The sequence below is a fragment of the Pongo pygmaeus genome, chromosome 3 (genome assembly GCF_028885625.2).
Source record: "Pongo pygmaeus isolate AG05252 chromosome 3, NHGRI_mPonPyg2-v2.0_pri, whole genome shotgun sequence".
Taxonomy (NCBI): Eukaryota; Metazoa; Chordata; class Mammalia; order Primates; family Hominidae; genus Pongo; species Pongo pygmaeus.
Genome location: NC_072376.2, coordinates 92,413,178 through 93,566,610, shown reverse-complemented (window position 1 = coordinate 93,566,610; position 1,153,433 = coordinate 92,413,178). Strand labels below are relative to the sequence as shown.

At 36.9% G+C, this 1,153,433-nt stretch overlaps 5 protein-coding genes, 2 long non-coding RNA genes and 2 pseudogenes across 18 annotated transcripts; 4 read left to right on the top strand and 5 right to left on the bottom strand.

The window, feature by feature from the left end:
- Positions 1–79,899: 79,899 nt before the first annotated feature.
- PRKG2 (protein kinase cGMP-dependent 2) lies at positions 79,900–200,775 on the top strand. Of its 5 annotated transcripts, none has more exons than XM_063663796.1 (19): positions 79,900–80,009; positions 90,630–91,103; positions 119,558–119,724; positions 122,662–122,775; positions 124,706–124,811; positions 127,252–127,315; positions 134,342–134,419; positions 136,009–136,103; positions 139,118–139,186; positions 143,734–143,832; positions 145,124–145,277; positions 147,452–147,588; positions 150,651–150,740; positions 152,832–152,973; positions 177,432–177,595; positions 182,134–182,256; positions 183,650–183,712; positions 195,607–195,673; positions 198,241–200,775. In XM_063663796.1, the coding sequence occupies exons 2-19, from the start codon at positions 90,643–90,645 to the stop codon at positions 198,334–198,336; spliced, it is 2,289 nt and encodes a 762-aa protein (XP_063519866.1). In that variant the 5' UTR covers positions 79,900–80,009; positions 90,630–90,642; the 3' UTR covers positions 198,337–200,775. The 5 variants fall into 5 exon arrangements, with proteins under 5 accessions (XP_063519866.1, XP_054342336.1, XP_054342335.1 ...); XM_054486361.2 differs by having other exon boundaries at positions 79,914–80,611; XM_054486360.2 differs by having other exon boundaries at positions 79,958–80,606.
- Positions 200,776–230,842: 30,067 nt separating this feature from the next.
- Positions 230,843–257,097, bottom strand: BMP3 (bone morphogenetic protein 3). The gene is made up of 3 exons (XM_054485225.2): positions 256,131–257,097; positions 241,087–241,997; positions 230,843–234,385 (listed from the first exon to the last, which is right to left on the bottom strand). The coding sequence occupies exons 1-3, from the start codon at positions 256,444–256,446 to the stop codon at positions 234,194–234,196; spliced, it is 1,419 nt and encodes a 472-aa protein (XP_054341200.1). The 5' UTR covers positions 256,447–257,097; the 3' UTR covers positions 230,843–234,193.
- Positions 257,098–327,602: 70,505 nt separating this feature from the next.
- On the bottom strand, positions 327,603–1,030,222 carry CFAP299 (cilia and flagella associated protein 299). Of its 2 annotated transcripts, XM_054486128.2 has the most exons (11): positions 1,030,156–1,030,222; positions 1,021,992–1,022,060; positions 1,016,359–1,016,405; positions 1,013,480–1,013,643; positions 1,011,575–1,011,682; positions 981,837–981,972; positions 955,177–955,307; positions 720,978–721,068; positions 418,574–418,716; positions 346,259–346,388; positions 327,603–327,828 (listed from the first exon to the last, which is right to left on the bottom strand). In XM_054486128.2, the coding sequence occupies exons 6-11, from the start codon at positions 981,945–981,947 to the stop codon at positions 327,733–327,735; spliced, it is 702 nt and encodes a 233-aa protein (XP_054342103.1). In that variant the 5' UTR covers positions 981,948–981,972; positions 1,011,575–1,011,682; positions 1,013,480–1,013,643; positions 1,016,359–1,016,405; positions 1,021,992–1,022,060; positions 1,030,156–1,030,222; the 3' UTR covers positions 327,603–327,732. The 2 variants fall into 2 exon arrangements, with proteins under 2 accessions (XP_054342103.1, XP_063519865.1); XM_063663795.1 differs by lacking the exons at positions 1,011,575–1,011,682; positions 1,013,480–1,013,643; positions 1,016,359–1,016,405; positions 1,021,992–1,022,060; positions 1,030,156–1,030,222 and adding an exon at positions 982,140–982,153.
- LOC129035590 (zinc finger protein 341-like) lies at positions 929,711–932,243 on the top strand (annotated as a pseudogene).
- Positions 982,029–986,861, top strand: LOC129035592 (uncharacterized). The gene is made up of 3 exons (XR_008502238.2): positions 982,029–982,231; positions 983,770–983,833; positions 984,519–986,861. It is a non-coding gene; the product is annotated as an uncharacterized LOC129035592 (long non-coding RNA).
- On the bottom strand, positions 992,336–1,014,576 carry LOC129034561 (small ribosomal subunit protein mS25-like; annotated as a pseudogene).
- Positions 1,030,223–1,030,298: 76 nt separating the features above from the next.
- On the bottom strand, positions 1,030,299–1,051,538 carry FGF5 (fibroblast growth factor 5). Of its 2 annotated transcripts, XM_054485280.2 has the most exons (3): positions 1,050,407–1,051,538; positions 1,042,623–1,042,726; positions 1,030,299–1,031,310 (listed from the first exon to the last, which is right to left on the bottom strand). In XM_054485280.2, exons 1-3 carry the CDS (start codon positions 1,050,759–1,050,761, stop codon positions 1,030,963–1,030,965), a joined length of 807 nt encoding a protein of 268 aa, XP_054341255.1. In that variant the 5' UTR covers positions 1,050,762–1,051,538; the 3' UTR covers positions 1,030,299–1,030,962. The 2 variants fall into 2 exon arrangements, with proteins under 2 accessions (XP_054341255.1, XP_054341256.1); XM_054485281.2 differs by lacking the exon at positions 1,042,623–1,042,726 and having other exon boundaries at positions 1,050,407–1,051,036.
- A 61,847-nt stretch (positions 1,051,539–1,113,385) lies between these two features.
- On the bottom strand, positions 1,113,386–1,134,273 carry PRDM8 (PR/SET domain 8). Of its 6 annotated transcripts, XM_063663794.1 has the most exons (7): positions 1,132,208–1,132,377; positions 1,126,096–1,126,193; positions 1,121,065–1,121,314; positions 1,119,897–1,120,035; positions 1,117,392–1,117,612; positions 1,116,169–1,116,400; positions 1,113,386–1,115,789 (listed from the first exon to the last, which is right to left on the bottom strand). In XM_063663794.1, the coding sequence occupies exons 5-7, from the start codon at positions 1,117,608–1,117,610 to the stop codon at positions 1,114,171–1,114,173; spliced, it is 2,070 nt and encodes a 689-aa protein (XP_063519864.1). In that variant the 5' UTR covers positions 1,117,611–1,117,612; positions 1,119,897–1,120,035; positions 1,121,065–1,121,314; positions 1,126,096–1,126,193; positions 1,132,208–1,132,377; the 3' UTR covers positions 1,113,386–1,114,170. The 6 variants fall into 6 exon arrangements, with proteins under 6 accessions (XP_063519864.1, XP_063519862.1, XP_054342055.1 ...); XM_063663792.1 differs by lacking the exons at positions 1,121,065–1,121,314; positions 1,126,096–1,126,193; positions 1,132,208–1,132,377 and adding an exon at positions 1,134,216–1,134,273; XM_054486080.2 differs by lacking the exons at positions 1,121,065–1,121,314; positions 1,126,096–1,126,193; positions 1,132,208–1,132,377 and adding an exon at positions 1,133,650–1,134,134.
- Positions 1,119,550–1,136,405, top strand: LOC129035567 (uncharacterized). The gene is made up of 3 exons (XR_008502231.2): positions 1,119,550–1,120,535; positions 1,120,675–1,120,836; positions 1,134,280–1,136,405. It is a non-coding gene; the product is annotated as an uncharacterized LOC129035567 (long non-coding RNA).
- The last annotated feature ends 17,028 nt before the right edge of the window (positions 1,136,406–1,153,433 follow it).

Genomic DNA, 1,153,433 nt, shown 5'->3' with positions numbered 1-1,153,433 from the left:
GTAAGCACTTCTTTAGTTATATTTGTTTGAAAGGAGATGCTATTCTCACTTGCCACTGTACTGTTATTTTTCTCTGGGAATATTTCTCCAATTTATAATAGATGTCAGTGGGGGAAAATAGTATTTCCTTCATAGAAATTTATTTTATGATCAAAATCAATAGAGCCCATCTGTTCAATAAAAACAAGTTGCCTACAAAAAGACAATAACAAAAATATCTATTACACAATTTTCATTCTTCTTATTACATTTCTTTTAAACAAGAGATGGTTAAATAACACAGCTTAATTTAGTCCTATTTTGCTTTTTTTTTTTCAGGCTCCCTTTAATTAGCCTGATGAAGTGAGTTTGAGATCATAAGTCTCATAGGAGTCTGAGCCAAGTTCCCAGCTCATCAATGTCTCAGTCTTTCCAAATTTCTCATAATGTTCTTTAAATATAATACAGGTCTGTATGTCAAGCTTTTTAAAAAGAAGAGATCTAAGACAGTTCAGGTTTAGAATTTAGTGGCTCCAAAATAATGTGCTATGTAGAGTTTATTAAGGCTTTTTATGTGAAAGTGATTAGCACTTGTAACTAGGCAGATACTTGGCAAAGTTCTACACAATTATCTCCAGGATTGATCTAGAGAATTATTTCACTTGTCTATCTCTTATTTTCTTCTTTCACATCTCCTTCCTTCATGTTTAAATGAGAAGTGACAAATTAACCCCTAACTCAGTCGTTGACAAAGTTTCCATCACTTTTCCTGGTTTTCCTGAGACTGGGTGTAGTTTGACTGAATAATATGGCAAGATAGGGAAGTTGGAAAGGAGGTTAGAATAAGGTGAATGGGTTGTATGTATGCTGGTCCTCAGAAGAATCATCGATAGCCTGTGCCACGCCTGGCCTACTGTTTATTATGGATTTAAATGGACATTATCGTCTTGGGATTGCCATCTGGTTCTAATACTAGACTATAAGGGCTTTGAGAAGATCACATTGCCAATCACCCTGTCTGCTTTCCTTTCTTCCCTGCAAACATCACTGTGTACCAGACACCATTCTCGTGAACAAAACAGATAGGAGGATACTGACAGAGACAACATACACATTAGATAATTTATATGTCTAATATCTTAGAAAGTAATAGGTACTGTGAAGGAAAGTAAAGCTGAGAAGGGCATAGAGAATCCTGGAAACAGGGAGTGAGACCACAGGTTTTATCCAAACCTACTGAATCGGAACATCCAAGGATGTGAGGAGCGGGTATCTAAATTACAAACGAGCTCCCCAAGGGATTATGATACCTTCCAAATTTGAGAATTACTGATCTAAATAAAATTCCTTGTGCTACACTGCATCTCAGAAGTAAGAGCATCCTTCTCCAAAAGTTTCATACTTTTTTTTTTTGTTCACTGAGGCTGTTTTTTTCTATCTGAGTTTCCTTTGAAAATATATTGAAGGCTTCTCAGAATCCACATGCTCATTTCCATGGCTCCCATGCTGATAGCTAAAGGGTGCTTTTCAGAGGAGATGGAGAAGTCAAGAATACCAGAAATCTCAGTCTGTAGGAAAGACACACTGGTTGGTTTCAGTAAAATAAATCATAGAAGATACTTAAACAATGAGTTATAACAAAATAATTAACTGTCATATTACTTTGTTGAATTACACAGGAGTGCTTTCATTTGACATGAGGATGCAACTCAATTTCCTTTTGCTAAAAGACATACAGAGTTATAAATTTTTATTATCTTTATCTGTGGAAACAGACTACTCTGCATGGCTCTAACATCATACAACCAGTTGACTAAACTTTTGGACATGGCAATAAATCTTGATGAACTTTGTCCAGTGGTCTTACTAGTGAAAGATTAAAAACTAACATACAAAGCAAATGACTTAATAAGTAACCCCTGCTCTTCAGAGGCAGAATGACTGGGGCTTTAGGAAATAGCAATGGAAGCACAAATTTTTCCTTTTAGCTTCTCTTAGCAACCTTGGGTTTCTGTCTTAGTGGATTCTGTAGTCCTCCTACGAGCTAGATGTTTGTGTGGGGACATAAGAAAATGCTTTTTCTGCTGACCTCTATGTGAGCCATGGGAAACAGGATTGAAATGAAGGCAGGAAATAAATAAGACATTTACCTTTAGTTTTTATATAAGAGTAGGTTATTAATTTACCCTTTTAAAAAATTACTATAGTCCAACACTGTTTTTATATTTTAAGCATATGAGTTGAACACACTCCAATTTAACTTTGGCTCCAAGCAAAAGGGCATCCTGGGTTTTAAACTGATGAAGCAAATACATTCTCTTTTTGCTCTAGAGAGCCTGGTCCTTTTTGAATGATCTCTTAACTTTGAAATTGCTGGTATTTTGTTATAGATGTTGAGGAGCTAAATAAATAAGTGAGAAACATCTTGACATTACGAAAAAAAGTTCTTAAGTTGGGTTCCTGAGTTTGAATTATTAATTACTTGTATAGTCTTTTGGGATCTCCATTTTTCATCAGCAAAAACTGGAGTAATACATAAGTCCAAGGACTGTTGGAAGAGTGAAATAAAACAACATGCAAAATCCTCTGGCACAGTATCTAGCACATATAGCATACTCAAGGGATGCTAGTTCATATAATATGGCATGACATGGTGTTATGCTTCATCCAAGGATCAGTGTACATTATTCCAGTTGGTGAAGAGTTCTACGCCTGTAGCAGGAGTTTCATATGAGAGAATTTATTATCAATGATTTTGGTAGAAATTTTACACTTACTGGGAACTTTGGATACTCTACTTGCTGCATATAATTATACCAACAAAATCCCAAGACCCCTGGAGCAATATACCTCAAGAGAGTATCAACACATTTTAATAATTTTCTTCAGAAAGTGAAGATCTGCTTCAAAAGATTACATCAAGACTGTATTTTTCATTCTGTTAGTTCCTAAGATAAAAGAAAATACTGATCAGTGTGTATGGGTAGGTAGCAGAAGAGGCTGATGTGTGTGTGTGGGAAGGGACGGAACATTTCTCAGGATTCTAGTTTTAAAGGTTTATTGACGATATGAAGAACCAAAGTATAACAAATTTATACTTTGTAAGTGTAAACTTACAAAGATCACAAGGCTGACTGTGAGAATACAATTGTTCTATTTGAACTTACTTTTTTAAGCCTGAGAGGCTGTTAGCAACTTGGGATCTGTCCTGGACAGCAGCAGGTTTACTGTTATGAGATCCTGTTGGTCTCTGGCTGCCAGAGTCTGTGTGATAGCAGACTGAAATTGATCTCCATCCTTGCAGACAAATAAGAGCCTTATTGGCTGGAGCCAGGACCTCTCAAGAACATGGGACGGGCCAGGCAAGGTGGCTCATGCCTGTAATCCTAGCACTTTGGGAGGCCAAGGCGGGCAGATTGCCTGAGCTCAGGAGTTTGAGACCAGCCTGGGCAACAACAGTGAAACCCTGTCTCTACTAAAATACAAAAAATTAGCCAGGCATGGTGGCGTGCGCCTGTAGTCCCAGCTACTCAGGAGGCTGAGGCAGGAGAATCACTTGAACCCAGGAGGCAGAGGTTGCAGTGTGCCGAGATCATGCCACTGCACTCCAGCCTGGACAACAGAGTGAGACTCGGAATCACTTGAACCCAGGAGGCAGAGGTTGCAGTGAGCCGAGATCATGCCACTGCACTCCAGCCTGGACAACAGAGTGAGACTCCGTCTCAAAAAAAAAAAAAAAAAAAAAAAAAAAAAGAACATGGGATGGGACGGACATACTCTCTTGCTCCTTCTCATAATTGAGGAAATATACTTGTCCCTGGGGCAGAACATTGGCTTAATTGTGGGACAAGAATATGAAACATTCGCCTTCCAAACCAGCAGAACCTTCATGTGATTGTGACTATCCAGCTACAACACTTGCCTTTCCATGCTACAAATCACTAAGCTTGGCACCCACATGTCAGACTAAGAAGACAAAGAGTTTATAATGTGAGGATAATTTACAAATTGTACCTTTGACAAAAAGGTCTCAGAGGGTATTTCATAAAATATTGTATTATTCCCTTTTCTTACATGCTCTTTTTATATAGAATTCAGCCAGCAAAGCTCTTTTAAAATTAATCTTTATTTATTAAACATTTCATTAACCCTTTTTCACACTAAATGATTAGAAGTGGGAAATGAATTAGCACAATTCTAAAACAATACATTATTCCTGAATCTGCTAATTTCACAAGTGTCACTACTGTACTTACCACAGTCCATTAATAAGACAGTATTGTCCATTCAGATTTGGTTTTTAATCACTCCTTAGGAGAAATGTTTATTACTACAGTTGGGATCTTTGTTTTGAAAAACTTGCCTGTGGGGCTAAAATATAAACTTACAAAGAGTCACAGAACCAATTTGTCTTAAGGCATTTTTTTTCCTATAAAGGATGATAGTCCTATTCAGTAAAGCAATTTACTCAAAATGTATACAAGGTAGAGCACTGTGGGAGGGGTGAAGGGAAGGAGAAGGAAAACCAGCAACATAAGCTGAGGTCTGACTTCACACTTAACAGGTCCTCAGACTCCCTGAGGAGGGTCACGCATGAATAGAACATAATTACATGATAAAGCAAGGCAGCGTTAGAGGATTTCCTTCCAGACAAATCGTGGAGGCAGAAAGAGTTCTAGGAATGGATGCCAGCCAGCTAGATCAGTCTCTTGGTGTTAGTGGGGTTAAAAATACCTCTTCTTGAGGCCTTTGGGCATGGCTGAAAACTAAAGGTGAATGGACTCAAACAGGTAGAAAATGATGTGAGTTTTACGGACTTGAACACGGCATAGCAACACTTCTAAGGACTTGTAGATCCTAAGTGCCACAGTAGAGGTTTTCCTCAAGCTGTGCTTAACAATGTTGAGTCTCTTAGGAGACTGACACAGTCCCTTCATATACCTAAGTGGGAATCTATTTCTCTGTAACTAAAGCCAAGTTTGTATCAATGATGAACTGAATAGTACAGTGACTTTGTTTCTCTGCTGTATACTACTAATAGGGTACAGTGAATAACTCTGAGTCTAACTCATGAAAGCAAGCATTCTGGGAGATACCAGAGTGAGATAACAGGACTGATTCTCATTTTCTTTCATCCTATGCCTAATGGCAAATGTGCAAATCCCTACATGGCAATAAAATGTGTGCTCTTTAAAAATAACCTGAATTACTCTGAAAGTCAAATTGAAACCTCACTGACTTCACCTCTTATTAAAAGAAGTTCCTAGACCAAATCTGGAAGAAATGCTTCATCTTCCTTGACTCTGGAGTCAGTAAAAGGAGACCTTTTCAGAGATTGTTAGAAGTTAAAAAAATCTATAGAGCACAATAATATCTCAATAAATTCAAGATTTGGTGGTTCTAACACCTGTGGGTCTTAGAAGATTGCTACTGAGCATACCCTTTAACAAGGCAAGACACAAAAACTTATTTTTTAAGTTATGGAAAGTTCATTCCTCTTGGCATGCCTGTCTATATCTCAGAGCTCAGTGATAAAAACCAATGAACAAAAACATATTTTCAGCTGGAGTCATATGTAGGGCTCCCTGACACCATGTGAGGCTATGTGTCTATTTATAACTAAAACTATGTGTCCTTCTTGTGTGACTTAGCAATGTCATGTAGAGGTTGATGTCATTTCAAGACACTATGGAAGCATGTCACACAGCCCAGCCTGAATGATGTAGAGAGGTACCATCAATGCCTTCTTGGCTCTTCCTTGTCACTAGCTCTCCGTGCAGAGCCTGGTGTTCCATTAGAGAGCTAGGCCACCTTGCCTGATGTTTTTGATTACAGTGTTTATTTATTATTTATATCCCATCACTTGAAAAAATTTTGAGATGGTTTTGAGACTCTTTAGGTCCTTATAAAGATGGTTTTTGCTTAAAGGAGGAGGCGGTAACCCTTTTCCTTTCAAACTTTGACACTGACTCTGAAAAAAGGCCAGAGATTTTTGTTAATATAAGGGAACATGCAGCAACATCATTCTGAAATAACAAAATAAGGTGATAATGCTCATAGTCATTAGCAACTAAAACTAACAGAGAATCCTTTCAGTAAGGTACCCCTTACATTAACATAAAACTTTTAACAGAGAATTTATTAATATACGCTTTGTTATTGTTTGGAATTTGGAAGTTTCTTTTAAGCTTTTTTTCTTAGACATGATTTCTACTATTAAGAAAATAGCCCTCTCCAATTTGCATTCATGTAGTACTTTCTACAGCATATAGTAAAAAATGTAGAACTTACCTGTATTTAAATAAAAATTTCTTCATTTCTCTAAATGAAGAAAACTAAAGGGAATTCACTGTTTTCTTATTGAAATGAAAATATATATTGAAGTTTAGAAAAAGTTTATCCTCAAGTAAATTTCATTGCAAAGTTCTAGACATTTTATTTTGCTCACAAAATTTTGTGTCACCATAAGAGGTTTAAAAAACATAAAAGCAAAGTAAAGAGGAGAGAGAGAAAATATATGCCAGTAAATTACTGAAGGAAAAATCCACATTTCACATCTGGTTATGTGAAGAAACACCTATTCTCCCCTGTGGACCATTGAAACAAATTGTTGAGAACAGAACCTTGTCTTGGTAAGACGAAAATATATATTCTACACTTTAGGTACAAGTTGAAAGTGTAAAACAATGTAACTGGGGAAGAAGTGGGAGAAATTGTGTTGCTTCCATATGAAGGAACTGCACGTCCATGCCATACAGATTGGGGGGCCTTGGGGGAGGCACAGAAGGAAAGAAATTCATCTAGTGTCAGAGGCATGACAGCACCCAGGGTCAGAGCCAAGGTCTTCCTCTAAAGACACACATGATGATAAATATGTTGACTTTATCAACTCTGCTTTTTGGGGAGCATGACAAATGTATTCAACCCTCAGTTTCTGGAAATTTTACTTCCAGAGATTAATGATCCATCACATAATTTATCAGGCCAATGGATTTATTTTTGAAAGACTTGCTAGATGATCCTGCTTTAAGTCATCCACTTAAAAGTCCAATTCACAGCCTCAGTTTGATCATTAAGCTATAACCACTGCATCCCCAAATGGGTTTGCTGGTCATCTCCATATTGAAGGCCAGTGAGATTCTTTCCCTTTTATTGCTTTCATGTCTAGCAATACCTATCCCTGTCCCAACCACGCCTACAAGAAGCCTACCTCTGGCAGTGATGCTCAGTCAACAAACTCAAAGGGATGTGTGTCTTCCATGGAACTCTGTGACACTTCAAATGCTTACCTGTCTATATTAGATTAGTACTATATTAGAAGATTAGATTTATAAGTAATTTTTAGTATATTAGGATTATTAGTAGTATATTAATTATTTTCATAGTATATTAGATTATTAATTCAGCAATATTTGAATACTTACTATTTGCCAGACATTCTTTTATCCTATGAACAATACCATTAACAAAACAGACACAAATCTTTGTGATTGTAGAAGGTTATATTCTACTGGGGGAAAACAAAATAAACCATAACCATAATAAATAAGTAAGTTAACTAGGTGCTAAGTGCTATGAGCAGAAAAAGGAGAACGGGACAAGTAAATCAGTAGTGTTGGAGAGGGTGGTGATAGGAGGTAGGTGACAGTTTAAAATAAGATAATTGACCAGGTGTGGTGGCTCATGCCTGTAATCCTAGCACTTTTGGGAGGCTGAGGCGGGTGGATCACGAAGTCAGGAGACCGAGACCATCCTGGCTAACATGGTGAAACCCCGTTTCTACTAAAAATACAAAAAAATGAGCCAGGTGTGGTGGCACGCACCTGTAGTCCCAGCTACTTGGGAGGCCTAGGCAGGAGAATCACTTGAACCCAGGAGGCTGAGGTTGCAGTTAGCCAAGATCACGCCACTGCACTCCAGCCTGAGTGACACAGCGAGACTCCATTTCAAAATAAATAAATAATATAAGGTAATCATCATTGAGAAGTTGAGTTTTGAGCAAAAGCTTGAAGAAGATAAGGGAGTCACCTGGGGGATGAAAGATCCAAGCAGAGGGAACAACCCGTACAAGGATATTAAGGCAAAGAGCTATTTGGCACGTTCAACAAACAGCCAGGATGCTCTGCGGCTGGAGCAGAGGGAGCTGGGGGAGACTGATGAAAGATAAGGTCAGCAACTAGAAGAGGCGCAAGATGCAGGGAGCTGATCATGAGTGCCTGGTAGGACATAGTAAGGATAGGGGCTCTTACTGTAAGTGAAATTGGGAGCTATGGTCAGGTTTTAATCAGGAGAATGACATGATTTGTGTTGTCATCTAAATGTGTGCCTCCAAAATTCATGTTGTAATTGAATCCCTATTTTGGTGGTATTAAGATGTGGAGTCTTTTAAGACGGGCTCCAGCCTTATGAGTAGAATTAGTATCCTTATAAAAGAAATTGAAGGGGGCTGCCTTCTCCTTCTGCCGTGTGAGGACACAGAGAAGGTGCCATTGGTGAGGAATAAGCCCTCACCAGACACCCAATCTGTTGGATCCTTAATCTTAGACTTCTCAGGCTTCAAAATTTCTATTGTTTTGATTATTTATAAATGCACCTAGTTTAAGATTTTTTTTTTAATAGCAGCCTGAACAGACTGAGGCAATCTCACAGTTTAAAAGAATCACTCTACCTATGTAAGAATAGAGCACAAAGTGGGAAGGGGAGAGGCTGAAAATAGTCAAGAGATGACTTCAGTAACCCAGCTACCAGATGATGTACCCTGGACCTGGCAGTAACAGTGGTGGTAGCAAGAGCTAGTCTAAAGTTTCTGCCCAAAGGATTTCCTAATGGATTTGATTACATAGACACTGCAGGGCTCCAAGCCACACCCTTTGGGCAGTAATGCTCTAATACTTTTTGCCTTTGGTTATGTCTGTTTGTAGTTCAGATTATATAAGCCTACAGTCCCATTCCTTCACTTTTTTTGTTCATTTATTTCTAATTATGTATTTGTTGTACATTTTATTTCTTGTTAATGATCTTCTTATTTTGACACTTAGAGAAAAAAGAATGAAAAATACTATTTGTTACAATTATACAAACCAGTTCCTGTGCTGGGTATTTAAATGCATATAATGGATTAACTAATATTTATTAAATACTTACTACATGTCAGGTTCTGTGTTAAATACTTTTATACAAATCATCTTCTTTAATCTTCTCAACAATCATGTGAAGCTACTATTACCTCTTCTTACAGATGAAGATACTGAGGCTTAATAAAAGGTAAATCAGCTGCCTAAGATGATCTCATCAGCAGAAAAGCAGGGAATCAAACTCAAGTTTATCTGGAGCCCTTAAGTATTTTGCTTTTCATTTAATCTTCATTCCTGATGACCCAAAATGCTGTGAGGTTAAGAATTATTGTCTTCATGTAAGTTAAACAACTTTCTAGTAAATTATTGTTATTTTCTCTTGCAAATCATCTACTTATATGTGTGTGCAGACTCTCTCCAATTGGATTATTGTCTCCTGAATCTAGAAAAATTGAATATACACCATAGCACCAAGTATGATGCTTTGAGCATAGTTAGGGTTGAGTAAATATGAGTTGATTGATTTTGTGCTGCGTTTTTTCATGGGATCACCTTACACCATATGCAGGGGTCAGATTCTACTTCTTTGAGTTCCCCAGAGTACACATTGCATAGTTTGTGTTCCAGAAATGTTATTCACAGCATACGTTTGTTACTTAATCTATCTCTGTTATTCTACAATGACTCTTTCAGCTCTCACCCAGCTGTTTTGTCTGCTATGTCTCTTATGAAAAGAAACAAACACTATTTTTTAATAGAACATTTTTATTGTACTCCCACTTGGGAAGATAAAAATGAATCTGACATCAGACCTCAAACAACAGCAGTGTTCACATGGACTTACTTTTGCTATCTTTGCCAATCTCATGAGATTTGTAAATTTATAGTATTCTTAACCCCTTCAACAGGTTCCTTCAGGGGAGTCAGTGAGAACTAGATAGTAATTCTAGCCAGGTCAAGAAAACATGGACAGGTGTCATGGCTGATAGAAGAGGCATAAGCCTATCTGCTAAATCGGCAGTTGGAGGCTCAGGTTTGGTTCCTGAAGAGCATAGAAAGAACTTGTAAAGAATTATATGGCATTTACACACTAGCTTCTTGCCGTTTTTTTTTGAATATTTTCTTTATTCATGGACGATAGTGGAAATCTCCACTTCTGCAAAACAAAGAAACAAGCAAATAATAACTGCAAGAAGACACTAAAAGGTACACTCATCTTTTACTTAATGGATTATTCTTCTTCCCTTTTCCTATCTTAATATTGATTTCCTTTGTATTGATTTCCATTTGTATTAGCCCACATGGCTGCCAAAACAAAATACCACAGGCTGTATGCTTTAAAGAACAAAATGTATTTCTTACAGTTCCAGAGGCTGAAGTCCAAGATCAAGGGGCCGGCCAATTCAGTTGCAGGTGAGGGCTCTCTTCCTGGCTTGCAGATAGCTGTCTTCTCGCTGTGTTCTCATGTGGTCATTCCTTGTTCTGTTGGAGTGGAGAGAGAAGGAGAAAGCTCTGGTCTCACTTTCTCTTCTTACAAGGACACAAAGCCTGTCTGATCAGGGCTTCACCCTATGACCTCATTTACCTCTAATTACTTCAGTAATTGTCCTCGGTCCAAATGAAGTCACACTGGAAGTCAGGGCTTCAATCTATGAATTTTGTGGTGGTGAGGGGTTAGGGAGAACAGGCAGAATTTAGTCTATGGCAGGGTCTATTTTTGTGGTTTATCTTGAAACTGGGATATGTCTATTTATTGAATTATTGAATATAAATTTTCTTTATCTGTAATATAATGCTCTGACTAGTAATTATTTAAGAGTGATAGATCTGTTTCTGGAAGAGCTGAGTGCTGTATTACTCCCATTTTAAGATGAAATAAACAATAACTTTAATGATGAAAGCAGATGTTTAAAATTAGCCTTGGGGGACTGACTGCTTCTGTTCAGGGTGTCATCAGCAAATCTTATTAACAGTTTAGGAGGTGCTTAAAATAATAAGTTAAATCTGTTCTATTATTAGCTCTAGAATAGAGACAATTGTTTTCAAGTATACTAATTTCCTTTATTGAACACATATTATATAATACTAATATTCCAAACTAGCTTATAATAACAATTTAATCAAATTGTCATATTCCTTGCTTTATAATGTAGTCAAAATAAAGTCATGTTACTAAGCCAGCAATGTTAGGAGGAAAAAGAGTATTGTTGATCCCTATTTAGACATTAACTTACTAAAACCATCTTCACCTCATCTAATCTATGTCTATATGACTTTCTAAACAACAGATTGGTTTTAGTCAATTTAAGGAAGTAGCTGGCTAGTACAATAAGAGGGAAAATAAGAGTAAATAGTTTTTTGACTAAATACATGTGGTAATGACTGTACAATTTGTTATTCTACTTGAGTCAGACACATAAATTATAATTTTCAAGGCACATTTGGAATTTGAGCTGCCAAAATCAGAGGCTTTTGATAGAATCCTGGAAAAGGAAGGAACTATAGAATCTTCAGGCTCAACCCTTTCTTGGTGATTATGGCCATTACTCCAGAGGGACAGTAGGAATGTAGGAGCTCATGCCTGGCAGAATCTGGACTAGAATCTGAGTCTAGGTCTTTTCAAGTTATATCAAGCTTCTCACCTATATCACCACACTGTAGATTTGGATTATATCCAAAATATACTGCAATGTTCTCTACCTAATGAAACATTGCTAAACAAGGGTTACCTGAGATATTTCTTGACTAAAAGCGTCTAAATATGCATGGAAATATTCTTCAAAGAATGTGAGAACTAGCCGTCCTTTGTTGTCCTGAGAATTGTGTAGGCGCAATGCCTAAAAATTGCTATATTAATTTTTTTAGAAAATTATAATTACAAAAAGTTATAATTTTTAAGTGTAAAGAATTTTCTGGAAAGAGTATCTTATGTTTTATTTACTAGGTCAATTCCTACATCTTAACTATTTTGCTTTACATTTCCTTCTTGAATTTGTGAAATTTCCCTTCCTTCTCTCACTAGCCATAAAGTGTTTACTCTTGCTAACCAGGTACCATGATTACTGCAGGTAAGAAAGCCATGTGTGCCTTTGCACATGTCTTCAACAAGGAATTGGTGAATTGCCACCATTTTCTTTTGAAGTCTATGGAAATACTACAAGAATATACCTGCGTATTATATTTTTAAAATCATACTGCGACCATTTTCTACTTGTATGTAGCACGTGACGTGAAACAGCTGAAGTGTTTCAAAAATGGGTCAGATATATTAGAAAACACATGCACGTGAAATGCTTAAATTTTGTATTGAGTTTGATAAATAGCATGAGACCTTGGGAAAGTCAGAATGTTTCCTAACCTGTGGTACGTCAAGAGTGCTGTCGTATTTATGTGGTTGCACTGTCAAATTTGAGCAGGAGAAATGGCTTGGTTTTCTCATACAGAGTGGTAGAGTCAAAACATTGTGTTATTGAAGAATTAGAATTAAGACATGGTATATACTAAGTGTATGTGTATATACTAAATGTATGTTTATATACACACATATACATATATACATGCACACAACTGTACATATACATATAAACACATCCACATACGCATATAAATATATATAACCTATTATGCGTAAACAAGAATACTAAATTCTGTGAGAGCTACAAAAAAGAATAAGGCTGTCCTGGGGAACGTAGGATGTAAATATTTAAATAACATTGGTTAGAAAATATTCAGGTCTTGGTCAAGTTTGTCGAAGATCAGATGGATGTAGATGTGTGGTGTTATTTCTAAGGCCAAAACAAGCAATGGGGAAAGGATTCCCTATTTAATAAATGGTGTTGGGAAAACTGGTTAGGCATATGCAGAAAACTGAAACTGAATCCCTTCCTTACACTTCCTACAAAAATTAACTCAAGATGGATTAAAGACTTAAATGTAAAAAGTAAAATCATAAAAATCCTAGAAGAAAACCTAGCCAATAACATTCAGGACATAGGCGTGGGCAAAGACTTCGTGACTAAAACACCAAAAGCAATTGCAACAAAAGCCAAAACTGACAAATGGAATCTAATTAAACCAAAGAGCTTCTGCACAGCAAAAGAAACTATCATCAGAGTGAACTGGCAACCTACAGAATGGAAGAAAATTTTTGCAATCTATCCATCTGACAAAGATTTAATATCCAGAATCTACAAGGAGCTTAAACAAATTTACAAGAAAAAAAAACCATCAAAAACTGGGCAAAGGATATGAATAGATACTTCTCAAAAGAAGACATTTACATGGCCAAACAAACATTTGAAAAAAAGCTCATCATCACTGGTCATTATAGAAATGCAAATCAAAACCACAATGAAATACCATCTCACACCAGTTAGAATGGTGATCGTTAAACAGTCAGGAAACAACAGATGCTGGAAAGGATGTGGAAAAATAGGAATGCTTTTACACTCTTGGTGGGAGTGTAAATTAATTCAACTATTATGGAAGACAGTGTGGCGGTTCCTCAAGGATTTACAACCAGAAATACCATTTGACCCAGCAATCTCGTTACTGGGTATATACCCAAAGGATTGTAAATCATTCTACTATAAAGACACGTGCACATGTATGTTTATTGCAGCACTATTCACAATAGCAAAGACTTGGAACCAACCCAAATGCCCATCAATGATAGACTGGAAAAAGAAAATGTGGCACATATACACCATGGAATACTATGCAGCCATAGAAAAGAATGAGTTCATGTCCTTTGCAGGGACATGGATGAAGATGGAAACCATCATTCTCGACAAACTAACAAGGGAACAGAAAACCAAACACCGCATGTTCTCACTCATATGTGGGAGGTGAACAATGAGAACACATGGACACAGGGAGGGGAATATCACACACCGGGGCCTGTCAGGGGGTGGGGGGCAAAGGGTGGGAGAGCATTAGGACAAATATCTAATGCATGTGGGGCTTAAAACCTAGATGTTGAGTGGGTGGGTGCAGCAGACCACCATGACACATGTATACCTATGTAATAAACCTACATGTTCTGCACATGTATCCCAGAACTTTAAGTAAAATTAAAAAAAAAAAAAAAAAAAGAAAATGTTCAGGCCTGTGATAAGAGGCCAGGAGACTTTAGATGATGGTAAGGAAGTTCTGGAAAGGGTAAGGAGACATAAAGATCAATGTTGTCAAACAACAAACAAATCCTTCAAACAAAACAAAGCAAACCCAAATCCACTGCGCCTCCTGGACAATTCCTAGGCGTCCTGATCACAAACTATAGAACAGGGCTGCCTGAAATCAAATTCCTGCTCTACTCTTACTACCTATGAGACCAGAAAAAAGTCCTTCACTTCACTTTGCTGGTTTCTTTATTTATACAATGAAGTTGATGGCAGTGCATACTTAACAGGATTGTCATGTGGACTAAGTGGATAAATATACGTAAAATACTCCAAAGCATGTAAGTGACACAACTCAGAAGTTCAGCCTAGACCTTAATACAGGGAAGGGGATAATTTGGTGTAAGCAGAGGGAAAGGAAGTGCTTTCTCTTGCTATCCCTAAGGACAGTATATTTTTCAGCTTTAAAGTTTGTAAAAAATAAAGTGAGAAATACTAAATTGGTTAAACATCAAGCTTGCAACTTCAAAATTTGAAAGTCCTAGGAAATTTGAGCTCAATGAATCTCGCAATAGTTGTTTCACAGAGGGTCCCTGTGTGCTTTATTGGAGTTAATAATAACAATTTAATCATTTTTCAAAATCAAATTATGAGGAACGGATGAGTTAACATTGTTTTGTGGACTTTTTCACTTCCCGATATTTGGGTCAGAAAAAAGAAAACACCCTGCCTTTATGTTGTGTTACTCGCCCCCCAATTGATCCCAGCCCCTGTCTGAGGACAGCAATGTTCCTTCTTAAGTTACTTGCAATCTCTGAGTGTACAAACTGTTTCCTGGGCTGCTGGGTACTTTCAGAAGCAGCATTTAGGTTATTATAGCAAAACACAATGAATTTTTTTTTTTTAACTGATGTACTTTGTAAGTAACTGTCATAAGAATTATATAAAAATTATATTCTTTTAAGTTGTAAATTAGACATCTGAGAGTGCTTTCCTTTCAAGATTTATCTACAGAGTGCTTTGAAAAAATTTAACAAAAACAACAACAAAATCCTTTCAATGATTTCCAGATAAATACTACCAGTAATGTTTGTGTTTAGGTCTTTGAGGCTGCGTCACTAAACTGGAAATTCTTTTCTCCTTCAAAGATGCTAGAGTTGTTTGTTGTTCGTTCGTGTTTTTTGTTTTTAATCCCTCTCTCTCCTTAACTTGTCAGACTGAAACAATAGATAGTTATGCCTTTATGATATTAAAAAAGACGTAAATCATTTCTTTCCCCGGTGGACATATCTTGTTTTCATTGGTTGATATTTCCCTGGGAAGTCCAATGGGAGTAGGAAAGGACTGTAGAGGGACTGGCCAGGCCTAAGGAATAGTGCAGGTAAGTTTACCTGAAAGATCCAGTTGACTAATGAGCCTCACATAGGAATTAGGAGATGGGCCTTTGCATTTTTGAAAGAGTGAGTCACCTGAAAAGACAGAAATCAACTTTTGTAGTAAAGAAGTTACTCTCTTTCTTTTCTTTCTTCTTTTGAAACGGAGTCTCACTTTGTTGCCCAGGCTGGAATGCAATAGTGTGATCTCGGCTCACTGCAACCTCTGCCTCCCGGGTTCAAGCAATTCTCCCGCCTCAGCCTGCAGAGTAGCTGGGATTACAGGTGCCCAACACCATTCCTGGTTAATTTTTGTATTTTTAGTAGAGACAGGGTTTCACCATGCTGGCCAGGCTGGTCTTGAACTCCTGACCTCAGGTGATCCACACACCTCAGACTCCCAAAGTGCTGGGATTACAGGCGTGAGCCACTGAGCCCAGCCAACAAGTTACCGTTTCTATGCACCTAGGTCGACTGCAAACTTTTAGCACCTTTTTTTTTTTTTTTTTTTTTTTTGTCTGAAGTATTTTTGACTGCTAGGGAAGCTGGAAGTAAAGGGAAATTACTACTCTCCAGAAAAGGAAAATTATTTTCCTCAAACAGTCACTGATGTGGATTGGTGAAAACATGCCCACCTAACTCAACTCTTGAGTAGTAACTCTGAGGTGAGTGGTCTACACCAATTCCTGGAGCTCCAATTGCCTATGGTGGAAACTGGCATGATCATGCCCTCTTAATTGGCTTCCTTCTCTTCCTTGCCTCTCTTCTCTACACCCCTACCAGGGTTTTCCTGTATCACCTCCCAAGTAAACTATTTGCACATGAATCTTGTCTCAGGGCTGGTTTCTGGAGGAACCCAGGTGAAGGCAGCTCGATCCACCAACATAGTTGGAGAGAAAGAAAGCATTTTATGTCAGAAGATAGAAAATGACAATGTTCCCAGGCTTCCTTCTTTCTCTCCAAAAAGACCACCAATGGGTACGGATGGAAGAAAATTGATAGCATAAAATTCTTCTATTTCTTTCCAGTGTTATTGAAGAATAATTGAAAAATTAAAATTGTATACATTTATGGTATACAATGTGATAATTTAATATACATGTGCATTGTGAAATCATCATCACAAGCTAATTCACATATCCATTAACTCATACAGTTGCCCCCCTTTTCGTGTTGATAACACTTAAGATCTACTTTCTTAGCAAATTTCAATTATACATTACTATTGACTATAGTCACCATGCTGTACATTAGATCTCTAGAACTTATTCATCTTATAACTAAAAGTTTGTACCCTTAGACCAACATCTCTCCATTTCCCACACTCCTAGTTTCTGATAACCATCATTCTAACCAGATGTAAGTGAGATCATGAAGTATATGTCTTTCTGCATCTGGCTGTTTCACTTAGCATAATGCCCTTCAGATTCATCCATGTTGTCTCAGCTGGCAAGATCTCCTTCTTTTTAAGGTGGAATAATATTCCATTTTATATATGTATATTTATATGTGTCTATATATGTGTATATATATGTGTGTGTGTGTATATATATATATATATGTATATATACACCACCCATTCATCTGTCAACAGACACTTAGGTTGATTCCATATCTTGATTATTGTGTATAATGCTGCAATGAACATGGGAGTACAGACATTTCTTCAACACACTGATTTCACTTCCTTTGGGCGTATACCCAATAGTGGAATGGCTGGATCCTATGATATTTCTATTTTTAGTTTTCTGAGAAACCTCCATACTGTTTTCTGCAATGGCTACACCAATTTACATTGCCACCGACAGTGTGGAAGTTTCCTTTTTCTCCATATCCTTCCCAACACTTGTCTTTTGACTTTTTGATAATAGCCAACTTAAAAGGTGTGAGGTAATATCTCATTGTGGTTTTGACTTGCATTTCTCTGATGATTAGTGATGTTAATCATTGTTTCATACGCCTTTTTGCCATTAGTATGTCTTCTTTGGGAATATGTCTATTCAGGTCCTTTGCCCACTTTTGAACTGGGTTGTTTTATTGGTATAGAGTTGCATGAATTCCTAATATATTTTGGATGTTAATTACTTATCAGATATATGATGTGCAAATATTTCTCTCATTCCATATGTCTTTTCATTTTGTTGGTTGTTTTCTTTGCTGTGCAGAAACTTTTTGGTTGGATACAGTCCCACTTATTTTTGCTTTTGTTGCCTGTGATTTTGGTGTCATATCCAAAAAAGTCATTGCTGAGACAAATGTCAAGAGTTTTTCTCATGTTTTCTTCAAGGAGTTTTATGGTTTCAGGTCTTACACTTTTCTTTAATCCATTTTGAATTGGTTTTTATGTATGGTGTAGCATAAAGATCTAATTTCATTTATTTGCATATGGATATCCAGTTGTCCCACCATTTATTGAAAAGACTATCCTTGCCCTATTGGATATTCTTGGTACCTTTGTCAAAAATTTGCTACTATAGGTGGGATTATTTCTGGGCTGTCTGTTTTGTTGTATTGGTCTATGTTTATGCTACTGCCACACTGTTTTGATTACTATAGCTTTGTAATATAATTTGAAATCAGGAAGTGTGATGCCTCCAGTTTTGTTCTTGATTTTCAATATTGTTTTAGCTATACAGGGTCTTTTGTGGTTTCATATGAATTTTAGAAATTTAAAAAAAATTTCAGTGAAAAATGCAATTAGAACTCTGATAGGGATTACATTGACTCTGTAGATCACTTTGGGTAGTAGGAACATTTTAATAATATTAATTCTTCCAGTCCATGAACAGAGTATATCTTTCTTTTTTTTGTATCTCAGAATTTTTTTTACTGTTTAAAGCAAACCATTTATTGTTTTTGTTTTTGTTTGCTTGCTTATATTCAGGGCATACAGGTGCAGGTTTGTTACATAAATATATTGCATAATGTTGAGGTTTGGGCTTAGTATCCTGTCACACAAATAGTGAATATAGTACCCAATAGGTAGTTTTTCAACCCTTGATCCCCCGCCCTTAACCTTTTTGGAGTCCCAATTGTCTATTGTTTTCATGTTTAACTCCCATTTATAAGCGAGAACATGTGGTATTTGGTTTTCTGTTTCTGCATTAATTCACATAGGATAATGCCCTCCAACTTCACCCACATTGCTGTAAAGGTCATGATTTTGTCATGAACACAGTATATCTTTCCACTTGTCTTCTTCAATTTTTAAAAATTAATATTTTATAGTTTTCAGTGTACAGTCCTTTTAGTTACTTGGTTAAATATATTCACAATTGTAAATGGGATTTATTTTGAGCCGTAACCCTTCTAATTTTCTCCCTTTGGAAGAAAAGGCCTGATAGAGTCATTCAACTTTTTCCTCCTGTGTCTAGTTGGTTGAGGTATGCTTCAGGCTGCCTGCCCTGCCATCATCTAGGAAACTCATTTTGTGGTCTCTGTCTGTCCCTGCTACTGTGTCTATTGCCTTGAATGACAGCTCGGCATTAGCATACCCTCAAGTGTTTGTGTGGCCAGGAGAACAGGTTGCTGCGTTCGTCCACTTTAGGCAGATTATTGTGTGCTGTCACATGTGCATGAGGTTAAGTGGCTCCCATTCTCTGTAGCCAGGCTCACCACTGCTCAGGAAATTGTTGCCGATGCTGTGGAAACTAGAGATGTCTTCCTCTGCTCCCAAGTCAAATAGTCAAGGGTCTCACAGTCCTCTCCTTCTCTCACAAATCTGAGAAACCTGGTATATGTCAGGCAGAGTATCACCTGGGTGTTTTTAGGTTGAGGTTGGCTGTAGTATCATCACAGGCCTGTATAAATTTCACTCATTCTCTCTCTCCCTGAGGTTCCTGCTCTTTGGCCTTAAGCATAGCATAAAAACATTGTTTGAAAGGCACTGATGGCTTCATGTGATGGTGGTTGGTCATATGGCTTCACTAGTTATTGATACTGTTACAGCACAGAAAGAATTGTGACATTTCACTGTTACATACTTGATGTCATTTACTCTGACAATTTTGTCTTCTTTCAAGTAGATAGAGAAAAAAATATATCTTTCCTTTGGAACTATGGGTGGGTGGGAATCAGGAGGTGTATGCTCTTCTCTCCCCATTATAGTTAAGTTACAGCCACTCCTTGTTGTACTCTTTTACCTCACATCCCCCGGGAAACTTTATAGACTGCTCCACATCCATACAGACTTCCCCTTTTGGAGTTCTAGGCAAGGAAGCAATCTCCTAGCCCTGCCTAATATTCAGGATTTTGAGTGTTAGCAGGAGATGAGCAGATAGCCAAGGGCATGACGAAGCCACAGGGTTGCTTTAGGGTCCTATAGGGGATTGGAGGGTGGAGTAAAGTAGGCAGACCGAGCCCCTGCAGGGGCTGGGGAGATAAGGATATGGGTGCAGTAGGGCACCAAGTAAGGCAGGGCCCCAAGCTGGAAGACTCTTCAGGAATGAAAGGAAAGTTATTTTGAAGTGTTGAGACTACAAGTCACCCTAGCCAATAGCAGCTCTATTTCCTGTCCGGGTCCTAAACAAGTTGAAAAATAGAACAAAGGAGAAAGGCCAACAATATCACTTTTGTTTCTGATAGAATTAGATGGCCACCTCCCCTGCCATATTAGAAGTCTGGCTACTCTGAAGACTCCATGCTGGAAAGCCCATATAGAGAGACCACACACGGATAGAGAGAGAGGCTGCAGGTGCCCCATTCAGACATGTGAGTGAGTGAGACTGCAGATGATTTCAGTCCTGGACACTATTTGACTGCATCCAGAACCACCTAGCCAAACTGTTTTCATAATTTTAACCTGCAGAGATTATATCATGTTAAATAATTGTTTTAAGCTATTGAATTTTGTTACACAGAAATGGGTAACTGAAATCCTATTTTCTCATTTTGAAAAAAATTGGTTATCACTTGTTGGACAAAACCTTATGCAATTACCATTAGGAAGCTCTATTTTTGTGTGTGTGTGCCTGTGTGTAGGCGTGTCTTTAAATATTTTTCAGTTTAATGCATCTGTATGAATTATTATTATTATATGTTTTATAGGCCAGCTAATAAATAACATTTACAAAAGGCTTGAAATCCTGCATTTCTAACAAGCTGCCAGGAGATGCTGATGCTGCCAGACCAGGGACGACACTTTGAGCAGTAGGACACTAAACTGTATTGTTTTGAATACCAGCTGGTAGGCTGGATGTCTCCTAGTAGATTGTAGGTTGTGGTACTTTGGGATAATGAACTCTTGCTGCCTCACTATAATGCATCACAAGATTTAAAATTGGATCAGAACTTGCTGTAACAAAATGCCAGCCCAAATGCACTAGTTGGCTTTTCAGGCCCTTCTTCCTCCAGGTGTATCTGTTTTATTGTTGTCAACCCTTGTGCAAGGCCTTATTATAAAGAATGTCTTTCCAATGTAACATGACTTTGCATTGTGACCAATATGCTCTCCTGTTCTTGTAGGTGGGATAGATTTAAAATAAGTAGAAGGGTTCATGTTTATTGGAGTTTATTTTAAGGCCTTGTAGTAATTAATAGAAATTTCCACAGGATAAAAGATTTTAAGAAACTATAATTAAGTTTTCCATAATGCTTATTACTTGGGGAAGCAGTATGTTACCAATATTCAAGTAGTTAATAAGCACAATGTTAGGTTTACGTCCATTTTATTCCTGTTTTGATTTTTATTCCTGTTTGGATTTTGATTTTTTCTTTTTTTGAGATGGAATCTCACTGTATTGCCCAGGCTGGAGTGCCGTGGCTTGATCTCAGCCCACTGTAGCCTCCATCTCCTGAGTTCAAGCAATTCTCATGCCTCAGCCCCTCAACTAGCTGGGATTACAGGTGTGTGCCACCATGCCTGGCTAATTTTTGTATTTTTAGTAGAGATGAGGTTTCACCATGTTGCCTAGGCTGGTCTTGAGCTCCGGACCTCAGGTGATCCACCCACCTTGGCCTGTAAAAGTGCTGGGATTACAGGCGTGAGCTACCTTGCCCGGCCTTTTTGTTTGTTTTCTTAAAGCTAACATCTAAATAGTCATGCATCCTGGATTTAGGTGTCAGCTGGATGGTAGAGAGAAGCTAGGCAAGGGTTAAAAAATATGGTAGCGTGGCAGACCAGGTCTCACTAATGCAGGCCTCCGTAACAACTGTTTCAGTACTGACTGAATTGTTAAGCTAAATATTAAAAGCTGAAAGAGCCAGGGTCCTTATACAAAGTCTGGAATGTTAACAAAAGCGCACCAAGAGTTTTGCCCAAGCATGAAAATATAACAAAGGAATTCTTAGCAGGGCCCATTTAGGATTAAACAAGTTTTACTGGGGGTCTGAAGAAACTCCCCAGGCCCCCACAGACAAGTTTACTGGGGGTCTGAAGGAACTCCCTAAACCTCCATGATTTAGCAGCAGACAAAATAAGGGTAATCACCCCAGCACCTGGACCCATTTAGATTAAGTAAATTTACTGAGGCTCCAGAGGAAGCTCTTCAAGACTCAGACCTTAGTTATAGATTAAAATAAGTTAATCACTTATGTCTTTAGATGAATGCACCGTTACACATAAACATATAGTGTAGAAGGTATATAAGCTCTGGAAAACTTTGTAAATTTGAGTTAGTCTGGTGATAATTTCCAGGCCTTCTCCCTGTAACTGGTTATAAAAATAAAAACTCTCTTCCTCCCCAGTTCATCTGCATCTTGTTATTGGGCCATGAGAAATAGCAGCCCGACCCTCAGTTTGGTCTGGGAAAAGTAGCAATTTAATGCTTGAAAAATGACTCTCCTATACACCCATGTTTGGAAATGGATTATAATAAGAAAGCAGGCAGGGCAAACTTCTAAGACCCTAGGCTAGGCAGGGCTGTAGCTAATAACTTAAATTTACGAAAGAACCAATACTCTGTTAGTCCAACACAGATGATGTTGCAAACCTCACAATTTTAGCAGCTTTATTAATTGAAATTCTTGAAATTTCCCATACTATGAGAATAGTTATTATTCAATAATGAATAAAAATTAAAAAGGAAATAAAAGGTAATTGACTAGGCCACTGAAGTGCACGCAGTTATTACTGATGCTGAATGCAGCTAAAGAAGTCTGGAAACAGAGTCACCAATCAGCACACTAAAATCCAAATGTAGGTGAAAGTCATTCTCTATGAAAGCCACTTTAGAAAGTTTGGAAGAGGTGATTGTCTCACCAGATGCATAGACATCAATGCAGGGATACAAGAAATATGAAAAAGCAAGGGAATATGATGCCACCAAAGGAACATAATAACTCTTTAGTAACAGATCCCAAATGAAAAGAAAATCAATGCATTTCCAGAAAAGAAAAGCAAAATAATGATCTTAAGGAAACTCAATGAAATGGAAGAAAATATTGACAATTCAACAAAATCAGGGAAACAAGTTATGAGCAAGAAATTTAACAAAGAGATAGAAATCAAAAGAAAGGAATCAAAAGGAAATCCTGCAGCTGAATAATTCAATGAATGAAATAAAAAATACAATGGAGAGCTTCAGTAGCAGCCTTGATTAAGCGGATGAAATGATCTTTGAACTTGAAGATAGGTCATTTGAAATTACCCAATAAGAGAAAAAAAAAAAAGAAATAAGAATGAAAAAGAGTAAAGAAATCCTGTAAAACTTATGGGACACAATTAAGCAAATAAATATTTGGGTATGGGAATTCCAGAAGAAGAAGAGAAGGGGAAAAGCATGGAAAAACCTATTACAAGAAATAATAACTGAAAACTTTCCAAGTCTGGAGAGAGATATGGACATCAAGATTCACAGAGCTCAAAGATTTCCAAATAGTTTCAACCCAAAATGTCCTTCATAAGGCACATTATAGTCAAATTGCCAAAAATAAAAGACAAAAAGAATTTTTAAAACAGCAGGGAAAAAGTGTCAAGTTACATATAAGGGAATTCTCATCAAATTAATAGCAGATTTCTCCACAGAAATCTTACAGGCCAGGAGAGAATGGGATGACATATTCAAAGTGCTGAAAGAAATTAATATGCAGCCAAGAATACAATACCCAGCAAAGCTATCCTCCACAAATGAGGGAGAAATAATTTTTTTTTCCAGATAAACAAAAACTGAGGGAATTTATCACCACTTAGACTGGCCTTACAAGACATGTTCAAGTAAGTCCTACATCTGGAAGTGAAAAGACAGAAATCACTATCATGGAAACATGCCAAAATATGAAACTCAGTGGTAGAGAAGACACACAAAGGAGAAAGAGAAAATATCAAGCCTTATTACTACAGAAAACCACCAAGTCTCAATGATAAACAGTAATAGAGGAAGAAAAGAACAAAGTATACACAAAAACTTAGAAAACAATTAACAAAATGGCAGAAGTCCTCACCTTTCAATAATAACCTTGAACGTGAACAGATTAAATTACTGACTTAAAAGATAAAGACTGACTGAATGGATTAAAAAAATGACATATCTTGCCTACAAAAACTCACTTTATCTGTACAGACACATATAGACTGAAAGTGAAGGTATGGAAAAAGATATTCCATGCAAATGACTATCAAAAGTATGCAGGAGTAGCTAGACTTATATCAGATAAAATTGACTTTAAGTTGAAAATTTTAAAAAAAGAAGAAAAAGAAGGTCATTGTATAATGAAAAAGGGATCAATTCAGAAAGCAGAAAAATAATTGTAAATATATATCCACTCAATACCAGAACACTCAGATCAACAAAGCAAATATTTTTAGATCTGAAAGGAGAGGTGGATCCAATACAATAATAGTTCAGCACCCCACACTCAACATTGAATAGCTCATCTGGGCAGAAAATCAACAAATAAACATAGGACTTAAACTGTACTTCAGATAAAATAAACCTAACAAATGTTTAGAGAACATTTTATACAATGCCTTCAGAAAACATTCTTTTCATCAGCTCATTGAAAATTCTCTAAGGTAGATCACATACTAGACCACAAAACAAGTCTTAACAAATTTAAAAGAATTGAAATCAAATGAACTATCTTATAGGATCACAATAAAATAAAACTAGAAGGCAGTAACAAGAAGAATTTTTGAAACTGTGTAAATACATAGAAATTTAAAAACATGCTCCTGAATGACTGCATCAGTGAAGAAATTGAGAAGAAAAAAATATAAAATTTCTTAAATTAAAATAGAACCACAACATAACAAAATCTATGAGATACAGCAAGAGCAGTACTAAAATGGACGATTATAGCAATAAACACCTATATCAAAAAAAGTAGAAAGATTTCAGATAAAAAACCTTATGATGCATCTCAAGGAACTATCAATGCAGGAACAAACCAAATGCAAAATTAGTAGAATAAAAGAAATAATAGTTTACCTATGTAACTACCTGCACATCCTGCACATATATCCCAGAACTTAAATTAATTTTTAAAAAAAGATCAAAGCAGAAGTAAATGACATTGAGATTAAAAAAAGAGGGAAGATCAACAAACAAGTTGGATTTTTGAAAACATAAAAGATTGACAAACTTTTAAGTAGGCTGAGAAGAAAACAGAGAAAACCCAAATAAGTAAAATCAGAAATGAAAAAAGAGTCCTAACAATTGAGACAACAGAAATAGAATCATTAGAGACTATTATGAAAAGCTATATACCAAGAAATTAGAAAACCTAGAAGAAATGAATAAATTCCTGGACACATAAAACCTACTAAAATGGAACCATGAAGAAACAGAAAATCTCAACAAACCAATAATGAGAAATGAGATCAACACCACAGTAAAAAATATCCCATCATAGAAAGGTCCAGGACCTGATGGCTTCAATGCTGAATTCTACCAAATATTTAAAGAAAGAACTAATACTAATTCTGCTCAAACTCTTATAAAAAATTGAAGAAAAGGAAATTCTTCCAAACAGATTCTATGAGGCCAGCATTAGCCTGATGCCAAAACCAGATAAGGACACAACAACAACAATAAAACTATAGACCAGTATCCCTGATGAACATAAAATGCAGAAATCCTCAACAAAATACTAGCCAACTGATTCTAGCAGCATATTAAAAGGTCATTTACCATAAACAAGTTGGGTTTATCCCAGGAATACAAGGATGTTTCCACATATGAAAACCAATAAACATTATGTATCACATCAGCAGAATGAAGGATTAAAAACATATTATCACCTTAATACACACATGTAAAAAATTGATATTTTAAACAATTCTTCATGAGAAAAACTCTCAACAAGTTAGGTGTAGAAGGAACGTACCTCAACATGATAAAGACTATATATGACGAACTCAAAATCAACATCATACTAAACAGGGAAAAGTTGAAAGCTTTTCTTCTAAGATCTTGAACAAGACAAAATGTCTACTTTCACCACTTTTATTTTACATAGTACTGAAAGTCCTAGCTAGAGCAATTGGCAAGAGAAAGAAGTAAAGAGCATCCAATCCAAATTAGAAAGAAGGAAGTCAAATCGGCTCTGCTTGCACACAACATAATCTTATTTATAGAAAACCCTAAAAGCCCTGCCAAAACTTCTTAGAACTGACAAACAAATTCAGTAAAGTTTCATGATACAAAATTAGCATACAAAAGAGTAATCAAGAAAGCAGTTTCATCTACAATATCTATTAAAAAAAACCTAGGAATAAATTTAACAAAGGAGGTGAAAGGTTTTTCAAGGACAACTTTAAAACATTAATAAAAAAAATTGAAGAGGGCACACAAAAAATGAAAAGACATCCCATGTCCATGGATTGGAAGAAGTAACATTGTGAAAATAACCACACTATCAGAAGTGATCTACAGATTCAATACAATTCTTATCAAAATACCAAGGACATTCTTCATAGAAATAGAAAGAAAATCCTAAAATTTGTGTGGAACCACAAATGACCCAGAATAGTTAAAGAAATTCTCAGCAAAAAGAATAAAGCTGAAGGCATCAAACTACCTTACCTCAAAATATATTACAAAGTGATATTAACCAAAGCAGCATGGCACTAGGATAAGAAGAGACACATATGACCAATGGAACAGAATAGAGAATCTATAAATAAATCCATGAATTTACAGTCCACTGATTTTCAGCAAAGATTCCAAGAACACTAATTGGGGAAGGGACAGTCTCTTTAATAAATAGTATTGGGAAAATTGAATATTCATACACAGAAAAATGAAACTAGATCTCTATCTCTCACCATACAAAAGCCAACTCAAAGTGGATTAAAGACTTAAGTGTAAGACCTGAAACTATGAAACTGCTAGAAGAAAACATATGAGAAACCCTTACGGACATTGGTCTGGGCAAAGATTTTATGAAGAAAATCTGAAAAGTGTAGGCAAAATATAGAGTGCAATTAACATCTTCACAATGTAAAAATAGACAAGTAGGATTATACCAAACTAAAAAGCTTCTGCACAGCAGGAGAAATAATCAACAGAATAAAGAGACAACCTGAAGAATGGGGGAAAATCTTTGCAAACTGCTCATTTGACAAGGGATTAATGTCCAGAATATACAAAGTACTCAAACAAGTCAACAACAAAGAAACAAGTAATGGGATCAAAAGACGGGCCAATGAGCTAAATAGACATTTCTAAAATAAGACATAAAAATGGCCAGCTGGTATAAAAAAAATTCTCAACATCACTAATCATCAGGGAAAAGCAAAGTAAAACTACAGAGATATAATCTCATGCCATTTAAAATGGCTGTTATCAAGAAGACAAAAAAGAAATGCTGGTGAGGATGTGGAAAAAAAGGAAAATTTACATGCTGTTTGTGGGACTGTAAATTAGTACAACTGTTATGGAAAACAATATGAAGTTTCCTCAAAAAACTAAAAATACAACTACCATATGATCCAGCAATCCCACTACTGGGTATACAGTCAAAGGAAAGGAAATCAGTGTATCAAAGAGATACCCGCATTCTCATGTTTAATGCAGCACTATTCATAATGGCCCAGACGTGGTATCAACCTAAGTGTACATCAACAGATGAATGGATAAAGAAAATGTGGTATACATACACAATAGAATACTATTTAGCCATAAAAGAACTAAATTCTGTCATTTGCAGCAACATGGATAATCTTGAAGAACATTGTGAAATAAGTCAAGCACAGAAAGATAAATACTGCAAGTTCCTACTTATATGTAGAAGCTAAACAATTTATTCATAGAAGTAGAGAGTAGAATAATGGTACTAGAGGCAAGAAAAGGTAGGGGGAGGGGGACTAGCCAAAGGCTAGTTAACACCTAGAAAAGTAGAGTTAGATAGGAGGGGGAAGTTCTAGTGTTTTACAGCACTATAGGGTGAATATAATTAACAATAAATTTTCTGTGTATTTTCAAAAGCTAGAAGAATGAGTTTCGAATGTTCTCAACACAAAGAAATGATACATGTTTGAGCTGATTTGATCATTACACATATATACATTTATCAGAATTTCACACTGTACCCCATAAATATATATAGTTATTATGTGTCAACTAAAAATAAAAATAAAGAGTGCAATTAGGCCGGGCGCGGTGGCTGACACCTGTAATCCCAGCACTTTTGCAAGCCGAGGTGGGAGGATCACGAGGTCAGGAGATCAAGACCATCCTCGCTAACACAGTGAAACCCCGTCTCTACTAAAAATACAAAACAATTAGCCGGGAGTGGTGGCTGGAGCCTCTAGTCCCAGCTACTCGGGAGGCTGAGGCAGGAGAATGGCGTGAACCTGGGAGGCGGAGCTTGCAATGAGCCGAGATCGCGCCACTGCACTCCAGCCTGAGCGACTGAGCGGGAAAAAAAAAAAAAAAAAAAAAAAAAAAAAAGAGTGCAATTAAAGATCTTCCAAATGCAATAGTTTTAGACATATTATTTCCTTAACACATGTTTCTAGAGGTGAAATTGCTTTACACTGCCATCATGAATGAAATGCTATCTCCTCTGAAAGGCCTTCCCTAACATGTCCAAAATAGACTCCTCTTCTGTCACTGTTTATCCAATTACCTTATTTTACTTTTTGTAGGATTATCACTGTCTGAACTTAGTTTAATAATTTATTTATAACTATAGAATGTAAGGTCCACGAAGACAAAGATTTTGCTTGATTTGATCTTTACTATATTTCTAGCATCTGGAATAGTGCCTGGCATATGGTATATGCTCAATAAATATTAAATAAATAAATGTATATGAATCTCTGTTTTCCTACCATCTCCCTAGCACTGGCTATTATCATTTAAAAAGTCTTCAAATAGGTAAAAATTGATATCTTGTTAATGGTGTAATTTTATGTCTGTTCAATATTTAGATTGAACTTCCTTTTCATATATTTACTGACTACTGTAGATTTACTTTAAGAAAGCTATAACAGTTCTTTATATATTGACTCATTGCCTGCTATGTATATTACTGACAAATTATTCCAAATGAATTTCTCTATCTAGACCACATCACTTGCATGTAGACTTTTCAATCCCAAGAAGACAGTGACAGAAACGGATAGTTTGAATAAGCATGGCAGAAAGACTTCATTCTGTTCTTGGAAGTGTGGTTGCAGCTGCTATTTGCAGAATTGGAGCCTTTTGCTTGCTCTGAGTTTCCTGAGTCAGCCTAAGGTCTTTAAAAGCATAGCCTCATCATGCCAATGTGACAAAGCTGGGCCTCATCATTTGAAGTTGTGCTTCAGGGAATCCTTAAAATAGTCCTTCTGTCCCATCCTGCTTGTGGCTGCCCTACTTAGCTCACAATTATGAAAGTTCCTTGAGTGTTTGGTGGTCAACTGTTTTCCAAATGCGGCCACTTCTTTAAAGCCGTGCTAAGATGAATGTCACTTTACTGCTGGAGTCCCTGGCTGGCCATTTCCTGTTCAATAGGTTCATTGAGAATGCTGTTGGAAATGCTCAAGCAAGAAGTGACTTCTGAGGTAGGTATCACTCTCACCATGTTCAGATGGGCTTTAAGCTCTGAAATCACATTCTGCCTGCTGTCATCTCAAAGATGTTAGCCTTCTTGGTTAGGTGTTCTTCTTTGTCCATCTGTGCAATATTGGTTTGACAATTTTCTGACACATTGCAGGGATTGCTTCTCCCTCTGCATGACTGAAGAAACTCTTTACATATGGGAAGATTCCCCTGAAGCAGTATAGCACACTTTCATCTCTTTCTCTCTTTCTCTCTCTCTCTTTCTTTATTCTCTCTCTCTTTCTGTCATGAGAAAAAAGAGAATGAATTATGACAAGTGAAAAATATGAGTACATATGGTACTGTAACTTTGGCCTATCCATTTGGTGATGAGGATCTATATTACATATACCTAGAATTGGTTTGAAATAAAACCATTATACCAACCTCCTCCTCTATTTAATATATTAGAGAAATAGAAAGACCTCTAAATTTCAGCTTTATATTAAGATTTTAGTTATTATAAAATTAGATGATTGGAGCTGGACAGGAATGGACCTGGGAGTGAAAGGTCTTCCTGCTGCCATTTAATTGGGTTGATTTCATGCTGCTCACCGAGCTTTATAAAGGCATAATTGGAGTGTGTAAATGTGGCACATCAAAATCAAAGTGAACCTTCTGTAATAGTTCTGTGTGATAATTCAGAAACTCTTTGCTATGCTTTTTTTTTTTTTTTATGAACCTGGCCTTAGTTCAACATGTAATTGAATTGGGCCAGTGATAGAATCTTCTACTCACAGATGATTGCAAAATTGCTCTTCTTGAATTGTTAACGTGGATGTGAAATTGAGGCCATGCTGTTAAGTATTTTTTGTTTTTGTTTGAAAACAGTATAACTTTTTGGTGTTTTCCTCTAAGAAAGGGCAGTGCTAGTAGTCATAATCTTTTTATTTCATTTTCTGAGGGTGCACCTTAATGATCATTTTTATCTCCACTTGGCTACAGCTGAGGATCTGAATGTATGCAGAATAACTTCAGATGCCTGGGTGGAAGCCTTATTTCAGCAACTACCAGCTGTAAACAATCTCTAGGCTTCTTTGGCATGCCACTGGTATACCCTTTCATCGGGTTAGGACACCTTCTTCTTTAGAAAAAAAACCTCTACCAACTTTTTTACTCTGGTCTTCTCTCCTTTGCAGAGGTGTAAAGAATTGTGCTTCCTTGTGTGGCTGATAAGCTTACTTCCCATACAAAGGAAGAGCAAGTTCCATGAATACCCCATACTCTCTAGGTACTTTATAAGCCACAGTCAGCAAACCCACTCAAAAGCCCTATGCTTTAAGATATGCTACAGTAGGGGTCAATATGGCATGAATCTAAAACTGGGGGACTATTGTTTTGTCTTATTAAAAACATGATTTTTATCTACCAGGTTGTGAACAATTAGCTACTTCATCTATCAAGACCTCTCTGAAAAATGACATTTTTCATTTTATCTATTTTCTTTTCCTTCTTCTTGTTTATATTTGGTTTCCATATTTGTTCTTTCAGTGCCATTTGGAATTGTTTGAGGAAGGGCATATAGCACAAAATAAACAGTAATAGTTCAACAATGGTTTTACGTGAAGTGATGGTGAAGATGGAGTGGATCTTACGATTACACTTCAGGTCACTGGTGTGCTAGAGACGGTTTGCCCTGACTCTTGAGAGCGGATGTGCTCACCTCTTCCTAACTTCACATTTAGTGGGGTTACAGTGGTAGCTTGAAGTTAGCTGTGGTGGGAGTAATTTTACCACAGAAACTGGCAATTTTTACACATCTGGTGTGTTTTTTCTCCCAAAAGACCCCGTTATTAAACGTTTCTCAACGTGTCACTGCCTGCGGTCAATGAACGGAGAGTAGGAGGGCAAAAGTTAATCAAGAGAATTCACCTTTAGAAGCATTCCTGGTTGGCGAGAATGGCAGAGCTACTTCAGTTGTGTAACAATACATGTCAACTGAGACTATAAAGCACGGAGAGAAATTATTTTTAACAAATGCAAGAAAATAGGTACATCTAAATGGATTTTCTTTCAAAATTACCACAATGAAAAATGATGCACCCATTCCACTTAGTTGTCTTTACTCAAATCCATTTTGAAGACTCTTCTTGAAAATAGTTTCAGAGAAATATTCATGAAGCACATACATGTTTTACGACTTCAGTCTGATATGTAGTGATACATAAAAGCTAAAATATCTTCATTCTTACCACATTCTAATATGTAGCTGATGGCATTACCTAGTATTTCTCTAAGAAGTTATCTTTGCCGCCATGTTGCTGTGGTTCCCGGCAAGACTGCTTACCCTGTGCACCCTCTGCAGCTCCCACCTCTGGGATCTATCCCCTATGACATCTCAGGGGCAAGGCTCTGGTGGATGAGGACAGATACTAGGACTGGCTCCCTCCATTAGGCCTCCCCACCACACCACCTTCCCCAGTGTCTCATGTCTGGATTTGAGTAGCGTTGGGCAGACAAATTAGCCCAGGTCCTCCGCAGAACTGTAACCAGGGAATGAAACATCAGTCTCCACTTCCTGCCGTCACCCTAAATCCTACCAGAAATCTTGTGGGGCTACCCACAAGATTGAGGGAGGAAAAAATCCCCTTTTTCCAGTAGGGGGAGCTGCAGGGAGGAAATAGTTTCTTTTTATTAAAAAACCCACTGTACTCTCCTAAAAGCGAACTCTATCTGGCTCCCATTTCTCCTCTCATAGTGTTGCCGGATGGGAGGAGAGAAGTAGAAATGCCTTCTACTAACACCACAAGCCCTGGAAAGGTGTCTGGACTCCACTTCTCACGGTTCTTTCAGGAACTTAGCACTCTTTTCCCCCTTGGCTATCGCCATAGTTGTTTTACAAGACAGAGCCTGATCCGGCACCTAATATCAGAAATTCTATTGCAAAAATAGATTTTTTTAAAAAGCTTTTATGCTTAGGAATTCAGTGTGTGAAAAATGGAGGCAATGCAACACATGAGACTTTTAAATGCTGTGTGAGAAGAGTAAATGGTAAATTTGTGGGTGGGTTTGTGCGTGAGGAAGCTTGTACATAGGTAAATCACGACTCTTCTCTTTTTTCAGCAGCGCACAGAGGTCTCTTCAGCGCTGCTTCATCACTATTCATTTTTATCTTTACTCCCGAATCTTTTGAGGAATACTCTATCATATTTTGAAACCTTATCTTTTAGTACTCCTCTTGCTACTTGGAAAGAAAATGTAGAAGGTCAGGAAGAGAAGAAAAGCTTTGAAAAATTGTGTGATAGGTAACATCTACTCATTTTTATCCTGTTGGAAAAGGAATCACATTCACTTAATACATGACACTGATTCAAAACAGGTGGACATAGTTTCAGAAAAGTGGTAGGAGTGTTTGAAATTTGATTCCTATCGTAATTTCTTCCTCTCTGTGAGGTCAGTACTGGTATCTGAGGGGACAGATGCATTTTACTTAGAGCTGGCTTAACACTGGGGCTGGGGTTCAAGCTTTACTGTAGAAAGATCGGAAAGAAAAGAATAGGAAAGCAGGGAGGTAGGACTGAAGTGTTTCTGAGGATGGCTGTGGTAAAAGGAAGGGCAGAGGAGATGGCATTTGAGAGTCACCTGGATTAAAAGGCAGGTTGAGTGGGAGAGAGGACATTGCTGAAAGGAAGGTACTGAATTAAGCTGAATTCTGCTGTAGCAAGTCCCTGAGAAGTGCTGACATAGACTGAAGGATGATTGGCTCTGGGACACAAACCACTGTATAAATTATATGAAATGAATAACACATGGGAAAGGTCTTAGACACATATGTAACATATAATGGAAATTCAATCAGTGTTGGTTTTCCTTCCCTTCCTGCTCTTGATGGTGCTACCAGGTGGCACATAAAAACAGATTGTGTGAGTTTGGGTCAAAGTGTCACTGTAACAATATTGTCTCAGTAGCACTTTCAATGCAGGTAAAAGTTCAATTCAATGTGTGAAATGGCTGAGTGAGAAAAATAGCAAAGTCACAGATCAGGATAGAAATAAAGCTATACCCTTACCTGGCATTGAGAATGAAATAATAGGGGTCTAGCTTCTCTTGGGAAAGTAGGAGTAAATGGAAGCCCAAACCTAGCATCTCCAGCGGCTAATCCCTGAGCTAGTGACCATGACTATGAGAGGAAAACTAAGCCCAGGGAAGTATGTTGGGAAGTCATAAAAAAAAGTCATATGATGTGGAAGTCCATGGATAATGAACCTTGACATTTGGAACACGTTCAGGTGTTAAATCCAATTTCTATCCAAGGAGGTCAGAATGCATAGGGCAATTAAAAGTGTAGCGATAGGCAGCTGCCTGCTTCTGTGTGTCCTCTGGGTATGGGCTCTCGGAATCTCTGGCTAGCTAACCTGAATCTACAGTGTCTTGACTGTTTACAATGCCTTTTTATGGTTCCTTCCTACTACGAAATGTACAACTACTACTGAGAGAAATGCTCAAAATGAAACTTTCCTCTTTACTAATTAATCCACTCTTCAATCTTTATTTAGATACTCAACACACATGTGCGTGAGCATGTGTGCACACACACATACAGACACAGAGTGCCAATTAAGACATTAATTTTCCACTACCTAGAAAGACCTTCATATTTCTTTGATCCTTAAGACTGAGATCAGATGTCTCTTTCTGAAGCATTCCCCGACTCCTTCCCTTAGGGTAGTTAAGCTTTCATAATGTATTGTAATATTTCAGGACTTCAGAAAACTTTGCTTTGTGTAATGGGCCTACAAGACACCCTGAAAATGATGTTGATTAATTATCTTTGTATTTATTTACAGGATGGTTGGTTGTTATTTTCTGCCACTCACAATCAATTTTCCCTTTTTTTTTTGATAAGAGCATCTTATTTTCTTCTGGGAAATTATCCCTCTTCTATTGTGTGTACTTGGTGGGGTTGCCAATCTTGGTGGGGCTGCCAATCAGCCCCACCAAGGGGTAGGCATATGAGCCATGATGGCCAATTGGACTAAAATGGAACTATTTACCTGCTTAAGCAGAAGGGGATTTATTATGGAGAATGGAGTATCCAGTAATTATTTGCAGAAAAAAATAATTGTTATATAACAAGTAACAGTCTGCAAAGAGAACTGTTAACATCAGGAAGCCAAGGAAGTGGGAACCACGAAGTCAGCTTCTGATTGTCGTTGTAATCATTGGTACCAGAAATATGCACGTTAGCTGTGACTGATAGATAAGAAACCATGGCCACAATTGTTGGCACCAGAGCCATGATATGCCTCCTGGGACTGCACCAACAAAATGGATGACCCACGCCATCCTCTCAATATCTAATAAATGGCTAGCTACTGGGATTTCAGCTAAAGCTGTTGCAGAAAAATCAACCACCTTGCCATCTATGTTCTGCACCAGAAATTGCAGAAGCAGCACAAATGCGGCCTCCACCTCACTTCTGCCTTTCTGATCTCACATGAACACATGTGACTAGATGAATATTATTTAGTACCTTCTGGAACACTGTCTGCAAACTAGACTATGGAATATAGTGTTTAGCTTTCTGGCCTTAACAATGACTGAAGGGACTCTAGATGAGGGCAGAATGGATATTGAATATCAATCCACCATATAAACAATGGACTTTCCCCCCAGGCTCTTGAGCCCAGTGGTTAAAGAGCAGAAGAAAAATGGTTGGAGCCAGTGGATCCTCTTGCAATATCCTGAAGACTAGCTACCTAGATCCTCCAAATGCCCTGATTCCTGTCCTTTTAGGTTTCTGCTTTTGTAGATTTCCCTTTGGGTCTGGGAACCCCCACCAGGACCTTATAATTATTTCCCTTTTACCTGTAGTTAGTCAGATTTGAGTTTTGACATTTGTAATCAAACCACCTCAATGGATACATTTAGGGACTTAATTGTCAGTGTTGGCATCCTCAATTCTTGCAGAATGAATTTGGTTGGCCTTAACTCTGCATCTAGAGAGCTGGCTGCTACTGATGTGAATAGCACCCTTGGAATTCTAGTTTCTAGAATCAAAAGTCAAAGAAGTCCTTGGATGTCATCCAATCCAAACTCTACTTTTTTTTTTTTTTTTTTGGTTATCAGACACATTCCTTTATTATTAACATAGAAATTCTTAAGATAGTTCATGTAGATAAAAAGTACAATTATTTTAACAGCATAGAAATACCTTTAAAAGAAGAAAAGGTATATAAACAACTCTTGAAAAGAAATGGTAAAATAACATAGGTTTTAAATCGTTGCCGTTATTACCTAAGAGTTTTATTGTAGAATTCATAGCCAGACTTGTCAAAATATGTAAATATCTTATAGAAAGTTCTGTGACAAGGAAATTCATACTCAGTGGAAATGCTTTGGGGATTTTTAATGCAGTGATTGATCTCTTCTTAATTTTTCAAATTACAACAGGCTTATCTATCAAAGCTTAATGAAATACAAACTTTGCCAATGATCCAGCCACAATCTTACATGCTATGCAGATTTCCAAGTGCATTCCATGTCCCTCCACAAAAACACTTCCTGATGAATAATGTTTAACTTGGTCTTTTATAGTAGTGGTCCGAAGACTTTGAAAAACATTCTTAAGAAGCTACCAAAGGAACTTCCAATTTAATGAATTTTAACAGCTGTTTCTGCCACTAGGCCTATAAGTGGAACTTGATTTCCCTTGAGTGAATTCCATTAATTTGTTTTTATTATTTTAGGATAGTGAATATGCTTCAGCTGGCTGCGTTCAGAAACTAGAATTGGTGGCACAGCAACTCTGGTTTCAATCAGTCTTCCTCTGTGGGCTTCCCCTGAAGACCACCCAGATGGATGGATGGTGCAAGAGCAAGCAGGGCCGCAGTTTGAGTCGGGGGCACATGGCTCCATTCTGCACTCAGGGGTGGGGCATTTCTGCTAAACACTTGGGAGAATTTCTCAGGAGATCAGGGCACTCAGCAGTTTTCCTAAGTGGTAGAGCAATATTATTTCCTCTCAGCTTGCAAAGTGCACAGACCATCCCTCGGGTGTTTAAGCCCACACCTGCTGGAATGCACTTGGAATACAAGGTCAAAAGGACAGTGCTCAAAATGCAGCTAGGCTTCAAGGGGATGGAACGTGGCTTCAGATTCTATCTTAGTAAATTAGGGATAATAATATCTGCCTTACCAATTTCTCAGGGCTATTATATGTATAATATATGGATATAAAGACAAATATATTTTAAAAATAAATATTGCTAAGCATTTCAAATAATTTTAGACAGAGGCTAATATTAAGCTTACCTAAAAATGTTGTGCCTTATAGACCATCCCTCTCTCCCTATGGTGAGGTTGAGGTGAGGTTTATTTTTTCTAATTATTTTATTGCCAAAGGTGAATTTCTAAAGGAGAAAAGTTAGGATATTTCCTTGAGAAATCTGAGCAATTGAGTCAGCACAGATTCTCCGAATTATTTATTTCTGATCATCAGTGCCTTTTGTCATCAGGTCATGGGCTTTATGAGAGTGCTAAGGAAAGAATCAAGTTGTACAATCATCTTGGCTCCACATGGTTTGTATTTGGTTACATCTTTATCATAACAGCTTAGTGCTTGGGTTTGCCTGACTCATAAGCTCAAGCTTTCAGAAGCTGATTACTCTGTAATGGATTGAATTGTAAATGGCATCTCAATGAGTAAAATAACTGTTATTTTCATTTTTATTTCCCCATATCCAAACCTAATTTTTTTGTTTGATTACTGTTGCTGATTTTTGGTGTAGGCAGAGCTGGAAGATGTGGATGTGGCTAGAGGATTAAAAATATTGTTTTTTCGTGGTTTCAAATATTGTATATATTTACTGTGGAAAACATGGAAAAAGCTAACAAATTATGATGAAGTTAATAGAAACATCCAAAAATCTCACCACTCAGTCATTCATTTGTAAGATTCTTGTTTAATTTTTTTCTTTTATTTACTATATAACTATATACTTCTTTTTTATTTAAAAAAAGTACTATTCTGTGACCTGTTTTATTGCTTGTCTTTAAGCATATTTGTTCATCTGATAAGTATTTATTGAGTTCTTTCAACTATACATTTCTAAGTCACTACAAGATATTCAACATGGTCCATGTTTTACTAACTTGTGATCAACAAAGGATGGGAGGGATATAGGTTTTTTGTTTCTTTTGTATGTGTGTCACTGATTCAGCTCAATAATACATCTGAGTTATCCCTAATTGGGTTTCTAAAGACTCTTAAATTTGAAGAACTCATAAAAATCAGCAGGTATGATCATTGTTTTTGTCAGTGAGTATGTGAGTCACTTTTATATTATTTTTTTTCAACTTAAAGAATGGCTAGCCATCACTACTGAGTATGTAAAGAATCTGTAGTATAATAGATAAATACCTCATAGCAACAAACTCTCTTTTCTACAACTTTAATACTTTTAAATCATACAATATTTTTATAAAAAATTATCAGAAAAACCATTATGTCCACTTTTTCCTTTATAGTCAATACATTCAACAAATATTTTAAAGAACCTTTAACATACAAGACACTGAGCAGGAGAATACATGATACTTAATCACTGAGAGTTTACATTCTAGTTGGGGACTGCATTAGTCTGCCCAGGCTGCCATAACAGAACACCACAGACTGAGAGGCTTAAAGAACAGAACTTCATTTCTCACAATTCTAGAGGCTAGAAGTCCCAGATCAAGGTGTTGGCGGATTCAGTTTCTGGTGAGGCCTCTCTTTCTGGCTTGTAGATGGCCTCCTTCTTGCTGTGTCCTTATATGACCTTTTCTCTGGGTACACAGGGACAGGAAGGGAGAGGGAGGTGGGAGAGAGAGAGAGAGAGAGAGATCTCTGGTGTCTCTTCTTCTTTTAAGAACACTAGTCATATCAGATTAAGGCCCCATGCTTATGACCTCATTTAATCTTAAGTACTTCCCTAAAAGTCTTATATCCAAATACAATCATTGGGGGTTAGGACAACATATGAATTTTAGGGGGACACAGTTCACAGGGAACCAGTCATGAATGTAATTATCTAACTTTTAAATGGTGCCATATGAAGATATAAATGAAGTGCTATATTTAATTTTGACTGGGGACTGAGGTTCCCAATCAAAGCTTCACAGATGAATTAGCATTTTAGTTTGTCTTAGACACAGACCCTGATATGAAGATTCATGTGCAAGCAAAGAACTGCTCCCAGAAGAAACTAGTAAGGAAAAGGGTGAAGCAGAACAGGGGATGGAAAGAAGCCAAGCATAAGGGTGAGATTTCAGGCAAAGTCCTGGAGAGGCAGTTTTAGCCTGGTATTGCAGGAGGACCCTAGAGTTTGAGTTTTAACTTAGGGTTGGCCTGAGTCAAAGGGAAATGAGCTTGATTTTCATACTCCTGTACCAGTCAGTCAGGGGCTAAGGGCTGCCCTGGGTGAGGTTGGGGAGAGGGGGCAGGACATAAACTCCCAAGCCCTCTGAGCTCTGCTTCTATGAGCACAATGACTCCAGCAGTTTCAGGACAGTCCTGTGAAGTGAGTTATAGGTACAAGCTATTAGAAGCACAAGCTGAGAGGCCAGGAGAAACACAAACAGCAGTGGTAAAAGAGATCTGAGAGGCTATGGATGAAACATTGACTGCGTTCTCTACAGTGATGGGCATTGAAAGGAAAGAGTAGAATTTCAACAGATTTGAAAATAGGAAAGAAGATTCTAGACCTGTGCTGTCCAATATATTAGTCTCTAGTCATATATGACTAGTGGCTTCTGTACTGGACCATGTAGATATAGAACATGTCCATCAACAGAAAATGTTCTATTAGACAACACTCTATCTAGACTAAGGATAGTATGAATAAAATTACAGAAAGGTGAAAGAGAAAGTAGTTTACTAGGAATATATGACCAAGATAGGTGACCAAAATATATACTGTGATCAAATTACAAAAAGCTTTAGAAGCATTGATCCATTAATTGTAGCATTTAAAAAATAGACATTGTTCAGTGGGAACTTACTATTCTAAGGACTCACCCTAAAAGTATATGTAAAAGTTGGAGTACCTTGTTTGCAATCCTGTATGGCCTCCATACCTGACCTTATACTAGGTTTCTTTGTACCTTTAGTTGAAGACATTGTCTCTTATTTGGTCTTCTGACCACTCTTTTCCTTTACCTGGCCTCTTCTTCAGCCATTACTCCATCACTCGTTCCATTGCCTCCTCTCTTAGATCTAGGCTTGAATCCTTAATCCTGATTCCACAGAGTTTAGATTTCCTACCTAGCGTTTTGAATTTCCTACTCTTTCTTATCAACTTTCTCCCACTTAGTCCCAATTGCATATAAATCCCCAGTTGTATGTATAAAGGACTAGAAAATGTTAGGAAGTAGAATGAGGCAAAATCAGGTTAATGGATTCTGGAGTCCTAAGCATGTAGATAGACCAAGGGCAAACAGTCAGAGGAGATAGAGAAATGAATGAAACAAAATAGAGGGGAGATAATAAATGAAATAAGAAAATGTTAGAGAACAAGCTTTTCTGTATTCTTGAAAATAATCTCTGCCTTGATTTCTAGGGGAAATATTGTATTCCCCGTCTACACTGTCTGCATTAAAAGGGAAACCAAGGCTACTGGATTATTACATCCTTGTTCCCATGCTTCTTGTAGAGCAAAATCTCAATAAACTTCATCCCTTTATCAATCTACATTTTTTTCTGTACAGAAATTTATGAGAAGGAAGTGACAGACTTGCAAGCTTAAATCATGGGCTTTTTAAATTAAAAAATAATATTACTTGAACAATCCTAAAATTTATATGGAACCAAAAATGAACCCAAGTAGCCAAAGCAATCCTAAGAAAAAGAACAAAGCTGGAGGCATCACATTACCTGACTTCAAATTATACTACAAGGCTATGGTAACAAAAACAGCATGGTATAAAAATACACACATAGTTCAATGGAAGAGAATAGAGAACTGAGAAATAAAGCCACATATCTATAGCCAATTGATAAAGCCACATATCTATAGCCAATTGATCTTTGATAAAGTCAACAAGAGTATACACTGGAGAAAGGACACACTTTTCAATAAATGGTGCTGGGAAAAGTGGGTTGCTATATGCAGCAGGATGAAACATGACCCGTATCTCTCACTATATATAAAAATCAAGGAGCTCAAACAACTAAATTGGAAAAAAATCTGATATTCCAATTTAAAAATGGGCAAAAGACTTGAATAGATATTTCTAAAAAGAAGATATACAAATGGCAAACAGAGTTATGTGAAAAGATGTTCAATATCATTGATCACCAAAGACATGCAAATCAAAACTATAATGAGATATCATCTCATCCCAGTTTAAATCACTTTCATTCAAAAGACAGGCAATAATGAATGCTGGTGAGGATGTGGAAAAAAGGGAAAGCTTGTACACTGTTTGTGGGAGTGTAAATTAGTACAATCATTATGGAGAACATATGGAGGTTCCTCCCAAACTAAAAATAAAACTACCATATGATCCAGCAATTCCACAGCTAGGTATGTATCCAAAAGAAATGAAATCAGTATATCAAAGAGATATCCACACTCCAATATATATGGCAGCACTATTCCCAACAGCCAAGATTTGGAAGTGACTTTAGTGTCCATCGACAGCCAAATGGATAAAGAAGATGTGGCACATATACACAATGTAGTACTATTCAGTCTTAAAAAACAATGAGATCCTGTCATTTGCAACAATGTGGGTGGAACTGAAGGACATTATGTTAAGTGAAATAAGCCAGGCCCAGAAACACAAACTTTGCATGTTTTAACTCATTTGTGGGAGCTAAAAATGAAAAAAAAAAAATTGAACTATTGGAGATAGAGAGTAGAATGGTTGTCACCAGAGGCTGGAAAGGATAGGGGGTTTGGGGGGAGAAGTGGTTAATAACTATAAAAAATAGTTAGAAATAATAAATAAAATAATAAAATCTAGTGATAGCACAAGGTGACTACAGTCAACAATAATTTATTGTACATTTAAAAATAACTAAAAGAATATAATTGGAATGTTTGTAACACAAAGAAATAATAAATGCTTGAGGTGATGGATACCCCATTTACCCTAATGGGATTATTACACATTGTATGCCTATATCAAAATATCTCAGCTATCCCATAAATATATACACCCATGTATCCATAAAAGTAAAAACATCTTTAAAAATCAACTCAAGATGAATTAAAGCCTTACAATTAAGAGTTGAAACTATAAAAATACTAGAAGAAAACCTAGAGAAAACTCTTATAGACATCGGTGTAGGCAATGAATTCATGACTAAGAACTCAAAAGCACAAGCAATAAAAATGAAAATAGACAAATGGGACTTAATTAAACTAAAAATCTTCAGCACAGTCAAAGAAATAATCAGCAGACTGAACAGACCACCTGCAGAATGGGAGAAACTGTTTACAAACTATGCAAGAACTAATATCCAGAACATACAAGGAACTCAGCCCAACTACAACAATGACAAAAACATAAATAACCCCATTAAAAAGTGGGCAGGGTACATGATAGATATTTTTGAAAAGAAGACATACAAATGGCCATTTAGTACATGCAAAAATGTTCAACCTCACTAATCATCAGGTAAATGCAAATTAAACCACAATGAGATATCATCTTACACCAATCAGAATGGCTATTATAAAAAAGATAAAAAATAATAGATGTTGGCAAGGATGTGGAGAAAAGGGAACTCTTATACACTGTTAGTGGGAATGTAAATTAGTACAGACTCTATGGAAAACAGTATAGAGAGTTTTGAAGAACTAAAAATAGATCTACCATTTGATCCAGCAATCCTACTACTGTATATCTATGCAAAGGAAAAGAGATTATCATATTTAAAAGATACCTGCACTTGCATGTTTATCGCAGCGCTGTTCACAATTGCAAAGATATGGAATCAATCTAAGTGTCTATCAACAGATGATTGGATAAAGAAAATGTAGCATATATACATAATGGAATACTATTCAGCCATTAAAAGAAAGAAATCATGTCTTTTGCAGCAAGATGGATGGAAATGGAAGCCATCATTGTAAGTGAAACAACTCAGAAACAGAAAGTCAAATAACGCATGTTTTACCATAAGTGAGAGCGAAATTTTGTATACACATGGACATAGAGTATGGAATAATACGCATTGAAGACTTGGGAAAGTGGAGGGGTGGTGAAACGGAGAGATAATGAGAAATTTCTTAATGGGTATAATATAAATTATTCAGCTGATGAATATACTAAAAGCCCAGACTTTGCCACTGCTCAATATATCCATGTAACAAAATTACACTTGTACTCTTTAAATTTACACAAATTAAAAAAATTAATCATGGTAAAATATATATAACATCAAAACATCATGACCATTTTTAGGTGTACATAAACTTTAGTGTTAAGAATGTTTACACTGTTGCACAACCAATCTCTGGAACCTTTTCATCTTGAAAAACTGAAACTCTATACCCATTAAACAATTTCGTATGCCCCCCAGCCCCTGGCAACCATTGGTCTATTTTCTCTTTCTATGAATTCAATTACTCTAAGTACCTCATATTTAGAATCATACAGTATTTCTTTTTTTGTGACTGGCTTATTTCACTTAACATAATCTCCTCATGATTCATCCATGTTGTAGTATAGGTCATAATTTCCTTCATTTTAAAGGCTGAATAATATTTCCTCATGTATATATACACATTTTGCTTATCCATTCGTTAATCAATGGACACCTGGGTTGGTTCCATCTTTTAGCTATTGTGAATAATGCTGCTATGAATACAAATCATGTAATTTTTACAGATAATCTTTGAGAATAGATCTTTAGTTGGTAAATTAACATGTTTTTTAACATCACTTAGGTTTAATAATCATAATGGCAACCTGAAAGCACACCAAGATATTTTAAGCCATTGAAAATATTTGTTTGAAGGCAGAATTTCTTGTTAAGATATTTCATTATTTGTGTTCTTTGTCCTGGGCCATAGAGTCATAGTGATCACAGTTCTGAAGACTATTTTTTTTAATGTCACAAACCTGCACATTGTGCACATGTACCCTAGAACTTAAAGTATAATAATAAAAAAAACCAGAAGACTATTTTAAAGATATTTATTATCTTTCTGTGCTGTCAGGTTACCATTATTTAAGAAGTATTAAATTACATTCTGTGTACTATACTTTCTAAAGCAGAAAACTAGTCTAACACATAATAGCATGACTTTCAATAAACATTGAAAGAAAAATTGATTATGAATAACATTGAATCTAGCCAGAAAATTCTCTTCATCAGAACATAATAAGCCTTCCAATGCTTATTGACCATATTAAAACTATAAAGTATTGTGCTTCAAAGGATGCAAACCCTTGATTTAATCACATGTTGAAAGGCTAAAAATGGCATTTGCGTGTAGTTAATTTGGGGTAGTTTGTCCTCAACCAGATGCAAGAACAACATGATTTCAAATACGTCCTTTCAGAGCTGAACTTAACCCCAATACATGAAGCAAATCTTTTTAGAAAGATGATTTTCTCAGCCAATTCAGCCAACTTTCACCAACCATAATTTTTACTGTCATGAATGCCTTCTCTTAAGATTTTTGTTCCTTTTTTTGGAATCTGCTAAATTGCATGGTGAGGTCTTTTTTCACCACATACTCACTTGTGGTCCCAAGCCCACTGAAGACCTTGCAGCGTGTCTGTGCAGCTGATAAACAAGCTCACAACACAGTTGCAGTGAACAACAAAAATCCCTGATTTTCTAAGTTCAGTGGTCTCTTCAGTGTGGGAGAAGGAATGTGTGATACTGGGCGAAATAGCAAATATTCAGGCTTTTAAATGCATCATTCTGGGAAAAAATGTTTAAAAAAAATACAGTCAAACCTGTTCGTTTTATTAACTCAAAGTGGATCTCAGTATAGCTTGATTCACAACTTTATTTCTTCAGTCCTTTTAGCCTTGTCAAGGTATTTATATTTGACCTGTAACTACTCCCCTTCAAGGAGTGGTTATTAGAATATCCTGACCTTCTGCTTGTTTAAACTTCTCAATGTGAAAATCAGCAGGGCTAGCTTCCTGGATAAAAGTCCTCGCTTTTATATTTTCTATATCTCAGCAGCCTTGAAAAGGGACTGTGACAGATACAAGAGACTAAGATGCAAATATCTGAGCCTGCAGGCAGAGCTTGTGTCATGGCCATGGTTTCCTACAGTAAATCCCATCCATGAGTGGGTAATATCTGTTCTCTCTCATTCCAGTTCCTTTCAGAGGGATATAATTTTGTCACATGGGCACTGTCCACTAAACCAGCCAGAACAGACAGTGAGTTGTATGATTGTGTACATGGGCAAGGGACTTGGGAGGAATTTGAGGCTGTGGTACACGGTGACCCCAAATGGGGAGAGATTTCCTGGAAACTGAACTTCAGCTGAAACCCAGAAGTTTAAAAAAGGTAAGAAAGTAAATGTCAGTTTATACCACTGGAATAAGTTATTGACAGTGGATTAGGGCAAAAAAAATTATAGTAATTATCTCCATATCCCTATCAACTATGTTTTTTTAATAACTTAATAATATCACTATTAGGTTTTAGAATGGTTTATCAATGTTTATATTTGAGAGTGCATGGAAATAGAGTATTTTAAAAAGTGAAAACATAAAATATAAACCATTTGGTTGTCTGCCTAGTTAGTTTATTGTCCTGCCTACCTTTTTTGGGTTCACTAATGTCAGTGGGAACTCTGTAAACTTGTCACATGACTTGAGAACTGCAAATGAAAAATATTTGCAGAAGATGAGGCTTATCATCTTGTTTCTTTTCTCTTTTTATCTACTTTAAAACTGGGTACTTGCTTTTTTTTTTGCTTCACCTTGGCCACTGTAACATATGATAGGTGCATGTATGATTCCTTTCCTACATATCCTCAAGTATTTCTTTCTCCTGAGAACATTCAGAAGGTAGGAAAACATGAAAAACGATTATAGAAGTCTTAATTCAGAAGATCTGGATTAAGTTCTAACTCTATTACTTATCAACTTTGTGATTTTTGATAAATTTCTCCACCTTTCTCTGCAACCTAAGAGTAATGATACCTGTCTCAAAAATTATTTTATGGATTAAATGATATGATGGATGTGAAACACTGGGGAAGTTGTAACAAACCACACAAGTCTAAGACATTATCAAGGTTGGGCGTGGTGGCTCACATCTACAATCCCAGCACTTTGGGAGGCTGAAGCTAGAAGATGGCTTGAAGTCAGGAGTTCAAAACCAGCCTGGGTGACAAAGTGAGACCCCATGTCAAAAAAATAAATAAATAAAGTTGATACTATCAATATAAGATTTAGGGTTGGTAAACTCAAAAGACACTAAACAAATAATTTCCTATTCTGGGATTAAAATAATTAAAATTAAATAATTAATTTCCTATTCTGGGATTAAAATAATATGATAGGATTAAAATAATAATGATATGATGAATATATTAATAAATAATTGATCAAGAGTCTCTAGATACTCTTCAAGGCATCATTTTATTAATCTTAACTATAATTCTGTGAGTTAGTTACTATTCTTCTATTTTACAGATATGGAAAACACTAAGCAGGGCAACCCTGTTTATATTTCTAGTAGGAACAAATGGCTTGATGGTCTGCAGTTTTAACCACTATTCTATACTGGTTCTCTGCTACTAACAGATTATTATATATATAATACAGATTATGCGCCCAAGAACTCTGTGATATATCTTTGGAACTTCAAAGACAATATAATGATACTACCATTGGTTCTGATGGCTAATGTTTGTGACAGAGATTTATAATATTTTTGATATTTAGCACATAAGATAATGAGAGGAAGCATGTTTTAAGTGCTTACTGTAAGCCAGACAGACACTACTCTAAATAACATTTACATATTGCACATTGATTCCTTTTAGACCAGCAAGGTAAGCTATTCTTTAAAACCACACTCATTCTACAGATGAGGAAACTATTGCACAAAGAGGCTAAGTAACTTGCTCAGAGTTATGCAGTCGATAAGAGGAAGAACAGGGACTTGACATGTCCAGCCTGGCTCTAGAGGCCCATGTTCTTTTTGTTACCTTTTATTTTTACTTGTCACATAATAATTGTACATATTTATGAGAGACAGAGTAATATTTCAATACATGTATACAATGTGTGATGATCAAATCAGGGTAATCAGTGTACCTGTTATCTCAAACATTAATCCTTCTTTGTGTTGGGAACATTCAAAATCCTCTCTTCTAGCTTTTTGAAAATATACAAGAAATTGTTGTTGTCTGTATTCCCTGAACAGTGGTACAGAACTCTAGAATTTATTGCTGCTCTCTAGTTGTAATTTTGTATCCATTAATCAAGCTCTCCCTATCCTGCCCTCCTCCTCTCCACCTCCAAAAGCCCATGTTTTAAACCATTACACTAAATCCCTGATCATCTGTGAATATGAAGACATATATCCATAGAGTACCTGATTCATTTTATTTGATCCTAAATAACAGACTTCAATGTTGATGTCAGTCTTTTCAGTCATCAGTTACATATGCAGAAAACATACATATTCATTATCTCCACATTCATGAGATGCTGTCTCACACAACATTTACATTATTTCCCTAAGCTTCTTGTATATGGGGAACATAAATCATTTAGAAAATGTGACTAAGATGAATAAATCCTATCACCTTGCCTTTTCTTTTTAATTCTACTTCTTAGGAAGCCATATGATTAGAGGGCAATAAGCTTAGTCTTTATAATCCTGGCTCTAGCCTACTAGCCAGAGAGGAGTGTGACCTCACACAGGATACTTAATATCTCCAAGTCTTAGTATCTTTTGTTCATAAAATAGAGATACAGTACTTAAAAGACTCTTGTGAAGAATATAGAGACCATTATGTCAAGTGTCTCCTTACAGTATAAACCTAATAAATATTGATTCCTACCTTTTTTTTGCTTCTACCGAAATTCACTTGTTGTCTAAGCACTTTAACATTCTGCTTTTAAGACTCCTAAAACCACCAATTCATCTGAATTTCTCAGAATATCTGATATCTAGAAAAGTTTTTAAGGACATTCAAAACATTAGTGATTTTCACATATCTAGCAATACAGAGTCGCAGGGGGTATCTGATGCCCTAAAGGGTGTCCTCATGATAAAATCTATCTGCAGAATATTCTAGCCATCTCAATGGCTGATTACTTTAGCTGATACGAATTACATTTATCATGAAAACCATCAAAATAATTTGTTTGGAATAATGTTATATGTCTTGGCCCTTACAGTCATGGTGATCACAAGTTCAGAGGCTATTTTTCAAATAGAGAAGCAGGGAATGTTAAGGAAAAATTCTGGCTGCTGTAACTGGCTGTATATTTAATTTGGTTTTGTTTGTTAGGAACTGATATTCCTGAACAGAGAAAGATTATCAAAAATTTGTTGAATAAGGAAGAGTACTTCCCAAACAGGAGAGGCTCCTGGAAACCTGAAGAAAGGGGATTCTAACGGTTATTTTCACAATAATATAGACATCAATGTGTCTTCAATTTTAAAAGGTTTTTGGGGAAAATTTTCTAATATGGTCTGACACACAGACTTTCTGCTCAAGAGAGACTATAACAAAAAGTACTTCCTTGTTGGATCTGGCAAAATCAGAGAAATTAGATTATGGAAGGGACCCCTGAGGGAGCTAGAGCATCTCCAGAGAGAAGAGAAAAACAAAGAAAAATTGGAGAATGCTTTTCGACATTCAAAGATTAAAAAACAATTTAAAAAGAAAGAAAACTACAGCGATCTTATTGCATTACCAGAGAGGAAAGAAAGAAAAAGACCCCCAGCTAAAGAAGTGATGATTATATGCCAAACCAAATTTGTCCAGCTACAGACTACTAAAATAAAAGGTCAAAGCACAAAAGGCTTTCTGGACAACCTCATATGGAGGTTAAGGCTGTTATCTGAAAGGGACAATTTGCAAACATAGAAGAAGTTATCTACGAATCAATCTATTTCTATAAACAAGATAAACTTTACATATTAACAAACTGACTTAGAGCCAAGCCAAACCATCAGGCTTCCTGAAAGCATAGGAAATGGCAGAAACCCAGTTAAAGCCAATGCACAAAGGAAAGCAGTGTGAAAATCAAGCAGTGGAAAGCCCTGTCCAATCTCCAGACAACCACAAGGGAAAAATGTTGACACTTGGAAGCAAGACAGTAATAGGCCCTTAGTACAGTGAGAAACTGTGGTGGTGGTGGTGGTAGTGGATGGTATGGGTACAGTAACATTTTTGAGAGTAGAATTGTCCATGATTTTTGGTCGATTATTCCCAATAAACTAAATTTTTACAAAAATGTCTTTAAAAGAAAAATATAACTACATAAACCATTGACTTAACGTCTAAATATTGCTCTAAGGTATGAGTAGTCATCCTTTAAAAGCAAAAAATGTCTTAATTCACAGCATTTTAAATAGTTACTAAATTATTGATGAAGTTGGGTAATGCCATAGTTTGAAAATTTGTCCCCTCCAGATATCATGTTACAATGTGGTCCCCAGTGTTGAAGGTGGGCCTAGTGAGAGGTGTTTGGGTCATAGGGGATGGATCCCTCGTAAATGGGTTGGTGCTATCCTTGTGGTTATGAGTTCTTGCTCTATTAGTTTACACAATAGCTGGCTGTTTGAAAGAGTGTTACGCTTCCTCCCCTCTCTCTTGCTCCCTCTCTTGCCATGTGACATGCCTGCTCCCTCTTTGCCTTCCATCATGATTGAAAGCTTCCTGAGGTCTCACCAGAAGCAAATGCTGGTGCCATGCTTTCTGTATTATCTGAAGAACAATGAGCCAAATACACCTCTTTTCATTACAAATTACCCAATCTCAGGTTTTCCTTTAGAGCAATACATAATGGACTAACATAGGTAATAAGATGTGTAATATGCAGGATAGGATTTTGAATGAGACTAATCCATTGTGAATGGATTGTGAATTATCAGTTTCCCAATAAGGGAACCATAAGTCCACTTAACCAGGTAGGACTTTGCAATGCATCTGTTGGTCGCAAGCCTAACTGTGTTTAAGTATATAGGAAAAATTGAAAAGGGAAAATATAGGAATTGAAGTAAAGGTGAATTAACTAGAAAAACTTCCTGCCAGGTGAAGAAATTGCCCATCAAAGCAATGGTTGGCTGGGAGATTCATGAGAGCTTTGAGATTGCCAAAAATATTTGGATACTCTTTGGAATACTAAGTTAAATTTGATGACCAAACACATTGAACACTTTCTGTCAAAAAGTAGAACTGCTCCTCTCAATATTTACTCAGTTGAAATACTTCTGACATGCATGAAATTTAACTTCACAAGACTAAGTTTATTTTGGTGAAAATATTGGTATTTAGAGATGCAGCATTATACATAAAAATAAATAAACCGTGGTTTCTATCTGAGTGAGGGTGCTGTGAGGTGCACTTGATTTGATTTTTTTTAGAAAATAGGTCATGTTAAACTTGGACAAGAACACACTTTGACGAACATATTTTTGGCAGAGGTATTGAGTGAAATATATTAACTTTAAGTTTAAGGTGATAGTGTGATCAGTGCTATTGAACTTCCCAAGGGACAACCTGAAAGAAAAAATGAAATATTTATGTGAAATTATAGCTGGCTCATCCTTGGAGTGCTGGAGAGACTATACTGTCAGGGAATGTTGAGCTCAGCATTTCCCATGTAACCAGCACAGCTCTGGCAACTCATTTAGTAATATCCAGAAAGTCTTACAGTTTTAAAACCAAATAATAAATATACCAAAATTCAATAAATATGGCTGTAATCAGTTAACCTTTGCTGTGTAACAAACTACCTTAAAACTTAGCAACTTAAAATAACAGTCATTTACCGGGCTTTCTTCATGGGCGGCTATTTTGGGCTAGGCTCAGCTGGGCAGTTCTTGTCTTGCTGGTCTTTGCTAGTGTTATGGGCTGAATTACATCTCTTCCTTTTCAAAAATATATATATGCTGGAGTCCTAATCCCCAGTACCTCAGATTGATACAGTATTTGAGATAGGATCTCTACAGAAGAAATTAAGTGAAAATAAAGTCATTAGGGTGAACACTAATCCAATATGACTGATGTTCTAAAAAGAGGAAATTAGAGCACAGACTTGTACAGAGGAAGATAATATGAACAAATTGGGAAAATGCCATTTGAACCTGAAGACAGGTGTCTACGAGCCCAGGAGAGAGAACTGGAACAGATTCTTCTTTCATAGCCCTCAAAAAACAAACAAAAAAACCCCAAAAAGACACACAAAACACAATACTGCCTAATCTTGATTTCAGACTTCTAACTTCCAGAACTGTGAGAAAGTAAGTTTACGTTGGTTGAGCTCCCCTGTGTGTGGTGTTACAGGCTTCGTTACAGCAGCCCTCTCAAACAAATACAGTGGGACTCTCTCATGCATCTGCAGGCGCGGGTGGGTTGGTCAGCCTGGCTGATTGTGATGGCATCAGCTGGGATATCTGAAAGAATTGGGGCCTCTCTCCATGTGGTCTCTAATCCTTCAGCAGGCTAGCCAAGCTCATTCATATAGCATTTTCAAATTTCTTTTTTTTTTATTTTATTATACTTTAAGTTCTGGGTTACATGTGGAGAACGTGCAGGTTTGTTACATAGGTATATATGTGCCATGGTGGTTTGCTGCACCCATCAACCCATCACCTACATTAGGTGTTTCTCCTAATGTTAGCCCTTCCCTAGCCCCCCATCCCCCATAGGCCCCAGTGTATGATGTTCCCCTCCCTGTGTCCATGCATTCTCGTTGTTCAGCTCCCACTTATGAGTGAGAACATGTGGTGTTTGGTTTTCTGTTCTTGTGATAGTTTGCTGAGAATGATGGTTTCCAGCTTCATCCATGTCCCAGCAAAGGAGATGAATTCATCCTTTTTTATGTCCATGGTGTATATGTGCTACATTTTCTTAATCCAGTATATCATTGATGGACATTTGTGTTGGTTCCAAGTTTTTGCTATTGCGAATAGTGCTGCAATAAACATACGTGTGCATGTGTCTTTATAGTAGAATGATTTATAATCCTTTGGGTATAGGCCCAGGAATGGGATTGCTGGGTCAAATGGTATTTCTGATTCCAGATCCTTGAGGAATTGCCATACTGTCTTCCACAATGGTTGATCCAATTTACACTCCCACCAACAGTGTAAAAGCGTTCATATTTTTCCACAACCTCCCCAGCATCTGTTGTTTCCTGACTTTTTAATGATCGCCATTCTAACTGGCATGAGATGGTATCTCATTGTGGTTTTGATTTGCATTTCTGTAATGTCCAGTGATGATGAGCATTTTTTCATATGTCTGTTGGGTGTGTAAATGTCTTCTTTTGAGAAGTGTCTTTTCATATTCTTTGCCCACTTTTTGATGGGGTTGTTTGCTTTTTTCTTGTAAATTTGTTTAAGTTCTTTGTAGATTCTGGATATTAGCCCTTTGTCAGATGGATGGATTGCAAAAATTTTCTCCCATTCTGTAGGTTGCCTGTTCACTCTGATGATAGTTTCTTTTGCTGTGAAGAAGCTCTTTAGTTTAATTAGATCACATTTGTCAATTTTGGCTTTTGTTGCCATTGATTTTGGTGTTTTAGACATGAAGTCTTTGCCCATGCCTATGTCCTGAATGGTATTGCCTAGGTTTTCCTCTAGGATTTTTATGGTCCTAGGTCTTATATTTAAGTCTTTGATCCATCTTGAGTTGATTTTTGTATAAGGTGTATGGAAGGGGTCCAGTTTCAGTTTTCTGCATATGGCTAGCCTGTTTTCCCAACACCATTTATTAAATAGGGAATCTTTTCCCCATTGTGTGTGTCAAGTTTGTCAAAGATCAGATGGTGGTAGATGTGTGGTGTTATTTCTGAGGGCTCTGTTCTGTTCCATTGGTCTATATATCTGTTTGGTACCAGTACCATGCTGTTTTGGTTACTGTAGCCTTGTAGTAAAGTTTGAAGTCAGCTAGCGTGATGCCTCCAGCTTTGTTCTTCTTGTCCAGGATTGTGTTGGCTATGCGGGCTCTTTTTTGGTTCCACATGAAGTTTAAAGCACTTTTTTCCAATTCTGTAAAGAAAGTCAGTGGTAGCTTGATGGGGATAGCATTGAATCTATAAATTACTTTGGGCAGTAAGGCCATTTTCATGATATTGATCCTTCCTATCCATGAGCGTGGAACATTTTTCCATTTGTTTGTGTCCTCTCTTATTTCCTTGAACAGTAGTTTGTAGTTCTCCTTGAAGAGATCCTTCACATCCCTTGTAAGTTGTATTCCTAGGTATTTTATTCTTTTAGTAGCAATTGTGAATGGGCATTCACTCATGATTTGGCTCTCTGTTTGTCTGTTATTCGTGTATAGGAATGCTTGTGATTTTTGCACATTGATTTTGTATCCTGAGACTTTGCTGAAGTTGCTTATCAGCTTAAGGAGATTTTGGACTGAGATGATGGGGTTTTCTAAATATACAATCATGTCATCTGCAAACAGAGAATTTGACTTCCTCTCTTCCCATTTGAATACCCTTTATTGCTTTCTCCTGCCTGATTGCCCTGGCCAGAACTTCCAGTGCTATGTTGAATAGGAGTGGTGAGAGAGGGCATCCTTGTCTTGTGCCTGTTTTCAAAGGGAATGCTTTCAGATTTTGCCCCTTCGGTATGATATTCACTGTGGGTTTGTCATAAATAACTCTTATTTTGAGATACGCTCCATGGATACCTAGTTTATTGAGAGTTTTTAGCATGAAATGCTGTTGAATTTTGTCGAAGGCCTTTTCTGCATCTATTGAGATAATCATGCATTTTTTGTCGTTGGTTCTGTTTATGTGATGGATTATGTTTATTGATTTGCATATGTTGAACCAGCCTTGCATCCCAGGGATGAAGCCGACTTGATTGTGGTGGATAAGCTTTTTTATGTGCTGCTGGATTTGGTATGGCATTTCCAAGTATCTGAGAAAGCAAGAGCAAAAGGTGTAGGGCCTCTTAAGTCTTACAACTGGCACAATGTCACTCTTACCATAATTCATTGATCAAAGCAAGTCCCAGGGCACGTACAGCAATGGCTGGGAAAATAGACTCCACCTCTTGTTGGAAGACACAAGGTGTTGTGGAGATTTTTGCCAGTTACCATAATGCCCATTTAACATTATAGCACTGAACCTTTTCCAGAGATCAGAAATATGGGACTACATTATGCTCCAATATCAATTCTGGAAATCTCTTAAAGGGAACTTTCTGTCAAAATTATACTGAGGCTAAGCTGGGCATGGGGATGCATTCCTGTAGTTCCAGCTGTTCTGGAGGCTGAGGAGGGAGGAGGATCCCTCAAGCCCAAGAGTTCCAGGCCAGCTCAGACCACATAGTGAGACACCCCTTCTATAAAAAAAAAAAAAAAATTATACTGAAGCCAATATCTAAGTAACACAGACTAGGTTGTGGAACATCATAGGTGATTTTAAGTGTATTCCATTACCATAAACAACTAGTATTTCAAGCATATACTAACATAAAAGGACTGAATCACTGTATTAAGAAAAGGCAAAATCTCTACTTGACAGGCTTATTAGATACAAGTTTTAAGGACAGAATTAAGGGCATAGTAAATTATAATAATTATTTACTTAGTGGTAAGTAATTATTTACTATAATTATTATTATAATTTACTATGCCTTTAATTGTTTAATTCTGTCCATAAATTATTTATATTATTTATTCTGTCCATTAATTTATTTATAAATTAAACAAAGGCATAGTAAATTTATTATTATAAAAATAGTAAATTATTACTTGTTGAAACTGCCTTTCCCAAGTTCAGATCATTAAAAGTAGAGTTCAGCTACTTTGCTTGAACACAAAAGACTGTCTAGAATCACCAATATTACCTTTTAAAGTGTCTCCCTTTGATTGATAATTATTTAATTCACTTATTGAATAAATATTATGGTGAGGGACTTATTACTTGCAAGGTCCTAGTAACATGGTGAATAAAATGGACCTGATCCCTACTCTCATAGAACTTTAGCAAAGAAAATATTAAGTCAGTAAGAGCACACATAAAAATATAATTAAAATTGTAAAAAGTTGTGACTGTTACATAAAGTATGCAATGAAATCTCATTCATTCAATAAGCATATATTGAAGAGCTTATTATGAGGTAGTTAATGTGCTAGGCACTGGGAATGCCGAGGTGAATGAGTCAGACCCATCCCTTTATTTTAGAATGAGAGACAGATGAAAAACCAATTAGTTAACTAATTAAAAATAAACAAACACTTATCATTGTTATAACTTGTGGTAAGTGCTATGAGAAAACAAACAAGAAAAGGAAAAGTGGGGCTGTCTTTAGAGGCTGTGATCTGATGAGAATTGGCAGAGAAGGTGATATCTAAGCTGAAATCTACAGATGAAGAGTAGGCAATTCTTTCCTACAGGCAGAAGAAACAGGAAATGCAAAGCCCAGAGAGGTGAATGATTTTGATATGATGCAGCAGGAATCTTAACTGAAGACCAGTGATCACCACGGTTGGAGGGTAGTGAGCGAGGTGGGGCAGGAGCCAGATCACGTTTGGATTTTATTCAAACGAAGTGAGAAGGAACTGAAGGAATTTTGTTTTGTTTTGTTTTTGTGACGGAGTCTTTCTCTGTCACTAGGCTGGAGTACAGTGGCAATCTCGGCTCACTGCAACCTCCGCCTCCCGGGTTCAAGTGATTCTCCTGCCTCAGACTCCCAAGTAGCTGGGACTACAGGCACGTGCCACCACGCCCAGCTAATTTTTGTATTTTTAGTAGAGACGGGCTTTCACCACGTTGGCCAGGATGGTCTCGATCTCCTGACCTCGTGATCTGTCCGCCTCGGCCTCTCAAAGTGCTGAGATTACAGGCGTGAGCCACTGCGCAAGGCCAACTGAAGGATTTTAAGCAGAAAGTGACATGACCCATTGTAAGAACAATCTGCTGCTGTGTGGTTACTAGATTGAGAAAATTAGGAATAGCAGTAGTGAGACCACTTTTAAAGTTGCTGCAGTAGTTGAAGTGAAGAAGGACGGTGGCCTAGCCTAGGGCCATGGGATGGAGGAATAGACAGACAAGTGCGGGCTTATAATGAGAAGGCATGATGTGGAGTAGAAAGGTAAGGGAAGGCCTCTCTAAATACATTTTATTTAAGGAGAGAACCGTCAGTGGAGGGATAAGAGAGAAGCCTTCATTCACATTGTAACAGCAGGACTGAATTAAGACAGAAAGAAGCCTTAAGTTCTGAAAAGATATTGCTCTTCCTTTTCCCCAGAAACATACACATTCTTAGGTAATTCAAAATTAAAACTGTGCTAAACCACAAAGTAGGTGTAAGCAGGTTCCACAAGATTCAGATTTTTCCCACCACAACCATGTTCATGCTTTCACTTTTAAAATGTCACATATCAAATTATCTCAAGATAGTGTTGTTATGAAATCCTCAGCATCTGCTGAGTCTGTTTGTTTAAATGTGGCGTTTTACAAAGTCCCTGAAAAGGGAAAGTGTTTGAAGTGTTTGAAGCTGAAAGCAATATAGGAGTGCTGGGAAGGGAAGAGTGTGGTCCCTTTATTATTATTATTTTTTTCTTTTTATTATTATTATTATTATACTTTAGGCTCTATGGTACATGTGCGCAACGTGCAGGTAAGTTACATATGTATACATGTGCCATGCTGGTGCGCTGCACCCACCAACTCGTCATCTAGCATTAGGTATATCTCCCAATGCTATCCGTCCCCCCTCCCCCCACCCCACAACAGTCCCCAAAGTGTGATGTTCCCCTTCCTGTGTCCATGTGTTCTCATTGTTCAGTTCCCACCTATGAGTGAGAATATGCGGTGTTTGGTTTTTTGTCCTTGCGATAGTTTACTGAGAATGATGATTTCCAATTTCATCCATGTCCCTACAAAGGACGTGAACTCATCATTTTTTATGGCTGCATAGTATTCCATGGTGTATATGTGCCACATTTTCTTAATCCAGTCTATCATTGTTGGACATTTGGGTTGGTTCCAAGTCTTTGCTATTGTGAATAATGCCGCAATAAACATACGTGTGCATGTGTCTTTATAGCAGCATGATTTATAGTCCTTTGGGTACATACCCAGTAATGGGATGGCTGGGTCAAATGGAATTTCTAGTTCTAGATCCCTGAGGAATCGCCACACTGACTTCCACAAGGGTTGAACTAGTTTACAGTCCCACCAACAGTGTAAAAGTGTTCCTATTTCTCCACATCCTCTCCAGCACCTGTTGTTTCCTGACTTTTTAATGATTGCCATTCTAACTGGTGTGAGATGGTATCTCATTGTGGTTTTGATTTGCATTTCTCTGATGGCCAGTGATGGTGAGCATTTTTTCATGTGTTTTTTGGCTGCATAAATGTCTTCTTTTGAGAAGTGTCTGTTCATGTCCTTCGCCCACTTTTTGATGGGGTTGTTTGTTTTTTTCTTGTAAATTTGTTGGAGTTCATTGTAGATTCTGGATATTAGCCCTTTATCAGATGAGTAGGTTGTGAAAATTTTCTCCCATTTTGTAGGTTGCCTGTTCACTCTGATGGTAGCCCTTCATGCTAAAAACTCTCAATAAATTAGGTATTGATGGGTCGTATCTCAAAATAATAAGAGCTATTTATGACAAACCCACAGCCAATATCATACTGAATGGGCAAAAACTGGAAGCATTCCCTTTGAAAACTGGCACAAGACAGGGATGCCCTCTCTCACCACTTCTATTCAACATAGTGTTGGAAGTTCTGGCCAGGGCAATTAGGCAAGAGAAGGAAATCAAGGGTATTCAATTAGGAAAAGAGGAAGTCAAATTGTCCCTGTTTGCAGATGACATGATAGTATATGTAGAAAACCCCATTGTCTCAGCCCAAAATCTCCTTAAGCTGATAAGCAACTTCAGCAAAGTCTCGGGATACAAAATCAATGTACAAAAATCACAAGCATTCTTATACATCAATAACAGACAAACAGAGAGCCAAATCATGAGTGAACTCCCATTCACAATTGCTTCAAAGAGAATAAAATACCTAGGAATCCAACTTACAAGGGATGTGAAGAACCTCTTCAAGGAGAACTACAAACCACTGCTCAAGGAAATAAAAGAGGATACAAACAAATGGAAGAACATTCCATGCTCATGGGTAGGAAGAATCAATATCATGAAAATGGCCATCCTTCCCAAGGTAATTTACAGATTCAATGCCATCCCCATCAAGTTACCAATGACTTTCTTCACAGAATTGGAAAAAACTACTTTAAAGTTCATATGGAACCAAAAAAGAGCCTGCATCGCCAAGTCAATCCTAAGCCAAAAGAACAAAGCTGGAGGCATCATGCTACCTGACTTCAAACTATCCTACAAGGCTACAGTAACCAAAACAGCATGGTACTGGTACCAAAACAGAGATATAGATCAATGGAACAGAACAGAGCTGTCAGAAATAATGCCACATATCTACAACTATCTGATCTTTGACGAACCTGACAAAAACAAGAAATGGGGAAAGGATTCCCTATTTAATAAATGGTGCTGGGAAAACTGGCTAGCCGTATGTAGAAAGCTGAAACTGGATCCCTTCCTTACACCTTATACAAAAATCAATTCAAGATGGATTAAAGACTTAAATGTTAGACCTAAAACCATAAAAACCCTAGAAGAAAACCTAGGCAATACCATTCAGGACATAGGCATGGGCAAGGACTTCATGTCTAAAACACCAAAAGCAATGGCAACAAAAGCCAAAATTGACAAATGGGATCTAATTAAACTAAAGAGCTTCTGCACAGCAAAGGAAACTACCATCAGAGTGTGGTCTCTTTAAATGATATGGGAGTGTGGACGGGGAAGTGCTGGCTAGAGAAAGGCGCGTGGTCCCAGGCTAGGGCTCTACCCACACAGACCTAGGTGAGGACAGGCACTTCTGCCTTCGCTCACAAATGTTGCATTTTCCAAGACCACCCTGGCCCACCACGCCCCCAGTTCTGGGCCTATAAAAACCCGAGACCCTAGCAAGGCAGAGACAGAAGCTGCTGGACAGGGAGAGGAATACATCCGTGGAAGAAGACAAGCGGCTGGACATCTAGCAGGTGTGGAGGGGAGCTCGTCGGCGAAACAGGAGCACACCAACAGATGCCAGCATGCTGGTAGGCCATTGACCCGCAGAACAAGGCGGAGTTTGGCCAGGGCAGTCTGAGGAGAGCCGGGCCATTGAGCCGTCTGACTCCAGGGGAAAGCCATCTCCCTTCTGGCTCCCCCATCTGCTGAGAGCTACTTCTACTCAATAAAACCTAGCACACGATCTCCATGCCCATGTGTGATCCAGTTCTTCTGGTACACTAAGGCAAGAAAGCCTGGGATACAGAAAGCCCTCTGTCCTTGTGATAAGGAAGGCGATCTAATTGAGCGAACACAAGCCTCCCACAGACGGCTAAACCAAAAGATTACACTGTAATACATGCCCATGGGTTCTTCAGGAGCTGTAAAGATTCACCCCTAGACACTGCCGTGGGGCCCGAGCCCCACAGCCTGCCCGTCTGTGTGCTCCCCTAGACGTTTGAGCAGCGGGGAACTGAAGGAGCAAGACACACCCCCCATCACACGCCCTGTGAGGGGGCAAGGGAACTTTTTCCATTTCAAAAGTAGGCTGCATCCCATACACAGGCATGGGCAGAATATGCAGGGATCTGCAAATTAAATAGGGGACTGGACCTTTAGAACAAAGAAGGAGATATGATAGGATGTTCAAAAGCAAGAGAGATTAGGGAGGTTCAGGGAGGACATAACTGCAGTAACTCAGGTGGGAAAATGGTGTGGTTTCTAACACAGGTGTTGGTGGCCGTGGAGGAAAGTTTCCCTCAGAAGCCAGGTCAGATGTTTCTGGAGGTCAGTTCTCAGCAGAAAATGAAGAGCTTACCTACTCTGGTTTTTAGAAAATATATTTATTTTTATACCATGTCTACATTTTGAATGGAGAAAAGCAGAGTCGAGAGTTACTTCAATTGGTACAAAGAAAACGTCAAAGGCAATGTATTGGTCTACTGATTTCTTCCTTGAAAAAACTAAAAAACGTCATTTTATATTTGGAAATGAACTCTCACTTTGTTCTGTTTTGCTCGTATGGTTTGCTTTAAAGAATATACTGTAGCTACTCTGGTTTGTATGTCTTACAGTGGCTTTTAATATTCTGACCTTACCTATTATTCAGTTTTGACTGTACCAATGTATTTTTTTCTTTTAATGTTTTCATTTTCCTTGACTTTCCTATTAGGCTAAATTCATTTCTGATATTTGAATTATCTAATTTTTTAGTCAACAGGTTATATAAACTTGAGACAAGTAACACATTCATCTTCATATCTTGAGCAAAAACATAGTGCATGAAACAAAATAGCTGCTCAGTTTGCTGCAGAATGGAATTTAGACAATCCCTGCCCTCAAGGAGCTTGCAGATGACTTAGGGAGTCAGCTGTATTAAAAATGACACACAGTGTTATAAGTGTAACAGGGGAAGTATGTCAATACAGAATTAAAAGAGAAAATTAGAGGGTTAATTGTGCACAGCAGCATCAGGGAGAGCATTAAAGCAGAGGTCATTCCAGTGGAGCAGGTACGAAAGGACAACTCAGGTGGAGGAAACACCATGCAAAGAAGAAGCAAGGACCACAATCCTTAAATATGCTGGAGTGTACTGGGAAAGTAGTACTATAGAAGCAGACTAAGCTTAGAAACAAGCAGATGCAAAAACATATAGGGTTTGCAGGCCAGGTTATGCAGTTTGAACTTTTTTTGACAGGCAGCCAGGCAGGGGACAGTGAAAGGTTTTGGCGTGGAAGCAATATGATTAGACTTGCCTTCTGCAAAGAGCACTTTGGCTGCAATGTTGAAATGAGGGCAAGTGCAGTGGCAGATTGACTTGTTAAGGTGCTATGGCAATAGAGCAGGGAAGAGAAGACTATGACCTTAAATAAAGCAGGGGCAATGGAAACAGAGAGATAGGGTAGATTTAAGAGATTCATAAGATGAAATGGACAAGACTTAATGACTAGATATGAGGGTTTAATAATAGGGAAGCACTGAAGAAGTTTCCAGTTTTATAGCTTTAGAGATAAGTAAATGGTGGTGCTACCCACCAGGGTAGAAAATACAGGACTGGTTGTAGGGGAGTGGAGAAAGTTGACAGCAAAAAGGGAAAAGGAGCCCTTCGGAACATTTTGAGTATGGAGTGACTGCAGGCCTTTTTATTAGAGAACACTGCAGTGCAGTGTCCTTGTATGACTTCCCCAGGCAAAGGTAGTTTTTCATAAAACTCATGCCTTTGTGATCCCTGTTTAACATCTTGTGTATTATTATTCTCTCTATCCCATAGAAAATCTGCATTTTCTCCTGTGCTTTCTGTCCCAGTTAATGGTGACACGTCCCTTCCATTTACCCAAGCCCATCAATTCAGAGTCAATATCAATTCCTCTGCCTTTTTTAAAAGTCACATCTGATAGGTCACTCAGAATGTTCTCTAACCTTTCCCCTCCCCTTCTCTTTATGGTCACCGTTTGAACCAACATACCTGCCCACTGCTATATACACACATATCTCAGCCCTCCCCCACTAATTTATCTCTCCAAGACCTTGTAGAGGTTTCCTAATTGCTATTTCTGCCTCTACTCTTTTCCCTGAACTATGTGTTATTCACACTATTGCTGGAATAATTTTTCTATAACATGCTTGATCACATCGTTTTGGTACTTAGAAACATCAATAGCTCCTCAATGCCTAAATGATCATGAACTAAAACCTTGGTTTTTCGTCATGTGTACAAAACCTATTTTTTTGACACAGCAAATTACTCCTCACTTCATTAATGATAACTCAATTGACTTTAAATATTCAAAGGCACTCTGATAGGTTAGTTTTGTGACTCTCTATCATTTCAGGTAGGTTTTGGACAGGTGAAAAGAGCCATCTGTCTCACTCCCACCACCACCACCACCACCACCACCACCACCACATACTGTTAGATTCAGTTCCACAATTAATTAAGGATTGCTAAGGATTGATTTGTTTTCCCCTAAAAGGTGTGTTGGAGTCCTGATTGTCAGTGCTTGTGAATGTGACCTTATTTGGAAATGGATCTTTGCAGATGTAATCAAGGTGAGTCCATTAGGGTGGGCCCTAATCTAACATGGTTGGTGACCTTATGAAAAGCAGAAATTTGGACATTGTCACATATAGAATGCCATGTAATGACAATGGCAGAGATTGAGGTGCTATAGCTACAAGCAAAGGAATGCCAAGGATTGACAGCCACCACCAGAAGCTAGGAATAGGCAAAAGGATTCTTCCCTACAGGTTTTACAGGGAGCAGGGGACTGCTGACATCTTGATTTCAGACTTCTAGCTTCCAGAACTGTGAGACAGTATATTTCTGTTTTTTAAAGCAAAAGTACTGTGTTATAGCAGCCCTAGGAAACTAATACAGATACCATATTCCATGGGATGCAAAATAACCACATAGCCTATCTTCTCTCAGCCTCCAACCTTTCTAGCGGGGGGCAGCTGCTTGCAGCACTGTCACTACCTGGCAATGATGCTTCAAATTTAGAAAAAGTGCCATCATTGTACTTCTATGTGGAGCTTACATCACCATTCCCGAAGAATGTATAATCTGTGGGATTCTGTTCAACAGAATGTATACAAATGCGCTTTTCTGATTCTTGATTCAAATTCAATGTTGGCAAAACCAAGCATGGAGAGAAACTACAGTGAGTGCTCAGGTGTCTCCAAATCATATCTGTCCCTCTAGCTCACTGGAAAGCCCATTTCCATGCAGATTCACTTTTGGATAAAAGCAGTACAGTGTTACCTAGAGTAATAGTCCATATTCACAATGCTATAATGATACTACCTGAGACTGGGTAATTTATAAAGGAAAGAGGTTTAATTGACTCACAGTTCACATGGCTGGGGGTACGGGGCACTCAGGAACTTACAATCATGGAGGAAGATGAAGAAGCCAGCACCTTCTTTACAAGGCGGCAGGAGAGAGAACGAACACAGGGGAAACTGCCACTTTTAAAAACATCAGATCTCATGAGAATACCCTCACTATCAGGAGAACACCCCCATGATCCAGTCACTTCCCACCAGGTCCCTCCCTCAACATTTGGGGATTACAATTCCAGATGAGATTTGGATGGGTACACAGAGCCAAACCATATCATTCTGCCCCAGGCTCCTCCTAAATCTCATGTCCTTTATACATATCAAAACCAATCACGCCTTCCCAACCATCCCCCAAAGTCTTAACTCATTTCAGCATTAACCCATGAGTCCAAGTCCAAAGTCTCATCTGAAGCAAGTAAGTCCCTTCCACCTATGAGCCTGTTAAATCAAAAGCAACTTACTTACTTCCACGATACAATGGGGTACAGGCATTGGGTAAATGTTCCTGTTCCAAATGGGAGAAATTGGCAAAAACAAAGTGGCCCTATCCAAGTCTTAAACCCAACTGGGCAGTCATTAAACCTTAATGCTCCAAAATCTCCTTTGACTCCATTTCTCACATCTAGGGTATGCTGATGCAAGGGGTGGGCTCCGATGACCTTAGGCAGCTCCACCCTTGTGGGTCTGTGGGGTACAGCTCCTGTGACTGCTTTTACAAGCTGGCATTGGGTGCCTGCGGCTTCTTCAGGTGCATGGCACAAGCTGTCAGTGGATCTACCTTTCTGAGGCCTGGAGGATGGTGGCCCTCTTCTTACAGCTCCACTAGGCAGTGCCCCAATGGGGACTTTGTGTGGGGTTCCAACCCCACATTTCCCTTCCACACCACCCTAGCAGAGGTTCTCTATGAGGGCTCTGCCCCTGAAGCAGACTTCTGCCTGGACATCCAGGCATTTCCATATGTGCTCTGAAATCTAGGTGGAGGTTCCTAAATCTCACGTCTTCTCTTCTGTGCACCCTTAGGGCTAACATCACGTGGATGCTGCCAAGGCTTGGGGCTTGCATTCTCCGAAGCAATGGCCCAACCTGTACCTCAGCCCCTTTTAGCCATTGCTGGAGCTTGCATGGGGGGGACACAAAGCACCAAGTCCTGAAGCTGCACAGAGCAGTGCAGCCCTGGGCCCAGCTCAAGAAGCCATTTTTCTCTCCTAGGCCTCTGGGCCTGTGATGGGAGGGGCTACCGTGAAGGTCTCTGACATGCACTGGAGACATTTTCCCAATTGTCTTGGCTATTAACATTCAGCTCCTTATTACTTATGCAAATTTCTGCAGCCAGCTTGAATTCCTCCTCAGAAAATGGGTTTTTCTTTTCTACCATATGGTCAGGCTGCAAAATTTCCAAACCTTCATGCTCTGCTTCCCTTTTAAACATAGCTTCCAATTTCAAACCATCTCTTTGTGAACGCATATAACTGAACACTTTCAGAATAAGCCACGTCACATCTTGAATGCTTTACTGCTTAGAAATTTCTTCTACCCAATACCCTAAATCATCTCTCTCAAGTTCAAAGTTCCACAGATCTCTAGGGCAGGGACAAAATGCCACTAGTCTCTTTGCTAAAGCATAGCATGAGTGACCTTTACTCTAGTTCCCAATAAGTTCCTCATCTCCATCTGAGACCACCTCAGCCTGGACTTCATTGTCCATATCACTGTCAGAATTTTGGTTAAAATGATTCAACAAGTCTCTAGGAGGTTCCAAACTTTCCCACATCTTCCTTTCTTCTTCTGAGCTCTCCAAACTGTTCCAACCTCTGCCGGTTACCCAGTTCTAAAGTCATATGCACATTTTCAGGTTATCATTACAGCAGTGCCCCACCCCCAGTACAAATTATCTTTATTAGTCCATTTTCACACTGCTACAAAGATACTACCTGAGACTGGGTAATTTATAAAGGAAAGAGGTTTAATTGATTCACAGTCCCTCATGGCTGGGTAGGCCCCAGGAGACTTACAATCATGGCCAGAGGTGAAGGAGAAGCCAGCACCTTCTCCACAAGGCAGCAGGAGAGAGAGTACAGGGGAAACTGCCACTTTTAAAACCATCAGATCTCATGAGAACTCCCTCATTATCAGGAGAACAGCATGGGGGAATGGCCCCCACGATCCAGTCACCTCCTACCAGGTCCCTCCCTCAACTCACGGGGATTACAATTCGAGATGAGATGTGGGTGGGGACACAGAGCCAAACCATATCACCTAGTTTTAAATGCAGAAACTCAGTCCTCTTTGTCTTTTTCCCCCAGCATTGTGATACACCCTATTAAAGGCTTTCTATCTTGGTTACTTTTTTCTCTGTAGGTGTTTCAGAGTGTGACATTTAAACAAAAGAAATGAAATTCTGATTTTACCTCAATAAGGATTTTGTGGTATTTTACTGTATATACTTTATCAAGTTTACTTTATTTCATTTGTTTCCTGGATATGCTATGCTCTTTCAAGTCTCTACTAGGTTAAGTTACACATGAAATGTTTCTTTTTTTGCATTTGCTTTAGTAACGGCACATAGTAGGTGCCTAATAAATATGTGTTGAAAGGATTAGTGTATGCTGAATAAATGCATGCATGGATTATAGAATGAAAACAGCATTTTATATTACATTGTGAACTTTTGGGAGACCTTGCCTTTTTCAATTTCTACTCCACAGTGTTGAATAAAAGTCTGCTGGTTGAATGAATAATTTGGTTAGTGAATGAATACTTAAATGAAGGATTACAGCAGACTAGAAGCCCTGCATGTGGCAGTTTTCCTTTTGTCTTTTACAAGGGTTGGGAGCAAGTGATAAAAACTCATACAAGGGCCCAAAAGTTTGTCTCATCTCTGTTAACTGAAGATTGAATGGAGCTAATCTAATTATAAGATCAAGGACACAATGAGATACCATCTCACACCAGTTAGAATGGCAATCATTAAAAAGTCAGGAAACAACAGGTGCTGGAGAGGATGTGGAGAAATAGGAACACTTTTACACTGTTGGTGGGACTGTAAACTAGTTCAACCCTTGTGGAAGTCAGTGTGGCGATTCCTCAGGGATCTAGAACTAGAAATTCCATTCGACCCAGCCATCCCATTACTGGGTATATACCCAAAGGACTATAAATCATGCTGCTATAAAGACACATGCACACGTATGTTTATTGCGGCATTATTCACAATAGCAAAGACTTGGAACCAACCCAAATGTCCAACAATGATAGACTGGATTAAGAAAATGTGGCACATATACACCATGGAATACTATGCAGCCATAAAAAATGATGAGTTCACGTCCTTTGTAGGGACATGGATGAAATTGGAAATCATCATTCTCAGTAAACTATCACAAGAACAAAAAACCAAACACCGCATATTCTCACTCATAGGTGGGAATTGAACAATGAGAACACATGGACACAGGAAGGGGAACATCACACTTCGGGGACTGTTGTGGGGTGGGGGGAGGGGGGAGGGATAGCATTGGGAGATATACCTAATGCTAGATGACGAGTTGGTGGGTGCAGCGCACCAGCATGGCACATGTATACATATGTAACTTACCTGCACATTGCGCACATGTGCCATAAAACCTAAAGTATAATAATAATAATAATAAAAAAAAAAAAAAGATCAAGGAAATGAAAATATTAAAATCTAGGAACAATTTTATTGTATCATTTATTTATTCATTCATTCACTTGCTCACTTACACTTATGAATTGAGAAAGCATCTGACAGCTGAGTAATGACTCCACTTTTTTTATTTTTTTAATTATTGGAGTCTGAAGTCTGATCTCGGGGAAGCTAATTGGGCCATTGGCTGAATCTCAGAGACAGCCAGCATAGTAATTGCCTTTGGGACCATCCATGACATAGGAAGTACTATGTGACTCATAAATTAGAGACGTGGTTCACAAAATGTGGTCCAGGGACACATAGAAGTCCCCAAAACCTTTTCAGAGAGTCTCAGTTCAGAATAATTATGATGACAGTTCCAAGACCTCATTCGCCTTTTTGGGTTTCATTAAGTAGAGTTTCCCAGACACTATGGATGTAACAACAGATTGAAAGCAGACATCAGTATGCAAATCCAGCTATCGTCTATTAATCCAAATATTAAAGAAATTTGGAAAAAATATAAAACAATGCTTCTCTTCACTATTTTTTTTGGGAAACAGTTATTTTTATAAAATGATGTCATTTGTGCTAATATGTAATGGTTTTATAATAGCTATTTTAGAATGAATAAATGTTTATAAAAATTTCTCAGTTTTAATTTAGAAAATGATAAATATTGATAGATATAACCCACATAAACAAAAGTATGTTTAGGTCCTCAATAATTTTATGACTATAAAACTCTTCTGAGACCAAAAATGTGAGAACCACTAAATTAGATAAATATGGACTCATGAGAAGTTTCAAAACACACTGTCCTTTCAGAAAGTATCGCCTAGAGAATGTTTCGTTCTTGCTGGTGTGTAGGTTGGGCATAAAGGGAGAAGATGAATCATTTACATAGTTTAGGATGTCCACCTTTTTCTCTGCTTTATTGCTCTTAACCTACTCCCTGTATAAGAGTAACTGTAGTGTTTTCCCAGGAATCTGCAACTAGAATTGAATGTATACTTACTTATTTATTTTCGAGACAAGGGAGACCTGTCATTCTGTCACCCCGGCTGGAGTGCAGTGGCATGATCACGGCTCACTGCAGTCTCGACCTTCTGGGCTCAAGTGATCCTCCCACCTCAGCCTCCTGAGTAGCCAGGACTACAGGTGTGTGCCACCATGCCTGGCTAATTTTAAATTTTTTTGTAGGGACAGGTTCTTGCTATGTTGCTTAGGCTGGCCTCAAACTCCCGGGCTCAAGCAATCCTCCCATCTAAGCTTCCCAAAGTGCTGGGATTATAGGTGTGAGCCACTACGCCCAGCCTAGAATTGAATATTTAATCTATGGCCTGAGGCCAAACTCTAGGGTCCATTCTTCCTAATGCAAATCCCTCAAAGTGTTTTTCTCCCAGCACCATGAGGCCTCAGCTCCTTCACAAAATCGTTCAAGGGCAAGTCATTATAATCAGCTATTGGAAGGTGTGCTAATTATGTAGTTTCTGAAATGTTCTCTCAATAAAGTAGCCATTCAGTAATGGGGAAAAATAAAATAACTCAATCACAGCAACAGAGTTTTTAATAAGAATCCGTAATTTAAAAAATTGATCTACAAACATTTTCACTTTTATTAAATTGCCAAAAAAATTAAGATGTTTACCTCTGGTCTTATAGCTAAGTAGACTAGCACATGCCTACCTCCATTTAAGAAATGTTTATTGACCACCCACGATGTGTTAGGTACACTGAGAATACACGTAAATACCCAGCCTAGGAGCTGGTGTGTAGCCTGTGACTGGCCTCTGATAAATAGTCATTGAACCTTGCCTTTCATAAAATGAAATAATTAAAGACCCGGACAAACTATGCATACAATTTTTATTATACTTGATTAACACGGGAGCCTGTTTTAAATAACCACACTGGACAACTAAATTGGTAGTTTATCCCCATTTAGGGCCTCTTAAAGGAAGTGAGATGTGTAAATTGAGAAGTCAGTAACAAATAAAATAGAGGAGAGCCTCATGTAGCTCAGGCTAATCTGTAGTTATTCCCATTGGCAAGATCATAAAATGGAAATAAATAGTGGCATGTGACAATGTGCTAAGGTAGAAGACTGTGTAGTTGTGTCAGAGGCCTCCTCATGCAACATGCTGGCTAAATACAGGTCCAGAGATGATTTATTATTTTCTGTCTTTGAGCAGTTGGTTCTGCTTGGTGTTATGGTATCAAATGATCTCACTTAGTGGTACACTGTTTATGCAAACCAAACAAAATCCGAAAAACAATTTGACCCAATGAAGAACTGAAACGAAACAGTATTCTCAATTACCTTTATTTCAGGGAAATATTATTGCTAACTGATTAAATGAAACCTTTGGTGTCTGGAGGACTTTCTGTGAGAAAGGATCAGCTATAGACAATCTGGGTTTGGGAAATTCGACTGTATCTCCAGTGAGGTCCTAATAGATTTAGCTCCTCTTGAGTGGTTATGTGAAAAGATAAATATAACATAGTTCAAGCCAGGTTTCTGCTATTTAAATGCCATGATGGGCAGATAATAGCCCATATCTTCATGGTATAATACTTGAATCTAAAAAAAGCCTAGTGAAAAAAGTAACACCTAAGTTATTTTCATTTATCTTCCATTACTTTGAAGGTAAAGGTGTCACTGTTGCTAATATAAACTGATATATAATAACAATGTGAACAACAAATAACACAAACCAAGGAGCGAAAATTAGCCACTAGTAAAGAAGCAGTTTATGCTACCCTAGTTGTTGCTAGCTAGGCATGGGTTTTTTAAAAAAGGGCTGCCATTTATAGACCTCTTGCTATGTGCTATTTCTATTTGTTGGGACACATGGCATCTGCATGCCAAAATGGCTAAACCATCTCTGGTTACTCGATGTGAGGTGGTGCTGTCAGATGGAATTATTTCCCAGCATTCCAGAGCTATATTGCATTCTGTCTGGAAGTTATACTTGAGTAGGCTTTTAACATCATTCTTTTACTCATTGATCTTCACTAAGTGATTACCATGAAGAAGACATTGTCTTGGCTGCACTGGAGATTACAGTTTAATTCTAAAATGGCACATGAACAAATAATTATAAAACTGCTTGATAAAAATGGTGATACCACCAAAGTCACCACCAGGTTCTGGCATTGGAGAAATAGTGTGTACACACACACACACACACACACACACACACATATAATCACACACACAGCGGAATTGCTAGTTGGCATAATACTGTTCTGTAGATAATTAAACATTTTATAATTTCAATTTTGTAATGTTCTTTTTTGTAGCATGGAAGCCCCATGCAATCCTACAGGTTCTCAATAACCTATTGCCCTAAGCACTGTGGCTATGTCTGCTAGATTAAGAGACTTGCAGCGGGAGAGTAACAAAGGCAGCTTTCAGTTCTAAAAAGATCACTTTGACAGCAGTGTTGGAGTGGGCATAGGAGTGGCTACAGGAAGATGGTGAAGAGACTTCTTCGGCATCCCAGCAAGAAATGCTGCTGATGTTGATATTGAAGAGATACCTAGAAATATTACAGATATATTTGGGGCAGAATTGCCCGGACTTTGTGATGGATTCTTTATGGAGGGTGAGGAAGAGAAGGAGACAAAGATAACTTTTCTAAATTTAAAAATAAAAAATCTAATTGGAGGATGGCTTATTTGTATAAGACACCAAAGGAAGAACTAGTTCTTAGGGAAAAGATGTTCCTTTACTTTTGGACTTGTTGATATGTTGAGGAGGTAAGCATTTTACTTCTAGAGTGGAAATATTGAAAAGGCAGCCAAATAATCTGTTCTTGATCACAGAAGTCAGAAATGGAAATACAGATTTGGGAATCATGAATATATAGATGATAATTAAAACAAGGATGTTTCTAGGCTTCTCTTTCTTTACAGCAACTGAAAAAGGGTACTACTTTGAAAAGGATGGCCACCCACAGAGAGGAAAGACAACCTTGCTCAACACTGCACGGATTTTTAATGTTTATGGCTCGAGGCAAAGTCATTTGCAAGGGAGCCCGAGAAGGAGCAGCCAGTGAAGAAAGAGAAAGTGGAGATTATGCAGTCACTGCAACTACTCCTATGAGAAGAAGTGAGGTAACTGCACTCAATGCTGCTGAGTGGCCAAGTAAGACAGCTATTTCTCATGAAACTAGAAAGATGGAGGACATTAGTCACCTTAGGAAAAGTGTTTTTGGTAGGATGGTGGGAAGCCAAATCATTGAGTCTAGTAGACAAAATAATAGCTCCCCTAAGATGCCCAGGTCCTAATCCTCAGAACCTATGAAGATATGACCTTACATGGCAGAGAACTCTGCAAATGTGATTAAGGATCTTGAAATGGGGAGATCATACTGGATTATCTGGGTGTGTCAAATGTAATCACACATACTGGATTATCTGGGTGTGTCAAGTGTAATCGCAGCAGTCCTTAGGTGTGAAAGAGGGAGGCAAGAGAGACAGAGTCAAAGAGCTTCCAAGATGCTAAGCTGTTGGCTTTGAAGATGGAGGAAGGGGAGGGGCCACAACCTAAGGAATGTGGATGGCATCTAGAAGTTGGAAAAAGCAAGGCAATGGATTCTTCTCTAGAGTCCCCAGAAGGAAAGCAGCCCTGACACAATTTTTTTTTTTTTTTTTTGAGATAGTCTCACTCTGTCACCTAGGCTGGAGTGCAGTGGTGCGATTTGGGCTCACTGTAACCTCCGCCTCCTGGGTTCAAGCGATTCTCTCATCTCAGCCTCTGAATAGCTGGGATTACAGGTGCGCACCACCATGCCTGGCTCAGTTTTGTATTTTTAGTAGAGACGGGGTTTTAACATGTTGACCGGGCTGGTCTCAAACTCCTGACCTCAAGTGATCCACCCACCTCAGCGACCCAAAGTGCTGGGATTACAGGTGTGAGCCACCATGCCTGGTCTGTAATACCATGTTGATTTTAGCTCAGTGAGACCCATTTCAGAGTTCTGACTTTATGAACTGTAAGAAAATAAATTTGTGTTGCTTTAAGATACCAGATTTGTGATAATTTGTTATAGCAGCATTAGGAAACTGATATACCATAGGTCAAAGGAATGACAGAGGAAATGAAGACAGTGAGTGTGGATGTTGGGAAATTTGCAAAGGAGCAGTTATTACAAGATATAATGGAAGAAGCTCCTGCTTAATGTGGGAGAAACTTAAGGAACCAAAGTTCTTTAAGGACAGGCAGGTAATCAAGAGCACAGGTAGAAGGACTGAAGTTAGAAAGAATAATGGACGCATCATCCTAAGGGGAAATGAGGGAGAAAAGGGTATATCTTGTGCAGACAGGCTTCTAGATTTTATGTAGGGACACTGAGGTAGTTATTATTGATGAGTTGTACTTAATCTCCCTGTGCCTCAGTTTCCTTATTTAATAAATGGCTATAATAATAGTATCTCATAGGGTCTTCCTGAGGATTAACTGCATTAATGCATGTCAAGTGCAGTGCTCATATGCATTGTAAGGGCTCAGCACAAATTATTGTTATTGTATGAGTTTGCTAGGGCTGCTGTAACAAAGTTTCATAGACCAAGTGTTTTAATGACAAATTTTATTGTCTCACAGTTCTAGAGGCTAGATGTCCACAATCAAAGTGTTGACAGCATTGGTTCCTTCTAAGGACTGTGAGGAAAGAATTTGTTCCAAACCTTTCTCCTCAACTTGTAAGTGGTTGTCTTGACATTATCCTTCCCATATGACTGTCTGTCTCTGTGTCCAAATTTCTCCTTTTTAATAAAAACACCAATCATATCAGATTAATGTCCTCCCTAATGTCCTCACCTTAATTAATTAAATCTGTAATAATCCTATATCCAAATAAGATCACATTCTGAGGTTCAGGGAGTTGTGATTTTGACATATGAATTTTAGGAGGGACACAATTCAATCCATAACAATTATTTGCTGTGAAGAGTCAGTGAGACCAATGACCATGAGTAAGAATGGTTAGATGAAGGTTTGAAGAAAGAGGAAAAGGTTTACCACATTTATTGTGGTAGAGAGAAATATAGCTGACCAGGTAAATTCAGCAAGATTACCAGGGAGCATTCAGTGCCCAGAGGAGATTGATATCAAGAATTAAGAGTGGTGTAAAACCCAAACTCCTTACCATTGCCTACAGGGCCCTATGTAATCTGGCCTCACTGTACCCTCTCTGAACTACATGGTATCACATTCCTCCATGTTCTTATGTTCCAGCCCTGAAACTCACCAAGTTCTTTTGGCCTTGATATAGTTTGGCTGTGTCCCCACCCAAATCTCATCGTGAATTATAATCCCGGTAATCCCCACATGTCTAGGGAGAGACCTGGTTGGAGGTGATTGGATCATGAGGGCGTTTCCTCCATTCTATTCTCATGACAGTGAGTGAGTTCTCACGAGATCTGATGATTTTATGAGGGGCTCTTCCCACTTTGCTCCTCCCAATCTGTCTCCTGCCACCATGTGAAAATGTCCAAGTTTGCTTCCCCTTCACCTTCTGAAATGATTATAAGTTTCCTGAGGCCTCCCTAGCCATATGGAACTGTGAGTCAATTAAAACTCTTATTTATAAATTACCCAGTCTCAAGGAAGTTCCTTATAGCAGTGTGAGAACCAACTAATATAGGCCTGTTGGCCATTGCACATGCTTTTCCTTCTGCCTGGCATGTTCCTTCCTAGATCATCTTGTGGTAGGCTTTGTTTCATCATTTGGGCTTCACTCAAATGCTCCCTCTTAAGAGAGGTCTTCTGAAGACCACTTCTCGGAAGTAGCTCTCCATTTCCTTTTCTAGTTTTTCCTTTTCTCTTCTGTTATTTCTTTTATTAAAATACTCTACTCCCTAACATTCTAATGTTTTTTTGTATCTTTTTATTTTCTGTGTTTATGCAAAATGAATAATGTATTTTGTGCATATTATCTTTAATTTATGCAAAGAATATTGTGTTTTATATCTATATATATCTCATTGTACTTCTATTTTCTACTAGATACTCTTATTTTTAAGGTATATCATTTTGCTTTGTGAACATCTAACTTGTTCTAACTTGTTTCTAAGTATTGTTTAATATTCTATGGCATATAGCCATAGGAACTTACCTATTTACCCTCCCAGAGATGCATACCCAGGTGCCCTCTAGCCTCTAATCATAACAATAAAAAGGAAGTTGCAATAAACATCCTAGTACATGTTCCCTTATGGACTCATATGGGAATTCCTCTAGGATATATGATATACTCAGAAGTGGAATTGCCAATGGGCTGTATGTATTCTTAATTTGAGTAAATCATGCCAGATGGTTCTCTAAAATGGCTTTACCGGTCGAATCTCCTACTATTGACCCAGAATTTAAGTTTATAAGAACAGGACCTATATCTACCTCGTTTCACTAGTTTTTATTGTTTAAGTACAAGAAGAAGAAGTGGAATTCCTTCCTAATGGGGGCTTCTCCTGGCTATTGTAAGACATAAGACTGGGGCAAGGTACCAGTAGCATGAGATAATGCATTCCATACCCAACTGTGTAAGGAGCATAGTAAAGACAGTGAGGAAGTAAATAGAGGATCAAGGAACCAGAGGTCACTATAGGGCCAGAAACACATGAAGAGAATGTAATTGAGCAATTAAGCTTGAAGGATGGAAAGTTGTTGTCATAGCGTATAATGTCTTATTTTAGTTTGGTTTCTCTAGAAAATAGAACCTAAGGTAAAGCTCACATGTGATACTCTATTTAGAATATTATCCTAGGGAAGCAAGAATGAGCAGAAAAACAGAAATGAAACAGAGAAGGAGAAAGAGCAGATTCAAAGTTGTGCATTACCGATTTGTCTACAGCTTCTCTAGAAAACAAAGCTGGTTGCTGAGTCATGCCAGAGTAGCCAGAAATACAGAACCATTGCATCTTTGAACAGCTCCTGGGTGGGCAGGAATGGTGAACAATTTATTTGTTGTCTGCATCCTGGCTCCTGTCTCTCAGTGGTCAAAGTCGGCTCCACAGGGCATTAATTCCACTATATTTCTGGGTTGTGTTTTGGGCCCCTCCAGGCAGCAGTGAGGGAAGCCAGAGCTTTTGTGGGTTCAGTCATGTCAGCCCAGGGGCCTGGAGCTGCTGATGCTCCCTCTACAGTGGGTGTTATGAAGGTCATGCTGGTCTGGCCCTGGATCCAAGGGAGGCCGAGGTCAGTGACAGCATTAGCCTGGGCTTTACAACCATGGGGACAACACCAGCCATTGCTTGGGCCATTCTGGCTGAGAAGCAAGGCAAAGGGCTGAAGCCCTGGAGGCAGGCAGGACTGTGCAGATCTGGGGTGCATATGCACTCACAGAATTGGTGATTTTAGAGGGATTTCCATGTGTGACTATGGGAGTGATGGCTGAAGCTGAGATGGAGCTATTAGATATGGGAAGACTAAGGAGTTGAGAGAGGTTAAGTGTTGGATGGGCAGTCCAGGTTGACTCTGAAATAGCACAGGATGGTGGGATGCTAAATACTGTGAACCTAGTGCATAGTTAGTGTACACTGGCTATATTATTTGATGACTACATATACCTAGAAAAAAAAAATCACTATTTAGGAAAGTCAGTGTACCCTGGGCTGAAACTTATTATGTATAGATAAAACCAGAAAACCAAATTTATTTATATTTTGTACTTTTAAAGTAAAATTTACTATTACCTGATTGTCAATTGGACAGACTATTAATTTCTAATTCATATCATTATTCTAAACAATTGTCTATTCCAGAAGGAAAATCAAGAACATTTTCCAAGTTCTTTCTACAGAACTTCAGAAACATAAGCAAAATTCTTCTGGATAACAAATCATGGCTTTCTATCAACTCCAGGATTAGACCTGCTGTGTGTGGTACTGGGAGAGATACAGCAAAGATAATCAAATGTGAACCATGCCCTCCAAGTGTTTACAGTTCTGTAGGAGAGATAAATGTAGTTAGGCACCAATAATACAAAGTAGAAAGTGATAAATACCACAAGAAGGGCTGAGACAAAGTACAGTGCTGGCAAGTTCTGGAAAAGGGGTGGGCACCTAGAAATAATCAGTGAAGTTATGAGATGAGAGAGAGAGAGAGAGAGAAAGAGAGAGAAAAGAAAGGGCTAAAGCCAGAATCCTGGGAAAATTTGGACTGGGTGAGAGTGGGAACAGATGAGGGGGGACATTCAGAGAGAGCATGGGCAAGAGACTGTTCAATTCTAGACTGGGATCACATGAAGGCTTGGCTGCTGCTTGGAGGAGCTTGGAAATAGCCCAGATGTACCAGGAGTTAATGCCCATAACACTCTCATCCCCAACCGGGATCACTGGGAAGGCATTGGTAAATGACAGGCTAATGTCCCTTTGGAAAGAGGAGTAGAAAGAAGACTGATGCTTCCAATGCTAGGCCTGGAAGATTGTATGACATTATTGATGAGCTTCCACAGAGGAAGTAGAGGCACCACATATGGGGTTCACTTTCAAGTCTCTAGTATCTTAATAGACAGTTTTTTTTTAAAGAAGACAGTAGATTAAAGAGTGAAATTTTTAAATTATTTTTTAAATAATGAAGAGACTTGAGCTGAGTATGTTCTGGAGATATAAGCATTGATACAACAAAGTCCCTGCTCTGAAGTCTAATAAGGGAGACTGGCAAGTTAACAAGGATTTGTAACTTGGAGCACCTTGTTGCTGTGGGGTCATGGGAGAGAAGCACTATCCTTCATGGTCAGCAAGACTTCATGGAAGAGATAAATGGTATTGAGGTAAATAAAGGGATTGTGGGCTGCACGGAGCTTAGATAACATGAAAATTTGGGTGGATCCAATTGGCCCAGTTTTATAACCATATTGAGTGATGCTGGAACCTGGACAGCAAAAGCATCAAAGGCAAATGGGATTTTCTCTTGGTTAGGGTTTGGCAAAACCAATCAGAAAGAAGGGCACTATGACTTGAGGTTCTAGCCTTAGCAACTGAAATGGCTGCTCATGGAGTTAGTGTGGTAGGATAAGGAAGCCTGAAGATAAATGAAAGAATAAAAGAGGGAAGGAAACAAAACCAAAGACATGGTGAGAAAATGGAGTGTGAATCACCAGCATATGTCCCCAGGAGATTTTCTGCTGATACATAGAAGGGACCTCAGTTGGGCCTTGGAGGGCTCCAAGCTGGAATTAAAGATTATGAGCACAAGGCTGATCTGATGGGGTGCCCTGACAGGAGTCTGTGTGCAAAGGTAACTATAGAGCCTCCTGTGTGGAAATTTATCCCAAGAAAATAAGATTGGCATGGGATGATCCTGAACTCAAATTGAGTCATCCAGGGGCTTGGGAGTCTGAATTAAGTATGGAAACATTACTGGATCTCTTCCTAGCTCAGCCTCTTGGATGCAGGTCCCTGCAAGAAACAGAAAGTGGGCAAAACTGGGAGGTTTCTGTGAAACACTTGGGCTGCTTGGGGACTTTTCTGTGTATAAAACAAGGGAAGACAGGCCTTTTATCATCCCCGTCTCCATAGGCTACCTCTGAACTTTGACAGTGTGAGAACTCTAGTGCTCTGGTGACAGTGCTTAGCAGAGACCAGGAGACCTAGTGGAGCAGAGGCTTACCTCGTGGGAGGAGGATTAGTCATGAGCATGTCCCACATTGCCCATGTGCTTAGATTAACATTGCAGACGGGCCTCTGAAGGGGCTGTGTTCCTCAGTCAATGGCAGAGAAAGGCCAGTGGATTTTGATTTCTCGTTGTCTTTGTAGAGGTAGAAGAAGTCAAGATTTTAGGGTCTGGAATTATATAGATTGGCTCTGCAACTTATTAGCCCTGTGAATTTGATCAAAGTTACTTAACTCTCTGAGTTTCCTTCTGCAGGTGTGCTTACCTCCTCAGGTCAAAGGAGTAAATGAGAAATTACATGGAAGCCTTTAACTCATGACACAAAGTCCAACATCACAGGCCAGATTCCTTCAGCCTGAAGGTGCTTCCTCCTCACTCCCTGTCTCACTCTTACTCACCTTAAGTTTAAATGCCCTCCACTTTTTTTTTTTTTTTTTTTTCCGAGAGACATTATTCCTAAGCCCCTGTAGCAGACTCTAGATTGCCTACCCAGCATCCACTGCCATCCTCTCCTTTTTATTCCGGTATGCGCTTCTCAAAGAATGCAATCGGGAAGAGTTAGGAACCAGTCCTGCAGAGCCTAAGAGCCTGGGAATGGTGATTCCCCCCTCCACCTCCAGCATTTAGGTGTGAGCACATGCTCAGTTTGGATTAATGGCAGGTGAGAAGTCTCCTGGAAGCTTCCAAGAACGATTTCCCGACTCTGGAAAAGAGACTCTCTGCGACCTTTGGGCACTGTTGGGACTGCCCATAATAAACGGAGTTGTTCCAGTCATCCTGGGGCCATGGGTGGAGCAGCCCCAGGGACGAAGCTGCCGTACTGGGAATGGCAGGGGGAATAACGGGAACAGGTCAGGGCCTTCCCAGACACAACTGTGTTCCTGAATTCACCAAATAGAGCCTCCTGACCTTGGAACTTCTTGACTTGTGAAACAGTAAGTTTCCTTATAATTTAAGCCATTCTAAATTGGGTTAATTATTAATTGCAGCCTCCCACATCTAAATTATAACCCCACATTTTTTTCTTTCATTTTCCTTCACAGTATTTCTCCCATATATGCTTACTTTTGTGTTTACTTATTTAATGTCTGTTTCTCTCACTGGATTGTACACTCTAAGTTGGCAGAGATCACAAGTTAATTTTGTTCACCATTGAATTCTAAGTGTTTAGCACTGGGCCTGAGACGCAGGAGCTGCTGAAAGCACATTTGTTGAAAGACTAAATAAAAAGCTCAAAAAATGGTCACTTTCCTTCTCTTCCTCCGCTTCCTTGTTCAGCATGGTAGAGTTGTAGATTTGACAGAGCACAGGATTGCTGGGAGGGAACTTAGGTTCCCCCTCAAACTCTTCCTAGCTGGGTGACCCTGGGCAACAGCCTGCACTGCATCCACAGCTTTCAAGCTTTTACTTCAATGAACGGTAAGAAAGTACATACGACCCAGTTGACCCAGTGTGCGTGCATACTCTGCTATTTTTTATTCCATTTGGTATCATTTTAGAAATGCTGGCTTTGACCCAATACATCAATTTTATAATCCATTAATTAGCAACTCATTGTTTAAAAAAGCCCAGGACTCAATGAAATGTAAGGACTTTGCAGCACTATTCACAATAGCAAAGTCATGGAGTCAACCTACGTGTCCATTAAGGGGTGATTGGATTTACAAATGTGGTTTTATATTATATATATATACATATATATAAAATATATACACACACTATGGTGGTATACACATACACACATTGTGTACCTATCACCTGAAAAATTGGGAAAAATTTTTTTGATTCAAGGGTACTACACACACACACACACACACACACACACACACACACACAATGGAATACTACCCAGCCACAAAAACAATGAAATCATATCTTTTGCAGCAACATGGATGGAACTAGAGGCCATTATCCTAAGTGAAATGACTCAGAAACAAAGTCAAAAACTGCATAATCTCTTATAAGTGGGAGCTAAACAATGGGCAGGCATGAACATCCAGAATGGAATAACAGACACTGGGGACTCCAATAGGTGGGAGGGTGGGAGGTGGGTGAGGTAGGAAATACAACTTATTGGGTACAGTGCACATTATTAGGGTAATAGGTGCGCTAAAAGCCCAGACCTCACCACTATGTGTTATGTCCGTGTAACGCGACTGCACTTGTACCCCTGAATCTAAAATTTTTTTTTAAAGTGAAGACTTTGAAAATCTGTTTTTCTCCTTTTTGTCATTAAATCGCTTATAAAAATTCAGCCCATCAACTTAAAAGTCCATTATTACAGTGACATACAATTACTTATTTTCTCTTTTCCTGTGGAATTCTTCCTCACTCCTTTCTCCTCTAATTTTTTTTGAGGTCTTTATAAAATGTACAGACTCTGGGATAGCTTCATGAAAAAGCACTTTGTGTACTTTCGCGATTTTCCTCCAGTTAGCACAAAAACAAACAGGACTATGTTCCTCCTCCTCTGAAACTTAATGGTCTCATTCAACATATTTTATATGGGCCTCATTTTTTATATAAGTTTATGTATGTAACAGTGTATACAAATGTTACATGAGCCCCACTGCCACCATGTGGTTTAAAAACCCAAGAGAGTTGGTTGTAACATTCTCTAGATGCACAGTGAGGAATAGACCCTCACTATGCTTTCCATCTCTCAACACAGAAACTGCCCTTGTACTCCGTGAATTTGCTGGTGAAATTCCTCTGGGGGCAGAAGGAAAGGGAAAAAGCCACATGGAGATCTCACAACTCCAGAGCACAGCAAATAATGCGGTGGGGTGTACATATATATTTAGAAAACCATATTGCACCCTTCAGGAAAAAAAAATGTACTCAAAAGGCGATGAGAGACCATTATCTGCTTGGGTGATCAAGAAAGCTCCCTGCCCAAAGACCTGCAGATTCGGAAGGTATAATCTCTGTCCCTCGAAACTGGATTCAACCCCTGCCCCCAGCATCACGTGAACTGGCAAACTAGATGTAAGTTTTGGCCCCAGCGTCCGGGAGGGGCGCGTCGACAAGCTGCTTCGGGGTCACATGTCTTCGTAGAAAGGCATTGGTGTGACAGAGGAGGGCATGTCCAGGGTACGTGCGCCTGTTTGAGCTCTGGGAGGGAAGGCGAAGTGGAGAGAGCCTGCAGTGAAAACAGACTGGAAGGATGGAGGAAAGGGAGGGGAAGGTAAAAATGAACACCTCCCTGAACTTTCCACTCCCCTCGTCCCACACACTTGAAATAGAAATAATAACATGAACAAAAATGCTTACAACCACGATGTTATCGCCCTACTTAAGTTGCCTCACTCTGGAGGGTATGGGGTATAAAGTGCAGACTGCGGCTGTGTCGGGAGTAAAGGTTCGGGCTAGTGTGGGTGCGGGCGCGGGTGACCCCACCTTTAGGGAAGCCGGCGCCCTACTCTCCAGGCAGTAGCCCCGGCTGACCCCCTCCCTCCTTCCCTCCTCTCTTCCCTCCCTCCCTGCGTGTCTCCTCTGCACCGGCCCCCGCCGCGGAGCCAGGCGGCAGCACCGACGCCGCCGCAGCTCCTGCCCGCATCGCGCTAACCCGCGCCCCCGGCTCACACGTAGCCGGAGCGACTGAGCCGGCAGCCCCGGGCCCACGTTGCGCACCGTGTGCACGGCGGGGCTGGCTGAGCTGACCTGCGCTGAGCTCCGGCGCCGCAGGCGGCTGGGGAGGGCGGCGTGGGAGAGGACGCTGAGACGCAGGGGCGGCCGCGCCGAGGTGACAAGCTGCGCACCTGGAAAGTTACCCGGCTGTCTGGTGAGGTTCGTGGGCCGGGGGTCTTGGGCGCCGGGGTGTGAGGGCGCGAGGGGAGGGACGGGGTCGGGGTGCGCGCGTGTGCATGCTGTGAATGCGTTGCGCGATGTGCGCATCTATTCCACACCCAGCCGGTCTCTTGCTTGTGCTGTTCGAGTGTGGACGTGTGCACGCGTTGCATTCGCTCGGTGTGGCAGCGTTTCGTGAGCTCCTGGAGGCAGGGAAAGGCTACTTGTGTTTAGAGGTTCTGTTGAGGGCGGGAGGGGCTCAGCCCCAGTGGGGAGTCCTCAGGGTTCTCTAGGTTTAGCGAGGAGCAGCGGTGGAGGCTGTTGCTCCGAGCTAGGGGCTTGGCGGTGCTGTCAGGGCTTGCGCTCCCGGCTTTGCTTCGTCGAGCTCTGGGTAGTTGCTAGGGGACAGTCCTCAGGCGAGGACTTTCAGGAGTCCTGGTAAACTTGTGTGGGTGTCCTTTTGTCACTCTCGGCACCGTGAGGCGCTTTCATATTTCTGTATTTCTCGGTGATGAAGAAACAAGAGCAAACAAAGCCCAGAAACCAGCCACTTTGGGGATGAGAGAAGAAATAGGTTCAGTTTTGAGAAGAACTACGGTGCAACTACAAAGCAGCTGAGGCCAGAGCTGACAATAAAAACGATGCATGCAAAATTAGTAGGTAGGAAGGGTGACGCTGGGACAAATGCCTTGATTTCCTTATCTTCATCTTGTTCCCCAAGTTCCCAGGGGCTTTTTCTTTCTTCTTCTTCTTTTTTTTTTTAAGGAAGAGAGCGACATACACCTACCCCCCACCCCACCACACCCCCATACTTAGAGTTTCTTAGAAATTGTCTCTTTTCTTTGCAAGTTTCTATTTAACTCATGAAGAAGGCGATCATCCCACATAACATACACTAGCTGTTTTCAGTACTCCTGTTTAGTTTTGCACAGGAGGGTATGAGCTAATATGGTAGAGAATTCTCTATGGAGAATTAGAGCGCATCCTCTCCATTGGAACGCTGTGTGACTAAGAATAAACGACCTGAAAAGATGATGCCCAGCGATCTTTCTCTTTTACATGAAATCCTTAACTCCAGTTCTATGAAGTCATTACAAGTGAGGCTAATGAGAATTCACCTCACAGTGAAGGCATATGTTGCCTGGCTGTTGCCCAAGTCCTGTGATCCCTTATTGTCTTGCTTCTTCCAGGCTATTTTGCCTATGAATTATCTCTTCTTCTCCCACGTTTTCGTTTTTCCTATCTCCTGTGCTTCATTATCCTGGAGCTACAGACATTTTCAAGTTTTCATTATTTTAAAAATCCCTCACAGGAACCGTGATATTGTCTTGCAGGCTCTACTCTTAGTGTCAGCTCTTTCCACGGTCCTTTGTAGTTGAGTGTCTATCCCCACTCTTCTTTGACAAATCAGATTCAGCACTTTTCTCTCTGATCTCATTTGCTGTGACAGGCCTGTGGGATGTGAGGTACAGCCTGCTCACCTCTTAAGGATCTTATCTGCATGGCCTTTCTGATGCTTCTCCTAAATCTCTTATTGGTACACGTGTTCCTTCTCCTTTGTGGTTTGCTTCTCCTCCTCTTCTCCCACAAATAATATCCACAGATATTACCTATATGTTCATAGGTAACAATAGAGACATTCCTTTCTTACCTCCGTTAGTGATCTCATCTACAAATGATACTTCAAGTCTTCTATGGAGCAATCTCTTCCCTTGACTTTTCTTTTTTGCTTCTACCTGCTAGACATTTGCATCATGATGACCCACAAGCATTTCAAACTCAATATATGTAAATCCAGACTCATTACTGTCTTTTCAAAGCATGCTCATTCTCCTGACTTCTGTCAGTGCTACAGTGTCTAGCCCATACACGGTGCCCTATGTGTTCTTTTTGAATGACTGAATGAATGAAGAGTAGATAGTACTACTTTCCTTCAAGCCTCCTAAGATCAAAACATTGAAATCATTTTGATTGCCCTCCCATGCACATCCATTTAATTACTACATTAGAGATGCTATCCTGCAGTGTTCCTCCTACTCATCCTCTTCTTTTAATATTAATCTCTTCACATCCTCTCTCACTTAAACCAAAGCAGTACCTTCTTACCATATCTTAAACAGTTTTCTTTCCAACCTCATATAGACCTAGACACTCTTCCTCTCCTCATCGCTAATATCCTGGGCACTTGCATCCAATTCATCAACTTCAGCCTCTATTTATGTATCAATAACTGCTTAATATTTTCAGCTTTCCTCTTTCTTTAGCTTTTCTTGTCCCTCATTTCTTACTGCTCACTAAACTTCTTTACCTTAAAGTTTCCACTGATGCTTCAAACTGAGTATATCCAAAATTAAATTCACTGTCCTATCCCTCAAATCTGCTCCTCATTTTGGTCAATGACATTACCTTTTACCCAGTTGCCACAATATAAACTTTCAAATCCTCATCGTCTTTCTTCTTGCCACCACTCAAAAATTCTGTCAGCTATGATCTTGTGACCTAGACTTACAGACCTACATTTCTGTGTGTTTGCTTGTTTATCTGTTAATGTAGCCCCCAAAATAGCTGAATTTGGCAGTCAAATATAGGATATGTGGCATTCATAAAATTCACCGCGAACATTCTGCTGGGGGGGTGGGAGGGAGGCACTTTAAAGAGATAAGTAACCTCCAGAGTAGCTGCAACTTTGGTACAATAAGGTCATATGATTTCCTGAAAAGAGAAAGTTTTTCTCCAGCCAGGATGCCGTGGACAGAGAAAACAAGCAGTAGATTCCAAACTGAGCCCCGGGTCAACAGTCACAAAGTCGGATGGACAGATACTTTTAATTGTGGCATTGATGTGAAAGTGAGCTGTTTCTCACAAGAACAACTCTGTGTGGTTTGCTTCAGGGAGAAGAATCAGGGATTTATATATTCAATTATTTTCTAAAGGAACTTTAGAGAGACAAGCTAATGGTAACACAAATGTATCGGTTTCCTATCCACCTAGAATATTATCTGTAGAAGACTGTATAATTCACTCTTCTGATTTCCAGCTCAACTGCCCATTATCATTAAAAAATCAATTCTGGTTTCCATGATTTATTGAAGGGAAGGACATTGCAGTATTACATATAGCTGTAACTTTTATTGAATCTCATATGGCAATGTTTTTCTCTCTGGCTACCACGGAGATGGTCAGTTTTTTTCTTGAGTTCAAGAAGTTCAAGTCATTAAATAGTGTTGGGACTCTGAGCTTTAATCCTGAAACTATCACCTCCTATTTGGATTGGTGCAATAGTGTCTTCCCTTGTCTTACTTCCTCTAAGCTCTTTTTACCCCATTCCTTATTTATGAGAATATTATTTTCCTAAAGGACAAATCTGACCACATAACTAGAAAATTTAGTGTATCTTAAGATTCAGATACCATAATGTGGCATAGGAAATTTTTCAGTATCTTACTTTTTCAGTTTCATTATTCATTACTCTCCTTCCATCCATCACACATTTCAGCCTGTCCCTTGGCTGTGCTATCAGCTTTCTTGCATTCATTTCTTAATACATAATTCTTTTCTTAAACTAATAGACTTTCTATTTTATAGAAATTGTACATTTATAGAAAAATTGAGTAAAAAGCACAGAGTTCCTATATACCCACCTCTCAGCACTTTCCCCTGCTCTTAACATCTTTCATCAGTATGGTACATGTGTTACAAGTGATGGAACAAATATTGATGCATTATTATTAAAGTCCATAGTTTACATTGGGGTTCATTCCTTTTGTATATTCCACGGGTTTTGACAAATATATAATGAAATGTGTATATCATTACAGTATCATATTGAATAGTTTTACTGCCCTATAAATGTTCTTTCCCACGTATTCCTTTCTGTCTTTCCCCAAGCTCCTGGCAACCACTGATCTTTTTATGGTCTCCAAGTTTTGTCATTTCCAGAATGCTATACAGTTGAAATCATACAATGTATAGGCTTTTCAGATTGGCTTCTTTCACCCAGCAATATGCATTTAAAGTTCCTTCATGTCTTCTCATTGGCTGATATTGCTTTTATTATTGAATAATATTCTATTATATGGATATGCCACAGTTTGTTTATCCGTCTACCTACTGAAGGACTTCTTGGTTGCTTCCAGGTTTTGGGAATTATAAACAAAGCTGCCATAAACATTCATGTGCAGGTTTTAGTGAAAACATATGTTTCGTATCAGTTGGGTAGATACCAAGGAGCATGATTACTGGCTTGTAGAGTAAGAGTATATTTAGCTTTGTCAGAAGCTGCCAAATTGTCCCCTAATGTAACTATATCATTTTGTATTCCCACTAGCAATGAATGAGCATTCCCGTTGCTCCATATTCACACCAGCATTTGGTGTTGTCAGTGTCTTGGATTGTAGTCATTCTAATAGGTGTGTAGTGGTATCTCATTATTGTTTAAATTTGAGATTCCCTAATGACCTGTGATGTTGAGTATCTTTTTATATGCTTATTTACCAACTGTGTGCCTTGTTTGGTGAGGTGTCTGCTCAGATCTTTTGCCCATTTTTCAGTTGGGTTGTTTGTTTTCCTATTATTGAGTGTTCAGAATTAGACATATGTTTTAGAAGTACGTTCTCTCAGTCTATGGCTTGTTTTTTCATTCTCTTCTCTTTTTTTTCAGAGCAGAAGTTTTAAATTTTAGTCAAGTCAAAATTATCATTTTTTTTCTGTCTATGAATCAGGGTTTTTGGTCTTTTATCTAAAAAGTCATCACAAAACCCAAGGTCACCTAGAATTTCTCCTATGTTGTCTTTTGGGGGTTTTGTAATTTTGTTTCTTACATCTAGGTCTGTGATCCATTTTAAGCTAATTTTTGTGAAAGTTATAAGATCGGTATCTAGATTCTATTTTTTAAAAAATTAATGCCTAGTTGTTCCAGTACAATTTGTTAAAAAGACTATCCTTTCTCCATTGATTTGTCTTTGCTCTCTTTTGTATTCTATGATCTTTGGATCAGTTGACTGTACTGTTTAGGTCTACCTCTGGGATCTCTGTTCTGTTCCATTGATCTACTTGTCTATTTTTTCACCAATACAACACTATATTGATTACCATTACTTTATTAGTAAGCCTTAAAGTTGGATAGTATCAGTTCTCCTTCAATATTGTGTTGGTTTAGTACATGTTTTCTGTTCAATAAATTTTTCTTCTAAGATAAGTTGTCTTGTTGGGTAAATAATGTTAACTGTAATAATAATAGTAATATTTAATATTTCTTAAACAAATATGATATGCTAATACCTGTGCTAAATTTTCATCATGATTTATCTCATTTAATCCTCTAAAAGCTGTAAATGACAGGCAGCATTATTTTGTCTATCTCTCTATATTTCTATCTTTTTCTTCCATTATTGACACTCAAGTATCTTGCCTGAGGGCATATAGACCACTAAATGAAAGTGCTTCCACTGGGACTCTGGATCCATGACCTTAGCCAGCACCATACCATCTCCCATATTGACAGATATACATGTAGCTATACACACACATCTATATATGTGTGTGTGTGTTTGTCTGTGTATATTTATAACAGACTCCAGATGGGTAGAGAGAGAAATAGATATTATCTAGACCAGAGCCAAGATTCTGGTTTCAAACTGCTATAGGACTGGAGGAAAAACAGAAAACAAAGCTTAATTCCTCCCACATTGACTGCCAGGTGTTAATCCGCCTGCAAGCGCCTTCACAGTCACTTTTTCTTTTCTTTTCTTTTTTTTTTTTTAATTGAAAACTAGTTTATTGAACTCTTATTATGTGCCTGACACTGTTTTAAGTTCTTTGTGTACATCATCACCTTTGCTTTTCTTATGTCTCTTCTAATTACCTCTTGGTGGGCAGCAATTTCTAAATGGCGATTACATTAATATAATAATTTGTAGTCTTGTATAGTTTCCTCTCTTCTAGTGAAATGCCACTACTCATTCAATTGCTGTCTCCTATACCTAACTGCAGAAGAGTATTGCCTCCAGAGTGAACTACGGTTTTTGGTTGCCTTCAAACATAATTAGGTGGGCCTCTGTGTTTTAAGCATTTCATTGCAATGTGTGAAAATAAATAGGGGCTACATGAGGGAATTACAGAGCTTCAATTATTGAGTCCTTGTAGTTATGAACTGGCTCTGTGTCATTCGTAATTCTTTTTTTGTCTCCATCTTTTGGTGGGGAACTTGTTTTCCAGGCTGTTTGTTTCCAAATGACTTCTTTTCTCAATGGAAGATAGAATCCAGGCAAAGTAAGAGTCCGTTACTCCCGGCCACCCCCTCCCAAAGCAATAATGTGCATCTTTAAAGAGTTTTGTCATTTGAGAGGCTGAGGCAGAAGGATGGTTTGAGCCCAGGATTTCGAGACCAGTTTGAGCAACATAGTGCGAGACCCCAACTCAACAAGAAAATAAAATCAGTCAAGCATGGTGGTGTGCCTCTGTAGTCCTAGCTACTCTGAAGGCTGAGGCAAGAGGGTCACTTGAGCCCAGGAGTTTCAGGTTATAGTGACTGCACCACTGGCCACTGCATCTCATGGCTGCAGAATGAGACCCTGTCACAAACAAACAAACAAAAACCCACAAAAGACTCTTGTTGGAAGACATTCAGTTTACTAGACTTCTGTCCTACCCAGAAATGATCCCCTCTGGGTTTTCTTCACACCAAGATATTAATTGCCTATTTGTAGTTACATACTATAATAAGAGCTGCTTACCTACTTCATGTCTGATACCTGCCAGGCATTGTATGGAGTACTTTACAAACGTAATAATCATAGTAACCCTATGAGATGGATATAAATATATTCCCTTTTGTAGATGAGAAAGTAAGACTCAAAGATTTTTAGGAATATATAGAAGATTGAGAAAGAGCAGATTGTTTTATAACCCTAATTGGCCTGACTCTATTGCTCATGTTAAATTCTGATCTTTATCTCCAGACTCATTTCTTATTGCATCATGTGCTGCCCTCTGACTGTAAGAATGATTTTAATAACCTGCATTGCCAGACTGATGGAGCAACATCCTATGGCTCATTTCTCCTTGTGGCTAGCAATACATATTTGAGAAATAGCTTATCTTAGTGACTGATACAGGAAACAGAGTGAATCTAATTAGCTTTTATGAAGCCAGAGACTTGAAACCTTGGCTTCAGGGACAGCAATATTTAAATGGATGAACTAAGTAAGAAATCAGACTAGTATTGAGCCATTTAGTAACTTACTTATGTATCTTTTTTTTTATGTTTCTTTTTTTTCTTTTATTATTATTATTATTATTATTATTATTATATTAGTGACTTGAAAGATGAGTTAGTTACTCTCATTTTACCCCTCTTTGAAATTCTAAATAGCTTGAAAGATTTACACAGCTTCCAACTAAACCAGAGGATAATTGGTGTTTTGGGAGAATTTAACATCCTCTACCTAACTGTGCTTCAAGTTTGTAAAATTTTTGGATTGGAACAGAATTTTTTGAATACCATCCATAGAGCAAAAATGATTCTAAGCCTTTTCATATTTGTAATGCTAAAACTGTTTTCTGTGTCAAATTTGACTGCAAATCCATGATGGGATATGCCCCTAATATGGTATATGATACTTTGGTCTTAGTAACAATTTTTCCATGAACAAAAATGAGTTAGTTGTTAGTTTAATATTAGATTGGAAAGTGTTTGTGCATGCTCTTTTATTTATAAGGCAAATCCTTTTCCTCCTACCATCACATCTCCCTTCTTTCTCTACTGACCTAAGAATACTTCTCCATGAACCAAGAAGGCTGTCTAGAAAATGGCTCACTGATGCATGTTAAAAACGTGTGTACACGTTAATTTCAGATTTTTTGGAGCACCTTTCTTATGCTTGTAATTCATAATCTCATTCAGGTTCATTCTCAGATTTCAATATAACATATTCTGAATTGCTTATTCAGGATACAAGTATGTCCAGGGCTACTTCTTTGAATTCTAGTCTCTTCATCCTTCTTATACGTTCATAATACATAAGATCAGTAAATGCTGCCAAGTCAACAGAAACTTAAAGGTTGAACCTGCCACATCTCTGCAACATATTAAGGCAATTCTCCAAAAGCTAATGTTTATTAATGACCACTTTGAACCTGAATTCTATGAGAAATATCTAGGTGTTTCAAGATTGCTTTTATAAATGCATTTGTTTTTTGCACCATCCGTTGTAGGCAGTCTGCATTGACTGTTTGGTCACATCTGTTTGAAATCTAGATGCTGTGTTACATCTTTGCATCTGTGCCTTTGCTGTTGTAGAGGTCACAATTATTCTGGTAGAACTAGTGAAAAAACTCTAAGTATTTCACTTCTATTTAAGTTTGAAGTTTGGAGGGAGAGAGGGGCAGATGTGTGGGTTATAAAACTGTGAAGTTTCATTTCTTCTGATTTGAGATAATCAGAAGTAATTCAAGCTTAGTTTACAAGTGTTATAATGCTTTTTGGGTTATGGCTGTTGTATTAGTCTGTTCTCATGTTGCTATTATAATAAAGACATACCCGAGACTGGGTAATTTATAAAGGAAAGAAGTTTAATGGACTCACAGTTCCACATGGCTGGGGAAGCTTCATAATCATGGCGGAAGGCGAAGGAAGAGCAAAGGCAAACTCCCCTTTATAAAACCATCAGATCACATGAGACCTATTCACTATCACGAGAACAGCATGGGAAAGACCCGCCCCCATGATTCAATTAGCTCGCATTGGGTCCCTCCCACGACATGGGGATTTATGGGAGCTACAATTCAAGATGAGATTTGGGTGGGGACACGGCCAAACGATATCAGCTGTCAAAAACTGTATGTGCAAAAATATGAAGTTTAAATAGTTAGTCTAAAAAGCCTTTAAACATTATAATAATTAATCAGAGCAGTATTTCCCAAAGTTCACATATTCAAGTCTACTTTTGTGATTCTGCCCATATGTGCTTATTATCTGCAGATGATTTGTTTTTATTTTCATTGAATTGACTCAGTAAACCTAAATACCTAGTTTAGTCTTCACTGAAGCAATAATAACAATGAGATCACAACTTTGTGGTGATAGTTATTTCTATTTCAAATACATATTGAAATAAATACATAGCTATTAGACTAAAACAAGTTCTGAATAAACTAAATCATCCCTCATAACCCCTGATCTGCATACCACATCTGGAGACTCACTAGATTCATGATTACTTTGGGGCCTGAACCGAAGATATTCATTTTTTTAATTTTTGAAATTTTCATAACTTCCCACACTACACCAGCGTAGGAGGACATTCTTAATAGGAAAAGAACAGAGCCTTGCAGCATGGGTCATGCATTTTGGAGATCCTCCACTTTGGACATAAAGTAGAGGATGCAGAACAATTTTAAAACTCTTCTTCTTGTTGGTGACCACAATTCAGAAGTGTTTTAGCAGTGAGTGTTATCAGAAATGCAAAACTTAATAGATACATACAGCAGGAGGAAAGTGCTAATCAACCATCACCAACTCTGCTTCCGTCTTCCGAGAAATGCAGATGTGTAATTTTCTAAATCTGGGGAAGGTTTCTTACTGTTGCCGCATGGGGAGCTGTGAAAGTTGTGACATTTCGATGCCTCTGTTGTTGTAGCTGCTCATTTGCATTTTATCTTTGCCATGCTGACATCCAAATCACAGTTTTGTTGTGATGCTTTTGGCAGCTGTTCAGAGAGACTGTCCAGAGAAAACAGCAGGTAACTCAGACCATTTGTGCAAAATGTTAGGTGTGATACTTATGCGTTCAAAGGGACAGGTAAGAATGAACCCAAATGCCAACTCCTCTTCATGGAGGGAAAAAAGAAATCAATAGATAGCTTTTTTTTTTCTGGAAACATGGGGAAATTTATTGCTTTTCAAACAATGATGATTGCTGTGTTCCTATTTATGAAACAAGATAGGAATGAGAGGAATGGTGGGAACTGTTGGGAAGTGAAACTCCACTTGATACTTCCCAATTCTGTGCCCTCTCAGGTCCCTGAGCAAAATGGGAAATGGTTCAGTGAAACCTAAACATTCCAAGCACCCAGATGGACACTCTGGGAACCTCACCACTGATGCTCTGCGGAACAAGGTGACAGAGCTGGAGAGAGAGTTGAGGAGGAAGGATGCTGAGATCCAGGAACGGGAGTACCATTTGAAGGAGCTGCGGGAGCAGCTGTCGAAGCAGACTGTGGCCATTGCTGAACTCACAGAGGAGCTCCAGAACAAGTGCATCCAGCTGAACAAGCTGCAGGATGTGGTGCATATGCAGGGAGGAAGCCCGCTTCAGGCTTCTCCAGATAAAGTGCCTCTTGAGGTCCACCGGAAGACCTCTGGATTGGTCTCTCTCCATAGCAGGAGGGGAGCAAAGGCTGGTGTGTCTGCTGAGCCAACAACCCGGACCTATGACCTGAACAAACCCCCTGAATTTTCCTTTGAGAAAGCAAGAGTCAGAAAAGACTCCAGGTAAGAAATTTCCGCACCCTTTAAACTCAGATGGCCTTAGTATTGTGAAATATGAGAGTGATATTTATAAGCCTCCTTAATGATAAAGAACATATTAACCCTTTCAGATTTTGGGGTAGAGGGGTTTTTGAAATGATTTTGTTTTGCAAAAAAATCTCCCATTGGGCAGAAGTTTAAAGCAGAAATTGTACTATATATATCTCTCTGTGAGGAGCTCAGTTTACTGACAGTTATTTCTATTATCTTGAAAACCCTAGGGGTGTGAAATAGTATTAGAAAGTGTACACTTCTCTTTCCAGAGGAGTGAACTTAAAAATGTACACACATCACAGTGAATTGTGACTGTTAGCCAAAAAAAAAAAAAAAAAAAGAAAGTCACATTTTAGTAGTCTTCAAGTGTCATGAAACAGGAACATGCTGGAGCCTCAAAGAAAGATGAATTCATTCATTCATTCCAGTTTATGTTGGTCTCTACTCTCTGCCAGCCACTGTGTTAGATGCTAGGTATGCCTCAGTGAATAGAAACAGAGCCTTTCTAGCAGGGGCGGTAAACAGTATACACAGAAACAAGTCAGCGATGTGTAATTATTAATTGGAATCAATAATATGATAAAAGCCAATACTATAGCAGGTGGTATCTGGAATGAAGGGAAAGGAGGTCAGGGAGACAACAGGAGCAGGCTTGTCATGAAGGCCTGGCTGAGGAAGTGACCTTTAACAGACTTCAAGGAGCATGAACCAGGCAGGAAGAGGATTTCAGGCAGAGGCAACAATTAAAAGCTAGAATTACTTTTAAAAATTTAAGTTTTTAAAAGAGCATATAAATATTTGCCACTGCATTCATGTATAGGGATGTGTGTGTGTGTGTGTGTGTGCACGCACATGTGTGTGTATACATTTCTTTATGGGCAAAAGTTTGATTTTCTGGGTCAGGAAAGACTCATTAGAAACATCAAGAGTTAGGGTTCCCTTCCTTTACTATTTTTAACTGAGTATTTATTAATTGAAATTAAATCTTTTGCCTTGATAATGCTTTGGTCGAGCCTGAATCTCTATTGCAAAATGCAAGATTTGTGAAATTAAAACAAATTTTAACTTATTCACGAATGTAAGTATTATAAATTAAGATACAACATCTGACCCAGACAAACAAATGATCAATTTTAACAACAGAATTATAAAGGGAGGTTTAATTAATCAGTTTGTTGACAGTACTGGAAGCACAGTGAATGATCAATAAATATTTGTGAAGGAAGTTAGTGATGCCAGATTATTAATTATAATATCCTGTGACTGAAAGAAATTTGATTAATATTGGATTTCAGCAGTTTTATTAAGTCAAAATTTTTATTAGTCTAAAAATTTCTCATCTATTTCCTTTCAAAAGTAATAATTATTTTTAATGGTATGAATTCTGAAATTATAGATGGCACAAACTTATATTTGTTTTAAAAAACTGAACATCATCCAGTGTTCTCTTCTGTTATATCAGAGATATATGAACTCTACATAGTATATGTATATATATACATATATAATAATATTACAGAATGTGCATTACATTACTATATATGTACACGTAAGTATAATCTATTATTTACTCACAAAAATGTTACAAATAGCAATGTACTTTTTTATGCAGAATGACATGTAAGAAAATTTAGTAGCAATTCATCTTCTTTGAACTTCTTCCTATATATGATACCAGATGTATTCTCTTGAACCAAGATTATGTTCAATTACTTTGTTCAAAGACTTATGCTCATCTTGAGGCAAAACACCACTCTCCTGGTGCTGAAAAATCTGAGATAAGCATATTTCCTTGCTTTTATTTAAGGATAAATTATTAGCTCTGCTATAACCAGGCAAAAAAAAATCAGTAGTTATATACAATTTCTGTGCCAAACCAGACTTCTTTCTGTCTGTCTATAGTGAATGGGATGCAGGAAGGATATTGTTTCTCCTGAATAAGGATTATTGATTATTCTCCTCACCATAAAGGCAAGCCAAGTGGATACAAGTCTGTGTTGTGGTCAGGATAAAGAAATGGGCTAATTGATTTCTTAATGATTAAGTCCTAAAGAGACAAAAACTGTATCATTCATGCCCTAACAATCCTCATCTGCTTTCACAGAGACTTGTGGTTCTAAATTGAATAAATAAAAAATGGAAACATTCTTTTTTAGTTGACTGGTTTGTACCTCAGTTTCCCTTGCAAAAAGTACAGATGCCTCCTTAAGTCTGAAATAGCTAGCTAAACACCAATAGTTAACTTTATCAATTCAGAAATTTAAAATTTTTCAATTTTTCAAAAATGCTCAATATTAAAATTCATTTTCCATTTCCAAATCGTTTCAGTATTGGCTAAAAGCCAAAAGTAAACTTTGAATATTTTTATATCCGTTTTATATTATACAGCCTATCAAAAATTTGTAAGAAACAATTTTCCAGAAGTTAGAGCATTAAAAGGATAGACGTGTCCCTCACTGATGAAAGGATGATGTACAGTATACATTAATTTGTCTACTTTTCTAAGCAGTTCCTGCTAGATATCAGAGATTTTAAGATCATCAGTCATAATGGCTCCTCTGTTTATTTTTTGGTTCTCCTAATTTATCTGTTGGACTTTTATAAAGTATCCTGCCTGAATTTATGGCTAAATCTGTTTCTATTAATATACATGTCAACTACATTTTGGATGAAGTTCACCCTTCCATACTGGATCAGAAAGCCACTGAATGGCTTTTCAGTTTTTTTGTCTAAGAGAGTATCTCTGATGAACACTTAACAGTGAGCAGGAAACTGAGGGGAGAGTCCTAGCTCTCCTTCAATCAACAATATTAGGGAGATATGAAGCACCCATAGAATCCAGAGAATAAAATTTGATGGAATGATAGATTCTGAATTTGTATATTCAGTTTCTATAATTCATGACACAGTATTCTATGATTTTGCTAAGGTACCTATGCTTAGTAATATCATAAGTGGTGAGTGAGCCTCTTCAATTGCTAGGCAGCTCCAGCTCATGCCAGCTTTATTGTCCTGTTTCCATCAAATATACTTTTATGGTCTGAAGGTGTAACTTAAATTGTCTAATTGTACCTCCCTACTTTATATGGAGGAACTCATAATGACACTCTACTGACAATAGGAAATTCTGGAAATTTGTTTCTTTCTAATTTCAAGGATCTGCATTTTAATATGAGGTTCTAGATTAAGTGCTGTCCAGCAGAACTTTCTTCAGTGATGGAAATATTCTATAATCCATGCTTTACGATATGGTAGCCAATAGCCAAATATGGCTATTGAGCACTTGAAATGCAGCTAGTGCCACTAAGAAACTGGATTTTTAATTTATTTTCTTACAAAGAAGCTTGAATCTGATGGATTTTTAATTTTAATTAATTTAAAAATTGAGTAGGCACATGTCTATTGCCTACTCTACTGAATACTGCAGTTCTAATGGTTTTGACTGTAACTGCTATTGCCTAAGATGGGAATTATGACTTAGTTTCGGAACCCTTTATAGACAAAGTGGGACCTATGTTCAGTTTTAGGACAATGCCACAGAAAATGAGTCTATGCCTGTGAGATTGAGGTGGGCACAATGTGGAATCACTGGTCAGCTGCACCCAACCTGCAGTATATCATAGCTCTTTGTAGGGACCTGGCTTTGTGCCTACTGACCATTTTAGATCCTCAAAAGCATGCAGCATGCAGTGGGCATGTATCCTGTTTCTATAACAGGCACTCAGCTTCATTGAAGTAGTATAAATTTCATGATGAATCAGGGTACTACAGTGTGTCAGATACTCTGATCTCTGATTTAAATTTAATATGTTGAACATCAGAAGACCTTAGAGCCATAGGAAGCATACAGATTGTTTGATGCTACCCCCCTTGCTAGAGAAGTAAGGACACAGGTACTGGGGAGTTACGGAATATACCATGGTTGGTGGCAGAGCTAAGATTAGAATCCAAGACTCTTGAAATCAGGATCAGTTCTTTTCCTCTTCAGTCCTACTCTAGTGTTCTAAGAACTACCCACATATGTGAAAGGCCTTGATTAGACCAGCCTGGGCACCAGTCTGCCTTATTATAATATGCCCCATTGATTGATATTAAGAGTGGTGGTGCTTCCGGGAGCTGTCTAGCTTCATCCATGTGGAGTTGAGCAGAGGTGGCCCATTGCATCGATGCCTACTAAGTTCTGGATCCTTAGAGCTGAGGTCTGTGAGAAAAGGACATTGAGAATGGGTTTGATCCACCTGATGGCAGCAACTGTGGCATATATGGAGGGTCACATATGGGTTCCTGAATAAGTACAGTGCTTCTCAAGGCTGAGAACTGAATATCGCCGGCAGAGAGGGCAGAGAAGAGCTCACATAGCGTTTCTGCCCGTGTCTGGTCTGCCTTGAGCACCAAGACAACCATGAATTCAGATGTCAGACCTTTTACTGAGATTAAGTTTTTCTTTTCTGTTTATGTAGATATTGTTTAGAAAACTTCATCAGAGCAAAATTAGGAGCTCATGCTGAATGTCTGGTGGAACACAGGCAAATTAATCAGAGACATCTGGCAAGTTGCTGGTATGACTGCATTTTGCTAGGGATGCTTAAACTATCATTTGAAACTATTCTTTCATGAAAAGGAAAGATAAAACAAAGACTTGCCATCTGACTTCAGATTTGACTCCAGTTTTAGGAAGGACAATTCGTTTTATCTGTCACTCCCACCGCAGGAGCAGAATAGGTAAAAGAAGAAAATGCTAGTGAGTCATACGTTTAAATAAGATGTGGAAAAGGACTGTGGAAGAATATGTTTGTTTTTATTTGCTTCCTTTCCAAAGCAGTACTGAGCATTTGAGGATGTGCACTACAGAACATGTTTTCTTTATTGAAGAGGAATGTTTCCATGGGAAAAAATATTTATATACCACTAATTATGTGCCAGTCACCACTCTGAATGCCTCGCAAATACTGAATCATTTAATCCTCACAATAAACCTATAAGATAGATATTATTCATCACTCCCATTTTATATATGAGAAAACTGAGGCATATAGAATTATATAACCTGCCAAAGGTTACGTAGAGTTTAATACAGGAAACAGAATTCAAAATCAGAAAACCCGCTGTCCAGATTCTGCTCTAATCATTCCTATAGATGATTTTTTCAAGATAACAATCAGAGGTGGACTCTTGACCTTTTTATTGGAAAGCCTTATTTAAAAATTAAATATATAATCAGAAATAATTTTTTTTTAAATGCAATGATTAGAAAAATCTCCCTGCTATTGTTATTTTTCCGTGAAAATGATTCTTCCAGAAAGTGCTACTCTATTAGCAGTTTGCAGGAGTGGGAACTTTTGCTGGGGAGGAAACACCCCTTTTTTCCCTTCCATGAAATAGTGATTCACATGTTGCCATATGAGAGGCTCTATATCTAGATTTTACATAGATAATTAAAGATTTTTAAGAGTGTATATACAGGCTTTTACCAGTTGGGCAGTTACAAAATTGGTATATATTCTCATAAATACTATTGTCTTAACCCGGGTCTTCAGAAAAGCAAAAATTGAAGCTGTCTGTATAGGATAAGGCATGGAAGAAGAAAAATAATCCAGTTTTGTGGTGATCTGATACCAAGAATCTATGGTGAAGGTAACTGGGTGATGTATCTGGTGAAAGTTGTCAGTATGCTTGAAAACAAAAGGTTATATTTCATAGTGATAGACAATGTGCATGTAGACACTCAGATCAAAACTAGCTACTCAGCGATGGGATGAAAAAACTAAGTTATTGGTTGGCTATTACATATCTGTCATTCTCCGTAATTAACTCGTGGAGACCTTAGACTTGCCTAATGAGGCATCAGTTTTTTGTTTTACTGAAGGTGAAATTAAAGCTCGGGGTCATTCGACTTGCTCCCGGTTGTAATGTTTGTATATTTTTGGAAACAGCTTTCCGATTGAGTCTGCCTGATGTCAGATGTGTATTCTCTACCGCAATGTGCACAACATTTATAGCCTGTGCAGCCTACAGTGTGAGTGGCTCCCCTTGGGGTTTTATAACCAGGCTGGGGGCTTTTTTGTGGGGGTGAGGTAGGGTGGGTGGTACCGTTAAGCTCCAAAAAAAGGAAGAGGTAAAAAAGCATGGAGGAATTTAGGAGCCTGACTGGAATTAAGTGGCAGCTGCCTTGACATCTAGATGAAGTTAAATAAGCTTTGGCAGCCGGTTTGAGTCCTGGCACCCAGCCAGTCTCCCTTTGTGCCTCTGTCTTTTCTTTTCTCTAGGAGCCAATGAGCTTTGGGCTCCGCTCACTCTGCTTCCCCACCTCAGCCCTCTCAGCCTCTCAAATGGTCTTCTGCTTAGTTGATATCTGCCCTTTAGTCCTTCTCACTTTATCCTTAAAACTTCTAGTCTTAGTTGCTAGGCATTAGGAAAAATATTTAATGAAGCCTTGGAAAACACTGAGGATTTGAAGGCTAATTGTTTTGAGTAGTCAAAGGTCTAAGAGCTCACTATTAGCACTGTGCTGATTCTGAGGAGCCTACCCGCGCCTTGTGGGCTACATTCCTAAGGGGATGCGCAATGCTATTTTTACACTACACAAAAACCATGGCACTTTTGGACCCAGTACCTAGCCTTGGCTTAGCAGCTTTAATGTCCAAGGTTCCCTTTACTCCTTCAGATTAATACATCCAATGCAACAAATATTTATTGAATACTGAATCAACGAATCCAATTCTTTAATATCTTCTTCTACATTTGCTTCCCTTTTCCTTATTTCTTCTTGTCTTCCCTCCTTCATTTTTTTTTCGCTAATTCTTTAATTTGGTTTCTTCCTAATCTTCTCTCATTCTCAATATCTGACTAGTCAATGGCCAATACTACCAATTTTGAGTATCTATTATTTGGTACACTCTGCTATGACCTATCTATAGTTATCTCACTTATTTTCACAGTTAACCTATCGGTAAGTATTATTATATGAGGCTTATTAAGAGTAAGTAACTAGCCCATGGTTATCACTAGTGGTGGCTAAGGCTTCTATAAACTCACCTAGATGTTAAAACATCTGCCTCTTAATCACAACAACTCTGAAATCTATTCTCATTTTATTTCGCTTGCTATCGTTTTAATTTATGTAGGATATTTATAGCAGTTTCTGGATCTTCTTGGTTCCAAATAGGTTATTCCAGGTGTTTGAGCAGTGCTGGCTTTTAACAAGGGCCCTGGCTGCCTGGGCAGGAGCCTCCACCTCTTCTTTCTTACATTTTCTAAATATCCTCTGAAATGGATGGCTCTTTTTGACCCTTTTTTTTTTTTCCTTTCCTCAAAAACATTGTGGACACTGCCCATTCCTTGCTAGATACCTAGGAAGGAATGTAGTAGAAATAGCATCATTGAGAAGACAGTGGTCTTTCTTTTCCTTGCTTGCTGGAAAAGAGAGAAACATCACCACTGGCCTTTGCCTCCTAATGAGCAGCATTCAGTTTCCACAGAACCTCCCTTTTCTTTCCATAAGCCTGAGCAGCTCAGCTCCTGTTGCCTCTTTCTAGAGTTTAAATTGCAATACAATTCTCAAAAAGGGGAACAGATCTGAAGACAAGGATGAAACATTTCGATTTTCAGACTCTTTGGAAGTCCCTTCTTTGTGAAAGATACATTTCTTATATCTATCCTTTAACTAAACTGTTTATTTTCATTAAATTCTCACTTTAAAATGATTTGTCTTCTCTTTCTGCTGACTCTCCTTAGAGGTATTTGTTAGTTGTAGATTTTTCAGTGCAGTTATGTGTGACAGGTTTCTTTCTTTCTTTTTTTTTTTTTTTTTTTTTGGAGATCTATAGCCAGGAGCGGCCAGAGAATATTTTATATTTTATATATATTTTATAATAAGGTGTGAGTCATCAGGGTCCCCCAACATCTGTTTAATCCTTCTTGGGTTATTTGTGATGCCAAATCAATTTTATTTGGTAAATTTCAAGCAGGTGTTTAAATGGTCTTTTTGGGGCTTACATATGAAGCTCTGGGAAATGTGAGAGAAAGAAAGACCTAGAGCTTCCAGTTCCCTCTTTCCAGGTGAGATGAGGAAAGAGGAAGTACAAGTGAGAAGAACAAGATGCAACTTGAAATTTCTTGGCGACAGAAACTCAGGAAATGCAAGCATATTGATTTTCTATTGCTGTGTAATAAATTACCACAAACTTAGTAGCTTAAACAACACATGTTTGCTATCTCAGTTTGCAGTGGGCCAGGAGTCCAGGCGTGACTTATTTAAGTCATCTTCTCTGACGTCAGCCACAAGGCTGCAGTCAAAGGGTTAACTGGCCGTGTTCATTTCTAGAGCTTTCTACAGGAAGAGGTCCTCTTCCAAGCTTACGTGATTGTTGGCCAAATTCAATTCGTTGTGGTTGTAGGGCTGAGGTCCCCATTTTCTTGCTGGCTGTCAGCTGGGGCTGCTCTCAGCTCCTAGAGGCTGCCTAGAGTTCCTGCCTTGCGTCCCTCTCACAGCATGGCAGCTTACTTCTTCAGACTCAGCTGGATAAGCCCTTTACAGTTGACTAAGATGAAGTCTTATATAACCTACCCAGGAATGGCCTTCCGTCATCATTCCTGTATTTTGTTGATGAGGAGCAAGTTACAGGTCCTCCCTCCTCACTCACCAAGCCCTTTTGCTTCTCTGGTGTGAGATTCCTGTTTAGGAATATTGGCTGTGCCGGGTAGGTAAAGCCATGCGTAAAAAATCTTGTACAGCCATGCTTATAGCAGTGTTATTCATAGTAGCCAAAAAGTAGAAACAACCCCGTGTCCGTCAACAGATGAATGGAGAAACAAAATGTAGTATATACATGCAATGGGATATTATTCAGCCTTACAGAGTATGGAAGAGGACACATACTACAGCAGGAATGAAGCTTTCAGACATTAGCCAGACTTAAAAAGACAAATGCTGCAGGATTCCATTTATACGAGGTACCTCGAATCGTCAAATTCATCGAGACAGAAAGTAGAATGGAGACTGCCAGGAGCAGGAGGGGTGAGGAGACCCAGGGAATATATAATAGGTACAGAGTTCCAGTTTGGGAAGATTCTGGAAATAGATGGTGGTGATGGTTGTAAAACAATGGGAATGTACTTATTGTTACTAAACTGTACACTTATAAATGGTTAAAATGATACATTTTGTTATGTATATTTTACTAAAATTAAAAAAAGAGTTCACACACTGAGGCTAACTTGGCAGTATGTTTCTAGGTGCCAGGCCACGTTTCAGGTTCCAGACAGAATGCTGGGAGGAGGGAGAGGAGAGTAGGGATTTTCTCACTTGTGTATTATATTGCAGAAAAAGAACAAGCTGTGTCAAAGTCTTGTAACAAACACTAATTGATCATCGTTAATCAATACTTGTTAATTACCTAATTGATTGATTACTTGATGAGCCTTCAGTAGAGCATGTTCCCAGTGCTGTGGAAATACAGAGGGAAGGGACAACTTCAACTCCCTTCCATGTTCTTGTTTACAGCTGTAATCCTTAATCTTAAGTTTACATTGTAATCACCTGTAATAGGAAGTACTGATGCCTGGGTCTAACGCCCAGCTATTCTAACTAAATTGATTTGAGGCAAGAGCCCTGGGCATATGGATTATATATATATATATATATATCTCCCCTGCTGATTCTCATATGAAGCCAGCATTGAGAAGCATTGTGTTATAGGAGCAGGTTTCCCTGCCGCTGACTCCTCAAATACTTGGTTTGAAGATTTAAGAGCAGTACTAATTAGAGACATTTAAAGGAACTGTTTGCCTTTTATACCTAATTACCATGCAACACAATGATGATTATGCCCGTCATTAAGTGTGTCAGATAAACTTCTTTGTAAGTTTTGATTGTTTTCAACATTTCATTGTTAAACCCTGTTCTTTGACGCTCATGGGAATAGAATCATCTACACAAACTTAAGGAAGAGAGAGAGAGAAATGTTTTGTTGTGAGCATGAAATAACAGCAAACAGAATTAAATTACAACTGTATTTAATTATATGGGCAATAAGTAAAAGAATTGAGAGAAGAAAGTCATGCTTATTTTATGACATCCGTGGGATGACCTCATTTTTGTCACGCTAGTTTCTCAAATTATAAACTTGTGCAATTGTCAGGTTTTTTTTAATTTTTTTGGTTCATCACTCAAAAACAATTATCTGGGGATGGGGAAGAAAATAGAGATGCATATCCTGTTTATTAAATGTGCCTTGTTTATTAGGGTGACTGACGTTTTCCAATTCTGCTCTTGTCCCTGTACCCATAATTTTTAAATTGGGAGAAAGAATTTTAATGTCTTTTGGGTTTCTTAATTTTGTCAAGTTTCTAATATGTGCAAAATACAGTTCTAGGTATTAAGTAATAAGAAAAGCATAGTCATACCCTTGAAGATCAGTGTCTGTTTGGGGAAATTATAATTTATGGGATTAATATTCTAAGAGATAGGCATGCAAAGGAAGGCGGGCACATTCTTTACTTGGTAGGGTAGAAGAGAAAATCTCTAGCTGGGTTTTTAAGGAGGAATAGATTATAGGAGACAAAGAGGCCTGGCACTGTGTGGTTTGGTGGGTCTGGGGTACCCTAAGTATGGGGAACCTAGACAGGAGCATTACCATTTTGAAGTGGCCTCCTTCAATAAGTAAAGATAGGTCTTAAATATAGAGTTTTTGTTTGTTTGTTAATTTATTTTTGAGATGGAGTTTTGCTCTGTCTGTTGCCCAGGCTGGAGTGCAGTAGCGTGATCTCAGCTCACTGCAACCTCTGCCTTCTGGGCTCAAGCGATTCTCCCGCCTCTGCCTCCTGAGTAACTGGGATTACGGGTGCCCACCGCCACACCCTGCTAATTTTTCTATTTTTAGTAGAGACGGGTTTCACCATGTTGGCCAGGCTGGTCTAGAACTCCTGACCTCAGGTGATCTGCCCACCTTGGCCTCCCAAAGTGCTGGGATTACAGGCGTGAGCCACCGCACCCGGCCAGCATAGAGTTTTTAGATCTGTTCTAACTCAGCGTTTAAGGTGTTGGTAACTTGCCTACTTATTGTGGTGATAGCTAACCCTTATGCAGTATATTTTATGTACGAGGCACAGTTCTTAGTGCTTTATTTTGTTAACTAATTTAATTCTCATAGAAATCCTGTGACCTGTAGACTGTGTTTATTATTGTTTTACAGCTGAGGAAACTTAGAGGTTCAGTGACTTGCCTAAGGTTCCGCAGTTAGTAAGTGGCAGAAGTTGGAATCAAATCCTGGCATTCCAGCTCTACTAGATTTTGTGACCTTCACAAATATGCCTTACCATATGTTTTCTAATTGCATGTAGATATGATTAAGCTATGAAATGAAATACAAGTAAAGTTGCTGCCTCTTATGCTCACAAAAAATCCTTGATAGATAAGGATGAAGGAAGGTGAAGGCCACTGGCCCCAGCTTTGCACTGAGCCTTATTCAAAGAAGGTTGCAAGATACATGCTTTGACCTGGAAAAAAAAAAAAAAAAAAAAAAAAAACAGTGAGAACACAGACCTCTAATATATGAGCCCAGAGAAGAAAGATCGAGAGCCTAATACAACTGTAGGTGAACGTTGCCAAGTTAAACTTCCTGAAGCAACTTAAAGGATGAAAATTTATTGCTTCAAGAAATGTTGACTGTGTAAGTTGGGGGTATAAAATGATTACAAAAGGATTGCTGCTGCCACCTCAAATGGGCATGAATTCAGCATCCGTCCCTATTGGAGGAACTTTGAAGTGAGCAGAGGGTCTTATCAGTGCCTCCTTGTTCTATGGTTTTCATAACTTTTCTCATTCCACTCTTTCCCCCAGAAAGACTTCTACCATTTTCAGCTACTACGACTACCATTTATTAAGTTACTGGCACGTTATTTAAGTTAATGTGCATAATATTCCTATGAAGTAGGCATAATTACTATGCCTATTCATAGATGAGAGATCTGAGATTCAGAAAGGCTAAGTTACTTGTCCAAGATAAGGAAGCGAGGAAGGTGCTAGCAGCACGTATGCTAAAATTGAAGCTAGGAAGTGCCAGAACTGATATTTCAACCTAAGATTTTCTGATTCCAAAGTCATACACATTTTTAAAAATGAATTTTTAATTGAAGTACACAAAAAGTAAAGTGAACATACCCACGTGACCACCAAAATGATCAGAAAATAAACATTACTAGTACCTTGGAAGCCCCTCATGCCCTCTTTCAATTTCTACCCATTATCTTCCCTTTTAAAGGGAGCTACTGTTTGCACTACTTTTATCAGAGATAATACTTTTTACCTGTTGTTGAAATTTATTTAAAGGAAGTATGGAGTGTGTACTCTAAAGACTCTGGCTTCTTTTGTTCCTACAGTGAGATTCATTTATGTTATTCTATGTAACAGAGGTTCACTAATTGTCATTGCTATATAGTATTTACTGTATGACTATATACAATTTAATCATCCTATGATTTATAGGCATTTGGTTAATTCTGGTATTTAGCAGTTATGAATAATGCTGCCATGAACATTTTTGTACATGTCTTGTAATGTATATGAATTATGATGGGTATAAATCTAGGAGTGAAGTTACTGGGTAATACATTATATCCAAGTTTAATATAGATGGCCAAATAATTTTCCAAAGTGATTAAACAAATATATACTCCCACCAACACATATATGTATTAAATGACTTCATATGTTCAACAGCATTCAGTCAGTCTTTTTCATTTTGGCCATTCTACTGGATATTTTCTGGTATCTCAGTGTCCTTTCGGTTTTCTTTTCCTTGATAATTAACAGTGGAGAGCACTTTTCGATGTGTATATTTTCTGTTGAGGTCTGTTTATCTCCCATAGCTCTGTAGTACAACTGTGGTCATAAATCAGGAATCTATGAATATGTAGGTCAATTTTTGAATTTTCTTTTCTGTCCTAGAAGTCTTTTTTTATTTTTATTATTAATATTATCCTTTAAGTTCTGGGATACACGTGCAGAAGGTGCAGGTTTGTTACATAAGTATACACGTGCCATACTGGTTTTGCTGCACCCATCAACCCATCATCTACATTAGGTATTTCTCCTAATGCTATCCCTTCCCCAGCCCCCGACCCCCTGACAGGCCCCAGTGTATGATGTTCCCCCTGCCGTGTCCATGTGTTCTCATTGTTCATCTCCCACTTATGAATGAGAACATGTGGTGTTTTGTTTTCTGTTCCTGTGTTAGTTTGCTGAGACTGATGGTTTCCAGCTTCATCCATGTCCCTCCAAGGGACATGAACTCATCCTTTTTTATGGCTGCATAGTATTCCATGGTATATATGTGCCATATTTTCTTTATCCAATTTATCACAGATGGGCATTTGGATTGGTTCCAAGTCTTTGCTATTGCTAACAGTGCTGCAATAAACATACGTGTGCATGTGTCTTTATAGTAGAACGATTTATAATCCTTTGGGTATATACCAAGTAATGGGATGGCAGGGTCAAATGGTATTTCTGGTTCTAGATCCTTGAGGAATTGCCACACTGTCTTCCACAATGGTTGAATTAATTCACACTCCCACCAACAGTGTAAAAGTTTTCCTATTTCTCCACATCCTCTCCAGCATCTGTTGTTTCCTGACTTTTTAATGATCGCCATTCTACCTGGCATGAGATGGCATCTCATTGTGGTTTTGATTTGCATTTTTCTAATGACCAGTGATAATGAGCTTTTTTTCATGTCTGTTGGCTGCATAAATGTCTTCTTTTGAGAAGTGTCTATTCATATCCTTCACCCACTTTTTGATGGAGTAATTTTTTTTCTTGTAGATTTGTTTCAGTTATTTGGGGATTCTGGATATTAGCCCTTTGTCAAATAGAAAGATTGCAAACTTTTTCTCCCATTCTGTAGGTTGCCTGTTCATTCTGATGATATTTTCTTTTGCTGTGCAGAAGTTGTTTAGTTTAATTAGATCCCATTTGTCAATTTTGGCTTTTGTTACCATTGCTTTTGGCATTTTAGTCATGAAGTCTTTGCCCATGCCTATGTCCTGAATGGGGTATTGCCTAGGTTTTCTTCTAGGGTTTTTATGGTTTTAGGTCTTACATGTAAGTCTTTAATCCATCTTGAGTTAATTTTTGTATAAGTTGTAAGGAAGGGGTCCAGTTTTAGTTTTCTGCATATGGCTAGCCAGTTTTCCCAACACCATTTATTAAATAGGGAATCCTTTCTTGATTGCTTGTTTGTGTCAGGTTTGTCAAAAATCAGATGGTTGTAGATGTGTGGCATTATTTCTGAGGCCTCTGTTCTGTTCCATTGGTCTACGTATCTGTTTTGGTACCAGTACCATGCTGTTTTGGTTACTATAGCCGTGTAGAATAGTTTGAAGTCAGGTAGCATGAGGCCTCCAGTTTTGTTCTTTTTGCTTAGGATTGTCTTGCCTATACTGGCTCTTTTTTGGTTTCATATGAAATTTAAAGTAGGTTTTTCTAATTCTGTGATGGAAGTCAATGGTAGCTTGATGGGGATAGCATTGAATCTATAAATTACTTTGGGCAGTATGGCCATTTTCACAATACTGATTCTTCCTATCCATAAGCATGGAATGTTTTTCCATTTGTTTGTGTTCTCTCTTATTTCTTTGCAGAGTGGTTTGTAGTTCTCCATGAAGAGGTCCTTCACATCCCTTGTAAGCTGTATTCCTTGGCATTTTATTCTCTTTGTAGCAATTGTGAATGGGAGTTCACTCATGATTTGGCTCTCTGTTTGTCTGTTATTGGTGTATAGGAATGTTTGTGATTTTTGAACATTGATTTTGTATCCTGAGATTTGATGAAGTTGCTTTCAGCTTAAGGTGATTTTGGGCCGAGACAATAGGGTTTGCCAAATATACAATCATGTCATCTGCAAAGAGAGACAATTTGCCTTCCTCTTTTCCTATTTGAATACCCTTTATTTTTTTTCTCTTGCCTGATCGCCCTGGCCAGAACTTCCAATACTATGTTGAATAGGAGTGATGAGAGGACAGCCTTGACTTGTGCCAGAGTTTAAAGGGAATGCTTCCAGATTTTGCCCATTCAGTATGATATAGGCTGTGGGTTTGTCATAAATAGCTCTTATTATTTTGAGATACGTTCATAGTTTATTGAGAGTTTTTAGCACGTAGGGGTGTTGAATTTTGTTGAAGTCCTTTTCTGCATCTATTGAGATAATCATGTGGTTTTTGCCATTGGTTCTGTTTATGTGTTGGATTACGTTTTTTGATTTGCATATGTTGAACCAGCCTTGCATCCCAGGGATGAAGCCGACTTGATCCTAGTGGATAAGCTTCTTGATGTGCTGCTGGATTTGGTTTCCCAGTATTTTATTGAGGATTTTTGCATCGATGTTCATTAGGGATATTGGCCTGAAATTTTCTTTTTTGGTTGTGTCTCTGCCAGGTTTTGGTATCAGGATGATGCTGGCCTCATAAAATGAGTTAGGGAGGAGTCCCTCTTTTTCTATTGTTTGGAGTAGTTTCGGAAGGAATGGTATCAGCTCCTCTTTGTATATCTGGTAGAATTTGGCTGTGAATCTGTCTGGTTTTGGGCTTCTTTTGGTTGGTAGGCTATTAATTACTGCCTCAATTTCTGAACTTGTTATTGGTCTGTTCAGGCATTTGACTTGTTCCTGGTCTAATCTTGGGAGGGTTTATGTGTCCAGGTATTTATCCATTTCTTCTAGATTTTCTAGTTTATTTGAGTAGAGGTGTTTATAGTATTCTCTGATGGTAGTTTGTATTTATGTGGCATCAGTGGTGATATCCCCTTTTTCATTTTTTATTGTGTCTATTGGATTCTTCTCTCCTTTCTTCTTTATTAGTCTAGCTAGGGGTCTATTTTGTTAATCTTTTCCAAAAACCAGCTTCTGGATTCATTGATTTTTTTGAAGGGGTTTTCATGTCTCTATCTCCTTCAGTTCTGTTCTGATCTTAGTTATTTCTTGTCTTCTGCTAGCTTTTGAGTTTATTTGCTCTTGCTTCTCTTGATCTTTCAATTGTGATGTTAGGGTGTCAATTTTAGATCTTTCCCACTTTCTCCTGTGGGCATTTAGTGCTATAAATTTCCCTCTAAACACTGCTTTAGCTGTGTCCCAGAAATTCTGGTTGTGTCTTTGTTCTCATTGGTTTCAAAGAACTTATTTATTACTGCCTTAATTTCATTATTTACCCAGTAGTCATTCAGGAGCAGGTTGTTCAGTTTCCATATAGTCGTGCAGTTTTGAGTGAGTTTCTTAATCCTGAGTTCTGATTTTATTGCACTGTGGTCTGAGAGTTTGTTTTTTATGATTTCTGTTCTTTTGCATTTGCTGAGGAGTGTTTTATTTCCAATTATGTGGTCGATTTTAGAATAAGTGTGATGTGGTGCTGTTGATTTGGGGTGGAGAGTTCTGTAGAGGTCTATTAGGACTGCTTGGTCCAGAGCTGAATCAAGTCCTGAATATCCTTGTTATTTTTCTGTCTCGTTGATCTGTCTAATATTGACAGTGGGGTGTTGAAGTCTCCCACTATTATTGTGTGGGAGGCTAAGTCTCTTTGTAGGTCTCTAATAACTTGCCTTATGGATCTGCGTGCTCCTGTATTGGGTGCATATGTATTTAGGATAATTAGCTCTTCTTGTTGGATTGATCCCTCTACCATTATGTAATGCCCTTCTTTGTCTTTTTTGATCTTTGTAGGTTTAAAGTCTGTTTTATCAGAGACTATGATTACAACTTTTGCTTTTTGTTGCTTTCCATTTGCTTGGTAAATATTCCACCATCCCTTTTTTTGAGCCTGTGTTTGTGTTTGCATGTGAGACGGGTCTCCTGAACACAGCACCCGGATGGGTCTTGACTCTTTATCCAGTTCGCCAGTGTGTGTCTTTTAAGTGGGGCATTTAGCCCATTTACATTTAAGGTTAATATTATTATGTATAAATTTGATCCTGTCATGATGCTAGCTGGTTATTTTGCCCATTAGTTGATGTGGTTTCTTCATAGTGTTGATGGTCTTTACAATTTGGTATGTTTTGGCAGTGGCTGGTACTGGTTCCTCCTTTCCATTTTTAGTGCTTCCTTCAGGAGCTCTCGTAGGGCAGGCCTGATGGTGACAAAATCTCTCGGCATTTGCTCGTTTGTAAAGGATTTTATTTCTCCTTTGCTTATAAAGCTTACTTTGGCTGGATATGAAAGTCTGGGTTGAAAATTCTTTTCTTTAAGAATGTTGAATATTAGCCCCCACTCTCTTCTGGCTTGTACGGTTTCTACACGGAGATGCACTGTTAGTCTGATGGGCTTCTCTTTGTGGGTAACCCGACTTTTATCTCTGGCTGCCCTTAACATTTTTTCTTCATTTCAACCTTGGTGAATCTGAAGATTATGCTTCTTGGGGTTGCTCTTCTTGAGGATTATCTTTGTGGTATTCTCTGTATTTCCTGAATTTGATTGTTGCCCTGTCTTGCTAGGTTGGGGAAGTTCTCCTGGATAATATCCGGGAGAGTGTTTTCCAACTTGGTTCCATTCTGCCCATCACTTTCAGGTATACTGCTCAAACGTAGGTTTGGTCTTTTCACATATTAGGCTGTGTTTGTTCCTTTTCATTCCTTTTTCTCTTATCTTGTCTTCACTCTTTATTTCATTAAGTTGATCTTCAATCTCTGATATCCTTTCTTCCGCTTGATTGATTCGACTATCGATACTTGTGTATGCTTCTCGAAGTTCTATTGCTGTGTTTTTAAGCTCCATCAGGTCATTTATGTTCTTCTCTAAACTGGTTATTCTAGTTAGCAGTTCCTCTAACCTTTTTTCAACATTCCTAGTTTCCTTGCATTGGGTTAGAACATGCTCCTTTATCTCAGAGGATTTTGTTATTACTCTCCTTCTGAAGCCTACTTCGGTCAATTCATCAAACTCATTCTCTGTCAAGTTTTGTTCCCTTGCTGGCAAGGAGTTGTGATCCTTTGGAGAGGAGGCATTCTGGTTTTTGGAATTTTCAGCCTTTTTGTACTGGTTTTTCCTCATCTTCATGGATTTATCTGCTTTGGTCTTTGATGTTGGTGACCTTCAGATGGGGTTTCTGTGTGGACATCCTTTTTGTTGATGTTGATGCTATTTTCCTTTCTGTTTGTTAGTTTTCCTTCTAATAGTCAGGCCCCTCTGCTGCAGGTCTGCTAGAGTTTGCTGGAGGTCCACTCCAGACCCTGTTTGCATGGGTATCACCAGCAGAGGCTACAGAACAGCAAAGATTGCTGCCTGTTCTTCTTCTGGAAGCTTCATCCCAGAGGGGTACCTGCCAGATGCTAGCTGGAGCTCTCCTGTATGAGATGTCTGTCAACCCCTGCTGGGAGGTATCTCCCAGTCAGTACACATGGGAGTTCAGGGACCCACTTGAGGAGGCAGTCTATCCCTTAGCAGAGCTCGAGCTCTGTGCTGGGAGATATGCTGCTCTCTTCAGAGCCAGCAGGCAGGTCATTTAAGTCTGTTGAAGCTGCACTTACTGCTGCCCTTTCCCCCAGGTGCTCTGTTCCAGGGAGATGGGAGTTTTATCTATTAACCCCTTCCTGGGGCTGCTGCCTTTCTCTCAGAGATGCCCTACTCAGAGAGGGGGAATCTAGAGAGGCAGTCGGGCCACAGCAACTTTGCAGAGCTATTGTGGGCTCCACCCAGTTTGAACTTCCCTGCCGCTTTTTTTTCCACTATGCGGGGTAAACCGCCTACTGAAGCCTCAATAATGGCAGACACTCCTTCTCCCACTAAGCTCGAGTGTTCCAGGTTGACTTCAGACTGCTGTGCTGGCAGTGAGAATTTCAAGCTAGTGGATCTTAGCTTGCTGGGCTCCATGGGGATGGGATCCGCTGAGCTAGACTGCTTGGCTCCCTGGCTTCAGCCCCCTTTTCAGGGGAGTGAACAATTCTGTCTCTCTGGCATTCCAGGCACCATGGGGGTATGAAAAAAAAAAAAAAACTCCTGCAGCTAGCTCAGTGTCTGTCCAAATGGCCACCCAGTTTTGTGCTTGAAACCCAGGGTCCTGGTGTCATAGGCACACAAGGGAATCTCCTGGTCTGCAGGTTGTGAAGACCGTGGGAAAAGCGTAGTATCTGGGCCTGAGTGCACCATTCCTCATGGTGCAGTCCCTCCTGGCTTCCCTTGGCTAGGGGAGGGAGTTCCTCGACCCCTTGTCCTTCCTGGGTGAGGCAAAGCCTCACCCTGCTCAGCTTGCCCTCCATGGGCTGTACCCACTCTCTAACCAGTCCCAGTGAGATGAGCTGGGTACCTCAGTTGGAAATGCAGAAATCATTCACCTTCCGCATTGATCTCACTGGAAACTGCAGATTGGAGCTGTTCCTATTTGGCCATCTTGCCAGCCACTCCCCAAAAGTCTTTTTATCCATTGTTGTGGCAGTAGTATATATTCTCTTAATTATTTTCATTCATAATAATTTTTGATATCCATTACTTTAAGTGTTGTAATTTTGTTATTCTTCAATGTTGTGAAGCTAGTCTTGGACCTTTTTATGACTATAAGAATTTTAGTATCAGCTTCTCAATTTTCATAAATTTTTAAATTTAGAGCATTGATTGGGATTTCATTGAACCTGATCAACCTGAATATAATTAACATAATTAAAAATATAGTCTTCTAATCTACAACCAGGTATATTCCTCCATTTAGTTAGATTTTCTCTCACTCTTCTAATAATATTTTGTATTCTTCTGTGTAGACATCTTACTTATCTTTGTTAGATATAATCTTTCATAGTAGGTACTATTTTAAATTATTTAAAATTTTTAATGTTAATTGTTTAATACTGGAATATAGAAATACAATTAAATTTGTATATTGACTTTGTATCAAGTGAGATTGTTGAAATCACCTATTGATGTTGGTGGTTTACCTGTACTTTCTTTTTGAATTTTTCACATACACAATCATATCTTTTGGAAAGAATACAGTTTAATTTTTTCTTTTCCTATGTTTACATATTTTATTTTCTTATTTTATTTTTCTTCTTTTTGTTTCTTTTCTTTCTCCCTTTATTAAATTTGCTCAGACTTCTGATTCAGGATTGAAGTGTCCCATTTCTGTTGTCTGTAGGAAAGCTTTCAATGTTTCATGACATAATATGATGTGTTTTTGTTTTTGTTTGTTTTATAGATGTATTTTATCAGGTTAAGGAGATTTTCCTCTATACTTAATTTGCCAAAAGTATTTCTTAATTCAAAAATTATTGCAGGTGTTTAATTTTACCAAATACTCTTTCTGCATCCCATTATATTTGCTACATTTTTCTCCCTTATTCTTTTCATGTTGATAATTATGTTAATTAATGTTCAATCTAATCTAGAATATTTATTTTTTATACTTTGCTTGTTTGTTTTGTTTTTTACTTTTGTCCCTCTATCCATTAGGCATATTAGACTTTATTTTTCTTTTTTGTAGTATAACTCCTTATCAGACTATTCTGGCACTATAAAATGAATTGGGAAAAATTCATCTTTCCTGTTTTCTGGAAAATATTATATAAATTTCATATTATTTTTCTTTAAATATCGATAAGGCTTAATAATAAGGTCATCTGGGTTTAGACTTTTTTGGGTGGGATAGTTTTTATATTTGATTTAGTTTCTTTATTGCTAATCAGATTTTCTATTTCTTCTTGTCTCAGGTTTGGTAGTTTATTTTTCTAGAATTTTTTTTCGTTTCATCACAATTTTCCATACTTGATGTTTTTGAAACTATTTTAAATGATGTCATTTAAAAAATTTTATTTTTAATTGTTTGATGCTGGACTACATAGTATGAACAACTATTTTGGCAAGAATGCAGTTTAGTTTTTAACTATAAAGTTGTTCATACTACTCATTTCTTTTTTTATATCTGTAACATCCATAGTGATGTCTTCTTCTTATTTCTAGTAATAGTAATTATACCTCCTCCCTCTCTTACTCCCCAAGTCCTGTCTTGTTGTGAATTATCATTTTATTATTTTTTTCAAAGAAATTATTTTGGGCTGTGTTGATTCTCTTCATTATACTTCTTTTTTCCTGTTTTATTATTTTCTGCTGTCATTGTGTTATTTTCTTCCTTCCTTTTTTGAGTTCAACTTACTTTTCTTTTTCTAGTCTTTTGAGATGGATGCTTAGGACGCTCATTTATAATATTTATTCTATTATATAATTTGACGTCATAAATTTTCTATGCGTCATTTTAACTGCATCTTACAAGTTTTATGTCATATTTTATTATTTATTTCAAAATATGATTTGGCTTTTCTTATAACTTAATTTTTGACCAATGGATTGTTTAGAAATGTATTACTCAATTCTCAAACATTTGAGGATTTTATGATTTTTATGTTATTAATTTCTAGCTTTATTCTATTAATACTATATTTAAATAATATACTATGTATTACTTCAGTCTTATGAAATGTGTTGAAATGATTTGTGGTTTGCCATGTGGTCAGTTTTTATGATTGTTTAATGTGCACTAGAAATGAATGTGTATTCTGAATTTATTGAATAGAGACATTTAAAATATCAGTGAGGTCAAGAGATGAAATAAAGTTCAAAATCAAATATTCAGATCTATTTACTAACTAATTTTTGTTGGCTTATTCTATTAATTAGAGAGATGTGTTAAAATCTCCCAGAATCAATGTGGGACACTTGTCTATTTTTTCTTTTAATTTTGCCAATTTTGCTCCATATATTTTGATACTATCATATTAAGTAGATACATATTTAGAATATTTAGATATTCTTGATGATATAAATATGAAATATTCCTCTGTATTTCTAGAAATATGTTTTTTATTAAGGTCTACTTTCCTGTATCAGAGAAAAATTTATTTTTAATTGATGTTTACATAGTATATCTTTTTTCACTTTTTTATTTTCAGCCTTTCCATACATTATCTTTAAGGCATGTATCTTATTAGCAATATACACTTGGTATTTCCTTTTAAATTTTATTTTATTTGTCTGACAAGCTTGTCTTTTAATTGGGGTATTTGGTATATTTACCTCCAATGTAAATAAAAAATATTTGGGTTTAAATCTAATATCTAATATTATTCAATTTCTCTTTTTGTTTGCCATGTTTTGAGGATTAGTTAAGTATATATTTTAATTCTATTTTATCCTTGTTAGCTTTCATTTATTTATTTATTTGTTTATTTAATTTTATTTTTTTGAGACGGAGTTTCACTCTTGTTGCCCAGGCTGGAGTGCAATGGCGCGATCTCAGCTCACTGCAACCTCCGACTCCCGGGTTCAAGCAATTCTCCTGCCTCAGCCTCCCGAGTAGCTGTGATTACAGGTGGCTGCTACCATGCCTGGCTAATTTTTGTGTTTTTAGTAGAGACGGGGTTGGCCAAGCTGGTCTCAAACTCCTGACTTCAGGTGATCCATCTGCCTTCGGCCTCCTAAAGTGCTGGGATTACAAGCATGAGGCACTGCGCCCGGCCTATCCTTGCTAGCTTTCTAGTTAAACATTCTTTGACTAATCTTGTAGGCCTCACTATAAATTATGGCATGCATCCTTAACTTACTAAACTTTTAACATAGATTAGTGCTTTTATCAATTGCTGGACCTTAAATTGTGTTAACTCCATTTATTGTTCCCTCCCCTGCAGTTTTGGCTGTTTTCGACATTTATTTATTATATATTTTACACTGCACATGGTATTAGTATTGCTGTTTAATAAATACAAGCTTTCTTTAATCACCCATAGATTTATATTTTCCATTGCTCTTTCTTCCTTCTAACATCTGCCAGTTTCCATCTGAGATCATATTTCTTCTGTCTGGAGCTCTTCACTCTTGCAAGTCTGTTGCCAATAGAAAAACATTTTGAAAATATCTTCTTTTTGCCTTCATTTTTGAAGGTGATTTTCACTTCATTTTGAAAGTGATTTCAAGATATTGAAATAGGGTCTTTGAAGCGCTTTTAAGATATGCTACTGTGTTCTGGCTTCTGTTATTTCTGTTGAAGAGTAAGTTAGTCATTTGAAAGTAATGCCTTTTTTTTCTAGCTGCTTTTTAGAGTTTTCTCATTGTATTTGGTTTTTCAGCAATTTGACTATGGTAGGCCTAGATATGGTTTTCTTTGTATTTATTTTATGCAGAGTTTATAATGCGTCTTGTCTGTGCTTGACATCTTTTAATTGTTTTAAGCTAACTCTTTTTTTTTTTCTTTCTTTTTTGAGACAGAGTCTCACTCTGTTGCCAGGCTGGAGTGCAAGTGGCACAATCTCGGCTCACTGCAACCTCTGCCTCCCGGGTTCAAGCAATTCTCCTGCCTCAGCCTCCAGAGTAGCTGGGACTACAGGCGCCCGCCACCACGCCCAGCTAATTTTTGTATTTTTAGTAGAGACAGGGTTTCACCATATTGGCCAGGATGGTCTCGATCTCTTGACCTCGTAATCTGCCCACCTCAGCCTCCCAGAGTACTGAGATTACAGGCGTGAGCCACTGCATCCTGCCTGATTTAAGCTAACTCTTAAATATGATTCCTTCATATATTGTTTCAGCTCAATTATTTCTCTTTCTTCAGGGTCCCAGATTATACATATGTTCAACTTCTCTATTATGTCTCATATATCTCTTATGTTTTGATTTTTAGTTGTTTGTTTTGCATCCTAGATTCTCTCCAATCTTCTATAAATATATTCTAGCTGCCTATAATTAGTTTCTGATTATTTTCAGCTGCATTTTATCAGAATTGCAAACTGATCTTTTGAGTGTCAAGCTTCAGATATTGTGTTTTTCAGTTTTAGGATTTCCATTTGATTTCTTTAAGTATTCACGTTTTCTACTGACATCTCCATTTGTCCTGAAAGCATATTGCTTATAGTTAAAGTTGCACCTGATAGCTGCAATATATTGATCTACTATGGTTCTGTTTCTATTGTCTTTTTTTCTCTCTGTCCTTAGTCATCTGGGCTTTTCTCTTAGTATGCCTGGTAACTTCTGATGTCATGACAAATATTTCCTATTTAAAAAACTGTGGAGAAAATTTGAGTGTCTAGATTTTATGAACTGCCTATGGTGAATATTTACTTTTACTTCTGGCAGGCAGTTAAGCTAGTGGCTGATAGTTGTAACCAAAGTAGGGTTTTGTTTGTTTGGTAGCTGGTTTTCAGTGTTTTTGAGAGCTAGCCTATTTTGCTTTGTTCTTACTCCTAGGCTGCAGCCCTTCAGATGTCCCATCTGAAATCCTGGGTGTTTACCAGAACCCCAGGTAGACACCCAGGATTTCAGATGGGACATCTGAAGGGCTGCAGCCTAGGAGTAAGAACTAAGCATCCTATCATCCCACTTCATGGTGTGCTTTAAACACGAACTTTTGTCTTTGAGATAGCCAAGACTGTGTTCAGTAGCTGCCTGAAAAGCAGCAAATGCCTTGTAGGAAATGCAGAGGAGACTGTCAGCCTCATGTTCTCTTGCAGATCATGACTCTAAGTTGTTGCTATGTTGATAGATCTTCAATAGTTCCAATAGATTATCTATCTATCTAATCAGCTTTTATAGTTGTTTTGTGGGAGCAGGAAGAGTTATGCTGATAATAGCTGGTCTGTCATAGTTGTAGAAGGAGTTGCAAAGTTTATATTCTTTTTTTTTTTTTTTTGAGATGGAGTCTTGCTCTGTCACTCAGGCTGGAGTGCAGTGGCGCGAGCTCGGCTCACTACAACCTCCACCTCCTGGGTTCACGTCATTCTCCTGCCTCAGCCTCCACAGCTGGGACTACAGGCGCCCACCACCATGCCCGGCTAATTTTTTTGTATTTTTAGTAGAGACGGGGTTTCACTGTGTTAGCCAGGATGGTCTCGATCTCCTGACCTCGTGATCCGCCCGCCTCGGCCTCCCAAAGTGCTGGGATTACAGGCGTGAGCCACCGTGCCCGGCCAAAACTTACCAGATTTTTAAAATAAGTTGTTTTAAATTTATAATCTACTTTTGAGAAAAATTCATAGAGATAATTTTACTAATTAGAGACTATTACAATATGTTTATACAATATGTTTATACACTAAGTTATAAAAGTTTGGAAACTTTTTGAGGCCATGGGTCATGTTTAATTAATTTTTATGTCCTAAGTAAGTGCTTAATGACATTTTAAAAGCAGAATAGATATGAATATAAGTACTCTAGGAATTCACAGGAGAAAGAAAGGATAGTGTAAACTACAGCATCCATTTAAAATCATCCAACTTAAAATCATGAGGGGTTTCTTGGTGGATGTATAAGGTTTGGAAAGGTTGAGGGGTAAAAAGTAAGTTAAGTCACACAAGAAAACATGTTCCATCTCTTAAGGCAAAGATATAGGGGATGATAAGGATACCAGCTTATCTATGATAAAACATTTGATTTAGGGAGTAAGTACTAGATGGATAGATTGGAGCCATGTTGTAGAAAATGGTAAATACTGGGTTGTAGGATATTGATTTTTTTTTTATGGGCAAAAGAGTCTTTTTGAGTACTTCCATGGAATGTTGGATGTTGAATGAATGAAGTTAAACCAAAAAAGAAAGAAATAAAGAGGACATTGACGCTCCAGAAATACTGGTTTAAAGAGATTTGTTTACAGCAAGACTTCTTTGAATCTTTAAAGTGTGCATTGTAAATTTCCAAAGTTGCTTAAACTTAGCACACTTTTGCTTATAAATAAACAGTGTTCTTGGAACATACTTTGGAAAATTGGTATATGTGGGCATTGAGGAAACACTGACTGGAATATTATACTAACATATAAAGTCTGTGAAAGCTGGAGCTTCTTGATATTGTTCACAGTTCTACCAGTTGTACTAAGAGAATTACCTAGCAAAGATATGTTCTCAATATATATTAAGTGAGTTGGCTTTAGTGGATAAAAATGAATTGGATGAGCATGAAATCCATTTTTAAATTTTTTTTTTAGCAAGAATAATCTGATGATATAATACAGATGAATTTTAGGGAAAATCGGCTAGAAGCTTAAGTCCAAGAAAATAAACTTTTAAAGTTGTCCAGACCTAAGATTTGTTCTTGGACTGTGGTGCCATCCTTGAAAATGGGAAATAAAATGGATAACAGTGATACTTTTTAAAACAAATTGATAAGATTTGGTAATAGATTAGATGGAACTTCTCAAGGCACTCAAAGAATTTGAATAGCTTTGAGTCACTGTAGGGAAGAAGAAATTTCTTTGTACAAGACTTCATTCTGTTTTCTTCATGTAGCCTAAAGATCTGATGGATAGAGTCATGAAAGAATTATTTAATTTCATGAAGTCTTACCTTTTGTTTGAAAACTTTTTGTGTAGAAAAAGATCACCAGTTTCCAAGCAGTAATTGGGAGAGAGTTTGAATGAAAGATAGAGGAAAAAGTATTTAAAAAATCATGCTGAGTTTTATGATTGAGAGTAAATATATTGTGCAGACCTGACTTAGCCCATAGAGCATCTTTTCCTTCAGCACAATAATTTTATGATATCTACATATGAATAATTTTCATTAAAACATTTTAAATTTATATTAATGAAGATTGGGTAACTATCTTGAGCTACATCTTTTCCAAAATAAAGGAGAGCATTATAGGATTATCAGCAAGTAGAACTTGGATTTGAGGAATGAATGGACTGTGAGACTGGAAATGTCAGTTCTGTCTAGTCCACACATATCTATAGTAAAACCTAGTCAAACCTAGGCTATCACTGTCACCACCTATGTCTGATCAAACTTACCAAGCCCCAAGGGCTTTCTCCCTTAGAAGCTTTCTCCCTCAGAAGAGACAATGGGATGGAATGGAAGCAGCCCAGACTTCAGATTCACCTATTTAGTTTTAAATCCCATGAAAAATTAGTTGCTTCTTACCTCTTAGTCTACTTCTTCCTAAAATAGTAATAGTAATTATCTCATAATATGATAATGAGGATTAAATAAAATATAAAATAACTACAACTGTAGGCACTATGCATACATGAATACATCAATGAGTGAAGACTGTATTGTAATCCCTTAAATACAACTCCTTTATAGCCATGAGATTTGCTTTCCATCTAAAAAATCATGTGTCCATTAGTAGTGCATCTATGGATCTTGAGAAATGCTACATTTGTGGTGATGGCAATTAGGAACGATAGTATTGGTGTCATGATGACTATCAGAATAATATTCAAAAATACTTTCTTTTTTTATTTTATTATTATTATACTTTAAGTTTTAGGGTACATGTGCACACTGTGCAGGTTAGTTACATATGTATACATGTGCCATGCTGGTGTGCTGCACCCATTAACTTGTCGTTTAGCATTAGGTATATCTCCTAAAGCTATCCCTCCCCCCTCCCCCCACCCCACAGCAGGCCCCAGAGTGTGATGTTCCCCTTCCTGTGTCCATGTGTTCTCATTGTTCAGTTCCCACCTATGAGTGAGAATATGCAGTGTTTGGTTTTTTGTCCTTGCGATAGTTTACTGAGAATGATGATTTCCAATTTCATCCATGTCCCTACAGAAGACATGAACTCATCCTTTTTTATGGCTGCATAGTATTCCATGGTGTATATGTGCCACATTTTCTTAATCCAGTCTATCATTGTGGGACATTTGGGTTGGTTACAAGTCTTTGCTATTGTGCATAGTGCCACAATAAACATACGTGTGCATGTGTCTTTATAGCAGCATGATTTATAGTCCTTTGGGTATATACCCAGTAATGGGATGGCTGGGTCAAATGATATTTCTAGTTCTAGATCCCTGAGGAATCGCCACACTGACTTCCACAATGGTTGAACTAGTTTACAGTCCCACCAACAGTGTAAAAGTGTTCCTATTTCTCCACATCCTCTCCAGCACCTGTTGTTTCCTGACTTTTTAATGATTGCCATTCTAACTGGTGTGAGATGGTATCTCATTGTGGTTTTGATTTGCATTTCTCTGATAGCCAGTGATGGTGAGCATTTTTTCATGTGTTTTTTGGCTGCATAAATGTCTTCTTTTGAGAAGCGTCTGTTCATGTCCTTCGCCCACTTTTTGATGGGGTTGTTTGTTTTTTTCTTGTAAATTTGTTTGAGTTCATTATAGATTCTGGATATTAGCCCTTTGTCAGATGAGTAGGTTGCGAAAATTTTCTCCCATTTTGTAGGTTGCCTGTTCACTCTGATGGTAGTTTCTTTTGCTGTGCAGAAGCTCTTGAGTTTAATTAGATCCCATTTAATTGAATGGGATCTAATCAAAAATATTTTCTTAGGTTTTTCATGTAAGCTATGGTAGTTATAAGGGTGAAATGTTTGGTGGGGTTAAAAAAAGATTGTTCTTGTTAGAAAGTTATAAGTTTGTAGGTAATATTAATTGAGAATCAGAATAAAGTGAATCTAAATAGTAAAACATGATTTTCATTAATTGTAACTAACATCTCTTTTCCATTATACCAGTGAGAAGAAGCTCATTACAGATGCCCTTAATAAAAATCAGTTTCTGAAAAGACTGGATCCTCAGCAGATCAAAGACATGGTGGAATGCATGTATGGGAGAAACTATCAGCAAGGGAGTTACATTATTAAGCAAGGAGAACCAGGAAACCATATCTTTGTGCTGGCAGGTGGGTTTCACAGATTTTTCCAGTTATTATATAATAAATATTTTACCTATTATGATTTTCTGCAAACATTTGTAAAAACATAAAACTGGTTGCTCTATTTGTAGAAAACATAACATATTGAATCATGAAATAGCAAAGTTGTTGATCTAATCATGATGATGGTAATGTTTAATTGATGGTAATACTTAATATGTGCTGAATGATTTCTATATATCAGGCATCCTATTGAGCAGTTGATAGATCACATTTTATCTTCTCACCAACCCTGTAAGGCAAGTTCTATTTTCTCCATGTTACTAACATGGACTATGTCTCAGAGAGGGTAACGCCACACAGATCATAAGCGGTGGAGGTAAAATGCACACTTAGGCAATTTGACTTAAGAATCTGCACTTCTAATCACAATACCACGCGCTCAAAAAGTGTTTTTATTCAAATACTGCTGCTGAAGTTAACATTTTAAGAAATACACCAGGAAAAAAGAAAACAATTATTATTGTGGTTCTGGAAAATGTTTTGGTTTTATACCAATGATTTAAAAAGATAATTTAGGTACTTTCGACCAACACACAAATCAAATGACATGTCTTACAATTAAAACTGGTGTTTTTAGAATTATTTAATGGTTTCCTTCATCTGTGGTAATTTGAACATGCTTACAATTTGGGAAGATTATAATGGTTAGATAGGCAAATGATTTATTTTTGTAAGGTATGGATCTTATAATGACTATGACTCAATTTCTTTTTTGTATATAGAAGCAAAAAATTATCTAAACAGGGATTAAAGTTATAGAACATTTTATCACATTCTGGCACAACTTTTTGAGTTTTAGGGAAAAAAGTTAAAACTGGCTTACCCAGAAGGAGTGATGAATGGAGGAATGCTTTCTATTTGGCATTGTAGTTCCTGATAATCTAAGTAATGCTTTTATTCTTGTTCCTTTGGGGCCTTAAGTGTGATGCAGAAGTTGTCTATCTAAACAAATTAATAAACATGTATTATTCTATTTATAGTATATAAAAGATTGTTTTATATACTTTGATTATTTGAACATGCCAATTTTATGATTATTATTTGCCGTATATATCTTTGTAGGCACCTTTAAAATTATACAGTCATTCCCAAGGAATCATTCTACTTAATTAATGAGTTATAGTCTTAATTTAGCCAGCCTTCAATTTTTTAGGGACAACTTTTCCCTCTTGCAACTGTTCTCTTAGCCATTTTAACTTCTGCTTTAGCAACACTAGAGTATTGCAGCAAGAGAAGATAGGTCATTAAGTCAACAAATATTTATGAAACCTCCTAGGAGAGGATGAGAAACTGATGTAAGCCTATCTCGTTCCTTCCCAAGTAGTTCTGATGAAAGGCTCAGGGAGAGAAGAGGTTGAACAGAAGTCAGTATCAAAACAGCTATTGAGATCAGAGTTATGGCACACATGGAAATGAAAATTGAATGGTTTCTTATTTGAATTAATTTCAGTGTCACCCAAGGACTGAATTGCCTGGTTTAATTATCTGGTTGAGCAAATTAATTTGATAATTAAAAATATTCCCTTTATGAAACATAGCATGAATAGCAAATAGTAAAAGCATATTTAGCTTTAACTTTTGATATTCCATATAATTCTTCAGCATTGCTCAGGTACAATGAGACATAAGCAATTTCAAGATAAAAACTTGAAATGCATTAAGATTCATGATATCAACTGGACACTACCACTAAGTGGCTTTGATAGAATAGAATTTAGCTAATGAGAAATTTTAAATTGCATGTCTAACCTGTAGGATTTGGAGCCAAAACTGAGTGTTTTTTTTCTTGCTAATATAAATTCTATCAGACTAAGTATATTTTCTCTTTTGTTCCCTCTATGACTCTGGCACTTGGAACAGTTCCCAGCACAACATAGGTACTCAGATCAGTTTTGCTGAATGAAGGGGTGGACAGAGATGATACAGAGCTACTTAGCAGTGAATTAGGAAAAGGAAAGACTAATTCTTTAAGGAAAGGAGACATTGCCCCATCATTTTCTTTTCCTCTAAGAACTTAGATCTTTTTTGCTTATGCTTTTAGTTGGTTAAGGTTTTGTTTGTATTTGTTCAAAGCAAAAGAAGAGTAAAGCTGCTAAGGCAAAAAAAAAAAAAAAAAAATAGTGAAGGGGATGCAAAGTTCTGCCTCTCCCTTCCTCCAGTCTTTGCCCAGGTAATAAGTGCCAAACACTCTTCTTAGTGATTTTCACTTGTAACTAATATGTATTACATTTAAATAAATTAGAGGTTAGATAACAATTGAGGCACCATGAAGTAACTTGCCCAAGGTCACATAGGCAAAAATGAGTTGAATCAGGACATGGCCAGGCAGTCTGATTCCAGGGCTGATCTACTTACTGGTTATGACGGGTTGTCATTCCATCATTGTGAACAATTTCTCTGTGTTTGTAAGACATACAGTGATTGTTGAGCTCCTCATAAAAGAGAAATAGTTTCATGTATTACATTTCTCATAGGTTATAATGAATTTTAAACAAAACACTTGCCATCCACTGCTTCAGGAAAATAACATTGTAACAATAATAATATTAATAATAGCGAACACACAGCATTTACTATGCACTGGCCGTTGTTCTAAATTCCTTACCTAGATTAACTTATTTCATTCTCGCCACTGTAAAATAATAGTAATAATTATGATTATCGTCATTGTTGATGAGGAACTTCAGACAGATAGAGTAAGTTTCTCAAGGCAACCCAGTTAATAGTAAGTGGCAGAGGTGATTTCAGTCTGCACTTTTAACCGGTATATTATAATGAGAATCATAAAATATCTTACCTGTATACTTTGTGTGCTTTATGATTGTTTTATTTTTCTAATTTATGTTATCTACACGGATTTTGATTATTTGTGTGTGTGTTTTTTAAAATTCTACTTGATAGAGGGTCGACTAGAGGTGTTCCAAGGGGAGAAATTGCTGTCCTCCATCCCTATGTGGACCACATTTGGGGAGCTTGCCATTTTATACAACTGTACAAGGACTGCCTCTGTGAAAGGTAATAAAAGAGGAAATGCTCCATCTTTGAATTGTTGTGGCATGTTAGAGATAATCTAGTCCAGTCACATTTGCACCCTGATCCAAAGTCTTTTGTTTCCCATTTTACCTTATATGTTTTTATAATAGAAATGCTATGCCTATTAAGGGATTTATACTGAAGCACTTACCTATATAATTTAAGCTAAAAAGAACTTTTCTGGATACAAGTGTATAAAATGTAAAATGGCTTTTAACTATTCACAATGGTAAAGACATGGAATCAATCCAAATGACCATCAGTGATACACTGGGTAAAGAAAATGTGGTATGTATACATTATGGGATGCTACACAGCCATAAAAAGGAACAAGATTATGTCCTTTGCAGGGACATAGATGGAGCTGGAAGCCATTATCCTCAGCAAACTAACACAGGAACAGAAAACCAAACACTGCATGTTCTCACTTATAAGTGGGTGTTGGAGAATGAGAACACATGGACACAGGGAGGGGAACAACACACACTGGAGCCCGATGGGGAGAGTTTGGGGAGGGAGAGCATCAGGATAAATACCTAATGTATGCGGGGCTAAATACCTAGGTGTTAGGGTGACAGTTGCAGCAAAGCACCACGGTGCACGTTTATCTATGAAACAAACCTGCATGTCCTGCACATGTATCCTGGAAATTAAAATTAAATTAAATTAAAAATAAAAATAAAAATAAAAATAAAAAGGTTTGTTCTGCCAAAAACAATGGCTTTAAGCTGACTGATTCCAATATTTGCTTTAATTGCCACTTTACTTTTTACTACATAGACACATGCCTTTGGCTCATCCAGAATGTTTGCTTTCTAGCTAGTCTCAACGAGATTCTGACCATATTATAAGCCAGAGAAATTAATTAAACCAACGAAAATGTATCCATATCAAAAGGAATATGAATTAGAGTAATTAGAGTTTTCATGAATAACTCTTGGGATTACTTTATTTGCTTTTCTTTAGATTTATGTTTTATTGACTTTATGGCAATCTTGGGTTTCCTTCTGAATTACATAGATATGATGTTTTTCCGTGTTTGGGACTGGGTTATATGTGTTAGCCTTGCTGAGGTATTTGATTAAAATGCAGATTCTGGGTCTCTACTCCCAACCTGAATCAGAGTCTCTGGCAATGGAGCCCAGGGATCTTGTATTTCTAACGAGAATATGAAGATGATTCCAATGTAAAGTTTGGTAATCCAGAGCTTTGGGTTTTGATCAATTTTAGAGGCTTTGTTACTCTTTTTAAAAAAATTGTACAAGCACAATTCCATCTAGATTTTTTAGAGCCACCACTTCTGGCCCACTTTCTTTTTAAATTTTATACTTGCCCTTAAGTCTTTACTGTAAAAAATTATCTCAAAAACTTTCTTTCATAGTCTCTTTCAAATAATTTGTAGGCATTTTACACAAAAGTAACTGTAGAGATTCTTAAATAATATGTAGCTTCTTTAGCAACAGTGTCAGAACAACATAAAAAGACACAAAAAAAACACACATACACACAGATATCTCTAACTTTCAATTATCTGTTTGTGACTTCACTCTCCAGATTAGCTACAAATTGACTGCCTTTCTCTTGTATCACAGCAGAAATCTAGAGCACATCCTGATGACCTAGTGCATAATTGGGAATTGCAAACTAATTTGAATATCATCCTAACTATAACCTAATTAGAAAGGAAATTTTTTGCTAGTCATTTCCAAATAATAGTGTGTTTCAAAGCCAAAATGATTTATAAAATTGCTCACTATTTATTTTGCTGTCTCCTTCATTTGTATGTTTAAATAATGCATTTTCCAAGAAGTGCCATTTCATAAGAACATATAACAAATCCATCGATTTATATTTTGGAATGTTTTCACAATGTTGTACTAAATGTTTTATTGTTTTCTTGATTTTTCTAAAGCTATTACCAATGTTAAAACGTGGGCACTAGATCGAGAGGTATTCCAGAATATAATGAGGAGAACAGCCCAAGCTAGAGATGAACAATACAGAAACTTCCTCAGAAGGTAAGAATAATACATTGGGAGACAGTGAAGACAGTGGAGTCGCCATATTGTGAATATATTGGTTTTATCAGAATAATTATTCAACTATAGCTACTCCCATTTAAGCATTTTCCATGTGACTAAACCAAAGGAACATAGCTTGCAGTAAATGCCAGTGCATACCAAAAACTATGTTTAATTTCTATTATCCCTGTATGCTCATTTACTTCTCCTACTAGTTTTTGCCCTTGTATTGATGGAGTGATAGTGTACAGCATAGAAAAATGTGCAAAAAACCTAAACTATTAATTGGGTTGCTCAGTTGGCTTTGAAAGGCATTTGAAATTTGAAAGTGGTTAGCCAAAAGACAAGCTTTCTAAAAGTACTTAGCTTAGAATGGTATTAAAATTAATTAAATTTACTATGCTTATTTGCTTTACCTGAGACTTTCTTATTTGCATAGTCACAGCATCTTCCAAATTACTATTATTTGTAGCAAACTGACTTGCTAAAAATGTTACTATACTTGTCATGATGACAGGGACTTGGAACACACTCATTTTGTGAACTATTCTGTACCTCAACACCTGGGGTGAATCAATTTATAAGGAAATAAATGTCTGTGTAAGTGAAAAAAAACTAGTCCCACATTAAAACTTTATTTGGAAGTATAAGTTATTTATTTAAACAATTTCTGTATCTTTAGTGGGAGTTTTGCAAGTTTCTGAAGCTGCAATACATTCTATAATGAAATGTTTTCTATGATATGTAATAATAATAATAATAATAATGTATCACATTATTTCCAAAAATAAATTATACATTCTTATGGTAATTTTTTCTAGCATGAGAATCCTTCAAAGCTAATGATTTTAGGGCCATATAGTGCTTAGCTTATAGTGTAGGCTCAGTAAACATTGAATAAGATTTATCATCTAGAATCTTACTGATTTGTCCTCCCAGAGACAATCATGTCTCCTGGCAGAGAGCTGCAATAATGACAAGCAGGTTCTCTACCTATTTGCCAGCCAATGCATTAGCTATCATATTCTGGGGCCCACTTGAATCTAGGTGATCTCAATATCCACCAACTGAGCAACACAGGTTAGCATTTAAAGCTGATAAGCCACACTTAACGTAAGGGCCAAAAAGAGGTACCTAAAGAAACCATTGTGCCTGGGTTGTGTTTGAATGTCTGAGATAAAACGTGAACTAGGCATAGCAGTTAATTACCTTGGAGTCTAGTATGTTCTTAGTGGAAAAAGCTCAGATAATCTACTAGTGAATATTCATTCTTTCCTTCCCTCCTTTTGTTATTTCCTTCATTCAACTAATACTTATTAGCAGGCACTAAATATTGTTGATTTAGTGGTTAACAAGATAAACCTGATTCTTGCCTTCATAGCGGGGAGACAGAGAAAATATTTTTTCTCGTGTCTCTTTTGCCACCAACCTCCAAAGGTGCTAGGTTTATAACAGTTAATTTTCACTAATGTTATAGGTCCCTGTTTGGACCAGAAGTAAAACTTTCATGATAACCTATGTTAATAACAAGTTCTGATGACTCTTTTACCATTTCATCTATAGTGAGATATATTAGGGGAATACATTTCTCTTTGTTTCATAATATACAGTATGTTTTTTATTTACATTTTTTATTATAAAGTATGTGATATTCTATGTGATATATAGTACATATGTAAGTTATAAGACATCATAACAAAATGAACACCCGTGAAGCTACTGCCCAACCTAAGGAAGAGAAAGCAGTTGTTGAAGTTCTTATGTACTTCCCCATGTTATTTCCAGCCTCTTCCTCCTCTTCTCCATGAGGGTATCTGCGTTCTGAAGTTTAGAGATCATTCCCTTGGTGTTGTTTATAATTTTGCCTGTAGCTTGATTTAGTTATTTTTGAAGTTCATCCGTGCCTCTGGCTATCATTAATTTTAAAAGACAGTACAGTATGACTAATAATCAGAGATCATTTCAATGTCAATTCCCATGTTCCCTCCCAACCCCGGATTCAGTCCTTACTTAATTATAAGGATTTAGACAAAAATCTGATTCTCCACTGGAAGCAGAGCTCCTTGCACAAACTAATAAAACAGATATTGAGAAGTGGAGAGGAACAAACTTCCAAATGCGATTCACTGTGAAAACCAAGAACAAATGTAAATTTATTTTTACCAAATAGACAAAATGTGATTTTTTTCCCGCTGTCTGGTATCTTACTATTTTCATTTATTTGCCTGTGGCACATGTCTGTGATTATATATCTATAATTTCCAGTGTATATGAAATTCAGTTATTGATGTGTTTTCAGTTATTTGGACATTTACTTTGGAAGAATCAAAGTGCATTATATTTTTTAAAATGTATGTAAAGATTTTAGAATCTGCATATGTGTATATTTATAGTCTAATTCAGGAAGGTAATTAAAGGTTTCTTTTTAATTTTGAAGTGTATCCTTGCTGAAGAATTTACCTGAAGATAAATTAACCAAGATCATTGACTGCTTGGAAGTGGTAAGATATTTTGAAGTAAAAAATAAATTTCATTAGAAGATATTAGAATGTACTTATATTATTAACACCATAAATAAATAAGAAAAAGATGTCAGAGCACCAGTCTACAGAGACCAAGAGCCTTTTTCTATGGTGAAAAATCTTAAGCCAACTCATGCTGCGTTAAGGGGTGGAGAAAGGTTTAAAGTCTTTAGATGTATAAAAGGAAATTGAATTTGCATGTGTAAAGGGAAATTTGATTTACATATTTTAATCTTTTTAGTATATCTTATAAAATAAACCTGCCTTACTCAAGAAGCATTTGATTTTCTACAATTAACATGACAATCCCTTACAGAGTTTTCATAGTATAAAGGAGTCACTGATGCATAATTAAGAAATGGAGCAGAGAAAGGGTATGTTGGTCCTTTTGGTGGCAAGCCTCTGAGTCAGGCTGTGAAACACTTTCTACTTGAACACTCTAGGCCACAAAAACACATTTTAAAAACTGTACTTAAGAAGCACTTTATCTATTTTAACATCTAGGGGGAAACGGCATATTGGAATGTGTTCAAAAACTCATTTTAGGCATCACCCAGATGGTTGGTTCTAGTCCAAGACGAGTCAAGTCTTTTCATGAATAATGCTTTTACGACATGTACCTTGGATTCTAACGATATTCATTTTGTGAAAACGTCTTCAGATTTCAGAGATTAAAATTCAAAGCAAATACGTTCTTTAACTTTTTGGGGGGTCAATTTCATTGAAACCCAGATGGCTTTTATGGAATTTAAAGGAGGTAAGGAATAGTAAAGGAGTCACATATAGAATTTAAGCTTTTATAAAGCTGTTCTCAGTGGGAGGAAAAAAACCCCCAAAAACCCTGCAAGGCTGATTGTTGACAGATTCATGCCTCTGTCAATCACAATATACAATGTAACTAATATCTGTCAAGCAGGGAGTAGGGACCATTTTATCCTTAAGTGTAAGTGACACCAGCAGTGTTTCCATTTACAATTTGTGGAACCCATCCAGCAGTTTATCAAGGACAGACCATGATGACACAGTGCCTGGCCTTGTGGCCCCAGGGGGTTCAGATATGAAGTCATTTTCAAGAAGATTGCTTAGCCTGCATCTCTGGAGAGTCTCCCATTGTAACATAACCCAGTCACAGATGTTACAAATTAATAATTCATCCTAATTTCTAAGGGTGTTTTTTTTTTTTTATTTAAAGCTGGAGAGGCCCTAGTTTTTTTTGTTAACCAAGGAAATCTGTTTTTAATATAATACTAATAGAGTAGATTCACCAGAGGGGATTTCTATGTTGACAGCAAATATGAAAATTTAGTATCATTAAAAATAAATGGTAAATTAGACATGTTTATAGCAGCCACAGGCAATTGCTACAGAATATTTAGATGGGGGCTCAAATCCAGTAATAATTAACACACAATTCAAATTTGAAAAACTCATCTTTTCAAACACCCTGGAAAGGATTTGCTGTATCTCAGCATTTGCAGACAGCAGCACAGTTTATAAAGGCCTCTTTATTCATACCTGGCAAACAAATGTGTCTCTGTGATGTGTGAAAATTCTCAAACGTGACAGTGATTAACAAGGGAGTAATGGGATCTATTTAGCGCTAAGAAATGCATGTGATTTACCAGCGTAGCTTGGACTAATGACCCATCAACTTGGTCCTGAGAACAGCCAATCACTACTGCATCAGTTTCGACAGTGTCCAGAGTTCTAGGACCAGTTGTCCCACAAACTGTCCCCATAATCTTTGAAAAAAACAAGCTAAATCTGTCATGCAGTTTAGGAGTTGATTTGGAAGTTTTGCATGTAGCAGGGGGTAGGGAAGGGAGAATCAGAATTTCCCATAACCAAGTAGTTGATCTGATGTATTTGTTGAAACTTAGACGGTTGAACTCCTAGAACAAATGGCCCTGATTGTGCAATGTTCCAGTGGCATTTCTTGCTTTAGCTTAAATCAGTCAGAACATTTATAGAGGCAGCCAATGCCTTTAAGCCTCTTCTTGTGTTCTGATAAGAAAACGAGGGTGGGAATAACACCAACATACTAGAGTTCGTTAAGAGTTAACTAATGAGAACTGTAAAGCATGATATAGATTCAGAACGGAGTGTACAGATTAACGACAATGAAAATAATAATGTGACTTATGCACCTGGCAATTATGCAGTATGGAAGATAAGAGTGGAAGTAGTTTCTGCCCCCACACATGGTGATGAATCCACTAAGCATGAGATTTGACTGTGACATCCTCCTGAACTACAAACATTGTGATTCATCATAAAGTCACCTGTTAGTCACAGTGCTTTGGTATTTGATCCAGTGGCCTTTTGCACTGTGACTCTAACCTGCCATCTTTCACAAAGCTGAGGTGTATGAGGCTGGGATGAGGGTGTAGCGTGGAGCACCTTTGCCCTTAGTCAGATTGCCTGTCGTGCCGACGAGAAGGCATATTCCCAGGCACCACCCCACACTTACTGAAACAGAAACTCAAGTTGAGGCCCCCAAATCCACACCTAACACTCTAATGGTGGGATTTTTGTGCTTATTAATGTCTAAGAGGCACTGGTTTAATTATGAATGTTTAGAGTTTGCAACCGTCTGCCTCTATCTTTGGGAATTTTCCATTTTAATCACTTTTTTAAAGTCTAGTCTTTCTTGTAGTCCTTACCAACACTTACATAAACCAGGATTTTTTTTTCCTGTCATCTTAATGGTTAAATCCAGAGCCATAAGAAAGTTGAAATAATTGTAGATTTTGCTACAGTTTATGAACCATTGAGCTAAAGGTGGGGCAGCCAGGTGTTGTAGAAAGTTCACTAGTCCAAAGTCTGGAGATTAGGGCTTGTGGTTCTTCCTCTGTCACTCTACCAGCTGTCAATGAATTGTGGTAGGCTTTAGCATATCAGCTCTTCATCTACAAAATAATGGAGTGGTGGGCCATATCTCTATGAGCTCTTTCAACATTTAAGTCATAGAATTCTATATGATTGGCTCACCCAAGTAGGAATAACTTCTGTTGTTTTTCATTTTGCAGTATCTGGTTCTTTGAAAATAACCAATCAGGTGCTACATGCCCGAATGGCTGACTGGGCCCACCTGATCCAGGTGTGCTTGCCTTAAAATTTCTGAGGTGTTCTAAACTCTTGTACTTGGAAAACAAAGATTAACTAGTAACAACATAAATAACTAACTGTAAACAATTTTTTAACCAACACACTTGAGTACATAGTCACATAATGCACAGAGGTGTGTGTATGTGTGTGTGTACTATACATCTGGTTGTATATCATCAGTACTTCCAATACTTTTTTTTAATGAAGATTTCATTTGCTTTTTGCAAGATACTTGTAAATAAGATTTCTAGCTGCAAATTAAAGGCTCTAAGGAAGTCATTGCCTTCCTTCTTTGTCTTTGTCCTCTGTCACTTTGGAATTTCCTTCTGGTTTTATATATTGTATTTCAGGTACTCAGGCTCTAGCATTTTGCTAGATTATCACAGAATGAACATTTTGTTTACAGTAAAAATGGGTTACAACTCATTACCAGGTTATGAAACCAATTTAGAGGAACATTTAAAAAATCAGAATAGTAAGTATAAGTATTATTTTGAAAAATGTTTCAATTTTGTATAAATATGTGTACCTGTTCTTGTGTGTGTATTGGGAGTACATGCAGAATGTATTTCTTACTGTTGGTCAGAGTTAAAACATGCTTGAAAACCATTGCTCTGCAGGATAGGGTCTATGGCTTCTTGGTCCTCTAAGGGACACCTTTGCAATGTAACCACAAGGACAATAACCACACTATTTGCATTTCTCTTTTTGGTCTCAGTGACCACCCTGGCTTGACTGGTTGCACTCCCCAGTTGACAAACACTGGGCAGTCTAGCATCACAGTCAGTACTTACCACTATATATTTTTGGTCTGACCTATTTCCACAGCCTTTTCTGATCTATGAAGTTACTGTCAACACACTGGGAGGTATTATTTATCTTCCTCCCATGGTTTTGGGTGACAAAGAATCATCCGTGGAGAAAAATACCACTAGGAAGGTTGTCCCTTAAAAAATGACAAAGGTCTTCCTCAGTGTCCCCTTTCAAGCTTTTCCCCCTTTGAAGTTATTCGGTTGTCAGGAATTAAAGCCACACCTCTGCACACATCAAAGGCTTTATAATAACTGAAGAATAGCCTAACAGCACTTCAGAAATTCTCCGTGTTTCTTCTGCTCCATGTGGGTAATGAGGACTAAAATTGTGATGGGAACAGGAGAGCTTGAAGAGCAGACTGTCTGAAATAGGAACTTCGAACACAATCCCAGCAGCTATAGCAAAGAACATTGAATGTTAGCTACATGGTGAAGACAGCTGGACTGTGTGGGGGATCAGGATCATCCTATAAGGGTCATAGTCATCTCCAGTGCAAAATCACACTGCATATAGTCAAGGTTTGTGATAAAGCTAAAATTGGGAAGGGATGAAGGCTTTGAGTAAGCAAACTTTGAGGCAAAGAAACGCCAAATATCATTGCTTAAATAAAACAGAAGTTTGTCACTCATTAACGTAACTGTCTAGGGAAGATAGTCCCAATTGGCTCCACACAGTCATTCGGGAATCCAAGCTGATGTCTACTCTGCCATTTTCAACATGTGGTTTTCCAGATTTGTGTGGGCCATGCCATTATAATTGGGGAAAAAGTATAAAGACACATGCATGAAAGCATGAATGGGCTTGGTGTGGAATTGTCACAGATCACTTCCACTCAGATTCTTTTAGATAAAAGTTCATCACATGGCCATAGCTAACAGCAGGAAGGCTGGCAAGTGTAACTTACCTGGACAGTTGTATATTCCTCTGGAAGACTTTCGTGACCAGCTCACAGCCTCTTTCACAAGATTAACAGTCACCAGGTACCTGGTGTGCACTAAACATTCCATCAGGTACTTTAGATACACTGTCTTAATTAGTCCTCAAACAACATTAGGTGTAGTAGTAAATATAATCTTAATTTTACAGAAAAGGAAACAGAGGTCCAGAAGATGTAGGAAACAGCTGAGCAAGTCATTATCATCCTCCTTCTTAGCATGGCAACAATTAATTGTGCATTTACTATATTTTAGATGCTCCTACTATTTCAGGCAACATTGCCTTTCATTGGCTTATTGTGGTAGGCAGAATGGTCCCCTGCCCCACCCCCCTTCCAGATATCCAGATTCTAATCCCTGGAATGCATGAATATGTTATATTACATGGAAAAAGGGACTTTAGTGGTATGCTTAAAGTTTGGGACTTTAAAATAGATTATCATGAATTGGCTAGGTGAATGAACTATTGAATATAGTTGCATGAGCATAGAATTATTTCTGGTTGGGGTCAGAGAGATGCAGCAGAAGTGGAATCCAGAGAGACTCTGAGGGTAAGAAATGAACATGCCATCACTGGTTCTGAGATGGAGGGGGCTCTCTGCAGGGATGGGAGAGACCTTATGGGCGGTTCTAACTGTCAGTCAGTAAGGAAATAGGATCTTATCCTGCAGATGAATCCTTCCAGAAACCTGAATGACCTTGAAAATGAATTTTCCCCTGAGCTTTCAGAATGACGTAAGCCCTATTGATAACCTTGAGCTCCGTCCTGAGAGACCCTAACTGAGAAACCTAATTGAGCAACACTGTGCCTAGGCTTTATGACTCACAGAAACTGTAAATAATAAAAGGATGTGGCTCTAAGCCACCAAGTTTGTGGTTGTTACAGCAGCAATAGAAAACTAATGTGCTTTCCTAAATCTTTGAAGATAAGGGTTGTTACTTTAATTTTATGGGTTGAGGAAAGTAAATTTATTGTAAACTGGGATTTGAATATAGACCTGTTTGGCTTCAAAGTACTTTTTAACTCCATAAATATTATACTTCCTTCCATGAGATATTGACATATCTTATAAAATGTATATAGTGTTACGAAAATAAAAGGCATGTTTATTAGTATTAGGAGTAACATTTATTCCAGGAATGTTAAATAGGTTTTAAGAATAAATGATCAAGAAAGTATTGAAAAACAACAGATACAAAAGTAGTTTAGTTTGGAATTTATTTTCAAGTCTAAAAGAAAAACAAGAGAGAGCAATTATGTGGTTAGTTATGCCTTTTTAAAAATTAAAGAAGCCACTTTTGTTTGTATAAATAATTAAGAAATCCATCTTAGTTCTGTGACTTTAAGACAAGATCAAATTAAAGCAAAGTAGAGGTGGACAGTTTAATCTATCCTTTGTTTTCTGAGATATTTAGTCGCTCTTTTGGTCTGACAGATGGATAGATTACTTTTCCCTCCTCAAGAATTTTCTAATCACATAAACATTTACAAGAGAAACAGATGTTAATAAATAAAAAGAAATATGCAATAATTTGAGATTTCATGAGGATAAATCTAAATTAAATAATAGAATTTACACGTGAAAATTTCCGATGTCAATGTTTTATGATGACAAATCTTTGGATATAGCATTATGACAGCACTACCTACTGTGAATGTAGAACCTTCCAAGAGGTTGCTTTTCAAGAAATTAGAAATTAAGGGTAATTTTCCTAGTATCTATTGGGGATATTATATAATCACTTGTTCTTTTTCTAGAGCCCAGACTCAATTTTTAGAATGTTGCTGATCACCAAACAGTTTATATTTAGATTATGCAGGTGAAAGCTGGTGATTGTTGCCTGGCTCTCATTTTTCTTTATATCTTTGGACCCTAGGCCTGAAATTCAGTATTCCAGGTGAATTTACTCTGTGAAAGAAGAAAAGATAAGTGCAGATAATAAAGCAAACGTCTCCTTACTTTTCTACAGTTTATGACTGCAATGTAAGAAAAGCTTACAGTTTCAATAGGCAAAAACAACAACCAAACAAACCCTAAAACAGGTGTGGAATACCCATTTCAAAGAAAAAAGGAGTTCTGCTTCCTTTATGTCTTCAATTATGAATCTCCACTTGATCTTACATTTTCTTTCTCTCTCATCCCAACAGGAATACTATGACAAAGGAGATTACATCATTAGAGAGGGCGAGGAAGGAAGTACCTTTTTCATTTTGGCAAAAGGAAAGGTAACTACTAATTAAAGCTTTCTAAATAAAAAAGATTATTTTAAATCAGTTTGCCATAAACTCAACTATGCTTTGCATTGCAACATAGGTCCTCCACTTTGGACAGATAAAGGAGCTTCTGCCAGTAAAGTCCCATGCAATTCTGTTTCAACACTGGGTTTGGAGTGGAGGCCACAGGACCCCCTAAGAAATAATAACTTCTTAGTGATGTTACGTAGGTCACTTGATTTTTTGCGGGGAGACCTAGCTTGATTGTATATGAGATGGCTGGATTATTTATAAGGTCCCTTCTGGCTATGAATATGTGATTCTCAATAATCCCCAGATTCCCAGATCAGTGCTAGAATATTTTCTCATCCAACAGATATGACAAGTAGCAGGTAGAGAATGAATTCAGCAATTGAAGACAGTGATGATTAGGTATCAAGCTTAGAGAACCAATATGGCACAGAATTACAATTGAGACAAAACAGCTCAAGTGAATTTAGATGCTGATGCAAAATTTACACTAACATGTACAATAAGTCTTTTTCTTTACCTAGATATTGAATGGATAACATGTTGCCAGTTGTTCCAATGTTGACTCAACAGTATTACTCAGAGATGAAAAGCATTTGTGAGATATTGAAGGGAAGGGTCAATTCTTGAGCACCTATGTGTGTAAACTGTCAGATTTTTACATATGTTGTATGGAAGAGTTTACCATCAGGGAGTCAGGCACTGCCGTTTGTAAACTGGATTGTGGTTGAACTTTGAATTTGGCCCCAAGTGAAGGAAAAACATGAACAAAATAGTTTCAAACCTCTGAAACTCTTCAATACTCAGAACTGCTTCTTGTCATTTTTTCCCAACCTAGACCCCATACTTTGAAGTAATTCTTGCTGATAAAAAATTGCATTTTTTATTTGTAAAATTTTAATTCATCGTGACATACATAAATGCCAAACAGAATTTCTATTCAGCCTGAAGCAGCACTTGTCACCATGTTGAATTGGAATAACTCTAGCCCCAAACAGGGCTTTTGCTGTTTGGCCCTGCTGGGTGGGGAGTTCTTAAGCCTTTCTGGGCAACAGATTGCTTTGAGATGCCCATGAAAGTTGTAGACCCTTCTTCAATCAACATTTTGCATTCAGTTTTAGGAGGTGCACAGGATTTGGCCAGTCAATCTATTGATACCAGACTCAGAACTACTGATACTCAACCTTATTTTTGATTAATTTGTCAACTCTATTAGGCTTTTTAAAATAGAAAAAGTTCCCACAAGACTATTATTATTTGCTTTGTGGATCTCTCAGAAGAAATCACTGGATTCACATTTGAAATTTAACTTTAGGAGGTGGAGTTTAGATGGTGAATTTTCCTCTTACAGTGGGTAGTTATTTGGTAATATTAGACCATAGGATTTCCCACATCCATCAAAATGGGCTGAATGTAGGTAATTGTCCTAATTACTGTAAAATTAAAACAAAGTATTGTCTTTTTCCTTGTCCAAGTTTATATAGGTCTGGAGGGTTCGGTTGAATGAATGTGTGTTCAGATTCTCCTTTTTCTTCAGTCTCTTTCTCTTTGTATTGTTTAACATTGTTTAGGTAAAAGTAACACAGAGCACAGAAGGCCATGATCAACCACAGCTGATAAAAACACTGCAGAAAGGAGAATACTTTGGAGAAAAAGCTCTTATCAGGTGAATTCATGAATTATATGCCATACTTTGGATAAATGCTTCGACTATTTTTTATATAAAATCATTTAGAGTTGTTAAATTGAGCTACCAAGTTAATGGCAACAAATATCCTAATATTAAATATTTTGAAGTGATTTCTTAAAAAATTTTTATGCGAGAAATGAGTATGCTAATTTGCAGAGGAAATAATTGGAAAATCTTAAGTTTGCTAGTGAAAATGAAATTGATGTTCTATTAAACTTTTTAGTTTCAAAAAAGGGTCTGAGAAAAGATTAAAAATGGAAAAATTACCTTTGTATACAGATTTTTATATTTCCAAGATTTGAAATATTGCCTACTTTAGAGTTTTCACCTTTTTAAAAATTACGAAATAATTTTATATATTTTGTGTGCTTTTAAATCATCAGGTCAAAAGTAGTATTTTTCTTAAGAATTTTTATCAGCTCGTTTTGCAAGTTTTAAAAACAACTCAAAATAGTATATTTGCAATTTTTACCACAACCTTCAGTCTTGAGGTATGAGTTTATTTATTGTTGATCTAATTTATGGAAGAAATATTTTTAAAAGTTAATTAAATGGCTCGAGGGACACTTTGCATTTCCTGGAACTCATAAAACCTCAAGTCTGATCAAATGCATTTTCCTAAATATAAATAACGTTATAAAATATTAAGTTAAAGTTAGAGCAACACACTTTATTGGAATTATCTATGTTTTCAAATTAATACTTGGAATTACTTAAGAAATCAGTTAAAATTTACATATGACTAAATGCATTTGTTTCAACTGTATGCTTTTGGAAAAGGAATAGTATTCCTGTTCATTTATCTTCTTAACCTTTGCCTCCGAAACCCCAATTCTGCTGATTTGTAGATCAGGTTTACATAAGTACAAAGCAAAGAAAAACTGTTCAGATATTATCTGAAGACAAATTTGAGTCTTTAAAAATCACAAATCTCTTAGTTTTTAAAGAAAACCAAGTACTAAAAATAAAGTTTTAGCTATTATGTAAGCAATTTAAAAGTGGGATTTAAAGATAAGCTGAATTCTTCTTTATCACTTTGTAGCTGGTAATGAACTTCTTTCAATATTAGGAAAATTATTCTTCTTTTTGTTTATTTGTAACAGAATATAAATACATTCATGCAATATAATAATGTAATATCATTATCCAGGGCTTCAGTGTCTTTGTTCTTAACACTTACAGGTTTTCTCATACTTTCAAATAAAACAACTGAAGCTTGAAATTGCACAGAACTTTATAAATGCAGTATAGAGTCAAAATAGCTCTTGAAAGAAAATATGTTATTCAGTTTTGCTGGGCCTGAAATAATTTATGCTATATGTTGTGGCTAGCCAATTATAATGTTTTCCCATAAAAAAAGCATGGGAATTTATGTTTAAGATAGACACTCAACTCCTAAAGGTGTTTGAAAGCATTAAGCTAAAATCAGTGAGAAGGAAAGTTGGAGACAAATATTTTTATATTTTTGTGCCTTTTAATGCTATCACATTTTAGGGCCACTGACCGTGATTCAGTAATCCTTATATTCTGTATATTTCCATGACTTGACATTAAATAGTCCCTGGAGTTCTTTCAGAATTTTATGTGCAAAAATAAATCTATGGCACTTACACAGTTACTATGAAAGAAACATAAGTGTATTTACATACATCTAATACTTGTAAAATGTTTGCAGAGAATATTCTCAGTCAGAATCATGATACTGACATGCAAAAGGAATACCATATGCCTTTCCTTTCTCTAAGCTCACAGATCAAATGGTTGGCCCATAGTCAAGATCATGTCTGTGTCTATGTCTATGTCTATGTTTATGTCTATTTCTAGATCTGTCTGGCTCTACATCCACCATCTCTATCTCTATCTCTACCTTTACATATACAAGTACAAATTTTCCTGCTGCTGTCTCAAAGGTCCATGAAACTGAAGTGTTTTCACTGATATCTTCTAACAAGGACCCTGTAAATGTGGGAGGGATAGTGAGTTATGTCAGAAGGTCTCAGAATGTGAGCTAGGTAGATAGGGGTCTTTGAAATAGTAGAGATGGGCTGCCAGTGTTTTTCCTGTCCCATTAGTAAGAGAAGGCAAAGGAAATACACTTTGTGTGATAACATTTTTGATGAAGTTACCTAGAAGAGTCCCAAAGCGTACTCCAGGGTATGCTTGGTACTCCCAAGTCACCTTAAATGAATCTCAGAGCACTGGGTGCCTTGTGGATGTACCTTTTTTGTGTGTGTCTTTTAGTTTATAATAGAGAGAGGAAGCTAATATAAGTAAAGGTCTCTAAAGAAGTGCTTTACCTGATACCCACTGGCATTCATTAGGTAATTAAATTTGCTACCATTAGATTATATACAATTGCAAGATGTCAATTATAAGATGCACTGCTATATTATATACACCTAAAAAAAAGAAAATGCTGCAATTACACTACAATTTATCAATTGTAAGACATGCTCTAATTTCAGAGATTTTAATGGAAAAATATATACTTACACTTTGAAATGGAAGTATTTTAGTATTTAATTAATTGGGTGATATGGCAATGAAACTATTTTAATTTTATTAATGATTGATTTAACTTATGCTAATTACTTGACTGTTTTTCCAGTACATTTCTCTGATAAGTTAATTTCAGTTTTGCCTTCTTGTTAGTGAATAGTTTTCCTTTGATCAGAGGAGAGCTATTTTATTTTGACTTTCACAAAGCTCAGAATGAGATTTCATAAACATTTGTAGTCACTTATTCTTCTCTGTTCCCAGTGCAATTATCTTCTTCTCCTCTGAATTCCTTGTGTACATAACTTCTACTGGGGCACGTTTCAAATCTTTTTTTGGGGGGATATAAATTATGATGTTTATTTAAAAGAAGCAGTTTGTGGGAGGTTTAAGTGATGGTTGTGTTTTCATATAAAGTTAGTACATTCCCTAATAAAAGTGGATGTTTAATTTCTAATTATAGTGAAAATTGACTTTCCTATTTTTGTTTGCAGTGATGATGTGAGGTCAGCTAACATTATTGCTGAAGAAAATGATGTTGCATGCCTGGTTATAGATCGAGAGTGAGTATACTGATGTTGGAGGAGGCAGGCCACTGCCACCTTTGAAGACTTGGCCTTCTGTTACTTCAAGGCCGATCTGTTTTCTCATTCATCACCAGTTGGAAATACTGGCCGATCTCAGCTGCAAGTACATTCTATTAAAATTCATGGGAAGGAACAGGGCCTTCTGATCTGAATCGGTCTGTGGCAGGGGCAGATGCTGGAAGGCTAAATATTTTGTGTGCAGAGTTTGTATATAAATATCAGCAATAGACTGATTTAAATTCTGCATCTTCTAGGGAAGTAAGTTGATTAGTTCATTTACGGATTTCTTCCATGTAATATAGTGAACAATTACATAATTTATTTCTAAAATGCCTTTAGTAGTGAAAAAATTTTTGAACAAAACCTCCCTCAAAGCATAAAATATATATTAGCTACATATTTTTCCAGAGTGGATTTAATTGAACATTTGTTGTAATTTATAAGTGATGTGTGTCAATATTAATCTCTAAATGTCTTAGGTTATTCTTCAAAATAAGTCGCATTTTATATCCATCACTCATTTTAAATCATGTTTGAATCTGCCCCCCTGGGTTTCTCATTAATCAATTCAATATTTTTGGTTATCTACTTGACAAAATGAAGGAAATTCAGTGATACCGAAGGCAGGCCATTGTCAGAAAAGTCATAGTGTAGTCAAAGAAATAGAGCATACGCATATGAAATATTAACAAAAATTATAAAATGACAACAGATATCACAAGGTAGTATATAGTTGACTGTTAAATACAACATTAATTGAAAATAGAGTCTAGAGATATAGAGCTGAAAAAAAACTTTAGAGCATTTAAAAATATATTTTTATTATGGAAAATTTTAAACATATCAAAAAATAGAATGGTATCATGAACCCATAATGCAAGTTAAACAATGATCAATTTATGCCTTATTTATACCCTTTTACCACTTCCTGCTATCTCCACACTATTTTTAAGCAAATTCCCAACATAAAATTATTTTATCTATACATTTTAGTTGCATTTCTAAAAGCTAAGTATTACATGTAATGCATGACCACAATAAGGCTAACATGCCTGAAATGTTAACAATAATTCTTAATATCACTTAGAGTTATTTTAATTCTCTCCTCTACAGATACAAAATGAGTCCCAGGTAGGTTACATAATTTTCCCAGCAGTGCTCCCTGTGTTGGAGCTGTCCCTGTCCAGGCTTTCTAACTCCTTTCCCCATGCTTCCCACCATGCCAGTTGGTTCCCAAGCATATGTTCAAAAAGAGGAGCAATCACTATGCAGTAAAGTAGTCAAGGTTTTATTTTAATTTTTAGGTGTGGAAAAGGGATTTAAAGTATTAACAGGACTTTTCTAGGCAAAGAGGAAATGTCGAAGTCACCCTAGGTAAAATAAAACCCTCAAGCAAAAGCATAGGACTAGAAAAGTGTGAAGTGTGTTCAGATAAAGGTACTCTTTGGATGCCAACTCTCAAATGGAAAATATATTGGTACAGTATTGTATCAATAATGCATTGTTTTGTATATATGTTCCTTAAAATATGTGCAAGCACTGAGTGGCATTAGCTGTGTGGTAAAATATTATAAATGGATGCAAAATGCTAGGACTAAAAATAGGATAGAAAGGAGGAACTCATTTCCTTTTTCTTCACTGTAATCACATACACCACATATTTATACAATATCTCATGTATTCATAATCCATAAAGAGGATGCAATAATTTTGTATGGCTTACAAGTTACTTGCCAGTTTATAATTTTAAAATGTTTAGTTCACATGTGTATAATTTAGAGTCTGCAATATACAAAGTATTGCATTAGACACAATGAGACATAAAAATTACGTGAATATTTTCTGTGGATAAGACAAACTGATTATCAGACATACCTAGGTTTACTTACATCTTGAATTTACTGAGACAGTTCAGATTACACCAGCATATTTAATATTGACACATCATTTCACTCAGAAATATATTCCAGCTTGGATGATAAATTATATGATCATCCTAGCTATGACTTATAGACTAGAATAAGATCCCACAATAATGCTCTCATAGCAGCCTTTATACCCTTGTCATATTATTATAACACCTTGATTGCTTTATTTAACATCTGTCTCTCCATGCTTCTGTAAGCTTCATAAATACAGAAACATGTAACTTGTTCACTGCGGTTGCAGTGCCAGCCTTTGACATAGTCCTTGGCATATGGGAAGTGCTCTCCAGATGGTGGCTGAATACAGGGCACCATCCTTGCAATGAAATATAGTGACTGAAAGCCAATGACTTTTTATTTCTTCTTTCTTAATTCATGATTTTAACAAAGGCTTAGATTGCTTACAGTGCAAGAAGGAGAGTTTGAGTTATATTTCCTATTTTTAAATGTGATAAAATATGAAATAACCCTTTTGTATGGTGAGAGCTCCAAACAAATGGGAAATGCTATTTGTCACATCTCTATCATTGACTGTTGGGACAAATTTCAAAAAAAAAGTTCATTAGTTGTTGCTAAGGCTATATAGCATCTGAATTAATGTAGGCTATTTGAATATCACAGCAACAATTTTGTAGCTGTTTAAACTTGACTTTAGGATTAGTTAGTGGAGAACTTCTAGAGACCTATAGCACCCGTCTCACCTCTATTTAGAAAATAAGATTTGTTTACAGTAATACTGCAGTTAGTTTAATAGCCAGCAAAATAACGGTGAAGTATAGAATAAATAAAAGTAAAACAAAGTAAGAGTGTTTCCTTTTTAACAGAAAATTTCAACTATTGGAGATTAGAAAATTCATAGCCATCCTGTTTTATGTCCCAGTACTCTTCAGTCGACAAAGGTCAGTCCATAGAACAGGCTAGAAAAGAGTAGAGAATAGATCTGGAGGGGAAAGGAAAAATACCCTGCACAGTACGTAATATGTGCTTAATAAAGTAAATATAGATTGGTTGTCAAGTAAATGGGTAGAGGCAGTAAGTTGAGACAGCACAATATTGAGGTGGCCCTGGCTTATTAATTTTAGGTATTTTGAGGTAAACTCACTCTTTTCATTCTACTATGTACTAGGTACTTAAAATGTTACAAAGATGATTAAAGCATGGTCTTTACTTTTAAGAAGGATACTATTTTGTAGTAGGGAAAAGAAGTACCCTAATAATTACAAGTCAAGATAGATTGTTGGAGTTAGAAGCAGGGAAGCATTGGAAGTAATCAAGAAAGTTGGCCTTTCACTGGTGAAGAAAAGGATTATTTTTTCTCAAGGGCATAGGATTATGTTAGAATTCCCAATGATCATGAACAGGAGACAGAGTGATTAGATCAGGCCTATGAGAAACCTGTGATCCAGGAAGGGTGAGAAAGGTAATGAGATGTTGGCTGATCCTCAGAGAACTACTAAAGTAAGGTAAAATGTTTTGGATTTAATTATGAAGGAATGTGAAACAGAGAGAGTTATCTTGAGACAAGAGATAAATTTTATTCTTGATTTAAAATATATATAGCTTAACTTAATTAAGCAAAGTTAAAAGAATCTGTAACCCCTGTAACCTGTTGATTCAGCAAACACATCATGTAAGGCTGTTCCCTTCCCACTATCTTCTTAAAAAAATTGTTGTTAGACCTTGTGGAGAAATAGGAACACTTCTACACTGTTGGTGGGACTGTAAACTAGTTCAGCCATTGTGGAAGACAGTGTGGCGATTCCTCAGGGATCTAGAACTAGAAATGCCATTTGACCCAGCCATCCCATTACTGGGTATATACCCAAAGGAATATAAATCATGCTGCTATAAAGACACATTCACATGTATGTTTATTGCGGCACTACTCACAATAGCAAAGACTTGGAACCAACCCAGATGTCCAACAATGATAGACTGGATTAAGAAAATGTGGCACATATACACCATGGAATACTATGCAGCCATAAAAAATGATGAGTTCATGTCCTTTGTAGGGACATGGATGAAGCTAGAAACCATCATTCTCAGCAAACTATCACAAGGACAAAAAACCAAACACCGCATGTTCTCACTCATAGGTGGGAATTGAACAATGAGAACACTTGGACACAGGAAGGGGAACGTCACACACCAGGGCCTGTCATGGAGTGAGGGGAGTGGGGAGGGATAGCATTAGGAGATATACTTAATGTAAATGACAAGTTAATGGGTGCAGCACACCAACATGCACATGTATACATATGTAACAAACCTGCACGTTGTGCACATGTACCCTAGAACTTAAAGTACAATAAAAAATATATATATATAAAAAACCTTAAATACAAGGCAGAAAACTATAAAAAATTTTCTGTTCTCCTTAATAGCCCCTTTGCTTTTATAAACCCAAAGGATCAATTATATATAGCTTTTAATAACCATTGTACATATTACATCAACTTCAATATTTCATAAATTATTTAAAAAATGATTTATAAAGTCATGAATAACCAGCTAGTGTTTTATGAACTTAAAAGAATGTCAAGTTGCCTTGGTAACTATCAGCACGGAGCATTTTATTTTATTCTATCTATTTAGAACATTCAACCAAACTGTTGGTACATTTGAAGAGCTGCAAAAATACCTTGAAGGATATGTGGCAAACCTGAACCGTGATGATGAAAAAAGACATGCAAAGTAAGTGGAGGAATGTTTTCCTGAGCTGGAGCTGACTTCTGGCAGCCAATAAATAAAGAAGGGGACAGAGGGTGTGACTTGCTGTGTGGTAACTTTTAATGTGCCTTCACTAGAAAATTCTGAAGAGTTCTTTTGAATTGTTCTTCCACAAAGACAACACCACTTCCACTAGAATGGATATTATCTAAGTCTATTATAAATAGTCTGCTCCTTTGTTTTGGGTGATGAGTAGGAATGTTAGGGAGAAATGTTCTAATCCAGGGCCTTACAAAAGGGATATTTTATGTTGCCTGGTGACTTAGCTCAAAAAGACATTAATATTTGATTAGAGGTAAAGAGCAGGGTTATAGTTAGAATTTTTTCAAAATGTAAGGAATCTATTGCCCAGGGGTATGTGGAGGAGGGGTTTGAGTAGGTCTCTAAATGTAGCAATAGTGATTAATTTCTTCTGTGTACTAGAAAACTCTACTTTTGTTAAATGAAAATTATTTGAAAATTGTTTGCTGAAACATTTTTTTAGAGTGAATGCTTAAGCATATGTTCACTAAATAGTGCTATCAAAGCCATATAGTCAAAATTCTTAGAAAACTTAAATTTGAATTAAATTAGAATATTCCATCAGTACTTCGTATGTTTTTGCAATTTTTACGCTGAAGGCCTTTTGTGGTAATAATTTATGAATATGTAACCCAGAGCAGTAAACCTTAATTAAAAGAGAAAAAAAATGGGTATTACTTAGACATAAAGTAAGAAATGTACTTTTCATATTTCACAAAGCAGTTATTTTGGTTCAGCCATGCAAAGCTTCAAGATCTGATAAAACTAGCAAAACGTGGGAAAGATTGTAAGTGTGGCATTCTCCTGTACATGCAGCAAAGGAAGTGGCTCCCTTGTTTCATTCCCATTCATTGACTGCTTTTCATGGTTGTTTTTTAACAGCTTTTTTGAGGTATATATATTTTTAGTTAAAAAAAATTTCCACACTGAGAAGAAACCTAAGAGGTACATTTTAAATACCACAAACTATACCCATTTTACCTCTCATTGATTCAATTTGGCATTCGTCTGTTTCCTGGTATATGCATATGTGTGAGTTTTATGTTTGTATATTCTATTGTTTTCTCGCTGCGTGGGACTGAATCTGATCCATAAAAGTTGAGATAGCTTTTGTGGCAAGTATAAATCATTGTTACAGCAGAAATTAGACTGTCGTAGGAGTGAAATTTATGTATGGCATGACACCTTCTTGATTATGGGTGTGTGTGTGTAAAGTTTCACTTCTCTTGTACAGGCGATCCATGTCTAACTGGAAGCTGTCCAAAGCACTCTCTCTGGAAATGATTCAGCTGAAGGAGAAGGTGGCCAGATTTTCCTCATCATCCCCATTCCAGAACCTTGAGATTATTGCAACACTGGGCGTTGGTGGGTTCGGAAGAGTTGAGCTTGTAAGGGGTTTACGTTTCAAGCATCTGAGAGAAGCCTTTTGACTTTTTTTTGTTTTATATTCCAGCATATCTTGGAGGAATATATGAATTGTTACTGCTATCTTAAATGTTGCTTTGAACTGAAATTGAGGAAGTAAACTTTTCACTCTGTATGTTGTATAGTAGCAGGTCTGTGCTAGTAAGTAACTTGTAATAATCAACTGCTAGTTCAAGCTTACATCACGTCTTTTGTGAATTTTCTTCTCGATAATTATCAATATACCAAGTAAGCACTTCCAAAAGGAAACATAAAATAATGTATTTTCTAACAGCAAATGTGTGTCTGTATACATTCATGACACATTTAGTCTCTATACACTAAAGAAAAGAAGAATGTGTCAAGTGAAAATGCCATAGAGATGAAATATTGAATGTTATAGTTGTGTTCTTTAAACAAGTGCAGTACCGTGTCTGTATTTCACCTTCATTATTTTATTTTTGGGTTGCTCAAAATTTCATATTGTGAGAAAAGAAAAGAAGATGAAAGGGAATATTTCATATTGTGAGAAAAGAAAAGAAGATGAGTGAAAGAGAAGCCTTCTGTAGTGTTGATCAGGATATCTGGGAACTTACAGCCTGATTTCAGTTGTGCTTTCCACATCACCCTCTCTCTGAGCTATCAGCTTCCAAGGAGTAGCAAAAGTGGTACTGTCAGAACAAGTTTTCTAAGGAAAATGTGGAATAGAGATCTGTGACCTTACTGGGTACAGATGGCTCTGAGGCCTTGGCAATTACCAAGTCCTTCTTAGCCCATCAGATTTTTAAGGATTCACCATACCTTATCTTCTGGGAACTCTGCTGACCTGTTGGTCTGCTGGCTGGCTTTGGGCATGAGCAGATTTGAAATGCTGTCAGGAGAGTCTGGACAGTACACTTCAGACCCAGTCCTTACTTCATCTCTGATGGGGGCAGGGACAAATGGTTCCTTAGGATAAATAATGTGTGTAATGTCTCTTATACCTTATGGAGAGATAAAGATAATATCCGTCTGCAGTGGTATTTTTCGTCAAAGTTTGTGGCAAAAGGATTCAATTAACAAAGCTGAGATCTGTTTTCCAATAATAATTGAAGCAGTAAATCCACCATTGATTTAAAAGTCATGGGCAGCACTAATAGCAAACATGAGCAAAATACGGAGTGCAGCCATTTCTGCACAATGTAGTTACTTATCTAGCATAGTCTGCTTACGGAGTTTTAAATCTATCAAAAAATTATTTTAAAATGTTTATTTCCTTTTAAGGAAATTACTTGATCGTACATCTAGAGTAGTACTGTTTAATAGAACTGTGCTGAGGGAAATGTCCTATATCTGTGCTATTCAATAGGGTAGCCACTAACTAGATGTGACTGTTGAGCTTTTGAAATGTGGCTAGTATAACTCAGGAACTGAATTTTTAACTTTATTTAATTTAAATTTACATAACCTCATGTGATTTGCAGTCATCATATTGGATGGTACAGATATAGAGCTTGATTTCATATATGTTGCTTTAGGCTGGGCGCAGTGGCTCATGCTTATAATCCCAGCACTTTGGGAAGCCAAGGTGGGAGGATTGCTTGGGCTCAGGAGTTTGAGATTAGCCTGAGCAACATAGTGAGGCCCCACCTTTATAAAAAATACAAAAATTAGCTGGGTGTGGTGGTTTACACCTGTAGTCCCAGCTACTCAGGAGGCTGAGATGGGAGGATAGCTTGAGCCCAGGAGGTCAAGGCTGCAATGAGCCCTGATTGCACCACTGCATTCTGGGCGACAGAGTGAGACCCTGTCTTAAAATGATAATAATAATAATATATCTTGCTTTGAAAGCAAAGTGAATAATAAGAAAAAAATGGCAATTCTAGTCAAAGTTTTTTATGTCACCCAATTAAAAACAGAATAGCTATCTAAATATTAAGTCTAACAGAATTTTATTTTGCTTTAATACAAAAATTTTAGAGCCACATCCCAGATAGATGAACTATTCTAGAAATAGTGATGAAAGGGAAGTGTGTACACTTGAATGAAAGTTCTCAAAGGGATAAGTGGCTAAGGGCTTTCATACTAATTAAACATGAAATTGTTTTAACTCTCATCGATTAGCATGTTTTATATAGATATAAGTTAATTTTGAGGTATCTTTCCATTTCTTACATAGGTTAAAGTAAAAAATGAGAATGTCGCTTTTGCTATGAAGTGCATAAGGAAGAAGCACATAGTTGACACCAAGCAGCAGGAGCATGTCTACTCAGAGAAGAGGATCCTAGAGGAGCTGTGCTCTCCATTCATTGTGAAGTAAGTGAGCACTTGGCTTCCAAGGACTTAGGATTTTCAGTCTCTTTATTTATGTATTTACTTAAATTATTTTTATTTTTATTTTTAATTTTTGTGGGTACATAGTAGGCATATGTATTTATGGGGTACATGAAATGTTTTGATACAGGCATGCAATGCATAATTACAGCATGGAAAATGGGGTCTCCATCTCCTTGAGCATTTATCCTTTGTGTTACAAACAATCCACTTATACTATTTTAGTTATTTTACAATGTCCAATTAAATTGTTACTATGATCCCCCTGTTGTGCTATCAATTGCTAGATCTTATTCTTTCTTTCTATTTTATTTTGTACCCATTAACCATCTCCCCTTCCTGCATGTCTCCCCACTACCTTTCCCAGGCTCTGGTAGACACTCCTCTATTCTCTATCTCCATGAATTCAATTGCTTTGATTTCTACAAAATCACTTATTTGTGATCCCACAAATAAGTGAGAACATGTGATGTTTGTCTTTCTATGTCTGGCTTATTTCACTTAACATAATGACCTCCAGTTCCATCCATGTTGTTACAAATGACAGAATCTCATTTTTTTTGTATGGTTGAGTAGTACTCGGCTCTTGTTTTAAACTTTCCATGCAAGAGGACAGAAAGAAGAGGTGGAGGAAGCCCCACTCTGGATTCTCCAACCCAGTCACAGCAACAGTACTAAAAATGTTAGAAGTTTGAGATCTGGGGTCAGATGTTTTCCAGTTGTTTTGATTCTTTTTTTTTTTTTTCTTTTGAGACGGAATCTAGCTGTGTCGCCCAGGCTTCAGTGCAGTGGCGCGATCTTGGCTCACTGCAAGCTCTGCCTCCAGGGTTCATGCCATTCTCCTGCCTCAGCCTCCAGAGTAGCTGGGATTACAGGCACCCACCACCATGCCTGGCTAATTTTTTTTTTTTTTTTGTATTTTTAGTAGAAACGGGCTTTCACCGTGTTAGCCAGGACGGTCTCAATCTCCTGACCTCGTGATCTGCCCACCTTGGCCTCCCAAAGTGCTGGGATTACAGGCGTGAGCCACTGTGCCCCAGCCTGTTTTTATTCTTGAGTAAACATCACAAAAATGTGTGTGTGTATATATATGTGTTTGAGTATGTGTATATATATATATATATATGACTATAAAGTTATTGAGAAACAGTTTGAACTAGTTATTTTATTCAGACTTAATGCAGAATTGGGGACTAGGGAAGCAAGGATTTGTGTGAAACTCCTCAGAGAGCATCCTGATCTTGAATTTCTGCAGAAGGCAGCGTTTGGGCCCATGTGGGAAGCCAAGGGGGAATGTACCCTGGTTCTAGTAGTAGCTGGGTACCAAAACATCCATCTTCAAAACATCCATTCTTTCTGTAGCTGTCACAAGAGTTTGCAGAAGAAATATTAATTATTATAGACCACAGCTCTCTATCCTTGTGAATTCATGGGTAGTGGTGTAAACCAGTTTATGCTTTCATATATGTCGTAATGCCCCAGAGTGTAGTTTTAGTGATTTCTGGGTAATGTAAAGTGTCCCTGCAATGACTAGAATTTATGCTTTTTGATCAAATGCTTTAAAAGACTCTTTCTCCCTATCCGTCTTTCCAGACCCACTTTTTTCCCCAAGATCAACAAAGAAGTTTGAACCCAGGCAGTGCTGGCAATAGAGAGTCATCCAATTATCTTTATTTTATTTTCCTAGAATGGATGCCCTTTTAAAATTAATATTTTATTAACAAGCTATGATGAGCAGCTTCAGGGCATGGATTAGATTGCATTCATTGTCTTATTTTCAACTCTTTCCAAGGTGCCTGGCATGTAGTCAGGCAATAATATGAAGAATAAATATTAATGACAACATTTATTGAGAAATTAACATACACCAGGTGCTGTTCTAAGCTATATCTATATGTATAGATAATCAACACATTTATCTCACTGGTCAATTAGAATAAAATGGATATATATATTTTTCAATGAATATATATCAATAATATACATAATAATATGTAATCCGTATAGAGTAAAATGAATATATATGTTCGTTGGGAAACAATGAGAAAACAGAGGTTGCATAGCTAATAAATGTCTGATCTGGATTCAAGTCTTGGCAGCTTGATTCAGAGCCCACCCTTTGAACCACTTTACCTGATTGCTTCTTCTATCTGCATATGATATGGCTGTTCTACTGTCTGCTTTGGTCTGGGTGTGGTGCTAGGGAGAAAAGGGGGTCTCTTGATTAAGGCCCCAAAACTGCTTTTACACAAGGTTGAAATATGATGCCCTGCCTAGGTCCCACTTCGGAACTGAGGCCCCCATTCCCCCAGCTTCAAGGAGTGTGTTTGTCAGCTGAGGACTCTATCTCAGTTCCTCTCTGGGCATTGGTTTTTGTTTTTATTTGGTGAAGAGAACCACCTTGCTCAAGATCATACTCTCTCTTCGGGGACATGCATCCAACAACTGCAGAGCCTCTTGAAGCTGAGGCTTTTGTCGAAACTAAAACATAGCCCAATTCTACTTCCTCCCTCCCCCACAGGTGTTGTTTCCAATTGCACTCCCTACTAATCTGACTGCTTGCAAATCTCAGTCTCAGAGTCTATTTCCAGGGGATCCAACATCAATTAACCAACTAGGGGATATAAGACATTGACATGAATAACTACTATGCAAGGCAAATCTTAAAGGTGACATATTCAGAGGTCTCTGAGGTTTTGGAAAAAGGAGAGGACATATTTGGTAGGTGGGATAATGAGATGTTTTGTTAAAAAGATGGCCTTGGAGGTTGGCCCTGAAGAATGGGTAACATTTACGGTAAAACTGAGATTAAGAAGTTCAGTCTGTGGTTAGAGAAAGGCCAATCTAAGTGAGATCCACAGGAGCAGAAGCAAGGCAGTAGGGACATCAAAGAGGATTTGGCGAGAAGCCCAGTGTAGTTGTGGGGTATTTATATGGAGATGAGGATCATTGTTCATAATGTTATGATGATAGTTCTAAGCAACTTTAAAAAGGTTTTTAAACTAGATTTCTAATAATAACCATGTTTTTATCTGTCTTCACAGATTATATCGTACTTTCAAGGACAATAAGTATGTATACATGCTTCTGGAAGCCTGCTTAGGTGGGGAGCTATGGAGTATATTAAGGGACAGGTAATGAAAAAGTTTATGTACTCACATCTGGTTTAAGGGATGCTATATTTATAATCATTAAAAGGCATAGAGGAAATCATTAGGAAATTATTATAACAAAATATCCCTTGATAAAATAAAGTAGTAATCGTGATATTTTCTTAGCTAACGCTACAATAGTGCCGTAACACCACACAAGGTAGTTGTTGTCATCTCTGTTTTAGGAAGTAAAGAATCCCAGACTAGAGAGGAGGTGAACTATCCCAGGTTACATGACTAGTATAAAGCAGAGTCAGGGTAAAAGTCCAGATGTTTCTGATTCCAAATCTCCTAGCAAAAGCAGTGTGATAAACAAAGGTGGGGGTGGGGAGTGGGTAAGCCCTCACTGAAAAGCAGAGCAAGATGCCTGCAAAGATTCAGTTTTACACAAGGGGGTAATTTTCACACAATTAAAATCATAGATATATACTAAGCACCACCTATGTAAAAGGCTTCATAGTGCACAGTGGGGGTCAGGAGGAGACGCTCTAGACAGTGTGGACTTTTCTAATCAAAAGAGTAAAAAGTAGAAACTTTACCTCTAACGAGTTTAGAGTTTCCTTGGGAGATTACCTATACAGTTTTAAAACATTTCATTGTTTAGTGAGAAAACTAAGTGATGACAAAGAAGTTGGAAATTTGTAGTTAAATGCCAAATAGTGTTGTAGATGGTGAGCTCCGAGGAGGGGAGAGAGAATATGATGATAGAGGAAGGATTCAAATTAAACTCTAAACATGACCCAAATTTGGAAAGGCAGAGAGGCAGGGAAACTGCTTTAAGACAAAGCAGGGAAGTTGAGGTAGTATCATGTCTCTTTGTGGATGGTGAACAGAAGAATTTGGGTAGAAGTTAAGGGCAACAGAAGACATGAGAACGTAGGTTGGCATTAGATTGTGGGGGTTGATGCAAGGCCACATATTTACAGTCAGACCTGTGCCAGTGTTTTTCAAAGTTGGCCACACATTGCATTCATGTGGAAAGCTTTTACAAAGTAAAAATGCTGGGGCTCTAATGCCAGAGGTTATGATTCATTTAATCTGGGATGGGGTCCAGTAAATGATTTTTTAAATGCTTCTCAGGCAATTTTAATGTGCATTTATGATTGAGAATCACTGACTTAGGCAAGGAAAGAACATTGAGCATCTGAGTAGAAGATGAATGTGTTGTATCAGGAACATTCCATTGGACAGATTTGAATGGGGAGAACCTGGAATGGTGAGGAGACTTTCATGATACCAGCAAATGCATTAGCCTCTTCTATCTTTGCTTCAATAGGCAAATTTGTTGAGAAAATCTAAATCATTTTAGAAAAGGGAGTTACTGCTACCTGTTAGGCGCTGTGCTTAATCCTGAAAATGTTTTTAAGTAAGTATCAAACCTTTTTTACTGATATGGATTCTGAGCCTCAGAACAGTTAAATAACTTTCTCAAAGATATAGTGAGTGAAAAAAACGGAAGTCAAACCCAGTTTCTGTCACTCCAAAGCCATGTTCCTCTGTGAGATCGTGTGGCAAATCACCACTGCATTAAAAAAAAATTCAGTCTGTAAAACTACACACAATGCTGACAGAGGGGACTCTAATAAAAGATCAAGGGGCCCCAAACAGAAAAGACTTATGATTCCATTTCTACCGGGGTTACTCTGATGTGCTATGCAAACAGGAAATGAAAATAATCACTTGAGTCATTTTTAAGTCAAGCAATAAATTGCAAAAGTCTGGTTCAAGCTCTCCACTATAGTTGCATTTTCTCCAGAGTTTGTGATGGGTGGCTGAAGAAAGTCTTTGTTTTTGGATTTTTCTCTTTTACATGTTCATGTGTGATTACCAACAACAGTTGTTGATATTTTAATTTTAGTGAAATAGTTCTTGTTTGTATCACATATCTCCCTGAATTGCCTTATGATCTGCAAACAGCTTAATTCATGAGTAGTATAAAATACATTTTATTGTTGATACCCTGCAAAATATTTATATTGCATAAACTTACCAATCCAATAATTGATTTGACACCTAGAACAGCACCAAAGACGTGTATCCAGAGTATTAAGAGGGAAAATGATTTCGTTGCAGAGGCAGCTTTGATGAACCCACCTCCAAATTCTGCGTTGCTTGTGTGACAGAAGCATTTGATTACCTGCATCGACTAGGTATTATCTACAGAGACTTGAAACCAGAAAACTTAATTCTAGATGCTGAGGGTTACCTTAAATTGGTAAGACAAGTTTACTCACTTACAGTCTCATATGAGATATTTCCCCTGGCAAAAGTCGTGTTATAGTTGCAATTTTCTTTTTAATTTTGGTGCAGCTGTTATTCTCTCTTTGGGGGTATGGCCTTTGACATTTCCAGACAATACAGGGAGCAATGTTATGAGTACATTATTTTTGACCTAAGGATTTAATGTTTAACCATATTTGTGACTCCTACTGAAGGGTCACATAATAGAATGCCTTTAAAATTGGATTTTATCAGTATTTTTGTTTAATTTTTAATAATTTTAACTATTTTTAAATTGGTTCTTGCTATACATAGGGAGTGGCTATAAGGAATAATAAAAGAAGATAATATGATTTCTACCCCAAGATATCCACTGTGTACATATAAAGAGAAGATAAACATAGAGATGTTAGTAGTTTTCTTGAAATCTTTTGAGGTGATTTTAATGGGGCCCCAGGGTTTAACATCACAACCCTGGAGTACAGGCTTCTTGAGGACACAGACTTTCCTAGCTGTCCATCTTTGTAATCTGCTGGTCCCTAATATGAACTCCTTTGCATGTTACACTAAGGAAAAAATTACTACTAGTCACATAAACTGCTTTCAGTGAGAAGCTATAATAGACTGGACAGTCATAACTGAGGAGAAAGCAAGGCACTTTGGACCTCGGGAAGGAACCCCATTAGAATGGGGAACCCAAGCTTTTACCTGAGTCCATTTTTACTTCAAGGACGTTAAACCATTTCTGAACAAAGATATTAAAAGTTTCTCACTTCAGAACTTTTATAAAAGGAAATAAAAATAGCTCGCATTTAATGGGCAGTTACTATTTTTAAAGCTACTATGCTAAATCTTTTACAATTAACCTATTTAACAATCTATAAGATAGGTTAGATATGTTTCATCACCCGCATGTTATAGTTGTACAATTCAGCCACATGAATTAAATTTATTATGTGTAAATGCTAAGATATTTTTCTCCGTGGTAAAAGAGTAAAATAAAAGCCCTTTCATGTGAAATCTGGCTAACTTCCAAGAAACGCTTTTAATCATTCAAGCTTTATTTTATCCATGAAAGATAGCTTTGAGAACTGGTGAGGTACTAACACAAGACCCCAATCGCTTCTGTTCTTCACAATTCCTTCATTGGTTATGCCTCCTACATCTCTTTACAGAAACTCCAGTTTGGAGTATTGTGAAAGTAAAACCAACGTGAGGGATGCAGACAATTCAGTAGCTCCATCTCTTTTTTCTCATAACTGATTTTTCTTAAAAAGCTGTTTTTTTTAAAAAAACATATTTCACATGTATAGGCATAGAGGTCAATAAATAACTGCTGTTATCCATTCTGCTAATTCATTTACCAATCAGCTAAACAAGAAGTAAGAACTATAACCTTCAGTGATTAAAAAGTGAATATTAAATATTTCAATTTGTAGCTATGAATTAAACTATATACCTTGAAATCCTCTTACTACAAAATGTCTACTGGATGAAACATGAAAAGCAGTATTAGATATATGGCTGAGTTTATAAGACAACATGAGAATTCCTCTGGGGTTTGAAATCAAACTTGAGCAGCAGTATCTGGTGGAAATCACACATCGAAGCTGCCATCTTACGTGCACATAGCAATCCTAGGTGGTCTAGAGGTTTGATTTTAGTAGCTGTGCCTTCTGGGAACAGGAGACCAAGCGTTGGACCTGTGTAGTGTGGGTAGGTGAATCAGAGAACATTGCATGAAACCAGGAATCACATAGATTAAACTCTCGGGGAAATAGGAAACAAGAAAAAAATATCAAATTTGTAATGACAGATTATATGCAAAGAAACATGCTTTTCTCATTATTGGCTCTTGGTAGAGGAATAGAAACCTATCCCTAAGAATTCTTGGCTATAGGTTGATCTTAGTGGAGGTTGGGTGCCCAGTCTTCAAGGATGGAAAAATCTAAGCAAGAATTTAAATGAAATGAGTCTATGTTGGTGGCATGCCCAAGTTCCCAAGAATCAATGTGTATTCTTTCTGGAAGAATATACTCTCAACTCAGGACACAAAGAACTACTGGATCTAAAGTTCTAGGGAACATAAGCCAACATTAAAAAACATAAATGTATGAGGAAAAAAGCTACTATAGGCATTCATTTCCAGAAACAAAAAGAGCAGAAGCAGACACATAAGTGCCTCATTTATTGGAGTAATCAGATATAGACTATAAAATAAATATATCTAATATGTTTTAAAACTAAGAGAGGGATAAAAAATGAGCAAGGATCAGAAACTCAAAAAAGATCTAAAAGATATGGAAGGAAACTAACAAAGCATCTAATAAGAAATTAAGAGTATAATGATTGAAATTATATATGCAATGAAAGCTTTCATTAATGGTGGAGTAGCTTGCATTGGACTACCCTTTTGATAAGATTAATCATAATTGAAGGCATTGAAAAGAAATAAAGAGTAGATATTCAAGCTTTGTAAAAAGGAAATAATGCTGGGTGAGATCCACATTAAAACAGCTGTTATACAGCTGTTCACTTCAGGACAATCTTCAGTGTATAAGGAAAGGGGAATAAACCTCTAGTTAAAATTGTACCTCATAGTAAGGTAGTGAGCATTTTTTATCAGGTTGTGAACAGGATAAAAATATCTCTTCTTATCACTTGTATTTAACATTGTAATAGAGGTCTTAGCAAATTAAACTAAGAAAGATAAATGAAACCCCCAAAGATTATAAAGGAAGAAGTTACCTATTTTTATTTGTAATGTGAATTTTTATTTAGAAAAGTCTGAAGACTCTACCAAAGAGGTACTTGAAACAAGAGGTAAGTTAAGTATGATTACGGGTACAAAGTAATATACAAATATAAATTCTGCATTTACTTACTAGCAATAAAAATTTGTAAGTGAAATAAAATAACCTTCATAACACTAAAAATTATAAAATAATTTTCAGTAAATTTAATATGTAAAAAGTATGAGACTTCTACATTAAAACCCACAAAATATCACTGAAAAGAAACCTAAATGGCAAGATATACTATATTCATGGATTAGATAATTCAATATTTGATAAGCTATTCTCCTCAAATTGATCTAAGATTCAATATTACTGCATTAAAAATTTGAGCAGCCATTTTTTTTAGAAATGGAGATGTTTATTCTAAAATTTACCTAGAGATGCAAAATGATTAGAAGGGTCAATAAACACTTTGAAAAAGAACAAAATTGAAGAATATATACTATTAATATCAAGACTATAAAGCTACAGTAATCAAGGCAGTATGATATGGGTATAGGAAAAGACAAATAACTCAGTCTAATAGAATAAAGTCCAGAAATAAACACGCACAGTCAGCAAAAGAATCTTTTCAAAAAACATTGCTGAAACAACTGGATATCCATATGTGGAAAAAAATTAACCTAAAGCCCACCACAAACCATATACAAAAATTAATTCTAGATGAATCCTAGACCTGTAAATCACCTAGACATAAACATAAGGTAATATTTTCACAATTTGAGGTAGGCCAATATTTCTTAGAATACAAATATTTGCAATATATATTTACATTACAAAAGGCTTGTATCTAGAATATATTTAAAAACTCCTACAAATCACTAATAAAAAGACAAATCAATTTTTTAAAATGGTCAGCATCTTAAAAAACCACTTCATGGTGGCTGGCAAGATGGCCGAATAGGAACAGCTCTGGTCTGCAGCTCACAGAGAGATCAATGCAGAAGGCAGGTGATTTCTGCATTTCTAACTGAGATACCCGGCTCCTCTCATTAGGACTGGTTAGACAGTGGGTGAGCTGAAGCAGGGTGGAACGTCACCTCACCTGGGAACCACAAGGGGTTGGGGAACTCCCTCACCTAGCCACGGGAATCCATGAGGGACTGTGCTGTGAGGAATGGTAAATTCCAGCCCCAGATACTAAGCTTTTCCCATGGTCTTTGCAACCCGCAGACCAGGAGATTCCCTCGGGTGCCTACATCATCAGGGCCCTGGGTTTCAAGCACAAAACTGGGTGGCCGTTTGGGCAGACACTGAGCTAGCTGCAGGAGTTTTATTCTCATACCCCAGTGGCACTTGGAATGCAAGTGAGACAGAACCATTCATTCCCCTGGAAAGGGGGCTGAAGCCAGGGAGCCAAGTGGTCTAGCTCAGCAGATCCCACCCCCATGGGGACAAGCAAGCTAAGATTCACTGGTTTGAAATTCTCCCTGCCAGCACAGCAGTCTGAAGTCGACCTGGGATGCTCGAGCTTGGTGGAGGGAGGGGCATCCACCATTACTGAGGCTTGAGTAGGCAGTCTTACCCTTACAGTGTAAACAAAGCCACCGGGAAGTTGGTGGAGCCCGCTGCAGCTCAGCAAAACCACTGTAGCCAGACTGCCTCTCTAGATTCCTCCATTTTGGGCAGGACATCTGTGAAAGAAAGGCAGCAGTCCCAGTCAGGGGCTCATAGATAAAACTACTCTGTCCCTGGGACAGAGCACCTGGGGGAAGGCGTGGCTGTGGGTGCAGCTTCAGCAGACTTAAACATTCCTGCCTGCTGGCTCTGAAGAGAGGAGGGGATCTCCCAGAACAGAGCTCGAGCTCTGCTAAGGGACAGACTGCCTCCTCAAGTGGGTCCCTGACCCTTGTTCCTCCTGACGGGGAGACACCTCCCAGCAGGTGTCAACAGATACCTCATACAGGAGAGCTCCAGCTGGCATCTGGCAGGTGCTCCTCTGGGATGAAGCTTCCAGAGGAAGGAAAAGGCAGCAATCTTTGCTGTTCTGCAGCCTCACCTGGTAATACAAAGGCAAACAGGGTCTGGAGTGAACCTCCAGCAGACCTGCAACAGAGGGGCCTGACTGTTAGAAGGAAAACTAACAAACAGAAAGGAATAGTGTCAACATCAACAAAAAGGACTTCCACCCAAAAACCCCATCTGAAGGTCACCAACATCTAATACCAAAGGTAGATAAATCCATGTAAGTGAGGAAAAAACAGCACAAAAAGGCTGAAAATTCCAAAAACCAGGAAAAATAAAATCCTTTACAGAGAAGCAAATGCTGAAAGGTTTTGTCACTACGAGGCCTGCCTTACAAGAGCTTCTGAAGGAAGCACTAAATATGGGAAGGAAAAACTGGTACCAGCCACTGCAAAAACATTCCAAATTGTAAAGAACATCGACACTATGAAGAAATGGCATCAACTAATGGGAAAAATAAGCAGCTATCATCATAATGACAGGATCAAATTCACACATAACTATATTAACCTTAAATGTAAACAGGCTAAATGCCCCAATTAAAAGACACAGACTGGCAAATTGGATAGAGTCAAGATGCATCAGTGTGCTGTTTTCAGGAGAACCATCTCACATGCAAAGACACACATAGGCTCAAAATACAGGGATGGAGGAATGTTTACCAAGAAAATGGAAAACAAAAGAATGCAGGGGTTGCAATCCTAGTCTCTGATAAAACAGACTTTAAATCAACAAAGATTAAAAAAGACAAAGAAGGGCATTACATAGTGGTAAAGGGATCAATGCAACCAGAAGAGCTAACTATCCTAAATATATATGCACCCAATACAGGAGAACCCAGATTCATAAAGCAAGTTCTTACAGACCTACAAAAAGACTTAGATAATAATAGTGGGAGACTTTAACACTCCACTGTCAACATTAGACAGATCAATGAGACAGAAAATTAACAGGAATTTTAAATATTCCTGGAATATTTAATATTCAGGAATTGATGTCAGCTCTGGACCAAGCAGACCTAGTAGATGTCTACAGAACTCTCCACTGCAAATCAACAGAATATATATTCTTCTCAGCACCACATCACACTTATTCTAAAATTGACCACATAATTGGAAATAAAACACTCCTCAGCAAATGCAAAAGAATGGAAATCCTAAGTCTCTCAGACAACAGTGCAATCAAATTAGAACTCAGGATTAAGAAACTCACTCAAAACTGCACATACATGGAAACTGAACAACCTGCTCCTGAATGACTACTGGGTAAATAACAAAATTAAGGCAGAAATAAATAAGCTATTTGAAACCAATGAGAACAAATACACAACATACCAGAATTTCTGGGACACAGCTAAAGCAGTGTTTAGAGGGAAATTTATAGCACTAAATGCCCACAGGAGAAAGTGGGAAAGATCTAAAATCAACACCCTAACATCACAATTAAAAGAACTTGAGAAGCAAGAGCAAACAAATTCAAAAGCTAGCAGAAAACAAGAAATAACTAAGATCAGAGCAGAACTGAAGAAGATAGAGACATGAAAAACCCTTCAAAAAATCAATGAATCTAGGAGCTGGTTTCTTGAAAAGATTTACAAAATAGACCACTAGTCAGACTAATAAAGAAGAAAAGAGAGAAGAATCCAATAGACACAATAAAAAATGATAAAGGGGATATCACCACTGATCCCACAGAAATACAAACTACCATCAGAGAATAGTATAAATACTTCTATGCAAATAAACTAGAAAATCTAGCAGTGGATAAATTCTTGGACACATACACCCTCCCAAGGCTAAACCGGGAAGAAGTCGAATCCCTGAATAGACGAATAACAAGTTCTGAAATTGAGGCAGTAATTAATAGCCTACCAACAAAAAAAAAGCCCAAGACCAGATGGATTCACAGCCGAATTCTAACAGAGGTACAAAGAGGGGCTGGTACCACTCCTGAAACTATTCCAAACAATAGAAAAAGAGGAACTCCTCCCTAACTCATTTTATGAGGCCTGCATCATCCTGATACCAAAATCTGGCAGAAACACAACAAAAAAAGAAAATTTCAGGCTAATATCCCTGATGAACATCAATGTGAAAATCTTCAATAAGGTACTGGCAAACCGAATCCAGCAGCACATAAAAAACTTTGTCCACCACAATCAAGTCAGCTTCATCCCTGGGTGGGTTGCAAGGCTGGCTCAACATATGCAAATAAATAAATGTAATTCATTAGATAAAGAGGATGAATGACAAAAACCACATGATTATCTCAATAGATGCAGAAAAGGCTTTCGATAAAATTCAACACCACTTTATGCTAAAAACTCTCAATAAACTAGGCATTGATGGAACGTATCTCAAAATAATAACAGCTATTTATGACAAACCCACAGCCTATATCATACTGAATGGACAAAAGCTGGAAGCATTCCCTTTGAAAATCAGCAGAAGACAAGGATACCCTCTCTCACCACTCCTATTCAACATAGTATTGGAAGTTCTGGCCAGGGCAATCAGGCAAGAGAAAGAAATAAAGCATATTCAAATAGGAAGAGAGGAAGTCAAATTGTCTCTGTATGCAGATGACATGATTGTATATTTAGAAAACCCCATCATCTCAGCCCAAAATCTCCTAAAGCTGATAAGCAACTTCAGCAAAGTCTCAGGATACAAAATCTATGTGTCAAAATTAGAAGCATTCTTATACACCAATAATACACAGAGAGCCAAATCATGAGTGAACTCCTTTTCACAATTGCTGCAAAGAGAATAAAATACCTAGGAATACAACTTACAAGGGATGTGAAGGACCTCTTCAAGGAGAACTACAAACCACTGCTCAAGGAAATAAGAGAGGACACAAACGAATAGAAAAATATTCCATGCTCATGGATAGGAAGAATCATTTATAGATTCAATGCTATCCCCATCAAGCTACCACTGACTTTCTTCACAGAATTGGAAAAAACTACTTTAAATTTCATATGCAACCAAAAAAGACCTGTATAGCCAAGACAATTCTAATCAAAAAGAACAAAGCTGGAGGCATCATGCTGCCTGACTTCAAACTATGCTACAAGATTACAGTAACCAAAACAGCATGGTACTAGTCCCAAAACAGATATGTAGACCAATGGAACAGAACAGAGGCCTCAGAAATAATACCACACGTCTACAACCATCTGATCTTTGACAAACCTGACAAAAACAAGCAATGGGGAAAGGATTCCCTAATCAATAAATGGTGTCGGGAAAAACTGGCTAGTCATATGCAGAAAACTGAAACTGGACCCCTTCCTTACACCTTATACAAAAATTAACTGAAGATAGATTAAAGACTTAAATGTAAGGCCTAAAACCATAAAAACCCTAGAAGGAAACCTAGGCAGTACCATTCAGGGCATAGGCATGGGCAAAGACTTTATGACTAAAACACCAAAAGCAATGGCAACCGAGCCAAAATTGACAAATGGGATGTAATTTAACTAAGGAGCTTCTGCACAGAAAAACAAACTGTCATCAGAGTGAACAGGCAACCTACAGAATGGGAGAAAATTTTTGCAATCTACCCATCTGACAAACGGCTAATATCCAGAATCTACAAGAAACTTAAAAAAATTTACAAGAAAAAAAAAAAACATCAAAAAGTGGGCAAAAGAGACAAACAGATACTTCTCAAAAGAAGACATTTATGCGTCCAAAAAACATATGAAAGAAAGCTCATCATCACTGGTCATTAGAGAAATGCAAATCAAAACCACAATGAGATACCAGCTCACGCCAGTTAGAAGGGCAATCATTAAGAAGTCTGGAAATAACAGATGATGGAGAGAATGTGGAGAAACAGGGATGCTTTTACACTATTGATGGGAGTGTAAATTAGTTCAACCATTGTGGAAGACAGTATGGCGATTCCTCAAGGATCTAGAACCAGAAATACTATTTGACCCAGCAATCCCATTACTGGGTATGTACCCAAAGGATTATAAATCGTTCTACTATAAAGACACATGCACATGTATGTTTATTGCAGCACTACTCACAATAGCAAGTGTTGGAACCAATTCAAATGCCCATCAATGATAGACTAGATAAAGAAAATGTGGCATATATACACCATGGAATACTATGCAGCCATAAAAATGGATGAGTTCATGTCTTTTGCAGGGTCATGGATGAAGCTGGAAACCATCATTCTCAGCAAATTAACACAGGAACAGAAAACCAAACATTGCATGTTCTCCCTCTAAGTGGGAGTAGAACGATGAGAACACATGGACCCAGGGAGGGGAACATCACACACCAGGGCCTGTCGGGGGCTGGGGTGTCTAGGGGAGGGATAGCATTAGGAGAAATACCTAATGTAGATGACGGGTTGATGGGTGCAGCAAACTACCATGGCATATGTATACCTATGTAACAAACTTGCACGTTCTGCACATGTATCCCAGAACTTAAAGTATATCTATTAAAAAAAACACTTCACAAAAGAAAATATAGAAATGGTCAGTAAGTCATGTCAGTAGTCATCAAGGAAATGCAAATTAAAACCACAGATTTGCCATTTCATACATACTTAAAAAGGTTTATAATACCAAGTGTTGGTGAGGCTGTTCCCTTACATTTCTCGTAGGAAAAGAAAATTGTAAACCATTCAAAGAATAGCTAGTCAGTTTTTCACAGAGTCAAACATAACTATTCCGTGACAAGAAATTCCAGTTTTTTGGTATTTATCCAGGTAAACTGAAATCATGTCTTCAAATATCTTGGCCTCAAATTTTATAACAACTTTATTCCTAATATCCCCCAAATTGGAAACAGCCAAAATACCCATCATCAACTGAATGTATAAACATATAGTAGTGTACTCAGCAGTGGAATGCTGCTCACCAATAAAAAGGAACAACATGAATGCATTTTTTAAACTGATGACCAAAGGAAGCCACACACAGAAGAGTACCTTCTGCATGATTCCATGTATCAAAGTTCTAGAACAAAAAAAAGTTCTAGAACAGGTGTCAGACATAAATACAATGGTTGTCTCTGGGAAAAACATTTGACTGGAAAGGAGCTTGAGGGAATTTTTTTAAATAACAGGAATGCCTATATCTTGACAGTATGGTGGTTGCAGCTACATCAGTATAATATGCATTAAAATTCAATGAACTGTACACTAAAAATCTATGGATTTTATTGCTTATAAATCAATTTAAAAAACTGTAACATAAAGGTTAAATAGCAGATGATTGACCCAACAAAGAAAAAAATCTGAACTGAAAGATAAATTTAAGTAATTTACATAGAATAGAGACATAAAAACATGGAACATAGGAAAGAGAAATGAAAAGAGTTGGAGAATAGAGTGGAGTCCTAGACAAAAATCATATAGAGTGAGGCAAAAGCAATATTTAAGAAATCGAAACTAAAAAATTTCCAGAAATTAAAAATGACACCAATCATCAAATAAAGAGACTCCAACAATTCTAAACTGGGATAAACAAGTTCCTATTTTACGTAACAAACCATTCCAAAATATAATGGCTTAAAACAACAATAATCATTTATGATCTCAGGTTTCTGTGGGTCAGGAATTTGGAAGTGATTTTGCTTGAGTTCTCTGAGGAAGTTACAGTCAGATGGGGGGCTGCAGTCACCTGGAGGCTCAGAGACCCATTAGAATAGAGGAACCGAATCCAAGGTGACTTCCTCATGTGCTGCAAGCTGATGCTGGCTGTTAGTTGGGTGCCTGAATTCTTCTCCAGGTGGGTCTCTTGCTGGGACCAATTGAATAACTCATGGCAGCTGGCTTCCCTCAGGGTGAATTATCCAAGAGACAATGAAAAAGCTACAAAGCTTTTGGAAGACCTGCTCTTGAAAGTCACACACTAGCACTTCCAGTGTATTCTGTTGGCTACACAGGGCCTGCTCTTGTTCATTGTGGGATGAGACGCTTCAGAATAGCAAAAGGATATCACAGATATTTGCTATTGTAGTAGTGAAAGTACAAAACAAAAACAAACATAAAGTCTTAAGAGTTATCCCATGGAGAAAAGATAGCTTATATATAAAGGAATAAAAATTAAGCTTTCAGTTGACATCTCAACAGCAACAATAGAAGCTAGAATGCAGTAGAATTTAAAGTTCTGAAAAAAAGTAAGTGAAAAACTCCATGTCCAGGGAAACTGTCTTTCAGAAAGGGTGAAAGACATTTTCAGACAAAGATAAAGGGTGTTTACTTCTACATACAAAGGATATGCTTAAGAGAGAAGAAAAATGATCCCTGATGAAGGATCTGATATGCCACAAGGAGTGGTGACCATAAAGAAATGGTAAACATGTTACCTTGTTAAAAAATTATGGCATAAAGTAATAATTATTCCAATAGATAGTATTAAAATTTTAAAAATGTGAAATAACTGAACAACAGTAGCATGCAAACTGAGAGTGGGTATAATGGGAATTAAAATAGAAGGATCAAATTCTTTTTTTGAGAAAATGTTATTTTAAAAGAAGGCTGCAAAAAGGAAACAGAAAATCCAAAAATAATCAAAGAGAAAGCATAAATTAAGGAAATAGAAAAGAGATCCAGTATATGTAAATGGACTCAACTCTCCAGGCAAAAAACTATTGTCAAATACATTTAAAAAATAAAAATTAGCCAGGTGCGATGGCTCAAGCCTGTAATCCCAGCACTTCGGGAGGCCAAGGCGGGTGGATCACGAGGTCAGGAGATCAAGACCATCCTGTCTAACATGGTGAAACCCCGTCTTTACTAAAAATACAAAAAATTAGCCAGGCATGGTGGCAGGCGCCTGTAGTCCCAGCTCCTTGGGAGGGTGAGGCAGGAGAATGGCGTGAACCTGGAAGGCAGAGCTCACAATGAGCCGAGATCATGCCACTGCACTCCAGCCTGGGCGACAAAGCAAGACTCTGTCTCAAAAAAAAAAAAAAAAAAAAAATCACCTATGTGATGTTTACGAGAGAGATGCTTAAAATACGAGGATACACAAAAGTTGGAATTAAAAGGGTGGAATTCCTAGAGATAAATGGGGTTACCACATGATCATGAAAGGCCAATTTCACCAAAGTGATATAAAAATCCTAATATTCTATTTACCTAATAAAATCCTTCAAAAATAAAAATAAAAGGAATTTGGCAGATAAGGATATATGAGCAATTGCAGAAATTTTAATATATATTCCTCAGAAATTGGTAGAACATTTAGATCCAAAATCACTAAAGCTTTAGAAGATGTACAAAACACAAATAATACACTTCATCTAATGGGCTTGTAGAATATTGTTCCCGATAGGTGGAGAATACACATTAACAAAATTTGATCATATACTGGGACATTAAGCAAGTTTCATCAAGTAGCAAAAATGGGAATTGACTGGGCTGGCAGCCCAGCCAGAGCTGTTTTAGCTGAGGCTCCTGAGCAGACTGCAGTGGGATAGAGTCTGGAAAGGGTGGCCAAGGGTGAGGTGTGCCCTGTGGCAGTACAACAGGACTTCCATCTGGGTGATGGACACTGTGGGCAGTCCAGTTTTGGATACAATGTCTTAGTGACTTTGGTCTCATTCTGCAAATTCCGATAAGTGGCATTTTCATCCTCCTTCATCAATTCTTGGCAATATCTATGAGGGGTCAGATACCTAAGGGAGGCAAGTAAGGGAAAGTTTGCTTGTCTGTTTGTTTTTTCAGCAGAGGAAAACCAGGGAAAGCCCAGAAAAAAAGGCCTAAATAAGAGGAGAAAAGTCTGGGTTTGGAAGTGTGTCTTTGGAGTCTGTAGTGGTGTGTCCTTTCTTAATAATTATAGATGATGAGTTTGTGGTGAGGGGTTAAGACCTCGTTCTACTCTTATTTCTTAGTCATGATTGAGATTTTCAGTCTGATTTTTTTCCGAAATGAATCTCACCTGGGTTCAAGGTGTTTTTCTCAGAAATCACACTGAGAGGAGATTAAAGAACTAAAGGATCATGAAAACTCTCACATCATTATATCTTACCTGCCCATCCCAGAGTTTCCTATATCTTACTCCACTTTTCAGGCCAAGAAGAGCTGATGAAGGTTAAGAACCTTTCTTCTGGTTGTAGTGAATGAATCGATAACAATATTAAGATTAGGACAATACTTAAAGAATTTAAAAGAAAGCCCACTTTGTTCTCAACCTATGCAGCAGCATTTATATAATAGCTAGCCTTTTTTTGCGATTCTTCAGGAGAAAACTTGGTTTTACTCTAACAAATAATAATCCAATAAATCTCAGCTGCTGCTCATCAATAAATGTCCTATATGAATGTATTGTTAACTCATGTGAGTAATGCACCTCAGCTAAAATTCAGAGCCTGCCCACATGCTTTTGCACAGGATGTGTTAACAGAGCAACTTAATCTTACTTATATTGAGTATAAGAAAATATAGTACAAGACATATTAAATGTTGATATTATTGCCTGATTATCATCTGTCTGCCTGTCTATACTGATAGCCCTATAATGGCAAACTATGCTAGGGTGTTTACTGCTGAAATTAGCATGTTGCTTAGCATATAAGAATGAATGAAACCAAAAGTTATTTGAAAAGATCAATGAAATCAATAAGTCTCTATCCAGATTAACTAAGAAAAAAAGAGTGAAAGAGTAAAGATATAAATTACTAATATCAGAAATTAAAAAGGGCACATGAATTCCATATATTTCATGGATATGGATTCTACATATTCCATGGATATTAAATTGATAATAAAAGAATACTGTAAAGAGCTCTGTGTCTACAAATTTGATAACCTAGATGAAATGGACTAATTCCTTGAAAGACACAGTCTGTCAAAAGTCACACAAGAGGAACAGGGAATCTGAATAGGCCTATATCTATTAAAGAAGTTGAATCAATAATTAATAACCTTCTAGAGCACAAAGAACCAGGCTTAGATGGGTTTACTGTTGAATTCCAGACAACATTTACATAAGAAATTATACTGATTCTCTACCATGTCTTTTAGAAGATGAAGCAGAAGGAATACTCCATAACTGATTTTATGAGGTCATTATTACTCTAATACCAAAAGCAGACGTAGACATTCCAGGAAAAAAAAACTACAGACCAATATCTCCCATGAATATAGATGCAGAAGCTCCCAGCAAAATATTGGCAAATAGAATCCAACAATGTATACAAAGGATTATATACCACAGCCAAGTAAAATTTATTCCAGGTATTCAAGACTGGTTCAATATTTGAAAATCAATGAATACAATCCATTACACCAGCAGGCTGAAAAAAAAGCATTATATTATCATATCAATAAATGCTGAAAAGCCATTTGACAAAGTCAAATACTCATCCATGATAAAAACTCTCAGTAAACTAGGAACAGAGGAGAACTTTCTCAACATGATAAAGAATATCTGCAAAAAGCCTACAGCTCACATCATACTTAATGGAGAGAAACCAGAAACTTTTCCACTAAGATCAGGAATAAGGCACTTACTCTCTTACCACTCCTTTTCAATATCACACTGGAAGTCCTAGTTAATGCAGCAAGACAAGGAAATACAGGGTATATGGATTTGGAAGAAAGAAATAAAAGTCTTTGCTCACAGATGATATGATTATCTATGTAGAAAATCTTAAAGAATCAACAACAACAACAAATCTCATGGAATTAAAAAGCACTTACAGCAAGGTTGCAGGATACAAGGCTAACATGCAAAAATCAATCACTTTCCTGTACACTAGCAATGAACAAGTAGAATTTGAAGTTAAAAACACTATACCATTTACATTAGTACTCACAAAAATGAAATTGGTTTAAATATAACAAAATATATGTAAGATCTATGAGGAAAACTATAAAATTTTGATGAAAGAAATAAAAAAAAACTAAAATAAATGGAGAGTATTATACATGTTCATGGATTGAAAGACTCAGTATTGTTAAAAGAAAAACTTCAGCCGAATTAAATGTAAAGGAATTTAATTGATCAATGAGTGATTCATGAATTGGGCAGCCCCAGAATCACAGCAGATTCAGGGAGACTCCAGGGGTGCCTCATGGTCAGAACAAATGTACAGACAAAAAAAGGGAAGTGACATACAGAAATCGGAAGATACAGAAACAGCTAGATTAGTTACATGTTGGTGTTTTCCTTATTTGAACACGGTTCAAACATTCAGCAGTGTATGAGTAGTTGAAGTATGGCTTCTGGGATTGGCTAAGACTCAGCTATTGTTACAGGTGCATACTCCTAAGTTAGGTTTTCAATCTCGTCTACCTACTAGGTTAGGTTGCAGTTAGTCCACAAGGACTCAAATATAGAAATATGGAGTCCTTCTCAGGCCATATTTAGTTTTCCTTGACAGTATCCTTAAGATGTCAGTTCTTCCCAACTTGATCTATAAATTCAATTCAATTTCTTTGGGAGGTCACGAGGTCAGGAGATTGAGTCCATCCTGACTAACACGGTGAAACCTCGTCTCTCCTAAAAATACAAAAAATTAGCCGGGCATGGCAGCAGGCACCTGTAGTCCCAGCTACTCGGGAGGCTGAGGCAGGAGAATGGCATGAACCCGGGAGGTGAAGCTTGCAGCAAGCCGAGATCTCGCCACTGCACTCCAGCCTGGGCGACAGAGCGAGACTCTGTCAAAAAAAAAAAAAAAAAAAAAAAAAAAAATTCAATTCAATTTCAATCAAAATCTCAGCAGGTTATTTTGTGTACAGAGAGAAACTCATTCTAAAGTTTATATGTGGAGGCAAGAGTTCCAGAATAGCCAATGTAACATTGAAGGAAAACAAAGTTGGAGGACTGACACTTCCCAATGTTAAGACATACTATAAAGCTACCATACTGAAGACAGTGTGGAATTGACAAAAGGAAAGACAAATAGATCAGTGGAACAAAATATAGAGCCCAGAAATAGATCCATGTAAACATAGTCGATTGATGTTTGACAAATAAGCAAAGCAATGCATGGAGCAAAGATAGTCTTTTCAACAAATACTGCTGGAACAATGAGACATCCAGATGCTAAAAAGTAAATCTAGATACAGGCCATGTACCCTTCATGAAAATTAACTCAAAATGGATCAAAGACTAAAATGTATAATGCAAAACAATAAAACTCCTAGAAGATAACAGAGGAGGAAATCTAGAGGACTTTGAATATGGCAATGACTTTTTAGATACAACACCAAAGGCATGATCCATGAGAGAAATAATTGATAAACTGGACTTCATTAAAATTAAAAGCTTCATGGCTGGGCCCAGTGGCACATACGTGTAATCCTAGCACTTTGAGAAGCCTAGGTGAGTGGATCACTTGAGCTCAGGAGTTCGAGAGCAGCCTGAGCAACATGGTGAAAACCCCATCTCTACGAAAAACACAAAAAATTAGCTGGGCATGGTGGCTCACACCTGTAGCCCCAGCTACTTGGGAGGCTGAGGTAGGAGGATTGCCTGAGACCAGGAGGTTGCGGCTGAGTCGAGCAGAGATCATGCCACTGCACTCCAGCCTGGGTGACAGAGTGAGACCCTGTCTCAAAACAAACAAACAAACAAAACAAACAAACAAAAACTTCTGCTATGTGAAAGGCTGTCAAGAGAATTAGAAGACAAGCCACTGATGGGGAGAAAATATTTGTAAAAAACATACTTCGTTAAAGGATTGTTATAAAAATATATAAAGTGCTTTAAACCATAAGAGAACAAACAACTTGATTAAATAATGGGCAAAAGACCTGAAGACACCTCACCACAGAAGATATATAGATCTCAAATAAGCATATGAAAGATGTTCAAAATAATAAGTCTTTAGGGGATTGCAAATTAAAGCAATGAGATATCACTACACACCTATTAGAGTGGCACCTATTAAATTCTAGAACACTGGCAACACCAAACGCTGATGGGAATGCAAATGGTACAGCCACTTTGATAGGCAGTTTGGAGGTTTCTTGCATAACTACTCATACCTTTACCATATGATCCAAAAATCACGTTTCTTGATATTCATGGAAAGCAGTTGAAAACTTCTGTTTACACAAAAAACTATACAGAGAAGTTTATAGCAGCTTTAATCATAACTGCCAAAACTTGGAAGCAGCCACAGTATCCTTCAGTAGGTGAATGGGTAAACAGTGCTAAATACAGACAATGGAGTATTTTTCAGTGCTAAAAACAAATGAGTTATCAAGCCATGAAAAGACATGAAAAAACAAAATGCATATCATTAAGTGAAAGAAGCCAATCCACAAAGGTTACATACTTCATTATTCAAACTAAACGACATTTTGTAAAAGGCAAAACTATTGGAGACAGCAAAAAGATTAGTGGTTGGTGGGGTTTGGGGCAGGGGAGAAGAAATGAATAGGCAGGACACAGGATTTTTAGGGCAGTGAAAATACTCTGTGTGATACTGTAACGGTGGATACCTGTCATTATACATGTGTCCAAATCCATAAAATATGCAACACCAAGAGTGAATCTTTATGTAACAGGTGGACTTTGGGTGTTCATGATGTATCAATATAGGTTCATCAGTTGTAACAAGTGTTTCACTCTGGTGAGGGATGTTGATAATGGGGAAAGCTATTTATATATGGGAGCAGGAATTATGCAGGAAATCTCTGTGTCATTCCTTCCAGATTCACTGATTGCTCTAAAAAAGTGAAGTCTTAAAAATTTTACTATATCACCACTTTACCAGATTAAATGAGAAAAACATTATATAACTACCTTAATAGATGCTGAGAAAATTTTAACATATTATTACATTCAGTTATGCTAAAATATCTTAGCAAACTAAGATATTTTATCTTAGGTTATTAATAAGAATAATAATTTTATTAACCTAATGAATGATACCTTACAAAATTTAGGGCAAACACTGTACATAATTATGAAACATTAGAAGTATACCACTGACTCTCAAAAGTCAGTGGTATAAGCACTTCTTCTATTTGGTATTTTACAGGAGGTCCCAATGCAGCAAACTATGAATAAAATTAAAAGATGGATTGAAAAGTAAATGATAAAACTTTCCAGGTGATATGATTAAATCTATGGAAATCCAAAATGTAACAAGAGGCCAGGCACAGTGCCTGTAATCCCAGTACTTTGGGACACCTGAGGAGAGAGGATTGCTTGAGTTCAGGAGTTTGAGACCAGCCTGGGCAACATGGTGAAACCTCATCTGTACAAAAAATATGAAAATTAGCTGGATGTAGTTGTGCACGCCTGTAGTTTTGCTTACTTGGGAGGCTGAGATGGGAGGATTGCTTGAGCCCAGGAGGTTGAGGCTGCAGTGAGCCAAGATCATGCCACTGCACTCCAGCCTGGGTGACTGAGTGAGACCCTGTCTCAAAAAAAAAAAAAAAAAAAGTAACAACAGGGTAAATAGATATGGGAGAAAATTTTTGCAAACTAAGCATCTGACACAAGTCTAACATCCAGGATCTATAAGAAACTTAAACAAATTAACAAGAAAAAAACCCAAACAATCCCATTTAAAAATTGGTAAGGGACATGAACAGAAACATCTCAAAAGAAGACATACATGTGGCAAACAAGCATATGAAAAAAATATTCAACATCACTAATCATGGGAGAAGTGCAAGTAAAAACCACAGTGAGATACTATCTCACACAAGTCAAAATGGCTAACATTACAAAATCAAAAAATAACGGATACTGGCAAGGTTGCAGAGAAAAGAGAACACTTATACCGCTGAGGGGATTGTAAATTAGTTCAGCTATTGTCGAAAGAAGGGTGGCAATTTCTCAAAGAACTTAAAATTACCATGCAACCCAACAGTCTCATTATTGGATATATACCCAAAGGTATATAAATCATTCTACCATAAAGACACATGCACACATATGTTCATTACAGCACTATTCACCATAGCAAAAACATGGAATCAACCTAAATCCCCATCAACAGTAAAGAAAATGTTGCACATATATAACATGGAATACTACACAGCCATAAAAAATAATGAAATCATGTGCTTTGCAGCAACATGGTTGGAGCTGGAGTCCATTATTCTAAAAGAACTAACACAGGAACAGAAAACCAAATACTGCATGTTCTCACTTATAAGTGGGAGCTAAACATTGAGTACATATGGACACAAAGAAGGGAATAATAGACACCAGGACCTACTTGAGGGTGGAGGATAACAGGAGGGAGAAGATCAAAAAACTACCTATCAGGTACTATGCTTATTACCTGGATGATGAGATAATCTGTACACCAAACCCCCGTGACACAAAATTTACTTATATAACAAACCCATGGACCTTTTTTTTACTTTTAATAAAAGTTAAAAAAAAAGAATCAACTAGAGAGTTTAGTATAGTTGTGGGTGTAAAATTAATAACACAATAACTTAGTGTATTTTTAAATACCAGAAACATAGTTGATACATAGGCATAAAAATATCATTTACAAAAAGCATGGAAATATGTATCTAGAGCTAATTGTAACAAAAGTGTATAAGAGCTTTATTGAGAAACAAAAATTTATGGAAAGATGTTTAAAAGACCTAAATTAATAGGTAGTATGGCTTTTTCTCTCTTCTGGGTACAGAGCTAGACAGTATATCTCAGACTTCTTTCTGATTAATTGTGACCTTGTGGCATAGTTCTAGATAGTGAAATGTGAGCAAAAGTGACGTTTACCACTATCAGACCTGAACTGTAAAAATTGTTTGCAGCTGATCTTTATGCACTCTTTCTGGCTTGTTAATGAACATAGCCAATTGGAAGTTGACAGAACCCTAAAATGGAAGAAACCTGCATTTCTGAATCACTCCTCAGCTATAGATTAAATACACTTCCAATGGAAATTCCAGAAGAACTTTTTGTGAAGCTTGGCAAACTGATTCTAAAACTTACGTAGAGTAACCAAGGGCCAAAAATAGCCAAGACATTTCTGAAGATAAACGAGGAGAATAGTGTGGAAATAAATTGCTCCCTCAGATATGAGAACTAATTATAATGCTATAGCTCAAACTAATTATTAGCGGAGGAAAGGCAAGTTAAGACCACAGTGATTTTATACTCACAGGTGGCAAAAAATAAAAAGTTTATATTACTAAATGATGGTGAAGATGTAGAGCAGTCAGAACTCTTATACAAAGGGGTGGCAATATCATACAATCCCTTTGGAAAATAATTTGAAAATATCTAGTAAAGTTGAAGAAACCATGTCTTTGACCCAGCATTTTTACTCTTGTATACATTTCTACTGCGTAACCTAGAAAATGATGTTAATAGAAGCATTTTTGCAATAATACACGATTGGAAATAACACATATGTCCGTCAACAGCAAAATGGACAAAAAATCGTGCTATGTTAATCCAATGGTGTTATAATACAGCAGTGAAAATAATGGACTATATAGGGTATAGATTAAATTGACAAATATAATTTTTCAGTAAAAAAGACCATTTGCCCAAGATCAAATATAAGATTTATCTAAAATAAAAAAAACTATAAAGTATTTAAGGATATTAGATATGTGGATAAATTAGAAATCAATGCAAGCAAATGATGAACACAAAAGTCAGGGTAGTGGGACTTTTGGGCAATGAGCAAGAGGCCACTGGGAGGAAGACAGAAGGCTTCTGTGTTGGTTCTGTTTAGTTACTAAACTTGGTAGGTGCAGGGGTGTTTTTATTCTCATGCTTTATAGCTTGTTTATATGTCACATTATTTTATATGTATCAATTATTTTTTAAATTGAAAATTAAAAATAATCACCAACTCGAACCATATTTTTATTGCCAGACCATTATTAGCCAGACCATTATTAGCTGTACTTGACAGTTAAGTTTCTCTCACCAATGTACTTAACACATGCTGTTGCTTCTCACTTAAACACCTTTCACTTCCTCATCAATTTATATAAGAAGAAGGTTCCCTGTGAACCTGGTTCAAATTTTACTATAGACAAGTATCCATGACCTTCCTAAACCTCATTATATCTTACTAAAACTGACATTAATGATTATCTCTTCATTCAGTTCTTTTTTTTTTCACCAAACACAGGTTGAACATCCGTGTTGCAAATGCTATAGGGGTACAAAATGTATAGGATACATTGCCTTTTCAAAGGAGCTAGATTTATTCACAACAAGACACCACTGGCACCAGGGATGTAATTCTGGAATATAAAAAGTGTTACAGAACCTCATAGGAGAAAGGAATTGGTTCTGTAAATTCAAGTAAGACTTCAAATAAGTGGTGGCATATGAGATGAGCCTCAAAAAGTATTTCCTGTTTGTCCTGGGGTATGCAAGTCTTCCCTTCATCTCGTCCACCTTCTACTAAATACTCTTAGGTATTTCAGCTGAATCTGTACATCAAACATAGAGTGGGTCATTACTTGGAAAGACTCATTCATCTCGTATCTTTGCCTCTTTCACTTTCACTTCCACTCAATCGAAACCATCCATTGTTGCCTCTTTTAGTGGATGGACGTTAGTAGCAGAAAGACATTAAATCAACTTTGGTTGTTGGTGGACAGGATAAACAGATTCCATTTTACCCTTGTCTAGACTTGGGTAAAGGAAGTACACTAAAAATGCCACATAAATTTTTTTTGGAATGGCATGTCACCATGAATCATCTGGTTTAATTAGACTGGTCATTTTATGTCCATTTATATGTGACCAAGAGAACCAATATCTGACAAATTTACTGACCCAGAGAGAAACTTCTGGGAAAGAGTTCATACTTACTGGATACCAGCTCCAGCAAGCCACAATGCAAATTTTTCTATTTCTGAATGATGCAATCATCAGTGCAGATTTAGAATCATTTTAAAACCTTCTAGTTTATTAAAATCTTTGGAGATGATGTTTTCAGCATGATGTACGCAATCGTTAATAATGAGAATTTAATAGAGACAAGGGCAAACCTGTGTACAACTTCCTCAGGTACCCATCTTGAAACCTCAGTTTTGCTAGTAGAATGTGAAAAAAAAAAGGGGGGGGGTGCTCTTCTTGAAACCTGAGTTTTGTTAGTAGAATTTGAAAAAAAAAGGGGGGGTGTCTATTTTCTTGTCTCCTAGATTGATCCCTTTAAAACATGTCAGGCCATTCCGTACCCCTTCTGTTAATCTTACTGTGATTTCTTAGAAAAGAAAAAAATCTGAAGTTATTTCTGTGGTTTACAAACCCACAATGCTCTCACTTCCTGCCTCTCTTCCCCTCATCCATTTTTGCCCAGCCACGCTGGCCTTCTTGCCAGTTCTTGATCCTGCCATGCACAATTCCATCTCAGGCCTTTTCACTGGCTCTTCCTTTTGGCGGCATGACTGCTGCTCGGTTACTTACAGAGCTCTCTTACTTATCCCACTGAGATTTCTACTCAAATCTGCTCAGATGCTACCTCCTCAGTGAGTCTTTTTGGTTTATAGTGGTACTCAATAAATATTCATTGAGTTATTTATTAACTTTCTGTTGTCTAGAAGAGCTGGGGTAAAAAAAGACTGAGACTTTCTGGTAGTATCCATGGTGGTACAAGACAGACATAGCATGATTATTATAGAAAATATACAAAACTTGATGTAGAAGATTTGGGGCCTTCTATATTAGGCACTTGCTTTAAATAGGTCTGAGTGTCCAGTTTCCGCTGACAAAATGGATTAGACCAAAGTTGATATGATCAAAGGAGATAAAGAAAGTGATACATTTATATCAATCTTGAAATTTTAATATAAGTATTGCCATCTCTTTAGGCCAATATGCAAATATTACAAAAGCTAAACCAGCAATTCAAATGGAAATATCCCACTTTCAGAGCTAGAGAAATTCTCCTAAGTAGCTAGTAAGCTTCCAGTGATCCTTATGAGGAAAACTTAAATGCAGTTAAAAAAGAAATGAGTCAAAAGTCTGTTATAAACCAACAAAACAGAATATTTTCATATATGTGTGCATACAAATGCAGTTATAAACATTACTTTCTTGCCTTTTAAATTTCGGTCTTTATAAAATTAGCTACGATTTTCATATTGGTTCTTTCTCTGAGGAATACGTTGATGTGCTAGTCTCAGCTGGTTACAAATTTTAATTTTGTAATATTCCCAACCACACAATAGGTATAATCACTGTGAGTCATTCTGTGTGGACGAAAAAAATCAGCAAAGCCCACTTCAAATTAGATTGTTTAAATTCCTTTTTTCCAATAGGAAAATCCTTGCTGTTGTGTGATAAATACTAAAAGCAATCAGTAAAATGGTAAATTTCTAAGGAGTTTATTTAAGGTAAATTAAGATTTTAAATACCAATATTTGAATAAAAAAATAGGGGCTGGATTTTACAGTTCAATGACATACTTTTTTTAGATGAGGGCTTATTTTGATATGTGAACCTTGTTTATTTATTTTTTTAGCCAAGATTGTTGCTGTATTATTGAGAAGGGCTATGTGAAATGTGAAATGCTGAAGCCCAGAAACAATTTGTGACTGTTTGTTTGAGGAAGGTGGAGGATAGTTTTATTAGAATAATATCTGTATATATTGGAGATGAAAAGTATTTGCTAAATACCCCTGTGAAAGAAAACCAACTGTGTGTTTTGCAGGGAAGGATTTCAATCATATACACTGCTTCTATTCAATGAGGCGCCCTTCTGTAGCTCCAGCTTTTTTTCTGTCTATTCTGTGCACGGAGTTCTTTGAATAGGGCCTCAGAGAAGAGGAAAGGTCTATTTTGTGAAAACAGAGGATGGTAGCACTGATTCATTACCCTGGGAGAGTTCCTAATCCTCAGTCAGGGCCAAGCTCAGATGTCACTTGCTAATAACATCTTCCCCAACCATCATCTCCCTAATATTCTCGACATATATGATTTTTGCCCTATGAGTTTATACTTTGTTCAATTATATCATGTATAACATGATACAATATTAATCATGTATGTGTACATTTTGCTAATGCACTGAACGTCTCAGAGTTAACTCTGTATCTATAGGCCTAGCACACAGCCTGACCTTGACTGGGTGCTGAATGTATGTTTTCCGAATAAATAAGTTAATGTAGATGCTACCCACCACTTGCCTTCCTGAGAGAGACAAAAAGCGTATAGAGCCCAGAAAGTTGGCATGATATTACCCTGACTTTGCTTTTGACTGCCAAAATGTGTACGGTGCAGACATTGTGTATAATGGTTTTCAAAGACTGTCCAGAGTTTTAAGCCCCCCTTCTCGGCATTAGTCCATTTCCCAAACTCTCAATTTTGTTATTATTTTTACATTCATGATGGAGCTTTACTTGCACAGGTGTCCATCATTTCTTCCTTGTCTCTTCTTCCCAAATAATACCACTTTTGAATTAAACATGTGTTTAGTCCTGCTTGCCCTGAGCTTCAAAGTTGTTGTTGTGGCTCCCCTTTGCTAAGCCATTCCTCCATATCCTCTAGGGTCGTGGGCAGAGAGGTATGTGCATGGAACTTTCCGTAGTGCAACTAGATACACACCTGACCCTGCAAAGGAATACACGAGGTGGTCTCTTTGTCTCTCTCTCTGTGTGTGTGTGTGTGTGTGTGTGTGTGTGTATGTGTGTGTGTGCATGGTATAAAAAGAAGGGTGGGGTGTAGAAAGCAGATTTCAGAGGTAAGAGGGAGGCTTAAAGAGGAGCATGAGTTTTATGGTTTCTGCACAATTTATTTGCTGTTCTTTACCAGGTTGACTTTGGATTTGCGAAGAAAATAGGGTCTGGACAGAAAACATGGACATTCTGTGGGACTCCAGAATATGTAGCTCCTGAAGTCATTCTCAACAAGGGACATGACTTCAGTGTGGATTTCTGGTCACTGGGAATTCTAGTGTATGAGCTCCTAACGGGCAAGTATGTACCTTCAAGTTTTATGCAGCCACCTCTTCAGAGAAATGCAAAAATAACCTAACTACTGATAAAGTGTATATACTTTAAGAGTGTAACATTTTGAAAATGTTTTCGATTAAGTATGATACCTTTTTCTCATGACATTGTTTCACATACAATGAACTTGCTGGTTTATAACATAAATAAAAGATTCAGGAAGGCAAAGGAAAGAAATATAGAATTGCTGTGGTTTACCTAATGTGGCAAGACCTATTACTGTAGACAACAAATTAAGTATGAAGGCTTTAATAATTCAGCATAATAATAAGAGAAGGAATGAAAGTTGTGGGCTGTGTTATTATTTCCTCTTTTTTGTGTAATGGAGAAAACAGCAATCTGAGTTCAGTTAAATCCATTGATCAATTAAACTGAAATTATCCATCTTCCCAACATATCATTAACCAGAAATGCTAGAACAAAGCCCCATTTCTGGATTTAAATTTTAATCCTCTTGTCAGCTGCTTTCTAGAGGTACTAATGAACAGAGACAAGACACTGCAGGGGTTTTAGCAGTGAAAATTGAATTGTCATTCCCAAAGAGATCAAAGGACTGTATTAATGAATCTAGGATCTCAAATATTTAAATTCACATACACACATTACACACCTATGCAAACACACATACACAGGCTATATGTGATATTACCTCACATTTGTAAAGTACTTTACATTTTACAAAGCACTTACATGTGTATTATATAGTTTAGTTTTCACAAACTTGTGTGGAAGATAAGTCAGGAATTTTTATTATGATTATTTTATGATTGACATTTTCATTATGATTATTTTATGATTTACATTTTATAGATTAGAAAACCAGGTGAGAGAGCTACCTGTCCAAGATCAGTAACATAATACTAGATCTTCTGACTAAATGTGATGCACCTTCCTTCTATATGTGTTTATGATACAATGCATGGGCATACACACACAGAATTCAAATCAATTTTCTTTCTGGTTTTCTAGCTCCATTTCTGGTTAACTGATTTGATCATCCCTATAACCCTTTATAACCAAATATTCTCTGTCTTAATTTCAGAGAGGATTTGCATCTGGAATGATTTAAGAAATACTAGAACGAGTCTATTGGTGAAGATACAAGTCTTAACACATACTTTACGAAAAGAGTTTCATAGAATCTTCTTGAACTTTTTACACTACAAATTTCAGTGTTAGACTGTCTGTGGCTACATTTTACACCTTTGTCCGCATGCATTGAGAAAACAAATATGAAAGACCATTTTATATTGTCTGTAATTATTTTCAAATATTCATTGCTTAAGATTCTGAAGGAAGGAAAAGAAAATATTCAGTCATTCAGAGAAAAGTTGTTTAAGGGCTTGGGCACAACGAATTCTGTTTCAAAAATTTGTTTCTCTGAGAAATTTGTCAGCTGCATTTGTAAGAGATACATGCTGGCTTCTGTAGGTAATCAGATAGGTATCTCAGTTTTCACCAGCTGGAATAACATATTAGAAGGAGTAGGTCATAAAGAAGTTGAGAAATTGTTTTGTTTTGTTTGTTGAGACACGGTGTCACTCTATCACCCAGGTTGCAATGAAGTGGTGTGATCACTGGTCACTGCAGCCTCCACCTTCTGGGCTCAAGCAATCCTCTTACTTCAGCCTCCAGAGTAGATGGGACTACAGGCACATGCCACCATGCCCAGCTAATTTTTAAAATTTTTTTGCAGAAATGGAATCTTACTGTGTTACCAAGGCTGGGCTCAAGCTCCTGGGATCAAGCAGTGCATTCATCTCAGCTTCCAAAAGTGCTGAGATTACAAGTGTGAGCCATCACACTAGGCCAAGAAATTGTTTTTGTAACAATTGTTTTGTTTGACCTGTAAATGATTTTCTGGGTAGGGCATGAGAAAGGTTAACTTTAAATGCCCTGAACTCCAGAGCATAGGAGGGAAATGAAAATTAAACAAAACAAAACAAAACAAAAAAACAAAACCAATAGTGTAAATATATAAATAAGTTGAATATATCATAACAATGTTTTTGGTTTCCTGCCTCATTTTCTTTACAAGTGAAATATAGTTTAGTAAAAAGTTGGTACACTGACTGTCTCACTTATTACCTAGAGAGGGAAAGCTCAGTAACACAAGGTCTCCAGTATGACTAATATATAGCAAAGTAGTTCATGAAAGTCATCTTTAATTTTCAAAAATTAAATGGCATAATAGAATAAATATGAAAGTGTTTTTATTATTTATTTATTTTTGAGATGGGGTCTTGCTCTGTTGCCCAGGCTGGACTGCAGTGAGGCAATCTCAGCTCACTGCAACCTCTGCCTCCCGAGTTCAAGCGATTCTCCTGCCTCAGCTTCCTAAGTAGCTGGGATTATAGGTGCCTGCCACTATGCCCAGCTAATTTTTGTATTTTTAGTAGAGATAGGGTTTTGTCATGTTGGCCAGGCTGGTCTTGAACTTCTAACCTCAGGTAATCTTCCTGCCTCGTCCTCTCAAAGTGCTAGGATTACAGGCATGAGCCACCATGCCCGGCCTCGAAAGTGTTTTTGAAAGCAAAGTATATGAGTTAAAATGTTATCCAAATTCAGTGGCCAATTCTCAGTCTTTGTTTACCGATCTTAGCAGTACTTTTTAAAAAATACTCTCGGGTGGGTGTTGTGACTCGTGCCTGTAATCCCAGCACTTTGGGAGGCTGAGGCGGGCGGATCATGAGGTCAAGAAATTGAGGCCATCCTGGCCAACATGGTGAAACTCCGTCTCCACTAAAAATACAAAAATTAGCTGGGCATAGTGGTGTGCACTTGTAGTCCCAGCTACTTGGGAGGCTGAGGCAGGAGAATCGCTTGAACCCGGGAGGTGGAGGTTGCAGTGAGCCAAGATTGCACCACTGTACTCCAGCCTGATGACAGAGTGAGACTCCCTCTAAAATAAATAAATAAATAAATAATAAAAAAATACTCTCTTCACTTGGCTTCTAGAATTTTCTTCTCTATTCTTTTCCCACATTGGTGGCTCCTTCTCAGTCTCCATTGCTAGATTCTTTTCCTCTTCCTACCTCTCAACATTGGACCGATTCAGTTCTTGACCTCTATTCTCTCTTTTCTACCCACTCACTCTCTTGATGATACCATCAATTCTCATGGCCATCAATACTGTCTGATCAATCCCCAAGTCACACTTTCAGCCTTAACCCCTTTCCTAAATGCCTATGTCATAAATCCACCTTCCTGCTTAGCATTTCCATTTGGATGTTTAAAACGTAACTCTTGATTCCCTTCCCCATAACCTGCTCTGCACACCACCCCAACTCCGTCTTTCTCCTCTTAGGAAATAACTGCAACAAGGCCAAAACACTTTAGCATAATTCTTGAATTCTTTGTTTCTCCCACATGCCTTATTCACCCCATTAGCAAACCTTGTTGGCTTTACTATGTGTCTTAGTCAGCTTGGGCTGCTATAGCAAAATACTATAAACTGGGTGGCTTAAGCAGCAAACATTTATTTTTCACAGCTGCAGGTTGGAAGTCCCAGATCAGGTTACCAGGATGGTTGGGTTATGGTGAGCATCCTAATCTGAGTTACTGCTGACTTCTCCTTGTATCCTCACATGGCCGAAAGCCAGGCAACTAGCTCCCTAGCTTTTCCTTAGAGTGGCACCAGTCCCATTCATGAGGGCTTCACCCTTCTGATTTAATTACCTCCCACAGGCCTCACCTCCAAATACTATCACATTGGGATTAGGGTTTCAACAAATGAATTTGGAGGAACACAGACATTCAGCCTATTGCACAGTCTAAGTAGATCTATAATCCAGCCATATCTCACTACTTTCAGCATTACTATCCTAGGCAAGGTTACTGGGGCTCCTTGCCCCTGACTTTCTCACTATCACCATCATAGTTTATCTCCACACATTTGGAAAACCTTACTCTGGCTGCTGTAATTTAGATCATCCTGCTCAGAATGTATCCCCAGGTCCTTCCGATAGCCCACTTCATCTATGCGATGTTGTCCTCATCTATGTACTCCCCTCTTGCTTCCTCACTCCACACTGCCCACTTCACTATGCAAGACCACCCAGGCCCACTCCTGACTCATGGCCTTTGTGCTTCCTGTCTTAGAACCGTCTGCCACAGGTAGTGGTGCGGTGCATTCACTTCCTTCCCTCGCTTTATTCATACGTCTGCTCAACTGTCAGCTTATGAGAGGCTTTTCTTATTTACTCTATCTCAAAAAATCACACCTTCTGTGTCCCTTTCTTTGTTATTTTCAGTGACTATCGACACATGACCAATTACCTGTGTGTGTGTGTGTGTGTGTGTGTGTGTGTGTGTATTGTGTGCTAAGCAATATTAAATTGGTGAGATGATTTTCTAGGATATATCTAAATTTGTTGTAAAACAACCGAGACAGAGAGAGGAAGAAATGAAAGAAGGGAGGGAAGGAAAGAAGGAAGAAAGAAAATTCATTCCAAATGTGATCTCAGACCCTGTTATTAATGTGTCCTGTCCTGGATTTTCTCTAGCCCACCCTTTTCTGGGGTTGACCAAATGATGACCTACAATTTGATTCTCAAAGGAATTGAAAAAATGGATTTTCCCAGGAAGATAACACGACGACCTGAGGATTTGATTCGGAGGCTTTGCAGGTGAGAATGACAGTCAGTAACCCCTTGTCTTGAAGAAAGTCTAAAGGCTTCAGTTTCTGTTTCTACACATTTTAAAATTAGGTGCATATTTACCTTTTGTGCTGTTTTTATATAGGCAAATTATATTTAAAGAAAGTCATTTTCTGTTTTGCAGTGTAGGGAGTTTTAGTTGACCTCACATTACAGAATCACAGTACCTACTTATAAAGTAGTTTAAAAAAAGATCTAAATTTTTCAGACAACCTTTGGGTATCATCTTTATCTGTTATAGAGCAAAATAAACCACAAACCTTAGGCTAAAAAAGGAGTAATTTACTATTTCAGCAATTAAAAAGAATGAAGTCATATCATTTTCAGCAACATGGAAGGAACTGAAGGTCATTATCTTAAGTGAAATAAGCCAGACACAAAAAGACAAATATTCAATGTTCTTGTTTCTATGTAAAAGCTAAAAAATTTGAACACATGGAGATAGAAAACGGAAATGTAGATATCAGGGACTCGGAAGGGAGAGGGGAGGCTGAAGGGAAGTGGGTTAAATATGTAATTATACAGTAAGATAAAAGGAATAAATTCAATGTTCAAAGAGGACAATCGAATACTTAACAAAAATGTATTGTACTCAGGCAACGGGCATCCTTAATACCCTGAGTTGATCACTAGGCTCTATGTATGCATTACGAATTTTCTCATGTGCCACATAAATTTTCACAAAATTAAAAAGGAGTAATTTATTTATAATAATCTTGTTATTTTGAAAGAAAATTAGTCGTTATAATGAAGTGTTATTATATGACCTTTTACCATTTTCATTTTTTAAAAAGTGCTCCTCTGTTCTTATTTTAAATTACCCCAATTTCTACTTACCATTAAAAATAATTTATCAGAGAATAGGAGACTTCTGGATTTTTTTTTGTTCAAAATTCATTTTGCTGTTTTTTTCCTATTTGAACTTTTTAAAAAGCATTAAAATTTAGTAAATTTAGAACTAAAAACCTAGCTATGGGTTGCTAGTATGAATTCCTGCATGCTTCTAAGATTTCAGCTTAGATGTAAATGATTCTCTAAAGCTTGCCCTGCTTTTCTCAGCACAGTTGGCAAGATAGTGCCTGCTTGTTCGTTAAAGTATTTATTCATACCTTATACACACACATACATATATATACACTCCAAAGTCTAATTTAACTGTGGCTCCTCCAGGGAGGAGGTCATGTCTTTTCACCTCCCTAAACTCAGATGTCTGGTCTACAGTAGCAACTTCATGCATGTTTTTAATGAATTAATTAATTAATTAATTAACAAATAGATGTTAAGTTTTAATTTAAAATTTTCTGAATTATAATTATTATAAATATAATTATTATAAATTGCCTTTTACAAATTATTATTTTAGGCAAAATCCAACAGAAAGGCTGGGAAATCTGAAGAATGGAATAAATGACATTAAGAAACACAGGTACATAATTATTTCTTTGCCCCGAAAAATATAGAAATTTAGAGAACAATGTGGTACTTGCAAAAGCTTCTCTCAGGAGGCCACAAAGGTCCCTTTCCAGACTTTCAATTTTTTCTTTATGGTGCTTTGCTTTTTATCTGTGTTTTAGTAGATGTAGTTATAATAATCAATCTCAAAGTGATTTGTCTCATGCTGGAAATTCATATCAAGAATGACCGAAGTTACAAAAGAAGTTACAAAATCACGTCTTCAAGTCATAGCAAATTAACTTTTTATCCACTTCTGTCTTTATTATTCTTTTTATTATTATTATTATTATTTTTGACAGAGTCTCACCCTGTTGCCCAGGCTGGAGTGCAATGCCACGATCTTGGCTCATTGCAACCTCCACCTCCTGGGTTCAAATGACTCTCCTGCCCCAGCCTCCCGAGGAGCTGGGATTACAGGCGCCTGCCACCACACCCAGCTGATTTTTGTATTTTTAGTAGAGACAGGGTTTCACCATGTTGGCCAGGCTGGTCTCAAACTCCTGACCTCGTGATCCACCTGCCTCAGCCTCCCAAAGTGCTGGGATTATAGGCATGAGCCACCATGCCTGATCCTAGTATATATTTTTATTGATCTATACTAGCTGTACATATTTATTATACTTTGAAATATCAACTTGGAATCTGTGAAGGAATTACATTCTAATTTGGGCATTTAACTTGTAAGTAAAAGAAGATACCATTGTTGTTGCCAGTATTCAAGAGGATGGGTCACCTAAATCAACTGTGAAAAAGTATTCTATTTCAGGTTTAATTAATAATATATATTTATTTTAAATATAATTTTCCTTTGAATATCCTCAAATTCTGAACCCTCATGTTGTATTTTACTTTTTGGGTAATGGACATTGATTTCACTGGTTTCCACAGAACCTCAAACCATGCTTTATCCTTTTGCAGTAATCTGACATATACTTTTTCAGTTCTGTGAATTTTTAAAGCTGGCCTTCAGAACCGTTGATAACCTTCATAAGACGGCCTGTTGTGGGGTGGGGGGAGCGGGGAGGCATAGCATTAGGAGATATACCTAATGTAAACAATGAGTTAATGGGTGCAGCACACCAACGTGGCACATGTATACATATGTAACAAACCTGCACGTTGTGCACATGTACCCTAGAACTTAAAGTATAATAAAAAAAAAAAGACATCCTCTCTGATGTATTAAATATTCAAATGTGGCAGTTCAAACCTTCAGGTTTTGGCTTGTTAAATCAGTGCTTGGATAACTGCTGCCATCTTTAAGATGTTTTCATTTTGCTCATGATTCACAGATATAAAAAATTACCTTTAAGAATATGTAGATAGTGCAAAATACATTTGAGGCTTTTATTATTGAAATCCTTTGACTACACTGATATGTTCACTTTTAGAAATGAAAACACCGCATTCCTTTATAGATCTTTTCACTGAAGAATTAGGGGCACATCAACATGGTATGAAAATAAAGGGAGAAGGGCTATTGCTGAATAGAAATGCTATTCATGTTTCTTAACAGTAGCAGTACAGCTTCAAAACAAAAACAAAAAATCAACCTGCCAATTCTACTGTATGTGTTAATGAACTTACTTGAAATAAAGCCATGTATTCAATACTGTAAATTCATATTGAGCTCTGCCTTAAGGATATTTTTAGGAAGAAAGGGAGGGAGGAAACATAGGAAGGAAAGAAAGATAAAGACACGTGTAGATTTTATAGAATCAAAATGCTTGTAGTATTCTAATATTCTGTGCTACCCTTTGGATTGCCTTCAGCTGTAAAGCTCATTATTTGTCTTAGATTCTAATTTATTTTCTTCCAGCACTCCATGCTGTTATCACAATTTCTCTTCTCATCATAAAATGACACAGAAACACACTATTCATATTGAGGAAACAAGTGCTCTGTCAATTAAAGCCATTCTTCCAATATACATTCTTCCTTTCTCTCATTATAGAAGGGTCTTCATGTTTTGCTTTGGCATAGCTGGGAAATAGAAGTGGTATATCTGTTAACAGGCTCCAGCTTAGCTTTTACTTCTTCTTTATCTGAGGCTCATTTAAACGTAGCTGTCAAATTGTCATTAGATGCACATGCAAATTGCTGCTAAAGGATTTTCTCACCTTACCATAGTAATAAAGAATTTTGAATTTCCTTCCCTGTAGGGACTAATTTGTCTATTCCTTCTTAATAGGCAACATTGTCTTTGCTATATGTAATACAGACTCTGAGTGCAGAGTATAGAGTTGATTAATAAGATATACCAAATTTACAGTGTCTTCGGTTGTGTAAATGCTCAGAAGCATTTTTTCATCTATTTTCATAGTGCTTTTTAAGCTATAAAGCTGAAGGTGGGGAACATCAGAAAACTTGATCTTTCTCTCCAAATGGGAGTGTTTAAAAACCTTCCACAAGTCTTTAAGCTGCGTAGCTTCTCTACTCAGTATATTCTTAGAATTAAAAACAAACAAACAAACGAAAAAGCTTCTTTCTAAAGTTTGGCATCAGATTTTTCTCAGTCTCTTCTAAAGTAAAACTTTTTTTTCTTAGAGAACCAGTCACTTTAATTTTGTATTTTTTTCTTTTTTCTATTTGTCTCTCTTTTTTTTTTTATTATATTTTAAGTTTTAGGGTACATGTGCACAATGTGCAGGTTAGTTACATATGTATACCTGTGCCATGTTGGTGTGCTGCACCCAGTAACTCGTCATTTAACATTAGGTATATCTCCAAATGCCATACCTCCCCCCTCCCCCCACCCCACAACAGGCCCCAGTGTGTGATGTTCCCATTCCTGTGTCCATATGTTCTCATTGTTCAGTTCCCACCTATGAGTGAGAACATGTGGTATTTGGTTTTTTGTCCTTGCAATAGTTTGCTGAGAATGATGGTTTCCAGGTTCATCCATGTCCCTACAAAGGACTTCAACTCATTATTTTTTAGGGCTGCATAGTATTCCATGGTGTATAAGTGCCACATTTTCTTAATCCAGTCTATCATTGTTGGAAATTTGGGTTGGTTTCAAGTCTTTGCTATTGTGAATAGTGCCGCAATAAACATACGTGTGCATGTGTTTTTATAGCAGTATGATTTATAATCCTTTGGGTATATACCCAGTAATGGGATGGCTGGGTCAAATGGTATTTCTAGTTCTAGATCCCTGAGGAATCGCCACACTGACTTCCACAATGGTTGAACTAATTTACAGTCCCACCAACAGTGTAAAAGTGTTCCTATTTCTCCACATCCTTTCCAGCACCTGTTGTTTCCTGACTTTTTAATAATCGCCATTCTAACTGGGTGAAATGGTATCTCATTGTGGTTTTGATTTGCATTTCTCTGATGACCAGTGATGATGAGCATTTTTTCATGTGTCTTTATGTGTCTTTTGGCTGCATGAATGTCCTCTTTTGAGAAGTGTCTGTTCATATCCTTTGCCCACTTTTTGATGGGGTTGTTTGTTTTTTTCTTGTAAATTTGTTTGAGTTCATTGTAGATTCTGGATATTAGCCCTTTGTCAGATGGGTAGATTGCAGAAATTTTCTCCCATTCTGTAGGTTGCCTGTTCACTCTGATGGTAGTTTCTTTTGCTGTGCAGAAGCTCTTGAGTTTAATTAGATCCCATTTGTCAATTTTGGCTTTTGTTGCCATTGCTTGTGGTGTTTTAGACATTAAGTCCTTGCCCATGCCTATGTCCTGAATGGTAATGCCTAGGTTTTCTTCTAGGGTTTTTATGGTTTTAGGTCTAATGTGTAAGTCTTTAATCCATCTTGAATTAATTTTTGTATAAGGTGTAAGGAAGGGATCCAGTTACAGCTTTCTACATATAGCTAGCCAGTTTTCCCAGCACCATTTATTAAATAGGGAATCCTTTCCCCATTTCTTGTTTTTGTCAAGTTTGTCAAAGATCAGATGGTTGTAGATGTGCAGCATTATTTCTGACGGCTCTGTTCTGTTCCATTGATCTATATCTCTGTTTTGGTACCAGTACCATGCTGTTTTGGTTACTCTAGGCTTGTAGTATAGTTTGAAGTCAGGTAGCATGATGCCTCCAGCTTCATTCTTTTGGCTTAGGATTGACTTGGCAATGCGGGCTCTTTTTTGGTTCCATATGAACTTTAAAGTAGTTTTTTCCAATTCTGTGAAGAAAGTCATTGGTAGCTTGATGGGGATGGCATTGAATCTATAAATTACCTTGGGCAGTATGGCCATTTTCAAGATATTGATTCTTCCTACCCATGAGCATGTAATGTTCTTCCATTTGTTTGTATCTTCTTTTATTTCATTGAGCAGTAGTTTGTAGTTCTCCTTGAAGAGGTCCTTCAAATCCCTTGTAAGTTGGATTCCTAGGTATTTTATTCTCTTTGAAGCAACTGTGAATGGGAGTTCACTCATGATTTGACTCTCTGTTTGTCTGTTATTGGTGTATAAGAATACTTGTGATTTTTGCACATTGATTTTGTATCCTGAGGCTTTGCTGAAGTTGCCTATCAGCTTAAGGAGATTTTGGGCTGAGACGATGGGGTTTTCTAGATATACAGTCATGTCATCTGCAAATAGGGACAATTTGACTTCCTCTTTTCCTAATTGAATACCCTTTATTTCCTTCTCCTGCCTGATTGCCCTGGCCAGAACTTCCAACACTATGTTGAATAGGAGTGGTGAGAGAGGGCATCCCTGTCTTGTGCCCATTTTCAAAGGGAGTGCTTCCAGTTTTTGCCCATTCAGTATGATATTGGCTATGGGTTTGTCATAGATAGCTCTTATTATTTTGAGATACGTCCCATCAATACCTAATTTATTAAGAGTTTTTAGCATGAAGCATTGAATTTTGTCAAAGATCTTTTCTGCATCTATTGAGATAATCATATGGTTTTTGTCTTTGGTTCTGTTTATATGCTGGATTATGTTTATTGATTTGCATACGTTGAACCAGCCTTGCATCCCAGGGATGAAGCCCACTTGATCATGGTGGATAAGTTTTTTGATGTGCTGCTGGATTCGGTTTGCCAGTATTTTATTAAGGATTTTTGCATCTATGTTCATCAAGGATATTGGTCTAAAATTCTCTTTTTTTTTGTTGTGTCTCTGCCAGGCTTTGGTATTTTAAAACCATACAGTTGTATGTATCTGTCCATTCTATATTAAATAATCTTTCCCAGAAATAGCTACAGAGCTCTGCTATCTTGTGTCTAAGAGCTAATTTAAAACTAGGCACCAGTCATGTCTCCCAACACCTATCTTAAAAGAAGGCTGATATACTTGTAAGGTACAACTAAATCTTTCCTGACAGGAAGAGGAAACATTTGTTTCAGGTTCAGGCATACCTTGTTTTATCACACTTTGCTTTACTTACTCCACCTTGCAGATAGTTTATTTTTTACAAATTGAAGGTTTGTGATAACCCTGCATCAAGCAAGTCTATCAGGGCCATTTTTCCAACAACGTTTGCTCACTTTGTGTGTCTGTGTTACATTTTGGTAATTCTTACAATATTTTACACTTTTCATTATTTTTATATCTATTATAGTGATCTGTGATCAGTGATCTTTGATGTTAGTATTGTAATTTTGAGGGCATCACAAACTGCAGCCCTATAAGATGCCAAACTTCATCGATATATGTTGTGTGTTCTGATGACTTTATCGATGGCCCATTTTCCCATCTCTCCCTCTACTCAGACCTCCTTATTTCCTGAGACACAACAGTATTGAAATCAGGCCAATTAATAACCCTACAGTGGCCTCTAAGTATTCAAGTAAAAGAAACAGTCTCATGTCTCTCACTTTAAATAAAAAGCTGGAAATTATTAAGCTTAGTGAAGAAGGCATATCAAAAGCTGGGATAGACTGAAAGCTAGGCCTCCTGTGCCAATTAGTCAAGTTTTGAATCCAAAGGAAAATTTCTTGAAGGAAATTAAAGGTGTTACTCCAGTGAACACACATGTATTAGTCAGGGTTCTATAGAGGTATAGAACTAACGGAATAGATATATAAAAGGGAGTTTATTAAGTATTAACTCACGCAATCACAAGGTCCCACAAGAGGCTGTCTGCAGGCTGAGTAGCAAGGAGAGCCGTCTGAGTTCCAAAACTGAAGAACTTGGAGTCCGATATTCGAGGGCAAGAAGCATCCAGTAGAGGAGAAAGATGTAGACTGGGAGGCTAGGCCAGTCTCTCTTTCCACATTTTTCTGCCTGCTTATATTCTAGCCACACTGTCAGCTAATTAGATTGTGCCCACTGAGATTACGGGTGGGTCTGCCTTTCCCAGCCCACTAACACAAATGTTAATCTCTTTTGGCAACACCTTCACAAACACACCCAGGATCAATACTTCAATCCAATCAACTTGCCACTCATTATTAACCATCACAATGCACATGGTAAGAAAGCAAAACTGGCTTATTGCTGATATGGAACAAATTTTAGTAGTCTTTATAGAGATCAAACCAGACACAACATTTCTTTAACCCAAAGTCTAATCCAGAGCAAAATTCTAACCCTAGTCAACTCTATGAAGGCTGAGAGAGGTGAGGTAGCTGAAGAAGAAAAGTCAGAAGCTGTCAGAAATTGGTTCATGAAGTTTAAGAAAAAAAGCCATCTCCATAACTTAAAAGGGTAGGGTGAAGCAGCAAGTGCTGCTATAGAAGCTGCAGCAAGTTATCCAGAAGATTCAGCTAAGATCATTGATGAAACTGTCTACATAAACAACAGATTTTAAATGAAGAATAAATTGCCTTACATTGAAAGAAGATACTGTCTAGGATTTTCCTAGCTAGAGAGGAGAAGCTAATATCTAGCTTCAAATCTTCAAAGAACCGATTAACTCTCTTATTAGGAATGCAGCTGGTGACTTGAAGTCAGTGCTCATTTGCCATTCTAAAAATCCTAAGGCCCTTAAGAATGATGCTAAATCTACTCTGCCTGTGCTTCATAAATTGAACAAAGCCTGAATGACACCATATCTGTTTACAGAATGATTTACTGAATATTTTAAGCCTACTCTTGAGACCTACTGCTCAGAATAAAATGTTTCTTTCAAATATTACTGTTCATTGACAATGCACCTAGTCACCAAAGAGCTCTGATGGAAATGTACAAGGAGATTAATATATTTTCATGGCTGTTAACATCCATTCTGCAGCCCATGAACCAAGGAGTATTTATTTTTAATTTTAATGTTTTTGAGGGTCTCATTCTGTTACCCAGGCTGGAGTGCAGTGGCACAAACATGGCTCACTGCAGCCTAAACCTCAAGGAATAATTCTGACGAATTTAAAGTCTTGTTATTGAGAAATACATTTTGTAAGGCTATAGCTGCCATAGTGATTCCTTTGATGGCTCTGGGCAAAGTGAGTTGAAAACCTTCTGTAAAGAATTCACCATTCTAAATGCCATTATAAACATTTGTGATTTATCAGAGGAGGCTAAAATAGCAACATCAATAGGAGTCTGGAAAAAGTTGATCCTAACCCTCATAAATGGCTTTGAGAAGTTGAAGACTTAATTGGAGAAAGTAAATGCAGATGTGCTAGAAATAGCAATAGAACTCGAAATTTGAATTGAAGCCTGAACATACAACTGAATGTTGCAATCTAATGATGAAACTTGAACAGATGAGGAGTTGCTTCTTATGGATGAGCAAAGAAAGTGGTTTCTTGAAATCCAATCTACTTCTGGCAAAAATGCTGTGAACATTGTTGAAATGACAACAAATGATTTAAATATTACGTAAACTTACTTAGTTGATAATGTAGTAGCAGGGTTGGAAACAATTGACCTCAATTTATTTATTTATTTGATTATTTATTTATTTTAGAATCTCACTGTCACCCAGGCTGGAGTGCAGTGGTGTGATCAGGGCTTACTGCAGCCTTGAATTCCTGGGCTCAAGTGATCTTCCTGCCTTAGCCTCCTGAGTAGCTGGAACTGTGGGTGCATGCCACCATGTCTGGATAATTTTTTAACAATTTTTTTGTAGAGATGGGTGTCTTGCCATGTTACCCAAACTCCTGGCCTCAAGAGGTCCTCCCACATTAGCCTCCCAAAGTACTAGGATTGTAGGCATGAGCCACTATGCCCAGCCTAACCTCAGTTTTAAAAGAAGTTCTACTCTGCATAAAATGCTATCAAACAGTATCACATATTGTAGAGAAAATTTATGAAATGAAAAGTTAATCAATGCAGCAAACTTTATCATTGTCTTATTTTAATAAATTACCACAGCCACTCCAACCTTCAGCGACCCCTACCCTTGTCAGTCAGCAGCCATCAACACCAAGGCATGACCTTCCACCTTTTTGACCATAGCAAAAAGAATATGATTCATTGAAGGCTCAGATGATTGTTAGCATTTTTAGCAATAAAGTATTTTAAAATTACGTACATTTTTAGACATAATGCTGTTGTACACTTAATACACTGCAGTTTAGTTTAAACATAACTTTTATATGCACTGGGAACTCCAAAATTTGTGTGACTTGCCTTATTACAGTGGTTTGGATCTGAACCTTCAATATCTCCAAGGTATGCCTGTATTTTAACATTGTTTTTGATATTTCTAGTCTTTGAAATTACTTTCAAGAATAGGCTCTATGAGTCTTCTGAAATGAAGAAGCAGTTTATATGCGGTTGCTGCTAATATTTCTCTGGTGAATATTTTTTACACACCAGTGCATGCTGGCACTTGCATTACTTAAAATGTGGTTAGTGTCAAAAGGCCATGTGTTAAGTGAATAGCCATGCATGTTAAGTAAATACTGTGATAAGTCAGATTGTAACAAGTACTCTGTAAGCAACACATGGGCTGTTTGATTCAGTAGAGTGATGGTAATGATTTTTATTAATATTTATGAAGCACCTCGGGGTAGAGAGCATTGTAAAATATGTTAAAAGGAATTGTTGCCATATTTGGTGACAAAAGAAAAGAATCCATAGAACTGTGTACCTAGAAATCCCTAAAAGTGGAGGCTCAGTCTATGCAAAAAAGCAATGGGTAGAACAAAGAGAGGACTTCTGTGGTTTTACAGCAAGGGCAGAGGAGGGATATAAAACAGCTGGGTTGCTGTCTGACTCTCACTTTTTGACTGGAGTTTCAGCAGCTTATGGCAAAATGATATTTTGGTTTAGAATAGCATCTGAAATGGAATGCACTAGAGTCTGCTCTCTCTGTTTTTCGTTCCTTTTCTATTGCTAAGCTTAGACTTGTAATAGGAAATCCAGTCAAGCACTAAACCAAACCCAAGTCTGGGGATGAGAAGAGAGTGAGAAAGGTGGAAGAGCCTAACTTCTGGTACGGCCAACAGACAGAGCAATGTGACAGCCTCCTGAAAGTCTCCCTGCCTTTAATCACAGGGACGCATCACCATTCCATTCTGGTCCCTGTGGTCTTTATCTCTAAAGCAGCCAGAAGTATCTTTTGAGAAGTAGCTTGTGTCATTTACTTAGAGCTTTCTGATTCTTTCACTACATGTAGAAATCTTGATTCCTTACTGTGCCTGCAAAGCTGTACGTGATCTAGCCTCTGGCTCTCTCTCAGACATCATTTTTTTTTTTTCTAGTTTCCTCTGCATTCACTATACTTCAGCTCATTCCTTCCATCTGGAAGGGCTTTGCCACAGATCTTCCCATGGTTCCCCCTTCTCTTCATTCTGGCTCTTTCAAATATCACTTTTTCAAATACTTCCCTAGCTATAAGCAGCCCCTCCCAACCTGTTCCTATTCCCATCATCACCTACCACTTTATTCTCTTTTATCTTCCTTGTACTTACTACTATCTGAAATTAATTTAATAATTTATATTGTTTACTTGACTTCTTTCTATCACCTCCCAGCAAAATAAAAGCATCTTAAAACCTTCCACAAGTCTTTAAGGGGTGTAGCTTCTCTACTCAGTATATTCTTAGAATTAAAAAACAAACAAACAAACAAATTTCTTTCTAAAGTTTGGCATCAGATTTTCTCAGTCCCTTCTAAAGTAAAACTTTTTTTTTCTTAGAGAGCTAGTCACTTTAATTTTGTATTTAAAAACAATACAGTTGTATGTATCTGTCCATTCTATATTAAATAATCTTTCCCAAAAATAGCTACAGAGCTCTGCTATCTTGTATCTAAGAGCTAATTTAAAACTAGGCACCAGTCATGTCTCCCAACACCTACCTTAAAAGAAGGCTGATATACTTGTAGGGTACAACTAAATCTTTCCTGACAGGAAGAGGAAACATTTGTTTCAGTTACAGGCATACTTTATTTGATCGCACTTTGCTTTACTTACTGCACCTTGCAGATATTTTATCTTTTACAAATTGAAGGTTTGTGATAACCCTGCATCAAGCAAGTCTATCAGGGCCATTTTTTGTTGCCTGAGACCAAGTTGACTTTCCATAAATATTGGTTGGCTGGCTGAGCTGACCTCAGTGTGCCAGTAGAAAAGATCAGTGGCTATAGAACAGCATGATTTCATGTTCTTGTTATAAGATCCTGAGAAACAGAGTAGATTGTTTCTATTCAAGAGAAATGAGGCCTCCTGACTCCTGGTGTTATATTTCTAGACCATCAAGCTTGAAATATATGCTTGAAATATACGAAGATCAGATCAGCCCTTTTAGATTAACGATGTGTAAGCAATGATGAAAGAACTTCTGCTTAATCCCATATTTTCACAGATTACTGTAAAATACTTTTTCTGCTTAAGTGTGTTCCTTTGCAGAGTCATTCAATCACTCAACAAAAATTTATTGAGCCCCTGTCCCATATCAAGCACTACTTCAAGTGTTGGGGCACAGAGAAAAGGAAATAGATAAAAATCTCTGCCCTCATGGAGCTTGCTTTCTAGTGGGGAGATAGAAAGTAAACAGGATAACTAAGTCAAGTAGTATATTAGATAGCTATAGATGCTAAGGGGGTAAAATAAAGTAGGGAAGGAGGATAAGAAGCTTGTGTGTGTGTGTGTGTGTGTGTGTGTTTGTGTGTGTTGGTGGGGGAGAGTTTCAATTTTAGATTGGATGGCCAAAGAAGATCTCACTGAGATGAACGTTGAGAAGGGACATGAAGGTGTTGAGAGAATAAGACATGGAAATCTAGAGAAAGAACAATCCAGCCTTGAGTACAAAGGCCTTAAAGTGGAAACAACCCTAGTTGGTTAGGAGAATAGTGAGAAGATAAATGAGTTAAGGGAGAAAGAAAGAGAAAAGTAAAACAGTGGTAAGGTAATGGAAGGATGGTGGTAGAAACAATGATTTTATAAAGCCTTGTCGGTTACAGCAAAGACATGGAACAGACTTTGCCTTTTACACTGAGTAAGATGGAAAAGGTGGGGAAGTATTGAACCGAGGCATGTTGTGACCTGACTTATGCTATAAACGACCAATCTTGCTGCTAAGTTATCTCCAGCACAAAAGTAGGGCTGGTTCCTTGCTAGTAGAGTGAAGGTATTGAAGACTGGCCAGATACTGAATATAGATAGAATGTGAAGCTAGCACTGACAGGATTTGCTCATGGACTCAGGTAGGATATAAGACAAAGAACAACTACAAGAGCTTTGGTTTGAGCAACTGGAAGAATTGAGATGAGGTTGGTGGAGAAAATTTTAAGCTTCTGTTTGGATGTGATACATGCCAGATGCCTATTAGACATCTAATTGTGAGAAGATGAATAAGAATTGTAGACCTTAGACCCTGATGGAGGGGTCTTGGTTGGAAATAGAAATTTCGGAATAATTAGTGTATAAGTGCTATTTAAAGCCATGGCAGATAACTTGACATGCTAATAGTTTATCATCCAAGTAATATTCCTTTTTGTCCTCTCTTTCTCTCTTTCTCCGTTCCTTCCTTCCTTCTTTCCTTCCTTCCTTTCTTTCTCATTTCTCAGGTGGTTAAATGGTTTTAATTGGGAGGGACTGAAAGCACGGAGCCTTCCATCACCTTTGCAAAGAGAGGTATTGTATTTATTGTATTAATTTTTTATTTTTTTCCCAGGGATTTGTTTTTGTACACAGATTTTAGATGTATGTGTATGTATATGCCCATAACAGATTTTGGGTGTTTTTTTAAAAGCAGTTTTTATTTTAAATTAAGTGAATTTGTCTTAGTAATTGTGATTATAGAGACTAAATAGTACTGCCTAGTTGACGGACATTAACTTACCTATCAAGAACCAAATACACGTCAGTGCCACTTAAGTCCCAAAGTAGTCAGTGTTGTTCAGGCTGACAAGTGACTGTAGAAATTTGACGTGAACAATGTATGAAACTTAAAATTTTCTAATAGCCATTTTGAAAAGGTGAAAATAATTTTAATTATCATACCTCCAAAATGTTATTTCAATATGTAATCAATATAAAATATTAGTGAGATAGGTTATGTTTATTTTTCCATACTAAATTTTCTAAATCCCAAGTGAATTTTACTGTTACAGCACATCTCAGTTCAGATGAGCGACATTTCAAGTGCTCAGTCACTTCGTGTTACTAACGGTTTTGTTATTGGATAGCGCAGCTCTAGAGGCAGCAGAACTTCAGCTAACATGGGAGGAAGAATGACTCAGGAATGATCTAGGTCAACATACTACTAAGTTTATGTTAGTGTTTTTTCCAAAAGATTGCGAAGATCTATATTTCCTCTTATACATTGGTAGATTGCTATCTGACTTTTTTTCATCAAAGTGTAGTTGTGGAGAATATGATTTCCAGTATGTTGTAAATGTTGATATTTTAAAATAAAACACTAGGCCAGGCATGGTGGCTCACGCCTGTAATCCTAGCACTTTGGGAGGCTGAGGCAGGCGGATCATGGGGTCAGGAGATCGAGACCATCTTGGCTAACATGGTGAAACCCTGTCTCTACTAAAAATACAAAAAAATTAGCCGGGCGTGGTGACGGGCGCCTGTAGTCCCAGCTACTCGGGAGGCTGAGGCAGGAGAATGATGTGAACTCAGGAGGTGGAGCTTGCAGTGAGCCAAGATCACACCACTGCACTCCAGCCTGGACGACAGAGCGAGACTCCGTCTCAAAAAAAATAATAATAAAAATAAAATAAAACACTACCGTTACTTCATTCCTTTAAATATATTTACTATAATCTAAATACATTGAGATTTAATACCTATCTGCCACTTATAAAGTTTGGGCAGAAATATTGTATCACTCCTTTTCATCGTATCATCATATTTTCATTCTATGTTCCCTATAAGATTTCATCCTAACGTAAAATGCTTCTATGCTTGACAATCTTTCTTGATCATTCTTTAAATGCCTTTAAATTTTAGATTTAAAATTTGTGATAACACCAATATTCTGAATTCTATTGTAATTACATTTTTATGGCATGCAGTGTCAAATGGCATAAATATATTATGAATATCTAAAGGTAATTATTAAATAAACATTTTTTGAGAAGAAATTATTTCATGTACCTATGGATAGATATTATTTATTAGAAGAATGGGATCAGATTCAGCATCAATTCTATTCCTTTTTAAAATTATTGTTATGCAGATACAAGTTCTAAGAGTTGTGTTCTCACATATATAAGTGGGAATGGAGGGTTTTATTACAGCGATGTCACTTTGAGCTCCTTCTGAACGATCTCTAGCTCTGTTCCTCCACCACATTATGATCTATCATAAATAATATTTTTAATGATTTTTCAGCTGATTATTCAATTAGGCATTACTTACATTTGTTTGAAAGCAGAGTTAGAAATCATTTTATTTGTGAAATAATTTAATACCAGCATAATTTCACTCTCTCAACAGGGTCATTAATATTTTGAATTGTTCCTTTTTTGGCATTCTGAATACTTTATATGGATCAATTAACCATAAAAAATTTCAGGATTGGTGAGAAACTTATACAATGGAAGAAGAATGCTAGCAGATTTCGATTTTAAAAGAGTTTTCAATTAAAAAAATAAATAGACATTATTTCTGTCACTTTTTTTTTTTTTTTCTGAGACAAAGTCTCACTGTGTTACCCAGGCTGGAGTGCAGTGGTGTGATCTCAGCTCACTGCAACCTTCACCTCTCAGGTTCAAGTGATTCTCCTGCCTCAGCCTCCAAAGTAGATGGGATCACAGGTGTGTGCCACCATGCCAAACTGATTTTTGTATTTCTAGTAGAGATGGAGTTTCACCACATTGTCCAGGCTGGTCTCGAACTCCTGACTTCAGGTGATCTGCCTGTCTCGGCCTCCTAAAGTGCTGGGATTGCAGGCGTGAGCCACAGCGCCTGGCCTATTTCTGAACTTTTTCTTTAGGAAAACTCCTCATGCCAGGTAGTTACTATTGAATGTTATCTGATGACCAAATCTATTTGGTTGTAAAGAGAAGATCTCATGAGGCTGAGACTAGGACTCAAGAATGATAATTGGTCATTTTTTTCTTGTATGTAACTTCCAAGTGGTTGCTGTATGAAATCAGTGTTCTGAAATAAAAAACATTACCCATATGTGATAGCATGCTTGGTCAACATTATTCTTCCTTTTGTTTTAATTATTTCTATATTAGCTCAATGGACCCATAGATCACAGCTACTTTGACAAATATCCTCCTGAAAAGGGAATGCCTCCAGACGAGCTATCAGGCTGGGATAAAGACTTCTGACAGAAGAAAAGTTGATTACTGCCTGTACACTACAGAAGAGGACCTCAAGGATCAATAATCCAACACATTATTTTCTTTTCAGAGTATTATAATATCTTTGGAAGACCATTAGGGAAAAGAAATTCCTGCACAAGGGGAAGAGGAGAATGGTATGGATGTGGTTCTGAGTTATAGTGTCTCATTTAGATGCTGTGAATTATTGATGTATTACATTATTTGCTTTTCTCAACTGCTAGAGGCTATCCCATTTTCTTTTCCACAATCAGAGCCATTTTTGTTAAAGTGGCAGTTTTTTCTGCAATCTATTGTTCCATTCCAATCATATCCTTCTCGTTTGAGTACTACTAACGTTTAAAAAGGGTCTTGCCCTTGAATAACTAAGTCATACAAATAGAAGGAAAAACAATGGTGAATTTTGGAGAGCTCCCCAGCTCTCAGCAACTTCATATAAGCATGATGGTATCTTAAAATGGTGGTTTGCAGAAAGCATGGTAGCCAACAGAACCTCCTGACTTTCACCTGCTTTTAACCTGAAAATATATTAATATGCCTCTGACATGAGTCCAGGGAGAGGCAAGATTGAGCAATAGTCAGTGGCACCTTTTCCTAAAGTAACTGAATCAATCAATCCAATCAGGTAATTATTTTCTATTGGGGAACTTAGAAAAAAAAGTAAAGCAAGAAATATTTTCTCTCCTTTATGATCAGTGATACCTTAGAGACTTTTCAAAAGTCCTTGTTAAAGATAGTCACAATGTGTGGTTAAATGATGCTAAAATATTTTCACAACCAGAGTAGAAAATGTCCTGGAACAAAATTGTGAAGGCTTTTCCCTCCCAGTAAATAGAAAGGAAGATATATTCTAATAGGTAAGACTGCTAACTCTTTGAAAATCTGAGGTATTTTGAAAAATTCTGTGATTGTTGCTATTAATAAACCAAAATTGTATAGAATCATCGTTACTTTTTAATATAAATCCCATTGACAAATGTTGATGCACTGTAATCACTGCTGAGTTAATAGCTCTTTTTAAAGACATCTGAGTCATGGATGTGTTTATAAATTTAGATTGTTAAGACAGGCAAGCCACCGGAAAAGTGATAGGATTTCAGAAGTAAAAGGGACAACAGCATTCCTCCTATCCCTTCCTTGCAATCTCCCAAATAATAAATAGGATAGTTTCAATAGCATGGGACCTAGTACCTAAGAAGTTTGCTGATGAATGGTTGTATGTATTGACCACGAGCATTCCCTTACCCTCCTTCCAAAATGAATAAGAAGCAGAGACTTTTCTGTATTTTTTAAATCTAGCAGAGTAAAAATACTGTATAAGTTCTGGGATTATTCAAGCTTCTGGTTATATTTTCATATGATAATGTTCTATGTCAAGAGGAACCTTTACCCAGTCCCCACTCATAATTTCCTCATCCAGAAAAAAGCCAGCTATATGCTTCCTTAATGAGTTAAGCTAGACAAGTGAAGCCCAATCCAGAAAGGTGCATCCTTAACAAATTAGATTTCCACATTTATAATCCTTTTGCTGAACCAAAGAGTTTTTGTTTCCTGGAGCTGTATTTTTAAAGATTATGTATTGTACATAGAATAATCATTTTTAATAGGATTGACATAACCTGCTTAAAGAATTTCTAAGAGTTTTTAAAGATTTTTATTTGAATTTGGTTTGTTTGTACTGTATGTTTTTCCATGTATATATTTTTAAATTACCAACCTATAAAGATAGAAAATTTATGTATTGGGTGGATATTAGAACTGTACAGTTATAATAGGAATGATATTCTCAAAGCAGATTAATAGTTGTAATTTTTAAAACCCTACATATATAGAAATAACCAAGTTAGAGTACTACAGGTTTATTTTTCCTGTGATTGACCATGTCAATGTGTTATCCTCCCACGTGATTTTTTATTGTTTCCTTAGAGTACTTTAAAAGATGAAGAAATGAGAGACTGAACCATTGAATAATCCCAACTCCGCTATTTCCTGACTGAGTGACTTTGGGAAAGTGATTTAGCTTTTTTGAGTACTAGCTTTCTCATTCATAGAAAAAGGCAGAGTAAAGTAATATTTACTTTAGAGGCTTGTTTCAGGGATTAAGTTATGTAGAGAGTCTTTTGCCCGGTGTCTCTGAGATAACCATTGCTGCATAGACGGGAGCTACTGTTACTGTCTCTATTAAAATTAAAGGGGCCTTAATAACCATTTAGTCCATCTTATGTATCATTGGTATCTGTATGCAGAATTGTACTTATCAAATCCAGTATCTGTCATTTTTTTTTCTTTTAAATCATGAAGTAAAAATGATTGATCAAAAACTTCGGTGTATGAGATGAAGGGTTAACCCTCACTAAAGTGAAGTGCTTCATTAAGTTAACCTAAATTTTAATTTTTATGAATTAAAGATACACACATACAGGGAAATATGGAAAATTACCCTCATATATGCATACCCATCATTTTCCTAATCATTAAATCATTCCCAATCTCTCTTGTTAGGATGTAAACTTAATTTTTCATCCTTGAGCTTCTTCCAAGTGTGACCAACTTTTCATAATTATAAGTCCTTAATGCTTTCTTTAAATATAAACACATCTGAAGAAAAGACAGTGTAGTAGTGAAAAGTAAGAGATTTAGAGAAGAAGAAAAAAAAAAAAAAAACCTGGGCTTGAATTCCAGCTCTGCCCAGATTTGTGTAACCTTGAACATTAAACCTCAGCTTTACTCTTCTGGAACTTGGAGATATACATTTAAAGCTTTGAAATCTTGTGCCAGAATATTATTACTAGTAAGTCATTTGTAATAAACATTTGAAAATAAGTATATATGTATATTTCTTTGGGCACAATGACAAATCCTTGTTCTTTATTGCTAGGCATTGTACTAGGAGTATTTATATCTATTAAGTCATTCACACAAGATACTAAAATAATTATAAACACACAGATAGTTGACTTTATTCAAAAATTTTTTATTTATTGGCCTTAAATATGCATTTTTTTTACAAAGAGATGCTCATTTTATTTTATTTTTAAATTACCTGAGGGATCCAGTATGATGATGATGATAATGATGATGGTGATGATGATGATGATTTTATATCTTTCTCTTGTTTAAAAATTCTACATTCAGGGCGCACATGCATGTTTGTTACTTGGGTATATTGCATAATGGTGGTGATTTGGTTTTCAGTGTACCCATCACCCAAATTTAAATACACATTTTATTCACAATTTAGCTCTGATGGTTTTGCATGGCTTAGTCCCAGTTGTTATAACTGTGTAACAAATTACCCCAAAACTTAGTTGCTTAGAACAACCATTTTGTTACTCTCCTAGATTTCGTGGGTCAGGAATTCAGACAACACATGACAAGGATGGCTTGTCTCTGCACCACAATATCTGGGGAACCAGGTGGAAAGACTCAAAGACTAACGGTGACTCAGTGGCTAGGAGCTAGAATTACCTGAAGCCTTGTTCACTCACATATCTGCTACCTGGCTGGGACTTCTCAAAGACAGGACTTAGGACCAGGTTGCCTACACATACCTTTTCCATAGCTTGGATTCCTCACATAATGGCATCCTTAAACTAGTCAAACTTCTCTTGTGGCTCCTACAGTGATTATTCTAGCTAACAAAGCAGAAGCTATACTATCCTTTATGAATTAGCTTTGAAAGTCAAATAACATCACTTCTCCCACACTCTGCTGGTGGAAACAAAAACCCACCCAGATTTGAGGGGAGAGAACATAGACTTAACTTCCTAATGAAGAGAATTTTAAAGAATTTGTGAACAAATTTTAAAACTGCCGCAATTCACTTTCTGGCCACACATTACTTATATTACTCCCATATGAAAAACAAATTTATTCCCTCCCAAGAGCCTCCCTAAAGATATTATCAGGCTCTGGCTCATGGTCCTGGGTCATGTCGTCTAAATCCAATTTAAGTGTAGATGACACTCTTCAGGTGTAATTCCTTCCATACATTATTTTAAGTCTAAAATCCTGTGAAATAAGTAAATAAGTAATCTGCCTGGACAGTCACACATTGAGCGGTAAAAAGCAAAGGCCGACCACACCAGATACTTGGATTAGGAGGAGAGAATGAAAGGCACAAAGCAATAACTAGTCTATGGTAATCCTGAAATTTGGCCAGAAACATGTGAGCTTTTCTTGGCTTAGGACTCACTCCTACTCCCTGTGAGTCATTCTTTATAGCTCATGGCGCCACCATTTAGAATCTTGGTTCTGCCTTCTGAGCCATCCTTCCTCTTCCATAAGATATAGCTGATTTTTCAACTGAGTAGACATCTTAGCCCCTTTGATGCCTGTGAAAATTTGATGGTAGAAATGCCTCTTTTCAGCTTGTTTCTGCCTCTTTATTTCAAGCTGATATATTTCTTTTAAAAACTTCATGACTTTTTCATATACGAATTCATAATCCAGTCCACTAGACAATAGCCAATCACAAATCTTTCCTCTAAAGATGCTCTGAGAAAATGCACTTAAGATTCTTAGAAGTTTTACTTTTTATGAGAGGAGTTCTGTACAGCACATGCAAGATGCCTCAAAGGATTGTTTGAAGGGATTTGGTGGGCACCTTCAAAGATAGCCTCCAGCAATCCCTGCTTATGGTAATCATGGCCTTTTATAATCCCCTCCTTTCCAGTACTGGCTGAACCTAGTGACTTCCTTCTAACAAACAGGATATAAACAAAGTGAAGGGATGTCACTTCTGAGATTGGGTTACAAGGGGACTCCACGTATATTCTCCTGAGCCTCTCTCCCTCTCATTTGCTTGCTCTGATGGAAGCCAGCTGCTGCAATTTGAGTAAACGTGGCAAATAACTGAGGGAGGCTCTGGCTAACAGTCAGTGAGAAAATGAGGCCCTCAGTCCAGCAACCTATGATGAGCCAACTCCTGTCAACAATCACATGCCTGAACTTAGAGCAGATCCTCCACTGAGTTGAGCCTTTAGATGGAACTGCTGCCCCAGCCAATACTTTGCAGCCTAGTGACAGCCCATGCACCAGAGGACTCAGACAAATGATTCTGGAGTTCCTGGTCCACAGAATGTGTGAGATAATAATTGTTCATTGTTTTAAACTACTAATTTGGGAAGGGAAGATTGACATAAAATGGAGGAAGAAGGATAAAATGGACAGAAGAGAAATAAGTTGAATCCTTGAGGAAAAAACAAATTTGTAGTGACAAACTGGAACACATGAGGACAAACTGGAACTTGCATCTGTCTTTCCTGGTTGCCAGCCTTGGTCATTTAGGTGACCTACAGGATAAGCTGGCATCTTTAAAATATTCCTGCTTTAGGATTTGAAGATGCTGAAGGAACAATCTAGCTGGAGCTGGAAAGACCATAAGCCTGGCTGTGCTCTATACCAACAAGGTGAGTCAACAGATGAGACAATGTGTATGAGCTGCAGCAGTACTTGGACTTATACTGTCCCCTGGAGTGCAAATATAGCTGCTTCTCATGTCTGCCTTTCAGATCTTATGTAAATTTCTCTTGTGAAAAGGCCTAACTCAGAACCATACTGAAAAGGGAATTCTGGGAAACATATTTCTGGCTTAGCTAAATTGACACAGTACAAAGTCACTCAGTTTTAAAACTAGTAAAACATATTATATATTATTATTATGTAATTTATTCAGTTTGATTTAGTAATGAGATTTGCTTTACCTCTTTCTACCCAATAATCTTTGAAATATATTTAGGGCATGGGACACATGACTCAATCAAAATCAGTGATAACAATTTGTCTCAAGTGATTTACAAGCAAGCTATAAACTGAATTAGAGCTGGAGCATTTTCAATTCTGAAAGACATAAAACCAGGATATTTTTGTTTATTTAATTGTTGGTTGCTAAATTAAAAGTGGTACAATGAAAAGTAACATGAAATTTGTTTTGATAAGTATAAACTTCCTCAGTAAGGGAAACACAAATAGACATGCATTTTGGGGGAAGAAGCAGAAGATGATGTGATAATAGAACAAATGGGGCTTACTCTTCAGGCAGATGAAAGCAAGCTAGGAGTCACACTGGAACACAAGCTGATATGAGCCAACCACCCAATCCTGCTGCTTAAAATTCAGGAGGATCCTCAGATTGCTAAGTGGATCATAACATGCAAAAGCTCTATGCGCTTCTGAATTCTGTTTGTTCAGCCTCTTTTCCTTTGATACAGGGTCTTGCTCTGTGTTCCAGGCTGGAGTGCAGTGGCACAATCACAGCTCACTGCAGCCTTGACCTCCCTGGCTCAAGCAATCCTCCCACCTCAGCCTCCCAATAGCTGGGACTACAAGTGCGCACCACAACCAAAAAAAAAAAAAAAAAAAAACCAAACCAAAACAACAACAACAACAACAACAAAAACCCAAAACACAATTTTATTTTGTATTTTTTGTAGAGATTGAGTTTCACCATGTTGTTCAGGCTGGTCTTGAACTCCTAGGCTCAAGCAACGCACCCACCTTGGCCTCCCAAAGTGTTGGGCCTACAGGCGTGAGCCACTGCACCTGGCCTTAGTCAGCCTCTCTTAAGGTCTTGTGCTCGGTTTTGCTTTTGGGAAAGATAGTCAAAATATTAAAGTGTGCCTTTTCTCTTTGAGGGCTCATAAGGATTAATGAGAGTAAGGGAGACCTCTTATTCAAATGGGTGGTGAATGCAAAGAAAATTATTACATACATGTCTTAACTGATTCACTCAACAATTATGAATTTGAGCACTTATGTTCCAGGCATTGTTCTAGGTGTTGAGGACACAGCAGGATAAAATTATAGTTCTAATAAATGCTTATATTTATTATATAACTATGTTAACAGTAATGATCTCCAGGTGGTATAATCATGTATACTTTTATCTATATTTTCTTTGTTCTATACATTGAAATTATATTTTATAATAAGAAAAAACTTCTTTAGAAAAAGAAATTTGAATCAGAAATGTAGGCTAGATATCAGAAAGATTATTTTTAAAAAAGGGGGGACTGTTGAACATTTATAAATTTTACTACATCACATCAGTTTTATTGGCAGCAGACTGGCATAGCCTTTCTCAGGCCTCAACAGTATTCAGCACCTTTATTCACTTGAATCTTTGAGTTAAACTTTTACAGACTTCCTGGTGATGCTCTGTATTAGCCCGTTTTCATGCTGCTGACAAAGACATACCCAAGACTGGGTAATTTATACAGGAAAAAGCATTTAATGGACCTATAGTTCCATGTGGCTGGGGAGGCCTCACAATCATGGCAGAAGGCAAGGAGGAGTAAGTCATGTCTTATACGGATGGCAGCAGGCAAAGAGAGAGCTTGTGCGGGGGAACTCCACCTTATAAAGCCATGAGATCTCATGAGACTTATTCACTATCATGAGAACATCACGGAAAAGGACCTGCCCCCATGATTCAACTGCCTCCCACCAGGACCTTACCACATGTGGGAGTCAAGATGAGATTTGGGTGGAGACAGAGCCAAACCATATGATTCCACCCCGGCCCCTCCCAAGTCTCATGTCCTCACATTTCAAAACCAATCATGCCTTCCCAACAGTCCCCCAAAATCTTAACTCATTTCAGCATTAACTCAATAATCCACACTCCAATGTCTTATCTGGGACAAGGCAAGTCCCTTCTGCCTGTGAGCTTGTAAAATTAAAAGCAAATTAGTTACTTTCCAGATACAATGGGAGTACAAGCATTGGGTAAATACAGCCATTTCAAATGGGAAAATTAACCAAAACAAAGGGGCTATAGGCCCCACGCAAGTCTGAAATCCAGCAGGGCAGTCAAATATTAAAGCTCCAAAATGATCTCCTTTGATTCCATGTTTCACATCCAAGTCACGCCAACGCAAGAAGTGGGTTCCCATGATCTTCAGTAGCTCTACCCCTGTGGCTTTGCAGGGTACAGCCTCCCTCCCAGCTGTCTTCATGGGCTGGTGTTGAGTGTCTGCAGCTTTTCCAGGCACATAGTGCAAGCTCTCAGTGGATCTACCATTCTGGGGTCTGGAGGATGGTGGCCCTCTTCTCATAGCTCCACTAGGTGGTGCCCCAGTAGGGACCCTGTGTGGAGGCTCCAACCCCACGTTTCCCTTCTGCACTGCCGTAGCAGAGGTTCTCCATGAGAGTCCCACCCCTGCAGCAAACTTCTACCTGGACACCCAGGTGTTCCTATATATCCTCAGAAATCTAGGTGGAGGTTCCCAAACCTCAATTCTTGACTTCTGTGCACTTGCAGGCTCAACACCATGTGGAAGCTGCCAAGGCTTGAGTCTTGCACCCTCTTAAGCCATGGCCTGAGCTGTACCTTGGCCCCTATTAGTCACTGCTGGAGTGGCTGGGATGCAAGGCATCAAGTCCCTAGACTGCACACAGGATGGGAACCCGGCACCAAGCCCATGAAACCATCTTTTCTTCCTAGGCCTCCAGGCCTGTGATGGGAGGGCCTGCCGTGAAGACCTCTGACATGCCCTGGAGACATTTTCCCCATTGTCTTGGGGATTAACATTCAGTTCCTCGTTACTTATGTAAATTTCTACAGCCACTTGGATTTTTTCTCAGAAAATAGAATTTTCTTTTCTATCACTTTGTCAGGCTGCAAATTTTCCAAACTTTTATGCTCTGTTTCCCTTTTAAAACTGAATGCCTTTAACAGCACCCACATCTCCTCTTGAATTCTTTGCTGCTTTGAAATTTTTTTTCACAAGATACCCTAAATTATCTCTCTATAGTTCAAATTTCCACAAATCTCTAGAGCAGGGTCAAAATGCTGCCAGTCTCTTTGCTAAAACATAACAAGAGTCACCTTTGCTCCAGTTCCCAACAAGTTCCTTATGTCCATCTGAAACCACCTCAGCCAGGACTTTATTGTCCATATTGCTATTAGCATTTTGGGCAAAGCCATTCAACATGTCTCTAGGAAGTTCCATACTTTCCCACATTTTCCTGTCTTCTTCTGAGCCCTCCAAACTGTTCCAACCTCTGCCTGTTACCCAGTTCCAAAGTCACTTTTGGGTATTTTTCAGCAGTGCCACACTCTACTGTTACTGTTATCAATTTAATGTATTTAGTCTGTTTTCATGCTGCTGATAAAGACATACCCAAGACTGGGTAAGGTATACAGGAAAAAGCATTTAATGGACTTACAGTTCCATGTGGCTGGGGAGGTCTCACAATCATGGCAGAAGACAAGGAGGGGCAAGTCACATCTTATACGGATGGCAGCAAGAAAAGAGAAAGCTTGTGCAGGGAAACTCTGCCTTATAAAGACATCAGATCTGCTGAGCCTTATTCACTATCATGAGAACAGCATAGGAAAGACCTGCCCCCATGATTCAATTGCCTCCCACCAAGTCCCTCCGACAATGTGGGAATTCTCCAGTATTTGTTTTTCTGTTTCCACCTTAATTTACTCAGGATAATGGCCTCTGTTTCCATCCATGTTACTGCAAACACGAATGGACATGATCCCACTCTTTCTTATGGCTACATAGTATTCCATTATGTATAGGTACCACATTTCCTTTATCCAGTCCACCATTGCTGGGAATTTAGGGTGATTCCATGTTTTTGCTGTTGTAAATAATGCAGTGATTAACATACGCCTGCATGTGTCTTTATGGTAGAATGATCTGTATTCCTTTGGGTATATACCACATAATGAGACCGCTGGATCAAATAGTAACTCTGTTTTAAGTTCTTTGAGAAATCTCTAAACTGCTTTCCATAGTGGCTGAACTAATTTATGTTCCCACCAACAGTGTATAAGTGTTCCCTTTTCTCCTCAACCTCACCTGTATGTTATTTTTTTGCCTTTTTAATAATAGCTATTCTGGCTGGCGTGAGATGGTATCACACTGTGGTTTTGATTTGTAGTTCTCTAATGATTAGTGAAGTTGAACATTTTTTCATATGCTTTTTGGCTGTTTGTATGTCTTCTTTTGAGAAGTGTGTGTTCACGTTCTTTGCCCATTAAAAAAAAATCTTTTTTCTTCTGGACATAAGGTCTCACTCTGTCACCCAGGCTGGAGGGCAGTGATGCAATCTCAGCTCACTGCAACTTCGGCCTGCCAGGCTCAAATGATTCTCCTACCTTAGCCTCCTGAACATTTTTTTTGAAACAGCCAAAAATTTAACTAAAGAGCTTCTGCACAGCAAAATAAACTATCAAAAAAGTAAACAGCCTACACAATAGGAGAAGACATCTGGAAACTGACAAAGGTCTATATATCCAGAATCTATAAGGAACTTAAAACAGGGGACTACAGGCGTATGCCACCACGCCCGGCTTATATTTGTATTTTGTATTTTGTATTTTCAGTAGAGATGGGGGTTTCACCATGTTGGCCAGGCTGGTCTTGAACTCCTGACCTCAAGTGATCCACCCTTCTTGGCCTCCCAAAGTGTTGGGCTTACAGGTGTGAACCACCGTGCCCAGCCTACCCATTTTTTAATGGGTTTGTTTGTTTTTCACTTCTTAATTTGTTTAAGTTCCTTATAGAGTCTGGATATTTGTAGACCTTTGTCAGTTGCATAGTTTCCAGATGTCTTCTCCTATTGTGTAGGCTGTTTACTTTTTTGATAGTTTATTTTGCTATGCAGAAGCTCTTTAGTTAAATTTTTGGCTGTTTCAGAAAAATGTTTAGTTCTACTTCTACCAGACTTCCTATGCCTTGTTCCCTCACCTTTTCCCTCACCACCAGGCAGAGTATCTCCTGACAATAAATTATCTGTGCCAAATGGACACATATTAATTAATTAATTACTTGACTGATAGATTCCCTCAACTAACATTAGTGCGACTACTCTGTGCCAGGCACAATTCCAGCACTGGTGTTCAGCAATAAACAATATACACTTTCATCATAAAACACATATTCTAATTGCATGACAATGACAGTAAATAATTAAAAACAGAAGGTATTACAAAATTTAACTCAACATACAACTTGTGCATAAAAAATTTAAAAGTAGTGCCTGTAGCTTATCTCATCTCTTTTGAGCTTTCACCTACTAGTTAGCGGGTAGGGAAAGTCTCATTTGGTTTAAAGTTGATCTAATCAAATACTTTTAGCAGTCCCTCTAGGGCAGTGGTTCTCAGATTTTGGTGTGGAAGTTGATACATGCATTAAGACTCAGGCCACACCCTTTAAGGAGCCTGGTTCTCTCTGAGCTTTCTTAACAACCCAGGTGGATCTGACAAACGGCAAAGTATCAGAATCTTTGCTTTATGAAAATTTCAGTCCCTCTTAAACAAAAATGCTCAGATTGTCATTTAGCATCTGTTCTAAATATGTTCCTTACCAAGATGGGGCCAATGTCAGTGCTCTAAGGCAGGATATCTACTTGGTTGCTGTTTGGCTGATACTCATGGTCAAAGTCTATGGCTAGGGAAGCCCATCATTTGTCTCTCTGGACTGGGACAGGGCCCAAAGCCCCTTCATTGACTCAGATTCTGATTGGTTATGCTAGCACTAGAGACCTTCAGGGTTTGACTATGGTCTCTTGCAATTCTAGGCAAGATTTGCTCTGGAGAATTCACTACAAACCTACCTGCTCACTACTAAGGGAATCCCCTCTGATCAGCTCTTAGCTGGACATTCAGGGTAATAGATTCTGTTTTCACAATGTAGAAGCCAAAAGGATTCACGATAATTATAGCTCAGGGCCTCCTGCTGCCCAGCTGTGCTGCACCCTCAATATTACTGTGCTACAGTCCGCCCCAGGGAAGCCTGTGAGGAGCCACAAACACAGGAAAGGGGGGATTTTTTTTCCTTTCTCTTTCCATAGATTCCCGAGGGTAGAAAAATGCAGGCTTTCTCCTCTTTCTGCTATGTCTGGACTTCCCTTACATACATAAAACTCTTGTCTCTTCCACAAAGCCTGATCCTATATAAGCTGAAGGAGGAGATACAGGAATTTAGATAATCCTTTCTGAGGGCCAAAGCTTGTCCTTTGAATTTTAAAAGCTAAATGTTTCCTAGGACTTTCTCAGTGCAATCCTACTGGAAGTAATCCTGTCGGCAGGTGGATGATTCCAGAAAATAGCCAAGATTTATTTTTGGTAAGCAAAGGCAAGATCACATTCATAATTTAAAAAGAGAATTATTTCCCCTTTGCAAAAATAAATAAAGCAGAAACTTTCATCACTGTGATAAATGCTATTAATACAATTAAACAGGATGGTGGGATAGAATGCTGCTGAGAAGAGGTGAGAACGGCTTTGAATAAGTGGTAAGGAAATGCCTTCCTGAGTCGGTGACATTTGAGCTGAAACCTGAATGATGAAAAAGAAACAGGCTTGAGACAGTCTAGGATAAAGTGTTCCAGGCGGAGAAATCAAATGCAAAAGCTGTGGGGTATTAATGAATTTGGCATGTTTCAGAAACAGAAAGCAGTCCTGTAAGTTTCCAGAATTGTGAGAGCTCAGAGAGGTAGACGGGCCCAGACTGTGAGTCTCATAGGCCACAGTAAAGAGTTTGGTTTTATCCCAAATGAAATATGAAGCCATTTGATCTTTTTTTTTTCTTTTGGAGCAGAGGAGGGATCTGATTTATGGTCTTGAATGATCACTCTGGTGGCTATGCTGGGATGAAACATAGATTGAAGAATAAAGGAAGCAGGCAGTTGAATTACTTAATTCAGGGGAAAACTGATAGGGGCTGGCTCAGACTAGAGTGTCAAGTGGGTCATGGACAAAGAATACTGGGTAGACTGGAATTGTGTTTCGAGAGAGAGGTGATGAGATTGGATGTGAGAGTGAGGAAGAGAGAGGAAATAAGCAAAGATGATCCTTGGGGTTTTCAAAGTTCTAATTTGGTAATCGAATGTACACAAGTATGTCTGCATGTATATATGTATGTGTGTGTGTGTCTGTGTATGTGTGTGTAAAATATCCTTTCTTCTAGTAATGTTTGCAGACTGTGGTCTCAGTTATTTTTCAAGTAAAGTTGCAGATATTGGTAATTACAACTGTATGAGGTAAAATGAAAGGAGAATCACATTTTAAGTACTTCTGTGACAGCAGTGTGCTAAGTACTTTATATATGTTATCTCACTTGAAATTTTTGCCTCCATTTTATGTAGTTATTATTATTACCATATATTAGGTTGGTGCAAAACTAATTGCGGTTTTTTGCCATTACTTTCAATGGCAAAAACTTAATGATATATGTGGAAGCTTGACCCAGGTTGGAAAATAAATTAGCACACTTCAAAGACTTATTCGACTAACATTTTTTAAGGACCTACTGTGTGCATTATATTTATTGTTGTTACTCAGAATGAGTAACATCATTTCCATCACTTTGACCATTTATGGGGAATAAAAGAGTTAAATTCTTATTTTTGTGTGGTATATTTTCGGAGTCAAAACTGCTTAAAACAAAAGACCTTGCATTTCATGCACTAACTATAATATGTAATAGCTATGGTCAAAAATATTCTCAAGTATGCACCATACTGGGGTGTCAGTCAAAATATCTATATTATGTACAAACAGTGCTGTTAAGGTTTTAGATGATGGAATGTGATCAGAGTGGGAGAGTTTTGAACTTAGCTTTTTATCTCTCTTCATTCGAAGTTCAACTTCTGCTGCCTTTCAAGTTTAACAGAGTTGGGAATACTAGCTCTTTCTTTTTGTCCTTTAGCCTGTTCTTATTTAATTTTTTCTTACATTGAAATTCAACATTCACTCAATAAACATGTTTGAGCACCTAACATACAATAATCCATAGAGCAACTGAAATCAAATACCACAAAGAATTTCTTGGTTATGGTTGTGATTTCATATTACATATTAATGACTTGGCCTTGGTTCAGTACTCTTTTTATATTATAAGGGAATATTGGATATCATATAAAAAGAATCATTGTTTAATATTAAGGGGAATATAATAAAATTTAAACTTTATGGTTGCTACAAATGTTAAATATATTTGCATACAAAAAGAGAGAAAAGACCAAAAGAAAATAACAAAAGAAAAATGTTGACCTCTGAGTTGCAGAATAATAGATTATTTTCCATGCTTCCTACCTTCTCAATATTCCTCTAAATTATTGAAAACATATGCAATAAAAATTTTGGTTATGAACAAGATTTCTTTTTTTTGTGTGTGTGTGGTAAGAACACAACCTGAGTTCTACCCTCTCAAGTTGTTAAGTGCATAATACAGAAATGTTAACTATAGGCACCTTGTTGTACAGCAGATCTCCAGAAGGTATTCATCTTGCAAAACTGAGACTTTATATTTGTTGAATAGCAACTACTCATTTCCCCCTTGCCCCAGCCCATGTAACCACCATTCTACTGTTTCTTTGAGTTCAACTATTTTAGATACCTCCTATGAGTGGAACCATGCAGTTTTTGTCCATCTGTGACTGCCTTATTTAACTTACCATAGTGTTTTCCAGATTCATCAGTGTTGTCACATGTAGCAAACTTTTCTTGTTTTATAAGGCTGAATGATTTTCCGTTATATGTACATACCACATTTTCTTTATCCATCCATTCCTCATTGGAAATTTAGGTTGTTTCCCTATCTTGGCTATTGTGAATAATGCTGCAAGGAACATGGAAATGGAGATATCTCTTTCAGATCCTGATTTTAATTCTTTTGGATACATATCTGGAAGAGGGATTGCTGGATCATATAGTAGTTATATTTTTTTTTGAGAAATCTCTATACTGTTTTTCATAGCAACGGCACCATTTTACATTCCCAACAATGGTATACAAAGGTTCAAATTTCTCCACATCCTCACCAACAATGGTTATTATTATTTTTTGATAATAGCCATCCTAACAGGTATGAGGTGATTTCTCATTGTGGTTTTGACTTGCATTTCTCTGATGATTAGTGATGCTGAGCATCTTTTCATATACCTGTTAGTCATTTGTACATCTTCCTTAGAAAAATATCTATTCCAGTCTTGCCCACTTTTCATTGGTTTATTTGTTTTTTTTTTCCTATTGAGTTGTAGGATTCAAATAAATAAAATCAGAAATAAAAAAGTGCACATTACAATTCGTGACACAGAAATAAAAAGGACCACAAAAACTACTATAAACAATTATGCACCAAAAAACTGGTAATCTAGAAGAAACAGATAAATTCCTAGACTCATACAGCTTACTGGGACTGAACCATGAAGAAACAGAAAATATGAACAGACTAATAAGCAAGGAGATTGAATCAGCAATCAAAACTTCCAAGCAAAGAAAAACACGGAACCACATGTCTTTGCTGGTGATTCTACCACACATTTAAAGAAGAGCAAACACCAGTCTTTTCCAACTACTCCAAAATGATTGAAGAAAAGTGAACATTTACAAACGTATTTTGAGTCCATCATTACTCTGATACAAAAGCCACACAAAAATCTCACAAGAAAAGATAATTACAGGCACAAATGTCCTTGATTAACAAAAATCCTCAACAGACTACTAGCAAATCAAATTCGACAGTCCTTTAAAAGGACCATACAGCATGATGAGGACCATACATCATGTACCACACATCATGGGATTCATCTTTGGGGTGCAAGGATTGTATGACATGCAAATCAATTAATGTGAAACACTATATTAACAGAATGAAGAATAAAAATCACATGATCATTTTAATGATGCAGAAAAAGCATTTGACAAAACATAATAGTCTTTCACTATAAAAACTCAAAAAACTAGATGTAAAAGGAATTTACCTCTACATAATAAAGGTCACATATGATAAACTCACAGCTCACATTATAGCAGATGATAAAAAAACTGAAAGTTTTCCTCTAAGATGACGAAAAAGATGAAGATTCTCACCCTCACCACTTCTATTCAATATAGTATTGGAAGTACTAGCCAGATCATTTAGGTAAGAAAAATAAATGAAAGCCACCTAAATTGAAATGGAATAAGTAAAATTGTCTCCGTACATGACTTGATCTCATATAGAATAGCTTAAAGACTCTACAAAACAAAACAAAAAATCAAAAAACCTGTTAGAAGTAATTTAAAAAGTAAGTATAATTGTAATATACAAAATCAAGATATAAAAATCAGTTATGTGTTTATACACTAATAAACTCTCTGAAAAGGCAATTAAGAAAACAATCTTACTTACAAAAGCATCGAAAAGATAAAAATATTTAGGAATACATTTCACCAATGAGATAAAAGATTTGTACACTGAAAAAATATAAAACATTGATGAAAGAAATGGAAGAAGCTATAAATAAATAGAAAGGCATTCGACATAAATGGATTAGAAGATTTAATAGTGTTAAAATGTCCATACTAGCCAAAACAATCTACAGATTTGATGTAGTCCCTATCAAAATCCAATGGCATTATTTGCAGAAATAGAAAAAAACAATTCTAAAATTTATATGGAACTACAAAAGATCTTGAATAGCCAAAGTAATCTTGAGAAAGAAAAACAAACCTAGAGGCATCACACTTCCTGATTTCAAGATCTATTACAATGTTACAATGATTAAAACAGTACAATATTAACATAAAACAGACATATTGACCAATGGAACAGAACAAAGAGCCCACAAATAAAACCATACTTAAAAGATTAACTGATTTCTGACGTGCTGGACAAGGGTACCAAGCATGAACAATGGGGAAGAATAGTCTCAACAAATGATGTTGAGAAAACTGGATATCCACATTGAAAAGAATAAAACCGGATATATGGAAACAAATTAGATATCCATATAAGCCATTCTGAGAAATCAGACTACTAGGAAAATCCTATTAAATATAAGCCAGACAATCATATCCCTTCTCTCTACAAAATCCTGTGATGACTTCCCATCTCACTCAAGAGGAAAAGCCAAAATAATTAATAACCAATAGCCTAACCCATTCCATTTCCATCTCTGTTACCTGTCTGACTTGATGTCCTACTTTTCTCTCTCACTCACTCCATTCCAATCACATTGGCCCCCTTGCTCTTCCTCAAACATGGCAGTTATACTCTCAACTCAGGGTCTTTGCAAGCACTTCTTTCTCTTCCAGGAATTTAAGTATTTACCTGCATGTATTTACCTCTCTTTATGTTTTGACTCAAATCTAACCGTCTTAGTGTGTTTTTTCTTGATGACCTATTTAAAATTGCATCCCCTCTAGTACTCTTTATCCTTCTTCTCCTTGTTACTTTTTTGATAGCATGTTTGAATCTCTAATATAATATAATATACATTTTATATATTTATCTACACATTTTTCTTATTTTCTGTCTCCCTCCAGTAGAGTATAGCTTTGATAAGGACAGGGTGCTGTCTCCCTGGTATGTAGAAAAATGCTTCACGTATCATGGGCAATTAACAAATATTCTTGGATGAATGAATGAACTTTAGGTGAGGTAACTGAACCTAGAAGAGTTAAACAACTTCACCCAGTGTTAGCAAACTTCATCATAGCCTCCATCTTCTGATTCTATTGTCCAGTATATCTTTTCAGCATACTGCTTTACTCTTATAATATCTACATACTAAATTAAATTTGAAATTTTTTTGGTTGTCTGCTACTTATAAATGCTTATAAATGAATAGATTTGTTTTCTTATACAAAGACCACAGAATTCAGAGTATGGCTTTGACTTGTTGATTTCTCGAATAATCCCTTTGTAGGATTTGACTGTTTTCTTTTTTAAAATAAATCAATGCTAGAACCTAACATAGGCCCTAAAATTTTCAAATTAGCATGTTAAGCAGAAGAGCACATTAGACCAAGTTGTGCACAGATATACAAAACTTCACTTTCATGTTTTTAATGTAAATGTCCAATTTACAGCAAATTTAGGGCACGTTTGATAAAATTTTTCAATGAGACCATTAACATTATCTAACATTCTGACTTTCACTTCAAGCTGCAAGGTCCAACCTGTCCTTATACAATTTTGCCTGAGAATTTTAGTGTTGATCAGGGAATTAGAGAGAGAGAAAATACAGTATGAGACTATTTTCCTACCTGAACTGTGTATGTCAAGATGAAACCTCTAGGGGTAGGCAACGTTATATAATTTTACAAGTATCAAAAATATACAAGGTGATTTAACCTGCGAGCTTACTGTTTTGTAGGTCACACTTATGGGACCCTACTACTAATTGGTTAAGTGATGGGTTATTTCCCCAAACCTGTGTTTTAAATAACTCAATCATTCTCAAGTGAACTGATGAACCAATGTGAATATTGATTCAGGGGAGTCCTGTAACATTTGTTACAAACTTGAGCTGTTTAAAGGAGACAATATTTAGACATATTAGTATATATCTATGAGATATTTTCTCTGTTTCTAAATGAGAATTAGGGTTACTTGACTGACAGTGAGCATCCCGGTGAAGAGGTACTTAGGGTTACTTGACTGACAGTGACAGTGAGCATCCCGGCAATTCATTTTTTTGTGCAAGTAGTAAGGAATGAATTTAATTTGAAAAAGTGAGTGCTCAGCAATTTTAAAATTATAAAATGCTATTCCTTGTTCTTTCTTACTTTCAGCCACTTCTCACTCACGTTTATACTTGATGAATTTGCATGGGTTTGTCTTTCTCTTTGCTGTGAATGAATTATCTGTTTGTGAGGCTCTTCAGTGGAATTTTGAAGCTGCACTTAGATATTGATGGAATCTCTCTCTCTCTGTCTCTTTCTCCTTTATCTGTATTGCTTTTAAACAGAAAGAGTGTTCTAAACATTCCTGTCCTCAGTCAAATATTTCTGGATTCAAAGAGTTTGATGGGTTTGTTACAAGCTGTGTAAATTCAATAAGTATTCAAAGCGTAGAAAAAGATGACAAATGCTAAATTTCCTATGTCCTCTGTGACTGAACAACAAATAATGTGACAAAAGGTACCCCTGAATCTATTTCCTGAAAAAGTTTTAATCGAACATAAGATCAAAAGAAACTCCATTCTAGAACCATTTGGCATTTAGTACTTGATTAGATTAAAAAGTAAAGCTATTTCTTGATGTTTCCTATTTCAGTGTAGCAACAGCCGTCACCAGACAAATGCAATCGTTCAGAATTCTTTTTGGGCAGGAATAAATGACGCTGAGAACAGGGATGTGCAGATTATTTTCTCTTAGAAAACAATAAAGAAGCAGGGGAGAGAGAAAGAGAGAGAGAGAGAGATTATATGAACATCTAAATGTAACTTCAAAATTCCACTGAAGAGCCTCATTAATGGATAATTAGTTCACAGTAAAGAGAAAGGCAAAACTCTATGATCTTCAACCTTGTCTGGAATCACTGGAAGAGAGGGCTGCCTAAAAACTATTTCTGCACAGTAGCAAGGTCACATTCTGGTTAACCTGGGAGGGGTCACTGGGTCCACGCAGAAGCTAGGATGCAATAAGCAAGCAGTCTTGCCTCTTCAGGCTAATAGCTGCGCTCCCTCTAGTGGTCACAATAATGAACTGAGATCTAGCGTCTTGAAGACTTTAAACCAAAGTAAATAGACTGACACTGTTCTCTGGATGTGGCTGCTGCTTCAGGCAGAGCATCTGGGAGTGGCTAAACTCCATGATATAGAGTGGAGTTTATATCAGATCTCTATATCAGATGCTTTGATACCTCCCGTTTTGCCAAGCAGGAGTCTGTTGTGGCTGAGGCCTTTGTAGGCCAGGAGTGCTGTGGCTCATTTTAAGCCAGCCTCACATTGATGTCTGCTGTATGGTGCATTTTATTATTAATATTATTTGAAACAAGAGAAGATAGTGGAAAGTGTACTGAGTGGAGTGTCAGGAAAATTGCCTCTGCTCTGTGAGATCGGGCAGGTCCATGAGACTCAACCTCTATGTGACAGTTTTCTTCATGTCTAAGACCCCAGGGTGAAATGCAAAACTTTTCTCCATTCGTTTATTTAATACTAACCAGGTGCTAGGCTGGGCGCTTTGTGGGGCTCAAAGGGTGTCAAGCTCAAGAGAAAAGATAAAATTTTAATGTAAATATCTAAAATACATCATAGGAAGTACTAAATTTCACCAGAAGGCCACAAGAGAGTTACATATAGAATACTGAGGGTTAGATAAGTACCTAGAGGTGGTAGGCCTGAGGAGGTGTCATGAATATTGATCTGTATCAATGTGAGTATTGTCTCTCTGTCTATTCTCTGTTTGTGTATACATGTTTAAACACAATATATAAATATATTAATGTATGCATATATAATATACTCATGTATAGTCAATAAAATGAAACCCATAATCGATAAAAAGATAGATGACCACTTGGGGGAAGAGGTTTGCAACATGAACAGCACATAAAGCTTCTATATTGTGGGAGGCGGAGCTTGCAGTGAGCCGAGATTGCACCACTCCACTCCAGCCTGGGCAACAGAGCCAGACTCCATCTCAAAAAAAAAAAAAAAAAAAAAAATTCTACATTGTTAATGTATAAGGAACTCTTACAAATGAATAAAAAAATTCAAATGGTTTAGTGACAAAATGGGAAACAGATATAAAAATGCCCTTCTCAAAAAAAGAACATACAGATTTCCAAAAATATGTGACAAATACATCTAAGCATACTAGCAAATAGACAATTTAAATTAAATTTTCATTAGTTAAATTATTTTTAAATATTATTTATTATTCAATTGAATAAATTTAATTGTAACTAACAATACAATTAAAAATTCTGATTAAAGCAGTCATATTTGAAAAGTTTGAGGATCACTAGTATTGGCGAGGCCATGGAGTAAACAGGTTTTTAGACACTGATGAAGGGAGTATATATTACTACTCCATCTGGAGAAAAGGCTGGTGATGAGTCAAAATGTAAAAGATTTGATTTTTAGGGGTATATCTTAAAAAAAAACCTGAATGAAAAACTACACAGAACTGTCTGTGTAATAATGTTCATTTTAGCATTTTGTGTAGTAGCAACAGAAACAAAAAACAACCAACCAACCAACCCTAAATAACTTGCTCTTTGGGAGTGGTTAAATAATTGGGGAAGAGCCACATGATAGAGCATTTCACCATAAAGAAAATTTCTTAGATCTACATTTATAACATAAAAATACTTATGTTATGGAGAAAATAGCTTATAAAAGATTATGTATAATATGCCACAATTTTATTACAATAGTAAACTGAGTGTACATGTGAATTAGCATGGAAAAACATCCAGAAAAATATAAATTAAAACATTATTATGGTGATCACTCAGTGCTGAGATTACAGGCAATTTTTATTTTCTTTTTACACCTTTCTCTCTTGTCTATATTATCTACAATTATAAAAAATTACTTTTATTACTAGGCAAACCAATTAAGCAAGTTTTACTGAGGATGAGAAAGCCTGAGCAACTGGGGCAAATTTCCATGAAAATCCCTAACTACATCTTCCACAGTATTTCCTAATCTGAAAGTACAATTTCCTGCTTCAGTTTATAGTACTGCAGAGGTAAATAAAGGGACTAACAAAAGAGATGCATCTTTTCACAGACCATAGAAGTTCCATTTCACTGGTGAAAAATTCTCTTTTCATGTCCCTTAGGCACTATATTAAGCTTCCATATGGATGAAGGTAAAAAGGACACTTGCAAAGACATAAAGACCCTCTCCGAAGGAAGTATAATGACAGAGAGCTTATGTGGTCAGGACACATTGCCCTCTGCAAATAGTCAGCCCCCTATGAGCCTGGTGTGTCTGTTGTCATCAGCATCAGGTGTGAGAGCTGAAGAAATGGCCGTGAGAGTTAAGCCTAGGGGAAGTGGGTGTGACTGATGACTGTGCAGGCCTTTCATGAGCTCAATGACGGTCATGACCGCTTATCTTAGAGCTCATGTCCTGATGTCTCCCCACTGGGCAGGTAGCACATTATCCACGGCCCCTTTAAGGATGCCCTTCTCTACTCTTGAATGTTGTTGTCAAACTTACTCTATATGCTGCCACAGTGGAGGAGCCAGATAGCCTTGTGCTTGAATCCTCGCATTACCATTCAGTGTTTATGTGATCCTTGGGCAAGAAACTGAACTGTCTAAAACCTCAGTTTCCTCATCTATAGAGCAGAGATAATCCCATTGCATTTACTTCTTGTGAAGATGAGGGGACACAAGTATAGTGCCTAGCACACAGTGTTCCAGAAATGAAAATTAAGCCATTTCCTGTATATTAAAGCAAAGTGGTTATTAACTTCCATTAGTCATAAGTTGGGTGAACAAATAATTTATTAAACAAATGAGATCACTTGTGACAGTGAAAAGGCGTGCTTTGGTTATGCCGAGGCAAAGTGTGTAATCTGAAGCTGGCGTGGGCAACCTGAGATGGATGGTCATTCTAGTTATAAGGTTCTTCATTTGATTTTCTGAAATTGTACAATGTTTACAGCAGTTGGTGCTTTATTATCAGCACTGAATCTATGTGACTTCTCTAGGGGACATAGGTTGTGAGAACGTGAGAATTCCCTGAGCACATATCCACAGTGTATTTTGTTGCTTTACTATTATTTGCAAGCACAGCAGTGTTTTCTTGGTATGTTATTTGACTTTATGTCTCTGGTGCCTAGCATACTGTACACACTAAATAAATGTTTGGTGAATTCATGACCAGATACCATGGAAATATTAGGCTCAGATGCCAGGAAATGGCCCCAGCACTTTCCGGGTGGTTCGTAGCAGTGAGCCCAGCTTTCTGGCGGCTGGATGATTGTACTCTTATGATCAGCCTGAGGCAACAGCAACCACCGCTGCTGTCTCTTGCGTGAAGAATAGTGGTTGCTAATTGCTGCTCTTCATAAGATGTTCTGGGGATTTCTGAAGGGACTGGGACACCACCTGGCTTCCTTGACATCCTATGGTGTCACTCCACTTTGCTTGTTGAATCACGCTGTGTGTACTGGGCTGTCAGTTCTTTGAGAGCTAGCACCAAAATTGTTTTGTTTACGCTTGTGTTCACAGCCCAGATAGCATACCGAACACAGCGCTTAATAAATGTTTGTGGAAAAAAATAAATAAAAATGGTAATAATGAAATAATTATGAAATAAGAAATCAAAAAATAAATGGGAAGAGCATTGTAATTTTTCCTATGAATTCACTTATCTTTAGGCCTCATTTTCTTATCTATAAAATGGGAATAATAAGCTCACAGAATAACATAATGCATGCCCATCATCATGAGTCGTTAGCACTATTAATAGTGGCTATGCTATTAGCTTTGGATTCAGAAGATTGGAGTTTGAATATAACTTTTATTAACTGCTAGATCTTGAAAGTTACTTAGCTTTTCTAAGTCTCAGTTTCTGCTGCTGTAAATATTAAACTAGATGTTGTGAAAAAATTAGTATTATCTATTGCTCAATAAGTGGAAGATATCAATATTGTTATTCGTGTCTAAAGTTGTTTTAAGGTCTCATAATTTCATATTTTTGTTTCTATTATTTACATAACACCTGTAAAATAAAAGAGTATCATTAACATTCTTATTCACAATTAGAAAGCCAGGAAGATTTATTAAGTTTGGATCATTGGGAATTTAGAGTGAATTGATAGATATGATGTGTAGAAACGAACAGTAACTAAAAGTTGTATGGTATTTTATGGTGCACAAAATATTTTCACAACCACAAGATTCACAACACAGGAATAAACTATGCGGTGTTGGTATGTTTGTATGCATGACCGTGTATTGCATTTGTTCCGCATCACGTTGTTAGGGAGCGCCCATGAACACTAAAAGCCATGTGTAACTCATTTACCTGGCTGACTTAAGAGGAATTTGATAGCTTCCAAAAGTTTCCACTCTCTTCCCTAGCCACGAAATCAGAATGCAGGTGCATCAGAGAGACTGAAGAAAGTTTAATGTAGATTTGTCAGGTGTAGGGGGGAATATTTGGAGAGAAAATTTCTGTGTGTGTGTGTGTGTGTGTGTGTGTGCATGCATACACACAGGCATGTCTGTCTACACAACACACATGAGGAAGAGGTAATAGAATGAGAAATGCTCTTTCTGCATTCAATGAGAGAGAGAGTGGAGAAAAAAAATTGTAATGACTCATTCTGAGCCATGGAAGAATTTCAAAGCAAGTGCTAGAACTCTTTACTCTCCCGTCTTTAGAAGTCTCTCATTTACTTATTTACTGGTTTCTCAAATAGAATTTCTGAACACTTGTCAACTCTAACACTTTGTGTATCATCTTCTTGATTACTTATTGCTCACAGTTTCCATTTCAAACATCTTATTTCAGTTATTAAGTTTCTACTTAAAACTAGGTTGGAAGCAAGAATGAATAATTCAGTACTCATTTTCTTTATCCATTTCTTTCTGTAGATAAGATATTGAGAAGAAAATTCTAAAGCATCCTACACATTTTGAAAAACATAACTAAGATATATTTCATGCATATGATCTGTGAGTTCCATTCTAAGTGCCAGAGACATTAACACTTCTGGTCAGTTGGCAGAAACTTCTGTACCTTGAAAAGCTAAAAAAAATTTTTTTTAAATGTTTTAGAGGAACACAAGTTCTTCAGAATACAGAAAGCAAGTATATTCTGTGAGCTATAGAGACTAAATATTTCCCCTTTAAAACTGAAGCTTTTCCAGACAAACATTCATCAAACAGAGAAGTAGCTGGAGAGGCTAAAACTGACTGTTTTTGTCCAGTTTATACCCACAACTTCCTATGTTAGCCTTGAAAATGGTGACTTTTCTGACATAATCATCTTTAAATGTTTATTACTTATTTTAATAACAATCTACTTATCTCAGAGAATGTTTACTTTGTGCTATGAACATTTATTATCTCAAAGGAAGGTAGACTGATAAGAAATTTGGGGGAAATTTTTACATTTTAGAATATATAAATATATGATACAATTTAAATCAAACCTCTATAAAGTAATTGTGATGTTTCTCTACAACATTGTACATGGCTGTAAATGATTTTGATTTGTGAAGTGATTTGCCTGTATAGAAGAATTATTAAACTGAGTTATTGTCAAACAGAAATTGTAATAGTTGATGAAAAGTTTAAAATAGTTTAATACTGTTTGACTTTATCTATCCATCCATCTATCAATCATCTGTCTGTCTATCTATCTATCTATCTATCTATCTATCTATCTATCTATCATCTACCTACCTACCTACCTATCTACCTAGATTCTAAATGTTCAGAAAGAGCAAAAGATCAGTTTCTTGCAAAAGTGGACCTGAATGACTGAATTAGAAATAACTGTGGGCAGATTTAATGCCATCAAAATAAGTTGTTTAGAATGAAAGGAAAGATGTGTTAGGAAAGCTTTCTTCAAAGTGTAATGCTGGCATAAGTAGCACAGCTGTGTTTGAATGGTAATTAACATCTGTAATGTAAATCTCAGTTGAGTAAATACTGGACCCAATACCAGAAGAAATGACCTGAGGGAACTTATATGTCAGGGAGTGATTAGTATATAATCTCAAAGAAATACGTGTTATAAATTTGTAATTATTTTTCAATTTTTAGTCAGTCATGAGGACACTGAGTCCTTTACTGCTTTTCTGACCAAGTATCTCCCTATTTGACAGTGTCTCTTATTCAGTTGAGGGAAACACAACAGGCAACATTTTTTTCTGAAAGGTCAAAATCTGTTTCCTATTTATCCCTTAGATCCACGCCATCCAAGAGAATTGTCTGTGGTAATGGAAATGTTTGACATCTAGCTGATCCAATAAAGATATCCAATAAAGGTAACCATTAGTCACACGTGGCTATTGAGCACTTAAAATGTGACTAGTTGGAGTGAGAAACTGAATTTTAAAATTTTATTCAGTTTTAATTAATTTAAAGTTAAATAGCCACCTATGGCTAATAGCTGTGGTTTAGCACAGCCTCAGATTCATGCTCTTCCAACTCTTTCGTCTACTAAGGGAATTTTTCTGAGTGGTTTAACATTATTTTTGCTAGACCTTTAAACCTTAGGCCAAAATGAAATTCCAGTCTGCCTATCATTCAAACTACTGAACAATTGCTTTTATTTAGAGTCTTTCCACTGTCAACCACTGCTACTTATGTCAATTAATAGATGAATTACTATTCAGGACCTCTTGTCTCTGATGATGGTTGTAGTAACACTCTTCAAATTCCCAGTGGTTCAAAACAAACATTATTTTTTGAGTAAGAGGTTTTGTAGTCCAAATAATTACTTTTCATCAATTATGAAAGTCTAGGATTTGGCTTTGTCATTTTTCCATAAATTCAGTAAACAAAAAAATTCAAAAAATACTTGATCAATAAGTAGCTTTAATCATTCCATTTTTAAACTTACTTTCGTTTTACTTTGCCAATTCAGATTTGTAGGCCATCATCTATACATGCCTGACAACCATTCTAGAGGCTACTGAGACTTTCTCAAATTCGAATTTTATTCCAGAAAGCTGCAAAAGAAATAATACTAACAAAGTCCAAGATTCTTTAAGATTTTTTATGTAAGTAAAGTATGATATTTTAATCTAAATCAATATACTCATGTTTAGATGATTTCTTCCTTGTTCTCAAAGCTTGAGGTTATTTTCTCATAGGCAGTCCAAAAAAATGTAGAGGAGTCTGCTTGCTACAAGACAGAAATCTCATTCATCTAATGTTAAATTATAGATCTCAGTTCTGTAACTAGTTAGAGTGGGATAGAATTTAAAGTCAACCCCATTACACTGTAAAAGAAGAAATGGGAACTGCTGATGACATTAGAAGCAAAGGAACTTTGAAATGCTCTCAGCCTATCCTATCACACCTGAAGCCTCTCTTTATAATATGCTGCTATTCCTTGGATGTGTTAGAAGGTGGCTGTCAAATCAAATGAAGCAGAAAGCAGAGCTCCAAGGGACCGGTTTTGATACACACATTCCCTAGCTATGCTTGTCATCTACCTCTGCATTACAAAATCATCTGAAGATTACTAACAGTTCCAAGCTTCCATGTATTATCACCAGCCTATGGGCGCTGGCTTCCATTCAGTATTTGCCTATGTGACTGTTTCAGCTGCCAAATTTTTGATATTGTACCATTAATTTTTTTCATTTCTAATAAATGAGATAATTTAGTGAAATCATATATGCTAGGCCCATTTTTAAAAACCCACTTATGTTCATGTGTGTATATGTCAGTGTTTATAGTGATGGAAAATCTCCAGAAAACAGGGCTGAAGTCCTGTAAACACCAAATGTTTTCCTTAAGTGAGTTCATTTTGGGGAATGCTCTTTCACATGATTCTTGCACATAATTGCCTCACCTCTGGACTGCTGCATTCACATCTGGCCTGAGCCCCCATGAAGTGGGGGTTGGTTTTCATTGCAACTTGATGGTAGTTTGCCTATGTGCTGAATCTGAAAAGGTAGTTGACTAATATTTTGAGCAAAGGGTTGGATCATGACCATATTTCTCTCCCTGCTTCTGTGATGTTCTAGTAGAGCTAGGCATTTCTCTCTCTGTTTCTTTCCCTTTCTTCCTCCCTCCTTCCCCCATCCCCAGTTCCCAGTTGTGAACAAGTTGGAATGAAGGGAATATGAGGAAGAAACACCTGCTACCCGCTGATTTAACTTTTTCTAGGACATGTGTGTGTATGTGTGTGTGTGCGGTGTGTGTGTCTGAGTATAGGGCTGGGATCAAGGGAATAAGGGGAAGAAAACACCTGCTACTCTCTGATTTAACATTTTCTGGGATTGGATTTTTTATTGCCCTCAAGGCAGTATTTTGATGAAACAAAAAGAAATGAGGAATAAACTGAAATCAAGTTGTCACCAACTAAAATTGACAACACTGAGCAGGGAGGGTAAAAATAATGCTTCTCAGGTTTTCTGACCTTGTTAATTATCAACAGAGTAGCCTCCAACTGTCTTGCAAAATAGAGTTCTCTTTTTCTATGGGAGGTATCTCAAATACTCAGACAACTATGGCCTTGGACTTGAAGCAAACCAAAGATGGATTTTCTTTCCACATCCTCTGATGGACCTAGAGAAAGTAGGCATAGTACACAAGGCAGGGAAATTCATACCAAAAAAATGAAAATAAAATAAATCCCAACTACCTAAAATGATTAGTGTATATAGTGTTTGCTTAAATTTCATAATTTATGTTTATTTTAATTTAAAAAAGATAGAGACAGTTCATATCACAAGATATGTTAGGCAAGTCACTTTTACCCCATTTCTCATTTTCCTCTAAAGGGCGCTCAACTTCCACCACACTGGCTAAGAGAAAACAGTGCTGGGAGATACTTCTTGTTTTTTTCTTCCTCCTTTCATAGCTCTTCCCCACGGGAGAAGGAGCAATGATCCTACCGATGACAGGGTAAAAGCTGGTGATTTGACCATTGGTTCATATTTTTAGTGGGGCCATGTTAAGATTTCAAATTTCAGTCACCTGTGCTGTTGTTCTTTTGGGATGTAGGGGAGGCCACAATTTCCTATTTAGTGGCATTGTGGAGATGAAGGGGAGGCTCTTACTAATATACTACCTCTATTCTCCTTAGACAAGAACAGGAATTCCTTTGTACTCTCTGAGTGGAAACGGTGTTGAAGTAATATTTTCTGCTCTTGTCCCTATCCTTTCTCTTTAAGGGGAGAAACATATCTGATTGATGATGATAAGAAATGGGAACTGAGAGTACACAGTTCAGCCCCACTTTGACTTTCCCTTTTGCAGAATTATTTTACTCAAAATGCACATTTTTCCATTTTCCAAAAATTTAGCTCACTGAGACCGTCTCTGTACCACCCGGGTTGACCTGAAATTGGGCGGGGAAGTTCAACTCAGGGGAAAGTTCTCAGATCCCAACACTAATCAAACATTACCATTATTAAAACTTTTTCTTGCTTTCTTTATGATGTGATAGTCTATTTTCCTCAAATTTCTCAGGACTCCAAGGAAAGATGGGTGAAATTACTCTGGCAGCTTTCTTTAAGTAGAGGCAACTGAGGTGAAGCGCAAAAGAATAGGACAATTGGGATGAGATTATCACTGCTGGAATCCCAGCCCTGATGCTACCAGCATGGTTCTGACCTAAGGTGTGTCAGTTATTCTCCTGGGTCAGTAAGATGAGGACAATACGCACCACTGCTTCTCAGGGTCAAATGAGGACTCATTCATGGAAGTGTATAAAATGCATTTAAAAAAATCAAAAAGCGAATTTTGAAGAATATTTACTTTGTGCTATGAACATTTATAACTGTTTCATGTATAAGGGCTCAAGTAATTTTCACAGCCCTGTAAGGCAGGCTCTGTGTTTTGTTCTCATTTTACACATGAGGACATGGAAACAGAAAGAGGATTAATAACTTGTCTAAGGTTCCACAGTAAGTGACAGAGTTGAGATTCTAACGTAAATTGTTTGACTGTAAGCCTGTATCTATAAAATTCAATATGCATAAAAATAAACTTTCATATTCCAGAAATAAACATATATAATATTTTAGTCTTTTTTCTACAATTCCTTTGGCTTTGTTTTTTGTTAAGGTATTAGATGCCTTAGTTATTTGTTAAAATATAGTAAGATAAATAATATCACCTACTTTTTATTATTAAAGTAAGAGGAAGAATGCTGTAAATAAAATGTAGGTATGAATAGTAGAAGAGTCTCACAAACCCCATCACATGATAGAAGTGAGATACAATCAACAATCTCCTAAGTTGAGGGACAGATGATCTATTCCCCTGGTCCTTTCTTGTGTTCTCTCTTTCCCTTCCATCATGACTTTTGTTGTTGCTTTTTTTCCAAGACATGATCAGGAGAAAAATGTTTATAAGTTGTGATTTAATATGGATATTTGACTCATGGATTCTGGTATACTAGAGCAAAAAGGAATTTTAACCACCACCTGGAGAAAATTAGGACGTCTAAGAGGTGAAGGAACTTAGGAAAGTGCTCAAGCCCAGAGCTTAGCATTGCCATAGATTCTGATGTTGCTTCAAATGCAATTGAAAAAAACGAATATAACCCAAATTAAAATTTAAATATCATATTGTGAGAACATCCACTTTTTGTGAACAAAAGAGTATGAAGGGAAGGCTCACAGGTTCTCACATTTTGTGTGTTGTGGATATAAATACATACCTCTGTAACACTGTGCTTTTCCTATGTGAATATATTTTCATTTTACTGGTTGATATTCACTTGTTAATAGTTACATATAGCTAACTTCCAGTTCTGAGACTGCAGACAATGTAGGCATTAATGCTTTATATCATCAAGCACATCTCTACCCATTAAAATAGAGTTTTGTACGATGTGAACAATCCTTGGTAATACTAAGTGGTTGTGTGCTCAACGTTCTTATTCTTAACCTTAACCCCCACCATACCTTCTAATAGCTACAAAGATCAATTCTAAGTGGTATTTCAAGACAATCCTCTGGCATGAGAACTAAGGCAACTCTTTTGGAAGTATTCATTAGTCACAAAACTGGCTACCCTGAAAGTATGATGAGTCCATCAATATTCCTCAAAGGCATACATCACTGCTAGTAACTGATAGAACCAGAATTCAAACTCAAGGTGGTATTATCTCAAGGAAGATGCTCTCTCCATAATGTTACAAAGGATTCTAATACCAGTTTTTCCAGTAGCTAGTCTTATGCAATTGGGCATACTTAATTCAGTATATCATAGTCAATACTGTTTGGTTGCAAGTTACAGATATTGGCTTAAACCAGCATAAGTACAAGTGGGTAATTTGTTGAGTTATCAGGGATAGCCTATGCAATCCAAGGACAGAAAGTTCAATTTATGAGAAAAAGGTACAGGAACTAAAATATCATCAGGAAACAGAGCAGCCACTCTTTTTACTATGCAAGGCCCAATGCTCTCTCCATCCCTGGCCAATTCATTCTTCTCTCTCCACAACTAGCTTTTACAACGTTTCCACATGCCTGCTAAAAATCAGTGGCAGCCTCCATTGCCAGCCATGCTGCTAACTAACCTTTCAGCTTTACCAGCACTGGTCCAATTTTGTCATGTGTCAAGGAACCCATTCCTGTTGGTGGGGGCCAGCTCCAAAGGGAGGCACGATGGGTAGACATCCAAACTTACAGTATAGCATGTCTACATTTCCTCACTGGAAAATGGGAAGGCTAGATTAGATAATAGTAAAAATAATAACAATTGATATGTACTAAGTCTTTATTCTGTTTTAGACACTTGGCTAAGTCATTTACATATATTATCTCATTAAACCTTGTAACAACCCTATGAAGCAGAAAGTTTATTGTTCCATTTTATAAGTGAGATAAATGAGGCACCGAGAAGTTAAGGAACTTGTTCAAGATGATCTTTAAAATTTCCTTGTAGTTCCAAAATGCAAACATCACACACAGTGTTACAAAGATGGATTAAAATAATAACAATAATATAAAAACATATTTTATTTCTTAATTTCAGGTCTTTTTTTTTCCTTAAAGAAAAAACTATGGCCTAAACAAAAAATGGCTAGAATATATCTCAATGATAAGATTAATTAAATTTAGATAGTTATCATTCTAAAAGAACAGGACATGGTAAGAATGACAGATGAAATAAAGTTGTCAAAATAGTGAGTCAGACATCCAGAAAGAAAAAAAAATCTCCAACTATAAAATGTGGAGTTTGGTTAAAAAAAGAAAAGAAAATATGAAACAATTTAAGTTGAGTTTCTCAAGCTTGAAAGATATATTTTTCCTGGTGGGTATATTTCAATATTGTTTTACAATGATAATCATGTTATGTTAAGAGTAAGTAACGATGCTCCATTTAGAATACCATTTGAAAATGTTCAACTCTATGCTTAAGCTTTATTACCTCTTTTCAAATGCAGTACACTTGAAAATGTCTGGAAATATAGTCTTTCCCAATAAGTAAAAATGAATAGTCAATGAAGCAATTTTTATTTCCATACTGTATAATGAATAGCTTTTCATTACTGAAAGAAAATGATACAAATTCAATAAAGCTTATACATTGGTAGTGAAGTATCCTTCACAGTTTCACTGCAGTATACCCTCTAAGTGGATTTGACTAAAGAACCAAACTGCATTTTGCATCTAAAAACTGTAGTAAAAAGGAATTTTTCTTGCTAAAATTATTATCATAATTAAGGATGAAAATTATTATTATAGGAAGGCAATAGTCATTAAATAAATTAAAAGCATCTTTGAACTTTTTCCATATACATATATAATATATATATATATTTAAAATTGCCATTGACTGTACAAGTATTAAACATTTACAGAAACTGTGGAAAGCTGAAGGGAAGGACTGGTTTTTAGAAAACAAGGAACATTTTATCACTTATAAACTACATTAAAATACAACTCAGGGGAAAAAAGAGCTATACAGAAAAGTCCAACTTACCCAAGATTTCTTATTTAATCTCTTCTTTAATCTTACACTTCAGGTGTGCATAGCTATTCCTCACCCAACTTTGATTCAATAAGAAGTCAATGCCTAGACATTAGTTACTTGTTAGCACAGGGAAAAGTGAAAGCAGAAAGACTAAACTGAAAGACTAAACTGAATGAATTATACAAACATTTTTAATAAATCAGACTCAGCAGTATTACTCACATTTGATTGCCTATGGAAATATTAAATGGGCAATAAGAGTTTTATTCAGAAATATTAAGGTAAAAAATCTTAACATAAATGATTATCACTTAACATACAGCAAAGGGAATGTAAAAATTTATCTGGAATGTTGTAGTCCTGAGATCTGAGGAACCCAGTCTTCCAGTTTAAGTTCTACAATCCCAAATCCTGTAAATTGTATTTTATTTACACACGTTACAACAAAGTATTTTTGAAATATTCTATTGACATTGGCAGTCCCTTAATTTGAATTCAAGAGAGCAGTTATTGAGAAAAAGAATTATTTTTATCAAATAAAAAAATTAGCTGGGTGTGGTGGCGGGCACCTGTAATCCCAGCTACTCGGGAGGCTGAGGCAGGAGAACTGCTTGAACCCGGAAGGCGGAGGTTGCAGTGGGCCGAGATCGCGCCACTGCACTCCAGCCTGGGCAACAAGAGCGAAACTCCATTTAAAAAAAAAAAAAGAAAGAGAATTATTTTTTTCAGTAACTGACTATGTGTTGGTGTGTGTGTGTGTGTGTGGTGTGCACGCTGCATGGGGTAGAGAGATTACTTGTGGGGGGAGAGAGAGAGAGTATTATGCATGATTTAGCAAAAGGAGTTTATAATTGTAGCTTCTCTTCTCATGGATGCCAATTTAATAATTTAATATCAGAAGATTTCTAAAACTTCTATGTAGGAATTATACAGAAACTAGTACCTAACAATTTGTAAAACAGGCACTTACTCAATTTTCTAACTACTCTTAGTAAATCTGTATTAATTAAAATACTAATACATTTACTTCAATCTCTACTACTGAAAGATAATCTTGCTTTATTCTTTGGGAATAAAACTCTTCCAATTTATACCATAATACATCCTCAATTCAGTAGTAAAATGATAGTTACAAAACACCCAGAAAAACTGCTGGTTAAAACCTATTTCCATTGCTAAGAGATTACCCAAGTTCTTTCATTGTGTTGTAATTTTATATCAATTGCTACTTAAAATATAATCTTAACTAGTTGGTACCTGTAAATTTTATTATGTAGTGGGTTTTTGGCCATTGTGGGGTGCAATCTGTAATAAGTAGGCATTGATTCAAATTAAGAAAGGTAACAAACAGGCATTTGGATATAAGAAGGCTAAGAAGTGATACTGGGAATTGCCAGAAGTTTTGGTTGATACATCTCTAGAAAAAAAACCTAAACTTAGAATTTCACCAAATCTACCAATGAAAAAGTTTTCTTTATTGAAAAACAGTATGATCAGGATGGTGGCCACACTCTGGCCCCCTTCTATCATATACTTTTATTTTCAAATGTTTGAGAACATGTATTAAAAAGTAATTTTATCCTCCATCTCACTTTGAATCTTTAATTTTATGCTACTGTAAGAACTAGAAGAAAGCATGGTAACTCAGGCACGAGAACTTCACTCATTTTTTTTTTAGAACTGGTGTGTCTCACTCACATAATTAACGCACACCCACACCAACATTTGTGTAGCCCAAGGTGTCAAAGAGCTTCTTTTCATGGGTTCTTCTTTTAGTAGGTTTTCAATAAAATACCACTTAAACCAAAGTGAATGCCATACTAATTTACAAACAGTGAAGTACAGGATGTTCTTGCATTTAGTTTATTAAAAGAGGGACTTACAGTGTTTTTATATCTATCACTGTCATTCCTTCAAGGAAGATGGGTATGAAATAGCTGGAATTATAAACTTAACCCTTCCAGCTCATGGCCAGCCTCTTCACTTTACCAGTGAGGACACTAAAGACACACAGGTAACACAGTGCCTTTCACGAAATAGATGCTCAAAACATATTTATTAAATGACTGAACCACCATAATTAGCTACAGGCAGAGACAGAACAAACTCCATGTCTTCTGATACTGCACAGCCTCCAAAATGGCTGAGATATTTCTAAGTATCAGATAAGACTGAACTAAAATGAGGATTAACCACAGATTAACACCAACAATGATCTACAGCCTGAAAGCATTTCCATCACACAAATAAATATAGTGAGAAGAAGGATTTCAAAATAATTTTGAAGAGTAAAGTTATAAGAGGACACATATATGTATGTGACACATAGAAATGGAAAACAAAAACAAACAAGTGTCTATATTTGATTCCCATACCTGGTGAATAATGTTTTGTAAGCTTTGCTAACTTGTAGATTTTATGACTCAGACAAAAGCCCTGATCGATGTGAAAAAGTGCCTGACTTAGATGTGACTGAAGAATGATATTCAATATTTGGTTATGGTTAAATTGGTCATTTAAGAAGATCTTCAATATTCTATCAGTTTTTGGGCCTCAACATCTACCAATAACTTCATAGGAAGTAAAGGTATATCAGGAGAATTAAAGAGTTAATGGCTTTAGGAAGGATTTTTAAATTCAATTTAGAATAAATAAAAGCATTTGTGAAAAAGAAGTACAAAAGAGGAATTATACTTGTGTTTTCAAAAACTAGGTTGCTGATTCCTTTTTCTGGTAGGAAATGAAATGAAAACAACTGTATTTGCAATTAAATAGCTGGGTCAAGTAGTAACTCTCTGTATATGCTCTTGAATTATTCTATCATATTTGGCAAAGTTCTTATAACTGAACGGTGTTTGCCAAAATATAAAATTAAAAAAATAAAGAATCCTGTGTAAACTGAATTATAAAACCATATTAAGCAAACCATCCTACAGAGGGCACAGGCACCTGGCGCATGTGCACACATACATACACACTAATGCTCAGCAGAAACTTTCCATTACACTTACACAATGACTTGTGGAGGAAAAACAAGGGTAAACAAGAGTCTCAAGAACTTAAGAAAAACATCAGAGTTGATTATTTAGCACTTTCTCAGGAATCTAAGGCAATAAGCCTAATTCAAAATGTGAAATTGTTCTCTATTTCCCATTAGTCATTAAATGAGAAAAATGACAAGCTATTGCTGCTTCTCCATTCTGTTTTCAAAGAACATTACAAAAATAAACCAGTTTGTTCTCTAACAGTTCTAAAAACAGTTTGATAAGTTGTTGTGTTTGATTACAAAAAGAGAAATAGATGTCCATATTTACTAAAAATCTCACTTTAAGTTACATTCAGAAACAAATACAGTCCTTTTCCTTGGTGGCAATCTTCAGTCTATTTGCTCATTCCCCTCTGACTATAGAAATAATCTTTTGAAACAAAATGCATTGGCAGTGCAAAAAAAAAAAAAAACAGGAAGAAGTCCATAAAAATAAACTAATGATTGAATTAAGCATTCAAATGTATTCTTTGCCAGGTTATCTGCAAGCGCAAGACTCTACTGTCATGTTAGGATATACTTTAAGCACTACATTCTTATTTTCATCAAAGAATAAAATACTGAGCGAGGACATCTTTTCTGGTACACAGCAAGGCTCAGGAATCCCGGGAACGACCCCCACAGCTCTCACTATACTCTGGATGGTAGCATGATTTGATGGCTTCAAAGACTAGAAAAAGAAATGAAAGAAGAACACATATGTTAGGTGGAACTGCGTTTCCACTCCTCAGTCCTCATTACACAAAATGCTTATCTAATGAATTTGTTTCAACAATTTAATAAAACCTCTGGCATCATTATACACTAAGCCCAATCTCCTATCCCACCACTACCAAAATGGTTATTATTTATTAAGTGCCTGCTGCATTCCAGGCATGTTATATGTAGTGTCTCTAATTCTTACAACAAAGCTAACATTTCTTACATTTTACAAAGGCTCAAAAAGCTTAAACGACATATCTAAGGTCAAATAGCTTGTAAATGGTAGAGGATTTAAACCCAGTTATCTCAGCAAGAATCATTTAATTACAAACAACTTAGCCCCCAAACATGGAGTTAATATATTCCACGGTGTTTTCAATAACAGGATTGCAACAAAAAATGATTTGTTATTGACCCTACATTAATCAAAACCCTAACAAGCACTCTATTTAACAGAGACACATTATTGCCACTGCTATAGTGATATTTAGGCATTGTTGTTAAAATAAAACCAAGCAGGTCAGAGGGGTATTGATTTATTTAATTTAATAGTTGCCAAGATGGATTGGATAGTTACTATTCCACTATGTAATTATTCAACTCTCCTTAGAAGTACAAACTGGGGGGTAAGAAGACCACACCATTGGCCACTGGGGGTCACTGTTGCTCCACTGGTTTAGAATTAAGCATGGTGGCGTTGTGTCTAAGAGTGGGCCATGTCCTCTGGGAATTCCCTCTGGGAATTATGAGGGCCTGAAGTTATCCTATGGATACCAGAACTTTCATCAAAGAAGCCTGAGTAAGAATCTTTTCCCTGAGAAAATGCCAGATGGGACCACTAGCATCCATGTGAAGCATGTGGTTTTATTTAGAGAACCCCATACAGCTCTGCTCTAGCTAAAAGTACTAAAGGAACAATCATTTTTGCAAGTCCAGAATGTTCGGTATTGCCAGAGTGGTAAGAACTTCCTAAGAGATGCCCCACTGTGCAACACCTGTTTTTCTCGATGCCTCTTTTAGGCAGGTGAAAGTAGTTTTGTTTTAAACACATTGAGAAACAGAAGTTTGGTAACTTGCCAGAGACGAATTCAGGAGTAGGACTTTGACCAAAACTTTCGCTTTTTAATTTCAGGACTTTGAGCCATGTTTCTCATGGCTCAGAGGAACCCCACCCCAGTGAATTGGTATTTTAATTTCAAACTCCTAAAACTTCCAGCATGGGAAACTGGAACAAGTTAAAACTTTAAGGGTATATACAAACCAAGGGAGAAGCAAATAATATAGAAAGCAGGCATAATCTTAAAAAAAAAAAAAAAGAAAAGAAAAAAAGGATTATTTTTGGCAGAGAAAGGTTAAATCTCATCCCATCTTTTAATATCAATGAAATAAAATCCATACGTCAGACTTCAATTTTATTGTGATTAGGCATAAGTAACTAAATAATTAGACTTAATGATGGGCAACTGTTCTTACTTTTTTTTCCTAGCGATTTTCAGTATATGTTAAAAAGACTGGTTAACTTTGAATTAATTAGCTTTAATTCATTACAAAGCAAGTTATTCCTCCCTTGAGGAAAGGAAGTCCATGCTGTTTTATTTTGCACATTGTATGCCCTGCATCACCAATAACATCTGTGTAACTTACACAAACTACAATCAATATTGTACAACAAATGTCAGTAGCCATTGCTTGTTATTGCTATTGGTAATTTCTAAAGAAAGCTTTTGCAGCCATCCACTTTTCTCTACTGATTTAAAGTTATTTTCATGACTCAATCATCTAAACAGCTTGTCATAAAGCAAAAACAATTTTTAAACCAGATTTTCCAAAATTATTCTGTTATTTTAATGTTTAATGACTCCTATAATATTTGAATTTCATACAAAGTGGATCAACTTAATTAGATGAGACCTTGGGTGCTAAATTCTGCTGTGCATTGCTGTTCCTGAGCACCTAGTATAATCTAGGCATGGAATAAATGCTTGTTAAATGGATGAAATACTTTAAAGAAACAGCATACCCTCCATTTTATCCATTTCTGTGGAAATAATTCCTATCAACAAAAATACAAGTTTCTGTGCAAATGACCTGGTGTAGATATGGAAAATATTCATGGGTGTTTCCTAGGAAAATTCCTGTCCTTTTTTTTTAAAGCTTCAACTAACAAATGATAGATTCAGAAATGACGAGTATATGAGTAGTCTCTAGTGGGCTCTCTGGAATTCGGACAGAAGCCCCTGATTCTGCATTGGTGTATCTTATCAGGAACCTCTCAGATTACTAGGGAGTTTCCTCTGCTTTTTTTTCTCACTATGAAATTCTCTGATCAACCTGCCATTACCAGAAATAATTATGTCGTGCACAAAAGATCCATGTGGTAATTTGCTGGTGTAAAGCATATTGCCAGTCCAGAATTTCTGTTTGTTTCTGAGTTCAGGTCATGTTTCTCATGACTCTTTATTAAACAAGTTAAAAAATTAAGAAATATATCAATTACTAATGCATATCTGTGGTATTTGCCTTACCAGCTCTTTCTAATGAGGGTGAAGCACGACTTCAATAGTAGTTAGGTAATTTTTTGCTTAAGTAACTCAGCACATCAAGGTTTAATGTTTTTGGGGTTCATTTTTATGACCAGAGATTAAAATTGGAAGATTCAGGAAATTAATTGAGGGTGTATCATTTTGAACTCATTAAATGTGAATTTCTTCTTTGTATAGAATACTTGGTTCAAAGTGTTTAGATTCTTTGCTGCCTAATTCTATGTGTTTGCTATTTCTAGCTTTTGCAAAATTCCTTGAAAAAAAAAAAGCAAAACTAACTTCTCTTGGATCTTTGTCAGTGACAACAGCTCAATCACTTTCATTTGAAATTTCTGTTTTCCATCTCTTCTAAGGTGATGAGGAGAGGCAAAGGTATAGAACTTGGCATTAACTGTATGGGTATTTTTCATCTCATGGCAGAATTCCAAGAATCTCTCTCTGGGAGAACAGATTGGCTGTAAGGGCTAGAAATCAGAAAAATCCCAACTGCCGTGTCTGTGAATGAAATCTACAATGGTCAGGCCTGCACCTGCCAAGCTGTGTATGATGTCCTCGAGTTGAATTTGATTACAAATGCATTAGCAGGGGAGAGCATGTCATCAGCTAAGGGCCTTCATTCCTGACCTGGGCCATGGAGTTTTACTCCACAATTCTTCCAGTCCAGCCCACATGGGTGTGATAGCCCAGAAACTATCTAATTGGAATCAGTGAAAGGGCAAAGCCTGGAATTTGGGAAAGGCAGAAAGAACACAGCTGTTCTGAATTAGAGAACAGGTTGTCAACTTTTGCAGACAAAAAGCCCTGCCATATAGAACAGTCTTTGGCTCAGGAGGCCAAAAGAAAGGAGGGCCAACAAAGCAGTCTAGCCTGGGGGAACTTTCTCTGGGGCAAAAACTATATCTAAAGTCTGAAAGGTCTTTGGCACCTCAGTTATTCCACATGTTTTGTACTGATCTGACCAGCGGCCTTGATTCTCCTCTGTTGCTTAGACTATATTTTTATTTACAAAGTTCACTCTGGTTGCAGTACTGGACACTGTGCAGATAACAGGGATGTTTATTAATTACCCCTAATGTAGCAGCCTCATTTGGCTGCATGTTTCCCATCTTTTTGGTCACTGTACCACTTGAAAGACACAGGCCTGGAAGGCTTGAAGGGAACCACTAGAAAGCTTTAAAAGTTAAACAGATCCACACAAGGTGATGAGAGATTGAGAACTCTATGTAACAGCCAAACTTCCACTCTCAACTTGGCAAAAGGAAATCTGAAGCTCAGAGAGAAAGCTCCACACTTATCCCTGTTATGTCTCCCTGGAGTTCTGATGCCATTCCAAGTTTTGACAAATATTATGATGAGTTCAGTTGCTGCAACTGATGCTCTCCTGATTCTTTTACTCTCCAAATAAACCTCCCTGGAAGAGCTCACGGGTGGTTGAACCCAAAGGGAGAAACCTATTTTCAGCTTTGTGATGTTTGAAAAGGGAAGAGAAACATTTAGAAAACATTTTCCTGCCTTACAACTTTTATTTGCTTGATCTCGTTTCCTGTGTAGTCTTTCTTCAGAGTCCTACGTTTGCTTTTCTTTCTCCTCAGTCTCAGAAAGGGCGGTGAATAATAATGTCAATAACAGGTATTTACTGATAACCTACTATGTGTAAGGTGCTCTACTGTCTCATTTTTCCACTGTTTTTGTTATATAGAACCTATTATTTTTACTATTTACTATTTGACCCATTTCAGACTGTAAAAATAACTTGTAGAGAGTCTGAATAACTTCTCCAAAGAGTCATAGCAGGTAAGTGGCAGAATCAAGATTCAAGTTAAAAGGATTTGACTCTCATGTTTGCTACTCAAAGTGCAATTTGTGGATCAGCAGCATCTGCATCACCTAGGAACTTGTTAGATATGCAGAATCTTAGGCTCTACTCCTATATCCACTGGATCAGAACCTACATATTAACTAAATCCAGGGCAATTTGCCAGGACATTAAGGTTTAAGACGCCCTGCTATGACCAAGCATGTACATTTAATTATTCTCCTGCACTAACATACTTCTTTCCTTAAATTTATTTCTGCTATTTTTACCTTATTCCTCGTCAGTTCTTAAATTATTATTCTTTAGATCACTGAGAAACATGATGGAGCTCTTCTGAAGTAACAGCAGGTTTCGGAACAGTAAAAGCAGGTAGAACCAATAAATGAGAGGGACAAATTGGAAGTAATTGTGGTGGGGTGGATACCGAATCAATTCTCTAGAGTTAGAGGTTCAAAAGAAAACTAACAGTATCTCTGCATTATCAATGGCTTCCTGAGTCCTGAAGATTGTAGTCAGGAGAAAAGGGAAAAACGACTTCCCCAGGCTACCCAGAATATATTACCCTTTATAAGTGAGAGGGATTATTTGGAAAACTTCGAGACCCAACTAAAGTCAGTCATCCTGGGTTTAAAGACAGATTTGGAAACCATTCTTGCCTCTCAATGCCAGAAGGCAAGCTACACTGTAAAATAAAGACTCATCACTGCTTGTTACATTTGTCATCTTTGTTGTGTGTGTGTGTTTTAATGTTATCTCAGTTGAACAATTTTGTTTGATCAGTAAAATATCCTTTATGAATATTTAGACAAGATAAGGCTCTTTATATAATTGCAAGTGTATAGAATTTGTACTTTGTGTTTGGGTTTATGAAACATAAAATGATCAAAAATCCTTGGGAAAGAAGGGGTCTTAGAGAAGTATTATAACAAGAAAATAAAATTTCAATCAAGTTTGTGGCCCTGAAAAGGCTAAACCAGCCTGTGCCGTCAGCCCTTTGCTTTTTTTTTTTTTTCTCTTCAGAGTCAGAGTCTCGCTGTCTCACTCTGTCACCCATGCTGGAGTGCAGTAGTGCAATCAGAGCTTACTCCAACTCTTGGACTCAAGTGATCCTCCTGCCTCAACCTCCAGAGTAGCTGGAACTACAGGGGCATGCCACTGTGCCAGACTAAAGCCCTTTGCATTTATGTTTGTTATGCTTGTCATCCCAATGATTATAGCTAAGTGTTACACTTGGCTAGAACATGAAAATGCTATTTTAGAGATGCATAAGCAGAAGTTGGTCATTTGTTGAGACAAAGGATTTTTTCTTCATTATCATACAATAGCAAAAATGGACTCATTTCAAATTTTGAAAAAAAAACTGTATTCTTCCTCTGAATTCTGTTCCTTCAGCGACTTATTTTTTTGGTATAACAGAGATATAAACTGCTACAAGCTGAGAATGGAAGTGTACCAATAAGCTTAACTGAAGGCTGAAGAGTGCCACTATATTTTACTATAGAGGGTACTACTTAAACTTTAAATTCAAAGAGAACAGTCACTTGAACTTGCCATGCAAGTTGGAGGTGGGGGTTGGAGAGACTTCTGCAAATATATTTGTCAGGAGACTGAGAACTGATATGATAAAGTTCAGACCTTATGGATTTTCGAAGAGATACAGGTAAGCTCTGAAAGGTTGAAATTAGTTTTGGCAAAAGTTTACAGAGTCATCATATTCTATTTAGCTTTCCTTTTCTGATGTTTAGCAGTGAAGCAAATGAAATAAGCATGTAGTGGATTTCATGAGGCCAGTTTACCTGAGTCAATCCTGATCCTGACCTCTGTGGGGACAACTTAGCTCACAAGAGGGTATTTATTAAAACATGTTCTGCATTAGGGCATCAATCCCATCAGCTCTTCTCTGTGCTCCCATGACATTCACTTATTCCTTGAATACTCTTCCAAGATCAGCCTTCTACCATTTGGGGCTTGCTTACATGGACAGGTGCAGGTTCACACATAACCATGTGGCTGAATATGCACCATGTTGAGAAGCAACACAACAAGTATGTTTCACACATATGTTTCTTCCTCATATCCTTCTTTATACCAATATTGACTTCATATTACTTTAACAACCATTAAAGAAAAACCAAGAATAACCATATTACCTATTATGGTTTAGAATGTAGTAAATAAGGGTCCCAATGGATTTTGCAAATGGAAACACAAACACTTACACAAACCCCCCTATATGCACACTAACTTAGTCAATGTGTCTTTCTACCAATGGAAATAGGAAGTAAGTACAGGACAGAGAACAATGGCTACCTTTGGCATGGGGAACTGGCACGCTCCAGAGCAATAATAGGCATCAAAGGACTTGGGAGAGATAATCCATTCACTCCAGCCAATATCTGCAAAGTCTACTTTGAGGTATCTCCTGGCACAATTCCGAGGTTCAATCCATTGCTTTCTCCTTGCCTTTTTCAGGGTCTGCTCATCAAATTGGAGTGTCTGGCTCTTCTGATGAGGTCCCTTTCTCTGTTTCTTTTTATTCTTACTCTTTTCAGGGGGCTGAGTCTGAAGGGTCTTGTAAGGCTTTCTCTCCTCCCACACTTCATCCTTTTTATACTGGTATTCTGCCCCAGGAAGCTCGTTGTTCTGTAGAGGCAGCAAGACCCCAGTAGAGCGCTTCTTCCTCCGTTCAATGGAGAGGGCAGCTCTGATGTGGCTATCCCATTTGGGAACAGTTCCAGTGGGAAAATTTTGGTGTCCCTGTAAGCTTGATACCACACTTTCTGGCTCAGAAATGGCAGCATCATTGGCATATACCAAGATATAAGGCTCTGGAAAAGGTAACCTCCTCTTTGGCAGCTGGTGTCCCTTGGAGGTAACGTTAAATCCTATGAGGAACGCTTCATTTCCTTTGGCCTTCCTCAAGAATTGAGTGATGTCTTTAGACAGCCAGGACATAATATCTCGATGAGATTTGGCCATATCCACTGACAGATGGCCAAGGAGTTGACTTGGGTTTCTGCTGAATTTGAGGGTCCATGCAGAAAGATCAATCTGAATGTGTTTCCTCTGAGCATGATGGGAGCATCCTCCAGACACTGGACAACTCAGGCTGATGTTTCCTAGCTCTCCAATATAGAAATATAGTGTGGCAGACAAAATGTTTTCAGACTTGGTTAGCGATGTCAGATTGAAGATATACAGTCCTTTTCTTTCAAGAGTTTCTAGGAAGGAAAAAGAAAGAGAGTAAATAGGAGTAAACAAGACCGTTACTTCACTATATGACAATTAACTCAAAATGAATCAGAAACCTAAATATAAGAACAAAATCCATGAAATTTTTGGAAAGAAATCTAGGGGTAAATCTTCATGACTTTGAATTTGGCAATGGCTTCTTAGATATGACACCAAAAGTGTAAGCAATCAAAGAAAAAGTAGATACATCACTAAAATTGGTAAATTTATAAAATAAACTGGACTTCATTAAAATTAAAAACTTTTGTGTATCAAAAGACATTATCAAGAAAGTGAAAAGACAACCTCCATAATAAGATAAAATAATTGCAAATCATACATTTGATAAATCTAGTATCCAGAACATATAAATAACAGTTACAACTCAGCAAAAAACAGGCCAAGAAACCAAATAAAAATGGGAAAATGCCTTGAATAGACATTTCTTCAAAGAAGATATACAAATAGCCAAGAAGCACATGAAAAGATGCTCAACATCATTAGTCATCAGGGAAACACAATCAAAATCACAGTGAAGTACTACTTGATACACACTAGGATGACTATAACAAATAAACAAAAAAACCCAGAAGGTTACTGAGAAGGTGGAGAAATTGGAACACTCTCAAATTGCTGGTGGGAATACAAAATGGTTCACCTGCTGTGGAATACTCTTTGGCAGTTCCTCAAAAAGTTAAACATAGAATTATTATGATTCTGCAATTGCTTTCCTATGTATACACCCCAAAGAATCAAAACAGGCACTCAAATAATTACATGGTTATAGCAGCACTAGTCACAATAGCCAAAAGTTAGAACAGCTCAAATAACTACTAGTGGATGAATGGATAAAGAAATTGTGGTATATCCATACAATCAAATATTATTCTGCCATGAAAAAGAATGAAGTACTGACACATGCTACAATGTGGATGAACCATGAAAAAATTATGCTAAATGAAAGCAAGACATGGAAGATCACATATTGTTTGATTCCATTTATATGGAATATCCAGAATGGTAAAATCCATAGAGACAGAATCAGATTGGTGTTTGCCAGAAGCTAAAGGGAGGGGCTAATGAAAAGAAACTCCTTAATGGTTACAGGGTTTTACTTTAAAATTGTGGAAATATTTTGGAACTATATAGACTTGGTGATAGCACAACATTGTGAGGGTATTAACTGTCATTATATTGTTTACTTAAAATTAGTTAAATTTATACTATGTGAATTTCACCTCAATTAAAACAAAGCAAAACAATTATGCAGTCTCTTGTTTTGGAGGGTTCCTGGAATAATTTTAAATAAACAGGAATAATTTTAAAAGACAGAAAAAGGTTAGCAAGAATCAGCCATTTTAATTAATTTGCTCTTTCCTTTACTGAAGCACCATAAATGTGTGAAAATTTTAACACAGAAATAAACTTAAAGGGGTGAAAGCTCAGAGTTATGGAAGACTGCCAAGACTTATTCGTACAAATTTGACAACGTATTGTAATAGCTTTTTATCTGAGGCACGTATAGCCTATGGGCTACAAACACAGGGTTTGGAATTACACTCACCTTGATTCGAGTACTCGCTCAGCCACTTGTCAACTTCACAACACTACACAAGCTAATATTCTCATTCACAAAATGAGACAATATCTACCTCCCATGTCATCAGAATTAAATGAGACATGTATAAAGCAGTCCATAAAGTGTCTGTGAAGTATTTCTTAAATATCAATTATTATTGTTATTAGTTCTGGTATTAACAGTCTTACAGGGATTACATCTTCTTCTACCTACTTCAAAAAATGTAGGATGAGGCCAGGTGCAGTGGCTCATGACTGTTATGCCAGCACTTTGGGAGGCCAAGGCAGGTGGATCATTTGAGGTCAGGAGTTCAAGACCAGCCTGGCCAACATGGTGAAACCCTGTCTCTACTAAAAATACAAAAATTAGCAAGGCGGTAGTGGCACACACCTGTAATCCCAGTTACTTGGGAGGCTGAGGCAGGAGAATCGCTTGAGTCTGGGAGGTGGAGGTTGCAGTGAGCCGAGATCGCACCACTGCACACCAGCCTGGGCAACAGAGTGAGGCGCTGTCTCAAAAAAAAAAAAAAATTGTAGTATGCTTGATAAGCATTGGGTAAGCAGGATCCAATGCATCTCAATATTCAAATAATACATCTGAAAAAAATAAGGCATACTGCAAAAATATCAAAAAAAGAAAAAAAAAGAATGCTGTTGTGGAGCTTGTTTGAAGTTTATGACATTCCATAAATTTCAGAGTTAACTTTCTGTATAGTGCAACAAAAATGATTAAAATTGTTCACCAATACTTCCAATTCTTCAAATCCAGAAATGAGAGAGAAGAAGAGAAGGAGAGATTTATTAATAAGGGCAGAATTTGATTCCTCCCCTTTAGCTCATAAAAAGAGATCCACAAGACTGAGGTTAGAATTCTGGAATCTCCCATCCTGGGATCAGTCACCAGAGCCTAAGCCCTTCTCCATGCACTTGTTCCATATACATATTTGTTTCAGAAACACACACGCAATCGTGAAATTATGTTCTTGATCAAAAACATGTTTCAGTAAAAACAAAACATTTTTATAAAGATGTGGAAACTTAAAATGAGTTCATTGAGTCCCCAAGCACAAGGGAAGTGCAATGGGAAACATATTCTATTCATTTTTAACACTGTGTGAAGGAAAAGGAGGAAACTGCCATTGGTGCACATTTGTATAATCCATGACACCAGGATAATATTTTACAGACCTTTATAACAAAGCCATGGCATCAGGACTGTTAAGAGACTTGAGCCTTAATTCATACCAGTCACCGGAGCATATACTTTTACCCAAATTTCGTGTAGCAGATAGAAGTTTAAAGTGGAAGGAAGAGAAGCCACTCTGTTCTAGGTATGTGGCAATCCAATGGTTGCCAAACAAACATGCTGGTAGGGAATAAATGATTTCCGAGGGATATCGGTGGCAGTACCTTAATGGGTAAACCAATCCTGCCCTTTACCCCACATTTTGCTTCAAAATATTTTCTTCTTTCAAACATGTTTCCTTCTAGTCACCTTGTGACCTGCTGTTAATTAGCCTCTACCTCTGTGTCTAATCTACAACATCATCTTGTAAAAGTCTCAGAATCTGTCATACTGCCTCTTCCAATGGCTCTCATTTTAAACCAGTGCTTTATTATGAAGTCAGAGCCATTGGCCCAGTTGCAATTTCACTACAACCAATAGCAGCCCTCAGACAAATAACCTAAGCTCTTTAAGTTTTGGTGTGCTCATCTATAAAGTGGGTCTAGTAGTAGCAACTATAGAGTTGTTGAGAGGATTAATTGACAGAAGGCACATAAAACACATAGAAAATATTCAATAAATGTTAGCTAACTAGAACTGTGGTTTCCAGTATGATAGTATGTAGCCACTTACGTTCAAATTGAGATGTGCTGTAAGTGTAAAATACACACTGAATTTTGAAGACTTGGTAAGAAAATGAATATAAGATATAGCAATACATTTTATATTAAGCCAGCATGTGTTAAAGTGACTTTATTTAACTATATTGCATTAAATATATTATTAAAATTAATCTCACTTGTTGCTTTTCACACTTAGAAATGTGGCTACTAAAATTTTTAAATTATATATGTGACTAACAGTTGTGGCTCCCATTAAATCTCTATTGGATGGTCGTGGTCTAGAATAATCACTAGTTTTGTAGTCAAAATGGAAAGGAGAAAAAAAAAAAAGACTATGCCATGATGATAATACAAGTAGCTACGCCATGATGATAATACAAGCTGCCGAAGGTGTTAGCTATGCTTGGAGCAGAATTGGGAGCCATTAACTTTACCCAGGTAGAGGCAAAGAAACACACAGGTAGGAAGTAATCTTTGGACCAGACTTTTAAAGATGAAGGAAGAGGGAAATCTTGGCAAGGGGATGGAAGGAACACATTCTAGCAGTATGCAGTGCTGTATATCTGGAAGCTTTTGCAAAAGAAATGTTGCCAATGTTTTAAATAGAAAATATAAAAATACTTACAATTAATCTAGTTGTTGAAGTTCTAGTAGTTCTATAGAATTGAAGTTCTAGTGAATGTCTAAGCCATCCAAGTTGAGCAAGGAATGGCCAATTTGAAGCCTAACCAAAGGTATTATGTTACGCCCAACACTTGATGTGTTTGCTCTTGTTATTTCCACCTAGGCTAGGGATCTCTGCCTATTCTAGATCCTCTCCCTCCTGGGTTTAAAAAAAAACCAAGAAGCAAAACAATAAGCTAGAATTATCAGCCATTTCACAAAGCCTTCATTGACTTTGACTTTTCTAACCCATACTTTATTTTTGCCTTCTCTGATTCTAAAACATTTTATTTTTGTGAAAGTTAATGATCTTCTCTCCAAAGCAACTTAACAAATAGTTACTGAGCATTTACAATGGACGAAAAAAATAGTAATAAGCGAGCAGCATGGAGTCAAGTGAATGTATATAGAGAAGTAAATAAGAATGAGGTAAATGCCTTCCTGCAAATAGCAGTGCATGATAATATCTACTCAATTACTTTCATGCTCTTTTACTTTTTAGATTTTATATTAACTTGTAAGGTGAGTAACTTTCCATACTTATGAACAGAAGATTTGCATTGTCTCTCTCTTCCCCATGAGTTGTAGCACAGCTTTATCTATGCACACAAATATCTAAGTTTGAATATCAGTAAATAAAAAATACCTTAATATTCACCTTTTCTATTCTTCTGAAATATTCAGATGCTTATCTATTGGGAATCATTGAATCAAAAACCTGAAGTGTACTTCCTGATTAATAAGAGCAAACTGATATAATAATAATTAAAAAATAAGGGTGGATTTTTTCAGGTTACAAAAAATACACGTTTTAAGGCTGTGGGTAGTATTCGGTACTAGAAAATATTAATTGTATGCTACACTGATCATCTAAATATATCTGGAATTGCATGCCTAATTTTGGGTGCTCTCATTCTAACCGGTTTATTAATACAGAAGAGAGCAACTTGGAAAGCAACCCAGATGTTGAGGGGTCTGGAAACTATCTCATAGATTTGAGTTGAATAAATAAGAAAACACTGCCTGGAGGGAGAAAAAAAGTTTAGCAATGACATGAGAATTATTTTCCAATATTTAAGGGACTGTGGAGAGATCAGGGTTTTTCTTTCCAGTGTCAAAGATGAGAATGCAGTCTAACGGTGATAGTTAAATGGAGGCCAAATCCAAGCCAATATAAGTCATGACTTTCAAACTGTTTTACTTAGTGAGTCCCTGGAAATAAGTGAAGACTATTACAGGAGGATGTTTTTATGATAGAGTAGAGTGTGAAAGGTGAACGAGAGAACCTCTCATCCCTTGCAAGTAACTACAACCGGCTTTGTTTTCTAGCTTTCCCCAAAGTAATATTTTGATGCCAAAATGTGACTACCAATAGGTGGTGCTATTTTCTTACTGTTTGCTGGCACTGGCACATGGGAATATATTTACTGCAGTCTAGTTAGGGTTTACCATTGGCATTATAATCTTATATTTTGAATTTTCTAGAGTTTTAACACCTGAGAATTGAAAAGGAGGTTGGAAGTCAGGTGAGTTTCTGAACAAGCCATACTCTCTTTTACACACTTGTTGGGACTTTGCACCTGTTGCTGCTTCTCTCTGCAATGTATCTACCCACCCTTTTTCTCCTTGATAATCCAGATTTGTTTTTTAAGGCAAGGCAGAGATACCATTCCTGGATGCAAGCTTGTCATGACAACTCATTTCCTTGGCTAGGATCCTGCCTCTATTACCATTTTCATTACACCTTTGCTCCTTCTTAAGGCCATAAGTTCCTTAAAGACAAGGCTCTAAATTATATCAGACTCTTCAGCCTCCAACACAGGGCTTGACCCTAAAGCTTTTTTTTATATGAATGAGCAAATTTAGTTCAACCTACTCATTAGAGAAATGCAAACATGAAGGACCCTAGGAGTTAGCAAACTAGTTAGCAATTGACTTTGGAGAGAAAGTCAGATAGGCGTTTTAAAAGGAGTTTGATTATTAAATAAAGGTAGAAGATTTATTTCTGTTTTTATCTAAAAACAAAGCACTTGCACCTGATGAAACCAAGGACTCATTTCAGGAAGTCAGGTTCTGACTTCGGGACTTAAGGCCAGCCATGCTATTGCAACACTTCAGTACCTCTCCAGGAGTAGCTGAGGCTGTGTCCAGGGAGTGGTAAGGGGAAGTTCACCTTTGCGCTGGCCCACACAGAACGTTTGCAAAGGGAATTAGAACATACAATGGAAAGCTTTCTATGTAAAGTCTGATTTTAAAACAAATAGACTAAATGAAATCTTGATGATTAGCTAAATCCCCAGGAAGCAGGGAAAACATTTTAGTCGCACAGAAAGTATGTAACTAAGAACAACCACATCCCCAACCTCCCCCTGCCCCAACTTCTTTCTTCAAACAAAGTACAGCTGCTAGAAATGCCAGGGGTGCCTAGGACAGGGGCACATCAACCCTCAGTCGCTGGCTGAATATTTGCTGCGGATTACTTAGTCAAGATTGCAGCATCCCTCTGCTGCCTTTAACTTTCAGGCACAGGCAAAAGGAAGACTTTCTATGGAGAACACAAAGTCATAGAATTGTGTTTCTTCTGCACAGTCCCAGTCAAATGACTGTGCTTTATAGGATCTCAAAACAACCATTCTCTATGTCCAAAGTAAAAACAGCCAAAGATGATATGATATATGCTTTTCTAGAATAGTAAAATGTTCATTAATCAGTTTATCTACTCTTAGCCTCTGCCCAAAGGCATTCCTAGACTGTGAGCGCTCAGAGGGCAGACCTATGTTCTATAGATCTTTGAATTCCTAGTACTTCACACAGCCTGGAGCACTTAAGTCCCAAAAGGTATTTGTTAGGTGTGTTGAATGAACAACTCTGTAAACTTAACAGATTTAAAAGTGTTTCCTACTTAACACCAAAGCAAAAAAGCTTTCAAGTAATTTCAAGTTCCCAAAGTCAGCAAGAGCCCTTCTTGGGTATAAATACCTATGATGTTTCCTTTCAGTTCATTAGAAAAGAAGAATTATTATAATCATTGCGTATGAAGTAGAATAGTATTGCCATTTGATATATAAATGGTAAAATGCCCCATAAGAAATTCCTTCAAGGCAAGTTTATTTTTAAAGGATATTTGCCTGGCTGATAGCTTTTGAACTATCTCATCTTTTCTCCTGAATATGTAACTCAACTCATCTGAAGTATTTAGTGAGTGTCAACTACACGGCAAACTGTGCTAGGTCCTCAGAACACACAGATGAATTGAGATAGACTCCATGTCCTCCAGGGACTTGCTTTGTAGGCCCCTGCTCATACCATATTTTTCCTCTAGCAAATTTATTATATCATAAAGTCTCTGCAGCTATGAGTGAAGGCTAAGCAGTCTTGATTAACTTATTTCGAAGACTTCTTTATGGCAAAACCATCATAAAGGCAGTAATATACCTTCTAAGGTATATATTTTAAAAAGCTTACCATTATATAAGTCAATAAACCATTTGTCTATGGATAGGCCCACTAAAAGGGCCAGATGAGATCAGGAATAACATGATAATCAATTCTAGATTTTAAGAGGCTGGTTTTGATATAAAATACTCAAAACTCTAGGGACAGAAGCTTAGAGCAGTGTTTCTCAAATATGGATCAGAATCTTGTGGATGGCTTTTTAAAACACATATTTCTGAGCTCCATCACCAGAGTTTGATTCGGTGGGTCTAGCATGGGCTGGAGAATTTCTAACAAGGTTCTAAGTAATACTGATGCAGCTAGTCCACGAACTATACTTTGAGAATAATTAACTTCAAGAAATCTCTCTAAAAAAGCATAACCCTACACCCCTCAGCCACCACGTGGGGTCAGGACAGAAAATAGTACGTTTGTTGAATATAGGTTTGGGATATCATAGATTGCACAGATGATTACCAACTATTTTTACATCATCATCTGTGCTACAGACAAGTACATATTATCAACATTTGAGATATGTTTAATGCTTTGTGGAAAGCCAGAGGGAAATAATCTCAAAATATTAAGAATATTAAAATACCGAATTTATATAGGACTTCTAAATTTTTAAAGCATCTTTGCATTCAATTTGTCAATTGAGTTTCACCATCTTTCTGTGAGACAGGCACAGGAGGTATAATTTAACCCATTTGATAGATGAAGAAACTGAGAATAGCAATATTAGATGACTTTACTTATTAGCAGTTCAGCCAACAATGGAAGTTAGATCTCCTAACTCTTAGCTTTAGGTAATAGAAAAAACAAAACACTAATAATCTTTTCTCTACTTGAAAACCATTTCACTTAACACTAAGTACAGCAATTACCCTTAATTCAGTCTTTAGATTAATTTCATGCAATTGAAGAGAAAAGTTTTTGAAGGAAAAGCAAATAATAGTATGTTGGACAGTTGGTTTAATTATAAAATGGGTGGGCTGAACAAAGAACCTTATATTTTTAAATTTATTGAATGTAATTATTTTATAAAAGAGATATTTAACAGTACCTTAGTAAAGTAAAAAGAACTAACTGAAGCTAGTAATAAAGTGAGATCATTTTGCACACACACATATTCATAGTATGCCCAAATACAGTCAAGGTACTGCATTTACCATGGTTCTATTGCCACGAAAAGATGGCTTTTAAAGAAATATAGATCATTGAAAAAGTCAATAAAACCACCATGGTCATTTGATTCTATGATCTACATGCTGATGTTTTAGATAAACAAAGAGAAATTCATGCCTTTAAAGTATTATCCCTTAAAATGTGTGTTATCCAGGAGCACTGCTGTATATGCCATTAAACTAAGACACAACCACCGCTAACGTGTAGACAGACTAGTAATTTTATTGGCTGTTACATATATTCCATATATGAAAGCTTTTTGGGTTATATTTCATCTTTTACTACTGTCAAAAGTAGATATGATCCAGGTATAATTGTATTACTTGATTAATACAAAGTCAATATTTCTATTACAAATTCTATTTTCATGGATTCATAACATAATCATAAAAATTTACTCAACTGAAACATGGCATAGAAAAGTCCAACTTAAGATGATTTGTGATGCCAAATGTCTTTCCACTACTACCCCCAAAATAAAGACATTAAGACACTAACTGATTATTAGTATATACAAATTTAGCATGTGGGAGAATCATCAAATTTGGGGAGAGGTGTTCTGTTATTGAAGCACAAAATCCTGACTAGCCAAAAGAAAATATATAACAAGTTGCTCAAGCATTTTCATTAGGTTTTTTGATAGGTGCGATATTTTTATTATGCCTATTAAATATAACAAACACTGGGGATTTATAATATAAGGAATTTGATTGACATCTTAAGTAAATGTGTCTTTCATCAAGGTAGTAATGGTGATAAAACATTAATAAAGTGATATATATGATCATTAGTGAATTTTTCCACAAATAAACTAGCTTTTCTTTTTAAAGCATAATACCTGTGTGAAACAATGAATATTAATCTTATAGATGAAAATAATGAAGGAGAACTCATAAAGATATAGGAAAAAATAAAATTTAATGACAGAAGATATCTAAAATTACATTCAGAGACGTTTATGACATAAAAGCAGGAAGATGGGACAATGCCAATTGAACCCAAGTCCAAAAAGTGATAATATAAGTAAATATACTGAGATAGGTACTGCATGGGAGATGAAAAATGAGACAGTGTTCAGTTGAACCACTGTTTTCCCAACTAGACATCTTAGAAGGACATTTCTGTAAAATGCTTTCTCCAGGAGAAAGTATTCCCCTTTTATGGGGACTCATTAGCATTTAAAGGTCTTGAAAGGTCCCACAGCAGAGAAAATTGATCACATTTTCCAAGTTTGACCATGGGGCCCAATTTTATATAATACCTGTTAACATCTTGCAAAGACCTGTTTTTGTGACATTTTCTCCTAGAAAATTAGATTTGGCTATTAAAAATAATAGGTTTTGAGATGAGCTCAGTATGTTTGAAAAATTATCTGGCAAATACATCATAGCACTTGTTTCTGCTTCCATTAAAGGAAGGACTTGTTTTCTTGAATGCTTCTTCCAAATATAAAATTATATGATGCAAAAATGCTTAAAAGCAGATTTGATATTCATGTCCCTATTTAATTTTTAGAAAAATCTGAACTCATTCAATCAAATGTTTACGAGCTTCCACTACTTAGGTAAAATATATGTAACCTTCTAATTCATTCTGAATTATGTATCTATTTCTAGTGTACAAATATTCCTTGAGTGAATTATTTGCTTAGGAGATTTCTTTTCATTGACCCCCATGGTCTCTTGGTCTCTTCAAGTGTTTCTAGCTGAACAACAAAGTTAAACTTAAATTTTTTATATGTAATTCATTCCCTTTCTCCTTTCCGTTAGCATGAATAATGAAGAATTCATGGCATTATGATTTTTTAAATGTCAGAGATTATAAAGCTGTCTTGCTTGTTACAGTAAAAACTTCATTAAAGGCTATCATGTATTCAGAGTAGTGTGTAATTCAAAGCAGCTGCACTCCCATCTCCTCTTCCCCAGATGTACTATTGTCCTTTAAATGAAAACATCAGATTATCCAAGTACTTTTAAATTTTGAGCCTAGTTTCTAGGTGCCAGGCACTTCAAGGTAACTATGTTTTAATAGTTTTTATAGTCCCTTAGCATCAAACCTATCAAAAATGATGTTTTCCCACTGGTTCCATATATTTTGAAGGAATGGCTCCTATTGGAATGATCATTCAACACTTAGTTATATACTATCTTTGCCGAAGCCTTATATTTTAGCCTTATACTTCAGGAACATTTCAATATTATAATTACTTATCTTAAAAGGACTTTGGTCATAGGAGGAAAGAATCTCCTCTTCCTCATTGCAGGAAAATATTCACTTGTGAGGCTGGATTGCCTCAGTTATTTTTTTAAATCTATGAAGTATGTGAGATTTTTTTAAAGGTGACAAGTACTCACTAAAATGTGCTATTTTTGTAGGTGCATGTCATGAATAGTGATAGTTTCCTAATAACATGTGTGCTTTAATTGTTTTTCCTAAAGAGATTACATTTGTCATTAAGAAAAGGAAGATTAAGTGACTATGGGAGTCATAAGAAAGTGATGATCCTAAAGTATCTTAAAAGATCAAGACAGAAGAAAACTTCATGTAAAATATTCTTCTTTATCATGTAGTAGCCAGAGACAACTTAAACCGAAATCAAAATAAATGCTAATTTCATATCCTTCTGTCTTCCTTCACATGGTGTGTTTTTATGAAACTGACCTTCTCTGTCACTAATAGATTTTGTAAATTACCTTTTGCAAGGGGAAAGATAAAACCTATCTTTATGTAAACCCTTCCACATCACAAAAAACTTACAAGCACTCCAAACTTACGGTTTTGGCACACCAACTACATAGCATTCAGGGAGGAGAAAAGGGGTTAGCAGAAAGTGTATTTAGGATGAATGCCACCCACCATCAAGTAATGGTTTAAGTAGAAAGTAATCAGAGGGAGACCACAGCAGCTAAATTTCAACCAAAGATATTCTAGGTTTAGAACAATAAATAATTTTAATCAGGTATGTTCCAAGGAACAAATAGGACTCTAAAGCTATAACTCAGCCTGAATAAGCACTCAGAGGCTGCCGGATCAGCAGCTGCCCCATACACAGCACACCACCTGATCTTCCATTAAAATTTCTAACGTCTTCAGTACAGAGAAACCCATATGTTCTAAAACTTAAAAACTCTGGACTGGAAAACATATCTACTATATTAATTTAGACAGCATCTTTCACCTACAAGGGAACACACGTCACAAGGTGAAAGGGTGTTATGGAAATGCTGATATGGATGAAGAGAGAGGGACACACATGAAAACCTTAGCACCTTCCTGGAGTCCTGCCTTATTAGAGCCAGAACTGCCTTATAATAGTCTTTTTAGTGTGTTAGTAACTAAACACTCTTGGAAGGGGCCCAACACGAACCACCTCACCAGGAGTCTCAATGAGGTAACATGACACTTAAGCTTCCACAAAAACCAGAGTCTACATTTGATGAATAAGTCATTAAGACAGTCTCTAGGATGCTAAAGGGATTAGTTTTCTTATCAGGGCACACAGCCTTGTATATATGCATCAAGCTGCAACTCATCATTTCAAGGGAATGTCTGGCCTCCATATCAGAGTTTATTATTTGATGCTATGAGACTACAGTAAGGCTGATAAGGCACACTCTGGAATTATATTGCAAGGAATGAGTTGATGCCAAAAAGAATATGGTGCCTGAGTTATTAAAATCTTTATCCATGGTTAACTTAGCCTAAAACAAATAAAAGCTGTACAATGCGTGAATGAAACAAATTCAAATTCTACCTCCAAACTATGTGGTTCATTCTATAAATGCAACTTGTTAATCCAAAAAATATTGTTGTTTATCTTAGGGGCCTCAGCTACTCCCCAGCAATATAACCAAGAAAACAAACATCAAGATAAGAGTGATTTGAGTACCTTCATTTTTGCCACCTGCCTAGCTCACCCAACTTCCTTTCAATCCTTGCAACTCCCACATGAGTTCTTCACTGAGTTATGCCCCTAGAGTTGCACTAAAGTAAACAGAGTATTCACTGGTGTAGTCAGCTGTCAGGACAGCCTCCTCCAATGGCTAGGATGCTGTGGATAACACAGAGCAGGTTTCTTTTTCCTTACTGGTGGCGCTCTCCTCACAGATCATGCTCATGGTTTTAAGAAGAAAGTAAAATCTGGTTCAGTTCAGTCTCTAGCTAAAGACTTCTGCATTAGGAAGCATAATTCACATCTATTGTAAATGTCATCATGCCTATAAGCTCTAGAATATATTTACACAGACAATGCACGGCTTTCCTTGATGAATGCCTTAGTTTTCCCTTTTTCCGGGAGTCTTGCATATCAAAACTTTGGGAGATTTCTTTCTAGTGATTCTGACAGTATTGATTGAGGCATGGCCTCATTTTCTTGAAAATTCTTGGCTATTGTTCAACTGTTCACTGAAGATAGGCTTTGCAGTTACATTTCCCCTTATCATGAATGTAGTGAACAAAAAAGCCTGGTGAATCCTCAAGCATAAAAACAGAGTTAGTGTCCAGGAAGCTTTCCCTCAAGCTGTTAACACAAGGGAGGGAGGCTGTTAGCATAAGTTATTCCCTTCACCACAGGGGCTAGGAGAAACCTTGTTAAGCCATGAATTTCAGTCCGAAGTGATCTGTGCTGAAAAATGGGATGAGCAGATTTTCTTGGGCAGATTCCAAGAGGTGTTTACATCCAGGGTTGCTCCCTCCCCTTGTCTCACAGCTCCTCCCAGGATGGATGGTACAACCCCTATTTACCCAGATGCGTTTTAAATAATCGAAACACCCAAGCACCTGTTTTTTTTGTTTTGTTTTGTTTTGTTTTGTTTTTGCCACTAAGGAACTATCAAGTAAAGTGTCAAATACAGTACAGTAACACAAAGGGCGCGAATTAGGAGCGGGTGCAATATCTGGAGAAGAGACTGGGGAAGGAGAAAAGGAGAGGGGAAGGCGACTTATTCAAGTATGATTTCTCTCGGGCCCGGGCATTGGCATAAAATGGCATCTGCCTCTTAGTAAACATGGCTAAAGCCCAGTCCAAAGGAATTTCCGCTGGCCGATTTAGGAATCAACAGAATAAGGTACCCTAGAGGTGCTCCAGTCACTCAGGGCAGGAGGCCTCACAGGCATGGGGTGTCGCCCCTTCCCTTTTTCCACGAAGTTCCTCCAGCCTACCCCTCCACTGCTCCGCGCCCTTCATTCTATTTCCCCCTCTCACTTTGGATTTGAAAACTGGGCTTACAGGAGATGCAGCTGGCGACACGCGGGGTGTGACTGGACGGAGGAATCCAGAGGGCAGCTGAGGAGGGCAGAGAAAGGTCCCTAGGCAGCGCCACCAAGCAAGGGGCAGACAAGGAAGGTGTGGGGGGTCCTGGGAGAAAGCTGGGGCGGGACCACGGGAAGGGAGTCTCACCTCGCGCACTCACCTGCTGCTGCCGCCCGAAAGCTGCGAACCGTGTTGCCTTCGCGCAGGGGCTGAGGGCGCCAGGGCTGCAAGCCTCCCTCCGGGGAGCCCGGTGTCCGCGCCGCCTGGACTGTGCTGTACCTGTCATAGAGCCGCAGCATGTGCTCAGAGACCTTGTCTTGCGGCTGCAGCTCGGTGTCCGGGCCACCACCTGCCGTGCGGTCACCTGGCACAGCTTTGCGGAGCTCCGAGAAAGGTGGCTTCGGTCTCTCTCCCTGCGCCAGGCTCACGCAGAAGCAGCCCAGCCACAGAAAGAGCAGCCTGCTCGCCCCAGCCATGGCTAGGTACCCGCGCGGCGCGTCGGCTCCCGGCGTCGCTGCGGGACACTCCGAAGGCGCAAGGAGCCGGCGGCGGAGCCGAGGGTTGAACTCCAAACCAAGTGGGGCGAGGGCGCACGGAGCCCGGGACACGGCCGGGTGCAGCGAGATAGCGGCCAGCGCAGCGTGACAGGTGGGTTCTTCCCCAGCAACTGCGCGGACCTCACCCGCGCAGGGCGCTGCGGTCGCCGTCTCCACTCCAACGCTGAGAAAGAGCTGTAGGTCGAGGCGTGTGTGGCCCGGGTGTTTTCAAGATCTGTCTGTACCTTCCCTCCTCGCTTTATTTTTGGGAACACCCGGCCAAACTGGCCGCGCGAGGGACTAGGACTAGCTCTGTTTGGGGCGCCAGGTCGGAGCCGGGGCTGTGCGCAGCGGTCCGGAGAGCGCTCGATTGCCTTTTCCAGGGATTGGAGCAGCTGCGGCGCGGCTGGTCCGAGTTTTTAGTGTACGTGTGTGTGTGTGTGTGTGTGTGTGTGTGCGCGCGCGCGCGCGCGTGTGTGTGTGTATGAGAGAGAGAGAGAGAAAGAGAGAGAGAGAGACTTAGTTCTTTCGCTCTCTAGCTGATCTGTAGAGTCCTCAGCCAATCTCTCCCACTCCCTTGTCCTCGCCCTCTTAGCTTGCACCAGGCTGGGATAGAAGCAAAGCGCGGGGCGGGGGGGAGTAACCAGAGAACTGGCAGCGGGAGGGAGAGAAGAGGAAGTAGGGGTGGGGATGGCTGGGGAGAGGAAGGGAAAAGGAGATTTAGGACTAAAGAAATGGTAGGAGGGACGATTTTTTGTTTGTTTGTTTGTTTGTTTTAATTCTCCAAGAACAGTGGCTGTGTGGTGGCTAGCAAGAGGGCAGAGGAAAACAGAACTTCTTCCTGGCTTTTCGCTCTTCTGATTCCAAACAAAGTCACAACGTGAACACCATTCTCGCTTACTTTCCTGAGCCTCTTCTGACGGACACTGCGGGCCCCTGCACCTGTAGCCCGTCATCATAGCTTCCTGTCTGAGAGCATACCCATCATAACGCCCTTCTCTCCCGCATCATCTTCTCTCGAGGTGAGAAATATGTGCGAGTCAATATCATGTTAAAAACAAAGAAGAAAACAAGCAAACACACCACAACCCAACCTACAGCTTCCCCCAAAGGTTTCCTTCCTACAGGTCCCCAAAATGTTTCCCAGCAGGATGGGGCAGTGGTGGCTAAAAACAAGGGTGTGTGGAAGATCCCGGAGTCCCGAACAGAATATAAGAGTTGCTAGCTTTGTCTTCCTAATTCTCTCTTGTCATGGCTGTACAATGGAGATTAAACTATGAGCAGCCTGGAGCAGTGGCTCAGGCCTGTAATCCCAGCACTTTGGAAGGCCGAGGCGGGTGCATCACAAAGTCAGGAGTTCGAGACCAGCCTGGCCAACATGGTGAAACCTCATCTCTACTAAAAATACAAAAATTAGCTGGGCGTGGTGGTGCGCACATGTAATCCCAGCTACTGGGGAGGCTGTGGCAAGAGAATGGCTTAAATCCAGGACATGAAGGTTGCAGTGAGCCGAGATTGTGCCACTGCACTCCAGACTGGGTGACAGAGCAAACTCTGTCTCAAAACAACAAACAAACAAAAAAACAAACAAAAAACAACTGTGAGCTAACATTTTTCTCTGCACTTATGCTCTAGACATGCCTTGTTATTTATATTTCAAGTATATTACCAAATAATTTTCACAACAAAGCCCATTTTACGGATGAGGAAACTGAGGCAAAAGGATACATAGTAAGTGACAGAATTGAGATCCAAATTCAGGGAGTCTGATCTCTGGCCTCAGGCCAGATCACCACCCTATTAATAGTGAAATTAGCATTTAAACTGAAGTTTCAGTGTGCAATCCATGTAAATGTTCTTAGTGCAGTTCTTGACCAGATGCAGTAAAATCCTCAGTCAATGTCTATTGCATTTATCCCTCTTCCCCTCTGTGGGGCAATGGAGTTGATTGAAAAGAAGATAGGCTCCTGGAGTCACACCATGTCTCCAAATCTGAGTTTCTTCTTTGATGGTGAATAACAACACATTCCTTTTAGAGTTTTGTTTGGATGACATTAGAAAGCAGTGCTAAAGTGACTGGCGCACTCACTAGCCTTTAATAGGGGCTCAATCCCTTTCTATCCTAAATTTATCCCAAATCCAGACTACATTCTCCCCACTCAGTCACTTCTTAACCCACTGCGGTTTGGATTTTGCCCTTAGCCACCCCGGGAACTGTTCTGCAGATAATAACACATACTGCAGGAGTAGTTGTGAGGATTAAATGAGATCATGTGTTTGATCTTTGCTTGGCATAAAGAACATAATAGCTTTTGTGATTAATAATGAAGATCTAATTGCAAAATTCAATAGGCCCTGGAAACTCTCTCTTTGATTTTTCCCTGTGAACGATTGGTTGTTTTTCCATTCCTTTCTGCTCTTTCTCAGTTCTGCGAGCTGCCTCCTTTTTCTAGGCCTGCCTCAAGCGTTCCTGAGTCTTTACTCTGCCCTGGGAAAATGCCAAATCCAGAAGAAAATTCTTTTTCAGTTCTTCTGCTTTGGTGGTCACCTCTGGCCTTTAAATATATAGTTCTGGGTCCCCCTCAGCTCCAGTCCTCATTGCCAAAAGTTCATCCTCTTCCCCTTTGAAACCATCTTTGAGACTTCCCTCCCTTTAGCTACAGTGCATATTTCTGTCACAACATTTGCCACTCTGTACTCCACATGATTCTTCATTCATAGATACTGAAGACTGACAGCATGTCTACAATGGCTACCTTCACTTTGCTGTACCTCCAATCTGTTATTCAAGCCATAAGCATAAAATAATAGTGCCATCTCACAGGGTTGTAGTAAAGAATAATTGGATAGTCCATTTCAAGAGATTAGCATAGTGCCTAGCACATAGCAAATGCTTAAAAAGAGTCGGCTGAGACCTAAGAGAATTGCTTGTCTGTTTTTGTCTAAGGCAGAGATCAAGGCATACCCATCTTTATATTTTAATGACCAGCCATTTCATTCAGAATAATCAAAGTAACAGGGGATGATGAGCAAGTAGAATAATCCCTAACAGAGATTTCCAGCTGTAAATCCAGACTAGAACAGAATATGGATATGGGAGCCAGCAAACCAGAGAACACTAGTAGCAACCAAATTTTGGACTTATAATAACTCATTTGCAACTAACATACATCCAGGAAGAGGGAGCAATGGATGAAATGGATGAAGCCAGCAGCAGCATGTCCAGCAATGACAAATAAATGGCACCCCTGCCAGACTCTTTGAATGACTTCTTGGGAAATTGAATTGAAAGCAAATTAAATGGGAAAGAAACAATTCCCTCATCAGCACACCTGGAGATGCCATCTTGTGATATTCAAGATAGTAGCACAGTGTTTCTTTTATCAAAGGCTACAAAATCCCAGCTCTGGATGGATTAAATTGTTTCAGAATGCTGGCACCTTGAGATGCCTCCACTCAAATGGTTTAAATCATAGGATTCATATTTCTGGCTGAGCATCTGGTTTCCTTGATGTATGGAGGGTTTGCAGCTTTTCAGGAGGAACTGAGTTGAACATATTGGTAGTATACGTGCCTTGTATTTGATTTCTCTGTTGTGTTGCATTAATTAAGAGTTGTTTTAATTTTTAAATAATAGATCTTTCCTGTTTTATGTTAGAGGTTGTGACTGTTATAGCCAACTACTGAATCAGAGGATACTTACCAATCTTTTTTCCTAAACATAAGGAGAGTTAAAAGAAGGCACTTCTAAAACAGAAAACAACAGCAGATTAGTGGATTAGTGGATTCTGTTCCATTAAACTCTACTTTTGACTATAAAAACCCTATGTGTGTATGTATGAATGCATGTGTATTATGCTTGTCTTTATTGATATTCTTTAGTAATATACATTTATTTTCTAAAAACTTCCCATCAACCATTATCTTTGAATACTTATGTAAGACTATGTTAGCAGTTGTGAAGTTTTGGTTCCTTCCTCTTTTTTATTACTCCCATCCTTGATTCATTCACTTAATACATATTTAGTATCTATTGTGTTCTTGACAATTTCGTGTTGAGAATACAAAGATAAAATGAAATGCTTCCTGTCCCCTGAAAACTTAGTCTACTTGGAAGATAGGAATAACCACTTGAAAAACCTGAAGGTATTTTTTTTTTCCTGGCTGAGTAAGGCAGAGAGTGCTGCATGGAAGAGATGGTAGTTGAACTGAGATTTAAAAGCAAAGTAGGTGGTTTTCCAGGGGTATTTTAGATAGGCTATTTCAGACAGAGGAAGAATATCATCTACACTTAGGTGGGAGAAGTCTTTTTCTTCTGGGGTCCTCTTCCAAATTCATACCAATCTTTCTCTCCATTATTTCTTTAGTTAACTCACTTGAGTTATATGCTTGTATTTAGTTACCAATAACTCCACAAGTATTTCTAACCTTAAGTCTCTACAGTATTTCAGCTTCCCCCGCCCCAGTTTTTATAAACTGTGTTTATCCTGTTGATATCATAAATTCGGTGCATCTAAAATGAAATTGGTCATCCATCTTAATTATATTCTTGGTTTCCAAACCTTTATGTTGGCACTCTTATCCTTTTAGCCATCCACGTTCCAAGTCTTAGACTTCTAGTCACCTTCTCCTTCTCTCTGAGCATCATAAATTAATTGCTAAATCACATAGAGGCTATCTCTGTTATTTCTTTCATTTATTCTCTTTATTTCTATTGCAACCCCTTTCATTTAGTTATTAATTTATTTTAATCTAGGCTATGTTTTTAGTCTCCTAAATAGCTTCCAGTTCTTCCCCACTCCAGATGAATCTCATTTCTATTGCTGCGTAATAAATTACTACAAACTTAGAGGCTTAAAACAACACCCAATTATTATCTCACCATTCTGTAGGTTAGAAGTTCAGTGGGGCTCAGCCACATTCTCTGCTCAGGATGTCACATTCCATGTGTTGGCCAGGTGGTATTCTTATCGGAAGGCTCTGGGTAGAAATCCTCCACCAAGCTCATGCAGGTTTTTGGAGAATCAAATTCCTTATATGTAATTGTAGGACTGTGCTTCCATATTCTTACTGGCTTTTAGCCAGGGCTTGTTATCAGCTACTAGAAGCCACTTGCCATTTTTTCTGTGTGTTTCCCCTCCATATTAAAAGCAGTAACAAATAATTTTTTGCATGTTGAATACAGTACTTCTAATTTCTTTCTCCAGAAAGAAACCCCATCTTTGTAAAGAGCATGTCTGAAGTGAGGTCTGCCAAGGATAACATCCCATTCTTAAAGCCAACTTTGCCATTCAACATAAGTGAATCATATAATATGCCATCATATTCATAGTTTCCTCCAACATTCAAAATGGAGGGGATCATACAAGATCATGGGTCACTGGGAGTCATTTTAGAATCCTGCCAACCATAGTAACCATGTAAATACTGCCACTAGATTTATGTTCCTAAAACTTAGTCCACGAATGTTATAAACTTTCTCAAAAAACAATAAGTAACTGCTCATTACCAACTAAATTAAAAAAAAGAAAAACCACCAAACACCTCAGTTTGGTACTTGTAGCCTTGCCCAACTTGTCCTCAACCTAGTTTTCTGTATCTCTCTCCTTTCTCATGTATCTTCTATGCACCAACCATACTATGTGCTGCTTCTCCACTTTCCTTCACTTGGCATATTCCATTGCCTGGTTTGTCCTCATTAAGACGCATCTGAAAATGCTACCTTTCTCATGATGTGATTCCTAATTAGTCTGATGTGTTGTGAGCTCTTAATCCTTTATATTTTCATAGCATTTAGTACTTATAGCATTAAGAGATTCTGTGATATGCTTCTTTTGTTTACTTTTATAAAGAAATGACTGTTTCTCTAATAAAATAAAACCCAGCTCCTCCAGGCTTGGCAGTACTGGGAGACCATCCACCTGGAGAGGGAGTGGCTAGACCTCTTGTCTGACTCCTTCTCCAGAAATTTTCCATCAACCGATCCTTCTCTGGCTGATTCCTATTTCTACTGTACTGCACTGTGGGATTCTGCTACTCTCTTCTCACTTATTCTGCCCTAAGCTTGAATACACAGATCATCCTTAATTTTTGTCTCAGATTTGAGACAAGCCTGGAACTTGCTGACAATAATTGACTACAGGCTCATGGGAATAAACACACAGAGGTCAATGCACACCACCATATTAGGTTGGTGCAAAAGCAATTGCAGTTTTTGCCATAGCTTTTAATGCCAAAAACCGTAATTACTTTTGCACCAAACTAATATATCTGGCAAAAATTTTTGCTGTTGATTTTCTGCTATTTGGATCTTTTTCTTCCTGGCTCCTGTCCTACTATCCTTTTTGCTAACAATTTTTTACTGAATATCCACTATGAACCAGACGTTCTTCTAGGCGCTGGAGATGCAATTGAGAACGAAGTGAAAGTTTGTCTCTTTTTTTAAAGTCTAGAGTCAAGACAGTACAATCAAGAAAGGCAGAAACAGATGTTCCCCCTCTCATTTGTTCATACATATTCATCAAATGTACGTTATGAACCACACACTATTCTAGAAGCTGAGGATATAGCCATACAAAAGACTTGTGAAATCGCTACCCTCATGGGGTTTATATTCCAAAAGAAATAGACAATAATCTCAAACCAAAAAAAAAAAAGTATTTTCTAGAATACCATGAAAACAGTAAAACTAAGTAGTAGATCAAGAATGGTGTGTATGTGGGTGTGGTAAGTGGGTTGATTCTCTGGCTGAGAATGGGCGGAGTGGCGGTATTCTAGGGTGGTGAGGTGGTCAGGAAGGGCTTCTCTGAGGACATGGCATTTGAACTGAGACCTATATGATATGAAAAACAACCATAATAAAGTCTGGAGGAAACATGTCACAGACAACAGGAATAGCACTTGGAAAGGAGGGCTGCCTGCTGGGGACTGTCCAGTGACTAACGATCTCCCATTTTCTTAATGATTTACATTGAGAATAATCAGTCATTCAGGGGGCTTTACGCAAAGGTTTGGTCCTGTTCTCTGTCCTAAATAGGAACATCAGACAAGAATCCAAGGGATACAACTGGGGTTGGGAGGAAGTGGAAGTAGAATTACATTACTTTACTTCTTTTTAGATGCAGGGACCTCAAAGGTAGGATTGTTATTAAACTTTTACTCCTCCTGCTTTCCCCTGATTTCCTTATATACCATTACCTGCTTAGTAGATATTTGCTGAGCTGAATCAAATTGAATAATGACAAGCTAAAGAGATGTCACATCAAATATCTCCTGCCAAACACATTTGTTTTCCTATATAATACACAGAATAAAAAATATGTAATCATATTCCTAAAGCCCAAAATAATTTGATTTTAGCCTTTACTTATTTCCTCCTTTTTGAACTTCATTTCAACTGCCCTAAACTAAGACATTCCTTAAAATTTTAATGATATGAAAAGTAAAGATGACTAAACAAATATAATAAAGAATAAGAATTAGTCAGCTCCTTAAGGGCAGAAACTGTGTTTTATGTATTTTTGCATCACCCATAGTCACAGGACCCAAACAAAGCCAAAATTAGCATTTTGAGATATATCTTCCCAGTGGCCTGTTTTCTATGCCAAGAGCATAGAATATTTCTGTGTGATTGTATCTTTATAATCATATAAAGCATTTTGATTTTTTCTATTTAATTAAAAATAAGGAAATTGTATTATGAGAGCAGAAATCCCTTTTTATGCCGCTTTATATCCTCGTTCATATTAATATATCAGAACAACAGGCACACTAAGTTTTTTTATTTTTTTATTTTTTTTGAGATAGAGTTTTCCTCTTGTTGCCCAGGCAGGAGTGCAGTGTCATGATCTCAGCTCACTGCAACCTCTGCCTCCTGGGTTCAAGCAATTCTCCTGCCTCAGCCTCCCGAGTAGCTGGAATTAAAGGCATGCACCACCACACCCAGCTAATATTTTTGTATTTTTAGTAGAGACAGCATTTCACCACATTGGTCAGGCTGGTCTCAAACTCCTGACCTCATGTGATCCACCCGTCTCGGCCTCCCAAAGTGCTGGGATTACAGGCATGAGCCACCATGTCCGGCCCACACTACGGTTTTATAAGTAATTAACATAGTCATATTTTCCTTTGTATTATTCAATTCCACTTTTACTCAAAATTTCTACTGATAATGATGCTATGAGAATTTATCACTATGCCTCCCCACACCAAAAAAAAAAAAAAAAGAGGTAGACTATTTTGAGTCACAGCATGACAAATTTTGCAAGCCAACCTTGAAGGTTTTCCTTGCTCAGGCTCTTGATTTATTTCTTGTGATTTGATATTTGGGGAGTCTGCTCAGGTGCCCTTTGTACTGTTTCCCACGTGCAGCCTATAGGCTCTGCTCTATGGAACGCTACCCACTGTCCTAATCTATTTCTTTCTGCAGGCAGTTCAGCTGGCATCCCTCCTCTGTAATTTGTGTTTAAATTCTTATGGCTTCAGAAAGGCCTTCTTTTTACCAGCAGTTTTCTTTCTCTTGGTCTTATCAGCCATTTCTGTATACAGTGCTTTACCAGTCTGATTTTTGTCTTTTGGGAAAAGTTGTTACTTTAAAAATTGTTTTCTTCTTAAAACTTATCTCGCTTTTTTCACTTAATTCCTTTGGTGATTGTTTTGTGAATTGAGTTTCTAAGAATGTAACAAATTTATTGCTTGCCCTGGCACTTGTGCCCTTCACAATGCATTGAATATTTCTGTTCATTTTTCTATAATCATTTTCTCCCAGGTGGTCATGTCTCCAAGCCCCCATAGGTAAGGATTAGCTGCCAATGCTGAAATACATGCAGCAACCTCTTTCCTTCTCCCCTGTCTGGCTCTAGGGTTCACTCTCCTCTCTTTATCGTCTTGTACTTTGTTAATTCTTTCTCCTCTCATCCCTCTTCTTTCCCACCAATCTTACCCTTAAATGCAGTCCAGGAGGTCTTGGCAATGGGACTGTGGATTGAAGAGGTTACTGACCCTCCAGTATCTGGAGCTGAAAGGCACTTAAAAGAGGTGATCTCATTTGTCACCTCAGCAACTCAGAGATTCATTCATTAGCATGGTTGCTGGCATCTGCCTTTTCACCCTACAAATTTCCAGGTGTAGCTGCTCAGATGACCCATGTAAAACCTTAACAGGATCAATTAAAGTTGCTTAGGTATGGTGATGAATGCTTTAAAAATGTGGACAGATGGGGGCGTAGAAATGATAAATATCACCACTGGGGACTAATTTTACTCTTTACACGTGCTTCGGGGTTTCCAGGTGTTTTTCTGGCGTTTCTTCCTTGAAGGAAGTAGTTTAAAACTGCCCCTGGATATCTGCCCACAAAAAAGCAAACAGCTTTCTTTGACCACAAATGATCACCTACCAACAACTCCTCCACCCTGTTTTTCAATTTTTGAACTCTGGAGTAAATTCTTGCCTTATAAAATTAAGATCGAGATGACTCTGGCTATGAGCCAAGCTCTGCAAACCAGTTCTTTTACTGGGCAATGAAAAGTGATTGCATAAATGCTATATAAATATTTCAAGTATCTATGTTGTCAATCCTGGTAACTATTGCTGAGCTGTAAACAGAGCAGGAGTGTCTGGGTAGTGCTGGGTGAACTGAGAAGGATTTGACTGGACAGGAATGAAAATAGAATGGAAACTGACAGATCCTAAGCAAGACCAAGGGCTGCTGCTTTTCTATTTTTGTAATACCACATCTATACTAAGTATGCAATACATTTTATTGAATTACATATTTTCAAGGAAATGCAAATAATCAAATAGAGATTTGTGATTATCTTTGTAGCTAGTTCATGATGTATTTTTGGGTTCCTAGGCACTGACAAGGAATACCCCCAAGGAATCTCTTGCTGTCTTGTGACAGTTGTTCTTGCTTTAAAACATTCTAGAGCACATTTCCTGGTAATATGACACACAACCAAAACCAAAATGTTAATCCTCTCCAGATCAGTGACTTTCAGATTTCATTCCTTATTATGATTTGATACATAAACATATGAGAAGTTAAATAACAATATTAAATGGGCATTTGAGTACGTTTGTATCTCTATTTAGAATGTAGCTTTTTAAAATTTTTATTTTTAGAGATGGGCTGTCTGTCACCCAGGCTGGAGTGCCGTCGCTCCATCATAGCCTCCTGTTGCCTCTAACTCCTGGGGTTCCTCCCACTTCAGCCTCCCAAGTAGCTGAGACTACCAGTGCTCACCACCATACCCAGCTAGAATGCAGTGTTCTAAGGACAAGAATCATGCATAGCACTTGGAGAGCTTTTTGCCTACACTAGGTATTCAGTAAATACCCTTGAGGAAAGTAGTTGAAAGAAGAATATTGAAGAACAATTAGTGATATCCTAATTCTGTCATCTAAGATGGCAGAAAAATGAAAAGAAAAGAGGCTTCCTTTTTTTTTTTTTAATTTTTAAGGTGGCCATACTCTAGACCTCAATAGCCTCAATAGGAGCTATACAGAGGAACTACGTGTTGATAGCAGAAATTTGCTTTCTTTTTAGAAGAAAGGCAGCACTATTTTTCTTTCAGTGATGATTGGTTAAAAAAGAAAAAAGAACAACATGTACAATTTTTTTCTCTCTACATTCAGCACTTGCTCATAATGTGTGACCACTTTCTCCAAATCATTTAAGTGATGGATGCCATAATAGATATGCAGGTAATCCTACAGCAAACCTCCGTCCCTGAGTTCCTAGTTCCCACTTTTCTCTTGAATAATAAGTAGTAGATTAGCTACTTAAAATTAATTCAGGAAGTCAGATACAAGTCCCAAGAAAGGGCAGTGGGCAACCAGGCCTTTTCCAGGTGGTTTCAGATTGTTCCATTTCCCTCCAACCCTCAGGTAGGAAGAGATTTCCAATGTTGATCTCCTTGGAAATGCCATGGTAAATGTCTCTCCTGTTAGGTGAAAGAAATCCCACCTGGTGGCAGTGTTTGTAGTCCCAGGAAATGCCAGGAAACAATTCACTGACTAACAATATTTAGGCACAAAGAATGGAACTACAAAATGTTTTCAGGGATCCTGCCCCCTCCTAATATAGAGATGGTTCGGACAGAACCAGACCCATCTTGATGTCAGGTAGTTCTGGGCATAAAGGTAATTCCTTTTGTTTCCACTTTAGCCCTTGAAACAAAGCAAAACCTCAGGGTACTGACTGATGTAGTAGGAGAGGAAGTTTCTTTCTGGGGATGGTGTCTATGGTGGCAGGGTACAGGAATTAATGGCCCCCAGGGCAGGACCCTTTGTGAGTTATGAGAAGGGAGCAGTCTTTCCATCAGCAATTCAACAGGTCCTTTCTTTGGTTCTTGACATTCAGCCAGACTTCAAGAGTCCCCTAATAAAATGTAGATATCCCTGGGAAGGCTAACACCTTGAGCATTATCAACTGGTATCAGTTAACACCTTAAGAGAAACTTAGGACAACTGCCAAAATTTGGTAGAGAACAAAAAAAGGGAAGCAGAAACAGCATGCAATGTAAAGTATTGCCTTCCTCACCACTTTGCTGAGGAGCAGCCCTGCTAGAGCCTCCAGAACAAGTGGACTCTGTCTCATCTCAGTGGCCTTGGGCAAGTTCTTCCTCTATGCTAGTTTCTAGTTTACCTGTTAATTGGAGAGAGTAATTCTTTTTCTCATGAAGGGTGTTGGGAGAATTTATGGTCTATAAAACATTTGAGATTTTCAGTGTGAGGCAGTTCATAAGTACAAAGTGTTATTATTGGTTTTATTGCAGGATTGTAAATGGAATCTAAGTAGCATCATACTGGCGTTATTTTGTGGAAGTAGTTATCTCCAGTTGTGCAGAGAGGTGGACCTATCTGTATCTACTTACCTGGCCGTGATAGAAGTCCTGTAAGATATTGATAAATATAGATTAAGTCTTGATACAAAGGAAATGTTGTTGCCTTTTATTACCTAACACAGGTGTTTTATAGTATGTTTTATCTGAGAGTAATATCCGAATGAATAGCTAAGCCTGGCTCAAAGTCAGTCTGGGTAGGGATTTTTTAAAAATCCTGTGAAAAGGTGGGAAGGCCTTCTTTTCCACTTCCACAGATATCACTGTTATCCTACTCTTCATTGGCAGGACATACTCATATTCATTCTGGTTAAGGGATGGTACTTGTTTGTATCCCTTGTCTCTTTCCACATATAGAGATAGGACTAGAAGAGCCAAGGATGGCCTTTCACTTCATACTTTTTCAGGAATCTATGTTGACTCTCCAGGGCCTAATGCATTTAACATTTGAACTTCCCAGTCCAGAATTCAAGGGTTTCTGTGAATCCCCTCCATCAAATTTACTTCCATTTTCATTTTTTTCCCATAAATTCAATACATCTATTTTATTTGCTGCTAGTAACCTACCTACTCTGTAGGGTAAAGTCCATGACTCTGAGGACAGTTTTTGCCTCAGTACTATGAAAAGCATCTGGTACATGGTAGCTGTTCAAGAAATAGTTGTTGAATGCATGAATAAATTATTTAAACTCTGAAACCCTTTCCCTCATTCTCTCTCCTAATGTGTTCCTTGATTCTATAAAGTTTTGCCCAAACTCAATTCCTTCAGGCAAGCTTTTAATTCAATGTGCCACATCACTGGAAATACACTACATGCTTGACATGACATTATGATCTCCTTGACTGAGCCCACTTGATTGTACTCATCCTTCTATTAGACTTCATACTTAAATTTGAATTTCACTCCTCTGATTTGCTGCTTAATAAAATGAGTGTTAATGGTTTTGTACATGTCATACACATTACAGAATGGGCTTAGGTGTCAGATCAGAGCCCTAGCTTTGCCCGTAACTAAATTATGATTTTGGGTAATTTACCGATTTTCCCTAAGTTTCTCTATGTATCTCTCTCTCTCTCTCTCTCTCTCTCTTTCTCCTTCTCTGCCACCCCCCACACCCCCAAACACACACCACAAGTGTTGTAGGTGATCAGAGACTATATGGGCCACTGTCACGGGTGGTAATGTGGTTTGGCTGTGTCCCCACCCAAATTTCATCAAGAACGGTAACTCCCACAGTTCCTACGTGTTGTGGGAGGGACCCAGTGAGGGGTATTTGAATCATGGGGGCGGGCCTTTTGCGTGCTGTTTTCACAATAGTGAATAAGTCTCATGAGATCTGATGATCTGAAAAAGAAGAGTTCCCCTGCAAAAACTCTCTCTCTCTGCCTGCTGTCATCCATGTAAGACATGACTTTCTCCTCTTTGCCCTCTGCCATGACTGTGAGGCCTCCCCAGCCATGTGGAACTGTAAGTCCATTAAACATCTTTTTCTTCCCAATCTCAGGTGTGTCTTTATTAGCAGCATGAAAACAGACTAATACAGTAAATTGGTACCAGTAGAGTGGGGTGCTGCTGAAAAGATACCCAAAAATGTGGAAGCGACTTTGGAACTGGGTAACAGGAAGAGGTTGAGACGGTTTGGAGGGCTCAGAAGAATACAGGAAAATGTGGGAAAGTTTGGAATTTCCTAGAGACTTGTTGAATGGCTTTGACCAAAATGCTGAAAGCGATATGGACAACAAAGTCCAGGCTGAGGTGGTCTCAGATAGAGATGAAGAACTTGTTGGGAACTGGAGTAGAGGTAACTCTTGTTATGTTTTAGCAAAGAGAGTGGTGGCATTTTGCCCCTGTCCTAGAGATTTGTGAAACTTTGAACTTGAGAGAGATGATTTAGGGTATCTGGTGGAAACATTCTAAGCAGCAAAGAATTCAAGAGGTGACTTGGGTGCTATTAAAGGCATTCAGTTTTATAAGGGAAGCAGAGCATAAAAGTTTGAAAAATTTGCAGCCTGACAATGTGATAGAAAATAAAATTCCATTTTCTAAGGAGAAATTCAAGCTGGCTGCAGAAATTTGCATACGTAACAAGGAGCTGAAAGTTAATCCCCAAGACAGTGGGGAAAATGTCTCCAGGACATGTCAAAGGTCTTCCTGGTAGCTCCTCCAATTACGGGCTGAGAGGTCAAGAAGAAAAAAAGTGGTTTTGTGGGCCGGGCCCAGGGCCCCTGTGCAGTCTAGGGACTTGGTGGTCTGTGTCTCAGCTGCTCCCCTTGTGACTAAAATGGGCCAAGATACAGCTCAGGCTGTGGCTTCAGAGGGTGCAAGCCCCGCACCTTGGCAATTTCCATGTGATGTTGAGCCTGTGGCGGCACAGAAGTCAAGAATTGAGGTTTGGGACCCTCTGCCTAGATTTCAGAAGATGTATGGAAATGCTTGGATGTCCAGGCAGAAGTTTTCTGCAGGGGCAGGGCTTTCATGAAGAACCTATGCTAGGGCATTGCAGAAGAGAAATGTGGGGTCAGAGGCCCCACACAAAGTTCCTACTGGGCACTGCCTAGTGGAGCTGTGAGAAGAGGGCCACCATCGTCTAGATCCAGAATGGTAGATCTACAGCTTGCACCATGCACCTGGAACAGCCACAGACAATGCCAGACTGTGAAAGCAGCCAGGAGGGAGGCTGTACCCTGCAAAGCCACAGGGGCAGAGCTGCCCAAGACCATGGGAACCTACCTCTTGCATCAGCATGAACTGGATATGAGACATGGAATAAAAGGAGATCATTTTGGAGCTTTAAGATTTGACTGCTTCACTGGATTTTGAACTAGAGTGGGGCTTGTAGCCCCTTTGTTTTGGCCAATTTCTCCCATTTGGAATGGGTGTATTTACCCAGTGCCTGTACCACCATTGTATCTAGGAAGTAACTAACTTACTTTTGATTTTACAGGCTCATAGGCAAAAGAGACACCTTGTCTCAGATGAGACGTTGGACTTGGACTTTTGAGTTAATGCTGAAATAAGTTAAGACTTTGGGAGACTGTTGGGAAAACATGCTTGGGTTTGAAATGTGAGTATGTGAGACTTGGGAGAGGCCAGGGGTGGAATGATATGGTTTGGCTGTGTCCCCACCCAAATCTCATCTTGAATTCCCATGTGTTGTGAGATGGACCTGGTGGGAGTTAATTGAATTATGGTGGCAGGTCTTTCCGCTGCTGTTCTCATGATAGTGAATAAGTCTCACAAGATCTGATGGTTTCATATGAGGGAGTTTTCCTGCAGAAGCTCTCTCTTTGCCTGCTTCCATCTATGTAAGATGTGACTTACTACTCCTTGCCTTCCACCTTAATTGTGAGGCCTCACCAGCCACATGGAACTGTGTCCATTAAATCTCTCTTTCTTTTGCAAATTGCCGAGACTCAGTTGTAGGTAAAGACAGGCAGATTTATTAGAGAAGGTGTGAAAATATGTTGCAAGGGTGCAATGGGCACATCAGCAAGAAAGGAGCTGACTGCCAGGAAACAAAGCCTTTCTGGGGATTTTATAGAATGGTGCTTGTGCTGTGTGCTGAAGAGGGTTTTGTGCAGCACTAATAATGCCAAGGTTGCAGTGAGCTAACTTGCATTTTTCTGTCAGCCTGGGGTCTGTCAATATCTGGGTGCAGGAAGATTGTGAATTATTTGCACAGCTGGGCTATTTGTCCTGAACCATAAAGGAAGGCAGAATTATAGCTTATCTGCTTTCTCTTTTGCTTTGCCTTGGTCCCGCCAACCTAACTTCTTTGTCCTAATTAAGACTCCACAACAAGTGTGCACACTTGTATATAATATTATTTGGATATTTGGAAGATAAAATTAATAAAGCCATTCTCCTAAATTTCTAAGCTTCCTTTGGAAGTGAAATAGGGTTCTTAAGTGGTTTCTAAAAAGATTAGTACATGGAGAGTAATGTTAATATAGGGAAACTTCATAGTTAGGAAAGAACTTAGGCAAAATTTACCATGTGGTCCAGAAGGAACTTTTTTTTAAAGTTTTTAAAAAAATTTTTTTTCTGTGTACTCCTTTGTAAAACCTTGTACATTTATTATGATGTTTTCAAGGTTCATTCATGTTGTAGCATGTATCAGCACTTATTCCTTTCATTGTCAAATATGATTCCTTGTATGGATATACCACGTTTTGTTTATCTCTTCATCAATACTCAAATGTTGATGGACATTTGGCATGTTTCCATGTTTTGGCTATTACAAATAAAGCTGCTATGAACATTTGTGTTTAGTTTTTCCTTGATCACAAAGGCCACATTTTAAAAAATTTAACTTATATGAAATAGTCAGAATAGGCAAATCCTGGAGTTGGAGAGAGTAATTATTTAATAGGGACAGTTTTTCCATTTTGCGGTGTTGTGAAGTTTCTGGAACTACCTTGCTTTCACATCTTTGGTACATATACACACACAAAACCTAGTGTGGTGCTAAGTTAATATCATTTGACTTGTGATTGGTTGGATCACTTGTTCCAGAAATAATTGGAATGATCCTGAAAACCTATGTACATAATGTTCCTTTACACCAGGCAGTTTGCTGCAGAAAATAACCACTTTAGTGTGAGCAACTTGTCCTGGTTTGATCATGACTATCCTGGTCTTATCACTGAAATGTTCCTGTCCCACACAACCCCTCCTTCCTGGGCAAACCAGGATGGTTGGTCACTGTATTTGTCAAGGTTTTCCAGAGAAACAGAACCAATAGGCCACATACACAAACACACAGATAGAGATATCTATTTCTCTTTAGATTGATCTATCTCTCTATCTATCTAACTATCTACCTATCTATCATCTATCAGTCATCTATCTAATCTACCTTCCTATCTAAAGAGATTTATTTTAATAATGTGGCTCATGCGGCTATGGGAACTAGCACATCTGAGATCTGTAGGGCAGGTTTGCAGGATGGAAACAGTAAACATTTATATGTTGCAGTCTTCAGACAGAATTTCTTCTTCCTCAGGAAGCCTCAGTCTTTGCTTTTAAGACCTTTAGCTGATTAGACAATGTCTATTCACATTATAGAGGATTCCTGGTGGAGTACAATTTTGTTGTGTATATACACTACATTTTCTTTATCCATTAGTTCATTGATGAACATTTAGGTAGATTCCATATTTTAGCTATTATGTGTGAATAGTGCTGATATAAATGTGGGAGTATAAGTGTCTCTTCAACATACTGACTTTTTTTCCCTTTGGATAAGCATCCAGGAGTAGGATTGCTGGATTGTATGGTAATTCTACTTTTTAGATTTTTGAGAATACTCCATGCTTTTCCATGTTTATACTAATTAATTTAAATTCTCACCAACAATGTATAAGAGTTCTCTTTTCTCTGTGTCCTCACCTGAATTTATTTTTTGTCTTTCTGATAGCAGCCTGTATTAGTTAATTTTCATGCTGCTGATAAAGAGATACTCAGGATTGGGCAATTTACAAAAGAAAGAGGTTTAATTGGACTTACAGTTCCACATGGCTGAGGAAGCCACACAATCATGGCAGAAGGCAAGGAGGAGCAAGTCTCATTTTACATGGATGGCAGTGGGCAAAGAGAGAATGAGGAAGACGCAAAGCAGAAACCCCTGATAAAATCATCAGGTATCATTAGACTTGTTCACTACCACAAACACAGTTTGGGGAAACTGCCCCCATGATTCAATTATTTCCCACCAGATCCCTCTCACAAACTTGGTAATTACGAGAGTATAATTCAAGATAAAATTTGGGTGGGGACACATGGCCAAACCATATTATTCAGCCCTTGGCCCCTGCCAAATCTCATGTCCTCATATTTCAAAACTAACCATGTCTTCCCAACGGTCACCTAAAGTCTTAGCTCATTTCAGCATTAACTCAAAAGTCCACAGTCCAAAGTCTCATCTGAGACAAGGCAAGTCCCTTCTGCCTATGAGCCTGTAAAATCAAAAGCAAGCTAGTTATGTCCTAGATACAATGGGGTACAGGCATTGGGTAAATACAACCATTCCAAATGGGAGAAATTGGCCAAAACAAAGGGGCTACAGGGGCCATGCAAGTCTGAAATCCAGCTCGGCAGTCAAATATTAAAGCTCCAAAATGATCTCCTTTTATTCCATGTCTCACATCCAGTTCATGCTGATGCAAGAGGTAGGTTCCCATGGTCTTGGGCAGCTCTGCCTCTGTGGCTTTACAGGGTACAGCCTCCTTCCTGGCTGCTTTCACAGTCTGGCATTGAGTGTCTGTGGCTGTTCCAGGTGCACGGTGCAATCTGTAGGTGGATCTATCATTCTGGGGTCTGGAGGATGGTGGCCCTCTTCTCACAGCTCCACTAGGCAGTGCTCCAGCAGGGACTCTGTGTGGAACTCCAACCCCATATTTCCCTTTTGCCTTGCCCTAGCAGAGGTTCACCATGAGAGTCCTGCCCTTGCAGCAAACTTCTGCCTGGACATCCAAGCATTTCCATACATCTTCTGAAATCTAGGCAGAGGGTCCCAAACCTCAATTCTTGACTTCTGTGCCCCCACAGGCTCAACACCACATGGAAGCTGCCAAGGCACGTGGCTTGCACCCTCTGAAGCCATGGCCTGATGTCTATGTTGGCCCCTTTCAGCCACAGCTGGAGCGGCTAGGATGCAGGGCACCAAGTCCTTAGGTTGCACATAGCTTGGGTCCCTGGGCCCAGTCCACAAAACCACTTTTTTCTCCTCGGTCTCCAGACCTGTGATGGGAGGGGCTGCCACGAAGACCTCTGACATCCACTGGAGACACTTTCCCCATTGTCTTAGGGATTAACATTTGGCTCCTGGTTACTTTTGCAAATTTCTACAGCCAGCTTGAATTTCTCCTTAGAAAATGAGATTTTATTTTCTATCACATCATCAGGCTGCAAATTTTTCAAGCTTTTATGCTCAGTTTCCCTTATAAAGCTGAGTGCTTTTAACAGCCTCCAAGTCACCTTTTGAATGCTTTGCTGCTTAGGAATTTCTTCCACCAGATACCCTAAATCATCTCTCTCAAGTTCAAAGTTCCACAAATCTCTAGGGTAGGGCATAATGCTGCCAGTCTCTTTGCTAAAACATAACAAGAGTCATCTTTGTTCCAGGTCCTAACAAGTTCCTCATGTCCATCTGCGAACACCTCAACCTGGGCCTTACTGTTCATATCACTAACAATACTTTGGGCAAAGCCGTTCAACAAGTCTCTAGGAAGTTCCAAACTTTCCCATATTTTCCTGTCTTCTACTGAGCCTTCCAAACTGTTTTAACCTCTGCCTGTTACTGAGTTCCAAAGTCACTTCCACATTTTTGGGTGTCTCTTCAGCAACGCTCCACTCTACTGGTACCAATTTACTGTATTATTCTGTTTTCATGCTGCTGATAAAGACATACCCAAGACTGGGCAATTTATAAAAGAAAGAAGTTTCACTGGACTTACAGTTCCACATGGCTGGGGAGGCTTCATAATCATGGTGGAAGGCAAGGAGGAACAAGTCATGTCTTACATGGATGGCATCAGGCAAGGAGAGAATGAGGAAGATGCAAAAGCAGAAACCCCTGATAAAACCATCACATCTTGTGAGACTTACTCACTATCATAAGAACAATATGGGGGAAACCACCCCCAGGATTGAATTATCTCCCACCAGGTCCCTCTCATAACATGTGGGAATTATGGGAGTACAATTCAAGATGAGATTTGAGTGGGGAAACATAGCCAAACCATATCACAGTCATTCTAACTGGAATGGGATTATCTCTTGTTGTGGTTTTGATTTATATTACCCTGATGATTAGCGATGTTGGGCTTTTTTTCATATACTTCCTGGCCATTTATATGTCTTCTTTAGATAAATATCTATTCAGAGTCTTGGCCCACTTTTTAATCTGACTTTTTTTTTCTTTTTTTTTTTTTGCTGTTAAGTTCCTTGTTTATTTTGGACATAAATCCCTGGTTGGATGAATAGTTTGCAAACATTTCCTCCCATTCTACAGATTGTCTCTTTACTCTGTGGATTGCTTCTTTTGCTGTGCAGATGCTTGTAAGTTTAGTATAGTTCAATTTGTCTATTTTTGTTTTGGTTGCCTGCAGTTTTGAAGTCTTAGACATAAAATCTTTGCTTAGACCAATGTCCTAAAGCCTTCTTAACAATATTTAAGTAAACAATACCATATTGTTAATTGTATGCACTGTGCTATACAGTACATTGCTTGGATTTTTTCATCTTGCATAAGTGAAACTATGTAATCTTTGATTAACAACTCCCTGATTCCCCTTCTTCTCTATAAAATGTTTTTACCCTGGTCATAGGTTGTTGGGAAAGAGTATGTAAAATATCACTTTCCTGGTTCAGTGTGTGATTCAGTTGGTATTCAACATATAGTGGCTACAGACAGAATAATAGACAGTTTAGGTAGTTAACGTCCACTGGGCACTTTTGTATGCTAAGCCCTGTGCTAGTCACTTTACAGGCATCATTTATTTAATCCTCATAATCTTCCAATTATGTAGTGATTGTTACTGTCTCCATTTAACCTGTGAACATAAATAGGCTTGGAGGATATATTAGTTCATTCTCACACTGCTAAAAAGGACTGCCTGAGACTGGGTAATTTAAAAAGGAAATAGGTTTAATTGACTCACAGTTCCACAGGGCTGGGGAGGCCTCAGGAAACTTACAATCATGGCAGAAAAGGAAGCAAACATGTTCTTTTTCACATGGCAGCAGAAGAGAGAAATGAGTGCCCGGTGAAGAGGGAAACCCCTTATAAAACCATCAGATGTTGTGAGAACTAACTCACTATCATGAGAACAGGACAAGGGAAATTGCCTCATGATTGAGTTATCTCCATTTAGTCCCTCCCCTAACACATGGGGATTATGGGAATTACAATTTAAGATGAGATTTTGGGGGGGAAACAGTCAAATCATATCATTCCACCCATGAACCCTCCCTAAATCTCATGTCCTCAGAATTCAAAACACAATCATGCTCTTCCAACAGTTCCCCAAAGTCTGAACTCATTCCAGCATTAACCCAAAAGTCCAAGTCCAAAGTCTCATGTGAGACAAGGCAAGTTTCTTCTGCCTATTAGCCTGTAAAATCAAAAGCAAGTTAGTTACTTCCTAGATACAATGGAGGTACAGGTGTTAGGTAAATACACCCATTCCAAATGGGAGAAATTGGCCAAATCAAAGGGGCTACAGGCCCCATGCAAGGCTGAAATCCAAAAGCACAGTCATTAACCCATAAAGTTCCCAAATTATCTCTTTTGACTCCATGTCTCACATCCAGGTCACACTGATACAAGAGGTGGGATCCCATGACCTTTGGCAGTTCCGCCCTGTAGCTTTGCAGGGTACAGCCCCACTCCTGGCTGCTTTCATGGCTGGCATTAAGTGTCTGTGGCTTTTCCAGATACACAGTGCAAGTTGTAGGTGTATCTACCATTCTGGTGTCTGGAGGATGGTGGTCCTCATCTCACAGCTACACTTGGCAGTGCCCCAGTGGGAACTCTGTGTGGGGGCTCTCTCCCCATATTTCCCTCTGCACTGCCCTAGCAGAGGTTCTCCTTGAGCGCTCTGCCCCTGCAGCAGAATTCTGCCTGGACATCCAGGCATTTCCATACATCCTCTGAAACCTAAGCAGAAATTCCCAAAACTCAATTCTTGCCTTCTGTACACCTGCTGATTCAACACCATGTGGAAGCTGCCAAGGCTTGGGGCTTGCACTCTCTGAAACAACAACCTGAGCTGTACCTTGGCCACTTTTAGCCATGGATGGAGCAGCTGGGATGCAGGGTACCAAGTCCTCAAGGTCCACACGGCAGGGGGGCTTGAGAGGGGCTGCCGTCAAGGTCTCGGACATGCCCTGGAGACATTTTCCCATTGTCTTGCCTTTGTTACTTATGCAAATTTCTGCAGGGGGCTTGAATTTCTCCCCAGAAAAATGGTTGTTTTTTTCTGTCACATTGCCAAGCTGCAAATTTTCCAAACATTTTTGCTCTGCTTCCTTTTGAACACTTTGCTGCTTAGAAATTTCTTCCACCAGATACTCTAAATTATCTCTCTGAAGTTCAAAGTTCCACAGATCTCCAAAGCAAGGGCAAAATGCCACCAGTCTCTTTGCATAGCAAGAATGACCTTCACTCCAGTTCCCAATAAGTTTCTCATCTCCATCTGAGATCACCTCAACCCAGACTTTATTGTTCATATCAGTATTAGCAATTTGGTCAAAGCCTTTCAACAGGTTTCTAGGAAGTTCCAAACTTTTCCATATCTTCCTGTCTTCTGAGCCCTCCAAGTCGAGGAAGTTTCAACTTTCCCACATTTTCCTGTCTTCGTCTGAGCCCTCCAAACGATTCCAATCTCTTCCTGTTACCCAGTTCCAAAGTCACGTCCACATTTTTGTGTATCTTTACAGCAGTGCCCCAATACCTGGTACCAATTTACTTTATTAGTCTGGTCTCACTCTACTATAAAGAACTCTTGAGACTGGATAATTTATAAAGAAAAGAAGTTTAATTGACTCACAGTTCCACATGGCTGGGGAGGCCTCAGGAAACTTACAATCATGGAAGAAAGGGAAGCAAACACGTCCTTCTTCACATGGTAGCAGGAGAGAGAAATGAGTGCCCAGCTATGGGAGAAGTCCTTTACAAAACCATCAGATCTCATGAAAACTAACTCACTATCAGGAGAACAAGATGGGGGAAACCACCCCTGTGATTCAATTATCTCCATCTGGTCCTTCCCATGACATGTGGGGATTATGGGAACTAAATTCAAGATGAAATCTGGGTGGGGACACAGTCAAATCATATCAGAGGAGTTAACTTACATTTCAAGGTCAAACAGCTAATAAATGGTACCCTTAACACTGGAACCCAGACACTCAGGTTCCAGAACCTGTGTTCCTAATCCTTCTATCACACTATTTGGAAAAATGAGTTAAGGCTAATGTCCTTACATGAGGCTAGGTTCGAATAATTATTCAACTAGTCATTTCTTAGCTGGATATCTTTGTGTGAATTATGTATGCTTTCTGAGTCTCTGTTTCCTTACTAAATATTAGTAATAATAACTGTAGTCAAAATTTCCATTCTTTGAAGACTTCATGTTTGCAAATTCAACCTACTTGCTAAAATTTATTTGTATCCTCCAAATCAATACTGGGGCACTTTTGCAGTCATTCTTGAACATGCATGGAGTGAAAAAATGTGAGTCACCTAATCTGCGCATTCCCAGCTGAGGATAAACAAGGCAACACTGCCTTCTTATTTCAGCTCTCATACTAAAAAGAACTGTCCTTTCCACAGTCTACTGAGTGACATGTTTTTCACATTTTGTGTACTTTTGTTGGTAATTTCACTGTTTACTATGGTCCCCAGGCATGGTGCTGAAGTACTGTCTAGTGTTCTTAAGCACAAGAAGGCTGTGATGTGCCATATGGAGAAAGTAAATATGTCTTATAAGCTTCATTCAGCCATTACAGTAATGTGGGCCATTAGTTCAATGTAAATGAATCAACAATATAGATTAGGTAAGGTGTCTTTAAACAAAAACACACATAAAGCAAGGTTTTACATTGATTGGTTGATAAAATATTGTGGCCAGAGGCTCCCAGGAACTTATTCCTATTTTTCCCTCAGGAGCAATGATTTAGTATTTGTTAATTCAGTGTTCATGGTGACTTTATAGATGTAACTATTTTGAATAATAAGAATTGCCTCTATTTCATAAGAGCATTAAATGGATTAAAGAAGATCAGAAAATTGCAGTTTGATTGTTTTTTCTCTTTCAAGACTGTTGTATCATTCTAATTTAGAGATCATTTAGTGCAAATCTAACTATGTTGTTTCAATACATAATTTCTAAAAGATATCCTTAAAAATACATGGTATAACCTACATCTCAAAGAAATTATAGTATTTTAAGAATTTTACAGTTGAAGGACATGTAATAAAAACTATTTCTTAATACATTTACTGTGAATTATGGTATAGAATCAAGTAATTACCGTTTCAAAAGACAAACTCTTACTGCTCCACTTCTAATAATTGATTGAAACAATGATAGATCAGTAAGCTTTTAAATATCCATACAATTGAACAGAATTCTTGAATTGTGCACTTAAAAAACTTAAGATTATTAAGGGCTTTTCAGTAAAACAAACAAGAATTAAACATTGAAGAAACCTGTAAAAACTCATGTACACTGTAAAAATATTGAATTTATAGGCCGCTATCTAAACACGTCCTTTATTTGTCCACATTACTCAGATATCAATGTGGAAAATTTGATTCTTGCTCAACTCTTTTATGCTTTCATAAAATGTCTTATTAATTTATCCCAAAGACAGTAATTTCTACCATCCTCAACTCTCTTAATCTCTTCTTAAAATGTATATTTTATTCTTTGGAAAGAAGTACTTTTGCATTTAAGATTTACAAGATTGGTTTTAAAAGACAACATTTAAATGCCAACCCAATGGTATTTAGTGAGCTGATGGCGGCTCAGTTCTTTCTACTGGGAAAGTCATCCTTGGTGGATACATATGGCAAACTCCTGCTCAACCCTTGAGAAGGGGTTCAGATTTTACTCACTTCATGAAATTTCCATAGCCAAGAGTAGCTTTCCTGTGTTCCCCAGTAGCACTCTTAATATACTGTGTTGTCTCATTTTTCACTATTATCACCTGATGTTATTTTCTCTGTCTTCCCTACAGGATCATGAATGGTTCCTAGCATGAAGAGGATGTTCAAGGAAGGCTTGTTGAATGAATGAATGAATGAATGTTACCTGAGTTCTCAGTTTTAGTGTGTGTTTAACCATAGCGTGTTGCCTTTCTTATCCAAGCCACATAACTAGTGTGTGGCATGTTGGCATTAGAGGAAAAAAAATGAAGATTTTCTCTTCTGTGAAAGGAGGTGAGTTCATGTCCTTATTGATTAAAAAAGAGGTCATTCTTAAATGTGTTTTTTTCCTCCAACACTTACCTTTTTTTAGGAGTGATGAAGGGTATCTCCATCAATTGTAAAACAAACTGTTAGCTCTAATGCAGTGTGTGTTAACATTATGGATCTTACTGATGAATTTAAGATAAGTAACATTGAAGTCTAAGCCCCACTCTTGACCCCAGTGCCTGGAGAGCTGTGAGCATTCTGACATGTCTTATCAGTTACCACCAATTTAAGGAAAACTTAATGAACTTACTGATTTCTTTGTGTTATGTGATTCTTAGAATAATTTAGGTCACTTTTATTAGGAATTACACCTCTATCTATCATGTGGCCTTTCTTAACTAAATTTTTTGTGCTCGCTTCTTCCTCTTATTCTCTGCAATTGTTCCCAACTTTTGCCAGTTCTGACAAAGATCTGATCGCTTGTTTTATACTCTCATTGACACCACTCTAATTCATTTTTCTTTGTCCTCATAACTATGTTAATGCAGCAACCTCAAGAAATAGGTTTCCAACCTTTCAAATTCTCGATTCTTCCTCCCATCTATTTTGCACATAGCTAATGTTATTCGTCTTTCTGCAGTATAAATTGCTTCTGCCTTTCCTCTGAGAAAAACACGTTTAATGACTCCTCATTGTCCATCTCATTAAGAATAAAAGGCTTGGGCAACTCAGGGAATGATCTTCCAGGGAGACTCCCAAATACTCTTGCATTTCTATGATCTGGCCAAAAAGTTTATGCTCTCTGTCCATTTTTGCTCACTGCTTTATCCCCAGGACCCAAAATTGCATGTGGCACATTAGTAAGCACTTACACATAAGTTTTGGTTGAACAAATCAATTAAGAAAACTGATTTTAAATTCCCTTTGACTTGGATTTTATCTCTAAATGAAATACATAGTTCGATGATACTTCATACAAACATACATGTAGTCACATACAAAGGCACTATGTATCTGTGGGAGACACGAAGTTATTAATTTAGTTCTAGCTCTGTTTTCCATCCAATCTATACATATTTAACTTTCCTTAACACTTTGCCTTTATACATTAAGCTGCCCAGAAATAGCAATGGTTTGTTGATGACTGATTTTGTCTTAGTCTATAAGCATATCTAGATGTTGTTTTTATTCATATTTCAAGATGTCTTAAAGTGGGGAAGTGATGAAACAATGGGACATGTGATTATTTGGCTCTTCCTCATTTCCTCCAGGCCCATTGCTAGCAAATCTTCAGTTTTCTTCTCTACCATTATTCAGTGAGTAGGAAAGGTTAATGGGAAATCTCTTCAGTAAATATTACCTCAATTCAGTGATTTCTCTTTTCTATTGCATTTCTAGTGATACCACTTTTCTGCTCCATACTTGAGTTTTCTAAGCCTGCTTTATTTCTAACCCAACTTTTCACTACAAGGAGAGGGAATATCTGGTTCTTATCTCACCAGGTGCAGTGTTATTTTATATTGCTAAAGCAGCATAAACCAATTTTTATTATTTTTGCTTCTCTTGAGAAAACTTAAGGAAGCATAGATCAATTATTACCGTTTGCTGCCATTTACCATTATGCTGCCAATTGTTAAGGAGGCGTAGATCAATTTTTACCATTTTTACTTCAGTTGAGAAGAGTCTTTCAATTCTCACTAGTTGACCACTCTACCCATTAAATCCTGAGAATTCTTTCTTAGTTTGTGACAAAGGCTTGGCTCAGCTGTGACTTTTTAATCAACTCTCCCGGGATGTCCATGGTGGCCTTTTCTACTTCTTTCTGGTCCTTTTTTTTTTTCCTTGTTCCTACTCCCTTCTTCCTGTCCTCCCTGCATGTTTGTGTTCTTACCCAACATCTGCCCTTGGCCCAGGGGGCAATTTCCAGCTCTGGGTATTGTCTATTTTTTTTTTTTCCTTTTACAACAACTCCCTCATGGCAATAAACACACATTTGCATTTCAATAGCAACTCCTGGGTATGTTTAAAAAAATACCACCCACATATAATTAATATTTAACATAGGAAATTCTGGTTCCCATTTCTGTTCTCTCTCCTCCCTCTCTCCTCCATCACCCATTGCTTTCAGAAGGGGGCTGTATTTCTCACACATTGCCAGCTGTGAGTGCAAGTGAAGCTTAAAATAGCCAGGCTTGACCGCTTGTGCTTTTCACACTTTGAACCTGTGATGACTGTTGTTCAACTTATGATTGTGGCTGCTATCTCTCGCCTTTTCCCTCAGAGACTCACCACACCTTGTTTCTTATAAACTATCCAGTACTTGACTTACAGAAAGAAATAATGATGACTCCTTTCTCTCACTTCACACCTCCAGGCAATCCCTCTGAACCATCACAGAAAAAGATGAAGACTGTAATTTGTCTACCAATGCTCATGTTTCTCTTTTCCACTCTGTCCTCAACCTCATCCCCACACCTCTAGGTTTGTACAAGTAGATTGAGAGTAAGAAAATCAGTGAAGACATACCAAAGATTTTTCACTTTTTTAAGGAAGTAAAATAAAAACAATTTAATTTTGTATATCATTTGTAAATTTCAGAGTATTCCAATTTGCAAGCCACAATAATACTTTGGAAGTAGAAAGGACTATTATATTACAATATTATTAATCCAATTTCTTAAGGAAGAAATCAAGGTTCAAGGAGGTTAACTGATTGTTTTTCCACCAACAAACTGAAAAACACACACCACACATCATAAATTATTTTGCATTTTCTATTCTCTTGTAGTCCAGGATTAAGCTCATTCATTTATTCATTCATCCTCTAATATTTCTTGAACTCCTACCATGAGTGAGGCTTAGTGTTAACTGCATGTCTGGGTTGTACTTATGTTAGAGGTATGGTTTAAAGTCATTCTACAGATGTCTTAACTAACCTTTCTTTTCCCAACCCCCTTAATGCATTGACTCTACTTTAGCACTGCATAGCTGATTCTCACATGTGATCTCATCTATCCTTCCTATAGTGGACCCATGAGAACAGATTTTCTGCAAGAATCAGCCAGGGACTTCATAACTACTTATAGTGACATTTACTTTTTCAAGAATTAATGGATTCTTATTTATTGGTCTCATATTTTCCTGCTTGTATACTCTTTCATGTTATTTTTTCTATTTAGGTTGTACAATGATGAAAAAATAAGTCATATATAAGTATTTTCCATCTCAAGTTGAGAAAAACCACATAAATATTCATTCTTCAACCTTTTATTAGACATCAACAATAACATATCTTATTTTTGATATAATGTATCAATGTTTAATAATAGACAAATCAGAAAAGAGCACAGCAACAAATATGTCTTTGATGTGATATCTGAAATAATTTGGTCCTGGTGTAATGGGCAGTTCCACTCATTTGAATATGCATGAGACAGATAACAAGGAAGGTATGATGTTGCCATCCTCAAGGTTTTTCTTGAGTGAATTATTAAGGCAATAAAATATAGCCTAACTAAGACACAGACAAAAATATTTTCTCACATTGTAAAGGTACTTATTATACAAAACAATAGTTGCATCATAAATTAAAAGGAAGGTAAAAAGGAAAACATTTTCCCACGAATGGTTTAAATTATATCAACAAGTCCATAATTTTGGTAAAAAGTAAATATTCTTTTTATTGTACAGAGCCATTTTTTGTGGTAAAGTGGCAATATCTCTGTATAGGCCTCATCTAGTCATTGGTTAAATTGATTAATAGTTTAGATAAAATAATGAGCTAACTTTTATTGAAAACTTAGTATGTGTTAAGGACTATTCCAAGAACTTTAAATTTATTATCATATTAATTTATCTTTACAACCCAGTGTAGTAGGCACTATTATTATTCATTTTGCAGATGGGGAAACTAAGGCTCAGTGGGGTTAAATAGTATTTCCTAGATCACACAGCTAATAAAATTGAAACAACCTGGTTTCAGAAACATGAACTCTTGAAATTAACTCCTTCAAGCCCATGTTCTATCAGATACATTTTGAAAGGCCATTCTCAGAAAGTTCATTGGTAGTGGAAGAATTAAAAGTCTATTCTGACCATATTTTTTAAAGGAAAACTTAGGACACATAGTTTGACCAACAGCAACGTGCTGTGTATGGCATATAGCAGTCACTGAATAATTTCACTGGGTCATCAGGGAAGGATGTTTGAAATCGGAGTTTTCCTCGAAAATCTTGGAAGGTCTGGTATTGTATACATGCCCTTCAAGGTGATAACCACAGAACTTATGCATAAGATGCATATTTGATAATCCTGCTTGCTATGGCCTGAGTGTTTGTGGCCCTCCAAAATTCATATGTTGAAACTTAATCCTCAAGGTGATAGTATTAAGAGGTGAGGCTTTTTGGGAAGGGACTAAGTCATACGACCTCCACCCTCATAAGTGGGATTAGTATTGTTATGAAAGAGGTTAAAGGGAGCTCCTTGGCCTCTTCTGCCGTGTAAGGACATGGCAATAGGGCATCATCTGTGGAGCAGAGAGAGAGAGAGTCTTCACCAGATGCAAAATCTACTGGTGCATTGATCTTGGACTTCCCAGCCTCCAGAGCCATGAGAAATAAATTTGTATTATTTATAAATTACCCAATATAAAATATTTTGCTATAGTGACCTGAACAAACTAAGACACTTCTCTAGAATGAAAGAAGTTTTTATATTCTTTTTCAAAGGGTATTGGCATTTAGCTAGTCATTCGTCTACAACTTAATGATTTAATCTTTTTTAGACTTGGTTGTAATATTTGATCTTCTGGTAATTCATGAACTGATTGAATGCTTAACTTTGTGGTAGAGGAGGAAGCATAAAATAGTCTTTGTATTATTTATAATTATCTTTAATCTAGGCTTGATGGAACAGTGTGGTATATTTTGACTGCTCAGTTGGGATAAGTTGCTGGAGTTTTTCTTTAAGTGAAATACTGTAGACTGGGTTGCTACTTAGCAACCAAACATATAATCAAAGCAATGGGAAGGTTGGGGGTAGAGAAATTCTTGCACTTTTAATTTGTTTATAAAAATAAGGCAAACATTTCAAGAAGAAACATTGTCCAGTTCTAAACTCCAACAGAGGTTACATCTTCCTAAATCACTTCTTTGGAAAATTCAAATAGTCCTGTCTCTATTTGAGAGAGGCCCAGCATCAATACTGGTGAGTTTGCGTGTGGAAATTTTAGGCTTTTGTAGAAGTCAGGGCTTCACACAAAAGAGGAGAAAAACAGTGGAAACAAAACTTGTGTCTGGCCTGTTATTCCTGCAGACCCTCACCTCCTGATGTCATGAATCTTGAGTGAGTATTTTAAAAACAAATTATAAAGTATAAATTAGCTTAGCATCATGTTGTACACCATAAATATATAAAGTTTTTATTTGTCAATTTCAAAATGAATAAAGACAGTGAAACAATACAAAATGTATAACATAGTTTAACTTACTTGGAAGTTATCTTCAGCAACAGCAGGAATACAGTAAGAGTAGTATTGTAAAATAGGAAGTCTCAAATAATTTATGTTGTGGTGTCTGAAATAATTTATGAGTAAAAATATCCATACAAACATTAGGATGGGTGAGGTAACCCAGAGGTGAGGAGTGATATATGTATATCCCACTGTTTTACCCAGTTGATTCAATATTCCCAGTGACATTTATGTTTAGAATTTGCATTATGTAATTTTAAAATAAATTCTGAATGAAGGTGAGTACTAGGATTATGGAGACATGACAAACGGGTAATGTAAAGATAATTTACTTTTTTCAGGTCACTCTCCTATGTGTGTGACAAATGTAATGCCAAGTCAGTTGTATATTTAATTGTTAGATTTACAATCTTTCTTTAAAATGCCACCTGAATGTGGAGATAAGTTTGTCACCATCAAAGACTAAAACTAGCAAAAACAAGCATATAAGATATTCTTAGAAGCAAAGTAGCCAGGGAGATAAGAGCATGGACTGGGTTCCGCTGCATATGTTCAGATTCAGGCTCTGCTGCTTACAGCTGTTTGGACCTCAGAAATGTACTTAACCGTTTTGTGCCTCAGTTTCTGTTTGTAAAATGAAGACAATGTACAGTATTTTCTTCATAGTCTGTGGTGAAGATTAATTAAGATAACACAAGTCAAGTTCTTAGAACACTATCTAGAACATGGTATATGTAAGTGCCAGCTATTTATATTTTCTACAAAACTGTTCCCTGTTGAGCAAATAGTTTGCAGGTATGCAATTAATGGAGGCAATCAGGAAAGGGTCCCACTCTAATTGAGGTATCTAAGCTGCTTCTTCAGAAGCTGAAAAAAGAACCATAATCTAGTTGATGTTATTGGACCCTGACTGATTACAAATGTGTCAATGCGAGACTGAGGTAGGCCAGGGGAGACAAAGAGTGAGACTTTATCAGGGCTGACTTAGAGGTGGCCTACATTGAGGGTGCTGGGCAAACTGGTTCCCTTGTCAGATTCAAGCCCATTGTGGAGTGGAGACAAACAGGATGACATGACTCTTGAACTAGTCCAAACCTTTTTGCACCTCCTCCACACTTGTTCTCCAGGCCTTATTCTGAGGGGAGTTTAGTTTCTCATGTGCTAGGGAGAGAACAGACTGGCCATCCAACCTGAGTATTACAATGTTCTTGGTCTCTATATTTCTTGTTGTAATTCTTTCCATCTGCATTTTGGGTTTATATCAGGTTCTTAAAGGTTTTATTTAGAAAGGCAATATAATAAATTGTGCAGAAGTTCTCAAATTTGAATTTGTAAAACAATTATGTGAGAAATTTTTTTTTTTTTTTTTTTTGAGTTGGAGTCTTGCTCTGTCACCCAAGCTGGAGTGCAGTGGTGTGATCTCGGCTCACTGCAACCTCGGCCTCCCAGGTTCAAGCAATTCTTCTGCCTCAGACTCCCGAGTAGCTGGGACTACAGGTATGCATCACCACATCCGGCTAAGTTTTGTATTTCTGGTAGAGATGGGGTTTCACCATATTGACCAGGCTGGTCTCGAACTCCTGACCTTGTGATCCACCTGCCTTGGCCTCCCAAAGTGCCGGGAATACAGGCTTGAGCTACTGCGCCTGGTAGAATTTTTTTTTTTTAATCTAAATTCCTACTCCCAGTTCTCCCTACCACACATGCACACACAGGTGCTGATTTAGAAGGTCTGACCTAGGGTCCAGAAGCCAACATTATCCATAGGCACCTTAAGTGAGTCTGATGTAGATAGTATTCGGATCACACTTTGCACTGAGATATTGAGGACAATTGGCTTTATAATTAGAGAGAACAGGATTTGAAACAGGTTTGGATCATAATCTTGGTAGACAATCCTGGGCTCCATAACACCGAATGTTGAAATCCCAAAATATCAAAATTCCTAAAGTCTAAGTCTTTAAAATATAAAATCTCTAACATCTAAAATCCTGAACATCACAATCACAGAATAGTTACATCATGTTAGGCAGAACAATTATTTCCTTATTGTCTTCATCTGAAAATTAAGTACGATTTAAGGAGATACGTATGGGTGCAAACTTAAAAAGGGGTGGAGTGTGAACTTAATTGTAGGTGTGAACTTGACTGGATAAAGGAGTAACTAGCGACCCAATAAAGCATTATTTTAGACGTGTCTGTGAGGATGTGTGTATTAGTCTGTTCTCATGCTTCTAATAAAGACATACTCAGGACTGGGTAATTTATTAAAAAAAAAAGGTTTAATTGACTCACAGTTTTGCATGGCTGGGGAGGCCTCAGGAAACTTACAATCATGGCAGAAGGTGAAGGGGAAGCAAACTTGGAATCTATCACATGGTGGCAGGAGAGAGAGTGTGAGGAGCAAATGGGGAAGAGCCCCTTATCAAACCATTGGATCTTAGGAGAACTCACTATCACGAGAACAGCATGGGGGAAACTGCCCCCATGCGTCAATCACCTCCAACCATTTCTCTCCCTAGACATGTGGAGAATATGGGGATTAAAATTCAAGATGAGGTTTGGGTAGGGACACAGAGCCAGATTATATCAATGTGTCCAGAAGAGGTTAGTACATAAGTCTGAGTGGACTGGGTGGGAAAGATCTGCCCTCAATATTGGCACCATCCAATCAGTCAGGGGCCCAGAGAGAATGAATACAGAAGGGAAATTTGTCTTTCTCTGAGAGCTGGACCATATTTTCTTCTGCTGTCTTGAACACCAGAACGCCAGGCTCACTGGCCTTTGGACTTCATGACCCCCCCAACCCTGGGGGATCTTCGGACTTTCAGCTTTGGACTAAGTTAAACCATTAGCTTCTCTGGTTCTCAGCGTTAAAAATGTTGCTACTTTCTCAATAAATGAAGAAATGTCCTTTTTGTACATCTGCATTTATGAAAGATAAAATTTATTGAGCTCTCAGCTCTTTGGGGAACTGCATATGCAGTGGTGATCCATTGTAGTTTTTGACCAATCTTGTCAAAAGACAAGTTGTCCATGGAGGTATTTCGGGTGACTGCAGTTATGAAGCTGGGGTCACACGATTATCAACCATAGTGGTATGCGTTTATATATTTAGCTTTGTGACTCATTATTTCATTATGAGTATGGCTCATCTGCTCATCATTGTTCTGCCCATGTGAGTGTCGTTAGTGTACTTGAGTGTTTATGCTTGCAAAATATGTATTGCATATTTTATTGTGTAAATTGGCCTATGAAATGTCCTGTTGTGTTTTTACATGTTTCTCAAATATATCCTCATTAAAAATGTAAATAATGTCTTTAAAATAATTTTTAAATTATTTTTTCTAGAGTTATATTTTCAGGATTTTAGACTTTAGACCAAAATTTTCATATTTGGGATTTCAGCATTCAGGTTTATAGCATTTGGGATTGTATATTTTGGGATTATAATCAGTTACCTTTGAAACTAAACTCTGCCTCTTTCTAAAGTCTGGATGATTTTGGGTGAATGACTCAACGTTTCTGAACTTCACTTTTCTCACCTTTTAAGATGGGAATATGATGCTCTGGTGAGTATCAAAAAAACATATTGTAAGAAAAGTGCTGAACACAGTTTTTGTGTGGCAGTTATTGTTATTATTTAATCAAAGTGTGGTAGGCTCTCTGAGCCTATTCATTTAAAAGAGAAATGAAACACTTACTAAAATGCTCACAACTATGAATACTCAGGACTGGACCATAGAAGATAATGACTCCTCCAGGAGACTGCAGGCTTCAGAAGCTTTTCTGGGAATTTCTTCAAAGCATTTAACCCACAGTGGGTGCTAAATAGACAGTAAGTCCCTTTTCTGCCGCATAAACTGGTAGCATTTTTTTTTGAGATCTTTTTCATATATTATTTGTTTCAGAAAATTTCTAAGGTGCCCAAGCAAAGTTCCAAAGCACATACTGGTACATCACACTTCTTTTCTGGCTGGGGTGAATTACCAAAAAGTTAAAATACTTCTCCTTATTGAATCCCTGAATCTTACGCAGCTTTTAAAAATGAAAACCACAGCCTTGTGATGCTTATTTATGTTACAGAGGTTTTGAGCTGAAAATGATCCTAAAAATCATCTGAACCAGATCTTGTCGAATGTAATGATGAAGAAACTGAGTCCTGGAGGTGCTCATGAAGTGGTCTCCATTTCTGTTTCTTCTCTCTTCTGTTACTCCTTTTATGCATTTTTGACATGGTGCTCTAGATAGAGGGGTCACAGCTGCTCAGAGTGCTCTATTGTAAGCATGGTTCAGGAGTGGCAGGTTTCATGTAAGTTGGATTCTGTTCATTGGTAGGAGATCAATGTGTGAGTGACTTCAGACAGCTTTGCTTTGCTTTCCAGATGAAAACCTGACAGAGTCCAGGCACCTTGGATACCGCTGTGTACTGACAAATGACTTGAAAAATGGGGGATGAGAGAGGGTGCTGGTGGGTGGGAGAAGGGCCAATCTGCTCTTGGGAATACTTTAGACAAAAAAACTAAGGGCTACAAAGTGACTCTTGAGTATGTGACTTTTTAAAACCCTCATTTATTTTAACTGGAGCAGCTCTTTTGTCATGAGTTGTTTTATGTTTTATTTGATATGCAGTGTCAACTACCATAGAATTGGTCTTGATCCTTCTTATTATAAAGGCTAAGTTAGAAATTAATTTCATTTTTAACAATGTATTGGGAAAGCTTATTATGGGAATAAGAGGAAGTGTACTTTGTCCACTCTTTATAGTACTTATTCTTCTTCCTCTGTATGATACTGGAATCTGAGTTATGTGCAGAAACATTTACACTTTAACCTTGGTTTGTACACACTGAGAAAACCAAAATTCAGCTTTTTATCCCAGAAGTTAATTTTGCATTCCAAATTTTTAATAGAAGTGTTTTATATTCCTCTGGGCAAATCTATTTGACCCTAACAATACATATTTATGTACTTAATTAATAGACCCTGATTCTGTGATCACTTTTTTTTTTTTTTTGTCAAGACAATGTCTTGTTACATTGCCCAGGCTGGTCTCAAACTCTCGGCCTCAAGCAATCTTCCTGTGTTGGTGTTGGGCTCCTAAAACACTGGGATTACAGGCATGAGCCACCATGCCTGACCTGTGACCACTTTTTAATATTCTATTGGAGCTAACTACCTTCCTGACAATTCCGGATGAGTTATGTTGGGTGTGTAACATTGGGAAATAGTATATGTATTTCTGACCCTTGATAATTAAAGAACAACAATAAAATGGTATCAGCAGAAAGAAACAAGAAAAAAGGAAAGGGAAGAAGGAAAAACCAATGTAGAAAAAAGGAAGGAAAGGAAATAGGGAGAGAGGGAGGAAAAATACTGACTATAAGGAGAAATTCATTGTGTGGCTACGTTAAGAGCCAACAGAAAGTAATGGGTTTCTATAAAAGTAAAAGGCTTAGGTAAATAGAGGAAGCTCATGAGAAAAGGCAAAAGCTCAATTTATGCTGATCTTTTGTTTTATGTTCCTGAGAATCAACACTCTGTGCTACTGGAGACTTCCTCCCCGTTGAAGTCTTTTATTGAGGCCCTGTCCACTATGTGATCATTCCTTGTTGTTCTGTTTCTCTACTCCTGGTAGAAGCAAGAGGGTATTGAGGGATGTCTACGTTCAATTTGCTTAATTCAGTAACTTGCTGATAGAGATCAGGCGTGTGCTCTAGCCAAAAAGAGTGGAATTTGTAATCTTACATAGCAGACTAAAATCACCTCTTTTCTGTATATCGACTGTGTGATCTTGTGCAAGTTATAAAATGTCTCTGTTTCTCACTTCCTTAATCTGCTTAATAGGGAAAATAATTGGTTTTTATAGAAGTGTGCTTGAGGGACGTTGTACCAGAGTGTGAGAGGCAGGTGTGAACATCTCTTCTAACTCCATGATCAGAGATGCCACATTCGTAGCTTTAAATAGAAATAGTAGTGAAAATATTTATACTACAGAAATTGGCAAAGACTTCAAATCAGGGTTTTTTTCTTTTCAGAGATTGTTATTAAACATTTATTATTACCACTTTGCTTATGTATGAAATGAGATAAGTAGGATTTTGCCAATTGTAGGGATGCAATATATATTTTCCTTACTTCAGCCATCCCTATAGAATATTTGCATCTGAAAACCTTTGATTTTTACGCTTTTAAATAAAACAAATGACAATAAAATTTTACTTAGAAACTCAATTTCATATTACAATCTCTGTACTTTATGATATTTTATCTGGCTCAGTTCTTTTTTTCTCTCTATCTTTTGACACTACTCTGAAGAAATCAGAAGTTCTGTCACTTTTCTTGAATTTTTCTTACATGATGTCTAGTACAGTGTCCCATGAAGATAATTATTATATTGCATTTTGATGATGATTTTCAATGTGAGCCTAGATTGTTCAATATTATCTTTAATGAACAGTTTTAAGAGTTAAAAGTTTAATGCAAAAATTATAATAGTTTTCACACATATTAAAGGTGGAAGAAAGGTTTCGTGAGGAAGATGATCTATGTGCTGATCTGCGGAATATGCTAAGATATCCCTGTGAGAAGGGCAAGACTAAAGGGTAAGACAGATGGGTCAGAGAGGACCAAATTGCTAGAGAAAGGGCAGAAACCTGGGATATAGCTGAAAAGCTTTGTGTCAGTGAGAAGTTTGAGGCACAGTTGGAAGATCAGACAAAGACTACACCTTAAAAGGCCAACAGAGGAGTTTGTGCTTCCTTTACCAGACAAGAAAAGGATGCTAGAGTATGAAATAATCAGAGATACATTTTAGGAAGAATAATTAGGCAGTGTAAACTACGAATTGGGAGAGGAAGGATTGGAGAGTCCTATATAAAGAGAATCAGCCTCCCTTAGCCTCAGTTTCCATACCTGACAACTGTGAATAATAATGTTTTCTTCTAGGTTTATGATGATAATTAGATGAAGCCATATCTATGGATGGACATGCCTCTGGCATAGAGTAGATATCAAGAGGGCTTTTCTCTCTTTCCAAATCGCTCTTATATGGAGGGATTTTTAATTGAAGATTGCCTTGCCTAAAGAAAGGGAAATTTTAAATGATGTGACAAAAAATAAAGTATACAAGATCCTTTTATAAAATATAAAATATGGGAGCTGAGAACATATAACTGGATAGAAAAGATGCCAACAATCTATAGAGAAATTGATGTAAGCTGTTGTATATTTAAAAGATTTAAGAACAAGAGGAGAAAGATGTATAGGAGGTGGACAATCTATAGAAATACCATTGTAGGATGTAGGCTCTGATTCTCAGCATTCCAGTAATTAGCACATCTTGACAGGGTGAAAGCGGCCACCCAGTCTCTCTCTTTGAAGGGGCAGAGGTCATTGACAGCTGGTGCTTGGGCCTTTGGGGGAATATTCTGCTTGAGGCCAGCTGGGAGAAATGGATCCCCAGGAAGAGTGGTCACTCAATGATGAGAGCTCTGTTCCTCTTTCTTGTAAACAGTGAACACCCTTGAAGACCCATCTGCACTGTTGCAATACATTCTGCACCTGGGTTTTTGTTTTCTTTGCTGAAGAACAGTCGCCTGGTATGCATCAGGAGTTCCCCATCTGTCTCACAGATAGTCATGGAGTTCTTGACTGCATGCATTTTGTCTGAGAATAAGTGGTTCAGTTCATTCCTACTCTAAAACAAAATCTCACCCTGGTCCCAAATTTCAATATTATAAATATTTCAGTGGCAGAATTTGGTTGTAGCAGAAAATGAAAAAATCATATACCTACACAAGACTTAGACATGGTATCCTTCTTGCTTCATCATTTAATTAGAGTCTCCTACTCCTTCAGACTTCAGTTTCAGAATTTTTTGTAAACTGTAGTCAGTGTCTAGGAAAACAATATTCCTCTGAAAATTCTAAAACACTTTACATTTGTCACTTGGTGAGAAATGCTGAAATTTGCATTTTAAAATAAAAAAATAGAGTGCCAAGAAGTAAAATATTTTCCAATATCCCTTTTAAAAGCCAGAGAAACAAAAGGCAGAGAATTCATGACTCCACAAGCTTTCAAATTCTAATTCTGTCTACTTCTATTTACATTGTCTCTCTGAAGTTTGTACCTGCATGGTTTTGTTGCATACAGAGCATTATACCTTGCCCCAAAGGCAGCAACATTTGATTGAGACATGCACTTTTGCCCTTTCCTCAAGAGACAGCCAAAGACGTTTCTTGCCATCCCTAGAAACTCTGTCTAGTAAATTCTCATGAAAATCTGCCCTAATCATTAGAAGTAGCTGAGCAAAGCTGGGTCCCCTGTTTAGAGCTAAGAAAAATACAATCTAAGGAGAATTAAGTTGTCTTAACAAACAATAGACTCCAGAAAGTTTTGCTAAACTTGACCACTAGGTGGCAAACTGTCTGGACATAAAAAAGCTGATTACAGTTCTTTCTTCCTGGTTCTAACAGCATTGGCAGTCGTACAATGTAGAAATCTGATTGAGCATCCTCAGCTGTAACACAGTGACTCAAAGTACCTATCCACAGTGAAGGGGGTGACATTGAAACATTGTTCTAATCAGGTTTGATATATATTGCCCAGTGTGCTTAGATGAACAAAGTAATTCCGCGAAGACATAAATGATAGACCCATATATGCTTTACATAGGATTTTACTTAGTTTGCCTTCTCTCCAAGTATTTTTACTCTAAAAATGGGGAATAATATGCACTTCACAGTATTGCCATGAGGGTAAAATAAAATAACCCTTGAAGGGTTACCTGGTACATATCAGTTCCTCAATAAATATTTGTTAAATATTTGTTCAAAGCATGACTGGATCAGTCAATAAACAAAATAGAAGCAGATATAGGCTTCCCTAAAATGCCTTTACTTGAAGATTACCTTGCCTAAAGTAAGGGAAATTTTAAATGTGCTGACCAGAAAATAAAGTATACAAGATCCTTTTATAAAATACAAAAATATTTATAGTTTAAAATACACTCTTAAAAAGTTTCTGCTAAAAGGCGACTCACTGTCTGGAAATACTACTAGAAAAGGGTAGGTTATCCCTCCAGGTCTTGGACAAAGGACTATTGTAAATGTAAGGGGCTGTGGTAATTTGCTCTTACATTTTTTTTTTTTTTTTTTGTCTTTGAGCTATTAGGTTTTTTTTTTTTTCCAGAACACTGTGGTTGCAGATTGTGAAAAATGAAGTGTAGAATGCTCAGTAGTGTTTAGCTGTTACATAAAAATAAAACTATGGATAATTGGAAGTAGTGTAAATCCATGTCTGAGTATTTTGAACTATTAAATAAGTATTTTCCATGCTTAAGATAGCTTCCCCAGGCCACATGTAAATGCCAGCCAACCAGCTTCCAGCATTCACATGGGAAGAGGCTTTCATTCTATCATAAGAAAAGCTATATAAATGGAAACAGTAGGACACATGCTGAACATACATTCTTTAAAAACACATTTTCCCAACTCAGTCATGTTCACATACTTATATTTCACTAAGAAAAGTCATTAAAAACAAAACAAACTTCTGCACAACATTGCCCCATATATCTTCACTGTGCAATTTCATTACGGAGATGGTGCCATTGCAGTATCACTTTTCATGTATTTCAAAGCAATCTCTTAAAATACCTCTCAAGTGAGTCCAAGTAGACATATTTTGATTTGTTTCTTTAATGACATTTTCCTTTGTTTACCTAACTGCATTTATATACCACCTTATCTACATTTCTCTATGCACCATCCTTGTAAAGTTGGTTCGTCATGAAGATGAAGATGTTGAGACTCTGAGAGGCCATTTTGTCTTCAGCCACGTAGCTATTTTTACTCAGCAATATCAGGATTTTGATATAAGTCTGCTGATGACAAGTTTAGCACTCACGCCACAAGATCTGTGTGGGTCTAGGAAACTGAATAGGGATATGAATTAGATGAGTTTTAGCTATAAAGAGAACTGTTGCTCAAGTCCTATACTGAATCTAACTGCAGATAATAAGAAAACAAAACAAACAAACCAAAAAAAAAAAAACAACAACAGATACTAGGCAGGTTGGGACAAGAAAAAAAAAAGATAGATATTTGGAATCAGATACAAAACAGGGAAAATAGAAGAAAAAATGGAAGGATGTAGGGAGAAGAAAGAGCCACATACGGATTTTCAGATCACTACTCTGGTATCCACCTCGCCCTCTTTCACATCCATAGATCGCATAATACATTTGTTGTTTCTGCCCTGCGTTTCCAGAGAATATTGTATCTCTCCAATTACTACACTTACCATGTTTTAATTACTATTTAGTCATTTTCCCTGTTATTTAGTAAGCCTCATGGAGGTTGTGTTATCTTTTCATACATTTGAGCCTGTTACATAATATGTGCTCACTAGATATGTTTTGAACACATTAATTAATAAATAGGGAACAGTACGATACCTCAGACTGCTTGGTTACTACTAAGTTTTGCCCACACCTATTTTATGAGCAAGAAATCTTGAAGCTGGACAATTCACAACTGCAGAGACATGGACTCAATCTAAGTGCCTCTCAATCAATGAGTGGATAAAGAAAATGTGATATAAGTATACCATGGAGTACTACTCGACCATGAACAAGAATGAAATAATGTCTTTTGCAGCAACTTGGATGTAACTGGAAGCCATTATTCCTGAAGTAACTCAGGAATGGAAAACCAAATACTTCATGTTCTCACTTATAAGTGGGAGCTAAGTTATGAGGAAGCAGAGTGGTAAGACATTGGAGACTTAGAGACAAGAGAGTGGAAGAGGGGTAGGGGATGAAATATACTATCTACTGGGTACAATATACACTATTTGGGTGACAGGTACACTAAAACCTTGGACTTCACCACTATGCAATTCATCTATGTCACCAAAAGCCACTTGTATTGCTAAAGCTAGTGGAATAAAAATAAATAAGTGATATGGACAACACAACAAAAATGAAATCTTGAAGCTGGAAGGATGACTTGAAAGTGAATTTAAAATGTTTGGATCCTTAAAGAGCTGCTATTGGGACTGATTAAATATTTGCATCATTAAAATGTGATGTATATTAAACTCCTTTAATGAACAAACAGGATAAGTTCCTCATTATTGAATTTTTGAATTTTCTGAATAATCACTGATTGTACTCTGTTTCTTTATGGTAGAGTTTTAATTTTACATAATTGAACATGTCTCATGATGTACTCATATTAGAAAGTGAGTCTATTTCATAATACTGAATCTGTTTGGCAGCGGAAAGCTTATTTCTTCTTTATTAATTTGATTAGGAAGCCCCGACTATTCTCCTATAATAATAATGGCTCTAATGTTTTTGATCTGTGTCTGAGGTCATTTATACTGCTTTTATGCATATTTTCTAATTTTTCACTTCCTGAGTTTTAGGACCATATCTATTAAAATATTATGTAATTAAATAAAAAAAGGGAAGGAAAAAAGTGTCTCCCTGGGGAGAAAAATAATTTCCTTAATTGAGTTTTTAAAAATAAGTACTTGAACTTTATAGAACCCTAGAACAATTCTTTAAGGGCTTCTTCCTCTTCCTACTAGTTAAATCTTACTTAAGCTGGAAAACAGGTGCGTGTTTTTAGACCAAAGAAAAATCATAAAATGCAACTATTCAACTAATTCTATGTGCTAATATTTTTGACTAAACATATAATATGGATAATGTTATGAACATCAAACTCAAACATGTAGCTGTTTTGTTTTTCTAAAGCTTAGGCCATCTTTAACATTCCTGAGTTTCTGAGACACTAATCATATTTATCTGCTGAATAGTCCCGAAGTGTTTCTAGCTAATGAATAAGTTTTTAAATTAGAAGAAGTTTGAATTGATAAAAGCTGGATGTATTTGTCCATGTGTGTTTATGTGTCTTACTGTTTGACAATACATTTTGAATGACAGAATGCTCTTCAATGGTCATTTTCTGATTGCGTATATTAACATGGCTCTCTCTACATGGAGGCAGGGTGATTGCTAGGCTAGGATAGAGTCTGGGACTTCTAAAGAGAAAGCAGCATTTTATAAATAAGATTATTTGGTTTAGTGTATTTTCTTTTATATGACGTATCAAATTTGGTCTTGTGTTATTTCTTTTCTTTTCTCTTCTCCTCCTCCACTTCCCACCCTTCTTTCTTCTTTTTGCTATCTCCAAGAATTTATTAAAGTATTTTAATACTGCAATTTTACTGCTGTCTACATGTATTTAGTCAAGTCTGTTTAATGAGTTGGCTTATTCCCAACCAGGCTAAGAGCAACCAAGGGAAGTCATGAATGCACACTGAGTTGACATGGATAAGGAGAGAGCAGTATCCCTTGAGGCTGCTGAACTCAAGCAGCCATAATTGACAACCATTTTCCCATATGAAGGGTTAATCTCAGGAGAATAAAAATCAAGGCTACAATTCCTAGTCACTGCTTTCCCTGGGATGAGTCTTTTTGTATCTTCAGCCTTGAAAATTTTAGCTTATATTTAGGAAATAGAGACAGTAGTCCCACAGCTGGGTACTGAGCTAACAGTTGGAGCATATATAAAGAAGAACAAAGTATGGTACCCAAATTTAAGGAATTTGAAATAAGAAAAAATATGAATATTTGTATTATGTTATAATTTACAGGCACTTTACCACATAATTTTGTATGGATTACATGATTACTATCTGAATTTTACAAATGAAGATATCTTTTGTCCTGGTAACAGCCTGGGTGATAGAGGTAGAAGAAATTTGTTGTTTCGTTCTGACTTCACAGAAAATGTTCTTTAAACTATTGTATCATGTAGTGTTTTATTTTTGTCTTTTCCTTAAAATTTCCAATTTATAAAATATTTAAATAGACACAAAGTTCAGAAAACTTTATATATACATATACATATATATATGCTACTACAAAGAAAAAGAAAATGTTAATTTTTCCCCTATATTTGTTTCAGCCTTTTTTTTTCAAAAACCCTTGTTTTTGAAAAAATACATTTACATTGTTCAAAAACCTAAATAATATAAACAAATATACACTCAAAAGCGTTGTTCTAACTTCCATCTACATCATACTCACACGCTATAGGTAAGCACTTCTATTGGCTCCTGTTTTCTTGGTTTCTTGTTCCAGCAAAGAACATCTACTAACATCTTAATGGCAGGGCTACACTGATTACAAATACAAACAGATCTTGGACATTACAGTGTGAGACAGATAATAAAGAGACATACAAATAATGAAATTATTACAAATTGCAATAACTTCCTTGAACAGAATAATGGATTCTGAGAGGTCAGTAGCTCCCAAATCTGAATCAGCACCAGCGCCATCACTTAAAAAAAAATATGATCATACACTCACACTACAATTATAAACTACATACTATGGAAAATTGTGAAGTACAAAGAACATATATCCCCCAAATGCTTTTCTCCTGAGGTTGCATGAATATGTATTGCTCGAGATATTGTATAAATAAATACAAATATATATATATATATATATAAATGTTAAATATGACTTTTTCTTGTTAGCTGAGAATTTCTGCCAAGGTACCAAAAACCTAGAACAATACAATAGGTGCAAACTATGCCCCACATCATAAAGCAAGGTATTCGATTTTCTATCCAGTGTGTACAAAAGCCATAAAGCTTTTTTGGCTCCATTGGCCCTTTACCCATCATGGGCTACAAAAAAGAAATTTAGGGAGAATAACATTTTTAGAGGGGTGTTTTTCTGCTTTATGGATTTCTTTCCCCATTGAGGGGAACTTGGGGGATTGTTCTTCTTCGTATTAGCCCAAGTGCGAAAGGATGTTTCAAGAGAATTGCTTTTCAAGAGAATTACAATTATATTGTCTGGAGTTTGGAAGACACAAGGATCAGTAGCTGACTCCTGTCTGCAAAATCAAGGGCAAGAGAATCTGGAGGGACAGAGCACGTAGAGGGCTGCAAGTGCCTATTTTCTGAGAACAAAGACTGCAGGGCGAGGGTGGCAAATGTGGGTGAGAGAGGAGGCAGCCTATCAGGGATCATTTTAAAAGGAATCTCACCTAAGAGGCAGTCAGGAGGTGCTTATAACCCCAACTGAAGCTTGGACCCTCTGAGTCCCATGACTGGAGGAATGACCTAAGCAGTCAGCCAGAGGAGTAGGAGAAAGAGCACAGCAAGGGTACATCCATCACAGTTGGGGAACCAACGCTAGGTTACAACTTCATCGGCCACCTGAGGCTATGTTCTTTCTCCCTAATCTCCTCTCCTTGTAGCCAAACCCTAGAAAGATAAGAAACAGCAACTATCAAGCATGAGAGGAGTACTATAAGAGCAAGAAGGAATATACAAGAAACTATATTCTCCCTTATTCTAGGCTTCCAAGCTTGAAGCTAGCCATGGTCTTGGGGCTAGGGGAAGTGGGAGTTATTAAAAGTTTTTCACCAACATCTTATTTATGTTATAGTCATACTTATAGTATGGTGTACAAATATTAGGGATCGGTAGTTTTAAATTAAATTTTTTTATTATTACCCTTGACTAGTGTTGATAAACTGAATCTTTCCCTCCAAACTCAGATTTTTAGTGTTTGCCAATTTTCATGGTGTAAATACCCCCACCATAGTCCATATCAAGCTACCAAAGTTTTAACAACTACCTTGAGGAATCCCTGAATAGTAAACGAGTTTAAAATTTAATTGAGATGGTGTAAGCTAATTGAGTTTGTTTCTAACTAAGCAAAGAACAGAAAAGCTATGGGATGATTTTCTCCTCCTGAAGTCTTAGGTGGGAGTTGGTGCTGGGGAGAGAACACGCCCACTGCATCAGTTTAGCAGTGAGTGGTAAGAAAGGTTTACGTATTTGTATTATTGCACTCAGCTCACTGAGTTCGAATATTTATGGAACATGATGTTAAAAGGGACTTTTTCCCTAAATGTTGGTGAAAGCTGAAAGCTAAAAACAATAAGAGATAAGTATTACTGTGTTTTAAAGAGAATTACCCAATTTATCTCCTCATTCTACATGCGTGACCAAACTTGGTCAACCATGTGGTAACAGAAATGCGGTAATGAAAATCAGTGATTTCTTCCCACCTGGAAAATTCCGCAAAAGGGAAGTTAGCAGATTTAAGAAAGAAGGTTGCAGTTGGGTAAAGTGTCCTTCTCTTCATTGGCAGGAAAATAAAATATGTCATTTCCTGAAGGGTAAATGGTATTTAGAACAGGATGTTTGCCTGAGACATCTTGAAAGGAACCCACCACAGGGGGCTGCCTGCCAGGCTATGACACCTCAAATGGAAAGGGCTATCTCATTATTTCTTTTCTTTTTTTCTGGTTTGGTACTGTATTTATTTTATTTCAATAGGTTTTTGGGGAACAGGTGGTGTTTTGTTACATGTATAAGTTCTTTAGTGGTGATTTCTGAGATTTTGGTACATCCATCGCTCGAGCGGTGTACACTGTACCCAAAGTGTGGTCTTTTATCCCTCACCCCACTCCCACCCTTTCCTGAGCCCCAAAGTGCATTGTATCTTTCTTATGCCTTTGCATCCTCATAGCTTAATTCCCACTTATGAGTGAGAACATGCAATGTTCAGTTTTCCATTCCTGTGTTACTTCACTTAGAAGAATCGTCTCCAATTCCATCCAGGTTGCTATGACTGCCATTATTTCATTCTTTTTTATGGATGAGTAGTATTCCATGGTATATATATAGCACAATTTCTTTATCCACTTGTTCATTGATGGACATTTGGGCTGGTTCCATACTTTTGCCATTGCAAATTGTGAAATTGTGCCGCTATAAACATGGGTGTGCAAATATCTTTTCCATATATTACTTCTTTTCCTCTGGGCAGCTACTCAGTAGTGGGATTGTTGGATCAAATGATAGTTCTACTTTTAGTTCTTTAAGGAATCTCCACATTGTTTTCCAGAGTGGTTGTACTAGTTTACATTTCCACCAGCAGTGTAGAAGTGTTCCCTTTTCACTGTAACCATGCTAACATGTATTATTTTTTGATTTTTTGATTATGGCCATTCTTGCAGGAGTAAGGTGGTATTGCATTGTGGTTTTTATTTGGATTTCCCTGATCTTAGTGATGTTGAGCATTTGTTTTTTCATGTTTCTTGGCCATTTGCATATCTTCCTTTGAGAATTGTCTATTCACATCCTTAGCCCACTTTTTGATGGGATTGTTTGTTTGTTTTTTTCTTGCTGATTTGTTTGAGTTTCTTGTAGACTCTGGATATTAGTCCTTTGTTGGCTATCTCATCATTTCTCACAGAAATGTATGAATGTGCCACTGTCTAGAGATTCTCATTACAGCTAGGTGAAGTTGAGTATGTGTATTTTTAAATGAATTTCCCAATTATGTGTAATATTACACCAAAAGTTTAGGATGCACTTGAATCTCAGATGACAATCTAAACATTTTTCCTCAATCACCTACCTGAGTATTCCCATTGCTGCCTCTCTACAAATATAACAAACAATTTGGAAATAGTAAACTATATACGCTTTCTGGAAACTGAATATAGAAAATGCAAATAGGAATATACTTGCAATTGTAGAAAAGATTTATTTCCCTTGCTGCTCAAAATGTGCATATTTTATTTCTTCCTTATTTCCACACATCATCTTCCCTTTCTGTCTTAATACCAAATTCTAGCCAGCTGACTCTGTTAAGCTCATCTATTTCCTCTCAAATGCTTAACCTGGTGTTAGGTTACCCCAAACAGATCTCTGCAATAAAGATTCCACAAATTTCCCAATCTGGGGGACAGTAAAACATATTCACACCCAGACCAAATTCAGTTCAGAATATGTTAATCAGATATAGCTGTTGCAGAAGTATTGCTATTCACACTTTCTAATGGAACAGAAATGATTTGAACGTGTTCAGATTTCAATTTCACCATAAGAAAACTTAACTTAGCCCTTGATCTTCTGAAGTTAATTTACTACGTGTATTGTCTCTATCATTAAAGATAATATGATTGACCTGTTGCAAGTGTTTGGCTAGGTTGACTGGCAGGTTCAGCCAAGTTGCCTTTTCTATTTTCTATTGGCACAAACACCAAAAAGGCTTAGAAAGCCAGATACCAAATGGAATTTCAGAAATGAAGTTTTGTTTTGCAAACCCTATGTAAGAATCCCCCCTGACATAGGGAAGTAGACAATAGCCCATTTAGAATATTGCCATCAAGTGCCCAAATGATATATTTCAGGTCCACCTATCACACACCAAAAGACCAAATGGATTACCAGTTTACCAAAGATGTACAAATCTGAGTGCCCTCAAAACACAAAGTATTATTCTGTATTTGGTCTACCTTTGTGCTGAAAAACAAAGAACATTTGCTAGTCTGTGGCCTTGACCACTCAGAAGCAGTAATTTACAAAATTAAGATTTAGGTTATGGATGTAGTCAGAATTGACTCAACTTCTAAGTTATTTGAACTTTCCCAGGCATCATTTTTTTTTCTAATTTTATGAGTATTAGAGGATGGAATATGCAAACATACTCAAAAGAGTACCTTAATATAGTAGGTATTTAGCAAATATTACTGTCTTTTCCTTTTGTTCACTAAAAATATATAGAAGCTACTCCCAAAGGGGATACAAAAGCCGCTTTCATGAACCTTGTTGTGTATTAATTCCATGTTTGGACAAACGGAGAAAACATTTTTAGTGCAAAATCAAACTAAGTTATAAGTTTTTAGCTCTTGGATAAATTCAATGGATTCCATGAAGCTGCTAGATGCTGGGCTAATAGGTACAAGTCAACATAATAAAAACCAAGCTTTCCCCCTACTTTTTCCACAATTAACTGTTCTTCCACTGTTAATAGGTTCAATATTGTTTAATGCCATTATCACTTTCCTAGTTTCCCAGGCTAAAGATCACTAGGTCATTTGCTATTTCTTCTTTCCCCATAACAAATAGGTCTCTAAATCACATTAATTGTACTTCCAAGATATTCCTCACATTTGTTTCCTTCTTTTAGACCTCTGTCACTGCTTTGCAATTTTTTGCATGAATTATTGCATTGCCTCCTAAGTGACCCTCCCAGCCTCTCATCTCTTCAGTCCAATTTATCCATTACACTGAGCAATCTAATCATATCACTGAGCTGCTCAAAAACTCACCAAGCCTCTCTTGTTCTCTATGCCCTCATTTAATCTAATCTAAAACTAAAATCTAAAACTAAAAACTCTTTCTTCCATTTTGTCTGATCTAAATCCTATTGATACTTCAACAATTTTTGTTTTTCTAGGTTTGTCAAAACAAAATACAAATGCATGCGGAGAGTGCACAAGGCCTTTCATGATCTAGTCTTTGTGCACCTCTCCTTCTTGATGTCTCACCATTCACATCCTGCCAAAGACATCTTGCTCCAGCAGGTCTAATCTACTTAGAGTTCCTTAGCCATGTCCTGTTCTGTCCATGATTCTTCTTTTATTATACCTGTCCCATCTTTGCCTAGCTATTTCATTTTCCTTCTTCAGGACCCACCTCAGGGATTATCACCCAAAAAGCTTTCTGAATGCTTCTTCTTTAGGTTATCAAATAATCTTGTGAAAACTCTGTCTTATTATTTTCCCTACTTAATTAAAATAACAATTATCTATTCCTACCACCATATTCTCACTTCTCAGAAATTCATAGATGTTCTCAGAGACAGTTGAATTTACCAAAATTTAAATAACTGAAAACGAATCATTGAAATTTAGTTAAACCCTTTGTGAATTAACCAACTATGAACTGTCTTAGTGCTTAAGTTTCTTATTTTATTTTGACATCCCCAATTTTTAGTCTAGTGCCCAACCGAGTAGACATTCAATAAATAATCTCCTAAATAAAACTTAATTACTGCTCCTTTTTTGTCCTCAGATTTTGTTAGTCCTAGAAATAGTGATTTTCTTTTTCAAAAAAGTGCTATTTTTCAACAGTGCCATTTTAGAAGTGGTGTCAGTATTCTGTAGGAATAATGAAGATATTTTGCAAGTCATGAAGGAGATTCTCTTTTCTAAAAATATTGAGCCAGTTTCCTTATCTCTTTTCTTTGTAAATGACTCCCACTTTAGCCCATTTAGTTCACATTTTATTGGCTAAAATGTTCCCAAACCCAAGAGGACATTCTGAGAACTTTCATGTGGTTATCATTTCTGGAAAAATCATTCTCTTGTCATCCATATGTTTGACACATTTGTTTCACTCTGTCCTCTGCCTAGAGCTCTGAGATGACATTGTTGAGAGAAAACAGAATTGTCACTTTCAAAATATGAAAAAATAACCAAATCAGAGAATAAAGAAAGAAACAGTGGCATACCATTAAATCACCATATCAACATAGGGAAATGTTCAGACTACAAGAATGTTCATGGTCTAATTGACTACCTATAGTGTTTATTGCATTGTATGCTATAGAGTGACCCAGATGATATTGTTGTATCAGATGAGTTTATTATGACTACCTTCTAAGACCATAATATAATATTCAGTACCATTAAGGTAATTCAATAAAACTAATAACTAATAATCAAAAGTGTTTTATTTAAACCAGATCAGAGATACCAGGTCTTCTTTAAACTGGTCAACAGGAAATATCATAAATAAAATTTAAAAATTTCTTGAGTATTTACTCAGTGCCATGTCCTGAAGTCAGTGCTTTAGGAATTCAAAGATGAAAGTCAAGATTCTTGTTCTTGTAAAACTTTTGAATTTAATAAAGATAAAGCAATATTTCTGCAAAGAAGGTAGAAGGACATAAAACCAAATTAAGAGATATATACAATGGCCAAGAAAGCACCTAAGAGAAAAGTGACTGATATCCAGCTACAGAAATTAGAGAGGACCATGTGGAGGAGGTGATAATGAATTTTGAACTTGAAGGACAACTAGAATTCCAGCAAATGAAAATGAAGAGAAGCACATTTCAGACAAAAGGCATGAAAAGACACAGTGGTGAAAAAGTTAAGGACCAGTTTGGGGAATGACTTATAGATATTTCTTAGGTGTGTAGTGGTGAAGGAAAATAGTGGAAGATGTCTGCAGTAAAATTATAAAATCTTTTATATGTAAACTTGAGTCATTTGAACTATATTTGGTAGGCAAAGCATTGCTGTGAAGAATTTTGAGTTGGAGTAGGGTTGATCAGATATGTTCTTTAATTAATTAACCTAGCAGCACATGAGGGTTAATTTTCTATTGTTACTGTAACAAATTACCACAAACTTAAAACAACACAAGTTAATTAGCTTATAGTTCTGTAGGTCAGAAGTCTGATGCAGGTCTCATTGGACTAAAATCAAGGTGTCAGCCGGGCTGTATTCCTTTCTGCAGGCTGTAGAAGAAAATCTGTTTTTTTTGTCTTTTCCTTGCCAGAGTTGAGAGGCTGCCTCTATTCCTAATATTGATCTCTTTTTGGTTATGAGCCATTTTAAATTAAACAAAATTTTCTTCCTTAAAAATGGACTCTTGTGTTCTTTAAAAACAAATACTATTAAAATAAGAATCAACAGTAATAAAAACTGGGAGAGCCAAAGAAAAATGTAAAAGCTGGTAGTATGCATTGATCTATTTTCCATAGTGTAAGAATAGAGCAGGCTGGGGGTGGTGGCTCACGCCTGTAACCCCAGCGCTTTGGGAGGCCGAGGTGGATGGATCACGAGGTCAGGATTTCGAGACCAGCCTGGCCAATATGGTGGAACCCTGTCTCAACTAAAAATACAAAAATTAGCTGGGCGTAGTGGTGTGCGCCAGTAGTCCCAGCTACTTGGGAGGCTGAGGCAGAGGAATCGCTTAAACTGGGGAGGCGGAGGTTGCAGTGAGCCGAGATTGTGCCACTGCACTCCAGCCTGGGTGACACTCAAAAAAAAAAAAAAAAAAAAAAGGGAATAGAGCAAATGAAATGATAGAGAAATCACCTTCTCAGCTAAATATATTCCTAGGTATTTTTCTCTGGCAGCTATTGCAAATGGGATTGTGATTGCCTTCTTGATTTGCTTCCCCACTTGATCACTATTGGTGCATAGAAATGCTACTGATTTTTGTATATTGATTTTATATCCTGAAACTTCACTATCAAATTTAAGAGGTTTTTGAAGGAATCTTGAGAGTTTTGTAAGTAGAAGATCATATTGTCAGTGAACAGAAGTTTGACCATGTAGGAATAAGTGAAAGTAAAGCATAGGCTAATTCAAGAGTAACATCAGTTACCAGGTGTCTATTTATGCAAGTTTTGATAGGCTGCTGGAGGCTGAAATCCACCAATGAGAAATTGCTCAATAATTTTATGTTCATTTCAATGAGAACACTTGGACACAGGAAGGGGAACATCACACACCCAGGCCTGTTGTGGGGTAGGGGGAGAGGGGAGGGATAGCATTAGGAGATATACCTAATGTAAATGATGACTTAATGGGTGCAGCACACCAACAGGGCACATGTATACATATGTAACAAACCTGCACGTTGTGCACATGTACCCTAGAAGTTAAGTATAATAAAAAAAGAAAAAATAATTTTATGTTCATTTGCTGGTTATCATTAATTAATAACTAAATCCCTTATTACTATTTATGTAACTTATAACTTAAAATCTTTAAGGAGGCTGTTAATAAATGCTATCACACTAGGGTGCCTTGATACAGCTTTTCTTAACCCTACAAGCACTAAAGAACTAGATCAAACTTGGGAGGAAACCTCTACTAACTAAGGACCAATTAAGTGGATTGAGAATCGTAATTTGTTTTGTTATCAAGAGCAAGCTTGCCAAACTGAAGAAAGAAATGAGGTGCTTCATGCATCCACTAAGATATCCTTTTGGCAATGGGTATAATAGTGGATACCCCAAAATAGTTTGCAGACATTTTTGGCTGTCACACTGTCACAGTTGTGATGTGGTTGCTACTAGCTAGAGGCTAGAGATGTTGCTGAACATCCTGCAATGTACAAGACATCCTCCCTCCCCCAGCTTACAACAAAGAATTACCAGCCCAAAATGTCAATAGTGCTCATTTGGGAAATGCTGATTTATACTAACAAGAGAGCTGAACAGGAATTTCTCTACTTCCTTGTCCTCTCTTCCCCTCACTTTTATTTTTAGAATAATGTTATCATTTGTCCAAATGAAGCATTTCTTGAAACATAAAGGAGAGCTGTTCCGGCTGAAATTGCTCAGGAGTCTTGAAGCTCATAGCTCTGCATCCCATCACCCTTTGAGAAGGCCCCTAAGGCTCTTAAACATGACCTCAGAGCTCTGAGGAATATAATTTAAAATGTACTGCTCTCTAACATGGGTACCGCTATTCTACCATTCCTCTTAAATTAACTGGACAGGAAGAGGAAGGGGTCCTTGAAGTGCTATGCACGTTCTGGGGGGTCCTAAACCCTTGGTCAGAGTGATCTTGATAAAGTGCATGGTAGAAATAAAAGTTTTCATCATATCCATTGGCATTTGGTATGACGAGCATAGAAGAGAGTTCCTACCTCAGCCCAAGAGAGCTGCACTATATAAATGATTTCTAAGGACAGTTGCATGCATTTTGCTGTAGTTGTGAAATAGATATGAGTAGAGAATTTAAGCAGCATCTGAGAGCAGATGAGTTGGGACAATAGAAATTTCACCATCTTCTCTGGTAGCGGGTGCAATACATGATGTCTAGATACATTTTACTTCATTTGGAAGCTGCTTTATTTCAAAAGCTAAAATTCATTGAATATTTACTATGTGGAAGGTGTTATTCTAAATGCTTACCTTGGTTGTCTATTTTATCCTTATATACTCTTTTGAAATTTAAAAAATAATATTAAAGATAATACAAAAATTATTGTGTGAACTATGAAAAAATTAATAAACATGAACTTGCTCTAAAAGATATTAAAATCTATTGAAAGAAAGAAGAAATTAAAACATTTGGTGATGACCCAGCAAGACACAATCTAGGGACACTAGAAATAAACTGAAAAAAAGAGGGAGAGGATTTACTAAGACAAATACGGGATTTTGAATAATGGAGTAAAAATGGATTCTTTTGAAAAATTATATTGGAATGAATTAATAGTTATTTGAGAAAAAATATTAAATTTTTGCATCTTTCCTTTCATCAAAAATAAATCACAAGTGAACAAAAATGTACATCTAAATATGACAAGAAAATTATTAGAAAACAATTTTAAAAGTTGAGTGGGGAAGTCTTTCTGCCATGAAATACAAAAGCTATAAATAAAACTATAATTGAACTTAACTACTTATAAATAAATTCTTTTGCACAATAGAAGTTACCATAGAACATTAAAAACCACTAAATCAACCAAGAAAAATATTTGGATTTTATGTTTCAGAAAAAAATATTTTCATGTGTCTCAAACTTTTACAAATCAATTAAAAAATGTCTAGAACACAAAATAAGAAATAGATAAAAATGCAAAAAAGTATAAAGACGTTCAATACACGTGAAAATATGCTCAAACTCACTTATAATTTAAGAAATACAACCGAAAACTACAATGGAATACAAATACTTATCTACTAGAGAAGCAAACAATGAAAAGATCACGGGGACCCATTATAATGAGGGGAAAGATACATTTAAATGTACTGTCTGTACTAAAATACAAAAATTAGCCAGGCATAGTGGCAGGTGCCTGTAATCCCAGCTACTAGGGAGGCTGAGGCAGAATTACTTGAACCCAGGAGGTGGAGGTTGCAGGGAGCCGAGATCGCACCACTGCACTCCAGCCTGGGTGACAGAGCAAGACTCCCTGGAAAAAATAAAATAAAATAAAATATGTGTGTGTGTATATATATATACACACACTGTAGAATTATGAATTGATGAAACTTTCGGGATGGCAATTTGATATTTGTCAACATTTAAACACACTTGCCTTTTGACCCAGTAATTTCCTCTTTACTAATTTCTCTCACACATATACTCAGTTCATTGCAGAAAACTACTTGAAAAAAGAATGTTAACAAAAGTATAGCTTTTAACAACAAATGCTTAAACATCATCAATACCCGACTGCTTAAAAACGTTATGGTAGTTTCTGGCCCGGTGCGGTGGCTCACGCCTGTAATCCCAGCACTTTGGGAGGCCGAGACGGCGAATCACGAGGTCAGGAAATGGCGACCATCCTGGCTAACATGGTGAAACCCCGTCTTTACTAAAAATACAAAAAAATTAGCCGGGCGTGGTGACGGGCGCCTGTAGTCCCAGCTACTCAGGAGGCTGAGGCAGGAGAATGGCGTGCACCTGGGTGGCGGAGATTGCAGTGAGCCGAGATCGTGCCACTGCTCTCCAGCCTGGGTGACAGAGCGAGACTCCGTCTCAAAAAAACAAAACAAAATAAAACAAAACAAAAAAACGTTATGGTAGTTTCATACATTGAAATGGAATGCAGTTCTTAGGAAGAGTGAAATATGTTCATGTTCACTGAGTCAAGACTCAATAAATATTTGCTAAGGTGAGCGCATCATCCTCATTCTAAGTGTGCAGCAATGAGAAACGGCAGTTAGCAATGATCTCAGGTATTTAAAACAGGAACATAAAATTACTACTCACACACATACACGTGCACTCACAGTTTTTTGGAAAGAGAGACAAGAAACTGTTAGGAGTGGTGTCTTACCTGGAGTGGAACGTGCATGAGGAATCAGGGCCAGATGTAGGGCTAGGTGAACAGGGCACCAAGGTACAAATTTGAGGAAGCGCTCTGAGATTGTCTCCTTAAATTTTGTGCCCTAAGCACCTCAGGTGCCTCACTCTACTCCCGGACTGTGAGGGAGAAGGCTTTACTTTCATTTTTATATTTTGCAATTCTATTTGAATTATTTGCCAAGAAAATGTGAAGGTTATTTTGGAATTATAAACAGAAGAAATTACTTCATAAAATTAGAATTTAAGAATAGGGAATCAAGCAAAACTACCATAAATATCACTACAAAACTGATTTTAAATTCAATAAGTATTATTGAAAGAAGAAATGTATTAAAAATAAAAACAACCCCTCCAGATTATACGAATAAGATGGGCCTCATTTATCAGATGAATAAACACAGAAATAAAGCAGTTGTGGTATTTAAAGGTTCAGAAAAAACAGGATTCAAGTGAAAAACGGAAAATTTAAGGTTTTTTTAAAAAAGTAATGGTACAACTCATGCTGACAATGCCCATGAGGAATAGCAAAAGAAAGGGCTTCAAAATCAATTAAGCAAAGATTGTTGGATTTGAAAAGAGTAATAAATACTTTTTTCGATAGAAAACTTGGCCATGTCTCTAGTAAATTTTGATGAGCCAAAATAAATACATACATACATATGTACATATATACACATATATACATAAGAGACATAGTTATTTAGATGATATGTTAATGAAGTTTAGGTACATAATAAACCAGAAAATATGCACATTTTTTCAACCATCTGTGGAAGATTAATTTGAAAACCAAAACTAATCTTAAATTAAGGTACAAAGTAAATATCAATAAAATCATAAAAGTACAAAGTGTAAAGGCTAGATTCTTTCACCACAATACAATAAAACTAGAAATCATGTTCACAAGCTTAGATAAAAGCAATGGGAATTACTTTGAAATTAAAAGAAATCCAACAAAAATCTTGGATAAAAATCTGCAGGTATGGAGTATTTATAAAATGAGAAAAATGAGAACATTAATTATCAAAATTTGTGGATTTTGGCCAAAGCTGTACTCAGAAAGAAATATTTTGTGTTAAATGGTCTTATTATTTTTCAAAAGAGAGATAAAAATAAATCACTAATAACCACTTAAGAAGTTGGGACAAACAACAAAAATATATCTAAAAAAAGGCATAAAGGAAGTAATGAAAAGACTAGATAAACAGAATCAGAATCAATTAAAATAAAGTGGTAAGTTCTTTAAAATCAAATCTTATATAAACAAATTATAACAAAGGATACAATACAAGTCTTATTTTATTTATTTATTAAGATTTTATTTCAGATTCGGGGTATATGTGCAGGTTTGTTATATGGTAAATTGAGTGTCACAGGAGTTTGGTGTACAGATTATTTCGTCACTTAGGTTATAAGCAGAGTACTCAATAAGTAGTTTTTTTATTCTCTCCCTCTTTCTACCTTCTATCCTCAAGTACACATGCGTCCATGTGTACTCAATGTTTAGCTCCTACTTATAAGTGAGAACATAAAGTATTTGGTTTTCTGTTCCTGCATTAATTTGCTCAGAGTAATGGCCTCCAGTTCCATCCATGTTCCTGCAAGGGACATGGTCTCATTTTTTTAATGGCTGCATGGTATTCCATGGTGTATATATACCACATTTTCTTTATCTTATCTATGGTTGAAGGGGAATTAAGGTTGATTCCACGTCTTTGCTATTGTGAATAGTGCTGAAATAAACATACATATGCATGTGTCTTTAAAGTAGAAAGACAGGTATATACCCAATAATGAGATTGCTTGGTTGAATGGTACTTCTATTTTAAGTTCTTTGAGAAATTACTTTTTGACAATGGCTGAACTAATTCACATTCCCACCAGCAGTGTGTAAGTGTCCTCTTTTCTCTGCAACCTCACCAGCATCTGTTATTTTTTGACTTTGTAGTAATAGCCATTCTGACTGGTGTGAGATGGTATCTCATTATGGTTTTGATTTGCATTTCTCTAATGGTTAGGGATGTTGAGCATTTTTTTTCATATGATTATTGGCTGCATGTATGTTTTCTTTTTAAAAGTTTCTGTTCATGTTCTTTGCCTACTTTTTAATGGGGTTGTTTTTTACTTATTAATTTAAATTCATTATAGAGTCTGGATATTAGACCTTTGTTGGATGCACAGGTTGCAAATATTTTCTTCCATTCTGTAGGTTATCTGTTTACTCTGTTAATAATCTTATTTGCAATTTTTGTTTTTATTACAATGGCTTTTGGCGCCTTCATCATGAAATCTTTCCCAAGGCCTATGTCCAGAATGGTATTTCTTAGAGATAAAATACATATTTTTAAAATAGGGATTAGAAATTTGATACCACAAAAAGTACAGAGGGAATATATTATAAAATATATTTTATACAATTCTATAAAAATACATTAGAAAATTTCAAATAAGTAGGTTATTTTTGAGAAAAATTAATATTCAAAATTGGCTCAAGAAATAGAAAATATAAATTTCTATCAAATAAAATTTTTTTTTTCTGAAAAGCTTTGAATCCATATGGCTTTACTTTTGAAGGTTATGTCAAACTTAAAACAGATAATGCAAATTCTGCATCAATACTTTTCTATAATATGGAAAAAGCCAATTTAATATTAATCTTTAAATAAATCCATTAACTATAGCATTAAAAAACTATATATGAAGAGACAAGCTACAGACTGGAAAAAACATTTGTAAAACACATTTGATGAAGGACTCATATCCAAAACGTGCAAAGAAACTCTTAAAATTTAACAATAACAAACAACCCAATTAAGAAGTGGGCAAAGACATGAAGAGATACCTCACCAAGGAAGACACAGAGATGGCAAATAAGTATATGAAAACATGCTCAACACCATATGTCTTCAGGAAATTGCAAATTAAAACAACAATAAGATGCTACTACACAACTATGAGAATGGCTAAAATTCAAAAACACTGACAACACTAGGTGCTGATCAGAATGTGGGGCAACAGGAACTCTCAATCATTAATGGTGGGAGTGCAAAACAGTATAGTTACTTTGTAAGACAATTTGTCAGCTTCTTACAAAGCTAACTCATATGATCCAGCAATCATGCTCCTAGATATTTACTTAAATGAATTGAAAACTTATGTCCATAAAAACTCTGGACACAAATATTTATAGCAGTTTTACTGATAATTGTCAAAACCTGGGAAGAACCAAGTTTTCCTTCCACTGGTGAATGAATAAACAGACTGTCATACATCCATACAAGGGAATATGATTCAGTGATTAAAAAAAGAAATGAGCTATCAAGCCATGAAAAGTTACAGAGGAAACTTAAATGCATATTCCTAAGTGAAAGATGCTATATACAATTCCATCTGTATGACATTCTAGAAAAGGCAAAACTAAAAAGGCAGTAAAAACATTAGAGGTTCCTAGAGGTTTAAGAGGGTAAGGAGGGAAGAATGAGTAGGTGGAGCAAAAGTGATTTTTAAGGCAGTGAAACTGTTTTGTATGATACTGTAATGGTGGATACAAAACAGCATGTATTTGTTAAAATCAACAGAACTGGGCCAGGTGTGCTGGCACATGCCTGTAGTCCTAGCTACTTGGGAGAATAAGGCAAGAGGATCACTTGAGCCCAAGAGTTCAAGGTTACAGTGAGCTATGATTGTGCCACTGCACTCCAGCCTGGGCAACAGAGTAAACCCTGTCTCGAAAAAAAGATAAAAAAGAAAAAAACGATAAAACCTATAGAACTGAACAACCCAAAGAGTGATCCCTAATGTAAATTATGGACTTTAGTTAACATTTTTCAATACTGGTTCATCAGTTATAACAAATATACCACACTCGTGCAAGTTGTTAACACTAGAGGAATCTGTGTGAATATGTAATGGAGAAAAGGCATATAGAAACTATCTGTACTTTGTGCTCAATTATTTTGTAAACCTAAAACTGATATAAAAAATAAAGTCTGTAGATTTTAAAAATTACATGAAATTCAATATTCAGTGTCCATAAATCAAGTGTTACTGGCCAGGAGGGAAAGAAAAATCTATACACATAGAAAGTGTTCCCATAAGTAGAGTTGCAAAACTTCCAAATAATATACAAGTACACCAATTTGAGAAATGTATTGAATAAATCATTCAAGATGCATTTTAACTGAAATACATGTTAAAATTTATATATGAAGCATATCACACAACTTAATTTTATTTATAAAAATAGTTTTAATTGATTAACAAAACTGCATTTGGAAGAAAACATTGACACTCCTTCCTGGTGAAATATCTAAAATAACTCAAAATAACTTAGGGAAGAAGTATCCTTCCCAGTAAAAATTTTAACATTAAATTGAGTCAACATCACACTTACTGAATTTTAGCAAAGTTTGTTTCAAAGTACAAGTTTCAAGCAATTTTACAGTAGATATTTCTCGCTATGTCTTTTCAACTCATGAAAATTTCCCTCTCTCTGGAAACAGCCGTTGACACACAGGGATGAACCTCTAGTTATTATGTTTAACCATCTAACCCTGACCATTGCTGATTTATCCAAGAAGGAAAACCAGATACTAGTGTGACCAATCAGGTTTCCTCTCCTGGAAATTCGAAATGTGGGATTTGCATACATGGACTGGGGAGTAGTTGGAGCTCAGCTTTCTAACTGGCAGTGCTTGACAGAGAGGCTTCCTCAATTCCTCTGTATTCTTTCTTTCTCAAGTCTCAGTTTTCAATTCTGGATTCCTGTACCTTCTCTCTGTTTCAATGTGTGAGATTTGTTTTTGTTTTTGTTTTTTTTTTTGTGGCTTGCAAGCAAACAAACAAAATCTCAAATAATGCAAAGCTGAGTCGAATTTTCCTTCTATGGGATTCTGGACTTGGGAAAAAGTGGTTGGGGTGGGGGGAAGGAGAGAAGAGGGAGGGATAGTGGCAGGGAGATAGGGAGAGGGAGAGGAAAAGAATATGAGACTCTAGAATTGTTCAGAACATATTTTCCATGACAACAGAGGTCGAGAGAAACACGAGGCTGTTTTCCAGAAAGAGTAAATTACGCATAGAGAAGAACTCAGGACTAATGATATAGACAAGGAGTTCTGAGTATTCAAGTCTTTGATTGTGATTATTCCTGAAATACAAACGTATTCTTTTCACACCTAACTTACTAGGCTAGTCTCTTCAGCTGGAGGAATCTATAGATATATTAAAGAAAAACAGCAATGAGGAATCAGAGATGTTTTGAATATGAAGTGACCTTTAGGAGCCAAAGTATGGAGAGATAAGGTAATGTGGCCAATTACCAACTCAGCTTAACAAATAGTCTGGTTCTTAATGTGCTTTATTCTTTATTGCATTGTTCCGTTCTGTTGGCTAGCTCATTCTTAGGTCCTGTCTCTTTGGCCCACTGTTCTTTTTGCAGATTATCACGTACATTTCACGTGTCCCCTTTCCTGGGTTCTGCATTCAACCATTAGCTTCAGGTTAAAATTACTTTCTTAGTGTACCTGAACTCATTCATAACGGTTCCCTAATTGCTCTCTCTTCTTTATTGGGTGGAAATCTCCTCAATAAGTTTCCACAAAAGGACTTTCCAAGTTCCAATAGTTGCATTAATGTGACATTAGAACTGTGACAACAGGACAAGGTAAGACTTGAGAGATATGCTCCATACAATCAGATGCCATTGAAGACTTTTATAGGAGTGTTGGCCTGGCCAATAGAAAGAATATGAAAACAATTTCGAAATGGAATGACACCATGCATAGACTCACTGACTATCAGTTAACCTCAGTGGGTGACAAAAACTCAAATCAGACAAGAGTATTAGATAATAAGAAATTTGAATCCAGGGCACTTAGAAAACAAGACAACCTTAATTTGAAAGGCATGATGTTGGAATCCTCAGAGGTTTAGACTTGGCTTAGCATCAGCCATGAAAGTCTAATCACGGGGAAGTGTCCTGGGTGTTTGTAGTCCACATGCCATGCTATGGTCTGAATTGTCTGTCCAAAGTTCATATGTTGAAATATGTTCATCTGTTGGAGATACGGCTTCTAAAGAGGTAATTAAGTTAACATGAAGCTATCATGGTGGACCCTAATCCAATCTGGCTGGTGTCCTTATAAGAAGAGGAAATTTGGGTACACAGAAAGATACTGGGGATGTGCTCAGAGAGGAAAGAGCATGTGAGGACATCCGGATGTTACGTTCCCCTGTTGCATCAGCCAGAGAAGGCTGCCATCAGTGAGCCAAGAAGACAGGCTTTAGAAGAAACCAGGGGGGGAGGAGACAAGATGGCCGAATAGGAACAGCTCCGGTCTACAGCTCCCAGCACGAGCGACGCAGAAGACGGGTGATTTCTACATTTCCATCTGAGGTACCGTGTTCATCTCACTAGGGAGTGCCAGACAGTGGGCGCAGGTCAGTGGGTGAGTGCACCATGCGCCAGCCGAAGCAGGGGCGAGGCATTGCCTCACTCGGGAAGTGCAAGGGGTCAGGGAGTTCCCTTTCCAGGGGTGCCACTCTCACCCGAATACTGTGCTTTTCCGACGGGCTTAGGAAACGGTGCCCCAGGAGATTATAGCCCGCACCTGGCTCAGAGGGTCCTACGCCCACGGAGTCTCGCTGATTGCTAGCACAGCAGTCTGAGATCAAACAGCAAGTCGGCAGCGAGGCTGGGGGAGGGGCGCCCGCCATTGCCCAGGCTCGCTTAGGTAAACAAAGCAGCCTGGAAGCTTGAACTGGGTGGAGCCCACCACAGCTCAAGGAGGCCTGCCTGCCTCTGTAGGCTCCACCTCTGGGGGGCAGGGCACAGACAAACAAAAAGACAGCAGTAACCTCTGCAGACTTAAATGTCCCTGTCTGACAGCTTTGAGGAGAGCAGTGGTTCTCCCAGCACACAGCTGGAGATCTGAGAACGGGCTGACTGCCTCCTCAAGTGGGTCCCTGACCCCTGACCCCCGAGCAGCCTAACTGGGAGGCACCCCCCAGCAGGGGCAGACTGACACCTCACACGGCCGGCCAGGTACTCCAACAGACCTGCAGCTGAGGGTCCTGTCTGTTAGAAGGAAAACTAACAGAAAGGACATCCACACCAAAAACCCATCTGTACATCACTATCATCAAAGACCAAAAGTAGATAAAACCACAAAGATGGGGAAAAAACAGAGCAGAAAAACTGGAAACTCTAAAAAGCAGAGTGCCTCTCCTCCTCCAAAGGAATGCAGTTCCTCACCAGCAACGGAACAAAGCTGGACGGAGAATGACTTTGACGAGCTGAGAGAAGAAGGCTTCAGACGATCAAATTACTCCGAGCTACGGGAGGATATTCAAACCAAAGGCAAAGAAGTTGAAAACTTTGAAAAAAATTTAGAAGAATGTATAACTAGAATAACCAATACAGAGAAGTGCTTAAAGGAGCTGATGGAGCTGAAAACCAAGGCTCGAGAACTACGTGAAGAATGCAGAAGCCTCAGGAGCCGATGCGATCAAATGGAAGAAAGGGTATCAGCCCTGGAAGATGAAATGAATGAAATGAAGCGAGAAGGGAAGTTTAGAGAAAAAAGAATAAAAAGAAACGAGCAAAGCCTCCAAGAAATGTGGGACTACGTGAAAAGACCAAATCTACGTCTGATTGGTGTACCTGAAAGTGACGGGGAGAATGGAACCAAGTTGGAAAACACTCTGCAGGATATTATCCAGGAGAACTTCCCCAATCTAGCAAGGCAGGCCAACATTCAAATTCAGGAAATACAGAGAACGCCACAAAGATACTCCTCGAGAAGAGCAACTCCAAGACACATAATTGTCAGATTCACCAAAGTTGAAATGAAGGAAAAAATGTTAAGGGCAGCCAGAGAGAAAGGTCGGGTTACCATCAAAGGGAAGCCCATCAGACTAACAGTGGATCTCTCGGCAGAAACCCTACAAGCCAGAAGAGAGTGGGGGCCAATATTCAACATTCTTAAAGAAAAGAATTTTCAACCCAGAATTTCATATCCTGCCAAACTAAGCTTCATAAGTGAAGGAGAAATAAAATACTTTACAGACAAGCAAATGCTGAGAGATTTTGTCACCACCAGACCTGCCCTAAAAGAGCTCCTGAAGGAAGCGCTAAACATGGAAAGGCAGAACCGGTACCAGCCACTGCAAAATCATACCGAAATGTAAAGACCATCGAGACTAGGAAGAGACTGCATCAACTAACGAGCAAAATAACCAGCTAACATCATAATGACAGGCTCAAATTCACACATAACAATATTAACTTTAAATGTAAATGGACTAAATGCTCCAATTAAAAGACACAGACTGGCAAATTGGATAAAGACTCAAGACCCATCAGTGTGCTGTATTCAGGAAACCCATCTCACATGCAAAGACACACATAGGCTCAAAATAAAAGGATGGAGGAATATCTACCAAGCAAATGGAAAACAAAAAAAGGCAGGGGTTGCAATCCTAGTCTCTGATAAAACAGACTTTAAACCAACAAAGATCAAAAGAGACAAAGAAGGCCATTACATAATGCTAAAGGGATTAATTCAACAAGAAGAGCTAACTATCCTAAATATATATGCACCCAAAACAGGAGCACCCAGATTCATAAAGCAAGTCCTGAGTGACCTACAAAGAGACTTAGACTCCCACACATTAATAATGGGAGACTTTAACACCCCACTGTCAACATTAGACAGATCAACGAGACAGAAAGTCAACAAGGATATCCAGGAATTGAACTCAGCTCTGCACCAAGCGGACCTAATAGACATCTACAGAACTCTCCACCCCAAATCAACAGAATATACATTTTTTTCAGCACCACACTACACCTATTCCAAAATTGACCATATACTTGGAAGTAAAGCTCTCCTCAATAAATGTAAAAGAACAGAAATTATAACAAACTATCTCTCAGATCACAGTGCAATCAAGCTAGAACTCAGGATTAAGAATCTCACTCAAAACCGCTCAACTACGTGGAAACTGAACAACCTGCTCCTGAATGACTACTGGGTACATAACGAAATGAAGGCAGAAATAAAGATGTTCTTTGAAACCAACGAGAACCAAGACACAACATACCAGAATCTCTGGGATGCATTCAAAGCAGTGTGTAGAGGGAAATTTATAGCACTAAATGCCCACAAGAGAAAGCAGGAAAGATCCAAAATTGACACCCTAACATCACAATTAAAAGAACTAGAAAAGCAAGAGCAAACACATTCAAAAGCTAGCAGAAGGCAAGAAATAACTAAAATCAGAGCAGAACTGAAGGAAATAGAGACACAAAAAACCCTTCAAAAAATAAATGAATCCAGGAGCTGGTTTTTTGAAAGGATCAACAAAATTGATAGACCGCTAGCAAGATTAATAAAGAAAAAAAGAGAGAAGAATCCAATAGATGCAATAAAAAATGATAAAGGGGATATCACCACCGATCCCACAGAAATACAAACTACCATCAGAGAATATTACAAACACCTCTACACAAATAAACTAGAAAATCTAGAAGAAATGGATAAATTCCTCAACACATACACCCTCCCAAGACTAAACCAGGAAGAAGTTGAATCTCTGAATAGACCAATAACAGGAGCTGAAATTGTGGCAATAATCAATAGCTTACCAACCAAAAAAAGTCCAGGACCAGATGGGTTCACAGCCAAATTCTACCAGAGGTACAAGTAGGAGCTGGTACCATTCCTTCTGAAACTACTCCAATCAATAGAAAAAGAGGGAATCCTCTCTAACTCATTTTATGAGGCCAGCATCATCCTGATACCAAAGCCTGGCAGAGACACAACAAAAAAAGAGAATTTTAGACCAATATCCTTGATGAACATTGATGCAAAAATCCTCAATAAAATACTGGCAAACAGAATCCAGCAGCACATCAAAAAGCTTATCCACCATGATCAAGTGGGCTTCATCCCTGGGATGCAAGGCTGGTTCAATATACACAAATCAATAAATGTAATCCAGCATATAAATACAGAACCAAAGACAAAAACCACATGATTATCTCAATAGATGCAGAAAAGGCCTTTGACAAAATTCAACAACCCTTCATGCTAAAAACTCTCAATAAATTAGGTATTGATGGGACGTATCTCAAAATAATAAGAGCTATTTATGACAAACCCACAGCCAATATCATACTGAATGGGCAAAAACTGGAAGCATTCCCTTTGAAAACTGGCACAAGACAGGGATGCCCTCTCTCACCACTTCTATTCAACATAGTGTTGGAAGTTCTGGCCAGGGCAATTAGGCAAGAGAGGGAAATCAAGGGTATTCAATTAGGAAAAGAGGAAGTCAAATTGTCCCTGTTTGCAGATGACATGATAGTATATGTAGAAAACCCCATTGTCTCAGCCCAAAATCTCCTTAAGCTGATAAGCAACTTCAGCAAAGTCTCAGGATACAAAATCAATGTACAAAAATCACAAGCATTCTTATACATCAATAACAGACAAACAGAGAGCCAAATCATGAGTGAACTCCCATTCACAATTGCTTCAAAGAGAATAAAATACCTAGGAATCCAACTTACAAGGGATGTGAAGGACCTCTTCAAGGAGAACTACAAACCACTGCTCAAGGAAATAAAAGAGGATACAAACAAATGGAAGAACATTCCATGCTCATGGGTAGGAAGAATCAATATCATGAAAATGGCCATCCTTCCCAAGGTAATTTACAGATTCAATGCCATCCCCATCAAGTTACCAATGACTTTCTTCACAGAATTGGAAAAAACTACTTTAAAGTTCATATGGAACCAAAAAAGAGCCCGCATCGCCAAGTCAATCCTAAGCCAAAAGAACAAAGCTGGAGGCATCACACTACCTGACTTCAAACTATACTACAAGGCTACAGTAACCAAAACAGCATGGTACTGGTACCAAAACAGAGATATAGATCAATGGAACAGAACAGAGCCGTCAGAAATAATGCCACATATCTACAACTATCTGATCTTTGACAAACCTGACAAAAACAAGAAATGGGGAAAGGATTCCCTATTTAATAAATGGTGCTGGGAAAACTGGCTAGCCATATGCAGAAAGCTGAAACTGGATCCCTTCCTTACACCTTATACAAAAATCAATTCAAGATGGATTAAAGACTTAAATGTTAGACCTAAAACCATAAAAACCCTAGAAGAAAACCTAGGCATTACCATTCAGGACATAGGCATGGGCAAGGACTTCATGTCTAAAACACCAAAAGCAATGGCAACAAAAGCCAAAATTGAGAAATGGGATCTAATTAAACTAAAGAGCTTCTGCACAGCAAAGGAAACTACCATCAGAGTGAACAGGCAACCTACAAAATGGGAGAAAATTTTCGCAACCTACTCATCTGACAAAGGGCTAATATCCAGAATCTACAATGAACTCAAACAAATTTACAAGAAAAAAACAACCCCATGAAAAAGTGGGCGAAGGACATGAAGAGACACTTCTCAAAAGAAGACATTTATGCAGCCAAAAAACACATGAAAAAATGCTTACCATCACCGGCCATCAGAGAAATGCAAATCAAAACCACAGTGAGATACCATCTCACACCAGTTAGAATGGCAATCATTAAAAAGTCAGGAAACAACAGGTGCTGGAGAGGATGTGGAGAAATAGGAACACTTTTACACTGTTGGTGGGACTGTAAACTAGTTCAACCCTTGTGGAAGTCAGTGTGGCGATTCCTCAGGGATCTAGAACTAGAAATTCCATTTGACCCAGCCATCCCATTACTGGGTATATACCCAAAGGACTATAAATCATGCTGCTATAAAGACACATGCACACGTATGTTTATTGCCGCATTATTCACAATAGCAAAGACTTGGAACCAACCCAAATGTCCAACAATGATAGACTGGATTAAGAAAATGTGGCACATATACACCATGGAATACTATGCAGCCATAAAAAATGATGAGTTCATGTCCTTTGTAGGGACATGGATGAAATTGGAAATCATCATTCTCAGTAAACTATCGCAAGAACAAAAAACCAAACACCGCATATTCTCACTCATAGGTGGGAATTGAACAATGAGAACACATGGACACAGGAAGGGGAACATCACACTTCGGGGACTGTTGCGGGGTGGGTGGAGTGGGGAGGGATAGCATTGGGAGATATACCTAATGCTAGATGACGAGTTGGTGGGTGCAGCACACCAGCATGGCACATGTATACATATGTAACTTACCTGCACGTTGCGCACATGTACCATAGAGCCTAAAGTATAATAATAAGAATAATAATAATAAAAAGAAAAAAAAAAAAAAAAGAAGAAACCAGACCTACTGACAGTTGATTTGAGACTTCCAAACTCCAGAACTGTGAGAAAAGACATTTCTGTGTTTAAGTCACCCAGGCTGTGGGAGTTTGTTAGAGCAGAACTTGCAAACTAATACATCTCATAATCCAACTTAAATCTCCAGTTAGTATTTACTATCAGTAAATTCAATTCAGAGGCTAATATAAAATTTACTTGTGATAATATAATTGACTTTTTAGTGCTTTAAAACTTAGCATTAAATATAGGAATAAATTGTAAATATGTTTGATGTTTGAAAAATTTTAAATATCTCTATTTAAAAATAAGTAGTTACATTTTAGAGAAGCTGGCATATTAGAATGTAGAATATCTAACAGATAAGCCTTGCTATTCCCATTTAAAGTGTGATAACTGAATAATTTTTTAAGATATAATTTTAAGGTTAAATTTTATGCATTTATAAGCCATACTGGAATATTTTAGGCAAACATAAGGGTCATTATATTTATTTTATTAGATTTACAATAGTCATTTAAATGCATGGGAGGGCTTATTTTTAGGTAAAACTTTAAAATTCTTAGAAAATTAAATACAATAAAGTTTATAATTAAAATTTAAAATGTTCAAAGGAATTTAGTTAAACTATAGAAGGACCCCTAGAAGTGATTGTTAAAATTTGGTCAAATCTATTGATAGAATAATAAAATTTATACATTATAAAGTGTATGAAACTAGGGTTTTTAATTTATAAATTTAATAGGTCAAACATTTATTTGATCACAAAACATCTCGGACTAACAGAAAAGTTGTAAGCATATCACCAAGACCTTTTCCCATGAATTATTTATAAATAACCTACTGACATGATCCCCTTTGGACTCTCAAATGCTTCAGTGTAATTTCCTATATTTAAGAACATTCTGCTACATAACCACAATATAATAATCGAAATCAGGAAATAAATCTAACCACAATACAATCATCCAAATTGAGAAATAAATATTCTTATATTACTACCATTTAATCTTCAGAACCTTAAATTTTCACCAATTGGAAAAATTAAATTTTCACCAGTTGCCCCCAAATTCCCATTATAGAATAAGGATCTACTTCAGAATCATGTGTTGTATTTGGTTGTCATGTCTTCCTCTCTATCCTTCTTCAGACTGGGACAGTTCTTTCTTTTTACCTTCACTGTCACTTTTAAAGATTACAGGCCAGTTATTTTTAATAACATCTCTGGATTTGGGTTTGTCTGAGTTTTCTTTTGATTAGATTCAGGTTATGCAACTTTGGAAGTACTATTACAAAGGGGATGCTACGTTCCCCTGTTGCATCAGATGAGTCTTGCTCTTCCAATTTAAAATGTCTATTTGACAAATTGATTCAGAGATGAATCTTATTTGCTAGGGCACATATTCATTTTGCTTCATTACTGATGATATTTTCTTTGATCATTTGCTGAGAGTGGTGTCTGCCAGCTATCTCTACTGTTTTCTCTGTAATTAATAAATATTTTGTGGATACTATGTAAATATCCTCTTTCTTATCTAACATCCAATTTATTCATGTCTGTAGATCACTATGGACTCAGTGTTTCCTATTTTATCTCTGTAATTATCATCATTTTGATGCCCTAATGGTCCCATATTTGGCCAGTGGGTACCCTTCACACAGTTCTGTGATCCTTTTGATAAATCCCATTTGTTTTTTGAGAACTTTTTTACTTTCTGGCACAACAAGGTACTCCAGACTCTTGTATTTTCCCTGCTTCAGCCCCCAAATTAGTTGTTTTCTCAAGGATCCCCATCCCTGCTTTTTTCTGGTGGAAAATGGTGTTAGGAATATGAGATCTGGGCATTAGGTATGCTCACTGATATTGGTGGGTGGCTGCTCCTGGGCTCTTTCAGTGAACAGAGTGAGGGACTATACATGCACAGATATATATTCCATATCTGTTCTATACATTGTATATACTGAAAATTATGAGATCACCCTGATATACCCAATTCCAATGTAATATCGCTCCACTCAACCTGCTTGGAATCTGGCATATCGTGCCAAGTCATCATCTTCCCCATGAATACCCCCTTGCATTTGAACTGCAACTTCCTGCTTTGGGCTCTACCAACCCCACACCTGAGCAGATTTCCACCGGGTTGTCCCCACCTAATTGCCTCAGTACAAGGTTGTTTAAACGTATCTCAAAATAATAAGAGCTATTCGTGACAAACCCACTGCCAATATCATACTGAATGGGCAAAAACTGGAAGCATTCCCTTTGAAAACCAGCACAAGACAAGGATGCCCTCTCTCACCACTCCTATTCAACATAGTATTGGAAGTTCTGGCCAGGGCAATCAGGCAAGAGAAAGAAATAAAGGGTATTCAAACAGAAAGAGAGGAAGTTAAATTGTTTCTGTTTGCAGATGACATGATTGTATATTTATAAAATCCCATTGTCTCAGCCCAAAATCTCCTTAAGCTGATAAACAACTTCAGCAAAGTCTCAGCATACAAAATCAATGTGCAAAAATCACAAGCATTGCTATACACCAATAACAGACAAACAGAGAGCCAAATCATGAGTGAACTCCCATTCACAATTGCTACAAAGAGAATAAAATACCTAGGAATCCAACTTACAAGGGATGTGAAGGACCTCTTCAAAGACAACTACAAACCACTGCTCAAGAAAATAAGAGAGGACACAAATAAATGGAAAAACATTCCATGTTCATGGATAGGAAGAATCAATATCATGAAAATGGCCATACTGACTAAAGCAATTTATACATTCAATGCTATCCCCATCAAGCTCCTATTGACTTTCTTCACAGAATTGGAAAAAACTACTTTAAATTTCATATGGAACCAAAAAAGAGTACACATAGCCAAGACAATCCTAAGCAAAAAGAACAAAGCTGGAGGCATCACGATACCTGACTTCAAACTATACCTCATGTTCTCACTCATTAAGTGGGAGTTGAACAATGAGAACACATGGACACAGGGAGGGGAACATCACACACCAGGGCCTGTTGGGAGGTGGGGGGCTAGGGGAGGGATAGCATTAGGAGAAATACCTAATATAGATGATGGGTTGATGGGTGCAGCAAACTACCATGGCCCCTATACCTATGAAACAAAACTGCACGTTTTGCACATGTACCTTAGAACTTAAAGTATAATAATAATTTTTTAAAAATACATTAAAAATAATTAAAATATGAAATAAAAAATAAAAAATATTTTGAAACACTAAAAATAAAGGAATTAAATTGAATGAGAAAAAGAAGAGGAAGAACCAAATATTAATTTTTAATAAAAAGTGGCCTTCAAATAATATCTTTTCTGCACAAAAGCCACCTGCACGGCACATCAGGAAAAAGTGCTTATTTCTATCATCAAGTCTTGATTTTTCTAATATCTTCTAGTTTCCTTTAGATTTCATTTCCTCAGCTTCGCTGTTATAGGATTCATGTTATCCAAGCATATATGCATATTAAACACTTTCGTTCATTTTATACATCATTTCATGGGATAGTGCAGATTTTACTTACTTGTTTAGTACTATTGAAAACCTTGTATGCCAATTTGGGACCCCTTAACAGTCAATATTCAATGATTTTAGCAGCCAGCACTGCCATAAGGCAAAAGCTTGGTCCATTCGATTTAGCAATAGTGGGACCTGGAACTGTTTTTTTTTGTTTTTTTTTTTTAATTCTGAGCTACATAATAGTCACCAATTCCTGTTACCTTTGAAGTAGTACCAAAATTCTCTCCCATGAAATGTTGCAATCAGCTTAGAGGCTATCTGTATAATAAAAAGACAGTCAATATTACAGTTTTCTTTCTAACTTCTTTATTAACTTTATTGTTCTAATTTGCCTTCCAGCTGCAGGGCTCATTTATTATTCTAATTTGCTCTGTCTACGGAATTTATTTACATTTAGCAAATTATTAGGAAATTAACATGTTGGTACTTAAGTCTTCCTTCTGGAAATGTGGTCAAAAATGACAGCTTGTATGTAGAGTTCTGTCGGGATAGGGATTCTAGTAGAGTTGTCACCTGGCTGCGCCTAAAATACATAAATTATATTGTTAGTCAAGTCTATACAAATACTTGGCCTTATTTTTTTTATTTTTTATTTTTTGCTTTATATTGTAGAAAACAAAACTAGCAAGTTTGTTTCCATGGAGATATATACATGTTTTCCCCCAGTCTTTTTCTCAGGAGTGATCATTATTCCAATTAGGAGCTTTGAGGCCCTGGGTTGTGATATTGAAAATGCCCAGGGTCAAAGCAGTGTCACAGGCTCATGCTTGTCTAGACTCTACTGAACCCCATGAGTCACTAACTTCAGAATTCCTAGCGAAGGGCTTTACAAAGACGTGTGACTTCAGGGTAATAATTCAAAAAGAATCCTATCTTGATTTCAAGTTTGTCAAATAAAATGTCTCAAGTTTGGGATTGGTTTAGACCAGTGGAAGTGCCTGTCTATGGTGGGTTTTACATAAAGCATCTTTCTTATCACTTTACAAACTATTTGATCTGCTTTTTTTTTCTTCCTTCAAATTATAACCTTTTAAAAGGATTTCATCTTTTTTAAAAAAAATTAGAATAGTTTATCATACTGATAGGCTTCTAGAAAGCCTCTATGGAAATAAATATTTGCTAATGTGGTATTGATAAGGGAGAAGAAAGAAGTTTGTGTAAAGCTGATGCTCAGAGAAGAAAAAAATGATTCTAAAAGAGTTGCACAGTATGTACAATTAGAAAATTTTAGTTACTAGGCCTTTTGTATATTTGATGTAGAAAAGAATGATATTATTTGATCTCTCCTAAGAAGAGATAATTAGAAATTTAGAATTAAGGATAAAGAGAAGTTTGGTATTGCCTTTTCCATATGGTACTTAATTTCTTGTGCTAAACAAAAAAGTGGGTGTCCTGACTGTGCCCCCATCTAAGTTAGTTTTGCTTTTTATTGTTTTTGTGCTATTTTACAACTCTTTAAGTTGTATAAAATTGATAATAATGGAAAATATCTTGCCCACAAATATGCAAAATAATTGTGCCCAGTGGAATTCAATTAATCATTGCCCTGTATAGAGACCTATTTTGCAGCTATTTTTATTTCAATTTTCCTTATTCCCTATACAGATATGTTCTGCTCTTTGAATTCTCCTTTGAACTGGTTATAATATCTTACTGGTTCCTTCTACAATTAATGAATTAAATGAAATATTTTGAACATTTATGTTATAGCTGCATGAGAGTTATTTACACCCCTTTAAAAATTATCTTGTAAATATTTTGGAGGTTCTTCTGCCAATAGTCAGTGGATTCCTCTGATAGATGAATAAGCTACATGCTGGAGGAGGTTGTACCCCTGGGGGCTTAAACCCAGACTCCCAAAGGTAAATACCCAGTAACAATAGAAATTTAACTTTGCAGATCTTCTGTTTCTTTCTATATTTTCCTTTTTGGCCATTTTTGTGTTTTGTTTTTGTCTTTGGAGCTCTTACAATTGATATATTATTTCCTATTGGTGACAGCAGTGATTCAGAACATTGTGGGCTAGCCATTGTTATTTTTGTAAATGGATTAATGGATTAGAGAGATTTATTCCCCTTGTGTGACAGACAATAATCTTTTTTAAAGTATTTTATTTTTATTGGTTGTTATTTGTCTATTTTGAGCTCAAATTAAGACTCTTGTGCCCATCAGGAAAGAGTACAATGCTTTGATATATGAACTGGTGATTTTTCTGTGTTTACTTTTGATATGTGGCTAATACTTAGATCTGAAGTTATAAGCAATCTTGTGTCTGTGTGTCTAGATGCTGATAATTTAGAAAGACCTTTATCTCTTTTTGGATGAGTGCGTAATATTTTCCTCTCTCTGGAGGGTAATGAATTAGGTTAAAATGTCTCCTAAATTAAAGAATCTCTGTTCTGATTGGCCTATAGGGTTCTTATATAAATACATTCTTATATAAATCAAATATTCATAAAATTCCAAAACTTAGGAAATTTAAAGTTATAGTATTTTAAATTGTGCTATACTTAATAACTTATTTTTACGGAAACTCAGAAATGTTTTTAAAATTTAAGTTTACATAATTACAGTAAATCTTTGGTAAACAAGACTAGTGTAATAATTTTGGTTCAAAATAAGCAGCTATGGTCTATGATTTATCAGTGTTGGGTTTAATATAAATAACATTTTATTCTACTTGGGTTTGTTTTTCTTAAACTTACTTAGGTCTACTAACTAACAACATGCCTACACAATATTTTAGATAATGAAAAGTATAAATTTATATTCAACTAAATTGAATCATTATTGAGACAACTTTATTTCAACAGTAATCGTGGGGTTTTTTTTGTTTTTTTTTTTTAAGTCAGCTTGAATATAGGTCCCAAGATCCTTAGGCAACACATAACCTTAGACTGATATTAAGTTGAATTATACAATGAATACTCGCTTGATATATAGATGATTTCTAACTGAGATAGGAGACTGTAAATTTGATGCTTAATTATTAGGCATAATTTTAAGTTTTTACACTTTTGCTTATATCCTATAGAATGTGTTTGTTTTGGGTCCTGTTAATGAATGTATTCATTTTGTCTCTTTAAAAAGGTATGTATGTGGCTATTGAAAGTTGCAATATAAACTTTGCTCATCTTTTAAAATGCTTGTGGAAGATACACAATTCTTAATTATCAGCCTCTAGTTTTCTTCTTGAAATAGAAGTTACTTTGGTAAAAGTCCTTTTAATATGAATAGTTAAGACTACACTGTGAGAATAGGGACAGACTGACACCACTGTCTATGTCCTTTCGTGTTTCAAAGAGAAAATAGTTTTGTCCTATTGTAGTGGTTTTGTAGTAGTATATAATAGTGGGGATATACAGAGTAGTGGTTTTCAGGCTTCCCTCCCATGATTTTCCCCATCTCAGGACCTCTGTACAATCTTGGGACTTACTAAGGACCCTAAAATCTTTCACTTATGTAGTTGATAACTGTTAATATTTTCCATATTGAAAGTTGAAATTGAGAACTTTAAAAATAGTTACTGCTTCATTTGATCACAACAATGACAAACATATTGAAGTTTTAACAGAAATAACATTTGAGGATTAATATAAAAGTGGTTTTGTGCTCATGGATCCCCTGAAAATTGCAGTGATATGAAAAAGCAAAATGAAGAGCAAATTTTGGAAATATATTTTACTTGCCTTAATTCATAATACCTGAGTCTGAACAAAAGCTATGAGATGTGCTACAATTTTAGTAAAATTTGCCCAATCTTGATGGGCTTGTTTTCTTAGCTTACTATTTGCCTGCTAGATGAAAGCCTTTTTTTTTTTAACTTTCTATGTAATCTGCCTAGATAGATAGCAAAAATCATGTCTTATAAAAATAATTTTCTGTGCTTTATATTGAATTTGTTACATCCCTGATTAATTTAATAAAAAGAATGCAAAGAACAATTTCCTCACATATAAAGAGCTAAGGTTCTTTACAACCAAGTTAATGTATATATATTTTTTAATATTTTATTGTTTTAAGTATGTACTTAAACTGTTAACTCATTATTATTTCTCTGGTACCCTGATCTTATTTTAATCAAATGTCCAAATGTCCTCTATTATTTTTTCTGATTTTTGCCATTCATAATCGGATCTTAAGTATAGAAAAAATTAATAAAACAGTCAGGATATCTTTTACACTTAAAACTATCTTTGAGATTTCCCAGATGGCCCTTCAAAAATATCACAAAGAGTTATTCCTTCACCTTTGCAAAGAGGTGCTAAAAATAATTAGTTTTGTTTGTGGAATTCCTTGGGAAGAATTTTCAAATCAGAAGAGATGCTCAGCCTTACTTATGTAAATTGAATAGGTATAATGTTATTAACAAAAATATTTCAGAAATTTTATATGCTTTATGGGAAGTTCCTGAATTTTTTTTCATTGCCCTTTCTGCTTTACTTGTTTTTAACCTAAGGGAAATAATGATTGTAACTCTTGGAAATATTTCCATCAGGTTTTTCCATATTTATCAGAGTTGTAGCAGTGTTTTGCCTAATGACATTAGACAACAATAGCATAATGTTTTCAGTCATAATTTCAGCTACTGTTTAAAAAATACAGATGTTTAGGCCTTATGTACACTTACTAAATTTCTTTACTTGGTTTCTTGTATTAGCAATTATGTTTTAGTATTATCTATGTGTTGTCTCTATCTCAAGACTTCTTCCTCTGTAAAATTATTTTCATCCATTTTTTGAATCAGACATATCATTCACAGACTTCTTTGAAAATAGATTTAATCACTATCCTTAGAGATGTTTGTCTAATTGTCTTTTGTAGTGGATTTATTATCATTGTTTTGCATACCACAGAAAGAACTAAATTTCCTTGTCTGTTGCATTATTCTTACTATAAACTCTCACCAGACTGCTCACATTTGAAAATTATTAGTAATAAGTCCACGACAGTCATTTTAGGTCCCTGTAGTTTATTGATAGTACTGTTTTACTCTGCTGCTTCCCTGAAGTCTCTCTTCCAGGTTATAATCCAGAATTTATGTCTTCAACAAAGAACAGTCTTAGAACCTCATGGAAGATAACTACCAGGTACTTTATTGACACTTCAAAGCTGAGCTGACATTGGTTAGACAGCTTTCAGACTACACCATGAGTGGACTGAGTCAGGATTTCCAGGACCCATTTTAGGCCAAAGCAGAGGGTGCATATGATGCACAAGATTCAGTGGCGTAGGAATTAAAATTGTAATAAGACTGAATGCAGTAATGAGAGAATTTTCTTATGGTTATTCATTTGGGATATTGTTGATGTTGTCTTAATGTTTCATTTTTCAGAAAAATAAGAACACCCTTTCTCCTTCTTCTTAAGGAATCTGTAACCCATAGAAATTTAGTAGAATCTACTTTATAAAATGAAATGAAACATTTGAAAATGACATGTGATTTTCATGTATTCCTCTAGGACTCAGAAATTCTTATTGAGTCTTTTTACTTTCCGTGGCCATTTAGTAATCTGCATCAGTTCAGTAAGAAGTTGTCATCCTTTTTACCAGGATGTAATTGTACAAATTATAAAACCAAAGCCTTCCCTGTAATGTCATGTTTGAAAACAATGTTCATTGAATCACACAGAAACAGCTATTTTTAAGGAATTAAGTTCGACTTGACTTATGGAGGTAGTATTTACAAAGACCTTCTGGACAAACTGGTCTACTCCTTGGCTTTAATGGTCAAGAATATTGTATACTACGTGTAAGTTATCTTAAGATATTTTGGGACTTTTAGAAGGGAATAATTTACCCAAAGTTATAGGTTTTATAGGTGAAATCTTGTGGACAGAGTTTCTTGGATTTAGTTTTCTAGCAGCAGGATGACAAATAATAGAGGGCCTTAAAAGTCCAATTTGAGATTCCTTATGAATACTTACAGACAGAATTTAATTTAGTATTTGTTCAAAATTGTATAGCCTTAGAATTTACAATGGAAACTTAAGGTGACCTATATGGTAAAATAACACTTTTGCGACACCTATATAAATAGTAAGGTAAACCTAATAAGACTAGCTGCATTTTATGATAAAGAATAATCTTTCTGAAATTATTATGATAAAAAGAGGAAAGGAGACAGACTGCCAGGGAAACTTGTGAGAAACTTTGAAATGGGCAAAAAATCAAACAGTGGGTATCTTGATTACTCACTCATTTAGGTTTTCTCATTTATGATCTGTATTACAATTTCGTAAATTTTAGAAATCGATAATAATTCAAACAATTCTTGTCTGTAGTAATGCAAAGTAGTTGTGTTCAGTAGAATACAATGGATTTTTGCATTGACGCTTTTTATTTATTTGCAAATTTATTTTAAAATCTGTTTATTCCCTTTTTATGTCTCTGCTCTTTGAATTCTCTGGAATCAGTTGTAATACCTTACTGGTCCCTCATTAATTAATGAGTTAAAAATCTTTGCCACATATTCACTCTATATCTGTATGATAATGATGATTTATCTTCTTTTAAAAATTGTTTCTTAATAATGTATAAAAAGAGTGCTAAAAACAGTCACACATACACAACAGCAACAGCAAACGATGTAACTGGCTGAGAAAATTCAGCACTTAGAAAGCTCTTCCTTCAAATTCATGGCACTGTAAGGAGCTGTGAAAAGATTACTGCCTGAAACCACTACTGGGTCCCAGGAGAGATGGGACTCCAAGCCAAGTATAAAATATGGGTAAAACAAGATATTGGAATAAGTCCTACAGTAAAAAGTTACTGAAAAATAATAATTGATGAAACAAGAAGATTCTAACCTTACTCTACAAAATCCCAGAAGAATTACAGATTTAAATGTATCAAAAGAACCATAAACAAATTTAGAAGAAAATATATGTAACTATTTTCCTGATTCTAGTATAGGGATCTTTTTAAATATAGAAGCAATGAAAGCTATTAGAAAGAGAAATCAGTAGTTAGGATCATAGAAAAATTTAAAAATTTTGCATGACAAAACAATTTTGGTTTGTCACTAAAAATATGATAGCCAAAAGTTTTCTACCCTCTACACATAGAATACTTTAAAAATTTATTTTAAAATTCCCAGTAAAACCCTAAAGGAAAGTACGTAGACGGAAATAACAATTGCAGAAAAAAGGAGATTGGGCATGGTGGCTCAAGCCTGTAATCCCATTAATTTGGGTGGCCAAGGCAGGAGGATTGCTTGAGGCCAGGAGTTGGAGACCAGCCCGGGCAACATACTGTCGCTATAAAAAAAAAACAAACCTTAGGCATGGTGATTAGTGCTTGTGGTCCCAGCTATGCCAGAGGCTAGGGAGGGGGAATGTGCCGGGGTTGAAGTGGGATCATGTGAGCCCAGGACTTCTAGGCTACAGTGAGTTATGATTGTGCCACTGGGCGCCAGACAGAGCAAGACACTGTCTCTAAAATAAATATATAAATAAGAATATTATATACTAGCATGCATATAAAAGAAATGTTCATTTCCAATAGTAATAAAAAATGCAAATCAAAATGACTACAAACAAATCTGGACTGTGAAATTAACAAAGTTAAAAAAGTATGCAAAATAAATAGGGCATGGGAAATGGGAAATTTTAAACAGCTCAGATATAATTGTAAATTGACATGGTCTAACTGCAAACCAATTTGACAATATCTATCTAAAGTTTTATAAAATACATATATTTTGACTAAGCAGTTTCCATTTTAGATATCTGTCCTAAGTCGGGGTAAAATCAGAAGCTTGGTTGTAGAGTTGTTAATTAAACTGGAGGGAAAGCAGAAACCAAACCAAATTTCCACAAGTGGGAAATTCTTATGCCAATTATGAGTAATTCAAAGGATAGAATATTATCTACATTCTTTTTTTGAGATGAAGTCTCATTCTTTCCCCCAGGCTGGAGTGTAGTGGCACGATCTATCTCAGCTCACTGCAATCTCTGCCTCCCAGGTTCAAGTGATTTTTCTGCCTCAGCCTCCCAAGTATCTGGGATTACAGGTGCATGCCACCATGCCCAGCTAATTTTTGTATTTTTTTTTAGTAGAGATGGGGTTTCATCATGTTGGCCAGGCTGGTCTCTAACTCTTGACATCAGGTGATCTGCCTGCCTCAGCCTCCCAAAGTGCTGAGATTACAGGCATGAGCTACCGTGCCTGGCCTATCTACATTATTTTCAATTTGCTTTTTTACTTAATAGTGTATCTTGAACATCTGCACTAATCCATCAACATCAGTAAATACGGCTTTAACTTTTTAAACTGTACATACTATTTATTTGTATGCATGTATCATAATTTATTTAACCATTGCCTGGTCATGAACATGCAGATTATTTCCAGTTTTTAACTCTTGCAATGCAAAATGATTATTCTTTTAGAGTTTTCATGGTTTCTAAGGTAATACACTACTAGGAAGAAATTTTCATTCATTGAGCACCTACTCTGTGGCAGGCATTTTAAGCATATTCTCTCATTTCATCTTCACAACAACTCTTTGTAAAAGGCTATAAATTTTTAGATTTTTACAGATGAGAAGACAGAGGTGAAGTGCTCAAAGGGGTGAAGTAATTTTCCCTAATCACAAAGCTGATAAGATCTCTGTACCTTCAACTCATTCTAAGTATTGCTCCTCTTAAGAGCTTTGCCCTGCCTAAGCCCTGATGGCCATTTCTCATTCCCTTCCAACTTGTTCTGCAGTTCTAGCTGCTTTCAACTGCTCCAAAGTATTTTAGAGAATCCTCAGGTCTGGGAGAATTCTCAAGTGGGATTTATTAAGGTACTCAAGCAGGTCTTTGAATAACCTAAAATACGATTATACTACTCTGTATATGGCCATGTGTGCTTTTTTTTTTTTTTTTTTTGATGGAGTCTTGCTCTGTCACCCAGGCTGGAGTGCAGCGGCGCAATCTTGGCTCACTGCAAGCTCTGCCTCCCGGGTTCACGCCATTCTCCTGCCTCAGCCTCCCAAGTAGCTGGGACTGCAGGTGCCTGCCACCACGCCTGGCTAATTTTTTGTATTTTTTAGTAGAGACAGGGTTCCCCCGTGTTAGCCAGGATGGTCTCGATCACCTGACCTCGTGGTCCGCCCACCTCGGCCTCCTAAACTGCTGGGATTACAGGCATGAGCCACTGTGCCCAGCCAAAAATTAACAGATTTTTAAAATAAGTTGTTCCCCCCCTCAAATTAAGAACTTATCCCCTTGGAGCAACCTCATATACTTATGAGGTAGTTTTCTGACCTGCCAAGTTGGGGCTGACATTTTTGTTCATTTAACTGTTTTTCTTTTTCACTCTTGCTTCAGCTATCTGAGAAAACGTATATATGTTCAGGGCCACCAATGTACATGCCAAAGATATCTCAGCCAGCAATAGCCACTTATAAGTTATCAACATGAGATTTTTCTTTCTTACTAACGGTCTTGGTCACTATTCATGCTATTGTATTCCATATTCTAATAAAATTCAACTCTCACTCTGCTTTGGGATTTCAATTTTTGAGAAATTATGAGTATTTGCTGGGAGTCATGAACGGCTGAGAAAGAGTCATGGGAGTTAACTACTTGTTCAACTGTTGAGACCCAGGAAAAAAACATGCTCTTTCTTTGAACTAGAAATAATCCCTCAACTGTGGTCTTGCACCTGCAATGACACCATGCCTGACTCATGTGTTTTCTGATGCCTGCTTCTGTGTTATTAGTTATCAGGTTTTTAAGATCATAGAGGAAACAATTATTTTGTTCTTATTCAATCATTTCATCTTGCCAGGAAATTAACTTCTACTGTCTTCCATACTTCTTGATTTGAGGTAATACATTTTGTGAGAAAGTGAGTGTGAACTGTGTCTAAAGCTCTCTTCCTCAAATCTCTCCATCCTTATATCCCTAGGCCATATGGGTCCCTTTTACTTTTGGCATCATGTTTGATTAGGTTGCTCTTGGAATTAAAAGCTTAAAACAATAATTTTTCTTTGTCATGTATGCCTTATTGGGATATGTACCTTTCTTTTCATTGCATATATTCAGCTCAGATGATGGAGGCTTATCATTTATACTCTCTTATTACTAAACATTGACATACATATATTTATGTATATACATAATTCAAAATTCAAATAATATATATGTATTTTTTTCTTTCATGTAGCTTACATTTCTTGTGTTACAGTTCATATATGAGTTCATGCACTGGACACTTATGAACAATGTGCTTATCTCTGGGGGTTGTTCCTTAAATACTGCATATAAAATTAAAATCAGTTTTTCAGGTCAAGTGGAGGACATGACATTTAAGTTTTAGGAGTTTTAATTCATAAAAGCCAAGCTCTGTTATATAATTTTAATGTATTCCTCAAGGCCATTGATTTTAGCAGTAGTTAGTTGAGTAAATACTTATTTTATATGTGGTGGGCTTTCAGTTCAGATATACCAGGTGATTACCCAGAGGAGAAAATGTTTAAAAGCTACTTAGTATGTGGGTGTTTTAGGGCTATAATCAACCAAACATTCAGTAATTTGGGTAGCAAAACCAGAAAGTTGGCAAGGCCTCAGCTTTACTTAATAACTGTGACTGTGCCACAGTTAAAAAGCAACATTTATAAGAGGCCTCCAAGGAAAATACAGGGGCCAAAAAAGTGGTGTTGGTGATTCAGTAGATATCCCCTGCCCCACTGGCCCAATATTAATTTAGTCTTGTAGTGCAGTTTGCAGAAACATTTCTGAGACGTTGAAACTTGTTTAAACTTTCAACGTTTAAAGCTTATTCTATTCAGCTTTTTGTTTGTTTGTTTTTCAAAAGGGATTATATATAGCTCTTCCTGTTAAAAGGCAGATTTTAAAACTGAGGACCTTCACTGAAGGGCGAGGTTCCAAGAGATTAAATTGGAACCATCTGCAGATAGGACATAGAAATGTTACGGGCCTCTGTTTTCAGAAGATCAATTTCAAGGCTATGACAGGTTAGGATTTTAGGATCTGGGAGGCAAGGGAAATGAAGAGCAGCCAACGACCTCAGAAGCAGAAGTGGCATTAAGCAGGTAATGAACACCTTTCCTACTAATAGTAGCAAGTGCTTGGGTGGGGGTTGCCTGAGAGGGCAGAACAGAGGAGAGAGGAGCTCTGAGAAGATGTTGCTGGAATCTTCCTCTAAATTTAAAAAAAAAAATGCAAAAACAAAAACGGGTGATTTTATTAGTCAAATTTATTTTTAATTTTAAACCTTATGTGTCTAGTCTTTTGCTCAGAGAAAAAGAAAGAATTTGACATATTTGTTTTTAGCACCTGTACAATAATAGACAACAGTGACTACACATTTATTTTTAAAAATAATAAAGTAATTGCTACTCTCATTTACCCATGCACCTAACACATTGCTATTACCCTGGACAAAGTACCCTTTACCCTCTAAATTTCCTCAAAGAACCCTGAGTGATAATTCATTTATCCACCTACCTAGGCAGAAAAGCACCAGAGGCAATTACTCTGGTAGTTTTTAGCTAAAAATAGCTTTAGCTCTACATATGTCTTCAGTGCCTAAGACCCTAAAATATTTTAAGTTAACCTCAATTTTTTTTAAGAATTATTTTTGGCCCTACCATTCATTTCTTTAGCAAATATTTAATATTTCAATTTATTCATCCTACAGATGTTTACTGAACACCTACCATGTGCAGGCATGGTGCTAGCCCTGGTAATACAATGGCAAAATGTCCAGAAAGGGTTCCTGCCCTACATTTAACGTTTATGCTTTACAAGTTTCTGTCACGTGTGTTGTTTCATTTGAGCCTCTAGGCAAACTCACTTTACAAAACGAAGTTCCATGAGGCAGTAATAGCAGAGAATGTGTAAAACCTCCCAACCCCTCGCCCACTCTCTGGCCCCCATAATGATCCAAATAAGAAGAAAAAATAGCAGTGATGGTGATTTATTAGCAGAAACATTTAGTGCAGTTGTGTCTCATTACACAGCACTCTTTGGTATATGGTCTGTGCTTTCTAGTCTGTGCAGTCCTGGGAATGTGTAATTTCAATGACTTAAAGTTAACACTGTTGCATTACAACATATTTTAAATGAATGAAGTTTGATTGCTTTATGCACATACATTAAGGTGAAGCAACAGCTAAGACAATAGTACTGTGTAAAGCAGTGGATATAAAATCCAGCTAATCTTTAGGGTTACCTGAAGAGGCTTTAAAAATAGAATTTGCTGGGCCTCACCATAGATGGATTCAGTCTGATATCTAAGGGAAGAGCCTGGAGTTCTCTGACTGGTGAATTTGAGAAAGAGAGAGCAAGAGGAAATGCTTTCCTGAATTAATAGGAATTGCTCCTAATCCATTCAAGGCAGGGCAGGCTAGGTACTGATAAAGAACTCTTGTGATAATAGACTACATGCCAAAGTAGCTCATTGTTATGTTTGAACAATTGTGAACAATTTTCAAATAGAGGAGTCTAGGCTTAATAGTCAGGAGTATTGATACAAAAAGAACAAAGAAATAAATCCTGCTAAGTCCATGCACAGTCTACATTGCACATGCCTTCCAAACCTTGTGACACTCAGCATGGATCCAGAAAGTTTTATTCTATAATACTGTTTTTTGTTTCACTAATGTCCTACATCCAATAGAAACTATGGGTTTCTGAGATCTTTTCACATGTCTTTTAGTTTGCTTGTTATCAGTGATTTACCAAGCAACTATATTCAAGATGTACTCTACTAGACAGTAAATAAGATAACAAAAAAAGATCTTGCCCTATAAGTTTTCATATTTTTAATATAATTGATTTTCTTTTGAATTCTAAAAGCACAACAATGAAGTTTAGCCAACAGAGAAGTCACATCACCTCCTTTCAAAATGGATTATGCATTTTCATACTTAGAAATTTTGATTCTAAGTCTTTGTGACACAAATAGTACTGAATCTCCTTGAGGTCTATAGAATGGCAAAAGCTAATTAGATTTGGCTTCCACTTGTGATGTTTAGTTATTCTCTCAAGACTTTTCTGCCATGACTCTCCTTCCTAAACCTTTGTCTCAATGCTTGTGAACCACTAGAATCACCCAGGGTATTTTTGAAAAGTACTAATGCCTAAGCCTTCCACTCAGATCAGTTATCCAGCCTTCTTGGGATGAGGCCAGGCATCATATATTCTAAAGCTTCCTGGGTGATTCTGATATCTGATCTGTGCTGACAGCCTCTCGGTAGCCACAAGGAGGTCCTCTGCCTTCCTTCACAGCCTCATGTTTTGTGCTCCCATGCCTTTGTGCTCCCATGCCTTTGTGCATGATTTTCCTTCCTATCAGAACACCCTTCCTCTCCAGTCCTCATGTCCTCACCATACCCACCCTTCCAGACCCAGTTCAAATGCTATCTCTTTCATTAACTTGTTTTTGAACATCCTTGGTCCAAAGTACATTCTGCCTCCCCTGAATTCTTACAGAACTTTTTCTGTCCTCTCAGGTTACTGTCTAGCTTGCCATTTCTATGTGTATATTTTCCCACCCACTCACCAGTTAACCTGTAAGCTTTTTAGGACAAGAAATCTACCTTCCAGATTCACCTTTATACTTCATAGTTCTCAACAGTTGCCAAGGAAACATCAAATGAGGAAGAGGGGGATGGAGGGAAGAACAAAGAGGGGCAGACATCCATCCAGCTCACTTGTGTGCCCTATACTCATCCAGCAATATTGTCTTTCTCCTCTCTCACACACACATGTTCTTTCTCCCTCTCTTTCTTTTCTGAGTACTGGGGGAAAGTGAGGTCTCTCAAAAACTTTTCTAGATAGATATACATAATCTAAGTTCTATCTGTACCTGAATGATCTGGTAGTTGCAATATTGAAAGCATCAACTCAAAATTTGCCAACTACAGCAGGACCTCTACTTCCAGTCCTTTTTACTTTTCACCTGGGTTACTGTTATTCTGCTTGTCTTCTCCAGTTTTTCCTCCCTCGTCTGTACTGCTCTACACCTTCTAACATTAAAGCCTAACTTTCATTCTGTTATTTCTCTGCACAAGATGCTTGGCATATTTCCCCATTTCATATTGAGTCCAGTCCAAGATCTGCCTCAGTCCTGCAGTCAAAGCTTCTGATGACCTCTCCAGGCTTAATTCCCAATTCACTCCTTCAAGCCAATGCAGAAGCCAAGTTGAACTATTTGGGTTTTCCCTTGTCTGTTTTATACTTGTGAATCTTATCTTGTTCTTGGGTAATAGGTTTAATTCCTGATATTGACTGCCTTTCCCTCCTTATGTGTTCAATTCTCCCCCTCTCTAGTTCAATTTCTGTTTTTTTTTTTTTTTTTTAATGATCCTGCTTTTTTGTTGTTGTTGTTGTTGTTGTTGGTTTTTAAAAATTTTATTATACTTTAAGTTTTAGGGAACATCTAGTTCAATTTCTAATCATCCTTTAAGTGCCCACTAAAAGTTTACTTCCTCCATTATCACTTAACATTATCTCCAATGCTCTCCCTTCACCATTCCTTTCCACTAGCTCCTGTCCCCAGATCAAAAATCATCTCTTCTTTCACTGAATTCCAAAAGTATTTCTTTCCTGTGCAATGTACCATTTTCTGCCTTATACTGCAGTTATGTTTTGACTTATTTCCCTAAAAACACTAAGAGCACTTAAAGGGCAAAGATTGAAGTCTTGCTCATCTTCACCTCCCCATGTGTCTCATAATATTTAAGCTTCATTGATGGTTTCTACTAATAATTAACTGTTGACTGTCAGTGAGTCATTTAATCTGTTGAAATCTGTTCATAAATCAAAATCATGTTCTAATTCAATAATCTTAATTTGAGATAGTTTAAATTATATATTTCTGGGACTGCGCAAGAAGGTATGAAAGCATAGACCGAAATAAAGATTTCTGTATAGTTCCTGCAAAATCTGATTTCAGCGATAAATTCTTGCATTTTTTGTGACTTATTTGGGTTAATATAGAGGAAAATGATTATACCCATTTCCGCTATCACTGCTATATCAAATGACTAACATAATTTACTCATTAACTTTTAACTAGTGTAGCACTGTTACTATTATTATTATTGTTATTATTGCTTTTGGAGGGAATGATGCATTCAATCATCAATTTAATGAACATTTATCAAATATTCATTAGCAAGGCATTTTTCAAGGTGATGGCCTCTCAGAAATGGGAAGTGAGAAAAGCTGGTGTAACTAAGAAATATATATATATTTTTTGTTGTAACTATTGTATACAATCTCTCTCTCTCTCTTTCTTGCCTTATTAGTGGTTCATGCCAGTTTTAGACCACTTATGCTATGGTAAGATTCAAAGCAAACTATCCCATGGTTAGTGTTTTTTAAAAGCAAAAAAAAGTGTATTTAAAAAATTTGTCCGGATAATATATTGGACAGAGTGCAAAGTGCTTCCATTTAATTCTTCTAAAGATAATACACTGGAAACATTTTGGTGGGTGTGAATCACTCAAACAAGCATTCTTCACTCAAAAATAGAAACTTGGCTTATTTGTTCCAGATGTTATACAGCTGCAGGGAAGTTAAAGCCAGTGGTCCTGTTTTCAATGCAACCAAACTCTTATTGCATTTGGAATTTCTTAACCAATGAACTCATATTACTTGTTGTAAGACCTGCACAAGTTTCTTTTTCCACTGTTACCATTCCCAAACAACTGCCTTTCGTGGGAAACATACTTCAGAATTAATGAGTCCACATCTGTGTTGGACAAAGTAAACACATCCTGTTTATCACTGTTTCCACCTTTCATTTATCTTGACCTCTTTAATTTTAAGAATAAAGTATTTCAAAGAGGGTACATGAAGGAGAAGAAAAGGAGAGCTGAGTTGCTCTTACAGTATTTTACAGCTCTTTAACTACTGGAGTTATGAGATATTCACCTTAGGAAAGATTTCAATAAAAATTGCTAAGAAAAATATTGACTATAAAAATGTAATTTCTATCAATATGTATTAGTAGTTATTAAAGTAACTGCAGATATTTATTTTGCTTATTTATTGGTTCTTCCTTAGGTCTATAAGAAATTTTATGTTGGATGCATGAAATACAAAAGATCTTGCATCTTTGAAGAAAGAATAAGTTAAGAAATTTTGTAGCAATGTACAATACATCTTGTCCACAATAATTAAAATATATAAGTGTCTTTCTACTTATTTTTTGAGAACAGAATGTCAGATGTTTTTAGACTATTGACTTTTTATGGAGATTTTTTCTCAAATTGCAGTTCATGAACAACCTGTAGCAGAATCACACTGGCTGCTTATTAAAATACGTACTTCTGGTCCCAGTTGAGGCAGAATCTCTAAAAACTGGGCCAGGTATTTTAAAGGAACTCTAGAGATCAGAAAGAAACAAAACAAACAACAACAACAGCAACTACAACAACCCTCTGTCTTCTAGTTGTGACCACTAAAACCCAGGGAAGTTGAGTGAATTTATCAAGGTCATGCAGCCAATTAATAGTAAAGCCTAGGACTCTGTTTACTAATGCTGAGACCAACATTTCTTTTCATAAGTCTACTATTAATTTTTACTTTCCACAAGATAAAATGAAAATTTAAAGAAATATATGTATCCAAATGTTGTATGTCTCACCTAATAATTCTTACTCTTACCACTCATTCACCAAATGTTTGCTCTTTATTCGAGTTTGAAAAAAATTTCTTCAAATTTATCATAAAATCTAATCAAAATCTTTCAGAAAAAAGGAGACAAATGTTATATGTCATATTGAAATCTCATGGTTGACTATTTTGGAAGTTTGAGTTTGAGTTAAAATTATTTGAAGCATGTTTAAGCAACAGTTCGCATTCAATAATGATTCCCCAAAGACTGTAAAAACTACAATTCATGACATGCATTCTTGAAATATGCCATTAGTTAAAATACAGCCCTAAAATAGTTTAAATATGATGTCATTCAAAATTGATTCAAATATTTGTTTCACACATCTTAACAAGAGTGTTCATAATTTAAAATCTTTTCTTATTTATATAGTTTAGACTTCTAAGGAAATGACTCTGGAAATGTTATTTATTAAGTTTTCTGTACTTTGTCCTAACTGATCTCATTTTGACACCCGTAAGTAAAGAAAAACCACTAGAGAGAAGGTATGTTGATAAACTACTCTGGTATTCATAGATTCATAATAAATACAGCCCTAAAAACTCTCTGATCCAGTACTTCATTTCACTAATGAGAAACGTGAGACCAAAAAAGAGTACTGTTATTTTGAAGGAGATAGCATTGTGTTAGAACCTGACAGTTGCCTACTTAAACCTCTCTTCTCTCTGTCTCAGAATACCTGTTTTTAGCTGGGTGCATGCTCATTTGAATTAAGATTATATTTCCCAGCTTTGCATGTAGCTAATCATCTCCGTAAGACTAACTTCTTACAATGGAACATAAGTGATGGTTTGTGCAGTAGCTTTTTGGAAACTCCCTTTAAAGGCATCAGGGGAATGTTCTTTGTACCCTCTCAACCCCATCCAGGCATTATGTTTTGAATGTGGTTGTTTTGGCTGGAGACCTATTTTGGCCCAAGAAAATGAGGATCACCCTGGCCCAGATGACTGTGGAGCTGTCATTTAAACCTTGGACTGTCATTATCTACACTTACATGTGGAAGAGAAAGCAGCTTCTATCCTGTTTAAATTACTATGTTGGCATTTTTGATATTTGTAGCTGAATCTCATTTCAGGTAATCATCTATTTCTTGTTACAGAATTTTGGTCATTAATTCTTTAAACACATGGTTATTTAGCATTTTTTTTTTTTTTTTGAGATGGAGTTCTGCCTCCCAGGTTCAAGCCATTCTCCTGCCTCAGCCTCCTGAATAGCTGGGATTACAGACATGTGCCACCACGCCTGGATAATTTTGTATTTTTAGTACAGATGGGGTTTCTCCATGTTTGCCAGGCTGGTCTCCAACTCCCGACCTCAGGTGATCTGCCCGCCTCTGCCTCCCAAAGTGCTGGGATTACAGGTGTGAGCCACTGTGCCTAGCCTATTTAGCATTTTTTATGTGCAAGGAACTGTACTAAGTGGATATGAAATACAGATTGGATTTTTGACTTTGGTTTTCTAAAAACTTTTGGAAAAGTTTTTATAACCTGATCCCCCTTTCCTTTGGCCCATCCTTGTCCATATTCCATGTGTATTACACAATTTTTATTTATTTTACTATAAAATAATCTTTTTCTTGCTTTTGGATTTTAGACTGATGCTTTCATGTGAATAATAGTTTTCAAAATTTAAAAACAACAACAAAATGAAACCCACCGATACAAGTCAAACACATAATGACTTCAAGCAAAGTTTCAACTTTCATCCCTAGACATACGACAAATCATAATAAAAAGTCATGATTCAAATGCGGTCTTTGAAAATATGCAAGATGTAAATATTTATCTTTGAACAAATTCAAAATATCACGAGACATGTCTTTAAAATACTTAAATAAAAGTGTTTTCCAAATTAACACTTAGAAATACGTTAAGAACCAGACCATTTTTAGTGTTAGTCACACACACAGAGGGGTATTAGAATTCTAGGTACTAATGTAAGGTGAGAGTTTCCCTTCTCTAAATGACCCTCCTCCCCACTAACAGCAACAAGTGCTGGACATCTCTGGGATCGGGGGAAGCATATGCGTGGCCTACTGGCTCCCTGGTGCAATTCTGTGCTAGGCATGAAGAAGAGTTTCCACTTGTGAGTTCTATTTAACTTCCCCCTAAACTCTTTCTTATTAATTTCTAATAATTTATGAAGCTATGGAGTGTTTTTAAAAAGGTAGTACATGCTCTAAGTTTCAAAATGTTATTTCCTTTCTAAATTTAACAACTTAAGAGTGTCGAATACTTAACAGATTTTTTGAATAGTGGCAGAAATACAATAACATGTGAAGAGATAACTAAGTGTAAAAGAAGAATTACCTTTGGGTCCACATTAAGAATTTTTCTGTCTCTTTTGTATCTGAAAAGTAAGCCTTCTGGATTATCGGCAATCACTTGATAGTTGGGACTTGAATTACAAACAGCAATATCAGCGTCCCAGTTGTAAAAGCTATAAAAATAAACATTTATTAGGAATTAAGATGTATAATGCATTAAATTGACAAATATAGTTTAAGAACTGTTTGGGGAAGTTCAGTCATAAGATAAGTGGATACAAACATGCCACACAACCATGTAGAACACATTTGAGATTAAAATTCTTGCACAAGAGATTAGATTGGGTTATTCTCAAATCATTTAGACACATATTTATGATGCTTTTGCATGATTTTCTGGACACTTCTAAGACCTAGGGCCTATTACAGTACTATTACATTCCCAGGAAGTCAAGATGAAAATTGATGCAATTTAAGGCTATTTGTTCTAGTTCAGTTTCTACAGGGTATTAACAGACTGTTTACAGGAAGGGAGGGCTCACTAAATCACCTCTTTTCATTCAAAACAATTCCAAATAAATTCACTTCTTTCAGGCTCCGCTTTTTTTCCTCAATAATGTTTCTCAGGGAGTGAGGAAACTATTTATGTTTGAGTGGTTACCGTAAGCCTAACATGATGTGATCTATGCTATCACAACCCCCATATGAAGTTGCTCTCATTTTATGGACGAAGCAAAATGACTCGGGGAGGTCAACTAGCATCATTAAAGTCTTGAAACTAATATGCCACATGGCTAATATTTCAACCAAAATTTGTATATTTCAAAGCACACATATGCACTTTCTATTTTTCAATATTGCCTTCAAGTATTATTTATTTATTTATTTATTGAGATGGAGTCTTGCTCTGTCTCCAGGCTGGAGTGCAGTGGCGTGATCTCAGTTCACTGCAACCTCTGCCTCCCGGGTTCAAGTGATTCTCCTGCCTCAGCCTCCCAAGTAGCTGGGACTACAGGTGTGCACCACCACGTTCAGCTAATATTTGTATTTTTAGTAGAGATGTGTTTCACCATGTTGGCCAGGATGGTCTCGATCTTTTGACCTCGTGATCTGCCCACCTTGGCCTTCCAAAGTTTTGGGATTACAGGCGTGAGCCACCATGCCCAGCCCATTTTATTTTTATATTTTGTATGGAAACTTCCTATTTTTTCTACATTCTGTTTTGTACTTACTTGTCAGAAATGAATGTAATACTGTCATATGAATTGAAAGAATCCTCAATATATTTATACTTATTTTTATATATCTTATAAAATATAAAATAAAAATCTACTTATTTTTATGTATCTTATTCCTACTAATGCATTTCTAATACTATATTTGCTTTTAAAATGATGGTCACAGAAATAACATAAACCAGGGTGCCTCTCAAATGTTTGTAATATTTATTTTTAATGATATTCTTCTGATCCCGTTTCTAGGTTGTTTTGCCCTCTATTACTCCTTTTCTTTCTTGAAAAGAGAAAATTTCATTGTTTAAACTCACTGAATTATATTGTTTTCTGAGGCATCATTATTACCACTTTCATATTATTACCTAAAAGGGCAATGTTTACTCTCAAATTTTTCAATATTTAGAAACGATTGATTGTATAGATCATATATTTATGTCACTGGGAGGGGGGACTTATCAGTGAGAACAATTTTCTTTCCCTACTACCTTTCCTATGGCCAGGACATAGAATGTCTGCCCTAATGAGGCACAGAGTAAGAAAAAGTAATTTTCTAAACATCTTTGTCTGTTTAGTCAATTCTCCCTAAGAAAACAGGAATGACTATGTGATTAGTGAATTGAGAATTGTGCATTCACGGCCTTTTAGGCCCTCAACTTAATAAGCCTTCACAAGTGAAGTTTAAGATGGCAGGCTCAGCCCCCCAGTGGAGTGATGGCAGCAGATGATTCTGTAGCATTGGCAGTCAATTCAATGGTGAAGGCATTAGAAGCCAATTTGACTATCCATGCAAGCTGGATTTTCCAATTCAGTTTAATTCATAATAAAAAATATACTTTGATATCCATACTACTTACTATTCAGTTAGGATATTGCCAAATTGGAGTGGAGAACATAGGTGTGATTTTCAACTTTACATATATTTCTCCCTCAATAATTATTTATTAAATATATAGATATAGATAATTCTACCAAAATACTTGTCAGAGATGTGCTTAGAGTGACATGGTTTATATTACACATTCCTACTTTGTTGTTTAGACCCCAAATTAAAAGTCTTATTGAAGTCCAGGAAGATTTTATATAAATGTTTTCTACATAAAAAAAAGTACATTTGTATAGCACATGATTCTTTTGATGAAGACATTTTGGTTGTTTCATCAATACTTTTGTTCTCCTAAGCAGAGATGGAAAATAGGCTTTATTTCACATGCCAATTATAGTAGTTGATAATTATTAGTATTTAATAAAAATAAATCATAATTATCTAATAATGGTCATGTGCTAGGTACTGTTATAAGTCTAATGAATCTATTATCTCATTTAATCTTATCACCAAATCCATGGAGTAGGTATAAAATATCCATTGTATTCATGTAGAACTGACAGGAAAATTACCACTTGGATTCCAACATTAAAGACTGACTCTGGAGCCTGCACTGACTAATACATGTACTCTTTGTCCCACACACTACTGGTTGTGACTACACTACTTGAAGCTCTGTAGCATATATGACTGCTGATCAAAATACAAATTTTCAAATTTTTCTTGGTAGACCTCCAGACTACAACCATGGTCTGTTTTGCAGTGTAGCCATGTAATAGCAATTTAGTCAATGGAAAAAGGGCAAAAGTCCTATTTTCCACTACTAGCATGGGCCCATCAAAAACCTTCCATGTTCTTTTTCCCATCCAGCTAGCTGGAATGAAGATGATAAATTTGGAAAGCCATTGATATGGTTTGGATCTGTGTCCCTCCCCAAATTTCATGTTGAATTGTAATCCCCAGTGTTGGAGGTGGGGCCTGGCAGGAGATGATTAGATCATGGAGGCACATTTCCTTCTTGGTACTGTCCTCACGATAGTGACTGAATTCTTGTGAGATCTGGTTGTTTAAAAGTGTGTACACCTCCCTTGTCTCTTTCTTCTTCCTGCTCCAGCCGTGTAAAGTGCCTGTTCCCACTTTGCCTTCCACCATGATTGAAAGCTCCCTGAGACCTCCCCAAAAGCATGTGCTGCCATGCTTCCTGTACAGTTTGCAGAACCATGAGCCAATTAAACCTGTTTTTTTTTTTTTTTTTTTTAATAAACGACCCAGTCTCAGATGCTTCTTTATAGCAGTGCGAGAACAGACAAATACAGCTGTATGTGAAAGATATTTGGACTTTGGAGAAACGTAAGGACAAATAGTTGAGCTAGTTGAGAAAAATCTCTATTTAATGGTTTCCTATGACATCTATGTTGCTTTAAATCCATGAAATTTTCAATTAAACAAGCATTTAACTAGTACCCAGTATATTCCAGTTAGGTCCTGTAATTACGGTTTCTACAAAATAAAACATGTTCTTGGGAAACAGTGGTCTGGCACAATGTTTCTTAAACTGAGATCCATGGCAAATTTCTGGCAGTGTGAATTATCTCTGAGCAGTTTAATATATGTAAACTATAAATATAGTCAGCTCTTTGTATTCCACAGCTATGAAATAAAAACCCTGGATTAAAAATATTTGGGAAAAAATGTGTCTTTATTGAACATGTACAGACTTTTTTTGTCATTATTTCCTAAACAATACAGTATAACAACTATTTATATAACATTTACATTGTATTAGGGTTATAAGCGATCCAGAGATGACTAAAAATATAGAGGAGGATGTTCATAGGTTATATGTAAATATTACACAATTTTATATCAGGGACTTGGGTATTCATGGATTTTGCTACCTATGGGAGGCCCTGGAACGAATCCCCCACAGAAACAAAGGGAAAACTGTATATTCTGAATTATCTAGATGATCATTTTATTACTCATTACAGAACAATATCATCTCAATACCTATCTGTGTGCTTATATTTACCAGTGTCTTCATGTCAAATTAAAATAATTGAATTAGGCCTTCAACTGATTAGGGCACAGTAGTATGTGGCTGAGTAATTTGTATATATATTTACAGGGTATAATTTTTTAGGTCAGAGAGATATAAGTACTTAAAGGGAATTTGTACAAACGAAAATAAACTAAAAAAACTCACGAAGGTAACTTTTTGTGAAATGAAAATATTTTATTGAAAAGTAAAAAGGCCAGAGGGACATCAGCAAGATAATGGAATAAGAGACTCCAGCCCTCACACCCCCACAGCAACAGCAATTTTAACAATGATCTCGGAATTGTATGCATCTGTGGGAAACTGGAAGTCCAGTGGAGAGATTCTGGAACCCTGTTCATGGAAAAAAATTTTGAGGATAAACACATTGAAGTGGGTAAGAACAGTTACACTTTACCCACATCACTCTGTTCTAAGGCAGCATAGCCTAGGGCCAAAGGAGATCCCTCAGGCCCATGATTTCTCCAATAGGGGAAAGTGATAGCTGAGTGAGGGCCTAGCTTCCCCAGTCTTATGGAATGGTACCCAAGAGGCTTACACTGGTCTTCCCACTCCCAGATTACTGAGGTGACTGGCATGACTAAATAGTCTTGGGGGGAACTAGGAGCAGGTAAGAAGGGATGAGGCTTCAAAGCAACCACTGTGAAGATCTCAAAATATGGCCATATATCCTACTAAGTGGCTTATGGACTCCACCAAGAGGCCCACCTGTGAGCTCTATGGAAAACCTCATCTGCAGTGTCCCCTACTGGCTAATATGCACCCTCTTCATTCTATGTGCACTGCTGAGATGGTGCAAGCAAATACTCACAGAGAGTGCATGTAAATCAGCAGCCAGCTCAACTCTGTAGGACTGGGAAAAGGTATACAAGATTAAATACTTCAGGGCATTGCCATGTGAAAAATAAAGAGGAGGCTCTCAACACCTGGCCTGACTTAACAGGATCAAGAGAAGACACACAATCCCAGGACTTCCTCATAGGAGGAAAAAAGAGCAGTGGGGTGGGCAAACCCATAAAAAAGGCCTGAGAGACCCTCAAAATCTCTAGTTAAGCTGACTTGTGAAGGTCTTCTTTGAAGACAGATAGTAAAGACTTGAAAATGTGACTGCTTCTTTCAAAACAAAACTTTAAAAATATGAAGAATCAAGGAAACATGAGACCACCAAAGAAACAAAATAAAGTTCATGTGGCTGACCTAAAAGAAATGAAGATTTATAAGTTGTGTGACAAATTATTTAAAATAGTCATAAGAGCTCAATGAGCTACAAAAGAACACAGATGTACAACTAAATTAAATCAGAAAAGCAGTACATAAACAAAATGAGAAATTCAACAAAGAACTAGAAATCATAAAGATGAAGACCACAATGATTGAAAAAAAAATCAACAGAGAGCTCACTTGATCAAACAGAAGAAAGAATCAGCAAACTCAAAGACAGATCATTTGAAATTATCCAGTCAGAGGACTAAAAAGACAAAGAATGAAAAAGAGTGAAGAAAGCCTGCATTGCTTATAGGATGCCATCAAATGAGACAGTATATGTAGTATAAGAGCTCCAGAAGGAACAGAAAAAGAAAAGAAAATAGTTTACTTAAAGGAATAATGAGACAAAACTTTGTAAATCTTGGGAACAAATGAACATCCAAATCCATGATGCACAAAGATTCCCAAATAGGCTAAACATCAATTAATCTTCACTGAGACACATTCTAATCAAATTGCCAAAAGTCAAGGACAGAGGGAATTTTGTAAGCAGCAAGAGAAATGACTCATCATCTACAAAGGGAACATTCCCCTCTCCCCAAATAATAAAACCATTAGCAGAAATCTGAGTAAAATGTTTATGGGCCAGGAGAGAGTAAAACAATATATTTAAAGTGCTGAAAGAAAAAACAATAACAACAAAAACCTGACAACAAAGAATAATTTACTTGGCAAAGCTATCCATAAAAAATGTAGGGGAGATAAAGACTTTCTCTGATGAACAAAAATCAAGCAAGTTTATTACCACTATACCTGCCTTACAAGAAATGCTACAGGATGTTCTTCAAGATAAAACAAAAGGACACTCAGTAAAAGCATGAAAACATGAAAGTATAAAACTTACTGGTAAAGATAAGTACATACTCTAATTCAGATTTGCTAAGACCAGCTCAGTCGGGGAGACCCTAACCCAGCAGCGCTAGAGGAATTAAAGACACACACACAGAAATATAAGGTGTGGAGTGGGAAAACAGGGGTCTCACAGCCTCCAGAGCTGAGAGTCTCTAACAAAATTACCCATGTATTTATTGACAGCAAGCCAGTGATAAGCATTGTTTCCATAGGTTATAGATTAACTAAAAGTATTCCTAATGGGAAAGGAAGGGATGGCCAAAATAAAGGGATGGGTTTGGCTAGTTATCTGCAGCAGGATCATGTCCTTAAGGCACAGATGGCTCATGCTATTGTTTGTGGTTTAAGAACGCCTTTAAGCGGTTTTCCGCCCTGGGTTGGCCAGGTGTTCCTTGCCCTCATTCTGATAAACCCACAACCTTCCAGTGTGGGTGTCATGGCCATCACAAACATGTTAACAGTGCTGCCCAGATTTTGTTTATGGCCAGTTTTGGGGCCAGTATATGGCCAGATTTTGGGGGGCCTGTTCCCAACACAGAATCCCCTAATACTATAATGATTATGTAAGGGTCGTTTTTAGTGCTAATGTATAATCTAAAGAAAAAAAGTATTAAAAATAACTATAGCTAGAATAACTTGTTAATGGGTATATATTATAAACAAGTGTAAATAGGGACATGATATCAATTACATAAAATGGAGGGAGAAGTAAAAGTGTAGAATTTGTTCGTGATCAAAGTTAAGTTTTTATAAGTTTAAAATAGCCTGTCATAACTATAAGATGTTCTTTGTAAGCCTCATTGTAGTCATACAAAAAACAAAACACCAGTAGCAGATTAAACAAAGATTAAAAAATGCACAATCAAAATATAACACCACAAAAAATTAACAAATCTCAAAGGAAAATAGCAAAAGATAACAAAGAGAACAAGAACTACAAAATATTTTGAAAACAATGAAATGGCAATAAAAAGTCCTCACCTATCAATAAATACTGCAAATTTAAATGAATTAAATTTTCCAGTCAAAATAGAGAGTGACTAAATCAATTTTTTAATAAAAAAGATCCAACTATATGCTGCCTGCAAGAGATTCACTTTAGGTTTGAGGACACATATAAGACAAAATTAAGGAATAGAAAATATTCCTGAGGCCAAGGTGGGCAGATCATTTGAGCCTAGGTATTTGAGACACCACCCTGGGCAACATGGTAAAACCATGCCTCTACCAAAAATACAAAAACGTTAGCCAGGCATGGTGGTGTACAACTGTAGCCCCAGAAAGTCAGGAGATTAAGGTGGGAGGATCGATTGAGCCTGGGATATTGATGCTAGAGTGAGCTGTGATCACACAACTGCACTCCAGCTTGGGAAACAGAGTGAGACCCTGTCTCAAAAAAAAAAAAAAAAAAAGAAAGAAAGAAGAAAAAAGAAAAATGATATTCTATGCAATGATAACCAAAAAAAAAATAAAGAAAGAAGAAAAAAGAAAAATGATATTCTATGCAATGATAACCAAAAAAAAAATAGTTATTCTTAGACAAAATAGACTTTAAACAACTGTCAAATGAAATAGAAGGTCATTGTATAATGATAACAAGATTAATTCATCAAGATGAATTAACAAAGATGTATCACTCAATTCTGGAGCACCTAAATGTATAAAGCAAATATTAATAGAACTGAAGGAAGAAACAGACGGCAATATAATAACAGTAGAAAACATCTACACCCCACTTATAGCATTGGATAGATCACCCAGACAGAAAATCAATAAAATACAGAGGATTTGAAGAACACTATAGTACAAAGGGACCTAACAGATAAAGGACATTATAGATGTAGAACATTTCATCCAACAGCAGCAGAATATACATTCATCTCAAGGACACATAGAACATTCCCCAGAATAGAGCATATCTTAGGTCATATAACAAGTTTTATTTTTTTCATCTTATCATGTTTTATTTTTTATTTTTTATTTTTATTTTTATTTTAAGTACAGGAGTACATGTGCAGATTTGTTATATAGGTAAACTCACGTTATGGGTGTTTGTTGTATAAATGATTTAGTCAGGCATGTACTAAGCCCAGCACCCAATAGTTATTTTTTCTGATCTTCTCCCTCTTCCCACCCTCCACCCTCAGGTCCGTTGTTCCCCTCTTTTTGTCCATGAGTTCTCATCACTTGGCTCCAAATTATAAGTGAAAACATATGTTACTTGGTTTTCTGTTCCTGCATTAGTGTGCTAGAGTAATGGCCTCCAGCTCTATATGTTCCCACAAAAGACATAATCTTGTTCTCTTTTATGGCTGCATAGTGTTCCATGGTGTGTTGTATATATACTACGTTTTCTTTATCTTGTTTACCATTGATGGGCATTTAGGTAATTGCATGTCTTTGCTATTGTGAATAATGCTGCAATGAACATACACATGCATTTATATCATAAAATGATTTGTATTCCTTTAGGTATATACCCAGTCATGTGATTCCTGGGTCAAATGGCATTTCTGTTTTTAGGTCATTGAGGAATCACCACACTGTTTTCCACAATGGCTGAACTAATTTACACTCCCACCAACAGTGTTTATGCATTCCCATTTCTCCACAAGCTCATCATCATCTTTTATAGGTTGGTGCAAAAGTAATTACATTTTTGCCATTAAAAGTAATGGTAAAAGCTACAATTTTGCACCAACATAATTTTGTTTTGATTTTTTTAATAATAGACATTCTGACTGGTTTGAGATGGCATCTCATTGTGGTTTTGATTTGCATTTCTCTAATGATCAGGGATGTTGAGTTTTTCTTCATATGCTTGTTGGCTGCATGTATGTCTACTTTTGTAAAGTGTCTCTGTTCATGTACTTTACCCACTTTTTAAGGGGGTTGCTTGTTTTTCTCTTGTAAATTTAAGTTCCTTTTAGATAATGGATAGACTCTTTGTCAGATGCATACTTTGCAAATATTTTCTGTCATTCTGTAGGTTGTCTGTTTACTCTGTTGATAGTTTATTATGCCATGCAGAAGTTCTTAAGTTTAATTAGATCCCGTTTGTCAATTTTTTCTTTTGTTACAATTGCTTTCGGCATCTTTGTCATGAAATCTGTGCCTGTTTCTATATCCAGAAGGGTATTGCCTAGCTTGTCTTCCAGGATTTTTAAAAGTTTTAAGCATTACATTTTAGTTGTTAATCAATTAGAGTTGATTTTAGTATATAAGGAAGGGGTTCAATTTCAACCTTCTGCTTATCGCTAACCAGTTATCCCAGCACCATTTATTGAATAGGGAATACTTTCCCCATTGCTTGCTTTTTTTTAAAAAAAAATTGTATTTGTCAAAGATAAGATAGTCATAGTGTGTGGCCCTTCTTCTGAGCTCTCTATTCTGTTCCATTGGTCTATGTGTCTGTTTTTGTACCAGTAGCATGTAGTTTTGGTTACTGTAGCCTTGTAGTGTAGTTTGAAGTTAGGTAATGTGATACCTCCAGCTTTGTTCTTTTTGCTTAGGAATTTAAGCAGATGCAATTATACCGAGTAGAGTTTCTGACACAATGATATAAGACTAGAAATAAATAATGTGAGGAAAGTTGGAAAATTCAAAACTTTGTGGAAATCAAACACCACATTCCTAACCAACCAACAGGTCAAGGAAGAAACCAAAAGCTAAATAAAAAAATACATTGAGATACATTAAAATGGAAACATGATATACCAAAACTGATGAGATTCAGAAAAAGCACTTTTAAGAAGGGACTTCATAGTGATAAACACCTATATTCAGAAAAAAATCTCAAATAAATAATCTAAATTTATATTCAAGGAGCTATAAAAACAAAAAGCTAAGCTCAGAGTTAGCAGAAGGAAGGAAACACTAATGATCAAAGAAGAAATAAACGAAATAGATACTAGACAAGCATTAGAAAAGATAGATGAAACTAAAAGCTGGCTGTTAGAAAAGATAAAGTTTACATACCTTAAGTAGACTAATTTAAAAAAGAGAGAATGCCCAAATAAAGTTAGAAATGAAAGAGAAGACATTTTGTTTGATACCACAGAAATACAAAGGATCTTAAAAGACTATTGTGAACACTTACCAACAAATTGGATAACCCAGAAGAAATGGATACATTCCTGGAACCATCCAACCTAACAAAACTGAATCTTGAAAAAAGAGAAAATCTAAACAGACAGATAATGAGTAACAAAGCTGACTCAGCAATGAAAAAAAAAAAAAAGCTTAGAAAAAGATATCCTCACTTGTGAATGATTCCAAACATTTAAAGAAAAATTAACTACAAGGCTACAGTAACCAAAACAGCATGGTACTGGTACCAAAACAGAGATATAGATCAATGAAACAGAACAGAGCCCTCAGAAATAATGCCGCATATCTACAACTATCTGATCTTTGACAAACCTGAGAAAAACAAGCAATGGGGAAAGGATTCCCTATTTAATAAATGGTGCTGGGAAAACTGGCTAGCCATATGGAGAAAGCTGAAACTGGATCCCTTCCTTACACCTTATACAAAAATTAATTCAAGATGGATTAAAGACTTAAACGTTAGACCTAAAACCATAAAAACCCTAGAAGAAAATCTAGGCATTACCATTCAGGACATAGGCATGGGCAAGGACTTCATGTCTAAAACACCAAAAGCAATGGCAACAAAAGCCAAAATTGACAAATGGGATCTAATTCAACTAAAGAGCTTCTGCACAGCAAAAGCAACTACCATCAGAGTGAACAGGCAACCTACAAAATGGGAGAAAATTTTCGCAACCTACACATCTGACAAAGGGCTAATATCCAGAATCTACAATGAACTCCAACAAATTTACAAGAAAGCAACAAACAACCCCATCAAAGAGTGGGCGAAGGATATGAACAGACACTTCTCAAAAGACGACATTTATGCAGCCAAAAGACACATGAAAAAATGCTCATCATCACTGGCCATCAGAGAAATGCAAATTAAAACCACAATGAGATACCATCTCACACCAGTTAGAATGGTGATCATTAAAAAGTCAGGAAACAACAGGTGCTGGAGAGGATGTGGAGAAATAGGAACACTTTTACACTGTTGGTGGGACTGTAAACTAGTTCAACCCTTGTGGAAGTCAGTGTGGCGATTCCTCAGGGATCTAGAACTAGAAATACCATTTGACCCAGCCATCCCATTACTGGGTATATACCCAAAGGATTATAAATCATGGTGCTATAAAGACACATGCATATGTGTGTTTATTGCGGCACTATTCACAATAGCAAAGACTTGGAACTAACCCAAATGTCCAACAACGATAGACTGGATTAAGAAAATGTGGCACATATACACCACGGAATACTATGCAGCCATAAAAAATGATGAGTTCATATCCTTTGTAGGGATATGGATGAAACTGGAAATCATCATTCTCAGTAAACTATCACAAGGACAAAAAACCAAACACCGCATGTTCTCACCGAGAACACATGGACACAGGAAGGGGAACATCACACTCTGGGGACTGTTGTGGGGTGGGGGGAGGGGGGAGGGATAGCATTAGGAGATATACCTAATGCTAAATGGCAAGTTAATGGGCGCAGCACACCAGCATGGCACATGTATACATATGTAACTAACCTGCACATTGTGCACATGTACCCTAAAACTTAAAGTATAATAATCATAAAAAATAAATAAAAAATTAAATGTGAAAAAAAAGAAAAATTAATACCAATCCTCTTAAACTCTTAGGAAAGATTGAATAGGAGGGAATATTTCAAAATTCATCTTATGGGGCCTAGTTTATCCTGATACAAAAGCCAAAGAATCCACCTGCAGACAATTATAGACCAATAACCCTGATAAACATAGATAAAAATTCTTCAACAAAATAATAGCAAACTAAATTGAATGGTATATCTAAAGATTATACACTATTTGCAAGTAGGATTTATCCCTTGGATACAAGGATGGCTCAACATATGCAAATAAATAAATTTGATAGATCACCATATGATGAAAATCACATAATCTCCATAGATGAAAAAAAAGCATTTGACAAAAGTTGACAGCCTTTCATGGTAAAAACTCTCAATAAATTAATACAGAAGGAATGCACTTCAACACAATAAAGGCCATACATAGCAAATCTACAGCTAGCATCATATTAAATGGTGAAAAGCTGAAAGCTTTTTCTCCAAGATTAGGAACAAGACAAGGATGCCTGCTCTCACCATTTATATTCAATATATTGCTGTAAGACCTAGCCAGAGCAAATAAGAAACAAAAAGAAATAGAAGACCTTCAAATTTGAAAGAAAAAAGTAAAATTGCCTCTGTTTGCAAATGATATGATCTTATATACAGAAACCCTTACTGACTTGACCAAAATATTGTTATAATTGATAAAGGAATTCAGTAAGGTTACAGGATAAAATCAATAATAAAAGTTCAGTTGTATTTATATACATTAACAATAAACTCTCTAAAAATGAAATTAAGAAAATAGTAACATTTATAGTAGCCTCAAAAACAAACTTAAAATTAACCAAGGAGGTGAAAGATATATACACTAAAAACTAGAAAACAATGATGAAATAAATTGATGTCATAAAAAATAGAAATATATCTTATGTTTATGTATTTGAATAATTAATATTTAAAAATGTCTATGTTACATCAAGCCATCTACAGATTCAATGCAAATATAATTTTGCCTTAAAAGAGAAGGAAATCCTGCCATTTGTGTCATCATGCACAGACCTGTTGGGCACTATGCTAAGTGAAAAAAGCCAGACAGAAAGGCAAATACTGTTTGATCTCACTTATATGTAGAACCTAAAATAGCCAAACTCATAGATGCAGAGAGTAGATTGATGGTTGCTAGGGGGTGCCAGGAGGGTGAAATGAGGAGATGTTGGTCAAAGGGATGAATACATGATTGGTGATCTAATGTGTAATATGATGGCTTATGATTAATATTATAGTACCGTAGGTCCTAAGTTTTCTCAAAAGAAAAGAAAGAGAAAGAAAAGAAAGAAAGAAAGGAAAGGAAAGAAAGAAAAGGAAAGAAAGAAAGAAAAGGAAAGAAGGAAGGAAAGAAAATGGTAACAGTGTGAGGTGATGGATATGTTAGCTAGCTTGATTGTGGTGATTATTCACAATGTATACATATATTTCACAGTTGTATACCTTAAATATATGTAATTTTTTAATAAAATGGAATATAGAAGATTTTATATTAATCATGGTGACATTTAAGTATTAAACACTATTGTCTTTTTTTAAAAAATCTTTGTGTAGCCAGCCTGTAAAAAAGATGACTCTATAATTTTATTTTCCAAACTAGGATGCTATTGTGAAAGACAGGGCCTGTTACTAATAATTGTGCCAAGACAAGAGTAAGCTTGGACTATCCTGGGCAATCAGATGTGTGGTCTCCACACCTACAAATCATTTAAACACTGCTGAATTAGAGTTGATATATTCAAGGTTTCTGTAAAATGCTTCCAAAGTTTTGCCATAGATTTGCCAAAAATATGATAGAGATGTTTAAACAATGCTAAAATGTGTTTTTTTTACGGTTGATCCTTTTTATTTTATTTTATTGCTGTGGAAAAATTATATTACATGGAATTGCATTTATGGTACAGAGACATGAAATTTAATCTAGAATAATAAATATTCGTGTTCTTTTTTCTATTTTCAAATAATATCAAGTAATAATACATTCTGTAATAGACTAATTTTTTGAAATGTTATATTCCATGTAAAAATATATGTTTGATCAGTTATTTGGGTTGATAGGAATATGAAATCTAAAGTTCAGTGTTGTTATAAGTCAGTTAACTTGGCTCCTATTTATGACTATATATTGTATCTCTAATTTCAATCTGAAATTTAATATATGGATATGCCATTTAGGAAAATACAGATAATGGTTGAAAAACCTACTATAATCTTTATAAAAATAATTAAGAAAATTAAGAATTATGGCAACAGACAGTCAGAAGGTTCATTTAGTTCATTAGGTCATTTAGTTATGTATTATTATTATTATTTTACAGGAGAGAAAATTGAAGCTACAGAATGTTCTAGGTATTATATAGCAGAATGGGCATTCAGTCTATATTTTAAGATGATTTTTCTCATGGCTGGACTTTGCTAATTACTACCATATGTCAGACTTCTCAGGCTAGGCCAAAAGTCCTGCTAGCCTATGGAATCAGTAAAGATTCCCCGCTAAGAGCAAACCACAGGGAGAGGGAAGGCAAGGAATAAACCCCCAAGTGGGACTTTTGAAGCCAATTGTCTCCTTACAGTTGAAAAAGCAGCCACAAAGAAACAGTTGTTTCCTCTCAGGGAAGGTACAGGGTGACTCCTGTTGAAAACCTGGCTTATTTCACTATGTGTGTTAGAGTAGGATTGAAAACCTTTGAGCTTGGCTTGGGTTCACTAGGTCAGGTGTGTGTGTATGTGTGTGTGTGTGTGCATGTTAAAATTAGCTAAACCAGCTAGCTAAACCAGGATGGTGATTGAAATAAAGCCTCCCTGTGCAGTCTTTTTGGGTTCCTGAGCCCCCTCTTGCCTTGCACTGAGCATTGGCATGCTATGGCTATGGAATGAGTAGATTCTTGTAGGAGTAATTGCTTGTGCAAGTACCAGGGTTAACACCTGAGTGAGACATGGACTGCTTCAAGTTTGACAGAACTGGTGATCTGGTCCAGAACATCTCTAAATACTTGACATTGTTCATGTCAATTTTGCCAATTGTCTTGTTTGAATGGGGTGCTCCCCGTCTCAGAAACCATCATCCATTACGCCTCCCACTCAACTGGTCCGTCTTAGAAATTCTAAGGGGAACATTTAGGTAAATAAGGATCTTTGGAGGTTTTCTGGCTTCAAAGTAGTTCTGTTCAATTTTTCCTGCAGGCCTACAGGAAAATTGTTGCTTAGAGGTCACACAGCGTAGGGTGAGGCAAGGAGCCAAGCAAAGTGCCCATGAAGCCACGCTAATTCACTCACTCACTCACTCATTATTATGTCTTTTCTCATTTAAAATCAATGGAGAGGATATTCTATGGGATGGGCACACTTTTAGGTATTTGGGACAGAATGAGAAAAAAGATACAGTCCCTGCCTTATGATTCCACTGCTTAATAGGGAAAACCTAGATAATTCTAACAATACAAGTGTACCTGGAATGCTATGAAAAGACAGAGGAGAGAAACCTTGTCCAGACTGAGGGAAAAAAAAGGACAGAATAATAGCTTTCTGGAGGGAGTAATGCTGCAGTTGAACCCTAAATTAGCAACAGGACTTAGTCCAGGAAAAGGGGTGGGATTTGGGATGGAAAAATGGCCTTCCAACTAAGAAAGAGGGCATGGGGAATGCCTGCTGTTGAAAAACTGAATGAAGAATCCTAGAAAAGGAGTGGCCAGCAAGTCAATATCAGTGGAACAGAAAGTGTAAGCAGGTGTGTCTGAGTGAGAAAACACAATTTTTTTTCCCTCCACTCTCACCCACAACAATCAACATAGAAGATTTCTGTGACCAAATGTGCACGAGGTTTTCCCCAAACACCAGCAAGCAAGCAATTTTGCAGCTGGGTGTCTTATTTCAGTTTAATTCTGACACTATCTACCTGGAGATAGTGTGAGATCCCACAGGTTGAAGGTTCAGTCCTCAAGATTGCTCCGCCCACAACATCCACTTCAGATGTCAATCACAAGATTTAAGTGGCTTTATCTGTGCTTCCAACTGATTAGCTATTAATTAGAAATCCCATGACTCCCTCCTTGGCTTCTACTAACTTGCTACGGCAGCTCACAGAACTCAGAGAAATACTTACATTCACTGGTTTATTATAAGGATATTACAAAGGATACAGATGAAGAGATGCATAGGGAGAGGTATGGGAAGGGCTTCCAAGCCCTTACTGGGGACTTCTACATGTTCAGCTATCCAGAAGCCCTTTGAACCCTGTCCCTTTGGGTTTTTATAGAGGCCTAATTAAATTTGCATAATTTATAAAGCCAATGGCCATTGGTGATGAACTTAACCTTCAGCCCCTCTCCCTTTTCTAGAGGTTGTTGTAAGGGGCGGGGATGGGACTGAAAATCCCAACAAATCAAGCTTTGTTCTTTCTGGTGATGCACCCGTCCTGCAGTTACCTAGGGCACCCAAACACCAGTCATCTCATTAGCATACAGAAAGACATCACTTTGAAGAGTCCAAGAATTTTAGGAGTTATATGCCAGGAGATGGGAAAGAAGACCAAATATGTATTTCATAATAATACAGTGTATAAGAAATGAGACTGGAGACATACCCACAGAACAGATCTCAGAAGGCCTTGTTTACCACATCAAACAATATGAACTTTATTCTGCAGGTAATAAGGGCATCTGAGAGTATAAGCAGAAAAGAGATATGCCCAGATATGCAGTTCCTGGTCCATCCTGGCAATGGGTGATGAATTGATTGAAGGGGCGGGAGGCAGAGAGAGTTGGAAGTCAGGGGACCAGTTTAGAATCAGTCTCATTAACCCAGGCTAGAATGGAAAAATGATTGTACAATATGGAGTTGGAGAAAATGAGATAATTTTAGGAAATATATAGAAGACAGCAATTATAGAAGTCATTATTGAGCAGTGTTACAGATGACCCTTAGGTTCCTAGCTTCAGAGACTGGATGGGTAGTGGTACCATAGAGACTGGATAGATAGTGATGCCGTAGAGACTGGATGGATAGTGGTGCCACAGAGACTGGATGGATAGTGGTGCCACAGAGACTGGAGGGATAGTGGTGCCACAGAGACTGGAGGGATAGTGGTGCCACAGAGACTGGAGGGATAGTGGTGCCACAGAGACTGGAGGGATAGTGGTGCTACAGAGACTGGAGGGATAGTGGTGTCATAGAGACTGGATCGGTAGTAGAGACCAGAGGGATAATGGTGCCATAGAGACTGGATGGGTAGTGGTGCCATAGAGACTGGATGGATAGTGCTGCTATAGAGACTGGATGGGAACTGATACTACCACTTAGGAATGTTAGAAAGAAACACCTTGTCAATGCCTGCAGTTTCTATGAACGGAAATTTTTCTCAAGCATGTCTGACCTTTTGCTCTACTGATTTGATGGGAATTAGAAAAATAGTGCACCGTGAAGAGACTTTATGGAACATCAACATTTAAGAAATGTGTAAGGTCCTGAGAAGAAGACAGAGATTTGCACACAAACATACAAGGAGAGTTATGATAGAATAATACTATGAGAACAGAACAGAATATGAGGTATGAAAAAATAATGGGAAGATACCCATTGTCAAATGCAGGAAAGGAATGGTAAAATGAACACCAAAATTTGGTAGCTGTTATTGGTAACTGTCCTTTTAGGGACTAGTGTATCTTTATCTTAGACTAAAGAGATTTTATGAATAAGTAATCTTTGCTGTTAATACTGGAATTATAAGATTAAAATTCAGTTCTTAAAAAAAACAAACATTATTTGGCTTAATATATTCTCTCCTTCCTGCAAGGTCTTGGCAACTCAAATTTTATGACTATGAAAATATTTTGAGCCATTGCAACCTCATCCCTCACTTTTACATTATGAATATTGAGATGCTCTTTAGCTTTACTGATTTTTCTGTGAGTAGTCAGAAATTCTGCGTTATAATCACCATACTTTTCCTTCATATCTGTGGATAAATTTCTAGGCTCTGCTAGAATAGTAATTTTCCAGTCATGACTGGACATGACAAAATAAGAATTTTCATTAAAAGAAATCAATATAATGGGAGAGAAAACCATAGTTGGGCTTGGGTTCTAGGTATCAGCTAGAAAATTCAGGAGTATAGGTTTGTTGTGAGAGATACTGGCCACTCGTTCAGGCTCAGACACTATGGCTGTGCCTGTGGTGAAATGGCTCTGAATGTGTGAAAACTAAAAAGAGATGTGCAGTTAAATAGCATAATATTATAAATGAGTACTGTGAACCTAGGTTTAAGCAGCTTGGAACTATGATGAAGAAACAGAACAGAACGCTGGGGGAGAGAAACTTCCTTCTCTGTTGCTGTATCTGGAGAGATATCATCAAGTCAGCAGTGGAGCAACAGGTCATTAAAGTAACTTTCTTAAGTGGACAGGAATTTACTTTGGTGGATACATTATCAAGTTTAAGTGGTAGTGCTGATAGATGTGGTAGGTAGAATTGAAAATATCACCTGTGATCTATCCCTTCTGTCATTGCATTCACAAGTATGTTATGTGCTTTGGTAAAAAGGACTTTGCCAACTTTGTCAATTTACTAGTGATTTGACCTTAAAATGGGAAGATTATTCTGGATTATTCAGGTGGGCACAATGTAATGACTTGAACTCTTAAAAGCCACAGAGGAAGGCAGAAGTAGGAGAAATTCAAAGCATGAGAAGGATTTAGCACACTGTTGCTGGCTTTCAGATACAGAGGCCATGGGACTCAGTCCAGTAGCCAGGAGGAACTAGATTTTGCCAAGAATCTAAATGAATTTAGGAGCAGATTCCTCCCCAGAGCATCCGGAAAGAAATGCAGCTCTGCCAACACCTTGATTTCAGCCTTGTGAGACCCTGAACTGAGAATCCAGCCGCATTGTTCTGGACTTCTGACACACAGAACTGTGACGTGATAAATGGGTGTCATTTTAAGCCACTAAATTTGTGGTAATTTGTGACTTAGCAGTAGAAAACCAATATATTAGACCTTGGAGGGGTCTTGGTGTTACCTTAAGGGAGCATGTTGAAGAGGAAATAAACATTTTAGGATACTTGGGATGTTGGGATGGACCAGAGGCTCAGAATTTATTTTGAATATTGAAAGGAATTTGACCTCATTTTGTACTTAAGGTTGGGGAATCAGGAATATAAGTTATAATTATAATGTAATCAGGGAGAAATAACAAAAATAACACTGAAACAACACAAACTAAATTAGTGTTGAATCCACATAGAAAATCAGCCTTAGGCAAAAAGAGAAACTAAAAGCTTCATAGCCTTTGACTTTTCACTAAGCAATTTTGTATTTCTGTACATGATATGGAAAATATGTATGTCTATCTGAACTGTAAAGAGCTAAACCAAGGAAATATGTGCTGGTTTATCCTGGGCCAGAACTGAAATGAGAGCAGTTATTTGTTGCAGCCCATTATGGTAATGGTAGTAAGAATCAAGAAGAGGAAACATTCAGGTGAAATAATTACAGCTGTTCGACCAGCTAGTCTTTGCCATCTGACATATCTCCTTTTGAAGGTCTTCTTAATTCAAATAATAAAATGTTCAACGTTTTATATTTGCAAGTGAGACCATTGCTTTATCAGAACTCTTTCCATTGTACTCTCAAACTTTTCTTTTGCAACTGATTATTTTCCTCCCTCTATTGACATTTTTTATAGTGAAACAGAAAGAAGCAATGTCTTATTATGTTTGTGAGTCATAATTTGATGAATATGAGTCATCAGTAAGTAACACTGCCATCTGCCCCAGGCACCCAAGCTAGAAATGTGGATTATCCTAGGTTGTTCCCTCTCCTTCACCATGCATCTTGTCTTTCATCAAGTCTTACAGATTCTATCTCTTTAATCTCTCTCATGTCTATCTACTTCTCCCCAAATATTTCATTGTACATCAATTCTTGCCTGAATTAATACAATAGCTTCACAATCAGTCTCTCCCACCCCTGTCACCTTTGGTCTGCATCCCTTCTCATCCATCATCCCCTTGCAATCACAATTATCTCAAAACATATCACATAAGATATTATATCCCTGCTTACAATACTTTCCTAACATCGATGGCTTTCCTGACACACTCTGTAGCTTAGCACACAAACTCCTCCAAACCTGGAAGCCATCTCTCTAGTCACATCATGCACTCCAAACTTCATATTTTTCTTGAGCTTTTTCTACTATGTGCATTTCTCTAAACATGCCATTTCAAGCTCTGCTAGTGCCTCCTACCTGGGAGCATACTGTTTTCTTGCCTGGACTACTATCTCCACATTGCATTGTTTTTCATCTAGCTAAGTTCTGCACATCCTTCAAATATCATGTCATGCAATACTTCCCATGGAAACCTACAACCAGGCTAATTTATATTCCAAGTTCTGGAACAAATGGATAATCTACTGCAGAAACTAAAGTTCTGTTCTGTAATAACTGATTAACATTCTGTCATTTCAACTAGGCTGTGAGCCCCATAAGAGTAGGAACAACACCTTATTAGACTATTTCTAGAACTTACTGCAGCACCTTGGCACTTGGCAAGTTCCAATAAATGTTCACCACAATTATTCTAATTATAATAAACTATTCCTTCACTACCATGAGACTGGCATGAGTCTTGTGACTTGACATTCATCTTCAGCATCAGCTTCTCTTTTGCTCTTTTGTCTACTTTACCTTCTTTCATCTTTAGTCTTTTTTTTCACTAAGAGATTGAGGTCAGGACATTTTTAGACACTTATACACTTGTACCAAATAATCCATCTCCTCTTTCATTTGTCAGTATCATATATCTCTATAATTGCAGGTGTATGGGTTGTCACTTTTAAGAGGAAATATTAATATTTTGAGTGGGAAGTGAAAAAGTTTCCTGGCAGTCTTTCAACCACATCATGTACTCAGCAATCTTTTTTTGCTCCTACAAAGCATAACTCTCTTGGTCAGTGTGACAGAAGCATCAGACACCCCACTGGAGATTGAATAGCAGAGAACATTGTAGTAGGGTAAATCGTGTCGCATTTAAGAATCGATTGTTTCACTCTTAAGAAGCAGGTAAGATATGGTTTTGACACACATTGGAAATTAATAATGATGATCAACCCTAGAAAGATACAGCAAGAATATCTTGTTCAGGAAAGACAAAAGAAGAAGATTAAGAGTGAAAGCATTATGAAAATTAGAAAGCCTCAACAAGCAATGAAAGGGAGAATAGGTAGGTTACTGGCATATATTGAGGGACATAGTAAGCTTAAGAGCAATGGGAGAAACCCTAAAGGAAACAAGATCAGTTTACCTTCATAACAATTAAAAAATAAAACTTTATGTCAAGAGAAGTCATAAATAAAAATAAAGTCAAACAACAAATAGGGAAAATGTGTGCCATAAATGTCCTTGAAATATAAAGCTCTTCTATAAAGTAATTTAAAACATTTCAATGACCCCAACTTGAAACACTGGGGGAAGACAAGATTAGATAGATCACAGAAAACAAAATAATAGCCAAAAAAGAATTGTAATAAGCATAAGCATTGCTAATAATAAAAGAAATGTGAGTAAAATAAAATGATTTTTTCTTTTAAAATTGATAATAATAATAATAAAATTGATAATAATAAGCTGATAGAGCTAGAGTGCAGTGAGATAAGCATTCTCATCTATAGCTTGTGAAAATACTAGTTATACACGTTGGAAAGCAATTTGGCAATGTGCATAACAAGCTTTATAAGTACTCATAAATATTATACATTATTATAATTCTAACTCATAAATGATTGAGCAATTCCACTTCTAGAAATTACAGACACAGATATATATCTATACATATATAGATATAGATATAGATATATATACACACACACACACACACACAATGAATTGTCACACGATTATGTATTATAGCAATGGTTTGGAATTAGCCTAAAGTGGTCCAAATTCCCATTGTAAATAATCAGGAGGCCAAATTCTGACTTCAACTTGGTCTGCCACAAGTAACAGCAATGAAGGTGAACAAGAGGTAGAACCTGGAGAGAACAGTAATTTTAAAAAAGCAGATACTGTGGTCTTTTTTTGAACTGTAAGATCAATTTAGTGGGCCATAGCCAAAAGTAAAATATGAAATAGAAAAGAATAGCAAACAGTAAAGGGGACTTCTCTGGATAAATGTGAACAAAAGTTTCACAAAATGTTTACCTAGTGTATTTATTTAGAGATTCAGGTCACCCACCCTTTCTTCTCCTTTAAAAAATGTTTCATGGAACATTTCAAACATTCAAAAGTAGAGAGCAAAATGATACCCCATGTCACCATCTTCCAGAATCAACTGTTATTCACAAATGCCCATCAGTTTCATCTCTCCCTTCCTGCAAACTCACTCTCATCAATGAGATCATTTCAAAGCTTACAAATCTCAGATATCAAATCATTTCATCTGAAAAGGCTTCATAATGGATCTCTAAATGATGGCTCTTTAAAAAATGTATAACTATAGTTTTAATATAATACCTTAAAATTACAATAATTCCTCAGTAGCCTCAAATACCCAGTTAGTGTTCAGATTTCCCCAATTGTCTCATGATTTTTAAAATGGATGCTTTTCACAACTCAGAATTCAAATGAGGTCCATGATTTCTAGGAGTCCTGACACTTCAACCAAGGAAAGACAAAGAGCCCTAGAGGGCAACAAAATGATTTTGAAATGATGTTCAATTAATGAAAATTTGTTCATTAAATACTAGCACTATAGTGGCAGCTATTGTAACTGAAATTCATGAAGATTTTTAAGAGAGAAGATAATGTGCTCATAATATAATAGGATGTAGAGTTATGGATATACAGTAGGACAGCAAATAAACATATTCATGCACACACACATACAGTTGGCTACTAGTCACTTTCATGTTTGAGAATACTTTTCCTTGTAGTAACATCACAGTGAAAATGGACAAATAAGTTCTTCATCTTGGCCTACTGGCATATATGTGCTCAAAATGCCTTTTTATATATACACTGAGAGATGACAATGAAAGGCAAAGGTGAAAGGATGCAGTGGAAGGAATAATGGAAAGTGTAGTGAGAGGTTCACAGGGTGTTTATGTGAATTGTACAAAATTTTTGGAACTCAGATGGATTCAACTCTAACTCCACAAACTGGAGTGAGGTCTCAGAGTATTAGTAACCTCCTCCTCTTCCTGGCTGTGGGTGAACTATTGTGTTAGCAGAAGCCCTTTGAAGGCAAAGCCCATAACAACCATGAAGGAATCCCTCCTTGAGCTAGCAAATGTTCCCCCTTGGAGCAGATTATCTAAATGTAAACATTTTGCAGTTCTTGCCTTTGTTTAGCAAATAGCCAGCATGTAGAGATGATTACATAGCACATATTGACCTACAGTGAACACAATTTTGCCCAATAGCTGATCGCTTACCATTCTCTCCTTCAAATATATGTAAAATGTATATATTATAGGTACAGTATTAGTAGATACTATATATGTATGCATAGATTATATTTATAATATTTTAAAATATTTATACTAATATTTTATACGTATATTTTATATTTATAACATTTTAACATTTATATCACTTTAAGATTTTTAGTTGGGAGCATTCAAAGTGATTTCAGTTTTCTCGTTTATACCTTATATTCTTCATAGTCAACATATTTTCCACAATGTGTATGCATTACTTTTAAATCCAAAAAGAGAAAGAGTGCTTCTTTTTAATTAGGGGAAATAGAAAACCCTTTATCGTAACATGTATATCATGTAGATAAAATAAATATTTAGTTTTATTTTGGGTCTAAGTATCTGTCTGAACATGATATGCTTTGTAAGGTTACATGAAAATGTTGGAGTATAAACTAGAAATTATTTTGAAAAACAGACTGTCCTTGAGGTTTTTATCTGGGACAGCAAGAATTGACATAGAATGAGTCTGCAAACTGTAAGCTATTGTTTTACTTTGAAGAAAAATATTTAAAATTATCCTTCAAGTTTTTAGTCATAAAACCATGAAAAGATTTTACCTGTTTTCTTACCTTTGAATGTTTTGGTTTGCAAGTAAAAGCTTATCTCCCAACCATATATCTAAACAAGTGTGCAATCCACATACATACAAAATAATAATATTAATAGCAATTTCTCAAAAACAGTGAACAGAGTCACCACTCCTATAAAAAGAACAATATATTAGGGCTAATGGTAGAAAGAACAACCTCCTCGGATAACTTCAACTTCTGTCATTGTTTTAGTTATTATTTATATTCAAATAATTTCCATGTCCTTTTTCCCTGTCCAGACATCTCATAGATTCAGACGTATACATCTATCTACTGTAGCCTAGATGTTCCACAGGCACTTTAAACTCAATATATACAGAACTGAGTCCTTGATCTTCCCCCTGAACCCTGAATTTTATATCTTACATTTTTTGGTACTTCTGTTTTTTGAGACATCCATGTTTTAGACTCAGAATTGTGCTTGACTCTTTCTTCTCATCATATCCCATTTCCATTCATTCACCACCAGATTCCCTCCATAAATATTTCTCATATATTGGCCCCTTATCGTCTTGCTTCCACCACTGCTCTAGTTCAGGCCCTCAGCAGCAGCTTGTTTGTCTCCTTGTCTCCATCTCGTATCTACTCAATCTGACTTCTGCACAGCCTCCAGGGGTGTTTTGCACACACAGATTTAACCATGTTATCTCCCGGAGCAAATTTCTTTGAATGAGTCACAATCACCTATAGCATAAAAAAATTCTAAACTTCTTGTCTTATTGCTTTTACATGGCCTTTCATGTCTTACTACTCCTACTCAGATCTATGCTAAAGCAACCCGGAACTACTGATAGTTTCCCTTTCATATACCTGCTGTTTTTCAGTTTTATGCTCTTGTTCATGCTCTCCTCTCTGCCTAAATGCCATTCCCCTGTCTTTCAAGGCTGGAAATGTCTATACATTCTTTAAAAATTAGCTCTCTCAGCACTTCCTCTAGGAACTCTTGCCTCTCTCCCCACACTAATTCCTTCTATGTTCTCCTCTGTACTTGAAAAACACACTGAACATATCTATCTCATTGCATTTCCAAATCATTTTATAATTGTCTAAGTCTGGCTTTCTCCAAAACAATGAGTTCCTTGGGGGAAGGAATTGTGTCTTATTTATCTTTATCAAATCACTTAATACTATGCCCAAGACACAGTAGGATCATGATATCAATTTTGAAAATAAAGCAATAAATGATGTGTCAGAGAGTACACTGAACTGTTTTCCCCAAGCCTACTGGGGATTAAGAATATGAGAATTGGGCTTGGTGCTTGGCTTTGGCAATGAATGGGTGGGTAACGCTACAAAAACTTAGACTAGAAAGCAGCAAACATGCATTTAGCAAATAAGAAAATGATTCTTCGTTTACAAAGACTAGAATAAAAGGCAGGTTAAAAGAAGGAATGTGTGCTTTTCACAAGTACTGTGTTGAGTAACCCTGAATAAGAGAATAATATTTTTAGTGGCAAATTTGGCTTAATTTTTGTTGCTTTTAGAAAATAAGACATAGTCCAGAATAAAAATCCTCACCCTTACTTTATCCACATCTGAACTCTCCCTTTCTAAATACTCCATATGCACCCCAGAAGGTAGAAATAGAGACCAGAGCTTACCCCTTCCAGTTGCAGGAAGTAGTCACTGAGATTCAGAGAAATTCTGGACATTACATGTAAGCAACTAAAATAAACTGGAGGTTGAGACATTAATATAGTAAAAGGCAGCATGTCTTACAATAGGCTGGCTCAGGGATAGCACATGTAAAAGAGCTAAAAGCAATATACATGAAGAGAAGGAAAGTAGGAGAAGGAGCTAGAATTAGAAGACGAAAGAGCATCCATGTGCCTTATCCTCTGAAGACCTAAGGAGAATCAGAGGTGGACATCTTATAAAGACTTCAGTCATGAGCTTCTGCCCCTTGTACAGTGAAATATAATGAAGCAGGTCAAGTATGCTGACACTACAATCTAGCCCTACCTGACCCCATCCCCATTGCTTTGCTTAACTTTGGTTCAATGTTCCATTTGGTTCAGTGAGGAAATGTTTCTATCTTGAATAGGATATAGCATGTATTCAATGAAGGGGAGATAGGTGAGTCACATTCAAAGTGAGGAGCTGGTGGTCTAGTTCCATATTAGTCTAACGGATATTGACTAATCCTCAATATGACTGTCAGGAAAGTGTTCTCATCAGGATTATTTGTCTTTCCCTGTACCTTTGAAAAGGGGCATACAAGGGTAGACAAAACTTCAATGGGAGATCCTTTATTGGAGGTGGGAGGAATGTACCATACAGGAGTAGTACTTTGCATAGAGGAGGTTGCAACTCTAGATTTTCACTAAGAATTTTTAAAACAGGTCAGATAGTTCTTAGAGAATTATAAGAACTAATGTTTGTAGTCTACATTATGGAGCTGGGTAGGGTATCCAAGCAAACCCATATATACTGGGGGCAAAGCCTTGCTTCTGCAAATGATGTGAGGTATGTATCTGACTTTTGACACATGAGGGACTTGGATCTATGTAAAAAAAATTAGTGCTCTCTTTGATTCTATCTGGATGGTGATCTATACACAGTAGTATCAAACATGGCCTGTAATAATTTACACTTAATGTATTTCATTTTAATAAATTTGATATCCTGATTCTATGTGTACCAGATAAATCTGAATTAAAATGATAGAAAATAGTGTTCACTTCATAATAAAATGATCCAAACATATTGAATTTGTGAGTCATGGACTCAAAAGAAAAACAGTTGCTTATGCAGTTTGGAAAATAAAATAACTGTATAAGTAATGGATAATTCAACTTTACCTGAGGATCTCATACTAAGAGTTCCAAATGAAAAACATTGCAATAGCCTGAAACTATAATAGAAAATTCTATACACTTGAATTATAATGTGCAGATGACTGCATTTCTGCCTTAGACATGATTATGACCAGAGGCTAAATCCTTGAACTTCTTGTACCACATTTGGTCAATGAGTTGAATTAGAGGGCTGTGTGGTAATTCAAGGTGCTTCTCAAAGCATATGGAGGCTGAAATACTGATACAATACATTGTATTATAACCTGAATTGTGGGATCTGGAAATCTTTCTAATTAGGAATATTCTGTTTGGTAATTTGCTCAACTTGCAGCATGCTTTAGAACTAATATTTAGAACTAAATGGGCGTTTATTAAAATAGTAAGAAGAAAAGAAATTCAGGTCCATAGGGTTGTGGGTTCAGTGCCAAATTGTGGAAACTACAGACACTTCCTGGATTTTGTCCATATAACTTACAAACCCAGCAAGTTATACTTGCTGTTCTGGGGGGCTTTCCTTTCACCCTTCTCATTGACAAAGGGGCTCTTGCTTCTGCTGCACATCTCAGCCACCATCACAGTCTACAGATCTTTCAATGCCACTTAACATCCTCAGAGATGAACCTTATAAATAGAACCTATGCCCTCAACACCCACTTCCTTGAACCCAGAACTTCTGATGCAGCAGCTGCCATTGAAGCAGCCCAAACACTGCTGTCACATTTCATCAGCCTCTCTTCCCTCCCTCCCATGCCTTCCCCTATTGGAGCCACTACTGTGCAACCTGTGCCTGGACAGGGGCAGCAAAGTCTCCCTCTCACCATTAGAGTTGGGGAAGAGATATGATCGGCAACAAATATTAGAATTTATAAATTTTTTTTTACATAAAACCAGTACTATAAATATATTTTAGTTATCAGTTTGCCCTTAAAATTAACACACACATACACAAACATGTGTATGTTCTCTCCTCTCTCCTTTCTCTTTCTCTCTCCGTAGAAATAATAGTATTATAAAATCTACCTAACTGCCACATGAACATTGTTGTGAAAACACAATAAACATTTCTGTAGCCAGCTTGCAAAATTTTGGAATAAATGTCATTTGTAGGTTGGGATCAACAAGGATAAGCTAAATATGATTAGTCACAAATCAGATTGTTAACTTTTCCCACAAATTTACAGTGGAGGAAAATTCACTTTGTTATTATTCATAGCCATGTGAACTAGAAGTTTATCTCATAATCAGATTCAAGGCATGTAGTAACAAAGAGATATAGGCAAAATGCTTATTTCAGATGTGTTGTGAAATCCACTGAATCATTGTAGGCTGGCTGGAGATGAGTGTAATAGGAAACCAGGACAACATAAGATACTGACATTTAAGGTGAATAAATCAAAGAAATCATGCTTGATTGGCATCTTCCTATCTTAAAAGGATTTTAGAAATGTTTTCAAAAGAGCAGAGCTAATGGTACAGCAAGTAGCACTGAGTTGAACAAGAAATTTAATTTTTGTTCTAAATATGCCACTAATCTGGACAGGTAACTATATCATTTCATACAAATGATTTCTATATCTACATATAAAGCATTTGGAGTAGGGGATTTCTAACATCCCCTAGAATACTATAATTTATGTCTTCGCTTAATAATTAGAGTAGCAACATTGAATTGTTTGCTACCCTAGGAAATTGTTTATGGAGAATAGACAGTTGTGAGATGTATCCTGATAATTGTCTTTTTCATGAAATGAACAAAAAAATAATTTGTTGTGTTTTTAGAGCCTATTTCTGCTGCATGAAATCTTTCCTCAAAACACAAAAGGCTCATATTCTTTGGGAAATGTGCCATGGAAAGCAAATGAATGCATTAACCTGGCAACTGCTGGTGGTGACTATTGAACTATTTGGAGGCTTGTTTATCTAAAGGTTAGCCAAAATTCTGGTAAAGAATATGGCCTGGAGTTCCCTCAAACACAACATTTTATGTGAGGCTTCCAATACTTGTGTAAGTAATTATGCAGAAGACCAGCTTCCTGTGCCATTGTTACAATATTAGTAATTCCTTTTCAAATCTAGAAACCAAAAGGCATTCAAAATCTAAAATAAGTGTAATTATTAGTTTTCCTTTTAGTAATGTAAGAGTGACATGATAATAGAATTTTGAACAGTAATACATTTGTAAAACAGCTGAACTCATCCATATTGACAGTATCTTTTCTTTCAGACTTATGTTCCTTGCCCAGATTGGTTATCTGTGAAATAGTATATTATATCTCAATGGCCTCCAAGATATTGTTGTTTGGATGTGCTGCCTTCATCATAAAAAAAAAAGTCCCAAACTTACTCATCTCTCCCATTTGAAGCTGTTTTTCTTTGCTCCTTGCTTTTAGTATCACCCTGTTAGAAATTTTGGAGCAATCTCTGACTCCTACCTTCCTTTTCCTAACATCATTCTATCCAGCTTGCCACCACACTTTTTCTTCCAAATAATTTCTTCCTTCCAAATGTTGCTGACATTGACCCTTTTTTGCTCTTCCTACTGCTCTGTGCTTACCCTCTATTGAGCAACTCCTAGATTACTTAATCAAATACCTTGTTGAACTCCCTATTTCTTGATTTTCTTTTTTTGAAGACATGGAACATATTACTTCACCTGAAAATTTATTCCCTGTATATATCACCATTTCAAAATGAATAATTCTATTTTTACTCTTAAATCAAATTGTAATTGGCAGTTTGGCTTGACTTTCAATGTCTTTTATAATTCATGTTCTCTTACTTACATAATCCCTGCAATAATTGTTCTCTTTTCATTTACAATGTTATGGAACCTGCTGTGGCTAAGTGGGAGAAATAGGAGATTTATTTGAAGCACCAAAGGAAGAATTACCAGAACTCACACAAGATTGGAAATAGTTCAAGTTTCCTATCAGCCAGAGTACAGAAACCTTATAATATACAGGTTATTGGGCAAAGTTGTAGGGGCAACTTAGACCTATGCTTGAGGCTGCTCTAGACATCCCCAAACATAGCTTTAAAACAAGCGTCAGAAATTTATAACTGATTCCCAATAACTTGTGTATATTTCAAGACAAAGGGCCCAATTCTTCAAAGGAATACAGAAGTACCTAGCACCAAATAATGTAAAATCCACAATGCCCAGCATGCAGTTAATATACTGTACATACAAAGATGGAGGACAGATGATCTGTAAGTGAAATATATATATATATTTCACTCTAGTTGCCCAGGCCAGAGTGCCATGGTACAATCTCGGCTCACTGCAACCTCTGCCTCCTGGGTTTCAGTGATTCTCCTGCTTCAGCCTCTTGAGTAGCTGGGATTACAGGCGCCCACCAACACGCCCAGCTAATTTTTGTATTTTTATTAGAGATGGGATTTCACCACGTTGGCCAGGCTGGTCTTGAACTCCTGACCTCATGTGATCCACCTGCCTTAGCCTCCCAAAGTGCTGGGATTACAGGTGTGAGCCACCGCACCCAGCCCTGAAATAAAATATTAATTAATGGAAATATACTCACAAATGACAAAGTAGAAATGACTGGTCGCCAAATGTAAAACACCTAATATATATTTGATAAATATGCTAAAAAATTATATGGTAAGAAGAGAATATGGAAGACATGAAAATAACCCAAATTAAGTTTTAGAGAGAAAATATATAATACCTGAAATAAATAATACATTTGATGGAATTAACAGCAGATTAGAGACACTGCTGAAGGAAAAAAAATCAGTGAACTCTCAAAGCTGTAATGATAGAAACAATAAAAAATCAGTGGCTCAGTAGGATAACATGTGTAATTGGAGTTCTAGAAGGAGAGGAGATGGATAACAGGAGGATCTGGGAGAGTGGTAGAGAGGGAGCTTAGAAAAAAAATGCTTGAAGAAATAAAGTCTTAAAAGTTTTCAAATTTAATAAAAACTATAAACTCACAGCTGTTAGAAGCTCAATAAAAACCAAGCAGAACAAACGTTTAAAAAATAAAATTACACCAAGGAACCAGTACATCAAAAATGGTGAAAAATACATGAAAGTATGAAAAATCCATGACAAAAAGAAAAATCTTAAAAAACAAAGAAAAAGACATTCACATGCAGAGAAAAAAGGGTAAGAATTACAAAAGGTATCCATCAGAAACTATGTAAGCTAGAGAAAATTCAGTGACATCTTTAAAATGCTTTAAAAAAAAACCCTGTCAAACTGGAATTTTATACCCACTGAAAGTATCTTTCAAAACCAAACTGAAATAAAAATTTTACAAATAAAAATAATTTGAGAAAAAAATATAAAAACTTTTATATAACCCATGGGTCAAAGCAAAAATCATGAGCATTTAGAAAATATTTGAAATAAATTCGAATAAAAACAAATATATAATAAATTTTAGAATGAACCAAAGCAGTGCTTAGGGGAAAACTGTAGCAAAAATATGCTCATATTAGAAAAAATGGCCACAATTCAATAATCTGAGATAAGAAAAAAAGAAAATAATAAACATAAAAGAAGAAATAAAATTAAGCACAGAAAAACAATGAACATCTGCGAAACAAAAAGCTTGTTCTTTGAACACATCAATTAAACTGATAAACCTCCAGCTAGGTTGATCAAGGAAAAGAAAGAAATAAATTATTCATATCAGGCATCAAAAGGGGACACATCGCTACATAGCCTACAGATAGTAAAGGCATAATAAGGGAATATTATGAACAACTTTATGTTAATAAATTTGACAGCTCAGATAAAAAGGATGATTTTCTTGAAAGATACAAACTGTCAAAGCTCCACTGAGGAAATAAATAACCTGCAGGGTCCTATATATAAGCTCATGCAAAGATGTTCACTCTCATTCATCATTAGAGAAATGTAAATTAAATCCATAGTGATGTAGCACTACATTAGTGGTTCTCAATATGGGGAGGCGTTTTCCTCCAGGAGCCTTTTTTCAATGTCTGAATACAGTTTGGGTTGTTATAACTGGAGGGATGCTAACTGACATCTAGAGGGTGGAGGATAGGGATATTGCTAAATATCCTACAATGCACAGGCCAAAAATTATCTGGCCCCAAATGTCTATAGTGCTGAGGTTAAGAAATCTGATACTACATACACACCAGAATAGCTAAAATTAAAGCAACCTATAATACCAACGTTGACTAGGATGTGGAATAAAACGAACTCATATATTACTAGTAAGAATGAAAAGTGTTAACAAAATCTTTGGCAGTTTCTAATAACATTAAACATGTGCTTATCATATCCAATAATCCTACTAATAGATATTTAACCAAGAAAAATAAAAACCTTTGTCTACACAGACTTGTGTGTTCATACCCACTTTATTAATATTAGACACAGACTATGAAGAATTCAAATGTCCATAAACTGGTGAATGAATGAACAAATTGTGGCATATCTTTATAGTGGAATAGTACTCAGCAAGCAAAAGGAATAAACTACTGATAAATAGAACTGCATGGATGACTCTCAAAAGCATTAGTCTATGGGAAAGAAGCCATAGCCAAAAGACTGTACAGGCTGTTCAGTTCCAGTTAAGTGAAATTCAAGAAAAAGTCACTCTATAGTACTAAAAAAGTAGATCAATGGGGCCAGTGTGGGGGTTGAGGATCAAATACAAAGGGCCAAAAGGCATACTTTAGGGGGTGATGAGAACATTCTATATCTTAATTGTGGCGGTACGTAGATTACTGTACACATTTGCCAAAGCTCATGAATTGTACACTTTAAAATATAGAAATTTCATTGTATGTAGATTATACTTCAAAATATACTGACTAAAGAAAAAAGAAGCTGCATGCCAAATTAGGGAAATCCCTTCTGTAACTGTAGTTTGAAAACCACTCAGTCTCTGTCAAAATCGGGAAGCCTCTTGCCTAACTAGGAAGCTGCCTCTACAATGCCATAGTTCACACCACCAAACTGGATGCTTAGCACCTGCCTCTCTCTCCTTAAACACTCTTCCAGACTAAAGCAGGGAAACCCATGTCTCAGCCAGAATCCTAGCTGCAATGAAGTGTGAGCAATGTGTTCCTTAGCTATTCAGGTTTCATAGTATTGTATGTTAAGGTATGTTAAACAGAAGTTGGAACCAAAAATGCATAAGCCATTCCAGAATATTCACAATTCCTCAGCCCACCTTCATGTAGTGACTTGAAGTGCTAGTATTTTTCCTCCTTCTCCCATATAATATATTTATTTTCTTCTTTGTCAGTTGGGATAGCTCCCTTGCTGCCTCCTAACTTTTCTCTCTCACTCACTGTCAAATAATATTTTCTTTTTATCTGGAACCTTACTATCTTTTAAATTATTGCTCCAGTTTCTTCCTTCTGACAGTAATGTCCTTAGATCCAGGGAGGAAAAATTTATATTTCAGGGGCCCCATGTTTTGGAGGTGACTTTATAAAAAATTTCTCATTATTCTTACAGTGGTATATAGTGGTGGAGGGGACTAGGGTAGGCAGTGCTGTTTGGGTGGGGAATCAGAGTGGACCAAGACCTCTGTTATGGCTGGTCCCTCTTTCTTCTGTTTAGAGTGTTGGCTTCCCATCTATTCCACACTCCTGTTTGTGGGGTCCACAACAAGACTCTAGGAACTCCAGACTCAGGCCTTCAGGTTCTTCCTGGTCCTTGGGAGTGTGCCCACATTTCAGGAGGGTAGCCTGGCCAGTGGATCACTCCTATTGACTAGTACAGTATGTCTTTTATGGGATCATGTGAGTGAGTGCTGCCAGAATGGGGCTGAAAGTTGATTTGGGGTGATTCTGACATATCAGACACAGAACTCTGGGTTCAGGGCTCTGGGTTAACCACTGACCCTTGGGCTTGGGCCATACGTGTGAGCCAGTGTGTCACCTCTCCCTTGTCTGTGGTCCGACTGCAGCTCTGCTCTGTCTGTTAACACCCTACCCCTTTTGCAGTCCTCACACAATGAGGGAGACAGTAGCCCAGAGGTGGCCAAGCCTATGTCCTCCAAGGGCACTGTTGCCCAGCTGCACCAAGTGGCTCTTTCAACGGATGACTCATTGATATGGTAAGGTGTTCTCCAAGGTCTCTCTTAGGCCATGCAGAATAGGGACGAACCTTTCTCGCTCATTCTACCCCTGGACTCCTTGTCTATTCTCCTGCTGTAATGTGTGGAAGGCAGGGGTGTAATAATAAGTTGATGGCTAGCTATTCGGTAACTGCAGCCGAAATGTTAATTTTCCCAGTGGAGGTAATTTAAGATCTTGAAGAGGCACTATATCTTACATTTCTTTTTCATTTTTAATTGCACCTAACTTTCTATTAGGCACTAGCATGTGATTATCATTTTGTTCATTTTCCTCTGATAGGTTGCCTGAAAGGCCCACAAAACAGTCAACTTTCTCAATAAGTAGAACGTTTTATTTAGAGGATCAAATGCTTAATATTTTGTCTCTAAAAGAAAGAAGGTATTAAATAATAGTGGTTTAGTGCCCAGAGGTCAGCTTTCCTCAAATAAAGAAAAGTAGAATACAGTACATATATTTGTTTTTATTTTGAGGCAATTTCAGACAAATTTTGCTTTTGAAACTCCGTTCTAAGTCTGTTACAGTGTCAAAGACTAAATCATTTTTTGCATGGTATGAAAAAATATTAAGTAAATGAACACAGATTTCTTGAATGTAAAACAAGTGCCTTTTCCTTTTTTTATAAATTATTTTCCCTTCAAGAAGTGCTTTTTATGGCATTGTGCTGATCCTGACAGAAGTGATTCTGATTTCCTTTCTCTGATGTGTGGTATGGCTTTTGAGGTCGATGTGATGTACTTTAGTGTGACATGAAAGTCATAATGAGATTTATGGAATTGACTAGAATCTTATTCCAGCCAGATTTTTTCTTAACGCTCTAAGCCTGACATCAATTTGAATGATGAATGCACTCAGTTTGAATTTTCTTTTGGCATACAGACAAATAATGGCATAAAAATATCTCATTTGGAGTGGATACCTGGTTCCAAGTCTATCAAAATTCTATGTTAATAATAAAGTTGAAGCAGAAAAGATTTTGATGCTTGTTCTTTTTAAAATAAACACATTTACTTGTATATTTGATGTGAAAATTCTTGTAAGCTGATTTATATTTATGTCAGAATAACATCTTCAAATGTGAGTTTGGTTGAATAGAATGGGAGGAAGGCATGAGTGAAAAAAGGTAAAAATGGGTAGAAAAAATAATGATTACAACATAGAAAAGAAGATAAAATGGTTCAAGAAAAAAAAAAAAACTAAGCAAAAAAAAGTAAAACTTTGAAACAAAGGAACAGCCCAGGGACATAGGAACATAGAAAGGAAAAAACAACTTATGTTTTATTTTATTTAAATACTTTGAAGTGCACAATTGCAAAGGCTCTGCATACATTAAAATATAAGTACTTATTTTAAGAATAAAATGGTAAGTTTGCGATGAGTTGAGAGACTGAGAGCCAAAGATTAGAAAAAAATTAGTAAGATAACATGTTATTGAATGTTTATTAAATTATCCAAGTTGCTGTTTTTATTTGGAAGCATTTCCAATAGTGTATACGGAGAACTGGAGAGGAAAGCAAAAATCTTGTAGAGAACCCTGAGTTCATACCTCCAGGACTATTCTGTTTTTAGAGTAGTCAATGATGACAATAACTTTTTTTTTTTAACTTTTATTTTAAGTTCAGGGTACATGTGCAGGTTTGGTATATAGGTAAATGTCATGGGAGTTTGTTGTACAGATTGTCACTCAGGTACAAAGCTTAGTACTAAATAGTCATTTTTTCTGCTCCCACCCTCTACCCTCAGGTAGCCCCTAGTGCCTATTGTTGTCCTCTTTGTGTCCATGTGTTCTCATCATTTAGCTCCCATTTATAAGTTAGAACAAACAGTATTTGCTTTTCTGTTCCTGCATTAGTTTGCTAGGAATGACGGTTTCCAGCTCTATCCATGTTCCTGCAAAGGACAAGATCTTTTTCTTTTTTATGGCTACATAGTATTCCATGGTATATATGTACCACAATTTCTTTATTCAGTCTGTGGTTGATAGGCATTTAGGTCAATTCCATGTCTTTGCTATTGTGAACAATGAACACATGCATGCATGTGTCTTTATGACAGAACGATTTATATTCCTTTACATATATACCCAGTAATGAGGCTGCTGGGTCAAATGGTAGTTCTGTTTTGAGCATTTTGAGGGATCACCACACTCCTTTCCACAATGGTTGAACTAATTTAAACTCCCGCCAACAGTGTATAAATATTCCCTTTTCTCTGCAACCTCACCAGCTCTGTTGACAATAACTAGTTTTCATAAAGTTAATCATTTATATCAAATAAACTGTCAATTCTGGGGTAAAGTTTAGATGTGAACTTTGGTGAGATAACTTGCTAGGCTAAGAGGACTTTTTGGAATCAGACATATATTCAGCTGTTCTAAACCTTTTCCTTGCATATTGAATTTAGATATAAATTTCAGTGTGTGGATTTTTAAAGCATGAGTTAATTCAAGCAATAGTTATTAAAAACACCATCAGTTAATTATAAGTTGTTTGAATTCCATTTGTAGTTTTCAAAAAAGTTAGTTATTTGGCTAAATTTAACCATTAAAAATGTTTTTGTTGCAAGCTTGTTTCAGAAAAATACTGAAATTTGATAGTCTAAAGCATGCTGCTTTCTGTATTTTACATTAACTATTTGTTCTTTTTAAAATCACATATTTTATTTATAATTTTGAAATATTAAAATACCTCCGTTTGTAAAGGAGAAGAGTTTAAACATTTCCATAAATTCTCATCCCATTTAAAGTTTATAAAAGGAAGTCATTATGAAGAAAACTTCCTTGGAATGAAAAAATGTAGAAGAAAACTTTCTTAGAGAAAAGTTTAGAAAATATTAGAAAGATTCACAGTAAAAACAATGTCAGGAAATTTCTTTTGATCACTTAACTATAAGGCATTCATTGCATATCATATTTATAGTTTAAAAATTGTTGGGACTCAAATTATATGTTATTTATATGTATTTTTATAATCATAAGCTAATAGATTTATTTCTCATATCTGCTTAGAATAATTATGAGTTTATTATTTACATTGTCATTATAATTAAATTACAAATTTTAATTTAGGGCCAAAGCCAGAAACTAAGTCTTGTAAAAGATCTCTGAATAAACTCTTCTGGAAAACACTAAACTCCCTTTTACTACAATAATGCACCACCCCAGACAGTCATTGAAGTTCGGCGACCATTGAACCAAATTTAGTTAATTGTTAGTAGTTAAGTAATAGAAAAAAAAAAGGCAATTGGTAACACAGATCTGAATTCAAATTCACAACCACAACTATAGATGGTTAAGTAAGTGATTACAGGTTTTGCTTTTATAAACTTGGGGAGAATTGTAAGAATTTACAAAACTGTGTATGTATAGCATGAAGCTCTACCTATGCTAGAGACTTTCCAGAGGTTTGGAGGCAGAATCTTAGCATTTAAAGTAAACACGTGTCTCTCATTATCTGAGAGTTCAAAACAGGTAGAACTAAGGCAGAATGTGTGTGTGTGTGTGTGTGTGCTTGCGTGTATGTGTGTGTGTTTAACATGTATTTTCAAACATTTGGATTAAATCCAGAGTTGTGTTTTAGGTATAGATCAAGCACAACAGTAAGGTGGTGATGAGAGAAATGAGCATTTGCACTCACTTTAACATTAACAATCTTGTAATCTGCTTTAGCAAATATTTATATCTATTAACAATTGAATGAACTTAGCAGTATTACCTGAGGTGTGGTTCACCAATACCAATAAGGCAATTTGGTTTGCACACTTATGTCTAAAGAACATTTTGATCTGGAGATATAATGAGAAACAGAGTGAAGGAAATGTTTTCTGGTGACACTAATGTGTACGGGCAGGTACATCACCAAATCAGAGTATGTAAGAGTAAAATTCTGGCATGTGAGCAACTCTATTTTGGAACACTTCTCCACTAATTTTTTCCAAACTTTGTTACTTAAGGAGGTAGGAATGTCATGCTAAATCAATATTCTCAAACTGTTAAACAAAGAATGGGGGAGAACAAAACAAAGTAAGAAAAAAATATGTTTAAAGTTTAAACTCTATGGGACATCCAATCAGCAAAATAAATTAAGTGTTACAGACTTTGTATTCTGTGGCTATTTTTACAGCTCTGATAAATGTAACCCACAGGATTTATGCACTACCTGAAGTCAAGTTGTTATCGTATACAGATGCAGTGTCAACTCCAACACCACAGTGCATTACATATGCTCTAACTTACTAAATGTCTTGGACCATTGGGATATCAGTAGAAGAATTTATGAGAGTTGAAAAATTCAGACGCCTATGAACAAGACACTTTAGGTTCCCTGAGCAAAGTCTGAAATCACTTTGCACTTGCTTGTTAATCTCAGGTTGAAAAGAATGATGAAAAATGTTATGGATGAGCCCTTTGCCACAGTAAAACTCTGCATGCAAAGCCAATGTGAAACTAACAGAACTGTTCTTCCATCCAAAGAAGGGAATGTGATGGAGGCCCTTAAGCTTTCTGGCAGGTTGCTCTTGGTGAACTCAATGTTTTTTTCCATACCATTCTGGGTAAGGGAGATTCATAATAAAAACACTGTCAGGAAATTTCTTTAGAGAACTGATACAGTTTGGCTGTATCCCAACCCAAATCTCACCTTGAATTGTAGTTCCCATAATCCCCACGTGTTGTGAGAGGGACCCGATGGGAGGTAATTGCATCATGGGGCAGTTACCTCCATGCTGTTCTTGTGATAGTAAGTGAGATCTCACAAGACTTAATGGTTTTATAAAGGGCTTTTCCGCCTTCACTCTGCAATTCTCCTTCCTGCTGCCATGTGAAGAAGGATGTGCGTGCTTCCCCTTCTGCCATGACTGTAAGTTTCCTGAGGCCTCCTCAGCTCTGCAGAACTGTCAATCAACTAAACCCTTATCCTTTATAAATCACCCAGTCTCAGGAAGTTCTTTATAGCAGTGTGAGAATGGACTAATACAGTAAATTGGTATGGGGAGTGGGGTGCTGCTATAAAGATATCCAAAAATGTGGAAGTGACTTTGGAACTATGTGACATGCAGAGGTTGGAACAGTTTGGAGGGCTCAGAAGAAGACAGGAAAATGTGGAAAGTTTGGAACTTCCTAGAGACTTGTTGAATGGTTTTGACCAAAATGCTGATAGTGATATGGACAATGAAGTCTAGGCTGAGTTGGTCTCAGATGCAGATGAAGATGAGAAACTTGTTGGGAACTGAAGCAAAGGTGACTCTTATTATGCTTTAGCAAAGAGACTGGTGGCATTTTGATCCTGCCCTAGAGGTCTGTGGGACTTTGAACTTGAGAGAAATGATTTAGGGTATCTGGCAGAAGAAATTTCTAAGTGGCAAAGTGTTCAAGAGGAAGCAGAGCATGACAGTTTGAAAAATTTGTAGCCTGACAATGTGATAGTAAAGAAAAACCCATTTTTTGGAGAGAAATTCAAGCCAGCTGCAGAAATTTGCATAAGTAATGAAGAACCAAATGTTAATTACCAAGACAATGGGGAAAATGTCTCCAGGGCATGTCAGAGACCTTCACTGCAGCCCCTCCTATCACACTTCTGGAGGACTAGGAGGGAAAAATGATTTTGTGGATAAGGTCCAAGGTCCCCTGCTCTATGGAACCTTGAGACATGGTGCTCTGTGTCCCAGCTGATTCAGTTCCAGCCATGGCTAAAAGGGGTCAAGGTACAGCCTGGGCCATTGCCGCAGAAGGTGCAAGCCCCAACCCTTGGTGGCTTCCACATGGTGATGGTCCTGCAGATGTACAAAAGACAAGAATTGAGGTTTGGGAATGTCCACCCAGATTTTAGAGGACATATTGAAATACCTGGATGTCCAGGCAGAAGACTGCTGCAGGGCACAGCCCTCAAGGGGAACAACTGCTAGGACAATGTGGAAGACACATGTGGAGTTGGAGTTCTAACACATAGGGGCACTGCCTAGTGGAGCTGTGAGAAGAGGGCCACCATCCTCCAGGCCCCAGAATGGTAGATTCACTGGCAGCTTGCACCATGCACCTGGAAAAACTGCAGACACTCAATGCTAACCCATGAAAGCAGCCAGGAACAGGGCTGTACCCTGCAAAGCCACAGGGGTGGATCTGCCTAAGGCTGTGGGAGCCTACCTCTTTCATCAGCATGACATGGGTGTGAGACATGGAGTTAAAGGAGATCATTTTGGAACTTTAAGTTTTAATGACTGCCCTGTTGGATTTTGGGCTTGCATGGGGCCTATAGCCCCTTCATTTTGGCTAATTTCTTCCATATGGAACAGGTATATTTAACCAATGCCTGTATCCCTATTGTATCTAGGAAGTAACTAACTTGCTTTTGATTTTACAAGCTCATAGGTGGAAGGGCCTTGCCTTATCTCAGATGAGACTTTGGACTTGGACATTTGGTTTAATGCTAGAATGTGCTAAGACTTTCAGGGACTATTGGAAAGGCATGATTGTGTTTTGAAATGTGAGGACATGAGATTTGGAAGGGGCCAAGGGTGGAATGATGTGATTTGGCTGTGCCCCCACCCAAATATCATCTTGAATTGTACTTCCCATAATCCCCACATGTCATGGGAGGAGCCCAGTGGGAGGTAATTAAATCATGGGGGCAGTTATCCCCATGCTGTTCTTGTGATAATGAGTTCTCAGGAGATCTGATGATTTTATAAGTGGCTTTTTCCCCTTTGCCCTGCACTTCTTCTTACTGCTGCCATGTGAAGAGGGACATGTTTGCTTCCCCTTCCACCAAGTTTGTAAGTTTCCTGAGGCCTCCCCAACCCTGTGGAACTGTGAGTCAATTAAACATCCTTCCTTTATAAATTACCCTGTCTTGGGCAGTTCTTTATATCAGTGTGAAAACTGACTAATACAAGCACTAAGAATATTACCGCTGTGCATATGCAAGTCTTGAGAATTCTAGTCTTTTTTAAAAAAAAATCTATTTCCTGATTACAATATATTTTAATGATTAGATGGCACAGTGGAAATCAGCCCTGTAGTCTCAGTTGAGGAAAAAGAATTAGAAGACAGTCCATGTTTATGGTCAAACTCACTAGTAAGTAGAGTCTAACAGCTGGATGTGTTTCTGGTCTTCTATCACTGAGTGGACCAGATTCAAACATACTGACCATTAACTTGATGGACTGGAGTGGCCAAATGGTTGAAATGATAATATTTGACTGTAAAGTAAAGCATAGATTTTTAATTGCAACAGAAGATATTCATTTTATTAATTTAACTAAGCTTTTCCAGTTTTTTCCAAATTCAATAAATGAGACCCTTCAACCTAAAAAGGATAGGGAGTAGAAGTGTTACATCTTAAAAGTTGTTCTATTTTAACTTAAAAGAATTTGAATAATGTTTTTATTACAAAATTTTCTCACACAAAATTTCATGTGGTTAGCAAACCAACTATCCCTTCTTTACCAAAGATTGATGATATACTACAGCCCCAACTAGGGAGTCACCAAAGTGTGTGTGTATATATATAACATGTATATGGATAAAATAATAATCCAGGTACATATGGATAAAATATATATTTGTATCCATACATATGGATATATATCCATATATATACTTACATATTATATATTTTATATATTTATATAAAATATATTTCATATATTTATAAAATATATAATATATACTTTTATCCACATATATCCATATATATGGATATATGTGGATAAAATAATTATCCATATATATGGATAAAATAATGATATAAAGAAACAGGAGCCATTCTTTGCCACAAATTTGCTGTTAACATATAGATGTTCAGGATAGACCTTATTTTCATCCTGGACCCAGAGAAGGAAAGGGCTCTTAATTATACATTCTGCCACTTCTACTTTAGGAAAAATGTTCAGATTTTTCTCACAGAAGAAATGTAACTTCAGAACATCCTTCAGTGAGAAAGAGGAAGGCACCTGACCCAGCTGGAAAATATCACAGTTTTGTTATTTGAAAGTGCCAGTCTTGAAGGCTGAACTGTTTTTCACAATCCCATATAAATATATACATACAAAAGTATATAATTTTAGAAATGGCAAGATCAGAGCACAGAGAGAGAAACAAACTTTAGCCTAAGTCAAGAGTTAGTTGGCTGAGTTAGGAGGACGGGGAAAAACTCAGCTGGTAATCCTTGAGAAGGAAAAATGAAAACTATTCTAAAACTTTAAGAGATTTAATTTAGAGTTCTGTTTGGAAATTTTAGGCTTAATAAGTCTCTAGTCATATTCAAAACTAAAGTAGGTATCCATATATGAAAGAAATGAAGGGATTGAATCAATTGCTGGCAGTGATTGGGGCCAAAGGATAAAGCATCAATAATGATTAAATATGTAGTCTGGAAATCTGTTATTCTAGACAGTGGAAGAAGAAACATTGGCATGGAGACCCAATTGTGGCTAGTTTTAAAATTACAAGTAAATAAAACAGGCTCTTATATACCTGTGGCAATTCCTAAGGGTCACGAAGCATCTTGAAAGTGGCAAAGTAACAGCAAATATATTTTTAAAATAATGTTTGTTACTTTGGATGACATGAGAGAAAATAACTTATGCTCAGTTTTACCCACAGAAGGAGCCAGAATGTTTCAAAAGACACCCATTGCATAACTACACTGCTTCTTGGATGATCTGCCCAAAGAAGATGTTTCTAGCAGATCCTGGGAGCTGCTAGAAAAACAAACCTGTTGATACAGTAATGGATTTTGAAAATTAAAATAGCTTAATATGTAATAAGTGTATGTGCACATGCATGTTCTAGTCATATGCTACAGGAATAGATCCTGCAACTAAAATTATGTTTTAGATTGTGATGAGTATATATTTTTTGCCCTCCATAACCCCTGTGCACCTTGCTTCATGCACTTAGGGAGAGTCCAGCCTCAACAGGCAACATTGCTCTCATTGCTCTCTGTATACCATTGTTTACTATGGTGATGAGTTAGGCTGTAAAATTTCCTTTTTTACTTATCTTCCTAGTTTTTTTATTGCACACCCTTTTTAATTGACTTCATGACTAAATGATAGTCACTTAGTAAAATGATTAGCAGTGCTTTAAAATACTAAGCATCTACTGTGGGTTGGTTTTTATGCAATACAATATTGATCCTCACAATAACAAACTAAGGTATATATTATTACTTATTTTTATAAAATGCAGAAACAAAAGGACATAGAGGTCAACAAACTTGTCTAATTAGAAAAAAATTTTGATTGATGTCAAATCCCAGCCTTGTTTATTATTACTATATTTGAAAGAACTATTTATTGAATCCTACTAAATTGTATTTTCTTCCAGAGAATACTGCCGTATAAATTTGAATTATCAAACTTTGCTTCTTATTACTTTTAGCCTTTTCTTCTAGGGCTTTTCCACTCTTTTATTTGAAAGAAGCAACCCCTTCTTAATTTTCTTATTGAACATATTTTACCTACAACAGATTAAAATATAGTCATCCTAGCAACAGATTTATTTAGATGATGTGTATTAATCCAGTTACTGAGAAACTAAACTGATAAACTAGATCTTAGTCTTGACAAATTATTTGCTTTAACACATGCTGGCATGTCTGATATTTTCCCCAGGTTCTTTAAACATGAGATATACAATCAGACAAGAATATTGCTATGTTAATATTATTTCTGTTATATTCTTTGTATAATTACAAAACATATAAAATAATAAGAGAGAAACATAGAAGAGTTGATTTAGAATGCTATTGGATACAATTATGTAAATGCCTTTCACTTTCCTTGTGCTCCTATACATCCTATCCTATAAACCTCTTTCTTAGTTCTCATATCACACTTCCGTTATAGACTACTGTTCCCTTCCACTCTCTCAGACACACACACACACACACACACACTTTCTTCCACTTTTATGTCATTTATTTTCTTGTCAAACTTTTAGTTATCTACTCATGCTATTTTTCTTCCACCTCCAAGTCACCTTTCAACCCACTACAATAGGGTTTTTCTCTGACCTGTTACCACCACCACTTGACTGAAACTGTTCTTATAAAATCACCAATGTTTTACCTATTTCCAGACACAATGGGCATTTCTTAATGTTCGTCTCTTCTCAAACATTTCCAATGAATTTGCATTTATGAGCTCATTCTGTTCTCACAACAACCCTTTGAGGCAGGTATTATTAACTCCATTTTACTGGTGGGACAAATGAGGCAGAGAGAGTAAGCCAGATAACTTGCCCAATGTAGCTGAAGCAGAGCCAGGATTTGAACCCAGGCTGACAGATGCCAGAGTTTGCATTTTTTACCACCATGTGTTTCTGTACAATCTGTGGCTGCTCTTGTCAAACTTCTACATTCTCTTTTATTCCCTAGCAGGACTGAAATCTCTGACATGCCTAGTTTAAAAGCACCTCTCTCAAGTTCACTTGGCCTGTCCTTGCCTTTCATGCTCATTTTAGTCAACAGGTGGCCACTTCTTTGTTATTGAAAGACTTTTCTCTCTCGAGTCCCATGATATGATCGTGCTCTGCGTTTCCTTTTATGCTGCTGTACCTTCCTTCTCAGATTAGTTTTCTGGGTTCTTTTCCTCCTCCCAACACATGAAATCGGCTGTTTCCACATTACATCTCATCTCTTCTCTACTCTAGTTGGTTGCATTCTTTCCCAGGGATGTAAGCCTAACTTTATGTTGAATACTTTCAGGTTTGTATCTACAGACCTCTCATATCTAGCTATATCTCATAGATAACTCAAATTTAAGAGTCGGAAATGTTCATGATAATAGAAGAATTTTTAATTGCATATGCTATGTGCCAGTGACTGTTATAAGTGTTCTACATATATTATCTCATAAAATCTTCACAGTAGCCTTCCATATAGGTGTTATTATAAAGCTCATGTTATACACAAGTGTGAGAGAGTTTGAGTAACTTGCCCAAGATCATCAAGCAAGGGGCAGAGACTGTTAAATCCAGTTTGGCTCCAGATATCTTGCTGTTTAGCTGTATGATAGAGATCTTTACCTAAAATTATCTTTTCCTTATTCTTTGCATTGGAAGTTAGCAAGCCCTTATATTTTGGGAATCAGCCTAAATTTTACCTCTTTAGAGAAGCTGTTCTTGATTATCTTGTCTAAAGTAGCTCCTGCCTGCTTACTCTCAGTATTGGCTTCCTTTTATTTCCTGGAAATTACCTAAAAAATTGTTTAAGTCATTTAATTTACTCATCAGTATTGTCATAGTCCATGGATTGTTTTGCTCCATACCCACTCAAATTCCTTTATGGTATGCCTTCCCGGATTACAGAGGTAGAAGGTTAAAATCTAATTTTCTCAGATTATCTTACAGCTGGGTTTTCCCATGTAATTTTGATAGCAACAGGAGACAGGAAAATTCTGGGAAGAAGAGGGTGGGTCCCCAGCTAGGGCCCCATCCTCAAGCTGAAAAGCCTGATATCATGGCCCAAAATGAGAACTTGCATCCCTGTTTTCCTACTCAAATGTTGCCTTTTCCAAAACCACCCATAGCCCATCCCACCCCCCACATCCTGTGCCCATAAAAACCCCAGGTTCAGCTGGCAGAGGAAGGAGAAGCAGCTGGATATTAGAGACTAAGTTTGGATGTTAGAGCGAAGCAGCTTGAGTTCAGAGAAACAGCTTAAAGGTGTAGCTTTGGAGAGGAGTCTGGCTGAGGATAGCCAGACTTTGGGGGAAGGTTGCCATCCTGCCCCATCCCCTTTTCAACTCCCCATCTTGCTGGACCAACTTTCATTGGTAATAAAATCCCCCACATTTACCACCTTTAATTTGTTCATGTGACCTCATTTTCCTTGGTCACTGGTCAAGAGCTCAAGCAGTGAATATGAATATAAGAGGCCCCACTGAGCTGTTAACACTTAAATCATACACAGACGGCAGAGCTAAAAAAGCCCTTACTGTAACACTCCCTCTGGGGCTTCAGGGGTTCTGGGCACCCCACTAGATACTGTCATGGGGCCCCACATGGAGTTTGCTCCTGCCGGTGCCCAAAAGCACTTGCCCTGGCTTCTGCACCGACTCACCTGCATGCTCCTTCCTGCAAGGGGTTGAGTGCTGCAGGCTGAGTAACTGAGGCACCCCTGTTGTGAGGCCCATGAAGAGGTCAGGGAAATACCCTGTTTCAATTTAGCTTTCTCTAATCAGAAGCTCTCACAGGGGAAATCAATGTGAAACTAAGTTATGTGGGGAAAGACACAGGACATAAGGAAACAACTGTGCTCAAATAGATTATGGTAGAAAAGGCATAGCTCTAGAGATGTCAGGTGCGGCAGAAGATTCTTGATATTGTGGTTCCTGACTTGCAGAAACATGATTCTAGAGATGTCAGGTGTGGCAGAAGATTCTTGATATTGTGGTTCCTGACTTGCAGAAACATGATTCTGGAGCTGTCCACAGTGGTAGGAGCTTCCTGATTATGCAGTTTTCTGATTGTGGTAGAGGCTGCAGCTTTTTTGCCACCTCAGTTCTTCAGCATGGCTTTAAGAGTTATTATGAAAGCTAAACCTAGAGTCTGTTTCTTCGGTCCTCCCAGTGATATTGTGAGCTACTTATATGCTTATTAAATTCCTCCATGCTTAAACCAGCTTCAATAGACTCTGTTGTCTGCAATTAAAGGATCCAGACCAGTACATCTAATAATTTGTGTGTTTATTTTATCTATCAGAATATAAGCATTCCAAGAGAAGCTAACCATTCCTGTCAATTGCTGAATTCCCAATGCCAGGCACAGCTTAGCTCATAGTAGATGCCTAATATATAATTCCTGAATTTCATAACATAAAGTTTTAGAAATGTTTAACCTCTTGTACAATGATGAAAACTGCTCTGGAATACCCTATAAAGAACTTCCAGTAGTACACCTTCCTGTTTTTCTATGTGTCTTATATTCCATTTCAGCCTGGTTCTAGAATGCTTCCAGAAGGTTAGGATTACTGAATAGGTACCAGCTTCTCACTGTTCCTAAAATTTGCCATGCCTTTTTCATTTTTCTGCTGATATTTGTAATGCCGTGCCCTTCACTTTTCTCTTGGGTGAATTCCTACTCATTTTTCAAAGATAAGCTGAATTATTTTCTTACAGCAGTCTTTCCTGTACTTCCCTCAAATGATTGATTAATCACACCTTAACCAGATACATTAATATAGCACTTATAATACATTATTATAGCAGCAAGGTATGATTGATTAATCACACCTTAATGCAGATACATTATTATAGCACTTCCAGAATAACAGATAATATTTTGAGTCATTGTGTTATAATCACTAGGTGAAATCTGTCAGTGAAGGAATATATTAAATTGACATAATTCTTGCTTGTGTAAATGTGTTGTAAACCACAAAATGTAAGTTATTACCTTTATTATTACATATGGAAGCAGAGAAAAATTATCACTCAATTTCACCTATTTCTCCTTACAGGTAATTAGATTTCCAATTTACTCCATTTATCTTCTTTTTGTGGATTTACTTGTGTTACATATGATTTGACTTTTTCAAGCCTTGAAAAGAAGGGCCAGTAAGCCCACAGAAGCCACATGTTAATTTGTGTGTCTGCAGGAAGGGGAACATCATACTTTGGGGACTGTTGTGGGGTGGGGGGAGGGGGGAGGGATAGCACTGGGAGATATACCTAATGCTAGATGACGAGTTAGTGGGTGCAGCGCACCAGCATGGCACACGTATACATATGTAACTAACCTGCACATTGCGCACATGTACCATAAAACCTAAAGTATAATAATAATAAATAAATAAATAAATTAATTAATTAATTTTAAAAAATTTGTGTGTCTGATCTGAAGAGTAGAAAGCTCTTTCAGAGTAGTTCCTCAGAAAATAGAGGAGTAATTCACTTTGAAACTAGTTCATTCCTGCCTATAAAACATTACAATACTGCCCTCAAACAAATGTAAACAAATTCATTTACTCATTTTTTTCCTTTTACTTTCCTTTTTAATAAATCATATCCACTTTGAAAATTATGTGTATTACATGTGTATTACAAAATAACCATTCTGGTTACTTTGGGATTTTTAAAATATTATTTCATATATTAGGTGATTCAAATTCAAACAGTATAAATATCTAATATTTCTAATGTTTTCAGTTTTCATTAGAGACTGTGGTAAGCACATGTAAGAGAGCATGTACTATTTGGAATTCTGAATATTTTATTTGAAATATTTAATATTTGTAACATTAAATACAATGTCTCTCCTCTGTTTTTTATTTTACTTTTGTTCATAAACTAAAATTCACATCAAAAGTAAAATCAAAAATGAAAGAAGTTATATTTATAATATTAAACATAAGCCAGATGTGGAAGCATGCTTTTCCAGATTAAACATTCACTGAGTTGGCGGGAAAAAACCTTCTTCCTCATTCATCCGTGTGAGTTTTGTTTGAATGAATTCTAATTTCTTATTCCTTTACACTTTTCACCATCTTTCTGTTGCTTTGTTTACCTAATAGTGGTTTTTCCTTACCACTGCCTTCCACAGTTCTGCACAGCTGCTTCCCAGATGAGCTAAATAGCTCATTTTAATCTTTAGATGAATGGGCTGATCCTATATAGCTTTGACAGAAGGAGGGATTGAAATCTCTTTGGGACAGTTATCATTGGTACACATTTTTATTGAGGGAGTAGTCAAGGGAATTTGAATATAGAAAAACATCAAACATTATCTAGCTCTGCATCCTTCAAATTACATATATATTTTTGCAAACTAATGAAGACAAAACATATATTTGTGAAAAAACGTAAAGGCATATATTCAGAAAACAAATAACCTGACTTTTCAAGCCTATTGACAACATTTCTAATCTTGTGCTTATTTACTAAAGCTTGATGAACCAAATTCTAGAGTATTTCACCCAAACGCCTTTAAAGTGATTCAAATTAATATGAGTTGAAGAAACAAAGCAATAACTCATTTTAGTTTTTGAGGCATAAATGACAAATAAAAATTGCATATATTTAAGATTTACAGAGTGATGTTTTGATATATGTATACACGTGAAATGATTGCCACAATCAGGCTAATTAACATAGCCATCATTTCACATAGTTACTAGTGTGTGTGTGTGTGTGTGTGTGTGTGTGTGTGGTGAGAACATTTAAGGGCTATTGTCTTAGCAAATTTCAAGTATATAATAGGGTATTGTTAACTATTCACTTTGCTGTTCATTTAATCTCCAGAATTTATTCAGCCTACGTAACTGAAACTTCATACAATTTGACCAGTATTTCCCCATTTCCATTGCCCCTGAACTCCCTGAATGTCAACCACTCTTCTACTTTCTGGTTCTGTGAGTGAGATTTTTTTAGATTCCACATATGAAGTGGGACCATACAGTATTTTTCTTCCTGTGTCTAGCTTATTTCACTTAGCATTATGTCCTCCACGTCATCCACAAAAATAATAGTATTTTCTTCTTTTTCAAGGCTGAATAATATTCCATTATATATCTCTCTCTCACACACACACACACACATATCTGTACCTTGGAAACTGTGAATAATTCTGCAATGAACATAGAAGTTCAAATATTTGAGATAGTGGTTACATTTTTTTAAATATATACCCAGAAGTCGAATTGTTGGATCACATAGTAGTTAGATTTTTTAAATTTTTTAAGGAATCTCCACAATATTTTTCATAATGGCTGTACCAATTCACATTCCCACCAATATTGCACAAAAGAGTAAACCTGTTTAAAACTTTATGTTATGATATTCAATAACTGTATATTAGCATCTACCTACTCTGGGCTAAGCTGTGCCTCACACTGGGTCTTCAACAATTGACAGTAATGGTTAACTTCTCTTGGAAAGCTTATATTCTGGTACATAAAATAAACACAAATTCTTAGATGTACTGGTTAGGATCCTTAATTGCAGACAACTTGGACTACCGAAGTTGGTTTAAGCACAGAGGTATTTAATAAGCATATAAATAGTTCACAACATCTCTGGGAGGAACAAAGAAACTGACTCTAGGTTTAGCCTTCATAATGTACAAAGATTCTCCTTTTTTTTTACATCGCTGTAAAGAAAAATCTTTCGTCTTTTTAATAATAGCCATTCTAACAAGGGTGAGGTGATATTTTATTGTGATTTTGATTTGCATATTTTTGATGATTAGTGAGATTGGGCACCTTTTCATATATCTGTAGGCCATATGTATGTCTTCTTTTGAGAAATGTTTAGTTAGGTCTTTCAACCATTTTTTAATTGGGTTATTTGTTTTCTTACTGCTGAGTTGCTTGTGTTTCTTATATATTTTGGATATTAATCCCTTATCAGATGTGTGGTTTGCAAATATTTTCTCCCATTTCATAGATTGTGTCTTTATTCTGTTGTTTCCTTTGCTATGCAGAAGCTTTTGTTAGATGCAATTCCATTTGTCGTTTTTGCTTTTGTTGCCTGTGCCTGTTGGTTCATATCTAAAAAATCATTGCTCAGACCGATGTACAGAAGCTTTTTCCCTATGTCATCTCCTAGTGGTTCTACATTTTCAGGTTTTATGTCTACATCTTTAATCTATTTTATTTTAATATACATTGCAAGATAAAGATCCAATTTCTTTTTTTTTTTGCATGTATTCTTTTAGTTTTTCTAGTATCATTTATTGAAGCGACCATCATTTCCACATTGTGTTCTTGATACATTTGTTGAAGATCAATTGATCAAAAATATGTATATATTTCTGTGTTCTCTATTCGGTTCCATTGGTCTATATGTCTGTTTTTATGCCAACATCATACTGTTCTGATTACTACAGCTTTATATTTTGAAATCATTCAGTGTAATGCCTACAATTTTGCTCCTCTTGCTCAAGGTTGCTTTGGGTATTTGAGGTTTTTCATAGTTCTGTATGAATTGTAGGATTTTGTTTACAAAATATTATTGGAATTAGGATATTGCAACGATTCTGTAGATTATTTAGGAAGTATAAACATTTTAATAATACTATCTTTTTCAATCCATAAACATGGGATGCCTTCATCTGCTTGTGACTTCAATTTCTTTCATCAATGTTTCATAATTTTCAGTATACACATTTTTCACATCTTTGGTTAAATTTATTCCTAAGCATTTTATTTTACTTTTGATGCTACTATAAATAGAACTTTTTCTTGAATTTCTTCTTTAGATAGTTTGTTGTTAGTGGATATAATGCATCTGTTTTTTATATGTTGATTTTTGATCCTACAATTTTACTGAATTGATTTCATTTATTTGCTCTAACATTAATTTTCTCGATGGAATCTTTAGAATTTTCTACATATAAGATTATGTCATCTGCAAATAGAGATAGTCATACTTCTTCCTTTCTGACTTGGAAGCCTTTAATTTCTTCATCTTGTCCAAAAGCCCTGGCATGGATTTTCAGTACTATATTGAATAGAAGCGGTGTGAGTGAGCATCCTTGTCTTAATACTTATCTTGGAGGAAAAACTTTCGGTTTTTCACCATTGAATATATTAGCTATGGGCTTGTCATATCATGCCTTTATTATGTTGAGATATATTCCTCCTATACTTAATCTGTTCAGAGTTTTTATATCATTGAAATATATTGATTTTTATTAAATGCCTTTTTTATTCACTGAGACAATCATACAATTTTTATTCTTCATTGTATGAAAATGGTGCATCACATTTACTAATTTGCATATGTTGACTCATACTTCACTTTGTTGATTGTTTACTTTGTTGTGCAGAAACTTTATAACTTAATGTGATCCCACTTGTCCATTTTTGTTTTGGTTGCCTGTACTTGTGGGGTATTATTCAAGAAATTTTTGCCCAGACCAATGTCCTGGAGAGATTCCCCAGTGTTTTCTCATAGTAGTTTCATAGTTTGAGGTCTTAGATTTAAGTTTTTAATCAATTTTGATTTGGTTTTTGTATATGGTGAGAGACAAGAATCTAGTCTCTTTTTTGGATATGGATATCTACTTTTCCCAGCACCATTTATTGAACAGACTGCCTTTTCCCTGGTGTAGGTTTTTGGCACCACAGTGGAAAATGAATTCCCTGTAGGTGTGGGGATTTGTTTCCGGGTTCTCTATTCTGTCTCATTGGTCTGTATGTTTGTTTTTATGCCAGTACCATGTTCTTTCAGTTATTACAGCTCTGTGGCATAATTTGAAGTCAGGTAATGTGATTTCTTTAGTTTAGTTCTTTTGACTCAGGATAGCTTTGGCTTTTCTGGGTCTTTTGTCATTCCATATAAACTTTAGGATTATTTTTCTATTCCTGTGAAGAATGGCATTGGTATTTTGAAAAGGATTGCATTGATTCTGTAGATTGCTGTGGGTAGTATGGATATTTTAATAATATTGATCTTCCAATCATGAACATAAAATATTTTTCCATTTTTTTGTGATCTCTTCAATTTCTTTCATCAGTCTTTTATAGGTTTTCATTGTATAGATGTTTCATTGATTTGGTTAAATTAATTCCTAGGTATTTACTTTTATTTGTGGCTATTGTAAATGGGATTACTTTTTTATTTCTTTTTTCAATTGTTCACTGTTGGTATATAAAAATGCTCCTAATTTTTATATGTTGATTTTGTATCATGCAACTTTATTGAATTTGTTTATTGGTTCTAATAGCTTTTTGTGGAGTCATTAGGTTTTTCCAAGTATGAGATCATATCAACTACCAACAAAGATAATTTGACTTCTTCCATTCCAATTTGGATGCCCTTTCTTTCTTCGTCCTGTCTAATTATTATGGCTAGGACTTCCAGTACTATTTTGAATAGCAGTGGGGAAAATAACATCATTATCATGTTCCTGATATAAGAGGGAAGGGAAGGATTTCAGTTTTACCCCATTCAGTATGATATTAGCTGTGGATCTGCCATATATGGTTTTTATTACGTTGAGGTATGTTCATTCTATTCCTAGTTCTTTGAGGGTTCTCATCATTAAGAGGTGTTGACGTTTATCAAATGCTTTCTCATCATCAATTGAAATGATTATATGTTTTTTGTCCTTCATTCTGTTGATATGAGGTATTACATTGACTGATTTGCATATGTTGAACCATCCTTGCATTCCTGGGATGAGTCCTACTTGGTCATGGTGAATGATCCTTTTAATGTATTTTTGAATTTGGTTTGCGAGTATTTTGTTGACAATTTTTGCATTTATATTCATCAGAGACATTGGCCTGCAGTTTTCCATTTTAGATATGTTTTTGTCTGGTTTTGGTATCAGGGTAATACTGGCTTTGCAGAATAAGTTTGGAAGTATTCTCTCTTCCTCTATTTTTCACAATAGTTTGAACAGGATTGGTAGTAGTTCTCTATTAAATTTCTGGTAAAATTAATCAGTAAAGCCATTGGGTCCCAGGCGTTTCTTTGGGAAATTTTTATTTCACCTTCAATCTTGTTACTTATTATTGGTCTATTGAGGTTTTGGATTTCTTCCTGATTCAATCTTGGTAGGTCATATATGTCTAGAAATGTATTCATTTCTTGTAGGTTTTTCAATGTATTGGCATATATTTGCTCATAGTAGCCACTAATGTTCCTTTGAATTTCTGCAGTATCAGTTGAAATGTCTTCTTTTTCATCTACGATTTTATTTGTTTGAGTCTTCTCTCTTTTTTTCTTAGTCTGGCTAAAGGTTTGTCAATTTTGTTAATCCTTAAAAAAACAACTTTTATTTTGTTGATCTCTTGTATTGTTTTGTTCATTTGAAATTCATTTATTCTTGCTTTGATGTTTGTTATTTCTTCCCCTACTAATTTATGGTTTTGTTTGCTCTTGATTTTCTTATTCTTTAAGATGCATTGTTAGGTTGTTTATTTGAAGTTTTCCCTCTTTTTTTTTTTTTTGCTTAGGCACTTATAGGTATAAACTTCCCTCTGAATACTGCTTTTGCTGTATCCCACAGGTTTTGGCATGTCATGTTTCCATTATTATTTGTTTCAAGAAAATTTTCAACTTCCTTCTTAATTTTTTCACTGATCCATTGGTCATTCAGAAACATATTGTTAATGTTCAATGTGTTCATACAATTTCCAAAAATTCTTCTTGTTATTGATTTCTAGTTTTCCATTGTGGTTTGAAAACATGCTTGATATTGTTTCAATTTTTTTGAAAATTTAAATACTTGTATTGTGACCTAACATATGGTCTATTGTTGAGAATGATCCATGAGAGGAGGAGAAGAATGTGTATTCTGCAGCCATTGAATGAAATATTTTGTAAATATCCATTAGGCACATTTGTTTAACAGTAGAGGTTAAGTCCAATGTTTCCTTGTTGATTTTCTGTCTGGGAGATCTGTCCAATGCTGAAAGTGGGATGTTGAAGTCTCCAGCTATTATTGTATTGGGATCTATCTCATTGCCTCTAATAATATTTGCTTTATATATCTGGTGATGGGTGCACATATATTTCCAATCATTAAATTATCTTGCTGAATTGATCCCTTTATCATTAAATAATGATCTTCTTTGTCTCACAGTTTTTTCTTGAAATCTATTTTGTTCAACTTAAGTATAACTATTCCTGATCATTTTTTGGTTTCCATTAGCATGGAATCTCTTTTTTCATCCCTTTATTTTCAGTCTATCTGTATCTTTGTATGTGAAGTGTGTTTCTTGTAGGCAGCGGATCATTGACCCTTGTTTTTTCACCCATGCAGCCACTCTATGCCTTTTGATGGCAGAATTTAGTCCATTTATATTCAATGATATTATTGATACATAAGGACTTACTCTTGTCATTTTGTTATTTGTTTTCTGGTTGCTTTATGGTCTTCTCTTTCTTCTTTCCTTGCTTCCTTCTTGTCTACCTTTTGGTGAAGGTGATTTTTCTTTGGTGATATGCTTTACTTTCCTATTTTTTTATTTTTTATATGCCCATTGTGTGATTTTTGGTTGTGGTTACCATGAGGCTAGCATATACTGTCTCATAACCCATTATTTTAAGCTGATTACAACTTAATACTGATTACATACAGAAACAAACAGGCAAAAAGAAAACTAATGAGAACTCTACACCTTAACTTCATCCTCCCACTTTTTAACTTTTTCTATTTCTCTTTATGTCTTATTGTACTATGTCTTGAAAAGTTGTTGTAGTTTTTATGGTTAATTAGTTCATAATTTAGTTTTTCTACTTATGAGTAATTTATACCACAATTACAGTGTTACACTATTCTGTATTTTTCTATGTGCTCACTATTATCAGTGAGTTATTAACCTTCAGGTGATTTCTTCTTGTTCATTCACATCCTTTTCTTTCAGATTGAAGAACTCCCTTTAGCACTTCTTCTAGGACAGGTCTTGTGTTGATGTAATCCCTCAGCTTTTGTTTTTTCTGGGAAGGTATTTATTTCTCCTTCATGCTTAAAGGATATTTTCACCAGGTATACTATTCAAGGGTATTTTTTTTTTCTTTCAGCACTTTAAATATGTCATACCACTCTATCCTGGCCCCTAACGTTTCCACTGAGAAGTCTGCCTCCAGAGGTATTACAGATCCATTGTATGTTGTTTGTTTCTTTTCTCTTGCTGCTTTTAGGATTCTTTCTTCATCCTTGACCTTTGGGAGTTTGATTATTAAATGTCTTTAGGTAGTCTTCTTTGGGTTAAATCTGCATAATGTTCTATAACCTGCTTGTACTTGAATGTTGATACTTCTCTAGGTTTGGGATGTTCTCTGATATTATCCATTTGAATAAATTTTCTACTCCTATCTCTTTGTCTACCTCCTCTTTAAGGCCAATAATTCTTAGATTTACCCTTTTGGGGCTATTTTCTAGATTCCATGGGTATGCTTCATTGTTTTTTTTTTTTTTCTTTTCTTTTGTCTCCTCTGACTGTGTATTTTCAAATTGGCTATTTTCAAGCTCACTAATACTTTCTTCTGCTTGATCAATTCTGGTATTAACAGACTGATGCATTTTTCACTATGTCAGTTCCATTTTTAAACTCTAGAATTTCTGCTTGATTCTTTGCAATTATTTCAATCTCCTTGTTAAATTTATCTGATATGATTCTAAACTTCTCTGGGTTATCTTGAATTTCTTCGAGTTTTCTCCAAACAGCCATTTTGAACTGTCTGTCTGAAAGGTCATATATCTCTGTTTCTCCAGGATTGGTCCCTGATGCCTTATTTATACTGGTGAAGTTATGTGTTCCTGGATGGTTTGATGCTTGTAGATGCTCATCAGTGCCTGGGCATTGATGAGTTAATTATTTATCGTTGTCTTCATAGTCTGGGCTTGTTTGTGCTTGTCCTCTTTGGGAAGGCTTTCCAGATATTTAAAGGGACTTGGGCCCCAAGCCCAATCGTGCTGTGAGTTTTACAGGCTCATCCAGGTACTGTGTTGGTGGTCTTGGATAAAATCTGGAAACATTCTCTGGATTACCAGGCAGAGACTCTTGTGTTTTTCCGTAACTTTCTTTCAAACAAACGAAGTCTCTCTCTGTGTTGCACTATGTGGAACTGTGGGTGTGGTGATGCAAGCACCTCTGTGGCCACAATCATTGGAACTGTGCTGGTTTAGATCTGAAGCAAGAACAGCACTGGGCTTTGCCCGAAGCCCTTCACTTGAAAGTAAAGAGTTCCCCCAGGCCCTGGGCACATTCAGAGATGCTGTCTGAGAGCCAGGAATTGGAGTCAAAACCCTTAGCAATTTACCCGATATTCTATTCTACTGTGGCTAAGCTAGCACTCAAACCACAATAAAAAGTGCTTCCTGCTCTTCCTTCCCATTTCCACAGGCAGAGGAGCCACTCCCTGTGCCCATTACCACCACTAGTCCTTGGGGTGTTCTGCCAGGCCACCACTGATGTTCACTTAAAATCCAAGGGCTCTTTTATCAGCTTGTGGTGAATGTTACCAGGCCTGGGACTCACCCTTCAAGGCAGTGGGCTCCCCTCTGGTCCAGAGCAGGTCCAGAAATGCTGTCCAAGAGGCTAGGCCTGGACTTAGGGAGACCAAGGGCCTGCTTGTTGCTCTACCTCACTGTGGCTGAGCTGGTGCCTAAAGTGCATGGCAAAACCCTTTACTTTTCCCTCTGAAGGAGTCTTTCACAGTAGCCACCACAGCTGGGAATGTGTTGGGTCACCCCTGAAGTCAGAACTTCTCAGCACGCAAGCCCCATAGCATACTCCCTGAGTATCACTTTTGGTTATTCCCAGCCCAAGTCAGCAGGTGATGAATCCTTCAAGGACCGGGTCCTTCTCTTCAAGGTACTCAGTTCCCTTTTGGCCCAGGGTGTGTCTTGAAATGTTATCTAGGAGGTAGAACCTGGAATGGAGGCCTCGGGACTCTGCCTGTTTCCCTATCTCACTGTGACTGAGCTGGTATCCAAGTTGCAAAACAAAGTCCTCTTTTCTCTCTGCTGTCCTTGGGCAGGAGGAAGGAGTCACTTTTGTTGCTGTGAGCTGCACTGCCTAGGATTAGGATAGGGATGGTGCAAGCACTCCCATAGCTGCACCATCTTGCGTCTCCCTAGGCCACATTCCACCCAAGTTCACTGGCTCTAAGCCTAATCTAGCACTAGGAATTGCCTAGGAATTGCAGTCCTTGTGTCCTAGACTGCCTTTCAAGTTTATCTAAAATCCCAGAGCACTTCAGCTTGTAGTAGTGGAGCCTGATGAGAAAGTCAGGTTCCAATTGCTGGGATGGGCAATTGCCATCTGGCTAGGACTGGTCCAAATACTACCTCCACGTGTGGGCACTGGCTGAGCCCAGCAAGTCCTTATTATCTGCTGTGTGTGATAGGGCAGCACTGAGTTCAATGTAAAGTCACCCAGTTACTAAACTCTCCCTCTCCAAAACTCACAGATTCTCTGAGTGGTATTACTGTTGCTGGGGTATGGGGGAGGGATGCTGGTGGCGATTAAGACTGTCTCTCTGAGCCTCTTCCATGCTTCTTTTAGTGATAAGAAGTTAAAACCACATACTGCAATTGCTTAGCGGAGTTTTGGTTGTTGTGACAATTGTTAACACTTGTGATTGTGCTTTTATGTGTGAAGATACTTGTTAAAATTTGGTGTTCCAGTGAATGGGGGTGATGAATGATGCAGGGTTCTATTCTGCCATCTTGCTCCACCCTCTCTCCTTTTTTTCTTAGTCTAGCTAAAGGAATGTCAGTTTGGTTTATTTTTTATTTTTATTTTTTATAAAAAATTAGCTCTTAGTTTCATTGCTCTTTTCTATTTTTTTGGTATTCACTATATAATTTATTATTTTTATTATTTTGTAATTTTCTTTATTATTTTCTTCCTCTGCTAGGTGTAAAGTTAGGTTGTTTATTTGAAATATTTTCTTTTTTCTGAATGTAGGTGTTTATTGCTACACACTTCTCTCAGAACTGCTTTTGCTGCATCCCATAAATTTGGGTATGGTGTATTACCATTTAAATGTGTCTAAAGACATTTTTAAATTTCCCTTTTGGTTTATTCTTTCACCTGTTGGTTTTCAGGAGTGTGTTGTTAATATTCCACATATTTGTGGGTTTTCCAGAGTTCTTCCTATTTATATCTAGTTTCATAATATTGTGCATGAAAAAGAAACTTGATCCAATTTTTAAAAATTTATTGGACACTTCTGTGGCCTGACATGATCTATCCTGAAGAATATTTCTTGTGCATTTGAGAAGAATGTGTATTCTGCTGCTCTTGGAAAGTTGACCTACAGTGTTGTTCAAGTCTGCTGTTTTCTTACTGACTTTTTGTTTTATCTATACATTGTTGAAAGTGGAGAATTGCCTCATGTTCTTACTTATATGTGGGAGCTAAATGATGAGATCACATGGACACATAGAAGGGAACACCACACACCAGTGCATACCGAGGGTGAAGGGTGGGAAAAGGGAGAGGATCAGAAAAAATAACTATTGAGTACCAGGCCTAATACCTGCGTGATGAAATAATTGGTACAACAAACCTCCATGACGCATGTAACAACCCTGCACATCTTGCACATGTACCCCTGAACTTAAAATAAAAGTAAAAACAAACAAACAAAAAAGTGGACTATTGAAGTTCTCTATTATTATTGTATTGCTATCTCTCCCTTCAAATCTGTTGATATTTGGTTCATACATTTAAAAGCTCTGAGTGCATATTTTAAAAAATTATATCCTCTTAATTGGCTTCTGCATCATTCTATTATGAACTTCTTTATCCCTTGTGAAAATTTTCTATATAAAGTCCATTTTGTCTAATATAAGATTAGGCACTCCTGCTATCTTTTAATTATTATTTTATGTAACTTTTTTTCATGAAAATGTATTCATTTTCAGCCTGTTTGTGTCCTTAAAGGTAAACTGAGTCTTTGGTAGGCAGCACATGGTTGGATAATGTTTTCTTATCCTTTCATCCACTTTTTTGATTGGGAAATTTAACTATTTACATATATAGTAATTATTGATAGGGAGGACTTTTAATTGTCATTTTGTTGTTTTCTGAACATTTTGTAGTTTCTTTGTTCCTTCTTCTCTTGCTGTTTTTCTTTATGATTTCATGATTTTTATAGTGGTATGCTTTGATTCATTCTCTTTATATTTTATGTATCTTGCACAGGTTTTAATCTGTGTTTACCGTGAGGCTAATATACACCATCTTTAGTTATAACAGTCCATTTTCACATGATAAGAATTTAAGTTCAATCACATACAAAAACTCTCAACTTTTCTTCTTCATTCCTCTCATATACTTAATGTTATTAGAGTCAAAATGTATAACTTTTAATATTGTATATTTATTAGCAAATTATTGTAGTTATAGATATGGTTATGCATTTATCTTTTAACTTTTATATGAATTGAACGTGATTTATGCATCACCATTATTATATTTTATCTATCTCCTTATTTTAAGCAATGAGATTTATAATTTTATGTATTTTCAGGCTTCTAATTAGCATCTATTTGTGTCCTCTTCATCTTGAAGAATTCCCTTTAGCATTTCTAATAAGGCAGGTCTTGTAATGAGCTCTCTCAATTTTTGTTTTAGAGTTTTTCTCTCTCCTTCATTTCTGAAGGATAGCTTTGCTGGTATATTATTTTTGGTTGGCAGTTTTTTCTCTTTTAATATTTGAATGTATTATCTCATTTTCTTCTGTGAAACAAAGTTTCTGCTGAGAGGTATACTTATAGTCTTATGGTGATTATCTTGTATGTAATGAGACACTTTTTACTGACCACTTTTTTTTATTTTATTTTATTTTTTGAGACGGAGTCTGGCTCTTTTGCCCAGGCCTGAGTGCAGCGGCGCTATCTCGGCTCACTGCAAGCTCCGCCTCCCGGGTTCACGCCATTCTCCTGCCTCAGCCTCCGGAGTAGCTGGGACTACAGGCGCCTGCCACCGTGCCCGGCTATTTTTTCGTATTTTTAGTAGAGACGGGGTTTCACCGTGTTAGCCAGGATGGTCTCGATCTCATGACCTCGTAATCCGCCCGCCTCGGCCTCCCAAAGTGCTGGGATTACAGGCCTGAGCCACTGCGCCCGGCCTTACTTACCACTTTGAACTTTCCTTTTCCTTTGACTTTTATAATTTGATTACAATGTATCTTCATGCAGACTTCTTTAAATTCAACCTGTTTGGGTTCCTTTGGGCTTCATGAATCTAGCTTTCCATTTCCTTTTTGAGACTGAGGATGTTTTCCATCATTACTGCTTTAAATCACTTTCTACCAATTTTTATCTCTATGATCCTTCTATAACTTCCGTAACACCTATATTGATTCTCTTGGCAGAGCTGCATAAATTTATTAGGCTTTCTTCGTCTTTTTCATTCTTTTTTCTTGCTCCTCTGATGGAACAATTTAAAATAACCTGTCTTTAAACCTACTGATTTTTTATTCTGCCTGATAAAATCTGCTGTTGAGGCCTCTAGTAAATTTTTCATTTTGGTTATGGTGTTCCTCTGCCTCAAAATTTCTGTTTAATTCTTTTTCATCATTTCTATCTCCTTATTGAATTTCTCATACATTTCATCTATTGTTTTCCAGATTATGTTCAGCTGTCTATCCACGTTCTCTTGTAACTCACTGAGCACCTTTAAGATGATTATTTTGAATTCTTTTGCAATTCACAGATCTCCATTTATTTTGGGTTAGTTACTAAAATTGTTTTCTTACTTAAATTTTGTTATGTTTTCTTAATTCTTCATATTCCTTGTAGGTTTACTTTGTTGTCTGTACATTTAAAGAAGCAGATACCTCTTCCAAACTTTATGTACTAGTCCAGACTCAGAGAGGCATACACTGATCAATAGTTCTTAATATGAGGCAAGATAGAAGCCAACTCAACAAGGAGCACACTGTAAGGCTGGAAACTTACTGGAAACTTTCCACCCCCTAAAGGAAAAGCCTCAGTTCTGTGCTTTTTCCAATTTTATACAGCAGTGCCAGCTATAAGACGATGTTTGTCTCCTTTCTTTGTTGCGTACCTTTCCAGGAGATTGAGCTCTGCTGGTTATTCAGTGCTTGTTATGATGTGAGATAGAAACTGGCTCCATGGAAGGCACTCTGAGTTGCAGGAGATAAGGCCCCTTCACTTCCTTCTGTCTTTTCTGGAGGAAGAACCTCTGTTATGCACCTTATTTCCAATCTCACAGAGCTGTTAGGGGCTGCCCTCCCCTTTACTTGGAACTGGGCTCTGCCAGTCCTTCAGCACTCAGTATGAGATGAGAAAGAACCTCACTCCATAGAGGGTTCTGAAATGCCTGCAATAGAATTCCCTTCGCTTTCTTCCTTTCCTCCTAGAGATACAACCTCAGTTCTGTGCCTTTTCCTTATCTTGAATAGCAGTGCTGGCTGTGAGGGAATTCTATTCTCTTTTCTTTATTTCTAGTTGTTTAGAGGACTGAGATCTACAGGTTGTTCAGTGCTCAGTATGAGGCCAAAAAGAATCCAGCTCCAAGAAGGGCACCCTGCCAAGGCAGGAGGCTAGGTGGCCAGGCACACACTGCAATCTCACTTTCCCCACTAAAGAAGAAATCATGTACTAAGGCAAGCTTCTCAGTGCTAAACTAAGGTTGTTTTGGGGAAGAACCCACATAGATAAAGTAAAATTTCATCTTTTAAAAATTTTAATTTAATTTAATTTAATTTTTTTTTTTTTTGAGACAGAGTCTCACTCTGTCACCCAGCGTGGAGTGCAGTGGTGCAATCTTGGCCCACTGCAACCTCCGCCTCCTGGGTTCAAGTGATTCTCCTGCCTCAGCCTCCCAAGTAGCTGGGACTACAGGCACCCCCCACCACATCCGGCTAATTTTTTATTTTTAGTAGAGACGGAATTTTACCATATTGGCCAGGCTGGTCTCAAATTCTTGACCTTGTGATCTGCTCACCTCGGCCTCCCAAAGTGCTGGGATTACAGGCGTGAGCCACTACACTCAGACGATTCTATTTCTTAACTGCATTCTGAATTTCTCCTCAAAATATTTTGGTACTAATACTGTTGTTATATTGAGTTTTTTTTTTTTCTGGAAAAATAAGAGCTATGGCTTTCTACTTTCCCATCTTGCTGACATTCCCCCACCTTCTCCCAAAGCAATAATTCTTATTTAAATGAACTCATTTCATGTATTTATACAAAAGGCATTCAAGAAGACGTCCTAATTTGGAGGTGTTTTCATGAACTTCAAGCCATTTCCATCCTCTCTTCCCTCCTTCCTTTCTTGTTTGAATAGATTCTCTCCCCGCTTTCACTCCACTTCCCTCCTTCTGTTTCTCCTTTCTTTCCTCATTTCTTTTTCCCATTCTTCATTTTTTTATGTTCATTTTCTGAACTTTCTTGACAGTGCATCACAGTCAAAGGGCTTTGGTACTCAGTTTATCCTGGAATTTAAATAGAATCCCAAAGGTCTGACTTTGTAGATTTCCAAATGCATGAATGATAGTAAAGAGAGATTATAGGAACTAATAAGAAGGTATGTAGGCATTCTGAATGACTTGACTTTTCATGCTTGGACTCATTTATCACTTTATTTATTTGAATATAAGAAATGGAGGAAAAGGTTGAATTCTGTGTTATGACTAGAGAAGCTGAACAACTTTAATAAGTGCCATTAACCCAATTCATTAAATTTTGGCACAGTGGTGCATACACATGTTACCAGATTGTAAAGTATGTTCATTAATTAAAATTACACATCTTGAGGGCTTATCTGCTTCACTCACACTCTTTAAAAATAATATGTAAAAAATAAATAAAAATTAAACATAAATTTTGATTGAAAGTAAAAATGCTGTGTTAAAAACAAATGAAAATACTGAGATGAGATTTTTAGATCCAAGTAACCAACAAGTTAACATTATACTGCCACTTCTACAGCTAAATTCACATGTAATTCTTCTAATGTGTAATGGTCAGGCAATCAAAGAATAGATAAATATACAGCATGCTGGAATGTTAAAAAAAAATTGGACTAGGGATTAGGAGACCTAAGATCTAGTCCCATTTTTGTTACATCTACCCTTTTGTCCATAAGCAAGCTAATTATTTCTCTCTTCATTTGTGGGGTTTATACTTAAGCATCTCTAGATTTTAGATTTCCAATTATCACTAGACTTCTAGGGCTACCGAAGTTGCTAATGTTGGACCACTGCACAAATTCTTCCTGAAATATACTGATTTACACGTACTCCAAGAATAGGAACTGATATTTCCTGATACCCCAGAGAGCAAAATGTGTCCCCTGAAGCATCATTTACCTTAGTGATTTTATTGTGTGGTGCCCATGGAAATGTTATCTAAAGAATAATGATCATGGTGCATCCTTATTTCTTTTATTAACCCAAATGATACAGTCATCATAAGAGCTGAGACATGGAAGCTATAGGACAGTAGAGATATTTATTTAATGTCCTCAAGTTTCTTTTTGCCACATAAAATAAAATTAAGTTTTCTATGGAAAAATGGGTTTGAAAATTTGTGACATGACCTGACAAACTATCTCTGATAAGACAATATCTCAAGGAAAATGATTCTGAGTTCTAAACAATAAACCATTTAAGTTTGGTGCATAGCTTATTTCTACATTGAAAGTTGTGTACAATTCCTGCAAGCTCCACTTACAGCTTTAACTCTACTTAAATTCTGTTTTCACAAGTATTATCCTGTCTTCTAATTTAGAAAATTAAATGAAAATAACTCTGGAAAGCAAGGTTAATTTGCTACTAATACACTTTCTTGTAAAATGTAAATTTTAAAGAAAAAAATAGAAAAACAAGTAGGCTTATATACACAAAAGTTAGTTCATACTAGTTTAGGTACCATACAATTTTGTTAAAAAAGGAAAATATATATTTTTAGAGGAATGATATAGCAAGTCTTCTTTAACCAACAGGTCAAACTGAGCATCACTGATAATGGGACAACTTGACATTAGGTGCTTCCTGATATGATGCAATATGTAATGGAGAAGTTCTGGTCTAAAAGAAATATTTATACTGAACAAAATGAAGCCTTTAGAGTTATCTCCCAGTATAAAGAAAATACAGAGATAAGAGAAATGAGTCAGATATTACCACAAGGAAACAATCAGACAAGTTCAGAATGTGGAACGATCTAAAAGACAAGGGTCCTGTGTTTTTAAAAAGTCAATGTCATCACAAAGAAGAGAATATTTGGCTGGGAAGTATGGAGAGAGGTGCTCTTTTAAAGAAAAGGACAGTAAAGAGACACAAGCAATGTAATTTTTATACAGTGAAGGACGATTCACACAAGTAGCTATAATACATTTTGGACATACTTAAGAAAATTAAATATGAGCTAAACATTAGATGACAGTAGAAAATAATTATGAATTTTTTTATCTAGAATAATGGTGATGTTATGTAGGAGGATGTCCTTATACTCAGGAGACGCAAGATGAAATATTTTAAGGTGAAATCTGTAAGCTACTTTCAAATAGTACAAACATAGACACAAATAAACACACACCAAAATACCAAAAGAGAATTGAAGCAAGTTTGGAAAAATGTTAACAGTTGTTTTGTCTAGGTTGTGAGTATATTAGCCTTCATTGTACTATTCTTTGAACTTTTCCAAAACTTAAAAAAATTAATAATACAAAGTTGGAAAAGTTGCACAAAAATTTGAATGTATTTAATGTCACTGAACTGTACACTTAAAATGGTTAAACTGTGAAATTTTATGTTATGTATTTTTGACCAAAAATTTTAAAAAGTTGGAAAATATCTTATGTAAAGAATAATCCTGTCTTAACCACAGTCAGTGTCAATAAACTAGAGGTTTTGTGAGATCTCTAATTATTCACTTAAGTTTTATCCAGAGACACAATCTTCAAGGAAACACATTCTAGACAACTAAAGAAACTACCAAGTGATTGCTCTGGGATTCTGACTTTTTCTTTTAAAGCAATGGACCAAACTGCGCATGAATAATTTCTATCATTAGATGACACAGACAGATACTTTAGTAAGGATTCAGCAGGAACTGTTAGTCCTAGTTTATGGGTAATATGCACAGTATATGGCTTTTGGGATCTCTGCTCCATTTCTGAATTTTCCATGAGAGAGAGTACTTAATATTTAGCTTGGAATAAAGAGAAGCTAAAATGAGTTAAGCATTGGAAAATTAAATTTATCTGTAAAAGAATTCCAAGTAGATATTACAAAAAATTTTTGAACCACAGTTCAGAGGATATGAATAGATTCTAAAAGTATCCTGGGACATAACTGAGGTTCAACAAGTCAGGGCCAATGTTTCCCTAAAGACTTTTAGGCTGAAACCACAATTACAGGTCACTTTTAATTCTGTTCAGAGCTCTTCCACACACAAAGCTGTGGGGACACTATAATTCTTACTCACAGTGACTGAAAATGAAAGCCTGGTTAAGTACAAAGAGGTGTTTTCTGCCAAGCTCAATGAAAGAAGGAAGTGGCAAGGGTGGGTACAGGATGGCCAAAATTTCCTAGTCTTAACTGTGGACAGCAGGATTGCTTAAAGTTCTGAAAAACATTCCTAAATTAGGTCTTGTCACATGAGACACACTTCTGCCAAAAAAATATATGACCTCGGAAGGATTGGGATATGGATATGAGGTCAAAAGTGACATCTTTACATGTCAAGGTCTTAAGTGGAATAATGTACTGAATAAAAAAAATAATGGCAGTGATTTCTGTTTGGTCCTGGATTTCTGGTTGGACATATGTATGTATCTGTATATAACTTTGGTTAAGCCAGCTAACAATTTTATGATACAGGTTTTTTAAGTGTTAAAATGTGAAAAAGGTCTTGTATTAGTCCATTATTATATATTGCTATAAGGAAACACCCAAGACTGGGAAGTTTATAAAGAAAAGAGGTTTAATTGACTTACGGTTCCACATGGCTGGGGAGGCCTCAGGAAACTTACAATCATGGCAAAAGGCACCTCTTCCCAGGAAAGCAGGAGAGAGAATGAGTGCCAGCAGGGGAAATGCCAGATGCTTATAAAACCATCAGATCTTGTGAGAACTCACTCACTATCCTGAGAACAGTATGGAGAAAACTGTCCCCATGGTTCAATTACCTTCCATTGGTCCCTCCCATGACATGTGGGGATTATATGGATTACTATTCAAGATGAGATTTGGGTGGGTGACACAGCCAAACTATATCAGGTCCCTAACCTATAAGGTTGTTGTAAAGAGAAAATGAAATATTATATATAATATAATATTTGTAAATGTAATATATGTTTATATATAATATGTAATATATAAATTATTTAGTACAGTGCTTTAGTTATTAATTAGGACTATGCACAGTAAGTGCTCAGTTAACATCATCATTGTTTTTAAATCATCATCGTAATCATCTCAGACTCTGACGCAGTTCAACCTTGTAACCACAGTGGTATGGAAAAACCTGAAGGAGACCAAGGGCTGAAATTAACTCACTCATGGTGGATGAGCAAAGAATATCATGACTAGGCTAACAGAAAATATGACCTCTAGAATCTAAGATAGCAGTTTAAACCAGAAGTCACAAACTCAAATGCCTAAAAGAAGCTAGCAGGTACTATGCATGTGTAACTCAAGGGTGATGGTGATACCAATATATGTGATTAGTGAAGTCTGTGTTAATCTAGGAAAAATATGCCCCATCTGAGGAAGCAGCTGCAGTTTAATTCTAGATGATGGCTGAGATGAGAGATCTTACAAGTTTAAAGAAAATTTCAAGTCCAAGATATTTTGTGGGAAATTTTTTGTTTCTGAAACATTGACACAATTTTATATACAATTGTGCAGGCCAAATAAAAAATTCTGCAGGCAGATCTGGTCCAATGACTAATTGGTGATCTCTGGTTTCTGGCTTTTTACATCATACCTATCTAAGATTAGTACTGGTTCTAAAGACTGGGGTGAGATTGAGCCTCTGGGTTGGGGACAAGCAGACCAGAATAGTGTTGCTTAATGGAGATATGATATGATATGAGCCAGCAATGTGAACCACAGATGTATTTTTGAATTTTCTAGTAGTCACATTAAAAACAAATAGAAATAGGTAAAATTATTTTAATAATGTATTTTATTTAACTCAACATATCTATCACATTATTATTTTAACATTAAATAATAATTACTAATAAGACATTTTGTATTTTTATGAGAAGTCTTCAGAATCAAGTGTGCATTTTACACTCACAGTACATCTTAATTCAAGGTTAACCATATATCAAGTACTCGGTGGCCATATGCGGGTAGTAGCTACCCTCCTAGAGAGCACCAGTCTAGGGCATACTTCTCGAAATTTAATATTGCTATGGTTTGAATGTGTTGCCTCCAAAATTTATGTTAAAACTGGTGTATTAAGTGGTAGGGCTTTTGGAAAGTGATTAAGTCATGATAGTTCTGCCTCAGAAATGGATTAGTGCCTTATAAAGAAACTGGAGGGAACTAGTTTAAGTCCTTTTCTGGCACCATCTTGGAAGCAGAAAGGAGGCCTCACCAAATGGCAGTTCTGCCAGCACTTTGGTCTTGGACTTTCCAGCCTCCAAAACCATGAAAAATAAATTCCTATTGTTTATAAATCACACAGTCTGTGGTATTTTGTTATAGCAGCACAAACTAAGACAAATAAGCATGTGGAACTATTGAGGATCATGTTAATATACTGATTCTAACTCAGTGGTTGGAAGAGAGCCTGAGATGCTTCACTAAGGGTTCATGGACTATACTTTGCCTATCAAGGAGCTAGGTAGTTGCGGCAAGTCTCCTTTAGTTAGTAGGTTTTCGCTCAAAGTATTTCCTCCTCTTTCAAATTCAGCAAATATCTGCTGAAAAGATTAAACTAATATTCTAATGAACAATCACCATATTTGAACTTGGAAAAGCATTAATAACTTTAAAAATAGGCAATATTTTAACACTATTTGTAGAAACCCTGGGTTCATTTACTGCTTTATTTTTTCCTTTTAAAATTGAGAATCAGCCAATATGTTACCGGAATGCTTTCATAGGAACGCACTTAAGCACAGGATAAGTGCATATAATTCTAACTTCAGGGGCTTGGAACGTTAAACATTTTAATAAAACAGACAACGGGACTTCAAGGGAAATTTGACAATAATACCTTTCAAAGCTTTAGTATTTAAGGTCATTTTCTGGTCAAGGGTATGAATATTTCATGGAAGCTCTAAAAAGAAACACAAAGAAAAATTTTTCATTTCCTCTTGATTATCCTATCTGAGGGATGGGTAGAGCTCTATAGGCAAGCCTTAGATCTTTGTTCAACAAATGCATAAACATGGAAATGTATGCAACTATATGTGGAGCTGAATATAAGTGATTCTACATGGTACAGTTGTCCTTGGGATATAAAAGCTTAAACCAGGAATAGTGTTCTAGAGGTGAACAGTGAATTAGAATGCTGAAGAACTTGTCCTCTCTCATCACTGTTTCACTTATGAACTTTAGTAAGTGGTTTACTCTTTATCTTATCCTCTCTCTGATGGTAAGAATAATGCTTGTCATGCCCATATCAATAGGGAAGTGTGAAGGAACTTGAAACTGTAACCTGCTATCCACTTATAATTACTCGCAAGTGTGTCAAAAAGAAAGTACTGAATCTTAAAGACATAGTTAAGATGGAAGCTGAATTGAAAAGATTGCCAGTTGGTCAGGGCCCTTTCTACTGCTGCATTTCATAATAGTAGCAGCTGTCTATTGACATTTATATTTTCCACAGTAAAAATGCAAGACTAGATTCTAATCATAGACACAAAATGTTTGTCTCTGCATAGAATAAAAGGTAAGGATCCATGCCAAAAGGTAAGGATATAGAGACTTTATGAAATATTTAATTTTAAATTTTGGCTTTAGTTCTGAATCAAACTAAGTATGGAACTTCATATACCAAAGGGACTTTTTCCCCTAATAACAACTGCCTAACTACCGTATTCTATATTAATACTGGGTAGTTAAAGATATAAAATCAAAAGCAAAACTATAATATTCTATTAGACAGTATATTTATGACTTCCAAAAAGGATGGGGTTTATTAAACAAAATACGAAAGCGCAAACTGCAGAGGTAAAGTTTAAAATGCATTAAGTTGACTATCAGAACTTCTGATTCTGACCATCAAAATCAATGAAAAAAAAAAAGAAGAACTACACACAGAGAGATGATATTTTGAAATACACATAAGAGGCAAAGGATTCATCAATATCCAAAAATAAATAAAACGAATCTTATAATTTGCAAGAAAAAGAATAGCTCACTTGAAATAACAGGGAAAAATCTTAATAGGTACTTCAGAGAAAGAAAATCTGAACAGCCATTAAAAGATGCCTAATCTAATAAATAATCAAGTAAATAAAAATTAAAACCACATTGAGAGATCATTTATAACTCACTACAGTGGGAAAGAACAGTTTGTTAATATCTTGTGTTGGTGAGGACGAGATCACTTATACAGTATTTCTCATGGATACAAAATGATACAACTACTCTGAAAAATAATTTGGCATAATCTCTACACTCTTTTGTGTTTCGGGCTTCAAATTTTCTATCAATTAAAAAAAATATTTATTTTGTATTTCTGCATGAATTTCTTTCAAGGTAACTAAATAAGTGATAAGGAAAAGTTTTTCTCTATAGAAGAATTCAACCTAAAAAATTCAGGATAAATAATAGGATTATAGATTCACCATTATTCAACCCTTAGTAAAAATATTTAGGTAGCTTTCAATAATAGATGCTAACATCATTGGGTGAAAGTTTATGGAAAATCTTGTAATGAAGTAATTAGACTGACACCACCTGAACCTACTGATCGAGCTCAGATCTAAAATTGGGGCAACAGTCAGTATAGAGCATCACATATTAAAATTTCTTAGTTAGAAAAAAATTATACTGCATTTAATCAAATCAGTTTATAGGGAATAGAGGAATATAGATAGTAGAATAAACAGCACGATTTTACTGGATCAGCAAAATCCAGAATGTAAGACATTTGAGGACAATGTTTTTCAGGACCTGGTTTCTCCAACAAATCAATAGCATAGAAGATAAAAAGAATGAGGGGGACCATTGTAAAAAAAAAAAAAAAGGATGCAAGAGGTCAAGATATAGTAAGACAAAACACAATATCACTTGAATTTTGATTGGTCAAACAAACTATAAAAAATAAATTAGACAGTCAATTAAATGTTATTAAGGGTGAAAATGAAATGTGAACTAGGTATTAGATGGCATTAAGGAAAGTATTTTGTTAGGTATGATAATGCCAAGATGTTTTCCTTAAAAATGTTATCAGATAAAGATCCATGCTGAAGTGTTTGCAGGTGAAATGAGATATCTTACATTTGCTTTAACAAAACAAAGCTGCTAAGATAATACAATTCAGTGTTTTAAATAAATTATTAGTTATAAAGGTGGTGATGAAAAACAAGAGGTCTAGGATAACATCTGGATTTTGCCTTTGGTTTCAAGGGTGGTGCCATTTGCCAAGACAGGTGATATGGAAGCAACAGCAGGCTTCAGAAATTAAAATGACTTTAATTTTGAACATAAGTTTTAAGAGTCATAAAGGACTCCATTGAGTTTGGAAACCATAAGTTATTAGTAGCAGAAATCCACAGTTTTGTGAAATTTCCTAAAATTTCCTTCAGCAGTACCCAGGTGGGTAGCTACAAGTGCAGTGAAAAAAATGTCTAGATCGATCGACTTTGGAATGTTAGTAGGTCAGATACAACCAAAAATCAAAAAGACATGGGCATTGGGCATTACTGCAAGAGGGAAGTTAAATGAAAGGTTATCCTAGGTAGGATAGGAAACAGCTAAGTCCATTACAGTGGTGATGGGAGTCAGGCTCAGTGGCTGACGCCTGTAATCCCAGCACTTTGGAAGGCTGAGGCTGGTGGATCACCTGAGGTCAGGAGTTTGAGACCAGCATGACCAATATGGTGGAACCCTGTCTCTACTAAAAATACAAAAAGTATCCAGACATGGTGGTGTGTGCCTGTAGTCCCAGCTACATGGAAGGCTGAGACAAGAGAATTGCTTGAACCCGGGAGGTGGAAGTTGCAGTGATCCAAGATTGCACCATTGCACTCCAGCCTGGGTGACAGAGCGAGACTCCATCTCAAAAACAAACAAACCAAAAAAAGGTGATGGATAAGGAAGTCTTCAGATAATATCAATAAGCGTGGATAGAGGATAACAGGCATCTCAGAGGAGGTAGGTATTATTATAATCATCAAATAATGATCTGAATACAGCAGTGGAGAGTTAAAGCATAATGCTGCTATTTAATTTTGGGGTTCTATAGTTAAGTAAGAGGGAATAAAAAGTTTTAGCTTGCATGCTATTTAGAAGGGAGTAGAAGAACCCATCTGTGAATAGATTGGCAGTGTAGAGTAGATGCTAGGTGATAGATAAGGGTTCTAGAATAAAAGGCAAGGGTTGGTAGTAAAAAGAATGAGGGGTGTGAAGGAATGGGTGTCCCAGAATAGGAGAGAGATGAGAGAAATGAGGGTGAGCTGATCAGGGGCCAGCACTTTGGCTGGTGACCAAAGAAAAGTGGAGGAAAACATGTTAGATGAGCAGCCCTTGAGGCTTCTGGACAGCCCAAGTCCCAAGTGCTGCAAAAGCCTCATGAGGTTAACAAATTTTAGGCGCTACTTATCATTGAAAAGGAATGTCACTGGGAATTTACTTATCTTGTGTCTGAAGAATCCTTTTTCTCAGGCTGTTAAAGGAAAAACAATGCATCTATGCTTATTCCTTATTTTAAGATTTAGTTATTTTCATAGTAATAATCAGTTGTATCACATTCCTGTTATATATACATTAGCATTTTAGGCACAATGTAGACCATAAAATAAAAACTCTTTGTCCCTGCCTCTAAGGGTGAAAGAATTGTATATAATTTACCTTATATCTGTAGGCCTTGGAAGAAGTCTTTTTTTTCCGGTAAAGTAGACTTCAAAATCTTCCGTCTTTAGCCTGTGGGCATAGTCGATGTATCCTGATATCTCTTGCCCATGAGAATTTCTGTCACGAATAAAGATCACGGACTGGTGGCACAGAATAGAGAATAAGACAAAAATATGAAAGAGCTGATTTATTGTGGAATGCCATAGGATAGAATGATGTAAAACACTAATATGAGTGACCATAGGAAGCAGGGCTTCTGAAAGAGTGGTTATAACATTGAACAGATTCTTTTTCCCCACTGCACCTAAAAACACACGTTACTCGCCCAGCACGGTGGCTCACGCCTATAATCCCAGCACTTTGGGAGGCGGAGGCGGGCAGATCACGAGGTGAGGAGATCGAGACCATCCTGGCCAACATGGTGAAACCCCATCTCTACTAAAATACAAAAAATTAGCCGGGCGTGGTGGCGGGCGCCTATAATCCCAGCTACTTGGGAGGCTGAGGCAGGGGAATCGCTTGAACCCAGGAGGCGGAGGTTGCAGCGAGCCAAGAACGCACCACTGCACTCCAGCCTGGGTGACAGAGCAAGACTCCGTCTCAAAAGAAAAAAAAAGTACTAACAATATTACAATATTCCAGTTGAAAAATGAAAAGAACAACAGAGATACAATTAACAATTAGTTGTTATTATGCTGATAGCTTTATCTTGATTGCCTTCTCTGATTGTTTAACATTGAATGCTGAGAATACTGTGCTGAAAAGGATTCTCAAGCACGTTCTTGGTTAAGGGGAGAAAGTATTGTAATGGATTAGTTATATATCCTACAGATATGGCAGGAGGAACTAGCATTCTTTGTTATTCCTGGGTGCATTCTTATACAGACTTCAATCCTTAGCCCTTTTCATTTTGCCCACATAACTCCATGTAAATTAGTATCAATTTCTCCATGCTTTTAAGCCACTTATTTCTTAATTTATGCAGCACAAATTATAAACAAACAGTAACTCAGAGACTTCTTCAGACTCGCACTACAGACCAGTGTCTAGCAAGGCTGCACCTCCTTAAACAAGGACATGAGCTATAATTCTCAATATTTCATAATTTCATATTCATTCCTAAAGGTGCTGGACATCTTTTCACCATCAAGATTGCTCCCAATGTCAGTTATGTCATATTGGGACACACACACACGCACACACACACACATGCACACACAGAGAAGCCCCCACCCATGGAATTATATTAACAGAAAAAGAAAAATATCCCAAATATCCTCCCCACTGTCTTTAAACGAGAGATGAACCAAACTTATTTCTCCAGCAGAATGACAGACTAGATATTGTGACTGACCTTCCTACTAAAAACAAATAAAAATTCTGAATAAAATCTAAAACAATAACTTGTAAAATGCATTGATGCCCTGGCAAGGAAAAGAAATATTCTGAGTCCAAAAACTAAGTGAAAGCAGGAACCCAGAGAGGAGAGCAGGGCCTTAAAATAATCTTTGTTCTGAAAGCATTTGCCCAACCTCAGGGACTTCGAGCAAGGTTTCCATGACCTTGTGGGGTGAGGATGCAGGAAACAAATTCTACCCGTTCAGAGACAGAGGCTCATAGAACTTATTGCCTCAACAGAAAGCTGAGAAATCAAAAATGCATGAAGTACGACTATCTTCAGTGAATCCAGAAAATATAAGAATTATCCAAGAACAGTACGCCAGGGAAAATTATTTCCAGTGAGCAAAATATAAACATCTTCAGACCAAAACAATAATAAGGGATTTGACTAACATCAGATCATTGCTCGAAGAAATTCTGCAGGATATATTTCAGGCAAAAGGAAGTGATTCTAGCTGTCAAGTCAAAGATAAAGAAAAAATAATAATCAAAGAAAGTTGCAAATATAGAAGTACATAGAAACAAATATTGACTGTATAAAACAACAATAATCACTTCTTAAATAAAAAGAATGATATGTTTAAAATGTTTGAAATAAACTTGTATATTTGGAGGGAGTGATTAAAGTGTTGTGATGTTCTGGAATTTTCCAGAATGAGGGCAGATGTATTGATCAATTTTAGAATTTGATAAATATGTGTGTATAAATCTAGGATGATTATTAAGAAATAAGAAATAGTATATATGACCTTTAAATTATAGTGGGATATATAAAGTTAATCAACCAATTAAATAGAAGGCAATAATGAAAAGGAAAATTATAGAAGAGTCAGGAAAAATAAAATACACAAAATGTAAAGATAGTGCCATGGGTTCAGTTGTGTCCTCCCCAAATTCATATGTTGACACCCTGAACTCCAGTACCACAGAGGTGACTGTATTTGAAGACAGAGCCTTTTGAAATGTGAATACATTACAATGAGCTTTTTAGGGTGGGCTCTAAACCAAGCTGATTGTGTAAATGTGGACACACAGAGAGATGCCAGAGTGCATGTGCACAGAGTCAAGACTATGTGAGGACACGGCAAGAAGATGGCCATCTGCAAGGAAAGGGAAAAGAGCCCTCCTAAGAAACCAAATCTGCCAACCCCTTCAATTATCTTGGACTTCCAACTTCCAGAACTGTGAGAAAATAAAATTGTGTTGCTTAAGGCATTGTCTGGGGTATTTTGTAGTGGCAGCCTTAGCAAACTCACACAGATTATAAGAAGTTAAAATAATTAAGTATTTGTAATAAGTATAAATGACTAAATGTTTAAGTTAAAAACAAGCTTATTAGAATATATATATATATATGTATCATATATCATGAAACATAATAACACTTAAAGGTTGAAAGTTAGGTGATCAAAAAACATACATATGGGAGAGTTTTCATCCAAAAAGAGCAGTTATCAGTATACTAATATTAGACAAAATGGATTTTCACATAAAAACCATTACTAGGGATGGAGCTTCACTACATAATGATACAAGGTTAATGTCATAGAAAAATATACAATTCAAAACTTGAGTGAACCTTTAAAAACAGTTTCAAGATATTTAAAGCACAAATTGATAGAACTAGAAGAACATATAGACAATTCATGATCACTTTGATGAATTCACTGCCATTATTTCTAGATTAAGCAGAAAATGAATACATAAAAATTATAAAATTGATGTCGATTTAAAGAACTCGAAAACAACATGAAGTCTTGGTGTTTATCATAAGCTAATACCAAAATTTCTTTATGCTTCATTGTTCTTGTAAGTAAAATGACTGATAATCTAAAATTATATACATTTGGCCATAATTTCACTATTTTATGTTACTATATATAGCCTTCTTGGGTCAGTTAAATCCCCTTTTCCCTGAAACCTGATTAAATTTATTTCAAATCTCACTTCTCCAGCTCTGTGAGAGTTAAATGTCTGCTCTGTGATTTTTGTTCTGCTCTGTGATTTTTGTGAATTCTTGGTTTTCTGATGATGGAGGACTTTAAGTGAGGTCAAACGGAGTATAAGTGCGGGTCCCTCTAGAATCATCGTATATAGCCCTGGGCAAGTCACTCAAACTACTCTCAATGTCTCACTTAGATTCATTAGTTCTGTGCTCTTAAGCACCTTCCTGAAAAATCCAGCAAGTTTCTACCAAAAACAAAACAAAACAAAACAAAAAACAAAACAACAGAATCCTGCTTAGACCTGAGCATTTAGCTAGTTTGGCCATTAAGCAGCCTCTTTCTTCATGATTTTCCTTTAAGTCTGTAGAGCAACAGAGACTCCCTGCCTGCCTGGAACTGCTCAGCTTACGTTCATGTGCTGTTGGGGTCATCTGCCCTGAGCCCCCAATTCGTAAACATCATGCAAACACTGTTGTTTATTTTCTCAATTAGAATTCTGGTTATTAATCATTGTATCTATGATTTTTTAAAATTTTCAACCAAAAAATGCCCAATTAAATTTTTTAAACCTAAACTTCTAAACGCAAAAACGATAATCACCTGTGGCTGTTCTCACACAAACCTGCATAGAACAAATGTAAATTCCCTCATTGTGTCTTTCCAAGCATGGTTACATATGTGTAAAAGTATAAGAAGACTTGGGAAGATTTATATATACTTTAAGTTCTAGGGTGCACAATGTGCAGGTTTGTTACATATGTATACATGTACCATATTGGTGTGCTGCACCCATTAACTGGTCATTTATATTAGGTATATCTCCTAATGCTATCCCTCCCCCCTGCCCCCACCCCACAACAGGCCCCAGTGTATGATGTTCCCCACCCTGTGTCCAAGTATTCTCATTGTTCAATTCCCACCTGTGAGTGAGAACATGGGGTGTTTGGTTTTTTGTCCTTGCGATAGTTTGCTGAGAATGATGGTTTCCAACTTCATCCATGTCCCTACAAAGGACATGAACTCATCATTTTTTATGGCTGCATAGTATTCCATGGTGTATATGTGCCACAGAATCTACAAAGACTTGGGAAGATTTTTAAGAAGACTTTTTTGTGAAATTTTTAAAAAGTTTGCTAAAATAAAATATTTTTCTAATGAACACAATGCTTTATTAAATTATTTTTAAAATCTGACTGGAACTATTAGTATGTAGTAATTGCTGACAAATTGTCAGGAAATTACAACTAAACATTTAATTTTAGAAATACATCTTTTAAATGGCACGGTTGAGGGTTATAGAGGCAGAAGAGGTGATAACACTGATAATCAGACAGATGTGGTGGCAGATACTAATAGCTGTCAAGAACTTGAGGGTTGGTTGAAATTTCACTGCCTTATTTATATTTTGTGGATTGCCTAAGAATTTTTAATTGTGTATTCATTTCAAAATGTATATTTTTCTCCAGTTAATAGTAATTATTTCTTCTATGAATATTTGTTATCATTTATTAAGAAGCCACTATATTCTCAGCGAAGTTTTAAAAGCTTCACATTCATTATCTCATTTAATTGTTTCAAACATTTTATAATGGCTAGATAGCATTATTACCCTCATTTTATAAATGTGGGAGATGAAAGCATTGAGAGTTTTGGTAACTCCCAAGGATATGTAGCTAGAGAGGGGAGCACCCAAACTCACACCCAGCTTGGCTTCCCATGATACTCAGGTTCTTATCTACTGCATGATGGATAGACTTGGATTCAAATGCTGGCTCTGTCACCTACTTACTGTGTGACACGGTAAGTTAGTAATACGTTTTAAGATTTAGTTTCCTCTCTAATAAAATGGGCATAATAATACCTAAATTGGTGTGTGAATTAAATAACACTATTTTGCTAAGCCCTTGGTAATGCCTGATACATGCTAAGCACTCAATAAATAATACCTATTGCTCTTGAAAACTTTTGTCATTAATGTTGCTATTGTATTTGTAGCATGTTAAGAGTTTTATAAATTCCTTAGGGGATATGGAAATGGAATAATCATATCAGAATTCCATTGCCTGGTGTATATAGTTATGTTAGGGTTGCCGTACATGGTTCAGTTTCTTTCTTAAGTTTAGTTATTCACAGTTAAAACTTTTTATATAATTTGAAGCTAAAATTGAAACAAACTTTTTAGTTATTATATATATATACGTGTATATATATAGTGTATATATATACACTATATATATATACATACACATACATACACATATATACAAGACACACCCAATTGACAATAAAACCACTATTCTGGCATCCAGAGTGGGACAAATAGGTCAAAAGAGCCCCTTGAAGAATTAGGTTTATTTCAGCCTGAGTGTGATGTATTTCAGTAACTGAAAACTTTGTTATTCAGAGCCCTATAGACTTAAGAATAATTTTAAAATGTTATAAATAATTGCTTAGGTTTAACTAATAACATTTTAAAATAATAGCTTTATTTAAGTATAGTTTACTTAACATAAAAATTCACCCTGAAGTTTAAGTGATTTCAACGATTTTTGGTAAATTTATGGAGTTGCACAACACAACTCAAATTTAGAATATTCTCATCACTCCCAAGAGATCCCTTATGACATTTGTAGCCATCCCTATCTCCACCCCCAGCCCCAGGCAATCACTAATCTACTTTCTATCTCTATAGAGTCTCTTTTTTGGATTTTTCATAAAAGTGGAATCATACAATATATGATCTTTTTAATTCTAATAACATTTTTAATCACAGTTAATTTCCCAAAAGACACATGAAAATGATACTTTATATATTAAAAGGCTTTTAAAAATGATGATGCTATGCTTATAAAGGAAAAACTTCCAAAATTCATATTTTCCTTAGATAAAACCCTTTAATCCTATCTAGAACAAGTCAAGGTACAACCAACAAAAGCATTAAAAAACTCACATGCTATTCATTTGAAGCCATGAATACTGATCTATTTATTAGCAACCTAAGCAGAAAATACTAGTTTTTGGTTAACCATGTAAAAATTCCCCACAAGAACAAGCAATAAAGAAATATCAAGACACATTGCTTCTGATATTGAAGTGGGGAATAAGATACCAAGGGGCATGTAGAATCTGAGATTTTACTGAGGGGGCCTGTGACCTCAAAAGTGAACCAATGTTAGTTGAAAAGACTAATGCAATACTTAGTTAGGTCCTCATTACCTCTCATATATTGGAAAAAGATGAATTAGAGTAAAATTTGGACCATTAATATGTCATTTGGATCTTTGGCTGCTTGTCTTTTCCCAGAAGTGGATTAAAATACAAATTCATAAACTTTTTATAAGCTGACTACATGTGTTGCCTGATTTTTCTTGCCAAATACTGAGGGGACATAAACCTGATATATCAAAATGGGACTTCATTGACAGTGAGGCCAAAGTCACCTAAAAAAAAAAAAGCATGCTAAGCAGTATGTTGCTGTACTAAAACTGAAACATCCTTTTCCAGGGAATGAGAGCTGTCAAACAAAGCTAAGTTCTTGTGTTACCCAGAGAGCAGACTGTCAGTGTGCTCTCTGATAGAGACAAATGAAGGAATCGTTATGTGCTAGAATTTTAAATCTCTGGAATGTGCTAATGAATCATTAGTTTTAGGGACCCTTCTTTTTGTTTCAGAACGTAAGTGATTTTGCAAACGTAGCCTAAGTTCTCTAGGAATCAACTATCGTTTTCTAATATTTAGAAATGCCCATCATTATAAATGTCTCTGCAACAAGTTATTTTCTGAATGTTTTGTGCTATTTTTAAATTCTATATTATCTCAGTCAATCGCAGTTTTACATATATATAAAAAATATGTAATTTTCACTATTCATACAATTCACAGGGTTATGTTTAGCACAGTTCTTTGTCTTTCCTGTTGGAGGCTTGGGCTCAGAACAAGCACACTTTTATTTTCCACATCCTGTTGGCCAAAGCAGGTTGCAGGCCAGTCCAGATTCAAGAGGCAGGGCAGAGTGACTTCTTCTCTTGATGAGAGGAGCTACCAAGTTCATTGCAAAAGGTCATGAATAAAGGACAAAGTGGATAATTGCAGCCACTTTGCAATCTGTAGTTATTTAACATAAGAAACTAAGAATTTTGCATATAGCTGGCTTGTTCATTTTGCAATGGTTGGGGATTGATTTCTCAGGGGGAATCATTGTTTTTTTCTCTCCTAGTTTATAAGACATATCTATATTTTAAATGGCTTTAATTAATTAATTAATTAATTAATTATTGTATTTTTCGAGATGGAGTCTGGCTCTGCTGCCCAGACTGGAGTGCAGTGGCACGATTTTGGCTCACTGCAACCTCTGCTTCCCAGTTTCAAGTGATTCTCCTGCCTCGGCCTACCGAATAGCTGGGATCACAGGCACACGCCACCGCTCCAAGCTAATTTTTGTATTTTTAGTAGAGATGGGGTTTCACCATGTTGACTAGGCTGGTCTCGAACTCCTGACCTCAAATGATCCACCCACCGTGGCCTTCCAAAGTGCAGGGATTACAGGCATGAACCACTGCGCCTGACTAAATGGCTTTATTTTGAATTACCAGTGAAATTAGGAATAATTTAAGAATATCTTTTCTCAACATTAGTATCCAAAATGTTCTAGAATGTCCAGGGATTGAAAATTTTTAAAAATTGAGCTTTAAGTACTTGGAAGAAGAAAATAAAATTATTATATTTATATATGAACTGGTAATTTACTTAGAAAATCCAGAAGAGTGAATTAAAAAACTTCTAAGACAGTTCAATAAGTTGATCCAATACAAAATATTTATAAAAAACGATGGGTTTTATGCTAGTAATAACCCATTAGTTACTGTGCAGGCAATCTTTACTTGCATTATTTTTTATTAGCATTATAACATTTTGCAAAACATTTTTTGTAAAACGAAATGAAAAGACTCCATTGTTGAGCAAAAGTTATGAAATAACTGTGCTGAAATTCTAAGCAAAACACAAGTGGGTATCTTTCATTGCTTAAAATTTTAGCTTGAAGAACAAATGGTTAAGAATAAGATGATTTATAAAGGAGAAATAAACAGTAGAACTTGCACTATTAGACAAAATAGCTACAATAATTACATCATATATCATTGGTACAGTGATGAATATAGATCAATGAAAAATATTAACTTCAGAAACACACCCATGTACACAAATGTGTATGCATATAATATATATGCTTTCCATAAGTTGATTTTGTTTATATTTTCTAAATTTCTAAAACAAATATCTACTCTTTCTTTGACTGCACAATTCCAAAATCTTGTCTTTATCCACTGTTTTCTGACCTCCGTCACTTGTCTTTCTAGCTAACATATTCAATCCAATAATCCTTTCCACTCTTCGGAGCCACTAATCCATTAAACCATCACATATTAGTATGCTTAGTATGCTTGTCTTCTTTATTTGCTCATTTTTTCTCTTTATTAAATTTAGATTCCACAATGCAGCATCAGAATTGTTCAGTTGTGTAGCACTTCAGATTTCTTGCACACATCCTTCTATCTAGTTTAGAAAATTCTGATACCGTTTCAACCCAATGTTCCTTTTCTGGTTTTTTTTTTTTTTTTTTTTAAGCAACAGCTGAGTTTGGCTAGAAAAAGAAACTATGATGACTGGTCTCAGTAAAAATTAATGACCATAAACTCCCACGCTCCCAATTTTTTTACATATCTTCTCTCTCATCAAACTTTCACAAACACCCTTTCTCACATTCAATTATTTTCTCTCTGGAAATACAAACAATCAGAACAGAGCCACTGTGTCTTCTGCCCATCAGATGTGCAGATCCATCTGCACCTAGATCTGTGTGCTTCCTTTCATCCTGTTATAAGGGCTTGGATATCCATTCTTCTATCCGAGGCCAGTCTCTCTTTCTGTGCATTTGACCTCATTTCATCTCATGTTACTTTCAAATAATTGATTTATTTACTTTGTGTAAGTTCATTAGTATTAACATTTAAACATTCTGTACTATCTACTATTTGAAAAAGAAAGAGGCTAATTACAGTCCCGCATGTCTGCTTCTCCTTATAGCAGAATCCTCAATATTCCTTTAGCTATTACAGTCACTTTCCTGCAGCACTCTGCTGAAATAGCTTTGTTTCTCACACCAACTATTTTATCTTTCCAAATCCAAAGGTCAATTTGATTTTTAAAAAATTTTACTTGAACTCCAAGTGGCATTTGACATAATTGTTCACCACCTTTTTTTGTGAAATGTTTTCTTCATCTGCATCAGTGACACTGTGTATTCTCAAGATTTTATTCTGCTTCATCAATCTCTTCTTAATTGGCTCCTTCTCTTCTTCCTGACCTCTAAATTTTGGAGTTCTCCCAGGCTTAGTCCTCATCTTTTCTCTGTCTGCATTCACACACCAGTTGATCTTATCCAGTTCCATGAATTTATTTAATTATCACTTTTTACTCTTTCATGAATTTCAGACTAGTGTATATATTCTTTTCTCTCTTCTCTAAGGTCTCATAGACAACTGAAACTGAACATGTCTATCACACAACTTCTTTTAATATCCTGTCTCACCACCTCAACCAAATCTTCTTTCCATGTAATATGCAACATTATTTACCTAATTGCTCAGGCCAAAAACCTCAGGGTTCTTCTTGATGCCTACTTTTCATGACACTTCACATTCATTTCAATCCATTCACAAGTCTTGTTGCCTCTACCTTCAACATATATAGTATGTTTCTTGCATATTTTTCCAATCTAATTCCCACTATTTTCCCTATAACTTATTCTACTCCAGCCATATGGGTCTTCCGATAAAAATGTTTCTGCCTAGGGCCCTTTTGTATGATATGTTTTCTGCCAAAAATAGCCTTTCCTCAGCTATCTAAAAATCTTGGTCTCTCACTTCATATAGATTTCTGCTAAAATTTCACCCCTCTGGAAATCTTCCTTGGTCTCTGTAACAAAAGTAGCATATACATTCCAGGTGCTATGGCTTTGCCTTGTTTTATTTTTGTTCATAGCAGCTACATCTATCTTGGTACTTATTTCTTTATGTTTTACTTCATTTTAAAATTGCCTTTTGGCTGGGCATTGTGGCTCATGCCTGTAATCCCAGCACTTTGGGAGGTCGAGGCTGGTGAATCACCTGAGGTCAGGAGTTCGAGACCAGCCTGACCAATATGGGAAAACCCCGTCTCTACTAAAAATACAAAAATTAGCTGGGTGTGGTGGCAGGTACCTGTAATCCCAGCTACCTGGGAGGCTGAGACAGGAGAATTAATTGAATCCGGGAGGCGGAGGTTGCAGTGAGCCAAGATAATGCTACTGCACTCCAGCCTGGGCAATAGAATGAGACTCCGTCTCAAAAATAAATAAATAAATAAAAAGAAAATAAACTGCCTTTCTTTCTTCTTAGTTTGCAGGGGCCATAAAGGTAGAGACTTCATTTTGTTCTACATGCTATCAACAATGTCCTGCACAGTGCCTGATACATACTGGCCGCTCAATAACTATTTGCTGAGTGAATGAATTGATGATATTCCTAATGTGCATCTATCAAAAGGAATAGAATAGAATAACTAGTTGGGTTTCATGTTGCTGAATATTAGAAAGAGAACTTTACACTGGTGATGTCATCAAGAGCATTTTCAATAGATGATGAGGCCAACTATGATGAATTAAAGAGTGAATAGAGAAATAAGAAATAAACATATCTTACTTAGATAACCCTTCAGAAATCTTTCTGCTATGAGCAACAGAGAAAGGAAGTTGGTTCTTTCTTGAATAGAATGCAGTGTCAAAGGAATCACATAAATTAATAATGCTTCCTTCTTTGCTTTTATCTGTTTGGAAAGCATAGAATCAAACTTTTTGTTTGCCATAAAAACAATTCTATGTTCAAACTTCTCTTTTTGATTTATCTTATTATTTTATTATTCTCTCCCTCTGTCTCTCTCTTTCTGTGTGTGTGTGTGTGTGTGTGTCCAATTTCTTCATTTTATTGGGTGTTTCTCTAAGTTTATCACACATAAGAATCACCTGAAAGGCTTGCAAAGCACAGATTGCTGAGTCCCATCCCCAGAGTTTCAGATTCAGTAGGTCTGGGATGATGTCCAAGAATTTGCATTTTTAACAAGCTCTCAGATGATGTTGATTCTGCTGATCAAGGGAATTACACTTTGAGAACTGCGGTTTTATTTTAATGTGTTTGTGCTTTAGTGCTGACTTGGAACAGGGCAAGAAAGAATAAAGCGAAGAAACAGAAAAGAGAAGAGAAGGCGGGAAGGAAGTATAAAGGTACAATACAAAAATGTTTAGTAATTAAATATTCAGTTATATAGGTAGGTCTGAATATAAAAATATCCAGCTCCCTTCTTATATTCTCCTCTTATATTCCTTTAATTGCCAAAAGAAGCCCAGATCTGTCCTTGTAGAAGCTGACATACATTTAGTAGTACAATTGCAGGTCTATAATAAACACTAGCTGAACCTTCCTGACAAATCATATCGCCGGGGTTTTAATGATAGAAATTCAACTGTAGTTCCACACTGAGGCTACTGTAACCAACATAATAATGTGCCAGAGAGCCAAGATCCATGATGTCATTCCAATACCAAATAATAGATCAGCTTAATAGAAGATGAAGGCTGAATTGAATATCCCTGAAAATGGTCCCATCCCATCCCATATTTTCATACTCAAATTACTATTTCTACATGACCCTATAGCTTACTTGATTTTTCCAATTGTTTTGATGCTTTGATTGGGTCTTTCTCAAGTCATTTTTCTTCTACTTTATGGATCAGTTCATGGGTCAGGGTTGCCCAAATACCCAGACCTTCTTCTATACCTTTCAGTTCCTACATAGGCAATCATTCCTTCTTTTTCTTCTCCTTTCATTCCAACTATGTATTTTCCCTACATTTTTATAAGTATAAAATGACACAATTGTGAAATAATGAAATGCATAGTGTCTTTCTTATTTTCATCTATTTTCACAAAATGTTAAGAGGTTTAAAAGAAAGAATTTACTTAGAACTACAGGAAAACATTGATGGAGGTTTTACGAAGAACTGGTCAGTGCCTAGCTCATAGTAGATGCTTAAAAATATTTGTTGAAAGAATGATTAAATTAATAAGGAATTAATACATTTCTTAGGCTTCACTACTGGATCCTCTTTAAATATAGATGCTCCTTAGCTTGACCAGACATTATTTTCTTGGACAGTGACTTCAACTACCACTTACACACCAGAAGCTTTTAAATCGTTATCTCCAGTTTTGAGGTTTTTCCTTAATTTTTAAAATTGTGTGTGTTACTGTCTACTACATCATTCTAACTGGATATAATCCAGGCATCTAGATTTTTAGAAACATGTCATTCCATACATTTGCTTTTATGTTTGTTGTAAGAACAAATATCTACACCATCAACCAAAAAGTAGAAATTAACTTTGATTTCTTTTACTTCCCACATCTAATTAATCACCAAATTCTGCTGATTTTAGCTTCAAGAAATATCTCAAACAATGTCTTTGCTTTGTGTGATGATTGCCAATATCTTATTTCAAACCTCATTGTTTCCCTGTTGAACTATCATAACTACTTTCCTGGATACCGTTCATTCCTCACTCTATCCATTTTCAAAATTAGCTAAGAAATTCTTCTCTAAAATGGAAATCTGCATATGATTCTCCTGTTTTTATTAGCTACTTGGAGTTCTAAAGTGTAACCTTTTTACTATTGCAAATTGCTCATAATGTCCTACCAAACTATTATTCTAGGACCACTCTCACCTCTCCCTTACATATAATTCCTTTTGTGTAAGGTATTTAATTTCATATTTATATTTATTTTATTCAGTAATGCATTCATATGCTTTCTAAAACTCAAGTTTTAGAAATGCATTCATATACTTTCTAAAACTAACCTCAAAGTTTTCCAAGAAATATAGTATTACCCTTTTCTTCCCTCTCATCTTCATATCTGTTCCTCAAATGAACCTTCTTTAACTCTTAGTTGTTTCTAAATAACATATTAATACGGATATTTCTTAATGTTTTTCTTTTTGTTTCTACTTGTAATTATATGGAAGATGATGATTTCTAATATGTATCTTTTCCACTCAAACCATTCCTAAACTTTTTCTCCTTTTATCCTCCCCCCGCCCATAAAGCTATGCTATAATTTTAGGTTAAAAAATTAGTCAGTGTTTTCAATTTTTGTACCTTATAAACATTAGCCAGAGCTGAGCTATAGAATCAGAAAGTTGAAATATCTATTCCCTAGCTATGATTAAATTTTCTTTCTTCAGACTTTTTATTTTCTATTGGGTTGTTTTGACTTTTTTACCTCCTCAGTTTATTTAAGCTTTAAAATGTTTAATTGACACATAATAATTATACATATTTATGGTGTACAGTGTGATATTTCAATATATGTACACATTGTGTAATGATCAAATCAGGGTAATTAGCATATCCATCACCTCAAACATTTCTCATTTCTTTGTGGTGAGATTATTCAGAATCTTCTAGCTATTTTTAAATATACAATACATTGTTTTAACAATAGTCCCCCTACTGTGCAATAGAACTTCAGAATTCATTCCACCCATCTAATTGCAACTTTATATCTACTGACCAACCTCTCACCATTTCTCCCTCCCTCTACCTTCCCTAGCCTCTGGTGACCACAATTCTCCTCTCTACTTTTATGAGATCAACTTTTTAGATTCCACATATAGGTGAGATCATGCTTACTGTCTTGATTTTCTATGTACCTATCACTAATCCCCTCAAAATTTTCAGCAAAACTATAACTATCTTCTCAATGCATTCATAGTCTGTCTGTTTTTATTTTCCTGGGAATGTGCCCTCAGAAACTCACTGCTTTCTTTTACCTGTACTTGATTTTTTCCTAGGTTTCAAACAGAATTAACCATCATTTCGGGGAATTCTTTTTACCATCGTCTTGGGAATTTCCTCTGCTTCCCATCTGAGCTCTCATAACAGTTTTAAAAATACATCCATGTACCCCATAACAACATTTTGGTTAACAACAAACCTCATGCACCATGGGGGTCCCATACTACTATAATGGAGCTGAAAATTTCATATCGCCTAGTGACATCTTGATGATCCTGACCCAGTGTAGGCTAGTTTTGTGTTAGTTTTTAACAACAAAGTTTAAAAAGTAAAGAAAAAAAAATTAAAAATTTTAAAATAGAAAATTTTGTAGAATGATATAAAGACAAATATTTTATGTAGCTGTACAATGTGTTTGTGTTTTATATTGTGTTATTAAAAGAGAGTCAAAAAATTTTAAAAATTTGAAATTTGATAAAGTGAAAATGTTATAGTAAGTTAAGGTGAATTTATTATAGAAGAAAGAAAAATGTTGTTTTATAAATTTAGTGTCACTTAAGTGTACAGTGTTTATAAATTCTACCATAGTGTACAGTAATGTCCTAGGCCTTCACATTCACTCACTACTCACTGACTTACCCAGAACAACTTCCAGTGGTACAAGCTCCATTCATGGTAAGTGCCTTATACAGGGGTAACATTTTTTATCTTTTATACTGTTTTTGTTTTGTTTTTGTTTTTTTGAGACAGGGTATTGCTCTGTCACCTAGGCTGGAGTGAATTAGTGTGATCATGGCTCACAGCAGCCTTGACCTCCTGGGCTCAAGTGATCCTCCGTCTCAGCCTCTCATGTAGCTAGGATTATAGACAAGTGCCACCACACTCAGCTAATTTATTTTTAGGTTTAGTGTTTGGAGAGTGAGGGTCTCACTATACTGCCCAAGCTAGTATCAAACTCCTGGGCTCAAGCAATCCCTCCCACCACAGTTGCCCAATATACTATATTTTTATTGTGTCTTTTCTATGTTTAGATACACAAATACTTACCACTGTGTTAAATTGCCTACAATATTCAGGCAGTAACATTGCACAAGTTTGTAGCCTAGAAGCAATAGGCATCTAGGTTTGTGTGAGTAAACTCTATGTTTACAAAAAGATGAAATTGCCTAACATCACATTTCTCAGAACATATCCCTGAGGCATAACTATGTTTCTATTTTAGTATTCATCACTTTATATTGTGTTTTTTGAGGTCCTTGTAGTCTGGAGAGTATATGTTTATCAAACTTTGTATCACATTTTTTTTTTTTTGAGACAGGGTCTCACTCTATTGCCCAGACTGGAGTGCAGTGGCAAGATCTCGGTTCACTGCAGCCTTGACCTCCCAGGTGCAAGCCATCCTTCTACCTCAGCCTCCCAAGTAGCTGGCACTATAGGCACACACCACCACACCCAGCTAATTTTTGTATTTTTTGTAGAGACAGGGTTCTGCCATGTTGCCCAGCCTGGTCTTGAACTCCTGAATTCAAGTGATCCACTCGCCTCAGCCTCCCAAAGTGCTGGGATTGCAGGCATGGGCCACCACGCTCAGTCTTAACTTTGTATCCTTAATATGTTTCCTGTCCTGATTCACGGTAGGTGTGTAACTGGCAGGGATTTGGGATTGAGATAATTAAGCAAAGGCCAACAAAATAATCTTCAGGGAACTATTTATCTAATTATGCTTCACAGAATGTGTCACCATGCAACAAATAGTAGCCCTAAAAGCTATTGTTTATTGAGTGTTTACTATATGCCAGATATTTTCTCATTTAATCTTAACCCAAGCCCCATAATGTAGGTACCATTGTTAATTCTGTTTCACAGATGAGAAAACTGAAGCACGAGAAGGTTAAGTACCTGGCCTAGGGTCACGTAGTTAGTGCATCAGTCAGATCTCTAACAGGAAACAATGGCAACATTTGTTTGTTTACACAGGGACCAATGGATGGCATGTAGGATCACCACAAGGGATATTGCATGAAACTGGAGCTTTTAGTAATAAAACTGACACCATCTCTGCCACTAGACTTCCCCCAACACTACTCCCAAGAGGGATAGTTTATCAGAACCCAATAAGGAGACGGAGGAAGAGTTGTATGTGAGTATCCTACAGAATTGCAGAGAGATTGTGTCAAGGAACATAGACAGCTGTATGTCTATGAAGGGTCAAGGGAATAAGTACCTTCATGCTAGAGTTTCATACTGGCCATATCTCACTGGGGCCAGAGCCTGATATCATGCATGTACTTTAATGGAAGCAACCTTCCTGGGTAGAGTAGGGTGGAGAAGGAAGAAATGAATCTAAAGTAGCTGGATTTGTCAGTCATGATGCTGGAATCTGTACCCAAGCATCTGGACATGAAGACTATGATCTTACTACTATACTATGCTTGTGGGGTGGCAGGCAGGAAACTAGGTTCTGTTTTCAGTTCAGACTCCAAGAACAAAATGACTCTTCTGACCAAAGGGATTTTTGTTACCTCTTCACTATCATCACTAAAGGGCATTGTTCTTGCAGAAGAATGCAGTTGCTAAGGAGGATAGGGGACAATCTTGGAACCTTACAGAAAATGACAGCAACATTACAGAGGCATTCTCAGTAGCAGGCACATAGGCACTCAGCACTTTGCAGTGTGCTGGTTGGTATTAAAGGACTTCAGGAGAAAGCAAAGACTAAAAAATCAGAGATAAAGGAGTGGAAAAGAATGTGGTCATACCAATGGGATAAGAGCACCCTGGGACAAACAACAGAAGACTTGAACAAGCCTGAGCAGAATCTCATGAATTAACAATACTAATTATGGGTTAAAACCACTTCCTCAGTAAGGAGAAACTATAAATCAATATCTGAAACCACTAGATAGGCTTTATAATTCACTGAATATGAATGTGCAATAAATTATTTATAGTTCTCATTATAATTGTCAACCTCAAAAATGTCATTTTCTCTGTCAAATTCTGAGTTTAAAAACCCATCTGTATCTTGTATAGGCACCAGAGTAAATCATACTATGCCTTAGAGGGACTCATTCAAGGATACCTAATGAGAGACTGCTGTGTACCAAGTGCTGTCCTAGGTGCTGGAGATACAATATTGAACAAAGTAAGACCCTGACCTCATGGAGTTCACAGTCTAGCGAAAAACACAAAGAATTTATCACCTGAAAATATGGAATGAGCTTTCTCTCCTTTACCATCTGACCATCTTCTCTTATCCCTTTGAAACTCATCTCATTGGAGGATTTTGTGGACCAATTCCTCCATCCCTATGCAGTGTCCCCACAGAACTCATTTCTTACCTCATTCCTATCACACTGCCTCAGGAGATGAATGAGATGCAGTGTGCCTCTAATAAAGTCTCCCTATTAGAGCTCGAGCTGCTTGTGATTAGGGATGCTATCATTTATCTTGGTATCTCCACAATCAAGCATCACACCCAGCATAGAGAAAACATGCAATAACGTTTACTGACAAAATGCATAAGTGAACAATAGAAAAGAGAAGATAAAAATATATTTCTTCTACCACTTTTCATATTTAACCTCAAAATGAGCATGAGTCATTTGCATGCTTGATGGAAAGAAAAAATAATTTCTCAATAATAAATAAGTCACAATTTATTAGTAATCCTTTATTTGATAGGAACTTTATTTGCATTTCTGATGTATTAGATATTTCTATTTCTATTTTATAATCACATAAAAATTAAATATTTTGCCCAAAACCAACATTACAGGCAGAGATATTGTGCTGTGAAAACAATAAAGTTGAGATTAATTGGAAGAAATCTAGCAGATAGGGTAGCTGAATAGGGTCTTCCTGAGAAGAAATTGTTTTACTTGAAACTTGAATAATAAAAAAATCCAGGGGAAGATGTGAGTGAAGAACATTCCAGACAAACGGAATAGCAAGTACTCTGGCCCCAAGGCAGGAAATAGTCTTGCCTTTTCAAGAAATAGAAAGTCAATGTGGCTGAGCAGTAGTGAGAGCAGAGAAGAGGGTGGAGAAGGCATGATGTGAAATAAAATTTGAGATTAGGCAGGAATCAATTTCTGTAGGCCATGTGGGTTCTAATAATGGCTTTCAATTTAACTTAAATGCAATAAAAGTCATTGAACAATTTTATGCAACAGAATGTAAATGATCAGATTTTTAAAAACATCACTGAAAAAATTGAAAGGTCTTTTGAAAAAAAAAAAAAGGAAAATCAGTGTGGGACTTGAGCAGATGGTGCTATGAATAAGGATGGATGATAAAACAGAAGAGATTGTTGAGACATAGCAAATAGTGAAAAGATGTTGCCCCAATCCTTCATGATTAGAATTGTTGCAACCAAAATGAGCAAGATAAACATAAATTCTATTTGTTCTTGTTTCAGGCAGTACATTGGCATTTAACCTATTTTATGGTTAAAGGGATGGTAGTAAGATTGGAGTTAGCAAGAATACCCCTTCAAACTTTATCCACTGCCATCCACTATGCACTCTTGCAAAGAGTCTGAAGGAAATGAACATTTCAGGCTAGTAAATATTCCTTACTCTGATGCTTTGTTGGCAATATCTGGTGTCATAGCCTAACCACATGAAGGGGCAGCTGTTACTTAGGTGCCAAAGGTAATCCTGAGTCTAAGATTTCAGCTGGCTGAAAAGTGTCTTTCCATATCCCACTTTAGCTCACAAGCCTCGGCTATTGTTATTGGAATATAATATTTACTAGTGATCAAACTGGGTCATGCACTGTGCTAAACACTTTCTGTGCATTATTACACTTAACATTCACAATAAAACTTAGTAAGAAAGCACACTTATCCCTGTTTTATTGATCACAGAAAACTGTGATTTAAGAGGCATTAAGTAATTTTCTCAAGTTATAGATGACAGAGCTGGAATTAGAAGCCAACTGTGCCGAATTCCTAAGTCTGTTTTCTTCACTATTGTTCTCTAGTGCCATTCTCCTGCTCTGATAATAAGAAAAAACTGGAGGGATCAGCTACGGACACGAAGAAAGAAAGAGGTATCAACCATGACCCAATGTCTGTGCTAAAACTATTAGATGACATGGCTGAGTTCACCTGTGTAGAAGATGGTAAAAAGTCAGGGTTAGAACTCGGGAACCCATGAATATTGCTCAACAACATACAGTAGACTCTTCTCATCTGCATGTAATTTGCTTTTTATATCTAAGGGAAGACCCAGCCAAAGTCCCCCATCTCTCCCATCCTCACCAGCCACCCCATTCATTCTACACTCAAGGAAGAGAAGCAGTGAGTAAGGTTTCACAATATGTACTGAGCAGACATGCAAGGGACATTCAGTCTCTTTTCCTTGCTCACACACTGAGAAATACTGGGGTGAGTGGATTAGGTTGTTTCCTCTTGGTCTTACAAAGACATCCTGGGTTGTTTTCTTGCCAAGACCTTTTTGTTAGACTAGTAAACAAAAATTTAGAAAAGGGCTTGGGTTAAAAAGAGGTAAGAAGGCCTCTCAATCTACTTTGAGTGTCTTTGGTCACATAAGACAATATTTAACACAGGCAAAATCTTTCATGTGGTTTAGCTTAGCTCTGCCATGGGCCTACTTGCGTTTTAGGACAAAAGCTTCATTTGAAAAGAGAGTACCCACTTGCCTGGCTTACTGTCTTAGGAACCTGTTGGGGAAGGTTGTTATCACACAGGTTTTAGTTATCTGGGGATCCTAGTTTGGGATCGTATATAATCTTAATACCACCTTTTTATACAACTCACATTATTAATAGTAATTTTGTAATTTTTAACTTATTTATTTGGTTTCTAAAAATATTATTACAAGATCTCATTGTGATAGAAATTGCTTAACCTGTGTAGACTTAACTGCTCATCTGGGCAGTATAACAATACAGTCAGGGATTATGTTGGAACATGACAGTGAAGAGTTATAGAATGGTATTTGTACAGGAACTTTTGTATGGTCATTTTGAAATTAGGATTTTCAAGACTGGTGCTCTACAGGTTGTTATTCTCTCCTAGATAGGTGGAGTTTAGTGGCCTTATTACCAGTGAGACCATAGAGTCAAGGCTAAATGAATAGCTAGGTCTTCAATTAAGATGCTTACCTCAGTGAAAGATGATGCACTGATTCCTTATGCCATGTGATATAGTGAAATGAGCGCTGGTTAACATTTCAGTTATTCAACACATATTTATAAAGTGCTTATTGTTACTGTGTGTTGGGCACATGGATGAATAAGATTATTTCTACCTTTAATGTTCCTACATTCTAGTATGTAATTATACATCTTTCTTTATTGGAAATATTTAGTTGTCCTGAGTGGCAGTTTGGTATAGTGGAGGGACTCTCAACTGGATGAGAGTGAAAACATCTACTTCCAGTTTTGTCATGAGCCGACTCTCTGATTTGAGATAACTAACTTAAGCTCTTTGTGACTAAATTTCCTCATACGTAAAAGAAAGGAGGTGGGACCAAAGAGACATTTGAATGGTTCTTCTAAAAATCTAAGAGGCAAACCAATTATTTGGGGGCTATTTTAGTTTGGCATTTTCTAAAAATCCTGGAATAACTTATGTGCTTAATAAATATGAAACAAAAATAAGATCATCTTAATCCTCTCCTTCCTTTGCTCATAAATCCAGAAGGACCTTTAAACAATTTAAAACTCTTATGTATCATGCTAGGGAAAAAAAAATCAAAACAAACCATGAGAATAAGCAGATAAAAGAACTGCCCTTAAGCTTAAAGTCTCTGAAATCCAAAACATGCAGGATGTGGTTTAAGGGCAATGTGCACATACAAAATTGTGATCTGAAGATAAAAAAATAATAAATGTGTGTTTATCTTTATTATCTGCCCATGTAAAATAATTTTGTTCTTAACCATGATAACTAAGCCAAAATAACCTGGTAACATTTACCTTTAAGACAAAACTCCAACTTGTCTACTTTCATTGATGTCAGTTTAAATGTCATGTCATCTAAGTTCTTTCTGCCTTTTGTTTACCATTTGAGTCACACCTATCATTATGGTAAACACTTTTGATAGATGTACCCTTAGAAGTAGCTGATGCTGTACTTAATTATTGAAGATTAGAACACAACAAATATCATCTAGTTCAAGTTACATATTCCGAATATGGGTAACTTAATTTGAATGTGGATCACTCAAATCTAAAGTGTAAAATTCATACATTTTTCATAAAAAATTACTTCTTATTAACAACAACAAAGCAAATTTCTGACATGAACTGTTTCAGATTTTTCTGCGTTAAGCTGCTAAACACAATGTCTTTGCATATGGGTTTTCACAAGAATTATCTCATTTGCAACTCACAACAAAATCCTGTAAAGCAGTTTCATTATCTGTAGAGTGGAGACAAAAATAAATTAAGACATATTAGGCTTCAGAATGGGCCTCTTTTTCCTTGCTAGAATCCTGGTCATTTCTTGGATGTTTCCTAAGGACTTCAAGGTCTCAGACACAAGAAAGGCATATAGGCTATGTAAAGCCAATCAGCGGCTTTTATTACCATAAAAGACATTTAGGGGGATTTTTAAAATAGGAATTCCACAAAGAGTATCTTTTTTTTTTTTTTTTTCAAAGAAGTTTGTCCCCTGGCAAATTCTCATCAGTGAATGTGGCTTTGAGATAACCATGAATAATAATTTGATTTTTATGAGGAATTTACCTTTTTAAAGTGAATTATCTTCTATCTGCTTATTCTAGCAATAGGGTATGCAGGAAAGAAATTGCTGTAGTGGTCGTTTTACAGATGAGAAAACAGTTATGGCCAGAGATGACATGGCCTGCCTCGAGTTAGGCTGCCAGTAAAGTCTTGAGGGAGAGGGAAGCAAACTTGCCAAATCTTTCAGTCTCTTGAAATTTCCATTTGTTCACACAGCCTTTTTGTTCTTCAAATTGGTCCGTGAATTCACCAGAACAAGAGACAGTATTTCCTTCGCCATGCAGGAGAGGAGAATAATATATAGTAAGCATTTTTAAGGACATTCTAGACAATGTTCTAGACAACTTGTCATTTTCTCAGGACATGCTTTGCAATGATGCTGAAAATAATGATGAGGATGTGATACTGCTCATCAGTTAACAAATACACCATAAATACCTACAATGGGAAGAACAGTATAATAAGTAAGAAAGGAATATGAAAAAGCATAATGTATATCATTTGCCACCAAGCAGTTCACAATTCTTTTGGAAGGAAATCTTTGATTCACATAAAAGGCAATAAACAATTCAAGGCAGCTGAGGAACAGTAGTGCAGCTGGTATGCACTAAAAGAACGATAAACTAAATAAGCAGTGTGTCTTTGGGAGAAGAAATGTGTCACTGTTGTCTAGGACGATCAGTCCAGGCTCATTGTAAAAGTATAATGTAAATGGATTTTGATGAATTCAAGGGTTTGAAACAGACAGAAGTATCCACATATCAACAAAATCAGCAGATAAGAGTTCCTGCTTTTTTCTAAAGTTTAGGCAACATATCCACTCAATAGGTTAAAAAATACATTGACTTTCTTCACATAATTAGAAAAAACTACTTAAAATTTCATATGGAGCCAAAAAGGGCCCATATAGCCAAAACAATCCTAAGCAAAAAGAACAAGGCTGGAGGCATCACACTACCTGACTTCAAACTATACTATAAGGCTACATTAACCAAAACAGCATGGTACTGGTACCAAAACAGATATATAGACCAAAGGAACAGAACAGAGGCCTCTGAAATAAGACCACAAATCTACAACCATCTAATCTTTGACAAACCGGACAAAAAGCAAGCAATGGGGGAAAGGAGTCCCTATTTCATAAATGGTGTTGGAAAATGGGCAAGCCATATGCAGAAAACTTAAAGTGGACCCCTATCTTATACATTATAGAAAAATTAACTCAAGATGGATTAAAGACTTAAACATAATACCTAAAACCATAAAACCCTAGAAGAAAACCTAGGCAATACCATTAAGGACATAGGCATGAGCAAAGACTACATGACTAAAACACCAAAAGCAATGGCAATGAAAGCCAAAATTGACAAATGGGATCTAATTAAACTAAAGAGCTTCTGCACAGCAAAAGAAACTATCATCAGAGTGAACAGGCAACCTATAGAATGGGAGAAAAATTTTGCAATCTATCCATCTGACAAAGGGTTAATATCCAGAATCTACAAGGAACTTAAATTTACAAGAAAAAACAAACAACCCCATCAAAAAGTGGTGGAAGGACACTTCTCAAGAGAAGACATTTATGCAGCCAGCAAACATGAAAAAAAAAGCTCATCATCACTGGCCATTAGATAAATGAAAATTAAAACCACAATGAGATACCATTTCATGCCAGTTAGAATGGCGATCATTAAAAAGTCAGGAAACAACAGGTGCTGGAGAGGATGTGGAGAAATAGGAAAGCTTTTACACTGTTGGTGGGAGTGTAAATTAGTGTAACCATTGTGGAAGACAGGATGGTGATTCCTCAAGGTTTTAGAACCAGAAATACCATTTGACCCAGCAATCCCATTACTGGGTATTTACCCATTCTACTATAAAGATGCATGCACACGTATGCTTATTGCAGCACTATTCACAATAGCAAAGACTTGGAACCAACCCAAATGTGCATCAACGATAGACTGGATAAAGAAAATGTGGCACATATACACCATGGAACACTATGCAGCCATAAAAAAGAATGAGTTCATGTCCTTTGCAGGGACATAGATGAAGCTGGAAAACATTATTCTCAGCAAACTAACAAAGGAACAGAAAACCAAACACCGCATGTTCTCACCGGTAAGTGGGAGTTGAACAATGGGAACACATGGACACAGGGAGGAGAACATCATACATTAGGGCCTGTCGGGGGTTGGGGGGCTAGGGGAAGGATAGCATTAGGAGAAATAACTAATGTAGATGACAGGCTGATGGGTGCAGCAAACCACCATGGCACATGTATACCTATGTAACAAACCTGCATGTTCTGTACATGTATCCCAGAACTTAAAGTATAATTTAAAAAGAGAGACATTAAAAACAGATACAATGAATCAATAACTTGGTGACAGTGGAATTTAATGAACTACAAGAAGAATTATACGTACAATATCTGTGACCTCTAATTTTGGCTTTTCTTTTCTCTTAATATGCACTGATAAAAACCAATCTTTTCATCTCAGTTTTCTAATTTATAAAAATAAGGGCAATTTTATCATTTGCTTCAAAAGACATCATCTCAGAAGCTACTAAGCAATATATTTGTTAATAATATTATTAAAAATTTTTATGTATCCCTAGTTTAGGGAAAACAACAATTTCATTATGAAAACTACTAGTCAAAAGCCTAGAATTATATTTAGTAGCATTTCAGAAAAATAAAATGCTTGGAGGAGTAATGCTTTCAGTGAAAACTGTTTTTAATTGAGTGACTACAAAATAAAGGTAGTTAATATAAAAATAATCAAAAAGTCTTTGTTTTCTAAGAATAATATGAAACCTTAAAACTTCCTAGATCATCAAAATTAGGTGATATAACTAGAAACTATGTAGCAGGCAGAATCATGCCCCCTCAAAGATGTGTGCATCCTAATCTCCAGAACCTCTAAATATGTCACTTTCCTTGACATAAGGAATTTTGAAAATGTGCTTAAAGTTAAGGATCTTGAGATGGAGAGATTATACTGAATTATCCGGGTCAGCCCAATATAATCACAAGGGTCCTTATAAGAGGAACAACCTTTCCCAGTTGTGATTAGAGAGGGCAATGTGATTACCGAAGAAGGTCACGTAAAATTCAACATGTTGGCTTTGAATGTAGAGGAAAGGGGCCATGAACCAAGGAATGTGGGCAACCTCTAGAAGCTAGATAAGGCAAAAAAATGATTCCTTCCAGAAGCCTGTAGAAAGGAACTCAGCTATGCTGACAGTTTGGTTTTAGCTTGCCAAGACCCATGCCAGATATCTGACCTACAAAACTGTAAGATAATAAATGGTGTTTTTTTAAGCTGCTAACTTTGTGGTAATTTTTTATAAGCAGCATAGAAAGCAATACAGCATGAAATTTCAATAACTTACTTTACATGTGTATTAGAAAGTGTTATTCAAATATTAGTTACGGCCAGGGATTATTTAGAAGAATCAAATCCTATAATTAATGATACATAGGCTTAGTGCAAAAGTGCTGAACCAATTTAATAATTGCAATAGTTAATGAATTAAGCAAGTAGACCCAGTAACTGAGATACAGAAATAGAGAAATTTCTCAATGCTCAATATGTAAGGGTATCTTCAACGGAAAAGTAAGAGGAGAAAACGAGCAAGAGAGATCATGTAGTAATATAAAGGTATCATAGAAAGGACTTTGCACTCATCTCTTTCAGACTTCCTAAAAAGTTTTATCAGAAAAGAATGTAAGTCTTAATCACATGAAAGGATGAGAGGTAGTTTATTTTGAAAGGAATTAAGGCTAGTGCACTTGTTCCCTAATGCTGTTATAAAAATTTGCCAGACTTGGTGACTTAAAGCAGTCCTTCTCTCACAGTTCTGGAGGATGGAAGTCCACTATGAAGGTGTTGGCAGGTCCACACGTGTTTAATTTCCCTCTGCTGCTCTTATAAGGACACTTGTGATGGTATTTGGGGCCCACCTGGATAATCCAGGACAATTTCTTCATTTCCAGATTCTTTGTATAATTATACATACAAAAACTTTACAATATAAGAGGACACTCATAGGTTTCCAGGAATTAGAACCTGATATCGTTGGGAACCACCATTCAGCCAATTACAGCTGACTTCTGGAGTGCTCATAATAATCTTATTTTTTTTTTTAATGTGGGTGCTATACTCAATTGTGTTTACTTTACAAAATGTGTCTGACTCCAGATCCACTGAACCAAAATCTGCATTTTAACAAGATCCCCAGGTGATGTACGTGCAGATTAAAATTCAAGAAGCAGGCCGAGGCGGGCGGATCACGAGGTCAGGAGATTGAGACCATCCTGGCTAACATGGTGAAACCCCATCTCTACTAAAATACAAAAAATTAGCCAGGAGTGGTGGCAGGCGCCTGTAGTCCCAGCTACTTGGGAGGCTGAGGCAGGAGAATGGCGTGAACCTGGGAGCTGAGATCGAGCCACTGCACTCCAGCCTGGGCGACAGAGCGAGACTCTGTCTCAAAAAACAAAACAAAACAAACAAAAAAAATTCAAGAAGCACGATTCAAGAAATATTTGAAAGTGACATTCTCAGAACTTGGTGAGTGACTGGATGGGGTGACTGGTAGTGAAGGAAAGTAAAGAGTAAGTGGGAAGGCAGAATATTAGACTTTAATACAACTTTCTACTTTAAGGAATAAAGATTTTAAGTGAAAGGAACAAATACTTTCAGTTCTAATTTAAAAAACATGCAGAACAAGAGAACAACAGAGATATTTGGAGTTAGTATGCTGTTGATTTTCTATAGGTGGCCGGCCATTGTCCAGCAGTGCAAGTCTCTCCCTCATCCAAGTACCGATGACAAGCACCCAGCTCAACCAAAGTGTCCATGAGGTTTGGATCCTGCTATATGTGAAATGTGGTAAGAACTGCCCCGTCTGCCGACTACCAGGATTAGTGATAATTTATTAGTCCAATATGATGGGCATGAAATTACACTTACATTTTAAATCTGTGTACCCTTTTTCCATCATAGCAGTTCTAAGTAGAAACTAATCTCAGGGAGCCACTGAATTGGTTGGTGGGAAAGTGTCAGAAACAGACTGGACATTTTCAGTGAAAATTCCTTTAGTCACAAAATTGAGGGCTTTTAGACCTAAAATTCAGAGCTTTCATAACACTATGACCACACATTAAGTAATAGATGTTGTAACGTTGATAGTAGCCTAATTATACCAGGAATTATCAAGAGTTTATTATGTTCCAGCCACTTTCTCAAGAGCTTTATGGATTCAAGCTATCCTCACAAGGACCCAAGAAGTAGCGAGCCACTTAGCAGATGAGGAGACTACTGCCTTGGGGACCATGTCACTGCTTCCTAAAGACTCCTCTGTCTCACTTGGAATCTTTCAGACAGTCCCTTTAATCACAAGTGAGTCTTAGAAATACTGACCGGTTCATCTACTCAGTACGTATTTATTGAGTATTACCCAATGTGAGTGAACTGGGAATACGCATCCACTTTGAAAAAAAGCAAACACAAAACAAAAACACATCCCCTCCTCCACTGAACACTCTGCTTCTTCATATGTGCATACAATTAGCAAACTGCAAGTATTTTCCGTCTGAAATGATTTAAGGAACTTCACCTTTTTACTCCTCTCTCCTTGTAAACCTCACCAGTGAACGCTTCCATCTACTGTAATATGCCAGTGATTTGGAATGGTCTCTTTAGCTTACATTTCTTAGTTTACTCTGGGCCAAAAATTCCCTCCTGGATTTAACTGAGAAGGTTGAGATGAAGTTGTCTTGTGTATCACAGTAGGAGTAATGTCAGGGCTAAAGAGATCCACCACTATTTCACATCTACAGAGGAAGCTTTTTCTTTTGATAGAATAGGCATACTTTGGTAGACAGCTTTCTGTGCAGAGGTAGATTCCACTGTTTACTTGCAGTTGAAATTCTGTTTTATTTAAAATATGTCCAATAATCAAGCATACCTATTGTGGGTAGAATCACAATGAATGCATGAAATGGAGAGAAAATCCCCAGTTATAATTTTAATCAGTAATGTCATGTATTTCCTTATTAAGCTTTTTAGAGCTACTAAGCAGTAGAAAATTTTCTCATTTATGCTTTGCCTCCTCTTCTTCCCTCCTCATTTCCTTTAAAAGTACTTGTCTCACCTATTGTGTGCACATAGTGGGCCCAGTACATGTTATTTTTCCCCACCCCTCATAGAATTATTGATAGCTCTATAAAGTATCAATGAGACAGGGAAATGGAAAGGAAAAGATGAATGTGAGTGGGCCTCACGAGCTCTCGGTTCCCAAATAAACAACTGTTCATTTGAACTATCAGTATTTAATATATTCCTGGGCTCAGAAACATTAATATAATTGTCTTCATTCTGAAATTAAAATTATAGTATTACATAAAACAAGTTTATGGGTTTGTAAATTGTGTCTTTAAGTATTTGCAATATTTGATCCACTTTTAGTTACTATGTTCAGCAAATACTGCAAAATCTTTTATATAATCACGTGCTGAGTAATATAAAATATTGTTAAAATATATATTTAAGAAAATGTAATTACTATAAAATCATAAAATGTAATACTTTCAGTTATTAATATTTCACATTTAGACTCTTTAGACTCTTTTTTAAGTATGTGGACTTAGAAAAGCAAAACAAGTCAAAAATGAAATAGAAGCAGGTGACTTAAAAAATAACTAGGAATTTTAAAATTTGGATATCTTTGGTAAGAATTATTGCAAATTTCTTGAAACATTTTAGAAACACTACCTTCTTGCTTCCAGTGTAAATGTAAAGTGGCAATTTATACTGAAATTCTATTTGATAAAAACTTGTACTTAACCAATGATTCCATGATGACAACTTATATGTATGTAATAGAAAACCCATTTCCTAAGTGGGACCTCAGCTTTTGTGATAATAAACTCTATAACTCTGAAAATGAAATAAAAATCATCTACTTAACATCCACTTAAACAGTCAAAACTAAAATAACCAACCTTAAATATTTACATTTTAAATTAAAGCCAAGTTAAGGAAAAACCAGAACTTCTATGTTTATATGAAAATTTAATATTTAAAAAATTATATAAGCTTTTTTTGAAACCAGCTGCTCCAGTCTTTATCACATTTTTCGTGAACTAAATTAATGGTATTATCTATGGCTAATACATGTCTTGCTTTTCTTTTATTTACTAATATACTTTTAGGTCATTTTAGTCAACAAATTTACATGTAGCATTTCAAGTAGTAGACATATTTTCCAATTTGATGAGAAAGAAATAGTTAAAGACAAGCTTAATTTAGAGTTTAAAAACTCCCTTGGGTTATAATTAATACCTCTGATCAATGGCACCGTGATGCACATCGCAGGCTACAGTATGGATGTTACCCCCTGGAGTTACGTAGTGCATATCCTGTATTGCTGAAAATAACAGACAGACCTAACCAATAGACACTTGAGAGGTTAGCCCCAGGGGAGACAAAGTTCCTGAGCATTACACAAGAAATAGTTTGGAGCATCAAAGGAGTAAAAATCTATTCATATTGTGCTCGTTGTTCTGACACAGGAAAACAAATCTGACACGTATTTTCTATGGAAGCCTTATTTGGAAAGAACTCCTGTAAACACGCTATGGCCTAGATTTATTATGAATGGCATAGTATAGTTCTGACATGCAAAATTGTTTGGAACATCATTAACAAGTACTAGTTTCTGATGATTCAAGGATTCATGTTCTCTCTGTCCCACAATAGTGACTAACTCAGGAATGATGAGCAATGAAGTATTACATTTTTAAACATTTAACAAGAAGAAACAGGAAATTATTAGATGCTAAAATGGTATGTCCCCAATGGGTAGTGTCAGTTGTATACATTTGGAATACTAATGGCATAGATTTCACTAAAATATCCTTTAATATGAATGCAGATAAATACCATATACTAATAGTTGTCAAAATTCATTGTATGTAACTCACTTGAGAGTTAAAATGCAGTTTCTGGACATCACTCCTAGAGATTCTGATTTAGAAGAATGGGAATAGGTCTGGAAGATGTATTTTAATAAGCCCTCCCACATTCCTCATACCAGCAGTTAGTTCTACCCTCCCATTGTGAGAAACACTGCCATAAACTGAATATAATGGTTGCTCATAGGATTGGCCCTGTTGGGAAGTTTAAGAAAAATATAGATACTTCTCCTCATATCCACTACATGGGGGTGAAGTATGGACATGCACAGGTTTTAAAAATGCTACAGGTGATTCTGATTTGCAGCTAGGCTGAGAAACACTGATAATAGAATTAACTTCCTTTTGCTGCATATTATTACATGCTTTAATTCACTGATCTATTTAACTTGAGAGACAGTAAAATTTTTAATATTTAGGTCTTAAAACTGATAACTTATATATAATATCCATTTCCAGTAAAATGTTTGAAAACTATTTTAATTACAGTCAGCTTGTTTCCCAACACATCCTCTCCTATTTTCTTCAGTCAGTGGTGTTACCATCCACCCAATTTGAGAAGAGACTGTCTAGGTAGTATAACCACTGAGTATGGGCTTGGGAGTGAACAGTCTTTTATTGCCTTACTTCTGCCATTTTTCGTTTGTGCAACACTGAACATGTTAGCCAACATTTCTAAAATAGTAAATATCTTGTTGAGTATTGGGAAAATTAAATGAGATGATGTATGTAAAATGCTTAATGAAACCTCTGGACCTTGATCAGCCTTTTTACAAGTCAGCTATTATTATCATTCTTAATTCCTTGCTCTTCTCACAGATAGTCATCATTTTTTGACCCTGCCACTTGTTAATTATCTCGAGTTTTGTCCATTTGTATCCATTCTTGTGGCCACTGACCTAGCCAATATCAACTCTTGCCTATCTGGATTAACACAATTAGTCAAGTTACTCATTTGCTGGCTCACTTGTTCTACCTGCTGCCAGAGTGATCTAACATTCCAAGTTGAGTCCTGCTCAACTTCTTTAATGTCCAACTCCTGCCGTTGAGATAGTTTGACCTTCCTAACATGGCTTACAAGATCATCCTCATTTTGGTCCCTTCCGAATCTTTTCTCTTTCTACACTTCTGTTCATACTTTAAGCTCCAGCCATTCATTTAGAATGTGCCAGACTCTATCTTGGACCAGGTTTATGTATATGATTTCCTTCTGCCTAAACCTACCTCTCCTCAGAGAGTATAACTAAAATATACTCATTCTGTACTTCCTCTGGAAGATTATTCTTCCCCTTGAATAGCCTTAAATATTTTTCTGTGGACTTATAAAGGGACCTGTTCCCTATCATAATACATATATTTTATTGTAATTTAATTATTTATCCATTTTAGTGCATTTCATGCTGGGGTATGGGGATCTGGATGATTTTCACACTCATTATTTGACAACTGGGCATTCTATAACATTTTTTAGTTTTGTGACAATCTATGAAAAGAAAAACATACTCTGGAATAGCTAGATGACTTTGCATTTTAGTGCCTGCATTTTGTTTTCACTGTAAAATACACGTAACCTAAAATTTACCATCTTAACCATTTTTAAGTGCACGGGTATTGGACACATTCATGTTGTACAATCATTACCACCATCTATCTCTACAGTTATTTTCATCTTACAAAACTGCAATTCTATACCCTTTAAGCAATAAGCTCCCATTCCCTGCCTTCCCCTAGCCTCTGGTAGCCACCACTCTACTTTCTGTCTGAGTTTTACTACTCAAGCTACCTCATATAAGTGGAATCATACAGTATATTTGTCTTTTTGTCACTAGCTTATTTCACTTAGCATAATGTCCATAAAGATCATCTATGTTGTAGCATTTGTCAGGATTTGCTTATTGTTAATGCTAAATAATATTCCGTTGTATGTATATACCGTATTTTGTTTATCCATTTATTTGCCAATGAATGAACACTTGGATTGTTTTCATGTTTTAGCTATTATGATTAATGCTGCTATGAACATGGGCATATAATATCCCTTCAATATGTTGACTTCAATTATATTACTTACATACTTAGAAATCAAATTGCTGGATCATATAGTAATTCTATTTTCAATATTTTTGAGGAAATGCCATACTGGTTTCCACAACCTCTATACTAGTTTACATTTGCACTAACAATGCACAAGAGTTCCGATTTCTCCACATCCTCACCAATATTTATTTTCTGTTTTGCTTGATGGTATCCATCCTAATGGGTGAAAATTATTATCTCATTTTGGTTTTTATTTGCATTTCTCTAATGATTAGTGATATTGAGAGTCTTTTCATGTGTTCATTATCCATTCCTGTATCTTCTTTGGAGAAATTTCTAATCAAGTCCTTTTATACTTTTGAATTGGGTTATTTTTGTTTTTTTGTTGTTGAGTTTTAGAAATTCACTATATATTCTGGATATTAATTCCTTATCAGATATACGATTTGCAATTATTTTCTCCTATTCTGTAGGTTGCCTCTTTACTCTTGATAGTGTCCTTTAATGTACACAAGTTTTTAATGTTCATGGCCCAATTTGTCAATTTTTTCCTTTTTTTACCTGTGCCTCTGGTGTCATATTTTCTCCATTGCAAATTCAATGTTATGAAGATTTGGCCCCATGTTTTCTTCCAGGAATTTTATAATTTTAGCTCTTACATTTAGGTCTTTGATCAATTTTGTTAATTTTTTTATGTGATGTTAGTTAAGAGTCCAACTTCATTTTTTTGCATGCTGATACTGAGTTTTCCCAACACCATTCACTAAAAACATTGTTTATTCCCCATTGAATGGTTGTGTTAGATCATTCTTGCAGTGCTATAAAGAAATATCTGAGACTGGGTAATTTATAAAGAAAAGATGTTTAATTGGCTCATGGTTTTTCAGGTTTTGGAGGAACTTGCTGCCATCTGCTCAATTTCTAGGGAGGCCTCAGGAAGCTTACAATCATGGTTGAAGCTGAAGGGGGAGCAGGCAGGAGCAAATGAGAGAGAATCAGGGTAGGGGGAGGGGCTACACACTTTTAAATGACCGGATGTCATGAGAACTCACTATCATGAAGACAGCAATAAGCCATGAGGGAACCAGTTTCATGATCCAAACACCTCCTACCAAGCCCTGTCTCCAGCATTGGGGATTACAATTCAATGTAAGATTTAGGTGGGGATGAATATCCAAACTATATCTATGGTTTTGGTATTCTTGTGAAAAAACATTTGACCGCCAGGCGAAGGTTTATTTTTCGACTTTTCTATTCCATTGATCTATATGTATGCTTCTGTGCCAGTATCACACTGTTTTGATTTCCATAGCTTTTTAGTAAGTTTTGAAATCACAAAGTCCTCTAAATTTGTTCTTATTTTTTCAAAATTATTTTGGCTCTTCTAGGTCCTGAGATTCCATATGAATTTCAGAAAGGACTCTTCTATTTTTGCAAAAAAAAAGTCATTGTTATTATGATAAGGATTGCATTGAATCTGTACATTGTCTTACATAATATGAACATTTTATCAATATTGTCTTTTGCTCCATGAACGCGGGATACCTTCTTATTTGTTTATATATTCTTTAATTTCTTTCAGAAATGCTTTGTAGTTTTCACTGTATAGGTTGTTAACCGCTGTGGTTAATTCCTAAGTATTTTATTCTATTTCATATTATTATAAACAAAACTATTGTCTTAATTTCCTTTGCAGATTGCTCAGTGTTCATGTACAGAAATGCAATGGATATTTGTCTGTTGACTTTGTATCTTGCTACTTTGCTGAGTTTATTTATTAGTTTTAAGACATATTAGTGGAACCTGTAGGGTTTTCTACATATAACATCACATCACCTATAAGCAGAGATAATTTTACTTCCTCCTTTCCAAGTTGGATGCTTTTTATTTATTTGTTTTGTTTAATTGCTTTGACCAGGACTTCTAGTAGTATGTTAAATAGAAGTGGTGAATGTTGGCATCTATAATTTATTCCTGATCTTAGAGAAAAAACTTTCAGTCTTTCATGATATTTGCTGTGGGTTTTTATATATGGTTTTTAGTTGTTGGTGGTTTACTTTTATTCCTAGTTTGCTGAGTATTTTTATTATGAAAGAGAGTCAAGTTTTGTTCAATGCTTTTTCTTCATCAATTGAGATGGCCATATGATTTTTTTTCTTCATTCTGTTAATGTGATATATTACACTGATCAATTTTTGTGTTGATCATGCTTAAGCCATCCTTTTATTCAAAGAATAAATCCCACTTGGTCATGATGTATAATCATTGTAATGTGCTGTTAAAATCAGTTTGCTAGCATTTTGTTAAGGATATTTGTATCAATGTTTATAAGAGAAAGTGGTCTACAGTTTTCTTGCAGTGTCTTTGACTTTGGTACCAGATTAATAATAGACTCCTAAAATGAGGGCATTTAAAGAAGTTCCTTCCTATTAAATATATATTTTTAAGTTTCAGATAGATTTATATGAACTCTTCTTTAGTTTGTTTTCTTTTTCTAATTCAGCAACTTATAATGTTGGGTTGTTAATTTGAGATCTTTGTTTTAATGTAAGCATTTGTCACTGTATCACATAAATTTTGGTATGCTGTTTTCATTTTCATTTGTCTCCAGGTATTTTCTGATTTCCCTTGTTATTTGTTTTTTGATCCATTGGTGGTTTAAGAATGTGTTGTTTCATTTCCACAGATTTGCAGGATATTTTCCAGTCTTCCTTCAATTATTCATGTCTAACTTCATCCAACGATTGTTGGAGAAAATATTTTGTATGATATCTATCTTTTAAAATCTATTGAGATTTAATTTGTGGCCTAATATATAAACTATCATGGACAATGTCCCACATGCACTTAGGAAAATTGTGTATTATGTTGGTAGTGGCTATAATGTTCTTGCACATGTCTATTAGATTTAGCTATTTTATTGTGTCAAGTGCTCTATTATCTTACTTATCTTCTTTCTGGATGTCCTATTCATTACTGAGTGTGGGGCATTGAACTATTACTGTGGAACTGTCTATATCTGCCTTCAATCCTGTCAATTTTTGCTTCATACATTTTTGATGTTCTATTATTAGGTATGTAAATATTTATAACTATTATATATTCTTGCTATATTAAATCTTTTATTAATAAATAATGTTCTTCCTGTTCCTCATAACCTTTTTTTGATTGTTTTAATCTCTTTTTTCATTGTTTTAATTTCTTGATTGGAATGTTTAGTCTATTTACATTTAAAATAATTACTGATAAGAAGAAACTTCTGTCCTTTTGATAATTGTTGCCTATAAGCCTTTTAAGATTTTTTGTCCCTCATTTTGTGCATTACTGTCTTCTTTTCTGTTTTCTTTTTTGTAGTGAAATATTTTAACTATCATTTCATGTTCTCTTGTGTATATTCCATAACTACTTGGTTTGTGCTTATGATGGGGATTGATTACATTTGATATATTAAAGTTTTTATGCTCTAATTTGAATTTATATCAGCTGAACTTCAATGACATGCAAAAACTCTGCTTTTATAGAGTTTCATCCTCACTCCTTTCATCATCGATATCACAACATTACACCTTTATACATCTGCTCAAAAACATAAACTAATAATTGTTTTCGTATAATGCATTTTTCTCTTAAATTAAGTAGAAAACAAAATGTAAAATTACAACCAAAGTTACAATAATACTAGTTTTTGGACTAATAATTATTTTTAAAACAATTTATTAGTGTCTTTAATGTAGACAAAAAGTGGAGCTACAAACCATTTTTATAACAATACTAGCCTTTATAAATGTTCATATGTTTACCTGTCCTGAGATATTTATTTCTTCATATGGCTTCAAGTTACTATCTATTGTCCTTTCATTTTACTCTCCAGGACTCCCTTAATAATTTCTTGCACAACAGGTCTAGTAGTAATAAGCTTCCTCTGCTTTTGCTTATCTGGGAATGTCCTAATTTCTTCCGTACTTTTGAAGACTATTTTGCTGGATATAGGATTCTTGGTTGACTTTTTTTTTTAATTTGAGCACCTTTAAAATTAGTTCACTGCCTTCTGACCTCAAAAGTTTCTGATGAAAAATATGTTGATACTTTTGCTGAAAATCTCTTGTTTGTGAATTGTTGCTTCTCTCTTGTTGTTTTAAGAATTTTATAATTGTCTTTGGCTGGCAACAGTTTGATTACAATGTGTCTCAGGAAGAGTCTATATATTTCCTAAGTTACTCATATGTTTATATGCATGTCTTTTATCAAACTTGAGACGCTTTTGGCTATTGTTTTTTCAAATAATCTGTTTCTCTTCCTAGTGTCCTTCTCATCCTTTCATAACGCATTTGTTGGTTTGCTTGAAGATATCCCACCAGTCTCTTAGGTGCTGTTTACTTTTTTCCAATCATTTTTTTTCTTTTCCTCAGACGTAATAATTTCCAGTGTCTTATCTTCAAGTTCAGTGATTCACTCTTCTGCTTGTTGAAATTTGCCTTTTAGGCTCTCTAGTAAATTTTTTATTTCAGTTATTGTATTTTTTAGCTGCAGAACATCTTGTTGGTTTCTTTTTAGGTTTATATCTCTTTGTTGATATATACATTTTATATACATTCTTTTCTTGACATTATCCATGTCTTTATTTAGTTCTTTGAGTATCTTTAAGAGAGCAAAGACTTTTAGGAAAGTCTTTGTCTAGTAGGTCTGACATCTGGTCATTCTTTCTGGAGAATTTTTTGTTCCTTTGAATGGGCTATACTTTGTTTCTTTGTATGCCCTGTGAATCTTTTGTTAAAAACTGGATATTTGAAACTAATGATGTGTTAAAACTAGAGATAAAACTTTCTCTCTTTCCCAGGGGTTTTGTTTTTGTTTGTTTTTTGTCTTTATTATGTTTCATTTTTTATTGGCTTCAACAGGTCTTCATCTTCATGTCATGCCTGACATGAAAACTTAAGGTCCTCTCACATCTTTTCTGATTCTACACATTTCCCTGACCATGTGCAGTGACTTTCTAATTTCCCTCATACATCTCCAGGATATCATAAATATCCTGGTCTCCAATGTCTGGCTCTAAAAAGGGGAAAAATAAAAATGAAGGGAGAGTACAAGGCACTGGCCGTTTAGATCCCTTAGTTATTTTAGTCAGAGGGGGAGGAGCTTACAATCATGCAGAAGGAGTGTGTGTGCAACAATAGCTGCCTACCTATGTGTCTGTACTTCTGTGATCAGAGCACAAATTCCCAATACCTGAAGAACAAGGTTCTTTTTGCCCACTCTAGCTCCTGAAATGGTGTATAAACTGCTCCATAAACATGCACAGCTACCTGCAATTTGGTTGGAGGTAGAGGATGGGTAGCCACTGCTGAACTAAAAACTAAAATTTACTAAAATTAACTGCAATTTATTGGCAAGACACCTCCTGAAAGCTTAAAGCCTTCAATAGACTTAAAAGTTCCAAAGTATTCATACAAAACCAATCTGCCAATGTGATTGTGGTCTAGGTGGGAAGACAGATTCCTGGTGCTTCCTACCCCATCAACCTATTAGAATCTTCTTAGTACCTATATTTTGCATTGATGTTTATAATGTCATTCCAAATAAATATCAAATGAGGCACAACACATTGTATCAATAAAAGTTTTATGGGAATGAAAATAAAAGTGGTTTGCCTTCTGACATTTTATTATAAAAATTTATACATTTGAAACATTAAAAAAATTATAGCAAACCCTTACACAGCAGGTTCATAGAATCTATCATTAACGTTTTTACAAAAGGCTCTACTCAAATACTAATTCTATAAATTAGTGCTAGGTAAACTTGTGCTAGTAACTTAACCTCCCTGAACCTTAGTACCCTTATCTAGAAAAGGGGGATAAGGATAGTACTTACTTCATGCATTGCTATAACAGTTACATGATATCTATGCAGAGTACTTAACCTAGTACCAGGCATAAGGTAGATATTCAGTCAGCATAAGCTATAGTAATTAGCATTTGTTGAATTAATGTATGAAAACGTAATGAGGTTCCTGAAGATGCTCCTTAAAGAATTTTAATAACTTTAATATCATTTCAGCTACTGGATGAAAGACAGTAGCGTCTTTATTTAAGGGCAAGTATAAAGATGAATATGAAAATGAAAATTTTTCCTTAATTAGCTGAGCCAATGTATCTACATAAGAATTGCAGCCCAGTTATTTACTGTCCTGTTTACATGCAATAAAACAAGGTCTCTGGGTCTCCTTGGATTTTTTAATAAAAACAATTTAAAAAATGGGGGAAATGCTCTACTTTCTGATTTATCAATATATAGTGTAATTACTGGCCCTGAGTTTTAGTTGTCTGTTGGAGCAAAGAGGGAGGCAGGTGAAGGCCTAAACTAGGGTGAGACAGGAAATAGAAAAGCCCTGGAACAATCTTGCCAACACAAACCGAGTCCTAAGCTTCTTTCTCTCCCCAGGTTCCATTCCTGTCCCTGAGGAGAGCAAGGGCATGTGTTTAGGTTAGGGCAAGATAGGAGGTGCTAAGTAGGTCCAGGTGGAATTCTTTAAGACAAACTGGCTTTTTTCCAGCTTCAGGTCATGCTCACATACTTTACACAGCTGCATTGCTGCTTAAACTGCAGCTGGTGTGTTCTCCCTTGTCCAAGAATGGTTTGGACTATTCCTAAAACTTTATGTAAGTGGTTTTAAAAACCATCAGAAAGGTGCACTTTGGTAACAAGAAAAAAAAAGAGACAAAACCAAAATATTTCAATATACTAGAATCACTCAACCATAATTTTAGAGATAGTGTGCAGTGTGGGCCAATTCCTCATTTTTCTTACAGAAAATTACTGCATCATTGATAAATCAGGCTACACAATTTCCTAGAATGAGCACATTGTATTAGAATATTGGAATCCAGTTTTTATGGTAACTCTGTTCCTCTTATGGGGTCCTTGGTTACATCATGTTACAACTTTGGGTTCAATAATTTTTCTGTGCTTATGCTGTCATAGATCTTATCCAGTTCAAAAATATTATGATAAGTGAACTGAATCTTAGGTCTTTGAAGCTGCACAGTTATAAAATCAGCTTTTCTTTATTTCTCCTATGATGAATAAACATTAGTGAAAAACACTGAATGTACTGAATATTTTAAATACTGAGCAGGCTCCTTAAAGATGTTAATTATTATATTTAAATAGATTTGAAACAAACTACTCATCATATGGTGAATGTTATTGTATATGTTCCCCTTGATCTATCACTAACTTAAATCATATTTTCTGAATTATTTATAAAAATATTTCAAATGTGAATTCATGGAATTTAAAAAAAGGCTTTTCTTGTCAATTCCAAGAAATCCAGTTCTGAAAAGTTTTCAAATGTTAGTGAAGGCTTTTCAGGCTACTTGAATGCACCTGCTTGATCAGACCTTCAACAAAGTATTTTCATTGGCAGATATGTAATTTATGAATAAATAAGAAGTTGGATCCCGAGAAACTGGAATAATAAGCTCAGTGCATTAAAGTCTTTGTGCAAAGGCTTGCATGAAGTTTCTACCAAACTTCTGAAAAATTAATTTCACCAAGTCCAAGTGCTTGGGATACAAGGGGATGACTACCTACAGAAGCCTTTTCACACATTGCTACCATCGTCAGCAGTTCTTTTTTATTAGCTCTCTTGGCAGCTCAGCAGGCCCTCAGGAGAGTCCATGGTAGACTTCTTTCAGGCATGTGTGTGAGTGTGTGTTTGTGTGTGTGTTGTGTACTAAGCCAGGGGATGGCTATGCATCCACCCCCACCATCAAAATGTTTCCCCTTGGATGAACAATCCTGCACTGTGAGTACTCTGCAGGTGTCTCTGGGTGTCAGCTGGCCTCTGTTTATTATTCATGTGCTGTGTACAGGGAGGCCCAGCCGGCCATCAGTAACAAGTCTCTGCAAATGGGTCAAGGAAATGAAAATAAAGCCTGTACAGCAGGAACTTTTAGGGTCTAGAGTTTTGCTGGCAAATCCTGCCCAAGTGCCTCTTTAGGTGCTACTTTAAAATTGCTACTTGTTTGACTTGGACAAGACTTCACATGGAGAGGCCGTGTGAGATTTGCAAAGGGGGGCCCAGCTGGAAGCAGGTGTGCCGCTTTTCATTTTCTCTTTTTACCAGGAGAACACATCTTCTGCTCAGTTCTGAAGCATTTCTTTTCTTTAGAAGCTTGTTTGTATAATTTGTTTTCCAAAAATGAGGGAGGTGGGGGTTACTATTAAAGGAGTTAAAAATCCTTGTTTTTCAAACCTATAGTTGAATAAGAAGAAATAAACACCTTTTAAAATTTAAAACCTTTTTCTCTTCAACTTTTTCAGTGACCCAAGAACAAGAATGAAGCTTTCTTATCAAGAGTGTTCTGTGATGAATTTCTAAATTATAATGCACGGGAAAGATGGTGGTTTATTTAGTAGGATTACTCATGGTAAAGTGTGTATCAAGTTTAATATCTTAATTACAGTAGTCAAGAACAATTTCTACTGAAGGGATCACTACTTTATTCAAGTCACTTAGTGCAATTGTTTTATGATCAATCAGGTCTGTGATCATCTTTGACACTTTTCCTGATAACTACTCTAATAATATTCTGGGCCCAGTTCACTACACTTAAAAGGATCTGGTAAAGTTAACAGTGGTTCAGGATTATTAGTCTGGGAATCCTTTAACTGGTGCTCAGTACTTACACAATTTCTCAATAATGATCTGTGTTATCCAAAATCACAGCTTATATTATTTAAGAAGTTTCTATGTATTATATTCTTAAAGCTTATCATCAGCCATATAACATTCATTCATTTATTCACTCACTCAATGAGCATTAATTGCAACACTAATGTGTGCTGGGCAATATGGCAGGCAAAGAAATGCGGACACAAAGAGAATGATTCTGTCCTTTTAGCCCCTGTCTGCCCACCCACCACACTGACCCACAGCAACCATAGGGATCCTTTTAAAACACAAGTCAGACCACATGGCTCTTCTGCTTAAAACTACTACAATCCCCTCTGAGGCCTTAATGACCCATCTGGCTCCTCCGTCCCTCCCCACCCTTGGGTCCTACCCCTCCCCTGCCCCACTATGCTCCAGCAACACCGGCCTTCTTGCTGTTCCTTAAACACACTGAGCATTCTCCCCACTCGCCAGCTCTACAAATTGTAGCTGCATATTTCTCTATTACATCCATCTCTCCTTTACTCCTGATCTGATTCTGTTTTTAGTAACCTCTAGCTTTTGTCTCATCTCTTAAATTTCCTAAGGAAAGAGTTTTTGTTATTTCATTTTCTCTCTTGTATCCTTGTGCCTGGAACAGGCTTCATATAGTAGAAATTCAATAAATATTTATTAAATGAATGAATGAATGCACAAAGACCTGGCCTTTGATCTAATTAGGAGATATGTGACTAATCATAACATCATCATGAAAAATTATAGTGTTATAGGATGTTGAAATACTTATATACCTGTCTATATTTCTTAAATGTATATCAATATACAAATCTCATGGTATTAAAGGTGTGTTCAGAAGTGAAGGAAAGCAATATTTGTTTCAAGCTTTCTTACTATTTATTTTGGCTGCTGTGATATAATTCTCTTATCACTTTTCAGACTCTCTGGAGATTAAAAACAAAAACAACAACAACAACATAAGAAGGGGAAACAGGTCTTAGTTTTCCAAGGATATGTAGCTGGTTCTCAAGAACTTTGGTTGGGCATTTAGAATTAATCTTATGAAAATTGCTCCTGAGGCTTTGACTAGTTGCAAGAGGAGCCCTTTGTAGAGTCTAAACTTAATATAAGGCTCTAAGCTTAATATAAGACTGTTTTTTCAGTCTTATATTAAGGATCTCATAGTACTTACTGAAGCAAAAAGCTTTTATGGATTTTATGAATTGGGCTGTTCCCCCATTGATCTTTTCAGTTTAGGAAACTAGAAAAAAATTATTAAAATCAGTTTACATAGAGATCATTATTTTAGCCTAAGTGAATAAATCTGTTGCTTCCCTACTTACTCTTTTCATGAGTTATGCAATTTATTCCTCCACATCAGTTAGCATTTCCCCTCTTTTTACTTGTCTAGAAATCAAGTTAATTTTGACCACTTACCTGGCTTATTTGACTTGAAAACTTACTTATGTCTTGTGGATATGGCTAGCTCATTAGTATCACTTTTATCTGATTCCATTCTCTCAACAGTTTCCAAAACCTACCAGTTGATATAATTCCTCTTTCAGTCAACATTCTTAAGACTCTTAACCAGAAGCCCTAGGTCATCTGCATTCACCAAACTAGGCTTGGCCTTTAGTTCCAAATACTTTTTTACAAATGTTCTAAAACTCTCCGGTCACTCTCTTGAAGCCCCCAGATACCACTCTTTTTACTCTCCAAATTTGTTGTTGCTCTGACAGAGTATATTGTCTCTGCTTGAAGCTTTCATAAATCCTACATAGCTTCTTCTGAGGATTCGTCACTTAAATGTTATCACTTCCAGTGTTCTCTTGTTTCACATTAAATCTATTTCATATACAATGACTTCCTAATTTACTTAAATCAAAGAAAATCACATCTCTCCAGTTCTCGTTACATTGCATGTGTCCATCAATCCTTTTAAGTGATCATCTGTCTCATTCTGAGTTACATGCACACACTATTCAAACCCTGCTTATAACACTGAGAAGTTATTTTCTTTTCCAAGATACTCTCAGCTTATCTCCCTTCAATGTGCTTCAGTAAATTAGGTGTTTCTGATTCTATTCATGCTTAAGTACTCTGTTTAGAAGACTCTAAAATTATTTTGAGATAAATAGTACATTTGCATGGCCCTAGATGACATTTTCATGTGACAACTCACTATTTTTAGTGTCTTATGCAAACTGTTATAAATTCCAAATCTGTTTTGGTAGCTCTCTTTGATCTACTTTTTTTCAATTTCAGAAAATTATTATACATTCAAATTTCTTTTGGTTAGAGAGGTGAAGGGGGTTTGATGACTTTTTGTATGTCCTTGAAAGAATGTAATACTATCTAATGATGCATTAAAAAAGAAGAATGAATCAGTGGCTAATATAAAGAAGACTGTAAAACTTCAATAACTTCACTATTCAAGTAATAGCAAAGGCATTGTCAGATAGAGCAGCAGAGCCAAATACAATATAAGAGACCCAAGTACATATAAAATAATTTAGTATACAAAGAAGTAGTATTTCAAAGAAAGGGTGAAAAGACAGTTTATTTAGTGAAAGCTCTTGGAAAAAAAGATGGCAAACTATTTGGGACCAAGCAAAACAAAATTTAAACAAAATAATTACTTTGTAAATTGAAATAAAGATGGCTAAAATATGAATCAACCTAAACGTCTATCAGCTATAGACTGGATAAAAACCTGTGGAATCTATACACCACGGAATACTATGCAGTCATAAAATAGAATGAGATCATGTCCTTTGCAGGGACATGGATGGAGTTGGAAGCCCTTATCCTCTGCAAACTAAGGCAGGAACAGAAAACCAAATACTACATGGTCTCACTTATAAGTGGGAGCTGAATGATAAGAACACATGGACACATGGGGAGGAACGACCACACTCACACTGGGGCTTGTCGGAGGCAGGGGGTTGGGGAAGAGAGAGCAGCAGGAAAAATAGCTAATGGATACTGGGCTTAATACCTAGGCATTGGGATGATCTGTGCAGCAAACCACCATGGCACACGTTTACCTATGTAACAAACTAGTACATCCTGCACATGTACCTCTGAACTTAAAATAAAAGTTGAAGAAAAAAAAAGAAAACTATAAGAGCATTAGAAGAAGATAATGCCACAAGAAGAAAGTTAAAAAGAAACATAGATACAATTAAGAGGTAAAGAGAAATTTGGAAAAAAAAAGTTGTTTGTACTTACATACAAAAATGCTTTTGAACAGGAAATAATTCTAATTGCATGCTATGTGCCAAATTTGTCCTAAATGTGAATCGTTGATGATGGTGCCTACTCTCATGAAGCTTCCAGTCTAATGGAATTAAACAAATTTTTATTAAATATTTTATTTAATATGTTATGTATCCACATAAGTGAATATCTAGTTAGCATCTGTGAAGAAAGACTGCATGATGACATAAAGGACCAAGGGAATCTAATGTGTATTTTGGGGTCTAGAAGACCACATTAGGGTACTTACATTTGTAATGTAACTTTAATGTATTCATATTGATCTTGTAAAATCTATTAATTTTAATTTATTCATATGTCAATATTAATAAAACATAAAATACAAACTTTTAATAGCAAATCTAGTATTATTTATTTATCGGTTTTCATATTAATAATATACTATGTAATATATTCTTAATATATAGAGGCAGAGGGAGAAGTTGATCTATAATGAAGTTGCAATAAATGACTCAACTAAACCTCTAGGGGCCTGTGGAGTTGGGATGGCCTTCAGAGATGTCCTAATTGAGGCAAAGGGGATAGGCCTTTTAAATGCTTTCTCCCAACCTCACCATCACTGCATATAGGTTACCTCCAGGGACAGTGCCTAACCTGGGACAAAGCAGCTTATTGTGGCAGAAAGTAATTCTTGGAAGGTATTCAACTTCCTGTAGCAGAGAGTGGCTCTGAGCTAAAGGGCAATCTTGGGAACTACAATAGCATGCACTATACCAAGCTTGTCAACCTGTGGCCCATGGGCTGCATGTGGCTCCCGACAGCTTTGAATGCAGCCCAACACAAATTCATAAACTTTCTTGAAACCTCATAAGGTTTTTTTGCATTTTTTTTAAAGCTCATCTGTTATCGTTCGTGGTAGCGTATTTTATGTGTGGCCCAAGACAATTCTTCTTCCAGTGTGGCCCAGGGAAGCCAAAAGATTGGACACCCCTGCACTATACTGACGGTTTCCAGTTGAGAACTACATGCTTTATGTGAATGGGTCATCAAGGGTCCAGAGTCTGAATCTCTTCTTGAATTTATCAATTTTTCCCTTAATGCTGAGAAAATGGGATGCACTCACAATAACACAATTTATAAAATAGTGATATGCGAACCAAACTCCAATATATTTATTTTCACTGAGAAATATAGCTGGTATAAGGACTAAAATGTGTTTTCACTGACCACTACATTCTCTGCTAAATTGGAATCAAAATTGACGTCCAGAAGGTTTCTTGGTTTGTTTGACATCAGGAGAAAAGTCATTTTCAAATTGAGGGAGTACCACTATATCATTTTCTATATTAAAGGGATTTATTTTCCTTTACTGCTGAAGAAATATTAATAAATCCTTTTTTCTCAAAGTTTTCCAGACTTAATATAGATTTTACATTTTATTTTATCTTTGCTACAGTTCACATATTGGTTCTAGATTTGGAAAAATCTCATCCATAACCATTTACAAATTATCTGCCAGAGTAAGTTGCTTTTGTGAAATATTTGCACATATTTTACATGAATTTTTATTCCAAAGAGTGTATCTGTTTTTTAAATCTTATCCTCATATTTTGATGTACTCTATGAATTTATTGACTTTTCAAGTTTCTTTGTAGAAATCGTTTCTCAAATAGTAGTTTTATGGAATACATATATAATAGTTTTCTTTTTCTAGGTTCAAAATATTTTTATCAATGGAATCATAAATCTTTGGAAAGTAGCAAAACCTGTCTTGTTTTTAATATTACAAGTATTGTAAAAATATTTTATTTCAAAAAATTATTTTACAGTTTTCTATACCAACCCTAGTTCAATTCCTATCCTAGAGAGAAACATCATTAAAAATGTGGGGTATACATTTCTAGCCCTTTACTTACACATTCAATTTTATACATATGTACATATACATATCATTTAAACGTAATTGTGATCATAATTTATATATCATTCTGCTGCTTGCCTTAATTCGTTTTTATGTTTGATTTGGAGATTATTTCAGGGCTCCACAATATGCTTATAACAAATTGATGAATACAGTACGTATTTTACAGATACATTTAATTAATTCATATTTTTTGTGATTGGTAATACGTTTACTACCTTATATTTCCTGTCATTTTATTAACTTTTAAACTAATACCTCATTATTCTGTGCCGCTTTATTATAAGCACAAGTACTTCCTATTTTCAACACTGTTTACTGTGTTCAATGTCATATTCTGTCTTAAATTTATTTCCTATTGATGGTATACAATTTTTTATTTTAGTAAATGTAAGTAATTATAATAGAAAGGGACTTAGTAACTTTCTGAGACTTTACTCTGAAAATTGTCTCTTTTGTTTCACACTTCATTGCACACACACACACACACGCATATACAAGCTGAATATATATATATATATCTCAGCTTTTAATTTGGAAATTTATTTTCTTCTTTTTTTTTTGCTTATTTCTTTCACTGAATTTTTCTCAGTCCTGTCATCTAGAACTCCTATTGGACAAACAGTAGTACTTGTAAATTCATCTTTTATATTCTGGCTTTTCTTTCATATTTTCCATCTCCATGTCTTTTTTGTGCTACATTTTAGGGATTAGTTTGTTCTTCCAGCTCTGTTTGTTGAGTTTGGGACTTTTCTTTGGCTATCACTTTTCACCAAGTGTTTGACAGGTTTGGTTTATTTGTTCTTATTTGTACTTGATAAATGCCTTTGGTGAATGTAGGAGCTGACTGCATTGGTCAATTTCTTGTGATGGCTGTGTGTGTATGTGTTTTGGGGTTTATATCCCTTTAGGCACTTCCCTAATATCTGGGTCAGAATTTTCAATGCAGACTTCACCTGGGGAGCAAATTTTGTTTCTTAATTCTTTTTTTCCCTTGTTTGTCCTTACGGAGATAAGAGGTTACCTCAGGCTTTACTGTGCTTTTTTTTTTCTAGTGCCAATATTCACTCGTGAGTTTTTCTCAGCCAAACTTGTTTTTTTAAGACATAAAGATTTTTATACCTTTATTTTAAATTAATAGCTGAAAGCAAGTAAAAATAACTAATTTTGCTAAATACTCCAATGAAGTATTTTGAATCACATACTCAGAGTACAAATTAGTCAGAGACATTAAAATTATTCCCAAATTATGGAGTCTTAGAAAAAAAGAATCATACGAACACAAAACCCACTAGGGAGTTGTTTTCTTGCATATTTTTCTATGGAATGTGTGCTCTGGCTCAAGTATCCTCCTTTCACTGAAACTATCTAATGGCCTTCAAAACCCACTATAAACATGGAAAAATGCCTTTAAATGGCTTTCCTAATGACATTATGATACTCATGTCCATCTGTGTTTGATACCAAATGCCAGCATCAAGTACATTTTCAGAGCATGAAAACAGGCACGTGCTTTTAACAAGTTCGTGGGGTTGCTGAGTAACATGTGTGAACGTCTCAATAAACATTTTGAAGGAAAGAACATAATTAGCTCATTTGTTTTAGGGAAGTGATGAAGTGTAATAGAGTTCAACCTGTTCAAACACACTTGCCAAAATTTTAAGAAGTAGTCTTCTACTTAGAGCTTTGGGAAAGAGCAATGATGGAGGACATAAGAAGAAAAATTATTGCACTAAATAAAACTTTCCAGTACTTTTGAGAATTAGCTAACATATAAGCAATCATAGCAGGTTGGAAGATGTAGAATAATATACATTAACCTTTTAAACCATAATTTATTAGCTAGAAAAGAAAAAACTCAGATGTTCTTTATTTACCAATAATAATAAATACAGAAAATTGATGAAACAAATTTCACAATAATATAAGGACTTTTCAAGTATTCATTCAAAATACTGTCTTTTTTTTTCCTTTTCTGGATAATAAATTATATCAAAGTTTTTACTGCATCAGGATTTGCCCTTAAATCTATACTTATACATTTGGCAATGATTTGATGGTGTTATTTTTGTTTGTTTTATAATTCTTGTTACAGCTAGTCACATATATAATTTCCTCACCCAAAATTTATGTTTAAATGAACTTTGGTTTCTTAAACTTCTGAATTCTGTGTGAATTGAATCAGTCTTCACGTTCTGTCTCATTTGGTACAAATATAGTCAAGGAGCCATTGTTTTTATTCACAAGCCCTCTTCAGGGCTTACTATTTGGACAAGATACCTGCTTTCAATAATGATATCAGGATCAACAGAAAAGGATGTCCTTTCTGTAAATACATATGAAGAATTACTTTGCCCCATAGTTTAATATACAACTTCCTGATTTTTACAAAAAATATTTGAACAATCTAATATAGTTTTAAGAATTCACTTCTAAACTCCAGAAAAATTCCTTTTTTCTTTGTTTGTGAAAATTTTCCTTTCAAAAATGTAGTTGTTGAGTGCTAGAATATTGCTTCTAAATTTACTGTGCCAAAGGCTCGAGATAATTTTTCTTATACATTTAATGACATTCTAAACTTTGATAATATAAACTATTTTCTCTGTGCAAATATGTGTATTTTCATTAAGTATATAGATGTTTACGTGCCTATCAACATTTGTGCATATAGGCAGAAAAAGCATTTTATATGTCTACTGGACATTATATCTTAATATGTGAAAATAGTTTCAAATTGTTCTATTACAAAGTGTTCAGCTAAAATATTTTCAAGTTTTAAAGCAATGCGCTTTTTCTCTTCTGACTTAACATTTTTTTGAAAGTTGATTAATAGAATGCTGTAATGAAAAAATAACACTTCATGTGAAATTTCAATAATCTCTTACAGAAATGTCCATAGATGTCAATGAATGTGCCTATAAATCCTATTAGTGATGTCATTAGATCCAAATGTAAAATATAACATGCCTTGTAGTAAGTAATATAGAAATCTCAATCATATTTTAGCCAAGCTTTGAGATAAAGTAATATGAAAACTATTTACATAAATCGATCAACTAAAGTATTTCCTCTGTAGACTTTCCATTTTTAATATGAATGCTCTGTGTTTCCTAAGTGACAGTTTTTATCAGTTTGAAACCAATGTAACTCTATTGATGCTAATTTGACCACCTTGGTTGTCTGCACTAGACTGCAAGTTCTACATTAGTTCATAAAGCTTAAAAGGTTTTCAAGCCATATGTAGTACCTTGGAAATAGTAAGTGGTTCAATTATTACTTAGTAAGTAAATAAATGAAATAAATGAAAGCAGCTTTTCATAACACAGTTTAGTACTTCTAGCACTTTTTAGAGCCTCCTTCTTAATCTTAAGTGTCATCTCATTTGATAAATTTTCTTTATTCAATCCTAGGATAAGGGAGGGGACTCTCTTATGTGTAATGTTAGCCCTTGGCATACAAACCTCTATCAAAACACTTGCCACCCTGTAGTTTCACAGTGTCAGTGTGTGCACCCACACCTGTAGTCTCATGGGAGGCAGGGACTGTGTCTGCCAGAGAAGCTATGGCACATAAGAGTTGATCAAAATTCAAGAAGATTGGGAGGCAGTTAATTCTAGCTGTGATTCATTGGTCAATCTATCCTCCTGGGTATAGATCACAGACACATACTATTCACCATTTTTATAAACTTACTTTTTGGAATTTTAGAATATATGAATACATCACTGTTTGTATTCATATATTCTAAAATGTACTTCATTTCCCACTGTTGAAGCTACGTGTCCGCTATTGTAGTCCTGTTTCACGTGACCATTTTGGCTTTTAGCTTCTTTTTCTTTAAAATCTTTCCTCAAGCTTATATCTCTTTATATATTGCATTTTATGTATTTATTACTTCTCATATTCTTGTTTTATTCCAGACTTGTTTAGTTCCTTGTCTCTCTAAATATTTCCCTCTGTGTGTTTCATTGTGCTTTTCTATCTTTTCTCTTTTTTGTCCAGTTATGTCTCTGGGCCTTCAGTTTTACACCAAGATTAACCTCCTCACGTCTCAAGTGTCAGATGCCTTATCTTCAATCTTTGAAGTCCTTTACAACTGACTCTCCAGCAATGCAGCTTCTCAACTCACTGCCCTTTGAACACAAAGCAGACACAACTGACCAGGTAGTGGTAGGATACTTCCCTGAGTGGCCACAAATTTGTGAGTCAGCCAGCTGTGGTAAAAGGGACAGTCTGTAGCTGAAAAACAGAGAGAAACTAACCAGGCCATAAAGGAGATCAAACCCTTGGCCTTGGCCATGGTTGTTAAAGCACTAATTATTAACAGCTCAATGAGACAGTCACCAATATGCCCATCATATTAACTAGATGGCAAATTCAGGATACATTTTTTAGTTATATAAACACTTTCATCTAATGAATTAATGTGAGAAGCAAATTATTACCATAGCTAATCACAATTTATAGAACTAAACCATGTTTAAATGAATACCTACACTATGATGACCACAGAGTAAATAGATCAGGTATATTTCTTTTAGAAATATATTTTTGCAATGAATATTGGGTACATATGCTTCTTGGTATCAATGTTACATATCACTGAAAAGTTGTTATTATTTTAAATATACAAATTGAATATTAGACATATCTTGGTAAAAGGTTGTTGCGATTTAAATTAATTATTCATAATGTTTAAGGGTGGTTTGGATAAACCAATTGGCATTTATAATAACCTACATTACTGAAGTTACTGTAAAGGGTATAAACTGTGTAGGATCAAGTCTTCATTCTCACAAAGTTTATATTCTTGCTGTGGAGACAGACATATGCAGGTACAAAGACAATAAGACAAGAAGGTAAGAACCACATGAGTGGGGCAGCTGGCATGTTTTGCTGAAGGTTCAGAACAGGGGATGTTGTATCAGGCTGGAGTGATTTAATCAGTGAAGTTTTCACCATATATGTTGGATCTGAACTGAGTTTAAATAAGATGCATGGGATGATGCTCACATATTCGTTTCCTGAGGCTGCTATAACAAATTACCACAAACTGTGTGGTTTAGAACAACAGAAATTTATCATCTCACAGTTCCTGAGGCCAGTAGTCTGAAAAAATATGTGGGCATGATTGGTTCCTTCTGGAGGATCTAAGTGAAAAACTGTTCCCTGCTTTTATCCTAGCTTGCTTGCTGGCAATCCTTGGTGTTCCTTGGTTTATAGATGCATCCCTCCAGTCTCTGCCTTCATCTTCACGTTGCCTTCTTCTCTGTGTCTCTCTGCATCTTCTCCTCTTCTTAGAAGTGAATTGATGTAGGGCTACTGTAAATCCAGGATAATTTCATCTCAAGATTCTTAACTAATTATATATGCAAAGACCCTATTTTCAAATAAGGTCACATTCTGAGGTTCAGCATAGACATAAGGGGGGTGTGTGTGTGTGTGTGTGTGTCAGGGGTTGGGGGGCACATTATTCAACCCATTGCAGATAGGTATGTTAATGCACACCTAAGCAGAGAATCTGATTAAGTTCCTTCAAGGGCTGGGTAGGGAATGTTAACAAATATGAATAGCATGTTGTTAGCAAGGTCATTCTAAAAAATACAGAAATTCAAAAAATAATTAAAACATAGCTTGTCAGACAATACACTTTTGTAAGAAAAACTCATCTGGAAGATTCTCAGTGTATTTCTTCCAATAAACAACAAGAACACTAAAAATAGCTATTCAATTTTTAGTGTTTACTCATGTTCCAGGCACTGTTATAAGTGTTTTACATATATTATTAATATGTTAAAATTTCACCGAAACCCAAAAACGAGGACATTATCACATTCACTTTATGGGTAAAGATATTGAGCCTCAGAGTTGTGAAACCACTTATTTCCACTGATGTATCTGGTGAGTGATGTGGCTGGACTTCAAACCCCAAAAAATTGTTTTGAGGAGGTCACGGGCGATTTCAAACCATATTGATGTCACACTTTTAGGAAGGGATACAGCTAGAAGAGAAAGTGTGGAAACCCTTGGAGGTTTGGGACAGCCAGGTAAGGAAACCTGGTCTCTGTCCTGTAAGAGATGGGAGTCACTGAAGTTTTTGGAGAAGATGTGTAACATCGTGAAAACAGAGAATTTGTAAAATTGCACCAATAACTAGTGTTCAGAATATATTGAAGAATGTGGATTTGAGGCTTCTGCAGTAAAAAGCCTTTGCAACAAATAGTCAAGGGGTGATAAGGGCCTGCACTAGGATGGTGGCAATTATGACTCATTTTCAACATGTGCTGGAGGGATTAATCCTGGCTATGTAGACACCTTTCTCTCCCTCTCTCTGCCTTTCATAGAATGCAAAGGGTCTCTTTAAGCAGTTAAGAAAAAGTATAAAACATCATCACCAAACACTTACATGGTTTATTCTGTGGAAAATTTTACTTCCTTAAAAGTTTCACCTTTTGTCCCCTAGATTGAAACAATGCAATTCTCCTGTTCCCACCCAAAGGATTTAGCTATAATACGCTATCAACAAAATCATGAGTGATCCCTTCCCATATAATTACAGGGTGTGCCATAGTGCAGATGTCTCCATGTAAAGTAGGAGTAGCCTGCAATTAGCCAGAAGAATTCTGCAGCAAATGTGGTTAGAGGCAAAAGGTTTACTCTTTTGACAGCCCCAGCTATAAATAGTTTGTTGGCTTTTTTATTTTTTGCCTTTATCAAGGACATCTTTGCTTCATCTGAGCACTTTCTGCAAAATAACCTTGCAGCTATGGATGCCATATGCAAAAGCTGTTTTTGCTTTGGATTGGTTTCTCTCTACTTAAGATGGTCTGAATAATCCATTACGAAAATCTCTCTGCATTTTCTCTGCATCTGGAAGATATGCATATAAATTTATAATGCTTATGTGAGGCATAAGTCAGTGGTTAATCCATCTGATCGTAAATCATGGGACTATGTACCATGACCACATTAAAACTGAACCACAAATAAAAAGGGAGAATGGGCTCTAACCTAAAATTGTGGCTCTCAGAATCGAGACCCTCAAAAGAATGCAGCCCTGAATGTGTCACATGTAAGAGATGCTTGAAAAATCATATTAGTTAATGCCTAACATGTGCAGCACATGGAATAGCAGGTTAGTAGTTTTTGAAATGCTTATTTTATGAAAAGATAAAAAAGATTACTATATACTCAGTACAAAGGCACTATGACTCACCATGTAACATATACTGAAATCAAAGACCTCCACTTCACAAAATTCAATAAATTCCCCTTAGGTCAGAATTAAGAATGTATTTTAGGGCATTTTGGAAGCTATATTTGAATTAAAATTAAGTTGAACATTTCTTTGTGAAATTATGGTGCTAATTGGTAGAGAAATAATATACAGATCAACATCACAGTGCTATGTTTAGTATTTCATGCTAAACTAATATTTTTACCATTTTGCATGTAAATCTCAAAAAGTTTGTGTAGGGTAGCAGCATGTTATGAAGGCACATTCTTTCTTCAAATGGAATTCTGATTAGTAACCAAAATAACTCTGAATAAACATGGTTTTGTCAAAATGGTCAACACATTCATTTTAGAAATTAGCAGTCAAATTAACTGGTTTAACTTGATATTTCACTATTTCAGTATCAAAATGAAAAATTGAAATGTAACTATATGAACTTTTGAATATTTACAAATACAATTTTTAACTATGTTTAACTTTTTAAGGTTCTGTATCATAAAATAAAATGCTTAATTTCCCCTTTTTTTTTTTTTTAACTCTTCACTAATAGTGTTTAAATTGCTCACATGATAAGGATAGTTTATTTTCTTGGCTTTCTCTGTTTGTAGCAACTGCATGTAGAATTACTTTAAGAATTTTAGAAATAAAACAGTGCAACCAATGATGTCCCCTTACCTCCTCCCTGCCCTTTAATTATGACACACCTTGAAATGGGTTATGTTGTTTTTACTTTACATCACACATTATTAATAAACAGAAATACTTTAGCATGTAAATTTTGAAATGTCTGAAAAATGCCATCAGTTGGAGGAATATAGTAAACCACTACCAGATTTTTTATATAAATGCATTTTATTATATTTATTCAATGTGAAAGCACTTTTGAAACCAGTTAGAGCAAAACAGCATCTTTTCAGGATAGTGTGCCATGACCTAGGGTTGAAAGGTACCAGAGACCTTTTTAAGAATATATTTTTCTACCTGAATATATTTATTAAAAGTTGATACATTTTACATACTTGCATTTGAGTCCTTGAGTTTTCTAAAGCATCAAAAAAATGTCTCTGAATAGTTTCTGACCTTTCTCTGGTACTTCTTTTTGATAATCTAAAATGTGTTTGGTATGGCGTAGTGAAATATCTGTTAATTCCTTCACTGCTGGCAGTGGAGTAGATTAATTTTTATCACAATGTATTCTGACATTGTGATTCATGAAATGGTTGTACATTTACAACATATATCATATGTTTCATTTTAAAAATATTTTTATTTAAAATGTTTGGCTTTATCTGTAGGCAAAATTATGTGCCAAAGTGTACTGTATTTATCACCCTTATTATACATTTCCTAAATAAGTTTTTATATTTGAACTTCTTTCCTTAATAAGTTTATATATCAAAGAAAAAAATCATTTCTTTAACCTGCAGATTTCTGTTGATTCAGGTAGATAATTTGATTTCAAGAAAAGCAGTGCTTAGTGCAACTTTATATCTGTAAACCACCATGCTTCAGCTGACATTCTTGACACTTCATGAATAAGTCCAAAGGTAATTCTTTCTCATTTTCAAAGCATACTTAATATAATCAGGTCTATACTTTTTCAATTATTAACAGAAAAACTAACATCTTTAAATGGTTAAAAATTAGCAAGATACATACTAGAGATGTCCTGGGATTTTCTAATACCTAACAGGATTTAGATTTTCTTAATTTATTGCCATCTAAGAAAAAAGGGGTGTTGTGAGTAAACAGATACTGTGGCACCTCCATCTACTTCAACGCCTTTAAGAAGGCTGCCACTTTCACCAGTAATGCCTAGCACCTCTTTGCTGACCCAGCAAATTCCAGTTCATTTTTCAAGTCCCACCCTAATTGTTCCACTTTCTGTTGTTTGTGTTGACATTTTGCAATAACAGGAACGAATTGTCTTTTCATTGAAATTGCAATGACACTGCAAATTGAATTCGATAGGGCAGGGATGTTTGCTGGTTTGTTTGTAATGTACCTCTAGTGATTTATCTCTAGAACAATAACTGGCTCATGGTAGAAGGCCAATAAATATTTGCTGAATGAATCTCTCATTACAGATTTCTTAATTATAGAGTGTTTCACATTATATTTTGGTTCTGTATTTGACTGTCAAGCTCTCCAAGTACACCTTCACAACTCCAGATCCTAGCTCAGAGCCTGTCACACAGCAGGTTTTCATTAATTATCTAATGGCTCGATGTTTGGTAACAAATTTAAAAAGCAAGCAAAGTATCTTTGTCTGAAATTGTAAACAGAGGTAAAATATGGAGAATTATGGATTAATCCCTTTAATAGGACTTCATGTCAAATGATAACATAGGCTGCTCATCCATAAGTAGCACATAATTCTCCATTTTCAATCATGAAATTAATTGGCATGAATATTTATTTACCTTATTTTTAAGAATACATAAAAAGAAGTGAGTTCACAATCTCTCTTAGTTGCTATTGAGTACATTATTGTTCCATCATTTAAGATATCTTTCTTATAGCTAAGTCATTATTATTTTACATATTATTAATTACTATAATCCTGCCATAGTATATTATGAAATCCTTGAGTGCAGAGATATTCTTTCTTCATTGTTTTAAGACAGCGTCTTTTTTATTTTAATTTTTAAACTACTTTTTTGAGACAAGGTCTCTCACTCTCTCAGCCAGGCTGGAGTGCAGTGGCACGATGTTGGCTCACTGCAGCCTCAACTTCCCAGGCTCAAACGAGCCTCCTGCCTCATCCTCCTGAGCTGCTGGAGCTACAGGTATGTACCACCAAGCCCAGTTATTTATTTTTATTATTTTATTTTATTTTTTACTTTTTGTAGAGATGAGGGTCTCCCTATGTTGCCCACGCTAGTCTTGAACTCCTGGGCTCAAGCGATCCTCCTGCCTTGGCTTCCCAAAGTACTGGGATTACAAGCATGAGCCACTGCACCCAGCCCAAGATTATTATATTTATTTGTACTCCAAGAGTTTTAGTGTACTACTATGTTCTGAGTAGGTGCTCAAATTAATTGCTACTTCATTTGTTAAATGTATTGGCTTCAATTTAAAATTATTTATTTTATGAATGAAAGTGATATAGTTCCTGCTTTGATAAAGCATTTAATTCAGTGGAAAAAATACCTATTTATTTCACTTTTCTCTGAAGTTTTGTGGTTCCTTTCTTTTAAAATATGTGTGATGACAAAAATTTTACTCTGATAAGAGAGTTACAAAGAATATAGTGAAAATTTGTAGAAGTGACTTTTATCTCTCTCAATATTATTTATAATAGATTTCATTCTCAAATTTTCTTTTAAATATAAAACCTAAATATTTCTTCCTGATTTATGCTTGTGTTCTCAAAATAAAAATTTCAATAAAGATAATGAACAGTGTAGCTTCTTTTGCAGCAATTTTATATTTATAAAATGGAAATGATAATAATGCATTTAATGCCCATGATAACCACAAAGAAAATAGCTATAGAATGTACACAAAAGGAAATCCCAAAGGAAATTAAATGATTCACTCCAAAAAATCAACTACACAAAAAAGACAGTAATGCAAAAAATGAGGAACATAAAAGCTATAAGGCATACAAAACACATAACAAAATGACACCAGTCTCTCCTTATCAGTAATTACTTTAAATGTAAATTGATTAAACTCTCCAGTCAAAAAGACAGAAATTAGCTGAACAGATAAAAACTCATGATGTAATTAATCCTAACTGTAAAACTCATTTTAGATCCAAAGACACAAATAGATTAAAAGCGACAAGATGGAAAGAGACATTTAATTCAAATTATAACCAAAAGAGAGGAGGGTAGCTATACAAATATCACACAAAACAGATTTTAAATAAAAAAGTTTATAAGAGATAAAGTTATTACATATCGAAAACAGGATCTCAAAGAAATATTTGTATACCCATATTTATAGCAGCATTATTCACAATAGATACAATGTAGAAGAAACTCAAGTGTCCATTGAAGGATGGATGGATAAGCAAAATGTGGTATAAACATGCAATGGAATATTATTCAACCTTAAAAAGAAAGGAAATTCTGAGACATGTTACAACATTAATGCACCTTGAGGATATCACACTACGTGAAACAAGCCAGTCACAAAATGACAAATATATCAGATGATTCCACTTATATAAGGTACTTAGAATAGTGAAATAATAGAGACAGAAAGTAGAATGGTGGTTTCCAGGGGATAAGGGGAATGGGGAAATATTGTTTAATGGGTATAAAATTTCAATTTTACAAAATTAAATGAGTTATGAAGATGGATGGTGATGGTTGTACAACATTATGGCTATATTTAATACCACTTGCTATGTTCCGAATGTGTCCCCCAAAATTCACCTTGAAACAATCTCTAATGCAATAGTATTAAGAGACAGAGCCTTGAGGAGGTGCTTAGGTCATGACAGCGCCTCCACCTCCTTCTTGAATGGGATTACAACTTTTATAAAAGAGGCTTTACACAAAGTCAGCCCTTTTGCTCTTCTTTCTTCCACCATGTGAGGACACAAGAAGATCCTCACCAGACACTGAGTGATCTTGGATGTCCCCCAGAACCTTAAGGTATAAATTTCTGTTCTTTATAAATTACTAGTCTTGGTATTTTGTTATAACAGCACAAACAGACTAAGACACCACTGAACTATACTCTGAAAAATAATTAAGACGGCAAATTGTATGTTATGTGTACCTTACCACAATAAAAAAATTGCAGAAAATATAATATTTTATAGCTATTTAGTTAAATAAAATATATGTTATACATTATATTAAAATATAATGTAGTATATTCTGTATATTAAATAATAAAATTAATTTTACTAGCTTTTAGTCTTCTTTTTTAATATGGTTACTAGAAAGTTTAACATTGCATAGGTAACTGGTGTCATGTTTCTATTGGAGGAAGCTGGTCTATAAGATAAATGTAAACTTCCCTTGCTCTAACTTTCACTTTCCTCTTCAACCTGTTAGCTGGGCTATAGATGTGCCTTTGATCTAGCTTATGATCCAGTTTGGTATACACCCTATGATCCAGGCTGTGAAGCTTTTGTACACAGATTTTGAAATACCTTAATAAATATTTTGATAATAATTCTTTCAATTATTAATTTCCTCAACAAAATCCTAATAATGTTTCAAAATACGTTTCAATAGTTTCTTTGTGAGATCTTCTCTGATTTATCCAGGCAGCATCAGCCACTTTCTTGATGATGTTTCCGTATCTGTATGTATGTTAATAATTACCCTTATTGCACTGTATTGTAATTATTGGTACACATCTAATTCCTAAAAGAGGCTTTGGATTCTCCCACAAGCCTAGATCCACTTAAATATTTGTGGAATAAGAAAAAACATAAATGGAATTTGGAATCAAACAAATTTGGTTTGAATTATCTTCCCATCACTGAGACACGTGAATTGGAAAAATTTATTTAAACTCTAATATACAGTTGATGAAAAAGGTTGAGCTGAATCCCTATTTATTCTATTGCATGATGTTTAACCCTACTTTTGAAAGTACATCATTTATATCAGCTTCCTTGACTTTTAACTTTTTGTCAATAAAGTGCAGCTGTTTCCAGGTTCTAATTTAATGTTAATGACAGATTTCACTATAAAGGAGTTACTAAAATTTATACGAGTTAGTAATGCAAGTGTCACAATATGGAATGCAATTTCTTACATATTGTATTATTGATGGTGCAATTTTTAAAATGTATGAAATTTACCAAAATTAAATGGGCACTACTTGTTTATTAAAAATCAAGAGAAACACAAATACTCTTTTTCAAATTATACTTAGTAAAGGAGATAGAAAGCAATGAAAAAGAGGCATGATGAGACCTATTTCAAATATTGATAAGTTTTCCAGAATTTCTTCTATATACTGTAGGTTTCAAATATCAAAGACTTTTTGATGGCAGAAAGAATGGAGTGTATTTGGGAGCTTCTAAGTTGGTGGAGGGAATGTCTGAAGTGCTCGTAGATGACAACTTATGAACTGACATCATAGCAGCTAATAATGAAAGCATGTTAAAGGCATGTACTAGAGAACCCATAATTCTATGGTTCTTTTAACATGAAATGTGATAGAATGAGAATATGAAGTGAAAAGCAATAAGATAAATACCACAACTCAAAGCACCCACACACTGCTAAAACAATGTATTTTGAGTAAAGCCAGGCCTCAAAATGGGTAAGACTTAAGTATTCTAAAACCTCTGTCCCATTGCATTCAAAATATATTTTAAAATGGTTGTTTACTCTCTCTATCCATCCTTGCAATCCCTGCAAATAGTCTTTCCTTTGTAAAATACACCAGGTGTTTGAGATAAGAACGTTTTCAAATGTTTTAATTAAAATGATAGGCAAAACAATCATATTTAGACAATTTTAAACTAATTCATTTTGAAGGTTTAAATCATGTTTTGAAAAGTAGAGTGTTTTGTTCTTTATGCCAATTAGTGACTTCCTGCTTCAACAGAAAATGGCTTTTTAGAGACAAAACAACATGTTTCTCTGACATCAAAAAGTGCTTGCAAAACACTGTTGTGCTGAATTAGTTGAAAATAAATAAAAAACATAAGGATTGCATTTCTACTGAACTTTACAGGAGCTTGAATGTGAGAAAGCAGAGTGCGTTGGGCAAAATGGGTTTTAAATTTTACTTAATCCTTCCTTGTGAAAGCTAAAGGTGCCTCTTTTTGCATAGAGATTTGCCTTTTTCAAAGTGATCAACAGCTTATTTTGTTTTTCTTTATCTTTCTTCCCAATTGATGCCCTTAACTGTACAGAATTTGAGGAGAATCTGCAAACACCGTACATAATAAGTGGAATATGATTGACTCACCTGTCATGATTTCTTCTACTAACCAACAGTCAGAAGCAGCAGAATATTCTGATTTAAGAATTCATAAAACTGATTTGATCAAATACTTTAAGATGCAGCCTTTATTCTCTCTTATATATGTGAATTTAAGAAATAGCTTATCAACAATCAACAATTTTCCTAGTAATGATTGGCAATGCATTTTTCCCTTTATTTGAAGTTGTTCCTCCTAGGGTATTTCACTAAAATTTTTAGAGTAAGATGATAGCAAATGATACCCATTTTATTGATAAAAATTAATACATTATTATATTTGTGTCACTCATAAATTCCATTCCATAATGCTTTCTTGGGATGTGGATAACCCCTTGCAGGTAGAAAGTTATCAAAACCATGAATATTTGAGAAACTGTGTGTTCTTAAATTGTTAAATATAAAAATCTATATGTTCAAAAGGTAAAAAACAAACAAACAAAAAACCATAGTGTGATGGTTAGTACTGAGTGTCAACTTGATTTGACTGAAGGATGCAAAGTATTGATTATGGGTGTGTCTGTGAGAGTGTTGCCAAAGGAGATTAACATTTGAGTCAGTGGGCTGGGAAAGGCAGACTCACCCTTAATCTGGGTGGGCACCATCTAATCAGCTGTCAGGGCAGCCAGTATATAAAGCAGGCAGAAAAACATGAAAAGGCTAGACTGACCTACATCTTTCTCCCGTGACAGATGCTTCCTGCCCTCGAACATCAGACTCCAAGTTCTTCAGTTTTGGGACTCAGACTGGTTCTCCTTGCTCCTCAGCTCTCAGCTTGCTGATGGCCTACTGTGGGACCTTGTGATCATGTGAGTTAATACTTACTACACTCATATATATATACACACACACTCATTATATATATATACACATATATATATACACACACTATATATAATACACATATGGACTCATATACATAAAAACTCATATATAAAAATATTATATAAATATTATATTTAATATATTATATAATATAATATATAAATATTATATATAATACATTTATATAATAATATAATATATAAATATTATATATAATACATTTATATAATAATATAATATATAAATATTATATACAATATATAAATATTATATATAATATATAAATATTATATATAATATAAATTATATATAAATATTTACATATATAAATATATTTATATAAATATATATAAACTCACACACACTATTAGTTCTGTTCCTTTACAGAACCCTGACTAATACAGATTTTGGTACCAGGAGTGGTTCTAGAGAAACAGAATATTAAGGATGAATTCTTTTATTGTTTTGGGGGTTCCTGGAATTGGCTGCTTAATATGATTAGACCCAAAAATGCTAAGAACTCTACTTCCAATAGTATGGAGAACACTGATAATCCTTGCTGTTAACGGTTTAGAGAGTTATTCAAAATAAATGCATTTGACATTTCTGATTCACTGCTTGTAGAGGCAAGTAGTTTAGTGACTCTATACATAAAACCTCTGATTATGTGTTAAGAATCAAGGAACACAATAAAGCTGATTGGTTGCTCCTAAGTTCAGTGGACAAAGTGATGAAAGAAAATGATGAACTCAGGGATTCTAACTCCTGGCTTTAGAAGCAGATACTGAGCCTCAAATCTGCTAAGATTGTCCTGAGTGAGAATCTTATCTCCTGTAGAGAAAGAGCTGAAATTGTGGAAAAAAAGACACAAGCTCTAATCATGCAAGTGGCTGACCTGCAATGAAAGGTGCATGCACAGCTTCACCAGGTGTCTACTGTTAAAGTGAGGGCATTGATTGGAAAAGAATGATCCTGCAACATGGAATGGGGATGTGTGGGAGGACACTGATGAATCTGGGGGCACTGAGTTTGTAAACTCTGGTGAACTTTTTTTGCCAGAAGAAACAGCTTCCCTATCCCTAGTAGTGGCAACATCCGCTTCCTGACTCATGCTGCCATCAGCCTTTCCATTTTTGTCTGAGGAGATAAACCCTGTGCTACCTGAGGCCAAAACAGTGATGGCCTCCCCTGAGGCAGTTGCCAGGCAAGTTAATGTTGATTCTCATCAGGAGCCAACCCCAACACCCCTGTTTGCTTCTAGACCTATAACTAGACTAAAGTCTAGGTGGGCCCCAGAGGCCCCATGAGGAGGTGTGCTACATTTGATAAGAACTGCTTGAGTTTTCTAATTTATATAAGCAGAAATCGGGAGAACAGGCATGGGAATGGATATTAAGGGTGTGGGATAATGGTGGAAGGAATGTAGAGTTGAATCAGGCTGAATTTACTGATTTGGGCCCACTAAGTAGGGACTCTGCATTTAATGTTGCAGCTCAAGCAGTTAAAAAAGGTTCTAATAGTTTACTTGCTTGGTTAGCTGAAATATGGATTAAAAGATTGCCCCCACTGTGAGCGAGCTAGAAATGCCTGATCTCCCTTGGCTTAATTTAGAGGAAAGGATCCAGAGGCTTGGGGAGATTGGAATGGTGGAGTGGATTAGTCACTTTAGACCTGCTCATCCCAGCTGGGAGGGTCCAGAAGATACACCCTTGACCAATGCCTTCTGAAATAGATTTGTGAGGGCAGAACCTGCATCTTTGAAGAGCCCTGTAATTGCTCTTCTCTGTATGTCAGACCTAACAATGGGAACCACAGTCACTCAACTACAAAATTTAAATACAATGGGAATAATTGGATCTCAAGGTGGCAAGGCCAAGTGGTGGCACTCAACCATCAAAGGCAAGGTGAGCATAGCTACTGTAATGGACAGCAGAGGTAAAGCAGCAATCAGAATAGTCTGACTTGTGTAGAGCTCTGGCATTGGCTAATTGATCACAGTATTCCTAGAAGTGAAATTGATAGGAAGCCTATTCCATTTCTATTTAATTTGTATAGGCAGAAAACTTCTAGGTCAAATGAACAAAAGACTAATTTGAATTATAAAAACAGAATCATGGCCCCTCAGTCAATTTCCAGACTTAAGCCAGTTTACAGACCCAGAACCCCTTGAATGAAGCGGAAGCCGGGTCCCCTTGAGGAAGGACCAAACTACACTAGCAACAACTTATGCTGTTAATCTTTCTCCCATCCTTCCCCAAGGGGACCTTCAGACTTTTGCCAGGGTAACTGTGCATTGGTGAAAGGGAAATGATCAGACATTTTGAGGACTACTGGACACTGACTCTGAGCTGACATTGATCCCAGGGGACCCAAAATGTCATTGTGGTTCTCTAGTTAAAATAGGGGCTTAGGGAGGTCAGGTAATTAATGGAGTTTTAGCTCAGGTCCAACTTACAGTGGGTCCAGTGGGTCCCTGGACTCATCCTGTGGTCATTTCCCCAGTGCCAGAATGCATAATTGGCATAGACATACTTAGCAGATGACAGAATGCCCACATTGGTTCCCTAACTGGTAGGGTGAGAGCTATTGTGGTGGGAAAGGGCAAATGGAAGTGATTAGAGTTAACTTTACCTAGAAAAATAGTAAATCAAAAACAATATCACATCCCTGGAGGGATTACAGAGATTGGTGCCACCATCAAGGACTTGAAAGATGCAGGGGTGTTGATTCCCACCACATCCCCATTCACTTTCCCATTTGGCCTGTACAGAAGACAGATGGATCTTGGAGAGTGACAGTGGATTATCATAAGCTTAACCAAGTGGTGACTCCAATTGCAGCTGCTGGACCAATTATGGTTTCATTGCCTTTTCTCCATTCCTGTCCATAAGGCCCACCAGAAGCAATTCGCCTTTAGTTGGGCAAGGCCAGCAATATACATTTTCCGTCCTACCTCAGTGGTATATCAACGTTCCAGCTTCCTGTCATAATCTTATTCAGAGACAGCTTGATCACTTTTCACTTCCGCAAGATATCACACTGGTCCATTACATTGATGAAATTATGCTGATTGGATCCAGTGAGCAAGAAGTAGCAAACACATTTGACTTATTGGTGAGACGTTTGCATGCCAGAGGATGGGAAATAAATCCAACTAAACTTCAGAGATCTCTACCTCAGTAAAATTTCTAGGAGTCCAGTGGTGTGGGGCCTGTTGAGATATTCCTTCTAAGGTGAAGAATAAATTGCTGCATTTGGCCCTTCCTACAAGCAAGAAAGAAGCACGATGCTTAGTGGACCTATTTGGATTTTGGAGGCAACACATTCCTCATTTGGGTGTGTTACTCTGGCTCATTTATCAAGTGACCTGAAAGGCTGCCAGTTTTGAGTCCAGAACAGGAGAAGGCTCTGCAATAGGTCCAGGCTACTGTGCAAGCTGCTCTCTCACTTTGTCTATATGACCCAGCAAATCCAATGGTGCTTGAGGTGTCAGTGGCAGATAGGAATGCTATTTGGAGCCACTGGCAGGTCCCCATACATGAATCACAGGAGAAGCCTCTAGAATTTTGGAGCAAGGCCCTGCTATCTTCTGCAGATAACTACTCTTATTTGAGTGACAGATCTTGGTCTGTTACTGGGCTTTGGTGGAAACTGAACGTTTGACTATGGGTCGTCAAGTCACCGTGCGACCCGAACTGTCTATCATGAACTAGGTGCTTTCTGACTCAACTAGCCATAAAGTGGGTCATGCACAGCAGCATTCCATCGTCAAATAGAAGTGGTATATATGTGATCGGGCTCGAGCAGGTCCTAAAGGCACAGGTAACTTACACGAGTAAGTGGCTCAAATGCCCATGGTCTCCACTCCTTCCACTCTGCCTTCTCTCCCCCAGCCTGCACCAGTGGCCTCATGGGGCGTTCCCTATGACCAGTTGACAGAGGAAGAGAAGACTAGGGCCTGGTTCACAGATGGTTCTGCACGATATGCAGGAACCACCTGAAAGTGGACAGCTGCAGCACTATAGCCCCTTTCTAGGACATTCCTGAAGGACAGCAGTGAAAGGAAATATTCCCAGTGGGCAGAACTTCAAGCCAGCGCACCTGGTTGTGCACTTTGCATGAAAGGAGAAATGGCCAATTGTGCAATTATATACTGATTCATGGGCTGTGGTCAATGGCTTGGCTGGATGGTCAGGGACTTGGAAGAAGCATGATTGGAAAATTGATGACAAAGAAATTTGGGGAATAGGTATGTGGATGGAGTTCTCTGAGTGGTCACCAACAGGTCACCCATGTGAGTGCTCACCAACAGGTGACCTCAGCAGAGGAGGATTTTAATAATCAAGTGAATAGCATGCCCCGTTCTGTGGACACCACTCAGCTTCTTTCCCCAGCCATCCCTGTCATCTCCCAATGGGCCCATGAACAAAGCGGCCATAGTGGCAGGGATGGATGTTATGTATGGCTTAGCAACATGGGCTTCCACTCACCAAGGCTGACCTGGCTATGGCCACTGTTGTGTGCCCCATTTGCCAGCAGCAGATACCAACACTGAGCCCTTAATATGGCACCATTCCTTGGGGTGATCAGCCAACTACCTGGTGGCAGGTTGATTATACTGGACCTCTTCCATTATGGAAAAGGTATTGTCCTCACTGGAATATACACTTACTTTAGATATAGGTTTGCCTAACTTGCACAGAATGCTTCTGCCAAGACTACCATACGTGGACTTATGAAATGCCTTATCCACCATCATGGTATTTCACACAGCATTGCCTCTGACCAAAGCACTCACTTTACAGCTAAAGAAGTGTGGCAGTGGGCTCATGCTTATGGAATTCACTGGTCTTACTATGTTCCCCATCATCCTGAAGCAGCTGGATTGATAGAACAGTAGAATGGTCTTTTGAAGTCACAATTACAATGCCAACTAGGTGACAGTGCTTTGCAGGGCTGGGGTAAAGTTCTCCAGAAAACCCGTGAATCAGAGTCCAATATATGATACTGTTCCTCCCATAGCCAGGATTCACAGGTCCAGGAATCAAGGGGTGGAAGTGGAAGTGGCAACACTTGCTATCACCCCTAATGATCCACTGGCAAAATTTTTGCTTCCTTTTCCCACAACATTACATTCAGCTGGCCTAGAGGTCTTAGTTCCAGAAGGAGGCATGCTGCCACCAGGAGACACAACAATGATTCCAGTAAACTGGGACTTAAGATTGCCATCTGGACATTTTGGGCTCCTCCTACCTTTAAGTCAACAGGCTAAGAAGCAAGTTACAGTTTGGCTGGGGTGATTGACCCAGACTATCAAGATGAAATCAGTATACTTCTCCAGAATGGAGGTAAGGAAGAGTATGCATGGATCCATTAGGGCATCTCTTAGTAATACTATGCCCTATGATTAATGTCAATGGGAAACTACAACAGCCCAATCCAGACAAGACTACAAATGGCCCAGAACCTTCAGGAATGAAGGTTTGGGTCATTCCACCAGGAAAAATAACACAACTTTCTGAGGTGCTTGCTGAGGGCAAAGGGAATACAGAATGGGTAGTAGATGAGGTAGTCATTAATACCAGCTACAACCACGTGACCAGTTGCAGAAATGAGTCATGAGTATTTCCTCTATCTTTTGTTAAAAACATGTTTGTGCATGTATACACTTGTACTAAGAAAATATCTTCATTTTATTTCCCTTTTCCCTTATCCTGTGACATAAGATTTATTGACTTCATATCAGCATTTAAGTGATGTTAACTTTATGTAATAGCATTTGGATTGGGAATTGGTGTGTTTCTGGTTGTATGAAGGATAGTTGTACTATGTTAGATGAAATTATGACCTTATTATTGTCTTTATTTGAAGATTATGTATGATCTCAGGCAATGTGTATGGGGCAAATTGACAAGGGGTGGACTTGTGATGGTTAATACTGAGTGTCAACTTGATTGGATTGAAGGATACAAATTATTGATCCTGGGTGTGTCTGTGAGAGTGTTGCCAAAGGAGATTAACATTTTAATCAGTGGGCTGGGAAAGGCAGATACACCCTTAATCTGGGTGGGCACCATCTAATCAGCTGCCAGCAAAGCCAGGATATAAAGCAGGCAGAAAAATGTGAAAAGGCTAGACTGGCCTAGCCTCCCAGCCTACATCTTTGTCTCATTCTGGATGCTTCCTGCCCTTGAACATCAGACTCCAAGTTCTTCAATTTTGGAACTCAGACTGGCTCTCCTTGCTCCTCAGCTTGCAGACAGCCTATTGTGGGACCTTGTGATCAAGTGAGTTAATACTTAATAAACTACCGTATATACACACACACACACATAACTAATAGGATATAAATATCCTATTAGTTCTGTCCACTAGGAACCCTAACACATGTACTTTAAAATTTCATTTATTTAGCATATGAAAATGGGTTTTTGAAGCTCAAAATTCATTGTTTCTATTGTTGCACAAGAAATAGATGTCCCTCAATTACATAGTCAGAATATAAACAAACTGGATATTATTAGATTTCTACATTTACATAAACATTACGGAAAGACCAAGCTAAAAGTCTTCCTTTGTCCTACAGCTAAAAATATACACAAAACTTTAGATAACCAAGTTTTTATTTAGATTTAAGAGCTTTATGCGAATATGTGTTGATTCTGCAAAATTTAAATTTGCCTACACAAACTGGGCTGTGAAAGGGATAAATGCAGAAAACCTATCTGAACAAATATTTCTCAGCACAGACTTTGTTGTTGCAAGAATATAAAGAAAATAAATTCCAGGTATGATTTACTTAACAACTTTGACTATTTGCCTTATTAATACAATCTCAAACCCACAACCACTATAAAAAATAACATCTAAATCTAAATGAAGCAAGCTTAAAATATACAATTACTGTAATGACAGCTTCAAATATCAACACTATGATTTCATTCAGTGTTTTGAGTTCTAATGTATTTCTTCCTTCTCTAAAGGTTAATTTAATGTTTTTCACTATCTCTGGGAGGGATGTTTTTGTACTCATTTGTCTAGTCTATTACTTAGAGTTTAGGAGTTTAATCCAAAAGTATAATAAATCCTAATGCAACTCAGAAAGTTCAAAATACTTACGAGACCAAATCAACCCAGACATAATTTACTTCAAAAGTCTGCCTGACCCCTGCAAATACTTCACTAGCCAATAATGTGAAGTAGAGATTATTGTCTTTATCAAAGGTTATTAAAGGCACACCTCAGTGCTACCAAGGAGCTAAATTTTTAATTAAATTTTATTTTAGTTAAATTTTTATTTTAATATTTACACACAGTGGCTATTATGTATAGAAATTTATCTGACAATTTCAAGCTACAGACACAAAGTCATATATAGGGTGTGATAACATTATATAAATGTTCAGATAATTTTATTATAACATTGAATTATTCATTTCAGTTATATTTTATTTAGTAGCCATTTGCTGAAGTTGTTTATATTTTTGATAACCCTGCTCCCTGCTCCTCAGTGTCATTCTCCATGCTTCTGAGAACACATGTGAATAGCTAAGATTTTATTCATTTCAAACATACATACATACATATATATATATATATGTCAATATGTCATTCTGTGAGGGAATATGGTCTCAACTTCCCTTTTCAATGAGATTCTACATTATATATTGATCATTTCTTCAGGTAAAAATACAGGTTAACTCTCTGAAATCTTCACTCATTGGTCTTTGTTCCTAGACCTGTGTTCTTTTCTAACTCAGCTTGCACATATTTAGGGGTTTGCAAAGGCATGTTAAAGCAGTATGAATTTTACTCCCTCTGCATCAATGAGATGCTCATTCTCAGATTTCAGTGTTAAGTCTTCAATACGCATGGAAAGTTTATTTCTATCTTATTGAAATAATTAATTTCTTGAAATGTGCTATATCTCAACAATTGCTATAATTGCTAATATATCTTATTAAGGGCCTCCTATGTATAAGAATGGTATTAAATATGTTATACATATTATCTCATTTAATCTTCACTACAACTCTTAAGAATAGGCACCATTATCTCCAATGATACCTCTTGATTGAGAGTCAAGGAGGTTAAATATTTGCCCAAGTTTACCCAGCTAAGAAATAAAAGAGCTAGAATTCGTATCCACTCTATATGACTTTAAAGACCACAGATTTATATATTTTTCCTGAACTTCCTATCCATAATAGGGATTTTTTTTTTATTTTCATGGAACAAAAGGAGACTTGTTAAGTAAGATTTTATTTCTCTAGAATAATAATAAAATCTGCAATCCGAGCATTCACCCTAATACTGTGTTCATGTTTCTTTGAAGATGGTTAAGAGCTAGTCATTGAAAACTTATAAGGTTATTTTGCTTTGTTTTGTTTTTGGTGGGGATGTTAGGGGAAGAAAATATATGATTGGCATTATATAATTGGAAATTTTCAAAGCCTCAGTTATGTAGTCTAGAGTTTAACATATATTCAAAAATAAATTGATAAATGTCCCCATTAGAATTCTAATATGGTAATCATTTTTGCTATTTAGGATTTGGGGTAAAATATTGTATTCTAATTATTAAATGAATGTTCTTTGTTCACATGTAACAGTCATGGTAAATTTAGCAAATAATTCTCCCCAGTACCTTCTGAATATCCTGCTGATTGTGGTTTGTATTAGTTTGGGCTGCTGTAACAGAGCACTATAGATTGGATGGGTTATAAACAACACATTTATTTTTTGTGTTCTAGGGGCTGGAATTCCAAGATCAGGACGCCAGCAGAGTAGGAACCCGGTGATGGCCCTTTTCTGGGTTACAAACTGCAGACTTACTGTATCCTTACCTGATGAAAAGAGAGAGAGAGTAAGCTAGCTCTCTGGGCTCTTCTTATAAAGGCACTAATCTCATTCATGGGGGTTCCACCGACATGATGTAATTGCCCTTCAAAGGCTCTCACCTCCTAATACTATCACTTAGGGAGTGAAGATTTCATCGTATGAATTCAGGTGGGGAGGTCACAGACTTGCAGTCCATAGCATGATTCAAGATGGGTTCCAGTATCTGTTAAAAAGAAAATTGCTCTGACCACTAAGACAGGGACTTTCAGACCTTTGAGGGTTTGTGAAATTTGTGTGTGTTATCTTTTGACTATGAAACTTCAAAGTGCTGCTGTGAGCTAGGATACATGGAGAAACTGCACATAATTTTGCCACAGGTCAATCCATATTTCAAAGAAATTATGCATTTAAAGTAGACCTGGTGGTTTTCAAACCCTTAAATAGCAAATTTTGGGGATGCTTCAATAATGATAATAGTGCTAAATCTTAGTTTACACACAAAAGAACTGTAAGAGAAATTATCATGGAAAGGCAAAAATTGTTTTGATTTTGGGGGTGAAAGTATGGTGAAATAAACTCTGACTTATTTGTTAGATATTCTTGAGCAAGTCCCCTACTGATTCCTATTAAGGTAAGAAAATACTAGTAGATATATTAACACTTATATTTGTCTGCCTACCAGTGGTTGAATATAAAGACATATTTCATTTATTTAAGGTGAGTGGTCTATGACAGCAAAATAATTAGACTGCTAACCTAAGGAAAGAGCACAGCTTTAAAATACCTGAGCAGATTAATACATTTTTATGCTTGATGAGAAGGCGTTAAATGTTGTCAATACTGGAATTGCGTTCAAGGGTTGGTCCTCAAAACAGTTTCCTAAGACTTATTTTCTGGGCAAATCTGTTATTCTGTACTTCTGTTTGCTCATCTCTAAAGTAGTAATAAAAATAAGCCATGTGAAGAATAAATATGTGTCAAAATACTTAAACATAGTCCATGCTAATAAAGTTTGCTTATTCACTCATAGATGTCAAAGTAATTGAACACTTATCTATATAAATCTTTAGAACAGAATAATTTATCAACATATTAACAAAATCATTCAGTAATTTGATATCAGGTAACTTTGTATCAGTATTAACTTTTGCCCAAATTCATTAGGCTATCTAATGTAGGTAGAATGGGTTCTAATTGAAATTAACAGTCCTTTCTAAATTTCATGCTGCTCTCTTCCTAAACCTTGACCCAAATATACTAATAAGTCAGTTTCTTCTTGGTGCTTAAGTCACTACAACATAAGAGTAAGTTGTTTACAAAGGCATGCCCAGTTTTCAGGACTGCAGTGGTTAGAATAGCTTCAACAACATCTTACACACCAGGCAGGCTGAAGCAACACTGGTCAGAACAGAGCTGCTTGGATATTTTTATAGAGATAACAGCTATTCACCTCTATTTCCTAGAATTGAAGACTTTTCATAACCAAAACCTCTTAGTATTTTAGTTTGCACATATGTATAATCTGTGTATGGAAAAATAACTTCAGCCTTTTATGTTAACATTATTCAAGAACTGTATTTCAGCAACCCTCAAGTGACTTGGCAATGTGCCAAAGAGAGCAGATACGAGAGATGAAGAAAGTATTAGATGTTTATGTTAAGTCAACCACACTTCATTTAAAGGCTTACTCATTCCAATGACAACCAAAGCTTTGAAAACCCAAGAACATATTGTCTAACCCTAAACCACTTTTAATAAACAAGGACTTTCTAGTTACCACAGAAAATTATGTTTCAGAGGCTGATTATGTGTCCTCTTGCCCTTTATGGATAATGGCTTTTCTCTTCCTCTCACTTCCCTTCCCCTCACCCCCAGAGAAGCTGGCCAGTATAAACTGTGCACCTAGAATGGTTAGCAAACAGAAGAAAAGATCTTTTCAAACAAATTTATTCATAGCTCTAGTAAGATACCATTTACAAAATACTTAGGATGTTCTAGCTAATGAGCTTATCACTATGCACACACATCCCATAGAGAGGATTATCACACACACACATACTGTATGTGTATATATATATATATATATACACACATACATATATACATATATGTCTATACACATATATACATATATATGTCAATATATTTAATTAAATCTCAAAATAACAAGATGTGATGGGTACACTACATTTTAATCCTCAAATGAACATGACAAAACTGAAAGCATGACAGGTAAAATTAGTTACCCAAGTTATCCAACAGTTAGTTCAGTTAGATATCGGTAAAATAACGCTATAGGTCTACTTCTGCTTAACTCCCAAGCTTATGAACTTTTATTTTTCAGCATTGATGGCTTACTCAGAGTCAGACACTGTGCTCAGGGACTAAAAGTACAAATAAAGACAGGTAAGACCAGTGTCTTTGCCTTCAGTGAGTTCACATTTGAGTTGGGGAAAGTCTATATAGTCCTACTTTCTACATTTAATTAAAATGTAATAAAAATGATTCTCAAAGTGTAATCCCCAGATTAGCAGCACTGACATCCCCTAGGGACTTGCTAGAAATGCAAAATCTCAAGTCCCATTGTAGACCTACTGAATCAGAAACCCAGAGAGTGAGTCGCAGGAATCTGTATTTTAGTAATTTTGGTGCACACTGAAGTTTGAGAACCGGTAGCTTAGAAAGACATGGATTAGACGGGAACACACAACTTATCTCACAGATATGAAAGAGGGATTTCTGGAGAAACTGACACTTCAGCTGTGTCAGGGAGGATTTATAATTTTTTTTTTTCAGGCAGAATGGATAGCATGACCAAAAATAGATAGGGAAAAACTCCATATGTTTGATATTCCTAGAAAGTGAAAGTCATGGAGTGGCAATAGATAAACTAGAATTAGGTGGGCTGTAGTCTACCCGTATGCCTTAAATATTTTAGGCCTTCTTTCATGTAGTGCTGGCATAGGGGCTCTAGTAACTGAAAGGACCTACTATGAAAAGGGCTTAGAATTGATGTTTCTGCAAAACTTGGGTTTCCTGTTGGTCACATAACTGTTACTAACCGTGGTTACCTTGAGCTTCCTCAGGATGCTCTTACGTAGTGTGAGGAAGATACTTTGCTGTCCAAGAAGGAAGTACTACAAGGAAATCAAGAAGGAATTGACTCAGTTGCTTCTTAGAAACTCTGAAGCTTTCTGGGCTGTGACACATTTAAAGAAAGGTGACTGAATTAGAGTGAAAAGAGGGAAGAAAAGGGGTAGAAGGACAGGAAAGGGTGATTTTTACTAAGATTCAGATTAACTTAATTCTAAGTAAAACATACACAACATTAACAACAAGGACAACAAAAGGGAAACTGAGATTAACCACAGGGATATATGTGGATATTGCATATTTACTATATATATATCTCTATATATAGAGAGAGATATATATATATATCTCTATATATATAGAGAGAGATATATATATATCTCTATATATAGAGAGATATATATATATATATATTCCATGCACAGTCCAGGAGATAAGACATTATCACATTATCTAAGCTACTTTTGAGAGTACCAAGGTCAAGGATCAGCACTGCACACTTTCATTTATTCCCTCCCGTATCTTGAGAGCATTCTGTTGTTAACAAGTTTGTTGAGAGCATTATTTTCTAATCATTCAACCCATTTTATTGGGACAAATCTCTGAATATCATCTTTCTCTATCTTATTGATCAAGTGTATTAGAAGGATATATTTGTTTGCACAAATGGTATATGTATTTTGAACAGGGAATGATTACATTTAAAGTAATTATTTTGCATTAATTACTGGAGAATCTGAGTTACATAAATTGTCACCCAGATTTAAGCATTGGTAGCAATATAGCAACCCTTCAAGCATTGGTAGGTAGCACTGTAACAACCAAGAGACACTTTCCAACTCTGAGGCCTCCAGTGGCTGAAGCAGTTACAAATTTAGCATTCTCTCATTTTAAGCATTCCAAAATATTTAGTGATTGTCTTGATAGGATTCCAGTAAAAAACAGCTGTCAAAATGTATCATATATTTGCAAATCTGCTACACAGCACAGTTACTATAATTGGTTGAGGTTTGTTTTGTTTTCATTTGACTTTAAAAAGGTTATGGAAAGCATAATTTAGGTTTGGCCAAACTTTTATTAATGTTCACAGAAAGACTATAGTCCATAATTAGACTTCAGTTTTTAAAGTATTTCATATTTGAAAAGTGGAGAAGCACGTAGGTAGCAATTTATCTTTACAGCTTCATTAATCTGAATGTCAAACCCTCTTGGACTGTAAAGTGTATAGTGTTGTAAATCATCACTTTTTAATTTGTTGTCTGCTACATCAAATAGCCAGAGTAATTTGGTCAGCTGTGTTTTCATTGGTTTTAATGTCTCCCTTCTACCTCCTCTCCACCCCAAACTATGACTTAATTACACTAAGGTTATCTTCTTAAACCAAGGCAAGAAAATACCCTGGAATACTAGTTCTTTCTGCAAAAACTATAGCCCTCAAAACAGAGGGTATACTTCACAAGCCACATGTCTATCACAAGTATCTTAGAATTCAGGGTAACTAGTTTACTGGTTAAATCAGAGCCAAAGATAATAGCAATTTCAAATTGCAAGATTTCTAGAAAATATGTGGAGGTCCTTTTGAACACTAAAAGAAAAATAATCTTACAAGGATTTTTTAAAATTATTCTGTTCTGCTTTGCCCTGAACATTAAATTTTATTACTAGATTTAAGAAGTGTATCTCAAAAAATATTAATTATTTTACTGCACTGAGTTACATTAACTGTGTTTTAAGCAAGGCACTTTCCTAAATTGATGAAACCACTTATAGACTCTTTCAATTAAAAATGTCACATTCTGTTGAAAATATTAAGCTCAGTAACCATTGGGAAAAAAATATTCATTCAGATGGCTTCAATAAACAGCTTTATAATTATGTCTCATAGATGAGAACATCTATACTAACCTCTTGCTCTCCATGTAGCCTAATGATTTTTACTAACTAAAACACATTGCAACTTCATTGTTGAACCTGATCTTAGCCAAAAGGCCAAGAAGTGATTATTTAATTGTTAACAAAAATTGTCTATGCAAGATCCCATAATTCCAAATTTTCACAATTTCTACTAAATAAATCTTTGCGGCATTTAATGCAAGCATCCAGCAGAAAATTGCCAAAGGTTATTAGAGTGTCTATTGAAATTCTGGCAATGAAAATAGAAAGGAAATGGTAAACCCTACAGATAGTCTGGAAGAAGAATTATAGACTTGATGGTTAAGAGAACATTTTAGCTCAAGGACAGTGGTGAATGAAATACCATTGGTAAGGGCGGGAAAATAGGATACCACATATAGTTATCCATGAAAGTATAATCATAGTCTCTTCAATATATGATGCTGAGAAAACTGGATTTCCACATGCAAAATAATGAAATTGAACTGTCTTATACCATATACAAAAATAAACTCAGATGGATAAAATGCCTAAATGTAAAACCTAAAACCATACAACTCCTAAAAAAAAAAAAAATAGAGGAAGAGCTCCTTGACATTGACCTTGGCAATGATTTTTTTGAATATCACACAATAAAAGCTCAGGTTATAAAAGAAAACAAAAATAAATGAGACTACATTCTGCACAGCAAAGAAAACAATCAACAAAATGAAAAGGCAACCTATGGACTGGGAAAAATATTTGCAAACCATATGTCTGATAATGGATTAATATCCAAAATTTGTAAAGAAACCATACAACTCATTAGGAAAAAAACAAATAACCTGATTAAGTAATGGGCAATGGACATGAGTAGATGTTTCTCTAAATAAGAAATAAAAATGGCCAACAAGACCAGGAGTGGTGGCTCATGCCTGCAATCCCAGCACTTTGGGAGGCTGAGGTGCACGGATCACCTGAGGTTGGGAGTTGGAGACCAGACTGACCAACATGGAGAAACCCCGTCTCTGCTAGAAATACAAAATTAGCTGGGCGTGGTGGCACATGCCTGTAATCCCAGCTACTCAGGAGGCTGAGGCAGCAGAATCACTTGATCCTGGGAGGCCAAGGTTGCGGTGAGCCGAGATGGCACCATTGCACTCCAGTCTGGGCAACAAGAGCGAAACTCCATCTCAAAAAAGAAAGAAAGAAATTAAAAGGCCAACAAGTACATGAAAAGGCATTCATATCATTAGTCATCTGGGAAATGCAAATTAAAACCACTATGAGATATCACCTCACATGTGTTAGGATGGGCATCCTCAAAAGACAGATCACAAGTCTTGGCGAGGATGTGAAGAAAAAGGAACCTTCATACACTGTTAGTAGGAATGTAGATTGAGTTCTAAGGAAATTAAAAATGGAACTACTGTATGACCCAGCAATCCTTCCTCTGGGTATATATACAAAGGACTACATTTTTACACTAAAGGAGTGTATCTACACCACTTTGTAAGAATACTTGCATTTCCATGTTCATTGCAGCAGTATTCACAACAATGAAGATACAGAAACAACTATATATAATACACACAAATGGAATATTATTTAGCCTCTAAAAAAGAGATCCTGCCATTTGCCCCAACATGGACGAACCTGAAGGACTTTATGCAAAGTGAAATAAGCCAGACACAGACAAAAATATTGCTTTATCTCATTTATATGTAGAATCATAAAAAAGTTGAATATACAGAGATAGAGAGTAAAACAGTTGTTACCAGGGGTGGGGGTGGAGAGGAGAAGAAAGTTTATGAACTGAGTTAAGACTTCTAACTATACTGTTCATCAAAATAAATTAATATGAAAGGATTAAAATGGAGACTTAAAGCAAAATGTAAGAAGGAGCAACATTGCAATATTACAATTTAGGATATTTTGTTGAACTAAAACAAATTTTGAAAGATTCCTAAAAACAAAAAATGGGTTCTATTTTAGAACCCAGTGATGTTGTTCAAAATGCCATAATATATGTATAAGCACTTTGAAAAAGTCTTTTGCAATGATATATTGCTTTTTGCCTAATTAATATTTGTTATAGTTTTAAAACAAAGACCTATTTCAGAATTCAAGTGATAGAAACATTAAAGAAGTTTTACATTCTATAATTTTACATCCATTTATGAAGGAAAATGAGTTGCTGAATACATTATAATTATGTAATAATGGCACCACTTAATAGCTATGCTACCTTGGATGAATTGCTGAAATATTCTAAGCCTTAATTTTCTCACCTATAAAATGGAGGTACCTCGTATGGTAGCCAGCCTCCAAAATGGCCTCCAATGGTCCCTGCCTGCTAGTATTCAGGTTGTGATCTAGTTCCCTCCTACACTGAATAGACTGACTTGAGTAACCAACAGAATATTGTGTAAGTGACATAGTGTTTCTGAGCATAAAAGAGATTGAAGCTTCTGTCTTACTTTATTTTTCAACCACTTTTTCATCTTAGAAGTGGACACTAGAGTCTCAGTCAAGCCTTCAGAGATTTGCTGCCTTAAATAACATTTTGGCTGAAATGAAGCATGAGAGATCATGAGCCAGAATTACTCAAATAAGCTGCTTACCCGAATTTCTCACTCACAGAATTATGAAATAATAAATACAAGTTTTGGTGTAATTTTTTATGCAGCAATAGATAACTAATATACTCTGCCTGATAAGGTCATAAGAATTACATGCTTGTCTAAAGCCATTTGAAAAGTATCTAGAATGTAATGAATACATACGAAGTGTTCATTATATTCCTGAGCACCAGTAGATTTTAGGAACTGGGATATGGATACATTGATATATGCAGATCTCTACATGGAATATATATGTAATTACACACTCATGTGCACCCACACATATAACATGTATGTATATTATAAATATATTATATATTCATATATGTATATTATATAATATGTTATATATTAATATATATTGTGTATATATACATGTAATTTAAAGCCCATATAGTCAGCACTCTATTTCAGGTGTCAGAAGACCCAACTCAAGCTGTCTTAAGCTGAAGAAAAAGAAAAATTTGTTGTTTAAAAATAACTAAAAGTATGATAGGGCTTGTTTCACAAACTGCTAAATTCAGGAGCTAAAACAATATCCTATCTCTTTCTATCCATGGGCTTTGCTCTCCTCCATTTTTGTTCTCATATTGTTTCCAGCAAGAGGGATGTGGAAGCTTCACTGCTACATCTTTTAGGTTCCAATCTGGTGGAAAAGAAGATGTCTCACTTTTGCATTGACTGAAGAATGTCAATGTCCCTGAACCAATCACACAGCCAAAAAAAATGAAATTCCATAATTGTCCAGATAAAATCACATACTTCTTATGAACACATAGGCTAAAAGGGAAAGCAGGGATGCCTATAATAGGCTGAATGATTCTGGGCAAAAATAGTAGATGTCTCATAACAATTATATGAAGTAGACATATTATTATCACATTTCACAAAGGACAATAAAGCACAAGGCTTGAGTAGTGTGCCTGGAATTGCACAGCTGTAAGTAGAAGAGCCAGTCAGATTCCACAGCCCATGTGCTGGACCACATTATTATATTTCCTCTCTAAGGGACCTTTTTTTTTTTATTCTATTGTGGCTTAGCAATTTGAGTTATTCAGATGCTACATTTGTTCCACTTCCTTTATCCTAAATTATACCCCTGTCCTATGTAATCTGGTCATTTTCTCCAATTATCCAATCTACTTAAACTAGGAAACTTACTAAACCTTGAGTCATATCAAATACCTCAAGTAGGCCTGACCATAGAAAATCAGTGCACAACCTTGTTAGTGAAACCTTCCCTTATATTTATTGCATGAACAATGACATTTAATCATTTACCACCCAGCCTTTCCAAATAGTCTTGGTCTAATTCCTAGACTAGAAAAAGGCTGTGACAGGCAAGTTTTGTTGGCTATCCCTTCTGCTTTTTATGAAATCCATTCCTTTAAGATAAAGTCACAAAAATAATTTACTCTTCTAGAATATTATACAAAATATAGGTGTTTACCTATCATCCTCATCTAATATATCAATATCACATACACCTCTCTTATTTGAAATCCACTCTTACCTCAGGCTTTTTTGAAGTGTCCCTTTAAAATTGTGACTGATTATTATAACTACACCTTTAACTATACCTTTAAGGTCTTAAAGATCAACAATATTAATAAAACACTTCTGATAATAAAGACAAAATTTTCCACGAAGTTACTTTTTCTGAAGAAAAATGGTGTGAATTTGTACCTCAAAACAGGATTTTAAAAATTATTCATCAACAATAGAAGATATTTGAATAGAAGGCAACTGAATTTTTCTTTCTTTACCTAATATACTAGGGTCTCTTGACCCTGATTACATATAAAAAATGAGGTGTAATAATGTTATCTAAATATGGAAAGCATATAATTGTGTATATAATAATTATGTAATACACATTTTCCTATAGATTTCTTATGGAAGAAGGTTGTCACAAAGGATCAGCATAAGCATAAACATTCATGAGTTTTGGGTCTAATTTATAGGCATAAAATACTTAGAAAAAATCAACTTATCCATCCGTCTATGGATTTTTGTTTACCACCTATTCTAGTTCTACTATAAATATAGACTCTGTCTACCCAGTCAATATATAGTGTCTCACAGGATTACATATCTTGTATATATTTTTTCCAAATTTAGTTGTGTATATATATATATACACACATATATATATAGGCTCATCTAGTTAATTTCTATTTGCATGTCATTAGCAATAGTCCTATGTATATAGTCAAAGGCAAAATTTTTTATTAACTAAAGTTCTCATTTAAAGCAGTAGATATAAATAGGTTTATTGATGCTAAAAGAACTATGAGACTGATAAGAATAATTTGCTTTCTTCTAAGGCAACCCAAAAGTTGTTCTTCTTAAATACTGAGGACATCACATAATTTCTATACCTTATTCTGTGATGTTGTACATATTTTAGTAATTCATTCAGCAAAACATCTGGGTAGACTTTAATATGCTGTGCTAACTGCTATGGGAATACAAAGAAGTACCTTGCCTAAGATTTCTTAGTGGTGAAGATGGGACTCTGAGAAAGTGGCAATGCCTTTCAAAAGCTTACAATGGCACAGAGAGAACATCAGCAGCAATAAATTCCAATAAAGTAACATACCATTATTAAATCCCAAATAAGTGGTGAGGCAATAGCAGCTAAAGACATGCTGGTGAGGAGAATAAGGGGTGTTGATGGAGTGAAGAATGGAGGCAGTTTCTTAGAAAACCTCGTAGAGTTTGTTTAAAGAAGAAGTAGGATTTGCAGATGTGGAGACAGGGAAGGAGACCATTCCAGACAAGGAATAAAAGTATGAATCAAAGCACAAAATGAACAATTGTGGCAATAAGAGTAGGAATATGAAAAAAAGATGACAGAGTCTAAAGCAGTAGAACAAGCTGTAGAAAATCATGCTGGAAAAGTACGGTAAATACAAGCAGAGGTGTTTCCAAGCTCTGCTCCACAGTATGGAGGCTTTGAGTCAATGAGATTCCGGAGAACATATATTTTTTCCAGTCTCTCTTACATACTGAATTTTGCCTATGTTTTTTTCAAAGAAAGGTTCTATCATTTTATGTACAAATAAGTGAGTAAAGAAATAAAGGTACATAGTCAAAGATTGAGAAGACACTACAGTGCCAATTAGGGGGGTGGTAAAGTGCAGATTTAGGAAATAGTATGCCAGTGCATGAGGAGAATGCCTGCCAATGGGGACTGACAGTGGAGACAGGGTTGGAAGAGGCTGAAGGAAGGTTAAGAAGACCACAGCCTGTTGCAGTATATATATGAACAGTGTCTAATGTCTGAATTTAATATCTAGTAGGAGTTCAGGCATATGGTGACATGGGCAGAACCTACCTGTGGTGAAATGAAGAAAAAATAATAGATGCAAGGGGAAAAGAAGACAAATAACTCATTATCTCTAGCACTGTGCTAGACAGGTGACTTGCCTGGTCGCATTTAATTTTCATGCCACAGTTGCAAAGTAGGATACGTTGCTAGGTAGGGGCTGGACAGGTTATGACCTGAACTCAGAGACAGCAAAAAATAGCTTTTCTGTGGTAGAATTAGATAATATACTGAGTAGAGGTGTTGACTCAAAAAATGCTCACTTAGTGCCCATTTTGAAGACATGGAAGAGCTGAAAACGAACTTATTTGTCAGAGAATGCAGCGTAGAGATTAAGAGCACAGACACTGGATCAGACTGCTTAATGCAGGCTTTAGCTTTGCCCATAGTTTGCTACGTGATACAGGGGTGAGCTACTTAACTCTGTACATCAGGTATTTTTATCTATAAAATGGAGATAATGGTGTCTGCCTTCTAAGCTTGTTCTGAGTGTTGAGTTAGGTAATATATATGAAATGCTTAGAAAACTGTTGGGTATATAATAAATAGTAAATACATGTTAGCTATTATTTTACAGTAGTTTAAGACACAGTATCTACAACATCATACAGATGAAAATTTGTGGGTTAATTTACATGTGATAAAATTGCATAGAACTAAATACACATACACAAATGAGTACAAGTAAAACTGGGGCAATCTCAGTAAGATTGGTGGATTGTGTCAATGACAATATACTGCTTGTAATATCGTGCTATCGTTTTGTAAGATGTTGGCATTGGGAAAAACTGTGTAAGTGAAATTATTTCAAAATAAAAAGTTTAGTTTTTAAAAGATGTAGATTGTTCTCTATCCCTTTATAAATCTGTGGAAGGAATGGCTATGTTGCAGGGCATTGGTTTACGTGAAGAGGAAGACTGCATGTGATATGGATAGAAGAGTCATCTAGTAAGAGCTTAAAAGTAATTTGTACCAGCAGTATCTGTGTAGAAGGAGGGGGTAGTAAACCAGTAATTTTCTACAAAACAAAACAAAACAAAACCAACTCAGTTTAACTGCCAGTAGAATTTGGAAAATAAAGGAAAGATTCTACAATTCCAAGGCTATCACAAAAACCTAATTTGTTCACTGCACAATAACATCTAGTTGAGGGATCAACAAAGGGTGCAGCCTAAACAAATTGCCTCCATCAGAGGCAGGACCACTTTTTTCCAATTTGTACAAGGGGGCTCTAAGGGTTGATACAGGTATAAAATAAGAATTGCTCTTCTCCAAGTTGGTATAACAAGCATATTCTGCATAGGCAGTATCTAAATATCTGTTGTACTTCAGCTAGAAAGTCTTGAACCAGTCTATAGCACAAATTGAAAGAAAGAAGATACTTTTAAAAAAATCCTGAGACCCAATAAGGAAATTGAAACTTTAGAAGCTGGAATTGTTTTTCTGACTTTTCATGTCTCTGAGGAAATACCAGGGATTTAGGAATAATAAAGTAATTCTGGTGACTTTTTTTTATTGAAGTGTAAGCTAATTTTGTTCAACTCAAAGAGCTAAAAGTAAATTTCTTCTCTTTTTAAAAATTGGGCTTTTCTATCGTAGAAATGTCTTAAAATACAAATGTGGATAAAATAGTAAATGAATTTCCTGTACCTATTGACCAGCTTCAAAACGTATCAACATGGTAAATCTTGTCTCATCTATTCATGTAGCCATAGTTCCACTGAATTATATTAAAGGAAATCATAAATGTTGTATTATCATTTGCATGTAGTTTAGTATACATCTCTAAGAGTTAAGGGTCCTTTAAAAATATCCAAAGTAGGATTGTCACACCTAAAATTTCCCAATTGTTTTATAAATGTCTTCTTTGAATTAGTTTATTGAAATCAGGACACAAGCAAGGTTGCAAAATTGCATTTGATTAATGCACATTTCAGGATAATTCCTCCTCCTTCTTTAAGATCTTGACTAAACTGTCCAAGAGCATAGAAGAAGTGATAGAACTAAGATTTGAACATCAGTGTTTTACATCCATATGACTTATATTTCTCTGTATGCCAGGCTGAGAAATTTGGAAGAGTTAGTAATATCAGCACTGAAGTAATTAAACAGGGAACCTAGCCTAGCCTGAATGAAAAGTCAAAAGCAAGCATAGGACTACTTCAACAGAGGGTGAGTGTCAAACAATCCAATGTCTCAGCCATAGAAATGAGTAGATTCAGGAGGTGTGGGATGCAGGGGTAGGAATGGGGGATGCAAAATTTTAGTATACTTTATGGAATGTAGCAAATATTGTATTTGAACACATGCAAAAATCATTTGACTTTCAAAGAGGATAAACATTTGTTATGGCTCCCTCCAAAACACAAATGCTTCTCTATAAGAGTAATGTGCAGAATGGGGGAAATTTACTCCTTTTTGGTGTGCATGGTTTAGATCACACCTGAAAACTGCAATGTGGGGAGCCATCCTTCAGGAAGCAATAATCAAATTTGAGTGTGTATAAAAAGAGTAGACATGATAGTAGAGCAACCAGTCATCAAAAAAGGAAACAATTAAGAAAATGGGGGTGTTTAGAGTGGAAGAGATTTCAAGAGTATATAACCTATTTTATTTATAGGGTTATAATCAGGTTGAATAATAAGACTGTGTTGTCCCAGAGGGTTTTTTTTTTTTTTGGATAGAGAGGTAGAAATTGTTATTGTAATAACATTTTATCTGATTATTCAATTATTTGAGCTGTTTGAAAATGTAATTGGCTATCTCTGTAATGATTCTTTTTTGTTTTATTTATTTTTTATTTTACTTTAAGTTCTGGGATACATGTGCAGAACATGCAGGTTTGTTACATAGGTATACATGTACCATGGTGGTTTGCTGCCCCTATCAACCAGTCATCTAGGTTTTAAGCCCTGTATGTATTAGGTATTTGTCCAATGCTCTTCCTCCCCTTGTCCTCATCCCCCGACAGGCCCCGGTGTGTGATGTTCCCCTCCCTGTGTCCACGTGTTCACATTGTTCAACTCCCACTTATGAGTGAGAACATCGTAATTCTTTTGAAGTCACAGACACTTCTGAGAATCTGATTAAGACATGGACCGTAATCTTCATATAAATATATTTGCACATAGTTTCACAGTGTTAATTCCTGACATGCCTTTATGTACTACTATGGAGTTCGTGACCACAAGTTAAGAACCACCACGAGTCTGAAAGTTCTCTCGTGCTAGAAACGCCCAAGAAGTGGAGCAACCACTATGGCCTGACACTGTAGTGAAATGGGAGTGCAGGTTGATGAGCTTCTGGCAAAGTTCTAAAATAATTGTGAAAATTGCCAAATTAGCATGATATACTTGTATGTTCCTGCTCTTAATCACCTGTACAAGCATTTCCTTGTGTCCTAAACAGTTTTGAAAGCCTCTATTACCTTGCAGCATTTCATTAATTCCACCTTTTAATTATTGCCATGGTGTTAGAGTTGGCAAGAGTGATTTGAACCTAACAGCAACAATCTACATCCAGGGCGAGAAAAAGAAGAAAAAGAGATGCAACCTGAGCCAGAACCATCATCTGCTCTACAAGACAATTTCTTTTATAAAATGCCAATATCCTCAAATGGCATCAAATTGTCATATTTATTTTGTTGATTCAGTTGGTTCCTAAATTGCAATTCAAATCACTTACTGGAATATTTCAATATGTTAAAAATAATATCAAAGAAAACAAAGACTCATGTCTTTCTCACTTCTTACAACCATTTTGTTTATGAATTTGCATCCCAGACAAACATGTTTTATTTGGATGGTCAGTTTTTCAAAAATATTCTCCAAAATTCTCACAAGTCCAAGATTTTAAGCCTTTTTACAAACATATTTGGGCTGATTTTTTTTTTTTTCGTACTTTTAGTGTTCTGGTGCTTTTTTTAGTAAACTTTCAAATTATTTCTTATTTTGCAGTGTAGTCTAGTGCAAAGACTACTTTGTTGAAACCTGAGGAGTGTGTTCTCATTTTACTCCCCAAACTGATTAACTATATAATTTAAAAATACATCAACCAAACAGCAAGAAAATAAATATGGTGCATTACAGATAAAAGAGACCTAGTCATAAATTAGTAATGCAATGTATAAATAAATAAATTAGATATCCATTATGTGAAAGTAATTCATGCTCACTGAAGAGGAGATATATCTCTTAGAGATAAGAGAAGCATAAGAAAAAATAATATTTGCCAGTAATTCCACCATGCTGAGATATTGCAATTATGTTATAATACTTTCTTGTCTTCTTTTATACATTACAAATACATCCCTATGTTAGACATTTAATTAGAAGCATATTTATTTAGGTTTATATATGGGTTACCTATATAGAGATTGACATATAGGTTTATGTCTTACTTTTGCAATAAGCATATCCCTACGCCATTACTCTTTGAAAATAGTTTTTAATAGCAATATTCACCAAATGTAAGCACTATTTTTTAATGAGTACTTTCTTTGACATTGAATTCATCCTAATTTTTTTTTATTTATTTTTTTTTTCTTTTATTATTATTATTATTATTATTATTATACTTTAGGCTCTATGGTACATGTGTGCAACGTGCAGGTAAGTTACAAATGTATACATGTGCCATGCTGGTGTGCTGCACCCACCAACTCGTCATCTAGCATTAGGTATATCTCCCAATGCTATCCCTCCCCCCTCCCCCCACCCCACAACAGTCCCCGAAGTGTGATGTTCCCCTTCCTGTGTCCATGTGTTCTCATTGTTCAATTCCCACCTATGAGTGAGAATATGCAGTGTTTGGTTTTTTGTTTTTGTGATAGTTTACTGAGAATGATGATTTCCAATTTCATCCATGTCCCTACAAAGGACGTGAACTCATCATTTTTTATGGCTGCATAGTATTCCATGGTGTATATGTGCCACATTTTCTTAATCCAGTCTATCATTGTTGGACATTTGGGTTGGTTCCAAGTCTTTGCTATTGTGAATAATGCCACAATAAACATACGTGTGCATGTGTCTTTATAGCAGCATGATTTATATTCCTTGGGTATATACCCAGTAATGGGATGGCTGGGTCAAATGGAATTTCTAGTTCTAGATCCCTGAGGAATTGCCACACTGACTTCCACAAGGGTTGAACTAGTTTACAGTCCCACCAACAGTGTAAAAGTGTTCCTATTTCTCCACATCCTCTCCAGCACCTGTTGTTTCCTGACTTTTTAATGATTGCCATTCTAACTGGTGTGAGATGGTATCTCATTGTGGTTTTGATTTGCATTTCTCTGATGGCCAGTGATGGTGAGCATTTTTTCATGTGTTTTTTGGCTGCATAAATGTCTTCTTTCGAGAAGTGTCTGTTCATGTCCTTTGCCCACTTTTTGATGGGGTTGTTTGTTTTTTTCTTGTAAATTTGTTGGAGTTCATTGTAGATTCTGGATATTACCCTTTGTCAGATGAGTAGGTTGCAAAAATTTTCTCCCATTTTGTAGGTTGCCTGTTCACTCTGATGGTAGTTTCCTTTGCTGTGCAGAAGCTCTTGAGTTTAATTAGATCCCATTTGTCAATTTTGGCTTTTGTTGCCATGGCTTTTGGTGTTTTAGACATGAAGTCCTTGCCCATGCCTATGTCCTGAATGGTATTGCCTAGGTTTTCTTCTAGGGTTTTTATGGTTTTAGGTCTAACATTTAAGTCTTTAATCCATCTTGAATTGATTTTTGTATAAGGTGTAAGGAAGGGATCCAGTTTCAGCTTTCTACATATGGTTAGCCAGTTTTCCCAGCACCATTTATTAAATAGGGAATCCTTTCCCCATTTCTTGTTTTTGTCAGGTTTGTCAAAGATCAGATAGTTGTAGATATGCGGCATTATTTCTGACGGCTCTGTTCTGTTCCATTGATCTATATCTCTGTTTTGGTACCAGTACCATGCTGTTTTGGTTACTGTAGCCTTGTAGTATAGTTTGAAGTCAGGTAGCGTGATGCCTCCAGCTTTGTTCTTTTGGCTTAGGATTGACTTGGCGATGCGGGCTCTTTTTTGGTTCCATATGAACTTTAAAGTAGTTTTTTCCAATTCTGTGAAGAAAGTCATTGGTAACTTGATGGGGATGGCATTGAATCTGTAAATTACCTTGGGAAGGATGGCCATTTTCATGATATTGATTCTTCCTACCCATGAGCATGGAATGTTCTTCCATTTGTTTGTATCCTCTTTTATTTCCTTGAGCAGTGGTTTGTAGTTCTCCTTGAAGAGGTCCTTCACATCCCTTGTAAGTTGGATTCCTAGGTATTTTATTCTCTTTGAAGCAATTGTGAATGGGAGTTCACTCATGATTTGGCTCTCTGTTTGTCTGTTATTGATATATAAGAATGCTTGTGATTTTTGTACATTGATTTTGTATCCTGAGACTTTGCTGAAGTTGCTTATCAGCTTAAGGAGATTTTGGGCTGAGACAATGGGGTTTTCTACATATACAATCATGTCATCTGCAAACAGGGAAAATTTGACTTCCTCTTTTCCTAATTGAATACCCTTGATTTCCTTCTCTTGCCTAATTGCCCTGGCCAGAACTTCCAACACTATGTTGAATAGAAGTGGTGAGAGAGGGCATCCCTGTCTTGTGCCAGTTTTCAAAGGGAATGCTTCCAGTTTTTGCCCATTCAGTATGATATTGGCTGTGGGTTTGTCATAAATAGCTCTTATTATTTTGAGATACGACCCATCAATACCTAATTTATTGAGAGTTTTTAGCATGAAGGGTTGTTGAATTTTGTCAAAGGCCTTTTCTGCATCTATTGAGATAATCGTGTGGTTTTTGACTTTGGTTCTGTTTATATGCTGGATTACATTTATTGATTTGCATATATTGAACCAGCCTTGCATCCCAGGGATGAAGCCCACTTGATCATGGTGGATAAATTTTTTTGATGTGCTGCTGGACTCTGTTTGCCAGTATTTTATTGAGGATTTTTGCATCAATGTTCATCAAGGATATTGGTCTAAAATTCTCTTTTTTTGTTGTGTCTCTGCCAGGCTTTGGTATCAGGATGATGCTGACCTCATAAAATGAGTTAGGGAGGATTCCCTCTTTTTCTATTGATTGGAATAGTTTCAGAAGGAATGGTACCAGCTCCTCCTTGTACCTCTGGTAGAATTCGGCTGTGAACCCATCTGGTCCTGGACTCTTTTTGGTTGGTAAGCTATTGATTATTGCCACAATTTCAGCTCCTGTTATTGGTCTATTCAGAGATTCAACTTCTTCCTGGTTTAGTCTTGGGAGGGTGTATGTGTTGAGGAATTTATCCATTTCTTCTAGATTTTCTAGTTTATTTGCGTAGAGGTGTTTGTAATATTCTCTGATGGTAGTTTGTATTTCTGTGGGATCGGTGGTGATATCCCCTTTATCATTTTTTATTGCATCTATTTGATTCTTCTCTCTTTTTTTCTTTATTAATCTTGCTAGCGGTCTATCAATTTTGTTGATCCTTTCAAAAAACCAGCTCCTGGATTCATTGATTTTTTGAAGGATTTTTTGTGTCTCTATTTCCTTCAGTTCTGCTCTGATTTTAGTTATTTCTTGCCTTCTGCTAGCTTTTGAATATGTTTGCTCTTGCTTTTCTAGTTCTTTTAATTGTGATGTTAGGGTGTCAATTTTGGATCTTTCCTGCTTTCTCTTGTGGGCATTTAGTGCTATAAATTTCCCTCTACACACTGCTTTGAATGCATCCCAGAGATTCTGGTATGTTGTGTCATGGTTCTCGTTGGTTTCAAAGAACATCTTTATTTCTGCCTTCATTTCGTTATGTACCCAGTAGTCATTCAGGAGCAGGTTGTTCAGTTTCCACGTAGTTGAGCGGTTTTGAGTGAGATTCTTAATCCTGAGTTCTAGCTTGATTGCACTGTGATCTGAGAGATAGTTTGTTATAATTTCTGTTCTTTTACATTTATTAAGGAGAGCTTTACTTCCAAGTATATGGTCAATTTTGGAATAGGTGTGGTGTGGTGCTGAAAAAAATGTATATTCTGTTGATTTGGGGTGGAGAGTTCTGTAGATGTCTATTAGGTCTGCTTGGTGCAGAGCTGAGTTCAATTCCTGGGTATCCTTGTTGATTTTCTGTTTCGTTGATCTGTCTAATGTTGACAATGGGGTGTTAAAGTCTCCCATTATTAATGTGTGGGAGTCTAAGTCTCTTTGTAGGTCACTCAGGACTTGCTTTATGAATCTGGGTGCTCCTGTATTGGGTGCATATATATTTAGGATAGTTAGCTCTTCTTGTTGAATTAATCCCTTTACCATTATGTAATGGCCTTCTTTGTCTCTTTTGATCTTTGTTGGTTTAAAGTCTGTTTTATCAGAGACTCGGATTGCAACCCCTGCCTTTTTTTGTTTTCCATTTGCTTGGTAGATCTTCCTCCATCCTTTTATTTTGAGCCTATGTGTGTCTCTGCACGTGAGGTGGGTTTCCTGAATACAGCACACTGATGGGTCTTGAGTCTTTATCCAATTTGCCAGTCTGTGTCTTTTAATTGGACCATTTAGTCCATTTACATTTAAAGTTAATATTGTTATGTGTGAATTTGATCCTGTCATTATGATGTTAGCTGGTTATTTTGCTCGTTAGTTGATGCAGTCTCTTCCTAGTCTCGATGGTCTTTACATTTCGGTATGATTTTGCCGTGGCTGGTACCAGTTGTGCCTTTCCATGTTTAGCGCTTCCTTCAGGAGCTCTTTTAGGGCAGGCCTGGTGGTGACAAAATCTCTCAGCATTTGCTTGTCTGTAAAGGATTTTATTTCTCCTTCACTTATGAAGCTTAGTTTGGCAGGATATGAAATTCTGGGTTGAAAATTCTTTTCTTTAAGAATGTTGAATATTGGCCCCCACTCTCTTCTGGCTTGTAGGGTTTCTGCCGAGAGATCCGCTGTTAGTCTGATGGGCTTCCCTTTGATGGTAACCCGTCCTTTCTCTCTGGCTGCCCTTAACATTTTTTCCCTCATTTCAACTTTGGTGAATCTGACAATTATGTGTCTTGGAGTTGCTCTTCTCCAGGAGTATCTTTGTGGCGTTCTCTGTATTTCCTGAATCTGAATGTTGGCCTGCCTTGCTAGATTGGGGACGTTCTCCTGGATAATATCCTGCAGAGTGTTTTCCAACTTGTTTCCATTCTCCCCGTCACTTTCAGGTACACCAATCAGATGTAGATTTGGTCTTTTCACATAGTCCCACATTTCTTGGAGGCTTTGCTCGTTTCTTTTTATTCTTTTTTCTCTAAACTTCCCTTCTTGCTTCATTTCATTCATTTCATCTTCCACGGCTGATACCCTTTCTTCCATTTGATCGCATCGGCTCCTGAGGCTTCTGCATTCTTCACGTAGTTCTCGAGCCTTGGTTTTCAGCTCCATCAGCTCCTTTAAGCACTTCTGTGTATTGGTTATTCTAGTTATACATTCTTCTAAATTTTTTTCAAAGTTTTCAACTTCTTTGCCTTTGGTTTGAATATCCTCCCGTAGCTCGGAGTAATTTGATCGTCTGAAGCCTTCTTCTCTCAGCTCATCAAAGTCATTCTCCGTCCAGCTTTGTTCCGTTGCTGGTGAGGAACTGCGTTCCTTTGGAGGAGGAGAGGTACTCTGCTTTTTAGAGTTTCCAGTTTTTCTGCTCTGTTTTTTCCCCATCTTTGTGGTTTTATCTACTTTTGGTCTTTGATGATGGTGATGTACAGATGGGTTTTTGGTGTGGATGTCCTTTCTGTTAGTTTTCCTTCTAACAGACAGGACCCTCAGCTGCAGGTCTGTTGGAGTACCTGGCCGGCAGGCCGTGTGAGGTGTCAGTCTGCCCCTGCTGGGGGGTGCCTCCCAGTTAGGCTGCTCGGGGGTCAGGGGTCAGGGACCCACTTGAGGAGGCAGTCAGCCAGTTCTCAGATCTCCAGTTGCGTGCTGGGAGAACCACTGCTCTCCTCAAAGCTGTCAGACAGGGACATTTAAGTCTGCAGAGGTTACTGCTGTCTTTTTGTTTGTCTGTGCCCTGCCCCCAGAGGTGGAGCCTACAGAGGCAGGCAGGCCTCCTTGAGCTGTGGTGGGCTCCACCCAGTTCAAGCTTCCAGGCTCCTTTGTTTACCTAAGCGAGCTTGGGCAATGGCGGGCGCCCCTCCCCCAGCCTCGCTGCCGACTTGCTGTTTGATCTCAGACTGCTGTGCTAGCAATCAGCGAGACTCCGTGGGCATAGGACCCTCTGAGACAGGTGCGGGCTATAATCTCCTGGGGCACCGTTTCGTAAGCCCGTCGGAAAAGCACAGTATTCAGGTGGGAGTGGCACCCCTGGAAAGGGAACTCCCTGACCCCTTGCGCTTCCCGAGTGAGGCAATGCCTCGCCCCTGCTTCGGCTGGCGCACGGTGCACTTACCCACTGACCTGCGCCCACTGTCTGGCACTCTCTAGTGAGATGAACACGGTACCTCAGATGGAAATGCAGAAATCACCCGTCTTCTGCGTCGCTCGCGCTGGGAGCCGTAGACTGGAGCTGTTCCTATTCGGCCATCTTGGCTCCTCCCTCCTCATCCTAATTTTTTAATTTCATAAGTGTGACTGTGATGAATATCTGTGCCCATATATATTTAGAAGCAGAATAACTAGATCAAAGATCGTGGATATTATGAGCTATTAAAGACATATTGCCAAACTATCTGCATGATAGTTTTCTGCAATGGCATCATCCATGTAGGTGAATGCTGATTTCACATTACTAATTTTGCCAACAGTGTATACTAAATGATTGCCAAATCGACATATGAAAATTATGTAGTTATCACAATATATATTTATATTATTTTGTGGTTATCTCAATGTACATATTAATTAAAGGTGAATTTGAGCATTTTTACATATTTATTGACCACTTCTAATTCTTCTGTGAATTGTTTAAGGTCTTTGTCCAAAGAAATGTGGTTTAAAGGAAAAGAGAAAATAAATTTTAACTATAGATACATAAATATGCATTTTTTATATTAACAGAAAAAAATATAAATTGATACACACCACTGGAAGAGGGAGTTTGAAAGTGCAGATTATTTAGTTTTTATATGTGACTTTGTTTTAAGTTAATATTATTAGTATTTGTTAAAATAAAGTATCAGCATGTTTCCCTTAAAAAGTGTTTGTTTATGCAAAGTTTTGGTGACTTCAGGGTAACTTATGTGCCTGGAAAAAATTACTTATAGCTATTTGAAGTCTTCAAATTAATACTGATTTAACAACTTCACAAATTCACAGGCCTATTTCGCTTAAGGTTTTAAGTTCAAATTTTAAGTTATCTGACATTTTCTTCATTATTTCTTTTCATACATTGGGAAAATCTTAAAAATCTCTCACAAGGAAGCTTTTGATTAATATGTGATCAGCTGAACATAAACTAAAATTTTGTAACAAGTCCTACCATTTTAAACTTAATTAAATTATTTCAAACATTTTCAACTACATCTGATGTATAAACCCAGTAACTTTATTCTGAAGTATTTCAATTACTCCAGTTAGCAATTTGCTAGAGTACTTAAGTAACTTTAGTAACTCTAATATTAAACTCCAAAATATAATGCAACTTAAGACTCTTTAATATTATTAAAAAATTTATAACTTTTGACCTAAGAAATTACAATTTCTAAAAGATTACTCAAATGTACATTTAATTGCAATCAAGCACTACCTGGCCAAATACTCTAAAACCAAACATCAAGTGAAATGGATTGACCAAATTATTACAAAAAAATTTTCGTTTCTAGATTTAACAAAAACATAATAAGGCTCTGATAATATATGATACTCTATCACTTATATTTAACATTCTAATACTGCCAGGACTTAAAGGAAAATTACCCACTATGGAAAAAAGAAAAGTGGGGTTATCATCTCTGCAGAATTAATAATTAAAAATGGACTGCAGACATCAGATGGGTTTTTCCCTTGTCACTAAGTAAAAAAAGCTGGTCCACTTGTTTTAGTTACTATGTCAACCGTGTATTCAAATCCATACCCTCCAAATAGGATAGGCTAATAGGACTAGTCTGCTCAGGAAACTTTAGTAGAGATCATTTTTTGGCATTTTCAGTCAATAGCCTCACACCCTATATACTTTACCACCTACTAGGACTCAACTAATCTAGTCCCTGTTTTATACTATTCTGAATTGTTTCATATTCTTACAGTGTGATCAGTCCACTATTCTTATGGATATTTAAATGATATCTGATTACATTCCTTATATCTCCCAGAATTTTACCAATTCTGTGGTTACATCATTAAAGTCATACTAATAACATCAATAGATAAAATAGCACCTATTTCTGTTCCTGTGTTAGTTTGCTGAGAATGATGGCTTCCAGATTTATCCATGTCCCTGCAAAGGACATGATCTCATTCTTTCTTATGGCTGCATAGTATTCCTTGGTGTTTATGTATCACATTTTCTTTATCCAGTTTATCTTTGATGGGAACTTGGGTTGGTTCCATGTCTTTGCTATTGTAAATAGTGCTACAATAAACATATGTGTGCATGTGTCTTTATAGCAGAATGATTTATAATCCTTTGGGTATATACCCAATAATGGGGTTGCTTGGTCAAATGGTATTCTTGGTTCCCAAACACTGCATGTTCTCACTCATAAGTGAGAGTTGCACAATGAGAACACATGGACACAGGCAGGGGAATAACACACTCCGGGGCCTTTCGGGAGGTGGGGGGCAAGAGGAGGGAGAGCATTAAGACAAATACCTAATGCATGTGGGGCTTAAGACCTAGATGACGGGTTGATAGGTGCAGCAAACCACCATGGCACATGTTTACCTATGTAACAAATCTGCACATGATGCACATGTACCCCAGAACTTAAAGTAAAATAAAAAAAATAGTGCCTATTGGGAAAGTATGCTTTCTCAAGTGATTATAGATATATAATCTAATTACATATGAGATTCCATTCAACTTAGCAGATTAGAGTGAGTTCCCGGAAATGAAACTACCACCTGAATCAGACCTAAATGAAATTAATACTACTCAGTACCCATGCAGTTATGTTCCTGTGTCCTCTATGGTCAGTCACATCTCCTTTCCTTCGCAGCCCATAAAGTGGTAAGAGACCTGCACCACACTTTTGTCTGGCAACTCTTGACATATTTTTGTCAATTTTCTCCAGGCTACATTGATGTTTATCACGTTTTGTAAAGCAAAGGATATTCACTAATCTCTTATTGACCAGTAATCTTTACCATCTGTTTACTTGGCTGATACCTTAAAGGTATTTTCCTGCCACAAGCCAATAACAATTTAGATTTTTGAATCCTGTATTATTATTCCCCTGCCTCTACTCAGCCAGAAATAACAGGTCAGAGCTGTTCATAATAACCTGAAGTACTCGCCAACAAAGCTTGGGACTGCAATTAGAAAACACGTGGCAGTCATGGCTAGTGGTCCTTTGATGTCCATTTTTCCTTTTCTCTATAACAATAAAAATTCTAAGCTGGGTCTGTCATCGTTCAGCAAAGAATAACATTCACAGACTGCTTTGCAGCTAGGAATAGACATTTGACCAGGCTCTATAAAAATGGGATGTAAGAGGAAATCAATGCTTGCAACTTCTAGTCATTCATCTTAATTTAAATGACCATGCCTTCTCTGTCCTTCCACTTGTCCATATTACCTGGAATTATGAAGGGGGCTGGAGGGGCCACCTTAAAGCACATGATGGAAGACACGTATTTAAGATGCCTGAGCAATAACATAGAAGGAGCATGGGTCCCCACTACCTAGGGGCCATCATATCAGCCCTAGATGCTTATAGTCAGCCTGTTACTTAAAAGGGACAGAAAAGCCTATCTTCTTTAAACCAGTGGAACTTTACCGTTTATTAAGAGTTGAATAGACCTCCAAATAACAATAAATCTGAGAAGATACTCAGTAATATGCATAACTAGTTTTCATTATTTGAGAACATGTTATGATTTTATTCAACAGACTTGATTATGAGAAAAAATTTAGCTACATTAACTTTACCATCGAGCATTGTAATTAATATCTATATATGTAAATTTGCCTGTACCAAATATCTATATTTCTGAGCAAATATGGATTTATCTCTGCACTGGTGGGAGGTAAATAAATTTGGTCTGTGCCTGACATTTTGAAAAAGCATAAACATCTATGCTGGTTTTAGAATATTAAATTAAGAAATATGCTTCTCAATAACCCTAGGAAGTGGGGTATAGAGTAATATTAGTGGAAGAGGCTTTGGAGTAAAGGAGATCTGGATTGGATTGTGGCTGTGCTACTGTGGCAGGCAGAATTCTCAAACGGCCTGCATGACTCCCACTCCCTGCTATGCATGCCTAGGATAACCCTCCCCTTGAGTGTGGACAGATCCTGAGAATACAATGGGATATGATTCCCATAATTGGTTATTAATCAGTTAACTTTGAGTTCAGTAAGAAAAAGAAAATATCTAGGTGGGCCTGACCTAATTAGCTGAACCCTTAAGAAATCATGGGAATGCTTGCAGTCAGAAAGATTGAAAATGCTGGAGAATCTATGGAGGGAGCCATCTGGCAAGGACTTGAAAGCAGCCCCCCGAAGCTGAGAGTTGCCCCATCTGACAAATAACAAGACAACGGGAACTTACTCCCAAAACCAAAAGAACTGAGTTGGGCAAACTACCTGAGGGAGGCTGGGAACAAATATTTCCTTAGTTATGATTCCAAATGAGGAGGCAGCTGGCTGACACCTTGATTTCAAAGAAACAGGTTTTTAAAGGAAAGACAAAGTAAAATTGAAATATGTATAAATTTTTTATAAATTTATATTTTTTATAATTTTTTAATAAATTTATATTAGCAGATTTTAAAAACTGTGAAAGGACACACATCTCTGGAGGGGATGTTTGGAAGAGCAGAAATATTAGTTGGCTTTTAATATGTACCTTGTTTGTACTTAAAAATAGGAAGGATGACCTCTGTTATGTAATGGCAGAATGCTTCGCAAAATTGTTTCCTGCAGTTATGTAGAAAACACAGCTTTCAATCCATAAACTTGTATATATAGTTGAGGAGATTGTCAAGCAAAGTGCTAAAGGTGCCAGCAGCCTATAGTAAACTGCCAGAGTATTTAGGCTATTTCAAGAGATTGGGAGTTACTCCGTATATCCTCTCATTCAAGCCAGAGGGCCTCTAGGAAGAGGAACAAAAAATAAAGAAGAGGTTATGATAAAAAGATTTATGGATATGACTTTTGTCTAATTGAGCAAAAATCTATAGATGGAAATCTATACATAAGGCCCACAAAGTCCTTGAGAACATTATATTAGCTGAAATGCTGCACGCTTGACTTGAAAGGGACCAAGAAAGTACAAAGAAAGAAGTTTGTTGGACCCCCAAAATTCTTCTGACAGGAAACAAGTTAATAAACTACTCAGCTCTGACAGTTTGCTACTTTTCCTAAAAAGAAAGGATGACTCAGAGGGTGGAACTAAGAAACTAGAAGGTAGAACAGAGAGCCACAGAGATTAATTCCCAGGCCTAACAAACTAATCAATAACTGATAATGAGCAAGAAGACAGGGGCCTTAGTGATAGCTACAAGAAAATGAATTATGCCAATAGTAAATAAGCTTGAAAGAGGACCCCAATCCTCAGATAAGAATCGCAGTCTTGGTCAACACCTTGATTTCGGCTTGTTGAGGCCCCTGAGGAGGGGACTGAGCTAGCCCATTCATCGACTTCTGACATATAGAACTGTGAGATAATACATGGGAATTGACTGGACATGGTGGCTCATGCCTATAATCCCAGCACTTTGGCAGGCCAAGATGGGAGGACTGCTTGTGTGCAGAGGTTCCATACCAGCTAGACAACATAGTGAGACCTCATTTCTAGAAAAAATTTAAAAATTAGCTGCACATGGTCGCTTATGCCTTGTAGTCCCAGCTACTCAGGAGGCTGAGGTAGGAGGATCACCTGAGCCAGGAGGTGGAGGCTGCAGTGAGTCGAGATCACACCACCACACTCTAGCCTGGGAAATAGAGTGAGACCCTGTTTCAAAAAATAAATAAATAGGAAATATATAAGCCATTAAGTTTATAGTATTTTATTGTATAGTAACATGAAATGAATATACCCAATGAGCCATGTCACCTTTAGTAAAAGTTTTATAATAGACTTGCTAAGCCTCAACTTCTGCATCAGTAAAATAGGGTAATACTCATGTCATACCATAGTGTATTGAATTAAATAATTCTTACTAGGCTCAAAGCAAAATGTCAGGCACCTACTAAGCACTAAACGAAATGTATTTATCATTATTTCCAAGAAAATTATAAAGCCCCTTTTTTTTCTTTCAAATGACAGTATTGGCATCTCTCAAATATTTAACCTAAGTACATTTAACCTAAAGTAATCTAATCTGCTCTGCTCCCCTGATTTGTCTCCACTTTTGGAAAGCACTGCTGCACATCACATGGTTTCTTTTTACATAAAGCTTTACTTGAATCATCTCAGACAGCATCAGTCAGTCCATCCTCTGAGCTATCATAGCATATGCTATTAATTATCGTTAAGGTACACTTCATTCTACCTCGTATCTGGTTGCTTGTATGTGTATATTGTCTTGAAATTGAACACTGTCTTAACTCAGTTGTACTCATTTTTGTATCTATGCCTTGGACTCTCGACACTCAAATTTGCCAATTGCCTATTACAGAGTAGAAACTTAACCAATATATATTGAATTGAAATAGATCATCAAAAGGGAATTCTATATAATGTATTCAGTTCATGCAACACTTTCAATTTTCCATGGCAAGAAAATAATTTTCTGTATTTTTGAGATGGTTATATACTAGACCTTCTTCGGCAAATCAACGAGAATAGGCATGGTTAGTAATACATTTATTTTCATGCTTTAAATATGAATCTGTTTTTAACATTGCTGCCAATTTGACTCTACTGTGTATAAACTTAACAGTAGGGAGCAACCAGTTAGTTTATAAAGTTTAGTTAAAAATAAAATGTTTTGTAAAGTGTCTAAAAATATGTTATGTGTTTGATGGATTAGATTTTCCATATTCCCACTGATTTTTTTTCCTGGTGTTGTGGAACAATCTATCTCTCTTTGACTTTAGGGTAACCAATTTAAACTCAAATTAACAAACAGATACATTCTACTATTAGTTGTCACCATCCTAATTCTGAGGTGTAACATGCGACTTCTTGGGAACACCTGTGAAATCCTATGTGCTTTGCAAAAGCTGTTTTTAGAATCTTAGGTGTTATTACTGATGTTTGGTTACTGATGATTCATCCTCCCTGAAGGGAAGCAAATGGATGCCAATAATGTTGACGGTACTCTGGACTGCACTTGTTAAAATGTTCTCACTTGCAAAATTGAAGCACAAATATATTTTTATATCCAAGGCAAACAAATTGTGTACAACCAGGCATATTGTGTTTTACTAGGAATTCCAGCTTTGGTTTTTAAAATATCAACACTAATATTAATTTTCTTAAAAAAGATGTATATTGGGCAACTAAAAGGATATAACTAGTGAAACAAAAAATAGAGAGTCTATTTTGATAAAGGACAGTTGTGTTTGATAAATAAGTGAACAAGTCAACCTAAATTACTCAAAAGAATGAAAGTCATCCAATAATAGATAAATAAGTAAGGTGATGAAGGTTAGAAGAAAGGTAGAGTTGAATACTGAAAACACTGCTAAATCAGCCACAATAGTCTCCCACTATCTGTGATTTCCTTTCAGCAATTTCTGTTACCCATGGTCAACTGAGGTCTGAAAATCGGTGAGTATAGTACAAGGTTTTTTTTTTTTTTTTTTTTTTTTTTTGAGACAGTCTCGCTCTGTTGCCCAGGCTGGAGTGTAGTGGCACGATCTCAGCTCACTGCAAGCTCCGCCTCCTGGGTTCACGCCATTCTCCTGCCTCAGCCTCCTCAGTAGCTGGGAATACAGGCGTCCACCACCACGCCCGGCTAATTTTTTGTATTTTTAGTAGAGACGCAGTTTCACCATGTTAGCCAGGATGGTCTTGATCTCCTGACCTCGTGATCTGCCTGCCTCGGCCTCCCAAAGTGCTGGGATTACAGGTGTGAGCCACTGCACCCTGCCCTAGTACAAGGTATTTTGAGAAGAAAGAGAGATCGTATTCATATAACTTTTAATACAGCATATTGTTATACTTGTTCTATTTATTAATAGTCACCATTATCAACCTCTTTGTCTAATTTATAAATTAAACTTTATTATATATATAGGAATACACATGTGTATATTGTATATTGTACACAGAGGAAAATACATACAATGTATGTATTTTGTATGTATTTATATATGTACGTATAGGAAAAACATAGTACATATAGGGTTCAGTACTATTCTCTGCTTCAGGCACTCACCGAGGGTCTTGGAATATATCCTTCAGACAAGGGGGGACTGCTGCCTTGACCTTATTATATTACCGTGGGCTTACAGAAATGAAATATAATTCATATCTCCTTAGAACTGAAATTTACTCTTTCGATACATACACATACACATAAACACACAACTATTTTAACAAATTGACTGTCCATACTTAAGATTCTTAAATCTAGGAGTTAAATAAGAATGAGACAATGGCTTCATTAGCAATTTGCAAGGCCAAATTTGATGAGATCCGGCAAAATTTTAGTCAAATAGTGTTTTCTGGCACTCACAAAATCCTAACATTCATGCTAATTTGTTTTGTTTTGTTTATTTGTTTTGGTTGGTTGGTTATTTTGAACTAGTATGGTATAGTAAAGGGAACAAAGGAAGTGGAGTCAAAAGGCCTGAAGAAGAGCCATAAAGTTTTTCAGAACCTCAATGTCATTCTCTGTAAAAGAGGAATAATATTCCTCTCCAGTCTGTGTGTCTGTATGTGTGTCTGAACGCTATATAAAAATGTTGTTAAAGTGTTGTATTATTTGCGGTTATCTCATAAATGAAACAAAACTAGTCTTTGGCCATCGTCAATGATTTCTTATTGTATCTGTGTAAAGGAGATAAAATTTAATTATCTTAAACACAAGATAATTGTTTAAAAACAGCAAATTATTTTCATCTGTATACGTACAATCTTAGCCCTGAACAACAGTTTAGCTTACTCCAGTATTCTATTGTAAAATGTATTGTCTGTATGAAATTTAGAGCCATTTTCTCACAGTATTTGATCTCTATTGTTTACATTTTATACTGCTGCAGACATTTTAACTTTATAGGTGATTGGAGTTTTTTCCTCCAGTTGTTTTAAAGATTTTCTTTTTGTCTTTGGTGTTATACATTTCCACTAAGATGTGTCTAGGTGACGGCTTATTTTCATTTATCCTGCAGTTAACTTATTGTGCTTCTCAAGTCTTAAGATTCATGAGTTTCATCTATTCAGAAACTGTTTAGCTATCATTTTTTTCAAGTATTGACTCACTGCCATTCTCTATCTGCTATTCTTCTGTGAAATTATAGTAGATGCGTGTTGTAATTTTGGTTTTATTGTCTGTATGTCAAAACCTCTTTCCTGATTTACAAGTTTTATCTGTGTATTGCATTCTAGGTAATTTATTGAATTCTATGGTCTCAATTCGTAATTTATCTTTTTAGTTTGTTTAATGTTATTTACTTTGTGCACTGAGATAGGATAAATAACATAAATAATATTAAATCCTCTTTAATTATTACACAATATTTTAATTTCATTTTAGAAATTCATTTAGTTTTTGTCTAAATTTATTTTTATATTGGTGTGCTAACAAACCTGCATGTTGTGCACATGTACCCTAAAACTTAAAGTATAATAAAAAATTAAAAAAAAATTATTTTTATAGCATCCTATTATTTCTAAGGGTCCAATTCTTTTTATTTTTACACCTATTCATTTAAAAATACCCAGCCATCCCATTACTGGGTATATGCCCAAAGGACTATAAATCATGCTGCTATAAAGACACATGCACACGTATGTTTATTGCGGCATTATTCACAATAGCAAAGACTTGGAACCAACCCAAATGTCCAACAATGATAGACTGGATTAAGAAAATGTGGCACATATACACCATGGAATACTATGCAGCCATAAAAAATGATGAGTTCATGTCCTTTGTAGGGACATGGATGAAATTGGAAATCATCATTCTCAGTAAACCATCGCAAGAACAAAAAACCAAACACCGCATATTCTCACTCATAGGTGGGAATTGAACAATGGGAACACATGGACACAGGAAGGGGAACATCACACTTCGGGGACTGTTGTGGGGTAGGGGGAGTGGGGAGGGATAGCATTGGGAGATATACCTAATGCTAGATGACGAGTTAGTGGGTGCAGTGCACCAGCATGGCACATGTATTCATATGTAACTTACCTGCACATTGTGCACATGTACCATAAAACCTAAAGTATAATAATAATAATAATAATAATAAAATAAATAAATAAATAAATAAAAATATTATTTTTAGATTCTCAATCAAATTTTGTTAAATTTTTGAAACTATGATACTTTAGTATTTCTTGGTGTGTTTTGTAAATTTTTATTGTGAGGTCATCCTTAGTAGCATTGTTTCTGTTTTTTTCTATGGGAATCACATTCAGCCTGGATGTGGAATTACTTTTTGAAAGAGGCTTAGTATAACTTTTATGCCAGCAAAGTCGGATATCATCTCTGAATAAAGACCAACTTCATGAGAATGTTTCAGCATGAGGCTTCCTGGACCACATGACTACAGTACGTTTTAGATCCCAACATGGGCAAGGCCCATGCCCAGAGTTTTGATTTTTCAGATAGTCTTTTTATTTTCCCTCATATGCAGGACCTTGGAAAAGACAGATGACCAGTTTTTCTTAATTTGATCCTGTGCCATGAGGCAGAAGATTTCTTTTCTTTACTATTATTATTATTATTATATTATACTTTAAGTTCTGGGATACGTGTGCAGAATGTGCACATTTGTTACCATAGTGGTTTGCTGTACCCATCAACCCGTCATCTAGGTTTTAAGCCCCAAATGCATTAGGTATTTGTCCTTATGCTATCCCTCCCTTTGCCCCCCACCCCTCCACAGGCCCTAGTGTGTGTTGTTCCCCTTCCTGTGTCCATGTGTTCTCATTGTTCAACTCCCACTTATGAGTGTAACATGCAGTGTTTGGTTTTCTGTTCCTATGTTACTTTGCCGAGAATGATGATTTCCAGCTTGATCCATGTCCCTGCAAAGGACATGAACTCATCCTTTTTTATGGCTGCATAGTATTCCATGGTGTATATGTGCCACATTTTCTTTATCCAGTCTATCATTGATGGACATTTGGGTTGGTTCTAAGTCTTTGCTATTGTGAACAGTGCTGCAATAAACATACATGTGCATGTGTCTTTATAGTAGCATGATTTATAATATTCTGGGTATATACCCAGTAATGAGATCGCTGGGTCAAATAGTATTTCTGGTTCTAGATCCTTGAGGAATCACCATACTGTCTTCCACAATGGTTAAACTAATTTACACTCCCACCAACTGTGTAAAAGCATTCCTATTTCTCTGCATCCTCGCCAGCTTCTGTTGTTTCCAGACTTTTTAATGATCGCCATTCTAACTGGTGTGAGATGGTATCTCGTTGTGGTTTTGATTTGCATTTCTCTAATGACCAGTGATGATGAGCTTTTTTCATGTTTGTTGGCCACATAAATGTCTTCTTTTGAGAAGTGTCTGTTCATATCCTTTGCCCACTTTTTGATGGAGTTGTTTTTTTCTTGTAAATTTGTTTAAGTTCCTTGTAGACTCTGGATATTAGCCCTTTGTCAGATGGATAGATTATAAAATTTTTCTCCCATTCTGCAGGTTGCCTGTTCACTCTGATGATAGTTTCTTTTTCTGTGTAGAAGCTCTTTACTTTAATTAGATCCAATTTGTCAATTTTGCTTTGTTGCAACTACTTTTGGTGTTTTAGTCATGAAGTCTTTATCCATGCCTATGTCCTGAATGGCATTGCCTAGGTTTTCTTCTAGGGTTTTTATGGTTTTAGGTATTACATTTAAGTCTTTAATCCATCTTGACTTAATTTTTGTATAAGGTGTAAGGAAGAGGTCCAGTTTCAGTTTTCTGCATATGACTAGCTAGTTTTCCCAGCACCATTTACTAAATAGGGAATCCTTTCCCCATTGCTTGTTTTTGTCAGGTTTGTTGAAGATTTGATGGTTGCAGATGTGTGTTGTTATTTCTGAGGCCTCTGTTCTGTTTCATTGGTCTATGTATCTGTTTTGGTACCAGTACCATGCTGTTTTGGTTACTACAGCCTTATAGTATAGTTTGAAGTCAGGTAGTGTGATGCCTCCAGATTTGTTCTTTTTGCTTAGGATTGTCTTGACTATATGAGCTCTTTTTTGGTTCCATATGAAATTTAAAGTTGTTTTTTCTAGTTCTGTGAAGAAAGTCAATGGTATTCTTGATGGGAATAGCATTGAATCTATAAATTACTTTGAGTAGTATGATCATTTTCACCATATTGATTCTTCCTATACATGAGTATGGAATGTTTTTCCATTTGTTTATATCCTCTCTTATTTCCTTGGGCAGTGGTTTGTAGTTGTCCTTGAAGAGGTCCTTCACGTCCCTTTTAAGTTGTGTTTCTAGGTATTTTATTCTCTTTGTAGCTATTGTGAATGGGAGTTCACTCAAGATTTGGCTGTCTGATTGTCTATTATTGGTGTATAGGAATGCTTGTGATTTTTGAACATTAATTTTGTATCCTTAGACTTTGCTGAAGTTGCTTATCAGCTTAAGGAGATTTTGGGCTGAGACAATCAGGTTTTCTAAATATACAATCATGTCATCTGCAAACAGAGACAATTTGACTTTCTCTCTTCCTATTTGAATACACTTTACTTCTTTCTCTTGCCTGATTGCTAGAGGCAGATTATTTCTAGCTCACTCTTTTACAGAGGGTACATATCATAGACTGAGTTTGCTGGAAAACAGATAGAGAAAAAGCTTAGTGTTCAAGCCATTTGTTAGGGAATATTCTTGGGATTAACACCTGCGGAAGGAAAAGAAAGAAAATAAGATTTGAAAGAGAAAGAAGTTGAGCTGTGATCCAGTTATATCAGCTGCCTCAGCTGACCCTAAGTAGAGCTTTGGAGTTGGTATGGGATCTATAGCTGTTTCCCATTGTGGAAAAGTCAGGACTTTTTTACCCCTGTGTCAGTCCATCATTGGATGCTGGCTGCCCTGGGAAAATAGCGTGGCTTTGGTAACACAACACTCCTTGGCTGAGACAGTTCCCACAGGGAGCTGACAGCAAAAGATTGTTCACCAGTCATATCCCCAATAACTGAAGTGAGTCTTTTATTCCTGGAAGGGGATATAGCAGTATATCAATCCTACAGAATGGACCCAGTACAAGGATCTCAATTCCTCTGCTTAGATTGGCTCTAGAACTCATCTGTTCCCAGATGAGAATTAAAGTTATGTTCTAATTTACTGAAATTAAAATTACTAACTTTATTTCCATCACACTTCACCCCCTATACCAGGACCAGGTGCATTGATAGTTCATGGGCTTCTAGTTCCACTTTACAATTATTGGAATCATCCAAACCAAGATGTTTTTGGAAGTATGACACTCAGACAACAGGACTGTCTGAGGCAAAATGTGAAATATACTATTTATTTCTGGTATCTTTCTTTCTTGCAATTTTATCCACAAGGTCAAATTTTTGGTTGTTATATTTCCTCCTGTCAGAATTTCTATGGAAATATGAAAGTTTTTCATGTTATTTTAGTCCATCAACGTGCAGAAAAGGAAAGGTATGTTTTCAGTTTTTTAAACATAACCTGAGGTTATCAGTATTGTATAAAATGTAATATATATATATGCATTTCTCATTTATTTTATACCAAAATAAAATTTAGCACCATGAGTAAATACTTCACCAATAAAAGAATCCGTTACCTGTTGATTTAAAGTTATGCTTTTATTATATTTGAATCCCAAACACATATTAAACATGTACACAAATACTTAAACGCTTAAATCTGTTTTTGTATTTTTTATCCTTCTCCATTAACTGCTTGTCTATTTCTGTACTAAAATTATATTGATTTGGTGTTTGTAGATTCAGAATTTATTTTACTATAAAAGGTGCTTATATGCTCTCCTAGTATTTTCTTAGGATAACAAGTTATTACTTAAAACAAATATTAAAATCCCATTTTAATTGTACAAAGCTCCCATGAGAAATTTCATTGGAGTTTATTACATTATTTAAAGCCTGCATATTCTTGTTGACTTTGTCTGGTTATTATTCACTTGTCTAATTATTTATTCTTATTAATGCAATAATAAAAGTTTTTTAACAAAGTTAATTATAGTTGTAGATGAAAGCTTTTGCTTTTTTCCTATGTATATTTTGCAGCCATATACTTTATTGAATATACATTCTAGTTTTTATAGCTTGTGTATTTTAATCTAAAGTGAAGTATTTCCTCCTTCCATACAAATATATTAATATTTTAGCTTCAAAAATACAGTATATCATTGTAGCTAAAGATCAACCATGCTATTAATAACTATAGGAAGTAATGCATAATTGTGGTTTCTTTGGCATTGTAATTTGAAGCAAAATTCCATTGTCTCTTAGTTTATAAGTGAGTCTTCCTATATTTCTCTTTGCATGAAAACAAATACCATAATGGTGACCACCCAGAAGTAAAGAACTTGTTACTAGGAGGAAAGAAAGTTTTGGTAAACACATGTTCTTGTTTATGTTATACTTCTAGACAAATTTACAATAAAATGAAGTTTTCATCAGATTTAATTATTTCTAAAACATCTGTTTTGAGGCAATAATACCAATTAAAGCACACTTTAGGGTCAGGGAAATTTTAAAATGGCATGCCTTTTTGAATGACTGAATTGCTATTAAAATGAGTATTGGAGCAGGAAAAATTTAAATACATTTACAGCCCAATTTACAAAATAAAGAGTAATTTGTTCATCAATGATTATCTATTACTCCTGGGACTCGGCATTCCAGGTACACTGAAACTTTTCACTTGTCCCAACACATGCTGTCTCTCACTCTGTGCCATTTCACATGTGACTCCTTCCCTGGTTTCCCTCCCCATTCGTCACCTGCACCCATCCATCAGGTATCAGTTTAAGTGTCCCATTGCTCAGGAAGACTTCCCTAGTGACTCTATTGCAAAGGCTTCGTCTACTCTCTTAATTTTACCTTTAATTCTCTGTGAATTTTACTTTACGTGTTTCTTATATTTGTGTTCTTGAAAAAATTTGAACTTTGAGGAAAAGAGACGGTCTTGTTTAGAATTATTTCTTCAACAACTAGCAAAGAGCTTGCAAGTAGTAACTTCTTCTTTAATAATTGCAGGATAAATGAATCAATATACATATGATCTTTAAAAATAGCAGTGTGGTAGTTCTGTACTATGTCATCTTAGCCAAGCTGAAACTATGTTTCTCAGGATCTCATTCCCTGTATAGCTCTTGGTTAAAGTTAGGTGTGAGAAAAATTTGCACAAGCCCATTACACTTTCAACGTCATTGTGGTTACATATGGTGGGAAAGATGCAGAGGTGGTGGCAGCTCCAGTTTGTCTTTATTCTCTCTTGCTCTGTGCCCAGCTCTTCTTCCTTCCAGGCACCAATACCTCAGCTTCTTCTACAGTTACGTCTAATTCCTATAATGAATCCATTATTCCATTATTTTCATAGTAGTTCTGCTTTTCTGATCAAATCCTGTCTGACACAAATAATCACTAATGTATTTCTTTCTCTTTCATATTATTTCATACATTAATTTTTAAATGAAGTTAAAAATGCAAATATATCAAAATTAAGGTTAGTGATTTCCTATTTGATTTTACTGCAGGAAAAAATTGAATGAATGCAGCAATTTAAAAAGATAGATAAAGAGTTAATGAGAAGCATAAAATTGACTAAATCAAAGTAAGCTAAATAAAATTTTTTCTCTGGTCCTGGATACATTTCCAAGGCCAGAGAAAAAAGACTTGCAAAGAGGCTGCCTGCAGCTGTGGACAAACATCTGTATAACACAATCCCAAATACAAAATTGCTATGAAAAGATCCACAGGTTTACAAAAAAACATGCTTAAGGAGACATAGGTTATTATTAGGTGAATAAAGTTAAGGAAAATTTGTCTTGGAATTAATTAGATTATTAAATAAATTCAGTGTAAAAGTTACATAAAGTCATAATTATTTCTATTTTTATTAAGTCTCTGTAAAACTGGCATCAAGTAATTCCAGTTTGCTCTGTTTACTAGAAAGCCTGGTCTATACTCTAACAACAACAAAATAATTTTATAAAGAAATAAAATAATGGTGGTGTCAAACTTGCCATGGATATACAATAGTCAATATTACTAATTTGATCTTTTCCCCATTTCTTAACATAGGTGAGAATGGTAATTAGAAGGAGAAAAATACAACAATAAAACAAAACAAATAAAAACTTGCTCACATTTTTCTTTCATAGTTTTTAAACACAACCATGATGACAGTTGCCCGCCACTCAAAAGTTTGTAATGAGTAGAGAATGAAGTTCAAACTACAACCAGGGCATTTAAGGCTTTCCCTTTAATCAGACCTTAAACTACCACTTTCAGTCTTCTTTCCTATAACCTTACCTAATATACATTTTGCCATGTAGTTATTGTACACATTCTGTACCCCCTGGTGTACCATGATTGCCTTGAAGACCAGGTCTGTATATTGGTCAGCTTTGTATCCTCTTCAGAGCCTATACACAGTGTCAGTACATAAGAGATATTTATCATATAAATAAATAAATAATAGATGTGAAATAAGTGATTTGAACCATGCTGGAAAAAAATAGGAAGTTTTAGGCATGAGTATTACACAAATCAAGTTTTATGTCTTTTTGTGGCCATCACTTATTTTTTAAATGCATATGTTTTAATGTTTTAAATATGTGTATATTTTTTGAAATAATTTGAACGTCACTATTTCTTTTCCAAGATTAATCTTAAGAATAAGCATCTATGATAGTATAAAAACATCAATAATATTTTTGTGCCATTTTAATATTTAGAGGATTTATTTTGACCAATAGAATTTGTCCTGATTTTACCCATATTTAAGAAAGTTTACCTCTGCTTTATGGTTATCTTTGATATATAATATTCTGTTTGGCTAGCCTTAGAAAACATACCTTTACATGACAGATGTGCATTTTTTGCCATCAAATGAACAAACATTTTAGGAAGGGAAATGCTGATATATCTGTATTAGTATCATTTAAGACCAAAATGCTGTCATTTAGACATTCCTTATTATCCTCTGTGGTTCTTATTATAAATATGTTATGGAACATAGATCTATGAGGAAGTGATACAAACAGGAGGCAGAGAAATTCTGGGCAGAAGAGAGTGGGTCCCTGGCGAGAGCCCACTCTCAAGCTTGGAACCATGGCCCAAAGTGACAACGTACATCCCTGTTTTCCCACTCAAACATTGCCTTTTCCAAAACTACCTATGGCCCTCCCTTCCCCTCATCCTATGCCCATAAAAACCCAGACTCGGCTGGCAGAGAGAGGAGAAGCAGCTGTATGTCAGAGCCTGTGGCTGGTCATTGGAGAGAAGCAGCTTGACTTGAGAGAGACAGCTTGAAGGCATAGCTTTGGAGAGGCGTCTGGCCTGGGACAGCCAGACTCCAGGAGAAGATTACCTTCCCTCTCTGTCTCCTTTTCAGCTCCCCTGCCCACTGAAAGCCACTTTCATCGGTAATAAAATTCCCCACATTTACCATCTTCGATTCATTCGTAGACCTCATTCCTCCTGGATGCTGGACAAGAACTCAGGTCCAGGTGCAAAAGGCTGTCACACTGACACTCCACTGAGCTGTTAACACTTAAGCCATCCATAGACGGCAATGGTAAAGGGGCACTGAACATTCCTTCTGGGGCTTCAGGGGTCACGGGCATGCCTGCCCCAGTCGCTGCCACAGGGCCTGCACGAAGTTACGCTCCTACCAGGTTCCATAGGTGCTTGCTCCAGCTCCTTCACCTGCTCACCCGTGCTCTCCCGCCGCGAGGGGTAGAACACAGCGGGTTCCAGTGAGTGGAGTTTTTCCCTACTGGCTCCGAGGCACCCGGCTAGGTCCAGAGTCCATGCATTCAGTTCCCACCCACAAAGGGGTCAGGGAAATATCCTGCTTCAGAAGTACCCATTTAGTTCAAATAAGACTGCTTAAATGAAAAAAACCAAACCAAACAAGCAAACAAACAAAAAAACAAAACAAAAAACCTGACTTTGTGAAAAAGAGTAATGTTTCACAATGAAATAATGTCAACATTAACTTGCTGATATCTAATACCACCAGATTAACTGACCGAATAACGGAATCATAGCTCTGGTAAGAAACTATAGAAGGCTTCAGGATAGAAAGATTGTCTTGACATTAGTAAGACTATAAAAGAATATAAGTTTGGTATAAACATGTTAGCTATCAGAAAATGTTTTGGATAAATAAATATAAGTAAAAATAATAGAAATTCCCTACTATAACCTCTTTGAAACATTTGTCCTCTAATTTCTTATAAATTTAATTGCTCATAATCATGAGAAAAACAATTTTAAAATTACTTTTTATAGAACTTTGAATATTAAACAATCTTTTGGTTAGTAAGACATTTTAAACAATTGAACTTTCAGTAGTTATCAAATATCTTACATTTTATTTCCAATTACAATTTTGTTTTTTTAAAAAAAGAAATCTAATTTCTCTTATGTGAATTAATGAAGAGAGCCTAAAAGCTGACTTACCGGAACGAGAGAAAAATCAAACTTTGATAGGTTGTGATTATATAAAAATAGTATTAACTAATGTGAAGCTTGAGTGAACTTATTTATTATTCTAAACATTTATTTATTTATTGTTCTAAAACTTTTCTTCACATGAAATTGTTAAAACCCAAACCATGGTGTTCACATTCTTGGGGAGGTATCAATGTTAGCTTAATGTAATCATGAATGTCAAATAAATTATTTTGTAAATATCCAATATATTTTAGGAGGCCATTAATTCTATGACAATGATTACAACATTTACCTCTTTGCATCATGTATTCTTTAGTACAATATTTTATCTTTAAAATATTTCTAATCTTCATCTAGCTAGATACTTTATATATGACAGAGGTCAGCACATTTTTTTCTGTAAATGGATAGATAATAAATATTTCAGGCTTTGTGGGCCATATAGCTCTGTGGCAACCAACTACTCAACTCAGTCATTATAGCATGAAAGCATCCATAAATAACTCATAAACAAATGAGTGTGTGGCTTTGTTCTACTTTATGTATGGACATTGAAATTTAAATGTCATTTTGTATGTGTCATAAAATATTATTATTCTTTTGTTTTTGTTTTTTTTTTAAACTAAAAAATGTAAGAAACATTGTTAGCTTGTAGTCTATACAAAAACCTAATAATGTAAACAACATTCTTAGCTTGCAGACTGCATTTGGCTTGTGGGCCATAGTTTGCCAACCCCTGATGTGGGGTATTGAAGCGTCTGTCAACTGATTTCATTTGTTGAATGACAGCTTCAAGTTCATTGATGGTGGCTAGTCATAGAAAAATAATTTGCCTAAATATATTTTCATGCTTAGGGAAAGAAAAACCACAATAAGTTTTTATAAAGATAAATTAATCCAATGACACCATGCAAAGGTAACCAGTCAAACATCTAAACCATACATCCTTCGCAAAAACTAACAATTGAAAAGACTTAGGGTGCAGAAAATTAAAAATAAAATCAGCAAAAAAGAGAGTAAAGTATTATACTAATTAGTTTTTCTGATGGAGAATTGTGTGACTCAAGATGGGCACCACTATTTTCCATATTAAAACTACCTAAAAGGTAAAGCAAAGGAATATTGATGGACATTGAAAAGATTACATTTTGATGGAAAATGAGGGCTTCAACAGGGTATATACACTATTCCCTTCATGTCCAAAGAACTGGGTAACTGATGTTTTCTTGACTGTGGAAAAAGCAGAGTCCACGTATTATAGCTCTCAAATATTTCTTATGATCAAAACTCAGGGCAGGATAGTAGGATGGCGCTAACTGAGACCAGCATTTTGTTCCCAAAAGCACCATAGGAAAGGAACAGTGCTGTTTATGCCAGAATCACTTTTATTTATTCATGAGAAGTGTAAAAATACTTGCTAGTAAAATGAATTAGGTGGACGTTTCTGCTGGCCACAGAACCCTAATGAAACTGCACTGCTCCTTGCACAGGAAATACAACTTAGAAAAGGGAACATTTGAGTTTCTTAAGCAGTGATGAAGATTTATCTAGGATTTACCATTAATTGGATTATGTTGAATTTCTACTCCCTCTCAAGTTCAATGGCCACTTTTATTATCCACTTATTACCCCGAAGGGTAAGGGGTGAATTTAATAGTCAAATGGCAGAATCCTCTAAGAAGTCTTCCATGCATTTGTTCTACATGACTTATGGTTCTCTAATTTCATTCCCAAATTACTTGGTCATAATTTATAATTGAAAGCACATTAAGAAGAGTTCCCAAGTCAATCAAATAAAATGAGAGGAAGTACTAAATTTTAATATCTTACAAAGAGCTTAACATTTCTCACTCATAATTTTTTATTTGTCTTTATTTTGTTGCTGTTGTTAGAACTGACTCTATAGGAGCCAATTTTACATGCAGCCTAATGTGTCTTGGCTCTACTCATGTCTCTAAAGCAGCAGGCCAAATACTGTTCCTTTCAGATTATTTCTATTACATAATCAGACAAAAATAATAGGGAAATAACACCATTGCCTTATATCCACCACTTCCCTCTTTGTAGTATTATAGATTTTATCTCATTTGATTAATATTCACCTAGAAAAACCTCAGACTGAACTTTTATTAAACTACAGATCTCTGAGACAAGATCTCTTGTTGTGTCTTGATGATTAATGACTTAAAAATTAATATCTATTCTCACATAGGAAGTAGGAAAGAACATTGTTTCCTCCCTTACAACAACAAAACCTTGAATATGCAAACACAACACTTTCCCTGAACTCACTGGAGAGTTAAAATCACAAACCAAGTAACTAACATGAAATCTTTTTTTAAATTTAATTTAATTTTATTATTATTATACTTTAAGTTTTAGGGTACATGTGCACAATGTGCAGGTTTGTTACATATGTATACATGTGCCATGCTGGTGCGCTGCACCCATTAACTCGTCATTTAGCATTAGGTGTATCTCCTAATGCTATCCCTCCCCCCTCCCCCCACCCCACAACAGTCCCCGGAGTGTGATGTTCCCCTTCCTGTGTCCACGGGTTCTCACTGTTCAATTCCCACCTATGAGTGAAAACATGTGGTGTTTGGTTTTTTGTCCTTGTGATAGTTTGCTGAGAATGATGGTTTCCAGTTTCATCCATGTCCCTACAAAGCACATGAGCTCTTCATTTTTTACGGCTGCATAGTATTCCATGGTGTGTATGTGCCACATTTTCTTAATCCTGTCTATTGTTGTTGGACATTTGGGTTGGTTCCAACTCTTTGCTATTGTGAATAGTGCCACTATAAACATACGTGTGCATGTGTCTTTATAGCACCATGATTTATAATCCTTTGGGTATATACCCAGTAATGGGATGGCTGGGTCAAATGGAATTTCTAGTTCTAGATCCCTGAGGAATCGCCACACTGTCTTCCACAATGGTTGAACTAGTTTACAGTCCCACCAACAGTGTAAAAGTGTTCCTATTTCTCCACATCCTCTCCAGCACCTGTTGTTTCCTGACTTTTTAATGATCGCCATTCTAACTGGTGTGAGATGGTACCTCATTGTGGTTTTGATTTGCATTTCTCTGATGGCCAGGGATGATGAGCATTTTTTCATGTGTTTTTTGGCTGCATAAATGTCTTCTTTTGAGAAGCGTCTGTTTATATCTTTCGCCCACTTTTTGACGGGGTTGTTTTTCTCTTGTAAATTTGTTTGAGTTCATTGTAGATTCTGGATATTAGCCCTTTGTCAGAAGAGTAGGTTGGGAAAATTTTCTCCCATTTTGTAGATTGCCTGTTCACTCTGATGGTAGTTTCTTTTGCTGTGCAGAAGCTCTTTAGTTGAATTAGATCCCATTTGTCAATTTTGGCTTTTGTTGCCATTGCTTTTGGTGTTTTAGACATGAAGTCCTTGCCCATGCCTATGTCCTGAATGGTATTGCCTAGGTTTTCTTCTAGGGTTTTTATGGTTTTAGGTCTAACATTAAGTCTTTAATCCCTCTCGAATTAATTTTTATGTAAGGTGTAAGGAAAGGATCCAGTTTCAGCTTTCTACATATCGCTAGCCAGTTTTCCCAGCACCATTTATTAAATAGTGAATCATTTCCCCATTTCTTGTTTTTGTCAGGTTTGTCAAAGATCAGATGGTTGTACATATGCGGCATTATTTCTGAGGACTCTGTTCTGTTCCATTGATCTATATCTCTGTTTTGGTACCAGTACCATGCTGTTTTGGTTACTGTAGCCTTGTAGTATAGTTTGAAGTCAGGTAGTGTGATGCCTCTGGCTTTGTTCTTTTGGCTTAGGATTGACTTGGCGATGCGGGCTCTTTTTTGGTTCCATATGAACTTTAAAGTAGCTTTTTCCAATTCTGTGAAGAAAGTCATTGGTAGCTTGATGGGGATGGCATTGAATCTATAAATTACCTTGGGCAGTATGGGCATTTTCACGATATTGATTCTTCCCACCCATGAGCATGGAATGTTCTTCCATTTGTTTGTATCCTCTTTTATTTCCTTGAGCAGTGGTTTGTAGTTCTCCTTGAAGAGGTCCTTCACATCCCTTGTAAGTTGGATTCCTAGGTATTTTATTCTCTTTGAAGCAATTGTGAATGGGAGTTCACTCATGATTTGGGTCTCTGTCTGTTATTGGTGTATAAGAATGCTTGTGATTTTTGTACATTGATTTTGTATCCTGAGATTTTGCTGAAATTGCTTATCAGCTTAAGGAGATTTTGGGCTGAGACAATGGGGTTTTCTAGATATACAATCATGTCATCTGCAAACAAGGACAATTTGACTTCCTCTTTTCCTAATTGAATACCTTTGATTTCCTTCTCCTGCCTAATTGCCCTGGCCAGAACTTCCAACACTATGTTGAATAGGAGTGGTGAGAGAGGGCATCCCTGTCTTGTGCCAGTTTTCAAAGGGAATGCTTCCAGTTTTTGCCCATTCAGTATGATATTGGCTGTGGGTTTGTCATAGATAGCTCTTATTATTTTGAGATACGTCCCATCAATACCTAATTTATTGAGAGTTTTTAGCATGAAGGGTTGTTGAATTTTGTCAAAGGCCTTTTCTGCATCTATTGAGATAATCATGTGGTTTTTGGCTTTGGTTCTGTTTATATGCTGGATTACATTTATTGATTTGCGTATGTTGATCCAGCCTTGCATCCCAGGGATGAAGCCCACTTGATCATGGTGGATAAGCTTTTTGATGTGTTGCTGGATTTGGTTTGCCAGTATTTTATGGAGGATTTTTGCATCAATGTTCATCAAGGATATTGGTCTAAAATTCTCTTTTTTGTTTGTGTTCTGCCAGGCTTTGGTATCAGGATGATGCTGGCCTCATAAAATGAGTTAGGGAGGATTCCCTCTTTTTCTATTGATTGGAATAGTTTCAGAAGGAATGGTTCCAGCTCCTCCTTGTACCTCTGGTAGAATTCGGCTGTGAATCCATCTGGTCCTGGACTCTTTTTGGTTGGTAAGCTATTGATTATTGCCACAATTTCAGCTCTTGTTATTGGTCTATTCAGAGATTCAACTTCTTCCTGGTTTAGTCTTGGGAGGGTGTATGTGTGGAGGAATTTATCCATTTCTTCTAGATTTTCTAGTTTATTTGCATAGAGGTGTTTGTAGTATTCTCTGATGGTAGTTTGTCTTTCTGTGGGATTGGTGGTGATATCATCTTTATCATTTTTATTGCGTCTATTTGATTCTTCTCCCTTTTCTTCTTTATTAGTCTTGCCAGTGGTCTATCGATTTTGTTGATCTTTTCAAAAAACCAGCTCCTGGATTCATTAATTTTTTGAAGGGTTTTTTGTGTCTCTATTTCCTTCAGTTCTGCTCTGATTTTAGCTATTTCTTGCCTTCTGCTAGCTTTTGAATGTGTTTACTCTTGCTTTTCTAGTTCTTTTAATTGTGATGTTAGGGTTTCAATTTTGGAGGTTTCCTGCTTTCTCTTGTGGGCATTTAGTGCTATAAATTTTCCTTGACACACTGCTTTGAATGTGTCCCAGAGATTCTGGTATGTTGTGTCTTTGTTCTCGTTGGTTTCAAAGAACATCTTTATTTACTGATATCTAAGAGAAGAGAGGCATCTCTAAAGACAGAGTGCAAGTGCTTGCATACCTGGAGCAGATACCAATGAACCCTTGGAAGAAGAGCATTTTTGTCAAATTGCTGAAGACCAGGTGTGAGATAGCAAGAGAATGTAGAACACTTGGAAACCACAGACACAAGAAAAAAATCATAATTTATACTCATTCTCAAGCTCTTCTTGCAAAAAAGCCCAATGAGAGTCATGAGAAAGCCTCTAAAAATGTGCAGACCTATTGGAGTTTAAGAGCAACCACTGTAAAAAAGGCACAAAACTCTGTGCAGATCCATCCTCTCATTTTCCCCTTGAAAACCTACTACAATGGGAAGACCAGAAGTACAAATCACTGAGATGGCTCTTCTTCAATACTCGTTGACAAAATGCTGCCTAAGACCAAGGATTAATCAGTACAATCAAGAATGCTTCTATCTCCTACCCACAGCAAGATAGCAAGCATTAAGGAACAGTAGTCTTACTCTCGGTAGAGGAACAAGAGCTTGTTGGAAAACACTCTAAGACATAGTACAAAGGAAAGACCTAAATGTGAGGGTGGAGCAGATATTTAAACAAACCTTTTAGGAAATGAGCTCCTACCCTAAATACAAGGTAATACTACAAAAATTTGAAGCCCATGGTGCACTAATAATAACTCTTCACACTAATGGGCTAGCAGAAGGAAAGGCATGCCCATTTCTAGGCATAAAATCTATTTACTCTTGTCTCTATCGTCCCACACAGTATGTTCAGTTCTCAACAACAAAAACCACAAGATTGCAAGGCATACAAAAAACCAAGGAAAAAAACTCATGGACTGGAGACAAAGCAATCAACAGAAACAGACTCAGATATAACAGTATTGTTTGAACTGTCTAACAGTGGATTTAAAATTTCTATGATTAATGTGTTAAAGATTCTAGTGGAAAAGGTAGAGAGCATGAAGATTTAGGGGGGTAATTTTAGCAGGAAGAAGGAAACCATAAGAAATATTCAAATGGAAATGCTAAAACTAAAATGAACAAACAAATACACATGGAAAAGGAGATGAGAAGTGCCTTCAAATGGTTCCTTGTTAGACTTGACATAGCAGAAAAAAGAATCAGTGAACTTGAAGAAAATTCAATTGAAATGTCCCAAACTGAAGAGCAAAGAGGAGGGAAAAAATAAACAACAAAACATAGCATCCAAAACATGCAAGTCATTATCAAAGAGTCCAACATATGTGTAACAGGAATTGCAAAAGGAGAAGAGAAAGAAAACAAATCAGTAGAAATATTTGAAGAAATAAATGGCTGAAAATTTTCCAAAATTAATGTCAGATACTAAATCACAAAGAAACTCAGAGCACACCAATCATGACAGATTAAAACAAAACAAACAAAATACCAATATCATATACAAACTACTAAAGCCAAAGACAGAGACAGTCTTGATGACAACCAGAGAAAAAAGGCACATTACATACAGAGGAACATAAATAATAATTACAGAAGAATTATATAAGACAAATTATATAAACCATAAGATGATGAAGTAATATCACTAAAATGCTCATAGAAAAAAAATTCTGTCAATCTAGAATTATAAAATCACTGAAAATATTTATAAAAATTAAGGAGAAATAAATACTTTTGTAGACAAAAATAAACAGAGACATTTCATTGCCAGCAGACTTTTACTAAACAAAATGTTTTTAAAAGTTCTTAAAGCATAAAGAATATTTTTCAAGACAAAAACTTAGACCTACACAAATTAACAAAGAAAACAGAAAATGGAATAAGGGAAGGCATTTATAAAATTAATGGGTTTTTTTTAATATTTGCATTTGCTTTACAATACAAATGTGCTAAAGGAGAGTATCAGTGTATTATGTGTTATTGCATATGTAAAATCAAAATGTATGACAATAATAGCACAAGGATGAGGATGAATTTGAAATAATCTGTTGTAAGGTTTTACACTATAGACAAAGCGGCATATTATTTAAAAATAGGCATTAACTTAATGATATATATTATATTTTAAAACCTAGTGTAATCAATAGAATAGATTTAAAGGGGCCATATAAATAAAAAGCCAATAGTGGAGATAAAATAAAATTATAAAAAATACTTAATTCATACAAAAGGAGGCAGAGAAGAGGTACAAAGAAACAACAAAAAGCAATTAGTAAGGTCACAGATTTTGCCACATTTAAATGAGTAATAATATTAGCGTAAGTTATACAATCCCACTATAAGATTGAGATTTTCAAACAGATAAAAAAAGCAAAACCCAACTATATGCCATCTACAAAAAAGCACACCTTAAGTATAAAGACATGAATATATTAAAAGGAAAAGGAAGAAAAAATATATATCATGAAAACTTAATGAAATATATATATTGTATTTTATATATATAGTATATTATATATATGTATATTTTACATATATATATATATATATAATACAATGAAACACAATAAAAGAAAACTGGGAGGATGCACGACGGCTGATTAGAAGCAACTGTGCTCCGTGGCACTCAGGAAGAGGAATGAAAAGGGGCAAGTGAATTCAGCACCTTCAACTGAAATACCTAGATTCTCACATTGGGACTGATTAGCCAAACAACTCGACCCATGGAGAAGGAAGAAAAGTGAGGGGGGTGGAGGAGATGGCCTACCAGGGAGTGGCACAGAGCCAAAGTAGCCCCACCCCGAAAGCCAAGGGAAGCAGTGAGTGATTGAAACCACGCTTCTCTTAAAGATTTTTACAACCTGTAGATCAGGAGATCCCCTTGTGGGCCCATGCCACCAGGGCCTTGGGTCTGATACACAGAGCTGTGTGGAGTCTCGCCAGGGCAGCAGTTCAGGCACCCACGGAAACTGAGGAGTTTTACATACTCTGGCCCCAGGATCCCTGGCAAGGCAGGAAATACATCCATCCATATCCCTAGGAAAGGGGTTGAATCCAGAGAGCCAAGCAGCATCATTCTGTGGGCCCCGCTTCTAATGCACCTCACCAGTTAAAAACCACTGGCTCAGAATTCCAGCCAGACAATGGCAACAGGCTGGAATCTGCCTGAGGCAGGGTTCAAGTTCCAGGGGCTGTGGGTGGGGGAGGGGGCCACAGTCTCTGCAGTTCAGTAGACTCAATTATTCCAGCCTGCTGGCTTTGGCAAATACAAATAGTCCTAATGAGAAAGAGTCCCCCACAACAGCACAGCTGCCTTGCTGGATTTCTTTAAGTGGGATCTGATCCATTCCTCCTCACTGAGTGGGACCTTGATATAGGGGCTTCAGCCACTCCAGCTATGGTTCTATGGCTAGGGCTCTAAGATTAGAGCCCTGGCCTGGGATGGAACTCCCAGGGGGAGGGGCAGCTGCCACCTCTGCAGTTGGGTTGACTCAGCCATTCCAGCCTGCCAGCTTTGGAGAATACAAAAGATCTGCATGAGGAAAGGTCCCTCCCAACATAGCACACCCGCTCTACCAAAATCAGCCAGACTGCTTCTTTAAGCAGGTCTCTGATCCCATTCCTCCTGACTGAGACCTCCCAATAAGGGTCCCCAGCCACCTCCTACAGGTGTGTTCAGGCTGGCAACAGGTCAGTAGACCCTGGGAGAGAGGCTCCAGAAGAAGGAGCTGTCTGTTATCTTTGCTGTTTCACAGCCTTCACTGGTGATACCTCCAGGTACAGGAAAAAAAACAAGACAATTGGGTCTGGAGTAAACTCCCAGCGGCAGCCCTGTGGTAGGGTGGCCTGACTGTTAAAAGGAAAGCAAACAAACAGAAAACAAGAACAATAACAACAACAAAAAAGGCCTCCAGAAAACCTCATTCTCAAAGGTCAGCAACCTCAAAGATCAAAGCTAGATAAGCCCACAAAGATAAGAATCAATGCAAAAATGCTGGAAACTTGAAAAGTCAGAGTGTGTTTCCTCCAGATGACCACAACACCTCTTCAACAAGGGCACAGAACTAGGCTGAGGCTGAGATGGCTGAATTGACAGAAGTAGGTTTCAGAAGGTGGGTAATAACGAAATTCACTGAGCTAAAGGAGCATGTTATAACCCAATACCAAGAAGCTAAGAATCATGATAAAATGATACAGAAGCTGATGGACAAAAAAGCCAGTTTAGGGAGAAACATAACTTGATGGAACTAAAATACATAACACAAGAACTCTACAATGCAATCATAAGTATCAATAGCAGAATAGATGAAGAGGAGGAAAGAATCTCAGAGCTTGAAAACTGACTTTCTGAAATAAGACAGCCAGACAAGAATAGAGAAAAAAGAATAAAAAGAAATGGACAAACTTCTGAGAAACATGGGATTGTGTAGAGACCAAACCTATGACTAGTTGGGGTACCTCAAAGACATGGAGAGAACGGAACCAAGTTGGAAAACATGCTTTAGGATATCATCCAGGAGAACATCCCCAATCTAGCAAGACAGGCCAACATTCAAATTCAGGACATGCAGAAAACCCCAGTAAGACACTCCATGAGAAAATCCACCCCAAGATATATAATCACCAGATTTTCCAAGGTCAAAATAAAAATAAAAATGTTAAGGGCAGTCGGAGAGAAAGGCCAGGTCACCTACAAGGGGAAACTCATTGGACTAACAGCAGACCCCTCAGTGGAAATCCAGAAGAGATTGGGGGCCAATATTCAACATTCTTAAAAGAATTTCCAACCCAGAATTTTATATCTGGCTAAACCAAGCTTCATAAGCAAAGGAGAAATAAGATCATTTTCAGATAAGCAAATATTTAGGGAATTCATCACCACCAGGCCCACCTTGCAAGAGCTCTTGAAGGGAGCACTAAATAGGGAAAGGAAAAATTATTACCAGCCACTACAAAAACACCTTGAAGTACAGAGACCAGTGACACTATGAATCAACCACATAAACAAGTCTGCAAAATGACCAGCTAGCATCATGATGACAGGATCAAATTCACACATAACATACTAGCCTTAAATATAATGGGCTAAATGCCCCAATTAAAAGATACAGAATGGCAAGCTGGATAAAGAGCCAAGACTCGTCGGTATACTCTCTTCAAGTGACTCATCTCATGTGCAAAGACACACATAGGCTCAAAATAAAGGGATGGAAGAAAATTTACCAAGCAAATGGAAAACAGAAAAAAGCAGGGGTTGCAATCCTAGTTTCTGACAAAACAGATTTTAAACCAACAAAAATCAAAAAAGACAAAGAAGGGCATTACATAATAGTAAAGGGTTGAATTCAACAAGAAGACTTAACTATCCTAACTATATATTCACCCAATACAGTAGCAAATGTTTCATCAAGCAAGTTCTGAGAGACCTACGAAGAGACTTAGACTCTTCTCTCACAATAATAGTGGGAGAATTTAACACCCCACTGACAATATTAGACAGATCGTCAAGACAGAAAATTAGCAAAGATATTCAGGACCTGAACTCAGCTCTGGCTGAAGTAGACCTAATAGATATCTAGATATCTCTTTACCCCCAAACGATAGAATACACATTCTTCTTGCCACCACATGGCACTTGCTCTAAAATTGATCACATAATTGGAAGTAAATCACTCCTTAGCAAATTCAAAAGAACTGAAATCATGAGAAATAGTCTCTCAAACCACAGCACAATCAAATTAGAACTCAAGATTAAGAAATTCACTCAAAACCACACAACTGAAAATTGAACAACCTTCTCCTGAAATGACTCATGGGTAAAAAATTAAATTAAGACAGAAATCAAGAAGTTCTTTGAAACTAATGAGAACAAGGAGAAAACATACCATAATCTCTCAGATGCAGCTAAAGCACTGTTAAGAGGGAAATTCATAGAACTAAATGCTCACATCAAAAAGCTAGAAAGAGCTCAAATTAACAAACTAATATCTCAACTAGAAGAACTATACAACCAAGAGCAAACAAACCCCAAAGCTAGCAGAAAACAAGAAATAAGATTGGAGCTGAACTGGAGATACAGACATGAAAACCCTTCAAAAAATCGACAAATCCAGGAGCTGGTTTTTTGAAAACATTAATGAAATAGATAGACTGTTAGCTAGACTAATAAAGAAGAAAAGAGGGAAAATCAAACACAATCAAAAGTGATGGGGGAATAGCACCACTGACCCCACAGAAATACAAACAACCATCAGAGAACACTACAAACACCTTCATGAACATAAACTAGAAAATCTATAAGAAATGGATAAATTTCTGGACATATACACTACCCCAAGACTGAACCAGGATGAAATTGAATCCCTGAGCAGAAAAATAACAAGTTCTGAAACTGAAGAAATAATAAATAGCCTACCAACCAAAAAAGAAAGCCCAGGACCATACGAAATCACAGCTGAATTCTACCAGAGATACAAAGAAGACCTGGTACCATTTCTACTAAAACTATTACAAAAAGTTGAAAAGGAGAGACTCCTCCCTAACTAATTTTATGAGGCCAGCATCATCCTGACATCAAAACCTGGGAGAGAGACAACAAAAAAGAAAACTTCAGGCCAATATCCTTCATGAACATCAATGCAAAAATCCTTAATAAAATACTGGTAAACTGAATCCAGTAGCACATCAAAAGGCTTAACTGCCACAATCAAGTTTGTTTCATCCCCAGGATGCAAGGTTGGTTAAACATATGCAAATCAATAAATATGATTAATCACATAAACAGAACTAAAGACAGAAGCCACATGATCATCTCAATAGATGAAGAAAAGGCCTTTGATAAAATTCAACATTGCTTCATGTTAAAAACTCTCAATAAACTAGGTATTCATGGAACATGTCTCAAAATAATAAGAGGTATTTATGACAAATCCAAAGCCAATATCATATTAAATGGGCAAAAGCCAGAAGCATTCCCTTTGGAAACAGGCACATGACAAGGATGCCCTCTCTCACTGCTCCTATTCAATATAGTATTGGAAGTTCTGGCCAGGGCAATCAGGAAAGAGAAAGAAATAAAGTGTATTTAAACAGGAAGAGAACAAGTCAAATTGTCTCTGTTTGTAGATGACATGATTTTATATTTAGAAAAACCCCATCATCTCAGCCCAAAAACTCCTTGAACTGATAATCAACTTCAGCAAAGTCTCAGGATACAAAATGAATGTGCGAAAATCACAAGCATTCATATACACCAACAATAAGAAAGCAGAAAGCCAAATCATGAATGAACTCCCATTCACAATTGCTACAAAGAGAATAAAAGAATACAGCTAACAAGGAATATGGAGGACCTCTTCAAGGAGAACTACAAACCACTGCTCAAGGAAATCAGAGAGGACACAAACAAATGAAAAAACATTTCATGCTCATGGATAGGAAGAATCAATATCATGAAAATGGCCATACTACCCAAAGTAATTTATAGATTCAATGCTATTTCCATCAAACAACCATTGACACTTTTCACAGAAGTAGAAAAAAACTACTTTAAATTTCATATGGAATCAAAGACAACCCCGTATAGCCAAGATAATCCTAAGCATAAAGAACAAAGCTGGAGGCAACATGCTATCTGACTTGAAACTGTACTACAAAGCTACAGTAACCAAAACAGCATGATCCTGGCACCAAAACAGACATGTAGACCAATGGAGCAGAAGAGAGACCTCAGAAATAACACCACACATCTACAACCATCTGATTTTGACAAACCTGACAAAAACAAACAATGGGGAAAGGATCTCCTACTCAGTAAATGGTGCTGGGAAACTGGCTAGTCATATGCGGAAAACTGAAACTGGACCCGTCTTACACCTTCTACAAAAATTAACTCAGGATGAATTAAAGACTTAAATGTAAAACCCCAAACTATAAAACCCTAAAGAAAACCTAGGCAATACCATTCAGGACATAGGCATGGGGCAAACACTTCATGACAAAAATGCCAAAGCAATTGAAACAAAAGCCAAAATTGACAAATGGGATCTAATTAAACTAAAGAGCTCTGTTTTAAACAAAGATTAAAAAAATTACCAGCTACATATTTACCCATCATAAAAGCTATAGCATAGTCAAAGTCATCCATGGATTATCTATTTTATAATCTGTATTACAACAGACATAATATTTCAAATTATATATATATATAAAATCTTTAAATTATATATATAAATCTTCAAATTATATAATCTTCAAATTACATACATGCAAATATATATTTTGAAATCTTATGTCTGTTGTAATACAGATTATATAAATATATTCATTCTAAAATGATTTATAATCATCTATTAGATGACCTAGTAGTTGGATCATACTTCAATCATAAGTAATTCTTTAAATCAAAATAATAAGCTTGATGTATATATAAACTGTGTGAGATAAAAGACCAATTTTAGTTAATGGTGTGATTCACACATACACCTTGTTAGCCTTCCATTTTGTCTAAAATTAACATTAGTATCACTCTTAGAAATTTCTTCTTCATATGTCAATTTCAATTGGGCTATGAATTCTTATTGTGGAGTGTAACAGAAGTAAGAGAGAGAGAGAACACATTTGAAGGTAAAAGAAAATACGAAGTTTTGAGAGCCAGGTACTAGAGATAACTAAGTTTTTACGAATTCTTAGAGCTGCCTAGTTCCTCTGGACCAGAATGGATAAAGAGGCACTAAAGACAATTTTCAACTACTTGTTTTGACTAATGAAATTAACAACTTTTTTATTATTATTATCATTCTTATCCCAATCTTGAACTTTGTCATTATCAATATAAACCAATAAATTCATCATATCTTTAATGAAATGCTCTATATGAAATTTCAGTCTTGTGTTATTTTAAAAGCACATTAGATTTTATCTCTCAATATTTTTTCAATTTATAATGTTTGAAATGGCATTTATTCCCTCCTGGTTACAAATTTATTTTTTGAAATTGTTCTTGTTATCCAACTTTACATGTTAAAATAATATGCAGAAAATTGAAACAGTTTGGATATGTGTCCCCATCCAAATCTCATGTTGAATTAAAATCCCCAAGGTTGGAGGTGGGGCTGGGTAGGAGGTGATTGGCCCATGAGGGCAAATTTCACACAAATGCTTTAGTACCATGCCCTTGGTGCTGTCTTCGCGATAGTGAGTGACTTCTCAGGAGATCTGGTCATTTTAAAGTGTCTAGCACCTCCCTCTCCCTCTGTCTTCCTCCTGCTTTCACCATGTGATGTGCCTGCTTCCCCTTCCCCTTCCCCTTCTGCCATGATTATAAGTTTCCTGAGGCCTCCCCAGAAGCAGATACCACTATGTTTCCTGTACCACCTGGAAAACCATGAGCCAATTAGACCTCTTTCTTAATAAATTACCCAGTCTCAAGTATTTCTTTATAGCAATGCAAGAATTGATTGATACAGAAAATTGGTAACAGGACTGGGGTATTGCTATAAAGATACCTGGAAATATAGAAGCAGCTTTGGAATTGAGTAACAGGCACAGACTGGAAGAGTGTAGTGGGCTCAGAAGACAGGAAGATAAGGGAAAGTTTCGAACTTCTCAGAAACTGGTTAAATGATTATGACCAAAATGCTGATAGTGACATACAGTGAAATCTAGGCTGACAAGGTTTCAGATGGCAATCAAGAACTTACTGGTAACTGGAAAAAAAGTCACATACGTTATGCCTTATCAAAAAACTTGGCTGGATTGTGTCCCTGTCCTAGGAATATGTGAAAGTTTGAGATTGAGAGTGATGGTTTAGGGTATCTGGTGGAAGAAATTTCTAAGCAGCAAAGTGTTCGAGTTTTGGCATGGCTGCTTCTAACAACCTATGCTCAGATGCAGGAGCTAAGAAATAAGTTGGATCTTATATTTAAAAGGGAAGCAGACTGTAAAAATTTGAAAAATGTACAGCCTAGCCATGTGACAAAAAAGAAAGACTATTTTTGGGAAAGGAATTATAGCAGGGTGTGGAGATACCACTTATTGGAGAGATATTTGCATAACAAAGCAGCAGCCAAGAGCTGATAGGCCAGACAATGGGAAAAAAGCTTGAAGGTATTTCAGAGATCTAAGAGGCAGCTCCTGCCATTGCAGGCTCAGAGGCCTAGAAGGACAGAATGACTTCTTGGACCATGCTCAGGGCCCTGCTGCCCTGTGCAGTCGTGGGACACTGTTTCCTGTATCCCAGCTACTCTAGCCATGGCTCAAAGGGGCCCCCCAGGTATAGATCCTGGGGTGCAAGCTATAAGTCTTGGTGGCTTCCACAAGGTGTTAAGCCTGTGGGTGCACAGAATGCAAGAGTTGAGGCTTCAGAGCCTCTGCCTATATTTCAGAGGACATATGAAAAAGCCTGGATGTCCAGGCAGAAAGAAGCAAGCTGCAGGGAGAACCTCTACTAGGGCAGTACAGAGGGAAAATGCGTAGCCCCCACACAGAGTCCCCACTGGGGCGCTGCCTACTGGAGCTGTGAGAAAGGAGCCATCATCCTCTAGACATCAGAATGGTAGATCCACCAACAGTTTGTATGCTGCATCTGGAAAAGCCACAGGCACTCAATGCCAGCCTATGAGAGCAGATATCGAGGCTGAAAACTTCAAAGCCACAGGGGCAGAGTTGCCCACCATCTTGGGAGCCCACCATCTTGGGAGCCCACCTCTTGCACCATACTACCCTGGATGTGGGACATGGAGTCAAAGGAGATTATTTTGGAGTTTTAAGATTTAATGACTGCTCTTCTGGGTTTCATATATGCATGGAGCCTTTAGCCCCTTGTTCTTTTGGCTGATTTCCCTCTTTTGAAATGAGAATGTTTACCAAATTCCTATGACCCCATTGTATCTTGGAAGTAACTAACTTGTTTTATTTATTTTACAGGCTCACAGGTGGCAGAAACTTGCCTTGTCTTAGATGAGGCTTTGGACTTTAAACTTTTGAGTAAATGCTGGAATGAGTTAAGACTTTGGGGGTACTATTGGGAAGGGATGATTATATTTTGAAATGTGAGGATGTAAGATTTGGGAGGGGCTGGGGCAAAATGATATAGTTTGGATATGTGTCCCTGCCCAAATTTCATGTTGAACTGTAATCCCCAAGTTTGAAGGTGGGGCCTGGTAGGGGGTGATTGAATCATGAGGGCAGATTTCTCATGAATGGCTTAGTACCATCCACTTGGTGCTGTCCTTGCAATAGTGAGTGCCTTCTTATGAGATCTGGTTGTTAAAAAGTGTGTAACACCTCCCTGCCCTCTGTCTTTCTCCTGCTTTCATCATGTGACATGTCTGCTTCCCCTTCTCTTTTCACCATGATTGTAAGCTTCCTAAGGCCTCCCCAGAAGCAAATGTCACTATGTTTTCTGTACAGCCCACAGAACCTTGAGCCAATTAAACCTCTTTCTTTATAAATTACCCAGTCTCAAGTATTTCTTTATAGCAATGTAAGGACAGAGTAATGCAAAAATATAACAGTAATTATATTGCAAATAAAATGCTTTATTTGCCCATAAAGAAATAGTTGCAGGCAATGGAAATGTAGGCTGAACTTAAACCTGTGTGATTATACTTTATAAGAATATAACAGCATTCTCTTATTAAAAAAAAATTTTAATAGTTAACAAAAATGAGAAAATTTAAATCAGAATACCTGCATATCTTTATACTTTTTCATGTCCCAGTTTGTAATTTAATTTTTAAAACTGAATACAATAAAATATTAGTTTTGTTTTAAATTAAACCTATATAATTCTTTTGTATTTCAAGTTCTTATTCCAGAATGATAACAAATAAGTAAAACCACAGGAAAATATATTAGGGCACATACATTTGGAAACAATCTTATGAAACAGCTTATATATATATGCTTATAAGTAAAACAATCTTTAATATAAAATATTTTTAATTGAATGTCAATGCAGAGAGCTTGGCATGTTTTAATGTTACTCCTACATAAATAGCGGCTAAGACATTATACTTAGCTTACTTCCTGAAAAGTTAATTCTACTCATACTTATAATCAGTAATTTAAATTGTCCAGAGCCCTAAAATGCAGCCTATCATCATGTGATAACACAATAAACTTAAGAGTATATACTCCCCCTACCATGAATCTCTCTCAAATTTCTCTGGCTGGAATCCACTCTTTTTGTATTCTGATTTGCTCAAATTTCTACCAGTGTACATGTATGTGCTGAATTGTGTCCTCACCACTCAAATTCTTACGCTGAAGTCCTAACTCTCACAACGACATAATGTAACAGTATATGGAGATGAGGCCTTTAAAGAGGTAATAAAGAGCAGAATATAACACAAACTTGCACAGAGGAAAGATGTGAAGATGCCAGAGGAAGACAGTCATATACAAGATACAGAGAGAGGCCTTAGAAGAAACAAATGCTGCTGATGTCTTAATCTCAGATTGTAACCTCCAGAATTGTGAGAAAATAAATTTCTGTGTTTAAAGCCACACAGTCTGTGATACTTTGTTATAGCAGACTTTGTAAACTAACAGTACATAGCATACTGTCTTGAGCTAGACATAGTTGGACTTGAGAATATTATGGATATTGGAGGTACTGGAGGGCAGAGGTCACTTCTTCCTCTTGTTCTACCTCTTCCTCTTTCTTTTTGTTTAGCCCATCCTCCTCTTCCTCTTCTTCTTGGTATTTCATAGTTCCTCTTTCACACTCAGTAAAGTTTAATAAACAAAAATAATAGTGAATAAAAATATTTAAATGAGAAGTCTGATATTTAAAGAAAGCAGGATGGAAGAATAATGGACATACTTTGGCCGGGCGCGGTGGCTCACGCCTGTAATCCCAACACTTTGGGAGGCCGAGGCGGGTGGATCACGAGGTCAGGAGATCGAGACCACGATGAAATCCCGTCTCTACTAAAAATACGATGGCGGGCACCTGTAGTCCCAGCTGATCAGGAGGCGGAGGCAGGAGAGTGGTGTGAACCCGGGAGGCGGAGTTTGCAGTGAGCCGAGATCGCGCCACTGCACTCCACCCTGGGCAACAGAGCGAGACTCTGTCTCAAAAAAAAAATAAAATAAAATAATAATAATAATAATAATGGACATACTTTAAGAAAAGCGAAAGTAAAAGTTCAGTGAAAGCTGATTTTTTTAAGGAATAAATTTTAAAAGAGAAAATTGGAATGACATTTCCCTCTATTTTGAACAAAGTCCCTCACTTCAAAAGGAATAAATTTTAAAAGAGAAAATTGGAATGACATTTCTGTTTTGAAAAAGTCCCTCACTTCAACTTTTAAAACTGAAGCATGCTTCTTAACAGACTGCATGTTTGAAAATATATCATATTGCCTAGAAATCCTCATGTTCCTTTTCCTCTCTCATTTCTCAGGTCTCTGTTACAAGTTGACAAAAAATTCACAACTCCTGAAACTCTAAACATGATATTAACTTGCAACATGCTTTATGATTTTGTCTTTCTTGAAGAATAATTTAAGTAAAGTCTCACAAGATCCAAAGCTGATTTCTTTTTATCTGATATCTTCACCACATGATCAAACTAGGATATTAACAGGATAGTTCAAACCTGGGCTGCAGCATTCAACATGATTTAAATCAAACCCAAAGCCTGTCCTGTAAATAAAATGATTGGTTTCAAGCCAAGTTGATAATGAAAGACATTATATAATTAACGACCACTATGTTTTCTTAACTGATAGACAGGTGCACTTTTAATGGTGTTGAAACTTTATGGCTAGATTCCAAGACTGTAAAGCCACAGGTGGATTCCTATTATATAAGATTCTTGTTCATATATTTCAGTGTTACCATGCATGTCATGAGCTCAATAATGGCATTATTTCATCTGTAAACCCAGTAATTATATATAATAAGATATATCAGAATGTTACAAGGTCTAACAATGACACAAATATTAAAAGTAGAAGTTTCTTATTTAAGTATAGAAAGCACTTAGCAATTTATAATCTAGATATATCAAATTAGTTAAAATTTTCTTAAATGCTTTTTTTATTTTTTCACATTTTTTCAAAGATAATTCTACAGGTGTGGTCTTTTCATTATAATATCATTTTATAAAGTTTGAATGATTTATCATACATTTGTATAAACTATACTACATTAAAAATCATACATTAAGAAAAATAAATTATTGGCCTGTGTCATAGTTTGGAATATATTTAAAATAGAAGTAATAATTTCAAATGAAAGATTTATTTTCCCAAGCTTTACTTTAATAATTGCTAAGATTTATAATTCACTTACCAAGTATCAGATACTATGATAAATACTGTTATGGTTAATATTGTCAACTTAACTGGACTGAAGGATGCAAAATATTGTTCTTGGGTGTGTCTGTGAGGGTGTTGCCAAAGGAGATTAACATTTGAGTCAGTGGACTGGGAGAGGCAGACTCACTCTCAATCTGCGTAGGCACCACCTAATCAGCTGCCAGTGTGGCTAGAATAAAGCAGGCAGAAGAAGATGGAGAGAGTAGACTCACTGAGGCTTCCAGTCTTCATCTTTCTCCCATGCTGGATGCTTCCTGCCCTCAAACATCAGACTCTAAGTTCTTCGGCTTTTGGACTCTTGGACTTACATTAGTGGTTTGCCAGTGGCTCTTGGCACTTTGGCCACAGACTGAAGGCTGCACTGTCAGCTTCCTTAGTTTTGAGGTTTTGGGACTTGGATTGATCCACTACTGGCTTCCTTGCTCCTCAACTTGCAGACGGCCTATTGTGGGACTTCACCTTGTGATATGTAAGTCAATTCTCCTTAATAAACTTCCTTTCATATGTACATATATTCTGTGAGTTCTGTCCCTCTAGAGAACCCAGACTAATAGAAGTATTTTCTTTTTTAATCCTCATAACAGTCCTATAAGATGAATTTTTGTAATTCTTATGTTATACACAGGAAACCAAGACAAAAATAAGTCAAGGAGCTGAAACAGCTATTAGGTGGTATAATGAAGATTCAAATCCAGGCTGTCGATTTCAAAGCTTTATGCCTAATACTCAGTACTGCCTCCCAGATGTTAAACAACATGCAGCATTACTATTCATGATTCTCAAACTCTTCAATAAAAGTTTAAAAATATATAGGTGAATATTCTCTTTCTCTTTAACGATGCATACAGTAGATCTCAGGATATGCTGATATACTAGAAATGCTGCCTATATAATAGTGAAGGTGAAATAGGTAAAGAGAAAAAACCTATCACACTGTACAGAGAAAAAATGATGTTCAGAGAGTAAATAGAGAGCACTATGGTATTCATAATGTTGTCTTATGTGTGGGCAGATGATTACTTTTAATATTGAACTCCAAACTTTTTGCCAAGAAAATATAAACCCTGTCAATTGTCACAGTGTGGCAAATAATACACAGGCTGAACACGTGGGCAAATGATCAGAACAAATAATCTTTATGTCAGGGCAAAGCCAGTCCTAGACCTATAAGCAAATAGTGGCAGAATTTTAGAGATAATATTGATGAGGAGAAATCTCCTTAGAGAAACAATAAATAAAGACTGGACTTTATGAATGTGAGTGAGTTCCTAAACAATAGAGGAGATATTCATCTAACTAAAAAGGTGATATTCCAGTGTAAATGGAGAAGTGAAAAAGAATACCATGATACATTATATCAATTCAATAAAATGTTTGAACCAGTATTATGTGTCAAAAACATAAAAATAGCATGTTCTCATGATGTTTGCAATCTAGTAGGGAACATAGATGTTTATCTAGAAAAGTGATGAGAATTAAGCTAGAGAAAACTGCAAGGACTAAGTAATGTTTGATTATTTAAGCCACTTTAAGAGATTATGAATTTTTTATTACCCTAAAGACATGAGAAATTAATTCAGGGTTTAAGCAAGGGAATGATAAGTTAATATTTCCATTCTCAATAGATAACACTTAAATGTGAATTAAAGCTGAAGAATAAAAGTAAGAGGACTAATTAAAGGGCTATTTATGCTATCTGTTGATAACTTAGAGTCTTGAACAAGACAAATATAGTCATGTGTTACTTAATGACAGGGATAAATTCTGAGAAATTCGAAAATAAATAAGGGATACTAAAGAAAAGGTGGGAATAAAGGATGATTACCTCTAACTCAAACTAGAAGCTATATGGTGGTGTGATTTACCTGGCTAGAGAACATTGGAGAGTTGTTCATGAGTTCATTTTTGGACATGTTTGATTTCAGGTACCTGTACGACATCTAAATAGAGATATTACTTAGCCAATTGGGTTTGTAAATCAGGAATTCAGAAAGACGTTTGATCGGAAAGTACAAACAGTAAACCAGTAATTCAGAAAGATGTTTGATCTGAAAGTACAAATAGGTAAGTCATCAGCACATAAATGACAGGTAAAGCCATGAATATTGATAAGAACACCTGAGCGGAAGTAACAGTGAGAAAAGAAAGTCTAGGGGAGGCAGCTCTATAAAATTTGCCATTTCAAGTCAGATATCACAGCATTTGGCAAAAGTGCCTGAGAAATATCAAGAAAATCAGGTAAATAGTAGCTATGTCAGGGAAGACCAGGGCAATACTAATGAACTACTATGTAGTCAAGTGTGTGGAGTACTACCAAGACATTACGGAGAATCACAATGTAAACAATGCAAATAATAATAATAAGGAAACCAGGACCTTTATTCTCATCAATGTCTGTTGCTGACCACAAGGTCTTCAGGGAAGGGAAAGTCAAAATTGTTTTCAGAATCCTACTATATAACTCTCTTATACATTCATGCACCACATAACAATATTTCAATCAATGTTGCACTGCATACACAATGTTGGTCTTGCAAGATTATAATGAAGCTGAAATACTCCTATTTAGTGATAGCGTGTCCATAATAGTGCACTGTATTGCTCACATGTTTGTGGTGATACTGGTGTAAACAAACCTACTGTGCTGCCAGTCATATAAAAGTATAGTACATACAATTATGTACAGTACATAATACTTCATAATGATAATAAAGTACTATGCCACTGGTTTATGTATTCATTATACCACCATGTGTCACATAATGACATTTTAGTCAACAACAGACCACATACACAATAAATTTTAAAATGTCTCATAAATGGAGACTTCTTACAAAACCAAATTAAATAGAAAGCAGAAGGGAGAACAGAGAACACTGCATTTCCTTTAGGCTCCTTGCCTAATTCTTCTTGGGTTCAGAGCCCAATTTCCATTGAACCTATTCTGGTTACTTTAAGTTATGGATACAAAGGCCAATCCTTAGTATCATGATTGCCCAATCTTATCTAGCTTGTCATATTCTGAAGACCATTTTCTAGTTTCTAGTTAGTTACTCTAATGGACAAGTCTGTGCACACAAGCTTTGAATGAGCTTGACTAGGTTGCTCTTCATAAATTAACTGAAAAACACATTATAAATAAGATTATATAATATCTTTTACTATTTTCACTATCCTTTTAAATAGAAATACATGGAAACAGCTGTCTGCTCCAGTATGAGAGTATTTTCACTACAGAATTAACTATTGATTGACTGTGAATGCCATTTTTATCATAAGTTGCTCAAGGGTGCAACTAGGACACTAAGGAGCACACCCATCTCTACTCTTGAAAAAAGTTATGTCAACCTGATTGATACCAACCTTTAAATCTGATGAACAAACTAGGAGAGACTGCTCTAAAAACAGAATAGATTGTTTACTCAGAGAAAGGGCCATAATGTCATTCTAGTGAAACCATATGCAAAATGTTACTTCCCTTAGGATAATACATACGCCAAAATTAAATATTCCACAACCTAAGTAGGCTTACTTCTCAAATCACTGTTTTTTAAAAATAGATTTTTATTAAGGTCTACTTTGTGCCCAATTCTTTATATATAGTATCTAATAATAGTTTTAAGAAGCTACTACTTATTAATAGCTTACTATGTCAAGGAAAGGTATCAGGAACATACCATGTTCCATTTCTTTAAATCCTTTCAACACCCTCTAAAGCAGAAGGTGGCCCTTGGCTTATGAGTAAACTGGGTCTAGGTGGTTAATTTATTTGCCCATGTCCAAAAATTTAATAAGTGGTTGAAACAAGACTCAAATATAGGTCTCTTTTGCCTCTCATGATATTCCCAATTCTCTATCTACAGAAAAGCCCTAGGTCCTAAATTGTTTGTACCTTGGAGACTTTACACCCGATCACCTGAACCCAGAAGGGATTGATAGCCAGAAGACCACAGGAAACAAATGAATTAGAAATTGAATTTCTTGGAATTTCTTATCTCAAGAAACACGTCAGACAAATGAAAACATCAAATCCCAACTAGGTGATGTTCTGACCAGCTTTCCTCACTAGCACCCCTTAAAACTGTCTAAGTTTTCAAAAGCAAGGAAAGTCTGAGAAACTATGATAGCCAAGAGGAGTGTCTAAGGCAACATGATGACTAAATTTAATGATGTATCCTGGATGGGATCCGGGAAGAGAAAAACAGCCTTAGGTAAAAATTTCAGAACTCTAAATAAAGTATGTACTTTAGTTAATGAGTCCATATTGGTTCAATTATTCTGAAAAATGTATCATACTAAGATATTAATAATAATATAAACTGAATTTGTGGTATATGGAAACTGTACTATCTTCACACATTTTCTGCAAATCTATACCTTTTCTAAAATAAAAAGTTTATTTAAATATAAAAAAATACTACTCTGAAATTTGTTTTTACTAAGACCTTTAAACATAATTATCAAACTAAATACAATATTTTTGGTGAAGACTTAGCTGAAATACATGCAATTTTATTTGGAGCATCATATCCATGTGCAATATTCCAAGCTGCAACTTCAATTAATTAAGTTTGGTTCATATGCCATTTGGTCTGCTGGTCATTTTAGTAACATTATTTTTATACAGTCTAAGGCATTAGTTTCATACTTTCATCAAGACATAGCTTTTCACAAGTTCCCTAACTAGTTTCAGTTGGTTTCCTCATGTGTAAAGTGGAGACAACAATATGTAACTCACAAGACTGAGATTAGGATGAAATGAGATAATGATATTAAGCCTAATGAAGAAAGATCTTCACATATGCAAGCTCTCATAATATGTTGCTTTCTCGTTCAAACATCATCATTTTTTGCGTGTGAAACATCAATTTTCTTTTCTTTACTCTGTGTGTAACAAATCTGAAGGCTTTCAGAGGGTGTACAGAGTAGATTAGAAATTTTTTTTTGGAGATTTCACTGCAACATGGGCTAAGGCACATAGTATCTGGATGGATCACAGAACATGAGTATGGACCTTGTACAACAAAGTGATGTGCGGCCACCATGTGTGAAGATTTGCTGTCATATATACAAGGTGGCCAACTCTCCCTCTTCACCCAGTTAAATATCATTTTGCATAACATTTTAAAAATAAAGTGAAGTACATCTAGGTAATTTGGGTTCTTTTAAGTCATAGAACTCTTTTTCTCAAGCTGAGGAAAAATTGAGGCTTGACATTATTATAATAGGTGGTCAAATTCTTAACAAACCAATGTACTTCCTATCAACTGCTTAAATGATTCCTAAATAATAATTTGTACACTGGGTAGAGCTTGTGTATTAGTAGGGATTAACATGGTGATCAACCTTTAAAAAAACAAAGATGAAAATCATAAAAGGTAAGGAAGAGGAGGTGTTCACCTGCAGAGAATAAGTCACCCCTTCACATGCAAATTTTGGGGCTGACCCACATTAATAAAAAATGTACATGAATTTTTCAAAAGTGAAGATGAGTGTCTATCCATTTGTTTTCCATAATTCCCCTCCTCCCACCCCCAGGTCTTTTTATGAGTCATAAAAACACTTCTGGGCTGGCAGATCAGGTTTGGAGGAGAGCTGCAAATGAAGGTATAGAGCACAGCAGGTCTCTTGATCAGGATTTGAGATGAAGGCACACTGTCCTTGGAGTCTTTCTAAGACATCCAGGAAATGGAAAGGCAGTGGCAGCACATCTGTTAAGTTCATTATATTGCTTTCTTGAAAATGAGACAAGTTTCTATTATGAAGAACTGCCATAGCATTTTCCTACCCTTTTCTCTTTTATCTTTTTAAAAATAGAAAATCATGAACATTCAATCCATTGAACATGAATTACATAAGTAATGTTATATACTTTTAAAAGATAAATGAGATAATCTAATCTATAGTTTACAGCAAAGTACACAGATATTATCTTTGTGGAAAACTCACATCTGTAAAAAGTTGCAAACACATTAAAGTAAATCTCTCAAGGAACAGCCTGGGTCCATATTTAAAATCTGGCAACAATCATATTTACTATAAATGATGAAAAAGATCACTTTATATGTGTAGGCAGAAAAGACCTTTAGATGCATTTTCTTTCTTTTTTTAAATTTTACTTTAAGTACAGGATACATGTGCAGAATGTGCAGGTTTGTTACATAGGTATACATGTGCCATGGTGGTTTACTGCACCTATCAACCCGTCATCTAGGTTTTAAGCCCCACATGCATTAGGTATTTGTCCTAATAAACGCATTTTCTTTTATGGCTTCTGACATGTGGCAAATGAAGTCATATTTTATGGATTTCAATTCTACTCATTCTCAAATACCACTGAACAGCTGAATGGTAGTCTCTTTTCAAGAGCCCTACTGAGAAAGCAAGAAACTAGTGTGTGAAAACCAAGTCATTCTATATTGTGCATTTAAGATTCAATGCCATATTTTTATATTTATAGTAATTTGTCCACATATATTAATCACCACCATCAAATATATTTCCTATTTTATCAGATGTCAAAAGCTAACCACAAATCATATGACCTGTTTGATGTACGTATGTATGTATATATATGTATCTACGGAAAATAATATATACAAATGTAAATTTATCTAGTATGATGCTTAAAATTTTTCTTCCTCCTACATTTTTGTTATTGTCTAGCAATAACAAATACTTTTTTTTTTTTTTTTTTGTATTTTTAGTAGAGACGGGGTTTCACCATGTTGGCCAGGCTGGTCACAAACTCCTGACCTCAGGTGGTCCACCCGCCTTGGCCTCCCAAAGTGCTGAGATTACAGGCATGAGCCACTGAGCCCGGTCTACTTGTACAACTTTTGAACAATTAGCTGCACAATCAGGTTAACTACAAAAGCAGTTAGGGCAACCAAGTTAACGGATACAATACTTTCTAGGAGAAATTTTTTTACATACACAGTCCTGTCCACATATATATCTGAATCACCTTTTCTCAACATGAAGTATCGAGACAAATGGATTGCTGAAGTGAGTTGCATTTACTGTAAGATCTAACATTGTCTCTACTTCTGAGATAAATTTGTGTTTTTTTGAGCTTTCAAAAATAGGACACTGGGGGTGTCTACATGTCAATTGAATTACGATCAACTTTCCACTTTTGAGCTTTTCTGGCTTTCCTGGACATCCAAAGCTGATCTTTTACATCTCACTCTCATCTAAAATATCTTTAAAATTATCTCATTTTTATTTTAAAAATGTCAGCTTTTGATTATCATCATTCTCATAAAGAGTTCTCCACTTACAACCTAGCAAAATAGCCCATCCATTATCTGACCCCTCAGCTTTCTTCATAGCACTTATTAAAGGTTATCATTATTCTGTCTCTCTGTCTTGCTATCATCAATCTCTCCAACCCTTAAATCAATCTGTGACAGATTTTTATGGCTTATTTTCACTACTGGAATATAACCTCTGAGGGCAAGGAATTTATTTTATATTCTGCTATAGCTAATACTAGCATGGTACCTGGCACTTACTAGAAACTAAAAAATTATTTGTGCAATAAATAAGCAAATCAATAAATAAATGTAAAGCCTTTTATTAGGTAATGTCTTGTTTTTTCTATAAGAATGTTATTTAGTAAGGGGTGGGAGACAGGGGCATAAACCAAATGGTAGAATAGAAGGCTATACTGTTTATATTCCCTGCTGGAATATCAAATTTTAACAAGTATCTGCACACAGAAAAGCACCATCACTAGAATACAAAATCACATGAGCAATAACAGTACCTGATTTTAACTGCATATCACTGAAAGAGTCATTGAGGAGGGCAGGAGAGAGAGTCTTGAATCCTTGAAGTGACCCTTCCCCCATCTCTCCCACAGCAGTCATGCAGGGCAGAGAGATAATCAGTGTACTTTTGGGATGGAGAGCACAGCAAATGGGGGTCTTTACACTGAACTCAGTGCTGCCCTATCATACTAGAGAATAAAGCTGTTCTGGGCTCAGGCAGTGCCCGTACAAGGAGGGAGCATTTGGATCAGCCCTAGCCAGACAGGAATCATCCATCCCAGTGGTTGGAACTTGAGTTTCCAGCAAGCCTCACTGCCACAGGCTGAATTGCTCTGGTCTCTTAGGTAAACTTGAAAGGCAGTCAAGGACACAAGGACTACAATTTCTAGGCAATTCCTTGTGCTACACTGGCTTAGAACAAGTGGACTAGGGTAGCACGTGACCCAGGGAGACACTAGCTGACATGGCTAAGGGAATACTTGCACCATCCCTCCCCCCAATCCCAGGCAGTGTATCTCACGCAATTAAAGTGACTCCTTCCTTCTGATTAGGAAGAGGAGAGCAAAGAATAAAGAGGACTTTGTCTTGCATCTTGGAAACCAGTTCAGCCACAGTAGGATACAGCACCAGGCAGAGTCATGAGGCCCCCATTCCAGGCCTTAGCTCCTAGACAGCATTTGAAGACACACTGTGGGCCAAACGAGAACCCACTACCTTAGAGGGAGGGACTCAGTCCTTGCAGGATTCATCACCCGCTTACTAAAGAACCCTTGTCTGCGAGGCTGAGGCGGTAGAATCGCTTGAACCCAGGAGGTGGAGGTTGCAGTGAGCTGAGATCATGCCACTGCACTCCAGCCTGGGCGACAGAGCAAGACTCCATCTCAAAAACAAAACAAAACAAAACAAAAAACAAAACCCTTGTCCCTGAATAACCAACAGTGATGCCCAGGGAGTATGCTGTGGACCATAGGCCCTGAGACATGCTCTGTTCAGGAGTGAAACAGCACATTCAAAACCGTGGTGGCTGCAGTGAGAGACTCCTTCTGTTTGAAAAAAGCAGAGGGAAAAGTAAAGGGGATTTTGTCTTGCACCTTGGAAATCACCCAGGCCATAGTCAGGTAGAGCAACAAGCAAGCTCTTGGGGTCACCAAATCCAGGTCTAGGCTCTTGGAGAGCATTTTTGGACCTGTACTAGGCTAGAGGGGACCTGACAGCCCTGAAGGGTGGGTCCCAGGCCTGGCAGCATTCACCACAAGCTGATGGAAGAGCTCTTGGCTTTAAGTAAACATCGGTGGTGGCCTGGTGGGACCCTCCATGGACTGGTGGTGGTAATGGCCACCAGGAGAGGCTTATACCAGGAAAGGCCACCCTTTGGAAAGGGGAGGGAAGAGCAGGAAAGACTTTGCACTGTCGTTTGTATGCCAGCCTAGCCACAACAGAATAGAACAACAGGTAAGTGACTAAGATTTTTAACTCCAATTCCTGGCTCCTAAAGAGCATCTCTGGACATGTCCAGGGCCTGTGGGAACTCACTACCCTGAAGTGCAGGGTCTTGGCAAGGCCCAGTACTCATCTGACTTCATGTCTGACCCAGTGCAGTCCCAGCGGTGATGGCCACAGGGTACTTGCATCATCACATGCCCAGTTCCAGGTGAATCAGCACACACAGAGAGATTATGTTCCTTTGGGAGAAAGTAAGGGAAAAGAACCAGAGTCTCTGCCTGGTAATACAGAGAATTCTTCCAGATCTTATCCAAGACCACCAAAGCAGTATCGCTGCGAGTCGGCAAAACTCATAGTGTTATTGGGTTTGGAGCCCAAGTAGCTTCAAATACCTGGAAAGCCTGCCTAAGAAGCACAGAAACAAACAAGCTCAGACAGTAAAGACTAAAACAAATACCTAACTTTTCAATTTCCAGACACCAACAAACATTTACAAGTGTCAACACCATACAGAAAAACATGGCCTCACCAAATGAACTAAATAAGCTATCAGAGAACAATCTTGGAGAAATGGAGTTATATGACCTTTCAGACAGAAAATTCAAAATAGCTGTCTTGAGGAAGCTTAAAGAAATTCAAGATAACACAGAGAAGGAATTCAGAATGCTATTAGATAAATTTAACAAAGAAATTAAATAAACAGAATAAAGCAGAAATGTTAGAGTTTAAAAATGCAATTGACATGATGAAGAATGCATCAGTATTTTAATAGCAGAATCGAATAAGCAGAAGAGAGAAATAGCTTGAATAAAGGATATTTTAAAATACACAGTCAGAGGAGACAAAAGAAAAAAGAATAAAAACAATGAAGCACACCTACAAGATCTAAAGGTACAAATCTAAGAGTTCTTGGCCTTAATGAGGAGAGAAAGAGATAGGGGTAGAAAGTTTTTTTTTAAAGGATAACAGAGAACTTCTCTAACCTAGAGAAATATATCAACATTTAAGGACAAGAAGATTATAGAAACACCACACAGATTTAACCCAAAGAAGACCACGTCAGGGAACTTAATCAAACTTCAAAGATCTAGGATGAATAAAGGATCCTAAAATTAGCAAGAGAAAAGAAACAAATAATATATAATGGAACTTTAATATGTCTGGCAGGACACTTTTCAGTGGAAACCTTACAGGCCAAGAGACAGTGGCATGACATATTTAAAATGCTGAACAAAACAAACAAACAAACAGAAACAAAAAAAAATAAAAACCACTTTTACCCTGGAATAGTATATCCAGTGAAAATATCCATCAAACATCAACAAATAATCCAAGATAAACAACAGCTGAGGGATTTCATCAATACCAGACCTGATGTGCAAGAAAGGCTAAAGAGAGTTCATAAATCATAAAGAAAATAACGCTAATGAGCGAGAATTAATTATCTAAAGATTCAAAATGCACTGGTAATAGTAAGCACATAGGAAAACACAGAATAGTATAACACTGTAATTGTGGTGTGTAAACTACTCTTGACTTAAGTAAAAATATTAAAGGATACACCAATGAAAACCAATTAACTAAAACAACTTTTCAAGACATGGACAGTACAATAATACATAAAGAGAAAGAACAACAAGTTAAAAAGCAGGGGGATGAAACTAAAGTATAGAGTTTTATCAGCTTTCTTTTTGAATGTTTGTTTGTTTGTTTATGCAATTTGTGTTAAGTTGCCATCAGTTCAAAATAATGGGTTATAAGATAGTACCTGCAAGCCTCATGGTAACCTCAAACCAAAAATATACACACAAAAAAATTAAAAAACTAAGAAATTAAAGTATAACACCCGGGAAAATTACCTTCACTAAAAGGAATACCAGGAAGAGAGGAAAGAAGGAAGAGAAGACTCCAAAACAACCAGAGAACAGATAACAAAATGGCAAGAATAAGTTCCTACTTATTAAAAATAACATTGAATTTACGTAAATGTACTAAACTCTCCCAGCAAAGACACAGAGTGGTTCAAAAAAAAGACCCAATGATTTGCTGCCTACAAGAAACATAATTCACCTATAAAGGTTCACAGAATGAAAACAAGGGATCTAAAAAAATATTCCATGTCAGAGGAAACCAGAAAAGAGCAGGAGCAGCTATCCTTATACCAGACAAAACAGATTTCAAGAAAAAAACTGTAAGAGGAGACAAAGAAGGTCATTATAGAATGTTAAAGGGTTCAGTTCATCCAGAGGATATAGTGATCCTAAATTCATAAACACCCAACACTGGTCCAAGCCGATATATAAAGGAAACATTGTTAGAGCTAAAGAGAGAGACAGACCCAAATAAATAGTATCTGAAGACTTCAACACCCCACTTTCAGCATTGGACAGATCTCCTAGACAGAAAATCAACAAAGAAACATTGGACATTACTATCTTTATTATAGAACAAATGTACCTATTAGATATTTACAGAACATTTCAGCCAATGGCTGCAGAATACACATTATTCTTCTCCTTAGCACATGGCGTATTCTCATGGATACTCCATATGTTAGGTCATAAAATAAGTCTTAAAACATTCAAAAAATTGAAATAATAGCAACCATCCTCTCTAACCACAATGGAATAAAACTAGAAATGAATAACAAGTGGAATTTTGAAAACTATACAAACACATCAGAATTAAACAATATGCTCCTGAATGACTAAAGAGTCAATAAAGAAATTAAAATGGACATCAACAAATTTTTGGAAACAAGTGATAATTAAAACTCCACATACCAAAATCTATGGGATACAGTGAAAGCAGTACTAAGAGGATCATTTATAGCTATAAGTGTCTACTTTTAAAAAGAAGAAACCTTCAACAACCTGAAGTTATTGACCTCTGAAGTAAAAAACCGGGTTTTAAAATGTATTTTTATTTTTTTCTCCTTTTTAATTTTTTCTTTTTTTGTTTGTTTAAAAAGTGGTTTTCTGAAAAGATAAATAAGGTTGATAAACCTTCATCCAGACTAAGAAAAAAAGACAGAGGATACTAATAAGATTAGAAATGAAAAAGGAGACATTACAACTGATATCACAGAAATTCAAATTATCATTAATGGCTATGAGCAACTAAATGCCAATAAATTGGAAAATCTAGAAGAAATGTATAAATTCCTAGACAAATAAACCTACAAAGAATGAACCATGAAGAAAGCTAAAACCTGAACTGACCAACAACAAAACCATAATAAAATGTCTCCCAGGAAAGAAAAGCCTGAGACCTGATGGATTCACTGCTGAATTCTACCATACATTTAAAGAAGAAATAATACCATTCTTACTCAAACTTCTGAAAAATACAGAAGGGAATACTCCCAAGGTAATTCTGAGAGGCCAGTATTACCCTGATACCAAAAAAAGAAAAAGACACATCAAAAAAAGAAAACCAGAGACCATTATCTCTGATGGACATTCATGTAAAAAACCTCAACAAAATACTAGCAAACTGCATTCAATAATACATTAAAAAGATTATTCATTATGACCAAGTGAGATTTATCCCAGGAATGCAACAATACTTCAACATATGCAAATCAATCAATGTGATATATCTTATCAACAGAATGAAGGACAAAAACCATATGATCATTTCAATTGGTGCTGAAAAAGCATTTGATAAAGTTCAACATCCCTTCATGAAAGAAACCTTTAAAAAACTGGATATAAAAGGAACATATTATAATATAATAAAAGCCACATATGATAGACCCACAGCTAGTATCTTATTGAATAGACAAAAATTAAGAGCTTTTCCTTTTATATCTGGAACAACATAAGGATGCTCACTTTCACCACTGTTATTCAACATAGTACTGGAAGTTCTAGCTAGAGCAATCAGATGAAAGACAGGAATAAAGAGCATCCAAGTTGGAAAAGAAGAAGTCAAATTATCCTTGTTTACTCATGATATGATCTCATATTTGGAAAATCCTAAAGACTCCACCAAAAAAAACTATTAGAACTAATAAACTCAGTAATGTTGCAGTATACAAATTCAACAGAAAAATTCAGTAGCATTTCTATATGCTGACAGTGAACAATCTGAAAAAGAAATAAAGTGATCTCATTTACGATAGCCACAAATAAAATTAAATACTTAGGAATTAACCAAATAAGTTAAGCATCTATACAATGAAAATTATAAAACACTGGTGAAAGAAATTGAAGAAGACACACAAAAAAGGAAAGATATTCCAGTTCATGGATTAGAAGGATGAATATTGTTAAAATGTTCATACTACCTAAAGCAATCTACAGATTCAATGCAATTTGTATCAAAATACCAATGACATTTTTCACAGAAATAGAAAAAGCAATCATAAACTTTCTATGGAATCACAAACAACCCAGAATAGCCAAAGCTATCCTGAGCATAAAGAACAAAGTCACATTATCTGGCTTAAAATTATACTACAGTGCTACAGTAACAAAAGCAGCATGGTACTGGCACACAGACACATAGACCAATGGACAGAATAGAGAACCCAGAAAGGAATCCACACACTACAGTGAATTCCTTTTCACCAATAGTGACAAAAACATACAATGGGGGAACGACAGTCTCTTCAAAGAACAGTGCTGGGAAAATTGGATATCCATATGCAGAATAATAAAACTTGACCCCTACCTATTGTCATATACAAAAATCAAATCAACATTGATTAAAGACTTAAATCTAAGACCTCAAACTATGAAACTACTACATAAAACACTGAGGAAACTCTCCAGGACATTAGTCTGGGCAAAAATTTCTTGAATAATATTCCACAAGCACAGGCAACCAAAGCAAAAATGGGCAAATGGGACCACATCAAGTTAAAAAGCTTCTGCATAGCAAAGGAAATAATCAACAAAGTGAAGAGACAACCCACAGAATGAGAGAACCCATTTGCAAAATACCCATCTGACAAGTGATTAATAACAGAAGATAGAAGGAGCTCAAACAACTCTATAGGAAAAAATCTAATAATATAATTAAGAAATGAGCAAAAAATTTGAATAGACATTTCTCAAAAGAAGTCATACAAATGGCAAGCAGGCATATGAAAAGGTGTTCAACATCACTGATCATCAGAGAAATGCAAATCAAAACTACAGTGAGATATTATCTTAGCCCAGTTAAAATGATTTTATCCAAAAGTCAGGCAATAGCAAATGCTGGTGAGGATGTGGAGAAAAGGAAACCCTCATCCACTGTTGGTGGGAATATAAATTAGTACAACCACTATGGAGAACAGTATGGAGGTTCCTTAAAAAACTAAAAATAGAGCTATCGCACAATCTACCAATCCCACTGTTTGGTATATATCCAAAAGAAAGGACATTGGTACTTCAAAGAGATATCTGTACTGCCATGTTTGTTACAGCACTATTCACAATAGCTAAGATTTGGAAGCAAACTAAGTGTCCATCAACAGATGAACGGATAAGGAAAATGTAGTACTTATACACAATGAAGTACTATTCAGTCATAAAAAACAGTAAGAGTCTATCATTTGCAACAACATAAATGGAACTGGAGGTCATTATATTAAGTAAAATAAGCAAGCCACGGAAAGGCAAACATCACTCAATGTCACATATTCGTGGGATCCAAAAATCAAAAGAATTGAAGTCCTGGAGATTGAGATTAGAGGAATGGTTACAGAGGCTGGAAGAGTAGTGGGAGGCAGGGAATGGGGTACATTAGGGAAGCTTAATGGATACAAAAAAAGTTAGAAATAATGAATAAGACCTAGTATTTGACAGCACAAGAGGTGACTATAGTCAATAATAATTTAATTGCACATTTTAAAACTAAAAGAGTGGAATTGGATTGTTTGTAAGACAAATGATAAATGCTTGAGGGGATGGGTATCCAATTTTCCATGATGTGATTATTACGCATTGCATACCTGTACCAAAATATCTCATATACCCCATAAATATATACACCAAATATTAATGCATGAAAATTAAAAATTGCAAAGAATGCTACTTAGATACCTCTTACTTTATTCCCTGTTTAATGTCCTGCGTTAAGCTGAGACAATATTAGGTTTTCATTAAAATTGGCATACATTAAAAGAGTAACTTAGTAGTTCATTAAAAGTTTATTTGCATGCTTTTACCAGTTTTAAGCCACACCCAATATCCATTCATAGGCTTTCAGTTTTAGTTCAAGCTGGTAGATATATGTAGACCTCAAAATTATTATCAGTAAAATTTATTATATTATTATCTCAAAATTATAGCCACATACAGATGATAAGCAACAGTAGTTACAATATCAGTGTGAGCACAATTTATACTGATTTAGTAATAACACATGTATATTACTGATAGTTGTGATGATAATCTATGCCAAGCACATTAATAAGGCTTATATCATCAAGAGTTAGAAAACACTGCTAAATTTATTTTCACTACTCTCAGCAGATAATGAAAATGTATATTGAAGTTCTTCCTTTTTGCTTCCTTTCCTAAATGACATCATTGAGGATCTATTATATAAGAGAATCTTTTCTAGTAGGAGGAACATATAGGGGAATGAGCCCAACATTTAGAGAAATACAGAAAAGAATGTAGAAAATAACAATGCCATGTGACAAATACTTAGTGTGGAGGACGCAGGAAAGAGTGTCAAGCAAGACTTTCCTGGAAGAAATAACTGATCTTGAAGAGAGAAGAGTTTGTGAGGGAAAGAAGAGAAAGATAAGGACCATTAGAGACAATTGCTTTTCAGCTTCTAAAAGCCAAATTGGGAAAAATTAGAATTAAAGAATATACTATTCAAAAGAATTTCTCTCCAGTTGCTGCTTTTTTCTAAGTAGATGGAAACTCAGATACATTTTCTACCTAACCCTTGTATGTGACAGCACTATCTTTTGTGTTTGCAGTCAAAAATTAATTTCTTAATTATTAAAAATGAAAGAAATCAAGGTTAATGTGTAATGGAAGAATAGTCATGCTATGCATCTGGAAAAAGTAAGCAGAAACTCATAGTTTAAGGTGTGTGATTCTTAAAACAAACTTCCAGAGTATCTATGGTTTTTCTCCAAATAAACAGCAAGATTTATGAGGGAAAACCATGAAACTGAATCATTTCCTTCAAATACTCTATGATTTCTGGAACATTTCCAATCAGATTGGTCTTTTTTCCTGCTTAGATTGTCTACACTCAAAACACACAACACTGTGTGTGTGTGTGTGTGTCTGTGTGTGTGTCTGTGTGTCTGTGTATGAATGCAGGGAAATCTTTGCATTGCACTTCTAAGGAGAAATAGTCTACAATAAGGACAAAATTCTATGGATGCTTTTAGTAACAAGGCAATTAAGGGTTGTATCTTATAACAAAAACATGACAAACTGATAAACTTAAAATTATGGATTATAAAAACAAATCAGGAAAGGGCCATGTTGAAGGTTGGTGAGATTTTTTTAAATCACGGATTTTCTAGAATTCTGTACCTAGAAAATGAACAGGTAATAATCATAACATTATGAGAAAAACCATGAATAGCTGATAAAAATCAACTCAGCCAAAGATTTCCATAGTTTTAGGCCAATGAACTTAAAAATGTAAGGTCACATACTATTTGATTGTGGTGAAATCCAGGAAATTTTTTTCTTGCCATTGGCAAATTGAGCTTGTCGTGGCATGCTGAATGAGAGAGAGAAGAGGGGAAGAGGTGAGCAGATGGAGCTGCACTGGTAACAGCCAGTGATAAGGGGATTAAGTGAAAACAAAAACATGTTAAGAAACAACTGCACCTGCACCCATTAAAGCTTGAAATGGCCAGTGGGCCCATGGAAACCAGAATGCTTGACTCCTTCTAATTTGAAAGTTATTTTACAAGCCATTATTGGGCATTTCCGCATGCATGCCTCCGTTTTTATTGTCAGTGGAGGTTTCAAGGAAAAATTGCCAAGGGGCATTTTTTAAATGCAGAAGATTTGGTGATTTTACTGTTCCTGTTTTTGTTTACTCACATATTCTAAGTTAACATTTATTTTAGCAACATGGGACCCCCTCGTACCAGCTTCAGTATGTGAGTTGATACAGCATTTTAAAATTTTCATCAGAAGTTAAAATAAAATAAAATAAATAAAATAGGCACCCACTGCTCTCAAAAGATTTTTCTTTATATTTTCCGAAACAGAAAGTAGGTTTCATCTTTAAAAATATACTCAGGGAAAACAGGCACATAGAATTAGATATCATGTTTGTGAGTCAGTGTGTCTCTCAAATAACATGTATAATAATAGGATATTGCAAAAATAGTAGATAGTACATTAACACTGAGGAGCTGCTAGTTGCCACCTCAGGAAGTCTTCTCAGAGGACGGACTAAATAGGAAGAAGAAAGGCATGTGCAAAGGCAGGATAAAATGAAATAACGGTGTCTGTGGGAATTTCCAAATAGTTCAATATTTTAGCAGTATAATTAAGCTAATGGCAGCCAATGCATTGCAAAGAGGCACAGTGGTTGTGAAGAACAACATATTAGTTAATTATTGCCCCAAATTACCTCAAAATTTAGCAGTTTAAAAGAGCAAACATCTATTATCTGACAGTTTCTGTGAGTCAAGACTCTGGACCCTACTTAGGTTACCTTTGTCTCAAGGTCTCCAATGAGATTGTAGTCAAGCCATTGGCCAAGGCATCAGGCATCTTAAGGCTTGACTGGGAGTGAAGAATCCACTTCACAGCTCACTGAAGTGGGACTTTGTTTTGAATGAAACTTTTTTTTTTTTTTAAATCAACTTAGCTGGTAGCCACTGTGCCCAGCAGCCACCAGAGGCCCTAACCAAAGAGCTCCAGCAAGGGATTCACCTGCATAGGTCTCTCTGGGGGAGCCTTGCCTTCATGGGTAGGGTTTCAGGCATGGCCTCAATGACACAACCACAATGTGGAAGTGTAAGCGTGTTCTGTGCTTATAGACCCTGGGGGATACACTGCCTGCCCAGAGGTCAGGGTCAGGTCATACACACACACACACACACACACACACACACACACACAAACACACACAGAGAGAGAGAGAGACAGAGAGAGAGAGAGAGAGAGACCTTCAGAGTACACAGGCAGGGAAAAAAAGAGAAGGAAGCTGTGGAGCAATGCCTCCATTGGGTCCAGGGCATTATGGGTTTAAAGCAAGCAGGCACTCATTCCAGGAGGTCATGATGTGACTGACAGTTGGTCCATGTAAGTTCTCAGGCAAATGTCTGAATGGTCTATTTGAAAGAAGCAGCAAAAAAGCAGAGAGCCCAGCCTGCTTAGAGAGACACCTCTAAGTTTTTATCTCTGGCCACCAGCTGGAGACATCCAGGTGGGGTATAGTTTTGGAAACTGTGTCAAGGTAAACTTAAATTTAAAAATAGATGCTAGGCAGGGTGCTGTGGCTCATGCCTGTAATCCCAGCACTTTGGGAGGCCAAGGCGGGCAGATCACGAGGTCAGGAGATCGAAACCATCCTGGCTAACATGGTGAAATGCCGTCTCTACTAAAAAATACAAAAAAAACTAGCCAGGCGTGGTGACAGGCACCTGTAGTCCCAGCTACTCGGGAGGCTGAGGCAGGAGAATGGCATGAACCCGGGAGGCAGAGCTTGTAGTGAGCCAGGATCGTGCCACTGCACTCCAGCCTGAGCGACAGAGACTCCGTCTCAAAAAAAAACCAAAAAAAAAAAAAAGATGCTGAAGCATCATAAAATTATAAGCACTCACCACAACCTGTTCCAAACGCTGCTTATAACATGGCAGCATACTTCCCTCAGGGTGAGTGACCTAAGAGTGCCCAAGAAGGAAGCCACGGTCTTTTTATAATACAATCTCAAGAGTGACATAACATTATTTCTCCCATAATCTATACGTTAGAAGTGAATCACAAAGTCCGGCCTGCTCAAGGGAACAGGATGACCTAAGTGCATGAATAGTAGGAGGTGTGGATCATTGAGAGCAATCTTAGAGGCTGCCTATCACAAACACCTGTGAATTTATTTTCGGGCATGGGTTAAGGTAGCACTGTTGAGGTTGTGGAATTAGCAACCAAAAGAGTGTGGAGCTGGCAATTGTGTAAGTCAAAGCTTGCACACAGAACCTTAACTATTGCTCTGCCTAAGAGAGCAAACTGGTGGCCTCAATTGCATGGATGACTAGAAAATCTATGAAGCCTTCTTGAACAGACCCAGAGCGAAGATACATACTTAGGGTAGAAATGCAAGATGCATCTGCATTTTATTTTTTTGTAAACTCTACTTCACAGGGGAAAAGGAGAAAAAGAAAAAAGAAAGAAGTGGATCTCTTTTTGTTGTTTGCAGGTTGTGGGGAGCTTTTAGGTATTGCATCTTTTAAAAACTGATGATATCATTGGTGCAAAGGGCAAAGCAAGATATTAGAAAGGTAGACACAAACCAGTGAAGATAAGATTCCTCTCTCACACTAAGGAGCTCTGAAGAGGTCATGACATAGAGACCATATTGACAGCAATGGAGACAGAGACTAGGTTGGGTAGCATGCAGTTAGGATAACTGTCTTATCAAGTCCTCAATTTGGGGACTAATGCAGGAACTAAGATAGAGGCAGGAAAGACAGTGAGAAAATGTAACTCAAAGATTTTTTAAAAGCAAAATGCATGGGATATGCTGATTGATTACACATAAAGCGTGTGGAAGGAAAGATGGGTGAGGTTAGTTTCCTGGCTTCTGGATTGGTTAATAAGATTATTTTGGGAATATAGAGGAAAATATAAGCTCCAAATAAAGGATATTAGAAATAAATAAATAGAAATTGTGTTCCTGAATAGGTTCATACAGTCAAAAAAATGGAAAAAGAATTAAAAGTAAATTGTGCTACAGGAAAAAGTATTGTTTTTTAAAAAAAGAAAACATAATTCACAATAACATTCTCCAGTCTACTGTTTTTTTGTTGTTGTTCCACAGTACTTTTTAGTGTATTATTTCTTTGTCTTTAGAAAATATGAGAAGTGTTAAACCAAAGTTTTGTGGATATGGAAGTTAAGAAAACAGCTCGAAAATTATTTTTTAAAAAAGAATATTCTATAAGTTTTGAAACATAAGGGAATAGAAAAAGGATATTGTGCAACAAATCATATGAGTTGATAAATAACTTACTGAGCTTTGACAATGGAAATACTGAGGATTATTTCTTTTCCAACCCAGTTGGAAAACATTTTGTTATTAATTTTGAAATTGCAATGTTTCAGAGGAAAAACCCTGACATCTATAGAAATTATGTTTTTGTTATTCATTTAATGCATAGTTGAAATGAGATATTCTTTCACTGCAAAACAAATAATTTGAATCTCAATTTTAATTTATATTAATATATTTATAAACATCCTACTTTAAAATATTGATATTATTTTTACTTCATAATAGTATGAAGAATTTCCTAATATATATTACCAAATAGTTCATATTTGTTCTCTAGACTCTTTCCTGGAAAATATTTTGCTTGTCAATGGACAGAAATCTCTGTCCCAAATGTAATGACAGAATATATTTGAGCAAGATCATGAAATGAGCACCTTAATAATAATAACAATAATAATAATTAGCTATGAAAACAAAAATTAATAGATATCATTTATTTAATTCTTACAAGTAAATGACAGTATTTTATGCTTTAAATGTGCATTACTTTACTTCTTAACATTCCTATGTAATATAATTATAAGCCCTCTTTTAAAAATAAGGAACCCAAGGGCCATGGCTCCACAAGACAGTGGTGGAATCATGATTTGAATTCAGCTAGTCTGGCTCAAGAGTTAATTTCTCTTGACCACCTTTACATGGTTTTCATATATTTGCTGCCTTAAAGCCAATAAAACATGATTATAGCATGTAAATCAATACATTTGATTTATATTCTATACTCTTCACACTTTTGAAAGAGTAAAGTGAGTACAAACTAGTTAAATAACTTTATGAAGGTATTCTAGCTTTTTAAAAATATTATAATGGTAATATGGTAATATTACCATTATATAAATAGTAAAGTAAAGTAGTAAGTAAAATATTCCAGAAGGAAAAGAGGAACATACAGATACCTTCACTAAATGACCTGGAATTCTGGGCTATGTCATATTTTACTAGTAAGCTGAAATAAAATATTTTTTCTAGAAAAGATACATAGACGTTCTTTCATATTGAAAGGAAGTATTTTTCCTAAAACATTTAAATGTTATCTTGGAACACATATGACATTGCCCTGACTCCCGCTGATCTGTTTTCTTTTATTTATTTTTCACTTTATTTTTGCTGGAATGATGGGGGTGGAGTGGGGTGTGGAAAGAGGAAATCTTAAGGAGATTTTTTTCTGAACTAAATTAGTGAACTAAAAGAAAAACATTAATCATGGAAAGTATTCCTAGATGAGAAAATACCAATTGATAAACACATACCTGTATCCAGCTGATTATATAATATCTCATGGGTGTTGTGGTAATACTGTAAAAACATGATTTGTATCTTTGAAATATCAGATTTAATTTAAATCAATTGCAAGCCAACTACTTTATTCCACCACTGGTGAGTAAAACAGTCAGTCCCCACAATGTTTAAGTTAGTGAAGAAATGGAAAATCAGGGAAAGAACATATGTTAGTGTTGATTTGCTCTGCATGTGAAATGCCAAAAGCATTACAAAGACAGATAGCTCATAACACATTTCAGCACCAGTGAAGTATGGAAAAAAAAAGTTCATCTCTTCTTGATACAGTTTGTTTTCTTTTCCTGTCCATTATTAACCATTATTTGATGGTTATTCATTCAAATTTGAACACAGGTTGTAAAACTATATTTGTTTTACTTTTAATTTAAGTAAATTTAAATAAGTATAAAATGAATTTACTTGGAGGCTTTTAAAAAGATATCTTTTTCTTTCTTTTAACAGGTTAAATTTAACAAATATCAATGACCACTTAATAGGGCAATTTTTAAAAAAAGGCAAAAACCACAAAACTCAAATACTTGAAGATTATAGGCATCTTTAATATATGAATTGTAATGTTATCCTTCTAATTGTGTCATAGAGAAAAAGTTTAAGCTTCTGGTCAAATATGACAGCTTGAACACACTCATTTACCTTTACACTTTCTGGAAAGTCTAACAAAATACCAGTAAAGGAATAAAGATGGTATAAACTCATAAGGGCAATGAGAACAAGGGAAGAAGTGAGTGAAGGTGAAAGAAATCCACAAAACTGTAGAAGATATAAAACAGATTGTTGACCATGACCACTAATTAATAGAGCAGGAAAAAAAATAATTGAAGCCCAAATGTCCTCTACAGAGGTGAAAGAAAATTAGAAGCACCAGGTGCATGTAGTTGCCAGTGAGTGGGGGCTGACATCAGAATTATATGAGAATCTGTATGAGGAACAGTTAGAACTGGCTTTCATCCCCTCCTCAGCTTTGGCACACAGAAAAGTGTCCTCTACCACTACAAAAGTATAATGAAGTTGAAGCACACAGAGTCTCTGGAACTCAGATATCAGTCAAGCATGACGATCAGATGCCATATTAAAAACAGGACCACAAAGGGAAAACCTACAAACAGGAAGGTCTGAATTAGAAGACCCCAGCACCTTTTTCTACTAGCTACCAGGCTAGCAATGAGATTTGTACCTGCACCCTTTTTATACCTAATATGGATAGATTAGAGTAGTCTTTGTTGGAGAAACTGACCTGTGAAGAGAAAGAATCTGACTTTTCCAGGGGTAGTTGCCTAACTAATTACATGCTTCTCTGCACAATACCCCCATGGTGAGATCCACCTTTGGAAAAAGCCACAGGGTTAGAGACCTCCAATTAGCTTTTCAGAACTTTCTCTTAAAAACAATCAAGTATCTCCAGACATTTGAAGGAAGTATTTAACATGAAACAAAGATGATAAAAAAGCCAAGAAGAGAAAGTGATTCACAGGAAATGTAATCAATGAAGAAAAAAATAGAAATTTTACATATCTCTCCATAGATACGTAAAATTAATATCCTCAAAGTATTAAGAGAAAGTCATTCATCTAGAATATAAGAAAGCAGGCCAGGTGTGGTGGCTCTTGCCTGTAATCCCAGCAGTTTGGGAGGCCGAGGTGGGTGGATTACCTGAGTTCAGAAGTTTGAGACCAGCCTGGCCAACATGGTGAAACCCCATCTCTACTAAAAAAAAAAAAAATTGGCCAGGCGTGGTGGTGCATGCCTGTAGTTCCAGCTACTCAGGAGGCTGAGGCAGGACAATCGCTTGAACCTGGGAGGCAGAGGTTGCAGTGAGCTGAGATCACGCCACTCTCCAGCCTGGGCAACAAAGCAAGACTGTCTCAAAAAAACAGAAAGAAAGAAGGAAGGAAGGAAGGAAGGAAAGGAAGGAAGGAAGGAAATAAAAAAAGAAAAAGAAAAAAAGAAGGAAGAAAGCAATATCCAGAGAACAAGGAGAAACTTATTAAAAAATAATAGAAGAAATATTCATTAGGAAATATTCAGAAAGTTATTGGAGGTGGTAGTGTATCAAGGGTGGGCAATGGAAGTGACTTTCCGAGGGTGCAGGAAATAAGGGGATATAATGTGTAGAGAATTAAACAATTATAAAATCAACTAAAAGGCCTGCTTTTTATTGTTATTGTGAGCCATCAATTCCAAAAAAAGTCAGTGATGAAATAGTCTTACCTATAAAAAACTTTAGTTCATCTAACTCCAAACAGAGGCTATAGTTGTTTTGAGTTTTAATAATGTATACACAAGCTCCAAATTAGTGCATTTAAAAAATTACTCATTTCTTAAATGCACTAATTTGGAGCTTGTGTATACATTATTAACTTTAATAAACATTGAATTTTATATGGAAGTTAATTGGAAGAAATCCCAATTGCCCAGTTTGCTTCTGACACACGCCACTCTGCTACATTCATTCATTTTAAGTATAAACTCAAGCTCTGCTTTTTCTTTTAACATTATTTCCCCCACCCCAAATTTATTATTAAATCCAGAAATATTTTGAAAGTTTTACCAAATACAATACAAATTTATAGTCAAATTTGTAATGAATATATTTTAGTGACATTTCTAACTGTCATATTCAAAATAGAAACAGTAGAAAGCTACAGAGTTGGATCCAAGGAAACAAAGACAAGGACAGTATAATATTTTCTGGAATTTGTTGTGAAGTACAATTTTCATGTTTTAATTGTTATTTCCTTTATTTTTTCTTATCTTGCATAATTTTTCTTCCTGTCTCCATTTTTCTTGGTGAAACTGTTTATTTGATTAAATTTTTCATAACAAAATGATTTTGAATTATTAATTAGGTGGACTATGTTTCTATTGTCTACCTCATTAATATTTACTTTTACATTTTATACTTCTTCCCTTTTTATCTAGGTTTCTTTGGTACAGATATTTAATTCATTTATTCATTTTATTTTTATAATTTAGCAGGTATAATTGACATACAAGAAAATACACACATATTTAAATTGTGTAGCTTAAATTCTACCCATGAAATTGTCGCAACAATAAAGATAATAATTATATCAATTATCCTAAGAGTTATCTTGTTCCCATTTCTCTCTGTGTAATGTATCTTCTTCCCACCTCTTCACAGCCCCTTATCCTGAGACAACCATAGATGTAGTTTCTTTAACTATAGATTAGTTTGCATTTTTTTAGAATTTTATATTATTGAAATAATCTGTGAATTCATTTATCTGGTTTCTTTTACTCAGCATAATCGTTTTGTGATTTCATCCATGTTGTAACATGTATCAGTTAATTTATTATTTGCTACATGGTATTTTACTGCTTTTTTATCCTTTAGCCTATTGATGTATGTTTGTATTGTTTCCAGTTTGGGGCTATTGCAAATAATGCTCCAATAACCATTTATGTACAAATCATTGTATGAGCATATATTTTTATTTCTGTTGGGTAACTAGGGATAGAGTGTCTAGGTAATATGGTAGGTGTATGTTTAACCTGTTTAAAAACTACCAAAAAGTTTGCCTAAGTGATGGCACCATTTTACATTCCCATTAGCAGTATATGAGAGTTCCAGGGCTTCCACATCCTTGCCAACAGTTGGTATGGTCAGGTTTGTTTATTTTAGACATTTTAATAGAAATGTAGTAGTATCGCATTGTGGTTTTAAATTGTATTTCTCTAATGACTAGTCATGTTGAGTATCTTTTCAAGTGGTTATTTGCCATCCATCTATCTTCTTTGGTAAAGTGTCTGTTCAAATCTGTTCTACTTTTATTATTGAATTTTTTGTTTTCTAATCATTAAGTTTTGAGATTTGTAAAAGTCTTTTAAAAGATATATGCTTTGAAAGTATTTTTTTCCTAGAGCTGTGGCTTCCCTTTTCATTCTACTAAGAGTGTCTTTTGAAGAATAGACATCCTTAGTTTTAATAAAGTCCAATTTATCAGGTTTTCTTTTACTGATATTTTCTCATTTTCTTTCTTTCTTTTTTTTTTTTTCCTTGAGATGGAGTTTCACTCTTGTTGCCCAGGCTGGAGTGCATGTCACCATCTCGGCTCACTGCAACCTCCGCCTCCCAGGTTCAAGCGATTCTCCTGCCTCAGCCTTCTGAGTAGCTGGGATTACAGCCATGCACCACCACGTCTGACTAGTTTTGTATTTTTAGTAGAGATGGGGTTTCACTATGTTGGTCAGGCTGGTCTTGAACTCCTGACCTCAGGTGATCCGCCCACCTGAACCTCCCAAATTGCTGAGATTACAGGCATGAGGCACTGAGTCTGGCTGGATTATTTTCTATATATGGTAAAATTATTTTTGCTTTAAACAGGACATTATATGTTACAGATATTTCAATAATTTTTAAAAGTCTTTCTGTTTACCAATGTAGTTACCATTTGTGATGCTCTTTGTTCCTTTGTTTAGATTTGGATTCTATCCGGTATAATTTACCTTTTGCTTGAGTGACATCTTTAACAGGTTTTATCGTGCAGGTATGCTGAACTATTTTAACTTTCGTAGGTTTGACAAAATCTTTGTCTTTTTCCTTGAAAGACAATTTTATTGGGTAAAGAATTCGAGGTTGACAGTTTTTTTCTTTTTGGTTTTTAAAGATGTTGCTCCACAGTTTTCTAACTTGCATAATTTCCTACCAAAATTTGCCTTAATCTTGCTTCTCTATACATAATGTATTTTCCCTTCCAACTCCTATTTCTCTTAAAATTTTCTATTTATCACTAGTTTTAAGTAATTTGATGTTGATGTGAGTTATGGGCTGAATTGAGTTCCCCCCAAAATTCATATGTTGAAGTCCTAACCCTTGGTACCTCAAAAATATGATTGTATTTAGAAATAGAGTACTTAAAGAGGTAATTAGATTAAAATGAAGTCATTAGGATGGGCCCTGATCTAACATAACTGGTGCCCTTATAAGATGAGGAAATGAGGACACACAGAGCTACAGAGGGAAGATGATGTTAAGACATGGGATACAAGCCAAAGAGAGAAGCCTCAAAATCAACCAGCTACCAGCTGAATCTCAGACATGTAGCTTTCCAAAATTGTGAGAAAATAAATTTCTTTTGTTTAAGCCATGCAGTATGTGGTATTTTGTTGTGACACCACTAGAAAATGAATACAATATTCCTTGATGTAATTTTCTTTGTGTTTCTAACATTTGGGATTCATTGAGCTTCTTGGATTTCCATCAAATTTGAAAATTTTCAGCCATTATTTCTTCTTTTATTCTGTCTCCTGCCTTTCCTTTCTGGATTCAAATGATACATATATTAGGTTTCTTGAAGTTATCTCCTAGCTTACTGAAACTGTATACGTTTTCTTTATTCTCTTCTCTCTGTGTTTAATTTTTGAAGATTTGACTGTTAATTCTTGAATAACCATTTTTCTTTAATGTTTACCCTACTATTGGCTATATCCAGTGGATTTTTCATTTCTAACATTGTAGTTTCTATCTCTAGAATTTCAGTTTGGGTCATTTAAAAAATATCTTCAAATTCTTTACTTGCCACATTTAGACTTTCATCTAATTTTTTGAATATGGAATATAGGTATAAAAACTATTTTAATATCATGAACCATTAATTCTACCATCTTTATCAATTTTCTGTTGGTTTCATTTGGTTGATTTTTCTCCTTATTAAATAGAATTTATTATGGGTAGCATTTTCCTGTTTCTCTGTATTCCCAACAATTTCTAAAAGTTGTGAATTTTATATTTTTAGGCACTTAATTTTTTATTCCTTTAAATATCCTTCAGAGCTTTATTCTTGGACATGGTAAGATTAATTATAATTAATCCTACCTTAAAAGGTAGGTTTAAAATTGCTTTTAGTAGAGCTTAAAAGAGCTTTATTCTTGGACATGGTAAGATTACTTATAACTAATCCTACCTTAAAATGACATGGTAAGATTACTTATAATTAATCCTACCTTAAAAGTAAGAGTAGTTAGACCATTCAGGTCTTACTTTTAAGGTTTGTTAGGTGGGGCTAGAGCAACATATAGTCTAGGATTAATTTTCTCCACTGCTGAGGCAAAACCCCTCTGAGTACTGTAATGTTCTGTGAACTATGAGATTTTTCACTCTAGTTGGTGACCCTGTGTTGACTTTAACAATTATTCTGTCTCATTCTTTCAGATAATTCATTCTCCCCTGCTCCAGGTTAAGTTATTCTCATGTATCACTGATACTCAGCTCAATTCTTGAGTGTGTGTGGGGGGGTCCTCTTTAGATCTCTGCTCCTTTTTCTCTGTGATGTTCACTCTTTTCAAATGTACTTCTCAGTGACCATAGATGCCTTGACTTTCCTCTACTGAAAGTTCCACCTCCTCAACTCAAGGAGACTTCAGGGCCCTCCCTGGTTTCCTCCATCCTCACTGCATCCTAGAGATGTCATCCAGGCAATAATCTGGGACAATCACAGGGCTTATTTTATTTGTTTCCCATCTCTCAGAGACCAGTGTCTTTTGTTTTCTGACACTGAATGTCAAAACAGTTATTCAGTTCATTTTTTTTTATCAAGACATGGAGCTTTATTAGGGGCTTACATACAGAGGAGACAGTCCAGTGGCTGTGGGCTGGGCAGGAGAAGTGCCTTACATAGAGAAATGGTACAGTGATGGTAGGCTGGACAAGATGGTTAGCTGGACAAGACATCTCACAAACAGTCCAGTGATGGCAAAGTGGACAACATACTGGCCTTACCTACACTGCAGTGGCGGTGTGCTGGACAAAACCACATGGCCGAGTGATGGCAGCCTAGGCAGGAAAACTGCAACTGCTTACAAAGAGCATGCAGTTTATATAGCATTTTCTTTCTTTTTCAAAAATGGAAAATGTTTTTAATTTAATAAAATTAAAACACAACATATCAGAATTTATGGGATGTAGCTAATGTAGAAATGACAAGGATGTGGAACTCACATACATTGCAAATGGGAATACAAATGGTATAGTCATTTGGGAAACAGTTTGGTAGTTTTCTATAAAGTTAAGCATAGAATTACCCTAAGACCCAAGAGAAACAAAAATGTCAACATAGAATAATGCACTTGAGTTTATCTTGAAAACTGTTGTCACTGAGATTATTTATTTTATTTTTTTAGGTTTATTTTAACTATTATTTTAGGTTCAGGGATACATTTACAAGTTTGTTATATAGGTTAACTCATGTCATGGGGTTTTTTTGTACAGATTATTTCATCACCCAGGTACTAAACTTAGTATCTGATAGTATTTTTTCTGATCCTTTCCCTTCCACCCTCCACCCTCAAGTGGGTCCCAATGTCTGTTGTTTCCTTCTATTTGTCCACATGTTCTCATCATTTAGCTCCCACTTATAAGTATGAAAATGTGATATTTGGTTTTCTGTTCCTGAATTAGTTTACTAAGAACAATGGCCCCCAAACTCCATCCATGTTCCTGCAAAGGACAGGATCTTGTTCTTTTTTATGGCTGCATAGTATTCCATGGTGTATATGTACCACATTTTCTTTATCCAATCTGTCATCAATGGACATTCAAAGCACATTAGTGCTTTGAACTTTCCTCTAATTACTGTTTAAATATATGTCATTGGTCCTAAAATGTAGTATTTTTATTATCATTTGTTTTTTAATCCTCTAATTTTAGTTTGTTTTTCCTTTTTCACCTGAGAGTTAACAATTTTTTTAAATTTTTAATTTACAGGTGAAAGGACTTTTTAAAAATTTGATCAGTAATTTCTAATTGTATTGTTTTGTGATTGGAGAGTTGTCGTAATACTTTATGAAACTTATTGATGCTTTATTTGTGACCTAATGTATTATCAACCTTTTAAATAGTAATATATTTTTAGGTTTTATTTTTATATTTGTCTTCACTTCCAATGTTTTTCAAATCTTCTACTTTTATTAAACTCTCTAAACTTCCACTACTGTTATCTACTCTTGACAATTGTTCCAAAATACTACACAGAAACACAATTCCCATATGTTTGCATTGATGAAAATAATAGTGATAGGGACATTGCTTATCAAAGAGATCCTTTCCCCTACTTCTGTAGTCTCTTCAATTCACCAAAAATATATTGAATATAATTAGATACCAAAGATACCAGGTCAAAGACCTGGTCGTTGACTCAGAAGAAACACGATACTCTCCCATGCTTTTCCTTCCCTGAGTTTTGCTAGAATCTCCTATGATTTTGTATCCATATTTTTAAGTACAGTGTTCTAAAGACTTACTATTGTCATATTGTATTACTCAAAATTTCTGTACAGCCTACTCAGAAAAACTATACTGATGATCCCTAATAACAAGAATGTGTGTCATCTTTATCTTTCCCTGTTCTTTCCTACCTTTCTCTGAGCTATAAACACTCTGGTTTCAAACAGTTAGTAGGACATTACTATTACTAATTATAAAACTATAGGAGAAGTGAGAGAAAAATAATAGATACCAGAAAGTTAATATACATTATAATTGTAAAACTAAAAATGATTGTAAAATTACAGTCACCAATAATGAAAACATCTTTGTGAAATGAGGAAAGTCAAATGTTTCAACTAGCACACATCTGTACATTTAATATTTTATAAAAGTGTAACTTTACAATTAAGAGGATAAAATGAGAATTATTAGACTATTTTTCCTGCATTTTTTACTTATACAAAATGGTGACAAAAATGTCAACCTAGTTGGGTTGTTGATAAAATTAGAACTAATGAATGTAAAACATTCTTGACACATAGCAGGTATTGGATATACAGTTGTTCTTGTTTTCATAATTATTAATTCATTCTCCTATAAAGAGACATTTGTAATTTTTTGAAACAATGATCCTGAGACATAAATAACTTAAAGGCCTGTCTGGAATACATTTTGGGGGAATTCAGGACTTTAGATGTTTTTTCTACCAGTAGTTGGAAAAAGACTAGTAGTCATATGTGATTTCTGCTGACCTGAGTTTATTTCCAGTAACAGCGGTCACAACAAAGCATTCAAATATGACTTTGTATATCTCAAATGTCATGGGAGAAGCTGGAACTGTACAAGAGAAAATCATTGCCAGACGTTCTGGTTCTCTTCTCTTATTTAAAAGCAGCCAAACTCAACTCATCCTTCAGTTTTCTGCTTACACATGCTCACTTACAAAGGGAGACCATCCATTTTAGGGTAGGTCAGATACTCCTCTAAGTGGTCCTATGCCACCACCCCACCTTAGTTTACCCTATCATAGTATTCATCACATTTTTTTCATAGTTATTGTGTGGTTATATTTCTTCCTGACATACTGAAAACTTAATAAAAAAGGAAAAACATATCTGTCGTATTCATTGGTGTAGCCCCAGCACTGAGCAGATTGTTTTACACAACATTGGTTACTCAATAAATATTAAATAAATGAATGGGTAAATGAATACATTTCCCAATAGTTGTGCAGGTTTAAATTTAGGGCCAGAGACATCTCTAGAACTTGTGTCTGAAGTAGACACCAGAAAATTAGAAAACACATTCCTTCAAAGGTTTTCAATAGGTTGCAATTCCTGGGCAACTTCTCTATCACTGACAATCACCACAGACGATCAGAGATCATCCGAATTGGCAGTGCTTTGGAACCAGCTAGGACTTCCTAATCCACAGCTATACATTATGTGTGTACATATTCAGATTCAACTAAACTGGTTTGTAAAGAAGTACCTATGTACCATGATAAAAGCCAGGTGCTTTATCATGTAATTTCACTCAGTGGTACAAACTTCAATGGGGCAGGATGCTCATTTGCATTATAAATAAAGAAGTAAGCTACAAAATATATCACAGCTACAGCCAAATCATCTAGCTTGTTAGTGGAAGAACAAGGATGCATACAAATGTAATGTAAGCTTGCACATTGGGAGTGAATATTTTGAAGCAAGGCACAATTTGATTGTGTGTTTTTCCTTGGGTGTATCATGTGTCATCAGTGAACTCAACTGAAGCCCAAATTGATCTGTCTTATAGAATATATTAGGATATATCTTATAGAATATATTATGATATATAGAGAATATATCAATACTATCCTTATTGACATTCACTTGCTGTCAGGCAATAGATTATGTACATTTTCTACATCTCATTTTTCTCATCCGCAAAGTGGAAATACTACATGCCTTGTTTCTCTCATGAGGTCATGGGAAGAGCAAGCAAGATATCCACATGGAAGTCACATTGCAATAATATAACACTTCAAAATTTTAAAAAGATTGTTAACACAGTTATCCTTATTTTCTTACCCCATTCTTATTTTACTGAGCGAGCTTTGTTTTCTTCTTTATTTGTATTTGTGGGTTTATAGCTTTTAGGTAACTACTCCTGAATTCTTTCAATTCTATCAACATTATCCTAGTAAGTTTGAAGGATTTTTTTCAGATATAGACATATTAAAAATCAAATTGGATTCCCAGAAAAATAACAATTGCTTACACTGAAAGTTTGCTTTTCCATGGTTATCAATAAAATGAAGGTGAATTCAAGAAGGTTTGATGAAGACAATATTGGACTTGACTTTTGAATGCTGCTCTACATTTATCAGCATTACAGCCCTTAATTTGAAAATTCCATCAATAAAATGGTGGTGATAATTGCGAGCTGTCTTAAAAATCATCAAATTCCATCAAATGGCCAATAGCACAAAAGACTTTGTGCTTTACTCATATAGTCAATATTTAAGAGAAAATGCATTTAAAAGAAAAACATACATTTTATATATTTTAAACCAGTTTTTATTTGTTTTTTGAATGTAATTTTTATTTCTAAAAAGCATATGCCATAATGTTAACTAAATCGATGAGAAATTGAATATATTTCTTTGATAACACAAAGTGTAGCCCCATTTTGGTCTTTCAGAAGTGTAATATTTATGACAACCCTCAGGAAATTAAAAGGTTTGCTATTACCACATCAGAAACAAGAAAAAAATTTCTGCCATCACAAAACAAAACAAACCTTTTTGTGGAAAATATTGCTTGATCTGTTATTATCAGCAGCAAAACAAAACAAACTTTTTGTGGAAAGTATTGCTTGATCTGTTATTATCAGCAGCAAACAGACCTAAGCATTGCCAGAATTTATAGGGAAATCAACATATCTGAGGTAAGCCAACTTGTCCTTTTTCCCCCTCTCTTAAACGAGGTTGGGTTATATGGAGGCAGCAAAATGCTTTGTATTTCTTTACTATGTTCCAACCAAATCACATAGCCAAGTCTCAGAATCGTTGTGTTTATATAGTGAACTTCAAACACCTATTTCCTAATTTGGATTGATCAGAACATCTTCAAAACATCTGCCCAACTTGGTACTCTGCCCAGGAAGTCTAATAACTTTTGAGAAGAGAAACTAAGATTTATTGGGTAAGACAGGGAACTACCTGGAAAATTATGAGGTTTTAGTAAGACTATTGGTACTCCTAAACTTGCCAAGAGTTAGCCCTGTGGAATTCAGTAAGAACTCTAGGTAGCTTTAACATAAACTCTTTGATTAAATGCAATTATAAGAAATTGTCATGTGTCAGAATTGATTTTTTTTTTCCTGGAATAACATACAAAATAGTCAATGTCGGAAGTATGATTAGTAGATTTCCAAAACTGGCTCAATTTTCCTACATGGTATGGTCTGGAAGTAATGAGAAATTCTGCTTTCTGCTTTCTCAAAACTCCATCTCTTTTCCAAGTTCTGGGATGCTTACAATTTTGCTTTCTGAACAACTTTTGTAGTTTGCAAAGGGAAAGAGCACGTAGCAAGGTATGGGTATGATGAAAAAAACAAAAAACTAAAAAACTAAATTACTGCCAATGTTAAAGGAGAGCATTTTCTTGATGGATTCAACATGACTCCAGGTCTATTCTCAAAGTTTCAGAGTTAGAAATTTGATTTGTTGGCATTCTGGAAGTGGATTTGTGTCTCAAGAACTGACTCACATTAACCAAAGTTCATGGAGCTATAATGGATAAAACCAGATAATATTTTAAGGATTAGCACTAAGAACTGTAACTGTTCATGTATTTGGGTACTTTGTCCTTTACCCAGAGCATTTTCTCCAGGCAATCTAACCACAATGCAAGTCAAAGTATAATCAGAAGTTGAATAGGACTATTTACTGTATGATTTCAATGTTTGAATTCATCATCTCATATGACTGTTTACAAATTAGAGTTAGTCTTTTCACAAAGCAGCCCTTCCCAGGTATTATGGAAGCTTCTCTCTCTTTTCCTCTGTACTCTTTATAGCCCACACTTCATATAAAAATATCCTCTAGGAGTAGTATCTATAGAGTCACTAACAAACATTGCTTTCCAAATCAGTTTCTCAAATAACTCTTCCCTCAAGGAGCGAGACAGCATTAAATCACAGATAGGCAGAAGGATAAAATTCAACAAGGAATAAAGGTGAAGAAGCAAGAAGTGCTGAAGCTATACATATATATATATTCCACTATCTCATAAGTTTAATACAGGCTGCTCTGTGGCCTACTTCTACTTGGGCATCAGCAGTCTTCTTCCTGGAGTTTGAATGTTCATTAAAATGACTATAAACTGGAAGTTAAATGTCTTTATGGACCAAATGCAAAAGCAGCCACAAAGTGCACTTACTTCGATTCTTTTAGAAGGGACGTTTTTCAATTATTATTATGAAGGCCATTACTTTATTATTTTATGTAAATTTAAAGTTACAAATTAAATAAGCTTGGTTGCACAGCATAGTGAATAAGGCCATAGCTCTAAAGAAGATCTGGCTTTGAGTCTTACCTCACCCACTGCTTAGTTGTGTGACTTTCTCTAAACATGGGGATGATAAAAGCACCTAACTCACAATGTTGTAGTAAGGGTTGCACTGGAGCATGTAAAGTGCTTGGCAGAATGCCTGGCCTATAATAAGTGCTCCATAAATTCTGATGGCTACTGATGTTGCCACTGATATTACTGTTGTTGCCACTGGTGATGCCTTTGTGGGATTCTTCTAATAGCCTCCCACATTACAGAAAGCAATTTATTTTCTATGGAATATGATGGAATAAGAACAGTTTAGGTCAGACCATTGTTGTCTATTGCCTGGCATCTTACTGTAAAGTTTGATAGTTCTCAAAACTGCACACAGCAGTATGTTGCACAGCTGGATGTGCAATTCTCTGGACTGCAGCTCTTCAATGGCCTCCTACACAGGTTCAATTGGGTTAATAGTGTCCAACTTTGGCCAACTCTACAGCTTCGTCTCTTTCCCCTTCCTCTTTTTACTTTATGATCCATTAACACTAACCTCCTGAGAGGGTTTCCTGTGCTATCTCTCACCTACATACTTTTGCTTCTGCTTCTCTACTCTGTTGGAATGCCCTCTCATCTCCAGTCTATTAGGTTAACTCCTACATACCCTTGAACGGTTAGTTCTTACATCATCTCTTGGCCTCTTAACTCAATGATTGGCTCACCACTGTTCCCAGTACCCAGCACACTGCTTGACATACTAAATGCTCTCAAAAAATGAATGAATGAAAGGATAGCCCTTTAACAGGTTTCTAATAGGGCACTCCACTAAGAGAGATGAAGAAATGGAGGCACAAAGAAGTCTCCATTTGCAGGTTTGAAACAAAATATTGGTCAGATTATGAAAAACAGTCTTCAGATATATAAATACGGGCACTTACAGTACAATTTTTGTAAAATCTAAAAGTCAACAGATCATTTTGTGGCACACCATTCACTGATTAGTTGAATTAATCCAGCTATTATGGAAGGGAAAAACATACTAATTCATTTCTGTATGTGATTTTTTTTTAAAGTCTTTAGACACATTATAATATATTGAGTTGATGATTTGAAAGTTAAGAGTTTACTCATCTTAGTAAACAAAATAATTAAAAATTCTTAATTTTGGATTACACAATTAGTCACCATTGTTGACTTACACATTTAATTCACTCAAGTCAAAACAAGATTTTTCATTCAGCCAGCACTACAAGCTCAAGCTAGTAGCTAAGAAATTAAGCCAATTTGCCATCGTTAGTCTTTGTCATGCTTTATGTTATCACATACAACCTGGATTCTGAAATTAGTACTTATCTGAAGTTTGTGTTGAAACTTGAGGTAAAATGAAGCTAATCTGCTTTATCTCAGCTGTATTGGCTTTGTAATATTAATAGTAACACTTCTTTTTCTCAGTATGCTAACCAATTGTAATTCAGATGGTATTTAAGGAGCAGATGCTGAGAAGGAATGGTTCTGAGGAGAGTATGGCTGTTGGACAGTAACCAAATGCCTTAAATACATAACGCAGCATGTTGTTAGTGACTTGCACCATTAGCCTTCAAGAAGTTTACCTCATAACCATGGCCTCAGCATGTGTAAACCCACCAGATGCTTAGCTTAATTACACTTTTGAGATACATGCACTTGGCAGTACATCGTGAGCTAGGTAAGTATTGCCTCCTAGCAGCTAACATTAGAAAGTAACCAGGAAGGAGACTCCATTTTAGAAATGCAAGCAAAAGATGCAATTTTAAACACTGAGATAACTCCAGCTGCACATTTTGATCTGTTGTAAAAGAGCAGAATCAATTCATAGAACTTGTATTCCACAATGTTTGGGTGAAATGTCTCTTAAGCATACTTGGAGGGCCTAATCTTGAAGTTGCCTCATTTAATGAATGGAAGCAGCTCATTTCTCCAGCATAATTTGAAAATAGGGCACTCTGGATCAGAGCATCTCCCAGGTAGCTAAATACTTTTTTTAAATAGCAGTAGTAATCAATAGCATAACAAAGCATGGTGTAACAGAAAGAATGTCAGTCTTGGTTCCAGTTAGTTGGGAGTTAGGACCCTGGCCCTGCTACTCACAAGCTATGTGCCCTAAGACAAGTCACTCAACATCCCTCAGCCCCAGTTTCCTCATCCATAAAATAAATATAATGTTATCTACCTGTTGGGTCTACGACTACACCAGTTGTCACGCCTAGGTCCAGGTTCCAGCCCATACTGAGGTCCGAGGGGAGGGGTGGATAAGCAGATAGCTGAATGAACACTCAGTGGGGCTGTAGGCAGGTGAAAGATGAGTTTATTCAGCAGCAGCTCTCATCAGCAGCTTACTTACACTAGCTCTCTCACACTGTCCACCTTGTCTCAGCTGTCTGCTCCAGCTCTGTGGGTCCTCTAAGCAGCTCACCCACACTAGCTCTCTCACACTGTTCACCTTGTCTTGGCTACTTAGTCCAGCAGCTCCCACACACAGCTGAACAGCCGGCTCTCCCATGCTTTCAGGGTCAGCAGCTTAACTCTTTCTCTCTCTGGGCATGAGCTGAGCAGTGCTGTGTCCTGCCTCCCCACTCTCCAGTTTTGCTGACTGTTCTTTCTCTTTCTGGGCACAAGTGTGCCTGTATAGTGTCAGCAGGGCAATTATACCTTTTACAGACAACAGAGGCTTAGTGCCAAATGATGAGCCTTCCCATGTTATGGCTACATGGGTGTGATAACAAGTGGAGTTATACGCCTGTGCTCTAAACTCGCTGAGTCACTCTGGATGTTTACCTGGGCCTATCCTTGACCAAAGCACAGCCATATTCCTTAGACTACTCTTTAAGGTTGTTTTGACGGTTAGAGATTTGTTTGTGAAGTCCCAGGCACATAAATGGAGCCCAATAATCAGCCAGTATTACTGTTCATTGTATCATTATGTGTACAGTCTGATAGAATTTTACAGTGAGTAAAAAAAAGTAGAATGAGAGGTAGAGAAGTTTCAAGCTCAAATGCTGTCAAGGCTGAAGTAAGTGAGTGAGTAAAGGGGATGAAGGATGATGTAGTTGGAATGCTGGTGGAATCAGGGAATGTGTGCTTCCTCTTAAGGATTTTGAACTCAAAATCTTTTAAACACCATGGACTGAGAAAAAAAAAAATTCTTATTTCTGGTACGTGAATTTGTCCCAGACCATCAATCTGTAATGTTGATATTCCAACTTACCTTTTTTTAAAAAAAAAAGAAAGAAAGAAAGAAAAAGAAAAAGAAAGCCCACGTTATGAGAGACTTGTTACTTGTCCTAATTTAGTGGCAGAGTTGAAATCAAATCTCCCTCTTAGTGTGTTTATTTGAGCTTTCTTCTTTCAGTCACAAACTTGTATTTTTCTGGCATCCTTTCTGGAATTCTTAGGGAAGAAATCTAATTTCCTTTTCTGGTTTCTGCATGTTGCTTTCCTTGGACCAAGTTGATCCTATTATCCTCTGCCATCCTGGCCAATGAGAAAACAAATGCGTTCACCTGCTTTCACTCTGGGTCTTTAAATACTAAGGCTCAGAAGAAATCCTCTCCTAGTTCACATTTCTGATTTTTCAAGCCTGGAGACAACTGGTTACAGAACTTTCTTCCCCCTTTGAACCTCAATTTCTAATTCTACATATTTTCTTCCAGCTGCATTTGCTAGTATTATTCCCACTTTATGGATGAATAAATTGAGGCATACAGATATTAAGCAGCTTGCCCTAGATCACACAGCTTTAAGACTTAGAACTTACTCTAGAGCCAATGCTCTTAGCTATTACATTCTCCTGTCTCTTGAAATTCATATTACTTTTTAAAAAGTATTATGTTAAAAGAATTTTAAAGAAAATGAGAGTTCCCATTATTCATTGGCCGAAATGCCCTTACCATCTCCCTTCTTTCCTCAGATATGCTTTGTGCTCCCACAATGATGAAGTAACGTCCCCAGGTTTTTGCACATTGCAGCCAACATCAGCGAAATCAAAATTACTATGCAAGGTGTTGACTTTTTTTTTGTTTTTTGTTTTTTTAATTATTATTATTATTATTATACTTTAGGTTTTATGGTACATGTGCACAATGTGCAGGTAAGTTACATATGTATACATGTGCCATGCTGGTGCGCTGCACCCACCAACTCATCATCTAGCATTAGGTATATCAAGGTGTTGACTTAACAAAACAAACTTCTGGTTCAACCAGTCTGTTCCACACTGTGCCTAGTGACCTCAAGGACCTGATCGGTGTTTGTGTTACATTTTGTCTAGTTTATGGATGACAGAACAGTGTGAGCCTTTGCTGAATCAGATTGTCCAGCATCTGAACTACTAGGGCATAGGTGAAGCATTGGCTCATTCAGGTTGATATAGCAGCTCAAACTTAGGAAGAAACGTGCTCAATAAAGGTTCTTAAACACAGCAGTAATGACTTATATCAAGCAGGGAGCAGCAATTTGTAACTGTGCTTCTGACAACCCTGATATTTAATCCAGATTATTTATATGTATTACAGGCTTATACTTGTTTGCAACCTTGGCAATTTTTTTTGTCTTTATACTTTACAACAGCATGATTTGCTTTCATTTATTCATACAACAGCAAGGATGTAAGCCAAAATGTCTTTCAAAGAAGCCACATCCTTTACAAATGTAAAACATGTGGATGAATAAAACAGCTAAACTCTGAAAAGAAAAATGAGTTTCTCTAGTTACTAACTAATACCTTATTGTAAAAGGGTTTTCACTACAGAAATGTATTTGTCTTAGTTTTAACATTTATTGGGCTCATTTTGATTTAGCATGCTTTTTCCAACTATTGAGAAAAGTTAAAGTGTTAATAGCCACAGTATTTGTGATAGTAAAAACTCAGCTGATATTTATTTTGTGTGACCTTTGCAGTTTTTAAGATGATATTCTACAGATTAGATGACAAACTAAACATAATCTGGTTCCCTATATTGATCTTTAAATATGTTCTTCTTTACATTTGTAAACAATGCTTATAGTTATCAATTTTAATATTTCATGTTGTACTTTTGCTTATTGGTAACTAAAAGTTTGCATTTGAGAGCATTTTTTCATAATGCATCAGCTTTAAATTTTATTTGCTCTTAACTACATTATTATTTGCATTGTTTTTGTGTGTGAGTGATCATAAGCAGAGAGCTCATAGTATAACAACTCTGAAAATTGTCCAAGTGACTCTTTCCATTGAAAGCTGTTTGAACAGATGCATATGTACTCACTTTCAGTATGTTAAAAATATCAACATGAAAGGCACTTTTTCATAAATATTTTAACACTAGCTTAAAATATAATCTTAGCATACCTTCTAAGAAAAATACCAACCAAGAGCCTTTTCCAATTAAACTTGTATATGAAGAGTATAATTCAACTGGAAATCATACATTGAAGCAAAGAAAGAAAATGCCAGGCATCACATGGAATGTTGGACTCAGTTTTACTTACATTCAGTAAAGCAGAATGAATCTGGAATATATTTACATAAAGAGCAAAAGGACAAAGAATGCCTCTGTGTCTTACTAGGATTAAACTCTTATCTAGGTGGTCTGCAAAGAAACAAAAATGTAAGAATGTAAAGCATAAATTGATCAGTCCTTTACTAGCCATCCCAAAAGGAAGAATTGATTGAAATCTATCAGGGAAACATTATGTATCCATCTACTGGTCAAACTATAAAAATCAAAACAAATGAAGGAACTTAACTTGAAAACATGCCAAGAGTTGCGCTTGCTGTTGAACGGATGCACCCTGGATATTCTAGTGAAGTTACTAGATTCCTGATTTCTATTGATACTGGCTCCTGATTTTCTGATTTAGAACTATCAAGCTTACACTAATTGTTCCTCATGGTTGAGAATGGAAAGTTCCTGATTTGTGTTGCTTGCACCTTCAGAAACTCCATCATCAGATTCCTGAATTTTCCTGCCTCCAAAGAATTACTGATTCATCACAGCTAGAGCTGATTGGACAAATGGGTACATATGCAAGTCTATTTTCTTGAACTACAATGGAATGCTCATTTACCCCAATTTTGTGTTTGCTACACAGATAATTATAATGTAGCCACATGTATAAATCAGTCATTGAAGTTGAATGAAACATTTGGTACGCTAGAATTGATTTTATATACCTGAGACCAGAAGAATGAGAAGTAAGAAGCATTATGAAATAACAAAATACTTGGCAAGGTGAGGTATTGGGCTACAGTAATAAAGAATTTGTGCATTTCCTAAAGATAAACAATGACTATAATGTCTCTGCATAATAAATATGTTTTGCTTATGTTGTGTCTATGTTTGGCACTTTAAACACTGTGGAATTAGAATTGTGTCACTTGATAGGTAGTGCACTTAGCAGTATTGAGAAGTAATGAGAGCACCAGATACGGTCTCCGTGGTTGTTTCTTAACTTTGTCATTATAGTGCATAAACAGCCATAGATGATACATAAACAGATGAGCATGGCTGCATTTTAATACAACTTTATTTATGGACACTGAAATTTGAATATAATTTTCATGTGTCATAAAATATTGTTCTTCTTTTGATTATTTCTTAACCATTTCAACATTTAAAAACCAGTCTCATCTCATGGGCCCTACAAAAATAGGTAGCAGAAGAAAGAGATCTGGCCCACAGGCTGTCATAATATTCCAGCCCCTGTTCTAAAATTTAGATGTTTTGCACTTAAAGGCAAAACAGGTCTGGGTTACTGGTCAGGGTCACCATGTGTTACTATAGAATTCAGATTAAACATAAATATGGAAAGGTACAAAATTTTATTTTCAGAAAAAGCACTTTGCTTAAGTCTTGACATAAGAGGATATAAGAGTCCAACAGTCCTACAAAGCCTTTATTGGCAACTTGAGGCAGTGTTCCCTATTGTGTGATTCATGAATCAAGCACTTTGTGGGGAGAGGGGCAGTACTTATAAATGTATATTCATGCCTACCTCCAATTTTATTTCATTAGGAACCTAAACTTTTAATAAATGACCCAGTTAATTCTTATGTATACTAAAGCTCAAGAGCAGCTTTCTTAAGAGCCCATATGTATATCTAATCAGATATAGAAATGTCAAAACTGACGGCCATAAACCCACTCAATAAATATCACTCTAACAAATTGGTGCCAGGACAAAGGGAAACTAGAAAACTCAGTTTTAAGTGTATGCTAAAACATGCATCACACATATACAAATATATACATATATATTCACACACACATATAACTTTTTGTCTCTCAGTAGGAAGCAGTTTAATGTATCTACAAAATTTTAATAATTTTCTCTTTATAATTCCTCTGGCTATAATTTCATGTATCAATGTCTATGATTATCAGGAGTTTGCATGTGTTTATGTTGGGAAAGTATTAGGAGAAAAGAGGATAATAATTTTAAATCTGATTTAAATTCATATTTTACCCCCAAAGAAAACCATTCCTTTGGTTTCTTTGAAACTTTGAAGTTTATTCTAGCTGGATAGGCCAAGATTTAATATAAGTGGGATTTTTTTTTCATTTAATACTTAGACAATACAGGGGGTTTCTGGAACATCCTCATTTGTTTTAATTAAAACTTTCGATGTTTAGGGTATGTTTGCATAAACCCAACTCTCAAATATCAGAAAATATTTAGCAAATATAAGAAAATATAAGCAAGTAGGTATACTTGCTTATAAGAGCCTACATTTCAAGTCAAATTGTCGTTATAAAGGAAGTATAATCTGAATTTAGAACATTCCATAGCAGCTAGTTAATGATATATTAACATATGCACTTCAACACATTTGAGAAGCTTGTACGCATTTAAAAAGCAAGATTTATTGCATAATCAATATTGCAGCAGTAGAAGAAATCTTTTACGATTCAAAAAAATTAAAGATTTCACTAAATTAAATATTCGTATGCTCCCTAGTTAAAACACACTCATTATTTTTTACTGTTAACAATCATAGTGGAGATAAAACTTTGTGTCTTGTGTTAATCACAACAATGTTCCATGTCACCTCTTTATCATCATAAAGGTCATTTATAGTAATACCGTTGAGTAGGTAAATTCTAATTATATTCATCAGTCTCCAATTGTTAGATAATTAGGTTAATTGCTGATTTTTTAAATTTAAAAATTGCATTCAAGCAACAACTAAATAGAAGGAAAGCAGTCCAGTGTTCCCAACCATTAGGTGGAGATTGGGGTTAGATAGAAGATGGCTTTCCCTGTTAGATCAATAGACCAGTTCTGTTCCCACACATCTTACTCAGCAGCTAATCTGGCACTGATAATGGAACAGAGTTGTTCCAAACTCCTCTTCCTCTTTTCTTGGAGACACGACAAGATTAAAGTTTCTCTTACAATCAGATTTGGCCACGTGACAGGGTTCTGGATAATGGAATGTTAGTTTAAGCAGGATGCAACATTTTTAGGCTAGCTTATACGTCTATTTAATCATATCCATCCACCAACATCCACGATCTTTCTCATTCTTTCATTGGAAGGAAACAACTACACCACCTTGGCAGCCATGTGATAAAGTTGGCAGAGATTCCATTAACCTGGGTCCCTGAATGACTAAGTGAAACAGTATCGCCTACTTTTCAATAATCTGGAATTGCTCAGGGGCATTTTGCGAGCAATAAATTTCTAGTTGTTTAAGCAATTAGAAATGTTGGGGGTGAATTTATTTCAGCAGTTACTAGTATATTATTTAATGTAATTGGAGATATAGGCAAAGAGAAGGTCATGTTTTTCTCTCTTCTTTCCAAGACAAAACTGCTAGCACTTTTATCCCTCCAATGCCTGCACTAGTCCTGACTTTATTGTTATCAGCAGTTTCTACTTTAGCCTATAGTAAAGGCCTAAGGGTAATAGCTCTATGCTATCCCTTCCATATAAAATGTGGCTGAGCCTTACCCAATTTCTATTATCATATCTGAAATGGTAAAAATGACCATTTAACACTGGAGGCCCAGTTCTAAATTCACAATTTACATAATACAAAAATCATATATATCAACATTTATGAAACAGAAAACATTAGAATTGTCTGAAACCTCCAAAAGTGCTTGCTACATTTGCAGACACAGTTCTATCTAGAACAGTCAGAGCTGGTATTATATTAGATTGTTTTGGCAACCAATATTTATTCATTTTATTATAATTAAATGTCAAGAAAGGAATGTTGCTTCTGCAAATTTCAGGAATGTTTGATCTTTTGCCAATGATAACACTGACATATAATTATGCCCATTATCCGCTATATCTTTTATAAACTTAACCATAAAGTAACTGTAAAATGTATCAAATAGTATCCTTAAGCATGAACAAAATATGAGATTTCTTAAATGCAACTTGCATCATCTCTATATGTATCTAATCTTAAGTAGGTCTTCAATTTAACTCTGCATTCCTTAAATTCAGCTGACAACCTATCTTATTTCCTATGATAGCTCTTCCAGGCCTTTTCTACTCTTCTTAAGTGACCACCTCCAACCCTGCATTTCTCATTCTCAGCAGTTGATATTATTAAGATGATGCAGGCCATCATACATGAGTTTGCTCAAATTATTCGACTTTTCCCCATCTTTATGTTCATTTATATATGTATTCCTCATACTTCCAATAGCATATGAATAACTTTCCATCATATCTTTCCAGCCTTGTCATATGCCACCTGGATTCTAAATACACACCCATTCTTACTCTTGATTCCATGTATTGCTGCCTCCTCCAGGTTTTTTCTATCAAAACTCCTCTTTTTCCCAGAACATAACAATCTTCTCTTCTCTACTATTAATTTCTTTTTCTTAGTCTAAAGCAAAATTCTACATATCCATAAAGGCAAAAAAACAAAGAAAATCATCCCTAAGGCTTCTCAATGTCATCTCATCTTCCTCCTCCTTTTCACAAACATTTAAAAGGAAAATCTACACTTTCTACTTCCTTCCCTTCCCCCAGACGCTGGTTTCTTAACTATTCTTAATCTGAATAAGAAGTAGACTGGAAATTGTCAGCTGAAGATGAGCTAAGACATAGAAATAGAAGAGCAAAGGCAGGATGGTGTAAAAGGATAACATGCTTGGAGGAAAATATTTATGTTGGATGGTAAAATTGTGTACTTTCAGGGGAAGAATGAGAGAAAGGGCTGGAAAAGTAGAATATTATATTGTATAGAGGGCTCTGAATATCAAGAACTACACAGCATATTCAGTGCTTTCATGGTAGTTATTTTTAAGCAAAAAAAATAAAAATACTTCACAATCTTTAAAAGCACCAAAATACAAGCAGAAACAATTTAAATTCAGGAAAATGGGTAAGAAAGAGACCACAGCTACTCTTCTCAGTCGCACCTCCTAGTCTTTGGCTCTATCTTGTCTCTTCTTGTTACTGTACACTTCTGCCTTTAAAGCAAATCCAGTGATCAATGTCCTTATTACACTATGATATTATTCACTGCTTTATTTGCCACAATCAGAATGAAGATTTACATGTACTGTATTTGATATAACATATGACAGAGAGTAAAGACAAATCTGAATATGTGAATAAGTCATTAATAAAGGAAATTCTGGTTAAAAGCATGACAGATAACTGCTCATCATCACTTCTAAGATTTCCTGTGGGATTTTTGAGATATTATTCTTTCTCAGGATTGCTGTGATTATAATAGGGAGCTTCCTGAGATGCTAATTCACCCTCACAAACAGATGTGCTCTTTTAGGAGGTAAATGTATATTATTGTCACTGACCCTTTCAAGTTTTTGATATATAATGGTATTTATGGAGTTATGATGTGTACTGGCATTTCAGGTGCCTGCTAAAGCAAGGTAATGGCTGACCTAGTATGTACATGACTTCGTGCAGGAAATGAAAAGCTGACCCATTGATTGTTTACTGTGTTCCAGACATTATTATATAGGCTTTATATTTATTAACCTTTTAAATTTGTAAAACAAAAAAAGTTGGCCTAGAGAAGTCAAGAGTTTGCACAAAGGCCATATAAGTAATAAGTGTAAAATGTAGGTCCATTCTCTTCCCATGGCATCATTTGGGCCATTCCTAAGGCACCAAAAGCATACACACACACACACACACACACACACACACACACACACACAGTTTTAAATTTTAAATCCAGTGAAAATATTTCATGCAGACAGGAAAGGCAAAGAGTACTTTCACAAAAATGCCACCATTTAAGGGAAAGTGACCAGAGAAAATAGATATTACACTTTTCCACAATAATGAACATTCTTGGGTTAGTTTACCTGGTGTCAGATTAGAAATCAGATGACATTGCTCTGTAATAACTAAACAGACACTAGATTTTTTTTTTTTTTCTGTATGGTAGGGAAGGGCCAAGATTAGTTATGGACTGGGGACTCCAGAGGGACAAATGGGGTGTAGAAGGAAACTAAAATTTCCCCCACAAATGTCAGAGACCGGCCAGGTATGGTGGCTTGCCCCTGTAATCCCAGGACTTTGGGAGGCCGAGGTGGGCGGATCACCTGAGGTCAGGAGTTTGAGACCTGCACGGCCAATGTGGTGAAACCCTGTCTCTACTGAAAATGCAAAAGAATTAGCGGGGCTTGGTGGTGGGTGCCTGTAATCCCAGCTACTTGGGAGGTTGAGGCAGGGGAATCGCTTGAGCCTGGGAGGCAAGGGTTGCAGTGAGCCAAGATTGCTCCATTGCACTCCTGTCTGGGCAACAACAGCGAGACTGTCTCAAAAATGAAAAAACAAACAAAAAAACAACAAGTGTCAGAGACCTGAGGTGGAAGAAAGGAGAGCAAAGAGAGAGGCAGAAGTAAAAAATAATTTCATAGACATCGACATGGATATTTCTAAAAGTTTCTATAGATATTTCAATGTTATATACAGGTCTTGCCTTCCCAGAGTTTAATTTAAGGCCAGCCTTATTTCTTAATATTTTCATTATTGGTCACAGGAAATATGCTAGTATTCTGTACAAAATGACTAAAGACATGTTTATTATCAGTGTCATTTCAATAATCTAGGGGCCATATTAGCACATCATTGTCTTTAACAAGATATATAAGGCAAGCTAGATTATTCTTTTCGTCAGCCTTTCAGACACCAACATTTCAGCTGAGGTAACAGATTCTTAGTTACACAGACTAGTTGGGTCAGCAGATCCAGGTTCAAATGAAGAGAGATTTCAGTTTAGTGAACAAGAAAACTATAGATGTTACCTGAGGTTAAAATTTAGCAAGCAAGATGCCACTAACTTCTTTATTAAATAGACATATGCTATGTATACGTTAAGGAGCAAGTCAAGATTCCCCTCCAGTCTCATTAAGTCAAGACAGGGTCATGGAAGTTGAAATAGACTCAAGTAAGAAAGAGACAGCTGCATATATGAAGAGCTGGAGGTTGATCTCTATGAAGGATGGCATTAGCACAGTTTATTTCCATGATATCTTTCCAGAAAGTTAAGCATTTTTTCTTCCACTATGTCACCTTTTCCAAGTACTACAGAGATACACCATGAATCAGAACACAGATTCGATTGGAATTGTTTTGAGTTTTTCTGACATTTGTTACATAATACAAGGTTTTAAACCTTGCTAGCAATTAACTAGAATGAAATGCTTAATATAAGCTAACTTTATTGAGAACCCATATGCTTACTTTTAAAAATACAAAATGTGAAATATTTGCAGAGACACATTCTTTTACTTAGCAGACACTGTGAGGCTAGAAGGCCAGGAAAAAGTATTCAGTAAAATTTCGGAATTTACCAAAATAGTAATAATTTTAAAAGGGATAAATATAAATAGTTGTATGGTCTTATCTGAGCCCAGTGTTCTAGATGACCTAATCTTCACCACAGACATGCAGATTAATCTGCACTGATGTCAACATTTCAGACATTTGGTAAGGTATTTGTCTCCATTCCACTTAAGAAACAGCTCAGTGTCATGTGTAAAAGCAGAGAGATAATTTATTTCTTTGCATTTCTAAGATAAATTTTCTGTGCCATAGGTTTCTTTAAAGGATAAATGTCTTTTTAACAGAGGCAAAACAAAATGAATAAACTGTGTATAGATTCATGAAATGCATGTCAAAAGTTTATAAAAATTGATATTTATAAATATTGAACTATGTCCTCTCTATTGTGTTAGAGTAGGTAATGAGAACTTCTTAACCTTGGTATCTAGTTGAGTAATTATAAAAAAGCTGAGATTTTTGAAAGGATATTATAAAAAATAAATATATTTATGCATCTCTTCTGCATCACTGTAGAGTTCTTTCCACCTCACCTCATTTTCCCACCTGTTTGGAAAGATATGTTCTGGCAGAGTGTCTAGGATTTAATATCATTCCAACCACGTACAAATTGAATTCCAGCCTCATAGCATCAAATCTCTGGGGAATAAAACCTGGCCACATACAAAGAACATAAACTGTTCCTTCACAAGATGGCAGGTATCTGGCACATGATTTGGGTTTTATTTCAACAAACTGATTAGCAGTATCACATTGGCAAGTTCATTGTTTATAATCATTCTATTTCATTTGCCTGTAAAAAGTAGACGCACACATTCCATTTTATAAGCCTGGTATGAATCAATAGGGATTTTTTTCTATCAAGAAAATACTGCAGAGCTAAAAGCAAGAAGGAAAAAAGATAAGTGCAAGAGATTTTAAAGCCCACCAACATTGCTGTAAGAAGAAAGTTTCTGCTAACAATTACACCATTAACCACACTCAAACTTTTGTGGGAAAAATAATAGAGACACCAGTAAATCTCACTGGATTTCCTGCCTAAAACCAGTGTAGATAAATGGACTCACATCTGAGTAGGCTCCGAATAAGAAAAAAAGGATTATTACTTTTAAATATCACTTTCAAAGGATTATTACTTTTAAATATCACTCCTTGCCAAAAGAGTCTTAGCACTTTCTCAAGAAAACCAACATATTTAGCTATTTTTGAAAAAGTAAGTAATTAAACTTGTTTGATGATTGGTGTTTGACAATTGAATGTTTGAATTCAGATATTTTTAATACCAATAATGTCATTTTTATTTCCACAAGGGAAGAGCTACGAGAAATCTGTTTTCTATATCCTCTTACTCAATATCTTCCTTTCTAACCCAGTCCAATGATTCTTAAACCATATCCTCAACTATTTTATGTTCTTGATTTTTCCATTTGTGTTCTCAATTCTAACCCCTACTAATGTTTTAAAGATCCGTATCCATTAACCTTTTTATTCAAAGTATGGAAGGCAAAATAGCACAGTGCTTAAGAGTATGAACTTGGGTACCAGACAGTACTTGGTTCAAGGCTACCCCCTCCAGCTTAGCCTCTTACACCTCATGCTTTTTCTTCTAGTACCAATCTTGCTTGGTTTTGAGGATCTATAAAGATAATGCATGTAAGTGCTTAGAACAGTGGCTGGCACAAAATAAACATGTTTTTCTATTAGTAAATCATTAGTATTTATTAGTTTTCATTGTGATTTTTGTTTATGCTTCTCCTACCTCTCTTCTGGCTTTGTATAAACTCAGTCTGTAGATATTAAATCTATCCCATTTTATTTAAATTTTTAAAAATTATTTTTAAGTAATCTCCTTTTATCTGGCTATTGTCATACCTATTTGCCATCTCATTCTACAATTTCTTGTTAGAATAGGCTAAACATCCTATCCCCATAGTCTCACTTCATGTATTCCTGAATGCACTGGTTTCTACTTAGTACTCCCAGCCTTTTAGAAGACTGTCTTACATTCTCACTTTCTTCTAGCCAGTGTTGCACTAGAGCTCCAGTTACAGCTTGCTGTATACTGCTACTTAGATACACGAGTGGCCCTCAGACTCAGTAAATCTAAAATTAAAGTACTACTACCTTAGCTTTCCAACTTTCTTTTCCTCTTCAATTACCTATTCTAGTTAGCGGTACCACCACCATCCCACTGATAATACTGAAACAATAAGTATTATGATATTAATTACAAAGTACAACCAGCAGTAACTAAAACTTACTAAATGTTTATTAAGTGCCATTCATTGTTCTAAGTAGTTACAAATATTAACTCAATGTTCACAAAAATCCTATGAAGTAATTACTATTAATATTATTTGATAAAGAACAAGGGTAAGTAACTTACCCAAGGTCATACATCTAGTAAGTAGTAAAGGCAAGTATTCTACCTTTGGAAACTACACATTTAACTACCTTACTACACTGACTTCAGCATGGTGATCAGAAAGATGGCAGTCACCTTTAACTTCTCATTTTTCTTCACTTCCTTTATTGGGTTAGTACCAAATTCTGTTCTTTTTAAGTACTATTTACCTACCAAATAGATCTCTTCACACTATAATTTTTCTCACTTATATGATGGTTATACTCTTTCCTTCTAGTTATTGCCAATCTCTTTCATAACCCTTCCAAAAGGAGGTATCTAATGTTAAATTCTGATGAGTTACTTCCCTGCTTCAATGATATTTACAATAGAAACTTAAGCTGAATGACATAGCCATTGCTTACTTCTTCAAAGACAACTCTTGTCACTTTTCTTACCATATATAATGTTGCAGGAAAACAGCAATTCCAAATTAAGTCTAGGTTGTGTCCAGGGCAGAAGTTCAGGCATGTGTGATAACTTAGCAAGGACTCTTGAGCAGAAGACTTAGAGGGCCAGTGAGCTCACAAATGACTTGATCTAGTAAAAATGCCCTAGTTATAGGAGCTGAGAAGTTATTTCAAATATAACACATTGACCATCTCTTCAACTGTTCTCTTGAACTTGAAGAAACTGTAAAACATTAGCTAACAATATTTCTTGATCAGAGGAGAGAAAATCCCTTTATTGCCCATTTTGCCACAGAATGTGTCCCACCTGGAACACTATGAGGATTCAGGGTGTTTCTGGTACTGCCTGGTGCAATAGTAATTGTGCTTTCTGCAGCTGGAAGAAATGTGACAGCTGATCGGGAGTTACGGAGTTTGAAGAAGCAGCAATAGATAACATGGTATTTGTTGAAGCAGCAATGGCATAGCATCCAGTGAGATGTTGACAAGCCACCTACAGCCTATCAGAGAAGTCTGCTATGCCCATAAAGCAAGTGCAGAACCTTTGAAACAGAGTTTCTTATAAAAACATCTGAGACAATGCTTGATTGATCTCAGACATACCTAGGTTGCCAAGGGCCATATCAGTTAGAGAGTCTGGGAGTCTAAGGTACTTACCGTAAGGTAGGAAGAAGCATCAGAATTAGAATATTAATTTTAAGTAACTTCTTCAGTACCAACAAGCTTATAGGAACTAAAGAAATTTAAATTATGCCAGAAATATTAAACACTTGGTAATTTTCCAAATTTACGTGACATTCTTGCTGTTTTTCTAACCCTTGTGATATGGTTTTGCTGTGTCCACACCCAAATCTCATCTTGAATTGTAATCCCCATAATCCCCATGTGTTGAAGGGGGACCTGGTGGGAGGTGATTAGATCATGGGGGTGGTTTCCCCCATGCTCTTCTCATGATAGTGAGTGAGTTCTCACAGAATCTGATGGTTTTATAAGGGGCTCTTCCTGCTTCGCTTCCTTCACATGCTCTCTTGGCCTGCTGCCGTGTAAGATGTGCCTGCCTTCCCTTCCACCATGATTTTAAGTTTCCTGAGGCTTCTCCAGCCATGTGGAACTGTGAGTCAATTAAACTTCTTTCCTTTATAAATTACCCAGTTTGGGGTATTTCTTTATTGTGGTGCAAGAATAGACTAATATACTTTGCCTGCGTTGGAAATATTTTGCAGGATATATTGTGAAGCCTTTGAAGGCAACAATCATCAACCTAAAACAGTCCTTAGTAAATAGTAGGCACCTAAAATATTTACTACACTAAACTAATAAAAATGGAGAAAAAGTCAACTTAACTTGACATATTAATAAGTTCAAATAGAGTATTCTCATTCATATATTCATCCAGTCTTTTATTCATTCAAAAACATTCACTGACTGCTAGACACTGGGCTAGATTCTGGGAATGTAGTGGTACAAAACACAATTCTTGGCTGTAAGGAGTCCACTGTGATAGAAAATAGTGATAACAACTACTAATTTGGGGGTACTTACCTATGGGACAGGAACTCTGTTAATGTCTTTAAATGAATGATTTCATTTATATTATTTACCTCATTTTATAAAAAGTGGCCCCTCAGAGATTAAAGTGATTTTCCAGAGTCATACATCTAGGAAGTTACAAGCCAGAATTTCAATTTGATGTCTGTGTTAGGTCAATGCTATCATTTCTCAATTTTCCATCATTCAGCTACGACACTGACAATTTTTTGTCATATTTGATATTACTTCAGTTTAAACACATTGGCTTGGGCTTTTCACAAACATGAATGTCTATCCTTGGTTTGATTGATTAATCTAATTCTTGGTTTGATTGATTAATAACTTATTTTCTTCATAATATGCATTAAAATTAATATATGTACCTAAAATTAAAAGGTTTTCCTCATGCCACCCCAAATTATCTTCGGTGTCACTTTGTTTAGACACATCTTAGGATATACTATCCTATGCCATGTTAGCTCACACAAAATTAGAGGACCACATTGAAAGCTGGATGGCAGGAGCCACAAATCTTACCCTTGACTGTTAGATTATGCTAAATCTAATTGTTATGATCGCTCTTACATTTCACCGTGGTCCAAAGCCACTACTCAAAAAAACTAAGAGATGGCCATGATCCATCCCAGGGAGTAGCCCCCACTACCATCACCTGCTAAGGCTTAGCCTAAAGCTTATAGGTCCAGAACACCAAGTCCAAAAGATTAGGAATAATTGATTCTCACTTAATTCTGTCTTTTGCTATTGTTGCTTTGTTTAGTTTGTTGCTTTGTTTAGTTTGTTTCTTTGTTTAGGAATCAGGATATTAGTGGCTCCACTATCTGACTAGAAAAGGTGAGGCAATAGGGTTATAAAAGTAGCAGGGATTTAGAAAACACCCAAAACAATGATTGTACAAACATATTTGCTTCTAAAGTTATCTTTAAACTTCACATTATCCTATAAAAATATTCAACCCCTTTAGGGCCTTATTTAACAGGGATCTCTAATTCTGTTATTTCACACAGATTGTTTTTCTGATAAGTATAATTTTTTTTTTCAAACTTTTGTAGAGACAGTGTCTCACTATGTTTCCCAGGCTGGTCTTGTACTCCTAGGTTCAAACAATCCTCCTGCCTTGGCCTCCCAAAGTGCTGGGATTACAGGCATGAGCCACTGCTCCCAGCAGAAATAACTCTTAAGAAATGACTATTTTTTTAAAGATTTCACTGCTTTGATTAAAATCTTTACAAAAATATTAGACCTTTATATGTCTCAAGTGCACTGAGCATCTTTTTCATTGACAAGAGAATATGATCCTAATTGCTTGTCTATGCGTAAAGATCACATATGATTTGCTTCTGGCTACTTCCCCAACTTCATTTCATCCTATTCTTCCCAGCATGCATAACTGTCCAAGCACATTGGACTTAGTATTCTTTACACACCTTAAGTTCATTTATGCCTCCAGGTCTTCGTACTTTCCATTGTTCTTCTAGCCATTCAGACTTCACCTCAATGTCACTGTCTCAGAGGAGCCTTCCATAATAATCCTTTGAATGTTGCCCCTCACTCTTTATTACACACCCTGTTTTTATTCCCTTTTACATTTATCACATGAAATTATTAACTTTTTAAAAGATTTATGTGTTTACTGTCTGTCTCCTTGAGTGGAATATACATTATGTAAAAAGAGTATTTTTGCTATTGTGCTACTTTATTTATTTTTGTTTTATTTATTTATTTATTATTTTTATTTGTTTTTCTGTCTTTTATTGGTATTTGATTGCCATCTATCACTTTTAAAAGGATGTTTACCTCTCCCATGCCGCAGAAAGACTATAATTATTCTTCATCAACATAACTTATTTTCCTGTCTATTTTCTGAACAAATGACTCATTTAAAATTAGTACAGTTGAGGCATGGTGGATTAAATTCTACTTCTTTTTTTTTTTTTTTTTTTTGAGACGGAGTCTTGCTCTGTTGTCCAGGCTGGAGTGCAGTGGTGTGACTGGCTCACTGCAACCTCCTCCTCCCAAGTTCAAGCAATTCTCCTGCCTCAGCCTCCTGAGTAGCTGGAATTACAGGTGCGTGCCACCATGCCAGACTAATTTTTTGTATTTTTAGTAGAGATGGGGTTTCACCATGCTAGCCAGGCTGGTCTCAAACTCCTGACCTCATGATCCACCTGCCTCGGCCTCCCAAAGTGCTGGGATTACAGGTGTGAGTCACCACACCTGGCCTCTACTTCTCTTTTAAAAATTCTATATATGAGAGGCTTTATCCCCAAGATTGTATAGTACTTAAAAAAATAACTGGGTGCTGTGGCTCATGCTTGTAATCCTAGCACTTTGGGAGGCCAAGGTAAGCAGATTGATTGAGCCCAGGAGTTTGAGACAAGCCTGGGCAACATAGTGAAACCTTATCTCTATTAAAAAAATACAAGTTATCCTGGTGTCTTGGTGTGTGCCAGTAGGCTGAGGTGGGATGATCATCTGAGCCCAGAAGGTTGAGTCTGCAGTGAGCCATGATTATGCCACTGCACTCCAACGTGGGCAACAGAGCAAGACCCTGTCTCAAAAAAAAAAAAAATAAAATAAAATAAAAAAGATGATAAGGATAACATCATAAGATCCTCAGTATTTTGTACTGTAGTAGAGCATATGTGGTCTACACTGGTTGATTTCTGATACAGTCAATTATAGCTATACAAAAAGAGAGGCTTATTTAATGATGTGATGGTGGGAAACAATACAAACAATATTTACACAAATGCCCACATCCATTCGGGTCTCATTCTCCATGTAGATGAATAGGACACAGCTTTGTCCCATCTGGGTAGTGAAGGTATCTACTGAGAATGGCAATCAGACTTCACACTGAACTATATGTGAGAAAGTTATTTCTGGAATAAGATTAGTAGAAAGAAGCTAGGTGGTCAAAAACAAAATTAAGCAATAAGGCTTTAGCAGTCCATAAATAATCACCAGGCTTTACTTGGAAGATATGATAATGATAATGGAATTGATTTTCTAATATATCTAGAAGTATCCAAAATAGTCCGTGCTAGCTATTATTTAACAAAGTATCAAATCTTTATCCAAATGAAGGATGAGATGTGGACTTAATATAGAAATACTATAAATACTATCCTGTCCCCAAATATGGAAACCATCCATATATTTGTATTATCTTGGCTTTCGTACCTACTTCATTTTTTAAAATGATGCTACTATGAGGCATACCAAAATACCAGAGTGTAAAGGGTTTGTTAGAAAACCCTAATGATTTGGTCACTGCTACACAACTTTACCCCAAAAAATCTGGCTCCTGCATCTAACAAAAATTCAGGTTATGGAGAATCATCTAAGCCATGTAAATGAGGCTTTTATTTCTGCTTTGAACTCTCAAATTTATAATGCATTCATTCTGCACAATTCAATCACAGTAATTTTTTCAAAGCGTAAAATTCAATACACATCCAAAACAAACTAGCAATTTCACCTTAATTCATTGTGTAAATAATTTGAAACATCCCAAGAATTGAAAATATGCTTCTAACCCACAATTGACATTTAAAGATAATTAAATACAATTATTCCTATTGAAAGCTGAAACATTTGAAAGAGAGCTATTACCAAGTTAGAATTCAAGATATCAATTAAATACCATTTTATTCTAGCAAATAACAACTGAATTCATAAACACTACACAGACATTGGCAACTCTTCTGCATACCTGTTACTGCATATTATCATGAAGCTTCAATATTCAGAGTATTTGTTAAGTCATCTTCTTTGAAACTATGTTAGTCATCAAAGTTGAGAGCATAATATAGATATACATTGTTCTTTCTTACTGAGAAAACATTACCATATATAAACTAGTGGTGACCAGCATTTGGCCTTGCAAAATAAGAACATAAAACATAGACTCCACTCTCAGTCAGGTGGCATGGGTGTTGAGCATTTGCTTTTCTTTAGAATTGGCAGGAAAAGAGCTGATGAACGCCTGTCTTGTGAGACGTATGTACTGACCTCAAAGGGTGAAATGCAGGGTACTATTTATTCAGGTGAAAAAATACAAAGCTTCATGTGTTGTTCAATGGTGATCAAACAAAGAAGATTCCAAAGAATGCACTGCACGTGTGACTTTCAGAAATCAACTGTTGTATTTCCAATATTAAATTGTAAGCCAGAAACACCAAAGGTTTTAGGGTAGTGGCAATTTTACACATAATAATTTTTCAAAGAGAAGATTTTTCACAATCTTTGTATATAAACAATAGGGAAATCATAGGAATGATTTCCTCAATGACTAAATTTGGCTTTTTATGAAAGTCATAAGGGCAATAATCTACTGAGTTAAATGAATAAATTTTACAAATTTTTATTGCAACATTTCTAATGATGGAAGCTAATGCTCTATGTTTTAGACAGCCTTCAGATGAATAAAAATGGTCACTAAATTCTGTCATGTCAATCTGATCAGGACGTAATCAACAAATTATTTACAAAGCATGTACATGCTTTTTCAGTGTTGGATATAAGACTCAAACCCTGATCTCAAAGAATTTACAACTGCAATGGCTCACCTCAGTTGAAATTCTCCCTCAGTTTATCTTTAAAACTTTCTACAATTGCAATTTTAGCTAGTAATTTTATCTGCCATAGGTCTTCTTATTTATAAAATGAGGACATTAAGATGGATCATTTACAAAGCTCCTATTAGGTATGAAATTCTGAGATACTATAAAAAAAAAACTTCAAGAGTTCTGAGGCTGAGGAGATCATGAGTGGTAGAGCTGGGGTTTGACACAGGAGTGTGAAATACGGGGATTTAATAAACAGAAAGAAGGGAGAAGCACAGTCCAGGGAAGTTGAATTGAGTGAGCTCAGGTTAGAGGCAAGAAGTCTTGTGATGGGATGGACTGGCTTGAGTAGAGATTCACGTTGGAGATCAGTAGGAGAGAAAGTTGGCTGGTAAGTTGGGCCAGATGGTGGAATGACTTGAACGTCTAGTTGAGGTTCAGGTTTTGTTTAAGAGGCAAAAGTGTTTTCTAAGGAAGAATGGTAACATTTGCAAAGTATTTGCTGTTGGAATTTATAAGACTGGCATATATGGGTATATTAGAGGGAATACATCTAATTCGAAAGCTATAGGAATGTAGGAACAGGTATATAAGACACATCAGTCAGGAGGTTTCAGCTGGAAGTGTAAAGGAAGGAACAGAAATGTTATAACACGCACGTGCCACCAAATCACTGTGCTGTAGTTTTCATATGCGTCTTTGGCAGGAATTTGTCCATATTTTCATTCTGCAAGACAGCTGCTTCACATCACAAGAGAAATCTATGCTCAAGAAAGGCCATCCTCCTGGTTAAGCACCAAAGAAAGATTAATAATTATCTTCTACCAAAATCTTCTGGCTCCTTGGAATTTGGTGCTGCATTCATGTCCTGCCACTATACTATGAATCCCACAGTTGATTAATAGAGGTAAAAGCATGAAATTATGAGAACTAGGGCAGCATTTCTATATTCAGTAGGATTTGTATAAATATAATAAATGGAAGATTTGTTTAGTTCTCCTGATGTTTTGAAGAAGTCAGAGAGCAACACTTGCAACACATATGAAAGCATTTTTATAACATAGCCTCAAAAAAGAGGCAAAGGAAAGCACAGAAATCTAGAGAAGATCCACGAAGGGGCCTGACACTCTCTGAGCCAAAGGCTCCTCCCTTCTTCTGCTCTCTAAGCCCTCTTTTCATCATAGACATAAGTCAAGAAATAATAGCATCTCGTTGGTGTGGGAATGGCCAGACAGAATTCATGAGCAATTGCCACTCATGAGTAGAAGGTTATGCAATGTATATTTCACTATTAGGGTAACAATCTAAGGCGTTCTTTTAGGGTTTGATTCCAATAGCATTAATTTTTTTTTCATTAAAGTTCCCACGGATTTATTTAATCTTCAACATGTATGCTATACTTGGTTGGTCAGTGTAAATTTTCAATTAAACTGTGAAAATCATTCTTAGCATCTTACATCTGGGGCTCTTTTTCTAACTTAGTTCCCACAAGAAGATGAAATATATTAAGAACCTGAATCATTCTGTATTACTTGTGCCAGATACACTATGTAGACCCCATGGCAGGCATATTTAATGAGGGAATCAATTTCTGCCTCAGCCCTAATTTGGCCTTTCCCAGTGTCCAATATGTTTCTCTCAAATGAACTGGTCCATGGGGACCTTCAAAAAGTCAGGGTGTGTGAAGAGAAGGAACAGGAAAAAAAATTCAGCATTATGACAGCTTTCTGCAAGCTTATTTTTTACAAAGTTATGTCAATTGAACTCCCTGGTTTAAACTAGCCAGAGCACAGGCACCTTAATTAATCAAAAAATTCCGCTTAATACCAATTTGCTCTCTCTCTCACCCACCCCTCACCCCACACACAACCATTCCACTGTAGAGTAACATATTTCTGCATTGTCCTGCATATGGTCTAAATTAGCACCTGCATAGTTCAGTTATTAAATGAAAAACAGCTCTTTACTTGACCTATAGAGTTTTTGTATACAAGAACCTATCCAACAGCATTATGTCTCCCCTTATCAGATGTGTGTGGTATGACATAATGAATGTAACACTTCAGTGCAATTGGCAAGGTTTCAATTCCCAAGCACAGGGTCACATTTCCCTGTGCATTGTTTTGAAACCAGACATTCTGCATTGGGTAGCTAATGTTGAAGCCCTGGATTTTTCCCTCAGAGATCTCAAAGCAAATCTGAGAAACTAGTAACCCAAATTTAATAACAGCCAAAAAATATATTCACTGAACAAGAGCTTCTTAGAATAAGCAATGAAAACTCCAGAGAAATGTTAGGTGAATGGGTGGGGCCAGCCCAAGAGTCTCTTTTATCTGAAAATTGTTAAAGAATGATAGAATTGCACAGAGTATTTAATTCTGATTTTAAGGATAAGTTTCCTGTCTGTTGTCTTGATAAAGCAGCATCCAGATCCAAATTTTCAATGATTTTCTAATATATTTAAATTATACGTAATTACAGAAAATAATACACACATTATTGTACTGTTTATATGAAGTTCACTATTTTTCCATTCTTAAGTTTTAAAAATTTGTTAGCCTTTAAATTGGGGACAAACATAATATACACATATGTCTGAAGTGCCTGGGATTAACAAACAGAGATACATCATTTTGAGACTGTGTAAGTAAGCTTGAGAATATACAGAAAGATGTACATTAATTTACTCTGAAAAAAAAAAAGTATGACAGTGACTGTAATGTGAGTTTTTAATGATGTAAATGATTAGTATTCCTGGCAAATAGTGGTTAAACTGTATCCATTCACTAAAGAACGACAAAAAAAAAAATAGACTTTAGAACAGATGAGGTCTAGTTTAGATACTTTGATTCTAATGCATTAAACCAGTATTTAATAGGTAGAAATATTTCTTAAAATAGTCATCTCAGGCCGGGCGCAGTGGCTCACACCTGTAATCCCAGCACTTTGGGAGGCCAAGGCAGGCGGGTCACGAGGTCAGGAGATCGAGACCATCCTGGTTAACACGGTGAAACCCCATCTCTAATAAAAAAATACAAAAAATGAGTCGGGCATGGTAGCGGGCGCCTGTAATCCCAGCTACTCGGGAGGCTGAGGCAGAAGAATGGTGTGAACCCAGCAGGCGGAGCTTGCAGTGAGCCAAGATCGCATCACTGCACTCAGCCTGGGCGGCAGACAGAGACTCCATCTCAAAAAAAAAAAAAAAAAAAGAAAAAGTCATCTTAGAATCAATAAGAGAAATAAAAACAAACACAAAAAGTCTTAAGATGTTCTTAAACAAAGAGCAATGGTCACATACACCTGAAAGCTTACATCCCAATTAATTATTGTAGAACAGAAAGAACATAATTGCTTTGGCAAAAATTTAGATATGGACAACTGTAATAGGCAAGAATAGGTTTATCTCTCATGTAAAACTATACTTGAGTCAATAGGAACTTCAGTTTAGAAAGTACAATTTTAAATATACAGAATTGAAGTCTATAAGATCCTGAAAGCTTTAGAAATGGAATTATCTGCCAAATAATAAGATATTAGAAGAAATGTACACTCAAACTCAACAAAGGTTCATAATATAGAAAATGAAATGCACTAGATTGCTTTGATAACACATAAGCATTTTTAAACGAATATTTTTAAAGCATCTGCTGTGTAAATAGTACATGCTTGATAAATATTTCATAAATGTTGTTATATCTCAAATCCAATTACATCTCCAGAAACACAAAAACCATACACCATTAAAACATGTATAAGTTTACTTATTTCCAAGGTATGTGCTATTCCTATTTTCAAAAACTAGCATTATCAAAGGGTTACAAGGGACTTACTTTGAGCAGTTAAGTAGTAAACATATGGAACACATTAACTTAAATAGTTAAACTAAAAATATAAATATGTGCAAGAGATATTTTATTAAATTTGGCATCAATGGATCCATAATAGGTTAGTGAAAGAAGATAGAGATTTTCCAGGTATACTTGTAAGTTTTATGTTATAAAATAAATATCAGACTCCCCTGTTAAACACCCCTTGGAAATGACAGAATAAGAAAATATTAGATTAAATAACCAAAAGGAACTTATGCAGAACTTTTGACATTATGAAAATTCACATATCTCACACTAGATTTTGTTAACAAGAAGCATAAGAACCTTTGGAGATTTAAGAACTGAATAAATTAATTAACCCACCAGTACAGAAGAGAACGTATCGGGATGCCTTCTGAGATGTTTTAAAGTGTTGTGAATCAATAATCATTTATAGAGAATTCACATTTACATTGTCTTCTGCAGAATTTTCCCCTTCCCACCACCATCACCACATCAGTCCATGGAATAGTAAATTCATTCTTATCTTGGAGATAGAGGTGTTATAGAAGAAAAGCAGAAAGAACTTAACAAAATCTGTGGACTAGGTGAAGAAAATGACCAATTAATTAATGTCCCTTACAGAATGCTGAATGATGAATTGATATAGCAAATTGGAAGCTTCCTGGAAAAAGACCTCAGGGTTCCGTGCTTGGTACCAATCTGTTCATCATTTTATCTATAATCAGGATGATGCCACTGGAGGTATTATCGAATGGCAGGTCTCAAGAGCTAGGAAGAAGTTTTAATATGTGGGATGACAGAAACAAGATTGGAAGGAGGTCAATGGGTGAGAATGATAGAATGAAACTTGAAAAGTGAAATCTAAGAGGAATAGGCATTAAATGCAGTCTTTGGTCTTATAATAAAGGGTGTAAGATCTAGCCTACTAAAGCAGTAAAAATGTGACTTTGGGGAAAGAGACTTAACCTTTTAAGTATCTGTTCCCTTATCTATGAGATGGAAGTAAGAGTCAGGTTGTTACAAAAAAAAAAAATGTGGTATGCATGTAGAATGTACACTGCTTAGCATTTAGTGGGGCTGGAAAAATTTTAACTGCTGTTATTAGTAATATATCTTGTAGAGGATAATTGGAATCTACCAAATATCATTGTAACTACATAACAAACTATCAAAGTAAAACACAATGACAAGTACCATGTGCTGTTCAATAGGACACACTGTTTCTCTTCTAATCATTAAAATTGTATTGCTATTAAGAATATAGAATGATGGTAATATTTTGGATCCTTTCAGAAAAAAACACAATTTTGAGAGTAGAAACATGAACTCAGCATTAAGTCTGGGTTTTAACCCCCCCAAAAGAAGAAATAGATGAGAGAACATGTATTTATAAAGCAATTTAATAAAGTTAAATTTTCTATATCTGTAAGATAGGAAATTGGAATGACTTATTTCAATGCCTCAAGCTCATATTAACATTTTATTGACAAGAGATTGAAGTATTTCCACATTTTGATGATCTTGATGTTAATAAAACCCACTATTAATTAAGAAATTATTTTATGCAAAATCTTGTACTTGAAGCCTTCATTAGAAGTTCATTAAATGCTAACTTCAAGTCAAAGTTAGTCTTGGGTAAACTGGAAAGAAAATGTCAGTTATCCATAATTAAGCTTTTTCTGATACTTCATTTTCTGCTAAACCCTTCTATACCCCAATGTTCTCCCTTGTCTTCTCATTTTTATTTGAAATAAAAAGTTGCACCTGTTAAATTGTTAATATAAGGCTTATTCTTTGATTGTCTCAAGCATATTTGCTTTTACCAACAACTAAAATTTCAGAAAAACAAAACCTGAAAACACAAAGCAGAAAGCTGAACCTATCAAACCTGTGTTATTTGTCCAGTTCTCCAAAAATAATTCCACCATGCAGTCATTGCAATTCTATCTACGCGGTTTATCCATCAAACACATGAAAAGGTGTTACTATACGGGAGTCAAAACCACTACATTATGAACGACAAGTTGCGATATTCACTAATTAAGTTCATAAATCAAGGTAAAATAAAATAAAGTAAAAGTGTAGCCGAGAAATTTGAGAAATCTGATCAATAGATGGGACATATTTAATATCCCAAAGTATCCATCATATGTTTGGAGTAAAGAAAAACATATTAACAATTTTTAAAATAACATTTTTCAAACAGACAACTTGCTTCCACTTTTAAAGTACTATTTTATAAATTAAAATTGAATCTATGAGTTTCTGAATCTTTCATAACAGTGTATTTAAAACCCACTTCTAAATGGTTAGAGCATCTTTTAAAAATTTATCTGATGGCTGTTTAAATGTTGCAGGAAAATGTCTAAGAAACAAGCTTTGTTTTCTTACTTCCCTGCCTTACTACAGGGCCCCCAAACCAAACAAATTCAAGGAAAAGATTACAAGAAAAAAATACACATGTTCTCTTTATTTTCTTTATTTTATTTTTATTAATTTTTCTTTTTTGTAGAGATGGGGGTATTATGTTGCCCAGGCTGGTCTTGAACTCCTGGCCTCAAGCATTCCTCCTACCTTGGCCTCCCAAAGTGCTGAAATTACAGTATTGATTCACTATGCACAGCCAAAAAAATTAGCATTTTTCTAAGCCCACTAATGAGATTTACAACTTTAGGATGAAAAATAAAACATTCAAGAATCAACCCAATGCATGTAATAAAACAGAAGGACCAGTTAGGTAGTTGTTACCACCCAATGCTTGAAAGGGCTTCCTCCTTTTTTTATAATCTCCATTCTAGAATTTTTGTCCCTAAATAGGTTACTAAACAAAATTTTATATCTGTGGCTTCAGAATTTAGCTAAACATTTGACACTGAAGACAACAGTTGAACAGTATTCCCATATTCTCTTTTTTTTTTTTTTTTTTTTTTTTAGACCAAGTCTTGACCTCTTGCCCAGGCTGGAATGCAGTGGTGAGATCTTCACTCAATGCAACCTCCGCCTCCTGGGTTCAAGCAATTATCTTGCCACAGCTTCCTGAATAGCTGGGTTTATAGGTACCCGCTCCCACGCCTGGTTAGTTTTTGTATTTTTAGTAAAGACAGGGTTTCACCATGTTGGCCCAGCTGGTCTCAAACTCCTTACCTCAAGTGATCCACCCACCTGGGTCTCCCAAAATGCTGGGATTACAAGTGTGAGCCACCGCACCTGGCCCCCATATTCTAAAGGCAGGTGCTAGACAGAATTAACTGAGTAGGTGAACAAATCCTTCTTCTGTCAAACTCTCTCTCTTTTCAAGTGTGCTAAGACATGGCTACAGAGTTATTATGAAGACACATTAGGGGAAATTTGTCAGTAAAGAGAGCTTTGTCTTTTCTCTATTCCCTTTGGATGCATAGCTAGCTGGAGAGGTACATGAAGGTACAGCTAGTAGACAGTGGTCAGCAGTAGGGTAAACTTCACTTTTCCATTTAGCAAGATAAGGATGCATCAGTTCTGGTAGGTCCAGCCTTCTCCTCCTCTTTGCTATGCTTACTGGCTTGGGGGAATCCAACTCCAATAATAATAGATAATATAACACACTATGTGCCAGGCACTGCTCTGAGTACTTTATACAGCTTAAATTATTATATCTAAGTGGAAGATACAGTTTCAAGTTTACAAATGTGAGGTTTAGATGTTTAGTAACTTGCCCAGTGTCACACAGTCAGTTAATGGTCCACGATTTTTACCTTTATGTCTGGTAGCTTGTGTAGATAGACAATGAAGCTAAACTTCAGTAGCAAATAGGTTAACCAGACTGCATCAACCCCTTTCAGGACACTATAAGGTGGGTCCCTGTGGCTGGGGTGAAGGAGTTCCTCCAAAGAGTCCAATATATATTCCACAAAGGAGGCCATTCTTTGGACACCATTTATAACCAAAGGGGTTGGTTGAAATTGATGGAATATTAGGCATGATTAATCACATATGACTGTTGTTTCCTCTTCCTTTAATATTTTCTCCCTTTCCCCCAATGAGAAAACAGATGGAGGAGAAGGTAGGTTCAAAAGAGTAAAAAGTAAACAAAACAGATCACAGCTCCCTTTCCCAAAGGTAAAGTGAGGCCTTATCTAATAATAATAGTTGCACATTACACCGAAGATTAGATTTAGAATGCACTGGGCTTTTAAGTACTGAACATGAATTTGAATTACCATAAAACTATTGTTATGGATGAAGACATTAGAAAACTATGTCTATGATATTGTCCAGAGAAAAAGCGGGCAGATCCCACAGAATAAATCTGAAAACACTTTTGGTGAAAAATAAAATGAATCTTTTCTGTATATCCCACTGAATCCAGCCCATTCAATAAGCCTATTGCTCCTCTTTCTTCTTCACATATATCCCAATAACACTTTGTATCCTCATTCTCCACCAGCTCCTGAAGTGGTAAATTTCCAAGGCTTGCTCCAATGTTCTAGAAATTTCTGGTGGGTTACAGTGCTCTAGATCTTGAATTCTGAAGGGCTACCTTTGCTTTATGCTACATGAATGTAGACATAAAAATAGCCCTTCTCCAGTTTCCACACATCAAAATGTTTCCCCACAAAGAATTCATGGGCTTAGAAGACTTTACAGAATATTTGATAGTCACTGGTCAGGATCACATTATGCATCTTATACATTTTGCCATCTGTTAAATTACTTTTGGCTAAGCCTATGCCACATTACATTCTTTTCTAATTTGATTCTGTTTTTATGCTTCTCCTTTTTTCTTTTAACACTTTAGAAATATTTCTGTCTTTCTGCTGCTTCATCTCTAGGTTCCCGGGCAACTAAAGAAGTGGGTAGCTAATTCTGGTTCGGATGCCTAAGTTGAAATGTCCTCTCATGCCCGTTTCCAGCATTTTAGTCCCAAACTTTGCAGTTCTACAGGCTTTCCAACTTCTTTTCTTCATTGACTTCTCAGTTTTTTTGCCTCTGGCACTAACTCCTAGTGATTTCTCTTGTTTACCTGACTCACTCCTCTCTGCACACCTGGGTACAGCTTGTCTTTCATCCTTTGTTAAACTTCCACGTCATCAATCTCCTGATGGATGGAACATTAACAGACATATGCATATGCAGAATTCACAATGAGATTTCCTCTGTCACAGGAAGGGATGCATATAATACATATTCAATAGAAAGAGGGGCTATTTTTCAAAATTATAACAGTTACAAGGATTAGTGGGGGGATCAGATTAAAACACTATCATGCTGAGTTGACAAATATTACATTTCTTACAAAATTTTAGAGTTGAATTGGTGCAGACATAACCCGAGAACAATGTTCTTCAAGAGAAGAGTAAAAGCCTTCTTCCCTTGCCATTCCTCCACTAGGCTCTTAGATACTTCCAAGGCTACCATACAACCTCCTTAGGATTGGCCCAGGAGAAGAGAGGAGACTTGAAAACATGATCCTTGATACTGAGCTCTCCATTCCTTTCTGCAGTCTGCAACCCATTTCAATAATCTCCTAGATCCAAAAGGGGCAGGCTTCTCTTTTACATCCTACAATTAATAACCTTGTTCTTGAATTTCACTTCATGGCTGAGAGTATACAGTAGACTGGTGGACTATGGGAGAGATTTCACAATTAGGTTTTCCTTGCCTGGGCCTTAATAATGCTAAATGAAGGTTAAAGGAATTTAGAAAATTATTTCTTCTCAAACTTTACGTTTCAAGTTTTTACCATAAAAATCCCACATAGAACATCAGAATGTTGCTCTTTCTCTCTTCAATCTTTCCTCATCCTCTGTGAAACCATCTTTGTCCAATAGGCAGATGAGCTTCTCTTCTACTTAGAAGGCAGGAAAAAAAGCTTATTGTTATTTCCAAGATATTGCCCTTGTTACAAAATAATTTAATCTGATGTGTCATTGGGCTATTTTAGAGAAGGTATTGAGATGAAAATATGAAAACAAAGTTCTAAGGAGATATCCAGATGAAAATATATATAAAAAACCTTGGAAAAGATATCCAAATGAAAATACGAAAATAAAATTCTGAAATTTAGGCTAGAAGTATAAACTGAGGAATTATTTAAATGGAAATTAAGATTTCATCCAGAGGTTGACTGTTACTGTCAAGAAACTGTAGACAATGAAAGGGAGGGAGTTAAGAAGCACTAGAAGAGGTCTTGGAAAGACGTATAAATTAAAGATTTGATAGAAAGAGAACAGACAGTGAAAATCACTCGTAGTCCTAGGTATTAGAAGAATGTTGCTAAAATAAAATGTCTCAGAAACTGTGACTGGCAATTTTTTTAAATCAGAGTCAACTTCTGGTTCCAGAGAAGAGGCAGTAGACCTATTCCTCCCTATATCACCACTTTACAATTGAAATACATTGGAAATAATATAACTAATATAGGCTATCTCTGGAAGTCAAAAAGAAGACAGTACGGATAAGGACTACAGTCAGGAGTTGAGAAATGACATGGTGGGGTGTTCCCATAAACTGGATCTCATCAAAATTGAAAACTTTTCCTCGATGAAACATATGTTAAGAGAATGAAAAAGTAAGTTACAGTCTGGGAGAAAATGTTTGCAAATCACAAATCTGACAATGTATGACAATGTATGAAAACTCTTGAAACTCAACAGTGAAGTGGCAAAAATCCAACTTGAAAATAGAAAACAAAAAACAAAACAAAACAAAAAAAACCCACACACAGATTATTCACTAAAATGGGAATGCAGATAGCAAACAAACACTTGAAAAAATTTTTTACATAATTTACTATTAGGGAAATGAAAATTAAAACCACCTTAAGATATCACTATACACCTATTAGTAGCCTTTTTTTTAAAAAAAGAAAAAGTGATAATATTAAATACTGGGAAGAATGTGGACTAACTGTATCTAATACATTGTTGGTAGTAATGTGAAATGGTATAAGCACTCTGTAAAATAGTTTGGCCGCTTTTTATAAAATGAAATGTGCACTTGCCATACTACATAGGATTCACATTCCTGGACATTCATGCTAAGAAATTAAACTTATGTTCATACAAACAAATAAACACATATAATTATAGCATTTTTATTTGTAATAGCAGAAAACACAACAAAACAAAACAAAACCTGGTAACAACATAAATGTCCTTCATTGGGTGAAGGGCAAACAAAATTTGAAACCACCACACAATGGAATATTACTCATCAATGTAAAGGAATAAAGTGTTCCTACATGAAACAATCCAGATGAATCTCAAGGTCATTTTGCGTACTGAAAAAAGTCCATTTCAAAATATTATACACTGTATAATCCTATTTGTATATAATTCTCAAAATGACAAAATTATAGAGATGAAGAGCAGTCTAGAGGTTAACAGAGGACAGGAAGAGAAGTGGGTGAGGGGGTGTCAAATATAAAGCACAAGGAAGTTCTTTTATGGTTACGGATTACAGTGGTGGCTACACAAATTTACATGTGGGAGAAAATTAATATAAACACAGAAAAACAAATGGATGCATGTAGCAACTAGTGAAAACTGAGCAAGGTTTGTAGTCTAGTTACCAGTAGATTACCAATTTCAATATCCCAGTTTTAATATTGGAGTATATTTATAGAAGATGTTGTCAATGGAGGAAACTGAGTGAAAGGTACATAGGACTTTACATATTAATACTATTTTTGCAACTTTCTCTAGTCCATACTTATTTCAAATTCAAAAGAAAAAAAATTAAGAATGAAGGATTGCTTAACTCTATCAGAATTAGCAGAGAGATTAAAGAGGATGATACTAATAATTGTATTAGATTGAACACTGCCAGGAAATAGGCATTATGCAGAGTGGTTATGGCAGCAGGATTTTAATTCTGACTCAGCCACTCACTAGGTGTGTGAAAATGGATGAGTTATTTACTTCTCTGTGACTCAGTCATTTCAAAGACAAAATAGAGTTAATAATAGGATATAATTATAAGATTATTGTAAGGATCTAAAGAAGATAATTTATATAAAACATCATCATTTTGGACACATAATAAGCATTCAATAAATGTAAATTCTTACTTTATTAGGTAATTAGGAAGCTAGTTTGTGATGGAAAAAACATCTCCTGCACAATGCTCAGAGTAGAAGCCACATTTTGGCAAGAAAGAAGAGTAAGAAGAAAATGAAAGCAAATTTAAACAGGTATTTCTTTGCCATAAAAGAAAAAGAACAGAGTAGTAGCTTGAAGGTTGAGGGGAGGGTAACATGTTTGTTTAGGACAGAGAAGAGCAGACAGGATTTTGAAGAAGAGGAGACAATTAAAACCTAAGTTAAAAGAAGAAAATGATATTTCATAGAAGAGATATCCGAAGGGTTAAATACCCAAAATAGACCATCTACTAATGCATTACAACTAGATTGATGATAAATTTAAAAAAGGAAATATAAGAGAATCCTTAAATAGTAACTATTTACTGAAATGGGGATTTCCCGAGTAGAAAAGACAGAAAGAAAAAGGAAGAATCCCCTGAAGACTGGCTTTCAGCAGCACACTGCAGCCAAATACCCTGAAAACAATTTTGACTTGAAATGCAGTTTTTATAAATGGAATTTATCTTTTTAAATGTAGACTTTGGACTAAACTAATGCCACACAGGAAGAATTTCAGACAAAAGTTAACTCTTGTGTCTGCTATAAAATAAACTTTACAACCACTAGCAAGGCATTACATTGTGAGATAACAGTGAAAAAAGTGGGGGGGGGACGAGCCAAGATGGCCGAATAGGAACAGCTCCAGTCTACAGACGCGAGCATGAGCAACGCAGAAGACGGGTGATTTCTGCATTTCCATCTGAGCTTTGAAGAAAGCAGTGGTTCTCCCAGCACGCAGCTGGAGATCTGAGAACGGGCAGACTGCCTCCTCAAGTGGGTCCCTGACCCCTGACCCCCGAGCAGCCTAACTGGGAGGCACCCCCCAGCAGGGGCAGACTGACACCTCACACGGCTGGGTACTCCAACAGACCTGCAGCTGAGGGTCCTGTCTGTTAGAAGGAAAACTAACAAACAGAAAGGACATCCACACCAAAAACCCATCTTTACATCACCATCATCAAAGACCGAAAGTAGATAAAACCACAAAGATGGGGAAAAAACAGAGCAGAAAAACTGGAAACACTAAAAAGCAGAGCGCCTCTCCTCCTCCAAAGGAACACAGTTCCTCACCAGCAACGGAACAAAGCTGGATGGAGAATGACTTCGATGAGCTGAGAGAAGAAGGCTTCAGATGATCAAATTACTCCGAGCTACCGGAGGATATTCAAACCAAAGGCAAAGAAGTTGAAAACTTTGAAAAAAATTTAGAAGAATGTATAACTAGAATAACCAATACAGAGAAGTGCTTAAAGGAGCTGATGGAGCTGAAAAGCAAGGCTTGAGAACTACGTGAAGAATGCAGAAGCCTCAGGAGCCAATGCGATCAACTGGAAGAAAGGGTATCAGCGTTGGAAGATGAAATGAATGAAATGAAGCGAGAAGGGAAGTTTAGAGAAAAAAGAATAAAAAGAAACGAGCAAAGCCTCCAAGAAATATGGGACTATGTGAAAAGACCAAATCTACGTCTGATTGGTGTACCTGAAAGTGACGGGGAGAATGGAACCAAGTTGGAAAACACTCCGCAGGACATTATCCAGGAGAACTTCCCCAATCTAACAAAGCAGACCAACATTCAGATTCAGGAAACACAGAGAATGCCACAAAGATACTCCTCGAGAAGAGCAACTCCAAGACACATAATTGTCAGATTCACCAAAGTTGAAATGAAGGAAAAAATATTAAGGGCAGCCAGAGAGAAAGGTCGGATTACCCTCAAAGGGAAGCCCATCAGACTAACAGCGGATCTCTTGACAGAAACTCTACAAGCCAGAAGAGAGTGGGGGCCAATATTCAACATTCTTAAAGAAAAGAATTTTCAACCCAGAATTTCATATCCAGCCAAACTAAGCTTCATAAGTGAAGGAGAAATAAAATACTTTACAGACAAGCAAATGCTGAGAGATTTTGTCACCACCAGGCCTGCCCTAAAAGAGCTCCTGAAGGAAGCGCTAAACTTTGAAAGGCACAACTGGTACCAGCCGCTACAAAATCATGCCAAAATGTAAAGACCATCGAGACTAGGAAGAAACTACATTAACTAACGAGTAAAATAACCAGCTAACATCATAATGACAGGATCAAATTCACACATAACAATATTAACTTTAAATGTAAATGGACTAAATGCTCCAATTAAAAGACACAGACTGGCAAATTGGATAAAGACTCAAGACCCATCAGTGTGCTGTATTCAGGAAACCGATCTCATGCACAGAGACACACATAGGCTCAAAATAAAAGGATGGAGGAAGATCTACCAAGCAAATGGAAAACAAAAAAAGGCAGGGGTTGCAATCCTAGTCTCTGATAAAACAGACTTTAAATCAATAAAGATCAAAAGAGACAAAGAAGGCCATTACATAATGGTAAAGGGATCAATTCAACAAGAAGAGCTAACTATCCTAAATATATATGCACCCAATACAGGAGCACCCAGATTCATAAAGCAAGTCCTGAGTGACCTACAAAGAGACTTAGACTCCCACACATTAATAATGGGAGACTTTAACACCCCACCGTCAACATTAGACAGATCAACGAGACAGAAAGTTAACAAGGATACCCAGGAATTGAACTCATCTCTGCACCAAGTGGACCTAATAAACATCTACAGAACTCTCCACCCCAAACCAACAGAATATACATTTTTTTCAGCACCACACCACACCTATTCCAAAACTGACCAAATACTTGGCAGTAAAGCTCTCCTCCGCAAATATAAAAGAACAGAAATTACAACCAACTATCTCTCAGATCACAGTGCAATCAAGCTAGAACTCAGGATTAAGAATCTCATTCAAAACCGCTCAACTACAAGGAAACTGAACAACCTGCTCCTGAATGACTACTGGGTACATAACGAAATGAAGGCAGAAATAAAGATGTTCTTTGAAACCAACGAGAACCAAGACACAACATACCAGAATCTCTGGGATGCATTCAAAGCAGTGTGTAGAGGGAAATTTATAGCACTAAATGCCCACAAGAGAAAGCAGGAAAGATCCAAAATTGACACCCTAACATCACAATTAAAAGAACTAGAAAAGCAAGAGCAAACACGTTCAAAAGCTAGCAGAAGGCAAGAAATAACTAAAATCAGAGCAGAACTGAAGGAAATAGAGACACAAAAAACCCTTCAAAAAATTAATGAATCCAAGAGCTGGTTTTTTGAAAGGATCAACAAAACTGATAGACCGCTGGCAAGACTAATAAAGAAAAAAAGAGAGAAGAATCAAATAGACGCAATAAAAAATGATAAAGGGGATATCACCACCGATCCCACAGAAATACAAACTACCATCAGAGAATACTACAAACACCTCTACGCAAATAAACTAGAAAATCTAGAAGAAATGGATAAATTCCTTGACACATACAATCTCCCAAGACTAAACCAGGAAGAAGTTGAATCTCTGAATAGACCAATAACAGGAGCTGAAATTGTGGCAATAATCAATAGCTTACCAACCAAAAAGAGTCCAGGACCAGATGGATTCACAGCCGAATTCTACCAGAGGTACCAGGAGGAACTGGTACCATTCCTTCTGAAACTATTCCAATCAATAGAGAAAGAGGGAATCCTCCCTAACTCATTTTATGAGGTCAGCATCATCCTGATACCAAAGCCGGGCAGAGACACAACTAAAAAAGAGAATTATTGACCAATATCCTTGATGAACATTGATGCAAAAATTCGCAATAAAATACTGGCAAACCGAATCCAGCAGCACATCAAAAGGCTTATCCACCATGATCAAGTGGGCTTCATCCCTGGGATGCAAGGCTGGTTCAATATATGCAAATCAATAAATGTAATCCAGCATAGAAACAGAACCAAAGACAAAAACCACATGACTATCTCAATAGATGCAGAAAAGGCTTTTGACAAAATTCAACACTCTTCATGCTAAAAACTCTCAATAAATTAGGTATTGATGGGATGTATCTCAAAATAATAAGAGCTATCTATGACAAACCCACAGCCAATATCATACTGAATGGGCAAAAACTGGAAGCATTCCCTTTGAAAACTGGCACAAGACAGGGATGCCCTCTCTCACCACTCCTATTCAACATAGTGTTGGAAGTTCTGTCCAGGGCAATTAGGCAGGAGAAGGAAATAAAAGGTATTCAATTAGGAAAAGAGGAAGTCAAATTGTCCCTGTTTGCAGATGACAAGATTGTATATCTAGAAAACCCCAGTGTCTCAGCCCAAAATCTCCTTAAGCTGATAAGCAACTTCAGCAAAGACTCAGGATACAAAATCAATGTACAAAAACACAAGCATTCTTATACACCAACAACAGACAAACAGAGAGCCAAATCATGAGTGAACTCCCATTCACAACTGCTTCAAAGAGAATAAAATACCTAGGAATCCAACTTACAAGGGATGTGAAGGACCTCTTCAAGGAGAACTACAAACCACTGCTCAAGGAAATAAAAGAGGATACAAACAAATGGAAGAACATTCCATGCTCTTGGGTAGGAAGAATCAATATCGTGAAAATGGCTATACTGCCCAAGGTAATTTACAGATTCAATGCCATCCCCATCAAGCTACCAATGACTGTCTTCACAGAATTGGAAAAAACTACTTTAAAGTTCATATGGAACCAAAAAAGAGCCCGCATCGCCAAGTCAATCCTAAGCCAAAAGAACAAAGCTGGAGGCATCAAACTACCTGACTTCAAACTATACTAAAAGGCTACAGTAACCAAAACAGCATGGTACTGGTACCAAAACAGAGATATAGATCAATGGAACAGAACAGAGCCCTCAGAAATAACGCCGCATATCTACAACTATCTGATCTTTGACAAACCTGAGAAAAACAAGCAACGGGGAAAGGATTCCCTATTTAATAAATGGGAAAACTGGCTAGCCATATGTAGAAAGCTGAAACTGGATCCCTTCCTTACACCTTATACAAAAATCAATTCAAGATGGATTAAAGACTTAAACATTAGACCTAAAACCATAAAAACTCTAGAAGAAAACCTAGGTATTACCATTCAGGACATAGGCATGGGCAAGAACTTCATGTCTAAAACACCAAAAGCAATGGCAACAAAAGCCAAAACTGACAAATGGGTTCTAATTAAACCAAAGAGCTTCTGCACAGCAAAAGCAACTACCATCAGAGTGAACAGGCAACCTACAAAATGGGAGAAAATTTTCCCAACCTACTCATCTGACAAAGGGCTAATATCCAGAATCTACAATGAACTCAAACAAATTTGCAAGAAGAAAACAAACAACCCCATCAAAAAGTGGGCAAAGGACATGAACAGACACTTCTCAAAAGAAGACATTTATGCAGCCAAAAAACACATGAAAAAATGCTCACCATCACTGGCCATCAGAGAAATGCAAATCAAAACCACAATGAGATACCATCTTACACCAGTTAGAATGGCAATCATTAAAAAGTCAGGAAACAACAGGTGCTGGAGAGGATGTGGAGAAATAGGAACACTTTTACACTGTTGGTGGGACTGTAAACTAGTTCAACCATTGTGGAAGTCAGTGTGGCGATTCCTCAGGGATCTAGAACTAGAAATACCATTTGACCCAGCCATCCCATTACTGGGTATATACCCAAAGGACTATAAATCATGCTGCTATAAAGACACATGCACACGTATGTTTATTGCGGCATTATTCACAATAGCAAAGACTTGGAACCAACCCAAATGTCCAACAATGATAGACTGGATTAAGAAAATGTGGCACATATACACCATGGAATACTATGCAGCCATAAAAAATGATGAGTTCATGTCCTTTGTAGGGACATGGATGAAATTGGAAATCATCATTCTCAGTAAACTATCGTGATAACAAAAAACCAAACACTGCATATTCTCATTCATAGGTGGGAATTGAACAATGAGAACACATGGACACAGGAAGGGGAACATCACACTCTGGGGACTGTTGTGGGGTGGGGGGAGGGGGGAGGGATAGCATTGGGAGATATACCTAATGCTAGATGACGAGTTAGTGGGTGCAGCGCACCAGCATGGCACGTGTATACAAATGTAACTAACCTGCACATTGTGCATACGTACCCTAAAACCTAAAGTATAATAATAATAAATAAATAAAGAAAGAAAAATAAATAAAAGTTAATTTACATTGAAAAAAAAGAAAAAAGTGGGAAAATTAAAGTAAAAAAATAGTGAATATCTTTCCTCGTAAGTTTGCACTAGATATTTATGAAAAAATATAGATTTGTTTTATTTTTTCATTCAATGACAATTATTGAAGTTTTTATGATATTATTGTATCATAATGATATGATTTGAGAGGAGGAGAACAAACTGGGGACTGATACATTTTTTTCTTTCATCCTTGAAAAAAGTAAAATCTCAAGCTTTAGCTATGGAAAGATGACATAATTTTTATGTAAACACACACATACCTATTAATTATCCCCACAAAAATAGATAGCAATCACAATTAAATGTTGTTGCATACAACTTAGTAAATATGAAAAACTTCCCCACATCCGAGTATGAAAGTAGGAGAAACAACAGAAAATAATGCAGTCAAAAGCATAAATCATATCAAGCATGTTTTCAGATCACAATATAATAAAACAAGAAATCAATATCAAGAGGAACTTTGGAAAATACACAAACACATGGAAATCAAACAACATGCTCTTGAATGACCAATGGGTGAATAAATAAATAAAGAAGAAAATTTTAAAATATTCTTGAAACAAATGAAAAATAGAAATACAACATACCAAATCTATGGGTTACAGTAAGAGCAGTGCTATGAGGGAAGTTTATAGCAATAAACACCTACATCAAAAAAGCAGAAAAACTTCAAATAAACAACTTAATGATGAACCTCAAAGAATTTAGAAAAGCAAGAACAAGCCAAACCCCAAATTAGTAGAAGGAAAAAAGTAATAAAGTTCAGAGCAGAAATAAAGAAAATTGACACTAAAAAAATACAGAATATCAACAAAATGAAAAGTTGGTTTTTTGAAAAGATAAATAAAATTAAGAAACTAACTATACTAACATAAGAAGAGAGAGGACCCCAATAAATAAAACCAGAAATAAAAGAGGAGACATAACAACTTAGACCACAGAAATACAAATAATCACTATAGACTATTATGAACAACTGCATGCCAACACATCAGAAAACCTAGCAGAAATGAGTAAGTTCCTGGACACATAAAACCTACCAAGATTGAATCATGAAGAAGTAGAAAACATCAACAAGCCAATAATGAGTAATAAAATTGAAGCTATAATAAAAAGTCTTTCCTCAGAGAAAAGCCCAGAATCTGATAGCTTTATACCTGAGTTTGTCAAAAATTTAAAGAACTAACACCAATCCTACCAAACTTTCAAAAAAATTGAAGAGGAGGAAATACTTCTAAACTTATTCTACCAGGCCAGCATTACCCTGATATCAAAACCAGAGAAGGATATAACAAAAATAAACCTATAGGCCATTGTGATTGATAAATATAGATGTAAAATCCTCAACAAAATAATAGCAGACTGAATTCAAAAATACAACACGTTAAAAAGATCATTCACTATGATTTAGTGCAATTCCTCCTAGAAATGCAAGGATGGTTCAAAATATGAAAATTGAAATGTGATACATCACATTAACAGAACCAAGAACAAAAACATTATGATAATTTCATTAGATGCTATAAAAATCCCATAAAAGATTCCATTCCAAGATGGCCGAATAGGAACAGCTCTGGTCTGCAGCTCCCAGCATGATTGACGCAGAAGACAGTGATTTCTGCATTTCAAATTCAGGTATGGTTCATCTCATTGAGACTGGTGAGACAGTGGGTGCAGCCCATGGAGGGTGAGCTGAAGCAGGGCAGGGCATCGCTTCACCCAGGAAGCACAAGGGATTGGGGGATTTCCCTTTCCTAGCAAAGGGAAGTCATGACAGACTGTACCTGGAAAATAGGGACACTCCCACCCAAATACTGCGCTTTTCCAATGATCTTAGCAAACAACACATGAAGAGATTATATCCCGTGCCTGCCTCGGCGGGTCCCACACCCATGGAGCCTTGCTCACTGCTAGTGCAGCAGTCTGAGATTGACCTGCAAGGCAGCAGCCTGGCAGTGGGAGGGCTGTCTGCCATTGCTGAGACTTGAGTGGGTAAACATAGTGGATGGGGAAGCTCAAACTGGGTGGAGCCCACTGCAGCTCTGCAAGACCTGCTGCTTCTGTAGACCCCACCTCTGGGGGCAGGGCATAGCTGAACAAAAGGCAGCAGAAACTTCTGCAGACTTAAATGTCCCTGTCTGACAGCTCTGAAGAGAGCAGTGGTTCTCCCAGCACAGCATTTGAGCTCTGAGAATGGACAGACTGCCTCCTCAAGTGGGTCACTGATCCCCATGTAGCCTAACTAGAAGACACCTTCCAGTAGGGGCCAACCCATACAAGTGGGTGCCCCTCTGGGAGGAAGCTTCCAGAGGAAGGATCAGGCAGCAATATTTGCTGCTCCGCAATATTTGCTGTTCTGCAGCCTCCACTGGTGATACCCAGGCAAACAGGATCTGGAGTGAACCTCCAGCAAAGTCCAACAGACCTGCAGTTGAGGGACCTGATACTTAGAAGGAAAACTAACAAACAGAAAGGAATAGCAGCAACATCAACAAAAAGGACATCCACACCAAAACCCCATCTGTAGGCATCAGCATCAAAGACCAAAGGTAGATAAAACCACAAAGATGGGGAGAAATCAGAGGAGAAAAGCTGAAAATTCTAAAAACCAGAGCACCTCTTCTGGTCCAAAGGATCGCAGCTCCTCGCCAGCAATGGAACAAAGCTGGATGGAGAATGACTTTGATGAGCTGATAGAAGTAGGCTTCAGAAGGTCGGTAATAACAAACTTCTCCAAGCTAAAGGAGGATGTTCAAACACATTGCAAGGAAGTTAAAAACCTTGAAAAAAGATTAGATGAATGGCTAACTAGAATGAACAGTGTAGAGAAGATCTTAAATGACATGATGGAGCTGAAAAACATGGCAAGAGAACTACGTGACACATGCATAAGCTTCAATAGCCGATTCGATCAAGTGGAAGAATGTGTATCAATGATTGAATATCAAATTAATAAAATATAGCGAGAGGAGAAGTTTAGAGAAAAAAAGAGTAAAAAGAAATGAAAAAAGCCTCCAAGAAATATGGGACAATGTGAAAAGACCAAAGCTATGTTTGATCAGTGGTACCTGAAAGTGACGGGGAGAATGGAACCAAGTTGGAAAACACTCTGCAGGATATTATCCAGGAGAACTTCTGCAACCTAGCAAGGCAGGCCGACATTCAAATTCAGGAAATACAGAGAACACCACAAAGATACTCCTCGAGAAGAGCAACCCCAAGACACATAATTGTCAGATTCATCAAGGTTGAAATGAAGGAAAAAATGTTAAGGGCAGCCAGAGAGAAAGGTTGGGTTACCCACAAAGGGAAGCCCATCAGACTAACAGCAGATCACTCGGGAGAAACTCTATAAGCCAGAAGAGAGTGGGGGCCAATATTCAACATTCTTAAAGAAAATAATTTTCAACCCAGAATTTCATATCCAGCCAAACCATGCTTCATAAGTGAAGGGGAAATAAAATCCTTTACAGACAAGCAAGTGCTGAGAGATTTTGTCACCACCAGGCCTGCCTTACAAGAGCTCCTGAAGGAAGGACTAAACATGAAAAGGAAACACCGGTACCAGCCACTGCAAAAACATGCCAAATTGTAAAGACCCTTGATGCTAGGAAGAAACTGCATCAACTAATGGGCAAAATAACCAGCTAACATCATAATGACAAGATCAAATTCACACATAACAATATTAACCTTAAAGGTAAATGGGCTAAATGCCCCAATTAAAAGACACAGACTGGCAAATTGGATAAACAGTCAAGACATATCAGTGTGCTATATTCAGGAGACCCATCGCATGTGCAAAGACACACATAAGCTCAAAATAAAGGGATGGAGGAAGATCTACCAAGGAAATGAAAGGCAAAAAAAGAGCAGAGGTTGCAATCCTAGTCTCTGATAAAACATACTTTAAGTCAACAAAGATCAAAAGAGACAGAAGGCCATTACATGATGGTAAAGGGATCAATTCAACAAGAAGAGCTAACTATCCTAAACATATATGCACCCAATACAGGAGCATCAACATTCATAAAGCAAGTCCTTAGAGACCTACAAAGAGGCTTAGACTCCCACACAGTAATGGCAGACTTTAACACCCCACTGTCAATATGAGACAGATCAACAAGACAGAAGGTTAATAAGGATATCCAGGACTTGAACTCAGCTCTGTACCAAGCCGACCTAATAGACATCTACAGAACTTTCCACCCCAAATCAACAGAATATACATTCTTCTCAGCACCACATCACACTTATTCCCAAACTGACCACATAGTCGGAAGTAAAGCATTCCTCACCAAATGAAAAAGAACAGAAATTATAACAAACTGTCTTTCAGACCACATTGCAATCAAACTAGAACTCAGGATTAAGAAACTCACTCAAAACCACTCAACTACATGGAAACTGAACAACCTGCTCCTGAATGACTACTGGGTAAATAACGAAATGAAGGCAGAAATAAAGACATTTGAAACCAATGAGAACAAAGACACAAAGTACCAGAATCTCTGGGACACATTTAAAACAGTGTGTAGAGGGAAATTTATAGCACTAAATGCCCACAAGAGAAAGCAGGAAAGATCTAAAATCGACACCCTAACATCACAATTAAAAGAAGCAAGAGAAGCAAGAGCAAACACATTCAAAAGCTAGCAGAAGGCAAGAAATAACTAAGATCAGAGCAGAACTTAAGGAGATAGAGACACAAAAAAACCCTTCAAAAAATCAATGAATCCAGGAGCTGTTTTTTTTTTAAAGATCAACAAAATTGAAAGACTGCTAGTAAGACTAATAAAGAAGAAAAGAGAGAAGAATCAAATAGATGCAATAAAAAATGACAAAAGGGATATCACCACTGATCCCACAGAAATACAAACTACCATCAGAGAATACTATAAACACCTCTACACAAATAAACTAGAAAATCTAGAAGAAATGGATAAATTCCTGGATACATACACCCTCCCAAGACTAAACCAGGAAGAAGTTGAATCTCTGAATAGACCAATAACAGGCTCTGAAATTGAGGCAATAATTAATAGCCTACCAACCAAAAAAATTCCAGGACCAGATGGATTCACAGCTGAATTCTACCAGAGGTACAAAGAAGAGCTGGTACCTTTCCTTCTGAAACTATTCCCATCAATAGAAAAAGAGAGAATCCTCCCTAACTCATTTTATGAGGCCAGTATCATCCTGATATGAAAGTCTGACAGAGACACAACAATAAAAGAGAATTTTAGACCAATATCCCTGATGAACATCAATGGAAAAATCCTCCATAAAATACTGGCAAACCAAATCCAACAGCACATCAAAAAGCTTATCCACCATGATCACGTGGGCTTCATCCCTGGGATGCAAGGCTGCTTCAACATACGCAAATCGATAAACTTAATCCATCACATAAACAGAACCAATGACAAAAACCATATGATTATCTCAATAGATGCAGAAAAGACCTTGGATAAACTTCAACACCCCTTCATGCTAAAAACTCTTAATAAACTAGGTATTGATGGAACATATCTCAAAATCATAAGAGCTATTTATGACAAACCCACAGCCAATATTATACTGAATGGGCAAAAACTGGAAGCATTCCCTTTGAAAACTGGCACAAGACAGGGATGCCCTCTCTCATCACTCCTATTCAACCTAATGGTGGAAGTTCTGGCCAGGGCAATCAGGCAAGAGAAAGAAATAAAGAGTATTCAATTAGGAAATGAGGAAATCAAATTGTCCCTGTTTGCAGATGACATGATGACATGATTGTATATTTAGAAAACCCCATCATCTCAGCCCAAAATCTCCATAAACTGATAAGCAACTTCAGCAAAGTCTCAGGATGCAAAATCAATGTGCAAAAATCACAAGCATTCCTATACACCAAAAACAGACAAATAGAGAGCCAAATCATGAGTGAACTCCCATTCACAATGGCTATAAAGAGAATAAAATACCTAGGAATCCAATTTCCAAGGGATGTGAAGGACATCTTCAAGGAGAACTACAAATCACTGCTCAATGAAATAAAAGAGGACACAAACAAATGGAAGAACATTCCATGCTCATGGATAGGAAGAATCAATATCATGAAAATGGCCATACTGCCCAAGGTAATTTATAGATTCAATGCCATCCCCATCAAGTTACCAATGACTTTCTTCACAGAATTGGAAAAAACTACTTTAAAGTTCATATGGAACCAAAAAAGAGCCCTCATCGCCAAGTCAATCCTAAGCCAAAAGAACAAAGCTGGAGGCATCACACTACCTGACTTCAAACTATACTACAAGGCTACAGTAACCAAAACAGCATGGTACTGGTACCAAAACAGAGATATAGATCAATGGAACAGAACAGAGCCCTCATAAATAATGCCACACATCTACAACTATCTGATCTTTGACAAACCTGACAAAAACAAGAAATGGGGAAAGGATTCCCTACTTAATAAATGGTGCTGGGAAAACTGGCTAGCCATACGTAGAAAGATGAAACTGGATCCTTTCCTTACACCTTATACAAAAATTAATTCAAGATGGATTAAATATTTAAAGGTGAGACCTAAAACCATAAAAACCCTAGAAGAAAACCTAGGCAATACCATTCAGGACATAGGCATGGGCAAGGACTTCATGACTAAAACACCAAAAGCAATGGCAACAAAAGCCAAAATTGACAAATGGGATCTAATTAAACTAAAGAGCTTCTGCACAGCAAAAGAAACTACCATCAGCATGAACAGGCAACCTACAGAATGGGAGAAAATTTTTGCAATCTACCCATCTGACAAAGGGCTAATATCAAGAATCCACAAAGAACGTAAACAAATTTATAAGAAGAAAACAAACAACCCCATCAAAAAGTGGGCAAAAGATATGAACAGACACTTCTCAAAAGAAGACATTTATGCAGCCAACAGACACATGAAAAAATACTCATCATCACTGGTCGTCAGAGAAATGCAAATAAAAACCACAATGAGATACCATCTCACACCAGTTAGAATGGCGATCATTAAAAATTCAGGAAACAACAGATGCTGGAGAGGATGTGGAGAAATAGGACCATCTTTACATTATTGGTAGGAGTATAAACTAGTTCAACCATTGCAGAAGACAGCATGGCTATTCCTCAAGGATCTAGAACTAGAAATACCATTTGACCCAACCCTCCCATTACTGGGTATATACCCAAAGGATTATAAATCATGCTACTATAAAGACACATGTACACTTATGTTTACTGTGGCACTATTCACAATAGCAAAAACTTGGAAGCAACCCAAATGTCCATCAATGATAGGCTAGATTAAGAAAATGTGGCACATACACACCATAGAATACTACGCAGCCATAGAAAAGGATGAGTTCAAGTCCTTTGCAGGGACATGATGAACCTGGAAATCATCATTCTGAGCATACTATCACAAAGATAGAAAACCAAACACTGCATGTTCTCACACATAGGTGGGAACTGAACAATGAGAACACTTGGACATAGGGCGGGGAACATCACACATGGGGGTCTGTCGTGGGGACGTGGGCAAGAGGAGGGATAGCATTAGGAGAAATACCTAATGTAAATGATGAGTTAATGGGTTCGGCAAACCAACATGGCACATGTATACCTATGTAACAAATCTGCACATTGTGCACAAGTACCCTAGAACTTAAAGTATAATTTAAAAAAAGGAAAAAAATCCCATAAAATTCATGACACATTAAGGGTTTTTTTAATAATAAAATTTTATGGGACTCAATTGTAAGTCTAAGATCTCAAATATTTTTATAATAAAAAACCCTTAATGAGTTGGGAATGGAGGAAATGAACCTCAAAATAATAAAGGCAATAAACCCACAGCTATCATTGTACTGAAGAGGGGAAAATGGAAAGCCTTTCCTCTAAGATCAGCAACAAGACAAGGTTGCCCACTTTCACCACTTATATTCAGCATAATACTAGAGTTCTCACCAGAGCAGTGAGGCAAGACAAATAAATGAAGGACATTCTAATTGAAAATGAAAAAATCAAATTAGCCCTGTTTGCAAATGACATAATCTTATACTTAGAAAAACCTAAAGACTCTACCAAAAAAAAAAAAAACAAAAAAGAAAAACTGTTAGAACTGATAAATGAATTCAGTAAATTTGCAAGACACAAAATCAATATATGAAAATCAGCGGCATTTATATATGCCAATAGCAAATAATCTGAAAAAGAAATCAAGGAAGTGGCCAGGCACGGTGGCTCACACCTGTAATCCTAGCACTTTGGGAGGTCTACGCAGGTGGATCACTTGAGGTCAGGAGTTCAAGACCGGCCTAGCCAACAGGGTGAAACCCCATCTCTACTAAAATTACAAAAGATTAGCCAGGCATGGCACATGACAGCTACTTGGAAGGCTGAGACAGGACAATCACTTGAACCTGGGAGGTGGGGGTTGCATTGAATTGAGATCATGCCATTGCACTCCAGCCTGGCCAACAGAGAAAGACTTAGTCTCAAAGAAAAAAAAAAAGAAAGAAAAGAAAAGAAAAAAGAAATTAAGTAATTTTATTTACAAGAGCTACAAAGAATATAAAATACCTAGGAACTGATTTAGTCAAAGAATTGGAAGATCCATACAAGAAGAACTACAAAACACTGATGAAAGGAATTGAAGAAGACACAAAAAAATTGGAAAGATATCCCATGTTTGTGGATTTAAGGAATTAATATTGTTAAAATGACAATTCTACCCAAAGCACTTTATAGATTCAATGCAATCCCTATCAAAAAAACAATGTCATGCTTCACAGAAATAGAAAAAAATCCTAAAATTTATATGGAACCCCAGAAGACTTCGAGTAGTCAAAGTAATCCTGAGCAAAAAGAACAAAGCTGGAGGCATCACATGATTTGAATTCGAAATAGTCTACAAAGCTATAATAACCAAGTAAGCATAATACTGGCATTAAAAACAGACATATATACTAAAGGAGTAGAACAGAGAACCCAGAAATAAATCCACATATTTACAGCCAACTCATTTTTCAACTAAGTTTCCAATAACAAACAATGGGGAATGGACAGTCTCTTTAATAAATGGAGCTGGAGAAACTGGATAATCAACACAGAAGAATAAAACTAGATCTTCACCTTTCACACAAAAATTAAATCAAAATAGATTACAGACTGAAGTCTAAGGTCTCAAATTGTAAAACTACTAACAAAAAACTTTGGGGAAATGCTCCAGGATATTGGTCTGGGAAGTGAATTTTTGTGCAAAACATTAAAAGCACAGGCAAAGCAGGCAATAATAGACAAATAGGATTATATCAAACTGAAAAGCTTCTGCACAGCGGGAAAACATGGACAAAGTGAAGAGACAATCCACAGAATGGGAGAAAATATTTGCAACCTATCCATCTGCCAAGAAATTAATAACCAGACTATATAAGGAGCTTAAACAACTAGCAAAAAAAAATTGATTTAAAAACAAACAAAAGAACTGAATAGACATTTCTCAAAAGATGACATACAGATGGCCAACAGATAAAAAAGCTAAACATCACTAATAATCAGAGCAATGAGAATGAAAACCACAATGAGATATCATTTCACCCCAGTTAAAATGGCTTTTATCAAAAAGACAGGAACAACGAATGCTGACAAGAATGTAGAAAAAGAGAAATCCTTATACATTGTTGGTGGGAGTGTAAATTAATGCAGCCAGTAGGGAAAACTATATGGACTTTCCTCAAAAAATTAAAAAAAGAATTTCCATATGATTCAGCAATTACACTACTGAGTATGTATCAAAAATAAAGGAAATCAATATATCAAAGAGATATCTACACTCCTATGTTTATTGCAGTACTATTCACAACTGCCAAAATATAGAATCAACCTAAGTGCCCATCAGTGAATAGTGGATAAAGAAAATGTATATATACAAATAGAATATTATTCAGCCATAAAAAAGAATGAATCCTGTCATTTGTAGCAGCATGGATAGAACTGGAAGTCATGATATAAGCCAAGTACAAAAAGACAAATATTGCATGTTCATATATGGGAGCTAAAAAAATGGGTCTCATGAAGGAAGACAGTAGATTGGTGGTGACCAGAGGACAGGAAAGGTTGAGGGGCAAGCGAGGGGAATAAAGAGAGGTTGATTAATGGATACAAACGCACAGCTGGATAGAAGAAATAAGACCTAGTATTTCATAGATCAGTACTGTGACTATAGTTCATAATAATCTGTTGTATATTTCAAAATAGCTGGCAGAAAATAATTCAAAAGTTTCTAGCATAAAGAAAAGATAAAGATTTAAGATGATGAATATCACAATTACACTGATTTGATCTTTACAAATTATGTGACTATATTAAATTATCACAAATACCCTAGAATACGTACATCTTTATAGATCAATAAAAGATAAAATTGAAAAGAGAACATAAAAAACAAATAATTCAGACACTATGACTTTTCTTATGCGGATAAAGAAGGGCTGAACAAAGGTAGTGACTTATGTGATGGGAAAAATTAAATAAATTTGAGACATATTGTATTCATCAGGATTTTCAGTTAAAAACAGCAAAACCTATTCTACTGAGTTTAAGCTGAAAGGTAGAGAAGATGTTCACAGGATCCTTAGGTGAACAAAAGCATCAAGTTTGGATGCTATGTAGCCTGAAGAAAATCGAAGTAGACAAAACTCAGTCAGGAGAAATGTTTAATCGTTCTTTATCCTTATGAACCTATACTAGAAACTTTGCATTAGCAGTCCACAAAAAGTTATACAGCTCCACCATTAAGTTTTGGCAGGAGCTATGATATTCAGTGAGTGTGACTACTGCTTTTTTCCCTATTTGGTGGCATGTAGGTCACATGAAGAGACTTAGTTACAAGAAAGTCTGGAAATATATAGTTTTATCATTTTCCAGTTTCTGACATACAAGAAGGCAAGATCAAAGGGGGCTGGAAACGATGTTGAATGAGTCAATCTGCTATAGGTATTGAAAAGCTAAATTTGATGAACTAGATGAGTATTGTGAGATATAAGATGAGAAGGAAGACATAAGATGAGAAGGAAGGCATGGGCATCCAAATGATGATATCCTTGGCTCTGTTTTTCAAATAGTGGTGGGGATATATGGGCTGGGATCAGGTTGGGATGGACAAGCTAATGTTATGGTATCTGAACCCAGCGGAGATCTCCAGTAGAATCTGATTATATGGTTCTGGAGTTGAGGGGAGAGAGCAGAAATGATAGAGATTTGTGAGCCTTCACCATGAGGTGAAAACATGGAAAAAAGCAAGAGGTAGAGCAGGCTTAGTGAGAAAGGAATATAGGCAAATCTGAATAAGACTCTGAGACATAGTTAAGGGACTAGCAGAGAAACAGAAAGCTTCTACGGAGAAGTAGTACGCCTAAGGTAGGAGGGAAAGTTCGAAAAAGGCAAAAACACACATGACGAATACTGTCAAATGCTATAGAAATAATCCAATTAAGGTAAATTTTGGAAAAGAACAATGGATTTAGCCACAGCAGACAATTCTAACCTCACATATCTCATACGAGACTGGAAATTTTATAAAGAAAAGACATTTAATTGTCTTACAGTTTTGCAGGCTGTACAGAAAGCATAGTGGTTTCCGCTTCTGGGGAGGCTTCAGGAAACTTCCAATCACGGCAGGAAGCAAAGAGGGAGCAGGCATCTCACATGGCAGGAGCAGGACCAAGGGAGAGAGAGAAGAGGTGCCATACACTTTTAAACCACCAGATCTCGCAAGGACTCACTCACTATTCTGAGAACAGTACCAAGGGGATGGTACTAAACCATTCATGAGAAATCTACTCCCACAATCTAATCACTTCATCCTAGGCCCTGCCTCCAACACTGGGGATTACATTTTAATATGTAATTTGGGTGGGTACACAGATCCAAACCATATTACCTTAAATGCAAATGATAACCAATATTTTTTCCTTTTGTTTGAAGATATTATATGAAAAAATCTCAAGTTAGCCTAAAAGCAATAAAGTAGAATTTAGGAGGAAATTTAAGACAATAATAAGACACATCTAGAGAATTAATAATTCAGAAAAATTAAAATATTTTGAAAACATTAAAGGATACAACAAAGGTACAGCTGGACCCACAGAAGAACTGAGTAAAAAAAGTGAAAACTAATGAAAAGTTACAAAGTTTTAGTACTGTCCTAACAATAGAGAAGAAAATGTGGAAAGGAATATATTATTTGACAAGAGCAAATGACTATCATCAACAGCCCAAAATAGGATTAATTATGTGAGGAGTAATCATAAAAGAGACTAAATAAAATGTTTTTGGAACTGTGAAAAGGAAAATTTTCTCTAGCTTTTGCCAAAGGTTGCTAGGAATTTCCAAAATATACAGAAAATAAATTAAAACATATCTCAGTGGCTGGCAAGATGGACAAATAGAAACAGCTCTGGTCTGCAGTTCCCAGCACGATAAATCCAGAAGGTAGGTGATTTCTGCATTTCTAACTGAGGTACCTGGCTCATCTCATTGAGACTGGTTAGACAGTGTGTGCAGCCCACAGAGGGGTGAGCTGAGGCAGGATGAGGCATTGCCTCACCTGGATAGTGCAAGGAGTTGGAGAGCTCCCTCCCCTAGCCAAGGGAAGCTGTGAGGGACCATGCCATGAGGAACGATGCATTCTGGCCCAGAAACTACGCTTTTCCCAAGGTCTTCACAATCCATAGAACAGGAGATTCCCTTGGGTGCCTACACCGCCAGGGCCCTGGGTTTCAAGCACAAAACCGGGCGGCCATTTGGGCAGACACAGAGCTAGCTGCAGGAGTTTTTTTTCACACCCCAGTGGTGCCTAGAACACCAGAGAGGCAGAACCATTCACTCCCCTGGAAAGGTGGCTGAAACCAGGTAACCAAGTGGTCTAGTTCAGCGGATCCAACCCCAGGGAGCCCAGCAAGCTAAGATCCACTGGCTTGAAACTCTTGCTGCCAGCGCAGCAGTCTAAAGTTGACCTGGGATGCTTGAGCTTGGTGGGGAGAGGGGCATCCACCATTATTGAGGCTTGAGTAGGCAGTTTTCCACTCACAGTGTAAGCAAAGCTGCCAGGAAGCTTGAACTGGGTGGAACCCACTGCAGCTTGGCAAAGCCAATGCCTCTCTAGATTCCTCCTCTCTGGGCAGGACATCTCTGAAAGAAAGGCAGCAACCCCAGTCATGGGCTTATAGATAAAGATCCTGTCTCCCTGGGAGAGAGCACCTGGGAGAAGGGGTATCTGTGGGTGCAGCTTCAGCAGACTCAAACGTTCCTGCCTGCTGGCTCTGAAGAGAGCAGCAGATCTCCCAGCATAGTGCTCGAGCTCTGCTAAGGGATAGACTGCCTCTTCAACTGGGTATGAAAAAAAAACTCCTGCAACTAGTTCAGTGTCTGCCCAAACGGCCACCCAGTTTTGTGCTTGAAACCCAGGGCCCTGGTGTTGGGATCTAATTAAACTAAAGAGCTTCTGCACAGTAAAAGAAACTGTCATCAGCATGAACAGGCAACCTACAGATGGGAGAAAAATTTTGCAATCTATCCATCTGACAAAGGGCTAATATCCAGAATCTACAAGGAACTTAAACAAATTTATGAGAACAAAACAAACAACTTATCAAAAAGTGGGCAAAGGATATGAACAGACACTTCTCAAAAGAAGACATTTATGTGGCCAACAAACATATGAAAAAAACCTCATAATTACAGGTCCTTAGGGAAATGCAAATCAAAACCACAATGAGATACCATCTCATGACAGATAGAATCGCTATCATTAAAACGTCAGGAAACAACAGATGCTGGAGAGAATGTGGAGAAATAGGAAAGATAGAATCGTGATCATTAAAACGTCAGGAAACAACAGATGCTGGAGAGAATGTGGAGAAATAGGAAAGGTTTTACACTGTTGGTGGGAGTGTACATTAGTTCAACCATTGTGGAAGACAGTGCGGCGATTCCTCAAGGATCTAGAACCAGGAATACTATTTGGCCCAGCAATCCCACTACTGGGTATATACCCAAAGGATTATAAATCATTCTACTATAAAGACACATGCACACGTATGTCTATTGCAGCACTGTTCACAATAGCAAAGACTTGGAACCAACCCAAATGTCCATCAATGATAGACTGGATAAAGAAAATGTGGCACATATACACCATAGAATACTATGCAGCCATAAAAAAAGGATGAGTTGGTGTCCTTTGCAGGGACATGGATGAAGCTGGAAATCATCATTCTCAGCAAACTAACATAGGAACAGAAAACCAAACACCGCATGTTCTCACTCATAAATGGGGGTTAAACAGTGAGAACACATGGACACAGGGAGGGGAACATCAAACACTGTGCTGTCAGGGGGTGGGTGACTAGGAAGGAGGGATAGCATTAGGAGAATTACCTAATGTAGATGAGGGGTTGATGGGTGCATCAAACAACCACGGCACGTGTATACCTATGTAACAAAACTGCACATTTTGCACATGTATCCCGGAACTTAAATTATAATTAAGAAATAGTAATTAAAAAATTTTTTAAATGGCAAAGTATATATAATAGGAATGTGATACAACTGATTATTAATATAAAAATAACTAAATCGTAAAATAAGGAATAAGCATAGATGTGTTGTTTTTTTTTCCTTTAACAGCCTGAGAAAAAGGATTCTTCGGAGACAAGATAAGTAAATTCCCAGTGACATTCCTTTTCAATGATAAGTAGCGCCTAAAATTTGCTAATCTCATGAGGCTTTTGCAGCACTTGGGACTTGGTCTGCCCATAAGGCTCAAGAGCAGCTCATCTAACATGTTTTCCTCCACTCTTCTTTGGTCACCAGCCAAAGTGCTGGCCCCTGACCAGCTTACTCTCATTTCTCTCAACTCTGTCCTATTGCAGGACACCCATTCTTTCACACTTAGCATTCTTTTTGCTACTGACCCTTGCCTTTTATTCTAGAACCCTTATCTATCATCTAGCATCTACTCTACACTGCCAATCTAAAATAGCATCTACTCTACACTGCCAATCTATTCACAGATGGGTTCTTCTACTCCCTTCTAAATAGCATGCAAGCTAAAACTTTTTATTCCCTCTTGCTTAACTACAGAACCCCCAAATCAACTAGCAGCATTTTGCTTTAACCCTCCACTGCTGTATTCAAATCATTATTTGATGATTATAACAATACTTACCTTCCCTGAGATGTCTATTATCCTCTATCCACCCTTACTGATATTATCTGAAGACTTCCTAACCCATCAATACTTTCTTTTTTTTATCCAGGGAAATTCACCCCCGATATCTCACGTAGGTTCTTTTCTATTTTCTCTAAGTGTCACCCAGTCTGAGAAATAAATGGACAGAGTACAAAAGAGAGAAATTTTAAAGCTGGGTGTCCGGGGGAGACATCACATGTCGGCAGGTTCTGTGATGCCCCCTGAGCCGTAAAACCAGCAAATTTTTATTAGTGATTTTCAAAACGGGAGGGAGTGTACGAATAGGGTGCAGGTCACAGAGATCACATGCTTCACTAAGTAATAAAATATCACAAGGCAAATGGAGGCAGGGCGAGATCACAGGACCACAGGACTGGGGCAAAATTAAAATTGCTAATGAAGTTTCAGGCACACATTGTCATTGATAACATCTTATCAGGAGACAGTGTTTGAGAGCAGACAATTGTCTGATCAAAATTTTTTAAGTGGGAATTTCCTCGTCCTAATAAGCCTGGGAGCGCTATCGGAGACTGAGGCTTATTTCATCCCTTATCCACAACTGTAAAAGACGGCTGTCACCAAAGTGGCCATTTCAGAGGCCTCCCCTTAGGGACACATTCTCTTTCTCAGGGATGTTCCTTGCTGAGAAAAAGAATTCAGCAGTATTTCTCCTATTTGCTTTTGAAAGAAGAGAAATATGGCTCTGTTCTGCCTGGCTCACAAGCAGCCAGAGTTTAAGGATATCTCCCTTGTTCCCTGAACATTGCTGTTATCCTGTTCTTTTTTCAAGGTGCCCAGATTTCATATTGCTTAAACAATTTGTGCAGTTAATGCAATTATCACAGGGTCCTGAGGCAACATTCATCCTCAGCTTACAAAGATGATGGGATTAAGAGATTAAAGTAAAGACAGGCATAGGAAATCACAAGGGTATTGATTGGGGAAGTGATAAGTGTCCATTAAATCTTCACAATTTATGTTCAGAGATTGCAGTAAAGACAGGTGTAAGAAATTTTATAAAAGTATTAATTTGGAAAACTAATAAATGTCCATGAAATCTTCACAATTTATGTTCTTCTGACATGGCTTCAGCCGGTCCCTCCATTTGGGGTCCCTGACTTCCCACAACATTTTTTTTTTTTTTTGAGATGGAGTTGCGCTCTGTCACCCAGGCTAGAGTGCAATGGAGCAATCTGGGCTCACTGCAACCTCCATCTCCTGGGTTCAAGCAATTCTCTTGTTGCAGCCTCCTGAGTAGCTGGGACTACAGAAGCACGCAATCACATCTGATTAATTTTTGTATTTTCAGTAGAGGCGGGATTTCGCCATATTGGTCAGGCTGGTTTCAAACTCCTGACCTCAGGTGATCCACCTGCCTCAGTCTCCCAAAGTGCTGGGATTACAGGTGTGAGCCACCATGCTCGGCTCCCATCACCACTTTAACGGACTTAGCACTTTCCTATCCAACCTAGGATAATATATCATTTAACTTCTCTCTTGCAACAATACCCATTTCCCATGTCTTTTTGATCTTTTGTCTAACCTACTAACATTCCAAGGTAGGTTGATCCAGACATTTTTTTCACTGCACTTGTAGCTACACCCCTGGGTACTGCTGAAGGAACTTTTAGGAAATTACACAAAGCTGTGGATGGCTGCTACAATAATTTGTAGTTTCCAAACTCAATTGAGCCCTTTGTGACTCTTAAAACTTATGTTCAAAATTAAAGTCATTTTAATTTCTAAAGCCTGCTGTTGCTTCTGTATCACCTGTCTTGGCAAATGGCACCGCCCTTGAAACCAAAGGTAAAATCCAGATGTTATCCTAGACCTCTTGTTTTTCATTGCCACCCTTATAACTAATAATTTATTAAAACACTTAATTATATTATCTTAACAGCTTTGTTTTGTTAAAGTAAATGTAAGATATCTCATTTCACCTGCAAACACTTCAGCATAGATCTTTATCTTGTAACATTTTTAAAGAAAACATCATGACATTATTATGCCTAACAAAATACTTTCCTTAATGTCATCTAATACCTACTTCACATTTTATTTTCACCTTCATTAACATTTAATTGACTGTCTATTTTTTATAGTTGGTTTGACCAATCAAATTTCAAGTGATATTATGTTTTGTCATACTGTATCTTGACCTTTTGCATCTTTCTTCCTTTACAACAGTCCCCGCCATTCTTTTTATCTTCTACGCTACTGATTTGTTGGAGAAACCAGGTCCTTAAAAACATTATCCTGAAATGTCTCACATTCTGGATTTTACTGATCCAGTAAAATCATGCTGTCTGTTCTACTATCCATATTCCTCTATTCCCTGTAAACTGATTTGATTAAATGTAGTATAATTTTTTCTGAATAAGAAATTTTAATATGTGATGCTCTATACTGCCTATTGCCCCAATTTTAGATCTCCTGAGCTCAATCAGTAGGTTCAGATAGTGTCAGTCTAATTACTGCATAAAGATTTCTCATAAAATTTCACCCAATGTTATTAGCATCTATTATTGAAAGCTACCTAAATATTTTTACTAAGGGTTGAATAATGGTGACTCTATAATTCTATTATTTATCCTGAATTTGTTAGCTTGAATTCTTCTATACAGCAAAACTTTTCCTTATCACTTATTTGGTTACCTTGAAATAAATTCATGCAGAAATACAAAATAAATATTTTTCTTAATTTATAGAAAATAAAAACACAGAAACACAAAAGAGTGTATAGATTATGCCAATTTATTTTTCAGAGTAGTTACATTATTTTGTGTCCATGAGAAGTCTTGTATAAGTGATCTGGTTAACCCTCATCCTCAACAACATAAGATATTAACAAACTGTTTTTTTCCCACTATAGTCAGTTATAAATGATCTCTCAATGTGGTTTTAATTTTTATTTACTTGATTATTTATTAGATTGAGCATCTTTTATTGGCTGTTCAGATTTTCTTTCTGTGAAGTACCTATTAAGATTTTTCCCTATTATTTCAAGTGAGTTATTCTTTCTCTTGCAAATTATAAGATTCTTTTTATTTATTTTTGGATGTTGATTAATCCTTTGCTGCTTATGTGTATTACAAAATATCATCTCTCAGTGTGTTAGTTCTTTTGTTTTTTTTTCATTGATTTTGATGGTTAGAAATCAGAATTTCTGATAGTCATCTTAACGCATTTTGAACTTTACCTCTGCAGTTTGCACTTCTGTATTTTGTTGAATAATTTCATCTTTTTTGGAAGTCGTAAGTATACTGTCTTATAGGATATTATAGTTTTGCTTTTGATTTTATATTTTTAACTGCCCAGTATTAATATAGCATATGGTAGTTAAGCAGTTGTTGTTAGGGGAAAAAGTCCCTTTGGTATATGAAGTTCCATACTTAGTTTGATTCAGAACTAAAGCCAAAATTTAAAATTAAATATTTCATAAAGTCTCTATATCTTTAACTTTTGGCATGGTCTTTTATTCTGTGTAGAGAAAAACACTATTTCTATGATTAGAGTCTTGTCTTTCATTTTTATTGCGGAAAATATAAATGTCAATAGACAGCTGCTACTATTATGAAATGCAGCAGTAGAAGGGGCCCTGACCAACTGGCAATCTTTTCAATTCAGCTTCCATCTTGTCTATGTCTTTAAGATTCAGTACTTTCTTTTCAACACACTTGTCAGTAATTATAAGTGGATAGTATGCTACAGTTTCAAGGTCCTTCACACTTCCCTATTGAAATGGTTATGATAAGCATTATTCTTACCATCTGAGAGAGGATGAATAGAGAGGAAACCACTTACTAAAGTTCACAAGTGAAACAGTGATGAGAAAGGACAAGTTCTTCAGCGTTCTAATTCACTGCTCACCCCCAGAACACTTTTCCTGGTTTAAGCTTTTATATCCCAATGATGCAAGGCTGGTAACACATACACAAATCAATAAACGTAATCCATAACATAAACAGAACCAATGACAAAAACCAGATGATTATCTCAATACATGCAGAAAAGACCTTCGATAAAATTCAACACCGCTTCATGCTAAAAACTCTCAATAAACTAGGTATTGATGGAATGTACCTCAAAATAATAAGAGCTATTTATGACAAACCCACAGCCAATATCACAGTGAATTGGTAAAAGCTGGAAGCATTCCCTTTGAAAACCAGCAAAAGACAAGGATGTCCTCTCTCACCACCCCTATTCAACATAGTATTGGGTGTTCTGGCCAGGGCAATCAGGAAAGATAAAGAAATAAAGAGTATTCAAATAGGAAGAGAAGAAGTCAAATTGTCCCTGTTTACAGATGACATGATTGTATATCTAGAAAACCCCATCGTCTCAGCCCAAAATCTCCTTAAGCTGATAAGCAACTTCAGCAGTCTCAGGATACAAAATCAATGTGCAAAAATCACAAGCATTCCTATACACCAATAATAGACAATCAGAGAGCCAAATCATGAGTGATCTCCCATTCACAATTGCTACAAAGAGAATAAAATATCTAGGCATACATCTTACAAAGGATGTGAAGGACCTCTTCAAGGAGAAGTACAAACCAGAGCTCAAGCAAATTATTTGAGAGGACACAAACCAATGGAAAACATTCTATGCTCATGGATAGGAAGAATCAATATCATGAAAATGGCCATCCTGCCCAATGTAATTTATAGATTCAATGATATCCTCATCAAGCTACTATCGACTTTTTTCACAGAGTTAGAAAAAACTACTATAAATTTTATATGGAACCAAAAAATAGCCCATCTAGCAAAGACAATCCTAAGCAAAAAGGACAAAGCTGGAGGCATTATGCTACCTGACTTCAAACTATATTACAAGGCTACGGTAACCAAAACAGCATGGTACTGGTACCAAAACAGAGATATAGAACAATAGAACAGAAAAGAGGCCTCAGAAATAATGCCACACATCTACAACCATCTGATCTTTGACAAACCTGACAAAAAAAAAAAGCAATGGGGAAAGGATTCCCTATTTAACAAATGGTGTTGAGCAAACTGGCTAGCGATATGCAGAAAACTGAAACTGGATCCCTTCCTTACACCTTATACAAAAATTAACTCAAGGTGGATTGAAGACTTAAACATAAGACGTAGAACCATAAAAACCCTAGAAGAAAACCTAGGCAATACCATTCAGGACATAGGCATGGGCAAAGACTTCATGACTAAAACACCAAAAGCAATAGCAACAAAAGCTGAAACTGACAAATGGGATCTAATTAAACTAAAGAACTTCCACACAGCAAAAGAAACTATCAGCAGTGTGAACAGGCAACCTATAGAATGGGAGTAAATTGTTGCATCTATCCATCTGGCAATGGGCTAATATCCAGAATCTACAGGGAACTTAAACAAATTTACAAGAAAAAAAAACAAATAACTTATCAAAAAGTATGCAAAGGATATGAACAGACACTTCTCAAAAGAAGACATTTATGTGGCCAACAAACATGAAAAAAAGCTCATCATCACAGGTCATCAGAGAAATGCAAGTCAAAACCACAATGAGATACCATCTCACACTAGTTAGAATGGTGATCATTAAAAAGTCAGGAAACTGGATTAAGAAAATATGGCACATATACACCATGGAATACTATGCAGCCATAAAAATGATGAGTTCATGTCTTTTGTAGGGACATGGATGAAATTGGAAATCATCATTCTCAGTAAACTATCACAAGGACAAAAAACCAAACACCGCATGTTCTCACTCATAGATGGGAATTGAACAATGAGAACACATGGACACAGGAGGGGGAACATCACACTCTGGGGACTGTTGTGGGGTAGGGGGCAGGGGGATGAGATAGCATTAGGAGATATACCTAATGCTAAATGGCGAGTTAATGGGTGCAGCACACCAGCATGGCACATGTATACATATGTAACTAACCTGCACCTTGTGCACATGTACCCTAAAACTTACAGTATAATAATAATGAAAAAAAAAACAAAAAAAAAAGTCAGGAAACAACTGATGCTGGAAAGGATGTGGAGTAATAGGAACAGTTTTACACTGTTGGTAGGAGTGTACATTAGTTCAACCATTGTGGAAGATAGTGCGGCGATTCCTCAAGGATCTAGAACCAGAAGTACCATTTGACCCAGCAACCCCATTATTGGGTATACACCCAAAGGATTATAAATCATTCTACTATAAAGACACATGCACATGTATGTTTATTGCAGCACTGTTCATAATAGCAAAGACTTGGAACCAACCCAAATGTCCATCAATGATAGACCGGATAAAGAAAACATGGCACATATACACCATGGAATACTATGCAGCCATAAAAAAGGATGAGTCCATGTCCTTTGCAGGGACATGGATCAAGCTGGAAACCATCATTCTCAGCAAACTAACACAGGAACAGAAAACCAAACACCGCATGTTCTCACTCATAAGTGGGAGTTGAACAATGAGAACCCATGGACACAAGGAGGGGAACATCACACACAGGGGTCTGTCAGGGGCTGGGGGACTAGGGGAGGGATAGCATTAGGAGAAATACCTAGTGTAGATGATGGGTTGATGTGTGCATCAAACCACCAGGGCACGTGTATACCTATGTCAAAAACCTGCATGTTCTGCACATGTATCCCAGAACTTAAAGTATAATAATAATTTTTTAAAAAGATATCTCAATGGTCCTGTAATAATAATAGTCTTTTTTTAGTATAAAACTGCAACAATAATTTGATTTGTATCAATTTTTAAATGCCTTAAAAATGAACAATGCAAACACCGGAATAGCCAAGAATACAAAGTTACATTAAAAAATCTGAGCTGTTCATCGGTTTATGCATATTCAAAATGATGTTGAGCAATTTACTGCAGCTGTTCATTATGGGCAGATGAGAGGAAATCATTTAAGCACTTCCAGCCACCTGACTTCCACCTTTGCCTAGAAGAAGCAAGAGAAGCAAGAACAGCTCTTCAAACAGAGAGCAAGGAGATGGTTTGCATGCCAATAAGCGGAGCAGGGTGAAAAGTGTAAGTTTCTTTGTGATATATGTGAATAGTTTCAGAAAATGAAGTTGGCAGTTTCCCAGTTTTCCTCCTGGGGCCCCATGTTTATAATTCCAGTAGCTAACATTCACATAATTACAATTGCAATTTCACTTTGAGAATATTGTTGGGCTTCTTTTGTGCCTGATCGTCTGAACAGCTGTGTCTTCAAGTTGAAGTGTCTACTCACTGTTTCAAATATTTTAAGAAAATAGAATGGGAATCATATCTGGTACCATTATTAAAATGAAAAAAAGAAACATATTCCCATGCCCTTGAAAAATGAGGGGGTTTCTCTTTTATTTGCTCTTCAAGAACAACACATGCAAAGCATTTGTGGAGCCAACACAGCTGCAGGACCCACTTACCATACCAATTCTGTCTACCCATTCTAGCTTTTATAGACTTGAGTTTAAGATATATAAAATACATTTCCTGTCACGATTCCAGAATATTTCTTTTAAAATCAGTATTTCATCATATTGTATCTGGCACCAATAGACGATAGCTTTTCTTTGTATTTTTCAGTGTCACCTTTACTTCATCTTAAATATTTTCTTTTCATAGTATTAGAGAGATTGCTTAGCCAGAAATTAGATTACTGGAAATAGTAGATGCACAACTGATATGTTATGGATAATTAAATGGATAATACCTATTGCAGTCAATCAGTCTCACTGAAAGTTTTGACTGTCTGTCATTTATTCTGTATAGTACACAAATTCCTAGGGAATTATTTTTAAATAAAGGTAATAGATTAAGTATTATTAATTAACTGGAATCACCCTAGAATTCACTCTTAATGTCTTTTATTAAAATATTATATTTTGCGGGTCTGACTAAATGGACTAGGAAATAAAAGCGTGTGGATGTTTGTTACCTCAACAGATGAAAATACCTATTTTAATTTTTTAAAAACAGTAAGTTAGAATAGCTAGGTATGCTGGTTCCTACCTATAATTCCAGCACTTTGAGTGGCCAAGGCAAGAGGATCGCTTGAGGCTAGTAGTGCCTGAGCGATATAAAGAGACCTTGTCTCTACAAAAAAAAAAAAAAAAAAAAAAAAAGTTAAAAATTAGCTGGGCATGGTGGCATGCATGCCTATAGTCCCAGCTACTCGGGAGGTTGAAATGGAAGGATTCCTTAAGCCCAGGAGATTGCAGTAAGCTATGATCTATGATCATGCCTGTGCATTCCAGCCTAAGTAACTGAGTCAGACCCATTCCCTCATCTCAAAAAGCTTAGAATAATGAATATTGAATTGCACAAATTATTAACTCAGTGCAATATAGAAGGTGGATCTGTGGATACGCTTACAGATATGTGTTTATTTTAACTTCTGATGGCATTTTGCCTTCAAATAATCATTCATTTAGAATAGAAAATGTTACAATAGATTAATGAAACCTAAAACACAGAGTCACCCTAAAGGCTGAAGAAAGGAAGAAAGCCCAAGAACTATAAACATACTATCCAAACATTGCAGCAACAGACTTTACAGAAAATTCCATAAGAAATCTTCATAGACCAATTAATACCACCAAAATATCTGCTCTAACTGAGTAAAACTCCCAGGTGCCTTTATCCTGAGGGCATAAAAAATAACTGAATGCACTTTATCTATCTTGAACACAGGCAATTAAAAAGACACAAAGATTTTTAAAACATGAATTCAATAATGTATTGCTACTATTGATCATATTAATCTTTAAGCTTTAAGAAACTGCCCATCATTCCCCAGTACTGCAATGTCATGGAGCTTTTTAACAGGTTAGCCATAATTTGAGCAAATTGTATAACCCAAATGTCTTAACTGCAGAGCAAGCATCTTAAATAAAATCAGCTCAATGCACTAGTTCTTTCCCACCACATTACATTAGCATGATATGCATACCCACATATATATAAACACATATTACAGATGTATGAACAAATAGGACACAAACTTGATGGCAGTAAATCATTGTATAAAACACTCATATGAAATGCCCAGCAAGAAAAGACTACTACACTATTGTTTAATAAGAATAACATGTTAAGACTATGAAATTTTTTTCAATATTAGAATTTAGTATTTCAAGTGATAGACAATGGTTTTGGTGAAAATATTTTTAAAAGGTATTGTATGCTTCAAACACATTTTAACGTAAAATGAAGTTTTTCTTGATAACTATCCTTTTATTATATAAAGCATTATGTCCTTGTGTTACATTCAAAACAAATATAAATGGAAGTGCTAATATGTTTTTTTCATACACTTTTCTTGCTCATCTTTCCGTCCCTCTGAGGTATGTGTTTGGGGACCACTGATATGGACAATGAGAAGACATTGTAATTTTTGAACAGGAGAATGGCATTGACAGAAGAATATGCTATAGCGTTCACCTTGGGTAGAAAGTAAATTTGAGTAGATGACATTATAGATCAGTAGGGAGGCCATTTGTAATTTTTTAAATTTTTTTACTGTATACGTAATCCAGCTGAGTAAAAATGAAGCCCTGAACTACAACAGACGGATGGAGAAAAGGAGACAGATGGTAAAGGAAACATCACTAAAAATGGAGAGGTGAGGAGGAGATGGCTTTAGGATAGCTCCTGTGTGCCTTACCTGAACCACCAGACAGTAGCTCTGCCGTTTGTCAAAATGTGGGACAGAAAGAGGAGGTTTTGGATAAGTATGAAAAACTATGCATTCAATTTTATGTATATCTGATATACAAGTGTGCATACAGCTGAATACAGAGGTTTAGACCTGAGAAAAGAGATGTAGGATGGAAACTATCACTTCACAGTTTTAAGCAGACAACAAAAGCAGAGTACATTGTCTCTAAATTCACATGAGAAATACAAGAGGAGAGGACTCTACTTCTTTTATTAACAACTTTCATAGATTAACTTACTATACTTCCTGACTCCCGATGTGGAAAACATGGAGCATGAGTATCCAATTCCAGGGCAATAAGGCATAGGCAAGTCAATTTTGCATTGGGGGCGAGTCAGATTTGAGAACTCAAGTTTATTTGTATGCTGCTGGGGAGAACTTCCCTAGGATATTTCTTCAGAGAAAACTCTGGACACCAAAACAAGGAGGGCCAAGCACCAGAGAGGAATGAGGGAACACTAGAGGCAGCACAGAGACATGAGAAGTGTAGTTGGTCAACACAGTGTGAGAAAATGACCAGGAAGGGAACCAGGACTTGAGGGTTCATATGATGCATTCAATATGTTTTGACCATTCTTGTATTCATTGTAAATATTTTTGTGGCTGTTAAAGTTAATTATTAAAATATTTCAATATCCTATTCAAACAAAGCCTATTCACAATGCATATACAAGATATAAGGAATACTGTAAAACAACCCTGTGTAACCAGCACCGACTTTGACATTCCCAGTCCAGTTGTTGCCCCCTATTTACACTCCCTGAGTATACCCACTTCTCTCTTTCCCAGAGGTAACTGAAATTTATGTTTTACCCTGAAATTTATGTTTTTAATTTCTTACTTTTCTCTATAATTTTGCCAAATATATAAATACATATTTTATAAAATATTGTTCATAAAAATTTTTAACTTGGTGAAATTTTACCTCATGCAGCGACTCCACTTGATGAAATTTTACCACATGCAGAGACTCTACTTGATGAAATATTCTGGCAACATTATAGTTCTACAACCACTAACAACAGTATTTCATCATTTATTGTCTAATGCAAAACATTTATTGTCACCCCTGTGGTCAGCTTCAAGATCAGATCAAAGTTTTGTTGTGACAATCGCATCCTAATTTTTCATCTTCTTGAGAATTGTTTCTTCTGTATTTTCAAAATCAACCAAATTCGCCATTTTGAGTAGAGTATGTCCTGGATCCTGCCTGTCAAAGTAATATCCTCATTTGGAAAAAAAATAATTAACTGCAAGACATTTTCAACTCACCCTTGCAACTCAAATGATTCCCCTAATTCATAAACACGTGAACTCTTTAAGCTCTTTGACTTTGCTCCAGATTATCAGAATGATATATGGTCAACCGACATTTCAAAGTTTACCTGTGTGATTTTGTCTCTTCTGTGCCTATTTACTATAGTCCACCACAGACACACAAACATACACACACACACACACACACACACAAGTGCATACCTAATAGCTTAGAAAAAAGAAAGTGAGATTCGCCTGGGCATAGTGGCTCATTCCTGTAATTCCAGCACTTTGGGAGGCCCAGACAGGAGGATCATTTGTGCTCAGGAATTCAAGGCCAGCCTGGGCAACAGAGCAAGACCCTGTCTCTACAAAATTCAAAAAATTAGCTAGGTGTGGTGGCACACAACTCTAGTCCCAGCTACTTGAGGGGCTGAGGTGGGAGGATCACTTAAACCCAGGAGGTCGAGGCTTCAGTGAGCTGAGATTGTGCCACCACAGTCCAGCCTGGGTGACACAGAGAGACTCTGTCTCAAAAAAAAAAAGAGAAGAAGAAGAAGAAAGAAGGAAGAAGGAAGAAGGAGAAGAAGAAGGAGAAGAAGAAGAGAGAAAGAAAGAAGAAAGAAAGAGGGAGAGAAAGAGAGAGTAAGAGAGAAAGAGAAAGGAAGGAAGGAAGGAAGGAAGGAAGGAAGGAAGATTCTTAGATTTGGGTCACTGAAGTATACATATCTGCATTTCAAAATCCCATAAACAAAATATCAAAGCAAGTAACAAGGAGAAAAATATTTGCAACCTAAATGGCAAAAGGCACCTGTATAAATTAACAGAAAATTACATTAATATAAAATTTACAAAAATATACAAATCACTAATAATTGTAAACAATGTTAAATCTTAAAAAATATACTTTTAAATTTTTTAAATTTCCATAGGTTATTGGAGAACAGCTGGTATTTGGTTACTTGAGTAAGTTCTTTAGTAGTGATTTGTGAAATTTTGGTGCACCCATCACCCAAGCAGGATACACTGCACCCAGTTTGTAGTCTTATAACCCGCACCCCCTTCCCATCCTTTCCCCTGAGTCCCAAAGTCCATTGTGTCATTCTTATCCATTTGCATCCTCACAGTTTAGCTCCAAATAATTTTAAAATAACAAAAAAGAAAACAAAGATACTACTCAGGATGGGGAAGTTTAGAGAAAGCAGCATACAAATTGGAAAGCTAATTCATACTATGAATCAAAAGCTTTAAGATGCATAAGGCTTACTTACCTAACCCTAGCCCTGTACTGTACCTTTTAAGAGATGGGTAGAGACATTTAGGTCTCAGGTAGTTCATCCCCATGGTTACATTAGAGACTCTTTAAAAAGTTTAAATGCCAGTCATCTGTGGTCAAATAAAATCTGACACATCAAATAGGATAGCATTTGTGTAAGTCATTAAGATCATGTTCTGGAAAAATAATTTTGGATATTAAAAGATGCTAAAGAGATATGCTAAATAAAGAACTGAAGAAAAATGATGTATCAATATAATTTTATGAGAATGTGATTTTTAAAAGGTAGTTTACATAGTTTTTTGTACATATAAATGTTATATCCTACAAAGTACCTTCTGGATAGTAGGATAAAAAATATCTTTAATTGATGTTTTTCAATTTATTAATTTAAAATTATCATTTTAAAAATTGTGTTTCTTAATGCACAAAAAGTATAATTTCCAATATATAGATGTTTGAATTCTGCAAATTCTTACAAATATTGACTTTCCTAACATATTTTAGATAATTCTACATATAAACAGTACTCATATTTTCTTATGCTATATGCATTTTACAAAGCACTTCTGTATGATTATTTTGTCACTATTTTGCATATTTACAAAGTAAGCTAACCTCCCAACTGAAAGCCAGTAGAGCACTGAAAAAAAATAAAATAAAACGGTACTCCTTCCTATTAATCATGTACAAAAATGAATGTCCACTTTGAGAAGAACATTTTCTTCAATGATTTATGAAGAAAACTCCCTAACACCTAAAGAGGACATTTCACTTAAAGGTACATAAAACTGAAACATGACAGTTTGGAATCCTTCGAAAATATTTAAAATCCAATTTTAGTGTCTTTTTAATAACAAATAATTTGAGCAAACATTTTCTTTTATACACAAAAAAGTTACATTTTAATTTTGCCTTTTTATTTAGGAATGACACAGTTTTTGATCTAAAAGTTTATTAATTTTTTACTTTAGGCAAGTTCTTTCAAGATATCAATTTAATGATGCAATTTCTAAAAATAAATACAACTAATGAAATAAAAGGAAATAAATATTTCTTAATTTAAATTTTATTAATTTAGAGTTTATTTTTAAAAATCAACAAGAACTGCCAGAAAACGAAATAAAATTGTTTCATTAAGTTCACGAGTTATTTTGCATTGCATCCTTTCAGTATTGCTGTCTCTGCTTCTAGTCTCTTCTCACTTCAAACAAAGCCCTCTAAATAGCCCCAAAATGTGTATACTTCAAATGGAAATGAAGTGTCATCTCTTCTATGAAGAAGCTTCCCAATAGGCAGAACCAGTCATTATTTTACGGGGTCTCCCATAACACTTTATACCCATCTTAACGGATGTTCCATAAATTGTCATTTCTAGACTCAAGCACCATCAGTACCCAAAATAACCAACTTACTTAAAAGTTCCAACACTTTGGCCTTCAGGTAGCTCCCTTCTTCTCCTGACCCATAGTTTCTTCCCTCTGTAATACTTTCTGCTCTCCTCCTATCACCCTTTGTTAGGCCGGTTTCCTCCCTCTGAAATGACCTTTCCCTCTAGCTGTATACCAGAAAACTGCTTATTTTAAGTTGCAGTTTAAACCACACTTTCTAAGTGAAGTCTCCCTTATCTTCTTAGTGAGAAGTAAACTCACCATCCATCTATCTCCTTTGTGTCAATTTGATGTTGTCCACTGTTGTTTCTTGAAAGCTTGGACACAGTTTTAACCATTTTTGTACACTCTAAAATAGAGAATTTGAAACATCTTCTGATAAAGAAACACATTTCAGATGAAAACTTTTATAGATCCCCAATATATTAAAATATGCTTTAGAATTTTTTGGTTGGGCTTGCATTCATAATTTTAACTTAAATTATTGTTAATCAGTAAAACAATGAGGCTGTTGTGAAAGATATTCAAAATGAGAAAATCTGAGTAACTTTTGCTATCCCATCTACCAGCTGCATATTTTTACTTATTTCTCAATTTTCTTTGGGTAGTATAATATTAAGAAAATCGTATTTCATACAATGAAATTGCAAATAGTAATTGATTTTAACACCTTGTCTTTATTTCAAGATTTTTCAATTACATTATCCCAGAACTATGAAAGAGGAGTGAAATGAACTCTCAGAGTTGAACTACAGTGGAAATCCTCTTAAGCTGACAGCTGGACTGTCATTAGTGAGTTTGTTATAGGAACAGTTAAGGAGAGGATCATACAAAGCACACAAAGCGTAATTTTTAACGTAAAACACACAAATGTCCAAGTAGTTACCATTTTAAAACCATAAATAAGGCCTTTTCTGGGCAAGTGACTGCTCCTCAGAGTTTCTTATAATCTTATACAAATTACCTTCAATGCATCATTTATAAATTCTAGTATCAGTTTCTGGAAAGCATAGCAGGAACCTAAAGGTACTTTTTAAGTGACTTGCTCATGAAAATCATCTAGATGTTTATGATTCTCTCTCCAATAATGTGCAATTATTTTTCCACACCTAATTTAACCATAATTTTAGCCAAAACTTTCCAAAACATTAACTAACTTTTCTTAAAAACATTTTTTCTTTTTTTGGAGACAGAGTCTCAGTTTGTCACCCAGGTTGGAGTGCAGTTGCATGATCTCAGCTTACTGCAACCTCCACCTCCTGGGTTCAAGTGATTCTCTTGCCTCAGCCTCCCAGGTAGCTGAAACTGCAGTTGTGTGCTGCCACGCCCAGCTAGTTTTTAGTAGAGATGGGGTTTCACCATGTTGAGGTTTCACTCCTTAACTCAGGTGATCCACCCACCTTGGGCTCCGAAAGTGCTGGGATTACAGGCATGAGCCACTGTGTCCAGCCTAGAAACATTTCTTTTTGCTCTCACATTTCATCAGCTTTTATAACATCTGATTCAATTACATGAACAATTAAATATTACATTTAACAGTAAATAAAAAAAACAACTAGCATAAACATGTGTGAAAACAAATGTGAATGGCTCTTGATTAGCATACACCACAACTAAAAATGGCAGAGTGCATAGACAGCAAGCAGTATCCCACTAAGTGTGAGCATTTATTCAAGTGTGGGCATCAGTCAGTGGGTTTCAGAGAAAATGGGTCATTTCGTTGTCTAGTGAGTCACTAGGCACAGATTCAGAGACTTTCTATTATACTAATTATTTAGCAATATTTGGACTCCACATCTTAAATAAAAAATGCAGAGAAAACAAATGCCTATGAAATCTATTTAGGATATCACCTTACTACTTGCCATTAAAACATTACTTGATATTGTTCAAATGACTACGATGACAAGAGCATGCACCAAACAGATGTGTCTGAGACTTGACTGATGTTTGATTCAGCTCCATGAAGTATGCTGAAATCTTCCATTAATTAATTTAATAAATATTTATTTAATAAATATTTATTAATTAATTAAATATTTAATAAATATTTATTTAATAAATATTTATACATCCCAAAACATGTAACCAACAGTGCTAGGTTCTGTGAGTATAATGATAAAAAGATTCATTCCTTTTTAGAACTTATGTTTTGGAGTGGCAGTCTCCAAACTATTTGTTAACATATTGCTACCAGTAAAAATACTTGAGGATTATCTATATCTAAATCTTATCTGTATCTATCTACATCTATATGCACATCTATGTCTATTTATCTATTTAAAACACACACACACACACACACACACACACACACACTCGAAGAATTGGAAAACCTAGTCCAAACCTAGTTTCAAACATATTTTTCTAACTTATATATTTTAAAACTATACTGCCAGATTGCAGAATACGTTCTAAAACTGAATTAATTATTAACCCATTTGGCATTTATATCACTTCATTAGCACAACTAAATATGGTTTATCTTTTGGGAGGAGAAGTAAAAAGAGTACAGAGAAAGAGAAGCAACAGGAGAAGGGAGATAAGGGAAGGTAGAAAGAACAAACTATCAAGATTTCTTATGTTTTCTGGCATCTAGGCTTGAGAGAAGACAATGGATTCTATCAATAAGAATCGTTGTGCACTTTTTAGGAATGAATGTGACACACGACCTTGTTTTCTGATAAAATTTTAAAAATGTTTGGATTGCTTTTATTCTAAACTTTTAAAGAAACTTAAAAATTAAACTGTCTTATACAAGAGAATTAATACAGAATTTATAAACATGAAACAGAATAAAGCTTCTATTGGAATTAATTGTAGTACTCTTGTTCTGCACAGTAGATCCATTGTAATTAGCTGATTCGAAATTAGGGTAATATGTCTCTAGCAATCATCAATTTAAATTGGATACAGGAGGCCAGCACTGGTGGATACTGTTCAGTGACAGTAAAGCAATAGCAAAAGAATTTCCAGGCTGACTAAATATCACATCTGGGTAAAGCATGCCTGCTCCTTTCTTTTTCTTTTATTTAACAAATATTGCATGGGACGAAGGAATATCAAGGCTAAACTCTCTAATACAGATGTAGAACACATGCATTTGCACCAGCTCAAAGCAAGATGACAGACACTGGAGGCACTGCTGTGGCTTGGTAGTTAAAATTGTTCATTTCCATTAACTTGTGGTTCAAAGATACTACCACATTTAGGGAAGGATACTGCCTTTTTGGTGACTGCTGTGTTAAAAGCTAAGTCTTAAAAACTAACAGTGGAAAGAACCACATATTTCAAGATTATGCTAAATGTCAAATTTTTCAAACTGAGAGAAATTCAGTCACAGCAAAACACAAGTTCTAAACAAAAATTATTTGCAGATACTTCTACCAAGCACTTTTCCCAATTTTACCTGATATTGTTGTGAGAAGAGGTGCAATAAGCCCTTGACCTTATAAGTCATAAAGACCTTGGAAAATATGCTATGTAAGAGAAAGAACAACACATGATAGGGGCCAAACATCTCTTCCCAACCTCAAAAATACTCCAAGAGACAGGAAGCTATTTAAACTACCTGAAGTTCTATCAGTTCTTCCTTTTTTCCTAGTTATTTTGCATTATAAGTTAGATGGCATGTAACATAAACATCTTAAATTCTAAATACAGCTAACTTTTCTTGAGCACTGAATGTGCTAGTCACTGTCCTAGGGTAAATATGTGTGTGTTTATGTGTATTTGCATGTGTGGATAACTTGACATAGACACAAACAGATACACATATATATGTGTGTATTTATGTATCAAATCTGTGAATATAGATATTTTATTGTAGAGTATTAACAGATACTTTTTTATCCTCCCAACATCCTCAAGAGGTAGACTAGGTTAATATTTTCCATTTAAAAAAGAAAAAACTAAGGCTAAAAGAAGGTAGGTAGAGCTTGGTGCTGTATACCTCTAAAATCTATGATTCTCAACTGCAACTCTATGCTCCATGCAAGTTTTGACTTAAATACAGATATACACACAGAATCAAGATAATCTGTCAAATGACCTGCTGGTATTTCACCTGACTTTTATTCCTGTTTATTATATATAGAGTTTATTATACCATTCCAGTGCCTAAAGTCACCAAAAATGGCTTCTAATTAATATCAATTCCTCCAGCCTTCACTGTATCCCAATATCAGACCCTGATAAAAAGGAAAAAATAAAAAAGAGGATCCCAAATATTTAACAATAACATTCTTTGATGCTTCACAGTATTTGGTTTGTCTAGATAATAGAAAACATGACTAGGAAGTAGGAGGAAGTTGGCAAGTATATATACAAATAAATAACCAATTTTTTCATCTTAAATGTAAAGGTCAAAATATCCACTCACCTTTACACTAATTCCTTAACAGATCTCAATGTTTGTGTATTTCTCTTATGCTTATAATATCAATGCTAAAAATGACAAATTTTAAGAAATATTGATAAACTTTTGAATGTTTATGAAAGTTCATCCATTTACTTATTGAACAAATATTTATTAAGTATCAATATACTTGGCTTTAAATACTAGACATACAATGCTGAAAAAACAGTTGAAAATTCTGCTAGAATGCAGAGATGTTAATCAAATCATACAAACAAGTGTCAACTTTTATTATGACAGTAATTAAGAAGGAGAGGTATATGGTGCAGTGGGAACTGAAACAATGAAAATTTGCTTAGCCTAAAAAATCCAGGTAAGCTCTTCTGAGAAAGTAATGCTTGAACTGGTATCTTAAGGTTGAATAGGAGGTAACCAGGTAAAAAATATGGGAATGAAACATCCCCCCTACCCCCCTACCCCCGCAATAGAAACTGTATGTGGTAAAGCTCAGGGATAAGAGAGAGCTTTGCCAAAACATGAACTAAATGAAGGTCAATGTAGCTAGAACACTGTAGCTAGAGAGCAAGGACTGTAGAGATATAGCCTAGAGCCTCATATTGGACATATTATCCTAAGAGCATTGAGAAATCATTCACAAATTCAAAGCAGCGTCAAAACTTATTTAACTACACTCCAAAGAATGTGAGCGGAATGGATGGGTATAGAATAAATGATTGGTAGACTAGTTGGAAGGATATGGGAGTGGCATAGAAATGGAAGTAAAATCAACAGGACCTGATGGTAAACTGAGCATAGGGGATGAGAAAGAGGGAATTACTAAGAGTAGATTTTGGATGTCCACACCTGGATGAATGATAGTACTATTCATTAAGTGGGTAAACATTGGAAAATACTGGTGGGAAAGACCAGGAGTTTAGCCTGAGAAACTTTGGGTTTGAAATGTTTGATCTAGCAAAGAGGACCCGTAAAGTAAGGTACTCTGAAACTCAGGGAGGAAGTCTGGACTGAAAAATAAGGATTGGGTAAGATTTCTGAGGGGCGCTGTTGCATCATAGAAGCTAGGTTAATAAAATCTTACCAGAAGGCAGGTATGATTAATGCTGCTGAAAGATAAGTAAGAGTAGAGGTGAAAAATAACCTGCATCTAATATTCTTTTTTCTTCTCATATTTTTGCTATGAATTGGGCATTTTTAAAAATTAATTCATTTCACATTAAGCCTAAGGAATATTGCCTTGTAAGGGCAGGCAGTGGGCTTGGTGTCACACATGGGACCATTCCAGAGGCAGCAGCTTCCCTGGAATAAAATTCTTCTAAAGGGTACACAAAAATCTACTCAAGGAACAGGAGTTGGAATTCTCTAAACCTTCTGCTCATCTGAATCAGACTTCATAGAATACTTAGACAAATACTTATATTGTCTCCACCCAAATTACTAATTGATCTGTAATGCCACAGGGACACAGAAGGAGGCAAATAGGAGAGTAGTATAAAAAGTCCAAGATGTGCAAAGTGTCAACAAAGATTATTTTAATGGAAAGAATGACTGAATGAAATTGTTAGGTCTAGGTTCTAATATTGGGTGTGTTACCCAAATATATATTGAGTGTTTCACAGAGTCTCTAGATGTTTTTGATTTTTAGTCTTGAATTTAAAAAAGCGCACTCATTAACCTGAGTGAAAATGAAACAATAAAACAATGAAAAGATCTATAAAAATAAACCAGCTAATCCCTCCATAACCCTTCTGTACTCCACCCCTTCCAATAATCGATGCTAATAGCTTGTATCCTTTTATATTGTTTTTCATAGTAATAACACGACATACAAAAACACACACAAAGCACATGTTTTGTTTGTTTTTAAAAAACCGTGGATCACAATAAGCACATTACTCTGTAAATGGCTTTTCTGATTTGACAAAAGCATATTGAATATCCCTCAAGTATAACATATATAGATCAAACTTAAATGTCTTTTCTAATAACTACACAGTATTCCCCAGGGTGGAAACACTATGATGCATTCAACTACTTTGCTATTGATAGACATTAGAGGTATTGAAACTTGCATCTTAGAATTCACATAATGTAGAAATCAATATCTCATATAAATACTAAAGCATCCTGTACTGCCTCATGTTGTAAATATCTGTGAAAAGAGCATATTACATTATAATATGGATTTATTCTAAAGATTTTTCCCTTTTAAGCTCATTATAAAATAACATATTTCTGATTATTGATGGAAGTTATACAAAAAACTCATTCTCAGCTAATATCCTTGATTCTTACTTCCCTGGAGTGAAGGGGTACCTAAGCAGTAAAAACAGACTCCATATGTTCCCATGATCAAATCTACCAATCCCTGCATCTGGGCCCATAAATACTGTTTCCCCTTATCATACAGGATGAATCACCCATCTTCGTATCCAAGGCCAAGCTCTCCAACTAGTGTGCTAGATACCATTGCCCCTCACCTACTCAAAGATATTACTCTAGAAATTCTCCCGTCTACTTCATCATCATTCTTTCTTCTCTAGTTGATTTTCCATCAATATACAACTATCCTGCAATTTAATCCACTTCAAAACAAAATCCCATTTCCTCTTGATCCACTGGCCCATTTATCCACAATCCTTTATAGCAAACTCCTCTAATAAGTAGCACAGTTGTCCATATTCATTCCTTCTTCTCTTTTGGCAGTTCTTCTCTTCTTCTCTTATTTCTTGATCCCACTCCAATCAGATTTCTGTCATTATCACCACCCCTCTCTCAAAAGAGTTCTTTAGAAAGTAACCAAGGACTTCCATCTAGCCAAATGTAATGACCCTTTGCTTGTCTTCCTTTTAATCTGCCAGCAGGATTTGGCCTAGTCAATCACTCCTTTCTTAACATTTCTTTTACTTCTCTCATGTATCTATTTATTTATTTAGAGACAGGGTCTTGTTATGTTGCCCAAGCTGGCACGAACTCCTGGGCTCAACGATCCTCCTTTCTCGGCCTCCCAAAGTGCTGGGATTACAGGCGCAAGTCACCACACCTAGCCCTACATCTCTTTTAATTTAACGTCTCTCAGGATTTTCCTCCTATTTCACTGGCTACTTCTCAGTGTCCTTTACTGTCCCCACCCCACTCTCAACTAAAATGTAAACTTTATGAAGAGAAGATTTCTGTTTGTTTGTTTTTGTCTGTTTTGTGAACTGCTGAATACCCCAGCACTTAGAGTAGGGTCTGGCGTATAGAAGACCATAAACAAATCTACAGTATGCTGAAAAAAACTTTTTACTATTTTTTTTTTTCTTTTTGAGACGGAATCTGGCTCTGTCACCAGGCTGGAGTGCAGTGGTATGATCTCGGTTCACTGCAACCTTTGCCTCCCGGGTTTAAGTGATTCTCCTGCCTCAGCCACTTGAGTAGCTGGGACTACAGGCACATGCCACCACACCCAGCTAATTTTTGTATTTTTAGTAGAGTTGGGGTTTCAACATGTTGGCCAGTATGGTCTCAATCTCTTGACTTCCTGATCCACCCGCCTCGGCCTCCCAAAGTGCTAGGATTAAGGGCGTGAGCCACCACGCCTGGCCAACTATTTAGTTTTAACTAAATTGTCAAGGCAGGTACTAGTAATTTTAGCACTGTGGTTCCCAAAAGTTCTTATTAATTTGTGAAATGCCTAAATGGAATTAATTATATTCTCTCACAAACCATTTTCCCTGACTTTCCTAGTGTAATTAATAAGACACCATTCATTTCCATAAACAACTAGGATATTCAGAAGCACACTTAAATCCAAATTTAATAAGTTGCCAATGCCTATGAGGTTTTATGTCCACCATATCCCCTCCAACCAGATGCATTTGCCTGTACCCTTCCATAGCTTTACACTGTTAACAGATTAATCTCCCTGAACTAGAAGATTGAGTGTGGTATTTTGCAATTGATAAATGTTATTAACTCCCCAAAAGCAACAGATGAAATACAAACTCCTCAGACTGGCCTTTAAGGCCAGACTAAATGCAGAAACTTTCTGCCCCATTACCTTCATATGGTGACTCCTAAATATCTGTGAAACAGAAACATTCCTTTTTCCTGAAGTAGGTACATGCATTCATGCAGCAGTGTCACTGATTTTACAGATTTATCTTTACCCAGAATGACTCATTCATTAAGTACTTATCAAATTGTACTTCATGTGATTTTACCTTAACCAGATTTTCCATATCCCATCTGTTTATCTCATATGCCACTTTTTTTTTTGAAAGCATCCCTGTTTAGCTGAATGATATCTAAATGACCCCACTTTGTGGCCAAATAATGCTCACTTACATCACGTCCATGTGATGTCCTGTGTAGTCTTTCTAATTATCATTTGTACTCTTGTATGAAATATAAGCTGTATGTCAATTCCTTATTGATGATTAAATTCTGTACAGCACCTAACATAATATTTTGTGCATAATATAGGCTTAACTGTAAAAGTTGTTAACATAAGTTGATAAATAGGGCAAAATGTAGGGCAATCTTCAGCTAAATACCATTTTGAACTCGGATTTAAAAGAAAAATAGGATTGGGCATGGTGGCTCATGCCTGTAATCCCAGCACTTTGGGAGGCTGAGGCAGGCGGATCACCAAGTCAGGAGTTCAAGACCAGCCTGACCAACATAGTGAAACCCCGTCTCTACTAAAAATACAAAACTTAGCTGGGTGTGGTGGTGCGTGCCTTTAGTCCCAGCTACTTGGGAGGCTGAGTCAGGAGAATCACTTGAACCCAGGAGTCAGAGGTTGTAGTGAGCCGAGATCATGCCACTATACTCCAGCTTGGGTGACACAGCAAGACTCTGTCTCGAAAAAGAAAAAGAAAAATAGTTTATATAGCTAAATATGTTATGATGAATATATTAATTTTAAATAAGTGACTTTTAAAATATAGATATATAATATTGTATTTGCATATACATATTCAGTTAAAATATACTTTGATGATCCAACAAAATAAGTATTGCAATATGCTACCCCATAAGATAAAGTTATTCAAATTCATGTAATTCATCTAATGTCATATTTAACAGATACTAAAACTTTATATCTATAGTGATACAATTACCCAATTTTAATTAATACATATAGCATATTTGTTTGCATATTACTTTAACACATACACTGAAATGTAAAATATTTTCATCTGGATTTTTGTAGAGCAAAGTAATTGATAATGTGCTCCAACGATAAACTGCAAAAGTCGTCACTTTCTATACCCAGGGGAACACTAATTAATCTTGAATAACCCTCTGAGACACAGAATATAAGCAATGTGCACATGGGAGGGAAATAATAATTCACCAGAAAATAAACACAGAGAAAAAACAGACTACATGTAAGCAAATACAATGAATATGATAGGTAATACCTAGTGTCACTTCTGGAGTTCACTTTGGGGGAATTATGAAATTCCCAGGCCTAATTCTGAAACAAAATTATATGCATTTCTCAGCATTATATGGAGAAAACCTATGAAGAGGAATTTGGGGCTGGTACTAACTAATCACTGTCAAGGAGAATACTCTGGTTATGGCACTATTTTCATAGGCTAAGCAGCATTAATCTCAGAGCTTGAGATTGGATTACTTTGCCTGAGGGATATATACCTAAACAAAACAGGTGGCTTATTAAGAGGAAAGAGGGGTAAGCCTGGTTGGGCAGGCAAGCAATGCTATCTGCTAAAACAACCTGGTCTCAGTCTACTATTCCAGGTTTCACCTCTTGCCAGCTCTGATACACCCACATACATGCCTCTAGTATTCTAGCCAGGCCTAACGACTTACCATTTCCCCAGCATGTTGTAAATCAGAACCAGCTTCATAGTCATAACTCCTGGGCAGTCACACAGCAACATGAACTCAGAAGAGCCCCACACTTAGTTTATTTATTTTTTACTGTGGTAAAATACATATAACATACAGTTTACCATTTGAACCATTTTTAAGAGTAAAATTCAGTGGCATTAAGTGAATTCACATTGCAACTATCAACACCACCCATCTCCAGAACTTTTTCACCATCATAAACTGAAACTCCATGCCCATTAAAACATAATTCCCCGGCTGGGCACGGTGGCTCACGCCTGTAATCCCAACCCTTTGGGAGGCTGAGGCGGGTGGATCATCTGAGGTCAAGAGTTTGAAACCAGCCTGGCCAACATGGTTAAACCCCGTCTCTACTAAAAATACAAAATTACCCGGGTGTGGTGGCGCATGCCTGTAATCCCAGCTACTCAGGAGGCTGAAGCAGGAAAATTCCTTGAACCCAGGAGGCAGAGGTTGCAGTGAGCAGAGATGGTGCCATTGCACTCCAGCCTGGGCAACAAGAGCAAAACTCCATCTCAAAAAATAAATAAATAAATAAATACATACATACATACATACATACATACATACATACATACATAACTCCACATTCTTCCCTCCCCTAGTCCTCGGTAACCACCTTTCCACTTTCTGTCTCCATGAATTTAACTACTCTAGGTACCTTATATAAGTGGAATCACACAACACTTGTCCTTTTTTCTCAAATATGGTTTAATGATTTTCTGTCACTGTCTTAAAACTGTCAATAATTTTAGAGCAAGGGCCTTTCCATTTTCATTTTGCATGGGATTCCTCACAAATTAAACAGCTAGTCCTGCTGTGAATTTTTATAACCCCTTACCTATATCTTCTCCACACCAAAAAACATCTCCATGTTCTTCTGGCCTCACCTAAATTTCATTTCCTCTGTGAGGTGAAGAGCAGACACTGCAGTTCCCTAAGCTCCTTAGAGTATTTGTATTTTACTCATTAAGGGCCCACTTCTCATTGCATTGTGACTCTTTGTTTTTACATACGTCTTTCTTGCTGGGGGAATTATTTGTGTCTTACTTATGCCTGGTGCAGCACCTGGGTTATGGAATAAATTCAAAATCCATGTGTTGCAGCCCTAACTCCTGATGTATGGTATTTGGAGATGAGGCCTTTGGGAGGTAATTAGGTTTAGGTGAGGTCATGAGAGCAGGGCCCTCATAATAGGAGTAGTGGCCTTATAAGAAGAGACACCAAAGAGCTTGATCTTGCTCTCTCTTTCTGCTCCATTAGGGCACAGGAAGAAGGTGGCAGTCTGAAAGCTAGGACGAGAACTCTCAGTAGAAATCTACCACACTCGCTCATCTCAAACGTTCAGCCTCTGGAAATGTGAGAAAATAAATTTCTGTGGTTTAAGCTGCCCATCCATGGTATTTTGTTATAGCAGCATGAGCAGACAACCTAATACATATTGAGTGCCCTAAAATATTCACTGAATGTAAGAGTGGCTGTATGCACCCATGATGGATCACACTTGGCATTGTTGTTGGACTTCGAATTTAACAGGAACTAAAAGAGAATAATAGAACTTACCATCAGAAAATATGATCATTGTGATAATCCGGAAACTCTAGTCAGGGACACAATCCAGGCAGTTAAACTGTGACCTGTAGCTGCGTCCTTATATTCTCAGGGAAGCATGACTCAAGTGTTGGACTCTGTGTTTTAAGTCATTGAATAGGCCTGCTCTAGTGTTTCTGATTTGGGAGATCTCTAGTTCCTTTTCTTTGAAATAAGGCTACGTTACTTCTGTGTATTTTTCATGTCAACCTTGCATTCTCATCAAGGGAGACCTATCACTTAGACCCAAGAAACATGGCTAAATAGGCTTCATAGCTTACATGATCACAAATTCATATATCGATAAAGTGCATCATAATCCTCAAATGTTGAAGAAAATGTTCTCAAATTGGAGCCCATTGGCATAAATTAGCTCCCTTCCACACCCCATTACTAAAACTGAATAAAAGTTCTCCAAGTAGGGGGATCAGATGGCACTGTGCAAAGGGCCTGCAGCAGGAAATTGAAGTTATTTGTTTCTGGTCTACCGGCCATGTTCCTACTCTCTGTGTGACTCTGGCAATGAGGCTTTCTGAGCCTCAGTTTCTCATCTGTCAATAAAAAAGGATTTGATGAGCTGGATCTCCTTGAACTCTGAACACTTGAAGATTTCCTGTAGCCACCAAATTTTCTCTCACATAAAATGCTAATTACACGTAGAAAGTTAATAAAAATATTTTCTTTATTGCTAGAAATCAACCAGGATATTTTAAATTAAATATTTTAGGATAGTCAACTTTGTGTGACAAAAGAAATACAGAGATTGTACTGACTTTAAATGAGGCTTCTCTAGTGAAGAGTTGGAAGCAAGGCAACGTGACCTCAAGTTGAACTACTGTTTGCACGTTAGTTTTTGAAGGACATGATAGAGGTTATATGCTTTTGTTAATTACTCTTTTTATTATTCTTTTAAGTCATCTAATAGGTTTGTTTTAGTGTTTCTGTTAGGTCCTTTTCTATGGAATGAGACTACCTTACATGTTTGCATCTTTCATGTCAACCTTGTATTCTCATTTGGGTAGCTATGACAAGTAAACGAGTTTGGCTGGTGGAGAGCCTTACATAAAATGAAATGCTATAGTGCTGGGAATTCCTCTTTAATTTTAACTTTAAACTCGATCTTTGGGTTGCATGACTGACCACCTTGTTATTACCTGTACAGAAAAAGGTTCCACTGATAGTGACTGTCTTAGGTCCACAGACCAAAGACAAATGCTGCCATTGTGCAGCCTGGTATAATCTGTCAAGGAAATGCACAGGCATTGACAACCATTTCTTTCCAAAGTAAGGGCATTTCACAGGAAAAAAAATTGCATGTCTATCACTTCTCCTTTTACTGTACTTTATATTATATCTATTATACCTTGCTGACAATGGCATATTTTTCTCATTTTCCCTCTATTTTGTTGGCATACAATTTAGGGGATATTAACCATACCTCTTTTATAGACCTTCTAAACCAACACTTTATCTTTATTAAACATTATATAGTGGAACTTAGGTCCTTGATCTTTACAAAAAATGAACAAAAGTAATTTATGATACAACTATTCTTTGTAGCATCCATAGATGACCATAGTCTTTTTTGTTTCATAGTCTTTGTTTTATTTATTGATTCAGAGTGGAGTTTCAAACAATTATTTGATACATACATTGAACAAAACTTTTTTCTTTAATTCTTCTTATTATTTTTGTGCACAATACTTTTTTAAAAACTTCAATTTTTTATTTTCTAATATATACCTATACCTTAATTTTCTGTACTCGGGGTGGACAAACTTTCTCTACAAGGAACAAGTAAATATTTTAGGTTTTGTTGGCCATACAGTTTCTGTTACAATTAGTCAACTTTGCCATTTGGTGCAAAAGCAGCCATAGAAAATATGTAAATGAATGAGTACAGCTGAGTACCGATAAAACATTAGGTAGGCTGGGTTTGACCCATGAGCAATTGTTTGCCAGCTCCTGCTCTATCTCAGTCTATAAGAGGTACTATACAAGTCATAAATATAGGATACCAAGATATGTTGATTTAGAACACTTTTCTACCAGCTATGTCATTTTAGGCATGTCTTAACGTATCTGAGCATCGTCATTTATAATTTGAAAGAGTTTAGGCAGATGTTATCAATCTCTAATATTTTTATAGTCACTTGAGCAGTCCTTTGACTATTTATGAACAAATGCAAAGAAGCATAATGCTAACACAAGATTTTTTTAATCTTAAAAATTCTCGTTTGTAAACTTTATTGCTTTTCTTTGAAAAATAAACTTTTATAATTACTCAATAACACTTCTGAGTGGTTACAAATGAAATGCTCCATTTACTCATAGATGACCTTTTAATATTGAAAAGGAAGGGTCTGAGGATACAATAAATAGTCACATGAAGTTTAAGGCCACCTGAAAGTTAAGGCTGCTGATCTGCCCAGCTAGGCAGGTGTCACTTTCTTCCTCTCTAATCCCTGTCTGTACTTCTAAAGAAGGGAGGAAGATTTCAGAGAAAGCTTTATTTTTCAATCCTTCTGAGATATATTAGTGACCATGAATATGTGATAATTGTACTAAAAAGATTTGCTATTTTTATAATTTGAGGCTTCTATTAACTGAGGAGAAATCCTAAAATTTGCTTTTCAATGTACATTTCCTTTTAGTATCAGTGAACTTACATGAAGTTTCTTGCAGAAAATATATATATTTTTACCAGAAAGTGAAACTACCCAATTGTCAGTGGGCCATCTTTAACAAAAGACCTGAGATCTCCAAATTCTGTGCAGTCGCCTAAGGTAGTAAAATTTTATATGCGAGGGCCCATGATTTTTAGAATACTAACTGAAAAATCAATGCCAGCTACCACTTTCGGTACTTACGTGGGTCATAAAAATCTGCTTTCTACCAAATTACTGGTGTAACACCTGGGAGGAATCTAAGGACTGCTGTGAAAAGGTAAGTGAGCATGTAAAATAGTAAAATAAATCCATTCACTTTATCTTTATGTTTCTCTTATTAATTTTAATTCCAAGGATAAAACACAGAGAATAAAGAGAACATACCAGTCACTAACATATATTAAAACTGTGACCCATTTTGTTTTGGAGAAGTTATCTTAAATTTTAATAAAATGTTATATTTGAACAAAAATTAAAATTTAAGTCTATTCTCTTTATTGTTTATTTTGGTTAGGAGTAAAGGAAGTAATGTGGGAGAGTCTGTTAGTTATAAGACAGCTATAGCAAGAAGGAAAAGAGAAGGCAAAAGTAGATTCTAAATCTAACTTGTGATAGGAAGGTTTTGTTACAGATTCAGTATTCTGTGGGGTATATCTCTCTCTCATGAGACACTTTCTATAGGAAAAGTTGCCTATGACAATTGCAATTTCTGCTATCTTCAGTTTAGTTGTACCTGTATTAAATTCCAGATAAGCTGGAATTATATCTGAAATGTCATAAACGAAAATTTTCTGTAAACTGCACTAAATTCATTTCTACCTTATAATTTTAAGAATTATATAACTTAATAAAACTATATTACTTACAAAGCTTGATTACTTTACAAAGCTAGAATGAGTGCCTGTATTAAGAAAACTGCAATTATTTGATAAGTAATCATATTACATTATATTTCTCTGGGAGATAGCATAATAAGAGATGATTTATAATGATCTCAGTGAAATACATAATATTAATTTTATTTTACTATTCATATTTTGTTTATTTCAGGTTAGAGAAAGGGTATTCCACATGTTTTACATGTTAGCAAATTCTAGTTTGGTTGGCATTCACTAAATGGTACTCTGTCAACCAAAAAGTTAATACGACTTCAATTAAATGATAGTAGATGTTCATAAAGATGTCTTCAAAGAACTAAAAATTCCTAAATGCTTTTGGAAGCTTATTAAATCCAAATTAGGAGATACAATGTGGTTGTACTTTTGAGTATGTTTTTTTAGTCATCCAATTATAATAGCCAATCAAAAAAATGTGTGTTATGCCACATATCTATTCCCCCATATGCTGTAAGGTAATACCACTTTGTAATAATTGCAGCCAAGGTAGAAAGTTTTAAATAGCTAAGTGGAAATTGTTTGAAATAATAGCTAAACATTAGTATAGTATTTATAAAATAGCAGGCACAATTTTAAGTATGCTATTATGTATACATATATATATATATATATAAAATGAAATGACATATGATGAAATGACACTCTGAGGTAAATACTATCTTCTCCATTTTACACATGAGGGAATTGAGGACCAAAAAGATTAAGTAAATTGCCGAAGAAGTTAGCAACGGAATTGATTTGAATTGAATTTGTTGTGGCTCCAGCACATACATTCTTAGCCACCATGCTGTGCTACCTCAAGAGTTTTCTCGGCCGGGTGCGGTGGCTCACGCCAGTAATCCCAGCACTTTGGGAGGCCGAGGCAGGCAGATCACGAGGTCAGGAGTTCAAGACCAGGCTGGTCAACATGGTGAAATCCCATCTCTACTAAAAATACAAAAAATTAGCTAGGCGCGGTGGTGCACGCTGTAGTCCCTGCTACTCTGGAGGCTGAGGCAGGAGAATCACTTGAACCCGGGAGGTGGAGGATGCAGTGAGCTGAGAGTATGCCACTCACTACAGCCTGGGCGACAGAGCTAGATTTCGTAAAAAAAAAAAAAAAAAAAAAAAAGAGTTTTCTCCTCAGTAAGCGAGAATTTACTTTCAGTTTTTTATTGCAATAACTCCATGGCTTTTCAGTCTGTTCTCTATATTATTAAAAATGCTTAAAGAGGGAAAATATCAACCATGTAAAGAAAAGGTTCTAATTAAGACTATTTTCAGGAAAAACTGCTACTTATATAAGACAATTAGTATTATACAAATTTGGTTTCTGAGCAAAGTAATAAATTATTTTCCCATGAAATTCAATCAGTCAAAGGAGTAAGATTTTATTTTTTAATGGCTTGTTGAGTTGTAGTCTTAATTAGATGCAAATAAAATTTAGGAAGAAAATTTAGTATCAATATTCCTGGCAGTATCTTGCCATATCTAAACCCCTAAAGCCATGTTATAATTACGCTACATCTTTCCTCTAGAAAATTGTCTCTTAAGATGGCAAATTATAGCAAGACGTAAGGTCTAATAAAATTGCCATGGTGATTTTAAGTTGTAATTTATAAAGTTTAGTAGCCATTTTCACTTTTATTTATTATTTATTTATTTATTGAGACAGAGTCTCACTCTGTCACCCAGGCTGGAGTGCAGTGGCATGATCTCGGCTCACTGCAACCTCCTCCTCCCAGCTTCAAGGGATTCTCCTGCCTCAGCCTCCCAAGTACTACAGGCGCGTGCCACCATGCCCGGCTACTTTTGTATTTTTAGTAGAGACAGGGTTTAACCATGCTTGACAGGCTGGTCTCAAACTCCTGACCTCGTGATCCGCCCACCTCGGCCTCCCAAAGTGTTGGGATTACAGGCGTGAGCCACCACACCTGGCCCATTTTCACATTTTAAGAGTAAAAGAGGAGGGTACTAATTTATATGATGTATATGTTTCTCACTTGTAAGAAGAAATTATGGTGATAAGATAGAAACTTAATTTTTAAAAGGCATTTTAAAGAGAAGAAAAGTAAACATGTTTAATATATGTTCTTTTAGTGAGATTTTGTGTCTTGATTGTGCTATCAAATAAAAATCACATAATATTGACCATTCATTATATTATGCATTTTCAGGATAAGATTGTGCTTTTTAAGAATACATTATTCATATAGAAGCTAATTTTCAAGGTCTTTCCTTTACTTCATTTTTTTACAAATCAGATAAATGGGTTAAACATTTTCATTGATGTTCTCTTGGAAAATATTTAAATTTGCATTTATTTGACAATACATTTTCTCTTAGTTCTATGATCTTTAAGTGTTGAATGCATGCAAAAAAAAAAAAAGGTTGAAAATAGGCACCTCATCATGGAAAGATTTCCCTTCTCATTATATGTAGAAGTAACAAGTGTATGTTTTCTCATACGTATATATATGTAAGTTAATCTGCCTCTGCATGCAATTATTAAATATCTTCATTTCCATCATAGTATTGCAGTCCACTTCTCCCACTCACTAGTAATTTCCATGATGGCAAGTGACTTGTCAATATTGTCCAGAGTTTTATTACCTGTAGCTAGCACTTGCCCGGCATATAATAGATGCTGAATAAATGTAGATTCATTGAATGAATGATCAAATTAACTAATATGAAGAAAAAACGAAATTACTATTTTTAATAAATGCTGAATAAATGTATATTTATTGAATGAATGAGCTAATTAAGTGATATGAAGAAGAGGGGAAATTATATTTTTTAATAATAACAAAGCATATTTGTTTTTTATTAAAGGAAAACCAAATTGTTTTTAAAATAATTTTGACACAAGAAAATTATTTTTATCAGAAAATGTTAAGTCATGTTGAAAAAAATGTTGCCCTAATCCATTTGGGTTGCTATTAAAAATACCATAAACTAGATGACTTATAACCAACAGAAATTTCCTTCTCACAATTTTGGAGGTTGAGAAATCTAAGATCAGGGTGCCAGCATTGTCAGGTTCTAGAGAGGCTCTTCTTCTTCAGGGTCGGAAGAGGCAAAGCAGCTCTCTGGAGCCTCTTTTATAAGGGCACAAATTTGTTCATGAGGGATCTGCCTCATGAATGACCCACTTACCTCCCAAAATGCCTCACTGCCTAATACCAGCACACTGGATGTCAGAATGTCAACATATGAATTTGATTGGGGGGGCACAAATATTCAGACTGTAGCCTAAACCTATAAAATGAACTACAACATGAAACTATAGAGAGAATAATCAGATTTTCCAAAATGCTTTTATTATTGTTCACGTGGCTAAAGCAATCACAAACCATGATGACACAGATTAAAAAGAAAAAGTATTTGAAAGAAAAATGAAGTAAATTGACTAACTTGAAAGTAATATGTTCATACAAATGGATTTATGACAGTAGTTGAATATTGTAAAAGACAAAATGAAGTACCTTCTCTTTTTCAAAATGTAAGATACAGCCTTAAATATTAGAGCTGCTAAAATTATAATCTATCAAGAAGCATAAAGAAAAAATGCTAGATTAATGGCAAATTATTAAAAAAGAAGAAATGCAAACAACCAGGAATCTCAAAATATATTTTTTCTTTTAATATTTAGTTTGAATATTTACCAATTTCTAGACTTACTCTTTACTTTATAATTTGTACTTGATGTTTATGTAGGTACCTGTTCAAAGTATTTGCACTGAATCTCATACAATTTATACAATTTATCAGCCAAATACATATTTAAATAAACTAATAAGACGTGAATTATATAATGCTATACCAACAAATGTTTCTTATAAAAATAAATTATAAAATAATGATAAAGGTTACTTATTTACCACCCTGGCAACTTTTATAAATACTGAATAATGGCAACTTTCATAAATAATAACTGTAAAATCACCTAGTGACTATGACAGCTTAATATACTAAAGACTGGGCCAGTTGATGTGAACATAATGTTATTTTATAATTAATTTAAACAACACTACTCTAATAAAGGAAACAACTATATTTTATGTATAGCCCTGCAATTGATTGTACCTCTTTTATGCTTTCTAATTTTAATATTTTAACAGTCTAAATAGCATCTTCCTGTCATTAATGGAAATTGGTGAGGGTCTATTTTCATTTAAAGCCTAATTAATTTCTAAAACATCTTGTCCTGAAGTAATATGTTAATGTAATTCTTAAGTATGTATGTGTAAGAAAAAAATAATTTACAAGTCTGTCTATTCTTGGCATTTGTTTCATGGAAAATCTGCTATTAATGAAATAATTTCATTTAAGTGCTTATAAATATATTATGCTTCTATTGTCAATATATTACTCAATAATATGTGGATCATTAATTTCATGAATAAAATACTTTAATCCCTTGTATTAAATAATTAAACATATATACTGCACACTTCATTATATCTTTGTCTTTCTTTGAAATGATTCCTATGTTCACAGAAAATTAGCATTAGTTGCCACTAAAGTATTTTCTAAGATATTATAAAAACATAATGTTTCATAAAATCAATATTTTATAATTTATTTAAAAAACACTATTCTTAATGTAGTCATCACTCTAATAACCCAGAACTTTTAAAATATATGCTATTCACCAAATTGTTAAGTAGAAAACAAATTTAAAGCATGATGTGAATTTTCCTTTTAAGACATCTTCAAAGGCAAGACTTTTCTGATAAGAGAAAAGTTATCAGAATATGCATATGCAACTTTCACAGATATAGAATGATGAGGTTCACTTTGGAATGATTTTACTTTACTGTTAATTTACTATGTACGGCTTTTCTACACCCTACCACAAGAAAAGAAAAAAGTATACACAAAAATACTGCTTTTGTATCGTTACTTCCATTCACTTCTGGAAGGGCAGTTCAAAGTACGTTGGAGCCTTTCAATCTCATTCTCCCGTGGCTGATTCTTTTTTTCTCCAAAATTCCTATCTCTTTGCCTTTCTTTGCTGCATTCTGGGTAAAATCCTCAGTCCTATGATCAGTTCACGAATTTTCTCTTAAACTATTTTCACTTTAGAATTTATTCCACCCAAACATTTAAAAAATTCAACGAAAAATAGCTGTATTCAGAAAAGTTTCAGTTGGTTCTATCCTTTATAATTTTTACATAAATTTTTCTGGTTTTTTTTTTTTTTCAGCCACAGAGTCTCCAGGCTAAAGCACAATGGCATAATCATGACTCACTGCAACCCCTGTCTCCCTGGCTCCAGCGATTCTCCTGCCTCAGCCTTCCAAGTAGCTGGGACTACAGGTGCACACCATCATACCTGGCTAATTTTTGTATTTCTAGTAGAGACCAGGTTTCACTATGTTGGCCAAGCTGGTCTTGAACTCCTGACCTCAAGTGATCCGCCCGTCTCAGCCTCCCAAAGTGTTGGGGTTACAGGTGTGAGCCACTGCACTTGGCCAATTTTTTATAAATTGACAGATAAAAGTGCATATATTATTGTGTAGAGAACAGTATTGGAAATATATATACAGACATACTGACTAGCATATGTATTCCTTCATATAGCTATCATTTTTGTAGTGAGAACGGTTAACATCTACTCTCTCAGCATTTCTCAAGAATACAATATATTATAAACTACAGTCACCAAGTTGTACAATAGAGCTCTTGAACTTTTTTCTCTTATCTAACTGAAATTTTATATTCTTTGACCAACATCTCCCCACCCTGACTCTCAAATACCCCAGCCCCTGGTAACACTATTCTCTACTTTCTACTTCCGTGAGTTTAACTTTTTAAGATGCCACATATGAGCAAGATCATGTAGTATTTGTCTTTTTGTGCCCCGCCTATTTCACTCAACATAATGTCCTACAGGTTAATACATGTTGTTGCAAATGACAGGATTTTCTTTTTTATGGCTTAATAGTATTCCACTGTGTCCACATTTTTTAATCTACTCATTCAGTAATGGAAACTTAGGTTGATTCCATATCTTGGCTTTTGAGAATAATTCTGCAATAAACACAAAAGCAAAGAAATCTTTTCAACATACTGATTTCATTTCTTTAGATATATATTCAGTAGTGGGATTGCTGGATTATATGGCAGTTTTATTTTTAATTTTTTGAGGAATATCCATACTGTTTTCCATAATGGCTGCATCAATTTACATTCTCCCCAACAGCATGCAAGGGTTCCCTTTACCGCACATTTTGCCAACACTTATCTTTTATCTTGAAGATACGCATTCTAGCTGGTCTAAGGTAATATCTCATTGTGTTTTTAATTTATGTTTCCCTGATTAGTAATATTGAGCTTTTGTTTCACATACCTTTTAACCATTTGTATGCCTTAAGAAATGTCTGTTCAGTTTCCTGGCTCATAATTTTATTGAATTATTTGCCTTCTTGCTATTGAATTGTTTTAATTTCTTATGTATTTTAGAAATTAACCCCATAACAGATATATAGTTTGCAAACATTTTCTTCCATTCTGCATGTTGTCTCTTTGCTCTGTTGGTCGTTTTCTTTGCTGCACAGAAGCTTTTGAGTTTGATACAATCTTATTTGTCTATTTTTACTTTTGTTGCCTGTGCTTTGGGGTCATTTCCAAAAAAGTCATTGCCCAGATAAATGTCATAGTTTTTCTCCTAAGTTTTATTCTAGTAGTTTCACAGTTTTGGGTCTTACATGTAAGTCTTTAATCCATTTTAAGTTGATTTTTATATATGGTGTGAGATAAGATTCTAAATTTATTTTTCTGCCTGTGAATATCCTGTTTTCCCAAAAGCATTTATTGAAAGGGCTGTCCTTTTCCTATTGTGTGCTCTTGACACTGCTGTCAAAACTCAGCCAGCTGTAAATGCATGGATTTACTTCTGTGCTCTCTATTGTTTAATTGGTCTGTGTGTCTATTTTTATGCCAGTACCATGCTGTTTTGGTCACTATAGCTTTGTAATATATTTTGAAGTCAGGTAGTGTAATGTCTTTAGCTTTCTTCTTCTTCTTCAAAATGCTTTGGCTTTTCAGGATTTTTTTGTTATTCCATATGAATTTTAGAATTGTTTTTTCTATTTCTGTGAAAAATGTTATTGGTATTTTGATAGGAATTCTGTTGAATCTGTAGCTTGCTTTGGGTAGTATGGACATATTAACAATATTAAATCTTCCAATCTATGAACAAAGAATATATTTCCATTTATGTGTGCCTTCTTTAATTTCTTTCATCATTGTTTTATGGCTTTTAGGGTAGAGATCATTCACCTCCTTGGTTAAATTTATTCCTAAATATTTCTTGTAACTATTGTAAATGATATGGTTCTCTTGTTCTTTTTCAGATAGTTTGCTATTAGTGAATAGAAACACTACTGAGTGTTGTATGTTGATTTTGTATCCTGCAACTTTACTCAATTTACCAGATAATTCTCACAGGTTTCTTCTGGTAAAGTCTTTAGAATTTTCTGTATATAGGGTCATACCTTCTGCAATCAGGGACAATTTAATTTCTTCCTTTCCAATTTGTATGTCTTCTATTTCTTTCTTTTGCCTAATTGCTCTGGCTAGCACATCTGATACTATATTGAATAGAAGTGGTTAACATGGGCATCCTTATCTTACTCTGTGTCTTCGAGGAAAAGCTGTCAACTTCTCCCCATTGAGTTAGCTATCGGGTTTATCATATATAGCTTTAATTGTGTTGAAGTACATTCCTTCTATACCTAATTTATTGAGAGTTTTTTTTTATCATGAAAGGAAGTCGAATTTTTCCAAATTTTTTTGCACCTATGAAAATGATTATATGCTTATTGTCCTTCATTCTGTTCATGTGATGTATTACATTTACCGATTTGCATACATAGGACCACCCTTGCATCATTGGAATAAATACCACTTGATCATGATGAATAATCTTTTCAATGTACCATTGAATTCGGTGTGCTAATATTTTGTTGAGGAATTTTGCATTTATATTAATCAGAGATATTGGTCTGTAGGGTTTTTTGTAGTTTTTTTTGTTTGTTTGTTGGTTTGTTTGTTTTTGGTATCAAGGTAATGCTGGCCTGATAAAATAAGTTTGAAAGTTTTGCCTCTTCAATTTTTTGGAAGAGTTAAGCAAAATTTTTATTAGTTCTTCTTTAAATATTTGATAGAATTCAGCAGTGATGTCACCATGTCCCAGACTCTTCTTTGATAGGAGACTTTATTACTGATTCAATCTTTTTACTGGTTATTGGTCTGTAAAGATTTTTTATTTCTTCATAATCTTTGTAGGTTTTAAGCATCAAATAATTTATCTATTTCTTCTAGGTTATTGAAATGGTTGGTATATAAATATTCATAATAATCTCTATGGCCCTTCGAATTTCTGTTGTGTCAATCGTAATATCTCCTTTTCCTTTTCTTCATTTTACTTACTTGACTCCTATTTCATTCTCAGTTAGTGTAGCTAAAGTTTTGTTGATTTTGTTTATCTTTTCAAAAATATATATTTTTCTATTATTTTTCCAGGCTCCATTATTTTATTTCTACCATGATTTTCATTATTTCCTTCCTTTTACTAACTTTGGGCTTAGTTTATTCCTGTTTTGTGCCATTCCTTGAAGTACAATGTTTGGTTGTTTATTTGAGATCTTTTACCTTTTGTAACGTCACTGTTTGCAGCTACATGCTTCCTTCTTAGAACTGCTTTTGCTGTATCTGGTGAGTTTGGGTATGTTGTGGTTCAATTTTCATTTGTCTTAAGACATTTTTAAATTTTCTTCCCAATTTCTTCATTGACCTATTGGTTGTTCAGGAGCATTTCCATGTATTTGTCAAATTTTCCAAAGTGTCTCCTCTAATTAATTTATGTTAATTCTTATTAATTGAGGTCAGAATAGCTACTTCATATGATTTCAATCTTCATAAATTTGCTAAGACTTGCTTTGTGGCCTAACATATAATCTATCCTGGAGAATGTTGCATGTGGAGTTGCAAATAAAATAATATATATTCTGCAGCTTTGGGGTGAAATGTTGGGCATATATTTGTTATGTCCTCTTGATCTGGATTATGGTTTTAGTTTAATGTTTCCTTATTGATTTTCTGCGTGGATGATCTGTGCATTTCCAGAAGTGGGGTGTTTAACTCCCCTAAATTTATTATATGGTGATCTATTGCTTCCCTCAAATTTATTTATATTTACTTTATATCTTCATCAGCTTGGATGTTGGGTACGTATGTATTTGTAATTGTTATATCTTCTTGCTGAATTGACCCATTTATAATTATATAATTATGTTACTTTTTCTTTTTACACTTTTACTTAAAGTCTATATAATCTGATATAAGAATGGCCACTCCAGTTTGTGTTTGGCTACCATTTACATGCAGTATTTTTCTCCAGTCTTTCATTTAAGTCTATGTGTGTCCTTACAAGTGAAGTCAGTCTCTTTTAGGTAGCATACATTTGGATCTTGTTTTTTTGCTTTTTAAATTCATCCAGCTATCTTATGCCTTTTGATGGGAGAGTATAATCCATTTACATTCAAAGTAATTATTGACAGGTAAGGATTTACTACTGCCATCTTGTTAACTGTTTTCTAGTTTTTTCATAGATCTTCTGTCTCTTTCTCTTTTTCTGTCTTCCTTTGTAGCTAAATGATTTCCTTCAGTGTTATGTTTTGATTGTTTGCTTTTTATTTTCCCATACCTACGACAGGTTTTGCTTTGTGGTTTCCATACGACTTACAAAAAGTATCTTATAACAGGTTTTAAGCTGAAAACAACTTAACTTTGATAACACACACACACATACACACACAGACACATAATCTACTTTTACTCCACTCCCCAAACCACATTTTGAATTTTTGATGCTGCAATTTACATCTTTTAATATTGCAAATCCCTCAATAAGTTATATTGGCTATTTTTTAATAGTTTTGTCTTAAGCTTTATAATATAGATTTAAGTGATTTACACACCACCATTTCAGTATCAGAGTGTTTTGTATTGAACTATGTATTTACTTTTACCAGTGTGTTTTATACTTTCAGGTGTTTTCACGTGACTTATTAGTGTTTTTTTCTTTCACCTTGAAGAGCCCCCTTTAGCATTTCTTGTAAGGCAGGTCTGGTGGTGATGAACTCCCTCAGCTTTTGTTTATTTGGGAAAGTCTTTATTCCTCCTTCATTTCTGAAGAATAGTTTTGCTGAGCACAGTATTCTTGATTGACAGTATTTGTTGTTCTCAGCACTTTAAATTTATCAACCTCTTCTCTCCTGGACTATAGAGTTTCTGTGGAGGAGTCTTCTGTTAGCCATATTAAAACATTTTTATACATAATTTTCTTCTTTTCTCTTGCTGTTTTTTAAAAATCCTCTCCTTATTGATTTTTGATAGTTTGGTTATAATATTTTTAAAGTAGTCTTATTTGCATTGAATTTGATCAGAGATATTTGACCTTGTTGTACCTGGAAATTGATGTCTTTCTCCAGATTTGAAAATTGTTCTGCTAGCATTTCTCTGAACAAGTTTCTTACCCCTTTATCTTTTTTTAATTGTATTCCATGACTCAAATGTTTTGCTCTTTTGTTGCTGTCCCATAAATCCCATAAGCTTTTTTATTTATTTATATTTCTTTTTTTCTCCTCTGTATATTTTTAAATAATCTCTCTTCAGTTTCACAGGTCCTTTCTTCTTGATCATTTCTGCTGTTGATGCCATCTGTTGAATTTTTCATTTTATTCCTTGTATTTTTAAGCTCCAAGATTTGTTTGCTTTTCACTTTTTTCTTTTCAGTCTCTCTATTATCATTCTGGTCAAATATTGTTTTCTTCATTTTGTTGAATTGTTTCTTTGTATTTTTTTGAAGTTTGCTGAGCTTCCTTAAAACAGTTATTTTGTCATATATATCATATATCTCTATTTTTAGGATCAGTCAATGGCACCTTTATTTTGTCCATTTGGTGATGTCATGTTTTCCTGATTGTTCTTGATGTTTGTAGTCATGCATCAACGTCTGCATATTTGAAGAAGTAGGTACTTATTCCAATCTTAGCAGACTGGCTTTTTTCTGAGAAAATATGCAATAGGCACAGCATTGGGTTATGTTCAGTGCAGTTGCTGCTGGCATGGCACTGGGTTGCTCCCTGAAGCCTGGGGTACACTGAGAACTACCTGCCACAAGGGATGTCTAGAGCTGCCAGAAATCAAGTCTTCCACACAAGCCTGAGACCTGGGGCTGTGTGGTCCTGTCTTGCACTAGGATGACTCTAGAGACTCTGTCTGCAGATTCTGATCTGGAGTATGGGGCTGTGGGGGTCTGCCTTATGCTGGGTTACATGGTGTTGGTGTCAGCATTGGGGTACAAGTCAAATTATATACTCACTTTCTTCTCTTTTCCCTGAGGAAATGGTATCTCTAGATGCACTGTGTTGCCTGGGTTTGGTGGAGGAATGACAAGGGTAATGCAAAACTGTCCTTTCCAGCTTATCAATACCTCTTTTCTTAGCATTGTGCTACAGCCAGATACTGTGAAATCTTAATCTTGTTTCCTTAGCTCTTGCAAGAATATTTTCGTGTATGAATAGTTGTTAAAATCAATATTCCTGTGGAGTGATGACTGCCAAAGAGTTCTACTTTGCCATCTTGTTCCACTCATCTCTTCGTTTGGTCCTATTCATGTCTAATTATTTTTGTTTCATTTCTGCCTTTTTTTGTCTCATAATTTTTGTTTGTTGCCATGAGTATTAATATTAGACTACTTCCTAATATTAATTTTATCTTGGACATATTCTTGTGCATTTTGCCTGGTATGTTGGTTGTCTTTCTTAACATTGATTAGTTTACTTATATATTTTAGAATCTTGATTTGCAAACTCATTTGAGTGAAAGGAATACCCCTTTCCCCTCCTTTCTCTCTCCTGCCAATATTAGCCTTCCTTATTTCTTGTTGAGTTGTTTCTACTTACCCTCCTAATAAATTGAGTGTAGAACAGAACCATAAAATATTCCCTTCTTCTTGATGAGATCGGTCAGTCACCAACCCAGAGGGCAACTTAGAAACTAACTTAATTTCCACTTTTTAAAAAAAGTGACATGTTGATCCTCTCACTTACTTTTGTCTACAGTGTCCTACAAAGCCATAGCCCCAAGCTCACAGTTACAAATATAATGCTAACCTCCTTTCTTGAGAGCAAATTGATTGAGCGAGAGTCATTCTCATCCCAGACATAAAGCAGTAAGCCCATTATCTCTAGTTTCAAGTATTGCATGGAGTTTTTTAGACGATGTGAGTTAGCAGTTGCATCCTAGTGGACTGCAGCTGTAGACCCACTCACAACTTGGCATTTCTGGCCTATAAAATATTGATCTTGCTTTTGAGCCCAGATAAATCTTATAGGTTTTCTTAATTTTTTTTATCTTTCACTGATATTATTTGATGTAGACATGGTACTTTAAATATAAACTCATTTTGCTATCTGAGTGAGAAATGCAAAGTTATTATTAGAAACATATTGACAATAAAAAATTATAAAGGTCAGTCAAGTTATTATATTATGAAACAAGATGGTTTTAGAAAAGATGCCTATAAAAATATATTTAGTCAAGAAAGAACATTTTGCTGTACTGAGTTTTGAAACAGAATGCTGATCAATATTCTGTGGATCTAACTCAGCTGGGGATGACCCAGTCCAGATAGTAGTGTTATAGTGCAGTTAAAATCACTCTGTGTTGATTTAAACAATAAAATAAAATGTCTCCGCATTGGTCAGATCAACTCTAGACTGTTGTATTCATGTTCAGTGCAATCACCCTTCACTTTGTTCATCTCACATCCTCTTACCTGGACTATTGCAAGCTCTCCCAATTAGTCTCCTATTATGTTTTTCCTCTCTCATGATCAGAAAAATTATTATTCAAAAATAAAATAATGGCTTATTTTTGCATTAAAGAGTCCAATATTTCCCTGTGCTTATAGGAAAGAGCCTGACTTCCTATGTATGGGATTGACAGTCTTTATGATCTGACCCCAACTATAATCTCAACTTGTCTAACTGACACTTAAGTGCCTTCTCTGTCAGCCAAAACTTTCCCAACGCAGTGCATCACTCTATCACTACTTGTTTTTCTTCTATCTGGCTCCTCTACCTACAATAGTTTGTTTTCTCCTCCATATGCTCCCCTTAGCAGTCCTCACCCCACCATCCCACAAATTCTTACTTCTTTTAAGACCTGGAAAATTCTTACTGCTTTTAAGACCCAGGACAAATATCTTTCTTTCTGAATGCCACAGCATTTGACTCACAGCTCATTTGAAGCATTTAATCATGCTTTAATAATTACTTGTTGAAGCATTTACTATATCATATTACTTTTTATAATTATTTTTATAAACAAATAATTAATATAACTATAAGACCTTGTAGAGTCTTTGTCTCATTCATCCCAGGATTTTCAGTGTCTGGAATAGTGCTTGGCATACAGAAATACTCACTCCATATTTGTGATAATCCAGCTTCAAATCCAGTACAATATCCCTCTTCCAAACTAGCTGTAAGAATTCATTTATTAAATCAACAAGTGATCTTGTGTCAGAAGAGTGTGCAAAGAATGGGATGAGAGATTAGAAACTGTCACATGAAAAAGAGTGAAAAATAACAAAATATTTATTTTAGGTAGGAAAATATTTGAGGGAGACAATAAATTTGTCTGTAACTATTGGTAGAGAGTTTTACTTGGTATATCCAAAAACAATTTCTTTAAATCTGATACTTAATCTTTCATAAACTATCCTAATAGAACTACTTGACATGTTCAGCAGTCCAAGCCTACCCACTGGGAAAAGGAAAGAAGTTATCTTCAGGTGCCAACATTCAAATCATCTTAAAGTTGAATGTGGCCCCTTGCCTATAACTGAATCCCCCCAAAATTCTATTTTTTGTTATACACTAAATATTTAAGGCAATAATTAAAGGAAGGAAGCATTCTACTGAAAATATCCACTGGGAATCTATTAATGATAGAGTGTCAGTGCTTTAATAAAGGTTACTTGGTTGATGACAAAAAAAAAAAAAAAGATAGGCTGTTAGGTAAGTGCAGAACCTGGAAGTGGCAACCACAGAAATAACAGCTTTAATTGTTTTAATAATCACTGTCTGTGAGGCACTCTATATACTTATGTTATTTAGTTTTCATCATAAACCAACTTCAAAAGGCACACATTATTTCTCTCGTTGTATAGAACAGTCTTAGAGAGGTTAAATTGCCAAAAATATCATGGCTAGACAGAGATTATGCCAGAATTTGAACCCAGATCTGCTTTATTCAAAAGCCAGTGTTCTGTTGACTTTCTGTAGGGAACAGATTTAAGCAGACAAAAGAGGCAGGAGAGAGAGTCAGTAATGTAAAGTTGATTGAAGATGGCTTCAAAGAACTAATTAAATCAAGGGATGAGAATGATGAAAAGAATACAGAGACTGATCTGGATTTATCAGTATGGCATCAGGAATCAAGCCATCATCCTAAAGCAACTGAAACATAGTTTAAGGTCACCCAATTGTAAAGCAAACAGAAAATACAAAATATAAATGTAAGATGTGTTAAATTCTTTTCAAATCTGTTATATGAACATGTCTGCTATCCCTAAAAGTAGAGCAACATCTTCTTCATCACTATGCCATCTCTGGCAACTCCATGGTCATTCCCTTGTCAACAAATTGCTCTTTTTATTCTTCTCTGGAGTGATTCACTCACTGATTTGCCACCCATAAAAAGTTATACATGGTATAATGGTATTACTTCTCTTAATATACCAACAAGCAAGGGTAGTGACATACATGTAACCCTGAAACCCTGAAGATTGTTGTGTCTATAAATCCACTGCACAGCCTTGACCACTGTGCTCTGCATGCAGGTATTGAATCAAGTGTGTGCTGATGGATGGATTATTTTTACATCACTTTCCATACATATAACTCATGAAAATATTTAGCATTCAGTCTAAGAACAAGAACAATTACAAAATAATGCCTTGTGTTTTGCATCATATATTTAAAAATTGTTTCCACAATTCTACACCATTTTATTCTCTCAATGCTTATGATTATTGATGGTATTTTTCATTAATATAACAATATGTTTCTATAGAAATTGGAAAATGATAATTTTGAAGATTATTTCATCATTTTCACAGGGGAAAATAAACAGTCAAAATCCACTGTGACAAATTCTCTCAATCCCAGTTTATCTCAATACAATTAAGAGATAATACATAATCACGTTATTAGACACATTATATTATATGTCTATTAATAAAATATATGTGTGAAAGCATATTTTAAATAGGTAAATGAAATAAGCTGTCACAGCCAGTATAGGTGCCTGGAAATCACAAGAAAGTTGTAACTGCTTAGTAAATACCTAGTCATTGACTGCACTGTGTTTGGAGATGACAGCAAACACTGTATTCTGTATTCAGCCCTTCAATAGTATTGAATATCTAAAGAATATTTAACTATGTTCTAGATATGTAAGCCATCTCGTTACGTGGCTGAACACAACGTATAATAAATTTATGTTTTCTGCTCTTATTGGTTTCTTCTTTCCTTCTTTTAGTAGTGAAGAGAATAATAAAGGTTGTGGAAATGGGTCACTAATGTTTTTCAACACTAAGTATATTCAGAAAATTTCATGTGGCACAATCAGAATGATTAATTATTTTAAAAAGCATAAGAAGGAAATAGAATGTCAACGCTGAAGAGAAGGTCCTTCAGTGCTCTATGATTGCACCTTGGACAGGCCACTGCCACCTTGTGGCATTTTGGTTCAATAGTTTTGATACATGACATTCCAAATAAATCAGAATAAAGTTTGAATTTAAAAGTGGTAATCTTTCCTGAATATTTATTTTGGGAGTAAACTGTTTCTAGCTGTATTTTAATGCTGTGAGAAGTAATTATTTTTATATTTTGTTTGCATTTTCACATGTTCAGACAGAATAATTACCATCTAACAAAATAAAATATTCAACTACTTAAAATTGTCTCTAATTTCCGAATGACTTCAAAAAGTAATGGAAAGCCAAAGATCCCTTAAATAATAAATATTACACATACAGGTGTCATACTCCTCTATTTTTTAATGAATAATTTTAGCACGGTTTTCATATGTACTTTAAACAAAGTTTTTATTTTATTTCTATTATTGGAAAGCATTTCTTTTCAGCTCCCACAACTAGTAGTTTATTTTATTTATGATATTATTATATTATACTTACCCTTATTACACTAAGTAAAAATCCACTTGTTATTAGTCAACTTATCCTCAATTGGATTGGGAAGGAATTAATGTATCTTTTAGTTTAGTAACGATAAAAGTCATGGAAATAATTGGAGTTCATGTGGCTAATTAGGCTGAAAGATCCTTCAGAGAGAATTCCCTTCCCTCTGCCTCAACTACTTTTACATAACTTTTATATGATTTTTACTTATGTTTCCATGTTGTCTTCTAAGAATCCATTGATGTTTACTTCATATCACACTACCTCTAAATTATTTCTATATATCCCTTCATTTTTTTCCTAATACAGCAGAGATCATCAAAATTTTGGATCTATGATACACTTTTGACTATAAGAATACCTGATAACAAACTTGAAAGGAGTATATTGCATTATTATCAAAGTACATACTTGGCTGGTTGTCCTTCAGTAGTATTCATTGTTTGAGAAAAACTGTTCACTCTCCTTACTCACACACTCATGAGAGAAAATTTTTACACATTGTAGATAACAACTTTTTTTCTATAAAACAGCTTGCCTTTATACTGTACCTCTTACCTCTTAATTCTAAGAAGTATGCTTTGCTCTACCTTTAATTTTCTTCTTTGAACACGTGAAGGAAAGTTTATTCCTTCCAGACTTGACTTTCAACCATGACCATGAGATACTTCATATGCTATCAGGGTTTCATTATTACCCCTTCCTCCCGATCTTTCCTCTTTGCAACATGCATAGGACAACCTATGCAGTATGCAAATGACCATACATCACAAATTTTTCTTTTATTCCTCCAATTTTGATGGTTAGTTTCTTTTCCTTCTTAATTTAAGTTAATGACTATATATTCCATTCTGAAAGTAAGAAAACATGACCCTATGTATTTTTAATTTCTTTGGGGAGATCTTTAAATTGCAATTACTCAGGTGGGCCAGGAAATGCACTGAGACAATTTCAAAGGACTCCTTCCTCTGTTAATGTTTTGACCACACACACAAAAAAAAATATCAAAATGCTTACCCTCTAGTTTCAATATGTTTTAAGGCATATTTGTTATCCCTTAGTTCTTTCATCTATGCCCTTCCCTATTAAATGGATTCATTTCCATAGTTTTGGTTATCATTATGATGGGCACTTTTATGTAGGAATGCCTTTTAACATTAAGCGGAAATTTATGTCTGCCACCCTTAATGGAAGTAATTTGAAGTAATTTTTTTTCTATTGTAAAGTGTCAATAATAGGATTTGAGAAGAACATTCCCCTGTAGACTACAGACCTCTTGATCCGTGATCATTTGGTGAGTTCATAGCAAGTCACTCATTCTCTTGCTCTGCAAAGAACAAAAAGCTAAGTTGATGGCAGGGTATAGGGGCATCTCACAGTCAGGAAGCTGGGGCTGGTGGTCAAGCTCAAGGAAAACCAGCCTCTTTTTCAATTAATGATAACATCTAACGCAATTTTGAGCAACTCCAGGTAAATATGACATGTTTCTTAGCAACAACATGGCCACTAAAATAGAAACACTCCCAAATTTTCCCATTCAGAACTAATCTCCTGTTACATCTCCAAGGGCCTAATTAATATTCACAATTTCATTACTTTTTAAAATTACCATTCCTTTAATGATGAACCACCTGTCTTTTCTTCATTTTCTTTTTCTTTTTTCACACTATAAATAGTGGTCTAGTACTCTCATTCATATATCTTTAAAATCCTATTTCCATAGATAGTTTAAAGAGTTGAAATTGCTGGATCTATAGTTATATAGTTATATTCATTTTAGTTGTATAGAGATAGATAACTTCTCAAAAATGTTATGTTGAGGTATTCTTCCATTAGCAATTCATCTCAGCATCTTTGCTAGCATTGTTAATTTATTAAACATTCAATATTTGGAATTCTTAAAATAAATATGTATAAAATGTACATATGTATGTGTACATATGTATGTCTAATTATACCCCTATATGGATGTTGTATTTTGTGCTCAATTTCTCATTAGAATTGTGTATACTTGTTCAATAAAATATTTGCATTTTTTATCTGGCTAGTATGTTGGGACCATCAGTACAGCATACAACTCTGAGAAGTATAATGAGGGTTAACCTAAGTACACCTTCTTAGGGGCCCCCAGGAAAGCATGTGATGAAGTGAGATGAGCATTGTCTGAGTGTCAGGAGTCCTGGCTGCCCCACCTTAGCTACTAACTTGCATTGGGAACTTGGGAAAGTCACTTTTTGTCATTCAGTTTGTTTTTTTTCATCTGTAAAAAAAAGTTGGGACTAGATGATCTCTATAGCCCTTTCAGCTTAGGGGTATTATTTATGTATATATGCATATTTATAATACATAATATATACTTATATGTATAAAAATTACACATATAAAAGTACACATATGTATATAAAAGTTTATATGTATATATAAAACTTCATAGTTCTTTTGAAGTCTTTTATATGAAGTATTAGCATACACAGCCAATAAGTTCAGCTTCAAAAATTATCTATTTTGCATGTTTTGGAGCAAACAGAAGGCCAGGGGTCACAAAGAAGAGTCACATGGGCCTGCTTCCGGTCCTAGGCACCATAGACACACAGGTGAAACTTCACAGTTTAGTTGGGAAGACACAGAAGCAAAAACTGACATGGAAACAGCCTATGACACAACTAAATGTAATATTTGTTAAATTTTTAGGTGAAGTTAATGCTCAGCCATCTGAGGTTATATTGACCAGTGAGAGGAAATAGTTCTGTTTTCCTAGAGTGAGTTAGTAACTGAGTATTAATAGTAGGAAAGTAGGGGCAATTACCAATTCCTAAAAGCTAAAGGAATGAATGGAGATAAGAGTGACTGCCCCTGCAAGGTACAATACTTTGAAGGAGGTATTGAGGGCCAGAAGCCCACTTCACTCTTGGGCCACAATCAATAATGTGGTTACTTTTAAAAGAAATGCCTCAATTGCTCTGAAAGGGCTTGCAGAGGTTGCTGAATGAAATAGGGAAGGTTCCTATATAGAAGTAATTTAGAAATTACTTCTTAACTATCTTGCTAAAAGTATCAAGATGAATGCCTAAGTGGGGCATGGTGGTTCACACCTGTGATCCCAGCTACTTGGAAGGCTGAGTCAAGGAGGATCACTTGAACCCAGGAGGAGTTTGAGGCTGCAGTGAGCTATGATCATGCTACTGAACTCCAGCCTGGGTGACAAAGCAAGACCTTGCTTCTTAAAAAAAAGAAAGAAAGATGCCTGCAAGCCTACCTTAGAGTGAATCGATGATGTAAGCTTTCTAATCCAAAGTAGATACACTACAATAAAGTATTAAAATATTTTTAAAGCTTTACTTTGTAAATAAGTATGACTTCCAACAACCCATTTCTTATACATAGACACAAATATTAGAAAAAGTAAACACATTGTTATTTACTTTGCACTTGTACAAGTTAGCTTCCATATCACTGTTTACCTAGCCAATGAACAATATTTGACCAGTAGATAGCCGGCGATTTCTAAATTCTGCACTCTGATTGTTTGCAGTTCCCTAAGCTCAAATCAGAGTTCCTAAAGTCTACTAAACCAATTTGCTCAGATTAGTAAATATTAGCAGCTGTAGTTCTCAATATTAGTTAAAAGTTAGTGGCTGCATAGAGGGCCATAAAGAGTTAATGTAATAAAATATAGAAATTTTCAAATAAAGTGTATCATTAAAATATGAATGAAGTTTTAAAACATTTTACCACTGAGGAAATCCATAATATCACATGGTATTTAACATATAATTAGCTGATAAACATTTAAATGTATCTGTGAAAAAATGGGAAACCGGGAGCTATAATTAAATATACTAATTTACAATGTTTTCGTGTAAATGCAACCAAAGGTGTCTCTTGCATGTTGACATTAAAATTGTGTTTTTCTCTGTTGTTCAGATACCATTTCAAAACATTTCAACTTCAAACATTTAAACAACATGTGTAAGCATTGTTTTTACAAAATGTTTAATAAATGAGATTAATTCATTGAAATTCAAGACTTGTAACCACATTCAGAAAGAGCCATACTGCAGGCAATTGTTAGTACTTAATCTGTCAACTTAAAAAACAAAAGAAAGAAAGGAATGAAAAAGCATTGTCCCACGTCTTCTAATTTCTCTGTCAACCAAACTACATTAACTTTGCTCCCAACCTTGTAGGAGGCAGGCAGGCCTCAGACTACACCCACCGCACATGCTGCCCCCACAGAGTGCCTGCTCTTGGTGCTTTCCCGCCTTGCAAATCAAATCCAAGCCATCTTCTCTAACGGCAGTATTTGTGATGCCTATTAGATCAAGAGCTCCTTTTCAATAGAAGTGCCTTAGTTTTAAGTTAGTGCCTCACCACTAGTATGGACTGTTTGTCATCTCCATTAAATATACAGCTATGGGGATCAAGGTCATTGTTAGTCACACAAATTCACCTCTTAGGACACTTTCTCTCAGGAACATATTTTCTATTTGTTTTGAATCACTCCTTGAAGACTTAAAATATTCTAAGTAGCTGTTAATTTTAATCAAAACTGTTTCCATTAGGATAGAAAAAAATAGCATTATTTCAGTGCAAACTGACAACATTCTGTTGGAGTAAATTTCATTTGAAAATAGATGATTTGTTATATACACAGAAATGAAAAGGGGAATACAAAATTGGAAGTGTCCTTAACAGACAAAGCAGGTGCTCACAAACTACAGTTCCAAATAACAAAACCCAACTTTATACTAATTGGAAAACAATAATAATACATTAAATAAACTGGAGAAAATGAATCAAATATGTGTCTGCCTGCCTTTCTGTAGCAAAGGTATAAGGAATAGCCAAGAGTTATCAGAGTTATAAACTGAAGAGAGATGTATGTTTTCCCCATCATTTTTGTCTCAGCTAACAGTGTTTTGGTCAAGCATTAGTCTTTGCAAGTACAAATGAATTGTGAAATGCAGTCAGTTATAGAGCAGGGCCATCTTAAAGTGCACAGGGAAATGATGTTAAACTGAAAGGCAGTGGGTTTCAAACTTTAATGAGCCTAAGCCTGAATACCAGATGACCTAATTCAGTGGTCAGCTTTCTACAAAATCAACATAGGTGATTCTGATGCAAGTGACAGATGGACTGCATTTTGTAAAACACTGCTATGTGGTATGCATGCATAGCAATAAAACATAAAAGTCAGCTGAAATTTTGGTGAAGGAGATAGGTTCAGGGAGGAAAAAGTGTTTCTATTTGTCTTAATTGACATTATGCATGTAACCTAGATCTGAAGAGATAATGAAAGAAATAACATAATGTTTGTTTATAATAAATTGAGTTGAATTATTTAAATCTATTTGAATTAACATATGTGCTACATCAGTTTTAGAGTTAAATCATTCAGTAAAATAATGTATTAATTATCCTTAGAAAATGAGAGGTTCCACAAAAGATGTGACACCAAAAACTTCAAGTGTCAAAGCTCTGTATATTTTAGCATTTCTATGGACTCTTTCTAAAATGAACTTTCTACTTCCTGCACAAACCGAATATACTAGAAAACATTTAAACTGATATAGGTGACTTATGACATTTACCACTGAGTTAAGATAAAATATCTTGAGTTAATATCACAAATCTGTCACTTACCAGCCTTGGGGAATCCGCATAGCTCCCCATGCCTTGCTTACTTATTTGTGAAATAAGTTGCATATCTCATGTAGGATTGTGGGGAATCAAATGTATAAATGCATATGAAAGAGCCTCATAACATGTCCAGCACTTCATCGTTACTTTTCCTTTCTGTCCTAGGCTGTTAGTCTTGCAATTCTCACTGCTATACTTAGTCCTTTCAGTTTAATGTTTTTTATCTTTAGAAGGTGACTAAAACAGACAATCAAACCTGTTAAGAACCACATGCTAAATGAAAGTGAGTGCCCAAGGCCACAATATTAGGGTTTGAACTACTTAATTAATTTAAAACTATGTACCTAATTCAGAGTTCAAAGGCATTCTGAGCTACTTAATTAATTTAAAACTATGTACTTAATTCAGAGTTGAGGGTGTTAAGTTCAATCTCTATTTAAGGTGGGAGTATTATTGAAATAGTTTAAACCACAGAAAATTATTTAATATAAGGATAGTTTGGGTACACAAATAGGGATAATTCACCTTTTCAAATCATTTTATACAGTTACAGAGATTTCACAAAACATAATGTTAAATAATAGTAATTCATTTTCAGCCCTATATATGGATGGGATGTTTCTGCAAATGACGTTACTAGTTGATTAGGCTTGAAACAGATACTACAGGTTTTGTCTCAAACTCTAATAATATGTCAGAACCCATTTGATAGAAAAAAACTCTAATGATAAATGTGTAATCATTTCCAGAGAAATTAAATCAGCATTGTGCTTTGAGATAATTTTTTTTAGTTTAGTGATAAATTGAGTCAATCTATCCCTCTCACTGAGTTTTAGGGTCTGTTTTTCAGTGTAATATTTTATTTTTCTCCTGAAGAGGAAGGAGATAAGAAAAGACAGAATGTAAGAAATGGGGTATAAAAACAGAGAAATTATATACTTCCTTTGTGTTCTGGAAAAAATAAAACACGATGGTTTGCTAATAATTGTGGGAGGTTATGTGTTTGCATGGATTCTTTGCAGTATCACTAATCTACAAAAAAAAATTGGCACATACTGTCCCTATGAGGGATAAAATAAAACAAAACAACCATCATTGACGATTTGTGAATTTCACACAGCATTTATTCATTAATCTGGTTCAGCATTAGAAAATTTACAAAAATATTTGCCCTCATAATCAGGTATATCAAGCCAAATACACTTGTACTTGAAGAATTCTCTGCCTGGGACAGTGTATGGTGTAGGCTGTAATGACACAATTCAGTTATTCTTGAGTCAAGACCTACCACAGTGAGTGACAGGGTTTTCATGTAATATATTCAATCTTCCAGCTCCCATTTCATCCTTCAGTTAACAGAGAGTTAAGAGACCGAATCCTCAAAACGTCCAAGAGAACTCAAAAGAGTTTGCTCAGTAGAGTTCAAATATCAGGCTAAAAGCAAGTTGCAATTTTGATTTGAACCCTGCTTCCTACAAGTGTCCCAACACAGGTGTGGTCTGGATTTGATAAAACATTAACTTTGTTCTCTATGTAAATAAAATGGTGGCTACACAGGTGCACCTGCTGTATGGTATTATGGGCAACCACAAAGTTATCAGAGTGTAACTTAGAAAAAATAAACAGAACAAGTGTGCTAAAGGGCACATTTAGATTGCCGTTGTAGATTGTGTATACAGTTAAACCATTCTGTCAAATAAGTTTAATGTAGTTATTGAATATAATGTATAGTTCACATGGAAGCTAATTTGCCCAGCATTCCCACATGTCCCCTGATTTAGTGAATATTCTAAAACTTTGCTCAACAATTACGTAACAGGAAGGTATCTAAAAGTAGAGAAAGAAAAAAACGTGGTGTTAACTGAATGTGGAATAAGCTATGCTTCCTTTTAATATCTTTTGTGAAAAGACAGAATGATAGCACTGAGAACATTTATTACTGACAGGTGTAATTTCACCCCTACTTGAAAGGCCATGACTTTAAAAGGAGATGAAAGCTTCCAGCTGATGAATGAGGGAAGAAAAGTCTGACAGGAATAACATGACTGTCTCAAGGGAATTGAGTCATGTGATCCTGCGGTTTACCATTTGGCCATGAAGTTACAAAGATTTACAGTGTGCTCTAAAGGGGTTTGGAACCCGTTTATTTGCATTTACTTTTGGAGGGCTGATAGAACAACTTAAGGAGACTTACAGGGTGACCAGCTCATCACCCAACTAATAATAGCATAATGGTTATCAGCCACCCAGAGCAATATAACCATGACTGAAGAAACCCTCCTACAACTAAGTTGGAGGGCTGAAAACAAGATTTGAGATAGCCACCTGGGTATAAAAAAGCCTTTATTATTATCATTGAATAGAATCGATGGGTTTGCATCTAGAAAGGAACTTTGTAGATTTTATGGTATCAGAAATAATGTCTCAAAGGACTTTTTAGCTTTAGGTCCATTTTGATTACAACTTTTTTTAAAAAGTTCTTTAAATGGCACTAACTAAACTAATATACATTCTGTACTATTATTTTTAAGGTGCTGAGCTAAGAAACTGAATTTCAGAAAATTAAGGTTGTAAAAGAGAGAAGATAAAGTGTGAATTACTATGACCTGAGAAAGAATGTGACAGTGACCTAGGAAAGACAGAAGATAGAATGGGAGACAAAAATGAGAAGTGGCTATCTCTCTGTAGGTACTAAATTTGCATACCGTTTTGTTAGATTTTGCTCTTGCTTTCTTAAATGTGAATATTTTCACCACTTCAGTACTAAGTCCAGGTTAGGGGCTGGGGGACACTGGGAGTGCTGCTGGGTTCAGTAATATTCACTCCAGTGAAATCAGTGTGCTGTCTTCTAAGAACAGAGAGCAGACTCTCATTTCTGTCCACACCTCACTAGTGTCATTTTTTTTAGAGCCATCTATCAAATTAAACGGATTGTTAAAGTGAACAGAAAGAAGAGACACAAGGAGAAACCAGAATCTCTTCAATTAATAAATTACTTAGAACTACCTTATAAAGCATAAAAATAAAATAAGTAAGCAAATTCTCTGCAAATCTATAGACACTAATAAGCATTATTCAGCCTTTTTAAAAGTCTTTAAAAACATCCTGTGGGTAAAATAATGCCCAGAGATAATCTGGATAAGGACAGGCCTACTAAAATGCATTTGGTTTGTTCAAACATAGTCTAGAATATTTAGCTTCTTTTCACTATATCACTCTGAGGGTCATTTATAGACTATTCAAACACAATTATTATTTTCCTGGACAAAATTCATTAGTAGTCACAGGAATATGGGCACAAAAACTTACAGAATATAGCATATAAACATGCAAATATAGACAAACTATGTATTACTAGAGAACTACCAAAACACAGTTACACATAAAATAGCAATTATAAGAAATTCCACAAATGTTAAATAAACAAAAAATAGGAAAAGTGGTACACATTAATTGTGCCATGAAAAAAATCATATGTTCCATTATTACTCTGGTCTTTTATAAATATAAACAAGAAATAAAAAATAACATTAACATTGATTACTCTGGACTACTTAAAATTATATGATATTAAATAAATATTCTGTTGATAAAAATCCAACATAAAGAGACATATCTAAATAACCTTTACACTTTAATAAATAAACCCTATAAACCAACCTTGAAACATTTCAAAAAATATATCCTTCTTCTACCAAATAGCTTCCTTCTCTCACTGCATAGTTTCCTACCTTGGAAATATTTGTAGGAACAGCATGACATAGTTATCAAGATTCTTTAGCATAACTAAATAATATCACAGAAAGAAGCTCCTAATAACTGGGAATATTATTTTGAGTTAACTGGAAGTTTTGCTAGTGTAATTACACACAAGGCAATATTGCTATTTACAAAGTCACATTATTTAACCCAACATATTCTTATTCTTTTAAAGCATTTTACATTTCTGAACACAGGAAAGTACTCAAGTAGCAAATATATGTATACTAAAGCCCTTGGAAACTTTTCCAAAAAATTCATCCATACATTCCTTTATACTGAGTTATAACCTTGACTTAACAGTCTCAAACACTATGTGAATATAAAATACCCAATAAAATAAAGTTAAATGTAGGCAATCTCAAGTTATTTTTAGAATTGTACCTTATCATGAAATGTTTTCATCTAACATTTTCTTTATTCTTCTCCTTTTAATCATCCCCTCTCTTTCTCTGTGCACACACACACACACACACACACACACACACACATGCATCGTGTAAGCTTTACCCGGTTTTACACAAGAATTCTAACCCGTTTCTGACCCTTAGCATGATTATTCTGTTTCTAACTCTATTATTACTCATTAAACCTCCTGGCTTCATCCCATTGGGAACATCTGCTTTCTGTCAATGCCAAAGACAACAGGTTCTTTAAACAAACTTTCTTTAAAAAATAAGATTTTAAAATATAAGAGTTGTATGGATTTTTTTAAGTGAAAATCTAAGTTCCTTCATTACAATGAGTTTTTTTCAAAATGAAAGCCTTCCATTTACCCTAAGAAAATTCTGGAAAACATCAACATCTGTACATTGCAATGAAAGCACTACTTGTGACTGTCATTCATCAAGCTGGTGAGTAATTCGGAAAACAGTAGCAATAGACCTTGGAGTGGAGTATATACGTAGGATGAAGCCAAAATGTTTTTCTAACTTGTAAAGGAAACTTTTCCATAAGCAGTACTTACTGCCAGTTGCTTCTTCAAGGTATGAGCAGCATCAGTCTCCTGTTGATTTAGCTTAAAGAAATTGAGGGGAAATCCAACGGAGGTGTATTCCACATGTTAACAAATCTCCTATCTAAAGTATAGCTTGAACCCCACCCTCTGGTACTGTTGGAATCAGTTATCTATTTCCTAATTACTTAGTCTCGACAACACGTGTGAATGGTATAAAAAAATAAGATAGCACATATCTTTAACATGAATATCCCCATATATTATAACTGTACAGATAAGTATGTGTGTATATATATACACACACATATATTTGTATATAAAATTGTAATGTAGCAAAATTGAAAAGAAACTTTGGCTACGAAATGCTTTCTAAATGTCTCCACTATACTACATTCTAATCTAAAATAAAATTAAGCAAAACTACTTCATGTAACCTTCACATTGTTACAATACATAGGCTCCTAGTTCAATGTAATTTCCAAGTTGGCCCCACTATGAAAGATTCATGACCATAATTACATTTCTATTCCCACAGCATTAAGAAATGGAAAGCAAGTATTTCACCTTTGCAGTGACACATTTCCCAGTTCTCCTTGCACAACTTAAATTATAATACAAGCCCTCGAAACAATCTTTTTTATTCTGAATCATGCCCTTCCAACACACATAGCTTTCAGTCTGCAGCCAGAAGCTGAGCGATCATTGTCGACTTCTTTGACTTTATGGAAAATAACACAATGTTTCTCTGGTTTCTGAAGTAGGAAAATGTTGAATTCTTACATCTTGGTGTTTTCTCTTTTTTTTTTCTGTCTTACAATTCATTTTTTCCCTAATTCTCTGATGTTTGCAGCTCTAACCCCTGGCATCATCACCTTCTTGCCTCCCTCATTTCCTCCCTTCTCCATTCCTTGTTCTTTTTCTTACTTTCTCTCCCTCATGGACTCTCTCTGTCTCACTGATGTCTCTTCCACTTTCTCTCTGTTTCTCCACCCTCTACTTTTTGCTGTTAAGAAAGGCAGAGCATCTAGATATCCTTATGAAGTAGAGAATACATGAATCAACAAGACTCTGTAGTACTTCTTGTTTTTTGTCTAAGGAGATAGATACCGAGAAAAATTTCAGGTGCGATGAAGAAGTTTAGGGTACCACAGGACCATACAATAAAAATATTATTTAATATTCTATTTGCTATACTCTTCCTGAGAAAGTAATACTCCAGCTGCCCTCTGAAAGACATAAACTGTTAACAATAGAAAATTGATAAGAAAATTTGATCATAATCTTGACTAGGAGGTCCCTGTCCTCTTTCACTCATGTAAGGAACCACTGTTCCCTAAAAACTAGCCTACCTGACTTTCTTTTCTTCTTCCTTCCTCTCTCCCTTCCTTCCTTCTGCAAACATTACTGAATGCACCAAAGACAAGAAAAGTCAAATGATGATTATATGAAAGTTATTATCCCAATTTAAATGCAAAGGTAGCCTGCTGGAAATTTATTTTACAGGAAATCGCTCACAAAAGAAAAATAAAAATCTGTTTTTTATCAGTGAAATTTTTTTTTAAAAAAGCATATAATTTAGAGTGTAGATTTAAAAATTATGGCATACCCATACAATGAAATATTATTCAACCTTTAAAAAGACTGAAGCACATTTGTATGAACTTATATCACAAACTAATTCAGTTATATTGTTATATGAAAAGAGCAAGCCATGGAAGAGCATGTGTAGAGTCTAATACCATTATTTCTAATATAGAAAAGGAGTTACGTGTTTATATCTTTAAGAAACAAATGTACATCTGTTTCTATCTATATACCTATTACTGTAGCTATGGCTATATATCTTTTTTTTTTTTTAAACAGAGTCTCGCTCTGTTGCCCAGGCTGGAGTGCAATGGCAGGGTCTTGGCACACTGCAACCTCTGCTTCCCAGGTTCAAGTGATTCTCTTGCCTCAGCCTCCCGAGTAGCTGGGATTACAGGCGCTTGCCACCATGCCCAGCCAATTTTTTGTATTTTTAGTAAAGACAGGGTTTCACCATGTTGTCTAAGCTGGTTTTGAACTCCTGACCTTGTGATCCACCCGCCTTGGCCTCCCAAAGCACTGGGATTACGAGAGTGAGCCACCGCGCCCAGCCTAGCTATGGCTATATATATCTTTGTACATACTATACTCAGAGTATTTCTGAAAACACTTAGAAGATACTCTTAGTTGGAGAAAGGGACATATGATTGGAGAATGAGGTTTTCTCTTCTACAATACATACCACCACTGACTTATTTGTTTGCCCACACCTTTATTAATTTTAAAAATGTATTCATCAGTTACAATAGTTAAGAGCTTCATTGACTCTTCAGACAGCAAGTGATGTGGCCTCTCATAGGAATGCAAAAGAAAGGCAAGTTGGCCCCTATTGCCCTAAGAGGACTTCCATGGTCAGGCAGAAGCTATCCTACCCCAAAAGCTGTAGGAGACAGATATGCTGCCTCTAAACCAACAGAAAACAATGCAGAATGACTAACTTTTGTTAAAAAACTCAGAATGTTAAAAAAAAAAATTTAAGTGTTGATAAAAATAATAGGCAATACCAGGTAAATCTGACTAAAGCATATACAGGTATTCTTTGTATTATTCTTTTGTCTTTCCTATAGTTTGAAATTATTTCCAAATAGGAAAATTTAAAGAAAAATAAAGAACAAAAGCTACCATGATGACGTTATTAAATAGGAGACACACAAATATTTTATTCTTATAAAAACAAATAAATGTCTTCTTTTCATTTTATTTGCAGGTTATTTAGAGCCAGAATGAAATACCACAAGCAAAATCTCATTCTTGAAAACACATTCCTGACATTTGCTTCTATTTCTTTTATTTAAAAGGTGACGTAGTAAAGTCAGTAAGAGCATTTTGTAATGCCATTTCCTCTTGGCTATATAATCTAGTTTTCAGTTTTCCAGTCTGTATTTAGAGTAAAATGTATTAGTGTCTTTTCATGTTTAAGAAAAAGTGATTATTATCAAAACACTTCAGAAAAATCATTTTGGTATTTTCCTTCCCCTCCCATCAGGCCACTTTTTGCCTTTGGAAAATAAAGTCATAGATAAGTTCATTGAGCATTTGGCTGAAAACTAAATGTTCAAAAGAAAATTTATCTGCACCAGAAGTATTTCTTCAATGAAAATCATCTACCTCTCACTTTCTAAAATATGAATAAATTCAAGTAGAATTACAAATAACCATTTCTCTTTCGAGGTATGCATTTTATGACTCAGGCATGAAAAATGTAGCTTTGAAAATTTTTCTCTGTAACTGAACTTACCTTGTGAGCCCCCATTTTCACTGGTAGCAAAAAATGTCATCTTGCCCATGTAAAATAAACTGTTACTTTTTTTCCACCTCAAACTCAAAAACTCTGAGGAAAATATTTGGGCAGTTCAGAATTCTCTTCTCCATTATCCTTTCCTAGGATTACATGTTTTTTTTTTTTCTGGTATTATATTGTCCTCTGGGGACAAGTGTCTGACACAAAGTCATTGATATCTATCCATCCTGCCTTTCTGATGTGATGTGCAATTCATACTTTTGTAAAATTCATACTTCGTTTTTTGATTGTTGTCCCTGCATTCACCTTGAAATGTAAGCATCTCACTTTGCTTTCCAGTTGCCAGTCCTATTCAGTTCATTGTGTCCTCAAAGTAATAAACTGTAAACCTTTTCATGTTTGCCTAAATGAACTTGACTTTAAGGGTCTGCTGTCAGGCCACCTGCCAAGGCACCTCATGTATTCACTGCCAATATCCAGGCACCATTCTGGACACAAAGCATTTCACTGGGGCTTGCAATCCAGGTAACACTTTGAAAGCTAGGTGAAGATCCCTCTTGAGTTTCAATTGTCAGCTTGTGTCAAGACATCAATTCTCTGATGGTAGTTTCCTTTGCTGTGCAGAAGCTCTTGAGTTTAATTAGATCCCATTTGTCAATTTTGGCTTTTGTTGCCATTGCTTTTGGTGTTTTAGACATGAAGTCCTTGCCCATGCCTATGTCCTGAATGGTATTGCCTAGGTTTTCTTCTAGGGTTTTTATGGTTTTAGGTCTAACATTTAAGTCTTTAATCCATCTTGAATTGATTTTTGTATAAGGTGTAAGGAAGGGATCCAGTTTCAGCTTTCTACATATGGCTAGCCAGTTTTCCCAGCACCATTTATTAAATAGGGAATCCTTTCCCCATTTCTTGTTTTTCTCAGGTTTGTCAAAGATCAGATAGTTGTAGACATGTGGCATTATTTCTGATGGCTCTGTTCTGTTCCATTGATCTATATCTCTGTTTTGGTACCAGTACCATGCTGTTTTGGTTACTGTAGCCTTTTAGTATAGTTTGAAGTCAGGTAGCGTGATGCCTCCGGCTTTGTTCTTTTGGCTTAGGATTGACTTGGCGATGCGGGCTCTTTTTTGGTTGCATATGAACTTTAAAGTAGTTTTTTCCAATTCTGTGAAGAAAGTCATTGGTAACTTGATGGGGATGGCATTGAATCTGTAAATTACCTTGGGAAGGATGGCCATTTTCATGATATTGATTCTTCCTACCCATGAGCATGGAATGTTCTTCCATTTGTTTGTATCCTCTTTTATTTCCTTTAGCAGTGGTTTGTAGTTCTCCTTGAAGAGGTCCTTCACATCCCTTGTAAGTTGGATTCCTAGGTATTTTATTCTCCTTGAAGCAATTGTGAATGGGAATTCACTCATGATTTGGCTCTCTGTTTGTCTATTATTGATGTATAAGAATGCTTGTGATTTTTGTACATTGATTTTGTATCCTGAGACTTTGCTGAAGTTGCTTATCAGCTTAAGGAGATTTGGGGCTGAGACAATGGGGTTTTCTAGATATACTATCATGTCATCTGCAAACAGGGACAATTTGACTTCCTCTTTTCCTAATTGAATACCCTTGATTTCCTTCTCTTGCCTAATTGCCCTGGCCAGAACTTCCAACACTATGTTGAATAGAAGTGGTGAGAGAGGGCATCCCTGTCTTGTGCCAGTTTTCAAAGGGAATGCTTCCAGTTTTTGCCCATTCAGTATGATATTGGCTGTGGGTTTGTCATAAATAGCTCTTATTATTTTGAGATACGTCCCATCAATACCTAATTTATTGAGAGTTTTTAGCATGAAGGGTTGTTGAATTTTGTCAAAGGCCTTTTCTGCATCTATTGAGATAATCATGTGGTTTTTGACTTTGGTTCTGTTTATATGCTGGATTACATTTATTGATTTGCGTATATTGAACCAGTCTTGCATCCCAGGGATGAAGCCCACTTGATCATGGTGGATAAGCTTTTTGATGTGCTGCTGGATTCTGTTTGCCAGTATTTTATTGAGGATTTTTGCATTAATGTTCATCAAGGATATTGGTCTAAAATTCTCTTTTTTTGTTGTGTCTCTGCCAGGCTTTGGTATCAGGATGATGCTGGCCTCATCAAATGAGTTAGGGAGGATTCCCTCTTTTTCTATTGATTGGAATAGTTTCAGAAGGAATGGTACCAGCTCCTCCTTGTACCTCTGGTAGAATTCGGCTGTGAACCCATCTGGTCCTGGACTTTTTTTGGTTGGTAAGCTATACAGGCAACCTACAAAATGGGAGAAAATTTTCGCAACCTACTCATCTGACAAAGGGCTAATATCCAGAATCTACAATGAACTCCAACAAATTTACAAGAAAAAAACAAACAACCCCATCAAAAAGTGGGCGAAGGACATGAACAGACACTTCTCAAAAGAAGACATTTATGCAGCCAAAAAACACATGAAAAAATGCTCACCATCCCTGGCCATCAGAGAAATGCAAATCAAAACCACAATGAGATACCATCTCACACCAGTTAGAATGGCAATCATTAAAAAGTCAGGAAACAACAGGTGCTGGAGAGGATGTGAAGAAATAGGAACACTTTGACACTGTTGGTGGGACTGTAAACTAGTTCAACCCTTGTGGAAGTCAGTGTGGCGATTCCTCAGGGATCTAGAACTAGAAATTCCATTTGACCCAGCCATCCCATTACTGGGTATATACCCAAAGGACTATAAATCATGCTGCTATAAAGACACATGCACACGTATGTTTATTGCCGCATTATTCACAATAGCAAAGACTTGGAACCAACCCAAATGTCCAACAATGATAGACTGGATTAAGAAAATGTGGCACATATACACCATGGAATACTATGGAGCCATAAAAAATGATGAGTTCACGTCCTTTGTAGGGACATGGATGAAATTGGAAATCATCATTCTCAGTAAACTATCGCAAGAACAAAAAACCAAACACCGCATATTCTCACTCATAGGTGGGAATTGAACAATGAGAACACATGGACAGAGGAAGGGGAACATCACACTTCGGGGACTGTTGTGGGGTGGGGGGAGGGGGGAGGGATAGCATTGGGAGATATACCTAATGCTAGATGACGAGTTGGTGGGTGCAGTGCACCAGCATGGCACATGTATACATATGTAACTTACCTGCTCGTTGCGCACATGTACCATAGAGCCTAAAGTATAATAATAATAATAATAATAAAAAGAAAAAAAAATAAAACAACTTGTTTGAAGTAAAAAAAAAAAAAAAAGACATCAATTCTGTCAAGACATCAAGATGTAGCTAGAGGGTGGAGCACTGGACTGATGCTCAGGGACCCAGCAGTGCCTAACTTTTAGTCACATACACTTCCAGTTATCTTGCTGACAGCTAGCCAAACTTTTTTTTATCATTAGGCAGAAAAAAAAGTGCATCAGCTTGCATTTTCTTTGCTTTTTCTATATATGCCCTGAGTCCCTTAAGCATTTAGCTTTTGACAGTCAAAAGATATTTCCTCTCCCCAAAATTCAGCTTTTGAAATGTGAGTTCTTTTAAGACAGTGTTTCTGTTATCAGGCTTTAAAGTTTTCTTTTGATTTGGGTCCTCCCTTCTCTAGGCCAAGCTCAGCTTCTGAATGAATGAAGTCTCCTAAAGGTGAGGATAATGGTTTCAACAAGTAAAAATTCTGGGTTTAAAATCTCTTAATTTTAGTCTAATATGTAATTTTATATTCAAGTATTTTTTAAGTGAACACTTTGTCTTTGTTACCACATGAGGTAACATGTACTATTTTTTTTTTAAAGAGCGAGAATGCAGGAAAACAAATAAGGCCCCATTATTCTACCACTCAGAAATAATTCTAGAGATTGTTTTTCCTGCTTTCCTAAATGGAGATATCAAGAGAGATAGAGTTTTTTATTCTTGAATTACATGTTGACAATATGTTAAAGCCATTATATATTTTCAACCTTATTAATAGTTGTACAGTATTCTATCACATAGATGAATAATGCATTACTTGAGCATCTGATTCCTGTTAGAATTGAGGTCACTATCAATTTTTTCTAAATTAAAAAACAATGTGCTGAACAAATATTTTCATACATAAGTCCTTAAACACATTCATAAATATTTTATTTGAAACAACTTTTATAAGTGGCTAAAGGATATACATATTATTCTACCTATTGTCACATATTGCTAAAATGCTCCTACTAATAGTACAATGTGATCATGGGATCACCTCTGACTCTCAGCACTCAACGATAGCTATTATAATGTACACATGTTTGTGCGTGTGTGTACATATATATGTGAAGGCATATATGTACATATATGTATGTATATATATTATATTGAGAAGCAAAAATTGTACCTAATTATTGTTTTAATTTAGTTTAGATATTTTGCACCATGTATTTATAAAGTGATTGCTGGACATTTGGGCATTTTCATGTCCATTCATCCTTCTGCTTATTTTTCTGTTAAGAAATATGTTATAGTATGTCTTTTTAAAATTAATATGTAAAATATGCTAACATAGTTTTCACATTTGGCCTTTCATATTCTCATTTTGCTTACAGGGACTTTTAACATGCCAAAGTCTTCTTTAGTCAAATCCATAATTCCTTGCTTTTGACATTTGGGGGTTTGGTGTCATGCTTAGAGATCTTCTTTATCCTAAAAGCATATAAATATTTGCTTATACTTTTGGGAGTATGGGGTCATGGGCACACGCCGCCAGCACCTCATAGTGCAAATACAGCATGGGGGGCATCAAGAGAAAAGTGAGAAGCAGAGAAACAATAGAGCACACTCTATCCCCATTCTTCATCTCCATCACCCAGTGCCCAGGTCTGTGTGCACATGGCCAGTGTTCCAGCAGAGAAGGGCCTTGAGTCAGTAATGCCTCATATATTTATAAGGCCAAAGGGCAGGAGAAGCTTTGTGATCTGCAACAGGAGCAGACTTTTTCTCACAGGATGGCCTTGTTTGAAAGTGGGAGCCTCTGGGCCCCAGAGGCTGTCCTTCTGTTAAACGAATAGACTTGTTGAGCCAGCTCTCTCCTAAGCAACCAAGGAAGGAAAGAAAGATTAGCCACCAGGACCAACCAGACTTGTTTCTCATCAACCTACATTAATGGTTGGTTAATTTCTATATTTAATTTCTATGCTAGAATTCTTCTCTGGTATAAGGCAGAGATCTATTATTTGGTCTCTTTTCAGAACTTTCTTAGTAGTGTTAATGATTTTTCAATTAGTTCCCTTGAATTTTGGAAAAAATTACATCATTTTCCATTATACATATTTTGGACTCTTCCTTTCCATGTTTATACTTTTTTTATTAATTTTATTATCTTATTTCTTATGTTAGAGCTACGAGGATAAGCCTGTACAACTGAAGTGATTGCAAGCATTCTTGACAAGTAGCCTGGCATTAAAAAGCTCATATCTAGCGTTTCTTAACTGCCTTTCTGCATTTACATTTATTTGGAACCTGTTGAATTTTTTTTTAACTTTTATTTTAAGTTCAGGGGTACATGTCCAGGTTTATTACATAGGTAAATTTGTGTCATGGGCATTTGTTATACAGATTATTTCATCACTCAGGTATTTAGCCTAGTACCCATTAGTTAATTTTTCCTGATCCTCTCACTCTTCTTACCCTCCACTCTGTGATAGACCCCAGTATGTGTTGTTCCCCTCTAAGCATCCATATGTTCTCATCATTTAGCTCCCACTTATAAGTGAGAGCATGCAGTATTTGGTTTTCTGTTCCTGCATTAGTTTTCTAACAATAATGGCCTTCAACAAAGGACATGATTTCATTCTTTTTGTGGATGCATAGTATTCAATGGTGTATATATACCACATTTTCTTTATCCAGTCTATCATTGACCAACATTTAGGATGATTACATGTCTTTGCTATTGTGAATAGTGCTGCAATTTTTAATCACATTGTTCTGTCCCTTACTCTTCCCTGTGGAAATGAATGAGAAAGTGATCCATGCTTATCTCACCTGGGTGGAGATAATCAAGCAATAGCCATGAGTGTGAGGTGGCGTGGTGACCCTAGGTATTGTCCACTATACACAACAAACTTTCTTTTAGTCTGACTGTTCCAAAGTCTAGAAAAGGGGAAAAAATACAACAATGGCAAGCCCATTTGCTTTCACTCTAAGCCATCATTCCAGTATAGATTTATCTGTTTAAGAGTTAATATTATTTTTTCATTCTATCTGATTTTAGAATTTTCTCTCAACTAATTGCAAAGGTAGGTGGGGCATAATGAAGTCATAGTAAATAATGCCCTCAAACTCTAACAGCATTTATTTATTCATATGACTTACATCTCAAAATGCACAAAATATGATATGTGTAGTCAAGGAAAATTCATCACATGAAAAATTTTAAGAAGTATCTAAGTCAGATTCACTCAAAATTTAGGCAAAGCTAAGTTATAGGAGCACAAATTTTCTACTTTAAATAATGTCACATGATAAAATAGTGAGATTAAAAACTAAACCTCCAATTAATCTTAGATAATGAAGATGTATATAATAAGTTATCACCTCTTTGAGTCTCAATTTCATTTTCTGCTAACTAAAAGCTATAAAACTTTTAAAGTTTTTTCCTATTGATTCTTCTCTCTAACCATCTGGGAAGGTTGCAGCTTTATATAACACTCTCATATATGAGTCTTAATAACAACTAATATTTGTTAAGCATTCAGTAAATACAGACACCATATGAAGCACATTACTTATTCTATCTCATTTAAATCATTCTATAATCCATCAGGTGGATACAATAGTTACTCTCTTTCTACAACTGATGAAACTAAGGCACAGAAAGGGCAAAGCCTTTTTCCAAAGTGGTTCAACTAGTAAGTATCAGAATTCAACTATGAATTTAAAATTCTAACTCTATAGCCTACTATCTTTACGACAGAATAAGTTTAAATCCATGTCCCAGAAACTTGCCTTGTATTTTGGATACACAGAACCTTTCCTCAGGAGTTGTTTATTCCCATGAAACAACAAAAAAAAAAAACTGACCTTTTCAATAGTGAGAAGAAAGCAAATAACCACAGTACGCAATAATTGTCATGATAGCTACAGTACAAACTGATGAAACATTCTTAATTTTGCCACTTTTTGCAATTATTAAAGACTGTAAGACAAAGCTTGTTTTTAATTTAAAAGCCCACAGCAGCACAGGGAGTCCAATCTGTATTATATTTGTATTTGGAAAATAAACGTACACTGTCAAAAGAGAAAACAGACCTAAACAGAAGCTGATTAAATGCTTGAAAGTAATTCAAGGCACTATACCATTGAAGTGATTCCAAAAAGTGACATGGATGTAATATAAGATCCTGAACTACATCAGAACTCCAGGATTTAGCAAAAGGGTAAAAGGGGAGTTCATTCACGTAGAGGAAGAGAAAATTTTCTTTGGACTAGTTATATCAGATAATATGTTTGTTTAAGGAAAAGTCAACAGGTGGGAAAAAGTTCTGCATGCCTAACATGGAAAGAAAGCATATTTGCGCCTAATATATTGCAGAAACTGTTTCAGTCTAACTCATTCTTTCAAAAATATCACCCTCATACAGTGGCCAAGGTGAGCTTGGATTTTCGTAATCTGCTATTTATAAGTGTAGATCACATATGTTAAACTGATCTCAGAAGCACTCAGACACCCTGACTTTAAAAAATATTTTCCTTGTTTATTATGCATGAATTACTAATTTTTCCCTTTGAGATCGGATAAATTTCAGCTTTTTCTTTGTTTTTGTATCCCAATTTCAAGTATACAACATCTAAGTTTCCCATTGATAATCAACAACCTTCTTTGCATCATTGCTAAAGGCCGATATTATGGTTTGGTCACATGCTTTACAAAAGCATTACTGTAAATATTTCAAAAATAAATGATCCCTTACAACTTAAACACAAGTTTCAGACCTTAAAGATTCCCTGTGGGTGTAACAGTAGTATCCTACAAGATCAGGAGAAGCAGGCCCTCATTTTATGTGAAATTTGTAACAATGCAATCATGAGGTAACCTAAGAGAGTTTTGAATTTGTACTCATTATTAATATGGGTCTTTAAATTCAATACCTCTGCAATTTTGAAGTTACATTGTGTGGACTAGTAAAAAAGAATAATAGGACAGAAGATTTTTAAAAACTATTTTCTAGACCCACTGGGTCACTAACTACATGTATTTACCTGTATAAGACTGAGGATTCTTATCTGTCATTGCCAAACCTAAATAAAACAGTAGAGAATTAAAGATGGTTCACAGGATATGAATGTTAGGCACATAACTGTAAAGACCAACTAGCATCACTGCCAATAAGGAGTTAGAAAAGCACCTTGCAACAACGTATGCAGATGTCTTAAGAAAGAGTGCTATCACAGGATGTAATTTCATAAACAAATTATGCAGAAAATTAAGACAATTATAGAGCTGTGGATTCAACAGCAGTGTAAAGGACAGACGTAGAGATTAGATATAAGGTGGGAGGACAGACATCCATAATTCATTGTTTGCCTTAATGATATATAGAATAGTGCACTGCATAAAACAGGCACTTTGTAAATGTTGCAACTGAAATAAATGCATACTTAAAGACTTTCTCCTTGGATTTGGCCAAATAAAAGCTATTTTGCATAATGCTTTTACTTTCACATAGTTGGAGGTGGCTAGAGGCCAAAGTATGACATTTAGGCATGCAGCATACCATCCTGTGGGTATTCCTTTTCACAGAGGTGAAATAACTCTATACTGGAAGTGATTTACTCCAAGAATGTGGTCAAGTTTCTAGCGTTAGCTGCCCTACCTAGAAATCACAGGAAGTGGGGATTCAGAGAAAGGTGTGTTCTCTTATGATTTCTTTGCTTGAAAATCTGAGGAAACAGTATGTTAGGTACAACTGAATAGCTTTGCTTAAACACGATTTGCAGTTAGGAGCAATGTCAGCTAGAGGAGGAAGGCCTCTAGCATACCAGTCAGAGATTTTAGGATATAATCCTATAGTATCTGGTATTTGCTATTAGTCACTTTCTTATCATATCTGCCAATGTTGAATGCCTGAATAAAGGAAAAAGAGCTAACATTTTGGATTAATTATTTAGGATTCCAAAATACCCCAATAGGCTTGAACAAATAATCTGAATAACATGAAAACACCATAAAATCCTCAAGAAAACATGTTAATTGCTGTTTTGATATTCAAGCTAATCAATTCTAGTGGTTAATGAAGGGCATGGCTTAATAACAATTCATATTTAAATATCTCACATTTTGGTTTGCTGTAACATTGAAGTTTATATTGTGACATGACTGGCACAAGCCAACGTAATAAATCAATACAATTGTAGGTACATTTCTAAAAGTAGTATCCAGGTAATAGGAATCTATAGCACACTGTGTTCCATACTAGTACACTGTTTTGTACGTTAGCCTGTAGCACAGTACTAAGTCTATTTGGGGATGATAGGTTGGCGTGTCCTAGGCTCTGTCCTCAGGCTTCTTGTTTATCTATGCTAAACTCTTTAGCATAACATCTAATCTCATAGTGGCATTTGTATACTGAAAACTTCTAAACTTTTAACTTCAACCCAGACCTGCACTTTGAAATCCAGATTTTTATATTTATGCCTGCTTGACATCTTTGCTAGGATGTGCAATAGGTATCTCAATGTAACTTCACACTATATGCAAAATAGTAATTGCAGGACGGGTACGGTGGCTCATGCCTATAATCCCAGCACTTTGGGAGGCCGAGGCAGGCAGATCACTTGAGGCCAGGAGTTCAAGATAAGCATGGCCAACATGGCGAAACCCAGTATCTACTAAAAATACAAAAATTAGCCAGGAGTGGTGGCACATGCCTGTAATCTCAGATACTCAAGAGGCTGAGGCAGGAGAATTGCTTGAACCTGGGAGTGGGAGGTTGTAGTGAGCCAAGATTGCACACTGCACTCCAGCCTGGGTGACAAAGCAATACTCCATCTTTAAAAAAAAAAAAAAAAAAAAAAAAGTAATTGTAGGTAAAATATACATCTAAATGTAAACATAAAAACAATAAAACTTCTAGACTATAACGTATGAATATATAATTGTAACTTTGAGATAGCAAAGATAGCTTAAACAGTGTAGAAACATCTCTAGCCATAAAGGAAAAGATTAATAAATTGGACCACATTAAAATTTGGAACTTTCATTAAGAAAGCAAAAAGGTAAGCTACAGACAGGGAGAATATATTCACAGCACATATAAACAACAAATAATTTTTATCTAGAATATGTACAAATTGCCTACATAAGAAAAAGAAAAAAAGATACAGTAGAAAAATAGATAAGAAATGTGAATAGACACTTCTCAGAAAAGGATATTAAAATGACCAATAAACATATGGATGACCTCATTAACAATCATATAAATGAAAATTTAAACTACAATGTTATAATGCTATACACTTACTAAAATATTAAAAATCAGAAATTAAAATACTAAATGTTAGTAAGACCGTGAAGCAATAGGGACTCTCATACACAGTTGCTCCGAATTTATACTGGCCCAATCACTTTGGAAAATATTTGGCATTATCTAGTAAACAAAACTGAACATACATAGGTCCTATGACCTAGCAATTTTACTTGTAGGTATATAACCAGTAGAAACCAATATACATATATGCACACAAAGATATGTATAAGCATAACCCCATTATTTATAGCAGTCAAAAATTGTAGACAATCCATAAAAAGTAAAACAAAGATAATTGTGTAACATAAAATGGAAAACCACAGAAATAAAATAGTATATACCACAACTACACACAACAACATGGATGGTTCTCCTAAACAAAATATTTAGTTTAAAAAGTCAGAAAATATGGTTCTATTTATATAACATTAAAAAATGACAAAATTGTTCTATGGTATTAGAAATCAGCATAAGGATTATCATTGAGAATAGGAGAGTTGTGACTAAATGGGCATACGTAAGGCTTATTTGGTATTAGTAATGTTCTTTTTCTTATTCTGGGTAGTGATCAAATGGTTTGTTCATTTTGTAGTAATTTATGGACCTGCACATTTAACAGTGGCATGCTTTTATATGTTTGCTAAACCTCAATTTTAAAAAGAAGTTTCTAAAGAGACACTGTATAGGAAGTATCCAGAAAAAAAAAATCAGAATGCCAAGTGCTTAAATAGTGATTAAAGAAATTTTAAATTTTAACCTTAAAAGGCTTTAAATATTTAAAAGAAAATTGAAACCTATCTTAAAAACTCACAGTGGGGCAGCAGTATTATTCTATATTGCTCCAAAAGACCAATAACTAAAAGAAGGCAGGTTTTGCCCATTGCAGTCTAATTATTAGAACTTGCTGAAATGCAAATAACAACCTACAAAGGAATGAGCTGCCTATCAATGAAAATATTTAAACTATTTAAGCAAAGACTGCATAGCCATCTGTCAGAGAAGCTCAAAGGAGGATTCCCGTAATGAGACAGAGGCTGAACAAGATAAACTCTGCTCCTTTCATTTCTAAGATGCTATGCTTCATAATGAAATTGGCGTCAAACACGTATCTGTCCCTCTCTGCTTTCCTCCTTCCCTTCCTTCCTCTCTCCCTCCTTCTACAATCCCTCTTTCCCTCTTCTGACTCCAAAAAGATAATTATAGAAAATAAGATCTTTCATTTGGTCAATTCTGTTTCATTCAAGAGAGTCTCACAAAGACTAACGGGTATGATGGGAACTCTCACCAGGGGTCAGATATAAGAGTGCTATGTATTGCATGCACTGCCAAATCCACTCTCCCCGAAGGAGAAAGTATTTTGGAACTGGATGTTCCTCCTCCTCAAATATTTTTCCAAGTATTTTGGAGAACTTCACCACCTTAGAAAACACACCAGAAAATATGTCCATAATTTCCTTAGCTTGATAACTTCATAAATATTTCATACTGGATTGCAGATGTCAAAGTGGTATGCAGCATTCTTTCAAAGACACTTTCATTTCTTAGGTACACAGAAAACCTTCAAACAACAGCAACCTGTTAAATTGCATATTCATTCCAGCATATTAATTCTCAACTAAATGAGATGTCATTTTATCTTATTACTCTTAAATCCAATAAGATGCAGAGCATTTATATCAACAAGTCACTGTAGAACTGGCCTATCAAAGAGCATCTATTGCAAAGCAACAGATACATACAAATTTTGGACAAGCCAGTGTTGAACATCATTAATAAAAGGGAAGCAGGCATAACTGGGCTTACTTTGTGGAAGAACAAAAGGAGGAAGAATGGTAATTGCAGGTGAAATATACATCTAAATGTAAACACTAAAACAATAAAACTTTTAGAAGATAACATAAGTATGTAATTGTGAATTTGAAATAGAAATGTATCTGTGCTATCTTTGGGAAGGGGAAAGAGGGAGGAGGCTGCATACGAGAAGGAAACCAATCTTGGCAGAGCCCTGGAGGGGTTCAGGACTCAGGAATTCCAGAGATATGGAAGGTAAGAAGGGTGAAGTGGGGCTAAAACAAGGAGTTCAGTTGAAAATGCCCTCTACCCATATGAAAAGAATTATCCATAGCCAGATAGTCATTCCCCTCAAACACCCAGGCAAAGTATTGGTGACTAATAACTAAAGAAATGGAACTAAGTCCCTGGGGAGAATTAGAGCACATAACTTGGGACTTGGTGCCAAAAAGCAAGGCCTTCCATATTTGAGAGGGCCTCTGACTAACGGAAAGCTCTCTCTCCAGTCATAGATTAATGCAAAACCTATCAGTGATTACTAACTAGTTGACCCTAACTAGATTCACAGAGGTAACAGTCAGCTTTTGTGTTGTGTTATTCTTAAATAAATGTTAATGAACAACCAAGAATCACTAGATATTTGAGAAAAATCTTGTGATGTGATAGACACAAATACATACAGAAAGAAAAATTCATCCTGGTAGACATAGAAATAATTCAGGGAATAGAATAAAATTTTAAAACAAGCAAAGCAAAGCAAAACAAAACAAAACAACAATTCTAGTTTTCTCAGGGATCACATAAGAATGCGATACTGACAAACACCGCATGTTCTCACTCATAGATGGGAATTGAACAATGAGAACACATGGACACAGGAAGGGGAACATGACACTCTGGGGACTGTTGTGGGGTGGGGGGGAGGGGGGAGGGATAGCATTAGGAGATATACCTAATGCTAAATGGCGAGTTAATGGGTGCAGCACACCAGCATGGCACATGTATACACATGTAACAAACCTGCACATTGTGCACATGAACCCTAAAACTTAAAGTATAATAATAACAAAAAAAAATAAAAATAAAAAAAGGTATATGATATTTTAAAATGAAAATGACATATAAAGCAAGATTATTCATGCTTTTAACATGAGGTATGTTCTAGAAAGGGCAAGGAGGCAAGAAAAATAAACAACTAATGATATGCCTATTCAGCCCAATCCTAGTGATATGGTTTGGCTTTGTGTCCCCACCCAAATCTCATCTTGAATTGTAATCCCCAGGTGTTAAGGAAGGACCCTGGCATGAGGTAACTGAATCATGGGGGCAGTTTCCTCCATTCTGTTCTCATAATAGTGTGTGAGTTCTCATGAGATCTGATGGTTTTATAAGTGTTTGAAAAGTTCCACCTTCAATCTCTCTGTCTTTCCTGCCACCTTGTAAAGAAGGTGACTGCTGCCACTTCTGTCATGGTTGTGAGTTTCCTGGGGCCTACCTGAGCCATGTGGAACTGTGAGTCAATTAAGCTTATTTCCTTTATAAATTACCCAGTCTTGGATATTTCTTTATAGCAGTGTGAAAATGGACTAATACACCTAGCATGTGTAAATAATAAGATCTTAACAGGAAAGGAAGAAAAGGAATGAGCATTTAAAATTAATAGACTGAACAATCTCAGAAAGCTAGGAAAATTTAAGAAGCTAGAAAATCCCAAACATTTGGCAACTAAAAATCAACTTTTGGATAACTCATGATTAAAAATAAACTAAAAGGGAGATCAGAAAATTTGGACTGCATGAAAATGAAAACATGACGTATCAAAATATCTGATGGTGCAAAAGTGGTGCTTAGAGGGAAATGTATAGCACTGAAACACCTATGTTAGAAAAGAAGAAAAGTCTCAAATCGATGACCTAAATTTTCATCTAAAAAAACTAGAAAAAGAAAAGCAAAAATCAAAGTAAGCACAATAAAAGAAATAACAAACATCAGACATCAACAAAATGAACAACACAAAATCAATAGACAAAAATCAATGAAGCCAATAGCTGGCTCTTTGAGAAGATGGATAAAATCTCTAGCCAGCCTGCTCAGGAAAAAAGAGAAGACCAATATCTGGAGAGTGTGGATATCACCATAGATCCCACAGACACTAAAATGATAAGGGGATACTATAAATAACTTTATGCCAATAGATTTGACAAGTTACAAATGCCAACACGAAGCCAGCATTCAATAAAAGACAACTACCTTAATTATCATTGCAACAGTTAACACTGCAAAAGCTGTATACTGGTCAGATATGAAGAGGAGTAGCAATCCCTAGAGAAAGAATGTCAGTTAAATTAATTCTTCTGAGACTTTCCTCCCATATCTCAAAACCTGAAGCAGAGTATATATTTATAAAAAGTCACCCACCATGCCAATTCAAACAGGTATTCTTGCTATCTTAACTGCAATGAAGACAGTTGGTTCAGATTTAGATCTTCCCCTCTGCTAAGAATGAGTAAACGGAGATCAACAATGTAGTCAGACACCTACAGTTGGTCCAAAGAATAGCACCTGCCAATGTATGCACGGCCACAACCCTGCGAAGACCCAGCTGTAAAATATATTCTTCTCCTGGACAAAATAGTGGGAAAAAGGAATGGGAAGGCTCAATTGTGTTCCCTTTTTAGCTATAGCATCTAAATAAACATAATATTGTTTCAAAAGTTAGGTTGTAAAGAGCATTGAATCATTTCACCACATCTTAGAGTTAAGGAGAAAAAGAGAAGTCAATATGATTGCTAAATGTCCGTTTCAGATCCAAACTGTGCTACAGACACCAAACTCTTAAAGTATTAAATTATATTCAACTGGAAAATCAGAAGAAAAAATGTTTTAAATATTATGCAACATAATTTTCTCCTAATAGCAAAAACACTAAATTACAACTGTTACATATTACTTCAGTGTTTTCTGCCAAATTCACCATCATGCTTGGCAAAATAGATTTAGCCATAATTTTCACAAATTTTAAAGAGCAATCGTGGTTATATCCCTTTTAATGCTCTGAAGATCAGCTCTGTTATTTATTATAGCACATTCAACATCTTTCCTGACAACTGATTTTTATTAAAAGCTCGCTTATGAGGCCCTCTTTTAACTCTGAGAATTAAAACTGTTTGACAGAATAGCCATTTAATTTATTCATTTCTAATAATATGTTTCACATAGCAAATTATTTTTTCCTTTGCTTGTTTTGTATAATTTGTAATATGAAAGCCATTGTACTTGTTAAGGTTAGGCAGCCAGAAGTTTTTTCTTACAATTTATAGATCTGAAGAAAGAAATATTACTATCATTTTGCATCAAGGGTCAAATAGTCTCATGGATGTATTTGTCCTTTATTGCACATATACAAATCCAAAACAATCTGTAAATGCTTCCTCAGTTATGTACAATAGCATGTTTTATAATTTCAGTAACACAAATGTTTTAAAAGGTAAAAACCCTTATGTACATCACTGCAATCAGCAAATTCACTAATTTTACATTTTATTGCACCCACCCCATTTTGCATTCTATTTCTCCAAAATTTGTAGCAATTTTAATAACTCTGAATCAATATTTTAATATGTGAAAAAGGTACATAAAATTGAGTTTAAAATAAATAATAGCTTTCTTAGTTGCACATAGAGTGTGAATCCATAGACTCCAGTTTACCAATGTTTTTGAAAGTTTCTTCTGGATGGAATTAGTAAAAATCTGTTCCCACAAAAGGATTCTACTAATTGATTATTCTCTCTTTGTTAAAAATAAACCATACTAATTTTAAGGTTGTAGTTAATGTTCTCTTTGCTGTAAACCACAAATTGAACTCTAAGCAAAATGGAGGATTTATTGAAATGGTCCTGCAGTATCTCCCAAATTCAAAGACCCTGTTGAAGGCCCTTCCAAACAAAGGGACAGATACATGGGTAGATTAGGGACCTCAGTAGCAGGAGATTATGATCACATATTTTTAAAGATTAGCCTCAGTGACTCCTTGGCTCTGTGCCTCTCCATTTCTAAAGTCCCTTTCCAACAGAGGGAACCCTATTGGCTCAACAGTAATTGATCATCTAAGTGGAGAGGGTTAGGGATTAGCAAGGACATCCATGGCCTCTAGGGCACCTGTCTTGGATTTACATTCCGTTTCCAGAGAAGAAAGAATCGTGAGGTGCCACGCCGAAGTTTGACCTCTTTGCTGCATGATATTTGTTTGTTTGTTTGTTTCTTTGTAAACAAGTTACTAGATATAATAAATTCACCAATAATTGTTCATTTAAAAATTTTCCTAAAGTATTATAACCTGTTTCTTGCTTCCATGTATGACTATAAAATATTTCAAACATAAAGTAAATTAAGAAAGATTAATATAACAAATATTTATTAACATAACTATTATACCTAATACTCAGGTAGCCAACATCCTGCTAAGCAACTTGCTCAAATCTTAACATTCTCCCATACTGGCATCATAAATTTTAAAGAAACAAAGCATTATGTAAAAGCCTATTCTTCAATCCTATTCTTCTCCCTCCTTTCTTTTCCAACTTCCTCCTACCTAGCACAATGTAACCATTTTCTTTAAGTTAAGGTATATTATTCCTCAGTGTGTACTATACAGTTTTTATATGATTAAAACATGAGTATGTCCATAAAAATGATTAATTATTGTGTCAGTTTTTGAACTTTATATAAACATTTTAAATAATAAGTTACTAAGGATGCTGTGTGCATGGTTTTGTTTTGTTTTCTGAGACAGAGTCTCAACTCTGTCACCCAGGCTGAAGTGCAGTGGCTTGATCTCGGCTCACTGCAACCTCCGCCTCCCAGGTTCAAACAATTCTCCTGCCTCAGCCTCCCAAGTAGCTGAGTTACAGGCACCCGCCACCACACCTGGCCATTTTTTTGTATTTTTAGTAGACAGTGTTTCACCATGTTGGTCACAGGCTGGTCTCGAACTCCTGATCTTGTGATCTGCCCATCTCGGCCTTCCAAAGTGCTGGGATTACAGGCATGAGCCACTGTGCCCAGCTCATTCTGTGCCCTAAATAGTGTTTTAAATACTTTTACCTGTATAAATTCATTTAATCCTCACACACTTTCTATTAAATACAGTTAGTAATCCAATTTACAGATAAGGAAACTGAGACACAAGAAGGAAGGGATTCATCAGTGACTGAGTGTCATTCTGTACACATCATTCCAAAACATCACTTTTTTCCTTTTAACTAAACATGATGTCTTTGAGATGATCCTATGTTGATATAAAGAATGCCTATATTTTTTGCATTAATTCCTGTATAATATCCCATTATAAGAATGGACAATAACCTGTTCTTATGTTTATGAACATTTACGTTATGCTGCTATTATGAGCAATGCTACAATTACAATTACATGATAATTACAGACTTGTAATTATCTCCTTGCTTATATGATTGAGAGTTTCTCTCAATCATTTATATACTGGTATAAAGATTATACACATCTTTCTCTTTACTAGATATTGTCAAACTGCTCTCTAAAGTTGCCTAACAATGTACTCTACTGCCATCACCAACCATGGTTTCTTACTTCACATCTCACCTGCATTTGAAGTAACTGGTCTCTTTAAATTTTTGTCGACCTAGTGGGTATGAAATATAGCTCATTTTAATTCTCTTGTCTCTGTTTAGCAATCAGATTAATACAGTTGAGTGTCTTTTCCTATTGATTGAACTATTTGGCTTCCTCATCCCTGAATTGCCTGTTTATAATCTGTTCAGTTGTTGATTGGATTTTTTTTAACTAGTAAAAATTCTTTTTAAGTTATTGATACAAATGCTTTGTCAGCTTTATGTATTACATATATATGTGGCTTGTCTTTAAACATTGCTAATTATCTTTTGTCAATAAAGGATTTTAGTTTTAATGAAATCAGATTTACTAAATTTTAAAGGTTGTGATTTTAGCATTTTGTTAAATAAATTCTTCCCAGAAGGTATAAAGATATTTTCCCATATTTTCATATTTAATTAATCACATGGAAGTAATATTCATGTTTTCCATGGATGAGTGTCTCTCTTTGGGGACTCAATGGTTAATGAGCCCAGAATCTGGACGCAGATTGCTTGAGTTTAAACATGAGTTTTACCATGAACATTGGGCAAAATATTTAACCTCTCTGTGGCTCGTTTTGTCACCTAGAAATAAAGACATAAATCAGGAGTAATTGAATTAACATACAAAGTGCTTAGAGCAGTGACGGTCATGCAATACAAGCTACTAATGTATCTACTGTTGTTATTAACATCAGTTTTATCTGCTACTTCTGAGCTAACACCCCACTGTCATAACTAATATGCTCTCTGAAGGGCAATTTTGTTGATTTGCATACTGGTTAAGAATCAGACTCTGGAGCCAGACTGCCTAGATTTGAATTTAAGTCACTCACTAACCAGTTATATAAACCTGGATAAGACGTTCAACCTCTTTGTGCCTCAAAATTCTCATCTATAAAGTGCATATAAAAATAATGCCTATTTCATATATGTAGTAAATATTAAGAGCTCAAGGATATAAAGCACTTATGAAAAATGCCCTGTACTTGGTAAGCTTTTAATATATGTTAGCTATTGCTGAAATTGTAATCATTATTATTATCATTTTTTAATTGTCTTAATGAAGTATAATTGGCTGTCTTGATTCTGTCAGTTCAAAAAACACAGCATGAATTATATACGGGACATGTACTAGTAGACATAAGATTTAACTGGGAAAGCTTCTTACATATGTAAAATGTTTGGACACCAAATCATATTTGGGCTTTTGGTCATTTGTAAATGACCAAATACATTTTATTTTAATTCAAATGGCTATCTCTCATGTCAGGTATGTAACACTAAAGATGTCATTAAATTTTCATATAAAATGATTGATTAAATACCTAAATAAAATTATGTTTTGCTTACATAAGATTACATTATTGAAACAATGACATACTTTTTTTTTTTCCTAAAATGGCTAGAACTAAGCTTTAGCATCTGTAGTTCTAGAGCACTGCAGTGGATGTTGGTAGTGTCCCTCTTAGATCTCATTTCCTAGGCAGATGTACCCAGCTCCAGACCTGCAGGTGTTAAAAGCTAATGGCTCCCACCTGTACCCTCCTCAAAAGGACTGTCCTTAGCTGACTGGAGCCACTTCTCCATCTCCCACCTCTGTGGCAGCTGATGATTAATTGATGGAGAGAGGAATGGGGAAGGAAATATATACAAGCAAATTCCCCTTGCCACAGGCAGAACAATCTCTCTTACTCCAGAGCTCTCTGTGAGATCAGACTAAGACTAGATTTCAACTGAAACCACATCTCTGCCTAGCTTCCTCCTCTATAGTATCATGCTTCCATCATGCCATAACAGGTTTTAGATGAGAGAACTTTCTCAATAAATCGCTTGCACTAAAATTGGCATCCTAGGCTCTGCTTTTAGGGAATCTGACCTAACATAACATATGGAATTTATGCTTTGTTAAACATCTACAATGCAGTAGCTCACACTTTGGGAGGCCCAGGCAAGAGGATAACTTGAGACCAGGTGTTCAAGACTAGCCCGGGCAAAATAGGGAAACCCTGTCTCTACAAATAATAAAAAAAATTAGCTGGGTGTGGTGACACATGCTGGTAGTTTCAGCTTTTCAGGAGGCTGAGGTGGGAGGATACTTGAGCCCAGGAGATCTTGGCTGCAGTGAGCCATGATGGTACCACTGAGCTCCAACCTGGGCAACAGAGCAAGGCACTGTGGCAGAAAAGAAAAGAAAAAAGACCACCTACCAAGTTTTAGGCTTAGATGTGCTTTACACATTATATAATTTTATTCTATAAATATCTCAGCAGTGTGAAAATTATTATCCCCATACTTTGGGTGGGGAAACTCGGGCTGTGTTGAGTTGAGAAATGTGTCTTCAGCTTGTGATAAGTAGAAAATCCAAGATTCAAACTCAGATAAGATGACTCCATAACCTTCACTCTTTCCTGCACTTCTCACTGCCTCTGTATCAAATTTCTATCCAGGAAATAAGGAAATTAAAGATCTATCCAGCTATAGTTTTTCTGGTGAAATAAATGTTGATATACATTTTCCCCCAAACGTTGATGTAATTTATTTAAAATGAGGGTAAGATTGTGTGAGTCATATAACTTCCATAAGGGTTTATTAGTGGACAAGCATGAATTCTATTAAAAAAAAATAAACATCTGTATAATACCTTCATTTTCTTGAAAGGGAACATTTTATAAAAGTTGGAAAATAGCAAGGAGGGAAAAGATCATGTCAGCACAATGTTATTGGTCATATACAACGCAATCTTATGTTTCATAGAGATTTCAACACAGGAAATGGGTATATTAGGAACCACCTAATGCATAGGTTTTCCTGACCCAGGTACAGTGGTTTCTTTGAATGACTCTGAAGGAAAAGCTGTAGGCAATGTTTTTTTACTAGCTTCAATAATGCATATTTCAAAGCCAAAACTAGTCATCCATGTGACTGTTTACATAGTCAACATTCAGTGGAAAAATAAGTGTCAATGGGTCTCACTTTTCCCACCCAGAATAGCATGTGACCTCTCATTATAATCTTCATGAGTCTTTGATTAGAAAGGAAATGTTTTAATTTTTTTCACTCAACAAATCAGGGATTCTTAGTTTACTACCATTTGAAAAATAATTATCTCCTCCCCCAGCTGCTTGTTCACTAGAAAGAGTTACATAATCCTATTATATTAAAAGCACTATAGGGAGGACCCATGTTCTATACATCTTTGTTTTTGGCAAATAGTAAAGTGGTTTGCACAGAGTATAAGTTAAAATGGACAGTGGTTTCTACAACACAAAAAAAAAACTATAGTGTTTCTTTAAAAAATATTCTGATAGCTATAATATCTTACATTGATCAACAATCTTTACATCTCTAATAAAATCTATAAGCAACTGATTGTCTCAAAGAACTGTTTCAACTATCTTTTCTAAAGAGAAATTCAAATCCAATCAATGTTTTCCTTAAAGACTAGCAGCAAAAGTACTGCATATTTTCTATATCTATTTTATTCACAATTATAGCTTTAGCAGTTATAACACTCCTTTATTATAAAATTTATTATATATTAAATAGTTGTCATGTATCATACAGTGTGACAAATGTTTAATCTACATTTTCAATAATAAATATTAAGATGAGGGTGCTCTTTTAATTCCCACCTTACAGAAAAGGAAATTGTGGCTTAGAAAATACAGTAATGTCCTTTTGCAATCCATAATACTTGGTAGGCAGTGAGTCTGGAACTTCAGTCTAGTTACTGTCTACCTCAAAAATCTGTTTTTTAATCACTGAACTATACTAAATCCTCTAAAGCCAGGATTATACGTCTTTCCATTATTAAAATTATTATCAGCTGCTCACTCTCCACTGAATCCTACAAATCACTATTTCTTACATAAAAACAAGCACATGGTTTCCAGATTTTATCTCCTAAGTAATCACTCAATCTATCCTTCTCTTCCCATTCATTCTGTCATCTATTTATCCCAGGCTTCTATTATACATCCATTATGTATTGCCTGAACTGTTACAATGGCCTCTCAGTTGACCTCCCTGTCTTATATCTCATTCCCCATCTCTATGGAGACACACTTATCCCCATATACTGCTGCCAATGTACTCTTAAGTTGCATGTCTGATCACATTAACCATTTGTATACATTATTTTAAGGACATTCATCACCTTCATCTCAGTAGCACTGTCCACGCTACTGAGCACAGCAACAGAGCCCTGAGACCTGGCTGTTGCCCATCTCTTTGGCTTCATTGCCTCCTCTCCCACATTTATTTGAGAATTATTTACCAAGTAATATTGACCAGAGTTGGTGACCAAATGGATGGGAGATCTGATAAGTGGAAAAGGAAAAAAAATAACTTAGTAATAGAGCAAATGTTGAGCATTGGAGGGATAGCAATATGGAAGTAAACTTTGGAGTAGAGTTCAGATCTTTTTCTCCAGCTTCTTAACAACTGAACATATTCTTTTGTCAAAAACAAATCAAGTTCAGTATGTTCAAAATCAAACACATGATCTCTGTGCCCTACTTCTGATCTTTTAGAACACTACATTTCAGAGTGGCAGTACCATCTATCTATCTCCAAAGACTACCCTCTTTCTTTCTATCCCTTCCTTAACTATATCCTATCACAGCATCCTGCTAAGTTTGCCTTCTAAATAGCTCTCAAATCATTTGTCTTCTTTTCATCTGATTTTGCAGTGCATCTGCTGTCATCCACTTTATCCTTTCTATAATTTATTCCCTATACTAAAGGCACACTGATGTTTTCTGTCTGAAAATCTGATTATATCATCCTCTACCCACTTACACACAATCAGAGCTTTTTATGTTTTTCCTCCACAGCACCTGTCACATTGCATTTTGGCTTTTATTTCTATACAAATAATGATTATTTGATTATTCATTTTCTGCCCCAAACAACTGTAAGCTCCATAAGCACTTGCCATCCATTGTATCCCAAGCAGTTAGTACGATGCCTCATATACAGCCACTTATTACTATTTGTTTAATGACTAAGTGAAAAAACATAATAGATTAAAAAAAAGATCTAGGTTTCTGTTTTTGTAGCAGGAAACAGAATCAGTAAGCTCATGGGTTTTGATGATTCACTAAGGGAAAATGTGTATAGTAGAAGAGATACAGGTCAACTGGAGGTATAAGATGATCAGCCCAAGAAAGAGATTGAGTTAAAAAGTCAGAAGAAAGTAGAAAACTATAAGATAACTATATCATAAACACCAAGGAAGGAAATAAAACAGATTGATCTGCTCTGTGAATGCCTCAGAGTAGTCTGGAAAGAAATTGGAAATTGTTGTCTCAAAATAATCCATTTTACCTCTCTAATTTTTAACTAGTTTTTTCTTCAATTACCACATCTTGACCTCTAAGATTTTCCTTAGTCTCTATCACATACATGAAATGCTCTTAAGATGCACATCTTCATTAAAGCATCCTCTGCAATTCTACCATTCCTATTGCAACATTTCTGGAGATTAAATTATGTCCTAGTCTTAGCCTCATTTAAATATTTAATTTCTATAAGTTTTCCACTCATATTTCTGAGAAAATGCATTTGTAATAGCTCATATATTCATTCAGACTTTTCTGTTGTGATTACTAAAGCTGTCCAAAGTCTAGTCTCTGCCCGTATTTCCATCCCCACCCTTTTAAAACCTCTGTCAGCCTACTTCCTACAAGAAATTTTCCCTTATTTTAAGTCGGGGTTGATTCTATTCTATTAACTAAACATGTTATGATTTTTTTCTCTCTCTGAACTACATTGAGGGTTTTGCCTGCATGCGATATTTTCAGTGGACCTGATAGTGAGAAAAACTCCAACATTTTTATTGAGAAAATATTGGTAGAATAGATCTCCTTATACACATATTTTTCTGTTGCTCTAAATTTTTTATCATACTATTTCTGATTATTTTTCTTTAAGTCAGTCACTTACTACAGTTTTAGCATGAATATTTGCCTTTTCTATTAAATTTGATTTGGAACATGTTAAGACTTACAAAGACTGTTATCACAAATATCATATTAACAAAGTGTGAAAGTAAATCTTTATTCCAAATAATATTCGCATTCTCTACATATTTGACATAGCACACATTTTAACAAAGTAAAAGTATATTCTCCTTGGATCATTCAAAAATAATAATGATAACACAGTTCTTCTATTACATGATTTTTATCGTATCTTCCAAGGTAGGACTAAAAGGCAGACTATGGTACTATATTCTAGGAGTCACATAAAATCAGGGGACAAAACTTGGGGTCAGTGGGTGACGCAACTTGGGAGAATGTAAGAAGAGGTTAAGTTTAAAAGAAGCAGGAGGCTTTACCCAGGTTAAAGAACAATTCTGCCATGCATAGGCATTTTCTTTGCAATGAATGTTTAGAATCCTTTTTCTTTTTAACTATTTGGCTACTTCTAAAGATGTAAATGAGAATTTTTAACTTTCTATATATATTCCTATAATAGATACTTAATAAAGAGGAATCATATTTTATATCTTGTAAATTACATTAAGAAAGATATTTAATGTTACATTTTTTAATATTAATTGTGCCTTTAGTGTATACATTTTAAGCTGTTGGGTGAAATGTACTTACACTCAGTTTTCCACTGCGATTGTCTTCTTCTCTCGTTGCCAGGGCCATCAGAAAATTATCTTGTAGGTCTTTACCAGCACTTGTTAGGGTCCTGTAAAAAGCAGATCTTCAGTTATAATATATTAGATAACAAATATGTTTCCAACATTCTGGAGCCAACAACAATGCTTCTTTATTCCAAGTGACAATTTCCTTGCAACATGAAAACCATATAAATAAAATCATTATGATCTACTAGATTCCTCAATTTAATTGTATATAGTAATAGAGTCTTTATTTATAAATAGTTGGAATCAAGCCTTTAAATAATATACCCATATCAAGACTCATGGCAGATACAATTTCATTTACATGCCCATTTCGTTCTTTTTTAAAGTATCATGAAAGTCAACATGTTCGTACGGCTCACTTCTCAGAAAAATTTTAAATTGCCTATAACTTTAGTACAGTTTATTAATTTAAGGAAATAAAAATACTAGACACCTATGCTAATACAGTTACTGGAGTAGAGCATTAATTTTAGCTCTACGAGTAGAAACTAGGTTGACCTATCTTTGTCAGATGAAAGGAAGCATCAAGAATTCAAAAAATAACATTCTCTGGAAATATATTTTAAAAGAAATGTATCACAAAGATCTCAATCCAGCAAAACTGAACCACACAATAGTGAGTTCAAGAGTGATTTGTGAAATAATAATATTTTCTTTATTTAGCAATTTCTTACATATTCCACAGACTTTTTCATTATGTGTCTGCTATGAACCAGTAACTGTATCAGGGCTCAATGATGCACAAGACATAGTTCCTGCTCTCAAGTTGCCTATGGTCTCATAGAGGTAAACAGATATATAAACCAGATATATAAACATAATGTCATACCATGTGATAACTGGAATAATAGAGATATAGACCGAGTATCAGAGGAGATCATAAAAGAAGTATCTTATTCAACGAAAAGTCACTTAATCTCAAATTTAAAACCAATTATTCTTGAACTTAATGTTAAAACTTGAGACAGTATTAACCAGTTTGTGGGGTGGAAGGAGAGAGTTATCAGTAAATACAAAGGAATAAAGAAATTCAAATGTAAAATTGCAAGGCAATCGGGTAATGGCAAAACAGAGAGTACACACAAGAATTGAGAGAGAAACCAGGTAATATTAATAGAAGTTAACATTATAATAAACATATTGTTATAAATATTTAGTAAGTCCAGATAGTAGAGTCTGGTCTTAGAACTCATTCTTAACAATCCCTTTCAGGGAAGGCTTGTGTGCTCGTTCTACCAGAAAGTGTTGAACCAAAAGGGTCTAATGCAAGGAATTAAGATAATCAAATCCGTGTTTCAGAAACAGTATTCAGCAACTTTGAAAAAGGCAGCCTGGAGGAGAGCAACACTGCAGGGATTAATTAAGGGACTACCACAAACCTTTAGAAAGAGATGATGAATATCTGATTTAAAGAAGTGATGGTAAGGATAGGAAGGAAAGGATAGATTTGGGAAATATTTAAGAGAGAAAATACACCTAGTGATTGCTTTTTGCGAAGAGTGAAGGAGCAATTACTACTAGGCTAAATCATTGCAACATACTGTTTATGTTATTGATCTAGAAGTGTAGCTCTTTAAATTGATCATAACTTGTCTGCTTTTGCTTTTCTAGTTTTATCTCCTCAGCTTGTCATATATATATATATATCACTTAATATCTATATATATATCACTTAATAATAAAAAACCTAAATATACATGGAAAATAACTACTAATTAGTACCAAAGGAGAGAATCAGATATTTGACAATTTCTTTAATTCACTGTTCTGTCCAAAAGTGAGTGTTCCATGTTACGATATGTACTATGTACTATTTTAATATTAAGTGTCTAAAACAGAAAACTAATTTTGTCAGTTGCTTGTTTAGAAAAATCTACATGTTTTCTACTGCTCATAGGATAAGCTTCTAATCACTCATCCAGCTTCTACCTAATTTCCTGCTTATGGTCTGTTTTAAAAACCACAGTCTGTTGGAAATTCTCTGTGAAATTTGGACAGAGAATTCATTTTACCAGTACATAAATCAACAGTGGTTAGGTTATACTATAGTAACCAATGGCCCAAATCTCAGTGGTTTACAATTGCAAGAGATTACTTCTCAATAATAATATGCATAAACAGCAGGTTTACTGTGGCTCTTCATCTTGGGGGACTGAGACACTGATGAAACATCTTCTATCTGAACTATCTTTTGTTATTGTGCAGAGGGAAAAGAGAACATAGCCACACATTTTCTCTTAGAGCTTCTGCTTAAAAGTAACACATATAACTTCTACTCATATTTTCTTGGCCAAAGCAAGTGCTATGGCTAACCTTGAAATCAACGGGGTGAGAAAATACAATCCTGTCTAGGAATTTTTAGTAAATATTTGTGAACAGTAGCTCAGACACTCATAGCTTCCTATAGCATAACCAACAAAGTTTGAGACTAGATTGCTCAGAAAACAAGAGCAGTAAAGAAAAGAATTTCTGAGCAAATTCTGATAGTACAGAAAATTTGTTAACTTGGTTCACTGTAGTGTAACCAAGTAAAGGCTCTTTTGAGAATTAAAATCACTAATCCTAGCTTCAAAACCGAACCTTCCCCTACATATCCACAGAGCATCCTAAAACTTACAGCTGAAGGAAGGAAGTGTCAATAGATTTAGTCTTTTGTGACAGTTGTAGACATCTATTGCTTTTGCCTCCTAATATTGTTTCCTCCCTTTTTATTGGCAACACAACCCTAACTTTTACTTGGGCAACAGTCTTTTCCACGCTTTTTGCCTTAGTAGAATCAAGGTACCCAATTACTTAGAAGTCCTACCTCCCAAACCTCAGCTAATGAATACACCTCAAGCTTTGCCAATGTCATTTCACCTCATGAGAATGTAAATCTTTAACAGAGACACAAGAATGAAAGGTAGCTGAGTTACAGTGGCTACCCTTACTTCCTACTACAGTCTTATTCAACTTTGTCTTTGAATCTATGATAATCAGTGCTCTTCCAATTCCCTTTTTGATTTTGTTCATTAGAATTGGTTTCTATTGCTCACAATAAAAACCTGTAATTGATACAATGACTATACAGTTAGGGTACTACAGAATTCCTAAGAGTTTCCACAAAATATTTCTACTTCCTACTCCTACTACCTTCCCAAGCATACCTTATTTTGCTGTAAATTTTTAGAGCTTTACAGATAAAGTCCAACTTGATCATCAACCCTGATCCCACAGCACAAAAGGTAATGAACACATCAGTTTTGCCTGTAGCCTTCAAGGTTTTTAAAATTATATATAGATATATGTCTATAATGTATCTATATATTTGTGTACTCATTAAAATATATATATATATAGTATCATGTGGTCAGGTTTTCATTTTATTATATATTTTGCAACTTACTGTTTTATTGCTGTTGTTATAACTATTCCTGGAAGTGGATGTTTATGAAAGTTCCAAGGAAAACAAAAATTATCCCTGATATATCAGATATAAAATGCCAGAAAAATCGATTTTTAGGCATCATTCACTAGTAAGGATGGGACTCCTAATATTTTGCTAAGCATGACTCTCTTGCTAATGGCCAAGGTTTTCAGCAGATTTCTGGGCTGGACAAGAAAATAAGGTAACAGGCAATGGAATTCTTACTGTCCCTGGACACTTACTATGGCAGACACTGTTCCCCCTTCTTCCGTAACAATGAAAGCCCCTGTTTTCACTTGGGCATGTAGCAGCCTGGAATAAAGACCACATTTCTTAGTCTTTTTGCAGCTAGTTATGTTCATGTCACTAACTTTTGCACATTAAGAGCCAAGTGAAAATGATTTGCGCCTTCTAAGAAGTGTATTTAAAGTAGGGAAGGCTACTATTTTTCTCGTAGCTAGAATGCAATATAATGACTGAAACTCCAACTGCCATCTTGGCCATAAGTTGGAGGCCACTATTATGGAGAAACAAAGAGAGGAGCAGGATCCCTGATATTTCAGAACACCAACACAGCCTTGAGTGACACCAGCTGGACTTCTTGAATATGAGACTGAAAAGAATTTATATTTGGTTTCAGCCACTGTCATTTTGGGGTTTTCTGTTACTTTTTTACCCACCTAATCCAAAAAGATACTTGACCATTTGAAATTTGTTCACTTTTCTGGAAAAAGATACTCTTGTGCGATTGGCTTGGTGATCAAATTGGAATTTAACCTTAGGTGAAATATTCTAGGAATTTCCCAGGAGACTGTATTACTTACATAACTAAAATGAATTTTCTAAGACAGTCATAGGTTAAGTCTATTAAATAATAGCACAAGATAATAAAAATTAAACTAAAATATAAGATGGAATATCAGTCTTTAATTCCTACTCATTTATCAACTGTTTAGTCCAAACAACCACATTTTTCTGAACCTTGATGTCATGCTGTGCTAAATAATATCTAGGCCCAATAGTAGACATAAAACTTGTGGTCTAAAGCAATCATACTGTATCATTAACCAGCAAACATCATTAATATATAATTAGTCCAAGAAAATGACTATTATCCTGAAAATATCCTAAGTTCATACTGTTCTTCTTTTATTATTATGCAAGTCTCACATACATAGATTTACATCATTTCTTATAAACTCCATGAGGAAGATAGAAGTATTATATAAATTTGGGACAGAGAGGATAAGGATCTTTGGCTCCAAAGCTATCTGAAGCAGAGAAAAAAATGTTACATAATAATCATTCTTATATTATGCTACAGCTGAGAACCTGAAACTTCTTAGCAAGAGGAAATATTGGAAAAGAATGAAAGTTAATGCAGAGTGTGAGGTAAGGAATTCTTAAATCTTTAACATGCATTACTCTTATTTAACTAGGTTTATTTAACAGTCAGTGACCTAAGAAACCTTGCTTAAATAAATATTACAAAAGCAGTTACTTCCTCAAGAAGTGAAGTAGGTCTGTTTCAAAATCTTAGTGTTATAAGTTCTACAAAGGCAAATACTCCATCTTTATTGTCCACACTCCACTGCACTTTCAAAATGTGGTAAAAGTTACATGGATGAGTTAAATTTTACCAACCATGATTAATCAATAGCTAAAGCTATTTATATAATCCTACTTGAATGATTATAAACATATTATTAATCTTCAACAATTAGGTTACTGGTTTTATGATTTAAGTATGTTGTTTGTATATCATTATCTCATAAACTGACATTATTAGCTAACACTCAAAACGAATGAATAACAAAAGGAAAATAATTGGAAAACTGTTAGAAACTTATTTTCAAGAGTTACTTTTTAAGAGTTTATTTTTTAAATAAATTCTTTCACTACAAATTTGTGATATCAATTATTTTTTGGATTTTTAATGTATAACTGGACGTGTTCTAACAAACAAAGTTTGATTAATCATTAAGATGTTTTCTAGGTCGGGCGTGATGGCTCATGCCTGTAATCCCAGTATTTTGTGAGGCCGAGATGTGCAGATCACAAGATCAAGAGATGGAGACCATCCTGGCCAACATGCTGAAACCCTGTCTCTACTAAAAAATACAAAAATTAGCTGGCAGTGGTGGCATGCACCTATAGTCCCAGGTACTCTGGAGGCTGAGGCAGGAGAATCGCTTGAACCTGGGAGGCAGAGGTTGCAGTGAACCAAGATCATGCCACTGCACTCCAGCCTGGCAACAGAGCGAGACTCCGTCTCAAAAAAAGAAAAAAAAATGATGTTTTCTAATAAGAAGTTTCTTAATAATCCCTAATTCAAATCTGGGATTAAATGTATTCTAACAGCAATACTTTTTAGCTATTGGGCACTGATTTTGTACTAGTCCCTATGCTAGACATTTTGCAAACAATTTTAATTATTTTCAAATAAACTCTAATGGGAAGTATATTTATAACTTCATTATAATCAGCTGGTATTCAGTTTTATTCTAGATTCACTAATTTTCAGGCTTTATTTCACTATAATGAAGGCTCACAATATATCAAAGTAGCATATCATAAACACTACATCATAATATTTTTACATTGTGAAAACAATGAGAATTCACTGGGGAGAAGGAACATAAATCAGTAGGGGTGTAGGAGAGTAGGAGGAGTGAGGTATGCAGAATTTATCTGGCGGTTCCCCTGGGAGTAATCAGAGTCGGCTGGTCTTGCAGTCTCTAAGGAAAGCTAATCAGCTATTATTATCATTCCAGTCTAGACTGAAGTTCTCATCAACTGTTCTGTTCGAAGGTAGATTTAATTTTTTTAAGCCAGAGAACTCCAATCTAGCCTATATTTCACATTTAGAGAATTTACATTCAACTCTTTCACACTTGTTTGAATATATAATGCAACCTCTCTGTGCCTTAGTTCCTTAAAATGTGTTGTATACTTAGTTTGGAAAAAATTAATGAAGAGCAAAGTGAAAAACAGTAGTTGAGTAAAAGTATATTATACAACATCTATGTTATCTTCTTAAAAAACAAACACATCTATGAAAACACAGTTTACAGAAACAGTTCTATTTCCCATGGATAAATTTACTGACAGAACTATTTGTATACATTTATATTTGTATGGTCCCAAATAATTTAAATTCTATTTTTTAGAGGGCAAAATGGAAAATTATTTGCAAATTGATGAGAAAATATAATTTAATTTACCATAATATATAAACTCATTTGAGAGTTAAATATGGAAGATACTTTTTACTGTATTTTGATATGAGGCACCTATTGCTCTATTAGACAGAGATAATATTTTTGTACATTTCCCAGAAAACATGACATTTTTCTGTTTTATCCTTTATATAAATTAGGAGAAAATAATTCTACCTTTCCACAGATAAAATTATTTATAATTCTTGAATGACCAGTGGGTCAATGAAGAAACTAAGAAAGAGATTTTATATATATATATAGATTTTTTTTTATTATACTCTAAGTTCTAGGGTACCTGTGCACAACGTGCAAGTTTGTTACATATGTATACATGTGCCATGTTGGTGTGCTTCACCCATTAACTCATCATTTACATTAGGCATATCTCCTAATGCTATCCCTCCCCCATCCCCCTACCCCACAACAGGCCCCAGTTTGTGATATTCCCCTTCCTGTGTCCAAGTGTTCTCATTGTTCAGTTCCCACCTATGAGTGAGAACATGCGGTGTTTGGTTTTTTGTCCTTGCGATAGTTTGCTGAGAATGATGATTTCCAGCTTCGTCCATGTCCCTACAAAGGACATGAACTCATCATTTAAAAATGTCTTGAAGCAAATGACAAGGGAAACACAACATACCAAAACCTATGGGATTCAGCAAAAACAGTACCAAAAAGGTTTATAGCTATAAGCACCTACATCAAAAGAACAGAAAAATTTAAAACAAACAACTTAATGATGCATCTTTAAAAACTATAAAAGCAAGAGCAAAACAAACCTAAAATTGGTATAAGAAATTAATAAAGATCAGAAATAAATTAAATTGAAAAGAAGAAAACAATATAAATGTTCAACAAAAGGGAAAATTGGTTTTTTTGAAAAGATACAATCAGCAAACCTCTAGCCAGACTAAAAAAAAAAAAAAGAAGACCCAAATAAATAAAATCAGAGTGAGAAAGAAGACATTAGCTGGGCATGGTGGCTCCTGTCTGTAGTCCCAGCTACCTGGGAGGATGAGGTGGGAAGATCACACGAGCCTGGGAAGTTGAGGCTGCAGTGAGGTGTGATTGTGCCACTGCATCCCAGCCTGGCAGACAGAGTGAGATCTGTTCTCAAAAAAAAAAATTTTAATAAAAGTGAAAAAGGAGACATTATAACTGATACTGCAGAAATTCAAAGGATTATTAGAGGCTGCTATGAGTAACTTTATGCCAATAAATTGGAAAACCCACAAGAAATGAATAAATGTATAGATATGTATAACTTACCAAAATTGAACCATGAAGAAAACCAAAACATAAACAGACCAATCATAAGTAACAAAATTAAAGCTGAAATTAAAAGTCTCCCAACAAATCAAAGTCTGGGACCCAATGACTTTACTGCTAAGTTTTACCACACATTTAAAGGACAACTAATACCAATCCTACTCAAACTATTCTGAAAAATAGAAAAGGATAGAGTAATTCCAAACTCATTCTACAAGGCCAGTATTACTTTGATACCAAAACTACACAAAGATACACCAAAAAAAGAAAACTACAGGCCAATATCCCTGATGAACATTCATGCAAAAATCCCCAGCAAAATACTAGCAAACTGAATTCAACAACATATTAAAAAGATTATATATCATGACCAAGTGGAACTTATCCCAGGGATTCAAGGAGGATTTAGCATATGAAAATCAATTAATGTGACACATCACATCAACATAACAAAGGACCAAAACTATATGATCATTGCAATTGGTGCTGACAAATTATTTAGTAAAATTTAACATCCTTTCATGATAAAAACCCTCAAAAACTGTGGAAAGAAGGAACATATCCCCAAAACAATAAAAGCCAAATATGACAAACCCACGGCTAGTATCATACTTAATGGGGAAAAATTGAAAGTCTTTTCCCTAAGATTTGCAATAAGACAAGGATGCCCACTTTCTCCACTGTACTCAACATAGTACTGGAAGTCCTAGCTAGAGCAACCAGAAAAGAAAAAGAAATAAGGGTCATCCAATTAGAAACGTGCAAAGGAAGAAGTCAAATTATCCTTGTTTGCAGATGAGATGATCTTACATTTGGAAAGACCTAAAGACTCCACTGAAAAACTATTAGAACTGATAAACAAATTCAGTAATGTTGTAGGATACAAAATTAATATAGATAAATCAGTAGCATTTCCATATATCAAAAGTGAATAATCTGAAAAAGATATCAAAAATTCATCCCATTTACTCTAGCTACAAACAAAATTAAATACTTAGGAATTAACCAAATAAATGAAGGATCTCTACAATAAAAACTATAAAATATTGATAAAAGAAATGGAAGGGTACACCAAAAAATGGGACAATATACCATGTTCATGGATTGGAAGAAACAATATTGTTAAAATGTTCACATTACCCAAAGAAATCTATGGATTCAATGCAATCTCTATAAAAATACCAATGACATTCTTCTCAGAAATAGAAAAAACAATCCTAAAATTTATATGGAACCACAAAAGACCCAGAATAGCCAAAGCTATCCTAAGTAAAAGGAACACAACTAGATGAATCACTTTACCTGACTTCAAATTATACTATGGAGCTGTAGTAACTGAAACGGCATGGTACTTGCATAAAAACAGATACATAAAGGAACAGAATAGAGAACTGAGAAACAAATTCATACACCACCAGTGCACTCATTTTTTATAAAGGTACAAAGAATATATATTAGGGAAATGAGTTTTCAATAAATGGTGCCAGAAATACTGAATATCCATATGCAGAAGAATGAAACTAGATCCCTATCTCTCACCACATACAAAAATCAAATCAAGATGAATTAAAGACTTAAATCTAAGACCTCAAACTGTGAAACTACTACAAGAAAACACTGGAGAAAATCTCTGGGACATTGATCTGGGCAAAGATTTCTTGAACAATACCCCATAAGCACAGACAACCAAAGCAAAAATAGAAAAATGGGATCACATCAAGTCAAAAAGCTTCTGCACAACAAAGGAAACAACAAAGTGAAGAGACAACCCACAGAATGGAAGAAAACTACCCTTCTGACAAGGGATTAATAACCAGAATATACAAAGAGTTCAAACAATTGTATAGGCTGAAATCTAATAATCCAATCAAAAAATAGGCCAAAGATTTGAATTGACATGTCTCAAAAGAAGACATACAAATGACAAATAGTCATATAAAAAGGTGCTCAACATCATTAATCACTACAAAAATGCAAATCAAAACTATAATGAGATATCATCTCATTCCAGTTAAAATGGCTTTTATCCAAAAGATAGGCAATAACAAATACTGGTGACGATGTGGAGAAAAGAGAACCCTGATACACTGTTGACAGCATTGTAAATTACTATAGCCACTATGGAGAACAGTTTGTATGTTCCTCAGAAAACTAAAAATAGAGGTATCATGTGAACCAGCAATCCCACTGCTAAGCCTATACCCAAAACAAAGTACATCAGTATATCATGTCTGCACGCCCATGTTTGTTGCAGCATTTTTCACAATAGCCAAGATTTGTAAGCAACTTAAGTGTCCTTCAACAGATGAATAGTTAAAGAAAATGTAGTACATATACATATGGAATAAAAAGGCTGAGATCAAGCCAGGCGTGATGGCTCACGCCTGTAATTCCAGCACTTTGGGAGGCCCAGATGGGCAGATAATGAGGTCAGGAGTTTGAGACCAGCCTGGTCAACATGGTGAAACCCCATCTCTGCTAAACATAAAAAAAATTAGCCAAGCGTGGTGACGCATGTCTGTAATCCCAGCTACTTGGGAGGATGAGGCAGGATAATCACTTGAACCTGGGAGGCGGAGGTTGCAGTGAGCCCAGATAGCACCATTACATTCCAGCCTGGGAAACAGGGCAAGACTCCCTCTCAAAAAAAAAAAAAAAAAAAAAAAAAAACTGGGATCCAGTCATGTGCAACAACATACATGAAACTTGAGGTAATTTTGTTAAGTAAAATCAGCCAGGCACAGAAAGACAAACTTTGCTTGTTCTCACTTATTTGTGGAAGCTAGAAGCTAAAACAATTGAATTCATGATGATTGATAGAGAGTAGAATGATGGTTACCAGAGGCTGGGAAGGATAGCTGGGCTGGGGAAATGAGAATGGCTAACAGGTTCAAAAAAAAAAACAGAATGAATAAGATGTAGTATTTGATAGCACAACAGGGTGGCTACAGTCAACAGTACTTTATTGTACATTTAAAAGAACCAAAATAGTTTAATAGGAATGTTCATTACACAAAGAAAGGATAAATGCTTGAGGTGATGAATAATGTTGATACCCCATTTACTCTGCATGTATCAAAATATCTCATGTATTTCCATAAATATATATACCTACCCTATGTACCCACAAACATTAAAAAGAAAAAAGAATAAAAGAACATTAAAAATGTTTCATATGTATCTGTAATGCTATTGAATCTTTACATTCCTTCTCTCAATGTATCATTGTGTATTTGCTCTGTATTAGGCAGTTTGGGCTGCCATGGCAAAATGGCATACACCGAGTGGTGTAAACAACAGAAATTTATTTTATCACAGTTTTGTAGGCTGGAAGTGAGGGATCAGGGTGCCAGCATGGTTGTGTTCTGGTACAGGCCCTCTTTCTGGCTTTCAGATTGCTACTCTACTGTATCAACATGGCAGAGAGAGCAAGAACAAACTCTGATGCTTCTTCTAATACGACAACATGGCAGAGAGAGCAAGAACAAACTCTGATGTTTCTTCTAACACGAGCGCTAATCCCATCATGAAGGCCCAACCCTCATGATGTCATCTAAACCTAGTGACCTCCCAAAGCCTCAGTCTCCAAATATCATGATATTTGGGGTTAGGATTTCAACATATGAATTCTGAGGATGGATACAGTTTAGTCCATAACATGCTGTTTCTCATTTTGGAACAAGATGTAATAATTTTCTACAATATATTTATTTTTCTATGTACACTTTCTTGCTTATCACTTCTTTTGTACAACTTGAAACTACTTCAAGTTTTTTCATCATGTGAACTAAATTAGAGCATTTTCACCTCCTGAAATATGCAGAATTTAGTTACCAAAGTCAGTTATTTGTTTCTCTCCAGTTCTCTTTAGCAAAGTGGAAACAATTTCAAGCCAGATAACCACAAAATGGCCCAAAGGAAAAGCACCATGGAAACTTGCCGCAAAGAGCATGGAAAAACTTCCTTATCTTGAATACGAATTTATATTAAAATAATATACTCATAAGATTATTTTGAAATAAGAACAATAACAACAATACTTTAGATAGAAGCCACTGATCGCTCCGTCCTGCTCACAACTCCATTTTCCCACCTCCTATAGCATGGCTAACTACCTTCTCACTTTTATGATATTTACTCCCACATTTTCTTTATCTCAGTCTCCAAATTTTAGAATCATCACCTCTTTGTATCACCTAAGTATGTACCCCTAAACGATATGGTGTAATTTTGCTTGTTTTTGAACTTTCTATAAATGAAACCACAAAGTATATATTTGTAATATATTGTTTCTTTAGCATTTTCCACATATATTTCTTTAGTATGTTCCACATATGTTGGTGCATGTAGCTGCACCTCATTTTCACTGTATTCTCGTGTATGAATATACAGCCATTTATTTATCCTTTCTCCTTTGGGTCTATTATAAATATGCTGCTAGAATTTCCTGTACATGTGTACATTTCTGAGTAAACATTTCTCAAAGATCTATGGCTAGCAATACAAGAGCTGTGTAATAGCACATTTGTTAATTTCAGATTTACAAAATAAAGCCACTTGTTTCCAAAATTGTTGATCCAATTTACACTCCACTATGAGTGTGAAAGTTCATTTTGCTTCACACCATTCCCAACATGTAGTAATTTAGAACTTTTTAATATAAGCAATCCAGTGTGAGGTTAAGCAACCTCAGAGTGCTTTTAATTTGCATTTTCCTATATTTATTGATGTTTTGTCATATTAATTTCCTTTCATGCAAAATGCTCATTCCAGTTTTTTGTCCAGTTTATTATTGAGTTATTTATATTGTATTGTTTTGTAGGAGTGTTTCATATATTCTAGATTTTAGATTTTTATTTATTATATGCTCTGCAAATATATTATTCCATACGTAGTTTGTATTTTTGCTCTTACTGGAGTTTCTATAATTAGATCTAATTTGAATGTATACCAATATATCAAAATTATTCATGTTATAGACTTTTTTCCACTTTAAATAAATCTTTCTCCACCCTGAAGTAATCACTATATTGCCTATGCAATGTTTAAAACTTTAATGAAAAGAACCTTCAATGCCTCTTTTGTCATGTATCAAATATTTATATATACATAGATCTGTTTCTAGCTTCTCTATTTTATTTTTTTATGTATCTGTCTTCTGCCAATATCACACTATCAATGACTGAGCATTTATGATAAATTTTGATGTCAAGAAAAGGACTCTTATCCTTTCTTTTTCAAAATGTCTTTGATTTTCTTTGTATCACTACCAAATTTTTAAAACATATTTGTCAACTTCCACTTTTAAAAAGCTCTTGGAATTTTTATTTGAATTTCCAATTTGTAATGAATAAACATCTTTATGATACTGTAGCTTCCAATCATGAAGCTAAAAATAGTGTGTCTCACTACTTATTTATGATTTTTAAAGTTTTTTCGATAAAGTTTTATTGTATTTGTTCTTAATAAGTCTTGTACATCTTTTGTTAGATTTATGTCTAACAACAGGATATTAATATTAATGTGGAAAGCTTTTTCTTTCATTTTCTTCTTGTTGATTGTATGCAAAATAAAATGTAATTTGTATATTACTTTGCATCATGTAATTTTGCTAAACTCTCTCATTATTATTCCCTACTAATTTTAATTCCCACCCATCAGTTCTCTTTAATTTGACATGCAGATTTTAATTTCCTCATTAGTCATTTTATCTTTGTTGTGAATTACAAACCTAACCTCACACTAAGTTAAAATTTCTCATAACTTTTTCTTCTTTTGTCTTATGTTATAATAGTAAAAGAAAAAAAGCTAGTTAAAATTATCTAGAATATTTTTAAACAACTTTACATTATAGCATATTTCTAAAGAAATATAGTAATATACTTTTTCAATATAAATGGTCAATTATACACCATTTGCCTGAACACCCAAGCCAAACTATGTGGAATCCTCTGAGATTTTATTCCTCACTGTTCACATCCAAAATTCACTATCAGTCAGAGTCCCAACAGAAAACAAACGAAACACTGAAAGAGCTTAAGGGAAGAGAGTGTAATAGAGATATCAGCAGGGTTCAGAATGTTCACAAAGGGTGATGGAAACACACAAGATTTAGCCACAATGACGGAGTAGGAAGATCTTCTCACCCTCAAGCCTGAGGAGACAAAGAGGGAGTGTTGCTAACAGAGCCTTAGCTGGCTGGCTACCTGATAGGCAGTGTGGTCATGTGTAGAGAACATGGCCACCAATAAACCTGTGGTCCAGTCTCTGTCTCCTCCTGCTTTACAATTTACTTACTGAGGATATAGTACACAGAGATTATCCTCTGGGGCCAGAAACTTATCTTTTGATTTGCCATCAACCTAATTGCATGGTACACTACAGCCATTGCACAGTTCCCTGTGCCTTTGATAGCTCTCAACCCTCAGTCTAGAAGGTCCTTCTTCCCCCTCTTCTCTAAAAACCTCTATACAAGACTCAAAAATCATGTGCTCCATAAATCATCTCCTTCATGCCATCCTTTCTTCTTTCTCCTCTCCATGCAGGAAGCCAGGAAAACTGAGTACCTTATATTTCAACTTAGTCTGCAGTAAAGACTCAATAAATTTTATTTTAATTGTTACTACAATATATAATGTAAATTAAGGCAATCCACTATATTCACTATTTTAAGAGAAAAATAATGAGATCACCACAACATAGGCTTGGAAAAGCCTTGACTATCATCTCTCTTTCAACAATTTTTATTTTTGATATTGTCGTCGTTTTTCTTTTAGTTTTCTTGAAAGTAAAGAGAAAATTGATTAAATTTACAAAACTGTGGTTGTGATTTTTCTAGGATTAATTTTATACCATTCTAGTATTCACATATTTCAGAGAATAACAAAGGAAACATGATACATAGTTTTGCAATTTTCTAAATCTTCAAATTCTAATCACAACTTATTCAATTCTAAGTTTAAATTTTTATGTAGAAGCTTCAATGTAACTGACTGAAGTATAAAAAATGTAGACCAATTAGAAGTATACACATATATAAAATAGGTTCAGTATGTTTGTATAATATTAATTGATCAGAATAACACACACTCATTTTTTCCTAAAAGTTTTTCTAACTCATTTTTTCTAACATTTTAGAAACAAACTTTTATTACTGTTTTTTAAAAATTTTACACCAGTCATCTTTTCCTCAAAATTTTTGAAGTTATTTGTTGAATTAGCAGAAAATGAATCTATAATTAAAATAAAAATAATTATTTTTTAAAAGTGAGGCTTTCATTGATTTAATAATGTATATTACATTTTAATTGACTCGAATATACATTGTAATCGGATATAATAAAAACTTTTAAAATAATATATATTGCATACATCTCACAGTTGCAAAAATAAATGAAAATTTCAAGCATCATTCTAATTATGTTTTGGTTTCCTAGACTTTAAACAACTTTTCGTTTTTATTTAAACAACAAAATCATATGTACTCATATATATATAAATACATTAGAATAGCATTTTTAAGTTAAAACTGCATAGAAGGAAAATGGCAACCAGTGAACAATTTCAGCTCCTTTCCTTTGAGCATCAACTCAAGGGACAACCCACCTTTAATCTCTGATAGATTATTATTTAAACACAAAGGGAGAGAACAGTAGAGCTAAATCTGATATGTGCTTTTTTAGTCTCCTCCCCTTTTTTTCGTAAACTATTCTTAATTGCCTTTTCACTTACTTTTAATTTAATTGAAGTAATATTCTTTAGGAGCCAGGTCAGTCAGGATTACATTCGGAGAGATTTGTGGTTTAAGAATTTTTACAGATAAGAGGAGCCAAGATGGCCAAATAGGAACAGCTCCAGAATACAGCTCCCAGCGTGAGCAACGCAGAAGATGGGTGATTTCTGCATTTCCATCTGAGGTACCGTGTTCATCTCACTAGGGAGTGCCAGACAGTGGGCGCAGGTCAGTGGGTGAGTGCACCGTGCACCAGCCGAAGCAGGGGCGAGGCATTGCCTCACTCGGGAACTCGGGAAGCGCAAGGGGTCAGGGAGTTCCCTTTCCAGGGGTGACAGACGGCACCTGGAAAATCGGGCCACTCCCACCCGAATACTGTGCTTTTGCGACGGGCTTAGGAAACGGTGTACCCGGAGATTATAGCCCGCACCTGGCTCAGAGGGTCCTACGCCCACGGAGTCTCGCTGATTGCTACCACAGCAGTCTGAGATCAAACAGCAAGTCGGCAGCGAGGCTGGGGGAGGGGCGCCCGCCATTGCCCAGGCTCGCTTAGGTAAACAAAGCAGCCTGGAAGCTTGAACTGGGTGGAGCCCACCACAGCTCAAGGAGGCCTGCCTGCCTCTGTAGGCTCCACCTCTGGGGGCAGGGCACAGACAAACAAAAAGACAGCAATAACCTCTGCAGACTTAAATGTCCCTGTCTGACAGCTTTGAGGAGAGCAGTGCTTCTCCCAGCACGCAGCTGGAGATCTGAGAACGGGCAGACTGCCTCCTCAAGTGGGTCCCTGACCCCTGACCCCTGACCCCCGAGCAGCCTAACTGGGAGGCACCCCCCAGCAGGGGCAGACTGACACCTCACACAGCCGGCCAGGTACTCCAACAGACCTGCAGCTGAGGGTCCTGTCTGCTAGAAGGAAAACTAACAGAAAGGACATCCACACCAAAAACCCATCTGTACATCACCATCATCAAAGACCAAAAGTAGATAAAACCACAAAGATGGGGAAAAAACAGAGCAGAAAAACTGGAAACTCTAAAAAGCAGAGTGCCTCTCCTCCTCCAAAGGAACGCAGTTCCTCACCAGCAACGGAACAAAGCTGGACGGAGAATGACTTTGACGAGCTGAGAGAAGAAGGCTTCAGACCATCAAATTACTCCAAGCTACGGGAGGATATTCAAACCAAAGGCAAAGAAGTTGAAAACTTTGAAAAAAATTTAGAAGAATGCATAACTAGAATAATCAATACAGACAAGTGCTTAAAGGAGCTGATGGAGCTGAAAACCAAGGCTCGAGAACTACGTGAAGAATGCAGAAGCCTCAGGAGCCGATGCGATCAAATGGAAGAAAGCATATCAGCCCTGGAAGATGAAATGAATGAAATGAAGCGAGAAGGGAAGTTGAGAGAAAAAAGAATAAGAAGAAACGAGCAAAGCCTCCAAGAAATGTGGAACTACGTGAAAAGACCAAATGTACGTCTGATTGGTGTACCTGAAAGTGACGGGGAGAATGGAACCAAGTTGGAAAACACTCTGCAGGATATTATCCAGGAGAACTTCCCCAATCTAGCAAGGCAGGCCAACATTCAGATTCAGGAAATACAGAGAACGCCACAAAGATACTCCTCGAGAAGAGCAACTCCAAGACACATAATTGTCAGATTCACCAAAGTTGAAATGAAGGAAAAAATGTTAAGGGCAGCCAGAGAGAAAGGTCGGGTTACCCTCAAAGGGAAGCCCATCAGACTAACAGCAGATGTCTCGGCAGAAACCGTACAAGCCAGAAGAGAGTGGGGGCCAATATTCAACATTCTTAAAGAAAAGAATTTCCAACCCAGAATTTCATATCCAGCCAAACTAAGCTTCATAAGTGAAGGAGAAATAAAATCCTTTACAGACAAGCAAATACTGAGAGATTTTGTCACCACCAGGCCTGCCCTAAAAGAGCTCCTGAAGGAAGCGCTAAACATGGAAAGGCACAACCGGTACCAGCCACTGCAAAATCATGCCAAAATGTAAAGACCATCGAGACTAGGAAGAGACTGCATCAACTACCAAGCAAAATAACCAGCTAACATCATAATGACAGGATCAAATTCACACATAACAATATTAACTTTAAATGTAAATGGACTAAATGCTCCAATTAAAAGACACAGACTGGAAAATTGGATAAAGAGTCAAGACCCATCAGTGTGCGGTATTCAGGAAACCCATCTCACGTGCAGAGACACACATAGGCTCAAAATAAAAGGATGGAGGAAGATCTACCAAGCAAATGGAAAACAAAAAAAGGCAGGGGTTGCAATCCTAGTCTCTGATAAAACAGACTTTAAACCAACAAAGATCAAAAGAGACAAAGAAGGCCATTACATAATGGTAAAGGGATCAATTCAACAAGAAGAGCTAACTATCCTAAATATATATGCACCCAATACAGGAGCACCCAGATTCATAAAGCAAGTCCTGAGTGACCTACAAAGAGACTTAGACTCCCACACATTAATAATGGGAGACTTTAACACCCCACTGTCAACATTAGACAGATCAACGAGACAGAAAGTCAACAAGGATACCCAGGAATTGAACTCAGCTCTGCACCAAGTGGACCTAATAGACATCTACAGAACTCTCCACCCCAAATCAACAGAATATACATTTTTTTCAGCACCACACCACACCTATTCCAAAATTGACCATATACTTGGAAGTAAAGCTCTCCTCAGTAAATGTAAAAGAACAGAAATTATAACAAACTATCTCTCAGATCACAGTGCAATCAAGCTAGAACTCAGGATTAAGAATCTCACTCAAAACCGCTCAACTACATGGAAACTGAACCACCTGCTCCTGAATGACTACTGGGTACGTAACGAAATGAAGGCAGAAATAAAGATGTTCTTTGAAACCAATGAGAACCAAGACACAACATACCAGAATCTTGGGATGCATTCAAAGCAGTGTGTAGAGGGAAATTTATAGCACTAAATGCCCACAAGAGAAAGCAGGAAAGATCCAAAATTGACACCCTAACATCACAATTAAAAGAACTAGAAAAGCAAGAGCAAACACATTCAAAAGCTAGCAGAAGGCAAGAAATAACTAAAATCAGAGCAGAACTGAAGGAAATAGAGACACAAAAAACCCTTCAAAAAATTAATGAATCCAGGAGCTGGTTTTTTGAAAGGATCAACAAAATTGATAGACTGCTAGCAAGATTAATAAAGAAAAAATAGAGTGGAATCAAATAGATGCAATAAAAATGATAAAGGGGATATCACCACCGATCCCACAGAAATACAAACTACCATCAGAGAATACTACAAACACCTCTACGCAAATAAACTAGAAAATCTAGAAGAAATGGATAAATTCCTCGACATATACACCCTCCCAAGACTAAACCAGGAAGAAGTTGAATCTCTGAATAGACCAATAACAGGAGCTGAAATTGTGGCAATAATCAGTAGCTTACCAACCAAAAAAAGTCCAGGACCAGATGGGTTCACAGCCGAATTCTACCAGAGGTACAAGGAGGAACTGGTACCATTCCTTCTGAAACTATTCCAATCAATAGAAAAAGAGGGAATCCTCCCTAACTCATTTGATGAGGCCAGCATCATCCTGATACCAAAGCCAGGCAGAGACACAACCAAAAAAGAGAATTTTAGACCAATACCCTTGATGAACATTGATGCAAAAATCCTCAATAAAATACTGGCAAACAGAATCCAGCAGCACATCAAAAAGCTCATCCACCATGATCAAGTGGGCTTCATCCCTGGGATGCAAGGCTGGTTCAATATATGCAAATCAATAAATGTAATCCAGCATATAAACAGAACCAAAGACAAAAACCACATGATTATCTCAATAGATGCAGAAAAGGCCTTTGACAAAATTCAACAACCCTTCATGCTAAAAACTCTCAATAAATTAGGTATTGATGGGTCGTATCTCAAAATAATAAGAGCTATCTATGACAAACCCACAGCCAATATCATACTGAATGGGCAAAAACTGGAAGCATTCCCTTTGAAAACTGGCACAAGACAGGGATGCCCTCTCTCACCACTTCTATTCAACATAGTGTTGGAAGTTCTGGCCAGGGCAATTAGGCAGGAGAAGGAAATCAAGGGTATTCAATTAGGAAAAGAGGAAGTCAAATTGTCCCTCTTTGCAGATGACATGATAGTATATCTAGAAAACCCCATTGTCTCAGCCCAAAATCTCCTTAAGCTGATAAGCAACTTCAGCAAAGTCTCAGGATGAAAAATCAATGTACAAAAATCACAAGCATTCTTATACACCAATAACAGACAAACAGAGAGCCAAATCATGAGTGAACTCCCATTCACAATTGCTTCAAAGAGAATAAAATACCTAGGAATCCAACTTACAAGGGATGTCAAGGACCTCTTCAAGGAGAACTACAAACCACTGCTCAAGGAAATAAAAGAGGATACAAACAAATGGAAGAACATTCCATGCTCATGGGTAGGAAGAATCATCATCAAGAAAATGGCCATACTGCCCAAGGTAATTTACAGATTCAATGCCATCCCCATCAAGCTACCAATGACTTTCTTCACAGAATTGGAAAAAACTGCTTTAAAGTTCATATGGAACCAAAAAAGAGCCCACATTGCCAAGTCAATCTTAAGCCAAAACAACAAAGCTGGAGGCATCACACTACCTGATTTCAAACTATACTACAAGGCTACAGTAACCAAAACAGCATGGTACTGGTACCAAAACAGAGATATAGATCAATGGAACAGAACAGAGCCGTCAGAAATAATGCCACATATCTACAACTATCTGATCTTTGACAAACCTGAGAAAAACAAGAAATGGGGACAGGATTCCCTATTTAATAAATGGTGCTGGGAAAACTGGCTAGCCATATGGAGAAAGCTGAAACTGGATCCCTTCCTTACACCTTATACAAAAATTAATTCAAGATGGATTAAAGACTTAAACGTTAGACGTAAAACCATCAAAACCCTAGAAGAAAACCTAGGCATTACCATTCAGAACATAGGCATGGGCAAGGACTTCATGTCTAAAACACCGAAAGCAATGGCAACAAAAGCCAAAATTGACAAATGGGATCTAATTAAACTAAAGAGTTTCTGCACAGCAAAAGAAACTACCATCAGAGTGAACAGGCAACCTACAAAATGGGAGAAAATTTTTGCAACCTACTCATCTGACAAAGGGCTAATATCCAGAATCTACAATGAACTCAAACAAATTTACAAGAAAAAAACAAACCACCCCATCAAAAAGTGGGCGAAGGATATGAACAGACACTTCTCAAAAGAAGACATTTATGCAGCCAAAAAACACATGAAAAAATGCTCACCATCCCTGGCCATCAGAGAAATGCAAATCAAAACCACAGTGAGATACCATCTCACACCAGTTAGAATGGCAATCATTAAAAAGTCAGGAAACAACAGGTGCTGGAGAGGATGTGAAGAAATAGGAACACTTTGACACTGTTGGTGGGACTGTAAACTAGTTCAACCCTTGTGGAAGTCAGTGTGGCGATTCCTCAGGGATCTAGAACTAGAAATTCCATTTGACCCAGCCATCCCATTACTGGGTATATACCCAAAGGACTATAAATCATGCTGCTATAAAGACACATGCACACGTATGTTTATTGCCGCATTATTCACAATAGCAAAGACTTGGAACCAACCCAAATGTCCAACAATGATAGACTGGATTAAGAAAATGTGGCACATATACACCATGGAATACTATGCAGCCATAAAAAATGATGAGTTCATGTCCTTTGTAGTGACATGGATGAAATTGGAAATCATCATTCTCAGTAAACTATCGCAAGAACAAAAAACCAAACACCGCATATTCTCACTCATAGGTGGGAATTGAACAATGGGAACACACGGACACAGGAAGGGGAACATCACACTTCGGGGACTGTTGTGGGGTGGGGGGAGGGGGGAGGGATAGCACTGGGAGATATACCTAATGCTGGATGACGAGTTGGTGGGTGCAGCACACCAGCATGGCACATGTATACATATGTAACTAACCTGCACATTGTGCACATGTACCATAAAACCTAAAGTATAATAATAAAAAAAAGTAAATAAAAAAAAGAGAAAAGAATATATCTCAGGATTTTTAAAAAAAAAAAAGAATTTTTACAATACAGTCTTCTCCATGGAAATTCCAAGAGGTCATCAATTTATATTTTAATAACTTTCAGAAAAGGAGAAAATTACTTGAGAAATGAAATACATTTATTGGTGTGAAGAAATGAGGGTCAAATTTCCACTGAGCAGGAAAATGACATCACTTTCCCCATCTTTTTTTATGTGAGAGAGTTTTTAAATTATCAAATGTACAGTAAAGCTATCAGCATCTCTGGGAAAGATTTCAATTTTTAGAGGCACACAGAAGAAAGTCAAGAAATGTTAACATGCACACTAGACAGCGGTTTCTTCTCATTTTCTTTCTATTTTGAGGAATATCCAAGTCGGAGTCTTCAGATCTGCAGTGTCTTACATTGGTCAGACTTTACTTTCTTCAATGAAAACTTTTTTTTTTTTTTTTTTTTTTTTTTTAAGGAGACAAAATATGTTGACTTCTGTGTAAGAAATTGCCTCTGAACTCCTCATTTTTGTACATCTGGCAAGTTTCTCTAGTTAATACTTAAATATGGTAGGTCAAGATAGTCTCACACTTTCAGGGGATAAAGGTGCTTAGAGAGGAAATAGATGTTCTTTGTGTCTGAATGTGTTTGATTTCATTCTGAAAACACATTAAAACTTTACTTTCATTCTCTCCTGGGACGCAGCTACATCTTTTATCCTGATTTGGAATGTACTTCCTGACCTGCTGGTTATATTTCCACAGGGAAAGCCAATTAAAAAAATGAAAGCAAAGAAAGAAACCTCTTGTTTGGTACACCTGCCTCCAGGTCCCTCTCCATCTGTGGGAAGCAGTTATTACTCTGCAGAACGCTGAGACTGATCATGAGCAAGTGAGGCTTTAGAAAGCTGAAGGTCCTTATGCTACATATGTCTAGTCTCTGAGTTTTTCTAATTTTTGAAAGATTCTAAATAAATACCTGGAAACTGTGGTAAAATGGGGGCAACGCTTTACCAGAGGAAAGCAGTCAGAGCCCATACTGCATTTCTCAGTAACTGTACACAGTGGTAGAGACTGTCATTCTTCAAGAATTGCAGGCTCTTCAAGTGTTCAGAGCAGCGGAGTGTACAAATAGGGTAGGGACTGTAAGGAAAAAAGAGGGTTTAGATAGGGGAGTTTGGGAAGAAAGATACTTAAAAAAATACTATTAGAAAGGCTTATTGCATGATACCCTCTGTATATGCCTTTTATTACTCCTTTAATAAAACTTGAAATACTGGGATATAAGTTTGACTCCAGGTGATAGAGAGAAAGAATGAGAAAGTGAGAGTTGGATGGAAGCATCCTAGACTTCTATGGAAGGTTTAACAAAGCCATACAGGAGTTCTTGAGCCAAAGTCAGCCAATAAAGGGCTATGGCTCCCTGCAATGGGTTCACCTTAATACCCTGGCCACACTTAGTCACTGGGGGAAAGCAGCCCATGGTAGACGTCATGAGGGTGCAAATGCATCACGGATTTCAAAGAGTGATGAGACCCTAAGTCAATTACACTCCCTGTATGAGATACACTCACATCTCTATCCCAGTCTCCTTTCATCCAAATAAAAAATCCCAAGGTTCAAAAACCCCAACATAACGCATTTGCTTTATCACAAATATAGTTTCAAAATAAAATTGCCAATATTATTATCAGTAACATGTTTATTCAAAACAGTTTAAGGCTTTTGCAGACCTTTTTTTTCCTTAGAGTATATCTCATTATGGATGTATGGTAAAATTACTATGTTTGAAAGTAACTTCAGTTGCAAAATGTCACTTTTAAATAGGTATGATACCAGCTAGATACACATTTAGGTTCATTTATTTTTCAATGTTTAAGATATTTTAAATTCTTCTTTTTAATTATATAAAATATTCACAGAATTCTACAATGAAATCTACAACTTAAGATTTACAGAAGTTTAGCTTGCATCTCCCCCAGTCCTTTCTATCCTTTTATTCCCTTCCTTCTACATAGATCATCATTTTTTTAAAAAAGAATTAGTCATATTGCTTTTCAACTGTTCATATTGTTTTTAATAAAAGCAAACATTCTATACATGTTTGCCTTGACCTTGCCTTTTTACTTAACATTATATTCAGGGGATTATGCCATAGTAGTAACAGACATTTCACTCATTTTTTATGTACATAGTACTTGATTGTAGGAATATACAATAGGTTAGTCACTCAGCTGCTGATAGTCATTTGGGTTGTTTTCCCTTTTTGCTATGAAAAATACTGCTTGAGCATATTGCTTTGTGTATAGGTCATTTCATGTTTTTGCCAGTATATGTTTGGAATAAATTCCAGAAGGAAGATTTCTAGTCAAAGAGTACATAAACATTTTATTTTTTTCAATATTATAAAATTCCTCTTTAATGGGATTGTGCCATTTTGTAGTCCCGCGTACAATTTTAAGAGTACAAGTTTTTACATCCTGATCAACAATCAGTGTTTTATAGTTTTCGTTATTGACATTTTTCACTTCTTTGGTAAAGTAAATTCCTAGGTATTTAATTTTATATGTGGTTATTGTAGATGAGATTACTTTTTAAATATTTTTTCAGATTGTTCATTGTTTGCATATAGGAAGGTTGCTGACTTTTGTATGTTGATTTTGCTTACTGCAACTTCACTGAATTGTTTGCTTTTTTTTTTTTTGGTGGAGTCTTGAGTTATTTTCCAATATAAGATTATATCATCTACAAACAAGTATAATTTGACTTCCTTTCCAATTGGGATGCCGTTTATTTCTTTTTCTTTTCTGATTGCTCTAGCTAGGACTTCCAGTACTATGTTGAATAACAGTGGTGACAGTGTGCATTCTTGTCACATTCCAGATCTTAGAGGAAAGGCTTTCAGTTTCTCTCCATTTAGTATGATCCTAACTGTGAATCTTCATACGTGGCTTTTATTATGTTGAGTTATGTTCCTTGTATCCCCAGATTTTTGAGAGTTTTTATCATAAAGGGATGTTGAATTATATCAAATACTCTTTCAGCATAAATTGAAATGATTATATGGTTTTTATCCTTCATTCTGTTTATAGGCTGCATCACACTGATTGACTTGCATATGTTGAAACATCTTTGCATCCCAGGGATAAATGCCACTTGATCATGATGAATGATCTTTTTAATGTATTGTTGAATTTGGTTTGCTTATATTTTGTTGAGGATTTTTACATCAATATTCATGAGAGATATTTGTCTATAGTTTCCTTTTTTGATGTGTCTTGTCTCATTTTGGTATCAGGATAATATTAGCCTTGTAGAATGAGTTTGGAAGCATTCCCTCCTCCCCCTCCTCCCCTATTTTTTATAATAGGTTGAGTAGGATTGATATTAACTCTTCTTAAATGTTTGTGAGAATTTAACAGTGAAGCCATCAGGTCCCAGGCTTTTCTTTACTAGGATATTTTTTATTACAGCTTTGATCTCATTACTTATTGATCTGTTCAGGTTTTGGACTTCTTCATTATTCAAACTTGGCTGGTTGTAGGTATCTAAGAATTTGTCCACTTCTAGATTTTCCAGCTCATAGTTGCTCATGGTAGCCACTAATGATCTTTTGAATTTCTGCAGTATCAGTTGTAATGTGTTTTTTACATTTCTGATTTTATTTATTCTGATAGTCTTTCTTTTTTTCTTTGTTAGCTGGTTAGAGGTTTGTCAATTTTGTTTAACTTTTCAAAAACCAACTCTTTGTTTCATTGATATTTTGTGTTGTTTTATTCATTTCAATTTCCTTTATTTCTGCTCTGATCTTTATTATTCCTTTCCTTCTACTAATTTTGGATTTGGTTTGCTCTTGCTTTTCCAGATCTTTATGATGCATCACTAGATTGTTCATTTGAAGTTTTTCCTCTTTTATTATGTAAGCACTTATAGTGATAAACTTACCTCTGAGTACTGCTTTTGCTGTATCCCATAGATTTTGATATGTTGTGTTTCCATAATCATTTCTTTCAAGAAATTTTTCAATTTCCTTCTTAATTTCTTCATTGACCAACTGGTCACTCAGGAGCATATTGTTTAATTTGTATGTATTTGTATAGTTTCCAAAATTATTCTTTTTATTAATTTCTAGTTGTATTCCATTGTGGTCAGAGAAGATGCTTGATATTATTTTAATTTTTTGAATGTTTTAAGACTTGTTTTGTGACCTAACATATGGTTTATCCTTGGAAATGATCCATGTGCTAAGGAAAAAAATGTGTATTCTGCAGCTCTTCGATGAAATGTTCTATATATATCCATTAAATTCAGTTGGGCTATCCTGCAGATTAAGTCTGATTTTTTGTTGTTGTTGATTTTCTATCTGGATGATCTATCCAATGCTGAAAGTGTGGTGTTGAAATCTCCAGCTATTATTGTATTGGGACCTCTCTCTTTAGCTCTAATATTATTTCCTTTACATATCTAGGTGCTCCAGTGTTGGGTACATGTATATATATTTAAAATTGTTGTATCCTCTTGCTGAATTGACCTCTTTATCATTATACAGTGACCTTCTTTGTATCTTCTTATAATTTTTGTCTGAAACCTTTTTTTGTCTGATATAAGTATAGTGACTCCTGCTCTTTTTTGGTATCCATTGACATAGAATCTTATTTTCCATGCCTTTATTTTCAGTCTATGAGTTCTTTATAGGTAAAGTATGTTTCTTGTAGGCAACAGATCAATAGGTCTGGATTTTTTAATCCATTCACCCATTCTATGTCTTTTTATTGGAGAGTTTAGTCTTTATACATTCAATTTTGTTGTTGTTGTTATTATTATTATTGTTATTGAGATTGAGTCTCGCTCTATTGCCTGGGCTGGAGTGTAGTGGCTTGATCTCGGCTCACTGCAACCTCCACCTCCCAGGTTCAAATGATTCTTATGCCTCAGCCTCATGAGGATAGTCTTTCTTTTTTTCTTTGTTAAGCTGGTTAGAGCCTAACAAAGGCTCTAATCTTTGTAGCTGGGATTACGGGCACCCGCCACTACACCCAGCTAATTTTTGTATTTTTGGTAGAGACAGGGCTTCACCATGTTGGCCAGGCTAGTCTCGAACTCTTGACCTCAAGTGATCTGCCCTCCTCGGCCTCCCAAAGTGCTGGGAGTACAAGCTTGAGCCACGGTGCCCAGCCTCAATGTTATTGTTGATAAGTAAGGACTTATTCCTGCCATGTTGTTATTTGTTTTATGGTTATTTTGTGGTATTCTTTTCCTTGTTTCCTTCCTTCCTGCCTTTCTTTTAGTGAAGGTGATTTTCTCTGGTGGTATGATTTAATTTCTTGCTTTTTAGTTCTGTGTATCTGTTGTAGGTTTTTTTACTTGAGGGTACTATGAGGCTTGCAAATATTATCTTATAGTCCATTATTTGAAGCTGAAAATAACACTGATTGCATTAGCAAGCAAAGAGGAAACAAAAACTCTACACTTTAACCTCATTCCCTCACTTTTTAGTATTTTGTTGTTTTTATTTATATCTTACCACATTGTCCATGTCTTAAAAAGTTGTTGTAGTTATTATTTCTGATTGGCTCATTGTTTAGTCTTTCTATTTAAGATAAGCAGTTTACACAACACAGTTACAGTGTTATAGTCCGTGTTTTTCTGTAATTTGCCCTTTTGAGGCTACTTTCTAGATCTTGTAGGTGTGCTTCATGGTTTTTCATTCTTTTTTCTTTTGTCTCCTCTGACCGTGTATTTTCAAATAGGCTTTCTTCAAAGCTCTCTATTTCTCTCTTCTGCTTGATCTGTTCTGCTATTAAAGGACTCCAATGCATTCTTCAGTATGCCAGTCACATTTTTCACCTCCAGAATTTCTGCTTGATTCTTTTTATTTCAATCTCTTTGTTAAATTTATCTGATAGAAGCCTGATTTCCTTCTTTGTGGCAGCAGATTCCTTTGAGTTTCCTCAATACAACTATTTTGAATTCTCTGTCTGAAAGGTCACGCATTTTCTCCAGGTTCATCCAATAACTTATTTAGTTCATTTGATGAGGTCATGTTTTCCTGGATAGCACTGATGCTAATAAATGTTCTTTGGTGTCTGGGCATTGAAGAGTTAGGTATTTATTGCAGCCTTCACTATCTGGGCTTATTTGTAGTTATCATTCTTGAGAAGTCTTTTCAGATATCTAAAAGGACTTGAGTGTTGTGATCTAAAGTGTATCTGCTTTAGGGGGCACCCCAAGCCCAGTAATGCTGTGGTTCTTTCAGGCTCATAGAGGTACCACCTTGATGGTCTTGAACAAGTTCCAGGAGAATTCACTGGATTACCAGGCAGAGTCTGTTGTTCTCTTCTCTTACTTTCTCCCAAACATATAGACTCTCTGTCTCTGTTCTGAGCCACCTAAAGCTGGGGGTGGAGTGACAGAAACACCCCTGTGACCACCACCACTATGACTGCACTGCATCAGACCTGAAGCCAGCAAAGCACTGAGTCTCATCAAGGCATGATGTAACCACTCTCTGGCTAAGCCTATGTTCACTCAAGACTCCAGAGCTCTACAATCAGCCAGTGGCAAAGCCAGACAGGTCTGTGTCCTTCCCTTTAGGGTGGTGAGGTCCCACAGGACCCACATGGGTCCAGAAACACCATCCAGGAGTCAAGGGCTAGAGTCAAAAAGCCTAGAATTCTACCTGGTGTTCTATTGTATTGCAGCTGAGCTGGCACTCAGACCACAAAACATAGTCCTTCCCACTCTTCCTTCTCTTTTCCAAAGGCAGAGGAGATGACTTACCCCAAAGCCACCAACACCCCAGGCCCTGTGGAGTACTGCCAGACCACCATTGATGTTCTCTTAAGGGTCACGGTCTCTTTAGTCAGCTTGTCATGAATGCTGCTTGGCTTGAGACTCACTTTTCAGGGCAGTGGGTATCCCTCTGGCCTAGGGCAGGTTCAGAAATGCGACCCAAGAATCAAGTCCTGGAATTGGGGACCCCAAAAGCCCACTTAGTGCACTACCCACCTATGGCTATGCTGGTACCTAAAGTGCAAGACAAAGTCCCCTTTACTTTTCCCTCTGCTTTTCCCAAGCCAAAGGAGTTTTGCCCTGTAGCCACCATAGCTGGTAATGTGCTGAGTCTCACCTGAAGCCAGCAAGTCTAGAGGCTCACCAAGGCCCTTGACATAGTACCTGGGTATCACTGCTGGTATTCAGAGCCCAGGGGCTCTTCAGTTAACAGGTGATAAATGCTCCCGGGACTGGATATTTTCCTCCCAGGCAGAGGGTTCCCTTCTGACCCAGGGTGTGTCTAGAAGTTAGGACCTGGAACAGGGGTCTCACAGCTCTGACCAGTGCTCTGTCCTATGGCTGAGCTGGTATCATACATGCAAGACGAAGTCCTCCCCACTCTTACGTCTGCTCTCCTCAAGCAGAAGGAAGGGGTCTTTTTCAAAAAATGAATTTAGAAGTTTTCCTTCTTTTTTTCCAATGCTCTGAAATAGTCTAAGTCGCATCTGGGATTATACAATATTTAAAATTTGTTCAATTCCTGTGAAATCATCTGTGCCTGAGGCTCGTATTTGGTGGAGTTCTTTTAACTATTCTGAGTCAAGAGTTAACCTCAAGTTTGTGTCGATCTGTGCCTTCTTAGGTGAATGACCTCTGGTATTCCTAAGCTACCTTTGTCAGGCCTGCAGGAATTGATTTGCATACCAGCCATTTAGAATTTGGTTGGTTTTGCTTGCCGCTAATAATCTAGAGAGCTATGAGAACTTTAAGGTTCCTGGCCAAAAAAAAAAACAAAAAACAAACAAACAAAAAAAACATAAAAGTCTTCACTAAGTTCTGAACAGAAATTGTACATTATTTATTATTTGAAAAAGTAGGTGAGAATAAAATTGTTTAAATGATGTTTATTTCCAAGGTAATTCAATTTAATTAGTAATTTTAGTAGGTTTTACATCTTCTTTAGGAAACAGAGACAAACTGTGACATGGGTTCAAAGTTTTAATGTGCAGAAAAGATTGGTCTTGTCATTAAGAAAATTATATTAATTGGGATTTCTCTCATACTAATTCAGTTGTGTTGACCATTATTAAAATTAAGTGACATTCACTTGGAGTAAGTAGTAATAAAAAATGTGAGACTTTCTAGTGATTTTTGATCCCAAGTTATTTATCACTGATGGGTCTTCAAGTGCGTACTTGAAAACAAAATATGTGCAAGTGTCATACTGATTTGAAGATTTTGGTGGCGAAAGTTAGCTCATCACTTGTCAGTACTGTAACTGGAAACCAATCTTGGAAATATGTGATGATGCTCTTTTAAAGTAGCTGAAAAGAAATTATTTTGTGTTTGTTCTTGCTTTGTCCTTTTTTTTGTTGTATAGTATTTAAGTAAAAGGAGATTATTTATCTTGATATTGAAATTCCAAAACTGGTATTTGCATTAACTATTTTTTAATGATGGAGAGTAAAGTTAGTTGTCTTACTTTGATACTTTTGGCATGGGACCTATGACATTTTTGATGGTTTTGGTCACAGTTCTGTCACTAGAACACTAGCAATCAGATATATGCAATGAGTAACCTAACTACTTTAATACATTGCTTTGAAGTACTGACGGCAGTAACTCCTAAATCACAGTGTTTTAATTTGTACATGTTAGAGAGAATGATAGGACCTTCTGTAGTATAAGTATCTTACTAACTAATGCTTGTACTGTTAAGTTACAGGTCTTTGACTCTTGGATCTGAAAAAGGCACTGACCCCCTGCTAAATTCTGAGCATTGACACCAGTTGAAACATCAACACCACACTCGGGAGAAAGTGATTATCAAAATGAACTGCTTCTGTGAGACACAAGACCAGAAATTAAACTATTCAGTTCTTCTAGGCCCAGGGACTGTCATGGAAGAGGTGGGTACATAAGATTGTAGTAGCCAATTTTGAGTTACAAGATTAGTTCAGATATTTTCTATAAATTAAACATTAATATAGAAAAGACACTGATGCAAGGCCAGTATCTGGGGCCATGAGTTGGAATAACAGGGCTTTCTTGAAGCATTGATCTGTGGTTTAATAGAAAATTTAAAAAGGTTATGAAAACCTTACCTTATGGTCAAACTGATTAAAATTAGACAGATTTGTTTATAAGGTTTTATTAAAATTAGCTTTAGTAATACACCACACAAAAGGTGAAATTTTGGTTTTCTCTTTTGAGCAAAATGTTTATGTAATATTAAGAGATAAAAGATTTTGTTTACCTTTTGGGTGAACTGCAGGGAGAAAATGGAGGGGGAAGAGACAGACATAGTTGGCCTCATGCTGTCCTAAGTCTTATTGATTAGGAAAATATATTTCCTCTCTATGAGGAGTAAACATAATTTTGGCTACTTGAATGACAATTTCATACTAACTTGTGATCCTATTTTGTGATATCTAGTGCCTTAAACCTTTGAAATCTGACAGACTTTCCAACAGCAAAATTTCAAGTTAAATTCAATCTTTTGACCTCAAACTAAACTTTTTGGATATTAAGTTCCCTGAAGTCCAAGAGAGACATATTGAGCTTCTTAGGCTTATTTGTAAAGTTAGAATTATACAGGAAGTATTGTCAAACCTGAGATGGTGTTTAGATTCCTTTGGGTTATATTTATAGATGTGTTGTTCATATGTGTTCCAGGATTGTACGAGATTCCTAAAGTTCTTACACGTCTTAATATATATTATCAGTAATATATAATTATTGTGTTAAATATATTTGTATGCCACAAAAATAAACAAATTTCCTTGTCAACCGTGTCTTCATAGCTGTCTTAAAACTTTTGTCATAGAAAATTTGTTTTTCTTTGATCCTTCTTAAGAAAGAGACTTATAATCAGCTACAGCTCAATCTTGCTTCTTTGGAGGAGTTCACAAAAAGGACTCTTAAACACAAGTTTTCTGATAACTTTGGAGATTGTGCCATTGGATTAGAGACAAAACTTCCAGGGCTCCAATTTAAAGGCTTATGTGTTCATAAAGATTGCTAACCCAATATGAAGTAGAACAGGAGCTGATTGCATACACTGAACTAATGGAAGACAAAAACAATTTTTATGGCTTTTGTTGTTTGAAATGTTGTTGATTGTTTTCATTTTGTTTTTTCAGAGTCTAAAGAATCTTTTTCTTTTGAACTATTTATAGCCTTGAAATATACTTTGTGTATATTGGGTATACTTTTGTAAAAAGAATTTGAGTCATATTTCTGTCGGCCTAGTTTCTCCACAATTTGTAAAGATAAAAGATCCAAATAAACAGAATTAGAAATGATGATAGGAATGTTACCACTGGCCCCACAGAAATAAAAATAACCATCAGAAACGACAATGAGCACCTCTGAGCCCACAAACTACAAAACCTAGAAGAGATGTATAAATTCCTGGACACATACATCCTTCCAAGACTGAACAAGGAAGAAATGAAATCCCTAAACAGACCAGTAATAAACTCTGAGATTGAATGAGTAATAAATAGCCTATCAACCAAAAAAAGCCCAGGAACTGATGGACTCACAGCCAAATTCTACCAGATGTATAAATAAGTTCTGGTATTATCCCTACTGAAACTATTCCAAAGAATTGAGAAGGAGAAACTCCTCCCCAACTTATTCTATGAGGCCAGCATCATCCCAATACCAAAACCTTGCAGAGACACAACAAAAAGGAAGACTTTATGCCAATATCTTTGATGAACATCAATGTAAAACTCCTTAACAAAATATTGGCAAACCAAATCTAGCAGCACATCAAAAAGCTAATCTACCATGATCAAGTAGGCTTCATTCCTGGAATGCAAGTTTGGTTCAACATAAGCAAATCAATAAATGTGATTCATCACATAAATAGAACTAAAGACAAAAACTACCTAACTATTTCAATAGACACAGACAAGGCATTCAATAAAATTCAACACCCCTTCATATTAACTCTCAATAAACTAGGTATTGAAGAAACATACCTCAAAATAACAAGAGCCGTCTATGACAGACCCACAGCCAACATCATATGGAATGGGCAAATGCCGGAAGCATTTCTCTTGAGAACTGGAACAAGACAAAGATGCCCTCTCTCACCACTCCCATTCTATATATTATTGGAAATCCTAGCCAGAGCAATCAGGCAAGTGAAAGAAATAAAGGGCATCCAAATAGGAAGAGAGGAAGTCAAACTATCCCTGTTTGCAGATGACATGATTCTATATCTAGAAAACCCCACAGTCTTGGCCCAAAAGTTCCTTCAGCTGATAAACTACTTCAGCAATGTTTTGGGATACAAAATCAATGTACAAAAATCACTAGCATCCCTTTACACCAACAACAGCCAAGCTGAGAGCAAGATTAGGAAGGCAATCCCATTCACAACTGTCACACAAAAAATAAAATATCTAGGAATACAGCTAACCAGGGAGATGAGAGATCTCTATAATGAGAATGGCAAAACACTGCTCAAAGAAACCAGAGAAGACACAAACAAATGGAAAAACATCTGCTTATGGATAAAAAGAATCAATAACATTAAAATGGCCATACTGCCCAAAGCAATTCATAGATTCAATGCTATTTCTACCAAACTACCAATGACATTCTTCACGTGACTAAAAAAAAAAAACAAAAAAAACCTAGTTGAAAACTTATATAGACTCAAAAAGAGCCCAAATAGCCAGGGCAATGCAAAGTAAAGAGAATAAAGCTGGAGGCATCACGATATCCAACTTCAAACTATACTACAGGGCCATAGTCACCAAAACAACATGGCATTGGTAGAAAAAACAGGCACATAAACTAATGGAACACAATAGATAACACAGAAATAAGACCACACACCTATGACAATCTGATCTTCGGAAAACCTGACAAAAATAAGCAATGGGGAAAAGACTTGATATTCAATAAATTATGCTGGGATAACTTAGCCCTATGCAGAAGATTGAAGCTGGACCCCTTCCTTACACTATATACAAAAATCAACTCAAGATGGATTAAAGACTTAAATGTAAAACTCAAAATTATAAAAGCACTGGAAGACAACCTAGGAAATACCATCCTGGACATAAGAATGAGCACAGATTTCATGACAAAGATGCCAAAAGCAATTGCAACCCAAGCAAAAATTGACAAATAGGATGAAATTAAACATAAGACCTTCTACACAGCAAAAGAAACTATCAACAGAGTAAACAGACAAGCTACAGAAAGGGAGAAAATATTTACAAGCTATGCATCTGACAAAGATCTAATATTCAGCATCTATAAGGAACTTAAACAAATTTACAAGAGAAAACCCAATTAAAAGGTGGGCAAATGACATGAAGACACTTTTCAAAAGAAGACATACATGCAGCCAACAAGCATATGAAAAAAACCTCAATATCACTGACCGTTTGAGAAATGCAAATCAAAATCAAAATAAGATACCACCTTACACCAGTCAAAATGGCTATGATTAAAAAGTCAAAAAAATAACATACACTGGCAAGGCAAAAAAGAACAGTTACACACTGTTGTTGGCAGTGCAAATTAGTTCAAACACTGTGGAAAGCAGTATGGTGATTCCTCAAAAAGCTGAAGGCAGAACTACCATTCAACTCAGCAATCCCATTACCGGGTATATACTCAGAGGAATATAAATCATTCTACCATAGAGACACACACACGACAGTGTTTATTGCAGCACTATTCACAATAGCAAAGATATAGAATCAACCTAAATGCCTATCAATGACAGATTGGATAGATAAAATTTGGTACATATTTGGTACCTATACACCCAGGAATATTATGCATCCATAAAACAGAATGGGATCCTGTCTTTTGTGGGAACATGGATGTAGCTAGAGGCTATTATCCTTAGCCAACTACTGCAGCAACAGAAAACCAAATACTGCATGTTCTTATTTATTAGTGGGTATGAGAACTCATGAACACAAAAAAAGGAACAATAGAAACTGGGGTCTACTTGAGGGTGGAGGGTGGGAGGAAGAAGAGAAGCAGAATAGATAACTATTGGGCACTCAGCTTAATACCTGGGTAATAAAACAATCTGTACAACAAACCTCCATGACACAAGTTTACCTATGTAACAAACCTTCACGTGTACTCCCAAATCTAAAATAAAAGTTAAAAAAAAAAAAACCTATTGGCTATGTGCAGTGGCTCATGTCTATAATTTCAGCACTTAAGGAGGTCAAGGTAGGAGAACCACTTGGGGCCAGGAGTTCAAGACAAGCCTGGGAAACATAGTGAGCCCCCCATCTCTAAAAACTTTAAAAATTAGCTGGACATGGTGGCACGTGCCTGTTGTCTTAGCTACTTGAGAGGCTGAGGTGGAAGGACTGCTTGAGTGAAGGAGTATGAGGCTGCAGTAAGCTATACTCATGCCATTGCACTCTAGCCTGAGTGACAGAGCAAGACTATCTCTTAAAAGAAACCCCAGACTACTGGATGTAGTAATAACCTCTTATTCAAAATATATTTAAGTCTTTGTAAAGTCATCTTTCATGTTACAAAAACATTTTTCTTTTTCCATAATCATTTTCCTCTCTACAGTTTTCTTTGTAATTTTTTGAACCATACGAAAACTTATAAGATATATTAGGAGACTTTAAAGTCTAGATAATAAAATAAACCACTCATTTCCAATAAAAGCATGATGGCACATACAATTCCGGTTGAGAATTTCACCTGGCTGGCTCAGGGTTACTGGCACAGTTACAACTATTCTATGAAAACATTTAACAGGTCGAGGCCACAGAAAAGACATTTTTCTTTTTCATTTCCACTTGAAGACACTCTCTAATTTAGCAAAAAATATGATCTACTTAGAATTTCCTAATCACATAAGAAATCATGTATGGTAACTTCAGTTGATTAGTACTATGTTTCCCATTTAAACCAGTGATATATTAATATTCTCTATTAGTAGATGTCACCAGGCAGTACTTATCAGTTATATTGTCCCAATAAAGAAAACAAACTACCTTCTATTCTTTGACCATTTGTATTTAAATACATAATTCAAAGGCATAGAATGCTTTTATCTTAAATAAATTAATAGTTTCACATCTTTTAAAAGCTTTCGGGCCGGGCATGGCGGCTCACGCCTGTAATCCTAGCACTTTGGTAGGCCAAGGCGGGCAGATATCAGGAAGTCAGGAGATCGAGACCATCCTGGCCAACATGGTGAAACCCTGTCTCTACTGAAAATACAAAAATTAGCTGGGCATGGTGGCACGTGCCTGTAGTCCCAGCTATTTGGGAGGCTGAGGCAGGAAAAATCACTCGAACCTGGGTGGCGGAAGTTGCAGTGAGCCCAGATTGCACCACTGCATTCCAGCCTGGCGACAGACCGAGACTCCATTAATTAAAAAAAAAAAAAAAAATCATAGATATATCACTTACATGGAAAGCTTTTATACACAAAAATTAAAGTATTAGTCATATGAAGAAATCTCAGCTCCAATATTAGACAAATTATACATATACATTTCCATGTATATAACTAAAACTAATTTCGAGGAAAAAAATGTTTTGTTTTCTAGAACCATGGTACTATTATATATCTTACTATTTATAGTAGACTTAGTTGATATCTGGACTTTGAATATAGTATATGAATTAGAAATAAGAATGTACATGTTATCATAATAAATATATTTCATTTATGTCTAAATATCTTTCTCTCATGCATTTTTTACCTCTATCTTTCTATAATGTATTTTATCTCTAAAAGAACTTTAAAAATATCCTATCCTTTACAAGAAAACAATTGCATTAGGAAGTTATTTTCTAAAGTATAGGCTGTTATTCGTTTTGACATTGTTGTCAGCTGAAACACTGACTATAAAAATATGATTGTTACCTACATGATCTAATGTACCACAAATACCATTGCAAGAACCCCAATATGGCATATTTTAATGTTTAATAAAATTAACATTAAATTAACATTAATGTTTAATAAAATTAACATTAAAGCTACACTTACTATATGATATTTGAAACTCCACAGACTAAATGATTTTTAAAAATATTATTGTTGCTTATATACTTTAGCTGAACAGTTTTCATGGTTATCAGAGTTTTGGCTTACACTGAAAGTCCACACCTGACCAAATATTGGCATGAATGTTTCAAACAGTTAACTGAGCTACCAGCAGCATGGCCCATGTCAATTATCTATCTTTAACAATATATTTTTTTAAGTTTCTTTATCAGCTTTCTGCTAAGTTTGTAAAACCCATCACTTTCAGGAAAGGAAGACAATGTAACTGAAAGGCTCTCCTTAAGTAGTTATAGCATAGTTTGGTATATATGAAGAGGCAATTTTTGTTTTTCAGATTTCATATTTAGGACTATGCGTGTGTGTGCATGTGTATGTGTGTGTTTTGAGTTAATACCTTTAAGTACTTAGAAAATATTGTAAGTTATATATATATAGCTACTCCCTGAATCACATAGAAAGTTAAATTAGAAACATTGTTAACATCAGGATTAAAATGGTGGTGAATGAAGAAGAATCAGTGCCAAACTCTAACATCATTTTCAATATAACTAATTCTTAACAGTAAATAAGAAACCAAAACGCACTTATAATCACTTAAACAAGAAGATGATATTACTCAACCAAATATCTAAAGACATTTGAGAATGAAGTTGAGACTTGGCTATAAAATGCATAATTTGTCTATATCAGATCAGTCAAACATATGTAGATAAAGGTGTATTTAAATGTAGGGAAGAGAGGTTGAAGAGTTGCATATAGTGACCCAGGACTCAGTTGATTCAATCACAATAAAACGAGATAACCTGCACTTCATATCAATCAACAAATACTAGTATTAACTAAATGTTTACTAGATATAACATAATTCACATGTCTTATTCACGATTTTATATGCCAACATGCCTAGTACACGTTTGAGCTCAATAATTGATTGTGGAATTGATAAATAAAATCTATAGTAATGGACAGATTAGAGGTGTATTATATGAAAATTTAGGTGGCTGCATTTTTTAATCCCTATAATCATATACAATAATTATAAAATATTAAAATATTAAAAGTATAAAGATATTTTGGGGATAGTTTAATACTTTAATTTATAACATAGCAATATAAAAGTTAATATGTTATTTCATAAACTGATAACATTTAAGAAGTTTGAGTGAACAGAGAAAAAATTTGACAAAGTAATTTGTGTAGAAAAATTTTCATATTTTCCTTTTACCTTGCAACAATGAGAAAGTGAATTTTATAAAATATTAATAAACTGTGTTTAATGTATGTATCAAAAATTATATTTTGCATTGGATTTTTAAAAAAATCTCTTCTTAATTTATAAAACACATGAGTATGCTCAATCAAATAAAAAAAGAATTCATTCAAATACAGTATTTAATATGAACAATTAAACACTTTTCTATCAGAGATCATTTACTTCTTTAAGCAGCAACTCACAAAGTATGTTCAGTAGAAGTTTGGGCCTACAAGAACTTCATCAAAAACGTGTCCATTACCCTGTTGAAAATCCACAATGCACAGCAGCATATTTAAGGCACTGAAACGTTTTATAGTGAAGACTCTCTTTAACTGTCTTAACCCAGTGTTTCTAAAATTTACTTAACCATAGAATCACTCTTGTCTTTTCAGAGAACATCTGTTAACATGTGTAACAAGTAAACTGTAGAATATATCTTTTTAAAAGCTGTGGTAAACATTCCAATAGTTTGATTGATACTGCCTTCTTTTTCACTCTTCACCAAGTCCTACTAAGTCTCCGTCTATAATATATCTACACTCCATTCGATTTCCTCTATCATTTCTCCCACTATTCTAAACCCAAACTATCATCATCATTTATGTTTATTATAATAGTATCTTAGTGAGTGTCTCCAAATTTACTCTCCAATCAATTTTCCTTACTGAAGCCAGAATAGTTTAAAAATTGTGTGTGTGTGTGTTACTTTCTTGATTAAACCATTTTGATCAATTATTTCTCATAGTGCTTAGAAAAAAATACAAAAATCACAAACCTGTCTTAATAGATTTTGCTAGACATTTCTTGCCACTCTCTTCCTCTCACTACTCCCCTCCCACACTGACTATGCATATAGTTCTTGAAACATGTGATGATTTTTCCCACCTTAGGTCTTCCTATAAGTTATTTTCTTTGCTGAAAAAGCTACTTGGAATTTTTTTTGTCTCCCTAACTCCTGCTTTTCTGTAATTTCTCTTTTAATGTCATGTCCTCATAGAGCCCTTACTGACCAACATTCTAAATCAGGCTGCACTGTATACCATTATACAATTTCCATGAAAGACAATTATAGAACCTGACAATACAGCATATAAAAACTAAATTTTATTATAGAAGATAGCAATGTTAGAGGGTAAATGAGTTAAGCAAATCATCATACCCTGATCAGAGCCCTAACACATGCAAACACATACAGGGAGATAGGAGGATGGAGGAGCCTCAGTAACCTCACTGGAATAAGACCAGAATATACTGCATTCATAGAACCTGAGCTTCTTATATCTGTTATGCAGGCAGATATTTTAAAACCCTAGCTCTCATGTTTTACAATGGGTTCTCTTTTATTTTAGGTTCAGGTGGTACATGTGCAATTACCTGGGTAAACTGCATGTCACTAAGGCTTGACATACGAATAATCCCATCGCCCAAGGTAGTGAGGACAGTACCTGATATGTACACTTCCAATTTATGCCCGCCTCATATCCTCCTACCTCAAGCTGTCCCTACCTAGTGCCTATTGTTTCCATCTTTGGGTCCATGTCTGTAAAATGTTTAGCTCCCACTTATACTTGAGAACATAAGGTATTTGAATTTCTGTTCCTGCATTAGTTCACTTAGGATAATGGCCTCCAGTTATTAATACATCCATGTTGCTGCAAAGGACACGATCTCATTCTTTTTCACGGCTGCTACGTATTCCACAGTGTATATTTACCATATTTTCTTTATCCGGTTCACCACTGATAGGCATCTTGGTTGATTCCATGTCTTTGCTATTGTGAGCAGTGCTGCAATGAACACACAAGGGAGTGTGCCTTTTTGATAGAATAATTTATTTTCCTTTGGGTATATACCCAATACTGGGATTGCTGGGTCAAATGGTAGTTCTGTTTTAAGTTCTTGGTGAAATCACTAAATTGTATTCCACAGTGGCTAAACTAATTTACATTCTTACCAGCAGAGTATAGGTGTTCCCTTTTCTTCACAACCTTGACAAAATCTTGTTTTTTGACTTTTTAACAATAGGTATTCTGACTGGTGTGAAATGGTATCTCATGTGGTTTTAATTTGCATTTCTCTAATGATTAATGATGACAGACATTTTTTCATGTATTTGTTAGCTGTTTGTACATCTTTTTTTTGGAGATATGTCTGTTCATGTCCTTTGCCCATTTTTTGATGGGGTTATTTGTTTTTTGCTTACTGATTTGTTTAAGTTCCTTACAGATTCTGGCTACTAGACTTTTGTTGGATGCTTAGTTTGCAAATATTTTCTCTCATTCTGTAGGCTTTTTACTCTGTTGATGTTTCTTTTGCTGTGCGGAAGCTATTTAATTTAATTAAGTCACACTTGTCAATTTTTGTTTTTACTGCAATTGCTTTTGAGGACTTAGTCATAAACTCTTTGCTGATGTCCAGAATGGTATTTCCTAGGTATTCTTCTAGGGATTTTTTAAATTGTTTTAGGTCTTACATTTACATTTTTAATTCATCTTCAGTTGAATTTTATATATGGTGAAAGGAAGGGGTCCAGTTTCAATCTTCTGCATATGGCTACCATTTATTGAATAACACCTGAATTGAATTAGAAGTCCTTTCCTCATTGTTTGTTATTGTTGACTCTGTCAAATATCAGCTGGTTGCAGATGTGTGGCTTTATTCCTTGGCTCTCTATCCTTTTCCATTGGTCTGTGTGTCTGTTTTTATACAAGTACCATTCTATTTTGGTTGTTAGCCTTATACTATAGTTTGAAGTCAGGTAGTGTTATGCCTCTGGCTTTGTTCTTTTTGCTTAGGATTGCTTTTGATTTGAGCTCTTTTTGCTTCCATATGAATTCTGGAATAGTTTTTTTTTTTAAATTCTGTGAAAAATGAAGTTTTAAGTTTGACTGGAATAGCATTGAATCTATAAATTGCTCCAGACAATATGGCCATTTTAACAATATTGATTCTTCCTATCTACGTTAGACCATTCTTGCGTTACTATAAAGAAACACATGAGGCCGAGTAATTTACAAAGAAAAGAGGTATAATTGACTTATGTTCTGCAGGCTGTACAAGCATGGTGCTGTCATCTTCTCAGCTTCTGAGAGAGCCTCAGGGAACTTTTACTCATGGTGTAAGGCAAAGTGGGAGCAAGCACTTCACGTGGCAAAAGCAGGAGCAAGAGAGAGTAGGAGTGAAGTGCCACACATTACAACAACCAGATCTCACAAGAACTCACTATCATGAGGACAGCACTGAGCCATGATGGATTTGCCCCATGACCGAAATACCTCCCACCAGGTCCTACCTTCAACATTGGGGATTACATTTCAACATGAGATTTGGATGTGGAAAATATTCAAACTATATCACTATCCATGAACATGGAATGCTTTTCTATTCATTTGTGTCATCTCTTCCTTCTTTCAACGGTGTTTTGTAATTCTGCTTGTAGAGAGTTTTCACCTCCTTGGTAAGCAGCATTACTAGGTATCTTATTCTTTTTTGTGGCTATTGTAAATGAGATTGCATTGCTGATGTGGCTCTGAGGTTGAATAGTATTGGTGTATAGCAATGCTACTGAATTTTGTACACTGATTTTGTACCCTGAAACTTCACTGAAGTTGTTTATCAGTCCTAAAAGCCTTCTGGTAGGGTCTATGTGGGGTTGAATAGGAGTGGTGAGAGTGGGCATCCTTGTCATGCTCCAGTTCTCAGGGTTAATGTTTCCAGCTTTTGCCCATTTAGTGTGACACTGGCTGTGGGCTTATCAGAGATGGTTGTTACTATTTTGAGGTATGTTCCTTCAATGACTAATTGTTAAGGGTTTCTCACTGAGGGATGAATTTTACCAAAGGTCTTTTCTGTGTCTATTGATATAATCATGTAGTCTATGTTATTAATTTTGTTTATGTGGTGAATCACATTTATTGATTTGTGTATGCTGAACCAATCTTTCATCCAAGGAGTAAAGCCTGCTTGATTGTGGTAGATTAGCTTTATGATGTGCTGCTGGATTCAGTTTACTATTAATCGTATTTTGTTGAGTATTTTTGCATCTATGTTTATCAGAGATTTTGACCAGAAGTTTTCTCTTTTTCTCTGTGTCTCTGTCAGGCTTTGGTATCAGAATGATGCTTGCTTCAGAGGATGAGTTAGGGAGGAGTCCCTCCTCCTTGATTTTTTGCAATGCTTTTAGTAGAAATGGTACTATCTCTTCTTTGTAAATCTGGGAGAATTTGCCTGAATCCATCTGGTCCAGGACTTTTTTTGGTTGATAAGGTTTTCATTACTGATTCAATTTCAGAACAAATTATTGGTCTGTTCAGGATTTTAATTTCATTCTGGTTCAATGTTGAGAGGCTTTGTGTTTCCAGGACTTCAATTTCTTCTAGGTTTTCTAATTTGTAAGCACAGAGATGTTTGTAATAGTCTGAGGGTTTTTTTTCTTCTGTTGGGTGGTTTGTAATAAACCAACTTTTAGTTTCATTGATCTTTTGTATAAATTTTCCCATCTCAATTTCATTCAGTTCAGCTCTGATTTTGGTTATTTATTTTCTTCTGTTAGCCTTAGAGTTGTTTTGCTCTTGTTTCTCTAGTTCCTCTCTGTGCAACTTTTGGTTGTTACTTTGAGATCTTTCCAACTTTTTAACATAGGTGTTTAGTGCTGTAAACTTTCCTCTTAACACTGCTTTAGCTGTGTCCCAAATATTCTTTTATGTTGCATCTGTTTTTTTAGTTTCAAATAATTTCTTGATTTCTGTGTTAATTTTGTTTCTTACCCAAAAGCCATTTAGAAGCAGATTTTTTAACTTTATTGTACAGTTTTGGTAGATCTTCTTGGTATTGATTTTTACTTTTATCGCACTGTGGTCTAAGAATGTTGTTGATATGAGTTCATTTGTTTTTAATTTGTTGAGACTTGCTTTATGGCCAAGCATATGACTGATCTTAGAGTATGTGCCATGTGCACATAAGAAGAATGCATATTCTGTTGTTATTGGGCGGGTGTTGTATAGATGTTTAGGAGGTCCAATTGGTCAAATATTGAGTTTAAGTCCAGAATATCTTTGTTACTTTTCTGCCTCAATAATATCTAACACTGTCATTGGGTGTTGAAGTCCTCCAACATTATTGGGTGGTTACCTACATTTCTTCATAGTCCTTTTAAGAACTTGTTTTATGAATCTGGTTGCTCCAATGTTGGGTGCATATATATTTAGGATAGTTACATCTTCCTGTTGGATTGAGCCTTTTATTATTATGTAATGCTCTTTGTCCTTTTTGATCATTGTTGGTTTAAATTCTGTTTTATCTGACATAAGAATAACAATCTCTGTTCTTTTTTGTTTTCCATTTGCCTGACAGAACTTTCTCCATCTCTTTACTTTCAGCCTAAGGATGTCATATCTGTGAGATGAGTTATCTTGAAGACAGCAGGCAATTGGGTATTGTTTCTCTATCCAACTTGTCACTCTATGTCTTTTAAGTGGGGCATTTGGCCTGTTTGTGTTCCAAATGTAAAGAGCTATATGACATTGATATGTGAGGATTTGATTCTGTTATCATGCTGTTAGCCAGTTTTTATGTAGACTTGATTGTACAGTTGCTTTATGGTACCAATGAGGTATTCCCTTAAGTATGTTTTTGTGGTTGCAGGTATTTTTCTTTCATTTTTATGTTTAGTATTCCCTTTATGACCTCTTGTAAAGCAGGTCTAGTGGTAACAAATGCCCTTGGCATTTGCTTGTCTGAAAGGGATTTTATTTCTCCTTTGCTTATGAAGCTTGGTTTGGCAGAATATGAAATTCTTGGTAGGAATTTCTTTGCTTTAAGGATGTTGAAAATAGGCCCCCAATCGTTTCTAGCTTGTAACGTTTCTACTGAAACATCTTCTGTTAGTTAGCCTGATGGGGTTCCCTTTGTATGTAACCTGCCCCTTCTCTCTAGCTGTCTTAAGACCTTTTAGATTTTTTTTCTTTTCCACTGACCATGGAAAACTGATGACTATGTGTCTTGGGGATGGTTGTTTTGCATAGTATTTCACATGGGTTCTCTGAATTTCTTGAATTTGCATGTCAATCTCTCTAGTGAGATTGGGAAAATTTTCATGGACTTTATTCTCAAATATAATTTCCAAGTTACTTGCTCTCTCCTTTTCTCTTTCAGGAATGTGGAATAATAAGATTCTTCTCTTTACATAACCCCAATGTTCTTAGAAGTTTTGTTCATTTTAAAAAATTATTGTTGTCTCCCTCTGTTGCTTTGAAGGAGTGATCTTCAGAGTCTGAGATTCTTTCCTCGGTTTGGTCTATTGGGTTGTTGATGCTTCCTATTGTATTTTGAAATTCCTGTGTCAAATTTCTCATTTCCCTAACTTCAGTTTGGTTCTTTCTTAAAATGGTTATGTCATCTTTTGACTTTTAGGTTATTTTACTGTTTTCCCTGGATTGGGTTTCAACCTCCTCTTGTATCTTAATGGACTTCCTTGCTGTCCAGATTCTGAATTCTATGTCTGACGTTTTAGCCATTTCAATCCGGTTAGAATCATTGCTGGGGAGCTGATATAATCATTAGGAGATAAGAAAACATTCTGGCTTTTAGAGTTGCCAGAGTTCTTGCACTAGTTCTTTCTCACCTATGAGGACTGATGTTCCATTACACTTTGAAGTTGCTGTCCTTTGGATAGGGCTTTTGTTTTTGTGATCATTATTGCCTTGAGCATTTGACTGTGGTGACAGTTGCATGTAGTTAAATGACTGTTTCTAGATACTTTCAGAGATTCCAGGCAAAGCTCTGCACTGGTGAACTGTGTGCTCTAACCCTAGGTGGATGGGACCAGGTCTGTAACTTTGTCCTCTGGTACCTTAAGGTTGAGCCCTGGCTGGGCTGGAGGGTTCAAGGTGCTCCCAGGCCACTGGCAACAGTACTCTGTAAGGGATGGTGGGGGATGCTTGGTTGTGGGCGTAAGTGCTCCAGCAGGGGCAGCAGGGGCATGCAGGTGAGAAGCACTCTGGTGGGGCATCAGGGGCACCATAGGCAAATATGCTCCAAAGGGGCAGCAGCAGGGTCACAGGCAAACATTCTGGCAGGAGGCTATCAGTAAAAGCACTCCAGTGGTATGGTAGTGGCCTCTGGCAAAAAAAAAAAAAAAAAAAAAACTGTGGCAATGGCCACTGGTAAAAGTGCTCTGGCAGGGTAGGTGAGGCTACACTGTGTGAGTGCACAGCCAGGCAGAGACTCTGGAAGGAACTGGCAGAGAGCAGGGAGTGCAGATCAGACTTGCCCTGGTCCCGTGAGAAAGACAGCACTGTTCTCTCCAGGTTTGGCAGCTAACACAGGTCAGAGCCACCTGTTCCACAGGAGCTGTTCAGGGCCTGGAATGCATTCTGGTACTCTGCAACCCTGTGCAGGGTTCCTGGTTTCCTCCTCCTTCAGTACCAACATCTGGATCATTTATCTAACCTCTCTCAGGGTGTTCTCTCAGATGGTCTGTTAAGAGTATGCCAATTTACTTGATATTCTGGTCTGTCTCAGTGGGAGAAGTTCTTCCTGGCTCATTTAAATGGCCATATTTTCTCAAGCCTGATGATTACAAGGCGATGTCCCATGGTAGGCTGTATGCAAACTAAGTAAAGAAAAAATCTGGTAGCAGGGTTCAGTCCAAATCCAAAAATCTCAAAACCAGGAAAGCCAACAGTACAGCCCTCAGTCAGAGATTGAAGGCCCAAGAGCCGCTGGGAGGCTGCTGGTGCAAGTCCCAGAGTCCAAAGGCTGAAGAACCTGAAGTCTGATATCCAAGGGCAAAAGAAAAAGCCAAGCATGCACCAAGGCACTAGAGAGACTGAGCAGACTCAACAAGCAAACTACTTTGGATTTTCTTATTTTTCTTATGAATATGGCTTCTGTCCTTGATACCTTTGTTTTTTTTTTTTTTTTTTTTTTTATTATACTTTAGGTTTTATGGTACATGTGCGCAATGTGCAGGTAAGTTACATATGTATACATGTGCCATGCTGGTGCGCTGCACCCACTAACTCGTCATCTACAATTAGGTATATCTCCCAATGTTATCCCTCCCCCCTCCCCCCACCCCACAACAGTCCCCGAAGTGTGATGTTCCCCTTCCTGTGTCCATGTGTTCTCATTGTTCAATTCCCACCTATGAGTGAGAATATGCGGTGTTCGGTTTTTTGTTCTTGTGATAGTTTACTGAGAATGATCATTTCCAATTTCATCCATGTCCCTACAAAGGACATGAACTCATCATTTTTTATGGCTGCATAGTATTCCATGGTGTATATGTGCCACATTTTCTTAATCCAGTCTATCATTGTTAGACATTTGGGTTGGTTCCAAGTCTTTGCTATTGTGAATAATGCCGCAATAAATGTATGTGTGCATGTGTCTTTATAGCAGCATGATTTATAGTCCTTTGGGTATATACCCAGTAATGGGATGGCTGGGTCAAATGGAATTTCTAGTTCTAGATCCCTGAGGAATCGCCACACTGACTTCCACAAGGATTGAACTAGTTTACAGTCCCACCAACAGTGTCAAAGTGTTCCTATTTCTCCACATCCTCTCCAGCACCTGTTGTTTCCTGACTTCTTAATGATTGCCATTCTAACTGGTGTGAGATGGTATCTCACTGTGGTTTTGATTTGCATTTCTCTGATGGCCAGTGATGGTGAGCATTTTTTCATGTGTTTTTTGGCTGCATAAATGTCTTCTTTTGAGAAGTGTCTGTTCATGTCCTTCGCCCACGTTTTGATGGGGTTGTTTGTTTTTTTCTTGTAAATTTGTTGGAGTTCATTGTAGATTCTGGATATTAGCCCTTTGTCAGATGAGTAGGTTGCGAAAATTTTCTCCCATTTTGTAGGTTGCCTGTTCACTCTGATGGTAGTTTCCTTTGCTGTGCAGAAGCTCTTGAGTTTAATGAGATCCCATTTGTCAATTTTGGCTTTTGTTGCCATTGCTTTTGGTGTTTTAGACATGAAGTCCTTGCCCATGCCTATGTCCTGAATGGTAATGCCTAGGTTTTCTTCTAGGGTTTTGATGGTTTTAGGTCTAACATTTAAGTCTTTAATCCATCTTGAATTGATTTTTGTATAAGGTGTAAGGAAGGGATCCAGTTTCAGCTTTCTCCATATGGCTAGCCAGTTTTCCCAGCACCATTTATTAAATAGGGAATCCTTTCCCCATTTCTTGTTTTTCTCAGGTTTGTCAAAGATCAGATAGTTGTAGATATGTGGCATTATTTCTGACGGCTCTGTTCTGTTCCATTGATCTATATCTCTGTTTTGGTACCAGTACCATGCTGTTTTGGTTACTGTAGTCTTGTAGTATAGTTTGAAGTCAGGTAGTGTGATGCCTCCAGCTTTGTTCTTTTGGCTTAGGATTGACTTGGCGATGCGGGCTCTTTTTTGGTTCCATATGAACTTTAAAGTAGTTTTTTCCAATTCTGTGAAGAAAGTCATTGGTAGCTTGATGGGGATGGCATTGAATCTGTAAATTACCTTGGCAAGGATGGCCATTTTCTTGATGTTGATTCTTCCTACCCATGAGCATGGAATGTTCTTCCATTTGTTTGTATCCTCTTTTATTTCCTTGAGCAGTGGTTTGTAGTTCTCCTTGAAGAGGTCCTTCACATCCCTTGTAAGTTGGATTCCTAGGTATTTTATTCTCTTTGAAGCAATTGTGAATGGGAGTTCACTCATGATTTGGCTCTCTGTTTGTCTGTTATTGATGTATAAGAATGCTTGTGATTTTTGTACATTGATTTTGTATCCTGAGACTTTGCTGAAGTTGCTTATCAGCTTAAGGAGATTTTGGGCTGAGACGATGGGGTTTTCTAGATATACAATCATGTCATCTGCAAACAGGGACAATTTGACTTCCTCTTTTCCTAATTGAATACCCTTGATTTCCTTCTCCTGCCTAATTGCCCTGGCCGGAACTTCCAACAATACGTTGAATAGAAGTGGTGAGAGAGGGCATCCCTGTCTTGTGCCAGTTTTCAAAGGGAATGCTTCCAGTTTTTGCCCATTCAGTATGATATTGCCTGTGGGTTTGTCATAGATAGCTCTTATGATTTTGAGATACGTCCCATCAATACCTAATTTATTGAGAGTTTTTAGCATGAAGGGTTGTTGAATTTTGTCAAAGGCCTTTTCTGCATCTATTGAGATAATCATGTGGTTTTTGTCTTTGGTTCTGTTTATATGCTGGATTACATTTATTGATTTGCATATATTGAACCAGCCTTGCATCCCAGGGATGAAGCCCACTTGATCATGGTGGATAAGCTTTTTGATGTGCTGCTGGGTTCGGTTTGCCAGTATTTTATTGAGGATTTTTGCATCAATGTTCATCAAGGATATTGGTCTAAAATTCTCTTTTTTTGTTGTGTCTCTGCCAGGCTTTGGTATCAGGATGATGCTGGCCTCATCAAATGAGTTAGGGAGGATTCCCTCTTTTTCTTTTGATTGGAATAGTTTCAGAAGGAATGGTACCAGCTCCTCCTTGTACCTCTGGTAGAATTCGGCTGTGAACCCATCTGGTCCTGGACTTTTTTTGGTTGGTAAGCTATTGATTATTGCCATAATTTCAGCTCCTGTTATTGGTCTATTCAGAGATTCAACTTCTTCCTGGTTTAGTCTTGGGAGGGTGTATGTGTTGAGGAATTTTTCCATTTCTTCTAGATTTTCTAGTTTATTTGCGTAGAGGTGTTTGTAATATTCTCTGATGGTAGTTTGTATTTCTGTGGGATCGGTGGTGATATCCCCTTTATCATTTTTTATTGCATCTATTTGATTCTTCTCTCTTTTTTTCTTTATTAATCTTGCTAGCGGTCTATCAATTTTGTTGATCCTTTCAAAAAACCAGCTCCTGGATTCATTAATTTTTTGAAGGGTTTTTTGTGTCTCTATTTCCTTCAGTTCTGCTCTGATTTTAGTTATTTCTTGCCTTCTGCTAGCTTTTGAATGTGTTTGCTCTTGCTTTTCTAGTTCTTTTAATTGTGATGTTAGGGTGTCAATTTTGGATCTTTCCTGCTTGCTCTTGTGGGCATTTAGTGCTATAAATTTCCCTCTACACACTGCTTTGAATGCATCCCAGAGATTCTGGTATGTTGTGTCTTGGTTCTCATTGGTTTCAAAGAACATCTTTATTTCTGTCTTCATTTCGTTATGTACCCAGCAGTCATTCAGGAGCAGGTGGTTCAGTTTCCATGTAATTGAGTGGTTTTGAGTGAGATTCTTAATCCTGAGTTCTAGCTTGATTGCACTGTGATCTGAGAGAGAGTTTGTTATAATTTCTGTTCTTTTACATTTATTGAGGAGAGCTTTACTCCCAAGTATGTGGTCAATTTTGGAATAGGTGTGGTGTGGTGCTGAAAAAAATGTATATTCTGTGGATTTGGGGTGGAGAGTTCTGTAGATGTCTTTTAGGTCCGCTTGGTGCAGAGCTGAGTTCAATTCCTGGGTATCCTTGTTGACTTTCTGTCTCGTTGATCTGTCTAATGTTGACAGTGGGGTGTTAAAGTCTCCCATTATTAATGTGTGGGAGTCTAAGTCTCTTTGTAGGTCACTCAGGACTTGCTTTATGAATCTGGGTGCTCCTGTATTGGGTGCATATATATTTAGGATAGTTAGCTCTTCTTGTTGAATTAATCCCTTTACCACTATGTAATGGCCTTCTTTGTCTCTTTTGATCTTTGTTGGTTTAAAGTCTGTTTTATCAGAGACTAGGATTGCAACCCCCGCCTTTTTTTGTTTTCCATTTGCTTGGTAGATCTTCCTCCATCCTTTTATTCTGAGCCTGTGTGTGTCTCTGCACATGAGATGGGTTTCCTGAATACAGCACACTGATGGGTCTTGAGTCTTTATCCAATTTTCCAGTCTGTGTCTTTTAATTGGAGCATTTAGTCCATTTACATTTAAAGTCAATATTGTTATGCGTGAATTTGATCCTGTCATTATGATGTTAGCTGGTTATTTTGCTCGTCAGTTGATGCAGTCTCTTCCTAGTCTCGATGGTCTTTACATCTTGGCATGATTTTGCAGTGGCTGGTACCAGTTGTGCCTTTCCATGTTTAGAGCTTCCTTCAGGAGCTCTTTTAGGGCAGGCCTGGTGGTGACAAAATCTCTCAGCATTTGCTTTTCTGTAAAGTATTTTATTTCTCCTTCACTTATGAAGCTTAGTTTGGCTGGATATGAAATTCTGGGTTGAAAATTCTTTTCTTTAAGAATGTTGAATATTGGCCCCCACTCTCTTCTGGCTTTTACGGTTTCTGCCGAGAGATCCGCTGTTAGTCTGATGGGCTTCCCTTTGATGGTAACCCGACCTTTCTCTCTGGCTGCCCTTAACATTTTTTCCTTCATTTCAACTTTGGTGAATCTGACAATTATGTGTCTTGGAGTTGCTCTTCTCGAGGAGTATTTTTGTGGCGTTCTCTGTATTTCCTGAATCTGAATGTTGGCCTGACTTGCTAGATTGGGGAAGTTCTCCTGGATAATATCCTGCAGAGTGTTTTCCAACTTATTTCCATTCTCCCCTTCACTTTCAGGTACACCAATCAGACGTAGATTTGGTCTTTTCACATAGTCCTACACTTCTTGGAGGCTTTGCTCATTTCTTTTTATTCTTTTTTCTCTAAACTTCCCTTCTCGCTTCATTTCATTCATTTCATCTTCCAGGGCTGATACCCTTTCTTCCATTTGATCTCATCAGCCCCTGAGGCTTCTGCATTCTTCAAGTAGTTCTCGAGCCTTGGTTTTCAGCTCCATCAGCTCCTTTAAGCACTTCTCTGTATTGGTTATTCTAGTTTTACATTCTTCTAAATTTTTTTCAAAGTTTTCAACTTCTTTGCCTTTGGTTTGAATATCCTCCCGTAGCTCAGAGTAATTTGATCGTCTGAAGCCTTCTTCTCTCAGCTCGTCAAAGTCATTCTCCGTCCAGCTTTGTTCCGTTGCTGGTGAGGAACTGCGTTCCTTTGGAGGAGGAGAGGTACTCTGCTTTTTAGAGTTTCCAGTTTTTCTGCTCTGTTTTTTCCCCATCTTTGTGGTTTTATCTACTTTTGGTCTTTGATGATGGTGATGTACAGATGGGTTTTTGGTGTGGATGTCCTTTCTGTTAGTTTTCCTTCTAACAGACAGGACCTTCAGCTGCAAGTCTGTTGGAGTACCTGGCCGGCCGTGTGAGGTGTCAGTCTGCCCCTGCTGGGGGGTGCCTCCCAGTTAGGCTGCTCGGGGGTCAGGGGTCAGGGACCCACTTGAGGAGGCAGTCTGCCCGTTCTCAGATCTCCAGCTGCATGCTGGGAGAATCACTGCTCTCTTCAAAGCTGTCAGACAGGGACATTTAAGTCTGCAGAGGTTACTGCTGTCTTTTTGTTTGTCTGTGCCCTGCCCCCAGAGGTGGAGCCTACAGAGGCAGGCAGGCCTCCTTGAGCTGTGGTGGGCTCCACCCAGTTCAAGCTTCCAGGCTGCTTTGTTTACCTAAGCGAGCCCGGGCAATGGCGGGCGCCCCTCCCCCAGCCTAGCTGCTGACTTGCTGTTTGATCTCAGACTGCTGTGCTAGCAAACAGCTAGACTCCGTGGGCATAGGACCCTCTGAGCCAGGTGCGGGCTATACTCTCCTGGGGCACCGTTTCCTAAGCCCATTGGAAAAGCACAGTATTCGGGTGGGAGTGGCCCGATTTTCCAGGTGCCGTCTGTCACCCCTGGAAAGGGAACTCCCTGACCCCTTGCGCTTCCCGAGTGAGGCAATGCCTCGCCCCTGCTTCGGCTCGCGCACGGTGCACTCACCCACTGATCTGCACCCGCTGTGTGGTACTCCCTAGTGAGATGAACCCGGTACCTCAGATGGAAATGCAGAAATCACCCGTCTTCTGCGTCGCTCACGCTGGGAGCTGTAGACTGGAGCTGTTCCTATTCGGCCATCTTGGCTCCTCCCCAGCCTTGATACCTTTGTTCATGCTCCGTAATGGCTCAATAACAGCCTAGTACTATGGTAACAGGTAAACAACTTGAAACTCCTACAACATTATTTTACATTTCCCATAAATTCATAGGATCCTTTTCTTTTTCTTTATAGCACTTATAACATTTATCTTTGTGTTTAATTATTAAATGTCTATTCTCCTCACTAAGCTGAATCTAGTGAGAGCAAGAATATTTTGCTGAACTCTGTATACCCAATGAGTAGCAAAGTGAATGTTTGTGAACAGAATAAATTAATTTATGAAGTACCTACTGCATCAGTTACTCTGATAGGACTAAAGATAGAAATATAAGACTATGTAGGTCTCATCCTTAAAGAGCTACAAATGCAATGGGGGAAGATAAAACATCAAACAGATAATTAAAGGAATTTGGTAAAATCTGTGATATACACTGAGCACCAAATAATCCTATATAAAATGATATATAATACTGCATCAAAAATATTCTAAGGTTCTTTTACACATATGCATATATAGGTCTTTAACACATTTACAACTTTGATTGAAGTAACCCATCTGTTTCTTTGAAGAAATGTTTAATTCATACAATGATCAGAATTACTAACCACAATGAAGCAACATGGAAACAAAGAGTTCAAATAAACTAAATCATGTTTATATGGAGTTCACATAAACAGAGAAATTATACTTCTGCAATGTCTAAGGAAAGTCAGAAAAATCTTTACGTATGATATTTCTCACAGTTATCTTCACCGTCATATGAAACACTTATTTTCTGTTCATATTATGTCTAAATCACATAAAATAGTATCTCCATTATATTTCTTGTAAAATGAAAAATATATTACTAAATGTCTTAGGGGAAGCAAATTTCTCTTTTTGTAGCAAGGTTTTAATTTGAATAAGACACAGAGATCGGGGTAAGAATTGAGTCATCTGCTTCTCTGATCCTTCTTTGTGGTTAGAGGCTCTGGTAATTATCAAGAATAAAAAATCCCCATCAAAGGAACAGATGAGAGTTTCACAAAAGTTGAAAGGGTTTGTTAGATAGTTCCTGCTAATCATTACAAAGGTTTGTCATAAGATATAAGAAATAAATACTTGGTGCCATTTGTGACATACTAAGAGCTCTTCATTATTTCTACATCTTAAAATATACAATATTTACTTTAGATCATGAAAATAAAACCTACATATGGAAAATATATACACTTCATCCTTCTGGTTGGAATGAGAGGTTTTTTAACTTGCTATCCATGTGTAGAAACACCCTGGATATCCTGACATATGATCACCAACTCTGACTTTCCTCTCTTTATGTGCAAACAGACTTTGTTTTGGTTTCTAGCTAAAGGGGCTCATTATAAAGAATCATTTTCCTGTAAATCTCTCTGTGTCATCAGAATAGTCATAAAACTCTACATTTATCATTGTAGTTTACAAGCTAATTTGCCTACTGTTGTTTTCTACCCTTGTTTGGGGTATTGAATTTATGTAGTCTTGTAACATTATTTACTTAACCTGCTTACAATTTCTTTACTTCATCAAACAATAGAATAGCTACTGATTTCTCAAACTAGGAACATTTCATTAATCCTAAAATGGTTAAAGAATATTTTCATCTATTGTGTGTCCTCTGTTTATTAAAATGAAATTCAGGAAAAATTAGACTCCAGAAATTCACTGCATACCTCAATGTTCTTAGTTGCAAACAACAGAATCTACTCTGAATAGTTTAAGCATAAAGGAAACTTATTGAAACATCTTAAGGAGTTCACAAAACTTCCAAGAAGGCCAGAAAGCCAGACTCAGAAGCGACAGCATTTAGAAAATGCTCAGCTATACTGAATTAATTCCTTTGGCAAAAACACAATTGCCTGGGCACTTGGCTAAGACATCGCAGCTTTTACAGACTCAACAGTTTTTACACAAAATACTAAAACTAGATTTCAGATTCTCTCCTGCTAGCCCCAGGAAGCATTCTCAGTCGGCTTGCTTCCCTCATCTTGGACACCTCTAAATCCAAATCTCCTGCAAATGCATTGATTATTCACACTACAGTCATATATTTATGTCCTGGCAGCAAGACAGGCTAGGAGAATAACCTTTATTTTCTACTTTAGGGAGGTATTCAAAATGTGTTTTCTTGGATTCTATATTTTTCTACTTGGCATCCATTAATCACAGGGCCAAGCTAACTGCTAAGGTTGTTTACATCTCTTCTATTATCCAGCTTTAGCAGTAGTATGAAAATCATATTACAAATTCTTCAACAAATTCCAACTCCATACCCACCACCTGCTTCCTGTATTTAACTCTCACACACTAAGCCAATATCACCTCTACCCACAATCAGCCTAAATCACCCGGAGCCAAGTACCAGACAACTAAAGGCCCTACAGCCCAGAGCCCATTGGCATTATTCAAACTAGCCAGTCCTAAGCTATTTCTCCTCCCCTGCCTTGACTTTCCCATGAAAAACACAACAAATGCTCCGGGCCATCCCTTCACTCCTGCTCCTGCCTCCTGACGAACCTGGTGCTTCCTCATGTGGTTCTGTGTGGCATGACATGTCCCCTTCTCCTGGGAAATGTACGTAATTAATTCTTCTTTCAAAAGGCAGTTGTCTCCATGTTTGACACTGTTTTACACTTGATTAAAACAAAATACAGCGTATAAATTTTAGAACAGGAAGGCAAGATGTGTAACCTGAGGAACTCTCCAGATATAAGGTGGGTATTCCAAATGTTGTATAGCTACAAACATGAAAAATGACCAATATATCTACTAGGTAAATGAGATACTTTTACTAGTGTAAATTGTTTCAATTAATTTAATTTAGTGGAACAAATTGTATACTTCCCTGAGGAAACCATTATTAATCTTTAAAATTAACTCCTGAGTGTAAAGATGTCTTTGGAGCTGGAAAGCCAACTAAAAACCTATTAAGGAATTCACAAGAAATGTTAACTTTCTTGTTCATAAAACAAGTTTTAAAGTAGCTTAATCTGAGAGTTGGGGAAGATGTAGCACTCTTTTACTAATTTTGGTTAATGAAATACAGTCTTGCATCACTTTACGGGTATATATTCTGAGAAATGCATAGTTAGGCAAGTTCATCATGCAAACATCATAGAATGCACTTACACAAACCTAGATGGTATAGCCTACTACACACCTAGGCTACAGGGTATAGCCTGTTTTCTCCTAGGCAACAAACCTCTACAGCATGTTACTGTACTGAAATACTGGAGGCAATTTTAACACAAAGGTAAGTATCTATGTATTTAAACATATCTAAACTTATAAAAGGTACAGTAAAAACACAGTATAAAAGATGAAAAATGGTACACCTGCATAGGGCACTCACCATTAATGAAGTTTATAGAACTGGAAGTTGCTCTCAGTGAGTCAGTGAGTGAGTGAGTGGTGAATGAATGTGAAGACCTAGAAACATTCTTGTATAATACTATAGACTTACATACACTGTACAGTTAAGCTATACTAGATTTATTTTTAAATTTTTATTTCTTCAATAATAAATTAACCTTATCTTGCTGTAACTTTTTAACTTATAGACTATTTTTTAAAACTTTTTAACTCTTCTTAAATAACACTGAGCTTAAAAGACAAACATTGTACAAAAATATAAAAATATTTTTCTTTCTATAAGACTTTATGTATTTTTTAAGATTAAATTTTTATTTTTACTTTCGAAATAACTAGCAATGCAGGTTTGTTACACCTGCAAACTTACTTACAGACACCTGAGTAATGCTGCAATGTTACAATAGCTATGTTACAATAGCTACGATGTCACTAGGAGACAAATTTTTCAGCTCCATTATGATCTTATGGGCCATGGTTTATGCAGTCCATCATTGACTGAAAGATGATTATGTGGCACATAACTGCAGTCTTCATATGACAGATTTCAGTGTAGTTAAAATATTTTATTTTTGACAAAAATTTTATACATTTTCAGCATACAACATGATGTTCTGATATATGTACATTTTAGGAAATGGTTAAATCAAGCTAATTAATATATTCATCACATCACCTTTTTTTTTTTTGGAGAGAACATTTAAGATCTAATCTCTTAGCAACGTCCTTGTCTACAATACATTATTAACTATAATCACCATGCTAAACAATGGATCTCCACAATTTATTCATCCTAACTGAAACTTTATACCTTTTAACTAACATCTCCCTATCCCCCCCACCTCAGTGTCCGGCAACCACCATTCAACTCTCTGTTCTACAAGCTCAACTCTTTTAGATTCCACATATGACTGAGATCACAGACTATTTGCCATTCTGTGTCTGGCTTATTTCACTTAACATAATGCCCTTCTGGTTCATCCATGTTGTTGCAAATGATAGGATTTTCTTTTTTTAAGGCTGAATGGTAATCTGTTGTATATACAAACCACATTTTCTTTATTTATTCATGCACTGGTGGACATTCCACAGCTTGGCTATTATGAATAATGCTACAGTAGACATAGGGATGGAGACATTTCTTTGACATTGATAACATTTCCTTTGGATATACACCCAGAAATGAATTGTTGGATCATGTGGTAGTTCTATCTTTAATTTTTTGGGGGAACCTCTATACTATTTTTGATAATAATGGCTGTACCCATTTATATTCTCACCAACAGTGAATGAGGGTTCCCTTTTCTCTACATCCTCATCAATACTTATTATCTTGTCTTTTCAAAAACAGCCATTCTACAGTTGTGAAGCAATACTGCACTGACCTTTTAATTTGCATTTCCCTGATGATTAATGATGTTGAGCATTTTTATTCCTGTTGGCTTTTGTATATCTTCCTTTGAAAAATATTTAGTTCCATTGCTCATTTTTTAACCAGGTTATATGTTTCCTTTCCTTGCAATTGAAGTGTTTGAGTTCCTTATATATTAATCCTTTGTCAGATGTATGGTTTGCAACCATTTTCTCCCATTCTCCCATTCAGTAGGTTGTCTCTTTACTATGTTGATTTTCTTTGCTGTGCTGAAGCTGCAATCCCACTTGTTTATTTTGCTGTTGCTGCCTGTGTTTTAGGGGTCATATCCAAAAAATTCATTGCCCAGACCAATGTAAAGAAGCCTGTTATCTATGTTTCATTTGAACCATTTTATAGTTACGTGTCTCAAATTTAAGTCTTATTTCATTTTGAGTTGATTTTTTTTACATGATGTGAGATGACAGTCCATTTTCATTCTTCTGTGGATATTCAGTTTTCTCGCCAACATTCTTTGAAGGGACCACCCTTTCCTCCCTGTATGTTCTTGGCACTTTTGTTGAAAATCAATTGACTGTAAATGTGGGGATTTATTTCTGGGCTCTCCATTTTGTTCCATTGATTTTTATATCTGTTTTTATGGTAGCATCATGCTGCTTTCATGGCTATTAGTTTTGCAGTAGATTTTGAAGTCAGGTAATGTGACGCCTCCAGCTTTGTTCCTTTTGCTCAAGATTGCTTTCAAACGATACGTATATACTATGATTTAGAGTTACTGATGGAGTAATTATGCAGATGTAGAGACTAACCACAGATTTATTAAATCAGAGCATATAAGGGTTCCTATCCACTACTGGAATCCACTTAGTGACTTTCTTGAAAGGCAGTAATTCAGATCCTACTGAAATATTTTCAATGGTAGGGGATTTTTAAAGGCACTTTATCCCATTACTGAGCAGTTCTAATTATTATAAAATGATTCCTTCACTGAGGCGAAATATCCACTGTATAACTACCACCCACTGCTTCTTCTATTTTCTTAAGCCTCAAAATTATGTTAACCATCAGACAGATCTTCAACTATTTGTGGATAGCTATTATGTGACCTCCTTAGTCTTCACCTCTTTATGCTAAATATTATCAGTTCTTTAACATCTTCAACACACACAGTGGTTCTAGATCTCTCCCTAGTTTGATGACCCTCCTTTGAATACGCTACAATTAGTTTGTACTTTCTACAAAATATAGTTTTCACATTCTCGCACTATACTCTAGAGGTGGCCAACTGAGGATACAAGGATAATTTGTGCTTTATACTTCTGAATAATTACACCATGCTATTGACACATACTGATCTTAACAAACCCTAAAGCTATTTTTACTTAATTGCCTAAGGCATGAGCAAGGTTCAGTCATACCCAGTTAAAGCACAAAGCAAATGGGTGACTGCCAAGCTAGTAAATTTATCAAAAACAGGAAGAGAGTTTTTGAGATTTCTGTACCTGAGAATCTAGGTTCTCTTTTAATGTTAACGTCTTCTCTCCACTAAATGTTCACCAATCAGCTGTTTATTTATCCATCCAGAAACATGGCTAGAGACTGACATGAAGCTCTTCAGTCTAGTGTGAAATTAAATATTTTTCCCATTGGGAAAATGAGGGAAGGGTCTCCTTTCAGGTATCATGGTATTTTTCCCATTCTTAAAGAACTCTGAAAACAAAATGATCATTCTGTGTAACTTCCTATCAGGTAAGTTGCTAGGTCTGAGAAGTGGGAACTAGTTTCCCACTTATTTTATTATGTTTTTATGATGGGTGCTTTGTCCTACCCAGATTGAAGATGATTCTTCTTAATGGAACAGGCACACACACACAAATTGCTAAACTCCGAGTCTCTCCTCTCTGTCATACAGGGCTGAAATGACAGTTCTCTTTTAATCTTTATTACTTTTATTATTCAGAAATCAAGTAAATACTCTATAGAATTTAGAAGCTTGAGATTCTTTCATATTATATAAATTCATCTTCAAGTATTCCTATTGCCCAATCATTTCAATTATTCTTACATTTTACAAAAAGGGAAAAATGTATGTACAATTAAAAATGCTGACAAGAAAATTCATTTACACTCTGTAAATTGGCTGATACCATTATAATATCTCACTGTGACTCATAAAATATCTTTGTCCTATACAAGTGTTAGTAAATGAAAATCAATTTTAGTGACATTTCTAGTGTCATATGGGCCTATCATTTACTTTCTAAAATAAGAAAATATCTTTATACTTTAAACATATGTCTTTATACTTTAAACATATAGTAGAAAATTCAAAATCTTATTTTTATATCCAATTGACTGCTACACTAAGTTTTCTCATTTCTGTAGATAAATGAAACAAAAGTAAATTTGTTCAGCTCTAAAAAAGTTATCAAAATGTTGAGGGAATTTTGTTTCTAATTATCAAGATTAATTGTGCATTATATCTAAGTACATATAACTAAGAATAAATTGCCAAAAGCTAGATAAGATGGAATATCTCTGTATAGAACTATGTGGTAAAAGTTATCTGAACTTTCCAAACCTTAAAAATATAATAGGAAAATTTTGGTTGTTTTTTTTTTTTCACAAAATGAGTTCTGTCTATTACATTTGTAGATAAGTTTTTAAGGAAAGATTCTTTAAAAATATTTTGTTGCTCTTTTTCAATGCTATAAAAATAAGAAATTGATTTTATCAAAGATAGAAATAAAGATAAACAAAAAATAAGAAAAATAAAATCCCCTTTAGTTCCGCCTCCCAGAAATAATCACTTTTTCAGTTTTTTTACAAGAATTTTAAGTATGTAGCATCGTAGATGTTAGTTACTTTACAGAGGTAGATATCATTAATTAATCATGGTATTCTATTCTAATGATCAGAGTAGTTCCCTGATAACTCTGAGCATGGTACTGGATCCAATTAATGCTTATGTATATTCCCACTATTTGTACATAATATTATGAATCTATCATACTTGTTGTCTTTATTTCTTACTTAAGAGATTCAGAACATATACCCATGAAACAGTTTTTTTTTACAACACTACTTTAAAGGACAGTTTACTATGTAACTATATGTGGGCTTCTATATTTCACTGTAGAAGGTTTCCCAGGTATTTTTTGTTATGAATAACTCTGATGAGCATCCTTGGAACATGTATACTAAGTGATGTAAAATTAATTTGTATTAAAAGGCTTTTGATATGTATTGATAAATTATTGTTATAGGGCTTTGTAATTTTTTTTCAAACATTAAATGTCTTTGAAAAATAACTGGATCTCAGATATTCAGCGCATACAATTTTGTGCAATCCTTTTTTAAACTTTCCCTGAGGCAGGAAACCAAATAGCTTTGTTTTGCCAACAGTTAAGGCTCTTCTATAATTAAAATTGCAAAAGGTACCCACCCTGAAAAGAAAAAGGGATTTAGTGGCAAAAATTTTTTTCTAGCTAGAGGAGTCAAAAATAAGGTTTAAAGAAGAGATTGGAACATTCCAGTAAAAGAACTTATAAAAAGGAATCCTAGAATTCCACACCTGTGTTTACTAGTAAATGTTAACAACATTCATTCAACTTTTTAGAGAAACATGCTTGAATACAGTGTTCTTATCCTTTGTGTTTAGCCAGGTAACTACTGACAGCTTCAATTACCCAGCTACTATTATGCAAATGAAATTGAAGCCAGAAGTCCTGCACCTGTGCTTTCCTCTGGATTTAATATTTCTAACGAGTTCTTAAATCCTGCTCTGCAGACATGCATGTGAGATTGCTCAATTCAGATTACAGTAGAGCAGGGGAAAATCTTTTCAAATGTAGACAATACTTAGAAGGAATTCAATAAAGCTTAGTATACATAAGGTTGAGATATTGTTAGATGGGAAATAGACACACAAAAAAACAATAAATTATCAAGATGTTTTTAGTATTGAGATGTATGGCCTAGTGACATTAAAGTAATGAGAAAAAAAGGTCAGAAAAAGTTCTTAGCCACAAGCTTTCCCTTTGTGGGAGGTCCGTTGTACCTTCTTGGCAGCCACCCCCAGTGATCTACCGTCACCGCTAGCTTTGCAGAGTTTTCTTCCTGCTTTTATGAACAATGTCTGCAACCCAAATTTAATTTCAAAAACATTTCACTGCTCTAATAAATAACACATAGATTTATAAATATCAACAGAAATAATAACAACCACAATAACAGTAGTTAACATGTAACTGAATCTTACCATGTGCCAGGCACAGACTCTAGGATTTAATGGGATTTATATAATTTACCTATAGTATGTCATTTACTCCTCACTAATTAATGAGAAAATAACTACTAATCTTATTTTGCAAATGAGGAAACTGAGGCTTAGCTTCATTAGTCAACTGGATCAAGGCCACATAATGATTAAAAAATAGCAGAAGGCAATCCTAACTCTACTTGACACTACAGAAAAGTGAACAATGCAAGATACTTGTGGCTTTCCAGTTATACATGCTAGAATGGTGCAAAGAAATTTTTTTAAAAAGTCAAAAAGATTATAATGGACTACTTCCCACTTTTTAATATCACATTCCCTTCTGACAGTTTTTTTCCCAACATTTAGTAAAGAACCTAGAAAAATGCTGCACCCTTCTACATGCTAATTTGTCTTATTTAAAAAATAGAAAAAATATTAAGCTGTAACAAGCTATTTCCAAAAGAGCCAAAATCTACAATACACAAAATACTTGAGATTTTAAGATGGATTTTGCTTCTCTATGGCTCAAATCTAAGTAGCAAGAAGAGGCAAAGGGAATAGGGAGAAGCATCATGTCATCCGTGACTCTTAAAAAACCTTTCCTAGAGCCCCATTAACAAATTCTGTCTTAGGCGGGGCGCAGTGGCTCATGCCTGTAATCCCAGCACTTTGGGAGGCCGAGGCGGGCGGATCACCTGAGGTCGGGAGTTCGGGACTAGCCTGACCGACATGGAGAAACCCCGTCTCTACTTAAAAAATACAAAATTAGCTGGGCATGGTGGTGCATGACTGTAATCCCAGCTACTTGGGAGGCTGAGACAGGAGAATCGCTTGAACCCAGGAGACGGAGGTTGCAGTGAGCCGAGATCGCGCCATTGCACTCCAGCCTGGGCAACAAGAGCGAAACTCCATCTCAAAAAAAAAAAAAAAAAAATCTATCTTATCAGTCAGAAGTGGGTCACATAGCCACACCTAGATGCAAGGGAGGCTGGGAAAATTAGTATTTTTAGCTAGGAACATTGCCACCTTGACCAAATCAGAAATCTATTTTCAATAAAGGGCATAATGGATATTGAATAGGTGACTATCAGTTGCTACAGTCTAGGATAATCTTTGGGGTTTTTCTCTGCAGATTTTAAAAGATAATAAAAGATGGAAATTTAGAAGTATAATTGCAAATTGAAAATTATATCAACTGTAGGTGGTGCCTAGTGCCCTGGAGTAAAATTGAAAAACAAATTTTTGAACCACAAGCTAAAATATTGAAAATTGGCAAAGTTAACAAGTACTTTGTTTCACACTTTAAGAAACACTTAAAATTATGCACTATACACTAACACAAAATGTATAAAGAAATTTATCTATAAATATATAAATGCCAGAAGTATAAAGGCAAAAATTTTAAAGCATGCCTGATTTATTTCTTTTACTAGCATTTAAAATCCAATACACTAGGAAATTTCATGCTATTTTCAAAATATGTCTGGAATATGGCCACTTCTTGCTATTTCTACCCTCCTGTCACTCATGGTCCAAGCCATCCTCATCTGGACTAGATTATAAAACTAGTCTTTTAATTGATCTTCCTACTTCTTCTTCCGCCTCTCAACACAGTAGCCACAGCCATACTGTTAAAATATAAATTATTTTTTTCTCTGTTTAAACCATCTAAAAATTCCAGTCTTATACTAAATAAAACCCAAAGTTTGTATATTGACATACGAGGCCCTACATAGTCTGTACCATCATTGACTTCCACACTCAGGTCTTGAATCTCATTTCCTACCAGCTCTCTTGCTTATCCACGCTAGGACTCCTTGAAGCACATCAACCTCAAGGTCTTTGCACATGTTTTCACTCTGCCTGGAGTGTGTTCTCTGCCAGATCAGCTCTGCTTTCTTCTTCACTTCGCTTTCATCTCTTTCTAACTGTCATCATATCAATTAGCTTTGCCTGATGGCATTATGAAATAATGATAGCATACTCCCCTCTTCTCCATTGCATTTACAATTTAGCACAAAATGCATTGACTGATTCCTTCTTGTTGTCTCCTTCCCCTCTACAGAGTAACCTCCACAAAAGCAAAGACTTTATTTTGTTAGTGGGTAAATCTTTCTGCTTGGACCATTGTCTGTTACATAGGAGATACTCAATATTTATTGAATGACTTAATAGACATTACTATTTAGATGAAAAGATGAAAAGCCTTATAGTTAAGAAAAAAGTAAAAAATAAAATGGCTTGTGGCATAACTACATAACTTTTTTGATACTGTCCAGAAAATATCATCATAGCAGGAGAGTACCTATATTATTTTAAAGTAACTTAAAATTGTTTTCACTTGACAATTTCAGGAAGTATCTGTATCTTACATATAAAATGTATAATATTTTTGAAAGAAATATCAAATATCAACATAATGCGATATATTTGCTGCACTTGACATTTCAAATTTTGAAACATTACGATCATAGTTCCAGATATATTGTCAATATTTTTGTGCTGTTAGTGTAATCCCATTCCAAAGCAAACATATGGAAGTACAAATCCCTTGTGGACTTAATAGAAATATTTTCAATGAATGTGTGACTAGCTTTGCTAACTCACATGCATTTTCAAAATTAGTAATTATAGTCTGAAAAAAAAATTCAATTTGTTAATTTATACAATTTCTTCTCTTGTGTTACATTTATTTTTCTCATACTATCTTTAAATACTGTTTTTAAAACAAAAGATTAATATTTCAAAATTGTGTACCATATTACAAAATGGAAAATCTTTTCTCTTTTAATTAAGTTTGCTTGTGTGTAATTCAGTTTCCTTCCTTAAGCTTGCAGATTTGATGTGCTACCTACTAGGTATGGAGAGAACATGCTGTATTCTTCTTTCTGACTACCTTTTCCTTGCACCTGACTTGTTTGCCAAGAAAAAAAAAAAAGGATTGTATCTAAAAAGTGAGTTAGCAAGTGGAGCTGAGCAAGGAATCTTCAGCTTCTTCCTATGTACATAGAAAATAAAATAGAAATTAAAACATGAGTTTCAAGACAGCTTTTTGAAATAACTCTTGCTAAATTTCAGGATTAAAAATATATATTATGGTAGCCACTCAGAGGACATTATTTCAGCAATGATTAAACCACAGTACCAGGATCTAAAAAGCCAACTAACTTTACCATAAATGAGCTAAACTATCAGTACAGATTGAGAGAAAATAAACAATCCAATACATATGTACAATAGCATTCAGTACTTTCTTTGGAAATCCATACTATGCTAGTCAACGTTTAAAACATAAGAACATAGTCTGTTGTATATGATGCAGTATATTCTAAAAATAAACCAAGGAAGGCATTTCAAGCTGTTTACATGACTAAGCTGACACCAAAAAGATAAGTCATATTTATTGCCAGGAAAGGATTGGAAGAGCGCCTATGAGACAGAGAAAAAAAAAAACCATGGAAAGGACTGGATGTAAGAAAACATGATGCTGGCAGAGATACAAGTGATTATCTGGAGCTTGAAGGATCTAGCAAGAGAGAAGACAGGAAAGCTGCTACCATATCATAGAAGGTCTAGTAGTCACTGCACTGCTTCATTGAGTTTTGGGAAGATTGCTTCAGATAATGGACTGACATGGAGAAATTTTGAAGGCAAGTAAAGAAGCTATAGAAATAATCCAGGCAAGATAGTTCAATGGCCTGAAATAAAATAGTGGATGAATAGAACTGAATACATTTGGGATCATCAAGGTGGCAAAGGTAGCAGGACTTAAGAAGTGTTTAGTTAGTCCCAGAAAGAGAAATAAATCGGTAAGAGATAAAATACGAAGGTAGAGATATTGGCCTCTTTCTTGAGCTACTAGGCAGCAGACGGTGATGCCATACACTGAAATTTAAATATTGGAGGGAGAGTGAAATCTGGAGAGAATAACATGATTTTAATTTAGGACATAATGACCTCAAGGTTACTGTAGGATATTCAGGACCAAAACCCAGAAATGATCCTTGTCTCTTCTCACCCAATCTATGAGCAAATCATATTGGCTCTAACTGCAAAATATACCCATGCGCTGACCTGACCACACTGCTCAGCATTTCCTCTGCTTTTCTCTTAATCCAAACCACCACCACCTCTCTTCAGGATTATTGCAACAGTCTCTTAATTGGCCTCCTTGCTTTCTCCCTTGTCCCTTTACAATTGATTTTCAATGTTGCAGCCAGAGTGATCTTTTTAACTTAATTCAGATTGTGTCACTGATTGGCTGAAAACTCTTCAATAACCATCTGTCTCACACAGAATAAAATCCAATGTCTTCTGCATTGCCTCCAAGATTCTGTTCTCCACTTCCACTCCAAACTCTGATCACATCTCTAACTATGCCCCCCTCATTGTCCTCCTTGTCATTCCTCAAATGAGCCAAGCACATTCCCATCTCAGGGCTATGTACATGCTCCTCCTTCTGCCTGGAACATCCTGCCACCAGACACTCTTACCTGTAGGGCCTGCTCTCATACTCAGTGTCATTTTATTAGGGACATCTTCCCTGATGAACCTATCTAGTTTACTACTCTGTCTTTTTACAACCACTCAAACGCCCTTATAGTCTTCAAAATACTTATCACTACTTAACATTATATTATGCATATGTTTATTTGTTGATTGCCTAAATTCCTAATGGAATGTAAAATTCATGAAAATATTGTCTGCTTTGATCACAAAGAAAAGTCCTTGGCACATGATAGGTACTCAATAAATATATTTTTTAATGAGTTCAAGTGGAGATATCCAATAGACTTTTTTATTATTACAGATCTTAGCTGTAATAATTAAAGCCATGAAGCAAGTATTTTCCAGCTAAGCATTTAAGTGCCAGACAATCACAGGAAAGGGGCACTAATACATCGAAGTCTCCTAAATCTGAGTGTTTGGGTTCCACCTTTCCTCTACAAGTTTTAGTCTCATATTTCTGGGATTCTTCTAAACATTTCTACCTAACTGTCACACAAGTGCTCCTGCTGGATAGTTCCTCTCTCTCCCTCACACTCCCACAGTTATGAAGCTTTACCAAATCTAATACCTAAATATCTCCTGATTCTATCCCCTTCTCACAGGCTCTTCTACCTCTACATTCATCCATTTACACATTCAGTGAACATTCATTTGATATCTGTTACATGCCAGATACTATTCTAAAAGCTGAGAATACCAAGATAAATAAATTACAGCCCTCAGGATCAACAAACACACAGTCTAGTGAAGAAGGCAAGAATGCAAATCGATAATTATAATGTACTATAGCGCATGGTGATTTTATTTCAAAAAGAAAAACACTATGTTGTACAAGAGACGGTATGAATTCACATACTTGGAATTAGAAATTGGTAGCAATTTGAAGGTATTGAAAGTAATCAGCATTTCAATATAATGTGGGCAGATGTGGTATTTCAGATAAGAGAAGAAGAGCCAGTTCAGGGACAGGGAGTGGGACGATAGCAGCCAATATCATCCTGGCAGCTGGAGAATTAGTGCCTCAAACTAAAGGAGAATCTAGCCATCTTTCCATGATGCCTACCACATTATGAAACACTAAGAAAGTACACAGAGAATGCTACATGAACCATAAATATGATCAGTAAGAGCTAGAAGAAGACACAGGAAAAAACTTTGCCTTTTTAATTTTCAAAAAAAAAAGAGGCATGAGCATGTGTAGGAAATATCCAGTAAATAGAATGAGGTTGCAAATATAGGAAGGAGGGTCTCATGGGCTCAAAAAAAGAGTTAGAAGAATTCTAAGGATTAGAATTAAATGTAAAGATGGAAAAGCCTTCACTGTTTGTTAGATGAAAATGATCTCACTAGTATCTTCTGATCTACTCTATTCCATTAATTTATAAGATACAACAAAATGGAAAATTACAACTGTACTGGAAATCAATAATCTTAATCAATGATCTGCCAGATCCCAAGAATTGTTCATCCAAAGTGCATTCATCCAAATTGTGGATGGGGCTCTGAGTCAGGAAACAGGACCAAACAGGAAAAAGTTGGGGTGATATCTACCTACTGCCACCTGTAAGCCTAATGTGAAGATCATGCCATTTTTCAACCGGAAAATATCAGTCATTCCCTTCTTCAAGGTCTGAGGAGACTAGACCCATTTAACTACCCTTTCCCAATCAATTCTTTTCTTTATGTAACAACATTATAGAATATCCCTTGTTTTCAATCATACAATGTTGAAAAAAAAGCAATTATAAGAAGCTATAAAGACCTGATAAATTCCAAAACAGAGGGGTCACGCCAGGCAAAGAGAAAGACATAAATAGAAGTATAAAGGTGAGAAGGGTCATGCAGTTTCGGTGAAATGGAGAACAGACCAGTCCTGCTGGGGCAGTGTGTGTGAGGGGAATAGACATTATTTAGTTGAAAGGAATGGAAGAAGCCTGATTATGGATAGGCTTTCGCTTTCTAATTCTGCCTTTGCTCACTATCCTCTAAACAACAGAAAGTTATTAGGAGCTTTTGGAAAAGGGGAGTTACATGATGAAAGCGATATTCTAGAAAGATTAATAAGGTCCCATCCTCTTCTTTTGCTTCTTCATTGCCAATACCTACATAAACTAACCTTGTGATGAAAAATGCAGTTATCAGAAAGAAGTCACAGATAAATTCTTACAATGTTCTCCTGTTCCTTCATAACCTAATTTATTATTTTTAAAAAAACCTCCAATATGGTTTTTTTTTTCACAAGAACAAATATTTCTGTTAAGATTTAAAAACAAGCCAGTAAGTCCCCAGCAATTTCAGAACAAGCAAGCATGTTTTGGTACTGAGGAGCACATTTCAGAACAATGATGATGAGTTTCTATAAAGAGTAAAGAGCAATTGTTAACATTTCTTGAATATGCTTAGCACGAAGGAGGCATTCTGTTAAGCACTTGTGTGCATGATCTAATTTTATCCTCTCAATAATGGCTTACATAGGTATTAGATGAGAAAAATAGCTTGAAAAATTTAACTGGCCCAAGGTCTCACAGTTGGTGTCTTGCTCTCATTCACTACACCCTAGAAAGAGATTTTTCTTTTTAAGTTCAAAATATATTTGTTGCATAATTTGTTGTAACACCCTAAAATAAAACCTTACATATGTATTTGTTCAAGAACTAGATATTAGGCTCTTACAATGTGTATAATGTTAGAACAGGATCTAAAAGGCATGTAAGATAAAATGTAATATGAGAGCTAAAGTGAATCTGTTCTGCTATGCATATAGGTCAATTTATGTTTATTTATTAATTTTAATTAGAATCAAAGTATATGCCTTACAAAGAGTAACCTTACACACTGAAATAACACAGTAACAAAAGTGCCAATTAAATAATGGAGATACCTTATTTGATTTTAATGCTATAAATTTGAAAATGTAGGGTTGTACAGATATTAAAAAATCTATACTCATTAAAAATCATTAGGATATTTAAAAGGTTTTACTTCTTAATTGTTAAGAAAAAAATAATATTGAAGATGACTTATTTAGTTATTTTAATTTAATTTGCTCTTTAACTCTGTCTCTAGTCTCTAGAGGTTTATAATTTTGATTTAGTATGTATTAGTAAAATTTGCATGAAAGATTCTTTTAACTGGGTAGTGGAAAGATCTGAGGCCCTGAGGAAGAGAATTAATTTTCACTTTGAAGTGTTCTTTCTTACATAATGAATTTTCTGCTTTCCATGCCAAAATGTAGCTTTTCAAGCTACTTTCCAAATGAATGTATTTTCTTAACTTCTTGATCAAAAGGGAGATCCCTCTCAATTGAAGTTTTCTGAGTATTTCATTGCAGCCTTGAGAGACCAGAGGAAGAACCTAGCTAAGCTATGACCAGACTTCCGGCCAAAAGGAATTGTGAGGTACATAACAGCTAAATCGTGCATGTATGTACTGTTTTCACTTTAGATACAGTTGATATTTAAAACCCAACTGAAAGGAGCCATGTCTCCTATATGAGTACAATTTTGTGAATTAACTCTCTGGTAAAACATTCCTTCGCTAAGATTTTTAAAAAATTAAAAGCCCTTAATTTAAATTGTTTCATGCTAATTCTAAACCAGATCTCCATGTCCCTTTGTTCATACAGGTTATTGTCTAGTGGAGGATAGAGAGATTGGAACTACTGTAAATTCTAAGAGGAAGAATTTGGCATAATGAGAGATTATATTCAGAGATATCAAAACAGTTATCTGAAGAAGTGAGCTGGAAGAAGTTGAGAGGTAACAAAGGAAAAGCATTAATAAAGAGACCCTGTGGCAAGAGGAAGCCAAGGATCTGAAAAAAGCCAAGATGGCTGGTGCTGAGATAGTCAGGGGTCGAGACCGGGGAGGAAATGGCCAGATTATGCAAGGCTTTGTAAGCTTTGCTAAAGAGTTTTATCCCACTCCAAAGAGCTCTTGAAAGACTCAGAAAAGTTTAAACAAGAGTGGGAAATGAACATATTTTTCATTTCAAAGAAATAACTCTGGCTGAAGGGTGGAGAATGGCCAGAGTAGATACAGACAAACTCATTAAAGAAGATTCTTCAATTGTTGAAGTAAGAAATAATGGTAGGTTGGGATAAGTTCATAATAAAGGTTGAGGAGGTAATGGACAGAAGCTGATGGATACGGATAAATATGATAAGATAAAATTCACAGGCGTTGCATGATGGAATAATTTTCCACTGTGGCAGACGCATCCTGAAATGACAACCAGTGATTCATGTCTTTGTATAATCCTCTTCCCTTGAGTGCAGGTAAGGCCTTTATCTTGCTTCTAACCAATACAATATGGCAAAGGTAATGGGATGTCACGCCCTTCATGACATTATGTGATATGAGATTCTGTCTTAGGAAAACAGAAAAAGAGGTACTTTTGCTGGCCTTAAAGAAGCAAATGTCATGTGGTAAACTGCTTATGGAGAGATCTGTATGGCAGGGAACTGTGGACAGCCTCTAGGATCTGAGGACGACCTCTATCTAACAGCCAGCAAAAAGCCAGGTCCTTGTCATACAGACACATGGTAACAAACATTACTAACAACCAAAGCTTAAAGTAGATTCTTCCCCACTCAATCCCTTAGATGAGAATACAGCTCTGCCAACACCTGAATGCAGCTTTGTGAGAACCAGCAGGAGAACCAGCTAAGTTGTGCCCAGAATCCTGACAACAGAAACCATGACATAATAAATGAGAGTTATTTTAAGATGCTAAATTTGGTGACTTGTTACATATCAATAGATGATGAATACATCTAGAGTAATGGAGATGATCCCTAAGTTTCTGGTGCATCTCAGTGAGGGAACAAGCAATGGTAATGACCCAGGTTTGGGGGTAGGAGCTCCATCATGAGTTTTGCTTTGAGTATATTGAATTTGAAATTCCTTAAGACACCCAAGAGGAGATGTCAATTAGGCAGTCCTGCATATGGGCCTAAAGCTCAACAGAAGCCATAGGCTAGATTAGTGGTGATTTTACCCCTCAAGAATCATTTGAAAACACCTACAGACATTTTTAGTTGTTATAACCAGAAGTTACTACTGGCACCTAGTAGGGAGAAATCAAGGATTCTGCTAAACATCCTGTAATACGCAGCACAGATCCCTATGCTTCCCTCTAGAAACAAACTGTCAATAGTGCTGAGGTTGAGAAACTCTGGGCTAGTTACGTAAACCCCTTAATTTGTATGTAGGTGATGTATGAGCCCATGGGCACTGGTTAGACTATCCAGGAAAAAGCATAAAATAAAAACACAAGATGACTTAAAATTGATCCTTCAGGAAGGTCAACATTTTGTGGCTGGATAAAGATTTAACCTGCAAAGAAAACACAGATGAGGTTGAAAGAAAGGTAGAAGAGAAAATTCTGTATTATATAGTTTGAGTACTTCAAGAGTTTGTCCTAAGTATTTCCCCTTCCGGCTATATTCTCCTTGATGATCTCATTTACTAATTTGTTTCAAGAGAAGTGACTGTTCCAGTGTTAACCCAAAGGCCTGGCTATTGTAAAACTCAATGTTGCATGATTTGATTCTTGTTAACATGTTCTCTTATAATCTGGATTATTATGAAAAAAAATCAAGTTGATGTCAATCTATAACTAGCATGCCTGGTGTTAGAGTCAGGGTTCTCCAGAAACAGGACGCATAGAATATATAGAAAAAATTTTATTATGAGGGAGTGGTTCACACAATCATGGAGGCTGAAATGTCCCACAATCTGCCATCTGCAAGCTGTAGGCCCAGGAAAGCCAGTGATGTAGTCATAGTCTAAATGCTAAGTCCTGAGAATACGGATGTTAATATTTGAAGGCAGGATAAGATGGGTGTTCTAGCTTATATACAAAGAGCAAGTTCACCCTTCCTTCATATTTTTTTCTATTTGAACACAATGGGTTGAATGACGCTTCACCCACATTGGTGAGGACAATCTTCCTTACTCAGTCTACTGATTTAAATGCTAATATCTTCTGGAAACATCCTCACAGACACACCCAGTTACCTAGGCATCCCTTAGCCCAATCAAGTTGATATATAAAATTAAGCATCACAACTGGGCAATTAAATCATTCATCCAATAAAACATTATATTATTTTATAATTAGTAAAAAAAGTTTATGATCAATTTACAATACTGTCCATGGTTTTCAGGATACAAAATCAGCATGCAAAAATCAGATGTGTTTCCATACAGCAGCAACAAACAATCCAAAAGGGAAACTAAGAAAACAGTCCCATTTACAATAGCATCAGAAATAATAAAATACTTGGGAATAAACTTAACCAAGGAGGCAAATGATCTGTATAATGAAAACTACAGATATTGCTGAAAGAAATCAAAGAAGACCTAAAGATACTCTGTGTTCATGATTGGAAGACTTAATATTGTTAAAATGTTCATTTTATCCAAAGTGATGTACAAATTAAACGCAATTCCTATCAAAATCCCAATGATATTTTTTGTGGAAATAAAAATACAATCCTAAAATTCATGTGGAACCACAAAGAACCCCAAATAGTTCAAACAACCTTGAGAAAGAAGAACAAATCTAGAGGTATCATACTTCATGACTTTAACAATATTACATAGCAATAGTAATCAAAATAGTATGGTACTAGAATAAAGACAGACATATAAACCAATGGAAAAAATAGAGAGCTGAGAAATAAACCCATACATATATGGCCAAATGATCTTTCACAAGATTGCCAAGGCTACACAATTGGGAAAGAATAACTTCCTCAACAAATGGTGTGGGAAAACTGGACATTCACATGCAAAAGAATGAAATTAGACCCTATTTTACATCATACACAAAAAATATATCAAGATAGATTAAAGACAAACATAAGACCTAAAACTATAAATCTCCTAGAAGAAAACATATGAGAAATACTTCAAAATATTGATCTTGGCAATTATTTCTTGTATGACACCAAAACACAGGCAATGAAATAAAAAGTAGACAAGTGAGAATACATCAAATTAAAAAGCTTCTGTGCAGCCAAGGGAACCATCAACAGAGTCAAAGGGCAACCTACAGAAATGGAAGAAAATATTTCCAAACCTTTAACTGATAAGGGTTTGTATCCAAAATATATAAGGCACTCTTATAACTCAATAGCATAAAAACAAATAACCTGGTTTAAAAATGGGCAAAGGGGTAAAGAAACATTTCTCTAAAGAAGACATATAAATGATTAACAAGTATATAAAAATATGTTCAACTTCACTAATCATTAGGTAAATGAAAATCAAAACCACAATTAAATAAAATCTCACATCTGTTAGAATGGCCCTTATATTTAAAATAAATAAAGAAAAATAAATAAAATAAAAACCAAAACAGAAAGTAACAAGTGTTAGTGAAGACGTAGAATACTTGGAACCCTTATGCATTTTTGATGGGAATTATATAAAATGGTACAGCCACTATGGAAAACAGTATGGAGGTTTCTCAAAAAATTTAAAAAAGAACTATCATATGATGCAACACTCTCACTTGGTATTTTTCAAAAAACAATTGAGAACAGGGTCTGGAAAAGATATTTGCACTCTCACGTTTGTATCAGCATCATCACAATAGCCAAGAGGTGAAAACAATCTAAGTGTCCACTGGATACTTAGATTGAATGGATAAAGAAAAGTGATATATTCCTACAATGGAATATTATTTGAACTTACAAAAAAAAAGGGAATCCTGTCATGTGCTACAATATGGATGAACCTTGTGGATATTTTGCTAAGTAAAATATGCCAGTCACAGAAGGGCAATATTGTATGATTTCACTCTCTGAAGTCTCTAAAGTAGTCAAACTCATCAAAGCAGAACGCAGAATGGTGGTTGTCAGGGGCTAGGGGAAAGGGGAAGTGGTGAGCTGTTGTCAATGGGAATAGTTTCAGTCATACAAGATGATAAAGTTTTAGGATCTGCTGTACAACAACGTACATGTAGTTAACAATATTGTGCTGTACACATTAAAATTTGTTAAGCAGATAGATTTCATGTATATAGTTTTTTCCACGATTAAAACAAAATAATCGTTTACCTATTTCTGTCACAGCCAAAGACTATGTCATAAAATTAAAGTATAAAAACACTAGTTTCATATACCAGAAACAGATACCACTGACATTTAAATCAAATATTCAAGTGAACATCAGTATTATGATAGCCATATAAGAATGAGAATAAAATTACCTGTTTATTGTGCCTAGGGAAATACTGTGCCTAATTTGACCTCATTTGGGGAAATGTCTTACTTAGAACAATATATATATATGATTTTTTGTGTCGGTTTAATTCCTCAGGAAAATGACCTATAATCTCCGTCATTCCAATTTCTAATACTTACTTTTGTTATGCTAATGGTAGGTTTTCAGGTGATCCCAGAATTTTCTTTTGTCTACATATTTGATGTCATTGTTTTAATGGCAAAAGTTTCCTCTATTTCTTTTCTCTACTTACATAATTTCCTATTTGCATTCACTGCAAAAAACAAATTTGTGCCCCCACCATGTACTCTGTAAATGTGCATTTCATGGGAGTCACGTTCCTAGCCCCATTTGATCTCTATTTTTTATCCCTTGTATTTCTCACATCTAATTTATATTTGCTTGTCATAAATTGTCTTAAATTATTTGTGGAATAAGATAGAATATAACAACTTATAATTTTAAAAGGCCACCAGAAAGTCTTGTTTAATGTGCACAAATATAGCTATAGTTTCAATTTTTTAAAACTTGTCCTCAATTCTATCTTTTAAGCAACATTTTTAAGTATGTATAATTCTGGGAGTTTATTCTTGCCTCCCCACTATGCATGAATAGAGAGAGACAGTCAAGGTTTCATCTCACAGGCAAGACTTGCCTCAGTACCTTGGGAACTTGCGTGCTATTAGGACTTGATTTGGTGAAGCTGCGTTGCAGCTAAGATACTGCCTCTGGCAAGTGTTTAATGATGGCACCTTAGAAATGCTTTGACATTTCCATGTTGAAGGTGAGAGAAAGTACTTTAAGGAAAAAAGAATCTTAAACAAGTGGGTTGTTCTGAGAATGAAGATAAAGCATAATTCTCCCTATTTTGTCAGAGGAGGTTATCACAGAAAGCATGCTGATAGAGAACAAGACCCAATGAACTCTAAGATATTGCTACCGGGTATACCCCACCTAGCTGGTACAGTCAATATTTTGATGCTTAGAGGAGATAAAATGAATTCATAAATGCCCCTCCCAGAACACTGTTTTAAAGCCAGGCTTATTTCCGTTTGGTTGTGCTACATATTATAGTAAAATAAGTTAGCCCATTAGGTATTGAAAACAGAGTTTTTTAAATAAATAAAGAACAAATGGAAAATTAAATAAATAGCTTTAAAAGTCATCACTTGCTTTTTTCACTCTGTCTCCAAGTGAAACTCCAAATTAATGTTAGCCTAGAATGGAGATAGGGGAGGCAAGGAAGGTGTAGAAAGCCTCTCTTGTACAGCTCTCTTTGTCCTAGCCCATCCTGACCTTCACTAACTGCAGTTCTGATGCCACTCGAATCATAAAATTATGTGTTCAGAGCTCCAAATGAGACTGCAGCTATAGACTGACTATATAGGTTACAGAAATCTTGCTCATTTTGCTTTTGTTATTTGTGGTATGCAACATACATTTATGTACCCAAGGTTTAAGGGCAGTTACATGATAGTGTTGACATATTTAGCCATGGTCTACTTAAATTTCTACATTCTTTAGCCTTGAATGCCTCTTAGGCCTGGCTCACCATCAGACTACCACCTCCTTTCTGCACTTAGGTGGCTGACTTATTGAACATGGATCTAAGATTTTATATTGGTCCCTATATTAAACTGTATCTCATTGTTTAATTTCATCCTAGTCTGTTGTTATATTTTTGAGTTTTAATTCAAACACATTAATTATTCTTCAAAGCTTTAAGTCACTGCAATTGTATTTGTTCAACAAATACTAACTGAGGCCAGGCATGGTAGCTCATGCCTCTAATCCCAGCATTTTGGGAGGCTGAGGCAGGCGGATCACTTGAGATCAGGAGTTAGAGACCAACCTGGGCAACATGGTGAGACCCCGTCTATACTAATAACACAAAAATTAGCCACGTGTGGTGGCACATGCTTGTAATCCCAGATACTTGGGAGGCTGAGGTGAGAGGATCACTTGAACTCAGGAGGCAGAGATCGCAGTGAGCCAAGATCATGCCACTGCACTCCAGCCTGGGTGACAGAGCGAGACTCCATCTCAAAACACATGCACGCACACACACACACACACACACACACACACATATTAACAGAGTACACACACAAACACATATTAACAGAGTGCTTTCTATGTACTAGTAACTACGCTAGGCAGTAGAGGTTGAATTGCAAAGATGAAGCAGACAAAACTAATTATTGTTTAATCACCAATGTTAATGAAATTTTTGACTCTTCTACAGTCAAGCCTTATGGTCTACTACTCCAGCCCACATATCTTGTTGTTCTATCCACACTTAACTTTCCAGCATTCACTTCACTTGCCAGTACTTTTGTATTTGTATGTCTTCAGCGTTTGTATTTCCTTCTGCCTGTTATACCAACCCATACTTCCTCTCTAAGCAAAGTTCCACTCACTTCTTCAAGTGCTAGCTCAAATGCCAACCCAGGTAAGCCATAATTGCTAATTCTAAGCAACTTGAGGGCCCCATACTCCCATTTGCCAGGCAGGGATACCTGATGGCCAAACAAAGCCAGCACATGACATGATCCTGTTATCTTTCTCTGCTCACCACCCAACATAGAAGCTTGTTCAATCATATTTTCTCCCTTAAATATGTATTTCCATACTCTTCTGTAATTCCGTGCATCTCAAGCATTTTAGAGCTTTCTGCCCTCCTAAAACTATGTGCTAAAAAAACAAAACATCCATTTTTCATGAAAAGTAATCTGACCTGCATTCTGAGCATCTTTACTGTATATTTTCTTTATGTTCTTGCCTTAATTCAAGCTTGGCTCTCCTGTATGGAACTCGCAAGTATAATCCACTCACTTTCTCATATTCTGTTTATGTTAGAGTCAGGACAAGTTACTGTCATTGTCCTAAATCCTTAATGATGCCCCCAGATCTTTTTGCCTATAGAATTTTTTGAGAACCCTTGATCTTTAATGGCTTATGTAGTGCTCTGGCTATCCACTCTATTCCTCTTTGTTGTTTATCTATGAGTCTCTTGGTCATTTCACCACATTAATTGAAGGCTTTTGTTCTCAGAATCATTTCCTGTACACCAATTGCTAATATTATCTTGTATGTCTTCAAAGTCCATATGATTAATCTTAATCTCTCAGATTAATCTCTGCCTTCTCATCCTCAGTGAACCTTACTTCTACTCTTCTTTACCAACCAACTCACATGTCCATACCCCCAACCTTGTCATCACCTAAAACTGGTCCACTCTAAAACTCTTAAATTCAAAGAAACACAGCTGCCCATTATTCTGGCTTTATCACTCAGATTTTAGATCTGTTCTTAGATCTCAGCAAGGCACCCAGTTTCTTAATGCTTCTACTTTCTTCCTATCAAAAAGCCTACGTGTGTCTCCACTTTATGTCCTTTTGTATTCGTAGTGCAGTTCATCAATCACTGTCTCACCATGCCCTCAACTCTCTCATCTCTCTACTACGCCCTCACTGATTTCAACTGAATGCTTGCCTTCTATACCTTGGCCACTGAACCTTGGTAGAGAAATAAGTAGTGTGTGTCAGTGCCTAACTATAGACCTGTGGCTTGCAACATCACCAGCTCACTCATGGCTGTGTAGGAATACTTCCAGGTCTCACTAGTGAAATCTCTTTCCATTCCTCACAGCAGCCACTTCAAAATGTGTATAATTATCTCAAATCTCTGGCTACATCGTTTCTCAAGATAAAACAATAACCTTAACATTACACAACAAAAATTAAGCCAATAGAATTCCCTCAGTTTTCCACAGCTTGATCTACAAACTAAGCTGCATCTACCTGGATGCCTTCAGTCTTCTCTCCAGTTACAACAGGAAAGGGTCTAGTGTCCCAGGTAAGGGTAATTTCTCTTCCCATGGTTTGGAACATACTTATGAACTTCTCATGGACCTACCTCTATTTCTTTCTTTAGGAGGCTTCTGACCAGCATTTCAACATGCTCAGTTCTTTCTGACCTAAAACAACAGAAATTCTTACTCAAACAAGTGTCCATTTGTTCTAAACAATTTCCTCTTTCTTTCCTTCCTACCCCACAATTTAGAAAGTGCTGCTGAACATTGGCTTATATTTAGACATCTCCTATTAACTCCTCAACAAACCGTGAAACTAGACATTTCACTGAAAAATCAGATCCCACCAAGATTATTAATGAACTCCTTACTGCTAAACCCAATGGAAGCTCAACTGTCCTTAGCTTAATCCACTCATTCATTCAATACATATTTACTAAGCCTTTATTATACCAAAGCCCTGAATTAGGCACTGAAGATAGAGCTGTGAATAAAAAATAAAAAGACTGCTGCCCTTGGGGATATGATTTCTAAAGGGTTACAGTGATAATAAACTGAGTATGCACTGAGAGGTGTGCTTCTGAAATAAGTAGCCTACACTTAAGGAAATAATTATACTTCATTCCCAATTGGCCTTTAAATCTTGTAGCCAGGGCTCCTCACAAGATTTAAGATGGCAACTACTTTCTTGAGGGTCAGATATAACCAAATTTCCTATCTCCCTATGACATGGTTTAGATGCTTGTCCTCTCCAAATCTCATGTTGAAATGTGATCCCCAATGCTGCAAGTGGGGCCTGGTGGAAGGTGATTGGATCATGGGGTCAGATTCCTCATGAATGGTTTAGCACCATCTTCTTGGTGATAAGTGAGTTCTCATTCAATTAGTCCACCTGAGATATGTTGTTTGAAAGAGTCTGAAACCTCCCCAATTTCCCTCTTACTCCCTCTCTCACCATGTGACATCACCTGCCCTCCCTTCACCTTCCATCATGATTGTAAGCTTCCTGAGGCTGTCACCAGAAGCAGATGCTTGAGCTATCCTTGTATATAGCCCATAGAACCATAAGCAAATTAAACATCTTTTCTTTATAAATTACCTAGCCTAAGGTATTCCTTTATAGACATGCAAAAACAGGGCCAGGCACAGTGGCTCATACCTGTAATCTCAGCACTTTGGGAGGCTGAGGTGGGAGGATTACCCAAGGTCAGGAGTTCGAGACCAACCTGACCAACATGGTGAAACCCTGTCTCTACTAAAAATACAAACATTAGCTGGGCATGATAGCAGGCACCTGTAATCCCAGCTACTTGGGAGGCTGAGGCAAGAGAATCACTTGAACCTGGGAGGCAGAGGTTGCAGTGAGCCAAGATCGCACCACTGCACTCCATCCTGGGCGACAAGAGTAAGACTCTGTCTCAAAAAAAAAAAAGAAATGCAGAAACAGACTAACACATCCCACTAGATATTGTATTTTGTTCCGCTAAATTAATGCATATGTAATGTACTTTCTATCTTCTTTCTTGTATTATTAACATGTAAATTATTTGTTATTTACACAACCGTCAGCTCCTTCAGCAAAGGCTTTGTATGAAATTCTCCATTTGTCGTCCAGCTATATCCCAGAGCCTTACATATAAGAGATTTCTAAAATATTGTTAAATGAACAGATGAATAAATGCATGTGAAGTAAGTGGTTTACATTAAGTCTATGGCTACCCTCCAAAACACAAAGGCAGTTTTATTGGGTTCTATAATTCCATGATGCATTGGAATCAACTATTAATTGTTATCACAGCTTGTTACCCTAACTCCCTGGGACATCGTATTTTTTTTTAACTCTAGAAGGAAAGTTCACTGGAGATAAATGTAAAATTCTGTGTTTTAATTGTTGGCATGTAAACTAAATATAAATGTTCTGATCAGAAAAGTAATATAGAAATATACAAACATTTCAAAGACTTAGGATATTCTGAATGCTGCTAAGTTTTTGCCAATTTTTTTAAAGAAAGATTGTGCCTACAGAGACAAAATGAAATGGAGAGCATAGCAATTAGCATGAGAACTAGATCAATTAAGACAGCCAGCTTGGATAATAATGTTGATATTTTCTGTAACAACATAGTGGGGTGGAACATTTATTTCAACAACAACCCGAACCATTAGTGTAATTTCATATTTTAATAGCCTCTATGCGCAAATATATTTCTAGATGTCTTCCTCAAGCAGTTGCTTGCATAATTCCAGAAATCTTGTTCAATGGAAAATCACTTGGTGGGAACATGGAAATAATTGATGCTTGGTTTAAAAATGTTTCTTTGGATGTTAAAATTAAACAAATGTAGAGAAATTTAAGATGCTAAAATTTCTGCATGCAGTTTTTTTATATTTGTGCATTACATGAAAAGACATTTAAGCAAAGGAGTTTGCATTGCCAGGAATTTGTTTCTTTCTATTAGAATAGACACCATTCTGGGTGGGTTGAGGTGACTTATTAATATTTTGTACTCTTTGTATTAAGAAAACTGTTTTCTTCAAATTTAGAAATAAGACAGATTAGTCTTTTATAAAATAATTTGAGATTACTAAATTACTATTTTTTTTACTTATTCCAGAAATTTCAACACATACTTACTGAACATTGAAGTGGCCATGCTTTTCTCTCCATTAGATATTTATTTTATAAAAAAGACATTAAATTATACTCTTTCTTATCAACTAGGATCTATTCAAAGAGCAGGTAAAACCAAGAGAAAAGAGGGAGAACAGCAGAGAAAGAATCACCAGGTAAACAAAGATGTGTTAGTAATGACAAAGAGGCTATGAAGTTTTGGTCTTTGATGTCATACAAATGCAGCATCAAGGGACTAGTGGGCTTTAAATAATCATTTTTATTTGGTAAGAGCTTGCCAGTCATCTGTTCATAATTAACCGAATTAGCTCATTTTTATGCTCATAATTTTCCAGTTGAATTGGAAGAGTTCAAAAACTTTTAAAACTATTTTAAGATCTACACGTTTGTTGGCCTTCTCTTTTCCCATCATGCTATTATGGACATTTAAAGTTCACTGTAATTATTGGCTACCTCCTAGTTAAATAATAAAATCACCTTAAGTGTTATTAAAATCTTGAAAGATTAATAACATGATCAAAGAGCAGTGTCCATCCCTTAAGATGCTGTGCTCAAACTTTGGTTTCATATTACCATCTGAAAAGTTCATTACTAATTGTTCCAATCTCTTCTCCTCAATAATATGGTCTATTTTTTGAATTGATGTTACTCTAAAATTATAAAAAACCTCTTTGACCATGAAAGGAATTTCTAACATGACATTAAAAAAAAAAACCACATTTTTGAGGGACTGCAGAATGATCACTGATAGGCTTTCAACAGTAAATTCTATAGTTGAAGTTCATTGGAACATCATTTACCATGACAAAAAGTTCAATTATCTCTTGGTTCTCTCCCCTCCATATTCTCTGTTTTCCTCCTTCATATTTAAACATATGGGTTAAGGTCTCTCACTTAATATTTTAATGGTATGATTTAATTAATTCTTCCATAGTGTATATGCACATTATATTTTACCTAATAAATATGAAAAGTAGTTGTGAGAGATTCCTTGAGTGAAAATTTTATTATTCTCATGGTAGTTGGGATGATTGGAAAAAAAGTACTATTAACTTACAAAATTTAAATTCATTTTTTTATGTTAAAACCATTTACCATCATTACACATTCACTCATTTAACACATATCTATTAGATGCCTACTGAACAGCAGACATTGTGCTACATTCAGGGGACGCTTTTGGAAGCCCAGAGTTTACTTGACGATGAAATTATCTAACAAATGTATAGCTTCCAAACGTTCATTTCCCTACTGAATAGTAACCAAAACTCTGGCATATTGCACAGATTCAAATGTTGACAGGAAGGAAATATATTAGAAAAAATGTGGGCTTGCATTTTAGACTGTCGTTTGTATAAAATATGCTAGTATGAAGTAATATTCCTTTTGCTTTAAGGAATATGGGCTGCAAAATATTTGGACTGTGTTATACAGCAAACAAGTAAGAATGACCAGCCAGAAGTCTGCTGATGCTTGCTCTGACTGCACACAATTTTTACCACTACTTGTGGCTCACAGCTGCTGCCTAAAATGTTTCAGAATTGTTTAGGTATAACACTCAATATGTAAATTCCCTATATTAAGTAGGATATGCATATGCTTTATCAATCAAAGCACAATATTTCTGAGAGTAAAAGAGTGTTATGAGTTATTATACTGGGATAACTGACAAACTGGGACTACCTAAGCCACAGGCACATGGTCTTGTTAAGATCAGGGGACCTGAGCATATGTAATTCTTCCATAAATTTTTCTTTTAATGGAAATTCTGCAAAGTTAAAATGTGAATTCAATTTGGGTTACAGTTAGAAATATTATTGATCTGCATTTTATTCTATCCTTTTAACTAAATTACTTTAAAAACATGTTATTATATAATTTATTTTAATCATTATCATTAATCATTTATGTGAAGAAAAAGAGGGAAAGGGAAATATAGAGAAAGAGAGATATTATAAAAATGCCAAATATGGGACTACATATAATATATATAATTGAAGTTAATCTTGCAGAGGGAAGTACAAAGCATTGTTTTCCTCAATATTATTATCACTTAATCATCTCTTTTTTGACATCCAAAGATGCTTTTTGCATCACAGCTCTAACATAATTTCTCTGCAGCTAGATAAGTCCCCACAGCTGGTAAATAGAGCTGCGATTTGAACCCAGGCAGTGTGAGTTCCTGAGGTTCATATGTAACTCCTTTCCTCATTGCCTCACTATGAAGTGGCTCTAGTTGTCCTATTAGGCAGCTCACACCTATTATATAGCTTATTCACCAAAAGCCTGAAGACCACATCCTCAGTTGAATCCAAAATATAAGTCCTTATGCTGAGTACTACCATTTAGAGTGGTTTTCCATATGTGCTTCATAAGCATGTTGCGGCATGAGTTATTTTGTAAAAGTTAGGTGCAATTTTTCTTTTACAAGACACTCTTAGCATCGGATACTTTGTCACCTTCTCCCACTTGCTTCAGCTTAGTGGGAATTTAGGTAATCAATCAAGGAGATGGTTAATGGGAAAAGATTTGACTATTTCTTCTATACACACACATGCACACACACACACACACACACACACACACAATGTAATATGTGTGCCTGCCATCACTACCAACCTAAGTGAAATTGATTTTTTTACTATTTCCTCTTCCAAGACTGAATTTAATATGCATTTTAATCTGATTTTGCACAAATAAAAGTGTTAAAAAGTGTTGAAAGAGTTGAACAACTTGATTTAATTTTTCCTAGTCACTGAAAGCACTTAAGGCAGGGGCCAGGAGACCCTTGTTTAAAAAAACTTATAAAAGTTGATTAATAATTTCCAAAACTCAATAATTTTTAAAAGTTAATTTTTGGGTCTCTATGAATCTCTCAGTATTTCATATGAAATCTTACTCCTAGTGTAGTAATTTCTGCAATGATCCAAAGATAATTTACCATTAACTTAATATAACTTTAAAGAGAAGAGGGCCTGTTATTTTATGCTTGGTTTGACTATAGTAATTGGCTATATCATTAAGAGATATAAAGATTCACTCTAGTCAACCTTTAGGTCATATGATGGCCCTGGGGTCAGTAGCTTTATAAAATGCCACTATATGGTTTGTTTGAAGATTCTGGCCTTTAATAACATTCAAGGAAAAGAAGCACATCTTAAGTGGGTATAATGGTCAACTTCATTATCACATTCATGGCCATTACCTTTATCGTTAGTAACTACTGACTTACAAAAAATAAATATTAAAGTGTCAGTCATATTCACTTGTGAAAAAATATGAAAAACTCATTTTGAATACTTCAATATGTCATAGTTATGTTAAACTGTGATTATACTTCCTAATATAAAAGATTACCCAAATTAAAGTATGTAGTCATTTTCTGTATTTCAGTAAATTTCATTTATAAATCATTAAATATAGCTGGATTGTACTAAAAAATAAATTGTTAGATGCTATGTGCATCTCCTGTATTTAATGTCAATAATAACAGTTACCAACATCTATATAAAGCTGTCTGTGTGTCCCCATTCTCATCTTTTCGTATATACCTAGTTCATCTTTATAATTACTGCATGAATTAGGTAGGTACTTTTAATATAGATAAGGGGAGGCATAAAGAAATTAAACAGATTGTTCAAGATCATATACACATAGGGAAGCAGCAGGACTTGAACCCAGGTAGTACAACTTGAGGATTCATGCTCTTAATCACCACATTAGATTGCTTCTTCAGTAAATAGGAACATTAAAATTAGACCAAAGTATTAATAAAAACTCCTATTGGATCTGAGTAAGTTTCTTCTCAGAGAAATACCAAATTCATTCTCACTAGATGGCTAAAAGAAGCCAGAGGTTGGACAGTCATCAGTTATCCATCAGAATAAAGTACTGAATACCCATTTTTCTAAGTCAGCGCCAACTATGTCAGGAGGCTGGGGGCCAATGACAGGTCATTCAGAGTTTTGGGTCTAACACTGTTCATACTACAAAGGATAAATAGCTGGGGTGATGTTCACTTGCAAGTCTTGAATATGGCTTTTGTTTCCACAGGTTTATTATCAAATCATATTTACAGATTCTTGAATAACCTTCTTACTTGGAAAGGGCATATATTGGTGTTATTTTAAGATCCCTGTACTAACTCATGACTGGCTTACACAGGAGTACCTGGAAGCAGAGGCTGGGTCAGGGATTCAGGTACTTGTGTACTGTTGCGGGAATGCTCAGAGGGGGAAAAGCAGTGATGGGGGCAGGGTAGGTCAGAGAACGACGCAAGAAAAGATGTGAGCTCAGCTATAGTCTATTTCAGTCTGATCTCAAGGGAGACTATGAGGCGTTTTGGAACATGTACGGCTCCACAGAGGTGTCCCATCTTGAGGCAAGGAATCCACTTTTTACCTCTGTAACACCACAATTCTCTGGAGAAGAGCACTTGTAGGACAGGAGCAGCCAGCACTCACAGCACCTAGAAGATGGGTGAACTGACTGATAAAAGAAATCTGGATGAGTACCAACAGCATCCACTAAATCCTTCTTGTAAAGAAGATAGACAGATGACAACTTGTAGTGTATTTTGGTATCATCATTCAGATAAGGGAAACATATTTTTAAAAAAAGCATAATAACAAAGAGGAGGAAAGAATAAATCCTATCTGAGGCAACTGGAAAAGGCTTCCCATATCATTTTGAGGATTCAGTGCAAAATGGAAATGTCAGGTGCCATGTTCCAATTATTAAGAATTTCAAGATGGTGACAGAGCATTAAACCAAGCATGGAGCCCTCTTCCAAGGGTAGGACTCTGCCATGACACAGGTTGCTTGTCCATGAAGCTGACACAGATGGTGAAGAATCTGAACAGTGAAGAACCCACAGGATCTTGGAGGAGAAAAACTAAAAACTGCAATCTGCAATCTGCCAGAAAAAAAAAATCTGGCAGCAGTGCAGAAGATGGCCAGGCAATCAGTTTTGTGACAAACTCATGGTGTTTTCTAGGCAAGTTAGATGTCTCATCACTCATGTCGATGAAGCAAAATGTTCAGTCTTCAAAAAGTATGGCCACTTTCTGTTGTAGATTAGTTAAAATCTGTAATAGTCAATTCTGTGTGAAGAAATAATAATTATATTTCCCTAATGAATAGTTTTCTTCAAATTATTTATGATCTGATAAATCCTGTTTCTAGTTAAACTATGTTTCAGAAATAAGCAATTTTATAAGAGCACAATATAGAGTTCCAATATTCACACTCAGAGGTCAAGATTCAAGAACTGAGTAAAGAAAACTAAAATGAATGGATATGACAACATATTCTTGACTACATGCCACATTAACACAAGAAGATAACAAAAGATTCTGGTATTTACTTAGCTTTCACTTTGGGCCCACATCACTTAATAGCAAAATACATGTTAAAATTTTGTTTCCTCTGTAAGCAGAGAACAGCTTAATTCCACCTTCTCTACTCAAGCTTGCTCTAAAATATTTCCTCATGAATCAAAGATTTAATAATATATTTTAGCATGCTGTAAGCTAATAAAAGACTGCCATGCTATTATTTTTATAAGGTGTTTAAAACTAAAATTAAGTAACTTTGCATATTAACAGTATATATTCAAATTCTGTATTTAACTTATAATAGCTATAGTTAGGCATCTGTGTTCAAGCACATTATATCCTGTGGTTTAAACTTCTCTCTGCCCCTTCATTAGTAACCAAGACCAGCATGGAAACATCTGGGGTCAGGAAGTTATCTCTAGGATTTACATTTAGGAAAGGCTAAACTTCTAAAGCTGATCTTCAGCTCTAGAAGTCTACAGTGCTGAGCCAAAAAAGTGCTCTCCATCTTATCTCATATTGCTCTGTTGGCAGCCTGTCATTTGGCCCGTTCTGGTGTCTGGAGAGCTGTGTTCCACAATAAACCTAAAAACATTGATCGGGCTGGGTGGTATGGCTCACGCCTGCAATCCCAGCACTTTGAGAAGCCAAGTCAGGAGGATTGCTTGAGCCTAGGATTTCATGACCAGTCTGGACATTATGGTGGGACCTGGTCTCTGCAAGAAATTTTAAAACAGCCAGGAGTGGTGGTGCACCCCTGGAGTCCCAGCTACTGGGGAGGCCAAGTTGAGAGAATCACTTAAGCCTGGAAGGTCAAGGCCGCAGTGAGCCATGATCACACCACTGCACTCCAGCCTGGGCAACAGATCAAGACTCTGTCTCAGTTTACCTTAGATGATCGGTTTGTCTGATTACAGTTGAAAAAGTGAGGAGAATCTGGAAATAATAACAATTTAAAAGAGAGATAAGGCCATTAGGAGGATAATATAACTCAATGCTTCTTATAGCAAGTTTCTTTCTTATTTTAATACATTGGAGAGAAAACAAACCAAAACACAAAAATTATTTATATGGGAGCAATCCATCCCACACAGTTGGTTGTAAATTAGGAAAAAAAAGAGAAAACTATCTGTTTCCACCACATTATAGAAAATAATTCTGTATAACACAATTTTATCATTGAACAGTATCATTTCACAACCCCTCTCCGTGAAGCAATTTATTGCACAGTGGTCAGTTTATTTAGACATTAAAATTTAAAAATCAAAAACATAGCAGATTCAGAAGATAAGGAAATGAGTGAAAAAGAATTAAGTCCATACTAACTGCTTCCTCCTAGAGAAATAACATCTTTTCAGTAAAATCTAAATATAGGTTTTTCTTTTATTTTGCTTTTCTCCTAGGGTACAGTAGACATGAAATACCTTTTAAGGTCTCAATTATGGATTATTCCTGTATAACAGCTGAGACCAATTTTAAAAATATATCAAGCTAGTATAATTAAAGTTATTTTGGGTCTGACTAATTACAGTGTATAGTATGAAGATAAAACTGTTATTGTGTCATCTGTCTTTACATAGGAATCAGTTATAATTTATTATTTTTAAGTAAAAGAAACAACATAAATCCCCAATGAATGGAGCTTCTAGGACCCAAGCGTCTCTCCCCAAGGTTCCTGAGCCTTGCCACTTGGCAGCTGTAGTGTATTCAGGCTGTAAGACCATCAAACTGGGGGCTTGTGGAAAAGGAAAGCAGAAGTGAGATCGCTCAGATCCGCCTGTTCTCGGTAGGAGATGTAATTAGACCACAGCAGTGGCTGTGAAAACAGGGAGCTGTCAATGGAGTTGGCATCTCTTTTTGAGGTGGAGGCAGCATGATTTGATGATAGATTAGATTTCAATTAAAATTGAATCTTCCAAAGACTTATAAAAGATCCAAGAAAGCAATGCTTCTAAACCTAGTCTTACAAAATTAATGTGACACTCCAAATGTACTACTTTGAAAAGTTGCCTCAATTCTTTTATACTATATTCTCTTATATCTTTATAAAGGCACCCAAATACACTAACAATAGTTTAAAATAAGTGTTATCAGGACCCACCCTAGGAACAGATGGAGTACTAAGACCATGTGATGCCCCCATAGAATGTTCCTCTCATCACTACTGTCCAGGGCTTGTCACACTGAAATGTCACTGCTACCAGTGCCTTCAGGCATCTATGGCAATATGATGACTTGAGATTATATGGACAGCTCCCTTTCCCAACCACCCACCTGCAAACTCTTACATGCTTATTATAAGAAATAAGCCTCCATGAGAGTATGAGCTGCCATAAGAAACAGGAGAATCAGCATTTCTAGGGCTGTAAATAATAGAACAACTTGAAATTGGGTTTTAAATGATTAAGAAACTGCTTCCTTTAAACTTGAAGTAAATTCACTTCTCTATTAAAATGCAAACAACCCTGGAAAGTATAATACTTTATATCTAAAAATTTAAAATATTGTTAGATAGACTTTAGTTCATAGAGCTGAATTAATGACCATGGACGATGCATGATCAGCTTTTTTGTTTGTTTTCTTTATTCATATTATATTGAATCTCCATAAACTTAACTAACCTTACAACTAGAACACTGACAATAATTCACACCTATCTCTCTGTTATTCTCTTATCCCATTGCCATCAATTTGCTTTTCAGATAATTGAGAGTTGACGTTTATGAGAGTGGGATAAAGAATTAGCTATCTGAGATTAGGAGTTGAGATGTTTTGAAGGGTAATAAAGGAAAAATAGGAGAACAAAGACAAATTTTTTCTACCTCAGAATTCAGTTAAGGGCTTCCTGGATACTTTACATCAACATATCAGACAATATATGGACAACTAAATAAATGACAGAAAAATTAAAGTTTATTCACCAAATTTTCTTTTTCTGAAAAATCATGAGTAGAAATTAAAGCAAGGTTAGTAGCACAAATTTCACTCAAAACATTTCTTAGAAATAATAAGCCACAGACTTTCATGTAGCTAGTCTAACTTCAATTAGATTCCCCCTGACAAATGCACTATCTCAACTAATTATAATCTTTGCATGCACGCAACTCCTACTGCTTCCAATAATAATAACCATATGAATATAAAATATAAGATTTCCCACATCCAGCCATCTTTTTATGTAGATATCTGTTTCAAATAGTCTCTGAATTTACTATAACTAAAACTTCTTAAAATAAGAACCGATGCTAAAATATACCTAACCAACATAACTCAGTCTGGAGATTTATGAGTGACCATGTTTTACATTTAAAGTTGGAAGTCATTAAAATATCATTTTTATCACTTACATCAAAATGTCATCTCCCACACTAATCCAGAAAAAAAGGACAAAATAAGCACATTCAAATTAATCTGGGAACATGAATTGCCAGTTATTGTTTATATATATATTTATATATATTTACACACACACGTATGTATGTACACATTAGAAACAGAGTCTGTGTTGCCCAGACTACAGTGCAATTGCTATTTATAGCCATAATCATAGAGCACTTCAGCCTCCAGCTCCTGGCCTCAAGAAATCCTCCTGCCTCAGCCACCCAAGTAGATGGGTCTACAGGTGCGCACCACTCCACTCTGTTTAGCTAAGCATTTTTTATTAAGAACACAAAGGGAGGGTTCATGAGATTTCTTTATGAGGCAATTAAAAATATATTCATTATATACTATATACATCAACCCTTTGGATAAAGTCTCTTCCAACATTTCCTATTAGAGAGGAGCTATTTTAAGTTCACACATACAACTATACAGGCTAGTTCTTTGGTGGGTACCTTTCTAGTATTGCTTAGTATTCAAGTGTCTTGCCTGAAAAAATACAGGGTTGTTGAACCTATTTTGATTGCTATTCATAACAATGTTTACATTTTATAGAATAGCATCTATAATTTTCTACAATAGTCCTTTTTTTCAGTTGTTACTTTTAAGAATTTTACTGTATCATTCTTAGTCTCTGTCAAAACAAATACAACTGGACATGAGAGAAGGGGATAAAATTGTATGTGATTGCCTTGTAATAATAAGACACCATTTCCTATATCAATTAGCACCTATACAAGTAAATTAATGGAAAAAAAGAACAGTACTTTAAAATGTACCAAGTTAGTTTCTTTTTCAGAAAAGAACTGGATTTAATTTTGGTCACTACACAAACAATTTAGTGTACAGTTCAATATTCCTTAAGGAGTATTAAGTAAATCAGTACCTAATCTATTGCTGCCCCAGAAAATTTGTAACACAGGTAAAGTGTATGTTCATCCCCCTACTTTATATGTATCATTTATATATATACCGATATATAAGATTTCCCACATCCAGCCATCTTTTTATATAGATATCTGCTATATCTGTCATAGATATATACCGATATATATAAATGATATATAAATGATTTATTGACATATAAATGATATATAAAATGATATATATAAAATGATATATATATATAAATGATATATATAAAATAGGGGGATGAACATATACTCTACCTGTTTTACAATTTATATCATTTATCAATTAATATATATATCATATATATGATACATATAAAATAGGGGGATGAACATACACTGTACCTGTTTTTATTAAATACATAAAATATATGTAATATATTTTCCTTCCTCATCTTCCACTTCACTCTCACTCCTCTTAGGCCTTGGTAACCACATGCTACCCTCTTCTCAACCCATATACCCTTAACCTCACTACAAATGCCACATAATCGCTCACTTCTACAGTGTTTTCTTTAATCCCCCATTCTTGAAACCTGAGAAAACCCCAAATCCTAGAACCAAGATCTTAATAAACAAACTAAAATAGTATAATGTGTTGCCTCTCCAGTACTGCTAACATTTTAAAAGGGAAGCTTCATTTTTTTTCTCCCGAGGAAATTTTTAAAAAGAATTCACTGCATTCTTTCAAAGGAAAAAATATATATATAACGGTGAGATTTTAAGCAAAATTTCAGTAAAAATTAAAAGTAAGTAAAGTACAGAAGTTAAAAAGAAGTAAACAATAAACTTGAAGAAAAATCCCAGGCAAGAAAGCCTCTTCACCACATGCCAGCTGTCTTCTTCGTGTACTTTTAAGGCTTTCCATGGGTATGAGCTCCAGCAAGCACCTATCAGCCTTTCATGGAGCCAGAATATACCCACACTGGCATCTTTCCCTCATGCTTACCAGGTTCTCTCTACCACCAACTTCATATCCACTTAGACATCTCTGCTCAGAACATTGGTCACTCCCTCAGGAAAGCCATTCATAACCTCCCAAACCAAGCCAATCTCCTCCCCATAATAAGCATGAGACATGCCATATACCACCCTTTTGAGCACTAGACACAGTTTGGATTATACATCTATTTGCTTGATTATTTAATTAAAGTACCATCCTATAAAATTCACAAAGGAATGAATCATGTTTCTTTGCTCATAAATTCATCTCTACCTCCTACAATTGTGTCTGGCACAGAATAGATGCTCAATAAATTACATGCTGGATAAATGAATGGTTTTGATGCATAACAGGAAATGCCACCCCATCAACTAACTAAAGACTGAACATTAATGTTTTGGCATCCCTTTTAACTCAATCTTACAAATATAAATTATTTCATTTACTTGGCGGCAAGCACACAGGTGAGTAAGGTAACCTCTGCTCTCAAGGGGCTGATAGCCTGAAAATGGTGGCAGATATATAATTTAAAATGTGACTGCAACAACTGTTAATACACCTGACTGCTTAATATATGTTAGCCACTATTCTAGGCCTTTTGACCCTTACAACAACCCTATGACAGAGGTACTAGCATTAACTTGTACAGGATCACACAGGTTATATATGGAGGAATCAGGATTCTGATTCCAGTCGATCTGTGTCCGCAGCCATTATTCTTCGCATCAATACAACACTGCCTCTCCTGAGAATAAGAACATTATACAGCCTCATAAAAAGTTCTATGAAAATTCGCTATGTGGGAAACTTGCAAAAGCAAAACAATATTTCATTTGGCTTTGTATATTGGGTAAGAGATGCTCACCAGTAAAAAAATAGAGAAGGAGGAAGACAATCCAGGCAAAGAGAATAGAAGACAACAAATCAGAGTCTTGAATATGCACTTATAATATATGTACCAAAATAGGTACCAACCACCAGATCAGAGGGAGTGCTAAAAATCAGATAAAAATTAAATTAAGGCCAGGTAAAGACTTTGAATCCTAGGTGAAAGTGTTTTAAGTTTATTTTTAGATGATGAGATAGTGCTGAAAGATTTTAATCAACTATTGGTTTTATTAGAATGATGTTTGACAAGTTCAGTTTAGGCAGACTGCAAGAACCTTGCTTGCTCTTCTGCCTTTCCATGGCATTATTTCCACCACTGCCTTCAATTTCCACCTCAAGTATCAGCTCCTTAGGGAATTCTTTTCTAACCATGTCTCACCAGCTTACTCAGACTCACCCTTTTAGTTTCTTAAATTATTTTCATAGTTCTCCTGGAGTTTTATTCTAACAGCTATCACAGCTTGCAATTATGTTCATGGGTAAACCAGAGTCCTGAGATAAGAAAGAGTTTGATTTCACATAAAATGAGAAGTTACCAATAGTTGAAGCCATAGTAATAAATGAAATAAACCAAGAATAACTTGTCAAGTAAAAGACAAAGAAGTAGACGAGAAATACCAGTAGAATACCATCACAGTGAGTTTAGGCAGAAGCAGATCCAGGGGAAATAGCCAAAAAAAGAATCCACGGAAGCAGACAGAAAACCAAGAGAGAGGTGTTCACATGGTAGGCAGGAGCTGTGATAACATCAAGGAGATATTGGTCTTAAGTGACAAATGCTATACAGAAATCAGATAAGAGGAAGAAAAAAACAGCAATAGATTTGTTTTTTTCCAGAATAACTCTTTCTTACCATTTCTTATTTGCCTGTTTCTATCTAGAAAAAAGAACCACCTGAGTAAAGGAAATCTGCAACTTGAACTCACTGAATAAGTTGGTATGTGGTACAAAACTCAAGTCAATAACTTTAAAATTGACTTGCTCTTCATGGCATTAATGTAAACTGATGGGCAAGGTGGCCCTGCCTACAGCTTTGATTTTCAATACAAGATAAAAATCATTGCCATTGGTGATTTTTGTCTCATATCATCAAAGGACAAAGCATAATACTTGATTTTCCCCTCTATTTAAGAAATCATCTGCTAAACTGATACCTGCAAAATCTCAAAACAATTTTTAAATTCTGATAAAATTAGATTCTGATCCACAGTGGTCTTGAATATAATTGTAGTTTGCCAACACTGCACAAATTTGACTCATTTATCCAGCACTAAGCATTTCATAATATAAAAATAGTAGGAGGGGAATTACATTACAACATTTTATAAAAGTAATCATCCGTAACTAAGAATAATTAATAATAGACAACCCAAAACAAGAAAGAATTTCAAATTATTTACCATAAGCTAAAATATTGGGCAGTTGGGCAGAATTGAGCAGAAACAAGAAACGTAAATATAGCCTTAGCAAAATGATCAGACTAATTAAAATACATCCTGAAGAATAAAAAAAAGAGACTTTTCAAAAGTACTATACTTTGTATGCTTTGTTTTCCCTATTATAATGTTTACAAGAAAAAGTAAAGGTGACAAATTTTCCATCAAAAATGGTGACATCTTTGAATACTGTAGAAACTTTTTTCTGTGTTTACAAATGTTGAGACAAATTCAAACTGTTCAGAAAATTCTTAGAAGCTTATCCAAAATTACATGAATAAATATCTTCTAATTTTTAACTGATTTTAATAAATTCATTGCAATTTATAGATATTTCTATATAAATTATATATTTATATTTAACATATTTACAAATGAAAATTTATATATTTATATGTACATATATTTATATAAACATTATAAATAAAAATGTATAATTATAAATCTTTTCATTATAAATATGAATATTTATAATTTATATAATTATATGAAATTACATATTTATATGTTTATATAGAATTATATGTATTTATATAAATTTCAGTTAATAGACAATATACTTTAATTACAGAAGTAAACAACTACTGAGAAAAATTAAGTCTACCATTAAGCATAATATACCAATTCCATTTTTGATATTTTTGTTTCCAATCATTTAAAATAATTTCAAACTCAGTAAGTAATCTCATATTATAAAGACAAAGGACCAAAAGCAGGGATAAGGTAAGCTAGAGTTATGAGTACTCAAGTTACCTTGTAAATTACTAGAAATGCTGATCATTAATGCCTTGATCTGTATTATCTACGACCACACATTTTATAAACTTTAGTAGGCCTTATTAAAACCCCACTTTCAATTAAACAATCAGAACAATTTTAGACAGACTTAGATAGCTATGATTTTAGCAGTTACTTATCCACGTTTTGTTTAAGTAAATAAGATCACCTTCCAGCAGGTTATTCCAGTAATTTTTAACACTTTCAAGATCCAGGAAATCTAAAGTGCCACACCGAGCACGTAGGCAGCTGATGAAGGGAAAAGGGGTTTTATAAAAAGAACTAAAATCACTTCCTGTGGTTAACATTTTAGAACCTAGCCCAGAACAGTCTGTACCAATATTGTGGGTTTGTTGGTATCTTATTTATGAGCATCGGAAACAGACTTGCTCTGGTGCCATGCTTTGAGTAGGATGCACGTGTGAGACAGATGGAACTTGTATTTCTAACAGATACAATTAAGACTTACTGAATATACTGCCAAATACCACAAATATTAAACCGTTTTAGAATAAGTTTACTATTGCTTTGACAGCAGTTTCAACAAAATAGTAGGTTATTCCAACAAATGAAAAGATTATGTTGAACCAGTAGAATTATTGCAATTTAAAATTTGATAGTTTGGTATAGCCTAATTTTATTAACAGAGTACAGCCTACACAGATTTAAACTTAAGGATTTGACTTTAATAAAATGCATCAAGCTCTTGTATGTGAAAAATTGGGAAACAACTTTTAAAGGAGCTATCCCAAGGAGAAATTAGTAAGTCAGAAGAGAACAGAGCCAAAGACTGAACACTGAATGAAGCTGCTTTCCATGGCATGGCAGATGCCACCAAGGAAGAAGGCCCATGAGAATGCCTTTCTCTGATGGTATCCCACCATCTTCTGAGAATTTCTTCTTACGGTTGCCAAGTGCATCAGAGAGGCTAGGTAGAATAGCAGGATAAAATAATCAATGGATCGATTAACTAGAAGTCACTTTTCATGCCAGTCAAGGCAATTTTACTTGAGATGGGAGTTCAATCCAGACTGTGGTGGGTTGTGGACTGAATAGAATTTTAGCTAAGAGTCCCTCCACCAAAAAATAAAATTTGAACTTATTTCAAAACAAAAATGCTAAAGTCCGTCATTCAAACAAGCCCCCCCCCAAAAAAATGAAGTTAATAAAATAAGTAGGTTTCTAAATTCCTTAGAGCTAGGCTAGCTATTAATGGCTAATTCATATAAATAAAATATGAAATGTAAATGGCAAGGTTTAGTGAGGACATATAAGATATATTTTGCTACCATACTTTAGAGTATTTCAACCAAAAAATGTTGTTTTGAATGCTCAGTGCTTATCCTAGGAGACAAATATCAAGAGGAAATTGAACTAAAATGGCAGAAGTAGCTCATGTACCTAAATCTCCATGTGCACGCACCCACCCATCTAAAATTAATAGAAACAAAAAACACTGAAAATGAATTAAATTTTTCCTCTTAACTATCAGAGATTTTCCACTTAGGTGAGTAGGAAAAAATCTAAGTAGATCCTGTTAAAAAGAGACATGCCTAAATCAAAATACAAAAAGGTAAAAAATAAAGGAATGAAAAAGATATGTAAGGCAAATGTTAGTAATATGTACAGTAATGTTGAAACATTAGAAACATTATATTTAAAGATAAATCATTATATGGAAAAAAAATCTATCAGTGTTATAAAAAGTAAAGTCATTTTGAAGCATATTATACTGTATTAGAATAAAGTACCCAATAAAAAACTACAACTAAACACGATGCATCCAAATTATTATAGCACCATTAAGAATTATGCTCAAGAAAAAGATCAAATGACATTTTTCCCTCAAACAAATATTTATTTTTTCTTTTTTTCCAACTTCGATTTTGGATTCAGAGGGAAAATGCACAGATGTGTTATATGGGTAAATCTCATGTTGTAGGGGTTTGATATTCAGATTATTTCACCACCCAGGTAAAAAGCATGGTACCCAATAGGTAAGTTTTCTGTTCTCACCCTCCTCCCACCCTCAAGTAGGCCCTGGAATCTATTGTTCTGTTCTTTGTGTCCATGTGTACTCAGGGTTTAGTTCCCACTTATAAGTGAGAACACGCAGTGTTTTGTTTTCTGTTCCTGCATTAGTTTGCTTAGGATAATGGCCTCCAGCTCCATACATGTTGCTGCAAAGAACATGATCTCACTCTTGTTTATGGCTGTATAATATTCCATGTTGAATAGGTACCACATTTGCCTTATTCTGTCCACTATTGATGATGATTTAGATTGATTCCATGTGTTTACTATTGTGAACAGTGCTGTGATGAACACATACGTGCGTGTGTCTTTAATGGTAGAATTATTTATATTCCTTTGGGTATATCCCCTGTAATCGGATCGCTGAGTCAAACGGTAGTTCTATTTTAAGTTTTCCAAGGAATCTCCAAACTGCTTTCCACAGTGGCTGAACTAATTCATATTACCACCAGTGGTATGTAAATGTTCCCTGTTCTCCACAACCTCACCATCATCTGAATTTTTTTGACTTTTTAATAATAGCCATTCTGACTGGTATGAGATGGTATCTCATTATGATTTTTATTTGTATTTCTGTAATGATTAATGTTGAGAATTTTGTCATATGCTTGTTAGGCCACGTGTATGTCTTCTTTTGAGAGGTGTCTGTTTATGTCCTTTGCCCAATTTTTAATAAGATTCTTTTTTGCTTGTTAATTTGTTTAAGTTCCTTATAGATTCTGGATATTAGACCTCTGTTGAATGCTAGTTTGCAGATATTTTCTTACCTCCTGCAGGTTGTCTGTTTACTCTGCTGATAGTTTCATTTGCTATGCAGAAGCTCTTTAGTTCAATTAGGTTCCATTTGCCAATTTTCATTTTTGTTACCATTGCTTTTGGGGACTTAGTCATAATTTATTTGCCAAGTCTAATGTCCAGAATGGTAATTCCTCTGTTTCTTTCCAGTGTTTTTTTATAGTTTTAGATTTCACAGCTAAGTCATTAATCCATCTTGAGTTGATTTTTGTATATTGTGAAGGGAAGGGGTCCAGTTTTAGTCTTCTGCATATAGCTAGCACCACTTACTGAATGGGAGTCTTTTCCTCACTGCTTGTTTTTGTCAACTTTATCAAAGATCAGATGGTTATAGGTGTGTGGCTTTGTATCTGGGATCTCTAACCTGTTCCATTGGTCTATGTGTCTGTTTTTCTACCAGTACCATACTGTTTTGGTTACTGCAGCCTTGTAATATACTTCCAAGTTGGGTAGTATGATGCTTCTGGCTTTCTTCTTTTTTGCTTAGGATTGCTTATGCTATTCAGTGTCTTTTTCAGTTCCATGTGACTTTTAGTATAGTTTTTTCTAATATTCAATTACTTTGAATGTAGTTCATAATATGCAGTTAGGCTAAAAAATAAGTTTCAAAGTGGAATGTATGGTATGATCTGAGTTTTAAATAGTATATAAAATATAAATTCATATATAAGGGGCAAAAAATGAATGGTAAAAAAAGATATGAAAATACCCAAATGGTAACAAAATCACAGGCAATCTTTACTATGCCTGCTCATTTTTCTATAATATGTGTGTGTGTATGTATATATATCACTTTCATAAAAAGTTTTTTAATAAAAAGTTACCTTTAGAATAGTGAGAACTTACTTTACCTTATTTTGTAACCTACTTTAAAATTAGCCTATTTTAATTTTATTGGAAGTGTCTCATTTATCCACACCAAGCAAGGAAATCTACATCAAGGAAATAACAAAAGTCATTTGCTAGTTACCAAAAATTACACTATTACTTTGAGAAACTTTTATTTATTTGTTTGTTTTTAGAGACAATGTCTTAGTCTGTCTCTCAGGCTGCAGTGCAGTGGTGTGATCATAGCTCACTGCAGACTTGAACTCCTGGGCTGAAGCAATCCTCCAGCCTCTGCCACCCCAGTAGTTAGGATTACAGGTGTGTGCCACCATGCCTGTTTATATAGTTTGCATGTGTGTCCCTACCCAAATCTCATGTTGAAATATAATAGCCAATGTTGAAGGTGGGGCCTGGTGGGAGGTGACTGGATTATGGGAGCAGATACCTCATGTATGGTTTAGCACCATAGCCTTTGGTGCTGTCTTTGTGATAGTAAGTTTCATGAGACATGATCATTTAAAACTGTGGCACCTACCCCCATCTCTCTTGCACGTACATTCACCATGTGATATGCCTACTCCCCTTCTGTCTTTTGCCATGATTCTAAGTTTCCTGAGGCCTCCCCAGAAGCCAAGCAGATGCCAGCATTATGCTTCCTGTACAGCCTGTGGAATGGTGTGCCAATTAAACCTCTTTTCTTTATGAATTACCCAGTCTCTGGTATTTCTTCATAGGAATGTGAGAATGGCCTAATGCATTACCATGAAGATATTGGAAAATGTGAAAGCAGCTTTGGAACTGTGGAACAGGCAGAGGTTGGAAGAGTGCAGAGAGCTCAGAAGAAGATAGGAAGATCAGGGAAAGTTTGGAACTTTTTAGAGACTGCTTAAATGGTTGTGACCAAAATGCTGATAGTGATATAGATAATGTAGGCCAGGCTGACGAGATCTCACATGGAAATGAGGAACTTATTGGGAACTGGAGCAAAGGTCACATGTGTTATGCCTTAGCAAAGACCTTGGCTGCATTGTGTTCATGCCCCAGGGATCTGTGGAAGTTTGAACCTAAGAACAATGAACTAGGGTATCTGGTAGAAGAAATTTCTAAGCAGCAAAGTGTTTAAGATGTGGCGTGGGTGTTTCTAACAGACTCTACTCATCTGTAGGAGTAAAGAAATGAGTTAAAGTTGGAACTTATATTTAAAAGAGAAGCAGAGTGTAGACGTTTAAAAAATTTGCAGCCTGGCCATGTGGTAGAGAAAGAAACAGCTTTCTAGGGAGAGGAATTCAAGCAGGATATGCAGCCACCACTTGCTGGAGAAATTTGCATAACTAAAAAAAGGCAACTGCTAACAGGCAAGACAATGGGAAAAAGGACTTGAAGGCATTTCAGAGATCTAAGAGGCAGCCCCTCATCATAGGCCTTGAGGCCTAAGAGGACAGCATGGTTTCCTGGGTCAGGCCCAGGGCCCACTGCTCTGCACATCCTTGGGACACTGTTCCATTCATGCTGCTGTTCCAGCACCAGCCCTGGCTCAAAAGGGCAGAGGTACACCTCTGGTCACTGCTTATTTGGGTTGCCAGAGGGTCATGAGCAATGGTAGGTTGTATGTTTCCTGAGGCCTCCTTAGAAGCTGAGCAGATGCTAGTATCATGCTTCCTGTACAGCCTGCAGAACCATAAACCAATTAAGCCTCTTCTCTGTATAAATTGCCCAGTCTTGGGTATTTCTTTATAGCAATGTGAGAATAGCCTAATACACCTGGCTAATTTTTTTAAACAAATTTTTTATAGAGATGGGGTCTATGTTGTCCAGGCTGATCTCAAACTCCTGGCCTCAAGCTGTTTTCCTGCCTCAGTGTCCCAACATGGTGAGATCATAGGTGTGAGCCACTGCACCTGCCAATAAACTTATCAAAATAAAAATTTGATATGAATTGTAAAATTAATTAAGTAGAAAATTTAAAAAAAACTTTTTCTAAATGAAAAGAAAATGGGCACATATAATTCTTTTTTTACTCCCATTAATAATTTTACAGTAACCAAGAATTGGCTGCTAAATGTCTGAATGTTTCTTTATGTGATTTCCTAAAATGTTATTTTAAATATATAGGCAAAATTTGTTCTTGCTACACATCCTTTTTTGCTATATAGGTATACATTTCAGGAAGGAAATTAGAGTTTCAACCAAATTCAATAGTTTTTCTCCTTCTCTTTCTTCTTGCTAACTTCATTATAAAACATAAGTTAATACTACATTTTAGCATTGTGGAGAAACCCCAAATCCACAAAATTTAGCCTGTCTATATATGCCTTAACAAAATGAAATAAAACTTAACATATGAACTGTGATTTATTTTAAAACATATGTAGTGAAATGGTTATACATCTTTCTTAGGCTATGTTGGAAAAAGTGTGGAATTAAATTCAGATACTGGAATTAAGACTCTTCAAGACCCTTCATTACCATAATCACTTTGACTTTGGAGATTTAAGATGTAATGACTGACCTGCTAGAATATGAAATTGTGTGGGGCCTGTAGCCCTCTCTTTTGGCTGATTTCTCCCTTTTGGAATGGGAATGTTTACACCCCCATTGTATCTTGGAAATAAGTAACTTGTATCAGAATAAATATTCAATATTTATAAAATAAATGGATACATATTAATGTATCCAACATAATTGACATTTACTACTCAACATAAAATGATATTTAAGCTGAGATGGGGAGGATGAGGAGCCATACCTGTAGAACGTGTCACAGAACAATCTAAGCAGAGGGAAAAGAAATCATAGTTAAAATCGGAACACACTCCGGGTATGAAGAACTGAAAGGAGGCTAGGGTGGCCAGAGGGTTGTGAGCAAGAACCGAATGCTGTGAGACAGATGGAAAGTTAGGCAACTGTCAGATCATCTAGAGTGTAATATAACTGGTGAAAAGAGTTTAGATATTTACATATAACAGGAAGCCAAGAAAATGTTTTAAGCAAGGAAGTTAACTTGTCAGATATATGTTGTTTAAAGAAATGTATACTGCCTATTATGTGAAATAATCTAGGAAAGCTAAAAATGGGAATAGTTAACATACTTTGACAGTGAGTTGGTCTAGGATAGTGGGAAGAGCTGGTGGGAAGACAGGATAATGGGAAGAGCTTGAGATACATTTTGAAGGTAGAACCAATAGGACTTGCTGATATGTTAAATGTGAGGTATGTGACAAAGAAAGGAATCTAGGGTCTCTTTTGGACGGGAACCAGCTGATTCAGAAATGCTGAGATGGGAAGAACAGGAAGAAGAGCATGGAGGTGGGACTCACTCTGCTAACTTCAAGAATATGAGATAGAAAAGAGACAGATATGCCAGAAGAGCTGGATATAAATTTAAGTCACTAGCGTATGAGTAGTCTGGAGCTATGGTATTGAATATGAATTCATATTAAAGACATATCAAAGAATTAATATGTCAGTATGATCAATTCTTTGCCTTCTACTTTTAAACTTAACTTCCTCATAAAGCAACATTTTTCGATTACCTACTCCACCCTGACTCATTCGGATCACCTGCTCTACCCTCATTCTGATCATCTGCTCCACCCTAACTCACTCTGATCACCTGCTCCACCCTAACTCATTCCGATTATCTGCTATCTGCTCTGCCCTGACTCCCACCAAAGCAATCATCCCATCATCTTTAAATTAGCCAATCAGAATTAGTTTAGCCTGTGAAGTCTAACCCTAGCCAATAGGGGAATGACACGGCAGCAGGGGCCACGTGCATCAGGGATAAGAACCCCTTCCTCTCCCTTGTCCAAATGTGCACCCACCATCGGTGAGTGTGCACCCTTCTATAGAAGTACCTTGCCTTGCTGATAATTAAAAGAAAATTTTATATTTGAGTGCTATTTCTTTTGCAGTGCTGAAACTCTATTTATAACAATGGGAATGCATAATATGTGCAGTTAAAGAGGATAACTATAACTATTATATCCACCGTAATGATTGGCAAAAGACTGTGTCAAGCATGTCTTTTTGTTCTGATGCTTCGGTGTCTGGAGTCTTGTTGACTCTACAGAGGCTGCCCCTCCTAAGGCTAACCACTTCCTGGAGATAGGAGATAACTCACCTGACTGTGTACTTCGTATATGCAAACCAAGCCACTAAAAGGCCAGAACCCTCCTAACAGCCTCCTTTATCGGGCTCTCACTGAGCTCTCACACTCCAGGCCACCATCCCACAGTCTCCATCACCCCAGGGCCTGCTGAAATCATTCAAACTAGTCAATCCTAAGCCTGCTTACTCAGTCTTGCTTTGCCTTTCCTGTAGAAACCATGATAAAGGCCTTTGCCCAGGAGAAAACCCTTCCTCCTAGGAACTGTAAGCAACAAGTCACCTTTTCAATGGTGATTGTCTCATGATCTGTTGGCCTCACCATACCTTAATAATACTAAAACCTGTATTTTAAACAGACTTTTTAGATGCATGAAAATGTGTCTTGAAAATTCTAGTGTTATTAAATAATTAGGTATCATACTATACCAAGTTGCATTTCTCTGACTCCATACACTTCCCAAGGCCCTATATTTTCTCTTACATAAAAACTCTGCTTTTAAACCCCTATTAGTCCCATCTATTTTACCTGGATCCTCGAAACTGCTAGCTTATCACGATGAGCCATCATATGTTTATTTACTCTCACAAACATTCCTATCATTAATTCTGACAGTGCATTGACAAAGACATTGTTGATGAAAAGAGTCAAAATCTGTAAAATATCTGAAGAGATTTATTCTGAGCCAAATATAAGTGACCATGGCCCACGACATAGCCCTCAGGAAGTCCGTCCTGAGAACATGTGCCCAAGGTGGTCGGGGCACAGCTTGGTTTTACACATGTTAGAGAGGCATGAGACATCACTCAAATACATTTAAGAAATGCATTGGTTTGGCCCAGAAAGGTAGAACAACTCAAAGTTGGGAGGCTTCCAGGCTATAGGTGAATTTAAATATTTTCTGGTTGACAATTGGTTGAGTTTGTCTAAAGATCTGGGATAGACAGAAAGGGTTAAGATAAAGATTAAGGTAAAATAAAACAAAGATTGTGGAGACCAAAGTTCTTTTGAAGTCTTATAGTGGCTGCCCTTAGAGACAGTAGGTGACAAAAGTTTCCTATTCAGATCTTAGTTAATCTCTTTAGGATTGGGAGGGTCTGGAAGAAGAAGATTTAGCTATGTTAATAGAGATTCTTTACAGATGCAGATTTTCTCTCAGAAAGAACAGCTTTGCAGGGCCATTTCAAAATATGGCAAAGAAGCACGTTTTGGGGTAAAATATTTTGATTTTCCTTTTTGTCTCGTAATGTTATTGCCAGAGTCAGGTTGGAAAGTAAATCATGATATATATGGTTAAATAAAACCCATCTGATGAGAATTTATGATTTATAGGGCATGACTCCCCAGACCCCTTAGATAGGAATTTGGGCAAGAAAAAAAAAAAAAAAAATCAGAGTTTAGTCCTCAACATTAACCTATACCATTTGGTGAGAACAGAAAGTGAAAGTTTCCCAAAGTTACTAGAGCTGGGTAATAATGTGTTTATCTGAATACAACAAAAAATTCCTTTAAACAGAGAAAGAAAACGGCTATACTATCCTTAAGTCCTATTTATGAATGTGGACAATTGTATTTGGATATATATGTATATATGTTGCTCTTACATAACATGTTTTCCAGAAAATAATTTTTTTAAAAGCCTGAACAAAACACTATTGCAGAAATGTTTTTATCAACTGGCATTCAGAATTCTAAGTTTAATTTACTACCTTTATTTTATGAACATTTAAAACTTATAGAAAATCTGGTGTTTAATCTATATTAATTCGATTTTTAAACCATAAAACTATCCTTACAATGTTTTAAATGTCTTGCTTAGTACAATAATCATTACATAAAATGTGGGTCTTTTCTGAAAAGCATATTACAGTTATTTTTATTACAGTTAAATAATTTTGATTCAAGCTGAATGATATCTATATTGTAAACATATTAAAGCATTTTGTGTTAGAATATTTTTACTTTTGGCAAATGTAAAATGTTCATTCTTTTTCAAGGAGAATGACAAACTACTTGAGCACTGTTGAAACTAATTTTTTGTCTTTCCTAAAATGGAGAGGTAAATAAGATGGATTAATCACACACACACACACACACACACACACACACACACACAATCCTGTTCCAAGAAATACTATAGAAATCAAAATTTATATAATAAAAAGTAATGAGTGAATTATGTCTTTGAAAAGACAGTAATCCCTTCTGCAGAAAAATTTTACTGAGTTATTGAATTGTTATAATAGCTTAAGTCTCATACTTATTCACTACTTAATGCATTGAATTTCAAACTGTGGGAATTTTAAAAAGTCAAATACATGTGTTTTGTAAAGTGATTTAAAATTTAAGTGAAAAATATATATCCATAAAAGCTTGTTAAATGTTAAGAATGTAAGTTATACTATTTCTATAAGAATATGTAAGTTATACTATTTCTACAAGAATAATAATAGGATGTAAACCCTATTGGTCCAGCATTTATTCACTGACAGATTATAATGTGGGACCTCTTCTGGTATGAGAGATTCACAGTGAACAAGACAGAGGAGCTTTCTGTACTCACAGATCTCATATTCTATGGGATGGATGTTGAAAACATCAAGTCAAAAGTGTGTGCTAATTTGTAGAAGTCAAGAGGATCAATAAGAGAGACAAGTATAGGCAGGTATTATTTAAAGAATAGCTCAAAATTACTAAATTGATTATTTTGCATTTTTTGGTGACATACATTTTTTTCAAAGTATTCCACATAATTGAAAAATCACTGCACTAAAGCAGCACCTAGAAATGGAGAAGAGAGGCCAAGCTATGTGAAGTGTCTAAAAACCACTTGAGAATTGGTATCTAAAAAGGAAGTTTTGCTTACTAGAGTTTTATAGCATATAAGAGGTAACATGGATTGTGATAAATAAAGTCAAGTTACAATTAGGAGGACAATTAATGTCTGAAGCAGCTGGCTGGTCACTTAAGCGGATTGTCACAGGTAATCAGGCTCAGGAGATACTAATTTCTGCTAACCAACCCCCAAGAGACCAATGTAAGCCAGATACCTAATTTGACACGAGAGTTATAACTGTCAAGTAAACTAGTAAATTTGCATCAGCTAATAATCACCTTGTTTCTTCAAAACAGGAAATTCTATGAAGGAAGCAAATTTAAAATCAGAAAGTTACTTCAATGGCCATGGTTCTAACAGAAGTAGACGACCAATCTTAATGGTCAACAAAAACAAAATTATAATTAGTAGTCTGATAGATCATAATGATATGCATGTGTCAAGTAGACTGGTAAGTTTAAGTGCTATGGTACAACAGTCAGAGAAACTGAATTTCAAAATTTATTACACAAAAGCACTAACCTATCACAGGTAGGTATCAGAGGCAGAGAAATGAACTCTGATTTTTGCAGGAGAGATGGGGAGGTCAGCTGTCTGAATTAAAGTGGTTCATTATACGTAAACTTGGCTCATCATACTTCTTTCCCTAGGCACTCTTTGATGTAGCCCAGATAGAGGAAGAGCTATTTTTGTTTTCTAAATTTGCATTTGTTGTTTTCCATATTATCTCTTGTCTTCTGCGATCCTAACCAAAGTTGAAACTTCATTCAGTAATAGACTCTCTGAATTTCCATGCTGCTGTAAGTGGAATTTCTGATACATTCACCACCACCTCCTTCCCTGGTTGGCAATGAAAGAAAATTGCCAACTTTAGGGCTTACCAAGATCAGGTAATGAGTGAGAAGCTGCAGCCATTTCAATGGCAGCTCCCAATTCAAAACCACAAGATGAAATTGTTTTAAAAATAGTAAAAATACCTTCAGAGACATCTTGTTGGAAAATTAAGGTCCACATTGTCCAACTAGCAAAGACTTAGTCATTGCTAGACACATCTCCAGGAAGAACATACAAAAAGTAGAAAAAAAAATTCAGAGAGGACACAACAACCTTGGCTCCAGCTGACCCTTTCTATTGTCTAAATAAATCTCATTTCTCTTTAAGGACAAGGAATATGGAGTAATATCTTTTGTTTCAGACAACCCTAAAGGTGAATCAGTACAAAGGATCCAGGCAGAAGATCTTGTGTACAGAAGCATCTAGGAAGGCCACCAGAGAGGGTATGTGTTGTAGTACCCACTCTGAATACTGCTGGGAGACACAAACTTTTTTTGCCATCCAACTTCAGATTCCATGCTGAACCATCATTCTTTCAACAGAGTTCTTCCTTTGGATAAGATATAACATACTCAGTTAGGAGTGGTTACCGGCCGGGTGCGGTGGCTCATGCCTGTAATCCCAGCACTTTGGGAGGCCAAGGCGGGCGGATCACAAGGTCAGGAGATCGAGACCATCCTGGCTAATATGGTGAAACCCTGTCTCTACTAAGAATACAAAAAAAAAAAAAAAAAAAAAAATTAGCCAGGTGTGGTGGCAGGTGCCTTTAGTCCCAGCTACTAGGGAGGCTGGGGCAGCAGAATGGCATGATCCCGGGAGGAGAAACTTGCAGTGAGCCAAGATCATGCCACTGCACTCCAGCCTAGGCAACAGAGCGAGACTCCATCTCAAAAAAAAAGTGGTTACCACGCTATTTTGTTTGTTGTTTTCTTCTTTACCTATCACAGAGGCTGGCACATAGTAAGAAATATTCAATAATCACTAATGAATAAATTAAGTCGATGATGCCTAAAATTTCTCAGTTGCAATCACGGTTCAGTCTCACCTTTCTGAGACAATATTTCAGTACTCTTAATTGGAATCTTTGTGTATTTCCAAAACCTCTGGGGATTCCTCCACACCCCATCCTCTTGCATTACTTCTGCGGGGGGGAGTGGGGGGGGCTGTTGTGTTTGTGTCCATTTTACTACTTAAAACATGAAAGCTTAATGTATTTTAACATTCCTAGAGATCTCATCACAGATTAATTTGTATACCAATAGGCAACAGTACTTTGTCCAAATCATTATTTTACATTTTATTTATATTAGTATTTTGTCCAAGATTATTATTAGCTTTTGGTATCAAGCCTATTTGTGGTCATGATGTTTTAAAAACTAGCATGCGTAAGAATTTGGAGGTGCTATACATTATACCATTTTCTATCAGAAATACAGAAAACAGGGTACTGAACCATCATTACTTTTCCATCTATCACATATTCCTATGGATGACTAATTAGCAGAACAATGTGAGAGAAGTATTGAATCATGAACCTATGGCTCTTTGCTGGCCATCTCCCTTCTGTTAATGTAAGTTATTTTAGGCCTAAGTATGTAATAACTTAGAGTCTTGATAGTTGCAATGCAGGAAAAACATGAGAGTATTGATTATGAACAAAACAGAGAAATTCAGATTCGATGCACTGAGCTTCCATACTTATCCCTCTTTTTTCATCCCTGTGGTGCACACACAGCTTGATCTCCCTAAACCTCTTGAATAATCCTTGCTGATGTTAATAACAAAAATACTTAGCTAAAAAGGGCTAAATCAGACCCCTCTCTGCCTTCTAGACTCTAAGGAAGTAACTTAAGGAGAATATGGTGAATGCGCAGCCATCCCTTTCCTCTTTCTCCCCAAGTTGCCTTTGTGGAGAGTCTAACAAAAATTATGGCACAACATACTAGAAAGAGATTGACGATCTGCTCCTTAGTCTTGTCTAACAGTCAAAACTGGTAGCCTCTGTAAATTCAAATCCCACAGATAACATTATTTTTAAGAATTAAAATACCTGCTGAGAAGTGATATAGTGCTACATACTTGGAGAGTAAGACCATTTTGCATGTTATATTCACCAGTAAATTAAGAAAAGCAATTTCAAAGACTTAACGGGAGTTCTCATTAGAAATGGTGTATATAAAATTCTCCCATAAAAATTCTTGTTAAAGGGAGTTATTTTATGCTAGTTTCTGGAAAGGTTAAAGGAGTTGAATCAAATTTACTTCATTGTTCAGGTATTTTAAATATAGTATATAGGCCTTGATTCTAACTAAATTCACAGTGGTCTCCAGGAGTTGAAGAGGTTGTGAACCCAGATACTGTGAACTCAAGCACTACTCTCAGAGAAGCTGGCTGGCTCCTAGCACAAAAAGTCTTCTCCCACTTTGAGCCACACTACTGTGCATTACTGACATTTAATCTCCTGGCTACCCTGGGACATTGTGTAGAAACCCAAACACAACTAACGAGGGCCCCAGCCAATGCTGGCCAGTAGACTAAATGCAGGTGGGTTTTTTAATGGATCTGTGAATCAAAGCTTCCCCCTACAGAGACTATAGAAACTGAGACTCAAAAAACTTTTAGAGCTACCCAGGCAGAGGCATTGGTCATATGTATGCCTCGGGGCAGCCAAGATGTAGTCAACCTTCAGGTAGGGTGTGCGGACAGAGATACACAGTGCTGAGGCCTAGGATATTTGTCTTTAGAAAGCACAAGAACCCTAAAGGAGTGAGAGAAGGCACATTTTGTTTTCTTATTGCATTGCATCCTCAGAGATCAATCAAATTAATGTCTTTTTCCGCAAGAGAAGAATGTTTGGGCTATTTTTCTGGCAACCAAAATAGAGATCCTAAAAGCCCTAAAACTCAATATTAGGGCTAGGACTTTTTCCTTTAGCAGCCACACCTGAACAAGAACTTCTCTGTATCCTGGGTTTGGTGAGCAAGGGCTAAGTAGAACCCCCACATTTTGGAATCTGCATGTCAGAAGCATGTTTCAGAAAATACAGCTATAATTTGACCCCTAGGCAGGCAGCCATGGGTGTAGAAACCACTGGCTTTTGAAGGCTTCCTCTAGAAAACAAGGGTAGTGAGAGGCATTTAGTGCCTTTCCAGAAATGCAGCTTCACACATTGTCTCCATTTCCACTAATAACTTGTGGACACCAAGTAACCAAATATTATTTAAGACCAAGCAAGCAGAACTTAATAGTCATTCATGTGACTAGGTTAGAATTTCAGCTGGGTGTGGTGGCATGTTCCTGTACACCCAGCTACTTGGGAGGCTGAGGCGAGAGAATCACTTGAGGCCAGGAGTTTGAGTCCAGCCTGAGCAACACAGCCAAACCACATCTCTAAAAAAATAAATATATAATAAAAAGTAAAACAGAATTTAGTGACTATGTTTAAATTACATGGACTGTAATGCTTCATAATGAAAATTAAATCTAGATTATTAGTGTCTAAGGCATTGTAGCAGAGAGCAAAAAATTCATTATGAAGAATGAAATTAAAAGGGCCTTTACTACATATGTGAAAATGCATAATTTTGATGCATTAAAATACATTCGGATAAAGACAATGTTTTTAGTTAACATTGACATATCTGCTTCACCTATCCTTTTTTCTTTCTTTTTTCTCTTTAGCTCTCTATTATCTTAAAGCAAATCCTTCAAATAATGCCATTTTTCCTTTAAACATTTATATAGTATGACAAAAATACATTTTGTTACATAATTACAATTAACACACCAAAATTAGTAAGATTCCATTAGTATTATTTAATATCAAATATTATTCAAATTTCTCCCAATTATCTTCAGAAACGGTTTTTATGGTTGATGTATTAAAATTGTGATCATAACAAAGTCCACACATGTATTTTGGTTTCTGGAATTCTTTTTTAGTCAAGAACAACCCCCTTCCCAACCACCCAATCACTTACGCAAACCATTGACTTAGAGAAATTGGATTGGTTATCCTGAGAATACCTCACATTCTGAATGTTTCTGATTGCTTCTTCTTTTATAGTTCAATTTGTTTTATATATATATAAAAAACATTTCATATATATTTCATTATATTTATAAATATATGTATATATACATATATAGAATGAAAACTGTAGTTAGAGCTAAAGGCTCTGTTAGGGTCAGATTCAACTTCTTAGTAAAAATACGTCATTGGTGGTGCTGTGAAATACATAAAGCATCATATCAGGAGAAACATAAGGCCTAGCTGTCTCCACGTAGTGATGCTAAGCCTAGCTGAGGAAAGCCTGGTCCTTCCATTATAAAGTTTCTTTCTCTTAATGGCCTTAACATTCATTGATGCTAATGACTTATTCAATTGTTCAATAGAATTTCAAAATGCAATTTGCTAATGCTGTCATTCCTTCCATACTTTATAGCTGAGGTTTTTCTATAAGGAATGTTCTCTCATCATCTGGGGCATTTCTACCCTGAAACACATAGTTCACACAGGACACACAGGAAAAATATTTATTTTCTTCTATCACAACTATATAAAAATTAAAAAGTGGCTGTGTTAGTAGATGCCGACATCTGTACTAAGTTCTTATTATTTAAAATTTTCTATAATGAAACAATTTCTGCCGTCAATATTCATTTATGCCTAATAAGATGAATGTACTAGTCTTAGCTTACATTTATAAAATATATTTTCAATACAATAATACATCTGAACAGTTAACTTTACTGAATATGATTTAGATGTCTTTAGTACAAAGAAATCAATGATTATATATGATCTATTCAATTATTCATTGTATTATGACATTACAGTCACAGAGAAACTAAAGTTAACAATATTCAGTAGACAAAGTTTGTTAAGGAGTAAGGAATAATCTCAGCAAAGGATGGATAAGATATAGCAACAGGTCATTAAACACTTCATTTTCTTTGATAGAAGTTAATTAGGGAATGTAAAGTCGGCACTTCTAAATTGCTAACCGCCAGGTTATACGGGTATATGGGGAAAATATATTTTTTTATGTCATCAGGAAAATGTTCTGAACAACTTCCAGAAGTTCTTTATTCATGAAATAAAATAATTTGTAAAAGTTATATGCTAAGTCAGAGGCCATAAAAATAATATTAAAAGTACTCACAATATATTATTGGTTAATCAAGTATCATTCCATACTAACTTCCTATAAATATTTCCAATAGGTATAATTGCCTCACTCGTTATTTCACCAACTCTTTAGGGGAAAAAAGGAAAATAATAAGGTAAATAAACACAAGCTAAAAGCAAATCACCTATTATTTTTAAAATCACTATGCTATATTAATACTTCTTCGGTATTTAAATGAAACTATCTTTTTTGCATTAAGAATTCATTCAAGTGTGCCTTGTACCTATAAACTTCTGAGACAGTTATAAAAATTAATGCTTTCAATACTACTGCTAAAAAGTCAAATGTTACAATTGGCACTGAACAAAATAGCAATTTGAAAGTTTAAGTGTTCTAAGTATTTAAGTGTAAAAGAAAATGTTTTCACAAGAAATTCAAAGTTTCCTTTAACAATTAACAACAACAAAAATCGAAAGGTCTGAGTCTCTGATTTTCAAGGGTGTGCATTTGGAACAAAAAGGAGAAGGCATGGAAAAAGTTGTAAGAGTATTACTTTTAAAATATTTTCAACATTTGATGCATACCCTTTAGAACTGGCTGTTACAATCAAGTCCTGAAATTTTCTTAAACATTTTCATTCAGATTAAAAAAAAAAGACCTCATACTTCCTCTGGTTATAACCTATATTTTAGTCTTGCTTTAAACCCACATTATACAAGATTATGGATATATTGGTTATAAAGAAAACAAAATTGAGAATGATGACAAGATGATTTATATTTTAATAATAATCCAATGATAAGAATGAAAAATAAGAAATCATCAATGCAATTCATGTAAAATTTAATTAGAAAGAAAGAGAATGATAAAATTACATCTGGTGTTAATAGTTTTCTCCTGCTTTTATAATAAATTACCACAAACTTAGTGGTGTAAGGCAACATAAATTTCTTATCTTACAGTTCTACAGGTTAAGATTCTGCGAGAAAATCAGTTGTCTTTCCCACCTTCTAGAGGTCACCAGCGTTCCGTGGCAGGTGGCTCCCTTCAGCCCTCAAAGCCAGCAATGGCAGGTCAAATCCTTCTCACATCAAACAACCCTGACCTCTTCTTCTGCCTCCGTCCTCCACCTTTAAGAACCTTTGTGATTACATTGAATGCACTTGTATAATCCAAAATATTATCCCTACTTTAAGACCAGCTGCCTAGTAACCTTATTTCCATCTACAACCTTAGTTCCGCTTTGCTATGTAAGGTAACATAATCACAGGTTCCAGGGATTAGGATATGAACATCTTGGGGGAGGGAAGGTATTGTTCTGTCTACCACATCTCAGTTCTGTTTAAAGCACCTGCTTTGGAATTTACATATACACTACTAAACATATTGAAAAGACAAACGTTGAGGTAACATTATAATTCACTGAGACCTAGCATTCAGCAAGAGATCTGATTCAAATTTTAGCTTCGGTATTTAATGTCTACTGGATGGAGCATATTTTTGAAATTATCTAAGAAATGGGGACAATAATGCTTTGCAGAATTGTTGTGAGTATAAAGGTAAATTAGGTAAGAGCATGAGCATAGTGCCTGACTTAGTACAGTAAGTCCTCCAATACCAGCTAATATTATTCGATCATTGAAAACAATATAGTAATGCTACCTCTTCTAATTTCTGCCCAGAGAAGACTGTTTTCCTTCATCTATTCTCTACTGCTTTGTTTTTTATTGCTGTAACTTGAACAATTTCTAAAATGCATAAGTTATTATAGCCTGCATGCCAAGATATTTTATCAAGTCTATGTGCTAAAATGTTCTCATTTCTTGTATAACTTAAGAGCTTTCTTAGGAGAATTATAATCTTGAATGGTATTTTAATCTTTCCAAAAAGAATACTTTATGGGTGATGTTATTAAATAAATGATAGACAGAAGTGACAATATTTCACTTTGAATTTTTCACATCCTCTAATACATGTTCGTGGTCAGAGAAAAGAGAAAAGGCAGTTAGAGCCAGTACTGATTTTAACACAAAGAGTTTAATGTGCACTTTCTTATTGATCTAGTATACATTTCTGGTAAAAGAATTTCAACCATAATAAAATCTTTCCTTATATTCTATATTCCCAGATAGAATTGCCACCTGTGCAGTTATAGAGCCACTTTACAAGATTTTCTGACTCTTCCACTTTTTGTATTACTATCCAGTTTTAGATAGTAATCCTTCCTCATATAATTACGCAAATCATGTGCATTTCCATATTTTCTATATATACAAAAATACAAAAATATTCTCTCTTCACTTGATAAAAGCTCTTAATTAAATATTTGATATTGAATATTAGCCATGTACCAGGTCCTAAATTTAAACCAGGCTCACACTGGAAAATTCTTGGATAGATAGAATAAATGGGAAAAAAAAATACATGGTAGCACTACTATCATCATATATTAACTGGTAATAATTAATACATATAATAGCTCCAATATATGTTCTGTTTTCAGGATTAGAAGTAGGGATAGCTGACTTTTAGCCCCAGCTCTGCCTCTAATTAGTAGGTAATTTTTAAACTACTCAATTTTAGCCCTCAGGGTCATGTGGGGTTTCCTCAATCTGTAAAATAAGGAAATAAAGACTAGGTCTCTAAGCTCCCTTCCAGTTTTAAAATTTTATCAGCATTTGGTGGCTACAGTGAGTAATCCAAATTCTCGCAAGAAAAAATTTCACATTATCAAAATTACTTCATATGTGCTTTAAAAAGCCAGTAAAATAGATGAATTTACTCTTTCAACAGAGTTTAAAAATATGCCTTTGGCTAAGCTGAGTATAACATCTGGCAATGAGTTTCAATTCTGTTCATTTTAAAAATCAATAGCTCACTAATATAAATAGATTTTAAAATATTGTGTTATTTGCTATGCATTTAGGGAGATTTTATTGGTAGTGGTTGATAATTTTAGCACATTATTTTGTTTTTGTGGGATATGAAAATTTTCCAGAAACAACCAACTATGAACTTCACCTCACAATAGCATTCTCATTGTCAATAGAGTACTGGTACCCTTGTCTGAACTATTGGCCTTTACTGCTCAGACCTAAAATCCATAGAAAGTCTGTTGGCTGCCTCTACTAAGTTTTTTTCAACACAGTATTGTCTCTTCTTAGAAGTGTCTATGACTATGCTTGCCCAGTTGCCACATGTGATGTGATTTCTGCTTAAATGGCTTACAGCGATAAATGGTATAAAATATTATATGAATATAAAATAATATATAGCTTTGATAGTTTTTCAGGAATAATGAACACCTTTTTGGATATTAGTTACACTTTAAGGGTAGCACTTAATTATTTAGCTAATATATGAGCTAAATTAATACAGAATAATTTTTAAAATATTTTATGGGCAAATAGGTTTTTGCATTGCAAACTGTTTGTAGACTGGGTTGAATTGCAAATGACCAGAAAAAATCAAGTACCAGAACTTCAGGAATTTTTCAACACATACTAACATTGAAAATTCATTCTGATAGAAATGTAGTATCCTGGGTATATAATCTTTTGAAACAGTTTATCCAGTTGTTATGAGTAAATTAAAATGGAGACTAGGCCTAAAAAATCTCTGAGCAGACAAAACTAATTAGGCCTTGAAAATAAGCTTAATCCTGCTTAAATTGCAAACCTAAGTGGAACTTAACTTGGACCATTTCTTGTAAATGCTTGAATTAGAGAAAAACAGAATTTGAACTCAACCAATCAGAAGCAGTCAACTAACATAGTTACATAACTAGGGACTTTCCAACAGGATAGACCAAATAAGACAACTGTATAACTGTAACCAAACAAATATTTTATTTGCTTTGCTTCCTTGTTCATCCTATAAAAGCCCCCTCTTTGTGTACCCTCTGCAGAGCTCCTAAACCACTTCTGGTTTGGAGCTACCTGATTCATGAATCACTATTTGCTCAAATAAACTCTTTAACATTTTTATTATGCCTCAGTTTACCTTTTAACACCATAAACAATAACCAGCAGTATCTTCACATTTTCCACCTAACATTTTTATGTAAAAATCTTTGGAGTACTATGTAACCCATGAGAAGGTATCCATAAGGAGCATTTTTGATGAAAGGATACAATAAAAGGTTTTAAATCAACTTAAAAAAAATGCACTGGTACATAAGGAAAAGAATATATTAAATAGGTATTGCCCAGGCCCACATTAAATTGCTACAGCTGCATATAACTATTTAAGAAAAAAAAAAAAAACCTGAATACAACCATTAGCAGATACTTGGCTTGTGTAAATCAGAACATATGTTTTAGCTTTATGGTAATAGGCTGTGAGCTTTTTGTCACTTGGTCTCTTTAGACTTCCCAAAATGTGTTAATGTTCCAGGTGTCCACTTAATTCAGGACCAATATAAAGATTTTTTTCTATCTAAAATTCCAAGATTTAGGCTAACTTTATTAAACGAAACAAGTTTCTTGGACAAAAGTAATGTAGCTCTGCATAATGTTACAATAAGCATTCTACATAATTACTTAAAATTTAACTATCTAGTGTGAATCTAATTGATGGATTTTTCACAATGTTCTCTATTATTTGAACAGATCAGTTTTCAGTACAAATAATTCATTATCAGTCTGTTGCAAATGTTTGCACTTTTGACCAGAAATATGTCCTCATTTTACCTAACAATTGAAATTAATGATAGAAACATTTGGTGTTTTTCCCCAGTGTATTCACATAATACAAAAAGTATTTTACCTGCTTTTTGTATGCATGTTGGCATATTTCAGTTTGATTGTCTTTAACCATCATTTCCCAAAGCTATTTGACTATTGGAATCCTTATATGCCATAAAAGCTATAAACCTCAAGGAGAAAATACCTTAAAAGCCTTGGGATGAAAGAGATACCTCCAAATTTTCTTTGTAAACTTAATTTCTAATTCTTATTTTCAAAATCTTCATATTTTTGCATTTTAAGTCCTTATGTCTCATTATTATTTTCTTTTTTAACAGAAGATATGGTAAACTAGCAACCTTAACTTCAAATTTTATATAATACAACTGCAATGCAGTAAATATTCACTAAGATACTGTGCTTGGCAGTGTAAAATTGTTATATCATTTCTTAGGTTTCACTTTGCTAGAATAAATAGACCAAAGCCCTACTATTATTTTTATATAAATCACAATTAATACCTATTTGATCATTCTTACGGACTAATCTTTTAAAAAATAACTATAATCATCTTGAATTGTGATACTCAACACTAGCCCTATCAGTCTAATCAATGTAGTATACCCCATGTGTCAGGAGTTCCTTTAAACATTTAGACTTGTCTGAGATTGCTTCACATTCCTTTGTTAAGATAAAATGATTTAAAATGCATGCAAACCCATCATATGAACACCACCTCCCTCCCCACTCCAAATACGACTTTTAAAAAAAAAAAAAAACAGGGCACTCCACTATAACAATGTCTTTCAAAGCAAAGTATTTTAAATTTTATTTTTTATTAAGACAAAGAGTCAAACTTTCCTGTAAGAAACATATAAGGAAATAGAATCAACTCATACCCAACTACCATTTATGTGCAGAAACAAAACGGTTTCACTGGGTATACATTTTATTAGAACTGAAAAATTATGTCAGGCCCTTTTTGATTTTGAATTTTCTGTAATTTTTTCTTTAATTTAGGCTTAATATTGTTTTTCAAAATGTGTAACATTTATTTGACAAATTGCTAATTAAAAATAATTATAATGATAATTCATTAACTGCTTTAACTGCTAGAGGCCTGTGCTCACAAAACAAAAAAGAACTTTTAAATTTCAATTTATATGCCTTTTGTTATATATAAGTATGATAAAAGGCTATCAAACAAAAAAATTATAAAATAAAAGTCTGTGGCGTAAATGGAATGGAAATAGAGTCAAGAAGAAACATGTATGATGAACAGCTTCAGCAGTTACAGAGGAGCTTTCCTGTGTTTCTAAATGGAAAATAGTGGATGTCATCTGTGGTATTTTAGCCTCCACTGGATACATTTTAAAAGTTGGCATACAATACACCAGGTACAACATCCTTTATCACAATTTAAATTATAGCAAAAATATTATATGTAAGCTTAAATAATATATGAGGAAGGAGAGAGTTTTTGAAAATTTTTGGGGGGAGTAAATGAGCAATAATGTTTGAGTTTAGGACAGTGGGAGAGTAAATAACTGCTCCAGGGAAATGAAATAGTATTGCAGGATCACTAAGGTCCATACTGGTTAGTGATCATGAATTCAAAGTGAGACCAGTTCCATTTTCAGGTTTTTCTCTAGCCATTTGCAGCTCTGTAAGCACAGGTGTGGAGGGAGAAAAGAGCTGGGGTTTTCCAGGCAACAATAATAAAGCAAAATGTAGGAGCAATTGAGTTGATAATGTCTGCCAGGGAGCAATTATAATGATGGACCATAGAATCTAAACTAAGTAGGGGAGACAAATGGGAGAATGGAGACTATGAGAGAGTTTTAAAAGGTGGTAGGAACAGTAGGTGCTAGGTCTCATGGAGTCAACAAATAAATCTAGAGAACTAAGGGGAGAATTATGGAAAGTTTAGTATTAGTGGTGACAAAGTAGAATGCTTGAAGTTGAGATTGTGGAAGGATTACAGATATTAGTAATTCAAGATCTAAGGTGTGATCATGGGACGAGATGGATGTGCATGGCAGTGAACAAGCTCAATGAAGGAAAGGAGGGCCAAAGCCTGAGTGGCCAAAATGGAAAGCTTATCTCCATGAATATTGAATCACCAAGAGTTGCAACAGGCATAGGGATAAAGAGAGTGACAGAAAGCAAAGGAGCCTACAGATAACATCTAGAAGCAGAGGTGGGGTTGCATGTGGTGGCTCATGCCTGTAATCCCAACACTAGGGAGGCTGAGGTAGGCAAATTGCTTGAGCTCAGGAGTTCAAGACCAGCGTAGGCAACATACAGAAACCCTGTCTCTATAAAAAATACAAAAATTAGCTGGGCACAGTGGCATGTGCCTGTAGTCCCAACTACTTGGGGACTGAGGTGGGAGAATCGCTTGAGCTTGGGAGGTTGAGGCTGCAAGGCTGCAGTGAGCTATGATTGCACCTCCACACTCTAACTTGCTAGGCAACAGAATGAGACCCTGTCTCAAAAAAAAGAAGCAGAGATGGTAGAAGATATAGAAGATATAGTCTAAAGACATGATTTTCAAAGCTGGGAGGAAAGTTGGGGAAGACACACACACACACACACACACACACACACACACACTGCCTGAAAAAAGCAGGCTCCAGGGATATGAAAGTGTAAAATCAACCATCATACTGGGGAGACAGTATCTTTAAGGAAGAGCCATCTGACAGTGAAGGGGTGACCAGAAAAGAGCTCCAGAGAGCACAGTGGAGGGGATCCAGAAATTGGATTGGAGATCCAGTCAGAAAAGGAGATGCACAAGTGGAATGAAATTCCAGGGGATAAAAAACGCTGGAAATGCTGAGTTTCTGTACAACTGACACAAATAATGATGAAGAACACAATGAGATTAATCATGGGGACCCATTTAGACTCCCAGAGTTGGTATAAAAATTATTATAAAGTGTAAACATCTGAGCCAAAGAAGATGCAGAAAGAAATCTTATCTGAACCTTCCCAAAACAGCCCTCTGGAAAATGCAGCACCATTAACTCCTCTCCCAGGAAGCTTCCTGAGAATTCTGCTGCCATGGAGATGGACTGCCTGTTTCTATTAGTATCAAAAAGTCCAAATGAACCTTCCATACCTTCCCACTGAAGCCTCTCCCCACTGCAGCCACTATTGAATTTGGCATATAATCTCTGGCCATCCAGTGAGTTACTCATCACTAAGTATTCCTGTGTGTACCCTGTGCACACACAAATTAACCTTGTCTTTTCTCCTATTAATCTGTCTAGAGTCAGTTAATTTGTAGGCCCCAAACACTGGACCCAAGTTGGAAGAGAACAAGTTTCCCTCCCAACACTGTCAAGGCAGGGAGTGATGGTGAAGCTGTGAGTGCTAAGAAGAGTAAAGAGAATAGAGCAAGGGGTGAGGGAGATCTTTCCTTGAATTTGGAGAATTCAAGAACTCCTTTTTTACTCTTACCAATGATGCTGTAGAGTTGCAGGAGAGACAGCATTATTACAGCACCATGTGAATCATGTTTTATACAACTTATTAAAAGGATAGACTACTTGGCCTCACTGGAAACTACTAAGAGTTGAGCAACATTGTTGTTTACCGGAGTCTGGGTCATCACATTCTCCTGGCTTTCACTCAGCCTCATTGAATCTTTTTCTCAGTCCTTTTCCTAGATCATCCTCTTCAACTGATCTCTAAATTTAGGAATATTCTAGGACTCTGTTCTTCACTCTGTAATTCAGCCTCTCTCCTTAGGGGTTCTTAATGAGTTTCATAGTTTTAAACACCACATATTTGTTTGCGATGCTTATCTATTTCTGAACGTACAACTCTAACCCTGACTTTGTCTTGAGTTTCAAACTCAGATATCAACAGTGGACTACCATCTTCACTTAGATGACATAAGCTATCTCGGTTTTAACATATCGAAAAGATATTCTTATTCCTCTCTTTCCAAGCCCCCAGAAGAGCCCATTCCTCTCTCAGTTGTCCTCATCTTCCAGTGTCAGTTAATGACACTACAATTTACCCAGTTGCTCAGGCCAAAAATAACTCAGATGTCTCAGTTAATCTTTCTCTTTCTTTCACTCTGCACAACTAATCCATCAGTATGTCCTGCCACTCTATTTCCAAAGAAATCATTCCTCATTCTGTCACAAACCACTTCCTCTACCACCTCCCTGGACAAAGCCACTACCATTTCTTGCCTGGGCACTACAGTATCCATTAACTGGTCTGCCTGCTTCTATTTCTACCCATAATCTGCACATTGCACTACAGCCAGAGGGATCTTTTCAAACGCAAATGTGTTCATATCTACTGCCCTGTTTTAAACATTCTAAGCTAAATCTTTACACGGCCTTCAACTTCCATACCACACTGGCACCTGCCTACTGTTCTGGCCTCCACTCCTGTCTCCCTCTGCCCCAGCCACATGGCCTTCTCACTACCCCCCAACAGGCCACACTTACTCCCCTTCAAAGTCATTATTTCCTCTGTCTGGATACTCCTGAATCTCTGCAGGGCTCACTCTCTCAGCTGGCAAACCTCTGCTGGGGCTTTCCCTAAATACACTGTATAAAATAATGTCCTTCACCTCAAGTCACCCAGTCACCTTTTTCGGCATTATTTTCTTCATAGTATCAATTATTACTTGAGATTACATTTTGAATTGATCTCATTACTTGTTTATGATTTCTCTTCCTCACTAGAATATAAGCCCCATGAACACAGGTACCATGTCTTTCTCACCACCGTATTCCTAGAACCTAGAATACTTCCATCAACAAATAATATTGTTGAATAAATTGATAGTCAATTTATAAATATATTCTTTACATTTTCATTATTTGTATTACTGTAAAATACTGAATTTCAACTTCGGATTTATACAACTCAATTTTCTTCTTTGCAGAGTGCAAAATATTTCTAACCTTACCCATCTTCCACATTCTATCATATGATATAAAACCATAGTTAAATTGTTTATCAAAGTATCTGAATGGGGAGATGTGGAAAATCATCTTAAAGTCCCAGCTGGGGTGGGATGGGGAATTCATGTTCAAATGAATTTTTGGACATTTTAAAAGTTTCAAATAAAAAATGAATTTATCTCAGATGGTTTCTTTTTGATAGATGAACATGGCAGTCATTTAATACATTATTTACCTTTAAATGTTCAGGAAACTGTCTTTAAATATATTGTCCCACGCAGAAAAATTTCAGGCAGAAAAGCCAGATTCCAATTATAAATTACTTTATTTCCATTTTTAAAAAAGAAATATTATTTGTTATGTTAGTAATCCAACTTCTTAGTCCTTTAAAAAGATTCATAATTAAATAGGTTAAAAGTATATATAAAATCACATTTATTAGATAAAATTTTATTCAAATATTAGTGTCCAAATAAAAACATTTTTCTTATTCTCATTACTCAACATTTTCCTCTGCATAATGAAGATGCTAATAAAATATTGGAGGACCTTGAGACATAAACCTAACATGAAATAATTAAATTGCTTTAAACTTCAATTTTAAAATCGTAATTTTTAAGTAGTCAAAATATATTTTAAATACCAAAAAGAATTATGTGACAGTAAAAGTTTTTAATACTACAAATTTTTAGGTAGCCAAAGATATTTGTTTTAATGTAGTTATAATCAATGGTGGCTCATGCCTGTAATCCCAACACTTTGGGAGGCCAAGGTGGGAGGACTGCTTGAGCCCAGGAGTTTCAAACCAGCCTAGAAAACATAGTGAGACCCTGTGTCTACAAAAAATAAAAATAAATAAAAAAATAAACAATTAGCCAGGTGTGGTGTCGCACGCCTGTAGCTGCAGCTAATCAGGAAGCTGAGGCGGGAGGAAGGCTTGAGCTTGGGAGGTTGAGGCTGCAATGAGCGGTGATTGCACCACTGTACTCTAGCTTGGGCAACAAGGTGAGATCCTGTCTCAAAAAAAATCTATTTTTTTTTAATAAGGCTGGGCTCTTCCTATTTTACACAGAAAGGGCACAAAATCTATAAATAAAAGACATACTTCATGAGGGAGAGCTTGTCTCCCTAAAAAATTTACACGTTAGATGTTTTTTTTAAGCAGAAGACCATTTAAATAGATAAAAAGCTATAAAAGTTAAAATTAAACTTCAGAACCACTTGGGAAGGAATAATGATACTGGCCCTTGAACTTATTTTACTTAGTTTGTCTTGAAGAAATAAGTTATTGGCTTTGGGAATTCACACATACTCTTGTGCCTAGGATCTTCTTTTCCCTGATCCTCGCCTGGCTGATCCCTACTCATCTGTAAGGTCTCAGTTTGGCTGTATCCCCCTCTATGCAGGCTTTCCTGGCCCCACAACACCTGAGTTAGGGGTGCCTCCTCTGAGTTCCCAGGGCACTCTGAATTTCCCTTCTTGTGTTTATCTAATATTGTATTGTAATGATCTACTTGCTTGTCTATGACCCCTAAGAAATCTTAAGCCCCTTGAGGGAAGGAGCTGATTATCTTCTTCACCAATGCTTCTGTCACAAAGCCCCTACTAAATAGCCTGTAATCATTTTTGTCATGATTCAATGAATTGAGTACCAATTAATCACCCGTATGGCAGATCCACCTGTAGGCTATAACTTAAGAAGAAGAATGTGTGTTCAGAGTTCTGCGCTGAGGAATCCAGGAGTAGCCAACCTGGAGATTCATTATTATCTGTGAGGATCATCTGAATTACCCCCATCCTGTGGAACATGGGCCATACAGGCAATTGAGGCTCTCCTTTGTTTTGGGTTAAATGCAGGTTGCCAGGTGGAGGTTGCTAGGGGGAGGGTGCTAAGTGAAAATGCTACATAAACCGCATGCTTTTAATAAGTGGTTATGGTTCTCCTGTCCAGCCTGCTGCCACTGGACTGTCCTACGTGTAAGTTCCCTCAATAAATCCTATGTCTCATTCACGGGCTCTGGGTCACTTCTTGGTCCTCACAAACATGGTGTTATCCCTATTGAAGTCAATAGGGACCCAGCATGGCATCACCTCATTCACACTCACTATACCAGAATATAGAAATCAAAAGGCCAATACACTCCCCTCTTTCATCCATTGGGTTCTGATGGCAATAGCATAGTTTTGGGGGGGAAAATGATTAATTATGCATCAAAGCTTTTATTAAAAAGGTAGCATCCCAAAACATTAACTGCCATTGCAACTGTGTCATATTATAGAGTTCTTTCACTCTAATATATGTACCTGAAACCTAAGAAGCCTCAAAATACCATTACTCTCCTCCCCGCTTACTATCTACTTTACTAAATAACTTACTCATTTTAAGTCTGTAATCCCTACTTTCCAAGAGACACAAATGGGGGGAAATATCTTAAGTCTGTATAAAAGCAAAAGTTACATGAAAACAACTCCCTCTCCTGCCCCCTTTCTAAAAGTTCAACAGTATTTACAAGACATAATCAATTCTAGTTTAGGATTGAAGGAAATATCTGTGTAACTTTCTAAAATAAGTGAGATCCAACAAACCGATTTCTATTAAATTCCAAGCTTAGGACTCCTAAGTCAACATTCTAACAGTGCTAGCTAGTGAAAGTGCAGGGGCAGTGTGGCTTGCCATGGCTGAAAGCAAACCGAAAGCTGCGAGTGAAGCATGGCCACGGGTCAGTGCTGCCAAGGCCTCAATGTAAACACAGGTGTGTGGGAAGGAGTGCAAGCGCTCTCCCATCTCGCAGTTACAGAAACACTGGCAGTCACGCTGTGGAGTCTGAATGCTAAATTTCAAAAATATATCATTTTTGTAAAATTGATACACCTTATTTCACATGTTAATACATCCTCAATTTAAATGGTTCACAAGGCACACCTGAACCTTATATCATTGTTTTCAATTGCAAAATTAACAGATTTGAAAGCAGATCTTCACCCACCCCCCAACTCTGCTCCCCCCCACCCCCGCCCCCGCCCGGCTGAGTCTCTCCCTGCTGAGCAAAGTAGTCTGAAGTTATTACCACCTCATTTGCTGGCATTTAGCAAAGATTCTTTTTATGGTTGCACGAAATTAATGCCACCAGATTTTTCCTGCCAAAGACTTTTAAATGGTGTAGCAGTACTATTTTAAGGCATAATATATAATGAATATGATAAACATTACCAATAAATATACCAATAACAATAATGTTTGTTAATTGGTTGGGTTTGGAGAACATTTTTCATTTTTAGGATGTTGATTTTTTGGTAGTTGTTATTTGTTTGAGGGGAGTTAATTTCATTTTCTGATACATCTGTTGTTATCAAACTAGTTAAAATAGTATACAATAACTTTGAGGGTAGTCAATAGTTATGAACACAGGTGCTGAAGGCAGAGTCTGGGTTCATAATTTAGCTGACAATCTACCACTATGAGGCTTGAGCAATTTATGTAACTCCTCAAGTCTCAGATTTTCCTTTGTAAAATAGGGATAACAGTAATAACTCCCTGTACGAGGTTATTCTGTGGATAATTACATGACTCAATACACAAAAGCATTTAGTACAGTGCCTGGTAATAGTGCAAAATAAGTATTACTGTCCTTATCTCTTTATAATTAGGTTCAGCTTATTTCATTTAAACTTTATTTGGTATGGTTTCCAAACTGCTTGATTGTGTAATTGACAATAAAATGCAAAAATAAACATATTTGTAATTAATTTTTCTGCTGATACATATCTCACCCCTACCCTATCCTATTTTCTCAGTTTTGAAGATCTCTCTTGAGGTAATGTTCTGCTGGATGAAAGATGGCATTTGGGTAAAACAAAACAAAACCTTTCTGAAATGCGCCCTCGAATTTCATGAATAATATGTCATGCTATTAATCCTGATTCAAAAATTAAGTGACAAATTTTAAGTCAACACAATCTCATAAAATTGACAAAATCATCATATCCCCAATTGAAGTCAAAGAAAATAAAAACAAGTGTGGACCATTAAGTCACATCTAGTGACTCAGTAATGGATACATAAAACAGTTACATTTGCATAAGGTGTTTAAAAGTAACACATTTCCAGGTAAATTGATACTTACATAAAATGATACCATGTTTGTAATGACAACATGAATTTGATTTATTAAAATATTGCCCTAGACTGTATTTTGAAACCCACTAGAGTCATATACAACATAAGAAAGAAAATGAGAAGGTAGACTGAGAATTCATTCATACATTTTTTCAACAAATAATATCTAGGCAACCAAAATTTTGCATACATCAGCTTAAGCTTGCCTAGTGCTTTGAGTTTACCAAGCATTTTTATGTACATTTTCACAATCCATTGTGAGGGATCTGAACATAAGACATTTAGTAACATGTCCAACGTGGCAGAGGCTGATTCTTGGTTTTCCTGAATACTGTCTAGTGCTTTTCTTCACTACTCTGTGGTACTACAGAACCATTTTTCATTAGGCAAAAGAGAAGTAGAGAATGAGATAGCTGATGACCACAGAGAGGACACAAAGACATTCCTTCAGTGCAGATGGAGACTTTTCTAGTATTCTTAAGCAGGGTTCTTTTACTCAGTCAAATAATACGCCTAGATTTTTTCTTGCTCAATTTTATGTTTTTACTAAGACAAAAAAAGTATGAGGAGCTTGTTTCTAAGGACTCATAAGGTAATTTTTTTTAAGAAAAAGGATGAAAAGAACCAGGGAAAGGAGCAGGTAAATATACAAGAAGACTTACAAAATTAATAGGACTGAGTGTCAAATTCGGCCCCGAGAATCTCAGCAGCCAAAGCAAAAATAACAGCATGATAAATTATTATTCTCATTAATAAAAATGAACAAGGATACCTTTTTCTTGAGCTAAAAGACATTTATTCTGGCATTACACTCTTAAAGAAATTTCTCACCTGGTCTTTTCAATTGGAGACCCACAGGTAATATTAAACGATGCCCTTTCCTAGTATCCCAACCTGGCATCCTTCTATATATTGTTAGTTTTTGTCAATGCTATAATAATTAATATTATATTCATACTAATTTATAATTTTATGTTTTCACACAAAATATCATTTGAATTACATACTGTTAATATCCCCGCTAAACAGATGAGAAAACTTAAGACAAATATGAAAATTTAGTAGCTTGCCCAGGGTCACATAAATGGTAAATACTAAATAACTATGTATCCTTTGTTACTCCTAAATCCACTTTCACTTTCAGATAAATACATTGCACCACACTGGCAGTCAACTCCATGGCCAAAGCCCAGAACAATGGTTGTTGAATGTAAGCAGACATCAGTCACCTGGAGGACCTCTGAAAACATATCACAGGGATCCTCCATCAGAGTTTCTGTTTCAGTAAATCTAAGGTGTAGCCCAAGAATTTAAATTTTTAACAAATTCCCAGGTGATGCTGATGCTGCTGATTAAGGACCACATATTAAGAACCACTGGCCTGGAACTGTAAAGCTTCTAAATATATAGCACATTTAGTAGAGTATTTTTGCTGATTACTTTTTTTTTCTCAGATTTATTTGGCAATGTAGGTCTCAGTGTAGGTCCAGTTACTAAGAAAAAGAATAATGAAAGAGGAGGAGCCAGGAGACCCCTACAAATATTCTCTCTTCTAAAATCACATTTGCCAATGAGTTTTCTAAAACTAATAAGTAATTCTCACTTTGGTCCTTACTGCATTTTTTTTTTTTGAGACAGAGTCTCGCTCTGTCACCCAGGCTGGAGTGCAATGTGTGATCTTGGCTCACTGCAACCTCTGCCTCCTGGGTTCAAGCGATTCTTCTGCCTCAGCCTCTCTAGTAGCTGGGATTACAGGCACGGGCCAGCATGCCTGGCTAATTTTTGTATTTTTAGTAGAGACGGGGTTTCACCATTTTGGCCAGGCTGGTCTTGAACTCCTGACTTCAAGTGATCCACCCACCTCAGCCTCCTAAAATGCTGGGATTACAGGCATGAGTCACCATGCCCAGCCTCACTGCCTTTTATTGAAACAACATTATAGGCCAGGCGAAGTGGTCCACGCCTATAATCCCAGCACTTCGGGAGGCCAAGGTGGGTGGAACACTTTGAGCTCAGGAGTTGAGACCAGCCTGGGCAACATGGGAAAACCCCGTCTCTACTAAAAATACAAAATTACCCATGTGTGGTGGCGGGCACCTGTCATTCCAGCTACTCGGGAGGTTGAGGCTGGAGAATCACTTGAACCCAGGAGGCAGAGGTTGCAGTGAGCTGAGGTCAGGCCAGCCAGTGCACTCCAGCCTGGATGACAGAGCAAGACTCTGTCTCAAAAAAAAAAGAAATTATAACTTTGATATATTTTAATATTTTCTTTGCTCAATCTTACTTTATAAGTAAAAAATCCGGATTACTTTTAAGGGCTAAAACAAAACAAGCAAGATTATACCTATGTAGGTATCAATACTTACTTTCTATAAATTTACTTTCATCCACTGATATGGATGGTTTGGCTCTGTGTTCCCACCCAAATCTCATCTTCAATTGTAATCCCCATAATCCCCACAGGTCAAGAGAAGGACTTGATGAGAGGTGATTGGATTATGGGGATAGTTTTCCCTATGATGTTCTCGTGATGAGTGAGTTCTCATGAGATCTGATGGTTTTATAAGGGCCTCTTCCCTCTTTGCTCTCTCTTCTTTCTCCTGTCACCAAGAATGTCCTTGTTTCCCCTTTGCCTTCCACCATAATTGTAAGTTTCCTGAGGTCTCCTCAGCCATGTGGAACTGAGTCAATTAAACCTCTTTCCTTTATAAATTACCCAGCCTCAGGTATTTCTTTATAGCAGTGTGAAAATGGACTAACACATCCACACCTGTATCATAGCACGTAGCATGAATATCTACATTATTTAATTTATATTACATATTCCAGACTTGAAGAGCACATGAAAATATTCTTCTTCATATTGAACAAGAGGGACCCAGGTGAAGCTGTGACCTTAGAAGCCTGCCAGGTTGGGGCAAGGCAAGGAATTAGGGAACTCTTCCTTTGAAAAGATTGAGGAGGCGGGTGAGTTTACAATAAAGGTAGAGTGGGGAATGTTGGAAAGAGGAAGGGAGTATCCATCTGTAGAGGAAATCTAGAGCAAAATGAAGATGAGTGAAAAAGGGAAATAATGATTGACAAGCTTTGCATTTTAGGAAGTTGTAAGAATGGTACATCAAGGTATAGACTTAGAACAGCTTTGGCTGCTCTGCTTCAATCACCATCAATAGGCCCAAACCTCGAGAGGGCTGGAATGGGAGAGTCACGATTGATAGCATTTGCCAGTATCAGTGGTGTAAATACTTTCACCTTGGCCAATTTCAAGCTGCTAGCAGATGACAAATATGAGAAGTGTCGTGCTCAATTGACTTGCAGGCTTGTGAATGCTGGCTCCAACATACTACTGCTCCAAACCCACCTTAAATGAAAACACAACCTAAGACAAAAAACAACAGGCTTTCTATTTAAACACAGGTTCAAGACCATAGCTCCATAGCCTTCAGCTAAACTACTGAATTTTAAATTCTACTATGTAAAATTGAGAGTCATCTCTCCCCTGTAATTGACAGAGAGGCATGAGATTACCATTCATCAAGTTTCGCAACAAAACTTTGGCACACAGTTTTCTACCTTTTGGTACTGGCATACATCTCTGCTTGCTCTGACACTATCTATGGCAGTGCAAGGGCCTGACATGATGCAAGATTGCAAAAGCATGGGGCGAGAGGGCATCGATACGGTGGAAAAGATTACTTGAAGTCAGGGGCAGTGCCTATGCCCTGGGCAGATTAAGGAAAACAGGATTCAGGGACTGAGGGATGAATAATACTGCTTTTGCTGACTCTGTGGTTTGGAGTAGGCTAAAGTTGGCTTCGATGAGACTAGAAGCAAAACAATTCGTCCAAGTGTGGAAGGCTTCCATGGCCATTTTTACCATCGTTTTAGTGCTGGTAAACAGTCCAGAAAAGGACTGTACCTCAAAACTAAGCCCTCAGGTTAAATGTTTTGAAATATGGCTCAAGATACTTTGCACTTATTTTAGATAGCCATGGATGTTTGTTTTAAAAAAAGTTTTGAGGGAAACCTTCATAACTCTTCCTTTCTTCAAACATTTATAAGCAATTCCAATAGAATTTTTAGAACCTTGAAATAATCAGTTCTTTTGGTTAAAATAAAGTAACAATGAATACTTATAGTGTTATTTCCATGACTTATATTTCCTTTTTATAAAAAGGTTCTAGAAAGATCTGGACTCAAAAAGGGCATTTAACTTGTACTTTATGCCATTTTTTACATTTAAGTAGATGCCATTCAGGTTGAAGGTGACATTACATCAAAGCTATTTTGTCCTTGATTATTAACTCATATGCAAAATCAGAAAATAATTTTGTTTTCTAAGGTTACCTGAATTATTTTCAGATTTAAATTTAAAAATTTCAACCAGGAGCCTGAAAACCTAGAAATTGCTGCACTTCTCTGGACCTCTGTGAAGATCTCTTTCTTCCCAGAAGTTATGGCTACCGAATGAAAGAAGAGTTTGCATTTCTCTGAGTGTGAAATACAGCTTGGGGTTGTCCAGCTGCAATCCTCAGGGTTGTGAATGTTAATCACATGTAGTGTTTATTCCTTCGGCATTCCTTTTCTTGTTGTTTTTTTGGGACCGTCTGCTTTAGAAACCCAGCTCATGTAGGTTCAATGAAAGAACAGCTTAAAGAGTGTTAAAATGTTGAGGACAAGCTCCAAAATGCGTTGGAAGTTTGTTATTCCTTATGTTTGTGTGTTTGGTCTGTTTGGTTTAGTTTTTTATTATATGTCATTCTATTTCTCTTCTGGTTTTTTTCTCTTTCACTCTTCCAGGGCATGGGGTACATAGGGGTTTGGGAGGCCAAGGACCTATTTTAATTTCTCATAATATAGCAAGAGTTTTTAGAATGTGCACAAGATGGAGGGCTAGTGAAGAATATAGGAAGTTGTAGCACATGCATGGGTCCCTGACCGCTCCCCACAGTACATAACTGCAGGTTGCTCCTGGGATCTGTGAGGCATTGTGGAATCTACCTCTGCAACCCTCTGCAACCTTCTCCCTCTTGTCTGAGGTAACAAACCCTGCCCTTCTTTTCTCTGGCATCCCAGGGCACTGAGACTCCTGAACAAAAGGAACCTCACTTACATCACCCTCCTCTCCTGCCAGCTTAGTCTGTAGTTCTGTTTAGAAGTTTTTATTTGATTTGTTTACTTATGAGTTTTCTAGCATTTTTAATTGAGTTATCTAAATTACAGTATCATATAAAGTAGAAATGTCAAATTCTATTTTTCTGTTTTCTTGACTTGCACATCTGCTGGGAGGCAGGTTGAATACATACAATGAAAAGGGTAGTAATTTAAAAAAAACAATTGGGATTATTTAGGTTCCACACAGAAGAATTATATTCTACACATGCCCAAGAATTATAACATTTATCCTTATATAAATTATAACTAAAATTTGATTAATTCCTTAAAACAAGTAAGCCATGGAAATTTAATTTTAACTGGAATTATAAAATAATTTATAACTTTAATACCATTCATAAAGCATTATTCTTATAGAAGAGGAGAAAAATCCTGTCAGAGTAGAATATTAAATAACTTAAAAATAAAAGACATAAAAATATTCACTGAAATTCACAGGATCCTTGTTTTTCTATTAATTAATAATATTCCACATACTTTTTTAATATGACGCTCACTAGATGTCAAAATATTATGACAAGGTACAAGAAGCTATAAAATTTCTGGAGTTTACAGGTTGTATGTCATTTGGTCCAACTCACAGAAAGCTGAACACATTTAGAATTTATTAAAATGAATTATTTTAATACTACTAACTTTATCTACAAATGGCAAGTGCAAGAAAGAGCGTGTTTAAAAGGAAAGGTTAGAAAAATAACAGAAGTAAAACAAAAATGAGAAGTTTGCTAGTTTGCAGTTTATTTTTTAAGCCTTTGAAGTTTGGAATCCTGGATGAGATACTCCATCTGTAAAGTTCTGAAATGTTAGAAGCAAAGTCTTAAAAACTGGAAAATTAAAAGACACTCACAGCTATACCAGTTAGCATTTCAATGTTTTGAATGGCCAGTGAATGTCATCTTTTCTTACTTCCCAGTAAAAACATCCATTTTCTTAGTAGAAGCACAAAAGAGTAAAATCCATAGAAAATATAGCATATAGTTTAATGTGTCTTGAATTATGCAACTGAGTTCCATTTCCTTTAGCTTCAGTCCTAGTAATGTAAGTAAATATTGCAGCAAGCAATTGGCGGTATGGTGATGTTAAGGATCTAGCAAACTTCCACATTTTTAGGGAGTTATAATTTGGTCTTAACATTTGTTTCAAGCTTAAACTTGGCATAGAAGTTCTTGATTGGAGAGTGCATTTAAAAAAAAAAAATTTACAAAATAAAGTCAAAATGAGTTTTCTTGTTATTTAGTCAAAGACAGCCAAAAATAACATGATTTTGGCTGAATATAGATACTTTTATGCATTTCTATTTAAAATCAGTTTTAACTTTAAAAATGAAATGTTGCAGACTTTTGTGGATAATGAAGAGCGTGTCCAATTGGCAGAGCTTGAATGTTTGTGCATGTGAGGTTATACATGGAGTAATAATATTTCTTACTTATAGGAAAACATGACTTCAGTGAACTTCCCCTCTGTCTAGTATAATGTTATGGACTGAATGGTGGGCCCCAAAATTCATAGGTTGAAGCTCTAACCACCAATGTGACTTTATTTAGAGATAGGGCCTTTGGGGAGGAAATTATGGTTAAATAAGGTCATAAGGTTGGGACCCGAATCTGATAGGACTGGTACCAACTTTAGAAGAGACCATGTGAGTTCATAGCAAGAAGGCAGCCTTCTACAAGCCAGGAAGAATGTGTCACCAAAAACGAACCCTAATTGCACCATGAACTTGGACATCTATGCACCAGAACTGTACAAAAATAAGTCTGTTACTTAAGTTACCCAGACTGTGTAGTATTTTGTTACGGCAGCCCAAACAGACTAACACACATAATATATGAAGAACTAGAAGGACCTAGGATAATTTCAACTAAATATTTATATGTAATCACATTAATATCATTTTTTGTTCATAAAATTCTTCACAGAGGACCCTTTGGTGATATGTTCTTTCTTCATATAATTTTGCAGCATTCATTCTTAATTGACTCATTCTCATGTAGGGTTTTTCAAAATAGCCATTTGCTGTAGGTGATTTTTAAAGTATTTCTTTTCTTGAGTGTTTAGGCTGATGTTTCCTTTGTTTTATAAAAGTTTTAATAAGTCTTGTGTTAAAAAGACATTAAAATTTTTTTTTAAAAATCATTTTATTTGATTGAATGCCCAGAAACAGGTTTTAGAGTTTTCTTCTGCCCTACTCACTGTTTTGGGGGAGCAGGCAATTTCTTTTCAAATATTTGCAACTACAAAACAAGATGATGTTCATAGTTCTCATTCTACTTCCAGTTTCATTTGGGTATTCATCTAGTCCTGGTTCTGTTGTCTTGAGGGGTCAACTTCTCCTGTCCTGCCCTTACTATCTCATTTTCCAATATTCTAGACTGAAGTAATATGATTTTTTTTAAATCCCCTAAAATTTCCTATATGTGCTGTTATTAGGACCTTGTCATTCATTGAGAAAAAAAATTAGAAAGAGGAAGAAGTTTTGCTGGGTAATAGACTGATGAGGGCCCTTTGGGACATGTTGAATTTGAAGCATCTCCAGATCACCCATCTCTGGATCATGTGGTTTGGTAAACAGATCTGAAGCTGGGCAGAGGTTTGAGCTGTTGTAAATTGGAAAAGCAAGGGTGGGATGAGATCACTTAGAATCTATGAAGACAGAAGAAAGCAAATGAGTATGAGTAGCAATTAATAGGTAAATAGATGGGGGTGGGAAGGGATAGGGAGATAAAACCCAAACTATATGTCAGAGAAACATATTGGGGTGGAGGTGGGGAGTGACAACAAAATTGTATTTGTCAGAGAAAGACCTGAGGAGTGCTGGTTTAGCTTTTTATTAACTACAAAGTCTTTGTTGACATTAGCAAGAACAGCTTAGTGGGGCAACGGGGACATAAGTCTAGCTGTTTTGGGTAGAGGAGTAGATTACTATAGTCTGCTCCGCCAGAATGGTTGCTCGTGAAAGGAAGATAAATACAGCAGGAGCTAGAGGAGTATAAAAGTAGAGGGAGGTTTATTTACTTCATTTATTTTTTAATAAGAAGATAACTGACTGACTATATACTAAGGGGAAAGTATCAGTGAAAAGGAAGATGTTGAAAATACAAGAGAGAAAATGCATTTATCTTCTCATTGGAGACAATGGTTTTGAACGCCCATTTGTCTTGTACTGCACTATGTGTTGGGGATCCAAGTTGGATTAAATTAGCATGGTTACTGCCCTTTGGGAATCCCAGGATGGCCAAAGGTTTTAGATTGGTAAATGAGATTAGAATCCAAGTGGAGTCATAAGCCTCAAGAAGAAGGAGAATCAGTTCCTCCATGGAACTGGGGTAAAGTGGTCATGATGAACACAGAAATGTTTGTAGATGGAGGGAAGTGGGCAGGAGTTTGAGGAAGTTCATACTTCAAGGTCTTTTCTAATTCTGTGATATAGGATGCGAATCCATATGTCCAAGTGAGGAAGTTCATAGTGAAGTGTAAAATAATAATTGAAGAAAATGAGAAAAGGAAGCATTATGAAACACAGGATGATCCCTAAATATAACTGGTAAACCAGCTAAAGTTTGTAAACCAAAAATAAAATTCTAAGCACCTCAACCAACTGAATGGACCACTCCCTTAGCCAAGGGCATTCTAAAGTAAACCTGAAAAACTAGTTCAGGCCATAATGGGAATGGGTGCTCAGACATGCCTCATTATACATTCCTCCTTTGGGAATTCAGGCGCAGATGACCAGCAATTAACACTAAAACAGAGACCTTAAGGCTGACCAAACACTCCTTAGCAATAAGATATCAACATGACAGACAGCAGGCCCTGAAAGAAATCTAAGTATTTTACCCCAATATATTTTGCCCAAAATATATTTCTTTGACATATCCAGACAGCAGACCCTGAAAGAAATCTAAGTATTTTACCCCAAAATATATTTCTTTGACATATTTTGAAATGGCCCTGTAAAGCTGTCTCTTGTGGGGAAAATCTACATTCTGTGGAGAACCTCCTTTCTTTTTCCAGGTCTCTTCTTTGATCCAAGAGAGAATTAACTAAGAGTCTGGTTATCTTTTTAGTTCTGCTAAGAGCTCTAAAGCCTGCTACCCGGAGGCTTCATCTGCATGAAAAGACCAAAATCTCAGTCTCCACAGCCCCTTATATTAACCTAGACATTCCTTTCTATTAATTCCAGGTCTTTAGATAATAACTTTTTCAACCAATTGCCAATCAGAAAATCTTTGAATCTACCTATGACCTGGTAGCCCTTCCCACCTTTCTGGACCAAACCAATGTGCATCTTACATGAATTCATTGATGCCATATGTCTCCCTAAAATGTATAAAATCAAGCTGTAGCCTGACCACCTTGGGCACATATTGTCAGGATTTCTGGGGGCTGTGTTATGAGCCATTGGTCATTCATATTTGGCTCAGAATAAGTCTCTTCAAATATTTTAAAGAGTTTGACTTTTTTCTTTGGCAAGTTGAAGGTGGTAGATTTTGGAACAAATCCACATAATCGTGTGAATTTCTCCTTATATTCAATGGCAAACCAAGTACGAAAGAGAAAAGGCAAAGAATTGGATTTATCTTTGGTTACAATAACACTAGCTACACTAACAAACTTAGAAATATCAGCGGTTAAACACAACAGAATATTATTTCTTACTCATAAAAAAATCATCAACTAGGAATGGGATTGATTCCATGAAGGCAGTTAGGAAGCCATTAGTGAAGTTTTGGCCATCTTCAACACGCAACTTTCATGAACATTTTGGGTGCTGTCATTCAGCAGATGAGGGGAGAAGGTGGAGGGTCAGGCCAGAGGTTGATAGCAGGTATCACTTTAAAAAAAATTCACCCCAAAATATATAATATTTGTTTGACATACTTCAAGATAGCTCTTCAGAATCTAAAAACACAAGAATAGCTAAAAGGTTGCCTTTAGTGAAGATTTGCATCTGTAGAGAAAAATCTGCATTGGTGAAATAAACAGCCAAGCTTTCCCTGGCACACCGGCTCCCCCTACCCCTCCTACCCCAAACTCCAGTGTCCCGATATAGGAAAGATTGGCTTGTGGAAGAGAATGAGAGTCTGACACTTTCAGGAGTCTGACAGAAACTTATTTCTGAGCACTGCTACCTGTGAGGTTTCATCTGCACAACAAAACTGCCTTTGCCAGCTAAGGCCTCTCCTCTTCTCTCTCTCCCATCACTTGTCTTGCCATGCTTCAAGCCCCTATTCTTTCTGTAACCTCAAGATGGTATAAAAACGTCAACCATCTGGTTCTTTAAATTTTCATATTTTGTATAACTTCCGTACGCACCCATGCATATTAATAATTTTTTTATGGCTTTTTCTATTAACCTGCCTTTTGTCAGCTGATTTTCAGTGAACCTTCAGAGGGCAAAAGGGAAGTTTTTCCTTGGCCTCTACAGTTTTGGCGCTGTGAGCAACACAATCACAACCATCCTGCTCTTCTGGAAGCTACAGTCAAGGGAACTCTGGACCTGACAAGCTGGCAGAAGGGTAAGAATTTCATACCAGTTAGATTTCCAGATGTCTGGTTGTGGAATCTGTTTGAGCTGATGGTAAAAATCAGTTTGTCTGTTTTTTTCCTTCATCAAGTTTAATATTGTTAGTGGCAGTGAATTTGTACAGGTCTACAGCAACCCGAATTCTCACCTCGTCAGAAGAAAGAATTTGACTGAGGGGCATAAGGCAGAAGAAGAGACCAAGGCAAATTTTAGAGCAGGAGAGAAAGTTTATTAAAAAGCTTTAGAGCAGGAATGAAAGGAAGTAAAGTACACTTGGAAGAGGCCAAGTGGGTGACTTGAGACATCAAGTGCACTATTTGACCTCTGATGTGAGGTTTTACATGTTGGCAAACTTCCGGAGTCTTGCATCCCTTCTCCCCTGATTCTTCCCTTGGGGTGGGCTGTCTGCATGTGCAGAGGCCTGCTAGCACTTGGGAGAGTTTGTCTTCATAAGAAGCCTGGCTGGATGCAGTGACTCATGCCTATAATTCCAGCACTTTGGGAGGCCTAAGTGGGAGGATTGCTTGAGGCCAGGAGTTCAAGATCAGCCTGGGCAACATAGGGAGACCCTATCTCTACAAAAAACTAAAATTGTTTTAATTAGCCAGGGCACGGTGATAATGCACCTGTAGTCCTAACTATTAGGGAGGCTGAGGTGGGAGGATCTATTAAGCCCAGGAGTTTGAGGTTACAGTGAGCTGTGAGTGCACCACTGCACTCCAGCCGGAGTGATAGAGCAAGACCCTGTCTCTAAAAGATATTCATTAAAAAATTAAAAATTAAAAAAAAAAGAAGTCCCATCCGCAAGGAGCTTTAATTGTCTCAACCAGGCTTACTGCCTGGTTTTAGTCCTGGGAAAGTTCAATCCCAGGAGGGCCTATTCAGTGCCATGGATGAACAGATCTGTTATTGGGATACTGAAGACCCTGAACAAACAAACTGCATCCTTAATGGTCTGGGGCATTCGAAACCTTGCTATTTTAGCCTATTTCTGGGATTGAATTTTTGGGGAGATCGTGGAGGAGAAGGCTGCATCTCCCGTGCCCATTTTTAAAATGTCACATCCATAGTATTCTAAACCTGTAAAGTTACTTTTGGGACTTTCCATGCAGAAGTCTTATTTGGCTTGAATCGCTAATAAAATAAATAAATTGGCTATATTTAAAAGAAAATGTTTTAGAGAGCTCTTGTCTTAAACAACTATCTTATACCTATAAAAAATACACAAAGAATACAGCCTTAGAAGCTCCCTTGGTGAGATTTTTTTAAAAAGGCAGAAAAAAGATTTTTTAAGAAATAAGATTTTTTTTAAAGTTAAAAACCTATGTACACTCAAACTGCCTGCCTTGGATCCCCTGTGGGGTTTGCAAAAAGGCACTCCAGCCTATAGTCCAGTAGCTGGGATTTGGCAAGCGCCGCAGCTTGGGTTCGATTCCCAGACACGGAACTAGATTCTTCGAGGTATAAATCCTTTAACTCAGGAAGAAAAAGAATCGTTTGTAAAAATTAGTTTGAATTATTTGTTTTAAATGTATATTCATGTGACTCTTGAATTTTGGGGGCACCCATTTGTTATTGATCCTTTTCCTTTCCATGAAGAGCTATTGTTTTTCCATTTTTCTCTGAGTCTCTCTTTTTTTTTTTTTCTGGAGTATAAAAGGGCTAAAAACTGAACATTCAGAGCTGTGAGAATCAAAAAAATGGTAAAGGATGACAGCACTGAGAGTGACAAGTAAAACTGAGATCCAGGTGCCAAAGTTCTTGACAAAAACAAGAGATGGATTAATATGCCACAGGATAGAAATGGATGTCGGGAGTTAAGTCTCAAAGTAGAATGCACGTTTTTACTGGAAAATGCAGAAGTAACGTTTCAGAAAATCAACAGTGAGCTACAAGCCCGGCAAAACATGGATAAATAAGTAGTCTCTATTGTAGATGGTTCCTAGAAAAATTATATCCTTGGCAGAGGGGGTTGGGGGACAGCTAGTTTCAGTTACGGCAAAGGAACTGCATGGAGCATCCCATGAAAAATAAGTGCTACAGTAGCATGTGGTTATAGAAGTCCTGAAAAGCATCTTAAAATGATCCAAGGTCAAGAAGAAACAGGCAAAATAGTGTTGGTTCAGGAGAGAAAGTCTGACTACCAACCTTGGATTTTATAGCAGTAGATTAAGAATCAATGGGAAGAATGAGAGAGATGAAAGTATCAAATAGATCTTTTACACATAAATTTGTTCCAGTGTCTCCTAAAAGTCACAGATGAATGGCATTTGTTGCCTCCATTCACATGGGCCATGGAAGCTGAGGGCTGCTCCTGTGACACATCCAAAGCACAGAATCTGTGGCGCATGGCCTCACCCTTCATTCTTAGGTACAGGCTCCCTAGGCCCACTCCACAGAATATTGCTCTGGGGTAGAGATGGATCTCTTGCTACTCAGAAGATCTGACAACGTTCATTCCGATTCAGGAAGAAAATCTGTTCCAGATTTCTCCTTATTTTCTCTAAAAGATGAGGTTAATAATGAATACTTGGCAGCATTTTGAAAGGATTAGTTTAGATAACAAATGCCAGTCATGCCAGAGATTATGCATTCATTTTATTCATTCTCTTCCTCCCACTTTGGAAATACTTTCTGGAGATTCAGTTTAATTGGTATCCTTAGAACACCTCTCTTTACTTTCAAAGGTTGAACTGTCCCCTACAGGACTCCAAGCAGAATTCCTGGGAAAATAAATGAGGGAAGGAAAGGAAAAGAACCTAAATACCTGCTTGAGACATTGAGGTACTGAGGAATATAGAGGAAACACCGACAGATACTATCTCAACAAATTAACTTACCATATATTGATATATTTATAGTAAATGAAGTATTAATAGCACTCTAGTTACACAAAAACTATATTAAAAAAAGAATATTTCTGATACTTCACCAATCCATTCAAGTAAAAGGATTTAGTGGGTAAAACATTTGTCACCCCATTTAATTTTACATAAGTGTGAAAACTCAAAAGTACATGTATTTTACTATCATAACATGATAACCTATTTGACTCTTTCCCCACTTAAGGAAATTACCAAAAACAACTTTCCAACATGACTCAATAATAATTTCAGGTTGATGCTATTAGGACGTAGGCTAATAACAAAGATACTTATTTAACTTCCCATATGATTTTTTTTTGTTGTGGAACACGCTACCTGTGGATCATCAATTATTATAATTCTTGTCCTTCAATTTAGTGGTTAATGGAATAGTTTATTTATACCCTACTTCAAAGTTGTATTTGAAGTGGCTACATTTTGGTATAATGCAAACTACTTGTGCTGTAAAAGTCTTCCATTTTTACATGTTCTCATGGTCTCTTTAATAATATAAACATTACCACTACCTATTTGCAGACAAAAACATCTGCATTAAAAAAAAAGAAAGCATTTGGAATGACTGATCTCCTCCTCCTCAAAATACTTTCCTCTGTTGGTATCCACAACACCGTAGCCTTTGGTCTTCCTGGCTACACCGTCTCTGGCTCTGCCAGTTAGCTCTTCCTCTTCAATCAAACTTCTATGCATTGGTGTGTTGCAGGACTCACTCCCTGGAATTCTTTTCGATTTTATTCATTCACATGATTACATGCGTGACTCACAGATTAATGTCTCCAACCCAGACCTCTCCACTGAACTCCAACATGGTTATCCAACTGCCCTCTGCATCTCCACTTGGATTTCTTCATGGTATCTCAAACTTGCTACATCTAAAATACAAACTCCAGATTCCAAACTCTATGTATCCTTCTCTTATGGTCTATTTCATCCTCTATGTACTCAGGTAAAAACAAAGTCATCCTTGAGTCATCTTCTTCCTCATATCTCATATTCAAACAATCAGAAAATTCTTCCTTTTCTGTCTTCAAAATATACCCAGAACGAAGACATCCCTCAGCACCTCCACTGTTATCCTAGTTCAAGCAGAACTGCCCCTTGCTTGGCTTATTACAAAGCCTCTCGCTGCTCTCCCTGCTTGCCTTCTTGTTCTCACTACAAACTATTCTTATTACAGCCAGAGGGAGATCCCTTTATATCAGATATCTGGCCACCCCTCCGAGCAAAGCCCTCCAATGTCTTCACATCTCAGAATTGAAAGGTACATTATGTCTTGCCATGAAGCTGCTCCACTCCCTTTATTTGTCTGGCCTCATTTTCTTTAAATCATCCCACTCCAGCCACACTCACCTCTTTGCTGTGTCCAAGCATGGGATTTGGCTTTTCCTAACTATTCTCATGGCTTGCTACCTCAGTTCATTAAGCTTTTTGCTCAAATGTCATCTTCTAAATAAAGCCTTTCTTGATCATCCTCTTTAAAACTACAACCCCACCCTAGCATCACCTTATCTCCTTTTCCTGCTTTATTTTTCTTCAAAGAATTTATGACCATCTATCACAGCATATCTTTTTGTTATTTCTTTATTGTCTACCTTCCCCAAGTAAAACATAAGCTCTGTGGATAGAGGGATTTTTTGTATGTTTTGATCACTACTGTATTCCTTGGTGCTTAATGACAGATATATAGTAGGTGCTCAATCAATACTAGATAATGAATGGGAAGAGCATAATTTATTAACATGTGAGTCATTGAATATTATAAACTGGTGACTGCCAAAGTTCTTATCGGAAAATATTAACTTGAAAACCTTAAAGTTATTTTAAGAACATACATGGTGTCTTGAGCTACATGCTACAAAATGAAATAGGTCACTCAATATCTTTTATTTTCACTCTCTACAAATTATCTTCAACTTCACTGTTCTTACTTTTGAATCTGTTCATTACATCTATCTTTTTATAAGTCCTTTTGTGCTCATTCTTGCTCTCAAAGTATTGCTTTGGCATAGTATTCTATCCTAGTTTTTAAGAATATCAAATAAAATGTAAAAGTAAGGAGTGGAGTGGAGGGAGTTTATTAAAATCCCTAAATAATTTGAATATGTATTCCAAAATCCCCATATAATTTGAATAAGTATCTGTTTCATTTGTGCCTGTGAAACTGCCTTGACTAACATTATAACAGTGAGAAAATTATGACAGTGAAAGAGACCTGACCTAACTGAATCCATCTTGCTTCTAACCTCCAAGCTATCCTTGTTCATTCCTGGGTGTAGGTAGAACTAATTTTGGGAGGAACTTAGTTTATAGTTTAACTTTGAAACAAAAATGATAACAGCCCTTTACTGAAACAAACCCCCTTCTTGCCTGGGAACCAGACTGCCTTTGAAAGCCTAAGAAATTACACAAGATTAGAAATTATGGCTTAGGAGTTGCACAGCTAGAGGCCTCAAGATTTGAAAACTCGCTATTTGCTCCTAGGGGTAATATCATATTGTGAAACCTAAATTTGGTGCTTAAGATATTTTTCAGACCCTGCACTCAGATCAGCTAGTGTCACCCAGATCAATAAACTGGCTCATCTGGTCTTGTGGCCCCCACACAGGAACTGACTTAGTGCAAGAGGCACTCTCTACACATTCCCTATGATTTCATCTCCAACCAGACCAGTCAAAACTCCCCACTTCCCAACCCCCTACCCAACATGTTATCTTTAAAAACCCCAGTCTCCCAATTTTCAGAAAGACTAATTTGAGTAACAATAAAACTCTGGTCTCCTATACAAGCGGCTCTGTGTGACTTAAACTCTCTCTCTTTCAATTCCCCTGTCTTGATAAACTGGCTCTGTCTGGGCAGCAGGCAAGAAAAACCTGGTGAGTGGTTACACCTGTGTGTACATTTATGGGCATTTTTAATGTCTATATTAGGTTTTCTTATGTTTCAATTTCCTCAAATCTCTGCCAAGTCTTAGTTATCTTTACATATTTAGGAACAAGGCAAAGAGAACCTAATTATATGGGCATGTGTGCCCGAGTGCTGGTGGGATTTTTTGGTGGTGAGCTGGTCTTCATGCCCAAGGACTACTATATTCCAGAATGGGAGGTCTGTGCTCTGGGCACCAACTTCAATACCAGCTGTCCATGTTCAATCCAGGCAGTCACTTTATCTGAAGACATGAACCCTCCAATATTTTGCCTAAATAATGTTCGCTGGTAGATATCTTGTTCACCATGCGAATCATAGGATTGTTGCGACCTCTGTCTATAGATTTCTAATGTCCTTGTTTTTCAACTCATGATTCACTTATGCTTTTCATCATACCTGGCATTCCTGAGTCTTGAACCTCTCCAGGCAGCAAAGAAGATCACCTCCTCCCAGACTCTGGCCACTCTATCCTGCACCTTCCAATACCTCTCTCAAAACTGCTTTCTGCCTGCCAGAAAATTGCAAAAATTGTCAACCACTAACGGTCACCTCACATTATCTTCATTATGAAGTGTTTATATATTTTTTAAACCTTGAAACTCAGGGGTCTGAGATGGTAAAGGACATAACAACACGTGATCAGTATGCTATCTTGAACCAATAATCTTCTCAGACCTTTAAAGCAACTATAAAGCTAAAATGCTAATAAATTACTAAATGGAAATGTGAAAATCACGCTTGCAAGATGATGATGATGATGATGATTATTATTATTTGAGACAGGGTCTCATTCTGTCACCCAGGCTGGAGTGTAGTGGTGAGATCTCGGCTCACCACTACCTCCACCTCCCAGGCTCAAGAGATTCTCCTGCCTCGGCCTTCTGAGTAGCTGAGATTACAGGCACGCGCCAACAAGCCTGGCTAATTTTTGTATTTTTAGTAGAGATGGGGTTTCACCATGTTGGCCAGGCTGGTCTCGAACTCCTGACCTCAAATGATCCACCCACCTCAGCCTCCCAAAGTGCTGGGATTACAGGCATGAGCCACCATGCCAGGCCACAAGATTATTTTTAAGAGATAATTTGAAGAATGGGTATATGAAAAAAATTAAATTATTTAAAGCATTTGAGAAGCTTGTTAAAATTTACATTACCATGCCACACTACTAATTAAATTAGGGGTTATAAGACAGGATACATAAACACTAAAATTTAAGAAGAAATAAAAGAATGATAAATGAGAACTCATGTCTTAGTTTGAATATTCATAAAGGGATTTTAAATATCTCTACCTGAATACTCAGAGAAAACTCTGTTGCTTATTAAAAACCAAAATGTTTGTGATACGCAAGTCTCAGTAAACAAAAGCATGATCTTTTCCAATATGTTTTATGATTCTAAAAGCTTTCCTTAAATATAAAAAAAAGGGATTGAGTTCTCACTGCTTACTTGACAGCTCTGCAGAATAATAGGAGAGTGCACATTATGTCAATCATACGAAATGTGATGATGTTGCAGTTTCTATGAGACTTACTCAAGGTTTTGGTTGACTCTCCAAGTCAGGCATGTTAATAACCTGTGACAATTTTAGTTTCTACTCTGCTCTCAATCCCTATGCAAACATCAGGGGCTGCTTTAAACATTCAAAGTACAAATGCATCATCATGGCCATCTGTTTTTACTCCCATTTCTCATGATGTCTCTGACTTAACTAATGCAAACATCATTTTAAAAGTAATCATCATCAGAGTAGTGTGAATTGTTTTAAGTTAAATTCACATCTCTGAAGATGACTAATGGAAAACATCAATGCGGACGGATGTTTTCATTTGGGGAAATGTATTATATCCCTTCAAACAAATCCCATAATCTACCCCCACAATTTCTACTGCTTAACAAAGTAATCAAGTAAAATATAATAATTTAATTGTATTATTTTTTCAACTTACTGTACCACATTGTTCTCATTCAGCTTGGTTTGACATCCCATTTAATGTTAACTCTATTAACAATAGTAGCTTTAGCTCCAAAAGGCATTGAATTTCTATCATCTAAAATAAACCAACCGTCAGACTATTTTCTAAGTCTTTACCCAAATAGCAGTATGTTAACCTAACTTAGCTAGTTCTATACAGGACACCCATGGCCTTTGCAAACCTAAGAGAGCAATAAATTATCTGAAGAAATTCTAAAAGTAATACTCTTCTCTTGCTCAGAAATGGCAGTAGCCAGAAAAAACTAATTTGGATTCACATGTCCAATAATTTATGGGTTGGGTGGATATCAAGATGAACAAATAGGGAATGAAATGAATACCTGAGGGCCTGTTGGTCCTAACAGAATGATGTAATTGATTGAAAGATACCAAGAGAGGCAGGCAAAGGCTACATGTTCCTTTAATGTAAGTAAAGGATTCAGGTTGCAACATTTTACTACATAAACCAAATATGACCTGGCAGCACTCTGAGGCAGAGGTCAGGCTTCCCTGCCTCTAGGCCCCATAAAACATTCACTACCAGGCTAATGTCTCTTTGGGGTGAAGATCTACTGTAGCCTTCAGGAAATTATCTTTATATTTCTACTGGTGGATTTATACTTTCATTCCCATCAACTGTTCCAAACTCAAGTAATGTGCCTACCTGCCAGTAGCTACAAGTTACAAGGTAACAATCTTAGCACATACCCTAGTGTTTATTATAGGACCTAGTGAAAGTCAGCTTCCCAGGAACAATTTTCTACAAACCAGACTCAGGCTTTAGATTTAATGGAATCTAATCTTTCACTGAATAATTATCGGCTCAGTGTTGTCAATCTTAAATTGAGCTCCATCTTGCCAATAGCATAGTTTGTTTAGAGTAATGTGTGAAGGTAAGGAGAAGACTGAATTAATCTAACTCATCTATCATTGTAACTTCCATTTAATTGTGTAAAACAGCCAAAAGAGGAAAGGAAATGAATCTATTATGTTGTCAAAAGATTCAAAGGAAACTTTAAATCAAGCATTAAGAAACTTAAGTGAATGTAGTTATTTTCAGTAGATAATACCATACTGTATACTAGACAAAACTGTTTCACTTATCAGTACTGAATAATATAAAAATCTTTCCTACATTGAGAAAATAAGCTCAATTAATTTTTAATAAGCTCTTATAATGTACTCAATTGCACTGATAGACCCCTATATTTTGAGCTGAATTCTGTCCTCTCAAAATTCATGTGTTTGTTGATGTCCTAACCCCAAAATGTGACTGTACTTGGAGATAGGACATTCAAAGAAGTAATTAAGATTAAATAAAGTCGTAAGGGTTGGCCCTAATCCACTCTGACTGGTAGTCTCATAACAAGAGAAAATTTCGACACACAAAGAGATATCAGGTATGTGCTTGCACAGAGGAAAGACCACCTGAGGACACAGCAAGGAAGGAGGCAGCCATCCATCTGCGAGCCAGTGAGAGAGGCCTCGAAAGGACCAACCCTGCTCATACCTTGATCTTGGACTTCCAGCCTCCAAAACAGTAAGAAAATACATTTCTGTTGTTTAAGCCACCCAATCTGTGAGATTTTGTTGGCAGCCCTAGCAAGCTAATACCACCCTTATTCACTCAACCGATATTATCTGAATGTGATCATAGGCTGGATGGCTGCTACCTGCTGGGCTGGGTACAAAATTGTTGAGAGGCCGCTCCTCTCACACACTCAAATGCTATGTCTCTCTCTGTCTCTCACACACACACACACACACACGATATTAATCCATTATTTTTAAAATTCTTGCCTAACTCTGCTTCAGCAATGATGTACTTCAGTATAAAGTAGTGTTCTGATTATATTTATTTCATTAAGTTGAAAATAATATTTTAACAACTAGGATTTTATTATACTCATCAGTTTTTAAAATCTCTTTTAATGTGAAATATAGATCTATGGACAAACTTTGACATATATGAACATCTCAAATATTCAGAAATATTGTATTTCTGAATTCCAGAGTTTAAAAAGAACTCTTCATGTAAATCTTGTATGCTTTCCTGCAACCTAACCTAACCTAACCATCAGTGCACAAAGATATTTAGTATTTTTAATATTTCCCTAGTATTTCATTTGTTTCAGGTATTCCTTTACCACTTTAAATATTACTAGTACTTTGATTTAGAGCTTCTTTGGAACAAATAATATTCTTCCAAGCATTTCTCTTCAGGGATTCTAAGCAATGTGATATTAAGTGAGCACAGTTATTACTTCTGTGCAGTCATCCATCTGCAATGAAAACTTTTTGATGTATTAATCTTCTGAATTCATGGTGCCTCGATTATATTTGGCACATATGTCAATGCATTTATTAATAGCACTTTTTGAAAAGGAAAACTTTTCAATTCTCTTTCCTTCTTTGGTATCAAAGACATATATAGGCTGGTAAAATTAACAGTTCGCAGTTATATGAGGTATCTTGTTTTGTTTTGTTTACCCCTGGCTTTAGTCATTAATCCTCCACTGAGTTTTTTCAGTCAATTTAACACTGTTATAAGCAATCTCAAAATAATGCTTGGAAAAACACTGTGCCAATATAGATTACTTTGCTCCACTGCCTTACTGCATAGCTTTTCCAAGAAGACAGGACACTTAGGCAGAGGAAGAGAGAAATTAGTGGAGTACAAAATAAGTAATTTGAGCTATTTCCCATTAGGTAGCTCAATTAGTGACAATGAATTTCATCTTGTGAATTAGATAACTTTCTAGCTTTGAGAAAGAAGTTGTACATTTTGGTGAGAAAATAATATTTATAAATATTAAATAAAATTAAACATAAAGTACTTAAGGAGATTATGGACCTTTCTGGCTTCAGAAAATTAATTTCTTAAAGTGTTCTTTTTATGTTTTGGCATTCTTAGAAATGATACAAAACAGTCATGAAAAATTCAGGAATTAATTATATGGATAGTAAAATGGAAAATATTAATAAATTATTCATTATAATTCTAGAAAACTGAGAAAATATAAATATAACATAATCATAATTTAAAATGTTTTTTAAGAAGGAAATTCTTGAATGTATTAAGCATATAATTCCCTTTGACAAAATTGTTAAGTGATGTCCAGCTATTATGTGTTTTAGAAATAAACCCTCTAAGCCTTGAAGTCAAAAAAAAAATGAAATTCCATCAAGAATCAGACTTGACTAATTGTTAATATCAATAGTTAATAAAGAAATAAGAAAAGATAGACTGAAGGTTGAGATAATTAAGAAAATAGTTCTGTTATTTATAAACAACTAATAAGTGATTAACAATAAAATTTAAAATGAAATGATATCAATGTGAAAATTTAGAGCAAAATAATTTCTAAGAAAAGCAAGATTTTTAGTTGTACTTACACATATAATATTTCATCTCTATCCACAAAACAAAGAACTTCTTTGGTGAACATGGTGATTCAAATAATAGTCACATTGAAGCACAAAAGTGAGCGAAAACTCTCCATGCCATTATTGAAACTTTGCCTAAAAATCAAAACGAAATACAGAAATGCATGTAGTACATGCATTTGGCTTGTTGGGATACAAGACCATCCGCAAAAGGATTTGGTATAATTTGTAAAGTGTGGCAGAAGAAGATGTAGAACACCTGTCTTGACCTTAATCTCCAAGAAGTACATTAACTACTTTGCCTGACGCTTTTAATTAGGTTCTGCCCATGAGGAGGCAGGAGATTAGATGGCCACTTGGGATATTTCTGTCCCAAGATCTATAACTACCTCATCATCTGGAGCACCAAGCACTTTCATTTAGAAAAATGTTTGGTAAGTTTCTATATTGCATATGTCATAATTTCATTAGGATATTCTTTTTCTAAAACCCTGCAATTTGAATCCTAAGAATTATTTGAAGCTGAAAATAAAGTATTATACCTGTTGAAATTGAGTTCAGAGATGTGTTTTTTTTTTATTATGTTCAATGTCACTAACACCTAAACACAGCAGAAAACTCTGTGCTCTCAGCCTTAAGTACTGGTGATTGTACCAATTTTCAGAGAGGATCTAGATCTCTTAGTAAGAAAAGAAAAAAGAACTTTTCTAAGCATTTATGTTAAAAGAAAATTTAAGGTTTAATAGAGTTAGTGGCATAACAGAGTTGGTGGCATTTTCAATGTCATATGTATAAGAAAATACAAATGGATATTTACCACTAAATAGTATTATATTAAATAGCATCCCAAAGATAGACTCAAATAACCATATAATTAATTTTAACACCTTCAGAAAACTTCTCAAACTTACTATTGTATAAATAGGATGATGATTATAGTTTGTGATCAGATGAATACTAGCAGGAACTAGGCATTCTTAAATGCTAAGTAATACTGAATCAGCAGTCAACCATATAGCTCCTAAGATTTTCTGACACTTTCACCACCAGACACAACCCAGCTGCTGTCATGTACCATGGAGTGCACTAAAGGTGAATAAAGAGGTTGCCCAGAAGAAAACTCACTTTATTTGACTGGGGAGAAATAAAGTCTGCAATATTGCCACAAAGTGGGGTAATCTGAGCAGAGAGAATGCATTGACAATGTACAACATACAGATCTGTTCTACAGACTGCTGATTGCTGGTGCCTAAAACATGGTGGTGGGAGTGCCAGTGAGTGAGGCTGCACAGATCCACAAATGCTAGATCATATAAAGCCTTGTGTGCCATGCTAAGGAGCTTGAATTTATCTCTAAAAGCCAGTGGTATAATTGCATTAGAGAAATGTCTTGGTACAATTTGCACTATTAAAAGATTAAACTGGCCAGAGTATAGAAAACTGACTAGGAAAGCGGGGAAGGGGATGGGGTGGGAGGATTATGTTAAAATTTAAAGCAAGAAGACTGTTAGTAAAACTGCAATTGTTGGCCGGGCATGGTGGCTCACACCCATAATCTTAGCACTTTGGGAGGCTGAGGCAGGCAGATCACCTTAGGTCAGGAGTTTCAGACCAGCCTGGCCAAAATGGTGAAACCCCATCTCTACTAAACATACAAAAATTAGCAGGGCATGGTGGCGCATGCCTGTAGTCCCAGCTACACAGGAGGCTGAGGCAGGGGAACCGCTTGAATCCAGGAGGCGGAGGTTGCAGTGAGCTGAGATCACGCCACTGCACTCCATCCTGGGTGACAGAGCAAGACTCTGTCTTAAAAAAAAAAACAAACAAAAAGCAAAAACAAAAACAAAGAAACACTACAATTGTTAATCACATAAGAGAGGGTAAGTGCCTACTTATAAAAGGAGTAGGTAAAAAATATTACAAGTAGAATCAACAGACCTTGGTGAATAGTTTCGTTGATTGAGGTTATGTAAAAAAAAATTCCTGAACCATGATGCTTACTTAATCTTTTATTGAATTGCAAAATCCTTTGCAAATCTGAAAAGCCACGATCCATAAAAATGCACACATAAAATACCACATTTTGATGAGCTGACTGATCTCCTGAGAAACTATTATTAAATTTCTGGGTTAAGAGTCATTTGAAAGTTTTCTTTCAAATTTCTATCTTGAGTGACTAAATAGATTGTAATGCTACCAGGTGAGAAATGTAATAGAGTTGGTGGCAGAAATTTGGGAAGGAGAAAATCAGTTCAGTCTTATAATGTGATGTTTGAGGTTCCTAATGTAGAAAGTAATGGAGAGAAGACAGCTGTATTTCTGGATCTAGAACTCAAAAGAAGGGTCTAAGCTGGAAAAAAAAAATGGCTTAAAGGCCCAAATAGTATAATAAATGACAGTGAAAAGGATAAGATTTCTTAAGTAGAGGACAGAATTATAGAAGCCGTCAATTAGATGTGGTGGATGCTGTCATGTGCCAACCAGATCTTGCTTACAGAAATGGAAGACTTATTTCAAACATTTCTGAAATTGCTTTTGGCAGATAGTCCTCAACTGTCAGCCTATTGGGAATTTCCTCTGGTTGAAGAGCATTATCTTGTACAAGTTCTTGCCCCCTTCCTGCATTAAATGGATATATCCAATGATTGCTTGATGCAGGAATAAAAAGTGCTGCCACTTTCCCCTGAACCTCCCCTATACATCCTCTACACACACAAATATGCACAACTGCAGAGTTCCACAGGTGGTTGGCTGAAGCCTTCACTGATTGACGCAACACCTATGCATTTTCCTCTTCCCAGGCCTGCATCCTTCCTCTCTCTTATTCCTCATTGCTCTCAAATGAAGCACTCCCTAATACATGTCAAGCATGCTAATCTCCATCTCAAAATCTTCCTCCTGGCCACTCCAGCATGCAACATAAACATCAAAGGGAGAGACACCATTTCAAACTTTCAGGCAGAGTGAAATAATAAAAGACCTGAAAGTTTTTAAAGATGCCAACTCAACACCACATACACACATCTTTAGCATACAATGCCAACTCAATTATTTATTACTATAATAAGCCATATGAACTACATCAAAGAAAATCATATGATTTCAATAGATGCCAACAAATTATGTATAACAAAATTCATCTTCTATTCTTGAATTTTGAAACTTTTAGTAGCACAGAAGTACATATTTGCTTAATCTGATAAAAATATATGACTCAAAACAAATAAGCATACTATGCTTAATGATGATACTTTAAATGTTTTTTTTAAATATACTTTAAGGGTGGAGCCAAGATGGCCGAATAGGAACAGCTCTGGTCTACAGCTCCCAGCGTGAGCGACACAGAAGACGGGTGATTTCTGCATTTCCATCTGAGATACCGGGTTCATCTCACTAGGGAGTGCCAGACAGTGGGTGCAGGACAGTGGGTGCAGCTCACCATGCACGAGCCGAAGCAGGGTAAGGCATTGCCTCACTTGGGAAGTGCAAGGGGTCAGGGAGTTCCCTTTCCTAGTCAAAGAAAGGAGTGACAGACGGCACCTGGAAAATCGGGTCACTCCCACCCTAATACTGCGCTTTTCCAACGGGCTTAAAAAACGGCACACCAGGAGATTATATCCCGCACCTGGCTCGGAGGGTCCTACACCCACAGAGTCTCGCTGATTGCTAGCACAGCAGTCTGAGATCAAACTGCAAGGCGGCAGCCAGGCTGGGGGAGGGGCGCCTGCCATTGCCCAGGTTTGATTAGGTAAACAAAGCAGCCAGGAAGCTTGAACTGGGTGGAGCCCACCACAGCTCAAGGAGGCCTGCCTGCCTCTGTAGGCTCCACCTCTGGGGGCAGGGCACAGACAAACAAAAAGACAGCAGTAACCTCTGCAGACTTAAATGTCCCTGTCTGACAGCTTTGAAGAGAGCAGTGATTCTCCCAGCATGCAGCTGGAGATCTGAGAACGGGCAGACTGCCTCCTCAAGTGGGTCCCTGACCCCTGACCCCCGAGCAGCCTAACTGGGAGGCACCCCCCTGTAGGGGAAGACTGACACCTCACACGGCTGGGTACTCCTCTGAAACAAAACTTCCAGAGGAACGATCAGGCAGCAGCATTTGCAGTACACCAAGATCCACTGTCCTACAGCCACCACTGTTCTGCAGCCACTGCTGCTGATACCCAGGCAAACAGGGTCTGGAGTGGATCTCTAGCAAACTCCAACAGACCTGCAGTTGAGGGTCCTGTCTGTTAGAAGGAAAACTAACAAACAGAAAGGACATCCACACCAAAAACCCTTCTGTACGTCACCATCATCAAAGACCAAAAGTAGATAAACTCACACAGATGGGGAAAAAACAGAGCAGAAAAACTGGAAACTCTGAAAAGCAGAGCGCCTCTCCTCCTCCAAAGGAACGCAGCTCCTCACCAGCAACAGAACAAAGCTGGATGGAGAATGACTTTGACGAGTTGAGAGAAGAAGGCTTCAGACGATCAAACTACTCCAAGCTACAGGAGGAAATTCAAACCAATGGCAAAGAAGTTAAAAACTGTGAAACAAAATTAGACGAATGGATAACCACAATAACCAATGCAGAGAAGTCCTTAAAGGAGCTGATGGAGCTGAAAGCCAAGGCTCGAGAACTACGTGAAGAATGCAGAAGCCTCAGGAGCCGATGCCATCAACTGGAAGAAAGGGTATCAGTGATGGAAGACGAAATGAATGAAATGAAGCAAGAAGGGAAGTTTAGAGAAAAAAGAATAAAAAGAAATGAACAAAGCCTCCAAGAAATATGGGACTATGCGAAAAGACCAAATCTACATCTGATTGGGGTACCTGAAAATGACAGGGAGAATGGAACCAAGTTGGAAAACACTCTGCAGGATATTATCCAGGAGAACTTCCCCAATCTTGCAAGGCAGGCCAACATTCAGATTCAGGAAATACAGAGAACGCCACAAAGATACTCCTCGAGAAGAGCAACTCCAAGACACATAATTGTCAGATTCACCAAAGTTGAAATGAAGGAAAAAATGTTAAGGGCAGCCAGAGAGAAAGGTCGGGTTACCCAAAAAGGGAAGCCCATCAGACTAACAGCAGATCTCTCGGCAGAAACTCTACAAGCCAGAAGAGAGAGGGGGCGAATATTCAACATTCTTAAAGAAAAGAATTTTCAACCCAGAATTTCATATCCAGCCAAAGTGAGTTCTTAGAGACCAACAAAGAGACTTAGACTCCCACACAATGATAGTGGGAGACTTTACTACCCCACTGTCAATATTAGACAGATATTTACAAGACAGAAAATTAACAAGGATATTCAGGACTTGAACTCGGCTCTGGACCAAGCAGACCTAATAGATGTCTACAAAATTATCCACCCAAATCAACAGAATATACATTCTTCTTAGAACCACATAACACTTATACTAAAATTGACCACATAATTGGAAGTAAAACACTCCTCAGCAAATGCAAAAGAATGGAAATCATGACAAACAGTCTCTCAGACCACAGTGCAATTAAATTAGAACTCAGGATTAAGAAACTCACTCAAAACCACACAACTACATGGAAACTGAACAACCTACTCCTGAATGACTACTGGGTAAATAATGAAATTAAGGCAGAAATAAATAAGTTCTTTGAAACCAATGAGAAAAAAGACACAACATACCAGAATCTCTGGGACACAGCTAAAGCAGTGTTTAGAGGGAAATTTACAGTACTAAATGCCCACATGAGAAAATCAACACCCTAACATCACAATTAAAAGTCAACTGGAGGAACAAGAGCAAATTCAAAAACTAGCAGAAGACAAGAAATAACTAAGATCAGAGCAGAACTGAAGGAGATAGAGACTCGAAAAACCCTTCAAAAAATCAATGAATCCAGGAGGTGGTTTTCTGAAAAGGCTAACAAAATAGATAGACTAGTAGCCAGACAAACAAAGAAGAAAAGAGAGAAGAATCAAATAGACACAATAAAAAATGATCAAGGGGAGATCACCACCGATCCCACAGAAATAGAAACTACCATTGGAGAATACTATAAACACCTCTAAGCAAATAAACTAGAAAATCTAGAAGAAATGGATAAATTCCTGGACACATACACACTCTCAAGACTAAACCAGGAGAGGTCGAATCCCTGAATAGACCAATAACAAGTTCTGAAATTGAGACAGTAATTAATAGCCTACCAAACAAAAAAAGCCCAGGACCAGATGGATTCACAGCCGAATTCTCCCAGGGATACAAAGAGGAGCTGGTACCATTCCTTCTGAAACTATTCCAAACAATAGAAAGAGAGGGACTCCTACCTAACTCATTTTATGAGGCCAGCATCACCCTGATACTAAAACCTGGCAGAGACAACAACAAAAAAAATTTCAGGCCAGTATCCCTTGAACATTGATGTGAAAATCTTCAACAAAATACTGGGAAACTGAATCCAGCAGCACATCAAAAAGCCTATCCACCACGATCAAGTCACCTTCTTCCGTGGGATGCAAGGCTGGTTCAACATACGCAAGTCAATAAACGTAATCCATCACATAAACAGAACCAATGACAAAAACCACATGATTATCTCAATAGTTGCAGAAAAGACCTTCGATAAAATTCAAAACCCCTTCATGCAAAAAGCACTCAATAAGCTAGGTATTGATGGAACATATCTCAAAATAATAAGAGCTATTTATGAAAAACCCACAGCCAATATCATACTGAATGGGCAAAAGCTGGAAGCATTTCATTTGAAAACCAGCACAAGACAAGGATGCCCTCTCTCACCACTCCTATTCAACATAGTATTGGAAGTTCTGGCCAGGGCAGTCAGGCAAGAGAAAGAAATAAAGGGTATTCAAATAGGAAGAGAGGAAGTCAAATTGTCTCTGTTTGCAGATGACATGATTGTATATTTAGAAAACCCCATTGTCTCAGCCCAAAATTTCTTTAAGCTGATAAGCAACTGCAGCAAAGTCTCAGGATAGAAAGTCGATGTGCAAAAATCACAAGCATTCCTATACACCAGTAATAGACAAACAGAGAGCCAAATCGTGAGTGAACTCCCATTCAGAATTGCTACAAAGAGAATGAAATACCTAGGAATCCAACTTACAAGAGAAGTGAAGGACCTCTTCAAGGAGAACGACAAACCACTGCTCAAGGAAACAAGAGAGGACACAAAGAAATGGAAAAACATTCCATGCTCATGGATAGGAAGAATCAATATTGTGAAAATGGCCACACTGTCCACAGTAGTTTATATATTCAATGCTATTTCCATCAAGCTACCGTTGAGTTTCTTCAGAGAATTAGAAAAAACTACTTTAAATTTTATATGAAACCAAAAAAGAGCCTGTATAGCCAAGACAATGCTAAGCAAAAAGAACAAAGCTGGAGGCATCAGGCTACCTGACTTCAAACTATACTACAAGGCTACAGTAACCAAAACAGCATGGTACTGGTACCAAAACAGAGATCTAGATCAATGGAACAGAACGGAGCCCTCAGAAATAATGCCGCATATCTACAACCATCTGATCTTTGACAAACGTGACAAAAAGAACAAATGGGGAAAGGATTCCCTATTTAATAAATGTTGCTGGGAAAACTGGCTAGCCATATGTAGAAAGCTGAAACTGGATCCCTTCCTTACACCTTATACAAAAATTAATTCAAGATGGATTAAAGACTTACATGTTAGACCTAAAACCATAAAAACCCTAGAAGAAAACCTAGGCAATACCATTCAGGACATAGGCATGGGCAAGAACTTCATGTCTAAAACACCAAAAGCAATGGCAACAAAAGCCAAAACTGACAAATGGGATCTAATTAAACTAAAGATCTTCTGCACAGCAAAAGAAACTACCATCAGAGTGAAGAGGCAACCTACAAAATGGGAGAAAATTTTCGCAACCTACTCATCTGACAAAGGGCTAATATCCAGAATCTACAATGAACTCAAACAAATTTACATGAAAACAACAAACAACCCCATCAAAAAGTGGGCGAAGGATATGAACAGACACTTCTCAAAAGAAGACATTTATGCAGCCAAAAAACACATGACAAAATGTTAGAATGGCCATCATTAAAAAGTCAGGAAACAACAGGTGCTGGAGAGGATGTGGAGAAATAGGAACACTTTTACACTGTTGGTGGGACTGTAAACTAGTTAAACCATTGTGGAAGTCAGTGTGGCAATTCCTCAGGGATCTAGAACTAGAAATACCATTTGACCCAGCCATCCCATTACTGGGTATATACCCAAAGGATTATAAATCATGCTGCTATGAAGACACATGCACACGGATGTTTATTGTGGCACTATTCACAATAGCAAAGACTTGGAACCAACCCAAATGTCCAGCAACGATAGACTGGATTAAGAAAATGTGGCAAATATACACCATGGAATACTATGCAGCCATAAAAAATGATGAGTTCATGTCCTTTGTAGGGACATGGATGAAACTGGAAACCATCATTCTCAGCAACTATCGCAAGGACAAAAAACCAAACACCACCATGTTCTCACTCATAGGTGGGAATTGAACAATGAGAACACATGGACACAGGAAGGGGAACATCACACACCAGGGACTGTTGTGGGGTGAGGGGAGGGGGGAGGGATAGCATTAGGAGATATACCTAATGCTAAATGACGAGTTAATGGGTGCAGCACACCAACATGGCACATGTATACATATGTAACAAACCTGCACATTGTGCACATGGTACCCTAAAACTTAAAGTATAATAACAATAAAATTTAAAAAATAAAATAAAATAAAATATACTCTAAGTTCTGAGATACATGTGCAGAATGTGCAGGTTTGTTACATAGGTATACATGTGCCATGGTGGTTTGCTCCATGCATCAACCCATTATCTACATTAGGTATTTTTCCTAACACTATCCCTCTCCTTTCCCCCAACCCCTGACAGGACTCGGTGTATGACATTCCCCTCCCTGTGTCCATGTGTTCTCACGGTTCAACTCCCACTTATGAGTGAGAATAGGTGGTGTTCAGTTTCTGTTACTGTGTTAGTTTGCTGAGAATGATAGTTTCCAGCTTCATCCATGTCCCTGCAAAGGGCATGAACTCATTCTTTTTTATGGCTGCATAGTATTCCATTGTGTATATGTGCCACATTTTCTTTATCAACTCTATCATTGTTGGGCATCTGGGTTGGTTCCAAGTCTATGCTATTGTAAATAGTGCTGCAATAAACATATGTGTGCATGTGTCTTTATAGTAGAATGATTTATAATCCTTTGGGTATATACCCAGTAATGGGATTGCTGGGTCAAATGGTATTTCTGGTTCTAGATCCTTGAGGAATTGCCACACTGTCTTCAACAACGGTTGAACTAATTTACACTCCCACTAACAATATAAAAGCATTCCTATTTCTCCACATCCTCTCCAGCATCTGTTGTTTCCTGACTTCTTAATGGATCGCCATTCTAACTGGCATTAGATGTTATCTCATTGTGGTTTCGATTTGCATTTCTCTAATGACCAATGATAATGAGCTTTTTTTCATCTTTGTTGGCAGCATAAATGTCTTCTTTTGAGAAGTATCTGTTTATATCCTTCACCCACTTTTTGATGGGGTTGTTTTTCCTTGTAAATTTGTTTAAGTTCCTTGTAGATTCTGGATAATAACCCTTTGTCAGATGAGTAGATTGCTATAAATTTCCCTCTACACACTGCTTTGAATGTGTCCCTGAGATGCTGGTATGTTGTGTCTTTATTCTCGAACATCTTTATTTCTGCCTTCATTTCGTTATGTACCCAGTAGTCATTCAGGAGCAGGTTGTTCAGTTTCTATGTAGTTGAGTGGTTTTGAGAGAGTTTCTTAATCCTGAGTTCTAGTTTGATTGCACTGTGGTCTGAGAGACAGTTTTTTGTAATTTCTGTTCTTTTACATTTGCTGAGGAGTGCTTTACTTCCAACTATGTGGTCAATTTTGGAATAGGTGTGGTGTGGTGCTGAAAAAAATGTATATTCTGTTGATTTGGGGTGGAGAGTTCTGTAGGTGTCTGTTAGGTCCGCTTGGTGCAGAGCTGAGTTCAATTCCTGGGTATCCGTGTTAACTTTCTGTCTTGTTGATCTGTCTAATGTTGACAGTGGGGTGTTAAAGTCTCCCATTATTATTTTGTGGGAGTCTAGGTCTCTTTGTAGGTCACTCAGGACTTGCTTTATGAATCTGGGTGCTCCTGTATTGGGTGCATATATATTTAGGAGAGTTAGCTATTCTTGTTGCATTGATCCCTTTACCATTATGTAATGCCCTTCTTTGTCTTTGATGATCTTTGTTAGTCTAAAGTCTGTTTTATCAGAGAGTAGGATTGCAACTCCTGCATTGTTTTGCCTCCCATTTGCTTGGTAAATATTCCTCCATCCCTTTATTTTGAGCCTGTGTGTGTCTTTGCACATGAGTAGGTTCTCCTGAATACAGCACACTGATGGGTCTTGACTCTTTATCCAATTTGCCAGTCTGTGTCTTTTAATTGGGTCATTTAGCCCATTTACATTTAAGGTTAATATTATTATGTGTGAATTTAACCCTGTCATTATGATGCTAGCTGGTTATTTTGCACATTAGCTGATACAGTTTCTTCAGAGCGTTGATGGTCTTTACATTTTGGTACGTTGTTGCAGTGGCTGGTAATGGTTTTTCCTTTCCATATTTAGTGCAGCCTCCAGGAGCTCTTGTAAGGCAGGCCTGGTGGTGACAAAATCTCTCAGCATTTGCTTGTCTCTAAAGGATTTTATTTCCCCTTCAATTATGAAGCTTAGTTTGGCTGGATATGCAATTCTGGGTTGAAAACTCTTTTCTTTAAGAATATTGAATGTTGGCCCCCACTCTCTTCTGGCTTGCAGGGTTTTCTGCAGAGAGATCCGCTGTTACTCCAATGGACTTCTTGTTGTGGGTAACCTGACCTTTCTCTCTGGCTGCCCTTAACATTTTTTCCTTCATTTCAACCATGGAGAATCTGATGATTGTGTGTCTTGGGGTTGTTCTTCTCAAGGAGTATCTTAGTGGTGTTCTCTGTATTTCCTAAATTTGAATGTTGCCCTGTCTTGCTAGGTTGGGGAAGTTATCCTGGATAATATCCTGAAGTGTTTTCCAACTTGGTTCCATTCTCCCCGTCACTTTCAGGTACATCAGTCAAACATTGGTTTGGTCTTTTCACATAGTCCCATATTTCGTGGAGACTTTGTTCATTCCTTTACATTTTTTTTTCTCTCATCTTGTCTTCACACTTTATTTTGATTAAGTTGATCTTCCATCTCTGATATCCTTTCTTCCACCTGATTGATTCAGCTATTGATACTTGTGGATGCTTCATGAAGTTGTCGTGCTGTGTTTTTCAGCTCCATCAGGTTATTTATGATCTTCTCTAAATTGGTTATTCTAGTTAGCCATTCCTGTAACCCTTTATCAAGGTTCTTAGCTTCCTTGCACTGGGTTAGAATACGCTCCTTTAGCTTGGAGGAGTTTGTTATTACCCACCTTCTGAAGACTACTTCTGTCTATTTGTCAAATTCATTCTTTGTCTAGTTTTGTTCCCTTGCTGGCAAGGAGTTGTGATTCTTTAGAGGAGAAGAGGCATTCTGGTTTTTGGAATTTTCAGCATTTTTGCTCTGTTTTTTTCCTCATCTTTGTTTTTTTTTTAATCTTCTGTTGATCTTTGATGCTGATGACCTTCAGATGGGGTTTTTGCGTGGGCGTCCTTTTTGTTGATGTTGATGTTATTGATTTCTGTTTGTTAGCTTTCCTTCTATCAGTCAGGCCCCTCTGCTGCAGGTGTGCTGGAGTTTGCTGAAGGTCCACCCCAGACCCTGTTTGCCTGAGTATCACCAGAGGAGGCTACAGAGCAGCAAAGATTGCTGCCTGCTCCTTCCTCTGGAAGCATTGTCCCAGAGGGGCACCCGCCAGATGCCAGCCGGAGCTCTCCTGTATGAGGTGTTTGTCGATCCCTGCTGGGAGGTGTCTCCCTGTCAGGAGGCACAGGGGTCAGGGACCCACTTGAGGAGGCAGTCTGTCCCTTAGCAGAGCTCGAGCACTGTGCTGGGAGATCTGCTGCTCTTTTCAGAGCTGGCAGGCAGGAAGGTTTAAGTCTGTTGAAGCTGTGCCCACAGCCTCCCCTTCTCCCAGGTGCTCTGTCCCAGGGAGATGGGAGTTTTATCTATAAGCCCCTGATGGGGGCTGCTGCCTTTCTTTCAGAGATGCCCTGCCCAGAGAGGAGGAATCTACAGAGACAGCTTAACTACAGCAGCTTTGCAGAGCTGTGGGAGGTTCTGCCCAGTTCGAACTTCCCGGCAGCTTTGTTTATACTGTGAGAAGAAAACCACTTACTCAAGCCTCAGTAATGGTGGATGCCCTTCACCCCACCAAGCTCGAGTGTCCCAGGTCGACTTCAGACTACTGTGATGGCAGCAAGAACTTCCCGCCAGTGGATCTTAGCTTGCTGGGCAGCTGGGCTCTGTGGAAGTGGGACCTGCTGAGCAAGACCACGTGGCTCCCTAGCTTCAGCCCCCTTTCCAGGGGAGTGAATGGTTCTGTCTCACTGGCATTCCAGGTACCACTGGGGTATGAAAAAACTCCTGCAGCTAGCTTGGTGTCTGCCCAAACAGCCGCCCAGTTTTGTGCTTGAAACCCAGGGCCCTGGTATTGTAGGCACCCGAGGGAATCTCCTGCTCTGCAGGCTGGGAAAACCGTGGGAAAAGCATAGTATCTGGGCCGTATAGCACCATCCCTCATGTCACAGTCCCTCAGCTTCCCTTGACAAGGGGAGGGAGTTCCCTGAGCCCTTGAGCTTCCCAGGTGAGGTGATGCCCTACCCTGCTTCTGCAAGCCCTCTGTGGGCTGCACCCACTGTCTAACCAGTCCCAGTGAGATGAGCTTGGTACCTCAGTTGGAAATGCAGAAATCACCTGCCTTCTGCGTTGGTCTCCCTGGGAGCTGCAGACTGGAGCTCTTCCTATTTGGCCATCTTGCCCTGAAACCCTAATTGCTTTTTTAGAGTAAGCAACAAACTAAAGATTCCCTCAGTCATGACTATAACTTAATATTGTTCTCAATTTACTAATCAAAACAAAAATAGTAATAGAAATAAGTGATAAATATAGGAAGGGAGAAGACAAATTTAAAATAATTGCAAACAATATAGTGTCTTCACTAGACAACATGAAACATTGGACTGGAAAACTACCCAATATACTAGTAAATTACAAAATTTATATACAAAAATAGGTAGCTTTTTAGGACACTGTTGAATTATTTAAAAAAAGATTCTATTTGAAATAACCATTGCAAAAAAGACCTACATATAAATCCAATAATCAAAAAGACATACTATTGTGCTGTAAATATCGACTGAGGAGCATAAAATAATTAAGGAAATGAGTAGACAAATCACTTTCTTGTATGGAATAACTTAATACATTTACCAATTCTATTTCTCTCTCTTACTAGTACAATATAAGTTAAAATACCTAGAAGAGTTTCAAATTGTACATAAGGATTGTAAATTACAATTGAGAAAAAAGGAGAAAAGCCTAGACATTTCTAAGAATAAAAGTTGTAATAATTAAATCAGCTTGTTAAATGGATTTTAAAAACAGACAGATGAATAGAACAGGAGAGAGTCAAAAATGAAACCAAGTTCAGATGGGAATTTATTTTATGGCAAAGGTAACATTCAAACTAGTAGAGAAAGAAAAAGTTACTCAAATTGTCTTAGAAAAATCAGACAACCTTAATCCTCACAAATAGATGAAATATGTAAGCACATACATGTTGGTAGAAGAAAAATAAATGTATATTGTAAGAGTTGGGATGACATTTGGAAGCTGGACATGAAACAGATAAGCAAGAGTAGCCTCCCTGCCATTCCTCCGACACATTAGGCCCCCTGGAAACTCAAGGCCTTTGCATTTACCAAAGGGTTTTCCTAGACTTCTTTCATCAACCCTGCACCATACAGCCTCATGACTTGCTCACTTCCTTCACGTTTTTATTCAAATGTTATCTTAGTGAGGTCTGTGGTCTCAAATTGCAACCCACACTAATCTCACCCCTCTATTCTGTTTCCTTGCATTAATCTTTCTACTTTAGCACTTGCCACCATCTAACATATTCCATATTATTGTACTTATTTATCTTGTTTATCATCTAACTTCCCCAATGAGACTGCAAGCTTCATAAAAGCAAAGATGCTTTTTCTGTTTTGTTCACTTCTCAATGCCTACAGGACTGCCTAAGACATACTAAACGCTCAAAATATATTTTATGAGTAAGAAAAGAACAAAGGGTCAAAGAAATAAGAAAGAAACCTAAAGAAAATGGTGTAAGTGAAGCCCAAAAAAGAACAACAACAATAGTGCTATAAGCTGTAGAGAAGCCTAGTTAGACAAGTAGACAAAAGTGCCCATTAAAATAAAAATTACAATATTATTAATCACTTTGGCAGGACCAGTTTGGGAAGGAATTCTCCATGGGTCTCTTGCATTTCTACACAGGATAGTAGCAGAGATACTGTCTTTTGTTCCAGACTATCTTTTCAAGGATGTCTGTATAGTGACCAGCCTTGGAATAAGTATCTTATAACTTTGGTAGATGGAGATAGTGTCTCCCCTCTGGAGCAAAGGACAGGCATGTTTGCTGCCCTTTATTAAAATTTTGGGCTTTCCATCTCTCAGGATCCCTCTCCTGCAATGTGACTCAGTAAGCATACAGGGTATCAGCTCATGCTCATTGTGTTCCCTTATGGAAATTGGGGCTCAGAGAACAGGCACAAAACCTGTTGAGACTCTGGCTGCTGCTATTTCTGTGAATAGTAAATTGACCTTCATCTCTAACTCAGGAGTCTTGGTCTCCTGCCAACATTCACTACACTATGGCAGGCTAGCTTATTAGTAGTGGGCAAGTAGGTAAAATCTCAGACTTTTTCCAGTTCTAGAGAGATAAATGGCAAAAAAACAGGACTTTGTATGTATACATCAGCACTAGCAATGATATAGTCATTCAATTCCACTCAATACAATATGAAATAACACCTTAGAAACATTGCCTCAAATTCCCTTTCATCTAGATGATATTTAGTTGTATAATATTTATGTAGGATAATTCACTATAGTCATTTATCTGGTTATCATCTAACTCTTAGCCACAAGCAATATCGATACTCTGGCTAGCCCTGTGTCCCATCAGAAAAATTAGGGATACATGCAGCAGAACTTACCAGACTACATGAATACAAAACAGCTGTTCAAGCAATTCCTTCAAATCGTGAGTAAAAAAAAATGCTTATTTTTTATGTCACTTTGATTTTAATATTATTGTTATTAAACAGAAGCAATAGCTGACTGTTACAAGACCCAAAATATCAACACCTTCAATGTGATAAAAGTTTATTTCTCCCTTATGTCACATGCTAGAGGGAGGCAATGCAGGGGACAAAAGACAGCTCTGCTGCACAAAATTACCCAAGGACAAAAGGTCATATTATATTTTTCTCTATTTTCCCCCCAAAATCATCTTTATCTCTTGTTCCAAGATAGCTTAATACCTTACCTATGTTTCAAAAAACTTAGTATGGAGAAAGGGAGGCAGAAAGGGAGGCAATACACTTTACTTTTAAATCCCACATTTTGGCCAGGCACGGTGGCTCACACCTGTAATCCCAGCACTTTGGGAGGCCAAGGCGGGTGGATCATGAGGTCAGGAGATCGAGACCATCCTGGCTAACACGGTGAAACCCCGTCTCTACTAAAAAATACAAAAAAAATTAGCCAGGCGTGGTGATGAGTGCCTGTAGTCCCAGCTACTCAGGATGCTGAGGCAGGAGAATGGCGTGAACCTGTGAGGTGGAGCTTGCAGTGAGCCGAGATCACGCCACTACACTCCAGCCTGGGCAACACAGTGAGACTCCATCTCAAAAAAAAAAGACATCCCACATTTTGTACCCATCAAGTTTCCTCACAGCCCATTTATTAGATATAAGTCAAATGGCCACACCTTGCTTTAAGGGAAGTAAGACAACTTACCATATTTTTGGAAATCCTAACTAAAAATCAGGAGCTACATCACTGTGAAAGCAGGAGAGAATGGAAATTTGCATGCAGTTAACATTCTTTGCCACAGTCTGTCCATGTTGCAACCCAAGTATCTATGCATAGTCTCTCTTACTTACATGGAACATATTTGTCACCTCCACAGAGAGGAAACTTCCAAATCCCATCAATTACTGCACCCAGCTGAAAGTCCCTCTCATCTGGTGATGTGTAGCTCTTTACATTAAAGATAGATATGAGGTCTCATGGTTTGACAACCTATAAACTAAAATAAAAGTTAATATTTCCCCAGCATACACAATACTCAAGGCTTGTAAAGAAATTGGATATGGCCATCTAAACTGCCCCTCATGAGCAAAAGGGGAATTGATAGACACGTGGTAGTCCCTGGACCGTGGCATTAATCACATCCCACTAGGTAGGAATTACAAATATTCCCTGATCAACCATGGAGTTAAGTCCCTTGGTTAGGCCCATCTGGAAGTCTCTGATTCAAAGCCCTCTTTGCTCAACCCTCTGCAAGGTGCTTTTCTATCTTGTGTCCTCCCTTGCCATGAATCAAGTAGACATTACTGAAATCATTCTTCTTGGGAGATTGCAATGTTTTTGTAGCCTGATTTTTGCTGGTCCAAGTTTGGCAGCCTAGAGATTTCCTTAGAGGTTGAACAATTACAGGCTTTTTCAGGCCATGTTGTTGTTCTTTACCCATACAATTCCCTCAAAAACTTAGTAAGCTTGTAGGCAATTTGTTTTGGATTAGTTCCATATGTTAAGTAACTATAGCCAAAGATCTAATTTGAACGTAGTGTTCAAACCTAAAGATGCTTGTCTTTCCTTATTACCCTGTATGCTTGCTCACCCCCTCTCTGGATGGAAGATACATTCAGGCTATCTGAGCCATTCTGTTTGGGTGGGAAAGCAATACCCTTAATTTTATTTTGCCTCTGGTCTGGCTCCCAAATCTGGCAGGGCATTGAGCTTATCTCCTACTAAGGCAGTGGCTTTGAAGCCACCAATTATAATTCCTTTGGTTTGAAGTACAGGAAAAGTTGCCTTTTTCAACCCTTAAAGTCCTCAAATTATAGTACTCTCAGTGAAATTATTTTGCTAACCCAGCATAAAAAACCCTTCTTAACAGAACTGTATTCCTTTCCACCTCCACTTGCATACTAGCTAACTCTAGACTACCTTCATCTCTTTAAAAAGATTTCACTAAAAGAGCAAGAAGCAGTCAACACATTGAGATTCTGCTGCTTTCCTATGATTTTCCCTAATGTTTGGTCTCAGCTTGTGGAGTGCCTTCTAAGATATTACAACTGATAATTATACCAGTGCTTTGCCTCAGCATCCTTAAGGATCAATCAGCTTTTCTGACTCCAATATCTATGTCTCCTCCTCCCGCCTACCAAATACTAAATATAATACATCACATATCTAGGTTATACCTCTTTATGCACCCAAATTGTGGCACCAAGTTCTGTCTTAGGATGTAGGTTTGGCAGAGACTCAATTACAGTTCATAAAGAAAACAGAGGTTTAGTGCTTGTTCATTATATTCTGAAAATGGTAGTCCAGGGCTCTCACAGGGGATGCAGGCTCTTCATATATCACATAATTTTGTCATCTCTAAGGTATTGCTCTTATCTACGTGGTGGAATATGACTCATCACCACTTTTAAACACCACTGTTTAAAAGTGCTTAAAATACACTTTTTAAAGCAGCAGGATGAGGAAAGGGCAGCAAAAGACATAACATTTCCTCGTTTTGAAGATATGTTTGGAAGCTGCACAAATCACCTCCAAAGGAGCTTGGTAAATGTAGTCCTTACTCCATAGCCACAGGTCCTGCTACAAAACAAGAGTCCTTTCATTAAGGGAGAAGGGAAGAATGGGTATCAGACAGCAAAAAGTATTTTTTCTACAATTTTAAGAAAGAGACTTCTTATTTTAATCTAATATGCTGGGGTATTGTGAACCAATATTTGTAATAACAATAAGAATTAAGTTGAATAGAGCATTATTTTAACAACACCCGCTGCTCTAATGATGTTTATAGAATATTTTTAACATCCAAAATACAAATTTTAATATAAATAAATGTAAATTTACAGCTTATCTTTTGTATTAATGCCTGATATGTAACAGGCATTTGGTAAATAGTTGTTGAATGAAATAATGAACTGACCAGTTAAAAAAATTGTATCGAGCACTTGCTATGACACTATAAATGTGTCACACATTGAAGAGACTTTTTTTAAGTATGACATATGACCTCAAACAGAAGAGGTTGACAGCATTTTTACCTGATGATACTGGTTATAAAATTCCCAATGAGTGTAGAGAAAATAAAGCTTTTCCAAATTAAATTGTTGTCTTAATGTAATATTATAACTTCAAATAATTTTTAATTGGGTATCCTCTTTTTAACTTGCTTGAAAGAAAAAGTTACTCTGAGAGCAAATAAATTAATTACTACTTATTTATAAAATTTTATATTGTACAAAGTTGGTAGCCAAATACTCCATACTTAAGATTTTAGTAAAAAAATATTACATGTGACCTATAATTATTTGCTTAAAATTGGATTTTTTAAGTAATTTAAATCAGTGACAACCAAGTGAACTATTTATTTGCAAACATTAAAGCCATTTGTGCTTTTATTTGAAGAATAAAATATTCAATTTTAGTTTTGAGAAACTGAGAAAAGCAGAACTTGAAGTGTCACTTTTTTTAAGGTAAAGTATTCTTTCTATTTTCCCACAAATGTTTCTCTTTCTTGTTTTTTCATTCTTAGGAGCAGAATTTAGCTATCACCACAGATCATGTTCAGGAATACACAGCTGTACATACTGAGATATTTAGAAGGTGGTTTATGAATTAAGAGAAATGTATCATCTATACACATAAAGTGCTTGTTTTAATTACTCAAGTACAGGGTACCTCCACGGTTTCCAAAATATAACACCTTAGGATAAATCATGTAACTTCAGCCTTTTATGAATCTTTTTTTTTCCTCTGTGGTTTTTCATAGGTAGGAACAGATAAGTTCAGAAAAATAACTTTTCAGTATCTGCCATGCCACACCAAGAACAGGTATCTTTTAAAGTCTTCTTGATGAGAGTAAATCTTTGTTCTCTGAGAGTGAACAAAGTCAATCAGTGCTCTATCAGGAATATAAGATGAGTAAAGAAGGTGAGAGGTATTTTTAATTAAAAATAAACATTGATGAAAATATTCTGGAAAAGATGGGAAGCTAAGAATACTTATTCCCCTCCCTCCAACTCTAGATTCCTATTACCATGCACAGAAAGTATATTAAAAATAGAGTGTAGGCCGGGCGCGGTGGCTCATGCCTGTAATCCCAGCACTTTGGGAGGCCGAGGCAGGCGGATCACGAGGTTAGGAGATCGAGACCGTCCTGGCTAACACAAAAAACCCCGTCTCTACTAAAAATACAAAAAATTAGCCAGGTGTGGTGGTGGGCGCCTGTAGTCCCAGCTACTCTGGAGGCTGAGGCAGGAGAATGGTGTGAACCTGGGAGGCGGAGCTTGCAGTGAGCCGAGATTGCGCCACTGCACTCCAGCCTGGGCGACAGAGTGAGACTCCGTCTCAAAAAAAAATACAGTGTAAATTGCATGTGAACTTCTGCTAAAAAGACTGTCTTTTAGAAATAGCATAAATAAAACAAATGAAAGGGCCGGGCATGGTTGCTCACGCCTGTAATCCCAGCACTTTGGGAGGCCAAGACAGGTGTATCACAAGATCAGGAGTTCGAGACCAGCCTGATCAACATGGTGAAACCCCGTCTCTACTAAAAAATACAAAAATTAGCCAGGCATGGTGGCGCGTGCCTGTAATCCCAGCTACTCAGGAGGCTGAGGCAGGAGAATCACTTGAACCCTGGAGGGGGAGGTTGCAGTGAGCTGAGATGGCACCATTTCACTCCAGCCTGGGTGACACAGCAAGACTCCCTTTCAAAAAAAAAACAAAAAATGAAAGAACTAAGTGTTGACTCCTAATATTTTGCAATCATAAAATAGTTTCCATTTTGATTTTCTTTCAGATTTTCCTATCTATAAGTGAGACTATTACATTAACTTATTCAAAAAATACTTACTGTGTTATTTTTGTGAACCAGGTGGGCCTTGTTCTTCAGAAAATGTCCCTATCCTTGTAGAGCTTACAATGAATTGGCATAGAGAACAACAAACTCTTCTGTGAAAGTAGCACAGTATCACAGGAAGTAGAGGAAAGCCATCCAGGACCATGTTGGCATCCTGCAGCCCCAACACTCACTATCAGAACAAGCCACTCCCAAAACAGAATAATTTTTATAGCCACATATCAATGGCATTCAATGGCTACTGAGCTGCCAGCTGCAGAGTTTGAACAATAGGGTTAATGGGCAGTGACCCCGAAGGTGAAGAGGCTTCTCTGTGATCTCCTAGTTTGACAATGCCTCAGGAAGACTAGACACAGCTTTTCCCTATAACCAAGTGGCTGCCAATCCAGAGGGCTAGATATAGAAAATTGGCCTTAACTCAGTGGCTTCTCCAAGTCTCTTAAGAAAAATAAAAGGAGAAGAAGGAGAAGGGGAAGGGAAAGAAGAGAAGGAGGAGGGAGAAGAGAAGAAACAGGAGGAGGAGGAGGAGGAAACGGGAAGAAGGGAAGGAGTGAGGGAGGCAAAAAGGGAGGCAAAGAAAGGAAGGGAGGAAGGGAAAAAAGGAGGGAGGAAGGAAGGAAGGAAGAGAGGGAGGAAGAAGGGAAGGAAGGGGAGAGAGAGGGAGGGAAAAAAAGAAGGAAAGAAAGAAGGAAAAGAACAGAGAGAGGGAAGGAGGAAGAAAAGCCTTGCAAAGATTTGGTTTCTCTGCTACTAGAGGCCCACATTGCATTGAGTACTGGAATGCCAGATACCGTTCCAGTTACTGAACAAAACAGATAAAACATCCTGCCCAAGGAGCTCACATTCTAGTAGGGGAAGGAGCTAGCAATAACCACAAAGTAAGTACAATATGTACTATGTTAGACAGGGTAAATGCAACCAAGAAAACCTTAACAGGGAATATAGATAAGGAAGAGACAGCTGCTGTGAAGAAAGAGGGGAGTAATTTTTAAATGGATTGGTCAGAGAGGTCTCACGAAGGTGAATGTGGGAAACAAACCTGAAGGATGTTGTGAGGGACTAAGCCATTAGGATATCTGGAAGAAAAGGTTCCCACAAAAAAAGGCCCTGATGTTGGACAACATCTGGAGGGCCAAAGGAACAGCAAAGAGGCTAGAATGGCTGAAGCGGAGAAACCTAGAGCTAATGAGGTAAAAAAGATGATAGATTAGATAGAGATGTGCTGAGAGAGAAAGAGAGAAGCAAATGATAATTCCTAGATGTTTGGCTGGGGATGCCATGTACTGAATGGAAACCTGCAGGATGAGCAGGTTTGGAAGGGATGCTCAGGAGTCTCTATGTACTAGATAGTCAAGAGGAGGAGTGGAGTAAACTGATAATGAGAATGGAGTTTAGGGGAGAGATCTGATTGAAGACTATGAAGTAGGAAGTTGTTAGAGAGTGTATTTGAAGCCCTGCTAATGAATACATAATCAAACACCCCTGTGACCTAAGTCAAATATGCAATGAAGGTAAGCTAGAGAAGTTCAAGGACTGATCCCCAGAGCACCTCAACATTAAGAAATTCAGAGGATAAAGAGGAACCAGCAAAGGAAATTGAGAACGAACAGTCAAAGATGAAAACTTGGGAAAATCCCAAAGCCAAGTGAAGAAAGTATTGCAAGGCAGAGAAATAAATCAGCAGTGTCAAATACTGCTGACAAGTCAAGTAAGATGAGGACTGAGAACTGGCCAATGGATTTGTTTGTTTTGTTTATTGTCCTCAATCTCACTGTGATGAAAACTTCATTATGCCGAGAATTTTTTCTGTCTTTGTCATTAATAAATTCTCAGGGACTAGAACAGTACCTGGTACATAATTCATGTTTAGTAAAAAATATATTATGAAATAAACGAATCTCATTTATGAATAAAAATATGAAAACCCAAAATAAAATATAATGGAAAATACTGTATAGTCATAAAATGCTTACTAGATTTAAAAATGTAGAAGATTGCTATAAAACTTCATGTTCTAGATACCACCAATTGGAAATACAAAATTCAGAGTGAGTGATGGTATACATAAAAAAAAAACTTGGAAATAAACATAAAATTGTTTACTCCTAATGCCCTCTTTAGCATCCAGATTATTTATTTTACCTAAGCCTTGTGCCTTTACAAATATGGTCATTTTTCTTTTTTTTTTTTTTAACAATGACATGTTACAAATTACAATACTTAACCCCAAATCAACTTCTTTCAAAAAGCAACATTTCACTCTATTAAAAGACATTAAAGAACTCCACTAGAATCATATAGAATCATAGTTATGATTACAAATCTGTTGAATAACTATTATACAGTTATTATGATTGACTATGATATAGTTATTCAACATTTCATAGCATGCTCATGTTCTTAATATCAAATTTCAGAGTAATGCTATAATAACCAAGCTCAGTCCACATTATCCAAAGATGTATAAAATTTCCATAAAATTGAGCTCACAGTTAAAAATGACATAAAATTTCAGCACCACAGCCACCAAAATAAATTAACAAGTGTGGAATGTTGATGGCACAGTAGAAATGCAACAGAAATGTGTCATTAAATGAAGTTAAAGGAGAAACATTTCTGGAAAGTTCCTAATTAGATTTTATACTAAGATATATAAGGTATATCTTACCAATTTTATAATTGTTTAAAATATTTCTGTTCTCAATGATACAAGTATAATATGTATTTTCTCTCCAATTTATAGGCAAAAGACTACATGATTCTTTCAATTAAATGTGCCCTTATTGTTTCATTATTGTTTCAACAAGGCTAATAAAAAGTTAATATTATTCAGATAAATAACTCCAGAGCAATTAGTCCCAGCTGATGAGTGATTTTATAATATTCGTTGAATACTGGGTGGGACGTATGGAAACCTACCAGAATTTTCATAGGCAATTTGCCAGAGCAAGCTCGTCAAGAAAAACAGTACTGTAATTTCAACTTTGAACTCTGAACTGTACATTGTGTGAACTTGTCAAATGCTCATCCCATAAATAACCTCATACTCTTTCTAAAAATCTTGCCAAATAGAATGAATCTGATTTACTGGAAAAAAATGTTTAAGGCCAAGAAAAACACACACATTGTGTATAGAGTGTCAATAATTCTGGAAATATTAGTTTACCTCTATTCATGATTTCATTTTAAAAGAACGCAATATTGGCCTGGTGTGGTGGCTCACGCCTGTAATCCCAGCACTTTGGGAGGCCAAGGCAGGCAAATCATGAAGTCAGGAGTTTGAGATCAGCCTGACCAACATGGTAAAACCCCCATCTCTACTAAAAATACAAAAAAAACAAACAAACAAAAATTAGCTAGGCATAGTGGCGCGCACCTGTAATCCCAGCTACTCATGAGGCTGGGGCAGGAGAATCACTTGAACCTGGGAGGCAGAGGTTGCAATGAGCCAAGATAGCACCACTGCACTCCAGCCCAGGTGACAGAGTGAGACTGTCGCAAAAAAAAAAAAAAAAAAAAAAGCAATGTTATTCCTGCTGAAATACTTTTAACATAGTTAGTTCATTTTTCTCCCGAGGAAACATTTTCTTCATATGTTACTATGTTGATGCATTATTTTCCCAGAGTAATTCAGCTGGTTAAAACATGTTGCTACTAAGGTGGAGGTGCAGATTACTACAGATAAAGAATACTCCCTGCCTGTTTCCAATTTAGAATAGGCTTTTTATAAAAAGACATTGAATGAATAGGGATAGTAGCAGAATGAATGTAGGAACTTGGCTCAAATTAAGAATTAAACTAGAAACAAAAGGACAGTCATTTATTAGAGGAGATATAATATGTAGCCAAGGAATAATAGCATCAGAATAGATACCAAAAGAGGTAACAAAAACAGGGGTAAGGTATAGAACCACTCTACAAACTCTGCCAAAAACTCACTTCTTTGAGTTTTGTTTTTATTGAGCCACTAGTTTCTGCAGTGGCTTGCTGTCTAGCATATTAACTTTATTGTCTCCTGAGAAATAAAAAGGTTGAAATTGAGATCTGTTCCTTACAATCACCCAATGGTTCTTTGTTTTTCACTGTATGTAATATGTGGCAAATGGTAGTTATTTAATGACCATTTGTGAATTAATAGATAAAAATTAATAAACATCAAAAATCTGAAGCAATAAAGAAAAAGTTTAAATCACTATTAAATATCTAAAAATAAAGAAATTCTAAGCATTATAGGCAGTTGAAATAAAAATAAAATGTCCTGAATGCCTTCACCAATGTATTCTAATGTATTTTTCTATCTTGTTTCAATACTTAAATTGCTGTTTAATGCAGCTCCTTGATTTAGGAAGGGAAAAACAACCTAACAGTGGCAATTACCTCCTATATAGGAGTGAGTATTAATCTTTCACGGGCCACATAACTCTTTGAGGATCTAATTTTAAAACAATGAGCCCTTTCTACAGAAATGTGCATATCACACACAAAATGCCACACACAATTTTGGGACTATTCATGTCATTTATTGAAATCTGAAAAGGTCCGTGAGATTCAGGTTAAGACGACTTCACATAGGAAAGAACAGCAGAGTTAAAGATTTGTTATTACTTTTAAAAGGTAAGAAAAGATTAGTTATATAATTGCATAGTAATAATAATATTTCACACATATAGGCACTAAATAAATTAAATTTATACTTCCAAACCTAAAATTGATCTTAAAAGATAACAGTAGGCAAAAAAAGTTAATCAGTGATATACAAAGTAAAATAAAATAAAATAAAATATGTTGGTGGAAAGGAATTATATGGTTAAATAAGCTGGAGAAATGCTGGATTAAACAAAATTAAGCAGGTGTTTTCTTACTATACAGCTTTTCAGAGTTGTCGTTATATGAATACAGAAAAATGAGAGATTACTGTAGCATTTCCTCAAATTCTTTTGCTCGTGATATCCCGTTTTCCTCAAAGCATCTGTTGTTGGAAATTATTTTACTGATGACAAGTTTGATAAGAAGGACTGATTTAATTAATACTCATTTTGAATGGGCATAAGCCTATAGATCTACATTTTATTACTCTTGAAAGAAACCTAGATATCAACATAAAAGACGAATAATATATCTGGACAGATTGCTCAAAAACTATTTAGAAAAAAATTGTTTTATACTCGCACACAAAAAGTTTTTTCTTTGAATTAACTACAAGGATTAAGAGTGTCAGGACAGAGTCACAAGTAACAGGAAGAAAACCGAGGCTTAAAGCTGTTGATACTTTCCCCACAGTACCTTGTTAAGAAGTGGCGAAACCAGGAATCAAACTCAGGCATTCTAATCCAAAACACTTGCTCTTAACCACTATCCAATGTTTGTTAAATTTGTTTGAGCATAAGAATCACCTGAAGTGCTTGCTAAACATATAGAGTCCTAGGCCCCTCTCCCTGGAGATTCTGGTTTGGTAGGGCTGGATGACCCAAGAATCAATTTTAGTAAGAAACCTGTGCAGAAGATTCTTATGAACAGGCAAGTTTGGAAAACCTGAAACCATGCAATGCTGAATCTCTGAAATTCTAATGTATGTATAACCTAAATTCACTGTATTCTAGCTTGTAGATTTACTTTTTTCTTGAGGATGAAGAACAATAGATAGTTTCATTTCCATTCCTTTTAGAAATTCTTAGAAAACTCCATATTCCAATATAAAAACTATATCAAAACCCTTCCAGAAAACATAGCAAAACATAATGTAACGATCCTATTAGCATATATAGTAAATATAAATGGCTATTAAATATAACATCTTTTTTCCTTTCATAGTTCCCTTCAAAAAACAACTCAGAATATGTCCATTAAATAAGCATGAATATGTTCAGATAAATATAGAAATAGTCAACATGTTAAATGTCACACTGTCTTTTAAAGTCAAACTAAAAAAAAAAACAAGAAAACTAAAAGCTCTGGGAACTCTATTAGGCTGTCTTTTGTGGTCAATTTTATTAAACATACTAATGTGCTCAAAATTTCTATATACATAGCTGTTGACTACACGATCCCTTTCTTTTGTGTACTTGGACAAAAACCCAACTTCATCCACAAATTTAAACACATACATATGCATATTTGAAGCATTTCTGGTGAGATGGGCTTTCATCAAGCTTGTTTACTAGACATTTTCACTTTAACCAAAGAGTCTGCTATTTTTACACAAGACTATAATCATTCCCCAGTGTAAAATCACTCCCTAAGCTGTTCGGTGGCTTAATTGGCAACAGCACCCTTTTATTAACAACTCCACAAAAAGGAAATGTTTTTAAACAGTGAATATGTAACAAGGCAACGTGATTAAAATTCAGTACATTATCTCTCTCGAATTCTATTACTACAGGTGCAGAGCACAACTGTTCGGAGGCTTGCTAAAGGCAAGTTTCCCTTTCATGGGAAACAATGCTATTTATACACCTGCAAAAGATTCTAAGTGAAAAGACCTAGGGATGGATAATGGAATGAGAAAATAACACTGAACATTATCCTCACAGAAGCCTGAACTAGTCCTTCCCCAAGGAAAAGGAAGGGGTGAGGATGATCCTTGATCTAACAAAGGTATCCCCAAAGCTACTTGCATTCTCAGAAATTTATGAGTAGTAATAAATGTCTTAGATAAGGGGAAAATAATTTGCATCCTTCCCCAATGGAGAAATCATTACCAGGAGCAAGAGCTAAGAATTTGTTCCATGTGGCTTGTTAGGCAGTTACTCACATGTAAGGCATCGGACTGGGTATACAGTGCAGAAAAAAATACCATGTGAAAAAGTATGAGGTAGGCCTTGCAAGAGGTTAAAAAATTATTAACAAATAGAAATACTAAGTTCATCTATTTCCTCTGCCTTCATGGCCTAATCACCTCTCATTAGGTCCCACCTTCCAACACTGTTGCATTGGGGATTAAATTTATAACACATGCCTTTTGGGGGACACCTTCAAACCACAGCAACAGACATACTGTATGTCTTAGAGGGCTTGAAAATTCTCGGACCATTAAAAGGGATAATGTCCTCCCACAAGTAGATGGGCACCGAAGAGTCTCCTGGAAGTAATGGACACCGTTCCTTCTACACTCTCTGTGGACTATGTGCTGGTTCTGGCTGGGTTCCCCAAGAGCATGCAGGGCCTCTTCCATATAAACAATTTGATTAAATCCATTAAGAAATCACAAACCTATGCAATGTTTAGTGATTGATAACAGTTTAATATAATGGGTAGAGAAGAGGTTCTTAAATATATTTTTTTGTATCGTCCAGTCAGTGAATGTGAAGATTCCTCCTGATGTCTAGGTAATGATCATCTCTTCCTCAGTAGGTCCAGAAACTGTCTCTTCATGTTCTTTATTGTCATATGCTGTTCTTGGTTAATTTCCTATCACTCTCAGCAAGAAAAAGGTAGCGACACAATTATCACTCATAATGCCATGCTTCTTTGGAACTTGTGTGTATTGAAACAATATAGATCTTGTCTCCACAGTTCCCTAATTTCAGTTCTTTCATATTGATTACATCATCTTTGAGAAGCTGCCTCATCCTCAGTGCCTCCCATAAATGCTGATTGCCAGTGACCCTCAAAAGAGGACACTGTGTTTTATTGATGATGACCACAAAAGCAAGTTTTACCCAGACAGTGCAGAAAAATGTAAACAATAATTCCTTTTCTGGTCATATTATACTGACCCTGCCTCTTCTTGAACTCTTTAGGTCACAGTCACTGCATTCCTAGAATGTGGTCCCTTTTAATGTTGAAACTGCAACCTTGCCTTCCACATACCACCACATGGGAAGGTTAAGGGAAGAGCCATAGTCAGAGAAGGAAGAGTGCCACTGAAGCAAAGAATTTCCCTTCCTCTTTCAAAATGGCTTAAGACTGATCAGGAGGACACACATCCACGTAGAAAAGAAACAAGAGAGGATATCCATCAGGAGGGCCCATTGAGAGTTACAGAGCAATGGTCTCTAAAGTTCTTGGAGAGTCTGGGGCATGGCCACCCTGAAGGACCACCTGCAGAAAGGTGAGTGACTGCCTTGGGAGCCAGCAGTGAAAGATCCTCTGTCCGTCAGGTGCAGTAGACTGAAGGTGGCCTTCTCCCTTGGAACACAGACAGCTCATAGGCCCCCACATGCGGTTCCAGCTCAAAGCTCAGCCAGTCTCCCAGAGCCTTGCATTTGTCCATTTTTATACAGTGGGTGAGTCACTCATAATGAACATTTCAGCACCATTCTGGCAGCCCAATCTTGTACACAGTGAAAGAAAGAAACACTGACCAAGTCAGAGGAGAGATCTGCTCACCAGACTACCTCCTGGAACTCCGGCCCAGCCGCTGGCTGAGGAAACCCCATAGGATCCAGTAACTAAGCAGATATCTCCGAGGACATCTGTTTAGCTTCGTGCATGGAATAGGGGGTCAGGAGCTCCGCCAGCAGGAGTCACTGGGTCTGCAGCCCACACAGTTGAGACCTTGGCCCAGCGCTGCCCCAGAAAACAATACCAGCCTCGGTTGGTTTCAGTTCAGGAACAAAATGAGGACTTAGAAAATTTAGAGAAAAGGGCTTTTGGCAACAAATTTAGCTGGACATCTTATTATTTTTGCTTGCTAAATCTGGCAACCCTAGATATATTATACTTTACTTATTTCGGGGATCCCCAATAATCCAAATGGACTATTATTAATTGTTTAATTTTTGTTGTCTAAAATACATCTTAAAATAATACTTTCTAAACTTTGGCATACATGCATACTTCCATTGTTATTTACATATAGATGGCAGTTTGGGTTTGTAGAAACGACTATTAGGCCTAACTTACGCAGTCATACAGACCACATAACAAGGTTCTTGTCAACCACAGACACATATACGAGGGTAGTCCCATAAGATTGTAATGGAGCTGCCTTGTGCAAATGTACCTATTTAATCTTTTATACCTATGTTTACTGCGACTTTTGTAAGTTTAGATATGTTTAGATACACAAATATCATTGTTACATAACTGCCTACAATATTCAGTACAGTAATATGCTGTGTAGGTTTGTAGGGGCAATCGGCTGTACCATATAGCCTAGGTGTGCCTAATACTCCATGCCATCTAGGTTTACATAAGTATACTCTGTGATGTTTGCACAAGGACAAAAAAAACCCACGATTTTCTCAGAATGTATCCCTATCATTAAGCAAGACATGACTATAGGTTTTAATGTAAAGAAACTTTTTCTGCCTAAATAATCCTTGAGAAGCTGCCTCATCCCCAGTGCCACCCATAAATTCTTGTATTGTACCTTCATGCCAAACAAACATATTGATCATCTACTAATAGTTTATTTAAGTATACTCAATTTAAGCACGTAAGTATACTCACTATGAGTATATACTTACTAGTGCTTGGTCCTGGCCCAAGATACTTAATAACAACTGATTGAATGAATAATAAAATTCAATAATTCCACGTAAAACAGAAAGAACAGGATGAGAAAAAGCAGAAACTTGAAAAAGTACAAGATCTTGCAAGTAATCTCATCTGTCAGGAACTTAGGGTTGGCCTATGGGCGTAGTAGCAGATGTAGTTAGTAAAGTAATTCACTTGTGGAGGGCTAAACTAAAGAATTTTATTTTATTTTAGCAGCACTGAAAAACCAATGCTGTGAGATTAGTGAGGGGAAAAGCTACTTATTTTATGAACTACAGAGGTCTGCTTCCCATCTGGTTTGTTATGCCAGCAACTTTATAGGACACTGAACTATGGTGTATAGTTGTAAGTAGAGACTTAGTGGAATGAGAGCATCATGTCTGCAGACATTAAACAAGATAGTATTTTTTTTAAATCTCTTTTAGTACTTAAGGAACAAATCACACTGTCTTTCATAATTATCCATCAGCCCTTAGGTCTGTTGACTTCATATTCACGTACTTTATCCCATGAAGATGGTGGGAAAATAAAAAACAAAACTACTCTTGACATTCACTTGTCTTACTAACTAGTAGTTTCTATGTCATGGAGTTTTGCTGACAACATATTAATCTCTAAAATTGATTTACATATAGAACTTAGTTTTTAAAAATCCTTTCATATACAGTGGCATTTTTGAAATGCCAGAAGAAAGTAAATGAATAAAGAAAATGAATTATAACACTGGAGTTTTATTTAGTTTTGGTTTTGTGTAAAAGATCTCTTTGAGAATTAGATGACAACTACTGACTCACCCTGAAGATTCGCATCTAACTTCATGGAGTTCCAAGACTTCCTCAAGTTCATTCATGAAGTCCTGCTTCTAAGGGGTCTGAGAAACCCAGCTTCAAAAACTAACTTAGTGTACGTTAAGTTATTTCATCTTGTTTTTGATCCTCCTCCTTCTTCTTATGTAAACATTTTAAATAAGTAAGAGCCAGAGGGAAATAAAAATTCATTTGACTGTAAGTAATAAGTAAGTGCTAATTATTCTAAATAATTCTAAATAATAATTTTGTACCAAGACCAGATAACATTGTAAAGTAAATCTATTGGTTTTCTAAATTTTCCATGTAGAAATCAGTGTGTATTTAACTGGTTTAAAATCTAGTCTTAGTTCTTTGTTCCACAAATGCTTCAGAGAAGTTGCAAAATCCCATGCTAGAGATGATAGGGGAAGAAGAAGGACTAACTAAACAAAGTCCGTGTCTTCAAGGAGACTTTAATCTAATAGAGGCACTTACATAAGTAATAAGAATGCAAAACAGAATGTGACATATTAGAAAAATACAGATCATATAATAAAAGGTCATGAGATCCCAAAATTGGAGAGTAAGGCTATTAGTATATATCAAGGAAGGCTGCGTGAAGTGTTTCAGCTGGGCTATGAATAATGGATAGGATTATATACGAGGAGATAAGGAAAGAGGTCATTTTCTTCTTGGTGGAAAGAACAAACCAGACCCTGGCACCAAACAGGCCCCAATATATAGTTATGCCACAAATGAACAAGCAAAGGAGCATGGAAAGACCAAGAAGGGGGCAGTCCAAGGCCTTTTGTGCAGCACAGTGAGCAATTTTGGTGAAAGTAAATATGAAAGGAGCTGCAGCAAAATTGATGTGTGAAGTGGGCTGAAGCAACAGGTGAGGGAAACCTGTTAAAAGTTAAAGAGGTTGGAGCTAGAGAGTAGCAAAACCAGTGCTCTGTTTTACTGAGAACAGAACAAGATATAAGAATCAAAGGACACACATCAAAGGAAACAATTAATAAAGTGAACAGAAACCTCCAGACTGGGAGAAAATATTGACAAGCCATACATCTGATAAGGGATAAATATTCAAAACATGTAAGGAACTCAACTCCATAAAAAGAAAACAAATAATCTGATTAAGAAACGAGCAAAGGACCTGAATAGACATTTCTTAAAAGAAGATATACAAATGGGTAACAGATACATGAAAATAAACTCAACATCACTAATCAGTATGTAGGAAGATGCAAATTAAAACCACAAAGAAATATCACTTCACATTTGTTAGAATGGCTGTTATCAAAAAGACAAAAGACAACAAGTGTTGGTGATGAAAAAAATAAAAATATCTCACCCAAAATATACTTCCTTGACATATTTTGAGATGACTGTTCAGAGGGCCTGCAAACAGAAGCACCCCTGCAAACTTGCCTTTTGTGGGAGAGATTTGCATCTGTAGAGAATCTGCATTGATGGAAACAGGTTTTCTTTGAGGCTTTTCTTTGTCCAGATCTAGGAAAGATTGAGAGTCTGACACCTGTAAAAGTCTGAAAGAAACATTTACCATCTATTCCCTCTGACAGCTGCTACCTGTGAGGTTTCATTTACATCACAAGACAACATTTGCTAGACAGGCCTGCTCTTCTGCCCCTCCCATGACCTATTCTGCCACCGTAACCTGCTTGGCTATGATCTGGCCCCTACTCTTTCTGCAACCTCAAAATGGTATATAAGCTTCTGAACCCCATGGGGAGGTGATAATCACTTTGTGCTTCTCCCCTATGTGCATGCGAATAAATTTGTATGCCATTTATCCAACTAATCTGCCTTTTGTCAGTTAATTTCCCAGCAAACTTTCAGAGGGCATAGGTAAAGTTTTCTCTTGCCTCCTAAGAAAAGGTTGTGGAAAAAACGAAACCCTTATACAGCGTTGCTAGGAGTGTAAGTTAGTACATGGTATAGAAAACAGTATAGAGGTTACTCAAAAAGCTAAAACAGTACTGACATATGATCCAATAATCCCACTACTAGGTATGTTATAGTAGGTAGGTAGTCACGCATGAGCAGGGCAGGAGAGGCACCCCGCACCGGGAATCTCAGGAGACCATCAGGTGATGATCAGGTGATTGTTAACGGTCTCTGTAAAATAATAATTGGTCACAGCTTGCACCAGGGAAAGGCAGGCTTCCAATAGATAGAAAAAACCTGATCACAAGCTTCCTGGTAAGATCTCAGGAGTTAGGCAAGTGGACTCAAGCACGTGCATTAAAAGGCAAAATGGCAGAGTTTCACTGCTAAATGACCTTCTTCTAGGAATGCTAAACTGGTAAGGAAAGAACACCTCAAGTGAGCATGTGGACGATTCCAGTAAACACAATGCTTATGCATTCCTCCCTTCCCAAGCACTAGCAGGCCACTGCGCATGTAAACAGCCCACCCCAAGGGAAGAATCAGGGGAGAAGGAACCCAAGACCCCAGAAGTATGCCAACATACAAAATCCCAAGTCAAAGTTCAAACAGCACACTTAAACTCTTAAGTTGCCCCCTTGGCCCTCTTCCAAGTGTACTTTACATCTTTTCATTTCTGCTCTAAAGCTTTTTAGCAAACTTTCGCTCTTGCTCTAAAACATGCCTAGGTCTCTCCTTCTGCCTTATGGTCCTCAGTCAAATTCTTTCTTCTGAGGAGGCAAGAACTGAAGTTGCTGCAGACCTGTACGGATATAGATTTGCTGCTGGTAACAGGTATACACCCAAAAGAAGGGAAATCAGTATATCAAAGAGATATCTGCACTCCCATACTTATCACAGTGCCATTAACAATGGCCAAGTTATAGAATCAACCTAGGTGTCCATGAAGGGATGAATGAATGAAGAAAATGTGGTATATATGCACAATGGAATACTATTCAGCCTTAAAAAGAGAAGGAACTCTGTCATTTCTGACAACACTGATGTAAACAGAGAGCATTATGTTAAATAAAATAAGCCAAATACATAAGGACAAATACTCCATGCTTTCTCTTCTGTGGGATATCTAAAACAATTGAACCCAAAGTAGCAGAGAGTAGAATGGTGCTTACAAGAGGCTCTTCCACCATGGAATGGGGGGAATGGAAAAATGATAGTCAAAGGATACAAAGCCTCAGATAGGAGGAATAAGTTTGATTGTTTTTAGATCAATTGCACAGTGTGATGAATAGAACTAATAATCGAGTTCTGTACATTTCAATAACACTAAAAGTACATTTCTAACATTCTCATCACACAAATGTTAAATGTTTCAGGTGATGAATATGTTAATTAGCTTAATTTAATCTTTTCATGTTGTACTCAAAATTCATAACACTATCTTGTATCCTATAAATATATACAACTGTCATTTGTCAATGTATAATACTTTTTTTTAAAAAAAGAAAGGAAATTATTTAGGTGAAATAGCAAACATATATATATACACATGCACATATACATATACATGTATATATACACAGAAGAGCAGAGACAGGTGTGGAAGCCATAGAATGGTGGGGCTTGTTGCACATCTTCCAGAATCACAAAATTTACAGTGATTCAAGAGTTAGTTATTTCCATGTATATTGTCCCAGACTGTCCAGTGACTCAGAATCTCTTTCTAATTGGCTTTCTAAATTAGTCCTGGCAAACGTGTATGTACATATCTGGCTTGGTCCACTTATGCTGCTATAACAAAATACCACAGGCTGTGTGATTTACAAATAATATAAATGTATTTGCTCAGTTCTGGAGGCTGGGATGTTCAAGATCAAGGTGCCAGCAGATCTAGTGTCTGCTGAAGGCTGTGTCTGCTTCTAGGATGGTACCTTGTTGCTGTTTCCTCTGGAAGGGAGAAATGCTGTGTCTTCACATGGTGGAAGAGACAGAAGGGCAAAAAGGGCCTGGGATGGTGAAATAGCAAACATATATATACACATGTACATATACATATACATGTATATATACAGAAGAGCAGAGACAGTTGGGGAAGCCATAGAATAGTGGGGCATTACAATCACTCCTTGTCAAACCTACCCAAATCACAACGCATCATCCTTCATCTGAAGTGGGATGCAGCGTAAAGTGTAATAGAACAGGAAATATGATTGTATTTCTAATTGACACCCAATTGTGAAACAAAGGGCTAATCCATCTGTTATAGGAAAAGCGGCTTATTATCATCAAAATGGAAACCGAAGAGTAACCATTTCAAGGAAAGAGCTACCAATACCACGCTAAGGACTCCTATTTAACCTCACATCCAGGGATAGTGTAAGAGGTGTTTGAATCACGGCAACTCCATCTTGAATAGGGGCTGGGTAAAATAAGGCTGAGACCTCCCAGGCTGCATTCCCGGGAGCTTAGGCATTCTAAGCCACACAATGAGATAGGAGGTTAGCAAAAGATACAGGTCTTAAAGGCCTTCTGATAAAACAGGTTGTGGTAAGGAAGTCCCCTAAAACCCACCAAAACCAAGATGGTGATAAGAGTGACCTCTGGTTGTCCTCACTGCTCATTAAAATGAATTAGCATGCCAGAAATCACCCCCACCAGCGCCATGACAGTTTACAAATGCCATGGCAACATCAGGAAGTTACCTTACGGTCTAAAAAGAGGAGAAACTCTCAGTTCTGGGAATTGCCCACCCCTTTTCCAGAAACCTCATGAATAATCCACCCCTTGTTTAGCATATAATCAAGAAACAACCATTAACATGGCAAACCAGCAGCTCAAGCTGCTGCTCTGCCTATGGAGTAGCCATTCCTTGTTCCTTTACTTTCTTAATAAACTTGCTTTCACTTTACTCTATGGACTCACCCTGAATTATTTCTTGCATGAGATCCAAGAACCCCCTCTTGGAGTCTGGATAGGAACTCTTTTCCAGTAACAATAAGACCACTTTACTGTTGGTGAGCTGCTATGGCAGACTCCTGCCCCATACCTCCTTTTTCAGAATGTCAGTGTTACAAACCTTACCAAATCCCCAAGCTGCTACATCTATATGCAAGATTATCATAAATGAGTCTTTAAGTAAATAGTTATAATACAATGATGCAATGTATAAATTATCTTTTATCTAATTAGCTTATTATGGCATCTTTTTGAGAGTTACTCTCATTTTACTCAAATCAATAATTGATAAGATAAATATATAAAAATATCTTGAAATGTCATAGAGAAACTTGCTGTATTTCTTTTATTTCTGATGGGCAGAAATATATAGATTTACAATATCAGACAAGTAGCCCTACTATTTACACTTATGGTAAAATTGTGTATTAGCTATACCTGCTTTTAATGCATTTTCAGCTACATGTTCTAAATTATAAACCTTTGAGGAAAGGACAGTAGGTCTTTTGTGAAAACCTAACAAAATTAAATAATGTAAAAATAAAAATAATATAAAATATGTATAAGGTAAATTATGATCAGGACATAAATTCATAACATGTTTGTTACATAACAAAAGCACAATTTTAAATTTCAACGTCAAGTTGGCCAGCACAAACACACCCTACAGTCAAGATATTTTCCATATAAGCCTACATTTTAACAACCCCAGTGCCAGATTTTCAACAGGATGGGTGTCACCTGGTCTTCTAGCATGTATACTAATAATTTGTGCTTGCTTTCAACAGCTTTTCAGGAAAGGATGCTCTTCAAAAAGGCTTTAGAGTAATTTCTCCTATTTGCTTTCTTACTGTTTATTTCAGCAGAAATTATGCCCGCTTTAATCCTGTCCATAGAATACTCAACCTGCTCTAATGCTCAGTTCTGTATAGCTCTGTATAGCTCTGTAGCTTTGTGAAAATCAAACAAAACAAATCAATTTCAGCCTATAGTAATCACCCCATGTATGTATGTATGTCAGACTTTTCAACATAGCTTTTCAATATTTTTCTGAGATTTAAGGAGCAACTTCAACTGCTACAAATCCTTTCAGCAGAGAGATATTCCCTATAATATAACACATCCTCAGAAATGTCTAAAATTGGACAGTGGGATTTTAGTTTGTTTTTACTAAAAATTAATTTATAAATATCTATTTCTGAGGTTTGAATTTATATCTATTGATGAAATTATAATAATTGGAACAAATGTCTATAGCATAAATATATACATTAACTTTTTTTACAATGTATATATTTCAAAGTAAACCAGTATTTCCCATGTATATATTAACTATTTTTATATGAAAATTATACAAACTACCAGTTAAACTATTTTAGCAACCAGATTAAAAATGTAGATGAAAAACAAAATCAAAAATTTATTTCATTCAGATTCAACATGTTGCCATAGATTGATACACAAATTAGTACTTGACTACACTGTACAAGAGGCAATGATTTTTATGTAAATAGTAAATGTTTTCAAGAGTATTTTTTATTTGATCTCCTTTGCAATATAGACTTATTTGGGGGAATACTCAAAACAGAAAATTAGTAGCAACTTCTAACTTTGTAAGTCATTTCTTAGGCCTGACCACACATTAGCTCACCCAGAAAGCCTGCCAAAATTTTGTTAGCTATGTTGTCACTGCCACAATTGTAACATTACCAAGTTAATATAAATGATAGAGGTTATATTTTCATTTTTTAAGTTGATTTAATTTAGCAAATATGTATTGCAAAACCACTAGACTTTTGTTAGGAGACTCTTTTTAAAAGGATGAGGTTGTCCTCATCTATGTAATTTTGTTAATTTATATATATATTCACTCAGTACAACTATTGCTTCAGCGCCTCTATGTTTCAAGCAGTGGTTTGGATAGGTAGGGTCACAATGGAGAACCAAAAGGGAATAGTCCCACCCTTAGTGGTATTTAACACAAATGTGTATGAATCTTTTCACATAAAATACATGTATCAAAATGAAGAGTACATGTATGTAAATAAATATGCCAAGAAAGATGAAATTTCCCAAAGGTAACTCAAGAGTACTTCCATGTGGATGTTGTGGGTACAGAGGGTGTTAGTAATAGAAGTATAAAATGGAGTCTGTTAGAATATAACATATGTCCTTCAGGGGATGGGCAGGGAGGATTCCATGACCCTTGACAATACTTCAGCTGTAGCATCCCCTTTGAATCTCTTTTATCTTGAGGAGGTGCACATGAGATTTCATTTGCAAAAATATTCTGCTGAAGGAACAACAACAACAAAACGCTTTGAAAATCATTGACCTAATTATTGTGCTTCATTTTACTCCTTAAACTTGATGAAAAACTACTTTAAAACTAGTACAAATCCTTTGATGTTCTAAGTGAGCAAAAGTTTTAAACTGGCTTCTACTTAAAAATTGGATTGGGAATGATACTCTTCTCTAGCTGCGTTTTCCAGACATGTTTCACTACATTAGAAATGCCCATTTGTTTCTTGCATGCCTTTCAGAGCTGGCTCCAAGAAGACAACTGAGTCTTCTTTTCAGAGATGATACTCATGCTTATAAAGATGAACATGGGCCAGATGATTCTGCCCTCTTAACCAGAAGTGACTGAAACTGGGTCAATCACATTTTTTTCTCCTGGAAATTTGCAATTATGACTCACGACTTTTATCAATTTCTAAGTGCTTGGACAGAAAGACAAAACACTGCAACAGTCATTTTATGGCATAAACACAGAGAAATAGAGAAGCAGATTTGCAGTTAAAAGCAAAAAAAAAAATGACACAAACATACAGACAAATGAAGAAATGAGTGGCCATGAGGCTCTGGAGAAGAAGATTCATCTTTATTTTCCAACTTTGAGGTCCTGTACTCTCGTGCCTCGTGAGACACAGACGAAAAGTGAACTTCTGTTTCTTTCATCTGGAATTGCTAACACATCCACTCTCTATAGTTCCTCCAGTTTCTTGTTCCCTTCACTGTCCCAGATTTTCTTTCCTTTTTGTTTTTACTCAAGTAGAGTAAGTCTAAGCTCTAAAGTCTGTACGTACAAATAGGGCTACATTAAAGGTAATAAGCTAAATTTGCAGGTGTTAGTTTCCATCTACCTAGCTGTAAACATCTCCAGCTCCTGGGTCCCACCCTGAAAGGTGTCACAGGTGAGCTCACATACAGTCTTGTTATCTTCCCCCACTCTGATCCCTCTCTGGGATGCCCGCTGCTTTCACAATCACCTGAGGGTAAGGCTTCAAAGCCACAGCCAGCACCATAGTCAATGCTCAAGGAATGACAGCAACATCCGGCTCTATACTTGGATCTGTACTTGCTGTGCAATTTCATTCTTTCCATTCTCTGTTAAACCCACTCCAGTTAAGCTTTCACCCATACTTTTGATGTTATTGTACAGGTGGCTTTGGGATACAAACAAGGTCCACTCTCTTCTCACACAAGTTGAGAACACTTTCTCAATTGCACATTTTAACTTAATGTTATGAGGCTACCATTCAAAAAGACTGAAATCTCTTACTTATTTTATGCATACATAATAAATTCTAAACCTTAGCAGAGTCTTCCATAACACACAAATATCAATGCTAAAATTCTGAGTCTTAAACACCTTTACACTACATTCTAAATCTTCTTGAGGCTGAAGGATGCATACCCATTAAGGAAGATAATTGCCATCCCTATAACTGAGATTACTTCAACCAGGGATCTGGTGAAAAAATGAATAGATAGGTGAATGAATAGGTATGTGTGTGTGTATGTCAAGGCGTCATTTCTTGATATTAACAATCCAACAATAATTGAGACACATATCTACGTGTTGCTGCACTTCTTCAGCATCCTCAGTGAGCAAAGATGCTGGAAAAATGTCCTCATTTTCTATATTACACATTTTCTATGCCCATGTCTCTCAGTTATCTTACTTAATTCAAATCCTTCAGCTTTCTCTCTCTGAGGCAAGGTCCACAGCACCATACTCACCAAATAAGAATGAATCACTTGCTCCTCTGTGCTACTGGAACATGTTGTTTATGTCAGCACATTCCACTTTGAGCAATATATTTAGTTGAGTTCATGCGTTATTCCTCTCTGAACCATAAGCTTCTTAATTAAAGGGGCTTTTTCTTCCTTATCTTTTTATCCCAGAATGTGTCATGAAAACACATTCATTTAGGAGTAGCTTATAATATGCACATATATATTTGAATTATAATGCTTTTATGCTTAGTGTTTAATAAGCAAAAAAAATAAAAAAGGACTATATGTGGATTCAGACTATCGATCAGAAATGAAGCGCAGAAGCTTGGAATAGTTAAAATGATGACCGTGAAATCTTGCATAGGCAAGTGGTCTCCAACAGAAGGGAAGCACAGTACAGGATTAAAAGCATGGTCACTAGATTGCTTGGTTATGAATCCTAACTCCTCTATTTACTAGCTGAGGGACCTACGTAAGGTACTTAACCTCTCTGTGAGTCACTTTCTTATTCCATAAAAGGGACCTAATACAAGCCCCTAGGTTCATGGGTGACTTGAGGATTTGAAGAGCCAACACATGCAAAGCTTTCAGAGTAGTAGTTAGAGAAGGCAAGCCACTGCGCAGAATACACCGTAGATGATGCCCTCTGTGGGCACTGAGAGTGAATGTTCAATAAATGTTATTTATTATTACTGTTATATTAATACATATCTGTTCTCTCATCCTCTTTATTATGAAGTAAAATAAGTCTAAATTATTGAATGCAAAAGAGAATATGGGCAAAGAGAAATCTTATCCTAGAAAATAACATTCAAGGGCTCTTGACACCTATTTGTCTCATAAGCTTCCAAGGATCAGAAAATATCATAACAACAAAACAGTAACAAAAAAATGGTGAAAGAATTCATATTTTTACTAACAAATCAATAGTGCATAATATATAGCTTCAGGTCCTCAAAAGTTGTTTATTACATAAATAAATAAATAAGGTACAATTTTTCTAAAGACAATAAATACTATAGCATGTAAATGTCTAATCTTTCTATAAAAAAATTAGGTTTACATTCCTTTCATCCTTCTAGATTTTTCCCAGAAGTACTATATATTTTACTTGAAATACAAACACTCAGAATAAGTTAACTCTAAGCAAACCTTAGGCAGTGATAAAACTTAATGAAGTAATGATTGAGGATGATTGAGGACAACTAAGAATTAATGAATTAAGTGCCAATTTATACATATGAACTGCTGTTTCTTCAAATTTCCTCTAAAATTTAAGTTCACTGTGGAAATTTTCAATATCCTATGTCACTCATGGCTTTTGAAAATCTAGATGCTCAAACTCCATGGCTTATTTGAAATGTAAACCTTTTATGATTCAAGAGGCCAGCATTCAATTATCCCAATAATGGGTCAAATAGCCAAAGGAAATAAATATCTCTGGTTACATACAATGCTGCTTTAGTGGAGAAGAGCAACTTAATTATGACACATATAATACATTACCGAATTTTACCCAAAACCTAAGTCTTGGTCCTCACTCATTTAACACACATTTCTTTATGTTCTCCTAATGCAGATGATTACTTTTCGGAGCCAACCTAATTCTTATTAATAAAAGCTGCCAGTATTAAGGAAGGATGTTTCTAAATATGTACAACTTCTTCCTAGAATAGAAAAAAAATAGACAAGCAGGCCAAGGTTTGAATTCTGCACTCACCTGTTGAAGGACCTTAAGCTAATGATTAAATTTCTCTTAGTCTATTTCTTTATCTGTGAAAGGAGAAACATACCACCACCCAGTGATAAGTGAGATAATTAATGCAATGCTTCATCTTCAATATAACATTTAGCTGTTATAATTTCTTGAATGGTCATTGCTGATTCAGAAAGTTTAGAGAAAAAGGCCACATGAAATATAGTTCTATACATGGACAGGTAAGAAACATTTTCTCTTCCCTGATCCAGTCACCAATACCTGTTTAGTTAGGAGGAAATCAGAATACCCATGGAAATACCCTCTGATCTCTGCTTCTGCTGAATTCTAGCTTCTATCCTTGGATACATGGTCCCAATTGACTATCTTCTAGGTAACTCCTACCAGGGTGAAAAACACGTGCATAGAATCTCAGAGTTGGAAGAGTTTCAGAAGGAGATATAGGGTAGTTCCCTGCACTGAGGTGGGAGGACACATAAATTATCCAAGGCGATGGCTATCTATTCCTACCTTTGAAAATCTCTAAGGATTAAACTTCCCCATATTCCTTGGTTACCTGTTTCAGTGTTTAATCCCTTCTTTATACTTATGGCTATCTTTATGACCAACTGAACTTTTTCTTTTGCTACAATTTAAAAGTATTTCCTTTTATTTGGTCTCCTGTGGAAGTAAAGAACATCTGTTCTGCATCTTCCCTATAATAACCTTTCAAATACTTAAAGACAGTTAAATCACCCCTTCGTCTTCCCTTCTCCAAGTTAAACACTCCTGATCCCACTGAGCCCTCTCTTAGGAGCTAGTCCCCATTCCTGACATCACTTCTGCTGATCTTTGCTGGACCTTCTCCAGAGTCTCCATACTCTTGCCAAACTCAAAGACCAAAATCGAACACAGAAACAATGCCAAATAAAGCACAGAGATTACTTTTCACTTCTGTATCCCTCTCTTGATAAAACATTCCAAGTGAAGTGGTGTGCTTGCCCTTTTTTTCCAAAAATATAGTGCTCTTTCTAAGTCTTGCTTTGTACTCATGTATGTTATCATCTGTGATACTTTTGTCCAAGGCTCATATCAGATTTCAGGTGCTTCAAATAATTCCTGTCAATAAGAATCAAATTTGGAAGCCACTGCTTCAGAGCATTTTTCTACCTTCTGTAAAAGTTAAAATAGTAAAGCTGTGAAAACAAAATAAAAATCCATGAAATCCATGAAATAACCATCAATACATCTTGATGACATTTTAAAAACACGTTTTCTTCATGATACCTATGTAGAAATTCATTTTTTTCTAAATTGAGAACGATATAATCTAACAAACTTTGTAGGAGTGTTTTATGAGCAAACAATAGCAACAACAAAACAAATAAAAGGCTAAAATGTATGGGAAACTTTATCAATACATTTATAAAAATGGTGAGTCCCAGTACATTTTAAATCTAATTTGAATTCTATAATTTTAATTTGTACTTTATAATACTACACATTACAAACACATTTTCTGACACCTGCATTAGTTTTAATACTTGAATGTTTTTATCTAGCGATACATTTCTGAGGGTTTTAGGGTTGCCAATAACTCAAATAATTTAATTCGACCTATTATAAATAATAATATTTGGAATCAGCAAAAATGTCTCATTTTTTTTCTTTTTCTGTTTACCTTCACGAAAATACCTAACAATGTACAAATTCTCAGTTCACAAACAGGTTAAGTCAGAATTATATAGTTTCCTAACAAATATATTTATCAGTTGTTTATATTTTTCTCTTCTTCTTTTTTTTTTTTTTTTTTTTTGAAAGAGTCTCTTTACAACCCTACTGCCTCCTGGGCTTAAGCGATTCTCCCACTCCAGCCTCCCAAGTAGCTAGGACTACAAGCACACACCACCAATGCCTGGCTAATTTTTCAAGATACCACTTAACCATTTTATTCCTTAGGAATGCAGAAACTCAAAGATATAAAAATAAAAATGTTACAATGATTTGGAAAAAAAACAGCAAAAGTTATGTTTTTGTTCTAAAAATTCAATTTTTAAAAAAGTAAGTAATTTTCTTGCCCATTTCTCCCATTTACACCAGAGCCCTTCTTGGTGTCCACCATTCTTATCCATTGTCTCAAATGGCAGTACATAACCTAGGGCATGTGTGGAGAAGAGGCCAGTATGCACATGTCTAACTTACTCTGTGACTCCCAATAATCTCATGCCCAAGTTAATTTCACATTCTGACTGTCAAAGGCACCTTAAATAAAACAAAAAGACAAATTACCCACTGGGAGAAACTACTTGAAATATAGTTAACAAAAAGTATAAATAAAATGTTCCTCCAAATAAAAAGGAAAAGCACAAATAATAGATTTTTAAAAAGGGCAAAAGACATGAACAGGCTTTTCACAAAAGAGAAACACAAATGACCAATAATCCAAGAAATGACCAAATGACTGAGAAATCTTCAATTCAACATATTTAGTGATTCAGAACATAAATCAAGAGCACAATGAGAAAGTACTTTTAAAATAGTTGAATGGCAAAAATAAACCAAATTAGGACAAGTACTGGGATGTAGAGTCAAAAGATATTTTATTAATTGATGTTAGGTGGGGAAATTGGTTTAGCTACTCTGGAAGTAAGGTTAAATATTCACATAATACTCTACAACTGATATATTCCACTGTAGAGCATGCGCCCAGTAGAAACTATTGCCTATGTGCATTAGGGGACATGTACATGGCAGTACTGTTCACCATGGAAAAACCTATAAGAAATCCAAATATCCATCAACAAGAAAATGTGAGACTCCATGGTAATACATTCAATAGAATGTTATACAGATAGCCAAACAAACAATAGCAGCACACAATAATATGAATGATTCTTAGTAATTAAACGTTACATGAAAAAGAAAGACCCAAAAGATGACATCTAGTACTATCATATCTTTGTAAAGTCAAAACAACTAAAATTTAAAATATACTTTTTAGGAACACTTACAAACACAATAAATTATATAAAAAGGAAAGTAAGAGGATAATGAACACAGAATTCACAATGTTGGTTAATTTGTGGAGGTAAAAATGGCCCCAATTATTTTTAAAATGTGCTCAATTTTTCATACATCTTTCCCTGTATCTACACCTTTTGCAATATAAATTTTCAAGTTCTCTTATAAAGAAGTGGAATCTATTTCTTCACCCTTTGCATCAGGGCTAGCCATGTGACTCACTTTGGTGAACAGACTCGTACAGAAAGAACGGGGTTCCAGTTCTAAGCCCAGGCCATTCTCCATTAGATCCCTGCCTCTGCCAGAAGAACATGTCAGGCTAGCCAGCAAGAAGTTAGGAGGTCATATGGAGCAGATTTGAGTCATCCCAGCCAAAGCTATTCCAGACCAGGCAGCCCCAGCCAACTCACAAATTGACCACAGAGTGAGGAATAAGTCCAGCCAAGATCATCTGAGCCAGTTCTACAGCAGCAGGACTGAGCCCAGACAACCCATACACTTGTGAGCTGAATAAATGGTGGTTGTTTTAAGCCACAGAGTTTTGGGGTAGGTTTTAATGCAGCATTTTCATGACCGTAGATAACTGATATGCCTTGGGTTGAAGTAGTCAGGGCTATACTCTGTTTGCTTTTATTATTGTGTGTTCTACTGGTTTTTTTTTTAAACCTATACTTTCATTCATTGACATTACTTGACAATGTTCATTTATTTTGTTTTATTCCATCTCAGTGATAACACCAGTTAATTTAACCTCATTGACTACTATTAGGCAGCATAGCAAAGTTGCTCATATCTTGAGAATATTAACCTAGAGTAATATAAAATTTTGCTATTGTGGTTTAAAAAAAAAACCATGTAGATAGGGTATTGCCCAGATTTTGGAAACATACAGAGCCCTACCACTAACTGACTGATTTTAGGTAAGTTGTTGCTTACCTTGTCTGTGCCTCATTACTATCACCTATGTGATGGAGATGAGCACACTTGCCTTTCAAGGTTGTTGTGGGAGCCAAATGAGATGCTTATCAATAGCTTTAACACAATAGATAATCAACAAGTTTCATATTAATATTGTGAAGGGTTTCACTAGTATTGGACTTTGAAAATTTTCTTTTACCTGATAGATGTAAATGATATATAACATTAAGTTTGTACTAGGGGCTGGTCACAGTGGTTCATACCTGTAATCCCAGCACTTTGGGAGACTAACTAAGGTGGGAGAATCTCTTAAGCCCAGATGTTTGAGACCAGCCTGGGAAATATGGTGAGACCTCATCTCTACAAAAAGTAAACAAAATGAGCTGGGTGTGGTGGCATGAGCCTATGGTTCCAGCTACTTTGGTGGCTGAGGTGGGAGGATTCCTTAGGGCTGAAGATCGAGGCTGCAGTGAACCATGATTATATCACTGTGCTCTAGCCTGGGTGACAGAGTGAGCCTTGTCTCAAAAAATAAAAATTAAACTTAAAAAAGGTTTGTATTAGGAATGGATAGAGTATGAATCTGACACCCACTAAGAAATGCAAAACTTCAACCAACACCACATATCCCTACCTGAGATTTAAGGCTCTGTTGAACTAGGCCTTTGACATTTTGAAGCAAATGTATAAAGTCCATCACATACTAGTTTGATACTTTGGAAACAAATGTACAAGGTTTATTAAATAATCTTCCTACTGACCATACCCTAAATCAATATACTAACATTTTTATTTCTATCAAAAATCATTCCTCTTTGGTCTTGTGTGGGACATTAGGTTTTTTGTTGTTGTTTTGTTTTGGAGTTTTATTCAGTCATGACATGATCTATCCTGAGGAGTAAATACAGTAAAAATATAACCCATAATGCTATCATTTTCTATGAGCTAATAATAAGAATGTGTGAGTTGATATCATTAATAACTACTGTCAGGGCTGTATCTAATAACCATATCAGAAACAGCTAATAATTTTTCAGGAGCTGAAAAGGGACTCTAAAATGAAGAAAAATAATGTACTCTTCAGAAAATTATACAATCTATTTCATCTAGTGAATTTTAGAATCAGTTCCAGTTTTATATTCATATTCCTGGTATAAACTGTATGCCTGTTGGCATATTTGAAGCACTGCTACTAATTTAGATATTTGCAGAAGGATGTGCTTAAATACTAAATACTAATAATACCAAACAATATATTAGTATATATACTAATATAAAAACCATAAGAAGTACCCCATTCTAAATGCAAATATGTACTTAATGTGTTTTTGCTCTTTTCCTTATTTTTTAAAATTACAAATTGAGAGAACATAAGCATTATACACACAAAATACATTCTGAGATAAAGTCAATTATATATTTGAGTGATCTCAAAAGTTATTAATGAATATTTAAAGATTTAATGGGAAATGTATTATTATTACCATTTCATAAAGAGAAAATCAAAAGCATAAAACATTCCTGCAAATTATATTTAAAATGTCAAGAGAAAACAAAGCATTTAGTCATGATCTAACACCATACAGTATTAGAGTTTTGTAATCCCCATCAGGAGTCTTCTTAGGCTCATCTAAACACTGATTCTTGAGACTACCACAGGCAAGACATGGCATCAGTCTACTTAGAAGAACAGAAGCCACACTGCTAACAGGCCAGCGTCTGGTATGTTTTTCCTGCAGAAGTTCTTGCACCTCAGGTGCAAAGAAATGAGATCCATATTGGGCAGGTATGGAAACTGGCCATGTTCAAAGCTTCATGTCCCACAATTGTCCATACCTCCTATAACAACTCTAGTATAATTTCCAGGTTCTACTAAGAGACATTTGTTTGACAATATATGTCAGTATGTAACTGCTACTCTTCACACCCATCAGAATGGTTACTATTAAAATATCAGAAAATAAGAAGTGTTGACTTGGATGCAGAGAAATTGGAACACTTGTGCACTGTTGGTGGAAATGTCAAATGCTGCAGCTACTATGGAAAAAGTATGATGGTTCCTAAAAAAACTAAAACTAAAAATACTATAATACAGCAATCCCACTAACAGGCATATATCCAAAAGACTGAAAGCATGCTCTCAAAGAAATATTTGTACATCTATGTCCATAGTAGTATCATTCACAAAGGCCAAAAGATAGAAGCAACCCAAGTGTCTATTAATAAATGAATGGATAAACAAAATGTAGTATATACAAAGAATGGCATACTATTCAGCCTCAAAAATGAAGGAAATTTTGGTAGATGCTACAACATGGACAATCCTTGAGGACATTAAGTAAAATAAGCCAGTCACAAAACAAGGCAATACTGTGTGATTCCACTTAGATGAGGTACCTAGAGTAGTCAGATTCATAGAAACAGAAAGTAGAATAAAGTTGCTAGGAGCTGGAGAATAAGCAAATGAAGAGTTGTTGTATGAACAACAACTCCTATGAAGGTAAGAAGTTTTAGCTTTACAAAGTGAAAAGCTCCGGAGACAGGGTGCACAACAAGGTGAATATAATTAACACCACTGAACTCTGCACTAAAAATGGTTAAGATGGTAAATTTAATGTTACATGTGTACTTTATCACAAATAAAAAATAGGAATTACATTGTGTATGTGTGTGTGTGTATATATATATATATGATAATATTATATACTTAGGTTGCTACCATTGCTATATCACCATTGACCCAGCAATTTCACTTAGGAGCAATTTTCCTAAGCACATAATTATACATTGAAATAAATTTTTAAAAGATATATGTAGGTGTAGGTTTTTGTAATGTGATTTTTTAAATCACGTATGTTCAAACTGCATAATTTAAATCATTTACTTCTTAGGCTAGGCCACGGGATCATACGTAGCACCCCATTGTCAATTCTGACAAACCATTAGTGTTGCGAAATGAATGACTAATAATCTTACTGCTACCTTGTTCATAATACATACAAAAACTGGCACTCTCAAGTCTTAAATCAAAAAGTGATTTATCTACTAGTAGTTGACAACCTAATGTTTAACAGGTGCTATGACTGATTCTGATAAGACAGAGGTGAGCAAAGAGAAAAGATATTTGCTCATATGGAGCTTAAATGCAGTTAAGGAGAAAAACATTGCATATATTAATCAATCAACGTAAACAAAAATATATAAAGTAATGAGACCTCAGAGAAAAATGAAATAGAGCAATGTTGTACTATGTGACTGGGTGGCTGGTTTAGATGAACAGTTGGGAGAACTGACTGAAAGATGACATATGAACTAAAATCAGAATGACAAGAAGGAGCCAGCCATACACTGATGGATCAGACAGAAGAGCTTTTCAAGCAGAAAGAATAGCAAATGCAAAGGGCCTGTGTTAGGAACAGTCTTCATGCTCACAAACGAATTAAAATCAGAGCTAACAGTTTGTATTGGAAGAAAAAGGATGAACAAGATTCAAAACAGCAGAATCATTTTAAACTTAGGGATAACAGCCTTAGAATCCACAAATAAGTTATTTCCTATACTGTATCTTCTTTGCTTGAAGATTATTTGCTTATTGCAAAGAGCAACTATTTCTATTAAAAGGAAATTTTTTTCAGCACTTATGTAAACAAATTTATTTATTGTTGTGAGCTTCTCCAAGGCTACTTAGAGTTAAAACATTTTGAAATCACACAGAAAAATTTTAAGTCAGAGTTCCGGTTTTTTCTTAAGCTGAGAAAGTTTGTTATCGCTATCCAAATCCAAGTGCAAAAACATTTTTGCTAATGTTGCAAATTCACTACTTAGAGAGAAAAGCTACCCAAACACACCAGCACCTTTTCAAAACTGATTTAATATTGTGTTAAATAAACATATTAAGGACATGAATGTTCAGTCACCCAAAGCTCCATTGCCTAATCTCCTATTTAGAGTGAATTAAACAGGCTACTTAGATTCTAATAAAGACAAACCTGCATTTCATGACATCCTTTTCAAACCCAATATTGTCAGGTGGTACTCAGTGCTTATAATTTTACCTTAATATTGTTTGGTCATATGACTTCTATGATTGAGAATACATGGAATAATGTCTAAGCAAGAGGCTACAATCTGTAGATTATATATTGTCTGATTTTGTTATATGAGGCAAGAGAATATTGTTAGAAATCCAGAGCAGTTTGCTCTGATATCAGAAAGCTACAGTCTTCATCCTACTTCTGCCTTTTATTGGTTGTACAAACTTGGATATAAACTCTGTGTACTCATGTATTAGTTTGTTTTCATGCTGCTGATAAAGACATACCCAAGACTGGAAAGAAAAGGAGTTTTAATTGGACTTACAGTTCCACATGGCTGGGAAGGCCTCAGAATCACGGTGGGAGACGAAAGGCATCCTTACATGGTGGTGGCAACAGAAAATGAGAGAGGCAAAAGCGGAAATCCCTGATACACCCATCAGATCTCGTGATACTTATTCACTATCATGAGAATAGCATGGGAAAGACCAGCCCCCATGATTGAATTACCTCCCCTCTGGGTTCTTCCCACAACACGTGGGAATTCTGGGAAATGCAATTCAAGTTGAGATTTGGGTAGGGACACAGCCAAACCATATCATTCCACCCCTGGCCCCTCCAAATCTCATGTCCTCACATTTCAAAACAAATCATGCCTTCCTAACAGTCCCCCAAAGTCTTAACTCAGTTCAGCATTAATCCAAAAGTCCACAGCCTAAAGTCTCATCTGAGACAAGGCAAGTCCCTTCTGCCTATGAGCCTGTAAAATCAAAAGCAAGCTAGTTACTTCCTGGATACAAGGGGGGTAGAGGTATTGGGTAAATATTGCCATTCCAAATCGGATAAATTGGCCAAAACAAGGGGTTACAGGGCCCATGCAAATCCAAAATCCAGTGGGGCAGTCAAATTTTAAAGGTCCAAAATGATCTCCTTTGACTCCAATTCTCACATCCAGGTCACAATGATTCAAGACATGGGTTCCCATGGTCTTGGCAGCTCCGTCCCTGTGGTTTGCAGGGTACAACCTCCTTCCAGACTGCTTTCATGGGCTGGCATTGAGTGTCTATGGCTTTTTCAAGTGCACAGTGCAAGCTGTCTGTGGATCTACGATTCTGGGATCTGGAGGATGGTTGCCCTCTTTTCACAGCTCCACTAGGCAGTGACCCAGTAGGGACTCTGTGTTGGGGGGGCTCTGACCCCACATTTCCCTTCCACACTGCCCTAGCAGAGGTTCTCCATGAAGGCCCTGCCCCTGCAGCAAACTTTTGCCTGAACATTCAGGCGTTTTCATACATCTTCTGAAATCCAGGTGGAGGTTCCCAAACCTCAATTCTTGACTTCTGTATACCCATAGGCTCAACACCATGTGGAAGCTGCCAAGACTTGGGGCTTCCCCCCTCTGAAGCCAAAGCCCAAGCTGTACATTGGCCCCTTTCAGCCATGGCTGGAGCAGCTGAGACACAGGGCACCAAGTCCCTAGTCTGCACACAGCACGAGAACCCTGGGCCCAGTCCACTAAACCATTTTTACCTCCTGAACCTCTGGGCCTGTGATGGGAGGGGCTGCTGTGAGGGTCCCCAGCATGGCCTGGAGACATTTTCCCCATGGTGTTGGGGATTAACATTAGGCTTCTTGCTACTTATGCAAATTTCTGCAGCCAGCTTGAATTTCTCCCCAGAAAATGGGCTTTTATTTTCTACTGCATAGTCAGGCTGCAAATGTTCCAAACTTTTATGCTCTGCTTCCTTTATAAAACTGAATGCCTTAAATAGTACCCAAGTAACCTCTTGAATGCTTTGATGTTTAGAAATTTCTTCCACCAGATACCCTAAATCATCTCTCTCAAGTTCAGTGTTCCACAAATCTCTAGGGCAGGGGCAAAATGCCACCAGTCTCTTTGATGAAACATAACAAGAGTCACTTTACTCCAGATCCCAACAAGTTGCTCATCTCCATCTAAGACCATTTCAGCCTGGACCTTATTGTCTATATCACTGTCAGCATTTTGGGCAAAGCCATTCAGCAAGTCTCCAGGGAGTTCCAAACTTTCCCACATTTTCCTGACTTTTTCTGAGCCCTCCAAACTGTTCCAACATCTGCCTGTTATCCAGTTCAAAAGTCACTTATATATTTTCAGGTATCTATTCAGCAACACCCAACTTTACTGGTACCAATTTACTATATTACTTTATTTTCATGCTGTTAATAAAGACATACCTGAGACTGGGAAGAAAAAAGAGGTTTAATTGGACTGACAATTCCACTGGGGAGGCCTCAGAATCATGATGGGAGGTGAAAGGCACTTCTTACATGACGGCAGCAAGAGAAAATGAGGAAGAAGCAAAAACAGAAACCCCTGATAAACCCATCAGATCTCATGAGACTTATTCACTATCACAAGAATAGCAAGGAAAAACAAGCCCCCATAATTCAATTACCTCCCCTTCGGTCCCTCCCACAACAAGTGGGAATTCTGGGAGATACAATTCAAGCTGAGATTTGGGTGGGGGCACAACCAAGCCATATCAACTCAGTTTCCCCATTTGTGAAATGGAGAAAATTTCAGGTCTATCAAGATGGTTGTGAGCATTAAACAAGTTAAAACACGTAAACTCCTCCCCAGTGCCTGACACACATCAGCAAAGGATAGTTAAAATACTACTACTATTATATCATATAGAAAATACACTTGGATCAGTCAACTGTCAAATTATTCACTTCCATGAAACTTTATATATCTAATTGCATCTATATAGCCATAAAGAGACAGACAATATATAAAGTAAGTAAAGCACACATTTAAAAAGTTATAACATTGCAAGTTGGCAAAAATCCAACAAATAGAGGAATTAAATTTTTATTTTAAAAGTCTAGTATTTCTATAATGTTAATTACTTTCAAGAATGTAATATATATTCTTTTAACCTCTTAAACCAAAAAACGCCTCTGGTTTAGAATGTATAAGTCATGCCAAATCAAGTAATATGTACACATTTGAAAACGGTCACAACATTTAAATTTTTTTATTATACTTTAAGTTCTAGGGTACATGTGCACAACGTGCAGGTTTGTTACATATGTATACATATGCCATGTTGGTGTGCTGCACCCATTAACTCATCATTTACATTAGGTATATCTCCTAATGCTATCCCTCTCCCCTCCCCCACCCCACAACAGACCCTGGTGTGTGATGTTCCCCTTCCTGTGTCTGAGTGTTCTCGTTGTTCAACTCCCACCTATGAGTGAGAACATGAGGTGTTTGGTTTTTTTGTCCTTGCGATAGTTTGCTGAGAATGATGGTTTCCAGCTTCATCCATGTCCCTACAAAGGACATGAACTCATCCTGTTTTATGGCTGTATAGTATTCCATGGTATATATGTGCCACATTTTCCTAATCCAGTCTATCGTTGATGGACATTTCGGTTGGTTCCAAGTCTTTGCTATTGTGAGTAGTGCCACAATAAACATATGTGTGCATGTGTCTTTATAGCAGCATGATATATAATCCTTTGGGTAGATGCCCAGTAATGGGATGGCTGGGTCAAATGGTATTTCTATTTCTAGATCCTCGAGGAATCGCCACACTGCCTTCCACAATGGTTGAACTAGTTTACAGTCCCACCAGCAGTGTAAAAGTGTTCCTATTTCTCCGCATCCTCTCCAGCACCTGTTGTTTCCTGACTTTTTAATGATGGCCATTCTAACTGGTGTGAGATGGTATCTCATTGTGGTTTTGATTTGCATTTCTCTGATGGCCAGTGATGATGAGCATTTTTTCATGTGTCTGCTGGCTGCATAAATGTCTTCTTTTGAGAAGTGTCTGCTCATATCCTTCACCCACTTTTTGATGGGGTTGTTTGTTGTTTTCTTGTAAATTTGTTGGAGTTCATTGTAGATTCTGGATATTAGCCCATTGTCAGATGAGTAGATTGCAAAACTTTTCTCCCATTCTGTACGTTGCCTGCTCACTCTGATGGTAGTTTCTTTTGCTGTGCAGAAGCTCTTTAGTTGAATTAGATCCCATTTGTCAATTTTGGCTTTTGTTGCCATTGCTTTCAGTGTTTTAGACATGAAGTCCTTGCCCATGCCTATGTCCTGAATGGTATTGCCTAGGTTTTCTTCTAGGGTTTTTATGGTTTTAGGTCTAACATGTAAGTCTTTAATCCATCTTGAATTAATTTTTGTATAAGGTGTAAGGAAGGGATCCAGTTTCAGCTTTCTACATATGGCCAGCCAGTTTTCCCAGCACCATTTATTAAATAGGGAATCCTTTCCCCATTGCTTGTTTTTGTCAAGTTTGTCAAAGATCAGATGGCTGTAGATGTGTGGTATTATTTCTGAGGGCTCTGTTCTGTTCCATTGGTCTATATATCTGTTTTGGTACCAGTACCATGCTGTTGTGGTTATTGTATAGCCTTGTAGTATAGTTTGAAGTCAGGTAGCCTGATGCCTCCAGCTTTGTTCTTTTGGCTTAGGATTGACTTGGCCATGCAGGCTCTTTTTTGGTTCCATATGAACTTTAAAGTAGTTTGTTCCAATTCTGTGAAGAAAGTCATCGGTGGCTTGATGGGGATGGCATTGAATCTATAAATTACCTTGGGTAGTATGGCCATTTTCACGATATTGATTCTTCCTATCCATGAGCATGGAATGATCTTCCATTTGTTTGTATCCTCTTTTATTTCGTTGAGCAGTGGTTTGTAGTTCTCCTTGAAGAGGTCCTTCACATCCCTTGTAAGTTGGATTCCTAGGTGTTTTATTCTCTTTGAAGCAATTGTGAATGGGAGTTCACTCATGATTTGGCTCTCTGTTTGTCTGTTTTTGGTGTATAAGAATGCTTGTGATTTTTGGACATTGATTTTGTATCCTGAGACTTTGCTGAAGTTGCTTATCAGCTTAAGGAGATTTTGGGCTGAGACGATGGGTTTTCTAAATATACAATCATGTCATCTGCAAACAGGGACAATTTGACTTTCTCTTTTCCTAATTGAATACCTTTTATTTCTTTCTCCTGCCTGATTGCCCTGGCCAGAACTTCCAACACTATGTTGAATAGGAGTGGTGAGAGGGGGCATCCCTGTCTTGTGCCAGTTTTCAAAGGGAATGCTTCTAGTTTGTGCCCATTCAGTATGATATTGGCTGTGGGTTTGTCATAAACAGCTCTTATTATTTTGAGATACGTCCCATCAATACCTAATTTATTGAGAGTTTTTAGCATGAACAGTGTGGGATTTTGTCAAAAGCCTTTTCTGCATCTATTGAGATAATGAGAACAAAGACACAAAGTACCAGAATCTCTGGGACACATTCAAAGCAGTGTGTAGAGGGAAATTTATAGCACTAAATGCCCACAAGAGAAAGCAGGAAAGATCAAAAGTTGACACCCTAAAATCACAATTAAAAGAACTAGAGAAGCAAGAGCAAACACATTCAAAAGCTAGCAGAAGGCAAGAAATAACTAAGATCAGAGCAGAAGTGAAGGAGATAGAGACACAAAAAAACCTTCAAAAAATAAATGAATCCAGGAGCTGGTTTTTTGAAAAGATCAACAAAATTGATAGACCGCTAGCAAGACTAATAAAGAAGAAAAGAGAGAAGAATCAAATAGATGCAATAAAAAATGATAAAAGGGATATCACCACCGATCCCACAGAAATACAAACTACCATCAGAGAATACTACAAACACCTCTACGCAAATAAACTAGAAAATCTAGAAGAAATGGATAAATTCCTGGACACATACTCCCTCCCAAGACTAAACCAGGAAGAAGTTGAATCGCCAAATAGACCAATAACAGGCTCTGAAATTGAGGCAATAATTAATAGCCTACCAACCAAAAAAAGTCCAGGACCAGATGGATTCACAGCCGAATTCTACCAGAGGTACAAGGAGGAGCTGGTACCATTCCTTCTGAAACTATTCCAATCAATAGAAAAAGAGGGAATCCTCCCTAACTCATTTGATGAGGCCAGCATCATCTTGATACCAAAGCCTGGCAGAGACACAACAAAAAAAGAGAATTTTAGACCAATATCTCTGATGAACATCAATGCAAAAATCCTCCATAAAATACTGGCAACCCAAATCCAGCAGCACATCAAAAAGCTTATCCACCATGATCAAGTGGGCTTCATCCCTGGGATGCAAGGCTGGTTCAACATACACAAATCAATAAACGTAATCCAGCATAGAAACAGAACCAAAGACAAAAAACCACATGATTATCTCAAAATTTAAATTAAAAAAAAATCAAACTAGGCAGCTCACTTATAATCACCTTGATTAGAATAAATCTACTAGCAGGCTAATGTACACTAAAAAGAATTCATTGTATATTCCCCATCCTTAATAGTAATACCAATGTTAATAAAATGCACTGTACAAATGTTTAGAACTCAATAACTGAATATTGTAAATATAAAATGTATGTATTACACATATTACCTCAGTGATTGTTTACAAAAATATGATTGAGGCAAACATGGGTGTTTGCTGTTATGGTATACTGAGCCGGCTCATAAAAAACTGGAAGAAATTCTGTTTACGCATCTCCTGACACCTCTCCCTATTATTTATTGAGTGCTGGAAATGAACATCTCTAACTCTAAAAGGGGCAAAGGACCATTGTAGTGGGTTTTTATCGCCCTTCCCTTAGACCAAATACACGGTTATATTTTAAAGAATTTTCCCATTACATAGAAATAAAAACAAACACGAAAAATAATTTATCAACTAAGCAAATTGAGAATGCTGACAAACTTGGCAGTGATACATAGTGCAATGGAAGACATCTATTGCTCTATTTACTTGTTTTCTGTCAGTGGTGGCTCTAAACCTATAAAAGGCAGAGAAGAGTAAAAGAAAGGAGAGAAAGACATTGTGTATGTGTTTGTGCGTATGTGCAGAAAATAAACCTTTTTTTAGGTTTTCTAGGCTTAGTCAATTATTTTCTGTTAAATTATAATTAACGCAGTCACCAGTAACTGAAGGAATAATTACATTTTGAAGAATGTTTACTACTATAGTTGTAAATGATTGATTCAATGAATTTATTAAAAATGAGCAGTTTCATGGGCTTGAATTTAGTTTTAATACTTCAGTCCAAATTGTTAAAAATAGCAAGAAGCTAACTGCCAGAGGTTTACTTACATCATCCCATTTTTAAATCAGATCTTTTATCTAATAACTTGTAATAATCAAGTTAGGACTCATTAAGCATAATCTTTATGCTTCTTCCTTAAACTTTGATCTTTAAACAATGTTTTAAAATACTTTTATGATAAAAACTCTCAACAAGTTTGGTATAGAAGAAATGTACCTCAAATACAGCTACATCACATCCACTGGTGAAAAGCTTTCCTCTAATATCAGGAATGTACCTCAAACACGGCTACATCACATCCACTGGTGAAAAGCTTCCCTCTAATATCAGGAATAAGAAAAGGATGACCTCTCTTGCCACTTCTATTCAACATACTTCTGGAAGCTTTAGCCACAGCAATTAGGCAAGAACAAATAATAACAAAAATTTAAAAAGACATTCAATCAGAAAATAAAAAGTAGAGCTGTCTCTCCTTGCATGTGACATTTTCTTAAAAACTCTACCAAAAATTATTAGAACTAATAAATTTAGTACATTTTCAATATACAAAATCAACATAGAAAAATCAATTATGTTTTTACACACTGACAACAAACTATCCAAAAAATGAAATTAAGGAAAGATCCCATTTACAATAGCATGAAAATAAAATACATAGAAATAACCAATGAGATAAAATATTAGTATCTATATATTAAAAACTATAGAACTGATGAAAACATTCGAGGACACAAATAACAAGATATCACATATTTATGAATTCGAATAATTAATATTGTCAAAAATGTGCATATTTTCCAACTTAATCCACAAATTCAATACAAACTTTCTCAAAATTCCAATGGAATTTTCACAGAAATAGAAAAAAAATGTTGTAAAGTTTCTATGGTATCACAAAAGACCCCGAATAGCCAAAGAAATATTGAGCAAAAAGAGCAAAGCTGGAGGTATCACATCACCTGATTTCAAAATATGCTACAAAACAATAGCCATCAAAAAGCATGGTACCAGCATAAAAACAGACATACAAGCCAATGAACCAGAACAGAAAGCCCAGAAATAAATGCACATATTTATGGTCAATTGATCCTTGCAGAAAGTGCCAAGAACACACATTGGGGAAAGGACACTGGAAAACTGATTCTCTGCATGTGGAAGAATGAAATTAGATCCTTATATCACCCTATATATAAAAACCAACTCAAAATGGATTAATGACTTATACGTAAGAAACTGAAACTGCAAAAATACTAGAGAAAAACATAGGTTAAAAGCTTCTTGATATTGGAGGAAGCAATAAATTCTTAGATATGTCCCCAAAAGCACAGACAACAAAAACAAAAATAGACAAATGGGACTGCATCTAATTTAAAAAAAAAAAAAAAACAAAACTCCATACAGCCAAGGAACAACCTACAGAATGAGAGAAAAAATATACAAACCATACATCTGAAAAACAGTTAATATTCAAAATGTATAAGGAATTCACTCAATCACAAGAAAACAAACAACCCTATTAGAAAATAGTCAAAGGATCTGAATGGATATTTTTCAAAAGAAGACATATGTATTAGTCCCTTCTCACATGGCTATAAAGAAGTACCAGAGACTGGGTAATATATAAAGGGCAGAGGTTTTAGACTCACATTTCCACATGCCTGGAGATGCCTCAGGAAACTTACAATCATGGAGGAAGGTGAATAAGAAGCAAGTACCTTCTTCACAAGGCAACAGGAAAGAGAGCGTGTGAAGGACGAACTGTCAAACACTTATGAAACCATCAGATCTCATGAGAACTCACTCACTATCTTGAGAACAGAAGGGGGGAAGCCGCCCCCATGATTCAATCACCTCCCACCAGGTCTCTCTCTCAACACATGGGGATTATGGGGATTACAATTTGAGATGAGATTTGGATGGGGACACAGAGCCAAACCATATCAACATACACATGGTCAACAGGTACAGTCATGCATTACTTAATAACAGGAATACATTCTGAGAAATGTGTCATTAGGTGATTTTGTAGCTGTCTGAACATCATAGAGTGTACTGACACAAACCTAGATGGTATAGCTACCACACACCTAAACTATATGGTATAGCCTATTGCCCCTAGGCTAAAAACATGTACAACATGTTACTGTACTGAATACTGCAGGCAATTGGAACACAATAAGTATTTGTGTATCTAAACATGGAAAAGGTACTGTAAAAATATAGCATAAAAATATAGCATAATAAATGAAAAATTATATACATGTATAGGGCACTTATCATGAATGGGGCTTGCAGGACTGGAAGTTGCTTTCAGTAAGTCTGTGAGTCAGTGGTGAGTGAATGTGAAAGCCTAAGGCATTACTGTACTGTAGGCTTTATAAACACTGCACTAGGCTACACTAAATTTACATAAAATTGTTATTCTTTCTTAAATAATAAATTAATCTTAGCTTACTGTAACTTTTTACTTTATAAACTTTTAAAATTTTTTACTTTTCTGTCTCTTTTGTAATACATTTAGCTTAAAACAGAGAATCACTGTACAATTGCATAAAATATTTTCTTTTTTTAATATCCTGATTCTATAAGCATTTTTCTATTTTTAAAATTTGTATTTTATTTTTTGCTTTTAAAACTTTTTTGTTAAAAAACTAAGACATAAACATTATGCTTAGACATTAGCCTAAGCCTACACAGGGTCAGGATCATCAGTATCACTGTCTTCCCTCTCCATGTCTCGTCCCACTGGAAAGTCTTCAGGGGTAATAACAGCCATAGAGCTGTCATCTCCTATGATAACAATACCTTCTTCTGGAATATTTCCTGAAGGACCTGCCTGAGGCTGTTTTACAGTTAACTTTTTTTTAAATAAGTAGAAGGAGTGCACTCTAAAATAATGATAAATAGTATATTAAATATGTAAACCAGTAAAATAATCATTTGTTAATATTATCAAGTAGTATGTACGATACACAATTATATATGCTACACTTTTTTTTTTCATTTTTGAGATAGGGTCTGTATTAGTCCATTCTCATGCTGCTAATAAAGACATACCCAAGACTGAGTAATTTATAAAAGGAAGAAGTTTAATTGACTCACAGTTCAGCATGGCTGGGAAGGCCTCAGGAATCTTACAATCATGGCAGAAGGGGAAGCAAACACATCTTTCTTCACATGACGGCAGCAAGGAGAAGTGTCAAGTGAAGGCAGGGAAAAGCCCCTTAATAAAGTCATCAAATCTTGTGAGAACTCACTCACTATCATGAGAACAGTATGGAGGAATCACTCTCTTGATCTAATCGCCTTGCACAAGATCCCACCCCCAACACATGGGGATTACAATTCAAGATGAGGTTTGGGTGGGGACACAGCCGAACTATATTATTCTGCCCCTGGCCCCTCCCAAATCTCATGTCCTCACATTTCAAAACACAATCATGCCCTTCCAACAGTCCCCCAAAGTCTTAACTCATTCTAGTATTAACCCAAAAGTCCAAGCCCAAAGTCTTATCTGAGACAAGGCAAGTCCCTTCCACCTATGAGCCTGTAAAATCAATAGCAAGTTAGTTACTTCTTAGATACAATGGAGGTAAAGGCATCTGGTAAATACACCCCCATTCCAAATGGAAGAAATCGGCCAAAATGAAAGGGCTACAGGACAAAGAAAGGCCTAAGGCCCAAAAGCGCTAAGTCAGAAATCCAATAGGGAAGTCATATCTTAAAGTTCCAAAATGACCTCCTTTGACTCCATGTCTCAAATCCAGGTCACAAGGTCCAAAATGATCTCCTCTGACTCCATGTCACACTGATGCAAGAGATGGGCTCCCATGGCCTTGGGCAGCTACACCCCTGTGGCTTTGTGGGGTACACACCACCTCCTAGCTTTCTTCACTGGCTAACATTGAGTGTCTGTGGCATGTCCCACCATGCCTGGCTAATTTTGTAATTTTTGTAGAGATAGGGGACTCACTATATTGCCCAGGCTGGTCTCAAACTCCTGGGATCAAGCAATACTCCCATCTTAGCCTACCGAAGTGCTAGGATTAAAGGCATGAGCCACCACACCCAGCATCTGTGCCATAATTTTATATGACTGGCAGCACAGCAGTTTCTTCATACCAGCATCACCACAAACATATGAATAATGCATTGCACTATGACATCACTAAGAAATAAGAATTTTTTAGGTTCATTATAATCATATGGGACCACCTTGCATACGCAGTCTGTCATTGACCAAAATGTTGTTATACAGCGTGTGACTGTTATGAAAAAGTGCTCAACATCACTAGTCATCAGGGAAAGCAAATCAGAACCACAATGAGATAACACGTCACACCTGTTAGAATGGCTATTGTCAAAAAGACAAAAGATAACAAGCTTTGGCAAGTATGTGGAGAAAAGGGAATCCTTGCATACTATTGGTAGGAATACAACTTGGTATAGCCATTATGCAAAATACTATGAAGAGTCTCAAAAAATTAAAAATAGAACTACCACATAATCCAGCAATCCAAGTTCTTAGTATACAAGGAAATGAAATTAGCATGTTGAAAAGATATCTGCACTCCCATATTCACTGCAGCATTATTCACAAGAACCAAGATATAGAATCAACCTAAGTATCCATCAATAGATGAATGCATAAAGAAAATGCAGGATATATGTGTGTGTGTATATATGTGTACATGTATATATACACACACATACATATATATATATATATATATATATAGAGAGAGAGAGAGAGAGAGAGGAGGGAATTGCTCAGCCTTCAAAATAAAGAAAATCCTATCATCTGCAACATCACTATGAACCTGGAGGACATTATGTCAAGTGAAATAAGCCAGGCACAGAAAGACAAATACTGTTTGATCTCACTTATATGTGGAATATAAAAAGTAAAACTCATAAAAGCAGAGAACAGATGGTTGCCAGGGGGTTGGGGGGTAGGGTAAATCGGGAGATGTCAGTCAAAGGCTATACAGTTTCAATAATCTAGAATGAGTAAGTTCTGGAGATACAATGTACAGAATAGCAACTATAGTTAATAACACCATATTGTATACTTGAAATCTGCTAAGAAAGTAGACCTTAAATATTCTCACCATAAAATAAAGGTACTGTGATGGAAATGTTAATAAGCTTGATTATAATAATCATTTCATAATGTATATGTACTTCAAAACATCACATTGCATACTATAAATATGTATAATTTTTGTCAATTATACCTCAATAAATCTATGTTAATAAATCTGGAAAAATCACTCTGGTTGTCAATTATTAAACTGGAAACCACCAGGGACTCTGGAGACACTATGCTTCAATTTCAGTTCCAGCTCTACCATGTGCTAATTGAAAGACTTTAGGCACTTTCTTAACCTTCTGTGCCTCAATTTCAACATCCATAAAATGTGTTTAAAGAATTAAATAGTAAATGCTTATAAAAGGATTTTAGTACTGTCTGAATATTTGAATGTGTTCAATAAGGTTAGCTATTTTTATTACCAGTTAAGCAATAAAAGCACAAAGTAATGAACTCAGTTAGCCAATGTGGTATCAGAATATGAGTCATTCAGTCTATTTTGTTTTCTCAATGACAGAATCAAGGCTTTCTCCTCAAATAAACATTTCGGCTAAAGTATTATCACTGTACTTATCCCTGTTGACCCGATGCAACTAAAACAAAATATATTCAATTTTTTAATTCACTCCTCAAATACCATTCAATTTCTGATCTGGTCTTTGGCCGCTCTAAGCACAGGTCTCTTGCTTGGACTACAATGTTCCACAGCTGCAAATTGCCTTAATTTTTAGTTTCCCAGGTGTGGGATCAGAACTATGATAACGGAGTGTGCTTTAATAAATCCTTAGACTCTTAAAATGGGACTTCGGAAAGACTAACTCAAACCCAAAGATGGAGTAAGTTGGAGTTTAGGGTGATTAGAAAGTGAAGCTCTAAAGAGAAGAACTGTTCATTATTGTAATACTAGGTAGTAATGATTAGCAGATAATACTGGGTAGAAAATCCAAAAGACAATCCAGATAAATTATTATCTAACCCAATCCAGCAGTGAATAATAAAGATAATAAATGACCCAGTTGAGCTTATCCCAGGCATAAAAGGAGGATTTCGTATTAGAAATTCCTTAAATGTCTTTCAACACTTAATAAAGAAGAAGAAAACGGTATGATCATCTGACTTACTAAAGAGCATATAAAAGGGAACTTTCCATGTTAAACACACACAAACACATGTACACACACACATATTACTGTAAAAAGGGAAATAGTACACATTATCCCTTTAAAATAAAAAACAACACAAGGAAGGTACACTATTAATATTTACATTTATTCATGTACTACAATGCCTTACAAGAATAATTTAAAAAGAAAGAAAAATAAATTAACGAAATACGATTGGAAGAAATAGAAACATCATTGTTTGCAAATGGTATGACTAACAGCATAGAAACCCTACCTCCCCAAAAAATCTATTGATTAATTATAAGAAATATAGGGGCTCCAAGATGGTGCAGGTGATCTTTAAGGCCCTGGAGGGAATGGACAACCAGACCGTTCTAGCTGTCCCATCATTACTGGATGACCAAGGAGCAGTCCCTGATCCCAGAGGCCAGAGTGTCAACGCACCCACTGCTATCCAGCCATTGGATGATGAGGATGTCTTTCTCTGTGGGAAGTGTAAGAAGCAATTCAACTCGCTGCCAGTGTTTATGACCCACAAGTGGGAACAGTGCCAAGGAAATGCCCCCGACCTGGCCACAGTCTCGCTGGTCACCAACAGTATCTACACAATCTACACACCTTCGGCAGCACCCACAGCGGTCCAGCAGGCCTCACCTCCTGCCAATTGCCAGATCTCCACATATATCACAGCGCCCCCGTCCCCACTGATCCAGGGGAACATCTTGGTAAGCAATGATGTGCTCATGTCTGCCATTTCAGGCTTCACATCCCTGGACCAGCCCATGCCCTAGGGCCCCCAACCTGTGCAGAGCAGCCTGAACATGCATTCTGTGCCCAGCCACCTCACCCAGCCTTCATCCCCTCCTCCACCACTGCCCTCACCACCTCCACCCCAGAGCCTGGGCCCCCTGGACATCCCAATCCTGGTGGGAATGGTGTGGTGAAGGTGTACAGTGCTGCTGCACTCCTGGCTGGGAGTGGAACGGTGGAGATCCAGGCACTGGGGATGCAGCCCTACCCACCCCTGGAGGTGCCAAACCAGTGTGTGGAGGCTCCAGTACACCCCACCCCTGCAGTGTACAGCCCTGGCAAACAGGGATTCAAACCCAAAGGACCAAACCCTGCTGCCACATGACCAGTGCCACCGGGGGCACCATGGCCACCTTTGACTCTCCACCAATGCTGAAGACCCCACGGGCTAAAGGTGCCAGGGGACTCCCGGAAGCTACAGGGAAGCCAAAGCCTCAGAAACTCAAGTGCCCATACTGTGACAAGTCATTCACCAAAAACTGCAGCAGCACATCTGAAGCCACACAGGTGAGAAGCCCTTCCAATGTATGGCATGTGGCCGTACCTTTGCCCAGAAGTCTAATGTTAAGAAACACATGCAGACCCACAAGGTATGGCCTCCAGGACACAGTGGTGGCACTGTGTCTCAAAACTCTGTGACTGTACAGGTCTTGGCCCTGAAACCCAGTAGGCAGGAGAACGAGGAAAACACAGGGTTGGGCCAGCCCCTGCCGAGCACACCACAGCCCCAGGCCTTGCCCACAGCCGGCGAGGGCAAGAGGCAAGCCGGAACCCAAGCAGGTAGTCCTCATCTACTGCTCCTACTTGTTCCAGTTCTGACCCAGCAAGTTCAGCACCTATTTCCAGCTCAAGTCACATATGACCCAGCATAAGAACGAGCAGGTGTACAAGTGTGTGGTCAAAAGCTGTGCCCAGACGTTCCCAAAGCTCGACACATTTCTGGAGCACATCAAGAGCCACCAGGAGGAGCTGAGCTACCCCAGCCACCTCTGCAACAAGGACTTCCCCCCGCTGTACGACCTGGGCGTGCACCCGTACTCCCACAGCCTCCTACCACAGCACAGCCCCAAGAAGGACAGTGCTGTCTACAAGTGTGTCAAACGTGTCAACAAATATCCACCCCGGAGGCCCTGGAGCATCACCTGCAGACCGCCACTCACAACTTCCCCTGACCACACTGCTAGAAGGTCTTTCCTTGTGAACGCTACCTGCAGCGTCATCTGCCAACCCACCGCAGCGGGGGCAGGTTCAAGGGCCAGGTGTGCAAGAAGTCCTCCCGGCGGGTGCATTACCTCAAACTGCACGCTCACAACCACTCAGGCGAGAAGCCCTACAAATGCTCAGTGTGTGAGTCTGCATTCAACCGCAAGGACAAACTGAAGAGACACATGTTGATCCACCAGCCCTTCAAGAAATATAAATGCCCTTTATCGACGCACACAGGCTGCGGTAAGGAGTTCAACCGGCCGGACAAGCTGAAGGCCCATGTCCTCTCCCACTCCGGCATGAAGCTCCACAAATGCGCCCTGTGCAGCAAGTCCTTCAGCCGCCGTGCCCACCTCGCCGAGCACCAGCGCGCCCACACGGGCTACTACAAGTTCCGCTGTGCTGGCTGCGCCAAGGGCTTTTTCTGTCACAAATACCTCAAAGATCACCGCTGTCGTGTCGGCCCCCAGAAGGACAAGGAGCTGCAAACCCGGCGGCACCCCCCACCACTGCCCTCGAGAAGAGGGCAGCCCCGCGCCGTGGCGGCAGTGGTGGGCGCAAGGTGGTGACCCCCTTGCCTGACCTGCTGGGGCTGGAAGAGCTGAAGGACGCAGGAGCTGGGCTGGTGCCCGAGGCCGTCCCGGGCAAGCCGCCCTTCGCCCAGCCGAACGCAGTGCTTTCCATTGTCGTGGGTGGTGCGGTGGGCACGGAACCTGAGCTGGTGGTACCTGGACAGCTGAGGGGCTGGGCTCCAACCTGGCTCTGGCGGGACTGCAGGCCGGGGCCGAGGGCCCGTGTGCCATGCTCGCTGCGCCCGTCTACATCCAGGCCTCAGAGTGACGGACCCGGGGTGTCCGTTTCCTGGGCAGGCCTGATGCTCATGTTTGGGTCCAGGCTCCCTGGGGGCAGACTGGAGATCCTTCCCAGTGGAAGCGAGCCATCGAGCCATTGGCAGAAATCCTTCTGAATGTCATTCATAAACCTTGGCCCATGGCCGCCTTCCGGTGTCCCCTCTCCTGCTGGAAAGCCCTGCAACATTCTGGGGTCAGAGGCAGGGCCACCCACGGTTTCTGGGCAGAGCCACAGCAAGAGAGACATGGCTGGAGCCTGAGTAGCCCAGCGTCCCACTGGTCTAGGCTGGTAGTTGCCTCCCCTGGGAGAGAAGACAGGGCAGTCCCACCACTGTGCCTCCAGGCTGCCTCCGGGTGGGCTCTAGTCCGCTGCTCTTCAGGAGGCCTGCCATAAGCTCTTTGGAGTTTATCTGTTGTACCTTTCCACAGACGGTTCCCCACAGCATCCTCAGACAGCTCTGTGATGTAGGCTTTTAGGAGGCACTCAAGTGTCATGGCTGGACTGCAGCTGTGAGACAGATCTGGCTTCAATTCCAAGAGTTGCCATGCACTTGCCTTGTGACCTCGGGCAAGTCACTTCACCTCTCTGAGCCCCGTGTTCCTCATCTGTACAATGGGGCTTACGATACAACTACCTCATAGGGTTGTCCTGGGGATCCAGGGGCTTGCTCAATAAATGTTGCTGTCATTAAAAAAAAAAGAAAGAAATATAGCATATGTAGTGTAATTCATATTTCTGTATAAATGTAATCGCGATTTTTCTCTAGAAAACCATATGTTTAAATAAATGTATGAAAACAATAAAACAAAAGAAAATAAATATTCTGGAGTAGTTGTATGTGGATGAAGAGAAATGTAATTGGAAATGGAGATGAAAATGGTTGCCAGAGACTGGAGAGGGATGGGGAATGAGATATTGGTGAAGGATACAAAGTTTCAGTCACACAGAAGGAATAAGTTCTCAAGATGTATGGCACAGCATGGTGGCTTCGTTAATAATAAAGTGTAGTATACTCAAAAATTGCTGAAAGAGTGGATATTAATTGTTCTCATCATAAACAATAACAGGGATGTGAGATGATGGGTATGTAATAGCTTGATTTAATCATTCCACAATGTATACATATATCAAAACATCACTTTTTATACCCTAAATATATATTTTTTTCAATTAAATGTAAGCAAATTAAATACATACAAATATATATAATTTTTCATGTGTTGATTTAAATAAATAAATGGGGTATAAAGAGGGAAAACATTTTAAAATAAAATTTAATTTAAAAAGCACCTAGCAGGGACTCATGGTGATAATGCTACAGAATGAGGAGCACATTGACTTAACTCTATGTTCCTGACGTGCTTAAATTAGAAAGGTGGTGGGAATGGGGAGCTGATATCAACTTTGCTTCCTGAAACAAATACAATGAATCCTTCAAAATTCTTGGTTCATGTACTAATTTTTCGGAACAATTACCTTCCTTCCTTCAATTTACTTCTCTTCTCCTAAGCCATGCATGAAACTCTTTGTCCTACTTGATCATTAGTTAGGTGTTTTTCCTCTCATCTCCTGAAATAGATACTACAGCAAGCCTATTTCTTTCTAGCTTACCCCAGCTCCCAGGAGATCACAAGTAGCTAACAATGTAGACAAAATAAGTTCATTGTGTCAATGGTATAACTTGACAGTTTCATTCAAAAATTACAAGTAAAACATTACTAACTGAATGCCAGACTGTTCATAAACTCAAGATTGGCTTCCTAATAGCAACATTATTCAAAATATTTATGAATAATATAGAAACTACTAAATAATTTTGTTTTTAATTCTCAGCATAGTCCTCACCAGAAAAAATAAAAACATATGTCCCTATGCCTACCAATCATCCTTTACATTATATGAATTAAAAGTTCTGATCCTCTGGTTAGTAGAAAATATGAGTAATTAGGTAGTAGAACAGATTCACATCTTTGATGTATTTGTGTGTGTTTGTAGGGGCAGGAGGAGATTGTAAGGAATGGCTAAAGGAAGATGTAAAAAATGAAAACAATCCTGGGAGGAAAAATGAGCCTTATCTAAGTAAAACATTTTGAGTGAAAGTAAAAGCCAAGCAGATTCAATGGTGTCTTGAGCCTTGTAACTAACTATATTATAGAAACCTTGCTAAGATCTTCTACCATGTTATATTGAATGTCTCATCAGAGCCCAATCAAGTGGACATCGAAAATAGCACAAGAACAATATTAATTATTGAAAATCAGCATCTTCTTAAATTCTAATGAGGGAAAGATAACAACAAAAAAAACAGATAGATAAAACTATTTGAATGAACAAAAGCACAAACAGCAGTGTCTCTGATGGCTAATGTCAATTTACGACAATTGCTCAATATAGTTGCTTAACAAATAATAATGAAAGATAAATTTTGATAAATTAGAAAACTTGATACGGTCTTTAAGTGGAAAGTTGCTTTTTTCTTAAACAACAAGGAAGGCAATCCAAGACTATTGTGATAATGTCAAGACTATCACAATCAAACATTACAAAATGTATTATTGATCCTACAGGTCAAAACAGAGTTGCTCTTTTTCTGTAAAACTTGATATCTTAATATCTATTAAAATGTTGATGGAAATTATGGTTCACTCTGTCATGCTAGGTTCTCACTATATGATTCCTTGAAAGAAAAATTAATCTTAGATATTACAATCAGAAATATCTATGCTTCACCTGCTCAATGGTTTTGTCGTTCTGGGTGGACACTGAATTATGTGACGTCAATATTTTTCTTTCTTTTTTTATTTTTAAACTTTTATTTTATATTCTGGGGTACATGTGCAGGTTTGTTCCATAAGTAAACTTACGTCACAGGGGTTTGATATACAGATTATTCTGTCACCCAGGTACTAAGCCTAGTGCCCAACAGCTATTTTGTTGTTGTTGTTCCTCTCCCTCCTCCCACCCTCCACCCTCAAGTAGGCCCTAGTGTCTGTCATTCCCCTCTTTGTGTCCATGTGTTCTGATCATTTAGTTCCCACTTATAAGTAAGAACATACAATACTTGGTTTTCTGTTGCTGCATTAGTTTGCTAGGGATAATGTCCTCCATATCCATTTATGTCCCTGCAGAGGACATAATCCAATTATTTTTTATGGCTGCATAGTATTCTGTGGTGTATATGTACCACCTTTTCTTTATCCAGTCTGTCATTGATGGGCATTTAAGTTGATTCTATATTTCTGCAATTGTGAATAGTGCTGCAGTGAACATACATGTGCAAGTGTTTTTATGATAAAATGATTTATATTCCTTTGGGAATATAAATATAAACCCATAATGGGATTGCTGGGTCAGATGGTAGTTCTGTTTTTAGCTTGTTGAGGAACTGCCACGAGGCTTTCCACAATGGTTGAACTAATTCGCAGTCCCCCCCAACGGTGTATGAGTGTTCCCTTTTCTCCACACCCTGTTATTTTTTGACTTTTTTAGTAATAGCCATTCTGACTTGTGTGAGATATTCTCATTTGTGGTTTTGATTTGCATTTCTCTAAGGATTAGTGATACGAGCCTTTTTTTCATATCCCTGTTGGCTGCATGTATGTCTTCTTTTGAAAAGTGTCTGTTCATGTCCTTTGCCTACTTTTTAATGGGCTTGTTTGTTTTGTTCTTGTAAATTTGTTTAAGTTCCTTATAGATACTGGGTAGTAGACCTTTGTCAGATGCATAGTTTTCAAAAATTTTCTCCAATTCTGTAGGTTGTCTGCTTACTCTGTTGATAGTTTCTTTTGTTATGCAGAAACACTGTAGTTAATTAGGTCTCATTTGTCAGTTTTTGCTTTCATTGCAATTGCTGTTGACTGACAAGCAGTTTTGCTTTCATTGCAATTGCTTTCTCCATCATGAAATATTTGCCCATTTTATGTCCAGAATGGTATTGCCTAGGTTGTCTTCCAGAGTTTTTATAGTTTTCGGTTTTACATTTAAGACTTTAATCCATCTTGAGGTGATTTTTGAATATGGTGTGAGGAAGGGGTCCAGTTTCAATCTTTTGCCTATGGCTAGCTTATTTTTCTCTTTTAAATCTGGCACACATTTTGAACACTAACCTCAACCTCAGCTTCGCTCCATTTCTTCAACCTTTTCTTTCTCTCCATCTTTTAAAATCTTCTTGTCATAAGATACACACATTTCCCTTGTTAATTGCCTCAAATTATTTTGTAGGAATGCAGATTATAGACAGCTGATAGGCAGAAGGAAGACAGTAGAAGGAAAAAGGAACAGGAGGAAGGAAATGTTTTGAAACTATTTCCCAGAAGCATAATCGGGCAGCAGGTCATAAAGAACTATGAAGGATGTTGAGACTGAACAACCAGGTAAGGCATTTCAACAAACTGAGTCAATTGGTTTGACTGGATTAGCAATTTAGAAGAAGAATTTTAAAAATGTATATGTTAAGAGTAATTATAAATAAAAGAATCAGCAAGAGTCCATTTTTCATTACCAATTAGAATTTTTCGTCAAGGAGATTTTGAAGATACTCTAACATATAAACTCTATAGGGCCAAAAAGACGGTATTATCATAATAAAAATGGCATTTTGGCATGGGAAATAGAATTCAGTGAAAGAAAAATAATGAGCTATTTTTAAAGGCATTTTGTTATTGGTTTGACAAAAAATAACTATAAGAAGTAGATATGGAGCTGAAAGCCCAAAAGAACGGACATCCTTGAACATCTGATCAAAGTTAATAGAAGACATAAAAGTGTGTGACATATTGAAGTAGTGGAATATAAAAGAGGTGTAAATGAGAGAAATGTCATTTGGGAGAGATCCAAATTAGTGAGAGAAAAGGAAATGGTAAAACAATTATACTAGATATTAGAATATCTAGAAGACAAATAAGAGGCACAAAGTAATAAAGGCCAAAGAAAGGGAACATTTTAAGAAATGCATAAACTCTCATTAAAAGCAGTAGCAGAGGTCAGGTAAAGTGGAACAAAATCTTAGAAGAGATCTTTTTGCTTACAAAGAGATTGTAGATGATTACTGAATGAATAAATAAAATTTAGGCAGACAGCTAAAATAAGAACAAAAATGAGGCCAGGCATGGTGGCTCATACCTGTAATCCCAGCACTTTGGGAGGCCAAAGTGGGTGGATCACCTGAGGTCAGGAGTTTGAGACCAGCCTGGCCAACATGGCAAATCCTTGTCTCTATTAAAAATACAAAAAATTAGCCAGGTTGGTGGTGTGCACCTCTAACCCCAGCTATTAGGGATGCTGAGGCAGGAGAATCATTGGAACCCAGGAGGTGGAGGTTGCAGTGAGCCAAGATCATGCCACTGCATTCCAGCCTGTGCAACAGAGCGAGATTCTATCTAAAAAAAAAAAAAAAAAAAAAAAAAAAGTGAGACAGAATCTAAATAATATTCTGAAGAAAATTGTCATAATTTTTTAAATGTAATTTTATTTTCTCTTTAATTAATCACTAGCGAGCTGTCACCAATATTGGATTTTGTCTATATAGTTTTCTCTGTAAATTTATTTTAGGCTCAAAGAGGTTAGGATGGAAAAAAATATTATGCAAATACTGTTTGAAAGAAAGCTTGAGTGTCTATATAAATATCAGAAAAATCTTGCCAAGAGTGAAGATGATATTGAACAATGATATAGCTCAATTTTATTTCAAGAAGAAATAAAAAATCATGAAGCATATGTATCTAGCATCAGAATATCAAAATACATAAATCAAAAAGATAATATTTTGAAAGATACAGATGAACCTATAATTATAGTTGGACATAATGACATTCATCTCTAAGTAATAGCTAGAATAAGTAGACAGGAAATCAGTAAGGATACAGAAGGCCTGAACAACACAATCAAGCAACTTGGCTTAATTGCTATTTTTAGAATAGTAATCCTAAAAATACACCTACAAGAAGGAATACACATGCAAATGAACCTGTAACATCAACTAAGATAGACCATATACTGGGAAATAAAGCAAATGTCAATAAATGTAAAAAAATTAAATCAGAAAGAATATAAAATACTCTCCTTCCATAATAGAATTTAACTAGAAATTAATATCAAAATGACACTTTGAAAAATTTTCTAACATTTAGACGTTAAACAACATACTTCAAGAGTTATAAAGGAAATTATAAAGCCTTTCGAGTTGAGTGAAAATTAAAATAAACATAGAAATGAAAATAAAAACAAACATCAAACATCAAAATTTGTGAAATCCAACTAAATCAGTGCATAAAGGAAAACATATGGAATTTCAAGTTTATATAGCAGAAGAATACTTTAAAATCAATAAGCTAATATTCTACATTAAAGCACTAGAAAACTAAAACAAATTCATCACAATGCAGCTAGGAAGAAATAATAAAAATAAGAGCAGAAATCAATAAAATAGAAAACAACAAAATAGTAGAAAAAACAATTCATGTTAAAAAGCTGGTTCTTTAAAAAGATCATTAAAACTGATAGATTAAAAATGACCTACCAATATCAGAGATAAAAAATGAATATCCATACACATTCTACTACATATATTAAAATGATAACAAGATATTAAGCATGACTTTATGCCTATAGATTGGTTAAGTGAAATGAACAAATACCTTGAATGATACAAACTACAAACATATTTAGAAAGAAAGAAAGAACCTGATTTTCCCTATTATCTATTTTAAAAATAGAGTTTGTAGTTATAAGCCTTCTCTCAAAGAAAACTCCAATGGTAGAAGGCTTCACTGGTGAACTCTACCAATCAATTAAGGAAGAAATAACATCAACTCTACAAATTTCCAAAAAGTAGAAGAGCAGTAAAACATCCTAAATTATTTCTGAAGCCAGAATTACACTGATACAAAATCAGAAAAGGCCTTACAAAAAGACTAAAGACAAATACATAAAATGAATTAAAAAATACACACAACATCAAAATTAATTAATTACTTAATTAAGTGGATGTAAAAATTCTCAACAAAATATTAGCAAACTTAATCCAATATTATATACACAACATGAGCAAACTGGGTTTCTCCCAGGAATGCAAGTTGGTTAAACCTGTGAAAAATCAATCAATGTAAATCACTTAATCAACAAACTAAAAGTAAAGAATCTGAAAAACCATAAGATTTTTTCAATAAACAGAAAAATATCATCTGACAAAATTTAATATCCATTCATGTCAAATACTCTTGGTAAACTAGGATTAGTAGGAGACTTCCTCAAACTGATAAAGAGTATCTACAAAAAAACCCACTAAAGCTAACATATTTAATAATGAGAGAATGCTTTCTTCTTAAAACTGAAAAAAAAAATCCCCTTCTCTACTTCTATTACACATTATCTTGGAGGTTTTATGCAGCGCATTAAAGAACGAAAAATAAATAATAATAATAAAAGCACACAAATTAGATATAGAGAAATAAAACGTTTAATTTATGATCTTCTGCATACAAAACCACACAGAAAATAGCCAGTAGAACTGATAAGTTTAATAAAGTTGCATGATGAAAGGTTAACAGAGAAAAATCAATTTTATTTCTATATACTATCAACAATCAATTAGAAAGTGACTTTTAAAAATTCTATTTACAAGAGCATTAAAAAATGAAATTTCTAGGGACAGATCTAACAAAATATTTACAAGATACTGAAAGCTATTGATATGGTTTGGCTGTGCCCCCACCCAAATCTCAACTTTAATTGTATCTCCCAGAATTCCCAGGTGTTGTGGGAGGGACCCCAGTGGATGTAATTGAATCATGGGGGCCAGTCTTTCCCATGCTATTCTTGTGATAGTGAATAAGTCTCATGAGATCTGTTGGGTTTATCAGGGGTTTCCACCTTTGCTTCTTCCTCATTATTGTCTTGCCACTGCCATGTGAGAAGTGCCTTTCACCTCCCACCATAATTCTGAGGCCTACCCAGTCATGTGAAACTGTAAGTCCAATTAAACCTCTTTTTCTTCCCAGTCTCAAGTATGTCTTTATTAGGATCAATACAGCTATAAAACATTGATGACAGAAATAAATAAAACCCAAATCAATGAAGAGACTTACAGCATTCATAGATCAGAAGACTCAATATGTTAAGATGTAATTCTCTCCAAATTGATACCTATTTTAGCAAAATCCCAGCAGGCTTATTTGTAGGAATCAACAAGATGATTTCTACAAATTTAGGTGATTCTAAACTTTATATGGAAAAGCAAGGGAACCAGAATTTTAAGCATTTAAAAAAAAAAAAGTTTAAGGACTCATATTATCTGATTTTAAAACTTAGAGGCAATGTGATGTTGGCATAAAGATAGACATATAAATCCATGGACTAGAATAGAAATCCACAAAAAATAGACAGGTACATATACAGTCAAAGAATTTTCAACAAAAGTACCTACAAAATTCAATAGAAAAAGAATAGTCTTTTCAACGAATAGTGCTGAAACAATTGGATATTTAAATTAGAAAATAAAAAGCCTCTTACCTAACAAAATTTACAAAATTAGTTTAAAATAAATTATTAATACAAGCTTAAATGTGAAACCTAGAACTCTAAAGTTTTAAAAGAAAATATAGGAAAGATACTTGTAACTAGGAATTCAAATAATTCTTACATAGGACACGCAGAAATACACACATACATGAACCATAAAGAAAAACTGATAAACTGGAGTTTATCAAAATTTAAATCTACTCTTCAAAAGACACTATTAAGGAAACAAAAAGACAAGGTACAGATGTTGAAAAAATATTTCCAAGACTCATATCTGATGAAAAAGTTGTAATTGGAATATATAAAGAACACTTAAAATCAATAAAACATTTCACCAAAGAAGAGATATGGATGGAAAATAAGCACATAAAAAGATGCTCACTTTGGGAGGCCGAGGCAGGTGGATCACCTGAGGTCAGGAGTTCAAGAGCAGCCTGGCCAATGTGGTTAAACACCATCTCAACTAAACATACAAAAATTAGCCAGGTGTGGTGGCAGGTGCCTGTAATTCCAGCTACTCAGGAGGCTGAGATAGGAGGATCATTTGAACCTGGGAAGCAGAGGTTGCAGTGAGCCAAAATCATGCCATTGCATTGTCACCTGGGTGACAATAGTCTCAACAAAAAAGAAGAAGACGAAGAAGAAAAAAGATGTTTGGCATCATTAGTCATTAGGGAAATACACCTGTTATACTGGCTAAATGTTTTTAACTGTCAGTACCATGTGTTCTTAAAGAAGTAGACCACTGGGACTCTAATACCTTACTAAGGAGAGTAAAATGATACAGACACTTTGCAAACAATATAACAGTATCTTATCAAATTAAACATACAGCTGCCACATGAATCAGTAATCACATTCCTGGGTATATACTTAAGATATATGAAAATATATTTCCTTAAAAAGACCTTTTTAAAATATTTACAGGAAGTTTATTTGGAAAAGCCAAAAACTAGAAACAACCCAATTATCCATTGACTGGAAAACAGATACGTATACAAACTGTTATCCACCAGAAAATGCAATATCACTCAACAATAAAAAAGCAAACTTCTCATTCATGCAACCATACAGAAAAGCCTCAAAAGCTTTATGATTAGTGAAAAAAAGACAACATAATTTATGATTCCATTCATATAACATTCTTAAAAAAGGCAAAACTATAGAGACAGAAATCACATGGCTGGTTTGTCAGGGGCTACAAAGAATACAGTGAGGCAAGAGGAAACTTTTTGCGGTAATGAAAATGTTATCCTGATTGTGGTGAGAGTGACACTACTGTATACATTTGTCAGAACTCATTGAATTAAGCACTTTAAAAACATCAATACATCTAACTTTCAAAAATGAATTATAAAAAATAATGGATGTGCTACCTAGCTGGGAGTAGTAGTCAGCTGACGGCTTCTGGTTCTTAACTCTTTCTTTGTCAGCCTCAGCAATTGAGCTCATGACATATTGTTTTCTGGGTGGCCCATACAAAGCACTGAGTAAATTGGTGGCTCAAGAACCTAACCATTTCCACCAAATGTGGAGCCCCTCTAGCAGGCAATCTTTGCTTTGCATTCCCTTCACTAGTTTGGAAGAGACTTTGCCCATGAGCATTAAGGTCTGAAAGGTGCCCTTGTTCAACCTTGCCTCCACACTTTTCCTTTTATGTTTAATACTTCTCAATTAATGTTTTGAATTCTTGACTTTATTTCAGAGAGGCTAGTCTGTGACAGATTGCATGTGGATCAGCCTGAAGCAGCAAGATGAGGCTTGAGGATTGGATCACTTACCATGAGTTCTCTGGTAATGAGGTCCATATTCCCAGCCACATCCCTGGAGCGAAGTTATGTGCAGACAGGCCCAACACAAGGTATGGTCCAGTTGTTAAAAGATTCACATGTTGTAAGCTGGGATGCCATGCCATTGAAGGGGAATGTCCTAGCCAATAGGATGTTTCAGGCATTCAGAATGTATGTGAGAATAACGAATATAAGAACAATGGAATTAGTTGTTAAATTGCATTGATGCCCTACAGGTAATAATGCAAAAGTTAATGGCCTTAATTACTGGGTATCCTTTGTGCTCTTCTATGGACCATGATCTTCTGGTGAGACTTCTGGTTTCACACAATATGTCCCTTCCAGCATTGCTGTTCTCCTGAGCCTTTAATCTCTTCCTCAAAAGTCTCTCTCTGCAATTTAGGCCTTTGAACTGCACTTGGTGCAGGCCACTTCTTGTTCCAGGTTTCTTGGAGCCACTCTAGCACTGAATTTGCCAGTCTCTTTACTAGCTTACAAGGAAGCCCTCATTTCATGAAGTGGGCAAGTCGAATAAGATGTAATGAGGTCCACATCCCTGGCCACATCCCCACAGTTAAGTCATATGCAAACAGGCCAAGGACAAAGTCATATGCAAACATATAAAAAGATTCATATGTTTTAAGCTGGGATGCCATGCCACTGAAGGGGAATTCCCTAGCCAATAGGATATTTCAGGCATTCAAAGTCTCAAGAGGCACAGAGTCCATTGGCTAGCTTATAAAGAAGCCCTCATTTCATGCAGTGGACAAGCAGAATAAGATGAAGATCAAGCCAGGATTTGACAGTCACAGTGAATGAGTTCCAAAGGCAGTCAAATGTTCAGCAGGCGCAAGTATGTTACACCAAAACCAGAGCTCTGATTAGGAAAATCTCAGCTCCTGACACATGGGATTGGGACAAATGAGTAGACATTTTTGAAAATTTTGATCTTTCCAGATCTCTAAATCTTCTGAGCCTGAAGAAGTAGCTCACTGCTCTTCAATAGGAGCTAGCAAACCCCCACAACTAGCAGCAGCAATGTAAGAAGTAAATAGAGGCCTTTCTCCCACATAAAAGCAGGTGTGTGCCTCAGGAGATATCCCCAGTTCCCTTATCAGAGTTACACTTCTGGCCACCAGGCTGATAATATGGTCAAGTCACAGATAGGGACATGGTAAGTCTGATAAGAAAAAAAGGAATATTATCCCACATATACTGCAAGACCTAGGACTTGTGCCAACAAGACTAGAGGGACTCATTGGACTAGATTCTGGGGATTCTAGATCAGAGAAAGCAGAAATAAGACTAAATAAGTCAGAGTTTATTGACAAGACACTTTCTCAGAACACAGGGCATTGCATTCTGGTACGGACCCCAGAAGATGGGGCAAACTCTGCTAGCGTGACTCCAAGAAACCTGGAACAAGCAATGGCCTACATTGAGTGCAGTTCAAAGGCCTAAATTTCAGAGAGAGACTTTTGAGGAAGAGATGAAAAGGCTCGGGAAAACGGCAATCCTAGAATAAATACATTGTGTGAGACCAGAAAACCCACCAGAAGATCATGGTCTATAGAAGAACCCAGAAGATAGCCAGTCATTAATAGCATAAAAAATGTGCTAGTTACTGAAGCATCAGAATCACTAAGAAGTTCAGTAGTGGCTCTCCAATGCATTCCAGGGCTGAATGCAGAAAAGCCCTGTTGCATACCTAGGCTACCTAAGCACAATGGGCATAATAGTACCTTGATGTAAGAGAAGCTAAGTGATGGAACTTAACCATAAGACACCAGGGACTTGTAATTATCATAAGGACCAACGATGTAACATGCCCAATGACCACCAAGGGCACAGCAGAAAGTTATGAAGATGGTTTATAGAACATGGTAATCCTTGAACAAAACAGATGGGCAGTCAATAAAGGAATAACTCAATTTTTATCATAGTTAGAAATTAAAGATGGTTACTTGAGGTTGAAGGCAGCCATTCCAGTAAAAAAGCATGATGCATTGCCTGGTATCCATACATCATTCAGTTTTTAGACCAAGAACTTGTTGACTAAATATGTGACCACATCCAGTATTCACCATAGCAAGTATACATTGCAGTGATTCTCTTCTCCCCCAAAGAGACCTATAGGCATTTACTCAAATGAGTATACACAAAGGAAAATGTAATACCCACACAGTTAAGGGGCTACTGAATTCAGCATTCAAGCTGAGACTGGTATCTAGAGATCCAAAGAATCACTGTGGCCCCACTCTTAGAGTGGAAGCTTATGGGGGTCAGATGAGAAATGAAGTCCTGGCCAAGGGTTAGTTTATCCTAGGTCCACTGTGTCTATGCAGCCACTCAGGGATCACTGACTGAAATGTCTAATTCAGATTGTCATACATGGCAGCTGGCACAACCCCCAAGTTGAATCCTGGAGAATAACTGTAGACTACCACAAGCTCCTCCAAGTAGTAGCCCTAATTGCAGGTGCAGTGCTACTTGCTGGAACAGACTAATGTGTCTTCAGATAGATAATATGTAGCTATTGATTTCATGAATAAGTTCTTTTCTGCCTTAATTAGGAAATAAAGTCAAAATCAGTTTGAATTCTCATTAAACAGACAATAACATGTATTTACAATTTTGTCTCGGGGTTATGTTTATTCTCCTGTCCTCTGTCATAATGGAATCTGGGCTGGTTGGGCATCCCACAGAACTTCACATTGATTGATTCCATCAGTGACATCACGCTGATTGGAAAGGATGAACAAGAAATGGGTAGTACCTGGCTTTCAAAAGGCATGGTCACTCCAGAGGAGGGCAGATAAACCCTACAAAGCTCTGGGGGCCTGCCACTTCATACATTTTCCCTGATATACTACAGCCTCACTCAACATGTTAGTTCTCTAGGACTGCTATAATAAAGTATCACAGAGAGGATGGCTTAAAACAGAAATATATTTTCTCGCAACTCCGGAGTTTGGCTTTTCTCCTCTTTGGCCTTAGCCAGCACTACTATCTGGGGACTCACTGAATGCCTGCTACACAAGCATCAAATCCAATACAAAGTTGCATCCCAACCAGGGAACCCATTCATATGGTTTGAATCTGCATTCCCACCAAGTCTCATGCCAAACTGTAATCTCCAGTGTTGGAGGTGAGGCCTGTTGGGAGGTGATTGGATCATGGGGGCAGATTTCCCCATAGTACTGTCTTTGTGACAGTGAGTTCTTGTGAGATCTGGTTGCTTAAAAATGTGTGACACCTCCTCCATCTCTCTCTTCCTCCTGCTAGGGCTATGTGAAATGCTGGCTTCTCCTTCACCTTTCAGCATGATTGTAAGTTTCCTGAGGTCTCTCCAGAAACTGAGCAAATGTTGCCCTGTTTCCTATATAGTCTGAAGAATCATAAGCCAATTAGACCTCTTTTCTTTATAAATTACTCACTCTTAGATATTTCTTTATAGCAATGCAAGAATGGACTGATAAAGAAAATTGGTACTAGGTGTTGGGTATTGCTATAAAGATAATAGAAAATGTGGAAGCGGCTTTGGAACTGGGTAATGGGCAGAGGTTTGAAACTGGATAATGGGAAAAATGTGGAAGACCCAGATGAAGACAGGAAAATGAGGGGAATCTTAAAGTTTCCTAGATACTTGTTGAATGATTGTAACCAAAATGCTGGTAGTGATATGAACAGTGAAGGTAGGCTGAAGTGGTCTCAGATTGAAAGAGGCAACTTATTAGAAACTGGAGCAAAGATCACTTTGTTATGTCAGAGCAAAGATCACTTTGTTATGTCCTAGCAAAGAATTTGGCTGCATTGTGCCCTGGCTCTAAGGATCTGTGGAACTTTTAATTTGAGAGTGATGATGTAGGGTATTTGGCAGAAGAAATTTCTAAGCACAAAGCATTCCAGATATGTCCTGGCTGCTTGTAAAAACCTGTGTTCATATGTGTGAGCAAAGACATAATCTAAAACTGGAACTTATATATAAAAGAGAAACAGAGTATAAAAGTTTGGAAAATTTGCAGCCTAGCCATGTGATAGAAAAGAAAAACTCATTTTGGGGGGAGAAATTCAAGCAGGCTGCAGAAATTTGCATAACAAAAAAGGAGCCAGGTGCTAATAGCCAAGATAATGGGGAAAAGGCCTCAAAAGGCATTTCAGAGACCTTCGTGGCAGCCCCTCCCATCACAGGCCTGGAGGCCTAGGAGGACTGAATAATTTTATGGGTTAAGCCCAGTGCCCCGCTACCCTGTGCAGCTTCAGGACACCAGTCCCTGCATCCCAAACCCTAGCCACCCCAGCTCCAGCTGTGGCTCAAAGGGGCTCAGGTATAACTCAGGCCATTCTTCCAGAGGATGCAAGCCATAGCCTTGATGGCTTCAATGTGGTGTTAGGACTACAAGTGTGCAGAATGGAGGAGTTGCGGCTTGGGAACCTCTACTCAGATTTCAGAGGATATATGATAAAGCCTGGATGTCCAGGCAAAAACCTGCAGCAGGGGCAGAACCCTCATGGAGAACCTCTTCTAGGGCAGTGAGGAAGGGAAATGTGGAGTTAGAGCTCTCACACAGAGGCCCCACTGGGGTGGTGCCTAGTGGAGATGTAAGAAGAGGGCTACCATCCTCCAGACCTCAGAGTGGTAGAGCCACCAAAAGTTGCACCCTGTGCCTGGAAAAGCCACAGGCACTCAATGCCAGCACATGACAGCAGCTGTGGGGGTGAATCCACAAAGCCACAGGGGTGGAGCTGCTCAAGGCCTTGGGAGCCCCCCTTGCATCAGCATGCCGTGGATGTAAGACATGGAGTCAGGGGAGATTATGTTGGAGCTTTAGGGTTTAATGACTGCCCTGCTGGGTTTCAGACTTGCATGGGGCCTGCAGCGCCTTTCTTCTGGCCAATTTCTCCCTTTTGGAACAAGCGTACTTACCTAATGCCTATCCCCCATTGTATCCTGGAAGTAACTAATTTGTTTTTGATTTTACAGGCTCATAGGCAAAAGGGACTAGCCTTGTTTCACATGACTTTGGACTGTGGACTTTTGGGCTAATGGTGGAATGAGTTAAGACTTTGGGGGACTGTTGGGAAGGCATGACTGTGTTTTGCAACATGAGAGGGACATGAGATTTGGGGAGCCCAGGGACAGAATAATATGGTTTGAATCTGTGTCCTCATCAAATCTCATGTCAAATTGTAATCCCCAGTGTTGAAGGTGGGGCCTGGTGGGAGGTGATTGGATAATGGGGTCAGATTTCCCCCTTAGTACTCTGTGAATAGTGAATTCTCATGAGATCTGGTTGTTTAAAAGTGTGTGGCACCTCCCCACCTTTCTATTCCTCCTGCTCTGGTCATGTAAAATGCCAGCTTCCCCTTCACCCTCTGCCATAATTGTAAGTTTCCTGAGGACTCCCAAGAAGCTGAGTAGATGCTGCCATGCTTCCTGTACAGCCTGCAGAATCATGAACCAATTAAACCTCTTTTCTTTAAAAACTACCCAGTCTCAGATATTTCTTTACAGCAGTGTAAGAATGAACTGATATACCCATTGTGTAGAAAATAGGTACAGGAGAGTGTTCATGAATATGGGGTCCTCTGGTCATATTATGCATGCACTATCCAGAAGCTGTCAGCTAAAAGCGCTGGAATGTTCACTGAAGGCACCAATGAATCTCCAGCTCAGCAGCAATACTATTCAAAACTGATGTGCATGCACTAGGATACTCACCAAGGAAAACAGCAAGTGTCTCACTGAACTACAAGCTATGGCTGCCACTTAGGCACCTTGGGCATCTTGTGCCCAGGAAGCAGCAAGCAAGAAGAGGAGACATGATCTTGTAGAGTAACTGATGCTGATCAGCAAAAAGAAGGACTGCAGTTATAGAATTGGGATAGGGAAGAATACATGGCAAACTCAGGTGAACCACCTAGGCATCTGTTCATACACTCTTCCTAAATTTTAAATGAGAATGACACATGTATCAACATGGGCCTGAGTAGAGTAGGATGATAAGGGCCTCAGGCCATTTATGAATAAGGATTTTGGGTCACATCACAAAATCCTGGAAAGATGATAGACAAAGGCAGGAGATTTAGAATGGACAGTGGAAGAGGAAGATTATGAAATGACAGGGGCAGTAGCTCACCCCATTGACTTTACTGTGAGTTTCCTCTCATGAAGAGAGGCCTCTGTGCTCTGGAGGAGCTGCTCCATGTGCACATGAAGTAGATCTGTATGTTACAAGATGCATCACTCAGATATACCTTGTATAAATGAATTTCTGCCAGCTGTGAGGAGCTTGGTGAGCTGACAGCCTCCGGCTTTTAACCCTTTCAAGATTGGCCTCAACTTTTCTTAGTGGTCCCCAGCCAATGAGTACAGTGGAGATACTAACGCCTGGCTATTTCATCCCATGTGGGATAACTTGTACTGTGGAGCTCTCCACTGTGCTGAGAGATTCTCTGAATGTTTGAGGTTAGGGCTCTGACCCTGCTCAGTCCTGTTCCTCACTTTTCCTTTCACAGGTGTTGCTTTCTCAACAAACCTTGTGCACTCCTAATTCTCATTGTCTGCTTCCTGGAGATGCTAATCTGCAACAAATCACAATTGTATTGTTTTGGTTTGAAAGCAACAAACCATGAGAATAACTATTTAAAAATATGATACTAAGCAAAAAGTTAAAGTTATTTCACCAAACACTTAAAATACATAAATTTTCTCATTTAATTCTCAAGTATATGATATTCAGTTTTTATCATAAAATGATGTACAAAAATAAAATAAGGTTGACAGGATAAAGCCATTCTTATATAAAACAAACTCTGGAATTGTATCCAACTTCATCACCATAATTTTTTTTTAAGATTTGGGGTCTCACTATGTTGCCCAGGCTGGTCTTGAACTCTTGGGCTCAAGCAATTCTCCCATCTCAGCCTCCCAAAGTGCTCATCTCCATAAAATTAAAAGTATTTTATAAGTTAACAGACATTTCTACCTTCTATAGTTAAAAACAAATTGAAGGAGATAACTATACATTATACCAGAAAATAGAATTTAACAGATGCTAAATTAACTAGATTGAATGGCATAAGAAAGGCTGGAGATTTATCCAGCTTTTATATTTTATTCCAGATATACTTGAGAATAAAGGGTACAAGAACCTTACTCTAAATCACCACAGAAATCCTCTTTATCAAGTACAAAAAGATCATAGGGATCCATGTATATACAGCATCTGAGTCTCCTATCAAGTGAATCCTCACAGTAATTCCCAAAGACTCATCTAATAGTCTTCCAAGAAGATGGCAATAGCTAACCAGCACAATTATAGAATCCATCAGGGCTATCACTTATTCCGATCATCTGCATTTCAGATACTGTGCTCTAGCAAAATAAGGTCATTATCTCAGAACCAGTTTTAAGAGGGGTGAATTCATTTCCCAATAAGATAAGGTGACCCAAAGTGAAGAACTGATTATCTTACAAGCTAATCCAGGAAAGTATCCAGCCTGAGGGATGACTCAGTTATAACCACTGACTAGGCTCTAGGAACACAGCAGTCAATGTGTGTCACGAACATTGAAGTTCCATCTCTCCACCACATGGCAATCAGCTGAACTTCTCACTATAAATAGAAATTATCTGGCACTTATGCAAGAAAACCATGGCCAGTCCCTGGGGGAGAGAATTCCCTGTCCTGACAAATGGGTATCAGCTAAATTACTCCCATCCCTTCTTCCAACGTCTATAGCATCTGTCTTATGGCTACTATAACCAGTGGCATGAATCTCGTAGAGAAGAAATCAGAGATGTTTATATAATAGTGGAGCAGAGATGATTTTGAAACAAAGGATGAGAAAGCTAGGAGAATGAAGAATCTACTCTATCCCCCCGACCCTGCTCCACATCATCAACTTGGATATCAACCCAGTAAATGTTGAAATGGGTGCCTCTAGTTGGTATAGTTTTTGGAGAAAAAAAGGCCTTAGTGAAGGAACAGGTACAAATTAAGACAAAGAAGTAAAGAAAATAATTTGTGAATAAGGGGAGTTTATCATAAGATTGAGGCAAAATGGATGTGTTCACTCACACCCCTCTTTGCCTGATTAACTCTAATTGAGCCTTTAAGAATCAATTTACTGGTCAAACATTAAGAAGAATTTTTCTTATTCTTCACGTCCCCTCACAAATCTTGACTTTGTATTACTTCAAAATGTTGCCACAGTACTTACGATTGCAATTATCATCTTCCATTGCAATTGTCTTTTTGAACTGAAATTTAAATCACATACTATAAATTCACACTTTTAAGGTGCACAACTCAATAGATTTTAGTATATTTACAAAGTTATGCAATTATCACCAATGTCTAATTACACATTTTATCACACCAAGAAGAAACCTCATATTCATTAGCAGTCATTGTCCAATCTCCCTTCCATCCAGCCCTTGGAAACCATGAATCTACTTGTCTCTATAGATTTACTGATCCTGGACATTTTATATAAATGGTATCATGCAATAAGTAGTCTTTTTTTTTCTAGCCTCCTTTGCTTAGCCTAATGTGTTCAAGGTTTTTCATGTTGTTGCATGTAACACTACTTTATACCTTTTGATGACTGAATAGTATTTTATTACACTTAGGTACGAAACTTTTTATCCATTCATCAGTTGATGGGTTGGACAATTTCTACCTTTTAACTACTATGAATAATACTGCTACTGACATTTGTATATGAGTTTTTAAGTGGACTTAGTTTTTTAATTCCCTTGAATATGTGTTTGGTAGAATTGCTGGGTCATATAGTAACTCTACGTTGAACTTTTTGAAGACCTGCCAAATTGTTTTCCATTTTCCATTCCCACCAACAATGTAATGCCTTTCATTTCTCTAGTCTTCAAGCTTCTTGAGGGTGAGAACTAAGTCTTGTTTTCTATTGTATTCCCAGAGCCTACAGCACAGAGCCTAATGCACTATGGTTGTCTAATTTGTAAAAGACTGAATAGAAGCCCAAAATAATTTTTTAACATTTTTGCCTTCTTCTTAAACGTCCCTAATCAAAATATACCTTCCTGATATCTTTAACTTTCATCTCTCCAGACTTTTTCCCCTATGAAGCTATTGTGAGTAATTAACTTACTCCTAGACACCAGCACTTCTCGAAATAGGTGCTCTATGATTGCTAGACCAAATAATTGTGATCTACTTGGAGTTGCTCACCTGCATATTAAATAAGTTAATGTAAGATGATCTGATAGTGGAACCAAGTGTTTCCAGGTTGCCAGCTGGCAGGCAGTCAGATGTTCATGCATATTTTCAAAGTGATCCTCCAACAAATAGAGGCACAGGACATATTTGGCTCTAGGACACCATCTTCTGGCCCTGCTGTCAACAACACTAAATGAACCTGGAAGGGAATGGACTACCACATGGGGCAAAAGGCAACATATGGTACCCATCCCATTACAAAGGCAACCAGAGAAGATCTGCAGATGAAAGGGCCTTCAAATTCTAGCAGCTCTGAATGGGGATTAGTCTCCCAAAACTGGCTCATAAGTAGCCTGATGACTTCCAGCTCTGCCCAGTTAAAGAGACTATTGCATAGAGGAAATACCTACTTTGATCCTCCAACACAAAATGGACATGTGATGTCGATAGAACTTAGACTTTAAACGTGAATAACTCCTCTGGATATGAAATAGCTTACATCACTCATAAAATCGCATGTGAATTGACATGAATTCCTTGTAAAATCTCACAAAAATATTTCCACTTCTGCTCCTGACTGATAGACATTTACTGATTCTCACAAAAAGAAAAGACTCTCCCTGATGTTTTACATAAGGTGCATTTCAAACATTACATTGTACACAGAAAACTAGCCTCATTTCAATTTTCCAAGAATAGAAGTTGATAGTGAATAACTATGTTCGGTAAATTCCTGAGATTTTACATAAATTACCTGTGATAAGCAGAATGCCCCTTTCTTACATTAATGGGATTAAGGATATCCATTCTCTAATCCCAAGAACTGTGAGTATGTTGCATTACATACCAAAAGGTCCTTTGCTTCATGAACAGACACTTTTCAAAAGAAGACATACATGCGGCCAACAAACATATAAGAAAAAGCTCAACATCACTGATCATTAGAGAAAGGCAAATCAAAACCACAATGAGATACCATCTCATGCCAGTCAGAATGGTGATTATTAAAAAGTCAAAAAACAACAGATATTGGCAAAGTTGTGGAGAAAAAGGAACACTTTTACACTGTTGGTGGGAGTGTAAATTATTCAACCATTGTTTGCCAATTCTTCAAAGACCTAGAGACAGAAATAGCATTTGACCCAGTAATTCCAATACTGAGTATATACCCAAAGGAATATAAATCATTCTATTATAAAGATACATGCATGTATATGTTCATTGCAGCACTGTTCACAATAACACAGACATGAATCAACCCAAATGCTCATCAATGATAGACTGAATAAAGAAAATACGGTACATATACACCATGGAATACTATGCAGCCGTAAAAATAATGAGATGATGTCCTTTGCAGGGACATGGATGGAGCTGGAAGCAGTTTTCCTCAGCAAACTTACACAGGAGTAGAAAACCAAACACTGCATGTTCTCACCTCTAAGTGGGAGCTGAATGATGAGAACACATGGACAGGACACATGGAGGGGAATGACACACAGTGAGCCTGTCAGAGTGGGGCTTGGTTGAAGCAAGAGCATCAGAAAGAATAGCTAATAGATGCTGGGCTTAATACCTAGGTGATGGGATGAGCTGTGCAACAAACCAACATGGCACATGTTTACCTATAACAAACCTGCACATCCTGCACACGTACCCCTGAACTTAAAATAAAAGGTGAAGAAATAACAAACAAAGGGCCTTTGCTGATGATATAATAAATATTATTGACTTTAAAACAGGGAGATTATCCTGGATCATTAGATGGCCACAGTGTAATCACATAAGTCCTTAAAAGGAGAGATATTTCTTGGACCAGAGTCAGGAAAGAAGTTTCTGAAGAGGAAGTTGGAGAAATCTGAAGGGTAAAAGGGTCTTGACCCACTGTTGCTGGAGGGAGTGGGAAAGCTTAAAAAGAAACATGAGCAGCTTCTAGAAGCAAAGACCAGCCCCCAAATGACAGTGAAGGAAGTGGAGAACTCAGCCATATAATCATAAGGAATTGAATTTGGCCAACAACCTAACTGAACATGGAGGCAGTTGCATCCTCAGAACCTCCAGACAAGAATGCCATGCAGCCAACACCAGGATTTCAACCTTGTGATATACTATGCAGAGGGCCCGGCCGAGCCACACTGTATGGACAGAACAATGAAAAAAGAAATGTGTGTGTATGTGTGTGTGTGTGTGTGTTTTTTTTTTTTTTTTGAGACGGAGTCTCGCTCTGTCGCCCAGGCTGGAGTGCAGTGGCACGATCTCGGCTCACTGCAAGCTCCACCTCCCGGGTTCACGCCATTCTCCTGCCTCAGCCTCCCAAGTAACTGGGACTACAGGCACCCGCCACCACACCCAGCTAATTTTTTGTATTTTTAGTAGAGATGGGGTTTCGCTGTGTTAGCCAGGATGGTCTCGATCTCCTGACCTCGTGATCTGCCCGCCTCGGCCTCCCAAAGTACTGGGATTACAGGCGTGAGCCACCACGCCCGGCCAGAAATGTGTTAAGTCACCAAATTTGTAATAATGTGTTATGGCAGCAATAGAAAACTAATATATTCCCAAATATCAGTATGTTAAACTTCAGTATACTATGGTTCTGAAACACAATTACCATTAGAATGGCCACTTCTAATTGCATATTCCCAGGACCAAAGCACATTCCACTACCAAATGTTATTGTTTGTAATGTGTACATGGAAAATTTATGTTCATAATTACTGGGTAATTTTATAGATGTTATCCAATGATAGTATATTGATTTCTAAGTAATTATCCTCCCCAACATTTATACTTTAATGATCCACTTTTAAAAATGAAATAGATTATTACTTTGTCAACTAGTTAGGTCTTTATAAAATTGCCTTACAAGTTTGATGCAGTTCACTTTAGGAATATATCTCTTTCATTATATGTTTTAACATATTTCATTAGATTTATGTTTAATATAACCACATACTATATACTAGCATATAAATGAGGCATATAAACAAAAGTTAGTGATTATTAAAAAGTTGAATGAATTAATGCTTAGAAAAATGTGAGAACATAAATGATACTAAAGATTTACCGACCTCAAAGTACAAAGAATTCTAAGGCAAAAGTCGTTCATATTTTTAGTATATAAATGTATAAAACCAATAATATCAAGTTACTTTTTAACAAAACTTTATTGGTATGATGATCATATTTTGGTATTTATATTTCAAATTAGTAGCTTGAAGTTTCATGTGGCTTTAGTGCAAGCATATTAATTACAGTTGCTTCAGTTCCTCATCTGCAGAACAAATGCTTAGGATATTCCAAGTTTTATCTGCTCCAGCCAGTGCTTCCAAATTAAACAATGCAAACGAAATTGAATTACTCCAGAGGTCTAGAATATAACATAAAATCTGGATTTGGAACATGGACACTTACTTTTGCTGAGCTCTTTCAGCCAGTCTTGCAATCTCTATAGCTGCTTTCCTTGCTTCAAAATCTTCCCTTTTCACTCTCTCTCCAGTCCCTCGGTAGCCTAGCTCCACCAACTGGCGGGCCAGGGTTTCATCCTAGAGAGAAAATCAGTTATTAGGTGAGTGGGCAAATGAGACATACTACTTTTACTTACTTACTTACATCTTACATCTGCAGTGTATACCAAGCAATTGCTTTAAATGAAAAATTAAATGTATTTAAAAACTAGACATGATCTATTAGATATAAAAAACTAGAATTTTTCTAATAATACATTTATACACAACTGATTTGGTCTTCCCTTTCCCATATATTTAAGAGGAAAAAAAGAAAATGTCAATTGCTAATTTTTCTCTAAGGGATTAGAGGACAAAAGTCTGTTGTGTTTTTAATCAATTTATGAGAACATCTGTAGGTAATTAATAGAGTATCTTTAAAACAATAAAAATAGAGACAATGGTACTCATACACAAAAGACGTTTTAAAAACCAATGGCAAAAAAAAAAAAAAAAAAAAAAAGAACCAGGCTGCTTTGAGAGAGCTCAATGTTTTAGAGCCTTACTTCCTTGAAGTCAATTAACCGATGGCACAGAACATTATAACTTCAAATACAAAATAAAGAGGAGCAGATGAATTTCTTACTTAACTATGAAGATTGTTTCCATATAATGTTGGTACCAATAAAAACAGAAAAGTAGAAACTCAAGATCACCACAAAAAAAATTCAAATTGAAAAAAAAAAAAACTTCCCAGTATTTTAGGCCTTACACTTTTCTTACTTTAAGAATTATCGCATACATCTTTATCAGTTGCATGGTATACTTAAAAAAATTGTTTCCCCATGATTTGACAAGGTACCATTTTTCATAAAGTTATTAGTATAAAGATTAAAGTATTAAACAACAGTATTTAAATAGTGGCCATTATCATTTTAATTAAATATAAAATATCTAAAACATAGTGAAAACAGAATCTATTTTATTATTATGAAGACTTAATTACTATATCGCTGTTGAATGCAAGAACTGTCTAACAGTTAAAGGAGAAAACTTAAGATGTCTAGTTAACAGTCTATTCAAACCATAGTGGTTAAAGTTATAAGTATTCAAACAAAATAAAAAATTATATACTGTAAGCCTAGAAACCTGCCACTTTTCTTTTATAATCATTAAAAGCAAATACTAAACTCCACGAAGCAATGTGTATACATTTGCCAAATGATTACAAGGCAAAGCAACAGGTCTTGGAAGGCCCAAGGCTATTATTCTTGTTTCTGAGACACTCCCTTGCTTCATAGATTTCTCTATTCCTGTATCCTTTAGTGTGAACCACAAAACTGAACAAATATCTCCACCTAGTGGAATTAATCTTTAATAGAAATACCAATGCAGATTTGGGGGTTAATTTACAAAAGTGAGATCATTTGAGTAAGAATTTTCTTAAATACATTACTAAAAGTGAATTTGTAGAAAGGACTTTCAGCTCAGTGAGGTTGTGGGACTCTTCTCTAGGAATATAAATTCCTTGTGGTCAAACATAGAATTTTGTATAATAAAGATTACTTACAATTTGCTATATTTATTTTGTATACTGAGTGAATTTTACACAAAATCATTTGGACAATTCTGGACTCACCAATGCTAAACTATATTGCAAGAAATGGCATGATCTATTGAGAAAATAAGCTGAAAGTCGATATTGATTGCCTCACTTACCATTATCATACCCTAAACTGGTGGAATCATGAGTCATCTGTCCATTATGACAACGTATTTCTTGCATGTCTCGAAATATCCTAGTTAAGAGCAAAGCTACTAGCCCAAAGGAAGAACAATGCCCAAGGTTATCTGAGGAATCTGAGCCTTGCTTGGGGATTTGGCTTAAAATGGAATCTTGACTTGCATATTCAAACACAACATTTTCCCAACCCCCAAAATAACGTATTTAAGGGACACAAAGAAAGACAAAGCCTCAGTGACAAACTCTAAGGCTTGGCAGGTCTCATATTGCCAAAATCCAGAAGAATTTTCCACCAAATATAAGGTAGATAGACTTGAATTGGAAAATAAAATCTATAGGTCCACTGGAAAGTTTGTTTTTTAAAAATTGCATATCCTCTTTACATTATCTGCCCTAGGATTCAGAAATGTGAAATCTATAACAATCAGAAGGCTAGTGGCTGGCCACTTACCTATCAACTAAATGAGTGTTACTAAATTCATTTCATCTATTTCTACTTACAATAGTAATACATTATTGTTGTGGAAAACCTAAAGATATAGGACAAACATATCACCCACATCATATACTACCATGATCTTATCACTCAGAGATAATCACTGACATCTTGGGGTACAGCCTGTCAATCCTTGCTCCTGACATGTGTGTGGGTGTGTTGGATTTCTTTAAACAAAAGTAGTATCATGACTCCTGCTTGCAGGGCAGAGAGAAGGCACCTAGACCTGTACCCACCAGCACACCTTCCTCAAGCCAACACTGCCTCCAGCACAGTCTCCAGTAGGGGCTCACTCCCCCTCCAGTTGCATTGCCTCTGTCACTGTGGTGAGTGCCTGCAAGGAGGCAGGCCCCTCAGCACCTGCTACTACTCTGCTGTGGTTGCCACACCTCACCCTCCTCCCCCAGTTCAGTGGATTCCAAACCTCAAGGAGCAAGAGAATAAAGTCAGGGCCCAATACAAGTCCCCCAGACTTAGGGCACACAGTCCAGGAGTTGGCAGTTAAGCACTGGCCCCCTAAAATCTCCCAGAAATGAAGCCAGTCAGCTGGATCCACTTTATACCATAGCCAAACCCTCAAAGTCATCAAATAGGACAAAAGAAAAATAAAACCCATCCCAAAGTCAGAAACCTCAAAAATTGAAAGTACATAAGCCCACAAGGGTGAGAAAGAATCAGCACAAGAATGATGAAAACTTAAAAAGCCAGAGTGCCTTCTTTCCTCTTAATGACCACATCACTTCTCCAGGAAGGGTTCTGAACAGGACTGAGATGGCAGAAATGACAGAAATAGAATTCAGAATATGGATAGGAACAAAGATCATTGAAGTTACAGGAGTATATTGAAACCCAATGCACAGAAGCTAAAAATCATGATAAAACAATGCAGGTGCTGACAGACAAAGTAGACAGTAGAGAAAAGAATGTAACTAACCTGATCGAGCTGAAAAACACAATATGAGAATTTCATTATGTAATCACAAGTATTAATAGTAGAATAGACCAAGTGGAGGGAAGAATCTCAGAGCTTGAAGACTGGCTTTCTGAAATAAGACAGTCAGACAAGAATAGAGAAAAAAGAATGAAAAGGAATTAACAAAACCTCTGAGAAATATAGGATTAGGTAAAGAGATGGAATCTATGCCTCATTGGTGTCCCTGAAAGAGATGGGGAGAATGGAAGCAACTGGGAAAATGTATTTCAGGATATCATCAAAAGAACTTCTCCAATCTAGCTAGAGGGGGCAATTTTAAAATTCAGAAAATGCAGAGAACCCCAGTAACGTACTTCACAAGAAGATCATCTCCAAGATACATAATCATCAGATTCTCCAAGATTAAAATGAAAGAAAAACTGTTAAGGGCAGCTAGAGAGAAGCGTCAGATCACCCACAAAGGTAAATCTATCAGACTAACAGCAGACCTTTCAGCAGAAACTCTACAAGCTAGAAAAGACTGGGGGCCAATATTCAACATTCTTAAAGAAAAGAAAATCCAAACCAGAATTTCATATTTGGCCAAACCAAGCTTCATAAACAAAGGAGAAACAAGATCCTTTTCAGACAAGCAGATGCTGACGGAATTTGTTGCAACCAGACCTGACTTATAAAAGTTCCTAAAGGAAGCACTAAATATGGAAAGGAAAGACCATTACCAGCCACTACAAAAACACACTGAAGTACATAGACCAGTGACACTATGAAGCAACAACATAAACAAGTCTGCAAAATAACTAGCTAAAACTGTGGTGACAGGATCAAATCCACACATATCAATACTAACCTTGAATGTAAATGGGTTAAAAGTCCCGATTAGAAGACATAGAGTAGCAAGCCAGATAAAGAACCAAAACCCATTGCTGTCTTCAAGAGATCAGTCTCATAAGCAATTACACACATAGGCTCAAAATAAAGGAATGGAGAAAAATCTACCAGCAAATGGAAAATAGAAAAAAGCAGGGGTTGCAATCATAGTTTCTGACAAAACAGACTCTAAACCAACAAAGATAAAAAAAAAGACAAAGAAGGGCATTACATAATGGGAAAGAGTTCAATTCAACAAGATTTAACTATGCAAAATATATGTGCATGCAAGACAGGCGCACCCAGATTCACAAAGCAAGTTCTTAGAGACCTTCAAAGAGACTTAGACTCCCACACAATAATAGTGGGAGATTTTAACACCCTACTAACAATATTAGACAGATCATCGAGACAGAAAATTATCAAAGATATTCAGGACCTAAACTCAGCATTAAATCAAATGGAACTGATAAATATCTACTCTCTACCCCCAAAATAACAGAATGTATGTTCTTCTCATTACCACCTGTCACATATTCTGAAATCGACCACATAATGAGAAGTAAAACACTCCTCAGCGTATGCAAAATAATTGAAATCATAACAAACAATATCTTGGACCAAATCACAATCAAATTAGAAATCAAAACTTAAAAATTCCATCAAAACCATAAATTACAGAAAAACTGAATAATCTGCTCCTGAATGACTTTTCAGTAAATAATGAAATTAAGGCAGACATCAAGAAGCTCTTTAAAACTAAAAAGAACAAAGGTACAATATGCTAGAATCTCTGGGACACAACTAAGACAGTGTCAAGAGGGAAATTTATAGCACTAAATGCCCACATCAAAAAGTTGGAAAAATCTAAAGTTAACAACCTAATATTACAATTAAAAGAACAAGAGGATCAAGAGAAAACAAATCCCAAAGCAAGCTAGCAGAAGACAAGAAATAACCAAAATTAGAATGGAATTGAAGGAGATTGAGACACACAAAAAAAAATTCAAAAGATCAACAAATACAGAAGCTGGGTTTCTTGAAAAAATTAATAAAATAGGCCACTAGCTAGACTAATGAAGAAGAAAAGAGAGAAGGTTCAAATAAACACAATCAAAAACAACGGGGGATAAAACCACTAACCCCAGAGAAATATAAACAACCATCAGAGAATATTATGAACACCTCTATGCACATAAACTAGAAAATCTAGATGAAATGGGTAAATTACTGGACAAATAAACCCTCCCCAGACTGAACCAGGAAGAACTTGAATCCTTGAACAGACCAATAATGAGTTCTGAAATTGAGTCAGTAATAAATAGCCTACCAACCAAAAAAGCCCAGGATCAGATTACTTCACAGCTGAATTCTACCAGATGTACAAGGAAGAGCTGGTACCATTCATGCTGAAACTATTCCAAAAAATTGAAGAGGGTAGAGTTCTCCCTAACTCATCCTGCAAGGCCAGCATCATCCTGATACCAAAACCTGGCAGAGATACCACAATAAAAGAAAACTTCAGGCAAATATCACTGATGAACATTGATGCAAAAATCCTCAATAAAATACTGACAAACCGAATCCAGCAGCACATCAAAAGCTTATCCACCACAATCAAGTTGGCTTCATCCTTGGGATGCAAGGTTGGTTCAACATATGTAAATCAATAAACATAATTCATTGCATAAACAGAACTAAAGACAAAAACCACATGATTATTTCAACAGTATGCAGAAAAGAACTTGGATAAAGTTCAACATCCCTTCATGTTAAAAATTCTCAATAAACCAGGTATTGAAGGAACATACCTTGAAACAATAAAATCCATTTATGACAAACCCACACCCAATATCATACTGAATGGGCAAAAGCTGGAAACATTCCCCTTGAAAACTGGCACAAGACAAGGATGTCCTCTCTCACCACTCCTATTTTAACATAGCATTGGAAGTTCTGGCCAGGGCAACCAAGCAAGAGAAAGCAATAAAACGTATTGAAATAGGAAGACAGGAAGTCATATTGTCTTTGTTTGCAGATTATATGATCTTATATCTAGAAAATCCTATCAACTCAGCCCAAAAGCTTCTTAAGCTGATAAGCAACTCCAGCAAAGTCTCAGGATACAGAATCAATGTGCAGAAATCACAAGCATTCCTAAACACCAATAACAGACAAGCAGAGAGACAAATTAGGAATGTACTTCCATGCACTATTGCCACAAAAAGAATAAAATACCTAGGAATACAGCTAACAAGGGAGGTGAAGGAACTCTTCAAGGAGAACTACAAACCACTGCTCAAGGAAATTAGACAGGACACAAGCAGACAGAAAAACATTTCATGCTCATGGACAGGAAGAATCAATGTCGTGAAAATGGTCATACTGCCCAAAGCAATTTATAGATTCAATGCTATTCCCATTAAACTATCACTGAAATTTTTCACAGAATTAAAAGAAACTATTTTAAAATACATATGGAACCAAAAGAAGGGCTCATATAGTCAGGATAATCCTAAGCAAAAAGAACAAAGCTGGAGGCATCACGGTACCTGACTTCAAACTACAAGGCTACAGTAACCAAAACAGCATGGTACTGGTACAAAAACAGACACATAGACCAATGGAACAGAACAGAGAACTCAGAAATGAAGCCACATGTCTACAACCATCCAATCTTTGACAAACCTGACAAAAAAAAAGCAATGGGGAAAGGATTCCCTATTTAACAAATGGTGCTGGAAGAACAGGCTAGCCATATGCAGAAAATTGAAACTGGACCCGTTCCTTACACCATACACAAAAATTAACTCAAGATGGATTAAAGACTTAAATGTAAAACCCAAAACTATGACAACCCTAGAAGAAAATCTAGGCAATACCATTCAGGACATAGGCATAAGCAAAGGTTTTATGATGAAATCACAAAAGCAATTGCAACAAAAGCAAAAATTGACAAATGAGATTTAATTAAACTAAAGAGCTTCTGCATAGCAAAAAAAAAACTATCATCAGAGCAAACAGACAACCTATAGAATGAGAGAAAAAACTATCGTCAGAGTGAACAGACAGCCTAAGCAGAATAGGAGAAAATTTTTGCAAATTATGTATCCAACAGAGGTATAATAACCAGCATCTATAAGGAACGTAAACTTACAAGAAGAAAACAATCAACCTCATTAAAAAGCAAAGGACATTGGGAGGCCGAGGCAGATGGATCACGAGGTCAGGAGTTCGAGACCAGCCTGTCCAAATGGTGAAACCCAGTCTCTACTAAAATTACAAAACATTAGTCAGGTGTAGTGGCGTGCGCCTATATCCCAGCTACTCAGGAGGCTGAGGCAGAAGAATTGCTTGAACTCGGGAGGCAGAGGTTGCAGTGAGCCAAGATTGTGCCACTGCATTCCAGCCTGAGTGACAGAGCAAGACTCCATCTCAAAAAAAAAAAAAAAAAAAAAAAAAAAGCAAAGGACATGAACACTTTTCAAAAGAAGACATACATGTGGCCAACAATCACATTTTAAAAAGCTCAACATCACTGATTATTACAGAAAGGCAAATCAAATCAAAACCAAAATGAGATACCATCTCATGCCAATCAGAATGGCTACTACAAAAAGTCAAAAAATAACAGATGCCGGCAAACTTGCGGAGAAAAAGGAACACTTATACATTGTTGGTGGGAGTGTAAATTAGTTCAATCATTGTAGAAGATAGTGCAGCAATTCCTCAAAGACCTAAAAACAGAAATACCATTCGTCCCAGAAATATCATCGCTGGGCATATACCCGAAGGAATATAAATCATTCTATTATAAAGATACATGCACATGTATGTTCATCACAACACTATTCACCATAGTGAATCAATCTAGATTCAATCTAAATGCCCATCAATTACCAACTGGATAAAGAAAATGTGGTACATATATACCATAGAACACTATGCAGCTATAAAATGAATAAGATCATGTCCTTTGCAGGGAAATGGATGGAGCTGGAGACCATTATTCTTAGCAAACTAACACAGGAACAGAAAATCAAATACCACATGTTATTACTTACAAGTAGGAGCTAAACAGTGAGAACACATGGACATATAGAGGGAAACAACACACACTGGCAGCTATCAGAGGGAGGAGGATGGGAGAAGGAAGAAGATTAGGAAAAATTACTATGGGTACTAGGTTTAATACCTGGGTGAAGAAATAATCTGTACAACAAATCCCCATGACACTTTTAGCTATGTAGCAAACCTGTACATGTAACCCTGAACTTAAAATAAAAGTGAAAAAAAAGTCATATATATGCTTTAAAAATTAAAATATGTTGTCATTAATAAAGTTCAAATAAAGGTCACTGAAAAGTTTGCAGATTTAATCATTTAAACATTTTACCAAAAAAAGTGAATCATGCTATGTAAAATGTCTCATGACCCACTTCTTCAACATTTAACAGTACATCTTGAACACCTTTCCATTAAGGATATATACAATAAAACGTTAGTGATTACATATTCCAAACAATTTGTAAGGACAGATATTGTACATATTAATAATTTATTATTATGCCTTCAGGTCACTGCCTTCCTCTGAAATGAAAATCATATGAAATCCTAATTTGATTTGTATTGCTTTGATTACTACTGAGATTCACCATCTGTTCACACATTTATCAGTCATGTGCATTTCTTCCTTTTGAATTGTTTTGAATTATGAAATGAACCCTTTGCTCATTTATCACTAACTAGTAACAACTTTGTGTGTGTAATAAATATATTAAGTGTCTGCAAAATATCTACAAACAGTCTTCCTAGGTCATTGTTTTCCTGAAACTCTTAATAGTTCTTACTCCAAAATGTTCAAAGCATTTAGGATATATTTTGGTGCCTGGTGTTGAAAGAGAAATACTTTTACTTATTCAAAAAGTTTTTTTATTCCAAAAGACACCGCTGAAACATTGTTAAGTATTGCTTCTTTTCTCCACTGATTTGAAATTTTACATTTCTGTATACTCGATTCTTAAGTATATTAGAGGTGATTTCTCTATTTCTATTCTGTACTATTAATTAGTTTCTCTGCCCTTTCAACCATATCACAGATAGTGTAGATACTGCCCTCTCAACCTGCCCAGGGAGAAAGCCCCACCACAATTTGTTTGACCTCCACAGATTTCAAGCTTCACTTGTATCAAGCTAACTGCTTCCAGGAACAGCTACTTGACTCAAGATAGAAAGGTTAGAGTTGGGAGTGTCAGAAAGCATGGCATATTCAAATGCCATCTTTTACTAATTTTTGGCAATCTGGATACTTTATAATGCCAGATTTCTTAATGTTAAAACAATACGACATTTTTGGAATAAGCTTATCGCAGGAGGCGTCTCCCCAGAACAGACTTTGGGATGTAGATTTGTGTGCAGAAAATTTACTGGAGAGCACTCTCAGAATTTGCACTTCCGAAGAAAGCAGGATTGGGCAGTGAGATCATTTATAACAAAGGGCCTCAGCAGCTCTGGAGTGGGATGGTCCTTTCGAGTTGACCCAAATTGATTAAAGTGGCCACATCTTTTTGTCCACAATAAGCAGTAATTTAAAGAGAACTGCCCCAAGAAGGGAGTATGACTTTGGAAGAGGTGTTTAGGGTGCCTACAATCAGCCTAGTAAGGGGTTTGTCAATTTTATTGATATTTTATAAAAGTAACTTTTGATAGCATTGATCTCTATTATTTTTCAATTTTCTACTTCACTGATTTCTGCTCTTTGTTATTCCTTCTGTCTACTTGCTTGGACTCAATTTGTATTATTTTAAAGCTTCTTAAGGTAGAAGCTACTATCATTAATTTCTAGACCTTTCCCCATATAAACTTTTAAATCTGTAAATTTCCCTCTATAGATTCCTTTACATATATCCAACAAACATTTATATATTTTGTTTTCTTTTTTACTCAAATCAAATTTTTTTCTAATTTTTCTTTTAATTTCTTTTTTGACATTGAGTTATTTAGAATTATGTTGTTTATTATCCAAATATTTGGGAATTTGAGGGGTATATTCCTATAGTTGATTTCTAGTTTTAATTCTGTTGTGATCACAGAATATACTTTTGTATGATTTCAGTATTTTAAATGTATTGAGACTTGTTTTATGACCCTGCATATGGTCCCTCTTCATAAATGTCCCACGTGCATTTGAAAAGAATAGGTATTCTATTGTTGTGTGAACTGCTCTTTTATTTATTTATTTATTTTTTTGAGACAGAGTCTCACTCTGTCGCCCAAGCTGGAGTGCATTGGCACAATCTTGGCTCACAGCAACCTCCGCCTCTTGGGTTCAAGGGATTCTCCTGCCTCAGTCTCCCAAGTAGCTGGGATTACAGGTGTGCACCACTGTCCCCACATAATTTTTGTATTTTAGTAGAGACAGGGTTTCACCATGTGGGCCAGGCTGGTCTCGAACTCCTGACCTCAAATGATTCACCCACATCAGCCTCCCAAAGTGCTGGGATTACAGGCGTGAGTCACTGCACCTGGCCTTTGACTGCTCTTTAAATCTTCTACAAACTTACATTTATTCTAACTTCTGGTTCTATCAGTTACTGAAAACGGAATGTTTATGTCTCTAGAAATAATTGTGAATTTGTCTACTCTTTCAATCCTTATCAATTTTGCATAATGCATTTTGAGGATCTGGTAGGAGGCATGTAAGCTAAATGTTTATTAAAATGTATTGATTGACTCATTTATCTATATTTAAAAGTCCTTCTTTTTCCCTGAAATACTTCTAGTTCTGAGGTCTTCTTTGCCTGATATTAATATAGACATTATAACTCTCCTTTTCTTTATGCTTGTATAATACATATTTCCCATCCTTTTAATCTATTTAAAATTATTAATGTTAATATAAAATTAACATTATATTAACATTTATAAATCATAATTAATGATCAATAAATCATTAATTATAAAACAATTTAATGTATTAACATTAATAGATTGTTAATTTCATGTTATTGATATAGTACTATAAATACAACATTAATATTAGTCTTAATGTTTTATTATTAATCTATTAATGTTAATACATTTACATTAAACTGTTGCATTTATATTTAAGGTGGGACAGCATATACGGCTCTTGAACTTTTATCTATTCTGACCATCTCTGCCTTTAAATTGAAATGTTTAGATCACTTTCATTTAATGTAATTTTCAGTATGGTTGGATTTTAATATACTACCTTGTTATTTCTTATTAGTCCCATTTGCTTTGATATTTGATTATTTTTGCTTTCTATTTTCTGTTTCTTATTTCCATTTTATCTGCACTATTACGTTTTTAGTTATATGCCTACTTTATTTTTCAGCAGGTACTCTGTGATTTACAAGAAGAATTATTAGCTTATTACATTCTACTTTCAAATAATATTACACCATTTCAAGTATAAGAACCCATTGCAACATTATCCTCTGCTATCTTTTGTGCTATTGTTGTTTCATATTGTATTTCTATGCATGTTATAAACCACAAAATGCAATGTCATTATTTTTCTTTAAATAATCAATAATCTTTAAAGAAATATAAAACAGAAAAAATTTGTATTCACATATTTAGCATTTCTGGTGCTCTTCATTCATTTTCATTTTGATCCAAGTTTCCTGCTGACATATAATTTTCCTTCAACCTGAAGAACTTCATTAAACATTTCTAGTAATATATATCTGCTAACAACAAATTATCCTGGATGGAAAAATAAATTATCTCACCTTACTCTTTTCTTCTGATACAGTGTTCTAGGTTGACTTTTTTCAAATCTTTCAGCATTTTAAAGATGCCGTTCATTTTTCTATGGATTGCATTGTTTCTTTTTTTTATTTACTTATTTTTTACTTTAAGTTCTGGGATACATGTGCAGAAAGTGCAGCTTTGTTACATAGGTATACATGTGCCATGGTGGTTTGCTGCATCTATCAACCCATCATCTAGGTTTTCAGCCTCGCAAGCATTAGCCATTTGTCCTAATGCTCTCCCTCCCCTTTCCCTCCACCCCCGACAGGCCCCAGTGTGTGATATTCCCCGTGTGTCCATGTGTTCTCATTGTTCAACTCACACTTATTAGTGAGAACATGCAGTGTTTGGTTTTCTGTTCCTGCGTTAGTTTGCCGAGAATGACAGCTTCCAGCTTCATCCATTTCCCTGCAAAGGACATGAACTCATTCTTTTTTATGGCTGCATAGTATTCCATGGTGTATATGTGCTACATTTTCTTTATCCAGTATATCATTGATGGCATTTGGGTTTGTTCCAAGTCTTTGCTATTGTAAATAGTGCTGCAATAAACATATGTGCATGTGTCTTTATAGTAGAATGATTTATAATCCTTTGGGTATATACCCAGTAATGGGATTGCTGGGTAATATTCAGTCATTCCTGTCTTTGGTTTACTTTATAATGTGTTCTTTTACTTCTGTTTTTAAGATTTTCTCTTTATCACTAGTTTTCAGTGATTTTATTAAAATATTCCTTCATGTAGTTTTCTTTGCATTTATTCTGCTTGGAATTCATTGAACTTCTTGGCTCCGTGTGTTTGCACTTTTCATAAAATTTGGAAACTGTTTAGCCATTAACGTTTAAAATGTATTTTATTCCTTCCTTCCCTTTGTTCATTTTGGACTCCATTTAAATGTATGTTAGACTGTTTGACATTGCCCCAAAGGTTACTGAGGCTGTGTTCATTTTTGTTTATGTCTTTTGTTATTGTCTTACTCATTGCTGGTGAACAGAGTTGTTTTCACTCAATTTTCAATTTCCTTTCTAAACTCACTTATTTGTTATAATAGTATTTCAGCATTTTTTTCTTGTATTTTCATTTTAGATAAGCATATTGCCTATACGTAATTATATTCTGACTCTTTTCAAATATTTATGACACTTTTCTTAAATTGCAGCACTGCACTGCTAGACTGCCAATAAAACATTACTAGTAGCAGCAACCATTTTTATCATGTTTCTAATTCTAATGCTAACCATTCAAGTGTTTAAACACTGAGGATGACGTTTCTATAAGTGTTTGAAAATACTCCTTATCAAGTTATAGTAAGAATGGCTTTAGAATTTTATCTATGCTTTTTCTTCATCTATAGAAATAATCTTTTTTTCTTTTTACATTTCATATCATGAGTTCATCCTTGCAGTCCTATAACAAATCAGACTATTTTCACTCTGACATTATTATTTCTTAATATATTCTTGGATTCATTTTAAATTTATTTCATCCAGTTCATAAGTAAAATTAGTCTTCAGCTTTCTACTTTGTTTTGCTTTTTAAAAATTGATGTCAGGGCTATGCATGTCCTGTAACATTTGAGAAACTCTCATCCTTTATTTGTGCTAATTTTTATTTATACAAGTCAGACATAAATATATTCTCCATGTGAAATATTAAAACTTGGCATATGTAGTGAATTTGTATTGCATCAAATTATCTAAGCTGAAACTTCATTTCCCATAATTTTACTTCCTTGGATAGTTACACGTCAGGGTGAACCACAAGAGACATTTGTAATACATTTAGAAAGGAGAAGTGAAGGAGCAGCAATATTGTTTTAGCTTTTGGAGGCTCTCTTCCTTAAGCTTCTCTAACTTCTGTGTCAAGTGCATGGTTAGCTCTGTGACTAAAGGTGCCAGCTTCTCCTGCAGAATGCCCCTACCATCAAAATTGTATGGCAGGCAGGGTCATGAGCACCTGACAGATGTTTCAGTCTGTCCTCATGGATTCTAGGTTATCCTTGCAGGTCTCAGTGTGACTTCAGGCTCCAGGACCAGACACCAAAGAAACAGTCTTTCGTCAACCGTGTAAACAGCTCTCATATTGTGTGAGGTCAAAACTCTATAAAATAAATTATGTGTGCTCATGTCTGTCTGTGTGTGTAGTCCATGGAATGTAGAAGCAAAAGTTATTTAGTTTATCACCTTTAGACACCTGAAATAAAGACGAGATTTTAGGTAAACATGTGTTTGCTGCTATATTAGTTTGGGATTCCTAGGTATTTCATATATATGGGAGCCAGGGCTCCCATAAGAAAACACCACAAACTGGGTAGCTCAAATCACAGAAATTTATTTTCTTACAGTTCTGAAGGTCGAACAGCATGGTGTTGGCAGGTTGGGTTTTTTCTGAGAACTTTCTTCTTGAATTGCAGATGGCCAATTCTCACTCATGCCACTCTGACTGGCATGAGATGGTATCTCATTGTGGTTTGATTTGCATTTCCCTAATGGTCAGTGATGTTGAGCTTTTTTTATATGTTTGTTGGCTGCATGAATGTCTACTATTGAGAAGTGTCTGTTCATGTCCTTTGCCCAGTTTTTAATGGGATTGATTGTTTTATTCTTGTAAATTTGTTTAAGTTTCTTGTAGATTCTGGATATTAGACCTTTGTCAGATGGATAGATTGCAAAAATTTTCTACAATTCTGTATGTTGTCTGTTCACTCTAATTTTCTTTTGCTATGTAAAAGCTCTTTAATGAGATCCCATTTGTCAATTTTTGCTTTTGCTGCCATTGCTTTTGGTGTTTTCATCATGAAATCTTTGCCCATGCTGATGTCCTGAGTGTTATTGCCTAGATTTTCTTTTAGGGTTGTTATCGTTTTGGGTTTTACATTTAAGTCTTTAATCAATCTTGAGCTAATTTTTGTATATGGTGTACAGAGCGGATCCAGTTTCAATTTTCTGCATATAACTAACCAGTTCTCCCAACACCATTTATTAAATAGGGAATCCTTTCTCCATTGCTATTGTCAGGTTTGTCGAAGATGAGATGGTTGTAGGTGGGTGGTCTTATTCTATCTTCTCTATTCTGATCTATTGTTCAGTTCTCTGTTCTGTTCTGTTGCTCTATGTGTCTGGTTTTGTACCATTATCATGCTGTTTTGGTTACTGTAGCCTTATAGTTTGAAGTCAGGTACCATAATGCCTCCAGCTTTGATCTTTATGCTTAGGATTGTCTTGGCTATGTGAGCTCTTTTTGGTTCTATAGATTTTTTAAAATAGTTTTTTTTAATTCTGAGAAGAATGTCAATGGTAGCTTAATGGGAATAGCTTTGTATCTATAAATTACTTTGGGCAGCATGGCCATTTTTACAATATTAATTCTTCCTATCCATGAGCATGGAATGTTTTTCCATTTCTTTGTTTCCTCTCTGATTTCCTTGAGCAGAGGTTGGTAGTTCTCCTTGAAGAGGTCCTTCACTTTCCTTGTTAGCTCAATTCTTAGGTACTTCATTCTTTTTGTAGCATTGTAAATGGGAGTTCATTCATGATTCGTCTCTTTGCTTGCCTGTTGTTGGTGTATAGGAATGTTAGCAATTTTGCACATTGATTTTGTATCCTGAGACTTTGCTGAAGTTGCATATCAGCTTAAGAAACTGTTGGGCTGTACTGAATGGGAAAACACTGGAAGCATTCCCTTTAAAAATCAGCACAAGACAGGGATGCCCTCTCTCACCACTCCTATTCAACATAGTGTTAGAAGTTCTGGCCAGGGCAATCAAGCAAAAGAAAGAAATAAAGGGTATTCAATTAGGAAAAGAGGAAGTCAAATTGTCCCTGTTTGCAGATGACATGATTGTATATTTAGAAAACCCCATCATCTCAGCCCAAAATCTCCTTAAGCTGATAAGCAATTTCAGCAAAGTCTCAGGATACAAAATCAATGTGCAAAATTCACAAGCATTCTTATACACCAATAACAGACAAACAGAGAGCCAAATCATGAGTGAACTCCCATTCACAATGGCTACAAAGAGAATAAAATACCTAGGAATGCAACTTAAAAGGGATGTGAAGGATCTCTTCAAGGAGAACTACAAACCACTGCTCAAGGAAATAAAACAGGACACAAACAAATGGAAGAACATTTCATGATCATGGATAGGAAGAATCAATATTGTGAAAATGGCCATACTGCCCAAGGTAATTTATAGATTAAATGTCATCCCCATCAAGCTACCAATGACTTTCTTCACAGAATTGGAAAAAACTACTTTAAAGTTCATATGGAACCAAAAAAGAGCCCGCATTGCCAAGTCAATCCTAAGCCAAAAGAACAAAGCTGGAGGCATCATGCTACCTGACTTCAAACTACTACAAGGCTACAGTAACCAAAACAGCATGGTACTGGTACCAAAACAGAGATATAGACCAATGGAACAGAACAGAGCTCTCAGAAATAATGCCGCATATCTACAACTATCTGATCTTTGACAAATCTGACAAAAACAAGAAATGCGGAAAGGATTCCCTATTTAATAAATGGTGCTGGGAAAACTGGGTGGCCATATGTAGAAAGCTGAAACTGGATCCCTTCCTTACACCTTATATAAAAATTAATTCAAAATGGACTTAAATGTTAGAACTGAAACCAGAAAAACCCTAGAAGAAAACCTAGGCAATACCATTCAAGACATAGGCATGAGCAAGGACTTCACGACGAAAACACCAAAAGCAATGGCAACAAAAGCCAAAATAGACAAATGGGATCTAATTAAACTAAAGAGCTCCTGCACAGCAAAAGAAACTACCATCAGGGTGAACAGGCAACCTACAGAATGGAAGAAAATTTTTGCAATCTATCCATCTGACAAAGGGCTAATATCCAGAATCTGGAAAGAACTTAAACAAATTTTCAAGAAAAAATCAAACAACCCCATCAAAAAGTGGGCAAAGGATATGAGCAGACACTTCTCTAAAGAAGACATTTATGCAGCCAACAGACACATGAAAAATGCTCATCATCACTGGTCATCAGAGAAATGCAAATCAAAACCATAATGAGATACCATCTCACACCAGTTGGAATGGCCATCATTAAAAAGTCAGGAAAAAACAGATGCTGGAAAGGATGTGGAGAAATAGGAAGGCTTTTACACTGTTGGTAGGAGTGTAAATTAGTTCAACCATTGTGGAACACAGTGTGGTGATTCCTCAAGGATCTAGAAATAGAAATACCATTTGGCCCCGTGATCCCATTACTGAGTACACACCCAAAGGATTATAAATCATGCTACTATAAAGACACATGCACACATATGTTTATTGTGGCGCTATTCACAAAAGCAAAGACTTGAAACTGACACAAATGTCCATCAATGATAGACTGGATTAAGAAAATGTGGCACATATACACCATGGAATACTATGCAGCCATAAAAAAGGATGCATTCATGTCCTTTGTAGGGACATGGATGAAGCTGGAAACCATCATTCTCAGCAAACTATCACAAGGAAAGAAAACCAATCACTGCATGTTCTCACTCATAGGAGGGAATTGAACAATGAGAACACTTGGACACAGGGAGGGGAACATCACACACCGGGGCCTGTCATGGGTTGTGGGGAGGGGGGAGGGATAGCATTAGGAGAAATACCCACTGTAAATGACTAGTTAATGGGTGCAGCACACCAACACGGCACATGTATACATATGTAACAAACCTGCACATTACACACATGTACCCTAGAACTTAAAGTATAATAATAATAATAACAAAAAGAAACTGTTGGGCTAGGACAATGGGATTTTCTAGATATAGGATCATGTCATCTGCAAACAAACATAATTTGACTTCCTCTCTCACTATTTGAAAACCCTTCATTTCTTTCTCTTGCCTGATTGCCCTGGTCAGAACTTTCAATACTATGTTGAATAGGAGTAACGAGAGAGGACATCCTTGTCTTCTGCCAGTTTTCATGGGGAATACTTCCAGCTTTCGCCCATTCAGTATGATATTGTCTGTGAGTTTCACATATATTGCTCTTATTATTTTGACGTATGTTTCTTCAGTATCTAGTTTACTGAGAGTTTTTAACATAAAGGGATGTTGAATTTTATTGAAGGTCTTTTCTGCATCTATTGAGATAATCATGTTTATTTTAGCTATGTTTATGTGAGGAATTACATCTATTAATTTGCCTATGTTGAACCAACCTTGCATCTCAAGGATGAAGCCAACTTGACTGTGATGGATAAGGTTTCTTATGTGCTGCTGGATTCAGTTTGCCAGTATTTTATTGAAGATTTTGGATTGATATTCATCAGGGATACTGGACTGAAGTTTTCTTTTTTTGTTGTATATCTGCCAAGTTATGGTATCAGGATAATACTGGCCTTATAAACTGAGTTAGGGAGGAGTTCCCCTTTTTTCAATTTTTTGAAATAGTTTCATTAGAAATGATATCAGCTCTTCTTTATACCTCTGGTAGAATTCAGGTGTAAATTCATCTGGTCCTGGGCTTTTTTTGATTGTTAGGCTGTTTATTGTTGCTTCAATATCAGAACTTGTTATTGTTCTACTCGGGGATTCAATTTCTTCCTGGTTCAGTCTTGGGAGGGTGTATTTGTCCAGAAATTTATCCATTTCTTCTAGATTTTCTATTTTCTGTGCAAAGAGGTGTTCATAATATTATCTGATGGTTATATTTTTGCGGGGTCAGTGGTGATATCTTCCTTATCATTTCTGATTGTGTCCATTTGATTCTTCTCTCTGTCTCTTTTTTTTTACTAGTCTAGGTAGCAGTCTATTTTATTAATTTAAAAAAAACTAGCTCCTCGATTTGATTTTTTTTGAAGAGTTGTTCATGTTTCTATCTCCTTCAGTTCAGCTCTGATCTTTGTTATTTTCTGTCTTCTGCTAGCTTTGGGGTTTGTTTGCTCTTGGTACTCTGGTTCTTTTAGTTGTGTTGTCCGGTTGTTAACTTGAGATCTTTTTAGTCTTTTGATGCAGGCATTTAGTGCTATAAATTTCTCTCTTCACACTGCTTTGGCAGGATCCCAGAGATTCTGGTACATTGTCTCCTTGTTCTCATTAGTTACAAATAGCTTCTTGATTTCTGCCTTAATTTTATTATTCACCCAGGAGTCATTCAAAAGCAGGTTATTCAGTTTCCATTTAGTTGTGTGGTGTTGAGTGAATTTCGTAGTCTTGAGTTCTAATTTGATTGCACTGTGGTCTGATAGACTATTATTATTTCAGTTCTTTTGCATTTGCTGAGGAGTGTTTTACTTCCAAATATGTGATCAATTTTAGGGTAAGTGCCATGTGACAATGAGAAGAATGTATATTCTGTTGTTTGGGTGGAGAGTTCTGTAGATGTCTATGAGGTCCACTAGTTCCAGAGCTGAGTTCAGGTCCTGAATATCTTTGTTAATTTTCTGTCTCAATGATCTGTCTAATATTGTCAGTAGAGTGTTAATGTCTCTCACTATTATTGTGTGGGTGTCTAAGTCTCTTTGCAGGTCTCTAAGAACTTGCTTTATGAATCTGGGTGCTCCTGTATTAGGTGCATATATATTTAAGATAGTTAGCTCTTCTTACTGAGTTGAACCCTTTCTCATTATGTACATCCCTTCTTTGTCTTTTTAAATCTTTGTTGTTTTAAAGTCTGTTTTGTCAGAAACTAGAATTGCAACCCCTGCTTTTTTCTGTTTTCCATTTTCTTGGTAAATTTTTCTCCATCCCTTTATTTTGAGCCTATGTGTGTCACTGCACATGAGATGGGGCTCTTGAATACAGCATAGCAATGGGTCATGACTCTTTATCCACATTGCCATTCTGTGTTTTTTAATTGGAGCATTTAGCCCACTTACATTTAAGTTTAATATTGTTATGTGAGAATTTGATCCTATCATCATGATGCTAGCTGGTTATTTCGCAGACTTGTTTATGTGGTTGCTTCATAGTGTCATTAGTTGGTGTACTGTGTACTTCAGTGTGTTTTTGTAGCGGCTGGTAATGGTTTTTCCTTTCCATATTTAGTGCTTCTTTTAGGAGATCTTGCAAAGCAGGCCTGGTGGTGATGAATTTCCTCAGCATTTGCTTGTCTGAAAAGGATCTTATTTCTCCTGTGCTTATGAAGCTTAGCTTGGCTGGAAATGAAATTCTGGGTTGGAAATTCTTTTCTTGAAGAATGTTGAACATTGGTCTGCAATCTCTTCTGGCTTGTAGGGTTTCCACTGAGAGGTCCACTGTCAGTCTAATGGGTTTCCCTTTGTAGGTGACCTGGCCTTTCTCTCTGGCTGCCTTTAACATTTTTTCTTTCATTTCAACCTTGGAGAATCTGATGATCATGTGTCTTGAGGTTGATCTTCTTGTGGAGTATCTTACTAGAGTGGTCTGTATTTCCTGAACCTGAATGTTGGCCTATCTTCCTAGGCTCAGGAAGTTCTCCTGGATGATATCCTGAAGTATGTTTTCAAACCTGGTTCTGCTCTTCCAATTTCTTTCAGGTACCCCAATCAGTCGTAGGTTCAGTCTTTTTACACAGTCTCATATTTCTCACAGGTTTTGTTTGCTCCTTTTCATTCTTTTTTCTCTATTCTTGTCTGCCTGTCTTCTTTCAGAAAGATAGTCTTCAATCTCTGAGAGTCTTTCCTCTGGTTGGTCTATTCTGCTATTGATACTTGTGATTGCATTGTGAATTTCTTGTGTTGTGTTTTTCATCTCCATCAGGTCAGTTATGCTCCTCTCTAACCCAGCTATTCTTGTTATCAGCTCCTGTATTGTTTTATCATGATTCTAGCTTCTTTTCATTGGGTTACAACATGCCCCTTTAGCTCAGCAAAGCTCATTATTACCCAACTTCTGAAGCCTACCTCTGCCAATTCAGGCAGCTCACCCTCAGCCCAATTCTGTGTGAGACCTGTTGCAGTTATTTGGAGGAAAAGAAGGCACTCTGGCTTTTCGAGTTTCAGCATTTTTGCAATGACTGTTTCTCACATTTTGTGGCTTATCTAACTTTAATTTTTGAAGATGCTGAACTTTAAATGGGGTTTTTATGGGGTCTTTGTTGTTGTTTCTTTCTATTTTTCTTTTAACTCTCAGGCCATTCTTCCATACAGCTGCTTGTTGGGGAATCACTGCAGACCCTAGGTGCCTTGGTTTTTCCCTTACCTGAAGGTATCACCAGTGAAGGCTGTGAAACAGCAAAGATGGCAGCCTTCTCCTTCCTCTGGGAGCTCCATCCCAGTGGAGTACTAACCTGTTGCTGGCCCAGACCCTCCTGTAGGAGGTGTCTGGAGACCCCTGTTGAGAGACCTCAGTCAGGAAGGTTGGGATCTAGAGCCTGCTGAAAGAAGCAGTCTGGTTGCCTTTTGGTAGAGCAGGTGTGCTGTGTTGGGGGACCCTTCCTCATCCACACTGCCTGGACTCTCCAGAGCCAGCAGGCTAGAAAGGCTGAGTCAACTGAACTGCAGAGACATTGGCTGCTTCTCCCCTCAGAGGCTCTTTCTCAGGGAGAAATCAGAGTTCTGTCTGTATAACCCTGGCTGGAGTTGCTGAAATTCCTGCAGGGAGGCCCCTGCCCAGTGGGAAGGAATGGATTGGAATCTAACTCAAAGAAGCAGTCTGGACCAGGCATGGTGGCTCACACCTGTAATCCCAGCACTTTGGGAGGCCGAGGCGGGTGGATCACCTGAGGTCAGGAGTTCAAGACCAGCCTGACCAACACGGTGAAACCCTGTCTCTACTAAAAATACAAAAATTAGCTGGGCGTAGCAGTGCATACCTGTAATCCCAGCTACTTGGGAGGCTGGGGCAGTAAAATTGCTTGAACCTGAGAGGCGGAGGTTGCTGTGAGCTGAGATTGCACCACTGCACTCCCGCCTGGGCAACAAGAGTGAAACTCCGGAAAAAAAAAAAATACAATAAAATAAAGGAGCAGTATGGCCACATTCTGGAACAGCAGTTGTGCTGCATTGTGAGGGGTGAGGGACTCCTCCTGTCAGGGCCACCTAGACTCCCCAGAGCCAGAAGGCTAGAACTGAGTTGCCCAATCTGCAAAAATGTCAGCCACCTGTCCCCCTGGGAATTTGTCCATCTTAGGTAGTCTCCAGTCTACTGCACTAGCCAACTGGAATTCTAAGCGAGTGGGTCTTAGCTTGTGAGGTGCAAGGGAAGTGGGGCCTGCAGAATGACACTGCTTGACTCCCTGAATCTCCTAGAGGAATGTAAGGATGAAACTCCCACCTTGTCAGGATTCCCAGGGCTGGAGACTGAAAAACTCCTCGGTCTCCATGTGAGCCTCTGTGTGAGCCTCTGTGTGAGCCTGAGTGACTACTCTGCTGAGACTTTGCACAGCTCTGTGTATTGGATGGAAGGCCCTGGTAGATTGGCCTCCTGAGGGGATCTCCTGATCTGCGGGTTGCAATGATCTGAGAAGTGTGGTTTCCAAGGCAGGGTTGCACAATCACTCACAGCTTCCTTTGGCTGGGAATGAGGGATCCTTTGGCTCTGTCCCACCCTGCTTTTCTTCATTATCCATGGGTCGAGGTGATTGCCTAGTAAGTCTCAAAGTGAAAACCTGGATATTTCAGTTGAAGGTGCCAAATTCACTCTCCATTTTCATTCTTCTCCATGACAGCCATGGACTACAGTTGCTTCTACTCAGCCATCTTGGCCCCTCCCCATTTCTATTTTATAAATAATGGGAAGACAATGCCCTAAGTGAAACTCCATGTTGTTTATCTCTGTAAATAGTTTAGCCATTACTGCTATCCATTAGTCAGAGACATTTTAAATAATTCTAGCACTCTTTGATCCTTTACCTGAGAAAAGCAGGTTAATTAGGACTTTTATTTTTCCAGTGGTCATAGGCACCTTTATTAAAATAAACAGCCTGTGTTTATTTAAATAGAAGAATTACTAAGAAAGAACCTGGAAAATTACATAATCATAATTTTGCCGAAACTTTTTAACGATTTCTATATTGATTTAGGGAATTAAGTTAATTAGGTTAGATAATACTAACTCCCAGAACAAATATTGTTCTTTGGGTTAGCAGAGGAAAATCTAATTGCTGATAATGTGATGCATTTCTTTTGATGCTTTGAAGCTATTCAGTAAAATAAGCAAAGCACAGTGTACATAGCATAAAGTGCTTCTTTTATTCTTCTGAGCCACCTTACTCCTCTCTAGCTTATCAAATAATTAACTGGGGTTAGTTTCCCTTTTTTCCATATTTCTCTTTCTTCCTAAGCAAGCATTATGTAAAAAGTTGTGTGGTTATTAGATTCATACACTATTTGTGTACTTACTGTGATCTGAGATGTTAAATAATTATATAGTGGTCAGGGTGATAGCAGCAAATTGTTGGTAAACTCATGACCAAAAAGAATAAAAGCACTATTTACAAAGATATGGGCAAAATTAATGGAAACCAACACGGGATGGTGAAGCATCCTTGGGTTAGCAAGAGCGGGAAGCCATTAACACCATTTGGCATAAAAGAAGATAAGGGAGGAAGCAATTCCTAGAGCAGGGAGTGCTGCCAGACCCTGGAGAGAGTGCTATAGCTAATGGAATGAGAAGATGGCCAAACCTAAGGAAGGTAGCTGCTTCTAAACCACAGACATAGGAAGATGACAGGGAATAAATCCTCTAACCACTTCCTTCCAGCCCCCTGAACTCCAGTTGGTACCTCCTATTGGCTGAAACCAACCCAAAGCCAAAAGCTCCTGATTAATGACTGTGAAGGTCATTGTCCAGGGGCACAGAGTGGATCTGGCAAAGATTATATGATTATTTGTATGTCAATCATTGGTACTAACTTTTTATGCAGATTAATTGAAAACTTTTGGAAGCAGAATATACTACACACAATACAAGAGTACCTGGAAGATAGTCAGTGTTTGTAAAATGCTTGCTGAATAAATAAAACTTAGACTGGACTATAAGCATTATATACTTAGGTTTCTGAGGTCAAGTCTAGAATAGATTCTTACTTAAACTCTTAGCAGTGTAGGCAAAATCCACTACATCAGGCGGTTGGTGAAGGATTATCAACTAAAAAGGTGGTTGGATAAATACATGGGTGTACAGATAATCAGATGAAAGTATAGATAACTCATAACATTTTATATACTTTAGGAAACTTGAATAATCTAGTCCAACTGTTTCATTTTGTAGGTAAAAAATGGAATTTCAAGTTGATTAAAAACACAATACTGCAGAGTTAGAACCAAAAAAAATCTTATGACTCTAGCCTCTTCTACTAAATATGCTACCTCTAATTTAGAGTTTACAATTTGTTTCATTCAAATAAATTCAAGAGATCTCTTGTATAACATTATGACTACAGTTAATATATTATGTTCTTTTAAAATGTCAAGAAAATAGATTTTAAGTGTTCTCACCACAAAAAATGATAATTATGTGAGGTAATACATATGTTAACTTGATTTAGCCATTCCACAATATATATATAATTTAAAACATCATGTTGTATATGATAAATATCGACAATTTTGTTAGTTAAAATAAAATGTTTTAAAAGTTGTTCCATTCAAATCAAAGTCAGTTACTGATGATGATGATGTGAGAGAGAGGAAAAGCACAAGTATCAGCTCACTTAGCATGGTCCATGATTTGTGAAACATGCTTGCCATACTACTGAAAGAATGCTGAGGAGACTACTTGTTTCTGTGTGACCTAAGTGCACAATGAACTTACATCCACAGAAAGTATTTGAGAATGTAGGTCTCTAGAAATAATAGCACTTTAAAAGTTGTCACTAATCAATCCAAATATATACATATATAAACATATATATATATATACCTGTCTAATTATCATTATTCAACTAAATCTTCATCTTACCTTGTATGAAACTACAACAAAAATAAGCTTAATCAATGCCAAATATAAAAGTAAATTTCTTTGTCATTTCCCCAAATATAATTACCACCTTCCATTTTGGAAACCTTTAATGAATTCTGACTGATGGGCTGGGTGTGGTGGCTCACACCTGTAATTCCAGCACTTTGGGAGGCTGAGGCCGGTGGATCACTTGAGGTCAGGAGTTCGAGACCAGCCTGGCCAACATGGTGAAACCCTGTCTCTGCTAAAAATACAAAAATTAGCTGGGTATGGTGGTGCAGACCTGTAATCCCAGCTACTTGGGAGGCTGAGGCAAGAGAATCGCTTGAACCTGGGGAGCAGAGGTTGCAGTGAGCTGAGATGGGGCCACTGCACTCCAGCCTGGGCCACAGAGTGAAACTCTATCTCAAAAAAAAAAATTCTGATTGATGAAACACAAATTATTAATTTCACATCTGTAATTAATATTAATGTTTTAGGTCCATACATGAAGAACTGTGCCTTAAAAAATATTAAAACCTTTCTTAATAATACTAGGTTTAAATTTGCCAATCTTCCACATACGCTACAAAGATGATTTTAGTCTATCAAGATGTTTATTGTGTATATTTCATTTTTTGTTTATTTAAACATTCAAAAATTTAGATGTAAACATTGTTTAGCAGCATTACTTTTTCAGTGTCTTGGATGCAAGGCATAAACTGACTTTTATGACTTTAAATATATTATCTGTATAATATTTTAAAATTTTGCTTTTGAAGCCAGGAGCTATATTGGAAATACCACCTACATTTATTTTTTGAATGTACTGAAGAATAACACTTTTGAAACCCGTAATCCATATTTAATTGAAATGCCTTTGTAACCAATCTTTGAAGTCCAAAAGTGTCAATCCACTAAAATGCAGTTACTTTGTTGCAGTTCAGCAGTGTGGGGAGCTGGTGGCAGGATGCAAATCCTTCCCAGACTGATGTGGCTTTTCACCACATAGTGGCGCCTGTTCTCTCTGGCCTAAATACGGATAAGGCATTTCTGGGTCCTGTGGAGAGCACAGCCGACTCTCCAGGTGAGTGTCCATTTAGTAGGCCTATCCGGGAAGTTTGGCTAGGAATATACTGGGACTTTGGGAGCCATCGTCCGCCTCCCAGCTTCCCAGCACTGGTGACTTGTTAATTCCTGCGCGTCTGGGTTCTCCCCTGGCACAGGACTAGAACTCCATTCTGTCCCCCACTACCCTGCAGCGGGGATAGCTGGGGAGGGGATTGGCTGTTGGGCAGAGGAAAGCAACCCATTAGGTCCAATTTCGCTCCTTTTTTGTGTGTATATTTTTACTATCAAAGTTAGTTGTGATCATCAACTCGATAAACTTGAATCAGGAATATGTCTGCACAACTACCTGTAATGCGCCTCTGTAATTAAAGTACTTTCAGAATCAATTAGTGTAAGGTGGAAGTTCATGAACCCAAATGCCCAATATAACACCAAATACACTAGGTTGGTGTAAAGATGCCATCTTCTGTTCTTTAATATACCAATTGGCAAAGCAGAGAGAAACAGGTGTCCGTCCTAGATCACAGCCGGAGACTTCTCAGCAGACCTCCTTCCTCGCAGAGAGCGGCTTTGGAATGGGAGTGGGCTGGGAGGAGGCAGGATAGGCCAAGAAGCACAAATTCATGGCTCCCCAGCGTGAGTGTGCCCGCGCGTGTTTCTGCGCTGGGTGACTCTAGGGGCCCAAGGTCTGTCCGAACCGGGGAGCGCGGGGCGGTAAGGACGCGGCAATTCACCTAGCCAGCCGCTTTAGTGTCGCGGTCCCGAAACCGCGGAGCCTGACAGCTGAGCGGTCCAGCGCCAGGGGGCGACCAGCCCACGAAGCGGGGACTCGAGGAGGGACCGAGGGACACGCGCGCGCGGCGGCTACTCTGCCGCGCTCCGCCCTTACCTCCAGGTAGTACAAGTCCACAGTAGTGATCTGCGAGTCCAGGAAATCTTCATAGGTGTTGAATTGAGTGACAATATTGTCCAAGGCCTTCAGCCCCTCTTCCTGATCCATTGCGGTATCCTCGGCCGAAGCGTCCCTAGCAACGGAAGCAGGCGGGCAGGGTCAGGAGGCTCCACCCACTGAGTTCCTGCCAATCAGTTGAAGCCGGTGTGAGCTTTGGACGTTAATCCCACCCCCGGGCGGTTGGTTGCAGAGTTTCTGGCTTCTGCCTCACTCCTGTGAAAACTTTCTGGAATGACCCACCCGAGTTCAGGTCGGATACCCATCCACCGACTCAGGCTTCGCTGAACTGTTGAGCAACCAGAGAGGTGCAAACTGCAATCCAAAGTTAAAAAGTATGACACTGCCTAGATACTTAGACAAAACATTAGGAATCAGCTCCCAGTTGCATTCTAAAACAATGTTATGCAAGACAAAAATACCGAGACATTTTGCAAAAAGAGTATCTCAAAAACAAGTATATCAAAATGGTGTTGCGACAAGGACAATAACAAAATAATGATTTTGTTAAATTATTTTTAAAGTTATAACAAAGGTAAATTATTGCTAATGTTTGTGTACAAGAAGCAATTTATGAAATTCCCAAAGGAAAGAAACTCAATCAAAAAAACGTCTTTGCAGACCTTTTTTGGCACCAAGTTCTTGCAATTATTTTACTATTTTAGCACAGTGAAAAATTTTGCTGTGTTGAAGCTGTCCTTTTTAAAGAATAAAATATCTGTGAAATCTTATTAAATAAAGTCTTTTACTAAAGATTTTTTGTTTTCTTCAGAACAGTATTGTGTTTTTAAAATATGAATTTAAAGTAATCCAACATAGCAGCTGGCAAAATATGTTCAGAACCAATCTTTGGATTTTAATATTTTACAAACAATCCTTGGGAATTAGCATATAATACAATGCTAAGCCTTTAATTGTTGCTCTCTAAGTACGTTTCTAATTCATCTTGAAGATTTTCACAGATTTGCTAACAAAATTTTAATGAAAACATCTGGTAAGATACTTCATTTCAGTTAGCTTTCCTAATTTAAAAAGTTCATCTTAAAAATTAGGATGTCATGAATTGCAAATTTTAAGTGATAGAGACACAATATTTAGGATGCTACTAACTTTTTTTGTTTGTTTGTTTAATGAATGTATTCTAACATGTTTTTAAATATATTTTGGGCCTTATTTTTGAATGCAATTTAATTATTGAATTTGGGAAAACAAAAAGGAGATAAAACCTTGGACACTGGTAACCCATCAAAAGTAATAATAGGCCAGGTACAGTGACTCCCAGCACTTTGGGAGGCCGAGGTGGGTGGATCACGAGGTCAGGAGTTCAAGACCAGACTGGCCAACATGGTGAAATTCCGTCTGCACTAAAATTACAAAAATTAGCTGGGCATGATGGTGGGCGCCTGTAATCCCAGCTACTCAGGAAACTGAGGCAGAAGAATCCTCCTATATCAAGATTTCATCACTTTTAAGAAACAGTAAAGCATCTAGAGAACGTTTGGGTTTATTAAACTAGAGCACTTCAATGAAAAGGACCTATATGTTAGTAAAATGTGAGGTCATGGTTTGGATATATATTGTTCTATTGTATCAATTGTGATTGTGCATTTTTTAGAGAAACCTATTAAATCTGCCATTTGGTCAACATCTCTTTGATGAAGTAATCTCTACAGTATCTAAATTTAAACAATCATGAAATTGTTTTCAGTCAATGAGTTTAGAAATGTCTTCTAACTCAAAACACTGAGGCGGATTTTCAGCAAATCAGCTTCTCTATTAATATCCAGAAAATGCATAAACTTATCCTTGTTCCTCGCAGTAAGGCTAGAATTAATAGTGAGTATAACTCAATTGTCCTTTTCTAAACTTTCAGTTTAACTTCAGAACCACTTTCAGACCTGTGCCTGAGAAATGAAAGGGTGGCAACAAAGAAATTAGTAAGTTTCAGCAAGCTTCTCTTTTCTTTGCCAGGCTTTTGTTATGATCAAGAAATACTTTATTTTGGATAACATGCATTCCTACTTCAAGTCCAAGATTTTTAAAGACTGAAACATGGAATTTAGCACCAATCCCAGAAATTCCATTCTTTGCAAAAGGACAAAGAAGGATTATGTATATTCATAATAAAACTCCAAGATGTAAGAAAGAGGAAACATATGTTATGTAAGAATAACAAAATATATGCCAGATTTAAGGTACTTACTTGGTGGAAGTATATAAAAAAGTTTCAAATTAAGCTCTACACTTTGATATTCCAAAATATTTGGCAATATACTATGATAGCTGAGACAGTGAAAGGAAAACATACTTTGGTTTGTCGACATGAAAGGAAGGGAATGTTTTGCTTATTATGTTAATAAGAACTTGAGGCTCTATTAAGATGTTCTATTAATATGTTATCATATTGTAGGAAAAAAAACATATACTTACTCTAATAGGACAAGAGATTTGTGTCTGGTGTTGCCCAACTGCTTGTTAACTATGACTGCAGATGAGGGCTATTGCTTAATCATCAGCCAAGGAGAGCTTTTTTGCACTTAGTAACAATGGTGACGCTAAATCTACTTGAGCTATTTCTTGTGATGAGATCACTGGACTTCCTCACAGTCTCATTTATTCTAGGATGCTGGAGTTCTGGTTCCACTGCTTCTCTGTCCTGGAGACACAATGTGTGCATGTGTCATAATCCAGGAGTTTGCTCCTGCCTTGTCACTGACAGCGTGAAAGGAAAATTTCAGAAGAGAGAAATACAAGTATAAGATGGAATTCCTCCCAGGACTGGGGTTGACAGATGTCTGCAGCTAATAAAGATTGAAAACTACTACTGTGCTATGGGATAGATGATGGGTATGATCACCACAACCACCACTTTGGAACAGAAAAAAACTTGGGCTCTCTGTGGCTCTATAAGGCATTACCAAAAACCCCACTGAAAATTCCCTCAAGCTTTTTGGCTACAAGGAAATCAGCCTCTACCCTAAAACTCCACTCCCCCTGAGTGGGCAAACAATCAGAATATAGCACATGTGAATAGACGGCCACCACAAAAAATGTGGAGCTGCCAGTTGCAAGCAGGTGCCCAGCATTGCCCTACAATCTATGTTATCTTTTTCTTCAATTCACTCTTACCTTCTACTATGGCTTTTTCCACTTTCTCCTCTCTCCTTTATCTTATATCATCCTTTCTCAAAGCAGATAAACTTAACTCTTACACCCAAAAGAAGTAAGTTATCACAATAGATTTCCCGCAGTCAAATGCTGTATACAAGCTTATTCACATTCATATCAACGTTTTACTTCTTCCATTGTGTAAAGGGAGAGATTTACCTCCTCCCATACCTTCACTACACAGGTTCAATCTCCTTCTGTCTTCTCAGTTTCTCATTTTAATTATTCCCTCTCTTTTTTGTTGTTAATTTATCTCTCCTCTCCGTCCCCACCCCAGCTCCTTTCCCATTTTAAAAATAAGCAAATGATCCCCAAAACCACTCTCACCTCCATAGACAATGTTAGCTATAGGCTTTCCTGCCCTTTACAGCAAAGCTTTTGGAAAGAGCTGTCTACAATCACTGTCTCCATTTCCTTACCTTCCACTTTCTGCCCAACATATTCCAGTCTGTTTTTACGCACTGCTCCACGATTTTCACCAAAGTCAATTATGACATCTTTGCCATTTTTTCTGTCCTCATACTGCTTGACATTTAGCAGCATTTGACCCTGTGACCACTCCCTTCTCTTCGAAATTCTCTCTCTTAGCTTCTGTCACATTACTTTGCACTGAGGTTGGTTAGTTGGTTGTTTGGTTGGTTTTCCATTAGCTGTTTCTTCTCAGTTCTCTTTGCTAGCTCCTTTTCTCCTTACCTAGCTTTTAAAAGTTGGAGAGTCTCAGGGTTCTCTCCTAGACCCTTTGCTGACTCTACACTTTTGTTACTTGGAGCTCTCACCCACACTCATTGCTTTACTTACTGCCTTACATGCATATGGTTCCTCTATCTATATAATTAACCAGGTCACTCTTCCAATTATATCTAACTGCCTAGCAGATGCCATTTGGATGTATAACATGTATAAATGAAAATTTTTCTCTTTTTGTGCCTCCTAATCTTGTTCCTCCTCCAGTGTTCCCTCTTTCAACACACGGGTTCCTCTCCTCTCAGTTGTTCATGTGAGAAACATGGAAGACAGTCTTGAACCTTACCTCTCCCATCACCCCTGAAATGTAAGGCCTGTTATTTCCGTCTCTCAAGTACGTCTCTTGAAGGCTTAAATTTCTCTGCAACCTAATTGACATTGCTTCCTTGCCTAAGCCAAAGTCTGGCACCTAAACTCCAAGAATATAATCTTTTCTGGTTTCCCTATACTCTTCTGGCCCCTTTCCATTCCACTCTTCAAAATGTAGTTAGTGTTTGTTTAAAAACACGGATCTCACCAGGCCTCTTTTAAAAACCTTCATTGGCTCCCCATTACCCTTAGGATAAAGTACAATTTTGTTTTGTCTTTTTGACATGGCTTACAAGACATTCCACATCCTGACCTTCATCTGATACCCTCTACTGCACACGTTACATGTTCCAGCCACACCAGACTTTTTTCAGTTTTGAAAGGAGCCTCTACTTCTTTTGCTGCTGGGTCTCAAACATGCTGTTCCCTCTGCCTAGGACATTCTTTCATAGTACACACTTTTTCCATTTACCTATTAGCTCCCTATTATAGATCTCGGTATAGAGATCGAGATATAGTAGTCTTCTATGTTCCCAGAGCACTTTCTAATGCATTTATCATTTGTTGGAATATCTTGATTATTATAAAGTATTTGACAAATGTCTATACTGCTTATTAGAATCTATGAACATAAAGGCAAAGACTATGTCAACCCTCTTCACCACTGTATCCTCAGCATCTAACGTAGTACCTGGAACATAATGATCCCTCAAAAGTATTTGCTGAATAAAATGCTTTTTCTATAGATTTCAGTCATTCATTTTGGAAACAAGGTGAAAGGCATTACAATCCGCATGAGGAATAGCCAGAAAAACAACCTAAATTTTAGCACCTACATTTTAGAAAGGCATTTAGCAAAACCAATGTAATAACAGCACAAGTCAGAATTCTTTTTGATAAAGAGATATTTTGAAGCACTATGCAAATTCAGATGAGTGAAAAATTACTTCCAACTGGAAGTTGTCATGAAAAGGTGATGACATAGCCTTTGTGCTGAATATGAAGTACTGAGATGGGGAGCTGGGACTCTGAATAAACGTCCATGTGACTGAGTCTCATGTGCTAAAGTTTCAAGGTGAGAAAACGAGAGGTATGTTCAGGGAAGGGTGATAAGACAAATTTATTTAAAGTGCAGGATATATGCAAGAGGGCAGAAAAATGGAAGGGCAAGTTAGAAGTAGACCATGCTGTGGTCTGTCTATTTAAGAAGCTTTAACCATACTCTCCAAGCAAAAGAGAGCTAAAAGAAGTGTTTGCAAAGACATGATCATCACAACTATAGTTTTAAAGATTATTCTGACAGCAGTAAATGACTGGAGGGGAGGTAGGAAGACATCTTAGGTCAGGAGACAGAAGAAAAGGAGAGGTTGAAATTAGGAGTAGCTGCAGGGGAAATGTACTTAAGGAACCTCTGGGGAAAGAATTTTACAGCCAGAGACTGATTTCAAGCTTTTTGCAGACTTCTTACCCTGAAGCAAAAGTCAGAAGATTTTCATTTTAGACCAAACTTTCACCTGCTCAAAATAAGAAATACAATGACATGGTTGGTTTCTAATGAAACCTTCCTGGTACATAATAAACTCAAATAATGAGGCACTGACTTGAGGGTAAAAAAGAAATTCAGATAAAACCTTAGGAGAAAATAAAAGGAGACATCGTTAAAACCCCAGAGATGAGGTGGAAATAGGCTGCCTCTCTGAGAAATATATTTATTTCTTCTAAAATACGTGATAATCTCTATAGAATTCCTAAGAGCTTGATCTATTTTAAAACAACATCTTCTTTCTAGCTTCTGAGTACAACATCAAAGCTCATCAGGCACTCAACATTTCTGCAGCCATGGTAATAATACAACTCCAGTCACAACTAAGCAGATACAGAAAGGGAAAAAAAATCACTAGACTTTCTAAGAGAAGCATTAAAGGAAGTGGTGCCAATTCCATTAAGAGCTAATTCAACTCATGCTCAGCTCTACTTCTCTAGGATATCAAATATTCTTTGGCTACAGACTCATTAATCACAATAAAAATGTTTTGATCCATCTTTCCTATTCACTCTCACTTACTGAAGCAAAAGTAAGACTTATTTACCTCAGTAATCAGTAATGTAAATTACCTCAGTAAGGTAAAGTCACCAAAGAGTCAGGAACTGTGCTAGGCTTTGAGAGCGCAACCAAAAAATAACACCTTATTCTTTAAATCTTCAAGGATATTATCATTTAGGGAAGACAGAAGGAGGACCTGAACTGGTAGTTGGCGGAATGAAGGAAAGGAAGAAGATGAACTAAGCAAACTGGAGATATAAATGTGTAAACAAGTGAGAAAAATAAAAATTTACAGGAGCTATGATAACATATATGTATGTATAGAGTGCACAGCTGGGGTATCCAATCTTTTGGCTTCCCTGGGCCACACTGGAGGAAGAATTATCTTGGGCCGCACATAAAATACACTAACACTAACAATGGCTGATGAGCTAAAAAATCGCAAAAAAAAAAAATCTTATATTGTTTTAAGAAAGCTTATGAATGTGTATCGGACTGCATTTAAAGCCGTCCTGGGCTGCACGTGGCACACGGGCTGCGAGTTTGACAAGCTTGGTGTACAGAGTGGAAAATATACGAGAAAAAAATTGATTCTATAGCATAAAATGCAAGAATGATGTGTTTTAAGAAATCAATAGGAAATAATTTTCTATTCTGGAAAACAATGAGTTAGGACTGTATGGCCTCTGAGGGCACATCTAGCTTCAAAATTCTGTGATAATATTCTAACTTAAACTTTCAACAAGTGTTCAGATTTAGCCTACAGGAAATCACTCAGAAGAGAGGAAAACAGTGGAATTTTGTCATATCGTGCACTTTGCTGGAAGAAAGCACAGGATTTTACTAAATTAATTCATGACCACAAGTCTCAACATACTTGGCAATACCAACATACTGTCTTAGTGGTTTATTTTCTTTTTTTTAAGTCTATTTCGCATCTTTTTTCCTATTCAAAATTGTCATCTTCCTTCTGTCTTACTCCTCATTCCCTTCAGCATCACCCCGCCCCCACCCCTACCTACCCACCCAATACAACCCTATCTACACTTGTTCTTAGGTATTAATCTTGTCCTTTGTTATGATGAATATAATATTCCTATCATATACAACCTATGTCCTCCAGTTCTCTGGATATCATCCTCTCTCACCTTCTCAAGGATTTCATTCTGCTGTCAGTCACATTCTCCCTAGCTTTATCCATTCCTCCCACTCTGGGTCACCCCAACAGCACACAAGCACATTCTAGAATCTCATGTCTTTAAAAGAAGTGAACTCCTTTGACCCCATGTTTTGTTTCAATTACTGTCATTTTTATTTTCACCTTATTAAAAAACCTTATTGAAAGAGTAATCTATATTTATCATCACCCCTTCCTCATCAACCTGTTCTCTTCTAAGCTTTCTCCAACCAAAATTTTCCCCCACCACTTGACAAAGATTGTTTTTTTCTAGGTCACCAATTACTTTCTTGTTTTCAAATCATAGGGATGTGGCTCTACCTCTAATGTACTTGACCTTTCAGTGGCATTAAGCACAGCTTGCTGGTCATTCATAAAATACCTTCTTCTCTTAGCTTCCATAATACCACACTCATACTGCACTCATACTACCTATTCTTATTAGCGTAACTTGTGAATTCCACCACCTTGGCTAAACTTCTACATGTTTGGATGTTCCAGAGCTTAATCCTGGGCCCACACCTCTCCTAATTTATAACCTCTCCCTCTTTGCCTCACACTGCACATCTAATCCACCAGCTAGTTTAGCTTTCTCAACTTCTATATATATATATATATATAAAACTTCTCTCTATATATATATATAAAATCCATTCACTGCTTCCCATTTTTACAATGCACCCAGCCATCATTTTTTGCCTGGACAACTATAATAGCCTCCTAAATGGCTTCTTTACTTTCCCTTTTGCTTCCTTCCTTAATCCAGACTCCACACAGTAGCCAGAGAATTTCATTTAAAAATGCATATCAGATCTTGTCACTCTCCTGTTTAAATCCTCATTGACTTCCACTGCAGTTAGAATAAAATCCAAAATCATTCCCTTGGCTTATGAAGCCCTACATTTCTTCTCACCCTGGCTGTTTTTCTGGTCTTATCTCTTACTTCATGCTACCTCAATTCCACTCTACCTGATGGCCATGCTGTTTTCTTTCTCTTCCCAAAATCTATTATGCTTGGTCATGTTTTCTTGGCCTAGAATCTCTCCTTCCCTGCCCCAGTGTTTGAATAGCTGGCTCCTTTTTGTCCTTCTGATATCAGGATGTAAAAGATACCTTAGGGCATATGGTAAACTCCCAGGCCAAAGTAACCAAGTCAATCTTCATTACAGCTTATTATATGATCTGCTGCATCATATTAGTCACATATTGGTCAAGTTCATTTGCTGGAATGCAGACTCTATGTAGCAAAGATAACGTCTGCCTAGTGATCACTACTATATGCTCAGAATCAATAACAGCACCTGGAACCTACCAGGTTCCACTCAGTAAAGATTTAATGATGAAAAAGTGCAAGTTTTATAATACAAATATACAAAATTATGAAAACAATTTTATAACAATCATTTGATAGTCTAAAAGACTACACAAAGTTTAAAATATAATTTTGTAATTATAGATACACTTATAAACAATGAAGTTTTATAAAATTAATCATTTGATATTTTTATAAAGGCTACCCAAAGGAATTTAAAATCAGAGAATGTTGTTTAAACTGAACACCAACTGTACCTACATTTATTTCTAATAGGCTTCTCTGAGTCCACTGATACCCATAAGAAAGCACTTAGTACCTCAAGGAAACTATAGAAAGTAGTCAGAAGAAACCACAGGCCAGCTATAGTCTGAAAGTGTTTTCTATTGTGATTGGCCATTCTGACATAAAAATCTTGGTGAGTGGCTCATTATCATCATTTCTACTCCCAACCACTCTCCCAGAATCACACCACTACAGTGTGACGGGGCGACTATGCCCCATCTCCTCAGTATGCAACACATTGGCATAATGAATATAAAGTCTCAAGTAATCTATGAATTCATAGCTGAAATATACTGAATATGTATATACTTCCCAGCTCTTACCTATTACACTAGCTTTTATTCCCACCTGTCTTCTTCATTTTCTTTTTCCAAACTTTTCAAGGATTTGACATGAACAGACCACAGGTTGCTGTATTATAGGATACAGACATACACACACACGCAATGCACACACACACCACAATCCCATAGAGATGCAAATAAAAATGCAAGGATATGGTTCAAAGCCATCATTCGAACACAACATATACACCTTACAGATGGAAGATATGGACAACTAGATTATGGAATTAATTACCTTCCAGGATCTAATACCGACAGTTTCAAAAAGAACTGCTTTACATGCAGCTAACTGAAATCAACAGGAAATGGAAATACTAGTCACAAATAGGAAAATAATTTTTGAATAAAACTATCTTATGTATTTGGCTTGGATAGATTTCAGCCTGTGAGTAGGAGCTTCGGGACAGTTATTACACCAATCTGTATCTGCACTCAGTTCAGCTAGTAGGGCTGCAGCTGACTTTATCTTCTTCTAAAGACTCAATTTCAGGTATAGGGCCCTAGAACATAATACAAGAAGATACTCTTTCCTTCATCTATAGATACCTAGAAAATAGGACTATTTTCTACATTTTTGCTGTTAAGAATGGCTTTATTTTAAAAGTCTTCCTCCAGAATATATGCCCGGATGGCCAGCCAGTCACATAAGTGAAATTAAATTTTCCAAAAACATGGTATGATTTCTAAGAAACAATGTGGCAGTGGAAATAAAATGGCTAATTTGGAAACAAGGATTTTACTTATTGAGATAGAAAAGGTCCTTCATATATTAACTTAGAAGGACATTAACTGTTGTCTTTGTAGAAAATAAATTTATGTACCACCAGCAGTTTAATTTTCAAATGCAAAAATGGATAAGATGGGTATTATTTTTAGGAAAGTTCAGACACAACTAAGGGTAATTCTAGCCAAATAATCTGAACAGTAAATATATTGATATCTCAGAATGTATTTATTAATAAAAATGAAAAGTTGTTATAAAGATACTATTATCACTTGCCAAAATGATGTGGTTGACACACAAATACATTGATTTCAATAACCAAGAGTAGATAATTCCAGCTACCTACTGTGTTTCAACAGAAGGACTTTAAAAGTAAACTTATTTAATAGACATAACACAAATATGTACTGTGTGACCATATTAAAGGGTGCCCAGTTGTTGCCTTTTTTGCCAGGATTTCATTCATGTTTTTATTTTTCTGATTGTTTGTTTGTTTGTTTGGAGACGGAGTCTCGCTCTGTCACCTAGGCTACAGTGCAGTGCCATGATCTTGGCTCACTGCAACCTCTGCCTCCTGGGTTCAAGTGATTCTCCTGCCTCAGCCTACTGAGTAGCTGAGACTACAGGCACGTGTCACCATGCCCAACTAATTTTTGTATTTTTAGTAGAGACGGGCTTTTGCCATGTTGACCAGGCTGGTCTCAAACTCCTGACCTCAGGTGATCCATCCCCCTCGGCCTCCCAAAGTGCTGGGTTTACAGGCATGAGCCACCACTCCCAGCCTCTGATTCTTTTTTTACCTCGCCCTCCTAAAACTTCCCCTGTTCCACATCCACTCAGAACATCTACTATCATGTAAATATTCCAATATATAACTGCCAGCACTTTTGTTAAAAAAGACTGTTGATTATTCTCAGAATTTCAAATTTCTTTGTAAATGGTTTTCTCTCAGAGTTACTCAGTGTTAGTATCCCTGATTTCCATGATACAATATCGAGACAGAGGAGACGATGGCAGCAACACCACTGTCATGGCTGCCAGTGAGTCTGTGACAGTATTAGGACCAAAGCTTTAAAATGTGACTCTAGACGCATGCCTATCAATAACTAACTGCATTAATAGTGATAGATTAGGTCTCCACTTATGATATCGTGTATAATGCACCATGCTTAATTTTCCCCTTTTCTTTTACTATGTAGTTTTACGAGCCAATTAGTGGACTTTGAGGATTTTCGTAAAAGGCTGACAATAAAAATTGATTGCAGAGTACTTTTAGAGCCTTTGATAATAACTGCCCTGAAGAGCAAAACAGTTATACTCCCACGTTCTTTCATAATGTTTCCCAGTGGAATACACATTCCAGGAAAAGTATACATGTAGCATAAAACCGATTCCTGAGTTTTTAATGTAGTTCAAGAATATTGTTTCTTCACGTGGACACAGGCAGGGGAACATCACATACTGGGGCCAGTCGGGGGATTGGGGGCAAGGGGAGTGAGAGCATTAGGACAAATGCCTAATGCATGTGGGGCTTAAAACCTAGATGACGGGTTGATAGGAGCAGCAAACCACCATGACACATGTATACCTACGTAACAAACCTGCACGTTCTGCACATGTATCCCAGAACTTAAAGTAAAATTTAAAAAAAGGAATATTGTTTCTTACACAAGTTAAAGAACCAGTAATCACCTTGAAGCATTATTACAATGGAAGCTATCAAAAACAATATGACTATTGGCAATCATTCTAATTAACGTAAAACTTGTGTATCTAATTATTGATACACAAAGGGAAATCTAACGGTTAATTTAAAACGGACTAAAAATATAAGTAATTAGAAATAAAAGTAAAACTCCCACTGATTTCTGGAAGATTGACCTGCATAATTATTCAAGAGTGAAGAATAATTTTATGTTTATAAAATATTCGCATACTATATAGGTTTATATAATTTATTGACCATTATAATATACATGATTACATAACTAATTTGTTCCTCCATATGTTAATCAATTCTAATTAGTAGCTTTTTAGGGCTAATGTACTTTTTATGTAGGTTTTTGGATGCTAACAGAAATAAAAATTCACTAAATTCTTTAATTTGATCAAGAAAAAAGTAAGACAATCTTTTTGAAAAGCTAATATTCAACAAATACCCAGTGCAGGTCTAGTTTTTAGAAGATCAAGTTTCAATTCTAATTCTTCCATTTGTTTGTTTGTCTTACTTTCTCTATTGAAGAACAGTGATAATACATTACAGCTTTCTACAAGTCATAGTTAAACAGTAAAGTTAACTGTGAGAAATGAACTGCATAAAACAAAGACCAGGTTATCTGCTTTTTTTTCTAAGTAATGTTGGTCTCTTCAATCCATGAGGTCTGCACCCAAGACATCAGAGAACTGCCAGCTTCCAATCACTGTTCAGGAGTTTGGTCCAGAACCAACTGATCTGATCTATAGGCTTCATCCCAACCAGCTTCTGACATTTGTGTTACTGGTGAAATTTGTCATTCTTCCATTTACAGTCTAACATTGCTATTCTGTCCCATATTCTACCCTACTTTCTTAGCTACGTTGTTGACTGTTGCTTCTGGCTTGAGGATGTATTTTTCTTCTGTTTATATTGTTTTTCTCTGAGTAATGCATTTAGCTCAACCTCCTGTGGGTGGCACTCCTGCCTGAGTCTCCCCAGACAGAGAACAAGATCCAGTCACTGCTTCTCTTCTGTCTGCCAAAGGTGCCCTGCAGGATCAACTTCACCCACAGGTGAAGGCTGTAATGTGGTGTGATTTGAAGGGCATCAGGCCTGCCAGCCAAAACTCCCCTGGCAGTCTACCTGAAATTCCAGCCAAAGATCATTAGTGTTGCTTCTTAAAATAACTCTGTTATTTTGAATCTGAATACTTTCAGCCCCTATTCCTACCTTTTCCTACTGAAATGATTGTTTATTTGTACATGATTACTGAAAACTCAAAGTTTCTTAAGATTTCAATAATAGTGACAGCAGAACAGACAGTGCTTGGTAAGCAGGATTTTTGTGTTTCTTGTAATCTGTTTATATCCCCTTGATTCTACTTTAGTATTTAAGAGAAAAAAAAAAGTATTTTAAGAAGTTGGCCTTCTCACTAAGGGCAAGGGATTGTACAAGCACAGAGGGATGGTAATAGAAGTGATGGCAACTGTAACCAAAATGAGAAAAATCCAAGCAGACACATAAAGGAAAGTATCAAGACGGATTCCCACCAGATGATTCTGCTGCCTAAAACCTGGGATGTTGTGAATTGTTGTGGTTGTTGTTGTTGCTGTTGTTGCTGTTGTTGCTGTTTTGTTGCAGTGATTGGGAAGCCTTTTATTTACCCAAGGAGCAAGGATATTCATTTAGCAGCTCGGCTGCAGATGTTCGTCTCCCCAAGCCCTTTTACACAGGTGTGTAAATGGGAAACTTTTATTGCAAAAGGATTTCCAGAATTTTCAAGGACAGAACCGAGGGCTTACCTGGGGCCAAGGTAACCCCATACCAGTCTCCGTATTGGTTAGTCACAATCGTCCCAGCCCACAATGACCTTGGGTGTTAGTCCTGGGTACTGACTTTCACAGTGGCTCTGCACTTCCCCATCATCTCCTTGGGTATCAGGCCCAGGCAAGGCACCTGTCCTTCCACTTTGCAGATACAATCCTTCAGGCAGTACTTTCCAGGGCCAAAGGGGTCTGGGTGAGAGAGCTGCTTTTTCTCCTTCTCCTCTTTCTTGGGGGTTTCCTCATTCTTCCCCAACATTTTTTGATGGACTCAATGACCTCCTTATTGTTCTTGGTCTCCACATCCAACAGGACTTGCTCCCCAGAATCTAAGTATTGGTGGGTGTGGAGACAGGAAGGATGATGGCATCCTGTCCTTAAACATCATGATCTGCACTCATGGGATTTTGTATTGAATCTAAGATATGTTGAAAGTGCAAATTTCCTGGTGCCCTCACCCAGCTCCCCATGTGTTTTGTAATTCACTGTCATGACCTTCGCCAAGTCTTTGAACACCACCTCCCCCTGGCTCAGGTACTGCAGGGTGTGGCGATGGGGGAGTGGCCCTTCATGGGCATGGTGGCAGTGGCGGTGGTGGGCGGGGGGACATGTGGCCACAGGCCCAGCAGAGGAGAGAAGCCGAAGAGCACCCACCACGGCCTGGAGCGGACCTCACACCGCATCTGCCCTGAATTTTTGTTTCATTGTGGAGGTTGTTTTCTTTATAAATGCCTTCTGAGCAAGGGTGAGTTTTAACAAAATTCAGTCCTTTGCTGTCTAGAAGAAAAAACATATGAATTAATAAATGGATCATCAAAGATACATTTGATTAATTAAGCTAATTACAACAGCAGAGCACTTCTTAGAACAAATGGAGACCTATCCATGTTGATTTGGGGTAGGGAGAAATGAGAAGAATAGAAGGATGGCCGGGTGTGGTGGCTCACACTTGTAATGCAGCACTTTGGGAGGCTGAGGTTGGAGGATTGGTTGAGCCCAGGAGTTCAAGACCAGCCTGGGCAACATAGTGAGACCACCCCCACAATCTCCACTCTAAAGAAAATTTTTTAAATTAGCCAGGAGTCACTATTCACAATAGCAAAGACTTGGAACCAAGCCAAATGTCCAACAATGATAGACTGGATTAAGAAAATGTGGCACATATACACCATGGAATACTATGCAGCCATAAAAAAGGATGAGTTCATGTCCTTTGGAGGGACATGGATGAAGCTGGAAACCATCATTCTGAGCAAACTATCGCAAGGACAGAAAACCAAACACTGCATGTTCTCACTCATAGGTGGGAATTGAACAATGAGAACACCTGGACACAGGGTGGGGAACATCACACATCCGGGCCTGTCGTGGGGTGGGGGGAGGGGGGAGAGGGGAGGGATAGCATTAGGAGATACACCTAATGTAAATGACAAGTTAATGGGTGCAGCACACCAACATGGCACATGTATACACATGTAACAAGCCTGCACGTTGTGCACATGTACCCTAGAACGTAAAGTATAATAAAAAAATTAAAATAGAAAATTAGCCAGGAGTAGTGGCACAGGCTGTAGTCTCAGCTACTTGGGAGGCTGAGGTGGGAGGATCACTTGAGCCTGGAGAGTTGAGGCTGTAATGAACGGTGATTATGCCACTGCACTCTAGCCTGAGTGACAGAGTGAGACCTGTCTCAAAAAAAAAAAAAAAAAAAGTGGTGGGGCAGGGGGACAGGACTACTTCTCTCCAACTCCCACTGTGAGGAAGCATATTGACCCTGAGCAGGGCTGAAGCATCCACAACCAGGGCTAAAGGACAGTTTCTAAAATGGCTTAGTTTTGTCTCCAAAACTAAGAACTTTAGCCAACAACTACTGGGCTACAACCACATTATTTTCTATGTGCATTTGGTCATTTTTTTTCTTGAAAGAGAGAAGAAAAATAGAAGAGCTAATGGAATAAAATCTAACAGTCTTTCAAGAATAGGAAAGAATCTTATATCCCTTATAGTCAGATTGTAAGAAATTTCCAGCCATTTTAGAATTGTGACACTCTATCATAAGCTGCTCAGTTTCACAACTCAACTGGTGACCTTGCTATAAGGCTGTATATACAAACACAATTGTCATTTAAAATGACTTTCAATTTAGTTTAGCACATTTACTAGAATTTATTAGTGCCACTTAAGGATATAGGGGACATCTCAGTGAGTATGGATTGTACTATGGAATTTGCAAATATGAGTAAAAATTCTGATGGCGGGGCGGGGACGGTACTCTAACAGTCAAATGTGTTAACCTCTGCTCTCTGAATCGTCGCAGAATAATCAATCAGGTTTACAGCTTAAATTTCATGTTTTATTTTACAGATGAGAAAACTGAGATTCAATGAGGCTAGACATATAGACAGTACCCGGCACATGGTATGTGTTTTAAAATATCAGTTGAGTGAGGGCAATTTTATCTAAGGCCAGAGAGTGTGGCAGAGCCAGTGATGGAAGCCAGAAGGAGTCCTGATTTCTGGTAAGTTGTTCTTTCAGTACTCATTCTCACATTTTCTCTAGCCCTATTCAGCAACACAGTAAGACATAATCTGTGTCATGTAGGTCCACAATACAATACAAGAAGAGAAGAGGGAAAACAAAAATAAAGGCAATAAAGAATATACTGCCAATCACAAAAATATGACTCTGTGCACTTCTGGTTAAGGGATCTGTAGTGCCAGTTCTTTTAAGAAGCATAACAGAATGTCCTTGCCTGATGCTCCATGGGCACAAGATCCTTGCAAACAGAAAGTCGTTTTTACCTTCTGCCAAATGGGGTCAGAAGAAGTGTTTTAGCCACTTTAGTCCAAATACACACACACACACACACACACACACACACACAAAGATATTCAAGTATATCCAAGTGTACCCAAAACCCCTCTCCTCTAAATAATTATTAAGCAAAAATCTAGTCTACTTTAACTGTCCAGGTATCTCAGCAAATAGCCTGCACTGCTTTTATTTTACAGCATCAAGTATTTTATCTGAATACAGTAGTTAATTGAGACAAAGGATTGGATTCAGTGAATCTTTTATTAACAGTCCCTTGTTTTTTTAAAAAAAAAAAATAATGAAACTACAGATCTGCTGGAAGCATGGAGTCATTTCCTACCAAACCTATGTTCCAAATGTAATTTCATCTGCTTGATACTTTGACATTTTAGGTCTGGAAAAGTACAGGGTGAAAGATGGCAAAGAACAGGGAAATTTTAGTTTAGAAGTGCAACACCTCACTTAGAACAGAGCTTTAGGAAAGCAGAATCCAAAACCACTGTGACTAATACACTTTTCAGATTTATTAAGTAGAAAGATGCACAGACAAAAGAGAGACAAGAGGCAAACACAATTGGCTCTTACAGCAGCAATTCAGGATTCTGGTGCAGTATCCTAAGATCATTTTCATAGCTAGGTAAGAATGATAGGTTGTAAATGTATAACTCATAGGCAAAACAATACTTTCTGAAAATAGTATTTTCTGCTGAGATGTCAACAACAACAAAAATGGATATAGGGGTTACACCAACTGTTTCTCAGGATAGGGTGCACCTGTTTTAAAAGGAAAAAAGTCTAAAGAATTTGTTCTCCTATTTCATATCTCTTGACCTTTTCAACCATTAACTTCACAATGCTAATAAGTCACAAACCAAGTTTAAATGAATCTATTTTGGAAGTGCACTGGACATTTGCTCATCCAGACCAAATAAAGTCCTTTTCAAAAAAAAAAAAAAAAACCAGCCTAAATTTAAGGTTATTTTGCACACATGCAACTGAAAAACCCATGTGGAGAGGGCTGAATACTTAATACCAAAATTGGGTAACTGTTGCCTCAGAAGTAATACTGTTTTTGGCAAAAGCTTATTGAAATATAACTCACAATACCACACAATTCACAAATTTACAGTCTATAATTCAATAGTTTTTAGTACATTCACAGAGTTGTGCACCCAATTAACATAATCAGTTTTAGAACATTTTAGCATCCCCCAAAGAAACCCTGTACTCCAGTTTTCACCTCCCAAAACACCCAAACTCCCACCCCCAGCCCCAGGCAACCACAAATCTACATTCCATCTCTACAGATTTTCCTATTTTGAACATTTTACATAAATAGAATCATGTAACATGTGTTTTTTTTGGACTGAATTATTTCTCTTAATATAATATTTTATCCAACTTGTAGCAAGTATCAGTACTTCATACCTATTACTGGTTGAAAATGTCCCATTATACAGATATACCACATTATGTTTATCCATTCATCAGCTGATAATCATCTGGGTTGATTCCATCTCCTGGCTATTATGAATAATGCTGCTATAAGTATCGATGTACACATTTTTGCATGGACATACGTTTTCATTTTTCTTGGGTATATACCTAGGAGTGTAACTGATGAGTCAAACAATAGCTCCATGTATACATTTTTGAGGAACCACCACACTGCTTTCCAAACTAGTTGCACTATTTTATATTCCTACCAGCAGTTTAGAAGGGTTCCAACGTTTTCACATCTTGTTAACACTTGTTATTCTCCGACTTTTGATTATAACCAACCAAGTGAATGTGAAGTGGCATCTCATTGTGGTTTTGATTTGCATTTTCCTGATGACTAAAAATATTAAATATCTCTTCGTGTGCCTTTTGGCCATTTGTGTATCTTTGTTGAAAAAATGTCCTTTCATATTCTTTAACCATTTTTCAACTGGGTTATTTTCTTTTTATTATTGAATTGTACAAATTATTTCCATATTCTTGATATGATCTCCCTATCAGATATGTTTTGCAAATAATTTCTGTCATTCTGACGGTTGTCTTCTCACTTTTTCGATAATATCATTTGAAGCACAAAGGGTTTTAATTTTGATAGTCCAATTAATGCATCTTTTTTCTTCTGATGTTCATACTTTTGTAATGCATCTAGAAAACCATTGCCAGATCCAAGGTCATGAAAATTTATCCTTATGTTTTCTTCTAAGAGTTTTATAGTTTTAGCATTCATATTTAATTATTTGATGCACTTCAAGTTGATTTTCATATGGGGTATGAGGTAGTAGTCCAACTTTGTTCTTTTTCCCGTGACTTTCCAGTTGTCTCAGCACCATTTATTGAACAAACTCTTCTTTCCTCATTGAATGGTCTTAGCACCCTCAGTGAAAATCAATTGACCACAGACATATGAGTGTATTTCTGGACTCTCAATGCTATTCTATGGATCTATATGCATATTCTTATGCCAATATTGTCTTGATTACTATTGCTTCACAGCAAATTTTGAAATTGGGAAGTGCAAATCCTCCCATTTTGTTCTTCTTCTTTAAAATTACTTTGGCTATTCCAGGTCCTTTGAGTTTCCATATGCATTGTAGGAGCTACAAAGAAGCCAGCTGGGATTACGATAGGGATTGTGTTGAATCTATAAATCAATTTCGGGAATAGTGCCATCTTAACAATATTAAGTCTTCCAATCCATGAATACAGGATATATTTCTATGTACTTAGATTTTTAATTGCTTTCAATAATGTTCATAGTTTTCAGAGTATTAGTATCACACTTCTTTCGTTAAATTTATTCCTCAGAATTTTATTCCTTCTGCGGTTATTGTAAATGAAATTGTTTACTAATAATTTTATTCCTTTTGAGGTTATTGTAAATGAAATTGTTCACTCTATTTAATTTTTGGACTGTTTATTGCAAATGTGGAAATGTTATTGATTTTTACATATTGATTTGTATGTCACGATCTAGCTGAGGTTGCTAGTCATAGATTTTTACTGGATTATTTAGAATTTTCTCTCTCTCTCTATATATATATATATAACTATATTATCTCAAATAGAGATAGTTTGATTTCTTAATAATGCTTTTTTAAAATAATTATTTAAAATGTTTTGGCCTTAAATGAAACAGTTGCAGGTACTATATTCAGATGTAAGAACTTAGTTATCTGGATTTGTCATCTGGTGAAAATCTAGTTTTCACTAATACAGTCATATGTTGCTTAATGACACAGACAGATTTTGAGAAATGCATTGTTAAGTGATTTTGTCATTGAGCAAACATCACAGAGTGTACTTACACAAACCTAGATAGTATAGCCCCCTACACACATAGACTCTATGGTATAGCCTATTGCTCCTAGGCTACAAACCTGTATATGTTACTGTACTGAATACTGCAGGCAATTGTAACACAATGGTAAGTATTTTTGTATCTAAACATATCTAAACATTAAAAAAGTTTAGTGAAAATATGGTATTATAATCTTATGGGGCCACCATTGTATATGTGATCCATCATTGTCTGAAATGTTGCTATAAAGTGCATGATGTATAAGATTATCTCTAATAAAACCTTTTTTTCTTCTTTTTGTTTTCTGTTCTTTAATATAAATTGTTTGGACAATTGCTTCCTTTGGCTACTATACTTCTATATAGTAAAACTCTTACTTTCCTGCTAAAATAAAGATGTTGTTACTATTTATTCTGAGAAGATTATATTATCTAACCAATCACAGGACCAGTAGTCTTTGATTCCATAAAATTAGACAAGTTTCTCCATAACATGATTTTGCACAGCAATCAAAAGTATAGAAAACCGTTAGTCTCATCACTGAGAGTAAGTGGCAATAAGTTTGTAGCAATATAAATAATACAACAGAACATCTGTCTGCAAAAGGCAAATTAAATTCTTAATGTAGGTATCCCCCACATCATAAAATGTAAATACTTACTGTGTATGGCTACTTTTTCCCTTCTACATAGAAATCTGCTTCTGCAATCACTTTGCTACAGATTGGGTTAAAAAATAAAAACTGCCCACATTTGGCACAAAGCTGATACCAAAGTAATAAAAATTAGTCAATAATTATATAACTGGTTCTGGAAACAATATGAAGCTTTTAGCATGTCTCTCTGTTTCTGTCCAAAATCCATGTATCATCCACATATGGTTGTATTCGTTAGAATTATGTTTCTGAGGCACTAATTCAATAGCTCAGCTGACAGGTTAGTGTTCTACCACAGAGGGGACTGAGTTTGGGGACAACTTCTTGATCCCAGGCTGTGACCGCCAGAACTCAGGACATGTTACAAGGAGTATGACCATGAAGTTTTTCCACAAAAATATTGTCTCTTTTAAGAGGTTTAATATATCAGGAGACAGAAACACTGACAAAGAAAGAGACTAAAAGATAAAAAGAGACAAAGATGCTACACTTAGAGTATTGTTAAACTCTTTCACCAGAAGGAGAAGATTAATCTGTAATACACCGTCAGCTCTGTTCTTAGATATTTTGCATTATGTGCTTCTATAAAGGAAATATATGTACTCACAAGGAAGCTTGAAGCAATTAGTCTCCTAGCCTGGCAAGTTGTATTTCATATTTTTAGCAATTACCTACTCATACATTTTTTTTCAAGTCAAGCTTTAACTGTTATAAAAACAGTTATCAAATGTATATTAAAATTTGGCAGAGTTGATAGCCTAAGTTATTACTAATTCATAATAAAGCAAACCACAAGAATGTTTATTTACAAGTGACTTATCTGAACATGCCCCTATAAATGGTATTTAAATCCTGTTGATTTTAATTTCAATGAAGCACTGAAGCAACCATATTAGTAAAGAGGAAGGAAAATCAATCTAGAATTGATCCCAGAGCCTTAGCTATTCACCAGGATGATGTAGATTTAAATCTTGTATCTGCCCTTCTGTGGCTATATCATACTGAGAAAATTACAAAATCTCTCCTAAGCCTGTTCTCTTATTTATAAACTGGGAGTAATAGATGTACCTAGCTTATCAGGTGTTTTAGAGAGTTAAATGAGAAAGTGCACATAGAAAAATTTATCACAGTACTTGGAACATAGTAAGTTCTCAAATGGACTTTGAATTTTGCTCCTGTCCTTAGCCTACTTACCTAAAAATATACACTAATAATTTACATGTATTATACACATTAATTTTAATTATAATTGAGACCTAATAGGAATATACTATAAATTCCTCATTTATAACATTCATTTATAATGCTTACTATTGATATTAATGAAATACTTCAGATTTAGTGTATAAAATATACACACACATTTGTGTATATATGATTTTTAAACTTCTCTACCTTAGCATTCAGTTTATTACCTCCTTTACTTCTAAGAAGGCAGTACTCTCTGGATGGAAGATAAAAAGATGACAACCATAGTCCGCATTGAACCATATATCCACATTAATAGCTGCTATTATGTGTAGGCTGCGTCCTTTTCAGAGGTACTAAGCACACAGTAGATGAGATATGACAATTCCTATGACAATCACCTAGACAGCTTAACACAGTACTTAGAACATAGTAGGATCTCAAAAAGTGTCAGTGAACAAGAATTACATCTCTTGATGAAAGATAGAAGATAAAGTAGATTAAAATGTTGACTATTGCAAGAAAAATGTCCCATTAGATATGCTATAAACCAGTATTTTACACTTTTTTGTATGTATTGCTGATAATTATGTATTGATACAGTGGTATTTATATATAACTTTTAAATACATATAAAGAATTCAGGTTGTGGGCTCAAACAATTTTTTACTAATAAAGTTGATTTAAAAGGATACAGAGACTTGGGACTAGAGTTGTATGTGCTAAAATAGTCCTCATCCATCTACCTACCCATCTATCTCACTATTAATCCGTCCATCTTTTTTTAGCTTGAAACTTCTCTCACCCCAACTTTTTGTTGTTTACATCCAGATATGATAGAATACAGGAGATATGACTAAATATAATAAAATATTTAGTGAACATAAAACAGATTGTGAGAAATCTCTTAGGCATCCAATTCCCCAAGCCTCTTAGCTGCCACACAAATTATGTCACCAAAGTAACTCTACTTGACAAACTTTTATGTATTTGAAATACTCCACAACTCATAGTTGGAGAACATGTCTTGATATATAGTTTGTATCTCTCTTGCGGAATTAAAGCAATATCCTTCTTACTAAGCCCTCAACAGGAGTTTTTGTTCCTTAGTTTTTGGTTTGGTTGTTTAGTTTTCATAAAAGGACTGCAGCTGCCTCTGTTTGTGAATAGTTCCACTACCTTCATTCATCTACTTAGGATCTTTCTTCATTACCAATTTTCTGTCATAGATTGTCCTCTAGAAAAGTGGTCCTCCTATATGAATATAAAATGTCCATATATGTAATACATGTTATATATAGCATGTGTGTAATAAATACACATGAGATGGAAACTGAAAAAGATGGGGTAAAATGCAATTTGCCATATTTTAAATAATTGCTACTTATCAATAGTTGATATAATTTTGCTCTCTAATGTTATTAATATTTTATTGAGACCAACAAGATTGAATGTTTTATTTTTTTAAAAGATTTGGTCTAACAATTTGTAGTATAACTATTGAAAGCTGTTTCTAAATTCAGTATGTTTCAATACATTGTTTTAAATGGCTGTTATAACCAAAAATCATTCCTTACAAACTACATATATCCAAATAAAAGAGGTATAATGTAGGCTCCACTTACTGAATTAAAATACCATTTTAAGTTCCATTTGCTAATTACATAAAGAATTTTTGTTGAAATTAAATAAATTTCCATATTCCCTGGTAACAATCAGTTGTCATGCTAATTAGAAGGCATTGTGCATCTTTATCTGGCAGAAGTCTTATTTCCGCTGGTCCAATAATTCCTGGTTCATCCTCTAGTACTGGGTCATGTGACTACCTCCAAGGCCATGTTTTGGTTAAAGGGAAGATGGTTTTGCTAATGAGGAAGCCAATACGTGTGTGTGTGTGTGTGTGTGTGTATGTATATACACATGTGAATCAAAGTTTGTCAAAATCATGTAAATAAAAATTGGCATTTATTGATTTACCTGTGCCTCAACAAAAATAAGTTTACATGAAACTTTCAAATGAGATCTTCTGGCTTAATAGTTGAAGATACATTAGAGTAAGAGAGAAAGAAGAAAGAAATGAAGGAGAGGGAGAGATGATAAAAGAAAAATATCTTTTATGGTAGAGCAGAAGGAATATTTACAACATTAAGTGTAAGAGGGATAAAGTACAAGGTAATAAAGACAGAAGCCGTATCTGTCTCCTTCCTAAGTACTCCATTTAGAATCCAATCCTTGCATGATTTCCAAACCCCAGCAACCATGATGGATGGAGCATAATAATTGTGTGATACGCTTCATATGGTACCTTTCAGAATCACATACTGTCTCAACCATCATTTATGAGAGGAAAGGAATGTGCTGCATCCAATCCCTTCTCAGTCTTAGTTTATAAATTGGCTTCATAATAAGAAAGAATTACAAAATCAAATGGAAGCACATCTAGCAGTAGTGTAAAAAAAAATGCAGCCTGAGACGCTTCTTACTTTCTATGGGCAATTCTGTTTCTTTCATGAAAACTTGATTTTACAGGTAACTTAATGGGTTGCTCCTGGTGGCTTTTGTGACTTTACAGTTGGATGAGATAACATGGAGTCTCTCAGTTCGCAGTATGAACATAATTCTGCCAATTTCTGCATTTCCCTTAGACCATCTGTCTTATTTACCAAAAGGCAAAAGTTTAACTTTAATAAATGAAAAAGCCAAAGGACTAAGACTTGGAGATTGAGAGCTATGATGCAATGGACTATGTGGTCTCTTAATAATACATAAATGTACAAATAGCCACTTTCCATGAACCGAAACTATGAGCAAAGCTGTGATTTCTGAGCTGGAAGGAAACTTACTGAGCAAGACAGATAAGGAAACAGGTGCAGAACATTTATGTTATTTGACTTATTGTGAAGTTGTTTTTTTTGTTTTGTTTTGTTTTGTTGTTTTCTGGTTTTTTTTTTTTTTTTTTTGAGGCAGGGTCTTGCTCCATCATGTAGGCTGTAGTGCAGTGGCACAAACATGGCTCACTGTAGTCTCAACCTTCTGGGCTCATGCGATCCTCCCACCTCAGCCTCTTGAGTAGCTGGGACTACAGGCGTGCATCACCATACCCGGCTAATTTTTTTCTTTTATTTTGTAGAGAGATGGAGTCTTGCCATGTTACCCAGGCTAGTCTTGAATTCCTAGCTCAAGCAATCCTCCCTCCTCAGCCTCCCAAAGTGCTGGGATTATGGGTGTAAGCCACCATGTCCGGCCATTATGGAGCTTGTTAACAGCAAGGCAGGTACCACAGTGCAGATTGTCACACTCTGAAACCAAAGTTCTTTCCATGAACTTTCTTATTTTCCCCTCAGAAAATAGGTGCAAAGGGGGTGGTGGGCTTGATTTAAAGGTAGACATTTCTAATTCCCAGGAGCCCTGGAAAGGCTGCATAACAGCCTTTCATATTAGGAACAGCCTGTTCATACTAGGAACAATGACACTGGTTTGCATTCTGTAGAGTCTCCTCATTGGGACATGAGCTTTAATAACTCAGCTAAATGGTACGTGTTATTATCCAGTATGTAATTAAATCATGCTTTAACGAAATATTACTAACTTTCTCTCACAATATTAAGTTTTGCCATGTTCCCATCCTCAAGTCTCTAGCACAGTAACTCACAACTCAGACCTTCACATTACAGTCAGCTGAAGAATTCAAAAATACGGAAACAAGGGGCACCACCTTACGACAATGGAATAAGAATTGCTAGGAGGTAGCCTGGAACAGTATTTTATTGTTATTGCTATTATTGTAAAAAACAGAAAAATATTTCCTTTTAAGTGCCCCCAATGATTTTAATGTACGATCAGGGCTGAGAATCCCCACACTCCAGAGGAGAGCTATGGGACCTTTCTTCTTGAGCATCTGCTAGTTTTAATTGTCCTTATGAAAGACTCTGCTAGAGATGGTAGACCAGACTCATAGCTCAAATCTTAGGTCAATGCACTTTCTAATCATTTTGTTACTTTATTTAGAAAACTCGCTCTAAGACCATGTTCTCAAACTTTCCTGCTCATCAGAATCAACTGGAGAAATTGCTGAAACAGATTTCTGGGCCGCACACCCGAAGTTCAGAAGATGTGGGGTGAGACCAGAGAATTCGCATTTCTAAGACCCCAAGTAATGCTGTTGCTGCTGGTCCTGGGATCACACTTTGAGAACCCTTAGCAGTTGATAAAACCCTACTGGATTCCTTCCTCTGTAAAGATTTTTTTCTGTGGAAGGCAAAATTCTTTGATAACTCATTCTACCAAGTCCCTGACTACTTCCCTTCTCATCAGTGACTCACGGCTAGCAAATGTACTGGCCTCTCAATAGCATGAATAACCTAGCAGATTTTGCCAGCAAGACTCTGCCATTTGCTTTTAGTTCTTACAGAATAACCCTCTTTTCCTCAGAACATTTCAAATAATGTTTGAAAGGAATAATCTTCTAAAGATATAAATGTAGCTCCACTGTGGTGACATTACAATTTCTCTTGTCCATGCCATGCAGACATGGGTAGCAAGTATGTTACATTTTGCTTCTTCACACAGTATAAATAAATGGGTAAAATATTCCCCTAATTTTCCTCCCTCTAAATTCATTAATCCAAGGAAACTCCTGCTGGTAAATAAGAACTGAAACCTAAAGTCTGGGGAGTGCCAGGATAAACTTAAATCAAGAAAATATATGAATCAGGCCAGGTGCGGTGGCTCACGCCTGTAATCCCAGCACTTTGGGAGGCTGAGGCAAGCGAATCCCTTGAGGCCAGGAATTCAAGACCAGCCTGGCCAAAATGGTGAAACTCCTTCTCTATTAAAAACATAAAAATTGTCCAGGCATGGTGGCACGTGCCTGTGTAGTCCCAGCTACTCGGGAGGCTAAGGCAGGAGAAATGATTGAACCCAGGAGGCAGAGGTTGCAATGAGTCGGGATTGTGGCACTGCACTGCAGCCTGGGTGACAGAGTGAGACTGTCTCAAAAAAAAAAGAAAAATGAAAATACGTGGATCATTAAAAATTTAGAACTGAAAAATGAACTAACATTTACTGAATGCCTACTATGAACCAAAGCATTAGATTGTGAATTTTTCATTCACAAGACAGCAATCTGTGGTTTTAACAAGCCTTTCAGGTGATTCTTATGCAGATGAAAGTTGGAGAACCACTGCTCTAGGGACATACATATGTGAATGTTGGTATTTTGGAAGAAAGAAACAAACACTTTTGGGTTTTAACAGACCTGGCAAGGTTTCCCCTGAAAGAGAAAGACATACTAAGGGAAATAAGGTGCCTGGAAACTTGGGAAGAAGAACCCTAGCGGGTAGGAGCAATGTTGAAGAAGAAATTGAGCCGTCACCTCTGTCGGCTGCATGTATGCCTATTGCCCTATCATGAGCGTATTCAGGCAGAATAAACTAGGAGAGCCTTTCTGGAGGGTAAAGAGGGGATGTTTCAGATATAGCCCAACTAGGTGATTTTATAATCCCTTTTCACCCCAGGGATACCATCATTCTGAATGTTCATAGGACTATCTTAAAAATATGTCACAGATGTAAGTGAATTTATAGACTGAGTTAAGAAAGAAATCGGGTTGGAAGAGAGGGCAAAGCAGGCGATGGAGAGAGAGAACTGCATGAGTCAGACAGATTCAGACTTAATCCTTATAGTCACTTCCTAGCTGGTGATCTCAGGCAAATTACTTAATCTAGCTCAGGTTTTGTCCTTATCTATAAAAGGGGATAATCATACCTACCTCAGAGAATTGTTGGGAGGATTAAAAGAGATAATGACATGCTTGGCACCCATGGAACGCAACTGTCCGGAGGCAGCTGCCAGCCCCAGTTCTCCCTCTGGCTAAAGGAAGTCATCCTACCTTTTTTTTGTAAGTAGGAGTTTTTCAATGGATTTTTCATCTTCATTATCTGTCTTGTCTTGTCTTGTGTGATTAGAAATGACCAGAGAGAAACGAGTGTCGCCTTTCCTGAACTGGTTATATATCGGCCCTGTTCTCTCATCCTGCTCCCGACCTCTCCAGTCTCTCCCTCAGCTCTTGCGTGGGTGGCGGTGGCGCCTCCGGCATGTTTGTATATTCCTCTAACACTCAGCCAGCTCTGCTCCAGAATCAGCCTTAATTAGTCATTTACCTAGCATAACTCAGCAAATCTGTGTTTGAAATAGAATTATCCCATGTAGAATTTAATTTCCCTGTTTCCCATTTCACCTCAATAAGGTGAAATGGACTATTCAGCATGCAGAAGGCTTAGATCTCATTTTTCTTCAGTCTGCCTGTTTTGGATTTCTGAATTTAAAAGTAAATACCTCTTAGACACAGATGAATTCTTGCATGCCAGCTACCTGTCAAGTGTAGCAAATACTCAGCCAGCTACTGCATTAGGTTTTGGTTTAAAGCCACTCTAAATGATTTATTGTTTTTAAATTATTTACATGGCATTATTCCTTTCTTGTAAAATGCAAAAGTGCTGTCAGGAACAGCACGGAAGCAAGGTTATGAATGGTACTACAAGTAAATCAAGGTAATTAGAGGCTTCAGGATGCAAATACTGACAAGTTCTCCACCAGCCACCACTTCACTGATGATAATAAAATTTGCATGATTTCCTGACATCATATTCACCACATATTTTCACTGCATGCTCACAGTAATTACTTAGGGCATGATCTCACACTTCTAGCAAGCAGAACTCTCACTGAACCCAGCCGTGACTATTACAGATGCTTAGAAATGAAGTGGATGGAATTAAGGGGAGAGTTCCCTACATAGCTTTAGGGATCTGTGATGTATCAACTGAATCTTGACAGGTAGGAAAAAGGGAAATATTCTCAACCACTCCTAAACTACTATCGCCTCAAATTATAATGACACTAAGGTATCTCGAAGACAGAATTTGGATCCTGGGTTTACTGACAACTGATTTCTGCAATTTGTTTTCTGAATCTCTGATGTCAAGAAAGAAAAAGATCACCAAAGTTGATTTTAATCCCTAATATGGAAGTACATTAGACATAACTCTATGTGTAACTATGGGAAAAAATTATGTGTTATTTTTCAAAGATCAGAATGGACAGGTAAGAAGGATTAAAAATACCAAAGATCAGCAGGCACCTCTAGAAGTATAGGGTGACTAAAGCAGGCCAACTCAATGGCTGAATTCCGTAACCAACCTCTGATTTGGTCAAGTAATTCCTCAGTGCTTGGTGCAACATTAATTTATACCAGCACATAAATTCATACACTTTTCTTGTTTTGGCTCAGTGAACCAAACTTATATCTGACCATTTGCTCTTCTTTTCTAAACCTAGAGCACCCTCATATCTGTCTCAATAGAGGAGGAAAAATTTAGGTTTTGAACCATATAATATACTATCAATGTACATATCAAAGATGAACATACTGTATAAACTAAAACTTAGTAATTAATAACCGTTCTTCTAACATTGAACTAAAAGACAGGAGAGAATAATTGATTCTGAGCTTTGCCTTATGAACCATGGGAATTTAAATAATTATTCGACCTCAGTCTCTTCAACCTAAAACAGAGGAAATTACTCATACACATGTCATTGTCATGAGAATTGAAAAGAGAAGATGAAAGCACTCAGTACAGTACCTGGCATTGAATATGAATGCAAAGATAGAACAAATTATCCAGAAATGCCCTATCCTTTCATAGGTCTTCTATTTCGGTCACATAGCATGGAAAGTCTTATACAGAAAGTTAGTGTCTGAGTTAAGAGCAACTTAGGAGACAGCAAGAAAAGGAGCCTTATTTTTAAGAATTCAGTAACACTCTGTCAGACCTGAAATGAAAGACAATTTGGGGAAGGAATTCTCTCTTCCCTCACCATGGAGAGCAGCTGGTAACACTGCAATTTTTAAAAACAACCTAGTTGAGGCAATCAGATTTTAAGTATTGGAAGTTATTGCTCCAAATCACAGTACTTCTAAACCCAGAGGTATCTACTGGTAAACCTTTACAACAATGAAATTCATTAAAGATTCCCAGATCTTAGGCTGGCTCTGGTTAAAGTTTACAACCACAGTTACTAGATCTACCTTACCTAGACTGGTTACAATGCAGATATCTCCTTTCTCTGTATGAATATGTTGGGGAGGTGGTCACTTCTGTGATGGGAAGGTCTATGAACTTGTAGTAACATATAAGCAATCTTTAAAAAAGTGGAATAAAAGTCTGTTGTAAATAGTTTGTGTTAATTAGCCTAAAGATTACATCAAGCTCTGCGGTAGGTTTACTCATATTTAATTATATCCATTTTTAAACCAGTAGTAACTTATGAGATTTCTGGAATGTGTTTAGTAATCCACTGAGAAGACTGACTCAGAGTCATAGAAGAAAGATATCCAGTGTGTCCAACTGCCATGACTGTTGACTTCCGTCATTGGTTACCCACACTTTAAGATGAATAGGGAATGCATCAAAAGTACATAGTTCAATTAGCACAATAGCAAGTATGAAGCTATTATGTAGATGTGACATATTTTCTGTTAAATCATATGAGTGGTCATAACTTCTGCTAAAAATATGCGTGTCATTTTTCAAGTGCCCTTTCTTTTGCCCTCAACTGTAGTTTGAAGACAAAACAAACCATCTTTTGTGGCATTCAGCAGTCTGCTCATTTTGTTGCTGTTGACAATAGTGTTCTCATTTCTTCTACTCAAGATACGTGGAAAATAGTATTAACAAACCTGATAGACACAAGATCATATGCTTTTTGAATGAGCGCCTTACTACTGAATGTGTGGCTTATTGTGGAAATATTTAAGCGCACCTTAAGGTCAGTTATTATAAGGGCCATTACCATCGTTTCCCAATTTAGTGAGCTTTTAATCAAATGTCTTAATTTATAACTAATGTAGCAGCTGGTCAGCCAACATGGTTACAACTAATGAGTAAGTTTATGTATTTTATAAAACCTTGTATTTGGATACTGCCTTAGCAGCAATTTATTCCAACTTCTTATGTCTTTGTGTATATATTTCTATCTTTGCCTTGGTTTGTTGTCAAGTTTGTGTTTACAACTGTTTGGTTTTTTTCCTTCTCTTTCTCTCTTCATTTGAAAAGAATTTATTCTGAGAAAGAATAAAAGAGTCTTAGGAAAGAAGTGAGCTTCTGTATCAGAGATTGGTGGGAGTATGCTCTATCTTGGGAGAGTCAAGCTGAAGGTAAGATTTAAACCTCATAGGAGAGTTTAATGTTTTTGATTACTTATAAGGTAAAATCATCTCATTTATTCCTTCTACCCCAGAGTGGAATGATGTTAAAAGACCTTACACCAGCATGTTTGACTGTGTGTTCTAAGAGAAGACTTTCTCTTATTCATATCTATACACCTTTCTTTCTAAAAGTAGTTTACAGAGGCCTGGGGAATTATGGTGAAAGAACAGAGTTCTACATGATAACATTTACAGTCTGAACAGACAGTTCAGTCCGAAACATATCCAATTCGGAAACCAAGTTAGAGGGGAAGCAGCTGAAAACCCAGACCTCACTGCTGGGAAACTTTACAATTTATCAGGTCAAACCCCAATAAGATGTCCAACCTCTTCCAGTTAATTTGTGGCAGAGCTAAGTTCAAGAATAAATTTCTATTGCCAGTCTCAGTTCTTTCCTTTATAGAGCACTAAACACAAATGGCTCCCAGCTTTAGAGAACTTATACAACCAATAAGATAAAACACATGGAACAACCAGAGGAAGAGTAAGACTTCTCTAGTCATTTTTGTATACCTGCAAATAGTATGATAAATACTAGCTGTTAACAAAATGCATGGCTTCTTAAAATTATATTTAAAATGGTTATTTATGTTAATATAATTTTTAATTGCTGCTGAGTCTGTTTAATTTGAAACTGATATTAATAATGTATATGTGACCTACAAGATAAAATGAAGCATGCATCAAGCAATTGTCAACTCAGTTAATTGAGCATAGTAAGAAGTACATACTGTGTTTGGAATTGGCGGGTTCTTGGTCTCACTGACTTCAAGAATGAAGCCGCAGACCCTCGCGGTGAGTGTTACAGTTCCTAAAAGTGGCGTGTCCAGAGTTTGTTCCTTCTGACGTTCGGATGTGCTCAGAGTTTCTTTCTTTTGGTGGGTTCGTGGTCTCACTGGATCAGGAGTGAAAAAGCAGACCTTCATGGTGAGTGTTACAGCTCATAAAGGCAGTGTGGACCCAAAGACTGAGCAGCAGCAAGACTGATTGCAAAGACTGAAAGAACAAAGCTTTCACACTGTGGAAGGGGACCCCAGCGGGTTGTCACTGCTGACTCCGCAACCTGCTTTTATTCACTTATCTGGTCCCACCCACATCCTGCTGATTGGTCCATTTTACAGAGAGCTGATTGGTCTGTTTTACAGAGAGCTGATTGGTCTGTTTGACAGGGTGCTGATTGGTGCGTTTACAATCCCTGAGCTAGACACAAAAGTTCTCCACCTCACCACTAGATTAGCTAGATACAGAGTGTCCACAGAAAAGTTCTCCATGTCCCCACTACAGTAGCTAGATACAGAGTGTCGATTGGTGCATTCACAAACCCTGAGCTAGACACGGGGTGCTGATTGGTGTGTTTACAAACCTTGAGCTAGATACAGAGGGCCGATTGGTGTATTTACAATCCCTTAGCTAGACATAAAGTTTCTCCAAGTCCCCACCACCAAGTCCTCACTCTGAGCTAGATACAGAGTGCCGATTGGTGTATTTACAATCCCTTAGCTAGACATAAAGTTTCTCCAACTCCCTCACCATCTAGCTAGATACAGAGTGTCCATTGGTGCATTCACAAACCCTGAGCTAGACACAGGGTGCTGATTGGTGTGTTTACAATCCCTTAGCTAGACATAAAGGTTCTCCAAGTCTCCACCAGACTGAAGAGCCTAGCTGGCTTCACCCAGTGGAGCCCCCACCGGGGCAGCAGGTGGAGCTGCCTGCAAGTCCCGCCCCTGTGCCTGCACTTCTCAGTCCTTGGGTGGTCGATGGGATTGTGCACCATGGAACAGGGGGCGGCGCTCCTCGGGGAGGCTCGGGCGGCACAGGAGCCCATGGCTCGGGGAGGCTCACGCCTGGCAGGCTGCAGGTCCCGAGCCCTGCCCGGTGGGGAGGCAGCTAAGGCCCAGCGAAAAGTCAAGCACAGCAACTGCTGGCCCAGGTGCTAAGCCCCTCACTGCCCAGGGCCCGCGGGGCTGGCGGGCGGCTCCGAGTGCGGGGCCGCCGAGCCCACGCCCACCCAGAACTCATGCTGGCCCACAAGCACCGAGCGCAGCCCCAGTTCCTGCCCGTGCCTCTCCCTCCACACCTCCCTGCCAGCTGAGGGAGCCAGCTCCAGCCTTGGCCAGCCCAGAAAGGGGCTGCCACAGTGCAGCGGCAGGCTGAAGGGCTCCTCAAGCACGGCCAGAGTGGGCGCCAAGGCCGAAGAGGTGCCGAGAGTGAGCGAGGGCTGTGAGGGCTGCCAGCACACTGTCACCTCTCAATACTGTTTAAAATTTTAATCTAGATTATATGTTTAATGGTTGACTTTGGACCTAAATTATCTAGGTCATGTCCTCATTTCCTTGTGCCAAGATAAATATACTACAAAATACGATTTTTTAGAAGTTGATCAGATTAAAGCTGGTTACTAACATTAAAAAATAAAAGCTAGTATCAGAAGATTCAAGACAAAAGTATATTTGGTACAGTAAAGAACACATTGTGACTTATACCAATGCTTCGATCTTCTGCTTCATCTGTAAAATAAGGATACATTTTTCTAACTTGCTAAGTTTTTGTGAGGGTAAAAACCAGTCATTTCTCTTATAGCTCAACAGGTATTTCTAAAAAAAAATCACTGCAATATGCAAAATTGTGGAATAAAAACCACAGGACTCATAAGAAAACAGGGTTAAGGGATTAATACTCAAAAACTTCATGAGGCAGCACTATTTACAATAGCAAAAACAGAACCAACCCAAATGCCCGTCAATACTATACTAGATAAAGAAAATGTGGTATAGATACACCATGGAATACTATGCAGCCATTAAAAGGGATGGGATCATGTCCTTTGCGTGGACATGGATGAAGCTGAAAGTCATCATTCTCAGCAAACTAACGCAGGAGCAGAAAACCAAACACTGCATTTTCTCACTCATAAGTGGGCATTAAACAATGGGAACACATGGACATAGGGAGGGGAAGGACACACACTGGGGCTAGCTGGGGGTTAGGGGGCGAGGGGAGGGAGAGCAGTAGGACAAATAGCTAATGCGTGCGGGACTTAAAACCCAGATGATGGGTTGACAGGTGCAGTGAACCACCATGGCACATATATACCTATGTAGCAAGCCTGTGTAAACAAACAAACATGTTCTGCACATGTATCCCAGAACTTAAAGTAAAATAAAAATAAATAAATAAAATTAAAAAACAAACCTGGCCGGACGCAGTGGCTCACGCCTGTAATCCCAGCACTTTGGGAGGCCAAGGCGGGTGGATCACGAGGTCAGGAGATCAAGACCATCCTGGCTAACACAGTGAAACCCCGTCTCTACTAAAAATACAAAAAATTAGCCGGGCATGGTGGCGGGTGCCTGTAGTCCCAGCTACTCGGGAGGCTGAGGCAGGAGAATGGTGTGAACCCGGGAGGTGGAGCTTGCAGTGAGCCAAGATCGTGCCACTGCACTCCAGCCTGGGCAACAGAGTCAGACTCCGTTTCAAAAAACAAACAAACAGACCTTCTTCAGAGACATGGAAAAAAGGATAAGAGCCCAATAAAAAGTACACATAGTTTTAAACATGTTAAAAGTTTAAGAAATATACAAATACTATAATAAATAGGGCATCTTACCTTTAAAACGGTCTGAAGTTTGCTTGTACTTAAGTTTCTAGTGTGTTCTGTGTAAAAGAAGAAGAGAAGAAATAAACTGAGAAAAAAAGCTTCTATCATAAAAGAAAGATAAAGAGAAAAAGAAAAGAGAACAGACAGGAAAAATTCAAAAAAGCTTAAAGAGAGGGACAAAAATAGGAGGATGCATGCTGGGCTGCATGACTAGGGTAGCAATAGAAAGGGTTGTGGCTTGTGAGGTATCGTCAAGTGGTTTGTATTAGCCTTCCCAGGCTGCCATAACAAAATACCACAGACTAGATAAATTAAACAACCAATTTATTTTTTCAGTTCTGGAAGCTGGAAGTCCCAGATCAAAGTGCCAGCAGATTCAGTTCCTGTTGAGGGCTCTTTTGCCGGCTTACAGAGGGTTGCCTTGTTGCTTTGTCCTCGCTTACTGTTTTTCTGTGCATGAGGGGAAAGAGAGCTCCAGTGTCTCTTCCTTTGTTTTTGAGGACCAGTCCTAATGGATTAGGGACTCATCCTTCTGACTTCATTTAACCTTAATTATCTCCTTAAAGCCCACATCTCCAAATACAGTTATATTAGGGGTGAGGACTTCAACATATGAATTTTAGGGGGAAACAATTTAGTCCACAACATGTTTGAAGGAGGGGTATCTGATGGAAAATTGTAATGCCGGGTATGAATAGGTATGGCTCATTGATGTCATGAGGTATGTGTATGTATATATTGCGTATTCCCACATAGCTCAGTTCAGCTGAAATATCTAGTGTTTCTCACAGATGAAATTGCATAAGAGTCAACACAAAATTTACATTATGCTCAAATTGTTTCCTAATCTGTCAATGGAGTTGGAACAAATTAGGGTTTTCGAAACAACTGTTGTAGCAAAACTGACTGTACTCATTCATTCAATCAATAAATATTACCTGAAACTATGAAACTACTGGAAGAAATGCCTCACAGCTCTAATTTTTATAGGAGAAACACTTCACGACATTGGGCTGGGCGAAAATTTTTTAAGTAAGACCTCAAAAGCACAGGCAACAAAAGCAAAAATAGACAAATGGGATTACATCAAATGAAAAAGCTTTCATACAGCGAATTAAACAAGAGTGAAAATAAAACCTACAGGATAGGAGAAAATATTTGTAAACTATACATGTGACAAGCGGTTAATATCCGGTATATAAAGGGAACTCAAACAATGCAAAAAAAATAATAATGATAATAATAATAATAATCCAATTTAAAAGTGGGCAGAAGACCTTAGCAGACTTTGAAGACAAACAAATGGCCAACAGGTATATGAAAAAAATGCTGAATGTCATTAATCATTTATGCTAAATACAAATGAAAACAACAACAAAATACCACCTCACTCTAGTTAGAATGTCTATTATCAAAAAAGACAAAAGAAAACTATTGGCAAGGATATGGAGAAAAGGGAACATTTACACATGGTTTTTTGGGATTGTAAATTAGTACAGCAATTATGAAACACAGTAGGAAATTTCCTCAAAATATTAAAAACAAAACTATCCTATTATCCAGCAATCCCCCTACTAGGGATATATCCAACAGAAATATACGTGTTGAAAATGTATCTGCACTCCCATGTTTATTGCAGCACTATTTACAATAGCTAAGATATGGAATCAAATTAGTGTCCAACAATGGATAAACACATAAAGAAAATGTGGTAAATATGCACAATAAAATACTTTTCAGCCATAAAAGAAAATGAAACCCTGTCATTTGGACAACATGGATGAACCTGGATGATATAGTTTTATGTGAAATGAGTCAAACACAGAAAAACAAATACGAAAGTTGATATTATAGAAGCCGGTAGTGGAACAGTAATTACCAGAGACTGAGTGGGGAGGGGTGGGAGGAAGGAAAGATGGGAAGAGGTGGGTCAACAGGTACAAAGTTACAATTAGATAGAAGGAATAAGTTCTAGTGTTCTGTTGCACAATAGGGTGACTATGCTTAACAATAATGTATTGTATAATACAAAATATCTAGAAGAGAGGCTTGTGAATGTTCTCACTACAAAAAAATGATAAATACATGAGATGATGGAAATGCTAGCTGCCCTAATTTGATCATTATATAACATACATGTGTATTGAAACATCAAATTGTATCCCATAAATATGTACAATTATATGTCAATTAAAAATGTTTTCATATTGGAAAAAAAGAAAGTATAATATTCACATTACTTTTGATGGATTATCCTAAAATTAATCAAAGAGTAGTTATGTATTTGTATATTTGTTGGTGAATGTCTCAGTTTTAGGCCATACAGATATTTATTAATATTAATATGCTATTTTGTGTTGATCATAAGGCAGATCCTTAGAATCTTGACCACATTCAGCAAGGGCATAGATAAATTGTCTAGGGGAGCTTGCAAACATGGTGATACCACATTAGGGTTTAGGGCTTTCCTAATCCTTCTACAAAATTTACCTTACTGAAAAATTGGTAAATCGTTGTGAGGTTTTTCATGTTTGGCCAGATAATTAATTGCACTTTCAGACAAACTTAGCATTCCAGTTGGAGAGCTTATTAGAATTAAAGCTTGACTAATCATTCTGGCTAATTGTATAGTTCACTTACTTTCAACCCTCTAGCCTTTTCTAGAATAGGGAATATTGTCATTCCAATAAATAAATAAATATCGAGTACCTCCTTTGTGGCAGGTCCACAGCAGGCACCAGAAATCCTGCAGTGAAGAAGCCAAGCAAAGTGTCTTTACACAAGGTGTTTACATCCTATTGGGAGGAAACAGACTTACTTATATAACCCTGAGGAAATCAATAAACACCCAAGTATACAAGATAATTAAGGAGCATGAAAAATGCACTAACAAAAATAACTGGGGGAAAGGCATTCCAGGCATTGGGTTAAAGCAGAGTTAGTGAGGTGGAAGAGACTAGGGGATGGAACAAGAGAGTGAGGAAAGGACTAGCTCCATCTTAGTGGGCTGGGAAGCCACTGAAGAGTTCTGAGCAGGAAAAAGACATGATTTCTGTTTTTAAAATTTCACTTTGACTTCTCTGTAAAATCCGCTATAGTGAGAAGAAGAGAGACTGGTAGAGAGGATACTGTGACAGATCAAGCCAAAGATGAGATATGGAGTAGAGACAGAGAAAGGTGACAGAACTCAGAATTTGTTTAAAGGTTTAGCCAAAAGGAGTTGCTGGTGTACTGGATGAGGGTTATGAGAGAAAGGAAAGGCACAAGAATGATTCCTAGATTTTTGGCTCAAGTCACTGAATAAATCATCATGCTGTTTATTAAACTGTAGAAGTCTGGAAGCTTAACTGGTTTGGGAACAAGAGTTGAGTTTTGCACATATCAGGCTTCAGATGCCTGTTAGATATCCTGTAGCAACACAGAATTGCTACAACAGGCAGTTGGCTACATGAACGTGGAATTCTGGGAGAGGTTGAGGCTGGAGATTTAAATGTGGAAGTCATCAGCATACATCTGGTATGTAAGGCAGAGGTGAAATCACATAGGAAGTGAGTTTACAGAGAGAACACAAAAGAGGCAAAAACTGAGCTGAGCCCTGAGGTCCTGCAAGGTTTACAGGTCAGGTAAAAGAGGAGCTAGCCAAAGAGACAGGAAGAAATAGCTGCTGAGGTAGCAGAAAGGCCAGGTGCATGTGGCACTTTGTAAAACATGTAAAAAATCTGTTTTATGAAGAAAGGGTGATCAACTTTTTGAGAGACTTTAAGAAATATCAGTAATAAGTCCCAAATTGATCACATGTCTCACATAATTTAGGAAAAGACAGTCCATGTGCCTTAGTATTGTAGGTACAAACACATACAGCTAATGTTTTGGGAGGCTGGAGCAAAGAATTAAGGCCTCAAGATCACGCTTTGGATAAAGAATATTTTAGGCTTTGTATGGCCACTGAAACTTTTGAATTTTGCCTTGCTTATGAGTATAAACTTCTTTATGCCCATGAGAATGTTGAAATATGCCCTCATCTCTGATTGTAGAAAGAGGATCCTCTTCTTATTCCCCTCACACTTTTCTTTGGCAGTCCAGGCCCCTCCCTTGTGCTTCCTGACCACAATACCTTTTCCCAGAGAATGGATTCCCCAGCAACACTCCGAGGCTGAGAGTAGCACATAGCAGGTTCACAGGGAATGATCTTCAGAGTTACAATTGTACATAGTAGTGCCAGACCTAGTAAATAAAACTACAGGATACCTATGCAATATTTGGAACATACTTATACAAAAAATTATTAATTGTTTATCTAGAATTCAAATGTAACCGAGAGTATTGTCTTGTATCTGTGTCCCTACCTGTAAGGAAATGAAAAAGGCAGGGTGGAGGGAGAAAATTATTTTTTCTGTGTCGGCAACTGGGGCCTCAGCTGATCCTAGGGGTGACTTGAAGCTGCTATGGCCCTTCATATTGATTAAAAATCATGGCAAGGGGGTCAGGGCATTGTATTTCTGAATCAGCTAGTTATTGGCCTCAGGGTACCCTGGGAATGAATGTAACCTTGGCAGTTGCCTAAGGGTAAGAGGCACAGCCTTGAGCAGCTGCATATTCAGCAGCTGAGTTATGAGCACTGAAGAGGGAATCTGGACCAAGCATCAAGGTGTCTTAGGTTTAAATGCTAACTTCTTAGAAGCCATTCATTTCCTTTTAGGTGGTTTACTTCTATATCTAATTAGATGAGGCAGCTAAATATATTCTTAATGTTTTAAGTGCTACATTTAAACTAAAAAGTGCTGTTCAAAAGTAAGGTGACAGTACTTATTACAGTAGTCCAGCTCTGCCCCATGGGATATATAGAGCATATTTTTTTAATTGTTCATCTTCTCATCTAGACTACAAGCTTCTTGAGGGAAGAAACCAGGTCTTATTTATCTCTACACCCATCACTTGTGGCATATTTGGCATATAGTAGGTACTCGAACAATGTCTATGGAAAACAGACAAGGAATAACTAAGCAAACCATCCAAATGATAACTAACAAGAGTTAGACCTACTCTGCGAGGGTGGAGGGAAAGTGATATTAGGCCCCAAAATCAACATGCGACATCGTTTTTATTTTTCCTCTTATTTTCTTGAGCAAAGCAAAACTGGATCTACTCTCCCTGGCCTTTGAGTCTCTTTTCTAGGCAATTAATAAATCTTGACCAATCTCTGAATCATTCGGTTCACTAGATGTTCACTCAGTCACTGAGTGCATTATTGTTTGGATGCATGATTCATGACATGTTTTAAAGATCTAAGGAGACATGGATCCTTTCCCACTTGGGTCCCTTTAGGAACCTTTGGAAACTTCTGGAAACTTTGAGGGTCTCCTTCCTAAAGGGAAGAAGGTATTCCGCACTCTGGTGAGAAGAACAAGGGCTTCAATTTCTCTCTTAACCTGAAACCTCACCTCTTATGAATGTTTCCTTCTGTTAACCCTTGAGTGAATCACACTGATGCTTAATGATAATCCTCTGACGGACATGCTTTCTCTCTTAGAGTTAGTGTTAACATGAAATAGTCTCCAGATTCCCTAAAGCCAGACTAGTGATCCCAAATTTTAATCACATTGGATCTTGCCTGCACATCCTGCCTCTGGCTGCACACCCACCTTTACGCCCACGGCATGAAGCTGTGACCACAGAAGCAGAAACTTGCAGGGTGGTCTTCTGAGCACACCCTAGGGGAAAGAGACATGAAATATTTATTGACTGCAGGCCAATGTTACAGGAACGCTGGCTGAAACCACTGCAAGGGTGCCTCTATAACAACCAAAGTAGACACAGCAACATTTGCCAACCCCCTTAAATGTCCTGGGGGAGGTTTGTTTGCACTAATCCTAGCAGTCCAAAAAGCAGCAGCTGTTCTCAAAGGAAGTCTGAAATATATATATAATCCTTTATTTAAGACCAACAGTGGGAGGTGGTGTTTAATAAAAAAGGTGCTAAATTGTTAACAATGTTCTTGCTTCCAGCAAACAGGTAGAAAAAGAACTGAAATATTAAGCAATACTCAGGACCATGTTTAATAATACATCTTGATTTTTTAATTCATGCAGTTGTTTCTGTGCTATAGACATCTTTGTCTTGCGAAATAAATTTGGGAAGCACAGGTCAGTTTTTTTTCCAATTTCTGAGCAATCCCGGAATCAGATCGTATTGCTTTTCCAATCCCAGCTGTAAGGTAAACGTTTGTTACAGCAGATGGAATTAGAAAAGCCTACACACAATTTTCTTACGTTCTATCGGATCCCTAATTATCTTAAAACAAGCATAGAAACATCTTGCATCTTTGATAACATCCTGTAGGTTAATATTCAATAAAAAATGCTATAAATTCCCAAAAGGAGCATCAAAGAAACTTGTGAGTTACTTCTAAAATGTGTAATGTAGACTACAGCTTAAGGTTTTGGGTCTATCCTGGTAAACAGTGACCCAACATACTAAATTCCTTTGGCAAGAATAAGTGTCATTTTTAACCTACCAAGAACTGGATATCATATTCTAAAGCTATGGTTCACTTCCCTAATATTTTCAGCAAGAACGTAAATTTCCCTCAAACCAATGTGTTTAATTCTATTCCCAGAACCCCAGCATAATGCCAGGTATAAGGGGTTAAATGAACACTGAATGCTTTTATTAGAAACTTACTAGTGGTTTCTGCCATAAATTATTAGCAATCAAGAAATCATTATTCTTTTAGTTTGCTTGGCTCCTTTGGACCTTGGAGTTTTGCTAGACTGAGTTGATTTTGTGTCATTAAACATTAAACTCCCTTGACTAGTGGAGAAATCTTGTGGTTTGTGCTCTGCACCAGCAAGGTGGGATGCGTGTGTATTTTTCTCATTTGTTCACTTGCTCACTAAATGGTAAAGGCTGAGAATCTTAGGCAACATGATATCTAAAGTGAAAACAAACTCTCTGTCAGAGCTGATCTGTTGTTTTACACAGTGATACAACTAATGTGGCAACATAAATAAATGGGCATGACTTTTCCTTCTAATCATAATTTACAGGAACTCCAGATCTCAGATAAAACTTATGGTAGTTATTGCCATAATTGTTATTCTTTCATTACTTAAACAGAAAACATATTTTTCTCCCCTTTGAAATTCATCTTTTATGCAAAAAAAAAAACAAGAATTGACTGAGAACATATGCTTTTACACTACTTTCTGTTTCCAGATTTGAAACTCATTCTCTCACATGCTCCATTAAGATGGTGACTGTTAGAGAAATCTTTGTATAATCGCCTTGTACAATTAATATTTTAGCATACAGGTATGCTCAATCTCAGACATTCTGTGTTAAGGCGAATGTAGGACAACTAGCTAACTTTAAAAAGTGTAAATATATAACCAGTGTCAGAGTATAGAAACAAGTTATAGAATGCACACATCCTACAATGACAACCCTATCATAAAATGGAGTACTGTCAGGGAAGCTCAGCCATAATTGCACTCAGGAAAGTAAAAGACATTGGTGTTGCCTCCTCAGCAGAAATTCACCTCCCTGTATGAAAATCTGATAAATTGTCCAGTTTCCTGCAGAGGGAATGACAGAGAATTTAATGAGAAACACATTGGAGCTGGACCTGTCACTGTGTGATTATGCATTCACTAATCTCTCTGTAGGATACAGAAAAATGTCAGTCTTCTCTGAGAGAGTTTATCTAGGGAAAGGGACAAACACATCTAGAAATAAATTACCAAAAAGAAACGTCTTTACTCTCCCACTGATACCTACTGGCATCCTACTAGACTGCTTGTTTGGCCTACAAATAGCAAAAGCACTGGGATTTGCATAGTAACCTATTTTTATGATTGCTAGTGAAATTGAAGTGTCATATGATGACATGTATTGATACTTAAATGCAGCTGCAAGTGCCTGATATTTTTAGTTGGATCTAAAAATTTATGTTTGAGAACTTCAAGTACAGTAGGAGGGGCAGTGGATGTTCTTACTCTTATTGTAGGAGACATTTCATATTTAACATGAAATTCTCTTACCTGTCATCATCATTTTTGTCTAATAAATCTTATTCAGCACATGTATACATCCTAAAAGCATTTCTGAGCGACTAACATATGCCAGGAACCTATAATTAATTATACACTAAGTTTTGTGAATAACTAGAATATCCAATAGCCTCTACAAAGAGTTTAAGCCAGAGGAACACATCATTCAAGTTTGCTTTTCACTAAGAGCATTTATTGAGTTATTTTTATTAGCCTAGTTTTAGGGAGGGAAATGTGCAATGAGGGCAGATATAGTTTCTCCAGAAGTTCAAAATATGAGAGTACATTGATGTAAATATACACAAAGAACTACTAAACAAGCACTGAGCAAGTCCAAGAATGTCTTGCTAGCTGAGTGCCTTGTGCAAGGAGGGATCTCTGAAAACATTTCCTGAATTTTTCGGAAAGTAAGGGAATGGTGACAGAAAATTGTGTCCTGAGCTATCCTTATTTGGAGGCATGATGTCAAGAAGAAATTACTCATATTTCTTCAAGAATTTCTAGAAGACTTCATGGAGAATGGGGAACTTTAATCACAAAAGAGCTGTTTTTAAAATTGCATGTTTAATTAAGTAGGGCTATTTATTATCAACAATGATACCACTCTGACCATTCTTCCTCCAGGTTAATTCAAATTTTTTACACCCTTCATAAAATGCTAAGCCCAAAATCGATTCCAGCTTGGTAAATGTCTTGATCAAATCTCACACACTTACTCAGTGGATATTTTTTAAACTAAGAGAAGATCTTTTAAAAAGATCTATGTTCATAACTTCATTGACAGCTTTTTTTTTTTCACTTGGTTTTCCAGTTTCATCTGGATGTAAATTTAGTTTCATTAGAGAAGGAACCATGTCCCTTTTTATGATCTCATAGAACTTTCAACATTGTAAGAATCCCACAATCACTGGTAATAAATCTAGAAATCATGTCAGAGATCAAATGGTGAAGGGCAAAACGGGTGCTAGAGAGTGACTTGTGATATTTATGTCTGAATAAAGACAAAAACAATTTAATAAACTAAAACATAAATGAGAGTTCTTGGTTTATAATCTAATATTATTTTTATTGCATTAAATTGCTGAAATACTGATTGATGATGTGTAGCCCAGCTGATTGATTCAATATCATAAAAATTCTTAGATGTCTACTAATGACTTTCTTCACAGAATTGGAAAAAACTACTTTAAAGTTCATATGGAACCAAAAAAGAGCCCGCATGGCCAAGTCAATCCTAAGCCAAAAGAACAAAGCTGGAGGCATCACGCTACCTGACTTCAAACTATACTACAAGGCTACAGTAACCAAAACAGCATGGTACTGGTACCAAAACAGAGATATAGATCAATGGAACAGAACAGAGCCCTCAGAAATAATGCTGCATATCTACAACCATCTGATCTTTGACAAACCTGACAAAAATAAGCAATGGGGAAAGGATTCCCTATTTAATAAATGGTGCTGGGAAAACTGGTTAGCCATATGTAGAAAGCTGAAACTAGATCCCTTCCTTACACCTTATACAAAAATTAATTCAAGATGGATTAAAGATTTACATGTTAGACCTAAAACCATAAAAACCCTAGAAGAAAACCTAGGCAATACCATTCAGGACATAGGCATGGGCAAAGACTTCATGTCTAAAACACTGAAAGCAATGGCAACAAAAGCCAAAATTGACAAATGGGATCTAATTAAACTAAAGAGCTTCTGCACAGGAAAAGAAACTACCATCAGAGTGAGCAGGCAACCTACAGAATGGGAGAAAAGTTTTGCAATCTACTCATCTGACAAAGGGCGAATATCCAGAATCTACAAAGAACTCAAACAAATTTACAAGAAAGCAACAAACAACCCCATCAAAAAGTGGGTGAAGGATATGAGCAGACACTTCTCAAAAGAAGACATTTATGCAGCCAAAAAACACATGAAAAAATGCTCATCATCACTGGCCATCAGAGAAATGCAAATCAAAACCACAATGAGATACCATCTCACACCAGTTAGAATGGCAATCATTAAAAAGTCAGGAAACAACAGGTGCTGGAGAGGATGTGGAGAAATAGGAACACTTTTACACTGTTGGTGGGACAGTAAACTAGTTCAACCCTTGTGGAAGTCAGTGTGGCGATTCCTCAGGGATTTAGAACTAGAAATACCATTTGACCCAGCCATCCCATTACTGGGTATATACCCAAAGGATTATAAATCATGTTGCTATAAAGACACATGCACACGTATGTTTATTGAGGCACTATTCACAATAGCAAAGACTTGGAACCAAGCCAAATGTCCAACAATGATAGACTGGATTAAGAAAATGTGGCACATATACACCATGGAATACTATGCAGCCATAAAAAATGATGAGTTCATGTCCTTTGTAGGGACATGGATGAAGCTGGAAACCATCATTCTCAGCAAACTATTGCAAGGACCAAAAACCAAACACCGCATATTCTCACTCATAGGTGGGAATTGAACAATAAGAACACATGGACACAGGAAGGGGAACATCACACTCTGGGGACTGTTGTGGGGTGGGGGGAGGGGGGAGGGATAGCATTAGGAGATATACCTAATGCTGGATGACAGGTTGTTGGGTGCAGCGCACCAGCATGGCACATGTGTGCATGTGTGACAGACCTGAGCATTGTGCACATGTACCCTAGAACTTGAAGTATAATAATAATAAAGTTTTTAAAAAAATTCTTAGATGTAAAGATGCCTCACCTGACTCCACTCAGGTTGGATCAGCATCTTGTTCCCTTCTCTCCCCTGAGACTTTCTAATAGGGCAGAGAAAGATGGAGGAGGTAACTCTTTGTCTCTGCTAATACCTAATCATATAATCTTATTTCAAAAATTGGCCAGTACAGTTGGATTGACTACAAAAAAAAACAGGCCTTGTCCATTTATCCAGAGGTTTCCTTCAAAACTTTAAAAAAATTTTATCACCTAAAATGGATTTTAAATTATCAGCATTTAGATGTAGCAATTAAGCAAATCTTAAAGGAAGTGTAGAATTCCTTTAAGAAGTTATTGTTTGCTTCCTATTGCAGCAATGTCTGCAATACTACTTTTTTTTTTAATGAGCCCAGAAACAATTCTCTGCAACTGTAAAAATTACGCCAGAATGCAAGTTTTTGGTTAGTGCCATGGTTTCGTTTTGTTATTGAAGATGGGATAAGTCATGATTTATTCCCTCCCTTCTATGGAAGGGTAAAAAATGTTAATGGTAAGAAAATTATTACATTTTGTATTTCAAGATCGATTTAATAAGAAACTTACCTACCAGATTTATGATGTTTTATTTTTAGCCACAAGAAATAAAAGCTTAAAAATAACAGAAATAAAAGTCTTGGTTTTATGTATGTAATTTTTATAATATATACACAAACTTGGGAATAACTTCTGTCAGTATCCCTTATTATTGTCTTATGATTTTGAACTTCTGGACCAATATAATTCAGCTGAAAGAACCAAGAAAATTAATATACACCTGTACTCTCAAATTAGTCTCTTTAGAAGGAGGTGAAGAGAGACTCTTGAAAGATAAATCACAGTGTTACTACATCTTATTGAAAACTTCTATTCATCTCTATAGATGTTCCATATAAAGAAATCTTAAATAATTAAACATAATATAATTGATAAAACTGACATGTTAGTCTGGAGATGTTTGTCAACTATAGACAAAATAGACTCCTAAATATTAATATAAAAGTTATTGTTGTGTTTAGATGAACATAACCATAACCAAATAATTTTATTTGATATTTGGTGGTTCTAGTTACTTAAAACAATAAAAAGCTACGTAAGCAAGAACCCTCTTAGAAAGTTGTAAGCATTAGTATAGACTTATATTTATACATGTTTTCTGTACATAAGTTCATTTAATTAATTGATATAGGTAACTTTATGCTTCACCAAGCATTAATTAAACATCATTGTACCTGTAATCCCAGCACTTTGAGGAGGCCGAGGTGGGCAGATTGTGAGGTCAGGACTATCAAGAGGCCAGGATTGAGACCATCCTGACCAACATGGTGAAACCCCATCTCTACTAAAAATGCAAAAATTAGCTGGCATGGTGGTATGTGCCTGTAATCCCAGCTACTTGGGAGGCTGAGGCAGGAGAATCACTTAAACCAGGGAGTCAGAGGTTGCAGTGAGCTGAGATCATGCCACTGCGCTCTAGCCTGGTGACAGAGCAAGACTCTGTCTCAAAACAAAACATTGTGTATGGCCAGTAAAGAGAAGTGTAATTGTGTAATTTAATATTTTCTTTTTAATTTTAGCATGGCTTTAAATTTTGAAATTAATGATTCCTGACTTGCATAATATATATTTAGTAGCTATCCTACTTTCACGTTCATATGCTAATCAAATCAAACCAGGAGTATAAGATAAACTATTACATTTGAGTTTAATGTAGCCTACAAGCAACATTTAGCCTATACAACTTATGCATTGACATGGCTTATTGTTGACCATCATTATTATCTTTCCCTTCACTTATTAGGAACATATGTTTACTAGTTTCTGTTTGGCAACTAAAGTTTTTCATGTGCCGTAAGAACTTGGTATAGAGTGCACAATACTTAACAATAGATTAGAATAAACTAGAGTAATATTTTTAGCTTTAGGCTGTGTAAACAAGGTCATATGCCATTTGGATGAGAGTTGGACATATTAAAAAATTTCATTGTTTTGTTTAACCGAGAAATACTTTAAAGTATAAATCCGTTCAATTTTTTGTAGCATTTCATTTTATGCTATTTAAAAATTATGCTTTCAGTGGAAAGAATGCTTAATCAGATAATTGGCTTTATAATAAAACACTATACTGACGTATACATATAATGTTTTAGTTGATGGATGGGTTTTTTAATATATTATTTGTTATATATATGTGTGTACTGTTTTCCCATCAAATTAAAGCAATCTGCTTATATGGTAGCTAGTTCAATTTTGATAAGTTTCCACTTTGTATTTGTGCACCAAAATAAATCGTAGTTTGCTTTAAGAAAAAAATAGTTTATAAGTATACTTTAAACATGTTTAAATGCAAACCATGAAATTTCTATGAACGCTTTTGTTACTACTAAAGCCATATGTTTAACCTTTAGCTATACCTTTTCTGCCACATTTCTGAATGTAAGATAAACATTTGTATTTTGCAGAACTTTATTAAAATGATTACCTGAGAATAAATTTTGTAAATTTTCTTAAGTTAAATTTTCGGTGATTTATGTCCAGCAGTCAGTATTTAGGTTGAAATTAAATGCCATTTTCAACACATCAAATTCCCAAATTAAGTTACCTCTATCAAAAGGCCAGTTTTTTTAATAAACATCAGAAGTTTCCTTATAAAAGGGCACATCTATTCACTGGAATGGTTACCTTTAGGAAGGGAAGCTCAAAGAATGTTTGACTGAGTAATAAGAATATTTCTGACAATGGGACTTGGCATGGATAACTGTTAAACCATTGATCTCCTTCAGTTCTCTATCATTTCTCTCTAAGTGTTTGCTCCCTGTGGATCTATACAGTGGGATAGCAGAGAGTCATAGAAGTATTTTTAAGCACTCGAATTTCATAGTGTATGCTTCACAGACAGAATAAAATGTATTCCTCCAGCTGTTCAAGAATGAGGGCAAGGGGCAGATAAAAAGAGAAATGAAGGCAAGACAGACTTAGATCTCAATAAATGTTGCAAACTTAGTGTACTTTTACCTCTAAATCCTTTTCCTTACCTCCCACATTTAATTCCATCAAAAAGTCCTTATATTTTCTCCTTGCTTCTAACCCATCATATCCCAGCCACCAAAGGTGCAGGATTCCACATAATGTCATGAATTTACATACACATACACACAAATCCAAGCTGAGCCTTTGGTGCTGTGAAAGAGAATTTAAACATTTTAAAATATAAAACTAAACATATTATCTGAGGTATGGCTAGAAATAAAAACTATAAAAAAGTGCAGTGAATAGGAAAAATGTAAAAGATTTCCACATTACAAATGAGCTATAAACACATTTATAATTCATAAACAGCATAAAATGATTGCTTATGTCATATTAATTAAAATAATAAAAGTAAGAAAATATGCTCAATGCAGAGGTACTTTTAAAAACACAAACAAAAAAACAAAAGTTAACAAAATATTTTATCTGCATCAAAATATTCTTTGGAAACCAAAAATAAAAATGTATCATGTGTGTTCTTTCAGGTTGATCTGTAAAAGTCAGAAAAATACATAGTCCATGTTATTTAACTTTCCGAAAATACAAAGTTCTAAATATCCCTCAAGCATAAAGCAAAAGGCTTTATGTCTTGCTAAACTGAAGCGGTGTGCTCCCTGTATTAGTACAAAGAATTCCAGTTTCCTTCCTATCAAAAAACATTTTGTTTCAGTTACACTGAAACAAATGACGTGACTTCAATACAGTGTAAGTATAGCTGAAGCTGTGTCCAGAAATTTTTCTTCAGAACTCTGAAGACACCTATAGAAACTCCTGAGGGGAAAGAATGGTTTCTCACAAGGCCAAGAGGAATATTATCCAAAGCGAAACTTGAGTCTGTATTTCACTGAGTTGGTATTTTTCCGAGGTGCAGAAAGGGGAACCTTTGGCTTGATAGGGCTAGGTGGCTTTTTCTTTTCAGGAACAGTAACCGTGAAAGAAAGTTCTGGCTGCTCCGACTGCTTGAATCTTGGCAGAAAATGCGTAGAGATGTGCTGGGGTTTAACCCGGGGGCTGCACCCTCGTTTGGCTTTTCCTCTTTTATTCAGGGCCACATACCACTCCCGCCCTGTTTTTTCAGTTCTATGTATTGCTGAGGCATAGGTATTATAGCTGTTTTCTTGAAAACGCTCCCTGAACTTGCAGTCATCTGTGAACTTGGCCTAAGGAAGAGAAAAAAAGAGGAAATTAAAGTTGTGGCAATCTTTTCAGCATGTAATAAAATATAAGGTATTGTAGGAAAAAAACCAATAATTTTGTTGATCTCTGTTCCTCCCACTCCATTCCTTTTTATAAAGACATGTTTGCTTATTTTAAAGTTGCTTTAAAATTACTATTTTTCTTTCTATATTTCTACTTCATTTATCTTTGTAACACATTTCTGTTCCCTACTTACTAGGTGACATAATATGGATGAATATAAAAGTAACCAGAACTCTTGATACATTTAAACCCTGTTACTATTGTTTAAATACTTTGAAATGTATAGTTACAAATCTTTTAACATACTGTTTTTCCTCCTAACTCACCAAGAAAATAAATAGAACTATATTACTAAGAAACAATTGCCTGGTAAAATATAAATTCCTGTTCACAGAAATGGGGTCAAAATTATTCCTTTGAAACAAGCTTGCATTTTTTCAATGTTATCAGTGTGATTGAGGCTGCTGAGAGAGAAGTAGCATATGGCCCCCATTAATATTGCACGTGTGAGAGTTCTTTAGAAAAAAATAATGTATCTTTACTCAGGCATTACAGGAAAGTATATTTGACTCCAAAAAGAAAAAAAGTCACTCGAGTTACTAACTATACTTTGGCCAGATCTTACACACACAAAAAAATCTGCCCTTGAAATACTTACAGAATAGTGGAAAAGCAGACAAGTAGACATCCATCATGGTGCAGCTTGATAAATGGAATTATGACAGTGGTATGCAGAGGGTACAATGACAGCATAGAGGAAGGGCATCTAAGAGGGTGGAGGTGGCCAAGAAGAGGGCAGAAAAGTCTTCCTATAAAAGGTGACATTTGAGCTGAGTCTTCAAGTACAACTAGGAATGTACTCTAACTAGCATTAGAGAGGCAGACAAAATAAGAAAGGATTTTCAGGGAGAAGGAACTGAGTGTTGAAAGGTCAACATGACACTTTCAAATACCTGTAAGTAGTTCAGGGTGACCTCTACCTAGGATGCATGTGGGAAGTAAGTAGATGAGCCTGACAATGCAGGTCAGCACCAGCTCTGAAAGGGCTTAGTTTGCCATGTGGGGAAATTTGAAGGAATATGTGGAAGAATGGGGTAAGAGTGTGAATTTGGAGTCAGACATGCAATCAAAAACCAGTTCTGCCAATTAAGCTCTTAGCCTTAGCCTCCTTATCCATAACACTTACAACAAAAGGGCTGTTATGAGAATCCAAAGGAGGATTCTGTAGCTTTCATCGAACTTGAAAGAGCCCATAACCCCCAAAGAATTAAGAATTCCTGTACTAGTTCAGACTACCAGGCTTCATAATTTCAAGGAGTACTATTTACACAGAATTCCTGTGTTTGAGAATACCAAATATTTTGTCCCCTATATATAAAAACACTAAAAGCTACATACTTCTATATCAAACCAAGAAGTTTTATATGGGAATAAAATGGCCTTTTTTTCTTTGTTTTTTCTAATAATGCCAAACTTTTCTTCGAAATACTGATCATAACACTGAAATCTAAAAATCTGAATATTGCAAGGCAACCTGCATAGATCCACTGTTGAAGTCCACATGGAATTTTTGAGCAGTGCAAAGTACTGACAGTATTAGAAGCCAACAAATATCAGAGCATTTCCAACGGCACATTAACTTTATGTACAATAGTTTACTGGACTTACTTATATTTAAGTGTAGTTCGATCAACAAAGTTCTATTGGCGGGTTATGAAGCCATATACGTAGATCTTTCACAAGTCTACTGGTGAATCTCTCGATACGATCTCGAGGAGGCTGAAGGCAAGTATTTTTTGTTTCTTTGTTTGTTTGTTGTTGTTGTTTTGTTGTTGTTGTTGTTGTTTTTGAGACAGGTTCTTGCTCTGTTGGCCAGGCTGGAGTGCAGTGGCATGATCTCAGCTCACTGCAGCCTCCATCTCCCAGGCTCAAGCAATTCTCCTGCTTCAGCCTCCTGAGTAGCTGGGATTACAGGTGTGTGCCACCACGCCCAGCTAATTTTTGTATTTTTAGTAGAGACGGGGTTTTACCGTATTGACCAGGCTTGTCTCGAACTCCTGACCTCAGGTAATCTGCCTGCCTCGGCCTCCCAAAGTGCTGGGATTACAGGTGTGAGCCACCGCGCCCGGCGAAGGCAGGTATTTTAAACAATCACCACCTATGTATGGCATCCCTTTCACCCTGTCTACGATACACCTTGCCAGCCTACGTTTAGGCCAGGACTGCTATGCTGACATCACTTTCGAAGATCACACATTTACTATTCCTATTTTTTATTAGAAAGACTTGCTTACAAATTCATTGTAGATTTGTCTACAGCTGCTTAGCTCTTAAAATGGCTTTCCCATTTAATTAGATAATTCCAATATTTCATTTCAAAATAAAAGCTATGGACATCTAGAATGTTTCTGGCTCTATAAACGGATAACAAGAATTTTAGAAAGGTGTGAAACATTTCATTAAAAAGAGTATCAGGTATATTTACCTTGTCTCGGGTTTTTTTTTTTCTTAAAATGCAGATGAATGACATTTTTGAAAATGTGTAATACATTATGCCTTGACCTGACTTCCAGCTCTGTTTCACAAAAACAGCGGTGATTGCTTTACTCAATTTTGACAGAGTTAGGGTTTTAACATGTACTACATTATCTAATATTTTCCCCCAACAGTGCCCAAGAAAATAAAGAAAGAACATGTCATTTTTAATTGAGGTAGATGACAGGCACGCACACACGCATGCACAGGTGCATGTGCAGACACATCTCATGGCATTTCTTTTTTTAAAACAGAAATCTATATCGTTTCCATTTTAGGGTCTTTCATATGAGTGAAACCCACCTGCCCCACCCCCTGCAATTGTTTCATCTAAAATCTCTCTCTTTTACTCCTTTTTTCCTCGAGATTCATATTCTAAAGTTCTTTCTTAAGAGGAGTCCTTTATGGAGACGGTTATTTGGACTTCAGATTTTTCAAAGGTCACCTAACTGTTACCCAGGGTAGAAGTGTGTAGAATTCTAAGGACCCACACACTACACACAGCCCCTCAACCGTCCGAATCCTACATTCTACATTAATACGGGAGTAAACGCAGTTAGACTGTTTTGACTTTCTTAATTGACTTTTAATTTAATGTTTTGTCTGAAAAATTCTTCCAGCTGTGACAGAACACAGAATCATTTGAAACAAACATTTCAGTGAATGTATTCATCTTGAAGGATCGACTATTCCTGTTAGTATTCCCGGTCTGGCTCAGAGAAGATGGTGACCCTAAACCTTATATCTCTGTACATAATGTTGTGCATGGACCATCTTTATAGCAAAGAGTCATAGGTCTCAGCTAGAGGTACTAAAATACATACATTTGCCATTAGAAAATTTTGGACAATAAATTTTCCAGGCTGATTTTTATTTTTTAAATCTTTTTTTAAAAATTATAAGAAGTCTTCTAATAAAGTATACACTTTTAAAATGATAGAACTCCATTATTTTTCTAGAAAAAAACCCTGAAATTAACAAACAGACTTTTTCTATAGTTAAAGAGTATGAAGTATAGAGGTGAATCAAATTTCAGATAAGTTGCTGAAATCAAGACTCCATCATCTAATTGCCTTACCACCATCAGCCACTATAATGAAAGCAATTGTTTAAATATTTGTTTAAAAACTTTCATATTCATTTATCACTAATTTGTTCCACAGATATCACATGCTAGGCACTGTGCTAGGTGCCACTTTTACAGTGGAAAACAGTATTAACATGGTCCTGCCCATGTTTTTGTTGACTTAAATTACATTAAAATCTCTTTAATTTCTCCTTGATCTGGCAAGAATAATAACAGGTTACATTCAACAAACCATAATTGCAAAATTAAAATGAAATGTTTAAAATCAGCGTTTTTTGTAGTTTAGTATATACTCCTAATTGACAAAAAAAAAGAACTTTAAACAAATCGAACTATTTTTTCTTCAATATCCAAATTATTACAAGGAGAGGAAACACACTACTATTAAGAGAAATAAGAACTTTCTGCTGGGCATGGTGGCTCACATCTGTAATCACAGCACTTTGGGAGGCCAAGGCGGGTGGATCATTTGAGGTCAGGAGTTCGAGACCAGCCTGACCAACATGGTGAAACCCTGTCTGTACTAAAAATACAAAATCAGCCAGGTGTGGTGGTGTGCGCCTGTAATCCCAACTACTCAGGAGACTGAGGCAGGAGAATCGCTTGAACCCAGGAAGCGGAGGTTGCAGTGAGCTGGGATCCTACCATTGCACTCTAGCCTGGGCAACAAGAGCAAAACTCTGTCTCAAAAAAAAAAAAAAGAACTTTTTCACTAGAAGTAAACTGTGGCTCTCCTCATCCCTTCTCACAGTGAAGGATCCATTTTAAACAACAGATATTTTTTGAAAGGTCAAATTGAATTCAAAGAAAGCACAACTCCAATTAACTACAATATTCCAGAAATGACTAATTCTGCCAAGTGGAAATTAAACAGGTCAATTAAACCAAATAATTATTTCCAAAATGATATTGTTTAAAAAAACTCTCTAAAATCTCTTCTTGTGGTTTTGTTCCTTAGTAAATATCACGATCTATGATGATTGAGTACCTTGTATAGTATGAATTAAAGGTGTGCAAATACCAACTCTCGTGTGCAACTATAGAAGTAAATATGTAGGATATGAGATATGGAAATAGGAGTGAATTTGAACAGACACCAGTATAAACCTTGGAATTTGTGTGTATTTAATCAATTTTAGTGATTTATTTCAGCTTGTTTTCTTGGATTTGCCCCTTTCTCCTGAAAAACCTTATAAAGTTAAGGAAAAAAAAAACCAAATATAAATAATTAAAATGTTGTTATAGACTAATATTATTAAATAACAAAAAGGTTATCATAGACTGTAATAAAAACAACTATAGACCAAATTTTGCTCTAAACTAAGTTTCCTTGCCACATGTATCACTCCTAGTTCCCCTCCCTCCTTTTAGACCTGCTTGGTTCCCATCCCTTCCCTCCACCAATGAAGCTGCCTGGGACAGGTGCCCTAAACTCAGTTCATTTTTTATACTTGTGCCCTGGTACAGGATAGCAGGCACCCAGAGAGCTACTTCTTACTCTTTACTATATAAGCTGTGTATGGGTCAGTTGTAGCCTTGCCATGCTATCTCCCAGGCATGGCCATATCTCCTGCTTGGTACTGGACATTTGTTCCTTCTATATCTCAGTTCTTCATACTGAGCAACCAACAAAATACACAAGTTGGCTTTAATATCACCCAACCTGAGATAATGTAGTAAAGAATATCAACTACAGGATCTCTTTTCTTCACTTACATAATTTGTCTTCAAATTACTCAGAGAGCAGGCTCAAATGCAGCTCCTCAAGCCCTCTCTCCAGGGACTGTGTTTTTCTAAGTCTGAGGTGAGACCCTGGACTTGATGTATCATTAACCAGCATCCCATGTGGTTTTGATACCCTTGAAGTAAGGACCACACCAGGCAAAACATGGCATAGCATGACTTTCTTTCTGAAGCCCTTAATAACTCCATATAGCTGGACTGTTGGAGACTACTGTGTGTCAGGTGATATAATTTAACTCACAGTAATTCCACAGCTGCTATTAGGATAGTATTATCTGATTTTTTTCAGCCCGAGAAGTAAAGAAAATGATCCATCTATCACCCTGCATTTATTAAGTGCCAGAATAGACCTGTGATTTAATTTGCATCTTCTGATTCCTAGACTAAGGGTCTTTCCATAACACTATACAAACCAAAGCTACCTCCTAGTCTTTGCTTATACAGTCTTACTTGCTCTGAAGTTGTTTCCTATTAAAATATTGATGAATGACAAGTGTCACTCTTCAAATCATCAAAGAAATATATTGCCATCTCTCACTTTCTGCTAAAATGGATTTTTGAATCTACAAGGAAATCACATCCAGATTTCCTCAATAAAATAGGTCTTTTAACTAGACCTCCACAGTACAAAATTGAGGGGAAACTGGCATTTATTGCAAAGGCAGAGTTTAAACCCATTTTTGTGCCTGAATAGCTAGACATTCAATTTTACTGTATATTGAAAGCCCTTAGAGGGCAAAAAAAATTCTTTTCAAATGCCTTGATCTAGCTCATGCATGGTCTTGACTGGCAGAGTGGAGTGCTTAGTAAGTTATTTTTTGATGAGGATGGTAAGTATTGCTCAAGCCTCCATTTCCCCTTTCAGTAAATATGTTCAGCTTTAGGGGCTGCTGACTCCTCTTCACTCTGCCTGCAGTGCAGGAAGTCCAGTCCAGAGTCTCATCCCAGGCAAGCCAGCTGGCACCCTCTGAAACCAGGAAAGGAGGATGTTCTAGTCCTTGCTTAGGACTGATCAAGCACACATTCCATGCCTGTTTCGTAAACTCTGCAATTAGCTTTCCTTTCAAACATGATCCCCTAAAACCCTGAGAAACAAAAATAATTCTACCACATGCTTCTCTCTGGGTCTTTAAAATAAGGTAACATGTTTTTCCCCAATTAGCAATGAGCTTTCTGCATACTTTATGAAAAGACTGAAGAATACGTGATAACCACCTTTTCCAAGATTTATATATTTAGGGAAAAATCAAGATGGACAACAGAGCTATGAAAAAAGTCACAAGATTATAAACACAAGAAATCCATGCCTCTTTAAGAGGTTGAGCTTGGAAATTTTGCTTTGAAATTAGGTTCCTTGGTGAAAGGAAAACTTAGTAGATAAGGGAAACCTATAAACACACAAAGTTTGGACGTGAGGAAGAAAAGATCAGTGATAAATAGGAGTTGGGGCTGGCCTGAATAATTTAAGGGTCACAGCTGCCTGACCCCAAAATCAGAAAGAAAAAGATTAAGCATTGTCAAACAGGTGCCTGAGAGCAAGTTCAGGAAAATCTGTTTAAACATTAAGTGTGGAACACTTTTCAGGCAGTACTCTAAGTGTTTTATATGTATTATCTTGTTTAAAACACTTAACTATCCCAATAGACTGTGACTTTAATTTTCCTTCTTTTGTAGTTGATAAAACCAAGGAATAGAAGGGTGAAGTAAAATGACACAGTTAGGAAGTGGTAGAGTAGGATTCAGCCTGCGGCAATCTAACTGTGTCTTTACCATCACACTCAAGGCCTTTCACTCCTAGTCTGGACCCACCTCAGATAAATCCAGAAAGGCTCTCTAGGAGACTTTCAGTAAGGATGCCAACCTGAGCAGGGAGCAGGGACAGAGAGATAGATAAAGGCAGAAAGAGTGCTCAGTCTCAGAAGGTACCTTAGCATGGGAATGTGTTGAGAAAGAGGGTACAGGCCACAGCTGTGGCTTGGAGTAGCCCTCATGGCTCTTTGGAAAGTAATTATCTCCTCCTGCTCTTGATGATTCTTGATACATTTGGACAAAGAGAAGACCATACATCCTCATCCTCGTAAAGAATGCTGAAAAACCTGCACGATAAGCATTTGGTTGCACTGCATATTTAGAGTATACCAATAAAGGTTTGAAGGAGAGCTGCCTGTAGATCAGGGGCTTGAATGAGTCCAGGGAGCCCACATTTAGATGGCTGAAGCTCAAATAAAACTTCTCTGATGGGATTCACAAATTTAGCACAAAAATGGAATCAGCATCAATGCTGCCTGAATCTGCTCTGGCCTACCCTTTCAGTTTGCCATATTTGTGTCTATGGCAGTAAAATATTTACTAAATGAAGATTTCTGTGAGCGAAACAGATTTCTTTTCTGTTTTGAAAGTTTATCTTGGGAGGCAGGAGTTCCCTATGCAACTCATCATTGACAATGAATAACCAACATTTGTAAAATTCTGTGGCAGACACATCCCCTCTTCTCTAGATTCTAAAGTGAAGTACTGGAGACACAGGAGTAGGTGGGGGGAACACCAGTTCAAAAAAGATGATTCATATCATCTCTTTGATATGAATCAAAGAGAAAAAGAAGTACCTAGAATGGGGAAATTTGCAATTTTAACTATAAGTCTCAAATTGCCTGTTTACCTATTAAATAGAGTGCTATAAATATTCTAATGATGTGCCACAGTATTCATTTTTATATGTAATACGAAAATATTTTCATGCACATATTAATTTCTATACACTAAGAGGTGAAAACAATGTAATTGGTTCCAAACAAAATTTAATGTCTTCTTTGAAGCTAACTTTTATCTACCAAGTACTATAGCATTTAAAGAGAAAGAGAAAATTCTAGGAGGATATAGTTCTGGTTCAATCACTTGTTAACTGTGTAACCTTGGGAAAATAATTTAACATCTATGAGACTCTTTCGTCACCTCATTATCTAATGAGATAATGTGAGCAAAAGGGCTTTTAAAGAACTATGAAAGTACATTATCTCTGCCTAGTAGCTAATTTTCAGTACTCTGATTATTATTACAAAAACTGAGTTGAATATTTACAAGTATCCATGAATATTTCTCAGTACAGTGGGGGATTACTTTTCCCAGAATTCTATTAATATTTTATATTTTTAGTTTACATTTGCTTTGTAGATAGAACCCTAAAAGTACCCCTTAAATGCCTCTGCAAAATTTTTAATTTAAAGCAACTCACAAATTACAAATTTAATCCTAAAACTCTATGAGTTTTTAACCTTTTTTGAGGATGATGTAAAGTTGTAAAATCAAAACTATTAACTAAATCAAATAGTCATATTTAGAGTTACAAAAACAATTTCCCAGCATGTTTAACTAGAATGTGAAAACAGGAAAGAAACCAACTGGGCATAAAACTGGTAATTGCTAGCGTTAATACTATTTCTAAATTCAACATCTTTAGAAAATAAATCACTTTATAATTTAATTAGGTTTTCACCTAGAGGAAAAGTGCTAATAAACACTCAGATAAGAGAAAGTGGGCTTGGATAATTGGTTTAAAAAGAATCCACATAATCATAGGGCTTAATATTTTTATCTACAATTTAGCTCAAAGTCATCAGAATGACTTTTATATCAAAGAGCTTCAGTGAGTGACAAGAGCGAGACTTGCTTTGTACTGTTTAAAAGTCATTATTCTATGAAATAACTTTAGCCTGCCAAGATGAGAAAGAATAACAGATGCTGTTTTTGCATTATCTGCATTGTTTCAACCAGCCATCCTTAGACATTTGGGTCAAATTTCCAGAAATTTGTTACTTGCATTTGACAGAGGAATCATGTATCTTAACCTCTCAGTTTGACCTTTCTAATTGGCTTCCATTTGTAATATGTTACTTTCTGTGGCAATTATCCTTAAGCTGTTCCAAGTTTAGTTTATTTTTTTGCATGTACTATGGCATAAATCAGAATATTTTGAAAGTTAAGATTTTCACTCAAAACAAACCAGTAAGAGAAAGTTTCTTTGCATGCACTGTGTATTATTATGAGGTTAGATTTTGAAAGTGTTTTAATCTTTTATAAACTTAAAGTAGACTGAGGAAAAGTTATTCCGTTCAGATATGCTTAATCATTGTTTTCTATTCTGTATGTGGATTTTTTTTTTTTTTACTTTTTTTTTCCAGCCCTCGTGAGAACTCATCTGTATGTGGATTTTAAATAATATTTTAAAATAAAATTAAATGCCCTGAGAATGATACATTGGACTTTGGGAACTCAGGGGGAAAGGGGAGGAGGCTGGGGGTAAAAGACAACACATTGGGTACAGTGTACACTACTGGGGTGATGGGTGCACCTAAATCTCAGAAATCACCACTAAAGAACTTTTTCATGTAACCAAATACCACCTGCTCCTTAAAAACCTATTGAAATAAAAAATAAATTTAAAAAAGTAATACCCTACTTTTTTCACAGTGATGCAGAATGTTGCCCCTTAAATAAATGAAAAAATTAGAAAAATATATTTCTATGAATATTATACTACAGCTTGCTATAGTAACCAGCTCAAAAAATGAAATGGTAAATTGTTTAATAGTTCTTGCAATGAGCAATTTAAGAGTTTAACAAAGGATTTCCATTTATGTTACTAAACTGAGATTTTAGTAATTTATTATATTTAGATTATATTTAGATTGTTACCCTATAATAATAGGCAATATTTATTGAGCACTTATAATACACCAAATAGTATTCTTAGCACACTGCATGTATTATCTCATCGAATCCTCAAATAACTATAGAAATTGTTCAAATTCTGTCTCTTCCAAAAGATATTAACAAATCATTTTAGATGTTAAGAAAAGTAAAATTATAAAAGTCTTACACATTAAACCAAGTGGCGTTCTCACTGAATTTTTTAAAGATCTATAAAATCAAATTATATATAGTAAGTTTCAGTTGATTGCTATCAATTGAAACTTTCTATAACTTTGAAAATTGAAAAGTGATATTCCAATAATTTATTTAATAAAGACTATAAAAAATCAGGATTAAAGGACTAACTTTAAAGAATAATTGCTTTCAAAATGTTTTAATGTGAAGAAAATAAGTATGCCACAGAAAAAGCATAAAGCACCTTTAAGTGCAGTATGTATATACTAATGCAAATAAATAGACTCTGTGAGTGGGAAAACTAAGCTGAACATATTTTATTATCTTTAAAATGTTTTAATACTTCCCAGGTAATGGGAACTTTCATAACAAAGCAAATAAATAGTTTGTGAATTGATTACACTATATAAAACTGGTCTGAATAAATTTTTGAGAATGCAAAATTAGTTTTCATAGTATTAAGAAGTCATTTTTGATGTGACAAAAATACAAGATAAAAATTCTTCAAATTAATTAAATAAAATTTGTCTATGAAAGTCAGTCTTCTAATTATTGTTTTTTTCCCTCCCTACTTGTTAATATGAAAATATTTTACATTACTGAGACCCAATTTGGTATTATGAGTAGCCTGTAAAATTAAATAAGAACCTCATCTACTTAGCACAAATACAATCACTATAAACTTATAAGTTTAAAATGTGATGAAATATATTATTGCCATGTTTCTTCTTACGTGGGCCACTTCTAAGAAATAAGTGGATGGCTACCCCTTTGAGAACGCTATTTTCAAATACACTTATGCTTAAACTTTTTGTAGACTCTATAATATCTTTTAAGTAAATTAAATATTTAAATTATTACTTCTAGAAGCACACAAAATTATCTTGGTTAAATGTAAAAATACTTTTTAAAAGTTAAGTTCTTTGGGCACATTTTCTTACCTACGAATTTGGAAAATTATTCTGTTTTACAAATGTAAAATCTTTATAGCACCTTTAACAAATATAAAGTGGTTCTACTTACACTTGCATGGAGTTTTCCTTTTTTTGACATCGCTAAAAATTTGTTGCTGAAAACTCCTCGTATTCCTACAATCCCCTGAGACACAGCAAATATTTCCAAAATACCTAGGATGACAGAAATCCCAAAATAAAACACAGGCTCTTCTTCATATCATTGTAAAGAATTAAATTTCTACATAGATTCTTTCCATTCTTTATTATTGTGATTTAAAAAAAGAACTTAGTATTTAACATCCTTATTGTTCATGACATTCACTATGTTAAAAACAAAGAAGGCTAGGATTCAAGTGTTCATTTAAAATAATTTCAAGATTCAAAAATTTGATTCTACTTCATCAGTAATTATTTGGACAAATAAGTTGTTTTTAGTAAACAATGAGCATGAAGTTTTCTCAGGTTTTAAAGAAATTAAAAAGACATTAAAAAAGTTTTTCAAAATAATTCTCCTCCATTGTTTCTTTATCAAAGATAATACACTACTTTGAACATTAAAGCACAAATCTGTGCTCAAGACTAGTGTAACTATTTGAAAGTCTGGAAAATAATACTTATTTACATTAAATAAACTCCTCTACTCTAATTATCAAGGTTATAATGGTAGTTACAAATAAACATATACCATACTCAGTCTTTTAGTGACTGCATTTAAAGACTACATATAAGATACTGAAAGCATTATAAATAACTTGAAATTATTAGTTCAATGAAATGTTTAATGGATTATGCTTTGAGACATCTTGCATTTTGAATCATTTCCTAGAAAAAAATTAATGAGATAATTTATTACATTGTTGTTTATATTTTGTATTTTATAGTTAGCATTATGAAGTCAATGTCCCTCTGTCTGCTACAGTAATTTCAAAGTTCAACTGGATCAAGAGAATTACACACCACAGTTCATAGAGTAGTTTAATAAGATAAAACGCATAGTCTGCACTTAATTAGAAAGCCTGTTTATTTAACATAAATTTATGTATTTTATATGAACTTGAAAAGAGCATAATGTTTTTTATTACTTGTCTATTTCAAAATTTTTGAAAAGAGACTTTTAGCTCAATAGAGCTAAAAAGGGACCTGTCTTAGAAAGGAAAAAGGGAAGCCAGTGCAGCAGCTCACACCTGTAATTCCAGCACTTTGGGAAGCTGAGGCTGAAGGACTGCCTGATACCAGGAGTTCAAGACCATCCTGGTCAAAATAGTGACACTGCATCTCTACTTTAAAAAAGGAAAAGAAGGAAGGAAGGAAGAAAAGAAGGAAATAAAGAAGGGAGAGGAAGGAAAAAAGAACATCTCAATATTTCCATCTATAATATTCTGAGCATATATACTAATTAGGATATCTCAATAGGACTCTGCCAAATAGAGAAATTCATCAGATTTTCTTGAAATAGCAAACTCTCCCTGCAGTATTTGAGGTATATATAAAATTATTCTGTTTACCAAAAACAAGAAATATTTTATAAATATATGTGAGTAACTTTATTAAGCATTTATATTGTGCAATGTGAGCTAACATCTATAATTCTAGCAAGCACTGCTGTTTATTTATTCAACTTGGTTTCTTAAAAATCTTGATTAGAAACTTTATGTGAAAAAGGGGATAACTGAATAACTTATTTAAAAAATAGATGTTTTTAGCCCAAAGTAAATAAAACACACTTTAGGGAAACTGCAGGTACCAGTTCATTAATAGGTGTTTCTTTAAATTGAAAAACAAAAATCAAAAACTATTGGAAACTACTTTTGCTTTTAGAAGGAGACTGAAAAAAAAAACCACTGGTGCTGTATAAATCCTTTCCTTCAAAATGTTTTTTAAATGCTATTTATAATAGAATTTATTATAAACATTATTTGAGTGTGCTTCTAAACGTTTTAGAAGCATTATCATTTTATCAAATATTAACAAAACACACCAAATGCTTTGTAAAGTTACTCTACACAGATGTAATATGTTATAATAATATTATTACTAAAGCATGACTATAACAGTGATATAAAGTTAAATTTCTATCAGAAATACGGAATGATATTGAGAATAGCATTAACGATTTTAGATATTTGGGAGATGGAGGATGTGATTGTGAATATTTATGTCAACATGTGCATTCAAAAATGAGAAAGAAAGAAAGAAAGTGAGAAATTGTATATGTGTGGAATGATAGATACAAAAGGGACAACATGGAGTTGATAGAGGAGAGATTTGGTTGTGTATGTCCTCCAATTTACTCATGGTGCTAAATTGTTAGAGGCTTTTAATTCCATTCTCTGGAAAATTATCTGGTTTTGAACATGCAGATATATTGTATATTAATGAAAAAATACATGGTAGAATAAAAGATTAAAGTCTCATAAGTGTGTGTGTTTGTATGCTAACTTTTAAGATGTTGAGATAAAAAGGCTTTATAAATATTTGTTTTAATGAAATACTACTGCTTTGCTTAAATAGTTTCTGATAATTAGCTTATTCTCTTTATAAACAAAGACCCATTTAGATGCATTTAACATGTATTTCAAAGCAGTGTACACTCTGTGTGTATATATTATGTACAATTTACATGTAATGTATTTTAAATATGGGGAAGATGAAATAATATATGTGAAAGTGTTATTATTGTATTACATATTGCAGAGTTTCTTCTTAAAAGTTCCAGGATAAAACTGATATATTGCCTGAGAATTAAAAGATTTTATAACTTTAAGAAAATTATCTTTAACTGAAGCTTAAAAATACACTTTACATATATCATTCTATTTAATATTATAAAGAATGCAGGAGATGTAAGAGATGAGATTAGATGAATGAATTATTTTTCACATGAGTAACTTTGGTATTGATCTTCTAAATCTTACTATAATTATGACCTAATATTAAGAACACTGTTATGATCAAAATTGCCAAAGTAATGTCAGCAGTGATTTCACAATGCCTTGTTTTCTGGAGCAGATTCAATGAGTCTCACAGTTCAGTTTCCTGCCCTCCTCCCCAAAACATCACAGGCCTATTGATTTTACTATGACAAATCTCCGTAACTCATTCAGGAATTCTACGTAATGTTTTAGACCCATGTGCCTTAAATCACAAATATATAAATTTCAGAAAACATTTCTCTGACACTGATTTTTTTTAATTTCAGTAATTTTCTGACCTTTATCATCGGGAGCCACATATATTAAATTTGATGGAAACTTACAATTCTCCTTATGGATGCCAAGGCAGTATTTCTAAGCAAAATTGTGGAAGGCCAAGCTTGTCTCATAGATGGTATATAGTCAATGACTGTTTGCTAAATTTGACCGCCTTCTTTGCTCCTCTCACTACCTCTCTTTTCTCTCGTCGGGACACCCCAGGCATACACAAATATGGACAGGTGTCTTAGTACTCTCCTGCTACTGTGGCCTTCTCCTGCTTGAGAAGGCACAGGGTGGAGGGGTGGCTCAGTGTAAGTAAATTCACATTAAAGTTCTACTGACAGTGTGTTATTTTTCTTAAGGTGTTCCCATTTAAGAGGGTCAAAAGAAGAGGAGAATGCTTAATAGAAGGAATTATTCTCTCTTTGTGGAATTTCAGAATTGACACCTAGGTTGAAGAAGGCAAGAATGTCTTCGTGTCTCTCAGCTTATACACACAGTCTATTCCACTTATGCATTATGATATAAGTTTACTTCCATTAAAAAAACATGTTTCTAGATTTTTGACTTAGTCCTTTGCAGATTTCTTAATATAATAGGGCTCTATTGATAGTGGTTGATACAACTATACAAATTTTTCCTTTTTCTCTCTTTTGTTAATGAATAAAATATAGAAAAGCACAGATATTCCATGTATTCAGAAGCTTTCAACAACCCATTTGAAAATCCCCAGAAAAAAATCTTTTAAAACTGAAGTTTCTCTACTTGCATCCACAAAGTAACAGATATGCTGTGCCAAGTTATCAAATCTGAATCTTGAAATATTCAATTTAGCAGTCTTCACTGATTAAATTAGCAACAGAAATTTTCCACTTGATTTTTCTGCATAGTAGATATAGATTCTGATTTATCTAGGCTTGAGGGACTGTCTGATGACTCCACATGACCCCAAAGTTGGTAGTGAATTTAGATTTTTTTAAAAAGCAGTAACATTGACGATGCTATTAGCCAAAATATGTGCTTGGAATTTTCATATTTTATGTAAACGCTTTGAGTTTGTGTAGCCAAAGCCTTAAACTTTTCTTCCCTAAACTGACAACTGCTTGATTGCCTATTCTTCAATGGCCCAAGGTAAGTCAACAGAAGCACTGTATTGACATTAAACTCGAAGGCGTATAAATTAAAGCAAACCCTTTGTTTCCAAGCAATAGTTGGGTCATCTATCTTGCCTTGTTCATATTTCTTCATTTTTCCACAGTATTTCCTCATAATAAGGATTTATATACAATGAGCTTGATTTCATTTTCTGTGTTCAAAACTTGGGATAACTATTGTGTAAGAGAAACTAAGAATATATTAATTGGTCCATGTAAACTAAACAAATTATGTTTGAAAGTCCATGGCCATGGTGTACTTCTCACAGTGAAACCAGAAAACATTTGCAATTGGCAAAAAAAAAAAAAGTTTACTGTCAAATAATACTTGTGAAACACATATGATTATCTGTTCTATCAGACAAATACTACAGAATATTATTAGGTTTAAAATAACTTGTTAGAATGCAGTTTCATGGCAAAGCTTTGACTTTTCTGAAGTATCAGGGTTGTAACAAAAAAATAGGTTTTCTATCATCGCTAACTCACAGACAGTAGAAATAGAGGATGAGATCAAACTGAGGTATCATCTGTGGCCCTTGATCCAGCCCTCTCAGCCTCTCTTAGGAGATTTAAACACATTTCCTCACATACTCTAAGAAAGGTCATGGCCAACACCTTAGTTTACATGAATGTCAGGAAACATCAAATGCTGCCTTCAAAGAGGTAAATGACCAATTGTAATTAGCAAGTTTCTGTTTCTCTTTTACAGCTAGATAATGGCAGAGATCCATGTTAAATTCCCAAATTACATGCAAATTCTGCATTGATCAATGGTGGTAAAAATTTTATGAAGTAGTATTAGACACTCCAGACATCACAAAGCAGAAAATCACTATGATTTGAATATTTGCTATGGTTTCTTCTGGGAAAAAAAAAAAAAAATCTATGGAAGACAAACAACACAAAAGTAACCAAAATATCATTCTTAGTGAGATAGGTATCTTATATTGGGTACATGATTTATGGCATGAATGAAAGCAAGTCATGTGAAAGACACAGAAACTAAACTCTGAAAGGTTATTGTAAACAGGAATAAATTAGGAAAAAGTTTAAATTAAGTTTTTTGTTGGCACTGTTTTACGAAACATCCCTATTCTCTTGTAGATATCTTTCAACATGGATTTAAAAAAAATGTACATTTTACATACTGGGTAGTGGTCAATGTCTTGTTTGTCTGGGTGCATTCTTTTTGATCTGCTCTTATTTTCCCCCCTTTGCTTTTCTACAACATCCCCTCTAGCAAGGCCTAAGATGTAAAACTATCTTCGTCTCATATAGTGTCTTCATAGAGAAGATGGTGAATATCCTGGAAATGAGCCTTGCTTTCTGAGATCTCTAGCACACCTAAACCCTCCCCAGAAGCATTCTCTGAGCTCCCTGGGCTCCAACCTGCTGCTTGCTGCCTGCTAGTTTGGGGTCCTCCCTTGAGCTCACGGAAGTTATCCTCTGTTGGTGCTCTGTCATGTACCCAGGGAGAGCGGAAATGTAGCCAGGGGACAGCAGCGCGCACAGTCACCTGTCTTTCAGTGTCAGCCTGGTTGCTCCTAGATGTTCCTAACTTGCTCCATCTCAGACCAGTGACTCCACGGGTCGTTACAAGAAGAACACAAGAAAGAAAGGTTTCTTGTAAGAGAGAAGGAAAGGTTGCCGAAAGTGGGAATACGCTGTGATGGCTAATGAAGTCAAGAGACCGTTGAGACAAAATGAGAAGGACGAATGGAAATAAATAGATGTTACTGATTATTCCTCAAATCTCAGAAAATTCCCCTTCACCCCAACAGATCTTGCCCTTTATCCCCCAAATGAGCAGTTATTCGACGAGTGAAATAAACTCTAAAATATGGAAATAGGTTCCTCTCGGGAGTGTGAGGGAGGCCATGGGACTCGCTGGTGCGTGCGCGGAGAGCCCTCTCTCCAGCTGGGCGCTCCAGGCGCCCTCACCACGTGCGCCGCAGGCTGCTGAATCAGCACGACTAGATAGACTAGACAGGCGCAGAGGGGCGGGCATAGACCTGCTTTTCTCTCAGCATGAACCATCAGGTCTTCCACATTAGGCTCCCTTAACCCACCGGAGGCGGCTAGCCAGCCTACCGCCTTACCCACTTGCGCGCCTCCGACCCCGCTCTGGAGACTGCTGGCTGCCAAATTTTCAGCCCGCCGGTGGTGTCCACGCTCCTCTGGAGCCTGTGTAAGAAGAAGCCCAATGGCCCGTGGAGTCGTTGGTCTGAGATGGAGCAAGTTAGGAACATCTAGGAGCAAGCAGGCTGACACTGAAAGACAGGTGACTGTGCGCGCTGCTGTCTCCTGGCTGCATTTCCGCTCTCCCTAGGTACCTGACAGGCCCTGGCTGGGGCTCTGCCTGGTGGACCAACCCGCGCTGGAAGAGCGATCTGGCCCTACTGAGCAAAAGTACCACAGAGATCTCCCCACTCCTACACACAGCCCCAAACCGTCCCTGCCCCTAGCTGCCTAGAGGCAGCGAAGGGAAACCAGAGGAGTGGCTTCGATGGTCTGGAAACATAGATGGGGTGAAAGGGAAGAGGAGATGAGAAAGGAAAAAAGAGAGCGTGCTGAAAGAAAAAACTCGGAGGGAAAATTTAAAACTTTGTTTATAAAAAGTCCTACAAAATTTGCACCCCTACCAAATTTAACCTCTGCGTTTCTTCTAAAATAAGGAACTTTGCCCTAACTGTTCTTGGGGACCTAAGGCTGGCCACTCTCCTAACACGGTGTAGTCATGGTCTCAAGATACTAAACGTTGTTAAATCCAACTCTGGAGTTAGTAATTTCAATGTTTATCACGTCTCCCTCTCTAAACGCGTCCAGTTTTCCAGAGCACGATCTTCTTCCAAGCAGGAATGTCTGTCTGGTGTCCCCTAGTTATCTATCTGTCTATCTGTGTATCTATCTATCTATCTATCTATCTATCTATCCGTCTCTCTATATACCTATGTGTATACATTGTATACATAGACATACACATATATGCATATACATATACAATATTAATTTGAGGTTTATGGTAGCGGTTGGAAGAGGGAAGTATTTGGGATTTGATTCTTCTTTTCAAAAAATAACTTCAGTTATGGATAGGGAGAAGGGCTGCTCTTTGATGCCTAATGAAAAATGCCAGGCTAGTTCATAAGCAGAAGGTAAACAAACTGAACGAAAAGAAATGAGTTTTTTGTTCTCTCCTGTCATGGCTGGGGACTCGTCTTTGAGGCTAGAGCAAACTGGAAACAAGGTACCCGTCTGGGCACCAGCCTCTAGGTAACATACACCTCAGAAATCGCAATTTCTCATGCCCAGGAGAGGGGTGCGTGTGCGCACGCCATATACATGCATCTCCACCCAACCCGCCCGGCTGTTTCTGAGTATCAGCTTGGTCCCAGTGGCCTGGGCTCAGGAAGGTGAGCCTGTGGCCCGGGGAATACCTGCTGTCCCTCCCGAATCTTCCGCGGCCGCCTAGGACGGGTTTTGTAGGAGAGCGAGTAACTTACTTAACATATTGGCTTCGTGGGAGCCATTGACTTTGCCATCCGGGTAGATCTGCAGATGGAAACCAATGCCCACTCTGCAGTAGAGGCTGCCGGTCCGGCGCCCCGAGGGGCTCCACTGGAAACTGCTCTGTTCCAAGCCACTTCCTTGGCTGCCCAGAGAAGCTGCGGGGGAGGAGGAGGCAGAAGAGGAAGACATAGCGCTACTGCTGCTCTGTCTGCTGCTGGAGCCTCTAGGGTTCCTATCAGTGGCAGCGGGTCCGGGTTGCCGTTTGGGGGCGAGACACTTCTCCCCGTGAGCCCAGGCGCTGAGGATCAGGTGGCTGAAGAAGAGGAGGAGGAGGAAGGACAAGCTCATTCTTCCAGCCGCGGGGGTCCTAAGTGCATCTTGTAGGGCTGATTCTGGGCTCTGTAGCCCCTGTGCGGCTGCGTGCTTCTGGCGCTGCCCGCCTCGCCGCACCGGGTGGACATAGCCTCGGGGAAGAGAAGGGGAGAGGGGAAGAGAGAGGCCACCCGAGCGGATCTCCGCGCTGGCACCGGGATATTTATAACGCCAGTGATCTCACTGCTCCGTGCACGCCTGCGAAGCTTCCCCTCACCCGCGGCTTTGTGTACTCACTGGCCGGTGCGGGGAGGGAGCCTCGCGGTCCCGGGGGCGGGGGATGTGAAGGAGGGAGGAGATCCGAGCGAGTGAGTGGGAGGAGAAGCTGGGCTGAGAGAACCTGCGCCCCAGACGCTGGGTGCGCCCATACCAGGGCCACGCATCCCAGCAGTTCTCTCGCGTCGCGCGGCCACCCGGCTTCCCCGACTAGGGCCAGAGCCGCGTGGAAACGAGCTCGGCGTTAGCAGCTGAGTCCTCCAGGGGCAGCGACAGAAACGGGGGATTGAAATGTGGAAATGGGTCCTCGTCCTCTCCCACCTCTACGGCACACTTGTGATTGGGCAACGCACTCTTGCCCCCCAGGACACGATTTCCAGGTTCTCCTTTCTTTGCCCTGTAAACCCTGCTATCTCGTCCTCTCTCCGGGAGCCCTTGGAGAACCGCGTCCCACCAGGAGATCCTACTGCTTCTACGGCTTTCGGCGCTGAAAAACCAAACGGGGATTCGCAGCCCAACTTGGGAAGCCTTTGGTGTGGCGGGGTTGGGGGAGAAGGATGTTTTTGTTGTTGTTACCGACTTATTAAAGAGCTAAGGAATGGGTTTATTCAGCGTTTAAACGCCACCCTGAGTCATCACGCCACGACTGGAGCTGCTTTCTTTTTGGAAACTCTCGGCTGCGCTGAACATTGTGACGAATTTGTTTTTCCTTCTGGGAAGCTCTCGGTCTGTATTCGTGAGAGTGAGGGCACATGCACCCCCCGCGCCCCGACCGGGTAAAGAGAGGCAGGGGCTGGCCACCAGCACATGTGACTGACCGCCCAGTTGTCCTCTTTCGCCCCAGGATCCCCATGGCAGGAAGGGTTAGCTAACTGCTCGCTTTAGCTTACCCAGACCTGCCATTGACGGAGGGACCGACCCCAATGAATGATTAATGACTTGCGCGCTGGATTTCAACCTCAGGAAACCCGAGAACGGAAAATTTCTTTGAGAACAGAGAATTTCCCTGTACGCAACGTCCCCAGACTGTTATTTATCTGGGAAATACACCTGACTTGCATTCTTGGAATGTTTCTGTCTAAAAACATATTTGAAACTTTAAACTAAGCTATGATACATTATTCATTGGTTATTTTAATGAAACGGTCCGTGTTATTGACTGATAAGGTCAATTCAGATGAACCAAGGTTGATGCTAAGAAACGGCCTTATCCATTATTGAGTACCTACTTAAGGTTTTCCATCTCAATAATGAAAAGCATATAAAACGAATGCAGATTTTTCAGGTTTGGAATCTTCCACCGCCAGAGTAACATCAAAGTACTTGTAAAACAGAAGGTTACCTGGAGAGTGTAGCAAAACCACTGTGAGAAAGAAAGAGGACATCACACATAGATATGCATAACATCGGCACACTACATGAGATACTGTCCAGAGCTGAACACACCACCTGTCCACTGTTCTAGGCTCAAGTTATATACTTCTCCCTTAACTAGGGTGGGTAGGCAGATCCTTACAAGGCAACCCTAAAAGTAGACATTGAGAACAGTCACAGCATCCCTCAGAATGGTCTACTTCACTGAAATCACCTTCTTCTGGGGTGGATGATTGTAGGATGGTTCTGAACCTGGGTGCTGTTCCTTCTTCAGGCGATGCCTTGAGGTCCGTGGCAAAGCTGTCAGGGTTTAAGCCACATTGATGCTGCTGAATGCCATTTTTAAGTTTCCCCATGCTACGCAAATACACAGCCCATTCCTCGAGTGACGAAGATTCTCCAAAGCAAATCCAGTTGCTCGTTTCTCCCTTTCCTTTTCCCAAGGAGTCTGCTGAAAGAGGAGGAGAGTGGTTTCTGCCCCAGCTGCACTATCAGCCCCCTGTCTAAACCCAGGAGGTCAAGAGGACTCTGGGGCCCAGCTTCTGGAGCTGACATCAGCCTCTTGTCTTTGCTCCCTTCTCTCAGTTTCTGCAGCCCCGCCTGCACTGAAATAACCATCCTTGTTTCCCTCTCGACTCCCGTGAGAGCCAAACTGGGGATCAAATCCTTGCCTAGGGATGACCCAGGAAGGCAAAGACACCTGCTCAGGCTTTAGTCTACCTCAAACTGGAGGATGGCAAGATACACTCTTTTGGATTCCAAGGGCTTAGAAAGAGCCAGGGGCTCACTAAAAGGAGACAAGTGACCAGCTGTTGTGGACAGTGATTGAATTTGGCAAACCAGTCCTCAACGCCCGACTGTCTTCCATACCGGGGTGGGAGGACTGGGGGTTGGGCGGGCAGCCGAATGTGCCCACATACGCGGGGCTTAAAAGGAAATCTCCATTGGTGATCATAAGTGTGTAGGGTGGATGCTATTAAACTTTTTTTTTTAACAAAAGAGTTATGTATTGGGGCCATTAAAAAAGCTGCAAAAGCTGAACAGTGAAACATGAAAGACAGCACTGCGCTTGTTCCGTGAGCTGAGTTGCCAAGCCCCCTTCCTCCGTAGCTCAGCTGAGAGAGGAAAGGGTCGCGCTATGCGCCAGGGCTGCGCCCGCCCTGGTCTACATCCTGCCTGCCACTCTGAGCAGCCGGTCTTCGAGAGCCTCTGTCCACAGCAAATCTGCAGTAGGGAACGTGGGGCGGGGAGGAATCTCAATTCACTGTTTTGGCTACCTCGAGCCCTACTCCTGTGAACTCCACCCAAAAGAGCGCAAGCCTGCACCACACTTTCTCTGGCGATTTTCCGAAAAGTTAATCGCCCAAAGCCCCCTGCTGGGGACATCTCAGCTTTCCCCATTAAGCCTCGGAGCTTGGTCCAGATCTCCAGGACATGCGCGGATTCGAGCCCACAGCTCAGTTCTCCAATTCCTGCGTTCTCTCAGCCAGGAAAGCAAGGCTGGGAGAAGGTGCATGCGCCTTGCTTCCTGCAGAGGTAAAACAAACGGCCCTGAAGATTAGTTTCCACTCATCGCCACCTGACAGACGACGGAAAAACTACCCAACAGATTAAAAGATTCCACCAGTCACCTAGGCGCCAGGCCGTGAGTGCGCGGGCTTCGGCTTAGGTCCCCACTCCCTCTTCTTGGGCTCACTTTCAGCAGCGTCTCACCCCACTAGGCCTCACATTTCCTAGACCAACCCCCTCAGGCTCACTTTTCCTGGACCCCAGCATCTGAACTTTCTTTCCAAGCCTCCCCTATTTCTGTGTGGAAAACTGGTGGTGAATTTCCCCTATCCCTTTTGTAACTACAAGTGTGATCTGGTTACTAAAGACAAAAATCAATGCAAAAGAAGATAAAGTTACTGGCAACCTCCGGTTGGAACCCAGAAGCCTAGAAAAGAGAAGTCAGGGTGTATAAGTCAAGTCAGAGCCCAATATTTCCTTCACTCTAGAGACCATCTCAATATTTACAACATTCCCCTGGGTTTAAACTGAGGCCAGGCCTCACTGAGGCAAGGGTCCTGAAGGCAAGACTGTTCATCCTACAATGTCTCATGCTGGGGTGGAAGGACGGACGAGAAATAGATGATGGAATAGAATGAACAACCCTGGCAATGCAAGCCACTGTCCTGGGAGGCTGTCTGACCCAGGAACCAGGCTGCCACTGTGCCAGGCCAATCTTACACAGACTTCTGCTCCAAGAGCCTCAGTCACCCAGAATCTCCACTCCTGGAGGTGCAGGTGCTATGGGAAATTTGCCTGTTCTGAGCTTTAAGATGCCTGTACAGTTTGAAGGCAAGGCCAAATTGTCTTTGTTTGATCCAAAGAAAGCCCAAGGATTTTTAGAATGCTTTCCTGAGAGAGCTGTTTCAAACGTGGCCCTAAAAGCCTCTGAACCCCACCCGTACCCAACTCTCTATTCCTATCACCCTTTCATACTCTCAGGCTATACCCAGATAGTACTATCTTTTGTTAATCAGGTCCTGGGAGCCCCACAGTGGCCTCTAATTGCATACACTTTTTAGTGGAGACTGCTATGGACTGAATGTTTGGGTACCCAAAATTCATGTTAAAACTCTGTTCTTTTATGTGATAGTATTTGGATATGGGGCTTTGGAAGGTAATTAGATCATGAGGTGGGATTAGTGCATGCCCCTCTGCCTCCCCCTTATAAAAAGAGGAGAGAGCTTTCTTCCTCTCACAACCCCAATCCCTCAAATGAGGAAACAAGGAAGGAGTCCCTCCATGCTGGCACCCTGATCGCAGACTTCCCAACCTCCAGAACCGTGAGAAATATGTTTGTTGTTTAAACCATTCAGTCCATGGTTGTCTTGTTATAGCAGCCCAAGCCAACTAAGACAGAAGCACAGTGCATTGCGGGACTCGGAAGTTAACCTGGTGGGGGGCCCTCAGCCCATATTCTTGCCAGGACCCTCTATTTCCTCCAGGCCTGGCTTCTCACCAGCCAAGTTGGCAGCAACTACAGCAGTAAATAGCCTGTGGCTAAAGGAGCACTGAGCTGGGAAGGGCCGGCTGTGTGAGGAAGAACCAAAGACCAAGAGGGACAGAAGAATGTGTGCAGTGTCTACTTTTGGGGTGATGAAGGTATAGTTACAAATTGTGCAAGTCCTGAGGTTAGACTTCTTTCTCCAGGGTCCAGTCCTTCCCTCTGAGGAGAGGCCTGTTTGAAAATGGCCATTGGCCACTGGGCATTATATCTGTGAAGTCAGAAAGTAAAACAGCATTTGCTACTAAAGAAAGGTGTTTTGTGACATAAGTGAACTCAAGGCAATCAGTTTTTCTTACAATGCCTAACTCCTGTGCTTTCCAATTATCCCAGTGACTATTTTCTTTTAGCTTCTGGTACATCCATGCACTAAGTCCCAAAGCACTATAGACTCCCAGTTATCCTAGCCTGCATTATCCAATTGTAGGGAAATACTTGCTCTTAAGAACTGGAAGCCTTTTATCCTGTCTATGGCCAGCCATATAAGATAAAGGATACAATTCCCTGTACTCCTTACACATGCATATGAAAATCATGATTTAAAAATCATACCACCATTCCCTGCCCCCCAAATAAAGTCCTCTCTGCTCTTTGTAATGGGTTTTCTTACTGGTACAGTCTGTATCTAATAATGTCAAAGGGGACATTCTAAACATATGTGAAGGGGTGCAGTACTTCTAGTCTTTTTTTTTTTTTTTTTTTTTTAATGAAACAGGGTCTAACTCTGTCTCCCAGGCTAGAGTGCAGTGGCACAATCAGGGTTCACTGCAGCTTCCATCTCCTATGCTCAAGTGATCTTTGCACCTTAGCCTGCTGAGTAGCTGTAACTACAGGCATACACCACCACACCTGGCTAGTTTTTGTATTTTTCATAAAGATGGGGGTTGGGGGGGTCTCGCTATGTTGCCCAGGCTGGTCTTGAACTCCTGGACTCAAATTATTTGCCTGCCTTGGCCTCCCAAAGTGCTGGGATTACTGGTATGAGCCACCAAGCCCGGCCTATACTTCTGGTCTTAATTCCTCAAAAGGAGTGCATTAGGTGGCAATCAGACTTTTCTTATCTATGAGAAAAGAAAAAAAAAAAAGATATATTAGCATAGCTGCTATTTGAATAGCTCTAGCATTTGGTTTGTATCCACAGAGACAGGCCATAAGCAAATGGGTACCCATTCAAGAAAAGTGGGAGTAGAGGAGAGGGGGAAAATGTGTATCCTCTTCTAGAACATCTTTCCTGTGCCAAATGGGAAGCGCAGGAAGAGAACAGAAGTGAGACCAAGCCTGGTACCAGCAAGAAAACAGGTAGGAAGCTGCTGGAACTATGATGCACATGCTATCCATTCACCAACCCGTTCAAAGGCTGTTTGTTCAGAAAATAATTTGATCAAAGGTGACTTTTCAGGCTAAGTCTGAGAGCCAGAACACACAGACTATGTTTTATTTATTTATTTTTCAAAATAAAGTGCTTAGGTTTCTTCAGAGGGACAATAATTGGAGATGCAACTCCAATTATTGAGGTGGGAGTGCACCGAATCTGAAAGACGTCCTCAACAATAGCAAGGGGATAATTTGCTTCAGTTTAGTTTTTGGCGTGTTTTGTTGTTGTTTTCTTTCAGGAAAAGTTTAGGCATCACATTCTAGAGAAATATTCCTTGCATACTTTTTCTGAAACCAGACACTTTGTGTGAAGTCAAAAAAATGATTTTGACTTAAACAAAAGCTGTTAACAAAAAAAAAAGAAAGAAAAAGAGAGAAGAGAAAGAAAGAAAAGAATTCCTTTTCCTGCATCCTCTAAAAAGGGAATTATTTGTAAACTGCACTTTTGTCACCTCTAATCATTTTTTTTCAAATTGCAAATTAGCTAACCCAACAATCTTGGACCATTTATTCAATAAGCACATTATAGGAGCATTTGATAATCACGGTATATAACAACCAAAATCGAACTTACTACAGGTCCCCACTTTAGCTCCCATGCAGTCATACACAAAATGAGATTTAAAATGGAGTAGAAAGACATGACACATACAACTTAGTTTTAATGCTGTGATCATTTGCTCATATTATGACCATCATGCTGATAAATTCTGTGACTTCTCATATCTACTGTGTCCACACCGTTCGTCCCTTTGCTTTTCATTTCAGTAGCTGGCCCAGGTCAGAGCAATGAGAAGGTCCTAGATTAGCTCCTAAAAAAAGAAAAAAAAAGTGACTAATCTTACATTCACAGATTTTTTTTAAAAAAAGAATTTACTTCATGCAAATCACCCTGCTGTCTTCCCTATCTTTGAGGCTCCTGTGTAATCCTTAAGGGAGGGTTTTAGGAGCATACAGCATATTACAATATGACTTTTCTTGGTTGTAAATGAGCCAATTTTCTGCTGGGAGCTAGAGGAGCACACAGTGGAACTCTGTGTTGGAACCAGGGTCACCATCAAACATATTGTGATTTGATTATTGCTTAGCTGTTTCACTTTTCTTATGATATATATGGTCTCAAGTAAATCATAAGTTCCTCAAAGGAAATCTGTCAGTATACACTGCCTTGTAATCCCCCGAATGCACAATAACTGAAATCCTAAATGAAGATCCTTATAAGGAATGGCTTCAAAAGATGGCTTAATAATTATTTAAATTTTCTCCCCCAAAGAAGTGAGACTCTACAGCATTTAAAAGTATATTGTAATGGTGAATGATTTTTTTTTTTTTTTTGCCTGCTGTTTCCTTTTTCTAGGGGAATGAGGATTTGAAAGAGTGTGAGTGTGTGTGTTGGGGGGGAGAGTGTACGTATGAGTGTTTTCATCGTTTGCATCACCATGGCTCTTAATTACAGTAATCATTTTTGCAAATAGACTTTGTTTTCTACTCTGAATCCCTGGCTTTTGGCAGGCTGCATTGGGCAAACACCTGTTGTCTGGTAAAACAGAGAAACACCTGTCAGTGAAGCCACTAAGTACTAACTTAGGATCTGTCATGGGGGTCTAGGGAAACTTTGCAATTGTCAGAAGAAAGCAAGGAGCACCTGCTTAGGGCCCAGGAGGGTCAAATGACAGCTTATTGACTTCTGACAGAAGATGTCAATGAATACATTCCCCTTCCTCTGCCTACTTCTGAGAAATGCAGCCTGTGGCCACACATCTGTTAATGAATGATTGAATGTGGCCAAATTTGAGGAAAAATCGCCTTTTAAAGGAAATACTTTAAGGAATATGCGGGCCTTGAGGCATCAAAAATTAAATGGCTTTTATAGGAGAATAGCCAGCTGATAAGAGTGAAAGAGGGAAGTAATAAGAAATGGAAGAGGAAACAAAGAAATATTGACATGAAAAAAGGGACAAAGATGATTTTTTTCTATGTGATCATTTCTTTCAGAAAGTGACCATTTTGAGTGCATTAGTGGTTCTGGGCTAGTTCTATGTATAGATATAGATCCAGTATAATAGACATCCCTGGAAAAGTCCTTATCAATTCCCTTGACAGTTTAGATACTTAAATGTGGCTTATGCCTACACATGGAAATGGAGGAAAACAAAATGAAAAAAAAAAAAAAGGAAACCTTTGGGAAGGAAAGAGAAAGAGAAAATAAAAAAGCTCACATTTTTTCAAAGATAAATTTTAGTACCAGTATTTATCTTTAGAAATCCTAGTCTTTTGTTGCTCATGCTTAAGATACATAGAAATCCATATTGGCTCAGGAAATTTTCCCTTTTTAAAATTTATTTTTATTTTCAATTTTTGTGGGTGCATAGTAGGTGCATCTATTTATGGGGTGTGGCTCAGGGAAATTTCTTGAAACTCCCTGATCCTGTGAAAGATTACCCACAGAGCTGGATGCTACAAGGATCGGGCACTTGAGCTTTTCCATCTGTATCTCTTTCCAGTTGGAATTACTCTCCACAATATTCTGTGGGAGGAGCTGCCAGCCTGAATTCTTCCTCCAGATGGAGATTGCTTTTCTCTTCTGCCCCATTGTCTCTCATAAAGCCACTCTCCTTTCCTTATATTATTATTTTCCTAGTCTTGGGGGTTCTCTTAGCAATAAATACAAAGGGAAATTGGGGGTGGATGAAAAAAACTGTAGGCAGGAAAGAAGACAGGCAGGAGAAATCATTAAGAGAACTTTTAATCTTGAATTCATCCTTAATTTTTCTTTTTCCTGCACTCTCTGTATGCAACCCATTAGAAACTCCTTTTGGCTTTACCTTCCAAATATATCCAGAATCCAAATACTTTCCACCATCCCCACTGCAACCCTCATCACCTCTCACATGGATGACTGCAATAATTGGTCTCCTTGCTTTTGGCCTTGGGCCCTTAAAATTTATTCTTAATGCAGCAATCAAAATAATCCTTTAAAAAAAATAAAAGTCAGTTTATGTCACTCCTCTTTCTTTTTCTTTTCTTTTTTGTTTTTGTTTTTTTTTTTTTTTTAGACACGGTGTCCCTCCATCACCCAGGCTAGAGTGCAGTGATGGAATCACAGATCACTACAGCCTCAACTTCCCAAGTTCAAGTGATTCTTGCACCTCAGCCTCCTGTGTAGCTGGAACTATATGCTCCCACCACCATTCCCAGATATATGTTTTTATTTTTTTTGTAGAGATGGGATCTTGCTATGTTGCCCAGTTGTGGTTCCAACGCCTGGGCTCAAACAATCCTTCCACCTCGGCCTCCCAAAATGCTGGAGTTACAGGCATGAGCTACTGAACCCAGCCCGCTCCTCTTCTTTAAACCATCAATCAATTCTTATTTACTTATTTGTTTATTGAGATGGAGTTTCGTTCTTGTTGCCTAGGCTGGAGTGTAGTGGCGAGATCTCAACCCACTGCAACCTCCACCTCCTGGGTTCAAGGGATTCTCCTTCCTCAGCCTCCCGAGTAGCTTGGATTACAGGCATGCACCACCATGCCCAGCTAATTTTTATATTTTTAGTAGAGATGGGGTTTCTTCTTGTTGTTCAGGCTGATCTCAAACTCCGGACCTCAGGTGATCCATCCGCCTCGGCCTTCCAAAGTGCTGGGATTACAGGCGTGAGCGACCACTCCTAGCCAATCAATTCTTACTTTACTCAAAAGCTAAAGTCTTTCAGCGATTGTGAAGCCCCTACCTGCTCCCCTGGCTCACTCTTTTCAAACCATGCTTGCTTCCTTGCATTCTTCCAACTCAGCAGCTAGGCTTTCATCTTCCCACATTCACAAAGGCCATGTCCTCTGTTGGGACTGCTCATCCCCCATATATTTGTCTGGCTAACTCCTTCTCCTCCTTAAGTCTTTGCTAACGTGTTTTCCCCTCAAATGATACCTACACCCTCTATACAGTCCCTCACATCCATACTGCTTATCTTTTAAATTTTTCCACAGTAATTATTTTTGAATAAGCAGTTACAGAGTTCTTACTATAAGCCAGATATTCCAGCACTATTGCCTTGTCTATTTTACAGGTCATAAGAAAATGAGGTACAGAGAGGGTAAATAACTTACCCAAGTCACACAGTTGGGAAGTGGTGGGGCTAAGGTTTGAATTCAGACAGTCTGGCTCTAGGAGTAATGCTTTTATAACTTTGTTTTGCTGCACCCATCACCTTCTAACCCACAAGGGAACATTCTTCCGTATTACATTTATTGCTTATTGTCTGTTTCTCCCTGCTAGCTTGTAAGCTTCAGAGGGTAGAAATCTTTCTTTTGTTCACAAGTATTTACCAAACACCGAGAATGATACTTGATATATTGTTGGCACCCAATAATTATTCTTTGAATAAAGAATACATTTGAATATTGAGCGTCTGCTCTCCAGCTTGAGATACGTTATTTCAGGTTCATTATCAAGAACTTTCACTTCTCAGGAACCTCAGCTTTATTCCATGTGGCTTCAGGCAGAGTAAAATGAGGAGAAACAAAATTCTAATCCAGACATTTTATTCCAGCCTATAATTTTTGAATGCAGGAAATTTCCTCAGAGGTGCTGCTCTTATTTCCCTCTGCTTTTATTATGTTTGTTTTACAACTCCACCCATCCCTCTCTACCCCATAAATGAAGTAGGTAAATGTGAGAGGAATCCAGGAAAAAAATGAGAAGTAGTAGGGTGTTCACCCTTATTCTTACACACACCAAAACCACTTAACATTTTAACGTCTTTTTCTATATGAATTTCGTAGTAACAACATCAAATAGATAGAGAGATTTTGAATCAGAAAATTGGAACGTGTGCCAGAAATGCCACTGGTTCTTTGCGGTGCCCACAATTGAAAGCAAAACAAAGAAAACCTTGTCATCCAGATCTCCTGAAAATGCCAGCAGGGCCAAGTAGAAGCCTGCGGTGCTTTGAAACTTAGTTCATTTTGTAAAGACAGCACGGGGAATATAGAAAGTGCTAGTATAAACCAATATACATGAAGTCTAATTCTATAGCCCACTCCCACATATAAACATACACATACACTCAGAGTAGCTGCATAGCCATGGTCAAACTCCAAAGCCTTATTTTTGTCCCTGTAAAAATGGGAGTTATAACTTTTGCTGTGGTATTCTTTGTTGTGAGAAGAAAATAACACACGTGTGACTATGAATGTGAAATCATTACACAAATATAATTATGTGGTAAGTATGTCAAATAATGCACCTTAATATACAAAAAAGCCTAATGAATGAGTATAAAAGTATTTTAATCAGTTCATTGTGTCTTAGGGAAATGCAAACAATAAAGCAAATAAAATTAATCATCTTCTTTGTTTTTTGCAGCAGAAGAGCTTGGCCCAATAGCTTTTTACAAGGTTGATATGATTCTCTATTGGTATTTCAGCAGCTGAACTACAGTTACAGTGAATATTTGTGGATTATAGAATGAATGAAATTTATCTACCTTATTTTGAAGGACAACACTAAAGGAAAGGAAGATAATTAAAGAAGTCCATCTGCATTTTCAACCATCTTCTTCAAATAGTAGTATTTTTGTTGTTGCCAGAATTATATAAAGGTGGCAAGTGTCACCAACCTGTCATCTCTTTTGACTCTGATCCATAATGATAACCTGTCTACTCTCTAAAAGAAAGGGAGTTCACTTCAGGTTTCCATATCAGAATACCTTTATAGCAGATACCCTCATTCCATGGTAGTTAAAGCTATGTGTCTTAAAACAACCTCACATTGATTGAGTTAAACTTTGCAGTGGCTAAGCTGCAACAAACTTTAACCCATTTTCACCTCAGTTTCTCCATTAGTAAAACCAAGATACAACCTTCTCAACTTTGTTTTCCTCATATATGATTACTTTTTAAAGTTTTAAAAAGTACTTTTGGGCCTCTTTACTTATTATGTACTTTGATTTGTTGGAGAAAGATAAGCAACAGGACTGTATGTTTACTATATCAAGTCATATTAGTAAAAGTTTTGAGCATGGCTAAGATTAAAAATTAAAAAGATTAAATGTTTTAAGAAACAGAAGAATCACAGATTCTATTATCAGGCCAGGCACAGAGGCTTGTGCCTATAATCGCAGCACATTGGGAGGCCAAGGCAGGTGGATCACCTGAGGTCAGGAGTTCAAGACCAGCCTGGCCAACATGGCAAAACCCTGTCTCTACTAAAAATACAACAATTAGCCGGGCGTGGTGGCACGTACCTGTAATCCCAGCTACTGCAGAGGTTGCAGTGAGCCGAGATCATGCCACTGCACTCCAGCCTGGGCAACAGAGTCAGACTCTGTCTCAAAAAAAAAAAAAAAGATTCTATATCAATGTGAAAGATCACCATTGGTTTGTTATTAACCTTTGAAATTGCTATTAAGAATTTGTGGCTGGATGTGGTGTCTCATGCCTGTAATCCTAGCACTTTGGGAGGCAGAGGCAAGAGGATCATGTGAATCCAGTAGTTAGAGACCACACTGGGCAACATAGTGAGACCCCCTATCGCTACCAAAGTTTTTTTTTTTTTTCAATTATCTGGGCTTGGTGGCATGAGCCTGCAGTCCCAGCTACCCAGGAAGCTGAGGTGGGAGGATCATTTGAGCCCAAGGGTTCAAGGCTGCAGTAAGCTGTGACTGCACCTACTCCAGCCTAGGCAACAAAGCAACACCCTTTCTCAAAAAAAAAGAAAAAAAAGAAAAAAGATTTGTATTATCTTTTTATTTATTAATAAGGCAGAGGGAAACTCTTGCACTATTCCTTTGCAATTGTTTCATAGTTAATATACTGCCACTGAAAGCAGGATTGTTAACTAAGCAAAACTCTGGGGGACTCTTCGGTTGGAGCTCCTTAAAGGGAATCACAAGAAGCTTATTACAGGAAATGTTAATGCTGAGAAGCAGGAAATACTAAGGTCCTAATATGAATTGACACAAGATTCAAGCATCTGACAGGAAGAAATCAGCACACATCTAAGCATCAGCACTGGCAGCTGCTTGGGTGAGCTATGCAGCATTATCCCTCTCCAGCAGCACATCTGACCCTAGAAGATAAAGCATGCGAGCCTCTGTGACATGCACAACTCTCAGAGCACTTCCTGGCTCTGCCACATGGAGCAAGTTTCTTGACCTCTCTGGACCTTAATTTCCTCTTTTGCAAAATTGAAACACTAATAACCTCTGCCTGAGAGTACGGTTTCAATTATTGCTGTGAAAATTAAGGAGCTAATGCCTATAAACAAATCAGTACTGTCAGTTTCCGGGACCTTGTAAGCCTCACGACCATTAACTATCAAAACAGAATCCCTCTTTCTCCTCCTTGGAGATTCTGGAGGATATCATTTTGGAGGAGAGAGGAACTCACATTTCAATGCAAGTCAATGAATGTATCTAAATCGGCTTTCGTTTCCTAAGTCAGATTTATTCAATCCAGTGAAAGATTAAAAAATGCTATTTAATTTGAGTGGTAAAAATCACAAGGTGCTTCCTTTGTCATAAATATCAGAGATAATGTCATCAGATGACATACAGTAAAATGACAGGCCTCCAATTTAACAACAATGGTACACAAGGTTTTCAGGCTAGGAAATAATGATCTCTGGTGTCTTGTCATTACTGGAGTGATGACTTTCTGGTACCTGCATTATGTGTTCTACCAGCAAGTGTAGCCATATCTCTTCTAGATAACAAAGGTGCCTGTCAGGTAGTGCCGGAATAAAGCCTTAGAATGGCACTCCGTTTGTCAAATCAGTATGTTACAAAACACATTTTTCTTTTGGGGATTTCCCTACCCTGTCTACATGTTAAAGCCATATTAAGGAGTCCCTCTTGTGTTTGAAATGGAAAAAATCAGACAAGAGCAAACATTTTAATAGCAAGGGGGAGATTAGAGTTTCCACGAAACACACATAATCCTGTGCACACTTATATTTTACTTGTTGCTTTTCAGTATGAAGGTGAAAGAGCAACTGGACAACAGTAGTCAATGGTGTAAACTTAATTTGTATTTTCTTTTGTTTTGGTTTTATTTCTTTTTAAAATTTATATATATATAGTAAAAGTCATTCTTTTTGGCATGTGGATCTGAGTTGGGACAAATGCTCAGTCACGTAGCTGTCACCACAATCAAGATCTTAATTTGGTTTCATTTGGCACTAAGAAATATGTAATATAATTTGAATGATAAAGTGTGCTTGGCTCAGTCCTTCAAATGGAAAACATGAAGAATGGGGAAAAATATCAGAGGAAAGTTCTGTCTTCCAAGATGTACTTCTGTCTTCTGCAATGAAGCATCCACTTCTCACAATTTTTTTGATTGATTTCTTCTCTTTTATTTACTTTTCTAATATCTGAGCTTAAAAGCCATTTTCTCACGAGAGCCTTCCATGACTCATCCCCTACCCCAAATCTAGATGAATCTACACGTAAGTTCTTCCGTGATGTGTTTCTAAGTATTCTCTGCTTTTTAAAGTATCCCTGATTACCATAATTATATCTATATACATTTTTATATATATATAAATAATATATATATAAACTTATAGCTTTTATTGGACTATTTGTCTAATGTCTGTCTCCTACACTGACTCAGCTAAAAAAAGAGTTGAATGTTGATTGGTCCTCTATTCTCTCTAAAGAGCACCATTTGTTTTAAAAATTCTTTTAAGGAACTAGGTTAAAAGAAGCCTAATTCTTTTCATTAAATTTTAAATTAACCACCCACCCACTTCTCTGGTAATTAGATAAAAGCTGTGAGAAGTAAGAGTCAGAGTAAATAACTACAAATCAACAGTGTGATTTATAAAGCATGTAAATGAAGTTAAATGTGGAACCTTCTTTGTATGAACTTATTGCCCAACTAACAAATGACGCAACATCTGCCTCTAGTCTCACTCCCTCTAGAGTTAGAGTCTACAGTCTGCTGCACTTTTTAGTAGCTTTTACTGAACAATATGCTCTAAGCTAGGCTGGCCCACGAAATTTGGCCTGGGTTCGAAAACTGGCAAAAGAGGCAACTCAAGACAATAGCAAAGGTTTCTTTCATTTTGCTTTACTACAGAACCTGCAAATAAGTAAAGGGCATGCATCACATGAATTTATGAAGGACTGTATGTGACTGCTTGTTTCTTCCTAAGTTCTTCATATTGGTTGGTGTGTACAAAGTATGTTGATTTAGTCAGTCCTTTAAAGTACTAATGGGGTAAGAGGAGCCAAAAAATAAAAATAAAAAACTGAAAAAACAAAAACATAACACTACCACCGTGTATGCTTTTTAGAGGGAAAAGGCTACACCAGCACTGAAGGTTCTATCAACTAGGAATTCTTGCTGCTCCATGATGAAATGCTCTTGAATTCTCTTGTTTCCATCATCATTGATATGTAGCAGCCCAGTCATGGCCTACTATGAACTTTATGCCATTGGTGACTCTATTTTGTTTATTATTTAATTGAATCCCCATTACCTAGCATAATGCCTGCAACAGAGAATGCACTCAAAATATTTATTGCATGAATAAGCAAATGCACATATAAGTCAGTGCTAGTTCTGGCTCTGCCATTGATTAACCACATGGTTGGGCAAGTTACCCTCTCCATGTGTCAATCTCATCTATAAAATGCAAAATATGTAAAAGCTATTATTATTATTATTGTTATCGAAACAAAGTTTCCCTCTGTTGCCCAGTCTGGAGTGCAGTGGAGCCATCATGGTGCCCTGCAACCTTCACCTGCTGGGCTCAAGCTACTCTCCCACCTCAGCCTTTAGAGTAGCAGGGACTACCAGTTCACACCACCATGCCCAGCTAATTTTTGTATTTTTTGTAGAAATGGGTTTTCACCTGTTGTCCAGGCTGGTCTCAAACTCCTGAACTCGAGGGATTCTCCCACCTCAGACTCCTAAAGTGCTGGGATTACAGGCATGAGCCACCACACTCAGCTGAAACCTTTTAAAAACTAGATAGAGGCCAGGCACGGTGATTCATGCCTATAATCCCAGTGCTTTGGGAGGCCTACGCAGGCAGATCACATGAGGCCAGGAGTTTGAGACCAGCCTGGTCAACGTGGTAAAACCCTGTCTCTATTGAAAATACAAAAATTAGCCAGGTGTGGTGGCCCACACCTGTGATCCCAGCTACTCAGGAGGCTGAGGCACGAAAATCACTTGAACCAGGCGGCGGAGGTTGCAGTGAACCAAACTAGCACCACTGCACTCCAGCCTGGGCAACAGAGTGAGAGTCCATCTTAAAAAAAAGAAAAAAAAAAAAGTCATAACATAAACAGGATCAACAAGAAAAAGTCACTTGTGCCTCCTCTTAATCTCAGGGTTTACTGATCATATTAAATTGATTCAATTAAATTAAACAATATTAAATGACAGAAGGAGTATGTTTTAGTTCTAGTAATGCTGATTATTGATATATGGCTTTGGATATATTATGTAAATTGCATGAACCTTCATTTTCTTATATATAAACTTAGGAGAATAATGAAGATATTTCTGATATTTTTCAACATCAACATCAGATTATTCTAGTTTCTTCTACAGGTTTTATTTAAAATTATGAAAATTCTTTGATTAGGCCAGGCATGGTGTTTGTAGTCCCAGCACTTTGGGAAGCCAATGCAGATGGATCACTTGAGGTCAGGAGTTTGATACCAGCCTGCAACGTGGCAAAACCCTGTCTCTACTAAAAATACAAAAATTAGCCGAGTGTGGTGGTGCAAGCTTGTAATACCAGCTACTTGGAAGGCTGAGGTGTGAGGATTGCTTGAACCTGAGAGGCAGAGGTTGCAGTGAGCTGAGATCACTGCACTCCAGCCTGGGCAAGAGTCAGACGCTGTCTAAAAAAAAAAAAAGAAAAAAGAAAATTCTTGAATTAATGTCTTTTAACTGTCCAATTTCTAATGATCCTCTTTAAACTTAAGTGAAATTAATAAGTCCTCTAAACTTTATGATGAAGATACAATTCACAGAAAAAAAATTTCTGAAAAATACAATAGAGGTAGGTATAAAACTGGGAGAAACAAAGCATAGGGGGAAAATGATATTCCAGGAGATGGGGATCTTTATGCTTGCAGGAGGATTAGTATAAAGAAACATGATCACAGCATCTACTAAATCAAAAAGAATAAGAGTACTCTAACTTACAAGAGTGGATTAGTCATCATTTTATCTTCCAAACTTTTCATTTTTGTTCTCTTTGAAACAACAATTTGGATTTAAGCAGAACAATTTTACTCCTCCCTGGACACAAATGACAGCTTTCAGTTCTGCAAAGATTTCTTTTAGCCTTTGAAAAAGTGCCAAAGATCCAGGATTTTTTCCAGATTTCAACAACATTTCTGACATCGTGCATCAAATAAGATATGACACATGGACAGAATGGGTTCCTAGAGGTATTTTTTTTTTAAAAAAGAAAAGAAAACCTACCTCTTTGTTATAAGAGTAAACCTCTCTTAGACTGACAAGACCAGGCTGAGCCAAAATATGTTTAAGTTTTTTCACATTCTATTTAAAGGTTACTTTTTTTTTTATTTGATGAAATAAAGTTGCAGAGAAGGTAGAGAACATACCATTATTCAGAGCAATTATATCGAGAAGCAAATTAGGTATGGCCCTCTGGCCAGAAACTCATGAAGGACAGAAGAGTCACTGAAAAAAAACTAGAGCTTTATATAGTCACAGATGATCCATTTGAGGAAGAGAAAGTTGAGGCATTTTAGACAAACTTTCTATTCAGTGAACATTCTTAAGATCTCTGACTTTAAAAAAAAAAAAAACTAGTAAAATAGGAGAAAAAGCACAGAAACAATGGCAAATGTAAATGAGTGGCAGAAAGCAGTTTCTGGAAGATGAAGAGCAGAATGGATCAAGAAACGGAAAAGACAGCTACTTTTGAGGTGACATTAATTAATTTCTCTTTTATTTATTTATTTATTTATTTATTTTATTTTATTTTTTTTTTTTTGAGACAGGGCCTTGCTCCGCCACCCAGGCTGGAGTGTTGTAGCTTGTTTATAGGTCCTGCAGGCCTTGAACTCCTGGGCTCAAGTCATCCTCCTGCCTCAGCCTCTCAAGTAGCTGGAACTACAAATGTGAGACACCACACCAGCTAATTAATTTTTTTAATATATAGAAACAGGGTCTCATTATGTTGTTGGGGCTGGTCTAGAGCTCCTGGGCTCAAGAGATTCTCCTGCCTTGGCCTCCCAAAGTGCTGGGATTTCAGGCATGAGCCACCATGCCCAGTCAATTTCTAACTTTCTAATGAACATCTTCAACAAAATTTCCCAAAGATTCCTAAAACTTTGCATGTCCTAAATATTCCATATATTTTCCTTTTTTTAACTTTTATTTTAAATTCAGGGGTATATGTGCAGGTTTGTTACATAGGTTTATGTCATGGGGGTTTGTTGTACAGATTATTTCATCACCCAGGTATTCAGCCTAGTACTCAATAGTTATTTTTCCTAATCCTCTCCTTCCTCCCACCCTCTACTCTCCAATAGGCCCCAGTGTGTGTTGTTTCCCTCTATGTGTCCATGTGTTCTCATCGTTTAGCTCCCACTCATAAGTGAGAACATGGGGGTATTTGGCTTTCTGTTCCTGCATTAGTTTTCTAAGCATAATGGCCTCCAGCTTCATCCATGTCCCTGCAAAGGACTTGACCTCATTCTTTTTCATGGCTGCATAGTGTTCTATGGAATATATGTACCACATTTTCTTTATCCAGTCTATCATTGATGGGCATTTGGGTTGGCAATCCTGTCTTTACTATTGTGTATAGTGCTGCAATGAACAAATAAATATGTACATGTGTCTTTATATTATAACAATTTATATCCCTTTGGGTATATATCCAGTAATAGGATTGCTTGACTGAATGGTAGTTCTGTCTTTGGGTTTTTGAGGAATTGCCACACTGTCTTTCACAATAGTTGAACTAATTTACACTCCCACCAACAGTGTATAAGCATTCCTTTTTCTCCACAACTTTGCCAGCATCTGTTATTTTTCAACATTGTAGTAATAGCCATTCTGACTGCTGTGAGATGGTATCTCATTGTGGTTTTGATTTGCACTTCTCTAATGATAAGTGATGTTGAGCTTTTTCTTCATATGATTGTTGGCCACATGTATGTCTTCTTTTGAAAACTGTCTGTAGTTTTGAAGAAAACCTGAGACAAAGATTGGGTATATTAATATATATTTTATTTGGAAGATTACTCTAAGAATCGGGACAAAAAAAAAGAGCTTTCAGAGAATGAAAGCAGAAATGGAAAAAAAAAAAGACAAAAAAGGCAAGAGTGGGGTACATTATTAAACTGGTTACCAGCAACAGCAACTGGGGCTCAGATCCACTGGGACATATTGGGCACCCTGTAGAAACTGCCTGAAAACAGTATCTGAGTAGGATGGGGAAGTAGGAGCAATGATCCATTGATTCCTCTTCCTCCCACTTCCAGGGTGCATCTGTGTGTTGGTTTGGAATACATGTGCCTTAGAAGAAAGCCCTGAAGTAGGAAAGCAATGATGCACATCTTCTCATTAAGATGGGACCCTAGCAATGTGCATGGAACTGCTCACCAGAGCAGTGCTGAAATCACTTGGGCAAAGAAGAGATGGTGCAAAGCACCACAGTGTCTATTATAATCTTTACTTCAGATTGCTCCTCCCCATATATATTCACATTTTGTTTTCTGTGTGTTTGTTGTTGTTGGGATAGAGTTTTGTACTCTGTCACTCAGGCTAGAGTGCAGTGGTGCTCACTGCAACTTCTGCCTCCTGGGTTCAAGTGATTCTCCTGCCTCAGCCTCCCGAGTAGCTGGGATTACAGGGGCGTGCCACCACACCCGGCTAATTTTTGTATTTTCAGACATGGTTTCACCATGTAGGCCAAGCTGGTCTCAAACTCCTGGCCTCAAATGATCTTCCCACCTCAGCCTCCCAAAATACAAGGATTACAGACGTGAGCCACCATGCCCAGCCTCACTTTTCTATTAATGCAATCACCATCACCAAGTTGCCCAAGGCAGAATGCTTTGAGTTATTGTGTACATCCACATCCCTCAATCCCTCACATCTATATCAATACATTTTGCTCTTTCTGCTTTTTAAATTGTAGTAAATAACACTTAACATAAAATTTCTCATATTATCTACTTTTAAGTGTATTGCTCAGTAGTGTTAAGTACATTCAGAGTGTTGTGAAATGGATATCCAGAGCTTTTTGATCTTGCAAAACTGAAAATTTATACTTGTTAAACAACTCCTATTCTCCCCTTTCATCAGTTTCTGGTAACCACCATTCTACTTTCTGTTTTTATGAATTTGACTATTTTAGATCTCGTACACAAATAGAATCATATTTGTCTTTTTGTGAGTAGCTTATTGCATTTAGCATAATGTCCTCAAGGTTTATCCATGCTGTGGCATAAGACAGATTTCCTTTCTATTTGAAGTCCAATAATATTCTACTGTATGTTCATTTTGTGTATCTATTCACCCATTGATAGACATTTGGATTGCTTCTACCTCTGCTATTATGAATAGCACCACTGTGAGCATGATTTATTTTAACAGGTAGGTATATTTTTCATGTAGTGGTAACTATACCGTATGTACAATATAGTTCCTTTCTCATTTTAACATAGTGAACATCATCAAATTGAAAATGGAAAATGGTAAAGTCCTGCATTTAGGCTAAAAAAACACAAGTTGCTCAAACACAAAATAGATAACAGAAGACTCAACAAAGCTGTGTTAAAACATTCAAAATTACAATACAACACACATTTGCTACACTATCAGTGTGAATCTCCATTGAGATAAGTCTTCTAAAAATCAGTTGCAATATTGTGATACTTTAAGAAAGATATAGATAAATGTCTCCAAAGCAGAATAACATATCTTAAACTGGAACCAGAGAATGACAATCAACATGATGTAAAGGATCTGAGAATGTTTTCTTTGTTCAAAAGATGTTTAGCCTAGAAAATAAAATATTTGGGGGGACCATACCTTTTCCTGCAGATATAACTTTTTGACATTTACTTAGATGTATTCTCAGTTTAGATCCAAATATAAAAGTGTGTACTTCTAAAATAACAGAGGTCTTATTGCCATAACTTTATTAAAGTTGAATAACTACTAAAGTTGAGTAACTATTAACAAGATCCTTAGTGATTAATGTATGAAAACCAAGGGTTTCTTGGGTATAAGTTTGTCTGTGACTAGAAAATGAGCATACAATTTTCAAACCACAACAAATTTTAGAAGCAAATATATTTTCGTGTAGTTATGAAACAGCATAGATTGAGCTTTATTTTTTTAAATGATTTACATTTTTAAGTATTAGATAATTTAATTTTAAAAGAAATGAAAACTTATTCAAACAAAAGAGATGTATATTTTTAAAAGCATAATGAACAGTTAGCAGTGTGTACTATCCTCTTTCATGTCTTTTCTATGCTATTATCCCCAAATATATATTTGGATTGTTAGTTTTAAAAAATTGCATTTTATAATATACATAGTTATGCTTTCCTCACATAAAAATATACCAAGGGCAAACTAGATCAATACATATGGATATAGTTCTCTTTCTTAAATACTTGCTTTATGTTCAATAGAGTTACATAGAATAAATATATATACATTTTATAATTATTCAAGTTGTTTCCAATAATTTTTTACCATTTGTTTACAATGCACTAATATACATTGGTATATTCAAATGTACCAATGATTGTATTTCTGTAACATAGATTCCTAAAACTGGGAGAGCTGGGTCAAAGTTTATGTGTATTCTATATTACAATATGTATTGCCAGATTACTTCTCAAAAAGCTCTCCACAAACCCCTTGAGCAATGCATGAAACTCTTGACTCCTCACTTCTAAAGCAACATGGCTCTTCTAGATTTTATAATTTCATAAAAGTGTCTTCAATTATTTAACAAGCTTTGCAAATGAGATTAGGCTATTTTGTGTCACTCAGAATGTAGAACTAGTATAAAGGAAAGTAGCTTTTGGCTTAGTATAATTTTTCTAGCATTAGAGCTACTCATTAATGACATAGACTGCCTTATTAATAAGTTATTTTACTATTTTGGAGGCTGTGCATTGGAAATAACCTTTCTATTAATCATCTTCATATTTACACTATAATTTATTGTTTCTATAGAACATTAATATATTTTGATTTGCATTTATCTATGGATCTCCACTAATCTGTTATTTTATAGATACACATTTTAAAAACAATTTTGTTTTAATTTATATTGATATAAATAGAAAATTTACATTAATCCCAAAATATTCTCCCATTTTCTCTTTCTCTCTTTCACACACACATCTCCAGTCTTCTCCTTCGCACTTTGGAAAAATGGAATATTATGGGACACATTATTTACCTAGAAGTGTGTAATACAGTTACCAATATCCTAATTAGTTATCTTTTACAGATTATTTACCAACTTAATATTCATTTTAACATGTAAATGTTTAATTCAGGCATACCTGTAAACATAATAAAGAGCTCTTTGTTTTGATATATTTCTATTATCTTAGATAATGCCAGTGATGCTGGAACCAAACTTTTAACCACTACATATTCCTCCCTCCCTCCCCCATAACTAAATTTTGGTATGACAATCAAAGGAGAAGACTTTGAAAACAAGACAATGGAATAGTTTAAACTAAAGGTTAGAATTTATTTTAATAGAGGCTGCAGGTCTTAGCCAGGAAAAGAAGGTATCAGAATAGTAAACACCACAGACCCCAGAATTTGATGGTAAAATATCTTGGCAAAAATAAGAGTATACACCATCTCAAGGACAGATGACTTGATATTTCCCAGATGTCACTGTTTAGTGTGTCACTGTCCAGCAGCAGCCACTGATTAGAAAAAGTCCTTTCTCCTCCTGAAGGAGCATGGCCGGCATTGACAGCAGTAGGGGAGATGTTGGCAAGGTACCGGAGCAGGTGGCAGCAGCAGGTGTGATAGGCTAGAGATGACAAGGGCACAGAGTGTGCTGTTGGCAAGCTGTCGGTAACCAGAGTTCAGGAACTAGTGATAGCAGAGAAATTGCAGAGATGGTGGCAAGGGGATAAAGAAGCAGGACAGAACAGACTGTCATAGCAGGATGATAGGTACCCCCCCAAACAAGCACAAACAGGGAACGTGATGAGAGTGGAAGTGGTGGCCTGCCGCCCCAAATTGGCTTGGGAGGATCATACCATGATGACAGGGAAGCCTGCAGTACTCCAGCAGACACGAGAGTCACCCAGAGCTTATATGCCAGAAGGCAGGTGATACACTGCAGCCACCACGGAGAGTGGAAAACAAAGAGAAATGAACCTTAATGATATTTTATTTTTCATTTATTGTTGATGTTTTGCTCTTTTTCCACTCAGGGGACAATAATCCAAAAGGAGCCCCTGGGCATCCACAAATACTCTAAAAACCCAGAGTTCTTAGCCTAGAAATCAGAGATTGAACATGTCGTTAGAGCTCCAATTCTATAGCCATGTTAAGACCATATATCAAGATGGTTAATTACAAATGATTGTAAAGTAATTCTGTCATATGATTCAACTGAGTAAATATTTACTGATGCCAGATTGCTGCATTAAACGTCTAAAAAAATAGCAAGTCACTAAGGACTCCTGCAATGCAGGGTTTGGGTTCTGCCCTGACACTATGTAACATTAAAATGTGCAGATATTTTAATTCAATGTGATGGAATTCCATCAATATTTTATTATGTTTGCCTTGACAAATTGTCTCACACAAGAAGGTAGTCCTCAAGGATAGTATTCCAAAAGTGTCAGTCCTGCTCAGGGGAGGGTTGAGCCACAAAGCAGAATTTAATTTCAATACCTTACAGTATGTTTTCTGAGACAATAATAATTTTAAAGGTGATGCTTTTAAAATGTCAACTTGTAATGACAAAATTTTTAAAATGTATTAAAACTGTTTACTAAAAGAATAGTACCCAGGTATGATTCTGGGTGCTGGAGATATGATAATAAATAACAATAACAACAAAACAACCATGACCTTTATGAACTAAATTCCAATAGAGCAAGGCAAATGATAAATGAACCACTTTAAAAAAATTTGGCCTGGCATAGTGGCTCACGTCTGTAATCCCAGCCCTTTGTGAGGCCCAGGCAGGAGGACTGCTTGTATGCAGGAGTTCAAGACCAGCTGGGCAACATAGCATGGCCCCGTCTCTATAAAAAATTAAAAAAATAGCCAGGCATGATGGCACATGACTGTAGTCTCAGCTACTTGAGAGGCTGAAGTGGGAGGGTTGCTTGAACCCAGAAGGTTGAGGCTGCAGTGAGCTATGACCGTGTCTCTGAACTCAGCCTAGGTGACATAGCAAGACCCTGTCTTAATAGAATAGAATAGAATAGAATAGAATAGAATAGAATAGAATAGAATATTTTTCATAGTAAGCAGGGTGGAGATATCAGGTTGGAGGAGGAAGTGTTGTTAAATAACAACTGGTGGTCAAGGGAGGCATTTTTAACAAATGCCATTGAACAGAAACATGGAAAGTGAGGAAGCAAGTTGCACAGCTATGGAGAGAGAAAATGTTCTGGGAAAAAAAAATAAAACATGCTTGATGTAGTCCAGGAAGAACAAGGAAGCCAATGTGACTGACAAAGAGTGAGAGATAACAAGACTGGTAAAAGAAGAGGTCAAAGGAAACAGTGATCATTATCATGTGTGATCTTATAGATAATGGCAAGGATTGCAAATTTTATTGTGAAAGATAAGGGAAGCCAATGAAGGGTTCTGAGTAAAATTACATGGTCTGAATCAATTTTCAAAATGATCTCTCTGGAGTTGGGTAAAGGATAGACTGTACAGGACACAAAGGTGAAAGCCAGAAGTTCTATTAGGAGACTATTGAAATTGATCCAGTCCTAAGAGAATGCAGCTTTGACTGATGTATTTGCATTGGAGGGGACTGAAAGGTTGGATGTTGGATATATTTTGAAGATAGAGCAGCAGGAGTGGCTGATAGATAGAAAGTGTACAGTACAAAAGAAACAGAGGAAGATAGGAATGACACCAAGTGTTTTGAATTAAGCTACTTTGCAGAATGGGTTCATTAACTTAGAAAGGACAGATTGCTGGAAGAATAGGTCTGGGGGATAAAATTAGGAGTTCTGTTTTGGCTACCTATTAGGTAAACACGTGACAATGTTAAATAGGTGTTGATTATAAAAGTCTGAAGTTAGAGAGAAATTGATCCTAGAAATATAAATTCAGAAGCCATCAGCATATAGATGAAATTTAAAGCCATGAAACTAGATGAGGTCATCCAGGAAACTAGTATAGTTAGAAAAGAGATCAAAATATTTTAAAGTTAAGCCATGAATAAAATGAAAGCAAGACACTGAAAATCCCCAGCCAGTGAGGTAAGAGACAAACTGAGAGAGGTGGCCAGCAACCAAGAGAAGAAATTATTTCAAGAAGCAGGAAGTGATCAATCATGCTAAATGTTAATAGTTGTTAGATGAGAAGAACCGACCATTAAATTCGACAACATGACATACTATTATTGTGAATGATGAGAAAGTTTGGTTGAACTCTCTGAGCTCAGGAGAGAGCAGAAAGAAAAGATTTGGTGATTTCTAGAGCAGAAGATTCTCTCACTCATTCATGAATTTTGTTGTTTATGGGGATCAGAGAAAGGGGGGAGGTAGCTAGAAGGAAATATGGCAATGAGAAAAATCTTTTTAAAATAGGAAATATCAACAGTACAATTGTATGAAGGTAGAAATGATTCCATAAGAAGAAAACTTGGGGATGTAAAGGAGGAAGGGGAGAGGTGCTGGGGAGGGGCAGGTTTCAGTACAGGGTTTCTTTGCCTTAGCACTACTGACTTCCTGGACCCTCGACCAGACAATTCTTTGTTGTGGCGGCTCTTCTATATATTGTAGGATGTTTAGCAGCATCTCTGCCCTCTACCTACTAAATGCCATAATCACTTGCTCCCTCTCATTGAGTTGTAACAACCAAAAATGCATCTAGACATTTGCCCTTTGAGGGACAAAATCACTCCTGGTTGAGAAACATTTTTGTATGACTTGCTCTTAGGTAAAGGTACAGAGAGAGTCCATCTATCATATCAGGAGGAAAAGCAGGGAAATGGTCATGGATACTGGTAACCTTGAAGATGGAGTAGTGGGAATATATGAAATTACTTCTGATTGTTTCTGTTTCATTTGAGAATGAGAATGGAAAAAATGCATTGGAGATTGGAGAGGAGAAGAGCAGCATCTAGGAGAGTGGGAGGGTGAATAGTCTAGGGAGATACAGTTGGATTGCCAGAGAGCTAAAGGTAATGGTAATGAATTTAAAGTAAAAACCAGTCAGCATGCTTAAGTCATTGTATCTATGATTGTGGGTGGAGGACAAGATCATCAGAGGAAAGCAGATTGAAAAAACTGAGAGGCAATCATACTGAAGGATATACAATATGGATATGGAAATAATTACGAAGAGAAAGAACAGAAATAATGAGGGAGAGAGAGAAACAGGAAATAATAATTGTAAGAAATAAGGAGATCTGAGCATCTGTATTGTCCCCAAGAAGGAGGGTAGCAAGTGGTATAATCTGATGGCAAGAGGTCTGAAGTTGGAGGTTTTAGGAAGAAGTGAGGGACAGTAGTCTGGAAGAATACTTATCCCACTTCTGGCCTAAATTGCATAAGGAGCATGAGAGAAACAGTTGTGACTTGAGAGGTCTGTAGGGGAAGCATGATCATTGAAGGAGAGCAAGGATTAAGTTAGGACAAGACGATAAAGGGGCATTTTTAAATGCCATTGAAGATATAATGGATTTTTCTCATGAGGAAGTGAGTTCCAGAAGGCACAGTGGAAAATGAGAGGGAAGAAAGGGAAAATAAGGGTTAGATGAGAAAATGCTCAGGATTATATGCAGATGAGAGACTTCTTATGATGATGTAGTAAATTGGAATGTAGGGCATGATGGGATGAGTCCTAGTGGTTTCCCGAAACACTGTCTTTAAAACAGTTTGCTTTAAGCAGTACATTGTATGTGGCTTCCAGTATACACTTTCACCAAGTAATACTTAAGTTAGGCGTGTGTCATACATTTGATATATTCTGTTTTCTTTTTTCGTCTGAACTATTCTCTGTAAAATGTTTTAAGTTACTGATTTGATTTCACAACCCACTAACAGACCATGCTTCGCAGGTTGAAAAATATAATTTTAAACAGATTGTGTGCATGTGAAATTGTGAATGGTTGGGGAAATATGCTTTTTCCTTAAACACTTTTCACTAGTGGGGAACTAAGTACAACTCTGTTGTAAGAAATAAGAATTTCCAAATCTACAGGTGTGAGCAATGTAATTTTTTAAATTTTACAATTGAGTAAACCTGGAGGGAGGGATGGAAAACCCAAGAGTGACTCATTAACATAATTTTTGCTAATCCAACATAATGAAGAAGCAGAGACGTAAACTCAAAGTTCATTGTTCTCTAATTCTTTATTATGTCAGATTGACCAAATATCAATGAATCTCTCTTGGGTTTTCCATCCCTCCCTCCAGGTTTGGAGCAAGCTTAAGGTAATTTAGGGGACCCTGATTATTAGCCGTTTGTTAATATTGATTGCCTCTGGAATGATTATTGTTGTCCTAAACTATTCCTTAACAATTATTAAAACTCTGCTGTGTGTGTGCTGTATCTGCAGTAGGAATCTGCCAGACACTGTTCTCTAAGTCTTTTTCGTCTCTGACAAAGCTACCAGAGTTTTACAGCACCAAGATATTTCTTTCTTCATATATTTGCCTCCTGACCGAACGCTCCTACAATGTCAGAGGTTGTTCTTTTAGTTCGTGGGTGGAAGTTAGTTTGTGTGTTTTGTTTTTTTAGTTTCTGCTGTTGAGTCTTTAAGATACCCTGCTGATATCTGTGACTCCCCTTGTCCCTTTGTCTTCATCCACAAACCCTCTAACTTCTTCTAAGTGTTAGGGTTTTAACTACAAATCCCAAAAATATTGTATGCTGCTCTTGTTTCTACACAACCGTATAGTTTCTCTAACTCAATAAAGTGAAGATCAGCCACTTGCTTGGATGCAGATCACGGAAAGAGGAAATATAGGGCTAAAGGAATCTAAATTAATAGCTCAAGCTCTTATTCAGCCATATTAACAACCCATTTGTCACTATTTCTAATGGTGAGACATTTCTAGCAAGGACCATATTTGGAAAATTGTAAATACACTTTTCTCATTTATTTCTGTGAGCCGTTCATCAAGCTTGCCCAAAATATCCAACTGCCTGGGTATGGGAAGCAATGGTAAGGATTTAGAGAACGGATGAGAGAAAGAATGAAGTAATACAGCAGTCCCCCCACCTCGTCCATGGTTTTGCTTTCCCCAGTTTCAGTTACTCATGGTCAGTCCTGGTCCAAAAATAGTAAATGGAAAATTCCAGAATAAGTAATTCATAAGTTTTCAATTGTATGCCATTCCAAGTAGTGTGATGAATCCCATGCCATCCTGCTCCATCCTGCCCAGGACGTGAATCATCATTTTGTCCAGCATGCACTCTGTACATGCTACCTGCCCTTAGTCACTTAGTGCTTGTGTTTGAGTAACTCTTATTTTATTTAATAATGGTGCCAAAGCACGAGAGTAGTGATGCTGGCAATTCAAATATGTCAAAGAGAAGCCAAGTATATGCCAAACAGTGGTTGTTAATCTCTTACTGTGCTTAATTTATAAATTAAACTTTATCATAGGTATATTTGTATAGGAAAAAACAATGTAGCATATACAAGGTTAAGTATTATCAGCAGTGTCAGGCATCCACTGGGGATCTTGGAACATATCGCCCATGGATAAACAGAGATCACTGTATTTGGTTTCTAACATGCAAAATGGGATTAGGCAGCAGGACAAATTAACCAGGACGTTGTCTTGATAAACCAGGGTATCTCATCCTCAGCACTGTTGACACTTAGAAATGAATATTTTTTTTGTTGTGGGGTACCATCCTGTGCCTTGCAGGATGTTTAGCAGCATCTCTGGCTTCTGCCTATTAGCACTGCACCCCAAATTGTGACTACCAAAAATGTCTCCAGAAACTGCCAAATGTCTTCTGTGAACAAAATTACCCCCAGTTAAAAACTACTGTGATAGAAGGTTTAATAAATTTCTTTAAGTTCTATTTAAGCTATCAGGCCAGATCTGAAGGATTTTATGATAGGATCTCCCCTAGAACAGAGAAAAGACTCCTTTCCCCTAGAGTAGCTAAGCCATAGAAAAAAAGGATATAACCTAAAGATAGGGAAACATGTACAACTAGGCAAAATTCTCCCCCATTTTCCTTATAGCAGTAAAAATATTCTTTTACTTTTGGTCCTATTACTATAGTCTGGAAATAAGTTTAATTATTTATTTAATTGCTACTCCATTTAATAACACTTCAGCTACTTGAAGACATGTCCTTCAAGTTCTTCTTCTTTTTGAATTAATCATTTTTAATGACATACTAGTGAATTTTTCTTGTGAATAATTTTCATGGGAGGCCAGGAGAATAAAGTATAAGATGTCTTTATCTCTGTGTGAATTAAAGCAAGATATACATCCTCAAGGCATCTTTAGGCTTGCAACAGACATGCTTCTTAAGACATTAACAATTTCCACAAATATTGGATAGAACAGAAGAACTGTTTCTTCCATGAATGCATAGTTTTTTGTTTGTTTGTTTGTTTGTTTTTTGGGATGGAGTCTTGTTCTGTCATCCAGGCTGGAGTGCAGTGGCACCATCTTGGCTCACTGCAACTTTTGCCTCCTGGGTTCAAGTGATTCTCCTGCCTCAGCCTCCCTAGTAGCTGGGATTATAGGTGTGCACCACCACACCCGGCTAATTTTTTTATATTTTTGGTAGAGACAGGGTTTCACTATGTTGGCCAAGCTGGTCTCAAGCTCCTGACCTCATGGTCTGCCCACCTCGGCCTCCCAAAGTGCTGGGATTTCAGGGGTGAGCCACCACGCCCGGCCAATGCATAGTTATCTTACACACTATTGGCGTCACACCAAAAGCAGAGCACTTCCTTCCAGTGTGCATTTTGGCAGTAGAAAGCCAGAATCCACCATCATGACTCTTAATATTCAAGAAGTATAAAAGTTTTGGAACTGCCTGGGGCTGAGGTTGCCAGTCTTCTGCCTAAGCCCCAGTATTAATGGTCAGTGTGACCTTTACTCAGTGAGTTTAATATCTGATGTTTCTTCTTTTTAACAATAATTGTATCTTTTAGCCTGTATTCTTAAGTTGTAACATTAAGAGTACCACATGGAAAAATAACTCGATAATGATTTTAAAAATTCCAGTAGCAGTTATGAGAAATTAATAATGGGGGCTATAATAGAGAGAATGTGCTGGAAAAAGAGTTAACAGTCACAGACAGGAAGGTAGGGGGTTTGGAGGTGGAAAAAAGTTGGGGTTGACAGGGTGGAGAGAAGTAGAAAAGGAGCAACAACAGGAAAGTAGCCAAAAAGTATAGGGTATGAATGTGCTTTCTCCCTCTTCTTTTTGGGAACTGATGTCTCCCAGTCAGCTATACCAACTGGAAGGAAGGAGCAGGGAGGGAGAGGGTATGGAAGGACCTGAGAGTAGAGAAATTGAACACCTGAGAGAGGAAAAGGAAGGAAAGTGAAACCGCAGAGAGAGGAAGATGGGTGTTAAAAAGTATTCCAGCTATTAGTATGTCCCAGCTAAAGTTATGGAAAGTTAGCAGGAGGAAAATAAATCTGAATTTAAAATAGAAATTGGTCATCAGAATAAAATTTAAAGAAGGCAGCAAGCAGTGAAGTCTTTGTTAAAATTTACCTAAGAATAGATAGCTGAGACTCTAACAAATTATTTAAGTATAAAGACATATTTATATATTATGTATCATGTAATTATAGATATGATATGTTATATGAAAATAATTTCCAAGAAAGGTCAACAGGTGACACAGTCAGAACACAACTATGTTTAGAATTCTGTGAGCTATTCTACTATGTAAACAGGGAATGTTGATTCACTTGAGTAGAAGTTAAGTTTGAACCGTTCTCCAAATTCTCCTTGGATTTTGCCGTAGTAAGAAAAAAACATTTCACAGTAATTCTGATTTCAAGAATGAGTATATGTAATTTAAATTTTGAAGGAAGGTAGTATATAAAATATTTTCAAGAAAATTGGGGCTGACTGTACGTCTGGAATTACATCTCTAATTCCAGCACTTTGGGATGCTGAGGCAGGATGATTGCTTGAGTCCAGGAGTTTGACACCAGCCTGGGCAACATAGAGAGACCCTGTTTCTACAAAAAATAAAAAAAAACAGTTAGCCGGACATGGTGGTATGTGCGTGTAGTCCCAGCTATTTGGAAGGCTGAGGCAGGAGGATTGCTTGAGCCCGGGATGTCAAAGCTGCAGTGAGCCATGATCATGCCACTGCACACCAGCCTGTCTCAAAAAAAAAAAAAAAAGGAAAGAAAAAAAGTGGGTCTTGGGTTTGGTTTGGTGATATTTTTGGGGTCAGCCTCCTTTTTTCCTATGCTCTACATTAACCTAGTATATAACACAGGGCACATTAAAAATATATAGTAATAAAGAATCATTTATTTTAAAGTTATTTGTGATTACAGATTGTGACTAGCTGCAGTCAGCTACCAACTCAACTGGCTGTAATGTCTCCGAAATGACTATTTTATTTCTTTACCATGAAGGTTTGATATTCCCCTTTAGAGACTTTTAGAGGGGAAACTAATGTATAATTTCCAAAGAAGTTCTAATAAAAGTTTAAACCTTAAGATGGAAGAAATGAACGAGTTAATACGCTATTTAATGTATTATTTATTCATTTTAAGACTAAAAAATATTTGTAGATCAGTCCCAGGGCTGCCATGAAGATCAAATTTTAAAATATATGTGAAATGTTTTGGTAACTATAAAACACTAAAGAAATTTAAACTCTACTATTATTCATATTTCTCCTGAAATGAGTCATTGTAGATGCTCATTACTGATAATTCAACTAAACATGAATGTTAAATGATAAAATACAACTGAAGAAAGAAAATTCAGTTCCTGCATATTCAGGAAAAAAAATGAAGTTTAGTGAGCACTGTGAAAGCGCTATAAAAGGGAAACCAAAGAAATGTTTATCAAAGTTTCAAGAGGCAAAACATTTACTACTGTTACTTTTATAAGGAGACAATTACCCACCCAACATGAAAATGTATTAGACTTATTCTGGATTAAAAACTTGTGCAGAAATAACTTGTATTTGTAGGACATATTTCAGAAAGAATAATAAAAAACAGACAAGCAATCGTTTTGTTGTAATGTACAGTGTTAATAAATACTTTTGAAACGATTGGAAAGTGTGATAGACTGCTTCATACAGTTCATATGACTGGTGAATAATAATGCTAAAGAGAAATTAAGTAAAATTAAAACACGGCAATATAAAATAAAAGGTCAGTAAGCAGTGGAAACTAGCAGTCGAAAGTTAGGGTCATGTGTGAAGGAAGACTTTCTGGATAAAAGCTTCTTGAAAGAATAAGGGAAGAAGAGAAGAGGTAACACAAAGCAGAACAGGTTTGTCTCACTGCATAGGCAAGCCAAGTATTGGCCTGATTCTTTGATTTCAAGAACCTTTGAAGTAGGGTCAATTTCATGAGCATGCTATCTGTGCAGTGTCACAGGGTCCTAGGCTCAGAAAGACCTCATGTTAGGTTTAAAGCTCTGCCATTGCTATCTTGAAATTTTAAATAAATTTATCTATAACTTATGTTTTGGAAATGAAATCTAATGGGACAATGGAGCCGAGGAGTGTGTACAGGAGATACTTCAATATGAGTATCCACCACTATTCCTTGCTGCCACATTTATATATAGCATTTGTAACGCCCCATGAGCACAGAATTCCAGTGGACTCACAATGCGTAGTAAGTAGTTCAGTGAGACATAAAGGTAGTATGAGGTCAGTTTGTTAAATCTAAGATTGACTAAGGGTGGGGTGGGGATGTAGGGGGGACTTGCTGAGGTCCCTGGGATGTCACGCTTTCAGTTTCAACTAGAACTTGTTTGGAATGCAGAAAGAAGGCAATGGTGTTGGGCTGCTTTCTTCGTATTAGCCAACCACTTATGTTGAAAATAAGATCAGAAGAAAAGGGAAAGATAGGACAGTCCCCAATTCCTTTTGCTTTCCTTCCTTACTTACCAGTAAACCAAAAGTAGAATGTATTGGTAGAATGTGTATCCTTCAAGAAAGGAAAGAAAAAACATGTTAGCTTTGTGCAGATTTCTACTGTTCTGGTAACAACAGAATACATACAAAATACAAAATAGAATTGTATAATTTTGGTGATTCTGCATACAGGTTAAATGCTCTTATATTTACATCTAAAACTGGCATTGCGCAATATGAAGATACGCTGTAAAATTTGTGCTAATGATTTTAAATTTAAAAAATTTTCTACTTAGAACAAAACTAAATGCTAATGAAAAACAGTGTAAGTTGAAAAAGAAGCAGAAATAGAAGAAAAACCTTTGTATTTGAATACCTTTAATGGTACTTTTTTTCCTTTTTTTTTTTTCTTTTGAAAAAGAGATCTCACACTTTTATTTTGCACTGGGCCCTGAAAATTACGTAGCCAGACCCGTCTGAGAAGTCTGCACCATTTCTCAGCTGTAACCTAAAATACCCTTTCACTTACAGAGACCTCAAATTCTGTTAAGATAACACAAAGCTTATCATTCAACAATTACCAAGAAGCTTAAAATGCTAAAAGAGATGTAATACAAATAGTAGTGGAGTTGATATTTAAAAGAGTGATTAAGTTCTAGCACTGTCACCATGTGTATTTGGGAAAATTATTTACATTTCCTAGCCCTTCACTGCCTCAACCGTAAAATGGACCAAATTATCTATCTGTAAGTCCCCCTCAAGCTCAATGGAATCTGAAACTAAATCTGTATTAAGCACATAAAAATGGCTAGATTTTAGAACTCTTTACAGATTTTGAGATTATTAGAGAAAAAGACTCTTGATATCTGAAAGGGAAAAGAATTGGGGCTGGAGGAGATGAATTGTTTCACTTTTTCACAGGACCAGTTCTACAATTAAAATCCTCAAGTAAAAGTTTAAGGAAGAAGTAAATGGAGGATAGAAAGCACTACTGTGTATTAAACACCTGCTGAGTACTGGACACTGTTCATGTTATTGCTCTAATTTCTCACAACCAGCTCATAAGGTATATGTAATAATTGTCATTTTAAGAACAAGAAAAATGAAGCTAACTGATTAAATAAATTTCCTGAAGTCATATTGTTAGTAAAGTGGCAGGATTTTGAATCTCAGTTCAGGTACCAGCAAAGATTATATTCTTTCCACTACAATAGAGAAAAAAATGTTTTTTAGAGAGACTGAATGAAAATATAAGAAATAAAAAGTTCAAAAGTTAAGTGCACAAGTAACATGGAGAAGGAAACTCATATGCTCATTCTGTTTTAGCTTTCTTAGGTGATAAATTAGGAGTCACAAAACTACAGGATATTAACTGCATTATTGAAGGTATAATTATATAATTTTAAATGTTTTGAATAACAATTGAAATGAAAATATATAAAAATCAAAGTCAAAAGAAAATGTAAAACTTGTATATACTTTCTGGTATTTTACAATACTCATTTTACAACACTCATTTTGGGTGCATATTCATGTTACCTCAGAAATGTTTTAAAACTTAGGGTTAATTAGAATAATAGCTATAGTCATTTTGAATTCATTGAATAATATTAAAATAGCCTGATCGTGTTGTTACTTTTTTTAAAATTGAAGTAACTATCTCATCCTACAATGTTTTCATTTATATTTCTAAAATCTGTTGTTTGTAAACCAGCCAAAACCAATTACGTTAATTTCCTAAGAACATTGGTTAATTGGGTTTCCTTCTAGCCTTTCAATCCTATAATCAATTCAAAATATAACTGGAAAAGTTAAAACATCTATAATTTTTAAAAACATCCATAATTTCTTCATTTATGGTCCAGTGGGAAAATAAGGCAGAGGGAACTGCTTGCCTAAATTCTCTAACGGAGTCAGGAACAGACTTCTAAGTCTGGTGTTTCCTGTGTTACACTGATAATTGTTTCTGCTTGCTCATTCATATCCCAGCTATATATCCTGTGGCCCAATCCTGTCTGGTTGACATTCAGAATATTCAGGTAAGCCAAATTAACCATGATCGAGAGATGTCGCACATACTTATCCTTTGACTTATCCATTCCTTGTGTCCTCAGCAACATGGCTGTGAACACTGGCAACACAATAGTTATTTATGGCTAAGTTATGCAGTCTTAGTTTGCTGCTATAATACTTCATGAAAATTAACTTTTTTAAAACTTTGAAATAAAAAAAAATATTTTAGGCTTCCTTATTTGTAATATACAGCAATGTTACTTAACCAAACTAACTCACTGTGTTGTTCTGAGGTTTGAAGGAGATAATATGTGAGGAAGGCATTTGTAAACTCTAAAAGAAGCATTTTAACACAAAGCAATGTCATGGAAAGCCAACAAAATTACACAGCTTACAGCTATATTTAAAATTATAAGCTTTCTAGAAACTGTAAAGTTTATGTATTTCATTGGTTTACAGGGATGAAGTGAAAATTGATATTTTCTGACAGTTTGAAGAAAAATAAGCTTAGATAAACATCCTATTGTACTATTTCCTGTGGTCAACAAATAGTCTCTATTGGTCTTCTATGTTCTTTCTCTGTGTATTTAAGCTAAAATCTCTCAATCTAGAAACAAAAATTTTATTCTGAAATCTTCTATTGACTATTGAATCTCATCAGGCTAACATCTATTTCTCTCCTCTCTTTCATCTTCTAAGCCCACTGTCTCCACTTCCCTCCTACCCATTCACTTCTCTCCTTGCAACTCTTCTCGCAAAACTCAGTGATGACTTCCTAATTGCCAAATCTGAACATTTTAAATCCAGCCCTGATATAATCAAGTTTTACTGACTATTCAATCTTTCTGGAAATGTTCTTCATCCTTGTTTGCCAAGGCACTCTCTCATAACACTCCTTGAAGAATTGACTCCTCTGCTTCTTCCCACCTCCAAGTGCAATTTTTCTCTGAAGCCCTACCTTAGTCCTCTTCTCTCCTCCATTAATCTTGGTATAATATAGTGAGAAGAACTGGCTTCTGTATAACACTAAATTTTCCTCTCTATAAGGATGATATATTTCTTTATTTGTTTAGGCTTTCTCTTTTATTTCTTGATAATGTTTTATAATTTTCCTATTAGAGATCTTGCATAAATACTTTTTTCCAGATATTTGATATTCCTTGTTGTTCACTTTTATTCTTATAAAAGTGTCTTTTTGTTCATTACATTTTCTAGCTTTTGTTGCTTGTATGTAGGAATACAATTGACTTTCTATATATTGCTCTGAAATCCAGTCATTTTGCTAAACTCTTCTATTCATTCTAGTCAATTATTTGTGGACTCTTTTGGATTTTCTATGTACACATCTATAGCTGACTAATAGACTAAGAATAGTTAAGATACTTCTGAAGAGTAAGAAAGAGGAATTTGCTCTACTAGATAGTGGGATTTACTCTTAAGTCATAGTAATTAAGACTGTGCAGTAATGGCCCAGGCAGAGATAAATGAATCAGTGAAACAGAATAGAGACCAGCAGTACGTATGCAAATATAGCTTATGCTCAACCCAATTCTACTTTCATTTCTAAAATACCACTGAAACTTCTTGTAAGATCCCTAATTACGTCAACTTGCTAAATATAATGAACAATTCTCAGTCCTGGTTTTTCTTCCCTTTTCAGCAGCACTGACACAATTGATCATGACCTACACATGGAAGCACCTTCTTCACTTGGCTTCCAGGATACCACATTGGTTTGCTTTCTAAGTCACTAGACACTCCTTTCCAGTTATCTTTTCTGATACTGACTTATTTCACCAACTTCTTACTTTTGTCATAAGGACTATCTGAAGGCTTAATCATTGGTCCTCATCTTATCTCTAATTAAATATTCTTTGTTGATGAATTCAACAACTCTCATGGTTCCCAACATTTACCTATATGCCCATGAATCCAATCCATGCTCCTATATCCAATTGCATATCCATACTTGAATTTTTAATAGAATTATAAACTCACCATGTACAAATTTTACCTTCAGTTTCACTTCCCAAACCCGCTTGACTGAAAACTGCCCCTTCTCACTCGATGGCAGCTCTATTCTTCCAGTTGAACAAATTAGAAACTTTGGAGCCATCTTGTATTACACTTATTTTTGCTCATGCTCCATGTCCAATCAGGAAATCCCTTTGCATCTACTTTTAAAGTATATCCATCTTTAGTGTCCAGAAAGTAATCTCTAAATACCATTCCTTATTAATAGAACCAGAGCTCCTTAGAGACATGGCTGATTGAAGGTATGGAGCAGAAATTCTGCTATGTTGTTAAACCAGGGTGCAAGGAAGCTTCAAAGACCATTAAAGACTTAGGAGCCAACTTGAAGGCATAGCTATTGAGAACACTTACAGTAATTTCTCATCAATAAGAATTATATACACAGTGGACGTAAACCTACCAAATACGTTTATATTACCAGTTTATTATGGTACCTCAAAGAAGCACACACACACGGTAACACACCTTGGCCAGTCATCTGTAGAGGATGCTAGCAAACCAACTCATTATTTTGAAAACTGGTAAAAATAAGAATGTGAGATCAAGTTTTATTTTCCTGTACCTCAAAATGATCAAATAGTTAATTGGGGAAATTTTCTTCTCATGCAAGTTTTTTGTACTGACTCATAAACTCTTGCTTTACTTTCTGTTCTGGCCATTACTTAGGACTGTTTCAGGTAGCTGTAACCTAAAAACACATTGCCTCAGCTGTACCACTAGTGTCTTTCTGTTTGCTCTGGGGAGACTCAGTCACTTCAGAGTGCAACACTTGCTGAAATCTTCCTGGCACTCAGTACATATACAACCCAGAAGAAAAAAAGTTAATATCCCATAAATTGGCCACTGGCTAATGGAGGACCAGAGCCAGAGGATAAATTTGCCTCTTCTGTCCTTAAAAAGAAATGTGTGAAGTACATTCTACACAAGTACTCAGGAAATCCAGTAAGATTGTATCTCAGCTGCCCACAATGGTGGCCAACTCAACAGCATACCATTCTGTTGGCTTTCTCTCCTTCCCTCTTTCATTCTTCCTAATCTTGTTTCCTGGAGTCACTTTTATAATAAATTATCAGCATCCAAGCCTTTGTCTCAGGCTCTACTTTCTGGAGTAAATGAGGAAAAAATAAAAATATTCCAGCTAATAATCGAAGAAAAAATGTTAGAAGAAGAAAATCCCCATTTTTAAAATATCTAATGAAATACTGGGTCAAGGCAGTGACCAGAAATGGTCATTACCATTCCTAAAAGAGATAACCGAACATGTGGCTGCTGATAGGTGTTCATAAAAACCATCTATGAAGAATTCTGGTCAAGTCTCCAGATATTTAACAGCCAATTAACAGGAACTAAAGTTAGCAGAGGAACATGATTTAATGACACTATAATAATGTAATCAGAAGAAATCCAGGATATAAGAAATTTCATAGGACAAATAGCCCAGTTTCTTTATAAAATAAATTGCAAGTAAAAAACTAAAAAGAGATTTGTAGATTTTTGAAGATTTAAGAGACTTACAAATCAATTATAATTTAGTTATTAATTCAATCTAATTAAAAAGTTAGTACAGTATAAGGCAATAAAGGAAATTTGAGCACTGATTTAATACTTGATGTTAAGAATTTAATCTTACTTGAAAAATGTGATAGTCTATTTTTGTTTTAAAAATGTTCTTTATCTTCTAAGATTACATACTGAAATATTTATGAATAAAATGATTTGCTGTCCGGAACTTGCTTCAAAATAATCTTGTAAAGCAAGGAGTGGGAAGTCGTAGATTAAAAAAAAGAATTGGTCATAAGTAGATCATTATTGAAGTTGGAAGGTGGGTGCATGTGGATTTATTATTCTATTCTTTGTACTTTTGTATAAGTTTGAAACTTCCCATTGTAAAAAGTATCCAGAATTTAATCATCTACTGACACTACTTTCACTGTCACTAGCCCAGGTGGAGCTACAATTATCTCTCACCTGAATTTTGCAATTGGTCACACTGATTTCATTCTTGCCCACTTCTATAGCCTATTCTTGGCACAGCTGCCAGAGTAACTATTTTAAATTTAAATCGTATCAAGTCACTGAAGGCAGAATATGGTGGCAGCAGGGAGAAACATTGGAAGTTTACTATAATAATGAAAGCTTGAGATCATCATGGCTTGGACCAGACAGGTTGGTAATGGCAAAGATGGTGAGACGTGAATCATATTCTGATATATTTTGAAGCAGAATCAATAGAATTTATTGATGGATTATACGTGGAGTAGGAAAGAAATAGAGGAATCCAGAGTAATTTCAAGGTTTTGACATAAGAAATTGTGAAAATAGAATTTATGTTTATTGTGATGAGAACTACTGGCAGAGTGTGTTTGATAGAGAAAGCTGCAATTTAAGAATTATGTTTGCATCATGTTAAATTTAGTTGTCTATTAAACAACCGAGAGAGATGTCAAATAAGAGTTGGATACACATGTGTCTGGACTTTGGGGAAGAGATCCAAACTGGATTTGTCCATCTGTGGACATGTTTTTTAAAAATGGGGCTAGATGAGTAAATGGAGATACGGGAGAAATGTGATGCAGGATGGAACCCTGGAACACTTAAGAATTCAGGGACATAAAAATATTAGTAAAACAACACAGGAAACGGAAAAATGTTGAGTGAAGTTAGAGGAGTATTCAGGGAGGGGCGTTCCAGAAGGCAAAAGAAGAATATGTTTCATGAGGGAATCTTTCTTTAATAGAAACAGAAACACAACTCATATGTGGGAAATGACCTTCCAAGTGCCACTTGTGATAGGCACCCATACACAGCTAGGAATTTAACCTAAGGAAATAACGAGCAGGTTTGAATGCCTTGTGGATTTGTTCATTTATGTCACAAAAACACAAGGAAGAAAAACCCATTACTTGTCAACCAAAAAAAAAAAAGAAAAAGAAAAAGAAAATGTTTCATGAAGAAAGAGTATATAGCACTGTCAGTAGCTTAGGTTAATTAAAGGCTGAGAAATACGCACTGGATTTTGCGATGTGGTATTCAATAGTGTCCTTGCCAAGAGCTGTGTCGGAGAAGTGGTGTGGAAGAAAGCATTATGAAATGGAGTCAAGAAAACATGCGGGAAGACAAAGTAAGTAAAAACTAGTATTTCAATGAGTTTTGTTGTAAAAGAAAGCAGGGATATGGGACAGTACTTAAAAGGGGATACGGGCCAAAGGAATATTTTTTAAAATTTTTATATTTGAAGGGAGATATTGCCACATTTTTGTTTGCTGATGGAAATAATCTAGGAGTGAGAGAAAATGTGATGATTAAAGCAATAGAATAATTTCAGTGGCAAGTCCTTGTGTCAATAAAAGGGAATGAGAGGAGGACACATCTAGAGAGCTTGTTCTCAGAGAGATGCAGAGATAATTAATCAAAAGGAACAGCTACAAAGCAGGATATATGACCACAGATGCAGGTGGTTTATCTGAGACAATGTGCATATGAATCAAACACAGAAACGTAACAGGATTGCCGGGCAGCACTGAAGCCACAGGAGATTAATAGTCCTGAAGTTACAGTGAGACCAGTCATCATGGTTTCCAAACATGTTTGGAATATGAGACCAGTCATCATATTTTTTTCCAAACATGTTTGGTTGTGCTTGTGCTGGCATGTAATATGTGGGGAACTGGATTTAACCTGGGTTAAGATTTTGCCTGGTAAGTAAAACAAATGCCTATTTCAACTTCTAGAACATGGAAATGACTGTTGAACCAACACCTCAGCTTTTCAGAAGCATAATTTTCCTCTGACATTCAATACAGTCATGCCCTACATAACAACGCTTAGATCAACAATGGACTGTATATATGATGGTGGTCCCATAAGATTATAATACAGCTGAAAAATTCCTATCATCTAGTGATGACATAGCCATTGTAATGTCATACAACATTACATTAGTTTTTCTATATTTAGAACGTACACATTAGCTTTTCTATGTTTAGACACACAAGACACACAAACACCATTGTGTATTCAGTACAGTCACATGCTGTACAGGTTTATAGCCTAGGAACAACAGGCTATACCACATAGCCTAGGTGCGTAGTGCAATGTAGGCTGATGTAAGTATACCCTGGAATGCTCCAACAATGACAAAATGGCCTAATAATGTATTTCTCAGAATTATTCTCCATCACTAAGCAACTCGTGACTATTTATTTTCTATCCCTGGCACAAAATGAGCATTCTATAAATGTTTGATTAATAAATTATAGAGTCCCTATATTGTCATTGGTTAGAAGTATTCATTACAGCAATGTCAAGATCAATATTGGACTATCTATTTTAGTTAGTAAATCTTAAGCATTAGTCTTCTCAGGAAAAATTAGACAAAGTATTATGTAGTTTAAAAGTGCATTTTATTTGATATTTTAATCAACACACCAGTGGTATATTCTTTACATCTGTTGCAATATATTTCATTAACAAGCAATCTTAGAAAAATGAATTTCAATTAAGAGAGAATCTAAAGGTTAGCTGTTTCAGCTGCATCTGAATATTTTTTTAGGATTAGTCCCAGCTTTACTCACACTAGATATCTAATAGAATAATTCATACTGTATGTAATTTATTTGGAGTACCAGGAAACAAAATAACCCATTATAGCTGGACACTTTCAAAATAGTAATTATCCTGTTTGACAAGAATAATATTTTATTGTTATATGCAAATTTAAAATTAATACAGTGTTCTCTAAATTAATAAATAGTGGTTGTCATGACAGTTCAGCAAAATCTTAATGATAAGATATTAATATTTTCCCATTAAAATCAATAAAAGACACAGATGCCCAATACTTCTTCTATTCAACATTTTTAAGGTCCTACCTAATGCAATAAATCAGAAAATTTAAATAAGAGGCTTATATTTGAAGAATAAATAAACAAAACTATCATTATTTGATGATATGATCACTGACATTAAAGAAATATCTAAGAGGATCACCCATCAAGCTATTAGAATTAACAATTAGAATTAATCCATTCAGGTAGACAGATGAAATATCAGTCTTTAAAAATCTGTAGCTTGCCTTTATGCAAGCAACCATAAGAAATGGAAAAAGAATAAAAGGTTCTATTTATTTAAAAAAAAATCAACAACAACAAAACTATAGCATGACTGGGAATAAACCTCACCAGGCCTGACTGAGAAAAATGTGTTAACTGAAGAACATATATAAGTTCAGAGATACATTATATTTGTTTATAAGAAGACTCAGTATGCAATTTCTCCCTAAGATTAATATGTGAATACAGTGTAATTCTCACTTTCAATATAATTTTTTCAGTAACTTAACAAGCTGATTCTAAAATTGCATGAAAGAGTACATGAGAAAGAGTAGCAAAGATAATTTGGATAAAAATGAAAAAGAAAGGGTTTGATCTGCTAGTTACCAAAACAGGTATTACTTTTTTAATACAGGGTTACACAGAAATACAAAAACTACAGTAATAATAGTATATCTACATTAATAGAACAATAATAATTAATAGTAAAATGCCCAGGAATGATTCTATGCACATAAGGAAATTTACATGATGATAAAAGTAGAATTTTAAATCAGTAATAAAATGTGGACTATTCATCAAATGGTGTCAGGAGTATCTGATATTCATTTGGAAAAAAGAATAAAGTTACATTCACACCTCACACATGAAAATACATCTCAGAAAATCTGAAGATCTAAACAACAATAACAATACAACTATAAAATAATTAGAGGAAAATATCAGAGGAACATCTGTTTTGAAGATAGGGATGGCCTTCTTTAGCAAGAAGTCAAAACTGAAATTACAGGAGAAAGAACTTATATGTCTGGCATTATCAAAATAAAAACTTCTTTAGGGCAGAGAAGTCATAAACAAAATTAAAGCTCAAGAGACGGATTGGAAAAATATTTGCATGAATATAACAAATGTTTTCGATATTCAAAATCTTTTAAAATTAGGGATTAGTAAGAAAAAGCAAATGTTGCAATAGAAAAAAATGTGCAAAAGTATGAATAAGCAATTCACAGAAGAAATACATATATCCAATAAACATACAAAAAGAAGATAAACTTAACTAGTACTAATAACTAGGAAAATGCAATTTCAAATGTGAGATAGCATGAAAATAAAAAATTTAAAACTTTATACTGAATGCTGGTAAGGGTGTAGGTTGTCTAGTATTCTACAAGCACTGTTAGGTGCAGCCACTTAAGAGAGCTATTTGACAGAATCAACAAAATAAATGCCTCTTCTTTGTAATCTAGCAATTATATCACAATATGTACTGTAGAGAAATGCTTGATCATGTATACAAGGATATACACAGCCACATTGTTTGTAAGAGGGAAAAAGTAGAAACAAACTAAATGTTCGTCACTAGAAAAATGGGTTAACTATGGGTACATCCATTCTCAAGGAAAGTATGTATAGTTCAAAAAAAATGGGAGAGATTTATAGGAAACAACATGTAGTTATCTCCAACATCTATTATCGAATAAAACCAAACACATAGGAGAAGTTGTTCCAAGTTACATAACATTTATTTAAAATACCTGTGTACACAAAACAACAAAATACTATGATATGTATTCTAAATGAACACATATTTGAATGTAAATGTGAATGTAAAAGTTTATCACAAGGTCTGAACACTGTTAAAATTAGTTATTATTTGTAAAACAATTTAAAGCCCATCTGATGTTTTAACTCTTTTTTCAGATAATAAATATATTCTTCAATAAGGTATTTCCAAAAGTGGCACAAATTATGTTAAAGTAGCCCCTGTTATAGGGCATTTAGATAGGCGAGTGATAGATGAATGACATAAAGCGATAGATATTCCTTGGAAGGTAAGAATAAGCCTCTGTATGTGATTTTCCTACTAATGTCCCTATTCTATAGATAAATGAGATATCATACTATTTCTGAGTTTTAAAATGGCAATTTTGTTAAATTTTTTAAATTACTGAGAAAATACTTTAGAATCAATGTGGTTATGAATACAAGAAATATATGTGGGCGTTTAGGAAGCCAGGACACCATAACCTTATTCCAGATGGCCTAATAGTTGATACGCAAGACTGTATTTGAAATGCTACTTTTTATGCAAGAGTAGTGAAACTAAGAATGTAATAGCAGCTTGTGAACATTTTCATGCTAGTCAAAACCTCAAATGTAAGGAAAAAATGATAAAATGTCCTTTATTTATGTAAAGTACATAAGGCATTCACACTTTAGAACTATTGCTTTTTAAAAGGTGGTTCAAAACAGCTCTAATGGATCACCAGGGAAAAGATTATGAAAATAGAGATTCAATTCAACAGGTGTTAATGCTGTGCATTTTTCAGCAGTACTGGTGTTTGCAGCAAGAAGTAGAAATTAAATGGATACATCTGTCTTAAGAAGGCTGCACATCCTCTGGTTCTTTCATACTAGTACAACATTGTAAAGTCCATTAAAACTTTAGGAAATAGACGTTGCTAGTATGCAAATAATAACATTTAAGTAAGCAAAAATAATATAGATTTCATTAGGTACTTAAGAAGGTCATTTAAAATGTCACAATAGAAATTATACTTAAAAAATAAGAATATGTGACCTCAGGAAGCTAGGTGAGGTGGTGTGCACCTGTAACCCCAGCTACTCCAGAGGCTGAAGCAGGAGGATCTCGAGCCCGCGTTCAAGCCTATAGTGTGCTATGATCATACCTATATGCATTCTAGCCTGGACAACATAGTGAGATCCCCGTCTTGAAAAAAAGAGGAAAAAAAATAAATTGTGACCTCAGGAAATAAGAAAGAGTTCTTAAGAGTACTATTAGAAGGATTTTAGAAAAGAAAAGTTTGAGAAATAGCAGAATTTTTTTTTTCTGGAAGGAAATAAAAATTCTAACTCTGGGAACAAGGACATATAAGAAAGACTCAGTGATGAGAATCAAGGTTGAATTTTTCAGTTATTAAGGAAAATAAGTTGAAAAAGTGACCTCTAGTGGGCTCTTAGCTTCACTGATAAAGTAGGCTCTTTTCATGTTTGAATAAATATGTTTTTATTATAAATATAAATGGCTAAGGGCATAGAATCTGGATAACATATTTTAAAAACACTCTTAGTAACATAATGTATTTATTTGGATTGCTTTCCAAATTTAAAAATCATTGCTTCAAAAGAATTTCACAAATTATCTTAATATGATCTAATATGTTTAAAATAAGATAAACTGTAAAAACTACTTTTCACACATGGCATGATATTTATTGGTCAAAAATGCATTTCCAATCGGCCTATGACAGATACAAATTAGATTCCTGAGAAATGAGTGATTGAATCTCATCACCACATGCATTTCTGGGACTGATGTTTCATTTCTTTTGCCTTTCATATAGCTGGTCTGTGGCACATCTCTCCAAGACTGACCAGACAGCACATGCTGGTTTCCCAACTTCTAAAATAAGATTAATCCTCTGCAGCAGTCCAGATCCTCTGCTGCTGAACAAGTGCCGTAAACCAGCCCCAGCTGCTTCCTCACTTCAGGATCTTAAAGGAAATCTATTTACAAAGCTCACGTTGAAAACAAGATGTTGATTTATGGTAGTGTAATGAAATAGTAAAAATAGAAGAGATCTTCATTAAGATAAAGATGCAATTTCTCTTAAAAGGCATCATAAATTATGTTTTTCTGTTTTTTTTAAAAAAAGATAGCTGTCTTTTCCAAAGAGTAAAAAAAAATAAGATGATATTTATTACAGAAAAAGAGAAATATATTCACAAACTATGTTTTCATTTAAACATAAAAATCCCATGCAAGTTCTAAAGAGCATTTGGAAATATGCTGAAACATCCTGAACTATCATTTTATTCTCCACCTAACATAGGAAAATTGTCGTAAGGTTAGGGAATTTTTTAGAAGCTGAACTTTATAGATCTTCCCCAACTAAATATTGTCATTTTATAGTATTAGTGAGGTTTCAGTAACTGTTGAAAACTTCTGCTAGTTCAGCTCCATTCTTATTTGGAGAAATATGAATATAAAATGGGGGTGTGTAAGCTTAGTATTACTTTGATTTACTTTTCATACATACTTCAAACTTCATTCAGACAGAAATTGAATCAAACAAGGATTAAAATTTACCCTATTCTCCATGATTTTTTTACTTCACTCTGTTGTAAGAAACTACAAAACCATGAGTTTTTTTTTGTCATTATTAATAGCTACTTAGATTTTGATTATTCTAGGTCCTTTAGAAAAGAAGAGATCTGAAAGATTATTTCAAGGGATTAGCTGGTTATTTTCCAAAGTCATATAGGTATTTGAAAATATTTTACATAGAATCATTTTTAGGGCTTTCATAGGATAATATGCCCTTATTCTTTTAGAATACAGATTCCTTAGTGATCATTTGACGACTTGTCTCACTAGTGGATACAACCGCTCAGAATGCATCTTGCATCCTTTAGTAGCCAGCTTATCAGGACCTCCCATGCTGCTCACTCCAAGCATGAGTGAGCAAACAGGTCTGGCTGTGTGCCCTAAAGGCCAACATTCCTGGGCTCCACCAGACCACCAGGGAAGGGAGCTCCTGAGTGCTGAGATTCCAAACGAGTCTGGGGGAATGGGTTTTTACTCAAGATGTTTGGGGAAAATAAGGACTCTATTCTGAGGAGTAGAGGAGTCCATGGTTCACAACCCAAGTTTATTTGTCTTAGTTAATTTTCCACCTACCATTTTCATGAAAATGAACAAGCTGTATCCCAGGACACCTCCTTTCATAGTTTCCCAACAACATCTTCTTTACTGCACAAAAAGAACACAGGAAACACCTCTCTTTTTATTCACAAAAGAAACAAAAGGGTTTATAGCCCTAACGTTTAGAAACTGCAAGGCAATGGAAAATTCACAAAGACCTACAGAGGAGGATTATGAAAATAACATATTTAATATATCTAGTGCCTATCATGTGACTTGGACTTCCATATTTTATCTCTAATCTTTACCACAACCATATATAGTTGTCAATATTCCAGTTTACTGGGAAGAAAACTGAGATTCAGATAAGTAAGGTGACTTGTCAACAGCACTCATTCCAACAGAGCACAACCACTGAATGGTACAGGGAGTGCCATGGTCTTTCTGACTCCACTGTACCTGTTTTTGCTCTACTTCCCAAGACAGTGTAGAGGGGCAAAGAAGGGCAGTGGTCACTCCTTAAGCCATCAGGACTCTCAATATCTGAATAATCATTTTTATTAGCTGCCTAACCAATAATTCTGAACTCTGACTTAACAAGTTCTGTCCCACCAATGTATTATACTAAAAAGAAAACAAAACAAAACAAAACAAAAACTGCCACTTGTGACTTTTCTCAGTCTACCTAGAAGTCAAATACATCCACTCAAATACAAAAAGATATTAAAGATATCAAATATAATTCCCAAATGAAGACTCTGCTTTTAATGTAGATATAGAAAGCTTTCAGGTGGCTTGTGTAGGTTGTCAATTAATATACTTTTAGAATGCAGCAAAAAGAAGACAAAGAATTGTTATGCTTTGGGATATTGAAAAAGAAACAAAAGGCTTTGAATCTCTGAGGCATTTTTTTGACTTTAGAACACTAGAATATCCTCGGCTGCTTGCCAAATAAATGTTTGGTTGAATATAAATAAGCTTATTATCATGCATGTTTATAAGTGCATACAATACAATTGAGGGTTAATAAAACATTTTATACCTAAGCAGACTGATATTTTACCAGGAAAAAAAAAAGCATTTTAGTAAGCCTATGTTTCTTAGACATTTTTCATCTTAACACTTTCCAAATTCTGAGTACCAGCAGCATTTCCAAAGTACTTCATTACACTACAGCTTCTTACTATTATAAGCCACAGAAAATACATGAAATTTAACATGTATAACTTCAGAAATCTCTTCTCATTTACCGTGGCAAAGATCCTTTAACTTTCTAAATTCACCTTCCCTGAAATGTGTATCAAATGAATGTGCATTTAAGTAATAAAATGAAAATAATAATAATAATAAAGTCAGAACAATGTTACCTTTTAAAGTATCCATTCCACAGGTCTCCACTTAGAATGCCTTCTTTAACTGAAATGGAATATTTTAATTATAGGTTATGCTATGGTTTGAATGTTCCCTTCAAAACTCATGTTGAGACTCAATCTTCAATGTGGCAGTACTGAGAGGCAGTGACTGACTCATGAAGGTTCTGCCTTCATGAATTGATTTATCTATTCATGGATTAATGGATTAGCGGGTTATCATGATAGGGAAACTGGTGGCTTATAAGAAAAGAAAGAGAGACCCGAGCAAGGACATCAACATGCTCAGTCCCCTCATCATGTGACGCCCCACCAAAGAGAGTCTCCACCAGCAAAAAGGCTCTCACCAGATGTGCCTCATCCACCTCGGATTTCCCGGCCTCCACAACTGTAAGAAATAAGTTCCTTTTCTTTACCAATTACCTAGTTTCAGGTACTGTGGTATAAGCAACAGTAAATAGACCAACACAGATTACTAGGTAGGGCATCATCTCATCATTACGCTTGTTATTTGGTACTGCTACCAATACATTTTAAGGAAATAATGCTATCTTAAAGAGAATAATAATGGTAATCAGTTGACATATGTATCTGTTCATGGAACAGATAAATTATGTTGAAATTTAAGACATAGGTCAATCTAAGAGGTTTTTCAAACCTATAGAAATTGTTTCTCTAATGACATGTGTGATTCCTTTCAATCTGTTCTTGTCACATCCAACTGTTGTTTCAAATTATATATATATTAAATATATACAAATATATATTTAAAAGAGGTACTGCATTTTTTATATATATTTAAAAGAGGTACTACATATTTATATATATTATATATACATATAATATATATATATACATATATAATATATATAAATTGCTGAAGCTACCCACCTGAGTAATTTGAAGACAATATATAAAAGGCTGGTGCCACGGATAATGAAAGTGATGTGAGGCAGCTATACAAGCTGACAGGAGAAAGAGTATTTCACATTATAAACGGAAACTTTTACTTCTGAAACTAGTTGAATCTGATGACCATATAATTTGTATAGAAAATGCAGTTGAGAGAAGCAGTTAAATATTCTAACAAGGCGGGTAGTTTCCAGCTTCACATTTGGGACTTTATTTCCAAACTTTATTTTTCCAAACTTTATTCAGAATAAATGTAAACTGAAAAATTAACATTTTTTTTCTCTTTTTCGTTTTCTTTTCTTTTTTTTTGTGTGTGTGGTGATGGGATAGAAGGAAAAAGTGAGAAAAGTTACTAGAAATATTATAATGATCCTCCCTGTGTGCCTTATCTCTGGACAAAGCCTCAAACAGAAGTTTGATATCAATTTTTTCTAAGTACTCTATTTTATTAATGATCATGTATTATAATATGCAGTTTCTCACAACTAATTATTTAAAAGTTGAGTGCTGATAGCAAACTTCCTCTCGGTAGTATTTCAAGACACCTACTAATTTACCATACTTCCTTATTTTTATTAGATTTATTGACATTTTCACATTAAGTTCATTCTGTTTGAAAGGGAAGTCTTTTGGTGACACTTCTATCTTAATACTGTACAGAAGGAAATTGTATCCAACAATTGGAGCAAGAACAATTTGATAACTTAAGCTCCTTGTGTTACACCATCTGAAATAAAACCTTTTCAGAGGGCATGCACATCATATGGTTAACTAATTAAGGATTGTGACATTCTTGGGACATACCAAGGGCAACTAAAAGGGAAGTATCTTTAAACTCCCCTTTCCTTTCCTGGCCTATAGTAAGAAAGGCTCTTACAGAATTACCAGTAGTTAATATCATCCTCTATATTTGTTAAAGGTCAACAAGAGTAAATCAGTTAATAACAACTTCCTAAAAGTTTAGGACAGGAAACAATAAAGGATGTTATACCCAAATAAACGTTGCAAGGATAACTTAGCTGGATAGAGTGTAATTGCTGAAGTTAAAATTAGCCAGGTCACCTTACTCTCATGGAAAAAAAAAACTCTGGAAACCTGGCAACCAAATAAATAGATAGGAAGTTCCTTCCCATTAATAAACTTCTTTTAGTTCTATGCTGAAATGTTATTTCAAGGACATACACCAAATAATTCACCAATACTACTTTCTAAACCAAGTTTAGTCACTCACCTAACTATTACAGAGACCTAAAAACATAATAAATATAAGTGTATATTATAACTACTTAATCTAATTATATTAGAATTGAAAATATTTTATAAATTACATAGTGTAACCCCATTGTTTTAGATGAGGAAACAGGTCCAGAGAAGTGACTTGCCAATGTTTGGTCAGCTACGTTTACATTGGCTATTTACCATACTACTGACATTCTGTGGGTGGTAAATATTTTTCAGATTTACCTGTAAGTGCTTTTAGCATTCTAGCTCAATGTTTTTGAGAAAGACTATGTTCAACTTTCTTGCTCAATATATATAGCAGCAGCATATACCTTTAAGTGATTGCTAAATATATAACTCAAAAGCTAAAAATGATTTAGCAGCTAAACAGGAAAGACATATTTTAAATAACAAAGCATAATTACACACTATCAAAAACCATTTTAAAACATTGCTTGTACTAACCATTCTGTGGTTTAAAACTTGAATTACAAGCAGATGATTCTGCCTGTCTTCCACTAGGTGGCAATATATCTTTTTCTTTAATAGTCTTTTCTTTCCCGGGGTCTGATTTTAAATGTATCTCTAGTATTTTTACTTTGAATAGATACGATGAAAGTTAAGATTGAGGAAACCTTGAGGAAGACACCTAAGAAATTGGTATATATGAGGAGAATAGACAGGGTGGTTTTACAAAAACCTGTCATTAAAACTAAAATGATAGATTCCACTTCATATATGCTCATAATTAAAATTTACATTATATCTTACCAGATAACATTAAACTTTTGGTAGTTGTTTGTTGATTTAATTGAAATTGGGTTTGCTATTCATTATTGGTAGTGAAAAGCACTGAAATTATTTCTAGTCCTGCTCCTTCTTAATCCTTTTATTTAAAACATCATCCTCAAGATTAGGTCATGGTATTTTAAAAGGCATTACTTATTTCCATAACCTGTTTTCAATCATGACTTTGGGGGAAAAACTACAAAATCACTTATTTTTGTATAGTTAAGCCTTTATTTTAGTGTATTTATGTCCATACTTAGAGATATGTTGTTTCTGAACTAATTAGACGAACATTATTTTCTTCAAAGTAAGATAGGTTTCAGTAAACTATTTGACTAGTGTATTAGTTTCTCAGGGCTGCCATAACAAAATACCACATATTGGGTGACTTAAACAACAGAAATTCATTTCCTCACAATTCTGGAGGCTAGAAGGCCAAGAACAATGTGTTGACAGGTTTGGTTTCTTCTGGGGTCTCTCTCCTTGGCTTGCAAACGGTCACCTTCTTACTGTATCCTCACATAGTCGCCCCTCTGTCTGTGTTATCTGTGTCCTAATCTACTCTTCTTAGAAGGACATCAGCCCTATTGGATTAGGACCCAACCAATAACTTAATTTTAAAGGCCCTAAATCCAAATACAGTCACATTCCAAGGTATTGGGGGTTAAGACCTCAACATATGAACTTGGGTGAGGGGAAGGGCATAATTCAGCTCATAATAACTAGCAAGTCTGCATACACAGCATACTCCACATTTATAACCGAGGTATTGTGATATAGAACCAAGAACACTAGGTTGAAGTTGCAATTCAAAAGCTGAGAAAAGTTCTTATAGATTATTTAATCCACTGATTCTTGACCCTTGATGCACAAAGATTTTTTTGAGGCACTAGCAATGACCTGACAAAATACCCAGATATTATGATGAATTAATTTGGAGAGGGACTAGTCACTAGTATATTTTTAATACTTTCTAAATGTTTCTAATAGGACCACAATGAATAATCATTGATTTAAACAAATATTTCCCAGACGTGGTTAGAGAATCACCCAGGGGGTTTATTAAAATGCAAATCTCAGGCCAGGTGCAGTGTGGCTCTTTCCTGTAATTCCCAGAACTTCTGGAGGCCAAGGCTGGAAGATTGCTTGAAACCAGGAGTTCAAGACCAGCCTAGGTAACAAAGCAAGACCCCATCTCTACAAATTTAAAATAAAATTATACAGGCACAGTGACATGCACTTGTAGTCCCAGCTACTCGGGAGGCTGAGACAGAGGACTGCCTGAGCCCAGGAGTTGGAGGCTGCAGTGAGCTATGATCACACCACTGCCCTCTAGCCCAGGTGACAGAGTGAGACCCTATTAAAAAAAAAATTCAGTATCCTAGCCACTGCTGCCCTCATTCTGAATCTCCAGAAATTAGAGCCAAGCCTATTTACCGCTCTCCCTAGCAATTATTACAAATTCTGAAGCCTGAGAATCTCCGATGTCATCTAACCCTCTCATTTACAGATGAGAAGATGAGAATTTAGAGAAGTTAGTTCATTCAAGGTTACACAGCTAGAGAATTGTGGACGCAGAATGAGAATAAATGTTCAATCTGACATCTAATCTAATTTCTTAGCAGGATTCTCTGTGCTTATAAGCAACTGTGTGGACTTTAGACTTTATTTAGCAACTGTGTAGCTGTGGCCCCAGAATTAGAGAGCACCTACTCTTTCTTTCAGGCATATGCTGACACATCTAGGACGCAGGATCATCACAGCTATGTTTATATAAGGGTTGCATTCCAAGAGCCCTTATTGTGTTTAGAAATAATAAGCAACATCAGAACTGATGGGTGATTGTGAATACTGCATTATACCTGGTGCTCCTTTGGCCCCACCTCCTCAGACTCAGGCCTGAGTCCTAGGTGAATGGACACTGCAGTAGAAAGTTAAGTGACATGAAGTGAATGGAAGAGTCTGTTTCCCTAGTACCAGAAGTTTCTGCAGCAAGAGTCAGTGGCGTCTGAATCACTTGAGGCCTAGAGTCACTCACCATCAGAAAGTGGCAGCCTCTGTGCAGTCATCAGCTGGCAGAGAAGCAACCGTAGTTGACTAGCAGGCTGGAGTTGAGAGCAAAATGTTAGCTCAAGAGTTTTCAGTTCCGCTGTTATTATTCATTTGAAAAACATAGCTTCAGACAGCTCTTGGGAGCTTGATGTCAGAGCCTGAATTGGTGAAGTTCGTGAACACATACATACAAATAAGTTGTGAAACAATTTCAGAAAATGAATGTGTAAAACTCCAAAAAATTCCCAGCACTTTGGGAGGCTAAGGCAAGTGGATAACTTGAGGTCAGGAGTTCAAGACCAGCCTGGCCAACACGGTGAAATTCCGTCTCTACTAAAAATACAAAAAATTAGCCCAGCGTTTTGGCGGGCGCCTGTAATTCCAGCTACTTGGGAGGCTGAGGCAGGAGAATCGCTGGAACCCAGGAGGTGGAGGTTGCAGTGAGCTGAGATTGCGCCATTGCACTCCAGCCTGGGCAACAAGAGTGAACCTCCATCTCAAAAAAAAAAAAAAAAGAAAATCCAAAAAATAAAAAGGAAATTCCTTAGAGGATGATGATAGATGCACACTCTAAATTTTCCATAAAGATTTAGCTTAAACGTTTTCTTAAATAGGTACTTGCTCATGCAATTACATTTTTCTGGTTCTTACTAATGACCCTAACTTGAGTGAGCAAGGAGGAGTAAAATGTGAAAATCAATCTGAAACAAAGATAGAACATAAATGAAGTTTTTTTAAAAGTCTGTATTTACAACAACATAATTCAATTTACTCTCCATATTTCTGGAACATAGCTATTTTCTAGACTGATGTACTCCTACATTTTAATTTAAGTCATCACAGGGCTAGTTCTAACCTCTTTTCAGTGTTTCAAAAGTGAGGATCGAGAACCACCTACTCTAAAATCATCTGGTGCTGGTTGCTGAAAATGCAAGATTCTAGGTCCCACATAAGATTCATCAAATCTCTGAGGGTGCCTATGGGAAACTGCATTTTTAACAGCTACCTTGGTGATTTAGAAAGGTCTCTCCCTGTGTGATCTATCTCTACAGTGTCCTATGGATAGTATTTTCTTTCCTTTGTGAGCTCTTATTATCTATGGTTTATAATAAAATTTTCTGAGGATGGAAGTATTGGGGGAAATTATCTTCTTTTTCAGTCTTTTCTTTATGGAGTCAAAAACATGGTGAAGTCATTGCCAGAGGTCCCCTCTTTTAGCATCCTTATCTGATTTTCTATTTGGCCAAGCGCCTGGGTCTTCGAGCAGGCTGCTGTAAAGAGCCAGTATGACAGGCACTCAGAAATTGTACATTAAACTTTAAATTTCTTCTCCTGAAGTGTATTCAAAGGAAAGCCCCCATCCCAGAGAAGAGAGTAACTTGTGAATATATATATTTCATATCTGAAATATATATATGAAAAATATATATATCTAAAATTCCAAGTTTCTATTTCTGAGTTGTTATAAATAAATGTATTTTGAATATTTAAAGGATTTAAGAAATTCAAATGTGAGCTGCTGGCAATCATATAACTTGATGAGACTTGTTTTTACCATGCTATTAGCTTTACTATGCTTGGAATTAGATTTTTGAGTGTTAGGTTTCCTAAATATCTCCCTGGTTTTAAGTTTAGGCATGTTTGGAGGTTTAATAAATACTTTCAGATGCAGCCTCAAAGTCAAATACCTCTGATTTGGAAGGAGTTTTAGGCATTATTACCCTGGTGGAGAAGTACCTCTGCATATCGATGTTTCATTTTTACTTAGACTGCTCCAAAATTAGAAATTAAGCTTTAAAAAGCAAATGGAGAAGAAAATACCTTCATGTAAATTCAGACTTTTTTTTTTTTTTTTTTTTTTTTTTTGCTGTTTATTCACACAGGTGGCAATTTTGGATACTACCTCTTTGTTGGAGGGGATAGAACTCAGGGAAATCTAAGAGAGCCTAAAGGTAAGAGACCATTGAAAATGGGAGGTTCTGAGATGGAATTTAGGGAGCAGATCGAATGTCCCTGAAAATATCCCTGAAAATAAGCTTCATGGCATTCACCATTTATCCACCTAGCCCTGCTAAAGCAAATAGTTAAACTAGCACTGTCTACAAAAGCATTTTACTGAAAAAGTCAATTTACTCCTCCCTGAAGGTTGACTTTTATCTTTCTAGGAAGGACCTTGCAGGAATATTTCCTTTATTTTCTTTCCTCAACCTTCGCTTAGCCCTGACGCTGGACCTCTTTGCCTAAAGAAGAACTGAACACTATGGATACTAAAATTTTTCTAATTACATGATTTGCATCCATTTGGGGGCTGGGTGTCACTGTTTGGCTCTATTTGTCTTTCTCAAAGACCCAGTGAAATTTTGCCAGAGTGTAAAATAGGACTTTATTCATTTGTTTGAGAGAGAAAAAAGTCATCAATTGCTTAAAAAAAAAAAAGTTTCGCACTTCACAAAAAAATAACAAAACACAGAAAAAGTGGCACAGGCAATAGTATAACACCAACACACCCACCCAGAGATGAATCCTCAGAGAAAAGTTCAATCATGGTATGCCTGTCCAGATTTTAACCCTAGAAGCAGGTGTGCACAAGAGATCTTAGTCAACGGTGGGACTGATTTATGGATTTCTACTCTGAAACCCACAGTAAGGCTCTTCTCCAAAGAAAATGCCAAAAAAAAAAAAAAAAAAAAAAAAAAAAAACAGTGTGAGAGGATGAGAGGAATTTGGAATTGGTGGCTGGACATTTGTGGGAAAAGAAGTAAAGGAACAAAAAGTTAGATAAATTCATCCCATGATTATTTTTCTTCCCAATCTCTCTCTTCCTTCTTTCCATCCTTCCTTCCTTTTCTTTACCCCCTCCCTCTTCTCTTCTCCTTCCGTCCTTCCTCCCTCCCTCCTTTCCTTCCTTGTTTACTTTTTACCTAAAGAATTTATTCTCTAAATAATTTGGGAAAACAAGATATTGTATGCATTCTTCAAGTCTCCATGTTTTAGCAGCATTAGAGTTCTTTATGATTTTTTAAGTCATGCATTATTTTTAAAGATCCATTTAGAAACAGGAAAAAGCTTGAGCTGGAGTGAGGGATCCATTTTGATCTGTAGAGGGAACATTGTTTTCATTAAGCACTGAGCACAGTGTAGCTTTCTAAGCAAGGTGCCATTTGTTACATAGTAACTAGGAAAAGGGATACCCTTCTCTCCTGCATTGTAACCATACTTCCTACAGCATGGCAAATTATATCTAGAACTCCTCTTACAGCCTTTTTCGTCCTTAGCATTAGGCTGACTTACAATTTTTAAGCACTAGCAACACACTGTATTTATAATTTAAGATTATTACAGCTAAGCCAACTAAAATATATATATATAGCTATATACATATAACTGTATATATAATATATATACATAGTTTTATGTGGGGTGCGTGTGTGTGTGTGGAGTGTGTGTGTGTTTGTGTGTGTATATATATATATATATATAAAATGAATGAACCTATAGGCTTACATGATATTATGTATCAAACATTTTTTCAGTGACTCTCCTGTAAGCTTGAGTCATAGAGCAAAATCCTGAGTAATTACATGAACAACCACAAAATCAAACCAGCGATTACTCCCACTTCTGGTTAAAAATGAGAAAAGATCATTAAAGTAAGTCAAGGTCACAAAAATACTTCTTATAGAGATATGAGAGCATTTTGACTACCTGAGAAAGATAAGTTGAGGCTAAAAGCATATCTCTTTTACCAACATGAGAGTCAATCATATTCAATAGTATAAAAAGCTGCTACATGTAGAATTATATTTGCTTTTCAAGATACCGCTATGTGATAAGCCCACAAGTGGTATTATTCACATGCTCAAGTAAAGGAAACAGATAAATAAATGGAAGGGCCACAAAATTTGGAACCGGTCTCCTGACCTAAGAGTCACTATTTTTTCATTACGTTATCACATTCTCATCTTTCTGTTTCAGAGTGACAACCATACCAACTACACAATGCTGAAACATGATGGAATGGGATTCTCAGTAGCCCTTGGGTAGGCTGTGAGAATTAAAGCAAGTCAACACATGAAAAGCACTTAGAATAACGCCTGCCAGTTATGTGCCTGTGTGTGGATTAAAATGTATATGTATGTTTGTATATATAAATATGTGTATCAGTTTGTAATATATACTTACATATTTGAACACATATGCACATGTCTGCACATATGCATAATTTATATTCTAGTACTCACACACAACTTGAAAAGAGATAAGTAAATAATAATAGCATAACCAGATTAGCTATTCAAGTAGAACACCTGTACCAGACCTCTAATCCTAAAGATTAAAATAAAAGAATTAAATTTTTTTCAGTTTCTTTATTCACTAGTCCTGGAGAATACAGGTTTCTAAAAAGTTCTAAGTTCCGTATCTAAAGTGGGAAAAGCAGAGGTTGCCTTGGGAATATGATCCATGAAGCAGAGGCAAAGAGCTCCATGGCTGCTGCCCAGCCAGGTTACAAAGCTAGAAGGCAATCATTCAGGCCCATCAGCCTGAGGCATACGTTTCTGCCTCAACGTTCTGGGCCCTCTGTCAAATAAAATGCATTTGGAGTAGGAAAAGGGAGTGAGAAGGCCCACCTTCTCACCCCAATCCCAGTTTAGCTCTTGGGCAGGCTAAATTTTCTACACCCCTTTGAGGTCATATTTCACCTTCGGGAAAAAAATGAAATTTCCAAGCTGGGAGAAACTGTTCAGGAGGCAGCTGGGGGTGTGTGTGTGTGTGTGTGTGTGTTGCGGGGGACAGTGGCTGTGTGTGTATGTGTGTAATGTGTGGTGTGTGTATGTACTGTGTGTGTCTGCTGTGTGTGTGGCGTGTGTATATGTGTGTGGTGTGTGTGTATGTGTGTGGTGTATGTGTGGTGTGTATGTGTGGTGTGGTGTGTGTGTATGTGTGTGGTGATGTGTGGTGTGTGTAGTGCGTGTGTGGTGTGTGTATGTACTGTGTGTGTGCTGTGTGTCTGGCATGTGTGTATGTGTGTGGTGTGTATGTGTGTGGTGTATGTGTGGTGTGTATGTGTAGTGTGGTGTGTGTGTACGTGTGTGGTGATGTGTGGTGTGTGTAGTGCGTGTGTGGTGTGTGTATGTGGTGTGTGCGGTGTGTGTGTGTGTGGCGTGGTGTGTATGTGTGGTGGTGTGGTGTGTGTGTACGTGTGGTGTGTGTATATATGTGGTGTGGTGTGTGTAGTATGTGTGGTGTGTATATGTGGTGAGTGTGGGGTGTGTGGTGAGTGTGGGGTGTGTGGTGTGGTGTGGTATGTGTGGTGTGTGCATGTGGTGTGTGTGTGGTGTGGGTATGTGGTGTGTGTGTGGTGTGGTGTGTGTGGTGTGTGTGCGGTGTGTGTGTGTGTGGTGTGTGTGTGTGGTGTGGAGTGTGTGTGGTGTGTGGAGTGTGTGCGTGGTGTGTGTGTGTGGTTGGTATGGAATGTGTGTGGTGTGGAGTGTGTGTGGCGTGTGAAGTGTGTGCGTGGTGTATGTGGTGTGTTTGTGTGGGGTGTGTGGTCAGTGTGTGGTGTGTGGTGTGTGGTGCGTGTATGTGGTATCTGGTGTGGTGTGTGTGGTGTGTGGAGTGTGTGTGTGTGCATTTGAGGGCGAGAGAGCGTTGGCGCCTGCCCACCTCTTTCCATCCCTGGGTGCTGGGGTCATCCTAGTGCCCAGCTAATTGACAGCGCAGCAGTGCAGTCTCCCTCTGGACTGGTACCGCCACCTTAGCAGTGAGTTGCCTAGTGGATGGTGAAGAGTCACCAAAGGAATTTTTTTCCAGAAAGTTCCTTTGGTGACGAAAAGCTCCAGAAGCGCTTGAGAGACGGAAAAGTGTGGAGGTGAGGAGGAGTTGAGGGAAGCTACCATAGAATGAGCAGAATTGATTCCAGGACATGGGATTGGGCAAAGGTAGAAGAAAAGAGAAAATGTAACACCTCCCTGAGGATGCTCGTGGCACTCCAAGCCTCTGCGGCGCTCCGCGTCCTGGCTGCATCTCCCTTCTGGTCCCAGCGCTTGAGTGGCGCACGCTCTCCTGCACCTGAGCAGGCTGCACCGCCCTAGAACGGGGGAGGAAAGTCCGGGTCGACTGGAGACGGAGAGAGATGGTAAGCGCCGGACCGCGGGGAGAGGCTGCCTCGGAGATCCTGCCCTCGAAATGGGAGCGGAGGAGGAGAACTGCATTTCCCAGCCCTTTTCTGAGTGTGACTGGCCCTGGGTGTTCAAGGTTTCCCCGTTCAGGGTCATGTTTTCTGGGCAGGGCGCCCTAAGAAAACAAACTTAAAGAACAGGCAGCGCGGGCCAAGGGCTGGGAGCCCGGCAGTGAGGACCCCAGGAGAGAGATCCCCCTCTCCTACACCGCGCACCCGTGCTTACAACTAGCCCGCGCGCGACTGCGGCTGCAATACGCGGGGCTTTGGGCGTCGCATGGCCGCAGAGCTTATGAGTGGGCCGCTGGGACCTTGGGAACTTTCCCGAAGAGCGTCCGGTTTCCATCTTGGCTCACCAAGGCCTGGAAAGAGAGATGTGTGCGTCCCTTCCTGGGCCTTCCGGTTTCCACATGCCTGTGGGCGTAAGCTGTACCCTGCAAGCACATCCTGGGAAGTACAGGTGGCCCCCACTCACAAAGTCCTCGGAGAAGTAGAGAGGCAAATGAGGCCAGGGACTCGGAATCTTCTGGGCAGACACGCCTGGAGTTCTCTGGCCCCAAGCGCAGGGTCAATCCTGGACATTCTTCCACTGATTGGGATGCAACAAATGCTGGTGCAGCAACCGCTTGGCTTTCAATTTCCCGTCTTTAGGACCTATGGTTCCGGCACTGGAAGCCTGGCCACCTGCCTGGACGTCGTGCGACCAACTTGGCTTGATGTTTGCGTGACCCTGTGACCTCATTTCCTCCTCAGCTGTGAGTGACCTCAACTACTTTGGCAGACGGATGAAGTTATAAAATCCTAGAAACTCCCCTCTGAGAAGGTTCAGACACAGGAGAAGTTTATGATATACCTCTGAAAGCTTGAAAATGCAGCATTAAAATAAAACATTTCTGAGTTTGCCTTGGCTGAAGGCAAAAGTAGCTTTGGGCATCCTTCCTCTACTACTTCCCGCCAAAATGGTCTTGTGGACAGATTGAACAACATAGCTACCCAGCCCGAAACTGTCTGCCACTAACCCATCTACCTGGATCGCCTGGGCAGTAGCTCAGCCAAGGCTCGGCTTTCTTCCTGATCCTACGATTAAGTTAATGACTGTACAAAAGAAAACACAGGGGAGGCTCACCAAGTGTCTACTCGTGGCAAAGCGTCTATACGTACTCTTTAGAAAATATGATTCCAGCCTATAACGAAGTCAATATCAAAAAGCAATATTTACCTTTTTCTAGACCTCACTTCATCCCTGTCTGAATCCTCAGTGGAAAGTAAAGCTGCTTTCCTGAAAAGGAGATTCCAGAAGGATCAGATAGAAAGGAAAAGGGCATTCAAGATTTTTTTTTTTTAAAGGCCTAGGATAAGCTGTGTTTGTTTGCTTGCTTGTTTGTTTTTGAGAGATTTTTGCTCCAGAGATCTAGTGCCCCAGACATGGACAATTTAGTCGGCCTATCAGGCATTGTGATTTAAGGATCTGTGGATTCAATTTGCCTCCAAATTTGACTTCAATTTGCTTCCTCACTTCTTGTCGTCAAATTTCCTTCACAATCTTGACCTTTCTCTAGAAAGACCTCTTTGTGTTCAATTGGAGCCTGATTAACTCATCAGGGAAAAAAAATATTTCCCAGTGCTAGAAGTACTTTAAAAAATAGTAGAACCTGCTTTGCTTATTTTACAGATGAGAAAACCAAGCTGCAAGTAAATCAAATTATGTCAACAAAGATGCAGGGTCACGCTAGTTGTGAATAGCAGAGGTAGAATTAGAATTTTAGACAGTTTGCTGGGGTTTAGTGTTTCAGATCATCCAAATGTTGCCTAGGAAAACTGACAGCAGGCCTCAAAGAAATGTAGCAAAAATATATATATATTTGCATGATCTTAAAGAACCACACCTGCTTTTTTAGCAATCTAGGTCACATTCCCAATAGGTACATCATTTTGCTCTATACCTACTCTTAACCTGCTCCCTGCCCTAATCATAACTTGCTTTGTAGAGGTCCTAAAATAATGAAGGCTTTAATATCCTGCTAGGGAAAACCATTGCAAAGCCTGTAATGAGACCTTCTATACACTTCCCATGTCAGACCTTTTCACAAGCATCCACCTTCGTATAGAGGGGAGAGTCTTCAGGATGTGAAGAAAGGAGAAAAAAAATGAGACAACTCCTGTGATAGCTAAACCAGTGCAGTGCCTGTTTCCAGAGTGACTATGAAGATGCCTGTGGATTAAGTGCATGCTATCCTAAGGCCTAAAGAATTATTGTTCATTTGGTTTTATGTCTAATGGTTACTGGTCATATCACATACACCTAGACTTCCTACACTCAATATTTAATTAGTTATCAGTGTGTAAAGAGTACAGAAGTACTTTTCATAAAGGGAAGAGTAGAAAGAGGAGGGCAATCGTCAGATTTTTCTGCATTGTAATGTTTCAGGACACGTTTTTTGCAGAGGCTATGCAGTTGTCCATGCCTTTAGAAGGAAAGATGGGCCTTGCAATACATAGACCATGATCAAACCATGGTCATTCCACCTTGGTTTTTAGGGAAACTCCCCCACAGGATCTCTAAATAGATTATGACAGAATGCCATTGTAATGACATTAGAGAACAAGATACCCTTCTATTTAGCCATCACTAGTAGAAACTAAAGTGGGCTTTTCATCTGGTCTCACAGATCCCAGACTGAACATTGTTTGTCTCAGACCATTTGTGAAGATGCTAATTATCCTGCTGCTGAAAAGAATGCTGGTGTCCCAGTGACAGGTCAGCTGCATGGCAGGCATCTTTGTCTAAATGATTTGTCTTTGATCAAGATGCACAACACTTTCCAGCTAAATAGTTTCAAAGTGATAATAAAAACTTATCTTCTTTTAGGCTCAAAATTGGCTTAGAGTACATAAATGCAAATGGTGCCAGGTTTATCATTCTCTCTTATGCTGTTTCTTCCCTTCTTTTCATGAACTCAGTGAAAATAAATGACATTTACTCAAAGTATAGTCCTTAACTACAACAATAAAATTTAAAAACTTTCCAAATATTTGCTTTGAAGAAAATAGTCATTTATTGTCAAAGCATCCAACATACTCGGATAAACTATAAAGTTTAATAAATATTTCCAGGGATAAAAGAAACACATAACTATTCAGACTCCATTTCACTGGCACAAAATTACACTTTGTATTAAAAGAAAATACATATGTACATAATTGATGACATTCTTCATTGAAGTCCATTATCATTTCATTATACATGCACTTCCCCCTGGAAACTCAAATTGAATGGCGACCCCTCTTTATTCATTTTGTTTATTTTTGTAGGAACACAAACTGTCATCAAGAAATGCAGAAAGCATCTCACCCTCCTCCTTTACTTTATATCTAAAATAAATTTTGCCCTTACATATAATTATTACATCTAAATTGTAAGTGCTTAATAATTTAAGTAGAAACGTATGACAAATGCATCAATATGTTGCAATATATGACATTTTAAAAAATGTACCTTTGTTTTGGGGAAAGTGAAAATGCGTGCATTCAAAAGAAGACCCCCTCAAACAACCCACCCAATCAAAACTCCACCATCCTGGCTCTTGTGTGTGAGTATGTCTGTGTGTGTGTGTGTGGGTGTGTGTGTCCCGGGTAAATATTTGAATGAGGTTCCTGGGAGGAGAGGAAGTGTGTGTGCGTTGAGGGGGTGAATGTATGTGTCTTTGTGCAGTGTTTCGGGGTGCAAGGAAGCGGTGGATGTTCTCGCGTGTTTATTCCTGCAGGTGGCTTGACTGTGCGTGCGTGCGTGCGCGCGCGTGGAAAGCTGGGGTCCTTTCCGAGTCAATTATGCGAGGTCATGTGCCTGGAGAGGTGGTGGCGCTCCCTGAAGGACTCATTGCAGATGGGGCACTTGAGTTTCTCCTCTCGCCGCCGCTTCACCAAGGGTTCCATCGCATACTCCTTTTTGTGGTGCGACCTCATGTGGTACACTAGGTCGGAGGTCATGCGGAAGGAGGCATTGCACTTGGCGCACCAGTTCTGCGCGGGCAGACACAGCGAGGTGAAGGAGGGCGGCAGCAGCGTGAGCGCCGAGGGCAGCTGCAGCTGCAACGGCCCCGCGGCCGCCGCCGCAGCCGCGGCTGCAGCGGCAGCGGAGCTCTTGGGCCAGAAGGCGGTGGCGTACAGGAAGGGGCTCTGCTTAGGCAGGCCGCCGCCGCCGCTCGGCAGGGACCCGCAACCTCCGTTCAGGTCCGCGGCCCCCTGGAGCTTCACCGCTAGAGGGTCTGCGGCGGCGGGATAGAGTCTGGTGGGGCCCACGCCGTCGGCGGGGTGGCATGGCTCGAGCGCGCCCAGCTTCTGGCCCAGCACCAGCGGGGACAGCTGCGAGAAGGAGCGTGCTGGCTGCGAGAAAGCGCTTTTGCGCTCGTCCGACGCGGCGCCCTGGCCCCCGCCCGCGCCGCCTGCGGCCCCGGCGCCCGTTCCGCCCCCACTGCCAGTGCTGCCCGCGCTGCCCAGCTGCGGCACCGAAGTGAAGGCGCTGCCCCTCGCAGGACTGCCGCCCTCGAGCCGGCTGGGCAGCGGGCCCCCGGGCCGCGGGGCCAGCAGCTTCTCGGCGCCCACCGGCGACGGGGCCGCGGGCGTGGAGGAGCCGCCGCCGCCGCCAGCGTCCTGGTCCTCGGAGGCGACGCCCGCGCCGTCGGCTGTCCCCTCCTCCTGCAGGCTGGCCGCGCGGGCAGCCTTCTTCACCTCCACGAAGGCGCTGCGCTTCGCCTCGCCCGTCTCGGGACTTGGCGGCGCGAAGAGGCGGCCGTTCTCTTCCAGGCCGAAGTAGCTGCCCGAGGCTCGGTACTGCTGCGGTGTGCACACCAGATCCTCCTTGGAGGCCGGCAGGGGCCGCTCTGCGAAGCGGCCCCGGCCCCCTACCAGACCCGCGCCACCGCCGCCCTCCGCCGCCTCCTCCGGGAATTTCCTCTTTCCTTTGCCGCCGCCCGTGGCGATGCCGTCGGGACTCAGCTCCGCCTCCTGGTGGCCGCCGCCTCCGCCGTTGCCGCTACCGCTGCTGAGACTCTGGGCTGGGGAGCAGCTGCTGCCTCCCCGGGAGTTTTCCAGCTCCCTGGCCAGGTTGTGGAAGTCTGTGGATGGCTTCGCGCTGCTGCCGCCGGCGGCAGCGGGTGGATTGCTGCTTTCGGGGGAGGGAGATGGGTAGTGGTGGAGGGGGCCGGCTTTGCAAAACTTGGGACCCGGGCCTAAAGGTGCCTCCTGCTGCTGCTGCTGGTCTTTGCCACCGCCGCCGCCGCCCCCGTGGTCCTTGGTGCCCACGCCGCCGCCTTGCTCGTCTTGGGGACTTATATCAGCGCTGTGAAGTCTCTTGGGGCAGCGGAAACGCAGATGCGCCACATAGGGGAACTCAAACTGGAAACGTTGGCTGCATTCCAGGCATGTGTAAGGGGACGACCCTGCTTAGTGAGCAAACACCACACACACACACACACACACACACGCACACCACATGATTACTCAGCATCGCCCCCAAGCCAGTTTGCCACCATCCCCTTGACAAATCCACCTTCATTTCTCAGGGCCCGAGTGCCTGAGAAAAGAATGACCAACCTGATCTAACTTTCCCTCCTGATTTGGGGGGAATACAGCAAACAAGCAAGTTTCCTCGCTTTATCCTCACCTATCTGTTTAACTTCATTCCAGACTATATCTCAGAATCTTCCTATGGGACACCCAAAGGGAAGAAAGGCGCGCCAACGCGCCGGGTGAGCCCCTGCCGCTCCCTGCGTCTCTCCCCGGCTAGTTAAGGGCCCACACGCCGGTCGCGAGCCAACCTACCATTCATTTTGTTGTGGGATCTAGAGGGGCAGAGCAAGAGTAACTCAGTCAGTTCTTTCCCGTACCAAACTAGTAACTCCTCGTCTTTGGCAATCCTGCGGAGAGAGCGGTAGAACAGCTGTCCGTTTTTTATGTAGGCTTCGAGGTTCTGCTCTTCCTTATCTCTGGCCGATTGGACCAACCGCAGCCACATGAGACCTTCTGAGGAACCATTTGCTGCTGAGGTGTCTACCTGCGGTTTGAAATAAATGAAAGAAGACAAGAAGGAGAGGGGGAGAGGAACCCTCATGAGGGAATGAAATCAGAAGAATCAAGACCATTTCTTCTATGTTAGTCTTTTCCAAAAATTATCTGAGACCACGCTTCCAAAACTTTGGCCCAAGCTGGGACCTATACTCATGTTTGTAACCAGTAGGCAAGATAACCATTCTTTGAAACACTGCATCACTCATATAGTTTATTTAAGTCACCGTTTTTATATATTGGTTGAATACTAAATGAGGAAATTTCTTCTTATAATTTAGTGTTAACCCCTTGAGAGTTTACTTCTAAGTTATTCCACATTACAAAGCTATGGAGAATTTTGTTTGTTTCAGAAATAAAGCAAGCTTAGATGTTAGAAATTATGCTATGGCAATCATGTTCCTAATCTTGGCTAGAACAATTAATAGCTTTTCTTTGTAAAGAAGAATAGGAAATGAGAGGCCTTTTATCTTCCAATTCAGACATATGGATTTGATGATGCTTTACTGTCAAAACCATTAACATTTTTATTTAAATACAAACTCTGGGCACTAGCTAATATTACCAAAGAAACTAATATTTAAGGGATGAAGAAGCCTCCTCAAATGGAAGGCAGATGTACCCAATACTTGTCAAAGAACTTGCAGAAACTAGTTAGTATGCAAATAGCCTCCGCCCCAGTGAAATCTCCCAGAGTTTAGGAAGTCGTGTTCATCACCAGGATAATCCAGAACTGAAGCACTGATTTAGATATTTCTAACATTCCAAATCAAATTTTGTCATTTATTCCAAAAAATCAGTTGACAATAATCTGAATTTAATTTTCCTTTTCTAATTTTCGATGTGTGAAATGGGATTGCTTGCATTATTGCATTTTTCCACAGGCAAAACCTATCTCCACTTGTCATTAGAATTATTTTTAGTCCATTTCCAACAGGACATTACCCTCATACACCTACACAGCTACAGTGGAGACTTACCCGAAAGATATACGGTACTGTTCTCTTGTCAGTAGACTTGAGAGCTATGAAAGCTATGCTGTCATATAGGGAAGTATGGCTCAGGACACAGGGACCAAATATAGCATTCTCAGGGATGTCGCAGGTGGTGTAAACGCTGGTAAAAATATCTGTCAGACATTGTTGGACAGCCTTGGCATCTCCATCCCAGATGCCTCGCTGGATGCCCGTATCCTCCATCACTGGAGATAGACACACAGCACAAGAAAGTGAGTTACATTACTGCTTTTAACGCCATTAACCCAAGCAGAACTGTCCAAATACTAGGTAGATTTTCCTTGCACATGCCTGATTTTTGCATAGCTCTTATTTCAAAATTAAAGCAGATAAACATGGCATATTTTAAAGATGAAAACTAAGGGATACTTGTTAAAATAATTAGAATAGTGGGAGATCTGGAGCTGACTGCTTGGGAGAAAGAAAAGAAAGGGCTAGGAAAAACTAGATAATTTTTGCATTACCTTGATGTTGGATTGGGTAGGTTTTGGAGGTGAAGTTCAAGGCAGAATTATATATGTATGTATATACACACACACATACACACACACACACACACACACACACACATATATAATTTTTTTAAGCAGCCTATAGACTTCTCTTACTGAAAGAAACTTCTAACCCTTGAGGGAAAGTGCCTGTCTGCCTATGTATTGAACTGGGTGCCTTCTTTTCTTCCAAAGAGGGGAGCAGCATTAGTGAGCAGGCGGAGACAGTGGAGCATGGCGAATGGATTTCAAGTGGAATGTCAGGGCCACTAATTCTGTGTCAGCTAACCTTTCTCTGCAGCCTACAAGAAGGGACGTATGTCTGCTCATTACCATAATCCAACACTGTTCCTCTGAGGCTTTAATTAAAAGCAGCAAGCAGAGGTAATTTCTTTTCTGGACATGCTTATTTATGGATGAGAGTGAATCTCGGTTACCTTGTTATACAAGGGGGTGGATTGAGTCACATGTGGCTCATGAAGTGAGCAGGTACAGGACAGGCCTAAAGTGTCCCCAGTCTGAAATACTGTGTGTAATGACTGGTAAATTTTCACTCCCCCTACCCCATATGACCCTTTTTGGGCGAGAGGGGGCAGCCCTGCTTGAGCACTCCTCAGTGGGCTCTCCAGCTGTTTAATCCGCAGCAATTTAGAAAGTAATGCCCCAATGGAGGGTTCTCTATTAAGCTGTCATAAAGGGACATTTTCCTTCCTCTGGACACCCCATACAAGACTTATCACTAAAAAAAAAAAAAAAAAAACACACACAAAAAACAGGTATTTAAATTTTTAAACTAGCTTTGAACTAGCTGCATTGCTTAGTATTTCAAACTAATCAAAAGATTCCTCCAAGTTTGTTGTTCCCTAATAATGTCACTGTTGGCAATTATTTATGTATGTTTTATATAATTAAAGTAGCAGGAAAGAGTAGATCTAATTCTTTTCCTGCAAAGCTGTTCATTATGGAATAATATCAGTGACATCTATTTTTATTTTAATTTATATTAACCAGTTAACCTTACATGTGTGATTACAAGGTGTGCTTTTCCCCCCATTCCAGCTAACATAGCCTAAAACTTTGGTTAGCCTCATTTTTCCACTCATCCTCTTGCATCCCCCAAATGTCAAGTGTTGGGCTGTATCTCCCAGACAGCAGAAATAAGGGAAAATATCCATAAAGTAGAAACTTTATCATTCTACATCATCTATCCCTGGTCATTTTTACCCCATACAAGGTAGACCTCCTGATTTTTTCATTTCAAATTAAAATACATTAAAAAAAAACCCATAACCTCTCATCTCCTTTTCAACGGAATCCTATTCTCCTCTTTTCAATTTCCTTCAATTCAGCGTTTTATGCCCCACTTTCTCTCTTCCTTTTAAAAATCTCTTTCACACAAGCATTTCATTGTGCCGGGAGGTCGCCCCGTCACTTCTGGCAACAGCAGGGACACAGTCATTAAAATGCAGTTCTACCTAACAATACGGCAAAAAGGTCCTCACTACGCCGCGCTAATAGCGGTCGGAGTCGCAGCGCCAGGCGCCACGAGCCTCAAGCCCATCACAATAACCGCTGGGCAAGAGCCTAGGAGCGCCCGCCTGCGTGCGGTCGCCTTTGCCACCCAACGTTTCACAGCTCCGTGCCCCGCTCCAGGCCCAGGTTCTTATCCGCCTGCCCTGGGAATATACCCCAGAGCCGGTGGGGCTTTCTGAAAGCCGGTCGCTGCTGCCCGCCACTAGCCCGTCCCTCTAGGCAGGCATTGTCTGGCGGCCGCGCGCTCCCCAGTCTCCGGTTTCTCCGGCAAAGTGCTCCCCACCCGCTCCTCCTTTTGTACAATATTACTGGCAGTAGAGAGCCCCTCAAGAATTATTTTTCTCTCTCTTCTGGATAATAAGGAGACGGAAGACATAATGTTCTACTCTTTCCACCTAACTGTCTTCCTCCCATCCCCCTTCCACATCAATGCAAATAGACTTACCAGGAATAAGGTCGGTATAGAATCTCCCAGATAAGGCCACCTGGAACCGGGAAGATGCAATCGAGTATTTCTTTTTGCCTATTGTATCAGTGTATTTCCATGTCAAGAGGTGTTGGTGTTGCCGCCTTTTAGGCTCTTCCTGAAGAGATAAGAGAGAGATGGAGAGATGGGGAGAAAAAGATTGGGGGGTGGAGGGAGGGAGGGAGAGAGAGAGAGAGACGGAGAAACGGAGAGAGTTGTACAGATGGACCCGATGCAGTGACTGACTGGCACGCAGACACACACTTTTTGTTTGCTGCACATAATCTGCCCAATGACGCGTGACAGCCCACGTCCCCTCCCTTTAACTCTTTGCTGGGCCAGGCGCTCCCTCCGGCGCCGCCTGCCTCGCAGCTTTTTCCCCCGGCCTGCCCGCGCCCCGCAGATCCTGAGCGCCTACCCCGGGTGGCAACGCCTCTCAGAGAGCGTCCCGGCCCACCTCCTCCTAAAGCTCGGGCCCTCTGGGACTGCTAGGAGGGGAAAATCGTTTCAGGATTGGAAAGGAAGGTACCAAAATGATTGGAGAGGGCCTTTCCCCGTTTGACTAGGCACTTGGAGAAGCTATGACAGAGAGCTGGACACCCAGCGCGTGCGGACCCCGTGCGTATTTCCCCGGAGTTCGCATTCGGTGAAAGGGAGAGGGGTGCGGTTAGCTCCAGGGATTCTCTAGCCCTGGAGCCACGGCTGATTTGCGCAGCTAGTTGCCTGGGGGTGATAAACGGGCGTCGTCTCTCTTCAGGAGTGCCAACACTACCAAGCTTCCCCCTGCAAAATTCAGAAAGGATGCGCTTTGGTGAGAACTTGGCTCAGCCTTCCGGTGGCTTGGGAGATGAGGTTGGAGTGAGAATGTCACCAGACCTCGGAAGGGGACATAACGGTACCTCCTAGTCCCAGGACACGGGTACGTGGGCGGAGGTGGGGTGTGGGAGGTTGGTGGGAAGAGCGCAGGTTACTGGACTCGAACAGTTCCTGTTTTTTTTGTTTGTTTGTTTTTGTTTTTATGGGGTTTTTTTCCCCCTCTGCTTGGTGCGTTCTGAACAGCCCCAGAGGGAGTCCTATAATGAGTGCTGTTGGCACTCTGAGGTCTTGGGGTTGGGGGGCAAGGGTGATTACAAATAAAAATGATTACCAAGATGGGCTCCGGAAAGCTTTTCACATCCAGCGGGTGGTGGAGGAGGGGATGGAGTTGCCGAGGCCGTCTCGGGAGCCTCGTTTGTGCGCTAAGCCACTTAGAGGCGCTGACTTGCCCCTTTAGTGCAGCAGCTGATTCTAATGACTTGAGGTCTTTAACAGCCTGCAAGTTGACTCCTTCAACGGGGCTGCAACACTATTTCGCTGGGGGATCTCGGGCTTCTTTTTCACAGTTCAATTCTCTACTCCTAAAGGAAGAAAGGCCTTTGAGTGGTATAGAGAGTTTCTCAACTCCTTCAGCCCCACCCACACCACTACTACTTTGAAGTGGGCAATCTGTCAGCATTAGGATAAATTGGATTGTGTAGCTAGCTAAAGTGGAGGAGGCAGAACCACAACTTAAGGAGACAGCCTCGTTGTTGTTTTTCCTAGTGTTGAAATAATGTATTTGGAGAGTTGGCAAAGAGCAGCTTACCATGTTAGTTTGATCCTCTCCCAGCTTTGAGACCCTTCTCTGGAACTCAGTGGGGTATTGAGGCTTTGACAGCCTGGTAACTGCAGTCCCAGGAGGCCAGGGGAGGATTTCGCTGAGGAGAAACAAGTGCAAGGACTTTCCCGTGAAGTTCATGTTCTTCCTTGTTCTCTCTCTCTCTCTCTCTCTCTCTGTGTGTGTGTGTGTCTGTGTGTGTGTATTTCCTTCTCTTTTCTGGTCAGTACCCCAGGCAAGTTCCGAATTGCTGCCTAGAACTAAGCTGAAATTCACAGAAGGAAGGGCTGCAAAATCCCCATATATTGAGAGAAAATGGGGAATCCCTTAGTTTTCAGGTTAGCTGCTGACTTTTCAAAGAAAGCTTCTTGAAGTGCAGTTTTATGTACTTTGGCTATGTGCAATTTTATCTACTTCGGCTAAGGGTGACTCCCAAGGCTCAGTGCAATGAGGGCTCTCTCACATGCCTGTATATAAGAATCTGCAGCTGTACTGAGCTACCAATTGTCTTCTGACTGGTTGCTCCATTGAATACTAGATTCACTTCTCTCTCTCTCTCTACACACACACAGACACAGACACACACACACACACAAGTATGGACACATTGTCCCCTAATACTTCTTTAAAGAATGGGTGGAAGAATTAGAAATGTGAAAATAATGTCTCAAACATCTAGAAAATAAACCTCAGGTTTGAAGAATAGTGGCCAGAAACTTAAGTTAATTCAGAGTAGAAGAAAGAAGAAAAATAAAGAGCAGAAGAGGCACGGTTGTAAACAACTTCAAGTTAAGAAAGAAAAGTAGCCATAAGAGAGTCATGTGGTCCCTCAGAAACTACAGACTGATAAATGCAATATGGTGTGTGAGGAGCAGTGTTTAAGAACATAATTTCATTAATCTGTTGAACAGAACACTCCTTAGTGCTTTCTTTTGCTGTTATTTAGAGAATTGGAAGTTTATCTCTCAGGAAGAGTCATCTGTCCATGCAAGCCATTAAAAAATTATCTTACATATTGTAAATATATAAGCCTCTACTCCAGAATGTGGACATTTAGAAAATAAACTCTAAATGGAAGGCATTTTTCTTGTGCCTGGCCTTTCTCTTATTAAATATAGAGACCATTTAAACTATGTTTCTTTTGAGGTACTAAAACCTTGACTCCAGTTTGTATAAAATAATGTTTTTGGTACTTAAGTTGAGGGTGGAACAGCTTGACCTTTTTAAGTCTTAAGCTAGAAAACAGCGACAATTTTATACATCTGAGAAGGGAGCAATTTATTGAGAATCTGGCCAACAGATGCTTCATTTCAGTTTCACTTTTTTGCCCTCTAATTAATTTTTTCCTACTGCTTTCAGGTAAAGATCCTTAAATATAAGAATTTCTCACATTTTATGAATCTGACCTACCCTTTTATATTATGAGTTAATTAACTGACATAACAAAACAATATAAGTAAGATTTAGTCAAAATTCTTACTTGAAGAGTTTTCTAGTAATTTAAGTGGTACACATTTTGCTTGGTAATATAAATGTCCTAAATGATAATAATTAATAGGGGATAAAGAAAATCTACAAATTATTTTTATTTCTGTAGAAATTTATGGGCTAAAATGGTACATAAACTACTTTGAAATCACTCTGCATTAATACTTACCGGAATTCACTGATACTAAATGAAGGGTTGAGGCATTTATTCAGCCTCAGACAGTACTATAAAAATGTACCTAGTCAATAGTTTTATGTAATTCACATGGAACAATGGGTTTATGCATGTATTTGGAGCTCTCTTCCCTAGGATTTTATTTCCAATTAAGTGATTAGAAGAATGACAATGAAGAGTGGGTATGTTCACCTTGTTCCACTTTAGCAAGGCTCTTTGGAGTCCTGGCAAAAATACACATGTAGGAAACTGTAGTGTTATTTTGGAAGAGTGGGCTGGAGAGAGGTTGATAAATGATACCCCAGGTGGCTTTTATGACCTAAGTGAGAGGGTGAAGAAAGGGTAAGAAAGGGAATTTTAATTCTTAGCCAGTATTAGAATGAGGAAGAGGAAGAGAACACTCTTTCTCTTCCCAGGGTTGAAAAATGGAGCCCAAAATATTTCAACTTCTGTGATAAGAGGCAGGTAACATCTCCAGGAATAATTCACGTAAAGATTATTATCCCACGAGAATGAAAACACACTGTTTTTCTTTTTCTATATCTTTCTAGGTCCTGGCTTACCCACCTCTAACTCTATTGCCAAAGCACTATGCCAGCAAAGGCTTGATTGTCAAAAGAGTATGGCAATTCATGGTGAAAGAGGGGAAAAAACCCACACACTGGAAAATAAGAGGATGCCAGTGGAGCAGACAGTAGCAGCTCCTTCCTAAGCTTATTAATTTCCCACAGGGAGGTCTCTGGAAGGGGCTGTGAGGGTTGAGGGAGGCAGAGAATAGATCTTCAAGGAGGAGTATTGCATTACCTAGCCTCACCATTCAGAATAAAGAACTTTTTAAGGGATAAACTTTACTGACTACTTGTACATGAAAGAGAAACAGAAATGATGGGCTGGTCAATTAAGAAAAACACCAGGCCTGCGCCAAAAATGTTCAGACGGTTGTTAACTCATTTTCTACCACTTTGCCTTTATCAAGAGAATGATACATGGTGGGTTTTTAAAAAGACCCAGAGGGGTTTGTTTATTTGTTTGTTTGTTTTACATTTTGGTGAGTCGAGAAGAGCCATGCTTGCTGAGCTGGATAAAGGATGATGTGAGGCAGTGGGGTGTGGGAAGGGGTACTCTTTTTTTTATAAGTATACATTGCAAACTCAGTTTGGGTCTGTTCCTCACCCTAAGTATTGTAGTTGGCTCACTGGGTATTACATGAGCAAATGTTTTCCAGGCTGGCCCTGGGAAAGCCAGAGACTCAGGGTTGGGTAATTTTGTAGCCTGTAACGAAGGCCTTCAGGCTCCCAACTGCAGGGATCATTACTCCTGACTCATACTTTTCTCTCTTGGGCTTTTCCTCGTAAACAGTCCTGCTTTTAATCCTGCTTCTCCTGAAGCTACTAGTACCACCATTATCATTACAATGATAATCTACCTTTCTCAAGTTTAAAACTTTCTCTCTGAGCCGTTCCCAAGTTTTACTTACATTTGTGTTGGAGTTCAGCTGAGAATGGGATAGTCTTTGAAAGCTATATGTTATTATCTTCCTCTCCTGGATCTGGGTTGTAGTCAACTGGCTTAATGGCCTCTGAGTATGACTTTTAGAAGGGCTAGCAAACCGAAGTGACATTGTGCACAGCTACCAACAGATATGAAAGCAGTGCCTCATACTCATCTGTGTGAGTGTGACCTCTGAACCAAATCCAATATCCACTATTTTGACCCCCTGGGTTCTCCCAAATTTTATACTCTTCCCCAGATGAGTGTGTAAAGATCTGGCAAGAAAAGGCTTGGATTTTTGTCAAATCTGTAGGCTCCAAAGTTTTTCTTAGACTTAGACACCACACCCTTTGAACGCATCTCAGTGTGAAGGGGGTTGACTGGTTGTAGCCAGGTCTCCATCAGTCACTCTGAACCTCCTTACCCTCTGGGTCAGGATTTTTAGGCAGACTGCGGATCAGGGGATGTCTAGCAGTCTCAAATTGGTGTCCAGCAGTCTCAAATGAAATTTTGAGAAGTCTAACTCTAGGCCTTGGGAATGTGACAACATTGAGAGGCTTTACATCAAATTTCTTCACACAGCCAGGAGAATGGACATCATCCCAATTCAGTACTTGTGTGCCACCCTTTTCCTCTCTGTTTTAGGTGGATTGTAATTCCTGAGTTAAATAAAGAGGCAACGATAGACACACAGCATATACATCCTGGGCAGACTACACTCCTTGACATCTAATCCCAGTTAGCTTTCTGAGGTATGGACTGTAAGAATTTAGGCTGCTTGGGAAAAAGCAGCAGAAAGCATGGCTCTTCTGGGAAAGAGGTCTAGGCAGGGGACACAAATGTCCAGTACTTGGAATAAACCCATGGTACACTTTCCTGAGGCCCAAAGAGAGAGACATTTCATTTTCTCAAGGAAGAGAGAAGCGAGAGAAAGAAAGTAAAAAGAAAGGAAGAAAGAGAGGGACAGAGAGGATTTGAGAAGTAGATACCAGTTAGGAACCACAATAGTGATTATTTACCATGTATTAAAGAGTATTGGAAATATGGTTCAATTTCTTCACAAATTATGCTCCCAAACTGCTCCCTTGCTCATATTGCCAACTGAACTCTGAGTGAAAACTATCTTTCATGATTTCAGTTCAATTAATCCCAGCTGTTCTGTGATTTAATCCAGGGGTATTAATTTAGCATCAATGGGGGATGTCTCCCAAAACATTATATGAAGAGGTGTTAGTTTTCAGAAGATTTTCAAAAACACTTGAAAGCTACCAATGTAAGTCTTTCCTCACTGCTAATACTTGGAAAGGTGGTCTCCTTAAAAAAATTCAAAGATCAACATGTCACAAATACAGCAACATCATGACTACCATAAACACTTCTGGACTTACATTATGAAGTGGAGGCAAGAATAGGCAAGGATTATAACATATTTGTTCTCTTGAACTTGCTGAGCGAAAAGCTGCTTCCCAGGCTGATTTGATAGTATCTGTAATGTAATATAGTAACCATGGTATTATTCATAATCTCCTTTTAAGGAAGTTTAAAGGAAAACTCATATTTTTCAAAGAAATAATACCCAGAATTGTTAAATAAAACACTCATACATTCCTAAGAATAAACATGTTGAATATAATGACCTAGAGATGTTGAGATTTGCTAGGCCTAGAATTTAACTTAGGCCTGAATAACTTTATACCTGAGCAGAAATGGTCCTCTATGCATATATGGGTATGGGTGCGTGTTTGAGAAGGTTGGGGTGAATGTTGTCAAAGGCAGCAATTAAAAATAAGTTTTAGGACTGTCATTTTACTTGGATGCTTGTCCATTAAGTAGCCAGTGCTCTTTTTTGGATGTTTTCATGTAAGATGGTTTTGAGAAAATAGTTTGTGTGAAGTCATACAGAACAGCAATTGGTCCCAAGGGAGCAAATTGAATAGAGTTATAAAGAATATATTTCCTGAGTATAATATTACTATCTAATATCTTGTGTGTGTGATCAGCTACCCAACAGCATTATCTATATTCTAGAGTCAGTTTACTGAAGTCCTAAGACATCTATGTTCCAGATAAGTGGGGTTCCCCTGAACTTGTGAAAATACCCTCTAGAAAGCCAATGCCAATGCACTGAGTGCAACGAGTTTCATTTCTAACCTGGGGGACGGAATTAGCTGCTCCTCCTCAAGGCCCCACACAGCTGAGTTTGAGTCCTAAGGTTGGGAAGCAAGACAAGGCACAGAAGTGCCTGCTAGACTCGGACACTTCCTGATGTCTACATTGTCCGGTGCCCATGTCTTAGTGAAAGGTACAGCGACAGAACTAAGAGTGCAGAGAAGGCCAAATCACGGACTTCAATGTTGGCAAATCAGGTTTCCCTGGGAAAGATCCAAGGAGGGCAACGCCCGCACAGTATCAGGAGGCGCAGACACGGATCACATCGTTTGAGCTGATTCACCAAAGAGTGCAGAGCCCTGACACAGGAGGCTAACAGGGCAGAACAAAACAAGCCATCATCTGCCCGGCGTCGCCCTTGTAGACGCACAGTGCGCAAACCGTGAATGTGGGGCAGTGTGGGGCCAAGCGGCGCGCTTGGTACGCTCCAAATGAGCCCCGGGCGAAGCAGGGAAGAAATGCAGTTCCCAAGGGCCCGCCACATTTCCCATGTTCTTTAGCCTTCCATCGGCAATCAGTGCCATCACTTGCTTCCCGCTAGGTGACCACTTTACCTGCGGAAAGGCGTTCCAAGGGCGGGGCCTGCGGGAACCTAACACTCTTTCCACCACCCTCTCTCCCTGCCTCTGTGCACGACCTCGACCAGCTGGTCGCCTGATCTCGTTTAGCAGGGCAGGAGCCTGTGTTCCCATTTCTTACTAGCTGGGCTGTCGGTGACCTAGCTCAGCCTTGGTTTTCCTCCGGTTGAACTGAAGCTGGCAAGAGCTGCCTCCCGGATCGCAGTGAGGACTCTAAGGGAACGAGAGCGAGCGCGCTTTGGAAAGCCAGTTGCTGAGCAGATGGTAAGGGATCACTTCCAAGAGCCAGGGCTAGTTTCATTTCAGTCTTGGACACGAGATGGTCTCAATGCCTTCATTAATGAGCATTCTCCTTAGAAGTCTGGAGAAGTGACCCAAGAAGAAGGACCAACAATTCAGGCTCAGGAAAGCCCACAACTCCACAGAGGAACCAGGACTGCATGGCTTCGAATCCCAGCCCCCCCACCCTCAGGTAATTTAACTGGTCTGTACTTCAGTCCTTCATCTGTGAACTGAGGGCATTAAAGGGACCCCTTTCATAAGGTTAGGGCTGAGGTGATACTTAGCAAGCAGAGAACGACGCTTGGTACATACTAAATACCCATTTCAGACCTGCCTATTGTTACTAACACTGCCTTTGCTTCCTCATTAGAAAACTAAGAACTGTATTGTGCACCCACTTTCCAAGTGACCCAGCGAGGGCTGAGGATTTCCCGAAGCTTCTAGGGAGAAATGGAAGGAAAAGCAGTCATCCCTTCCCTCTTTCCCAGCCCGCACCGCGCACCTCCCACCCCCACCCCAGGTTTAATGGAAGAGCAATCAGTTTGCTGCGGAAGGCCTGCCCGGTAGATTGATATTTGACTTCCTTCCTCCCATGCCCAGCTTGCAAGTTCTTTCTTTAGGACTGATAGAGGCGCCAAGGGTCAGGGTCGCAGTGCCACGTTAGAAACGCCGATAAGTCAGACTGTTAAAGGCTGATCCGGGCGACTCCGTGGGATGAGAAGCATGTGAACACGTTGATGGTAAACTCCAGCGCCGCGGCCAAAAGCCGAGTTCTGGGGGTGGGCAGAGAAACCTGGGAACCGGGCCTCCCAGCGCGGACCAGGGCTCTGGGCCCCCTAGAGCGCGCGTGACCTCCCCACTCCTGTGAAGGGCTGTGGCTCAGATGCGGACCGGGTGGATGGCTCCAGCCCTCCCCTACACACCCAAGTCCCGGAGCTTGGCAGGACGAGGTAACTGGTGCCCGGAGGCAGCAGCTACACCATTGGCACTGGAGCTTTGTGCAGGGCGGGTTCCCCCCGTGGCTGCCCTCACTCCTTGTCCCAGCGCCCGCACGCTGGCTTCGAGCGGAGCACTGTGGGCCGCACGACAGACGGAGCCCCCTGTCTGGCTCGCGATGCCCGGCGGAGCCTCCTTCTCCTAGCCCACGCAGCTTCCGCGCAGGAGCAGCCCTGAACGGGAGCTTTACGTTTTCCCCACGCGCACCGTCTCACGTTATATGAAACTTTCCGCCCAGTCTAGGACTGGGGATCAGGTAATAGCGGTCAGTCGTGGGTTCCCAGTTGCTCTTCCTTCTGAATGATCCAAGAGGCAGTGGTTAAGAGGTTGATATTTGGGATTCTGAACACTCAGGTCTGAACCCTGGGTCTGTAATCTCCTACCTGTGTGTTTGAGCAAATTACTTAACCTCTCTGAACTTTAGTATCTTCATTTGTAAAATAGTAAAGACAACGTCTATTTCATAGAGTGGCTATGAATATTGCAGGTCAAGCCTGGGTTCAGATCCCAGCTAGGCCACTTGCTTGAGTTAGTTAGCATCTCTATGCTTTTGTTTCCTGTGAAGCAGGGGGATCTGTGGAATAGGGATATTATAATATCTAACATCAATAACATCATATTTAAAGGGTCAGCATAAGAATTAAGTGTGATGAGGCTGGCAGAGCATTCAGCCTAGCACAAAAGAAATGCCCAAAGTTTAAAGCATCTCAGTGTCTTCTGCTTTGGAATGCTGGAAATAGAATTTTTAAAATCTCAGCTCTCTCCTCCCACTTTTTTTCCTCTTTGGAGAGAAACAAGATGCAAAGATGCATGTCAGTGTGTGGGGTGGTAGTGCCTGGAGAGTTGGAAGGAAGTAGCTTGTGGTAGAAAGTTAGGTGACCCTTGTGGGAGCTGAATGCTTGTCCTCCTGGCCTTTTGTCTTTAGTGTTTAGGTACAAGGTAAAAGAATTGAAAAGGCAGAGAAAAGGGACTTGGAACATGAAAGACACTCAACAAATGTTTCTTGAACAGAAAATGACATTTCAAAAATCAGGGAGACAAAGAGTCTGTCTGAAATGGGAATGGAGACCCAGAGCTGGGATTGACTGCCATCACTTGGTGCCAGGTTGCTAGTAGGCATCTGGGGCTCCATAGGAGCATTTCTGAGTGACTTTGTTACAGATCTCAGGAAGGGGGGTGACATTACTCTAGAAGAACAGACTCTGAGGACAGGAGGAGCAGGAGGTTGCATTCCCCTGCATATAGAGAAGGGGCACAACCCAACAACAGACACGAAGCAAACCCGACTCAAGAGAAGTTAGAGAAGTAAAACTCAGGTGAAGAGAAGAAAAGAGAAACGATATGGGCTATCTTGGGGTGAATTAGGCCTGCAGTATAGGGTTGGACTCTGTATATCCCCCAAACCTTAGAAATTCAATTTGGAGCCCCAAACCCTAAATTCGCAGATATCCCCTAATTATCTCCATAGCTCAGACCCTTTCAATGTAGAGAAGCATACCTGCGTTACCAAATGCCCCATCATTTCCCACTGTCCTTCAATACCAGTATCATCCTCTGACTTCAAATGGGAGCTCTTAGCATTCTTTTCTGTTCTTCATAGATAATAAAATAATGGACAATAATATTTTACCCATCAACTAAGAGGACATTAAAAAAAAACATGGCCCGAAACAGCATTCAAGATGATATTCTTCTGCTTTTTTTTCCCCCTGAGGGCAGAGAATGCTGATACAGCAACAACCTGGGGTATTTCGTAAACTTCTGGTTCTTAGTCCACTACCCTGACTAAAAGGTGCTGTTAGCAAAAAGGAGAATAAAATAAAACCAATTCCTCAGTGTTCTACCCCGGGGGCAAAGGAGACATTGGTGAGAAGGAGCCACAACTTGGAAAAAGATTTATTTTTCCTGGCCATAAATCTCATCCCTTGTTCCTCTGCCCAACGAAGCATGATAAAGTCCTTTTCCATAAAGTATTCAGTATTAGAGCCACAAAGCTCCCCCAATCAGTAGCCATCTGCTTCTACCATTAACTGCTGCTCGCGAAGCAGGGAAAGCAGCAGCAGAGAAAGGGCACCACTGTTAGGCTGCTGGACAAACGAGGAGCCTGAATAGCTTTGGTTTTCCTTGTGTATCTGTATCTATAGAGACAGCAAAAGAAAGGCCGCATTATATTGATACAACAATTGTAAAACAAAACACGGAAGAGGCATCTAAAGGGCAATATCGCATGCATCAGGGGTCCCCAGATAAAAGGGGCACTAACAGATTTATAGAAACCTTTAATTGGTTTTCAGTTGAAAGCTAAAGAGGCCAGGGCGTAGCTGTGAAGAGTGGCAAAGTGCTCTCCTTCAGCCCTCTGGAGGCGTGATCGATTTCTTGAAGGGAGAAAAGAGGAGACCCTACCCGCCCAGAGCTGCTTCTTCTTTGAGGGCAGGGAGCAACTCCACATTAGCAACTTTCCTCTTTGGCCAGGGAGTTAACTGATCTGATCTTGACAATCTCTCTCTCTCTCTCTCTCTCTCTCTCTCTCTCCCCCCCCTTCCCTCTCTCTCCAGCCCGCCTTCTCTCTCTCCCTTCTCTTTCTTCCTCCCTTATTTCCTCCCTTCTTTCTTCCCTCTTTCAGACCAGTAGGTAAGTGGAAAGAGGAAGGAAAGGATGCAAAAGTAAATCTAACATTCCAGTTCTGGGAAAAAAAAAAAAAAAAAAAGGCTCCTAATAAGGCCCAGACTTTAAACCTGTTTACCCGCTAGTAGGGAGGCCTCTGAAAGTAACAGGAGTCTGACTCTTATCCTACCCCATCCTTCCTCTTCTCCATTTCTATAACAAACCAGTCCTTCCTTTTCTATACCAAACGGGAAAAGCTAAGCGTCACAGGAGTCTCTCCACTTAGTGCAGTGAGAAGTTTTCCCTTGTGGCCACCGGGTTTATTTCAGAGTGGATCTCTCCATTCAGCCAGTACCGCGCGCCTTTTCCTTAACCCCTTCCTGAGCAGCCAGCGGCAGCGACGGTGGCCCCCGCTAGCTTTGGTGGACAGCGCCCACCCATGCAGCAGCCTCGGACGTCCGTCCGTCTGTTCCTAAAGCTAATTTATTGGCCCGACCCTCCATTATCATTTTCGGCTTCCTAATTAATCAACGATAAAAGGCAATGACGCAAATTACGATTATGAGGGAAGTGGAAGACGGTTTTGAATAAAATGGGAGAAGGGAAATATAATTAATTGAACGACATGATAGTGAAATCTCAAGTGCGAGAAACAGGCCCCAAGGGATCAAACTCTGAACTCATCGGTATTGCAGGTGCGCCCCTCCGGTTGTCCTAGTGCCCTCGCAAGGGGACAGCCCCTAAATTAAGTCACATGGGCCCTAAGCCTTCGTAAGAGACAGAACTGGGTTCCCACTCCAGCTCCCAACCACACTCTGTGCCTGAGGCCCTTCCTCCAATCCTACCCCTTCCTCCAATCCCCATCACTCACTTTGCCGCCGCCCCTGTCGATTTTCCGGGCTCCTTGCAGGTGAGTCCGCTCCACTTCAGGACCGCATTTTTATTGAAGTGCACCCTATTATTTTGCTAATGAGTTGCGGGTCTCCTCAGTTTCCCTTCTGTCCTTGCACATTCCTCTAGCGAGGCTTTTTGTGAAATTGCAGGAAAACAAGTCTAGTAGGTCAGAGATCGCATTTGCTCGTGTAAGGGATTAATAAAGCTCTTGTCTGATGCTGCTTTTTAGAATTACGTTCGGGATTAAAAGACAGACTCAACACAGGCACACATTTTGCATCCGCTGGTCGTTGTGATTAATTTTTCCGAGGGGATTTGGGCCGGGAGCTTACGGAACGTGCTCTCTGGGTCTAAAACCCGACGACCTCGGCGCACGGGCGAGCGGAGGGTCTGGGGGCACTGTGGGCACGCGCCAGAACACTGGGGTATTAGAGAGGACATCTGACGGGCGCGGAGATGCCAGCCACTGCGGCCTTTCAATGTCCCTTCCCTCCCTTTCCCCACCTCCAGCGCAACTGCTTCTGAAAAAAAACGGTGAAGACTGTCCAGGGAGGCTGTCTTTAGGGTTTTGGAGAGAGGTGGGGAGGTGGGGGGAGAGAGAGAGAGATACTTTTGACTATCATGACTTTTCGGTGGGAGAAAGGGGCTCAGTACAAAGCCACTGAACTTTAAGCATCCGTCTAGCAAGGGAAATCCCCAGCTCTGCATTCCAGGGAAGCGCTGCCCCAAATGCATAATTCACCCCCCAATCAAACAGTCGCCGTGCCCCGTCCCCCGAAAAGAATGACTTCAACCTCTGAGAGCTGCCATTCTCAGGGCTGCTTTCGCGAGCACCCAGGGAGGCACCTATGGAGAGGAGCCAGAGCCAGAACCAGAGCGTGAAACTCGTCCATCCCCTCCACACTACCTCCCGGCGGGCGACAAACCCTCCCCCCGCCAGTGATCAGAAAAGAGAAGGAAAAGTACCGGGGTGCAAGCGGGGAGGGAGGGGGAAGTAAGAGAACAAGGGCAGAGAGAAAGAGAGAAGAAGAGAGGACGAGGGAGCGGGGAGAGAGAGAGAAGCAAAAAGGAAACGAGAGAGGAGTACAATTAGAACTGAGAAAAATGGGGAAGGGCTGGTCGCGGTGGGCGGTGGGCATTACCGCTTTCCAGCGGAAGGGGGCATCTTTGCGGCGGAGGGAGCGTTCGCCGGGGCAGAGCCAGCCCTGTATCCCCGGCCCCGGGGTGCTGGCGCCCCCTTCTGGCTGCTGTGTGGCAGCTCCCTGCTTCTCGCGGGTGCTCTGGTCCAGAAACTGTTCCGCCCTCCACGCCCAGGATGAAGGGGCAGAGGGGAGGAAGGTCAAGAAAGAGAGAGGGTTGGGTACTGGAACGCTCAGGCTCCTCCTAACCCGCCCTTCGCCTGCCCCGCGGCTTCCTTACCTGGGGACTGTGGGGCTCCTTCCCCGTGAGCGCAGCTACTGCGGGCCCCTCGGCGGCCGCGCTCCCACCCCAATCCGAGCCTGCGGCGGAGCCCGTCCGCCTAGCGAAATGGCCCCGGTCTCTGCTGCAGCAGCTGGGAGGGAGGGAGCGACCGCCGGCTGCTGCCGAGCGGCGTCTGGGGGCCGCGAGCCGAGCGCAAGGAGAAGCCATCTGGAGCCTCGGCAGCGGGCGGGGGTGGGGGTACAAGAGAAGGGGCCAGGCTGCTCGGCCCCAGGCGGGCGCGGGGCAGGGCTCTGGCGTGGGAGTGGCGCCCAGTCGCTCCAAGTACTGCGTGTGTGTCGTGGGAGGGATGGTGTGGGGAGGTGTGTGAGGGTCACGGCCCCTGGGGAGGAGGAGCGGAGGCCTGCCGTTCTCAAGTCCCGCCGATTACAGGGCAGCCCGGTACCCGCAGGTTTAGCGAAAGAGAGGGGACCCTCCTGGCAACCACCAGCCCCCTCCAGCCATTTTCCCTCCGGGGATGGAGAGCTGGGCGAGGACAACCCAAGCACTCCTACACGCTCACGCACCCGCTGTCCGTCAGAAGTGGTTTGCTCATTTTCTTCTCTTCCCACCTTGTCCATCCCACTCCAGGAAACATTCCTCCCCAAACAACACGGATTTTTGGACGCCTCCACCTTGAGACAGCTACTTCAGCCAGAACGTGGGACAGGCACTAACAGGATATCACCCTTGGGGATAAACACGCTCCAGTTTCTTGTGGACGGTGGAAGAGGAAAGAACAGGAGAAGCTGCCAGAGGGATGGGGTGTGGGAAGCTCATCCTTGCACGTTTAGACTAGGGAAGAAGAGAATATTAGGGGATAGGGGGAGGGGGAGGATGGGAAGTGTAGTTTTTCCCCTTCCTTCCTTTCATTTCAGATCCCATTAGTGCTTTTATTTCTTTAATTTCGAAAACTATTTCCCTTTCCTGAATCTGGATGCGGGCAGGGAGCGAACTCAAGGAAATGATGAGCATGGACAGGAGATATGTCCTGGGAACTCAAACTCTCCTGCTTCGCCACTGTCTCTGAGAGAGATGCCCTGAGCCTTAGCCCAATGTAAAGAGAGCTGATTGGGTGTATGGGCAGTGGCGGGTGGTCTGAATAAGAAATAAAATAAGGGAAAGCCAGATCTACTCCCATCCCAAAGCATTAAAAGACGCACCTCCCCACCCCCCAGCTGTCTTGTGTCCGGCAGAATGGCATTATGTAAAAGATCTGGCATGTCACCCAGTGGCACATCTGGTAGGTGTAGATGGCATTCATTAGCACGGGGCTTCTACTCTGCAGCATGCCAAAGCTCTGACAGAGATGCCCGCTGCCAATCATTCATTGGCTGCCAATCCCCAAGCGCGGCCGGGCGGGATGGCTTCCTTCCACCCTGGCACCAGGAGTGCAGGAAACAATGTGTTGAGATAGAAGAGATGAAAGTGGAGCTGAGGATGCGAGGCACCCAACAGATGTATCCCGTGAGGAGATAACAGTGCTAAGAGTCATTTAGCAAGAAAGCATATGCAGGATCTCAGGAGGGAGGCTTGGGCAGGGGGTCTGCTTGCCTAGGGCTAAGCTGAAGGAAAAGCAGGGGAGCCCTTTCAGAAACCTGAAAGTTGAGGTTGCTTCTCTAAAAACACACAAAGACCAAAACCTCAACCCCCTAAGTGTAGGATTTCCCCTTCTCTTTGGTTTGTCACTTGTATCTCTTTTTATCTAGAAAACTAACTACCTCTCTAAAGGTCAACCTTTGTCATGTTTTTTTCTGAGGACCAAGATGAAGAGCACCTTCCTGTTTTAAATTTTGCATAATTCTCATAGACTAGTAATTTGGGGGCTAAGGGGAGGAAGACTGTCAGGATATCTTCAGTGCATCGTAAAAGGCAAAGGTCTTATTTCCATTCTTAGATTTTCAGAGGGGATAAAGATGAACAAAGGAAAGTAAGGAAATTATTAAAATGGCAAACGAAGATTAAACACAAAATCCAGGATAGAGGTTGCCTTTGAGGTTGTTCTTTTTCTTAGGCTGGGTGGCAATTAACAAAGTGTTCAGTGTATTGTTTTTCTTTATGCCATATACATATTTTACATTCTTTTTATCCATTCACAATTTAATAAAGCAACAACAAAACTCAGGGCTTTGACAGTTTATGGAACTTGGTGTTTAAGTTGACTCTAACTTAAGCTCTTCAGTTTATATATATATGTTTGTGTGTATTATCTATACAGTTATACTCTTTTTAGTATATGTTATAAAATATTTGGGACATATACTACAAATTTATTCATATTTTATCTAAAACTGAAACTTTAGTTGGCCATTACATATATTTATTTGCTAAATCTAGCAACCTTGGGTATGCTGGCTCGTGGTCACAATATAGCTGCTGTAATTCCAAGCATCAAACCATCGTTTTAAACATGAAGAAAGGAACGGGGCAAACAACTGTGGTTGTTTGCTTAATCAGTGAAAGGAATACTTTCACTTTCATTAGGCAGACCTGGATCACCTGACCACATGTACATGCAAAAGAGTCTGGGAAAATTAGCCTTTAAAGTATAAAAAGATAGGGATAAGGGACTGGGGATGGTTGTTGGGTTGCAATCAAAGGTGTCTGACAAAGAAACTGAAGATCAAAGAAGAGTTCCTGTTAACATTAAACAAGAGTATAGCTTATCAAGTTTTTTCATTGTTTTAAATAAAAGTTTTCTGTTTTCATTATAGTGATTAAAGGGATACTGTTCTTGAGTTTAGCAGTTTCTTTGTGAATTTTATCAAATATTTCAAAATAAGGGCTTGGTCTTAATTTGTTCAGAAGACAGCTAATGTAAAATTTATCTTATATTTAGATGAAATTAGTATTTGCATTAGTAATATAATTAGAATGTACTTACAAATTTAAGTGAAACAAAGAAAATGACTCATGATGTTACAAGGACTGGGATTTGAATTCCCATTCTGCGACTCATTGGGCGTGTGACTTTGGGTATTTTATTTACCTAAGTAATATTTCCCCATTTATAAAATGGGTTAATGTTGATGCCTTGGAGGGTTATCATGAAGTTTAGAGATCATGATACACATAGAAGGTTTTGAAATATGGCAATTCTCAGAGACCCAAGAGGAATCAGAAATACCAAATGAATCATATTAAGAGATGAGTAGTCTCCCTGTATCTGTGATTCTGTTTTCTGCGGTTGGAAAATAGGTGAGTACAGTTCAATAAGATATTCTGAGAGAGGGAGAAAGAAAGACCATATTTACATAACTTTTATTACAGTATGTGATGGTTAATACTGAGTGTTAACTTGATTGGATTGAAGGATACAAAGTATTGATCCTGGGTGTGTCTGTGAGGGTGTTGCCAAAAGAAATTAACATTTGAGTCAGTGGGCTGGGGAAGACAGATCCACCCTTAATCTGATGGGCACAATCTAATCAGCTGCCAGCAAATATAAAGCAGGCAGAAAAACGTGAAAAAGAGAGACTGGCTGACCCTCCAAGCCTACATCTTTCTCCTGTGCTGGATACTTCCTGCCCTTGAACATCAGACTCCAAATTCTTCAGTGTTAGGACTTGGACTGGGCTCTCCTTGCTCCTCAGCTTGCAGACAGCCTATTGTGGGACATGTGATTGTGTAAGTTAATACTTAATAAACCCCCCCTTTATATATATATATATATGAGAAAAGGAGTTTACTGACTCTATACATAATACCTTTGACCATATGCGGAGAACCAAGGAACATAATGAAGCTGGTTGGTTGCTCCTAAGTTCAGTGGACAAAATGTGGAAAGAAAATGATGAACTCAGGGATTCTGTCTCCCAGCTTCAGAAGCAGATACTGAGCCTCAAATCTGCTAAGATTGCACTAAGTGAGAGTCTTATCTCATGTAGAGAAAGAGCTAAAACTGTGGAAAAACAGACGCAAGCTCTTATCATGCTAGTGGCTCTCCTGCAATTAAAGATGCGTGTACAGCCTTGCCACGTGTCTACTGTTAAAGTGGGGGCATTGATTGGAAAAGAATGGGACCCTGCAACTTGGTATGGGGATGTGTGGGAGGACCCAGATGAAGCTGGGGACACTGAGTTTGTAAACTCTGATGAATCTTTTTGCCAGAAGAAACAGCTTCCCCATCCACAGTAGTGGCAACATCCCCTCCCCAACCCATGCAGCTATCAGCCTTTCCACCTTTGTCTGAGGAGATAAATCCTGCACTGCCTGAGGCAATAGTGATGGCCTCCCCTGTGGCAGTTTTCAGGCAAGATAATGTTGATTCTCCTCAGTAGCCACTCCCAACTCTTTTGTTTGCTTCTAGACCTATAACTAGATGGAAGTCCCGGAGGGCCCCTAGAGGTGAAGTTGAGAGTGTGACCCATGAGGAGGGACACTATACTCGAAAAGAACTCTTTGAGTTCTCTAATTTATATAAACAGAAATCTGGAGAACAGGCATAGATATTAGGGTATGGGATAATGGTGGAAGAAACATGGAGTTGGATCAGGCTGAATTTATTGATTTGGGCCCACTAAGTTGGAACTCTGCATTTAATATTGCAGCTTGGGGAGTTAAACAGTTTCAATAGTTTATTTGCTTGGTTAGCTGAAATATGGATTAAAAGATGGCCCACTGCCAGTGAGCTGGAAATGCCTAATCTCCATTGGTTTAATGTAGAGGAAGGGATCCAAAGGCTTAGGGAGATTGGGATGATGGAGTGGGTTAGTCACTTTTGACCTATGCATCCCAGCTGGGAGGGTCCAGAAGGTATATGCTTGACCAATGCCTTGTGAAACAGATTTGTGAGGGCAGCACCTGCATCTTTGACAAGCCCAGTAATTGCTCTTCTCTATGTGTCAGATCTGACAGTGGGAACCACAGTAACTCAACTACAAAATTTAAATACAATGGGAATAATTGGATCCCAAGGTGGCAGGGGCCAAGCAGTAGCACTCAACTGTCAAAGGCAAGGGGGGTATAGCTACCGTAATGGACAGCAGAGGCAAAGTAGCAATCAGAATAGTCTGACTCATGTAGAGCTCTGAGCTAATTAATCAGAGTGTTCCTAGAAGTAAAATGATAGGAAGCCTATTATGTTCCTATTTAATTTATGCAAGCAGAAATCTTCTAGTCCAAATGAACAAAAGACTAATTTGAATTATAAAAACAGAGAATCATAGCCCCTCAATCAATTTCAAGACTTGAGCCAGTTTACAGACCCAGAACCCCTTGAATGAAGGGGAGGCCAGGTCCCCTTGAGAAAGGACCCCACTGCATTACCGACAATTTATGCAGTGAATCTTTCTCCCATCCTCCCCTAAGGAGACCTCCAGGCTTTTACCAGCGTAACTGTGCACTGGGGAAAGGGCAATGATCAGACATTTCAGGGACTATTGGACACTGGCTCTGAGCTGATGCTGATTCCAGGGGACCCAAAATGTCACTGTGGTCCTCCAGTTAAAGTAGGGGCTTATGGAGGTCAGGTAATTATGGAGTTTTAGCTCAGGTCTGACTTACAATGGGTCCTATGGGTTCCTGGACTCATCCTGTGGTCGTTTCCCCCATGCCAGAATGCATAATTGGCATAGATATACTTAGCAGTTGGCAGAACCCCCACATTGGCTCCCTGACTGGTAGGGTGAGGGCAATTTTGTTGGGAAAGGCCAAATGGAATCCATTAGAGCTGCCTCTACCTAGAAAATTAGTAAACAAAAAACAATATTGCAACCATGGAGGGCTTGTGGAGATTAGTGCCACCATCAAGGACTTGAAAGACACAAGGATGATGATTCCCACCACATCCCCATTCGACTGTCCCGTTTGGCCTGTGCAGAAGACAGATGGACCTTGGAGAATAACAGTAGATTATTGTAATCTTAACCAAGTGGTGACTCCAATTCCAGCTGCTGTACCAGATGTGGTTTCATTACTTGAGCAAATTAACACATCTACCGATACCTGATATGCAGCCATTGACTTGGCAAATGCCTTTTTCTCCATTCCTGTCCATAAGGCCCACCAGAAGCAATTTGCCTTCAGCTGGCAAGGTCAGCAATATACCTTTACTGTCCTACCTCAGGGGTATATCAACTCTCCAGCTTTGTGTCACAATCTCATTTGGAGAGATCTTGATTGCTTTTCACTTCCACAGGATATCACACTGGTCCATTACATTGATGACATTATTGTGATTAGATCCAGTGAGCAAGAAGTAGCAAACACACTGGACTTAATGGTGTGACATTCATGTGCCAGAGAATGGGAAATAAATCTGACTAAAATTCAGGGAACTTTTACCTCTGTAAAATTTCTAGGGGTACAGTGGTGTGGGCTCTGTTGAGATATTCCTTCTAAGGTGAAGGATAAGTTGGTGCATTTGGCCCCTCCTACGACCAAAAAGGGGCACAATGCTTAATGGGTCTATTTGGATTTTTGAGGCAACACATTCCTCATTTGGGGGTGTTACTCCAGCTCACTTATCAAGTGACCCAAAAGGCTACCAGTTTTGAGTGAGTTTCAGAACAGGAGAAGGCTCTGCAACAGGTCCAGGCTGCTGTGCAAGCTGCTCTGCCACTTGAGCCACATGACCCGCAGATCTAATGGTGCTTGAGGTGTCTGGCAGATGGGGATGCTGTTTGGAGCCTTTGGCAGGCCCCCATAGGTGAATCACAGTGGAGGCCTCTAGGCCTCCATTGCTGTCATCTTCTGGAGATAACTACTCTCCTTTTGAGAGGCAGCTCTTGGCCTGTTGCTGGGCTTTAGTGAAAACTGAAAGTTTGACTATGGGTCATCAAGTCACCATGCGACCTGAACTGCCTATCATGAACTGGATGCTTTCTGACCCATCCAGCCACAAGGTGGGTTTTGCACAGCTGCATTCCATCATCAAATGTAAGTGGTATATATCTGATCAGCCTTGAGCAGGTCCTGAAGACACAAGCAAGTTACACGAGGAAGTGGCTCAAATGCTCATGGTCTCCACTCCTGCCACCCTGCCTTCTCTCCCCCAGCCTGCACCAATGACCTTATGGGAAGTTCCCTATGATCAGGTGACAGAGGAAGAGAAGACAAGGGCCTGGTTCACAGATGGTTCTGCACGATATGCAGGCAGCACCCGAAAGTGGACAGCTGCAGCACTATGGCCCCTTTCTAGGACATCCCTGAAGGACAGTGGGTGAAAGGAAATCTTCCCAGTGGGCAGAACTTCAAGCAGGCCACCTGGCTGTGCACTTTGCATGAAAGGAGAAATGGCCAGATGTGCAATTATATACTGATTCATGGGCTGTAGCCAGTGGTTTGGCTGGATGGTCAGGGACTTGCAAGAAGTGTATTGGAAAACTGGTGACAAAGAAATTTGGGGAAGAGGTACGTGGAAGGACCTCTCTGAGTGGTCAAAAACCATGAAGATATTTGTATCCCATGTGAGTGCTCAGCAATGAGTGACCCCAGCAGAGGAAGATTTTAATAACGAAGTGGATAGGATTACCTGTTCTGTGGACACCATTCAGCCTTTCTCCCCAGCCACCCCTTTCATTGCCCCAATGGGCCCATGAAGAAAGTTTCCATGGTGGCAGGGATGGAGGTTACACATGGGCTCAGCAACATGAACTTCCACTCACCAAGGCTGACCTGGCTGTGGCCACTGCTGAGTGCCCAATTGGCCAGCAGCAGAGACCAACACTGAGCTCTCAATATGGCACCATTCCTCAGGGTGATCAGCCAGCTACCTGGTGGCAGGTTGATTATACTGTACCTCTTCAATAATGGAAAGAGCAGAGGTTTGTCCTCACTGGAATAGACACTTAGTCCGGATATGGGTTTGCCTATACTGCATGCAATGCTTCTGCCAAGACTACCATCTGTGGACTAACGGAATGCCTTATCCACCATCACAATATGCCACACAGCATTGCGTCTGACCAAGGCACTCACTTTACAGCTAAAGAAGTGTGACAGTGGGCTCATGATCATGGAATTCACTGGACTTAGCATGCTACTCATCATCCTGAGGCAGCTGGATTGACAGAATGGTGGAATGGCCTTTTGAAGTCACAATTACAATGCCAACTAGGTGACAATACTTTGCAGGGCTAGGGCAAAGTTCTCTAGAAGGCCATGTATGCTCTGAATCAGTGTCCAATATATGGTTCTCTTACCCCCATTGCCAGGATTCACAGGTCCAGGAATCAAGGGGTGGAAGTGGAAGTGGCACCACTCACCATCACCTCTAGTGATCCACTAGCAAAAGTTTTGCTTCCTGTTCCCATAACCTCACGTTCTGCAGACCTAGAGGTCTTAGTTCTGGAGGGAGGAACGCTGCCACCAGGAGACACAACAACCATTCCATTAAACTAGAAGTTAAGATTTCCATCTGAACAGTTTGGGGTCCTCCTACCTTTAAGTCAACAGACTAAGAAGGGAGTTACAGTGTTGGCTGGGGTTATTGACCCAGACTATCAAGATGAAATCAGTCTACTACTCCACAACAGAGGTAACGAAAGAATATGCATGGAATACAGGAGATCCATTAGGGTGTCTCTTAGTATCACCATGCCCTGTGATTAAGGTCAATGGGAAAGTACAACAGCCCAATCCAGGCAGAACTACAAATGGTCCAGACCCCTCAGGAATGAAGGTTTGGGTCACTCCACCAGGAAAAAAAAATGACGTGCTGAGGTGCTTCCTGAAGATAAAGGGAATACAGAACGGGCAGTAGGAGAAGGTAGTCATAAATACCAGCTATGACCACTTGACCAGCTGCAGAAAGGAGGACTGTAACTGTCATGAGTATTTCCTCCTTCTTTTGTTAAAAACATGTTTGTGCATGTATACACTTTACTGAGAAATTATCTTCATTTTATTTCCTTTTCCTTTATCATGTGATATAAGATTAATTGACTTCATATCAGCATTTAAGTATTGTTAACCTTATGTGATAGTATTTGGATGGGGGTGTTGGTGCATTTCCGGTTGTATGAAAGATAGTTGTATTATTTTAAGTGTAATTATGACCTTATTATTGTCTTTATTTGAAGATTATGTATGATCTCAGGAGATATATATGGGTTCAAGTTGACAAGGGGTGGACTTGTGATGGGTAATACTGAGCGTCAACTTGATTGGATTGAAGGATACAAAGTATTGATCCTGGGTGTGTCTATGAGGGTGCTGCCAAAAGAGATTAACATTTGAGTGAGTGGGCTGTGGAAAGCAGATCCACCCTTAATCTGGTGGGCACAATCTAATCAGCTGCCAGCAAATATAAAGGAAGCAGAAAAATGTGAAAAGGAGAGACTGGCCCAGCCTCCCAGCCTACATCTTTCTCCCGTGCTGGATGCTTCCTGCTCTCTATCATCAGACTCCAAATTCTTCAGTTTTGGGACTTGGACTAGCTCTCCTTGCTCCTCAGCTTGCAGACAGCCTATTGTGACACCTTGTGATTGTTTAAGTTAATACTTAATAAATTCCCCTTTATATATGTATATATATAGGTGAGTGCACAGTATATTGTTATATGTGTTCTATTTTATCTTATTTTTCATCTCTTGCAGTGTCTAATTTATAAATCAATTATTTTCAGAGGTATGTATGTATCAGAGAAAACATAGTATATACAGCATTTGGTATTATCTGTGATTTTAGCCATCCACTGGTGGTCTTGGAAATAATTGCCCCATCCTCAGGTAAGGGAGTGCTATAAAGATGTGGACCAGGTGATGAGAACAAACGAGAGAGTGAGGGACACAGAAACTAGCAAAACAAGAATATTTTAGGAGAGGAATTAGTGTTTCTACAGTATGCTAAGGACTGGAACCTTGGAAGAAGGGCCCGGTGAGAGACCTACAGAAACAGCTACTGCCACAAAGGCAATGGTGTAGCAAGGAGAGGACAGGGAAGAAATAACTCATCTTTTCTCTTCTCACATGCTCCAATTTCATGTTAATGCCTTCCAATGGCCTAACCCAACTGGAAACTAACTAACCAGCAGGGTTCTGGAGCATGCTAACGAATCTGCATGAGTCAGCCTCTGGCAATATACAGCCAGGAAAGGATAGAGAATGGATTTTGGAGAGACAAATGGAGAATAACCATTACATTACTACTATCATTCACAAATAGAATTATCTGAGAACTCTTTCTGAAAACATCTTTTTCATGCACAATTTCAACTGGGAGTAACAACTTAACGGGCTTTGTAAACTTAAGCATCCAAGATTTTAAAGAATCATTTCTCAGAGCCCTTTGGCTGGAACGTTCCTAGTAGCATTTAGGAAGGATTTCCAGAAGTCTTGGGAGGCTTTGCAAGCCAAAATCTGGAAGAATTTGAGAGTATGCTTTTATTGACTTCCTTTGGGCATCCCCAGGTCTCTCATCATTTGGTGGTTTCCTGTGTCAGCACCAGTCTTGCTATGCCTGGTTAGTCACTTGCTGATTGTTTTCAAGGAAGCCGGCCAGGCTTCAACAAAGGGTGACTACCTCATAACAAATCAGCCACACAGCAGTAGGAACTCCTACTAATGGCTTCCCTTGAATTCACAAACTGTGTAGATTTTAGATTGAAGTAACATTTTCTCTTTCCAACTTTGCCATCCCTATCTCTTCCTCCTGAACCTGAACTAACCCACAGACAAAAAAAATGACAGAGGACAGTGGTGGAGAAGGATGCTCTCTTTCCTGAAGCCTTAGATTAAAATTATACTCAAGGCCTGTTGTCATGGCTCATGCTTGCAATCTCAGTGATTTAGGAGACTGAGCTGGGAGGATAACTTGCGACCAAGAGCTCAGGATCAGGTTGGGCAACATAGCGATATTCTCTCTCTACAATAAATAAATAAATAAAATTATCTGATTGTGGTGGCACATGCCTGTAGTCCCAGCTACTTAGGAAGCTGAGGTGGGAGGATTGCATGAGCCTGGGAGTTCAAGGCTGCAGTAAGTTAAAATTGTGCCACTGCAATCCAGCCTGAGCAACAAAGCAAGACCCTAACTCTAAAAAAAAAATTATAGCCAATATCAGGGTCTTGAGTATTCACTGTAAACATCAGCACAAACAAAAGCCTGATTTCTAAATCTCCTAGAAACTAATAGTTTGAAAACTTGAGAGGACTGATACAAAGTTGGAAGTCACTGTTTCAAAGGAGAGAGACAGAGTTAGCTATAGGAAAACAGAAAATTAGGAGTGGAAAGCAAAGGTGAGTCTTGTAAGTAACATATATAGCTAAACAATAAATACAAGTGAAATAGATTGACTTCTAGAATGGCAATGTGGGAAACTCTGCTGAGCCACCCCTCAGTGAAACTGGTGAAAATTGTGTGTAAAGAAACAACCACTTAAATTCTCTGGAAATGGTCCTAAGGGCAAACGGCAAATAAAGAAATACCTATTCGAGGATATCTATGAATATCTGTCAAGAGAGGTGAATCTGTGACATTTGAACTGAAACTACTGCTTTCCTTGCCCCTCCCAGCTCAGTGAGGCAGAGACTCTACTCCAGACGCTGCAGCCGAGAATATGACTCTTTATATTCCTTAGGTGTCAGCTGCAGGGCTTTCATTGCAATAGGACATAACTTGAGATTTTTTGGTCCTGCCCCTAGCTGCCTGTTGCTGAGGCTAAGTATTAGGTGAATACAATTGGGAGGAGGAAGCTTCCTTCTCCCACCCAACACTTTCTTGTAAAAAGGAAGTTGTACCTTGGGTGTGGTGCATTGAGAATGAAACTACCTTTGCAAAAATTATGACAGTGAGAGAAATGTAACCTAGCTGACACTGCCATGCTTCTAACTTAACAAGCTAACTGTGTTTGCTCATTCCTGGGTGTAGGTGGAGCTAATTGTGGAAGGAATTTAGTTTATAGTTTAACTTTAAATAAAGGATAATAGTCTCTCCAAAAAACTGACCCCCTCTGGGGACTGGAACCACCTTCGTCCGACTAATGAAAGGCCAAAAGCTTAGGATTATGAGTGGGGAATGAATTGTGGTAAGATGTAGATGTAGTTAAATGATAATCAGCCACAGTTCCGAAGGTGACAAGATTTGTAAGTTCTCTAATTGCTCTTATAGATAACAACAGTATTGTCAAAACCCAATATTGGTCTTTGAGGTATTTTTCAGACTTTTGCACTTTGGCCGACCAGTTGATGCCACCTGGGTCTGTGACTCATACCAGGGAATTGGCTTAACCAATCCTGTGACCCCCTACCGTGAAACTGACTCAGCACATGAAGAACATTTTGGATACACCTATGATTTCATCCTGAACCAATCAGCAGGACCTAGTCCCTAACCCCCTGCCTGCCAAATTATCCTTAGCCTCTGAGCTTTCAATACTTAAAATCTTTCTTTGCTGCAGTATCTGCTGTTTTCAGGGAATTGGCTTTTCTGGGCAGTGGGTAAGATGAACCAATTGGGCTGTTAACAGGAATACTGGAGCCTTGGGAGCCTTTTCCTTGGCCTTTGAAGTAAAGGTTCCACGCCATGAGTGGCAAGCTGAAAGACCTGCAAACTCCTGTCTCACCCTGTCCACCAAGCATTCAGCAATTAGAGCCAGGGTGTCACTCAGAGAGAAGCTTGTCATTGTTTCCACCCCCAACTCTGAGCTCTAGCTCAGAAATTTTGCCTAGGGAGAGAATCAGGCCATAAAACAGGCAACTCCCTATCTCTTCCCAAGGGATCTTACTTTATTCCAAACAAAGTGTAGATAATTTTAAACTTAAGCACACTCTCAAGAATAGTAGAAGTTGTGGTGAAAAGCAATTGAGAGGAAATTTTGGGACCAAATGAAGATATAGCCTAGACTGTAGGCCAGCTAGTTTGTAAGAGAGAACTGGGAAATAAGATAGCTGAGAGGAGCTCTCTTGGAGTTAATACAAATAGCAAACACTGATCTCACAAAATTTCTCATGTAAAGTGTCACAATATGATTAGATTTATTTGTTTTTTTTTTTTTTTTTTTTTTTTTTTTGAGACAGAGTCTCACTCTGTCTCCCAGGCTGGAGTGCAATGGCACAATCTCGGCTCACTGCAACTGCTGCCTCGTGGGTTCAAGCTATTCTCCTGCCTCAGCCTCCTGAGTAGCTGGGATTACAGGTGCCTGCCACCATGCCCAGCTAATTTTTGTATTTTTATTAGAGATGGGGTTTCACCATTTTGGCCAGGCTGGTCTCAAATTCCTGACCTCAGGTGATCCACCCGCCTTGGCCTCCCAAAGTGCTGAGATTACAGGCATGAGCCACCATGCCCAGCCAATTGGATTTATTTGTAAAGAAAAAATTATGTTCCAGGGCACTGTTGGAAACAATTAAGCAATAGGCCAGAAATTAGTAGAGTTTAACAGCTAGGTGTAATCAGGGAAAGGGTGGGAGAGAATCTTACCAGTACCACTACCATCCCAGGATAATTGTTGGATACACCCAGAACTGTGCCTCCCCGATCAGAGAGCATCAGAGGCTTACCATGGTGTGTATGTTGAGAAGTGAGGGAATGGAAGCCGGGGAATAGACTTCAACTAAAATAACTCAGCACTCACTAAACAAATAAATAAGAAAATAATAATAGCAATCCTAGAGGGGGGCGGGGTACAAGTTTCCAGAGTTGCTATGATATATTATCTAAAATGTGCAGTTTCTAACAACAAATTATGAACATGCAAAAGAATGGAAAAGTATGAATTGTATACTGGATGAAATACATGCAACAGAAACTTCTTATCAGGGTAAATTAAACAATTAAATCAAAAAGCAGAGATTATCAGACTTGATTTAAAAACATGCTCTAACTATATGTTGTCTGCAGGAGAAACTTTATATTCAAAGACATAAATAGATTGAAAATAAAAAGATTTAAAAATATCAAAGACCAGGTGCAGTGGCTCATGCCTGTAATTCTAGCACTTTGGAGGCTGAGGTGGGCAGATCACTTGAGGCCAGGAATCTGAGACCAGGTTGACCAACATGGTGAAATCCCATCTGTACTAAAAGTACAAAAATTAGCCGGGCATCATGGCACACACCTGCAATCTCAGCTACTTAGGAAGCTGGGGCATGAGAATCACCTGAACCTGGGAGGTGGAGGTTGCAGTGAGTCGAGATGATGCCACTGCACTCCAAACTGGGTGACTGAGTGAGATCCTATCTAAAAAAAAAATTCAAGCAAACAACAACCACGAGAAAGTTGGAGTGGCTATACTAATAACTAAGTTAAACAGTTTTGCAGGATACAAAATCACTCTGCAAGAATAATTTATATGTCTATGCACTTACAATAAACAATAAGAAAATAGGTTAAGTAAACAATTTCATTCATATTAGCATCAGAAAGAATAAAATACCCATAGGAACAAATTTAACAAAAGAAGCGCAAAATTTATACCCTGAATACTACAAAATATTGTTAAAAGAAATTACAGAAGATTAAATAAGTGAAAAACATACCATGGTCATGGATAGTAAGACTTAATATTGTTAAAATGGCAATATAGCCCATCTGATCTACAGATTCAACACACTTTTTATTGGAATCCCAGCTGACTTTGCTGACATTGATGGCTGACTCTAAACTTAATGTGAAATTGCAAGGATCTCAGAATACCAAAACAAACCTGAAAAGAATAAATAAGGAGAGCTTATATATCTTGGTTTCAAAACCTACTACAAAGCAATTGTAATAATAACAGAGTGATACTGGCACAAGACAAACATTTTTATTTGTTTGCTTAGGTGCCATAGCAGAATATCACAGACTGGATGACTTAAGCAACAGAAATGTATTCTCTCACAGGTCTTGAGGCTGAAAGTCCAAGATCAAGGTGTCATCAGGAATGGTTTCTGGTATGAACTTTCTTCCTGAGTTGCAGATGGCTGCCTTTTCACTGTCTTCTATATGAGCCTGCACTTGTGGTGTTTCTTCCTCTTGTTCTAAGCATACCTGTACTATTGGGTTCGGGTCCCACTTTTATGACCTCATTTAATCTTCATTACCTTCTTAAAGGCTATATCTCCAAATATAGATGGGTTAGGGCTTCAATACATGTATATGGGGAGCAGGAAACACAATTCAGTCCATAACACAATGCAACAGAATTGAGAATCTAGAACAAAACCCATATCTCCATGGCCAACTCATTTTGTGCACAGGGTTCTAAACCATTAATGGGGAAAGAATAATCCCCACAAATTGTGCTGGGACAATTGGATAGCCACAGGCAAAAGAATGAAGCTAAACCCTTTCCTCATACCACGCACAAAAATTAACTCAAAATGGATCAAAGTCCTAAAAACTGAATGTTCTTAGAAGAAAACATAGAGGTAAAATCTTCATGATTTTGGATTTTCTAAAGAATTCTATAATATGACATTCAAATTAAAAGCAACAAAAATATTGAGAACTGACAAATCATATATTTGATAAGAGTCTTATAGCTACAGTATAGAAAGAGCCCTTGCTACTCAATAATAAAAAAGTGATGCAATTAAGAAAGAGCAAAGGATTTAAATAGACATTTCTCTAAAGAAGATTTAAAAATCACTAATAGGCACTTGAAAAGATGCTCAACATTATTAGTAATGAGGGAAATTTAAATCAAAAGAATGAGGTACCATTTCACACATACTAGGTTGGTTATAATAAAAAGGACAGATAATAACAAGTGTTGACAAGGATGTGGCAGTTCTTCAGAAGGTTATGTTATCATATGATCCAGAAATTCTATCCTTAGATAACATATTCAAGGGAAGTTAAAAGATATGTTCGCACAAAAACTTGTATGCCCATGATCATAGGATCACTATTCATAACTAAAAGTAGAAACAACCCAAATATCCATCAACTGATGAATGAATAAACAGAATATCTTATATGTATATAATGGAATAATATTTACCCATAAAACCTAATGATATACTGCCACATGCTGCAACAAGAATGAACCTTGAAAACATTATACTAAGGAAAATAAGCCAGATCCAAATTGACAAATATTTTATAATTCTACTTGTATGAAGTATCTAGATTAGTAAAATTCATAGAGGCCAAAAGTAGAATAGTGGGGTGAGGAGGAAAGGAGAGTTATGGTTTAGTGGGTACAGAGTTTCTGTTTGAAACAATGAAAAAGTTCTGGAGATGGATGGTGGTGAAGGTTGCACAACAATGTGAATGTAGTTAATGCCACTGAGCTGTACACTTAAGGAAAAGTGTTAAGATGGTAAATTTTATGTACGCATATTTTATCACAACTGCACACATTGCAGGTGAGAGAATATTCTTTGATGGGGTTTTAATGTGGAGGGAGGGTAAAAAGACACATATGGTGGTAATATATCTATAGTCTACCTAAAGTAGTGAAATACTTATTCCACGTAGACTGTGCAAAACTAGCATGCTATCTTATAAGCCCTAGTGCAATTGCTTAAAAGCTATACAAAAAGATTTAATAAAAAACAATGGATAAACCTAAATCACTAGCTACCACTTCACAACACTAGAATGGTTGTAAGAAAAAAATAATAATAAGTATTGGCAAAGATATAGTAGGTAATTTCTCAAAAAGTTAAACACAAAGTTACCATATAATCCAGAATACTAAAAAATGCTTAACCTAAAATAGGAAAGGGAAAACAGAACAGAAATGAGATACACTGAACAGAAACAAATAATAAAATGGTAGCTCTAAATGCAAACTTATCAATAATTATATTAAATGAAAATATTCTAAACACACCAATGGAAAAGATGGAAAAAAAACCACCACAAAACAAATTTATGCTGTCTACAAAATAGTGTGTTCAAATATATTTGATGTAGGTCAATAGTAGAATGATAAAAATGAGGGAGGAGCCAAGATGGCCGAATAGGAACAGCTCCGGTCTACAGCTCCCAGTGTGAGCGACGCAGAAGACGGGTGATTTCTGCATTTCCATCTGAGGTACCGTGTTCATCTCACTAGGGAGTGCCAGACAGTGGGTGCAGGTCAGTGGGTGAGTGCACCGTGCACCAGCCGAAGCAGGGGCGAGGCATTGCCTCACTCGGGAAGCGCAAGGGGTCAGGGAGTTCCCTTTCCAGGGGTGACAGATGGCACCTGGAAAATCGGGCCACTCCCACCCGAATACTGTGCTTTTCCGACGGGCTTAGGAAACGGTGCCCCAGGAGAGTATAGCCCGCACCTGGCTCAGAGGGTCCTATGCCCACGGAGTCTAGCTGATTGCTAGCACAGCAGTCTGAGATCAAACAGCAAGTAGGCAGCGAGGCTGGGGGAGGGGCGCCCGCCATTGCCCAGGCTCGCTTAGGTAAACAAAGCAGCAGGGAAGCTTGAACTGGGTGGAGCACACCACAGCTCAAGGAGGCCTGCCTGCCTCTGTAGGCTCCACCTCTGGGGGCAGGGCACAGACAAACAAAAAGACAGCAGTAACCTCTGCAGACTTAAATTTCCCTGTCTGACAGCTTTGAGGAGAGCAGTGGTTCTCCCAGCACGCAGCTGGAGATCTGAGAACGGGCAGACTGCCTCCTCAAGTGGGTCCCTGACCCGTGACCCCCGAGCAGCCTAACTGGGAGGCACCCCCCAGAAGGGGCAGACTGACACCTCACACGGCTGGCCAGGTACTCCAACAGACCTGCAGCTGAGGGTCCTGTCCGTTAGAAGGAAAACTAGCAGAAAGGACAACCACACCAAAAACCCATCTGTACATCACCATCATCAAAGACCAAAAGTAGATAAAACCAAAAAGATGGGGAAAAAACAGAGCAGAAAAACTGGAAACTCTAAAAAGCAGAGTACCTCTCCTCCTCCAAAGGAATGCAGTTCCTCACCAGCAACGGAACAAAGCTGGACGGAGAATGACTTTGACGAGCTGAGAGAAGAAGGCTTCAGACGATCAAATTACTCCGAGCTACGGGAGGATATTCAAACCAAAGGCAAAGAAGTTGAAAACTTTGAAAAAAATTTAGAAGAATGTATAACTAGAATAACCAATACAGAGAAGTGCTTAAAGGAGCTGATGGAGCTGAAAACCAAGGCTCGAGAACTACGTGAAGAATGCAGAAGCCTCAGGAGCCGATGCGATCAAATGGAAGAAAGGGTATCAGCCCTGGAAGATGAAATGAATGAAATGAAGCGAGAAGGGAAGTTTAGAGAAAAAAGAATAAAAAGAAACGAGCAAAGCCTCCAAGAAATGTGGGACTATGTGAAAAGACCAAATCTACGTCTGATTGGTGTACCTGAAAGTGACGGGGAGAATGGAACCAAGTTGGAAAACACTCTGCAGGATATTATCCAGGAGAACTTCCCCAATCTAGCAAGGCAGGCCAACATTCAGATTCAGGAAATACAGAGAACGCCACAAAGATACTCCTCGAGAAGAGCAACTCCAAGGCACATAATTGTCAGATTCACCAAAGTTGAAATGAAGGAAAAAATGTTAAGGGCAGCCAGAGAGAAAGGTCGGGTTACCATCAAAGGGAAGCCCATCAGACTAACAGCAGATCTCTCGGCAGAAACCCTACAAGCCAGAAGAGAGTGGGGGCCAATATTCAACATTCTTAAAGAAAAGAATTTTCAACCCAGAATTTCATATCCAGCCAAACTAAGCTTCATAAGTGAAGGAGAAATAAAATACTTTACAGACAAGCAAATGCTGAGAGATTTTGTCACCACCAGGCCTGCCCTAAAAGAGCTCCTGAAGGAAGCGCTAAACATGGAAAGGCAAAACCGGTACCAGCCACTGCAAAATCATGCCAAAATGTAAAGACCATCGAGACTAGGAAGAGACTGCATCAACTAACGAGCAAAATAACCAGCTAACATCATAAGACAGGATCAAATTCATACATAACAATATTAACTTTAAATGTAAATGGACTAAATGCTCCAATTAAAAGACACAGACTGGCAAATTGGATAAAGACTCAAGACCCATCAGTGTGCTGTATTCAGGAAACCCATCTCATGTGCAGAGACACACATAGGCTCAATATAAAAGGATGGAGGAAGATCTACCAAGCAAATGGAAAACAAAAAAAGGCAGGGGTTGCAATCCTAGTCTCTGATAAAACAGACTTTAAACCAACAAAGATCAAAAGAGAAAAAGAAGGCCATTACATAGTGGTAAAGGGATTAATTCAACAAGAAGAGCTAACTATCCTAAATATATATGCACCCAATACAGGAGCACCCACATTCATAAAGCAAGTCCTGAGTGACCTACAAAGAGACTTAGACTCCCACACATTAATAATGGGAGACTTTAACACCCCACTGTCAACATTAGACAGATCAACGAGACAGAAATTCAACAAGGATACCCAGGAATTGAACTCAGCTCTGCACCAAGCAGACCTAATAGACATCTACAGAACTATCCACCCCAAATCAACAGAATATACATTTTTTTCAGCACCGCACCACACCTATTCCAAAATTGACCACATAGTTGGAAGTAAAGCTCTCCTCAATAAATGTAAAAGAACAGAAATTGTAACAAACTGTCTCTCAGATCACAGTGCAATCAAGCTAGAACTCAGGATTAAGAATCTCACTCAAAACCGCTCAACTACATGGAAACTGAACCACCTGCTCCTGAATGACTACTGGGTACATAACGAAATGAAGGCAGAAATAAAGATGTTCTTTGAAACCAACGAGAACCAAGACACAACATACCAGAATCTCTGGGATGCATTCAAAGCAGTGCGTAGAGGGAAATTTATAGCACTAAATGCCCACAAGAGAAAGCAGGAAAGATCCAAAATTGACACCCTAACATCAC

Coding starts and splice junctions, on each gene's coding strand:
- PRKG2 (XM_063663796.1), top strand. CDS start 90,643: ATGGGAAATGGTTCAGTGAAACCTAAACATTCCAAGCACCCAGATGGA. Junction 91,104..119,557: donor AGAGTCAGAAAAGACTCCAG/GTAAGAAATTTC, acceptor CCATTATACCAG/TGAGAAGAAGCTCATTACAG. Junction 195,674..198,240: donor CATCACCTTTGCAAAGAGAG/GTATTGTATTTA, acceptor TTTCTATATTAG/CTCAATGGACCCATAGATCA.
- BMP3 (XM_054485225.2), bottom strand. CDS start 256,446: ATGGCTGGGGCGAGCAGGCTGCTCTTTCTGTGGCTGGGCTGCTTCTGC. Junction 241,998..256,130: donor CTTTCGGGCGGCAGCAGCAG/GTGAGTGCGCGA, acceptor TTTCCTTCCTAG/AAACTCTTGAAAGAAAAGGA. Junction 234,386..241,086: donor GCCAGTTCCCCATGCCAAAG/GTAGCCATTGTT, acceptor TTCTTTTTCTAG/TCTTTGAAGCCATCAAATCA.
- CFAP299 (XM_054486128.2), bottom strand. CDS start 981,947: ATGGATCAGGAAGAGGGGCTGAAGGCCTTGGACAATATTGTCACTCAA. Junction 955,308..981,836: donor TGGACTTGTACTACCTGGAG/GTAAGGGCGGAG, acceptor TTTTCTCTCTAG/GATGAAACCCTGGCCCGCCA. Junction 346,389..418,573: donor CCAAGGCCTACAGATATAAG/GTAAATTATATA, acceptor TTATTTTTATAG/CTTTTACAACTGGGACGCTG.
- FGF5 (XM_054485280.2), bottom strand. CDS start 1,050,761: ATGAGCTTGTCCTTCCTCCTCCTCCTCTTCTTCAGCCACCTGATCCTC. Junction 1,042,727..1,050,406: donor CCACGAAGCCAATATGTTAA/GTAAGTTACTCG, acceptor CTGTCATCCTAG/GTATTTTGGAAATATTTGCT. Junction 1,031,311..1,042,622: donor AAGGAAAACTCCATGCAAGT/GTAAGTAGAACC, acceptor TCTCTTCCTTAG/GCCAAGTTCACAGATGACTG.
- PRDM8 (XM_054486080.2), bottom strand. CDS start 1,133,859: ATGGCTTCTCCTTGCGCTCGGCTCGCGGCCCCCAGACGCCGCTCGGCA. Junction 1,120,036..1,133,649: donor AGGAGCCCCACAGTCCCCAG/GTAAGGAAGCCG, acceptor TTATCTCTTCAG/GAAGAGCCTAAAAGGCGGCA. Junction 1,116,401..1,117,391: donor CAGTACCGTATATCTTTCGG/GTAAGTCTCCAC, acceptor TTCAAACCGCAG/GTAGACACCTCAGCAGCAAA.